General features: G+C 43.2%; 6 protein-coding genes and 3 long non-coding RNA genes across 33 annotated transcripts in view; 6 read left to right on the top strand and 3 right to left on the bottom strand.

Moving 5' to 3' along the window:
- Positions 1 to 8,526, top strand: part of LOC137563178 (uncharacterized) — a 56,367-nt gene extending 47,841 nt beyond the window's left edge. Inside the window, exon 4 of the long non-coding RNA XR_011030282.1 lies at positions 8,264 to 8,526. This is a non-coding gene — a long non-coding RNA (uncharacterized lncRNA). The remainder of the gene's footprint in view (positions 1 to 8,263) is intronic.
- Positions 8,527 to 24,540: 16,014 nt separating this feature from the next.
- MAP1A (microtubule associated protein 1A) lies at positions 24,541 to 252,720 on the top strand. Its single transcript, XM_068275288.1, has 7 exons — positions 24,541 to 24,876; positions 71,912 to 72,013; positions 217,689 to 217,771; positions 218,805 to 218,945; positions 225,136 to 233,677; positions 237,607 to 237,839; positions 247,882 to 252,720. The coding sequence occupies exons 1-7, from the start codon at positions 24,660 to 24,662 to the stop codon at positions 248,035 to 248,037; spliced, it is 9,474 nt and encodes a 3,157-aa protein (XP_068131389.1). The 5' UTR covers positions 24,541 to 24,659; the 3' UTR covers positions 248,038 to 252,720.
- Positions 59,402 to 568,118, bottom strand: PPIP5K1 (diphosphoinositol pentakisphosphate kinase 1). 20 transcript variants are annotated; one of them, XR_011030280.1, is made up of 34 exons: positions 557,024 to 557,076; positions 542,238 to 542,451; positions 508,047 to 508,539; positions 498,460 to 498,655; positions 490,325 to 490,415; positions 489,437 to 489,522; positions 486,198 to 486,352; positions 478,819 to 478,920; positions 478,568 to 478,729; positions 474,909 to 475,030; positions 472,838 to 472,939; positions 470,505 to 470,591; positions 466,667 to 466,742; positions 464,357 to 464,466; positions 458,090 to 458,175; positions 457,846 to 457,971; positions 451,360 to 451,481; positions 448,603 to 448,785; positions 444,361 to 444,502; positions 441,183 to 441,406; positions 440,185 to 440,312; positions 437,079 to 437,193; positions 433,346 to 433,453; positions 431,648 to 431,764; positions 428,173 to 428,337; positions 419,481 to 419,630; positions 407,196 to 407,286; positions 391,768 to 391,896; positions 385,303 to 385,365; positions 351,532 to 351,711; positions 330,917 to 331,054; positions 328,591 to 328,701; positions 210,424 to 210,563; positions 59,402 to 59,640 (listed from the first exon to the last, which is right to left on the bottom strand). XR_011030280.1 is itself a non-coding variant. In XM_068275301.1 (34 exons), exons 4-34 carry the CDS (start codon positions 508,200 to 508,202, stop codon positions 324,918 to 324,920), a joined length of 4,290 nt encoding a protein of 1,429 aa, XP_068131402.1. In that variant the 5' UTR covers positions 508,203 to 508,539; positions 510,848 to 510,892; positions 542,238 to 542,451; positions 557,024 to 557,076; the 3' UTR covers positions 316,989 to 324,917. The 20 variants fall into 20 exon arrangements, 18 of the variants coding, with proteins under 18 accessions (XP_068131402.1, XP_068131399.1, XP_068131397.1 ...); XM_068275301.1 differs by lacking the exons at positions 59,402 to 59,640; positions 210,424 to 210,563 and adding exons at positions 316,989 to 325,384; positions 510,848 to 510,892; XR_011030281.1 differs by lacking the exon at positions 328,591 to 328,701.
- A 13,916-nt stretch (positions 568,119 to 582,034) lies between these two features.
- LOC137563172 (creatine kinase U-type, mitochondrial) lies at positions 582,035 to 637,693 on the top strand. Its single transcript, XM_068275287.1, has 10 exons — positions 582,035 to 582,140; positions 610,887 to 611,090; positions 619,594 to 619,792; positions 624,870 to 624,965; positions 625,603 to 625,824; positions 628,169 to 628,254; positions 630,139 to 630,262; positions 632,578 to 632,712; positions 633,386 to 633,511; positions 636,155 to 637,693. The coding sequence occupies exons 2-10, from the start codon at positions 610,939 to 610,941 to the stop codon at positions 636,269 to 636,271; spliced, it is 1,257 nt and encodes a 418-aa protein (XP_068131388.1). The 5' UTR covers positions 582,035 to 582,140; positions 610,887 to 610,938; the 3' UTR covers positions 636,272 to 637,693.
- Positions 637,694 to 646,928: 9,235 nt separating this feature from the next.
- Positions 646,929 to 705,797, bottom strand: STRC (stereocilin). Its single transcript, XM_068273575.1, has 27 exons — positions 705,467 to 705,797; positions 704,702 to 704,726; positions 700,024 to 701,323; positions 694,356 to 694,418; positions 692,511 to 692,621; positions 685,356 to 685,522; positions 682,965 to 683,151; positions 681,088 to 681,197; positions 678,982 to 679,114; positions 675,856 to 676,038; positions 672,800 to 672,838; positions 671,291 to 671,458; positions 668,912 to 669,055; positions 666,720 to 666,778; positions 666,444 to 666,567; positions 666,287 to 666,360; positions 664,839 to 664,974; positions 662,931 to 663,130; positions 661,344 to 661,434; positions 658,788 to 658,962; positions 657,998 to 658,167; positions 655,841 to 655,996; positions 655,487 to 655,629; positions 654,983 to 655,131; positions 652,907 to 653,004; positions 647,515 to 647,662; positions 646,929 to 647,050 (listed from the first exon to the last, which is right to left on the bottom strand). Exons 1-27 carry the CDS (start codon positions 705,795 to 705,797, stop codon positions 646,974 to 646,976), a joined length of 4,761 nt encoding a protein of 1,586 aa, XP_068129676.1. The 3' UTR covers positions 646,929 to 646,973.
- Positions 705,798 to 765,402: 59,605 nt separating this feature from the next.
- On the top strand, positions 765,403 to 819,862 carry LOC137563169 (zinc transporter ZIP1-like). 5 transcript variants are annotated; one of them, XM_068275285.1, is made up of 4 exons: positions 770,564 to 770,578; positions 788,091 to 788,221; positions 816,177 to 816,307; positions 818,293 to 819,862. In XM_068275285.1, exons 3-4 carry the CDS (start codon positions 816,188 to 816,190, stop codon positions 818,974 to 818,976), a joined length of 804 nt encoding a protein of 267 aa, XP_068131386.1. In that variant the 5' UTR covers positions 770,564 to 770,578; positions 788,091 to 788,221; positions 816,177 to 816,187; the 3' UTR covers positions 818,977 to 819,862. The 5 variants fall into 5 exon arrangements, with proteins under 5 accessions (XP_068131387.1, XP_068131386.1, XP_068131384.1 ...); XM_068275284.1 differs by lacking the exon at positions 770,564 to 770,578 and adding an exon at positions 787,895 to 787,978; XM_068275286.1 differs by lacking the exons at positions 770,564 to 770,578; positions 788,091 to 788,221 and adding an exon at positions 765,403 to 765,452.
- Positions 788,295 to 944,069, bottom strand: LOC137563171 (uncharacterized). Of its 2 annotated transcripts, none has more exons than XR_011030278.1 (3): positions 943,789 to 944,069; positions 876,764 to 876,866; positions 788,295 to 788,590 (listed from the first exon to the last, which is right to left on the bottom strand). It is a non-coding gene; the product is annotated as an uncharacterized lncRNA (long non-coding RNA). The 2 variants fall into 2 exon arrangements; XR_011030279.1 differs by having other exon boundaries at positions 943,839 to 944,069.
- Positions 828,517 to 832,957, top strand: LOC137563170 (uncharacterized). Its single transcript, XR_011030277.1, has 2 exons — positions 828,517 to 828,798; positions 832,747 to 832,957. It is a non-coding gene; the product is annotated as an uncharacterized lncRNA (long non-coding RNA).
- Positions 944,070 to 944,217: 148 nt separating the features above from the next.
- Positions 944,218 to 985,272, top strand: PDIA3 (protein disulfide isomerase family A member 3). Its single transcript, XM_068275280.1, has 13 exons — positions 944,218 to 944,476; positions 953,565 to 953,643; positions 958,386 to 958,503; positions 959,027 to 959,134; positions 959,799 to 959,928; positions 960,023 to 960,142; positions 963,450 to 963,575; positions 964,177 to 964,359; positions 965,606 to 965,714; positions 981,578 to 981,706; positions 981,788 to 981,867; positions 982,639 to 982,696; positions 984,843 to 985,272. Exons 1-13 carry the CDS (start codon positions 944,328 to 944,330, stop codon positions 984,951 to 984,953), a joined length of 1,500 nt encoding a protein of 499 aa, XP_068131381.1. The 5' UTR covers positions 944,218 to 944,327; the 3' UTR covers positions 984,954 to 985,272.
- Positions 985,273 to 992,601: the final 7,329 nt, after the last annotated feature.

The following is a 992,601-nucleotide window of genomic DNA, read 5'->3' as shown; positions in this document are numbered from 1 at the left end:
TTTGTTCTGGGCAGATAGTGTTAGTTCATCCATTCTTTTGAGATGATTGACCTGCACAATTAATTCAGCTTTAGTGGGGAGAGTCTGTTGCTTCCATTTTCTGGTGAGAAGGAGACGTGCACTAATGAGTATGTATCTAAAGATGGATTTTTTGGCCCTAGAAATATAGCCCGGAATGTTAGAGAGCAATGCTATCTCGGGGGTGCAAGGCATAGGGGTTAGGTATAAAAGATTGTGCAGGTCAAAGACATCTGACCAAAATGGGCGAATGTGTTTGCATTTCCACCAAATGTGGAAATAGTCACCAATTTCATTTCCACATCTCCAGCAGAGGTTTGAGGGAGAAGGTTGGAATTTAGCCAGTCTAGCTGGATCCTTGTACCACCTGCAAATGATTTTGAAGTTTCTTTCCTGGGCGTCTATGGATGGGGATAGTTTATGAGCTAAGGTGAATATTTTGTCCCACTCTTCAGTATCAAGCTCTCTACCCAGGTCCCTGTGCCAGGTGTCTTGCAATTTCTGTAGACAGTCAGCACCATTGGAAGCATTAAGGATAGCGTATACCTGAGCCAACATACAGTATGTGAGGGTTTGTCTTGCATGCAACACAATTGTTCAAACGGGGAGAGGGCTCTATGGATCTTAGCTTTTGGCATGAGAGAGGTGTAAATTTTTCTTACTTGAGAGATTGTGAGCCAGTCTGGATTGGGAGTGTGTATGTCAGCTTTCCACAGTTCAGGTGGGAGTAAGGAGGATGCAGCAATAATATGTCTAATTTGTGGCCATTTGGCTCTATCATGGCCCAGGAATGAGTTTCTGCCTATACCTGTTCCAAATTCACTATTATCTAGTATAGGCGTGAGAGGACTGGGGATGGTAGATAGTTGATACCGGGAACAGTACGTATCCCATTTAGATAGAATTACTGCAGACCAGTAGGGCAGTGTTTGATATGGGGGGCGTTTGGGTTTCGGGGACCAGAGTAAGGCTCTCTGGTCAAGATCTTGTGAGCCTTTCTCTAGAGAGACCCACTGTTTCTGTTGTCTGCCATGGAACCAGTCCAGGATCAAGATTAGTTGAGCAGCATCGTGGTATCTCTGCATATCAGGTAGGCCCAAACCTCCCTCCTCTTTCGGTCTATGGAGTAGTTTGAATCTAACCCTTGGTCTTTTGCTGTTCCAGATAAAGTTTCTGATTCTGCGCTCTAACAAGTTAATATAGGTGTGAGGCAGTGGAATGGGACTAGCCTGTAGTACATATAAAAGTCGTGGGAGTATATCCATTTTTATGACGTTCACTCTCCCCAACCAGGACAGATGTAGTTTATCCCAAGATTGTAGATCTTTATGGATTCTGTCTAAGAGGGGTGGGAAATTTAGATTGTAGAGGTGTGATAGATCAGCTGGGATCATAATTCCTAGGTATTTGATGGCTACTTCATGCCACTTGAATGGGAGGGCTTTTTTTGAGGTTAGGGATCGCGGCAGGTGGAAGGGAGACATTTAGCACCTCCGTCTTAGATAAGTTAATTTTAAAATTGCTGAGGTTGCCAAATGCTTCAGCTTCTTTGAGGAAGTTGGGAAAGGAGATGTGTGGCGAAGATATGTATAATAGCAAGTCATCAGCATATAGTGATAGTTTGGCCTCTCGCCCATCAACCTGTACTCCCCTTATGTCTGGGTTAGCTCTTAGTGCATTGGCAAAGTGTTCCATGCATAAGATATATAAAAGGGGCGATAGGGGACACCCCTGCCTCGTGCCATTGTTTATGTGGAAGGCGTCCGACAGGATTCCATTTACTCGAACCCGAGCAGAAGGAGATCTGTATAGACCCATGATCTTCTGTAAGAGGCTGGGGCCAATGCCAATCTGTAGCAGTGATTCACTCATGAATTCCCAATGGATCCTGTCGAATGCCTTCTCTGCGTCGACCGATAGCACACACATAGGTATCTTATGAGATTGGGCCCTGTGGATCAAAGATATAGTTTTTAGGGTGTTGTCCCTCGCTTCTCTAAGAGGTGTGAAGCCCACTTGGTCTGTATGGATAATATGGGGCAGGGAGTCTCTAAGTCTGTCTGCTATGATTTTGGAGTATAATTTGACGTCTAGGTTGATGAGCGAGATAGGGCGATAGCTGCCACATGAATTCGGGTCCTTGCCCGGTTTCGGGATAACTACTATGTGGGCTTGGAGGGTTTGTGTCGGAAAAGGGGAATATTGTGAGATTGAGTTAAAGGCAGAGGTCAATAAAGGTGCCAGCTCCTTGGAGAATGTTTTATAGAAGGCTCCCGTAAAGCCATCTGGCCCTGGGCTCTTGTTGATTTTCATGCAGCTGATGCCTGATAGGACCTCAGCCTCAGAAAAATCCTTTTCGAGCTCCTCAACCACTTCAGCGGATAGGGTAGGTCGTTTGGTATCATTTATGTAAGATTTGATCTTATCTATTAAAGCAGGGCGTTCTAGGTCCTTTACCTGGGAGATTGTAGAGCGCCTGGTAGAAAATACGGAATTCCTCTGCTATGTCGGTGGGCTTATGTTTTACCTTGCCTGAGTGGGCAGATATAGAGGGGATGAAGGTCGAGTTAGTCTTGGGATGTAGGTAGCGTGCAAGAGCAGTACCACAGTTGTTTGCTTGTGTGTATCGTGTGCTTTGGAGTCTTTCTAGATGTTTAAGGGAGTATTCGTCCAGCAGGGCTAGGATTTGGTGCCGGGTTTTGGCAAGCTCTACTGTGGTAGTTGGGGTTTTATTGTCCTCTGCCTTATGTTTTGCCTCTAATAAAGCTAAATTGTGCAGTAACTTAGACAGTTTTGCACTTTTAATTTTCTTGAGTCTAGTACCGTGGGATATTAATAGACCTCTAATGGTACACTTGAAGGCCTCCCACTTCACTGCCTCGGGTGTGTCGTCATTCACATGGTGTGCGACGAAGTCAGCAATGGTATATAGTTATTTTTTTAACGGACTATGGCAGGGGGAAAAATAGTTGAATTTACTTGGGGCTTTGTCAGAAAAATTCACTTCATCACATAGAAGCACCAAGAAAGACTTTTGTTAGGTCAGGATCAAGGCGTTTTTATTTTACACGCGTGGTCTTCTCTTATGCTTTACATGCAGACAAGTGTTAACTTGTTGCTAGCACAAAGAGAAGAGAAAGTCTCCTCCCACTCCCATCCCTTATGATATCATCTTTTTTCACTGGTCATAGACGTTGCCATCAGTACATCACATGTCGTTGTCTCCCAATCATCATTGATTCCTGCTACTTTCAGTTTTGGGTGGGTCTGCTGTATAACTTTCTATTTCCCAGCCAAATTATTATCTGAGTTCCATTCAATTCAGTTCACTTTATTGTCATTGTGTAACACAATGAAATTATTTTTCATGACAACCCCACGGTGCATATAGGGAACATAATGATAGTAACAAGGAAGAACTCGGTTCTTCTAGGTTTCAGAATTGTTGCAGATAGTAGTAAAAATGTTTCTGTACCGTGTTAGCCAAACAATATATGTAGGTAGAAAAAAACAAAGTCTTGTAAAAGTAATACCTTTTAATGGCTAACTGATAAAGTTAAATAATGCAAGCTTTCTGGGATCTAGTCCCATTCTTCAGGCATATTTCTAGATGTTAAATAAATAACATCTAGAAATATGCCTGAAGAAGGGGACTAGATCCCAGAAAGCTTGCATTATTTAACTTTATCAGTTAGCCATTAAAAGGTATTACTTTTACAAGACTTTGTTTTTTTCTACCTACAGAATCGTTGCAGGAAATACTGGTATAGACCGGTTCTGTGTCTCCTTTAGAAGACCCTGCAATAACAAAAAATCTCACCACAATGATTTGCTCTCATTTTCATAGTATACTGAAAAGCTCTTAGTATATAGGAATACAAAGTATAAAGGATATAAACACAATTCAATTATAAAGGCTATATTAATTATTTCCACAGCTTCTAATGGTCCCGCGCAGACATCCTGTGCCCGCGCAGCCACTCACCAATGATCCGGTCCCCACCTCCGGTTTACTTCTGGAATTTCCGAATGCGAAAACCACAGCGCTTACGTTACCGGGTCCTCGCTCCCGCTGATGTCACCAGAAGTGTATTGCGCAGGCACAGACCATACTGAGCCTGCACAGTACACTCCCGGAGATGTCAGCAAGAGCAAGAGCACGGCGGCACATGCACAGTGGTTTTCTGACTTTAAAGTTGGAATTTCCAGAAGTGAACCGGAGTCGGGGCTGGAGCAACGGTGAGTGACTGCACGGGCACAGGATGTCTGCGGGGGACCATTAGAACCGGGTAAGTTCAACCATTTTTCCCCCTACCCCCTACATTAGTCCTTTAAGGGGGGACCGTGGCAGTGATTGTTCCTTATAGGACTAGAAATGGCCCTGGGAGCACATCTAAAAAAGGAACCTCCTAACTTTGTAAAAGAAAAAAAAAAAGGTTGGACATCTCTCATAGTTATAGCGCCGTTAACTTTTCTGCTACATGCTAGTTTGATTGCTAAACTTTGCAAGGTCTAGAAAAATATCCTTTCGCTAAGGTTTAGTGAAGATAAGTGAGCTCCTGTTTGGTCCTCTGCATTCACACTTGCGTTTTGGCAAATAAACGGACCGGATCCTGATCGGATCCTGATCAGATCCTGACCTGATCCTGATCAGAACCGTACGGTTCCGATCCGGATCCAGTCCGTTTGTATCAGGCATGCATCAGGCTGCCATCCGGATCCGTGGGCAAAAAATAGCAAAATTAAAAAAAAAAAATGTTGGGGTCAGCAGAAGGTGCACCTCGTGCACGTGTAGAATTAGGTTCCTCCGCTGTAGGCCTCACCTCCACCTCCGACATTCTGCCAAACAGCTCCAGCACGTTTGTCACTGGTGCTCCACTCCAGACATGCTTGGCCCATGTGTCCCCATCCGAAATGGCCGCTTGCATACGCATAGGAAGTGGGGTAGAACTTCAGGTTTTTGTAGGCAGTGTGTTCTGTGCCTTCCGTTCCCCATTGGTTTCTGTGTTCCTGATGGTGCTGTCAGGCTCAGGTCAGGTTCCGGTCAGGATGCGTGGGCCGTAGACCTGGACCCAAAAAATAGCGCATGTTGGAAAAGAGTCCGGAGTCCGGATCCGATCTGCCTCCGTACTGTACGGAACGGACACGTGTGAACGTCCGCATAGACTTTACATTGCTATGCGGAACGTACGTTCCGTTTGTACAGTATGCGGTCCGGATCAGATCCGGAAAATCCGGATAGCGAACGCTAATGTGAACCGGGCCTAAATTCTCAGCCCTGTCAGTTTATTTTACTGTTAAGAGGATAACAAAAAAAAAAGCAGAGGTTGTACTCTCTGTTGATCTTTATTGAGGCCTAATATATAATAATAATATAATTCATGACAGGAGAATAGCACTGTTGTGTTCATTTTTATGGTAATAGGCCCTTATGTGACTAAGCTGTTACATGGATCTGATTGTCATGTGTATTGTAATAATCAGTGCAATTATCTGCAAAATGTACAGGTACCAATCATCAATAAAAAGGTTGATTTAAAAAAGATAAGTCAGTTTCGTGGAAAATAATAGCATATATTCATCAGTCAGGAAATCTGGGGACTTGGGTCTTGTAATGTTAATGACTTGACTACAGCTGTAATGTTAAAGCCCTGTCTACCACAGCAGTAATTTGACACTCTGTTCTTTTTTTTTTATTTTTTTTTTATGAAACATTAGGAGGAGGACCAAAAAACCTCAAGGCGTCCTTTTTAACAATTCATAAACTGTACCTCCAAATAAACAATATTTTAATTGTTTTTTTATTTTTAGTGCTAAATAAAATGAGTACAACAAATGTAAGCACTGTATGATGGAACATCCATTCCATTTTGTGCCTCTAGAGGGTGCACCAGTGCAGACATTTTATTTCTTTTAGTAAAAGTAATGAGACTGGATGCATGTACAGTATATAATTTATATATAAAAATTACATATCATCAGGGGAGTTGCTAGCCCCAAAGATCAGTGGCACGTGCCCCTGATCTATTCTGGTGTGCCCCGGATGTTCCCCAAGCAGAGTAGAGGCACCACACAGTACCCAGCATGCACCACAGAGTCACCACAGCACCCAGCATTGCGCTACAGCACCCAGCATGGCATTACAGCACCCAGTGTGCCCCAAAGAGGCACCATAGCTCCCAGCATAATGCTATAGCACCCAGCATGGCCCCACAGCACACAGCAATGGGGGGTATGCTGGGAGCTATGGTGCCTCTATGTGGGCATATTGGGTGCTGTGATGCCATGCTAGGTGTTGTGATGCCTTTATGATGGCATGCAGGGAGCTGTGGTGGTTCTATGGGGGCATGCTGGGAGTTGTGGTGCCTCAAAGGGGGGTCTGTGGGAGCATGAGAAGGGGTACACTAGAAAGTCAGGGAATGCTATGGGGGATTGGCAACAGGCCAGCTCGCTAATCAGAAATCCAGACCAGTTAGCACAGAAGCCAGGTAACTCTGCCTAGTTAGTGACACTGCCTATTTATGTGATAAGCTGCATTTTTTGTTGTATTAATGGAGAGGGGGGCTTCATCCAACATTTTGCTCAGACTGCTGTTAAAGAGGAACTCCAGTGAAAATAATGTAATAAAAAAAGTGCTTCATTTTTACAATCATTTTTATAAATGATTTAGTCAGTGTTTGACAATTGTAAAATCTTTCCTTTCCCTGATTTACATTCTGAAATGTATCACATGGTGACATTTTTACTGCATGCAGGTGATGTCAGTGGAAGGAGATGCTGCTTGCTTTTTTGGCAGTTGGAAACAGCTGTTATTTCCCATAATGCACCAAGGCTCCCACAGTGTAATGTCAGAACCATGGTCCTGACATCACACTGTGGGAGGGGTTTCACCACAATATCAGCCACTACAGAGCCCCCTGATGATCCGTTTGTGAAAAGGAAAATATTTTTCATGGGAAAGGTACAGCTACTGATTGGGATGAAGTTCAATTCTTGGTTACGGTCTCTCTTTAAAGGGACTCCAAGGAATGCCCAAATGTAAAAGAATACACTTAAATGGGGCTTCTTCTAGCTCAGGGTAGGTGGCGAGGTCCCGCGGCGTCTTCCTGGCTCGTCTCCTTCAGCCTCCGTCGCCCCCCCCCCTCCCCCCCCCCCACGTTTTCCGCATCACCCGGCGACACCCGGGCCTGGTGTCGGCTGGCTCTTCCTGATCAATGACGCAATGTATCATCATGCCGGCCACTTCGCGTCATCACGGTGGCCGGCGTGACAGGTCTGCGCATGCGCAGAAAACCAGAGCATGTGCAGACCTGTCACGCTGGCCGCCGTGATAACGTAAAGTGGCTGGTGTGATGACGCATTGCGTCATTGATCAGGAAGAGCCGGCCGACACCAGGCCCGGGTGATTCTGAAAATGGGGGGCCGGCGGAGGCTGAAGATGAAGAGCCAGGAGGACGCCGATGGACCTCACCGCCTACCCTGAGCTGGAAGAAGCCCCGGGTAAGTGAATTCTTTTACATTTGGGCACTCTTCGGAGTCCCTTTAAGTTCATGTAAATTTGGCTTCACCCATGACCACACCCACATCCCAGTGCATGTCCACACCCATTTGATGGCTGGAATGCTGAAAAGTGCCCCGGATCTCTTAGGATCCTAGCAACACCCCTGCAAATCATGCTCTAAGTATTCAACACAGCATAAAACTAATAGCTGAAAATGACTATGTTTTCCAAGTGACACAAATGACTGGTTTTCAAGTTACTGGAAGGTTAATATTCATACTTTTCTCTTTGCTTAGCATCTAATTCAGGCATTAGCAAACTCGGCCCTCCAACTGTTAACGGAACTACAAGTCCCACAATGCATTTGCCTTTATGAGTCATGGCTGTGGCTGTCAGACTCCTGCAATGCATTGTGGGACTTTGTAGTTCCTTAACAGCTTGAGGGCCAAGTTTGCCCATGCCTGGTCTAATTGATATGATTGCAGTCGATGTCCAAAAGTATCTGATTGTGTTAACGTGCACTAAGCTATGTAAACAATGCTGAAAGGTTTCTGAGGTATCCAGGGGGGAAGCAAAATGTCAAGTCAACCTGTAGCTGGTAATGTTATCAATTTGATTTGGTGAAGTGTAAACATGCCTTTAATTGACATCAGACCAGTGTTGTACTGTTTTGTGGTTTTTTTTTACTGTTTAATTTTTTAGAGCAAGAATAGAATTTTGAGTTTCATCCCATTTTGCCTATAGGCTATCTGAAGACTCTGAAGACAGTTTTATATACAAGCCCAACTCAACTCTCCTTATGGCAACTGTCGCCGGTGAGTCGGGCGCCAAGAGAGATGAATGACGGCTCTCCCTGCTGCCGCAAAACTCCCCGGCAGCATTAAAGACGTTTCCCCCTTCGAGTTATCTCAACTTTGTGGGAGATGTAAGTCGAGGTCCGGCAACCACCGGAACCCCGAATTACCCTTTTGCACCCCGTGCAGCATTACACTGCTTAGCCAACAGCACCATGGACCATGACTCCTGGAAGAGTTCCTGGTTAACACCTGCTTTCACTGCTTAGCCAACAGCACCATAGACCATGGCTCCTGGAAGAGTTCCTGGTTAACACCTGCTTTCACTGCTTAGCCAACAGCACCATAGACCATGGTTCCTGCAAGAGTTTATTGATGTTTGAATTAATGTTAGTGCATTGTCATAACAATATATTTCATCCTCTGTATAGGGCATAAGTGCCTGAAATTTCTGTCAGTAAAACAGGAGAAGTAATCATGGAACTAAAAGTGCTCACCATCCCTTTATCCGTAAATGTTACTTGCTTGTTGCCGAAGCTTAGTACATCATACATGCATACCTCCCAACTTTTTGAGATGAGAAAGAGGGACACTTAAGCCACGCCCTTGACACACCCCTGATCACGCCCCTGCCACACCCCTAGTCACGCATGCCATAAAGATTTCATAAGAAAAATATGTTGCTTTATAATTCAAACCACACTGGTCCTTTCTATCCTGGGTCATATTTCTTCATATTAACATTTTAAAACTAGTAATATATCAATTTAAAGGATAGGAATAAAGTTTAGAGTTAATCAAACACTTTTTTTTAGTAGAGAAATATATACATTTACATTGAAAGAGGGACAAAGTCCTGAAAGAGGGACAAATGAGGAGGAAAGAGGGACAAATGAGGAGGAACGAGGGACAGGGCTCCCAAAGAGGGACTGTCCCTCCGAAAGAGGGACAGTTGGGAGCTATGTACATGGCAGCTCGAATTTATTGCAGGACGTGTCCCATGCATTACGCCCCAGATCATTTCCCTGCTTTAAACACTAAGGGCACATCTCCACTTGGGATAATTTGCAACGCAAATCTGGAAGCGGAATCACAACCTATTGAAATCAATAGCCTGCTTCTGATTTGCATAAAAAGAAATCAGACCTGCAGAATTTTTTTGGAAGACATCCAAATTCTCATGGCCATGCATGCCACTGCTAGGGGGATTGGATGCGTGCTCGCATCAGCACAATTACCAGAATCCTCCTCAGAGACGGATGCTGGCAAAAGTGAAAACCTAGCCATAGGCCTTTTACACATGCGAGGCTGAAGGCACTATATTCATCACCTTTCAGCTTTTCCTATGCACGGCTGGGTGCTTGCTAGTGGTTGGCATGGGCGGTGGAGAGGCAGCCCGCCTATGAGTCACATTCGAGCACAGCCATGGTCAGACGCCACATGACAAACAATGACACGCATGGGGTTACAAACACTGCCATTTCGCTGAATTGAAATTGCAGCCGAAAGGCGCTTATGACCACTAGCTGGAGGACTGATCTGCCTGACAAGCGCATGGTTCACACATATGAGTGTATACTTTGTAAATTATATTGATGCTCAGAAATGATTAGAGTCCTTACTATGAGAGGGATGTTATCAAAGCCTCTCTAACATTATATTATACTTACTTCAGAGGCGGCCTTAGAGTATGCGAGGCCTGGGGCGAGTGTCACATGCGGGGCCTAGAGCCATAAGTGTAGGCCATATACCGTATCGCCACGTTCATGGGCTTGTCCGCCTTTAATGCAGTATTCCTTATTATTATTGTTTGAAAACAATTATGTCAGGTAAAGGCCACTAAGCCAACCAATATAAAAACAAACATTTGCATGGTGGATTTAAGTGTGGGGGTGGGGGAGCTCATGCTTCAATTAATTTGGAAATTCTAAGGTTCATGTTTCACAAAATTCACATTGTTGTAGTAACTTTTGTCTTGCAAAATTCAGCAATCATGAGGCCCCCAACATGACCAACTCCGCAATCATGAGGCCCCCAACAAGACAATTTCAGCAATCATGAGGCCCCCAACAAGACAAATTCAGCGATCTTGAGGCCCCCAACAAATCATGAGGCCCCCAACAAGACAAATTTAGTAACCATGAGGCCCCCAACAAGACAAATTCAGCAGTCATGAGGCACATAAATAGACAGCATTTTACATAAATAGGCAGAATGCCCCCTTAATATGGTAGACAGTCACCTCTCACCTGGCAGCAGTTCCCAAAATACACTCAATCTGACAGCAGTGGTTCCCCAAAAATAGGTAGCCCCTGGGCTATAGGTGGCCAGTGGTATAGATGTCCCCAGAATAGGTGGCCAGCGGTATAGATGTCCCCAGAACAGGTAGCCAGGGGTAGAGATGTCCCAAGAACAGGCAGCCAGGGGTATATGTGCCCAGTATATGTAGCCAGGGGTATATGTCCCTAGTATATGTAGCCAGAGGTATATGTAGTCAGGGGTATACGTGCCCAGTATATGTAGCCAGGGGTATATGTGCCCAGTATATGTAGCCAGGTGTATATGTCCCAGTATATATAGTCAGGGGTATATGTCCCATTATATGTAGCCAGGGGTATATGTAGCCAGGGGTATATGTGCCCAGTATATGTAGCCAGGGGTATATGTGCCCAGTATATGTAGCCAGGGGTATATGTGACCAGTATATGTAGTCGGGGGTATATGTCCCAGAATAGGTAGACAGGTGTACCCCCAGCAGGAGGGGAGCAGCACAGAAAAGAGGGAGAGCTGTGAGCAGCGGTGGAGAAGGGGGGCCATCTCCCCCTTCCCTCACCTTAGTGCTCTCACTCTCCCCTCCGGAACTAATGTGCGGTGGCTGGCAGAGGGGCGGAACTTACCTCCGTCTCGATGCAGGGAGATGGATGGATGGATTTGCCGCTACTCTGGTCTGGTCCAGACCAGAGCAGCGGCACCAGAACTTCCGGCGCTGGAGTGAGACGGAAGGTAAGTCCCGCCCACTGCCAGCCACCTGCACATTAGTTCTGGAGGAGAGAGCGAGGGAGGGAGAGCACTAAGGTGGGGGAAAGGGGGGGGGGAGATGGCCCCCTTCTCCACCGCTGCTCACAGCTCTCCTTCCACTGCGCTGCTGGCCGCACGCGGCCGGGGGAGGGGGGGGGGGGGCAGCGGGCGGTCAGGTGGCGTTGGGCCTCTTCAAGTGCGGGGCCTGGGGCGATTGTCCCCCCCCCAAAGGCCAGCTCTAACTTACTTGACACTGATAAGTGACATTTGTTGGAGAATTAACATTATTACTTAAACTGCAGTATAGTAAAGCAACCACAAGATGACACTGTAAAATGCTGCAATGAGCTCTATGGTGTTGTTTTTTCCTCTATTTACTCTCTGTTCTAAGCGAGCTGCATTTCCTGATGGTGGTGCATGATATATCTCTGCATGTTTTTCTTCAGTAAAGTGTTCTAACTTGTTATACTGGGTGCCTATCTGTGTGTACAGACCACTCTGCTCCATCAATATTCACACTGGGAAATGGTGTACATGTATTCGTGACACTTCAGCTGCATCAGTTCCATTGCATCCTGCAGAATTATTACACATCTATCTACATTGTCACATGATAACAGTCTATAGTGTAGTTTTACTCTTCCCATGTATTTATGCTAGAAAGCAGCCTGTCAAATGTACTGTTCTGCACTGCAGCAGAATTCTTCCCAGGGAGGTAAGAAATATCCAAGCACAGAGGCCATTACTAAACTGATATCATGTAGCATCTATGCAGCAAGTTACAATCCATATTAAAGATTAGGAAGCATTCCGCCAAATAACACTACACAAGTCATTCCAGTCAGCTAAATATATTGTCTGTATAACTGAAATCGTAGAGCCATCTGAGCATGAAACTCGAGTCGCCAATCCATCCTGGCTGTCATCATATTGCAAATCAATACATGCTGTAAGATGTACGAACTACATGGTAAAAGGAGCTTGTATGAATGCAGATGCAACATAAATGTTATAGCTTTTTGGAATGTCAAGTTTAAGACTCCCCCATAAAGAATTTTTATGAGGATGTACTTCACCTCCTTTTGTTTACTTCAGAATTGCCTGCTAACCCGATAATCCCCTTTCACATGGAAGACCTTTATTGCTCTTTACTTTGGGAACTTTATCCTTGTAGATTTACATCAAAGCCTGACAGCAGCACCCCTGAAAGCTATTATGAAATCCTGCTTAGTAAGTCATCAGCACTGCAACATAATGTTCCTAGTATCAGCTGTTATTATTTTACTTTTTGGCACTATAAAGGGCTTTAATGCATTAATGATAATGAAGTGATCCACAGTTTTTTGAGTCTCCCGCTCCTCTTAATTTCCACATGATTCATCAATCCCACACAATTTTTATCCAGTGTGGACATTTTCAAAAGAACTGATATGGTATGAATACTTACTGCAAACCTGAACTAAAAAATAAATTAAAGAGATAATTAATTGTATGAGTAGTAGCAATAGTATATAGAACTGTCCTGGTGTGTCATATTTTTATTTACATTGTGAGGGGTTACTTTTTCACTGGGAATTATGTGGAGCAGCCATATCTGTGTGATGTAAAACCTGGTACATTCAGCTCCTAACAAAAAGTAAAAAAAAAAGAAAGAAAGCTTAGCACTTTATTGCTATCAGCATTGTTTTCACAGCCAGAAAAATATGTTTTCATTCTGTTTACTTTTTAAGACAGGCCAGGCTGAATTAGATTTGCTGTTTGACTGTCTCACTTGCATAGATCACAGCACAAATAGAAGAGTTGGTATTTCCCTATGATTAAAATGGATAGCCGCTTATTTATTTTTTTAAGTGGGTAGTATGTGTAATACGGTGTGTTTTGTATGTGCACTTTTTCCTATGATTGGTAGAACTTGGGAAGCACAATAAATGTATATCCACTCTGTTTGGTGTTAGCCGTAATTGTTCCAACATTGTTGACTTGTTCCTCCATGATCTGCCAGGGTAGATTATCTCATCCAGCAATTGTTGTATTGTGCAGAAACTAATTCCTACATGATATTGCCATGCACACAACCACCACCCTCCATAGATCAGCATAAGTTGCTAAGTGGGAAGCAGTAAACAGTGTGTCAGTACAGCAGTCATTCCAAAAATGCCCCCAAACCAATTATTACGGGTTGCTTTGGGTGACGAAAGTCTTACATACTAGGCTTTAAGGCTAGTGGAGTAAAGCTGCGTAGAGAGCCTCATAATTGCCCCTAAAGATCATTGTATGATTGTTAGGGTGACACTACAGGAATAAAGGGCTATAGCCAGTGCTGGGCGTAATGGAAAAAACTACGCTTACGGATCATTACGCGTAATATTACGCATTACGGAATTACGCTTACGGCGTAGACATTCATTTACGGTACATGTCTGTAATTACGCATAGCCCTTACGCAATTACGCGTAAGAATACCGTAATTCAGGTTGTTACGTTATTGGCTTACGCGTAAATTCCTACTAGCAATTAATGCGGTCATGCTGCCAAGCGGAAAAGTTGACGCATGGATCAATGTTAGGTAGCCGCCGACTTTAAGGGTTAATAGCAAAGCCCCCTTAATTGCTAAGAGCCTCAAATTTAGAGAATATATTAAGGAGATCAGAAGGAATAAGAGGAAAAAAATTTTTTTCAAAAAGACCTTATAGTTTTTGAGAAAATCGATGTTAAAGTTTCAAAGGAAAAATATATACATTTAAAAACCCGCCGATTTTAACGGTTAATAGCAAAGTCTGCTTAAAATTTAGGAACACCAAATTCACAGGGTATATTAAGGGGATCAGTGGGAATAAGAGGAAAACATTTTTTCAAAAAGACCTTATAGTTTTTGAGAAAATCGATTTTTAAGTTTCAAGGGCAAAAATGTCTTTTAAATGCGGAAAATGTCAGTTTTTTTTGCACAGGTAACAATAGTGTTTTATTTTCATAGATTCCCCCAAGTGGGAAGAGTTTTACTTACTTCGTTCTGAGTGTGGGAAATATTTAAAAAAAACGACGTGGGGTCCCCCCTCCCAGACCTCTTTAACCCCTTGTCCCCCATGCAGACTGGGATAGCCAGAATGCGGAGCATCGGCCGCGTGGGGCTCCGCACCCTGACTATACCAGCCCGCATGGTCCATGGATTGGGGGGTCTCGGAAGGGGAGGGGCAGCCAAGCTTTCCCCTCCCCCTCCGAGCCCTTGTCCAATCCAAGGACAAGGGGCTCTTCTCCACCTCCGATGGGCGGTGGAGGTGGAGGCCGCGATTTCCTGGGGGGGGTTCATGGTGGCATCTGGGAGTCCCCTTTAAAAAGGGGTCCCCCAGATGCCCACCCCCCCTCCCAGGAGAAATGAGTATAGAGGTACTTGTACCCCTTATCCATTTCCTTTAAGAGTTAAAAGTAAATAAACACACAAACGCATAGAAAAAGTATTTTAATTGAACAAAAAACATAACCACGAAAAAAGTCCTTTAATATTCTTAATTAACCATTAATACTTACCTGTCCCTTTAAAAGCCAGTTCCCACGCAATATCCTCGGAAATATACTAATCAGTTACAATGTAACAAAGTTGTTACAATGTAACAACTTTGTTACTTTGTAACTCCACCGCACCCGACGTCACTCGCCGCTCACCCGCCGGCCGCCGCATACACGCTAAGTCCCCGCCGGCTCCCGCCGTCCACTCCGCCCACACCTGTCACCCATATACATGCTGGCACCCATGGGTGCCAGCATGTATATAGGTGACATGTGGGAGAGGCGGGGAGGGCAGCGAGAGCTGGCGGGACTTAGCGTCCTTCACCCGACAGAGCTCTGAGCTATATAGCTCAGAGCTCTCTAAAGCATCTTTGTATTTGGGCTCCAAGGAGCCCCATTGGTCCTTAGCAGACCAATGGGGTACCTTTAAATCAGAAGGAACCCCATTGGTCTGCTAAGGACCAATGGGGCTCCTTGGAGCCCAAATACAAAGATGCTTTAGAGAGCTCTGAGCTATATAGCTCAGAGCTCTGTCGGGTGAAGGTCGCTAAGTCCCGCCGGCTCTCGCTGCCCTCCCCGCCTCTCCCACATGTCACCTATATACATGCTGGCACCCATGGGTGCCAGCATGTATATGGGTGACAGGTGTGGGCGGAGTGGACGGCGGGAGCCGGCGGGGACTTAGCGTGTATGCGGCGGCCGGCGGGTGAGCGGCGAGTGACGTCGGGTGCGGTGGAGTTACAAAGTAACAAAGTTGTTACATTGTAACAACTTTGTTACATTGTAACTGATTAGTATATTTCCGAGGATATTGCGTGGGAACTGGCTTTTAAAGGGACAGGTAAGTATTAATGGTTAATTAAGAATATTAAAGGACTTTTTTCGTGGTTATGTTTTTTGTTCAATTAAAATACTTTTTCTATGTGTTTGTGTGTTTATTTACTTTTAACTCTTAAAGGAAATGGGTAAGGGGTACAAGTACCTCTATACTCATTTCTCCTGGGAGGGGGGGTGGGCATCTGGGGGACCCCTTTTTAAAGGGGACTCCCAGATGCCACCATGAACCCCCCCCCCCCCCAGGAAATCGCGGCCTCCACCTCCACCGCCCATCGGAGGTGGAGAAGAGCCCCTTGTCCTTGGATTGGACAAGGGCTCGGAGGGGGAGGGGAAAGCTTGGCTGCCCCTTCCGAGACCCCCCAATCCATGGACCATGCGGGCTGGTATAGTCAGGGTGCGGAGCCCCACGCGGCCGGTGCTCCGCATTCTGGCTATCCCAGTCTGCATGGGGGACAAGGGGTTAAAGAGGTCTGGGAGGGGGGACCCCACGTCGTTTTTTTTAAATATTTCCCACACTCAGAACGAAGTAAGTAAAACTCTTCCCACTTGGGGGAATCTATGAAAATAAAACACTATTGTTACCTGTGCAAAAAAAACTGACATTTTCCGCATTTAAAAGACATTTTTGCCCTTTAAACTTACAAATCGATTTTCTCAAAAACTATAAGGTCTTTTTGAAAAAAAAAATGTTCCTCTTATTCCCACTGATCTCCTTAATATACCCTGTGAATTTGGTGTTCCTAAATTTTAAGCAGGCTTTGCTATTAACCGTTAAAGTCGGCGGGTTTTTAAATGTATATATTTTTCCTTTGAAACTTTAACATCGGTTTTCTCAAAAACTATAAGGTCTTTTTGAAAAAAAAAATGTTCCCTCTTATTCCTTCTGATCTCCTTAATATATTCTCCAAATTTGAGGCTCTTAGCACTTAAGGGGGCTTTGCAATTAACCCTTAAAGTCGGCGGCTTTTTTATATTATACGGGAGCGTAATATTACGCGATTATGGCAGACTGTGTAATTTCAATGGGAGTTTACTGTCTTACGCGTAATAACATAACCTACGGTCTACGCGTAATTAATTACGCGTAATACCGTAACCTTACACGTAACGCTTACGGTGCATTTGTAGTGAATTACGATGCGTAATTACGCTAATGCGCAATTTCGGCCCAGCACTGGCTATAGCCTTACAGACACATTACTTGGCTATAACAGATCAACATGCACTGTTCTATGGGGGGAGGGGAACAACAGAAACACAACATATGAGCAAACGAGCTTCTGGCAGGCAGGGTAGGTTGAAGAAGAAAATGCTTGTTCTGCACTTGTTAGCTGGATCGCTAAACAACTTTGTGGGACAATGTATCTTAACCACTTAAAGTGGATCCGAGGTGAACTTTTACTCATTGCATAATTGTGTTTCTTTCCTATTGTTTATAGGGCATTCCTCAAGCCAAATACTTTTTTGTTTTTGTTTTGATACTCTAATTCCCTATAAACTAAATAAACTACGCCCACAGGTTTTCAGAGAGCCTTGGCAGTAGCATGGGCTCATGGGAGCTCAGTCTGGGCTGGAGGAGGAGGTATTACTAGCCATTGATTTCAGAGGCAGAGGGGAGGAGGGAGGAGGAGGGGGGATTAGGTTTGTTTGCTCAAGATGCAGATAAGCCTGCATCTGTGTAATGTTTACAAACAACATGGCTGCTGTCATTGTATCACAGGAAGAAATTATAATTTTCTATTAAAGCTGTTTGCAGCTAGATATGCTGTGTAAACGATCTAAACTTTAAATAGGATATATAGACAAGTTACTTGTTATAGTTAGTTTTTCATCTCGGATCCACTTTAAGTACCAGCGGTCTCTGCCCCCTTATGGACCAGAGACCGCCGATACAATAATGACGGAATACCGACGAATTGCCGCATATACCCTCCGCAATCGCCGTCCACGCTGCACGCTGGGATCCTAAGGACACCCACTCTGCCGTCTCTATGAGGGCAGAGTCATGTGAGCCTGTCAGGAGCCGATTTTATTGGCTCTTGACCGTGTCTGTCAATGTTAGCCTATGGGAGTTGCTTACATTGATAGACACGGCCAAGAGCCAATGAAATCGGCTCCTGACAGGCAGAGCTAGTGAGCTGCGACGGAAGACATCGGGGAGGTCGGCGGGATCGACGAAAACGACGAATGCGCGCTGAAGCAGGGGATTGAAATCTATGCCCTGGCAGCCAGGTAGCCATCAAAACAGGGCGTAGATTTCAATTAGCTTGATCCTTAAGGAGAACCTGTACTGAGTAAAAATATTTAAAATAAACACATGAGGTAACTTCAAATGAACATTACATAGTTACCTTGACATCAGTTCCTCTCAGAAGCGCACCATTTTCTTCTGACAATAATCCCATCCAGTTCTGACAATATTTTGTCAGATCTGAAATATATCAGTTGCTGTCAGTAAAATATCAGTTGCTGTCAGTTATAGCTGAGAGGAAAACGGATGTACCAGGTAATGTCCATGTTTCCCTATGGCTCAAGTGGGCGATATTACAGTTTAACTGTGTGCTGACCAGAAAGCTGTTATGGGGTAATGGCTATTTTCAAAATGGAGGACGGAAAATTCCCTTGATCACAGTGAACAAACAGGACGCGGGACAGGAGAAAGACACTGAGGAGTAGACTACATGGAAGGTAAGTATGACTTGTGTATGCTTATTTTGACTTTTATTTTCAGTACAGGTTTTCTTTAAGTAGTTAAAGAAGCTTGTTTGATGCCTTTTTTCTAATGTAATAAAGAAGTTTATTTTGGACATAGAAATGGGTGTGTTATTGACCTCCATTCCAAACCTATTCCAATTATTGGATCTATTTGCCAAATTCTCAGGTCTTAAAGTCAACTCATCTAAATCTGCCGCCCTTCCAATTAATCTTTATCCCCAAACGATCAGTTGGTTAGACTCTAATTATGGCTTCAAATGGCGTAATTTCAAATTCAAATACTTAGGAATCTTCCTCACGCCTTCCTATAAAAATCTCTATGGGGTTAACTTTACTCATACAACAGATCATATTTCCTCTCTACTCAAATCCTGGTTGCAATATAAGATTTCATGGCTTGGTAGATGTTTAGCATGCAAAATGATCATTCTCCCCAAATTATTATACCTATTTCGTATGATCCCTATAACCTTATCTAAGAAATCCATATCTGTTCTGCAATCACGGATTAATAAATTTATTTGGGATGGCAAACCAGCTAGAATCCGTGCTCGGGTTCTTTATAAATCCCCTTTACAAGGCGGTATTGGATTACCAAGCCTATGGCACTACTATCTGGCCGCTAAACTTAGCCAAATATTAGATTGGAACATAAATTCTAACCCCCCTGCTTGGTTTCAGTTTGAATCTACCTCAATTTTCCCCTTCCACTTATCCTCTTTGGCAACAATAGTTTCAAAGAAAGATTTGAAATCCCTTTCTGGCAGGAACAGGATTGTATCGGCACTATCTAAGCTATGGATCTCAATAGCCTCCCCATACAAGCTTATGACCTTTCCCTCCACCAGGACTCCTATCTTCGGCAACCCCCATTTTGTTCCGGCTTTTAAAAGTCCGCAGTTGTTTTCCTGGTGGAGGGACAAAGGCCTCACCACGGCCAACAAATTTTGGATCAGAGATGTCCCAATCACATTTAATATGCTTCGCTTTAGACATGACGCCCCCCTGGGGGAGGCGTTCAGGTTTTGTCAAATCAAACATTTTTTCTCGTCCATCTTCCCTACACTCCCACTAAATGACCCCACAATGTTTGAATCCTTGTATTTTGATTTCTCCCGACGTAAAGGCCTTATTTCTACATTATATGCCATGCTGCTTAGACAAGATGATGAGAGTAAACTACCGTACATGAGAGCCTGGGAGCAGGACTTGGGGACCCAGTTTGATCACACTGAATGGTCTCTTATTTGGACAGCTGTTTCTGGAGTGGCTAAATCAAATATGGTCAAAGATACAGCGATTAAGCTAATGTGTCGGTGGTACTACACACCAACTAAAATTCACAAAATCTATCCCTCGGCCTCCCCACTCTGTTTTCGAGGTTGTACTGAAGAAGGAACCCTTCTACATATTTTTTGGGACTGTCCTACAGCCCAACGCTTCTGGACGTCATGGAAATCTATGGTTCAAGACGTCTTCGGCTTCCCGATCTCCCTGACTGCCCCCCAGGCTCTCTTGTACGTTCCCAACGATGACGTCCCTCGAACCTTTCGATCACTCTACAAATACATGCTGCTGGCCGCACAATCGTCGATAACCTTCAAATGGAAATCCACTGACTTAGATCTTACTCTTGTTACCCATCGTCTAGACCTAATGATGCTGATGGACAAAGTATTTTACTATAGTATAGAGAATGTGACACAGTTTAATACCATCTGGGACCCTTGGAGAACGCATAGACATCTATAGCTCTCCCTGGACGTTGACTTGTGTGTATATTACTCGATCCCTTTTTTTTTTTTTTTTTCTATTTTTGAGTATAATGGGCTCTTGCTGTCTGATAATGGACATATCCATTGTTTTTTCTTTTTGTTTCTGTTCTTTATGGTTCTTTATGGTTTTTATATGTTTTGTTTTTATAGTATAGGTTGACGGGAGCCACATGGTGTATTACTAAATACGGACAATGACTGATCCCTAGGATCTCAGTAGGAGGTACTGGATACCCCATTTCCTAGTTGAGCGGTCCAGCTAACTGCTCTATGCTCCCTTATACAGACTTGTTTGATATATAGTTGATGATTCTGAACCAGTTTGCTGTACTTCACTGCACTGTTGATTTATTGAAATGCTTAATAAAGCTTTTAATAATAAAAAAAAAAGAAAAAAAAAGAAAGAAATGGGTGTGTTGCTGTATACGCGCTGCGCAATATGTGGGCGCTTTATAAATACAATAAATAAATATACCTTCTTCTGTATGCATTGAACTATTGGAGCATCAGCTTTCTCCCAAATACCACACTACCATTACTTCATATCAGTGGGGTAAGTGGCCATCTTTGTCCAAGTTTACTGACTTTGTGGGAAACTTGTAAGGACACTATAAGGTTTGGCAGCAAGCTCTGAAGTAGTCTTCATATCCAATATAGCATTATACCAACCTAACATGACTACTTCATACTATTGTCTATGGGTACACCTAGCTACCTGATATTACTATCTAGGGGCCACCTGACTATCTAATACTACAATCTGCAATGCTCACAGGGCTAAATAACAGGGAGTGGGGCACATCTAGCTATCTAATACAATCTAGGGGAACACCTGGCTTCCTAATACTACTATCTAGGGGCACTCATGGCTACCTAGTACTACATTGGTGGATACACACCTGGCTACCCAATAGTGCTATTTGGTAGGCACACATGACACAAATGGAAAAGTAAAGCTGATATCTGGGAGTATGTGGCTACTCAGTTTGTGTATCATGGATGCACATGGCTACTTAATCATTGTATTTAGGGACACATGGCTAGATACGTGAAGGCCATGACTTTGATACTTATTCTGGTATCTGAAGACATGTGGCTATTTAATTTCTGTAGTTGGGCTGCGGGATGTTTATTTTTTTGTTATTTATCTGGGGGCACATGGCTATGTATGGCTACTGTATGTTCATGTAGCTAGTGCAAATGACTACTTGATATTTGGCAATAAATGGGGACTTAATTCTTCTGTCTGAAGACACATGGTTACTTTACTCTTTTGTCTGGAGGAACATGGCTACTTCATTCTTGTATCTGGAGGCCCATTGCTACTTAATTTTTGTATCTGTTGAGCACCTGTCTACTTAAAGTGGACCCAAATTAAAAATACAAGATTTCAGAAATAAAATCTATTATCTAAATTATAATAATAAATAGCAGCCTTTTTTCAGCTGCATGATGACAAATCTAAAATATTTTACATTTATTGGAGGAACCCCTCCCTTCCTTTCAAATTGCCGGGACAGAATCCGGCAAACTGGTGGAGTAGGTGGTGTCTGGCAAAGGAGGAATTGCTAATGGCTGCCACCTGTATAACCCTAGTTATGGAAAGAGAAGGGTATAAAGCATGCACTGAAATGCTCATAGGCTTGAAGAAGTGTTTATTTATCTTTGTATGTGTCAGAATGGTGCAACTAAATATTTTGAATTAAAAAAATGTTTGGTTTTGGTCCGCTATAATTGTTTTATCCTATTGCTGCTAGTTCTTGTATCTAAAGGAATATAGCTACTTAATATATGTATCTGGAGACACGTGACTACTTCATTTTTGCATTGCGGGGGACTGAGCACAATGGCTGCTTAATTTACATATTTAGGGACACAATGGCTTCAATTCATCAAAGGGTGTTCGATAACAAAACCCCAGTCCTTAAAATACCGCATTCGGTATTTAACACTTCACTGTGCTAATTCATCAATATTTTCCCATGTGTGGTAGAGGTTCGTTAAGTTACCGAACTACTAGGCTTCAATTCATCAAAGGCTGTTCGATAACTGCAGAGTGGTGCAGAGCAGCTTGGAATGTCCCTGTGTTGTTACAAGCTGATAACAATAGAAGGCATCCAGACATCCCTTTGTGATGTAAAGGTGTTATAGTTACTGTTATTTATACTGCCTCTGCTGCTCTGAATCTGTGGATCAGTCTTTCTTAACATTTTATTTATTTGCCACAACGTAGATGAACTTCCTGGAGACATTACAAATGCCATGCTTGGTGATTTCACCACCAGCATCTTTGCATTATCAAACAGGGCCTGAAAGGGTTACACCACCGAAGGGAATCTGGGGATATATTTTGACCCGTTCTCTCTGCTCACTGCTTGGGGGGTCTGAAAGCTTGTGTGGAGAAGCCTGTGTGACCTATCAGCGGCACTTGCAGGAGAACAGGGGCTGTTTCTATTGGCTGCCTGCTCCTGCTAATCATGAAAACATTCACACAGAAGGCTTTCGAAGCCTGTAACGACAGGGGAGAGCTTGAGATAAACACCGAATGTGTTAGCGAATGTGGGAACCTTGATGAATTAACATTTGTTGAGCACATGTCGGTAATTTATCTCATTGCTGTGTCATTTCAGCTTCTCATTCGGTAACAGCTTTGATGAATTAACATTTTCTAAAGTGCTTCGTTAACTCAGCTGTTTTCAGCATTACCGAATGCGGTAATGCTTGATGAATTGAAGCCAATGTCGGCTTAATTTTGGCATCTGTGGGCACATGGCTAATTAATTCTAGTATCTGGTTATCCCAGCTGCTTGATTTTAACACCCTTTAACCAACAAATTAGAAAGTGGGAAGGAGCCCAAATTCAGTGCTGTGCCTGAAGGCCTGTTTGGTCTTAACCTCCTTGGCGGTATGGACGAGCTCAGCTCGTCCATAACCACCGGAGGGCACCGCTCAGGCCCTGCTGGGACGATTTTCGTAATTTAAAAAACAAAAACACGCAGCTAGCACTTTGCTAGCTGCGTGTTGGTGACGATTGCCGATGCGCTGCTACCCGCCGTGTTACAGGGCCCCCCCAGAGACCCCGTGCGCAGCCTGGCCAATCAGTGCCAGGCAGCGCTGAGGGTTGGATCGGGACTCCCTGTGACTTCATGTCATTCCATTCGTCGCCATGGCGATGGGGGAAGCCCTAAAGGAAATCGCGTTCAGAACGAGATTTCCTTATGGGCATACATGCCGGAGGCGATCGGAGGGGTGGGAGGGACGCCGCAGGGAGGGGGCTAGCGCTAGCCTAGCTACATGATTGTTTAAAAAAATACTGCGCAGCAGCCAGCCTGGCGCATTTAATAGAATGCCAGGGTGTGAACTGACTGACAAATTGCATCTACATTGGAGTGGCGATGATTTCTGCAATCTGTCCTGTCTGACATTTTTCATTAGCAACCCCTTCTCAGGTCTTCCATGTCAGTAGCACATTTTGATCTCTTTTGACTGCTGCAAAGTCACTCTTGTCTCAGTTGGCAATATGATGCACACCAGAGTTGAATTAGCAAACACTGCTGAACCCGGATTTCTGTGTGCAACCCACAAAGTACCTTTCAATGCATATAGTTACTTTACTGCATGCTAGGACAGGAATAAAGGTACATTGCCTTCACAGTTAGGGCTGTGAAATACTGTGACTGAAGTACTGTGCTGATAATCACAGGGTGGCAGTGTTTTTTAGTAGCAATGTCACTACAGTAGTCCTGTGTACAATGTGAGCCATAAATAAATGTGTTTGTTCTCCTTGGTGTGACAGCCAGGGACCATTAGCCATGAGGCCTACTGATTAATATCTGTTTCTCTTGCATTCTACATTGCTGCACACTGAGAAGCTAGTTTCAATAGTTTCTATTAATTTTACCCTAAATTGAAAGCAATGTCTAGCCATATTACTTAATCTGCTGTGCACGGTAGAAAATGACACTATGCTTAGTAGTGTTCAAAGGATAAAAACATTTTAGATACTAAGTTTGTATCAAGTGCAAGTGTACCACTCACTGCCTGGTGTTTGCAGCTTTTGTACAGAAAATATATAAACAGGTAAGATTTATTATACCATTATCTGTAGTATTTTATAACTTTCTCAATCATTTGGGTAAAAATTATATGCACAGCTTAGATATGGAATCATTTACCACAGTACAGCATAAGCATTTTGTTTTCTTCTAAAAACTCTTGTGGTGTGTGAAGTTCACAACTGTAACCACACATGCTAGCATTTGTGTTTCACACATCCTAATATTGGGATCTTCCTCCCCTGACGGATTGATAAATATTGTACTCATCATCCAGTTAAAATGAACCTTTCCCTTTAGGAACCGCCCTCTTTCCATAACTCAACACGAGAGCCTGTAACGTCATCCGGGTGAGCCTAGCTGGACCAATCAGGGTCGTTCAGAGCTGCTTTTAAGAGCCGCATCGCGCAGCCCTTTCTTTTCAGCCTCCTGAAGCGTTTCCATGGAGACCGAGGCGGGCTCTGTGAAGGCCCTTGGCGTTGCCATGGAGACCAGCACAGGCTCGGCGGTGGAGGTTCAGCACCACGGAGAGCGGCGCTCGGGTACCGCTGCTGCCTCCGCTGCCAGGTGGGATTCTCGGAGACACTACCTGCTCATCGTCATTGGGGATATCGCCACCGAGAGCCAGCTAGAGGCTGTGAGGGATCACCTGGAACACGGTGAGCAGCTGGGTGTCCTGTGCCCACTCTGCACCTGAGTACAGGAATGTGAGACAGAATCAGTGCCGCCTTCTGCAGCCGGTGTTCTATGGGATGTGCGGTGGTCGCAGACGGTGTACGCATTGCTGCTGCAGCATCCCGCACAGGCAACTTCAGGAGCTCATTAAAGTTTTGTCTGTGAATACGCAGTGTGCTGTTGTGCTGAGAGGTTCATTACAAAGTAGATATACCCTGCCATGTGCTCAGAAAACTCAACTTGCCATCTAAACTGGAATATGTTTTTTATTTTTACTTAGTTTGCTTGTGCCTAAATCGTAAGTAGTTTGAGCTGCAATAAAACCACAGGGGGATAATTATTAACAGTAACACTGATTATACCACTGCAATGTTGTTAATCCTTCTGCCTTCTAAACTTATATATTCCCTCCTTTGTATGTATGCAGCTATCTGCAGTAGATGAGTATTCCTTACACACTCTGCATGTTGACATAATCCTAGAAGCAAACCTTGCTATGTTATTATTCAGTGTGTCATGCAGAAGTGAAATGACTATCATCATAACTGATAAACTACAGTCATTTGCACAGATACTGTCCTGGCAGTGAACCTAGCAATCAGTTAAGGCATTTTGCAGTACTGGCTAGAACTTCCCTGCATTGCAGGTCCATTTTGCAGAGGGAAAAGTTATCAGGTGTAAAGTACATAAGAAATCAATCACAGCCTTTCATTGCATACTCTACCTTTCTTGTCTTACTTAATAGTCATTAGTAGTTGTGGTGCTAGGTGAACTGTTGTGCCCCACCCATCCCAGCTAAACCCTGCAGGGCTTATGTGATGGCATATAAGGAGCTCATGCGTTCATGGTGGGAAGTGACGCATTGCTGTTATGCTACTACTGAAATCACTGAGTCACAGGCCTACACTACAGAGGAGACTGGCCAGTTATGATACAGCTTTACCTTACAGCAGCATATGCTGGTACACTGCTCAGTGTGCAGACAGTGTCCTGCTCAGTCATCTATCTCTATAACCTCCCCCGTCATTACTTGTGATGATTCCAGCATAACCGAGAGACAGGAGCACATAAAACTTTCCTCCAGTAATAATGCCCTTTTCCCTGCATCTGGCTTTTATGACAACACAGACCATTATCAATCTGCTAGTGATAGTATTTGCAGAAGCTTACTTTCATGAGGTAATTAGTGATTCATTAATGGAGATCATAAAGGATAATGTGAATATTAAAGTGTGTCGTGCACATTTGTCGCTAAAAATTCTGTACCTTATTTTTCACATAGTAGAATTATGCTAAGCAATCTTGTGCTTAGAATAAGGAGAACTACATGGAGGATCTATAGCAGAACATTCACTATATGTTAAAATCATGCATTTTTAAACTGGACACATCAAACTCCTGATTTCTCCTTAAAGGGAACCTGATGCGAGAGGGATATAGAGGTTGTCATATTTATTTCCTTCTAAACAATGCATATTGCCTGGCTGGCCTGCTGATCCCCTGCTTTTAATACTTTTAGCCATCAACCTTGAACAAGCATGCAGATCAGGTGCTTTGACTAAAGTCTGACTGGAAGAACCCCATACTTGTTTCAGATGTCTGATTCAGACACTATAGCAGCCAAAGAGATCAGGATGCCAGGCAACTGGTATTGCTTAAAAGGAATATATGGAAGCCTCGCTTTAGGCTCCCTTTAAAAATGATATGATTTCTTTTTCTTATAATAATCGAGAGCAGGTTTCTCTTTCTAGTCTCTTTTCACACTGTGTACATGGCATTGGGATTAGAGTGCAATGCAGCAGAGCCGAAAAGTCGCATCACGTGGTGGTGTTCTTGTGCGACCATACAGTGAGGCATACAGTACAATGAAAGTATGACTAACTGCCACTGTAAACACACACATTGCCTTGTAAATGCACTGCATGCCGTGAGTTATGATGTTGTCCATTGCGATGCAACTGACACCATGTGAAAGGAGCCTTGTACATCACAGTTATACAGACCACCTAGGGAAAAGTAGCTGTGCCATGGAAATAAGTAGAAAATCAATAATATACACATGTTCATTGGAAACCACTTTGGAGATGGGATACAGACCAGATTGTCTCTCAGGTCAGTTATGGACTGCTTACAATATTGACTCAAAGAAGAAGAGTTTATTCCGTTGCAAAGATTAGGCCCCCAAATGGCTTCCCCACTTTGCATTATGTTTGACCCACTATAGACCTGGTGGTTTAGATAAGAAGATATACTGAAGGTAAAACCCTAAATCACCGGAGACGTAATATGGTGGAGGAAGGGAAAAAGCACTAGACACTTCGAAACTGTAAAGGGTAGGGTGCTGGAAGCCAGCGAACTATATAAGGGAGGGAGGTAACCACTTAACACTTAATGGGCGAGAGATGACCAATAGACACCAGAGACCTGTGTAAGGTAAAGAAAAGAGGTCCACTAGACACCAGGAAACTGTATATGGGAGGAAGGAAGCATTAGACCCCATGAAACTTATGAGAGAGGGAGAAGGGCGATTAGGCACCAGTGAACTGTATAGGGAAGGAAGGAGGACCACTAAACTCCAGGTAACATGAAAGGGTGGGTAGCCACTAGACATAAAGGTTGGCCCGTGACTTGGTCACAACTTTGGCCCACTTTGAATTTTGAGGTTGACACCCCTGAGCTAGAGTGAGTTGTAGCATATCAGATCTTTCCCAGTTTTAGCCTTACGGCCACCAGTCCATTTTTCTATGAACAACTAATCCAAAAACTTTGTAGTGGCCATGTTAGCCTAGAACAGTCTGATTCCCAGAGTTCCTCACTTATGTTCTGGCCATCCTGAATTCTAGCTGCCCTACCTGTTTTTCACTGGTGAAATGGCCATGGTACTTTTATGACACATTGGCCTCATTTCTGGTAGGGTTATCAAACAAATTGCCTCATATGAGGTAATTTACCTCATGAGGTAATGACATTTAGCAATTCTTAGCAAGGAGAAACATGAAATAGGGACTATTACAGTATTAAAATGTTTAACCTCACCCACTTTTAATGACCAATCCAAATATAAAATAAATTGCCTCTTATTCCCTTATGCGGGGGTTCACTGAGACGTAAAATGATTTGAAGGGGTTCCTCCAGGGTAAAAAGTTTGAGAACGGTTGGTCTAGAATCTTTGTATAAAGTGGTACGATGGGTACCAAATCTTTGTATATAGTCATTACTGTTTGCTTTGTGCATTGCTAATTAAGGGTACTTTCACTCTGCATCGGTTGCAGTGCAAAGGACAGAATTATTACTTTGCAGTGTGATGCAATTATGTTGCAATGGTGACTTCACCACTGTGCATTAGTGGCATATTGGAGTGTAGATAGACTGGTGTAGGTTTTATAGGGTCGGGTTCTGTAGAGCAAACGTCAATGCTGGTGAAATAATCTAGTGTTTCAGTCCATTTTGGAGGCTAAACATCTCTATTTTTACAACCGAATACAGTGTTGTAACCTATTTGTTTATATTTGCTACTAGAGATCCAGATTGCTGTGAAAGTGTTTTGAGTGCAGAACTATTAGAGATAGATTAAGACGTACTGTATTTTCTGCTGTATAAGACTCTCCAGAATATAAAACGCATCTAGGTTTAGAGGGCAAAAACTAGGTGAAAAAATATAAACTAAACCTGGTGCGTCCATATTTCAGGAGTGTCTTGTACATGTCCTCCCCCAAATGGTGTCCTCCTGTCCCTCATGTGTCCTCCTGTATCCCCCAGGGGGGCGGAGACACAAGGGGGGGGGGAGGAGAGGCACGCAGGGGGAGCCAGGCACAGCGGGGACACATGCAGGGAATCCCCGATGGAGGCAGGTCGGCGGTTTGTATCGGCAGACATTCGTAAGTCAGGGATTTTGCTGTGTAAGACGCAGGGACTTTTTCTCCTCATTTTTTGGGGAGAAAAAGTGCATCTTATAAGGCGGAAAATACGGTAATAGGGCCCTAGGGATGTTAATATATTTGGGGCCCCCTTGTGGTCTTTTTGGTGAGCTGAAGAGGAGAGAGGTCAGAGAAAGTGGCTGGCGGACCCCTTGACACCCAGTAGGCCCCAAGCACCTGCCTAGGTTGCCTGGTGGATGATCCTGCTCTGGATGTGGGAAAGAACCTGGAAATCACAAAATAGATGAGCCAACATGCTTCCAAGTGATGAATGGCTTGAGAACCTGTGTCATATCCTGTGCTCAGAAAGTCTAATCCATTCACACTTTAATCATTTTCAATGATCTTGCTCTGGTAATTATTGTTTGTAAACTGACCTCTCCCTTCAGCACCTGTTTTTCCTTTATAAAACCATGTTCCAGCAGGAAGAGCATGGCTGCTTTTGCTTGTATGTTACTAGCGAGATGACATGGGGTGCTGTATATTACTGGTGGGCTTTTATGGAGGGCAGTCTCTTATTGAGCTCTGTCATGGAGTTGGGTACATTACAGGAGGGATGTAATGGGGTACTATCTGTTACTGGGATCTGTCATGGGGTGCTGTATATTACTGGTGGGCTTTTATGGAGGACAGTCTCTTATTGGGATCTGTCATGGGGTTGGGTACATTACAGGAGGGATGTAATGGGGTACTATCTGTTACTGGGATCTGTCATGGGGTGCTGTATATTACTGGTGGGCTTTTATGGAGGACAGTCTCTTATTGGGATCTGTCATGGGGTTGGGTACATTACAGGAAGGATGTAATGGGGTACTATCTGTTACTGGGATCTGTCATGGGGTGCTGTTATTTATTAGGCAGCTGCCATGAGGTGCTGTTACTGGTGGACTGTTATGCAGTGTTCTCTATTACTGGGTTTATGCAACAGCTGAGCTTGATTGATCACCTTTGATACTGAGGGCCAGTGCACACCAAAAAGCGCTAGCGTAATCGCAAACGCTCAGCACTTTTTGAAGTGATTATTCTAGGCATGTGTCTAGCAATTTTCTAATCATGGCTAGCGATTTTTGGAGCGTTTTGGTGTAGCGTTTTTTAGTATTTTTGTTTCAGTAGAGCTGAAACTGAACAGCTTCTGTAACAAAAACGCTTGGAAAATCGCTCTAAACTAGCGCTTTTCAGAGCCATTTTTCACTTTCCTATACATAACATTGAGGCTAAATCGCCTCAGGAATCAGCTGAAATGATGCAGAACCCAAGTTTGCGTTTGGGAGAAAATCACATCGCTCTGGTGTGATCCATCCTATTCAGATACATTAGCCAAGCGCTTTTCAAAGCGCAAGCGTTTTTAAAAGCGCTCAGCAGCGTTCTTGGCGTGCACCAGCCCTAACTTGGTGATGCATGTGATTTAACATCTTTTAAATGCCCAGGGATGTAACTTCTGCTACACAACTTCATAAAATACTTGCTTGCTATTCGGGCACGAGCACATAGTAGTAACTTTTAGAGATGTTGGCGAACCGTTCGTCAGCAAATCTCTATGGGCCGCTACTACTTCCGGGTCCCTATGACCCGTAGTAGTACGGCTGCGTCTTTGAGCGCACATGCGCAGAGAATGCCCGGCAACAAGCGTGCGATCAAGGACGCGCACTGCCGGCCCAGCGCAGCCGTACTACTCCGGGTCATAGCAACCCGGATGTAATACAGGATGAGGGGTTCGACGACATCTCTAGTAACTTTTATTCAGCAGGACGTGCATAGCAGATAGGAGATCATTTTTCATCTTCTGTTTATAACTTTTCAGCACTCTGTCAAAATGATTTTGAGTATTTTCTTGTGTGCTGGTGGCTTAAAAGGCATTTTATTGATACTGTGTAAAAGTATAAACTAGGAGAAAAAGTGAATTGAATAAGGGCCTCAGGCTCTTGGAATATTTTTAGTAAGAAGTGGGATGAAGATGATTCCTGTTATCTAATTTTTATTCTGTAATCTTATTTTTATCCTACTAACTATGGCCTTTACCTGGATTCATAGGGGCTCAGAATTCTAATAGTGAATCCAAGGCCCCGTTTCAACTGTAGCCGGCGTGTGTCTCAGAGACGAATGCCAGCTTTTTCTGTGTTGCAAGAGCACATCTGAATCCCTCTAGCGTTGCCATTGGGATTCGCATGCATGACACAATTTTTTTTTGCTGCATACCGCCTGTTTTTTTCCCCGTATGCGAATCGGATGACAGCCTTTTAATTTCAATGGGCTGCGTTTTCCCATCCAGATTCGCATGCAGGGAGAGGCTGTGAATCGTCTGTGGCGGAAATGAGCCCTAACAATGATTTTTCTTGAATGAACCATCACTGCAAATATTTTGCCACTGCAGGAATTACCATATTCCCTCATAATCCCTCTGAGCATGCCTGATCCATGCAAAATGGCTGACAACTTAAAGCGTTTGACTGCCTGTTTCTGCTGATATGTACACTGCATGCTGCCGTTACTACTAAATGTATGTAAAGGTGCCCATAAATGGTACAGTGTTTTCATCAGATGTGATCTTTTAACGAACTTTTTGCGATAGTAAGTAATCGGAAGGTAATTATCAATTGTTCCTACAAAGGGTCAATTAGGGCATTTTCTCTTCAGGTACGATCGTAAAATCCAACTTAAATTCTCTGTTACAATCAATCATAAAAACATTTTACGTCGATTTTCACTATACTGCGCTTTTTCCTGTTCAAATGGATCATAAATGATTTCATCTGATGAAAAAATTGTACCTTTCATGGGCACCTTAAGATAACTGGAATACATTTACTGCAAGCTTTAACCTCCCTGGCGGTGCATTGGGTCTAAAAACGGTAAATTTTTTTCAAGAATTTTAGACCTCCAATTCTTAAATGATAACTCACCAAAATATATCAGAATAAAAGCCTGGTAGACATCCTGCATACAAATAATAGACTGGAACACAAAATTGTTGAAATAATTAAATTCATCAATAAACTGAAAAAATAGCGAAACTGTACAAATAAGGCAGCAGATTATTATGCAGTATGTACATACAGTATATACCTAAAACACCTCCCGCATGTGGTATATTTTGAAACGGAATGACACAGAGGGCGACATCACAATCGGGGCAGTAGAAGCGTGATTCCTTTCAGACTTTATTCCCTTTTGTTATCAGCCCTAGGCTCCCTGCACACTGCATGCGATTCCGATTCCGCTTTTTAATCTTTTTTTCACATCCGATTCCGATTTTTAATCTTTACTGCATGCTGCATTTTTTGATCCGTTTTTTTGTTGAATGTATTCAGGGAAAATCAGAATTGAAAATCGGAATCGGAAATGGAATCGGAATCGCAAAACGGATTTGCATTTTGCAGGGAGCCTGCGGCAGGTAGAGAGTAGTTGAAATCCAGGCAGAGGTCGGTGCAGGCGGTCAGCAGAGAGTATTCAAAATCCAGGCAGAGGTTGGTGCAGGCAGCAGGCAGAGAGTAGTCAAAATCCAGGCAGAGGTCGGTGCAGGCGGCAGGCAGAAAGTAGTCAAAACCCAGGCAGAGGTCGGTGCAGGCGGCAGGCAAAGAGTAGTCCAAACCCAGGCAGAGGTCGATGCAGGCAGCTGGCAGAGAACAGTCAAAACCCAGGCAGAGGTTGGTACAGGCGTCAGTCAGAGAGTAGTCAAAATCCAGGCAGAGGTCGGTGCAGGCGGCAGGGAGAGAGTAGTCAAAATCCAGGCAAAAATCGGTAATAGTAAGGCAGAAGCACTTAGCTCAGAAGCAGCTGGGAACCAAATGGCTATATTGTTAACATCCTGTGTTTTCAAATGAGCTTATCTGCCATGGCTGTCAGGTGACAAAGCATAGAGATCAAATTGCAACAAATTACATTACAACCAATGAGGAGGAATTAGAAAAGGCTAAACTCTCTATATACATGCAGACAGAACTTCTCTGTTTACCTTCTGTCTTGTGCAGCAGATTGGGTCCAGATGGGATCAGACAGGCTAAACTAACTCTTCATTTCAGCACCACACAGATCAGGGTCCAGATGGGGCATCAGACAGGCTAAACTCTCTATATACATACATGGCGCAGTTCTCTGTTTTACTTCTGCCCTGTGTGAAAGTTCAGGTCCACTTTAATTTATTTTCTTCCCCCTCGATAACATCACGTCGCAAAATGCCGCTTCGCCGTCCTGATTGGACGCCGGGATCCCCGGAAAAAAGAATGAAGGTAAAGGGGATCCCGACGGCCGGGGGAGAAGCCTTGGTCCCGTGGCCAGTGCTGATCACGGGCGGGACCCAGGAGATCAAAAGGAGCAGTGGTCTTAGCCAGCCCGAGCTGAGCTCCCAAAACGGTGCGCGAACCTAGCTCAGGAATACTGTCAGGGCGGTTAAAGGACAGCTGAACGGAGAGGGATATGGGGGCTGCCATATTTATTTCCTTTTAGGCAATACTAGTTGCCTAGCTGTCCTGCTGATCCTCTGCCTCTAATAGACCCTGAACATACATGCAGCAGATCGGGTGTTTCTGACATTGTTGTCAGATATGACAAGATAAGCTGCATTCTTGTTTTTGGTGTGATTCAGACACTACTGCAGCCAAATCAGCAGGGTTGCCGGGCAACTGGTATTGCTTAAAAGGAAATAAATATGGCAGCCTCCATATACTTCTCACTACAGTTGTCCTTTAAACCGGGTACACACCACTTCTACATAGGGCAGTTGGAACTTGACAAGTTCCATAACTTCCCAGATGTGTGCAGTAAATCAGGCCCAAAGGGCTTGATTCACAAAGCGGTGCTAACCTACTTAGCACGTCTAAAGTCTTTAGACGTGCTAACCAGGGTGCTAAGTAGGTTAGCACCGGATTTCTCAATCAGATCACGCGCTAACTTTGCGCGCGCAAAGTTTTACGCGCGCAAAGTTTTATGCGCGCTAAGTCCCATAGGCTTTAATAGGCACTTCGCGCGGTGCGCACTGCGCTCTGTGCAGTGTGCGCGTAAAGTTTTACGCGCGTAAAGTTTTACGCGCATAAAGTTTTATGCGCGAAAAGCTGGTTTAGACGTGCTAAGGGGGTTTTCACAGGCGTGCTAACAGTTAGCACCGCTTTGTGAATCAAGCCCTAAGAGTCTTATGCATTTGCAATCTACATAATTTTTATGTTGTGTGTACTGTTCCTTTTGATTAGCATAGTTATGTATTCTATACTGCTGCTGCAGCTTTCACCTGTAATTATGTATGAAGAAGAACTTTGATAGCTAGCAGCATAGCTAGAATTTTCTTAGTTAACCATTAAAAGCTATCATTTCATCAGTTGTTTTCTTTTTCTGATGAAGGAGATTTTGAGAATATGCTAGGGCATATGAGGTACTTAAACCAAGGGGTATCATTTATTTTGCATTTTGTGGAATTCATGGAAGGAGCTGGCCTGCTGCCTCAGCAGAGGTAATTTCACTGACTTGTAATAGTCAACATTTTCTGTGGAGATTTGCTGACACTCAGGAGAGCCCACTGCAGTCATTTCTGATTATGCTGCTGGAGAAGAAAGCAGCCAGCAATTGTTCCTGGCAAAAATGGCTCAATCTTTTATTAAGAAAAGTTGTAAGAATTTCCTGAGTGAAACTAAGGAAACTTTTTTTTAATCTGCCCTACCTCATAACAACAAATACATTTGTACTTTTGCTGCATTAGGGAGGACGGATAAAAACCACTTGCTGCACGATAACGTTAAGGCCCATTTCACAGTAGAAACCATCGTGATAGATGTGGTGCGAACCGTAACGTTAAAAATAGCCTTTGGAGATTACCAATCTCACTTCTGGCTGCAAGCCAAACAATAAGTGAGGTTCTCTAGCCCTCATTTCCTGTTGCCGAAAAACGAATTGCACGGAAGTGTATTGACGAATATATCTGTGGCGTGATTGACTTACATGACTTCTGCGGGTGTTCACCTTAACGCGCCATTGTCGTTGCATCAAATCGGATACTTCCAGCACATCGCACAGCAGTAGGTATGAAATGACTCATAAGGTTTTATTGCTTTAGTGTTTCCTTGTGGTAAAAAAGGGTAACGCAACACAATGAAAATGTCCCGGTGTTATGTTTCAGCTAGGTCTTTTATAACTTAGCCGTGGCTGAGCAGCGAACGCCCGACATACGAGCGACCCCCCCCCCCCCAATACGAACGGCCTGATTCCATCACGATGACGTCATTTCCGCATTGGGACAGTTTGAAGAAGTGGCTTCAAACTTCCACCGAGTGCCGACGCGTGTCCCCACAGTGTTGCACTCACCTCCAAACTGAGTTCCTTCTAGCGTACAGCATTGCTTCGTTTCCAGTTTGCCATGTGACATGTGGAGCAGGAGGCAGAGTGGCTAGACGGACAGCGATGGGCTCATGCTGGAAAGTGAGTCCAGCTCTGCTCAGAAAGGGGCAAATTGAGGCATATGGGGGTATTAGCAAAGGTAGAGGTAAGTGCACAGGACTAAAAGCTAACTGGAGTGCTCTAAGCCCATATATAGTCCATCATAACAAATATGTAGAAAAGAGCGGTTGGGCACCTACAGAGTAAAATGACAGTTTAGTGGAGAATGTTAAAAATCAGTAATCAAAACAACAGTACAGACCACATGGAGAGAGAGGGTATAAGCAAGCTAGAGGTCAACAGTTGTTTCGCACCCTCAAGTGGCGTGTTTCATCGGGACCATCGGGGGGAGGCACATGGGGGAGCAAACAGACGCACATGGGGGGGCAAACAAAGGCACATGGGGGGCAAGCAGGCACTAAGGGGGGGACAAACTGAAGCACATGGGGAGAAGTGCACTTGTTATCCTTAGGCTGGCAGCCTTTGTTATATATCACAGAGACTTTCCTTATTGTCACAATATTCTGGATTCCTGAATGAACAGACTGAGCTATTATTACGCTTAGTACATGCTCACTGATCTGTTGCATTTATTCATGTAGTTATTTAATACAGCATTTTCTGTTAGGAGTGTTAAATCCATTTATGGAAATAAGTGATCAAAGACCGCTTTTAGATTGCTTTGATGCAAATGTGAATGTTTGATTTTCAATTATACATCAAATGCCCAGCTTTAAAATGAAGCAGAATAGGAGAAACCTTCTGAGAATATTAAGACATTTAAAGCTAAGAAAATAGAACAAGATTAAATGATTTATTCAGAATAGACAAATTACCATTTTTACTTTATTACTTCAATGTGAGCTCATTCTGCGTGAATAACCGGGGCTTATGTAAGCAATCTGCTTTAGTTGAGCTGCAGTTATATTAAACAAAGTGAAATATTACATGAAGTAATTCTAAATTATGTAATGTATTGGTGGTGATAATGGATTAAAGAGGAACTGTAGTGAAAATAGAGTAATGAAAAATAGTGCTTAATTTTTTACAATAATTATTTATAAATGATTCGGTCAATGTTTGCCCATTGTAAAATCTTTCCTCTCTCTGGTTTACATTCTGAAATTTATCATATGGCGACATCTTTACTGCTGGCAGGTGATGTCTGTGGAAGGAGATGCTGCATTTTTGGCAATTGGAAACAGCTGTTATTTCCCACAATGCAACAACGCTTCCACAGTGTGATGTCAGCATCCTGGTGCTGACATCACACTGTGGGAGGGGTTTCACCACAATATCAGCCAGACAGAGCCCCCTTATGATCTGTTTGACAAAAGGAAAAGATTTCTTATGAGAAAGGGGGTATCAGCTACTGATTTGGATGAAGTTTAATCCTTGGTTACGGTTTCTCCTTAACGGGAACCTGTAGTGAGTAAAATGATTTAAAATAAACACATGATATAGCTGCAAATTAATATTATATACTAACCCCACCGCCAGTTCCTCCCAGAAGCTCACCCTTTTCTTCTTACAGTGATGCCTTCCAGTTCTGACAATATTTTGTCAGAACTGAAATATACCAGTTGCTGTCAGTTATAGATCAGCAGCTGTCAGTTACAACTGAATGTGCAAGGTAATGTCCATGTTTCCCTACGGCTCAAGCGGGTGATATTACAGTTTAACAGTTTGCTGACTAGGAAGCTGTTATGGTGTAATGACCATTTAAAATGGAGGATGGAGAATTCCATTGCTCAAAGTGGACAAATTGGACGCAACAGAGGATAAAGAAATTGAGTAGTAGACTACATAGGAGGTAAGTATGACCTGTGTATGGTTATTTTGACTTTTTATTTTCAGTTCAGGTTCTCTTTAAATGCCTAAGAAAAGAGAAGTTGTATATCCTGCGCTAGCTTCAGCTAAGTATGGCCCTTTAAATGTGTGTTATGCCCACGGTGCTGCTCCCTCCACTGGGTGGTGCCAGAAATCTAGCGTATGGGGAACAAGAAAACAAGGGTGCGCTCCTATGGTGCATTGACTTTTTATTTGATAATTTCACGCTAAAAACAATTTGCACTTACAGTGTATGTGCAAGTTTTGCACATGTAGGAGGCCGCCAGCGAGTATCACCCACGTCTTGAGCCTGGCCAGGGCTTCAAGGATCCGTCTGCGATGGAAAGCAAGGGGACTGGGGACCAACCGCCGGCTCCTACACCTCTCGGCAAGCCGTGTGATCGTCACAACGCGTTTCGGCGCTTAGCCACGCCTTCTTCACGCCTTCTTAGACCGGAAGAAGGCGTGGCTAAGCGCCGAAACGCGTTGTGACGATCAGACGGCTTGCCGAGAGGTGTAGGAGCCGGCGGTTGGTCCCCAGTCCCCTTGCTTTCCATCGCAGACGGATCCTTGAAGCCCTGGCCAGGCTCAAGACGTGGGTGATACTCGCTGGCGGCCTCCTACATGTGCAAAACTTGCACATACACTCTAAGTGCAAATTGTTTTTAGCGTGGAATTATCAAATAAAAAGTGAATGCACCATAGGAGCGCACCCTTGTTTTCTTGTTCTCTTTAAATGCCTGCAGCATCCAGTACTTGCTGAAAAAAAGCATAATTTCCCAGATTTGCTCTTGCCATGGCAATTACATTAACCAAGGTAGTCATAATGTCTCTATGCAGTTTGCCTAGTGGTTAGCAGCAGTTGCTACAAACAAAATCTATATCAAGCGAGCTTTACCATAGCAACATGCACATTATCCCAGTAACATGCATGGCACCAATAGTGGAGGGTGCTCCCCCGGCGATTTTTTCATTTGCTTTTTTTTGGAACATGCATGCATTTTTGTTGTTCCATACTAAAGCATTGTTTATGAATCTCATGCGATTCGCATACAGAATATGGGAAGAAGGAACCTGCTGTTTGATTTTAAAACGCACATAAAGTCGCATTGAGATTGTGCGGAGATGTCTCCCAGTGCATCACTGCTGAATATGCAAATCATCCTTTGTTATCCCTGGAAAGGCCCTTTTACACTTAATCAGTTGCTCTCAGTTAAAATGGAAAGTAAACTGATTTTCAAAATAATGCCCATGTTTTCCTATGGCACCTTTCACACTTAATGCGTTTTAACTGAAATCTTCTTCCCAATGCACTGCTATGGAAAATTGCGTACCAACGCGCACTAACGCATACTAACGCACACCAACTGATTAACCCCTTGGCGGTACGCAGTTTCTGAGGCTGCGTCCGCCAGGAGGTTTTTTGTCCAAAATTTTTTTTGAACGCTTTGCGTATGTCCAAAGTTGCTCCGGTCCCCCCATGCCCGCCGATCGCCGCCGACTATACATACCTCGCCACGATCCCACGAAAAGCGCAGTTTCCCGATCAGCTTCCGACGTTGCTATGGTGACGATCGGAGAGGACGTCATGACGTCATCAATGTCAAGACGTCATCCGCAATCCCGATCGCCGTCATCGCGAAGCCTGGAGCCGATTGGGCAGCTTCGCTGGTGTGGGAACGTTGTATACCGGAAGCTATTGCGGGCGATCGCGGGGGACTGGAGCAACTTTGAGCATACGCTTAGCTAGCGAATTGAAATTTTTTTTTTTTAATCGTCCTGGGGCCATGTGATCCTCCGCGGAGGCTACCCCGTGTGTAGTACGGGGTTGCCGCAAAGGAGGTTAAGTGTAAACGGGGCCTTAGCTAAACACACCTCCAGATCCACTGGAAAGCAATGCTGTGTTAGTTGTTAAATATACAGAGCCGCAAAAATCCATCATGCATGCTTTGTAGCCCCTTACAAATTCCAAGGCATTATGGTTCACCATAAGCTTGCTGGGTACTCTGTAACTCCAGGAATCAAATAAGTGTGCTCCCAGACTTAAAGTTTGTGAATCCTGGCATTTAAAGTGTAACAATGTCAGCAGTTTTTATTTCTCAAGTGAAAATCAATGAGTGAAAATACATTGGTTGTTGGTGGCTTTGCCAACTTTTTCTAACCTTGAAGCGCAGTCATCCAATGACCTATTGTGCAACCTTTGGAGCCCTTGGCATTAACATTTTTAGCATGAAAGACGTTTAAAATTCTCCATTGAAATGTGATATGCTGGTGTTGATGGCTCTGCCCACTCTTCCAAAATGAATGAGTGAAAAGGGATTGGTTGTTGGCTCCGCCCACTTTTCGAACTTTGAAGCACAGTAATCCATTGGCTTCATGTACAACCTTTGGGATCCCTGGCATCAAGATTGGAAGAATAGAAGCAGTTTAAAATGAAATACATTGAAATGTGATATGCTGTTAGTGCCTCCACCCACTTTTCCAAAATGAATGAGTAAAAATGTATTGTTTGTTGGCGGCCTCACCCACTTTTTTCTAACGTTGAAGCACAGTCTCCCAATGACCTACTATGCAACCTTGAGGGTGGGAACACGCTAGGCAGTGCAGGATGCGTTGGTGTGTTTTTAGTGCGTTTTCAGTGCGTTTTTCTTTTGCATTCTTCCCGCACATGCGTTTTTCTTGCGTTCTTAGTGCATTTTTTGTTTTGCGTTTGCTGTTCGCATGTATAAATCACATATGCATTTTGTATGCATTTTTTATGCGTTTTATGCAAATCACTAGAAAGTCAACAAAAAGCAGAAATACATCATCAAACTAGGTTGTTTTAAAGAAACATAAAAAACGCACCAAAATGCAATACCTCTGCCTCACCATTGACTTTCATTTTGTGCGTTTTAGATGCATTTTGGAAAAATATGCAGCAAGACCAGCGTTTTTAAAAACGTGAATTGCAGAAGGCAAACACATGCGTTTTTTCATGCAGCCCACCGACTTGCATTATACGCGTTAACGCTAGTGTTTTATGCAACGCTAGCATTTCTGCCTAGTGTGTTCCTATTCTGAGGCTGGTTTCAGACTGGACACACCGCATCGCACCGTCAAAAACAGGCCTTCAGGGAACACCATGCTATTGCGCAGTGTTCCCTGTCTGGCCACCTCATTGCTTCACACCATGCAAGTATGAAAGTCTCCATAGACTTAGTGCCCGGCGGTGGGTGCGGTAAAAATACCGCACCGTCTCATTGTGAAAGGGCGCTAAGTGTCCTTGGCGTCACGACTGTAGGGATGGTATGAAAACAGTTTAAAATTTGCCATAAAATTCCCACTCCCATGCATGCCTGCAGGATTTCTCAAGAGCTGCCCCTACCCTCTGGAACTCCCTTCCACCGTCCATCAGACTTGCTCCCTCCTTCAACACATTCAAACAAGCCCTTAAAACCCACGTCTGTAAGATGGCCTACCCACCCCCTACCACACATTAACTCTCTACTGAATATTTATTCCACAGCCCTACCTACCCCCCCCCCCCCCCCCCCCCATAGATTGTAAGCCTTTAGCAGGGTCCTCCCTTCCCTAGTGTATGCTACATGATTGTGTGCTCTTTTCCTAGGACAACCTTGTATTAATGGGCCTACCTAAACAGCCCAAAATCGCATGATCATGTATCTTGTACCCTGTTTGCCCTATATAGCTTTGTCGTTGTTACATCTATCATCCTTTGTATCATTGTATGTATTAATTTTTCCAGCGCTGCATAATATGTTGGCACTTTATAAATCCAATAAATAATAATAATAATTGTGTCCTACACTGTGCACGCATTACCTACACAGAATACCAGTGACCTACACTCGTCTAACATCCCTGGTATCTATGAAAGCGCTGTACTTCCTAGTTCTACCTGCACACCAGGAAGTATTTTGCTGGCTCACTCCACTTCTGATTCAGTGCTAATTAGTGCTTTCAGGCTAGTGCCCCATCCACATATATACGCCATCGGGTGACCACCTAAGTTTGCAGGGTCCATTCTTGATAAAGCGGAGTGATGCCCATGGAATCGGTGGAGTTGTCCACCCTGGCATCCTAACGGCTACTTACCTCTCCTGGCTTCAGCACCTGGCTACCTCTTGTTCTTTCTGGGTGATGTACAGTATATCCTTTCAATTACCTCATGCCATGCACCACCATAACCAATTATTATTGGATTGCTTAGGCACAATTATTTAGCATCATTACGCAATATATGCTTTTTTTGTATGTTTGATACACATGCCATTTATATTGCACTTTTTTATCATTTGCACTTTACACTTTAATATATTGGATAGTTTTGCACTTGGTTCAGAAAAGGGTTCTGACACACAGTGTGCTCTGATCTGGTTACACTGATGTGTCACTATTAGGCTCCCTGCACACTACATGCGATTCCGATTTGTAATCGTTTTTTACATGTGATTCCGATTTTTTATCGTTTCTGCATGCTGCATTTTTTCTGCGTTTTTCTGTTGATAGCAATCAGGGAAAATCGGAATCGCAAATCAGATTTGCAGTGTGCAGGGAGCCTTATTGGGTAACAGGCTTATACTAATAATTATATGTATACCAATTATGGTTTGATTGCCGATGAGAGATCATGTTTTAAGTGTTTTTAATATACATTCAATGAGTCTTTTTTTCTATATGATGTTGAAATAAATTTGGGATACATTATTGAATAATTTGAGTAGTGCTTGACATATGGGTGACCTTTCCTCCCCTTTGAGCATACGTTTTATACATGCACAGCGCATTCCTATGGAAGAGTGTGGTGTTCCTTGCTGGTTATACCTTTTATTAAGAGGGCTATTTTGTCTCTTTGGGACCTTTACAATATTCTAGTGGTTGTGGGTCTCCATGAGCTAATTGGGCACTTTCTACTACATAGAAGTCTCTATGATCACAAGGGCCTCAATTCACTAAGCTTATCTCCTGTCTTTAATAACGTTTCTGGAGTGATCACCATGGTGATGAGGCATGTAGTATTCAGGAAACATTTTACCTCAGGCAAACCTAAAGTTAACTCTTCTGTCTTTAAGTTAGCTCTTCAATCCTTAAAATAACTCAAGAATTCTAAAGTTAAAGACAGCTGTTAATTAAATAACTACAGAGGAGGTAACTTAACTACAGAGGAGGTAACTTAACTACAGAGGAGGTAACTTAAGGAATGGAGAGATAAGATAACTCTCTCACTGTGTGGTGGCAAGTTTTCTCTTGCCTTATTATCTCCAGCATGATCTTAGTGAATTGAGGCCAAGGTCTTGCTAGAGAGCAAATTCAAAGCACTTCTTCTTTTTACAGCCTATCCTAAACTGAGCAGGGAGGACTTCCTGTGTGGTACTTTTTCAAACAATACTATGAAATACCCTTTTATGTAGTTACTAGTTCATAGATGTGAGTACAGAGATGTGCTCACATCGGCGGACTGTATCTCCCCGCATGCATTGCGGCAATCATGGCCACGTAATTTCGCCTTGGGCTTAAAAATTGAGCACCTGCTGTCTCTCCTAAGAAAGATGCTGGATGCCATATAGATGAGGGGTCAGAGGAGCAGCCCCCCCACCAATGGCCGACTATATTATGAACCTACCTTATAAGGAGGTTTATTTTATATATTTTCACAGAGGTGCTCAGGTGCCTTTAAAGTGAACCTTAAAGAGATGCTGAAGTGGAAAAAAAAATATGATATAGTGATTTGTATGTGTAGTACAGCTAATAAACATTAGGAGCAGAGACATAAGTCTAATATTGTTTCCAGTACAGCATACATGTCAAACTCCGGCCCGAGGGCCAAATCTGGCCCTCAGAGCCATTACATTTGGCCCTCAAATGGCTTCCCAACTTTGCATTATATTTGGCCCACTCTAGATCACCAGGGAAGCTATATTGTAAGGGAAGCCCTAGAACACCAGGGAAGCTATATGGGGAGATAGGGAGAAAGCATTAAGTACTATGGAACTGTATATTGAGAGTGGGGGCCTGTAGTCACCAGGGAACTGTTTAGGGGTTGAGGGGGGGGGGGGCGATAAGACATCTGGGAACTTTATAATGAAGTAAGGTGGCCAAGAGACATTACAGTTGGCCTGTGATTTGGTCCCAGTGTACAATTTCGGCCCACTTTCTATTTGAGTTTGACACCCCTGCAGTACAGGAAGATTTAAGAAACTCCAATTGTTATCTATGCAAAAGAGCCATTGAGCTCCAAGACTTTCAAAGTTCTGAAGCTTATTATCTCAACTGTCAGTGATTGACATTGTATTTTCTTTTTCTCAGTTCAAAAGTTCACTTGCCTGCTCTGTAAAATCATTTAGAATGCTCAGTAATGTGTAAACTGCAAATATTAGAGAATGATGCAATGTAATAAAAAAACACTATATACCTGAAAATAAAAATATGAGAATATTTTTTTTGCTACTAATGTTCTAGTAATTATCCGTACTACACAAACAATTCATTATATCATATTTTTTTTTGTTTTGCTTCAGTGTCTCTTTAACTGAAGTAATGAAAAAGAGAATAGAGATGGCCCGAACCATCGCCGGCGAACGGTTCCAGGCGAACTTTGGGTGGTTCGCGTTCGCCGGCGAAGGCGAACTTTTGCGGAACTTCGATTCGCCCCATACTGGTCCATTAGGGTCAACTTTGACCCTCTACATCACAGTCAGCAGGCACATTGTAGCCAATCAGGCTACACTCAGTCCTGGAGCCACTCCCCCCCCCCCCCTTATATTAGGCAGGCTCCGCCGGCCATTACGCTCACTCGTGGGCCAACAGTAATTAGTGAAGGGACAGCTGCATCAGACTCTCTCATAGGGAAAGATTAGTTAGGCTCTTGGCTTGTTAGCTTGCTCCTGGCTGATTGTTATTGCTAAAATAGCACCCCTCACCCTCAGCAGCTCTTTTGAGAGCTAATGTTCACCTGGTGTTTTTTTTTTGTGTTGCTCACTGACACTGACATTATACAGCCCTCTTTGTTGCAGCTGGACCTTGGTAATTGTTATTACTGTGCCAGCCAGGCCCTGCCTAACTATCTATACTGGGACACCTACCTATGCCTACCTAACTAATGGGGCACCTACTTACCTATACGGGGACACAATTACCTACCTACCTATACTAGGGGACCTACCTATGCCTACCTACCTATACTGGGACTCCTACCTATGCCTAGCTAACTACTGAGGCACCTACCTATGCCTATCTACCTATACTGGGACAACTACCTATGCCTACCTACCTATACTTAGACACCTACCTATGCCTACCTAACTATACTGGGACAACTACCTATGCCTACCTACCTATACTTAGACACCTACCTATGCCTACCTACCTATACTGGGACTCCTACCTATGCCTAGCTAACTACTGGGGCACCTACCTATGCCTACCTACCTATACTGGGACTCCTACCTATGCCTAGCTAACTACTGGGGCACCTACCTATGCCTACCTACCTATACTGGGACTCCTACCTATACCTATCTACCTATACTGGGACCCCTACCTATGCCTACCTACGTATACTGGGACTCCTACCTATGCCTACCTACATACAAGAAGATAATAAGGTCGTTGCTTCATTGTGGACATTGCAAAGATTAAACATCTGATTCCCCCAGAGGATCTTCCAACCCTAGTCCACGCCTTCATCACATCACGGCTGGGCTACTGCAATGCCCTTTATGCTGGCCTCCCTAAAAAGGACCTGCGTCGCCTGCAATTAGTGCAGAATGCTGCTGCCAGATTGCTAACAAACCAGCCTCGCCACTGTCACATTACACCGATCCTTCGCTCACTGCACTGGCTACCAGTAGAATGGAGAATACTCTTCAAGATTGGACTGCTGACATTCAAATCCCTGCACAATCTGGGCCCTGGATACATGAAGGACCTGCTGAAGCTGCACCACACCTCTCACAACCTCAGATCAGCAAGTTCTATAAACTTGGTCACTCCCAGAGTGCACCTCAAAAAATCTGGATACAGAGCCTTCTGTCATGCTGCCCCTACTCTTTGGAACTCCCTGCCACACCCAGTAAAGACAGCACCATCCCTGGAGCTATTCAAATCCAGACTGAAAAGCCACCTGTTTAGCCTGGCATTTCCAGACTTATAAAATTCTTCCTCTGTACCACGATGGTCGGAGCCATGCTTATGCGCTTTGAGTCCTATGGGAGAAAAGCGCTTTACAAATGATCAGCTGGACAGTCACTGTTGTTCTATCATTGAGCTACCACAGCCCGGCGACCATATGGGCTGGAAAACCGCCACGGCCTGCACTCTGGCCATGTTGCGCACCAGTCCAGCACGACTGTCACTACGCAAACAGCTGTTTGCGGTGCTTTACACAGTGAGTTTGGTGTATCAGTGTGAAGCAGTACTCTAATTACACTCCCTGATTGATGTATACACATGCAAGATGTTTGAAAGCACTTCAGGCCTGCAATTTAGCATTCAATGTGATTTCTGCCTTTAAAACGCTGCTTTGCGTCAAATCCAGATTATTTTCCCCGGGACTTTTGGTGTCTATCCCTCTCCGCCACCTGGGGGTCCAGGTGTTAGACCTCTTGAAACATGTTTTCCATCACATTTCTGGTCAGCATAAGTGTTTCTAGTTTTCGAAGTTCGCCTCCCCATTGAAGTCTATTGCGGTTCGCAAACGTTCGCGTGAACCGAATCCTCCGCGGAAGTTTGCGAACGTGTGTTCGCGAACCGAAAATCGGAGGTTCGTGACATCTCTAAAAGAGAATCACTTACCTTTGGCTTCTGCCAGCCCCCTGCAACCGTCCTCTGCCTGCGCCGGTCCTTAACTATCCTCCGTTTCCCTGTCACGGATTAGTTTAGTTATTGGCCAACTGCCAGCCAGCAGGCCACTGCTCCTTGTACGCGTTCAGAGGGTTATTTCGTCCCTTTGAGCCCTTTACAATATTTTAGTGCTTGTGGTTCACCATGATAAGGTAATGGGATAGTGATATAATGGAATATTACAGCAAGCCTGCTGCTTCCTGTATTGAAAATTTGACCTTAAAGGGAACCTTAAATGTGGGGAAAAAAATTCACTTACCTGGGGCTTTCCCAAGCCTCCTGCAGCCGTCCTGTGCCCGCGCCGGTCCTTCGGTGCCCTCCGGTCTCCCTCTGGGGCTAAGTTTCGTTTTCGGCCGACTGCCAGTCGTCCTCCGGCAAAGCGTCCTCTTCTTCCGCATTCCCTGTCGTAAAGAGCCGTAAAGCGCGTCCGCTTGACACGTCTTGCGCCATGCGGACGCGCTTTACGACGGGGAATGCGGAAGAAGAGGGCGCTTTGCCGGAGGACGACTGGCAGTCGGCCGAAAACGAAACTTAGCCCCAGAGGGAGACCGGAGGGCACCGGAGGACCGGCGCGGGCACAGGACAGCTGCAGGAGGCTTTGGAAAGCTCCAGGTAAGTGAATTTTTTTTTCCTCCACAGTTAAGGTTCCCTTTAGATAAAATAAAATAAAAATTTAATGGGGTGATTACGAATACCAGGAGGAACAAGGAGAGGAATGGACAATGCACAGGGGTATGTTGATCCAGCATGAACATACCTCTATGCTTACTTTAGGTAGCTTTGCTATTGGTCAGCTGTGCTTTAAGTATTGTGTGAGTGTTGGGTGTTCTTCTTAGATTTTATCCTGATTTATGACTTATGTTGTGTAATTTTATATAATGCCTCATTGTCTGAAATGCATACGTCTACTGGTTCTTACATGCCCAGATTTACTGCACAGGAGCCTATAGGCACAGATGTCCTGGCACCCTAGACTTCACCCTCCTTGAACCCCCTTGCTCGTCGGTAGGTAGCTACAGGTGCCCCTTAGCATTAGGTAGACAGAGGTACCCTCAGTTTTAAGTAGCTAGTGATGCCCCCAACTAAAGGAAGATTTCGTCAGTGGACTGCTCTACTTGGTACTCTGCATAGGGAAGGAGGGAGGCACTAGGGGAGGAGAGTAAGCCGCCTTTCCATCATCAGGCGTCTGTAGGCACATGCCTACAGTGCCTTATGGTAACCCCAGCCCTGGGTTCTTAACTGCATCCATGGAGACATTAGGATGATGCATGAAGGGCACATTCTACTTTATTCCTTTCTCCCTGAATTAGAAGAAGTTGCATTTAATGAAACCGTGCTAGAACAGTATACTGTAGCTTTAATTTGTGTCCGTTTTCTAGGCTGCTAAAATATAATATTCGATTAGTAACTAAGCATTTTTTGTACCATATCATTATTCTTTGCTCATTGTTATTATTAGATAAAAATGGACAGGGACAGGCAATAAGATGCTGTAGAAAACTACATACCTTGGGCTGTTGCAAACATTTGGTTTGTGGCTTTTGTGCTTATTCTCTGTATTTTATTGTCATCAGCTTTTTCTCTGATGAGAAGACAGTGACTCAGCTGGGACATGCAATGCCCTTAGCAAAAAGTCATCCCTTGATAATTAGACTTCACACAGAGAATTCTAATCAACAGAGTACATCGGCCTTGCAGTGCTGTTATCCAAAGCTCTCTTACCACTGGGATTTTAGAATAAAAACCAATGTATGAAATTACAAAAGGCTGAGTCTCAAGGACATACATCTCAGTGTCCTTCAGTATAGCTTATTCAATAATATCTCTATTTCAAAACGAAGTCCTTGGTTATATTCACTAAAGAGACTGCTACATAGAGAAAAATCTATTGAAATATATACAATATGTTATACTTGAACAGTTTGTTTTCTCATTGTTCCTTACTTAAAAGACCACTATTGCAAAAAATTGTAAAATGCACGTATATGCATAGGTATAAAATATACAGTACATTTGTTCCAGAGTAAAATGCACTACATATTTTTTTCCTACTTTGCTGTCATGTACAAAATATTGTAAAAATCTGACAGACCTGATAGGTTCTGGACTAGTCCATCTCCTCATGGGAGTATTGTCAGGGTTTTCTTTAGTTTGAAAAGTACTTTTTGAATGGCAGTTGCTCAGTCCAACTGCCAAAACAGCATGCAAGGGAGTAGGGAGGCTGCCGTCATTGCATAGATCTTTTCCAGGGCTGCTTCTGTAATGTATCAAGGAAACAGAGAATCCCCCATGAGGAAATGGACTAGTCCAAAAACCTGTCAGATATGTCAGACTTTTACTGCTTATTATAAGGAACAGCGACATTGGACAAAAGTAATTTATAGCGCATTTTACTCTACAAGACATGTACTTTTTATACACATGTATTTTACAGTGTACAATTTATTGCCCCTTTCTGATGTCTAACCGTATCTCCCCTTAAAGAGACACTGAAGTCTCAAAAAAAATCTTTTTATTTAACAAATGTGTTTAACATATTAGCCCTTACTAAACCGCTGCATTCCCGACGCTGTAACCGATCTAAATCTCTCCTAACTCGCCCTCCCTCTCCCCTGCAAAATCCACGACTTTCTTGGTCATGGATCTTGCTTCCCTAAGCACTTCTGTGTGAGGCAGAGCTATGAGCTGTAGCCCTGTGTGAGGCAGAGCTATGAGCTGTAGCCCTGCCTCACACGGATCTCCGCCTCTCCCCTGCCTCTCTCAGTGAAGGAATACTGAGAGGGGCGGGGGAGAGTCGGCGATCCGGGCTGACAGACACGCTGAGAAGCAGAGCTGCGGCTCATAGCTCTGCCTCTCACAGAAGAGCTGCCCGGATTGCCCCCCGGGGAGTTTGGGGGGATTTAGATAGTGTACAGCACCGGGATATGTTAGGGCTAACATATTAAACATATTTGTTAAATAAAAATACTTTTTTTTTTGAGACTTCAGAGTCTCTTTAATATCAGCTAGGCAGATATGTGAAATATGTTGCTTAGGAGGGTTTGTGTTGGGTAATAGGGTATGCAGAGTGTAACTTTAGTTCCAATGGTTACAAGCTTTAAGTTAGACATTAGGAAGGGGCTAACATTAATGGGGGATAGGGTTAGACCTCAAGAAGGGACTAACATTAAGGGGAGATTGGGTTAGACATCAGGAAGGGGATAACATTAAGAGGAGATAGGGTTAGACATCAAGAAGGGACTAACATTAGGGGGGGGGGGGGGGGTGGGGAGGTAGGGTAAGGCATCAGAAAGGGGCTAACATTAAGGGGAGATAGGGTTAGACACCAAATAGGGACTAACATTGGGGGGGGGGGATGAAGCATCAGAAAGGGGCTAACATTAAGGGGAGATAGGGTTAGACACCAAATAGGGACTAACATTAAAGTGGTCTGAAACTCTGACATAACATTCAATAAAAACATGTTTTCCTACTTTTTATTACCCAGTTATCATATTTGCTTTTGTGCATAAGTAATATTGTCTGTTTACAAATTACAATTTTCCAAAGCGTAGTTTATCTTGCCCTGAAACCTGCCATTCATTTTATTATTTTTCTATTATAACTGCTTTTTATTATACAGTACATTAAAATCTTCTAATGAGCTATTCTGAACACTGTGTGTGCCTGAAGCAGAGACAGTTTCTCAGAGAGTGTTTGTTTACAGTACAATGTTGATACATTTGTGTTTAACAAGTAAAAAAGATACTGTTATCTCCAGTTTGGATGCAGATTTAACCATTTCAGTGATGTTCTGATAGAATTTTTTTCTGGAATAGTAGCTTTAAAGCTGTACGGAATCTTTTAGAGCTAAGTAGAGATGCTGACTCTCAGACCACTTTAAGGAGAGATAGGGTTGGGTTATATATCAGAAAGGGGCTAACATTAAGGGGAGATAGGGTTATACATCAGAAAGGGGCTAACATTAAGGGAAGAAAGGGTTATACATCAGAAAAGGGCTAACATTAAAGGGAAAGTTCACGGTCGCTCTGTAAAAAATAAAAATACAAATCCACTTTCCCAGCCCGTGGCAGGCAGGACGTGCCCTCGGCATACCCCAAACGTGCACCTCACGCCGTCGCGCTGACGTCATCGGACGTCATCCGGGCTGTACTGCGCAGGCGCAGTAGTTCTACACCTGTGCAGTGCAGCCCAGAGGATGTCCGATGACGTAAGCGCGACGACGTGAGGCGCACGTTGGAGCGCAGAAGAGCCCGACATGGAAGCCGGCCTGGCCAGGTCGGGTGCTCCACCGGAGAAGACCGGGAGCCTGCAGAGGGGTGCCAAGGGCACGTCTTGCCTGCCACGGGCTGGAGGAAGCCCCAGGTAAGTGGAATTGTATTTTTCTTTTTTACAGAACGACCGTGAACCTTCCCTTTAAGGGGAGATAGGGCTATACATCAGAAAGGGGCTTACATTAAGGGGAAATAGGGTTAGACGTCAAGAAGGAACTAACGTTAAGGGTAGATAGGGTTCGACATCAGAAAGGGGCTAGCATTAAGGGGGGATAGGGTTAGACATCAGTAAGGGACTAACATTAAAGGACATCCGAGGTGAAAATTAACTGATGGGATAAACAATAGTATCTATTCTCTTTCTCTTAAAAATTACTTTTTTTAACCATTTCGCATCCTACATACAGTATATTCACGTCATTGTAAGTGGCTCTTGAAAGCCACATGACGTGAATATAAGTCAGTTCCCTTTAATGAGCACAGTACGCGTGCTAGCATGCGTCTGAGCTCATTAACCCCCCTCCCTCTAACTACACTAATTAAGGATGCCCTCCCGGGGGTCTAATCCTCCAACCTCCTGCCCGGTCCCCTGTAATTCAGCATCCCCCCCCTTCTTCTCCCATGCTGCGATTGGGCAGCATGGAGGATTAGCATGTAAACAGCTCGCCTCACCTCGTTCCAGCGCGATCAGCCTCCCCTCCATGCATTACCGCTGCCTGTGTCATTATGCTGAATGGATCAGGTCCCAGCTTGATGACGTCATCAAGCCAGGACCCGGTCCATTCGGCATATTGACACAGGCAGCGGTAATGCACGGAGGGGACACTGATCGCGCTGGAACGAGGTGAGGTGAGCTGTTTACATGCTAATCCTCCATGCTGCTTGCTTGATCGCAGCATGGAGGGGAAGGGGGCATAATGGCTGGGGGCTATCTAAGGGGGAGAGGAGGCAGGATCATTACGCACCTGGCTATCTATGGGGAAGGGGGCACACTCGGCTATCTATGCGGGCAAAGGGGCTCACCTGGCTATATATGGGGGGGGGGGCAATGACAAAGGGACACATCTGATTATCTATGGGGAGGAGGGGGGAGAATACAGCAGCACACCTGAGGATCTATGGGGGTCAAGGGGGCACATATATATCTTTTATACTCGGGGAGGGGCTGATAAGGGGCACATCTGGCTATACTGGGGGGATAAAGGGGGACACCTGGCTATCCATAGGGGGGGGGGGGGGTGGAATAGAGGGTACATCTGATTACCTATTGGAGGAGAAGAACAAAGGGGCAAACCTGGCTATCAATGGGGGTAGGGGTACAAAGGGGCGAATCTGGCTAATAAAGGGTCACATCTGGGATTTTTATGGTGGAGGGGCTAATAAGGGGCACATCTGGCAATCTATAATGGGGGGGAAGATAAAGGGGCACACCTGGCTATCTATGGGGGGTGGGGGGGAATAAAGGTGCACACCTGGCTATCTATAGGGGGTGGAGGGTAATAAAGGGGCACATCTTGCTAACTACAGGGGTGGGAGCTAATAAATGGACTTAGCAGTTTAGATATGTATGCCGTGAGGGTATATTACTGTTATTTTGGTGTATACAGCTTGTAATTGCTAGTAAAGTGCAAAGCAAAAAAATGGAAAAAATACACCTTTATTTACAAATATTATATTGTCCCAATACATTGTACTAGGAATTTAAATGTTGAAATAAACAGGACATATGGACTAATAAAATATGTGGGCTTGATCTACAGTTATACTGTTTATTTTTAAGCGGTAATGCCTGAACACTGAGAAATAATGACTTTTTTCATTTTTTTCTCCTTATTCCCTTTAAAATGCATTCAAAGTAAAATAATACTTAGCAAAAAGTACCACCTAGAGAAAGCGCTACTTGACCTACATGAATTAAAAAAAAAAATTTAAAAAAAGTGTGCTGCGCTGCCCCCTTGCCGACATAATTGGAACGGCAAGGGGGTTAAACTATCCTGCACGTAAACCTTTCAATCTGCCTTTTCCACAGATAAAAGCCTTTTAGCTTCTATTTACTTTTCAGGAAACTAGAGTGAATTTGACAAGCTCCTTTGTATAGATAACAACTCAAGTTTGTTTAAACCCATTAGCATCTTCAGTAGAGGTCTCTCGTGTGACATAAGTGCACTGCTTTTGACCTCAGTCAACAGAACTAACTCGTTGTGCTGTAAATTCTTGGAATGCTTTGATCTCACTCTCTAGCAGAATATATACAAACTGAAAACAGAAGTCCTCTGTTATTGTCTCACATTCCCCTGTAGTGACACGTGGCCATAAATACTCATTACCGTAGTACTCATTTAGTACTCATTAGAACCAAGAAAATGTCTGTCTGGAGCACTTGCAAGCCTCTAAATAAATTGGCTGCTAAAGGATTAAATCTTGCTGTACTGGAAACAGAAAGGGACTTAAGACAATTTCTTGGTAGAGCCAGCACTACATTTATCTATGTTTATTTCATCATGTCACTTCAGGTGATTAAAGTGGTATGAAACCCAGCATTTCTTCTTTGCTCTAAAATATTATTTACAGCATATAATATACTACCACCATTTTTTTAAGCAGAACAGCAATCAAACAGTTAAACACAGGACTTACTTTTTTAATAGAAATCTCCCTGCAGTGAGATTTGAATCCAAATGGGTGATAACATTATCTTGTGTTTACTTAATTGTCGCAAGAGAGGAATGTAAAGATTCCCTGGCAGTGCTGAAACTCCTTCTAAGCGTGCAGATCAGCAGACAGCTCAAAAAAATTCACTGGGTACATTTCAATATATAAATACTGTAGCTATGAACAAAATGCAATGGCAGCTTTCAGAGCAAATAAACTGTACTTTGGGAACTTGTATTTCTAAATGAATAATATTACTTGTGCACAAAAGCAAATATGGTAACCGTTTGAGTTATAAAAACTAGGAAAACACATTTCTATTGAATATTATGTCAAAATGTAACCACTTAAGTACCAACGGTCTCTGCCCCCTTAAGGACCAGAGATCGCTGGTACAAAAACGACAGAATACCGACAAATCGCCGCATATACCCGCCGCAACCGCCTTCCACGCCGCACGCCAGGATCCTCAGGACACCCACTCTGCCGTCCTCCTGACCGTCCTCCTGACCGTGTCTGTCAATGTAAGCCTATGGGAGTTGCTTACATTAATAGACACAGCCAGGATCCAATGAAATCGGTTCCTGACCGGCTTACAGTGCTCTGCCGTCATAGAGACAGGCAGAGTGAATAAGCTGTGGCGGGACACGGCGGGGAGACAGTGGCGAGATTGGCGGGAGTGCCGAAAACGGCGGATGTGCGCTGTGGCGGTGAATTGAAATCTACGCCCTGGCAGCCAGGTATCCATCAAAACAGGGCATAGATTTCAATTACCTTGGTCCTAAAGTAGTTAAAACTGCTTTAAGTAAGAATTCAGTACATACAAATCTTCAAGTTTTATTAATGGTACATTGTGCCAAACATGTTAAAACCATTCAAATCCAGTTAAAAAGAGTGGCACCCATACAGGCAACATTTCATCTTATTAATATATATCTCACAAATATTAGGGTCCAAGTACTCTGAATGAAAAGTATAAGAACAATCTCCTATAAATGTGTCAATGTATACAGTTCATAAACATTATCTACAATAAACATATAAATATACAATTATATACTGTAGTAGAAATTATATATAAATATACAAATTCATGTGCAATGTAACAATAAAAAATAATATGTACTGTATATAATCAGTGGTCATTTAACATAGCTGTACCAAGTGTTTCAGTATGAACATGCAATTTGTCCCATAGCAAAATGTTATGCTGCGTTCAATGTAAAGCGAAAAGTGCAAAACTAAATCAGTGAAGCCTGGAAGTGCTTACCAAAAAGCTCAGGACCCGGGCCACAGTGGTTATCCATACACATGATCACTGATTATATACATATTTATTCAAGTTTATTATTGTACTACGCATTAATTTGTACATTTATATATTGCGGCCAATATGCAAAGAAATGTGTGGGTAACTTACATTTTATGACTTTGCCATCCAGAATGTAAAATGGCAGGATCCGCCCGGTCAAGTCCAGGAGAAGCCTGTCCTTTAATAATAAAGTCTGGAACATCTGCAGGGTGAAGAGGAGCTGCAGCAATGGCACCCTGGTGGCTTGAGCTCAGGGAAGTCCTGGCTTGGGGACAAGCCATCCAATCAGGAAAAGGCTGGAGTGCCACCAGCAGCTGGGGAGGCCCAAAAACCAGAGATCCCCTCCTCCATACACCAACTGCCCGGATCCCCCCGTGCCTAGTGCTGTATCTAAGATGCAGTATCTTCCACTTCTCCTTACCCTGACACTGTTTGCCCTGCTGCCTGCACTGCAACTTTACCATAACCCGTTCCCCAACCAGGTTGCAGCCCTCTTGCTCACCAGTATTGTACAGCTCGCTTGCTGCTGCTGAACTTGTGCTTACCGTCACTTCAGGAAAAGCTTCTTAGTGACTTGTCCAGTAGGGTCCTCCCATTTTGTTTTCTAACTAGCCAAAGTCCTAAAATGTAAGTTAAACACAAGTTTCTTTGCATGTTGGCTGCATCAGCTGGCCACTTTACACATTAGCTGGCCATATCCCAAAGTGGCTAGACTGACTTTGAGTTCTGGCCATACATATATACTGAATTCTTGCTAAAACTAATTTGTGGTGTGGCTAGATGAGCACACTTTTTGGTAGTGTATAACTTGTAGCTTTGGTGTTGCCTGCACAGGAATAATAGAGGTGCTGTGTGGATCCAACTGTTCCTGAGGTTAGAGTAAGGGATCATGGAGGGGGCTTTTGCAAAAATATCTGTTATGGTTAAAGTGAACCTCCGGACTAAAAATTTACTCAGCAGAACTGAAAAGGCTTGGTGTTTCTTTAACAGTTTCACAGCGTTAGAACTTTGTTTTTCTTACCAAAGCATCATGTTTAGCTGCATTTTTAGCTAAGCTCCACCCATCAAAGAAAACTGCCCGGGCTTTTTTTTCCCTGATGCTGTGCAAAGCATAATGGGATTTCCTATGTTGTTGTTCACATTGCCTAGCAACTGGGAGGGGGGCACTTTTTTGCAGCCTAACTGCGCTAAGGGGCCCAAAGTCCAATGAGCACCTTTAGGCTTTACAGGGGTGCTTACAAATTAGCACCCCCCAAAATGCGAGGACAGTAAACACACCCCACAAATGACCCCATTTTGGAAAGTAGACACTTCAAGGTATTCAGAGAGGGGCATGGTGAGTCCGTGGCAGATTTCATTTTTTTTTGTCGCAAGTTAGAAGAAATGGAAACTTTTTTTTTTTGTCACAAAGTGTCATTTTCCGCTTACTTGTGACAAAAATTAATATCTTCTATGAACTCACTATGCCTCTCAGTGAATACTTTGGGATGTCTTCTTTCCAAAATGGGGTCATTTGGGGGGTATTTATACTATCCTGGAATTCTAGCCCCTCATGAAACATGTCAGGTGGTCAGAAAAGTCATAGATGCTTGAAAATGGGAAAATTCACTTTTTGCACCATAGTTTGTAAACGCTATAACTTTTACCCAAACCAATAAATATACACTGAATGTTTTTTTTTTAATCAAAAACATGTTTGTCCACATTTTTCGCGCTGCATGTATACAGAAATTTTACTTTATTTGAAAAATGTCAGCACAGAAAGTTAAAAAAATCATTTTTTTGCCAAAATTCATGTCTTTTTTGATGAATATAATAAAAAGTAAAAATCGCAGGAGCAATCAAATAGCACCAAAAGAAAGCTTTATTAGTGACAAGAAAAGGAGCCAAAATTCATTTAGGTGGTAGGTTGTATGAGCGAGCAATAAACTGTGAAAGCTGCAGTGGTCTGAATGGAAAAAAAGTGGCCGGTCCAGCCCAAAGAGAATCTGTATTGTTAAAATCGCACAAAAGTAAACATACCAGTGCGTTAGGGGACATCTCCTATTACCCTCTGTCACAAGTTCGCTGCTCCCCGCCGCATTAAAAGTGGTTAAAAACAGTTTAAAAAAGTTTGTTTATAAACAAACAAAATGGCCACCAAAACAGGAAGTAGGTTGATGTACAGTATGTCCACACATAGAAAATACATCGATACACAAGCAGGCTGTATACAGCCTTCCTTTTTAATCTCAAGAGATCACTTGTGTGTTTCTTTCCCCCTGCAGCTATCTTCCACTGAAGTGTCAGGCTGTTTCTTCCTGCAGAGTGCAGACAGCTCTTCCTGTATGTAATTCCTCAGTATGTGAAAGCCCAGCCAGCTCAGAGGAGGATTTATCCAGCTTGTAAAAGATAATAGAGCAGAGAGAAGCTGCACTAATCTAAATAACACACAGGCAGTGTGCAGAGAGTGGCCTGGAGGGGGGAGATGCATCACAGAACCACAACCCTGAAGAACTTGGCAGCCTTCCAGACACAGGCTGACAAGTCTGACAAGAGAAAGATAAGTTGATTTATTACAGAGATGGTGATAGTAGAACGTGCTGCAGTAAGCCAGAGGACATTAGAATAGAATTTGGAACTTGTAGGATAGAAGAAAACCGGATGAAATTTTTGTTACGGAGTCTCTTTAAGGGGTAGAAAGCCCTAGGTCCTCAAGTGGTTAAGTAGGATTTAAGAATGTTCTTATTATCAAGCAGAACAGATCCCCCTGCTGGTTAGAACTGTTTAACTGCTAGTAATGCTTTGATAATTCTGTCCCAAAGTGCTGTGTTTACCTGCTTTTCTGCTACCTTTTTTTGTGGTAGTAGGTATAAGGCTGTAAATAATCTTTTAGAACAAAGAGAAAATGCTGAGTTTCAGACCACTAAGTAAAATTGTACAGTAATTTAGAAAGCTAATATGTTGGTGTATGTTTATAGTCTCTGGATGAAATAGTGTTTCTTGCATTGCCAAGTGTTTCATAACAATGTTTCAGCCATCTCTCATGCATGCCTAAAGCCGCATCTACACAAGTAGATGCGGCCGCGATGCTCCTTATCAATCGAGCCGCTGATGTGGCTCGATTGATAAGATCCGACAGGACGGATCTTAGCACCGCCGATTCCCTGCTCGCTCCCCGCGAGGAGACAATGGCAGGGAATCGAGCGGCAGATAAGCGGCGCGGCGCGGGGACGAGCGGGAATCGAGCTGGTATTGATTCTCGCGCACGCGCGCCGAGCGGGGACGCGGCGGGCACGCGGAAGTGGCGATCCGGCGGCTAATTGAGCCGCCGGATGGCCACAATCTCTCCCCGTGTAGACGGGGCTTTAAGGGACTGGTTTAAGATCTACAATATATACAGCTGGTGTTTGCTGATAATATACAGTAGAGCTGTGCTCTTGTTATTTGAAATAAACCTAGCTGCAGCTCAGGTCTCTTTGTGTTTGTGTGTGTACGTGTGCTTGTGTGTGTGTTTGTGTTTACTAGCTAAAAGAAAACCCAGTGTATCTCCCAGCTAACCCAGCCGTGTCCCCCCAGCCTTCCCAGCTATAGGATCAGGTATTAATCAAAGTGAAACTCTATAACTGAGGTGGTTAAAGGGCAACTGAAACGAGAGGAATATGGAGACTACCATATTTATTTCCTTTTAAACAATACCAGTTGCTTTTCAGCCATGCTGATCTATTGCAGTAGTGTCTGTATAACCCCAGAAACATACATGCAGCTAATCTTGTCAGATCTGACAATACTGTCAGAAACACCTGAACTGCCTGTGCTTGTCCAGGCTCTATGGCTAAAAGTATTAGAGGCAGAGGATCAGTAGGAAAGCCAGGCAACTGGTATAACTAGCTCATTATAAATGTCAGGAACCGGCCCCACGGCAAGCCTGCAGAAACGGTTCTCGACTGGGGGCTTTGGCCAGATCAAGAGGGGAAGCAGCCTTATTCAAGCTAACACAAGGCTGTCACCCCTCAGTAACACTTCTCACTCTCTGCCACCACTAGCTGCTGCTAGACACTTCAACAATTCTCACTCTGCTGTCGAGTGGCCTGCACTCAGCCCAGCATTTTCGTATGTGGGTCAGCTGTGCGCTTAGGCCAAAATACGGGAACACCGCACACACAATACAATCACACGGTAGCAAGGCACAATCCCAGCAATACAATCAGGCGCTGAACTTGAAACGCAAATTACACTGCAGTCTCTCCCTAGGCTATGAGCTGTTAGTACATCAGAAGTCAGGCTTATTAAATAAATATTTAATATTCCGAAAAATGGAACAGTACAAAAAGATTTAAGAAAACAAAGTACAAATTACAAAGACACACAACAAGACAGTTTGCTCATAAACAAAATAAAAACGGGAATACAATGTTTCCAGCATGCAGATCAGAGAGTTGTTTGCGAGGAGCACGCAGTTTCTGGTTGGACCAGGGCAGTTGTAGTGTCTTTACTATCTCCAGGGAATTACAAGTGCTGAGTCCCCTCAGCTGATTTTTTATTAGATGACCGGTAGCCTAGGGCTAATCAATATCCAGAAATAATGTAATTTCCCCAGATGATGACACCATGGTCTTTAAAGACCTCTGTAATCCTTGTTTGCTGTGACATGCAAATTTCAACGGTTTCCTGTCCCACAGAATCTAGACCAATATTCAGAACAACAGGTAGCTGTTCACATGTATAGGCTTCAAAGCAATGCAGCACCTTTGTAGGAGATGCAGGACAAAAGAGTGGGTAATTATCTAATTCAGAGTTCCCCAACCCTGTCCTCAAGGCCCACCAACAGTGCATATTTTGCAGAAAACCACAAACATGCACAGGTGAGGTAATTAGTGTCTCAGCAGAGCTATTTAACTACCTCTGTGGATTTCCACAAACCGTGCACTGTTGGTGGGCCTTGAGGACAGGGTTGGGGAACACTGATCTAATTAACTGTTCCTTGCTGGAGGCCGCAGTGTCGAAAGGAAACTAAATGCAGATGTACTTTACACTGCCATACAGACAATCAAATTAGCAGCTTCCTTCAGTCTGGTGCCCAATTATACCCCAAAGCCAGCTTCCAGACTGGCCTCTTAACATACATACACGTCTGAAATAGTACACAGCAGACAGAAAATGAAAAAAAAAATGCTTCTGTATTATATACGATATCGCAAATGGCTGCTATACTATGACAGTCAGTAGTTGGGGCAGGACCCTAAAGCAAAAGGCAGAGCAATCAGATAAGCCCCCTTCTGACACATTTTATCCCCTCTGTCCAAGATTTGCAAAATGGAGTGAGTCAATAAAGACACAGTTTGTTGTAGTATTTTATTTGTGAAAATCTTCTCCAGAACTCCAGGATTCATCAGCAGCTTTGATTGCAACCTGGCTCCTTTGTTATTGATTGCAGTCTTTTGCTTGTGATGCTGTAATTGCAGTCTCTTTCCTTTCTTGTTGATAGATTGCTTCTCTACACGTTCCTTGCAGCTTTCTAACTTCCCTGCAGAGTCTTTGGAGGTGCTCTGTCCTCTTCATTCTTTTTCAGTCAACCAACTTAAAGATAAACCATAACCAAGAATTAAACTTCATTCCAATCAGTACCCCCTTTCCCACGAGAAATCTTTACCTTTTCACAAATGGATCATCAGAGGGCTCTGTATGGCTAAAACTGGGGTGAAACCCCTCCCACAGTGTGATGTTAACACGTCACAGCACTGAGGTACCGACATCACACTGTGGGAGCCTTGTTGCATTGTGGGAAATAACAGCTGTTTCCAACTGCCAAAAAGCAAGCAGCAGCTACTTCCTCTGACATCACCAGCAAATGTCACCATGATATATTTCAGAATGTAAATCAGGGAAAGGTAAGATTTTACAATGGGCAAACACTGATTAAATCATTTATACATAATTATTGTAAGAATTAAGCTCTTTTTTCATTACGTTATTTTCACTGGAGTTCCTCTTTAATGCTGTTGGGGATTGCGTTGGACGGATATAGCTGCTCATATAGGGTGCAACAGCAACAAATTCAGAAGGCCTTATTTACATTTCTTTCCAGCTAGTAACAGAATCTGTAAATAGGCCTCTGAATTTCCTGCTGCAACATATATGACCAGCAAAGTCTGCCTGTTGCTACCCCTGGATAAGTCTATCAATAGATGAGGAGCTGGCAGCAACAAGCTAGGTAAGCGGTCATGTTGAAAGAGGATAGAAACTTTCAAGAGACTCTTCAAGCAAGACAAAAGACTGCAGGCAATGCACAGAGAATCATTCTATCAACAAGAATGGAACCAAGCTGCACTCTCACCTGCTGATGAACAAGGGGCTGCGGAGAAGAACACCAAAGACTTGTAGGAACACTACTACAGCAAGCTGTGCCTCTTTCGACTTTACATTTACACACTTTGACAAATATGTAAAAGGTCCCAGGAGAATCCTATACATATGTAATTGGTCTGATTTTGAGGCGATTGGATAATATCCTAAACCTTGGATAAGGATTTGGACTGAGAGACTTGCCTGAAGAGTTTCTGTGCCCATCAGCAGTGTGGGTGGAGGAGAGAAAGGCTTTGTTACCCCTCTATCTCAGGCCACGCACCATGCTGACAGATGTGGTAGCTGGTGTATAAGCTAGTGGGAACTCCATGCTCTGATGGTGTGTGGGGGGGGGGGGGCTAAGTCTAATGTTGGTTTCGTGAAGACCATGTTCATTTTTTTTTCAGACCTTCGAAAGTTGAACATATTCAGCACCATGAAAAGCTTTTTAAACTACAGTCACTGAGCAAATAATCTCAAGCAAATGCAGCTCAGGGCTTGTTCACACTAGGGGTGTTTTTGAGATTTTTTAAGCGCTGGTGATTTTCAAAATTGCCCTGAAAGCGCTTGTGCAATGATTCTCTATGACAAAGTTCACATCTGAGCGGTTTGTTTCCGATTCGCGCAGATAAGTGGCGCGTGGGCCATTTTTGAGGCGATTCCGCCTCAATGGAAAGTATAGGAAAAACGCAAAACGCTCACAAAATCACTTTGTGCAGCGATTGCATGAGCGTTTTCAAGAATAAATACATTGGGCTTGATTCACAAAAGAGTGCTAACTGTTAGCACGGCCGTTTTCGCGCGAATTTTCGCATTGCGCACGCTCGCAAATTTTTGTGCAAAACGATAACGTTTTTGCGCGCAAATGCGAATTTTCACAAGAAAAGGAAATTCGCATTTGCGCACAAAAACGTTATCGTTAAAAAGAGTTAGCACTCTTTTGTGAATCAAGCCCATTGTATTTATTGTTTTCCAGGTCAAAGAGTTCACTTCCTGACTTGCGTCAGGGAGTGAATTAAAAAAACGCTTGTGAAAAGCGCTTAGAAAAAAAGCATTTTTAACAAAACCGCATCGCCCACCCAAGCGCCGGGAGAGGAAAAAAAATTGCCTCTAAAAAAGCCCAACGCGGACAGACACGCGAGCGGAACACAATGGGAATGAGGCCTTAGAACTGGTGCACACCAAGAGCGCTTCTGAGCATTTTAAAAACGCTAGCGCTTTGAAAAACCCTTGGCTAATGTATTTGAATAAGATGGATCACACCAGAGGGTGGTGAATTTTTTTTTCCCAAAATGCAAACGCGGATCCTGCAGCATTTTTGAGCTTTTCTGAGGCGATTTAGCCTTAGCTATTAAATATAGCAAATTGGAAAATCACTGTGAAAAGCACTAGATTAGAGCAGTTGTACTGTACCTAAAATAAAAAAATCCTACACAAAAACGCTCCAAAAATCGCTAGGTATAAATAGAAAATCACACTTGAGCGGGAATCGCACGATTCCCACTCAGTGCAAAACACTAGTGGTTTTTAAAAACGCTAGCCCGTGTAAGCCTATGGTAGTGTTTTGCCGTGTTTGCGGTTAGCGTTAACCACAAACGTGTAACACGTAGTGCTTTGCCGGCAAATCGCGATTAGCGATCGCGATTAGCTTGCATAGCACCGCTAATCGCAATCGCTCCCAAAACGCTGCAGTGTCCAGTGATTTTTCCGCGTTAATCGCGTAAAAATCACTCCTGCAAGTTTTGCGCTTTTAGGTGTGAATGGGGCCTTACTCGTAACATCCCAGCTCATAGATGAGGTCAACCTCATGCTCATGCGGAACTGAATTGCTAGTAAGCTGCCATACCCACCAGTGATAAATGCTGAGTGTACTGCAGCGTGCCGAAATGTCTCTGAATCGATCTCTAAAGCTAGTCATACATTTTTTAGATTTCCACCCAATATTCAATCGATAATATATAAACAAAACCTTTTAGAAGGGAATCGATTCATGTGGAATCAATTCCTACCACACACAGCAAATCAATTTTTAATGGATTCCAGAGGGGAATCTATTGAAAATCGATTGGACTGGAGTGTTCCACTGTTAAATGCAAATGCAACGCTATGGCCTATCAATTGTCCGCTGCTCCTATCCCACCGCAAATTGACCTTGATTTTGGAGCCTATCTGATCGATACTTTTGATCAATTTTTGGCCAGAATCAATCATATCGATCATCTAATGGAATCGATTCCCATCCAATTTCATCAGAATGATTGAATCTGCATGGGATTGAATGGGCAAATTACAGTATATGTATAGATGGGCACCTTCAATGTGATGTGGATAAGGACATGGCCCTGATTCAATTTACCTTTCTCTGAGTTTTCTCACAGGACATGTTTCAAACCCTTATCAATAAAATGGCCCTGAGGCACATGGGTTATCATTGATCTTTTTCTCACCTTCTTTGTATAAAGCCTTTTGCAGAGTATAGTAAGTAAGAAAGTAGCTGAAAAGCTATTTTTATAGGAAAGTTTTAAAAAAACCTCTCAGTAGAAAAGTTTACTGAATCAGTAGTTTCTAATGGAACAACTGGGAACCGTTTAAAGCTGTGTACCCACCTCGCAATTTTACTGACGCTTTTCCCGACGACCAACAAGAGCGCACATTTTTGTGATCTTGCGACGTGGCTACAGGCACATGATCACGCAAGCGTCACTTAGCATTGCTCACCGATTAACAAGCACCACAGGAAATCGGATGTTTAAGATCTCCGATGACTCTGCGCAAAGTACCAAGATCGCTTGACTTCCCGTTTGCGCCTGTCGTGCGTTGAGATATGGCATAGCTATAAAATATTTAACTATATTGCAGCAAACTGTAAGGCCCAGTTCACAGTGGTTAGTTATGTTGCAGAATAATTCTGCATACCAACTCACTGCCCGTACCATTCTATGGGGCTGTTCACAGTATTACTCATCACATTATTCTAACTCGCTGCATGCAGGCTTTGTATTAAAGTCCATGTCCAGTCTGCAGTTCACCGTCATTAAAACATTATTATTAATTATAATGTGTGCATTATTTAACTGACCACTGTGAACCTAACCTGAAAAAAGCATGTCTACAACACTTACAAAAACAAGCTAAAAAATCCCAAAGGATTATTATTATTATTTATTGTATTTATAAAGTGCCAACATGTTATGCAGGGCTGGACAATAAATACATACAACGATACAAAGGATGACAGGCCCAGTAATACAAGTACGCGGCTGCCGGCTGTCATAGGAAAGGAGCACATGATCATGTAGACTACACTGGGGAAGGGAAGACCCTGCCAGAGGTTTACAGTATAATGGGGAGGGGGGCAGGTGGACACACTAGGTAGGGCTGTGGAATAAATATTCAGTAGAGAGTTGCTGTGTGGTAAGGGGTGTGTAGGCCATCTTAAAGAGGTAGGTTTTGAGGGCTTGCTTGAATGTGTTGAAGGAGGGAGCAAATCTGATGGCGGTGGAAGGGAGTTCCACAGGGTGGGGGCGGCTCTTGAGAAATTCTGCAGGCCCGCATGGGAGTGGGAAATGCATGGTGCAGTTAGGCAAAGATCGTTGGAGGACTGGAGGGGACGACTTGGTGTATACCTGTGAACAAGCTCTGAGATGTAGGTAGGGCAGGTTTTGTGCACAGATTTATACAGCAGGCATAGAATCTTGAAACTCATCCTGAACTGGATAGGAAGCCAGTGCAGGGATTTACAGAGGGGAGATGCGGTGAGAAGAATGGCTGAGTCTTGCAGCCGTGTGCATAACTGATTGAAGTTATGAATGAGGTAGAAATTAGGATGCAGTAGAAATTAGAAAACCCTAAAATGTGTGGACCAGTTTGCTAAAGCAAATTCCTTTAGGACTGCTGACATGTCCACGCGATCAAAACCACACAAACACAAAAAAAGGGAAACAAAAAAAAGAGAGGGAGAGATACATACACATACACTCGTCAGCCTATTAGATGGCATATATACTGTACCTCTGGGTGTCTGTAATGCATAATTCAAGTCTACCAAGATAAAATAATTAATTGTGAGAAGTGTGATGGTGTTGTGCTATAGTACTGACTGATATTCTGTAACCATTCTTGTGACTGCTCAAGTGCATTTCCATTTTTGTGTACTTTGCTGACAACCATGAGCATAATTCCTATCAGTAGGGGAGGTGAGAAAGCTGGCTCCCTTATTACCTTCTGGTGCTGGCATCTTCTCACCTCTAGGTGTCTCGGGTGCTTGCTTACTATGGAAAAATTGCTGCAATTCTATGTTTTTTATTGTCATTAGGTCGCTACAAGTAGGGAGCTCATCAGTGCACTTCTGAGCTAAGAAATGATGGTTAATCCACTTCATAATGCTGCTTTGCTTACAAATAGAAGCTGGTAGGTAGGGTGAGTTTTCTCATCCTATATAATAGTGAGCCTGTGTCGCTGCGTCCAGCAGTTATGCAGCGTCCCTGTGTCCCTGTTATTTTGTTACTGCGCATGTGCGCAGTAACGGACAGCTGGAGGGACCAGGGAGCGAGGTGGGTGGGCGGGCAGTTGCGTGTGGGCTTGGGTCTACTAGTATCTTTATAATTGTCTATTGATTGAAATTATATTATACGAGATACTGACCTGGCCCACTCATGTAGGAGCCTCTGTGGTCTTCTGCTCTTGTTGCGACAAGAATACTGAGACACCTTGGTCATGATCATGGCAGGCTGATGTATTGGGAACAAGGTGCATAGTTATAACTACCAATATTCTATGTATTCCTTTAAACGGGCAACCTTAATTTCAACAGAACTCAAGTCTTAATTTTAAAAACAAGGAACACCAAGAGCCCCAATAGTGTAATATGTACTGGTAAATGGTTACTAGATAGAGTAAATATTAATACTCACAAACCAGGGTTACCATTAGGCAACCACTGTAAAGGCAGGTGGGGAGATTTTCCTGACCCCACTCAGCAATAAGAAGTCGCTCTCTGTAGGTGAGAAAAAAGGGGTTCAACCCTCCACCCAGGGTGGACTCAATATTATGCAGGAGAACAGAGGCGCCAAAAGGATAAAAAGCACCTCTGTCAGATGTGCCGGGCTCTTCTACTGACCACATATGCTATTGCTCCGTTGTTATTGCCTGATGAAGCGGAATCAAACCTGCGAAACGCGTTGCATATTTGGAGTTCATAAATAAAATATATTGACTGTCTTCACTACAGTCGTTGTGTGTCTACTTGGAGGAGGTAAGTCCACCACTACCTCCTCTATTTACCAAGAATTTGGTTTTTAAGCTCATTTAGCTTCCTTTTATCTTTTTGGCACCTCTGTTCTCCTGCACAAGTCTTAATTTTGGTTGAACTGATGCTTTAAAGCAGGGGTGCCCAATAGGTCGATCGCGATCTACCGGTAGTTCCGCGCTCCCGTGCGTGCTCCGTGCCGTTCCCCGTTAGCCCTGAGATCAATGAACGGGAACATGGTTCATCGATCTAAGTCCCCTGCAGAAAAAACTACGGTCTCTTATCAGAAAAAGTTTTCGTCCCCTTCTCGCTTCCTGGAAGCGAGAAGAAGCAAAAAAAAAATGTAATAAACACACATTATTACATATAAAGTTAACTGTTTATTTCCCACACCAAAAATTATTCAAATAAAATTTTTAATGGAAAAAAAAAATTACAATAAAAAAAACACAACAACCAAAAAAACATAAATAGTTACCTAAGGGTCTGAACTTTTTTAACCTCCCTGGCGGTAAGCACGAGCTCAGCTCGGGCTATGCCGCGCAGGAGGATTTGATTTGCATCATTTGGATTTGGATCGGGTCCGCGTCTGACGTCGATGACGTCATCGCGATCATCGCCATGGCGACGGGGGAAGCCCATACAGGAAATCCCATTCAGAACGGCATTTCCTGTTGGGATTATACGCCGGAGGGCATCGGAGGGGCTGGGTGGACACCGCAGTGAGGGGGGAAGCATGTAGCTAGCGCTAGGCTAGCTACATGCTAAAAAAAAAAAAAAAAAAAAGGGCAAAAAAACCCCTCCCGTGGCCGTGTGCGCCGCATGTAAATCATACCGGCAGGGAGGTTAATATGCATGTAAAGAGGGTATACTACGAACAGTTTTTTAATTACAAGTTTGTAAATAGTGATGGATGCAAAACTGAAAAAATGCACCTTTATTTCCAAATAAAATATTGGCGCCATACATTGTGATAGGGACAACAGGAAGTGCTCTGCAAAAGTGCTTACAAAAACGCCCACAAAAACGAGAAAACACACAGAAAATTGACAGAAAATGCTTTAAAAAATGCGGAAAAAAAGCCCTCCGCGGACTATCACGCAAGCCGAACGCAATGTGAACAAGGCACCCAAGGCTGAGACACCAAAGTGCGCCCCTCCATCCCTCCCACCCCAGCCGTCGCACACTGATTGCTATTAGACTAAGAGGCGTCCCAGGGCCCCCAGCACCTTCATCTCTAGTTATCTGACTTGCAGCCATATGCAATTCACTTTTCACCTGAGTTTTCTCCTAGGTGATATTTTCATAACTTAAAATAAAATCCTCTTTAAACCACCAGTAAGCACACAAATACTCAAAAAAAAAATTACTGTAATTTTTCACCTACCTTTTGGTACTTTTTCTATTGCAAAGTGTTAAAGAGTTGTTTTAAATTGAAGATGCAAAATTATCTCGTAAGAGAAAACTCAGGAGAAAAAGTGAATTGCATATGGGCCTTGCAGTCACTGCCATGTATCCCCTTTTCTTATTTCTCTCTGCATCAAACACAATGGGGGAATGATAACTGAGGGAGTTGTGCGCCCCCTCCTACACTGCGCCCTGAGGCTAGAGCCTCTCTCGTCTCTGCCTCGGCCCGGCCCTGTCTATGGGTGTAATCCCTTCACACTTGAAGGATGTGATTTTTTAAAAATTCTCCAGAGCATTACATAGGAAGAGCTTTTCAAATCTCATGCACTTAGAAAAGTTCTGCTAGTGGGTTCCAGGCCTTACACAGATTTATTAATGCATTGTGCAATGTGCGTAAAGCCCAGTAAGTATTATATGTACTACCTGCACTGGTAAACCCCCATGTAAGTATATGTATTTTGTTAAAATCCATTTTTCGTCTAGAAAAGTTAGAATTCACTTTAAGGATTCTTATTTTTCTACTTGATCTGAAGTAAAAAGGTCAGTGCAATCTATTTTTAACCATCTAGAATTAGTGTAGGAAAAAATGAATATGGATAGTGTTTCTGAAAACTGATATTAGTGGAGTTTATTACAAGTCCTGCCATAAAATATTCCATTAGGGTAGATATTGCAGCTTACAATACAGTAAACAATGTAATACAAATGGCATGGAAAGATTGCCATAACTGCTAGTTTTATATCATTCTACAATTCACTGTATTCATGGAAAAATCATTTAAAGCACAATTTTTGTCCTGCATAGTAAAATTAAGAAGAAAAACTGTGTCTGCAACTGACAGCAAAGCACTGTGCAGACATCTAGAAGGTGGACATTTAAAAGCGCTGCAAGCTTATTTGGGCACTTAGATAATCGATTAAAAAAATGGTTTTAAGGGCACCAATATTCTACTACTTAATTCAAATAGTGAAATATCAGTAATATTTACAGATATGTCACTATGACCTAACCTCTCCCTACTCTCACACAGAGAGTGGTGCCTAACCTTAGTCCCCCTGTTGGGTGCCTTACCCTAGCCCCCAGTGGTGGGTAACTAACCTTTATAGCCCCCCAGTGTGTGCCCAACAAAAGCCCACCCTAGTGGCCAACTAACCTAAACTCTGTGGTCATCTAACCTCACCCCCTCCTGCTCCCTAACCCCCTTGCCTAGCCTTAACATATGAAAGAAATTGGGACGGCCGCTAGATAGAGGGCGTGGGGCCACTATTTAAGAGGCGCCAAAATTTGTCTGCGCTCCAGTTATCTGTTCCATCTAGAAGAGAAAAGATGTTGCATGAGTTTTTGTACACACAGCATGATGACCCTTTAGTGGGCCAGCAACAGGCAAAGGAGCTGGAACAACACATTGGAGGTGGTGACGAGACTCTCCGTGGCATAGATCGGAGGATTGTTTTTTCCCGGCGCGGGCACAGGACATCTGCGGGGGGGCGAAAGAAGCCCCAGGTAAATTGAACTCATTTCTTTTTACAGGTTACAGTACTCCTTTAAATTGTAAAACAACAAGATCCAGAGTCGCTTGGTACTATGTCGAGTGTTTATTGCCAATAAACAGTATGACAGCTGACATCCAGTGAAAACATATATTCATACAATTGCTGTGAGCATTATACTTATCATTGATGGCAGTGGCAGGGTGTCTGGGTGAACCGTGGGTGCCATCGCGTGCATGGCCTGACGACCGTTTAACTTTAAGCAAGCTTCCTCTGAGGCTCTAGTGTCCACTAGTGTACGTCCACGCTAGTGCCTCAGAGAAAGCTTGCTTAAAGCGAAAGGGTCGTCAGGCCATGCACGCGATGGCGCCCACGTTTCACCAAGACAGCCCGCCACTGCCATCAACAATAAGTATCATGCTCACATCAATTGTATGAATATATATTTTCACTGGATGTCAGCTGTCATACAGTTTATTGGCAAGAAACACTCTACATAGTACCAAGCGACTCTGGATCTTGTTGTTTTGCTTAGCACCTTTGACTGCATGCTTAGAGCACATTGGAGTGTTGTACCAAGCTGGTGCATTCACAATTCTCACTTTTACATACTACTTATTGATCCTGTGTGCCTGCCCATACCTTTTGTTGTGGACTTTCTCCTTCAAATTGTAACTTCAGTTATGTAAAGAAAAAGAATAACCCCCACTAGATCAGCTATATACATTGCAATATTTAATCCATATCTGTTCCGATACAGACTAACCAGCAAGCTCATGGTGAACCAGAACTCATTGGAGTGTGTAAGGGGCTACAATGGTCCTAAAAGCCCCCTTACTAAAATGTTATGGAAAGCAAAATGTTGCTTTCTTAAAACAAAGAATTTGCGATAATTCAGGTTGGAGTGAGCTCTGAGATGTCTCCCAGTGCATCACTGCTGAATATATGCAAATTAACCATTGTTGCACTTAGAAGCTAAACACACCTCCAGATCCACGGTTTAGCCAACCATCTGTTGCATGCAAAATCTTTTGTAGACAGCAAGAAAGGTGAACAACACCATGGGCATTGACACATTGCCAGCTAAAGTATGTAGCCTCAAACAGGCCCTGAAGGCTTTTTGCAAACCTTGCTTTTCAGTTTCTAGGGGATAATCCTGGTAGGTTGGCAGTCAGTTTTTGCTAGCTTACCATATGCAAACTTAAAGAGAAACCGTAACCAAGAATTGAACTTCATCCCAATCAGTAGCTGATACCCTCTTTCCCATAAAAAATCTTTTCCTTTTCACAAACAGATCATCAGGGGGCTCTGTATGGCTGATATTGTGGTGAAACCCCTCCCACAGTGTGATGTCAGGACCATGGTTCTGACATCACACTGGGGGATGCCTTGTTGCATTGTGGGAAATAGCAGCTGTTTACAGCTGTTTCCAACTGCTAAAAAGCAAGCAGCATCTCCTTCCACTGATATCACCTGCCAGCAGTAAAAATGTCACCATGTGATAAATGTCAGAATGTAAATCAGGGAGTGGAAATATTTTACAATGGACAAACGTTGACTAAAACATTTATATTTAATTCTTGTAAAAATGAAGCACTTTTTTATTACATTATTTTCACTGGAGTTCCTCTATAAGTATGGCCTCTGTAACTTCAATAGCCGGCATCTTGGAAAAAGTGCTGTGGTTTGAGATGAAAAGAGTGGACAAAATGGACAAAAATGTCTTCTTGCATAAAATTGCAAAGTGCAAATACTTGAAGGGACCCTGAGCAGATGTCATGGATAATCATATGAGCATACCCATGTCTATTTGGTAAAGAGGAGACACACCGGCTCCTTATCTAAGCGCTCTGAGACACTCACCGGCCCCTTATCTAAGCACTCCTGCTCTCAGAGTGGCTGCTATCCATTACATTGAATCAGAGACTCTGACATAAAGTCGCGCTGTGACCCAAAATAGGACGCCTTCTATTCGCAGGCTTGCTGGATTCTTCCTCCCCTCCACGCCTGAACCGCAATATGATACGTGGCAGAGGGATTGGTAAGAAACCAGGAAGCTTGTGCATGCGCAGAGAGCCGCAGGCATCCTATTCCGGGCCACAGCGCGACTTTATGTCAGAGACCCTGATCCAATGTAATGGACAGCCCGGGGGCAGGAGTGCTTAAATAAGGGGCTGGTTAGTGCCTCCTCTTTACCAAATAGACGTGGGTATGCTTACCCACGGTGCCTGCTCAGGGTCCCTTTGAAGCTCCCAATTACTTTACTTTACTTCTGAGGTGCATTATTGCATTTTGCACTTACTATTCTTTTAGGGTAGGAACACACGAGGTGGAATTCCACCTCATGTGTTCCTACCCTAAAAGAATTGCATATGCGTTTTTCATAGGACGATTCGGCCTAGTGTGTTCCTACCCTTATTGAATACATGGGCACATATGCAATGTATTTTTTGGACTATAAGACTCACTTTCTCCCAAAAGTGGGGAAAAAAGTAACTGTTTCTTATAGTCCAAATGCAGGGAGTTCCTAACTTTTGAATGCATGCCAATACGAACCTCCAACCCGCCACAATTTCGGGGACTTTCTGTACTGTTCCCATGCAGAGGGGGACATGGGGGGACAAACAGAGGACACATGGGGACACAAAGGGGCATAGAGGACACAAATGGGCATAGAGGAGGACACAAGTAGGACAGAGGCGGACACATGGGGGACACAGGCGGACATAAGGGTAACAGAGGACGACACAGGGAGACATAAGAGGTACAAGGGGGAATGAGGTACAAAGGGGGCATAATCCACAAGATGACCCTTCACCATGGATGCACCAGGTTTAGTATATATTTTTTTCCTTGATTTTGTCCTCTATACTTAGGTGCGTCTTATAGTCCAAAAAATAGGGTAACATTTTCTCCTATGTTTTCTCCTAGCCAGGTGATAGTTTTAACTTGTCACTAAAATGCTTTTTAAACCATTAACAAGCAAGAAAATACTCCAAATAGTTTTGATAATATTTGTTCACCTACCTTTTGGTACTTTTTCAATTGCAAAATGATGGGAAGTTATTTTAAGTGGAAGATAAAAAAAAAAAATTTCTTGGAGGAAACTTAGGAGAAAAAGTTAATTGCATGTGGACCATTGCGTTTCCATGGTGCTGTCCACAGTGTTTATGGTCACTTCTGTACATCAGTGAGAGAGTGTGACAGCTGAGCACCTTCATTGAGGTTATTAGTAATCTCCTCCAGTCTACCTCCACTGTATGCCTTATTCCCTGTTGTTAGTAATAAAGCCATAAGTGAGAAATATATGCTGTTTTATGCTAATGACAGTATAATAACCTATTGATATGTCCTGTACAGGAATTCGCTCATGGAATATCAGTCTTGCTTCCTGTGACCTGGATGCACAGCTCAAGCTCTTTGTGACCCGACATCTTGCTCATTTTTCTCCAGACGTCAAAGGTTGGAAACATTTATATTACCAAATATGAATAAAACATATAGATCCAACTGTAATCTGTTATGTATTGGAGATCCAATTGTAATCTGTTATGTATTGGGGCAATTAGGTAATACACTGCAGTGCTACTAATATGCATGAAATGAATGATTGCTTACATATGTCATGTGAAAATCTTATTCAGAGATTATCTATTTCCTCTATGGAATAAAAGAAGATGCATAAGAGTCTTATGGTCGCTGGATCTTCACTAATATTTGTAAAGCAGGCCATATGCACATCGATTTTCCTGGTCGTCTTACAGCAGATTTGAACTTGAATCTGACAGGAACCTATTGCACATCTCCCATAATTTGTCATTTCAATCCGTGTGTACCAAAGATCTGTCGAAATGATCAATCAGACCATATGGAAAATCTTGATCGATTGCGGGCAGGGAAGGAGCAGCAGTAGATCAACACCCAATCGAGTGGTTTGATTGAGTTTCAACAGATTAACATCTATTTGCTTTGTGTAGTAGGAATAGATCCCTCTCTGACTAGATTTAAATCAGAGAGGAATCACTTGTTTTGCCAGAGTGGATGAGAAAGAAATTGATCATCTTTTGGGTTGAATGTTATCCTCTAACCTTTAGCAAAAGATGGTAGCAGAAAATGAATTTTAACCGGCTCAGGACTGCATATGACAGATTCTACGTTGCAGTTGCAGCTTCCCAACTCTGATACATTCTACGCCGTCAATTTCCCACGGCCCTGAGCCGATCGGTTGTAGCCACTTATGCGGCTGTCATGTGACAGCTGAGCGTTTTTTCTATTGGTAAGGAGCCAGTTTTATTGGCTCCTTATCAGATGATCACTGTAAGCCAATCACAGTGAGCTCAAACAAATGAAAAAAGGCTCTGATCCTTAAGGGGCCTGCCAGTCCTAGATGAGTTAAGGAAGAGCAAAAAACATTTTATTCATTAGTAAACAGAACTAGGGGCAAAAAAAAAAAATAGTATGTAATGACTCAACAACATCAAAGAACTGCATACATTTGTATATTTTCTTTGCTTCCCTTATACAGGATCTTCTCAAAAAATTAGCATATTGTGATAAAAGTTCATTATTTTCTGTAATGTACTGATAAACATTAGACTTTCGTATATTTTAGATTCAAATACACACAACTGAAGTAGTTCAAGCCTTTTTTTGTTTTAATATTGATGATTTTGGCATACAGCTCATGAAAACCCATAATTCCCATCTCAAAAAATTAGCATATTTCATCCAACCAATAAAAGAAAAGTGTTTTTAAAACAAAAAAAGTCAACCTTCAAATAATTATGTTCAGTTATGCACTCAATACTTGGTCGGGAATCCTTTTGCAGAAATGACTGCTTCAATGTGGCGTGGCATGGAGGCAATCAGCCTGTGGCACTGCTCAGGTGTTATGGAGGCCCAGGATGCTTCGATAGCGGCCTTAAGCTCATCCAGAGTGTTGGGTCTTGCGTCTCTCAACTTTCTCTTCACAATATCCCACAGATTCTCTATGAGGTTCAGATCAGGAGAGTTGGCAGGCCAATTGAGCACAGTAATACCAAGTAATACCACAGTAATACCAGATGGAAGCATGAAGTGCTCCAAAATCTCCTGATAGCTAGCTGCATTGACCCTGCCCTTGATAAAACACAGTGGACCAACACCAGCAGCTGACATGGCACCCCAGACCATCACTGACTGTGGGTACTTGACACTGGACTTCAGGCATTTTGGCATTTCCCTCTCCCCAGTCTTCCTCCAGACTCTGGCACCTTGATTTCCGAATGACATGTAAAAGTTGCCTTCATCCGAAAAAAGTACTTTGGACTGCTGAGCAACAGTCCAGTGCTGCTTCTCTGTAGCCCAGGTCAGGCGCTTCTGCCGCTGTTTCTGGTTCAAAAGTGGGTTCATGCTTCCATCTGCTGAAAAGCTTTATGGAGATGAAGATTTCATTTTTCAGCACCACCTGGCACCTGCTCACAGTGCCAAAACCACTGGTAAATGGTTTACTGACCATGGTATTACTGTGCTCAATTGGCTTGCCAACTCTCCTGATCTGAACCCCATAGATAATCTGTGGGATATTGTGAAGAGAAAGTTGAGAGACGCAAGACCCAACACTGTGGATGAGCTTAAGGCCGCTATCGAAGCATTCTAGGCCTCCATAACACCTGAGCAGTGCCACAGGCTGATTGCCTCCATGCCACGCCGCATTGAAGCAGTCATTTCTGCAAAAGGATTTCCGACCAAGTATTGAGTGCATAACTGAACATAATTATTTGAAGGTTGACTTTTTTTTGTTTTAAAAACACTTTTCTTTTATTGGTCGGATGAAATATGCTAATTTTGTGAGATAGGAAATTTGGATTTTCATGAGCTGTATGCCAAAATCATCAATATTAAAACAATAAAAGGCTTGAACTGCTTCACTTGTGTGTATTTGAATCTAAAATATATGAAAGTCTAATGTTTGTCAGTACATTACAGAAAAGAATGAACTTTATCACAATATACTAATTTTTTGAGAAGATCCTGTATATTATCATTAGACACAATGGGCTTACTAACCAGCAAACGTGGGCTGGCTTTACTGCTATTAGCTGTCAGATAGTTGCAATCCTACCCTGAGTCATATCACAGTGTAGCAAGAAGTGCTGAAAGTTTAGTGAATTAGAGTTGCAGCCAGTGGCATAACTACAGTTTATGGGTCCTCCCTGAAAAACTTTGATGGGGCCCTCCTAATGTTCACACCCCTTCCCTTGCCTCCCCTGGTGCCCTTCACAGCCTCGAGGTCCATCGTACAAAGGTCATCAAACAAGTATGGCCATCCGGATCTTCACTCCCATAACAAGGGTAGCCACAAAAACACCTGATCTGAGGTATAGTCCCCTGTATTAGAGGAAGGCAAAGTTAGTAGTTGTGGCCCCAACACAGCTTTGGGCCCCCTGCACTGCTGCTCCCCTTTAGTTATGCCCCTGGTTGCAGTCTTGTATGCAAACAGCATTTATAGTTTTCATTTTGGGTGTTTCAATTACCATCCTATGGGCTTGATTCACTAAACCGTGATAACTGATATTACGGTTGCGCTATTGTTTTGCGCATAACATTTTGTGTGCGCTAACACAAATTTTCACGCCCAGAACGCACATTTTCGTGTGAAAAGTCGCATTTTGCACCCGAAAATTTGCATTAGCGCGTGCAAAACATTACGCGCGTTATAATGCGCGCAAAACGCTACCGTGACCATCAGTTATCACGGTTTAGTGAATCAAGCCCTATGAGTGCTAATTTACCATCCAATAAGTCGCCCCACTGCTCTCTGGATGACCTAAATGAGAAAACTTTTGCTAACTTATAGCAGATCATTTTGTTAAAAAAAACAAAAACATTTTTGGCTTCCTGGATCGCAAGTGTTATTCATTTGTTCTTTCTTACTCTCCTTCAGCCCTAAAAAGCAGGTTTAAAACTTCCAAAAACACAAATGGAAGGCAGCACCGGAATGCCAATAGTCAGAGCGTTCCCAGGTCCAAACCCCAGTGCCTCCTGGGGAGCCGCAGATCCACACAACGAATAGGGCCAGCACCGATCAAAATGTATTTAAAGCTCTAACATTAGCCAAGCGGTTTTCTACCCCCAAGCGTTTTAAAAAACGCTCAGAACAGCTCTTGGTGTGCAGAGCCGGGACAAGGTCCTCCAGCACCCAAGGCTGAGACACCAAAGTGCGCCCCTCAATCGTCACACACTGATTGCTATTAGACTAAGAGGCGCCACAGGGCCCACAACCTCCCCAACACCTAAATATCTAGTTATATGGCTTGCAGTCACTGCCATGTATCCCCTTTTCTTATTTCTTTCTGCTTCAAACACATTTAGGAATGTCAGCTGAATGAATTATGCGCCCCCTCCTACACTGCGCCCTGAGGCTGGAGCCTCTCCAGCCTATGCCTCGGTGTGCACCAGCCCTAAGTATACATCGTGACTCTATTGTGCCATGAAATAGCTCTCATTTTGCCTTTCAAGCATTATATAGCCAACTAGTTGACCTAAGCCCGTTTAAAAAACGCGCTCTAGGTCTTTTCACGCCGCTGCCAGTTAGTGCGCATGCGTGCACACCTGTCCACTGCGCACACCCATCCGCTGTGCACACACGCATGCACCCGTCCACTGTGCATACGCGCGCGCACCTGTCCGCCACGCGCATGCACCCATACGCCCAGCTCCCTGACCCCGTCCTCCTGTCCCAATGGCTGACAGTGCTGCGCACATGCGCAGTAACAAAAGGACACGGACACAGGTCCAGGGATGACGCAGGGACTCCTGCGGTTTTATTATATAGGATAACAAGGCTAAAAGGTGGGAACATATGTGGATAGCCAATATCTGTGCTTGGAGATTTATAATAATAAATAAAAGCCAGGCCCTCTCTCACAGTTACACATTAACGTGGACCTCTGGTGTAAATTTAAACCCACACTATCAGCACAGGAAGCAGAAGTTATAACAGAGTAGCAGGAAATATATGTCTAAAAATTGACCACTTGTGCCATAAAATCCAGGTTTTGTTGGTTAGTTACTCCCCCTTTCTGATAAACTGCCATGGCAGTATTCTGCCTTACAAAGACTGCTAAGAGATTGTGTCATCCGTCGGTGGTAGGAGTCTCTTACTATGGCCTGAGAGGTACTCTGCTTCTACCTGTGCCACTGAGCCAGATCTCAGTGATGAAAGGTGAAGAGAAAAGTAATGCATTGTTAGCCACCGTAGGAGGCCAATTGGAACTGCCTCAGAGCTTTCCATTTCCCCTTCCCAAAGAATGGGAACGGTTATAGCAATTGTCATTCTGGTTCTTTTTTTTTTACTTTGGGATTTACAGCAGAGGTCCACTTAAAATGAAGATAAAATGCTCGATTTTAAGCTCTATAACATTCATAAACTCAAACTCATGTGTAACCATGTGTGGGTTAGGAATCAGGCAGGTAGATTGTGCGGGGGTGGGTTAGGGCTAGGCATCAGGCATGTAGTTTGTGCGGTGGGTGGGTTAGGGCTAGGCATCAGGCAGGTAGTTTGTGCGGGGAATGGGTTAGGGCTAGGCATCAGGCAGATAGTTTGGGTGGGGGATGGGTAAGAGTTAGGCATCAGGCAGGTAGTTTGTGCGGGGGGTGGGTTAGGGTTAGGCATCAGGCAGGTAGTTTGTGCGGGGGATGGGTTAGGGTTAGGCATCAGGCAGGTAGTTTGTGCGGGGGATGGGTAAGGGTTAGGCATCAGGCAGGTAGATTGTGCTGGGGGTGGGTTAGGGCTAGGCATCAGGCAGGTAGTTTGTGCGGGGGGTGGGTTAGGCATGAGGCAGGTAGTTTGTGCGGGGGGTGGGTTAGGGTTAGGCATCAGGCAGGTAGTTTGTGCAGGGGATGGGTAAGGGTTAGGCATCAGGCAGGTAGATTGTGCGGGGGATGGGTTAGGCATCAGGCAGGTAGTTTGTGCGGGGAATGGGTTAGGGCTAGGCATCAGGCAGGTAGTTTGTGCAGGGGATGGGTTAGGGTTAGGCATCAGGCAGGTAGTTTGTGCGGGGGATGGGTTAGGGTTAGGCATCAGGCAGGTAGTTTGTGCGGGGGATGGGTAAGGGTTAGGCATCAGGCAGGTAGATTGTGCTGGGGGTGGGTTAGGGCTAGGCATCAGGCAGGTAGTTTTTGCAGGGGGGGTTAGGGTTTGGCATCAGGCAGGTAGATTGTGCGGGGGTGGATTAGGGTTAGGCATCAGGCAGGTAGTTTGTGCAGGGGGTGGGTTAGGGTTAGGCATCAGGCAGGTAGATTGTGCGGGGAATGGGTTAGGGCTAGGCATCAGGCAGATAGTTTGGGTGGGGGATGGGTAAGAGTTAGGCATCAGGCAGGTAGTTTGTGCGGGGGGTGGGTTAGGGTTAGGCATCAGGCAGGTAGTTTGTGCGGGGGGTGGGTTAGGGTTAGGCATCAGGCAGGTAGTTTGTGCAGGGGGTGGGTTAGGGTTAGGCATCAGGCAGGTAGATTGTGCGGGGAATGGGTTAGGGCTAGGCATCAGGCAGATAGTTTGGGTGGGGGATGGGTAAGAGTTAGGCATCAGGCAGGTAGTTTGTGCGGGGGGTGGGTTAGGGTTAGGCATCAGGCAGGTAGTTTGTGCGGGGGGTGGGTTAGGGTTAGGCATCAGGCAGGTAGTTTGTGTGGGGGATGGGTAAGGGTTAGGCATCAGGCAGGTACATTGTGCTGGGGGTGGGTTAGGCATCAGGCAGGTAGTTTGTGCGGGGGGTGGGTTAGGGTTAGGCATCAGGCAGGTAGATTGTGCTGGGGGTGGGTTAGGGCTAGGCATCAGGCAGGTAGTTTGTGCGGGGGGTGGGTTAGGAATCAGGCAGGTAGTTTGTGCGGGGGTGGATTAGGGTTAGGCATCAGGCAGGTAGTTTGTGCAGGGGAAGGGTAAGGGTTAGGCATCAGGCAGGTAGATTGTGCGGGGGATGGGTTAGGGTTAGGCATCAGGCAGGTAGTTTGTGCGGGGAATGGGTTAGGGCTAGGCATCAGGCAGGTAGTTTGTGCAGGGGAATGGGTTAGGGCTAGGCATCAGGCAGGTAGTTTGTGCGGGAGATGGGTTAGGGTTAGGCATCAGGCAGGTAGTTTGTGCGGGGGATGGGTAAGGGTTAGGCATCAGGCAGGTAGATTGTGCTGGGGGTGGGTTAGGGTTAGGCATCAGGCAGGTAGTTTTTGCAGGGGGGGTTAGGGTTTGGCATCAGGCAGGTAGATTGTGCGGGGGTGGATTAGGGTTAGGCATCAGGCAGGTAGTTTGTGCAGGGGGTGGGTTAGGCATCAGGCAGGTAGATTGTGCAGGGGGTGGGTTAGGGCTAGGCATCAGGCAGATAGTTTGTGCGGGGGATGGGTTAGGGTTAGGCATCAGGCAGGTAGTTTGTGCGGGGGATGGGTAAGGGTTAGGCATCAGGCAGGTAGATTGTGCTGGGGGTGGGTTAGGGCTAGGCATCAGGCAGGTAATTTTTGAAGGGGGGGTTAGGGTTTGGCATCAGGCAGGTAGATTGTGCGGGGGTGGATTAGGGTTAGGCATCAGGCAGGTAGTTTGTGCAGGGGGTGGGTTAGGGTTAGGCATTAGGCAGGTAGATTGTGCAGGGGGTGGGTTAGGGCTAGGCATCAGGCAGGTAGTTTGTGCGGGGGGTGGGTTAGGGCTAGGCATTATTATTATTTAGTATTTATATAGCGCCGACATCTTCCGCAGCGCTGTACAGAGTATATATAGTCTTGTCACTAACTGTCCCTCTAGGGAGCTCACAATCTAGTCCCTACCATAGTCATATGTATATATTGTGTAGTGTATGTATTGTAGTGTAGGGCCAATTTCGCGGGACATCAATTAACTTATCCGTATGTTTTTGGGGTATGGGAGGAAACCGGAGTGCCTGGAGGAAACCCACGCAGACAAGGGGAGAACATCCAAACTCCTTGCTGATGTTGATTTGGCTGGGATTCGAACCGGGGACCCAGCGATGCAAGGCGAGAGCGCTAACCACCAAGCCACCGTGCTGCGGGGGGGAGGTAAGGGTTAGGCATCAGGCAGGTAGTTTGTAGGGGGGGTGGTTAGGGTTAGGCATCAGACAGGTAGTTTGTGTGTGGAGGGGTGAGGTTAGGGTTAGGCATCAGGTAAAAGGTTTGTGTGTGTGGGGGGGTGTTAGGGTTAGGCATAAGGCAGGTAGTTTGTGTGCGTGCGGGGGGTTGTGTGTGGAGGGGGGTAGGCATCGGGGGAAGGGTTCTATGTGAGAGTAGGCTTAGGTTTAGCCATAGTAAAGTATCAGTATTTAATACCAATATTTTACACTTTAAGAGTAATATATTGGTATTAAATACTAACATTTTACTATCTGCATTGCTGAGCACACAAATTTTCGTGCACCTTTTTTGTATTTACGCTGCCTTAGGATGTAAACAATGGCTATCAGCATCTCTGTGCTGGCCTCAGGAAACATGGAAAGACTCCCTAACACTCCAGGGTTGCCTCTTGAGCGCATCCCAGTGGCTGCAGGTCTTGAGCGCTTTGAGTCCGTCAGGAGAAAAGCACTATATAAATGTTCAGATTATTGTTATTATTATAAACTCTGGCAATCAAGGTTTTTTACTTAACATTACTTAACAGAATGCCAGTCAGTGTCATGCTTCTATGAGTTGGTTAAATAAAAATGGATCTAAGCTGAGGCAACCATCTTTATGTACAGCTTCAGAGAGGATGCTGATAGTTTGTTTTATCAAAAAAGGTGCTATGCTGCCACCTAGTGGAAAACAATGAGTTATTTTACTATAAACTAGGCAATGTTGAGCTACAGAGGTTAAAATTAGGCCCTTGACTCTCAGTTGGGGGGGGGGGGGGGGGGGGGGGGATGGGGGGAGGTAACGCTGAATAACTTTGCACATTACACTGACTTCACACATTTCCCGCTATCTATATAAAGAAGTTACTTAATTTCTCATGCCATTTTGTATGTCTGAGGATGACATCATAATATCCAGAAACATCTGCTTTTTTTTTTTTAAGGGTTTTTTTTTTTTTTTTTGCTTTTGTAGTGTATTTCAGGGATGGCACAATGACAGAAGTGGATTGATATCTACATATAATATCGATACACTTGGAGAAATGTGTGGCCATAGTTGGAAGAGTTGTGAAAATGAGGAAAAAGTTATTATTTTAAAGCCATTGTTCACTATTTCAGATGTTTTTATTGTTAGTAACTCTGATTATTATTGTTAGAAACAGGGCTGTGGAGTCGGTCCAAAAATCCACCGACTCCGACTCCTCAGTTTAGGATTCCACCGACTCTGACTCCTCTAAATTGCATATTACAATTTTATTGATTAACAGTATGTAACGTGAAATTCGTCTCTTAACTGCCAACGCTTAGGAATTTTACAAGACAACTGAAGTGAGAAGGATATGTAGACTATTATATTTATTCCCTTTAGACTAAAACTAGTCCTTGGTAAGAGTACTTGTAAAAGGTACAAACCGGAACAAAGAACTTCTATCAGGCCCTAGGCAATGTAACTGTGGGTACATGTAAGAATGATGTGCAGGTACTCTGCAGGGGAATGAGGCGATTCTTCCTCTATCACACATTCTTCATGCACAATCTGAACAAGGTTTATGGGTGACAGACAACACCTCTCTGTTCAATGTGCACAACATTCTCAGTGGATTCCCTGCAGCTCTGTGGGGAGTGCATATGTAGAGTATAGTACTACTGTGTACCAAAGTAAACCTGAGACAGATGAAATTAAAGTTTTATACATACCTGGGGCTTCCTCCAGCCCCCTTCAGGCTAATCAGTCCCTCGCTGTCCTCCTTCGCCACCTGGATCTCCTGCTATGAGTCCAGGTACTTGAGCCAGTCTGGTGTAGTGCGCATGCACACACTCCGCCGCCGGGGGCGTACTACACCTGCGCAGCACTATTGCGCAGGTGCAGAATGCTCCTGGCTGTGGAAGCGGCACGTAGCCAGACTGCTCTGACTGGCTGAATTACTGGGACTCATAGCAGAAGTTCCAGGTGGTGAAGGAGGACAGCGAGGAACTAATTAGCCTGAAGGGGGTTGGAAGAAGCCCCAGGTATGTATAACACTCTTCTTTTCATCCGTCTAAGGTACTCTTTAATTTGTAGTCACCAAACCAAATGTTAACAACATATCAAATTATTTGATTTCATGAGCATACATTTGCATAAACCAGCATCAATGCAGAATTATTTCCATTTCATTGACCATCTCTATTAGTGACACGGCTACACATCAGGCTTTATTCTTACAGCATAGACGTTATTTAGTATATATAAGAGATTCCTGTGTACACATCATATATACAGTCACAATCAGATATGTATATCTGACTTTAAAAATACGGGGACTGCTTTATTGAAGCAGCACAAGTAACTCATTTCGATTGGTTTATTTCATTTTTGTGGACTGAGCACAGCTATTACAAACAAACAAACACAGAACATTTATATCGCGCTTTTCTCCTGGCGGACTCAAAGCGCCAGAGCTGCAGCCACTAGGACGCGCTCTATAGGCAGTAGCAGTGTTAGGGAGTCTTGCCCAAGGTCTCCTACTGAATAGGTGCTGGCTTACTGAACAGGCAGAGCCGAGATTCGAACTCAGGTCTCCTGTGTCAGAGGCAGAGCCCTTATCCATTACACTATCCAGCCACCACGGCTGTATATATACTGTATATATACATTATTTTTAATGACTATTATCTGAGAAATAGAACATTTTATTATATTTTCTATTTTAATTACAGTTACAAATTCATTAGGAGTCAGAGTCGGTGCATTTTTTCCCGACTCCGACTCTGACTCCAGGCACCCAAAATTGCTCCGACTCCGACTCCACGACTCCGACTCCACACAATTATATATTTGTAGCAGTCATTTTGGAGAAATTGCCTTTAGAAAAGTCAGTCACATGACCAAGAGATTTTTGCACACAGTATGGTGCTGCCAGAAGGACTGGAGTTGCTTTCACACCCCAGAGCAGATCACCTGACCCCACCCATGTCCTCCCTGTAGTCTTGTGGAGCACATGGAGGGCAGGATTAGTTTTATGTTCACAAGGAAAACTGGCTAATGCCTACCCGCCAAATGCTTGGCATGGTGATGATAGGATGGGGGAGGGGTTCAGGAGTGTTTCTAGCATTTTTGTCACTCCAGGCAAGAAGTCTTGTGTCGTCCCCCCCCCTTCCCCAAAGAAAATAAACATGCACACACTAAAGAATATATAAACCGTGTGGTGTATAAGGTGGATGCTTAATACAAGAAGTCCCCAAGATACAAACAACCCACCCATTTTGTTGCACACCCTCTTCCTGCATTCCCTCAGCTTAGTGTGTAAATGCAGAGTACAGCGCAGCAGAAGCTGTGCGCTCACCAGTGCTGTGCTTCAGCCTGGGACAGGAGGAGCCTAGGCACAATGGGACAAAGGGATGCATGGGGAACAGAAGGAGGCACAAGGGGACAGAAGGAGGCACAGAAGGTGGCACAGGTGGACAGAGGTGGCACGGGGGACAGAAGGAGGCACATGGAGAGAGAAAGAGGCACAGGGGGACTGAAGGAGGCACAAAGGGGGGCAGAAGGAGGCACAAAAAGGGACAGAAAGAGGCACAAAGGGTGACAAAAGGAGGCAGAGGATGGGAAGAAGCACAGAGGGACACAGGAGCGACTGCCAGTAACTTACACTATCCAGGGACCTGTGATGCTGCTGCTCCTCAGGAGGTATGACCTGCTTAAAGGGGAACTGAAGTAAGAGGTGTACGGAGGCTGCCATATTTATTTCCTTTTAATCAATACCAGTTGCCTGGCAGCCCTGCTAATCCTCTGCCTCTAATACTATTAGCCATAGCCCCTGAACAAGCATGCAGCAGATCAGGTGTTTCAGACTTTAAAGTCAGATCTGACAAGACTAGCTGCATGCTTGTTTCTGGTGTTATTCAGATATTACTGCAGAGAAATTAGACCAGCAGGGCTGCCAGGCAACTGGTATTGATTAAAAGGAAATAAATATGGCAGCCTCCGTATACCTCTTACTTCAGTTCCCCTTTAAAGAGAATCTGTACTGTCCGATTTGTACAATAAAAAAAACATACCAATCGAGTGAGTGTGATCTCTTGGATCCCTCTTTGCCGTTCCTGCCACTCCACGCCGCAATCCTGGCTTTTAATCGCAAGTTTTAGGCAGTGTTTACAAACAAAAAACATGGCCGCTAACCAGGAAGTGATGTTTGTGTGTACGTATGTATGTATACATATATATATATATATACATACATTTTGGTTGGAAAAACGGTGACACTTCCCAATGGTAGACCTTGGTATCTGTCACATTATGTAAATTGTGGTACGATGCTGGTGGTGTATCTTCTGACATGCCCCTGTGGGGCCTTTTATGTCGGCAAGACTAAACGCGATTTAAGATCTCGAATGTCAGGACCACATCACCAGCATCACAAGTAAAAACACCCGCACTGTTCCTACGCCGAATGCTCGGCACTTTAAGTCGGTACATGGTGGTAACCCGTCGGGCGATCGCCTGGATCGCATCCATCGGACGTTCCGGGGTAGTAATAGTGACCGCCTGCTGCTTCAGAGAGAATCCAGGTGGATCTTTGACCTACGGGCCACGGATCCACCTGGGTTGAATGAGAACAATAGCTATTCTTCTGTTTTGCCCATTTAGTGGTAGTTTTGATCGGGCGCTATGTCTCTTGTATGGGCTCCTGGTGTCCTCTGCGCCCTGTGCGCCTCCCTCTTCCCCTGCAAGTTGCTGGTGGGTGCTAGTACAGCATCCCTATACAATTTCCCAGTACTCCACACTCTAGGGTGGTGATTGTTATATAACATAAAAGAAATATTGATTTTTCTTTTCCAAATCTAGATTACGACTGTTATGTTTATACAGCCTTCTGTCTGTAATTAACTGGGGCTTCTTAATTTACCACCATATCTATATATGTCTTTATTGTATGGTCCTTTGATGGCTTCCATGACATTTATTTCCTTTGTTTAATAGTTACCTACCTCACCTTTGGGACTGGAGTTCGCTCTTCTGCTCCCTGCATTAGGCTGGCTGGGCCTTTCAGTCCCATGCCTCCCTCCTGACATCTTGCCCCCTCCTTTGTGTAGGTGTGGTCTGTGGGAGTGTATGTGCGGCCCTGTGCTCCACTGAGTGGGATTGTGATTGTCTGGACACGTCTGTCGGCGCCTGCTGCGCCCGCCCCACCCCCCCACCCCCCCGGCTCTCAAGTGGATGATGTCTTGTGCCGCTCTCCCTCCCCCGGACGGGGTTTGGGCCGTGGTGGGCGGCGCTGCATATGCCGATTGGCGGGCACTGGTATTTAGGTTTGTGCATGGATGAATGAGGCTATTCTACCACTCCCCCTTCCAAAAAGCCGGAAGTCCGGCGAAACATGTCAGGACAGCGTGGCTTGGCGTCCTGAGGCTGTTCACACTCGCCGATCACCGCAGTCACACACTGCCTGGCCGCAACACTTCTCCTGGCTGGACTTCTGCTTCTTCCATTCCCCTCTAGCCAAGACCTTGGTCTCTTTAAGGCACTCCAGTAACTACCCTATCATTTGGGTTGCATGGACTCTGTTGGTGATTATGGAGGCAAGTCACATGGAGCAACGGACACATTGACTGGAGCTGATGAGACACCACAAATTTGGTACTGTATGCACTGCTTCACTGGCAATCTGGAATATGCTTTATGTTCATCCACTGCATTATTATATACTTTGCTGCATACAGTGTCTGTCGCTCTTGCCTGTCCACTGATGGACTCTGCTTTGTGCCTTGCTTTTACTACTCTTCATAAAGAGATCTGCAAGACTTATGAAGTCTGAATCTTTGCTCTACTGTAAGCCTGCTGCTTACGGCTGTCTGCTATTGCTGGACATTGTGCTGCAATTAAAGGAGAATCAGAGTACTTGCCTAGCTTGCTCTCCTATCCTTTGCTTGCTCTTTATGGTTGCTGTGCTTTGCTGGACATTGCCCTGTATCAATTGACTGTTCCTTGCTGAGTTTGAATCAATCGACTATATAGTCAAACGCAATGGACTTTTTAGATAACTTCATGAACTGTGCATTCACTGTTGTGCACGCCATTCAACCAGAATGAGGAACTGGCTTTTGCATGGGAATCATATCTTTGAGCAATTGTCCTAATTATATGAGATGCATCTCCTCAGTAAAACCAGATGGCCAGGTGTGAATGTTGATGTGCATATGTGGTATGAATTGGTGATGTGTTGATGGTCATTGGGCTGTTTATTATGCAATATGTGTGCATGTTGTTTATTGATATTTGATAATTCATATTTTTTTTATATATTTTAGTAATTATCCTTGTCTTGTGTTGTTTGGAGTATATGCCCTGCTTTAGTACCTCCTAATTTGTGTATATATGTTTATATATATATATATATATATATATATATATATATATATATATATATATATATATATATATATATATATATATATATATACAGCACAGACCAAAAGTATGGACACACCTTCTCATTCAAAGAGTTTTCTTTAGTTTCATGACTATGAACATTGTAGATTCACACTGAAGGCATCCAAACTATGAATTAACACATGTGGAAGTATAGTACATAACCAAAAAGTGTGAAACTGTTATGATCATGTCTGCAGCATGTATTGTTGGCTGCAGTTTGACTGAAGACAAGCAGTTTTTGATGTCATTACATGCATTTGCTTGCATAGTTTGGTTTGCACTCAAACTAGTTGCTGACTCTATCTGCAGTCGCTCTGAAGTTAATGACAGTTTAATATGCTTTTGTGTAAACAAACATTGTCTGCTGCAATGGAGGGGCAATCCCTTTCCTGCAGGCTGCATATCATTGTCTGCCTTTTCCTGCTGTCAGCCTGTGATTAATTACCATTCACTTGTGTGGGAATCTGCAGGTCTGCTCCCATTGGATGACCTCAGTATAAAGAACTGCTTCCTGCAATGCTTGATGGGCTACCATAGTCTCAGATTCTGTCTGTTACTCTGCTCGTGCCCCACCTCGTTCCTAGTCCGTGTGGACTGCGCTGACTCCTGCGAAGGGGTCAACGAGTCCTCCTAGTTCTGCTTTTGTTCTAGAAGTTGTTACTCTGCTTGTCTTGTGTCATATATTGGTTCATCGCCAATATATACGCATACTTGCACATTTTGTTATTTTCCTTGTATTCGTGTTACGTTGATACATCAGTGTCGCTGATATATACGTACATGAACTGTTTATTTCCTGTGTTCAGTTAGTCAGCCTTCCAGCACGTTTTGGTAGTTTGCGCGTATCGTGATCACCCGTGCTGAGTTAGTATCCTGCTCCTGGTTCTGTTTGTGGATTGCGTTCATCTCTGCGAAGGGATAGCGAATCCTTCTGAGTCCTGTTCCCTGTATTGCTCCAGTCCTAGTCAGTGTTCCTGCTTATGTCATATATCGGTTCATTGCCGATATATACATATGTTAGTCAGACGTTACAAATAGTTTCATTGATAGCTGTAATTGTAATACGCTAGGAAAACATACTTATAGTATATTTGTCTGTGTTACGTTCATCTATCTTGATCCTCCTATTTCCTGACTATCCTGTCCTGTCTTTGTGAGGCACGCCATCGCTGCAACGCATTGGCTGCCTCATTCCAGTCTGTCTTGTTGTGGACGCTTGCTGTCACTAAGTAGTGGCTAGTTAAGCAAGCGTTCATTCTGTCTACCTGTCCTGATCTCCTCAGTCCTGGTTTATGCGCTCAGCGCTACTTTGCGCTGAGACGTTATCACGAAAGTATTATTTGTGGCTGTTCGGATCTGCACCGGCTCTGTGCACCACAATCTCCTATTGGAGTCAGTCCTCTCCTCCACTAAACTGGGGATATCCTGATTCCTTGTGCTAGTGTGTGTACCTCCTTCACGTCAGCTTATGTGTTGCATGCTGACTGTGGAGAATACACCTCCAAGCCTAACAGAAACAACTGAAAATATGTCATATTCTAGTTTCTTCAAAGTAGCCACCTTTTGCTTTGATTACTGCTTTGCACACTCTTGGCATTCTCTTGATGAGCTTCAAGAGGTAGTCACCTGAAATGGATTTCACTTCACAGGTGTGCCCTGTCAGGTTAAATAAGTTGGATTTCTTGCCTTATAAGTGGGGTTAAGACCAGCATTTGCGTTGTAGAGAAGTCAGGTGGATGCACAGCTGATACTCCTACTGAATGGTGTGAGAAAACGCGGAAAAGCTGCTGCGGGTGCTCAGAGCAAGGCGGCTGATTCCGCGTCCAACACGGCAGGTTGCACGCGTGGGCCTGCATCTGGTGACATGACTGAATGCGGAGAAATCCCCACAGGTCCTTAGAACAAGGCGGCGGATTCCGCATCTAACGCGGCGGTTGGCACGCATAGGCCTATACCTGTCAGCATGGCTGAACGCGGAGAAACCGACGCATGCTCGGTACATTGCAAAACATGTCTGGTGTGGCTGGGACTAATAGTCCACACATGTTCAGAAGGACGCGCGCGCGTTGAGAGGCAGAACTTTTATGACAGCCAGAAGGGTGTCAGCTGACCAAACCGGTCAGCTGACAATTCAACCAGTTCCTATTGGACCAGCACTTAAGGGAGGCGCTGGAGAGCGCTAAAGTATATATACTGGGTGCTGGTCATTCTCTGGTTGTCTGCCGTTGCGATCACTACGTGGTAGCACTCAGACTAGTTTGTCAGTATCTGTGTTATTATTACTCTGTTATACTTCAGACTAGTTCCAGGGTGTTGATGATCAAGGACCTCACACCCAAGATTAGGAAACTGTATTACCATTCTGTTATACTTCAGACTAGTTCCAGGGTGTTGACGATCAAGGACCTCACACCCAAGATTAGGGAACTGTATTACCATTCTGTTATACTTCAGACTAGTTCCAGGGTGTTGATGATCACGGAGCTCACACCTAAGATTAGACATTGTTATTATCTGTTATGACTTTCTGCTTTCCTGACCACTCTCTTGATCTCTGATTTGGTACTTCGCTATATCTGTTACTCTGTTGCCGAACCCTGCTTGTCTTAGGATTCCGTATCTGTCTCCTGTCTCTGTACCTGATCTGTCTGTCTATTGCCGACCTGGCCTGTCCGACCTTGAGAACTATCTCTCCTGCTTAGAGATAGTTCACAGACCTGTCAGTGACACTTCACCATTGGTGTCACTCACACTCTGGTCCTTCCCACTCTCAGCCTGGCTCCGCCCCTTGGGGAGCCTCAGGCCATTGGAATGAACCTGTTCTTTGGGTAGTATCTCTTACTGCCTCGCACCCTCTATATGGGTGCTCTCCTCAAAGTATTACTGTTGCACCAAACACTCATATCACTCAGGTGTCCAGAGGTTAGAGATATATCTGATTATCGGTGATACTGCAGATCATCAATAATCGGGTATATACAGTATCTGTATTTTCGGTGATACTGCAGATCCCCGATAATCAGATCCTTTCTGTGTTACACCGATCATTACAAATAGACTGTTAGAATTTGTATTATGGCAAGAAAAAAGCAGCTAAGTAAAGGTCAGTCAGTTCGAAAAATTAGGAAAACTTTGAAAGTGTCCCCAATTGCAGTCTCAAAAACCATCAAACGCTACAAAGAAACTGGCTCACATGCGGACCGCCCCAGGAATGGAAGACCAAGAGTCACCTCTGCTGTGGAGGATAAGTTCATTCGAGTCACCAGCCTCAGAAATCTCAGGTTAACAGCAGCTCAGATTAGAGGCCAGGTCAATGACAGCAGACACATCTCTAGAACAACTGTTAAGAGGAGACTGTGTGAATCAGGCCTTCATGGTAGAATATCTGCTAGGAAACCACTGCTAAGGACAGGCAACAAGCAGTAAAGACTTGTTTGGGCTAAAGAACACAAGGAATGGACATTAGACCAGTGGAAATCTGTGCTTTGGTCTGATGAGTCCAAATTTGAGATTTTTGGTTCCAACCACTGTGTCTTTGTGCGACGCAGAAATTGTGAACGGATGGTCTCTACATGCCTGGTTTTCACCGTGAAGCATGGAGGAGAAGGTGTGATGGTGTGGGGGTGCTTTGCTGGTGACACTGTTAAGGATTTATTCAAAATTGAAGGCATACGGAACCAGCATGGCTACCACAGCATCTTGCAGCGGCATGCTATTCCATCCGGTTTGCGTTTAGTTGGACCATCATTTATTTTTCAACAGGACAATGACCCCAAACACACCTCCAGAGTGTGTAAGGGCTATTTGACCAGGAAGGAGAGTGATGGAGTGCTGCGCCAGATGACCTGGCCTCCACAGTCACCAGACCTAAACCCAATCGAGATGGTTTGGGGTGAGCTGGACCGCAGAGTGAAGGCAAAAGGGCCAACAAGTGCTAAGCATCTCTGGGAACTCCTTCAAGACTGTTGGAAGACCATTTCAGGTGATTACCTCTTGAAGCTCATCAAGAGAATGCCAAGAGTGTGCAAAGAAGTAGTCAAAGCAAAAGGTGGCTACTTTGAAGGACCTAGAATATTACAAATTTTCAGTTGTTCTACACTTTTTGGTTATGTACTATACTTCCACATGTGTTAAGTCATAGTTTGGATGCCTTCAGTGTGAATCTACAATGTTCATAGTCATGAAAATAAAGAAAACTCTTTGAATAAGAAGGTGTGTCCAAACTTTTGGTCTGTACTGTGTATATATATATATATATATATACATACAGGATCTTCTAAAAAAATTTGCATATTGTGATAAAAGTTCATTATTTTCTGTAATGTACTGATAAACATTAGACTTTCATATATTTTAGATTCAAATACACACAATTGAAGTAGTTCAAGCCTTTTATTGTTTTAATACTGATGATTTTGGCATACAGCTCATGAAAACCCCAAATTCCTATCTCAAAAAATTAGCATAGCAAGTGTTTTTAAAACAAAAAAAAGTCAACCTTCAAATAATTATGTTCAGTTATGCACTCAATACTTGGTCGGGAATCCTTTTGCAGAAATGACTGCTTCAATGCGGCGTGGCATGGAGGCAATCAGCCTGTGGCACTGCTCAGGTGTTATGGAGGCACAGGATGCTTCGATAGCAGCCTTAAGCTCATCCAGAGTGTTGGGTCTTGCGTCTCTCAACTTTCTCTTCACAATATCCCACAGATTCTCTATGGGGTTCAGGTCAGGAGAGTTGGCAGGCCAATTGAGCACAGTAATACCATGGTCAGTAAACCATTTACCAGTGGTTTTTGCACTGTGAGCAGGTGCCAGGTTGTGCTGAAAAATGAAATCTTCATCTCCATAAAGCTTTTCAGCAGATGGAAGCATGAAGTGCTCCAAAATCTCCTGAAAGCTAGCTGTATTTACCCTGCCCTTGCTAAAACACAGTGGACCAACACCAGCAGCTGACATGGCACCCCAGACCATCACTGACTGTGGGTATTTGACACTGGACTTCAGGCATTTTGGCATTTCCCTCTCCCCAGTCTTCCTCCAGACTCTGGCACCTTGATTTCCGAATGACATGTAAAAGTTGCTTTCATCCGAAAAAAGTACTTTAGACCACTGAGCAACAGTCCAGTGCTGCTTCTCTGTAGCCCAGGTCAGGCGCTTCTGCCGCTGTTTCTGGTTCAAAAGTGGGTTCATGCTTCCATCTGCTGTAAAGCTTTATGGAGATGAAGATTTCATTTTTCAACACGACCTGGCACCTGCTCACAGTGCCAAAACCTCTGGTAAATGGTTTACTGACCATGATATTACTGTGCTCAATTGGCCTGCCAACTCTCCTGACTTGAACCCCATAGAGAATCTGTGGGATATTGTGAAGAGAAAGTTGAGAGACGCAAGACCCAACACTATTGATGAGCTTAAGGCCGCTATTGAAGCATCCTGGGCCTCCATAACACCTGAGCAGTGCCACAGGCTGATTGCCTCCATGCCACACCGCATTGAAGCAGTCATTTCTGCAAAAGGATTCTCGACCAAGTATTGAGTGCATAACTGAACATAATTATTTGAAGGTTGTCTTTTTTTGTTTTAAGAACACTTTTCTTTTATTGGTCGGATGAAATATGCTAATTTTTTGAGATCGGAAATTTGGGTTTTCATGAGCTGTATGCCAAAATCATCAATATTAAAACAATAAAAGGCTTGAACTACTTCAGTTGTGTGTATTTGAATCTAAAATACATGAAAGTCTAATGTTTATCAGTATATTACAGAAAATAATGAACTTTATCACAATATGCTAATTTTTTTAGAAGATCCTGTATATATATATATATATATATATATATATATATATATATATATATATATATATATATATATATATATATATATATATATAGGAAGTATATATACTTCCTATATATATATATATATATATATATATATATATATACAGGAAGTGGGCACCAGCTCTTTACCTACTCTGATAGTCCCTTTGCTCACTCCTAGAGAGCAACTTTTCTGATTGTACTGATGAAATTTTGGGCCCGGAGACTGTCACAATGGCAACAGACAAGACAGATAAGGTCACTATGCGGGATCTCAGGAAACGACTGGAACACTATGGCCAAAGCAAAGCAGTTCACTGTAGTCTTGCTTTGGAAAAAGCTGAGGTCAGGGCTGCTGACAGGAATCATGATTGCAGCTGGCAGATCACAGGCAAAGAACATCCAAGGTCAAACTGAATGGAGTCTGTGCAGAATGGAAAGCAATGCTGTGGCCATGTATTGCATGGGATGACTTATTAACACACAGATACTTGTGTTTTCTAGTGGGAATGGGCCCTACAAGGTACCCTGAACCTTATCATGCTCAAGATCACTGACCAGAAGATGTATGTAGAATGAGTATGCTTGCTGCAGTTGGGTGACTGGAAGTGCTGAAATCAAAAGATCAAAGAGACAACCAAGCAGCTGGAATTTTCAAAGAGGAAATAAACATGGCAGCCTTCATAGTCTTTTCAGCTCTGTTTTCCAGGTTTCACCTGAAACAAGAGAAATATGGAGTCTTTTATCTACATGTCATTTACAAAACATAATTTGCCTGCTGGGTTAAACTAATCAGAAGATACACTAGGCTAGGTATAAAGTCACTAGGGAGGCAGAGGCAGATGGTTCCCTCTATTACCCACAGTGTCATCAGGATCAGTCACTGCTGCCAGCTGCTATGGCACTAGCCTTCCAGTGACTGCTGAACTGTCTCTTTTGTTCCGGCCTTTGCTGTCATAACTTTATGCCTGATGATGTGTGATCACATACAAGACATTGGATTTAGAATTGAATGTTGAGAGAGGCAGACACACTTAAAGCATACTTGAACTGATATGTGACATGGTGAGTAGATATAGGTACATAAAGTCCTAAACCTACTTGGAACTTGCCTAGCTTCACTTTTTAGTTATTTTAATCTCAAGGAATAAAAAGCCCAGTGCTTTATGTATGCAAATGAAGCAGTTGAACGGCATTTGAATAAAGTAGCAGCTCTCCTGAAAAGTGAATAGAAGTCACCTTTATCTAGCAGGTAAAAGATAGAAAATATTCGGCCCCCTGAGTCAATACTTTGTAGAACCACCTTTTGCTGCAATTACAGCTGCCAGTCTTTTAGGGTATGTCTCTACCAGCTTTGCACATCTAGAGACTGAAATCCTTGCCCATTCTTCTTTGCAAAACAGCTCCAGCTCAGTCAGATTAGATGGACAGCGTTTGTGAACAGCAGTTTTCAGATCTTGCCACAGATTCTCGATTGGATTTAGATCTGGACTTTGACTGAGCCATTCTAACACATAGATATGTTTTGTTTTAAATCATTCCATTGTTGCCCTGGCTTTATGTTTAGGGTCATTATTGTCCTGCAGGAAGGTGAACCTCCGCGCCAGTCTCAAGTGTTTTTGCAGTCTGCAAGAGGTTTTCTTCCAAGGTTGCCCTGTATTTGGCTCCATCCATCTTCCCATCAACTCTGACCAGCTTCCCTGTCCCAGCTGAAGAGATGCACCCCCCGAGCATGATGCTGCCACCACCATATTTGACAGTGGGGATGGTGTGTTCAGAGTGATGTGCAGTGTTAGTTTTCTGCCACACATAGCGTTTTGCATTTTGGCCAAAAAGTTCAATTTTGGTCTCATTTGACCAGAGCACCTTCTTCCACATGGTTGCTGTGTCCCCCACATGGCTTGCGGCAAACTGCAAACGGGACTTCTTATGCTTTCTGTTAACAATGCCTTTCTTCTTGCCGCTGTTCCATAAAGGCCAACTTTGTACAGTGCATGACTAATAGTTGTCCTATGGACAGAGTCTCCCACCTGAGCTGTAGATCTCTGCAGCTCGTCCAGAGTCACCATGGGCCGCTTGACTGCATTTCTGATCAGCGCTCTCCTTGTTCGGCCTGTGAGTTTAGGTGGATGGCCTTGTCTTGGTAGGTTTACAGTTGTGCCATACTCGTTCCATTTCTGAATGATCGCTTGAACAGTGCTCTGTGGGATGTTCAAGGCTTTGGAAATCTTTTTGTAGCCTAAGCCTGCTTTAAATTTCTCAATAACTTGACCCCTGACCTGTCTTGTGTGTTGTTTGGACTTCATGGTGTTGTTGCTCCCAATATTCTCTTAGACAACCTCTGAGGCCCTCACAGAGCAGCTGTATTTGTACTGACATTAGATTACACACAGGTGCATTCTATTTAGTCATTAGCACTCATCAGACAATGTCTATAGGCAACTGACTGCACTCAGATCAAAGGGGGACGAATAATTATGCACACACCACTTTGCAGTTATTTATGTAACGATTGGTGTAACACAGAGAGGGTCTGATTACCGGTGATCTGCAGTATCACCGAGAATACAGATATATACCCGATTATTGATGATCTGCAGTATCACCGATAATCAGATATATCTCTAACCTCTGGACACCTAGGTAATAAGAGTGTTTGGTGCAACAGAAATACTTTGAGGACTGCACCTGAGGAGCAGGTGCACAGCAGTAAGGAGTACTGCACAGTAACACGTTCCTTCCGCAAGCCTGAGACTCTCCCGAGGGAAGGGTCAGGCTTGGAGTAGGAAGGACAGAGTGTAAGTGACACCAAGGAAGGCTGTCACCCACAGGTCTGTGAGCTATCTCTTGACTGAGGAGATAGCTCTCGAGGTCGGGCAAGCCGGGTCGGCAACAGACAGACAGATCAGGGACAGAGACAAGAGACAGATGCGGAATCCTAAGACAAGCAGGGTTCGGCAACAGAGTATCAGATATAGCGAAGTACCTAATCAGAGATCAGAAGAGTAGTCAGGAAAGCAGAAGGTCATAACAAATAATCAACAATGCCTAGTCTTGGGTGTGAGCTCCTTGATCATCAACACCCTGGAACTGGTCTGAGTATAACTAGATGGTAAAGCTAATTCCTAGTCTGAGGTGTGCGGTCCCTGGTCATCAACACCTAGGAACTGGTCTAAATAATAACACAGATAATATACAGTTTTCCCTAGACTGAGGTGTGAGGTCCTTGATCATCAACACCTAGGAACTGGTCTAGATAATAACACAGATAATATCACAGATACTGACAAGGTCTGAGTGCTACCACGTAGTGATCGCAACGCCAGACACCAGAGAAATGACCAGCACCCAGTATATATACCCACGCGCTCTCCAGCGCCTCCCCTAAGTGCTGGACCAATGAAAACTGATAGAATTGTCAGCTGATCGGCTAGATCAGCTGACACCCTTCTGACTGCCATAAAGGCTCTGCCTCTCAGCGCACGCGTGCGTCCTTCTGAACCTGTGTGGACTATCAGTCCCAGCCACACCAGACATGTGTTGTAATGCATCTGTAGGTTTGAACGCGGGGCCAGCCGCACCGCTGTCAGAGCATGCGATGGTTTCCCCGCGTTCAGCCATACTGCTAGTGGTAAGCCCATGCGTGCAAACCGCCGCGTTGGACGCGGAATCCGCCGCCTTGTTCACTGGGCATGCGGCGGTTTCTCCGCGCTCCATCAGGCTAATGGATGCAGGCCCATGCGCCAGCTGCCATGTTGAACGCGGAATCAGCCGCCTTACTCTGAGTACTCGTGGCGGCTTTTCCGCGTTTTCTCACAATTTATTTGTAAAAAATGTTTGGAATCCTGTATGATTTTCGTTCCACTTCTCATGTGTACCCCACTTTGTGTTGATCTTTCATGTGGAATTCCGATAAAATTGATTCATGTTTGTGGCAGTAATATGACAAAATGTGGAAAACTTCAAGGGGGCCGAATACTTTTGCAGCCCATGGTATGGTTCAGTGTTTCACAACATTATTTTGGTATGTACCAAGTATTTACCCACCAACCCTCTGGTATAAGGTAAAATTATCTCCCCCCTTAACAACCCCTTTACATGTATACATATTTAAGTGGTACACTGTGACTGTGTATACATTATTTCCAAACACCCTCTATTGCTTTTATTCATCTCAACTGCATAATCAGATTTTTTATACATAATTTATCATTTTGTAAAATACAAAATTTGCTAAAGGAAATTAATTTTAGCAAGCCCAAGTAATCTTCTTTAATAAACTTACAGTATGTATAAAACTGAAAAATTAAATGTATACAATTCAATACTTCTCTTATCCTGTAAAACTTAGGGACTACATAAATCAAATCTGAGGCAGAATATAATAACGATAATAATAATAATAAAAAAAAGATACTTGCCTAGGAAGAGAAAAGCTAATGGATCCTCCAGAGGTGTCCTGTGCGAACACGGTAAATCCAGCGCTGGAGACTTGGGCGCAGCAGCGCAGGAGACTTGGGCGCAGCCGGCGCCACCATAGGCCGTAATAGGAACTACGGCTATCGCAGGCACAGGGAGTAACTTCAGCGCCGTCAGAAGACGTATCTGAAGTTGCTTTTAAAACAATAATCGGCTTCCAGCAATTGCTGGAAGCCGAATTATTTCATTCCCCCACTATCCATGTCGGCCTGGAGGGGGAATAGTAATTAACACGGCCCGGACTTGTGCGGCAGCAGGATTAGCCATATACTGGCTGTGTCCTGCGCCCAAGTCTCCGGCGCCGTCTCTCTCGTACGCGTCCTGTGTCCTTCTGGAGACCAATGCCGCTGCCCTCTTTGTGGCTGCGCCCCTATATGTGCATGAGTGCGGCCGTACTGTGGCTGGGCCTGCGCAGTAGCACAAGCCGCTCATGTATAAGGATCCAGAGGCTCCCCTCTTCTTGGGGAAGTATGTGTTTTTTTCTCCTCGGGTACACAAAATAAATATTTATAACAATCTGCAGTGTTAAATTGATGTACAAGTTAAAGAGAATCTGTAAAAAGAAAAAACTCCCCTGGGGGGTACTTACCTCGGGAGGGGGAAGCCTCTGGATCCTATCGAGGCTTTCCTGTCCTCCTCAGTATCACAGTGGCAGTCATAGAGCTCCCTGAACGTCGGGGATGTAAATATTTACCTTCCCGGCTGCAGCACAGGAGCAGTAGAGGCTCCGAAATAAGTGGAAATAACCAATCCCAGTCGGTCTGCTCTACAGCGCAGGCGACTTGCGTCTGCGCAGTAGAGCGGACCCGACTGGGATCAGCTATTTTCGTCTATTTCCAAGAGGAGAGCCGCAACACCGCCACCCGCTGGAGCCAGGGAAGGTAATTATTGCACAGCCTGACAAATTGTCGGCTGTACCTTCCGAGGGGCTGACAGAGACCAACGTGGGACGGGGAAGCCTCAATAGGATCCAGAGGCTTCCCCCCCCCCAAGGTGAGTATCTCCCAGGGACATTTTTTTATACAGAGTCTCTTTAAAGAGCACCTGTAATGACTCATAGCAGAAGATAACATATCATCCAGGATACCCGTTTTTACCTTATCTTGGCTTCTGCATCAGAAACGCTTCTTATCCTAGTGATTTTTAGCTTAGACAATGATGTCATGCAGACCTCTGCCCCGGAGCACAAAGCAAGTTGTTTCAGTGCATGGCGCTCAGCAGCAGCAATGTAATGCTACGCAGGGCACATAAGGGTAATTCTGGGCTCCAGCAGTTGCCGGACCCCGAATTACATTTCCCTCTGAGCTGCGAAAACTCTGAGGGCGAATAGTATTTAACACCGCCAGGGAGTTTTGTTGCATCAGGGAGAGCCATCATTCAGCCCTCCCAGCGCCCAACTCACGTACGCCCAGGGCAGTCTGGAAGATCACCTGACATTCCTGCTCACTACACAGTAAGAAAAGAAAAAACACCCCACAGTTGTCAGTTCTTTACCTTGCCAGCAGGGAAATGCTGTTATCTTGGATACATTTAAAGATGCCAATTAACGGTACAATTTTTTCACAAAATGCAATCTTTTGATGTGATTTTTATGATTGAATTGTAGAGCAAATTTACAATTTATGAAGGCAATTGATAGGAAATGATTCTTTGGTCGATTGCTTTGTAGGATAAAATAGATCTGAAAGTTGGAAAATATGATCACATTTGAAGAAATAATCGTTCAGTAAATGTGAACATTCGATAATTGCCTTCAGATTACTTAAGATCATTCAAAAGATCGCATTTAGTGAAAAATTGTACCGTTAATGGGCACCTTAAGAATGTAAATGAAGGTGGGATAAGGTTTTTCAATGGGTTAAAATTGACTAGCAATTGTATTGCTAGTGTGGAACTTGCACATGTGACGTAGGCCTTAGAGAATATGTAATCTCAAGTGAATAATCCTAGATGATCCCATTTATTTAGATCAGGTCATGACAACCAGTGTAAATACATAACATTTTCAGGTGTGATATCCTTCTCACACCTCAAGAGCTCACCCCTAAGACATGCTGTGATGATCTGGTCTAAATAGACCTCCAGATTAATTCCTTGCACTCGCATACTCTTTCATTACGGGACTATTTGCACAGTTTGTGAATCTCTGTTTGATGCGGTACATGGTTTTGAGATGTTTTATTTTTGGGTGGCCATCTGCTGAATCTCTGTTTTATTAAACATGTTGCAAAAAAAGAAAAGTACAAAAGGAAATATACAAAACTTACTGAATGTCAAACTCAATTCTCTTTGTCCAATCCTGGAACGCTAAGAAAATGTTATACCAGGGTCGTATCCTTAATGTCATACTAGAATGTCATCCAAGGGCAGCCCATTTTACCCCAAGGGGGCATGCTAGTCACCAAAACTGCTGTTGGTAGAGCTGTTTTTTTTCTGTTGTGTTGCTTTATTATTATTATTTTATTATTATTTCGTATTTATATAGCGCTGAATCTTAGGCAGCACTGTACAGATTAAATAGTCTTGTCACTACCCTAGTTATATGTCCATTGTAGTCTAGGGTCAATTTAGGGGAGGACAATTAACTTATCTGTATGTGTTTTAGGTGTGGGAGAAAACAGCAGGACCTGGAGGAAACCCACGCAGACACGGGGAGAATATACAAACTGTGCATTAAGTGCCTGGCTGGGATTTGAACTGGGGAAACAGTGCTGCAAGGCGAGAGTGTAAATAAAAAGAGCTATCCTGGTGTAAAGTGCTGGAGACGCCATCTTTTTCTCATGGGAATCATGTCATCCAGGAAGGGGTGAGGAGGCAGAAGGAGGGTAGAGGAGTATTGGGGGGGGGGGGGGAGGAGGGGTTTTTTATAGTCTTCTCAGATCTGGTTTCCAGGTTTCACCATTGAGAGGAATATGGAGTGTGTGATCTACATAACTGATATCAGTGGATAAGAAAAATAAAGTAAAAAGCAAATAAGGATATTAAAAAGACAAACCATGAAAATAATGCAAAAATATCTGCACTGGCATTACCAGGAAAACAACCATTTATAAATACAAACAAAACTATATAAAAGCCCACAACATGTACAGATTCTATATCACTTTCAGCTTCTTAGCTAAAACCAGCACTGGCCCCCTGTTATGACTTCGAGTGTACTGTTGACCTTCCCACTGAGGTGAGGGATTCCAAAGGTGCAGAGTCTAAGTGACCGCAGGTCTTCACCAGAGCGTCCCGCAAGGGTCGATGGACTTTGCTGCCTAGTGCCCACCAGATTGCACACCAAGGTCACTCTAACAGAGAGTTGGAGAACATGGAACACTGCAGTGTGGAGATCCGCAACCAGAGAGCGAGGTACCGAAGGATTAGACAGGAAACATAGTGAAACAGGCAATAGGTCAGGGCAGGCTGAGCACAATCTTAACGTAGAGACAGGCCAGAGGTCAGGGCAGGCGGAGAGCAATCGTAATCCAATAAACAAGCCAAGGTCAAACACAGGAGAGAGTTAGAGATAGCATAATCCAATAGCGAGCCGGGGTCAAACACAGGAGCCAATCAGAGTAATGGTGGGCTGGAACACAAGGCTACAGGTTAACCAAGATGAAACGAAGTATCAGCAATGGCTGCCTGGAGAACACTGGCTTATAAACAGTCTGTAGGGCCTCTGGCGCCAATCTTCATATTTTGCACATGCCCACTCACGTACTTCGGCAAACCAACTACCTTCTGCTCAGACACAAACAGCCCTACGCGTGAACGCGGAAAACCGTTACGGAAGCCCGCCGCCAGGGCCGGTTTAAGCAACAATGGGGCCCCAGAGCAAAATAAACCTGGGGGCCCCTCCCAACAGATACCCCGAAACAAAAATCGCCATTAAGGGACCTTTTTTGCAGCTGGTATAGTCAGGGTGTGAAGCCCCAATTGGTCGGAGCTCCACATTCTGGCTACCCCAGCCTGCATGGGGGACAAGGGGTTAAAAAGTTTCAGGAGGGGGGACCCCACATAATTAAAAAAAAAAATTCCACACTCTAAACATAAAAAAAATTGGGAAAATAGGAAAAAATGCCAGGGATCTTCATGCAGCCATATTGCGGCTGTATAGCGATCCCTGGCCAAAACGCTGCGGCTGCGTATGGACCCCCTGGAAACCCCGTCAGGAAATGTATTGCTCTTTCTTTTGATACATGTAAAATTACACTACCGTTAGGTTTGCTACTAAAAGTTACATTTACCTCATTTAAAAGTATACTTTTTTCCTTCGAAACTTTAAAATCGATTTTCTCAAAAACTATAAGGTCTTTTTGAAAAATATTTTTTTCCTCTTATTCCTAATGATCTCCTTAACATATCCTGCAAATTTAGGGTTTCTAGCTTTTAAGGTGGATTTGCTATTAACCATTAAAGTCAGCAGGTTTTTAAATGTGTATTTTTTTCCTTTGAAACTTTAAAATCGACTTTCTCAAAAACTATAAGGTCGATTTGAATTTTTTTTCCTCTTGTAGCCACTGGGGGCCCCTACATGCTCTGGTGCCCTGGGGCAATTGCCCCCTTTGCCTCTATGGTAGCGCCGGCCCTGCCCGCCGCCAAAGTCCGTGTGCATGTGTATGGAAGCGCACCATGAGGCGTCACGCACCGGAACAATAATAAAAGAGCATGAAGTTGCCGGCGTGTGCCCTTACGACCCGTAAGATACACTGAGCGACGGGAAGTATGACACCACCTATGTCTGCTGGCAGGCTTGTGGGCCTTCTCTGACTGCTGGCAAGAGGGGTAGGGAGGCACCTGTGAAGTCTATGACTGCTTGCAGGACTGAAGAAGGGGCCCAGCCATGACCACTGGCAGGGATGGGGACCATCTATGACTGTTGGGAGCGGTGGTAAATCATTATGGTGGTATAGTGGTAGAATGGGCACATAGACTGCTATTGCAAATGGTTATCAGAATGAGGGAAGCAGGGTCAGAAAGCAGGTGCCTCAGGATCAGATGGGGCAAGCAGGCAACCCTATCTGGGGGGAGATTTGAAGACAATACTCACTGAATGCTCTCCTGGGCAGCAGTAATTCGGAACTGGAGCTAGGCTTTAATCTGTATGCTAGCAACATTAGTGGAAGGCTGGTTAAAGTAGCTCCAGAAACATTTAGAACATTAAAAGGCTCATCTCAGCTTTAGTGAATTTCAAAACATTGTGGTCAATGGCTTTTCAAGTGTAAATGCGAAATGTTTTTTTAAGAAAGCATTTTTGCATTTCATAGTGGTTGTCTCTCTGATTTGTATTTTATAACAAGATGCACTTTATAACCTTAAGAGTCCATTCAAGTCTCATTATGGCATTATAGGAATGCTTTCATTTTAAAAATTACCTTTAAGTAACTTGTAGATTGATGGGCAGTCCCAAAAGCCATTTACTATTCACTGCAGTAGGATGAAGATGGGAATGTTCATTAGACTCTGCACAGAGCATGCAACAGCCTCTAGACTGCTGCAGAACAGGTGGTACTGTAACAAGGGTATGCTTTTGTTGCCATAGAAACAAAATTCTCCTGCTCCTATCCATAGAGCTGGACAAACTGCAGATATATTGCAGATAAACCAATGCAAAACAGCGTGTGAGAAATTTAAATGCAAAGTATTATAAATTATGCAGAACCAGTTTACCGTGGTATATGCTAAGCAGAAATGGTATGGATGGATTATAAGCTGCTCCTCTAGGATTTATATTGTAAAAAAAAAACTCATCCATTTTACTAAGTAGTACCTCAAGGAATACCCAGTAGGATTCCCCCTTTTCTATTCAGAGGTACCTGAACTTTGCTATAATGAGGTAATGCCAGGACCTTAGCTGCCAACATTATAAAATAGCTTTCAGCTGCTGTACAGTGTATGCATGCATCATGATTCCGTTCTCCACTGGGGCTAAACATGTTCTGGCTCCACACTCCAGTGGGCTCACTTGCTATTTACGACCACACCAAGAGGTCACACATGCGGATGGAATAATAATGTTATACTCCCTCTGCATCCATTTGTTGACATATGGGCATAATTTTCCTAGGAAAAAGGAGTCCACATTGTATGATCCTATTTACCACTTCCGAATGACTTTTCCATGCGTAGTTCATCTTATAACATCTTTGGATGGTACAATAATATATGCAGTATCTCAACTGGCGTCCTCTGACAAAGTGACTCCTAATGCCAAATGCATGCCAGACAGGATCTCTTTGTTGACTAATGTGCACTGTAGTGTTGCTTATGAATATGATATACATACTGTAGATGATTGCGGCTGTTGATTCATTTATGCTTATACTCCCTGTTGCAGGGGAAGTGTACATTTACATATCTATTTTACCCAGTCTATCTTAACAATAAACTTTATTGTTTTAACATTTTATATCAATTGGTTATATGTTCTATTATTGATTCCAAGTCCACCCCTATTTTTTTTGCCCACCACCATTTTTTAACTGAAATAAAAACATATTAGGTATATTTATTAAAGTGGCAGTTAGCTAAAATAATTGCCACTTTTATAGGGTACCACTACTTTGTGGGATTGACACAAGAGGGATACGGAGGCTGCCATATCATATTTTACCTTTTAAGCAATACCAGTTCCCTGGCTACCCTACTGATCCTCTGCCTCTAATACTCCTAGCCATAGACCCTGAACAAGCATGCAGCAGATCACGTTTCTGACATTATTGTCAGATCTGCCAAGATTAGCTGCATGCTTGTTTCTGGTGTTATTCAAACACTACTACAGCCAAATAGGTTAGCAGGGTAGCCAGTAGGGCTGATCGGAACAGCTGAATTCCGATTTCGTCGAAATTTCGTGTACCGCATGCGAAAACCGAGTTTCGTGTTCCGAATTTTCGTGTTCCGAGTGCATTTCTATTGAATTAAATAGTGTTAACTTCTGCGGTTAATTGTAAAGCCCCCTTACATGCTATCATCACCAAATTTGGCATGTATGTTAAGCAGATGAGTGGGAACATGGTAAAAAAATGTTTTTGTGAAAAGAGCTTATAGTTTTTGAGCAAATCGATTTCAAAGTTTCATAAGAAAAATGTTTTTTAAACTGTGTAAAATGACACTGCTGCAGAACAGGTTACTGCATTCCGAGTTCTGTATACATATTGTATACATTTCATGAAAACAGACAGCGTGGGGTCCCCCCTCCCAAGCCTCCTTAACCCCTTGTCCCCCATGCAGGCTGGGATAGCCAGAATGCAGAGTCCCGACCACGTGGGGCTTCGCACCCTGAGCTATAACAGCCCGCATGGTCCATGGTATGGGGGGACTCGGGAGGAGAGGGGCGGCAAACCTCCCCCTCTCCCCCAGAGCCCTTGTCCAATCCATGGACAAGGGGCTCTTCCCCACCTCCGGTGCCCCAGGAGGAGGTGGGGGCCGCCGACGTCCTGGGGGGTTCATGGTGCCATCCGGGGTTCCCCTTTAACAAGCGGACCCCGGAAGCCGCCCCCTCCCCAGGAGAAATGAGTATAGGGGTAAACGGTACCCCTTACCCATTTTAGCAGAGTTAAAAAAAGAAATAAAAACACGACAACGAAAAAAGTCCTTTATTGTTCTAAATTAACCAGGGATACTTACCTTGCAATAATCTCACGCCAGTAACCTCAGGAGTGGTCCCACGCCAGTATCCTCTTATGACATCCCACCTCCCTCCCACACTGACGAACTCCCACCACTGAATGGTCACAGTCAGCCTCTGCATCTGTATAGCAGAGGCTGAGAACACGAAAATTTTGTCTTTAAAACAAGTAATTTCGGCAAACAGTGATGCAATCAAAATGGCCACTGGGAAATCCCCGATCGCTGGAGGCCACACTAGAGTGGCGAAACCAGTGATTTTTCACATAGATGGTGGGTCCAGGTGACCAGAGCAGGAGGTGCCCTAATCCCCAGGACCACCCATTCATGTGAAATAACGCGTATTCTGACACTCTGAGGTGGCCTCTGGGGAACGGGGATTCCCCAGCAGCCATTTTGTTTATGACACTGTTTGCCGAAAATTCTTGTTTTAGCAAACAATTTTCATGTTTCTAGCTTATGCAATACAGATTGCAGAGGCTGTCTAAAGCCATTCATCCCCAGGAGTTCTGCAGGATCGGCAGGTGCGCGGAATCTCCTAAGAGGATAGAGGGGGGCACCGCACAGCGCAGGAAGGTGGGAAAGTGGGCACAGAGTGGCGGGGAGGGGGGGGAAGCCTCCCCTCCCTCACCTAGGGTCCCCCTTCCGTGCTCCCCCTCCAAAAATGCAGCCAGCAGCGGCAGCGAGCGGGAATCACTTACCGAGAGAAGAGCTCTGTGTGCCGCTGCTGGTCTGGTCTCCTGCATTGCATTGTCCAATTATGCTCTCACAGGAAGTACTGCGCAAGCGTGATTGGACAGTGTCAGTGCAGAATACCAGACCAGCGGCACACAGAGCTATCGCTCTCGGTAAGCCGTTCCGCTTGCTGGCTGGAATTCTGGAGGTGGGGGGGAGTGCGCAAGGGGGGGCCCTAGGTGAGGGAGGGGAGGCTTCCCCCCCTCCCCGCCGCTATGTGCCCACTTTCCCACCTTCCTGCGCTGTGCCCCCCTCTATGCTCTTAGGAGGTCCCGCGCACCTGCCGATCCTGCAGAACTCCTGGGTATGAATGGCTGTAGACAGCCTCTGCAATCTGTATTGCATAAACTAGAAACACGAAAATTGTTTGCTAAAACAAGAATTTTCGGCAAACAGTGTCATAAAGAAAATGGCTGCTGGGGAATCCCCGTTCCCCGGAGGCCACCTCAGAGTGTCAGAATACGCGTTATTTCACATGAATGGGTGGGTCCAGGGGATTAGGGCACCTCCTGCTCTGGTCACCTGGACCCACCATCTATGTGAAAAATCACTGGTTTCGCCACTCTAGTGTGGCCTCCAGCGATCGGGGATTTCCCAGTGGCCATTTTGATTGCATCACTGTTTCCCGAAATTTCTTGTTTTAAAGGCAAAGTTTTCGTGTTCTCAGCCTCTGCTATACAGATGCAGAGGCTGACTGTGACCATTCAGTGGTGGGAGTTAGTCAGTGTGGGAGTGTGGGAGGGAGGTGGGATGTCATAAGAGGATACTGGCGTGGGACCACTCCTGAGGTTACTGGCGTGAGATTATCCCAAGGTAAGTATCCCTGGTTAATTTAGAACAATAAAGGACTTTTTTCGTTGTCATGTTTTTATTTCTTTTTTTAACTCTGCTGAAATGGGTAAGGGGTACCGTGTACCCCTATACTCATTTCTCCTGGGGAGGGGGCGGCTTCCGGGGTCCGCTTGTTAAAGGGGAACCCCGGATGGCACCATGAACCCCCCAGGACGTCGGCGGCCCCCACCTCCTCCTGGGGCACCGGAGGTGGGGAAGAGCCCCTTGTCCATGGATTGGACAAGGGCTCTGGGGGAGAGGGGGAGGTTTGCCGCCCCTCTCCTCCAGAGCCCCCCCATGGACCATGCGGGCTGGTATAGCTCAGGGTGCGAAGCCCCATGTGGCCGGGACTCCGCATTCTGGCTATCCCAGCCTGCATGGGGGACAAGGGGTTAAGGAGGCTTGGGAGGGGGGACCCCACGCTGTCTGTTTTCATGAAATGTATACAATATGTATACAGAACTCGGAATGCAGTAACCTGCTCTGCAGCAGTGTCATTTTACACAGTTTAAAAATAATTTTTCCTATGAAACTTTAAAATAGTTTATTTCAAAAACTATAAGCTCTTTTCACAAATTTTTTTTTGACCATGTTCCTACTCATCTGCTTAATATACATGCCAAATTTGGTGATGATAGCATGTAAGGGGGCTTCACAATTCACCACGGAATTTAGCACAATTGACTTCAATGTAAACACGAATTCGGTACTCGGAATTGCAGAATTTTCGAGTTTAGAGTGCTTACTCGGAACTGCCAAATTCCGATGGCAAACTCGAAATTCGGAATCCGAGAGCTCAGCAACTGGTATTGTTTAAAATGAAATAAATATGGCAGCCTCTCACTTCAGTTGTCCTTTAACCCTCCTGGCGGTCTATTAAAAACCGCCAGGGGGCAGCGCAGCAGTTTTTTTGTAGGGCTCGCTACATGATAGCCGCTGTGCAGCGGCATAGCCCCACAAGCTTCGATCGCCTCCGGCGATCTGCGATCAGGAAATCCCTGGAGGGCTTCCCCCATTGCCATGGCGATGGGCGGGATGACGTCACTGACGTTGTGACGTCATTGGGAGTCCCGATCCACCACTCTGATAGACCAGGCTGCGCAAGGGGTCTGAGGGGGGGGGGGGGGCGGCACGGCGGGTAGCGGCGAATCGGAGCGGTGGCGATCGGTATGCACACGCAGCTAGCAAAGTGCTAGCTGTGCGTAGCTAAAAAAAAAATTATGCAAATCTGCCCAGCAGGGCCTGAGAAATCCTCCTGCGCGGCTTACCCCGAACTACGGAAGGTTAAAAAACAATCTTGCAACTAGTCCTGTTAAGATGATTTTAATGCAAACCATCTACCCAGTGAATACATGTTTACAAATTCACACAGCTCAGTGTTTTCATCTCCTGACTGCCTTTCTACAGCAGTGGTGTCAGCTGCAACAAATGATGTTGTCATGGCTCTGCTGACAGTATACTTTGTGGAGGTGCTAATGTGCCCTGGGGAACACTGCAGTAAAATCATTCAGCCATTACTGTTTCCACACCAGGAATATTTCAGTAATTAGGAAAGATCAGAGGTAAAGCAGATGAGAACAGCAATTCAAAAGAGCATTACAAGATCCAGTGCTGTAATAGAGCAATTTCAGAGGGGCTAGGTCCAGCTGATCAGCAGATTTGACATTTTTTCTGGATTATATTGGTTCTGTAATAAAGAAAGTAATTTTGGCACTGCCACATTTGGACACCTGACACTCAAGGCACACATTTCTGTGTATACTGTATATCATGAGTCTCCATCCCTCTAGGTACGTACCAAACTTAAAAAGGTTTTAAAAAAAAGTCTAGGGAGGATAGTTAGTGTTGGGTGAGGTTCCCGGGTTCTCTTAGAGGCAGTCATCAGGGGGGTCTGTGTGGCTGGTATTGTGGTAAAACTCCTCCACAGTGTGATATCATGACCATGGTCCTGTCTATGAACCTTGTTGCATTATGGGAAATATTAGCTGTTTCATGCATTACATTTGCAATGTACCGGTATTGACTTATTTATTGTTTCCCCTTTTACTTAAGTTGCTCTTTAAGGGATGAGAAGGTGTTAGGGATGGAAGGGACTAAGGTTAGGGGCCTGGTCTGGGTTAGGGCTGTTGGTGGCATGGAATAAATGGCAATTAAGATGAGGCACAGGGAAGTTAAGTTTAATCACAGACCAAATAAGAAATTAGTGTTAGACTACTTTGGGGTGGGAGGGTAGGAGACATTTTGGGGTTCTCACAGTTATTGGCAGAATTATACACTGTGTATATCCTAACTGATAAGTCATATGTACACGTTTGCGACTGTGCTGTTAACCTTACAGAATATATAATAAGCGTGACGGATGAGCGCTTGCTTTCGCTGTGCTTGCACGGTTTGTAATTTGTACCTGCATAGGCCTGAGTCCTGCACCAGTGCTAGGAGGAGCTTCCCAGCTATTCTATTTGACTGGAGGATCCCACTGAATATGAAGAGGGATGGGAATTGGGGGGGGGGGGGGGGGCTAAAGACAGCGAACAGTGACAGAACACTTCTGAAAAGGTAATGCAAGTTGCTATAATTCATTCTCATTCCTCCCCCATGCCGCCAACCCCCCCCCCCCCCCCCCTTCTCCATTTAGAGGTACTTTAAAGAAAGCCCAATGCAGGTGAAAAAGTTGGCTTTTACGTGTGCATGTTTCAGCACCCTGTAGTCTTAATGGTCCCTCTGTGTCCTCCTGTTCCCTCCGTTGTTCGCCCTGATAAAGTCTGTGTCACGCACTTTGACGTATTTATTTAACATGGCACATTTATTTAACACATCCTAGAATGCTCCTCAGAAATGTCCCTGTAATGAGAGGGATATGGAGGCTGCCATACACATTTCCTTTTAAACAATGCATATTACCTGGTTGCTCTGCTGATTCTGTGCCTCTTTCAGCCACTGGCCCAGAAGGTTTCCAGAGCTTCCCTCTACTTAGGTTTGTATGAAAACTCTCTTCTTCTTTTTTTAGTTTTTCCTTTAACTAATAAATGGACATGATGTTGTCGATAGTATCGTGTTGTACTTCTGGTACCAAACACAAACTACCCACATGATTTTTTTATAAGCTGATGCTCTCCTGCAAAGGCACGATATACTGTAACTTCTACCATCCCACACAGCAATAACCTTGTCTATGTGGAAAGCAACAATTTCATTGTGTGCAGCCTTTCCGTGTTTGACTCCCACTCATCAATTTGCTCTACTTTAATACCAAACATATATCTTTCTTATTACCTTAGCAAAAGCAGCGATAGCAAATTCCACCCACTGGACATACAGACATTCATCTCAGCACAATCACTGCACTTTCATGCATCAAACAATTTTATGTGCGATACCATCTTTTCTGACCATGTCCCAACATCGAGCTGTACCTGCATGGGAAGCAGTAATCATTTTGATAAAGCCAAATGAAGAGAGTCTGCATTACAATCTCATATCATTTCTGAGCTGAATAATTGTTTTGCTTTATATATTTCTCAGAGACAATGCAAAGAAATCCCAACTCAAATGACTGACTATGCCCTCACCAGTGGAAAGTCCAGCCAGGGGAGTGACCCGCTTCTAATGCTTATGGTTCTTGGAACCCAACAGCAGAGGTTTTATCACAGATGTCAATACACAAATATTTGCAACCTCCATGTTCCAACTAATGCTGGGAATGCACCATGAGTTTTTTTTAGCGGATTGATGGATAGATAATTTCCAACAGGTCTAATCTGATTTTGATTGTTTTCCTGATCGATTTTCTCATAGAAGTGAATGGAAATTGATCGGAAAATCGATCGGGTAAATGATACATCCGTAATACTTTTGATCAGCTGTGCACTGCGGTTCTAACGCAGTTGGCGCTTAAACTTATCATGCCTAAACTTATCACACCTAAACTTATCATGCCTAAACTTATCACACCTAAACTTATCACACCTAAACTTATCATGCCTAAACTGAGTTTAGGCATGATAAAGGGCTTTTCACCAGGGTGCTAACTGTTAGCACCGCTTTGTGAATCAGGCCCTGTATCAGAAAAAGGAGAGAGAAGAGAGCGCTTCTATGGTGCAATACCTTTAATTTAGTTGGCAAATTGAAAAATAAATTCACATACAAGATCGCATCAATTTGCAACCGTATCTCACATGCCAATGTTCCACTCCTCGGACGTCGACCATGGCCAATGGAGAACATCAACAAGGCTACATGGTAGGTCTGGAGTCCAAGCATGATCCATGTGGCGGGTGATAATGACAATGCATTTCAACGCACCAGTGTGTCTTTGTTAAGGCAGGAACTGACATGGGCATGTGAGATACACTTGTATTTGCATTTAACTAAATTAAAGGTATTGCACCATAAAAGCGCTCTCTCTATGCAAGACTAAGGCTATGTAAACATTGGTGCATTGCAGTGTGGCATAATGGCCGCATTGTAGCATGGTACATTGCCCTGCAGTGTACCACCTATAGCGACGTTCATGGTGCAGTGTGGTTTAATAGCGTATGGCATCCTAACACACTGCTGTTTACCGCATAATGCATTAGTTAACCGTACAGTTTGTTTTTGCTCTTCCTCTATTTATAGCTCAACATTCAGAATCCTTTTTTCTTTCTTTTTTTTGCATTATATAAAAGTCTGGAAATGGAATCCATATGTTTAGAATGTGACAAAGGGAATAATTACCAAAAGCTAATATTTAAAGAAACTACTATTAGTGTAAATACTGTAAGACGTGTATCACATCCACTGCTTAATCCGGTCCAATCCAATGTCAGACATCGTCTGACATTGGATTTTTTCCATTACAGCTCCGATGTTGAACATAGTTCAACAAGAAGCATAATGGTTGTCACTATAAATCCCAACATGCCATCATCCAAGACTTTTATCACCGCCGGCCTATGCTGCACCACATAATATAAATATGGATATGTGGGCTCATTCGATGCCTGCACTGGATTTAATATGGCAGAGCATCAGGCTACTCGTATCAGAGTCAGACAAAGCCTGACCCATTGATCCTCTTCGGTACCACAATGCGCCACATAATAACATAATTCTCTGGTGCAAATGCAATGTGGGGCAGAGCCACAGTGCATAAATAAGCACTGGCCCTGCCCCCTTACCAGCTCCCACTCAGGAGAACAGCCAGATCACCCACATCCTCCTTGTTGGTGATCTGAAAATAGGATTGGAAAGGGATAAACTCATTTTATATTCAGCACTTTCTAGTGGATATGGATTCTCCGCATTCCTTTGCTGCCAATGAGTCAAGGCTGTATTGCACTGATGTTATAGTAAAAAGATAGGTACAACTGTTACGTAAATCTGGGTATACAGTATACTGTTAATATAGTAACAGATAAAATAGGGATATTCCCTACAGGACATTCCTTTCTCTGTTTTGTTATTCAAGGACTTATGAAAGCACCAGGTCTTTAAATAATAATAGGATTTTCTCTGCAACAGCTTCCCTAAGCCATATTTGTTTGCCTGAATATGAGGAATGCTCTATCCCTGATTCTTTCCCCTGGTGTATATTTATTAGTCTTTGTACCCTCCAGTACACTGTCTGTGTAAGAAAGAACCACATAAAATACTGTGTTTTCTTTAAAATGTGCATGCACAGTTTTTCTACTACCATGCATTTTTAAAACTGTAAAATGATATTGAGTGTTATCCCCAGACACCTATAGTCATGCTATTTACAATAGTCTTGGTCAGTTTAAACTACTGAGAAGCTACAAATATGTAGAACATGAATTCTCAGCTTTTGAGTGGACTGCTTGCAATGGAAGACCAGCCAGAGGGCCTCTGACTCCTTCTCAACCATTTTACAATAAACTAGGCTCTGCACTAATGCAGAAAAGAGCTGTCATGTGAGGTGTCACTAGGACTCGAGAGAATCCTGTTAGCGAAAAGGGGCAATGCTCCTAAGTAATCAACTATTTTAATATACAGCCTTACTGCCAGTTTATATGAAATTGGCCACAATTCACTAAGCACATCTCCTGTCTTTAATATTGATTATGTGATGTTTTTATTGTTATCACCATGGTGATTATGATGATGGTGATAAAATATTTACTATTCACTAAGCAATTTACTTCATGAAAACCTTAAAATAAGGATTCTGTCCTTAACCACTTCAGTCTTCAGTCATTTTTCACCTTATGCATCTGAGCAATTTTCACCTCCCATTCATTTGCCAATAACTTTATCACTAATTATCACAATGAATAGCTCTATATCTTATTTTTTCACCACCAATTAGGCTTTCTTTAGGTGGTACATTTTGCAAAGAATTATTATTTTTTAACAGGAATATTAAGAAAAAAAATGGGAAAAAAATCATTATTTCTCAGTTTTCGGCTATTATAGCTTTCAAATAATACATGCTACCATAATTAAAACCCACACATTTTATTTGCCCATTTGTCCTGGTTATTACACCATTTACATTATGTCCCTATCACAATGTATGCTGCCAATACTCATCACTATTTACAAGCTATAATTTAAAAAATATTAGTAATATACCCTCTTGGCATGCATATTAAAAAAAAGTTCAGACCCTTAGGTAATGATTTATGGTTTTTTTTTTGGTTTTTGATTTTAAATTGTAATTTTTTTAAACATTTTATTTGGGTATTTTTTGGGGTGTGGGAGGTAAACAGTTAATTTTAAATGTAATGTATTGTGTGTTGTGTGAAAAAAATGTATGTACATGAAGTTTTACTATTTGGCCACAAGATGGCCACAGTCATTTTTTTTATTCCATCCTGTAAGCTGTGTAATATACCACTCCGAGCATACCTGTTAACTGCACCTGTGTGACAGCTGCACATTGTATTGTAATACCAGTCACTGCATACCTTTCACTGCATCTTTGACTGCACATTGTATTATACCTGGCAGTCACTGCATACCTTTCACTTGAATGGATGGCAGACTTGCCCTCCATAACAGATTTTCGTTAAAGGTAGTAAAGTCGATCAGTGTCATATACAGCAGGGCCTCGAAAGTCCTCCTGTATTGTTATTTTTTGTCACTACCTCTGGGCTTGCATGCCATGCCTGCTGCCTTCCTTGGATGTGTGGTGGTAGCCGTTTCTCAGGCTCCAACTCCGGACCGGAATCGAACCCTGACTCCCCGGCCGTATGCTTTCTTTAACAATGGTAGAGAAAGAACCATTGACAGTATGAGCAGCGATGGACTACTCGGTGCACAGGCTTGACCTGTGGCCAGAGCTGTCACAATTTGCCATCCAACTTCTGTCTTGCCCTGCCTTCAGCGCAGCTGAAGGCATTGTCACTGAGAAGAGAAGTCGTCTAAGTCACAAGTGTTCAGTACCTGACCTTTATCAAAATGAATGAGGCATGGGTCCCGGAGGGCTACTGCCCGCCCCAAGACTAAGTCAGTCCCCACACACAGCATCTCTGCCTGCACGCCATGTGACTGCCTGCCCCGGCCAAGACTTAAGTCGCTCCCCACACAGCACCTCTGCCCGCAGGCCGCTAGACTGCCTTCTTCGCCACCACCACCAACAGGGTCCAGGACTCCTCTATAATAATTTTTCTGGTGCATGTACATGCCTGCCTAATTTTTCTGGCTGCACTGCAGCTGCAACAACAAAACAGAAGGCATGTACATGTGCCAATTCCCCTTCGTGATCATTACCTTGCCACAGTGAAGGGGCTTGGGTATCACAATGAAGCAATGACCGCCGGCTATATGAGTGCCTCAGGGGGGGCACATCGAAGATAAGGTTGTTGCTTCATTGTGGACAGACCAAATTTGATCAGCTGGACAGTCACTATTGTTCTATCATTGAGCTACCACAGCCCGGCGACCATATGGGCTTGAAAACCGCCACGGCCTGCATTCTTGCCATGGTGCGCACCAGACCAGCACGGCCGTCACTACACGAACAGCTGTTTGCGGTGCGTTACACAGTGAGTTTGGTGTGTCATTGTGAAGCAGTACTCTAATTACACTCCCTGATTGATGTATACACATGCAAGATGTTTTAAAGCACTTTCGGCCTGCAATTTAGCATGCAATGTGATTTCTGCCCTTAAAACGCTGCTTTGCGTCAAATCCAGATTTTTCCGCGGGACTTTTGGCGTCTATCCCACTCCGCCATGCCCCCCTCCAGGTGTTAGACCCCTTGAAACATATTTTCCATCACTTTTCTGGCCAGCATAAGTGTTTCTAGTTTTCAAAGTTCGCCTCCACATTGAAGTCTTTTGCGGTTCGCGAAAGTTCGTGCAAACCGAACTTTTGCGGAAGTTCACGAACCAAAAATCGGAGGTTCGGGCCATCTCTGGATAGGACTGGAGTGATAAGACAGCACTCTCACTGTGAAAGCTTATCGCTACATGTTAATAAGGCAAACTTTTTTAGCGAATAAACACTGAAAATATTGGTTGATGTGTGGTGATAATTTTTCACTTGCCATATTATCACTAATATGATCTTAGTGAATTGTGGCCATTGATCCACATACTTCAGGATTGCTTCATAGTACATACATTCTAACGCACATTATAATGCATGTATTTTACGGGACTGTGTTATGTGAAAAGGCTGTTAATTGTACTTCCTTTCCCACCCAACAACACTTCTATATTCACTTTTGTAGGTTGTTACATATGTCATCTTACATTTCCTACCACCATAGGAATGGATGTAGGCTTATAAATAAAGAGGACAATAGACAGAGTTTTGCAATTCAAGTGAACAGCCACCTCCACAGAGAAGAGCGTATTTGCAATGCTGTGCTCTGTTCTTTTGACTATTAGCATGTATTTCCATTATCACACTTAGTTTGCAGATTCTCATTTGCATTCCCTTCATAATATTCTGGTAAAATGAAAGCCTTCTCCTTAGCATATAAATAATGTCTGAGCGCCTATTACCCAAAGATCACATTTATTGTTGGATTGTACTTTGCTTATTTGATTTTGTTTTTGTGTGTTGTTTATTACATATTGAAGGAAAGCACAGCAGCAACATCTGTTTTATTTCATACAGTTTATCATTTTTATATGGTGATAGCGGAGATATATATATATATATATATATATATATATATATATATATATATATATATATATATTATCACTAAGCTCAGTTTATCTGTGTTTGGTTCGGGAATCCAGTTATACACGTGTGAAGTTGCTTTTATTTTTAGTTCTTCTTCGGATCACTGGTTTTACATAAATTTCACACAGTGAGAAACTAGCATCTAGAAATTCACCAAAGCTGGATGTATCTGACATTATTCTGTAGCTTTGATGGCATCATTATTTCCATTTATACAAGACAGTAGAACTTTGCTGTTGGCAAGGGTATATCTAAATCAGAGGCAGTCTAGGAGTAAAATCTCAGAGCATATTCTTATTATTTGCCATGGGAATATCCAGCACAGAGCCAGTAACACTGACATCACCCTCTAGTCTAGTGGATGCTGTAGAATGCACTGCATGAGGAGGAGAAGCACTACATCGGCTAATAACAAAACCCTGGATGGCTGTGGTGCAGGAATTGAGGTGAGATCTTTCAGTAGAAATTAAGGTATCAATAAAAAAAAATAACTTGACATTTTACTTTTCACGTTTTATCTAAAATCAATAGCTATAGGTGCACTTTTAGAGGTGTAAGTCTAACCATGTGTTCTAACAACATAAAAGGTGTCCTGTGCAACTACATATATCTCACACATCATCATCCAGAATGTCAATGTAATTAAATGTAATTGAAGACAATAGGCATGATTTACCATATCATTGGCCAGCAGACCGCAGACATGGCCAGTAGCCACGAGTGAAGCTTTATGATAGACTGTTGTCAAGACAACCACTGTGCAGGCAGATAGTGTGTATATATACGTCCCCACTCAGGTTACACACCAGAAAAAAAGATTGTTGTGTAGATCAGGGGTCCCCAACCCCAGTCCGCATGCCCATCTGACTGCACTGTGCTTGGAATGCTGAGAGTAGCCTCACTGAACTTTGCAGGATGTTGAAGAGGAGCAGAGCTGTCAGCCATTCCTTTTGCTGCCACCTACTGTCTGTAATTTGTACAGCATCATTATTTATGTACTGACACTGCCTGTAGAACGATCCCCCCCCCCCCCCCCCCCCCACACACACACACACGGTCCTTGGAAAAATTGCCTTATGCTGAAACAGTCCCTGAGTCAAAGAAGGTTGGGGATTGCTAGCGTAGAACAGATAAATTGAACCCCTGTGAGGTTACACGTAGGGAGGGTCCAATGCTAGTTGTGAGATAGGTCCAGGAAAGGTTTTTGTGTTTTTTTTTGTTTTGTTTGTTTTTTGCAGAATAACAAACATTGCTGTAAATACGATTACTGGGTAGCTGTATTCACATATTCATTAATCTTTTAAAGTGACGTTAAAGCAAAAAAAAAAAACCTTATCATATAATGAATTGTATGTGTAGCATAGATAATTAATTGAACATTAGTACCAAAGAAAAGACCCAAAAGTCTCATTTTTATTTTTAGTTATACAGTTGTTTTTCTATAACATTGCATCATTCTCTAATATTTGCAGTTTACAAATTACATGTATTTCAAGTGATGAAACAGAGTAGAGCTAATCACCCTTTGAACTTCTTGGCAGAAAAACCTTAATAAAACAAGAAACAGTGAGAGGCAGGTTGAGAAATGTGCTTCAGAAAATAGCATTGCTCTATGATTAAACTAGTCAGAGAGCTCAGAGAAACTCTTTTAGTCCCCATTCACACTTAAAAGCGCAAAACGTTTTGCGGGAGTGATTTTTCCGTGATTTAACGTGGAAAAATCACTGGACACTGTAGCGATTTTTCTGTGATCGCGTCTAGCGCTTACATAGCACTGAAACGCGATCGCCGGGGAAATCGCATTAAAGTGGTGCAGGCTACACATTTGCGTTTGGCGATTTACGCACTTGGGTGATTAACGCAAATCGCCCAAGTGAGAACGGGCCCATAGAGTATCATTGGACTAGCACTTTAAAAAGCGCTAGCGTTTGAGCGTTTTGCCGAAATCGCCGGCAAAACGCTCTACTGTGAATGGGCCCTTACATAGATAACAACGGACGTTTCTTAACTCTTCTTGTACTGGAAACAATATGAGACTCATATCTGTGCTACTAATGTTTTATTTCTTAGCTGTACCACACATACAAATCATTATCTAATAAGTTTATTTTCACTTCAGATTCCCTTTAAAAATGAATAATAAAAATCACAATGGTCTGACATGAAAGTTGAATAGTTCTGGCATGGCGAATTGTTAATAAATCCAGTTGTGTCGTGTTGGATAACCTTCTCTGCTGTTTCTCAGTGTTTTGTAGCCCTGAATAGCCTCAGCAAATGAGGCCCAGTGCCTAAATGATGTATTTTTTGTATTAGTCACACCTACCCAAAATGAAATGCTTGAATTACAATACTTGTAACTGTTGTGACAGAAGAGAAAGTAAAATATTTAGTGTTATGGCAGGTTATCTTCATGAAGTGACAGGCAATAATACCTCCCTGACTTCCTTACACAGCAATCTAAATCCTCATTATCAAAGCACAATAGAGAAAGTCTGAAGTTAAATTATGCGCTGTATTAGATATCCCATTCGTGGAAGAAGCGCCTTTTATTTTCCTCTAATAATTTCTGTCTCAGGGATTTTGCTGTCCTAATTTAAATTGCCAAAGCTTCAATTTGCTTGCAGTCTTGGCTTTATGCTAATATTAGTTGACCTCCTTTGTTTTCAGGTTGTAACTTCTTATTTGAATTTATTTCTAGAGATTTTTTCAGTATGGAAACAGCAAAGTATAGCTTATATTGTAGAAACTGGCTGGAGCAAAGAGATATAGCGAGTAATAACTGGCAATCACAGAGAAGGAGACTTACGGGTAGATGTTTATTATTGTTGACATGTAAGCAGTGGTAGGCAAAGCCAGTCGTGGGCCCCTGTGCAGAACAAATGTAGAGGGCCCCATGCGAGTGTGCGTAGCCATAACAGACCATGGGTGGTTCCAAAAAAATTGAATACAAATATGTGAACCTAGGTTGCATTCTGTAGGCACTGTTAAAGACTACCTGCAGCCAAAAAAAGGTTTGAATGGCAATACAGATATGCAGTCTAGGCACTTTATACAGTTAAATAAACATATAAAGTTTACATCTCGTATATCATAGTGGATAGAATAGACTCACATGTGTGTCTGCTGCAGCACCGCCATCTTGCTTCTCACGCTGAAGCCAGGGACAGTACACCTCTCAGCTTTGTGCCTCCCCTCCAGCATTTGTCCTCCCCTCCAGTCTTCTGCCCTCCCCTTCATGTAAATGTGCCTGGGAAATCCCGTGCAGATAGGAAGGACTGATGACGTCATCCTCCTGCAGCCGTCTCTAAATCCTCTGTCTCTCCCCGATGTGCAGCCAGTAGCCTCTCTCCCTGTTTCAGCCTGTCTCTCTCCGCTATGCAGCAGCTTCAGCTTGGGTTCCTGGTCTCTGCCGCTCCTCCGTGTCTCTCGCTCGTGAGGTGATGCAGGTGTTTACCATGCGTCATCTCGCGAGACTTTGCAAATGAAGCCGGACTCAATAGCTGGGATTGCCAGTGACATCAGCAATCCCAAAATGCTGTGCGCGCTGGCCAGGAGAAATCGCCAGGGGCGAAATTGAGACGGGGGCGTGGCTTCAGGGCTAATGAATAGAATTCATTACCTTGCAGAAAGAATTAGTATTTATTTTTATCATAGATCTATATATTTTTATCACTGATGTTATTTTATGACAAGTCGTTTTTAAGCTTTTGATTCTCTTTAATGTAGTACATATTTTCTACCCGTTCATTATGTCTCTTACATGACTGGACTACAGGCAACTATCACTATTCCTCATGCAGCAGTGTCAGGGCTCAAACCCACTAGCAGCCTTTTCTAAGCGCTAGTGTTTTGAAAAAGCTCTTGCTAATGCAATGCTATGGGGGATTTTTATAAAATCACATCGCTCAAGTGGGATCACACCCAGAGCATTACATTAGCGAGAGCTTTTCAAATCACAAAGCGCTCAGTATAGCGCTCCTAGTGGGTTTCAGGCCTCACACATATTACCCAAAAAAGAGAGAGAACTAAAAATGTAAAAACTTACATTATTATTATTATTATTATTATTCTGTATCTATATAGGCCTGATATCTTCCATAGTGCTTTTTACAGAGTGCAGTCATGTCACTGACTGTCCTCACAGAAACATATAATCTAATCCCTAATCATAGAAAGTTTAGTCTCATGCACATATTTGCATAGAGATCCACTGATGTCCCTGAGTGTCAACTGCACTGCACATAATGCAATAAGTGTGCTGTATTGAGTGTGCTTGCTCTTTGTTAAGAGGTTAAAGACACACTTGTGAGTACATTATATCATCCAAATGGATCACCACAAATCCTGGGGCCCCATAGCAATATTTTCATAGGACCTCCAAACCTAAGCACATTTGAGCCTCCCCAATGAGTATGAGTGGATATGGGAACCTACAGCACCACAAAACATTCAGTGTATACAGCACATGGATACAGAGATGTATAGTTCCCCCCACCACCATCACCACACAGAAATGCAGAGAAGTCAAACAGCATATCTCCCAAATACAGCGTTTGATGCTGTCTGTTGGCCTGGGCAGCCCAGGAAGAAGGTGAGCGTGCCACCTTAGATTATATATAGCACTTGGTGGCGGGGGGTGATTCTGAGAATTTGTCCCCCACAGAGGAACATATCCCAGGGTGGTGGCCCCCTATATAACATCCGTTACAGACTATGCTATGATTTGTGTTCTTTGCTTCTTTCCCGGTTCATCACTTCTTGTGACTTTTGTATGCCTGACGGTGGAGTGGATCCATCTTCAAGGGTGCTCTTAGAGACTGACCAGATTTGAAGGAACTGTATTGTGGTAGCACCCTCTGAATTCGAACAATTACCATGGGAAAAATGTGCATGTAAAGATGACCTTGAGGTGCAGCAGGCCCGTTTTTGATAGGGGCGATCATTTAAAGGGGCAGCGCATCAGATACACATTTATATATGTAACTATACATGGCTGGTGGGACTATGTCAACTTGGTACTTATGTCTGAAGTAAGAAGATGGAGGAGCCCATGTTTCTACATGCAGGATCTGGTAACACTCTGAACAAGTCCAGAAGGCCAGAGATTGCAGTACTGAAATCAAGCTGGAATAAAACAGCTCTTAAATCAATCCAGCAGAGGAGAAAAAAGAAGCCTGGGGTCCCAGAAGAAGATTCCAGAAGTTTCCCATGGGACATAGAGCATAGCAATGCATCCATAAAATATGTTGTATAGCTAATATGAGTGCTTTATCTCCTTATACTTTTAAAGCCTTGTTTTTTTATTAACTGACCTGATCTAACAATCCTCTTCTGACAAACCCCCTCCCATAACAACGTGACTCGAGGTAAAGATACCCTTGTGTGTTGTCTCCCTTCTTCCTACTTCCTGCTCCATTCACTCCTCCTAACAGGTATTTTGCTGTGAATCATTTTCCACATAGAAAACTTTTTCAATGAAAATAGCAAACGGTATTGAGTCATGAGTCACGTGCGCACCTAAAACTATCTTCCTGAACCACCATTCCTGATAAATGTGATTTTTGCCATGAAGCAATAATAATGATTTTTGTTTCAATTACCAACCTCTCACTAAACCTTTGGTAAGCAGGTGGTCATGGTGCCAGATTAGCCGGGGATGGGATTCCTTTGTAACCTCACTGCTATAGGACATTATTAGAGCTGTATATAATAGAGCTTTTTATCAGGGTTAGCTACAGCACAGGGCATGGATAATCATGCTGCCTAATGTCCTCTTCCATTTTTCAGAACTGTGCTCTTTCTTTAACCCTTTAGCAGCCAATTTATCTAGAGGCTTGCAAGTGCTCCATGCCAATTTATTTTAGCACATTTTTTTTTATTATTTCCTATTTGTTACATTTCCTTGCTTCTAATTAGTATTGCTGTAATATGTATTTATGGCCACTTGTCCCAAGGGTGCAGTGTGAGACAATAACAGAGGACTTATGCTTTCAGTTTCTGTAGTTTCTGCTAGCAGAGAGAGATCAAAGCATTGCAAAAAAAAAAAAGCACAAGGAGTTCTGCTGACTGAGGTCAAATGCAGTGCACTTATCTCAAACAAGATAGCTCTGTTGAAGCTGCTAAGGAGTTAATCTGATCTTCCCAGTGTTTGCTGTCAGCTGAAGCCATTCTACCCTACTAACTGATATCACATCATTGCAGTCAGTCTCTCGGTAGTAGGCAGGCCTTGGTTTACACTGGGCTGGAGGGAAAGGAATGAGTGCCAACTTTTTTTTTTTTGTCCCAAAAAAAAATTGTCTCTTCAAATGCATACAAAAACAGAAACTAAACATTAGGCTTTAATCATCAGTATTGCTTCAGTTAGTCTGCCACCATTTCAAAATAACCATGTTATTTTGTGGTACCTCTGGAGCAAAGAAAATTAAAAGTGAAGGAAGAGATGCTGTTGCTATGAGCACCGCCTGTGCTTGGCTTCTGATTGCTGTGATCAGTACTCAGAGTGGAAACCTGGCTGATGTGCACGACACCCACTTTGATTTTCCCTGGATATAACAGCATCAGTCAGCAAAACAGATATATCTCCAGCATGTCAGAGCTAGATGAAACTGAGATATGAATGTACAATTATTTTTCAAATGCATGCAGCTTATCTTCCGGAAAAACGTCTGTCATGAATGCTAAAACAGTGCCGTCCTTGGTATCACCTTGTAGGATCTCACTGGAACACATGACAAAGATAAATGACAACAGATTTAGATGCATGAAGTTCTGTTCAGACTGCCTGGCCTACCGCAAATCATAAATGCACTGCCATCAGTCTGCGCTATTGTCTTCACTAGTCTTTACAATTGGCTGTTTTGTAATGCAGCTTGGCTGAATTATTCCTTACCTGTTAGAAAACAAACAAGCCAACCAAGAATATCTATTAATAAATTCATCCTCAGACATTGCTGGGATGCTGACAACAAGCAGAGACGTTTCATTTAATTATATTTCAGTTGTACCAATCAAGAGGGAAAGTTGCCTGCATGGAAGGAGTAACTGACAACACAAAACTGTTTCCGGGAAATTGGATTTGGCAGGCACAGTAAAGGTCAAAGAGTTTTAGTATCAAATCAATGTTTCTATCTCTAAAGAAAACCTGAAAGAATGATGGGCATTCTGAATATAAAACTTTTTTTTTCAAGGTTTATCTAAAGAGGGTTTTAACAACCTCAAAAAACACAGTGCCCCAAAATGTATGTAAACCCCTATTGTTATCCAAAATAGGTCCCTTCATGTCCCCCAATTTTTTATTTTTTTACCTGTTCTGGTTGCCTTTGCCTAGCTGCAGGAACTGTGTAGTGCCAGCAGGATTGTGGATTGTGGAATTTTTTTATTTCCAGCTACAGTAAGAAGCTTATCTGAGCACGCAAATAATAGAAAGCTTCCTTTATTGGATAAGATAAGGACACTATGACAAGAAGATAACTGAATCCCCCCTCCCTTCGAAAAGTTTACACAGTGATATAAGTCTGTTGTCTAGGTGATGTTTGCGGTGGGAGGGATAGTAGCTGTGTCTGTTGGGAGGGAAAATTAACACTGAGCTGAGTTGAAAAAAAAAGGCAGAAATGATGTCAAACAGACAAAAATGGAAACCATGAGACTTATTCTTTTCTATTTTTCATATCACATCTCTTCTAAATCTGCCGGTGAACATTAAAACAGGATAGGTAAGCTAAATAATACATTTCTTATTGGATGATTTATTTATTTTTTGTCACTTAATATGGAGTTTCATCCCACTTTAAGTTCATTTAGAGGATCACTTATCCTATATAATAATCTAACTGTCCCTGCATCATCATTTGTCCCTGTGTCCGTGTGAAAACTGAACTGCACATGTGTGCACAGTTCAGCTGGCTCGCTCTGCGCTGTCCCTGTGGTTGCTAGGGCAACAGAGAAGCACAGCGCAGAGCTGGGAGGATGACGCAGGGAAGGAGGAGGGAGTCGACAGGGTCAGGGGGGCGGGTGTGTGCGCACACGGGGGGCGGGGTGCACTGTGGCGGTGGTGACAGACCTAGAGCCGTTTTTAAACGGGCTTAGGTCACTAGTATGTGTTATAATAAGAGTTACAGGTAAAAACTGTTGAAAGTGAAAAATGATGGTGGTGTGCTGTGATCTCTGGTGAGTACAGTAAATACAGCAGTCAAATGCTCCAGAGTGACACGGGGAGCCTAAAAAACATGTTGCAGTTGTTTTGTGAAAATGGGGGAGAAAAGTGTACAGTGGTGAGGAAGGGCTATTTTATGCAAATCAGTTCATTTCGGTGCCTGGCGTTCTATGCTGGGTGGGGTGCGTAAGAGTAATTTGGGGATCCGACGATTGCCAGACCCCGAATTACACCTCCCTCTGATTTGATGCAACTCGGAGGGGGAATAGTATTTAATAATAGACACACATGAGGATGCACACCAATCTAAGAGCTGATTTCTACATGGTATAGTACGTACTGGGTGCTGTGTCACAATTTAGACCATAGAAAATATGTACAAAACACACACAGTCAATTGCAAAAATCAATAGGTTTGTATTGAAACAAATGGGTCACAAAACATGTCAGTGATGTCACATAAACCATATATACACAATGCATATATGAACTACATGGTCAAGCACTCATATAGGGTACAGTAAATAGCGTACAAATCAATGTATAGGACACAATAAGATGTGGGAGCAAGATTGCTTTGAGTTGTTGTAGTGTTGGCCAGTAGCGAGTAACAATGTCCATAGACAAGTATATAGCAAAACAGTCCAGGGGGGTAACAACAGAGAGAGCAAGGCACTAACATCGCTAATTTACCCAGACGCGGCGTTTCGGATCAATGTCCTTTCTCAATGGGGTAGCAAGATGAAGTAGGCAACTGGAGCAAGTCGAGAGCTGCAGAGTCTGACTCTGCCACTCTCAACTTGCTTCAGTTGCCTACGCTATTTACTGTACCCTATATGAGTGCTTGACCATGTAGTTCATCTATGCATTGTGTATATATGGTTTATGTGACATCACTGATATGTTTTGTGACCCATTTGTTTCAATACAAACCTATTGATTTTTGCAATTGACTTCATGGTGTGCGTGTTTTGTACATATTTTTTATGGAATAGTATTTAACGCCATCGGGGAGTTTAGCGGCAGCAGGGAGAGCCGTCATTCTGCTTTCCCTGTGCCAAATTGCCCAGAGCCAGAATAAATTGTACTCATTTTATGTAGCTCACATAGCAACACGGGAAAGACACAAATTCTTCAATCTACAGCTTTCCATGTATGCGCTGTGCACTACACAGGTGGCGATGCACAGCACTTTGTTGCTCTTTGATTTTTCCTAGCAATCCCATTCACGTGACTGAACTTTATAGTCAACATTTTGTTAAGCACCTTTCCTTGCACACAACATTTTCAGCACCTCAACTCCCCAGAGAATTGTCAGATCTTTACTACCTACATTAAAACTTGTCAGCTTCTACTACCTTTGTTAAGTGACATGAACTTGCATGTATGCATACACCTATTTTTTACATTTTACACTTTTTTTAAACTCTATTTTTTAATCGCAACCAAAACTGATAAATAATGGTAAATAAGGGATGGGACCCACTACAATGTATGAATCGCTAATCCAGTCACAGAGCCCATTTGGTAGTGATTTTGTAGCATTTTTCAGAGCCATGTCAGGCATTTTTTAATTTAATGCATTCTAAAATTAAGAATTTTCTTTTTTTGTGCAAAAAAAAAAAAAAAGTCAATACTATATCCATGTAATCTAAATACCATTGTCAGTGTATTATTTAATTGACTTTTGATGGCTGTTAGCAAAATTGTCATAGTCTTCACTAGCTTTTAGTTACTTTTTATTTATATGTTTTTTATTAAGTCTGCATTTACCCTATGCTGCAATTCCTGTTTGCTGTATAGATTTAGAAATATTAAAATAAGTAAAACATATAAGAATAGCAAGAAAATAAAAAAATAATCAATGATAAACAAGATAGCTGATAGCTGGTAATCCATGTCTGCTTTTTGTTGCTAGGTGGACTTCTGGGCAGAAAAGCTTAAAGTGGATCCGAGATGAAAAATTAACTATAACAAGTAATTTGTCTATATATCTTATCTAAAGTTTAGATAGTTTACACAGCAAATTTAGCTGCAAACAGCTTTAATAGAAAATGATTATTTCTTCCTGTGATACAATGACAGCAGCCATGTTGTTTGTAAACATTACACAGAGGCATGCTTAACTGTATCTTGAGCACTCAGCCTGTGAAAAAAAAACCTAATCCCCCTCCTCCCTCCTCCCCTCTGCCTCTGAAATCAATGGCTAGTAACAACTCCTCCTCCTCCTGCCCAGACTGAGCTCCCATGAGCCCTTGCTACTGCCAAGGCTCTCTGAAAACCTGTGGGTGTGGTTTATTTAGTTTATAGGGAATTAGAGTATTAAAACAAAAAAGTATTTGGCTTGAGGAATGCCCTATAAACTATAGGAAAGGAACACAATTATGCAATGAGTAAAAGTTCACTTCGGATCCACTTTAAGATCGACCTCAAATTTCAGGCAAAACTCTAAAGGCTTGTTTATAGTGCATTGGTTTCTACCTGTGTTCAGGGTTGAGCAAAACATTGTAATAAATATAACCAGGGACAGAAGAATACCAAAATACAGAATACCTAGAAGGATCCTTGTTATTTATTAGTATGTCCCTCTAAATTCATTGATTGGAACCACAGTGCTACATGTCAGACAAATCATGGTTGCAGCCATAACCTTAATTTTCCTATACAATGAAGAGAAGCATCTCGGAGAAAGACAATTATAGTAATCCACTTAAAAACATTTCAAAATGTTCTAGTTCTTCCTGTACTGGGTTGGGACATTATGTACAGCCTATTATCTTGTATTTATGTATTTTCAGATTATTAATAAAAGGTAAAAAGCAAAGGCTTCATCATTTCTAGTTGATTAAAGTAACTTGCAATTTCAGGCCTGAAATGATAAATCCAGCCAAATTCCCAGAGGCATTAGGCGAGAAAGAGAAGACAATCTGGTAATCCCATTTTGGTATCAGATTAATTGCCGTCATACGTTATTATAGGCCTAATGCAATAATTCCTTCACCACCCCTAGAGGAAACATATGTTGCTGACACTGTTTCTGGACAATACCCAGGAATATTTTTGTGATTTTTTTTGTGTGTGTTTTTAATAAAATATATATTTTTTAGTTAAAACTGAATAAAAAGAAGGCCTGTTTCAGCACTAAGATTTCCATTTAAGCACTAATCAAAAAGAAATGCAGTTTAGTTGTGCTCTTGGGACTCCAGTGTGGAGCACTAGAAGATGAATTTTATTGTGTTCTGTCTAATTAATCAGTTAATTTGCATGAACCTTTAGTATTCATACTTACAACTCAAACTGGGATGATTTGTTTCCTTCTATTATAATTGTTTAACGTAATGTTGTAATGAAGCTAGCTGCAACTGCTTATTAAAATATTTCAAGCAGAGATAATGCTGTTTTCATTTTCTGAGTTCTGAATTTGGGTTGATAAAAAAATGTCCCTGCAAACAGGCCATTCCTTAGACATTCCTGGGGGCTGTTGACAGTTTTTGTATATTAATTCCCATATAAAAATTAGTTGGGCAAGGTCTCTGGAAATATTCATCTTAAGATATTATTTTAGGAGATCATATATTCTCATAGGCAGAATTGTATTCTTGATTTCAAGATAAAGACAAAATGGGGAACATGTTGGAAATGAATGATACCGGATAGAGGAATAAAACCAGTGAAGGGATAAATACATTTTAGTGTCTTCAGGGACTATAACTTTTCAAGCAATGTTATAGCTTTAGGCAGCTGTGAGCAACTTTCTACAACATTAATTTAGGCAATTAGGAATATAACTTTAAACACTGTTTATTTTTCCCTTGAATTTGCTTTTTTATATTTGAAGTGATCTTATGACAGTTAAATTATATTTGCCAGTGATGTTTTTCTGAAAAGATGCCCGATCCCTGGCTGTCACGCTTACCTGTAATTTCAGTAGTTAGTAACTAACTAACTGATTAGTTAGGTCATGACTTGTATGCATATTTTTGGTCACTGACTCAAAAAGTTGTGACATTACAGAAGGAATAATGGCCAGGGAAATACCACATTTTTTCTTTTTTTTTTTGGGGGGGGAAGCAATTTTTTTTAATCATGCTGGATTCAGTTAGGGCGCTTTTCCACTATCAGCATTCCGAACTGCAATCCAATTCTGATTGCTTGCAGTTAAGGCATAGCTAGAGATTATGGGGCCCCATATCAACATTTTGATGGGGCCCTCAGACCTAGGCACTCAAGAGCAATGCCACCTGCCCCTATCCTATAAGATATAAGTTGACTGGTCAATGTACATTCCTGTGCAATGTACACTGCAAACAGTCTATGGGCCCTGAGATAAAGTCAGAGCTTGAAGAAAAACAGGAGAATAAATAGTGAACATATTACCGCTTGGGCCCCCTTTGCTCCAGGGCCCCATAGCAGTTGCAATGGTTGCTATGGCTATTGCTACGCCCTTGCTTGCAGACCACAAATGCATAGTGCATTTTTTTCTCAATTGCAATTGCTATCCTGCTGCATTTTTTGTGCGATTGAGCTCCTGTACTTTGAATTGGAGCACAGAAAAATTGCATAGCAGTTTCACCACTATGTGACTTTTCCATGATTTGGCAATTCAAAATATTTTCTCATTTGTTTTTTTTTTTTCTCTTTTGCCCCAAATTGCAAATGCATCACAGTCGTACAGTACACTTGATGGATTGTGGCAGAATCACTGTAGTGTAAAATGCAAAGAAACCCTCTCACAGTATGTAAGCAATTTGCAATCGCTTTTCTTAGTGGAAAAGGGCCCTTAAAGTGCTTAAAAGCAGCCCCTGATGAACAATTACCTGAAGAGTGTAACAATTGTGGAACTTTCTCCGTGATCAGCGCACAACGCGTGCGCTGACACGGCGGAAATTCTCCACAAGCGTATATTTGCAGGCACCCAGCAAAAGGTGCTACGCACCTGTAGAGGGAAATTCCTGTCGGCAGATGGCGCTGGGGAGTGCAGAGGAACCAATCCTCTGTACCTCCACAAGTGCCAGACAGGAATTGTACGAAGCGCAGAACGCAATCGCAAGAGAGGCGATTGCGAATGAGATTGAGCAAAGGGATAGGTTGTATGTGTGTGCGCCAATCCAGTCGCCACCCTGCGACCGCGCACACACAACAGCAGATACGAAATAGAAACGCGATCGCGAGAGGTGCGATCGTCAGACGTGACACAAGGCAGATCAGAATAGAATACGAGGGTAGCAAAGGCACAGCAAATACAATAAGGAGATACGGAAAATAACAAACGCTAGCTAACCGCGAACACCGCACTCATTCGCAACAGTGCACGCGGTTATGCGCGATCTCCACGTGATAAGCACAATAGAGACAAGCACGCCTAACTAACCATTAACAGACAAACATGAAACAGAGGACGCGAGCGCTTGCTTAACGGTTACCTCACCGAGCCTGCAGCAAGCGTAGCGGACAAGACAGACACACGAAAACAGGGACAAACGAGAGATAGGATCCACAGCACTAGCGAAAAGTGGCCAGTGTGATCCAGGTACAGAGTAGCAGAACAGAAGGATCCCCAGCGCTAGCGAAAAGTAGCTAGCGCGATCCCAGAAGACAGAACAGAAGGATCCCCAGCGCTAGCGAAAAGTAGCTAGCGCGATCCCAAGAGACAGAACAGAAGAGATAGCTGGTAGCAACCGCTGCACCAGCTATACTCCAAGAACAGAGATCAGAACCATTTCCTGTCGACCACCTTTGGGGCAGGACAATGGCAACAGGCAAGACAAGACAGAACAGGCAATACAGATAATACAACCTGACTGGGCTAGAAGGGGAGCCTAAAGCAACCCCCAGGAATTAACTATACTAGATAGCAATGGCTGACACTCCAGCAGTGTCCATCAGGAACAGACCATGGAAAGGAAAGGAAATGACCAGCAAAGCCTTCTGGGAAACATAAAGCTCTTATAGTGCCAGTCATCAAAGAAGGCAGGTAGGGGATTTGCATAACGAATGTATGCAAATTCCCCAGCAAGAGAACAGACCAGAAACTTGCAATGGAAAGACAGGTCTCTGTTCCAGAGACCTGCAGCCCACAGACTAGAGGAATGGACAAACAGCTGTCTGCCTGTGCAGCCAGCTGAGCGGATCATCACAAAGAGATAATGGCCCCAATTCACTTTTTCTCCTAAGTTTTCTCCTGGAAAATATTATCAATAAAATAACTTCTAAGCCACCAGCAAACAAGAAATTACTCAGAATAATTTTGATCGTACTTTTCACTAACTTTTTGTTACTTTTGCACTTGCAGAGTGCTGAAATATTATTTTAAACAGAAGATGAAAATTATCTCCTTGGAGAAAATTTAGGAGAAAATGTGAATTGGATCGGGCTCAATATGTGATATCTCATTTCACAGGGTTAAGTCTTTCTTGCTTTCTTTCAAAACATTTGTAATATGTAACAGTATGTAGTGATACCCATAAAGATACATTAAATACCTTCCCAAGCATATTTTTTTAATTAGCAAATGATAAGCCTTTTATAAGAAAAAAAAGAAAGAAAGCAAAATGTGATTGACCCCAGAGATACTTAATAAACAATGTTTGTTTGCTTTTATTTGAGAGAGTTACATACTTTGATAAAAGCACAGATCGGCTGCAATTACTTGCAACCAATGCAATGTTGTCACTTACATACAAAAAATTTATTCTATCCAGTGGTTCCCTTGTGCTTTGGCACTGGGAGAGTATAGGTTAGTTTACCAGTTACCACTGTTTTATGAATATCTTCAACAAAGATGAGATTTTACATTACTTTTGTCATGTGTGGGCAAACAGATTATTGAGTAAGAACTAAAAATAGGAACTGTATATAAAAACTACAGTATATCAGAACTATATGTTTGACTAAAGAACAGAATTTTTCATGCTGCTGTTTCTGATCACAAAATATCTGGTGAACATTGGCAGAGTGAATTAAACCTGGTTCAGTCAACATTATTTGCCACCAGCTTGTATTGTCTTTATTTTTGGCATCTGACAACTTCCCCTTGGCCATACTTCCTTCAGCATCTAATTCTTGAACAACTCAGTCATGGAAATCTAACAAACTAAATAAAGAAAATGTGCATACTCAGAACTGGCAATTTTAAGAATTATTTATTTCAAAATTATGGTTGCATTGGGAGTATCACCATTTACAATTAGTTACTATATCTACATTATTAGTTGCCTATCTATAATAATGTCTTTCAAGCTGGCTGGTGTGTCTGTGTCCTTCCAGTTTGCACATGCTTGCTCAAAAAGGCTGCGGTGCCATGTCCCTCTCCCCCATACTCGCCTCTCCTGCCCTGCTCTGATTGGCTGCGATGCTGATTGGGTGGCATGCATGGTGTGTGTGACATCTGGCGACATGGCACACGCAATGTTCTGTAAGATGACGCATGCACGCCTGCCTCATGCAAAGTTGCGCATGCCACCAGCCAGGGACGGATCTAGACCAAGTTGTGCTTGGGGCAAGGTCATTCATTTTGCCGCTTATTTAAGAATTCAACAAACTGCGCTTAGGGCAAGAGACCCGCCTGCCCCCCCTAGATCCGTCCCTGCCACCAGTGAATATTATTCAATGTAGAATTACTGTGCTACATAGAAAATGTACATAGAGAACCTGCATTCTTTTCAGAGCTAAAAACATCCTTATATATCAGCCTCTATTTCCATTTCATAATGCTTTTTTTTCGTAGAAAAAAAAGAGCATTTCATGAAGGCAGTATAAACACTTGGTATGATCACCAGGAGGAACACATACAATGTAGTAAACAGGAATGTATGTTGTGCACAGTATTTTTATATGCCAATTTCTTTTAAGCCAACTCTGTCTGAGCTGAGGGAGGGTGGTTTGATTTTTGAAGCCCTTCGTTGAGCATTTTGATCAATAATTCACAAAGATAAATTATTCAGGGGGGTTATTGATTTAAGGTTTGATTGTTCTTGCTATTCCCATTGCTTTTTCTCCATAAGTCCATACATGAGACAGCAGAATGGGCACCTTCTCAGGGTTCAAAGGCTGTAGTTAAGCAATGCAGTCAAAAAATACGATAAGCATTCAAGATTGCTGCAGGGATTTTATAATTCACATTGGCTCAGTGTGACCAAATTAGCCATCATAAATTGCGGAAATAATTACAAGGTCTTCTAAAAGAAATAATTATGAAACGTGTACTGCAAGCACAATAGGACTGAAAAAAATGTTGCCGTGATAAAGCATAGAAATCATGCATGATGAGTAACATGATTAAATTAAAAATAAAGTGGATAGCTAGATAGACAAACAGACAGTTAGTTTACTTTTTGCCCTGATGTATAGTGCCGTATGAGAGATCAGCACCAGAATGGCAAAGGGTTATGACTGCTCTGCATTGTCCCCTACTGCTGCAAACCACTATGCAGTGCAGTGCAACATGGGCCCACTCAGTGTACCTGAATGGGGCACTTTTCATCAGCTTATCATAATGCTGTTGACCAGAGACATTTTTACTGTTACTAAACCCCATTGCACCAAGATGAATAACCATTAAATACAATGGGAAGTCTGACTAGTATGGCAATAAGCAACACCACTCTGTATCAGAATGCCATTGGAGTGGTGAACATTAGTTCTTATATACCACTGGGGATGCTAAGAGCTATTGCCTAGTGCTGAACTAATCAGAACAAGCCTAGTGCAGGGGTTTTTCATTTTACCTTTATTAGTACTTTAATCAGAGCCCCCATTGAGCCACAATAAAATTAATTGACACTTCTCTATGGGCTGACTCAGCACAGTGTGCACTATTAATGCATTTACAGTGACTCTGTGTCAGTATATTAAAGGACAGTTTTCGGTATATGAAATTCATTGCATTGTGGGAAATAAACAAGCAAATAGAACAAGGGTTAGATGGGTAACAAACAAGCAAACATTATGGGAAATAACAGCTGTTTCCAACTGCCAAGCAAGCAGTATCTCCTTCTGTGCATTAAAGAGAACCTGAACTGAAAATAACAGGTCAAAATAAACATACACAGGTCATACTTACCTCCCATGTAGTCTACTCCATTAATCTCTTTCTCCTCTCCTGCATCCCATTTGTCCACTGTGATCAATGCAATTCTCCATCCTCCATTTTGAAAATGGCAGTTACCCCATAACAGCTTCCTGGTCAGCACACTGTTAAACTGTAATATCACCCACTTGAGCCATAGGGAAACATGGACACTACCTTGCACATTCAGTTGTAACTGACAGCTGCTGATATATAACTGACAGCAACTGGTATATTTCAGTTCTGACAAAATATTGTCAGAACTGGAAGGAATCACTTTAAGAAGAAAATGGTAGGCCTCTGAGAGGAACTGACAGCAAGGTTAGTATGTAATCTTTATTTGCAGCTACGTCATGTGTTTATTTTAAATAATTTTACTCACTTCAGGTTCCTTTTAAAATAAATATTCCGCTGAGATCACCTGGCAGGACTAAAGATGTTGCCACCTGTGATAAATTTCAGAATGTAAATCAGGGAGAGAAAAGATTGAAGGACAACTGAAGTGAGGAGTATATGGAGGCTGCCATATTTATTTCCTTTTAAACAATACCAGTTGCCTGGCATCCTGCTGCTCTATTTGGCTGCAGTACTGTCTGAATCAAACCTGAAACAAGCATGCAGCTAATCTTGTCAGATCAGTAATGTCAGAAACACCTGATCTGCTGCATGCTTGTTCAGGGTCTATGGCTGAATGTATTAAAGGTAGAGGATCAGCAGGAGAGCCGGGCATTGTGCATTGATTAAAAGAAAATAAATATGGCAGCCTCCATATCCCTCACACAAAAAATCGATTCATGTCATCATTTTCACTACAGTACCTATTTAAGGGACATTTTCATAGACAATGCTGATATCTTTATGCCTACCTGGTTTATGACCTACTATTGGTATCTATATTTTCATGTACAAGATTATTTATTTACTTTACTTAATGGCACTGTTAATATTTGGTAGTGAAGTGTGGTGGTGTCAAGTGATATGTAACGTGGGGCCTAATGTGCAAATGGCAATATTACCAGTACTAAAGCTAGCAGAGCACTGCATGTTTTGCAAGTAGCATGACCTGCTATACATAGTTAAGGCAAGCATTGCTATGGTATTGTGCATTAAAGTGGTCTTAAACCAACATTTCTTCTTTTCCCTAAAAAATTCCGTACAGCTTTAAACATACTACCAGAAAAAAAAATTGTAGCAGAACAGCATTCAAACATTTAAACACAGCACTTTGCTCTGCAGTTGAAAGCCCATTCAGCTTGTGATCCGCATGCAAAGAGGTGATAACATATTTTGTTCACATCCTTATGTTGTTACATTCTTAGCTGAGCTGAAAATGAGCTCCCTCTGCTTTAAGCATGCACACAGTTCAGAGCTCACTAGAAAATTTTAATATATAATATGTAGCAGCTATGAATAAAATGCAATGGCAGCTTTCAGAGCAGATAAACTGTACTTTGGAATTAGTCATTTGTAAATGGACAATATTACTTTTGCACAAAAGCATATATGGTAACTTTGGATAATAAAAAGTAGGAAAACACGTTTTTAATGAATGGTATGTCAGTTTGATTCCACTTTAAGCAAGTGGCGTATTGTGCATTACCATAGCAATGACAATATTAATTAATATTAAATTGTGCATTAGGCCCATGATGAGATAAGCTTGTGTAAGCACTGTCCCAAACTTACTTGGAACTATATGCGTAGCATAATGCCGGTGCTAGAATGAGGGCATTACACAGCGCACACTCCGCAAGTTATAGCGTGCATGTTACTTTTAATAGCATATAAAATTGCTATGGTAACGTGCTTCTTATCACGCACCATCCAGAAACGCACTGTAGAGGGTGCGTTGGGATAACTTGGAACATATGAACAGAGCAATCATACGCAACGCACAGCACCATGCTTGGGGCTTGATTCACTAAACCGTGATAACTGATAAACTGATAGCGTTTTGCGCGCGTTATAATGCGCATAACGTTATGCACGCGCTAACAAATTTTTGTGCGAAAATTCACATTTTGTCATTCAAAGAAAGGAAAATATGTGTGGCACATCTCACAACTGCACAGGCTGTCCTTGATGGCTGTTGCAGGCTAATAAAGATGGACCCACTGCTTGCACTCTATACCTCTATGTCACTGGACGTGTGCTCCGCGTAAACAGACATGAAGAAAGTACTACGATTTTCAAAAAAAGAGCAAAGAAGCGTGCACCTTCCGTCCTATGATTTATTTCCACATTGTGACATATTAGGATGTATTGACACTGAGGTACACAATAAGTATTTCACAGAAACAAAGCCTGCTAGTGACAGAGTGCAAGGGTATCTTACATGTCCTGGAACAAGTGGGTCACATCATTGGAGGTGGGTGGTGGGCATTAGGGTGGCTTGGCGACGGCCGTTTCGCGTCTCCTGACGCTTGGTCACGCTGCGTACCACTAACAATGGAGGATGTGCGCTTCCGGGATTAAGACGGGGCACCAGGCTCCGCCCCTTCCGGTCGCGTCACATCCTCCGTGCTGAAACTGGTTGCGTAAGTCACGGGGACGCTGTACAGAGGCCTGAATGCGGAAATCTAACTCCGCATTACCATTGGATCTGCCACCAAGTGGGGAAACACCCCCATCACCATGGTTACTAGACAAAACATAAACGCAACTTACACACAGTGCTCACATGTTACTGGGCACTTGTGTTTACGGACGGAAACATTTATTTGATCCGTCTATACAATAAACTATGCGTATAGATGGTCTAGATTGCTGATCCATATGTCCTCTTAAAAATATGCGTCTCCGTGACTACTGCTCCTGTGAATAAAGTGCTACATAAAAAAGAAGAAAAGAAAAACACACTTTAAAAACACATAACTAGGGGCTCATAATTATAGACTAAAAGGTATTGCTGTTATAACAGATCGTGTGGGCATCTAGCTCGGGGGCCTAAGGTCGATACAGAAAACATTGCTCAATACTGCCACTGATACTATACATTGGTAATTGCACATATTGCAGGATTTCTAATACTGAAAATTTGTACAAGAGTTATTATTCACATATATGCATCCTATCCGTTTCTCATGGGAAACGTACATTATTCCTCATCCTAATAAATACGCATATTAAAAACAATATTCCACTACACATACCATAACTATTACCAAAGAATTATATAAACATACCATTTTATGGATCCAACATACACGAAAGTTCTATTTTCTCATTGAGGCCTAAAGGGCCCATTGCATCAGTCCTTAGAATTAATCTTGTCTCCCTCCTCAACAACAAACGTTCCCTGTCACCTCCTCTTGAGGGGACCTCTTGTTTCTCCAGGGCTAAGTATCTCAAATTAAATCTATCCTGCGGGTGTTCTTTTCTCATATGCTCAATAAGTCGAGCACACCCCTTCCCCGATTTAATAGAACTCATATGCTCCCCAAATCGTACTTTCATTGGTCTAGTAGTTTGTCCTATATAAAATCGATCACAAGGACATATCAACGCATAAACAACAAAATCTGTTTGACAAGTAAAAAATCCTCTTATTTGTATTAGCTCAGTACCTATCCTAATACTCCTCTGCGGTAACATCTTTATGCACCATTTACAATGTCCGCATCGAAAATTCCCCGTAGGCAACGAAGCACTCAACCAGTCCTTATTCTTGGGAGAAACAAACTCACTGCTAGTTAACAGGTTCCCCAAAGTGGGGGCGCGCCTAAAAGCCACCCTGGGAACACCCTGCAGGATGGGCGCCAATTCGGGATCTCTCCCAATCATGGACCAATTAGAATGTATGGCCTTCCTGATTCGATCTGCCATAGAGGAATAGTCAAACGTGAAGGTTGTACTTACAGCATTACTGTCGGCTTTCTTTCTCGGTGCCAACAATGGCTCTCTGGCCTGATTCCAGGCTCGTAGCCTTGATTTCTTAAGTAGGTCCATATTGTAGCCCCTCCTCGCAAATCTAGCAGTGAGCTCGTCTGCTTGTGTACTAAAGTCACTATCCTTGCTGTTATTACGTCTTAATCTTAAATATTGCCCATAAGGGATAGCTTCAACCACATGCCTAGGGTGAAAACTTTCTGCATGGAGGACAGAATTGGTGGCTATGTCCTTTCTATAGCCTTTCGTAATAAGTTGGTCATCCTCTACCATCAATTTGACATCCAAAAAGGTAACCTCCTGAGCACTAATCTCTGAGGTGAATTGCATGTTCACCTCGTTGACATTTAAATATCGCATAAACTCTTGAAAGTCACCCTCAGTCCCCGACCACATTTTCACATTTTGCACACAAAAATTTGGTTAGCACATGCAAAACGTTACGCGCTTTATAATGCATGCAAAACACTAGCGCGACCGTGATATCAGTTATCACGGTTTAGTGAATCAACCCCATAGTGTGAATGCACCCTATAACCAGTGTCGGACTGGGGGGTGGAAAAACTGAGAAAATCCACCTGCTGGTCAAGCAGCGGAAACCCTGTTATCACTCCCATTAGAAACCTGCAGAAAGTCTATACTGTGAGCAGCAACACCTGATTACTGCTGCTTGGCCAGCAAGTGGATTTCCTCAGTTTTTCTAACTCCCAGTCTGTCACTGCCCACAACCCTTTTTTCACAGGTAGTTATCTAGGCAGTGCAGTTAATTTTTACATACAAAATAAGACTATGGGTTTCCAGGAAAGCCCTGTTTAGGATTAGGACTTATGGAGACCATATATCTAGCAATTTTGCGACCCAACCGACCATCCGATCCGATAATTTTACTGAATCGGATGAAAATCAGTACTGCAACAAGCATACCCGATGATTTTACCAATTTCAGACCAAAATCAGTAGAATGTATTGATTGAGCAAGCTGCACAATCTCAGATTTATGTGGTTGATGAGGTACACGGTGGTAAAGGCGTGCAATATCGCGATGAACCCATGGCTGTCCCCCAATCCTCGAGGGTAAAATGCCTCTCCCACCTGTCTGGCTGCCGCAACTTCCAGTCTCCTCTGCTGTTTCCCTCGTGTGGCACCAGTTGCGTGTGACATCACACACACTCACCTTGTGGCATATGCGCCACCACGTGGGGAAAACAGCAAAGGAGACCAGGAATCACAGCAGCTGGACAGGTGGCATTTATATTTGGGGGGGTGGCCAGGCAGGCGGAATCAGTGACATCACAAGGCCGATTACTGATTTCATGCTGAAAACTATCAGGAATTGGTTTGTGTTGTATGGGCAGCTAACATATCTCTCTCCTATCAGAATCGAGCAGAGAGAGCTCTGTCTTGATCAATCTGCCCATACATCAGTAGGTATATGGGCACCTTTAAAGGTAACCTGAGCTAAGAGTGATATGGCTGTCATATTTATTTCCTTGTAAACAATGCCAGTTGCCTTGCAGTCCTGTGGATCTTCTGGCATATGTTGTGTCTGAGTCAAAACCCTGGAACAAGCATATGGCTAAAACCTGAGTCAGCTGAGTCAGAGTACCTGATCTGCACATGCTTGTTCAGGATCTATGGCTAAAAGTATAAGAGACACTGGAGGACGATCAGGCAACTAGTATTGTTTAAAAGGAAATAAATATGGCAGCCTCCATATCATTCTCACTTCGGGTTCCCTTTGAGATAAAATTATTTACTTTAACAAGTTTCAATCATAAGATTAAAAGTAGACAGACAGCAAATTGTACCCTACTGAATTCATCAAGGCCTCCTTTTTCTAAACCCTGCAGTGCCATCACAGTACTTGGAAAGGATAGGCTATTTAACTAAAGGGTTATGTGCTTCCAATATTATAGTGGAATTAAGATGGATTCTATTTTTCCATTAATCACATACGTGGAGAGTTTCCAGGTTTTGGGAACTTGAAGTGGAAACTACGTCTTCATATGATGTCAGACTTTGGGAATTGGCCATCCCAAAACTAGGTCAGCATCTAAAGTAAACAGCAGGTCCCTGACAATCACTCTCCTTGGTGGTAATAATGACTTCTAAAGAATCGGGCTGCAAGAAAGTAAAGACTTCCTGAAAAACAAGGGATTTAGAAGATACTGTCTGTACCTTTATCTAATATATCAATAAGGATCAGAAAATGTCATAAATATGTCAGTACTTTTGTAGTAATAAGTTATGTATTCAGTGAATGAGCATTTGAGGTTATGAAATGCCATTTAACTAACTACCTATATCCTGGGAAGGGAAATAAATAAAGTGGTGGAAACTTATGTTGGCAAAGGAAGATCTGTCAGAACTCATCTAGTCTGAACTATAAGAAGAGCAGGAGACATATTTGTCTAACCATTCATATACTATTGTAATTATTTCATAAAGCAAAGGTTATCATATTACTATATTTAAAGTGAAACTCTACTTAAAAATGGCTACAAATATATATTGGTGCTCTGCATCACTTTCTGCGATTAAATGTTATTAAAAAGTACATTTCAATGTAACTTTGCAACCAACCAGTGGCATAGCTAAGGAGCTCTGGGCCCCAGTGTGAGTTTTACATTGGGCCCACCCAAGCACTCTCTACATAATAATTGAGCAGTCTATACATAACAAAACCTGCCAAGGAAAGCCATAGTGTCAGAGAGGTGTAAGCAGAGGAAAGGGAAAGTTTGTTTGATTGCCACTATTCACAGTAAATACAAATAGGGATGGTCAACAACGAGATGCAATTAATGTCAAGTTGATAAAGGATTATGTAAATTTTGTATGTGAATTTTTGCAGCATAAAATGGACCAATCAAATTTTACCTCAGCAGGATTTGATTGGTTAATTTTACAGCTGCATACATTTGCATACAGTATTTGCATAATTCTGCATCAGGTCAAAATTATTTGCATCTCATTGACCATCCCTACAAATAAAGGTGATTATTACCAGCATAGCATCAATAAAGAGATAGCACAGCAGTAGAAGTAGGGTCCACCGTGGGCCCCTAAGGCCCATGATCCCGAGTGGCTGGAAACAACCAGGACTTTCCCATCTCACAACTTCTGTGCGAAAGTAGGTTGAATAGCTGTTTTCATGTACTTATTACATGTTTTCTTGATGAAATAAGTAAATAAAGGACCACACCAGCCCAAAACATTGAAAAACTTGACATACATGTGCACACATACAGATAAGAAGTGCATTTAACTAGAAAAAAGTACTTTCTTCCCATGCTACTGTCGCTTAGGGCCCATTTCCACTAGAGCGAATCTGCATGCGTTTTCTGCATGCAGATTCGCATAACCAATACAAGTGGATGGGGCTGTTTCCACTTGTGCGGGATTCTGTGCGGTCTGCTGTGCAGAAAAAATCTGCACTCACATGCCGCACACGCGAATCGGCGCTAATGTAATTTAATAAGAAAACCGCAAGCGTATTAGTCTTGCGGTTTTCCCGGCATTTCCGAGTTCGATTCCGCTGAAAAACCCATGTCAATGCTTGCCGGCATTGACATGGTTAAAATAACATAGCGCAAACCGCGAGCGTTTCCGTGTGAAAATCCGCATGGAAACGCAAATGAATCCACACCCGCATGCAGATTCGTTGACAAGTTTTCCGAGACGGAATCACAATGCACAAGTGGAAACGGGCCCTCACAGTACCTTGTATTAATCTGACAGTTTTGAATTAGTCCAACTGCTCATCTGCTCATTCAAAAGCAGAATCAGTGCTACGACTAGGCAGGCCGGTTGGTATCTTTATATTGGCCCTTTCCAGGTGGTACCTTTGTAAAGAATAATGGAAACTTTCAGAAACCTCCCCCAAGCCTTGCTATGCCCTACTTTAGCCCCTAAAGAGCTTGCTGCACAGACTCACCAAGCTCTTAAGGTGGTCCCTAGCCTCACATCACCTGTCCAGATTTCTTCCAGAGCTCTGTGAGATCGCCCACTGGACTACTGCGCCAGACCCGCACTTCTAGTTGGCTACAGATCCAAATCGAGGCCCAGGCTTCTTCTGGTATACAAGGCCTCAATATCCAAAAATGGCTGCAAAGCTGCCAGATGTGCCCCTAGAATCTCTACTCCCACCTCTTCTAAGTGCTTTTTTTCTCACTGAACACAGCCTTGTGCTGGTCACCTATGTCCTGACAGGCTATTCCCTTCAGTAAGATAGACACACAGGAGGAGCGGGGCTTGCACAAGCTGGAAGGGGCCTGGAGAGAGTTAGGGCCTACTGCACTCAAGCTGATAGCAAGCTTGCAACTATCAGAACTGACATATCCTACCTCAAAGATGCCCAGGAAGGTTGTGAAAACCAGGACCGGAGGAGCAACCTAAGAGTGAGAGGTATCTCTGAGTCAGTCCTAGACCTGCAGACTTATCTAACTACATTATTTTTCTGCCTTCTCCTGGAATCTGAATGGACAGAGTACACAGGGCTTTGCACCCAAAACCGACGGAAGGCGAACCCTTTAGAAATGTTGCTGATGCATTATTTTAGTACTAAAATGCTGTTTTGGCAGTGGCCAGAGACTCCCTGGACATATCTTTTAAAGTTGACCTTACTCTTTACCAGGATCTTTCTGTAAATTACCAGGCCCGGATTTACTTCACAGGAGCCTGCAGGCACAGATGTCCTGGCACCCTAGACTTCGCCCTCCATGAACCTACACTGGCTGGCCCAGCTGTCACTTTTCCCTTACTTCCTTTGCCCATCTTAGGTAGATACAGGTGCAACTTAATATTAAGTAACTAGAAGTACCCTTTATATTAAATAGCTAGAGATCTTGTCAGTGAAATGCCACGACCTGAGTGAATAACATCTCATTTACACTTTGCTTGGGACTCTAGATAGATAAAGCAGGAGGGAGGCACTATAGGAGGGGAGTGAGCGGTCTTTCCATCATCAGACGCCTGTAGGAAGGTGCCTACAGTGCCTTGTGGTAAGTCCAGCACTGGTGATTACCTTAACTACCTGCGGACCGAGCGAGTACGAATCTACGTCGGGCAGTGGCGCTGCGGTCCTGACCGGACGTAAACTCTATGTCCCATTGACCGCGCACCCCAGCCCGTCCGCTTCGCTCGGCCCGCTCTGCCCCAGCCGCAATGTGATGCCCTGCCGCCTCTATGACAGCAGAGCACTGTGAGCCGAGCAGGAACCGTTTTCATTGGCTCTTGGCCCTGTCATTCATGTAAGCCGTTCCCATTGGCTTACATGGAGTGACAGGGTCAGGAGCCAATGAAAGCGGCTCCTGACCAGCGCACAGCGCTCTGCCGTCATGGAGACGGCAGAGAGAGCAGCCTGCGGCGGGGACAGAGCGGCGTGTACGGCGGTTGCGACGGTAACTTGCGGCGATTCATCGGGAAGCGGCGGTTTGCTGGACCAGCACCCTCTGGTCCTTAAGGGGACAGAGGGTGCTGGTCCAGAAAGGGTTAAAGAAGAGACACGACATGAAACTATTTACATCTGTGCTGTTGCTGAACAAAATACAATATTGCTGGGGGTTCCCATTTGAGTTGCTGTTCATGCACAACGGGAGGCAAATTATAGTCTACTAGTGACCTTAGCCCGTTTAAAAACGGGCTAAGTCTGTAAGTAATCCGCCATGCATGCGCACGCCGCCAGCCCGTGTGTGCGCACACTACCTGTGCACGCCCACCGTGCGCCTTGCGCGCACACTCGCCGCCCACATGCAAACACGACTGCCAATTCTGGCCCTGTCCTCCTCCGGCTCTCAGCAGTGTCTCAGCGTCTTGTCCCTGCTCATGCGCAGTGCTAAAAAGCACACACGGACAGACGCAGGGACACTTGCCTATTATTAGGTAGGATGATCCCCATATGGTGCCGAACACACTTTACAAGTTAAGCCTAAGTGACCCTGGGAACCAAGGTAACTCACCTAGACCAGTATCAGACCATCTCTCTCCTCCACGTCCCGTGTGGATCATGGTTGCTTGCACCAAGAAGGGAAACACTTTGCAGATCTACCTTCATGGTTTGCTCTGAGCTATCCTACAAGGAAGCTGTGAGAGAGATGTAGCTTATTCTGTTCTTATTTGGGATATTAATAATTTACATCTCTTGTTTGATTGTATTTGAAGAAATGCATATTTTGTTTTTGTTATTTTAGGTTATATTCATGTTTAATGTTTTATATGTTGCTCCTAATGGTCGGCCTAATGTTATATATACAATGTTAAGTAGTTTCTGCCCCCTTGGGACAGCGAAGGGTTTGCACCTGAGAGTATCCACTCAGGCTCTCAGACTCTGCCTCTCTTTGAAAACAGATTTGAGGTCTTCTTTCTATTTATGTTTCATGCTCATTTTAGTGACTACCCCACACTTCAATATCTGACTGCCATGGCCCCCTCGCAGAGTAAACAGACAGGTCAACCTGACCCAACTTTAATGCTTTTGCAGTACAGGGAAAACATGACACGCCAGAAGCTCACACTTATAACCCACAATGTGAAGGGCCTTAAATCCACGAACAAAAGGCACCTGGCTAGCCTGGCCTATAAGAGCATAGGGGGAGATGTTGTGATGCTGCAAGAAACACATTAAAAAATGCCTATCAGGACAAACAGTACCCTAATACATACTATGCCTCTGCTCCAAATAAGGTGTGGGGTGGCCATTATATTTAAAGAAAATGTCTGCATATATGCTTTTGGAGAATTTGAAACAATTCCCATCAACACTAGCCAAGATAGCTCTTTGCAGAGAGAGCAAACTGGTGAGCGCTGGGGATTTTAATTCCTCAATGGACTCTGACTCCATAGGAAATAAAGCTTGTTGAACTCCAAGTAGACCTCTTCTTTTGTTTCTAGAAGCCATCAATGCCTGGAGGGCCCTACTACATCCTGGAGAGAGGGGGCATTTGTTTCATTCCCAACCCCATGACAGTTACTCCAGGATTGATTTATTCTTCAAGGATGCCACTATGTGAGATAATACTAAGGGTGTAAATATGTCTGAAATATCATTCAAATCATGCAATGGTGCAAGCCTCTATCTCGATCCTAACGACTCCTGCACAATTTAGGGGGCAAACTAATGATTCTCTGTTTGCAGAGGTTGTTAAAGTGTACCCGAGGTAGTTTTTAATGTAAAAAATGGGAAACAGTGGCAGCTTCCCATCTGAAGGACATGCCTCTGTGTGCACTCCACGTTGCTCTCAGCCCTTCCGTGCCTCTGTGTGTTTCCAGCTGGCGTCTACTATCCTAGAGGTCTCTATCACCCCTGACCCGTGAGTTGCATTGTTCCACAAGAGGGCCCAACCTCTTGCCAAGGAATGGAGATCCTCTCTTCACACAAGCGTACTTAAAGGTAAACTTCACAAAATATATTTGTTAAAAAAAATTACCCTTTCCCTGTCTAACCGAGAGGAGCATTTTCATTAAATTTGGTCTCCTTGGTCAGTCAAACTCCTCTCTCAATAGGAATACTATATATTGTTTGAGCTGGAGGTGATAGCACCCTTTTTTTCCTTTTGTACTTTCATTGTATACCGGTTTTATAATTTCGAACGTTAAATTTTATGGCAGACCCATAATGTTATGTAATTTGATTACCCTGTTCAACGAAACATTGTTGAAAAAAAAAATTATCTCTTGGGAGAAAACGTAGGATAAAAATTAATTGAATAAGGGACAGTAGGTTTTTGTAATTGGCTATCGCAGGAATTGAATAGAGGCGCCAACAGGATAAAATATGCTAAAAACTTTAAAATTGCTGAGGAGGAAGTGGTGGACTTACCTCCTCAAGGCAGACATGAAACTGTCGATCTTCAGAAAAATAGTTGCAACGCGTTTCGCAGGTGTGGCCCTGCTTCATCAGGCAATAGGAGATGGAGCATACAGCAACAAGAATCTATGTCTCAGCCTAGTGCCTCCCAGAGGTGCTAGACTGAGACATAGACACTTGTTGCTGTATGCTCCATCCCCTATTGGCTGATGAAGCAGGGCCACACCTGGGAAATCCATTGCAACTGTTTTTTGGGGGTATATTAATAAATCTAAACCTTTGAAAATGTACATTTTCATGTCTGCCTTGAGAAGGTTAGTCCACTGCCTCCTCAGCAATTTTAAAGTTTTTAGCATATTTTATCCTGTTGGCGCCTCTGTTCAATTCCTGCGATACCCGTGTCTACCCCTGGTGGAGGGGTGATATACCCCTTTCTTTCGGATCTACAGAGAGAAACTTCTTAATCCTGAGTCCCCAAGTCAGGTCTTAATCTCCCAACCAGCATTTACAGTGGTTGCCTATCGGGTAACCCTGGTTTGTGAATATCAATTTACTTTCACTATCCATCAAATCCAATACATACTACACTATATTGGGCTCTCTGTGTTTTTTTTTTTCTGTAATTGGCTATGGATGTGTCAGATTCTTAAGGCCCTAACCATAGAGAAAAAAAATATATATAATAACTTTGTAAATGACATATATAACTATTTGTGATTATTTCTATATATATAGATAGATAGATAGATAGATAGATAGATAGATAGATAGATAGATAGATAGATATGTATATATATATATATATATATATATATGTATACATATATATATATATATACATTACATACAGGTCCTTCTAAAAAAAATAGCATATTGGGATACAGTTCATTATTGTCTGTAATGTACTGATAAACATTAGACGTTCATATAGTTTAGATTCATTACACACAACTGAAGTAGTTCAAGCCTTTTATTGTTTTAAAGGATACCTCAACTGAAATGGGACATAATGAGATAGACATGTGTATGTACAGTGCCTAGCACACAGATAACTATGCTGTGTTCCTTTTTTTCTTTCTCTGCCTGAAAGAATTAAATATCAGGTATGTAAGTGACTGACTCAGTCCTGACTCAGACAGGAAGTGACTACAGTGTGACCCTCACTGATAAGAAATTCCAACTATAAAAAACACTTTCAGAAGATGCAATAGAGAAAGTCCACTCTACCTCTGATACCTTGTGCAAGGTGCTGGATACCGGACAGCAGAACAGGAACACAGTGAAGATGTCCGCACACTCGCTGGTATAGTCCAAGGGTTTTTATTTTAATCCAACTCGCAAATACAGAAAATTGGCTGACATGTTTCGGATAAGATCCTTACTCATAGCCTAAACACACTGACATCTTGGTGGAGCATATATACTGTCAAGACCGCCCCTAGGGGCGTATACTCCTACAGCCATAGGAGAAAGGCCTTAACTCAAGTTTAAAGGTACAGACATAAAGTCTGGAAAGATATGTCCACCATGATACTATACATAGAATGACAAGATGACAAAGAATACACAATAACACGAATAAAAAGGTACAAAAGTACAAAATTATCAAAACAGTTAAAACGATATCAGTATATAAAATTAATATCCCATCTGGCATTCAGGCCGTTAGGTTCCCTAGTGCCCATCTGTAGAATCCAAAAAGCCTCTCTTATTCGTAATTTTTTGTATGCATCACCTCGTCTAAACGAAACAGTAACCTTCTCAATCCCTTGAAAAATTGACGACCTTCTTTTGATTTGGCAGGGGACAGATGATGCCTTACAACAGTTTTTGGCATATCTGAACAGCAATAATTTTAATCTATCTTTTACATGTACATCTAATGACACACAGATAGATTTCCTTGATATTACCCTTTGTGGATCAGGTGATTCTGGAGTGATCGACACAAGGACCTACAGAAAACCCTGTGCTGGGAACTCTCTGTTGCAGGCCACTAGCTGCCATCCGAAACATACCCTTAGGGGTGTCCCGGTAGGGGAATATATTAGAGCAAGGAGAAATTGCTCTACAGAGGAGTTTACATTACAGGAGTTCTCTACCCTTAGATCACGTTTCAAAGCAAGGGGTTACTCTGACCCAGATCTTGATAGGGCCCAGAAAATTGCTGCATCTAGAGATAGAGATGAACTTCTGAGGGATAAGTCTAACAGTATACCGATGCAGGAATCTAATGCGAGTTCCGTTAACTTTATAACTACATATAGCCAACAATATAATAAGGTTACAGGGGTTATTAAGAAATATATCCCTGTGTTATATGCAGATGATAAGTTACAACAAGTACTCCAACCAGGCTGTAGGTTCGTCTATAAAAAGGCCCCATCTTTGGGATCCACCCTCTCTCCCAGTCTCTTCCAGTCCTCTACTGCCCCAGTGCGGCCCACATGGCTGTCTACTGTGGGGTCATACAGATGTGGTTTCTCCACCTGTAATTTTTGTGTTTGCCATTGTTCTTCACGTACTGTCTCATCCGTTGCTAATCAGAGGAATTTTCCTTTACGACAGTTCATCAATTGTAATACGAAATCTGTCATCTATGTGGTCACATGTACAATCTGCAACCTACAATATGTCGGTTGCACCACACGCTGTTTAAGGCAAAGAATCTCTGAGCACTTTAATGGGGCCTCCTGGAAGACGGATAATATTAGCAATGTGGCGAGACATTTCAGGGAGAAACATGATGGTAACATGAGGGGCTTCATTTTTCAAGGGATTGAGAAGGTTACTGTTTCGTTTAGACGAGGTGATGCATACAAAAAATTACGAATAAGAGAGGCTTTTTGGATTCTACAGATGGGCACTAGGGAACCTAACGGCCTGATTGCCAGATGGGATATTAATTTTATATACTGATATCGTTTTAACTGTTTTGATAATTTTGTACTTTTGTACCTTTTTATTCGTGTTATTGTGTATTCTTTGTCATCTTGTCATTCTATGTATAGTATCATGGTGGACATATCTTTCCAGACTTTATGTCTGTACCTTTAAACTTGAGTTAAGGCCTTTCTCCTATGGCTGTAGGAGGATACGCCCCTAGGGGCGGTCTTGACAGTATATATGCTCCACCAAGATGTCAGTGTGTTTAGGCTATGAGTAAGGATCTTATCCGAAACATGTCAGCCAATTTTCTGTATTTGCGAGTTGGATTAAAATAAAAACCGTTGGACTATACCAGCGAGTGTGCGGACATCTTCACTGTGTTCCTATAAAACACTTTCCTAGCAGAAAATGGCTTCTGAGAGCAAGTAAGAGGTAAAAGAGGGGAATTTCTTATCAGTGAGGGTCACACTGTAGTCACTTCCTGTCTGAGTCAGGACTGAGTCAGCCACTTACACACCTGATATTTAACGCTTTCAGGCAGAGAAAGAAAAAAAGGAACACAGCATAGTTATCTGTGTGCTAGGCACTGTACATACACATGTCTATCTCATTATGTCACATTTCAGTTGGGGTATCCTTTAATATTGATGATTTTGGCATACAGCTCATGAAAACCCAAAATTCCTATCTCAAAAAATTAGCATATCATGAAAAGGTTCTCTAAATGAGCTATTAACCTAATCATCTGAATCAACGAATTAACTCTAAACATCTTCAAAAGATTCCTGAGGCTTTTAAAAACTCCCAGCCTGGTTCATTACTCAAAACTGCAATCATGGGTAAGACTGCCGACCTGACTGCTGTCCAGAAGGCCATCATTGACACGCTCAAGCAAGAGGGTAAGACAAAGAAAGACATTTCTGAACGAATAGGCTATTCCCAGAGTGCTGTATCAAGGCACCTCAGTGGGAAGTCTGTGGGAAGGAAAAAGTGTGGCAGAAAATGCTGCACAACGAGAAGAGGTGACCGGACCCTGAGGAAGATTGTGGAGAAGGACCGATTCCAGACCTTGGGGGACCTGCGGAAGCAGTGGACTGAGTCTGGAGTAGAAACATCCAGGAAATGGGCTACAGGTGCCGCATTCCCCAGGTCAAGCCACTTTTGAACCAGAAACAGTGGCAGAAGCACCTGACCTGGGCTACGGAGAAGCAGCACTGGACTGTTATTCAGTGGTCCAAAGTACTTTTTTTCGGATGAAAGCAACTTTTGCATGTCATTCGGAAATCAAGGTGCCAGAGTCTGGAAGAAGACTGGGGAGAGGGAAATGCCAAAATGCCTGAAGTCCAGTGTCAAGTACCCACAGTCAGTGATGGTCTGGGGTGCCATGTCAGTTGCTGGTGTTGGACCACTGTGTTTTATCAAGGGCAGGGTCAATGCAGCTAGCTATCAGGAGATTTTGGAGCACTTCATGCTTCCATCTGCTGAAAAGCTTTATAGAGATGAAGATTTCATTTTTCAGCATGACCTGGCACCTGCTCACAGTGCCAAAACCACTGGTAAATGGTTTACTGACCATGGTATTACTGTGCTCAATTGGCCTGCCAACTCTCCTGACTTGAACCCCATAGAGAATCCGTGGGATATTGTGAAGAGAAAGTTGAGAGACGCAAGACCCAACACTCTGGATGAGCTTAAGGCCGCTATCGAAGCATCCTGGGCCTCCATAACACCTGAGCAGTGCCACAGGCTAATTGCCTCCATGCCACGCCGCATTGAAGCAGTCATTTCTGCAAAAGGATTCCCGACCAAGTATTGAGTGCATAACTGAACATAATTATTTGAAGGTTGACTTTTTTTTGTTTTAAAAACACTTTTCTTTTATTGGTCGGATGAAATATGCTAAATTTTTTAGATAGGAAATTTGGGTTTTCATGAGCTGTATGCCAAAATCATGAATATTAAAATAATAAAAGGCTGTGTAATGAATCTAAAATATATGAAAGTCTAATGTTTCTCAGTACATTACAGAAAATAATGAACTGTATCACAATATGCTAATTTTTTGAGAAGGACCTGTGTATATATACATATATATATATATATATATAATTATTATACATATATATATATAATTATAATATATATATATTATATATATATATATATATAATTATAATATATATATACACATATATATATATATATATATAATATATATATCATATATATATATATATATATATATATATATATATATTGTATATATATATATCATATATGTATCACAAATAATTATACATGTAATTTACAAAGTTCTGCCTGCTCCTATATACTGTATTTATATGGCTAATGTTCATCGTGCTACGAAGAATAATAAATAAAAGTTTTTACAGCGAAGTATATAATAGTATTTTGCAGTTAATAACCTTATTTATTGTTGATTTACAGTTTTTACTATCTTTCCAAATACTATGCCCATTGGCCATATATAGTAAATATACTATGATCAATACCTCCCTTCCTAAATGATTATTGGTATTATATAAATAGTATATATTAAATGAAACAACTTGTTTGTACCATAATGGTGTTTGAACTGCATAGCGACTAACTGAAGCCTTCTGTAGAAACATGAACTGTACCTCACTAACATGGGTAATTGCACTCCTAAGCACACATGTGCACGTGTTTAAAATTTGCAGTAGCCTTTATCATACATGTTCCCAAGTAGTAAGCATCTTCTAAGGGCCCTTTTCCGCTATGGCATTTGCGATTGCTGAATCGCAAAATCGCAAACCGCTAGTGATTTTCCAAATCGCTACGGTTTGCTTTTAACATAGGAATCGCGGTAGGTCATTTCCACTACCGCAATTCATTTTTTACCTATTTGCAATCGCGTGGTGGAACGATTATTGCCGCGATTTTGCTATGCAGTGCATAGCATAGCAAAACCGTGATCGCAAACGTCGGGAAATTGCCGCAAAATGTTGTACTTTTGCTGAATCGCAATCACTAGCATTCAGCGGGAACGCTAGCGATTGCAGGTGGAAAAGGGGCCTTAGTGTCATTCATGGAGAGTGGTAAAATCAGGCTCCATCTTCTGCACCGTATCATTTCTGTGCACTCTCTTCATGCACTTTGGTGAGTTAAATCACTGATTGACTTCTTGATTCTCTCAGATACTGAAGAGGCAAGATTTATCACATGGTAGGGGAAGTCTCTCAGTGTTATGAAGGATTCACACTCTTACAGCAAGATTCTGCCACTGAATTCCTTATTGTACATTATGTCGAATGATGAGGGCAGTATCACCTGGCTTTGTAACATTCTCTGCTTTTTAGGTGTAATTAGACATTGTAGTTGGAAAATCTCAACGTTCAGTCCAACCTGGTCTGTATCCATGACAGTAAAGTGCTTTTGCTTAAGGGATGGAGCCCACAGGGATTCTGGGTATTCCCAAAAGGCTATTTATTAGCCAAGTGTAGAAGTGCAAAAAAAGCATGGTGACCGTCATTTGTTTCAATCTTCTAATTTAAATCGGCCTCATCGATCCTAATTGCTTTTTGGAAGATTTCTGTAAGTCAGTAAAGAAGCCATCTTGTGCAAAGTGTAATCTACAGTGTCAGGATGAGGATCACGCCTCCAGGTGTGTGAAATTCAGCTCCTGTCACTATGTATAGCTGTATATTATGCTTCAAGACAAACTGAGATTTTGTATCATTATGTGATTCTGGGATGCTGAGCATGATGGGAGATGTCAATTGGCAAAAAGGTGGTGTACCACCAAATACCACAGCCTGCTCATTTTAAAGTGACATTGAAACTCTAATACCTAAGTTCTCAACATGTGGTATACATACCCCAGTGGGTACTTCTGATGAGTTCAGGGGGTACTTGATAAAATTAATTACATATAACCAATTTAGTGTTTCAGAAAATGTTTGATTATATATAAACTAATCTGAAAATGCAGTTTAGTTTAATAAATTAAATAGGGAATGTTTTGAAATCCGTTAAACACAGTACAGGAGTGCCTGACGAAAGGTCACAGGTACCATACTGACCTGGGGCTTCCTTAAGCCCCCTTGAGGCCATGGGAGTGCGGTGGGGGCGTGTGAACTTCAGGGCCATGCAGCGTGAATAAACATGACTTGGCCAGGTTACCAGGCTGTCCAGTAGGGGACAGGGGCCACCCGGCGAGATGGTGAGTAGCCTCAAGTGGGCTTAAGAAAGCCTCAGGTAAGTATGGAACCTGAGACTTCTTTCATCTCAGGTTCAATTTAAGATATGATAGATAGATAGATAGATAGATAGATAGATAGATAGATAGATAGATAGAGTTGCTCTGGAATTGAATGGTTGATATTTACCCTATAAGGTAGCGCATTATGACTCCACTACAAGTAGTTAATAAAAACATTGCTAATTTTGAAGAATTTTGTTTCTGTAAAAGCTGAAATTGCACTAATCTCAACAGGTACATCCTGTGTATATGTTAAAGAACTAAGAATAAGTGACTGCATCTCCTTATGCAACATATGGTGGATTAGCAGTGGGAAAACAATAGCTATTAATATGCTGGACTATACTTATCCTAACTTACTAAATATGCCTCTGTAGCTCTATTAAAATGTTACAATAGTGCTGAAGTCCTCTGCAGCTTGGGTGAGTTAACCCATCTCTTGCTGAGGGTCTGCCTTTGCACTGGGCGAAGCAGGCCAGTGTGTGTGATGAGTGTGTGGCAGGCTAGGGGTTAAGTCTGCCTGGTGCATTGTGGAGTGGGTGTCAGAGAGAGGCTGGGCTGCTCCTCCCTGGTTAGCTCTCACAGAGCAGCTGCCTTGTGCTGGCTCTTCTGTATGATTGTATCACTGCACCGCGCTCCTCTTTCACTATTATTTTACTATCTTTTCTTACTCATCATCTAAAGCCAGTGCATTACCTTCTGCTTATGTGGCATCCCCAGCAGTGAATGACACTCCTCTGGACTCCTGACACAGCATGGTATGTGTACCATTGACTCTTTGCACTCTAACATTGCAGTTATGGACTATCCATCTCTGTCTTATTTATGTTTTATTTTAGCATATTTGAATTGTGGCAGGGAAAAGCGCTGTAATCCGAGCATGGACGTCTTTCATGCTGTCACACTGAAGAATTAGTGTGCTAATGTATTGGTAAAGCTGAGATTAGCTGCCGTCTGCATATAAGAAGCCTTGTGCTAAAAACAGATTAATTGAAGCTCTCTCTTGCTCATGCGATTGTTATGTCTGGGTGTTTTCATCCAGCTGGAATCTGAGATGGAAATTCTGTAGAAGCCAGCCTTAGAAGGCAGAGCTATGTACATTAACAATAATTTCCCGTTACACCAGCCCCACAGTCCCTTCTGTGCTTCCCCAGTCACTGCTGCTCACACAGCACAGCCAGGCACAGCGATGTGATCTCTTTTACAGCATCCTTCAACTGATGCTTCGCTTCTTCTGAATCTTGTCGTTAAAGAAGGGCCAACTGTGGAGTTCCTTATCTGGCTCTCTACATCCCATGCTGGATGACATCCTACAGAGCAGAAGGGCATTGGTTTGGCATGAAGTAGGTTCTCTTTTTTGAATTGGTGTATTTGCTCCTCACCACTCCCGTCTCAGTGGGGGTTGGGATCGAGGCACTTGTAGCTTCTACTCGACAAATGCAATGTGTGCGTACTTTGTTACATTGTATCTGTGTATGGATGGATTGATTTGTGCTTTAATGGATTTCAAAGACTTGAGGATGCCTTTATCCTTCTTTCTTATACTATCTCAGATACCCAGGATATATTGTCCATTGAGGTACAGTGTTATCGCACCTCGTTTCTGTGCCAAACTTCTTATAAATGTATGGTAACTGAGATATAATAGGTTGTCACGTTTTAATCTGAGAGATTATGTAGTGTTTCTTGGATAAATCAGGTAGGCCTGGTCTAGAATATTCTGTGTCATGCTCGTGCTCAGAGGCCTGACATACCTCCTCGTAAAGCAAAAGAAAGAACTCGGAGAAACAGCATTTCAATAGGAGGTTTTATCTCCATGGCGACTGTTTCCTCTGGGTACCTGAAGCCTTCCAAGACTGGTCCTACGTTTATCTCTAGCTTCTTAACCCTTACATTGCCACCCTGTGGAAAGTGGTTATTGGCCTCTGGAATTACAGCTTATCTTTTGATTGCTAGGTCTGACTTGAAACCTTTCCAAGAAAATTAGTTACATATTGAAATTCTCCTTACATGTATTTCTATGTATTTGGCTATTTTTATCTGTTTCTATGTATTTCTCTACATTGTGCTCTCAATCTTGTGTCTGCCTCTCTCGCCCTGTATCTATATGTATCCATCACATAGTCTGTACCACTTTATCAGCTAATCATTTCAAAGGGTTATAGTGCAGGTATAGACATTCATTTTTCAGGATGGCTTCTGTGGATGAGCTGTGAGGCCTACATTTTCCACAGACACAATTAGTTTGGCTTTTGCCGGTCACATGTTCCATCAGAGTAATGACATTCTGCCTTTTCAGAATTGTCAATTTACAGGGGCAAACAACATCACAGATGATCATTAACACCAGGGATGCAATTTAGCAGGGGCTGTGATTCTAATTCTTAGCCATAGGTGAATTCCTGGCTTTGCTTTCTTCGTGGTTATACATAGCAGTACCTAAGCCTAACTGTATTGTAATGAATTATTAAAATACTTTATATGTGGCAGAATAAAAAAGAAAGGATGGATAGATAGATAGATAGATAGATAGATAGATAGATAGATAGATAGATAGATACCTTATTCCTGTAAAATCAAGTGTCATTTTACAGGTTGCCTATACATGTAGTCCCCGACTTACGAACGCCCGACTTACGAACGACCCGCCGATACGAACGGCATGGATTTTCTGTTTCCATTGGATCAAGCCAAATTTTTTTTTAAAATTGGAATTGTAGTTTTTGAGAAAATCAATTTTTAAAAAGACAAAGATAAAATGGCTTTTAAACTTGTATAAACAGGTACAAAGGGCAAAGATGACACAGAGGGGGACACTGGAGGCACAGGTGGGCACAGAGGAGGTACAGGGGACAGAGATGGCACAATGTTCTTACTTAAGAACAGATTCAGGTTAAGAACGAACCTACAGTCCCTATCTCGTTCGTTTACCGAGGACTACTTGTATATGCTAATGTGTTAAAATTCTGCTAATAAGCAAAGTATTTCTATACATGCATTTTTTGCATGTTATTGCTCATTGTTGTAAAACTAAACGCTATCCTCTGTGTTTTCTGGTCCTGTCACATTCACAATGTCTCATGGGTTATGAAGGAAGTAGCTAGTGTCATATTACAAACACAGACAATTTTGGTACAGGCTACAGGATTCTCTGTTTTGCTGAATGTAAGGAGGAGAGGAAGAGAGGCACAGACTGGAATCCAGTGTGCTGTGAGGGAGGAGGGTGCATCAGCAAAAGCCTTCTAGATGAGAAGGTGGGGGAGGAATGAAGAGAGCACGACAGTGTCAGTTACTGTAACAAAGTGACCAGAGACCAGGCTCAGAGAAAGAATTGACATTGGTTGTCTGATGGGCGAGTTGTACAGACCCATTCATCACAGAGAGGTATTGTTGGTTTGGGGAGGGGCTGGTCGTGACACACATACACACACACTCACACTGCGGCAAAGGCTGCAGCTGATTCCTACTAGCTGTCTGCTGCAGAGCAAGCCATTTTACCTTTAATAAGATATCTGTTTTCACTGTATCGGCACAGCAAGTGCTTTTCTGGATAGCAAATGTCTCTGCTGCTAGCTTTGCAGTTAAGTCGGGATGTTTTACGGGATTATTTTACAAGCGCTTGTCCTCTCTATTGGATGCACTCAAGCTTAATTTACAGTGGGGCCCAAAAGGATAAATGGTATTGCTCAATATGTGGACGCCACAGAACTGCACTGAGAAAACACCTATGTAGTGCCAAGCAACTCTCCATTTCAGTCAAATAAAATGCTTGTGTATTGTTTCAAATGACCAGGTCCATACACTGAAACCATTAAATGATGTCCAACCAATGAGCATTAGGGAAATGGTAACATCACTGGCTTAGAAGGTATTTGGTACCTTCAGAGATTGTGTTACCGTGAGAACAGTGTTCAGTGGAAGTGCTCAAGAGACCTCTTAGCAGCTACTGAAGAGGACTGTACCATCTCTATATTTTGTTTGTTGCTTATATGCCCTGGAGATGCAATTACAGCACTATACTTAGTGTATTCTGATTATGCATCTCATAACACAAGCTAATGTACAGCTCCATAGCATTGCAAGCCATTTAAAAAAGCCTAACTTCAGTTTATTTTCTCCCAAGACTATGAAAACCATTATAAAATTTACAATAAAAAGGTGACTACTACTAACAATATGCTACTATTACTAATACTAGCAACATGTACGTCCATGTGCACATAATAAGTTATTGAGAGTTCATCAACATTTTATTAATGATTTACATAGCAACCGCATCTACAATGGCACTGTCGTTCTAGGCCAAAGGCATCTCCACCAACCACCGGGCCACTTTTTAAATAAAACAATATATTGCACAATGGTAATGATAATGGGACTAGGAGAAAATGTGTGTTTGTGGATAGAAAACGGATTTAAGGATTAAGGGATAGAAGGCAAAGAGTGGTAGAGGTGCTCTTGCTCGGATCATATTGCCATTAAGGCACTGTATTGACCTGAGGAAGCGGGCCAGCACCCATGAAACACATTGTCCTGTGTGTGAATCAATAAATGATTTCCAATAATATTGGTTTGTTCTTCAAGAGAGGTAAGGCGCATTACCTCTACTATACAATTGTAGTCTTTCCTGGCAACAAATATTATTCTCCAGTGTTTTCTTGAAAGGACTTGAGAGTTACTCCTTGTGGACATTTTTCATAATTGGGAAGCACTTTCTTTCTATGAAACTGTTTACATTTTATTGATTGTGGAGTGCATTGAGGTGCAGCAGGCCCAGTGCAAGATATATAGGGTTTAGGTAGATTGCAGCTCTAAGGCTATGTAGGGGGAGCTCTCACTTTGAAATGTACGCATCTGGAGTATGGGATACAGTTTTGGGCACCACACTATAGAAAGGACATTAACATACTAGAACAGGTACAAAGACGGGCAACTAAATTAATCATGGAAGGTCTCACTTACCAAGAAAGGTTGGACGAACTAAGTTTATTTAGCTTGGATAAAAAATGGCTAAGGGGTAAACAGATTAACATATATAAATACAGAAGGTTGGCAGATGAGCTTTTTGTGCCTAGGCTTGTACAAAGAACAAGGGACACGATCTGCAAATGGAGGAAAACTAGTTTTGCCATCTATTTAGGAAGTTTATTTATTTATTTATTTTTTGCAGTAAGAGTTGGTAAAATGTGGATTCTTTTTCCCAAGAAAGTAGTTATGATAAATTCTATATCTGCATTTAAAAGCATTCCCAGTAAAGTTGATCCAGTAATTTTATCTGAATTCCCCTTGGAGTTGGGAAGAAATGTTTTCACCTTAAAGGACCACTGTCACGAAAATCTTAAAATGTAAAATATGTGTAAACCTATACAGATAAGAAGTGCATTTATCCCAGAGTAAAATGAGACATACATTACTTTTCTCCTATGTTGTGGTCACTTTCAGTAGGTAGTAGAAATCTTACAGAATCAACAGATTTTGGACTAGACCATCCCCTCATGGGGCATTCTCAGGGATTCCTTTATTTTCAAAAGCACTTAGTGAATAGCAGTTGCTCTGTCCAACTGCTAAAAAAGTATACGGTGAGCAGGAAGGCTGGGCAGCATCTTCGTATACATCTTTTCCAGGGAGTGTCTTTATAAAGAATGAAGGCCATGCTGAGAATCCCCTATGAAGAGATGGACTAGCCCAAAATGTCAGATTTCTATTACTTACTTCTATCACTTACTGTGAGTGACAGCAACATAGGAGAGAAGTAATCTATGGCTCATTTTACTCTGGAAGAAATATACTTCTTATTTATGTGTTTACATCTATTTTAAATTTTAAGAGTTTTGCGACAGTGGTCCCTTAAAGGTTAATTGGCCCAATCATTGTGGGGTTTTTTTGGCTTTCCCCTGTATCAACTGAGTTATGTGAGGGTGCAAGAGATAAAGGTACCTAATGCTAGCTTATTTAGGCCCGGGTCACACTGGGAATAAAAAACGATCCGGTCTGGTATTGTAACTGAATGGAACGTAACAGATGTGACGGATACAATGTTAACCTATGGATCCATGCACATTGGTCCATTCGAACGGATCCTTTCCGCATGCTCTTCAGAATAAAAAACGATCCGGTCTGGTATTGTAACTGAATGGAACGTAACAGATGTGACGGATACAATGTTAACCTATGGATCCATGCACATTGGTCCATTCGAACGGATCCTTTCCGCATGCTCTTCAGAATGGACTGGAAGTTTGGTGCTGCAGCAGTTTTTCCAGACAGCGAGCCCAGCGGAAGGGAAACGGACGCTAAATCACTGCATGGAAGGCAATGAGAAACGGATCCTTTTATACACACTGGCTAAACAATGGACTGTTCTAGCCAGAAAAATCTACTTTGGTGATGGGGATCTGGGGGGATATGGGCAAACTGAACTGAACGGAACAGAAATGGATCCGTTTGAACGGAAATCTGATCCGTTTTCATGGATACATTTAGCAGATCAGTGTGAACAGGCCCTTATTCTATCTCCATTTTATTTATTTTTCCTGGTTGGACTTGATGGGCGAAAGTATTTTTTTCAACCGAACTAACAATTATTATTATTATTATTATTATTTAGTATTTATATAGTGCCGACATATTACGCAGCGCTGTACAGTGTATATATATATATTGTCTTGTCACTAACTGTCCCTCAAAGGAGCTCACAATCTAATCCCTACCATTGCCATATGTCTATATTATGTAGTGTAAGTACTGTGGTCTAGGGCCAATTTTTTAGGGGGCAGCCATCAACTTATCCGTATGTTTTTGGAATGTGGGAGGAAACCGGAGTGCCCGGAGGAAACCCACGCAGACACGGAGAGAACATGCAAACTCTTTGCAGATAGTGCCCTGGCTGGGATTCGAACCAGGGTCCCAGCGCTGCAAGGCGAGAGCGCTAACCACTACGCCACCGTGCTGCCCATACACAATGTAACAATTGCAGATTTCATTAGTGATCTCTTAACATCATGTGCTGTAGAGGTTATCCATACTGTGTGTGTGGAAGCTTTCCTTCCCTCAGAAGGCAGAACATATTCAGATTCACCAGATACACCAAGCAGGGGCTCTTTCATTGATTTTCTAATCTGTGCTAACATGCAGTGAAACAACGACAGCTGGGATGTAACTGGCTAACATAGACAATACAATTCTGTTCAACTGCATCTTTAGTGCAAACCTGTATTAGATAAAAAATAAGACAATGTGTGTAAGTAGGTAAAGCTCATATATGCAGCTACTTGCCATTTTCTTTATCACTGGCTACGTTGGGAGCTGGCACAATATGAACAACAAGCATGCCTTTTTGCATTGATAGGCGAGCCCCATATACTACTCTACTAATGTAACACTTGGTGCCTGATTCCTGCAAAGGCCACACAGGGCACAGCTGCCTTGTTGTTTGGAAAGGTCCTAGGTTATTGTTTCAAATTACAGCTTTAGGAAGGATGGCTGTACAGACATGCTGTTCAGCTATAGCCAAGCTGCATGTTCTGTTCTATAGAGGCAAGATGGTAGATCATAACAGATCACTAATTTATATTGTGGCACAACTGTACACATGCTAGATTTCCCCATAGGACAGTCAAGAATGATTGTTCCTAATAATGAAAATAAATAAATGATATAGATAGATTAGATCGATAGAATAGAGGGATGGATGCAAATGAAACAGGAAGGCTTCACAGTGGTGCACTGAACAAATGAAGGGACAGTTGAAAACAGACAGGGGTTTTTAGAATTTTAGAAGGGTAGATCTGCACTAGTGATGGTCATGTCTAGGAGAACTCATGGATTAGCATGTGATTTGTTTGATCAGCTGACAGATTTCCTAAGCTCTGATTTGCTGTGTTCACATCCTGCTTTTGCACGTGACAATGACTAGCAAATCAGAGACTGATATATCTATCACCTGACCAAACTGAGCATGTGCTTCTCCATGAGATCTCCTAGACAGGACTATAATTAATCTGCTCATAGAAAAGGTGGACAGCTTAACATGGACAATGGCTGTTGGTGTACATGGAAGTATGTGTGTTTGTGAAGGAGGGACACAACACAATAAATTGGTCCGAGGAGGCTAAAAATATAAATCTGGTAGTGTGCCTGAGTGACTTGTTTCCATTGCAGTAACAGGGTATTTGTATATAGTATTCCAAAGAAGGGTCCTCATTCAGGTTTATTGTTCTATTACACACACAACTGACCGCGTTATCCGACGATCGTTTCGGGGCTGCTATGTCAAGGCACAGGACAGACTCTATACAACAGAATCTGTCCATAATCTCTGTAGTCCATTTGCAAACTCTAAGTGCAGACCCTTCTTTGGAATACTGTATTGGGTGGCTACTAAATCCAGCATGGATAACATTCCTGCATAAAGTGGGCAATCTTCTTGGATTTGGTATTTGTATATGACATTGCAAGGACTTCAGACATAGTAATTATTTATGCCAGCACTTAATAGTTCTAACTTTAACACCTGCATGTCATCCTTATTCTGGTCCACTGCAAGAACACTTCAAGTTCATTGAACATATTTCTCAATAAATGTACGAAGTGTCACTAAGCACTCACGTATTTGAAGAAATACATTACAGGGCTTCATTGCAGATGTGAACACGTTTAACAAAAAGTAAATAAGGCTTCAACATTTAGCAAAAGATGCAATGGTAGTAAGTACATCTTTCTTTCGATGCGTAAAGCTTACTTGAAGTGGGAGAGATATGGAGGCTGCCATGTTTAATTCCTTTTAACCTTTTTCCTGCCAGCCGATTTTCCTAAATGCGAACATCTGCTGCCAAGCAGTTTTTAGACAGTTTGCACTCATTAGATTTACTTAAGATTTTTGACAAGAAAACTTTCATGAAATAGGACATATTATACATTTTTTCCCATAATGAATTAGCTTGAACCCTGAACCAAAATGGTGTACTTTTTCTGGAGATATAACAACATTTTTGAGTGAAATATGTTAAGAAAATTTTATTTTTCTGGTTTTTTTTTGTTTGTTTTCTTTTTAAAGAATTACATTTACTGACAATAATGTTACTGTTTGTTAAAGCACTGATTCTGCTGAATATAACAATACCAGATATGTATTGGTATCCTACTTTTCCTGTACTGGAATAGGTGCACCAGTACAGGTAGCCAGATATAGGGGCAGCCAGCATCGGTAGCCTAGAATAGGTGCAGCCAGATATAGGTGCAGCCAGTATAGGTAGCCAGGATAGATGCCCCCAGTACAGGTAGCCAAGTATAGGTTCAGCCAGTATAGGTAGCCAGGTATAGATGCCACCAATACAGGTAGCCAGGTATAGGTGCAGCCACTATAGGTAGCCAGGTATAGGAGCCGCCAGTGCAGGTAGCCAGATATAGGTGCCGCCAGTACAGGTAGCCAGATATAGGTGCCGCCAGTACAGGTAGCCTGGAATAGGTGCCCCGAGTACAGGTAGCCAGGTATACATGCAGCCAGCATAGGTAGCCAGGTATAGATGCCGCCAATTCAGGCAGCCAGGTATAGGTGCCACCAGTACAGGTAGCCAGATATAGATGCAGCCAGTATAGGTAGCCTGGAATAGATGCCCCCAGTACAGGTAGCCAGGTATAGGTGCAGCCAGTATAGGTAGCCAGGTATAGATGCCACCAATATAGGTAGCCAGGTATAGGTGCAGCCAGTACAGGTAGCCAGGTATAGATGCCACCAATACAGGTAGCCAGGTATAGGTGCAGCCAGTATAGGTAGCCAGGTATCGGTGCCACCAGTACAGGCAGCCAGATATAGGTGCCGCCAGTACAGGTAGCCAGATATAGGTGCAGCCAGTATAGGTAGCCTGGAATAGGTGTGTCCAGATATAGGGGCAGCCAGTATAGGTTGCCAGGAATAGGTGACCCAATATGGGTAGCAGGTATAGGTGCCCCAATATAGGTAGTAAGTATAGGTGCCCACAGTATAGGTGACAGGTATAATTTCCCCAGTATATGTAGTAGGTATAGGAGCCCACAGTATAGGTAGCAGGTAAAGGGGTCACAGCGGGGAGGGGGGCCGACATTCTCCTCCCTCCACATGGGCCCCCCTTCTGTGGCCCGCTGCAGAGCTGGAACACAGCGTTGTGGTGTGTAATTAACTCACCTGTTCGCTCGCTCTGTGGGATGTGTCCCCGGCAGCAGCAGGCTCCTCTCTGGCCGCCCGATCTCTGTATGACACATATGTAATCATGTGTCATGCAGGAAAGAGGAAGAAGAGAGGAGACGGCTTGGAGCGAGCGATCAGGTGAGTAATCTTCGGGGACAAATTGCCCAAAAACTTACTAGGTGCGTTGTTGGCAGTTGGAGCCTTTCCTGCCAAAACGTACCTAGTACGTGCTTGGCAGGGAAAGGGTTAAACAATACTAGTTGCCTGGCATGCTGCTGAATTTTTGGGCTGCAGTAGTGTCCGAATCACAACCCTGCAATAAGCATGTGACCAATCCAATCAGATTTCAATCAGAGCACCTGATCTGCATGTTTGTTCAGAGTCTATGGCTAAAAGTATTAGAGGCAGCGGATCAGCAGGACAGCCAGGCAATTTGCATTGTTTAAAAGGAAATTAATATGGCAGCCTCCATAGCCCTCTCACTTTAGTTGTCATTTAAGGCCACTCATGTAAGGTTCACTCAACCAGTTTCATAAACTTTATTATTGTGTGATGAAGTAGCTTTGTATTTGGTTTGCTGTAAACTGCATAGGGTTTACACGAAACAAGTAATATCATTTAAATAACATCTTAACTAATGTAAACCTTGCTAAAAAAAGATGATGATGGTAGAGATGTAGGTTCTACATGTTTCTTACTAATTAAAATATCTAATCCTTCAGGACATTAACTGTAGATGACAGGCCAAGTGCCTGTTGCCTCTCCTCCAAACTGGCGATGTGCTGATTATGTTGTCATATTATCATCAGGGCTGTGGGGCAGAATTAAAAAAGCAAAAGTTCACCAATGTTGTGTCCATACTACTAGAGGCACACTGCAATCAGAGTCTCCCACCTTCCCTGCCCAAATAATGCTTTCATTACAGGTCCAAACCCAAATGAAAGCCTAATACATACCTTAAATTATAATTGGCCTATTGCTGACCAATTTTACCACCCCCATGTAGTATAAGGGTCAACAGATATTGAATACTTTGAACAGATTGTACAAGTAAACTCTCATACTACATAGATGTGGTAAAATTGATCAGTGATTGGCGGTGTATGCCAGGCTTTAGCTTGATACACACTTTCAATTACGATTGGCCAATCACTAACCAATTTTACCACCTCTATGTAGTATGAGGGTACCTACACAATCTGTTCATTGTAATCAGTATCTATTGGCCTTCATACTACATGGACTACATGACTGGCCAACTTAATTACTTAAATGTAGTATTAGGGCCAACAGATTTTGAATACAACAGATTGTGCAGGTAAGCTCGCATTCTACATGGAGGTGGTAAAACTGGCCAATGATTGTGTGTATACATCCATAAGCCTGGCACACACTTTCAATTATTACACAGAGAATTGAATGTGTGCAATAAACACCAAGTGAACACCTGACATAACTGGCTAAGCAAATTTGGCCTAATTGGCTATTCATGAGGCAATGCTCATGCAGATATGCATTCGCTTTCGCATGCCAACTTATACAGGGTCAAAAACCAATGCCGCAAAGTGGTTGCCCTGCAGCAATTAGTTCATGCTGCAATAGCACTATCCAGGAGCGCCACGGGGAGGCTTCCCAATGCCCCCATACAACCGGGGGGACCGCGGGGTCCCAGGCGCTCTCACTGCCTGGGAACCACAGCGGCACCCCGGAGGGGGAGAGTGGGTGGCGATGGTGACCCCCCCGAAGCGTGGCCAGCGCTGGGGAGAGCCGTCCGCACCCACCTCCCAATATTTAAAAACAGGCACTTACCTTAATGTCCATTGCATTCTGCTACTGAGCATAGCTTGGGTGCAACACATTTGAAAAGGAAAGGAATGAAGCATGGGTCGCACCGAGCTCTAGAGCTCAGGGCTGGCTCACACACAGCACTCCAAGGGGGGGGAGAAGGACAGGCGCAGACAGCCCACTCACACTTTCAATTATAATTGGCCAATCACTGGTCAATTATACTACGTCCATGTTGTATCAGGGCCAGTAGATTTTGAATACTATGATCAAATTGTGTAGGCAAGCTCTCACACTACATTGAAGGTCTGTGCCAGGCTTTAGTGTGCACAAGCTGTTGACTAAACTTAATTTTAGAATATGTTCAGTTAGACAGTTTATTTCCTGAGGAAATGGGAAGTAAGGGTCAAACCAAGGTCAAACTAAACTCAAATTGAAGAAAAACTAATCAAGCCACAATGGCCTGAAGTCAAACTGATATGTAGTGACCATGTGTAAAACTGTTCTACCAGATAAAACGTTTGGTCTGTCACTAAAGGCATAAATAGATAGACGATCAGATAAAAATAACAGTGTTATCCTATCTGTCATGATAATTCGTAAAATACAGAGTTAATAATGGTCAGCTGCAAAGCACAGAAATCCCATTTCCCATTTAAGAAATAATGCAATATTTGCCATAAATGTACCATCACCGTTGCTCCCCAGTGTTGATGGCCTCTCATCTATCGATCCACTTGGAGTGATTGTCCTTCCTCGAAGTCTGTTGTTCTTGTGGCAACTTCCTTTGTATTTCTTGCATAGGGCACTGCTTGCTTGTTCCCTGATCTATATTCTCCATAGAGCAGAAAATACTCCCCAATTCAGCAGCTGAGTTGTGTTTCTGTACAGCCTTCCTTCATAAACTACCGCTAGTACAACTGGAGAGCAACCATATAAAGTGTGTATATAGCTTAACCTATTTTGGTTCCGGTAGAAACTACGTCCAGGAACCATGCGCGCCACCTCGCGCCCCCGCGGCCGATCGTGCGCGTGCACGTGCACTCCCGGCCGCGGATTCGGTAGCCAAGGAATCAATGTATCGGGCTACGGAGCCCGATCATTGATTCCTCTCCCCCGCTGAAAAAGCGACAGCTTCTCTCGGAAGCTGCGCCTTTTCTGGCCGTTCCCTTCCCGATGTGTCACTCTAAGCGCGTGCTACGCTTAGAGTGACGTCATGTAAACAAACTCATGGCCGCCATCTTGTGGCCAAAAAGTAATACTACACCTGAAAAAAAAAAAACAGAATTAACACACATTTACATTATAAATCTATTGTTTACCTCCCACCCTCCCAAAAGTACCCTAATAAAATTTTTAGTATAAAAAAAAAAAACCATTACAATAAAAAAAAAAAAAAAACATGTAAATATTTACCTAAGGGTCTAAACTTTTTAAATATCAATGTAAAGATGAAATATTTCTATATTTTTTTTTATTTTAAACTTGTAAATAGTGATAGATGCAAAATGGAAAAAATGCACCTTTATTTCCAAATAAAATATTGTCGCCATACATTGTGATAGGGACATAATTTTAACGGTGTAATAACCGGGACATATGGGCATATACAATGCGTGAGTTTTAATTATGGAGGCATGTATTATTTTAAAACTATAATGGCTGAAAACTGAGAAATAATGAATTTTTCCATTTTTTTCTTATTCTTCCTGTTAAAATGCATTTACAGTAAAGTGGCTCTTAGCAAAATGTACCCCCCAAAGAAAGCCTAATTGGTGGCGGAAAAAACAAGATATAGATCAGTGCATTGTGATAAGTAGTGATAAAGTTATAGGCTAATGAATGGGAAGTGAACATTTCTCACGTGAAAACGACGGAACCTGAATGGGTTAAGGTGCAACGCGCTTTGCCACTGCGCCAAATACATCCTGTGTAATAATGGGGTGTATTCACTAAACAAAATAACTAAGATAACGTGCATAAAGTCTTACCACACGACGAGTAGAGGAAAATGCATTACAAGCAATGCATTATGCTCTACTCATTTACTACACAGTTTTGCAGTAAGATGTTACACACGTTATTCTACTTACCACAATCAATCATCTGATTTGATTGTAATATTGATTGGGCCCACTAATGGAAGAAAAGCTGCTATCCAATTCGATCAGATTAATAGAATCGTTTTTTGGATTGATTCCATCAATCTGATTTAGCATATGGACCAGCTCTTTGTGCGGTTTTTTTTTTAGCACACAAATTCGCACTGCACTGATTTGCTATGGGCCTGTGATGCGAAAATCACATCCAGAAAAAAAAAATGACAACCATGTTGCTATTTAGTCATGAAAATCATGTGTAATGTGATTTTCACGTTTTCACATGTGTGATCAATAAAAAATCACACCAAATTTATCTGGGCAAATTTATATTTAAATATTGAATATATGCATATACAATATTGCATGTGAATTTCACATTGGAAAATTTCCATGTGATTTTAATGTTTCTAGTGGAAACGTCACTTTACTGTTTTTCTTTTTTTAGTGAGTGTAATTTTTGATCATGCAAAGCAATAAACACAATACATGTAATTTATGTAAATGACGTGCTTTCTCTACATGAAAGTGTAGGTGCGGCCTAATAAATACACATATCAAATTCTGTGTAAATAAACATCGGCCTGTCTCAGGCGTCCCGCCAAATGTAGAGTGGATGAAGGAAGACACGCTATGAGCACTTGTAAATGTGACAAACTGCTGTGCCTTAATCCGATGTTACCATGCCTCAGCCGGGCCAGCAGCTGCAACTCCCTCAGACAGCTGATTAAAGCACAGCAATTTCTTACATTTGCAAATCTTCAGAGCATGGCTTTCTTTATTTAATATATATGTATATGTGGTTTTCTTGTTTAGAGAGGAACTTTAGCGAAAAGGGGGAAAAAATGCATCTATACACTGCAAAGTGAGAAGTAAAAAAAAATAGAAGAGAGATCGAGAAACTAATAATATTCCCCATGTAATTTGCTCATATTGTTTGATCCACAATCAGCCTGCACGTCATCATATTTACTAGTGGTAGACAAGAAAAAAACTAGACAGCGCCAATTGCCATTATCCATAACCACACCCCTCTAACAACGCAATAGGCTAAAAGATTTTTTTTATAGATATACATATGCACAAAGAAAGATAGTGGTTGCTTGGCAGTTGTAAACATGTTATTTACCACAATGCAACAAGGCTCACATTCAGGAAACTGTCAGGACCATGGTCTTGACATCACACTGTGGGAGGGGTTACACCACAAAATTAGCCATCCAGACACCCCCTGATGATGTATTCAAAAAAAGGTACAGATTTTATATAGAAAAGGGTATCAGCTACTGATTGAGATACAGTTCAATCCTTGGTTTCAGTTCTTAGGGCCCTTTTCCACCAGCGCGTTTGCGCTGGCTGAATCGCAAAACCGCAAACCGCTAGCGATTTTACAATCGCTACGGTTTGCTTTTTAACATAGGAATCGCGGTAGGTCATTTCCACTACCGCGATTCGCTTTTGTCGGGGACGCAAACGCGCGGCGGAGCGATAATTGCCGCGATTTTGCTATGCAGTGCATAGCATAGCAAAATCGCGGCCGCAAACGTCGGGGGAATCGCCGGTTTTGCGATTCAGCAATCGCTAGCGTTCAGCATGAACGCTAGCGATTGCAGGTGGAAAAGGGCCCTTAAACAAATTCTGTGCAGACATTTTGTTTTCATGTACTTGGGTTTATTTAGCAGACAGAACAGTTCTGATCTATTTGTTTGATAACAATAAATAACTGTGAACTGTGGCAGAAGGCCACATTATGTGTAGTAAAGTGTTCTCTGGGCTAGCCTGCTCACATTGTATGTGATGGTAGGTGTGAGCTGCCATGAATTGATGCTGATGGAGAATCATGAGGTCATTCTGTGAAACTGAGCTTGCTATGCCTTTGGTGTTGTGTTTTCCATTTCTATGCAAAGTTAAATGGAGGACTGAGAAGGATTTAGACCTCACTAGTATTTGCATGTCTGTGCATTCATTGAAGCAGAGCTTATTTCCAAGTGAATGCGGTCTCTCTGTCACATAATGCATGACATCATTCTTGACACACAATTGGCTCCATTTAGGAACCACATCTCATTGCCCCTTCTGGATTGCCCTCTTCCTGGGGAATGATGCTTAGTGTGGACATTATTAGTGAAATGACTAAGGGTATCTTTCGCCATGAATAACAAGTGTCATATTTCTCATATACATGTATAGCAAACTAGGTTGGTACTAAAGCATAATTCATTCTTTAGCAATTACTTTCCTTTGATGTCAGTAATATTATTCTCACAAAGAGGTACAGACTACCCAACCAGCTCATGGAGAACCAGAACTCCTAGGAGTGTGTAAGGGGCTACAATGGACCAAAAAGCCCTCTTACTAAAATGCTATAAAAAAACAAAAGTTTGCTTTCTTAAAACAGAAAGTATTTACAATAATTTAGGTTGGCGTGAGCTCCGAGATGTCTCCCAGTGCATCACTGCTGAAATATTCAAATTATCCATTGTTGTCCCTGTGAGCTAGCCACACCTCCAGATCCGCTGGAATGCAATGATGTGTCAGCTTGTTAATATTACAGAGCCACACTAATCTCTCACAAAGAAGTGAGTGTGCAAGTGTGTCAGTAAGTAAATATGGTGGAAGCAGGGCCGGCCCTAGACTTTTTGCCGCCTGAGGCAAATTTTAAAAAAATTGTCACCGCCGCCCCTCCCCCCTACCCTCGGGGGGTGGGCGCTCTGGGGGGCCGCCGAGCTGGAGGGGTAGCTGGCAGGATGGGGGTACTGGGCCAGCGGCGGGGAGGGGGGTCGGACCCCCCCTCCCTCGCCTGGGTCCCCCGTCCTCCGCTCCCCTCCAGCCTAAATAGAAGCAGCCGTATGTGTAAGAGGCACGGGCGGGGAGGACACTCACCTCTTCCCAGCGTGCGCTCCACTGACGTCACTTCCTGCAGCGTCCTGCAGGAAGTGATGTCAGTGGAACGCACGCTGGAGCGAGGAGGAGGTGAGTGTCTCCCCGCCCGTGCCTCTTACACATACGGCTGCTTCTATTTAGGCTGGAGGGGAGCGGAGGACGGGGGACCCAGGCGAGGGAGGGGGGGGGGGTCCGACCCCCCTCCCCGCCGCTGGCCCAATACCCCCGTCCTGCCAGCTACCCCTCCAGCTCGGCGGGCCGGCTCCCCGCACCCACGGACGGGCGGGTGCCGCCCCTGGAAATTTGCCGCCTGAGGCAAAAGTTTCACCCCGCCTCATGAGCGGGCCGGCCCTGAGTGGAAGTACACACTCACTTTTGTAGCGATATTATCACAACTAGCACCCATATATGTAAAAAGATTCGACATGAGCCCATTTCGTAGACATTATTATTATTTAGTATTTATATAGCGCCGACATCTTACGCAGCGCTGTACAGAGTATATTGTCTTATCACCTAACTGTCCCTCAGAGGAGCTCACAATCTAATCCCTACCATAGTTATATGTCTATGTTATGTACCATGTAGTGTATGTATCGTGGTTTAGGAGGCATCATTTAGGAGGGAAGCCAATTAACTTATCTGTATGTTTTTTGGATGTGGGAGGAAATTGGATTACCCAGAGGAAACCCACGCAGACACGGGGAGAACATACAAACTCCTTGCAGATGTTGACCTGGCTGGGATTCGAACCAAGGACCCAGCGCTGCAAGGCGAGAGCGCTAACCACTACACCACTGTGTTGGCCTATATTATTAGTATTATTATTAGTCAAGAGGATCATTTTGCCTGGACTAGATTCTGGCATGGTTCAAAAGGATTCTCGGATTATTAATATCATCTGCAGAACACCAATGTGTCAGACAAATAATGTGCTTATGTTGTGGACTGGTAAGGGGGTCTTTTTGTAGTGAAGAGCATTGCAATGGCGCTGCAAAACTGGCTTGCATTTATTAAAATCAACTGCTACTATGTTACAAGAGTTGCAACTATTACCTGAGTTATAATAAAGGAAGCGGACTTGTAAATTAGTGGTTGTACCATACCTTCTCTGTACATTGAAAAAGTGAATATTATTCTGGGTAATTACATTAAGATTTGCATTGACGCAAAAGACAAGCTAATAGTTGTTACATTTATGGGTACTTATCCGTTAGCCGGGCGCATCCGGCAGGTGGCGCTAATTACTATTCCCCCTCCAGGCCGACATGGATAGTAGGGAAAGATGTAACTCTGGTGGAGTTTTGTCGCCACCTGCCGGATGCGCCCGGCTAACGGATAAGTACCCATTTATGTTTAGAAGCTATATTACTCTGGCTAAAATGCATACATTTGATAATGTAATACCTGATAAGTGCCACGGGGGCAGCCAGGATTTAGCACATTTTTCCATGTAGTTTGGGAATGCCCAGAGATACAATATTTTTGGTCTTAAATACAATTAGAAATTTAACACATAGATAATGTGGATTTGGCGGCGAATCCAAAAGCGCTTCTGCTGGGGTATTTAGATCATTTAACCCTGACAGATGCATGGAAAGCTACTCTGCAATATTTATGGCAAGAAGACAAATAGTGGTGAGGTGGAAGCAGGAAAGAGCTCCATCCAACAAGGACTGGATCTCATATGTACATAAAGACTTAATTTCTGTAAATGAGTATTCTTGCCTGGGAAAAGTACAAAGAAGTTCCATAGATTATGGAATAGGTGGATCACACATTATGACCTGCAAATTGATTGAGGTAGAATGGTAGACGCAGCTAGACCAAGGCAAGGGAACTGCGCCTTCTGGCTGGACCTGTTAAGAGACAGGGGAAGAACTGGGGGGGGGGGGAGGGGGCTTACACTGGGACTGAGCACAAGTGCAACTGTATATAGCCGATGCTGTAGATACCAAGGGCTGTTGCCAACTTTTTTTGAAAAAAAAACTTGAAAAGCAATGAACTTTACCTTTAAAAATAATAGTGGTAGTACAGTTATAGCTAGCACTTTCCTGAATCAAGTGTTTCCTTTTCAAATAAATCCAACCAGGATTAAAGTTCTTGCTGTACAAAGTGTGCACGTTACAGACGTCACACGATCTCTAAATCACTTGTCTGTCAGCAGCCTCCCTTGTAGTCTAATATGACTCATGTGGGCATTGCAAACATAACTCCTAATTTGGCTAGGTTATTTTTTTTGCAGGAGCATCTCATGGACCTAAAGATATCCTAGTTAATTAACCATTTCAGCCCGCGGGGATTTTTCACCTTATGCATCGGAGCAATTTTCACCTCCCATTCATTCGCTAATAACTTTATCGCTACTTAACCCAATTTATTGATTTGTATCTTGTTTTTTCCGCCACTAATTAGGCTTTCTTTGGGTGGTACACTTTGCTAAGAATTATTCTTTTATAAATGCATTTTAACAGGATTAATACGAAGAAAAAAAGGGAAAAATTCATTATTTCTCAGTTTTCGTCCATTATAGGTTTAAAATAATCCACGCTATCATAATTAAAACCTATGTATTTTATTTGCCTGTTTGTCTCGGTTATGACACCATTTAAATTTTGTCCCTATCACAATGTATGGCGCCAATATTTTATTTGGAAATAAAGGTGCATTTTTTCCGTTTTGCGTCCATCACTATTTACAAGCTTATAATTTAAAAAATGTCCGTAGTATACCCCCTTCACATGCATATTTAAAGTTCAGACCTTTAGGTAACTATTTATGTTTTTTTGTTTTGTTTTTTCATAAAAATTTTTATTTGGGTAATATTTTGGTGTGGGAAATAAACAGTTAATTTTTAATGTTATTATATGTGTACAATTTAATGTAAATTGTATGTAGATGTAGTTTTACTATTTGAGTTTATTTTTTTCTTCTTGTGCTTCTCGAGCACCAGAAGCACAAGGGGACGGGGAAACCTTTTTTGCAGAAAGACTGAAGCCTCTAGTAAGAGAGCTTCGGTTTTTCTGCTGGGGACACGGATCGGTGATTGGGAACCATGTTCCCATTCACTGATCCCAGGGCTACCAGGGGACAGCACGGGGGCATGCCCGCGATCGCGCGCAGGAGCGCGGCACTGCAGCAGAGCAGACGCCTGGACGTGAGGATCACGTCCTGGCGGCTGAAATGGTTAAGCCCAATATTTTAGAGACCGGACTCTGTTTTCATACCTTTACATGCAGTCAGATGGTGAGCAAGAACCAATAGGTATGGCGTTACATGATGAGGTAAACTTAAGTACCTATAGTACTAGTCCTACTAATAAATTGTCTGTAGTCCCATTCTGTTTTCCTGTACAGCAAGGGTTAAAAAAAACTAGAATTGAAATGAGCTTGTCAAACAGCTTGTGGAATTCAGCCTGCTGACCTGAAAAGTAAATGGAAGCCAAATCAGTTTTAACTTGTGAAAAAAAGACTGCCAATAAGGTTTTAGTGCTGAATATCAAGTTTTACATTACATTACCATGTCATGGCTGCATCTTTCAAATGCAGCCCTTAAACTGAAAATAAAAATATTAATCTCTATTCTAATGTTCTTATTACCAATAGTGAAACACATACAATCAGTTGTGTCGTAAGTTTATTTGCAGGTCATGTTTGCATTAAACACCGGCTAGGTGGAAGGTTCAAATGAATCTTAGATTGTCTCTATGATGTAGCGTTCCTAGCAAGAAAGTGTACTTTCTTTTTGTTTGCTATTCCAGCAAGCATATCTATAGAAACAATGTTGATATTTTGCTACTTTTTTAGTCTTGTAAAACCAGCAGAATGAAATCCTGAACATAATTTGTACCAAATAAATAGATTCTCTCAAATGCCACTTTCAGTATCTGACAGTTCCTCATTCAGACAGTGCTGCTGATGGAGATTTCCACTTGTTCTCTTCCATGTTTCAAGCCATTACTTCTCTGCAGTAACTGACAGGCCAGCAGCTGTGTAATGACAAATAGATCGTGTCTGTTGGAAGACACCAAGTGAAGAGGAGAATCCATGTTACTTTCAGCTGTCCTTGTTACAGAGGAGATTTTGTCAGATACTGAAAAGTAAATTTTGTAAGCATTTTGACACTAAGCATATCAGAGTATGCCTTAATTTAATGAACCCCATGGTGGGCTAGATTACCTCCTCATGAGTGTCCAGATGCTGCTTATCATCCTCAGGTTCCCTCGTGTTCCCCGCCCCCGGTCCTTTAAGTATTCAACTGGACCCTGCCATCGAATACTTTCCTGGAAGTCCTACCAAGTACCCTGTGGAATTCAGAACTACGCAGGCATGCATTCTAAACTACGCATCCACAGCAATGGTAGGCTCTCACCAACAAGTGCTCTCTTTCACTGTACATGTGTAGTTTTAAACTTGCGCATGCGCAGTTCAGTTTGCTCTGTGGCAATCAGAGGAACTTTTGGAAGTTGTGGAGATAAGAGGACTGGGCATGGGACCCCGAGGACAAGGAGCTGCATCTGGAGACTCCAGAAGAGGTAATCTAGCCCTCCATAGGCTTCATTCACTTATTTTTTTCCCGGATTCAGTATTGTTTTTTTCTCTTATGACACAAATGACTATAGGGGTAGCAGAATGTCAATAATGTACCTATAGTGGTGCCTTAAGGTAATTACATCGCAGACTTGGGAATCCTATTGCTTAAACCTGTGTCAGTAGTTATATGTGACATTCATATTGGAGTGCAGGGATCCCACCCTCTGAGACAAAGCAGGGACTCTGATATGACCTAGTAAGATGTCTGGCTGGGACACTGTACTGGTACACTTATGCCAAGCAGATTGAGAACTTTCAATATCAATCTCAGTCTTAGCTGTTAAGTGAATTTACTAAAAGGCACATAACACTGATTATTAGAGATCATAGATTTAGAAGTCTGCCCTACATTTTATAAACTTCCAATCCTCCTTGAGGTTGTTTAGCGGTGAACATTTTACATCTTGTAACTCTGTAACAGTAACCTACTTTGCATTAAAATCCAGTTACTCACAAGATTTTCTTGAATAATGGTGGCACGAAAACAGCTTGCTGTGAGCTGAATGTTAATTTAATGGTCTTTGTTTTCATGAATGTCGAAATAAGATCTCAATGAAAACTAAGTTGGAAAACAAACCTATGTAAAACATTGACTGCTCCACTTAATGTGACTTTGTTGCAGTTGTCAGCATAAATCCCCTCAGGGTATGTTTAATGTGTTTTTCAGTATTACTGGATATCTAAAAATGGCTTTGCTTGGCTCTGATTTAGCCACTGTTTAAATGAAACATGATCAAATAAAATAGATGAATATGCTGTTGCAAACAGCTGCAGTGGACTAGATCACGAATGTACATGAATCAGAAGGCATTCCCTAGTGACCAGAGGAGCAGTAGCTTAGCTACTGTACAAAAAGAGGGATTGGTTAAGAATGAAGCATAGAGCTTATTCAGTGGAGAGGTTCTTTTTCTAAAGGCAATGTGCCCAGGGATTGATTCCTGTAGAGGCAGTGTAGGCAGCGCCTAGGGGGATTGCTGCATATAGGATGGTGGAAACTTCATTGGAAGAGGAAAAGGGCGCAGCACAGAGGGTGTCTACTGAACATGAAGAGCTTCATATGGAAGGGGTGAATGTTGCTGCTCGTGGTAGATGAGTGGTTTCTGCATATTGGTGACTGCTCATAGAAGAGGGAGGTTGCTGTATTTTATAAGGGAAGAAGGGCGGCTGCATATGGTGGTGGGAGGGTGGCACAAGAGTGCTGGGAAGAAGTAGAACAGTGAAACAATGCTCACTTCAAATACAGTATATGGTTAGGTGTGTGGTGATCTTCCTATAATGCAAGTATTTCCAATAACAATGGGAATTGTTTAATGCAAGCAAGATACCGTACATTTTATCCTTTGCCTTCCTGATTTTCTCTCATGCACTATACCCAGGGATCTCAACCGTGTCTCAAACCTCAGCAGTGGTGCACTATCTGTGGTTTTCTACACAGGAGCACAGAAAAACAAAGCCATTTGGTTTGATTAGTGGATAGCACTGCTGTACTTAATGTGCACTGTTGTTGTGGCCTGAGGACAAGTTTGAGAACTCTGCAGGAACTTCTATGGGCCTCTGGCCTGGCATGGTCTCTCCATCACTGGGGGAGGTGTAGCCACTCTTATTATTTTGCCTACAAGACTTCATATAAATGTGCTACTAAATAGGGAGGGGGGGGGGGATTGGCAGCAAGTTGTATTTATTTGAAACCATGGCAACAGTAGATTGTTTGGCTTACAGAATATACCCAAACTATTACCTTCCTGCTTGTGGAACTGAATTCTTGGCATTCTTTGGCACTATGATTCTTTGGTTTAATGAAGTCAGCTTGGCAATGTAGCATATCTAAAATATATATTTTGCATTTTTAATTTCCTGTTTTGGAGGCACTGCAATTGTTTCCACTTGGATATACATAGAAAACAATGTAATCTAGTATATTTGTTAAAATCCTTGTAATGTGCAGAAATGGGCTGAAAGGGTTTTCTTTACATTTTCGTTAGTGAAGTGAAGTTACACATATGTAGTCCTTACTTTCTCAGTGTCGTACATTTACTTAGACAATGGCCTCAATTCACTAAGCTTTATCAAACACTTTATCAAACGTTTGATAATTTACCTCATGGGTAAAATCTAATTTTTAATTCACTAAGGTGGTATATATTTATTGAATGTTTTATTGAAAGAAACGTTCAATAAATCTATAACACCTTAGTGAATTCAAAATTAGATTTTACTCATTAGGTAAATTATCAAATGTTTGATAAAGTGGTTGATAAAGCTTAGTGAATTGAGGCCAATATGTCTAATGAGTTAATGAGGTATTTATAGTTCTTGGTGTCAACTCATTATAGCAAGGTCTGAGTTTAAGAAAGTTATAAATTACAAACACATTGCTGAAGTATTTTTTTAGTTAAAGGACAACTGTTAGTCATCATATGCCCCCCACAAAAAAAAATATATATATAGTAGATAAATACAAGTAGATAAATACAAAATGATGAGTCGAGAGACGAAACGCGTAGGGCGTGGCTTAACGGGCAGGAAGCAACAATGCATGAAGGAGACGTCCTGGACTTTTAATGATACATGCTGTTATTTTACCAATGTTTGTGAGTAGCGCTACTGATTTTTATTACTCCAAAAGGGTTTTATGCTATATGTAGCTTTTAGTTGCAGTGGCCTGTATTATTTGACTGGAAGCTGGGAAGGTATAACCACAAGTCGGCAGAGATTGCTGGGAGTCACAAGGTTGTGCAAACACGCTGTTGAGCTGTCTGTGGTTTGGGCAGCCTATAACTCAGGTGAGCACGATCCCGGGAGGTGGGGGTGACACAGAGTGGCATTGGTGGCCCCCTAAACAAAGCACGGTGACACATCCTGGCTAGTGGGTCATCCTTCTCATATACCAGCAATGCAGCCTGCACAATGAATGTTTCTTTGTTTCTTTGGGAGATTTGCCTGTGAATTGAATTGGAATAAGAAGATCTGATCGGTTTGGAATTATATGCTGTACTAGCTGTCTGTGGGTCTGGGCAGCCAAAGTGCAAGGTGAGAGCAGTCACCACGGGTGGTGATGTGCACGGTGATTGGTGACATCCAGTAGAATTGTGCACGGGCCATAGTCGGTGGAGGATTGCTCGATTGATCTGGCAGCCTATGCGATGAAGATCTCCTGTTATTTTACTGTTACCTTTCTTGTATGAGGTTATCGGTTCTGGAGACTGAAGAGGACCTGTGAACTCTGGAACATGGGGTTCTTATATTGTTAGTGGACTGTGAGGCAGCGCATAGTATGCTACAGAATTATAAGTAGATAAATGCTTGCTTTACTTACATATCAGATGTAATGCACTGTCCACGTTTTGGTTTCTTTTAATTCTCAATTTATATTATTTTTCTGGCAAGGACCATCTTGTGCCCTCCAGGATAAAGAATACCCCCCTCTGCATCCCCCTCCTCCCCGCACTGATTCAAAGCACAGCGGGGGAGGGGTGATAAAGGCAGCCGGCACAGATTCACCTAATAATCTATTCAAGTGCTGGTGTTCCCATCTGTTCGCTGCACTACCACCGGAGGCAGCGCAGAGAGTATAGAAGGGAACTGCAGCGCCTGGAACCATTATTCAGGGAGTCCGTGTGCAGCTCCTTTATCCATCCCCAATATTCCGCATGGGGAAGAGGGAGAATTCTGTGGGCGGCGGGTGGCAGATGCAGCAGAGAGGGAGCCCACATGCCTCTGGAGGAGGACAGTGACAGGAGGCAGCCTCTGGCCCCCCTCCTTGCGCACTAACGCGGCTGAAACATAGAGTGTGAAGGGGAGAGCAGGCGGCCAATCACAGCGCAGAGAGGTGAGTGACAGAGGCTTCAACCAATCAGGCTGATACAGCATAGCATGTCACTTCTCTTTTGCATCTGTGTTAGTCTGCGTACCATCTTAGAGCCTGGGGGCATGGGGAGAGAAGGAGCACAGTAAGATTGATGTTAAAGTTTGCATTTGCCTGGTTAGCATCCTCTTGACTATTGTAACAGCCTGCACTAGAACATTCATTTTGTATTTAACGCCTAACAGTTACTCTTTAACCATTTCCGCCGCCCGGACGTGAAGCTCACGTCCGGGCGGCAGCTCTGCAGCGCTCCCGCGCTTGGGCGCGCTCCCGCCCGCGATCGCGGGCGCGCCCCCGCATCCCCGCTGTGCCGCCCGGTAGCCCTGGGATCAGTGAAAGGGAACATGGTTCCCGATCACCGATCCCTTTCCCCTGCAGAAAAACCGAAGCGCTCACCTGTGAGGCTTCAGTTCTTCTGCCCGGAGAGAGTTCCGCATCGCCCTTGTACTTCCGCTTAGCAGGAAGTTCAAGGATGGGGAAAAAAATGAAGGTGGCCATCTTGTGGCCAAATAGTAAAACTACAGCTACACATATTTTACATCACAATTTACACAGATAACAACATTAAAAATTAACTGTTTATGCCCCACACCAAAATATTCCCCCAAATAAAAATTTTAATGGAAAAAAAACAAAAACATTACAATAAAAAAAAAAAGACATAAATAGTTACCAAAGGGTCTGAACTTTTTAAATATGCATTTGAAGGGGGTATACTACAAACATTTTTTAAATTATAAGCTTGTAAATGGCGATGAACGCAAAACGGAAACAATGCACCTTTATTTCCAAATAAAATATTGTCGCCATACATTGTGATAGGGACAAAATTTAAATGGTATAATAACCGAGACATACGAGCAAATAAAATACATAGGTTTTAATTATGGTAGCGTGGATTATTTTAAAGCTATAAAGGCCGAAAACTGAGAAATAATGAATTTTTTCCATTTTTTTCTTATTAATCCTGTTAAAATGCATTTACGGTAAAGTGGCTCTTAGCAAAATTTACCACCCACAGAAAGCCTAATTAGTGGCGGAAAAAACAAGATATAGATCAATAAATTGTGATAAGTAGTGATAAAGTTATTAGCGAATGAATGGGAGGTGAAAATTGCTCCGATGCATAAGGTGAAAAATCCCCGCGGGCTGAAATGGTTAATTAACTTCATAGAGGGATATTTGGAAAGCTCTTATGCACTATTAGGATGTACTAATAATGGATGTACATGTGTCAATGGGAATTTGAGATACTGTCCAGCGGTGGCTGGATAGTGTAATGGGTAAGGGCTCTGCTTCTGACACAGGAGACCGGGATTTCGAATCTCGGCTCTGCCTGTTCAGTAAGCCAGCATCTATTCAGTAGGAGACCTTGGGCAAGACTCCCTAACACTGCTACTGCCTATAGAGCGCGTCCGGCTGCAGCTCTGGCGCTTTGAGTCTGCCAGGAGAAAAGCGCAATATAAATGTTCTGTGTTTGTTTGTTTGTTTGTTACTGTTAGCCATATGAGGAGATTCTTAATAAAATACTTTCTCAATGGGGTACATTCTGAAATATTGTTGATATGAGTGGAATACTGTAATCCTCATAAAACAAGGTTCTCCTAAGTTGGAGAACCTTAGCAAACCCACAAACATACAATTATAGTTACAGCATTACTGTTTGAAAATGAGAAATAAGATTGAAGTAAAGAAGATCTTTGGGACTTAAAGCAGATCCGAGATGAAAAACTAACTATAACAAGTAACTTGTCTATATATCGTATATAAAGTTTAGATTAGTTTACACAGAAAATCTAACTGTAAACACCTTCAATAGAATATGATTATTTCTTCCTGTGATACAATGACAGCAGCCATATTGTTGGTAAACATTACACACAGGCAAGCTTATCTGCATCTTCAGCACTCAGTCTGTGAAAAAAAAACGAATCCCCCCTCCTCCTCCCCTCTGCTTCTGAAATCTCTGGCTAGTAATACCTCACCCTCCTCCTACCCAGACTGAGCTCCCATGAGCCCTTGCTACTGTCTGAAAATGCCAAGGCTCTCTGAAAAGCTGTAGACAAGGCTTTTAGTTTATAGGGAATTAGAGTATTAAAACAAAAACAAAAAAGTATTTGGCTTGAGGAATTCCCTATAAACCATAGGAAAGGAGCACAATTATGCAATAAGTAAAAGTTCATCTCGGATCCACTTTAAGAAGGTAACATGGTTTAGCTGAACACAAGATAGGTCCTTGCTTAAAGGACAACTGAAGTGAGAGGGACCTGGGGGCTGCCATATTTATTTCCTTTTAAGCAATACCAGATGGCTGGCTGCCCTGCTGATCCTTTGCCTCTAATACTTGTATCCATAGACCCTGAACAAGCATGCAGCAGATGAGGGGTTTCTGACATTATTGTCAGATCTGATGAGATTAGCTGCATGCTTGTTTCTGGTGTTTGATTTAGACACCACCCCAGCCAAATAGAACAGCAGTGCTGCCTGGCAACTGGTATTGTTTAAAAGGAATTATAGATGGCAGCCTCTATATTCTTCTCACTTCAGTTGTCCTTTAAAGGGAACCTGAAGCGAGTAAACTTATTTAAAATAAACACATGACGTAGCTGCAAATAAATATTACCTACTAACCTCACCATTAGTTCCTCTAAGAAGCTCACCATTTTCTTCTTACAGTGATCCCTTCCAGTTCTGACAATATTTTGTCAGAACTATAATATACCAGTTGCTGTCAGTTATATATCAGCAGCTGTCAGTTACAACTGATGTGCAAGGTAATGTCCATGTTTCCCTATGGCTCAAGTGGGCGATGCTACAGTTTAGGTGTGCTGACCAGGAAGCTGGAAATGGAGGATGGAAAATTCCATTGATCACAGTTCAGGTTCTCTTTAACCCTCCTGGCGGTCTATTAGAAACCGTCAGGGGGCAGCGCAGCACTATTTAAAAAAAGAAAATTTAAATCATGTACAGCGGCATCCCCCCGCCCGCTTCGATCGCCTCCGGCCATCTTTGATCAGGAAATCCCGTTCAAAGAACGGGATTTCCTGAAGGGCTTCACGCGACGGGGCGGGATGACGTCACCGACGTCGGTGCGGCGATTAGCGGCTATCTTGCGCGGAGCTGCGGCGATCGGATTGCACACGCAGCTAGCAAAAAAAAAAAAATGATGCAAATCGGCCCAGCAGGGCCTGAGAAATCCTCCTGCGTGGCATAGCCCGAGCTCAGCTCGGGCTTACCGCCAGGAAGGTTAAATGAGGCACTTGGAAGCTATATTTGTACCTGTAGATGTAGGCAAGCAAATTTGATTGTGGTTATACACAGTAGCTTGTTATCTTCTGCCCCTGTGCCAGGATCTCATTCAACAAGTCCAGCTGTTTAAGAAAGGCATGTGATGACTTTAGCCTAAACAGGAAACAGAAGTGACACATGATCATGACCAACAAATCAACACCAACTTGGCATTCTTTGTGATGTACTCAAGGGTTGTCTGGATAGCCCTACTATGCAGTTTGTGTAGTTTAGAACTAGCGATATGGCAGCTCCCAGCTCTTTTGAATCTATAAAAAATACTTAACACCATAATACACTGGGCATTTCCATCATCTCATTCAAACTGCTGGAACTAAATAGATTACTATTGAAACAAGTTCAAAAATATATGAAAACTGTGCAATTTAAATGTACATATTTCCTAATTGGATGTGCTATGACCTGGATAAATAGAATCCTCTAAAGACATATGCACAACATTATCTTATGATATGTCTTTTACATCTGTGTTTTTTTTCACTTCCTCATCAGTGTTCCTCACTTCCTTCCCATCAAAAATCCTGACATATAACCTTAAAGTGAACCTGTGTCCAACTGTTTATGGAATGAGACTCAGGCCTGGGTAAGGTGTCTACCCTATCACCCCTTACTGAACTAAGTGTCCCTAACCTAGTACCCACTATTTCTTTTAATGATATGATATGGTCAGAAATGGTGACAGTCAGAACAAGTTAGTGAGACAGGAATGTAGGATCTATTTGTCTTCTTCTTACTTAAATTGTAACCTACAGGTTCATTTTAAGGCCAATATAATGTGATTAAGTAGAGCCCCCCCCCCCCCCCCCCAACCTCAGTCTCCCAAAAAGAATAGGCTAGCCACCCCTCAAATCCCCCCAAATAATTAGTCAGAGTTCCCCCCATCCAAAAATAATTAGGCTCAATCATTCTCTCCAGTCCCCATTCCCAGGCATAGTCACACAGAGATCCCCCCTCCAAAAAATAATAATAATAATTGTAGCACCTACAATAAACATTGTAGCAATAGAGACAGATATCACCTGCAGCTTGACTGCTCATGATAGTCTTCAGATGAGTGAGTGACTGCTCCCTTCTGTCCTCTATGTGTACTGGCCCTGACTAGCTGGACTCCTCTCCTCTTGACCTCCTACTCCCTCTGGGTCTCTCGGTGGTCGATCCGGACTCTGCTGCCATTCACCCCTGGTACAGGAAAAGCATGTAGGTGCAGGGTTGGAGGGTAAGAGCCCCCAATGCTGTCTCACTGCTCTCACTGGTTGTGTGGCAAATCCCTCGGCATCCAGCGGTCCACCTCCATGTTCTTGCTTAGCGTGCAGTGCTCAACTTCACCATTATTGCTCAGCATCCAGTGCTCCACTTTGGCATGTGCAACCATGATCTACCCAGTAGTCCTCTGGAATCGACCGGTAGATTGTGATTGATGCACTGGGCACCCATGTATTAGGCTGTCTCTTCTATAAATAGAAATGACTGAGGCATAGGGTTTTTTTATGATTTTTCTTTGTTCCTACAGCTCTATTTTGTATACTTATAAAAATGTACTACTTATCTGAAAATGTGTGGGTGCTTTTTTGGCAATCTTTCATAGAACAGCAATGGCTTCTCTGGACATGCAGTCAAGAACAGGGAAATTTGTTTTCTTTTCAGTGTCCAGTTTTCAGTCTATTTTAAGATATGACACTCTAAACTCTGGTAACTCAATTAAATTTATTTAATGAAAAAAGTTGTAGTTTTTCTGATATAGATTTTTTTTATTTACCATTTTAAAGGCATTCTTTTAGTTGAAATGTGTTTTGTGCATGCCCCAAGCAGAGTCATTGTTATTAGAATCTTATTGTGTTAGAATTGTTGATATTTCAGAACGAGGCAAGCTGTGATTTGCAGTCTTTAACCAATGTGGTCTCCAGAGTTAGGAAACCCAGAGAGGGCTCCAGCCGATCAGAACATACTACACATATTTTCTCTGTTGTTGCTCCGTTTGGCATCCTTGCACTCTGTGGATGACATTGTGAATAAATGTTTTTTATGACAAGTGGTTTTTCATGTCTGCAAATAGTTTACATTGCAATCCATCGAGTCAAAAATGTGCTAATGCAATCCTTTTGGGGGATCATCTATTTTGATCGTAGCTCAGAATGGCTTGTTTTAGAAACAATAGTTACAAGTTCTCCCAGACCTGTAGAATCCAAACCACACATGTTTAAAAATATTTTATCAGGGGCTATTTGCACTGAAATCTGCATGAGAAACTGATCAGTAGTTCCAGCAATATTGCCTGCTGAAGTACCGGTAATATGCAGATATTAAAGTTTCTTGTAAATGTCAACCTGTTGGTTCTTAAAGGACCACTGTTGCGAAAAAAGTAGGCAGTTAAAATCTGACAGAACCAACAGGTTTTGGGCCAGTCCATCTCTTCATGGGGGATTCTCAAGGTTTTCTTTGTTTTCAACAGCATTTCCTGAACAGCAGTTGCAAAGTCTGAGGCCTTGTTTCCATCTATGCGCTTCTGTCCGCTTTTCAGCAACATGTATCAATCTGTAACATTGATGTGCTGATAAAAAGCGGACAGAAGTGCACTAAGAAAAGCGGACAGAAGCGCATAGATGGAAACAAGGCCTACTGACAAAATAGTGTGCAAGTGATTAGGGAGGCTGGCTGGTATCTTACTATTTTGGCAGTTACACTGCTGTTCAGGAAATACTGTTGAAAACAAAGAAAACCCTGAGAATTTCCCATGAGGAGATGACTGGCCCAAAACCTGTCAGTTCTGTTAAATTTTAACTGCCTACTTTTTTCGCGATTGTGGTCCTTTAAGCCTGGTATGCACTTTCAGTTATGATCAGCCAGTCACTGACCAATTTTACCACCTCCACGTAGTATTGAGGGTTTATTTACACAATCTGCTCCTAGTATTCAATATCTTTGATATGTGGACCCTCATACTACATGGAGGTGGTAAAATTGGTCAGTTATATATATATATATCAAGAGTGTATGCAAGATCAAGCCCAATTTAAAAATGGGGCTCTCATTAATTCCAGAACCAGATAAACTCTTGTGTGATACACAGCTCAAACTGATATGGGTTAAAACATAAACAATTAATAAAAAAAAACAGAAAAAAATCCTCTAAAATCCTGGTATCAGCTCGAATTAAAAGTCCATGTGCATATGTCCTAAATCCTCAGCTGCTAGGTTAATTGTCCATGAAGTGATTTTGTGGAACCATATTGCTGGAGAGGTGGGGGACGACCCGGGAACAGTCCCAAGGCGCATATAGACCATTGGTTGGTCTAGGACAGCGGTGAGTGGATCACAAAGGGTGTTGGTGGAGGTCTGCTACACTGTCCAGCTAGGAAATCCAGCATTTTGAGCATTGTATTGTATTGTATTAAAAATCTGTTGACTACATGGAGGCAGTAAAATTGGCCAATCATTGGCTGATCAAAAGTGGATGTTTGTACTAGTACTGGAGACAGATAGTAGATTCTTACCCTATTCACAGACTCTTTGCTGCTCCTGTGTGTTGGTGGCATTCTGGAGGTAGTAATAGTATGACACTCCCACCTTGGCATATCAGTGTATAAAAATCTAGGACTAATTAGCAACCTTGTAATCAACTTAACGTGGAGTAGATCACCAGTTGCTTGGCAGCTGAACAATTAAACAACCACAGTTTAGCTGAACTATGTCTTTGGAAGTAGTACCGGTAAGTGTTTCAACATGTAATTTTCACAGAAGATAACATCTGGTAGTCTACTTTTTAGAATGTGATCACTTTCTGCTTCCCAGGTTTGCCTGGAACCCCAGAGTTGGCATGCATTTAATATGCGCTTAGTTATATTGGGCCTTCAGCTGATTTGCTTTTGTTTTCATGCTGATTTTGCTTTCTAGGATTTTGGTACATTTCTTACTACTTGGTGTATGGTTCATAGGTAATCTGCAACAACTTCCAAAGAAAATTCAGTTTTTGAATTATATAATGTGAACAGCATAATTAGTACAGCAGTAAATTAACAATACGCATGCATAAATAAGCACATTTCCCTTGCTGATGCTGGCACAAAACTAATAATAAGCCATACCGACAACCTGGAGAGGTAGAGAAATGTGTAGCGTTATATGAGGAGGAAACAAGGCAGTTATGTAGTCAGGGATACTGAAGCTGTAACCAGCAGAGTGAATGCTTAGATGAGAGGGCATAGCATTTTAGACCATACAGTGAACATGGTGCTCTAGGAAGCTGAAGACTCGGAGTCTCTGAGGTCTTGAGAACAGGCAGTGTGCCAAGGGAACCAGGTTGTGAAACAGCCTGCAGCCACTGTCATTGAGAGCTCTCATAGCATCTGCTGTACACATCTGGATGTGTACACATATTACACAGCTGGGAGCAGGGCCAAATCTGACCAACCCAGGCAAGTGTTGCACATATGGCCACTGTTCTTTATAAACATACAGTTTTATGTGCCACTCAAAGTATTAAGCCATGGGGTGACATGTTAATACATTACTGTTATTATTATTGATTTATTACTACTATTGATTTATATAGCGCCAGCATCTTCCGTGGCGCTGTGCAACAGCATACAGGGAATAACAATCCAGATAAACAATACACCAGTTAATACAAGACAGTGATTGATTACAGCTGATGCAGTGAACAAATCAACTACAAACTTTCACATGGAAAGGGGGTATGCACACGCATTACACAACATTACACTGGGGTGGGAGGTATGCACACGCATTACACAACATTACACAGGGGTGGGAGGTATGCACACACATTACACAGCATTACACTGGGGTGGGAGGTATGCACACGCATTACACAGGGGTGGGAGGTATGCACACGCATTACACAACATTACACTGGGGTGGGAGGTATGCACACACATTACACAGCATTACACTGGGGTGGGAGGTATGCACACGCATTACACAGGGGTGGGAGGTATGCACACGCATTACACAACATTACACAGGGGTGGGAGGTATGCACACACATTACACAACATTACACGGGGTGGGAGGTATGCACACACATTACACAACATTACCCAGGGGTGGGAGGTATGCACACACATTACACAGGGGTGGGAGGTATGCACACACATTACACAACATTACACGGGGTGGGAGGTATGCACACACATTACACAACATTACCTAGGGGTGGGAGGTATGCACACACATTACACAGGGGTGGGAGGTATGCACACGCATTACACAACATTACACTGGGGTGGGAGGTATGCACACACATTACACACCATTACACAGGGGTGGGAGGTATGCAGACACATTACACAACATTACACAGGGGTGAGAGGTATGCACACGCATTACACAACATTACACAGGAGTGAGAGGTATGCACACACATTACACAACATTACACAGAGGTGGGAGGTATGCACACGCATTACACAACAATACACAGGGGTGGGAGGTATGCACACGCATTACACAACATTACACAGGGGTGGGAGGTATGCACACACATTACACAACATTACACAGGGGTGGGAGGTATGCACACGCATTACACAACATTACACTGGGGTGGGAGGTATGCAAATGCATTACACAACAATACACAGGGGTGGGAGGTATGCACACGCATTACACAACATTACACAGGGGTGGGAGATATGCACACACATTACACAACATTACACAGGGGTGGGAGGTATGCACACGCATTACACAACATTACACAGAGGTGGGAGGTATGCACACGCATTACACAACATTACACAGGGGTAGGAGGTATGCACACACATTACACAACATTACACAGGGGTAGGAGGTATGCACACACATTACACAGCATTACACAGGGGTGGGAGGTATGCACACACATTACACAACATTACACAGGGGTGGGAGGTATGCACACACATTACACAACATTACACAGGGGTGGAAGGTATGCACACACATTACACAACATTACACAGGGGTGGGAGATATGCACACACATTACACAACATTACACAGGGGTGGGAGATATGCACACACATTACACATTACACAGGGGTGGGAGGTATGCACATGCATTACACAACAATACACAGGGGTGGGAGGTATGCACACGCATTACACAACATTACACAGGGGTGGGAGGTATGCACACACATTACACAACATTACACAGGGGTGGGAGATATGCACACACATTACACAGGGGTGGGAGGTATGCACACGCATTACACAACATTACACAGAGGTGGGAGGTATGCACACGCATTACACAACATTACACAGGGGTAGGAGGTATGCACACACATTACACAACATTACACAGGGGTAGGAGGTATGCACACACATTACACAGCATTACACAGGGGTGGGAGGTATGCACACACATTACACAACATTACACAGGGGTGGAAGGTATGCACACACATTACACAACATTACACAGGGGTGGAAGGTATGCACACACATTACACAACATTACCCAGGGGTGGGAGGTATGCACACACATTACACAACATTACGCAGTGGTGGGAGGTATGCACACACATTACACAGCATTGTGAGACAAAAGGGGAAGAGAGCTCTGGCCAATATGCCTTACAGCCTAAAGGTTTAGGGGATAGGACAGTAGGTAAATGGAAGCTGTGTATGAAATGGTAGAAATGGGGGTCAGTGGCCGAAGTGTCCTAGGTAGGAGAGTATGCTTGCCTGAAGAGGTGAGTTTTCAGATTGCACCTAAAAAGGCTAAGCGTGGACGAGTGGCGGATGTGTTGAGGGAGGGAGTTCCAGAGGAGGGGAGAGGCTCGAGATAAGTCTTGTAAGCGGGAGTGAGAAGAGGTGACCAGAGAAGAAGACAGGAAAATATTGTTCTTAGAGCAGAGACTGCATGTAGGAAGGTATCTGGGAAAATTTAGATTTTTATTTAGATAAGAAGGAACTATGTTGTGGAGAGCTTTGTAGGCGAGCATCAGGATTTTAAATTGCATCCTTTGTGTAACTGGCAGCCAGTGAAGGGACTGACAAAGTGGAATAGGGCTGGAGAAGTGGGATAAAGTGCCAACATATTCCATGGTGCTGTACAGTGTAAGAAACAAACATGGGGCACATAATAATACACACCATGGTATACACAAAATATACATATAGATACATATTACAGAATTGGTAGACATTAATTACAGTGACAAATGCAACATGATAAACAAAACGTATAGCAAGTTCCAAGATACAAAAGGGTGAGAAACCTCTGTCCTTGTGAGCTTACAATCTAAAGGACTAGAGAGGAAACAAGAGGAGGGGTAATATACAATATATAAATATATATATAACCAGAGGCAGTATGTTTTTAGGTTATATTATTAAGGAGTACAATTTGGCCAGAGGCATAAGGTGGAACAGCCTAAGTCGTAGGTAATGCTTGTTGGAAAAAGTGAGTTTTCAGGGAGAACTTTTGATTTTTACAGGTTGGAGACAGGGGCGTAACGGTTTATCATGCTCCCCCCATATTAAACTTTCAGAGGACCCCTCTTCCTACATTCAGACCCCCCTTCCCTCGGTGCCCGGCATGGAGGAGTCCATCCTAACTGATAGATGTAAGGTACCACAGTGGCTAGCACTCTTTATTTTTCAGCAATTGGATTCCAAGTTCAAATCCCAGCCTACACATTATCTGCATGGAGTTTGTTATTGTCAATTTTGCTTAGGTTTCCCCCAAGCACTCCAGGTAACTTCCTGAAGCAAGTAATTTAGTAGGACCAGCACATCCAGTTAGTGAAGCTATGTTAATTTAGACATACACCAAGAAGCTAATGTTTCGAGACCACTAATGATCTCATTATCAAGGCAAAGTGGTCAAAAGCCCAGTCTAAAAAAAACATTAAAAAAGAAACCATAATGATAACCCAAATGAATGCTGTGTTAAGAGTAAATGGTAGGCACCCTTATACCACTTCAAGAACATACTGGTGGGTTAAATTATTATTTTTATTATTGATAGCACTAACATTATTCATAGTGCTGTACAGAAATACAGTATATGATATAGACACATACACAGACAAGAGGAAGAAGGCTAATGCATGGTTGTATGGTACACTTTATATACAGTATGCAGATGGCATAGCAAGTGTGATGCTTCTTTAATCCCAAGAAAAGGAGAGAGAGCCAAGCCCATACACGCTTACAATCAGAAAGGATAATGAGTGGATACAAGAAGTAAAGGAAATGTGCTAACTGTATAAGGTGGTGCTATATACCTTACTATGTACTTTAGAAGGAAAGAGTGCTGCGTCAGAAACTAGCTATACAGACCTAGGTGAGATTATATGCTGGCCTGAAGTGATGCATATGTAGGGAGCTTTTGAAGATTTAAAAAATGTGTACATGTCCACTTGTTGAGCAGCTTTTCCCTCTCGACATCGCTGCTCCAGTATTCAGGAAAGCATCTCTTACTGTCTGGAATGTGATTTGCTCTGTCAGACTCTGACTGGTTGTTAGTGTGGAGTAAACAGATGGTTGTGAGCAGCCGATATGACAGTTGCATGGATACCTAATTATTGCAGTTGAAAAAAAAAAAGACATGTCCTTAGAGTTCAACCTTTGAGTCACACTATAGGTCCGTACACATGCCGGACTGCAGGCAACGACGGGTCTGTCGTCACCTCCCGCTGTGTGGGCGTTCCAGCGACAGTCCGGTGTGTGTACAGTCTGTCTGCAGGCTGATACGGCTGTTTCTGAGCGATCCGCTGGGCGACTGTACACACGCCGGACTGTCGCTGGAACGCCCACCCAACGGGAGGTGACGACGAACCCGTCGTTGCCTGCAGTCCGGCGTGTGTACGGACCTTTAACCTCAATACAGAGATCCAAAACACTCTGGCTGGATAAAGGAATCACCTTTCCACACCTTACAGTCATGTGGATACATTTCAAGGTAAACAAACAACCACATCCCTTTTAAATGCAAATATAGAAGTTGCCTTAACTATTTCCTGCGGTAAGATATTCCACAATGTATCCACTCTTACTTTAAAGAACTCTTTTCTAAATAGGTGGTCAAACCTCCTTTCCTTCATGCACAGTTCTTTGTACAGACCAAGGGATAAAAGCTCATTGGTCAGCTTTTATATTGCCCTTGGATATATTTATATAAGTTAATCAAGTCACCTTTAAGTCATCTCTTTTCCAAGTTTTCTCTATCCTTTCTTGGCAAGTGAGACCTTCCACTCCTGCAATTCATTTCATAGTACCGGTTCTAAACCTTAAATGTCCTTCCTATAGTGTGGTGCCCAAAAATGTATTCCATACTCCACTTGTGGCCTCACAAGTGATGTATACAGAGGGAGTAATATAAGAGCATCTTGTGATTGTATTTCCTGGTTGTACATTCCAAAATTTTATTTCTGCTGCTACTTGGCATTGCTTACAGTTGCTCAGCTCATCATTAACCAATATTCCCAAGTTCTTCTCCAAGTCCAATGCAAGCTAATCAGTTTATATGGTGCTTTGCTACTGGCTTATCCAAGATCCATTAAGTTACATTTATCAACATTACATTTCACCTGTCATATGCTTGCCCATGTGACCATGCAGTAAAGATCCTTCTGTAATATATTACTAGCCAGTGTAGTGTTGATAATTCTACATAACTGTGTATCATCTGCAAAGAAAGCACTATGACTTTGTATCCCATCCACTAGGTCATTTATAGATAAGTTGAAGAGTACTGAACCCAGTAGTGACACTTGGGGGACTCCACTGCTAACAGTTTCCCATTTTGAATATGGACCACTACCCTTTGCCTTCTGTGTCTGAGCCAGTTTTCTATCCATACACAGTAGCCCCTAATCCCTACTTCCTCAGCTTCTTCACCAGGTTAGTGTGGGGAACAGTGTCAAAGGCCTTTGCCAATTTTAAGTATACTATGACTGTTGCTTTCCCAAGATCTAGATGCTTTCAGTTTGGACACCACTGATTTTATTACTATTTTTTTTAAAGATAATTTTTATTGAGTTTTTCACATAACAATAAGTCAAAACAATAAAAGAAAAGCAACCCCCTTGAAATCCATAGATAACAGGTTAATAATAGGATTCAATATGTTTACATATACTTTCCCTAAGAAATAGCATCAAAGTCACAGATACTAATCGAGCAGACACTGTACAATAGTAAAGAAAATGCATACCAGCTCATATCTTGAACACATGGACATAAGTATACTAGGAAAATTCAAAGATGAACCTCTTGAACCATGTCTGTAATGTCTAAATGGGGGACAACCACATCTGATGAGTCTATCCATATTGAACATACTTACAGTAATCAAATTTATTAAATTGAGATCTGGCTTGATATGTGAGTTTGAAAAGCGGCAAATTGGCGTTAACAATCCAGTCCTCCAATGTAAGGGGGTACTTTGCTTCCACTTGGAGGTGAGTGCTTTCCTAGCATAGAATAATATAATCCAAATATAATATAATGAGCATTTTGATTTTATTATAATTTAGTATGTTTGTAGTGCCTTCTGTTACGAAAGTAAGTTCCCTGTTGACCTTCCCACTTAGGTGAGGGTCTCCAAGAGTACAGAGTCTAAGTGACCACAGGTCTTTGCCAGAGCACCCCACAAGGGAAGATGGCGTTTGCTGCCTAGTGCCCACCAGATAACACTCAAGGAAAACCCTAACAGTAAGTTGGAGAACCGTTAGCACAATGCTGTGGAGGATTAAAATCCAGAATGGATAAGATAGAAGGATGAGATTAGTATTGGATTACATAGATAAACTGAGATTGAGGCAGGTAGGAAGATTCATAAACAAGGTCCAAGCAGGAGGTCAAGGTAGGTGGCAAACAATCATGAATCAGGCAATCCGGGATCAGGGCAGGCAGCAGACAGAGAGTATTCAGGAACAAGCCAGGGCAGGGCCGGATTTACCATAAGGCACTGTAGGCACGTGCCTACGGGTGCCTGATGATGGAAAAGCAGCTCACTACCCTCCCTGAATGCCTCTACCCCTTTGCAGAGTCTGGATGAGAGTGTAAATGAGAGGTTACTCACCCAGCTCTTGGCAATCCACTGATGAAATCTCCCTTAAGCCAGGGCAAAACTAGCTAATTAATATTGAAGGAACTTCTCTCTACCTAATACTTAGAGGTACCTGTAGCTACCTTTGATGGGTGAGGGAAGTAAGAGAGAGGTGACAGCTGGGCCAGGCAGAACACTTGCGGTGCAGTTTGGTGGGGGATTGTACGTTCATAGAGGGCTAAGTCTAAGATGCCAGAACATCTGTGCCTATAGGATCCTGTGAGGGAAATCCGGGCCTGAGCCAGGGTCAATACCAGGAGTCAGGATCAAAAGCCAGGTCAGGAACAAAGTCAGTCAGGAATGGCTGGAAACAGACCACAACAGGGCCTAGTGCAACCATTATAGCTGACAGTGGAATCAGTACTGCCCATTTTGTCAGTGGCCTCCTTTTATAGGCAGTGCTGGATGAATATGGAACGCTAATTTGCGTGCCGCACACTAACGTGCACCGTGCATGAACGTGCGCATGCGCATATTCCAGACACAGCTCAGTCATATACACAAAGTCTACCAGAATGGTGCATGTGCGCGCATCTTCACAATGTGCGGGTCGCGCAGCCATGCCATCGCACGGATGCCCCAGCCAAGATAGTGGACAGGTGAGTCTGACACCAACATCTTCTACAGCACTTTACAGAGTATATATAGTCTTGTCACTAACTGTGCCTCAGAGGAGCTCACAATCTAAACCCTACTGTACTTATGTCTGTTGTAACCTAGGAACAATTTTAGGGGGAAGCTAATTAACTTATCTGTATGTTTTTGGGATGTGGGGGGAAATTGGGGTGCTAGGAGGTGAGCCACACATGCACAGGGAGAACATACAAACTCCATGCAGCTAGTGCCCTGGCTGGGATTCAAATGGGGGCACAGCATTGCAAGGCAAGAGTGCTATGCACTACGCCACCCTGCTGTCCATGCACCGTCTGATGTTAAACTTACTGGTCTGTAGTTTCCTGGCTTAAACTTTTCTTGAAATAGTGGAAAACATTGGCTGTATGCCTATCATATAGAACTGACAACTCGAAAGGGAATCACAGAAAATAAGTGGCTCATCAAAGACTGAGTTCAACTAATACCTGGGGGTGGATTCTGTCTGGGTCGGGTGCCTTCTCTATCTTGATTTTATTTGAACGTGCCTGCGCACCTTCTTGAATGTGGCACATTGGGAACAAACTACGTCTGTATTATGAGACCGTTGTTAGTCTGTTGTAAGAGGGCTACTGTAAGGTTCATGTTACATGGGTGACTCAGTTGATGTGACTGTTGGCTGTGACTAGACTTGAATGTATTTCAGTGAAGTTGTCACTAACCCCAGCACAGATGACTAGTCTCAGAAGCTGGTTGCTTATCTGACATGGTCCTAAAGGGAGATTTGACTTGTAATGACAAGTAAGTTGGCCTGTATGGATGAGTAGACTTAGAAAAGGGTTGTGGATTAGGGCTCTTTCACACTAGAGCTCTTTTACGGCATTTTAACGCAAAGTCTATACTTTGCGTTAACCAAGGTAAAAGGAAAGTCCATAGACTTTCATTTTACCTTTCACACCCGACGCTGTGTTTCGATGCGTTGCGATACGACGCATCCCGGCGCATTTTATCGGCGGGAATTGGCGTTTCCCCTTCGGGTTAATTAACTACTACCGCCACTACTCAGCGTCGCACCGCAGATTCCCGACGACATGCTGCAACGCGTGCAGGAGCCGGTCTCCTGCATGTTTTTAGTGTGTAACCGGCCTTAGTGGCGAGATTGGGGCAAGATAAAAAATGTAGGACTCTCTAACCTCCATATACAAATAATGGTGTAGTTAGCTCCGGCAGACAGACATCATATAAGAGTTGCACGATGACACCTATCTGTATTCTGGCAACATAAAGGAACCCTTCATCTTTATGAGTGTACAAATATTTTCTGCCTCTGGTCAATTGCCCAAGTAAATAGCATGATTTAATTTACAAATACTTCCAGTTCTATTGCTTTTCATATTTTTAATATTGGTGAAAAAATAGCTTTGCAGCACTATGGAAAGAAGTACATGATGGTCCAAAAGGAATGCCTGCTAAGACTTTGTACAGGGCATCCAAAGCCCCAAGGCCAACTCTTTTATGGTGGCATAACAATGAACTATCTGTATGGAGTGAAGCATCCCCCTTTTTCTGCTATCTTCTGTGTACCGTAGATGGCAGTCCTTATAGATTCTCATGTTCTTTAGGGCCTCTGTGCACATGTACAGGCTACATAAGCAGTATGGTTATGCCTTACATTTTCAATTTACTTTTTTTTTTTTTTGCTTAAAGAGACTCTGTAACATTAAAAAGATCCCCTGGGGGGTACTCACCTCGGGTGGGGGAAGCCTCCGGATCCTAATGAGGCTTCCCACGCCGTCCTCTGTCCCACGGGGGTCTCTCCGCAGCCCTCCGAACAGCCGGCGACTGTGCCGACTGTCATTTCAATATTTACCTTTGCTGGCTCCAGCGGGGGCGCTGTGGCGGCTTTCCATTCCGAACTACACGGAAATACCCGATCTCATTCGGGTCCGCTCTACTGCGCAGGCGCAGGAAACTTGCGCCTGCGCAGTAGAGCGGACCCGACGGCGATCGGGTATTTCCGTGTAGTTCGGAGCCGACAGCCGTCAGAGCGCCTGCGCAGGAGCCAGGAAGGTAAATAATGACGTCACCGCTGCCCGGACTCCACGGAGGGCTGCAGCGAGACCCCTGACGGATGGAGGACGGCGTGGGAAGCCTAATTAGGATCCGGAGGCTTCCCCCACCCGAGGTGAGTACCCCCCAGGGGATCTTTTTATGTTACAGTTCCTCTTTAAGAAAGGTAGAATTTCACAAGATAAAGTCCATATATCAGTATTGTCTGTAGCGAAGGAGGGGGTTACATATAATGAGTGAGAATATTACTATCTTTCTAGGACCTCAACCACCTTGAAAGCCCTGTAATGCATTCTTCACCTTTTTCCAAGTGTTAGTGCATTTACCTGCTTCTTGGCCTTCAAAAAACTCCTGGCATACAGCAAGCGCTAAAGGTACCCATACACTATTCAACTGCGGCACTGATTGACCCAGTATTGACATTACAGTCTGTTTCATGGGCTTATCACGGAAAATAACTCTTATCCCAATCATGTAATTCTTCTCTTGGGTCGACCGCAGGACAACTGCAGAGCCATGGTCAACCACAGTTTTTCCCATTCTTCTCGCATCTAAAGTCTAATTTGGCAAAGATATTAGATAGTGTATGGCCAGCTTAAGTGGTAAGAGCACAAACCTCTATACAATTACTGCAAGAGAAGGCAACGTTAGTAATATTTTCATTTAATCTGCCATTTAAATCCCTTCACTTATAAAAAAAAACAGGAGACCAGGGTTCGGCTCTTCCTGTTCAGCACGCCCGCACCTATTCAGTGAGGAGACCTTGGGCAAGACTCCCTAACACTGCTACTGCCTGTAGAGCGTGTCCTTGTGGCTGCAGCTCTGACTCTCTGAGTCTGCTGCCAGGAGAAAAGCACAATATAAATATTCTGTGTCTTGACTTGGTGTGCTTTTAGTTACCGTATTGAAAGATGTCATTTGGCACTTATCAGCTATTGGCATAATACAGGGATTGTACGGTCCATGTGAGGAGGAAGTAAACACAGCATGTAAACAGGATCAGCGTACAGTTTTATACAATCTTCGCTGGATACTGGCTCAGCGCCTTTTTATTTGTTGTGTTACTTCACATTTATGCAAATATTTAAGTATAATAAGATAAGACAAGAGGAACTTATGTGCATTTATGTACAAATGTGGTGTAAGAATTCTTCCAAAAATCCAATAGTATGCCGAATGGCTAATAAAGTGGCCCTAAAATAATCCTGTACAATATAAACAAAGAATACGCTGATAAAGTAGTTAGCAGAAGATGACAATAGTATAAAATGTGTGACTGCATTTTTTCAGTTCTAGAGACTGAAGCAGAATTTATACTGGAAAATGGAAATGAGTAAAGTATGTTGAGCTTTCCAATTGGTCAGAGGAGCCATCTATTGGTCAGAGGAGCCATCTATCACATTTCCAGTAGATAAACTAGAAAGAGCAAAGGAGCGGAGCTTTCTCCTGGCAGTGGGGAGCTTCTGCCAGATACTTAGTAGTAATACTAATTTTTATTTATTTCTCATGTCATGGTAAAAGGAATAATTTTGTACCTCACACAGCACATCAATTTTCAAAAGATTCCAACAGGGGATCTATTTTAAATCAATCAAACTGCAGTGTTGCACTGTTCAATGAAGTGTAACGCTATGGGCTGTTGATCTGCCATGGTTCCTACCCCATCCCCGATCACCCTAGATCTCCAATCCAGACCATTTAATACTTTTGACAGATTTTTGGTCAGAATCAGCTGAATTTTGGCTGAGACCACTTAACCAGCCTGGCGGTATGGACGAGCTCAGCTCGTCCATCACCGCCGGAGGCTGCCGCTCAGGCCCTGCTGGGCCGATTTTCATCAAATAAAGTGCAGCACACGCAGCCGGCACTTTGCCAGCCGCGTGTGCTGCCTGATCGCCGCCGCTCTGCGGCGATCCGCCGCGAGCAGCGGCGAAAGAGGGTCCCCCCAGCCGCCTGAGCCCAGCGTAGCCGGAACAAAAAGTTCCGGCCAGCGCTAAGGGCTGGATCGGAGGCGGCTGACGTCAGGACGTCGGCTGACGTCGATGACGTCACTCCGCTCGTCGCTATGGCGACGATCTAAGCAAAACAAGGAAGGCCGCTCATTGCGGCCTTCCTTGTTTATTCTGGGCGCCGGAGGCGATCGGAAGAACGCCTCCGGAGCGCCCTCTAGTGGGCTTTCATGCAGCCAACTTTAAGTTGGCTGCATGAAATAGTTTTTTTTTATTAAAAAAAAACCCTCCCGCAGCCTCCCTGGCGATCTTATCAGAATGCCAGGGTGGTTAATCACACCTCAGAATTATGTGATTAACGGAATAGTCCTGCAATTAACTTTACTAGCACTGAAGAGTCTTGGATGGGGGACTTGGTTTTTAACACTACAGCATGGTGAAAACAGTTATGTATACAGCAGGTTTAGTTTAATTGCTCTGATCACCTAAGACAAGATTTAGGAGTCTGAAGTGCTGATTTTTCTTTCTTTAGAACACTGTAGTTTTTTTTGTTATCATCGATGGCTTGGGTGAAGTAAAGCTAATTTATTATTTGATGTAAGAATGTGTTCAAGGAGATCAACATTTTTTGGAAATAGGGTCATTCATGTACTGCAGTGAAGATTTTACGCACATCGCTGGCCTTCACTGCTTAGGTCCTACAAGCTGGAAGCTTTTCCTAACCAGAAAAAAATTGGCTCACAAATCATGCATGTGCAGTGACCCTTCAAATTACTTGCAATATGAAACAAACACAGTAATCATAAATGCTTTTTTGCAAACACGTTAATGTCATTCCCCTTGGGATCTTAACATGTACAATAAGGTCTGCTGCTCTAGAAGATACAAAATTGCCTTGGAAACTAGCTAAAGATTCTCAGGAGCAGTGACCAGTTGCCTGAGGCAATAGCTTTATGTCTATGTGAGGTAGAGCCTAGCATTCTTCTGCAGGGTCTCTGCTGCTTATGTTGCTTATAAATTGACACAGATAGGGCTTAGTGATATGCCTTACGTGCTGGAAGAAGGACCATTCAGGTCTGTTTGGTGCCCTTGTCAAGACAGCTACTCTTACCAAATTCACCACCCTCCATCTTAACAAATATTAGAGTGGAGAGTTTCATAAAAACAAAATCCCTGTACAGTGCATAATTGTACACCATTTCTTATTTTTTAAGAAAAATAATGGCCAATAATACAAAAATTTCAGACTACCCAGCAAGGTTATGGTGAATCAGAACTCATCGGAGTGTGTAAGGGGCTACATTGGACCAAAAAGCCCTCTTACTAAAATACATGGAAAACTAAAGTTTTCGTTTTCTTTCTTAAAACAGAAAGGATTTGCAATAATTCAGGTTAGAGTGAGCACCAAAATAGCTCCCAGTGCATCACTGCTGAAATATGCAAATTATCCATTATCGTCCCTGCAAGCTAGCCACACCTCCAGATCCGCTGGAATGCAATGATGTGTTAGCTTGTTATTTGTACAGAGCCATAATAATACAACATGCATACAGAATGTTTTGGATTGGCAACTTTTGTTTTTCATAGCATTTTAGTAAGAGGGCTTTTTGGTCCATTGTAGCCCCCTTACACACTCTAATGAGTTCTGGTTCACCATAAACTGGCTGGGTTATCTCTAACTCTGGGTGTTTCAAGTCCTACTCCATAGAGCCACATTAATCCATGCCATGCACTGATGAGGATCAACCAATCCAAAACAGTCTGTGTGCATGTTGGATTAGTATGGCTCTGTAAAATATTAAAAAGCTGACACATCATAGCATTCCAGTCGATCTGAAGGTATGTTTAGCTTACAGGGACAAGAATGGATAATTTGCATATTTCAGCAGTGATGCACTGGGAGACATCTCGGAGCTCACTGTAACCTGAATTATTGCAAATACTTTCTGTTTTAAGAAAGCAAACTTTTGTTTTACAATACAAAAGTTCATTTCTCTTTTGCTTTTACTCTTATAAACAACTGTCTGATACATGTTTACAGAACATTACACAGTTCCGCTTCTGCATATAATTTTAGGAATCCAGAGGTATTGAGACAGAAAAAATTCAATTTGACGCAATTAAGAGTTTGCTTAAGAAGAACTCTTCTTCTGTCTTCTTAATTAAACGTCTTCTTCTGCTTAATTAAACTCTTAATTGCTTCTATTTGAAATTTTCTGACTTTCTCAATACCTCTGGATGCCTAAAATGATATTCAGAAGCGGAACTGTGTAATGTTCTGTAAATATGCATCAGACAGTTGTTTATAAGGGTAAAAAGAAAGTTTTGTCTCATTTTGTATTATCCATTTTTTTTCTAAAAAGCAAATAAGAAATGACATCATCCACACCAATGTTGCACAAAACAGGTTGACGCTGTTTTGCTAATTGGGGTTGCCGATTTCTATATTAATACATTATTTGACTGACTAGCTGTTCTCATAACCTGTGAACATTTCTATTACATCCCTTTCTTTGTTTCACAAAGCAGCAGTGTAAAGAATTATTTGGTTATGCCTATTGGTGCCAGAGGCAATTGCCTAGCTTACCTTTGTCTGAAAACAATCTTGGTAGGAATACAGAGGACATATACATACTTATTTAAACTGTAGGTATTAGAACTAATGAACTAGATGGAGTCAGAATCCACATATGTTGTAATGGCTCAGCACTATGACAAAGAGGTTATTTAATTAGGTTCATCCATATCTTTGAAAAGAGAATAAATATTTTAAATTATTTTAAGAAAATGTGATTCAGGATAATACCATTTATTGGCTAACTTAAAAGGGCAAGCATAAGCTTTTGGCTACCCCGCCTTCTTCAGATTTGAATCCTGTATACTGACAAGATGTTAGAGCACAAAGCTATATACATTCAACATCAAAAGGGGATACATAGATTTTTTTTGCATAACATAAATACAGGTGATTAACCTATTTTGGTTCCTGGACGTAGAAACTACGTCCAGGAACCATGCGCGCTACCGGAACAACGCGCACTCCCGGCCGCGGATTTGGTAGCCACGGAATCAATGTATCGGGCTATGGTGCCCGATCACTGATTCCTCTCCCCCTCTGAAAAAGCGACAGCTTCTCTCGGAAGCTTTGCTTTTTCTGGCCGTTCCCTCCCCGATGCGTCACTCTAAGCGTGTGTTACGCTTAGAGTGACGTCATGTAGACAAACTCATGGCCGCCATCTTGTGGCCAAAAAGTAAAACTACAACAAAAAGTAAAAAAAATTAAACTCAACACACATTTACATTAACAAACTTTGTTTAACATCCCACCCTCCCAAAAATACCCAAATAAAATGTTGAATATAAAAAAAAAATATCAATGTAAAGATGAAATATTTCTATATTTTTTTTTATTTTAAACTTGTAAATAGTGATAGATGCAAAATGGAAAAAATGCACCTTTATTTCCAAATAAAATATTGTCGCCATACATTGTGATAGGGACATAATTTTAACAGTGTAATAACCGGGACATATGGGCAAATACAATACGTGAGTTTAAATTATGGAGGCATGTATTATTTTAAAACTATAATGGCTGAAAACTGAGAAATAATGATTTTTTTCAGTTTTTTCTTATTCTCCCTGTTAAATGCATTTACAGTAAAGTGGCTCTTAGCAAAATGTACCCCCCCAAAGAAAGCCTAATTGGTAGTGTGAAAAAACAAGATATAGATCAGTTCATTGTGATAAGTAGTGATAAAGTTATAGGCTAATCAATGGGAGGTGAATATTGCTCAAGTGAAAACGACGGAACGCGAATGGGTTAAGATGCCTTCATTGAAACAGAAAATCCGAATAGGATCTTGAGAGGATATTAGCTAATTTATGACAAATCGATAAGACCCTTTGTGCACTCAATCCTCACATAACTGAGACTCAGAGTGGCACAGAGGCATTGTAAATTCTGAGTTCAAAAGTTAATTTCAAGCAGAATGGATGCAATATTTGTCTAGGCTGAAAAATAATTATGGCATTAAATACAATTAACCTCATACCAATATAAGAAATTGCTCTCCTTGTTCAATCCTCTATCTACAGATTTGAAGCAATGTATAATTTTTGTTTCTGCTATTTGCCTCTCTTTCTGAGATATATAGCCACCCTTCAGGGCAGTAACCCGAAGATCATGTAAGCTGTCTGTCTGTGGAAACGAAAGAGAGTAGGGAGTGGACGATTAGATTTGGTATAGTTAATTTTGTATCTGTGTGTCTTCATATGTTTTTACACAGAGTTTGTCCAGTTTCTCCTATGTAAGTTCCTTTGGGGCATTTTGCACACATTATCAGATATACCTGATTAGTAGAATCACAGGAAAAGTGTATTGTACTTTGTATTCCTGTTGTGTACCTGGTATTTATATTCTGTCAGTGGAATAGATGTGTCTGCAGGTCTCACACCTTTTTCTTCTCAGACACACTCCTGAAGGTCACCATCCTGTTGTCATGTTATTTTTCTAAGCCATATAACTTAGAATGGTGGTTCACTAGGATTGAGCGCCCATTTTCTGGTTCAATCAAAGCAATCTGATCGAGACTGGTGGTTTCAGTGGCGACTCCGAGCTGCGTAGTACCTGCTTTGGGTACCGCCATAGACCGTAATGGTATTATGGTCTGTAGTGGCGCAGGGGGGATTTATCCTGAAATGTCTGTACTTCGGGTGCTCACAATAGCCAGACCTTGAATAACGCTACTAGAGGACAGGCTAGGTTATCAGTAGAGGTGTATATTTCTTATATTCCTCTAATTTGCCTAGTGTGAGGAGAGTCATATATCAGCTTCTCCCCACGCCCATAACGCTGCCAATCTTATTGATTACTTTTAGCTCCTGCTTTATTTTTGCACTTGCTTTGCACTAGACTGCTCCAGTTCTCCTTGTACTGGTTTTGATAATTCTGCCACACTGAATCATAGGGCCTTACAATACATGGCCATCAGAATCAAAATACATTTTATTTGGCCAAATAAGTTTGAACTTACAGGAATTTGACTAGGCAGTTAGTAAGTCAACTTATCGATATAAAGTTGGATTGCTGGCTCAAAGTGGGGAACCTAGAGGAAACCCATCCAAACACAGAAAGTGTATGCAAACATTATGCAGACTTTCTTTTTCGGAGACAAATAAATCTTGATTCCGGTTGGCAAGAACCCAACTTCTTATCCACTGTATTGGTGTTTTGCATACAGTAATCTTAATTTTAAAAGTTTATACAATGAGAGGGAATAGCATTCTTAACCACTTGAGGACCTAGGGCTTTCTACCCCTTAACCACTTGCCGACCGCACACTCATAACGTGCGTCGGCAAAGTGGCAGCTGCAGGACCAGCGACGCAGTACTGCGTCGCCAGCTGCAGCCTAATTAATCAGGAAGCAGCCGCTCGTACGAGCGGCTGCTTCCTGTCAAATCACGGCGGGGGGCTCCGTGAATAGCCTGCGGGCCGCCGATGGCGGCTCGCAGGCTAGATGTAAACACAAGCGGAAATAATCCGCTTTGTTTACATTTGTACGGCGCTGCTGCGCAGCAGCGCCGTAAGGCAGATCGGCGATCCCCGGCCAATCAGCGGCCGGGGATCGCCGCCATGTGACAGGAGACAGCCTGTCACTGGCTGCACAGGACGGATAGCGTCCTGTGCAGCCCGGCTTACCAAAGGGGGCCAGGTAGGAGAGGGAGGGGGAGCATTTCGCCGCGGAGGGGGGCTTTGAGGTGCCCCCCCCCCGCCAGCCACTCGCAGGCAGCAGAGATCAGACCCCCCCAGCACATCATCCCCATAGGGGGGAAAAAAGGGGGGCAATCTGATCTCCCTGCCTGCACCCTGATCTGTGCTGGGGGCTGCAGAGCCCACCCAGCACAGATCAATCAAACTAGCGCTGGTCCTTAAGGGGGGGTAAAGGGTGGGTCCTCAAGTGGTTAAGGACCGGCCACTTTTTTTCCATTCAGACCACTGCAGCTTTCACGGTTTATTGCTCGCTCATACAACCTACCACCTAAATGAATTTTGGCTCCTTTTCTTGTCACTAATAAAGCTTTCTTTTGGTGCTATTTAATTGCTCCTGCGATTTTTACTTTTTATTATATTCAGCAAAAAAGACATGAATTTTGGCAAAAAAATGATTTTTTTAACTTTCTGTGCTGACAGTTTTCAAATAAAGTAAAATTTCTGTATACATGCAGCGCGAAAAATGTGGACAAACATGTTTTTGATAAAAAAAAACCCCATTCAGCGTATATTTATTGGTTTGGGTAAAAGTTATAGCGTTTACAAACTATGGTGCAAAAAGTGAATTTTCCCATTTTCAAGCATCTCTGACTTTTCTGACCCCCTGTCATGTTTCATGAGGGGCTAGAATTCCAGTATAGTATAAATACCCCCCAAATGACCCCATTTTGGAAAGAAGACATCCCAAAGTATTCACTGAGAGGCATAGTGAGTTCATAGAAGATATTAATTTTTGTCACAAGTAAGCGGAAAATGACACTTTGTGACACGAAAAAAAAAAAAAAAAAAGTTTCCATTTCTTCTAACTTGCACCAAAAAAAAATGAAATCTGCCACGGACTCACCATGCCCCTCTCTGAATACCTTGAAGGGTCTACTTTCCAAAATGGGGTCATTTGTGGGGTGTGTTTACTGTCCTGACATTTTGGGGGGTGCTAAATTGTAAGCACCCCTGTAAAGCCTAAAGGTGCTCATTGGACTTTGGACCCCTTAGCGCAGTTAGGCTGCAAAAAAGTGCCACACATGTGGTATTGCCGTACTCAGGAGAAGTAGTATAATGTGTTTTGGGGTGTATTTTTACACATACCCATGCTGGGTGGGAGAAATATCTCTGTAAATGACAATTTGTTAATTTTTTTTACACACAATTGTCCATTTACAGAGTTATTTCTCCCACCCAGCATGGGTATGTGTAAAAATACACCCCAAAACACATTGTACTACTTCTCCTGAGTACGGCGATACCACATGTGTGGCACTTTTTTGCACCCTAACTGCGCTAAAGGGCCCAAAGTCCAATGAGTACCTTTAGGATTTCACAGGTCATTTTGCGGAATTTGATTTCCAGACTACTCCTCACGGTTTAGGGCCCCTAAAATGCCAGGGCAGTATAGGAACCCCACAAATGACCCCATTTTAGAAAGAAGACACCCCAATGTATTCCGTTAGTAGCATAGCGAGTTCATAGAAGATTTTATTTTTTGTCAAAAGTTAGCGGAAAATTGATTTTTATTGTTTTTTTCACAAAGTGTCATTTTCCACTAACTTTTGACAAAAAATAAAATCTTCTATGAACTCACCATACTCCTAACGGAATACCTTGGGGTGTCTTCTTTCTAAAATGGGGTCATTTGTGGGGTTCCTATACTGCCCTGGCATTTTAGGGGCCCTAAACCGTGAGGAGTAGTCTGGAAATCAAATTCCGCAAAATGACCTGTGAAAGCCTAAAGGTGCTCATTGGACTTTGGGCCCTTTAGCGCAGTTAGGGTGCAAAAAAGTGCCACACATGTGGTATCACCGTACTCGGGAGAAGTAGTACAATGTGTTTTGGGGTGAATTTTTACACATACCCATGCTGGGTGGGAGAAATATCTCTGTAAATGGACAATTGTGTGTAAAAAAATCAAAAGATTGTCATTTGCAGAGGTATTTCTCCCACCCAGCATGGGTATGTGTAAAAATACACCCCAAAACACATTGTACTACTTCTCCCGAGTACGGCAATACCACATGTGTGGCACTTTTTTGCACCCTAACTGCGCTAAAGGGCCCAAAGTCCAATGAGCACCTTTAGGCTTTCACAGGTCATTTTGCGGAATTTGATTTCCAGACTACTCCTCACGGTTTAGGGCCCCTAAAATGCCAGGGCAGTATAGGAACCCCACAAATGACCCCATTTTAGAAAGAAGACACCCCAAGGTATTCCGTTAGGAGTATGGTGAGTTCATAGAAGATTTTATTTTTTGTCACAAGTTAGCGGAAAATGACACTTTGTGAAAAAAACAATACAAATCAATTTTCCGCTAACTTTTGACAAAAAATAAAATCTTCTATGAACTCACCATACTCCTAACGGAATACCTTGGGGTGTCTTCTTTCTAAAATGGGGTCATTTGTGGGGTTCCTATACTGCCCTGGCATTTTAGGGGCCCTAAACCGTGAGGAGGAGTCTGGAAATCAAATTCCGCAAAATGACCTGTGAAATCCTAAAGGTACTCATTGGACTTTGGGCCCTTTAGCGCAGTTAGGGTGCAAAAAAGTGCCACACATGTGGTATCGCCGTACTCGGGAGAAGTAGTACAATGTGTTTTGGGGTGTATTTTTACACATACCCATGCTGGGTGGGAGAAATAACTCTGTAAATGGACAATTGTGTGTAAAAAAATCAAAAGATTGTCATTTACAGAGGTATTTCTCCCACCCAGTATGGGTATATGTAAAAATACACCCCAAAACACATTGTACTACTTCTCCCGAGTACGGCGATACCACATGTGTGGCACCTTTTTGCACCCTAACTGCGCTAAGGGGTCCAGAGTCCAATGAGTACCTTTAGGCTTTACAGGGGTGCTCAAAATTTAGCACCCCGCCCACTTGCCAGGACAGTTAACAAACCCCACAAATGACTCCATTTTGGAAAGAATACACAACAAGGTATTCCATGAGGGGAATGGTGAGGTCATTGAAAATTTTATTTTTTGTCACAAGTTAACGGAAAATGACACTTTGTTAAAAAAAAAATAAAAAAAAAAATTCTGCTAACTTGTGACAAAAACTAAAATCTTTTATGAACTCACCGTGCACCTCACATAATACTTTAGGGTGTCCTCTTTCCAAAATGGGGTCATTTGTGGAGTCTGTCCTGGCATTTTAGGGTCTCTGCAATCATTACATGTATGGCCAGTATTAGGAGTTTCTGCTATACTCCTTATATTGGGTATACAAGTAATGCACTCTGGGCTGAAAGGAAAAATGAACGGCAAACATACCTTGCTCCACATCAATGGCAGATCTTCCTCCACATCAATGGCAGTGATAACCTCAGGAGAGAGACACCCCGTGCCACCCTGCACTCAGGGTGAGCCACCAACTTATGTGACTGGGCCTCAGAACTTTAGTATACAGCATTATGCCTGTAGGATACAGCAATATGCCTGCCAATAGAGATGACTCTGTGTGGCATTAAAGCATCATCATAGGCCCAAATCACATATAAACCGGGGGTGTCCACACTCAAGGGAAATTCAAACATGCCGTCTTATATCGCCAACCCAGGACAGATCAGCAATATCAAGCTTGGAAACCGATCCTTCTTCCCATTTTTATGCTTACCCGTTTGGTCTTCAAGCTTACCTCTCCTCTCCCTGCGACAATGTGCGAAAGACCACTGAGTGTGTGCCTACTCCTGTGTCTGGAGTTCCCTAGGTTCTAATAGTGTACCTGCTCGTGGTACCTCTCAAAACACGGCCCTACGCATAGACCAGGCTGGTCAGGACAGCGGGGACAATAATAAACGGTGTCACTCCTTGTTCCAGCCCTGCTGCAGACACGGCAACGTTTTCTTCGGATGCGTTGACCTGGGGCACACGGAAGCTGATAGGCGTAATGCCTTCCATGCAGTCGGCTAGTTGCATCTGGGGGGGGGGGCCTGGCACCTCCTGGATACAGGATGTCCATAATGATCTCTTCCTGAAATTGGAGGAAAGATCCAGTTCTCCCAGCCTTACTGTAGAGAACAAAGCTGTTGTAAACTGCCAATTGAATCAGATAAAAAGACACTTTCTTATACCAGCGTCTTGTTTTCCGGGTAACTAAATAGGGCGCTAACCTCTGGTCATTGAAGTCCACCCCTCCCATGTTGACATTATATTCGTGGACGACAAGGGGCTTTTCAATGACCGCAGTTGCCCGTTGAATTTGGACTGTCGTGTCTGTGTGAATGGTGGACAGAAAGTAAACGTCCCTCTTGTCCCTCCATTTCACCGCGAGCAGGTCTTCAGTACGCAAGGCGACCCTCTGCCCCCGTAAAAGTCTGGTGGTAACGAGCCGTTGGGGGAAGCCCTGGCGACTAGGCCGCGCAGTGCCACAGCATCGGATTCCTTCTAACTTTAAGTGCTGAAAGAGGGCCACACTTGTGTAATAATTGTCCACAAAAAGATGGTACCCCTTCTGGAACAAGGGTGACACCAAGTCCCACACAACCTTTCCACTGCTCCCCAGGTAGTCAGGGCATCCGACCGGCTCCAATTTTGAGTCTTTTCCCTCATAGACCCTAAAACGACATGTATAGCCTGTGGCCCTTTCACAGAGCTTATACAGTTTCACCCCATACCGGGCGCGCTTGCTTGGGATGTACTGTTTGATGCCAAGGCGCCCGGTAAAGCGTAAGAGGGACTCGTCTACGCAGATGTTCTGTTCAGGGATATAAGCATCTGCAAATGTTGATGACAGGTGGTCTATGAGGGGCCGAATTTTGTGGAGCCGGTCATAAGCAGGGTGGCCCTTTTCATGACAGGTTTTGTCGTCGTTGAAGTGCAGGAAGCGCAGGATGGACTCAAATCGTGTCCTGGACATGGCAGCAGGGTACAAGGGAACATGATTTACTGGGTTCGTAGACCAATACGACCGCAGTACATTCTGTTTCATTAGTCCCAAGTGAAGGATAAGGGCCAAAAAGATTTTAATGTCGGAAACTTGGACTGGTTTCCACCCGAAAGGCTGGGCATACATGCTCTCCGGGTGCTCGGTGATGAATTGTGTGGCTTTACGGTTGGTCTCAACCACAATTAAGTCCAAGAGAACCTGGGTGATGAACAGCTGCAAAAAGTCTAGGGCCGTTCCTAGATGAGCTGTCGCCACCTGGACTCCAGACTGGGCGGTGAAAGGGGGCACTACGGGTGCGGCGGAATCAGGGGATTGCCAATCTGGTTGTGCCAGCACCTCTGGGAGTCTATGGGTACTACGGGCCCGTTTTCTTCTTGGTGGCTGCGACGGGGGTACTACTGCACTTGCCACCGTACCAGTTTCAACTTCCATGCTGACGCTCACCACTTCGTCAGGGTCTACGGAAGCACTGGCACTAAGTCCAGGAGATGCTGCGCTGCTGGTGCCTGCCTCACCAAGAAAACTATCAACAGCGCTAGCACCACCCTGCTGCCCTTGAGGCGGATCCTGCGCCACCTGCGGTCTAACGACTTGGGGTCTGGTACGCCTGGCTCTAGCCGGGACCATAGCCTCGTCATCAGTATCGGTCAGGGAACCACTGCTTTCTACAGGTTCAAAATCGGACCCGGAAGATTCGACGGATGATTCTTCCCAAAAGAACTCATCCGACTGGTCCATGTACCTGTATACCTCGTCATCGGAAAGCCCCCTTCTTGCCATTTTGGATTGCTAAATTTATGGGGTTTTCCTCCGAGACTACCCAGAAAAAAAGAGCACCTACCTAGCAAAAAGGGAGTATTTGAGAGGTATTGGGGTTGGTGGGAAGTGGGGTCTCAGAGGCAATCAAACAATCACGGGACAATCAAATCCAATTACAGCACAATCGACTTCAATCACAGCACAAGCAGATCTGATGCACTCGGAAGGTGATGGGGGGAGGGTGGGATTGGGTGTGGCGGGAAGTGGGGTCTCAGGCAATCAAACAATCACGGGGCAATCGAAGCCGATCACGGGACAATCAAATACAATTACAGCACAATCGACTCCAATCACAGCACAAGCAAATCTGATGCACTCGGAAGGTGGTGGTTGGAGGTGGTGGGGGGTGGGGGGGTGGGGTTGGGTGTGGTGGGGGGGAGGGTGGGGTTGGGTGTGGCGGGAAGTGGGGTCTCAGGCAATCAAACAATCACGGGGCAATCGAAGCCGATCACGGGACAATCAAATACAATTACAGCACAATCGACTCCAATCACAGCCCAATCAAATCTGATGCACTCGGAAGGTGATGGGGGAGGGTGGGATTGGGTGTGGCGGGAAGTGGGGTCTCAGGCAATCAAACAATCACGGGGCAATCGAAGTCGATCACGGGACAATCAAATACAATTACAGCACAATCGACTCCAATCACAGCACAAGCAAATCTGATGCACTCGGAAGGTGGTGGTTGGAGGTGGTGGGGGGGGGGGGGGGGTGGGGTTGGGTGTGGTGGGGGGGAGGGTGGGGTTGGGTGTGGCGGGAAGTGGGGTCTCAGGCAATCAAACAATCACGGGGCAATCGAAGCCGATCACGGGACAATCAAATACAATTACACCACAATTGAATACAAGCGCAGCACAATCGAATACAAGCGCAGCACAGTCAAATACAATGCACTTGGACGGTGATTAGGGGGGGGGTCTGAGGGCGATTTGAGGGGATGGGGGGTTGATCAGGAGCCTGCACGGGGCAGACTGAGTCCTGATCTGATGAGAGGCAGACACAGGGGGTTACTGATCAAAGATCAGTTAGTGATTGCTGGGGAGGACAGATGTAAACAAACAGCAGGGGATGTAATCAGAAGGGGGGTACGAGGGCAATCGAGGGCCTGGGCAGGTGATCGGTTACCCCCGCGGGGCAGTTAGGGTCTGCTCTGATGGGTGGGGGTGCTGAGGGCTGATGGACAGGTGATAGACAGGTGATCAGAGGGGGATCAGAGGGGGATCAGAGGGTAATGTAGCTGTATACAAATGTATACAGTATACAGGGGGGTAGTCTGGGATGGGGTGTGGGGGTGATCTAAAGGTAGGGAGGGGGGATCAGGGGTGACTAGGAGGCAGTTAGGGACCTAAACTAAGGGGCAGCGTCGCTAGTTAGTGGCAGGTGGGGGGGGTGGGGGTTTTGCAGGGGTGCAAGGGTGCTGGGCAGGGGTCTGCTGGGGTGATCAGGGGGGGTATGAGGCCTGGGGTGGGTGATCAGGGAGGCTGTGGGCAAAATCAAGCTGCGTGCAGTGTCACTTACAAAGTGCTTCCTCCTCGCTGGTGGTCTCTGGAACAATGAGACCACGAGGCGAGGAGGAAGCACGTATAAGGCACTTTGTTTACCTAACAAAGTGCCTTATACTCCCTGATTGGTGGATCCTGCGGATTCCTCCGCTCGCCGGCTCTGCTAAGTGGCCGGCGAGCGGAGACAAAATGCCCGTGCTTCGATCCCGGGCGGAGGATCGCGTCACGGATGACGCGATCGCTCCGCCCATGCCCTTAAATGGACTGCCGCCTCTGTGGGTGAGGCCGTCCTGCAGGGCTCCACTTCCCCGCCGCCCCTGTGTAGTGGGCGGTCGGGAAGTGGTTAAAGAGGAACTGTCGCGAAAATCTTAAAGGATACCCAGAGTGACATGTGACATGATGAGATAGACATGTGTATGTACAGTGCCTAGCACACAAATAACTACGCTCTGTTCCTTTTTTTTTTTCTCTGCCTGAAAGAGTTAAGTATCAGGTATGTAAGTGGCTGACTCAGTCCTGACTCAGACAGGAAGTGACTACAGTGTGACCCCTTACTGATAAGAAATTCCAACTTTAAAACACTTTCCTAGCAGAAAATGGCTTCTCAGAGCAAGAAAGAGGTAAAATGGGGAATTTCTTATCAGTGAGGGTCACACTGTAGTCACTTCCTGTCTGAGTCAGGACTGAGTCAGCCACTTACATACCTGATATTTAACTCTTTCAGGCAGAGAAAGAAAAAAGGAACACATCACAGTTATCTGTGTGCTAGGCACTGTACATACACATGTCTATCTCATCATGTCACATGTCACTTCAGGTATCCTTTAAAATTTAAAACACATACAAATAAGAAGTACATTTCTCCCAGAGTAAAATGAGCCATAAATTACTTTTCTCCTATGTTCCTGTCACTTACAATAAGAAGTAGAAATCTGTCATTACCGACAGATTTTGGACTAGCCCATCTTCTCATAGGGGGTTTCTCAGGGTTTTCTTTATTTTTAAAAGCACTTAGTGAATGGAAGTTGCTCCGTCCAACTGCCAAAATAGTGTACAGCGAGCAGGGAGGCTGGTCAGCATCTTTGTATAAATATTTTTCAGGCCGTGCTGAGCATCACCCAATGGAGAGATAGACTAGCCCAAAACCTGTCAGTAATGTCCGATTTCTACTCCCTATTGTAAGTGACAGCAACATAGGAGAAAAGTAATTTATGGCTCATTTTACTCTGGGAGAAATGTACTTATTTTTTGTATATGTTTTAAATTTTAAGATTTTCACGACAGTTCTTCTTTAAAGCCTTGCCATGCTTATATTTCTCATTCTTTAATAGTGTTGCCTGATAAACGTGACTGTCCATGGTCTGCACTCCACAAAGCCTATGGCCTAAAGCCTATGACCTAGAGGGAATGCTATACATGGAACACAGAGAAGGGGCACTACCTCACATGGAAGAGGGTTCTGCACATCAAATCACATGTGTGTACTAGAAGAGGAAGGGTCTTAAAAGGCTCAGAGATCATTAAAAAAACACAGGAATGAAGCCTAATATACTGTAGTATATTTCTTAATAAAATGAATAAATACAGTATATAGAAAGAAACTCACAGACCAAGGTTGCCTATGCAAGCAAGTACTACAAGCACGTTATGAGGTAAGACCGTCTCCACTCAGCCTCTAAGGTCTTCATCAATTAAAGTGTGCCTGAGGCGAAGAACTGAGCAGTATTTATACTTACCTGGGGCTTCCTCCTGCCCCATGTACTCTGTTGCCTTCCTCACTGTCCTCTCTGCATGCCCACATTGCCAGAAAAGTTCTGTGTCTGCACAGAATGCTCCCGGGCAGGGGAGCGTGATGGGGGTGCGCACATTGCTGGGCTGTGCATGCGCACTGCAGCACGACTGACAAGATCACAGAGAGAGATTGTGGAAGAATGGAGCCGCCTGGGAGGCAACAGAGTACATGGGGCTTGATAGAGCCCCAGGTAAGTATAAATACTGCTCAGCTCTTAGTCTCCGGTTTACTTTAAGTGATTGTTCTCCAATAAAAATACATTTATGAACATAAAAAAGAGATTATAAATAAATAACACTGAAATCACATTGCCAATGCTTATACTGGAACAGAATGTAACTGCACTGAAACCGCAGGTACCCTTGCTGCACATAGGAGGTGGTGACATGATGTGTGCACTGCTAAGATCGCTGTGCACGGTCTTCGCATGGGAATTTTAGCATAATTTAGTGAATCAACCCCAATGTAACCCCTTTTTGTTTATTAGAGAAACACATTTACTTATACAGATCTGTGTATTAGGCTAAAAGAGGAACATACGAGGAAGAGAGACAAAGGTATTTACTTACAAGTGAGGGAGAATTGTAAACTGTAATCAGTGTAACCCAGCTCCAAAAGCCACTTCATGTTCTCCATCATGCAGCCACACCTTCAGGGAATACAAATGCCTGCTCTGGCCGATAGCATCTTGAATCTCTTTTGGAATGACCTACACATAAAGTAAACAAGATTGAGTTCCACTTTATCAGCTGAACGTCACCCTTATTATCAGCGAATGTCTGCTGACTGAAGTGCTTTTCTTGTTGTCACTGCACTGTGTGTTGTAGTAGTTTCCTCTCAGAAGACGCACACCTTTGTTACAAGAGGACTCCAATTGTAGAAACCATTTCTGTCTGTCAGCGCTGTGTCAGCATCTCTTAATGATAAACACGTCTGTTTTAGGATGTCTTTTAGTGAAGCAGATGTCAAACATAGTGCATTAGTCAGTTTTAGTGTCTTTCAGGTGAGCAGAAAGAAGACATTTGAATTGTAGTTTGAGTTGATCATTGTGTAAAAAACACACAAATAAAAGCTTGAAATGGAAAATACCTTTTAGGCCTGGAACCCACTAGAAAGTGCAATCGCTAGCGATTTGTGATAGCCTTTTGCAAGCGATTTTTGGAGTGATTTCCCTGCTCATATGCAATTTATTAGAATGAAAATGCTTTCAAAATGCTGCGTGCCCTGCTATTTGCTTAATCGCAATCGCTTTAGTTGAATCTGTCCCATCCATTTACATTGGCAGAGCGTTTAGGGAACTCACTAGTGATTTAAAGCATTCTCTAAATGCTAAAAAAAAAACCACTCTAGTGGGTTCCAGGCCTCAATAACATTTTATCGCAAAACGATTTGTATGGTTGACCTATTATAGCAATTTTACAAGATACAAATGTCTATAAAACAACTTGATTTTTTCTGTTTAGAAAAGCCCGTCTGTTTATTATTACTGTGTATTTATATATCACTGACATCTTCCACAGCACTTTACATAGCATATATTATCATGTCACTAGCTGTCCCTCAGACGCACTCACACGCTGAACTGCCATTGCCTAAAAAAAACGATGGGTCAGGAGAGAACTATTTAAGAAAAGTGTTTCAATGATGTAAAGGAATGCGATTGTCGTCCATATAGTACGATCCCTCCTGGTGGGTTGTTTTGGACAATAATGTGACAGCAGGAACGCAATGGATCGGGACAGCGGCGCCGCACGTTATCCGCATGTTGTGTCAGGTACAGTAAGGGCCCTTTCACACTGGCAGATGAATTGTGTGCTCAGCAAGCAGTTGCCAGGCAGTAGTGAGCAGTTTAAAGGCAGCAGCAAGCATTTACTAAGCAGTACCAAGCAGTTGTGAGAGTTCGACAGGCTTTTCAATGGCTTCATCAACTTTCCATGTGAAAGGGCCCTTAAGCATACAGTGAATGAAAAGTGTGCTTCACTTAACTGACAACTCGCACTGCATGCAGGTTGCCATACCCAGCCTGTTATAACACAATGCACCCGCCATACTGTGGGCATTGCACAGATGGTACATTGCAGTGCAGTAAGTTGCGTTACAAAACGGCTATTATGCCAAACAGCATTGCACCACTGTCAATGTAGCCTGAGTCATTCGTACCGAATGAAGATAAACAATCGCAGTATTCAATTTACTCAAGTGTGGTGAATTACGCACTTCCATGGGGATCACTCAGTTTATAGGGACATTGATTGAGCATGTGCATGGGCCTTACTGCCTACCATTATCAGCCATTGTCTTATGTTCCTATTGTATACTAAGGACAATTGGGGGCTTTTGTAATTGTATATTTTGGGGAAATGGGAGGAAACTGCAGTAGTGGAGAAAATACACACCAACACGGGAGAAGATATTGGCCTGAACTCTTCTATACAGCAAGCCTATCTTTTGGTTGTTTATTGTGATGAATGACTTCTCTTACTTTTTGGAAAATTCACTATTTGAGCTTATCTTTACATTAATTTTCAGTTCATTAACCTGTATTTATGGATCTACTTGCATTGTTCACCCATTGCTGGTGGTTTAAAGGTGATTTATTCATTTCACATGTGTGGCATGAAAGGATTTACCTAGTTATTTTAGTTATTGCAATTCATCTTTCAAAAGTGCATTTCCTTGTTAACTATTTGCCTGTAAAACATTGCTAAAAACAATTGTACTTGATTTGGTCTTGATAAATCTGCCCACTGTTCTGTTCCAGAAGAAAAGTAGTGCATAATAATCTGCCAAATGGTCAGGAATAAGAAATGTGCTCATTGCTAGGAATACTGGAATCCGGCCCCAACATCGTTTTATGTGGCCCTCAAGAACTTCAAATGTGTATCATTGTAATCAGTAAATGAAAGGAGGAAATGAATCCTGCTGTATACTTGTGTTTGCACCAGCAATCTTTGACATTTCCATGGAAACAACAGGTCATTGCTGATGTATGTAGGCACACATTTTTTGGCTTGTGCACAAGTGGCTTGTAAAGATCTTTCCCTAAATACTTGCTTCCTTCTCCCTATTTCCCATTGGGATTTGTCATATAGATCTATTGTTTGTGCACATTTGTGGCACGCATTTAAAAGCATGGCATCTCTGCCCTTCCTGCCCATACCGCCAAAATCCTGCACGCTGGTGCCCCCTGCTGGTCATATAGCCATTGTCTATATGCAACTGAAGCCCTCTCCAACGACTTGCTGACTTGCTCAGCTTCTGTTTGATTAATCACTGCAAGCTAGGTGTAACATATGTGTGCACTTCTCATTGGCTTATAAGCAGCCTGCAGGCTTTATAAAGCAGCAGAGAACTGTTTGGGAGTGAGTTTCTCCTCTTGTGTGTTTGGTAAGATGTATGTAGGCACACATATTTTTTGGCTTGTGCACAAGTGGCTTGTACAGATCTTTCCCTAAATACTTGCTTCCTTCTCCCTATTTCTTATTGGGATTTGTCATATAGATCTATTGTTTGTGCACATTTGTGGCACGCATTTAAAAGCATGGCATCTCTGCCCTTCCTGCCCATACCGCCAAAATCCTGCATGCTGGTGCCCCCTGCTGGTCATATAGCCATTGTCTATATGCAACTGAAGCCCTCTCCAACGACTTGCTGACTTGCTCAGCTTCTGTTTGATTAATCACTGCAAGCTAGGTGTAACATATGTGTGCACTTCTCATTGGCTTATAAGCAGCCTGCAGGCTTTATAAAGCAGCAGAGAACTGTTTGGGAGTGAGTTTCTCCTCTTGTGTGTTTGGTAAGATGTATGTAGGCACACATATTTTTTGGCTTGTGCACAAGTGGCTTGTACAGATCTTTCCCTAAATACTTGCTTCCTTCTCCCTATTTCTTATTGGGATTTGTCATATAGATCTATTGTTTGTGCACATTTGTGGCACGCATTTAAAAGCATGGCATCTCTGCCCTTCCTGCCCATACCGCCAAAATCCTGCATGCTGGTGCCCCCTGCTGGTCATATAGCCATTGTCTATATGCAACTGAAGCCCTCTCCAACGACTTGCTGACTTGCTCAGCTTCTGTTTGATTAATCACTGCAAGCTAGGTGTAACATATGTGTGCACTTCTCATTGGCTTATAAGCAGCCTGCAGGCTTTATAAAGCAGCAGAGAACTGTTTGGGAGTGAGTTTCTCCTCTTGTGTGTTTGGTAAGATGTATGTAGGCACACATATTTTTTGGCTTGTGCACAAGTGGCTTGTACAGATCTTTCCCTAAATACTTGCTTCCTTCTCCCTATTTCTTATTGGGATTTGGCATATAGATCTATTGTTTGTGCACATTTGTGGCACGCATTTAAAAGCATGGCATCTCTGCCCTTTCTGTCCATACCGCCAAAAGCTGTGAGCAAGCATTCTTTTTAAGCAAGACAGCTGTTCGCTGTTTGAAGCTGTCACCCCCCCCCCATCTAGCCCTATCCACTGGCTTGGGTATCCCACTACAGGCATGTAACTTATGGTTTGCTGTGAGCAGAATTGCGAAATACAGTGTACAGTATATAATGCAGATTGCTGCCTCCATTTCCTCCTTTCCTTTACTGCAGATAACAGCATGCTGTGTGTTTTAGATTTTGAACCCTTTTGTGATTGAGTTTGACACCCCTGAACTAGACCAGCCGAATCTCATCCCAACCTTCATTGCATAATTCTGAATCAACCCAAAATTATTTGCATCTCATCAAACATCTCTATTCATTGCCCATAGCAACCCATAGCTGAGCTACAAGATGAACAAGATGAGAAAAGTTGCATTGTTTTAATGAGGGAATAGGATAAGCCTTAGCAGTGGCTTCCCTACCATGGGGCGGCCAGGAGCGCTCCGCTCCGGGTGTCAGCTCCAGGGGGGGGGGGTGTCATCAAGGCCTCCCCAGAAGCCTTGATGACACAGGAGGGGAAGCAGCGCTGAAGGAGGGGTGGCAGCGTCGGCGGGGAGGGGTGAAATACCCCCCACATCTCCCTCACCTGGGTCCCCTCCTTCGGCGCTTCCCCTCCAAGGGCAGAACGGGCACTGACAGGGCGGCTGATAGCCGCCCTCAGTTTACCCGAGCAGGGCTACGGGAAGATGGCCGCCGAAGCCCGCACTGGAGACAAAAATAGACGGCAAGATGGCCGCCGACGCCATCTTGCCGTCTATTTTTGTCTCCAGTGCGGGCTTCGGTGGCCATCTTCCCGTAGCCCTGCACTGATGACGCAGCAGGAGACGGCGCGGGACATTCAAGAGGAGCTGCGGAGGCTGCCTGGGATTCGGAAGAGAGGTTTCATCTGCAGGTAAGTGAATGGGTTTTTTTTCTTTTACAGGTGCACCGGCCCGGCCACCCACCGCTGCTGCCCACCACCTACCCACCACTGCTGCCCACCTACCCACCAGGCTACCCACCGCTGCTGCCCACCTACCCACCGCTGCTGCCCACCTACCCACCACTGCTGCCCACCTACCCACCAGGCTACCCACTGCTGCTGCCCACCTACCCACCAGGCTACCCACCGCTGCTGCCCACCTACCCACTGCTGCTGCCCACCTACCCACCACTGCTGCCCACCTACCCACCAGGCTACCCACTGCTGCTGCCCACCTACCCACCAGGCTACCCACCGCTGCTGCCCACCTACCCACCACTGCTACCCACCTACGCACCACTGCTGCCCACCTACCCACCACTGCTGCCCACCTACCCACCAGGCTACCCACCGCTGCTGCCCACCTACCCACCGCTGCTGCCCACCTACCCACCAGGCTGCCCACCTACCCACCAGGCTACCCACTGCTGCTGCCCACCTACCCACCAGGCTACCCACCGCTGCTGCCCACCTACCCACCACTGCTGCCCACCTACCCACCACTGCTGCCCACCTACCCAGCAGGCTACCCAGCAGGCTACCCACCACTGCTGCCCACCTACCCACCACTGCTGCCCACCTACCCACCACTGCTGCCCACCTACCCACCAGGCTACCCAGCAGGCTGCCCATCTACCCACCACTGCTGCCTACCTACCCAGCAGGCTACCCAGCAGGCAACCCACCACTGCTGCCCACCTACCCACCACTGCTGCCCACCTACCCACCACTGCTGCCCACCTATCCACCACTGCTGCCCACCTACCCACCACTGCTGCCCACCTACCCACCAGGCTACCCACCACTGCTGCCCACCTACCCACCACTGCTGCCCACCTACCCACCAGGCTACCCAGCAGGCTGCCCACCTACCCACCAGGCTACCCACCACTGCTGCCCACCTACCCACCGCTGCTGCCCACCTACCCACCGCTGCTGCCCACCTACCCACCGCTGCAGCCCACCTACCCACCACTGCTGCCCTCCTACCCACCAGGCTACCCAGCAGGCTGCCCACCACTGCTGCCCACCTACCCACCACTGCTACCCACCTACGCACCACTGCTGCCCACCTACCCACCACTGCTGCCCACCTACCCACCAGGCTACCCAGCAGGCTGCCCACCTACCCACCACTGCTACCCAGCAGGCTGCCCACCTACCCACCACTGCTGCCCCCCTACCCACCAGGCTACCCACCATGCTACCCACCTACCCACCACTGCTGCCCACCTACCCACCAGGCTACTCAGCAGGCTGCCCACCTACCCACCACTGCTGCCCCCCTACCCACCACTGCTACCCAGCAGGCTGCCCACCTACCCACTAGGCAATCAGGCTGCTCACCCTTAACCACCTACCCACCAGGCTATCAGCTTGCCAACACTCAAATCTGCTACCGATATTGTGTATTTTGTGGTCAGATCTGCTACCGACATTGTGTATTTTGTGGTCAGATTAACTGCCGACATTGTGTATTTTGTGGTCAGTTTAACTACCGTCATTGTGTATTTTGTGGTCAGTTTAACTACCGTCGTGTATTTTGTGGTCAGTTTAACTACCGTCATTGTGTATTTTGTGGTCAGTTTAACTACCGATATTGTGTATTTTGTGGTGAAATCTGGTGCTGACATTGTGTATGTTCTGGTCAAATCTACCGCAAGATTGAATGATTTTTTTCTGGTCAAATCTGCCGACATGATTGAATGTATTTTCTTGTGAAATCTGCTCACATAACGTGTAATGTCTGGTGAAATGTTCTCGCATTACGTGTATTTTATGTTGAAAGCTTCTGACATTTTGTGTATTTTCTGGAGAAAAGCTGCGCAATGATGTGAATTTTCTGGAGAAAGGTTGACTAAAACTTGGGTGCACTTTTAAATTAGCCCCGCCCCATCCGGTCATAGCCACGCCCATTTAGTCTAGCTCATGGTTACCAATAATGAGGTTAAAAGAATGCATTCTCATTGATCTTATGCAAAAGTACAGTAAAATAAAGCTTTTTTTTTTCTTTTTCTTTTTTATATAATTCTTTCTTTTGCTTATGACTTTGTATCCCAGGAAATCATTAATAGAAGTAATTTGAGGTTCAGTTTACTGCAGAGTCTTCTGAGCGTAGCCTTTGTATAAATGTAAATTCTTGAAGTGTTTACAGCTGGGAAGATAATATCTTTGCATTAAATTTAATGAAAGCAAGGGCTGCATGGGAGGAAAAATACAAACTGATTTGGAAGTGAAATGAATAAGGCTGTTTTGTGTTTTTTTCCCCCCTTTTATTTGAATGTTTCTTTCCACACATTAACATTGCACAAAAGGGTTTCATTTCCATCAGTGTAGTATTCAGGAATTGCTACCATCAAAGCCAAAAAGCGACAGAGCTTAATTGTTCGTTGTCTGCCATAAGCAAAAAATAATGTTGTGATATCAATATTTTTTTCTGTAGGCCAAAGAACTTTACAGCATAAGAGTGATGTCCTAGAGACCGTGATCTTGGTGAACCCCAATGCTGAGAGCATTGTCAATGAGGTACATTATTATCATCATCATTATTATTATTGCATATACCCCCAACATTTTCCATGGTGTTGCAAAACAGAATGTGCATAGCAGATACGTTGTTCGTACGGTAAAGTGAATAAAATATCAAATATATACCGCTGAAATATTCAGGCACTTTTCTTGTTTTTATTGCTTTACAGGTGAACTTTCACAAGCTTTGCAAGGATTGTAAATCTACTTAAACACACTTGGACACTTAAAGTGAAAATAAACTGACAAGATAAACAATTTCAGAAATTTTAGTACAGGCAGCCTGAACTAAAATTTCTGAAATATTTTTTTCATAAAACAAAGCACACGGTGTCTATGATCTGCTCAACACATTGATTTTGTATGTCTGTACCACGAAATATGTTCATTGCTGTTTACAAAAAAATCCTTTTACCTTTTTGAAGAAAAAATACTTTTTGAATATAATAAAGTGTGAAACTAAAACTTTGAATACAGACAACTGGTTCATGGTTTCACATTTTCCAAACTGATCCTCCTATACAGAAACCTGGTACTGCTCTGAGCATAGTGGTGTGCTCAAGTGTAGATCGCTACATTAATAAGAGCTCCCCTTTTTTTCTTTGTCTGGGGCTTTGGAAAAAAAGGGAATTGCATATGGGCAATGGAGTTTTAAAAGAGGAAAAGAAAATATTTTTCTTTGGGTTTACACCTGCTTAGATTTTTTTTAAGTTGCATATATATATTGCTATACAGTAGGACTCAGGATACTATTTTTAGAGTGCCCCATCTCAGTTATCATATCTAGCATGGTGGCTGTGAAGGTATTACTGTTGTCATTCACAGCTGGACTAAATCCTCCAATTGGCAGAGAGGCCGAATCAGTTAGTGTATCATGACCAGCAAAGTGTTTTCAATAGGGCTAAGGGGCAATTCATAAAAGTAAATAATGGCTGTAAAAAAACTTTTAGTGGGACAAGGTTTATCAAATCATGTCCTAAATTTTAACTTTGCATATTGTTAAGTGCAGTTTCTTTTTTTTCCCTTTTAGGTCCGGTGTTTGATCACAGATCCTTCGGCCTACAAACTCCTCATTCTAAGTGGTCAGTGTTTAGACCAAGACGGAGATTTGATTCTACAAAGTGGGACTTTCCCACTTCGAAGACTTGGAGAGGTGTTCAGTGACCCAGAGGTTAGTTTATGGAAACCTAAATAAGTACCGTATTTTCTGGCTTATAAGACGACCCCCCCCCCCCCCCCAACTTTTCCAGTTAAAATATAGAGTTTGGGATATACTTGCCGTATAAGACTACCCCTCTTCCAACTCACAGCAAATAAAAATTAAAAAAACATGGTGCTATGTATGAATAGTGGTGCTGTAATTTATGTGGTACCCAGTATATAGGCGATTGACTGGTTGGATTGGTCAACTCTCCCTCTCCCTAAGCGGATTGGGCAGCACTCCCTGTTTATCAGAGTGGTATGGAAGAATAGATTGCGCTGTGCCCATAAAACACGCCTCTTTCACCCTTCTGGCCCACCCTTGTATCCTATTTACCTCCTTCTCTGCCTCTCAGATCTGCTGAGAGGCGGTAACAGGATAGGGCAGGCCAGACGGGTGGAAGAGGCATGTTTTATGGGCACAGAGTAATCTCTTCCATACCCTCGGTGTCCTAGACCTTGCAGCATATGCGGCGACGCCCAAAACTCCAGCACCCGTAATTAAATGTCAGCATGTCATGCATGTGCGTCGTGTATCAGCATGTTGCGTACGTGCATCGCGTATCACCCTGCATCAATGACACGCGATGTATAAGACGTTAAAGATGGCCCGAACCATTCGCCGGGCGAATCTCTATGTGCCCTGTACTACTTCCGGGTCGCAATGTCCCGGAGTAGTACACCTGCGCTGGCCCGGCGATGCGCGTCCTAGATTGCACTCCTGTAGCCGGGCACTCTCTGCGCATGAGCGTGATGTCACTCATGACGTCACACACATGCGCAGAAAATGCCCGGCAACAGGAGCGTGATCTAGGACGCGCACCGCCGGGCCAGCGCAGGCGTACTACTCCGGGTCATAGCGACCCGGAAGTAGTACAGGGCAGATAGAAACAGAGATGTTCGCCGGCGAACGGTTCGGGAAACGTTCGCGACTTCTCTATAAGACGTCCCCTAACTTTTCAGAAGATTATCAAAAGTTAAAAAGTAGACTTGAATGCCAGAATATACACATTAATATACATATTAATTTCTGCAAAGTAAGCCCAACCCTGGGCACACTAAAATACTAAACTCTAGCTATTCCATCAACTTGTTCTTTATTGAACTATTGTTAATTAAAATGTATGTTCTGAAAAAAACTGTCTTTGAAAGAGGGGACAGGGAGGATGTTGTATCACAAACCTGTGACATGGGACATCATAAGTTACATGTAGATATTGAATAATTGTCTTCAGAAGCCTCCGGCAGCAAAGCTGCTTGGAGGACCAGAAATCTGCTGCTTTTTACTTTGCCAGCCAATTGTCATTGCATTCCCTCTCTGCAGCAGAATGCACCCCTATTATCCCCTACCTTCTCTATAGAAATAAACACATCTGTTGGCTGACAATTGTCTGATGTTTGTACCCTCCTTACTCTTGTGGAGATAGTAAGGGAAGGAGGTTTATGGCTATTGTAGCTTTCAGCAAGTAGCACATTTAACTCTATCAGTTAGCCATTAAAAGGTATTATTTTTTTTACAAAACATTGTTTTTTCTACCTATATAGCAAGTAGCACAATGATACTGGACTGAGAGATGAAAGCAGAATAGCCATATGACCATCACTTTTATTTTTATAGTCAATTTAAAGTAGAGCGACATAGTTAGATTTTAATTTAATTATAGGTAAAAACAGGAAGTGATGGTGCTTAAATTGGGCTCATTATTCTTGTTCCCAGACTTCAGCTTTGAAATATGTATAACATTATTATTGGGATGAGTCATGTCTTTCCTGCTTGCTTAGTGCCGTAATGACTAGCATCTCTGCCTTCCATTATCACTGGGGGACAATCTGCATAGATTTTTTTAATGTAATGTTCGATTCATTTTTGTCTTGGAGTACAGTATAAAAAAAATTATATGGTAGTTTATCTGGCCTTTACTTGAACTGCTCATGAGTGTGTATTTTTGAACTGGGAAAGACATAATTTATTGCTATTCCTATTGTTAAAGGAACTGTGAATGACTCTGAAGCCTTTGTTTGTGCTGCATGTCTGTGTTACCTAAATGGTCAGTGTAATTTGCCTTCTTAATACAGAAGGTATTTGTGATAATTCAGCTTTAAAGAGAAACTCCAACCAAGAATTGAACTTTATCCCAATCAGTAACTGATACTCCCTTTTACATGAGAAATATATTGCTTTTCACAAACAGACCATCAGGGGGTGCTGTATGACTGATTTTGTGCTGAAACCCCTCCCACAAGAAGCTCTGGGACCGCGGTACTTTTGGCAGTTTGTTACAATGTAACAAGGTTCACAGACAGGAATTAGCTGTTTACAGCTGTCTCTAACAGCCAAAACAGCTAGCAGCAGCTACATAACCTGCCCACAGTAAAAATATCACCATGTAATACATGTCAGAATGTAAATCGGGGAGAGGGAAGATTTTACATTGAGCAAACACTGACTAAATCATTTATACATAATTATTGTAAAAATGAAGCACTTTTTTATTACATTATTTTCACTGGAGTTCCTCTTTAAGTGAGCAACAGTTGTTACCCACAATGCATCACTACTGAATATGCAAATTATGTCTTTATGCCCCTCAAGCCAGGCTTACACTCACAACCGCGGGTGTATAGCGAGCCTATATATTTTACAGAGCCACATCAACCCAACATGCAGACAGCCTGTTTTGGACGTTTGGTCCTCATCATTGCATTGCAGGCATTGATAGTGGTTTTGTGTCACCCCGAGCTGCTTGGGTATTCTGTTGTTACCTAAATGGGTGATACTAGAAAATGCATGCCGGTTTGTCATAGCCAGTTTGAGGATTTTATACCATCATGCCTTATAAAATATGTTTAAAGCTTAGAGGCACAGATATAATTTTTCCTTTTAAACTTGTTGACTCATTAAAATTATATAAAAAAGGGCTTTTTGTAAATGAGCATTTAGTGCTGGCAATGCATATCAGCAAACTTATTCTCAGCCTGTAATACCAATGTTTAAGATTTTCAGCACACAGATATATGCATACAACGCTTTATTGGGCCAAGTCCTGCATAATAACAGACAATTGATTTGGGCCTCGCAGGGTCCTCCTTTATCAAGTCAGGCAGATATGGCAAGGGTGGGATTGGACAAGGCATGTCAGAAGATGTGATCTCAGTGCAGCCTTTGTCAAACATTCCAGTGCTAAAGTGGCTGAGTGTGCAGCTCTTGTATGTCCTAAGCAGGTCTCAGAACACATCTGGTGACTGTACAGCTTGGCTAAATAATTAGCCAGTCAGCCACCAAAGACCACAGAGGTGAATGGAGATGGAGGCTGTCTTTTTCCATAACACCTTACATCCAAATGAAGTGCATTGGATGCATACATGACACTTGCAGGTGCTGAAATCCTAAAAATTAAACAATGGAATCCTTGACACTCATGTTTTCTTATGCCCTGGGTACACTGGATAGAATTTACCCCTCAACCCTAGGATGCTTAACCACTCTGCGACTGCCTAACGCCGATCGGTGGCCGCAGAGTAGCTCCCCCAGGACCACCTAACGCTTATTGGCAGATGCAGAGTAGCTACCCCAGGACCGCCTAACGCCATTTGGCGTAAAGTCCTGGGGGGCGGATATTAGCAGGGAACGCTCGCGTGCATGCGTGATTGTTTAGTCATTTAGTCATATTTAAATGACAGAATTCACACAAAGAGTTAAACTTTTCCAACACAGAGGTTAATTAACCTTTCTACCTATGAACTAAACTTAGCTAAGTACTATTCCTGGCTGTATAAGTACCCTCTGCCAGGTTAAGTAGCAATAAACCTCAGATTGGCATTGACAGAAAATCATAAAAAACGGGGTCTAGGAAGGAAACTATCTCCAACATTCACACCTCACTCCAGAGATGGAGAGAAACTGGTCTTATCTGATGGTTCCCTCCAAACAACTGTCCTACTAAGGACATATGAACTGACCGTAACCCTAAAATTCATATGTTTTACATATCTTACACTTTTGTAGACAATAGTCGTAGGATGGGTCGGCACCGCCAGTAGTAAGTTTTATAGCTCTTTTATTGTCTCATGCAAGGCAGCCATTGCTGCCTTGCGTGAGACAATAAAAAAGCTATAAAACTTACTACTGGCGGTGCGGATCCATCCTTTGACTATTGTATGGTGTTCCCTCTGAGGTGCTGGGGTAGGGGTCTGGGCACGCTGCCACACTCATTGGTTGCACCTTCACTCCTTGTGTGTTCAACACTTTTGTACACAGTAGGAACATTCTAAATGAAAAATCATTTTAGAAGTTAAGGTTATTCAACAAGGGGACTGGAGTTTCCCCCTGGAAATGAGGGCATCAGCTCTTATGTCAGCCCCTCCCTGCAGAACGAGGTGTTTAAGAGTTTGTTTTACCTCTGGGTCCTTTGTCTATCATCTTTTGTCGAAATACCATCCTGAAAGGCTGGCAGGATGCCGGCCATCAGATCATCATTTTGGATTATTCACTACTAAGACTTTATCGCTTACTGGACTCCAAACACAGTATTTTGATATATAGATTTTCAGACATTCTGCCTCATTTCTCATTTCTTACCAATCTGTTTGCCAGCTCCAATGTATATTTGTTGTGCATAGTTTTACAATAAAACTAACAATTAAATTGTTTCAGTTTTGCCCTTGTTACCCGAGTATTCTGACTTATGCTAAAACTCTATGTCCTTAAAGGGGAACTTCAGCCTAAACAAACATACTGTCATTAAGTTACATTAGTTATGTTAATTAGAATAGACAGGTAATATAATCTTTTACCCACCCTGTTTTAAAAGAACAGGCAAATGTTTGTGATTCATGGGGGCTACCATCTTTGTCATGGGGGCAGCCATCTTTTTGGTTGAAAGGAGGTGACAGGGAGCATGAGACACAGTTCCAACTGTCCAGTGTCCTGATAACCCCTCCCAGCTGCACACACTAGGCAAATGTCAAATTCAAAATGTAAAAAAAAAAAAATTGCACCAAAACAGCAGAATGAGAACAACAACATCAGAAATCCCATCATGCTTTGCACAGCATAAGGGGAAAACTGCCCTGGCAGTTTTCTTCTGTGCAGCTAAAAATGAGGCTTGTATAAGAGAAACAAAGTTCTGATGCTGTGAAACTGTTAAAGAAACACCAGGGCTTTTCAGCCCTACTGAGTCGGTTTTTAGTCTGGAGGTTCACTTTAAGAAGAGCAACACTACCACATTACCTTATTTTTACAAATTGTTGGTTTGGCTAGTTAGGTTGCAATTAACCATTTCTTTCTTTTAGGGCCCGTTTCCACTATCACGAATTCGCATGCGGTGCCCGCATGCGAATTCGCATAGCCAGTGCAAGTGGATGGGACTGTTTCCACTTGTGCGTTTCCCCGCACGTTTTTCTGTGCAGAAAAAATCTGCAGGGTAGGGCCCTCAGAATTCGCCTGCGTGTGGAATGCAGGCGAATCGCACGCAATGTATTTAATAGGGAAATCGCATGCGTTTTCCCCATGCGTTTTTTGCCGCGATTTCGCATGCGATTTCGCATAGTTACCCATGTTAATTCACAAAGGCAGTGACATGGTTAAAATCGCATCACCCTTACCTATGCGAAATCGCATGCGAAATCGCGGCAAAAAACGCATGCGGAATCGCACCCGCATGCGATTTGCCTGCGGTGATTCGCCGGCGATTCCGCAACGCTATAGTGGAAACGGGCCCTTAGGAATAACTAGTTAGAGGTCTTACCACCTCATCAATATGAGGAGTGGTGGCAGCACAATCCGATTTCCTGCACAAAATCACTATTTTTTACAGATTGTACATACTATCAAAATTGTATCTTGTATGGGCACACCAGCCAATCTTAAATGTTTACTGTGCTCACAGGGAATTCATCTCCAGAAGTCTCTAGTGGATGAGACCTGTATGGCTACTGTGGCATAGTACGATGAGATCGGCAGGTGTTTATCACAATAGTATATGTTGCAATATGTTATTCTGGAATACAGCTTTAACATACAGACTGTTGTATAACATTTTAGCTACAATGGTTTGTATAAGAGTACAATGCAATCTTTATGTGTCATGCTTCACTGTGCAGATTACTTTGTTATCAGGGTTGAGCAATTCATTGTTTCTCTTCTGCTTCTTTCATTACAGGTCTGCCAGCTCTTCAGTAACACTGATCCAGAAGTCAAGGCTTCTCTAACTGTCTCTTGCTTGGAAGAAGGCGATTGGTGCAATTTTGGACATTGCAATTTCCAGGATATCATCTGTTTAAAACTCAATCCTGAACCAGTCTTGCCTGAAATGGATGGGGTTTCAGAATTTGCGGATTATGTCTCAGAGACTGTTGATGTTCCTTCTCCTTTCGATCTCCTGGAGCCACCAAATTCTGGTGGCTTTCTAAAACTGTCAAAGCCATGTTGTTATATATTTCCTGGTGGCAGAGGAGACTCTGCCCTTTTTGCTGTTAATGGATTTAATATTCTAGTAGATGGCGGATCAGAAAGGAAATCCTGCTTTTGGAAGCTAGTGCGACATTTAGATAGGATTGACTCCATATTGCTGACACATATTGGAGCAGATAATCTTCCTGGAATAAATGGACTTCTCCAGAGAAAGATAGCTGAACAAGATGAAGAACAATCTCAGGGCTCAACAGCTTATAGTGACTGGATGAAGAACCTGATATCTCCAGAACTTGGAGTTGTGTTCTTTAATGTTCCAGATAAACTCAAAATGCCGGAATCTGGTATGAAAGTTAAAAGAAGCATTGAAGAAGCTTGCCTAACATTACAATACTTAAATAAATTAGGAATTAAAGCAGAGCCTCTATACAGGGTAGTAAGCAACACAATAGAGCCCATAACATTGTTCCATAAAATGGGAGTTGGTAGGTTGGATATGTATATTTTGAATCCAGTGAAAGACAGCAAAGAGATGCAGTTTTTAATGCAAAAGTGGGCTGGAAATAGCAAAGCAAAAACTGGCATCATTCTAGCCAATGGAAAAGAAGGAGAAATTTCAGTACCATACCTCACATCCATCACAGCCCTTGTAGTCTGGCTCCCTGCAAGTCCAACTGAAAAGATTGTACGTGTTTTATTTCCTGGGAATGCACCACAAAATAAAATTCTAGAAGGGCTAGAAAAGCTGAAACATTTAGACTTCCTGAGATACCCAGTAGCAACCCAAAAGGAAATTTCAAGCGGTGGTCCAACCTCTATTGGTAAGCACACAAAAATCAAGCAAAGGGCTGACAGCAAGGAAAGCCTGAAATCCTCCACAAGACAAAGCACAGGTAAACTAAGCAAAAAGGAAGACATCTCAGAAGAGGTGATCAAAGAGGTCAAATCAGAAATCACAAAGGAGGCAAAAACTGAAAAAAAGGTTAAGGAATCCACTGATAAACATACTGAAAAGCCTCCAAAAACGGAAAAAGTAAAATTGGAGACTAATGATTCAGTGAAAGAAAAGAGGAAGCTTCTGAAGGAGAAAACAGGAAAGAAATTTATCAAGGACAAGATTTCCAAACTTGAAGAAAAAAAAGACAAAGAGAAGAAAGAAATAAAGAAAGAGAAATTTGATATAAAGAAAGAAAATATGAAAAAGGAAGAGAAAAAAGATGTCAAAAAAGAAGAGAAAAAAAGGGAAGTTAAGTCTGAAGTGAAGAAAGTGCTAAAACCTGACTTACGACCATTTACACCCGAAGTTAGGAAAACACTGCACAAAGCAAAAGTACCAGGCAAAATTAGGACAGAGAAGGTAAAAACGAAGGTAGAGAAAGATGTTGTCTCGGAGCAAAAATTAAGCCATGTACAAGTTAATGCAGACAAGATGTTACCAGTAACTGATTTGGAAGAACAAAGGTCAGCAATGTCATCTCCTGAAGATCTAACTAAAGACTTTGAGCAGTTGAGGTGTGAAAACAAACCTGAACAGTTTGATGAAAAACAAGAGAATATTACCTTAGAAAAAGGTAGTATTGAAAGCAGACCATCTGATCAAGTCAAAGATGAACTCCAGTTAGATGAAGTACCATCTGACAAGAAAAGTCCTCTTGAGTCTCCAGATGAGGGCATTACAACTACTGATGGGGAAGTAGATTCACAACATGAAGATAAGCTATTATGCCAAGCAGAAGAGGCTACAGAGCCAGTAGATGAAGGTGCAGCAATGGATGAACATGTGGAGATAGCAGAATTTGAGGATGAGGTAGCAGCAGAAGAAGAGAATGATGTTACCCCAGAAGATGAAAATAAATTGTCGGGTAAATGCAGGTTAGAATCTATGCCAACTCTGGACATACAAGATTTGGAAACCGATGAAGATAAAGAGAATGAATTGGATGAAAAAGGCATATTAGATAGAAAACAAAAGGAAGAAATAATTGAGCATTATGAAGATGGCTTTATTAGCAGAAAAGTGGTAGTTGAAAAAGAAACTGAAAAGAGTACAGATGTGGTAGAAAAGGCTGATGTAGAAGAAATGGAGGAATATGCAGAAGAGACTGAGCATGCACTGAAGTTTAAAGACAATGCCTACGCCGGAAAAATAAAGGAAACAGAGGAAAATATGTCATGTGAGTTTACAGCGTCATTGCAAAAGGAGACTGACACAGCAACAAATCTTTATGAAAAAGATTCTTCAAAGGAACCTTCATATCTGGCTGGTGTCCCTGTGTCATCTGGGACTGCTGCAGAGCACATATCATACATCCAAGATGAAACTATACCTGGCTATTCAGAGACTGAGCAAACCATATCTGATGAAGAGATTCACGATGAGCAGGAAGAAAGAATTCCTCACCTTCAGTATGATGTTGGAAGTTATGATATTTCTGTGCCAGATCATCCTGGATCATTTGATGCCATACATGGTATCAAAGCCATTTCATCTTCTGATGTGACTGTAAAAGGTTATGGAGTACAAGACACTGAAATAGTGGGGTACCCTACAAATATTGTTGCAGCACCTCTTGCAGAAGAGGAACATGTTTCTTCAGCAACATCAATAACGGAATGTGACAAACTTTCTTCTTTTGCCACATCTGTTGCAGAAGACCAGTCAATTGCTTCTATTACTGCACCCAAAACAGAAGAGACAGGCAAAAGCTCTTTACTTCTTGACACTGCCAACAGCATACCCTCTTCCCACACTGAAGCAACTCAGGGCATAGAATATCTACCATCTGCTGGTACTATATCACCAACCTCTTCCCTTGAGGAAGATAAGTGTTTTAAATCCCCACCCCCAGAAGATTTTCAGTCAATTATTGCTTCTGCAAAAGGTCGTCTGAGTGGTAGCGGTCCTGTAGAAGAACAGGATGATGAAGGTGATCAAAGCACAGATATTGATGCACTTGGCAAAAGACATTACAGCCCTGTCCTGTTTTCCGAGCACAAGCAGGATGATATAGAATACACATATAGCATGGAGATGAACATCCCCCACTCTATTCCTTGTGGTGAATCAGAGAAGATTGATACAAGCTTTGGAGAGACAGAGGAAAGATGTTTAAGTCCTGATGATAGTACTGTTAAAATGGCATCTCCAACTCAGTCTGGGCCTACAAGTACAGGACATACACCTTTTCACCAGTCACCAGTTGAAGACACAACACAAGCTGAACTATTTGAAGCTGCAGACATACTTATACATTCAACAGACAGAAAGTGTGAATCTGAAGAAAGTATAGAGCAACAGTATATATCTAAAGAAGTGCCTTCTAGATCTGCAGAGAGGGAAACTGAAGCAGAAATAATTTCAGCAACAGGACCAACACACAAAACAGACCAAGACTATGATGATTTTGGAGAAGATTCATTACCTGCAACCAAAGAATTAAGCCAGACTGTGGGAGAGTTGACAACTGATAAAAATGTTGAAGTGGATTCATTTGGTAATGTTACTGAAAAGTCAGAGTCAGCGGGTTCTGGACCATATATGCAAATTGAAGAAACATCTACTTGTAAAGAAGATTTTGCATTTTCACATCTCCAAGAAACAGCAACAGACCAGTCAGTGATGTCTAAACAAATGCCAGAATGTACTGACTATGTATATGTGGCAGAGCAAAAATTTGGAAAAGATGAAATGTCACCTGAAAGCTATAGCCATGATGACATTTTACTAGAAGATGCAAAGTCACTTTCTTTCACAGAACAAGGAAAAGAAGATGATACTTCCTTGCAGATGTCACTGATAGAACAAAGCCCAATTGTAAATGAAACATATCAAGATAGCCCTACAAAGGAAATATATTCAGACGATAGTTCTTGCCAATTTAAAGATCAGACTGAAAAGAAAGACTCAAAATATGCACCTGATGAAATGCCAGAGGGATACGTGGAATCTTTATTGTCTAGAAAGGACAGCAGTGGCGAAGATCAAAAACATATTGATACCTTTGATACAAATTTTACGGGTTGCATTCAGTTCTTCAGCTCAACAGAACCTGGGGGTGATAAAGAAATGCATTCTGAAGAATCATCTATGGAGAAAGCACATTTATATCCTACTAAAGAACAGAAACTACACATAGAAAAATCTCCAGTAGTTTCCTCTTCAAGTCCTGATGATTCAGACTCACTTACCTTTTCAGATCACACTTCACTTAAAGACAGAGAATCAACAAAAATAACCTCTTTTAAAGAATCGCATGAGGACAATCCAGATACTGACTTCTTGGCTGACTATATGAAAACTGAAGATATGCTACAAAGTACACAGGAAAAAAAGGTATCCTCAGAGACATTAGAAAAAGACATATATGCAGAACAAGAAATTAGAAATGAAAGTTTCACTGAAGCTGAAAACACCTATGAGGAACAAATGGCTTTAGAGAAAAGAGTTTGGTTTACAGAGATGAAGAAAGATGAATCCTGCTATGACAAAAAGGATATTAAGTCACGTTATACTGAAGAAGGAGAGAGTACCTTCCTTGATGATACTATTGACTGTGAAGAACAATCGGCTTTGAATTTAAATCAATCTGAGCAATCAGCTCCAGATAAAATAGAGAAACAAACCTTAGAAACGGAATATGCACACTTTCTGGAGGAGAAACATTTAGACACTGAGAAGCAATATTCTGATGGCAGGGAATCATTTGAAGAAATAAAAACTACATATGACTCACAAAATATTGATTTTATTGACAGACAGTCTTATATAACTACATCACCACCTACTGATAGTATGCTAGACTCCAAAGTTGGAGATAAACCTTCATTCCATGAAGAGAGCAGCAGAGAAAATGTAGAGGACACCTCTACACTAGTAGCAAAGGCACTTGAAGAGCATGATTCTGAAGAGGAAGAAGAATATCCATATTCCCAGCCAATCCATGATTTACATGTTCCACCATATGAGACCGGTGTTATTGAAAAGAAGTGTGAATTTCAACTTGGAGGGGAAACTGTGAGGTTATCAGACAAATATGAATATTCAGCAGCGAGGGAATCAAGTTCTGATTCTTCCCAAAAACAACCATCTGGACCTGATTGTGCCTATGAAGAACAGATAGAACAGGGACATGAACATTATGATCATTCTAGAGAGCACACAGAGCAAGAATACGTGGAAACAATACACACAGAAAAGACACCATTTTGTAAAGATACCACTGACTACAGTTTTGGAAATAAAGACGATGACCTAAAAGGAGATGTGTTTTCAAAATGGGACAAAAAACATTCTCCTACTTCACTAGAATGTCATGTAGATGCTGACTTGAAGTCGCCATATAACCCATTTGAGCTCAGTGTACAAGAAACAAAAAAAGAGCGGGAACCAACACCGTACCCAGATGACAAATCTTTTCAGTATGCAGATATATATGAGAAGATATCTGTTCCTGGAGTTGATCACATCCTTGAAGAGACAGAACCAACTAGTGCAAGTTATCTAGAAAAGGAAAATATAGATCTACCATCTGTAGATACATTTACAACTATACAGTGCCATCAGACATCTGCAAAGGAAGAAGAATCACATTTGTATACTTCAACGGAAAAGGAACTCTCTTCACCAGTATCCCCAAAAGAGAAAGGAGTAAGTTCTTCATTTGAGTACACAGTAACACATGACCATTACTCCGAAATTTCAGGCAGCAATACAATTTCAAATATAACCGCAAAAGAAGGTCAAAATGTAGACATCGACAAATCATTTGAAACATCATCAGCAGAAAAACTGAAAGATCAATGTGAAACAGCACATAGCTCAGATCATTCTCCAGTAGCGGATACTTTGAAACATGATTATGAAGTAAAATCTCCATCTTCCCTTTATGCATCGCAATATGACGACGAGAACACCTCTTTAGTTAGTCAGGACATTACCTCTTCAGAATCAAGACCTTCTCAAGCTAAAGATTCTTATTATGAGAAAACAGACACATGGGAAGAACATGCAAGTGATTCCGAGTTAGAGAAAGGAGCCAAAGAGAAGTCAGAAAAGGAGACAAAGTGTCCTGTTTTTCATTCAGAAATAGAAAGACACTATGAAACCTATACCTATGATGATGTGAAGGAGGAGGAAGACGTGTCTAGTTCTAGTCCTTCTTTGGCAAAAAAGGATGCTGAAAAAGATCACTTTAGTGTACAAGCTGAAACAAAAATTGGGGAATCAAGTAGCTCTCATATTGTTGAATGCTCCTCATCGGCAGGTTCAGAATACAGATTTCATGAAGATAAACAAGCAGAACAGATAGATGAAATGGATTACACATATTCTCCTTTTAAATTCCAGTGTGACACTAAAAAGGATCTACATGAATCTCAATTCCAAACAGGTTATCATCATTATCAGAAAGAAGACCCATTTTTAGAAGACTGTGTTATGGGTAGTCACAAGCAGGAAACTTTTGGTATAACAGAGACTGAAGTTCCAGCTCTGGAGTCCAAGTACTCAACTGGAATAGTTTCAGGTACAGAAAAGGAAAGTGAGTCGTTTGCATCATACAAGTCTCAGTATGAATCTTTGTCTTGTACAGATACTAAGGAATTATCTGTAGACAATGTAAGTGTATTACTGAAAGGTCAGGATGAATACCTTGAGGTTTCTGAAAGACCTTATGAAAAAGACTCCTTATTTACTAAATCCTCGCCACTAGGCTCTTCAGAAAATAGCCCTGTATATTCTAAAATTTCAAGTCATCAGTTTTCAGAGACAGATTACCATAAAGATGACTCACACAGCGAATCAGAAAGCTCTTCTGAAGCTAGCACACCAGTTAAAAGAGATGCTGCTGAAGGGTTTTATACACAGATGGCTAGTAGTTATGCAACAGACACTGAACCAGCTGTCAGGAATTTGTGGGATGTATCTCCTCTGGTTCCTGCTGATGCCACCACACCTGGTTTACCAGAGGAAAAAGATGCCACAGACCATCATGAATCTGCAATGGATATGGATGATTGTACATTGCCATGTAGAATTGAATGCAAAGGAACCCCTTGCACATCAAAGTCAGATACTGCTAAGGTTACCTTTGTAGATCATTTAACAACTACACAGATTAAAAATGTGAGTGGTTATTCCACAGTTTCAAGTGGTTATTCCACAGTTTCAAGTAAACCAACATCATTTTCACCCCATCAAGAAGAACCATTAGCAGCAAATGGCCCTACCGAGGTCAATACTGTGCCAGAATTATTGCAGCATTCACAGTTTGCTGAAAAGGAGTTCTATTCCTTAGATACAAGGAATGAAAAAGGATCTCCAGATTCAGATAGAGAATCTTCTCCATACTCTGAAGAAGATACAGAAAAACCAAACCGCCCCTCTTCACTTGCCTCTCCTGAACACACATTCCAGCCCTATTGTCCAGATGCACAAAGAGGTAGAGGATCTGAAGATCATGGAGATGCCTCCCATGAGAATGAACCATACTTAGGGACATCGACTGAGTATGAGCACAAAATATCTTCCTCTGAGTACTTGCACAAGAAAGGAGAACTTTCTCCATCTTTTATAAACCCTAGTCCCCTTGACCTGTCTGATGACAGTGATGTTTCACAAGAAGAAGGCCATCCTTCAGTTAAGGGTAGATCTCATCATGGATCAGCACACCATGCTCAAGGGACTACTGTTGAGGAAACACCTCCAACATCAGCTAGTGACTCTGGATCCTCCCAGTCAGATTCTGATGTTCCTCCTGAAACTGAAGAATGTCCATCTATAACAGCAGATGCCGTAATGGACTCTGATGAAGATGCTGACTTTCTTCCTGTAGATAAAGCAATGGGGAATTCTCATCACAGCAGTTCAAGGCAAGGTCATGATCCACATCCAACTCCAATGATGGATCCGTATCCTCATCCCCCTCATCCTGATGTTTGCATGGTAGACCCAGAAATGTTAGTCAATGAGTTAAACATGGGCAAAGTAGACAAAGTGCTTAAGAAAGATCTTAAAGAGAAGACAAAGGGTGTCAGAAAGTCTTTAAATAAACCCAAATCCACATCTCCCGCAAGAAAACTAGACATTAAGAGCAAACACTCTCCAATGCTGTCAAAGCCGACATCCCGAGAAACAACAGACAAGTCTTCAAAAAATGTAACCACCAGGAAGGAGACAACAGAGAAATCTCCAAAATCAAAAAGTTCAATACATTCCTCAAGGGGAGAGGACAAAGAAGACATTTCGAGAAGCAGTAATCCTAGCAAGCTCATGAATGGCATCAAATCTACAGGTAATGCAATTTTCCTGAATATTTCATATGCTGTTTTAACACTATATTGTATATCCTTTTTATAGCTCACTTTCTAATGGTTTTCATACTAGTTGCTAATACTTTTATTATTATTATTATTTGTAAAATTGAAGTTGTAGTCATGTAAAACAATTTAACATACTAACTACACAAATTATTGGCAAAAGTAATGATGTAAATAATTTATTAGACACCGGTAAAGAAATATAGCAAACATCAATAATAGCAAGAAATGTCACTTTACCATTGTTTACTGTTTTATCACATTTATAGACTCAGCAAAATATGTTATATTTGGTCACTTAATTTTTTATTTTAGGCAATTACATATATCCAGTGCTAGGGTTAATTCCTACAAATGTATTATCTGACAAAGTAATGACTTTATCCTAAAAGTGCTAAAAAGCTGTCAAAAATCTGCACATCAATTACAATACAGTTTTTATGTATTGTAATTTAATTATATCTGTATTGTATACCCCTGTTATCCTTCCCTGATGAGATTCAGTCCCCTCCCATTCATAGAACAGATGGGAAGCTTTTGAGCCATTTCGTGCCCTGAAATCTCTGCAGTGGTCAATTGTCAATTTTACCCTTTGCAAACAGCGGGCAAAGAGATCCACAGATGGAGGTTGGGGGAAGTTTTCATGAACCATGTTCATGTTATTATTGTTATTACACATTTAAACAGTGCTGGCACATCTTATAAGGTGCTTTCAAGAGGACATGAACAACGTACATTACTAACTGTCTCTCAGTTCAGTCCAATTTATGTTACTCCCAATTATTCTGATATTTTTAATAATCAAAGAAACCTCTAGTTTAAACAGCAAACTCCATATGCAGATTTCTGCTTTTCTGGTAAGTCATGGCTCAGCCCAGCTCTTCCATCTCCTGAGTTTCCCTATTTCCCTACAGGTCCTCTTATGTGATGGACATTGAGAATCAGAAACACAAATCAGAGTACTTTCCATATCTTTTTGCCTAACTCATTTCTAAATTTATAGACACCCAGGCAGCTTAAAGGAATACTGTAGGGGAGGGGGGGGGGGGGGGGGGTCAGGGGAAAATGAGTTGAACGTACTTGAGGCTTGTAATGGTCTCCCACAGACGTCCTGTGCTCCTGCACTCACCGATGCTCCGGACCTGCCTCCGGTTCACTTCTGGAATTTCAGACTTTAAAGTCTGAAAAACACTGCGCCTGCGTTGCCGTGTCCTCGCTCCCGCTGATGTCACTAGGAGCGTACTGCACACAGACCATACTAGGCATGCGCAGTACGCTCCTGGTGCCATCAGCGGGAGCGAGGACAAGGAAACGCAGGCGCTGTGTTTTTCACACTATAAAGTCTGAAATTCCAGAAGTGAACCAGAGGCGGGGCCGGAGCATCGGTGAGTGGCTGTGCGGGCATAGAATGTCTGCGGGGGACCATTAGAAGCCCCGGGTAAGTTCAACTCATTTTCCCCCAACCCCCGCTGCAGTATTCCTTTAAACTTCTAATAAGCATTTTGACATTTATATTCATTCTGTTTGCATGTTTGAAGCAAGTTTGACACAGGTTTGCTTTAAATTACATGAATTAAAAGCCAAGTGTATCATGAAGTTTAATAGAGCAGTTTACGATAGCCTCGGTTCTGTGCTAGATTAACAGTGTAAAGGAACCTGTAGTGAGAAGGATAAGGAGTCTACCATCTTCATTCTTTAATGAACAATACCAGTTACCTGGCTGAACTTTAGTTGTTTTTGAGCCACACATCTGCAACAAGCATGCAACCAATGCTCATTCTGGGACTTATATTATTATAGGCAGAGCATCAGTACAGAAGTGAGACAAATGCCTCGGTTTATTACAGTATACATGGAAAGAAGATGGCAGCCTCTGTTTTCCTCTCACTTCAGGTTCTCTTTAAGAGAAGTTTTTATTATGGGCTGTTTCTAGTTAATTTCCCCTACAGAAAAAACATCCTAATAAATGCAGCTGCTAGCAAGGTTGGTACACGGCCTTAAACATTGTTACCAATTGTTTTACAAACCACATATCAGTATTGCTTCCCCTTGATTGAACAGTATTCTGGCCATAGGTAGCCTCCGGATTCTATGATGAAAATCACCACTATGGTTACTAGTGGAAATTATTGCGGTGGTTAGTGGACTTGGTTACATTTTTTTGAAGTTTATGGCTGGATTCACATTGTGCACATTGCATAATACACGTGTTATAATGTGTGTGTACTGCAATGGACACTACGCACATTATACCATACACGTTAAGTCTAAGACTGCATGCAGCAATTTAAATAATGTGATCCATTACAATGCAGGGATGAGAACAGGCCCATTAGAATTGTAGAATTGTGAGTTGCCATGCAGAATTATTCTGCAATGAAACTGATGCAGTGTGTGTTTCCATTTGTGCCGGCATCTCTGAGACGCACACTGGCACTTGTGTTGATGTGACTACGCATCTGAATCCCTTCCATCCCATCCTTTGGTCATGTGACATAACAACCACATGTGCCGCTAATGACTTGTGCATAAAGGTGAGAGTTTGTGGACAGGCTGTATTCCAGATTACTGTTTTTCAGAAATAAAACAATGACCAGCAAACCTCAACAACAGACTCTGTCTAACAGATAAGCTTCCACAGCCGTGCTGCTGCTTAATACAAGAACGTATCTTCATTCAAGAGAGCAACATTGCAGGCACAGGTTAAAACAAAGCAAGTTTATTAAGCAGACAGATGCAGAGGAGGCCCCTGGTGGGAAGCACTCCCCCCTACCTTACAGTCATTTTCCACGGTGAGCCAGCATCATCAGAGGCCAGTGGAGACGTTCATTGCCTCGCTCGTTATATGCCAGTATTGTGTTCTACATCACCTGCAGGGGTGTAACTAGAGGGGAGCAGCCCATGTGACCGCAGGGGGCCAACTACTAACTTTCCCTTTCTCTGATACTCCAGATCAGGTGTTTTTGTGTGTACACATGTTATGGGTGTGAACATCCTCTGATGGCCACACTTGTTTTATGATCCTTATAGGATGGGCCCCCAGGGTGTGAGGGTCACCAAGAAGAGGCAAAGGAAGGGCTGTGAACATTAATGGGCCCCATCACAGTTTTGATGGGGCCCCCATGTGTTGTAGTTACGCCCCTGGTGATCTGGATTCCAGATTACGGTTTCCATGATTTCCAATAAGTACAAGATGAGCTAACTGTCACAGTTATTGAAATTGTTAGCTTGCTGCAAATTTAAATGTAAACAAATGACGTTACTAGATTATATTAAGATACATGTGGCAAAAATATTATATGCCGGTGTTATAATGAAAGTGGAATTTCCTATTATCTATAGATATAGCGGCTATGGATAAAGCTGGACTGCTATGCCGCAAAATCAGCACTATTGTACAAACCTGTAGTCTACCATTGGCTATAGATTGCACTGGATGATTATATTAAAATGTATGTGTGTGTGTGTGTGTGCATGTCTGTGTGCGTGTGTGTCTGTTCACATGTGGGTGTGTGTCTGTGTGCGTGTGTGTGTCTGTGCGCGTGTGTGTGTCTGTGTGTCTGTGTGCGTGTGTGTCTGTGTGCGTGTGTGTGCATGTGTGTCTGTGCACGTGTGTGCGTCTGTGCGCGTGTGTGCGCGTGTGTGTGCGTGTCTGTGTGCATGTGTGTGTCTCTGTGTGTCTGTGTGCGTGTGTGTGCGTGTGTCTGTGCACGTGTGTGCGTCTGTGCGCGTGTGTGTGTGTCTGTGTGCATGTGTGTGTCTCTGTGTGAGTCTGTATGTGACTGTGTGCGTGTGTGTGACTGTGTGCATGTATGCATGTGTTTGCAGGAGAATTCTGTGTCTGTATGCATGTGTTTGCAGGAGAATTCTAGTCCTTAGTGACCATTTCTCTATTCCTTCTTAGGTACAAGCAGCTCTAAATCAAGCTCTGCCACTCCTTCTGGACCACCTATATACGTGGATCTAGCTTACATTCCGAATCATTGTAATAGCAAAAACACTGATATGGAGTTTTTTAAGCGAGTTCGAGCTGCATATTATGTTGTCAGTGGAAATGATGCGGCCAATGGAGAACCAAACCGAGCTGTTCTGGATGCACTTTTAGAAGGAAAAGCCCAATGGGCAGAGAACTTGCAGGTAAGATGAAATGTTATCATATCCTAATCTGTTAAAAGTTAAGTTTCACAAACTGTGAATTACAGAACTATGCTGTGAAATAGTAACAATACATTAAAGCTTACTTAACATATCATTAATGAATCCTGACTAGTTAGTCCATAGTTCTTAAGTACTGAGGTGAGGGATTACCCATCAGTCTTTACATTAGTGCAGACACAATCTTCTAGACAAGTAGCAGTGGATACTACTGCAGCTACACTGGTTCATATAAAATTGAATAGGGAAATAGTGCGTGTGCATGTTAACAGGCCAGATGACAGGTCATCCACACATTTATTGTATGTACATTGGCCGGGCAGAGTGATGGTCAGCAGTGCCACTTTAGATAGCACTGTGCCTGTGTGTGCATGTGGGTATGCACAGTGTGTCAGGAATGGAACTTAGATAAAAATGTCCTTTACATTAAAATTATAAAAAAAAAAAAAAAAAAATCCCCAAACCTGTGTGCTTCCCAAACTCCTTGTCTTATCTGCTGGCTAGTGTAATCTTGGGGTTCTGGAGCCCTGAGCCACTACAAGTCACATGGGGCATACCATTGATAGTCATATCTGCAAATGTGTGGAGGGGGTGTACAGTGGAAACTAGGAGCCCCTTTAAAAAGGTGGCTTATTAAAATCTTGCGTCCCATTCACACTGGTAATTGCCAGGGGATTTGAAGCCCACAGTGTTTGGGGCTGAAAAATATCCACCCATATGGTCCATAACTAGAGATGGCCCGAACGGTTCGCCGGCGAACGGTTCCCGGCAAACTTCCGAGGTTCGCGATCGCGGAGAACCGCAAACTTTTCCGCTGATTCTTATTGCTAAAAAAGATGAAGGAGCTAAGCAAGTTACACCACCACCTCATATGTCTGAGTTAGGCGACACTATGGACGTAACGTGTGAGGAGGAGAATGATGAAGTACCTGCTGTTGGTGCAGTTTTGGAGGTGTCTGAGGCAAGCAAAGCTGGGTAGGATGATTATGACGATGATACGGGTGCCACATATGTTCCCAATAGAGGAGATGAACAGGGGGACATTTCAGAGGGGGAGTCAGAGAGGATAAGGAGGAAACGAGTTCCTGAAAGAAGCAGGGGGAGCTCGTCGTCATGTTTTGCCACCTATGGACAGCCAGCCAACATGCCCTTCAACGTCAGCTGCTGATGCCACCATAGTGCCATCACCCCAGGGGGGCTCAGTGGTTTGGAAATGTATTAATGTGTCTGCCGTAGTTTAGAACAATGCTATCTGTTCTCTCTGCCTCCAAAAATTGAGCCATGGAAAGGCCAACACCCACGTAGGGACAAGTGCCTTACGAAGGCACATGGAGAAAAGGCGCAAACTGCAATGGGAAGAGCACCAGAGGAAAATCAGCACACAAAATAAAGCCACCCTCCTTCTCCTCTTTCTCTTTCAGGTGCAGCATCTTCAGCCGCTTTCTCCCTTGCACCTTCACAGCCACCCTCCTCCACTCCGCCTCTGACCTTGAGCGGTTCCTGCTCCTCTGCCCACAGCAGCCAGGTGTCTGTGAAGGAAACCTTTGAGCGGAAGAAGCCAATTTCTGCCAGTCACCCCCTTGCCTGGCGTCTGACAGCTGGCTTGACGGAACTGTAAGCTCGCTAGCTGTTACCATACCAGCTGGTGGACTCTGAGGCCTTCCGTAAATTTGTGGCCATTGGGACTCCGCAGTGGAAGATACCAGGACGTAATTATTTCTCTAAAAAGGCGATACCCAAACGGTACGTCTTAACTTCACCGTGCGTGAAGTTAAGAGGCAAGTGGTGTCATCTCTGGCACACAGCATTGGGTCAAGTGTCCACCTGACCACGGATGCCTGGTCTGCTAAGCACTGTCAGGGCAGGTACATTACTTACACAGCCCATTGGGTCAACCTGGTGACCGATGGCAAGCAGGGAGTACATGGCTGTGCAGCGCACCAACTTGTGACACCTCCATAGCTTGCAGACAGGCCTCCTGCCACCTTCTCTCCTCCTGCTACATCCTCTTCGCTGTCGTCATCCTCCTCCTCCTTGGCTGAGTGGCAGTTCAACTCTACTGGTGCTGCAATCTCCTCTCCAGCTACATAGCCCCAGCTCCCCAGGGTCTATGCTGCATGCCAGGTACGACGGAGTCGCGCCATCTTAGACATGTCTTGCCTCAAAGCGGAGAGTCACACTGGGGCAGCTCTCCTGGCTGCTCTTAACAAACAGGTGGATCAGTGGCTGACCCCGCACCAGCTGGAGATCGGCAACGTGGTGTGTGACAATGGCAGCAATCTCATTTCCGCTTTGAATTTGTTAAAGCTGACACATGTACCCTGCATGGCACATGTGCTGAATCTAGTCATTCAAAGATTTGTGTCAAAGTACCCAGGCTTAGAGGACATCCTGAAACAGGCCAGGAAGTTGTGTGGGCATTTCAGGCGGTCTTACACAGCCAAGGCACGCTTTGCCAATATTCAGCGGAGAAACAAGTTGCCGGTGAGACGCCTGATTTGCGATAGCCCGACTCGCTGGAATTCGACCCTCCTTATGTTCTCTTGCCTGCTACAACAGGAGAAACCCATCACCCAGTACCTCTACAACTACAGTAGAAGGACACAGTCTGGGGAGATGGGGATGTTCTGGCCCAACAACTGGACACTCATGCAAAATGCATGCAGGCTCATGCGGCCGTTTGAGGAGGTGACCAACCTGGTGAGTCGCAGTAAAGGCACCATCAGCGACTTGATCCCGTAAGCTTACTTCCTGGAGCGTGCCATGCGTAGAGTGGTGGATCAAGCTGTGGAGGAGCGTGAACAGGAACAGTTACGGGAGGAAAAGTTGTGGAATCAATTCTCATCAGAACCAGATGTTTCCTCAACACGAGGGCAGCACAGAGGGGGGAGGAGGAAGAGTTGTGTGGGGAAGAGGAGTCGGAAGAGGAAGGTGTTTCTTTGGAGGAGGAGGAGGCGGCGGCAGAAGAACAACCGCAGCAGGCGTCGCAGGGGGCTTGTGCTGCTCAACGTTCCCATGGTATTGTTCGTGGCTGGGGGGAGGAGGAGGACTTACCTGACGTCACTGAGGAAGAGCAAGAGGAGATGGATAGTACGTCTGGATCCAACTTTGTGCAGATGGCGTCTTTCATGCTGTCCAGCCTGTTGAGGGACCCCTGTATAAAAAAACTCAAGGGGAATGACAATTACTCGGTGTCCACGCTACTAGACCCTCGGTATAGGCACAAAATGGCGGACATGTTACCAACTCACCTGAAGGCAGAAAGGATGCAGCACTTGCAGAACAAGCTGGCAACTATGCTTTACAATGCGTTTAAGGGTGATGTCACAGCACAACGCAATAAAGGTACCACTGCCAGTAATCCTTCTCCCTTGTCTACGCAGGTAAGGACAGGATGCTCCAGCGATCTCATGGTGATGTCGGACATGCGGACATTCTTTAGTCAGACGCCTCACCTTAGCCCTTCCGGATCCACCCTCCACCAACGCCTGGACCGGCAGGTAGCCGACTACCTGGCCTTAAGTGTCGATGTAGGTACACTGTAGAATGAGATTGCACTCGGCACTCAAAAGCGTGTCTTCAGAGGGAAAGGGGGAATCAGTCTGCACCTGTGTAGGTTACGTGATTCGCACTCCAATGAAGCACCTGTATGGCGGCTTTAATGGGCAAGCCAGGTGACGTGCAACCAGAAACACGTGAGCAGAAAACACTCAGCAAAAATTTCTGTACATTAAGACAGACCGCGCACTGTCACTTAAAGTGCTTTATTGCCTCTTATTGCCATGCGAGTTGATTGTCATCATGCAATTAATACAACACATTTGCCATACAATAACGGATTGGTCAAACCTTAGTGCATGCTGGTGCTAGGGATAGTGGTGACCGGGGAAGAGATGGACGGCACAACACCCGTTTTACACCTGACTGGCGCTTGCTCACGCACATGATCATTGACCGACGGCTATATCTGTCTCAGGGGGGTGGGGGACACACACCCAAGATAATAAGGTCATTGCTTCATTGTGGACAGACCACATTTGATCAGCTGGACAGTCACTGTTGTTCTATCATTGAGCTACCACAGCCCGGCGACCATATGGGCTTGAAAACCGCCACGGCCTGCACTCTTGCCATGGTGCGCACCAGTCCAGCACAGCTGGCACAACACAAACAGCTGTTTGTGGTGCGTTACACAGTGACTTAGATGTGTCAGTGTGAAGCAGTACTCTAATTACACTCCCTGATTGATGTATACACATGCAAGATGTTTTAAAGCACTTTATGCCTGCAATTTAGCATTCAATGTGATTTCTGCCCTTAAAACGCTGCTTTGCGTCAAATCCAGATTTTTCCCCGGGACTTTTGGCGTCTATCCCACTCCGCCATGCCCCCCTCCAGGTGTTAGACCCCTTGAAACATCTTTTCCATCACTGGCCAGCATAAGTGTTTCTAGTTTTCAAAGTTCGCCTCCCCATTGAAGTCTATTGCGGTTCGCGAAAGTTTGCACGAACCGAACTTTTTAGGAAGTTCGCGAACCCAAAATCGGAGGTTCGGGCCATCTCTATCCATAACATTAGGGGCATGTGACAAAAGGAAAGTGACAAAGCCTTCCTCCTTTGCCAAGCACATGTGTCCAGTGTTACAGACGAGCTCAACCCCACCTTGTTGCCCAGGAGATGGAATTTCTGGCAGGGACTTCTGGTTATGATTTGGGACCTCCACAGTATGCTGTACACTTAGCCATATGCTATAAAGGATCGTCAATCCTTTAAAGTGGATCCGAGATAAACTTTTACTCATTGCATAATTGTGTTTATTTCATATAATTTATGGGGCATTCCTGAAGCCCAATACTTTTTTTGCTTTTGTTTTAATACACTAATTCCCTATAAACTAAACAAGCCTCACCTACAGCTTCTCCAGTGCCTTGGCACTTTCAGACTGCTGTAGCAAGGGCTATGGGAGCTCAGTCTGGGCAGGAGGAGGAGGTGTTACTAGCCAGAGATTGCAGAGGGGAGGAGGAGTGAAGTTTTCACAGGCTGAGGGCTGGAGATGCAGATAAACTTGCCTGTGTGTAATCATTACAAACAGCACATGTCTGCTCTCGTATCACAGGAAGAAATAATCATATACTGTTGAAGCTATTTGCAGCTAGATCTGCTGTGTAAACTAAACTTTAGATAAGATATATAGACAAGTTACTTGTTATAGTTAGTTTTTCATCTCGCATCTGCTTTAATAGATACCCTGACATTTTTGTGCAGAATTTGCTTGTATAAATAAGAATTTATAGCTCCATTAATTTTGGCAAGTTGTCCTTGTTCAGAGGCAGTAGTAAAGGCGCAACACAGTATACCCTGCCATTAGCATCTTATTAACCATTATTACACCATAATATTGAAGATTTTTGTTTTACAATACATAAGAAATTAGGAAAAGATATGTTTTTATTAACTTTCCTACTTTCCTGATGTTTTCTGCTATACCTCATGTGGTAATGCTTTGTTATTTGAGTCCATAATCAGTTAAAAAAAAATCACCACAGACCAAAATCATCTGTAATCATACATTTACGTTAACCACTTGAGGACCACAGTGCTAAACCCCCCTAAAGACCAGGCTGTTTTTTCTGTAATTGGCCACTACAGCTTTAAGGCCAAGCTGCAGGGCCGCACAACACAGCAGTGATCCCCCCCTTTTCCCCCCTCCAAGCACTCTGTTGGTGGGGTCTGATCACCCCCCCCCCCCCCCAGTATTTATTTATTTTTTTATCAATATTTATTTTTTACTACTTCTTTGTTATTATTTTTTTTAAACCCTCCCACCCCCCAGCCGGCCAATCCTGGTGATCGGCTGTCATAGGCTCCTGCCTATGAGAGCCGATCACTCTCTTGTCCCCCAGGGGGACAGCCGTTTCACACGGCTGTCCCCAGTACAGCGCTGCTGCCGATCGCAGCGCTGTACATGTAAATAGACGGCGATTACAACATCTAACAGTCTTCCATGCTGCGATCGCCGCTCGGAGACTGAAAAGGGGGTGGAGCTCCGCCCCCCGAGCAGGAGATGCGCGCGCATCTTGCGCGCGATCTCCTGCAAACTGCAGCCCTAGGACGCCAATCGGCATTAGGCGGTCCTGGGGCTGCCGCCGCGGCCACGCCCATGGGCGTGGAGTGGTCTCAAGGTAGTTAATTGGCTTCCAAAAATTGGCTTTAGACTAAAGGTGGCCATACACTATTCAAATTTTTGTTTATTTTTTGATAAAAAAAAAAGTAAAGAAGAAAATCGGCACAAGATGAGGATCTGGCAGGTCAGGAGATGCAGGTGCAAGATGCAGTTGTGCCTCCAGCGAGACGTAATGATCAAACAACAAAAGGAGGATAAAGCCGGGCACCAATTGCTAATAAGTCACCTATTTAATTACTCCCAACACCTTCAGTGATACATGCAAAATCTAGCCTTACAGCTGTTTCACGGGAGAACCCGCTTCTTCAGAGGCAGCAGATACCATTATTTTTTGACCAAAGGAAATCTGACTTTTCCGCTTGATCAAGTATTTTAAAAATAAGAAACAATATACTATACACTTGTTTTTTTTCCAAAATGTTTTTAAAAGCAATTGAATAAAACATTCAGTTTTTATATTCTTCTATTCAATATTACCAACAGATCTGATTTGATTTTTATATAAAAAAGTAATATGAAAAATCGATCATTTTTTCTCAATAAAAAAATCTGTTATACAATCAATTGTTTATATAAAAAAATGGAAAATCAATCAATTTGATTGTATTGTGTATGGCCACCTTGAGACAGGGATTAGATTGTGAGCCCTTCTAAAGAAACAGCTAGTGACAAGGTTACATATTGTGTAAAGTGCTGTGTAGATATACTAAATAGTAATAATAATAATCATTTTCTCAATAAATTATTTACCAAAAGTAATGCTTTAGATCATATGTTTAACTAGGTCTTCTTTACATAGTTTTATGACTTGTGAACAACAGATCTTGTTTTTAGTCATTTACCGCATACCAACTATAAAGCATGGTGGTAGACATGTAATGCTTTCGGTCTGTTTAGTAGCAATGGAATTTCACCATAGTAAATGCCACTATGAATTCTTGTTATACCAGGTGTATTGTACCTGGTAGCTTATTGTACCAGGTATTATGACCATCTCCTAGATCAGGGGTTCTCAAACTGAGGCCCGCAGGCTGAATGTGGCCCCCTGAGGCTTTTACCGGCCCTCCACACACGAAATGTATTATAGATGCGGTCAGCTACATCTTGAAATATTGGTGGTCCGCATATAGAATGAAGCCAGAAAGCAGTAATTCACTGGTTTCCAATCAAATTCCACATCAGGTGACTTCTATGTACACTCCGGCCCCCCAGCAGTCTGAAGTATGTTGACTCGACCCAAAACGTTTGGGGACCCTTGTCCTAGATGATTCAAACTGAATTGAAAATGAACTTTGCAACATGAAAATTACCCTAAACATTTCAATATATTTCACAATATAGTTCACAAATTAATGACTTCAAAAACAGGAATGGAGTTCTGGAAGGGTCAAGTCAAACCTTGGATCTAAATCCAATTATGAAGTTGGGGTTCCCTCTGTGGCTTCTGGGACTGCTCCCCCAGTAGTTCTACAACTTGACAGAGTAAAATACAGACAATGCAGTGTACCATAAAATCATATATTGTGATTGGAAACTTCAGCAACACAAGTACAAATCCTTTTTTTTTATGGATGTCGCCCATTGGGGATTAGGATACGATCCCCTTAAAGTGAACCTCCAAACTAAAAATGTACTCAGCAGCACTGAGAAGGCTTGGTGTTTCTTTAACAGTTTCACAGCATCAGAACCTTGTTTTTTCATACCCAAGCTGGAACTGTGTCTTATGCTCCCTGTCACCTCCTTTCAACCAAAAAGATGGCTGCCCCCATGAAATCACATGTGCCTGTTCTTTTAAAACAGTGTGGGTAAGAGATTATATTGCCTATCTGTTTTAATTAACATAACTAATGTAACTTAATGACAGTATGTTTGTTTATGCTGAAGTTCCTCTTTAACCCTTTCGGGAACCGGCCGCCTAACCCCCCTTAAGGACCAGGTATTTTTGCTGAAAGGGGGGGGGAGCGAGTTTAGGGGGTTAGGGCAGCCGGATCCCTGCAGGGTCTTGCTGGGCTGTGTCCCCGTGTGGTCAGGTGTCACCCCCCCCCCCCCCCCGTTCAGCAGCTGCTTTCACTCACCTTCTAGGCTCCAGCAACGAGCCGCAGCGAACCTCTCTGCTCCTACTGCCACTTAGTTCTGGGTTGCGGCTTGATGACGTCATTAAGCCGGGACCTGGCGCTGACGTCAGAAGGAGCAGAGATGCCGGCCAGAGCGGTGGGGAGCGCCGATCATCACGGGAACGGCAGGGAAGTGAGTGGATCCTCTTCTTTCCTCCCTACTGCCACAGCTGTCAAAGTGATCACTACGAGCCGCCGGCGATCGTAGTGATCACCAGCCATACGCGATGGCTGCTGATCACTGAGGGGAGATGTTAGCTGTCATATGACAGCTTAATCTCCCCTCTCCTGTGCGCACGATCGCGTCGGGACGGTTCGTTAGCGCGGACGTTGAATTAACGTCCAGTCAGGGCGGCAGCACCACCTGCTGGACGTAGATTCAACCTTCGTCAGTCTCCAAAAGGTCAAGCGACATTACTGGGCTGGCATGTACAGACGTGTGTCAGCTGTGCAACTAATAACATGCTCTGTTTCTATGCAAGGGTGCAGAAGTATGTATGATGGAGTGGTTGTGCATGACTTCGCATGGCGGGCTGTACACATGCCTATTGGCTAAGGTGGTCTTTATCGGCCACCCCAGCTGACTTAAGTCAGGCATGTGTAACGTGCTTTACAGATGAAGCAGGAGGGGCAGTCACAGGAATGATGCCTCAAAGCAGTTATCACACCCCAACTACAAGTTATGTGACTAAAAAAGTAAAGCTTTCACTCGAGGATTCAGAAATATTAGAGCTGGCATACAGAGTGTGGAAGTTGGTGTGGGGCAAAAGTGTTACAATAGGCTCCTCGTACATCATTAAGAGACCAACATGAGCAATGCATTATAACTGCAATATTGATTACAAAGAAGTTTGTTTAAAGAAAACCTGAGGCCAATATTTATTAAAAATACAGATGCTTGCCTAAAGAGAGGGAAGCCTCTGGATCCTAATGAGGCTTTCCTTGTTTGTCCTATGGTCTCCCGTCGCCAAGTGAGGACCCTCCAGCTGATCAGGTTGTGCTCCTCTTCTAGTAAAAGTGTGGCTGTCCAACAGCCACGTGAGCATGATCCCACCTCCACCTGCACAGTCACATGGAACTTCTTGTACATGGCTTTCTGTGCATGTGCGGCAGTACTCATGCAGGTGCAGTACAGCTATACTCATGCTTGAGAAGAAGTGTGGCCCTGATCAGATTGACAAAAAGTCCTTGTCAATAATCTTTGGAGGGTCCGAGCTCAGCGACAGGGGACAGCAAGGGAAACCTCTATAGGATCCAGAGGCATCCCTGTTCTTAGGTAAATATGTGATTTTGTACACAGTCTTCCGCTCAAGCTTTAAGTACACTTATGTTTTACAGTTCGGGACTTTATTCCCACTTCACCTTTGTTGCATGCAGATAACAATCACACAGTTTTGCAGAGACTATGAATTATACTAATAGCCTAAATAACTAAACAAATGTGATCTGTACATTTATACTCTGTTATTGCCAAACAACTGACTTACTATTGATAAAGGACCAACATACAATATAAAATAGAGGAAGCAAATTACATGCTTACATACATGACCGTTGCAAGTTATGATGCTGTAGGAGAGAAATTAGACCTTTGTACAGTTGAATTTACAATCAAACATTGGATGCTCTAGGTAGATATTGTGTTACACACTGGCAATTATGGTACACTTAGCAAGTCTATAGGTTATTCATTCAGCTAATGTTTATTCATTTCTCTCACTCTCTAGGTGACGCTAATCCCAACCCATGACACAGAGGTGACACGTGAATGGTACCAACAAACCCACGAGAAACAGCAGGAGCTCAATATAATGGTGTTAGCTAGCAGCAGTACTGTAGTAATGCAAGATGAATCGTTTCCAGCATGCAAAATAGAGTTTTAAGCATCACGGACGTGACCAGTGTATCTATGCGTATATCGTGTTTAGCTGTGTATCGAGCTGCAGTCCAGTTCTCTTACAGATCTGGTTTGCGGCCGTAAAGTCCACCTTGCCGAACACTGTCAACTTTACACCCAGCCTTGTACCGGTTGCTTAGAAAAGATGTTTGTAACAAAACGTATGGATGTTGAACGTCTACGTACATTTTAAGACAAATGTTTTTCTTTTTTTTGTCTTTATGAAAAATTACAGCAAATAGCTTTTGTTTGGAATCTGTTACATTACTTGTTCTATTCCTGTTACACTTTCATACACTGCCTATTTTTGGCAAGAAGAGAAAAGTTTTTCCCCAAATTGTTAGGTATCGGTTTAAACAAAATGTTATACAAATACCAATGAATGTGCTCATTTCAAGGCTGCATATCCATAGAATGAATCACAAGAGTTGGGCAACAAATGGTAAAAAAAATCGGCAGTAAATGATGGCTCAGATCGGTCATTAGGTACCATGCTCTAAATGTTGCTGTTATTTCAGACCATGTGACCATGTACTAATGAGTGCTGTATATAGAAATTTGTATTTTAACCTTCTAACCTAAGATTGGACATGCAAATCATAAACCAGTGACAAGGTCTGACATGTTCTCCAAGACATAAGAAGTCATTATTCTACATATGTATAACTTCAGGGACAGACCTATTCTGTATCTAGAAAGAAACTAAAGTATTTCAGGGCAGAATCAGAAAGAGTTTTCCAGGGACATAATATTTATGCTGAGCTTTGATGCAAAATTTTAATCTCTAATAATGACCTGAATAAAAGGGATTTATTGAACTGAAGGGCTTTTGGGGAATATAGCTATTAAATCAAAGTGATTCTTATAGCCATTGCTGATGGTTATCTCAAGATCCGTTAAGTTATCTGCATCAGTATGGCACCATTCAAAGGCTTAATACTGCCATTTGATAACTTCAGCCTGTGCCAATAATGAATTGTAGACCCCAAGACCCTATATTTTTTCAGATCTGAAATATTGACTTGTCTACAAATCTATTCAAAGTTTGAGGCCTACTGTAAGTCCTTTAGCAATGTTACTTTTACGCTTGGCCATCAAATGGCCAGTGAAAAATGACAATTGTCTTTTAGGATAACCGTGGCCATCAGATTGTGCCATTCTCAGGCCTTTTATGTCAGGTCTTGCACTAAGTGCCCAGTCAGAGCAATGAAGCTATGTCCCGGGAATAGTCACTAGGCATGTAGATAATCTATATCAATAAATCGGCTGAATAAATACCTAAATTACGAGTTCTTGTAGTGTCCTAAACACCGACTTCAGAATGCCGCGACTGTTTTTAATAAATGTTCTGACATTTAGAAGAAATGCTAAATGCTACTTAGTTCTTCTGAACAATATAAAGAAAACTAATGTTATAATACTTACGATATACTGTTGGATAAACTTTATGGAGACATGATTTATGCAGATAGCCTATGCCTAGAAAAAGTGACTTATAACAAGATATGAAGGACAGTTTATATTTTTTGTTCTGCAAATCGCAATGATTTATGTTGGCTTCCAGGAAGTAATGGAACTAAATGTTTACCTGTAGTGTTAGTAAATGGTATCTTTGCTATCATAGAAAACAAATAAGGCTTCAGTATTCTACCAGATCCTATCTACTTGCTTATAATACTGCTATCGGCTTGTGTAGATTACCCAACCGTTATTTACTGTACTTAGTAGATTACTCATTGAGGCTTATTTAGTAAGAGGAAAAGTAACGTGAGTAAGGGCAGTACCCATAGCACCCAATCAGAATTATTTTTCCAAGGATGCAACTTTAGTAAGAATAAGTTTGAGTGGCTGCTATGGATTAAAGCACTGCCCCCTCAGGTTCGATCTTAACAGCATCACTGAATAAGCACCAGATCGTTGTTGAGGTACCTTGTTTTATGTTTGAATGGCCCATGGCACATGTCCCAGAAATTACCTCGTCGGTAGCCCAGCAACAAAACATAAAACAAGGTAAAATTAACTGAATTGATGATTACTTTAATAGTTTATATCAGGCTGACCGTACAAAGTGTATTGGTAATAGATTCATAGTTCCTACGATAAGAATATCAGATCTTTTTATTTAACCAACCGTGGAAGCTGCTACATAAGACACATACATTTTTATAGTTTTTGTTTACATGTTAGTTTTTGTTGGCTGCTGTAGGGAGCAACTTGCCTTACAAAACAGAACACATTTCTTAATTGCTGAACAAAACCATTTATATATCAGTGATGCATTTTGCTGTCTAATTTATATATATTTATTTTTTATGTTTAAAGCTAAGCTATGTGTTATTAATTTATGAATTTAACAGAAAGCAGTGTTTGTATTTTATTTTATTTTTTTGTAGATAGAATTGTTTGGTTGCATTTTAACTTACTAAAATATATTAATTTAATGGTTCTAGATGATTTTATATGCTGTTCATTGTTCTTTAATGACAAAACACAGAGCCGTACAGGGACATATCCCATACCATCGGGACCTGTTTGTATGTAACTTATCTGTGTGAAGTTATTATATTGTTGCTTTTTAATAGAATGACATACATTTTATTCATTTTTGCACTAGTTGTCCATACTCTAGAAATGATTTTTACCCCTTGCAATTTTGCACATACAAAATAAAGTCCTTTGACAGAATCTGTCTCCTCTTTCACCTTGGCTAGCTTTTAGTCCAAGGACAATTTATGAATAAAATAAATAAATACAGGTTGTTCCATAACATGAAACATTTACGTTTCCTTGAATGAAGTTATATTGAAGAGTTTTTGTGTGTGAGATTATCTGTCCCACGCTTCTTAGATTAAAAAACAAATATGTCTGTGAAATATCTGTGGTGGATTGGCTGGTTGTGGTTTTCTAGTGTAATAACATGGTTTGGCTTGTTTTACTGGTTCTGAAATATGGATAGGAATTGTGTTATGGGATTGGGGTTGGTCATCAGCTGCCAGGTTGTAGATGGCGAGATAGCTTAGTCCTGGCTGTCCCTTGTGATTAATATGCTGTGTATGTCGATGGACCTGTAGGGTAGGGCCTAACGAACCAAGAGAGTATCATGTAGTTTTAAGCATTTTAAGACCCAAATTGAAGACCAGCAGATTGGATTATTTGATTCATATATTGAATGTAGGATGAATTTGTTAAAAAAAATGTTTTCTGGAATGTATTTGTGAATGTCCCATTATTTTGCTGTGCGCTTTGTCCATTTTGCCCAAAGTCCCCATCCTTTTTCAGTGCCGAGTTTTAGAAAGAAATGCACATTCTATTGGCACTGCTTTGTATTATTGTACTGGAATGGTATGCTTGATTTATGCTAAAGCGAAACCTTATAGGATGCATGCGCTGTGTTTTCTACACCAGGCCAAGGTTATCTTGAATCTGTGTATACGTTTCTTTTTCTTCAATGTAGATGTTTGACCTACAAGCCCCACCTACTTGCTGCAATGCTTGAGGCTCTAAGCCAGTCACATTGGTGCCTGGATGCCTAGCGCACTCATTTGATGACGACCCTAAAGGAACAAGCTAGCACACGGCCATTTCCTTCGATCACATCCATGCGAGCGTCTAGGCAGAATAGCTAATGCACTAAAGCTCATGAGCTATGAATGTTTCTATTTCTATTAAACTTGAAAGGTAAAATGTAAAAACGAGATGAAGAAACAGGACAACACGATCACTGATCACTTCAAACCTGCCTTGCACATGACAATACTGAATGAAAATGCTTAAACACAGCAATGATGTTCTCAAGAATGTAAACACAGACACCCCCCCCCCCCTTCCCGCCCTTTATTTATGTGCATTGAAAAGTCTGATTTTTTTAATTCCCCCTTTAAATAATGTGCCGATATTGACGTCAGTGAACCTACAACAGACTACCAAATAGAGCTTATCATTGTTGCCTTTTGATGCATATTAGTAGTTTTGTAGAATTAATGCAGAAGGGTCAAGCCTAAAGTGTTCAGCTATTGATACGGATTCTCACAATAGCTATAGGGGTTAGGGTGGAGTACCCTGCACAAAAGGAACATATTCAAGGTCAGACAAGGTTGCCCCCTATGCTTGTTTCCTCTGCCGTGCAGTATAAACTAGAGAACACAATGTCTAGCAGAGGGCAGAGGCTGTACATTTTATGGGCTGCACTCACTAACATGTATCACAAACAAATGCAGAACCTCTGTAAATCCATAACTATCACAACAACATAACACATAGATGATGTATACATATAGAAACATTTAAAATCAGCTGTTGCTTGTTTCTGCATGTGGACTACAATGAATTATACTCCTGTATGTAATAGGCAAACCAAGAAAAAAAAGTAACTATTTTACAAAATATATGAAAAGTGAACATGTCTTCATTGTATTGAGAACTGCAACCTGTATTCCCAATAGCTTCTTTCTACGTTGGATGTTGTATAAATAAGGCCTACAACTTCTCCATCCTTTACCTGTTATGTTCCTCAGCGTTAATAATAATCTGGTTTCCCCAGGAAAAGATTTTCTTTTCTTCTGTTCCTAAAATTTCCCCCTTTTTTCTGTGTGCAATATTCTGTCATTTTGAATTTCTGTAAATGGAAACCGCCTGAATCTCTAACAATAAATGACATGAATAGATCTCAGTGCTGTGTGGCTTGCCTTTATTTGACATTGCTGTAAGACTTCAAGGAAACCTGTGCAGAGAAAAAGATGTTCAAGGACAACTGAAGTGAGAGGTACATGGAGTCTGCCATATTTATTTCCTTTTAAGTGATACCAGTTGCCCGACAGCCCTGCTGATCTATTTGGCTGCAGTAGTGTCTGAATCACACCACAAACAAGCATGCAGCTAATCTTGTCAGATCTGACAAGCTCAGAAACACCTTGTCTGCTGCATGCTCGTTCAGGGTCTATTGCTAAAAGTTTTAAAGGCAGGGGATCAGCAAGACAGACAGGCAACTGGTATTGTTTACAAGGGAAAAAAATATGGCAGCCTCCACTTGTCACTTCATTTGTCCTTTAAGATAAATCCTTAGTAAGTAGTAGTGAGCCTCCGGATAGTGCACAGGCTTCCTACACCCTTTTGGTGCTCTCCATGGCTACTTGGGAGCCTCTTCCTCTTTGTAGCTGCGCTCCTGTCCATGTATAAACACAAACATGAGTATGGTCTATGCCTGTGCAATGGCACGAAGCCACTTGTGCATGGAGGAACACATGCAAGAGCAGCTTCATGCTACTGCATGGGCCGTACTAATGCATGTGTCATACGGCCGCACTTATGCATGTATGGGTGTGCTGCCACAATACCATATTCAACAAGCTCATGTGGAATATGCTTAGAGGGACCCTGTGCTCGTCAGTGGGCTATAGGCTGATCAGGGAAGCCTCTGGAGGCACGCATCTATCTTTTTGGGTCACTTTATGTATGCTTTAAACTAATTTCTAAGTATATATTTTTTAAAAAAGCACCAATTAAAGGAACCTGAAGTGAGAGGTATATGGCGGCTACCATAATACCAGTTGTCTGGCAGTCCTGCAGATCTCCTTGGCTGCAGTAGTGTTTGAATCACACACCTGAAGCAAGCATGCAGTTAATCTTGTGAAATTTGTCATAGACATCTGATCTGTATGCTTGTTCTGGGTCTATGGCTAAAAGTATTAGAGGCACATGATCAGCAGGACTGCCAGGCAACTGGTATTGTTTAAAATTACAGAAATATGTCAGCCTCCACATCCCTCTTCATGTCCATGGCAGCCTCCATATTCAGTGGCGTCACTAAGGAGCTGTGGGCCCTGATGCAAGATTTACAATGGGCCCCCCCAAGAACCCTGTACATACCCTATACAGATGCACTATAGAAAGCGTTCTGACCAATTGCATGACGGCCTGGTACAACAGCTGCACGAAGGCTATTAGAGAAGCACTGCAGCGAGTTGTTAAAACAGCAGAAGCCATTATTGGCACTGAACTGCCATCACTGGAACTTTTGTATAATACTCGCAGCGTGAGAAGGGCCAAAAACATTATCAAGGACAACACTCACCCTGGAAATGCCTTGTTTGAGCTCCTTCCATCAGGTAAACATTTTAGATCAATCCGCACACACACAAACAGACTGAAAGACAGCTTTTTCCCATCTGCCATAAACTTGATGAACTCTGAATCCTCTATGAAATAATTAACACTGTGTAAAATTGTTTAAACATCTGTAATACCTGGCATACTTGTATAATATGCACTGTGGGGTTGTCATGAAAAGTAATTTCGTTGTGTTACACAATGACAATAAAGTGAATTGATTGATTGATTGAATTGATACGGCGCACCAAAACCTGCCAATGGCAACTATAGTGTCAGAGGGGAAGGGGATGGGGAAAGGTTTGTTAACCTATTTTGGTTCCTGGACGTAGAAACTACGTCCAGGAACCATGCGCGCTTCCGCGCGCTCCCGCGTCCGATCCCGCGCGTGCACGCGCACTCCCGGCCCGCAGTTCGTTAGCCAGGCAATCAGCGAATCGGGCTACGGTGTCCAATCACTGATTCCTCTCCCCCGCTGAAAAAGCGACAGCTTCTCTCGGAAGCTGCGCCTTTTCTGGCTGTTCCCTCCCCGATGCGTCACTCTACGCGTGTGTTACGCTTAGAGTGACGTCATGTAAACAAACTCATGGCCGCCATCTTGTGGCCAAAAAGTAAAACTACAACAAAAAGTAAAAAAAAATTAAATCAACACACAATTACATTAAAAAAATATGGTTTACATCCCACCCTCCCAAAAATACCCAAATAAAATGTTTAATATAAAAAAAACAAAAAAACATTACAATAAAAAAAAAACACGTAAATATTTACCTAAGGGTCTAAACTTTTTAAATATCAATGTAAAGATGAAATATTTCTATATTTTTTTTATTCTAAACTTGTAAGTAGTGATAGATGCAAAACAGAAAAAATGCACCTTTATTTCCAAATAAAATATTGTCGCCATACATTGTGATAGGGACATAATTTTAACGGTGTAATAACCGGGACATATGGGCAAATACAAAACGTGAGTTTTAATTATGGAGGCATGTATTATTTTAAAACTATAATGGCTGAAAACTGAGAAATAATTAATTTTTTCAGTTTTTTCTTATTCTTCCTGTTAAAATGCATTTACAGTAAAGTGGCTCTTAGCAAAATGTACCCCCCAAAGAAAGCCTAATTGGTGGCGGAAAAAACAAGATATAGATCAGTTCATTGTGATAAGTAGTGATAAAGTTATAGGCTAATGAATGGGAGGTGAACATTGCTCAAGTGAAAACGACGGAACGCGAATGGGTTAATAATTACCACTATTCAAAGTTTCTATAGCAGTGATTATTATGAGCACAGGACCAATAGAGAGCTAATACTGCAGTTGAGGGAGGGCCCCCTCCCCGGTCCTCTGGCCCAAGGGCCCCATTGCAGTCGCAACCTCTGCACCCCCTATTGCTATGCCCCTGTCCATACTCCCTTTATGAGTAAAGGGGGCCTCCAGTGTACATTGCACATTCTATGGTTCTTCTTATAATTACCTAATAAAGTTAGAGAAAACACCATGGCATTTTTATGCTGGGGGAGGGGATATGCACCGGACACTGGTTTGGGGAGATATTCGGGGGGAAAGATGCAGAAGGTAATTATAACTTCCTATTAGAAGAGGACCTGTGGCAAGTGCAATGCAGGTCTGTTTAAGGTAAAAATGGGTATCCTGAAAAATTTATTAAGCTTTACTATAAGTCATTATGGTTTCTCTTTAAGTTCCTAGATGGAGTGTGTGTTCTGACTCCAAAACAGCTCAATCATTTTCTACAGGTGAATTAACAGTTTTATTTTTCTTATCCTATCAAACGAGATATGGTAAAGCAGGGAACCATTTTTCTCAACGTTACATTAAATGTAGACAATCTTGTGTAGTCGTACGCTGCACAACATTAATGCCTATACCTGAAAGGGGCACTGCTGGTTTACAGTGCAGTTATATATATATATATATATATATATATATATATATATATATATATATATATATATATATATAATTGATTTATGTATCTATATATAGGATATAAAATATAAAGTCAGAGAGACTAGGAGTTTGTTTCCTGGCAACTGCTCTCCACACATATACAGTATATGTATGTAATTACTAGCTATGAGCTGATTACTTTACCTAGCCCGGGGTTCACAGCTATCAGTTTTCAGCCTAACTGAGAGGGATATGGAGGCTAACATATTTATTTCCTTATAAACAATGCAAATTGCCCTGCTATCCTGTGGATCCCGTACCTACAATGCTTTTAACCAAAGATCCTAAACAAGCATGCAGATCAGGTGTTTCTGGCTGAATTCCGACTGGATTAGCTGCATGCTTGTTTCAGGTGGGTGATTCAGACACCAGTGCAGCCAAAGAGATCAGCAGAACTGCCAGGCAACCGGTATTGTATTAATACAGCAGCCTCTGTATCCCTCCCAGTTCAGAGGTACTTTAAGGGCTAGTTCACAGCGGTCAATTGTGTTGTGTAGATTTGGGTAGGGGGCTAAGAATATTCATACAGTATATGCCTGACCACCAATTACAGCCAATAGCTTATTATAATGCCAACATGACAAGAATTTGATTGACTGAGCATCAATAACAATTCACGATCAAAGCAGTCACAGTGCTTGCTGATATATGGCAATTAAAGAAGTTATCAGGCAAAAAAAAAAAAAAGTTTCACTTACCTGGGCTTCTCCCAGCCCCATGCAGCCATCCTGTGCCGTCGTAGTCACTCACTGCTGCTCTGGTCCCCCTCCGTCAGCTTGCTTAGTTTTTGCCGACCTCGGGGGTCGGCGGGCCGCATTGCGTACATTTTTACGCATTCCTGCTGGTGCAGGAACATTAACACATACATTTTTACGCGTTAGTGGTTTAATGCAAAAAAATGTACGCGTTGAGGCACTAACGCGTAAAAATGTATGTTCCTACACCAGCAGGAATGCGTAAAAATGTACGCAGTGCGGCCCACCGACCCCGAGGATGGCAAAAACTAAACAAGCTGACGGAGGGGGACCAGAGCAGCAATGAGTGACTACGAGGGCACAGGATGGCTGCATGGGGCTGGTAGAAGCACCAGGTAAGTGAAACTTTTTTTTTTTTTGCCTGATAACTCCTTTAACATTTGCCCAACAACCAATGGGGGATTTGTTCACATCTTCTAAACTGCACCTTTCATTACTTCTAACAGACTTAATAGGAAAATAGAAACTGCCAAAAATGTGTATTTCTTACTTCATTCTGTCTGAAATATTGCTCTGTAAATGTACATTTATAATGAATTGCTTTTAATAATTCTAAACTTGTACTCTGAAGGTCTCTTCCTCAAAAGAGCTTCATAAAAACCTAAATCCCTTATGGTTGCAGAGTTTGGGCTAAACTAGGTTAGTAAACAGTTGATTCATACATCACATATTTCTATCTGGGGCGTACAGCTCATAAATTGGACTGTGGCATATCATTTCTGAATGTGTTAAACAAAACAAAAGTTTAAGAGATTTGCCTTCTTAAAAAAGAAGGAATTTGCGATTATTTAGCTTAGAGTGTGCATCTGAGGTGTCCCACAATGCATCACTGGTGAATATACAAATCATCTCTTTGTTGTCCCTGATAGCTAAACACACCTCCAGAACCACTGGAATGCAATGATGTGTCAGCTTGTTAATATTACAGAGCCAAACTAATCCAACTAATAATGAACCTTCCTGGCGAGCTCGGGCTATGCCGCGCAGGAGGATTTCTCAGGCCCTGGTGGGGCGATTCGCCCCATTTAAAGTGCTGTATGCGCAGCTAGCACTTTGCTAGCCGCACATACAGCTTGATCGCCGCTGCTGCGCGGCGATCGCCCGCACGCAACGGCTAAAGAGGGCCACCACCAGAGCCCTGCGCTGCCCGGACCAATGACTTCTGAGAAGCGCTAAGGGCTGGATCGGAGGCGTCTGACGTCAGGACGTCGGCTGACGTCCATGACGTCATTTCGATCATCGCCATGGCGACAGGAAAAGCCAAACGAGAACGCGTTATATACGCTTTCCCGTTTGCTATTGATGCCGGCGACAATCGCACTAGAGGGACACATGCACCCTCTAGTGTTGTTTCATGTAGCTACCACTTTGGTAGCTTTACATGAAACAAAAAAACAAAAAAAATGTATTTCTGCCTATTTGGCAGAATTAATTAACCGCCAAAAGGGTTAACAAGCTGACACATCCAGTGGCGTAGCTAAGGTGCTGTGGGCCCTGGTGCAGGTTTTACATTAGGGCCCCCCCAAGAACTTTATACATAGCAATTGATACAGCGCACCAAAACTTGCCAAGGACAACCACAGTATCAGAGGTGCAAAAAGGGGATTGGGAACAGTGTGTTAAGGATTACAACTATTCAAAGCATCTATAGAAGTGATCATTACCCTCACAGGATCAATAGAGAGCTAATACTGTGATAGAGGGTGGACCCTTCGGGGCCCCTCTGGCCCAAGGGCCCCGGTGCGGTCGCTACCTCTGCACCCCCTATTGCGACGCCCCTGGACACATCATTACATTCCAGTGGTTCTGGAGGCCTGTTTAGCTTCTGTTTTGCAGAGCACTTTAGTTTGGAGGGTTTTTGGTCTCTTTCAGCCCCTTACACACTCCTATGTGTTCTGGTTCACCATGAGCTTGCTGGGCAATCTGTAACTCTGAATGTGTTAAAGTAACAAAGAATTCTCCATTCAGGGCATGACCTGCAAGATGCTGGCATTCCAGGACTGCAGTCTGGCTCCCTCTTCAGCATTGCAATTCTCTCCATATCCAGATTCTTTACATGTTCTGTGCTGAGTGGGAAGTTTACACAACAAATGAGACTATTACATCACTGGCACAAGACAGAAACGTGTGGTATTTTATCACAATACAAGTTCTTTCTGCTGCGTAGGAAAAGCTGTCTTCCTTTGTAATACAAAACATATCACCTACATACTAAAATAGACCTACTGCATCTCAATCAATTTTAATATCATCAAAAGGTTTATTTTAGTAATTCAATTTAAAAACTTATATATAATATAGATTTATTCTACACACAGATTGATATACTGTATGTCAAGCATTTATTTCCTTTCATTTGGTTGCTTATGGCCTACAGGCAATGAAGACCCAAAATCAGTATTTCAAACAACCAAAACAGACAAATGATAAGCGCTCAAGGATGCACCTGAATTGTAAGCAATCAGCGGCAATGCAGAGCCCCCTAGGGCTGAATACATGCCTCTAATGCAAAACAGATGCAAAATTATGTGCTAACTCTAATCTAAAAATTTGAGAGTGAATTTAAAACAGTGAAGGCAGCTAGCCACTAGTATACTTACATTTAATTTCAAACAACGACTACTTCAATATTGTAGACTGCCTATGGAATGAATGCTTCAAAGTGACCCCACACATGGATGTATCTGGGACATGGGCTACAACTGATATTCCTTGTGACAAGCCGCTCCTGAACCAGAGACAATGTTATAAGCATCTTATTTGGACAGCAAGGTCCCAGATTCTGGAGGAAGAGTGGAGAAGCACTGAATCCAACTTGCATAAGGTCCAGTGTGAAGTTTCCAGTCAGTGATGATTTGGGCAGCCATATCATCTGCTGGTGTTGGTCCACTTTATTTTATCAAGTCTAAGGGCCCGTTCACACTTAGAACCGCAGAACGCCGGCGATTACCGCCGGCATTTTGTGGGAGTGATTTTCCCGCGATTAGCGCGGAAAAATCACTGGACACTGCGGCGGTTTTGGAGCGATCGCGATTAGCGTGCTAATCGCGGAACGCTCGTCGCCGGCAAACCGCTGCATGCAGCGCGGTTGCGGTTATCGCTAACCAGTGAGAACATTGCCACTCGCTACATTGTGTAGCGGTTCTTGCAGAACCGCTAGCGGTTTGCCGTGAGCGGGAATCGAGCGATTCCCGCTCAGGTGTGAACGGGCCCAAAAGAAAAGAAAAATCCCTGCGCAGTCTTCGGTTGGTGGAGTGTTTAAAAATAGATGGGTGCTGCTCCACAAGCTGGGTGGTGCCAGCAGATCTAATAGAAAGCACAAGAAAACAGGAGCGCACCGCTGGTGCAATACATTTTTTACTTGGTATGAACACGCATTAAAATTCCACTTACAGTGTGAAGAAATTAAAAGCGCCTGTCAAGCCTGCCGGCAAACCTCTCCTCTCGCCCGCGCTTGGCCAGAGCGACGGGTTGCGATGGTGTTTGGCGTGGGAGCGGAGGCGGTGGGCGGAGCCAGGTCGCGGAAGTGCCGTCTGACGTCACGACATTTCGGCGTTAACCATGTCTTCATCACTGGCCAAGCGCGGGTGAGAGGAGAGGTTTGCCGGCAGGCTTGACAGGCGCTTTTAATTTCTTCACACTGTAAGTGGAATTTTAATGCGTGTTTATACAAGTAAAAAATTTATTGCACCAGCGGTGCGCTCCTGTTTTATTTTATCAAGTCCAAAGTCAGCACAGCCATCTACCAGTAAATTTTAGAGCACTTCATGCTTCCCTCTGCTGACAAGTTTTACGAAGATGCTGACTTCATTTTCCAGCAGGACTTTGCAACTGCCCACACTGGCCAAAGCACCAATACTTGGTTTAATGACCATAGTATCACTGTGGTTTATTGGCCAGCAAACTCACCTGACCTAAACACCATAGAGAATCTACGGGGTTTTGAGAAGAGGAATGAGACATCAGACCCAAAAATGCAGATGAGCTGAAGGCTGCCGTCAAAGCACCCCGGCTTCCATAACATCTCAGCAGGGCCACAGGCTGATCGCCTCTATGCCATACCGCATTAAAGCAATAAATCATGCAAAAGGAGTTCTGACAAAATATAGAATACGTTCATGGACATACTTTTCAGTAAGCCAACATTTTTTTTTTATTGAATTACTGAAATAAAGTTTTCAATGATATTTTAATTTTTTGAGATGCACTAGTATATTACTGTCTATATGCAGTCATATTTGTGCCCCCAAGCATGTACTTTGGTTGCTTCGAATAACAACTCTGGGCATAAATGATGTTCAATTTTAGGAGGATGGCAACTAATGTAACCATCATAGGGCTGAATGGATCCTGCACTCCCGTATTTGTCATTTACACAGGTATTCTATGCACCACTGCAAATTATACTGCAACCATAGCAGATCATACAATTCCTTTAAGGCTCTTCTGTAGAAAAAAACTCGACAGCTGTGGGCTGCATGGTTATTTAGCTGGGCAGAATTAGCAACTAGCAAGTAAGTTTGGATACAATAATTACTGTATGTGCTTAGATTAAAAAATGCAGCTTTGAAAACCTTGCAGCCATTTAAGAACAGTGATGCTTGTTAGTGATCGTCCCTGGTTTTGGAGCAGCCTAAATATGGTCTTGTGAGTCTTGCGTCATTCACATCTGCTAGCTTTAGATTGGCCAGCTGGAAGTGAGAGAGCAGCGGTCTGACACCTGGCAAGACTGGCTAAGTTTGGCTATCAGAACCACAATAGTACCATTAATAAATGACAGTACTGGTTCCAAACCTGCATATGTGCTATGTAATAACACTTCCTGTGTATAGCAGTAGGGCCAACTGTTACGGTCTCGCCGTGGCAGTTCAGTTTTGACCCCTCCCTCACTGTCACGGGGCTGGGAGCCATCCTCACGGCGAGGAGAGACTAGAGCGGGGAGAAAAGATCGAGGTGGTAGCCGGCAATATAAAATGCAGAATGCCGGTAATCACAATGTATATTCATTCCTACCTCCCTCCCTCCGAATGTGCCCCCGTGTCCCTTGTTTGCAGAGTATAAAGTGCGCTAGTGTTGTCCGGATCATGAACGATTCGAATCTTTGATCCGAATCTCTTTTGTGAGTTGAATCATCCGAATCATCAAAATGAGTGATTCGGATCATAAAAGGGGTGGGGCCAGGAGCGACACGCCCCCCTCTCAGCGGGCAGATGGGTCCTGGAAGCAGAGCACCGCTGCGCACTTTATACTCTGCAAACAGGGGACACGGGGGCACATTCGGAGGGAGGGTGGGAGAGAGGTAGAAATGAATATACATTGTGATTACCGGCATTCTGCATCTTATGTTGCCGGCTCGCGCCTCTATCATTTTTTTTCTATAAACATTCGTTATGGAATGCGGGACTAGGGGTGTATTGGGGGCGTGGTTAGGGGCGTGGCCTTAATGTCCTGGTTTCCCTTTCCTAAATGTTGGGAGGTATAGTGTACTGTACCAATTGTAGGAAGTGACAGGTGTACTTTTTAAAAGGAAGTTGGTTGCCCTTCAGTGTCTGCAGTCTATCTGTGCACAATTAAAGGTTGCAGGAAGTGCATCCATGCATCCAACTTCCTGTTGATTGTCCACAAATCAACAGGAAGTACAGACTTTGTACAGAACTCGATTAGGTTGGACACTTCACAACTGCTCTCCAGCCCACCCCACCTGGTTATCATTTTTTGTGTTGCTGCTCAGTTGCTGGTATGAATTAGTTTATTAAATAACTACTACAAGTGTTTAGATTTTCTCTATAACCTCTAATTAATGGTATTGTGGTTAACTGCAGTGTGGCATGAAAGATTGACTTGTGCATATGAATTTCTCATGGTCCTTATACATCGAGTTGTTGTGGGGGGTTGAGTTATTTGCCTGTAAAATTTATTATCTGAAAGGTTCCTTTTTCCCATTTCAAAGTGATGAATTGACAGAAAATCCCCACAACAGAGACACTGTTAGAAATAAAGATCTAAAACCAACCATTCCTCAGTCAACATGTCAGATCTGATAGTGGGAATTTGGCCCAGTAAAATGCGCTCCTGCTGCTCTGTTAATAGCTGGGATTTCACCCATTTTATGTCTTACATTTCTGTCATTCCCTCACACAATCTCTCACCCCACCACAACATTGTGAATTATACCTGATAAAACATTTTTATTAACTTCTAACCCTCAGAATAGCTAACGAAATAACCTCATGTAATGACTAGCTTGTTTATACTTCTTATTATAGTCACCATGTTATATGCAGCCATTTCTGTGTAAGATTAGCACAAAAAGAAAAAAAAAGTGCAAAAGCTAAGATTTTAGACGGCCCACCTGACAACTGGATTACAGAGATCCCTGTTAGCCTTTGATCATGGAGGAGGATAATAATCTGTGTAATTAGGTTGGATAGGCTTAGGATGGGAGTAATGTGTACTATCAACCTTAGTACCTCTAACTGTCACATAAAAAAAGGGAAACTTCTACTATAAAAACCACAGCATGCAAAGTCACGGGGATGAAGATTTGTGTCTCCAAACAATTTGTACTCCAAACAATATTTATTTCTATATGAAAAACACATTCAATTTCCACATCAAATATCCAGAACTCAGAACGAGGCAGATAATCAATTCAAGCTTATATTCACAGTGTTAGGGTTGGTTCAGACGGACGTTTGCAGAGCGTTTACAGCCAGCGTTCAGGGCTTGGTGTTAAACGCTCCCATTCAAGTGAATGGGAGCGTTTGTACCAAGCTTTCAAGCGCGTTTACACAAACGCGGCGTTTGGGTCCCGATTTTCTCTGGCGTTCAAGGAGCCCCTGGAAGCTACATGTAGCTTCCAGGGGAGGTTAACCGCGACGGCTAATGTCCCCCTAGGGGAAGAAAAAACGCGACCGCATCCAAACGCACACGAACGCTGCTGAACGCGACGCCAGCAAACGCAACGCCTCCAAACGTCCGTCTGAACCAGCCCTTAAATAGCTCCAATCTATTCCAGTCCCTATGGGAATAAGAGTATATAAAGTTCCCAGCCAGTTCCTGAATCGTTCATTATGTTTAATCCACAGGACTGTAGAATGGTCAACAACATTAAAAGATACCTTTGCACACTTTAAGATTTTCATTCAAGAAGTTCAGGAATGATCATTTCAAATAAGGAAAATCAAAAGTGTACATGTACTTTAAAGCGATTGTGTGTCTCTTTCACACTAATCATGGTTTTGTAGATTGAACCTTTGAAACCATCAACCATGGCCTTTCCCTCTGCAAGCCTTGACCTCTTATCTTTTGGCTCTGAGCCTGGAACCAAATCTGCCATACAGCGCACTTATGGTTTCCCTTAGGGAAGCCCTAACAGCCTCTAAGCTTCCAGCCTGTAGTAAGTAGCCCAATAGCTGCAATGATATTCCACTGTAGGTGCATAAAGTACAATAGAGACTAGAGTAGGCAGAAGAGAGAGTCATGTAGGTACTTTAACCCTTTCAGGACCGCACAGTTCTGGCCCCTTACGCACCAGAGCCTTTTCCCCCCATGCATGCATTGTGATCAACGTGATTGGCTTACAATGAACACAAGGTCTTGACTGGCGTATATGCCTTGTGCTGCCATTAGACATTCGAACAGTGCGGTGAGAGCAGCAAGGGCGCACGGCTACAAGTGTCTGAAGTCTACACCCTGGCAAGGTAAAAGACTTTGCTTGAAAGAATGATATTCTTACTTTCATTTGCCATATGTGTTAGTTAAATATTCAAATTTCTCATAGTCTCACATACACATTATTCTTTACTTAGGTGTTTTAAGTACTTAATATGCTAACCCCAAAATATCATGGCCTATTTAGCACCAAATTATGTTTGCTTAATTCAAAGGATGTTGGAAACCCTGATGGAGTAACAGTATTACATTTCTTGGCTGTGGAGAATAACAGCATTTACAGTTATCATTTTACTCAAACTTGTCTTGTTTTTTTGTTTAGAGCTCACTGTACCATCAACAAATAGTTGATCTATTAATTTTAGAAACTACATACACCTAACTGGAACAGGAAACCGCCTAGGGTGACGTTTCAGGATAGTTTCCCAGTTTCAGAAGATGTGGGCTGGGTGTCAAAAATCTCTGGTTATAGGATTGTCTGTGAGATCTGAGGAGCTAACTGAATGGTGCTCTACTATTGTACTGTACCAGCATGGGCTCAGTTTCTGAGCACTTTGGTCAAACCATAGAATATCAAAGCCCTCTTATTGTCTAATAGATCTCATGCTCAAGATCTTAAACAGCTCAGCTGTACAGATTCCCACTCAGTGGCAATAAGTACACTCTAATACCCCCCACCGGATCCCTATCTTTGAAAACCCAGAATAATAACCAGGTTTTTTTTTTTTTGCAATATCTACTGTAGCTTTGAATGGTGTCCCAGAAATTGCCTGGACTCTTGAGAAAAATGTAAAATTAGCAATAGACAGGTAAGGTTATGGTTCACTCATATAAAAAAACACAAACTCACATCTATGCCTGCTGCAAAAGATAATGACCAAGCCTCACTATTTGAATGTCTGTGTTATTCAAAGATCAACATGACAGGATTCATTTCTTGGCTTTATGGGTATATGGATCAAGTGAATCAACCTTTGAAAACATATATATATATATATATATATATATATATATACAGTATACATACATACATATATATATATATATACATACATACATATATATATGTATATATACATATATATATACATATATATATATATATATATATATATATATATATATATATATCAGACTCGGAAATTAACTGTGGAGCGGTTTTTGATGATACATATGTTAGAGAGATGAACTACTGATAAGATTACACCTTACTCCGGTGAGGCTAAATAGGATTCAGTATCAGTGGCGTAGCTAAAGAACCATGGGCTCCGATGCAAGTTTTACAATTGGGGCCCCCGAAGCGCTCTATACATAACGATTGATACGGCTCACCAAAACCCGCCAAGGGCAACTAGTGTCAGAGGTGCAAGCAGAGGATGGGGAACAGTTGATTACCGATTACTACTACTATGCATCTATGAAAGTGATTATTACCAGCACAGGACCAATAAAGAGGTAATACTGCAGTTGCCCAAGGGCCCCGCTGCAGTCGCAACTTCTGCACCCACTATTTCTACGCCACTGTCCAGTATACTCTGACTTCTCCCCTAATTGTTTTAGAGGTTGTAAGCAGAGAAGTGAAGAGCTTCATATCTTTATGAAATGTTGAAAAATAAAAGCCATAAAGTCATATCTGGGACATATTAAGGCACATACCTTGCGGAGTGCCAAGCATGAATTTGGATTTTGTCAGACAGTCTGGACTTTTCCAGCTTTCAAAAAAACGGCTATTGGCTTTTAACCACTTGCCGACCGCACACTCATACCGTGCCGCGGCAAAGTGGTAGCTGGAGGACCAGCGACGCAGATCTGCGTCGCCAGGTGCCTCCCTAATTAATCAGGAAAGGCCGCTCGCGTGAGCGGCCGTTTCCTGTTAGATCACGGAGCGGGTCTCCGTGAATAGCCTGCGAGCTGCTGATTGCAGCTCGCAGACTAAATGTAAACGCAGGAGACATTTGTCTCCTTTGTGTACATTGCATGGCGCTGCTGCGCTGCAGTGCCGTAAGGCAGATCGGCGATCCCCGGCCAATCAGCGGCCGGGGATCGCTGCCATGTGACAGGGGACATCCTGTCACAGGCTGCACAGGACGGATAGCGTCCTGTGCAGCCCCGATCACCGGGAGGGAGAGGTAGGAGAGGGAGGGGGGGAATTTCACTGCGGAGGGGGGCTTTGAGGTGCCCCCCCCGCAAACCTCATGCAGGCAGGAGCGATCAGACCCCCCCTGCACATCATCCCCATAGGGGGAAAAAAATGGGCTGGGATAACCATTCAATCGTAGAAGCAGTTGCAGTCTGAAAGTCTTTAGATTCCACTCCACTAAATGGCTGGTTCACATTGCAAGAGCTTTTCTAAATACTTGTGATTTTAAAAGCTTTTGCTAATGCAATGCTATGAGTTTGTTCTCACTTCAGCGATGCGGTTTTATAAAAAAAATCACCCATAGCATTGCATTAGCAAGAATTTTTCAAATCACTAGCACTAAAAAAGCTCTTGCAGTGTGAACCAGTCCTTAACTAATTGAACCTTTATGTAGGCACCTCTAGGTATCTGAATGTCAAATGTACTGGGTGAGGATGCTGAAAGGGAATACAGGTTTACTTTAAGACTCGCGCTGTGTCTACATATGTTAATATCCAAGGCCCATCCAAATCCTTAGCATATTCTTACTTAATGTGATAGCTGGTGATGGACTTTATCAGCTAATCCACTTTAGAGGACACTTGACTGAGGAGGCCAATATGGAACACCAGATTCCAACCTGTGTACAGCATTCCCCGACCCCCTTCGCCCATCCATTAGCCTGGTGGATCCCTTGGGCCAAAAGCATTGTTCTCTTGGACCAAATGGACTGCATTACGTGGCTGCTAACACACTAAGGAGTCAGAGATTGTGTGACAGAAGAATGCTTCAAAAAAATATAAAATGACTTGCACACCAACACTGAGATCAAAATGCATGAAGTTTTGTATTAATAGAAAAATTGAACAGAGTTGGCTTGAGCCACAAATATACAAAATGTTACAGTTTAAGTATACACAAATAATGGGAGCAAATCATGTGCCCCATGGGATAATGAACCTTGTCTGATGGCTATTAGCCAATGAGTGCTAAACAACAATTATCCATATGTACAATCAGAGAAGTAGACAACAAACAGTCAATAGCCAGAGTAGACAAAAGAATAAATAGTATACAAGGTTATCCCAAAAGGACAGCAGCCATCCAAGGAGCCCAGGCATATACCCTCTGACGAAGGGAAACCCCCGAAACGGCGCTGTCAGGGTATTAACCCTTTTGGGATAACCTTGTATACTATTTATTCTTTTGTCTACTCTGGCTATTGACTGTTTGTTGTCTACTTCTCTGATTGTACATATGGATAATTGTTGTTTAGCACTCATTGGCTAATAGCCATCAGACAAGGTTCATTATCCCATGGGGCACATGATTTGCTCCCAATATTTGTGTATACTTAAACTGTAACATTTTGTATATTTGTGGCTCAAGCCAACGCTGTTCAATTTTTCTATTAATACAAAACTTCATGCATTTTGATCTCAGTGTTGGTGTGCAAGTCATTTTATATTTTCTTGTATGTGTAGGGCCATTGAGGTGGTCCGGTTTACTGACTTTTTGCACCCATTTGCTACCTATACTTTGTACCTGCATGGCAGGTGTTTGAACCAGGTGTGCAAACCTTTCTCATTGAAACAGAAGAATGCTTCCTCATCGAGTTATTATCTACTGAAATCTTTTTATCTTTGAAATACTGTAAATGTAACTGTTATTACTGCAGTATCAGACAGTTTATTTGTTTTTCTAAAAACTGTTATAAAAGTGTTTATTTTCCTTCAGAGAATACAGAGCAGTCGCTCCAGTTCTTTGGTCACAAGCAGTGACATCACAGCGTATAGCAAGGAGACAAATTCCATTTCATGGCATGTTGATGAGCCTTTGTGTTCTCTCGTTTCCCAATAAATAATGGCTCTTTTCAGAAGCAGCACTGTTCACTTGGCCTCTTGTTTGGGCTCTATCACAAATAGCCAACTGTGTGGTGCGGAATCCACACAGCAAAACAAATCAACATCCTAACAAATAATGGACGTTCACAGCCAGCTACATGGTCAAAATTCAAATCAGCTGTTCTATTCTTTTGGTGTAAAGACTTAACAGAATTCTGTAACAGAATTCTGGAAATATGTCTTGTACTATTATCATCCTAACGCATGCCCTCTATAGATTTAATGTTGAAATGTGTTCACTTGCTTGCTTAAATCCTAATATGATCTTGTGCCATATGGTGTGCATTTAGTGTAGAGCGACAGTCAAAAGCTTGATGGAGGATATTACCGATAATTAGAATATTCTCCCTATCTCCATACCCTACAATAACCTTCCCCCTCTATACTCCCTACACTAATCTTCCAATCTGGTTATACGCGTATTGGTAATTCGGGGCTCTGGCGGCTGCCAGGCCCTGAATTACATCTCCCTCCGAATTGCAATAAGTCGGTGGGGGAATAGTATTTAACGCCACCCCCTGAGTTTAGCGGCAGCAAGGAGAGCCGTCATTTGGCTCTACCGGAGGCTATCATTCATAAAGCATTTATGCATGCGAAATGCTGAAAACAGCTGACTTTACCGAGCACATAGCAAAATCTCTATTCATAAAGGCTGTTTCCGCCCGAAAAGTTTACATTCCCGAGCAGAGCGATAAATTACCGCCTTGTGCGGAGATTATGTTAACAAATGTTCCTAAATTTAAATTTATAAAGATTAGAGCAAGCGATATGAGGACGGGAAATAAGCATGCGGATTACATTTAAGTTAATGGACAGACTTCTGCAGCAGTGAGAGCAGCGCACGGAGGGACTCGGGCAGCTTCTCCTGTTACGCCAGCCTACCGCCAGCCTAGTTCGGGAAATCACCGCACTGCTGGCGCAACTGTAAACATTTTTATGAATGAGCACACAGAAGTCTAAACTACCGAATGCAGTGTTTTCCCGAATGGATTTTGTTTACCGAACACCCCTTTATGAATGATACTGCAATGATCTGCTCTGCTGTCTGTACAGGCAGACAGCTTTTTGACCATTTTTTAGGTCTGAGTGCTGCAGGTCCCTGGAAAAGAGACCTGTCTTCACTCTGCAAGTTGCAGAGTTGCTGTTCTGGTGAGGAATTTGCATCCACTTGTCATGCAAATTGCTTAGCTGCTTCCTTTGATGGCTTGCAGTATAAATACCATTTCCTCCCAGAATTCCTTGCTGGTCATAAAGGTTTGATCCTGCTAGACTTACCTTGAGTCTCAGCCCTCTGCAAATTATTTGCTAATATTATCTTAGAGTAGTTATCCTTGAGAGTGCACTAGCATTCCTTCTAGCATAGTCAGGTCATTGTTATCTGTATTGCCTTGTACTGTCTTGTCTGTTGCGATTGTTCTGTCGCCAGCGGCGGTAGACAGGAAATCGCTCTGTCTGTTTGGATCGCATTCGCCCTAGCGTTAGAGGCGGTGGATATCTCTGTATTCTGTCTCAGGAGTGTAAGCCAGAGCAGCGGTTGCTACTGGTTGCTCCATCTGTCTTGTCTGTTGCGATTGTTCTGTTGCCAGCGGCGGTAGACAGGAAATCGCTCTGTCTATTCTGGATCGCATCCGCCCTAGCGGTAGAGGCGGTGGTTCCTTCTGTACTCCGTCTTAGGAGTATAGCCAGAGCTGCGGTTGCTACTGGTTACTCCTGTCTGTTTTGTCTGGAACGAACGCTTGCTGTCGTATCGGTGAGGTAACTGTTTAGCAAGCGTTCGCGTTCTCTTTTTGTTTTCGTGTTTCATTGGTTAGTCAGGGTTGGTACGCTTTGTCACTATTGCGCTTATCGTGTGGTGACCGTGCCGTGCACGCGCTGTCGCTATTGCGCTTATCGTGTGGTGACCGCGTGTAGTTAGTCCTGTCTGCTACTTTGTGTTGCTTTGCAGTTTGTTATCGGTTCTGTCTTTGTTCTCCTTTGCTCTGTCTTACTCGGTCTTGTGTCGCTATTAGCAATCGCCATTCTTGCGATTGCGTTCCCACTTGGTCTTCGCTGTTGTGTGTTCACCGTCGCCGGGTGGCGACTGGATTGGTGGACATAAAAAACATTCTGTCTCTGTGCTCACACTCTCTCTCTAAGGGCTATCTTGCCCTGTATTGCTTCACCTCGTACAATTCCCACCTGGCATCTGTGGCAGTGCAGAGTATTTATTCCTCTGCACTCCACAGCTCCATCTGCCGGTGGAAATTTCTCTCTACAGGTGCATTGCACCTAAGCTGGGTTCTGTTATTTCAACGCTTGTGGAGGATTTCTGCAGTGTTAGCGCACATCTTGTGCGCTGACCACGGAGACAACTCCCCAATCGTTACAGATACCCTAAGTGCCTTACACTTAATACGCTGGTATGCGTTAATACGCGTTTTTTCCATAGCAGTACATTGTGAAAGAGCTTTCAGTTAAAACCTGTATAGTGTGAACTGTGCCATAGGAAAACATGGACATTCAGTTATAACTGAGAGCAACTGATTAAATGTAAAAGGGCCCTAAACTTACCCCTTTCCACTCCTAATACTAACCTCTACCCTTCCATTCCTCCCTCCACACAGAGCACTAACCTCCCCCTTGCCCCTCCTAATACTAACCTCCCCCTCTCTCCTCCAAACACCATCCTCTTCACTCCTACCAGTAATGTCTCCCTTCCTAACACTATCCTTTTTATGCCTAACACTAACTACTGCAATCTCAGTTGGGCTACAGTGTAACAAAACTCATTGTAAATGTGTTCACTCATTCCGCCTTTAGAGGCGTTTGGTTACCATACAAGTTCTGCTGTCCACGCCACTCGGTGCTCTCTGTTATGTCATTGCCTAAGCACCTGTCACCCCTATAGCCACAAATAAGCATTACTGTCTATGAAGAATTTGATATATAACATGTGCCTGTGCACCAAAACTCCCTACTTTCTCTCATGTGACCACTTTGGTTTCTTCATCCCAAGTTTTGAACAGTAGTAAAGCAGTCTTGCAGACTAGTAATGCAGGTCCCATTAACATCTGCATTGCAAGAAGCTGCCTTTATTTTGGGCCCTATAGCACTATCACTTACCATGGAGTTCAGAGTACCGGAAGCAGACAGCAAGGCCATATTCCAGGATTCTATTGCTTGGAACAATCTTAAGTCTTAAGGTCTGTCCCAGATACAGCACACGGGCTGACCCCATCTGCCCCAGGACACAGTGAAAAAAAAGAGAATATACTATTTTAAGGTCTTGAGAAAGCGCCAATTAAGGCGTGAAATGTCAACCAACTGATCTTCCGCTGCTTTCTATTAAACTGGCGCCACAATTTGGATCTGTGAGTTGTATGCATTACTAGCATATAAATGGGTTGTTTTTCAGGGAAGTAATTAACGTGACATTTTATGAATGAATTCAATGCACGCACAAGGGGAATCTTTCTTCTTCACAAAAATATGATTTACGTAGCTGTATAATTACTCTTATGGCTGCACCATTGTGAAGAGTTGAAAATAAAAGGCAAGAGATGTGCACTATGCTAGTGATAAATCACTCAGATAATAGTCACGTGAGTTGCATTATGATTATGAATACAAAAGGGAAAGAGGATTATTGCTGTCTGTAAGTAGGTGCTGCTATAAGTAGACCTGTTTAACCACTTAACCAGTTCACCCCCAAGGGTTTTTATCCTAACGGACCAGAGCAATTTTCAGTTGTCAGCGCTCCTCCCTTTTATTCCCTAATAACTTTATTACTACTTATCACAAGAAAATGATCTATACCTCGTTTTTTTCGCCACCAATTAGGCTTTCTGTGGATAGTACATTTTGCTAAGAATTTTTTTATTCTAAATGCATTTTAATGAGAAAAACAGAAAAAAAAAGAAAAAAAATCATTATTTCTCAGTGTTCAGCCTTTATAGTTTTAAAATTAAACATTCTCCTGTGGATAAAACAAACACGTTTTATTTGCCCAGTGGTCCCGATAATTAAACCGTTTAGATTATGTCCCTACCACAATGTATGGCGACAGTATATTATTTTGAAATATAAGTGGTTATTTTTCTGTTTGTTCTGGCCATAATTACAAGCCCCTATGTAATAAATTAAAATTAATTTTCCCCCATAAAATATAGAATAAAAAAAGCTGAGTCCCTAAGGCAACTATTTTTTTTTTTTTTTAAGCTGATTTTTTTTTTTTACAAGTGTTTTATTTGGGGGGGAGGGTTGGAAGTGTAATTTTATTAATGATGTGTATATACTTGAAAATGTATGTATTTTGTAAGTGTAATATACTTTTTGGCCACAAGATGGCGCTGGTGAACACTCATAGGACGTGTTCACTTTTTTTTTTTTTTTTTTTACACACTTTATTAAACTGTTACATTTCCTGTTTATGTGAATGGACGTAGCCGCTGTTCGCGGTCACGTCCATTCACTCCAGGCACTGCGATTGGGTAGAGGACTGTTCAGTCCTCTTCCCCAATCGCCCAGCACGGGATCCCGACGGTAATGGCGGCGGTAGCGGCGGACACACGGCGGTAGCAGCGGCGGGAATGCGCGACGTATTAAAACGTCATGTTGCTGTTAATAGCGGTAAGCATGACGTTTTAATACGTTAGGATGGCGGTAAATGGTTAAAGGGATACTGTAGGGGGGCTCGGGGGAAAATGAGCTGAACTTACCCGGGGCTTCTAATGGTCCCCCGCAGACATCCTGTGTTGTCGCAGCCACTCACCGATGCTCCGGCCCCGCCTCCAGTTCACTTCTGGAATTTCTGACTTTAAAGTCAGAAAACCACTGTGCCTGCATTGCCCTGTCCTCACTCCCGCTGATTTCACCAGGAGTGTACTTCGCAGACACAGACCATACTGGGCCTGCGCTGTGCGCTCTTGATGACATCAGCGGGATCGAGGACACGGCAACGCAGGTGCAGTGGTTTTCAGACTTTAAAGTCTGAAATTCCAAAAGTGAACCGGAGGCGGGGCCGGAGCATCGGTGAGTGGCTGCGCCAACACGGGATGTCTGCGGGGGACCGTTAGAAGCCCCGGGTAAGTTCAACTCATTTTCCCCCGACCCCCCTACAGTATCCCTTTAAGGCAAAATGGACGTTTCAAAAGTCGCTAATTAATGCAAATAGGATGTTTAATAAACATACATTTTCCCAAAATGCTTGCGCATGCATGTGGACTAGTTTTAACTGCTCAATGGGGTGTGAAGTGGTTAACATGCACAATAAATAGAAATTAGTATATCCTGCCATTACATGCAAGCATGGATGGGGTTAAAGTTCAGGCTCAAGACTGGAGGGAAAATAATTATGTACAAACCATAGAATCACACGTTGATCTCTGACATTATTTATTTACAACAGAGAGTAACATTCAATATATTACTTTGTTACTCTGTGATCCTCTTAGACCTGATTAGACATTCTATCACACAAAACATCTAATTAGTCATAGATGCAAGTGGATTTAAACATTTGCAATCGATATTAAGGGCTAAAATTGATCTAAAAATGCATCTGTGATGTTGGTCTTTAGCTGGTCATAAAGTAAACACAAAATCAAATGGTAACTGAATAGTGCATGGCCAGCTTTACCCTATTCCTGTACCCAAACCCATCTAAAATCCCTTCATCCCTAGTCTTAACCTAGTTCCTACCACTACACTTTGTTTCATGACTAACTAGTTATATGAGGTTTACAGCCTGGCCTTTTTTCCTGAAGTCTCATCAACCTTATTCTTTCCTGATACATTCCACTAACCAATAAACCCAGCTTAACTCCTTATCTGCCTCCTAATAGATCTCAAAACCCATCCTCCAACCCAACATCCCCTTTATGTTCCTTCCTCTAGAAACGTATTTCTTCATGATCAGCAACAGAAGAGACAATAATTGAAGTGCTGGGCAGCAAGGCGGAATAGTGGTTAGCGCTCTTGCCTTGCAACGCTGGGTTCCCTGGTCGAATTCCAGCCAGGTCAACATCTGCAAGGAGTTTGTATGTTCTCCCTGTGTCTGCGTGGGTTTCCTCCGGGAATTCCGGTTTCCTCCCACATCACAAAAACATACAGATACGTTAATTGGCTTCCCCCTAAATTGACCCTAGACTATGATACATGCACTACACGATACATACATAGACATATGACTATGGTAGGGACTAGATTGTAAGGCCCTCTGAGGGACAGTTAGATACAAGACAGTATACTCTGTACAGCGCTGCGTAATATGTCGGCGCTATATACACACTTAAAAAATTAATAAATAAATAAGTGCTAGGTGCCTAAATAAAAGCAACTTCAAATTAATGAGTGCACATGGAGAAAAAAAACAAAGAGATGTGTGCTTTGTCCAGGTTCACCTGACTATATACTGGCTGCCTAATTGCATATTGACTAATTAAAATGGCATAGCATTTGCAAATAGCATCTGCTTGCCAGAATATGAGGGTCTAAAATTAACTCACCGCTAGAGATGATCAATGAGATTCAATTACTTCCGAAATAATGCAAATATATGCAGCCTGGGTTTAAATTGATCGGTCAATTCTCAAACTACATACATTTGCATCAACCCGGAAGCATTTGCATATCTGTGATCATCCGTACTCACCGCATTCCCTGCAGGAGTTGGCCCATGTGAAATCCTTTGCATCTCAACAGGGGCATATATATGTATATATATATATATATATATATATATATATATATATATATATATATATATATATATATATATATATATATACACACACAGGTGTAGGCCTCCTATGTCCCCAGGAAATGGTGGGGACACCCCACGAACACTCACTACCCAGCACAGCGGCAGCTGCCCACCAGGGGGGGAGAAGAGAGACATAGACAGCCCACGCCCAGGCCTGGCCGGAGCCCAGGAGGGACCAACCGCGCCGTCATCCAAAGGAAAGACTACTTACCATTCACATATTGCCCTTGGTTGCAAGATAATGGATGTCCTGGGAGTGACCACAACGAAATGTGAGGCAGGGAGGGTGCAGACAGGCCCTCCTAAGTGCTGTCACCACTGGGGTACCATCTGCACCATTTTGCATGAGCCAACTCCTGCAGGGAAGGCGCTGAGTTAGTTTTAGACCCTGCATATTCTGGAAAGCACATTTATCAGCATATGCTATGCTATTTCAATTAGTCAATAGACAATTAGGCAGCCAGTATATAGTCAAGTGAACCTGTTCAGAGCACACATCTCCTGGCTTTCCTCCTATCTCTCAGATAGGACCTTCAGAGTTGCTTACTCCGGAACCACCTCCTTTCCACGTCTCCTCACTGTTGGAGTTCCCCAAGGCTCTGTCCTCAGACCTCTCCTTTTCTCTATCTACACACATGGTTTTGGTCAGCTAATCAGCTCCTTTGGCTTCCAATTTCACCTATACGCTGACGATACCCAGATCTACATTTCAGCACCCGACTTGGGTATCTTAACAGCTCGTGTCCATGACTGTCTCAATGCAATCGCCTCTTTCATGCCCTCCCGTTTTCTAAAACTCAATATGGACAAGACCGAAATGGTAGTCTTCTCACCTCACAACTCAATGCCCCTGCCAGACATAACTATTTCTGTTGATGACACTTCCATAACACCTGTCCCCTAGGCTCGCTGTCTAGGTGTAATTTTGGACTCAAGTCTCTCATTCAAACCACACATTGACAAACTATCCTCCTCTTGACACCTCCACCTAAAAAACATCTCCCACATCCGTCCTTTTTCTCACACAAGACACTACCAAACTTCTGGTGCATGCCCCAATTATCTCACGTCTAGACTATTGCAACTCTCTGCTCTGCGGCCTCCCTGCCAACCGTTTAGCCCCGTTACAGTCCATCAAGAACTCTGCTGCATGACTCATCCACCTCTCCTCCAGCTTCTCCAGTCCTATCCCCTCGGTCAGTCCCTTCACTGGCTGTCAGTTACACAATGGATACAATTTAAAATCCTTACTCTCGCCTACAAAGCTCTCCTCAACCTAGCTCCTTCCTATCTAAACCAACTTATTTCCAGATACCATCCTTCATGCAATCTCCGCTCTACTAACAATATCCTTCTTTCTTCTTCCCTGATCTCCTCATCTCACTCCCGCTTACAAGACTTCTCTCGATCCTCTCCCCTCCTCTGGAACACTCTACCTCAACACATACGCTGCTCACCCACACTTACTCTTTTTAGGCGTAATCTGAAAACTCTCCTCTTCAGGGAAATCATACTCTCCTACCTATGACACCACCCACTGACCACCATTTCTACCACTCCAAACACAGCTTCCCTTTACCTTAATCCTTTAGACTGTATGTCCTTTTGGCCAAGCCTCCCTTTCCCTTTTGTCTCACAATGCTGTGTGATTGTCATACATACCTCCCACCCCTGTGTAAAAATGTTGTTAATTTGTTCACTGCATTAGCTGTTATTCACTTGTCTTGTATTAACTGTTGTATTGTATATTTTGTATTGTTATACCATGTATGCTGTTGTACAGCGCCCCGGAAGATGCTGCTGCTATATAAATCAATAATAATAATCTCTTTGTTTTTCCCCTCCATGTGCAGTTGATATTCTCTTTTTCTCTGGGGGCAGGGGTGTGGAGGGAGCATATGTGTAATGGTGACAGCACTTGGGGGGCCTGTTTGCGCCTTCCCTCCCACCTGCCTCACACTTTGTTGGGGACGCTCCCAGGACATGTATTATCTTGCAACTGAGGACAATATGCGAATGGTAATTAGTCTTTCCTTTGGAGACAGCACAGATGGTCCCCACTAGGCTTCGGCCAGGCCTGGGGATGGGCTGTATGCATCTCTGTGCTCCCCCCTGGGGGGGCAGCTGCGGGACTCCTGAGCAGTGGGTGCTAGTGGGGTGTCGCCGCTGATCTCCATTTCATTGGAGGCCTACATGAGGCGCTCCTGTTGAGATGCAATGGATTTTGTGTGGGCCAACTCCTGCAGGGAATGCGGTGAGTTCGTTTTAGACCCTGCATATTCTGGCAAGCAGATGCTATCAGCACATGCTATGCTATTTTAATTTATCAATAGCCGATTAGGTAGCCAGCATATAGTCAGATAAACCTGGTCAGAGCACGCATCTCTTGTTTTTCCTCTCCATGTGCAGTTCAAATTAATTAGTGCAGACTTCACTTGTTTTGGCATTAGGTCCTTCTTCATTGCTCTTATGGCAGCAGTTGAAATGCATCCACTTCCAATCACTGCTAATCTTGATAGCCTCAAAGTCTTTCTCTGGAAATATTATATGTGGCCAGTGTCTGTTGCAAATGCAGTTAACAAACCAGCCCAACTGTTCCGCACATTGGAAAAACTCTGCAACCCGGCATGTCAAAAACTTAATATCGAGTCTTCAAAGGACCGCTGTGACCAATTTGCCCATTTCTTCACAGACAAAGTCTCCGCTATAAGGTCCACCATCCAACTTACAGCATCTGAGCCTAATATAGCGCCGAAGACCATTAGCAGAGACAACGTAACACCTTTGTCAAACTTCAAAGAAATTGATGAAGAAGTCACATCAAGCATCCTCCTTCACCTCTGCCTAACTACCTGTGACCTGGATCCTGGCCCAACACAGTTCATGTTGAACTGCCCCGACCTGTTCGTACCGGTATTCCTCAAAATTGTTAACTGTTCCTTACAATCAGGGATATTTCCCTGCTTTACTGAAGGAAGCAATCATCAGGCCTCTCCTCAAACCCCCCCCCCTGGACCCAGATGCAATGACCAGCTACAGACCTGTCTCGGAGCTAGTCTACTTTAGGGGACCCACCGCAAATCCCCATAGACACTTTCAGCTGGTCTGCAGAAACGGAACAAATGTCCGCTTTCACCTTGTTTAAACCCCCACAAGCCTTATACCCACGGATAGGTAAGCATATCCTGTAACGAACTGTGAGGTTTTCGGTCAAAAAAAAGTTGAAATGGGCTGTGTAGGAGCCGCCGAACGGCCTTAATCTCGGTTCCGTCGGCCATCTTCCTTCTGCTGTGCAGGTCCTTTCTTTCTCCTCATTGGAGGGTTCGTTAGCTGCCGACAGAAGCTGGCACGCCCCCACCCAACAATCCCTCCAATGAGGAGGAAGAAACGACCTGCAGAGCAGAACAAAGATGGCTGACGGACCCGAAATTGCGGCCGTTCGGCGGCTCCTGTACAGTATGTTCCAACTTTTTTTTTTACCAAAACCGCAAAATTCGTTAGAGGACATGCTTAGCTACCCAGGGATATAAGGCTTGTGGAGGTTTAAACAAGCAAACGGAAGACATTTGTTCCGTTTTGCAGCCCAGGTGAAAGTGTCTATGGGGATTTGCGGTGGGTCCCCTAAAGTAGACTAGCTCCCCTGTCTCTAACCTCCCCTTTCTGGGCAAGCTAATTGAAAAAGCTGTTTACCTCCAGCTAGAAGCAAAAATCCTACAAAACAACAGTTATGACCCATTCCAGTCTGGATTCAGGAATCACACATCACAGCACTGAAACTGCCCTCATCCAAATATGCTACCACCTGCTCATGGCAAGAGACAGAGGAGAGTGCTCGATCCTCATACTGCTAGACCTTTCTGCAGCCTTTGATACAGTTGACCATGACATCTTGATAAACAGGCTACAGGAATACTGCGGCATTGATGGCATAGTTCTTCAGTGGTTCCAATCCTTCTTGAGTGGCAGAACCCACAAAGTGTCTATGGGGCCCTTCCTGTCCACCCCTGTATCACTTAAGTATGGGGTGCCCCAGGGCTCAATCCTCTCTCCCCTGCTTTTCACGATTTACATGTTACCGCTTGGAAAGCTAATCCAAAAACATGGCCTGACATACCACTGCTACGCAGACGACACCCAACTATATCTTTCCTTCAAGCCTGGTGTGACAGACCTAACTCTAACTATAAACGCCTGCTTACGTGAACTACAGCAATGGATGAATGACAACTGGCTGAAACTAAATGCAGACAAAACTGAAGTTCTTCTGATTGGAGGGCAGAGCATGATAACAAAACAACTTAATTTGCAGTCTTCACCACTGGGAATAGGAGGCACAGATCTACGCAGCTCTGATCATGTGTGTAGCCTGGGAGTTCTAATTGATGGAGAGTTAAACTTCAGAACTCAAATCTCTGCTGTGGTGAAATCATCCTATTTTCACCTGAAGAACATAGCAAAAATCAAGCACCTCATCCCCCCAGAAGATCTACCAACCTTAGTTCATGCCTTCATTACACCCCGACTGGACTACTGCAATGCTCTCTACACTGGCCTTCCAAAAAAGGACTTGCACCGCCTACAGCTGATACATAATACTGCTGCCAGACTGCTAACCAACGCCGTCACTGCCACATAACGCCAGTCCTGCACTCCTTTTACTGGCTACCTATAGAATGGAGGGTCCTATTCAAGATCGGCCTACTGACATTTAAATCCCTGAATAATCTTGGCCAGGCATGGGCAAACTTGGCCCTCCAGCTGTTAAGGAACTACAAGTCCCACAATGCCTTTATGAGTCATGACTGTGGCTGTAAGACTCCTGCAATGCATTGTGGGACTTGTAGTTCCTTAACAGCTGGAGGGCCAAGTTTGCCCATGCCTGATCTAGGCCCTGGATACATGAAAGATATGTTGCAGCTACGTAGCATTCCCCGTATTCTCAGATCCACAGGTTCTAATAATCTAGTCATACCCAGAGTCCACTTGGAATCTTTTGGTCCCAGAGCCTTCTGTCATGCTGCCCCTATGTTTTGGAACTCCTTACCTCAACAGATCAGGACAGCTCCATCACTGGACGTGTTTAAATCCAGACTGAAAACCCACCTGTTCAGTTTGGCATTTGCAGAAATATAACTTTTGTTGTGTGAATACTTCATCCTACTACCAATTACTGAATCTGAGAGAGCCTAAGCGCTTTGAGTCCTATGGGAGAAAAGCGCTATAGAAATGTTATTGTATTGTATTATATTATGTGTTATGAAATAAGGTGTTGAAGTGCTGCACCAATAATCTAATAGTGTGAGCTGAAATACAGGATGAGTTGCAGACTGAACACCTCACTGGAGGATGGCTTACATGAGCTGTCAGGATGCTGGGAGGAGCTTTTCCAATGCTGCTCAATACTTACTCAATTACTCAAGAGGGAATCACTCTAGTCCAGGATAGATACCGGTTAGTTCCTGTTGGTATTGCCCCTTGCTCCTTGTACTGTTGTAAAATGTAAACCAGAACAATGATCTCTCTATACAATACTGACATATTATGTCAGTATTGCATAATACCAAGTAATATAAATAAGCATAGATGTTTCAAAGGTCTTCTTCATCCTAACGCCTAATGAGCGGTCTATTCTCAGAATAAATCAATAGAAAGTGAAATATAACAGGAGAAACATCAAACAAGTTGGTACAGATATGAGGCGCAATAAGTGTAATTGGTGACACAATAACTATTAGATCATCTTAAGCATCAGAGCCTTGCAAGCAGGCGGTCAGTGGAAGTTCAGCTCTAGCTGCAGGTATTGGCTGCCCTTGTGTGGATGAAAACTAACAAATCCATTTTTAGCAGAAGACATACTGAGATAGATTACTTAAAGCACTGCTATAAATACTGTCTTTGTTTGGCATATGCTGTTTCTGGGCCAAATCAGCACACATTTCAGGCATGGATAGATAGAATTCTCTCAGCATCTCTTTCCTGCTTTACAAAGATGGATGTTTTACATAGTGTGCAGTTGTTTGTATGCATGTGTGGTAACATAGCGGTTAGTGGTATATTGTATAGTTCTGCCAGCATTCACTCACACTTTACCCTACTGCCAAAAAAGGCACAAAGTAGCCCCTCATCTCCATATGCTGCTGCACTCTAGTGGCAAAGACCCTCACCTATCAGTCTGTGCAGACTCATTGAGGGTCTTGCATTATGTTGCAACCAGTAAATGTCATCCTCTCTATACTGTCTGTAGTAATATTCACATATAATGACCCAGTAGCAGGCTGTCAGTCTGGAATCCAATTGACATGATATTTCCAGTTTTGCTTATAGAAAAGAGGGAGGCCTACAAGTGCAAATATATTTATAGAAACGAAAGTGTGGACACCGTTACCACCCACAAAACCTCTGCAACAGAGCACAACCAGGCCAGCAAAGCACAGGGAAATGTACTCTTCTGCAAATATATTTAAACTAGGAACTGTAGTGAAAATAACATAATAAATAGAATATCTTATTTTGTACGATACTCATTTATAAATTCTTTAATCAGTGTTTGCCTATTGCCCTGATTTACTTTCTGAAGTTCATCACTGGTGGTGACATCTTTAGTTCTACCAGGTGATCTGTGCGGAATGTTCATTTACTGAGAGTTGCCAATGAGCGGACTATGCACAGAGGGAATATTGCTTGCTTGGCAGTTGAAAAAAGCCATTTTCCAGAATCAATGAGGTTCACAGACAGCAAACTGTCAGGATCATGGTCCTGACATCACACTTTGGGAGGGGTTCCACCACAATATCAGCCACACAACCCCCCCCCCGATGATCTATTCGAGAAAGGGGGTATCAGCTACTGATTGGGATGAAGTTCAATCCTATAAGCAAATGACAAATCCCTGGCACATCCTTCGTTATTGTAAGGCTTGGTGGTATAAGTCTAGGAGTCAGCGTGTATGTCCCAGGCTATAGATCTCGCTCTGCACCTACACTGTCCCTACCTGGCACACCACTAACTGGCCCTAATTAGGACTTAGGCGAGCAAGGCATACAAGCTGACGTGGAAGGCAGATATACCACCAGGAGCCACTACTGAGGCTAGTAACACTGTTCAGCAGTATCACATACACAGTTCAGGCAGAGCAATCCAAGTATATAATCTTCATGCAGAACTATTAAACAGCAATAGCAATTTGATCAGAGTTATGAAATAGTTCCAGCAGACTTGCATGCAGGATAGCAACAGGTGATAATTGATGCAAGTATAACACAGTTCCTTTGAGTCTGCATGCAAGATTTTGTGAACAGGTAACAGATGTCCCAGATGATATATGACATGTTATGCGAGACTATATGCACACTGTTAGCTGACTGATAAGGAGCAAGCAAGGGATGTCCAGTAACTTAGCAGAGTTTGGTCCAGGCAGCAAGCAAGGGATGTCCAGTAACTAGCAGAGGTCGGTCCAGGCAGCAAGCAAAGGGTTATCCAGGAATCAAGCAGAGGTTAAACACAACAGAGTAGTTAAATACAATCCGAGGTCAAAGTCCAGGATATCAAATAACGATCAGAGTGTGCACCCAGCAACTAGCCAAAGCTATGCTTATCATGGGCGATGACTGGGAGCACTCTGTAGGTTTAAATACAGACCAACATCCAATCAGTGGCCGGCTACATTCCATACAACCAATTCCACTGCAAGGCCCTGCCTAGGTGTCAGCTGAATGATCAGCTGACACTGCTCTGTCAGCTGACCGCTCAGTCAGCTGATCATAGTTTACCTTTGCGGAGGGCGTACTGGGAACGTGCCCTCTGCCTATCAGGAAGTGCGGTCTGTGAGCCACTGGCAGCGTCATCAGTGGGGAACAAGCGCCGAGACCCAGAAGTGGCGGAATCAGCCCGGGGCTCGGCAGAAACAGGTATATTCCTTATAGTTATAAATCTCCTAGGAATGTTCAAGCAAAATTAAGATTTTCAAGCATTGGTGGACATCCAGATCTCAATTTAAAAAACCTAACCAAAAACCCCCATAAAAATACCAAGCTTTGTATGCATAAGCATTAAAATAATTTAGATGCTGGATATAATGTGTTCAGGTGAATTCATTAAATAACGGGTTTATTTACTTTCCTCAATTTGCATGTATGACTTATAGGAGGAACAACTGAGGTGGAAAAAGGGGAAGGAGGATATGGTTTCAAATGAGACAGTCCTTCCAAAAAAAAAAAAAAAAAGGACAGCAGGGAGTTTTGCCACATTCCGCTGCCACACGTGGGATATGCTGCACTAAGGCATCCCTGATGAACATGCCAATCTCAGGCAAGGCTGTTCATGAACATTTCTCATAGCCCCAAATAAAACTGTCACTGCACCAAGACAGGTGCACAGCGTGTACACTTTCAGCAGATTTTTATCTTACACCACTTAACAAATGGGACACTAACCTGGTACCCAGTGGCGGAGTTTGAGAACACACTATTCCAAATTTAAAAGTTGCTAGCTACTGTATTTTTTGACACACCAAAGAAGGAATCCCTCATTTTGATCCTGTTGGCGGAAATGAAGCTAGAGAAAAATAAACAAACCCAGATATTAAAGCAGAAATGAGAAAACTATAAGTCAGAGAACTGGAGGACAGTGTCTCCTGCACATAACAGATGTATTGCACTGTCCACGTTATGATTCCTGTAAATTTTATAAAAGAAAAGCAGATAATCCTATTCTAGACAGTTTCCATCTTGGTTACCTTTGAATTAAGTTAATCCTGACAACGCTATTTTTTTTTATCTCCCCCCCTGCCCACTCCTGATCACCCCCCCACCCCTCAGATTCTCCCCAGACCCCCCCCCCCCCCGTGTACTGTATGTATCTATCCCCCCTGATCACCTGTCAATCACCTGTCAATCACCCATCAATCACCCCCTGGCACTGCCACCCATCAATCAGCCCCTAACCTGCCCCTTGCGGGCAATCTGATCACCCACCCACACCAATAGATCGCCCGCAGATCCGACATCAGATCACCACCAAAGCGCAGTGTTTACATCTATTCTCTCCTCTAAACACCCACTAATTACCCATCAATCACCCCCTATCACCACCTGTCACTGTTACCCATCAGATCAGGCCCTAAATTGCCCCTTGCGGGCACCCAATCACCCGCCTACACGCTCAGATTGCCCTCAGACCCCCCCTTATCAATTCGCCAGTGCAATATTTACATCTGTTCTTCCCTGTAATAACCCACTGATCACCTGTCAATCACCTGTCAATCACCCATCAATCACCCCCTGTCACTGCCACCCATCAATCACCCCCTGGCACTGCCACCCATTAATCACCCCCTGTCACTGCCACTCATCAATCAGCCCCTAACCTGCCCCTTGCGGGCAATCTGATCACCCACCCACACCAATAGTTCGCCCGCAGATCAGACGTCAGATCACCTCCCAAGGGCAGTGTTTATATCTGTTCTCTACCCTAAACACCCACTAATTACCCATGAATCACCCCCTGTCACTGCTACCTATCAGATTAGACCCCTATCTGCCCCTAGGGCACTCAATCACCCGCCCACACCCTCAGAATGCCCTCAGGCCCCAGCCCTGATCACCTCTCCAGTGCATTGCTTGCATCTATTCCCCCCTCTAATCACACCTTGAGACACCCATCAATCACCTCCTGTCACCCCCTAGCACACCTACCCATCAGATCAGGCCCTAATTTGCCCCGTGTGGGCTCCTGATCACTCGGCCAAACCCTCGGATCCCCCTCAGACCCCCTTCCGATCACCTCCCCAGTGCATTGATTGCATCTATTTTCCCCTCTAACCACCCCCTGAGACACCCATCAATCACCTCCTGTCACCCCCGTAGCACTCCTATCCATCAGATCAGGCCCAATACAACCTGTCATCTAAAAGGCCACCCTGCATATGACCGGTTCCACAAAATTCGCCCCCTCATAGACCACCTGTCATCAAAATTTGCAGATGCTTATACCCCTGAACAGTCATTTTGAGACATTTGGTTTCCAGACTACTCACGGTTTTGGGCCCGTAAAATGCCAGGGCGGTATAGGAACCCCAGAAACGGACCCCATTTTAGAAAAAAGACACCCCAATGTATTCTGTTAGGTGTATGACGAGTTCATAGAAGATTTTATTTTTTGTCAAAAGTTAGCGGAAATTGATTTTTGTTTTTTTTCCACAAAGTGTCATTTTTCACTAACTTGTGACAAAAAATAAAATCTTCTATGAACTCGCCATACACCTAACGGAATACCTTGGGGTGTCTTCTTTCTAAAATGGGGTCACTTGTCGGGTTCCTATACTGCCCTGGCATTTTAGTGGCCCTAAACCGTGAGGAGTAGTCTAGAAAACAAATGCCTCAAAATGACCTGTGATTAGGACGTTGGGCCCCTTAGCGCATCTAGGCTGCAAAAAAGTGTCACACATGTGGTATCGCCGTACTCAGGAGAAGTAGTATAATGTGTTTTGGGGTGTATTTTTACACATACCCATGCTGGGTGGGAGAAATCTCTCTGTAAATGGACAATTGTGTGTAAAAAAAATCAAACAATTGTCATTTACAGAGGTATTTCTCCCACCCAGCATGGGTATGTGTAAAAATACACCCCAAAACACATTATACTACATCTTCCGAGTACGGCGATACCACATGATTGGAACTTTTTTGCAGCCTAACTGCGCTAAGGGGCCCAAAGTCCAATGAGTACCTTTAGGATTTCACAGGTCATTTTTGTTTCAAGACTACTCCTCACGGTTTAGGGCCCCTAAAATGCCAGGGCAGTATAGGAACCCCACAAATGACCCCATTCTAGAAAGAAGACACCCAAACGTATTCCGTTAGGAGTATGGTGAGTTCATAGAAGATTTTATTTTTTGTCACAAGTTAGCGGAAAATGACACTTTGTGGAAAAAAAACAATTAAAATCAATTTCCGCTAACTTGTGACAAAAAAATAAAAACTTCTATGAACTTACCATACTCCTAACGGAATACCTTGGGGTGTCTTCTTTCTAAAATGGGGTCATTAGTGGGGTTCCTATACTGCCCTGGCATTTTAGGGGCCCTAAACCGTGAGGAGTAGTCTTGAAACAAAAATGACCTGTGAAATCCTAAAGGTACTCATTGGACTTTGGGCCCTTTAGCGCAGTTAGGGTGCAAAAAAGTGCCACACATGTGGTATCGCCGTACTCGGGAGAAGTAGTACAATGTGTTTTGGGGTGTATTTTTACACATACCCATGCTGGGTGGGAGAAATACCGCTGTAAATGGACAATTGTGTGTAAAAAATCAAAAGATTGTCATTTACAGAGGTGTTTCTCCCACCCAGCATCCCTGTAAAGCCTAAAGGTGCTCATTGGACTTTGGGCCCTTTAGCGCAGTTAGGGTGCAAAAAAGTGCCACACATGTGGTATCGCCGTACTCAGGAGAAGTATTATAATGTGTTTTGGGGTGTATTTTTACACATACCCATGCTGAGTGGGAGAAAGATCTCTGTAAATGGACAATTGTGTGTAAAAAAAATTAACAAATTGTCATTTACAGAGATATTTCTCCCACCCAGCATGGGTATGTGTAAAAATACACCCCAAAACACATTATACTACTTCTCCTGAGTACGGCAATACCACATGTGTGGCACTTTTTTGCAGCCTAGGTGCGCTAAGGGGTCCAAAGTCCAATGAGCACCTTTAGGCTTTACAGGGGTGCTTACAATTTAGCACCCCCCAAAATGTCAGGACAGTAAACACACCCCACAAATGACCCCATTTTGGAAAGTAGACCCTTCAAGGTATTCAGAGAGGGGCATGGTGAGTCCGTGGCAGATTTCATTTTTTTTTGTCGCAAGTTAGAAGAAATGGAAACTTTTTTTTTTTTTTTTCACAAAGTGTCATTTTCCGCTTACTTGTGACAAAAAATAATATCTTCTATGAACTCACTATGCCTCTCAGTGAATACTTTGGGATGTCTTCTTTCCAAAATGGGGTCATTTGGGGGGTATTTATACTATCCTGGAATTCTAGCCCCTCATGAAACATGACAGGGGGTCAGAAAAGTCATAGATGCTTGAAAATGGGAAAATTCACTTTTTGCACCATAGTTTGTAAACGCTATAACTTTTACCCAAACCAATAAATATACACTGAATGGGTTTTTTTTTATCAAAAACATGTTTGTCCACATTTTTCGCGCTGCATGTATACAGAAATTTTACTTTATTTGAAAAATGTCAGCACAGAAAGTTAAAAAAATCATTTTTTTGCCAAAATTCATGTCTTTTTTGATGAATATAATAAAAAGTAAAAATCGCAGGAGCAATCAAATAGCACCAAAAGAAAGCTTTATTAGTGACAAGAAAAGGAGCCAAAATTCATTTAGGTGGTAGGTTGTATGAGCGAGCAATAAACCGTGAAAGCTGCAGTGGTCTGAATGGAAAAAAAGTGGCCGGTCCTTAAGGGGTAGAAAGCCCTAGGTCCTCAAGTGGTTAAAGGGCCAGTGCTCCTAAGGTATGTGATAACTCCAAACCATAACAGCAGAAACATTTTTGAAAGTTTTAATTGCAGGATTAGCATCTTTATCACTTAATACACTCAGACCAATTGCTTGAAATTTGATTTTTATGGTGACAATGCCGCTTTAAAAGGTAGACTCCTTAGGGCAGGGCCTAAACTATCCTATGTTTGACTACACTTTCACTATAGATATGACAGGGATATTTTCTGATAGTGAATGTTTGTTTTTGTTAGGCCAATTCTAAACTATTTGTACTTTAAAATAGTCAGTAGTTTGAATGAGTACCCAGATTGAAGCAACATTGCACAATTTGCCACCTGAGAAGAGTAGAGTGTCAGATCAGTGTGTGTTGGAGGAATTTTAAGCAGGCAGTTTTTAACATCCAAAGCTCTTTGCACCATTTAGGTCTAAGTGGAGGTGTACTCAAATGTAAATTCTCTTGCACTAGGTTATTGAAACCTTTTATGCAGGTCTTCATATTAATTGAACAAAGTCTTATGTCCTCCTCATTAATATTGTTCACCCAACCCTGCCTCAGGCCTCGTCACCCTTGCAATAGATGTCAGGGGTTACTGGTATCCAGAACTCCTTAGGATTTTCACTACCTCCACTGCTTCAACATGTTGTAACCAAGTTCTCAGCCTGGTCTAACTCCTTATTAATGTTGCTGGGCTGGTAAACCTTTTTAAAATTCTTCTTCTTCCTAGAGTATTGTACATTTCATACAATGCTTGGATCTACTTCCCTTTTAACCTTTTTGCAAAAGTTATCTCCCCGTAACACAATTTATTTGTGGTGTGGGTAGGCACAACCTGCCTGTTCAAATTCTCCAACACCCCAAGTATCTTGGAGGACTTGCAGTTCCTAACTGCCATATATATTATTCGTCAAAAGTTATCCCACATCTTCTATGACTTAATTCTTAGTAAGGATATAGTATTGAGTAGAGTTGGGCGAACTGTTAGCGCAACTGCAGCCGAACTGTTCGGCTGCCCAACCTGTCATGTGGCTGTGGCTCTTACTACTTCCGGGTCGCAATGACCCGGAGTAGTACGTCTGCGCTGGCCCGGCGGAGCGCGTCCTAGATCGCGCTCCCGTTGCCGGGCACTCCCTGCCCATGTGTGTGACGTCACTCATGACGTCACACACATGCGCAGAGAGTGCCCGGCAACGGGAGCGCGATCTAGGACGCGCTCCGCCGGGCCAGCGCAGACGTACTACTCCGGGTCATTGCGACCCGGAAGTAGTAAGAGCCACAGCCACATGACAGGTTGGGCAGCCGAACAGTTCGGCTGCAGTTGCGCTAACAGTTCGCCCAACTCTAGTATTGAGTACTGTCTATGATCCCTCCCCCCACCTTACTCAAGCAGATAGGTCACCCTATCATAATTTTCACTGGAGCTAAACACTCATAGCATCTTATTGCCTTTTCAGTTATGCTATGCTAGACCTTGTAGTTGTGGGGTATGGCACATACATATATTCATCAAGATTTTCACACTAAATTCACCCCTCTCTATGAAAATTAGGCCTTCCAGAACAACAAAAACTTTCTACTGCTCGTCTACGGATCAATAGAGGAGTCAAATATTTTTATTAGGTTATTGAATCAGGACCCAATTGGCACCCAAATATAACCTTCCTGCCTCTATATAAGGTTCCACTATGCGCACCTCAGTCATGCTCTTATTGCCAAATTTCCATCCATCATGTGCAGGGGTTGCAGCATCCGGAGTATATTTTTCTCTGTGTTTTCAGCCCTCTATGATGTGGTTACATCCTTGTATAAATGTAGAGCATAAATACTACACTAATGGCCAATTTAGATAATGTAGTATGGAGACCATGCTTTATATTTAGACCGGATGCAATGCGTACATTATGTCCAAGTTTAATTTTCCTTAACATTACATGAGTACTTAAAAAAGAAAACAACCTTCAGTTTCAAACACTTCAAAACAATTACTGCAAAAGTGAATGTGTGTAAGCAGAGCACGTTACCATGGTAATAATGCTTACACCATTAGGTGATTCATCCTTAACCTTAAACACTCCAGAATCAAGAATGGAAAGAGGAGACAGAGAGAGCACTGACATCTGTGTGTGTTCCAAACCTTTAAAGGGAACCTGAAGCGAGAAGTATATGTAGGCTGCCATATTTATTGCCTTTTAAACAACACCAGTTTCCTGGCAGTCCTGCTGATCTATTTAGCTGCAGTAGTATCTGCATCACACCAGAAACAAGCCTGCAATTAATCTTGTCAGATTTGACAAAAATGTCAGAAACATCTGATCTGCTGCATGCTTGTTCAGGGTCTATGGCTAAAAGTATTAGAGGCAGAGGATCAACTGCATAGCCAGGCAACTGGTATTGCTTAACCACTTGAGGACCAGTGTTAAACCCCCCTAAAGACCAGGCCTTTTTTTGTATAATAGGCCACTGCAGCTTTAAGGCCAAGCTGCAGGGCCGCACAACACGGCACACAAGTGATCCCCACCCCCCCTTTTCTCCCCACCAAAAGAGCTTTCTATTGGTGGGGTCTGATCGCTCCCCCTGTGTTTATTTTTTTGTGAATATTTTTCTTTCTTTTTAATAAATATTACTTTTTTAAAATCTTTTTTGTTTCCCTCCCTCCCTGGCCAATCATGGCGATTGGCTGTCATAGGCTTCTGCCTATGAGAGCTGATCGCTCTCTAGTGCTTGTTGTATGGAATGGCTGCAGTGAACAGCAGAGAGCTGACCCAGCGCTGGAGCAGATAACGCTCCGCTGTGCTACTTCAGGTGGTTGATTGCTGTTGCTTGTTGAGGGATGAACTTATGCATCCCACTCTTGTCTTGGGGAGGGGAGAAATATATTGGCCACATTGCTATGGGAGGGGTTAGCAAATGGAGGCTACATTTGTTATGGGGAGGGGAGTGGTGGTTGCAAGTGTTATGGGAGGGTTCAGTGGATGGAGGCCACACTTGTTATGGGGAGGGGAGTGGTGGTTGCATTTGTTATTGGAGGGGGGGGAGGAGAATGGAATTGTGATTGCCACACATTTTGTGGAGGTTGGTCACACTTATTTATAGGATGGTAACCTAGGGAAGGGGGGCCCCATAACCTTTTCACAAAGAGCCTCGGGGTTTGCAGTTACATCCTGCCTCTAGCATAGGGGTCACCAACCCAAGCCTGTCTTTACTACCAGGACCACAAGCCCTAGTACTTGTCTCTGTTCCCATACTTAACATACTTAATTTTCCTTATGTCTCCACTTGGAACATCAAGAAGAGAAGGAATGTTGGCATCATCTGCTGTAATAAAGCACTTTTCATTAGGGCATAAAGGACATAAGCAGTATAAGCAGTGTTTCTGAGCTTAAGCAAACACAGGGCTGTGTCACAATGGTCAGGCCTATTTCATCCTCTGGCAGGTCTACAGAGTGGACCAGGGGGCAGTAGTTCATGGTGGACAGGAACCAACTAAGAACATTCACGGTTCTTGTACTAAGTGTAAACTATGCCTAAATGTACAGGATGAATTGGGGAACACACCGAAGCTTTGCAACAAGGGAACACACCATCCAGAGGGCTACCCAGTTACACAATGGCCTAAAATGTAATCACAACACTTGCATCATGACTAGGACATGGATACATGGAAAAAATAAGAAAAATGTGTACAGAGTTGACAAGGGAACATTTTATATAGATTCAAGGGCAACATTAGAAAGGTGAAGGCTCTTCAGTACACAGCTTTGTGTGCCACCTTAGTGTTAAACACATAGATGCAAAATCACCAAGGATGATGTAGATGATGTATGAGACTTCCACCAGCAAAACAGTAAGTTAGCAGCACATACTTTACACTCTGTCAACATTTTTTGTAAATAACTCTTCTTCAACAAACTTAAATCTGGTTTTGGAGTTTTCTGCCTATGTGTCTAGCATACTTGTATCTGCATGGACACACAACATATCACAAAGTACATTAGTACACTTATAAAGCTGTAAAGTATGAGAGTTTGGTTGCAGCTGGCAGCTACAATGACTACATGATGTCGGGGTTCGGACTTTGCTAAGAATATGTGCTGTATACAGTTTTAAAAGCGTATCTGAACTGACATGTGGCATGTTGATATAAACATAGGTACCTGTAATACTAGTCCTACTAAGAATTTGTCTGAAGTCTCTTTCAGTTTTTCTGTACAGCAAGTGTTACAAAACTTAAAAAATTAAAACTTACACTGAAAATATAAATATGACACTCTGTCCTATGTTACGAATGTTCTATTCATCTTTAGTACTATGCACACAACTATTACCTAAAGTCCCTATTCAAAGTATATTCACTCAGTTTACACTTCTCCTACATAGATTTGGGAAGATTGTACAATCAAGATAGCATCATTTATGGCCACCTTTAGACACCCTTACAGCTTCATTGGTTCGATTTCAGTGGACGATTATATTTTTGATCAGATCGTTTGGATAATAGTGTATAAACTATAGAGAAGCCGGTTGGCACAATCAATCCTGAATTATTCCATTATCAATTGTTTCCTTAAAAGAACAGGCCAATTGATGAGGTAGATAATTTCACATTGGTTTTAACATTGGGAATAGTTTGGATTCTTTAACGGTATGGATCAATGAAATATGATTTTCTATTTTGATCCGAATGATCTGATGAAAAATATGATGGTTGGCTCATAATTACACTGTGAATGGGCACCTTTAGCAGAGCTTGTCATCTATTCACCAACATGTACGGCATTTATTGTGTACCAGACCTGCATAAAACTTCTGCCTAGCAACAAATATCTTGTTATCTACTGCTGTAAACCCTCTGAAGAAGCAGCATGTACTGCAAAACTCACATGAGACATTTCCAGCTTTTTGGACCTTATTGGTGCTAGATCATCATACTTGATTTATATAGAGTATTTGCAGTCTAACCACTGAATGTAATAGCCCTGTGACGGACTACATTCAGCTGGTTCTGCCTCAGAGCTGCTTCTGTGACTGTCTGACACAACACCAAAGTGATTAATGATTATTGACCGCTCCTTCTGCTGTATATGTAATGACTTGATATTTTGACTTACTGGTCAAATAAAGTATTTGTCCTTAGTGCAATTTTATAGGTGACTTTATCCTCATAAGCTGCTTTGTAATGGATAGCAGAGATGCCGCCGCAACAGTGAGCGGCATGGTGGCTGTCTCCACGTCTCAGCCGGCGGTCTCCGCCGTGCTACTACATGATGGAGTTTTGCCTGGGACTGTAGTAAATAGTGGAGAGGCCGCCGCAGCAGTGAGCGGCATGGCGGCTGTCTCCGCGTCTCAGCCGGCGACCTCCGCCATGCTATTACATGGTGAAGTTTTGCCTGATCCCTCAGTTGCACATAGACTGAGGGCTGCGTGCGCCAGGCGACAGGGCCTTTATGCGAATAGAAGGGGAGTCAGCTGATCGGCTGGTCAGCTGACTCCAGCAGTGCTCCTGATTGGCTGAGTGACTGGGGCGGCGCTATGGGGCACTCTCAGTATATATAGGACATGCCTGTCAGTAGCTCCTCGTCTGCTGTTGCATATGCTACGTGTTAGCACTCAGACCTTAGTCAGTTCCCAAAGTGTGCCTAGAACCAGCAGGAGCTGGGGATCCACACTTAGTCAGTTTATGTTGATAGCTAAAGTACAAATTGAATTGTATTATCTGTTATGACCTTCTGCTAGCCTTGACTACTCTTCTGCTTACTGAATCTGTGCTTCTGCCTATCTGATCCTGTTGCCGACTCAGCCTGAACACTACTCTGATTTAGCCTTCTGTCTTTGTACCTTATCTGTCCGTGTGTTGCCGAATCTGCCTGTCTGACTCTCCTGCCCTCACCAGAGAGCCTAGTCCCTGGTGAGGGATTTTCTGTACAGCTAACCACCTGTTCCTCAGGTGATCAGTAGCTGCAGTACAGTCTGAATCACCTGCTCCTCAGGTGACCAGTAGCTGCAGTACAGTCTGAATCACCTGCTCCTCAGGTGACCAGTAGCTACAGTACACTCTTAGTCACCTGCTCCTCAGGTGATTAGGAGCTGCAGTATAGTGTTAATCACCTGCTCCTCAGGTGATCACCGGCTGCAGTGCAGTCTGAATCACCCGCTCCTCGGGTGATCAGTATTCATTGTATTACTGTTGCACCAAACCCCTATCTTTACATCTCGTTGTCCTGTGTCTCGCTATACTTGCATTATTGGTGATTCTGCAGATCACTACATAATCAGGTATAGCATCTGTATTATTGGTGATACTGCAGATCAGCAATAATCAGAAAATCTGTTCTTGCTGACACCGATCGTTACATGCTTACAGTTTCATTGGATAATGTTGTTCAAGTTGTTTTTATAACATATAATAATAATCTGACCATGATCTCATCCAGGGGTTGGCATAACTATATATCTATCCTGCTGTCAGTAGCTGGTTGTTTCTCTGCTTGAATGGATACAGTAGAGGGTGGAGAACCTGTTTTTTTTTTTTTTAATAAATAGGTTTATGATTCAACAGTCATTTATATGTACCTCTCTTTCTGCATGCCTGTGGTTCCCCTCTTCAGACAGAGTCAATGGAGATATGGACCTGCAGACATTAGACCTGCCCTGCCCTTACTGCCTTGGTTTCTCCGCACTGCAAAGTATGGAATGGGCATCATTGACTAGAATGTCTGTGGGGTCAATTTATTAAATGATTTATTGCGAGAACAGAGTTATACACCATTATGCAGCCCTTTAAATGGACAAGATGGTATTTACTTGGACACATAGGGGGAAACTTGGGTATATTTGATGTGGGGGATTAGACTGAATACGGTCTCTTGTACTCTTCTGGAGCAAATAATTCTGGGGGTTATTTAAACTATTTACAATTATATTTCTTGATGCGGATTTGGGGTTTTGGCCTTGTTTACTTCTCTCATATGAGGGTTTTGAGCGTATGCGGTAACATTTCGTACGTAGATTGGTGGTTTCCTGCTATGGCACCCCCATGTTGAGGTTCAGCCATATGCAGTGCAGTTATTAAAATTAAAAATGGACTGGACTTTGCTCTTATATAATAATGCTCAACCTGCTTGCACCTCATTGAAACATTTTTGTTTCTTTTCATATTGTCTTTCATTTGTATGTTGTATGAGCTAAAAGCTATCTTTATTGTACGATTTGAATTTCAGTCCAATAAAAACTTGTTAAAAAAAAAAAATTAGGCTTATACGTGAGTATGTACAGTATCCAGTACACATTGGTTGCTTCTTCAATAGCTACCATTGATTTTATATACTTATTACTTTGGCATTACTAAGATCACCCTAATGAGGAGGGTGGACTAATATTCATATACATTGCTTGTACTGCTTGTCATCACTCTTGGCAACCCAAATAATGTATAATTTTGCCCTATCCATTACCCTTATACCAAGAATAGTACACTAGATTTGTTTTGCATGTTATCACTCCTTTTATCTTACATTACATTTTCTATAAATCTATCATTACAGGTATAAGTATCAATGCAGATCTGCAAAATATGAGGAAAGACAGAACATCTCATCTTCACAATTCCAGTTAAGCAATTTACTGGAAACCTGAAGTAGAAAGGACATGGAAGGAGTCATTGCCTGCTGTCTTTGGAAAATACTGCTTTCTGTGCTTTTGTCCTATTACCTTACATCTAATACTTTTCTGAATGACTGGCCCAGAATACAGATCAGAAGCTCTGACGCCACTGGCTGCATGCTTATTACAGACCTGCAACTCAAACAACTGAAGCCGAAAGGTCAGAATGATAGCAAGGCAACTGACGTCTTTTTCAAGGTAATAAAGATGGCAGTCCTCTCAGATAAAATCTCCTTTAACAAAAAAGCATTGCAGCCAGAGGGTCATCATTACATCCAAACAAGCAGCATATTTTCAGAGGTGGCTAGCAGCGACAGCCTTTGTGCCTTTTTCTCAAGACTGGTTTACTTTAAGCAAAGAAAAGAGGTTAATAAACTGCTTTGGGAATACATGACAAAACCATTCGAACACCCACTTCTCACCTATGATGGATGATTTATGTAAAAGCACAGGAAAAAATTCTATGTTATTACACAGCCATAAAAATAGGTCTGGAGATATTTCAACAAGTCACGTTGCCAGAGGGAGGAGGTAGGTAACCCTTCAGCTGTGGAAAGCAACTGGTAAGTATACTGTGAGTACATTAGGTGCGTCTACAGCAAACTCATGTGTTGCTAGGGAAAAAAAGATGGCTGAGGGCGTTACATGACCAATCCTCTGTATCCAGGTGCTCAATCATGGAGGCAGTGGGATGTGTATTACAGCTCTGACATATGAGCCTGACTGCTATAAGCAGAAGTGTGATGTGGAATTAAATTAGATGGGGGAGGTGCTGCAGGGCTAAGGAACTATGCCAAGAATACTAATTCTTTGGTGGCGTAGAATGAGAATATTACAGCATTCAGCAACCTGGATACCGGGAAGAATCTGATATTCTCTAACGTTACACAATGTAGAATGAATGCCACACAGAGGCACAAGAGGAACACTGTTACATGCTACAATTATTCCTTTATGTGCCAGGCAGAACAGACCTCTGATATTAAAAGGACTATATTAGCCGAGATATTGAGCTGAATAATATGAGAGAATGATACCCTGGTATAACTTGTAAGAATACCACAGATCATGGACAAGTAAGTGTGTCAAGCATGGTGAATAGCAACATTACTGAACAATGGCAAATGGCAGCCCTTGTGCTATATAAGAGCTGTGACTCCTGAAGCGATCTCTTCTTTATTTCACAAATGCATCAAATAATCTATTTATAGCAATGAGCTTCTGGGCTAAAGCACTTTGGTCATTTTAATCTCTTGCTACCAAGCGATTTAATATCTTGTAGGGAAACCGCATTTGCAGAACAAGGATTTTCATGTGTTGCAAATGATGTCATCATCCTCGAGACGTTCAAGCAGATCTTGTTGTTTAAAGAGGAACTGTAATGATGGATTGAACTTCATCCCAATCAGTAACTACATTTTCTTGAATAGATCATCAGGGGGCCTGCATGGCTGATATTGTGGTGAAACCCCCTCCCACAGTGTGATGTCAGGACAGTTACCTGTCTGTAAGCCTGGTTGCATTGTGGCAAATAAGAGCTGTTTCCAGCTGCCAAGTAGCCAGTATCTCCCCTCTGTGGATATGTAAATAATAAATAATAAATAATGTAAGATGTAAATAAGAAATAATTGATAATTGCCATGTAGTTTTTTCATGTTGTCTGATCTACAATGAGCCTGCATGTGATCATCTTTACTACTGGCAGACAAGAAAAAAATCCAGACAGCACTAACTGCCATTATCTATAAAGCCTCATCTACACGCGCAGATGAGGGTCCGATCTGGCGGCTCGATTAGCCGTTGGATCGCCTATTCTGCATCCTCGCGCGTACCCGCCGCGTGCCTGCTCGCCCGCGCGTGCGCCGGATTCGATTCCCCGCTCGTCCCCGCCGGCGCCGCTCATCTTCCGCTCGATTCCCTGCCATTGTCCCCTCGTGGGGAACGAGCAGAGAATCGGCGGTGGCAAGATCCGACCTGTCAGCGGCTCGATTGATAAGGAACATCGGAGCCTCATCTACGCGTGTAGATGAGGCTTAACACATCCATTAACATTGCAATAGGCTAAAAGGTTAATGGATGTGTTATAGATAATGACAGTTGGTGCTGTCTGGATTTTTTCTTGTTTGCCAGTAGTAAAGATGATTACATGCAGGCTCATTGTAGTTTAGACAACATGAAAAAATTACACAGCAATTATCAATCATTTATTGATCTAGCTTTTACTTTTTAACTTCTCACTTTGCAATGTATTCATTTAGGTTTCCCCCTTTTCACTAAAGTTCCCCTTAAAGCTTAGGTCTTATTTAAGGAGGATTCAGAGTAAATTCTGTTGGGAAGGAGGAAGGAGGAAAATGTGTATTCACCTTTCCTGTACTGTGGTAGCTGACACAGAACTCATATCGGGCCCCAGATACAAGAAGGACTTGCTGTAACTGCACTACACCTCTCACAACCTCAGATCATCAGGATCCATAAACTTGGTCACTTCCACAGTATACCTTAACCTCCCTGGCGTTCTATGAAAGATCACCAGGGGGCAGCGCAGCGCTATTTTTTTAATTTTTTTTTCAATCATGTAGCTAGCCTAGCGCTAGCTACATGATGCCCCCCTCCCTTCCGCATCCCTCCCACCCCTCCGATCGCCGCCGGCGCTGTAAGCCATAAGGAAATCCCGTTCTGAAACGGGATTTCATTTAGGGCTTCCCCCGTCGCCATGGCGACGCACGTCGTGACGTGATCGACGTCGTGACCTCACAGGGAGACCCGATCCACCCCTCAGCGCTGCCTGGCACTGATTGGCCAGGCAGCGCACGGGGTCTCGCCTGGGGGGGCCCTGCATCGCGGCGGGCGGCGGCGATCAGGTGAGACACGCAGCAAGCAAAGTGCTTGCTGCGTGTTTTAAAAAAAAAATTATTCAAATCGGCCCAGTGGGGCCTGAGCGGCGACCTCCGGCGGTAATGGACGTATTAAGTCGTCCATACCGCTAAGGAGGTTAAACATTTTGTAGCAAGGGCTTTCTGTCATGCTGCCCCTAACCTTTGGAACTCCCTAACACACCCAGTAAAGACAGCCCCACCCTGGAGTTAATCAAATCCAGAAGGAAAAGCCATCTGTTTAGCCTGGCATTTGTGGACTTGTAGAATGCTTCCTCTGTACCCCAATTTACCATTCAACCAATTTCTGGTTTGACCCATGCTTATGTGCTTTAAGTCCTATGGGAGAAAAGTGCTTTACAAATGTTGTTTGTTGTTGTAGCACTCTGTGACCCAATAAAGATCAATAGCAATATTTTCTGCTCCTGTCATGGTACCCACCAAGCTCCATTTTCTAGTGCTGTTGTGCAGTCCTGTGTGGCAGCGTAGGTCTCCCTGCGTGGGCTGCCAGAGCTCATGCACCTTTGCAGGTAGCCTAGACTAAGCCCATGTGCACCAATCCACAGCGACTGTCACGGAACAGCCGTGAGAAACCACAATCGGTTTATTGCACCGATTGCCAGTGACGTGCTATATCTGGATTGATTGTGTAGGAGCATCTGCAGTCTTTTCTCAGTAGAGAGATAGCATCAGCTTAACTGCAGGATGGCTCTTTTGATATGCTAATGAGCAGGAACAAACCCTTGTGTTCAGGAGGTTAGAGTTTACTTTTCATTACCTCAGATAGATGTCAATGGGCTCACCAAATGGTGACTCTATTCAAATCACTGCTTTCCCCCCAGACTGGCCGGAGCCATATAGACAGAATAAGAAAGCATGGAGTTTAGGATTTTGAGCATGTTTAAGCAATACCGTTCAGGTGAGAAATGTGAAAGTTATATCATTCTGCTGGTCCGGATCTTGTGAGTATTTTAATATTAAATTGGGGCCACTGGCATAACCAGAACTCGGGGATTCCACTGTTTTTTAACCGGGCATGCAAACATGCCCAAGTTTGGTATCATATGAACTGGCCTAGTCTGAGAAATATGAATATGTGATGGTCATGTGTGTGCGGAAAGCGGAAGCCGAGATATGACAAAAGTCATATTTGATGGGCATAGAGAACCCAGCCAGGGAGCTCACCGCCCCTGTCCAACCCCTGGGCTGTACTTGAGGCTCCACCCAAAGATGTGCATTGTTCAAAAGTGGTTGCGAGGGACTCCTCCCTCAGTCCTCCAAATTCCACCTTCACGAGAGCACGCTGCCAGCCAGGGGACCATGTGGTTGGCGGCCATCTTGTCTGAACTGAAACAAAGGACATTTTCCATTTTGCTTGGATTTTAAATAGAGCTGAAACAAAGAATTTTGCGGAACTTGAAACCAAGGACTTTATGATTTTTCCCACAAAAAGACACCTCTCCATGAACTCTAAGTATCCGTTTTTTCTCCCCTTTATTTTCATACTGTGTTATCTCAATGTCTCAATAATTGTTCTCTCCTCTTCAGGAGTTCAGGTTAATAATAATTTTCTGTATATATTAATTATTTATATTGCCGTGAATAAAGACTTTACCAAAGTCATTCACTGTTCCGCTACCCTATTATTCAGCATACACAGGAACTGAACTCAAGACTTCTGAAGAGACGCTACTATTGTTGATATCTAGACAGAATAGAGTGTGTTTAACAGTTTTTATTCGCAGGACCAGTCAGTCAGTCGGGTCCATTGGCCCATACCAGTGGTGGTGGCAGATACCCTGAAATAGTGTGTAAAGTTGTAATTACCGTACCTCACAGGCTCCCTTCTGGTCGGGCTGCTGCCCAAATTTCTGTCTGTTTCTGCGCAAAGATCGAGACCAAAGCTTGCATGGTCTGTGTGCTGAAACCGATTGGAAGGCAATTTGCGGTCTGACCACTAGGGCTCCTGTGACAGCGACCATCACACTATCTCATAGGGTGACTAACATCACACAGCACTATTGATTTGCTACCATTCCTTTACTTCAATCAGTGTTGCATCTACTACTGTTTGATCTTCCACCAACCTCAGCTTGTCCTTTACAATACCTTTTCAATGCAAAGGAGGAGCTTTAAGACAACCGTCTGCAGATTCAGCACTACATAATCTACAGCAAGACAAGAGGCCAGTAGACGATTATTATTTCTGAATTCAGTCACTGGAGCCTAAATGCACTTTGAAATGTTGCAACACCAAAACAAGTTATATACAAAAACATTATGCCCTATAAGTCATTTTCCTGCAAACTCTTTTTAAAGCGGTATTCTCACCATAAAAATCAAATTTCAACAGCAACTAGTCTGAGTGCATTAAGTGATAAATATGCTAATCCTGCATTCAAAACTTGCAAAACTTTTTCTGCTGTTATGGTTTGTAGTTATCACATACTTTAGGAGTACTGGCCCTTGTGCCAAAGAGTTGTATGCTGGGAGTTCTTGTTATTTATAATATATTCCTCCTCTTCCATGTATTTCCCTGCCTAGCTGCTTATCAGAAACACCCTCTGATTACTTGTGTTTATAAGCAAGGCTGAGGTGACTCAGTGATTGGATGTGTAAATAAACAAAAGACAGTGCAGTTGTTAGTATACACCTCAGTGGGAGTGTCTGAAGACTCTGGGAGGAGGGCAGCTAATGAATACACAATGAGCAAGAGAAGGGAAGGGGGAAAACAAGAGTCAGGGAGGATATGATGTCAGCATTAGCTTGGCAAGATGGCCACTGCCTAGAATAGGATTTTCTGCGTTTCCTTTATAAAATTCACAGGAATCATTACTTGGATAGCACAATACATCTGTTATGTAAGTAGTAGTAGTATTTATATACTTATATATGTGTTTCTTTTTCTAGGTTAGCATGGGTGTCGCTTGTTCTTTAAAGTGAACCTCCAGACTAAAAATCTACTCAGCAGAACTGAAAAGGCTTGGTGTTTCTTTAACAGTTTCACAGCATCAGAACTTTGTTTTCTTAACTGCACAGAAGAAAACTGCCAGGGCATTTTCCCCCTGATGCTGTGCAAAGCATGATGGGATTTCTGATGTAGTTGTCCTCCTTCTGCTGTTTTGGTGCATTTTTTAAATTTAATTTTGAATTTGAGATTTGAAGCCTAGCGCGTGCAGCTGGGAGGAGTGATCAGGTCACAGGACAGTTGGAACTGTGTCTCATGCTCCCGGTCACCTCCTTTCAACCAAAAAGATGGCTGCCCCCATGAAGAAGATGGCTGCTCCCATTAAATCACAAACATTTGCCTGACAGGGTCGGTAAGAGATTATATTACCAATCTATTTTAATTAACATAACTAATGTAACTTAATGACAGTATGTTTGTTTAGGCTGAAGTTCCCCTTTAAAACAGTCTTCTACTGGAAAAGTCACAAAGCAGGAACACACAAGCATAATTGGGATGCACGTGGTTCCAATGCACCAAATTAATTATTTAAGGGTGTAAATATAGGATCCAGTGAAGCACTCGCTCCTGCCAGAGGAAAATATATACAACCAAACAGCATGTGTCAGAGAACCAAGAAAAACAATAGCAACAACAAAAATCAATTAAATGCTTGAAGCAAGATATTAAAGCCTTGCTATAATGTAGACAAATCTGGAAGATTGTTCACTTTTAAGGAATGTGCTGTGTATGCAATAAGCAAGTACTGTTACTTGCTGACTCATTACAGACTTTAATGTAAGATCTCCCTCTAGTGCTAATCATGCCAGCACTATCATTTCTGAAAGCCTGCAATTCAAGTTTGCTCTTGCTTTTCTGAATCCCCAAATGAGTGTACAATATTCAGGACCAAGAAGCAGTGTGGCAGTACAAGCAGCCTGGTAAATTCCCTTAAAGGGAGGATGGATTCTTCTGTGCCTTTGGTAAAGGAGGAGGGAAAAAAAGCATTTCCATAGCAACCAGTCAGTGACTTAGCAACATGAACACAGGTTCTCAGAAGAAATTGAGATTTGGACAAACAGAGCACAGAGAAATCCTTTAAGACCAAACAATCCTTAAATAAATCATTTACTACGGATGGTTGAATGTCAAGACACTTAATAATTCCTTTGTCAGAATATCTTTCCCATGTGCAGTGTTCTCCTCTCAGGCTTCAGCTGTCTCTAGGCCAAAAGCTCTCCAACTATTGTGCGAATGTAAAGCTGGTAATACAAACGAATCACTCACAATATAGGTGCTGAGGATTTGCAGTGCTAGTATAGGCTATATCACTCTCATTCTTCCTTCCTTATTTTATGAAATTGTCCTTGGCCTCAAAACAAAAGAACATTTTCAGCATATTTTTTTTTTTACAAGGCAAGGCTGGCACCATGAAACCTCAGGCGCCTGCCCTGCCATCAAACTGCCGCTGCTTGGATCCTGGGGGTGTAGTCTACACCAGTGTTTCTCAACTTTTTCGACCCAAGTACCCCCTATCGCAATTCAGTTCCGGCCAAGCACCCCCACACAGTATATATATATATATATACACACACACACACCTCATATATATAGATCTTTCACATGTTGTACTGCAGCCTTCAAAAGCCAGGCAAGTGGTGGGTGGGACTAATATGGCTAGCAGGGATGTAAATGCAAGCTTATTGGCTGTTGCAGTCAAGGCATGCTTCAGCCAATAGGGAGCATTTACAGCAAGGCAGGCTAAGATGCAGAGTGCCTCTGTCACTTTGCATATTACCGATGGCTAAGTGCAGGGGAGGCGGGCTAACACTACGGGACGCCATTGATCAGCTGATCGGGCTGCCGCAGTAAACCAGGGTTGACAAACTAATTTCTAATTTGTGAAGGACAAAGGACCCAAAAAAGCAAGAAGTTGTGGGTGGAGCTAAGCTCTGGGCATTATTTTTTTTTATTTATATAGCACTGACATCTTCCGCAGCACTTAAAGTACATAGTCAGGTCACTCACTGTCCTCAGAGCTCACACTCTAATCCCTACCATAGTTACAATCTAATGTCCTACAATATTATTATTATTACAGTATGTATTTAAATAGCACTGACATCTTCTGCAGCATTTTACAGAGTATATAGTGAGTCACGTCACTGAGAGTGCTCAAAGGAGCTCACAATCTAATTTCTACCATAGTCATAGTGCAATGTCTGCCATAAAGGGGGAAACTAAGCCACCTGACTGATCAGAGCAGCTCACAACAGTCAGTCAATTATTAAGTGAAATTATGCATGTTCCCTTTGAAAGCAGAGCAGGACTCTGTGAAGGGGATTTTATCTTTATAAAGGTGGGCTCAGATTGAAGCTGTTCAGTCATGCTGGCTGTGGTGATATATTGGGGTGCTGATAATGTTAAGGATAATAACAGAACATATTTTTGTCTTTTTTCTGTCTACTGGGTAAAACCTCAGATGTGTATTGTGCTTGGTAGTAATTGGTCACCTGGCCAGAGTAATCTGAAGGATAATGTAAGTCTGCATGTAAATGTACATTACCTCTGCCCTCATTGTCCAGCCGGGGAAACTGTGTGTACTGCTAATTAGCGGCCAATTGAGGAAGAATAGGCTGGTCGGCATGGCTTTTGAACTGGAATCAGCCATTGTCCCATCATACAAAGCAAGCCTGCCAGAGTGTTGGGGATGGGAAGCAGACACCTGAAGGTTGGAAATTTACATGGAAGGGGTTGGAAATTTCTACAGACTTTAAAAACGGAAGTGGAATTGCTTTGAAATCTGTAAGTGTAAACAGGATTACAGGCAAACTGCTACCTGTAACCAAAATTCAATCTTTTCATGGATGTGCTAAAATACACTTTAACCAAGGAAATAATGTGGAGGAAGCTTTTTGATGTCTGCAGAGTTCAATGGGTGAGATTGTGTCCTGCCAAACTTCAAGAAGCTAAAACAGGAACCCCCTTTGAAGTGCATATCACAAGAAGGATTATGACAAGCGTTCGGTGATGTCACAAACGGGGAAACTGCATTAGTTCCTGGGGGCTGGACATTAAATGCCCCAGGGGACACTTCGGACTATTTAAGGTGGCCCAGGACAGCCACCGGTATCTTCTCTCGGAGGTAGCGAATAGCTAGGGAGGATCGCGACTCCTGGTCGAAACGGCGTCCTCCCGTCAAACAACGTTCTAACCTAAGCTGGTAACGTTCTTTTTTCCCCCGTTTATTTTTACGCAAATATCCGTGTGTGTTATCTTTGTAACCACTTATTTTTGTAACTTTTATCTTGTAACATTTTTACTTTGTTTTTTGTAATCTTTTTGTATATATTAAGTTCTGCATTGTTCTATGTTTTTCTAGAATATTAAATTATTATTTAATAAGTTTGACTTCTGCCGTACTAAACTAACACTCATAGCCTAGAAGAGACTGAAGTGTAACCGTGTATAAGTTCATGCCTAATTGTACGCTTGAGCAACACTACCGTATGAAATTGTAATTGCATTGTGTGTGGGGGCGTTTGTCATACGTTGGCCTAAGCGCACAGCTGACCCAACGTACGAACAACGCCAGTGCGAGTAGCGACAGCAGAGTGGCTAACAGTATCGTTCGGAACGACTGTTAGTGGGTCTTTGCTTCACGACAGTGTAAGATTGCAACTGTGTGTGTGTGTGGGTGCGTGGCGTTCCCGTATTTGGCCTAAGCGCAAAGCTGACCCAAATACGAAAACGCGGAGTGCGCGCTGAGGACTCGACAGCAGAGTGGAAGTTTCTAGCGAACCGCTAGTGGTGGCAGTGAGAGGTGTTCTGAGGGGTCCCAGCCTTGTTTTAGCTTGACTAAGGCTGCTTCCCCTCTCAGTCTGGTCAAACCCGCAGTCGGGAACCATATACGCAGGCGTGCCGCGGGCCGGTTCCTGACATAATTGGCTGGCAGTGGTGGCATCGTTTAGTACATTAGTACGCAGTTTAGCTCGCTATTCTGAGTACTAAAGGCTGGAAGCTTGCTAGAAGCAACTAGCCTACAGAAGTCTACTCAGTGCAGAATCTATATACGTTTTTTTTTTGGTTCAAAGATACACACTTGGTGTTTGCTTTCCCTCCCCCCTTTTTTCTTTTTATTTTGTGCAACACGATGGCTCAGAAAGCATCCAGCTATGCAAGGCAAAACAAAGAGATACTACTCAACCTGTGTGAGCACAAAGGCATCGAGACGGTGAGCGGCCAGACTAAGGAGCAGCTAGTTTGTGCGCTCGAGGAGCATGATGAGGCAGAACGAGCCCGTGCTTCAACGTCAGCGGATGCAGCTCACGACACGCCAGAGGAGGAATCGCTCCCGCCACAGGATGCGAGTGGAGACGATGTCCTGGATGATCCACCGAACACGGAGATGACATCTCTGGAAGCCGACCTACAGCTACTAGGTTCGGCTGAGCCCGAACTGCGCCTAAAGCTGATTCTGGAACATCGGCAAGCAGAGAGGGAAATACGACAAGCCTAGAGGGAACAAGTTGCACAGCGACACCAGCTGGAGCTGGCTAAACTTCAGCAGCAGAACCGGTCTGCTGGACCCGCAGAACGCGAAGGTGAGCGAGTCCACAGAATCCCCCTGGATAAGTTCCCCGCTATGGACAAGGATTCTGACATAGACACTTTCCTACAGGGGTTTGAAAGGACTTGTCGGCAGTATGGGGTGCCCCGTGAGCAGTGGGCAAGATACCTCACCCCAGGGCTGAGAGGCAAGGCCCTGGAGGCGTTTGTGAGTCTCCCCCAGGAGGAAGAAACAGACTTTGAGGCAATTAAGAAAGCCATCATTGCACGATACCACCTCACGCCAGAGGTGTATCGAAAACGTTTCAGGACAGTGCAGCGAGGTCCTAATGACAGCTACCTGGATCATGCTTGCAACCTGCGCACTGCCTTCCAGCAGTGGCTAAAAGGACTGTCAGTTAAAACCTTGGATGCCCTGCAGGAGCTGATGATAAAAGACCAGTTCCTACACACCTGTCCTGTTGAGGTCCGGCTGTTTGTGCTGGATCGAGAACCAAAGACAGTGGATGAGGCTGCGGAAATGGCCGATTCCTACACCGCCCATAGATCACCTGAGTCCCGGAAGACTACTACGCCCAGCTGGAGGGGAGAACAGAGGGCTAAACCTGTGTCACCCAGCACCCAGCGGAGGCAACCACCGCTGTCTCCTGGATTCAGGCAACCAACCACTGACACTCGGAAATGCTTTGTATGTGACAGGGTGGGTCATATCAGCACGACTTGCCCAGAGAGGAAGAGGGAGGCCCCAAAATCCAGTGAGGCCTCAAACCCCAGTGAAGTCCCAACGGCTTTGTGTGCTACCAGGAATGCCACTGGCTATGCAGAGAATCTGCAGCTTGTCACGGTTGGGGGTACAATTGCCACTGGGCTGAGAGACACTGGAGCAGAAGTGACTCTCATACATCCCCTGCTTGTGAACCCGGAGCAGTACATACCTGGGAAAATGATTGCTGTCAGAGGAATTGGGGGTGTCACCCCAGCCATACCCACCGCCTTGGTCCACCTGGATTGGGGGGCCGGCAGCGGAATGAAAGAAGTTGGGGTAACTGACAAAATCCCCACCAACGTTTTGCTGGGTACTGACCTGGGACGGTTAGTGGCCCGGTATGAGCCTACTCCAAACCCCGTGGAACCTGCATCCCCAGCAGAAGTTCAGGACTCTTACCAGGTACTGTTTGATAATGCTGTGCAAGTGGGGAGTGCTGGTGAGGACCCAGGGACTATGGACTGTATGCTAGGAGCCAGCCCTAGTGAGTCTCCAGTGCCTAGGCCTGGAGTGGAACCTGTTGATACCAAGAATGCAGAAACTGATGAGGTCATTTATGACGCACGGACTATCGAGGCGATCGAGGCAGGAACTGTTGATGATACCTGTGAAGTGCTGAGTAGCAATGGGTGTAATGCTGCAGATAATGTTGATGTTTTATGTGATGTCCCAAATGACAATATATGTAGGGCTGATAATGCTGATGTCATATGTGTTGTGCTACAAAATGTGGGGTGTCATGTGGACACTCCATCAGCTGCAGGAGTAACCAGCGGGGCTCGCTGGGCTGCAGCAGGTGGACTGTCCACTGAAGGGGCAGATGGCACCAGGCCAGATCCTTCCCCTTCAGATGGTTTCAAGACCAAAGGTGATGTGGTTTATGATATGGGTCAGGTGGGCGCTCCCTCGGCTGCCGTGGTAACCCGCAGCGCTAGCGAGTCTACAGCAGAGGGACTGTCCACTAAAGTGACAAATGTTGCTGGGTCAGCAACATCCACTTCGGAACCTGGCTCTGAGGGCCCAGGAGCCTCTCCGTCTGCAGCCTTCCTGGAATGTGTGACAGGCAGCACTGAGCTCTCTGGGGCTGTTCGATTTGACAGCAGCCTGGAAGAGCTCAGGGGGCTAGCCAGCAGGTCACCAGCTGGGAGGGGCGGGCTGAGAGGGTCCTGGGAAGTTATTCCCTCTGAGCTGTCCGAAGTGGAGGAGGCAGATCGGCAGATAATCGTTCCCCAAAGGGACCGAGAGATAGCTCCCGCCACTATAGAGGAAGTGCGTGTAGCGACGGTTGGGACCCTTCCCCAGCTGCAGCCCTGTCTCTATGGTCGCGAATTCACGGTCGTCACTGACCCACATTCCCCTGGTTGGTTACGTCAGGTTGCCAAGGGCAACGACACATTGCAGCAACCTGACCTAGCTTTCCAGTCGTGTAGCTTGGAGCTAACTGACAGGTGGGGAACCCTCCTGAGGATGCTAAAGGGTTACCCCACCCGGCCAGGCCGTCAATGTAGGCTTTGCCAGGATGATTCGTTAGAATCACCTGCCAGCGCTATCCGGAAGGGGAGCAATCATGGGAATGCTGATGGGTTGTCCCGTCAAGCAGAACCAACAATGTAGGCGCAGGCAGGATAATCTTGGAAGATCATCTGCCTTGCCCCATTCTAAAGAGGGGAGGTGTGGTGATATATTGGGGTGCTGATAATGTTAAGGATAATAACAGAACATATTTTTGTCTTTTTTCTGTCTACTGGGTAAAACCTCAGATGTGTATTGTGCTTGGTAGTAATTGGTCACCTGGCCAGAGTAATCTGAAGGATAATGTAAGTCTGCATGTAAATGTACATTACCTCTGCCCTCATTGTCCAGCCGGGGAAACTGTGTGTACTGCTAATTAGCGGCCAATTGAGGAAGAATAGGCTGGTCGGCATGGCTTTTGAACTGGAATCAGCCATTGTCCCATCATACAAAGCAAGCCTGCCAGAGTGTTGGGGAAGGGAAGCAGACACCTGAAGGTTGGAAATTTACATGGAAGGGGTTGGAAATTTCTACAGACTTTAAAAACGGAAGTGGAATTGCTTTGAAATCTGTAAGTGTAAACAGGATTACAGGCAAACTGCTACCTGTAACCAAAATTCAATCTTTTCATGGATGTGCTAAAATACACTTTAACCAAGGAAATAATGTGGAGGAAGCTTTTTGATGTCTGCAGAGTTCAATGGGTGAGATTGTGTCCTGCCAAACTTCAAGAAGCTAAAACAGGAACCCCCTTTGAAGTGCATATCACAAGAAGGATTATGACAAGCGTTCGGTGATGTCACAAACGGGGAAACTGCATTAGTTCCTGGGGGCTGGACATTAAATGCCCCAGGGGACACTTCGGACTATTTAAAGTGAACCTCCGGACTAAAAATCGACTCAGCAGCACTGAAAAGGCTTTGTGTTTCTTTAACAGTTTCACAGCATCAGAACTTTTTTCCTCTTATACAAGCCTCATTTTTAGCTGCACAGAAGAAAACTGCCCGGGCTTTTTTCCCCTGCTGCTGTGCAAAGCATGATGGGATTTCTGATTTTGTTCTCGTTCTGCTGTTTTGGTGCAATTCTTTTTTTTTTTTACATTTTGAATTTGACATTTGAAGCCTAGCGTGTGCAGCTGGGAGGGGTAATCAGGACACAGGACAGTTGGAACTGTGTCTCCTGCTCCTTGTCACCTCCTTTCAACCAAAAAGATGGCTGCTCCCATGACAAAGATGGCAGCCCCCATGAATCACAAACATTTGCCTGTGCTTTTGAAACAGGGTGGGTAAGAGATTATATTACCTATCTATTCTAATTAACATAACTAATGTAACTTGATGACAGTATGTTTGTTTAGGGTGAAGTTCCCCTTTAAGGTGGCCCAGGACAGCCACCGGTATCTTCTCTCGGAGGTAGCGAATAGCTAGGGAGGATCGCGGCTCCTGGTCGAAACGGCGTCCTCCCGTCAAACAACGTTCTAACCTAAGCTGGTAACGTTCTTTTTTCCCCCGTTTATTTTTACGCAAATATCCGTGTGTGTTATCTTTGTAACCTCTTATTTTTGTAACTTTTATCTTGTAACATTTTTACTTTGTTTTTTGTAATCTTTTTGTATATATTAAGTTCTGCATTGTTCTATGTTTTTCTAGAATATTAAATTATTATTTAATAAGTTTGACTTCTGCCGTACTAAACTAACACTCATAGCCTAGAAGAGACTGAAGTGTAACCGTGTATAAGTTCATGCCTAATTGTACGCTTGAGCAACACTACCGTATGAAATTGTAATTGCATTGTGTGTGGGGGCGTTTGCCATACGTTGGCCTAAGCGCACAGCTGACCCAACGTACGAACAACGCCAGTGCGAGTAGCGACAGCAGAGTGGCTAACAGTATCGTTCGGAACGACTGTTAGTGGGTCTTTGCTTCACGACAGTGTAAGATTGCAACTGTGTGTGTGTGTGGGTGCGTGGCGTTCCCGTATTTGGCCTAAGCGCAAAGCTGACCCAAATACGAAAACGCGGAGTGCGCGCTGAGGACTCGACAGCAGAGTGGAAGTGTCTAGCGAACCGCTAGTGGTGGCAGTGAGAGGTGTTCTGAGGGGTCCCAGCCTTGTTTTAGCTTGACTAAGGCTGCTTCCCCTCTCAGTCTGGTCAAACCCGCAGTCGGGAACCGTATACGCAGGCGTGCCGCGGGCTGGTTCCTGACACTGGCTCTCCCTCCTTCATTCCTTGTCTTGGCAGATAATGTGAATAACCCCCATGCACTGCATGTAGAAAGGCTTTCCTGCTCCCATCCGAGTTTCTCAGGAATGTTTCTCAGGAATGCTAATGCCATCCCAGCACACAGAGGATGTATCCAGCTGAAGTGTCGCACTTAGCACTCCTGCCAGCCACGAGGGAGCTGATATCAGTGACACTGCAGAGGCTGCAAGATAAACGGACTGACAAGATGAACGGAACTGCAGCTGTGAGCAGCAGAGGTAGAAGGCTGATTGCATAGCAGTGATACAAGCAAGGCAGTACAGGGATACAGAGAGCTACCTACTCTCCATGCTGGCCGGGTGTGTGACAGGCAGCGAGACTCACTGTAATGCTGGCTAACAGTGCACGGCCGTTGCCTTTGCTGCTTCAACTCTCTCCTCCTCGTGGTGTGTGCGTGACGTAGCTGGCTGGCCCGACTGCCTCTCTTTTCATTGGCGGGAGAGAGGTGGTGGGCGATCTTTGATTGGAGCTCTGGGAGGAGGGAGGCGGGACAGAGAGGCAGGACCCGGGGGATGTTTGAGTGTGAGTCGAGTCTGGAGGAGGAGGGAGGAAGGGAAAGGGTACATGTTGTGTGGAGCATACATGCAGAGCGCGGCTGGCAGGCTGACACTAGGGGACACTGAGCCTGCACAGCTGATCGCGCTGCATACCCCCGGCTGTGGTCTCGCGTACCCCCTGGGGTACGCGAACCATGTGTTGAGAAACACTGGTCTACACTATACATAATCAATGTTGCTGTCAGTACACTAATAACAAAGAGTTTAGGCAGCTTGATCTATTAAACCAAACATTTTCCAAAAGTCAAATGGTGGATACTGCATTTGCACATTAAAAAACACTAAAAGGGATGGTAATACTCAGGACATGGGATATAGGTTGTTTCTAGGTGGTACAGAACCCCCACATTACTACATAAATTTTTTCCCTCGATACCTGATGCTTGTTGGAGATGTGGATCCAGTGACGGCAGCATCCTACACATCTTTTGGCACTGCTCACTGATTGAACCATACTGGAAAAAATTGCATCAGGTTATAAAAAACATTTTCTTGCTCAAAGGTGCTCTTCTCGCCCAGTACTCTTTTACTGCATAATATTCTAGAATCAGTAAAATCTTATAAAAAGTCACTCAAAATCCATTTGACCAATGCAGCTAGCTAGAGCATTGATCCTCCTGCACTAGAAATCAACACTACCATCTACTATCAAAGCTTGGTTGAGGAAAGTTGATGCCATAGCGCTATGGACAAGCCGATACTTCTCAATCAAGATTGAATGGAACTGTTTATTATGAACTGGTCAGTGTGGGTAGAAGTCCAATACTCTGATCAATACAAAAGTATTATGAGCACGTGAGATCCACATTTCTTAATTTTTCCTCACTTCTCCTCTTTTCTTAATTTCTTTCTCTTATTCCAGTACAACGGTGGTAGCATCCCGTTATGGTCCAAGATATAATGCATAGATAATGTCTAAAAATTTACAGTAAGAATATTATTTTGTTGCAACAATTAAGGAAATGTACTTTTCAGAATTTGAATTGTTGTTGGACGTTCTTTACTGCTTATCTGTCTGTGCTCATTTTTCTCGAATACCTGGCTTGTTATATCAGGTTTCTATTGTATTGATATGTTCTGCTATGTTCCTGTCTAATTTTTTGTATTATTTTTAATAAACTTGAATAGTGAAAAAAAAACAAAAACACTGAAATGGTAACATAATTTTTTGCAGACCGGCACTAGGATATGTGTGTTTACCAGTATATTCCTGGTAAGCGTTTTACACTGTAAACATCTGAGGGGGCCAGAATGTACATCTTGGTAGTTGCAGCATTTATCGCTCTACTGATATCTTTACCATTGACCAAGGCAGTTTGGAACCTTTGATGGCTGAACTGAGGAATGCAATCAGTAGATGGAACATAGAAGGCACAATAATATTGATTAGTAAAGTCTGATTAGTAAATGTTTCAGAGCTCTGCAAACACCACCAACAAATGTAATCCTCCCACAGAGCTGTGTAGAGTGTGTGCATATCTTCCACCATTATGTAAAATGTTATTTATTTGTACACTGCATAAGCTGTAATCCACCTTTGCCTTGTGCTGTTAGCTGTCTTGTTTATGTTGTATAGTATTTTTATACCTTGTATTCTGTTGTGCCATAGAAGATATGTTGGCACTATATCATTAATATTAATCACAATAATCAGGGAGGAGGTAATCAAATGAGCGAGTTAGAAAACATTGCCAGTCACTTATTTTTCCATAATTGTCAGTATGTAGCTTTCCTTTCAATTGACATAGCTCTCTCAGTTGAGTAAAACATCCCCACCCTCAGAACTACTGATTGTACTTATATTAAAAATGTTTATGAGCTCCCTTGTAAAATAGTCCTTAAAGCTCAGAAGTGTTATTTTGAAATTATCCTGCACAGGAAATGTAATGCCCTAACAATCCAAGTAGTCAATCAAGCCCATTGTCAAGTCAAAGTATGCTTGCTAAAACACTAAAAACCCTTATTGCCGGTCTGCTAAGTGAAACAGAGGTGGAGATAGGCTCAGACAGATAAACAAATTGGTACCTTATGATGTTCAGATCAAGAGAAGCATCTTACACATTCCTGTTTTAGTCATATGACTTCCAGAGATCATCCCAATTGTGGCCAGGATGTCCACTCTATAGCAGAGAGGGCAGACCATGCACAGATGTGGACACTGACCATGAAAATATGAGATCATGCCCATAAGAAATGTTTCATCTTGTCTACTGCAGGCTTGTACATCTTACCTTGATTGCTGTACAAAAGTAAACTAACTGCAGCTACGTGTCCCTCCTCAGACTCATTATGCACATGTACACCATTCTCCTGTTTTGGGAAGCTGGAGGGCACTCAACAGACAGGGTTTGCACGGGAGAGGGTTGGAAGTTTACAAAAACGAACACCATTCGCAATCACTATACATTGTAAATTACACCTTCCGCTAATAAAGACCAAAAAGGCATGAAACTGCTGTCTGGTGTTGACCAAAAAGGCATGAAACAGCTGTCTGGTTTAGGCCAAAAAGGCAAGAAACCGCTGTCTGGTGTAGATGTGCTATTCTACAGGTTTTAATACAAAGCTTTGTAAACTGCGGGACATACAGTGGTGTGAAAAACTATTTGCCCCCTTCCTGATTTCTTATTCTTTTGCATGTTTGTCACACTTAAATGTTTCTGCTCATCAAAAACCATTAACTATTAGTCAAAGATAACATAATTCAACACAAAATGCAGTTTTAAATGATGGTTTTTATTATTTAGTGAGAAAAAAAAACTCCAAATCTACATGGCACTGTGTGCAAAAGTGATTGCCCCCCTTTTTAAAAAATAACTTAACTGTGGTTTATCACACCTGAGTTCAATTTCTGTAGTCATCCCCAGGCCTGATTACAGCCACACCTGTTTCAATCAAGAAATCACTTAAATAGGAGGTATCTGACACAGAGAAGTAGACCAAAAGCACATCAAAAGCTAGACATCATGCCAAGATCCAAAGAAATTCAGGAACAAATGAGAACAAAAGTACTGTAATTGAGATCTATCAGTCTGGTAAAGGTTATAAAGCCATTTCTAAAGCTTTGGGACTCCAGCGGACCACAGTGAGAGCCATTATCCACAAATGGCAAAAACATGGAACAGTGAAGAACCTTCCCAGGAGTGGCCGGCCGACCAAAATTACCCCAAGAACGCGGAGAAAACTCATCCGAGAGGCCACAAAAGACCCCATGACAACATCTAAAGAACTGCAGGCCTCACTTGCCTCAATTAAGCTCAGTGTTCATGACTCCACCATAAGAAAGAGACTGGGCAAAAACGGCCTGCATGGCAGATATCCAAGGCGCAAACCACTTTTAAGCAAAAAGAACATTAAGACTCGTCTCAATTTTGCTAAAAAACATCTCAATGATTGCCAAGACTTTTGGGAAAATACCTTGTGGACCGACGAGACAAAAGTTGAACTTTTTGGAAGGTGCGTGTCCCATTACATCTGGCGTAGAAGTACCACAGCATTTCAGCAAAAGAACATCATACCAACAGTAAAATATGGTGGTGGTAGTGTGATGGTCTGGGGTTGTTTTGCTGCTTCAGGACCTGGAAGGCTTGCTGTGAGAGATGGAACCATGAATTCTACTGTCTACCAAAAAATCCTGAAGGAGAATGTCCAGCCATCTGTTCATCAACTCAAGCTGAAGCGATCTTGGGTGCTGCAGCAGGACAATGACCCAAAACACACCAGCAAATCCACCTCTGAATGGCTGAAGAAATACAAAATGAAGACTTTGGAGTGGCCTAGTCAAAGTCCTGACCTGAATCCCATTGAGATGTTGTGGCATGACCTTAAAAAGGTGGTTCATGCTAGAAAACCCTCAAATAAAGCTGAATTACAACAATTCTGCAAAGATGAGTGGGCCAAAATTCCTCCAGAGCGCTGTAAAAGACTTGTTGCAAGTTATCGCAAATGCTTGATTGCAGTTATTGCTGCTAAGGGTGGCCCAACCAGTTATTAGGTTCAGGGGGCAATTTCTTTTTCACACAAGGCCATGTAGGTTTTTAGTTTTTTTTCTCACTAAATAATAAAAACCATCATTTAAAACTGCATTTTGTGTTCAAATATGTTATCTTTGACTAATAGTTAACGGTTTTTAATGAGCAGAAACATTTAAGTGTGACAAACATGCAAAAGAATAAGACATCAGGAAGGGGGCAAATAGTTTTTCACACCACTGTATACCATCTACAGTCTTCAAGGGATGCATTATTGGGTTTGCATGACTTTTACATGGAAGTGAGAACTTTCAGATTCTGTAGATGAAAAGAAAATAACTCTAATACTGGGCACAGATATATTTGCATAAACCTAAAGTCATTAAAATATACATGTACAACTCCAGATTTTTTTTTTAACACAACTTTATTGCTTTTACACAGTAATGCTGCCAACAAATATGCAGTTTTGTATGCAACTATGCTTACAAAATAGAGAATGTTTTCTTTTAGCAAGAAATACTGTACCATTTGTGATGAGATTTTCAGATGCAGGACAGGACAAAACAGTGCACAAACAATGGATCACAATCTTTTAAAGACGACGGAAATCCTTAACAGTTCACACATATGCATTTAAAATCCTATGCCTTCTTAATACAGCTGAGCATCAACATATATGGCTGTAACATGGTTCTCCACATTAGAAACAGCATAAAACACTCAGCAATGTTATTAAAAAAATGAAAAAAAAATCCAAAAAACAGAGTGCAATGAATCCTGAGTAATCTCAGGTTGGCAGATTTTCTGATATTTGCAGTTTATTTGTGCCCACTCCAATGCAACAGGAATCAATGCTGAGAACTGCAAAGACACCTGCTAAAAACTCTGTTTGCTTGGCTGTCATGCTTTGGGCCTGTATGAGTCACTGATAAGGACCACAGCATATTGAAAATGGACCTGCATTCCTATCCAGGATCAGCTGCTTAATACATGTAGGGCACAAGAAAAGCATGGCATCCAGGAAACTAGTACTCCGCAAAAGATCAGCATTAGCTACATACTTTCACATTAATGTTTCCCTTTAATACTAGAAGTACTCCTACAATTTGTATCTCTAGATGAAGGAATCGGAACACAAGCGCAGATGTTTTTCCCCAATAGTGTTAACACAGGACTGAAGGGTCTGCACCCTTTTGCCATTTTCTGGCAGGAGATATTTAAGGGCCATATGCAAAAATTGTTTGTTTCCAACATGGAAAGTCCTTACATGCATAGACGGGTGGAGTGCTGACACCCTTTCAGGTTTGTGGATCTAGTTTCAGCACAGTCACCTGTAAGTTTCAGTATTTGACTGTTGGCGGAAATAAGACCCAGGTAAGAAAATGGTGATTGTCAGCATAAAACAATATTTAACGCTATCAAAGTTATTGAGAAGTTTTCCCCTCTTTCACAGCCAACCATTTGTATCTAATTTCAAAGATCAGTACAGAAAACTCTTTCTAATAGATAAATAAGCTTGCTATATAATCATTGCAGCCAGTTTAAGCATGACATCTTCTAATATTTGTTTACATTCCATACTTTGATAAATAAAAATTAATAAAATCAGTTTAAAGTGAACCTAAAGCCACAGAAAAAAAATGAGATGAACTCACCTGGGGCTTCCCTCAGCCCCCTGCAGCCGATCGGTGCCCTCGCAGCTCCGCTCCGATGCTTCTGCACCCGCCGGCGAACACTTCCGGTTTCGCCGTCACCGGCCGACAAGCATGGGAACGCGAGTGATTGTTCGCGTTCCCAGCCTGTATATCGCCCCCTATGCTGCTATTGCGGCCTCCTGGCCACAATAGCAGCATAGGGGGCGATATATAGGCTGGGAACGCAAACAATCACTCGCGTTCCCATGCCTGTCGGCCTGTGACGGCGAAACCGGAAGTGTTCGCCGGTGGGTCCAGGCGCATCGGAGCGGAGCTGCGAGGGCACCAATCGGCTGCAGGGGGCTGAGGGAAGCCCCAGGTGAGTTCATCTCATTTTTTTTCTGTGCCTTTAGGTTCACTTTAAGGATATCTTTTAAAAATAGACTGTGCAGAGCTGCCCTAACTTATGGCAAAGTGTGGTTATTTCACTGTGTCATCTTTCCAAGCACAGCATAATGAAAGTGCTTACATCACCTATTGTTAGCGGATTTTGCTATTCACTTGCTAAATTTGACAGTGAGGAAAAGGCACATTACATACATTGATTACATTACTGCTGATGGAACGTACCCTCTAGAACTGCAGTTGTGACCTTATTTTACTGACTTCTTTACCTTCATTTTCTGAATCTGGATTGTTGGGACTGCCATTGCCGACATGTTAGCTTCAGCCCTATGTGTACCTGATACACTGCAAATTACTTCTCTCTTTAGGGGTACTCTTGTTATATTTGGCAAATTAGAAGACATTTTCATAGCTCTAGTCTCTACCCATGAATGGGATAATACTATCCACTATGAAGACTACTCAAATATGCGCCCTTTTCATACAGACGACTCTGCCAACAAACTGCACTGTCAAAGCTACAAGTTAAATACAGCAAAGCTACTTTCAGTATGGAAACAAAGCCTTGTCTGCTAATATGCTACCATTTCCACCTGATACCTCAAATATCTTTGTACACTATTGCCCATTTAGATCCTAATGCTTATGCTGAAGTAACAAACCCATGTTCCAAGGGCTTTGGTCTAACGGCCAGATGGAGTAAAATAATCATTTGGAGTAAAACAATTATTTGTTAATTTTGTTGATTTAGCATCATTGCTTTAAGAAGGTCACTACTGCCCTCATCAATGATATGGCATTCTTCAGAGAACCCACTTGACACCACATACACCAAACATTGTAAACCAGCTATGTGACCAGCACTAGTTCTTAGGATTATAATGATGGCCTGCTTTAAACTAAAGCTTCTGCATTGGTTTACATGTCCCAAACTGTAGTAAAAACATTGGGATACATATTTCATAAAATAAAATAGTAACACTCTATAACAACTCTCCACTCTCAGAAAAACAAGAGAAAAGTTGTCTCAACAAAATTCAAGCCAATTCAGTGATATTTGGGATTTTTAAGAATAAGTTAGTGGAGTTCTGTGAACCCTGATCCACAATGATGGATGGATCTCAGCGATGTCCCATGATGACGGTCATTCATCGATCCATCTTTCCGCGGGAGGGTATATGAGACGGCACACGATGGGCGCAAACAAAGTTCAAGTGAACGTGGTGCTTTGTGGGCAGTCATCGGCGATCTTAAAGATCTGAACCACTGTCACGGTCATTGCTACCGCAAAATGATTGGCCGTCGCTCAAAAAAATTGCCGGGTGTAAGAAAAATCACGTAGTGGGTACAGGCCTTAAGACGTGTGGTTTCACTTTTGGTAGAATGCTGCAACTGGTTGCAGCACTTTGTTTTGCTAAATAAGCCCACTTATTTTTGTTTATAACTATTTAAATAAAAGGAAATATTTCAGCAAATAATTCTTAATTTAGACAATACCATACACATTTGAATAATTTTGTTTAGGCCAATAAAGATATAGTATTTATTAAATTATAAAACACACTGAAAGACTTTGCACAACAGGTATTTAAGATCAAATAATGATTTTGCGGAAAAAAATGCCAAATGAAAATGAATATCTTCCTTGTAGAAGCAATATATATTCACATATCTATAGAAGGCTGAATTGCTCAAAACCATGCAATGTTGATATGCTTCTTAACACATAAATTCAAGCATAGCATCATTTTACAGTAACCCTAAGTACTTTATCACTGTTACAGCACATACAATTTTTCTGTGCCATATAAAATGTATTGGTTCAAGCTAAGCTGTCTCTTGACAAGTTCAGCTGTTCGCTGTTAACATACTTGAATTCAGATGAAAGGCTTTAATTTGCCATTTTGTGTTTGGGTTCCAAAACTTGCAAGCACTAGAAAAAAACAGTTAAAACGATCTCTGAAGATACTATGGTCTTTATTCAATACATTTTTTTCTCCTAAGAGATAATTTTTCATCTACTTTTTAAAATAAACTTTTCAGAGCACTCTGCAATTGAAAAAGTAGCAACAAATTAAGTGCTTTCAAAATAATCCTGAGATTTTTCTTGCTTACTTGAGGCTCAAAAGGCTGATAGTGTGAAAATAATCACCTGGCATTAAATGTAGAAAGAATAGGGACCCATGGCCTTTTTTCATTTTACTTTTTCTCCAAGGTGATACTTTCACACCTTATTAATAAAATGCCACCAGTGGGCAAGAAACTACTGAGAATTTTACAGTGCTTTTTTCCTACTTTTTTTTTTAATTTGCAGAGTGCTAAAATGTTATTTCAAACAGAAGATGAAACATTATCTCCTTGGTGAAAATGGGTCTGAATTGCATATAGGCCAGAGTAAATTGAATAAGGGTCCATTTCTGTCAATCCTATAAACCTCTCAAAAATCATTTCCACTGATGTAATAGACAGTAACTAGATAGTTAACAGGTGCAGGACTGTTGTTGTGCAGACAAATACCTGGGCCCATATGCAATTCACTTTTTCTCCCGAGTTATATCCTAGGAGATCATTTTCATATTCTATTTAAAATAACTTTTAAGCATTTTACAATTAAAAAAGTATCGTACCTAAAAGTAGGTGAAGAAATACTATCAAAATTATTTTGAGTATTTTCTTGCTTGCAGGTGGTTTACAGGCATTTTATTGATAAGGTATGAAAATATCACCCAGGAGAAAAGGTGAATTGCATATGGGCCCTGGTCCTAAATAAAAAGCTAATTATTCTGCGTGACTGGTTAATGTTTAATCATAGTGGTATATTTCCCCATTGTTTCTGTTATTTATGAGCCCTGCCAATAACTGGATCTGTAGAATGAAAATGTATGGTAGAAAGCTGCATATAAAAACACATAAATTGTGTGTATACACTATTAAAACAACATTTATTAACAATATTACAATATAAGCTGAGACATTTCTCCACGCTATCCCACAAAAGCTACAATGAAGTACAAAAAACGAGCATCCTGCAGGTGATTAAATCTCAATCACAATTAAGAATGTGACTATAAGACACTTGCTGATACCAAATACAAAGAGAGATTAAAAGCTGACATAACTGTCCTGTGTTCAGCACAGTGGTATAGGTCCAAACAATTTAGATAAATACTTAAATTAGACACCTTCTACACAGATATATATCTTTTTATATAATATAGATTTATTTTGTTACATGTTTAATAGATTATTTCAAAAAATAGCTTCCTTTTATACATCCTTTGTAATAATACTTTTAAACCACATCACTCAATCTCGGGCTTCTGGTTTGGTGGAACATTCAAAATTGTCAAGTGTTTTTTTCACATTAATTTTAATTTTCTATATGTTATAAAGAATCAGTTATCCATACAACATACTTAATATTTGCACTGGAAAGCGCAATCACTACTTGATTTAATGGTGCAGATCATGGCAGGAAAATTATTGTTGTGCGCATATAGTCAGTTTTAACATATTCAGAAGCCCTTTTTTAAGGTCACATTCCCACCAAAGCACTGAAATTAGCTTGGTGAATTAGGGTCACTGCATTACACTAAACAAATGTACCCTCAAGGTATATGTAGACATGGCTTAAGGTCTGAGTGTGCCATAATATAAAAAAAAAAAAGTATACTGCAATTTTAATGCTGATTTCGTAAACACTGATAAAAACATTCCAGAATGATGTCTTTAAGTGCCCAAGGCATTGCCACAGAGCCACAAATTAGCTCAGTCTGTTATTTCAAAGCACACACTGGTGTGAATGAGACCCCATCATCAAATACGACACATTATGCCCTGTAGTAGGTAGCTGTCATCTGGTGCCACTCTGTAGGTTTGCGACAGTTAATCAGAACGCCAATAATAAAAGGTACCGGTAGATTACAGTGAGATGAATATAGTGAACAAAAAGTTATTCACCTCACCTTCCACCACCATAAGTTACTCCTCTCAGTGCAATTGAATAAATCCTAGTGAATTCCCAAAGCCTTTTGTAAATCTGGCAGTTATTAGCATATTTGGTTCACTGTCAAAACTGACACTTATTTGAAACGTATATTTTTGTTTTTGAATCCCTACGAAATAGTCTAAAAAATTAAAAACTGAATAAATAAACAAATAAGAACAACAGAGCTAATGCTAACTAGTTCAGTGCTACTCTACATTTTTTAGCAGCTGTTTCATCTGGCATGTTGGTGCAGGCATCACAGCTTTTCTTTGGCTTCTGGGCCAGTCCAAGCTCATATCCACTAAATTAGACAAACAACACACTTTGCGCTGATATTTAGATGGTATTTCCCCTGTATCACTTGTTCGCCCCTCTGTATTGATGAAAATAAACACTTATAACAAAGGCTGGCGCTTACGGGGAGTGTGCAAGGGTGTGGATCTCACTTTGAGCACCAGCCTCTGGTGTAAGTGTTCATATCCACTAAAGCTAGATGTGTGGCATTTATGTGTGAGTCACCAAAAGTAAACCTCTAGGGAATTAGCACTGGCTGAAACACAAGATCCAAGGTCCTAGTTGCAACATGTCACATGGAGGTTTGGGATGGGTGGAGGCCACAGATACACTACATGAAACAGTAAGTAGCACAAGGAGGTCAGGCATGAGGAGAAATGCCTAACTAGTCAGCAATAGATATGGTCAATGAGATGCTAATAATTTCTGAGTAGCAAGCAACGTGTATGCAATTTGGAATTGGCTCAATCAAATGTACGGCCAACAGACATTGATTGGCCAAACTTCTAATGCATGAAATGTGCACGTGAGACAGAATTATCATCCAATTCCTGACCACTAGGTCTTCTGTGAGATATTACAGATGCTTGCCACAGACTGCCAACCAGCTTCTTCCCCTCCAAAATGTATCTTGCTATAAAAATTGGTTGGCATTCAGAAATGTAGGTAGTTGTAAGAACAATCCAACCATAATCAAGAAAGTCTCTCAGCCAGCTGCAACATACCATAAATCTTCACTCTTAGCTAAGTTCCTGTTGAACATTTATGGGGGGGGGGGGGGGGGGGAGGAGGTAATTTGACAGGCAGAAAATATGATCAGTATTTCATGATCAGAAAAGATTTTCAAATATGTCTGACTGATTCTTGACCCAACAGTCATGAAATGCCAATCTGCTGATTCCAAAGCCATTCAATTTCTCCCAGTTTAGATCGAATGTAGCAGTACCACAACAAACATTAAAAACTAACTGCAAAAATTCTTTCAGTCACATGGAAACTTAAGTTTCTAAACTAAGATTGTACTCCACACTTCATAAGAAATACAATGATATGTCAGAAGGCTGACCAGGCTGCTAAGACCTGTAAATACTTGGAGGGTGACTTTAAATGGCAGCTGTCAGGAATAAGCACTTAAAGTAATATGAAAGTCCACTTTCAAACTAGCATAAAAAAGAAAAATGTACCTCTTACGGATGGCCATTTATGGATTTGTTGGTCTCGTCTCTCACCTGTAAGATGGTATTGGACTCTGGAGAGGATATTGGATTCTCTAGAGGGTACCTTACCTCCTGCCTGGGCTGCTTAAAAAGACACTCCTAAAACTGTCAAATAACAAACCTGCTGTAAGGAGCCAGAGTACAGGTCTATTTAAACTGACAATATATGCTGAATGGAAAGCAGAGGCAAGAATCTGTCAGTAGCACGGAGTCTGACCATTAAGTTAGGTAGTCTTGTCACAGACTTTCAGTCTGTTAACAGTGCAAAAGATCATATAAACAATTTAATCAAATCACAGCACAGGTGGATACCCACAGGAAAAGTAAGACTTCACTTCAAGCGCAGTTTCAGAATGACGTTTCAGATTATTACAAATTCCTGCACGCGGCAGGTTTTCCTAAGACAATGAAAGAACACGACATGCAAACGTCACCTCTACCCCATTGTAATCCCTGACTTGAGTTCCTCCTTAGTTCAGTTCTCATTCATGCCTATTGTAGATCCTTCTAAATCTTAACTATAAATTACCAGCAGAAATCATAAAACAAAACATTTCCTATAAACTTCTAATTTCTTTTGGCACCTATAATTCAATTTCGTTCTGTGAGTGAACCATATACCATCCACACTGCAGCATGCATTTTCAAGTATCCTACAGGACTAAAGTGAACCCTGTGATGTCTAATTATATTATAAAAAAAATAAAGCTGATCTTTTCTGCTTAATATAGATTTGTCAAAAAAGAAGAGAGAGACACCACCTAGGCAGTATATTTCACTGACTGTTAGGCAGGATAAATGGAATCCACCCATGGTTACGGTTATATGTCTATCCACACACAAAATCAGTTTTCTAGCACAATCCGTACCAAAGGAGTGCAAATAAAGAGAATCTTTTCATTCTAGGAGAGAGCATAATGCTTTCTTGCTGGTGTGGCTCTCCTAGCAACCAGAAGGTAAATCTGGACTATGACGTGAGAGGTCAGCAGGGAAAGTAAGCATAATGGCTGTAATCTATCTTACTTTAATTAGTTCCAACAGTGGAGCTGTGAGGGGATGCAGTCATAAAATGTCAGCTGCAAGGACACAAAATTACCAAAACATTAGCTGAGGAGACACAAGATGACAAAATGAAGTCGAGTGCATCTTAACTGAGGACACTGGTTCCTTTCAAACAGAATTGCAGTCTCTTTAGTTCAGATGTTTGTGAACATTGCTAAGAACAGGATTAGACCTCACAATTTATCTTTCTGTAGCTCTTGCCTTTTAAGCTGTGTGTTTACATCATACACATTTTAAAACAGACGTGTGTTTTCAGCACAGGAGGCAGGCACGGGATTCAATTACCCAATGTCACCTGCAGTGGTGAGCCTTCCAGAATAGTGGTGACAAACCTCTACATGACAGTGGCATCCACAAGTCTGGCAACACTGGAAATAACACACTACAGTACTTAACCTTGTAGGTACTTAATAGTGCATAGTACCATTACCGCATTATAAATGACTGTATCTGACATTCAATAATGTGAAAACCGTACAACTAGATCCATTAATATAATTAAGCATATTACTCCTAACTTTCAGTTCTTCAAAGGTAGTTGATTCAAGACCGACCTTTGTATGTATAGAAAACCGTTGGTGCAATAAAAACATCAGTAAAATACGAAGAAAAGTCTGTACTTGATATTTGCAATAGTCTCCAAAGCTTTCCAAAGAACCTTGACTTAGATGTGCAACTCATCTTGGCTTCAACTCTCCATATTTGATTGTTGGGACAGGAGTAAAAATAAATTCAACTTTTACCTGGTTTAGTCTGGTATAAATAATCTTCTTCACATCTTGGCAAACTGTTGCTGGTACTAACCTTTTGATGCAAAATTCAAAATTGTTCACTGGATGAAACTCTATTAAAAAAAGCATTCCCTTCAGAAACATTAGACTGGCAAAGTTCCACAATATATTTAACAATGTGTTATTCTATGAATGTCCTAAGTTAAAATTCAGAACAGCAGGAAGGAGTCATGATTGCCAAAGGTGTACTGTGCAGAGGTTGCAAAATGTACTGACCAATAGTTTCCAATTCCCTATACTAAATCAAACTCAAGCACTTTATTCATATTGAGTCATTTCGATCTTGGCAATCAGCATCTCAGGATTTAGAAAGTAGGGTAGAGCCAGTGATGTGAGATATTTCTATGCAGGTAAAGATACAAGTTTGATAAGAATTTTCAGTAGGCTTTTCCGTACAGTGTATGTTGTTTTTTTAACTTTGGTTGTTGAAACTCAACCTTCAGTTTAAACATATCAGTGTCAATCAACACCTTTAAAAACTCGAGCGTTAAACCAGTTGTGATGCTGGCAGGTAAATTTCAAAAAGTACTAAAAGGATCAATTCAGAAAATGCTTGGCCTTAACTTTTCATTTGTGGCTTACAATGAAGTTTCCTGACCATGCAGAGATAGCTGTTTTAGCAATTGTTCATCCAGTGCTGGCTGTTGGAGTATCTGGTTGCCATGGCCCATGCTTGTTGTCTCTCCATTTCCACATTGTGGACTTGTCAACTGAGGGCTGCCTAGTGAATGTATGCCAGAGTTTCCACCTTCTTCCAAATATAATTGTGATGCGTCTACATGATCACACAGAGATTGCTGGTCTAGAATATTAGTATCCAGACTTGGTTCTTCTATTGGAGGCGAGTCTTGGGATGCCTCCTGGCTGCTGGATGCATCCTCACCTTGTACCTGCCGTGGCTGAAGATTTTCATCTAGATTTAACTTTCTTCTCTGCTCTTCAGTTAGTGATGTCTTCTCATTAAAATTGAAACGAGATGACAGATCTAAATTTGTTGGAGACGAGGGACCAGCACTTGATACAGTACTGGAAGGGCCACTACTGTCTGTAAATAGCAAGGCAAGAGCTCTGTTAGTATTCATTAAGAAACATTTGAGAAAAGCTATAGGTTACAAAGGTTTTCACTTGTACAGATCTAGACATTAATATACACTGACCAGAATAGGGCAATAGGTATGTAAAACCGCTTGCAGCTGTATTTACCCATCTTCCCTAAAATCCTGGGAGTTCTGAAACTTTCTCATGCAAAATTTATATTCTGGAATGGATTGGGGAAATAATTGTCATGATTAACAGAGAGGAGCTGTGGGCGGAATTAAGCATTTTCAGCTACTGAAACTGAAGTTTGTACAATTAGGTACTGCTGGTTTGCTTTTTAATCCATTCATGGCAACTTGATATTTGTTTTTTGAAGTCAGTCTACCTCATGCAGTGATCTCCTTGTAGCATTTAACCTCTGAAATCTGGCTTTGTACTTTTCCTGCATATGCTGAACCTCTACAAACCAAAGCACTGTTTAGTGCTGACACCAAACACCCCATTCCTACCCTTTAACACAGTCGCTCTTTTTACATGTGGTTAGACATGCAAACACAATGTAATGTGGTGCTTTATATACCGTGCATAATATACATCTATTAAGGCGGCACAATAACCACTGATGCTGGTAGTAATCTAGCCAACATTTTACTATGGTGTCTGATTTGCGCTTTTGTTCAGCAGTACCGCCAATGCTTTGCACCCCCTCCAGGATCTGCTAATAATTAGGATATTAGCAATGTAGTCTCCCCCTCCATCTGTACATTTCATGCACCATACTTATACCCTAAAAATAAAGACGAAGAAGACCAAGAAAAAAAGGTTGACAGATGGCAAGGTGTTCTCTCCCATGCATACTGTTCCATTATCTCCTAGTAAAGCTGTGCTAGTTTAGCCCATTTAGGTCAATTTTAGTCCACAGAAGAAACTTTAAATGTTCAAATGGGCCTCCGGCTTATCTGAATGCGGTTTGGCATACCTCAGACTATTTTTGTGAAGTTGCAGTAAAGGTTGCTTAAAAAAACCAATCACACATCATGTTTGTGCAAACAACAAAGCATCGTGCAACATCACACCACCATTTCTATATCAACTAAACATTCCTGTAGGTCCATATGACTGCCTCTGCCTTTCTGGCCTCTCTGAAAGACTCTTAGGTCTTCCAGATATTGCCTTGACTTCTAGTTACGCTTTAATTCACTTCCCCAGATGATGGTAGAAAAAGAAGTAATTGTGAGCTAAAACAATCCCTTTATAGCGTTACTCTACTCTATAAGTAGCAAAGTGAACACCGCTCAACTCCACCACTTCCACTGCAGTGCTCGGCCTGGTTAGCAGAACCAGAGGATACAGTACAAGAGAGGAGGTCCGCACTTGTCAGTTGGAAATAATCTTTTATTATGGACATATCCAAAGAACAACCATGGCAAGCATCATACAGCTGACATGTTTCGGACTATATGCCCTTAATCATAGCTAACATGAGAATGGCAGCTTGAACACATAAATAGGGATGTCAGTAAAAGACCAATTTTGGCCATCTCCCCTTATGATGTATGCCCTTTTTTTCCATTTGATGCTCCTTTCTCCTTTGGGAGATTTTTGGTTCTCTGTTCTTCGTTTTTATCTTGTAAATATATATTTTTCTATATATACAATTTTAATGTTCATTCCAGCATTATGCACTGGATTGTATGTGTTGGTGGGAAAAAGAGTGTTTTGGGCACCTTTTTCCAGAATGTGACCACACCCACATCGGGGTGGGTCTGGGGGCGGGCGCTTTTTACTGACATCCCTATTTATGTGTTCAAGCTGCCATTCTCATGTTAGCTATGATTAAGGACATATAGGCCGAAACATGTCAGCTGTATGATGCTTGCCATGGTTGTTCTTTGGATATGTCCATAATAAAAGATTACTTCCAACTGACAAGTGCGGACCTCCTCTCTTGTACTCTACTCCCTAGGTTCTCAACATGCGGTACGCGTACCCCAGGGGGTACTTCTGATGGGTCCAGGGGGTACTCGGGCTTGATATACTTAACCAAGAATAACAAATTTAGAGATTTAGAAAATTATAATTCTTATTTAAACAACATCAAATTAGTCTTTTAGCTAATTAAAAGCAATAATAAATGCTTGCACATTGTTTAGAACCAATTATCATGTACTACGATTAAATATATATTTGTCAAGGGGTACTTGTGATCATGTTTACTATGCTAGGGGGTACTCGATGAGTACAGGGTTTTAAAAGGGGTACACACTTATAAAAATGTTGAGAAACACTGCTCTACTCTATAAGCTTTCATTTGTTTAATCTTCAGATCCTCACTCAGTTGCTTGGTGGGTCCCATGGCTGTTGAGTGATAGTCAAAATTCTGGAGTGCTACAGTATTTATTAAGCTCTCTCAACGCTCGTAATAGTTACTAAAGACCTAATGAGGTAATTAGGGCCAGCAACTATGCAAAATAAAGTCAAAGTACTTGATGAATGGTATCCAAACTTTTTTGTTTTACTTTGTCCTGTGTTTTAAACAAAAAAAAAAAGAATCTGTGTTTGCACCTGCAAATATGTTGTTCTCTAAACACCGTTTTCTCAGGTACTTAGAAAATTAAATATAACATTTGCCCAGGGACATTCAAAAGTTTGCATGCAACTGTATAATTTCATCTGATACATAAACGTATTAACACTCTACAATCCAATTCACTCATTTGTTATGTAAATAAAATATTGAACAGGAAACCTTGCTGAAATCAATCTGTCTCTCTGCAAGTGCAGTTCTCATTTGTTGCCAAGTCATGGAGAGGGGTGGCAGATAACTTGTAAGAATAGGTTCTAAAGTCTTGGGTGGGCCATTGCTATAACCTTCTTTTCATGAAAGATTACACAGCATCGTTAGTTCAGATTGCTTGAGTGTACATTTTTTTGCTGAACATGCAGGGTAAAACCTATACCATATATGTTTACAGATAATCCTAGTGCAATATTAAGTTGGATGATGAAGCATACGATAGGAGAGAATCTAATGTCAAGTGTAGCATGCATGGGTGACTTGGCTAAAGAGAGGCTAAAGAGTTAACACTTCATGTATGAACAAACAGTTAAGCACAAAACTGATTAAGGATTATGAGAAAGACTGAAACAAACACAGGAAACGTTCATGCTTAGGTTGTCCACTCAGATATAAGGAAGAGACGAAGCACTTACACCAGGGAGGCCGCTCTGAGCGCTGGCGCAGTGGCAGTGATGAAGAAGAGAGGATTCTATGAGGCAGATAAGCATCGCCATGTGTGTGCCGGTTCAGAGAGTCACATCCAGCTGATACAACAAGTGTGGAATAATACTTAGAATTTGCCATTAAATCATTGCATATATTGACTTGCAGAATGCCAGAGCAGTATAAAGGAAAACTTCAGTTTAAATGAAAATGGATTTAACAATTATAATTGTTGAACTTTATGTACGTATGTTTTTTTTTTCCTTTTCTCAATTCAAATAATGATGTAACTACTACACCAATTGTTTTATAATCCATTATTATGACTTCATTTCAATCTGTTTCACCAGCCGTGATTTAAATAAGGGCTGAACCTTCTAGTTTGGAAGTTTAACAGCTAGTACAAATACACCCAAGCTTGTGAAGAAAGGTTTATCTTCAAGAAGGTTTAGTATATATTTAATTTCATAATTAATTTGTGTATTTCCAGATAAATAAAAGGTCTGATTTAAATAACCTAATGTGGCAGTAATAATAAATATATTTAAGCTAGTTGCATCAGTGGGTGAATTTCTTCTGATATTGTCTTGCCACTACTCTAAAAAACACAGACAAGACACAGAACATTTATATTGTGCTTTTCTCCTGGCAGACTCAAGGCGCCAGAGCTGCAGTCACTAGGACAAGCTCTATGGGCAGTAGCAGCGTTAGGGAGTCTTGCCCAAGGTGTCCTACTGAAATAGGTGCTAGCTTACTGAACAGGCAGAGCCAAGATTCGAACCCAGGTCTCCTGTGTCAGAGGCAGAGCCCTTAACCAGTACACTGTCCAGTCGCTAAAAGAGTCCCTTTGCAGAGATGAATAAAAACCACTTTCCTTACTAAATAGGAATATTCCTTGATTGGCATATATTGAGATTGTAGGTTCCAAGGGGGTCTCATCTCAAGCCTTTACTAACATTTCATAAATGTTAAAACCAACAGCAATTTTCTGTTAAAGATAAATGGTTGCAGGGGATACTCCATCTGCAGAAGGATGATATCCTTAATTCTCATAATTCAATGTCCCCAGAAGTACACAAAATTTCAAAACTTCATGTAATACATCAAGAATATATTTCATGGGACAGGCTTTTTAAAAGGTTTTTTTTTTACCCTGCCCATCTGTGAAAGGTGAATCAATATGCAGTTTTAGGAACATGCTATTACATATTATATTATGATTATGTATGGCATTGCCCAGACATAACATTTTTTAGAGTTCTATAGAAGCCCTCCTTCCAGATCTGCTCTAGCTTGCAGTAGATCTTTCACGGTATGTTTATTTGAGTTAACAGATGAATAAAAATGTAAAAAAAAAAAAAACAAGACGCCTTATAGGTGATCTAATTAGCATGTATAAATACATCAGAGGGCAATACAAAAGCTTGGAAGATGGGTGTTTGTCTCTAGACTTGTACAAAGGACAAGCTGAAATAATCTGCGTATGAAGGAAAAATGAAGGAAAAAAATTGTTGTCCTCTATTTAGAAAGGGGTTCTTTATTGTAAGAGTGGGTAAAATGTGGATTATCTTACCAAAGGCAAATTCTATATTTGGATTTAAAGGAGGCTTGGATGCTTTCCTTACATTAAAAAACATTTGCAGCAATAATTAGTAGGTAATTCCCAGCTTTGTTCATCCAGGAATGTTATCTGATTGCCATCTGGAGGTGGGTAGGAACTTTTGCCCCTTTTAAGACTAATAGGCCCAAGGTTTTTTGACCTTTTCTGCATCAACTGGGATATGTGAGAATGCAAGACAGTGTTTTACAAATTTTTCTGTTTGAAATTGATGGACGGATGTCTTATTACAACCAAACTAAGTAACTAGGTGATCCATAGTTACAGTGCTGGATGTATTTGTACTAGTTGTTGATCCTCTTACCTGCGGATAGAACACTCTTGTAAGATTGCAGCTGCTTCTTGTTTAATAATGTTTTTGGCGCCAATATTGCTGTCCAGTTTTTGATTATAAAAAGATGTCATGACTAAAATCTACAATGAACTTTACTAAAAATTATTTTTTTATCGAGCTTTTTTTTTTTTAATAAAAAAAAACAACTGAAGTTTTACTTCAAGATCAAGAGTAATAAAGATGACAAATCTTTTTGAGGATATTCACATTCAGGCCACAAATATACAAATTATAAATAATCTAACATACTAGAAAAGCATAATACTTAGTGCAAAAAGTAATTTCAAAATTCCTCCCACAGACACTTGTAACATAACGGCCATAATGGCACTAATAAAATGAAGCTGCACATTATTCAATGTACCTGAAGATCCCCGTGAATGCGTTTCAGCAAACTCTTTACAAACAGAAGTCAAGAACTCATTGACTTGTCGGAGAGACAAGGAATTGTGAAGAGTCTCCAGTGGATAGATAGTGGGAACCATAGAGCAACCCTCAAACCCTGTCAAAAATAAGACAACACTAAAAATATTAATACGCCATAATGGAAAGATGTCATACATTTATACAGCACATCTAATAAAATATATATTTATCCTCATCCGGATGGCGGTGATTGAAATCTATGCCCTGTTGTGTACTGTAATTCCTGCCAGAACGTAGATTTCACTCACCTCCGCCACGCGGTCCGCTCGCTCTTGCCATTCTCGCTGCTGTCCGCATCGCTGCACCCACTCACTCTGCTGTCATGCTGACAGCAGAGCTTCTGTATATCAGGCAAAACCCATGATTGCTATTAGCCAGTCACAGCAATTACACTGCTTAAAAGGGCACAGACGGATCTTGTCTTAAAGCAGCCAGAGCAGTCTGGTTCACAAGTGGTTAAGGACATTTTTATTAAATATAAACAAATATATGAATATAAAAAGAGATGCATTTTCCATATCAGTCCCATGCACACATTCATATTCTTACTACTCTAGAAAAAAAAATCAGGGTTAAAATATGACTGTTAAAAACTCCTATTTTTGTGTCACCCCACTTTCACAGAATATCTACAGAATAATATTCTGGAAGCTAAACATTCACTGCACTGCCACAGGCAAAATAGGCCATATTCAAACGTTTACCCTACCTAAAAACACAACAATCATGAGAGATATCTCTGTGTGGCCATCATGAACCTCCTCAAGATGCCTGTAACCTCCTGGATTCAAATTTTATCCTACTTCATGAGCCCCTCACCTGAAGCAAGTAGGCAAATATGACATGACAAAAGATCTAATCTGTATACTTATGTCAGGTAATTACTTAGAGCACATAAACCAGATGATTGACATAACATCCCCAAAGTCCTTAAAGAAAGAATGGAATAAAGAGAAAAAATTGTACATTTATGGGATTAATTGCAATACATCTTAGATTAAAATTCCTTGTATATTACAATTTACAATGCAAGTCACTTGTTTTATTTCGCTATCGTAATTTTTAAACCTTTGTAGCTGAACAAAATTTTTTTAGTACAATTTCAGATGTTGGAGGTAGCCCATGTATGTAAAAATTTGCATTTTTAGCAGGAGGTCTACAATGGCCGCTTACAAAGAACTCTCATGATAGATTTATTTTAAACAACATATATGGAAAATATTATAAAAATGAAATTGTCTTGCGTGCGGATACAATTTCTTCTATTTCGACACCAGTATGGGACCACAAACCATACAAAAATGACATCATAATGATAAATTGTCATCATATGCTCACATATTCTAAGTAATAAGGACACCAGTCTATCTCCCCTCTGAACACTGCATAAGTATTAGAGTGGGGGGGAGAGTCTCAGACCTAAATTAGTGACGACTCATTCTGTAGCCACTGATGCAGTTGTGTCCGCTTTAAAGTTACATATCAATGTTAGAGATGCTGAAAAGTGGACAGAAGCGGATACAACTGCATCAGTGGGCTCAGGCCCTAATAACAATCACTTTAACAATGTGCACTGGCATCCCTGAATACACTATAAAGCAAATACAATTAGGTCTATTTAACTGCACTGCAAGGACATGCACATGTAAACTACAGGGTTACTTAATGGGGTCCCAGGAACCAACTTATCTCCCTTATTGATAAGGTTGCAAAATTACAGTCACTGTAGCATGGCAAATGGATACTGTTAAAGTGCTCTTCAATGATTACCACAGGGTTAACCCTCCAAACAATCTTTTAAATTCATATACTTTTCATAAATGAAGATATGTGCATTACAAAAAATTAGGGAGGAGTGTTTTTTTTTTAATAAAACAAATAGCCTCTCAATAGGAGTAAGGAATACAAAGGAAAGAAGTGCAAAGAACAGAGGAAACTGTAAAGACACAAATGGGGAGCTCTATAGTGAAGTATCCTCTTTAAAACATAAGCTTCCACAATACAATCCCACTTATAGTGTAGGAGTGAAAGGATTGCATGTAGTTTAAAAAGCTGGTCTGGCAGGGTCCCCTCTCTCCTCATGTCTAGTCGTGGCTTGCAGCTACGAACATCCTGAACACTTCCGAGTGGGAGGCTGGGTCCCACGGGATGCTGGCTCTATGTGCTGTGGCTCCATGTGCTGAATTGACTATGCATTTTGACACATCAGTGGACCAGCACACATCAACACATAGAAAACTAAGTGCTGACATGTGCTGGTGCTGACTTGCTGGGACCCGCCTCCCACCCATAAGCATTTGGGGCATTTATAGCCACAGACCATGGCTATACTCAAGGAGAGAAAAGAGACCCTGACAAACTGGCTTTTAAACTGCATGTGATCCTTTCACTTTTATTGTGGAAGCTTATGTACTTCCCCATATAGCACTCAATTTGTTTCTTTACAGTTTGTCTCCACCAAATCCTTGAAAAGGAGCAGTGTTGGAAAAGTCCCTCTAGATTAAAATTCAAGATTTTTTCTAGATCCCGTTGGGACTCCTAGACTTTAGCGTTATACCAGTGCGCAGTGATTATTTGTACTTTATGTTGCACCAAGATATAACAAACTTGCTTAGTATTACAGAGTAACAGCAATACTGTTATTACAGAGTAAAAGCAATGGGGTATACGCACAAAGCACACGTAAGGTTTACCAGGTGCTACTCAAAGTACCTAAAGCATGTTGTGCAGAGAACTCAGATTAAATACACAATGCTTATTGCTTGTATGACATGTATTAGGCAATTAGCCTAATGTGTATGCAATTGTGTATGCACTATTTGCATAATTTGCGTAATTTTTGGTATATCTTCCATGTGCTCTCTGTGTCCATAAGTTTTAACCATATTTAGTGGCTGTTATGATCGCTTCTGCAGCGTTTACTGCTGACTGCAGTGGTATTGCAAACCAAGCAGTTCTAATGTCATTACATGCATTTGCTTGCATAGTTTGGTTTGCACTTAAACTAGTTGCTGATTCCATCTGCAGTCGCTCTGAAGTTAATGACAGTTTAATATGCTTTTGTGTAAACAAACATTGTCTGCTGCAATGGAGGGGCAATCCCTTTCCTGCAGGCTGCATATCATTGTCTGCCTGTTCCTGCTATCAGCCTGTGATTAATTACCATTCACTTGTGTGGGAATCTGCAGGTCTGCTCCCATTGGATGACCTCAGTATAAAGAACTGCTTCCTGCAATGCCTCATGGGCTACCATAGTCTCAGATTCTATCTGTTACTCTGCTCGTGCCCCACCTCGTTCCTGGTCCGTGTGGACTGCGCTGACTCCTGCGAAGGGGTCAGCGAGTCCTCCTAGTTCTGCTCTTGTTCTAGAAGTTGTTACTTGCTTGTCTTGTGTCATATATTGGTTCATCGCCAATATATACGCATACTTGCACGTTTATTATTTTCCTTGTATTCGTGTTACGTTGATACATCAGTGTCGCTGATATATACGTACACGAACTGTTTATATCCTGTGTTCCGTTAGTCAGCGTTCCAGCACGCTGAGCTAGTTATCCTGTTCCTGGTCCTGTTTGTGGATTGCGTTCATCTCTGCGAAGAGATAGCGAATCCTTCTGAGTCCTGTTCCCTGTATTACTCCAGTCTTAGTCAGAGTTCCTGCTTATGTCATATATCGGTTCATTGCCGATATATACATATGTTAGTCAGACGTTACAAATAGTTTCATTGATAGCTGTAATTGTAATACGCTAGGAAATCATACTTATTGTATATTTATCTGTGTTACGTTCATCTATCTTGATCCTGCTATTTCCTGACTATCCTGTCCTGTCTTGGTGAGGCACGCCATTGCTGCTAACGCATTGGCTGCCTCATTCCAGTCTGTTTTATTGTGGACGCTTGCTGTCTGTAAGTAGTGGCTAGTTAAGCAAGCGTTCATTCTGCTTACCTGTCCTGATCTCCTCAGTCCTGGTTTATGCGCTCAGCGCTACTTTGCGCTGAGACGTTATTACGAAAGTGTTGTTTGTGGCTGTTCGGATCTGCACCGGCTCTGTGCACCACAATCTCCTATTGGAGTCAGTCCTCTCCTCCACTAAACTGGGGATATCCTGATTCCTTGTGCTAGTGTATGTACCTCCTTCACGTCAGCTTATGTGTTGCATGCTGACTGTGGAGAATACACCTCCAAGCTTAACATTATGGTAGCCCCATTACCAATCCCCATTGTGGGGGGTGTTCCCTGCAAAAATGACACTGTTTGTTATGGTTCCTGTTCCTTTAAGAAATTTGAGAAACTCAATTCTGAAACAGAAAATGAGTTTTTTTCTGAATGTACCAGGTTCCTGGCCAATCCCGAGCTCCAGGCTACTCCTGTTTCAACGTGGGCCCCCCAGCTAGTTTATGTTTTATTTAAGGGAAGATTGTTTCAGTGGGCCTACGATGTCTTGGATCATACCAATTTAAAAGAGAGACCACTGGAATTTCTAGCGTTTGTGATCCATAACTGGCTGCGCAAAACCGATTTGCCTAGCCCTTTTGATAAGCTCCTGGCAGCTTGTCAATCAGCTGCTCCTTCCACTGCCTACAAAAATAATCAGCAAGCAGATAATTGTTCTGATAACTTTTCTTCTGCTAAGGCAGCAGGGTCTAAAGCCAAACGTAAACGCTCCAAAAGAAAAGCGTTACAATCAGCGGAGTCGTTGCCCTTGGCGACTGCGCATCAGATCTGTAATGAGACTCCGCCAGTAGCAGATAATGAAATTCAGTCACCATTCAGGGGAGTCAAATGGACCTATGAAACTACTAATGAACTTTCATTGCTAGCCAGGGAAAATAAAAGTTCTTGTTTAAATGAATTATCTGAATATGATTATGAAGATATATTACAGAGTATTGAACAGATCAATTTATTCGTGCAGCAAGGGAAATTTGCATACACTACAGTTCAACACTTGCTACAGGTATTGGAGATCCTTAGGAATAAGAAATCGGCCAATCACCTGCTAAATAACCCAATGTATGTTTCTGCCACTAACACATTTGCAAACTCTGATCAGCCGGAATGCTCAGCTGTTAAATATGCATGGGATCCTCCATTTGAGAAAGGAGAGATGGAAGCCCTGGTCTATGAATGGAAGAAAGATGCAAGTTCATTTTGTCAGTTTTACAGTGCAAAAAGTGAATTAGTATTGAATGCATGCATTAAGTCTGCCTATAACCTAATAAAAACTGGTGTGTGTGGGTATGACTTTGTGGCTCCATTGATCGATGTGTGGAAGATGATTTTGGACGATTTTTATGCGATTCAATCAGTTGATACCAGGGAAGACACACTGTCAATTGGAGACTGTCCCACTTCTCCAGTTACTGAGTCCCTGCCATGTCTTGTGAATGTTCCTGTAACTCCACCCTGTACCATGGATAACTCAGTGTTACTTCCCAGTAAAACAGAAGCCACTGATACCTTCTTAACTTTGCCCTGCACAAATTTCTCAGCAGAGAATCCAGAGGTCCTGCTGACTTCTGAGTCCAGCCTAGCCAGTACTCATGAGTCTTTGTTCAGTGAAACAGACATTAGAAAATCTTTGCATGCCTCTGCAAACACTTCTGTAGAATTTACCTGTGTTAATAAAGTTCAACTCCTGTCTGATCCAGCAGATGCCAATAGATGCACTACATTAGTTTCTGAGTCCCAGCAATCCTGTCTAGAAACCTCAGAACCCCAGCATCTGAATTTTCCAATTTTACAATTGAATAGTGCTTCAGATGCACAAACTTTGTGTCTTGATCTTCCTGTCTCTACACCTCGCTCTAGTTTCGTGAATAGCTCAGAGCATCTGCTATGTGAACCTGAAATCGTAGAATTATTACCTTGTTCAGAAAATGTTCCAGTAAATTTGCCCTGTACCATGAATTGTGCAGTAGATCTCTCCAATGAAACTCAGGTCACAGAATCATTATGCTGTCCAGCAGGTGCTTCCATGGTTTTGCCCTGCAATATGGACTGTTCAGTGATCCTGTCCAGTGAAGCTGTGGTCGCAGAGTCTTATGCTTCACCCAGTACTTTGGATACTTCAAACCCTCTAGCAGAGGAGTCTGAGGCACTGCTTACCTCAGTTGGTGTTGCAGTAATATTCACTTGTCTAGCAGCTGTTTTGGAATTACAGTCTGCTCTAATAAAACTTGATGAATTTCTGCCCAGCAAAGCAGAAGCCATTGAAATATTGTCCTCGTCAGCAAGTGTGTTAGATACCTTGCCCTGTACACAGTCTGATTTAACCAATATTGTTGAGTCCCTCTCCAGTGTTGTAACAGCCGAGGAACTCCAGCCCTGTCCTCTGAATGTTTCTGAAGTCTTGCCCTGTAACATGGATAATTCTGACTCGCTGGAAAAAATAGTAGAAATCTCAGAATTTCAGTCCGGGTTAATGAGTGTTTCTGAAACCCAGCCCTGTATCCTGGAAAATTCTGGTTTTCTGCCCGGTGTGGCAGTAGTTCCAGAGTCCCCTTCCTGTCCAGTGAGTTTCTCAGTTTTGCCTAGTTCAGTGGGGATTGCTGCAATATTGACTTGTTTTGCAGCCCTTCATGAGCTCCAATCCAGTGTATTTGATGAGTCTCTGTCTAGTCCAGAAGAAGCTATGGGAACCCTGTCTAGTTCAGTGCATACATCAGAAGATTTGCCCTGTCTTGTAAATGCCCCTGAACATGATTTGTTAATAACCCTGCTGGAATCAGCGACATCTAAGTCTGATCCTGCAGTTTTTAGTGAGAATCCAGTAACTGTGAAGTCTAGTCATGATGAATTTTTTTTGCCCAGTTCTGGTTTCGGTCCTGTCTTGACTGACTTTGAGGTTCGCAGTTCCTTGACATGCCCAGAGGTTTCTCTTGTGCCGGTGTGCCCAGATGTGCTTCGTATGCCAGAGTGCCCAGATGTGTCTGTGTTAGCGTGCTCACGTGCTTCCCTAGTGGAGACATGTTCTGATGTTGCCGGTTGGCCTGCATGCCCGGAGATGGTTCTGGTCCCTAAAAGCCCTGATCTTGATGTTTGTCCTTGTGACCCTGACTCTGGAGTTGCCCTGGGTTCCATAGGGGTTCTTGATAGTTCTCCATGTGAGCCTAAGGGGCGTTCTGACCTGTGGGGATCTCTTTGGAGCTTCCAAGTGTTCTGGGAGATCTCTGAGGAAACTTGTCCTGGTACCTTGGACTGGTTCAACAGTGGGTTTTGTGTTGGTAAGGACAGTTCTGGTGGGCATTGCAAAGGCTTTGGCGTATTTGGACAGTCCTTGGAAGGCGGTGGGTATCGCTCAGAGAGTTTCTTGGGGTTGTTTTCTGGAAGTCGTGGTTCTGATGGGTGTCACACTGAGGCTTGTAGTGCTGACGGGCATGGTTCGGTAGGTTCTGGTTCCAATTGGTCTAGTTTTGGTGAGACTGATTCGGGAATTTGGTTTTGTCGGGCTGATCCGACCTTCATGAATTTTCAGTCAGATCAGTTTGCTGGATTTCCCACTTCTGATTTTTTGGTTTGGGTGGTTCAGGAGAAATATGTCAGTTTTTATAGGCGTCCAGAGGCCGCGTTTAAGGGAGGGGGTACTGTTATGATCGCTTCTGCAGCGTTTACTGCTGACTGCAGTGGTATTGCAAACCAAGCAGTTCTAATGTCATTACATGCATTTGCTTGCATAGTTTGGTTTGCACTTAAACTAGTTGCTGATTCCATCTGCAGTCGCTCTGAAGTTAATGACAGTTTAATATGCTTTTGTGTAAACAAACATTGTCTGCTGCAATGGAGGGGCAATCCCTTTCCTGCAGGCTGCATATCATTGTCTGCCTGTTCCTGCTATCAGCCTGTGATTAATTACCATTCACTTGTGTGGGAATCTGCAGGTCTGCTCCCATTGGATGACCTCAGTATAAAGAACTGCTTCCTGCAATGCCTCATGGGCTACCATAGTCTCAGATTCTATCTGTTACTCTGCTCGTGCCCCACCTCGTTCCTGGTCCGTGTGGACTGCGCTGACTCCTGCGAAGGGGTCAGCGAGTCCTCCTAGTTCTGCTCTTGTTCTAGAAGTTGTTACTTGCTTGTCTTGTGTCATATATTGGTTCATCGCCAATATATACGCATACTTGCACGTTTATTATTTTCCTTGTATTCGTGTTACGTTGATACATCAGTGTCGCTGATATATACGTACACGAACTGTTTATATCCTGTGTTCCGTTAGTCAGCGTTCCAGCACGCTGAGCTAGTTATCCTGTTCCTGGTCCTGTTTGTGGATTGCGTTCATCTCTGCGAAGAGATAGCGAATCCTTCTGAGTCCTGTTCCCTGTATTACTCCAGTCTTAGTCAGAGTTCCTGCTTATGTCATATATCGGTTCATTGCCGATATATACATATGTTAGTCAGACGTTACAAATAGTTTCATTGATAGCTGTAATTGTAATACGCTAGGAAATCATACTTATTGTATATTTATCTGTGTTACGTTCATCTATCTTGATCCTGCTATTTCCTGACTATCCTGTCCTGTCTTGGTGAGGCACGCCATTGCTGCTAACGCATTGGCTGCCTCATTCCAGTCTGTTTTATTGTGGACGCTTGCTGTCACTAAGTAGTGGCTAGTTAAGCAAGCGTTCATTCTGCTTACCTGTCCTGATCTCCTCAGTCCTGGTTTATGCGCTCAGCGCTACTTTGCGCTGAGACGTTATTAGGAAAGTGTTGTTTGTGGCTGTTCGGATCTGCACCGGCTCTGTGCACCACAATCTCCTATTGGAGTCAGTCCTCTCCTCCACTAAACTGGGGATATCCTGATTCCTTGTGCTAGTGTGTGTACCTCCTTCACGTCAGCTTATGTGTTGCATGCTGACTGTGGAGAATACACCTCCAAGCTTAACAGTGGCTATCCCAATGTCTCTGTGTTGGGTAAAGTGGTGCAGAGTTTAATTTGGGGAGATCTGCATTGCTGACACACCACAACTGTGACATGCAGGCAGCACCATCCAGATAATTACTTACAGGACTAAACAAACAACACCCAGGCTGTAAAACATAAGCTTTCTGTTATCACCACCAGGTGCTTGGGTGTGGGCCACTACACATAAGGCCAAAATCACTATTGAATGACTTTGTATGTGGTTTAACATATAGTATTATCTAACTGCACTCCTTCCTTTAAGATTATTTTAACACATTAGTTTGTCATTCAGTTATATTAAGTATTGCTTTTATAAGTGGTTGTTAAAAGTTAAGTTGTAACTATTGCGCTATTCCAGCATGCCCATTGAGGTTGTTTTTCTTTTGTGTATATCCCTAAGGCCCATACACACGTCTGATTTTTTGGAATGACGGGTCGTTTGAACGTCCCGTCGTTCAGTCGTCCGCCCGCTAAATCGGGCGTGTGTACAGACTGTCGTTCGCGTGATAAGACTGAGTTTGAGCGATCCACCGGGCGTGTGTATGGGCCTTTAGTCACTTCCAACTTTACTTTTACAGTATTATCACTGAAAATAAATACAGTATGAATAATTAAAAGGTATGCAAACTTTTGAACAGGGACCATCTCAATATTTACTTAATTGTCATGTTTTCTTAAATGATTGTGTTATATTGAAATGTCTCATAGTTTAATTTGAAACGCTCTAAAAATAAAAGAGAAGTGTTTTGCTTGAGTACTCATATTTTCCTTAACCATTTGGGTGCCATGCACATGTTATTTTCACAGATAACAGTGCTGCAGTGCCATTGATGAATATATGATCACAACCACACTACTTTCTGTCCACATGACTTTGGGCTGAATAGGAATACATAGCACAGGTCCTCTGCTATCTATCCTGTCTTCTAATAATGCCATCTAGTGGGGGAAAACTATATTATCTACTACTTAGCTTTTTTTAATGCTACAATCCTATTACTGTAGCTTGAGCCTAAAAACTATTAGAGCAACACACTTCACTGTATGATATCATGTACAATCTTTAGTTTTTGCGGCACATTGCAATCACATTTTTTGTTTGTTTTCAATGTGCGATCTTTCATTTTTTTTTGCGATTTTCTAAATGCACCAAATTACAAAAGAATTAGAAATCCTTTTTTTGCAGCATTTCCAGTGTAGAGAAAAAAAATGAGAATCAGGAATAGCCCATTGACTTCCATTATAAGCGCAGCAGTATATGATTTCACACTATACGTCAAAATGTGCACAAGGAAATATTGCACATAAATCAAATCAATTTTTTTTAAATTAAACGGCCTCCAGCAAGCCTCTAGTTAAATTGCTGACTAAAAGTTTAAATAATGGTACAATGGTACATTTTTTAATATCTGCCAATATATGAAAACTTATGAGCACAACTTTGTATCTTCTTAGAAACTAAAATAGTTACATAATGAATATTAAGACCAAATTACTGCAGCTAAGGGAGAGGACTAATATACAGTAGGTTTAAGAAGGCAGATGGACAAATGAATTACATTTTAATGATATAGAGTCTAATATTAACACTAGGCATACCTAGGTTTTTTTCTAACTGTGAAAGCAGTACATTTTTGTTCTCAATTTAAAGTACGGCCTGCCAAGTATCTCCCCTATTTCTGCAAGAGTATTCAATTGCACAGAGCAGGATGCAAACTAATACTACACTATTCACTGTTCTGCCAGTAAGGCTGCTCATAAATCAAGGTGAGAAATCTGAAATAATGCTTGTAAAAAACCCTTGCAATACATGGATTTGAAAGGAGGGATTATTTTCTATTAAAGTGGAACTGTATATCTATCACACTTATGTTGTCTACTAATGTTCTGACATCTGTACAGCACCACAGAAAGTTATGGTGCCCTATTGATTATTTGAAATAAACCTGACAGCCTTCCTTTATTTTAAAATCTATCACTGTGGGTGTAAACACACAACTGCAATCCCAATCCTGCTAACCCCTGGCCTTTTAGCAACCGTTGTTGTGGTGAGATCTGACCTAGTTGAAGGTTGCAAATTCTGCCATTGAATAGCAGTAGCATTTCACAAATCCAAGATTAATTATACTCCCCAGTGAAGCAAATCAGCAAAGTGTTTATTGTGCACTACAGACACATATTACAGGAAATGTCTTATATGTGTAGTAATGTGCTACTCTGCATTACCCATAGCTTGGGACAATATAAAACAGACAAACTTAAATGCCACTAAAGTAATCCCATTATAAGAAAACATATTTAAAATAAAAAAATGATCTCAGAATGTATTATTCACGTGAAGAAAATTACAGCACCGTGTCTTGACAAATGCGAATTCACTTTGCTCTTAAACTCAAACATCAGATTAAGGGTGGTTTTCCACCACAAATTTCAAATGCACTGTAATGCTGTCTGATTTTTTTTTTCCTGCAAATCTGCATTAAGTGATTTACCGTATCAAGATGTAGAAGCTTTCCAGAGGCGCCAATAGAATAAAAGTCACTTAAACGAGCTTAAAACCGATGGGGCAGTGGTGGGCCTATCCCATCCATGCAGACAAAGCAAACAAAGGAAGGACTGTGGCATCAACAGTCAAACAACAATTTATTTATACTCCACAGTAAAAATAGGCAACAGAGGTGCTCAGTGTGGTTTTGATGCTGTTAAGCTGTATGCTCCTTTTTGATTGGCCTGATGAAGCGGGATTGAGCCCGTGAAACACGTTGCCTATTTTTACTGTGGAGTATAAATAAATTGTTGTTTGACTGTTGATGCCACAGTCCTTCCTTTGTTTGCTTTGTCTGCATGGATGGGATAGGCCCACCACTGCCCCATCGGTTTTAAGCTCGTTGAAGTGACTTTTATTCTATTGGCGCCTCTGGAAAGCTTCTACATATTGCTAAGTCCACCCTTGGTGGAGGGTTGTACCCATCTTCTTCCCATCTACAGAGAGCGACTTTTAATCCTGAGTGGGGTCAGGTTAATCTCCCCACCTGCCTTCACAGTGGTTTCCTAATGGTAACCCTGGTTTGTGAGTATTAAATTGTTATATTACTCATTATTAATTATCATCTATACAATATCACACTATTGGGCTCTTGGTGTCCCCCCTCCCTTTTACCGTATCAAGGGATTTTTTCAGTGATCAGTCATTTTCACATTGCAACTGTATTTGCGTTTGTGTAAGGAACAAAATGTAAACAGGGAAATTCCAAGCACACTTGCACCATGTTTGCTTTGCATTTGTAACATGAGCACACTCAAAAAAAGCAGCAGGCTGTTTGAGCACTAATGAAAACAAGCTAATGCGATTCAAATTATGTTGCCAGTGTGGTCGTGTTCTGTCGATTAAAATGATACACAAAACATTGCAAAGGCCATACAGTAGAAAACAGCCTAAAGGCAAAATTGTTGCACCCTTTGGCAATGAGAAATTAACACTTGATAAAAACTGTATAATCAATGGCTACATCCAGGTGAGACTGCATGTAAAAATAGCTCTAGAGATACAGGCTGCTTAAAGAGACACTGAAGCGAAAAAAAAATGATGATATTAGGATTTGTATGTGTAGTACAGCTAAAAAAAAAAAACATTAAGATCAGATACATCAGTCTAATTGTTTCCAGTGCAGGAAGAGTTGAGAAACTCCAGTTGTTATCTCTATGCAAAAAAGCTATTAAGCTCTCCGACCAACTTGGTCGTGGAGAGGGCTGTTATCTGACTTTTATTATCTCAACTGTAATTGAACTGTTTACTTTTCCTCTAGCAGAGGAGAGTTTATTACTTCACAGACTGCTCTGAAAGACTCATTTTGAATGCTGAGTGTTGTGTAATCTGGACATATTATAGAGTGATGCAATGTTAGAAAAAAACACTATATACCTGAAAATAAAAATATGAGAATATTTTCTTTGCTGCTAATCTTCTAGTAATTATTCATAGTACACAACCAATTCATTATATCATATATATTTTTTCGCTTCAGTGTCTCTTTAAACAAAAAGCAACATTAAAAACTAACTCCATATTGTTAGTTGGTATAGTTATCCAACCTTCCTGTGATCCAAAGTAATGGTCACATTCAGCTAATGTGAAAGTTGCCAAGCAATGGGTTCTGCTCTATGCAGGGGGTGAAGAGAAACAGGAGTGATGTACCGCGCTGAGCAGGGTAAGTGGGAAGAACAATGCTCTCGACTGTCACTTGGCCAAAGTGATCCACCAGGATGGCTCGCTAACCAATGTGTTGAGAGGGGTCAGGCCTGCAGTATACATGCTGGATTCTTGGAAGAGGCGATCACTATTGGAGTTTCATCTAGTGGGTGCATGGAGTGTTACAATAGAGTGGCTAACCTATTGGAATGAGGACATTTTTATTGTAGTTCCACTTTCTCAACCAGGTAGGTTTAGAAGGAGGATGGGACAGAGCAAAGCATGTCTTGTACAGTAAAAGCTTAAATTGGCATAGTTCTTTAGCCCGGCATGGAGCAGAGTTTGATTTTACTGAAATCTGATCTGGTAAGGAATAATACAAATCCTATTACCGGAAAATAGAATAAGCACAACTTAGCCACCAAATATTTTTGGAAGCAGGACTGTGTTTTAACATCTGCTGCATCTGTGCAAACACAGAATAGAATAATACAAAGGAATTTGACAAAAAAAAGTAATTGTCCTGTCCACTGGACTAAGCAATGTTTCTGCACAAATACGACCTAAAGCATTTATCTACTCTCACAGAAGTCCTAAAACTATATAACAATATCTCAGACAAATTGTTTCACATTATGTTTTTTTACATATTTACTGATCACAGTGATTCAAAGTTCCCTATTTGGGAGTAGCAAAAGTATGTGCACATTTGCTTTTAGTATCAGTTGGGCTACAAAAACAGCAACTAAATGCTTTCAGAAATTGTTAATCAGCCCTCCACATTAGCTAGGAGAAATTTTCGAAAAAGTTGGTCTTGGCTCATGGTGCTCATTGACGAAACCAGACACCCATAGCAGCAAAGCGGCAGCAAAGAGAGCCGTCATTCAGCTCTTCTGGTGCCCAACTCACCGGCGGCTCAGCAATACGTACGCAAAATGTTAGCCCATATTTTTCACTCATCTAACTTAGGCCCTCCATTGGAGGTTGAACTGCACACTTGTCCGGCAGTTCAAACTCTTGGCCAAAAGCGTCTTCTGGCTGCAGTTAAATGCAGCTGAACGGCAGAATATATAACACCATGTGTCTCATTGTTTGACATGAGGTGGAGTAACAATGTCTGAGGATGGCAACCGCTGTGCTCAGACAATGGGGACCATCTTCAAATGTCTGTGCTGAGTGCTACTAAGCACCCGGCCGATGCAGGGGGGCAGCCGGCTTGGCGAATTTGTCACCTTCAGCTTCCCCGTTGAAAATAAAATAATTATTTTATTTTAGGACATAACGCAGACATATTAAAAATTCAAAAGGGTTAAAAAAAATCAAGTACCATTGTGTATATCAACCACACAAATCAACGTGTCCCATACATGTGAATCACCACCTACACTCAATTCAATTCACAGTCTCAACAGTTCTCAAATCAATGAAATCAAACCAATGACATTCCATTTATATATTTACTATCATAACAAGTTACTTACGAAAACACCAAATTATAACTGTAATTTACAATCATCCACATCAGCACATCTTACAAGGCAAGTTTTCATTTATAAAGGAGAAAAAAAAATTCAGCATGCACATGTGCAACTGTGCAACATACAAGTTGAGGTTACAGATAGGATCGTTCCAGCACCATGCTATCCGTACATGCAGCTAGGTACACTGATGCCAGTAAAAACAATATTATGATCCTATTCTTCTGTTCAACGTGAAAACGGAAGAACTTGCTAACCAAAAATCAAATTAGCCTAACTGAATTTCTAGAAAATCTCAATAATACGCATGTAGTTTATTTTGAGTGCCGAGAAATTTGTCCTCCTTCAAATAGGCTCTGATGCTGAATTGCCACTTTCCCCCCCACTGCAATAACTATGACATGGAGGTTGATGCCTTTATTTAAAGAAAAGTACTAAGTGGACAAGCTGTATTTTAGTTCAGCGAGACTGACAGAATTCTGTGACTGAGACTGACAGAATTCCATGAAAGGCATCAATCTTACCTGTGTGGGTTTTTGTTGTATCACATTTCTACATTCATGGTAACTAGCAGTGTATTAGGCGGTTGTTGGTGAATATTCTGCTTATTTAAGTCTGCTGTATCCCGAAGGAAGCTAGCAGCGTTTCTAAAGGTATTTTATTTAAAGTCCAGATATTATCATGAGAGTTTGTACCTGTTGGGAAGGGTAAAGGTTGCCAATTTCTGGACTCACTGGCTGTGCCCAAATTCAATGCATTGCTTTGCCGGTATCCACTGTCTGCTAAGCTGGTCCAGGGTAGGATCATAAACCAGTTTCATCAAGGTGTTGTCTGTGACTTGCCTTTTTCTTGCACAGATTTAATAGTGTCCATAACAACCACAATATACTGCCTGCTGGCTTAATAGTGATCACAGGATTGTTGTATAACATATATATTTCTGCTAGTTTTAATAGTGAAACATTGTGCAGCATTTTCTTTTGTTAGATGGATGATGATATACTGTAACTTGCAGGGTGAATCTATTACTGTGGTTGTTTAGAGAATTATCCTGGTGCTGGAGTGAAACTGCTGATTTGTTTCTGGTACAGGAGTGTGTAGCTAGGAAAAGCTTTTCAGTCTGGGTCTCCTGAAAAATTCCTCGATATCGGAGAAGAGTTGTATGATGCATTTTAGCAGTTGCTTTTCTTAAATCTTACACTTTTATGGCCACTTCTATCTCCCCCCTTATTCCTTTATCCTAACTTCACTTCTGGTAGGTTATTTATGACTAATTAGGCTAATATCCCTTAGTTAAGTGGTAGAACCTTCACCTTCTTTTTCTGTAATATGGTTAGTGAACATAATAAATGACAGAACTCAACCCTTGTGATGCTACAAGCTACAATCATTACACACACTCTTGTAGTGGTAGAGCCTTCTTGTTCTATTTCACTGTTTATCTGTTGCAATTTAGCCCCCCCCCCCCCCCCCCCCATTTAAACAGAGAGGGAGAACATTTTCCTACAGCCAATTCCAAAGCAATATTGTTAGTTCCTATAATACATTTCCAAGCAGCTAGGAAAACACCAACTCGGCTGCAACCATGACACATTCTCTTGCGTTTTTTATGTTAACATTTAAAACATTATTGCTGACAAATCAATTGTACCTACTAAATGTTCATGCTCACAGTCAGAGAAAGATTTTAATTAATTTAACAGATTATGTATGGGTTAAACTGAAACTTTACGCAAGCAGGCAAAATGCACGAAGGTTAACCTGCACAATTTAGTTAAAGAAAATTCTCCAGTTTTAACAAATGAAACCTGTAGAGAGGGAATATGGATCCTAGCATCTTTACTACTCGGTTAAAAAAAATGCAGCTTACCTGGCTATAAGGCTGATCCTTTACCTTTCATACTTTCTCAATCTGAAACAGGCTGAAGACATGTAAACAAAATAAAGGCCAAAAAATGCTAAGGCTATAATATGTAACAGGCTGGGAGAAGAGCAAAAATGTTAGTTTAATCTGCTGAAAGTGTATTTGAAGTGTTTCACATAATTTAGCCTTAAAAAATAAAAAAAAATCATCATAAGTAGATAAAAAAAAAGTTATTTGTAATTTATCACCCTGCTGTGACAATCTTGTTTTAAATTAATGGTCCAGTGTCAATTTACAACATGACTGATGCATCAATTGTAATTCTTTCTGCATGGGCATATTAAACTTAAAGTGGACCCAAATTAAAAATACAAGATTTCAGAAATAAAATCTATTTTCTAAATTATAATAATAAATAGCAGCCTTTTTTCAGCTGCATGATGACAAATATAAAATATTTTACATTTATTTTACATTTATTGGAGGAACCCCTCCCTTCCTTTCAAATTGCTGGGACAAAATCCGGCAAACTGGTGGAGTAGGTGGTGTCCGGCAATGGAGGAATTGCTAATGGCTGCCCCCAGTATAACCCTAGTTATGAAAAGAGAAGGGTGAAAAGCATGCACTGAAATGCTAGGTTTGAAGGAGTGTTTATTTATCTTTGTATGTGTCAGAGTGGTGCAACTAAATATTTTTAATTAAAAAAAATGTTTGGTTTGGGTCCGCTTTAAGAGCAATGCATGAGGAGTTCTAGTTTCTTTCATTTCTCTCATAATTGCACCCAGACAATTATGGGCGTTACTTACAAAATATAAAGTTTTGTAATTTGCTGTTCCAAATTCAGTAAAAAGTAGGCTTCAACATTCATTAAGCACAGCAACGAATGTTATCTTAATACATACAATCCAAATCAAATTCAAAATGTTACATTATAACAATATCCATAACTACTAATTTGAAATGTAAAAGTCTTCTTCTGACTCGTGAGTGGTTCTCCAAGGAGAACTCCTTTGAAAGGGGAATTGAGAAGCACATAATCGATTTAAGCATTGAACGCGCACATTTGTTTGGCTGGTCAGTGTTATGTGATCGATCAGTCGATCTCCTGATAAGCTAATGATGTGCTACTCCATGGATCCTCAGAGAATATCTTATCATCTCTACTTCTGGCTTTGAATGTTGTAGTAAAATTCTTAATAATTCAAGCAATTAAAAAGTGAAATTTAAAACATTGGCCACGTTTTGCCACTTAATTCAAAAAAGGTACTCAAATGTCAAGCCCTTTGGCATGCATTATATTTCTGATCAGCAAAAAAAATCTAAATCAAACATTGGAATAAAAAACAAAAATAAAATGACCAGAAGCATTATTACTACAATACAGATCCCCAGGACCATGGTGGGAGCGTGAGAGTGAAATTAAATGTTGCATTTACAAGTACATTCTTTTTGGAAATTTTGTGGTTTATGCAACTCACTGTATTTTCCGTTGATACAATGAGAAAGTAGAAAATGTGACATGATGAGGCAGAAAAGTAATAAGCAATGGCGCCCTTTCTAACACTAAACTCCAAGGTTTAAAGTCCTAGCAAGATCCTGAATAGCAAAATATTAGGAGGCACCCAGAACAATCAAAAGTGTCTTAGTATTGAAACGTATTTCTTAAAATCGCAGGATAAAATAAGATATAAATAAATCAATAAATAAACTGGTCCTACCTTAACTATTTCTGCCGCCCGGACATGGAGCTCACGTCCGGGCGGCTGCTCTGATGCGGTGGCGCGCTTTGGCGCGCTCCCGCCCACGATCGCGGGCTCGCCCCCGCCTCCTCGTGGTCTCCCCCGGTAGCCCTGGGATCAGTGAAAGGGAACATGGTTCCCGATCACCGATCCCTTACCCCCACAGAAAAACCAAAGCGCTCACCTGTGAGGCTTCAGTTCTTCTGCCCGGACAGATTTCCGCATCCCCCTTGTACTTCCGCTTAGCGAGAAGTACAAGGAGGGAAACCAAAAATGAAGGTGGCCAAATAGTAGAACTACATCTACACATTATTTTCATTACAATTTACACATATAAAAACATTAAAAATTAATTGTTTATGTCCCACACCAAAATATTCCCCAAATAAAATTTTTAATGGGAAAAAAAAATTACAATTAAAAAAAAAAAGACATAAATAGTTACCTAAGGGTCTGAACTTTTTAAATATGCTTTTGAAAGGGGTATACTACAAACATTTTTTAAAATATAAGCTTGTAAATAGTGATGGGCGCAAAACGGAAACAATGCACCTTTATTTCCAAATAAAATATTGGCGCCATACATTGTGATAGGGACAAAATTTAAATGGTATAATAACCGAGACATACGGGCAAATAAAATACATAGGTTTTAATTATGGTAGCATGGATTATTTTAAAGCTATAATGGCCGAAAACTGAGAAATAATGAATTTTTTTCCATTTTTTTCTTATTAATCCTGTTAAAATGCATTTACGGTAAAGTGGCTTTTAGCAAAATGTACCACCCACAGAAAGCCTAATTAGTGGCGGAAAAAACATGATATAGATCAATAAATTGTGATAAGTAGTGATAAAGTTATTAGCGAATGAATGGGAGGTGAAAATTGCTCCGATGCATAAGGTGAAAAATTCCCGCGGGCTGAAATGGTTAATGAGTAGACCTTGGTAAAAATAAGTGACATTTATTGAGCACTAAAAAGACAACGCGATTCATGGCTTAAGCTGCTTCCTCAGGTCGTATACAGTGCCTTAGAATGCACTTTCTCCACTGGAGAAAGTGCGTTCCAAGGCACTGTATACGACCTGAGGAAGCGGCTTAAGCCGTGAAACGCATTATCTATTTAGTGCTCAATAAATGTCACTTATTTTTACCAAGGCCTACCCATTAAGGTAGGACCTGTTTATTTATTTATTTATATCTTATTTTATCCTGCGATTTTAAGAAAGAGTTTTCAATACTAAGACACTTTTGATTGCTCTGGGTGCCTCCTAATATTTTGCTATTCAAGTTTTACCCTGTTTTCGGGGTGTAAACCACACAGGGTGGTTCTTTTTAAGGAGCTGCGACCTTCACCTAACAGCAACAAGGCCGAGTGGAGACGGTACTTCTCCATACGCTATCTCTGAGTGGTTGCCTCTTGTCTGCAACCTTGCTTTGCGAGTATATTTCTACAGCTCATAAATACCACGCTCCGAATATTAAACATAATACACTAGAGTGGGCATCCGGTCTTCTCTTGTTTCTTTTGTTTTTCTACTAGCAAGTTCCTGCCTGCCTGAAAACTACATATGTCCGTTTATATGTTCCCTGTAACCAATACAATTTGTTTCCCGCACCCCAGAAATGTACTAGCTTTTGATAAAGTGTGCAAATGAGCGCTTCCATGACTGCCATAAGGACACAAGCTGCAAACATCATTAATGTAGGGACTCTCTCATAAGTGTATAAATAACCCTTAGCTACTCTCTAATTTGCTATCACTACTGTTGTTGTCCTTACAATAGCAACGGTATTCATTAAACAATAGGGAAACAACAAGATTGTACTTTGGCATGTAATGACCATAGTGTGAACCGTACTGGGCACGTACGGGAGGAAAAGAAGACAGAGCATTGGCTTAATGCTACCCAGAGATAACAAGGAAGGAGAATCAACCTAACTGAATGCCCATAAACTTGCAATCTCCTTTAGATATTTAAATTCTTTGTTTTTCTTAAATCATAATTTCCAGCTGATTTATCTTTAAATGACTTATAAATTAACTTAGCTTCAACTGAACTGTGGACTGCTGTATAAATAAAACATTTTTAATATTATTTCATTGCAAACACAGCAAACAGGCAAAGCTTTTGAGGTGCAAACTTAGAATCTGAGCAGCCAAATATGACTTAATGCAGCACAAAAATGCACAAAAAGCAAACCACTGAGGGGTGATGGAGGCAAGTTAATATCCAAACAAACATTTAAAGGCTCATTTGTAGTGGGTTTGTCTGAAAATATTTCTCAGCGCACTTTGCATTCCATAAAGCAGACAGTAGAACTGTTTCTGCCACCATAGCAGAGGGCACAGCGCCAAGCGTGCAGTACCGTAGAGGCACTCCAAATCCTCCTGGCCCGAAATCAGCCAGTTCTTGAAGAGCCGGAGGTGGTAGTAGCATTGGTGTAGGTGGTGGGCCATGGCCCCATCCAGAAAGATGTTCCGAGACTGAGGGTATTCAGAGGAAAAGTGGCGCAGCAGCTGGGCGACCTCGTGGTCTTCCAGGCATTCTAGAGAAAAGCAGGCCCACAACAAGCGACAAGGAAAAAGAAAAGCGTGAGGATGGGAAGATGAAAAGAAAGGGAGAAAAAGCAAAATAAACATGTGATGAGGTATCTGGAAATGTGTCAAACAGCAGATGAAGGATCTTCATGAATCATGCTAGAAAGAAGATGTTAAAAGCTAATGCTACAGAGGCTTTGGAAGAACTTTAGTCTGCCACTACTTGGTAATGGGGTTTATCAATCCTGGATTTAATTAAAGCTCATACGCAATACAAATCAACTAAAAACTCAGTCTATCAAATAGACATCACACTGACTTATGTTTTTTACTTTTGCACACTAATTAGTAAACAAGATCTGATGAATTGTAATAGATCATGTCTATTAAATTTCTACTACATAAACATAAAACTGTTGCAGTCTAGGTTCACATGTAGACCAATACTATGTGATGCATACAGTACTACACAGCTCCTCCACTGATCATGCTTGTGACATCTACAGGCCCATTCATATGAATAAGTAGGGCTACATGTCCAGTGCTTAAAATGCTGACAGAAATTCTCTTTCTTTTTTGTACACAGCAAACCCCCCTGATACTCCTTCAATTGTGGTGTGGCTTAATGGCCGCATTCTAACCTGGCTTACTGCCCAGCAATGCACCACCCTTTTTACGTTCAAGGACCTGATTTACAAATAATACAGGAGAAGACCTGCAAATGCTGTGGAAAAATGCTCTAACTGCCTTTCTCACCTCCACTGCCTTTCCACTAGGTCTGTCTTTTCTTCCTTGGGCAGAGAAAACTTTACATACTAGCCTGACTTGAGGTGGGTTTTTGGCCAGGGTAATCCCCAGGCCCATATTATTCTAAATAGCTATCAACACTATGAAACAATAGAGATGTCGCGAACCTCCGAGGAATGTTCGGTTCGCGTAAAAGTTCGCGAACCGCAATAGACTTCAATGGGGATGCGAACTTCAAAATTTACAAAAATTTCTACTGTCTAGAAAAATGATAGAAAACATGTTTCAAGGGTTCTAATACCTGGAGCTCCCTCCACCCTCCTCCCTTCTACCTATTCCCTCCTCCCTTGGAGGGTCTCATCTGCCAGGGAATTCCAGTATTTCAAAAACCAGCTTACATACCATGGCTGGGGATTGAACCCAGGTCTCAGTATATGGTAGGTAACTAACATATCCATTATACCACCAACACTTCTAGCTGAAGCTAGCCTAGCATGTACCATTTATGCTCAATTCAAAAGAAAAATTAGACAAGACAAATAACATTTATATCACACTTTTCTCCTGGCGGACTCAAAGCGCGAGAGCTGCAGCCACTAGGGCACACTCTATAGGCAGTAGCAGTGTTACGAAGACTTGCCTAAGGTCTCCTACTGAATAGGTGCTGGCTTACTGAACAGACAGAGCTGAGATTTGAACTCTGGTCTCCTGTGTCAGAGGCAGAGCCCTTAACCATTACACCATCCAGCCACTGCTTACGGATATGTAGCCAGGCATGGCCTTGCCTTTTGTGTTCAACAGTTGTCCAAAGAAAACCCCAGATAGCCAGGTAGTTTCATCTCTCTCTCTCGCTCTCTCTCTCACCAACACTACATGCTGAAGCCAGCCTAGCATGTACCATTTATGCTCAATCCATTTATGCTCAAAAATGCAATTCCGAGGAAAGTGGTGACCATCCCTACTAGAGAGAGAGAGAGAGAGATATGAATCTACCTGGCTATCTGGGGTTCTCTTTGGACAACTGTTGAATACAAAAGGCAAGGCCATGCCTGCCTACAAATTCTTAAGCAGTGGCTGGATGGTGTAATGGTTAAGAGCTCTGCCTCTGACACAGGAGACCAGAGTTCAAATATCAGCTCTGTCTGTTCAGTAAGCCAGCACCTATTCAGTAGGAGACCTTAGGCAAGTCTTTTTAACACTGCTATCTTGTCTAATTTTTCTCTTGACAACTGTTGAACCCAAAAGGCAAGGCCATGTCTGGCTACATATCCTTAACCAGTGGCTGGATGGTGTAATGATTAAGGGCTCTGCCTCTGACACAGGAGACCAGAGTTCAAATCTCAGCTCTGTCTGTTCAGTAAGCCAGCACCTATTCAGTAGGAGACCTTAGGCAAGTCTTCCTAACACTGCTACTGCCTATAGAGCGTGCCCTAGTGGCTGCAGCTCTGGCGCTTTGAGTCCGCCAGGAGAAAAGCGTGATATAAATGTTATTTGTCTTGTCTAATTTTTCTCTTGGTTCGAGCATAAATGGTACATGCTAGGCTAGTTTCAGCTAGTAGTGTTGGTGGTATAATGGATATGTTAGTTACCTACCATACACTGAGACCTGGGTTCAAATCCCAGCCACGGTATGTAAGCTGGTTTTTGAAATACTGGAATTCCCTGGCAGATGAGACCCTCCTCCCTCCGGGAGGAGGGAGGAGGAGCCCACAAGAGGTTAATTAAAATCTTCCTAGCAGAGTGTGTAGCAGCTGTCCCTTAACTAATTAGTATAGGCAGACGAGTGAGTCAAATGGCTCAAGGACCTTGCCTTGTATAAGGGGGGTGGGGCTCCACCAGTAAGTGCAGTCTGTTTGGCAACAATGTGCCTGCAGACTGTGATGTAGAGGGTCAAGGTTTTGCTCAATAGAGCATTATGGGGCAAATCGAACTTCCGGGAAAGTTCGCCTTTGGTAGGAGAACGCAAACCACCAAAGTTTGCCTGGAACCGTTCGGGACATCTCTATGAAACAATAATGGAAGCAGCTTTCTTGGGCCAGAGCTGACCAGAACAATTTTATTTTGTTAATATCATTGAAAATGTTACTCTACAGTAGAATCTTGTTATAGTAAACACGGACATAGTAAACCTCTAGATATAGTAAACTCAGTTATCAGGTCCCAGCAAATGCATCTGTATAAATATACAATTGATGACCAATTATGTTATAATAAACTTCTAATATAGTAAACTACTTTTCTTAGTGCTTTGGAGTTTACTATAAAGGGAGTCTACTGTATTTTGTTCTATGCTACTTGTGCTGTCCATGTGAGGACATATTTTCTTTTTTCTTACAATCTGATTGTATGTCAACGTAGCATTATTTATCAAAATCTTTCTCAATAAATCTTTTGGACCAGAAAAAGTTTTACTGCACTGTAAAAATATTTGACCTTCTTTGGGCCATATTACACTATGGTGAGAAAGTTGCTAAAAGGTGAGTAACTGGCTGTGCAATTGTAGTGAAAGATTCCTTTTTTTATATACACAGTATAGGTTGGATTAAAAACATTCTCATTGTAGGTGTATGCACTTGACTACACATCTTTCAGCAACCCTTGCATAGCCTGATATGATAAAAGCTGAATATTTTTGTCGCTGAAGAGACTATTTTATTAGACTTGCAAGAACATTTAAATTCTCAAATGAACCCAAGCTTAACAGAAGAGACATTCGCTCCTGATCATAGCAACAGTTGCGCTAGTCGAGTACCGTGGATCATGCTAATAGCGTAACAGTACACAGTGCCAATAGTAATGGGAACATTGCCATGCGATGTCTGTGCACGGCAATATTACCGTGCTTTTGTGAACCCCCATGGCCCCTATTTGATTAACTTTTTTCTTGATATTTCTCACAGGACATGTTTTTACACGTTATCAATAAAATACCTTTTATGGCCCCAGCAAGCAAAGATATACTCAAAATAGTTTATTACATATTTTTTATCTACTTTTTATTGTTTTTTTCAATTGTTATGTGATGAAAAGTTATTTTGTGGATAGGATGAAAAATGATCTCCTAGGAGAAAAGTTGATTGAATAAGGGTGTTTGAGCTATCTTTTATTGCCACATGCTTGATTTTTTTATGCGACTTCAGAGTCCTTAGCATTTCAAACATTGGTAGTTCATTGCATCATTTTAAGGTCTTCCTTTTTCAGCATCAAAAACTCTTTGGTACGCATGTCAGTCTGTCAGTTTAGAATAACATTAACCGCTTGCCGACCGCGTCACGCCAATGGGCATGGCCACAGTGGCAGCCTTAGGACCAACTAATGCCGTTTGGCGTAAAGTCCTGGGGCAGCAGTTTGCAGGAGATCGCTGCTTGGTGGGCGGAGCTGAGCTCCGCCTTCAGTCGCCGCTCGGAAGACGGTTACACGGCGAAACCGCCGTGTATTTACATGTACAGCGCTGCGATCAGCAGAAGCAGAAGCCTATGACAGCCGATCGCCATGATTGGCCGGCTGGAGGGAGGGAGGGATACAATTTAAAGCAACAGGTTTTTTTATTAAAAAAACAAACAAAAATATTTGTAAAAAAAAAAATAAACATGGAGGGAGCGATCAGACCCTACCAACAGAGAGCTCTGTTGGTGGTGAGAAAAGGGGGGGGGGGGAATAACTTGTGTGCTGTGTTGTGCTGCCCTGCAGCTTGGCCTTAAAGCTGCAGTGGCCTATTTAACTAAAAATGGTCACTAGGGGGGTTTAGCACTGCGGTCCTCAAGAGGTTAAAGGACAACTATCCATTTTTTTTTAAAATACATACATTTAAAATGTAGGTTTCTCCCAGAGTAACATGCACTATAAATTACTTTTTTTGCTATGTCACTGTCACTAGTAGCTAGTGAAAATCAGATTTGAAAGGTTTTGGACTTGTCCATCTCCTCACGGGGGATTTTCAGTAATTCTTTATTTACAAAATCGTGAATAGCAGCAGCTTAGTTCAGCTGCCAAAATGGTGTGCAAATGAGCAGGGAGGCTGGCAAGCACCTTTCTATAGATCTTTTCCAAGGAAAGCTTTTGTAAAGCATAATGGTGGCCATACATGGTACAATTTTTTCATCCAATCGTACCATTTCTATGTAGTATAAGGGTAAATTAAGTGAATATACTGAAAGGATAATTTAGGCAGTTCCCTTATATTACATAGAAATGGTAAGATTGGATGAAAAAATTGTACCATGTATGGCCACCATAAAGGTAATACTGAGAATCTCCCATGAGGGGATGGGCTAGTCCAATATCTGTCAGATATGCCAGCTTTTCACTACCTACTGCAAGTGTAGGCAACATAGGAAAAAAGTAATTTATAGTACGTTGGGAGAAATGAACATTTTATTTTTATGCATTTACAATTTTTCATATTAATGGTCCTTTAAACTAGCACATCGCACACACAAGCATCATCATTATGCGTACTGTAAGAAAAAGAACAGTTAAGTTATTGGAGCATGAAGTAAACTCAGCCTAAACGTATCTGACTGTTCTATCACGTCGTCAGAGACTTCATTTTTTCCCCCCAAAATGTTCTTCATATTTCTCAAACATCTATATTTCTCTGCTAACTCAACACAAACAAGAAATAAGATCAGGAGTACCAACTTCAGGAAACAACTAATTATTTTTCTTTAGCTAGCAGGATTAAAGGACAACTAAATGAGAAAGTTAATTTGCACATATGAAACATGGAGTTAGATTGTAGCGTTCTGATTAGTTATTAGAGTTAAGATCTTGCTCAAGCGTCTCAAGTCTCAGAGTATGAAAACAAACGGTATGCCACTGTACTCTGCTAATCACTGAGACATTCTGTCTAATTACCGAGCACAAAGAGGCCCCTTTCCTACTGCCTTAATTATTTGTGCTCATACAGTTATCCACGCACATCAAGAAAAATTAATTTATTAGCACAATATTTCATGTAAGAAGTTTTGCCTTAGACATACACAATCTGATAAACACGTTAATTGTAAAAATGTTTTCTTTTGGAACTTCTTTTGGAACTAAGTATCAAACTAATGGCTCCCCACTGAACTTGGAGACACAGAAGGATCAGAAAACACTGCCCATTTTCACAAACATTTTAGTACATAAGAACTACAGGCAAATGCCACTATATTGTAGCGATAATCAATGAGATGCTAACAATAACATTTGCATGGAAATGCAATTAAATGGACCTTTCAGAGTTGTCCAACTCCAGTCCTCGGGGGTCACGTCCATGCCAGTGTTTAGGATGGACTAAGAAATGGAGAAATGTGTTCTACTTAATGAATCACATCTTTCCGGATTCAGTCCTATCAATTAATAAGAATTGAGCCAAAAAATGTGTGGGGACCTCCGCCCTTGAGGACTGGAATTGGACAGCCCTGGTATAATTCCAAGCAGCATACAGTATGCAATTAATCTGCATGTAAGCTGAAATTAATTAGAATCTCATTGACCACATCTACAACTGAGCCAATAATATGACCTATCTTATAAAAAATTGATACAATTGCCAGAACCACTGCCCTTACATTTTTCTCTCTAAAAACATATTTTTATTATAGGCAACAAAAGCAGCAGCTCTATATAATGTTCCCATGTGGTTCTCACATAGAGTGATTTCCCATGAGAGATTTACCATAGCTGTTACTACTAGTCACACATTCTACTAGCTCAGCAAATACTACTTATATTATCCAACACAGCTGCTAAGAAGTATGATATGCTACAAGAACTATGTAATGCTGCTCCATATCAGCTAAGTTGTTGCATTGGGTAAAATCAGTAGCAACTGAGTTGCATGTTATGATTTGTGACTAGTAGTAGCAAACTCATTTAACAAGGCCCTAGAACAGCTAACCACTACCTCCACTGAGATTCAATTGGCATACAACTATCATCAAGGAGGGACTGGTACCTCAAAATAACTGTGGTAGGGAAGATGGAACAATGGTGTACTGGATGGCATACTTTAAAGCACTGCAGAAGATGTCAGTATTACATACCATAAATGCATAACATTTAGTGCTTGTGATGTCAAAGGCCTACCACACCAACATTGGGTGACAATCTATAGTAAGAAGTTAATAATTTTGCTTCTTAGAGGATAATGATCAGAACAGGGAAGTAAGTTTTTATGTGCAGAATAAGTGTGCAAGAAAGAATACTACAAGGCTAGGATCACAGTGGTAAGTTCCATGACGCATGCGTTATAATGAGTGTGAACTGCAATGGAGACTGGACATAGCCTTTAATACAAAAACTCCATGCAAAGAGAAACAAGGTTATTATAATCCAAGAATGTTTCACATAAAAATATGTTGGCACTTTTGAATCAGGATGATGCCATTTATTGGCGAACTTAAAAGAAAACAGTAAACTTTCAGCTTACAAGCATTCTTCAGACTCTATTCCTGTATGCTGACTAGATGTCTTATATAAATTGAACATCAGAAGGAGGTACATAGTTGCTTGGCAAATAGAAATCAACAGGACACCCAAAGGGTTCTTGCAGGAATGTTTGCTATTTGATGGGTGATCTGAATTACATTTATTTATATTTGAAAAACAATCTATGTACCTCCTTCTGATGTTCAATGTATATAAGCTGTGTTGTAAAATCTTGTCAGCATAGAGGAATAGTGTCTGAAGAAGGCTTATTAGCCCAAAGCTTACTTTTCTTCTTTTAAGTTAGCCAATAAATGATATCATCCTGATTCAAACCTTCCAGCTTTTACTGATGGCTAACACGGTTCATTAGTCTACTGCTATTACACATATGATGGGTGGCAAATTTTTGCTCTGCTAAGTTTTGTTATTTTTACATTTAGTCTTGTACTTGTGAGGCATAGCGGAGACAACGCCGCCATGCAGGGCAGCATGGCGGCGGTCTCCGCTTCTCAGCCAGCGGACTCCGTCGTTCAGGCGGAGCGGCCGGCGCGGGCTGGCAGGGACACCGCCGCCGCGACTGGCGACACGGCGGCGGGTCTCACATGGCGGCAAGCGGACTTCAGTCCGCGGGCGGACGCGGACCCGGGGCCTAGCCTCTCCATCTCTCAGAGGCAGAGGGTCACACGCGCGCGCGCAAGGAGGCAGGACTTTTACCTCCTACGTAGGAGGCTCAGCTGACTCTCCAGTCAGCTGACATCAGGAGGTATTCTGATTGGCTAGGGCTCTGGGGCGGCGCTGGGCAGCTCTCTGGCTACATATGGGGCTTGTGTGTCAGTAGCAGGTTGTCTGCTGTCGTGAATACACTGTTGTGTTAGCGCTCAGACCTTATCTCAGTGCCCTGGTGTTGATACTAAGGATTTCACACCTTAGTTAGGATTGTATTTTGATATTGTATCTGTGTTTTGACTTCGGCTATCCTTGACTACTCTCTCTCTCTACGTTATTGTACCTTTGCCTGATTCTTGTTGCCGACCTCTGCCTGATTACCGATTACTCTTCTGCCTTCCGTTCCTGTACCGCTGCCGTCATCATGTTGCTGAACCCTTGGAGGGTTATCTCTGAGGCTTGCCTCTCCGAGACGCCTGCCCCAAGCAGACGATTACTGCTAGGGGTCGAGATTCCTCACTCTGCCTGGTTAGAGGATCTCACTCACGGGGTTCCCATTCAGAGGTAACCACACCTCTGAGGAATTGCCGTTTGGTGGATATTTCCACACTTCCGTGATATATTACTGTCTTTATTGTGTTCTTTTGCTGGTGTCCAAAGGTTAGCAATATATCGGATTATCGGTGATACTGCAGATCATCAATAATCGGGTATATATCTGCATTCTTGGTGATACTGCAGATCGCCAATAATCAGATTCTCTCTGCGTGCTGACACCAATCGTTACAGTACTTTTAACTTTTTTCAAAAAGTTACATGAAGGCTCTCAGAAAGCATGTGTAATTCTGCTTTCCTACCTGGCACAAACTTAGGCTTTACAAGTGCCGAAATACACTTACAAATCTTTTCTTAACAAATGGGCCCAACTGAGAATTATTTGCCAAATGCTAAAATGCTATATAACATTTCTAAATGTAGACAAGCACATCTACAGCTGAAAAAACACATATTACAGCCCTAGAGATTTCATAATGCCTTCTGTTATTAATCACTATTTATGAAACTGTCAGGATCTTCCCTTGAGTCTTCCTTTCTCCTTCTCTATAGCTCAGCTTTATTGACCTGTCTGCTTTGTCAGAAAACAATACCGTGCCTCCATAAAGGCTGCATCCAGCAGAAACGTTCAAAAGTTGCCCAGTATACTTTACAATTTTTTCCCCTTTATATTTATTATTTGAAAATATGTACAGTTTACTGGAGCATCTAAATCCTGTCATTCTGATTTATGTGTTTGTTGTCATATCTACATTTGATGGGTTATTGGTCACATAATTAATCTATATATGGACCAACCCTCAACACTCCCTTCTACCAGATATCAGTTTGAATATGATCATACATTTTACCACAATTAAACCCAAATTACAGCGGATACATAAGCAATGCAGAGAACATGCAACCAAGAATAAGTGATTAGAGACGGCCCGAACGGTTCGCTGGCGAACGGTTCCAGGCGAACTTTGGGTGGTTCGCGTTCGCATGCGATCGCGAACTTTCCCGGAAGTTCGGTTCGCCCTCATAGTGTTCCATTAAGGTCAACTTTGACCCTCTACATCACAGTCAGCAGACACATTGTAGCCAATCAGGCTACACTCACTCCTGGAGCCATTCCTCCCTTATATAAGGCAGGCTCTGCCGGCCATTACACTCACTCGTGTGCCTGCTATAGTGAGAGAAGGGCAAGCTGCTGCAGACTGTTTCTCCTAGGGAAAGATTAGTTAGGCTCTTGGCTTGTTAGCTTGCTCCTGACTGATTCTTACTGCTATAATAGCACCCCACAACTGCTCTTTTGAGAGCTAATCTTGTTCTTGTGATCTATTTTTTTTTCTGTGTGACCCACTGACACTTGTGTTGCATAGACAGCTTTTGTAATTCATACTGTGTGTGTGCCACTGCCCAGCCCATTCAGTGACTACCTGTGTGTGTGATAGGCAGCTGCACATTGTAATACTCATTACTGCACTTGTATTGCATAGACAGCTTTTGTAATTCATACTGTGTGTGTGTCACTGCCCGGCCCAGCACATTCAGTGACTACCTGTGTGTGTGATAGGCAGCTGCACATTGTAATACCCATTACTGCATATACTAAGCTATTGTGTTGAGTGAACCCACCTCATCACTGCATATACCTAGCTGTTGTGCTGAGTGAACCCACCTCATCACTGCATTTACTTACCTAGCTGTTGTGTTCAGTGAACCCACCTCATCACTGCATATACCTAGCTGTTTTGTTGAGTGAACCCACCTCATCATGGCATATACCTAGCTTTTGTGTTAAGTGAACCCACCTCATCACAGCATATACCTAGCTGTTGTGGCAAGTGGTGTCATCATTGTCCGCCATAACAGATTCTCGTTAAAGGATTTAAAGTTAATTCATTTCAAATACAGCAAGCTCTCGAAAGTCCTCCTGTATTGTAATTTTTGGTCACTAGCTCGGGACGTGCATGCCATGCCTGCTGCCTTCCTTGGATGTGTGGTGGTAGCCGTTCCTGCTCCTTTGCCCACAGTGTGCCTGCTGCCTTCCTTGCATGTGTGGTGGTAGTAGCAGTTTCTTAGGCTCCCATTTCAGACCGGAATCGAACCAGGATTCCCCGGCCATTACCCCTGGTCAGTCACCAAGGTACTGAGAAAGTACCATCAAAAGTTTCACACAGTTGAATGAATGGCAGACTTGTCCTCCATAACACATTCTTGGCAAATGCGTTCAAAATGGTTTGTCTTCCGCTGGGTCAAGGGTCCATCTGATCACAGATGCCTGGTCTGCAAAGCACAGTCAGGGCAGGTACATTACTTATACAGCATGGGTCTCAGGCTCCCACTTCGGACTGGAATCGAACCCTGATTCCCCGACCATTACCCACTGGTCACAATGGCAGACTAGCTCTCCAGAACAGATTCTCGTGAAAGGCAAGTGGTGTCATCATTGTCCGCCATAACAGATTCTCGTTTAAGGATTTAAAGTTAATTCATTTCAAATACAGCAGGGCCTCTAAAGTCCTCGTCCGAGTCCTGTATTGTTATTTTTGGTCACTACCTCGGGACGTGCATGCCAAACCTGCTGCCTTCCTTGGATGTGTGTGGTGGTAGCCGTTTCTTAGGCTCCAACTCCGGACCGGAATAGAACCAGGATTCCCCGGCCATTACCTGTGGTCACTCACAATAGCAGACTTGCCCTCCATAAAAGATTCTCGCCTCCTTGAGGAGGAGACCAACCTGGTGAATCGCAGTGAAGGCACCATCAGACTTGACCTCCATAACAGATTATCGTTAAAGGATTTAAAGTTAATTCATTTCACATACACAGCAAGGCCTCGAAAGTCCTCCTCCTGTATTGTTATGGGACGTGCATGCCATGCCTGCTGCCTTCCTTGGATGTGCGTGGTGGTAGCAGTTTCTTAGGCTCCAGCTCCGGACTAGAACCAGGATTCCCCGGCCATTACCTGTGGTCACTCACAATGGCAGACTTGCCCTCCATAAAAGATTGTCGCCTCCTTGAGGAGGAGAACAACCTGGTGAATCGCAGTGAAGGCACCATCAGACTTGCCCTCCATAACAGATTCTCGTTAAAGGATTTAAAGTTAATTAATTTCACATACCCAGCAGGGCCTCGAAAGTCCTCCTCCTGTATTGTTAATTTTGGTCACTACCTCGGGATGTGCATGCCATGCCTGCTGCCTTCCTTGGATTTGTGTGGTGGTAGCCGTTTCTTAGGCTCCAACTCCGGACTGGAATAGAACCAGGATTCCCCGACCATTACCCATGGTCACAATGGCAGACTTGCCCTCCATAATAGATTATGGTTGCAGATACTGAACCGCAAGCAGAAAATGTAATGTAAAAAAATATAGATGTAAGCTTTAACAATGGTAGAGAAAGAACCATGGAAAGTTGATAAGGCAGTCAGACATTACCTAACCTGACATCACTGAGTGAGGAAGAGCAATCTCGCCATGGTGCGCAGTAGTCCAGCACGGCCGTCAATACACAAACAGCTGTTTGCGGTGCGTTACACAGTGGGTTTGGTATGTCAGTGTGAAGCAGTACACTAATTACACTACCTGATTGATGTATACATATGCAAGATGTTTTAAAGCACTTTAGGCCTGCTATTTAGCATTCAATGTGATTTCTGCCCATAAAACACTGCTTTGCATCACATCCAGATTTTTCCCCGGGACTTTTGGCATGTATCTCACTACTCCATGTCCCCCTCCAGGTGTTAGACCCCTTGAAATATCTTTTCCATCACTTCTGTGGCCAGCATAATTTTTTCTAATTTTCTAAGTTCGCCTCACCATTGAAGATTATTGTGGTTCGCAGAAGTTCGCGCGAACCGAACTTTTGCGGAAGTTCACGAACCGAAAATCGGAGGTTCGGGCCATCTCTATAAGTGATACTATTAACCTGGTGATGATAGTGTATAAGGCCCCAGTCAAAGTAGTGTCATAGCTGCAACACATCAGGCTGCCAGCTACTCCTTCATCCCCTTTGACCACCACACTGTGGATCTGTTGGCTGAATTTTGCAAGCTGTCTCCTAGGACTAAGTATCTCTGCCTTATTTTCTGCTGCTAGTACACTTTGTACAGACACTCTATTTCCTTATATGGTGCTCCCTCTGCCCCTTCTCCAGTCAGCTAGTTTATATATGAATTGTTACATTGCAAAATAATTTTGGCGATAGTATTCTTCTGGATCATGTTCCCGACTGCACATTGTAATTTTTTTTTATAAGTTACCCTCTTGACAGGATAGTCATTAATGCACTGCACTTTTTTTCTCCTATTTTCACTGCGAAAACTGGGTCTCATCCTGATGGGGTCCCTTGATGGGAACCACTCAGGTGTATCTTTATTTCTAGCTCCACAGTGAATTCACCTGGATATTTGTCCAATTATCTAATAATCATATCTTTAACGGTCTCGGGATGAACTGATTGAATTTTTAAGTGTTCTTATTACATTCATAAATTATATTTTGTTTTCAAGATATGTTATTTGTTCAATGATACAGTTTTCTTTTGGGAAAAAAATTACTGCACGGCTATTGGTGCAGATCGCTCTTGGTTCAATGTCACTGTATTAACTACAAGCCTTTATTTTAAATAATTTTAAAAGTAATATTTTAATTGTCTTTAGATAAACATGTGATGATTGGTTTAGCATTTTTTTAAATCTTGCTTCTATATATAACCAATAAAAATCTATACACTTGTGCTCATAAGTTTATATAACTTGGAAGATTTTGTACAATGTGTACTATTCTTTAAGAAAATCGTGAATAATCAGGCAAAATGCATCCTCTTATTTTAAATGAGATTCAAATTAAGCTATAAGACTTTTCAAAATATCACAATCCTTAAAGAGAACATAACACTTAAGAAAATACAGAGATGGCCTCTGTTTAAACATTTGCATACCCTTAGTTCTTAATACTGTGTATTCTCCATTTTAGCATCGATGATGGCTTGTAGTCTTTTGTGAAAGTTGAGGATGAGGGGCTTTATTTCCTCAGATGGTAAAGCCCATTCTTCTTGACAAAAAGATCTCAGTTCCTGTGGATTACTGGGCTGTCTTGCATGAACTGCACATCTAAGATCTCGACAAAGTGGCTCAACAATGTTAATGTCAGGTCAGGAAACCATGATGGCAACTCCAAAACCTTTATTTTTTCTGCTACACGCAATGATGGTTCTATTTGGCCTTGTGTTTAGGATCATTGTCATATTGAAAAGTCCATGTGCACCCAATGTGTAGCTTCTGAGCTGATGAGTGAAAATCTGATAACATGCTGCATTCTGCTATACACAACAAAGTGTCCATCTAGGCTGTATAAATTAGTTCAAAAGATCGCCAAACCATGATAAGTTGCAAATTCAATATCAAAGTTTATTAAGGACTTGTCCCTCAAACATAAAATCAATTAAAACAGCATAGCGCACAGACTGACATGTGGGTACCACAAATGATAGCTAAAACAGGTTCACACTGTAAGCGTGGGCAAATTGCCATAACACATGCCATAATTCACAAATATACTGAGCCTTCCATGATAATAAATAAATAACTCCCCGCACATGTGAATGGAGATGGAAATAGATCTCACCCAGACCTGCAAAGCTGGTGGTCCACTGTCCGTCTGCGCCCCCTCACGCGTTCCGTGACTACCGTCACTTCTCCAGAAGGTGAGTTTGAAAGTGTTCCGTCCCAAGTTAAATACAAACTTCCTCGCCCTCCCTCTGTCACCTGTGCTCCTCTGAGGTCTCTGATAGGTCAGTTATTTTCCGCATAACAGCGGCCAGGTCGTGCGCGGCCGCGCACGCTAGCGTGACCACGCTCCCCGTTGCTATGACGGGGTTCCGTGATCACGTGTTCCTATTGTCCTATCGTCATTGAGGTTTGCAGGGCCGGGAGGGACCAAGTTGACATATTAGGCGATGTAAAATACTAACATAAATATAAATATAAGACATAAAATGAGAAGGCGGGATGCGTCCAACTATACATAATTCATAATGGGGCATTTCAACAAATACTGTAAATAGTTACAAATATATACAAATGACTAACGAACACACATATATATGTATAAGTATAAGTAGCACATCACCACCTACTGGTGGAAATCTGTACTACAATTGATCAAGCAAATGTACAATCATTTTCAATCCCTATATTAATAAAGGGCAATAGTGCTATCCTGTGATCAAGAATTAAATGCATTATATGAATTTATTAATAATTGTGAATAAAATATATTATATAAAGATAAGTGCTTTGTTGTCTGTGTCTTGTATCAATTTATTGCCAATCCCGATTACCTATATAAATAAACAAACAAACTTGTGTCAAAAAATATATATTTTATATATTTTTATAGAAAAGATTTTTTGATTATATTAAATTGGCGTCAACTGTGTGCGACACATCAAAGTGAAGCATTCACATACATATTGCCATAGTGTAAAAACCACACAAAAGAAGAAGTGACCCTCAATTGTATATCAATCACATATACCTCGCTGTACTCACATCAGCGGGTTACTACCGAGCATCACTGTACTCACATCAGTGCACTCCTTAATTATACCATCAGGAAAACCCCATAGTCTAGTGCAAAGGAGGTGATTCACCTCCTTTGCACTAGACTATGGGGTTTTCCTGATGGTATAATTAAGGAGATTTAGGTGATTCACCTCCTAGTGATATACCTCCTTTGCACTAGACTATGGGGTTTTCCTGATGGTATAATTAAGGAGTGCACTGATGTGAGTACAGTGATGCTCGGTAGTAACCCGCTGATGTGAGTACAGCGAGGTATATGTGATTGATATACAATTGAGGGTCACTTCTTCACTTCTTCTTTTGTGTGGTTTTTACACTATGGCAATATGTATGTGAATGCTTCACTTTGATGTGTCGCACACAGTTGACACCAATTTAATATAATCAAAAACTCTTTTCTATAAAAATATATAAAATATATATTTTTTGACACAAGTTTGTTTGTTTATTTATATAGGTAATCGGGATTGGCAATAAATTGATACAAGACACAGACAACAAAGCACTTATCTTTATATAATATATTTTATTCACAATTATTAATAAATTCATATAATGTATTTAATTATTGATCACAGGATAGCACTATTGCACTTTATTAATATAGGGATTGAAAATGATTGTACATTTGCTTGATCAATTGTAGTACAGATTTCCACCAGTAGGTGGTGATGTGCTACTTATACTTATACATATATATGTGTGTTCGTTAGTCATTTGCATATATTTGTAACTATTTACAGTATTTGTTGAAATGCCCCATTATGAATTATGTATAGTTGGACGCATCCCGCCTTCTCATTTTATGTCTTATATTTATATTTATGTTAGTATTTTACATCGCCTAATATGTCAACTTGGTCCCTCCCGGCCCTGCAAACCTCAATGACGACAGGACGATAGGAACACGTGATCACGGAACCCCGTCATAGCAACAGGGAGCGTGGTCACGCTAGCGTGCGCGGCCGCGCACGACCTGGCCGCTGTTATGCGGAAAATAACTGACCTATCAGAGACCTCAGAGAAGCACAGGTGACAGAGGGAGGGCGAGGAAGTTTGTATTTAACTTGGGATGGAACACTTTCAAACTCACCTTCTGGAGAAGTGACGGTAGTCACGGAACGCGTGAGGGGGCGCAGACGGACAGTGGACCACCAGCTTTGCAGGTCTGGGTGAGATCTATTTCCATCTCCATTCACATGTGCGGGGAGTTATTTATTTATTATCATGGAAGGCTCAGTATATTTGTGAATTATGGCATGTGTTATGGCAATTTGCCCACGCTTACAGTGTGAACCTGTTTTAGCTATCATTTGTGGTACCCACATGTCAGTCTGTGCGCTATGCTGTTTTAATTGATTTTATGTTTGAGGGACAAGTCCTTAATAAACTTTGATATTGAATTTGCAACTTATCATGGTTTGGCGATCTTTTGAACTAATTTATACAGCCTAGATGGACACTTTGTTGTGTATAGCAGTTTTCTACAGGTCCATGGCTGTAGCCCTAATTGTTTTAGGTAGCATTATCTCTTGTGTTTGCAATTAACATGCTGCATTCATCAAGGTTTCACAGTAGGTATGATGTTCTTTTCATCATAGACCTTGGTGACTCTACTCCAATCACAGTATTAATTGTTACTGTATTGTTTAATTTTGGACTCCTTACTCCAAATTACTTTTCACCAAAAGTTTTCGTGCTTGTCTAGATGTTGATATGCATAGCTTAAGTGGGTTATCATGTGACAATGGCACAGTAATGGCTTTCTTCTAGCAAAATAATTATGCAGCCCATTTTTCTATAAGCACCTCCTTATTATGCATCTTGAAACACCCACAACACTTTTTTGTAGAGAAGCGTGGATGTCAGATGAAGTTATTTGTGGCTTTTTCTTTGATTCTAAATAATTCTCCTGGCAGTTCTGGCTGAAACTGTTGGTCTCCCTGACTGTGGCTTGGTGTCAACGGAGACTCTCAATTTTCACTTCTTTATGAAAGTTTTAATACTGTTGATTGGCATTTGTTAACTTTTTGGATATCTTATTATCGTATATCCTTTTCCTGCTTTATCAAACAACCTTCTCTCTCAGCTCCTTCAAGAGTTTTTTTTTCTACTTTTCACACGGCTGAAATGTACAGGTCATTGTCAAGAGCCCGGAATTTCACTGACATTTTATACACTGATTTGTAATTAAAAGCCAACAAGTCACAGGTGTGTGTCAATTTGTATTGATATTATCAGGCAAAAGACTCCAAAGGTATGTAAACCTTTGATCAAAGCCATCACGGGTAATCCACTATTATGATTGTAAAAAACACAATTATCACATTTAGTGATAAAAAAAATAGTTTTGCCCAACCACTGAATATGAATGAAAGAATATTTGTGGATGATTAGCCATACTTTACAAAAAAACAAAACAAAAGAACAATACTTCACTAATTCTGCCAAAGTACATAAACCTATGAGCACAATTGTATACAAAGGTCAGTCCTCTGTGGTAAGACAAAGAATCTGCTTCATAACACTACCTTACTATGCTGTATATCTTCTTCTACCCAAACAAGCTCAATTTATTTTGCCATTTTTCCTGGACAAGGTCTATCTAATGGTGCCCATACATGGTACTATTTTTGCATCCAATCTTACCATTTCTATGTATTATAAGGGTAAATTAACTGAATATACTGAAAGAATAAGTTAGGCAGTTTCCTTATATTACATAGATATGGTAAAATTGGATGAAAAAAATTGTACCATCTATGGGCACCAGTAAAGACATTGCTTTGCCTGCACTTTTGAACAAAGAAAATGTAAAACTTATCATGCCCTATTAAAGTTTTCCCATAATGTTACCATATGCATAGCACTTTTCTCCTGTTGGACTCCAAGCACTTGAGAGTTCTAACCACTAAGGGGGCACACAACAGGCCACCCTGGAGCATTATGGAGTGGTGCTCAAGGAATCCTTGCTGAATAGGTAACTGACAGCAGTTACCCTGTTCTCCTACGTCAAATGTGGTGTCTTTAACTAATACAATATCCAGCATCCAGTCACTGGTTTCCTATAATGACATCCAACAAAGACAGGCTGTGGTGGCTGCGTGCACTAAAAACATGTCCTGCACACAGCAGTGTTAAAACTAAGCACTAAAATATCTTCTTGAAGAGCGGAAGAGTAATCAGATGTTCATGAAAGGGAAGAGGTACTTAATATAAAGGCATACAACTTTAAGATCCAACTCAAAACTCAATAAGGAAAATTCTAACAACAATCAAGTTAATAAGCAAATATAAACAGTGTATACATCCAAAGTAATGCAGAAAACACACTTTTCTTCAATCAATTCAGCTTGCAAGTGCACTATAGCTAGCTTCTTTTTGTCTGTATATTAAGTGTGTGTGTGTGTGTGTGTGTGTGTGTGTGTGTGTGTGTGTGTGTGTGTGTGTGTGTGTGTGTGTGTGTGTGTGTGTGTGTCAGCTAGTTACCCTGTGACTCCCAAAGTATGAAGGACACAGTATATTCCTTAGCATCACAATAGAAGTCATGTGGCTGAAGCTGGTTGCAAAGAGCAGTAGCAGAGGAGGTGGCAGAGGCAGAGGAATCAACAAGGGCAGTGACAAAGGAATTTACAAGGATAGTGACAGAGGTAGGGACAAGGGTGAGCATGAAAATAGTTTGCTCATTTGTTTTTATTTCACATTTACTGTAAATTATATACAGATTGAAAGTAGACCAATTAAAATAACTTCCTATGTATTATTTTGGCTCAACTGCAAACTGCATACATGAAATGTCAATGCAAGTCAAAATAATTTGCATCTCATTGACAATCTCTGTTCTTCAGTTGTCCTGTGTATTGTCTGCTTATCAATATTCAGTTCTATGCAAAAGAGAAGGGCAGCAGCTTGGGTTACAAACTCTTACAAGCTATAAAAAATAAATACATTTGGAAATGATAATGGCATACTACACATCATTTCATAATGTAATGTTATCAAAATCATAGTTCCATATCTGTCTGCAGCCACCTATGTTTTTCTAATATAGTAAGGATGTTCAAAGTTAATTTCCTTACAACTATAAAAACTGGACAAGAGTGTAAAGAACTTTTCAAAATTCTCATCCCTCTGAATGTCCAATCAGCTGCACAATGCGCGTGTGTTACCATACCACCGACCACGCTACTGGAGTACCGCGGGTCACACTATCAGCGTATCTCACGGTACGTACGTGCAGAAGTAATAGTAATATTGCCAAGCACTGTGCGTGCATTGGTAATATTACCGATGTTTAATAAATCAACCCCATGATGAGATAAACATATTCACATACAAAACTAGCCATACTAAGAAATTATGCGAAGTCCCTTTCTGTTTTCCAGTATAGGAAGAGTTAAAAAAAACTCGAGTTGTTATCTATGCAAAAGAGCTTCTCTGAGCTACTTGACCAACTTGGTCGAACTTAGTCCGGTTTTTCTGAAAAACTTAAACAGCCAAGAAACAGTGAGAGACAGCTTGAGATAAGGTTTTACTGCAGGAAAGTTCAAAGGGTCATTAGTTACTTTATTTAGTTACATTATTACAGTTTGAATAGCAAAATGTGGATTTTAAACTGCAACTGTGACAGTCCGATGCAATGTTATAAATTAAGCTATATAACTGTAAATAAAAAGATCACTAATTTCTTTGCTACTAATATTCTATTTGTTATCCATACTGCACATACAATTCATTATCTCATAAGTTTATTTTCACTTCAGATTCACTTAAAAACAACTCAATGTTTTCATACCTCTTTTATTAGGATTCACTCTCCTGGAGAAAGGAAACTGCATTTTACATGATACTATATCAAACCTTTGGGGATCATCAGCATATTGCTTCCACCTACACTTAAAGTATACCTGAGGTGACACGATAAGATAGACATGGGTATGTACAGTGCCTAGCACACAAATAACTATGCTGTGTCCATTTTTTTCTTTCTCTGCCTGAAAGAGTTAAATGTTAGGTATGTAAGTGGCTGACTCGGTCCTGACTCAGACAGTAAGTGACTAGAAGTGTGACCCTCACTGATAAGAAATTCCAACTATAAAACACTTTCATAGCAGAAAATGGCTTCTGAGAGCAGGAAAGAGATAAAAAGGGTCAATAGTTCATAGATTTTAGCTCTGGCATACTTCAATGAATGTGTAATTGAGCAAAAACAATAAAACAGTTAAAACTTAAAACGTAGATTTAAACATAAAATAAAACTAGGGAATGTCTTAAAAAGTCATTTTTAGGAGAAGGAAGATAGACACAATCGTTAATTTCATTAGTTTATTTTCGCCTTGGGTGTCCTTTAAGTCCCATTACTAATGCATAAAGAGCAGTTCTGATTCCACCCTACGCTGCCGGGAAATACCCTTCTGACCAGATTTGAAAGTCTTTGGATATTAAGTTACAATACTCACTGATTTGTCAGTTTATTTGAATGAAATAGAAGAGATGCAGGATATATATTATGGATGCAGTCTTCACAATACAGCATGTTAGCAGGATATGACAGGAATTCTAATCATATCTTAATTTAAGGAACTGCTAATGAAGTAAATTGAAAACGGTGTTCATGTAGTGCTACACAATGGAGTCAATTCACAAAACTTCTCATAAATGATTTATTTTTCTCTTAATTAATAAAAATAACCTTTCATCACATTTAATAGCAAAATAATGATTCAAAGTACCGGTAAGTTGTTCCTGATTAACTTATTTTCAATATTACTCTTCTTACCTTAATTATATATTTTTTTGCTCTTTGGTAGCCTAAAAAATGTAACATACAAGAGGTGAAAACAGGTGAAAAAGCTTTGTGAATCATATCCAATGTGCCAGCTCATGTGACCTGTAGGCACTTAGAGGTATATGTATGCATGTTCACAAGTACTGTCGTTATCAAAGTACCCCTAGCAAAGGTAAATTCAGGACAAGCACTCCACACCAGTTATATATTGTGTACTAGGCCACCTTCTTTTGGCTTTTTAATTTACTTGTCAGCTTAAAGAGTCTAAGAGCAAGTTTTTGCTCTAATTAACCTTCTTCAGATTCCCATAATATCGGACCACCCATGATGGGCAGATTGATGACACAGATACAAAGTAAGCATGGACATGACTACTTGATGAAGGAACTGGGTTGACCTGATGACTTTTCTCTTTTCTTGCCCCAGATTTAGGGTTTCCCACAAGCACTCTGCCTGCTGTGTGAACATGCATGAAGGCAGCCATCAACATGAAAAATATCCAGGCAGGCTCTGTCACTCTAACTGTACAAGAGGTTCGCTATAAAACACTCCTTAGTACTTTTCTTTATGAAATAAATTCAATTTTATGGAAATGTTAGCACTAAGTGGAATTCTTTAAACACAACAACGGTCTTCAAATAGCTGAAGAAGTAAACTAAAATGTTAAATGCCCACTTGCAGACATGCCAACTACCTGTTTGCATTATTCAAATCATCCGAGGATTATAGGAACATCTCCAGAACATAGTAAGTGGTCTATCACGAATATATAACCCTTGCTGTAACTCCAAAATCAATAATTAGCTAGTTTTGGTAGTAAAGCCAAGATTATGTACTAAGCAATTAAAGTACTCTTATACTTAAAAGGAACTCAAAATGAGAAGTTATCTAGGCTGCCATGTTGCTATCTTGCTTTAAAAAGATGTCCAGGTTGGTCAGACCTTAAGATTCTGTTTGGTTTAAGTTACATGCAACAAGTACGCAGCTAGCAAATTTAGAACATTGAGAATATCTACTCGGCACAATCATTCTGCATTTATGACAACTATATACAATAGGTGGGCAATCAGGGCCAGGCAAGGATATTTAAGGCATCAGCAGTGACATTTTGTATTCCTCTCACTTTATGCCTTTAATTGTCCCCTCTTATCCTGAGCCATACTATATACTTAAATAAATAAATAAATGACTTAAAATCATGAGGATATACAGCCAAATGAAATGATTGCACAAATCTCCATGCAATGATGGTCATGTAATCAAATGCTTAAGATGATAATTAGGCAGTGTTGCTAACTGTTCTGCACTGCTTAACCTTTTCGGGACCGGCCACCTACCCCCCCTTAAGGACCAGGCATTTTGCGCGGGAAGGGGGTGCGCGCGTTTGGGGGGGTCAGGCGGCCGGATCCCGTGTGTGGCTGGCTAGAGTGGTGTCCCCCATGGTGGCCTGTGCCTCCCCCTTCTGCCCGCAGCCTTCACTTACCTTCCAGGCTCCAGCGATGAGCCGCACGGGACCCTCTTCTCAGGCCGGCATCTCCGTTCTGTCTGACGAGCAGTTCCGGGTCGCGGCTTGATGACGTCATCAAGCCGGGACCCGGCGCTGACGTCAGATGAAGCGGAGATGCCGGCCAGAGCGGAGGGGGGCGCCGATCGTCGCTGGAACGGCAGGGAGGTGAGTGGATCCTCTTCTTTCCCCCCCTGCCGCCGCAGCTGTCAAACAGATCACTACGATCCGACGGCGATCGTAGTGATCGTGTGATCAGCAGCCATACGCGATGGCTGCTGATCACTCGGGGGAGATGTCGGCTGTCATATGACAGCTTAATCTCCCCCTCCGGGTGCGCACGATCGCGTCGGGAGCGGAAATTGCGGGCCGGCGTAGATCCTACGCCGCATCAGGCTAGAACAGCCACAAGTGCGGCGTAGGATCTCATTCACATGGTCCCGAAAAGGTTAAAGAGACTCTGAAGTGAGTCTCAATTCCAGTTTTTAAATAGTATTTATGTAAAGCAGTAAAAGCCATGCTAAACCCCCGCTATCCCATGGCAAAACGAGGGGTTTGTACCCCCCAAATCCCCTCTTCTAGGTCAGGGGAGCGCTTCCTCATAGAGGCAGAGCTTATGGCTGTAGCTCTGCCTTTTGGCGCGTCAATCCCCGCTGATCGCTGCCTCTCCCTGCCCCTCTCAAACTTCCTTCACAGAGAGAGGCAGGGAGAGGAAGAGATCCGCGCGGTGATTAACGCATATGGAGGCAGAGCTGCAGCTCATAGCTCTGCCTCCATGAGCAGCACAATCCACGACCAAGAAAGTCGTGGGTTTAGCAGAGGGCATTTGGGGGTATAAACCCCTCATTTTGTTGTAGGGAAGTGGCGGTTTAGCATGTCCTATACTGCTTTACATAAATACGATTTAAAAACGGGAATTGAGACTCACTTCAGAGTCTCTTTAAATGATAAGATACGGAGGCCCACATGCAATTAACTTTTTCTCCTGAGTTTTATCCTAGGGGATAATTTTTCAGCACTACTTTTCAGCATTATGCAATTGAAAAAGTACCAAAAAGTAGATGAAAAGTATTTTCAAAATTATTTTGAGATAATTTTGAGGTTCTCAGGCTCCTGGTGGTCTTGATGGTTCAAGTTCTCAATAGCTGAGCTTTTTGTTTATATGCTGGTTAATATTTCATAACATTCTTGATCTGAGGTCCTGGACCTTATTGTAGTTCACTACGATGTTTGTTCTGATGTGAAATGTTGTGATATGCTTTCTTCTGTATCAACCCTACTTTCTATGAATAAAGAATCTTTAGAAAAAATTGTTTTGAGTGATTTGTTCTCTATATACGGTACATTCTTACTTAATTGATGGACATGCACTGATTGCTTACTTCCCCTTCAACACATTACATACGTACAGCGCATTTTTCATACGTAGACATTCTGCTGCTATGCTAATGAACTTGTTTATTTTAGGCATTTCCATGCTTGCTGGTGTTTTCAAAGGCATTTTATTGACAAGGTGGGAAAACATCACCTAAGGCAAAAATGTAATTCCATATGGACCTCCGGGCCTGATATAATTTGCTTTTTCTCCTAAGTTTTCCCCTAGGAGATAATTTTCACCTTCTGTTTAAAGTAACTTTTCAACATTCTGCAATTGAAAAAGTACTAAAAAGTAGGTAAAAAAATGTCAAAATTATTTTTTGCCTGCTTGTGGCTTAAAGGCCATTTTATTAATAAGATGTGAAATGTCACCTAGGAGACAACTTAGAAGAAAAAGTGAATTGGATTGTAAACTTCTAGTTTCAGACTTGTATCCAAATGATGGAATTTGGCCACATGACCCATTGCCATGGAAAAGCAGAGCATTGGTTGATTTAAGATAGGCACTTCTGCACCTCATTTTCCATCCCTATATATAGTACTGCAGAAGGCTAGAAAATATTTTTGACATGCTTATAGGTCCACTTTAACAGAAAGATCTTAAGCAGCAAAGCATTAGTAATTACAAAAGCTACAACGTTAACACAAAGACCACATATGATGAAACACTGATACAATAGTTACGTAACACACAGAACACCAACACAAACATAATTACTGCCTGGGCACTGGGTAGAGGAGTAAAACTATGGATATTCTGTCTTAGTGTGGTGCACAAATGTTAAGGGACTTCCAGTTTTTTTATGGATTTTGGCCATTTGGAAGTGAAACTAGGGCCCTCATTTTTTTAATTAGAGTTACATGGGGTATGGAAATGTTAGAAATCATCCGATGATTACAGCAATTGTTTTTCACATTCTCAGTCAGTCAGAAGAAACTCTCCCAGGGAGGACACAAACAGCAATGGAAATGTAATGCTAAGAGTGGCTTAGTGGCACTCCTCTATAAGCAGAGTTCCCCAACCCTGTCCTCAAGGCCCACCAGCAGTGCATGTTTTGCAGAAAACCATTAGCATGCACAGGTGAGGTAATTAGTGCCTCAGCAGAGCTGATTAACTACCACTGTGGATTTCCACAAAACATGCACTGTTGGTGGGCCTTGAGGACAGGGTTGGGGAATACTGCTCTATAGGAATGAACTAAATAATCCTGAATACAAAACAACTAAATACAACAAAAGTCCAATTTAACTGGTTCGCCACACACTTGGGGGGTATCCACCCTAACACAGTTTATAGAGACAGTATGCAGGCACTCAACAGCATCAGTGGATCATCAAAAAATATACAGTGGGCTGCAAAAGTATTCGGCCCACTTGAAGTTTTCCACATTTTGTCACATTACTGCCACAAACATGCATCAATTTTATTGGAATTCCACGTGAAAGACCAATACAAAGTGGTGTACACGTGAGAAGTGGATCGAAAATCATACATCATTCCAAACATTTTTTACAAATAAATAACTGCAAAGTGGGGTGTGCGTAATTATTCGGCCCCCTGAGTCAATACTTTGTAGAACGACCTTTTGCTGCAATTACAGCTGCCAGTCTTTTTAGGGTATGTCTCTACCAACATCTAGAGACTGAAATCATTGCCCATTCTTCTTTGCAAAACAGCTCCAGCTCAGTCAGATTAGATGGACAGCATTTGTGAACAGCAGTTTTCAGATCTTGCCACAGATTCTCGATTGGATTTAGATCTGGACTTTGACTGGGCCATTCTAACACATAGATATGTTTTGTTTTAAACTATTCCATTGTTGTCCTGGCTTTATGTTTAGGGTCATTGTCCTGCTGGAAGGTGAACCTCCGCCCCAGTCTCAAGTCTTTTGCAGTCTCCAAGAGGTTTTCTTCCAAGTTTGCCCTGTATTTGGCTCCATCCATTTTCCCATCAACTCTGACCAGCTTCCCTGTCCCTGCCGAAGAGATGCACCCCCCGAGCATGATGCTGCCACCACCATATTTGACAGTGGGGATGGTGTGTTCAGAGTGATGTGCAGTGTTAGTTTTCCGCCACACATAGCGTTTTGCATTTTGGCCAAAAAGTTCAATTTTGGTCTCATCTGACCAGAGCACCTTCTTCCACATGGTTGCCGTGTCCCCCACATGGATTGTGGCAAACTGCAAACTGGACTTCTTATGCTTTCTGTTAACAATGCCTTTCTTCTTGCCACTCTTCCATTAAGGCCAACTTTGTACAGTGCATGACTAATAGTTGTCCTATGGACAGAGTCTCCCACCTCAGCTGTAGATCTCTGCAGCTCGTCCAGAGTCACCATGGGCCTCTTGACTGCATTTCTGATCAGCGCTCTCCTTGTTCGGCCTGTAAGTTTAGGTGGATGGCCTTGTCTTGGTAGGTGTACAGTTGTGCCATACTCCTTCCATTTCTGAATGATCGCTTAAACAGTGCTCCGTGGGATGTTCAAGGCTTTGGAAATCTTTTTGTAGCCTAAGCCTGTTTTAAACTTCTCAATAACTTGATCCCTGACCTGTCTTGTGTTTTCTTTGGACTTCACGGTGTTGTTGCTCCCAATATTCTCTTAGACAACCTCTGAGGCCCTCACAGAGCAGCTGTATTTGTACTGACATTAGATTACACACAGGTGCACTCTATTTAGTCATTAGCACTCATCAGGCAATGTCTATAGGCAACTGACTGCACTCAGATCAAAGGGGGCCGAATAATTATGCACACACCACTTTGCAGTTATTTATCCAGACCAGCTCAAACAGAGGCCGAAGCTTCTGATGAGTCATCCGTGACGAAACTAGTAAGGCGGGGCCTCTGGCGTGGAGTAGACTGGGAGACGCAACTGTGTGAGCTGGTCCGGACTGCCGAGGATTTTACTTTACAATGCGCTTTGTTTTCATGGGAAATGTGAGTGTACTGGCAAACTTTTAATTATTTAATAAACGGTATTACGCTATGTTAGCGTCTGTTTCAAGTTCATAGGCTTACAGTATCTGCAGGTGGTCCTGGAAGATCTCTACAATCTAAAAGCGCAGATGCTGGTCTGACACGGTGATCAGCAACATTATCTGGTGAGCGGTTATAATTACCATTCGTGTGCTGGTGTAGGGTGCTTTACACGCCTGGGGAGTGTGAACTTAAACTCACCTGAACGGAATTACGCTATGCATATTTGTTTTTTGAGTTCTAGATCCAGATATGTTTGAAGATACTTGCTCACAGGATACTGCTGATATGTGCATATGCTGATTTTTCATACAATCAGCCACCCCTTATGGTGAGAGTACTCTCTTTGGACATTGCTGCTGATATGAACTTATATATTTTTTGATGATCCAATGATGCTGTTGAGCGCCTGCATACTGTCTCTATAAGCATTGGAAATGTATATATCTGAAATCTATATTATTTTTTCCATAATGTCATGCAATACTATAGAACAGTTCTATTACCTATTTTTCATTAATGGACACCTGAAGCAAAAGGGATATGGAGGCTGCCATATTTGTTTCATTTTAAACAAAACCAGTTGTCTAATAGTCCTGATCTTTCATACATTGGCAGTGTCTACATTAATCTTCCTAGCGGTAACCCAGAACATAGTTCGGGGTAAGCCGCGCAGGAGGATTTCTCAGGTCCTGCTGGGCCGATTTGCATATTTTGTTTTCGCTACACACAGCTAGCACTTTGCTAGCTGCGTAGGCACTCCGATCGCCACCACTCCATGCCGATTCGCCGCGCCGCCCCCCCCCCATCAGTACCAGGCAGAGCTGAGGGGTGGATCGGGACTCCCTTTGACGTCACAACGTCGATGACGTCATCCCGCCCGTTACCATGGCGACGGGGAAGCCCTAATGGAAATACCGTTCAGAACGGATTTCCGGTCGGGCTTTATTGCCGGAGACGATCGAAGAGGTTGGGGGGCATGCCGCTGCACAGCGGCTGTCATGTAGCGAGCCCTAGGCTCACTACAGGATTTAAAAAATTAAAAATAAAAAAAAACTGTTTCGCTGCCCCCTGCCAGTTTTTAATAGACCGCCAGGAGGGTTAAACATCTGAAACAAGCATGCAGCAAATCCAGTCAAACTTAAAGAGGAACTATAGTGAAAATTACATGATGAATAAAAAAGGTTTACTTTTTTAAATATGCTTTTATAGATTAAGTCAGTGTTTACCCATTGCATTGTAAAATCTTTCCCCTCCCTGATTTACTTTGTGAAATTTTTCACAAGTGGCTCTATCTTTAGTTCTGACGGGTAATTTCTGCAGAAGGCTCGATTACGTATAGTTCTGCTTGCTTACTACTTCCTTGGCAGTTGGAAACAGTCATTATTTCCCACAATGCAATGATGTTCACAGACAGCAAACTGTCAGGACCATGGTCATTACATCACACTGTGGGAGGGGTCTCACCACAATATCAGCCCCTTATGATCTGTTTGAGAAAAGTAAAAGATTTCTAGTGGGAGGGTGGTACCAGCTACTGATTGGGATGAAGTTCAATCATGGGTTAAGCCCCCATATCCCTCCCACGTCACGTGTCCTTTAAATGCACCTAAACTAAAATGGATAGCCTACAATACATAGATATACTAAAATGGATAAACTACAATAGTGTACAAATTAATCATCAAATGCAGCACATATGGTTTTGTAGTTCCTACAAAAGACTATAATGTAAAGCAAACCTAAGCAAAATGAAAAAGGAGCCCTGAACCCATCACACAATTGACACCTTAGGTGCTGACTGCATCAGGTACCCTCCCCACTCCTGATAAACTGTTCCAAGACCTTAGACTGCCATGTTCAACCAGGCCCTCTATGGCTGTCTGCAGATTAAACATAGCTGGGCCCAAGTATGGCTACATGGGGACAGTTGTGTTATATGCAAATATTAAAACTTGTAGACCATAAGAATTGAAGGCTATTAGAATGGCTTATGGGGAGCATGGAGTATGACATGGTCAACACCTTACAGTGTTGTTGCTCTGATTGGGGAGAAGGGGGTCTTACATTTTAGTTGTTTCTCTTTAAGTGAATACCAGTAGCATAACAAAACTGCTAAATTCAAGGTTTAAAGTATATGCATTTACCACTGAAAACATTTCAGTAAAATCTTTGGGTTTTGCTAACCTTCTCCAGAACTGAAAAACAAACATGGCTGCTTATTAAATGTGAGGTTATTTAAACTCATTTCAAGTAATACTTTATTTATTATCCTAGCAAAGTCTTATTTGGCAGAATTATGCTAGGGAGTATTAAATGGTCTGTTTTTAAGTAGCGCTGTTCATTTCTTTGCCATGTACTAATTTAATTTATTTTTGGTCAGCTGCTCCCGCTTTTGGTCTATATGCAGAGCTTCTGTTTGGGTTCAAGGTGTGTTTGCAGTTTCTGGGGGGACTCAGCGAACCTCTGATTGTAGGCCATTCGGAAGCGGCCTGGTGATGTGCTGATCCACCTTTTGCACAATTAAATGGTTTGTGTTTAATAACACCAACATACTCTTGTTTAATTTACTGGGTATTTTTGTTGTATAGACTGAATTTAAAATAAAAACAGAAGTTTACTTTTAACTACACTTACTGTACCTAGTCTTATTCTCTAGGCTACCTTCAAAGAGATAATAACAGTGTTTAGAATTTTGACTGCTTTCTTTCCATCATCCAAGCTTTTAAACTATTAAAGGACTTGACTGTAGGATAGCTTCTGCTCTATCAGTCACAAGTGGGAGCTCTTTTGCAGAAGCAGACACAGATTATTGGTGGCTGGAGTTCAAAAGCTGTTTACATTGCTAACCTTTACATATTCCAGTATGTATGTAAAAAGCATTAGAAATGGGAGAAAATTGATAATTATAATATGCGCTTTCTAACGAGAACTGCAATAAAATAATCTTGTGGCATGTGGATACATCATGTATAATATTAAGTTTTGTTACGTCCTCATACAAGCGTGACTTTTGGAATGATTTTACACGTAATTTACACTTGTAATATGTAATTTAGGGGACGTTCCAGACCTTTAGGCAGGGCTGTGGAGTCGGAGTTGGAGTCGAGGAGTCTGAGCGATTTTGGGTAGCTAGAGTCGGAGTTAGAGTCGGTGGTTTTATAAACAGAGGAGTCGGAGTTGGAGTCGGATGATTTTTGTACCGACTCCACAGCCCTGTATTTAGGCCTATCAAATATCTTTGTGGATATGGAAAGTTGTTATTATTCACATGCCGGCATAGCAGCAAAAACACATGTATAAGTCATGTAATCCCCTTCTCTTTCTCACTACATGGATGATCTGAGATAAATTACTAATAAATCCAATGTGTGTTTTAGGGAGATTTTAACTATATTAACTATAATGATATAGTTCTAAGGATATACACATCCAAAAAGAAATGCAAGGAACATATACAAGCATTTCATTTTTTAGATATCCCCATGGGAAATAAAACCTTCATTATCAAGGTAAAATCTGTTCCATATATATAGGCATTAAAATGTAGTATTAATGTATGATCAAGTGACAGTCAGTCTAGAAGGCTACAGTATGTACCTCTTGTAGAAAGAAGTAGATATAAGAATCCAGAACAAGAATGACAGATGAATAATATTGAGATCTTAAACAAAAAAAGTCTAAAATGAAAAATGGAGAATGAGAGACATAAACTGTGTTTGTAATGAATACCTGAAATGAGAAAGCAAGAAAAAAAAAAAAAAAACAGGCAATCCATGTAATAAAATTCTAAAATGTAAAAAAAAATACCACTACAAGACAATACAACTTGTATTAAATGTGGTTTTTGACAAGATAAAATATTTCTGTTTTGTAATAATAACAGTGAAAATATTTTCCATATTCCGAAAAATGTTAACATATGAAAGATCCTGCAAATAGTATAGTTAAGAATGTGAAAGTATTTGAATTAGTGTCCAAGTATACAAATTGTGACGACAACAGCATACATGCAAAAATATGTAGGAGGTTTTTCAGTTTGAAAAAAATAATGCTTTTTACTTGACTTAGAGATTATTTGATTAATCATTAACCCCCTTTTCCATACAATAAAGGCAGATGTATTAGCACCAAAATAACACGTTTTATATACAGGTGTGCAGTGTTCCCAATGAATATATGTTTGTACAGTGTGCATATGGTGTTTGAATCCACACATGCATGCTTGTATATTATGTGTGTTCATATGTGCACCGTATACAAATGTATGTATGCCCATATGACGTGATATAGCTGCAACATACATTTCATCATTTTGCTTGAATCTGTCAAAGGGTTGTTCCCTCAACATACCCATTTGATTTCTTTTCAATTAATTTCAGGCAATTAATCCATTGAAAGGCTGATCAGGCATTTTGGAAAATATCTGTCGAGCACTTGCAGGGAACAGCAGTGTTGGACTGAGGACTGTTATACACTGTACAGCATTGACTGATACAATGCTAGACATCTGGGTGATTTTTGATTGGATTGATATGTAAGCAATATTGAATTCACAGTGTGGTACAGAATTGATAACTTCTTAATAAATCTCCATTTGGAGAGTGAGCAATGGGTTGCTGAGTCAGGCTGTTATCAGCCATGTACAGTTTGAAACAGTGAGCGCTCACAAACTTGCGGTTCCCTCTGTTGGCACTATATACTGGATATAGTGGGGTCACCCATGAAACACAATGCTTTGGTGCCAATTATAAAAAGACAACATTGTTGCTGTTCATTGTGAGCACAGCAGGTAATCGTCATGCTTGCATTCCTCATTAGATTTTTATCTTTTTGAGCATATCCCATAATTCCTAAAGTTACACCTAAGCCTGGGTTATTGTGTCAGTTTTAACTAACACATACAAACAAACACAGAACATTTATATCGCGCTTTTCTCCTGGCGGACTCAAAGCGCCAGAGCTGCAGCCACTAGGACGCACTCTATAGGCAGTAGCAGTGTTAGGGAGTCTTGCCCAAGGTCTCCTACTGAATAGGTGCTGGCTTAATGAACAGGCAGACCCGAGATTTGAACCCAGGTCTCCTGTGTCAGAGGCAGAGCCTTTAACCATTACACTATCCAGCCACCATGGTGTGTGTGTGTGTGTGTGTGTGTGTGTGTGTGTGTGTGTGTGTGTGTGTGTTTGTGTATCTGTATACACACATCAGCTGGAATTATTAGGAGGCCGAAGGTCCTATGGAAATTCTTCCAACTGTCCCATCAGAGGTTGCCTTATATGTGACCCTGTTTTGTGAGTATCCTGAACATTATATTGATTTAGACTTACTCAGTGATTTACCACTGGTATCCCGTGTGTGTTAGTTATCAATTATACTTTTGAGAGCATTTGAATGTCAGCATGCTATTTATGAATGTGTTCACTAATCCATAGAAAGTTATTATACATGGAAAGTGTAATGGGAAAGACTGCAGAGTTGAGAATTAACAAATGAAAATTAGTATTCAAAATATATATATTATAATGTATAAAGCTGTGGCATCAATTATTAATTTGTGCTTATTAATCTAAATAGAACCATAGCACATCTATTGTTTGTACGTGTAGGTCCACATACAGTACAAAAGGAAGATTTTCTTTGCTTCTTTGTTGCAACTATTTGTAAATTTTGGACTCTCTTCACCATTCACGTCTTTGCTAGCTTTGTTTCCAAAGCTTTAAAATTAACAGCAAAAACAGCCAACATACACTACTGAGAATCCAGGTGAATTGAATATGACAAAATGTGTAAAGTCTTTACAAAATTAGCTCCTAAAAGTATTTTAAAATTACATTTCTGAAGGTCTTCTTTTGTGAAACTGAAGGAAGTTTGTGAAATAATTTCAAGGCTTATGTGAGAATTTACTTCTTTATTTCTGTAAGGAAGATAAAAGGCATGCTATGATGAAACAAACGGATGGGATTTATCAAAGGAGACAGCGTAACAGATAATGTCACCCATCAGTTTATTTTAACGGGTAGTTTAGCTCTACTAACCAGGGGCTACCACAGAGAAGCTGTGTAGAGGAGCAGAGATAAATGAATGAGGTTACGTAGGGTGCATCATTCAAGGACTGCAGCATCCATAGCTTTAAAATTTTAATTCAGAAGACAGGACACTTTCATACAAGAAGCTTATACTCTTCGAAATCTAATGTTCTAGATGTCTCACAAAACATGTGGTCATATATCAGATCCTTGTGGACCATATTTAACGTCATTCCATAGTTCAAATCAATTAATACAGTCTGCCATATTACTACCCTTTTAGTTGTATACAAAAGGTACATGAACATAGGCTTGTATGTTCAAGGCTGTAATTGTACAGTTTCCTAAGATATAGGTTTATAAATCTACATCTTTGCTCGTGCATGATGTCTAGGAACATAGGCCAGCACGTTTATGCCTTCCAAGGTCTCCTCAAAAAGTCTATTTGATGTCACAGCAGACAACACACTGCCATTCAAAAGGCCTATATTGCTATCTGCACTGCTGCAGGCTGGTTTGGAGAAATGCAGGATTTTTCACTGCATTAGAGATACACATTATATAGAGAGAACGTCATTTATGAAGAAGTACATAATTTATGAAGAAGAAAAGAAAAATATAAGTGAGCTACTGAACAAAGTATTATGTGAATGTTCTATGTCTAAAAACGTTGATAAACTATGCTTGCAAGATCATCCCAGAACAGCTTTCCAGGAATTTACCACCTAGACGATCATGCAAGAACAAGATCTTGCTACGTCACAAAGTGGGAAAATGGGTGAAGAGAAAGCATGATATGACACAAAACGAGAAGAACAAGTTATATGAAGAAAACTGATTTAAAAAAGAGGAAAAGAGGGTTCCAGGCCACAATATCAATATGAAAAAAAGAAATTGGAATGGTAAAAGAAAAATTGAAAATGGAGTTAATAACGTGAGGCAACACTTCAAATCAAGGAAGCGAACGTACCATTAGTCGGATGCTTTGCAAACGACACAGAAAATCGTTTTACAGCTGGCATAGACAACAGTTCTGAGGAAATAAAAGAAAACAAGTATTGGCATTAACATCCTGGTTATGGCCACTGGGACGAGCACATAAACACACCAAAAAGGAACCTGGGACAACACAGCAAGCACAGCTTGTGTTAATGCCTGAAACACCATCCATTCTCTTTGTCATTATAATCACAAGCTACATGCAAAAGAGAAGCACTTTCCAAAAAGGTTACATGGCTCATGCATAGGTTATTTGCCAAAATGAGTTAGTGCTTTAAAAGGACTATCTGCAGACATTATTTTAAGTGAAGTGAAAGTTTGAAAAGAATAAAAAAAAATAAGTTCCACATAATAATAATGTAAATACTGCCACTAATTTTCCAACCTACATAAGATCATGGCGAACTGAATATTGTTGGTTGCTATTATACATGCAAAAATACATTCTCTGTACAGTCTTTAATACAGGAAGATAACTTAACCTAAAACAAAGAGGTCTGTTTCATAGTTTACAGCTTGTCTAGTTCTTGAGCTCATTGAATGTGGTTAACCCAACTATTTACAGAATTCTCAGACACAATTAAAATGTAGCCTACTAAAGCGACGTCCTCAACGATGAGCGCTACCCGATCCATCTTCCTGTGGGCGGCATCAAAAAACGCTACGCAAGATTACCGATGGGCCTGAACGGGAAATCAAGGAATCGCGGTACTTTGCATGGAGTCTCCAGGGATCTTGAAAATCACATCCGCTGTGTCGGTCGTAAGATTGCGGAAATGACTGTTCGACGCTCAAAAACAAATCGCTGGTCATCGGAAAAATCGTTGGGAAATCGTGCAGTGGGCAGCATTATGATTTGCAGGTCAACTCCACTACACACTCAAATTTTAGTTACGATTAAGGGGATCAATTACTAAAAATCTGCTTTAATATTTTGGACAAAGAGCTGACAATTCCAGCTTACATTTTAATGCCATCAATTCCCATGGATCCCCAATACGTTGTCAATTCCAAATGACTAGGAATACACATAATTTAGTATCCGTACTAATATGGAAAACGGACAATTTTAGTGGGGGTATCTCACTATTGGAGTGTTTAAGATATACAAGAAACCAACATCTATTTCATCTTGCAGCAGGCACACAAAACTGAAAAATCTATTTTTGGATAGAAACAGCTTAGACAAAAAAGTACAATCTGACAAACTCTTATTTTGTAATTTTGTCAACCTTTGGATCAGTTAGCAGCATTGCTTATAGAACAGCACAGCAATCTCACCAAGGACTTCATCAGAGGGAGCAATTTTTTTATCCAGGTTTACAGATATGCCTTGCAATTAATTGCAAATAATTGTTGTCTTTTTACACAAATAATAGTACTACACTACAATGTAAATTTTGTTTTTCTTCTTGTATAAAAAAACATGTTATTAATGCTGCATGAGGACACAAAACTGTAAAGTCTTTGTCCACAATTTTTCAAGAGCTTCATGATATCCTAGAAATCTACAGAATACATCCAAGACACATTTGTATCTCATAAATAAGCAACAGGCAAACAGATAGTACCTTATCACTGAAAAAAGGTTGGAACAAAAATAGGTCAAGATCGTTGCAGACCCTGCACACATTGGAAAAAAAATTGTGCAAAAATCAAGCAAATACACTATTCTTTATTTCTTTATTTGGAAGAAGTGTCTGTGCACTCAACAGTAACATTCCTTTAATTCTGTTTTATGATCTTGTCTTTTTAATGGATCTTAACCACTTCAGCCTTCAGTCGTTATATCGTTTTTTCGGCCACCAACTAGGCTTTCTTTGGGTGGTACATTTTGCTAAGAATTATTTTATTCTAAATGCATTTTCAGTCTGCCCTGCCAGTACTGTCAGTTTGCCCTGCCAGCCCTTTTGCCAGTCAGATTTGTCAGTTTGCCCTGCCAGTCCTGTTCGTATTTAATCCTGTCAGTCCACCTGCCAGGCCTGTCAATAGGCAGTCCTGTCAGCCCCCCCGCCAGTTTTGTCTGCAGCCTGCCTTTTAAGTGCTGTCCGCAGTCCATTTTGTCAGTCAGCTACATCATTCCACTCTGTCATGCTGATCCATACCATTCTGCTCCCTGCCTGTCTGTACTTTGTCATCCTTCTCCCTGCTTGTCTAGTCCACAGTCTCGCATCTGGCCCTCTCTCTGTCCATTCCACAGTCTAATCACCCTTTTTCATGCCTGTCCACAGTTTCTCACCCTGGTCCTTGCCAGCTCAGTCAGTAATGAACCTTTCTGAACCTGTTCTGCCCTCTCCACATTGCAAGAATCGCCCTCCTGTTCTTTTCATCAACAAACCCTGGGGACCACGATCTGGTGGTCACTATCAGAAAAGTCCATCAGCCCTTGTGTGACACTCTATTGAAGACCAGTGATCAATCAAGACTCCACTCCCCCAATTTGGACAGGTCTGGTTCGTTTTGGTGCACATTAGTGAACACAATACCAGTACAATGAGAACTACTGGACGCTAAAATCCATACATTAAAAAATCATAACTTGGAAGGTGCATACAGAATTCATAAAATCTCTAGTGAGATCAGACTGGCATAATAGCAATAAACCAAACACATATGGTTTTTTTAGACCAAACCCCACTGCACAGACACGTCTATTAACCTTCCTGGCGGTAAGCCCGAGCTGAGCTCGGGCTATGCCGCGCAGGAGGATTTCTCAGGCCCTGCTTGGCCGATCTGCATAATTTTTTTTTTGGTACACGTAGCTAGCACTTTGCTAGCTGTAGGTACTGCCTGATCGCTGCCGCTCCGCGCCGGGGGATGCTGCACAGCGGCTGTCATGCACTAGGCTAGCTACATGATTTTAAAAAAAAAAATAGTGCTGCGCTGCCCCCTGGTGGTTTTAATTGACCACCAGGACGGTTAATAAAACAAACAAGTTAACAAAAGAAAGTGGAAATGTTTACCGCCAAAGAAAAAAACAACTTTTCTAAAGCTACATAACTTTAAGTTAGTTACCTTTTAATACAACTCTGTATTTCCCTGTCAGTTACAAACAGAAGAACCAGAAATGTATCATCTTCCAGCAATATAATGGCCCGTTTCCACTATCGTGAATTCACATGCATTTCCCGCATGCAAATTTGCATAGGCAACACAAGTGGATGGGGCTGTTTCCACTTGTCAGGATTTCTTTGCGGTTTTGTGTGCAGGAAAAATCTGCACGGCAGAGCCATCAGAATTCGCTCACCGCACACCGCTAGGCAAATCGCATACAATGTATTTCATAGGAAATTCGCATGCGGTTTTGGTATGCGAATTTTCATGTGAATTTGCATACAATTTCGCATAAAGCCAATGTAAAAGCACACAGGCACTGACATGGTTAAATTCGCATACAAACAAACATATGCAAAATCGTATGCAAATTTGCATACAAATTTGCATCTGCATGCAAATTCGCGAACGCTGTTTCTGCAAAAATTTCGCACCGCACAAGTGGATATGGGCCCTAAGGCAGGAAACTGCCTTAAAAGAAAATTCTTGGGGCAGGGTTTCAAGTTCTTATTAGCATGAGGAATATCCTAGTCAAGATTTTCTTTTCTCCATATAAATCTGCAGTGCTCAGATTTTTACATCTCACCAATTTATGTAACCTTTGGCAGGTAGCAGAGAACAAAGTAGCAGAGAAAGCATGTTTATTTAACCAGTAAATAATGTGTCTGGTTTCAAGCTCATTTTGGGCAAAGGTAGTTTTATTTCTGGGCTTGAAAGGCCTTGCGTATAAAGTCTCTGACTTTGAACAGTCTATTTTTGTCCTTGTAGTTGAACAGCTTCTTTCTTTCCTGTTAAAAGGGCAGGTGAGGTCATGCAAAGAGTACACAGATTGAACAGCAGAATGCGTTCTACAGAAAGCTGCATACACCAGAGAATACTGAGATATGAATGAAGAATATTCACATCAGGAACCCTTGGCATGGCAGAAGGATTGTGAGTGTGGACTGAACAATACTTAATAATGTGTAATCACATTCAGTTGAAGCATAGTGGATTAGTTATACATAAAATAATATTTTTGCATGTAGTACGTCTTGTGCACAATTGTACAGTAGTTTGGGAAACACTAGGGTTGACATACAGATTTAAATGTAGCCATAGATCCAGATCCAAAATAAAATTTTAAATGATGGACGTTTGCACCAAAAAAGGTACGTGTTAGGTTTCTCTAATAGTTCTGGGAGCTAGGAAAAGTTGGTAAGGATTAAAGAAAAACCATAACCAAGAATTGAACTTCATCCCTATTAGTAGCCGATACCCCCTTTCCCATTATAAATATTATTCCTTTTCTCAAACGGATCATCAGGGGACTTTGTATGGCTGATTTTGTGGTGAAACCCCTCCCACAGTGTGATGTCAGAGCACTGAGGCACTATATCAAGGTTTAACTGTTGCCAAACTCCAAGTCAACAAGGTCAAATTGCAACTTCCCTTTTTTCTATTTAATATAATTCAAACACCAAGTTTCTTCAAATTCAGAAATGGAAATGGGGATGTAGAAGTTATTTGTTTTATGAAAATTGAATGACTCATTATGCTTTTCCAAATACTATTCAAATTATGATTTGTTGTAATTCTGGAAATAGCCAATTGCTAAAACCAATTCTTACAAGACATAGTGGCCTTGAGATTGTTTTCGCCATTAATGTGAGGTGCAGCTACACTTAAAGCTAGTTGCCCCCATTGCGCGGTGCAATCTGTTGGTGGCAGAAGTCGCCTACCAGAACACATCACACCATTGCATGCAGATTAGTCCCTGCGGCTGATTGCTCCGACAAGGAAATCTGCATGCCTCCAGCCCCTGGAACGTGTGTGCAAGTGATGTCAGACCCCTTAGTCACATGCACAGTTCCAGACAGGGTAGTGACTGAGTCACATGATTCCATTATATGCATGCACGCTACACCAGTAATGCAATACTCTATAAAGATTGTTGTGGTACCATTGACTCCGGTGCTCATACTGCTTGGCGATGCGCTGCAGGCTCTGTGTCCCCGAACCACTTCCATCACACCTTGGGTACTGTGGCCTGTCTTATTGAGATTTATGGCCTAGAAAGCATGCCCAGGAGACTCAGGGATCACTCCTAGGAGCAGAGCGATGTTCAAAGCGAGGCAGGATAGCGGTTACAGATGGCGCAGTGAAGGGCAAAGTCGGGAGTTCAGAGAGGAGCGTCTGCTCACATCGCCATTTTGGACACACCCCCTATTGCAATCAATGGCCAAAGCAATGGAGGAGCAGTGGGGTAGAGCGGTGCAACACCGTAGTATGCAAGAGGCCTAAAAGGTCTTCAGGAATTCATTTAGCAATCTATCTTGCCACTGAGTGTATCTTGTGGCTGCTGAGTAGTATTCTTAACCAACTCACCATAACGTTCACCAACCTTAATAGAACATCACTGTTGTTTAAGCTAGCTATACAATTTTGACCTGCTATGCTAAGGTGATTGTAATTCGATGAGATAGTGATAGATTCATTCCCTGCAAAGCAGAAATCTATCAGGCATCAACTGAACTGTGGGTGTTGCCCTGCTCCTGCACCATGTTCTTTGCAGGGAGGTTTTTCAACATTGTTTAAATAGACTTTTGATTGATAAACTGCTATGAATTGATCAAAAAGGGAATCATTTAAATATGTTGGGGCAACAGATGGCTGAGAGCACATTCAATTAAATTGGAATTGGCTAAGAATCTAATAGAACAATAGCTACTTTTATGGCCAGCCTGACATTCCTTTAAAAATGAAAAAATAAATCACAAAGTAAAGGCTTGTTCACACCTAGGGCGTTTTGTGTATAGGAAAACCGCAAAACACTCACAAATTGCTTTATCGTGCGATTGTGTTTGTGCGTCTATGAATAAATACATTGTATTTATTCTTTTCCGGGCAAAAGAGTTCACTTCGAGACTTGAGTCAGGAAGTGAAAAAACAAATCGCTTTGAAAAAGCACTTAACAGAAAATCGTTACGCGCAGTGGAGCTCCGGGGGGGTTGGGGAGTGAAAGCGCAAAAAAACCCGAAGATTGCTGACGTCAGCGATTTCGATTTTAGATGTGAACTAAGCCTTAGTATGTCCTCATATTATTTTAAATTCAAAAAAAGAAAGTCATGTTTTCAGTTAAGTATGATTAACTGTCCAATAATTCCATGAAATACGCTACCAACTTTCATTATTTCATAAAACATGACAGCTAACCCAGAGCAAATTGTTATCCAGTAATATGACACAAATAGGATATTTCTGAGAGCATAGATAGATGGTCATCAGGTATGGTAAACTTTTCATGCATGACGCGTTCCCTTTCCAAAGCTCGGTATCAATATTTATGTTTTTGCATAAAGGGGCTGGGATACAAAGTGCACCTGGCGTTAAACACACATACCGTCTTTGTAAGTCAGGCTGGTAGCGGCGCTGATTTTTTTGCGGTGGATGCGTGCGTAGTCCTGTAGATTTGGAGCGCTGGAGGAGCCTCCCAGCACTGTGGTGCTGAACAGACCAGTGCACTGTGATCCTGGAAAGGTGGGGATTGGGGATTAGTATTCACACAAATCTACAACATGCCATTAAAGACCAATCGTCTTGGTTAATGGTGGCCATCTTTTTCATTAGCGGTAGTACAATTCTTTTCATTCTGTAAATGCTGAAACATAACTTTTACTTAAGGATTTAGTACAAATATATTGGAAGGGCAAAATAGGAGTGATGCAGAGATACAAAGAAAGTTAAACTGAAGAACCATAACAAGAAGGTTATCATAACACATATTTAACAATAGTAAGAAGGAAGCAAGCAAAAATTCCAATGTTAAAATGAGGCTGCAATTTAAAATAAAGTTATGATCACACAGGGAATTATTGTGATGATACTAGAACTGTCTGCTTTACTTATTGTTGACTATTATAAGGTCACATTTACATTTCTAGAAGTTCTACAAAAGTTTATGTACAGCCATATTAAAATATACATCTTGGCATTATGAACAGTTAAGGGTTTAATGTGACCAAAACAGGTAGAGGTTTGTGAAATATCAGATTCTGCATATAGACAACCAAAGGATATAGAAGCGGAATCATTAGAACTGTCCAAGCAGATAGTGAGCTTAGTAGATGAAATGCCATAAATACACAGTGCAATGGGCTTGTAGCATGACCAGGGTACTCCAGTAGTATCGTTGCTGCTAAGGTAATTACTGTATTAGCGGCCGTGCTACTGGAGTACTGCAGTCGCGTTATCAGCGCATAGCACTGCAGCTAAGCGTGCATGCTACGCTGACAGGACCGCGTGGTATGTGCGCACGGTAACATTAACCTCGGCTGTGTGCAGGGAGTATTTAATGCTTGTTCATGCATCAAACTCTTATATGGACTTCTTCTAGCCACTCACGTTAAAGGACCACTATCGCACAAAATTTGAAAACTTAAAATATACAAAAACACATAAATAAAAAATGTATATCTCCCAGAGTGAAATGTGTTATAAATTACTTCTCTAGTATGTTGCTGTCACTTACAGTAGGTAGTAGAAATCTGACAGGTTTTGAACTAGCCCATCTCCTCGTGGGGATTCTCGGAGTATTCTTTACTTACAAAAGCACTTACTGAACAGCAGTTTCTAAGTCCAACTGTCATTCAGTGCTTTGTAAATAATACATTAAATACTGAGAATCCCCATGCAAATATGGTCCAGTCAATCTATCAGATTTCTACTTAATACTGTAAGTGATAGCAACATAGGAGAAAAGTCATTTATAGCCCATTTTACTCTGGAAGAAACATACTTCTAACTTGTATGTGGTTACATGCATTTTAAATTTTACAATTTTTCACTATAATGGTCCTTAAAGAAAACCTGAACTGAAAATTAGAAGTCAAAATAAGCATACACAAGTCATACTTACCTTCCATGTAGTCTACTCCTCAGTGTCTTTCTCCTGTCCCGCGTCCTGTGTGTTCACTGTGATCAAGGGTATTTTCCGTCCTCCATTTTGAAAATGGCCATCCCCATAACAACTTTCTGGTCAGCACACAGTTAAACTGTAACATCGCCCACTTGAGCCATAGGGAAACATGGACATTACCTGGTACATCAGTTTTCCTCTCAGCTATAACTGACAGCAACTGATATTTTATTGACAGCAACTGATATATTTCAGATCTGACAAAATATTGTCAGAACTGGAAGAGATTATTGTCAAAGGAAAACGGTGAGCTTCTGAGAAGAACTGATGGCAAGGTAACTATGTAATGTTCATTTGAGGTTACCTCATGTGTTTATTTTAAATATTTTTACTCGGTACAGGTTCTCTTTAAAGTCCTGTCACATCAATGTAGAACAAGAAGCTAAATAATCTAATGAAATCATATTTATTCTGTTGATCCTCATACTAAACATCTATGGTCAAGGGGTAGAAATACTGCACATAGTGTAACCAAAGTGGAGCTCTATGGGAACTTCTGCTACATATGAATTAGGAGAGCACAGTCTCCTGCAAAAGAACACTAATATAGTGTAATAACGTTTATAATACAGCCATTACCAGCTTCACTGTGACTGGGGTCCTCTGAAAATATCTGGTTACTGGAAACCCATTTTGCATAGCTGCATTTGGCATGTGTTGAGAACTCTTGAGGCCCCCCCAAGTGAAAGTGGGGAGTTCACAGTACTCACCTCACTAGTTACGAAGCACAAGTTGCATGTGTTGCAATATCAGTCACGGTGAAGGAAGCTAATGGGGTGTGTGTTACAATCTTTATTACACTCGATTAGTGTTCTTTTGTAGAAGATTTTACTTATTTCCATCTTATTGATGCGCAGCAGCCATATTCTACAATACGTTTGTTCTTAAAGGCAGCCCTGTCCAACTGGCGGCCCGCGGGCCGCATCCGGCCCGCCAGACCTCCTGTTGCTCCTCTATTCGAGATGCAGGCATGGCGTGCGCTTTGGGCGCCATGCCTGCTCTCTCGTGTGGCCTCTCCTGTGTCCCCGCTGCCTCACAGCTCAGACCTCACAGATAGCGGCGACAGGAGGCAGACAGAGCGCGCTGCGCGCGCATAACACCCGCACGGAGTACGTCACATGCGGAAGGGAAATCAATCACTTCCGCATGTGACGTTCTGCCGCGCGGGTGTTATGCGCGCGCTCTGCTTGTTTCAGTCGCCGCGATCTGTGAGGTCTGAGCTGTAAGGCAGCGGGGCACAGGAGCGAGGTAATGGACGCTGACTAGGGGGGCAACCGTCACTTACTGGGGGCACCTGTCACTATCTAACTGGGGGTGGGGGGCACCTGTCACTCTAACTGGGGGGAACCTGTCACTATAACTGAGGGGGGGCACCTGTCACTCTAACTGGGGGGAACCTGTCACTCTAACTGGGGGGGCACCTGTCACTCTAACTCTAACTGGGGGGGCACCTGTCACTATAACTGGGGGGGGGGGCACCTGTCACTATAACTGGGGGGAACACTGTCACTATCTAACTGGGGGGGGGGGACACCTGTCACTATGTGACTGGGGGGGGGGCACCTGTCACTATCTAACTGGGGGGGCACCTGTCACTATCTAACTGTGGGGGGGCACCTGTCACTAACTGGGGGGGCACCTGTCACTATCTAACTGGGGGGGCACCTGTCACTAACTGGGGGGGCACCTGTCACTATCTAACTGGGGGGGCACCTGTCACTATCTAACTGGGGGGTCACCTGTCACTAACTGGGGGGACACCTGTCACTATCTAGCTGGGGGGACACCTGTCACTATCTAACTGGGGGGACACCTGTTACTACCTCATCCGGCCACACCACAGCATCACCGCCAGCCCGGCCACAGCAGCACCGCAAGGCCTTTCAGCCCACACATCATCACCAATCTGGCCGAAAACACTATTGCCAGGCACAGCAGCCAGTAAAGGAGAATACAGAAGCCAGGTAAGAGGTGTCTACCATATTAAAGGGGCATTTTGCCTATTTATGTGAAATGCTCTCTATTTATGTGCCTCATGACTGCTGAATTTGTCTTGTTGGGGGCCTCATTTGTTGGGGGCATCACGATTGCTGAATTTGCCTTGTTGGGGGCCTCAAGATTGCTGATTTTGTCTTGTTGGGAGCCTCATGATTTGTTGGGGGCCTCATGATTGCTGAATTTGTCTTGTTGGGGGCCTCATGATTGCTGAATGTGCCTTGTTGGGGGCCTCATGATTGCTGAATTTGTCTTGTTGGGGGCCTCATGATTGCTGAATTTGTCTTGTTGGGGGTCACATGATTGCGAACTGCGAGACTATGGAAAAGCTGAATCATCATCATGAGACAATAGCATTAAACCTTTTTTAGCTTTTTAAAACGGAAAATAAAACTGGGAGGTTCTAAAAAAAAAATACATTTTTCAGGAGTAGGATGGATGAAATTGTTTATCTTCAGAGTTTATTTTCAACTTGGATTTTCCATAATGTTCATGTATGAGTTAAAACGTTTGTATGTAGTTTAAATTGCTGTTGCCACTTTGCGATAGATAAGTGACTTTTGGGTTGTAGTTTGGACACTCGGCCTCCAAAAGGTTTACCACCACTGTCCTAATCTATTGCTAAGTTCATGTAAATTTGCCTCCACCCGTGGCCACACCCCCATTCTGGTCCATGGCCACACCCACTCAACGAAACCCTCGTGTTTAACAACTTCGCCATTATTTTAAATTGAATTTTGTGAAAAGTGCTGCCAATCTAACTGTCCTGTAATCGCATTTTTTTTTCCGGGGGGGGGGGGGGGGGTGTCTGCGGCTCTATCAAGACCCTTCGGCCCTCCATGGGGTCTGGAAAAAAAAATGGCCCTCCATGCCCATGAAGTTGGACAGCACTGTTAAAGGGAACCTACAGTGGGAAAAAAACAGCAGTTTAACTTACCTTGGGCTTCTACAAGCCCCCTGCAGTCCTGTACCTTTGTCTTTATTCTGCAATGCTCCTGTCACCTGCAGCGCCCTCCTACCAGCTGTATGAGCGGCCCCTGGGCTGCGCGCCTCCCGATTGTGCTCCCGTGGATGGAAGCATTCTGTGCAAGCACAGCAAGTAAAAATTTCTACTGTGCATGTGCAGAACACTCCAAACCATGGGGCCGTGATTGAGGACGCCAGCGCGGTGCATGTGCAGTGACCGGCAGAGGGGCGCTGTTGGTGACTTGAGCATCACAGAATCACAGCAAGGCTACAGAAGGACTTCAGAGGCCAGAAGAAGCTCCAGGTAAGTTAAACTGCTGCTTTTATTTTTCACTTCTGGTACACTTCAGTTGAATATGTATGTAAGTTGGAACAGGTGCATTTACTTCATAATGTGATGCATTTTGTGCCTTCTCTGTTCCCCTATTTCTGTCTCCTCTGTGCTTCCGATGCGCCCATTTGTGCTTCATATGACCCTTTTGTGTCTCCTATAAACTACCAGTGTTCCCTTTTAAATTCTTCCTATGCCTTTTTATGCCTTTTCTATATGCACCATCCAGCCAGTACCCTTTTGTATGAGTGTTCTATAACTTAGATGTTTGTAACTCTGGGGATACCCTGTAATTTTTTTTTTATTAAATAACCCTTTGATGACTGAAGCATTAGTATTCATTCCTTTAAATTAAAATATATAAATAATTATATTTAGAAGTGTGGGTGACATTTTAAATACTTTAAAATTGTCTCACCTCACATGTATAGCTGCAGAGCTATAAATACATTGAAATTCTTAGCCTCAATTTCAAGCTAATGCAAATGCATGCCCAAATGTGCAGAAATTTGCTTAAAAAGCAGCCACAATCTATGCCCTGTCTGTCTGTCACCCCTGCCAGGGCATAGATTTCAATTACCGTGCCGCATGCTCCCGCCAATCATGCATCTCTCCTGTTGCTGCAGATCACTTGCTCTGCAGTCGGTATGACAGCCGAGCACCGTTAGCCGGTCAGGAGCAGATTTTTTTTGGGCTTCTGACCCTGTGATTGGCTCATAGTGATCACAGGATCAGGAGAGTCGGCTCATAGAGCTCTGTTGTCATACCGACAGTAGAGCGAGTAGCCCAGGAGGGTGACGCAAACGGTGAGAGAGAAGGGTCTGTGCTGTGTGATGTCAGTGAGCCCTGTTTTTTTTTTTTTTTACTAATAAGTCTCTGGTCCTTAAAGAGACTGAGAGGAACGAAAGTACAGCTCTGATACTTACTCGGGGCTTCCTCCTGCCTCCTAAACACGTCGTCATTCCGCGGTCTGCCGTTCAGCCACGGTAAGCTCCGTTACCAGGCTCAGTCGATGCTAGTCGGGGTCTACTGTGCATGTGCAGACCTCCCACGCATGCGCAGTAGATCCGGACTGACATCAATGAGCCTGTTACCGGGGATCACCGCAGTTGAACGGCAGACCGCGGGAGGACGACGTGGGACTTAGGAGTGTTTATGGGGCGGGAGGAAGCCTCGGGTAAGTATCAGAGCTGTACTTTCATTCGTCTCTGAGTCTCTGTAAGGGTCTGTGGTACGTAAGTGGTTAAACAGATGATATAAAGCAAATCAACATGACTGATGAAGGAGCATCTGCACTACTGTGGAACTGAGCCTATGTGTGCTTGTCTATGAAAAAGGCAGATAAATGATTTTATTAGTACATCAGCCTAATAAGATAACATTTGGAAAAATGATAAATGTTCATGTAAAATTACACAAAAGTAATATATTAACAGAATGCAGTGATCACATGGAGGTACAGAGTAAAGGACTGTACTTGGTGTTTCTTGGACTTATTATCAGGCTCCATGTGACCAATAAGTATAAGTAGAGAATCTGCTATATATTCAAATCTTTGTCAACCTAGAAACCAAAAGTGTCAGTTAGCAAATCTAGCCGAAGGCTGGCAATCAGTGAGGCCTGGTTCACACTATAAGCATTGCCATGCGCATTTCAGCAACACGCATTGGGTGCGATCAGAAAAAACATCAGACTTGCATAGACTGCACTATCTGATGTTCAGACTACATTGCACTGCTGCACGCTTTTTTTTCCAGGAAAGCGCAGCCCTGACCTATTCACTGTAGTGAGTGGGACATGCAACGATGCAGATGGCGTTCTGACCGAATGCTTGGCCATCTGCATTTGCCAATGTGAATGAGGCCTCAGCTAGCAGCACTGTTAACTAATCAGCTGTCTGCTCTTAGATCAGCGATTAGCAACTTTTGTTTAACAGCCACTGCTTCCATTTCCTGAGTGGTGCAGATCTGCAGATCAAGCAAATTCTCAGTTCCTGACAATAACAAATACCTTTCCCAATCGGAACAACTTTTTCTATGACAAACGCATAGGATGTAGATATATGGGAATGGGGCTTTTTATTTGTAGAGCTAAAGACATGCCCTATGGCTATAGCTATAGGCCCGATTTAAAAAAAAGCAAAGCATGGATTAGCTCTAGAAATCTGCTATCACAAGTCTGTATGAATTCAGTTGATTGACTGACATGCTTAAATATCTACACACAATTTACATTTATGTTAAGAAGGAGAAACATGCATATAGGACTGGTTAATGAATGACCACAAGACACATGCACATGAAAATGGTTAATGGATAACCTTGCATGCAAATCATTAGCTTTTATTTTAATTTTGAGAATAGGAACCAGATGAAGTAAACTAACTTTAAAAGAAAAAAAGGTCACCTTTGGATTTGGCAGGTTACGGTGAACCACCATCTTTAGGTAAGGTGGGTTTAAAAAAACAAAAACAAAAAAAACCTTCCAAATTAGTATACTACAGGAGCATACAACTTTGTTAATTGCGCACCAAGAACTACTGGTGAATAGAACAGGCTCTGCCTGACAGATTGCCTCCAAGCGGAAATATAAATACATTATGTAAGAGCTCAGATATGAGGTGTTCCAATTCTGCTTTTGAACCACTTCACCTCGAAGGGTTTTTCCCCTTAAAAAAACAGAGCAAATTTCACTTGTCAGCAGTCCTTTTATTCATTCGCATATAACTTTATTACTACTTATCACAACTAAACAATCTATATCTTGCTTTTTTGCCACCAATTAGGCTTTCTTTGGGGGTACTTTTTGCTAAGAATTATTTTACTTTAAGTGCTTTTAACAGGAATAATAAGAAAAAAATATATTATTTCTCAGTTTTGGGTCATTAAAACCCACACATTTTATTTGCCCACTTGTCCTGGTTATTACAACGTTTAACATTTTTCCCTAGTACAATGTACGGCGCCGATATTTTATTTGAAAATAAAGTTGCATTTATTCAGTTTTGCGTCCATCCCTAATTACAAGCCCATAATTTATAAAGTAACAGTAATATACCCTCTTTACATACATATTAAAAAGTTCAGTCCCTAAGGTAACTATGTATGCATTTTTTAAAATAAGGAAACAAAATGTCCTTTATTGAAAAAAAATAATGTAGATGTAATTTTACTTTTTGGCCACAAGATGCCCTCGCCGCACACTTTCTTATGTATAGTATTACTATGCATAGAGGAAGTGATGCGTGGGCGTCTTTGTGAATGGCGGAGCCGTCTCAGACAGCTGTGGTCATTCACACGGGGAATTAGATCAATGAATGGGAACAGTGTTCCCATTCATTGATCTAGCGGCTAACGATCGGCGTTGGTAACAAGGGGGGGTGCTCGGGGGAGCGCGCGTCGGGGAGGGATGCAGTAGCTACGCGCGTTCCCCTGACCCCCTGCCCCCATAACAAGGATAGCCACAAAAACACCTAATTTGAAGGATGAACCCCTTTATCAGAGGGAGAGAAGAAATCGGGGCCCCATTACATTTTCGGTCCCCTGTGGATGCAGGGGCTAGTTATGCCCCTGGGTGTGTATGTGGGGAGGAATCAGCGCTCTAGTTACGCCCCTGGGTGTGTATGTGGGGAGGAATCAGCCCTCTAGTTACACCCCTCGGTGTTTATGTGTGGAAGAATCAGACCTCTTGTTACGCCCCTGGGTGTGTATGCGGGGAGGAATCAGCGCTCTAGTTACTCCCCTGGGTATGTATGTGGGGAGGAATCAGCCCTCTAGTTATGCCCCGGGGTGTTTATGCGGGGAGGAATCAGCCCTCTTGTTACGCCCCTGGGTGTGTATGCGGGGAGGAATCAGCCCTCTAGTTATGCCCCGGGGTGTGTATGCGGGGAGGAATCAGCCCTCTTGTTACGCCCCTGGGTATGTATGCGGGGAGGAATCAGCCCTCTTGTTACGCCCATGGGTGTGTATGCGGGGAGGAATCAGCCCTCTAGTTATGCCCCGGGGTGTGTATGCGGGGAGGAATCAGCCCTCTTGTTACGCCCCTGGGTGTGTATGCGGGGAGGAATCAGCCCTTTAGTTATGCCCCTGGGTATGTATGCGGGGAGGAATGAGCCCTCTAGTTTTGTCCCTGGGTGTGTATGCGGGGAGGAATCAGCATTCTTGTTACACCCCTGGGTATGTATGCGGGGAGGAATCAGCCCTCTAGTTTTGTCCCTGGGTGTATATGCGGGGAGGAATCAGCCCTCTAGTTATGCCCCGGGGTGTGTATGCGGGGAGGAATCAGCCCTCTTGTTACGCCCCTGGGTATGTATGCGGGGAGGAATCAGCCCTCTTGTTACGCCCCTGGGTGTGTATGCGGGGAGGAATCAGCCCTCTAGTTATGCCCCGGGGTGTGTATGCGGGGAGGAATCAGCCCTCTTGTTACGCCCCTGGGTGTGTATGCGGGGAGGAATCAGCCCTTTAGTTATGCCCCTGGGTATGTATGCGGGGAGGAATGAGCCCTCTAGTTTTGTCCCTGGGTGTATATGCGGGGAGGAATCAGCATTCTTGTTACACCCCTGGGTATGTATGCGGGGAGGAATCAGCCCTCTAGTTTTGTCCCTGGGTGTATATGCGGGGAGGAATCAGCATTCTTGTTACACCCCTGGGTATGTATGCGGGGAGGAATCAGCCCTTTAGTTATGCCCCTGGGTATGTATGCGGGGAGGAATGAGCCCTCTAGTTATGCCCCGGGGTGTTTATGCGGGGAGGAATCAGCATTCTTGTTACACCCCTGGGTATGTATGCGGGGAGGAATCAGCCCTCTAGTTTTGTCCCTGGGTGTATATGCGGGGAGGAATCAGCATTCTTGTTACACCCCTGGGTATGTATGCGGGGAGGAATCAGCCCTCTAGTTACGCCCCTGGGTATGTATGCAGGGAGGAATCAGCCCTCTAGTTACGCCCCTGGGTATGTATGCGGGGAGGAATCAGCCCTCTAGTTAAGCCCCTGGTACGGGTGGCAGAATCAGTAGATCATTACAAATGCATTAGAAGACGATCAGGGATTAAGTGTGCATATTTATACATTTAATGATTCTTAAAATAATAATAAAAAAATCCCTAATTCTTTCAGCACTGATACCTCTGTAAATACAAATGACCATTTATACACCAGCAGTTCTGGTTGCACAGATGCTCAGAAGAAACTTAGATATTACTTACACTCCTGTTTAGAGAGGGAACTACTATACCTAACATGTTCCTCTTTGTAACTATAAGATCAACACATTTAATGGGTTTTCAGTCCTCAGGTTTACTCTTGGGCAAAGAGTTTCTGTACAACAGACAAGACATTACTTCAGAGTTCAAATCCTCTGACACATATATGTACTCTATACTTGTCTGAGGTTGAGACCTACTGTAGGTTGACTTCCCTAACACAAAGCATAAGCCATACTGCACTTGTTATATAAATTTCTTTTTATGTTAAATATGATGTTGAGATTTAAGTTAATGATATGCATACTCGTATGAAGAAAAATACATTAGTTGTTTCTATTTTAATGTAAACAAATGAAATAAATTGGTAAAACAGCAGTGACCACAGTGACAAAAAAAAAAAAAACACAAAAAAAATTATCCTACATTTTGCAAAGGAAGCAAAATGGTAGATCAAATTGAAGATGGAGTATAGAGAAAAGGAACGCAAAACGAATAGAGGAGGAGAACAAAGAACACAGCTTTTCAAAAGCAAATTTCTTGGAAAGAAATTGGCCATTTGGATAGGAATGGAGGAAATCTACAGATTATACAATAAAGACAAAAAAAAAAACAAGTACAGAAAGAAATGATTTTCAGAGTCCAAATACATCACTTTGCACCATGTGACATAGAGCACCATCATAATCTATCAGACTGCCAGGCTACAAACCACCAAGCACGGGGTGTAATAGTATGATGTACTGTAAATACATGCAAGTACAGCAGGATATTGACAAAGGAAAAAAAATAATGTAATGAAGGCATTTGCAAAAGAAAGCGCTTTACAGCTACCACAACAAAGAAAACAGAACTATTAAGAACTACAAGTACAAGATGTTAAAATGAAGAGCGTACATGAATGGCACGAACTATACATGAGAATGTACAAGTGTGAGGTTTGTATGAATCTATGATGCAGCTTCTTCCCTTTTTTCTCCTTCAAGAGAGTTGCCATCTTTTTTTGCACTATGCACAGCAGGTTGAGAAATCATCCGAAACTCTCTCATTCTCTACTAAGTTATAAAGTTAACTCACCCTGTTGTCTGAAGCAATTGCCAGCCACAGAGATGACATGTTTATCAATTGTTTGAATGTGGAATTAGTGGAAAGTGATTGTGTCTGCTAAACTGCTTCTCACTTCCGCACATGACTTTAGCAAATGCTAAAACAGTAGGATTAGCCATACTATGCCAGGGAAAAAAACCCATATATGAGTAGATAAATACTAGATCTACTTACATAACACATGTTTTGTACTGTTCACGTTTTGATTTCAGTGAATTTTATATAGTAAATGACGAGAATTCTGTTCCCGGTGGGAGCCATGTATTTTGCCCACAGTTTAGGCTAAATCCTGATGTCATTTCTGCCCTTTACTTTTTTCTTTTCTCCTCCAATCGCTGAGTCACCTCAGCCTTGCTTGTAAACACAAGTGAGCAGAGGATCATGTTTCAGCTAGGCAGGGAAATAAATGGAAGAGGAGGAATATATTGTAGATAATAAGAACCCCCAGCATGCAACTGTTTGGCACTGACTACTAAAGGGCCAGTGCTCCGTAAGTATGTGAACTCCAAATCATAACAGCAGAAAAAGTTTTGAAAATTTTGAATGCAGGATTAGCATCTTTATCACCTAATACACTCTGACCAGTTGCTGTTGAAATTTGATTTTTATGGTGACAATCCTGCTTTAAACTATATTTGTGTAAACAGTTTTCTGTCTTGTTTGGGAGTTTTATTGTCTTCTTGTGTAAAGAAAGGTGCACCGTATGAGTTACATAGAGTGAAAAATGAAATGCCTAAGAAAGATATTAAGTGCTGAACATGTCTGAAATGATACAATATGCATGCTGCATTTGTTTTATGGAGCAATGGTGCAAAAGTATTATATATATTTAAAGCAGTTTACAGTCTCTTCCCTTCGTTATTCCTGTATCCTTCACCTACTGGTAAGCAAGGATCCTCCACCGCATATTAATAGACAGGACAGAAATCCCTGAACGCCCACAGTAGTAAGATAAGCAAGAAGATCAGATGAGCTAAAGAAGTTGACAGCTCAAAATAAATAGATTACTGTAGTCAAATATAATTTCACCTTCCCAACATTTCCCAGATTCATTTCTCAGTTGTCTGTGGGGCTGACAGCATGCTGTTATGATCCAGTCACTGTTTAAAATAGCTTACCTTAAATCTAGCTTCAGGAGCTTAATAAACCAGATCAATTATCAGGAAACACAACATCTTAAACATGATAAATTAGGCCCGTTTATATTCTTTTTGGGTGATAGCAAAGCTAAAGTCAAAAATAAATCAACAATCTTTCTACTTCAGAGAATGTCCAGCCTAATTTTCCCTAGTCATCCATCTGATGATTTGGAGCTTAGTCAGAAGTTTTTGGGTGTTTTGGTTTTTAGTTTCCCATCTGTAAGACACCCCCAAGGTCAGTTCTGCATAGCTATGTAATACCAGTGAGTGATGTAAGTCATCACTAAGAGTTGGCCAAATTCAGGTCAGCTCCCTCCTAATTCTATGCATTTGAACTGACCTTAAAGCACACCTGACGTGAAAGGGGTATGTTTATTTCCATTCAAACAATGCAAATTGCCTGGCTGATCCTCTGCATCTAGTGGGTTTTTTCCCATAGACCCTGCTCAAGCATGCATTGCAGGTGCTCCTAGACCCAAGTCTGACCAGAATAAACAGATGCTTGTTTTAGGTGTGGGATTCAGACACTACTGCAGCCAAAGAGACCAACTTGACAATGACATGTGAAACTGTGCTGCAGTTTTTGCCTATTAATGGAGCTGAATTCTTTCTGGATTTAGGACAATAGTTTAAGTTTAAAATAATTAAAAATATTCATATGGTGGCATTTAGCTTTAAGATTGAGGTGATCGTAAAAAGTGTTATCTAATCACTCAGTAATGTATTTAATCAAAAACTGTCGGTCTTGACAAATATCAATTGAAATTTGAATAACCATTCAACAGTGAACACTAATTGCATTAACTGACAGCTAATCAGCATTGGTAAAAAACCCTAACCACCCACTGAAGTGTGTATGCACCACAGAATGATCATTTAAAAAATTATTCCCTGTGCCAATGATGTATAACTTGACAAAATGAACTATGAGATTGCTATGTGTATTAAACCTTAGGGTTTAAAGAGACCCAGAGATGAAGGGTGTATTTTCGTTACATACCCGGGGCTTCCTCCAGCCCCATAAGCATGGATGAGTCGTTTACCGTCCTCCCATGTGCCTCCATTAAGCCACAATCTTCACCGGTATTCGGCTAAGTGACGTCAGCAGGGGGCCTTCTGCGCATGCACGGACGTTCTGTGCAAGTGCAGAAGACCCCGGCTGATGTCACTCAGTCAGACTGAGCCCGACTAAGCTGAGTACCGGGGGTTGATTGCAGCTGAATGGAAGATTCCAGAAGAACTGCGAGGGACGCAGCCATGCTTATGGGGCTGGTGGAAGCCCCGGTAAGTAAAAAAAGGCCCCTTTCTTCATCTCTGGGTCTCTTTAAGGTTTTAATAAAACATTCATTGTGCCTGGAGATCAAATTAAAGGCAAAAGCTTCATTCATTTTACAGTATACATGGCAGTTATGAACACAATCCTTTTTAGATATTTTGATTACGGTTTTACTTTTCTCTGAATTAAACAAGAGAACACATCTGATATAGCATTAAAAATATAATATACTGAAAAAATAAGCAATTGAAATTGTTACTTACCTGTTCAGTAAATTGCTGTGTGAAGAATTCCAATACAAGCATTGGCACTTTTCAAACCTTACCAAAAATCTCCCTAGCCCTTTCCAATTGTATGTATTTATGCGTTTCTCCTTCTAAACACACATCACAGATACAGTCTGACTTCAGTCAAATCTTTCTTTGAGCAAATTTATCCCCATGGTTAAAAAATACACACTGCTGAACAGTGTATTATTTGTCTGGTTGCCAAAGATCTCTTGAAGAAAAGTAACACCAGTGATCAACTGGAGTATGGCCATTCATTACAACTTTAGCATATACCAGTGCAGAAAAATGGGGCTCAAAATTTCAAGCAATAATGTCCTTACTCAGGTGCCAGGAAACCCTGAACTTTATATTCCTATTCTGCTCTTTTAGAGTTAAATGTTAATAAACAGAAATCATTTTGTTACTCACTCGAGCATTTGTGTTATTTATCTGTCATTGGACTAAGTAGGGTTGATGTATCCCCCATTATATCCTGTTGCTGAAGATCATATACATAATGCAGACACATAGACTTGAAGATATTGGAACATTACAAAATCGTATACCCAAACCAAATAATGTTTCAAGGTAGGGTGATCATATACAGTAAATAGACCTTGTATCCATGCCTGGTAAAACTTGTAATGCAGAGGACTAATCTTCAGACCAGCATAATTCATGTGAAGTTTCCAAAAAGGATATCCCGCTACACCAATTGGCAAGGTAAAAAATCCAAGGCTTTATTTAGAACATCAAATGACACACAGAAAAAGGCTCAAGCGTATTGGAGCTTTGCATGGCTCCTTAATCATAGCTATGATTAAGGAGCCACGCAGAGCTCTGATATGCGTGAGCCTTTTTCTGTGTGTCATTTAATGTTCCAAATAAAGCCTTGGTTTTTTTACCTTGCCAATTGGTGTAGCAGGATACTCTTTTTGGAAACTTTGCTTGGAGACATTTGGATCCCCGGCTCCCCCCCTTTGGCGCTGCATTGGTGGTAGCAGCCGCTCTACCTTCCATTGCTATAATTCCTGTAAGCTGCATTCACATTTCACTTTGGCAGGAAGTTTTATGCATGCATTGAAAGGGAAGACTACATGGACCAGGTATCTTGATGTTGGAATCAACAATTATTAATATATCTTCCCCTGGCAACCATTGTGTTAGAAGTCTACTACCAAACAAAAACATGAATGTACATTTACAGGTTGCCTCAATAAAGAGTAAAATGGTACACTGCTTCTAAGATGCTAAAGAGTGATGTAAGCATAACTGCTAACATTAAGTAGAATTTTAAGCTTTCAAAAACATTACTAGGTTACAGACTATGATGTACAACTTCCACTACAATAACTGCATTGATAATCATAAATGTATGCAATGAAAGAACTGTATTGGTTAAAAAATGTGTCTATAACTGAATGGAAACAAAGCACAATGACTTAACAAGTGAAAGAGCACCTTTTCACCTTTCACCAAAATTCAGGAGTAAAAGGTTCTACTAATTTAGATATTATCCTGCCTCTTATTACAGTTAAAACCAAATAGCATTGAACAAGCATCAACATACCTAGGCCACTTTGCTTCATGTCTGATGGGTGCCTGGCATAAGATGTGAAGAGTCGGTAGCCTCCTGATTTTGAGGACGTCTCCGAGAGCACCTAGTGAAAAGAAAAATTCTGTTGGTTGATGGATATCATGAAACACTGACCTTAAGGGTCATCTCTGGGAATAACATTCTTCAGAAGCAAAGCAGACAATTTGGAATCACTGCAGATGGGAGTTCAACAGCCTGCATTTAAAGATGAAAGTAAAGATAAAAAGCTTTGGTGTCAAACAGCAGGAATGCGCAGGTACAGAAATAGCGTGCTGCACAAGTCATTTTCCATGGTGCTAGGCTAAGCAAGAGCTGCCCTATTTGTAATGGATCCAAAGTTCTCTGACTTGTCCTCAACCCACCTTCCATCCAGATCCCTGGAGTTGGGATGCTCAGTTGAAGACACAACAGCCTTTATCCCATATGCATATTATACAGTATTTACAAACTAAAGTGAAGAAGTCCTTGTGCAGAGATGAATGGTGCGGTCTTTGTCTACATTTTTTAAATAACATCAGGCAAAGTGGTCACTTATGGATCTATAATCTGTTAGATTGGTGTATCTATCATAGGATAGTAAAAAAGTCTTTACTAAAAATTCAATAATTCTTGCATTTTTTGTGAAGGTTAAGGTTACTAACACCGGGGGATCACTGCTTGTTAACCCATTAGTCCCATGCGCATTAACGGGTTAATGCGACATGTTGTTATAGTAAAAGGTTACCATAGCAATGTGTTACCACGGCAATGTGTGCATTACCGCAGAAGAGGGTGTGGTGCTAATGGGTTAATGTGTGGTGCTCCTCCGGTGATAGTAAAGGTAAAATTGTTGTGTGCGGTCGGTGCATGGCAACCTTACCACTAGTGGGTGCATCAGGTCCATTTTCTTTAAACCTTTACCAAACCATCCTCAAATGGAAATCAGGACTTCCATGGAAACAGCAGAATTTTTTGCAGGAGCCTAAACACCAATGATACTTAGCTATGCAATGCCAGACATCACCTTGTAACCCCCCCCCTCCCCCCCCCCACACACACACACACTTCCCCTCCAAAAACCCATGCACACACAAAGCAATAGATTGTAGAAGCTACATTACATAGCCTTCAAATAATAAAGTTCCACAAATACTAAAAGTACGATTTGAAAGGTGAGACGTGCAGGCTAGAGCAAGAAAGTACAGCTCTTGTCTACACACTGAGAACTCTTGGTTGTGAGGTTCTTATGTGCACTCGCAAGAAAAAAATGATATCCGCGCCATAAACATACAGGTCAGTACATGCTTGTAAAAGGGATGCTAGTGGTAACCCACTTTCTGGCATAGGAGCCCTGGAAGAGGTGGACTAACAATGTACAAAGATATACCCATGTTTCAGTGAAAACAACCTTATAACATGTACTGCTGGGAAAAATTAAGGACTAACTGATGTATGCCACTGTAACTAGATTTTACTGTTAGAGTTGTGTGTGAACATTACATTTACTATTTCAAATAATACCGAATATGAAACCTAAAATTGCATCTTTATTTAGTCATGCCAAGAAAGACTGCAAAAATCCAAATGCCATGCACACACACACAAAAACAATCTAATTAATTATGCAACTTGAGGACAAGCCCTAAAAGGGACATGATAAAACAATCTTTATTAGTATGTCTAAAATATTGTGGGGCAGCAACAAACATATCAACAAAGACATGTGACTGTATAGGTACTGTGTCAAAAGATAATCTGACTCCGTAAAGGTTCAAGGGAGGGGTGTACATGTAGATGGATAGATCACTGCTCTAATAACCCTCTCCTTTAATAGGTTGATCTATATATAGCTAATAGAGGTCTCCCATAGACCCTACCTAGGCCGACAGTTTGTGGTGAGATTCCTATAACACCCCCTTATACACAAACAAAATCAACATGTTTCGCTCTTATGGGCTTTGTCAGGAGTGATAGTTACATATAGTGCAGAGGGTATGAAAAAAATAACAATACCACAACCAAGGAGTAGCACAAGAAAGCAGTACCAAACCATAATCGTTTAGTGCTATTTCTTGATCTACTCCTTGGTTGTGATAGTGTACTTGCTATTGGCTCTTAGCACATTCCATATTATGTTATACGTTAAGAAAAAGTGGATATGGTGCCGGTTTGTGTTTGTTGAAGCACACTTGAAAAAATAACAAAACCATCCACCAGAATTATAACAATATGACTGTCAGCATTTAAGCCCCTGTCAGAGTTGTGTGCTGCTTGAAATAAAAGGCTTAAATAGCTCCTGAGAGAGGAAGACATACTAATAAAGGTTATGTTTTAGTGTGTTAAGGGGCCTGCCCTCTTGGAAAAAGTTAGATTACTTATCGCCTGAGTACTATATTCAGTTTTTGCTTATTAATTATTCTTCAGAAAATAAAAAAGTAATTGTAACGATATGTGTCAGCAAGTAACAGAGTTCTGATTATTAGGTGATCTGCAGTATCACATATAATACAGATATATACCTGATTATATGGTGATCTGCAGAATCACCAATAATACAAGTATACCAGACAGCTAATGTGATAGCTACTAGCAAAGTATAGTGCTTGGTGCAACAGTAGTACTGATAGGTTTAGCTATACCTCACCAGAGGAGCTGGTGGGTACTAACAGTACAGAGCCTGTCACCAGAGACAAGGGCCCTCTGGTGAGAGTAGAGTGGTCAGACTAATCGAGTTGGCAAAAGACAGACAGATACAGTACAAAATCAGAAGGCAAAGGCAAGAAGGTTTAACAGGCAGAGTCGGCAGCAAGATCAGATGGGCAGAAGTCCAGAATCACTGAGCGGAAGAGTAGTCAGAACGAGCCAGAGTCATACACAGATAATATACAGTATATCAATTAGAATTATAGATATCAAACAATTCTTATCTCTGTGTGAAATCCCCGGTTTCCTTCCGGATCAAAGCACACCGGATCGTCTGAGCGCTAACACAAAGTATTCGCAACAGCAGACAAGTTGCGAGTGATTTGGCAACGCTTAAGAAGCAGGGGAGATCCCTCCGGCACGCCCACTCCCATCAACCAATGAGGAGCGGCGAGCATCTGCTTTGACGTCAGCCGACAGGCCGGTCAGCTGACGCGCCTCCTCCCCGCATAAAGGTCCTGTCTGTGTGCACGCGCGTACGCGACAATGCGACCCTCTGTGCTGCTGACAAACCCGTCCTCGGCGTGCTAGACGCCCGATGCACGGATAGATCGCTAGGCAGGGAGATGGAGGCAGCTGCGGTGGTATCGCTGTTTAACACAGCTCTCTTCCATGTTTGTTACAGTAATAAGCAATTAGGCAAAGATAGAGAGCTCATCAAAAATTAGCATTTTCATTTGTGAACTATTGTAAATAATGTGCAGGTGACAAGTCCCCACTCCCATAAACTATCTGTGGCAAACAACCAACTCCCATAAAATATCCGTTTAAAAACCCACTACCACAAAATATATCTGGCAAACATACTACTACCATAAAATATCTCTTTGAAACACCCCACTACCATAAAACATATCTCTGGCCAACACCCTGCTCCCATAAAATATATCTGGCAAGCACCCTGCTCCCATAAAATATCTCAGGCAAATACTCCACTTCCATAAAATATCTGTGGCAAACACCCACTACCATCAAATATATCTCTGGCAAACACCCTACTCCCATTAAAAAAAATCCTTAACAAACACGCCAGCTCCCACAAATTACCTATGGAAAACATTCCACTCCATTAAATATATTTATTTAATACAATTAATTAATATCCACTCCATTAAATATCTCTGAAAAACATTCCACTACTATTAAATATCTCTTGCAAACAACCCACTCCCATAAAATAGTTCATGCAAACAACCTACTACCACAAGATATCTATGGCAAAAACACTGCTTCCCTAAAATACCTGTGCAAACAAACCACCCCTAGAAAACATCTCTGGTAAACACCCCACTTACACAAAATACTTGTGGAAAACACCCACTTCTATAAAAAAAATGCCCCACTTCCACAAAATACCTGTGGCAAAAAGTCCACTCCTTTTAAATTATCTCTGGTAAACACCTCACTTTCACAAAATATTTAGCAGATACACCACTCCCATAAAATATCAGTGGCAAACACTTTCACAAAAAACTTCTCGAAAACACACCACAATAAAGCCATAAAAACCAAGAGGAAAGCGTGGGCAGCAGATATGGAAACTCCCCAGAACAGTGACATGCAGAATTCACAATTATTGTAAGAGAAATTTGTTTATGCACGTCCACATGCCAATTTCTTTAAAAAGTATGTGGAAAATGTTAATCATTGTGCTGTGTAGGGGCTTAGTGCATTTCTAATGTAAATAGAATAAATACCAGATTCAACCATGTTCAATAATTCAGATTTAATGTTGATTTTGACCCCATTAACATATCTGAGCACTCCTAGCAGCATATTAGAAACACCTCTCAACCACAGCAACTTATACATTGTGCACACTGTACACCAGATCTACTGTAATAATTGTGCATCCTGTGGGAAAGCTTTATTTGCATACTTGTGATTTTTAGATCAGGTAAGGTAATAGCTATGTGCCATCCTTCCTGTTCCTGTGAATATATGCTCCTGCTTCCTGTGGACAAATGTGGACAGAAAAGGATATGTAAAAAACATTTCTTAAACCAGACATAGATATTACAGATATGTGTAAGTGTTTACATGGAAATAAGCAGTTTCAACAGGATGCAGCTGTGGATGCAGTTAACTTCTGCCTTGAGGTCTCTTCAATGACAATTCCTAGCCAGTAGCTGTACACTTCTTTGCTAGACTCTGGGGGTCAAAATAATAGCCTAAAACAAGTAATCTTCATCACTTTCTTGGAGATAAAACAACAAATATCTTAAATGTGCTGATTTTTAGTTTAAAACAATTCAAAAGGTAGGTGATGCACAAAGAGAAAATTGATATAAAATATCTCAAATGCATTGTGGTTTAGGTTGTATTTACTGTAGGTCAATGGAGTGTAAGCAGAGATACAAATACAAATATAGCAGATCTTACTTGCCAAACTCAAAAGTAAAAATCTTTACTGGCTAGTGTTCAGTTGCTATGGAGGAGGAAGGGGAGACCAATATGCAGTGGCCTGCACACAATGGAGTGGGAGGAGAAAGGAGAACGCTTTTGGTCTACACTTGACTGAGATGATCCAGCACTCTGAATTTCTTGGCGATGCATCCGCACTGCTGTACACACACTAAATTCTCATCAGAGATGGCCCCAACTGGCCACCCCAGACCGAGAACCTTTTAGCAAATTTACAAGGTTTTATTGTTATTTTCCAGCACTGGCTGTGATAAATGTCCTCATTGTTAAAACTTTTAACCACAAAGGTGTGATACCATTGCAGGGTCTGTGGTCACACTGTCCATAAATGGTAAATAACCACGGAAGGGGAGGAGGATTGTTTAAATATGAGATGGCTGGATGGTGTAATGGTTAAGGGCTCTGCCTATGACACAGGAGACCAGGGTTCGAATCTCGGCTCTGCCTGTTCAGTAAGCCAGCACCTATTCAGCAGGAGACCTTAGGCAAGTCTCCCTAACACTGCTACTGCCTATAGAGCGCGTCCTAGTGGCTGCAGCTCTGGCGCTTTGAGTCCGCCAGGAGAAAAGCGCGATATAAATGTTATTTGTCTTGTCTTGTCTAGATATGTGCATGCCTTGGAGTGTGCCGCTACCTTCTGCATGTCACATTTCACTTGGTCAATAAACTAGTGGTAGATCATTGGATCTCTTCTCTTTTCCCAAACAAAACCCACAAACTATCACTGAATGTCTCTGCAAAAAGTTGGAAAACCTTTGCATACAACAATGTGTAATTCTGACAAATCCTAGTGTACTCCAGCAAGCAAGATCGGACCAAATAAGGACATTTTATATCTATGCTCTTAAATCACTGCCTATGAAAATATATCTAAGCTGAGTGAGTGTATCTGGTGAGAACCAAATCTATGACTGCACTAAATTGGACTTTTGTGTACATACTTACTGATAATTGAACGAATGTCCATACAGTGGCAAAAGAAAGTCGCCTACATACAGTTGTTTGCCTGCAAGACAATCGCTGAACAATGCTGCAAGAATCTTTGTAGCATAAACAGTGGCTGGCAATGAAATAATCCTGCCAAGACCAGAGGCTTTATATAAACTGATGTTTCACTTCGAGAAAGAAACAGAGCAGAATAAAGCTGTTGAAGCATGAGAGTTTCTGGACTAGCCTTATAATTATTAAACAATAAGCTGATCATAGCATACTGTTATCACAGGTGGTGTGTTAGTCTTATTATAAAAAGCGCTGGCTGTGTACACAATAGATTTATTCACAGCTAAATGTAAAAAAGGTAGGTGTGTGTGTGTGTGTGTGTGTGTGTGTGTGTGTGTGTGTGTGTGTGGGGGGGGGGGGGGGGGGGGGGGGGGGGGTCTAGTCTAATTTTGCCTTATAGAAACTAAACCAAAACTATCACATACAGGAGCTGTCTGTAAAGATATATTTTAAATGTAGTTAATCATTTAAAGTAGGATTGTACTCCCAAAACTAACATTTCAGTACCACTCTTAGTTACATCAACCCATTCAGGTTCCGTCGTTTTCACGTGAGAAATGTTCACCTCCCATTCATTAGCCTATAACTTTATCACTACTTATCACAATGCACTGATCTATATCTTGTTTTTTCTGCCACCAATTAGGCTTTCTTTGGGGGATACATTTTGCTAAGAGCCACTTTACTGTAAATGCATTTTAACAGGAAGAATAAGAAAAAAATGGAAAAATTCATTATTTCTCAGTTTTCAGCCATTATAGTTTTAAAATAATACATGCCTCCATAATTAAAACTCGCGTATTGTATTTGTCCATATGTAATATCTCACTACCGAATCAAATCGCGCAGGTAAATAACAAAATCACACTTTGCCAAAAACGGCTTAACCTATTAGCGCTATAATGGTTCTTTAAAACCAATTCCCCACAGAGCGATCTTGAGCTTTTTGATCGCTGTGGGGCTTTACTCCACAATTTTATTAAAACAGTGTTACAGAGCAGCGTTCTCACATGTAACTGCAAGTGCAATTTTTACTCCGTATGGCCAGAAGCAGATGTCTCCTGCAGGGGTCTTTGCTGATCCCCCCACGGTCACACTCGTGTTAATGACCTGGGGTGTAGCTATCCCACAGTATTGCTGCTTAATTTGTCTTGGACCATATGATGTGTGACTTGCAACAAGCAGTTCAACTTAGATATCACAAAAATGGCCTGCTCAATAGTAGATACGCAGGTCATTAGATATGTTTAAAATTGGGGTCCCCATAGGGGATATAAATGCCTTCATAGAAGGTGGCTGGGTGGGTATTTTCACCAGGTGTGTAAGCAGTGCAGAATAGATGTACAATGGTGTCACTCAACAATTGTTTCGCCTCCTAAGATGAGGCGTCGTCAGGAGTTTGTGATAACACGACAAATATTTACAATATAATACAATATGTACAGCCCACCACCCCCATCATCAAAGGTTCCCCCAGCAACACACTCAAGTCAGAGTTGAATGTGAATGAAGGCAGGGCGTTTATATACTGATGTATCCCACACACCCTTCCCATTGAGCTCCTCCCCTGTGTATGTATTCATCCTCACCCCCTTAGTCGATCCCAGGGTATGCATGTCCGCGCCCTGTATGTAACATAATTCCCCTCCACCTCCTCCGTTTCTCTAGCATCTCGGTCCGGCGTGTGACGCTGTTTCCTATGACGTCACATCCGGCCTCTGACTGTAGCGTTATGATTGGCCGGGCCGCCGCTCTATTGTTTGGGCATTGCCATGGCAACCCACCAAATCAACGCGGGGCTTCATGTTATGCGCTGACTGGCCGGGCACCGCTGTGTTATCGGGCGTTGTCATGGTGACCAATACGCCATATGCATGGTGCGAGGACATCCTGCTACAGCCTCATATCCAGATGCTGATCTGCAGGATTGTCTGCTTACTATAGTGCCAATTTCCCTAATGTCAGCTCTATCAACACTTATCACTCAGATGGGCGCTGTCGCTGCATCCTGCTACATCCATCTGTACACACGCTATTCTGCAGGGTAAACTGCTTAATTATTGACATAGTGACTGTCGCCCTAGTGTGGTATATAACCCCAGTCATCAAATAGAGGGCCACTCACGCTACACCCGGTGCCCATCCTTCTGATTCCACCGATTCCTCTCTGCTTGTATGCCCCCCATCTATATGATTTAAAGGACACCCTCCTGAGGAGTGTAAAATCCATGCATTCCAGAGCACCCCTACAGTTATGCCCCTGGATGCTTTGTCAGAGCGCAATCTGCAGTGACCAGATCCCCCACTATAATTTCCTCCCGAACTAGGGTAAGCGGGGGCTGCCATTATGCAGGTAGGAGGGGGGCAAAAGGGACGGGGGGGGGGGGGGGGGGTTGGAAGGATAGGGGGGGGGATTGAGTGGTGGAGGGGGTTGGGGGGGGGGGGTATGCTAGGGATACTCGCCACATCCGGGGCACACCAGTTGGTGATTAGGAATAGTTTACCCTGCAGAATAGCGTGTGTACAGATGGATGTAGCAGGATGCAGCGACAGCGCCCATCTGAGTGATAAGTGTTGATAGAGCTGACATTAGGGAAATTGGCACTATAGTAAGCAGACAATCCTGCAGATCAGCATCTGGATATGAGGCTGTAGCAGGATGTCCCCGCACCATGCATATGGCGTATTGGTCACCATGACAACGCCCGATAACACAGCGGTGCCCGGCCAGTCAGCGCATAACATGAAGCCCCGCGTTGATTGGTGGGTTGCCATGGCAATGCCCAAACAATAGAGCGGCGGCCCGGCCAATCATAACGCTACAGTCAGAGGCCGGATGTGACGTCATAGGAAACAGCGTCACACGCCGGACCGAGATGCTAGAGAAACGGAGGAGGTGGAGGGGAATTATGTTACATACAGGGCGCGGACATGCATACCCTGGGATCGACTAAGGGGGTGAGGATGAATACATACACAGGGGAGGAGCTCAATGGGAAGGGTGTGTGGGATACATCAGTATATAAACGCCCTGCCTTCATTCACATTCAACTCTGACTTGAGTGTGTTGCTGGGGGAACCTTTGATGATGGGGGTGGTGGGCTGTACATATTGTATTATATTGTAAATATTTGTCGTGTTATCACAAACTCCTGACGACGCCTCATCTTAGGAGGCGAAACAATTGTTGAGTGACACCATTGTACATCTATTCTGCACTGCTTACACACCCTGGTGAAAATACCCACCCAGCCACCTTCTATGAAGGCATTTATATCCCCTATGGGGACCCCAATTTAAACATATCTAATGACCTGCGTATCTACTATTGAGCAGGCCATTTTTGTGATATCTAAGTTGAACTGCTTGTTGCAAGTCACACATCCATATGGTCCAAGACAAATTAAGCAGCAATACTGTGGGATAGCTACACCCCAGGTCATTAACACGAGTGTGACCGTGGGGGGGGATCAGCAAAGACCCCTGCAGGAGACATCTGCTTCTGGCCATACGGAGTAAAAATTGCACTTGCAGTTACATGTGAGAACGCTGCTCTGTAACACTGTTTTAATAAATTGTGGAGTAAAGCCCCACAGCGATCAAAAAGCTCAAGATCGCTCTGTGGGGAATTGGTTTTAAAGAACCATTATAGCGCTAATAGGTTATTTGTCCATATGTCCCGGTTATTACACCGTTAAAATTATGTCCCTATCACAATGTATGGCGACAATATTTTATTTGGAAATAAAGGTGAATTTTTTCCATTTTGCATCTATCACTATTTACAAGTTTAAAATAAAAAAAATATAGAAATATTTCATCTTTACATTGATATTTAAAAAAGTTTAGACCCTTAGGTAAATATTTACATGTTTGGTTTTTTTTTTTTATACTAAACATTTTATTTGGGTACTTTTGGGAGGGTGGGAGGTAAACAATAGATTTATAATGTAAATGTGTGTTAATTCTTTTTGTTTTTTTCAGGTGTAGTATTACTTTTTGGCCACAAGATGGCGGCCATGAGTTTGTTTACATGACGTCACTCTAAGCGTAGCACGCGCTTAGAGTGACGCATCGGGAAGGAGACGGCCAGAAAAAGCTCAGCATCCGAGAGAAGCTGTCGCTTTTTCAGCGGGGGAGAGGAATCAATGATCGGGCTCCATAGCCCGATACATTGATTCCTTGGCTACCGAATCCGCGGCCGGGAGTGCGCGTGCACGCGCACGATTGGCCGCGGGGGCGCGCGGTAGCGCGCATGGTTCCTGGACGTAGAAACTACGTCCAGGAACCAAAATAGGTTAAGCATATTTGAAAGAAATCCCACACATTCTTTGTGTGTAAAACGTATACTTTAATTGCAGAGAGAAGTACAAAATAGCTAATATCTGGCTAATGGCAAATGTAATTATTGCTGGCTGAAGCTCTCTGAGGCATGTGCCTTCACTCTGCCCACCTCCTTTTCTGCTTAAGTGACTCAGCTGTTGCCAGAGCGATGTGTCTGTTCAGCAGAGGGAGGGATTAGCAGGAGGGAATAGGTAGCAGAATCAAAACAGAGAAAATGTGTCTTCTGCTTGTGCCGATGGGACAGAGATAAGCGATCTTGGAGTGCTCTCTGCAGTGAAAGTATATGTTTTTATACACAGACAATGTGTGGGATTACTGTCAAATATTAATATATGAAACTAAGAGTTCTGGGAGTAGAACACACCTGTAAGTTAACCTATCATAAAAAATAAAGACATGAAGTCTTTCAATCCAAGTGGTTCATGGTTCAGCAGCACCTGAACTCAATTCTACCGTCTTTTACCGACAATATAGGGACACATATTTGCTCCAGTTACAAGACAAACTATCTATTCTAGGAATAAAGTAAGGATACAAAGAGAAACCTTATAAAAGTCATATTCCTCAAGGGAACATCTTAGCTGACATTGAATGCTTTAAGACAAAGAAAGATCAATATGGAACATGCATGGCTTTATAAGGAAATCTAAAATCATGGACTAACGCAGAACAAAAGAACTTTCCCTGGGTAGCAGAATCGTGGAATCTGTATTGGTTTTCTAACAAGAAGCTTACAGCACAGAATCATAAATCTACTTCAATTGAGCACTTAGCCGCAAATCAATAACAACTATAGAAACTGGATATGAACAGTGCACTTGCCAGTACTCTTAGTAATAACCTTATAAGGAAAATAAAATAAAAAGTATATAAAAAGATAAGAGAAAAATGATTATATGACACTCTTCACAGCAAAGAATGAGCAGCAGCATCAAGTAGCCAATCACAAACCCACTTTCATTTGTCTGTACATTCTAAGCTGTTTAAAAGTATATTTATATTTATTTTCATTTGCATACTGTATATCAGTTTTGCTTTAAAATAACTTGGGAATTAAAGTTAAGGTGTATATACAGGCTCATATTAAGTCACGTACTTTTTTGATTGCTTAAATAATTTTAACACATTCTGCTCATTTGCATCTTACACACGATAATAAAGTGTAGTGTCAGATCACATGTAAACCCCACATTCTATAAGGTTTAGTTAAATGTTCACATTGCTGGAGATTGTGGTTTTAATTAGCAAGAAATAAAATGCTAATATATAGTACAGAGCATGTGTGTGCAAGAACAACTTAGATAAAACTCAAGTTGGCAGCTTCCATTACTAGCTGCTATGACCTGTGGGCAGGGGAGGTGGGAAATAGGATTTTCACACAGATGATAAAAACAAGGAACACCAAGAGCCCCAATAGTGTAATATGTACTGGTAAATGGTTACTATAGAGTAAATATTAATACTCACAAACCAGGGTTACCATTAGGCAACCACTGTAAAGGAAGCTGGGGAGATTTTCCTGACCCCACTCAGGAATAAGAAGTTGCTCTCTGTAGATGAGAAAAAAGGGGGTTCAACCCTCCACCCAGGGTGGACTCAATATTATGCAGGAGAACAGAGGCGCCAAAAGGATAATACATTATTACATGTTCTTTTCACACCAAACAAGTGCTGAAGATACTCAATAAAACACGCAAAGCAAAGAATCCAGCATCTAAGAAGAAAGGAAAAAAATAGGAGCAAAAGTAGCAGGAGTTGGGTGGCTGGTGGACAACTAACTGTAAAAACAAAAAACAAAAAAAAGGACACCTGTCGCCATGATGCCAGGTTAGAGATGGACATGGCCCTGGACTGCAGAGTGATGGAACATGGGGAGGGATGGGGCTCTCCTGATCTTCTCCTCCGACGCCCTTTTTGAGACATGAACTCCAAATTCCCTGTGTTACTGGCATTCATCACCTGAAATCAAATCCGTTAACAGGAGGGTTTCAGCCTACTTACAGCTTACTGAGTCACACAGCACGCATGTAAGATCATGACAAAACCATGAACTAGGACAGTGTTTCCCATAATAGATCAATGGTACAGATCTTTCGTTTAGGTAAAAAACTAGCAGATCTCATTTTATAGGAGAATAAAAAGTATTACATGGAGCTAGCAGATGATAACATTGCTTTATCATTTAAATCCTTATTCCCTCTTTAAGGTATAGAAGCTGCCACACCACAAATGTGGATCACATTCTTATCACTGTTGCCATATGTGTCTTGTAAAGTGCCTCTTCTGCATTATGAATGGTAAGGTTTAGGAAACACTGAACTAGTGTAAACTGACTAATGGCAGTAATGATAACAGAAGATCACCAAAACTACTTCTACCAGCATATACAGTATTTACTGTGACTGGTAAAAGTATGGTGAGTGATCTCCTTCAAATCTAGAAAACAAATGCCAAAATAAGGGCAACAGTCTGAAATTTCTATTTTCTAAATATATACAACTGCACATTTCACTAGTAGATGCATGTTATAAGAACTGATTTGTAAAAGTCTGTTGGCTGTATTACGGACCAAAAAAAAGATGAGCAAAATTGATCCAAAAGAGCAACAAATATGCAAATTCCAAATTCAATTTTGATAGAAACCAAAGTATATATGGGTAGAAAGCAACAACAGCAGGTGGATTAATCAGGTTTAGTTAGTTGGTTATCATTTAACCAGCAGTTGCTCAGATAAGTGACTGACAATTCCAAGGTTCTGATTAGTCCCTGTGACATCTGGTTTAAAGAGGCACTTAAGTGAAAAAAAAAAAAAACGAGTTCTACTCACCTGGGGCTTTCCTCAGCCCCCTGCAGCTGATCGGTGCCCTCGACGTGTCTCTCCGATCCTCCTGGTCCCGCCGGCGACCACTTCCGGTTTCGCCGTCAGGACCCGATAGGCTGGGAACGCGAGTGATTCTTCGCGTTCCCAGCGACAATAGCTCCCTCTATGTTGCTATAGCAGCTCTCTATGCTGCTATAGCAACATAGAGGGAGCTATGGCTGGATAGAGTACTGGTTGAGGGCTCTGCCTTTGACATGGGAGACCAGGGTTCGAATCCTGGGTAGGTCAAGTACCTATTCAGTAAGGAGTTAAAGGCAAGACTCCCTAACACTGCAGGGTGGCCTCTTGAGCGCTTTGAGTCCGACAGGAGAAAAGCGCTATACAAATGTTCGGATTATTATTATTATTATTATTGTTGCTGGCAATGCGAAGAATCACTCGCGTTCCCAGCCTGTCGGGTCCTGACGGCGAAACGGGAAGTGGTCGCCGGTGGGACAAGGAGGATCGGACAGACACGTCGAGGGCACCGGTCAGCTGCAGGGGGCTGAGGAAAGCCCCAGGTGAGTAGAACTCGGGGTTTTTTTTCACTTAAGGTTCACTTTAAGTAAATATTTTTAGCTTACCGATTATGATGACCACACCAGGACACCTCTATTAAGGGATATATGCAAAAATCTGACAGACCCATACTGCATTAGTCTTCTGTTAACAAAATACATTTCTTTGATCCATCAGATAGCAGATTGCTAGGAATAAAACTTGCTATGGCTCCGAGAAGACTATTAAGGTTATCCGGATAGTCACTAAAGCACTAAAGGGATAAGGAGCTTTTATGTCAGAAAGCACATGCTAATTGGTTGGTTATTTTCAAATATTATAGTATGGACAGTATTTTTCTAGCTTTTTTCTATGTAGAAAAATTCAGTGAATTTCCTTAACACTGATAGCCGATTCTTGAAATATCTGTGAGGATCACGCAGAATAAAAAAACATGTCTTCTGCTTTAAAGGTTATAACTTCTGAAAAATCTTATTTTATCATATCTACCTGGTTTGTACTGCTGCACAAAGCCATGGACAGGGATTCCACTGCAAGAGCATAACACATTGGGAACAGGAGACAACTCTGACCAACGCCTCAATATAAACTGAAAGGCTCATCTCCACTTGCTTTAGCCATAGCCAACGATTATATATACCGGTACATTGAAAATAAATAAGAAGAGAAAATTTCTACTTAACTCTTATCTTCCAACATTTCCAGGGATTGATCTCCAGTGTACTTAATTGGCATTATAAATACATTTTTAACATAATTACAAAACTCTGCTGCAGTACCTTTTTGGGCCCACCACTACAGAGTTGTGGCACATACTTAAACCAGGAACTACAAGGGGAAACTGCCCCCCTCCAACAATATTTATCACCATAGAGGTTTTGTTTCTCATGCCTTTCAGGCTGGCATGGTGCGTATATACCCAGGCTGTCCTATTTTGTTCAGCAGGATCATTTATGTGTTTATATATGCATATTGTGCCTTTGGACATAGAAAGATTAGGTTTATCATCCGAGTTCTTGCTATTTGATTTATTATGTTCACTGTGTGTGACATTATCACAATGAAGTGGCGTCATTTGCAAATGTATAACATTAAAAGAGGCAGCAGGGTGGCGTAGTGGATAGCACTCCTGCCTTGCAGCACTAGAGTACCACTTTCAAATCCATTTTGTATGTTCTCCATGTGTTTGTGTGGGCTCACTCTGGGCTCCTGGTTTCCCCCTACATTTCAAAAACCTAAAAATAAAGCTGGCCATACACTTGTGGAGTGCCACCCAATGTGGGAACACAATTGATTCCTCAATGTTTGGAATCAATTCCTTCAACGCATAACACATACATTTTAATAGATTCCAGCAGGAAATATATTGAAAACTCAATTGAATTAATGCGGTGGCCTCGCAATCTAATGTTCCACTGTTCCTTCCTTCACTCCTAATCGATCTAGATTTTTTTTTCCTATATGACTGACACTTTTAATTGATATTTTTTTTTAAAATGCTAAAAAAAAATTTGAGCGGACTATTTCCAGAAAATCTAAGAAGAGTGATTACTTGGTGCATGTAGTATACAGAGGAGTGCAAAGGTTAGCATACTGACCTAAGCACACCTAAGTTAGGCACATTGTCCCACACAGTTTATCTATACCTAAAGGACAAGTGACCTAAATTTCATAAAAGTGTGATACAAATGTTGGACAAAGGATAAAATTGTTCAAAAGTGGAGTGAAACCGTCCAGTTGTGTCGGACTGGAACCACCAACCCTAAATTGTAGAGAGGTCCTTGGATACTATTTATCATGAGCATACAACTTTACCCAAATGTTCAAACAACAACAAAACACATGTTCAGCTAGGTAATATGAAGAACTGACACCTCTATAGTAAGCTTCAGTTAGGTTAGACTCTCTGCCACTGAAATAAGGGCTGGGGCCCACTACTGGCATTTTAGCAGCGCTTTCCAATCACCAAAGACTGAAAAAGCGCTGCAACAGTGGATCTCTAATGGGGTGGCTGCACAGCAGTGTTTCGATCACGGATCGATCCCAAAAACACTGCCTGCAGAATTTTTGCTGCAATCCAGGAAAAAAAAAATCGGGATCGCTCCAGAAATCACACAAAAATCACTGTACTCACCCCCTTTTGCATCCAGTTTTTATATACAATGTATTATTTATTGGCCAATGTGTTGGGTCCTCTATACCTTTCGCTAATAAATTGTAAAAAAAAAATAATCTCTGTACTTCACAACTTCTAAATCACAAATGATCTCCCAATCGCAAACGGGCCACTAGTTGGCCCCAGCCCTTGGCAAGGACCTAGTACGATAAATACTTCCCTCACCTAATTTTTACTGAAGAGATCACTTATACTTACAATGAAATAGCTGTAGATTAAAAACCAAGTGCTGAGTTGAAACTACCCTATTTCTTCTTTGAGTAAACTTCAACTTCAATGAATGGGATACTTTAATGGCAAAAAAAGTAAACAGATCTGGCTACCGAAATTAAATTTAAATAAATTAAATGTATGCAAATCTGAACTATCCAAACTAGACTAGATTTTGTCAAACAAGACATGTACATAGACTAAAACACTACAAAACTTTACATGGATTGTCCATCAGCTCCCACAATAACATCACTTGCCCTACCTTCAGTGTTGCGGTCACAAAAATATTAAGAATGCATTTATTCAGTAACATACGTTTGGTGTAAAGTCACTAAAGGGTTTAATTCAAAGGAAACCTGGGATGAATAATATGAAAGCATTTATACTTACCTGAAGATTCCTCCAGCCCCCTGAAGACCATAGACTCCCTCACCATCTCCCTGGGCTGCTCCGATCCTCCTCTGGCCGGCCCAGTACATTGGTTCAGTGGCACACAGGGAGCGTGTGCCCATGGACTGAAGGAGGTTGGAGGAAACCCCAGGTAAGTATAAATGCTTTCCTATTATTTATTTGTCTATTTGAACATATGTACACTTTGAACATATAAAACATATATCTAAACTCCATAAGTAAAGCTCCTGAAGTGTCAGATACAATCAATTACCTTATCTGAACAATGAGGGGACAGCAGAACACGTTGTAAACATCCAGATTTGCACAAACCCAGAGATCACATAGGGCATATATATATATATATATATATATATATATATATATATATATATATATATATATATATATATATATATATATATATACACATACCTAATATATATATATATATATATATATATATATATATATATCCCCCAGAGACCCAGTGTTGTAATATTACAACATCACATTTAAGGCTACAAAAATAAACCCTCCCACATTTTTTTTCTTTTTAAAACTTTATATACATTACTAATAGAACCTATTGTTCAGTTCTGCAACACCATTGGATGGTTGAATGTGTAAATAGGTCTGTTTATCTGGCCATGAAGTCATACAACCCTGTTGCCTGCTTTGGAGTACATCATCTTGTTGTTTTGGACGGGATACATCAGGACTAAAGTAAGTAAAAAGCTTGAAATATTTTTTTATGTGATCATTAATATGTGTAGATCATGCAGATTTTATGACATCATTGAATATACTGATTTTAAGAGATTTAGAGCTGGTTATTTCTATGTTGTAATTTTACAACAGTGGGTCAAAGTGATAGCAAGGTTTTGTCTGCACTTTAGACTTGAGAAGGTGATAAATCTCTAGGAGGTGAGGATTAAAGTGTTTGCATGTCTAATTGAACAATAGGTCTACTTGATAGAAGTTGTGGAATGGAAAGTGTGAAGTTTTAGCAACATGTGCATCTTTGCATTAGAATAATTAGTTAATTTGCTTTGTAGTTACTTAGCTTTTCTTTCAACTTTCAGAATGTCTGAAACCAAGAAAAACCAAATCATGTATAGTGTGCAGGATGTAATTGAGGCCATCCAGAATGGGGACAGTGACTTGGAAATGTCCTTTGACACAGATTCAAGTGACGATGAGGAATATGGAGTTATCGGTGAAGTGGACAAGGAAAATAAATTACCCGATGACCACCTAACTTCTGATGTTCAAATCATCCCAACAGAGGCAGAACATCCTGATGCCAAGACTGGGCCCCGTGACAGATATCGATGGCTGAAAAAGAATTTCATCTCTCTTCAGCTTTGGATATCCCAAAGAAACAGATGCTAAACAGGAGAAGGTTTCAGGCCCAGTTGGCATCTTCTCTTATCCTGATCGGAACGGCTGGGTCAGTGTCAAAGCGAGGGCGACCATCTGCAAGCCCAGTTTCATCAAGAGGGGGCACCTTGACTTCCCAAAAGAGGCAGTTTACAGATGATGGAGGTTCTTCAGCTGCCATGACAGCCAAAAAGTCAAATGCACACCCTCCAAAGGAAGTTTGCAAGGACATGATTGGACATTTTCCCATCAAAGCCGATAGAGGACGGTGCCGACACTGTGCAAAAGGCTATACCAACACACTTTGCAGGAAGTGCAATGTTCGCCTCTGCTTTTCAGAGCAAAATAACTGTTTTTGGAACTACCATAACTGAATAAATGAACAAATAAAACATGCACATATAGGGCTCGATTCACAAAACCGTGCTATGAAGATAGCTGCCTCCAATGTTAAGTATAGGAAACACGCAAACCGCTTTGAAAAACGCCAGTTCAGAGCGGTTTTGCAGGTGTTTTTGTTACAGAAGCTGTTCAGTAACAGCTTTACTGTAACAATATATGAAATCTACTACACCAAAAACGCTACCCAAAAACGCAAAACACTAGGTGAAACGCTTCCTAAAAATAAGAAAAAGCGTTTCAAAAACCGCTAGCGTTTTGCGGATCTGCTATCGGTTTTTGGTGTGCACCAGGCCTTAATATCAAACCTGGCTGTTCCTGCCTGACAGGAAAGTCATTGGAACTTCCACAAATGCCTATCTCCTGTAGCCCTTAGACCTGCCAATACATATGGTAATTGATGACATTTTTCATTGTTTGATGCATCCACTGTAAACAGGCACCCAATTTGTACATCACAGGGTTCTGCTTGCAGACTTCCTAACCTTTTTTTGTGCCCTGTTGTATCAACTGTTATCCCCTGTTACCACCTGTTCTTTAACAGCTAATTTAATTAGAGTTTTTGTATACCTGTGGTTAGGTGCTGGCAATTAGCTAATTTGTTTAATTTATGTATGTCTCTACCTACTGTATAGAGCCTTTAGAGTAAATTCATGGGCCAAAAGGCCATTACCCCATAACAGCTTCCTAGTCAGCACACTATTAAACTGTAATATTGCCCACTTGAGCCATAGTGGGTTTTTTTTATATGATACTCGTTTTTTGTATTAAATTGATAATAAAAATTAATTTTTTTCTTTATTATACTGTTGTTATTGTGCATATACATGAACTTATGTGGGTCTTTATAAACTGTAAAGTAAAAAATAACTTAATTGTTCCTTACATGTGTTCAGAGTGTGAGTGATACTATTGAACTTCTGCTACTCTACAAGCCCAGCGTTGCAATTTTACAACATCCTCCCAAAAAGTTACTAAAATGTCAAAATAAAAAAAAACACTGATTTAGGCATCACAAGCCTCCTATAACAACATGTGAAAGGTTGAAACATTTTTTTGAAGTTTTTTTCTATATTTGGGTCTCTGGGGGATATATATATATATATATATATATATATATATATATATATATATATATATATATATATAGCAACGAACTTAAAAGGGTTTCCTAATATAGTTACTAAACACATCTGTTTTCAAAAAAGGTTGTGGTAAGTGCAATATTTATATATATATATATATATATATATATATATATATATATATATATATATATATATATATATTTATATTTATATATATATATATATATATATATATATATATATATATATATATATATATATATTTATATTTATTTATTTATGTACTTTTTACCAAAGCATATTTTAATAAATGTCTCAGCCTAATAAAGCTGCAAAAATAAATATTTTTTTTAAATAAAATACATCTATAACAGAAAGTGTCATCAATAGGGATGCTCATTCGGATTCCGCGGAAATGCAATTTCCGAAATTCCGATCGGAAATTGCATTTCCGCATCGGAATGCGGAAATCGGTAATGCAAGTGCGGTAGGCGGATTTTTACTGTAATGTAAAATGCAGAAAATCTGCATCTGCCTATTTTTTGCATTTTACATTACAGTAAAAATCCACCGACTTTAGCGGTTAATAAAAAAGCCCTAGAAATCCACAACAAATTTTCAGGGTTTATTAAACAGAATCTTATGAACAAGATGGCAAAAAAAGTTTTCAAAAAGACCTTATAGTTTTTGAGAAAATCGATGTTAAAGTTGGCCGGAATTTCCGCGATTTCCGGCGGAAATTCCGCATTGGAATGCGGAAATTGGTAGCGGAAAGCGGAATCGGTAATTGGCAATGGCGGAATGCAGATTTACCGCGGAATCGGAAATTGGGATTTCCGACCATCCCTAGTCATCAATGCTTTTCATACAAATTATATGTTTATGATTGTGGTTAAAACACCTGTAATGTTTTCTTGCTGTGTGCGTTTCTCAGCAATTAGAGAATCACTGTCCTGCATATACAATTTTAAAGGGGCACTATGGTGAAACTGAGGCTACTGGGATAACCCTGGTTGCAAATAAGAAGAGCAACACAAAGTAGGAATTTATAGCCCATTTATACATGCTGTCCCATCAGTAACAGGCAAGTGACCTGGCTTCCTCTGCTGTCAGTTGGGCTGTGCAGCTCATCTCTCTCCTCTCCGTGCTGTTGCCATAAAGCCAGTTCTTGTAATGCAGGCTCATCAGCAAGTGCTGTGGAATGTGTTAGGTAAATTAACATTAGGAAGACAAAAAAGGACACTGGAGGCACAGGGGGGCACAGTGTTCTGACTTGCATACAAATTCAATTTAAGAACAAACCTAGAGTCCCTATTTCGCTTGTTAACCAGGGACTACCTTCTTTTGAGAACAGATATAAGAAAAAAAAAAGGATCATTTATAAAATAAAAAATAGATATTTCTGAATAAAATACATTTCAAAAAAATATGAAAAAAAATTGAGACGACTTCTAAAACTCATAAAAATGTTACCTCCATGGACCCAGTTTTTCTAGAACGGGTAAGAGGAGACTTCCTGTGGAGACTGATTGGCTCTGATGGAAGTGGTGACATCAGCAGGGATCTGTCAACCTCATCTGCAGCTTTCACCCTGCACAAGTCTTCCAGGCTACCTTGATCTGTCTTTTTTTCTTCATTCTATATGAAACAGAGACAAACGAATAAACAAAGTATAGACTACAATACTAGTAATGGTAAGTAAACTAGTAATTAAAGGATGGCATGCTGCCAGAGAACCATGTGTTTGATTCAATAAACTTTACATTGTGCTGATCTTGCACATAAAGTTTACTGGGCATAAATTGCATACCATGTGTTAAGCAAATAGTGCAAGTGCGCAGTGCATACACTGCATATGTTCCCCCATTACATACTTGTTAGCCCCATATCTGACTTTGAGCACAAACTAACTTGCAGCCATAAGCGGAAAGCTGTGGCAAACCCCTGACGTTTCACGCTTCAAAGTGCATGTCTGTATATAGTGGAATTTGACAGCTAAGCACAAGCTTTGAATTTTAGGATTAGGTATTAATCAGGAACTGTTCTGAGAATAACATAATTAATAAAATTGCTTTTTCTTTAAAGTATTACTTTATGAATTATTTAGTCAGTGTTTGCCCAGTGCAAAACCTTTCCTCACCCGTTCCACTCCCTGGTTTACATTGTGAAATTTATCATGGGTGGTGACATCTGTAGTGCTATCAGGTGCAGCTCTGCGGAATGTCTGTATACTCGGTGTTCCAAAGTCAGAACAAAAAATACCTGACAGAAGAATTCCACATAGTTAAACAGTTTAAGCTGTCATATCATTGGGAGGGCAAGGCTACATATCAATATACAGAAATATATACATTTAGGAAGTGTTTCTGATGCTGAAACCAGTATAACGTAAAAGTGGATATCCTGAATAATTTACTATATTCTACTATATGTAATTACGGAGCCTCTAAGTCACAGCTCACACTCTTGACTGCAAATTGTGAACTATGCACATAAATTACATAGGCATAAATATTTTAGGATTAAACTGTGTTTTAACAACTTTGCTACCACCAGTACAAATACCTCTAAAGCAGGGGTGTCAAACTCAAATAGACGGAGGGCTGAAAGTTAAAACTTAAACCAGGTCGAGAGCCGACAGCCATATTTATCCCCCCCCACACACACACACACCCACACACCACTTGGAATGATCACACAACACCCCACAATTTGCACCGCATGTCATAGCTGCAGGGCAAAAAAAAGAAAAAAAAAAACTCTGTTTAAGTTAACCAGGCATAGTTGCTCCGAGTAAAGGTTAGCCAGGTATATGCCACCAGTATAGGTAGCCAGGCATAGGAGCCCTAGAATAGGTAGCTAAGCATAGCAGGTGCCCCAGTATAGTTAGCCAGGCATAGGTGCCCCACTATAGGTAGCTAGGCATAAGTAGGTGCCTCAGTATAGGTTGCCAGGCTTAGCAGGTGCCCCACTATAGGTAGCCAGGCAATAGGTAGGTGCCTCAATATAGGTAGCCAGGCAAATGGTAGGTACCTCACTGTAGGTAGCCAGGCAAAAAATAGTTGCCCATGTATAGGTAGGGATACTTGCCTAAGGTCTCCTACTGAATAGGTGCTGGCTTACTGAACAGGCAGAGCCAAGATTCGAACCCAGGTCTCCTGTGTCAGAGGCAGAACCCTTAACCATTACACTATCCAGCCACCACCTACCAGGTAGGTGTCCCAGTAATAGCCTGCTGGTTGTTGCACTCACCGGTGTGGCGGGTGTTGGCAGTACTGCATTCTGCACACCAGCGTGAGCCCCGCACTGGAGAATGACACAGGAGAGCTGTATGTCCCTGACTGATGGCGCGCGTATACAGGAACTTTCTGTATACGCGTGCCAGCAGCTAGGGACTCACAGTGCGGGGTTCATGCTGGTGTGTAGAATGCAGAATTGCCGCCACCTGCTGCACCGTAGAGTGCAACAGCCAGCAGCGAAGAGAGGACAACGGCCCGCTGCGAAGAGAAGGGAGGTAGATACCCGGTCGTCATCGAGAGGTGATGGGAGGTAGAGCAAGTCGGGAGGCGGCGCAGGTGAGTGATAGAGCATAGCAATGTACCATCACTCATCCGAGGATGATGGACGGGGCGGACCCTCTAGCGTGGCTGCGGGCCAGCTTTCAAAGTGCCGCGGGCCACAGCTAATGTTAATAAAAAAAACTAGCGGCGGGCCAAGTTTTTGTGGCGCTGCGGGCCAGAGTTTGACACATGTGCTCTAAAGCTACGTACTGATCACCTAATGGGTCCAGCGACGTCCCCTTGACGACGGTCGTTCAGCAACGCCTCTTCCTGCTCATGACATCACGTGTCGTTACACGATGAGTGTGAACGGGAAGTCAAGGGACCGCGGTACTTTGAGCGGAGTTGTCAGGGATCTTAATGATCCACCGTAATGGTTATTATCGGCATGCATCGCTAAACGTCATTCGCTCACCTGTACCGTGAAAAAAATAATTTTAGTCGTTGGAAAAATCCTTGCGAAAATGGGGTGGTGGGTACGGGGTTTAAGTACCAGAAAATGTTTCTGCATTTGGAGATGTGAACCTTTCATATCAGAGCTCTAATATAGTCTAGCCACCATAGACAAGTTTGGCATTTTTAAGGACAGATAAGGTTGTCTACTGGTACCAAAATGTTTGATCATGTAAAGGTATAAAACAAAGAACAATTATATTAAAAAAAAATCACTCTTTAGAGAATTTAACATACAGTATATATGTATCATTACCATTATTATATGCCCTATAAAAAAGAAGGTTACGGTAGTAGTAAAAGGGTTAAGGTGTACAGGAGACATGAAAGACAAAAATAAACTTTAGCTGTGTTTTTTCACCCAGCGCCTGACTGCATCTTCACTCCTGATAGGATCGGTTTGGATGCCAATAAACACTTGAAAACTACGATCAGGTAAAGTGCCGTCACATCCATTGCAGTAATAGTTATTCCCTGGAAGTCTGGAGAGGTACCAAAGTCTCATGAGACTTCCTCTGTCAGTGTTAATTTATCTTTTGCAATTCCCTCTGTCTCTGGCTGCATTTTGACTGTATGTGGCTAAAGTATGCAGCTGTCAGTCAGAGTGCTGCCAGATGGAGGGAAGGGCGTAAGATAAATTAACACTGACTAAGAAGTCTTGTGAGACTTTGGCCCTCTCCGGACTTCAGAAAGAATAAAGGGGTCCCAGAATGTATGATGAACTAGGCAGCTGGAGGATCGACCAGGTCAATATTAATACTGGCCAGATGCGTTATTTGCAGGAAAAAAACTGCTGCTACATATTTTTAAGTGCATCACTTTGTTTTTATTATTATTTGTTTGGAAGATTTAAACCCACTTTAAGTGGTTTGTCAATTTTCTAGAATTCATCAGGGATTTTCAGTGATGTCCTTGTTTACAGAAGACCGACTTACTTCAGCTGAAGCAGGTCGAAACCCAAATCCCATGGGAGCCTTCTCATCTTCCTCACAGCCTTTGACTCCGGGACTAAAATGGAGCTCTACATGAAATCTCTCTTCTGAAGATGGGTCCTGGAATGCAGAATAGTGAAGAATAGTGAACATTTAACTTACAATACCGACCGAGTTATTATACAGATCAAAACTATAATTTCTGTTCAGATTGTTATATGTAAAAGTATTTTTCAGGATAAAACAGCAAGAATGTCCTGTGAGAGATCATTTTGCCTGTCAAATATCTACTTTTCATGCTGCTGAAGTTATCATATAACTGTTTATTTAAAATAAAAAATAAAACCCTAACTTGATGCCAAGGTTCACATGGATTTAGCCAATTATTGCTTAAAAAGCTAAACTGCAACTTACAGACAGGAAAGGTGGTAGATACTGATGCAACAAATGACTTAGGAAAATTGGCCTGTAATTGCATCTTTCAGTGTCTGCAGCTAAGAATAAGCTAAACCAATAATATCTTCTTTATCAGTGCCACCTAACTCCCGGGAGATAGACAAAGATAGGTGGAAGGCCTACCAGACAAAGTCAGATGTCTGAAAGGTTATGAGGATTTTCAGCTTTTACTCTGAAAGTGTCCAAAACATACAAAAAGTCTTTCAAAAAAGATAAAAGTCTCTCGAGTCTGGAAGGAAGCAACTCTAATGCAAGTATTATGCTGAAACATTTAGATCACCCCAAGTATGTGTACATTTATCTATGTTTGCGGAAGAGCAATGGGAGAATCCTAAACCAGTATTAAAAAAAATGAATACAAAAGTGAAAGCATTAGTTCTGCACTGCATGAACATTGTGTCTTCATGTGACATGCTAAGGAAAACCTTAGTTAATACTCATTTGTGACATGAAAGACGTATACTAAAGCAGGAGAGTTCCCTTCAAACTCCACAAAATATAGTATAATGACACTCATACCCTGTGGTTTCATTGACAGCTTCACTAATGTTACTACTTTCAACTTAGGATTCTTTGTACATTAACCACTTCACCACTAAGGGTTTTTTCCCCTTATGGACCAGAGCAATTTTCACATTTCAGCGCTCCTTTCATTCATTCGTCTAAAACTTTATCACTACTTATCACAACAAAATGATCTAGATTTTTTTTTTGCCACCAATTAGGCTTTCTTTGGGCGGTACGTTTTGCTAAGAATTATTTTATTCTAGATGCATTTTAACAGGAATAATTAGAAAAAAATCATTATTTTTCAGTTTTTGGTCTTTATAGTTTTAAAATAAAGAAAGTGGTTATTTGCTCAGCAAAGAACTGCACTGAAAAAGAACTCCTAGAAGTTCCATTGGATTGGGAACCAATAAATGTGTAATCTATCATATTTAAAAAATTGTTTGAACTTTTAAAGGTATAGGTTTACAATGAAAATTTGGGAAACGTCAACCTCCAACCAATTTTTACAAGATCAAAACAGTCAATCTTGAGTGATCACTTAAAGCATATTGCAACTAAAGGGAAAAAAGCTAGTGATATTTGATGCTACAATTACATACATAGATTGGGAATGAATGAATTCCGGGTCTGATCATATGTGCAAAGGTTTCATCTCCCAGCAAGTAAAAACCATGCTTTTAAATGTATTCTTGCTTAGGGTGGGTCCAGATTTACTGTATTCTTTCATGAACCTACTTTATTGTTGTCCTCATACAGCATGATCACTATTTGCGTCATGTAGTTCAGCTCTGACACAGCACTTAAATAGTCCATTGCCCTTTTCCACTGCTGGTCTTTAGATTCCTATAAATAAAAACAAAAAATACACAGCATCTGAGCTCCGGTAAAATACATTATTGATCACTTTAATTAGCTATGGTTGAGAACTGTCCTTTCTTAAAACAGAATACCATCAAAAATATTCTTTAATTTTGAACATAGCAAGAAATGCCTAAAATCTTTGGGCTCATTTACAATAGACAACACAAGTGTTGTTCCATCTATGCATCGCACATGCCATTCAGTGACCCAGAATTGCACACACACGTGTACTACACATGCAGCAGTAATGAGTTAAGCACTTGTCACATGGTTTCAGCAACTGCACGTTTGTTTTTATATAATTATAGGCAGAATCTACATGTGTGGGTGTTGTGGCTTTATATTTACATATATTCGTAGGTATTTTTTCCAATGATAAATTGTTATGCTTAAAGGGAAGGTCCTAGCTATTAAAAAAAATGAAATCTACTTCCTCCAGCCCCTCGCAGCTGATCTGTCCCACTCCGCAGCTCCACCTTCAGTCATCTCCCGGTACTTAGGACGACTTCGCAACTTCACGTGGCTGGAGTGTACTGCGCAGGCAGTACACTGCAGACAACATGGATTTGATCGACAGCGGTGCTCGCGCAGGCACAGTGGAGGACGGCCTGGCGAGGTCCAAGAGCTAGCGGCAAAGAGTGAAGCTGCGGCATAGGACAGTTCAGCTGCTAGGGGCTGGAGGAAGCCCAGGGTAAGTAGATTTCATTTTTTTATTCCAGCTCGGATGTGTCCTTTAACTGAAGTTTACCCTGGGTTTGGATAATCATGCTTATTACACACGTTCCTTCATTTTAGTTATTATGGTGTCTTTTTTCTGCTTGCCCTTACACTGGATTTTTAATCAGCTGTATTATATTTGAGAGTGCAAACTTTTTGAAATGATAGACTTCATTTCTTTTACCTAAATGCTCTCCTCCCCTCCCAGTTAGATTCGCAATAGAAGTATAACACAATGAAAATGGCCCTAAATTCCTTCGGTCCTCTTCATGCAGACAGCGGCTGTCAGTACAGGCCCTGTTACTGCTGTCTGCTCAGATGTTTATACAGGGGACAGACACCCATGCTGAACCCTTGCAGCTGCACACACAGCTTGACAACTGCCCTTGTGAAAGAAGCCTTCATTTTAATGTGGGTAGTTGTGGGTCAACCATTGCCATTTCTTCGTAATGGCCAATGAGATGCAAATAATTTTGCCTTGAATGTGGAATTCATGTAAAGCATACAGTGGAGGAAATAATTATTTGACCCCGCACTGATTTTGTAAGTTTGTCCAATGACAAAGAAATGAAAAGTCTCAGAACAGTATCATTTCAATGGTAGGTTTATTTTAACAGTGGCAGATAGCACATCAAAAGGAAAATCAAAAAAAATAACCTTAAATAAAAGATAGCAACTGATTTGCATTTCATTGAGTGAAATAAGTTTTTGAACCCCTACCAACCATTAAGAGTTCTGGCTCCCACAGAGTGGTTAGACACTTCTACTCAATTAGTCACCCTCATTAAGGAGACCTGTCTTAACTAGTCACCTGTATAAAAGACACCTGTCCACAGAATCAATCAATCAAGCAGACTCCAAACTCTCCAACATGGGAAAGACCAAAGAGCTGTCCAAAGATGTCAGAGACAAAATTGTAGACCTGCACAAGGCTGGAATGGGCTACAAAACCATTAGCAAGAAGCTGGGAGAGAAGGTGACAACTGTTGGTGCGATTGTTCGAAAATGGAAGGAGCACAAAATGACCATCAATCGACCTCGCTCTGGGGCTCCACGCAAGATCTCACCTCGTGGGGTGTCAATGGTTCTGAGAAAGGTGAAAAAGCATCCTAGAACTACACGGGAGGAGTTAGTGAATGACCTCAAATTAGCAGGGACCACAGTCACCAAGAAAACCATTGGAAACTCATTACACCGCAATGGATTAAAATCCTGCAGGGCTCGCAAGGTCCCCCTGCTCAAGAAGGCACATGTGCAGGCCCGTCTGAAGTTTGCCAATGAACACCTGAATGATTCTGTGAGTGACTGGGAGAAGGTGCTGTGGTCTGATGAGACCAAAATAGAGCTCTTTGGCATTAACTCAACTCGCTGTGTTTGGAGGAAGAAAAATGCTGCCTATGACCCCCAAAACACCGTCCCCACCGTCAAGCATGGGGGTGTAAACATTTTGCTTTGGGGGTGTTTTTCTGCTAAGGGCACAGGACAACTTAATCGCATTAACGGGAAAATGGACGGAGCCATGTATCGTGAAATCCTGAACGACAACCTCCTTCCCTCTGCCAGGAAACTGAAAATGGGTCGTGGATGGGTGTTCCAGCACGACAATGACCCAAAACATACAGCAAAGGCAACAAAGGAGTGGCTCAAGAAGAAGCACATTAAGGTCATGGAGTGGCCTAGTCAGTCTCCGGACCTTAATCCAATAGAAAACCTATGGAGGGAGCTCAAGCTCAGGGTTGCAGAGAGACAGCCTCGAAACCTTAGGGATTTAGAGATGATCTGCAAAGAGGAGTGGACCAACATTCCTCCTAAAATGTGTGCAAACTTGGTCATCAATTACAAGAAACGTTTGACCTCTGTGCTTGCAAACAAGGGTTTTTCCACTAAGTATTAAGTCTTTTATTGTTAGAGGGTTCAAAAACTTATTTCACTCAATGAAATGCAAATCAGTTGCTATCTTTTATTTGAGGTTATTTTTTCGATTTTCCTTTTGATGTGCTATCTGCCACTGTTAAAATAAACCTACCATTGAAATGATACTGTTCTGAGACTTTTCATTTCTTTGTCATTGGACAAACTTACAAAATCAGTGAGGGGTCAAATAATTATTTCCTCCACTGTATGCAGCTTGGAAATGAGTTAATCAGATTCAGTTCCTTCTGAACTTGATTGGCCCAGCTCCAAGCTGCACATAATTTGCATAATATTTGCAAGCAAGCTGGAATTATTTGCATTTCACAGACCAATTCTACTCCTTGGCCCAAATGCAATTAACTTTTTCTCCTGACTTTTCACCTAGTTGATATTTTCACAATTCATCAATAAAATGCGTTTTTAAACCAGCAGCAAGCAAGAAAATGCTCAAAATATTTTTAATAGTACTTTTTAATTCACTTTTTGGTACTTTTTCAATTGCAAATATTCAAGTGCTGAAAAGTTATTTTAAAGAGAAGATGAAAAATGATCTCTTTGGAGAAATGTCTATATTTAGACATGTCTATGTCTATATCTAGCTCAGCGATGGCCATGTGACCAGGATTAAGTAAATGGAGAGGAAGATATTTTGTAGAGTTTTGCCATGTTAAGACTGTCCTATCATTTCTTTTCTACTGGGTGGGAAGGTCGAAATCTAGTCCCAAAACCCCCTGTAAACGAGGACTTTGAATAAACACACTTGGACTGTGCCTGGCTTGTTGCTTCTTGATTGTATTACCAAAAAATATAATTTTTTTTTTGAAAGTTTAGCTTTAATGATAGGGTCTTTAGAAACACTCCCCCAGCTTAAACATTCCTTTTAATACACGATGCAGGAAAATGAAACAAGCTGTGACAGCACTAGACAAACACTGAAATAACCTTCATTTACACTGTCTTACTTAATCTCACTTACATCCAAAAGCCCTCCATAGCGAAATATACTTAGCAAAGAGTGTACATGACTTTCACTGGTGAAATACAGGCGTGTACGGACGTGACGTCCCGGAGACAACACTCCTCTTGAGTAGCTGAAACCAGAGTCAAATAAGCATTGTGTTTAAAAGGAATACTAACAGACATTTGATTTTACAAATGTATATTAAATCTCTTTTAAAAGAAAAATAAGCATCAAAATCCATGATGGATATAGTCACTAGACCTGATACTAATGTAGTCTACCAGCATAACTAGTGCATAAATTGGAAATTGTATATTGCTTTTTATCTGTTGTGTCATGTGACCACTGAATGCAATATGCTGGGATGTTCCTTAACCACATGCTTGATCAGAGCAAAAATAACTTTCCCTTCTGCTCCAGCTCCACCACAAGTTAAACAGTGTTTAAAGTGTACCAGAGCTCCTGCAAGTAAAAAGTTTTATTCATACCTGGGGCTTTCTCCAGCCACATAAGCTTGGATCTCTCCCACGCCACCATCCTCTGCTGTCTTCAGCTCCAATACCGGGTCCCGTCACTTCAGCCAATCGGGGCCAGTCTACGCAGGAGAAGTGCGCCCTCTACGTATCTCTCCAACGGCTTCTGGAGAGATATGCAAAGAGCGCACTTCTCTTATGTCAAACTGGCTGCGACTGGCTGAAATGACCTGGTACCGGAGCGGAATACAGCAGCGGACGGCGACGTGGGAGCGATCCAAGCTTATGGGGCTAGAGGAAGCCCCAGGTATGTATAAAACTTTTGATTTGCAGGAGCTCTGGTTTCCTTTAATTGATGAAATGAACTAAACCCTGAACACAAATTTTACACCCAAGATAATGGTTAAAAGGAGATTGCTCAACTTCAAAAACAAGTAGTTAATGGTTATTTGTTCATGGTTATTCTTGTTAATAGGATAGGCGAGGTGTCCACCCCATCTTATTTCTTTTCTACCGCCACTGTGCCATTAACTACTTCTCAAAGATTAAGGGCTTCACTAGGGCATTATGGGGATGCCCACCTGTGGTTGTCTTAGAGAGTCTGGAAAAATAAACTGAAAATGTTCTTTTTGACTTGAAAAGCCTTGACGGAAATTTTCCTAGCACAACTAACCTATGTCTTTCAATATAAAACTATTGTTTAATTTATGCATCATTTGATTTGCACAAGACTCTCTTGAAATACAGCTATGATGTAAATTTAGAGCCCATGTACTGCCTTTAGAATTAGGCTACAAAGTAAGTTGTTTTATGCGTGCATAATCACAGAAATAAATTGGAAGCATTTTGTAATAAAGCACTGAATATATATATATATATATATATATATATATATATATATATATATATATATATATATATATATTTTTTTTTTTTGTTTGTTTGTTTTTTTGTTTTCTCTCTTCTCTTGTGTATGTACCTTAAAATTGATGTCCCATAAGCACATTAATAGTATCGCCCCATGGAGTAGTCCATCTTCCTAAGGGGAGGCTGTCCTGTAATGTGAAATGTGGTCTATTTGTTGCTCCCACTCCATGCACTGTGAACTGTGTTGCATTAGCAACACAAAAAATAAACACTCTCACTCCTGCTCTGCATATGCAAGCATACCCGCAGTGCTTCATGTTTGCCATTGCATCGGCAAACCAGTGCAACCACAGCCCAACTCAATTGATCATTATGTTTTAGATTATAACAGGTGTTTTTTTCCTGGCCTGAAGTACCATCATAGAAGTTCTGTGTATATAGCCACTTTGCTAAAGAATGTAACCTAGTTTAAAGAGAACCAGAGACAAAGCACCCTTATGTATTTCACTACATTGATCAGTGGAAACATGACAGTAAACACCTACCCTGCTTTTAGTTTCATCCTTGTCTGGTCAGTCTGCCTGTTACCAGCTGTGATAAGAATCCCCGACTGAGCATTCAGTCTAGGTTTGACCAGGAATCATTATAGCTGAGTCAGTCTTCTGTGAAGTCTTTTCAAGCCCAAGCCTGCCCCCTCCTGGCTGAGCTTTCCTGCTTTGCATACTCAGAGCTCTGATGACATGGGAGCAGCTGCTCATGCTCAGAAAGAAGCTCTGAAACAATAGACACGTGTGGCTGCTGTAGTATTTCATCTGTGATCTGTGTGCACTGTGCAGTCATCGTCATCACCATTATCTGTGCAGTTTCATTCCTACAAGACACTTCCTACAGGCAGCCACACAGCTTACCAGAATAATAAAGTTGAAAGCACACATATAAAAGGCTGCAGCAACAGCCTTGCTTGTTTATAGTCTCATAGAGCCTAGACAGCACATCCAGAACAGCTCATAGCCCAGAAGCAGAAGGGGTATGAGTCAGCGGCCATATTGGATTTTTCCTGGAGCAACAATGAATAAAACACTCAAAAAGGCACACCAGAGCGGCAAAATTATCAGGTAGAGCATTTATTCTTTACAAGCTATCGATTGATATGCATATTTTGTGTGAAACTTTCATCTCTGGTTCCCTTTAAGCTACATTTTCGTGGCTTTAAAATCATAATCGCTAAATATTTCTTGTTTTAAAAAGATCAAGAGCTACTGAATAAGCATTGCGTCATTCTGATCTGGACACTTTTGTTTTTTTAAAACTTGGCTGGTAGAGAATTTGCAGGATATGAGAGGTATACAAACTGAGAACACCACCCGATAATCTCAAGTACTGGGATACACAATTATCTGCAAGCGCAGTGAGTTGTATTTTACACAGCAATAAGGACGGTTACACACTCAAAACGTGCAGGAGAACGGCTCCTGCAGGCGTTGCGGCGTGTCGTCGGGAATCTGCAGTGCGACGCTGAGTAGCGGCGGTAGTAGTTAATTTACCCGAAGGGGAAGCGCCGATTCCCGATGATAAAATGCGCCGGGATGCGTCCTACCGCAACGCATCAAAACGCAGCGTCGGGTGTAAAAGGTAAAATGAAAGTCTATGGACTTTCCTTTTACCTTGGTTAACGCAAAGTATAGACTTTGCGTTAAAACGCCAAAAGAGGGCTCTGGTGTGAAAGAGCCCTAAGATATGAAATATCTTAATATAGAATATATTGAAATTAAGGGTCTTACAGCGGATGCAGCTTATTTACAGACTCATCCTCATGGGTGCGCTGCAGATCTAGCTGGATCTTGTTAATGAGAGGAAGGCAGTATCCCACTGCGATCTCCAGCTTTTCTTCTTTATTAATGCCATATTCCTAGAAAAAAAAAGCTATGTAACTAAATGTAATGTACAATAATAAGAGGATACCAATATCCAAAATAGTGTAAATGTGCCAAAACCAAATTATAAATAATAGAAACATCTCACATTCAACCTGCCTATTTAAAACAACAAACAAGGAGAAATAGGCATCATCCAAAACAGTGGCGGTACCTGAAAAAAATGTGGACCTAAAGAATTAAAAATCCAATGGTAGAGTTAAAAAAATATTAATAAAGAAATGTTTACAAGTAGACATTTGCCCAGAGTATAATGGCAATGAAATTGACTTATTTCGAAAAAAAACAGAGGTGCCTGGCTCTTCTACTGACCACATATGCTATCGCTCCATTGTTATTACTTGATGAAGCGGGATCAAACCTGCGAAACGTGTTGCATTGTCCCCTGGAGTATGTAAATTAACTTAGTATTTAACAAACACATTGGCAATGTTTGTGTTTGCTTGGAGGAGGTAAGTCCACCACTGTCTCCTCATGTTTTAAACTTTTACCCTTTTGGCACCTTTGTATCCATACTATGCTTTATCAAGTCCACCCCTGGTGGAGGGGTGTTACCTCCTTTTGTCCTCATCTACGGAGAGCGTCTTCTTAATCCTAAGTGGGGTCAGGTCTAATCTCCCCACCTGCCTATACAGTGGTTGCTTTTGAGGTAACCCTGCTTTGTGAATATAGCTTATTACTCTATCATACTTCATTTCAACCACCAGTACATACTACACTATATTTGGCTCTTGGTGTCACAACCAGATATACACAATTAACTTGCAATCTGAACTTAGAACAGCAATATGAAGTGCTGAAACTGATTAAACACACTGCATATCATAGCTGGCTGTGAGCATTACCTGTGGAATAACAATGTCTGCTAATGACTTAGAAAGTTTAAAGAGCTCATCGGGTCCATCCAGGTTTAAGGTGTTGTTGTGATGTACATCGTATTTGACACAGTCATAAATATCTGGAATCTTGCTAATGTCATATCGTCCACTCTTCAAACGGAAGTCCCGCTCCAGTTTGCTCCATCGCTGTAGCATTAGTTCTAAAGTCTCACTGTGATATAACTGCACATCTAGTGAAAATAGAATTCCAATCATTAGTGCAAACCAAATAATCCGTAATACAGCAGAAAGTGTGCATGGTGGGCACAAGCTTAAAGAGGAACTGTAAAGGAGATTTTTTTTTCAAAACAAAGGAAAAGAAGAAGAGATAAGCAAATAAGAGAAAACAAATTCTCTTACCTTGTCAGTGTGGTATAGAAAAAGTCCTTCATGCAGCATGGAAGGAATCATGTTTACTAATGGCACGCAGAGCTTGAGTTTTTATTATTCCCTTAGTTGAAGCCATGGTCCTTTTATCCTTATATAGATACCCAAGTTTATCCAGATTGTTTATGGACCTGTTTCACACTGAAAATTGCTGCAAAATGAATGCTATTTTGCAGGAATTCTGTTTGCAATTCTTGTCCTGGGAGCGACTGCAAACCCAATCGTGGAAATTTTTTGCCACAATTGTCAATATGAAACAGACTGCTTCTCACACTGTTATTTTGTTTCACGCTATTTCTCTGCTCTACACTGTGCTGCTATGTCAATCTGAAATTAACTTATTCAAAGTTAAATAATGTATTAATGGATGCACAGGTCCTGTTATTGATAATACGTAGGAACTCGCACACCAACACACCAATCCCATCCTGCCTCTTCTTTCCTAGTGTACAAAATTTTTCACTGCAGGAGAGAACGGTTGTATGTTGATGTGTGTGTGTTCATACGTATTATCAATAGCAGGGCCTGTGCATTGTATTAGCACTTTGCACTTTGTATTAGCGTTTGTCATTGCTGACTATTAACAAAGGTTTCAATTTTGAATTAGCGTATTCCAGATGTTTCTGTTAAAGGGGTTCTTTCGCGAAAAAAGTAGGCAGTTAAAAAATGTGACAGGTTTTGGGCCAGTCCATCTTTTTAAGGGGGATTCTCAGGGCTTTCTTTGTTTTCAACAGCATTTTCTGAACAGCAGTTTAACTGTCAAAATAGCAAGCTACCAGCCGGCCTCCCTAATCACTTGCACACTATTATGTCAGTTAGATTTTGCAACTGTTGTTCAGGAAATGCTGTTGAAAACCAAGAAAGCCCTGAGAATCCCCCTTAAAAAGATGGACTGGCCCAAAACCTGTCATCTGTCACATTTTTTAACTGCCTACTTTTTTCACGATAGTGGTCCTTTAAGCTCTTAAAGAGGAACTCCAGTGAAAATAATGTAGTAAAAAGTGCTTCATTTTTACCATAATTATGTATAAATGATTTAGTCAGTGTTTGCTCATTGTAAAATCTTTCCTCTCCCCGATTTACATTCTGACATTTATTACATGGTGACATTTTTACTGTGGGCAGGTTATGTAGCTGCTTCTAGCTGTTCTGGCATTTACAGACACCTGTAAACAGCTATTTCCTGTCTGTGAACATTGTTACATTGTGGCAGTTTGCCCAGAGTACCGCGGTCCCAGAGCTTCTTGTGGGAGGGGTTTCAGCACAAAATCAGTCAGGGCTTGTTTCCACTATTGCGGTGCGGAATCACCTGGATTCCACCGCTGATGAATTCGCATGCGGATGCGATTCCCCATGCGTTTTTTGCCGCGAATTCGCATGCGAATTCGCATAGGTGAGGGTATATGCGATTTTAACCACATCACTGCCTGTGTGAATTTACATCAGTACCGATGCGAATTCGCATGCAAATTCGCGGCAAAAACGCATGGGGAAAACGCATGCGATTTCCCTATTAAATACATTGCATGCGATTCGCATGCATTCCACTCTCAGGCGAATTCGTTGGCTCTTTTGTGCGTTTTTTCACCGCTCATCACCAACGCAACAGTGGAAACAGGCCCATTCACTTGCATACCACGTGCGAATCTGCATGCGTTGGATGCATGCGGATTCGCGATAGTGAAAACGAGCCCTCATACAGCGCCCCTGATGGTCTGTTTGTGAAAAGCATTATATTTCTCATGTAAAAGGGGGTATCAGCTACTGATTGGGATAAAGTTCAATTCTAGGTTGGAGTTTCTCTTTAACATCACACATGCTTTTTCTGGGTTCTACTTCCATTTCCAAAGCAAAATCACACAAAGCAGGGATATGGCAGTTATTTTATTTGTATGCATAGCTAGAAAAGTATTTGTTTTGGTAATCATCCTGATATGTTGCCTTATGTAAAGGGTAATTTTCAACTGAAAAGCTTTTATACAGTCATTGGGAGCCAATGACCGCTATTGCTCTGCCCACCCACAGTATTGCATCATAATGACTGACCAAAAAAATGCCTGCAGTTAAAAGGAACCCGGGTGAGAGACATATAGAGGCTGTCATACTCATTTCTGTTTAACAATATCAGTTGACTGGCAGTCTTGCTGATTTTTCTGGTCAATAGTGTCTGAATCACACACCTGTGAAGCATGCAGCTAATCTTGATACCTTCTATGGCTAAAAAAAATTGAGGAATGACAACTGTAGCAAGTGGGATGTGGATACTGCCATACTTATTTCCTTTTAAACAATACCAGTTGCCTGGCAGCCCTGCTAAACTATTTGGTTGCAGTAGTATCTGAATTCCACCAGAAACAATCATGCAGGTAATCTTGACAGATATGTCATTTATGTCAGAAACGTCAAATCTGCATATGCTTGTTCAGGGTCTAAACGTATTAGAGGCAGAGGATCAGCATGATAGCCAGATAACTGGTATTACATAAAAGGAAATAAATATGGCACATATCCCTCTCGCTTCAGTTGTCCTTTAATTCTTCTGGCTCCTTCCAACAATCTTTTCATAGTTTTTCCCAGACAGTTGCTTAACTAAAACAGGTCAGTGCAGAGTGGTGGAATTTAAAGGGATTTTTATCTGGCAATATAGGCATCTCCCCAAGAGTCCTGTAGTCAACTGAATACAAATATTATGTGACAGTAAGATAAATATAAATCATTTTTCCTTGTTTGGGGACTATAGTATGGCGTGACATTTTACCTGCAAATTTTGGATCTTCTAGACGCTGCTGGAGCTGTGAAGTGAGACTTTCAATAAGAGAGAAGACTTTGTCGCAGATCATCACCGGATTCTTTATTGATTCCATGGAATTAACCAGAGACGTGCTACCAGTGGGGGCCAGCTAAAACCATGAAAAATCAACGAAGGGAAGAGACCATTAGCATTACACAAACTTACATATAATGCTTTATCCTAGGCCTATAGAAACAACAGTATTTATGTAGAAAGTGCAAAGTTAACAGCTTTCCCAGCCCTTTTTAAATGGAATGAAAAGCAAAGATTTCTAAAGCACTTTTCTCCTGTAGACTGGGGGTAGGTAGAGAGAGCTGAAGCCTCTAAGAGCGTACCTAGTAAGCAAGCATGGCAGGCATTTGGGGTGTTACCGCCCAAGAACATCTTATTGGTTAGGCACTGGCTACAGTCAGGCTTTGAACCCTGGATTCCTATGTTAGGGGTGGTGCAATAATTACAATGGTTTATAGCTGGGTAGTGAACTGGTTAAGGGTTTAATGAGCTAAAGCATCACTGAATGTTTTTAGAGAAATATTAAGTACCCAGATATTAGGTGTAGGAGTAGTTGCACGATTCCAAATTCTCATTTTAAACAAAATTATTTTTCAATTCTTGGAGGAACATGGGGAGGTAAGGGTATTGCTAACTGATATTTAAAATAATTATTGCTGTACCTGCCTTTTCCAAAAGAGGCTGCCCTCATATTTCTCTCGCTTCAGGTTTCCTTTCAAGTGAAGGAAAAGAAGGGTGTTGTGTGGGATGTGTTCATCTCTGAAAGCCAAACTTTCATACTCCTATTAATACTCTAGTTTATAATTTATGCGCAGTGAAGGGATTTGTCCCCACAGTCCTCATACCCATCAATGGTAGGGACAGAGTTCTTGAAATGGAGGATCGATACGAGACCTCCTCCATTTCAAGGGCAACGGCTCTCTGCTGTAGGGGTGGAGCTCTTAAAACAGAAGTTGGCTACATCAACCATCCACTGTGGGGCCATGTCCTCTCTCATGAAGGGTGTGGCACTCTTAAATGGGGGAGTGCCACACTTTTGCTGGATTTATACGCTTAGCATAATGTAAAGTTTCTTGTGTGAAATAGCTAAAGAGGAACGCTCAGATGGCTGCTGCGCAAATGTTGAGCAATTCAGTGTCGAAGCACTTTAGATTACAAGCCTTTGGAAGAGCCCTCTCTCCTTGTGTATCCTACCTGATCGTGCACATGGAATACTGTACACTTGTATTATTAGGGCTACTACTCCAGTGCATGATCTGGCATTGCGTGTCTTACTGCTTATTACCTGAACTTTGTTGTCTGTCATTTATATTATCAATGTCTTTAACCTACTTAGCGGTATGCCTAACACTGTGTCGGACATACCGCTCTGTGGCCCCAGGAGTCCCCCATGCAGAAAAAAATTGATCCTATTATTATTATTATTGATTTATAAAGCGCCAACATATTCCGTGGCGCTGTACAAAGTAAGAAACAAACATGGGGTACATAATACAGACAATTGTGTACACTAATATACAAGATACATAATTAGTGACAAAATACAAAAAATGATACAGCATACAGAGTACAAAATACAGAAGTGGTAATGACAGTGATAAAAGTAACATGATGCATAAAATGTATAATGATTTCCAAGACACAAAACGGGGAGAGAGCCCTGCCCTTGCGAGCTTACAATCTAAAGGGAATGGGGGGAAACAAGAGGATGGGTAGTATACAATGAAATATATAAAGGCAGTGTGTTTTAGGATACCTAGTAGGAGTGCAATTTGGTCTTAGGACAAAGGGAAGTGGCTTAAAGTGACCCTAAAGCCTACAAAAAAAAAATGAGATGAACTCACCTGGGGCTTCCCTCAGCCCCCTGCAGCCGATCGGTGCCCTCGCAGCTCCGCTCCGATGCCTCTGCACCCGCCGGCGACGACTTCCGGTTTCGCCGTCACCGGCCGACAGGCATGGGAACGCGAGTGATTGTTCGCGTTCCCAGCCTGTATATCGCCCCCTATGCTGCTATTGCGACCTCCTGGCCTAATTGCTGAAAACCCTAGGCTAGCTAGTAAGAGTGTCCGGCACACCTGGATCCCCCCATTTATACATTACATCCCCCCCCCCAGATCCAGCGACCGCGCAGCCTCCCTGCACAGCTTCGGTCTCTCTATGGGGAGAATCGGGTTTGCGCATGACGTCATGTGCGATCATCCCCATAGTGAAGACCGGAGCTGTGCGGTGAGGCTGCGCCGATCGCTGGATCATGTATAAACGGGGGAGCGGCGGCGATCAGAGGGTGTACTAGCTAGCCTAGTGCTAGCTAGAGGTTTATTAGGCATTAGTTCTCTGGGAGGGACTTGCGGGTACAAACTGGTAAAACCTCCTGGGCGGCGTAACGTTCAGGAGGTTAAAAGATACCAGAGCTCAAATCGTTTTGAGAAACGGGGGGGTTGGTGGGTAGCAGGCATATACTGTTACCTGTGCTGATGCCTGTTGCTCCCCCATTCTCCTCTCAGCCCCCCGTAACTCACCTAAAAGCCCCCTTGGATCCTCTTCCGGGTAGCTTGGTTAGGACTTAATGTGCAGGCACAGGCCGGGCTGCGTGCGTCCTACAGCGCACACCTGTAGCTGGGAGCGCACTGTGTTATGCACATGACGTCATATGCATGACACAGTGCACTCCCGGCCACCGTAACTCACCTAAAAGTCCCCCAGCATACTCTTTTAAGTGAGTTACGGGGGGGATAAGAGGAAAACGGGGGGAGTGGTAGACATCAGCACAGGTAACAGTATATGCCTGCTCACCCCCATTTCCCAAAAAGATTTGAGCTCTGGTACACTTTATCCTTATTTATTGTCCAGCTCTGCATAATATGTTGGCGCTATATACAAAATCAGCACCTGCTCATAGCCACGCTGTGTATACCAGACGGTTTCCATTTATTTTACATCATCCGGTCTCTGCACATTCTTTTATACTTACTGGCCACCCTGCCTTTTTGCAAGAATACCGCGCCCTCTGATTAGAGAGCGTCGTTTTTTCTGCGGGGGATTTAGATCGGTGAATGGGAATTATATTCCCATTCACTGATCGGGGGGCTTAACGGCAGGCAGCGGGAGCGCGCGCGATCGCAGCTGCACAGTCTATCTGGAGATTGACTAGAAAAAAATAGATATCTGATGCATAGGAGGAGATTTTATCCATACTCTATGTTACACTTTCTGATGATGTTTTGTAACTGCCTCACGTCACGACTTTTGAACTCTAATTGTTTGCCTCTAAATAAGCAACTCATATATAGAGCATGAAGCATGCATCAGGCCAATCACTGCTCATCGATGTGACATTTGGATTTTTAGCGATTCTGTCATATCTGTTTATTACTCAATGACTGTAATTAAAAGTTAATAATCACTGTTTTATTGATTGTGGACCTGAAACCCTATTTTTCTTGTTTTCTTATCTATATTGCTATATTAGTCTAATAAATAATAATATACATCGAATAAATTATAATAAAGTAATTCTGTTTTTTTTTTTTTTTTTTTTTTTTATTTATGTAGAACTGACATCTTCCACAGCACAAAAATGTCCCTCAGAGGAGCTCACAACTTAATCCCTACCATAATTATACTGTATGTCCATCATAGTCTAAGCCCAATTTTGGGGAAGCCAATTAATTTACCGGTATGTTTTTAGGGTGTGAGAGGAAACCACACCCCAAAAAACCCCAAGCAGATGGTGACCCAGCCCAGATACAAACTAGTGATGCAGCATTGCAAGGTGAAAGTGCTATCCACTACATAGCTGTTTTACCCTCACGTGAGCAAAAGCTTACATTCCTACAATGAATCAAACCAGAATGCAGGCTTCAGTGAGGTGCTGTAACCAGGGCTGATTTATGTGCTGGTTCTTGCAGCCTGAAGTTTGAGCACCAGGTCCTTCCAACACTTCTTTCCATTACAAAACATCTAAACCTCACCCTGTTTGGGGGACCAAACTCCAACAAGGACCCTTCAAAATTAAATAACTTTAACATGGGATTGGTTCCAGCAATGCTGGTGATGTCACAAAATGTAGGGCAATTAACAAAGCAGCTAGCGTAAACGGGAACAGATGAGGATATTTAATGTGCCACTTTTTGGCAGATCAGGACAATTAAGGCATGTTGCAATGTAATAATGCCATCCAAATGAAACACATTGTACCTTTTCTTGGTCTTCCTCAGTAAACTCAGCATCGCTCTGCATTATTTCTCGTAGACGAGCCTTCACTTTCTGTTGACAGCTGCTCAAGGAATCACTGTCGCTGTCCAAGAGCCCATTCATGTTTGCACTCTTTACCATCTGAACCAGGATTGGGGTAAGCTCACCTTCCAATGCTAACAGCCCCTACAAATATTACCAGTGTTAAACACGAAGACCATTACGATGTTAACATTTCAAACCAAATCCCAAATATGTACAAATTAAATGTAAAACCGGCCTGTAAGATTGAGTTTATTTGTGATATATATCAGGGCTGTGGAGTCGGAGTCGGAGTCGTGGAGTCGGGCAATTTTGGGTGCCTGGAGTCGGAGTCGGGAAAACATGCACCGACTCCGACTCCTAATGAATTTGTAACTGTAATTAAAATAAAAAATATGATAAAATGTTCTATTTCTCAGATAATAGTCATTAAAAATAATGTATATATACAGCATATATACAGTAATAGCTGTGCTTAGTCCACAAAAATGAAATAAACCAATCAAAATTAGTTACTTGTGCTGCTTCAATAAAGCAGTCCCCGTATTTTTAAGGTCAGATATACATATCTGATTGTGACTGTATATATGATGTGTACACAGGAATCTCTTATATATACTAAATAACTTCTATGCTGTAAGAATAAAGCCTGATGTGTAGCTGTGTCACTAATAGAGAAGGTCAATGAGATGGAAATAATTCTGCACTGATGCTGATTTATGCAAATGTATGCACTCCCTTTGCTGATGAAATCAAATAATTTGATATGTTGTTAAAATTTGGTTTGATGACTACAAATTAAAGGGTACCTGAGACGGATGAAAAGTAAAGTTTTATACATACCTGGGGCTTCCTTCAGCCCCCTTCAGGCTAATCAGTCCCTCGCTGTCCTCCACCACCCGGATCTTCTGCTATGAGTCCTGGTAATTCAGCCAGTCAGCGCTGCCGCTCCCACAGCCAGGAACATTCTGCACCTGCGCAATAGTGCTGCACAGGTGTAGTATGCTCCTGGCGGCGGAGTGTGTGCATGCGCACTACGCCCGACTGGCTCAAGTACCTGGACTCATAGCAGAAGATCCAGGTGGTGGAGGAGAACAACGAGGGACTGATTATCCTGAAGGTGGCTTGAGGAAGCCCCAGGTATGTATAAAACTTTAATTTCATCTGTCTCAGGTTTACTTTGTTACACAGTAGTACTATACTCTACATATGTACTCCCCACAGAGCTGCAGGTAATCCACTGAGAATGCTGTGCACATTGAACACAGAGGTGTTGTCTGTCACCCATAAACCTTGTTCAGATTGTGCATGAAGAATGTGTAAGAGGAAGAATCTCCTCATTCCCCTGCAGAGTACCTGCACATCATTCTTACATGTACCCACAGTTACATTGCCTAGGGCCTGATAGATGTTCTTTGTTCCGGTTTGTACCTTTTACAAGTACTCTTACCAAGGACTAGTTTTAGTCTAGAGGGAATAAATATAGTAGTCTACATATCCTTCTCACTTCAGTTGTCTTCTAAAATTCCTAAGCGTTGGCAGTTAAGAGACGAATTTCATGTTACATACTGTCAATCAACAAAATTGTAATATGCAAATTAGAGGAGTCGGAGTCGAGGAGTCGGTGGAATCCTAAACGGAGGAGTCGGAGTCGGTGGATTTTCGGACCGACTCCACAGCCCTGATATATATGAGTCACAGTCTTACTGTGCCCACCACTGACTATACTTACCGTAAGCACGTTTCTCTCCTCTTCTGAAAAAGGTCAGACGTTACAGAGATTACAATTACTAACATTTCAGTTGATGCAAAAAAATGTTTTTATTTTTATAAATGTTGCTGATGGTTCTTTATTGCATTATTCAGACCTAGTTAATGTCTATATGAGAAAAGTTTTGCTTTAGTTTGATTTAAAAAAAAAATAAAGCAAACAAGGCCAACTAATCTACAACTGAAATATGTATTAAATGTACCAGTTTCCTGCTAGTCATCAAAATGTAGAAAAAGCCTGCTTGGGGCAAATCATAAAACTCCTGCGAAGAGATCAGTTATGTGTTTACAGTACATACTCAATTATGCACTGATATTTTACGTTTTGGATCTCTCAAGCTTTTGAATCCCAACTTTTGACTAAATATGTTCAACACATTAAAGTAGGATAAAACACTGACATAACATTCAATAAAATGTGTTTTTCTAATTGTTATTACCCATACAGTTATCATATTTGATTTTGTAATTTTGTGTCTACAAATTACAAAAGCTGCCATTGCATTTTAGTGCACAGCTGCAGTATTATCTAGTGACCACTTCACAGCTCTCGGCTTCTCAGCTTCGGCAGTTTGTTACTGTTTACTATATGTATCTGACAATCGAAATATAAACAAAAGATAATGTCATCACCTCTTCGGATAATGTAGCCAGAAGCTGCCCACTTAAGCAACGAGATATCCACTGAAGAACAAAGTACTGTGTTTAACTGTTTGAATGTTGTTCTGTTACAGTTTTTTTGTGTGGGGGGGGGGGGGGGGGGTGGAGCGGGGAGGGGGGGGGGGGCGTACTTTTTTTATGCTGCAAATAATCTTTTAGAGCAAAGAGGAAATGTTGAGTTTCATACCACTTTAAGACTGACGTTTATCAACTATAGCTTCTGCTAGCTAACTGAGGGTGCACACACATTTGAAGTATAGATTATTTTTCCAACGTAAAAACAAGCACCTTTGCAAAAGCTGCTGCAGTCATTTGTACCCGACCCTCATCTGAGGCATAAATCTTGAGGTCATGGCGGTAGGTGCTGTGCAGTCGCAGAAGTCCACAGCCCGGAAAGCCTGCATAGTCTCCTGCAATTTTTGGAAAGGTTTTACTCAGGATTCATGCTTTTAGAAAATATCACAGTTGCTGCTCAGAGAACAATAACTGTAGAGATACGTTAAGCAACAGAGATTATATTAAATCATAGCAGAGAGATTTAGACTGCACCAAATAATGAATAACAAAATGCAACAAAAACAACTTCACACTTAAAGCAGAGAAACAAACTAAGTACAAGCATTAGAAATCAAATTTTGCACAAAATGGTTAAGCTGTAAGAAACAGTGATGCTTTCAGTGATCCAAGAGCTTCGTGGAGTAGAGCTACTGCTTGTTCACAAGGCACGGGCCTCAGCAATGGAAGTCATTCAGGCTGCATTTCCACTTGTGCGGTGCGAATCGCCGCGGGAAAAATTTGCATGCGGATGCGAATTTCGCATGCAGATCTTTGCGAATTTTCATGCAAATTCGCATGGATGACGATGTATGCGAATTTAACCATGGCAGTGCTGGTGTGCTTTTCCATTGTTTCTATACGAATTTGCATGAAAATTCGCATACCCAAACCTCATGCGAATTTCCTATTAAATATATTGTATGCAATTCGCATAGCGGTATGCGAATTCTGATGGCTCTGCCATGCGAATTTTTTCTGCACAGAAAAACGCAAAGGAATCCTGACAAGTGGAAACAGTCCCATTTACTTGTATTGCTATGCGAATTTGCATGAGAAAAATGCATGCGAATTTGCGATAGTGGAAATGGGCCCTCAAGGTAGAGCAAGTCTTAGTAAAAAAAAATCCTAATGCTCCAAGCAGAATATTCCTGAAAACATCTTATACTTTATGTTATATCCCTTAGTGTGGATTATCACAACGTAATAGATCAAAGTGCATCTGAACTCCGGATGTTTTTTTTCCCCTTTACATAAAAATATGCTCTGGTCTGGTAAACTTCAAGCCTTTACTTTGCCTATGTGAAGTCCCAGTCCACTGACACAACTTTGTGTTAGTCTTCAGATAGTAGGAATATCTGAGGAATGTCATTTTACAGGGACAAAGTAAAGGCATGTTTCTAGTCACACTTCAGAGAACATACAAAAAACAAATCAAGAATACAGTTACACTTTAAAGGATCTTAAAGGAGGACAATAAACATACATAAGGCTGCACAAAAAATAAAATGTAAACACAAAGGGTTACTTACCAGTTGTTTGTCTCTAGCGTAGAGAGTTTATTTTCATTGTAATATTCCAAAACAACTAATTATTCATTTAAAGTTAAAGGAATACTCAACAAATAAAAGCACTGAAATAGTTTCTAGCTGTAGAATACCAACTGTGATATTTTCTGGTAGCATTTTCAGAAGATACATTAAAGCACTCCTCATTCAATCATGGTAATCCAATATCCACATTGATTTATGGGAATATGAATGTCTTTGAAATAGTGGTACAACTTAAATACAAGGCTTCATTAACTACTGTACTACTCTTGAGTATCAATAAAGCAAAACAAAAGAAATTGGCCTTGTTAGTGAACCCAAAGCCACAACACAAGATGAAATAATACTCAACTGACAACAAAACAAAGTCTCCAAAAAGAAAAAACTAAATCTCACTTAAAACACGTCAGTCAGAGTTACCCAATGTTTGCAGAGCATGTAATCTTATTTACATAAAATCTATCACATATGAAATGTAGTAGTCAACTTTTTACAGAATAAACACATTCACTCAGAATAAAAAAATGTCAATTCAGTACAACAAAGATGAGGATCCCTGTCAAGTATAACCACAACTGCCAAATCAAGGAAACACCAGCTGAAACAGAGCTCAGAAAATACAAACTGTATGTACTGAATATAAACCAAATACTTACTGTTACATCTTCACTTGACTCTAAGCCGAGCAGCCACTACTCATAAACCCCCATTCCCTGGTCCCTACAAACATTTCAAGTATTCCTCCCTATAGGCCCCTTATACCATAACACAGCCAAAGTGCTCCCGTCCTGTTCCTGCTTTTACAATTACATTTGTCTACCATAATTTGTCAGTTGTGGTCAAGTAAGATTTTCCTGGACTTTATAAGTTTAAATAGCTAGCGGCTATACTACATTGCTCTGTACCACACTTATACACTCATGAATTGGAGTAAATTCTTTAGTTGATACCACTTTGGGCTGCGGCCATGTTAATTTTCTATGAGCCACTAAACTGCACATGATTGTATATTTATTGCTCCCTAGACATTAATAAACCCTTTTCCTTCTATTTTAAAGTAATAAGATCACTTGGTGCAATATAAAAATAATTAGACTTTGGGACGTTCAAAATAAGTAAAAAAAAATAAGCTATTATAGTTGTTCAATAAACACATAGATTGCTTCATTTTGAATTGTTAAATAAACAACACATTCACCAGAAAGCAAGACAATAGATTATTCACTGGAGAAAGGGTATATTTATATATATGTATACTGTATCTAAATACAATATCTGAGTCTGTAGCTATCCCATGTTAATAAAATGAAGTCTTCATTATGTTAATGAGAAAGAGTTGGTTTGGCACTGACATCACCAGAAATACATGCAAATCAAATAAAGATTAGATGTAATTCAGATTGGAAAAATGAAATGTTAAAAACGTATGTAGGTTCATGTGTTTATTTAGAGCCAATACTACATCCTTGAATACCCTCCTTACACAGAGGAACTCTAGCACTGCAACAATCCTTCCATTGACCAGACCACATTGTTTGTATTGTCTATACTAAGCTTATCATTATAGCAGCTGAGATAGTCTAGCTCAAAATAAAAAATGCCGCCACTTAGCATGTGCATCTATTTTAATGCTGAATAATAGAACAATAAATAATAAAAGTCTATTGTTTTAGCTAAAATCTGTAAACATTAAGTAGCCATCTCATGTATTCCAACCAGGTAACTTTTAGGTTAGGCCTGCTCAGTTTGTATCAAATACCGTATTTTTCGGACCATAAGACCCTCATGACCATAAGACGCACCTTAGGTTAAAAAACAAAAAAAAAACAGGTAAAAAAAAAGTATTAAACCCGGTGCATCTATAGTGTGGGGGTGTCTTGTGGATCTTCTCGCTCAAATCATTATGTCCCCCTTGTACCTAGTGTCTGCCTTTTGTCTATTTATGTCCTTTGTTGTGTCCCCATTTTACATCGTGTCCCTGTATTCCCATTCTACCTCCTGTCCTCCTCTGTGTTCCCCCAGCTCCATGCACAGTGCAGAGTATAATGCACAGGGAAGCAGCAGGGCGTCTCACCAGCTTCGATGCCTCCACTCAATGAACGAAGTCTTCTTTCCCACAAGGCCTCCGCTAGTGCCAGCTTCTCCTAATTGCGTCATTAGGTGGAGATAAAGGCAGGACATGGCCAGCATACAGCAGGAGGGGACGTCCTCCGGTTTTAGTACTTATCGCTTTTTATACAACGTTTGAGTATTCTGACCTTTTTATTCAAATATATTGATGATTTTACAGTATACAAGTTATCTCCGTCTATAGATCAAGTTGGCTACAGTATGATATGCTGGGTGTTGTGGGGAAACGTACATGGAGTCTGTTGTGGGACAGTGAATGCTGAGTTGGCCATACCCACTGCAAAGTGGTTACAGCTGTCTGTTAGGGTGAAAAGGTGAGCAAGGAATGTTGTCAGTGTCAGTGTTATGTCTCTCAGAGCATGTGTTTAAAGAGAACCTGAGGTGGGTTTGAAGAATATTATGTGCATACAGAGGCTGGATCTGCCTATATAGCCCAGCCTCTGTTGCTATCCCAAACCCCCCTAAGGTCCCCCTGCACTCTGCAATCCCTCATAAATCACAGCCACGCTGCTGACAAACAGCTTGTCAGAACTGGCTGTGTTTATCTCTATAGTGTCAGTCTGCTGCTCTCCCCGCCCCCTGCAGAACTCCAGTCCCCGCCTGCATCCCTTCCCTCCCTGCTGATTGGAGGGAAGGGACGGGGCAGGGACCGGAGCTATGCAGGAGGCGGGGGAGCAGCTGAGACTGACACTACAGATGTAAACACAGCCTCACAGCTTGGCTGTGATTTATGAGGGATTGCAGAGTGCAGGGGGACCTTAGTGGGGTTTGGGATAGCAACAGAGGCTGGGATGTATAGGCAGATCCAGCCTCTGTATGCATATAACATTCTTTAAACACACCTCGGGTTCTCTTTAACCATCTTCAATGTCTGCACTATGATATCTCATATGTCTTAAGGTGCTGCTTGTACAAGGAGGCTGACCCTTCATGGTAAATTGCCAGTGGATAACCCTTACACACAGTTTGCTGCCTTGAGTCAGGGCAGCATACAAATCAGGTGAATATGTCACCTATTAGATCATAGGACATGGTGATGGAGGGTGACCCTGCCTAAATCTTTCACAGGGATTCTATCCTAGGGTGATGGCCCCTGGATTTATTTGATATACAGACTATGCTGTGATCTGCTTTTTCTCATATTCCTTTATTTGAGGATCTGACCTGACAACTTGTTGTTTCCAATTCAAAGAGAAGAGGACCCAGAGGACTGAGTACAGTTACCTTGTCTGAATCTTATCACTCCCTAGGATGCGCCCTCTTGGAAAACTCCTGTAGTCATTACACACGACAAGGCACTAGAGGAAGCCGTGAGGGAGAGAAGACATCGGTCATTGCATGGAAGCACCTGGAGCCGAGTGCTGTAATAACAGTGCAGGAGATTTGGGCGCAGCCGGCGCCACCATAGACAGCGCACTGTGAGTAACCTCAGCGCCATCAAAAGACGGAGCTGAAGTTGCTCTTAAAACACTGTAATTCGGTCTCCAGCAATAGCTGGAAGCCGAATTATATCATTCCCTATTATCCACGTGGACCTGGAGGGGGGAATAGTATTTATGCCGCCGGTAACTTGTTCAGCAGCAGGATAAGCCATATACTGGCTATGTCCTGCACCCAAGTCTCCCGCCGGCCAATTCATATGTACGCCCTGGAGCAGGTAAAATGTGTGCTGTTGCTTCCCTGCGCATTACTCTGCACTCTGGGGGAGCACAGGACAGGGAGTCCTTGACAGGTAATTGCAACACGTCAGCGGCTGCTTGTATCGGTGGGCATTTGTAAATGGTGGACTACCTGTTCTCAAACAATAAAACACACTGACATTTTCTCCCCACTTCTGGGGTAAAAAAGGTGTCTCTCATGGTCTGAAAAATGCGGTACTTCTTATATGGGAAGGGAAAAAAACCCTCAATGATTTAGAAGTAAAACCAAAGCCAAATTCCTGTTTAAAAAAATAAAAATATACCCCTCTCCATTGTCAACAACTTAAATTCTTACCACATATGCCTGACTGTGCCTTGTACACACAACTAAGCCAATAGTCTCTTAGATAAGCAAAAGAACTTTTTTTTTTTTAAGAGGACTTAGTTGAAGGTAAGAAACCAAAGAAAGTAGATTAGCACGGCACACAGTTGGACATATATGTAAATATACATAAACTATTTTAGTGCAGCTTATAGGAGAAAAACAAGCTTCTGGTTGTTACCATGTAAACAACCATTCTATGTTAGTCATCTACTTAAAATATTCTAAAAATATCACCCAGGGGACCTTGTTTAGTCTGAAGGGAAGAGATTTCCCAATGCAGTTATGGGGACAGTGCAAATCACACTTCAGTCATGGCTCTTACCACAGTCTACAGGAGAACTACAGCCCAAAGCCGGGATGTTACCATCCACTAGATAGGTTGACACAACAGAAAGCACAGTAGGTTAACCGAGGCATAAGCATTACAAACAGAACCATAGCTAAGATGTAGATGACAGGACTACACAGACAAAACCATACAAAACACAAGGAAATTCCTGAGTAAAGAGGTAGAATACACAATTCCTTACAACATTCTCAATAGCAAACAGAGTAATAGTCAGGTTATGTACACAATTACAATAAAATAGCACATTACACACCAAACGTCTCTGTTTTCTGCAGCAGCAGGCAACTGTACTATGTGAGTGAGTGAGCAAGTACACGAGTGTTTAAAATGGCAATAAGCTTTGTGCCAAGTACATTAAAATAGATGCTACATTCAGTGTTCTATAGTGTGCCTATTAACGCTGCTTTCTGAACAGACACTGAGCCTTCCAGAACACTTTTACGTTGAACCTCCATTGGCTTAAAAGCTTTCATGAGTCATTTTGATAGCTACCCAACAACTCCTGAGAATAATTCATCCCTGAATAAACAGTGTTTTCATAGCACCTATGTATACATGCCTTACACAATCACAAGTACCTTGGAAAATACACTATAAAGAGCAAAGATCTAGAAATCTGGAGTAACATAAAATAGGTAAGAGGTAAAAGTATGGAACCAAACTTACCTTGTCCACCAGGATACATACAACGGAAAGCTCTTCCCAGTTCTTCTGCTTGTGCTCGACCGGCTGGAGTCAATTCACCACCCCATTTTAATACCAGCAAGAGAGAAGGGGAATCCTTCCGTGCATCTGTAAAGGTGATTTATTTTGAAAATACACACATGAATTCCCAAAGTTACCATGCAAACAAAAGACCAAGCTGTATAATATGACATTTGTAGGCATATGAAACCGTTCCATGCCTTACCTTCATCCTCACTGGATGGTTTTGGATGCCCATGGGGAAGATAGGTTAGCTGCACTTTCCTATTAATACCAGAAAAATGTCCATACCTGAAGAGAAAAAAAGAATCTATGACTAATGCATAATAATATTGTCAAAAACCTTTTAGCCAAGTTAATTAAATAATGAAAATCCTTTATAATAAAACCCCTGTGTCCCTGCGTCACGCTGTCCCTGTGTAGCTGGGTCCGTGTTTTTTGCTACTGCACATGTGCGCAGCAAGGACCCAGCCTCACAGAGACAGGAGGACAGGGCCAGGGAGCCGGGCGGGTGTGTGAGCGGATGGCCAAGTGCGCTCTCATGTGTGCGACGGGTGCTTGTGTGCACATGCGCAGTAACATGCGGCGGACGGCGGCGAGAAACACAGATCTAGAACCCGTGTTTAAACGGGCTTGGGTCGGCTAGTTTACATAATAAATATTATATTGCCAGGTTGATTTGATTTGTACTAACGTTGCCAGGTTGATTTGTACTAATGTATAAGACTTTTATTACAGAAATAAGAACTCTAAAATGGTAGGCTCGCAAGGGCATGGACCTCCTCTAGTGTTTTGCTATACTTTATCAAATTAATGTGTACTAATTGGTGAGGTTTCAAACCACACATCAGCTATGTATGTATTTTTGTACTGTGTTTCTGGGTGTTCTGATTGTACTGTACGTTGTTTTACTTATGTATCTATGCACCCCATCAGTGTCTGTTTTTTACACTGTACAGCGCTAAAGCGCTTTATAAATAAATAAGCGAATAAAAAAAAAAAATATATTAGTAATAACAATCCTACTATGCATTTTCTAAATGTTCAAGATTTAAATACAAACCTAGTAAACACTCTTGCCACCGGGGGGAGGTATTGGATTTCATAATAGGCTAAACCATAACAAAACCTACCCAACGTACATTTCCAATCTTACCCAGAGGTACACACCTAGCCGCTCATTCTGCTCCTCCAATGAAGTTCGCCTGACTGCCTCCTGCATCACCCAATACCATACATGCCTCTAGGACTTTTGAAGAGCTGCTCCAACACTATGAATCTCCCCCCATTAGGGTTTCCCCCTCCTTCTACATCTTCAAGAAGGCCCTCAAAACTCACCTTTTTACTCTGCCCCCCCCCTCCCCCCCACTAGTGCTCTAAACCCACAGCTGAACTCTGGTCCTTTACCTTTCGTGTCCCCACCTCTCTCTCTAGATTGTAAGCCTTCGGACAGGGTCCTCCTCCTTATGTCTCCTACCTGATCACGCACCTCCATTACCGGCGTACACCCATCCTGAGTGAACGCGACTTGCCTAATATCCATGCTCCTATCCAGTGACTGACTAAGCAGTACCTTGTACTCATACTGTGCTGCGTGATCTGGTTTGCATGTATTCCTGCATTGTCCTATTGCTGTATGTCACCCCTAAATATTGTCTGTAACCTTAACTAATGTCCAGCGCTGAGTAATATGTTGGCGCTTTATAAAAACAATAAATAAATAAATAAAATATACTGAAGGATTAGCACAATAAACACACATAGACTGGATGCAATAAGCCACTCCATATCCATAACTTCAACAAGAATTTGAGGCATTTATTTAAAAGTTAGAAGAAAACTATTTTCTAAGAAGGCTACAAGTAATCTCCGGGTCTCCTACTTATTTCAGCGACGTGCGGCGGCCTGACGGGGGGCTCTGGGGATCTCCTAGATGCAGGCAACAATCTACATTAACTGGTTTAGACCTGCTCTTTACAGGTCTAAGCTAAAGCTCATGTCTGACAGGAAGCATTGCTTCCCGGCAGCATGAAAACGGTTGTAGGATAGGGTGTAAAGAATTCGCTGGGCGATTACCGTATTTTTCGGACTATAAGACGCTCCGGACTATAAGACGCACCCAGGTTTATGGGGTAAAAACCAGGGAAAAAAAACAAAAACTAATCCTAGGTGAGTCCATGGTCCAGGAGTGTCTTATGGACCTTTCCTCCCCCCCAAAGATGTCTCTGTCTAAATTACACTTACAAGCTACACCCCTGCTGCCCCCATAGCTACACTGCACTACACAACAGCCCCCATCCTCCCCATCTACATTAATCAATCACTACAATTACATTTCAGGTTCTCACCAGCCCCATGGTGGCAGTAGCTGGGTCCGGTCTGGGTGTCCAGGATGCAAATCATTCAATTGTGGTGAGCAGAGGGGAGGCAGCAGTGTGATCCATAGAGCAGCTGTAATTACCTGCAGTACTTTACCTTTGATCTTAATCTTTAATTATGCCCCGCAGCAGCCTGATCCCTGAAGTAGCCGCTGTTATTACCCGCAGTGCTTTACCATAATCTTAATCTTTAATTGTGCCCCGCTGCGCTTTACCATTGATCTTTAATTGTGCCCCGCTGCGCTTTACCTTTGATCATTAATTGTGCCTCGCTGCGCTACCTTTGATCTTTAATTGTGCCCCGCAGCGCTTTACCTTTGATCTTTCATTGTGCCCCGCAGCAGCGCGATCCGTCGTCCCCGCAGCAGTGAGATCCACAGCGCTTCCAAGCGGCATTGGAGCAGCCGCTGTAATGATTTGCAGGGACTGTCACGTTGTACGGCTGCCTCTATCTTCATGCCCAGCATCAGCGCAATCCCAGCTGACAGGCACATCTTCGGCCGCTTTAGTGGCAGAGTCCTCAGAGGCTTCCGTACTGCCCTGTGTACTGGCGCCCTCTCATGACCACGTGCGCCGCAGGTCATGAGAGGGCACCCCAGTACGGAAGCCTCTGAGGACTCTGCCACTAAAGCGGCTGAAGATGTGCCTGTCAGCTGGGATTGCGCTGATGCTGGGCATGAAGAAAGAGGCAGCCGTACAACGTGACAGTCCCTGCAAATCATTACAGCGGCTGCTCCAATGCCGCTTGGAAGCGCTGTGGATCTCACTGCTGCGGGGACGACGGATCGCGCTGCTGCGGGGCACAATGAAAGATCAAAGGTAAAGCGCTGCGGGGCACAATTAAAGATCAAAGGTAGCGCAGCGAGGCACAATTAATGATCAAAGGTAAAGCGCAGCGGGGCACAATTAAAGATCAATGGTAAAGCGCAGCGGGGCACAATTAAAGATCAATGGTAAAGCGCAGCGGGGCACAATTAAAGATTAAGATTATGGTAAACACTGCGGGTAATAACAGCGGCTACTTCAAGGATCGGGCTGCCGCGGGGCATAATTAAAGTTTAAGATCAAAGGTGAAGTACTGCAGGTAATTACAACGGAGTGGAAACACTATGGATAGCGCTGCTGCCTCCCCTCTACTCACTTCAATAGAATGGAAACAAGTGCCAGGATAGGTAGGTTTGTGCTACATTCGGACTATAAGACGCAGTAACTTTTTCTCCCCACTTTTGGGGGAGAAAAAGTGCGTCTTATAGTCCGAAAAATACGGTATATTGCTCAAGTTCTTTACCACCCGTGGGTGTTAATGCCAATTGGATTGCCAACTGACCCATTGCCTAATTTAAGAACTCTAGAATATATTATGGCCCAGACTGTGGATTCTAAAATGTAACTGTGACACTCCGATGCTATGTTATAAATAAAGTTATATAACAGAAAATACAAATATGAGACTTTTTTCTTTGCTAATAATGTTCTATTTATTATCTGTACTACGCATACAATTCATAATCTCATAAGTTTATTTTCACTTCAGATTTCTTTAACCTCTTGAGAACCACAAGTTTAAACCCCCTTAGTGACCAGGCCATGTTTTACAATTCAGCACACTGCACAGTGTACTGCACGGCCATACAATTTAGCACAAAAACTAATCTTGCCTCCTTTTCTTGCCACCAATAGAGCTTTCTGTTGGTGGCCTCTGATTGCTGCTGCGATCAGTATTTTATCAGTATTTTTTACAATAAAAATGCATGTATTTTATCCCCCCCCCCCCCCCCCCCGAAAGCCAATTCCCGCAATCGCCTCTCATAGGCATCAGCCTATGAGAGACAATCGTCTCTGAGCTTCTCCTGGGGACAGCTCCGTGACAGAGCTGTCCCCTGTACAGACCTGCTTTAGATCGCAGTGCTGTACACAGCAGGTCCTTCCTCAGTTTAGAGCCTGCCAGCTCTGATTCGCGGCCGTTTCCTACATCCCCCGACAGGGAATGCGTGCCCGCACGAGCGCTCGTTCCCTGCTAATCTCGCTCATCGCAAGATGATACAATTCTGCGTTAGGAGGTCCTGGGGGAGCCACTCTGCGGCCGCAATCCTGCGTCAGGCGTGTCAAAGAGTTAAAGGACTAGCATAAACAATTTTAAAATTTGAAATACAAATTGTTATAAAAGTACATTCCTGACAGATTAAAATGTTTTATAAAATACTGTTCTCCCATGTTCCTGTTGCTTACAGTAGGTAGAATAAAAACGACAGATCTGACAGGTTTTGGACTAGTCCATCTCCTCATGGAGGATGTTCAGCATTTCCTTTGTTCTTTACAAAAGCACTCCCTAGATGGGATCTATCATAAGATGATGGCCATCTGGCCTGCCTATTCATTTGCACACTATTTCAGCAGTTGGACTGAGCATCTGCTGTTCTTAATAAGTGCTTTTGAAAATAAAGATAATCCTGAGACTCCCCCATGATGGGGGAGTCTCAGGATTATCTTTATATCTAAAATGGCAGATCTGTCAGATTTCCACTGCCTACTGTAAGCGACTGAAACATAGGAGAAAAGTAATTTATAGTGCATTTTATTCTAGAAGAAATGTACTTCCTATAAACGTATTTAAAGCGTTACACATTTTTGAAGTAGTGATCCTTTAAAACAAGATGATCACACTGTGGTGATGTGTTTTATCCTCTCTCAGGAGAGTGACTGGAATAGCTTAATAAAAGGGACGAAGCTGCAGACAGCTGTGGGGGAAAAAGACAGACAGCACTGTGGCAGTAATGAGTGGGAGTCTGTTAAAACGCAAAGAAATGATGGCAGGAAGACCTTGTGTGCCAGAGACTGAAAAGTTAGATGTGATTAAACAACAATTTAATGTGAGCTATTAGATGAGAAATGTCAGACTAAAATACCAGGTGTCAATCTTCAGTATGAATGGTAGTCGGGGCACTGAAAAGTCCTCTAGCTTCCTATGAGATGCTGCCACATGGGCATTGCTTTCCACAATATCAAAAAACAAAACTATACCATAAAATAAGGCAAAAATGATTAAGAGAAATGTAGAATTAGTTATGAATGGCTGACAATACTCTTATTTGGTATTAATTGCTCTGAAAAGTAGCACTTTCTGTACAAAGGGTAAAAATATTGCAAAATGTGAATACTATTCTTGTACTATTGTCTGTATTAATATATGTGACTAGTCTACGTCCTCTGCTTTAGAGAATTGAAGAAGTTTGGTTGGGTTGTTGTTGTTTTGCCTTACTGAAGTGTGTTCCACGATACACTATACAGTGTTGAACAAGAAGGAAAGCTGGAACTCGGAATGGGCTGATAAGTTAGGGAGATGCACATGAGTTAAGGGTGTGTGGTGGAAACTCTCACTAGGAGGAAATATTCCAGGAAACCGCTGATGGTCTTCAGAAATCCCTGGGGTTTCACTGAACCCTGGTTGAGAAAGCCCAGATTCTATTATCAGCCTCTAAAGGGAAATAAATTACTCAATGTACTCTCTAAGCACTTAAAAAATGCCACTGCTATATAAGTCTATAACAATAACAATATAAATTGGAATACACAAAGCATAATGGTCAACCAAATATTATTTTAAAATGACTAATTTTTAAATAAAATAAAAAAAACCTCCCTTTAATTATATCCTTTTTTGTCCTTGCTGCTTAAAAACCCTTTACTCTTGGCACATTTATCCTTATTTGTCCTTCCCGCACAAAGAAACCATTGGCATATATTTTTGTACATTGACAATGCTGTCACTTTAATTATGGGATTCACAAAGCGGTTTGTGAGTGTCAATTCTATCTCTGAATAAAGTGTTTTGTACTTTGCTCAAAACATCCAGTACCTACTTGTTCCTTTTATATCTTATTATAACCGTCAACTAATTATTATGAGCCCAACATTTTGCCATTTACTGAAATGAACATGTTTTGAACTGCAAGTAACAAAAATGTTGGTATAAAACTTAAAAAAAATGAATTAAATTGAACTTTTGGCAGTTAATGTAAAATCAACATTCCTTACACTACTAGTGCATTTTCTCAATTGAGATAATTTATAAAATGTTAATATATTCTACTTACATTTCCAGGACAGTTTTCAGTTGTTCAAGTTTGGATTTCCTTTCTTCAATTTCACAGTCACTGTGTGTTCCAAGTTCAGACAGCAGCAACCGTGCAATGTCAAGTACTTCCTGTTCAACATGGTTGAAGAAATCAGTTTTAAAAAGCATTTGTTTGATACATTTTTCATTTTTTCCCAGGTACATAGTAAATCTACGTACACACTTTAAATTTTCCTTGGCCAAAACAATCACTTCAGACCATTTTAGCTGACAAACTAAAGTGCACGCAGGTGTCCCCCAATACTGCTGAACTACCAAGTGGTATTACACCCTATCAAATTGCTGCCCCACCGCTACTTCTATTTCCTGCACGAACTTCACAGGAGGTTTGCACAGCGTGGTGTAGTTAATTGATCTCACTTACCCTTTCCACAGAGCAGTACATAGGAACAATATTTATGTCTCTATCTACCATTTTCCAAGGGACAAGCCACCAAAAATAGATAATTTAATAATTTAAAAACTTAACCTTAAACTTTTCTTCTCTATTGTGAGGGCTTATTGTTAAAGAGCTTACTGTTGAAGTCAACCAATAAAAGAAGAGGCCAGTAGAAGACATAAGACACTGTTCATCAAGCATGAAACTAAATTATTATTCTTGGCACAACCAACTCTCTAAAGCCCAACTAAAACCAAAACTGAACAATGCAAAGTTATCAAAGAAATTATGTTAAGTGTAAATTGGTTACTTTTGTAAATTAACATCTCAGACTGAAAAAGCACTTGTGTAGTTCTGCATGCTGCACAACTGAAGTGAGAAGTATATGGAGGTTGCCATATGTATTTCCTTTTACACAATACCACTTACCTGGCAGCCCTGCTGATCTATTTGGCTGCAGTGGTGTCTGAATAACACCAGAAACTAGCATGTGGTTAATCTTGCTAGATCTGACAATTATGTCAGAAATACCTGATCTGCTGCATGCTTGTTCAGGATCTATGGCTAAAAGTATTAGAAGCTGAGAATCAGCAGGATAGCCAGGCAACTGGTATTGTTTAAAAGGTAATAAATATGGCAGCCTCCATATTCCTCTTGCTTCAGTTGTCCTTTAAGTACTCAAGACATGTCCTGCCTGGCTAGCTTCTTCTTAGCAGATTGAAGTCTACAGGTCTACAGTTTACAGTTGCTCACTACCTACTTTCTGTAAACTAAATTTACACTGTTTATATGTATTCATCCTAAATGGTCTTAGACAATGTGTTTAGTTGGCCCTTAAATAAAGACATTTCTAATCTATCTGCTTACAAAACCCTTGAATCAGTAACAAATAGTGATATGTGGATGCAGTTTTTATGAAGGATGTATTTTTATGGATCTATTTGACATGCTGCACTTTGAAGTATAATTTTACTTATACAAAAATGCTTTTTGTTTGTTTTCCCTAACAACGTTTAAAAAATACACTGGTCCAACTGCCTAGGTAGGATGTTTGGATACAAAGATCTGACCACTGTTGCTCAGTGTTACTCTAATCGATGCTGGCAGTTGTAAACAGTGATGTTATCGTCTGTCTACTAAAATAAGCTAGGCTCGAGAGCTACTGTAAGTGTGTCACTTTTGCTTTTCTAGACAGGCCAGCCAACATGACAGTCACAGACTGCTATCAGAAGCCTCACTTTCTCTCTACCTCCTGGCTTCTCTGGGTAGAGAGGAGACAACATCACTATTGATTATAGCTGCCAGGATAGTAATAATGAGCTAACATTTTGCATAGCAGCAATTTTGCAGTGGAAATCATGCAAAATCATGATGTGATATTTCCAACAATTGCAAAATTAATTTTGCATATCACTGCAATTATTGCATTTATGCAAAAATGTGTTTTTCATATGTAAAAATGTGTTTTCTTATGCCTCAAACTTCAATGCATTTTCCACAAATTATGTGTAAGCACACTAAATTATGTGAAATCAAGATAACCCATGAAATCGTAACTATGATCAGAATCGTAATTGCAAAATTAAAATTTTACAAAACCAAAATTACTTGTTCCGATCAACACTACAGCATGGTTTAAATGAGGACTAGGCAAGAGGAGCCAGATCTCTGTATCGGTACATTGTAGGAATGGAGGTAAGTTTGCTTGTATTCATTTTGGCATATAGAAAACTACACTTACGATAATGAGTACGTAGTTAGGTTTTCAGTGCTCTCCACTTTCAGATGAGTGAGGGAAGTGGCAACGCCTTTCTCTAAACTCTCCTACTAAAGCCAACTTTCAAATAATGAAAATAAAAATCTACAACACGTGTTATTTACAAAATATACCTGTAATTGTTCTGGCTTCTTAAGTTTCAGTTTTCCTGTTTTATATCCATCATAATGTTCAAATAATTCAAAGAACCTGGAGGCAAAGACGACAAAGAGTATACATCGATTTGCTTCCACACTCTTTAAAAAGCAAGACAAATGACATATCATGCATTTGTAATGAAAGCCATTCAACTCTAAAAAATACTTTTGTTGTAAGAGAAGTGGACCGCCTTCTGCAAATGGCAGATGCAGCAAGAAAATCTGCATTGGAGCCTTTTTAATACTTAATTCACTTACCTGGGACAGGTATAAAGTTCAGGGAAATCAGATCATCTGAACGGTTACGGCAATTAAGCCACGAGGAAATTTGGCGCTGGTATGCCACTAACATAATTTCTCCACTATAAGGAGAATCCTGGCGCATACTGTTAAATTTGGGTGCAACGCAGTGCATCGGATATGGGCGCAAGCCCATACCTGGTGTGCGGCGCTCAAATTTAACAGTATGAGCCAGGATTCTCTTTTTGGCAGAGAAATTACATTAGCGTCAATGGGCGGGGGCTTTATCAGGTGCCTAAATTTCCCCTCAATACTGATATTTTAAAGGGCGCAGGGCCCATTAAAATATCGGCATTGAGGGGAAATTTGGGCACCCACAGCACCCGATAAGCATAAAACTGGGGAGTGGGTTTTAAGGGTCAGATGTGTGTGGGGGATCTTAGGGGTTAGGTGCGTGAGGGGGGTCTTAAGGGTTAGGCATGGGGCGGGTTACGGTTAGTTTTAGGTATTATGAGGGAGGGTTCTGTGTGAGATTAGGTTAGGTTAGGACGTAGTAAAATATCAATAAAGTTACCGATATTCTATTGCCGTTATTTTGCACCAATTTCTACATGCGGCACTTTCATAGGTATGCCACCTGAACTGTACACTCCTTCCAAAAAGGAGATTTAAAACATATTGCATCCAGATCAACAGCAGATCAGCATTACAGTGAGAGAAAAAAAAAAATCGCACTTTAACCTTTAATTTTTACACACTTAAACCCATGGCAGTTTTTCTAAGGCACTGAAAAGGGTCTTCAGACAAAACATTGCATTGTCTAAATAAAATAACTATATATTTATTTATTTACCTATCTGTCTAGGATATTATATATTCCCAATGGATCACAGATAGAGGATTGTTTTTAATTATTCTTAACAATATGATCAATGTTGAATATAAAATGGATATAATAAAGAAGATTGTATATACCGGTACTTCTTGAAAACAGAGTGGTGCTATTTATGTGTGTAATTGCACCTTTTTTCTTAAACTCTTGGCAGCGTATTATTGTAGTAGCAAATTGCAGTGCTTATTGTAACTTATTTATAAAGGGCATGTCAGCCTGACCAACCCTTTATGATCGCTAAACAGTGCTGACCTGTTTGAAAGTGAAGAACATCATAGGCTACAATAAAGGGGTGTGGTGTTTGAGGAAAACACCTGCTCTCTATTTTTGCCATGATCAGCAGTTTGAAAAGTAGCGTTACACGGCCATAATGCAAATCTATGAGCCTCGTACCACTACATCTTCTGCCAACCACAGCTGCTGCTCAGATACTTCACTCAAGCAATGGAGCTTCTGATCCAATCTATATGGTAGTTACAATAAGTGATCAAAGCAGTGATTGGCACAGTATAAAGGCAGAATGCCCCCTTATATATAGTATGAACTGGAAAGGGTGATCTGATTTTCAAAAATGGAGAAGAGCGAGCTGGTGATCAGTTATCTTATTGTCAGTTCTTTATAAACAGGCCCCCAGATTATTATACATGGAAGAAATCAACCACCATACATAAAATAATTAAACCTTGCACCCTAGAGATATAGGACACTATGATAAGGGTGTACTGATTTATTTTTATTTGGCAATGCTAAATATAGTTAGTCATGTCACCTTAGCTGTATCACAATTATAATGCCTTCTTCTTTAGAAGGATAGAACCAAACTGATTTCTAAATACTATGGTTTCCTGTTGTCATTTTCGCACAAAGATAAGTGTGCAGTATACTGGTCTAGGTGGCAGCTAGAGTATGCCACCTTTTCTGACGCCGATTGGGAAGAATTCAATGAAACCTATCAGACGATGGTTATAGATTCCGTTTTTGTTACGCCAAGGACCTCCTTGTCATTACAGCCCATATGCCTACCAGTTGAAATCTAGGAGCATCTGAGTGAGAGGTGTGTGTTACACTTACATTAATTTTCATAATGGGGTGAAACCTTGGTCTGCAATCCATGCAAAACCAACTAAGTATGAGTGGTGGTGGGTTAAAAATCCCCCACCAGCTCTACTATCAGTTATCTATTAAGTGGCAACCCAAATAAAATGAGTAATACACTCATGACACTTATACTGAATGACTACATGTGATGATTTGCTCAGCTGCCTGTGCAGGCAGGCAGCCCTTTGACCATTGTGTAGGTTTGCATGCTGCAGGACTCTGGAAAGAAGCGTCTGTCAGTTTTGCAGCTTGTGCTTGCAGAGGAATTTGCATACATTGTCATGCAAATTGCCTGGCCACATTCATTGGAGGCGTGTACTATAAGTACTATGTCTTTCCCACAATGCTTCGCTGGTCATTTCCTTTCCATGGTCTGTTCCTGATGGACACTGCTGGAGTGTCAGCCATTGCTATCTAGTATAGTTAATTCCTGGGGGTTGCTTTAGGCTCCCCTTCTAGCCCAGTTAGGCTGTATTATCTGTATTGCCTGTTCTGTCTTGTCTTGCCTGTTTGCCATTGTCCTGTCCCTATGGTGGTCGACAGGAAATGGTTCTGATCTCTGTTCTTGGAGTATAGCTGGTGCAGCGGTTGCTACCAGCTATCTCTTCTGTTCTGTCTCCTGGGATCGCGCTAGCTACTTTTTGCTAGCGCTGGGGATCCTTCCGTTCTGTCTTCTGGGATCGCGCTAGCTACTTTTTGCTAGCGCTGGGGATCCTTCTGTTCTGTCTCCTGGGATCGCGCTAGCTACTTTTTGCTAGCGCTGGGGATCCTTCTGTTCTGTCTCCTGGGATCGCGCTAGCTACTTTTTGCTAGTGCTGTGGATCCTATCTCTCGTTTGTCCCTGTTTTCGTGTGTCTGTCTTGTCCGCTACGCTTGCTGCAGGCTCGGTGAGGTAACCGTTAAGCAAGCGCTCGTGTCCTCTGTTTCATGTTTGTCTGTTAATGGTTAGTTAGGCGTGCTTGTCTCTATTGTGCTTATCACGTGGAGATCGCGCATAACCGCGTGCACTGTTGCGAATGAGTGCGGTGTTCGCAGTTAGCTAGCGTTTATTATTTTCCGTATCTCCTTATTGTATTTGCTGTGCCTTTGCTACCCTCGTATTCTATTCTGATCTGCCTTGTGTCACGTCTGGCGATCGCACCTCTCGCGATCGCGTTCCTATTTCGTATCTGCTGTTGTGTGTGCGCGGTCGCGGGGTGGCGACTGGATTGGCGCACACACATACAACCTATCCCTTTGCTCATTCTCACTCGCAATCGCCTCTCTTGCGATTGCGTTCTGCGTTTCGTACAATTCCTGTCTGGCATTTGTGGAGGTGCAGAGGATTGGTTCCTCTGCACTCCCCAGCGCCATCTGCTGACAGGAGTTTTCCCTCTACGGGTGCGTAGCACCTTTTGCTGGGTTCCTGCAAATTATACGCTTGTGGAGGATTTCCGCCGTGTCAGCGCAAGCGTTGTGCGCTGATCACGGGGAAAGTTCCACAATCGTTACACTACACCAGAAGACACTCACTTTATTCTATAACCCCATTTTGCTAAGGTCCATACATCTTTATATCAGGTTGTTTTTTAGATATTTAATTACCTGGGATGTCGAACCTCCATTTTCATCTTCTGCTTTGGGGTGCGGTCTCCATGCCTGATTACTGCAATTACACATCGCAACTCCATCCTACAATAATGCAGAATAGTATATTCACGTGCATGGAACAAAACACACTTATCTCAAGATATACATACTTTGTTTTAAGATGTCCACTGATTGCATGTTAGTAGTGGTACCATACATTGGAGGTCATCATTCTATTTGATAAAAACAGACTACAGAATAGTGTGTCTGGTTTCCTGTTGAGTAAGCGTAGGAAGTAACGTGCAAACCCATACAGCTAACAATATATATATATATATATATATATATATATATATATATATATATATATGTTCAGAAGCAGAAAACTTGTACAATAATGCAATATCCAACTTAATTAGAAAGCTTTGCATTCAAGATAAAACATACAAAATTCAACTGTTCATGCTAATACCCAGGGATTCACACCATTCCATGTTAGTGCAAATCCCTGGCCGTGGACTTCTGCCCTTGGTCGGAGGTGTGAACCTTTGCCTGCGTATAAAAGCCCCCTCCTGACAGAACTCAATGTTGTAAAGCAATTACAGAGTCAGCAGGCACACAGGTGGGCTTGTACAGGCGTCTGGCTGAAGTGCAGCTATAAGGGAGCTGGGCAGTATACCCCACACAATAGACATGCTCAAGACACAATCCAGTATGAACAGCAAAACAAAAGCAAGAAACCATCTGGCACAGTTGATAGTTTATTGCTCAATATTACGTATAATGCATAGGCAAAAACGCAAATAGTCCATTGTAGTTAAAAGTTCAGCACTTAATTGAATGCACTCACCGGCCTCGGAAGATGCTAGATTGCAAAACAGTTGACAGGCTGTGCACCAGTGACATCCACTGACCCATCCCAATACCCCAGTCGGCCCAGCAGGCACAATAAGTACTACTCTGCAAATGCTGACCAATGTGAATCAAGCACTGTACTTTTCACTACAATGGACTGTTTGCATCCTTTGGCTATGCATCATACGTGCTACTAAGCAATAAACTATCGACTGCGCCAGAGAGTTTCTTGCTTTTGTTCAGAACTGTTGTTGACAGTTTTGTCAGCTCATGTGGTTGTGTTTGACCATGTGTGGTGCTATTGGCCAGTCTTGTTCCTGAATTGTACCCTTTGTATAACCCAGTCAGACTTTTCCTGATCTGTTCCTGTGGTTTGACTTTGGCATTCACCTTATTTGTTTGCCACCAACCATGACTTCAGCCTGTCGATACACTTTATCAAGCTATTCACCTACCCCATCCTCATTGCGTGAGCTGACTATGCCGGTTATCTGAGAAGGTATGATCTCACCATGTTTGATTCAGGCACAGGGAGAAGTTGAGAGAAGGCTCTCAGTGGGCAACGTAATCTAGGGGAATATTAAAAATATATTCCCCTACTGATTACCTAATATCTCACTCTCTGGACATAATTAATGGTCTGGCTATTGTCGGCACTGTGCAGGTGCTGAAATTACCAGCTTGGCTGTTATCTAAATGTGCACACCTTGGCTTGTGATATGGATTACACTTTACTCAACTGGACCTCTGCTATTCCTGGAAGACCTGTACACTGATATCACATGTAATAGCTGTTTCGGGTGAGCTAATTGAGGAGTCATAACCTGGTGGTCACACAGCAAAGAATCAATTGCCTAATAGAGGTTGTGGTCCTTTGACCCTTGTTGAACATGTCGGTGGGTGGCCATGTAGATTCTGTGCCTTGTAGAAGTCCTCATCAACATTGGTGGCAGAAGTAACAGTACCATCTACAGCTACAAGTCAGTGTAACAATATAATTACAACCTCATTGAAGCATGCTGAAAAGGCTCCCATGGAAACAAATCTATTAACCTTTTAAAGGTTTTTCTTTTTTTAAGTTTGTTCTTGGAACATATAACAGTGTGGCTAACTGTTGGATCACAGGGTAAATATTGACTGTAGTTCGACCTTTCTGGCCACAAGAAATGGGGTTGGGGTTTGCCTGCAGTTTGAAGCCAGTTAATTAGTTTGTTTTCACTCAAAGTTTAGATCGACTTCAGGCCAACCTCAGTTTGAGTGCAGTTTCATATTCACAAGTATGGTAAATACAGACAGACTCAACATACACTGAAAGTGAACTGATTTCAGAAGGCTGTGCACAATAGCCCTAACACTACTAAGATATGAGGAGATAAAGGAAAGAGTAGCACAATAAGTGAATTGGCAGCTTCTAACATGGCATTCTCTGGTTTACAACAAATTAGTGAAAATAACTCCAAAAAATGGCAGCTGATACATATCCCGCCACTTACATTGTGCCAGATGTGGTTGGTACAATAGGTATATCTTCTGCTTCTGTTGGGATGGACCAGGGGATCTGAAATTGTGGAGCAAGCTCCCTCATTATTATATTCCTAAAGAAAGCAAACATAATACACAAATTAGCATCTACTGAAACAAAAGGAGATCTTCCTTGATTTTACATAAAAGCAATTAAACATACAATATTGAATGTTAATGAGGCATTTTACAGAAATAAAACAATCACAAGAATCCTCAGAATGTGTATAAAGGCAAATAACTATACTCAGAATAGAAATAAATATAGATGAACTGTTTCACCTGCCAGTCTTGTGACTGTTACTTGCCTACACTTATGATAATGAATCAGCATCACATTAGTCATGCAACGTGAAAGGCACATAGGAAGGTGTGAAGTTGAATTACAACTCAGGACCTTTTTCCCTATTTAAAAGTCTAAGTCCAGGCAAATAAGAAAAAAAATACTGTATAGGTCTATACCTCGAGGAAGATTCCTACTTTACATTATTCAGCAGTAATAAAGCAGCACACATCAATCTGGCCACGTGACCATAAGTCTCCAGTCCGGAAAACATCAGCTTTGTTTAGACTATGAAGTTACCAAATATTTGTAATTTCTTTAACCCTATCCGTACAATGTAGTTGAAATGTACAACCTGCGCGTGGCTTTACGGCTCTGACAGAACGTAGATTTCACAAGCGCTACAGAGCTCTCCTGTCAATCCTGCCATCGATTCCGCCATCCGCGTCACTCTGGTGCCACTGTGTCCCGCTCGCTCAGCTGTCATAGTGACAGCTGAGCTCCGTGCACAAGTCAGAAGCTGATTTCAATGGCTCCTAACCTTGTGATCACTGTGAGCCAATCACAGTGATCACAGCTCGATTTCAGAAAAAAAGGCTCTGGTATTTAAGCAGCCAGAGCCACATGGTCCAGAAGTGGTTAACAGGTTAATGTTCTTAAAGGTAGCCTGGTGACTCAGGCGGATAATGATATGCCTTGTCTGCTGCATGCCTGTAGTTTACATAGGAAATATATAATTCGTATATTTACCATTTATTTTGTATATTAATATATAATTAAAGAAGGCAGAGCTAAAGGTATCATAAATAAAGGCGTCAGCCTCTGAGCTGAAGGTTTCATACGCAGATTCCACAGACCGGTGTAAAGCCTGCCTTTTCATTTTCATGCTCATTTCTGGAGAGGAAAGCATTTCTTAGCCTACCAATGCACGTTATGGGAGAAGACTCTGTCCAGCTGCCAATCATCTATCATTCTGCTGCACTTCATGCATAGGGGTATGTCTTCCACTGTATCTCAGGATGTCTTGTAGCACCTTGGTAGGAGAAGGCATGACTCTGTCTAACCTTTACCTTCCCTCAGTGAACCCTCGGGGGGCGATGAGGCATGGGCTGGATGTCCAAGCTCCCAAAGAGCTAACCAGAGAGCCTGACAGCCTGAAGATCTGGAGAGTCCAGACCAAAGTAAAGTGATCCCAGGCACTACACCTAAAAATGAAGGGTCCATTCACACTATACACACTGTATTGCGATTAGAGCACAATGCAGTAATGGTTATAAGTCACATACAGTGAAGCATACAGTATGTTAAAAGTATGGTTCATTGCCACTGTTAATGTGCACCTTGTCTGGTAAAGGCCCAGCATGCTGTGTGTTACTCCGACAGAAACCACCGCACCCCATGTGATCCTACCATAGACATACAGTATAGTTGAATCACCTTGAGATGCAATTATATTGTCTGTTGCGACAATACACAATGGACCCAGTGTGAAAGGACCCTAGTATTTATAATAATATTTATAATAGGATCCTTCTACCTATTTATGTGATGGTTGGAGGTGGGAGGGGAAGAAGACAGAATATAAAAACACAGGCATTCCACATTAAAAATAGTGGCCTGTACTGTGTGGGACGTGTGCCTTAAGCCTTGTTGACCAGGATTATAGATAATTAGAAGGGCAATTGTATTCAGGTATATCTCTTTCAATACTGCATTTAGCCATTTACCTGGATAGTTAACAATACCGCACTTGAACATACCCGAGTATTTTCGCACAGTCATCATAGTATTTCATGGAGTTCTTCACAAAACTAAAACCGTTGACATCACATACAAAAGAATGTCCATTTGCTCTTAACAAGTCAAAGCCACAAACTGTTTGCTGAAAAAGAAATATAAGCAATTAATCATATATAATATTACCACTTCTGCCTGCAAGAAATATCACTTTTCGGAACTTCACTGGAAACTATAGCAACAGTGTACAGTGTGGTGTAAAAAATACGCAGAACTCTAATAAGCTGCATACAAGCTATAAAAAAAAAAAAAAAAAAAAAAAAAAAAAAAAAAAGGTATAATGTGCTACATTCAAGAATAACTGACTTTATTTAAATACAATTATATCCAAAGTACATACAGTATGTTGCTGGATACAGACTACCATACCAAAACACAAACCCATACAAAAAATATATGATATATGATATGAAAAAGATACTAAGGGCCCATTCACACTAGAAGCGCTTTTCTGAGCGTTTTGCGATTGATTAGTATTTTTCAAAATCGTTCCCATTCACTTTCATTAAAATTGCAGTAAAAATCGTCGCAATTTTTCAGTGATTATAACCACTTCGTCCACAGGTCAGTAGATATACGTCCTCTGGGACTTCATCTAAGCCACAGGTCAGTAGATATACGTCTTGTAGCAGAAGCTGTGCTGTGCAGGATTGGGCTTGCTCCTGTGCATATTTCTGGCACTATTTGATGCAGGACTAATTGGTTAATGGGAATATAAGTTTCCTGAGCTAATGAGATTGATTTTTACTATTAAAAATACTTGTATTTTCTCATTTCATAGTGAAAAACACACTTTGTAGCACTATTTCAGATTCAAATATCTTCACCATAAATTGTGACAGGAACATAATAGAAGTTTTGTGATAAGCAGTAAGAATAGCCAAACAAAATGTGTGGTTTTTTATCGACAGTAGCACTTTTTATTTTTAAACTGGAATTGGTAAAACTGAGAAATACATGTTTTTTCTATTTTTTCTTTGTTTTCCCATTAAAATTCATAGAAAACAAAATTGTTTGAGGGAAAAAATGGCATACAATGGCATACTAGTTTGTCTTGAAAAAAACAATATATATTTCATTTCTGTGTCATAAGTAGGGATAAAGTTATTTCTGATTAAATAGGGACATAGCTAAACTGTCAAAACTGCTCTGGTCAATAAGTTGAAAACAAGGTCTGGATGCGAAGTGGTTAATGAACGTGCATGGGAGCGATTTAAAAAAAATGCTAATCAATCGCAAAACGCTTAGAAAAGCGCTTCTAGTGTGAATGGGTACTCATATCAGATTAAGATTTTGGTGTATGGCATTAGTTCAGAGGTCTGCACAAAGCAGAAAGCAACATTTCACCTATCCTCTTCCATCACTACATTCAATACTGTTAAAACAGCCACTTATAATGGCGCATACACTACACAGGGGGTATGACATAAATGGGTGCTGGGAATGTGTACATGCAGTCGATCTCAGCAATGCATTGCAGTTGTTTCAGTAAACACAAGGACAGCTACAGAGTCCTCACCAGAGAAAAACACAGAAATGTGTGTACAACATAGCTTGAATAAATACTGGAAATTTATAGAGATGGCATAATATTTGTTTTTATCTGGAAGACCTGCAGCTACAATTTTAAGCTGCACAATTTTGAAAGTAAATTTGTCTGCACATAGCTGGAAGGCAGAAAGCATTTATTTGCAAGTCTGATCGCTTTCCTAATTCTCCTTTATGAATAGAGTGCAGGCCTATATAACAAATAACACCGATTTTATCAAGAGGTGCAATAAAGATAAAATGTTACCTGTGAGGCCTTTGTAGTTTATTAAAATAGGAGTTAAAGCAGAAGTAACAAAGAACTGTAGGGGCCATTTATTATGACACCTTTGTGCCCCAGCACCAGTTTTAGTTAGCCAAAAGTGTGCCCCAGTATTAGATAGCCACCACCGAGTATAGGTGGCCAGAGGGGCAGGGCCCCTGGTATTAGGTAGTATTCCCCAGTATAGGTAGCCTTCCAGTATAGGTAACCAGAAGTAGCTCCACAGTAAAGGTTTTCCCGCCAGTTTAGGTAACCAGATCTGACCAAAATAAATAGTTTGGGGTTTGCCAAGGAGTTATGGTCCTGCAGTGCAAATGCTCAATATTAACTTCATGAACCAGTGGGTTGGAGCAGCCAGTACTCAGTAAAAAGAAACAGAACAATTATTAATTGGCCTCAGGCTCCATGTCATCTTGGTTCAATCAACAATTACTTTATTGCACAAACATGATTCAAATCACAAAAAGGCTCCTTAATTGGAACCAATACACAGGTATCAGTTAAAAACTTATTTCTGCGCAGAAAGTCTCTACATTAAAACCACCAGAGCCTGCCCACATTACCCCTCAATAGAAGCTAGGCTTGCGTGCATGGAGTCTGTCCTCAGACCGTTGTGCTCCATGCACCCAAGCCCAGAGCACCTAACTGTCATACAACAGCACACCACCAAACACACAGCAGCTGCCTCCCCCTATTGGGGATAAGTCCGTTCAGGATGTAAAGCACAAAGCTGCAGCACGAATAGATTAGCCAGTTTAAGCACAAAAAGGCAGGTTAGTTGACTTAGCAAGCCACATAGAGACAATGCTGCCCAGACATCATTCCTCCAGCATTAATCATGGATTATTATACTTGCGTTGGTCCACAGGGTATGGCTTCTCCCAGCTGGATGCCATAGCGCTCTTTTCACCAGATGATCTGTGGCTGTTACTGTAACGATCGTATTCTTTGTATGGGAGCTCAATCTCTTCTTGATGTTTCCCAGTATTTCGCCTCAGTGCCACCACACACGTGCCCCCTGTTTATGGGTTGCTGCACTCGGCTGCCATAGCCCTCTCATGCCCTTTAGTTAGCGCTTGCTATTACCGGTTGACTGTGTCAGTGTATGGTGGCGGGGGACGCTAGTACAGCGTGGTGCGGGGTCAGGCTCCTCCCACCGACAGTTTCGCGTCACATGACGCTTCATCAGGGCGTGTTTAGGTAACCAGATCTGACCCCTGGTATAGGTAGCCAGAGGGGGGCCCCATTATAGGTATATAGAAGTCCCCCTCCAATATAGGCAGCCATATGGGACCCACAATATAGGTAGCAAAGGGGCCCCCCAATAAAGGTAGACAGGAGTAACCCACTGTATAAGTAGCAGAGAACTCACCTCTCCAGGCTCCACAAGCAATTTATCTTCTCCGGACATCCCTGTCTCTATGACTACCGTTCCCTCTATGTTCATGTAACCCAACAGCTCATATGATAAGAAGGAGTGCCATTATTAGAGACAGGCATGTCTTAGATCGCAGTGGAGCCCAGGGAGGTGAACTTTGTACTATGCTTTGCACGCCTACTCTGTACCTCAGGTGGCCTCTGGGTTAGAACATACGAAGAAGTTTTTAATTCTGGTAGTGGCGTCACAGATATGATTTTCCTCACTTCCTGTCTCAGTTACAGGGTTATTGACAATGAAAACGCTTCCCAGCAGTCGGCAATAAAAACCTGATGGGGTTTCCAATACGTCCACACTATATGCAAAACTACAACAAACGGTTTGGTTGCACTTACACTTTCACCAGCTTACACGTTTTCATAAAGGTTACAAACCTTAAAAGCCAAGCAGACCTTCCGTGCCACCAGCTTCTCCATGGCGGTTAACATGACAGGATAGCGGATCTCTTTACCTTCACTGTCACGCTCCACTTTCCCATCCAGAGCTGGAGACTTGCGGGCCTCAGCATGGGCATAATCTGGACCCACAGTGTACACCTAAACATTATAAATAAATTGTAAACATCAGACTTGACCATTGCAACTGAAGAAAGGTACTACAAGTAAGGCAGATTACTTAGCTCTACCTTAACATCAGTACCATCGGTTGGCATGAATTCTTCATAAATGTAAGACCCAGTCTTGCGAACACTGCTCTCGGGAGAATAAACACTGCTACGACTGCCAATCTACATTGACAAAAACAAAAAGAACACATCAAACGATGCAGATCAATTCTTGGAATAAAATAAGATGACAGCATTTGTTATTGCCTAATTACAGGCCTTTACAAAGCTTTTAAAATTGATTTCAATCATCATTACCATTCATTCATAGTGCTGACATCTTCTGTAGTGCTTCACAGTCATATCAAGTCTAATGCAGGACTTTTCAACCCTGTCCTCAAGTACCACCAACATTGCACGTTCTGCAGAAAACCAGAAACATTCACAGGTGAGGTAATTAGTGTCTCAGCAGAGCTGATTAACTGCCTCTGTGGATTTCCACAAAACATGCACTGTTGGTGGTACTTGAGGACAGGGTTGAAAAGCCCTGTTCTAATGTATCCACAATATTTTTAAATGCTAATGTTTGGGGTAGCTAATTAGTTTATCAATATACTTGTGGAATGTGGGTGGAACTGGAGTGTCTGGAAAAACCTCGCACAAACACAGGAAGAAGACTCAAACTCTATACAGATAATGTCCTGGTCAAGATCTCCAGTGCTGCAAGGCAAGAGTGCTATCCACTTCACAAGTGTACTGGTTAGATTAATCCAATTACTGTATTGTTTGGGCTATAAGACACTCCTGACCATAAGACACACCTAGGTTTAAAGGTCCAAGGGGAAATATATATATAGTAAACCTGGCGCATCCATGGTGAAGGGGCATCTTATGGATTATGCCCCTTTTGTACCTCATGCCCCCTTATACCTCCTGTGTCTCTTTGTGTCTTCCTCATGTCCTCCTGTGTCCCCCATGTGTCTGCCTCTGTTCTCCTTGGGTCCTCCTCTATGCCCCTTTGTGTCCCCCTCTGTCCTCAGTTTGTCCTTGTGCCCTACTCTGCATGGGCACAGTACAGGAAGTCCCCAACATTGTGGCAGGTTGGATGTTCGTATTGGCAGGTGTTCACAAGTCAGGAGCTCCCTGCATTTGGACTAGAAGATGCAGTGACGTTTTTCCACAACTTTTGGGGGAGAAAGCGTGAGTCTTAATAGTCCAAAAAATACAGTACTTTACAATATCCTCATGGCCCACCAGCAGATCATATTTAGCGGAAATCCACAGTAGCGGGTAATTAATCAGCACTGCGGAGACATCAATTAACCCACCTGTGGATATGGGTTTCCTACTAAACATGCACAGTTTGTGAGCCCTGAAGACAGGTATGGGGAACACTGAATTACAAGATTTCTCCTTTTTCTAGAATCAAATCCTGCAGGGAGACAGCCAGAGTCAGCTTACAGGCGCCTGGAGCAATGCCGCACTCATCTCTAAGAGACTGTCATTGACCTGAAGAAGCAAGTTGTTGCCCGCAAAACACATTGTCCAGCGTTACTTCTAATAAATTATAATTTTTCCCCAAATTGTGTGCAACTATTTGAGGTGTTTCTTAACTTAAAATGGTTAAATGGTTTTCAATCTCTCAATATTTGGGGGGGGGGGTTACCTTACTCTCTCCCGAAAATTCCTAAGCCATACTTTTCAGGGTTCTCAGAACAAACACCAGCTAGTGTTACAAGGTACTAGATCAGAGCGTGGCTCAAGATTTCTAGATAAAATCGGAGTTGTATGCAGAATTCAGAGACAAAATAAAACAAAATGTGTGGACCATGAATAATATGCGTAGCCAAGCATTTGTATCAGCCAATATATTATTAATTATAAAATGGCCCAGTAGCAGTCATTTTCATCCCTCTGCCTGTGTTTAAGACAGAGTTCTCAAAAACCATCAAACACTACAAAGAAACTGGCTCACATGCAGACCGCCCCAGGAAAGGAAGACCAAGAGTCACCTCTGTGGAAGAGGATAAGTTCATCCAAGTCACCAGCCTCAGAAATTGCAGGTTATCATCAGCTCAGATTAGAGACCAGGTCAATGCCACAGAGTTCTAGCAGCAGACACATCTCTAGAACAACTGTTAAGAGGAGACTGTGTGAATCAGGCCTTCATGATAGAATATCTGCTTGGAAACCACTGCTAAGGACAGGCAACAAGCAGAAGAGACTTGTTTGACCTAAAGAACACAAGGAATGGACATTAGACCAGTGGAAATCTGTGTTTTGGTCTGATGAGTCCAAATTTGAGATTTTTGGTTCCAAAGACTGTGTCTTTGTGTGACGCAGAAAGGTGAACGGATGGTCTCTACATGCCTGGTTCCCACTGTGAAGCATGGAGGAGAAGGTGTGATGGTGTGGGGGTGCTTTGCTGGTGACACTGTTGGGGATTTATTCAAAATTGAAGGCATACTGAACCAGCATGGCTACCACAACATCTTGTAGCGGCATGCTATTCCATCCGGTTTGCGTTTAGTTGGACCATCATTTATTTTTCAACAGGACAATGACCCCAAACAAACCTCCAGGCTGTGTAAGGGCTATTTGACCAGGAAGGAGAGTGATGGGGTGCTGTGCCAGATGACCTGGCCTTCACAGTCACCAGACCTAAACCCAATCATGATAGTTTGGGGTGAGCTGGACCGCAGAGTGAAGGCAAAAGGGCCAACAAGTGCTAAGCATCTCTGGGAACTCCTTCAAGACTGTTGGAAGACCATTTCAGGTGACTACCTCTTGAAGCTCATCAAGAGAATGCCAAGAGTGTGCAAATCAGTAATCAAAGCAAAAGGTGGCTACTTTGAAGAACCTAGAATATGACATATTTTCAGTTGTTTCACAGTTTTTGGTTATGTACTATACTTCCACATGTGTTAATTCATAGTTTGGATGCCTTCAGTGTGAATCTACAATGTTCATAGTCATGACAATAAAGTAAACCCTTTGAATGAGAAGGTGTGTCAAAACTTTTGGTCTGTACTGTATAATATATATATATATATATATATATATATATATATATATATATATATATATATATATATATATATATATATTATTATTATTATTGATTTATAAAGCGCCAACATATTCCGTGGCGCTGTACAAAGTAAGAAACAAACATGGGGTACATAATAATACAGACAATGGTGTACACCAATATACAAGATACATAATTAGTGACAAAATACAAAGAATGATACAAAATACAAATTATAGAATTGGTAAGGACAGTGATAAAATTAACATGATGAATAAAATGTATAATGGTTACCAAGACACTAAAGGGGGAGAGAGCCCTGCCCTTGCGAGCTTACAAACTAAAGGGAATGGGGGGAAACAAGAGGAGGGGTAGTATGCAGCAAATATATAGAGGCTTTGTGTTTTAGGATACCTAGTAGGAGTGCAATTTGGTCTTAGTACAAAGGGAAGTGGCCTAAGGTAGAGCATATGCTTGTCGGAACAAGTGTGTTTTTAGAGAGCGTTTAAAGGTAACAAAGGTTGGCGAGTGACGGATGTGTTGTGGGAGGGCATTCCAGAGGAGGGGTGAAGCGCGTGCGAAGTCTTGTAAACGTGAATGTGAGGAGTTGATTCTAGAGGAGGACAACAGAAGATCATGTGCCGATCTGAGATTGCGATTGGGTTTGTATCTGGAGATTAATGAGGATATGTACCGGGGGGAGAGATCGTGGAGAGCTTTGTAGGTTAGGGTTAGGAGTTTGAACTGAATCCTCTGGTTAATTGGCAGCCAGTGAAGAGCTTGACAAAGAGGGTCGGCAGAGGAAGATCGAGAAGAGAGATGAATGAGACGAGCAGCTGAGTTCAGTACTGACTGGAGCGGGGCCAGTTTGTTAGACGGTAGTCCACAAAGTAGTACGTTGCAGTAGTCCAGACGAGAGATTATGAGAGCATGTATTAACATTTTAGTTGTGTCTTGAGTGAGAAAGGGACAGATGCGAGATATGTTTTTGAGTTGGAGATGGCAGGAGCTGGTTATGGAGTGAACATGAGGAATAAAAGAGAGAGATGAGTCGAATATCACCCCCAAGCACCGAGCTTTGGGAACTGAAGTTATGGGAGTGTTATTAACATTTATTGTTACTTCAGGCAGGGAGGTGGACAGAGACGGTGGAAAAATTATTAGTTCCGTTTTACTCATATTAAGTTTTAGGAAGCGAGAGGACATGAAGGAGGATATAGCAGACAAGCAGTCAGGAACACGTTTAAGGAGGGAGTTAAGGTCTGGGGCAGAGAGGTACAGTTGTGTATCGTCTGCATAGAGGTGGTATTGAAACCCGAATGAGTTGATTAAATCACCAAGACCGTGCATGTAGATGGAAAAGAGGAGGGGACCAAGGACAGAGCCTTGGGGAACCCCGACAGACAAAGCATGAGGAGAAGAGATCTGATCTGAGTAGGAGACTGTGAAGGACCTTCCAGAGAGGTAGGAAGATAACCATGTGAGAGCAAGGCCCTTTATTCCGACATTTGAAAGTATTTGTAGGAGTAAGGTGTGGTCGACAGTATCAAATGCTGATGACAGGTCAAGGATGAGTATGGAAAATTGACCTTTGGATTTGGCTGTAAGAAGGTCATTGGCCACTTTGGTAAGGGCTGTTTCTGTGGAGTGGTTAGAGCGACAGCCAGACTGGAACTGATCAAGTAGGGAGTTAGCAGATAAATAATGGCTTAATTCTGCATGTATATGGCGTTCAAGTAGTTTGGATGCAAATGGGAGAAGTGACACTGGGCGGTAGTTGGCAAGTGTGGTAGGATATAGAGAAGGTTTTTTAAGTAGTGGTGTCACAACAGCTTTTTTGAGTGGGGACGGAAAGATGCCAGTAGAGAGGGAGAGGTTAAATAGAGTTGTTAGTGCAGGCAAGAGAGATGAGGATAGCTGCGGAATGAAATGGGAGGGAATAGGATCCAAAGAACAGGTGGTTAGATTAGCTTTGGCAATTTTAGAGGAAAGAGAGTGTTCAGAGAGTGGCGAGAAGGCAGTTAGAGAACAGTCAATGAGAGGTGTCGAGGTGGGATTTGAGGCCTGCATGGAGAATTCACTTCTGATTTTGTCAATTTTATCAGTGAAGTATGTTGCAAATTCTTCAGCTGATAAGCAAGATGAAGGAGGAGGAGGAGGGGGATGGAGAACGGAGTTGAAGGTGCTGAACAAGCGTTTTGGATTGTGTAAATGGGCGGATGTTAGGGAAGAAAAATAGGACTTTTTTGCCACAGAGAGTGCGTTTCTGAAGTTGTTCAAGGCAATTTTATATAAGATGAAGTCCTCACTTGTGTTACTTTTCTTATATATATATATATATATATATGTACACACACACAATATGAGTTTGAATCAAGCCTAACTGAAGTGTTTGTGCCGCGGACAGTGATAGTGCATCCGCTCTCATCAAGCACAGCATGAATCCGTTGTAAGGTGGGCAGAGCGTAAGAAGATTGCACTCAAGTTTATAGGAGTGTGGCCAGCATAATAACCTTGCTGATCTTTCTGTTTTACCCACCACACTTTTTCACTACTAATATGAACTCTGTCTTAAACACAGGCAGAGGGATAAAAATGACTGCTACTGGGCCATTTTATAATTAATGATATATTGGCTGATACAAATGCTTGGCTAAGCATATTATTCACATGTTCCACACATTTTGTTTCATTTTGTCCCTGAATTCTGCATACAACTCCGATTTTATCTGGAAATCTTGCAGCTGCAATAAGCTGCACTTTTTGTTTTCCAATTGCCCAGATGTATTGATAACAGAATGCAATACGATGCTCAAGTTGGAAGATTGGGCAGGTTAAAGGACTTACGAGGCCAAAATCGTTAAAAAAGTCAAGTACCTGGAAGATATTTAAATGCACGGAGGACGCCGTCCTCGCCCTCCGTGCAGTTCCGCCGGGTCCCCTTCCTGAAAGCGCCCCCCGTGCCAATCGCGACCCCACAGGCCGGGTCGGGCTCTCATTCCGCTCCCAATATGGCCATCGGAGCTGGCCGCGGCTGCGCAGTCCGCATTGCCGCGAGTGTGGCTGCGCAGCTCTACGGCCAACTCTCTGAACTACGCACTGTAGCGTGGATCGGAGGGGTTGGCCCTAGAGCTGCGCAGCCGCACTCGCGGCAATGCAGACTGCGCGGCCGCGGCCAGCTCCGGCGGCCATATTGGGAGCGGCATGAGAGCCCGACTCGGCCTGTGGGGTCGAGATCGGCATGGGGGGCGCTTTCAGGAAGGGGACCCGGCAGAACTGCACAGAGGGCGCGGACGGCGTCCTCCATGCATTTAAACATCTTCCAGGTACTTGACTTTTTTAACGATTTTGGCCTCGTAATTCCTTTAAGCAATTTACAATCCAATATCCCACCTTCAGTGATTTCATATCAGCAGCTAACTCTGCATGGAGAAGGAAAGTCTTTAAAGGACAACCAAAGTGAAAAGTATATAGAGCCTGCCATAGTTATTTCCTATTAAATAAAGCCAGTTGCCTGACAGTCCTGTTGACCTATCTGGCTGCAGTAGTGTCTGAGTAACACCAGATACAAGCATTCAGCTAATCTTGTCAGATCTGACAATAGTTTCAGAAACACCTGATCTGCTGCATGCTTGTTCAGGGTCTATGGCAGAAGACTTGCAGGGCTGCCAGGCAACTGGTATTGCTTAAAATAAAAATGGCACCCTCCATCTTCTTCTCACTTCAGTTGTCCTTTAAAGGGTACCTGGGACGGGGATAATGGCAGTATTTATACTTACTTGGGGCTTCCTCCAGTTCCATTCAATTGTAATAGCTACCGGTATTCTGGCCATTCACAGCCAATTGTTGGCTTCTGCCGAGCTTTCAGTGACTGTGCAGTACTACTGCCCAGGCATGGAAAGCTGCCGGGCATGAGAGTGAGAGCAGAGGTGCGAGTGCAGCTGGGCAGAATATCGGGAGCTATTACAATTGAACAGAGCTGCCAGAGAGGACAACAAGGTAGCCCACAGACCTTATGAGGCCGGAAGATGCCTCAGGTAAGTATAAATACTGCCATTACCCCCATCTCAGGTTCTCTTTAAGCTTACACTGTGATTTGAAATTGTTAAAGTTTGCATAAAAGGCTTCATGCACAGTGTGTTTCCCTTGCAATGCTTGTTTTGGGAATATTACAGAAAGTACAGCTAACATTAGTGAAGTCCCAAGTAAAAAAGTGATTCTAATATTTGGTCTGACTCCAAACAATTATACACTTTTCCCTCAATACCTCTTCAGGTGACTGACACAAGGACAATATTGGATGCCATTTGTTCCTTTACCTAGTCACCAAAGATGGAAGAGCAGACATGTGAGACAGAAGTAGCTATTACCACAGAAAATGGTTATTACAGTTTATATCATTTATATGTGTCTCTGTGTAACCACTTACCTTCCTGAATAGCCTCTGGCTGCCACCTCCTGCAGAGGTGGGGTAATAAATATATACATTGTGGTCTTCAGCACTCACAGGTTTTTCTACAAATGGCTTAGGAAAGACTTCCCCATTCACTTCTACTTGGTCCTCACCTTCTATTAGATTACACTCTATGAAAAGAAGAAAGCATTCCACTTTCTAAATGCACAAAATGCTCATCTATATCCGAATTTAGGAAAAAAGATCATCATGTATATTCTCATAATTTAAAGAATGACATGGTCAATAGAATAAACTGGAAATGTATTGCTGTGCACATGTACTACCTGTTCCAAGTAGTACATGCGGTGACTATAGATTGTAAGCCTCTTCAAGCACTGCTTCACCATTCTCTGTGTAATTTCCAAAACAAAACAACAACTTTGACAAATAGCGGGCATATTCCAATGCATTCCTCATATTACTGCACTGCATCAGCCTTTGAATGTCAAGCACAAACTACAAAAATGATTATCTCCCATTTTTGGCTAAGCCAGGCTGTTGCTGTTTCTAAAGGTGCGTCCACACCTTTGACTGAGGTCACCAGTCAGGAATCGGGACCCGATAAAATTGGGTGAAATCACTGGGCCGGCCTGTACAGATGTGTGTCAGTTGTGTAGTTGACAAAAGTGATCTGTTGCAATGCGGAGGGCAAAGGGACGATGGAGCGGCACGTAGGTGGCAGGCAGGGGAGGATCAGCATGCATGAACGAGTTGGCTGTTGCTCTGCCAAGTTGATTGGTGATGGGGGGGGGGGGCGAAATCGTTTGCAGTATGGAGGTCAGGGGCCGCTGTACAAACGTTGATAACCCCCACCTCATCCGACTTCAGTCATGCGTATACAAGGCTTAAAGGAATCTTCAATCAAATGATGCTTCCCACCCCTCTCGCTCAGACACACTAGAGGACGGCCTGGAGGTTGCCCTCTGCACCGGTGGTGAAGCATTTTGCGACATAGCGGCTGCCAGAGGCTGGAGGAAGCCCTGGGTAAGTAGAGCGGGGGTAGCATAATTTGATTGATGCTTCCTTTAGCCACTTAAGCCCTCGGTCGTTTTCACTTTATGCATCCGAACAATGTTCACCTCCAATTCAATAGCCTATAACTTTATCACTATTTATCACAATGAACTGATCTATATCTTGTTTTTCCCGCCACCAATTAGGCTTTCTTTGGGTGGTACATTTTGCTAAGAGCTACCTTACTGTAAATGCATTTTAACAGTAAGAATAAGAAAAAAACTGAAAAAATTCATTATTTCTCAGTTTTCGGCCATTATAGTTTTAAAATAATACATGCCTCCATAATTAAAACCCACGTACTGTATTTGCCCATTTGTCCCGGTTATTTATTGTTTAAATTATGTCCCTATCACAATGTATGGTGACAATATTATATTTGGAAATAAAAGAGCATTTTTTCTGTTTTGCATCCATCACTATTTACAAGCTTATAAAAAAAAAATATTTCATCTTTACATAGATATTTTAAAAGTTTAGACCCTTAGATAAATATTAATGGGTTTTTTTGTTTTGTTTTTAATTGTAATTTTTTTTTTATTATTAAACATTTTATGTGGGTATTTTTGGGAGGGTAGGATGTAAATAGCATTTGTTTGGGGTAAATATATGTGTATTTTTTTTTTATTTTTTTTTTACATTTAGATGTAGTTTTACTTTTTGGCCACTAGATGGCAACCTTGAGTTTGTTTCCATGACGTCACTACGCTTAGAGGGACATAGGAGGCAGAAAAAGCGAAGCTTCCGAGAGAAGCTGTCGCTTTTTCTGCGGGGGAGAGGAATCAGTGATCGGGCACCATGGCTGGATTCATTGATTCTTGGGCTAACGATTCGCAGCCGGGATCGCGCGTGCAGGCGCGTGTTCGGCCGCGAGAGCGCACATGTCCTTGACGTAGAACTACGTCAAGGAGGGCAAAGTGGTTAAGGCCGCCCTTGTTAACCACTTTAGCCTTCAGAACGTAGCTCCTACGTCCAAATATGCATGCTGGATGTAGGAGCTACATCAATGAAAAAACTGAGTGGCCGAGGTCCGCAGGGCCACAACTGCTGGGGTGCGCGGGTCGCCCGTTAGCCTGGAGATCAATGAATGGGAAAGCAGTTCCCATTCATTGATCTAAGTCCCTTAGAACGATCTCTGGCTTCTATGGAGAAGCCGCAATTGTTCTGTTACACATCCCCACTTCACTTCCTGTAAGTACACTTACAGGAAGCCAAAAAAAATGTTTTGACTGTGGCCATCTTGTGGCCAAATAGTGAAACTACATCTACAGAAATTTTTTTTAAATGAATAGACATTTTTACCTTTAAAATTAACTGTTTACCTCCCACATACCCAAAAATACTCAAATAATTTTTAAATAGAAAAAAATTACAATAAAAAAAACAAATAGTTAACTAAGGGTCTGAACTTTTTTAATATGCATGTCAAGCAGTTATATTACTAATATGTTTTTAATTATAAGCTTGTAAATAGTGATGGACGCAAAACTGAAAAAATGCACCTTTATTTCCAAATAAAATATTGGCGCCATACAATGTGATAGGGACATAATTTATGGTGTAATAACCGGGACAAATGCGCAAATAAAATACATGGGTTTTAATTATGGTAGCATGTATTATTGTAAAGCTATAATGGCCGAAAACAGACAAATAATGAATTTTTTTCAATTTTTCTCTTAATATTCCCGTTAAAATGCATTTAGAATAAAATATTTCTTAGCAAAATGTGCCACCCAAAGAAAGCCTGATTGGTGGCGGAAAAAAACAAGATACAGATTATTTCATTGTGATAATTAGTGATACATTTATTGGTGAATGAATGGGAGGTGAAAATTGCTCGAATGCATAAGGTGAAAAAACACTAAAGGCTGCCCTTATTAGGCCATAATCGAACATGAAAGCAGGGTTAGGGAAAATGTAATTGTAGGGCTTGCATCAAGTATCTAGGTATCAGGGATCTGTTTGGGGCCTATAATATGTACTCTTATTAATTTTATCATTCCTACTTTGTGAACTGTTAGGTTCAGTCATATACCTTTTGGCATACATGAAACACACTGAAACTATATAATTAACCACAAGTGAAACCATGTTGCCCCCAAAAAAACAACAAAACAGACCTTAGTTCTTTCTAAACTGGTTATTTGCTATGATTTTAGAAGCTCTACCCCGCACATTTGGAAGGCTAAACTCACCATCTGGTTTATCAGGGTCTCTGTTCAGGACGGCATAGCGTGGAAGATCTATTCCTTCTTGCTGCAAAATTCGGTACACCTCCCTCCTACAGAAAGTACAGAGAAACATTACAAAAGTCTGGCATGTAGATGCATAGAGACTAACATATTGCGGTCACATTACCATAATGCCACTTGCCTACTAATAAGCATGCAGTTATCTGAATCAGAATACTTGGTATGCATATTAGCTCCAACTCAGGATTTCAAAGTATAATGAAACAGAGTATCACTACATTAAGCAGGTTAAATATAAGGCATACATAATGGACCTTTTATATTCATCTCAGCTCGAGTTTCCTTTGAGTAAGAGCTAGTGTTTCCGTTTTCAATAAGCAGGTATTTTCCATGTAAAGGTGCATACACTATTCAATTAGTGGTAGATCAGGTTAATGCTTCATATCTTCATATCATTTACATGCTCTACCACTTTTCACCACTAGATATTAGGCAAGAACAGCAGAAATGTTCTGATTATGCTTCTGCAGTCACTAGCTGGTGTACAAAGCTATGGCAAACCATGATCTCACTCAGCTTCTGCTACTGCACTCCTGTTGGGACCAATCCGTCAAAGAATCAGCCTTTCCAATCTACAATCAGGATTTCAATTCTTATATTGAATGAAAATTCCTGCTCCAATAGATAGTCATTAGTTGTGAGGTTTGTATTAAATCTAATGTTCGATCATGCATAGTGTATATGTATTTGTACGTAGATACAAATTATGGTGATGTAAATATTACCTCCCCAACCCCCTTCATTTAATTGTCACTAGCCCAATTCTCTCCTTATATTTACCGTAAATACAGATTAGAGTAAAGACCGAAATACTGTGAAGGCTCTAAATACCTGTCTTGAATGTAATACTGCATATTCAAATCATTGATGAGAAATGGGTTCCTCAATTTTGAGTAAGCAACAGCTTTGTCAAGTGGAAATCCTAAAGAAAATCAAAATGAAACGTGTCAGCTACAATTCAATTGTAAGGTATACTGCAATAAACAGATACAAAATAATATAGCATTCAATGCAGCAAAACTAAAATGCTGTACCCTATAAGAAATTATGTTAATTAATTACTGTAACTCTATTCGCTAACTGCTGTAGTCTGTTCTCTGACCCAGATTCCTCATGTATACCTTCTGAAGGTCAGATGAACACCCTCAGGCTTCATCCCCCAAGTGTGTTCCAACCAGTGAGTATGATTTCAATAAAGAATGTTTATAGAATTGCCCTGTAGGTAACTACTAAGAACCATGTCACACAAGAGACCAAGCACCAGATACAAGTCCCAGCTATTGATATGTACACACAGCAGATTTGGGTTGCACAAGACGATACGTCAGCACAGCCCTGGATAAAAATCTAACATAAATACACTTGTTCCTCAAAATGGCAGCTACCCTTTAGCAATCCAGTACATGGGAGTACTCTCATACAACCACTTTTTCATACATTCAACTCCCACAAGTTGGCACCTCTAGTTCACCTACTCTACATAGCTTAAGATCCTAAGCAGTTACTACTAATCTTACTACATGCAGTTGCTGTCAAATGCACTCACTTTTTGCTACATATAAAGGCCTTGATTCACAAAGCCGTGCTAATGCATACCACGGCCTTGCTATGCTTGCAGCGCGCAATGTTACTAGCGCAAAGTTTTACGCGCGCACAGGTTTACACATGCTAACAAAGCTCTTCACGTGTTAACGTGGTACAATGCGTGCATTGTGATGTGTTAAAGCGGTATAAAACCCTGACATTATATTTAATAAAAACAGGTTTTCCTACTTTTTATATGCCATACGGTTATCATATTTGCTTTTGTGCATAAGTATTATTATTCATTTAGAAATTACAAGTTCCCAAAGTACAATTTTTTTTGCTCAGAGAGCTGCCTTTGCATTTTATTCACAACTGGTTTATTCATCTTGTAATGTACGCAGAAATGCTTTCTGAATGTCTGTCTGTGTTCATGAGAGTCTGCACAGTTAGAGAATGTGTCACATTCCTCACTTGATACAAATAAGTAAAAACAAACAACAAAGATAATGTTATCTCCAGTTCGGATGTGTCCAGCTTTCCCTGCAGGGAGCTTGTAAGTCATGTGTTTAGCTAGTTGAATGCTGATCTAGTAAAAAAAAAAAAAAAAAAAAAAAAAAAAACTTACCCAAAAATAACCTTTTGCTGAAGTCATGTAATGGGTTCAAATCTCAGCTCTTCCCATTTCAGTAAGCCAGCACCTATTCAGTAGGGAGTTCTTAGGCGCCTCCCCACATGCTACTGCCTACTGAGTGTGCTCTAGTGGTTGCAGCTCAAGCACTTTGAGTCCGACAGAAGAAAAGCACTATACAAATATTGGAATTCTTATAATTGTGATTTTAGTGTAGCGTAGTGATTTTGTGATGCAAAAGGAGCTTAAAACAGTGCCACTGCTTTTTCCATAAATTTCCTGTATTTACTTTACTAAAAGAGAAAGTAACAGATTGATAAAAACCATTGGAAAGCTATATATACAGTGATGTGAAAAACTATTTGCCCCCTTCCTGATTTCTTATTCTTTTGCATGTTTGTCACACTTAAATGTTTCTGCTCATCAAAAACAGTTAACTATTAGTCAAAGATAACATAATTGAACACAAAATGCAGTTTTAAATGATGGTTTTTATTATGTAGTGAGAAAAAAAACTCAAAACCTACATGGCCCTGTGTGAACAAGAAATTGCCCCCTGAACCTAATAACTGGTTGGGCCACCCTTAGCAGCAATAACTGCAATCAAGCGTTTGCGATAACTTGCAATGAGTCTTTTACAGCGCTCTCAAGGAATTTTGGCCCACTCATCTTTGCAGAATTGTTGTAATTCAGCTTTATTTGAGGGTCTTCTAGCAGGAACCGCCTTTTTAAGGTCATGCCACAACATCTCAATAGGATTCAGGTCAGGCCACTCCAAAAAGTCTTCATTTTGTTTTTCTTCAGCCATTCAGAGATGGATTTGCTGGTGTGTTTTGGGTCATTGTCCTGATGCAGCACCCAAGATCGCTTCAGCTTGAGTTGACGAACAAATGGCCGGACATTCTCCTTCAGGATTTTTTGGTAGACAGTAGAATTCATGGTTCCATCTATCACAGCAAGCCTTCCAGGTCCTGAAGCAGCAAAACAACCCCAGACCATCACACTACCACCACCATACTCTACTGTTGGTATGATGTTCTCCTTGCTGAAATGCTGTGTTACTTCTACGCCAGATGTAACGGGACACACACCTTCCAAAAAGTTCAACTTTTGTCTCGTCGGTCCACAGGGTATTTTCCCAAAAGTCTTGGCAATCATTGAGATGTTTTTTAGCAAAATTGTTCTTTGTGCTTAAAAGTGGTTTGCGCCTTGGATATCTGCCATGCAGGCCGTTTTTGCCCAGTCTCTTTCTTATGGTGGAGTCGTAAACACTGAACTTAATTGAGGCAAGCGAGGCTTGCAGTTCTTTAGATGCTGTCCTGGGGTCTTTTGTGGCCTCTCGGATGAGTTTTCTCTGCGCTCTTGGGGTAATTTTGGTTGGCTGGCCACTCCTGGGAAGGTTCATCACTGTTCCATGTTTTTGCCATTTGTGGATAATGGCTCTCACTGTGGTTCGCTGGAGTCCCAAAGCTTTAGAAATGGCTTTATAACCTTTACGAGACTGATATATCTCAATTACTTTTGTTCTCATTTGTTCCTGAATTTCTTTGGATCTTGGCATGATGTCTAGCTTTTGGTCTACTTCTCTGTGTCAGATAGCTCCTATTTAAGTGATTTCTTGATTGAAACGAGTGTGGCAGTAATCAGGCCTGGGGGTGACTACAGAAATTGAACTCAGGTGTTATAAGCCACAGTTAAGTTATTTTTTAACAAGGGGGGGGGGGCAATCACTTTTTCACACAGGGCCATGTAGATTTGGAGTTTTATTTCTCACTAAATAATGAAAACCATCATTTAAAACTGCATTTTGTGTTCAATTATGTTATCTTTGACTAATAGTTAACGATTTTTGATGAGCAGAAACATTTAAGTGTGACAACTATGCAAAAGAATAAGAAATCAGGAAGGGGGCAAATAGTTTTTCACATCACTGTATACCTGAAAACGAAACTACATTTACAGAATATATAAAATATTCAGGCAACAAGTTAACCTTTGCTGAAGCTTTGAACAACTCTCTGCTCTATTTAAATATAATACATCTCAAAACAGTACTTGCCTATGGACATTCAGTGCCATGGGCTCAGATAAATAGCTAACTGACTTCCTGAAGAGGTCTGTAAGCAAACAAATCCAAATAATAAGCATCTCATCAAGTAGAACAACCATACAATGCCGGTGTCTGTTAAATTCCTACACAAGCACATCTTAGGGCCTGTTTCCTTTGCGTGGATGCGATCGCATCACAACTAGACTTGGATGACTTCCGATTTACTTCCGGATGGGCCGTCTGTTCCTGCCTATGGAATTCGTATGCGTGCAGTGGATATCTGCAGCATACACCCGTTTCTTTTCCCGGGTTGCATCACAAAATTGGCATGCAATGGAAACCACTCCATTGACATGCATTGGCTTAAGTTTCTGTGCGACTTGATGTGATGCGAATTTGCACCTAGTGGCAAAAGGCCCTAAATCCGCTTTATGAGTTACTGATTAGGTGATCACCTGAATTCAATCTTATTAACGAGGAAAAGTATTATAAAGAAACACTCCTCTTGCAGTGTGACTAGTTGCATGGCAAAATACTGCTAGATGTATGGCTAAGGTAATTGGGAATTTAAAAATAATTGACCATTCACAAACCAGGTGCAAAGAAAGGTCTTCAGTGAGGAAATAAAGGTGAAATCCTGGCTTTACTGGCATGAGGATACAGGGAGCTTTTGGTTGCTTCTATCCTTAAAATTTCAAAGACGGAGTACATGAGAACAAGGTCAAGCAACAGGCCCTGGAGACAACAAAGCTGCAAACTGGCAGAAGGTCAAAACCTCAGCACTGAGTACCACAGACTGACATCCAGTGACCTTCAAACACAGAGATAAACAGACTGGAGTGAAGTGCACTGCAAGTACAGAAAAAACACCCTTTATTACTGAGAAGCAAAGAAGAGTCAGCCAGGTGATGGGACTCCTATCCCTAGTTATGTTTAGGAGACACACTGCCTACTCATGGGAAATGCCGCCCATTTATGTATTTGGTTTTTTTTTTTTTCTGGGGGGCACACTGGGTTTTGAGGGAAATGCTGCCTGTGTTTTCATTTTTTTTTTTTTTGTGGGGGGAAACAGAGCAGGTTTCAGCAACATGCATCGGTTTGCAATATGCAGGGACATCAGACAATGCTTAGACAGCACTGTCTGGTGGGCACACGTGGGTAATCAAGTAATAAGGATGCTAACCAGGTAATCCAAAAGTTAAAATCACTGTTACTTTTCTTGTTGATATATGATCATTCCCCAGTTTACCTGACTTATTTGGTACACAAAAAATTTGGTACGCAAAAGGGAAGTTGCAGGGCATGGTGGGTTGTCCTTTTGTGCTACTCTACTTTCCTCTCGGACTTAACTAATGCAGCTTGATTGGCTGTAGCCTCTTTCCCTTCGGTTTTCCCCTCCCACGCCTCTGTTCCTCTCTGATTGGCCAATATTTCTCATGCTGAGACAATGCACTTTCTATAGTGGAGGCATAGACAATCAGACAGAGGAGAGTAAGGGCAGAAATGACATCAGGATTGGTTTAAAAATAGCCACACTTAAAATGGGAAATGCTAAGAAGGATTTTCTCTTTTTTTTACTGTAGAAAAATCACTAAAATCAAACCCTGGACAGTGCAATACATAAGTTATGTGAGTGGAGCTAGTATTTACCGTATTTTTCGGAATATAAGACGCACTTTTTCTTCCCCAAAACTGGGGGGGGGGGGAGTGGGTGCGTCTTATATTCCAAAGGTACGGTATTTTCGCCCCATAACATACTTACCGGATCCTGCCGCCGCGATCCTCGCCTCCTTCGTCTGTCCGCCGTCATCCAATGTCGCAGCAGCCGTCATCATAGGGTCCAGCAATCCCATCCAGTATCCCCGCTCTTTAAGTGTCCAAGTCGCCGGCTCCTCTTCACTGCAGTCATGCTTGTAAGCAGGCTCGCGGTGATTACACGCTGCCGGGGCCGCCTTCCTCCATAGTTACGGTGTCCTCTTCTTAGATACAGTGCCCTCTTCTGTGTGACGAGCGGCGCATGTGCCCCGGGGTCACGCATGACGTCAGGCGCACGTGCGCCGCTCGTCACGCAGAAGGGGGCACTGTAACTAAGAAGAGGACGCCGTAACTATAGAGGAAGTCAGCCCCGGCAGCGCGTAATCACAGCGTGATCACCACGAGGCTGCATACAAGCATGACTGCAGCGAAGAGGAGCCGGCAACCTGGACACTTAAAGAGCGGGGATACTAGATGGGATTGCTGGACCCTCTGATGACACCTAATGGGACCCTCAGATGACGGCTGCTGCGACTCTCGGGTGATGGCAGGCAGATGAAGGAGGGGAGGATCGCGGCGACAGGATCAGGTGAGATGCAGCAGGGGTGTAATGTAGTGTAGTTTGGGTTGGCTGGAGGGGTTACTTAGTGAATTGTAGTGTGGGTTGGCTGGAGGGGTTACTTAGTGAAGTGTAGTGTAGTTTGGGTTGGCTGGAGGGGTTACTTAGTGAAGTGTAGTGTAGTTTGGGTTGGCTAGAGGGGTTAGTTAGTGAAGTGTAGTGTAGTTTGGGTTGGCTGGAGGGGTTACTTAGTGAAGTGTAGTGTAGTTTGGGTTGGCTGGAGGGGTTAGTTAGTGAAGTGTAGTGTAGTTTGGGTTGGCTGCAGGTGTTAGTGAGGGAAGTGTAGTATACTGTAGTGTAGTGTAGTGTAGTTGTAGTAGGGGTTAGTGAAGTAATGTGTAGTTGGTGGGGGCAACAGGGGTGAGGGAAGTGTAGTGTAGCAGGTGTTAGTATAGATGGGCAGTGTAGCTTAGATAAAGACAGTTTTGGGGGGTTAGAGGTCCATAAGAAGCCCCTGCACCATAGACGCACCTAGGTTTAGTTTATTTTTTTTTCCTGATTTTTGCCCTCTAAATCTAGGTGCGTCTTATATGCCGGAGAGTCTTATATTCCGAAAAATACGGTATCTACTTATATATGTGGTTGTTTTTTTATGAGATAGTATGGCTGACAGCTCCTCTTTAAGCAGCTGTACCATCTACCAATAGTGTGCTGCATGCATTTACATAATGCAGAGCTCTCCCATTCAGTATAGCAACAGAGAGTAACTAGGTGTAACAATGCACCACCACCGCCACCTGGGTTGCAGAGTAGTGAGATAATGTGGCCAAATCCATATTATATTGAATGAAGCCGACACTTTTTTTTTCTTGTAGGGTATGCTGTTAGAGACACTGAAGTGAAAAAAAAATTATGATATAATTAATTAGTTGTGTAGTACGGATAATTACTAGAACATTAGTAGCAAAGAAAATATTCTCATATTTTTATTTTCAGTTATATAATGTTTTTTTATAACATTGCATCATTCTCTAATATTTGCAGTTTACACATTACACTCCATGCTAAGTGATTTTACAGAGCAGCCCAATGAACCTGACCACTGGAGAGAAAAAGAAAATACTTTGAAAGTCGTGGAGCTCAATGGCTCTTTTGCATAGATAAAAACTGGAGTTTCTTAACTCTTCCTGTACTGGAAACAATATTAGGCTCATGTCTCTGATCCTACTGTTTTATTTCTTAGCTGTACTACACATACAAATCATATCATATTTCTTTCCCTTCAGAGTCTCTTTAAATGTGATGTGTGGTGCATACACTGCTAAAATGTGGTTAATAGATATAGCGGTAAAGGTTTTTTTCCATTTTATTACATGTCATATGGCGGTTTGTATGGTTACTAGGGCTTACTATCTTACTGCTACACTCATGTACATTTGCCCATGACCACACCCACTGTTTGCTACATGACGACATCTATTTGTCAGGTGCAGCCATGAGTTCCCCAGATCTTCCTGGATCCTAGCAATACCCCTGCCACTAAATCTATCTATACTCTACACAATTTGTAAAAGATTAAAGGAAAATATAACCCAGCATTTCTTCTTTGCTCAAAAAAATATTTACAGCATATTATATACAACCAGCATTTTTGTTTTTTTTTACTAGACCAGCATTCAAAGGGTTACACACAGAGCTTGAAAGTTCAGTGCATTGAAATCTGGATGCATCAAGTTGTAGATAATGTTATCTTGTGTTTACTTAAATGTATCAAGTGAGGAATGTGACACATTCTCTGACTGTGCAGAAGCAGCTGGAGACAGAGAGACACTGAAAGCATGTCTGCCTGCAATACAGCAATGTATAAAACCAGTCATTAATAAAATACAAAGTCAGCTCACAAAGCAAAAAACTGTACTTTTGGGAACCTATAATTTCTAAATGAATAATAATGCTTATGCATAAAAGCAAATATGATAACCTATGGCATATAAAAAAGTAAGAAGACATGGTTTTATTGAATATTATGTCAGGGTTTTAAACCGCGTTAAGTAAACAATCAATATTGATTGTTTACATTGGACAAGATTTCAGCAGAAATCTTGTGTAATATTGGTTGCACAACTACAGCTGCTAGCTTTGTACTGCAGGATGCCAACGTAATTAGGTACATCAATGAAAATGAATTAAGCACAATATGATTTTTTTCTGAAATTGTATCCAATACCCAAGAACCATTTTATAAATTTCAAGAAATGACCAGCAGGTACAAAGGCCCTTATTACATCTCTCTCATTACATTGTAACTGCTGAGCTGCCAGGAGTGGCTTAATTATTACAAAGTCTGTATTATCTTTAACACGTGTTAAATAACTCAATAGAAGCTGCCAGGAGCCAATACCACATGGATCTAGTTCTTAGAAGGAGGAAGGGCAAGGGTTTCTTACCTTTAGAATGGAAGGAGATCAGGCAGTCACAAATGGGCCAGTTTTCCACAGGTTCATTTAAGATGATGTCTTCTGACATAATCACCACAGTTATGTAGTCAAACTTGCACAGACGTTCCAAAATTTGTGTCATGGGTTTAGACTTTGACTTCTTGGTCATGGCACAAATTCCCACCACAATCTGACGTTCAGGAGGCTGGATTACGAAGCAGCATGTTAAATTATGAAACACTACTGTACAAATATAAGCATTCTAAAAAGTCAGAGTTACATATTTGGGTTGAAAAAGGACATCTGTCCTTCGAGTTTAACCAGAAAATATGGTACAACACTAGCCTGCACCCTCGCACATCTCATTTGTTCCAGAGGAAGGCGAAAAACACTTACAAGCCTTGGACCAATTACCCTAAAAGGAAAACAAATCCTTCCTGACTCCAGGTGGCAATCAGATAAAATCTCTGGATCAACACCACTGGGAATTACCTAGTAAATATAGCCATGGATGTCCTTCAATACAAGGAAAGCATCTAAGCCCCCTTAGATATAGAATTTGCCATAACTACTCCATGTGGTAATACAATCCACATTTTAATCACTCTTACTGTAAAGAACCCTTTCCTAAATGAATACCAAAAACTTTTCTCCTCCATGCGTAGATTATGTTCCCTAGTACTTTGAACAACCCTAGGGTCAAAAAGCCAAGCTTTTATATTGCCCTCTGATGTATTTATACATGTTAATTAGATCTCCTCTAAGGCAACTTTTCTCCAGACTAAAGCTACATACACACGTCCAACAAGCGTACACACGACCACCCGCACGACCTAATGAATCGCACAACCTGATGTACCGCACGACCTGTATGTCCACACTTACGGTCGGATAAACGGCCAACTAATTTACATACTGCGCATGTAAGCGGAACGACGGACTACACATTGAAAACTAATACAAGTCGTTTACAAGTCGTTCAAATGTCTTGTACACAAACATCAACTGCACAATATCAGACTAAGAGTCGTGTGAATAGATCTGACAGCTGGATCGTTCGAAACGCCTGTTATCAGTTGCTTGTCTAGTCGTTTGCACGCGTACACAGCATGATTGTCGTCCAACAGTCTGAAACAGACTAAAGTCAGACGACAATCAGGCAGTTTGGTTGAGCGTGTGTACAGGCCTTAAATTCTGTAATGAAAAAAAGTGCCCCTGGGGGGTACTCACCTCAGTAGGGGGAAGCCTCTGGACCCTATCGAGGCTTCCCTCGTCCTCCTGTGTCCCACGGCAGTCTCGCTGCAGCCCACGGAACGCACAGCTGAAAATTTGACAGGCTGTGCAATATTTACCTTCTCTGGCTCCAGCGGGGGCGCTGTAGCGGCTCTTCCCACGGAGATAGGCGAAAATAGCCGATCTCCGTCAGGTCCGCCATACTGCACAGGCGCAGGAGACTTGCGCCTGCGCAGTACAGCGGCCCGACAGCGATCGGCTATTTCCGCCTATCTCCGAGTGGAGAGCCAATACTGCGCCTGCGCTGGAGCCTGGAAGGTAAATATTTACATCCCCGCTATTCAGGGAGCTTTATCGCCGCCACCGTGGGACACAGGAGGGGAGGAAGCCTCGATAGGATCCGGAGGCTTCCCCCACCCGAGGTGAGTACCCCCCAGGGGAGGTTTTTTGTTACAGATTTTTTTTTTAAAGAACCCAGTTTATCTAACCTTTCCTGGCAGGTGAGACCTTCCATCCCTCTAATCAATTTTGTTTCTCCTCTCTGCACCTGCTCTAATAAATTGTCTGCAAAGTCTCTCCTGTAATGCGGTATCCAGAACTGAATTCCATATTCCAGATGCGGCCTTACTACAGAGTTAAAAAGGTGCATCAGTAATATTGAGGAGGGTTTCTTTATATGTCATTTATTGGGTGGAACAAAATGCTGACTCCCGCAATTTAAAACTCTTCCCTAGCCAATAATGGTTCCCCAGAGATTAGTATAGAAATGTATTAAGGGGCTGCACTATTGTGAACTTCATAGGTTAGTGTTATAAGCTTGAATTGGGAACAGAATACCGGCACAAAGGTTGTCAAAAAAAGATAATGGCCAGCAAGGGGCCTGGGGTTCATTACTTGTGGCAACCTTGCAGTGAATAGGAGAGCAGATACAAAGTGGACTGCAAATGAGAAAATGGATAAACAGATCTGAGTGCGACTGGGTTGGGGGAACAGAGCTCTGACAGGAGAATGCTAACTCAATCTAAAATTAATTTAACTATCGCCTGTATGGCTACATGCAGAAGTCTATGTGACAGCTACCTACAGCAGTATATCCACTTTATCTTGATGCAATGGTCTGCTTCCCAGTACAGTAGCTGCTGAGTGTAACATCTTTGAAAGAGACAAAAAGCTGCCAAGAATCTTTCAAAATCCCTAGGAAATCCTCTAACAATGTCCCAAGAATCTAACACATGTACAGCTCTCTTGTAGAAAATCCCTGGACTTGTATTCTGCTAACAATTTAACCAAAGCAATTTGTTTTCCTCGGAAATGCTAGACTAGAGGTCAGAGTCCAATGTCTGCTTAATCCAGCTGTTGGTTATCTAACATGCAAGGAAACTCATTTCACACAGAAATTTCAAGGAACGTGACTTCTTGGAGTCACTTTGTTGGATTCTCTTTAGTGACCTACTGTGTCTCTAGTGGGCTACAAAACAAAGCATGGCCAACTTTTCCTAAGATGCAGCTCCAACAATTTTATTGGAAAACAGACTATGAGACCATGAGAAATTTTTTTATGGCAGTAACAGTTTATAAATGCTTTCCTTAAATAAGTGTCCAACGATAAAAATAAAAAAAGATATTTACAGTGTTTTTTTTTCCTGATCTACTCATTGTCTTTATTCAAACACAAAAAAATTGTATTTAATTTGAACCAAAAAGAAATGCTGTGACATAGTCCTAAAACAGACAGCCAAAGCACAATAAACCAGCAATTCGGGCCTCTTTCCCACTGAAAAGCTGATGCTTTTAAGGGGTGGTTCAGACGGGCATATAACCCAACAGCCAGCAGTAACCTGCGTCTTGGTCAAATGCTTTTCTGCTAGAGAGCAGAAAAAAAATTGACAACCTTTGGATCTGAAACAAAAAAATGGAAATTACTCAGTAGCAATGTGAAATAAGGATTCCGAACCTTACAGAGTTTAGTTGGAGCTATTGTTGCTAAATATAGTTCAGTCCATTATTACATTTAGTGGGTATTGGATAATGATGCACCTTAATTGTACCCAAAGCTAATGATGTAAAACAAGGCCGCAAAATCATTTTACATGTTGTCGTCCGATTATTGCTCCAGGCCTGCATTCAAGCCCCTTTCACATTATGGCGTATGCGACGGAAGCAGTTAACCTGACTGGCGGTAACCCCCAGTGAGGCTCGGGGTGGAAAACTGCAGCTCAGTGATGTGCTGAGCCGGAGCCTGATTCGTGGTAGCCGCCGGGAGGTCTGTGCAGAGTATAGCATACAGCGAGCATTTCAACTCTCCTCCCCCAGCAGCTATTTTCCTTCCTGTCCTCTGCGGCTCTGCATCCCTCTGGTGAGATCGCCGTCTGTCGTCATGATGACAGCTGACGATCTCACTACAAAGTTACAGCGCCACCCGGAGGACAGATCTCTCTAGCAGCATGATTTTTTTCCCCGGTTTTAGGGCCTGAAAGCATGCAAAAAAAATTGCATTGCTTTCAGACCCTAAAATCCAGAAATAATCATACTGCCAGAGAGGTTAAATCGCCACTTACCCACCACAAAGTCATCTGTTCATTACTGCATGATCTGTGCATACCGCATGGATTATGCATTAATGCAAGGTAATGGCGACACAGTAAACGTGAACGATTGTGCCCGATGCAACACTGTGTGAATGCCCAAACCGACAGGAATGACTTACTCCCTGCTGCATATGATCCTGTTGGCATTGTCATATGAAAGGGGCTTTCTGTGCTGTGTGATTCTCCTGTGACGGCCTCTCCCACCGCGGAAGAATCGCACTGAACAAGTATGAAACTGGCCTTAATGTTATTTCTCCTTGATCTGGAAGAAAATAGGTGTAATCTAGAAAAAAAATAGGTGTATGAAATAAAACTTCCCCCGGGTCCTAAATTCTGTCTGCCTCCCTCACGCTCACTAGGCCAATTCCACTGGCCAGATGACATTGTCACTAATCATTGATGTTGGTGGCAGGATTAATGGGCATCGGTCTCCTGTATTTGGAACCTGTTCTTGTTGCCTATTGGAACCAGTTATATTTATTTCATTTGAAAGTATGCACTGTGAAAATGATAGTTGAAAGGAGGGACAAACATTTTGGGAAAGTATTTACCTTACACACTGGAGAAGTCAAATGCAGGTGACAGATTTTCTGTGCTTACATATATAAATCAAAACATTTGAATATGAATTAGAGAGCCTACACAGCACAAAAAAAAACCAAAAAACAGACAGCAGTGAAGCTCCTATAATAAATGTACATACATTAACCATGTTTGATAATGGTTTGCTTGAATTATTCTATACCAGTGATGGCGAACCTTTCAGAGGCCGAATGCCCAAACTGCGACCCAAGATCGACTTATTTATCAGTGAGTGCCAATGGGGGGGGGGGCATGGCCATGACATTGTATGGGCAGAGCTAACGTAATGATGTAACAGCGAGGCATAAGAAAGCAGTGTTTCCGCCATGATGTGGTGAAACGAGGATTCGCATCATGGGTGTGCAGAAACTGTGTTATGCTATTTATTAGTATACCGTAACCCCAAAGCAGCAAATATAGCCAACTATGACCATTAAATAATAAATGCAGCAACAGTTACCCCAGACACCAGAAAATAAACGAAATGTGGGCAACATGTCAGCAGAAAATAACGCAATGTGGGCAACAGGTCAGCAGAAAATAACGCAATGTGGACAACATGTCAGCAGAAAATAACGCAATGTGGACAACATGTCAGCAGTAAATAACGCAATGTGGCTCAGCATTTCAGCAGTAAATAACGCAACGTGGAAAGCATTTCAGCAGTAAAAAACGCAACGTGGATCAGCATTTCAGCAGTAAACAATGCAACGTGGACAACATTTCAGCAGTAAATAACGCAATGTGGGCAACATTTCAGCAGTAAATTACGCAATGTGGGCAACATGTCAGCAGTAAATAACGCAATGTGGACAACATTTCAGCGGTAAATAACGCAATGTGGACAACATTTCAGCAGTAAATAACGCAATGTGGACAACATTTCAGCAGTAAATAACGAAACATGGACAACATTTCAGCAGTAAATAATGCAATGCGGACAACATTTCAGCAGTAAATAACGCAATGTGGACAACAGGGAGCAGGCTGGTGTTGTACTTTGTTCTCTGGTTGAACTCGATGGGCGTATGTCTTTTTTCAACCAAAATAACTATGTAACTATGTAACATTTCAGCTGCAAAAAAAATAATTTACTTACCTGACAGAAGTCTCCTCTCCCGGCGGCGGCGCACAGCTCTACGATTACCTTCCTGCAGCCAGCCAAAAGTCCCACGCTGACAGGACGTGCTGATGTCTGACCAGGCGCCCCGTGAGCAGAGCGGGGAGGGGGTGGGGGCACAGCTTCGGCTCTTCCCTCAGCAGGCATCGGCTCCTCTCGTTCGCGGAAGAGAATCGTCTCTTAGAGCTGGCTCTTCGCGAACCCATCACTGCATGCGGAGTTCTCGGCGGCGGGGGTTGTGGGATTAGTGGTGGTGGTAGTGGACACCGCACGCATGCCCACAGAGACGGCTCCGTGTGCCGCCTCGGGCATGCGTGCCATAGGTTCACCAACACTGTTCTATACTATAGCATAAGGAGAAGTTAACAGCCCAAAAATTGGCGCCCGCTATTTATTTGGGGCTATTAGTTAATGGGGATGGGGCAGGTTATTCGTTGCAGGGAGGGGGGTTTTAGTTGGCCGAGGGAGGGTTATTAGTTGCTCGGAGTATATTAGTTGCCCAGGGGGAGGGTTCTGTGTGAGAGCAGGGGGAGGTGGTCATAGTGAAATATCAGCAAACATTGCTGATATTTTACTATTTCAATCAGGTTGTAGAATATCTGCACCTTTACCAGTTTTCTACCACCACAATAAAATGCTCATTTACCAGGTTTTTTTCTGTTTAATGCCTAAATTAGCAGGCTGCGTTTTCAAATGTATGATTAGCATACCCTCACTGATAATGAATTACAGGCATAAAACGCTTTCCTGGAAGTGAACTGCTTCTGAGTGCAGGGGATAACCATAAAAAGTTTTATGGCTGTAGTACTTTATCAGTAAGGGTCATGCTATAGTATGACCAGGTCCCAACTGGAGAGAAACTTGCATATAAATGCTTTAACTCTTTCAGACAGAATAAGAAGAAGAGGAACACAGTCTAGTTATTTGTAAGTTTGGCACTGTACATACTGTACACATCTTTATCTCATCATGTCACCTCGGGTACACTTTAAGTTACTGTAATTGTTTTCTCCCAAAACTGGCCTACCGGTATGATAGGGACTTAAAGCGACAGAGCTGAGATGTAAAAAAAGATTTATACATACCTAGGGCTACCTCCAGCCCCATCTGCTCGGATCGCTCCCCCGCTGCCGTCCTCTGCTGTCTGCAGCTTCGGGAACTGGGTCCAGTCACTGCCGTTAGCCGGCTCCAGTCTACGCACGAGAAGTGCGCCCTCTACGTATCTCTCCAGCGGCTGCACGAGAAGTGCGCCCTCTACATATCTCCCCAGGTATGTATAAATCTTTTTTTTATATCTCAGCTCTGGTACACTTTAAGACTATGAAAGGGATTATATTCTGAACTACTCTCAGAATCAGTTATTAGTAACATGACTGTGTATTCTTTATAGCGCTGTGGAAGATGTTAAATAAATACAAAGTTACACTAAGAGGAAGCAGGAAGAAGGCTAAAGGCGGCCATACACTGGTCGACTTGCCATCAGATCGACCAACAGATACATCTGATCAGAGAGGGATCGTATGGCTGTCTTTACTGAAAACAGATTGTGAATCGATTTCACTATGAAACCGATTCACAATCTGTGGAGCTGCCGCTGCCCACCCCCCGCATACATTACCTTGATGGCCGGCGCATGTCCCCGCTGTCACTTCTCCACTGGTTTCCGGGTTCCGGACCGGCTGGCTTCACTTCTTCCTGTCCGGGGAAGTTTAAACAGTAGAGGACGCTCTACTGTTTAAACTTCCTGTCAGGACAGGAAGTAAGTGAAGCCAGCCGGTCCGGAACCCGGAAGCTAGCGGAGAAGGAACAGCAGTGACACGCGCCGGCGGAACAGGTAATGCATTGCCGCTGTATTGCATCTGGACATTCGAACGCCGCTATCGACGCACTCCCAACCCGCCTGCGATCGAGGGAAATCTTCCGCACGGACGGATCGACGGGAACGATTGATTTCGGACGGAACAGTGATCGAATCTGCTGTATATCGGCAGGAAAATCTTTAGGTGTATGGGCCCCTTAATACATCTTTGCAGTACTGAAAAGCTATCGGTTTAATCCACACTAAATAAAGATTTAAGTTTTTGTATTTTCCTGCATACAAGATTCCACAGTGGCTCCTACTGTGAGTATGGCATCTAGTCTTCGGAGAAGTGTGATAATGCGATACAATATTCTTTCTGGGTGAGATGCTTCCTTCAGCAGTACCACATATCAATATACTAATACAAGTTTTGAATCAAAGCACCTATAGAATGAATGGCATGCATATAGTGTAAAGGGTATGGTCTGCCATGGCACAGGTTGCCTTCTTACATTTCATTAAACCTCAGCAGAGACCTTTGCAGTGTGCAGTTCTCAGCTGAACACTATGAATATTATTTGACGGAAGCATAATGCCAATTTCTCCAAGACCTCTGATGTATTCTTATACAATTCAGTGAAATTCATGGTCAAGTTATATAGGGGTCATGCACCTCTAGTGAGTAGGCTCACGTACATGGCAGCGCTCTGTGCTTGTGCGGTTTACAAAGACTTGAACTATTGCAGCGTGCTCACGAGAGGCGCCCAGCTAGCACAATATTATGACCCAGCCACGGGTTGTGATCTTAGGGAGGGGATAATGGCAGACTGGAGAACACCAGAACTTACACGTGGGACCTGATAGACATCTAGGAGCTAGAAGAAGCCCCAGGTGAATAAAATGTTTCTCTTTTAGCGTTGCCTCATGTATCATTCAAGCTCCACTCATCGTGCGCAAAGCTTTATTCACATAATTTTGCTTAACACAGTTTATTGTATACACCCCATGGTGTTTTACTTCCCAAACATGGACAGCCTATAAGAAGATTATCAATTGGGGAATGCTTTCCTAATGACTACACTCATTTTCAAGTGCCACCTAAAAAGGCAAACACAACCCAATAAGAAAAAGTTATTGAACACTTATGTTTTAACAACCATAGCAGACAAAGTTGACCTTCTTCAAAATAATACTATACCCAATACAATAAAAGTGCATGAAAACATACCGAAATCTTTACAGACATTTTGGCATTTCAAATGAGTTTAGATAGTAGTCTGTTGCTCTACATATCCCACTGACGTAGGTGAACGAAGTCAACAAACAGCAGAAGGTATACAGTGAAACATTCCCACTTGCCAGCCATAAATCTTATCGTCTATGCTCTTCCCCATGCACTGGTGTGATTCTGCCATGATAGTGGCTGTTCCACATGTTCTCCTCTGTACTCATGTCCCCTTGACCAAGCTTGAGGCCTATCACACCCCAACATTTTAAGACAGTGCAGTAACGATCTGTTTGAAGAATGGACACGTTTTGCTCAGGTCAGATGATATAACTTCAGATCTATGCACTGCTGATAATCAACGTCTACTGCAAAACTACTTAAAAGCATTAATAATTTGTCACCTGAAACCATCTTCAGTGATCATTTTGGTAGAAATTGTACCATTGGTGACTGTACAGACATGCTTGATCAGCACACTGTCATGCAGCCATGTACTGTTCTACAGATGAAAGGGCTATGAGTGGGAGGTGCCCCATCACAAGCATCAGCAGGGAAACTTTATATCAAGCCGACTTATTTGGCCGACTGGTGAAGAGACGTCTTTAAAGGATACCCGAAATGATATGTGACATGATGAGATAGACATGTGTATGTACAGTGCCTAGCACACAAATAACTATGCTGTGTTCCTTTTTTTTCTCTGCCTGAAAGTGTTAAATATCAGGTATGTAAGTGGCTGACTCCAGTGACTACAGTGTGACCCTCACTGATAAGAAATTTCCCTTTTCATCTCTTTCTTGCTCTCAGAAGCCATTTTCTGCTAGGAAAGTGTTTTATAGTTGGAATTTCTTATCAGTGAGGGTCATACTGTAGTCACTTTCTGACTGAGTCAGCCACTTACATACCTGATATTTAACTCTTTCAGACAGAGAAAGAAAAAAATAAGCTGTTGAAAAGTATCCATTTTAGGTATAGGGACAATATAACATCAGTACTGCCTATAGTGGGAAAAATGGGAAGCTTCTTATAAAGAGCATTTCTTACCGCATCTTCCTCATCCTCATCTTCCTCTTCTTCATAAAAATCAACCTCGTCAGGATTCATGTTTGATTCCAGGAAGTCTGTCTCATCATCTCGGGCACCGACGAAAAATCTGGGTGTCGAGCTGTTGCCCTCGCAGGGTGGGGTCAGGGATGACATCACAAACTATTGGGCCTAACATCACGCTTTGGAACCATCACGTAAAAAAATACCAGAGATCTTGAGGTAAGAAGAAGCCTCTGCAAAGGCCTCCAGCTTGGATACAAAAGAGTCAGCAGCAGCTAGAAAAGCAGGTAAAGTACAAGAGGCTAAAAATCCTCAATCCACACAAACAAGCGAGAATGCTCAATAAGCCCATACATCTTATTCATTAACAGTCCCTCAGTTTACAATGATCTCATTCTTGTCCTAAAGCAGGGTGCACAAACATCACTGCGAATGGCTCTGAATGTTAAGCTGGGACTCTGCCACTTATCAGTCTTCTTAAGGCAGGGACCTGAAAGAAAAGAAAGGATTATTGTATCAGTAGGCTGCTGTTAAACACTTGCCAAACAAAATGTAAAAATACGAGCTGTACTCCAAATGGAAAATGTTCAACTGTTTCAAACTTTGAGAATCAACATAAATGAGTTCCTATCTGCTCTCTATTTGCTGTGTAAAGGAAAGGAATATCATGAGACTGCAGTGAAAGCTGAAGCACCAAGACAGCATTGTTTTCTGTCCTTAAAGTAGGGCTTACCTAATCCAGGCTTCTCAGCCAACAGTTTGTTCAGCTGATCATCAGTAAACAGCCATTGTGCTGAGGAGTCACACAGAGCTCAATGAAAACACAGAGGTGAGTTATTAAGTTCTGCTTTCTCAGTAACCTCTGACTTGCACCGCTAGTTACTCCACCCCTCCCAAGACAGCTGTCTCAGCACTTCACAGGCGGCAAGATCAACTTCCACGCAGTTACATTATCAATTCAGTGTCTCACATTACCTACTGTAAATAGTACAGGCAGTCACACTTAGGGCCCATTCACACTTGCAAAACGCTAGAGCTTTTGCCAGCATTTTGCTCAGGCAATTTTTGGCGTTTAATGCGGAAAAAAAAATCGCCATTTACACTTGGCGATCTTTTCGCGTTCGCGTTTAGCGCTTCAATAGCACTAAATGTGATCGCTGGAAAATGGCCTGAAAATGGTGCAGGCTACAAGTTTGCGTTTGGCGATTTGTCGGCGATTAACGCAAATTGCCCAAGTGAGAATGGGCCCATAGGGTATTATTGCACTAGCGCTTTAAAAAGCGCTAGCGCTTGAGCGTTTTGCTGAAATCACTGGCAAAACACTCAAGTGTGAATGGGGCCTTAGGCAGTGTTCCCCAACCCTGTCCTCAAGGCCCACAAACAGTACATGTTTTGCAGAAAACCACAAACATGCACAGGTGGTGAAATCAGTGTCTCAGCAGAGCTGATTAACTACCTCTGTGGATTTCCACAAAACATGCACTGTTGGTGGGCCTTGAGGACAGGGTTGGGGAACACTGCCTTAGGGTACAATTCACCTATCCCACATTCTTCAACGAGATATAGCTATATATAGCAGTTGGCTGATGGTGTAATGGTTAAGGGCTCTGCCTCTGACACAGGAGACCAGGGTTCGAATCTCGGCTCTGCCTGTTCAGTAAGCCAGCACTAATTCAGTAGGAGACCTTTGGCAAGTCTCCCTTACACTGCTACTGCCAATAGAGCGCGCCCTAGTGGCTGCTGCTCTGCTCTGGCGCTTTGAGTCCGCAAGGAGAAAAGCGCAATATAAATGTTATTTGTCTTGTCTTGTCTATATGTATATGCACACAGTTTATCCATTGCCATTCAACTAGGTTTCTCTGGATCTGATCAGTTGCAATGCAAGGGACTCCCTGCCTAAGCAACATATCTATGGATGGTTACTCTGCAGACTTCTGAAACATGGAATGCCTAAAAGGATAAATATATTTATATCAACATTGCTTTAAACCGATCACAAATTACACCCAGAAATAATGCAGCTATAAAGCGTTTTTTCGCAAACAACTTTTCGGAAACCATGCGCGTCCGTCTGCGTTACAAACCGTGTGTTTTGCCACAGTACCCAGTAATTAAAGGTAGACCCCACTTTGTGTTTTCGCCCTATTGCTTTAGATTGTAAGCTTGCAAGGGCAGGACTCTCTCACCCTTTTGTGTCTTGGAATTTGCTATACATTGTGTTAATCATTTTACATTTGTCACTGTAATTACAATGTTTACCAATTCTGTTTGATCTATGTCTATATTTTGTGTAGTACCAATTTCTGTATTATTATGTACTCCATGCTTGTTTCTTACGCTGTACAGCGCCACAGAATATGTTGGTGCTTTATAAATCAACAATAACAATAAAATGCTTGTGCTGTGCAAAATTATACTGCAGGTTGTACTTTTTTCCCTGCATGTGAAATCCCATTTACATGTGAACGAGCCCATTGACCTACATTGGTTGTAAGTTCTAATGTGCATTCAAGTTCAGGAAAATACATCCGAAATAGCCAACAGTAATAAGTGCCTAGAAAAGATGCAAGAATACCCTCAACACCTATTGTTTACATTGCTCTCCTTTCCTCAAGTTCTGCTGTAATTAGTTGAATGAGGTTGGACAGTGTCTCACAAGGGAGACAAAATCGGTAATGATTTTTAGCTACAACTAGTGACCTTAGCCCGTTTAAAAACGGGCTAGGTCTGTCACCGCTCATCCGCTGTGCGCTCACGCCCGCATGCCCGCCCCTCCTGGCCCCCTGCCCCGTCATTACCTTAGCTCGCCTCAGTGTCTCTGCGTCCCTCTCTGCACATGCACACTGCAAAAAAAAAACACACAAAAAAACAAAAAACACAGGGATATTAGACGCAGAGACACTTGCGTTTCATTAGGTAGGGTGCTGACTGGTGGCAATATGGAGATTGTTTTGCAGGTTTACATTACAAGAATGCATGCTAGATGACCTTCAACAAACTAAATAGACGAAATATACATAAGAAGTGTTCATCTTCTAAACCATCCATAAATCTGTACAGCCAGTTGCAATAAGCACATCGCCTGCATGCCTGTGCATTGTGACAGAAATGTTACAGCTTTGCATTTTAGCTATGCACCTGTCTGTGTCACCTAAATGTTCACTGGACAATAAAGGAACAATGAAAAGCTGGCCATACACTTGACAATTTATTTCTGCCTAATTAGACATTCATTTACACAAAAGTGTCAAATTGGCAAAAAATTGTAGAGGTTTTTCCAATAAACACCCAGATTGACATCACGATCGAAATACAGAAACGCAATGATAGTACTTAGTGATGTTGATAATTATGTAGATTGTAATGTCAATCATGGTGCAAATTGAAAAAAGAAACATCTGTGCAGTAAATGGCCAGCTTTACGCTGGGAGCAAACTGGTCTGTGCAGAACAAAATGCATTTTAAAGCATGCGTGTTTCTACATTTTCCTCCGTGTTTCCAGTTCTTAAATCTGCGGCCTTGTATGCGATTTCAGTTGCTTTTTGTGTTTGCATTTTTCAAATGATTGCCTTTAAAACTCTTTTTTTTTACAAAAATGAAAGGCAAACACATGCGTTTTTATGGCACCACAGGAATGCATTGTATACAAATTGTGTTTTCATACGTTTGCATTTTTGATCATTTGTCTTTTAATAAGAGAAAAAAAAATATAATATTTTTTGTTTGGTTTTTTTTGCAAAAACAAATTCAAATACCTCTTCAGGACTCTTCGTGCAAAAAGAGAATTGTCCGCACCCACTCAATGATGAGCATGCAAAGCTGAACAAAAAATTAGCAATATATAGAGGACTGAAGCCTGTAACAAGCACCACTCATGAGATAGAGAAAAGTATAACAATCTTTATTCAATATCAAGAAGTTTTGAATCAGGATGATCATCATAGTTATATATAATTCACCAGTCAAATTTACATTAAAAATGCCCATAAAGTGCACTGCTACAATCAATATGTACCAACCAGTAGAATACTGGACTATTAATTATATGAGTCAATGGGAGTTCAACAAGCGAATTCTGTCTTGACTAAAACATGGGTTCTGTATATTATTATTGATTTATAAAGCACCAACATATTCTGTGGTGCTGTATATAAAGTGCATGTGCAATACCACATGCACTTTATATACAGAACCCGTGTTCTAGGCAAGTCGAGCCTAGGCTCATGTATGTGCATCATGGATGTGCCCAACTTCAGAAGCACTCAGAGGCGCGAGTGCTTCTGAAGACTTCAAAGAAGTTCTGAAGGAGTGAAATTTAAACAGGGGACAACAGTGGAACAAGGGGAAAGGAGAGAGAACTGGGAAGGCTCTATGGGATCCAGAGCCTTTTCTTCTATGTAGGCGAGTATCTAACTTTTTGTTTTATTGCGAGTTTAAAGGGAACTTGAAGTGAGTGAAATTATTTAAAATAAACACATGACGTAGCTTCAAATGAATATTACATACTAACCTCACCGTCAGTTCCTCTCAGAAGCTCACCATTTTCTTCTTACAGTGATCCCTCCCAGTTCCGACAATATTTTGTCCGAACTGCAATATACCAGTTGCTGTCAGTTATATATCAGCAGCTGTCAGTTACAAATCAATGTGCAAGGTAATGTCCATGTTTCCCTATGGCTCAAGTGGATGATATTACAGTTTAACAGTGTGCTGACCAGGAAGCTGTTATGGGGTAATGGCCATTTTCAAAATGGAGGACGACGAATTCCACTGATCACGGTGGACAAATGGGACGCAGGAGAGGAGAACGAGATTGAGGAATAGACTACACAGGAAGTGTTACATAAAGAATAAAGGCCATGTGAAGCAGCTAAAGTAGTACAGTAACAGCGTTGCCATATACAGAAAGTAAACAAAGATCACTTCCAGTATACGGGCTCTGTTACTGTACGACTTTAGCTGCCATCCCCACTGATCTGAGGTTTGAATTATGCATGGCATTAGCCACAGTGGGATCAGACCTTCTGAAGGAAGGTGCCGAGGGAGCAGAGGAGGTAAATCGGCGGCAGTAGCAGCGGGAGGGAAGGGGGTATACTAGGGGGATTTGGGTATATACTAGGGGGATCTGTGTACATACTAGGGGGATCTGGCTATATACTAAAGAGGGATCTGGCTACCCCCACAAAACATAAAACCTACCCAAAACAAGCTCTAGCACATATTTTGAAGGAAAAATGAATATAAGACAGTGTCTTATTTTCAGGGAAACATGGGACCTACTGTAAATGACAGGAACATAGGAGTCATTTATGGCTCATTTTACTCTGGAAGAAATGTATTTGCATGTGTTAACATGTATTTTAAAGGTTACACTTTTTCGAGATAGTGGACCTTTAAGTTGCCACCTTGCACTATTCAGCATTAGAACAGATCTCAGCAAAGACATGATCAAATATCATGCTCACTGCAACCTTTCTGCTACCCAATGCAGTACCACAGTAATGCAGCCTCATTCTCATACTGCTCCTTCAGCTCAATTTCCTATGGAGATGTCAGTGACATTTTATTGTAGAGACAGCTGTGTAAACTCCTCCTCCTCCTATACCATCATCATCCATAAAAGGTAGTAAGAAAGGAGCTGGTAGGGGGCAGCACTTTCTCACTGTAGGGGGCAGTCTCTCACTGCGTACAGTATCATCTCACCTATCCCTTTGTTGTAAATGCCAATATTTGTAGACAAAGCTTGCAACACTACAACCAAGCTGATTATTATCTGTTTCTGCTCAGTGTGTAAAAAACAAACAACATATAAATGAATAAAACACATTCAATTAAGGCTTCCTATATGCTGATCATGTCTTTACAAAATGGTTAAATAAAAGAGATGTCGGAAGGGTTAAATGCTTTCCAACAAACAAAGTTAAATTGGTATTCGAGGAGGTAATTTACAATGGCTTTCAAATGAGAGGTTAAATGGATACTCCGTTTAGGCACCAGATTTCCCCTGGGTTCCAACATACGCTTGGACTTCAGACTGTTTTTTTGTTTTTGTTTTTTTTTTTTATTACTAAGATTTGTCCCATGTCCTTTAGGGCCCAGAATAGTTCCGTATCCATGTGTTTTTTTTTTAATTTGTTCTTTTTTCCCTTTCTCCATCTCTTTGTATGTATTTCCATCTATTGTAATGTTCAACCCTCTCCTGTCCAGTCCACATTTTTCACTGTCTTCTAGCAATGTTCCCTGATTGATGGGTACTTTATTTTTGGTGGTGGGGAGGCATTTGTGATCTCATCTGTATATAAGCTAGAAATGTTAGGTTTAGGCTATGATTAAGAGCGAATAGGCTCAGAACATGTCAACCTTTTGTACCAATACATTTTTATGCTGTGGAGCTTGTGATGTGTTGCAGTTTTCTCCTGCTAAACATTAAATAAAAGAGAAGTGACAATTTATTTTTATTACAGTCAGGGTTTATTAAAGAGCACCTCCGGTTTCCTTTTTGGTCCAAAGTACAGGACCTTATCCAATCGACAACAGATCTTACGGTCCCTCTTGACCCCCTCTTTATGATCCTGGGCAGACCTTTGAAAAAAACTAATAAATATACCAATCGCCTCATCACCCACATCTTAACTGCAGCTAGACTAGCCATAGCCTCCAATTGGAAAAAATTAGCTCCCCCAGATATTTCGGAGGTTATACACAAAACAGATTGGACTAAAAATATGGAACAACTCACAGCTTCCCTCAGAGACACTGAGTTAAACTATCACAAAATATGGGACGCTTGGCCCTACGCCTCGCCTACATATCACCCCCCCTGAATAGGATACATCTTACCCTTTCTTCACCCTCCGACTCCCTCAACACAACTGTACCCCTTACGTTTAATTCCATCATCTCTTTCCCTGGTTTCAAACCACTCCAGGCCCTTGGTACTGCCTTCGTACCATCCAACCCCCTTAACACTCAACAAGGTCCTGAGTAGTACTGATGTGGTCCCATAACTACACTCTCCTTCATAGGAGTTGCCTTTAATTCCTCTTTCTTTCTCTCGTCTAACCTACTTTCCCATCTTCCCCTTGTTTTCCCCATGTATATGTCCGCCACTCCTTTCTCTCCACATTCCTCTCCGGTCTATGAGGGGCCCCCCCTCTCCCTCTCTCCCAACAGGTATCCCCTGAACACATCACTGGAGATGTGTGGTCATTCGCCTTTCAAGGTTCCTAGTTCTTTGATTTAGACTGTTCCGATACTACCCTGCTAACAATGGATTCATCCTGAACTCTAAGCTACAAGGGGACTGCCCACATAGCTACCGGATACTGTCCTGACTAGAACTACATTCTATCTCTGATACTTTATATGCTACGGTTTATTACCTATCTGTTTAACTGTTTAACTGTTTTACTTGACATCATTGTTTTAAGACTTGTGAGAAATCATAACTCTTTTCTGTCAAAATAAAAACAAGTATAACAAAAAAAAAAAAAAAAAGAGCACCTCCGGTAAAAAAAGACAGCTGTCTGTCATGGCAGGCTCTGTCTTAATGACGACGGATGGAGGGGGTCTCAGGCTTCAATACTTACCTGATCCAACTTCATCGGGTCACAGGTGACGCTCATCCCCGCTCCTCAGTAATGCAGTGGCGGCCATGGTTCTGAAGACTGCTGAAGCTCTTCAGAAACCTCTGTCTGCATTGCCGCGGGCAACCCACAGCTCAGTAGATACCAATTAGGAGCAGCTGCCAAGCTGGGGACAGGCCGTGGCAATACAGATGGGTGACGGCAGAGCCTTGGTGGAAAACTGGGGAAAAAAAATGCCATGGTCACAATATCGAGGGGTCACCTGCATGGATGACATCTAAACAGGTAAGTATTTAACCATGACACCCCCAATCAACCATCTTTAACTAAGAGCCTGTCTTCTTTACCGGAGGTACTCTTAAACACACACACACACACACACACACACACACACAGGAAAGTTTGTGGGACGTATTTAATGCTTTCTACCAATCTGACCAGGAAAGAACTACAGCCGCAGTTATGGCCACAAACATTTAATTTCTTTCAGCAGATGGGGTGGTGGGTGGAGTCAGGGTATAGGGTTTAAGAGGGAAACCAGTTGAAAAAAATTGGGAATCTGTCCACATGCTTAAAGAGAATCTGTATTGTTAAAATCGCACAAAAGTAAACATACCAGTGCGTTAGGGGACATCTATTACCCTCTGTCACAATTTCGCTGCTCCCCGCCGCATTAAAAGTGGTTAAAAACAGTTTTAAAAAGTTTGTTTATAAACAAACAAAATGGCCACCAAAACAGGAAGTAGGTTGATGTACAGTATGTCCACACATAGAAAATACATCCATACACAAGCAGGCTGTATACAGCCTTCCTTTTTAATCTCAAGAGATCATTTGTGTGTTTCTTTCCCCCTGCAGCTATCTTCCACTGAAGTGTCAGGCTGTTTCTTCCTGCAGAGTGCAGACAGCTGTGCCTGTATGTAATTCCTCAGTATGTGAAAGCCCAGCCAGCTCAGAGGAGGATTTATCCAGCTTGTAAAAGATAATAGAGCAGAGAGAAGCTGCACTAATCTAAATAACACACAGGGCCGGATTTCCGCACAGGCCACCTAGGCCGGTTCCTAGGGTGGAAACCTGCCGACAGAAAAGCTGGGGAGGCTGTCGCACTGTACACCAGGCAGCAGATCAGCTGTCTGCTGACGCGCTCTCCCCAGTCTCTGCTACGATCTGCACGCCATGCACGGAGGAAAGCGCCCCTCCCCTCCTTTCCTCTCCACTCTGACATTGAGGGAGGAGGGGCTGAGCAGAGAGACCAAGCCGCGAGATTCATAGTCAGGAAGACGGGCGGCTACTCAGCACAGCACAGGTATCTATGCATAGTGGCAGAGCTCTGAGAGGGAAGGGAAGGAGGAGAAGTGTCTACAGAACAGACTAGAAGCACGCTGTGCCTGAATGGTCCTGTGGAATGAGTGACCAGCTGGGATCCCTCTCTCTCCCCCTCCCCCTCCTTCTTCCTTCCCGGGAGCCAGTGACTCCCGAAGCTACTAAAAACAGGGCTGCCTGGTGTTCCCATCCGTCCTCCTGTAGCCTGGCTTCCATCTCTTCTCTATGCACCCGTGTCATTCCGGTCATCATATTCATCAGGTAGAATTGTTTCCCTTCTCCTCCCCCTACAGTCATTTGTCTTTGCATGTCCTAGCACAGCTATTCACACTTGTTCCTTTTCTTATTGCACTTTTAAGGCTCATACACACGGGGTACGGCTGTCGCCGCAACCACGTGGCACGTGCGTGTTGCGGCGACAGGTCGCCCGTGTGTATGACGCGCGCGCCCTGAACCGTCGCTACTCCGAGCTGTCGCCAGGCGATTGACTTGTTCAATCGCCGGCAACAGCTGTCGCCGCAACTGTCGCTAGTCCGCGTGTATATGCGGACTAGCGACAGGAGTCACAATGGAAGTGAATGGAGCATCCGGCCGGGGGATGCTCCATTCACAGACAGCTTCCGCCGCGTCTCTGCCTTTCTGGCGAGACATGTGTACAGCGGTCGCCGCCAGGGAGCTGTCGCTCCTTGGTGTTTTGTAGCCATGCAACGGGGGACAATTGTCCCCCGTGTGTATGTAGCTTTAGTCTTCTGAGATCAGTGGTTCACTCTGATTTTTAAAGGATATTGGAGGTTGATTCATGACATGTTAATGCGCTAAGCCGCATGGGTTAAACCGGTGAGCGCACGCTATCAGCGTAGCGAGCGCTCTTGGCTAAGCGTGCTTCTTTGAAGTACAGTGCGATGGTATGTAGCATAACCGTCATACTTTACTAGTGCGGCCGCTACAGCAGCAGCTGCACTAGTAAAGTATGACGGTTGTGCTACATACCATCGCACGGTACTTCAAAGAAGCACGCTTAGCCAAGAGCGCTCGCTACGCTGATAGCGTGCGCTCACCGGTTTAACCCATGCGGCTTAGCGCATTAACATGTCATGAATCAACCTAATTATATCTATGTTTGAGCACCAGCACTTTCTCCCTACAGCTACTTTATATGGATAAAAGCACTTTTTAAAGTTGACTACAAATTTATTACACTTGTTTTTATCTAATTGAACCTGCCTGATTAGTTTGCACTGCTCTTAGTACTTATGGATGGTTGTTAAGGTGCGTACACACCTGTGACTGTCACCTGTCCGGGATCAAGACCCAATCCCCTTGGGTAACAATGCTGGAGTGGACTGTACAGATGTCTCAGCTGTGTAACTGACAAGACATTCTGTTGTCATGCTGGGGGGGAAAGGGAAAACAGAGCGGCACGTGAGTGCCGTCACGCAGCAGGCGGGGGAGTGGCATGCATCTAATCCTACCATAGTCATAGTCTAATGTCCTGCCATATTATATTATTATTATGTATTTATATAGTAGTGACATTTTCTGCAGCACGTTACAGGGTACATAGTTATGTCACTAACTGTCCTCAGAGCTCACACTCTAATCCTACCATAGTCATAGTCTAATGTCCTACCATATTATTAGTATGTATTTATATAGTGCTGACATCTCCTGCAGCACTTTAAAGGACCACTATCGTGAAAAAAGTAGGCAGTTAATATCTGACTGAACCGACAGGTTTTGGGCCAGTCCATCTCCTCATGGGGATTCTCAGAGTTTTATATGCTTTCAAAAGCATTTCCTGAACAGCAGTTGCAAAGTCTAACTGACAAAATAGGGTGCAAGTGATTAGGGAGGCTGGCTGGTATCTTACTATTTTGGCAGATAAACTGCTGTTCAGGAAATACTGTTGAAAACAAAGAAAACCCTGAGAATCCTCCATGAGGAGATGGACTGGCCCAACTACTTTTTTCGCGATAGTGGTCCTTTTATCACCTTAGTATTGTGATCAGCAAAGGTCCCCATACACACACATTTCATTTCTAATTTGATTCCCTGCAGATTCGTTCACTCTGATCAAATCAAATGGAAATCAATTACTTTATATTTCATTGATTTTGACTAAAAATTGATCTAAAGTATCGATCAAAGAGGACGCCTAGGTCAATTGGTGGTGGAGCAGGAGTGGCAGATGATTGATAGGCCATAGCATTGCATTATATCAAACAGTGCAGCGTTGGGGTTCGATCAGTTTTCAATAGATTCCCTGCTGAAATCTATTATAAAGTAATGTGCTGTGCTCAATTTCTTCTGAACTAATTCCTTTCAGAAAGGCGCCGATCGCTTTGGAACATTGGGTAGAAATCTATAATTGTATGGCCAGCTTCACTGTAACCTGATACTTAATTTTAATCCTTTTCCCATAATGCTATTCTCAAATTCCTAGCCTAAACCTAAATTGCCAAAAGCCCTAGTTTTTAATCTTTCCTAAGCATTTTTTTTTGTAAGTACCTAAACCTAATAACTTGATCTATTAGTATTTCTAACCTCCCCCCTTTTCTATGACCGATAACCCTATCCTAACCACGTTGTTGTCATGGGGCGGCTGGAGGTAATGGGCCTTGGGCGGTAAAAAGTACAAATCCGGCCCTGATTACACACAGGCAGTGTGCAGAGAGGGGCCTGGAGGGGGGAGATGCATCACAGAACCACAACACTGAAGAACTTGGCAGCCTTCCAGACACAGGCCGACAAGTCTGACAGGAGAGAGATAACTTGATTTATTACAGAGATGGTGATAGTAGAACGTGCTGCAGTAAGCCAAAACACATTAGAATAGATTTTGGAACTTGTAGGATGGAAGAAAACCAGATGAAATTTTTGTTACGGAGTCTCTTTAAATGCTCTCTCCATGACAGCACCAACAAGCAGGCACCTTAGTTTTCATAACATGAAGATTTGCTATGAAATTTGCATATCCCAAAAGTTATCCAGAAATTTGCTGTAGGAAGTGTGTTTGCATAACATGTTCTATTACAATGCATGTGACGCAAACAAGCCCATATAACTATACGAGCATTACGTTCACATGCAGCAACACAGCACACAGAGACACAGAGCGCAGCAACGCATCCTTAGGGCCTGGTAATGATCCTGCTAACCTGTGCTGAATTTACTAAAAATAGTCTGCTATTACATGGTTAACAACACTCACCTGGTTAGCAGTAGTGTAGCAACAGGGCATGCAGAGGTAGCGACCACACCAGGGGGGCCCAGTAGTGGCCTTCCTTTACCCTCTTTCTTTTATCTCTACTGGTACTAAGCTGGTATTGATCACTTGATTAGTTGTAACCATTACTGTTCTCCTCCCCAGCCTACACTTCACTGGCACCGCGGCTATCCTTGGAAGGTTTTGGTGGGCCATATCAATTGCTATGTATAGAGCACTTGAGGGGCCCCAATGTAAAATTTGCACTGGAACCCAGAGCTCCTATGCTATGATAATGCTGATTAGCAGAAAAATGACACCAGCTCAATATTACCTAGTAAATCTAGCCTCTGAACTTGTAGCTGATCATACGGAGGGTTATCGACTAACAGAGTGGATAACTTTGTAGTTCAGTAAAATGAGGCATACTGAGCTACATTTACTAGAGCAGTGTTTCTCAACATTTTATTGGTATGTACCCCTTTTTAAATCCTGTACTTAACAAGTAACCCCTAGCATAATAAACATTATCACAAGTACCCCTTGACAAATGGATATTTAACCGTAGTACATGATAATTGGTTCTAAACAATTTCCAAGCATTTACTATTGCTTTTAATTAGCTTAAACACTAATTTGGTGTTGTTTAAATAAGATTTATAATTTTCTAAAACTCTAAATGTATTATTCTTGATTAAGTATATCAAGCCCGAGTACCCCCTGGAACCATCAGAAGTACCCCCTGGGGTACGTGTACCACACGTTGAGAACCTATGTACTGGAGTACCAGGTTCAAATCTTGGCCATGACCCTACCTGCATAGAATTTGTATGCACTCCCAGTGGTTGAGTGGGTTTTCTCCAGGGACTCCAGCTTCCTTATAAATGCATACTGACAAGTAAAATGGTTCCTCCCAAAATTGTCCTCACATTAACATAGTGACTATGATAGTAGACTAAGCAGAAAGCGGCATGACTATGCACTCTATAAAGCACTAGTGGAAGATGTCAGTGCCATAAAAACACATAATAATGGCAATAAAGTAACCAGGGTATGTGCATTTATGAGTGAGTTTGTACTGAGGAAAAGGTTTAAAGGAATACTGTAGGGGGGGTCGGGAGCAAATGAGTTGAACTTATCCGGGGCTTCTAATGGTCCCCCACAGACATCCTGTGCCCGTGCAGCCACTCACCGATGCTCCAGCCCCGCCTCCTGGAATTTCAGACTTTAAAGAGGAACTGTAACGGCAAAACGTCCCCTGGGGGGTACTCACCTCGGGTGGGGGAAGCCTCAGGATCCTAATGAGGCTTCCCACGCCGTCCTCCGTCCCCCGGGGGCCTCGCTGCAGCCCTCCGTACAGCCGTGACGTAATATTTACCTTCCTGGCTCCTGCGCAGGCGCTCTGACGGCTGTTGGCTCCGAAGTAGGCGGAAATACCCGATCGCCGTCGGGTCCGCTGTACTGCGCAGGCGCAAGTTTCCGGCGCCTGCGCAGTAGAGCGGACCCGACGGAGATCGGGTATTTCCGTCTATTTCCGAGCCGAAAGCAGCCACAGTGCCCCCGCTGGAGCCAGCAAAGGTAAATATTGAAATTACAGTCGGGCCTGTCGCCGGCTGTTCAGAGGGCTGCAGCGAGACCCCCGTGGGACGGAGGACGGCGTGGGAAGCCTTATTAGGATCCGGAGGCTTCCCCCACCCGAGGTGAGTACCCCCCAGGGGATCTTTTTGAAGTTACAGAGTCTCTTTAACCCCCTTGGCGGTACGCAGTTTCTGAGTCTGCGTCCGCCGGGAGGTTTTTTGACCTCAAATTTTTTTTAAACCGCTTTAGCTAGCATTTCGCTAGCTAAACGTATGTATTAGGTTGCTCCGGTCCCCCCCATGCCCGCCGATCGCCGCCGGCTATACGTACCTCGCCACGATCCCACGAAGAGCGCAGTTTCCCGATCAGTTTCTGGCGTTGCTATGGCGACGATCGGAGATGACGTCAATCCCGATCCCCGCAATCGCGATGCCTGGAGCCGATTGGGCGGCTGCGCCGGCGTGGAAACGCTGGGGGGTACGTATCCTGAAAGTAATTGCGGGCGATCGCGGGGGACCGAAGCAACTTTGTGCATACGCTTAGCTAGCGAACCGCTAGCTAAAGCGTATTGCACCAGTTTTTTTTTGTTCTTTTAAGTCCTGGGGCTATGTGATCCTCCGCGGCGGCTACCCCGTGTGTAGCACGGGGTTACTGCTAAGGAGTTTGAAGTCTGAAAACCACTGCGCCTGCATTGCCGTGTCCTTGCTACCACTGAAGTGACCAGGAGTGTATAGCACAAGCCCAGTATGATCTGTGTCTGCGCAGTACGCTCCTGGTGACATCAGCAAGAGTGAGGACACGGCAACGCAGGCACAGTGGTTTTCAGACTTTAAAGTCTGAAATTCCAGAAGTGAACAGGAGGCGGGGCCGGAGCATAGGTGAGTGGCTGCACGGGCACAGGATGTCTGCCGGGGGCCAATAGAAGCCCCGGGTAAGTTCAACTCATTTTCCCCCGACTTCCCTACAGTATTATTTTAAGTTCCTGAGAAAACAAGAGCAGAAGGTTGGCAGGGTTAAACAAGAAAGGCATCAAAGTGAGGCAATGTCAAGAACTTTGGCTCTGTCAGCATGAAGCTTCAGCTAGAAGAGATGAAGATGCTAATTTTTCCAACTTGATTGTTGGAATCTGTCTGGCTGCAGCCACATTTGACTGCCTGAATTCCAAGCTGCACACAAACTTTGCATCAGGTCAGAAAAATGTGCAATCAGTGTATCATCCCTTTCTGCCAGCTGTCATTCATCCGCTCCTGCAGCCCAGCTGAGCAAGCATCTACGCTTGGAGCAGCGCCCATCACACCAGGTTTAAAGGATAAATATTGCTAGGTGTCATCATAGCAGTGGTCCATCAGGACATGCTTTTGGAGACTGCCAAGTGGCACTATGTATATTGTAAATATCAAAGAGGATCATTAAACAGCACTGTGTGTTAGGGCTGTCAGTTAGAAAGAAATCTACAGCCTGTGTTTAGAAAAGTAAATAGTGAATTTTTCTGCCTAGGTAAAGTCTAGAAGAAAACATCTTCATTTGAATGTCACCCTATGACAGTGTTCTCATCACAGCAGGCTGTTAAATCTGACAGTTCCGTTCAGTGCTGACTCACTCTCTGCCTCAGTATCCTTCAGTGACTTACAATTTATCTTACACTAGAAAGAAAGAGAATGAAGCAGGAGGAACAGGTCCATACCTGTTGTAGTGAGATGGGGGAAACTCGTAGGACTCCTTTACATGGATGTGAGGCCCAATGCACACCAAAAACCTCTAGCAGATCTGCAAAACGCTAGAGGTTTTTGAAGCAGATTTCAGAGCGATTCTAGGCATGTTTTCTAAACATGTCTAGCGGTTTTTGGAGCGTTTTTGTGTATCAGATTACAAATATTGTTACAGTAAATGTGGCCACTAACGGTCCAATTTCTAGCGAAAAATCGTTCGAGCGATCAGAAATTCTGTTCGGAAGTGAAATATTGTAATACATCGTTCACTACACCATCAACGAACCAATCTTTGCTTCCAATCTATCACAACCAACAAGAAAAATCCAAATTTTGGTTCGACGAAAATTCATTTGGACAACATTATTTTCACTCGTTCATAATCGATTGTGTGCACCAAAAGAGATTATTTCCAACCAATCCGATCAGAATTTCTGATCGCTCGAACGATTATTCGCTAGAAATTGGACCGTTAGTGGCCACCTTAAAGCTGTTACTGAACAGCTTCTGTAACAAAAACGCCTGGAAAAAAGCTCAGATCTAGCGTTTTTCAGAACGGTTTTCCACTTTCCTATACTTTAGCACTGAGGCAGAAACGCCTCAGAAATCTAAAAAATGCTGCAGCCCCTGAGTTTGCCTTTGTGGAAAAGACGAATCGCTCTGGTGTGCACCAGCCCATTCACTTTCATTAGCCAAGCGGTTTTCCCCCTGCAAGTGTTTTAAAAAACGCTTCAGAACCGCTCTGGTGTGCACCAGCCCGTATTTTTTTTTTTTTAAAGCCTGGTACACACCTTCACTTTGGATAAGCTGATCACTGACCGATTTTACCACCTCCATGTAGTATGTTTACCTACACAATCTGTTCATAGTATTTAACCTCCTTGCCGGTTATCCCGAGCTCAGCTCGGGGTAACCTGCGCAGGAGGATATCTCAGGCCCCGCTGGGCCGATTTGCATAATTTTTTTTTGTTACAAGCAGCTAGCACTTTGCTAGCTGCTTGTAACTTCCGATCGCCGCCGATCCGCCGCAATCCGCCGCGCCGAGTCGCTCCCCCCCGCCCCAGAGCCCTGCGCTGCCTGGCCAATCAGTGCCAGGCAGCGTTGAGGGGCGGATCGGGATTCCCTATGACGTCCCGACGTCCATGACGTCATCCCGCCCCGTCGCCATGGCGACCGGGGAAGCCCTGCAGGAAATCCCGTTCTCAACGGGATTTCCTGCATACTCTGATCGCCGAAGGCGATCGGAGTGGGTGGGGGGATGCCGCCGCGTAGCGGCTATCATGTAGCGAGCCCTTGGCTCGCTACATGATTTAAAAAAAAAAAAAAAAAAAAATGTGCGGCGCTGCCTCCTTGCCGGATTTTTTAGACCGGCAAGGAGGTTAAAAAACTGTTGGCCCTTATGCTGCATGGATGTTTTTATAGAAATATGCATTTAAAAAGCAAGCTGCCAGCAATAATCAGGTGGCTAAACCATGTGCGCTGAGCACATGGTGCCGCATGCTCTCATGCAACATGTCCACAGTGAACGCCATAGTCTACAGTACTAAAGAAAATAAAAACACAAATGCAGCTCACTTGTAAGTACGCAGTTCAGAGCTTTTGTGCAGGACATTAAAAATTCAATGCACTTGAAAATGTAAATGAAAAGCGTAGCAGAACATTTAGGTGTTAAGTAAATGTATCATAACAATAACTAATGGAGAATCCACACCAGCAGTTGAGGTGTGATAAGAGCTTTGAAGCTAGGAAACTGTATGAGGACGGCCTAAAGCATAAGCAGGACACTAGCATGGATTCAGCTAATGGACTTCCCAACAGCTGTAAGAGCCAGGGAATACTCAGGCCTCCAGCATATACCCATGCATCTAAAACCACAACTGCTGACACATTTAAAGTGGGATTTACAGGACAATTGTAACAAGAGGGATATGGAGGCTGCCAGATTTATTTATTTTTAAAGGGAACCAGAGACGTTGGGTGAAAGCTGTTATACATACCTGGGGCTTCCTCTAGCCCTATACGCACGGATCGCTCCCACGCCGCCATCCTCCGCTGCCTGGATCCGCCGCTACCGGGTCCCGTCATTACCGCCAGTCGGCCGGCGGACGCGGCCAATTGTCCGCATCACAGGGGGCTCCCTCCATATAAGTACACGTGAGGTTGCCTACTGCGCAGCCTCATGCGTACGGGTATGGAAGGAGCCCCTGTGATGCGGACAATTGGCCGCGTCCGCCGGAAGTGATGGGACCTGGTACCGGCGATAAAGGAAGCGGAAGATGGCGGCGTGGGAGTGATCCAGGCTTATGGGGCTGGAAGAAGCCCCAGGTATGAATAAAAGCTTTTGGTATTTTTAATGAAGGTTCCTCTCTGGTTCCCTTTAAGCAATACCAGTTGCCTGGTTGTGCTGCTGATCTGTGGCTCTAATACTTTTACCTGTAGACCCTGAACAAGCATGTAGCAGATAAGGTGTTTCTGACATTATTGTCAAATCTGACAAGATTAGCTGCATGCTTGTTTCTGGTGTTATTCGGGACAAGTAGATCAGGAGGGAAGCCAGGCAACTGGTATGGTTTAAAAGGAAATAAATATGGTAGTCTCCATATTCTTCTCACTACCGTTATCCTTTAACTCCCCTTATAAAACTTTCAGTACCTATTATTAGGTACTTTAAATGTATTTTAACTAGTTTACAAGCTTACGAACATTTAACCATCTCACGAATACCAGCATAAAAGCCGGACAGTGAACTGTCCTCCTCTCCGCTGCCTCCCAGTCCTGTGGCGCCTGTCCAAAAAAAAAAAAAAAAGACAATATTGTTGAATTTGGAGAAGCAGGAAAGGGCAGATCTTCTCCCCTGCTCCCTCTTTCCAGACCCCCCCCCCCCCCCTTTTTTCAATGAGGAGCAGAGGAGGGCTGGAAGAAAGGAATGGACGAAGAGAAGGAGGAAGCAGAGGAGAATATGAGCCCCTCCCTGCTTCTTTCATTCACAGGGACCGGGAGGCATCAGGGGACAATGCGGTCCGGGCCAGTGCAGCAGGTATGTATGCCGCTAAGGCAGACACCTAACCTTCAAAATACCCGACACCGCACTGCTAATGGGCCAATGTGAAAGTACCATTACAATCTCATTACAGTGCAATAGCAATGCGATTATATTGTCCAAAGGAATGCCCCAGTGTGAACGTAGCCTAAACAAATTAGCTAAATGTTAAGAAAAATTAATATATATATATATATATATATACGGTATACACAGTGGGATGCGAAAGTTTGGACAACCTTGTTAATCATCATGTTTTTCCTGTATAAATTGTTGGTTGTCGCGATAAAAAATGTCACTTAAATATATCATACTAGTAAAAAGGCCCGCCTGTTAAAAAACGGGCGCTAGGTCACAGCTGCTACCCCCCAATGCACGCACATACACGTCCCGCTTGCTCGTTCCCCACCACTGTCTGAAGTATATGCACAGAGGGAGCTGCTTTCTTGGCAGTTGGAAAAAGCTGTTATTTCCCACAATGCAATGAGAACCTCTGTGAACCACACTCAGCAAACTGTCAGATCCGGCCCTGTGTCCTAACTGCCCTGGCTGTGTACATGCTCAGTACAAAAAAAGCCAGGGACACACAAGCATTCAGTTGATGACGCAGGGACACTTGCATTTTATTGTATAAGATAGGAGACACACACAGTGATACAGTATTTGAGAAGTGAAATTAAGTTTATTGGATTTACATAAAGTACACAATAATTGTTTTAATAAAATTAGGCAGGTCCATAAATTTAGGCACTGTTGTAATTGTATCGATTCCAAAACCTTTAGAACTAATTATTGGAACTCAAATTGGCTTGGTACTGTGTCTGACCTACAAATCTGTCCACAAAACCTGTCCAACCTACATTTCCGATCTTACTCAGAGGTACACACCTAGCCGCTCACTCTGCTCTTCCAATCAACTTCGCCTGACCGCCCCCCGCATCACCCAGTCCCAGGACTTCTCAACACTATGAATCTCCCTACCTCCACCCATTAGGGCAGCCCCCTCCTTCAACATCAACCTCTTCAAGTAAGCCCTCAAAACTCACCTTTTCACTCTGGCCTACTAACCCTCACAAGTGCTCTAAACCCACAGCTGAACTCTGGTCCCCTACCTTTCGTGTCCTTACGTCTCCCTCTAGATTGTAAGCCTTTGGACAGGGTCCTCCACCTTTTGTGTCCTACCCGATCATGCACCTCCATTACTGTGAACCCATGCTATGCATTTGAGTGAACCTAACTTGCCTAATCTCCATGCTCCATCCAGTGACTGACTAAGCATTACCTTGTACTCATACTGTGATGCTTGATCTGTTTTTTCTTGTAATCCTGAATTGCCATATTGCTGTAGGTCACCCCTAAATATTGTCTGTAACCTAAACTAATGTCCAGCGCTGCGTAATATGTTGGCGCTTTATAAATAAATAAATAAAATAAATAAGCTCAGCGACCCCTGACCTACATACACAAGTAAATACAATTATGAGAAAGAGCATTTAAGTTGCAAGTTTCCCTCCTCTTGTAATGATCTCTGAAGAGTAGCAACATGGGGGTCTCAAAACAACTCTAAAATGACCTGAAGACAAAGATTGTTCCCCATCATGGTTTAGGGGAAGGATACAGAAAGCATCTCAGAGATTTCAGCTGACTGTTTCCACAGTTAGAAACACATTGAGGAAATGGAAGACCACAGGCTTAGTTCAAGTTAAGGCTTGAAGTGGCAGACCAAGAAAAATCTCAGATAAACAGAAGCAACGAAAGGTGAGAACAGTCAGGCCCTTTACACACTTGAGCGTTTTGCCGGCGATTTCGGCAAAATGCTCAAGCCCTATCGCTTTTTAAAGCGCTAGTGCAATAATACCCTATGGGCCTGTTCTCACTTGGGCGATTTGCGTTAATCGTCGGTGATTAACGCAAATCACCAAACGCAAATTTGTATCCTGCACCATTTTCAGATGTATTCCAGGCGATCGCGTTTAGTGCTATAGAAGCGCTAAACGCGATCGCAAAAAAAAAAAGCCAAGTGTGATTGCCGATTTTTTGCGCTAATCGCCAAAAAAAAAAAATCGCCTGAGCAAAACGCTACAAAAAGTGCTAGCGTTTTGCAAGTGTGAATGGGCCCTCAGAGTCAACCCACAGACCAGAACCAAAGACCTACAACATCATCTTGCTGCAGATGGAGTCACTGTGCATCGTTGAACCATTCGGCGCACTTTACACAAGGAGATGCTGTATGCGAGAGTGATGTAGAGGAAGCCTTTTCTCCGCCCACAGCACAAACAGAGACGCTTAAGGTATGCTAAAGCACATTTGGACAAGTCAGCTTAATTTTGGAATAAGGTGCTGTGTACTGATGAAACTAACTAAAGAGTTATATGAAAATAACTAAAGAGTTATTTGGGCATAACAAGGGGTGTTATGCATGGAGGAAAAAGAACAGAGCATTCCAAGAAAAACACCTGCTACCTACAGTAAAATATGGTGGTGGTTCTATCATGCTGTGGGGCCAGTGCAAGGACTGGGAATCTTGTCTAAGTTGAGGGACGCATGGATTCCACTCAGTATCAGCAGATTCTGGAGACCAATGTACAGGAATCAGTGACAAAGCTGAAGCTGCCCCAGGGCTGGATCTTTCAACAAGACAATGACCCTAAACACTGCTCAAAATCCACTAAGGTATTCATGCAGATGAACAAGTACAATGTTCTTCAATGATCATCTCTGTCCCCAGACCAGAATATAACTGAAAATCTGTGGTGTGAGTTAAAAAGAGCTGTTCATGCTCAGAAGCAATCAAACCTGAATGAACTAGAGAGGTTTTGTAAAGAGGAATGGTCCAAAATACCTTCAACCAGAATCCAGACTCTCATTAGAACCTACAGTAAGGGCCCTTTTCCACTAGCGCGTTTGCGCTAGCTGAATCGCAAAACCGCAAACTGCTAGCGATTTTACAATCGCTACGGTTTGCTTTTTAACATAGGAATCGCGGTAGGTCATTTCCACTACCGCGATCCGTTTTTTACTTGATCGCGATCGCGCCGCGGAGCGACTTTTGCCGCGATTTTGCTATGCAGTGCATAGCATAGCAAAATCGCGGCCGCAAACGTCGGGAAAACGGCGGAATTGCGATTCAGCAATCGCTAGCGTTCAGCGCGAACGCTAGCGACTGCTAGTGGAAAAGGGCCCTAAGCGTTTAGAGGCTGTAATTTTTGCAAAAGGAGGACCTACTAAAAATTGATTTCATTTCTTTTTTGTGGTGCCAAATTTATGCACCTGCCTAATTTTGTTTAACCACTTCAGGATCACAGGTTTTTCCCCTTAAAAAACAAAACAACTTTCACATTTCAGCGCTCCTCCCATTCATTCAGCAACTTTATTGTTACTTATCACACTGAAATGATCTATATATTGTTTTTTTCGCCACAAATTATGCTTTCTTTGGGTGGTAGTTTTTGCTCTGAATTATTTTATTTTATATGCATTGTAAAGGGAATAATAAGGAAAAAAGAAAAAAAATGATTATTTCTCAGTTTTCAGCCATTATAGTTTTAAAATAAAATGTGCTTTGGTACATAAAACCCACACATCTTATTTGCCCATTTGTCCGGTTTATTACAACGTTTAAATTGTGTCCCTAGTACAATGTATGGTGATAATATTTTAACTAGAAATAAAGGAGCATTTTTCCATTTAGGGATTTTTAATACTTTTTCACTTATTACACGAACTTTTTTTGAAAAAATATACTCATGACATCCGTATTACAAAAGTCCCTAAGGTAACTATTTATGTAAAAAAAATTAAATGATGTAATTTTTTATTTTTTATTTTTTTTTAACAAGTGTTTTATTTCTGTATCTGTGGGGCAGGGATGGAAGGGGTTAAAAGTAATAAAATAAAAAAAAATAATAATAAACTTGCTATGGAAAACAGTATAGTGGCATAAATAGGTGTATTTTACTTTTTGGCCACAAGATGTTTCTATTAATAGAACACAGCCAAACACGGAAGTGTCGGGTCTCAGAGCTTATGCGACGTTAACAAGCTCTGCGAAGACACGGGAACGGTGATCGGGAATGAGAATCAAAAGATTCTCACATCCTGATCACAGATGGAGGGGGCTGCGACGGTGGATCGGCGGAAACCAGCGCGGGGATCGTGAATGCGACGGTAAGGCAGCAGTACGCATATCTACGCCCCTGATCCGCACGTGAAGTTTAAAGGGGCGTGGATATGCGTACCAAGGATCCTAAAGTGGTTAAACAATTATTACACACTTTCAGTAAATAAATAAACTTCATTTTATGTAAACAGGAAGTTCTATGAAGCACTTAGTGATCGGAGACCTCCGGCCAGAAGGAGGTATGTGCTCAGCTTCCCTGCCGCCGCAGCTGCCATGAGCACCACCAATGATTGCTTGCAGGAGGGGAGCGCTGAGAGGAGTGCCCGAGGTGAGGGAGGGGGGGAATTTCCCCCCTCCCCACCGATCTTCGGCCACAGCTCTCCTCTTATGCTGCGACCGCTCCTGTCCCCAAAACGTCCTTGAGCGGGCCCTGGAGGGGGGGCCGGAATTTTTTTTTTTTGCAGGGGGGCCCGGGGCTTTCTAGGTACGCCTCTGGTAGTGCAGCAGCCCAATATGAATGTAATGGCCTGCCTCTATTTTATACAGTAGTAGACACGTAGACACACACACACGCACACTCAGGTGGCGACGTTGGACAATCATTACACACTGCTGATCATAAAAAAAATTAAAAATTAAAAATAAATAAAAGCTTCTAAACGGACTATTGGCAATGCAGAGAGCAAGATGAAACTCAGAACTGGGCTTGTCAAGCATAGGAGTTGCAATGCTTTATGCTGCCAACTTAATTGCTATGCTACTGCCACAGCTTGCAGCTTAGTTTGCTATGAATGAAGAGTGCTCAGCTCCTAGAAGCCAATGTGATTTGTAGCCTAGCCACTGCATATATTAAAAAAAAAAAAAAAAAAAGTTTACATATCACATTAAGCAGCTAAAACCATAAAGCTAACAGCTGAAAAAGGCTTTCTGTGATGTCTGTAGATTGTGTATAACACATCATAGGGACATTAAGGGGCATTTGTGGTCATGTTTTGTAAAGACCTAAAGGGCACATAATGTTCTCCCACAAACTGCAAACGCTGGTTTGAAGCTGATCTAAGATAGCTTAATCTGGTTATATCCAAACACTGAACAGACTGCTGACAATGTGTCTTTGATGCCATACCATGCCTTTCTACATTGGCGATAGCAGGAAGTTCTTTCACCTTGTTATGTTACGTAGAAGACTAAACTGAAGGATTTTTAACCATTTAACTACTGTATATGCCTTGTGTTTTGGCACTAGCTATCACCATGCAGCTGTCCTTTACCTTACACAGTTACCGTTACACATCTATTCCAATCCTAAGATCTATTTTTGCTCCTCGAGCTCAAAGTCATGTTGTCAAACCATACACTAGGTGACTGGCTTCTGGGAGAAGGAGTTCCACGCTTGCTTCCAACAAAGTTATTACAATAAATAGAAAGTGGAACCAATAGTTTCAAACAATCTAGCACTGTTAATTAATAACACACATTTAAATAAAATAATGTTAACAGAAAGCTTTAAAGTGTACTAGTACTAGTGGAAGCTGTTGTTGGCTTTCAGACAAAATGACACTCAACAAACCCAAGTTAGGCACACGAGCAAGAGAAAAAGGCCAGAGATAACTTATTGCTATGAATCACTTATTCCTACATATTTTCTGCTGAAATTGTTTTTCTGTAGCTAGAATGCCAGCTAGAAATCCTTCTACTAAAGCTGGCCACATACAATACAATCTTTTTACCTTTTCTTTCAATCTGAGAATTACAATACATTTTTCTTACTTACTGTAATCTTTTAAAAAGAGTCAGTCTTTAAAGGGACCGAGCAGTGCCTGTGTGTATGCCTTTAAGCATACCCCCAACTAATTAATTACATCCTCACACCTACCAGCATGATGTTTGTAATTATATCCCCCTGAGTTCCTTGTATTTCATTGCATTGTGCTGAATGGAGCTGCCGACTTTGGGGAAAAGTCGTCCTGTGTAATAAAATGCTGGACTCCAAAAAGTGCAGAAACTATGGAAAGATGCATATCATTTTGAAGCTCTCTTTCTCCTCTTTCCAATTATATACAAACCGCCGCCCTACACCTTTTAGTTTTCACTATTTTCGCAATCAATCGCAATTTCGGTCGCGAAAATAACGAAAACTAAAAGGCATAGGGCGCTGGTTTATATATCATTGGAAAGAGGATAAAGAGAGCTTAAAAATGATATGCATCTTTCCATAGTTTCTGCACTGCTCGGAGTCCCTTTAAGGCCCTGAAATGCAGACATCAAACCAACAAACCTTGATATCGGCAATACCTATGACTGTCAGTGATGATCACCGGATGAAATCCTTATAGGTTTTATTTGGATTTCCGGTAATTAAAGCACCTGTGTGGGTGGGCGAGGAGGAGCTCACGCTGCATTCCAAGCGCGTCATGTGAATACAATGACGGATTAAAGAAGATGCCTGCTGGGTAAGTTTAACCCCCCTCGCCCACCTGCACAGGTGCTTTAATTACCTGGATGAAATCCGAATAAAACCTATTCGTATTTCATCCGGTGATCATCACTGCTAACTGTACATGGTTTATTGCAAGCTTTCAAAACGTTAAGTTTCTTCTTCAGGCATTATACAGAACTGGATCAGAACCAATCATCCTGGAGGCTGTCATTGAGAGCTGGAATATAACTGTGATGTCTTGACGATTGGCCAGTACCTATTTCTTCATCTGGATCTGGATGTTCCACAAGAGCTTGGCTTTGTTATTTTCCAGAACTTCCTGTGGACTCTTCCCATACACCATGCTGTACACGATGCCAGCTATAGGTTTGTGCCATTAAAGATACTAATCGTAAGTTTCTCTGCCTTCCCCTTTTTTCCCTTAAAATTCTTATGCTGTGGCTTTTGAAGCAGATATGAAATTTTGAATTTCATACCACTATAAGCATATGCCGTTTCTGCTTGAATCTTCCAGCCTGCCACAATGTGTTAAATTGCCTCTGTGGCTTCTGCATAGGCCGCACCTTGAATCTTGTCTAGTGCAGTTGATCCCTGCTTCTATGGATCTGGTGCTTAGTAGGGGTGGTAAATTAAATGCAAATTATTCTAAGTTAATACAAATTGTTATGCTAATTGTATGTTCTTTTATGCAGCATGAAATCAGAGCAATCAAATGCTGCTGATGCAGTACTTGATTAATCCATTTTCAAGTTGCATAAATTAACAAAATTAGCATAACAGTAATTTGCATCAACAAAAAAATTAGTTGTATCTCTGACCATCTGTAGTGCTTAGTGCCCATTTTGTGCTGCCATGATTAGGACTTAAGTTCAGTCTTGGATTCTAGCCGTTTACAGTCACCTCGGCTATTTGACGATACATGCTATGAAGAATCTTGTCTTGCCATGGCATTTCCTGTGTGGTCTTCATTCCACGTCTGAGGCTGCCTAAAGTTGGCCACACACGATACAATAAAATGATCCGATTTTACAGTAATTCGATAAAAACGATCGTATCTCTCGAAAGAATCGAAAGCTTTTTTTTTTTCATTCGACTGAAAAATTCGATCGGATTTCCCGTTTTTTTTCGATTTAAATCCGGAATGCCAGATATTTCTCTTCAATTTCTACTGAAGATTGTATGGTGTGTGTTGGATTGTTAATTTATTAATATACACACCCCAGGAATTTTCTCTGAGTTTCCAATCATTTTTACCACAATTGAGGAAAAAATTGAACATAGGTGTGTGGTACATTGGTCATATTTTTGAAATGTTACAATCAGTCAGAAAAATTGATTGCAATTCTAAAATTGAACAGATATTTAAAAAAATTGCATGGCGTGTGGCCACCTTTAGGCATTCTTTCTGCAGGTAATCATTTGGTGCCATCTTACTAATGTACTCCTAGATGCTCTGGGTTCCGACCAGTACTATTGCTCCTAAACTTACCAGCCCTCGCCTCCCCTTATTCCAGCTGCTGTACCTACCTACCTAACCTATACTGCAGCACCTACTTACCTAACCTATACTGCAGCACCTACTTATCTAACCTATACTGCAGTCACTTACCTACCTAACCTACACTGCAGCACCTACCTACCTACCTAACCTATACTGCAGCACCTACTTACCTAACCCAGTGGTGCCCAACCTTTTTTGGCCCGAGGGCCGAACTTTAAATCAAGAAAAATCTCGAGGGCCGGAACACATGCATACAAATTTTCGATGTAAAACTTTAAACATTTTTCTAGTAACAGTTAACATGGTGTTGGAAATGGAAAGAAAACGACAATATAAGAATTGTTGTACTCACCATTTGATGCACATTTTCTTAATGAGAAGTTTGCGGCTGTTTTTCAGAAACCAATTTCTGGATATTTGGCTCCAAATTTGTAACATTTATTCTTAATACAGAATGAAGATGATCATCTGTGATGCGAGAACGTGAGCCAGTTTCTGTGTGGGGCTGCCCGCTCTGTGTGGGGCTGAGGGGGCTGTCTGCTCTGTGTGGGGCTGAGGGGGCTGTCAGCTCTGTGTGGGGCTGAGGGGGCTGCCCTGTCTGTGTGGGGCTGAGGAGGCTGCCCTGTCTGTGTGGGGCTGAGGAGGCTGCCCTGTCTGTGTGGAGCTGAGTGGGCCGCCCTGTCTGTGTGGGGCTGAGGGGGCTGCCCTGTCTGTGTGGGGCTGAGTGGGCTGCCCTGTCTGTGTGGGGCTGAGGAGGCTGCCCTGTCTGTGTGGGGCTGAGGGGGCTGCCCTGTCTATGTGGGGCTGAGTGGGCTGCCCTGTCTGTGTGGGGCTGAGGGGGCTGCCCTGTCTGTGTGGGGCTGAGGAGGCCGCCCTGTCTGTGTGGGGCTGAGGAGGCTGCCCTGTCTGTGTGGGGCTAAGTGGGCTGCCCTGTCTGTGTGGGGCCGAGGAGGCTGCTCTGTCTGTGTGGGGCTGAGGAGGCTGCCCTGTCTGTGTGGGGCTGAGTGGGCTGCCCGCTCTGTGTGGGGCTGAGGAGGCTGCCTGAGGAGGAGAGGATCGGGTGGTATTGCATAGTAAAGTATCGGCGTAGTCCCGCGCATACTTGAGAATGTGCTGGTATTCAGCCCCGGGTAGCGCTGGGATAGTTAGAAAGCCTCGCTCATTGGTTAGTGCAGGAACCCTCCTCCAATAGGAATCAGCCTAATTCCTATTGGAGGAAGGTTCCTGCACTAACCAATGAGCGAGGCTTTCTAACTATCCCAGCGCTACCCGGGGCTGAATACCAGCGTGTATGCGCGGGACTACGCCGATACTTTACTACGCAATACCACCCGATCCTCTACCCCTCCGCGGGCAGCCTCCTCAGTCTCCCCCAGCCTCCCCCTCCGCAGGACACCGCCGCGCGGGCCACAGAAACTGGCCTCGCGGGCCACAAATGGCCTGCGGGCCGTAGGTTGGGCACAGCTGACCTAACCTATACTGCAGCACTTACTTACCTAACCTATACTGCAGTCACTTACCTACCTAAGCTATACTGCAGGCACCTACCTATCTAACCTATACGATAGGCAACTACCTATCTAACCTATACTGCAGTCATCTACCTACCTAACCTATACTGCAGCACCTACCTATCTAACCTATACTGCAGCACTTACCTATCTAACCTATACTGCGGGCACCTAGCTATCTAACCGATACTGGTGGCACCTACGTAGCCAACCTATACTGTGGGCACCTATATTTGGCTCCACGGTGGTGGGGGTGATTTTTACACCCTCGCCCTGGGTGAAATTTATCATAGAATCTGCCCTGGCTTTCTACTAGGTGGGCTGGCCTGATGCCAGGTTGTCTAGCAGTTCCCTGATAGCATCCCCTGACCTTCTAGTGGACCCCTTTCCATGCTCCCATGGACCGCTCGTTGAGGCACCACAACTCCCAGCATGCCCCCATAGAAGAACCACAGCTCCCTGCATGCCCCCATAAAGGCATAACAGCACCCAGCCAAACACCACAGCACCCAGTATGCCCACATTGAGGCTCCACAGCACCCAGCATACCCCCAATTGAAGCACCACAGCTCCCAGCATGCCCGCTATTGAGGCACCACAGCTCCCAGCATGCCTGCCATTGAGGCACCACAGCTGACTTTGCCTGGGGGACATTCCGGGGCACCCCAGAATAGATCCGGGGCACGTACCACTGATCTTTGGGGCTAGCAATGCCCCTGCAGCCATTTAATATAATCCATACTATCAGTCAGTGTTAGCAGTTACTGTATCAACTGCTGCAGGTCCCATTTGACTAAGATGTTAGTGAATTGGGTACAGTGTTTTTCAAGCATTATAAGGCTGCCACTTCCAAAGCTTAGCAAGTGCTGCACATAGCGACTGTGGCTAAGAGGAGGGGAACTCAGTACCTGTCCTTATGAAGACTTTGCAAAAGCTTAGCCAGTCTAGGCCATGACTGAACAATTCACTACCAGTTTATACAGCAAAAATCAGTACATCAAGACTCTCAATTATCTAATTAGTTCCAGGTTAGTTCCCGTATTAAATATTTATAGTAAACAAAAAGAAGGCGATGTTATCATAACATTATAAATATAGGTTTATAATTGGACCAAACAATGTTATTTTGTCACACCTAATGTACTGTGGCAAAGAAGACTGGGCTTGATGTTTCAGCAATAAAAGTATGTAACTAATTCTTTATTAAAGTAGATCGGTAATATCTAGTGCTTTTACACTATAGTAAAGGACACAAGGGCAGCAAGCCTAACAATGTGTCAATAAACAATACAAATGAGTGTGTGTCAGTTTTCACCACTGAAAATTGAAGTCACATGATCTGGTTGGAGGTCACTTCTTTTCACCAACTTTTTGTACAGTTGTGCAACACAAGGATCCTGGTCACGTGACTACAGTTTTAAATATGGAGCACAGACACTTGAACAAGTGGATTTACAGTGTGCTTGGTTTTATTGTGCAATGTACCGGTAATAAAATACAATAGGAGAAGGAAGTTTAATATTATATACTGGTAGTTAAAATGTAACTCCAGTCTCCAGACAAACTTTATTTAATTTTTGGGATAAAAGGAGGAAAGAAGGTCAAAGGAAATTTCTTCTCACTTTCTGAAACAGAACATGAAGGGATCTCTCCTAACTGCAAAACACATTCAGGTTTTTAAAAGCCATCATCCATACTAAAGAGGTCTCCATACTGAGTCAGTTAAAATAGACGCAAGGCATGTCGTGGCAGTTTAGGCGCCGTTATAATCTGCTATGCAATTAGCAGTTAAAGGGGCACCCAGCGCATAGGTGAACTTCTGCAATCAACACTTACGAATGCAGAGTGGTAATATAGCCGAGCATAGGCGCCAGGTTATCCCAGGACAGTCAAAGGATCGGTAATAGGCTTTTGACTATAATATACGCTAGTGGCGGGGGTAAATTAGGCATCAGGTTGTAAGAGGAGCAACGGAAGATTGGTAATAGGGGCTCAGCTATAAAATACCTGAGTGCTGTGGGGTAAGTTAGGAGTTGGGTTATCGAAGGAATGTCAGAGGATCGGTAATAGGCACTCATCTATAATATAGCTGAGTGCTGTGGGGTAAGTTAGGAGTTGGGTTATTGAAGGAACATCAGAGGATCGGTAATAGGCACTCATCTATAATATAGCTGAGTGCTGTGGGGTAAGTTAGGAGTTGGGTTATTGAAGGAACATCAGAGGATCGGTAATAGGCACTCATCTATAATATAGCTGAGTGTTGTGGGGTAAATTAGGAGTTGGGTTATTGAAAAAGCATTGGAGGAAGGGTATTAGGCGCTCAGCTATAAAATATTTAGGTGCTGGGTTATTGGCGGAGCACTGATTATGTAGATAAGATAATTTAGTGTTAGGCATTGATGGGGGGGAGGTTAGAGGTGTAGATAGGGAAGAGTTAGTGTGAGAGTAGAGGTACAGTGAGGACAGTGGAATATCGGTATAATTACATATATTTCACTATCTGCATTACTATGTAAAAGCACTTGAAAAAGGCCCATAGGTGTTCATTCTATGCTATGATACGTTGAGTAAAGCAAGCTACAACTGCAAAAATCCAGGTGGATAGCCAGTCATCTTTGTTTTACTGTTGTTTACTGTACTACCACATGCCCATTTTACCAGGTGCCTTTATTAGATTTACACCTCCATACTTCCTGCAGAAGTGACAGAATTCCAATCAGGAGCACAGACAGCAACATAACATAGGGACTAACCATTCCTCATTATCAGAGAAATTGTAAATTATTCAAAAACAAAATACTATATATACACACATTTCATCCCCTGCTGTTCTCCATTTACACCGCCTCCATCGGAAAACTCATCTCCTCTCTGGGTTTCAACTATCACCTATATGCAGATGACACCCAGATTTACCTCCATACCACTGACCTCTCCACCACCACCATGGAGAAGGTATCCTCTGGCCTCTTGGCTATTTCATCCTGGATGTCTGCCAGGTTCCTAAAATTAAACCTGGATAAGATCGAACTCCTAATCTTCCTGCCACGTGCTGCCTCACCCCCCACTGACCTCTACATCACTGTCAATGGCACAATCATTCATCCAACCACACAAGCCCGCTGCCTGGGTGTCACCCTGGACTCGGCCCTCTCCTTCACCTCCCACATCCAAACCGTAGCTAGGGCCTTCTATTTCCACTTACACAACATCTCCAAGATCCGGCCTTTCCTGACCCCAGACACTGCCAAACTCCTTGTCCATGCCCTCATCATCTCCCGCCTGGACTACTGCAACTCCCTCCTGTCAGGCCTTCCTCAAAACCGCATAGCCCCCCTACAATCTATCATGAATGCAGCAGCCAGGCTCATCTACTCCTCCTACCGCTCTGTCTCCACAACTCCCCTACGCAAATCCCTCTATTGGCTTCCAATTCACTTCAGAATTAGCTTCAAGATCCTATGTTTGGCCTACAAATCCATACACAAGTCCTGCCCAACCTACATCTCTGACCTGGTCAGCAGATATACACCTGGCCGCCCACTTCGCTCCTCCAACAACCTCCTCTTAACCACCCCACGCATCTCGCACCCCCATGCACGACTGCAGGACTTCACTAGAGCTGCCCCCATCCTGTGGAACTCTCTCCCACTGCCCATCAGGCTTGCTCTGACCTTCAAAAAAGCACTCAAAACTCACTTCTTCAAGGAGGCCTACATCAACTCAACACTGCCCTAATCCTTTCTACCAATAGCTTCTTGCTGCACCCCCTCCTTTTGTGTCACCAACCCCTCCCTCTAGATTGTAAGCCTTTGGCAGGGCCCTCTCCCCTTGTGTATCATACTTGACTGTGTGCACTTTACCCAGAATTTGGAACATGTAATTTTTACCACTACCACTCCAGTGTATGATCTGGCATTGTACTACTGTCTGCATTGTGTTGCGTATCTTTTTTTTGTCTGTAACCTTATTTATTGTACAGCGCTGCGTAATATGTTGGCGCTATATAAATCTATTAAATAATATTAATAATAATCACTATAAGAACCTCTGTGTAATTTTATATCATGAAAATTATCAATTACAATATGCAGCTGATGTTAAACTAAAATTTTACTTAGTTGAAAGTCTAGCATTTGTCCTCTCGGAGTACAAGCTTAAAAAAAACAGGGTTGATCTTAATGCACGTGCAATTAGCTGCACATAGCAGGAACTCTAATCAAGTGATTAGCAATATGCTCTGATGCTGCTGCCATCTGACAGTTTGTTAAAAAAAATAATTGTGGAATAAGCACTTTGGATGAGAAAAAAAAGGGGTAGCAAACAAGATAGAAGGATGTATGTTATTGGTCCTTGCAATGTATAGGGTTAAACTAAATCCTTTTGTTTTTCTTTATAAGCAAAACTGGAATTTCACTTAAAGCGGACCCAAACCAAACTTTTTTTAATTCAGAATATTTAGTTGCACCACTCTGACAAATACAAAGATAAATAAATACTCCATAAAGCCTAGGAGCATTTCAGTGCATGCTTTTCACCCTCCTCTTTGCATAACTAGGGTTATACTGGGGGCAGCCATTAGCAATTCCTCCTTTGCTGGACACCACCTACTCCACCAGTTTGCCGGATTATTTGCCGGCAATATGAAAGGAAGGGAGGGGTTTCTCCAATAAATGTAAAATATTTTATATTTGTCATCATGCAGCTGAAAAAAGGCTGCTATTTATTATTATAATTCAGAAAATAGATTTTATTTCTGAAATCTTGTATTTTTAGTTTGGGTCCACTTTAAGCGTGAAATAGCACTTTCTCAAGACAATTGCACACAAGGTGGTTTGACAAGAAGCTAGAGTTTTAGCAAACCTTTCAATTCTGAGACTCTGATATAAAAAAAATTCCCCTGGGGGGTACTCACCTCGGAAGGGGGAAGCCTCAGGGTCCCAATGAGGCTTCCCCCTCCCCTGTAGCTGCAGGCAATCCAATTCAGGCAATCTCCGAGTGGAGAACCGATACTGCGCCTGCGCTGGAACTGGGAAGGCAAATATTTACATCCCCGCCGTTCCGGGAGCTTTTTCGCCGCTGCCATGGGACACAGGAGGACGGGGGAAGCCTCGATAGGATCCGGAGGCTTCCCCCACCTGAGGTGAGTACCCCCAGGGGAGCTTTTCTTCGTTACAGGTTTTCTTTAACCTTGTGTTATGTGCATCTAAAAACTCCTCCTAATGTACCCCTAACCCGCCCCCCCTAAACTTTTAATAGTGTTTTATTATTGGACCATCCCTCCCCATCCAGTGCCCCCAGTTGCCCCTGTTCTGCTCAGTCATAATCTTCAACTGAGCCGAACATTGAAAATGAGCATCAAGGAAGTGGCAGTTCTTCCTCCCCTGTGCGTATCCATAACTCCGACACCTCCACTCGCAGCTGAGCTCGTCCATGTACGCCAAGGTGGATTGCTCAGCCCCTGGAGGGTCTTTTCACTTATTTTTTTTGTTCTTGCTGTAGCTAGCAATACGCTAGCTACAGCAGTACGCAAAGTGCTAGCTACATGTTCTGCAAAAAAAAAAGTATTTAACAAAAACGGTAATGCGTACTTATGTACGCATTACCCAGAACGCCAGGGAGGATAATGTTTACGGTTAAACTGCTGTATTTTGTATTCTTATTGTATTATATGTCCTGTTCCACACTAGCCCTGTACATGCCAAACCCAATTCCAGGCACGTCCCAGTTGTGCTTAGTGAAATAAAGATTCTGATATGCAGCCTAAAGAGAAAGCAATCAGGACACGCTAAATGAAAGGGTTTGATGGAAAATGCCCTCACACTCCACACCTCAGAGTGCATATCCATAACAATAACCAGTCAGGATTCATAAAACAATAATCTCTGGAGTCTATAAATACCATCAACTCTTTAAGTCTACCTGCTAATAACTACTTCAGTTCTTTACATTCTGGGACAACAATATACTGCATCCATGAAGCAGATCATTAAATACAATATTTAGATCTTTTCGCACTGATTACAAAAAAGAAAAAAAACATATACAGTACTGAGGAAAACATTTCCAGAGGGTTACTGCAAGCTGCCACCTCATTTAGTGCACATCAACAAGCAGTCACACAAGGTGCTAGTGAACCTAACGGCAAATCTAGAAATTGCAAAAGAGGGTTTACCTCAAGCCCAGAATACAAAGGAGGCTGTGCCGTCCTCTCCTCTGAATATTCAGTTCACAAGGGTGCATCAGCTGTTAAACACAATGAGCATTCCTCTCACTGGAGTTCTGGTTAGCTGCTGTGAACAATAATACTCTGCTCACTCCTCCAGTCAGTTCCTGGTCAGAGTCACGTGGTGAATGACGCTCTGTGTGCTGTAAACTGCCCTGTTAACCTGTTAAAGGAAGAAACAGCTCGATTTGTACTGAGAATTCAAAGGACTCGGCAGTCGGCACACTACAGTAGTTATATACATACACTTATGTATACTGTGGTGTTTTTCTTACCTTCTCCATCCATAGAACTATTTGTCATTTAGCAGAATACGATTTACAGAGCTAGATTATGATTATTTATTCAAATCTCATACACAGTTGAAAAAAATAGAAACATATACTGTATGATAAATCCAACATCAGATCAGCGCTCCTAGTGATTGCCTCTTGATCCGCTACACCTCCACCAGTTTCACCCTGTGAGATCCACACTCACCAACAGTAGAGGGCGTGGATTACATAGGCCTCTGACGCTTTTGGGGCATTAATAGGCTCCCCTCGCCCTCGATCCTCCTCTGTCTCTTAAAGCTTATTAATGTCCTAAAAGCGTCAGAGGCCTATGTAATCCAGGCCCTCTACTGTTGGTGAGTGTGGATCTCACAGGGTGAAACTGGTGGAGGTGTAGCGGATCAAGAGGCAATCACTAGGAGTGCTGATCTGATGTTGGATTTAGTATATCTTGAAGAAACAACTCATTCTTTTTTCAGAGGCGCACCAGTTATTAATAACATTGTTTAAGACGCTGGGACTGTATTGTGCATATTGGATCATATTGATCGGAGGACTAGATCATATTGATACACAATTGTTTTGTTAATAGTATCTATTATGCTAAGGTTTTTTCCCTTATAGGTGATTTCTGTGGTCCCTTTGAAAGGGCCCCCTGCATATAGTATTTGCATAGAGTTTCTCTGAGCTGACCATTATCGTGTGCAGAGCTTGGCGCTGTAATTGTGTGGTGTAGATATACTGTATGATATACTATCAGCATGTTACAAACCTTAACTGGGTTCTTTATTAGGCTTCTTTTATATGGGTAATTGAACTACATGCTTACATAATATCACAAGAAAAGCCATCCATATAGCCAATAATGAATACTCATAACAAAAATTTCCAAAAAGTACAAAGTGTTTATTAGGGACGTGTCCCCTGTAAAAAAAATATCATTAAAAGTCCAGTGTCATAACGACATAATGTAATAATGGCCATGATAAATCAATAAGTATACAAATGATACCAAAGATTGCATATCATAATTGAAAATACAGATGAGGCAAGCCAACCAAAACAAATCATTCCTATATCTAAATCCAATACAGCAAAACAATCGCTAATATAACTCTATATACGCAGTACCATATAAGGGCAACTACTAATGGGTATCACTGAGGTGGAAGAAACTATGCTAGTGAGGAGTCAATAGCCATTGTAATGTCAGGAAAGTGTGGAAAGGCTTAGCCACCGGATCTACCGTTTGAACAGACACCAGACCAACACCCCTGCTAGATCTCACATGTGCCGCAGACCCATCTGCTTCCTCGGAGAACTGCATGCTTACAGCGCAATTCAGACTCCTATATGCCGGTGAATGAACACCATTGGTTGCAATTTCATGCAGCCAAAAGGCAGTGTTTGTACCCACATGTGTATTAGAAGTAGCCACACAACGCAGCCACACATAAGTAGAAAACCGCCTCATGGCAAGTGTGTGACTACCGCCACGCCAAGGCTAGGTTCACACTGGGCATTGCACTCCCTGGAAAACAAAAAAGGATGGCAACGGAGGGCAAGTCGCATTGTGCATTAGGCGCTCGATACGAAGCACACAGTGAAGCATAGTCAATGAAATGTATTGATTCACTGCAACTGTAAACCCACATGTTGTCTGATACCGCACTACATGCCTCGTCTTATACCGATGGATTCCACTGCACTGCACTGATAATGCACCGGTGTGAATGTATCATTATAATATAACTCCGACTCCTCAGTTTATGAAACCACCGACTCCAACTCCAGGTACCCAAACACCGACTCCTTAGTCCAATACTTACCAGGGCAGTAGATTTAGTACAAAAATCATCCGACTCCTCAGTTTATGAAAACCACTGACTCCAGGTATCCAAAATTATGCAGGAGAACAGAGGCGCCAAAAGGATAAAAGGAAGCTAAATGAGCTTACAAAAACCAAATTCTTGGTAAATAGAGGAGGTAGTGGTGGCCTTATCTCCTCCAAGTAGACACACGACGACTGTAGTAAAGACAGTCAATATATTTTATTTATGAACTCCAAATATGCAACGCATTTCACAGGTTTGATCCCGCTTCATCAAGCAATAACAACGGAGCAATAGCATATGTGGTCAGTAGAAGAGCCAGGCACCTCAGTAGAAGAGCCAGGCACAGAGGTGCCTGGCTCTTCTACTGACCACAGAGGTACCTGGCTCTTCTACTGACCACAGAGGTACCTGGCTCTTCTACTGACCACAGAGGTGCCTGGCTCTTCTACTGACTACTGAGCCAGGCACAGAGGTGCCTGGCTCTTCTACTGACCACATATGCTATTGCTCCGTTGTTATTGCCTGATGAAGTGGGATCAAACCTGCGAAACGCGTTGCATATTTGGAGTTCATAAATAAAATATATTGACTGTCTTTACTACAGTCGTCGTGTGTCTACTTGGAGGAGGTAAGTCCACCATTACCTCCTCTATTTACCAAGAATTTGTTTTTTAAGCTCATTTAGCTTCCTTTTATCCTTTTGGTGCCTCTGTTCTCCTGCATAATATTGAATCCACCCTGGGTGGAGGGCTGAACCCCCTTTTTCTCATCTACAGAGAGCGACTTTTTATTCCTGAGTGGGGTCAGGAAAATCTCCCCACCTGCTTTTACAGTGGTTGCCTAATGGTAACCCTGGTTTGTGAGTATGAATATTCACTCTATCTAGTAACCATTTACCAGTATATAGTACACTATTGGGGCTCTTGGTGTTCCTTGTTTTTATGTAGGTATCCAAAATTGCTCTGACTCCTCAACTCCGACTCCAATTCCAAATCCACAGCCCTGTCTGACACAACACAATGTCCCAGTATGAATCTAAAGGTGGCCACTAACGATCCAATCTTTTCCAGCCAATTTTACCAAACCTATGTAGTATAAGGGTAAATTGAGTGAGTATATTGAATGGATGATTTATGCAGTTCCCTTATATTACATAGAAATGGTAAGATTGGATGAAAGAGATTGGATCATTAATGGTCACCTTAAGGGTGCATTCCCACATCTAATTTTGATTGGCCAACGTGAAAACAAGGCTTTGCAATTACCTGTGGTAATCCGCGGTTATAATTTCAAACCTTTTCCTCCAAAGCGCTCACATTGTCATATGTGGCTTACAAAACCTTCACTAACACCCTTCAGTGATACACTCACCAAATTAGATAGACCATTATTACGGTGGTCTCTGCTCGCAATCCGCGGTTATGAGCCTTCATTTGAATTTTGGCAACCATTCAAAATGTAAAGTGTACCAAAGCTGATAAAAGCTAAACGTTTTATACATATCTGGGGCTTCCTCCAGCCCCATAAGCTCGGATCGCTACCATGCCGTCGTCCTTTACGTATCTCTCCAGCGGAACAGTTTTAAATATCTGCGGGGCCATTGAATAATTACATGGATTCCAGTCGTCGCATGTCACTGCGGATGCTCGCTGATATCGCGATATTGCCCTCGTGTCAAATTGCATGCTTCTGGTGCAGCACATAGCACTGCATCCGCTCTGAAATACCCCAAAGGTTTTCATTGCTTTAGTGTTACCCTGCAGTAAAAAAAGGGTAACACGACACAATGAAAACATGGCAGTCTGAAAGGGAACTGAGGTGTAACAGATTTTAAATACAATGAACAGATTGTGTAGGTAAGCTCTCATCATTTACAGAATGAGAACATTAGCCAATCAAAATTGGATGCATGTACTTAGAAGGTCATGCAGGTGACAGATGTCACCCAACGGCCCATGACCCAACTTCTGCAAGGTACACAGGTGCAGCTGTCAGGAGGGGGGACGTACTGTCTGTCATCTGCCCATCAAAAAGAAGCCCAAGCTGCATGCTTGTTTCAGGTGTGTGATCCAGATACCAGTGCAGCTAAAGAGATCAGCAGGAATGCCGGACAACTTTGCATTGTAGTACAAGTATTGATAAAAAAAAACAAAATATGGCAACCTCCATATCCATCTCAAATCAGGTGTACTTTAATAAACTGGTCATCAATTTTCAAATCTGACTAGCCCGTGTCACTTTTGGTCATGAACATGGTTATTCCATGCAAGTTTTGGATTCACCAATGCAAATTTCCAGTTCCTGCCAAATGTAAATTTGCACATTCAGTACATTTTTAGCTTTCCACTAATTAGTACCTTAAAGGAAAACTGAAGCAAGAGGGATATGGAGGCTTCCATATTTATTTCCTTATAAGAAATAGCAGTTGCCTGGCTGTCCTGCCTCTAATACTTTTAGCCATGACGCGTCTTGCGTCATGCGGACGCGCTTTACGACGGGGAATGTGTAAGAAGAGGACGCTTTGCCGGAGGACGACTGGCAGCCGGCCAAAAACGAAACTTAGCCGCGGAGGGAGACCGGAGGGCACCGAAGGATCGGCGCGGGCACAGGACAGTTGCAGGAGGCCTGGGAAAGCCCCAGGTAAGTGAATTTTTTGGGGGGGGCCCACAGTTAAGGTTCCCTTTAAGCACCAACTTTTCTAATTTCCCATATTTTTGACAGTCTCAAAACTTTTGGCCAGGACTGTACTGTAGTCAGATAGATCAGCAGGGCTGCCAGAAAACTGGTATTGTTTAAAAATAAATACATATGGCAGCCTCCATATACTTCTCACTACAGTTGTCTTACACTCAGAGATGCTTAATCAGTTTATCTCCAATTGAAAATTCATCGTGGAATATTGATGAATATTGACAGTTTTACCATGTAGCACAACTTGATATGAATCACATTGATTGTCATGTGCCACTACCCTTGTACTTCATAATGCAGTACAAAGCTATGAAGCTATGTGGATGTCAATCACGTGTTCCTCCCATGCCCTCCCTAGGCCTCAAACTTAATTGTCACTGTTAACACGTGCATTTTGCAGTAACTGTCGTTAGATCACACCACACCAGACACACTGTGAGACGCCCCACGTTATAGTGCGTTACTCCGCGCCGCCACACCCCACTGTGAACCTGTGTGGCCTAAAAGCCTGTACCCATCTCGCAATTTTAATAATTTTTCAACGACTGGCGTTTTTTTTTTTTTGAGTGACGAGCAATCGTTTCCGTGATCTTGCGACATGGGCATAGGCATGAGATTACGGGAACGACATAACAACATGCGGCCAGAACAACAGTCAAGGCGGATCTGATCTTTTTGTTCCTCGGTGACTCTGGGCAAAGTACCACGATTGATTGACTTCCCGTTCACGCACATTGTGTATCGTCCCGTGTACCAGCCCACAGGAAGAGGGATCGGGGAGTGCTCATCGTCGGGGGATATTCCTGGGATCCATCTTCCTGGGTCGTGAGGTCAGTATGCAGCTTTAGTGCTATATCATTACGCTCCTGATGATGGGATTATGGTTAGCATCATTATTGCTTGAAAAACATACATTCATTTACTTTTCTTGCAACTTAATTTTGAAGCTAAAAGACTCTTTGCGTATGTAGTGGCCCACTGCCAGAAAAACAAGACAAAACATCAAAAATAAATAGGAAAGGAAGCAAAAAAGAAATCATACCAGACAGATAATATACAGTATCTCAAACTTGACTGATAAAAGACCTGCTTTTTTTTGCTAATTATTCAAATTTTACAGAAAAATTAAATCGACAGAGGCCGTAGTATTAGAAAGATATGTGTTCAGTTGAAAGCTTTTATCAAATTAAAATATCTAAACTATTAAAAACATTGTAAAGTGTGAAAGTACCCATACATTCATGGGTTTTCCAGTTCGATTTCCTGTAGATTTGATTCAACTGCTGGTAATCGATTCTCCCAAAATGTTTGCAATATCGATCCAACAGGACAGAAAACAAGGTTGATCGAGGGTGGGTAGTCGGCTGATAGGCCATAGTGTTTGCAGGGCTGCAGTTCTATCGATTTACAATAGGCTAGGTACACAGAGGGGGTTACGTTCCCTGTAACAGCAGGAGCGCAATGGGAAAGGGGCACCACGTTATCCATGCATCGTATACCGTGAAGCAACTGTTAACACGTGCATTTTGCAGTAACATACTACATGCAGTGCATTACAATACTGTACGCCATTATACTGCAATGCACCCCAGCCACACTGTGAATGTCGCATAGGTGGTGATGCATTGCAGTGCAGCAAGCTATGTTACAAAGCCGCAATTATGCTGCAACGGACCAATGTGAACCTAGTTATAGATTGCATGCTGGAATCTACTCCCTATGGCAGTGTTCTCCCCAGAATTTTTTTCCAGCTGCGTGGCCGGGTGGGGCATGATGAGAGAATGCAGGGCTGGTGCTTCTGTGTGCAACTCTGCTTTCAGCATAAGAGGAGGTGAGCCAATGACAGCCAGATGCTCTCCAAAACTAGCCGGAGAGCCTGGGGAGAACACTGCTATAAGTATAGACTTATAACACCTCAGGCAGTGAGGGCTGAAACCTCCAGTCACTGCTCATGACAGCCGCCTGCTCTGCAGTGCTGGGGCCCAGTGAGGGCTACAGCTGAAACCTCCAGTCACTGCTCATGACAGCCACCTGCTCTGCAGTGCTGGGGCCCAGTGAGGGCTACAGCTGAAACCTCCAGTCACTGCTTATGACATCCGCCTGCTCTGCAGTGCTGGGGCCCAGTGAGAGCTACAGCTGAAATCTCCAGTCACTGTTCATGACGACCGCCAGCTCTGCAGTGCTGGGGCCCAGTGAGGGCTACAGCTGAAACCTCCAGTCACTGCTCATGACAGCCGCCTGCTCTGCAGTGCTGGGGCCCAGTGAGGGCTACAGCTGAAACCTCCAGTCACTGCTTATGACAGCCGCCTGCTCTGCAGTGCTGAGGCCCAGTGAGGGCTACAACTGAAATCTCCAGTCACTGTTCATGACGACCGCCAGCTCTGCAGTGCTGGGGCCCAGTGAGGGCTACAGCTGAAACCTCCAATCATTGCTCATGACAGCAGCCAGCTCTGCAGTGCTGTGACCCAGTGAGGGCTACAGCTGAAACCTCCAGTCACTGCTCATGACAGCTGCCTGCTCTGCAGTGCTGTGACCCAGTGTGGGCTATAGCCGAATCCTCCAGTCACTGCTTATGACAACTGCTTGCTCCGCAGTGCTGCGGCCCAGTGAGGGCTATAGCCGAAACCTCCAGTCACTGCTTATGACAGCCGCCAGCTATGCAGTGCTGGGGCCCAGTGATGGCTACAGCTGAAACCTCCAGTCACTGCTCATGACAGCTGCCTGCTCTGCAGTGCTGGGGCCCAGTGAGGGCTACAGCTGAAACCTCCAGTCACTGCTCATGACAGCTGCCTGCTCTGCAGTGCTGCAACCCAGTGTGGGCTACAGCTGAAACCTGTGGTGTGGTTACTGTCTGGTAATAAACAGTCTCATGTCAGGTCTAATAGTGCCCATACATGGTACAATTTTTTTCATCCAATCTTACCTTTTCTATGTAGTTAAAGGGTGAATCAAGTTAATATACTAAAAGGATAATTTAGGCAGTTCCCTTATATTACATAGAAATGGTAAAATTAGTTGAAAAAAATTGTACCATGTATGGGCACCATTAGAGTGGCTGCCACCTGCTCAGATGTGCATCCATGAAAGCACCACCAGAGCTGAAGGCCCAGCAAATAATCTGGGTGGCTGATAAGAAGTTAAATGTACTGCTGTTAGCCGCTTGTGTGAAAAAGGCCTAAGCTATCAGTCAACATAAGCCAGGGGTTCCAAACCCGTGTGTCTCGACACGTTTATATTGCAGCTCTGCCTCCCCCTGTGTTATTGGCAGTTGTATTAATAATAGGACTACATAAAAATTTCTGCCAGAGTATAAACTGATAAACATGTCCACGAACTCCCGCGTCCATTTTTTTGTAGTACTTTTGTAACCCAAAGTCTGGATTGAAGATGGTGAGGAAGAGGAGCGGAGGGAGAGGCTGACCACAGACTGGATGGTGAGTGAAGGAAGTCCATGCCCTTTATATAGAAAGGATGTGGCTTCCTGCTGGGTAATTTAGCAATGTGCATAGAGAAGCTTCTCCACAAATGTAGGCAGCAGAGGCCATTGTACCAACAGCAGCAGCAACCACTGTGCCAGCAGCAGTTACCATTATGCCTACAGCAGCAGTAGTTAAAAAGTCATCATCCACCCCCAAGCACCTCTCATTGGGAGTCCCCCAAGGCTCGGTCCTTGGCCCCCTACTGTTCTTCCTAAACACATCCTCAATTGGCAAGGTTATCTGCTCCATGGGTTTTAACTATCATCTGTATGCAGATGACACCCAAATCTACCTCCACACCCCTGACATATCCACCACTACCATGGACAAGGTCTCCTCCTGCCTATCTCCCATCTCCTCCTGGATGTCCGCTAGGTTCCTGAAATTAAATCTAGACAAAACGGAATTTATGATCTTCCCACCCCGGTCATCCCTGGAACTCCCAGATGTGCATGTCACTGTTAACCACATTACCATTCGCCCTACCTCTCAAGCCCGCTGTCTGGGTGTCACCCTGGACTCTGCACTCTCCTTCACTCCCCACATCCAAAACCTCACAAAGTCCTGCAATTTCCACCTTCGTAACATCTGTAAGATTCGCCCTTTCCTGACCCCTGCCACCACCAAACTCCTCATACATGCCCTCATAATTTCCCGCCTCGACTACTGCAATGCCCTTCTGTCTGGTCTCCCTAAGACCTAAATAGCGTTACTGCAGTCCATCATGAATGCGGCAGCCAGAATTATCCACTCCTCCCATCGCTCCACCAGGGCGGCTCCCCTCCGTGAATCCCTCCACTGGCTTCCTATCCAGTCCAGAATCAGATTCAAGATATTGTGTCTGACCTACAAATCCGTCCACAAAACCTGTCCAACCTACATTTCCGATCTTACTCAGAGATACACACCAAGCCGCTCACTCCGCTCCTCCAATGAACTTCACCTGACCGTCCCCCGCATCACCCAGTCCCATGCACGCCTCCAGGACTTTTCAAGAACCGCTCCAACACTATGAAACTCCCTACCTCCACCCATTAGGGCAGCCCCCTCCTTCAACACCTTCAAGAAGGCCCTTAAAACTCACCTTTTCACTCTGGCCTACCACCCCTCACAATTGCTCTAAACCCACAGCTGAACTCTAGTCCCCCTACGTCTCGTGTCCCTACCTCTCCCTCTAGATTGTAAGCCTTTGGGCAGGGTCCTCCTCCTTTTGTGTCCTATCTGATCATGCACCTCCACTACTGTGAACCTATGCTATACATTTGAGGGAACCTAACTTGCCTAATGCTCCCCTCCAGTGACTGACTAAGCATTACCTTGTACTCATACTGTGCTGTGTGATCTGGTTTTCTTGTATTCCTGTATTGTCATATTGCTGTTTGTCACCCCTAAATATTGTCTGTAACCTAAACTAATGTCCAGTGCTGAGTAATATGTTGGCGCTTTATAAATACAATAAATAATAATAATAATAATAATAATAATAATAATAATAGTTACCAGGGCTGTGAAGTTGGAGAATCAGAGTAATTTTGGGTAACTAGAGCCGGAGGTTTCAATAAACTGAAAGGTCAGAGTCTAAGGATTGTGCCAGTAGCAGCAGTTACCATTGTGCCAGAAGCAGCAGTTATCATTATGCCAGCAGCAGTTACCTTTGTGCAAATAGCAGCAGTTACCTTTGTGCAAACAGCAGCAGGTATCACTGCGCCAGCAGCAGTTACCATTGTGTCAGAAGCAGCAATTTACATTATGCCAGCAGCAACAGTTACCATTCACTGTCAATGTACAAGCAGCAGCAATCACTGTGCCAGCAGCAGTTACCATTGTACCAGCAGCAGCAATCACTGTGCCAGCAGCAGTTACCATTGTACCAGCAGCAGCAATCACTGTGCCAGCAGCAGTTACCATTGTACCAGCAGTAGCAACGACTGTGCCAGCAACAGTAACATCAACTGATTAGCAGCCATCACTGCGCCAGCATCAGTGAGGGCTCTTTTCCACAAGCAGTTGATAGGCAGTGAAAAGACTGGTGAACTCTCACAACTGCTTGCTGCTGCCTGGTAACCAGGGCTGTGGAGTTGGTACAAAACTCAGACTCCATGTACCAAAAATTGCTCCGACTTCTTGACTCCGACTCCTTAATCTAAAGCCTCATCTACACAGTACAATTTTACATCAGACTGAATCTATTAGATAATTTCCAATTAGTCCAATCGGATTGTGTTAGATTTTGCAATAGATTGTGGGTACATATCAAAGCAAAATCTATTGCTAAATTGATCTACAATAATAATACAATACAATAACATTTCTATAGCGCTTTTCTCCCATAGGACTCATAGCGCTTAGGCTCTCTCAGATTCAGTAATTAGTAGGATGAAGTATTCACACAACAAAAGTTATATTTCTGCAAATGCCAGACTGAACAGGTGGGTTTTCAGTCTGGATTTAAACACGTCCAGGGATGGGGCTGTCCTGATCTGTTGAGGTAAGGAGTTCCAAAACGTAGGGGCAGCATGACAGAAGGCTCTGGGACCAAAAGTTTCCAAGTGGACTCTGGGTATGACTAGATTATTAGAACCTGTGGATCTGAGAATGCGGGGATTGCTACGCAGCTGTAACATATCTTTCATGTATCCAGGGCCTAGATTATTCAGGGATTTAAATGTCAGTAGGCCGATCTTGAATAGGACCCTCCATTCTATAGGTAGCCAGTGAAGGGAAACAATTTAGACGTCAACACACGATGCAATTTCTTATTAGATCTATCTAATAGATCCATCTATCTGATGGAAAAATATACCGTGTAGATGAGGCTTAATACTTACCAGGGCTGTGGAGTTGGTATAACATCATCCGATTCCTCAGTTTATGAAACCTCCAACTCTGATTACAGGGACCCAAAAATTGCTCCAACTCCAACTATTTGACTCCGACTCCACAGCCCTGCTGGTAACTGCTCACTGCTGCCTGGTAACTGCTCCCTGCTGCTTGGTAACTGCTCCCTGCCGCTTGGTAACTGCTCACTGAGCATGCGGTTAAGTCGGTAAGGGACCTTAATCAGCCCACCATTGAGAAGTATTTTAAAGAAAACCTGTATAAAAAAAAAGGGTCCCTGGGGAGTACACACCTCAAGAGGGGGGAGGCCTGTGGATCCTAACGAGGCTTCCCCATCTTACTTCATCCCTCCGTTGCAGTGCCGGGACCCCCCCCCCCTCCCCGAATAGCGGTGAGGTAAATATTTACCAACTACGATCCTGCGCAGGTACACTAGCAGCTCTTCATGCAGGTCTAAGGTGGAAATAAATAGCTGTACCCGATCCATCCGCTCTACTGCACAGGCGCGAGTTCTTTGCGCCTGCGCAGTAGAACAAATCCGATCGGGTACAGCTATTTCTGCCTTAACACGAATAAAGAGCCACTAGTGCGCCTGCGCAGGATCACGGTAGTTAAATATTGCCCGCGCCTGCGCCCTCTTGTCAAGCCTTGTGGAGGGTCTTTCGTGGGAGCCAGCGCTGGATTCCCAGAAGCTACAGGGGAGGGGGGAGCCTCATTGTGACCCTGAAGCTTCACCTTCCCGAGGTAAGTATCCCCTAGAGGTTTTTTTTTTAATTACAGAGTGTCTTTAAAGTAAACATCCAAGGAGATAAAAAAAACTGATCCATTTACCTGGGGCTTCCTCCAGCTGGTGGCAGCCGTCCTGTACCCTCGCCGCAGATCCGGAGGCTCCCGGTCTTCTCCGCTGCAGAATCCGACCTCGCCAGGTCAGGTTCCGGGTCAGGCGCCTACGCAGTACCTTCATGATGACGTCGGCCGGACCACGTGACCTGCGCCGTGAAGCGCAGTAGAGGCCGACCCGGCGAGGGCACAGGATGGCTGCCACGGGGTGGAGGAAGCCCCAGGTAAGTGGATCTTTTTTTTTTTTAAATCTCCTTGGGCACTCCCTTTGAGGGAACCTAAACTGAGAAGGATGTGGATTTTTCCTTTTAAAATAATACCAGTTGCCTGACTCTCCTGCTGCTCCTGTGTCTCTAATACTTTTAGCCTCAGCCCCTCAACAAGCATGCAGATCAGGTGCTCTGACTGAAGTCAGACTGGATTAGCTGCATGCTTGTTTCAGGTGTGTGATTCAGCCACTACTGCAGCTAAAGAGATCAGCAAGAAGCCAGGCAACTGGCATTGTTTAAAAGGAAACAACCATATGCCTCTCAGTTTAGGTTCCCTTTAAGGCCTCTTTTTCATGTTGAACTGAGTGCTCAGCAAGCAGTTACCAGGGAGCAGTGAGCAGTTACCAAGCAGCAGCAAGCAGTTGTGAGTGTTTGAGAGGCATTTCACTGCCTAGCAACTGCCTGTGGAAAAGAGGCTTTAGGCTTAAGGTGGGTACACACGTCAGATAAAAGTCTTTGGAAAATGAAAGATCACAGACCAATTTTACCCCCTTTCATGTAGTATGAGAGCCATACCGACAGTCTATTCTATGGAGCTGCACTCCATACATGATACAAATCTTTGCAAGATGCTGCACACAAAGATGCTGTACACATTCAAAAGATCATTATCTGCAAAAGATCTGTTCCTGGAAAAGATCCATTCCTGCAAAATGCATTTATAGTCTATGACATCTGCAGATCCCCATACACACCTTGTTTAATGGACATTCATCTGCAGATCAGACAATTATCTGCCGATCTGAAGATCCAACCTGGTGGATCTGGTCTACAGATAATTGTCCGTTAAACAAGGTGTGTATGGGATCTGCAGATGTCATAGACTATGAATGCGGTTTGCAGGAACGGATCTTTTGCAGGAACAGATCTTTTGCAGATACTGATCTGTTGCATGTGTACAGCACCTTGTGTGCAGCATCTTGCAAAGGTTTTTATCTGATGGGGAGTTCAGCTCCATAGAATAGACTGTGTAGAGGTCAGATTCCCAATCAACCCTCGCTGGTAATCTTTAGAGGGTCTGGCGCTTGGCGACGGGGGACCAGAGGATAGGATCCAGAGGCTTCCTTCTTCTTGGGTAAGCATGTTATTTTGTACAAAGGCTTCCTTCTCAGGTACACATTACAGAAGAAGCGCTTTTCAAAAGAAGCACTTTTTGAATGAATCGCAAAGTATTGGGTTCAAAGCACTGTACTAAAACAAGTAGGCGGGGAGCACACTCGTCCCTCCGTTTTAGTGGGCATTTCCAGCCCTCTGTGATCATGTTTATCGCACAAGATTTTCTGGGTTCATTAGCAATTTTCTAGATTGCAGCAAAGTACATTGGAATCGGGAATACGCACGTCATGCGGGGAAAAGAAACAGAAAGCTGATCTCTGAAAAAAGTGAACAATGATTGCACACAAACAAAGTGCAATTCCTGAGCAGGGCCACATTCATATCAATGGCCTATGAAGCACTGAGAATATAGTGTTAGGGCTGGAACCCACTGAAATCCGCAAACGCAAAACGCAACTGCTAGCGTTTTGTCTGAGCGGTTTGCAAGCAGATTCATGCGCGTTTTCGGCCGCGTTTTGCAACAGTGTATTTTTTTGCTCAGCGGTTGTGTAGCGTTTTGCGTTTCGCCTTTTTATCCTGATTGATCCTGTGAATTATTTTTAATTTTGTTACAGTGTGCTGAACCGCAAAACGCTAGCAAAACCGCTCAGTTTAGGTTTTGCTGAGCGTTTCTGCTAGCGTTTCAATACTTTACATTAAAGCGCTAACGCTCCCAAAATGCTGCAGGTCCTGCGTTTGCGTTTCTGGGAAACGCAAACGCTCCTGTGGAAGTTGCCCAATCCATTAACATCAGCTGAGCGTTTTGGCAAAACGCTAGCGTATCGCAGCGCTGCCAAAATGCTCAAAAAACCGCTCTTGTGGGTTCCAGCCCTAAAAGTAGCCTAAGGTCAAATTCAATAAGTGGGTAATGTTCATATTTAAAATGTATACAAGCGTGATGAAGCCCTTTTGATTTTAATGAGAGAGGAAATAAGTTCAGTGTAGCGTATTCAGTACCAAGCTGGTGTGGAATGGAAGGATGTATTATGACAGCACACAACTGTCTACATTTTTGTCACATTTATATTAGACCTGAGAGCGCTGCTTTATGTTTCATTTGTGTACATTGCTCCTGGGGCACTGACACTGAGCTTCAAAGACATGTCAAGCTTGTTTACAATGCAATGACAGTGGAACCCTATAACGTATGACTAGAGCAACACTAGTTCCCGAGGCCACACATGCCATTCACATTCATATAGGACAAGAAACCAATACAGTACAGCTGCTGCAAGCCGTACATGGCAGGCAAGGCAAGTAGAGCACAGCTTATTCCTCTGGCAATGCAATTCATGCCACAGACTTAAAAACAGCAGCACCCCCTAACAACAGCCTATTGTCACCAGTCCTGTGCCGTAGTTACCATTAGTAGCATTAAAATAACATCTTACACCGGCCATATAATCTATCACTGACCTGCCTCCTCTGCTTGGACCAGCCTAACCGAGCTACAGAAAAGGCAAGAGACAACAGCCAATGAGGTCTGGAACCCTCACAACCTTGCCCAATAAGAGGCAGGATGAGGCATAACAAGGAAGCCAGGAGGTTAGGCTGCGCTGTACGTATAGCACGCATCAGGGAAACTGGGAAGATTTCGGAGATTATCAACAAGCGACCTGTAGCTGAGTCTCAAGTGCGCATGCTCACATTGTACAGCGCTAGCAAGGAGGAACGAGATTTTTTGTTGTGTAGCGCCAATCTGTGTCAAGTTGATGTTGATGTTGATGTTTTCTTTCCAAATAGATTTGTGAAGAAGACTCACGGTGCAAACTTTACTGATTACAAGCACAGGCACAAATAACTTCAAAATCAGCTCTCAATCCTGCTATAAAACAAGGAACGCTGGTCAGTGTTTTTATGCAGCCTGGCAGAATTTGCATCCCAGAGGAGATATTAGGGCTCTGTTCCACTAAGAAATGTAATTGTGCTTCGATGGGATTGTGTTTCTTGCGATCCGCTTCGTCTAGATTAGGCTTAATTTCTACTACCACCATTGAGTTTCCTTACAAAGTAGGAGCTCAATCACACCGATAACGCAGCAGGACAACGATTGCGCTCGTGAGAAAACCATATCGCAAATGGATCGCACAAATAGAAACATTTGCAGCGGTTTCCATTCTAGTGTTTTGCGATCTGCTAGTGATCGTAATCAGATTGCAGTATGGCAATAGAAAGGGGCCCTGAGGCCTTGTTCACATTGCGTTCCGTTCGCCTATCCGTCCGCGTTGGGCGGGTTTTGTGGCGTTTTTTTCCCGATTACCTGTGCACTGTTTTTTTTTTGTGAACTGCTTTTCTAAGCGGTTTTGCTGAGCAATTGCGTTTTTTCACTTCCTGACGTCAGTCAATGTATTTATTGTTACGAATGCAATCGCTGCACAAATCGATTTTGTGAGCGTTAGTGTTTTTCCTGCCATTAAGGCCCGGTTCACACTAGCGTTCCAGGTCCGGTTTCCCCGGACCGGAGCGCACCGTATACTGTACAAACGGACCCGGATGTGAATGGATACATTGTTAATCAATGTATCCATTCACACCCGTCCGTCTGTCAGGATCCGGGTCCGGGCTGCGTTCAGGATTTTTCCAACATGCAGCATTTTTCCGGAACACCGCTCCGGCCGCCGCACCTGACCCTGAACCTGACCATTTTCCCCGCACCATAGGAAGTGATGAGAAACGGAAATTTCTCATCACACTGGCAATAGGAACAGGTGCTTACGGCACCCGTCCTTTGCCACATGGGGGGTCCAGGCATGGACAGATAGGGGCCCCCACTCTCCCCATGCCTGTCTCTGCTGCTGTGCCTGTTTAAAGTACAGTATCGGCAATCCGGAAGTGTTACTTTCCGGATGCCGAACTGATACTTTTTTGTTTGCAACCTGACCGGATCCTGAGGGATGCGTACGGCCCCCCGGACCCGGACGTACGGCCCGGTTTCACACAAAACGCTAGTGTGAACCGGGCCTAAGGCAAAATCGCCTCAAAAATGGGTCAGGCACCGTTTTCTGACCTGAACACAGACGGAACTCTCCAATCTGAACTACACCATAGAGAAGCATGGTGTAACCGCTTTCAGGGCGTTTTTGAAAAAACGCCCACGCTTAAAATTGCCCAAAAATGCCTCTAGTGTGAACGAGCCCTGAGTGTTAGGGGAGAGGGGGAGGTTAGTGTTAGCTGGAGGAGAGGTCAATGTTAGGCAGAGGAGAGGTTAGTTCTAAGGTACCCATTAATGATCCAATTTCCTGAACGATCAACTGTCCGATTGTTACAATTGAAAACGATTTTTCAGGCCTGCAATTAAGGAGAAAAAAAGCAATCTGATCAGCCTAAAGGTGGCCAATCAACCATCTGATTAGATTATTATTATCGAATTGGATGAAAATATCGATATCGCCAAGTGCGTGCCCAATGGATGATGTGATCAATTTTGAGCCGATTCAGCCGAAATTGATCACATTAATTGGACAGACATGCTGCAATATTTCGGGACGAATGACAAACGCAACAAAATCCCTGACACTGCCCCCCCCTGTGCCCAGTGCACTATACATTACCTGTCTGCTCCTGGCTCCAGGATCCGTCCTTCATCCATACACGCGCCCCACATGGTTGCCGGCGTACACATGGGCGCGTATGTGAGGTCACGTACGTGCCCCTGTTATTCCAGCTACCACGTGGCAGCAGTGAACAAGCGGTGGACATGGACAGGTAACGTATAGTGCACCGGGGGGGGGGGGGAAAGGATGGGCACATTGACCATTGAGGTGACGGCGAGGCGGCAGATGCGGTGTCACAAGGCCGATTCTGGAATGATCTCAGCATAAAATTGATCGGGAATCGTTCTGTGGTGTATGGGCAGGCAACAGATCTCTATTCAATCGGAGAGAGATCTGTCTTTTGGTTGATCTGCCCATACATCATCTGATATAGGGACACCTTAAGGCCTCATCTACACGTTTAGATGAGGCTCCGATCCGGCGGCTCGATTAGCCGCCGGATCGTCCCGCTTGCCCACGCGTGCACCGGATTCGATACCCGCTCGTCCCGTGCTGCGCCGCTTATCTTCCGCTCGATTCCCTGCCATTATCCCCTCACGGGGAACGAGCAGGGAATCGGCGGTATCAAGATCCGACCTGTCGGATCTTATCAATCGATTGATAAGCCACATCGCCGCCTCATCTACCCATGTAGATGAGGCTTAAAAGAATTGTTCCAAAATTTGGATTGATAGAACGTCCATCATCAATCTGCATCATTTACAGCACCCAACTGGTTGTGCAGTTGATCGTTTGGGAGATTGGACCATATGAGGAATCGGATTGGATACCGTTAATACTGCCAATAGACAACAAACGATTAGTCTATCGATTGTTCAGCTGATCCAAATTTCAAAACGATTCTTTAGTCTGATAAGATAGATTGTCATTTTCCCCTCCATTAGTGGGCTCGAAGGATCGTTGTCAATCGGATCTTACAGTCAATTATTTGGAGATTGTATCGTTAATGCACACCTATAGGCAGAGGGAAACGGGATGTTAATGTTAGGCAGAGGACAGGTAGAGGGAAGTTTTAAGCACAACATAGTGTAGGTTAGTGTTAGGCATTGGAGATGGATAGGGTAGTTTTAGGCAGCAGAAAGGGTAGGTTAGTATTAGGCAGAGGGATTGGAAGGTTCATGTGAGGGGAAGGAAAGGTAGAAAACGCAAATTCTTTTTTTTTTTTTTTTTTTTAAAGGAAGCTTTATTAAGCATTAAACAGAGCAAGGTAAGAACAACATGTAATGAGTTAAGTACAAATAATCAAGAACATGTCTAAAACAGAAGGCAAGAACATACATCTAAAATTAAATAATCAGAGGTGAGGATAGTTCCATATATCGAGGTGGGTTATAAGGTATCTCAACCTGGAAAATGGGGGTTCCAAACCACCCTACTGAGATTCCAGGGAGAACCACAAACATCAAGACCAACAAAGTCCGTAGGGTTCCACCAACCTGTGCAAAAGAAAAGGTTAAAACAAAACCAAAAAAATAGTATATGGGTCTCGAAATGTAGTTAGAAACAAAAATCAATAAGAAAAGAGAGAAAATGTCCAGGAAATATAGATCTCATGAGATAAAGAATATTAACTGGGCTCACTACAATTGTTTATAGGACTTCCAATTATTCCAAATAAAATCAAATCTAGCCAGATTCTCAACACTATTGTAATATACTCTGTCCATGAGCATAAGCATATCTAGTCTATGTAGTACCAATGAGAAGTCAAGACTAGAGGATTTCCATTGGAAGGCAATACACCACTGAGCAGCAAGAAGCATATATCTGTATAGAGTACGAAGGATGGCAGGGACATCTTCATTGGGAGAATACAAGGGAGCCTGGGAGGCAGTTAAGGAACACCTTGCGGGCCACATGTTTCCATTTGTTCCAGAACCTATTAGCCTCGGGGCATTCCCAGAAAACATGCGTAAGAGTACACACAGCTCCACAACTATGAAAACATTCAGCAGACACAGCAGGGTAGAATTTATGTAATTTAGCAGGGGTAGAATACCACCGAAAGAGGAGCTTCACACCCATGTCCTTAACGATATTAGATTTGACTACCCTTGAAATTGATGCCCAGGAAACCGACCAATCTGATTGTGAAATCTGGATACTCAATTCCTGTTCCCAGGCTCTCATGTATAACATCTTCTCATCAGGATTACGTCCAAGCAGCAGAGCGTAAAGCAATGAGATAAGACCCTTTGCTCTGGGGGAGACATAGTATAGAGTCTCAAACATCCTAAGTTTGTTATTTGGGGGGGGGGGGGGGGAGGGAAAATGGGAATTGAAAAAATTCTTATTTGACAGTAACTAAGTGCTTCACTGAGAGGGGCATCTCAACCATAACTAAATATGGAAAAAGAAATACATTTACCACCCATCCAGAATTTATTAGCGGTGGTTAGCCCTTGTTCTTTCCACCATGAGGACTGTTGTGGGCTGTAAAAGGCAGGGGGAAATCGGGGGTTCCCCAGAAAGGATAATATAGAGGAGGGAAGAGATATTAGACGAAACTGCGGGGCTATGGACAACCAGACTTTAGCTAATGATGACACTATTCTGTTTTTACGAGAGAGGGAAAATATATCTCGCCTAGTCACCACTGTAAACAAGGAAGAGGTGAACAGATAAAGATTCTAAATGGTACTATAAAGGGGGAGCAACATCCAGACCCCAGTCCATTATTTGACTAATTTATCTGCCAAATAATAGTGCCATAAGCTAGGGAGACCTATTCCACCTTGCAAAGGATGTTTAGATATCACCCGTGCTCTGATTCTAGCTAGTTTATTATCCCATACAAATTTATTGATCTGGGACTGTAGCTTCAACAAGGATTGTTTTGTGAGAGTAATAGGATGCATGCAAAACAAATATAGTATTTTTGGAAGTCAATTTTGCAAGCAAGGCATCTACCCAGTCATGAGACCTTGTAGGAGGACCAAACTTTCAAAAGTTGAGTTATTGTTTTGTAAGCCGATGGAAAGTTAGCCTCATATTGATCACGGTAGCCAGGAGTGAGAAACACACAAAGGTATTTAAAATTAGAGTTGTACCAAGTAAAATCAAAATTTGCTTCAAGTAACTTCAGGGTATGGGGAAGGAGATTAAGAAGAAGAACAGTGGATTTTGAGGAGTTGACTTTGAGCCCTGAGAAAATAACAAAGTAGTCTAATAGTTTGAACAGATTTGGGAGAGTGGTGACCAGTCTGGTGAGAAACAGAAGAGCGTCATCAGCATATAGGGCGATCTTAGTATTATTTGGGCCATAGTCCGCAATATCAGGGTGTTGTCCAATAGCAACTGCCAAAGGTTCTAGGGCCAGTGCAGTAAGGGTGAAAGGGGACATCTCTGTCGAGTACCATGTTTAAGGGTAATTCGGGAAGAGGTAGCACCCGGAATACGTATCATAGTGGAGGGGTTGTCATACAGAGTGAGTACTGCTGATAAAATAGGACCAGATAAACCAAAGCCATCCAGTGCAGTAGTTAAGTATTGCCATCCAACAGAATCAAAGGCTTTACTGATGTCAAGTCCCAACATGAGAAATCTAGTATTGGTCAATTCTGAATCCTGCAAAATGTTAACAGCTAAACAAACATTATCTGAGCCTTGTCTATCTGGAATAAACCCAGTCTGGGAGGGAGCTATGAGGTCGCCAACCATAGAGCCCAAATGCACAGCCAAAATTTTTGCAAACAGCTTAACATTATTATTGAGGATTGAGATAGGGTGAAACCCAGCTAGGTAAGAATGATCAGCACCAGGTTTAGGGAGTAGGGTCATGTTAGCTATGAGCATTTCAGATAGGAATTGTTCACTTTTAAGAACCTTATTAAATAAAGTAGTAAGAGGGAAAGATAGGACTTCTGCAAAATGTTTATAATATGAGTGAGTAAATCCATCTGGGTAGTGGATGACTTTAAAGATTTGATAGCAGTTAGTACTTCTGTGATTGTGATAGGGGCATTCAGATGTTCAAGCTGATCTCAGGGTAACATGGGCAGATTGAGAGTGGAAAGCCAGGACTTAAAGAGACACTGAAGCGAAAAAAAAAATGATGATATTATGATTTGTATGTGTAGTACAGCTAAGAAATAAAACATTAAGATCAGATACATCAGTGTAATTGTTTCCAGTGCAGGAAGAGTTGAGAAACTTCAGTTGTTATCTCTATGCAAAAAAGCTATTAAGCTCTCCGACTAACTTAGTGGTGGAGAGGGCTGTTATCTGACTTTTATTATCTCAACTGTAATTGAACTGTTTACTTTTCCTCTGCTAGAGGAGAGTTCATTACTTCACAGACTGCTCTGAAAGACTCATTTTGAATGCTGAGTGTTGTGTAATCTGCACATATTATAGAATTATGCAATGTTAGAAAAAACACTATATAACTGAAAATAAAAATATGAGAATATTTTCTTTGCTGCTAATCTTCTAGTAATTATTCATAGTACACAACCAATTCATTATATCATATTTTTTTTTTTTTCGCTTCAGTGTCTCCTTAAGTGCGTTGAAGTCTGTGGAGACCTCTGTACCTAACAACAGGTTATGGTAGTATTGTTCAAAAATCTGTAGTACCTTGGAGGGAAGAGTTTCCACAATACCTCTAAAACTGTGCAATTTGAGAACACAAATTCTGACAAGGATGCAATTCTTTTCACCACAGTCTAACATACCTGAATATTCAACATGCAATATGAATGCAAAACCTCACTAGATAAATCGAATAACCATTTCAATAAACAGCTGAACATGCAGTATGCAAATAATTTGCAATGGTATGAGAAACAGGATATCACAAAATATAAAACCTCACTAGATAAATCTTAGGGCTGGTGTACACCAAGAGCGGTTCTGAGCGTTTTTTAAAACGTTTTCGGGGGGAAACCGCTTGACTAATGTATGTCAGTGGGCTGGTGCACACCAGAGCGGTTCCCCCAAACGCAAACTCAGGTCCTGCAGCATTTTTGCGGTTTTCTGAGGCGTTTCTGCCTCAATGTAAAGTATAGGAAAGTGGAAAACTGTTCTGAAAAACGCTAGATCAGAATTGTTTTCCACGCTTTTTTGTTACAGAAGCTGTTCAGTTACAGCTTTACTGTAACAAAATAACAAATCTACTACACAGAAACACTCCAAAAACGCTAGGCATGTTTAGAAAATCTCTCTAAACATGCCTGGAATCGCTCTGAAAACAGCTTCAAAAAATGCAAAAAACACGCAATATGCACATAATTTGCAATGATATGCAACTTGCAATGGTATAAGAAACAGAAAAAATACAAAACCTTACTTGATAAATCTAATACACATTTCAATAAACAGCTGAACATGCAATATGCATATAATTTGCAACGGTATAAGAAACGGTATAACAAAATAAATTACCTTACTAGTTAAATCTAATACACTCACTCAATGAGTATTATAATATAATACAATACTAAGCAATAGTAATCAAGCCTTCCAACCTATGAAATGTCTAAAAGCCGAGGTTTTAGGCTAGGCTTCCATTGCTGCGAATCCAGGCTGATTCCTCACCCACGAATTTGGATGGATTTTAGCAGCCTATAGAAGTCTATGTAAGCAATCCGAATTCGTGGCCAAGGAAAAATCTGAGGCCCTGCAGCATAATTCTGTGCGGAACTGTCTGAATCCCATAGCGGTTCTGGGATTCGGCTGGGAGAGGCAGCAGCTGTGGCGGCATTGCATCTCACAAGACGCATGCCGGCGCACAAGTGGAATTGTAGCCTTACTCATGCCTTCAAATCTAAAATACTCTAGTCAGTGACAGGGGTGGAGCTATGACAGTGGAGCTACAGTTGGCAAAAGGACTGAGCAATGGGTGACCCAATGTGCAGTTAAAGGGACCCCGAGCAGTGCCTGAAATTAAAAGATTACACTTACCTGGGGCTTCTTCCAGCTCACCTTAGGCGGCGGGGTCCCCCGGCGTCCTCTTGGCTCCTCTCCTTGTGCCTCCCCAGGCCCCCATTACCAGCGACACCCAGGCCGGGTGTCGGGCCGGCTCTTCCTGTTAATGACGCATGGCAGGAAGAGCCGCTGGCCCGACACCCGGCCTGGGTGTCGCTGGTAACGGGGGCCGGGGGAGGCACAAGGAGAGGAGCCAAGAGGACGCCGGGGGACCATACCGTCTACAGTGAGCTGGAAGAAGCCCCAGGTAAGTGTAATCTTTTATTTTCAGGCACTGCTCGGGGTCCCTTTAAAGAGGAACTGTTGCGAAAATCTTAATATTTAAAACACATACTAATAAGAAGTACATTTCTCCCAGAGTAAAATGAGCCATAAATTACTTTTCTTCTATGTTGCTGTCACTTAAAGTAGGTATTAGAAATCTGACATTACTGACAGGTTTTGGGCTAGTCCATCTCTTCAAGGGGGATTCTTAGCATGGCCTTTATTCTTTGTAAAGACATTCTCTAAGGCTGCTTACACACTAAGACGTTACAGGCGCACGTTAGTGCGCCTGTAACGCTCCCCCAACGCACACCAATGTAACACAAGTGGGCTGTTCACACAGCACACATTGCGTTACATGTAACGCTGCACGTTCTGCCGAAAGTGCAGCATGCTACGGCGTTAGAGCGACCTAAGCCGCGTTAGACTGTTTGCACATGCGCAGTGGGGGGTGAGAGGAGGCGGGGAGATGCCGCTACAGTAGCCGCGCACATGGCAACTTAATATTCACTGCACTGGCGGCCGCTGATTGGCCGGCGGGACCACGTGATGCGGAGTGTCTCGCTCCGCATCACGTGGTCCCGCCGGCCAATCAGCGCCACTCTGGGAGACCTTATACGGATAGAGCCGCCTAACGCGGCTCACTTTACCGTCCTCTCCCGCACCACCATGCGTTGCATTAGGTGCACGTTATGCGACCTTAACGTAGCACCTAACGCAACGTCTTGGTGTGCAAGTAGCCTAAAAATGATAAATACAAAGATGCTGGCCAGTGTCCCTGCTCACTGCACACTATTTTGGCAGTTGGACGGACCAATTGCCACTCACTTGCTTTTAAAAATAAAAAAAAAACTCTGAGAACCCCCTATAAGAAGATGGGCTAGTCCAAAATCTGTCAGATTTCTACTACCTACTGTAAGTGACAGCAACATAGGAGAAAAGTAATTTATGGCTCATTTTACTGTGGGAGAAATGTACATTTTATTTGTATGTGTTTTAAATTTTAGGATTTTCATGACAGTTCCTCTTTAAGGGAGAACTAACATCTCCAGGATCCAGGTCTTCATCCTTCTAGGCGCTCCTTCTCATGTGATTTATTTATGTATTTGAAGTATTTATATAGTGCTGACATATTACGCAGCGCTGTACAGAGTATATTGTCTTTTTACTAACTGTCCCTCAGAGGGGCTCACAATCTAGTCCCTACCATAGTCCTATGTCTAGGTATGTATTGTGAAGTGCATTTATCATAGTCTAGGGCCAATTTTAGGGGGAAGCCAATTAACGTATCTGTATGTTTTGATGTGGGAGGAAACCAGAGTGCCAGGAGGAAACCCACACAGACACGAGGAGAACATACAAACTCCTTGCAGATGTTTACCTGGCTTGGATTCGAAACGGGAACCAACACTGAGAGGCGAGAGCACTAACCACTAAGCCACCGTGCTGCCCAAAACATGATCACAAATAGCGCTCACAGCATACAGAAGGAGTGCCTAGTGGGATGAAGACCAATCCTGAAGGGGAGTTAATTACCCCTCTGCTGTGCTCTGTGCATGATAAAACATGTTTTCAAAATGGGTTGTATTGTATGCACTACTAAGCATTCTCTGCAGGGCATCACTTGCTAGTAATTTGTGTTCATGAGATTATTCATTTCAGCCACTAGATGGTGCTCATCTATCTTTTTGTGAAGAACTGTTTCTAATCATGGGTACAGTTAGCCCAGCAAAAACCAAAAAGCATCCTTACTGAAATGCTGTGCAAAATAGAAGTGTGATTATTTAGGTTGGTGTGAGCTTTGAGATGACCAATAGTGCATTCTTACTCCAGCCTGAATAATAACAAATACCTTCTGTTTAAAGAAGGCAAACTTCTGTTTTGCATAATCATGGTTAGAAATGGCCAAAACGAAAAAAAAAAATTTTTCCTTGTAAAAATACTCTGAATGTACTTAATTTAGATGTTTTAAATTGTCAACCATTGCACAGTTTTATCCTTGAAGGGCCAATTAACACTGCATGTTTTACCACATGTGAAAATGCTGTAGATTTAACAGCCTATGTATAGGGTGGTTTACATCTTCCAACTTCCAGCATACTGCCTTTTCCCTACATGTATTTTAGCTTGTAAAGTATTGTATCACCGTGGTGGACATGCACATTTTAATGCATAATAATGTGTTGGAAACTTACATGCGAAAACACTAGGCAAATTTGGTAGAATAACTGAAACATGCCTAAGTGCTTTTTTATAATTATTTATTAATACAATTATAAAATTTGAATCTAAAGTAGAGCTTTAAAATCCACCTAAAGCCAACATTGAACAAAGCAAACAACGTAAAGAACAATGGTGGACAAAATACCAATTTCTCTAATCAAACACAATTGTAGATTTAGATGTAGATTTAACTGGTAGCAGTCAGTGAATCAGGAGTGACCATGTGACACCCCAGGAGGAATAACTATTGAGGCTAGGCTACATGTCCCAGCATTACAGCAGAAAACATGTGACTGGCTGTTACCTTGTAACGTTTCCTCTTAGCTAATAATAAAGCTTGTTTTGAAAGTGAAATCAATAACATACATGAATACAGTTTTATCCCTCTATAAAAGCAATACTGCGTTTATGAACAAAATAAATAAAAAATGTGACTTAGGGTGGTGGCAAATGACAGAGGCAGAGAAAAGGGTGGAGCTTGGAAAGTTTTCATCTTTGTTTCTTTAGCTGCATCACCTACCTTATCCACATTCAGTTTTATGTACAATAGCAGGGTAGGTCAGTCACTATACTGGCACATCCTCGCACATCCTGCTATAGAATTGTAGTTTACAGGAAAAGGAATTTCAAGATCCAACTCTCTGAACAGGAAGACTACAACACTGCAGGGATCTTGCATTTGTATGGATTCTGGATGACTAGAATTGTCAGAAACTGACTTTACACACTGATTTCCACTTTAATACCCAGCTCTGACAGTACTAAGTATTTTGTATTGAAGTCTATGGTGCACACTATCCGAGGCAATCGAAAAGCCCCAGACATTATATTCGGGTTGAATGACAAAATGTGTGTCAGTTTTATTTTCTGTTTAAAACTAAAACTGAAAAACTAGGTTTAATATTGTATTGTCTCATATGACTGATACAGTCAGTGTCCTAGAAGCTAAAATGTATGTACTATTGACCTTTTTTATCTGTACACTGCACACAGAAGCTGCTCTCTGCCAGGTAAAATTTGATGGCTGTAATTCTTTACCAGTGAGAGTTATGCTATAGTCTGACTAGGTTTCCGACTGGAGAGGAACTGTCAATTCCATACCTGAATTTTAAACTTACCTTACCTCAGCTACCTATACAGGGTAGACACCTTGGTTACCTATACTGGGGGTGACTACCTATAATGGGGGAACACCTTGGTTACCTATACTGAGGGTGGCTACCTATACTCGGGTGGTAACCTATACTGAGGGGATGCACCTTTGGCTGCTTGAGGCCTCACCCACACCAGGGGCCTCCCATGCAGCCAGGGCTACCCTGTCTGTGTAGGCATCACTGGTTCCCTATCACTCACATACGACCTCAGATTAGTGGCAATGTGAACAAAGGGGAGAGTGGTGCAGTGATCAGATGTAGAAGTGACATCATTGCTTACTTTCTGCATTTGAAGTGTGCCATGTGGTTACTATGCTCTACTCTACTCTCTTTGGGTCAATGCTGATCTGCAGGTCTGTGATTGGCTACCTATACTGAGGGGACACCTGGGCTATTTATACATGGGGTGGCTACTTATACTGAATGGACACCATGGCTATCTATACAGGGGGTGGCTACCTATACAGAAGGGAACTATGGCTACTTATACTGAGGGTAGCTACCTATACTGGGTGACACCTTGGCTACCTATACTGGGGTGGCTACCCAGATTATCCTTTTTTTCTTCTAAAAAATGTGGTGCACACCTCGCATTCTCCTGTGCCAGAGGGATCATGTTTCCTTGAGGACCACATTTGCTACAAGATGCAATGCGTCTCCAGAAACACTAGCAAGTGAAATAGTGGTTCAGAGAACTGGGACAAGAGCAGGGGATACAGCTGGAATGGATAAGGCAGGTGGAAGCACTTGCTCCACATACACAAAGTAGTGGAGCTTTCTCCAGAAAAGTTATGTGCAAGCAAGAGAAGTATTAATTGTTTTGGAGCAGCAATACAGTTGATTGGTGGAAAAAAATCGTGGAAGTACAGCACAGGCAAGACCAACGGAAGGCCACATGATTATTTATTTTTGTTTTATATTTGAGCTCAATCCAGACTGGTGACACCAATAGTGCACGTGTACGTACCTTAAGTGTACTAAATATGACAGAATACAGTTTACTTTGTAAACTGTGCCTTTGTATTATGTTATATGTATTGTGCAAACCCTTATCCTAGGCCTTTATAGAAGATTAACTGGGTGATTTGTAAGTGCAGGTCATCACGTAGCTAGCAGTAGTAAACCTATGACCTTTGATACTTCTTAAAGCCAGTAAATCAACATTAGTGATTGTTACTGAGACAACAGATGGTGGAGTTATAATTCTAATGGACTTAATTTTAAGGCTAAATATGATGTGCATGTAAGTGTTACTACCTATATGATACTATGCTATATTCTCCAATATTATGGTAGCTTCCAATGCAGCCAGTAATTTGGTAAGACATTTTTTAATGTTACTCTGTGAGACTATTAGTTTTAAAATGTACATAGTTTCATTGGGAGAGGGAATCCCTCTCAGTGAAATTTGCCTTCTTAAAGAGACTCTGAAGCGAATAAAATTTGCTATTTTTACCTTGTATTTCGCTTCAGAAGTCTCAGCAGAGCAAAACCGCCGCATCCCCGCCGCAAAACGAGGGCTTTAGACTTCCCAAATCCCCCAAGGGCAATCCAGGCAGTGCTTCTTGAAAGAGGCAGAGCTTTTTGCTGTAGCTCTGCCTCTACTGATGTCAATCGCCGCTGATCACCGCCTCTCCCCGCCCCTCTCACTCTTCCTTCACAGAGAGGGGTGGAGAGAGGCGGAGATCCGCACGGCGATTGACGTCAGGAGAGGCAGAGCTACAGCTCAAAGCTCTGCCTCTCAGGGCAGCACAATCCACAACCAAGATGGTTGTGGATGTTTGCCCCGGGATTTGGGGGTCTAAACCCCTCCTTTTGCAGCGGGGATGCAGCGGTTTACCTCTGCTGAGACTTCTGGAGTGAAATACAAGGTAAAAATAGAAAATTTTATTCGCTTCAGAGTCTCTTTAAAACAGAAGGAAATTTGCAATAATTCAGCTATAAGTGAACATTTGTGGTTACCCACAATGCACCAACACTGAATATGCAAATTATCTCTTTTTGCCCCTGCACATGTAGACAGCCTGTATCAGGCTTTTGGCCCTCATCAGTGCATGGCAGGGATTGATATGGCTGTATGGGGTAGAGCTTGGACCAGTACAACAGAGCCTCCGTAGAAGCTCCCAGATAGCGCAAAACGGCCGTAAGGCTAATCCTGTGCCCAGCACCCACCGCCAGCTCACAGCCTCCACCGCATGGTATGTGTACATTTTTTATACTGCAGGTCATGTGATGAATAACCACCTATGGATTAAAATACAGTTTACAGCAGTGCCGACTTTGCACTCTCTGTTTCAATCATCCGGTCTTTGTTTATCTCCAGTTAGAGCACGCTGACTGTGTCACAGGTGTGGCCTGCTCCGGCCCTGTTGGTCTTCCGCATTGTATGTAGATCCAGCTGTAGTGCCGACCTCCTCTCCCCCTTCCTGTGTCCTTCCTAGTAATATTTAAAGCTATAGGCTTGCTATACACCAGCGGTTCTGGATGTTTGTCTGGCTTACAGGGGCGAAAAGAGATAATTTGCATATTCAATAGTGGTGCATTGTGGATAACCACAAATGTTCACTTATAGCTGAATTATTGCAAATTTCCTCCTGTTTTAAGAAGGCAAATTTCACCAAGCATAGCTTATTAGTAGGAGGGCTTTTCGGTCTCTTTTATCCCCCTACACATTCCTAGTGGTTTGGGTCACCCAGAGCTGCTTGGTTACTCTGCAATCCCTCTCAGTCTCTCCATTCCAGTGCTGGCAACTCCAAAGTTCCATGGAGCTTGGCCCCAATGCACAAGCGCAGACAGCTCATGCCTGCTCAGTATAACGCATGACTTGGGTCCTGTGTAAAACTCAGAGCCCTTTCAGCTCCATGCTAGTGAAAAGCAGCTTAATTTTTCAGTGTGGGCAAGCTCCATCAAAAAGCTCTTGTTAATGGACATGTGGTGGTCTCAGCGCTGCACTGGCTAGAAGGAGGGTGACAGGGGAAGCCTATGAAGGATCCAGAGGCTTCCTTCTCCCGAGGTAAGTACCCAAATTTGGCTGTTTTGTTCCCTTTAGGTGTCCTTTAACTGCATAAAGAAATTAAATCAATAAAGTAAAAGCCCCTGCATGAATAGGAAGTTATAGTGCTGTCGTTATTATAATCATTATTTATTGTATTTATTAAGCACCAACATATTGCCCAGTGCTGAACAATGGATAAATGGGAAGACAGACGAGATACAAGATCTTGCAACTGAGTTTTTAAAGTAAACCTGTTGGGAAAAAGTGCCCTTGGAGGTACTTACTTTGGGGGGGGGGGACTCTGGATACTATTGAGGCTTCCACTGTGCTCCTCAGCCAGCTGGATCCAGCACTGGCTACCAGGGTTGCTCATCCCAACCTTTTTTTTCACTATCCGACATCGTGATCAGAATTCGTGTTTGCCTCTCAATCACGAATTCAGATCCGAATGTACTCGTGATCGTGGTCCACATCCGGGTCGTGATCACGATTTATTAATCAGCCAAAACCCGCCGACTTTAACGGTTAATAACAAAGCCCCCCTTAAATGCCAGAATCACCAAAGTTGCAGGTTATGTTAAGAAGAAAAGTGGGAGTAAGGGGAAAACATTTTTTTCAAAATGACCTTATAGTTTTCGAGAAAATCGATTTTAAAATTTCAAAGGAAAAAAGTATACATTTAAATGCGGCAAATGACAGTTCTTAGGGAAACAATTCCCGCCGACTTTAGCAGTTAATAGCAAAGGCCCCTTACATCCTAACCACACCAAATTTGCAGGATATGTTAAAAAGATAGTGGGAAACAATATTTAAAAAAAAAATAAAAAATGTTATTTTTTTTGTTCAGAGTGTGGGAAATTTGAAAAAAAAAAAAGGACATGGGGTCCCCCTTCCCTCTGTAACCCCTTGTCCCCTATGCAGGCTGGGATAGCCAGAATGCGGAGCCATGGCTGAGTGGGGCTACGCACCCTGAGCTATACCAGCCCGCATGGTCCATGGTAAGGGGGGGGCTCCAGGGGAGAGGGGCGGCCAAGCCTTCCCCTCTCCCCTGGAGCCCTTGTCCAATCCATGGACAAGGGGCTCTTCCCTACCTCCAGGGCCCTAGAAGGAGGTGGGGCGATGACTACCTGGGGAGGGGGGGTCATAGTTGCCTGTGTTTTTTGGCTCGGGATATTGCTGAAGTTACTTTTTTGGAAATATCTCTTATTTCCTGTATACACTAAGCCAAGAGAGCCCTACATACATAAATGAAGTATCCATGTTCTCCAGATAACAGAATTGTTATCGGGGAGGCATGGGGCGCAGCACAGGGGCAGATGGTGCTGTGGCGCCCATGGCATGAGCCATGCCTGTACCCCTCTAGATACGCCTCTGCAAATTGGTCGTCAACTGACTGATTCAAAAGATCTCTTTTTTTCAACATCAATTTACGGTCTCCAACCCTGTATTCCTTGCAAATCTGCAACTGTAAGCGTGTGAGGAAATTGAGAATACACGTAACCCACAGGGATGAGGCCTAAATTGGCTGCATTTACTTCCTTGCCCAAGTCAGTGGAATTTTTCATGTCAGTAGAACTTTTCTGCCCGTTATAACTTCTCAAAACAACAAAAAAATTGCAAAATACAGAGTCATCCTGTTAATTTATCCTAAGTTTCAATTGCTTGATAGTGTGAATTCATATTTTTTCAGCACTTAAAGGTATACAGTGTATGAAACCATACATCAAAGTGAAACTGAAGGATGTGCTGCATATACCTGTAATAAATCTCAGAGCCTGTTTTTCCTAACCCTGCCTTGACTTTGTTTCTGACCTAGACACAAAGGTAGTAACCGTTTTGTAAGCATCCCATGTTGGAACGACCAGTTTACATTATGGTATTGGATCTGCTGTGTTAAGAAAGCATAGGTTTAAGCTACACTCTACACTACAACCACTGAACTGGGAAGTCTAAAACCTTAGTTCAAGAACTCATTAATAGTGATGGGGTTTGAATTATGCCGTACACAGTTCAGCACCAAAGCTAGTGGAGAGAGTCATGGGGTTACGGTCTACATTGCACTTTACCTAACTCTGACACTTTCTCTGTCTGAAGGAAAGACCCTCTCTACTTCCTTAGAACTACCTGAACTGCGGTGAACTGCATAATCCGGGTTTCCAAATTAAGAAACCTGGATTCAAACACCAACACTATCCATTAATGAAGACTATAAGTAAATTAAAAACATTAAAAAAATTCAAACTATAATGTGGAGTTGTGAGAACATAACCTCTATACTTATAGCACTTAGAAGTGGTTGTGTGGGTATCCTGTGCTGTCAAACTTTATTAAATAGTAACCCCAATACTCTTCTGCAGATAGGTACATTTTGGCCACAGAGTCACCAGCATACTCATATATTAATAGCACTACTGCCATTATATCTTGGTAACGTAAGTTGTTTTTCAACATCAGTACATGAGTGAAGCACAAGGTTTTAAAACATGTTTGTGGTAGAAATAAACAAACATGTGACAGAGGTTGTACATTAATTTGGTAGGAATTGTGGTGGCCACACTAGCCAGAGACCCAGATTCTGAGATAGGTACATTTTGGCCACAGAGTCACCAGCATACTCATATATTAATAGCACTACTGCCATTATATCTTGGTAACGTAAGTTGTTTTTCAACATCAGTACATGAGTGAAGCACAAGGTTTTAAAACATGTTTGTGGTAGAAATAAACAAACATGTGACAGAGGTTGTACATTAATTTGGTAGGAATTGTGGTGGCCACACTAGCCAGAGACCCAGATTCTGAGACCTGGTGATAAACAATGCACATTTAATTGTATATGACCTAGCTGGTAGGAGCTGCCTGGAAAAAGCACCTTCTTAGTAGTATGACAGTGGTTAAATGTGTACAATGTCTTCTGTAATGTGCCACTAAAAATATCTCCTTGCTTAATGAATCTGTAATGATAATTCAAATAATAGTACTCCAGGACCGTGGAACATGCTGGAAGAGGAGTGTTCATGAGACGAGGGAACAAGGTCTGTTTTACTTATCTGCGGCTTCTTCCAGCCTGTAACCTTACAGGTCCCTCGGTTTACTCCTGGTCTGCTCGACAGCGTTGCTGTGCACCTCCCAAAGTTTGCCAACTTAAACAGGCCCGGCTTACAGTGTGGCCCGGACTACCTCCTACTTGAGCGCAGTAGCTAGCAGTGGGAGTTCTCACGGAGGGCGGGGCACAGCAGCATGGCCCAGGAGGAAACCGAAGGAAGAAGTAAGCTAAGTAAAATAGAACTTGTATAAGCAATACCATAAATGAAAAGTAAAAACTGAAAAGGGAACTGAAAAACCTCTTCTGGTTATCCAGTAATTGCTTGAATATATACTGTAACATGCATGTACAGACAACATGCAAAAAATAAATCATATTGGGTTACATTTGTGAACATCTAATCTGTTATTTATCTGTATAGAACTTATTATTGTACTGAAAAGTGCTGATTCCTCAAGTTGAATATGTCACTATTGTCCTTTATCAAAACCGCTGTGACAGATAAGCTGAACATGGACTGTGAACTACTTGAGACACAGAATCCATGACACAACATCGTCATTTGAGATAGGAAGGAAGTGTAAAGACGCTCTAACAATCTGCACTGTCAATGTTTCTCAATTGTGTAATGACTGTAACAAGTATAAGTGTTAGGCTTTTTATACATGGGTCTATGGGAACCTGATACAGATCAACTAATACTGAACTGTAAATCATTTGGGTGGTAGCGAACAATACATCACCTTGATCCACTCAATCTTGAACAGTGTTAATTAACAGGATCTTCTTCTGCATGATCCTGTGTGTTCTGAAAGAAAAACATTGTAGGCGAAGAGAGCTCGGAAAGCCGACTCCTCCATGGGTGCCACACACTGACAGCCTGCAGTACTGCTACAGGACATCAGGTGTCGACACGCCGTGGTGACGTGATTTGACATCGGATGCAGGCAGCCCAGGAGGAATCAAGGAAGGTGATTATGCTGGTAATCTTCTTTCTTCTTCCATTTGGCTGCACCGTGTGTCACCAGCTCCCTAGCAGTAATGTCCTTATGCCTGTGCCCCCCCTTCTTCTACTTGCCGGTCTGTACTCTGGGGCGGTCGCCCTGCCTGCATTGCCAAAGAAACGGCCCTGGCTTTATGCCTGCTACACACCATATCATTTCCCATCAAATTTCAGGTCAAATCCATCATTTCCGACTGGTTCCATCTGATTTTTGATCAATTTTATGAACAATTTTGTATAGAAGAGATTGGAAAAGCGATCAAAAATCAGATTGGACCTGTCAGAAATGTTCGATTTGACCCGTCGATCTGACGGGAAGTTGCATAGTGTGTACCAGGCATTACCACACATGCATCTCATTGTCCTTGCTACTAATGTTCTATTCATTATCCTTAATACACATACAATTCATTATCTTATAAGTTTTTTTTTTTGCTTCAGGCTTGCTCCCGTGCTATGATGAAGCTAATATGCAGTGGGATGCGAAAATTTGGGCAACCTTGTTAATCGTCATGATTTTGCTGTATAAATCATTGGTTGTTACGATAAAAAAATGTCAGTTAAATATATCATATAGGAGACACACACAGTGATATTTCAGAAGTGTAATGAAGTTTATTGGATGTACAGAAAGTGCGCAATAATTGTTTAAATAAAATTAGGCAGGTGCATAAATTTGGGCACCAAAAAAAGAAATGAAATCAATATTTAGTAGATCCTCTGTTTGCAGAAATAACAGCCTCTAAACACTTCCTGTAGGTTCCAATGAGAGTCTGGATTCTGGTTGAAGGTATTTTGGACCATTCCTCTTTACAAAACATCTCTAGTTCATTCCGGTTTGATGGTTTCTGAGCATGGACAGCTCTCACACCACAGATTTTTAATTATATTCAGGTCTGGGGACACCATTCCCAACAGTTGTACTTGTTCCTCTGCATGAATGCCATAGTGGATTTTGAGCAGTGTTTAGGTTCGTTGTCTTGTTGAAAGATTCAGCCCCGACGCAGCTTCAGCTTTGTCACTGATTGGATGGATAGTGTAATGGTTAAGGGCTCTGCCTCCGACACAGGAGACCTGGGTTTGAATTTCGGCTCTGCCTGTCCTGTAAGCCAGCACTTATTCAGTAGGAGACCTTGGGCAATTCTCTCTAACACTGCTACTGCCTATAGAGCGCGTCCTAGTGGCTGTAGCTCTGGCGCTTTGAGTCAGCCAGGAGAAAAGTGCGATATAAATGTTCTGTGTTTGTTTGATTCCAGGACATTGGTCTCCAGAATCTGCTGATACTGAGTGGAATCCATGTGTCCCTCAACTTTGACAACATTCCCAGTCCCTGGACTGGCCACACAACCCCACAGCATGATGGAACCACCACCATATTTTATTGTAGTAGCAGGTGTTTTTCTTGGAATGCTGTGTTGTTTTTCCTCCATACATATTGCCCTTGTTTTGCCCAAATAACTCAATTTTAGTCTCATCAGTCCACAGTACCTTATTCCAAAAATGAAGCTGGCTTGTCCAAACGTGCTTTAGCATAGCTCAAGCGTCTCTGTTTGTGCTGTGGGCGGAGAAAAGGCTTCCTCTGCATCACTCTCGCATATAGCATCTCCTTGTGTAAAGTGCGCCGAATGGTTGGACGATGCACAGTGACTCCATCTGCAGCAAGATGATGTTGTAGGTCTTTGGTGCTGGTCTGTGGGTTGACTCTGACTGTTCTCACCATTCGTCGCTTCTGTTTATCCAAGATTTTTCTTGGTCTGCCACTTCGAGCCTTAACTTGAACTGAGCCTGTGGTCTTCTATTTCCTCAATATGTTCCTAACTGTGGAAACAGAGAGATGAAATCTCTGAGACAGCTTTCTGTATCCTTTCCCTAAACCATGATAGTGAACAATCTTTGTCTTCAGGTCACTTGAGAGTTGTTTTGAGACCCCCAAGTTGCTACTCTTCAGAGAAAATTAATAGAGGAGGGAAACTTACAATTGACCCCCTTATATACTCTTTCTCATAATTGGATTTGCCTGTGTATGTAGGTCAGGGGTCACTATGCTTACCAAGTCAATTTGAGTTCCAATAATTAGTTCTAAAGGTTTTGGAATCAATAAAATGACAACAGTGCCCGAATGTATGCACCTGCCTAATTTTATTTAAACAATTATTGTGCACTTTCTGTAAATCCAATAAACTTTATTTCACTTCTCAAATATCACTGTGTTATATGATATATTTAACTGACATTTTTTATCATAACAACCAACGATTTATAAAGGAAAATCAGGACGATTAACAAGTTTGCCTGAACTTTCGCATCCCACTGTAAGTAGTAAAAGCTTTATCGTTCATAAAACAGCCCATTTTAAAACACTAGCTGGCTGAGCTAGACTAACAAGAGATGCTTCATAACCTTTATTTGATACTTAGGCAGGAAATATATACCTTTATTCACACTCATTTTTAAAGGGAAGGTTCAGGGAGGGTGGGTAAAAAATCAAAATCAATTTCCACTTACCTGGGGCTTCCTCCAGCCCGTGGCAGGCAGGAGGTGCCCTCGCCGCCGCTCCGCAGGCTCCCGGTGGTCTCCGGTGGCGCGCCCGACCTGGCCAGGCCGGCTGCTAGGTCGGGCTCTTCTGCGCTCCAAGGCCCGGAACTTCTGCGTCCCACGCCGGCGCTCTGACGTCATCGGACGTCCTCCGGGCTCTACTGCGCATGCGCAGTAGTACTGCACAGTTCTGCGCCTGCGCAGTAGAGCCCGGAGGACGTCCGATGACGTCAGAGCGCCGGCGTGGGACGCAGAAGTTCCGGGCCTTGGAGCGCAGAAGAGCCCGACCTGGCAGCTGGCCTGGCCAGGTCGGGCACGCCACCGGAGACCACCGGGAGCCTGCGGAGCGGCGGCGAGGGCACCTCCTGCCTGCCACGGGCTGGAGGAAGCCCCAGGTAAGTGGAAATTGATTTTGATTTTTTACCCACCCTCCCTGAACCTTTCCTTTAAATATTGGAATCATCCCTTCCTGGTCTTCTCCATGCCCCTTGCATGTTAATACAAGTGTCTAGTCTATAGCACTACAGTTATACCCACTACAGTTAGGAGAGCTACCTTTAAGACCAAATCCTGCGTGGTAGATGGGGAGTTCCTCACACGCTCAAATGAAAGTTGTTGTGTTGCAACTAAGTCTGGTGAGTTAACTACATACATATGCCCTCCACCTTACCATAATCTCCTATGCTTAGAAGTTCCTGCTTTGCCTGTGCTCTTTCCTGTTCTGAGACTCCACTAAAACACCTTAGACTTTAGTCGTTAGAAACAAATGTTTGGAATTGTTTTGGGTGGCAGATTCCTGTACAAACACACTGCTCGGCTCTCTGCTGATCAGCCTGTTCTGTTCTACTTCTTCTCTCTGTATAAGTTGGTGGTGCAATTTAGTATACCCATATACTTACATCACAATGCTTTCCAGGGTTGAAGAAATGGAAATACTAGTCTTTTATGAAAGCCAACCCCACCATTGCCACATAACACCAATTCTTTGCTCACTACACTGGCTACCCATAACATGGAGAATCCTTTTCAAAATTGGCACGCTAACATTCAAATCCCTACACAACCTAAGCCCTGGATACCTGAAGGATTTGTAGCAACTGTCACACCTCCCACACCTACAAAATAATCTAATAACTTGACCACCCTCAGAGTTCAACTAAAAGTCTTTGGAGTCAGAGCCTTCTGTCATGCTGCCCCTATCCTGTGGAATGCCTTGCCAAACTTAATCAAGACAGCTCCAACCCTGGACGCGTTTAAATCAAAACTGGAAAGCCACCACTTTAGTCTGGCATTTACGATCACATAACTTTTCCCCCTGTACAAATCACTGTGTACTAATCTGAGACAAGCTTATGTGCTTTGGATCTTGCGGGAGAAAAGCACTTTACAAATGTTTTGTTGTTGTTTGTCTTCATTTTATTGTTTTTCTTATAGTGTAGCAAAACATTTTCTGCTTCTATAATAAAGATTACCAGGACACATGTCTGGTACTTTATGTTTTTGTCTTTGGTCATGATATGACTGTTGCATGCATTGATTTGATGCTTATAGTTTCTTATGCCTTCGATAGACCATCTCTGTTCTGTTTTCTGCCACTACCTGCTTGCCTAAGAGGATTGTGGTGTCAAAGCATCTCAACTCATGACTTGTTATGGTATGCAAGAAGAAGGAACAGCAGCCTCTCATAGAGCTAATGCTTCCTTCACAAAGAGCTAGAGTGTTCCAAAGTCATAGAAAAGAAAGCAACAATGTCCACAAACTATTCATAGCTCAAAGCAAACTTATTACAGGCTTCAGAGTACCAGACCCAAAATAAATCCCCCTCTAGTGAGATTTTTACTGCCCTAAACTAGTAACAAATACATGTATATATATATATATCAGTCATCTGGTCTGCTATGGCTATAGTTACATTCTTGCTTACATATTTAGATCATAAACCTAGAATAGCCTGTACTGTATACTGACACCAAAAAATGATAGACCTGTTTAGCAGAGAAAGAATACCGGGGACAGCCACCATTCCCCACAATAACATTTGCAGCCAGCATACCCTTCTCTATGCCGCCACCACCACTACAGCCATAAGGCCTGGTTCACATTGCCCTAAAAAACGGATGGTTTAGCGGACCGTAACAAGGGACAGACATGATGTCATATGGCTAGCGGTTGCGAATATATCCAATGTTAACCAATGGATCCGTCCACATTGGTCCATTCGAGTGAATCCGTTTGGGTCCGTTCCTCCACACGGACTGGCAGTTTGGATCTGCGGTGATTTTTCTGGATCGACGGATGCATTGCATTTATGGAGCGTTAATGGAATAGCGGTAAACAAGGAAGGAAAACTGATGCCTTTAAAAACGGATCCGTTTTTACACTAATCAATTTTCCATCCATGCCATTGTAAACCGAGGCCACCCAAAACAGCTACTGCCACCATGGCAACCACCCCATGCAGAGTAGCACAGTGGAGTACCGGTAAGTATATAACCTGCTTCAACCTCAGGCCTACTCAGTTTCCCTTTTTAGTGCAGCCCCCTATTGTCATTTACCTCTATACTGTGCTCAAGGCTTGCCATCCGTTGCATGACATCCTGTGACATAAGAGAACACCAATATGGAGATGAGTAAAAGTAAACGACTTCCCTGAGGTAGCGGTCTGGGTGTATACTTGAGCAGGCAATTTACTTTCCCCACCGCTGTATTACTCTGCATTGGTGAGGGGTTCAGACAGCAGCTAACGGGAGAGAACCAGAGGGGGGTCAGTGAGGAGTAAGGAGATGGACTTCTCCTGTTCCCCCTCCCCCTTCCCAGCACCTGCAGGGGCTGCTTCACCCTTGAAAATGAGCAGAGCTGCTGCAGTAAGAGCAGACTGTTTTTGCTACATTAAAAATATGTTGAGCTAAATTAAACTTGCTGCTTTCTTGTCATAATTCGCGGCAACTGTGGTAAAGATTTAGAAGACATAGGTTGCTGAAAATAATCTTTTTTATGTGTGACGTTGTCCATTGTGAGGGTCGTTTTTTTTTTATAAATGACCAGGTGAGCACCAGTCTGCCTTAGCCTTATAGTTCCCATCTGCACTAACTTCTAATGACCTTGCAGTCATCTCAAGCTAATATGGCTGATCATTTGTACCTTGGATGGGGAATATACCAGCTGATCAAGTCATCCAGTGGGATACCTGCCACAACCAAGATGGTAATCAGACTCATCTGCTTGACTCCAGCTGCTGATTAGTGTACCAAAGCATTATGGGGTAGCCCACCGGGCCTGCTGTGTTTTCAATAAATGTCACTGTTATTATTCTGTTTGGATAGGACTGGGTGAATTTGACTTTATCTACATGTCTACTTTTTAAACAAATTGAACATTAAACATGTATAAGACTAAAATCTATTAAACTCTAGTTCCCAATAAGGAAATAGTGACTAATAATTAATATGTACTAGGAAACTGCCGATCAAGGAAAAGAAAGTCTTGTTCTTCCAGACAGGTTGGCGGAGATCGTCTTAGAAGATAGAGTGAATATTTGCCTAAAGCAAATAAAGAATGGAAAGAGCTGAGGTGAGTAGGCTGTAAGTATTCTGATAAATAAATGCACTAATATTAGGAGGTCCAAAGGTTGGCGCTCAGAGTCCGCAGTATTTGTGATAAGCTCCTACTCAGACGACTGTTCAATGGGAGGGATTACAATTCTCCTTCAGTTTACAGAGTAAAGGGCTCAGCACAAGATTTATAAGAGACTTTTCATTCATTCCAGTGCTGCAACAGCCTGCACAGCTAACCCAGGAGAGTCACCTTCCAGATCCACATTGCAGCCACCAGGTACAATGTACTGTCACACAGGCAACAGTACATATTCTCTTCCTTAGCTTGCAGGGCAATACTAATAAGCGTTCTCTATAGGCTAAAATACAGATACTGTGAAATCTGTGGTATGGCCATAGGCTGTTTCAGGGGATTAAAACTCTGTGGACATATGCAAATTGAACTGCAGAATTGCTGCTAGGCTTCAGCTTCATATGTCCTGACCTCAATTAGCTTGACCATCCGAAACCACAAAGATGGACAAATATATATATATATATATAATGGATAATCTGGGTCGGTTCTGCTTACTGTATTATTTGGTGACAATATGAGCTTTTAAATATGACCCTACCGGGTGGCTATTTTGGGTTTAGTTCCCCTTTTCTATATTAGCTATTTGTGTTTTCCACGGTGTTATCAGGCTGTTCTCTCATTTCTTGCCCTATATGATGCTCCTTATTTATGCTCTCAATTTTTCTCTTAAGCCTGGTACACACTTTCAAATATGATTAGCCAATCACTGACTAATTTTAACCACTATATGTAGTATAAGGGTGATCAGATACTATCTGACCATAGTATTCAATATCTGTTGCCCCTTATACTACATGGAGTTGGTAAAATTAGTCAGCAATTAGCCAATCATAGTTCAAAGTGTGTCACAGGCCTTATTCTCTTCACTGTTTCTCCTCTCTTCTTCCCCTGTACAGGTTTCCGGGGTTGGTGGGGATGTGCCCTAATGGGTCCTTGTTCTTGGGGCATCTGTTCTTAATTTTTTTTTAAATTGTTGTTTTTGGTTTTGGTTTCTTATTGACTCTATCTTTTTTTGAGGATTGTCCCTATATGGTACAAGTATCATTATATGGACCTGACAGTTCTTGGTTTACTACCGTATTTGGAATTTGTATACAGACAGCACAGCTATTGCCATTTGGTTACAGTTGACTGTAAAGCACGCTTGACTGTATTTTGGTGGTTTATTAATATAAATATATTTTTACAAAAAAAAGTTTTAGATATAACATGGTGATTTGGCCTGTAGAACTATTATGTCTTCCACCCCCACCTGAATTCTGTGGTGGAAAGGTTGAGGACAATCCTTTTACCAAAAGAGGCAGTACAAAGGAATCTTACTATACATATATATGGTCACCTCGAAAGACTTGTTTTCCAATGGAATGGCTTAAGCAGGGTAGTATGCAACAGCAATATAGGTAGTGACAGCCTCATGTAATGCTTGTTTCGGATACGAGGAGGTACGGTGACTGGTGAACAGATACAGTATTTATCTCATGAAAGAAGCAGTCACTCATATACATAAGAGCCTCACCTAATCTGTATGAAAATGGGATGTGGGCACGTACTGAAAAAAGTAACTTAAAGGGGCCATTATTGTTAAATGCAAATATTAGTGCTGCTGTCCAGTTTCCTTTTATGCCAGTTTACACTGAAAGCGATTGCTGGCATTTAAAACAATGTAAGCTCCATTGTTCCCAGTCTGGTGCTGGCTGTTTTTTTTTGTAATAATGGCTGCAGCAGGTCTTGGAGGAAAAGAAGGGCCCTTTTCCACCGGCCATGTTCCTGTCGCACATGATTTAGTGATAGAAAGAGCACCGCAATTAACATAATTTCACTGTTTTTTTACTGTTGTGATTTGATTTTTGAAGGTCGTATTACCATTTATACAGTGGTGTGAAAAACTAATTGCCCCCTTCCTGATTTCTTATTCTTTTGCATGTTTGTCACACTTAAATGTTTCTGCTCATCAAAAACCGTTAACTATTAGTCAAAGATAACATAATTGAACACATAATGCAGTTTTAAATGATGGTTTGTATTATTTAGTGAGAAAAATAACTCAAAACCTACATGGCCCTGTGTGAAAAAGAAATTGCCCCCTGAACCTAATAACTGGTTGGGCCACCCTTAGCAGCAATAACTGCAATCAAGCGTTTGTGATAACTTGCAACGAGTCTTTTACAGCGCTCTGGAGGAAATTTGGCCCACTCATCTTTGCAGAATTGTTGTAATTCAGCTTTATTTGAGGGTTTTCTAGCATGAACCGCCTTTTTAAGGTCATGCCACAACATCTCAATAGGATTCAGGTCAGGACTTTGACTAGGCCACTCCAAAGTCTTCATTTTGTTTTTCTTCAGCCATTCAGAGGTGGATTTGCTGGTGTGTTTTGGGTCATTGTCCTGCTGCAGCACCCAAGATCGCTTCAGCTTGAGTTGACGAACAGATGGCCGGACATTCTCCTTCAGGATTTTTGGGTAGACAGTAGAATTCATGGTTCCATCTATCACAGCAAGCCTTCCAGGTCCTGAAGCAGCAAAACAACCCCAGACCATCACACTACCACCACCATATTTTACTGTTAGTATGATGTTCTTTTGCTGAAATGCTGTGTTACTTCTACGCCAGATGTAACGGGACACGCACCTTCCAAAAAGTTCAACTTTTGTCTCGTCGGTCCACAAGGTATTTTCCCAAAAGTCTTGGCAATCATTGAGATGTTTTTTTTAGCAAAATTGAGATGAGCCTTAATGTTCTTTTTGCTTAAAAGTGGTTTGCGCCTTGGATATCTGCCATGCAGACCGTTTTTGCCCAGTCTCTTTCTTATGGTGGAGTCGTGGACAATGACCTTAATTGAGGCAAGTGAGGCCTGCAGTTCTTTAGATGTTGTCCTGGGGTCTTTTGTGGCCTCTCGGATGAGGTTTCTCTGCGCTCTTGGGGTAATTTTGGTCGGCCAGCCACTCCTGGGAAGGTTCATCACTGTTCCATGTTTTTGCCATTTGTGGATAATGGCTCTCACTGTGGTTCGCTGGAGTCCCAAAGCTTTAGAAATGGCTTTATAACCTTTACCAGACTGATAGATCTCAATTACAGTACTTTGTTCTCATTTGTTCCTGAATTTCTTTGGATCTTGGCATGATGTCTAGCTTTTGAGGTGCTTTTGGTCTACTTCTCTGTGTCAGATAGCTCCTATTTAAGTGATTTCTTGATTAAAACAGGTGTGGCAGTAATCAGGCCTGGGGGTGACTACAGAAATTGAACTCAGGTTTGATAAACCACAGTTAAGTTATTTTTTAACAAGGGGGGCAATCACTTTTTCACACAGGGCCATGTAGATTTGGAGGTTTTTTTCTCACTAAATAATAAAAACCATCATTTAAAACTGCATTTTGTCTTCAATTATGTTATCTTTGACTAATAGTTAACGGTTTTTGATGAGCAGAAACATTTAAGTGTGACAAACATGCAAAAGAATAAGAAATCAGGAAGGGGGCAAATAGTTTTTCACATCACTGTACATAAGGTATCTTATCCAAATGACTCTTTGGCAATATTATAGTTACTACTAGTAGACCTAAGCCCCTTACAATAACGGGCTCTAGGCCTCCCTCACAATCCCCCTCCTGCCCCTGTCACTGCCACCATCCGCTGCATGTCACAACGCCTGTGCACACGCACCGCACGAGCACACGCCGCCCCCTGGCCCTGTCCTCCTCCTGTCCCAGCGGCAGCCCGCATGCCGCGCAAGCAAGGTAGTAAAAAAGCTTGGATACAGAAGAGGATGCAGGGACACAGGGGGTTTATTATTGATATAGTGCCACCATCATCTGGGGTACTATACAATATATGCATACCAGAAGTAAAGTGCAGATAATTCACAGATAAACAGCATGCACACTAGAATTAAGTCATTAAAAGTATAATTCTTGATCAGCTTGGAAAAATGTAAATGTAGTAGGTGTCTCTAATGCAGTTGACAACATTCTTAATTATCCAGCATGTTGGATCAACAACGGCCAACCGCCATTGCTCTTGTGGAAACTTCTATTGAGCTTCTTACAGCAAGACGCCTCCCACTTGTCCCACTTGTGCTTGAGTATGTAGCTTTCAGGAGAAATGCAGTGAATGGACAACAATGGATGTTAACTCTTTATACTTAAAGTGAACTTGAGCTTGCCCAAAAATAAGAAGAAAAAAGTTAAATACTCATCTAGGTAGAGGGAAGTCTCTGGATAGTCCTGAGGCTTCCCATCTCCTTCTCGACCTACTGTTGCCTCTGGGGCCAGATTTACCATAAGGCACAGTAGGCACGTGGAAATGTGTCTCACTCCCCTCTCCTAGTGCCTCCCTCCATCCCTATGCAGAGTCCAGTGTGGAGTGTAAATGAGAGTTCTCAGTATTCCACTTACCAGATCTACCTTTAGTTGGGGCACCTCTAGCTACCTAATACTTGGGGGCACCTCTAGCTAATTAATACTGAGGATAGCTCTGGCTACATAATACTAGGGGGCTCATGTACCTACCTATGATGGGTAAGGTAACAAAGCACACTTGTGGTGCAGTTTAATGGGGGTTTGAAGGTTCATGGTGGGCAAAGTCTAGGGTGCCAGGACATCTGTTCCTATAGGCTCCTGTGATGTAAATCCTGGCCTGTTTGCCTTGCATGGACCCTCTGAAAGTATCCGACAAGAGCTTGTTGGGTATGTTCTCATGGCTGCTCTCCCCATCATATATGAGTGTAGCCATACCATGCCTGCCCAAGTATGGTTGCACTTGCGCAGAAAGACAAAGCCGCTCGTCCACAAGTGGTTCTGTTCTACTGTTCTGTGTCCCTGATTGGATGTTTCAAAGTACCAGAGAGAAAATTACAGCTATTAACTAAACATCTGCTTAAATAAAGAATCCCTTTCCCCTTATATATTATACTTCATGAAAGAAAACAAGCTGTGAAATGTATAGGAAAGAAGGGGTGTGTCATTTAGCTGACGGATCAGACGTTGAGAACTTGGAGTGAGAGCAATGTGGAAAATGTCATTGCAACTTCCTTTAGAAATATCCTCTGCCTGTGATACCCTGTATACAGATCAGGGCCCCTATGCGATTAACTTTTTCTCATGAGTTTTATCCTAAATAAATAATATTTTCAAACTTATCAACAAAATGCCTTTTAAACCACCAATAAGCAAGAACATGTTCAAAATAATAATGTTAGTACCTTTTCACCTCCCTTTTGGTACTTTTTCCAATTGTAAAATGATTAAAAGTTATTTTAAAGAGACAATGAAAATTATCTCCTAGGAGAAAACTCAGGAAAAAAAGTTAATTGCATATGGGCCACCTATCTGTTGGAAAATAAGTAAGGTAAGATCATTCATAAGAAAAGCTTTGTGAATCAACCTAATTTTGTGACAGAGAGTGCATTTACAATAATATTTAAAGATATGGGCACCAAAAAATTAAAAGCAATTGTTCTGAGAACTAATAAAAAAATTTCAAGTAGGCTTAAAACATGTATCTGTTGAAGGTGATGCATGTGAAGAGCAGTCAGGGCTTCATGGTCCGTTCGCTGAGAGGTAAAACCTATATTAAATTATGTTAGGTCAGAGGGATTATACATGCTCACTCATAGATGGCTTAATAGGCAATACTTAGAACTTTCTATTCCATACAGAATACCGTATAACCCAGCTTTACTTGACATGTTCAGCTGCCTTGCTTGTAGATAAGTGTTAGCTCAAGTTGTTTTTTTAGGAGGGGATAAGCAAATAAAACTTGACACAGTTTTATATGTAGCTCACCACCTGACAGAAGTGTTCTAGAGAAAGGTGTGCCGAGTTAATTATTAATATAACAAACCAGCCACAAACGTCTCCTGATAACAGGTCGGAACTTGGAAGTCACAACTGCTACCAGCAATTCACTGACTTTCTGTACAGTAGGCATAATAGTAATGCCACATCTAGAAGTCACTGCATGATGTAACCAAGCAGTCTTTCTAAGGAATTGTCATACTTCAGGACCAAGCACCTTATCTGACTAAAGAGAACTATATTTATTTTATTTGTAAGTAGATATTTTTACACATAGAAAATACATTACATAAATAGTATGTACATATAAAATTATAAATTCACGAAAGCGATGGCAATGTACTTAAACCAGTTTACACCTTGTTATGGGAAGAGCATACTGGATAGGGCAGTTATCCAAGTGTAACATAAATGTAAAACCTGCCTCTTTCCAAGCAACTCAACAATATACCTGTCTCTAATTATAATTAAAATAGAAGTATTAGTTATATGTGCCTACAGACTATGGGTAGCTGTGGGGCCTACATATATAGCTGTTGGTAAATGTGGAAGCAGGCCACATCCATTTAAGTTACAGGTGCCAGGTGCAAGGACTAAACACACTGGGACCACAATAAGTATGATGCACCATTAGCAAAAATATTACACCATTCATGTATAGCCTGTGTTTCTTCTGTCTTGAATATTGCTCTAGGAATCCAGAAGTATTGCTGAAATCATTAATAGAAAATCTAAAACAATTATAAGCAGCTTACTTAACACAGTAATACCACTTGCCACACCAGTGTTTTGTCACTCAGTTTATCCTTGTTGTGCTAATTAAGGTTTCCAATTTTATGTAAAAATTACGTTGTCAGCACTTCCTTCACATAAATAACAACCTGGCCAGCAGGTGGTGCCCAAGACCACTGCCTCGCTTGCCTATGCCACAAATTAACTACTTAACGACCGCCTAACGCCGATAGGTGTTAGTGGTTTTACATGGAAACGGCCTTTCCATGTCAGTTCACGGAGGGTGTCTCCGTGAACAGTCTGCGAGCCACCAATCTCGGCTCGCAGGCTAAATGTAAACACGCGGGGAAGAAATCCCCGCTGTTTACATCATACGGCGCTGCTGCGCAGCAGCGCCGTAAAGGAGATCGGCGATCCCCGGCCTCTGATTGGCCGGGGATCGCCAGCATCTGATAGGCTGAAGCCTATCAGAGGCGGCGCAGAACGGATATCCGTCCTGCGCCACCGAGGGGAAGAATGGGAGGTAGAAGAAGAGAGGGAGGGCGGAAATCGCTGCGGAGGTGGGCTTTGATGAGCCCCCCCCCCACTAACCACAAGTAGCCAGCGGCGATCAGACCCCCCCAGCAGGACATCCCCCTAGTGGGGAAAAAAGGGGGGAAGTCTGGTCGCCCTGGCTGCAACAGGATCTGTGCTGTGGGCTGGAGAGCCCACGCAGCACAGATCCTTCAGAATTGGCCCGGTCCTTAAGAAGCTTACCTGCACCATGTATACACACACAAGCACATAAAATAGATAACATGTACTATAGACTGTTGTCAGATCTGTTTTTTCCTAAATTACCATCCTTGATTTCATTTTATGCATTTTTGGTATTGATGGACCTTAGCACCAATTATGTACCCGACATCAGAAAGCTGAGATATATTCTATTTTTTATGTTTGTACAAAACAAAATAAAAAACTTTGATTGTTATTAAAAAAAGGGTGGAACTCTCATGCTCAACCAGGAGAGAGGATGTGTGGTGTGTCAATCTTCTGTGACTCATACTGTTTTAAGGAGCTCACTAATATTTAATTTCACCCTCCAATCAACCTGATTGATCAGATTGGATACTGTTGATGGTATCAAATGACAACAAACGATCAGATCATCAATTCAGTATTTTTATCAGTTTTACCTTTAATGACCAGATTGGTTAAAATTTGTATTCCATGCATGGGTCCGATCAATGATTTCCAATTGTTTCCTTCTGATCGCAATTATTAGATCGGAATGTTGATCATTCGGTTAAGTTGGATTATTGCCGAGAGGCTTTGACTGCAGCTGGCCACATTTAAAATGACAATGTAAAGGGTCTGTTATTAAATATATTTTGATGTTGAACTTAAAAAAAAAATGTAATAAAAATCCATACATTCTCTTTGCTTTAATCTCAGAAAAAGACAATAGAGAAAATAATTTGTACCTGCACTGTGAATAACAGCCATAGTCTATGCCAAAATACACTTGATATGACCGCTCATCCCAGTAAACGTAGCTACTATAAAAAGCTACAAAGTACATAAGATGTCATATGCAGTACAAAGGGACAGTTGCAATTATAATAAGCATTATGGCATTTTTGAGAAAATGCAGAAATGCACTGAGTCTGGGCTGTGAGCTGCACTTCTTCTCCCCCCCAAAAAAGGAAGAAAAAGTCCCTGCATCTAATATTCCAAAGACAGGGAGTCACCAACTTATGATGGCCTGCTGATACAAACCACTGACCTGCCACGATGGGGATTCCCTGCCTTGTCCCCGTGTGATGCTCCAGTCCATGCAGGTCTCCTCTGCTCCCCTGCGTAACAACAATAAGTGGCAGCGTGGCTCACCTCCTCCAGCCATTCTAGCGGCGATCAGCAGACCTCTCATCATCAGTGCAGCTCCCCCTAGTGAAGGCTTCTGCTGATGACGCACTGGGGACAGGAAGGAAAACGGGAACACACCGGGGGACCGGAGGACAAAACAGGAGTATAGAAGGGGACACACAGGCTGACCGGAGGAGGACAAAAGAGGGCAAAGAGATACGGGGGACAGAAGGAGACACATGGTGGACAGAAGGGGACACAGGAGGACAACAGATGAGAACATCTACAAGACACTCCTGGACATCCTGGACTCACCAGGTTTAGTATATTTTTTCCACATTTTTTGCCCTCTAAACCTTTGTTTCTCTTATATTCCGGAGCGTCTTAAATTCTGAAAAATACGGTAATCATAATAATGACAAAAATGACAAATGTATAGTGATCAACAAACTGTACAGCATCTTACAAAACACAAAAGGGAGAGAACCCTGCAAGCTGACAATCTAAAGTAAACTCTCTCCACTTTTGCTATTTTAAATTTCACAATGAAATGAACAGTCAATGAGCAACACTGACAGTACTTATTTCTGTATCTTTAATAAAAATCAAACAAATAAACAAACAAGAATCTCAACTACATATTTGTAAGGATCTGGATTGTCTTTTAGATGCATCTTTCACTCAGCATGGCTTTGTAAAATGCCATATATATTTGTTGTCCATATGTCAAAGTGATAGAAAAAGCCTAATTTGGTAGTAATTGTGACATATTTTTAAAGTGATATAAATTACTGAGGGAAGAACTGCAAGAGTATCTAATAAATCTGTTTTATGTCATGTTTAAAAAGAAATATAGTTTATCTTTCCAAAAAAACATTCTCACTAATGGGCTAATGGGGCATTCTACTATCTGTGGCTCACCCTCTCTAACCAGAACAACAAAGTACTATCCAGAGTTAGTTGCAGAGAAGTAGAAGGGTTCTTCTAGTTACTCCACATTTTTGCACCATGTACCCTCCTATAGCTGTTTACTGTGGTACATTTGGTACCTTCATCAACCAACTGTGCTATACAAAGCCGGAGCAGCACATTCTGCTAGACGGTTCTAATCTTCTACCTGTTATACATTGACTCCTTGAAGGCTGTAACAAATGATAGGATCTTTATTTGAATGGAATGTATTTAGGGACCTGGGGTCCCCTACCTGCCTTAAATTACACACAATAATGGGCATGGTTTTTAGTGCTCCCCATACAGCTTTCAAGGTACCAATGGAACTCAAATGGAAAAGCCTTTTGATATACCTTAGGGTCAGAGTTGACACACCTAGCCCACCCCTATGTAGCCTGAAAACCATGGTGGACACACATTTACCCTAACATTTTCCAGTCAGTATTTTCTTCCTGTCTGTTTTCTAATACATTTTTTATACCCTTTCCTTATTCTTACTACATTTGAGGCTATTTCATGAGTCTTGTCAGCTTTCAGTCATGTGTTCACCATTTCAATAGAGCATCTTTATATTACTTTACAACAAATATGATATCTCCATTTGTCACTGAAAATGCTTTTCCAGCAGCTGAAGTCAAATATGACAAAAGCAACTCATACAAAGAAGATACATCTTTCTTAGCAAAGAAAAGAAATCCAAAAATATGCAGTAAATGTAGTTCAACTTTTAACAATAAAAGTACTTGTTGGATGAAATAGTGTGGTTAACACGCTGCCCGGTCAGTTGGGCACAGGGCAAGCTGAATGACGGCTCACCCGGCTGCCACTGAAATACCGTGCAGCGTTAAATACTATACTCCCTCCGAGTTGTATCAACTCAGAGGGAGAAGTAATTCGGGCCTGTCAATTGCTGGCACCTGAATTAACTTTAAGATCCTGCTGCGCGGCCATAGACATATTAACATTACGTCTATGGTGGCGCCCAGGTCAGGCGCAGTGTGGGGAAGAGTGTGCGCTGAAGTGACCTGCTGAGCTTTTTGTCCCTAGGCTTTCTCAAAGGACTAGAGGACATGATCTGCGCATGGAGGAAAAAGGTTTTAGCCATTTATTTAGGAAAGGGTTCTTTACAGTAAGAGTGATTAAGATGTGGAATGCATTGCCACAGGAAGTCGTTATGGCAAACTCTATACCTGCATTTAAAGGGGGCTTAGATGCTTTCCTTGCTTTGAAAGACATCCATGGCTACAATTACTAGGTTATGCCTAATGATGTTGATCCAGGGATTTTATCTGATTGCCATCTGGAGTCAGGAAGGAATTTTTCCCTTTTGGGGCTAATTGGACCATGCCTTGTGGGGTTTTTTTTTCGCCTTCCTCTGGATCAACAGGGGTATGTGGGGGACGGGCTGGAGTTGTACTTTGCACTGGTTGAACTCGATGGACGTATGTCTTTTTTCAACCAAAATAACTATGTAACTATGCTTCAGTAATACTGAGCTTATAGCAAGCTATCACATGTCTCACAGAATGGTCCTAAATCTCTGAGTTCCAGTTAAAGTTTACGTCTACAGTAATTCCCATTCCTTCTGAACATTCGTCTTGACCTCTTTCCCACCACTTCAGCCTCATCATTGGCTAGTGAAGCTGCCCACCACAGTGATAGCTCAACAGGAAGACTAAGAAGGATCTAGGTTAAGCGTTATTATTGACCTACTTGAATTGTCTTTATTATATTGCCCTGCCTGGTATCTCAGATTCTCTGGCTTCACAGCCCTCTGTGCCATATAGAAAAACGTCTGCTGACAAACTATGCCAGCATATCACGTACACAGAGGTCACATGCTGTCACCTAACACCTAGTGACAGGTTCATTTTAACAAGCCAATAAATTTTAAATACATTCACTTGATTTGTCAGGCAGCACAACATTTATTATATAAATGCAGATTATGCATGTGATTCAGTTCTTATCATGCATTACCTCTAGACAATATAAAGGTTGTTAGTTAATGATTGTCAGCCAGCAGAACACAAAGGTACATTCATTCTTAGGCTGGTTATATACAGTAGGTTGTCAGTCTCAGAGTTCTGGATGGTAAGACATCTGTCTACTCTCCGGTCTGCCAGGATTCTCTGTGCTGCCCCTCCAGTCTGACCAGCAGAAGCAACAGGTGTCCATTTAGCCACTTCCTTCACTTTTCTCAGTGAAACATTGCACAAGGATTAATAAAGATTGATATATAAATATAAACTTGTACGAAGTTTGTCCTATGTGGCCTCTCCAGAAATCCAGCCCTGACTATGCCTATCTTCAAATATGAAGGGAAAATTGGAAAAAAAGACTTGAGCAGCGTGATTATTGAAAGGAAGTGGTCACTTTACAGACCCACTGGACCTTCAGTGATGACCTAGAAAACCTAGAAATAATACTCTGTGATTTCTTTACCAGTACTGGCTTTGAATCTGGTCAGCCGCAATTAAAGACACACAGAAACAGATTGTGGCTGATAAGCAGATTGCCTGTATTGCCTTTGAATCATTATATTTATACAGTAATTTGTACATCCTGCGCAAACTCAATAGACATAGAAATTCCAGTCCTCGATTTACATGATACAAGATTTACATAATACATGAGAGGACTTTCCCAGCATAACCCATGACATCTCTGCAGGTGTCAGAGTGGCACAATAAAAGTTTCCTGTACGTTGAAGAGATGGACAAAGATAGAACAGAATTGAAGAAGTGAGAAAGCAGTGTAGCATGACAGATAGAAGCTTCAAACTCTGGCTAAACTAGAAGCTCACTATATTATACATGGATTCTTAAGATGGCTGCAGGGGAGACAAAATGGCTGCTGACAGTGTATATACTTATGCTTAAATTTCCTTACAATTCCCTCCTTTTTAGACATTTTCCAAAGGAAAAATGGCTACACAGACTATGCTAGTGCTGTCCCCCAAGGATTAGTATCCTGGGGGATGCCAATCTAATTTTATGAAAAAAGATAATCATATCAATGTCACTTATTTAGCCTTATACAGAACTACCATATCAGTGGGCAAAATTCTGGTCACAGTCCTCCAATGAAATAATGGACATAACATGAAAAGTTGTCTGCACTTCTCTTTTTTGATGTAATCTAACAAAAATCTTATGCATACTGCATGTGAGGGTACACTCATGTGTATAACTTAGCCTGCAGCAGGAATATTTCTCTCAGATCAACACAAGAAAGAAACTGTCTTATATCAGCACTTATTCCAAGAGAAACTTCCATCTGCTCCTGTCTAGAAAAAGGCTTTTCTAAATGCTAGGCCTTAGGTAGGCCAAGGTCAAAAAACCCTTATGATAGCAACTAACGCATGCATAAGGTGGCTATATTTGTGAGAGGGTGGTCTTGACTTGACAATTTAGTTTACAACCCGTTTGTGAGGCATGGCAGGCCACTCATCTTCCATCAGCCACTGTACTCCAAACTATCTTTGTATCCTTTACTCTAGGTCACACACTACTGTTAACCCAGGTGGACACCAACCCAACTACAATCATACTCAGGCCTTAATGCCCAGAGTACAGAGGCTGAGATCAGAAATACAGGAGTACTGCCAGAACTCACCAAGCAGGTCAAAACGTAGCTACAGGCCTCAGCCCAGGACACATTTGTGAAAGGGAATACAGATCACAGCAGAAATCTAGGGAATAAAGCTACATGAGATCCTCAACATCTCTGGCCTTCCAATTATCCCATACTAAATATACCAATCCGGTTGCTCAAGGCAACTGTGTTGCTGTGACATTGTAGTCCATTGCACCAATCATACTGACCAAAATCCTGTTATGCTTGTTCAGACAAACAGATATAACTCTGATTTAACAAGGAAAGGGAATGTTAGCTAATTGACGTTTTACCACAGTAATGGTAAATATCTATACAGACACCCTACAAATCAAAGCAGAAAAAGATGTAACTAATAGCAACCGCTGCCATAGATACTCTTTCCAGTTCAGGACTAACAGGACAACTGTAATGATGGCTACCTTCAGATTTGACTATACTAGAAGGACTCTGCTAATCAAACATATGGGCACTCATCAATTATATTCACAATCAGGATAGGACAAAATATAATACTCTAGAAAAACTTAGCAAGACAACTATGGCCAACTTGAATCTACTAAAGACCAAGGTACCAAAAATAGGAGACTTGTACCCTGAAAATTGCCCACTGAGATCAGGCCTGCTGAATTATATGTGTAACAACACGTATGCATATGTATGTAGATATATATATATATTTCTGACTGATAAATATACAATTTTATAGTTATCTGGGTTGAAGAAGGATGTGTGTACATAAAGTTTAACCAAAAAAAACCCCATACCGGCCCATTTCACTGCTGATCCAGAGGAAGGCGAAAAACCCTTATAAGGCATAGTGTATTTAGCCCCGGAAAGGGAAAATTCCTTCCTGACTCCAAAATGGCAATCAGAAAAAATCCCTGGATTATTCAGCATTTGGCCTTATTTAGTAATTGAGATAAAAATATCAGCTCATTACATATCAACCCATTATCTAACTTACAAAAACCTAATCCTAATTCTTTCCTAAAGGATGATATAGCAGAGATGAAGGCTGTTACTTATTCAGAAAGCAGTAACCCATAATGTGACTTACAACTAGCTCTCTTTCTATCATATCCTCAATATAGTGACCCACCCCTCATAGCAGCTGATTCAATCATTGATCTAAGATCGGCATTGAAAATATCCAATCCTTGATCAGACAAGTGAACCCTATCCGGGCGGAATAAATTAGGCCGGGAACCCTCAAGCTTATTATGCCAATAAGAAAAACCCCTTATAGCTGGCAGGGATCTAGATAATGCCCTATTAATGAATGTCTTAATGGCCCTTAATCTATCTTGGGGAAAAATCCACACCCGTCTGGGAATGATTTCAAAAAAAACCAACACACATTGGGGAATGATCTCATGAATGCGCATAAAATCATATTTCATGCGGTGTAACAAATCAATAGTGTTAGCTTTACCCACGTCGTTCCCACCCAAGTGACAAATAAGAATGTCTGGCATAGGAAATTTCCGCATTAAAGAAGTAACCCTACCAAAAAACATATTCCAAATCATCCCTCTAATACTGAACCAATAGATCATGAAGTTATTTTTAGATAACCCAAGGTTTTCCCCATAGTCACTATTCGTAGCTTTCCTACGAGCCCAATACACATAAGAATGTCCCACAATCCATACAATCTTCCTGGGTCTGAGATCCAGATCTTGTTCCATTCTTCAACAGATGACACACGCAACTATGGAACTGATGAAAAAGTCTCTTTTTGGAATTCAGGCCTTAGTCGAACTATTTCACCCAAAACAGTGGATCCAGTAGGAAATCCTTCTGTAAAGATAGACTCAGGATAGCTTCTGGTCTGGTCAGAGACTCCCTTCGGAATGGATTCCTCTGGATGGATTACTTCCGGATGGACTCTGGTCAGGCAGTCTTATCCTCCTCAGGATAGATGTCTGGCAAGTTGTTTCTGAAAGAATAAAGAGAAATGTGCGAGCATCCTGTTTTTCCCAAAAATCCAATAAGTCATTTATTTTTCCTAGTATTTGTAATACTACTATGATTCATACTCTCCACCATGAACTTCAAAACATACTTATCGGATCTTTCTATGATCCTAACGGATCTCTCGCAATACCCCGTTCGCATGACGTCGTGTCGCTGTACCCGTGCGAGTATGTGACTCCATACATGGCAGAGAGGATAAATTCCCAATGAATTTTTACACCATAATGAATTCCCATTTTTCCATTACAAGTCACACTCTCATTCCATCATACTTTCCACAATCATACCAAACCCTAAATAGTGATGTATTTAAAGAACTTAGGTGGCCCTAGTGCGATATCTACCTACCCCTTCTTACTACACCACTACATGAAATGACATGACACAGATCACTAGGCCTGGGCAGGGCGGGCTCTTTCCCCTCTTTGACCATACATTAAAGTTATTTTAATGTCTGGTCAGAATTAGTGAAAGGCTAATATGAGCAGGGTCACAGTACAGCAGAACAGTGGCCAGCACTGTCTCCCTGTAATAGGGTTGGGTCCCCTTTTAGATTTAAAGCTACAGACATACAAAGAACATCTGTAGTGTCCTTTTCCCCATAGTTTGCTTAAGGTACTATACCTATGGTTGTCCCCGAGACACACTTCTATAGGTACACATACAAAGAACAGCACTACAGAGACTAGGCTAAGGCCTCCTTACTAAACAGACACTGACCTACAGATCAAGCAGAACTGAAATTAAAATTCTGCCAGAGGTAAAGCTTCTAATCATTACACTATAAAATTAAACAGTGTATTTTTTCCTCGAGTCTTCAGAACAGTGAAAAATTCAGTCAAAAATCCAAAAATCCATCCAAATAATTGTCATATCAACATCAAATGATTCTGCAGTTTGTCAAAAAGGTTCAAGCATTAAACTAAGCTATTTTCCTAAGGCTAAGAAAAATGTACTTATTTTCCTATGCTGAGTGTAAGGATTTAATTTAATTTAATTGACTTGTAAGAGTTTTGGGCTTAAAAAAAAACATATTTTCTTATTAATTACAGGAAATGATCACAATAATGACCTGGACCCATATATGAAGCTTTAAATGGCGTTTCTGCTAAAGCATTATGCAGTGACAGCATACTACTCACAGAAACTCGAATACAGGAAATTCAGTGTTTATATGCAAATCATGCAGACGGATCTCAAAATTGCGTTCATAGTTGTACAAATCTAAGATCAGATACAATATCTCCTTAACAGTGATAACAGTGATATCTCAATACAATTTTAACTCATTTATTTCTAACTATCAAGAAATACATCCGTATATATATAGAAATACCTGATATTTCTCCACATCTACGGACATATATGTTTCTTAATTAATCTAATGTTTTAATGTTAGACCCCATTAGATTAAAAAGTAATAAACTTTTTACTTCCTCACCACACAGATGTTGGCGGGCGCAGATTAGATCACTTAAAAATGACGTGTCCTCATCTTTAACCCTTTCAAACTTACAGGGGAATTCTAACACTATTTAATACGACAATTTAAGTATTTCTGATTATTTCAAGATTACCTCTAAAAATCATTACCTATAGGAGTGTGTATCTGCCTAATTAACTATTTGCTAACAACTAATTTAAAGATGAGAAAGAAGAAAATCTATTTTATTGAGGCAGATATACCCATGGTTTCAACACACACTTTCACGGGTGAACTAAGGAGCTGAGGGCCCTGGTGTAAGTTTTACATTAGGCCCCCCCCCCCCCAAGAACTCTATACAGGGCAATTGATACAGCGCGCCAAAACTTACCAAAGACATTTAGAGTGTCAGGGGTGCAAGGAGGGGATTGGGACACACTGGGAACAGTGTGTTAAGGACTGCTATTGTTCAAACCATCTATAGAAGTAATTATTACCACTACAGGACCAATAGAGGGCTAATACTGTGATAGAAGGTGGACCCTTCGGAGCCCTTGTGGACCAAAGGCATGGGTACGGTCAGTACCTCTGTACCCCTCCCCCCTATTGCTACGTCCCTGCAGTTATCACCTCTCTATCATATATCTCACAAACATGTACTAACTACAATTTCCCAATTTACACACATATGTGTCAGGTTGTACATAATACATATGAATACATTATGATACATGTCCTTTTATAACTAGATCCTAATTTACAGGAAACAATTACATTACTGTATTTCGGAAATGTTCTGTTACAAAAAAGCTTATAGTAAATGACCCATGGGTAATTCAGATAATTTCTGACGGTCAGTATAAACAGATATTTATTGAATGTGGCATCTGAAACCAGTTTTGTACGTACATAGAATTTATACTGTAGATTTTGATAAGTGACCGTTCTCATCCGAATTTCATGAGCGTCCTTAATATTAAATCTTAATGACCCATCTTTCAGAAATACAGTAAGAATCTTATACCATCGCTTGCGCAACCATACGTATATACAACACATGTTGTTAGTCAACTGTTCGGTAATAATAATGAGGGGCAAATTCTAACCAATTCTTCGGTCCTTGGTACAGTAGGGGCAGGAATTAACTTAACAATGTCCTGGCCCTCCTCACCCAATTCAAATTTATAATATACTTTCTTGGCCATCTATTCAGGTTACTGTATTAGTAGAGAAATATATTATTGAAGTCTAGGGATTCTTATATATATTATTCAAGTCTAGGGATTCTCTTTAAACCCAATCTATTATTTAGTGAAGAACACAATACAGTGGAGCCAAATCACTCTATATAATGATTTGGACTTGAAGTTCCACACAAATGAAAAACAAAAATCAACAAATTATCTTATACTTCTATGCAACAGATAAGATAAGCAGACAACCAGACAAACATATATTAGAAATCACAAAGTATTTGAACCCACATAATCAATATGTACTATGGTGCCTATCAAAACCCTCTAACTCCCTATATTCCTTACCAAAAGGAAAATAAGTTTCTTTCCTAAAGAAACCTATTTGCGCCTCTTTCCCAAAGAAGCATATTTGATGAGTTGATCAAACCCAAAATATACAGATTTTTCCCAAAAAAATCTGACACCCAATTCATTCAGACTTTTACCTAAAAAGTCCGAAAATTTAGACTTACCAAAAGTCAAATTTAGACTTATCAAAAGTCAAACCTATTACCTGTCATCCCTCTCCCCCTTTTTTTTCTAAATTAAGGTCTATATATTATACTATCAAAATTTTAGACCCCAAGTCTGAATACTATTCAAACCCCGAGTTGCCTGTTTCGACACCCACAACAATTCATATAAGTAATAAACAGTCTTCAATCAAGATAAAGACATAATTAGTACTTACATGAATTGAGGCGTTCGAAGAATCCCAGGACGAGAGCCCCAGCTGAAAGGAAGTGGTCACTTTACAGACCCACTGGACCTTCAGTGATGACCTAGAAAACCTAGAAATAATACTCTGTGATTTCTTTACCAGTACTGGCTTTGAATCTGGTCAGCCGCAATTAAAGACACACAGAAACAGATTGTGGCTGATAAGCAGATTGCCTGTATTGCCTTTGAATCATTATATTTATACAGTAATTTGTACATCCTGCGCAAACTCAATAGACATAGAAATTCCAGTCCTCGATTTACATGATACAAGATTTACATAATACATGAGAGGACTTTCCCAGCATAACCCATGACATCTCTACAGGTGTCAGAGTGGCACAATAAAAGTTTCCTGTACGTTGAAGAGATGGACAAAGATAGAACAGAATTGAAGAAGTGAGAAAGCAGTGTAGCATGACAGATAGAAGCTTCAAACTCTGGCTAAACTAGAAGCTCACTATATTATACATGGATTCTTAAGATGGCTGCAGGGGAAACAAAATGGCTGCTGACAGTGTATATACTTATGCTTAAATTTCCTTACAATTATTATTATCTAGTATTTCTATAATGCTGACATCTTCCACAGCACTGTACAGAGTATATTGTCTTGCCACTAACTGTCCTTCAGAGAGGCTCACAATCTAGTCCCTACCAAACTCATACGTCTATGTATGTATCATGTAGTATATATATCCTAGTCTAGGGATAATTTTAGGGGGAAGCCAATTAACTTATCTGTTTTTGGGATGTGGGAGGAAACCGGAGAGGAAGCCCACGCACACACATGGAGAACATACAAACTCTGCAGAAAGTGCCCTGGCTGGGATTCGAACCCGCAGCCAGACAAGAGCGCTAACCATTACGCCATCGTGCTGCCCATTTAAAGAATACAAATGTTTATTTTATTCATGAATATTTCAAAGCGTGCGTTTTTGGAGGTGTGATGAAGGTGTAGAGGAGGCATGTCTTTAGCCCAAATATGTATGCACCAAAAAGTGTCCCTTTTTCTTGTCTTAGAAAAGTGGAAGTTATAATTACTTTTTTTTAAATTAATTTATATTAGTAATATATGCTCTGGTTGGCTACCTTCACTACAGCTGAATAATATGTGGGGCTCTCATTACCTGTATGAATGGATACTAACCCAGTTATTTTACAGTTTTGTTTGGAGCTGTCAGTTATGTCACATTTTTGAAAATATTGGGCTTTATGCACCAACTAAAAGTAAGATTAGCGTGCACAGGTAGCGCACTGCAATTTTACCAAAAATAATGCTCATTAACCCATTAGCAAGTTAGCAGGTTAACAGACATGATGCTATGGTAACATGTGGTGTAATGCGCAACACAGCAACATGCGTGGCACTAATGGGTTAGCGGGCGGTGCACCCCAGGTGTTAGAAATGGTAAAATTGCCTTTTACCCTAATTGGTGCATCAGGCCCATTGACTCAAGTGAAGAAAGGTGACCCAGTACACAAAAAAGGCAGCAGGAAGGATGTTTTTTCAGTGCATTACACTAAAGAACATCTCTTTGAATAACAAATATTAAAATACGTTTGGCTCTATTGGAAAGGAAGAAATCCTGGAGTTTGCTGCAAAGTAACTAATGCAAGAATAGCAGATATGTAGAACCTTTTTATGCTACACATTTGGAGATAAATAACGCACAGCATGGTTGGTACTTGCAATTTGTAAAAGATTTGTTGAGATCAGTAATATTTCCATTAAAATTATTTTATTCTCCAGTGCTTGAGGTTGTTGAACTACACTCAAGATAAGCTGGAAACTATTCCTGAACATCCTGGCACTGACAGTTACTATAACATTCATTTATTAAGGCTGAACCCTGGCTTGTAACAGAACCTTTTATACTCACAGACACAGACATAAGAAAATAACTGCTTGATCTAGGCATTTGCAGCTAGAGTGTGTCTTACATCAGTGGTTCATTAAAAGACATCTTCATGTGAGTGTTACCTGGGAACTGGAGGGCTATATAAGCTCCATACACACATGCGTCTGTGGTTTTCAGAAAACGGGTGATCTTCGATGGTTAGGGATGAGCAAACGATGTTGCAGCACATTTAAATTCAGCGATTGCACAGCGACGCTCTCACAATCGGAATGCTATTGGAAGCACGAATATTAGGGCCTCGAAGTGGGGAATTCGCAGCACGTGAGTATTTTGAATGGATTGATCCAGGGGCGTTGCTAGCCCCAAAGATCAGTGGCACAAGCCCCGGATCTATTCTGAGGTGCCCCGGATGTCCCCCAGGCAGAGTAGAGGCACCACAGCACCCAGCATGGCACCACACATTACCCAGAATTGCAGTACACAGCACCCAGCATGGCACAACACAGCACCCAGAGTGTCCCATAGAGGCACCATAGCACCCAGCATGGCACCACAGCACACAGGAATGGGGGTATGCTGGGTGCTATGGTGCCTCTATGTAGGCATATTGGGTGTTGTGATGTCATGCTAAGTGCTGTGATGCCTTTATGGAGGCATGCAGGAAGCAGTGGTTCTTCTATGGGGGGATGCTGACTGTTGTGGTGCCTCAATGGGAGGCCCGTTCGAGCATGGGAGGGGGTCCACTAGAAGGTCAGGGAATGCAATGGGGGGACTGACAGCAGGCCAGCTCGAACAGCAGAAAGCCAGACCAGCCAGCACAGAAGCCAGGTAACGCTGCCTAGTTGTGTGTAAGTGCATATTTGTGTGATATGCTGCATTTTTTTACTGGAGAGGGGGGCTTCATCCAACATTTTGCCGAGCAAGGCCTGCTTAGACCACTGTTAAGTTCATGTAATTTTTGGCTCCACCCATGACCACACCCACATACTGGTGTATGGCGACACCCATTTTTCATCTGGTGTGCCCAAAAGTGTAGGATCCTAGCAATGCCCCTGGATTGATCGTTTGGCATCTTGCGGTATGAACGATTATCAGCGAGATATCAGTCTACATGGACTATAATTGCTGTCTTTTACCATTTTCGTTAACCAATTATTGGCTGACCTGTTGTTTGTTGTTTGTTCTGATTACCGCAGTCGCATGTATGTACGGAGCTTTAGACAGGTCTGGAAATCCTGTCTAGTAGCTGTTTGCTTGTTTTCTAAAAAGGTGCTGTCTTTGTATGGCTCAACCTCTCAACTGACTGTTCATTGCTTATACCAGCTGATACAACAATGCAGGGCATGTCTGCACACTGATCAGCCTCTACTGTCTGCTGGAAGTTTGATGTATCATGTAAAATAGCTGACATCAGTGACTTCCTAATCCCAAAGCTGAAACATCCAAGATTACAGTAAATGCATACGACCTCAGAATCTTTACTTCCTACTGTGAGAATCTTCTGACCTCGCAATAGGTTGCTAAGACACTTAAAGTTTGATTTACTGAGACATGGCCTGAGATTTTAAAGCATCTGCTAGGGGGATTTCATAAAAGAACCAGCAAACATGGACAGCATTAAATTCAACAAATGCATGGTGATGTCTGGGAATTCTTTAGTAAATAAGGTTCCTGGAGACATACTGATGGGAAGGAAAGAATCTGCACAGAATGTGGAAATGCTCTAGTTAGGGGCAAATCTTGTCATCTTTAGCTGCAGGTAACCAATGTGATCATGTCATCCATTTGTATTTGATTGGCTGGTCATAATAATGTGATTATGCTTTCTGTGTAGGTTAAAGAGAACCCGAGGTGTGTTTAAAGAATGTTATCTGCATACAGAGGCTGGATCTGCCTATACAGCCCAGCCTCTGTTGCTATCCCAAACCCCACTAAGGTCCCCCAGCACTCTGCAATCCCTCATAAACCACAGCCGTGCTGTGGGGCTGTGTTTACATCTGTAGTGTCAGTCTCAGCTGCTCCCCCGCCTCCTGTATAGCTCCGGTCCCTGCCCCCGTTCCTTCCCTCCAATCAGCAGGGAGGGAAGGGATGCAGGCGGGGACTGGAGTTCTGCAGGAGGCGGGGAGAGCAGCAGACTGACACTATAGAGATAAACACAGCCAGCTCTGACAAGCTGTTTGTCAGCAGCGTGGCTGTGATTTATGAGGGATTGCAGAGTGCAGGGGGACCTTAGGGGGGTTTGGGATAGCAACAGAGGCTGGGCTGTATAGGCAGATCCAGCCTCTGTATGCAAATAATATTCTTCAAACCCACCTCGGATTCTCTTTAAAGCAAAAAGCAGAAGTAAAACATGAATAATCACAGAATTGAATTACAAGTTGCGCCATAAATCCTACACAAATGCTGTAAAGATTCATCAATAATTAAAATGTATGAATGTTACTCTTGCCAATGTTTTCCTGCTGAGGATGTTTTTGAGCCTGTCCCAGTCAGCCATAAGAAAGGATACAATTGGTGCATTACATTTTGCCAGAAATGTGAGTTTTTTTTTCTCTACAGGCTACAAAAGCTTGTAGATACTCAGACTGAAAAACTGTAGTGAAAATAACATAGTGAATAAAATTGCGTATTTTTTTACAATATTAATTTATAAATTATTTAGTCAGTGTTTGCCCACTTACAGTGCAATCTTTCCTCTCTCTGATTTACATTCTGAAATGTATCACACTGTGTGTGCATATGCTATGTACATTTACAGATGTGTCTATGGGCCCTTAGTATTTTTTTCAGATCTAATATTTGAACTGTCTGCTGTCCTCGGGGCTTTTCTGTCTCCTGGCGCATAGACAAGTGCTGTGGAACAGTGCCAAGCGGTGCTGTCCAGAGCTGCGGTTCTAAAATAAAAGTTCACAAAAAACACTCAGATCTTAACACAATCTGACCTCCATGCTGGGAACATCTACTCTGGCAGATGAGCTCATGCTTTTAACTTCCCCATAATAATACAAACCTAAATTATCTTTGCAACCCTAATAACATCCAATATTGTGTTTAATCTTTTACAAATATATGTGTTAAGTGAATTATAGCTTTGATGTAATCTGGGATTTTTTCATCATCTGAAACAGAGGTGAATTGTTGCTGCCCTGTTTGTCAAGTCCATTGCTGATGTAACATGCCACCAGATTAACTATGCTTCAATATTAATTACTTTCTTCCACCGTACATCAGCTGAGTGTTTAAACATATTATCTCCATAAAAAAATTAAATTTACGATTTTTTTTGTTGGTTAAAGCAAACCTGAACTGAAAATTAAAAAGTCAAAATAAACATGCACACGTCATACTTACCTCCTGTGTAGTCTACTCATTAATCTCTTTCTCCTTTCCTGCATCCTGTTTGTCCACTGTGATTAATGGAAATCTCCATCCTCCATTTTGAAAATGGCAGTTACCCCATAACAGCTTCCTGGTCAACACACTGTTAAACTGTAATATTGCCCGCTTGAGCCATAGAAAAACATGGACATTACCTTGCTCATCAGTTGTCCTTTCAGTTATAACTGACAGCAACTCATATATTTAAGTAGTGACAACATTTTGTCAGAAATGGAAGGCATTATTGTAAGCTGGGAGCTTCTGAGAGAAACTGACAGTGAGGTAAATATGTATTATGCATTTGCAGGTACAGCATGTCTTTATTTTAAATAATGTTATTCAGTTCAGGTTCTCTTTAAAAAAATAATGATACACAGAAAGCTTTGTATGTGCTCATAGTTATAATGGAACAAAATCCAATAACAGCTGTGGGAACAAAATTATGAGTACCAGTAACATCTTTCCATTTGTCATTGGAGCAGTGGCGTAACAGTAGGGGATGCAGAGGTGCAACTGCACCAGGACCCCAGATCTGAGTAGCCCATGCTGGGCCCTCCTCCTGTGGTTGCATTAGACCTTTATTGTTGCTATAATTTTAATGACTTTATGTGCTTTGAATAGCGGTAACCATTAACAAACCATTCTATTTTTCTCTACACACTTCTCTCACATGGTGCCTGCGCTTGGAAAGCTGGTTATGGTGATCTGTATCATGCAATTATAGATACGCTGCTGCTGGGTTGGTACCCATTGTAAAATATGCACTGGGGCCCATGGATTTGTAGCTGCAGAACTTTATTGGAGCAAACAGTGATGAGGACAGCTGCAGCTGTGACTTTTATTACTAAGTGGTGTATTCAGTAAACTATAGTAACAGAATATTGTGCGTTAAAGAGAAACTCCGACCAAGAATTGAACTTTATCCCAATCAGTAGCTGATACCCCCTTTTACATGAGAAATCTATTCCTTTTCACAAACAGACCATCAGGGGGTGCTGTATGACTGATATTGTGCTGAAACCTCTCCCACAAGAAACTCTGAGGACCATGGTACTCCTGGCAGTTACCTGTCTGTGAACCTTGTTGCATTGTGGGAAATAGCTGTTTACAGCTGTTTCCAACTGCCAAAAAGCATGCAGCAGCTACATCACCTGCCAACAGTAAAAATGTCACCATGTAATAAATGTCAGAATGTAAATCAGGGATTTAAAAGATTTTACAATGGGCAAACACTGACTAAATCATTCATACATAATTATTGTAAAAATGAAGCACTTTTTTTATTATTATTATTTTCACTGGAGTTCCTCTTTAAGTCTTATCGCATGACGAGCAGAGCAGAATGCAATGCACAAGACTTTACACGCTATTCTGCTTAGTGCAGTGTAGGGAATCTACCTCACAGTTTATGAACAAAAAAATCCTCAAAAAATAATCCCTCTCCTAATTACATTCTCTTTATATGGTTTCACCCTTACAATCGCTATATCTTCATATCATTGTTAGTAATAATGTCTCCATAACACCACTTTGTTGTTCAGTAATAATGTATCCTTAGTACCACTTCCTTGTTCTGTTATAATGTCTCCATAGTACCACTTCCTTATTCAGTAATAATGTATCTATAGCACTACTTCCTTGCTCAGTAATAATGTATCCATAGTACCACTTCCTTGTTCAGTAATAATGTATCCATAGTACCACTTCTATGTTCAGTAATAATGTATCCATAGCACCACTTCCATGTTTGGTAATAATGTATCTATAGCACTACTTCCTTGCTCAGTAATAAAGTATCTATAGCACTACTTCCTTGCTCAGTAATAATGTATCTATAGCACCACTTCCTTATTCAGTAATAATGTATCCATAGCACCACTTCCATGTTCGGTAATAATGTATCTATAGCACCACTTCCTTGCTCAGTAATAATGTATCCATAGCACCACTTCCTTGTTCAGTAATAATGTATCTATAGCACCACTTCCTTATTCAGTAATAATGTATCCATAGCACCACTTCCTTGTTCAGTAATAATGTATCCATAGAACCACTTCCTTGTTCAGTAATAATGTATCCATAGCACCACTTCCTTGTTCAGTAATAATGTATCAATAGCACCACTTCCATGTTCGGTAATAATGTATCTATAGCACTACTTCCTTGCTCAGTAATAATGTATCTATAGCACTACTTCCTTGCTCAGTAATAATGTATCTATAGCACCACTTCCTTATTCAGTAATAATGTATCCATAGCACCACTTCCATGTTCGGTAATAATGTATCTATAGCACCACTTTCTTGCTCAGTAATAATGTATCCATAGCACCACTTCCTTGTTCAGTAATAATGTATCTATAGCACCACTTCCTTATTCAGTAATAATGTATCCATAGCACCACTTCCTTGTTCAGTAATAATGTATCCATAGAACCACTTCCTTGTTCAGTAATAATGTATCCATAGCACCACTTCCTTGTTCAGTAATAATGTATCAATAGCACCACTTCCTTGTTCAGTAATAATGTATCCATAGCATCATTTCCTTGTCCAGTCCTAATTTATGTGATGTCCCATTGAGCAATATTAATATTGGCAATCTTATTAGTCCTTATTGTTTATGCATACAAATCCTCCAAATCTCTGACTCTTTGTCTTGCTCCTGTTTCACTTTCAGTGGTTAATAAATTGCAAGTACAGTGTTTGGCCCTCATACCCTGTGTTTGTGGGATTAGATGTATTTTACTGTTTTCCTGCTTAAATGCAATCCTTACTTCCAAACTGCATTACACACAATGCTGTCATTAACTAGACTGAAATAAGTCTGTCCACAAACATAAAGGTGATTGGATGTGCTGCCACAATGTTTCATCCTACAGGGCATTCAGCCTTATGAGCATATGCGCCCATCTTGGCAAAGCATTTATGTTTGTATATATTGGGCAGGGAAAGGGGCTAATGTCAACCTCTGTAACTGGTGGTCAGTTGTGCATGTTACCTGAACTGTGAATGGCACTCTAAGCTGGATAAAGGCAATATGTATATTTTATCAATATCTTACTTCAAATTACCTTTACCCATTTACTCATAAGTATGAACAGACTTGTTTTGTTCTTCTATGCAGGCTTGTGGAGATGACTTTTCAATAAAGACACACACACACCCACATTCTCATAAAATGTCTATCAGATTTGTTGTTATTGTTCTCTTGCTCATGAAAACAGGTAGAAGCTGGTTTGACTAAATGTGTGAAAGGACCACTGTAGTGAAGAACTGTAAAATATAAAATACCAGTTTATGCATGCATATAAAATGTGCATTTGTCCCAGAGTAAAATGCACTATAAATTGTATTTTTCCTATGTTGCTGTCACTTACAGTAGGCAGTAAAAATCTGTCAGCTCTGACCTCCTCATTGGGGATTCTAAGTATTACTGTTTTTTTCTTTACAAAAGCACCCCCTGAAAAGGATCTATATAATTATGCTTTCAAGCCTTTCTCCTCATGTGCACACTATTCTGGCAGCTGGACTGTGCCAATTCCAAAGCCAGGGGGTGCTTTTGAAACAAATATAATTCCTAAGAATTGCCCATGAAGAGATGGACTTGACCAAAACCTGTCAGATCTGTAAAACCTTACTACATGCTGTAAGTGACAGCGACATAGGGAAAAAATTATATGGCATTTTACTCTGTGACAAATATACATCTTATGCACATATACGTGTATTGTTTTTCACAATATACAGTAGAATACTAGGTCCATGTATGTTCAAGGACAGACAGCTGTCGCCCTCCTCATTCTTGGTGAGACATCTTTCTTCTATGGCTGGTATACTGCAATGGAAGCGATGAAAGGTACTGAATTACACGACAGACACTTTTCTATGACGGGGACAGTTGATATGCAGACAGGATAACACTTTACAACACACATTAGATTAACAGACAGCCCATATGGCAGACAAGACTGCATCAGATTTGAACAAATGCATTATCAGAGACCACTGAAAGGCGATCTATATAAAACATAACTCATTTGGATCATTTAGACCTCCTTGTTTTGTAAAACAAACCAGCCTTTATTGTGTTAGTTATTTACATTTACACTATATTTATGCTGTACAAACATCATGAAAATCCGCCATATCAATTTTTTGGGTAGGCTCTGAGAGTGGCATAAATTCTGTTTCCAATGGAGATTATTCATATTTACTGTATACTGCAAAGCTGACAAAAGCATTCATGTGCAAACAAGCATCAAAATACACTTGTTATGAACTTTTTATGAGACTAAAGCTGAGTACACACTTGAAAGATTAATGAAAGATCACAGACCTATTTTATCCCCTTCCATGTAGTATGAGAGCATTTCTACACAGTCTATTGTATTGAGCTGAACTCCTCATCAGATAAACATCTTTGCAAGATGATGTGCACAAAGATGCTGTACATATGCAACAGATTCTGTTCCTGCAAAATACATTCATAGTCTATGATATCTGCAGATCTCATACACACCTTCTTTAACAAACATTCATCTCATCTGTAGATCTGACAATTATCTTCAGATCTGAAAATCTATTGTTGTGGATCTGATCTGCAGATGAATGTCTGTTAAAGAAGGTGTGTATGAGATCTGTAGATATCATAGACTATGAATGCATTTTGCAGAAACTGATCTTTGCAGATACTGATCTTTTGCATGTGTACAGCATCTTTGTGTACAGCATCATGCAAAGCTTTTTATCTGATGAGGAGTTCAGCTCAACAGAATAGACTGTGTAGGTATGGCTCTCATACTACATGGGAGGTGGTAAAATTGGTCGGTGATCTTTCAGTAATCTTTCAAGCGTGTATGTAGCATTAGGTATATAAATCTCATGACAAAAAGAAGAATGTAAATGGAACCATAAGGTCAGTAGCTTATGCAGAAAGAAAATCTTAAAATCTTTTTTTTTTGTCATAAACTGCCCATTAAGATTTAAGGATGTAAGTATTGAGCATGTTGTTTATAAAGTTCATGCTTATGATACAGCATATCAGGTACTCAGGTATCCTCACAACTATGCGATTTGTGCCTTGAATGGAATGTAACTGAATTCTTGCAGTATAAATGCAGCATCTAATTCATGCCAATGTCTGATAAAACTCTTATGTCCCATCACAGTGTGGAATGCATGTGCTGCATTGTATCCTGTGATGATGAAGCACAGAGGGGCTAGCTTGAATTGTCATTGGGCTGTAGCATCTTGTGCATGTGTGCTTTCACTGGATCTTGTTGTAATCGCCTGTTTAGTAGAGTGGTTTCTATTCATATCACGTCCTCCCCCACAGCCTCTGCTTGCTTCTCTCTCATACACAGCCTCTCACACTCTCTCCCTCCCTCGTCCTTGGTCTCTCCGCAGGTCTACCGGATCTCTTGTTCCACCACTCTCCTAGTGTTTCAGGATCACCACCATGGCCAGCACCTTCTCCAGAATCCTGTCCTCCAGGAAATCAGCTGGACTCCTGGCAGTGGTTGGAGCCGGGTCTGTAGCAGCTGGATTCATCATGGGCAAGGAAACACTTAGTGCCAGTGCAGACAAAAAGAGAAGGCTCTACCCACCAAGGTAACTGTCAGATCTACTACTGGATATGTTTCAGCATAGGTTCATAAACCATTATGGCAATACATTTTTAATACATATTGTTATCACAAAATGAAAAAAGTGTGAATCATATATAACTGTGATATAGTTTATTATTTTAAGATTTGTTTTAATTCAATAAATAAGGTAATAGTGGTCTGCCATATAGTCCACTGGGCATATATTTATTACATTAATGTCCTTGCTATTGATAGTGTGACGGCAGCATTATTGGACAGTAGGGAGCCTAGAAGTGGGGGATGGTGGTGTGCAGGATTTACTTTGGGGGAAGGGGAATTCTAATACCTCCTGAATTAATTAAATGCAGAACAGAAATAGAGGCTACTGAGGAGGTGAAAACAGATGACAGTCTGTAGTGATGCACCTGTCTGCCTATAATTTACCCTTCAGATACTTACCAATCAAACCCAGCGATGTACTAAGGCCCTTTGATGATGGTTAGGATAAAGAGAAAAATCTCAGTTTTATTGATGAAGCAGGTTCTGGCAATCACAGCAGCTGCATTACCATCTCAGCTCTTCTGATTGTCATTTATTTCACCTCAGCATCTCGTTGCATTCCTTTAGATGCAGATGACATGAAAAATTACAGTGTGGTTGATAATAGCCGCAGGCTCCAGGAAGATGAGTTTACTTCATTATGTGTAGCAGCGTACGTTCTCTGGTACCTCTGCAGGCTGGAGCTATCAATCGCCGGAGCAGAAGATACAGGGCTGGATTGCTTTCTAAGCAGAAAGGGCTGCCAGCTGAGGAATGGTGCAACAGACAGAGCTTCTGCTTAGGGGTAGTGAAACAGAATTGAGAAGTGCTCATTTGAGCCTTACATTCACAACACATAAACAGCCACTAACATCACTTGCTTCTTGTAAATAATTTCTTATAAACTCATATGAAACTCAAATGTACATACATTTTTATTTTTTGCCTGAATATCTGCAGTATCAGGAAGCGGTCACACTTGTGAAAATCTGCAGCGCTTTGCCGCAATGCTAGATCGCATATGAAAATGCAACTGATGTTTTCCTATAGGGCTCTGAGTTTTCAGGAGCCATGTGCGATTCTATGTAGCATTACCAAAAAGATACAGCTTGCACTACTTTTCCGCACAATGCATGCGATTCCTCATTAAAAACCCCTGCGTTAAAATGCAGGCAAAACACACATATTGTGTGGCAAAAATCTTGCGGGGAATCGTCTGCGGTTCCTCCACACACGAGTGTGATCCTTCCCGCAGACATTTTCTTTCTATGATGTTTCTAAAAATATAAATTTTAAACAAAATGTTTAATTTTATTTTAAGATTGTTATTATTTTACTTAAAGGATATCCGAGGCAAATACGATTGTAAGAACAGGGAGCAGTCCTCATGCCCACACTCCCTCCGTTCACCTCTGTCCACCTCAGTTCTCTCCTAAAAGCCAGGTTGGCAGCAGTACGCAAGTGCTAGGCCCAGCGGTGCGCATCATCAATCGAGCTTCCATGGCCAGGATCACTCTGTGCATGTACACTACAAGTTGACTCATAGTGCTCATGCACAGAGCGTGATCAGTGGCGCAGGCCCCTAGGCCTAGCGCTTGCGCACTGCTGCCGACCCAGCCGACCCAGAAGCAGTTTCTGCTGGCGTTTAGGAGAAAACAGAGAGGGACAGAGGTGAACGGGAGAGAGGTGGGCATGCGGACTGCCCCTGTATATGCCTGCTCTCCCTGTTCTTACAATCTTATGCACCTTGAATATCCTTTAAATGAAACACAAGTGACGTTATTGCTTGGCTTTACTATATTCCTGGCTGATGTGATTTAGGAATATCGTTTCAAATGATTGATATTATATCCATGCAAGTTGCTTGCTGTTATATGCGAGGAGAGTGTCACAGGCACAATGATTGTCTTGATTGGATGACTGCTGGCTCCACATTTCAATAGCCATTGTAGGTTTTTTATTTTTATTGCAGAGGCAGTTCAGCCAAGCAGTGTCATGGTGTAACCACAGCAGCCCAGTCTCTGCCACAAGACAGCACTGCTAAGCTGAGATAATAGTAACTGGTAAACAGCATAAGGGATTGGAAGGTATTAGTGCTTAAAAGTGGTTAAACCTAAACATAATGAGACGACAGATTGATGTCTAGAGAGCAGATTATCTAGAAATTGGACTCTAATAGAATAAATTACACTGAGGAAAATGAAGCCAAAAATCGAATGTTTCCTGTGTACATGTAGCATTGGCTTCCGGGTACTTTTTTTTTTTTTTATATTTTTTAATAGTTTAGTGTTTTATGTGGTTGTTTGTATTATTATACAAGAAACATTAAAGTATATGATGAGGCATATTTATAAAGCCACTATTATTGATAATTGATATGGATTTACCATTGAAACCAAAGTAGTTCATAAACATATTATTATTTACAATAGGAGTTATACTTATTTATAAAAAAAAAATGAAAAATGATTTCCAGGAGCAGTTTTGATAAAAGCATTTCATTTGAATGTTAATTGAATGTTAATTCATTCAGCTTTATAAATCTGCCAGTTAAATCAGGGGGATGAGTAAGGCCCAGTGCACACCGGGAGGATCCGCCGGCCGAATCCGCCTGAAAATCTGCGTGGTTAATGTATCTCTATGGGCTGGTGCACACCGGCGGTTTGAGGTTTTTACCAAGCTGCAAACGTGCCTCTTGCTGCACGTTTGCGGTTTGCTTAAAACCTAAAACCGCCGGTGTGCACCAGCCCATAGAGATACATTAGCCACGCAGATGCTGATGCGGATGCGGCCGATGAAATCCCGGCGGATCGCATCAAGATCCGGTCGGTGTGCACTGGGACTAAACTCACTCATCCGCACCCAAAACCGCTAACGTTTTGTGCATCTGCTAGCGGTTTTGGTGTACACTAGGCCTGAATGGAAGAAGAAGTGAGCTGGAACAGCAGAAGGACACAAGGACTGAGCATGTCTTACAGATGTGCTACTAAAGAGAATTGATAACAATAAAATCATTTAGGATTCAGTGTCCATCCAATCAACTTCCTCTTATCATATGCTACTTCCAATGTAATGTACATTATACTGTATGATCTAATGATATTAATTTCCTCCATACAGATCTGTTTCAAAAACATGTTTATGTAGTGTGTAAGCGCACTATATCTGTAAGCCTGAATAATGAGAAGATGCGCTCACAACAGGGGAGTCAGGAGGTCTGTGTGAGAGACAGCAATGTCTACGTGCTTTGCTGGTGCTATTATTGAATGACATTCAGAATCTATATTATACTGTACCAGCAAGCACCCCCCTCAGAACTTGCAGCTCTGATCAAGTGTCTGATAAGTGCCTTCAGGTGCTTCACTTTGCTTCATGGTAGGGCCCGTTTGGCCCCAGAATCCCTCAAGCCCCATACACTTATCACCCCTGTGATGCCCTATTGGCGGCCCTGGGAAGGCACTGGCTATGGACAGACTAATATAGCTACTAAGCCATTAGACACGTTAACTAGTTCGCTCCCCCTCCCCAGGGAAGTATTTCTACACCCCACAGGACTTAATCTAAAGTCCCAGGGGCGTATATAAGTCTATCGCCGTGCATTCTCTTTGTCGCCCGTTTGTACACTGATCAGTGAATGGGAACACAGTTCTCTTTCACCGATCAAAGTGCCTGTGATTGATGCTGGTGGCCATTGAGAAAATGAAAGTGAAAACACACACGCTAAACTTCCTGTGTACATTCACAGTTCACAGTAATAAAGTTGGGGGGGATCTAGTGGCTAAATAGTAACATTACACCTACATATATAATATTAAATACAAATACATAAAATTCCAAATTATTAACCCCTTACCTCCCATTGCAAATTTACCAAAATAAAACACTGTATTAAAAAATACATAAAACGGAGCAGTTAAAAAAAATACATAAAAAGTTACCTTGGGGACTCAACTTTTTTAATATGTATGTCATGAGGGTATACTACTGTTATTCTTGCAAATAAGGGCTTGTAATTAGTGCCGGATGAAAAACTGAAAATATACACTTTCATTTCCAAATAAAATATTGTTTCCATTCATTGCACTAAGGACATATTTTAAATGTTGTAATAACCAGGAGAAATGGCCAGATAAAATGTGTGGGTTTTATTCCCTTAACATGTTTTATTTTAAAACTATAATGGCTGAAAACTGAGAAATATTTTTTTTTCCATTTTATTTATTTTTAGATAAAATATATAAAAACTAGCAGACCCAAGCCCGTTTAAAAACGGGCTCTGTTTCTCATCGCCGCCCGCCACAGGTTACTGCATGTGTGCGTGCACCAGCCACACGCACGTGCGCACTCGCCGCGCACACGCCCACCGCACACCCGGCCGCCCGCTCACACACCTGCCCAGCTCCATGGCTTCGTCCTGTCTCTGTGAGGCTGGGTTTGTGCTGCGCACATGCGCAGTAGCAAAAAGCTTGGACTAAGCTACGCAGGTACAGCGTGACGCAGGGACACGGGTTTTATTATAGAGGATAATTGTTATTATTCCTGTTAAAATGTAGTTAGAACAAAATAATTCTTAGCAAAATATACCACCCAAAGAAAGCCTAATTTTGTTGTGATAAGTAGTGATAAAGTTATTGGCGAATGAAAGCGTGGAGCGCTAAAATGTGGAAATTGCTCTTATTCATAAGGGGAAAACCCCTTAGTGATGAACTAGTTAAAGGACAACCGAAATGAGAGAGATATGGAGGCTGCCATATTGTTTTGTTTAAACAATACCAGTTTCCTGGCATGCTGCTAATCTTTCGTGCATCAGTAGTGTCTAAATCATACACCTGAAACAAGCATACAACAAATGCATTCAAACATCTGATCTGCATGCTTGTTCAGGGTAATGACTAAAAGTATTAGAGGCAGATGATGCGCAGGACAGCCAGTCAATGTGCATTGTTTAAAAGGAAACAAATATGGAAGTCTCCATATCCCTCTCAGGTCAATTGTCCTTTAAGATGCCTGGTCACAAAGGGGACTTTTAAGTGTAGCTCTGCGATACCACAACACAGCATACAATCTAACAGACAGTAGTCCTGCAGTGATTATATTTATGGATATATGATACTTTGGTCTCTGTTTAGACAACTTTTAGACCTGGCTATTGCGTTTGCAGTATGATGCTTTGCCCCCATCGCATCACATCACAAAGCACAAAACGTCATTCATATGACCCTGCGGCAGAATACGACCTCCCCCCCCCCCCCACGCACGCCCCCCCTTCCCCCTCGCCATGTGATGTACTCCCTGCTGGACAGGAAGTTCATAACTGGGATTTCTGGGTTACCTGTTGTATTCCCAGCATTCCGTGCATGCACGCCACACTGCCACTGCCAGCATATTTAAAATTTGTATAAAATTTGTTGCCCATTGATTTTCATTACGTCCGCTGTGGCTGCGGAAGTCTGACACAAGCTGTTGATTTTGTGGCGGTTCAGCAGCCAATTGAGCACTTCTAGCACAACGGGGTAAGTGTGCTGGGCCCTATTGCCTTGCAATGGCATGTGTAAAAGGAGCCTTAGGGTCACGCTTATTAGGTTGCAGGTTTGGCTTGTAGGTGGAATATTCATTATGAAAAATTAGTTCCTAATTTTCTCAGCTATATCTGTAATCCTGAGTTTTAGGGACTCAATAGCTATTGGTGTGTTTCTTATGGTGCAGTGTCCTTATGTATGTTGTAGTATCATAAATCTTAGCACTGGAGAGGTTATTTACTTGGCACCTCCTCCCCAGCTGGCAATGCTCCCAGACCCTTTCTTCTGTTATGCAAGGTAGAGTTATCTAAAGGATCAATATTTAGTGCTAAGTTATCCGATACGACAAGAAGTCACTCAATGTCCTTGTTTTCAAATCCTGATATTGATTTATGCAATGCAGCATTATCACAGGGCTGCCAGAGCAGTGTGCACTGCTCAGCCTCTGAAATCTGTGTTATTTTACAGGGCGGTTTCTTTATAGTAAACGCTGTAATTGCATACAGTCACAACTTGCTGTCCCTTGAAAGGAGGTCAGAGGACACATGGCACTGCCTAATAAATTAGTTTCTGTTTAAAGCTGAGCTCCCTATAGACAGCTAAATGCACATTTGACTGCACAGCATTCTGTATGTGAATTGTCTTTTCTACGACAAAACAAAAAAATTCTGTCCAGCAAATACCAGGATTCAGTCGCAACCACACAGCACGGCCAGCATAAGCAGCTCTGCATTCTCCTTTTTATCCCCTCTGGACTGAAATCCAAACTAAACCCAAAACAAGGCTTATAATAGCAGACAGGATGACAACAGGATTACTAGTTAAAAGGAACATGATACATACATGGGGCTTCCTCCAGCCCCCTCCAGGCTTATTGCTCCCTCGTCGTCCTCCTGTGCTGCCTGGATCCTCCGCAATCGGCCCCCAAAGTCCTCCAGTGGGGTCCAGTTCTGTGCCTACTGCGCAGACGCAGAGCGCTCCCAACTACAGGAGCGTGCGCATGGCTGGACTTCACCTGCACCAACTGGCCCCAACTGGAGGACTTTCAGGCCCAAATTGAGGAGGATGCAGGCTGCACAGGAGGACGACGAGGGAGCCATCAGCGTGGAGGAAGCCCCAGGTATGTATAAGTTTTTGCACTTTAAACAGAACAATGCTGTGTAAAACCATTTGAGCTTTCCAACACCTTCCCCAGTGTCTTTATAAAAGGGTTAAATAAAAAAAGGAAAAATAAGTGGTTTCTTATTACAGGAAAAACATTCTAGGAAGAGTTTAGGCTCTGTTCTCATTGAACTGGATTGCCAACTGGCAACCATAGTGGACAGTGCAGTGTCTGCTCCAATGGTACATTGTTGTCCAATTGAAGTCTGGAACAGATGCGTTTCCACCACAGGCTTCTGTGGGGAAAGCATCCCCTGTCTGGAAAAGTCCCCCAGGTCAGATTTTGTGCTGAGGTTTCCCCAACAGTTCCAATATATTCATTGCAGACTGACAAGTGTTACCAGATCCTATTAAAAGCAAAAAGATCTGTTCAGTTTTTGTAAAGGTATGAAATGGAAATAATGTTACCAATAAAATATTCAATTAGCAATATAATGTTGTTTTTACTATCTGTAAGGACAGAGGAGCTGATTGATGAAGACTAGTGCAAGAAAAACTGGAGGCACAGTGGAGTAGGCGACCAGAGCAACCAATCACGTTTCAGTTTCTGAAATCAGTCAGGTTGCTGATCGGTTGTACTGGGCGGCTGCTCCAATTTTGGTCCAGTGTTCTCTGCATTTGATTGAAGCATTTTATTGATACACTATAAGCACACTCTGGAGCATTATTAGCGTCTGTTACTAATATATTTTTTTTATTTATATAGAACCAAAATCTTCTGTAGCACTGTACGTAGTATAAAACAAATATTTGGGAAACATATATACATGAGAAGTTCAAGACACTGTACAGTCATGACATTCAATAGTACACGTACAAATACAAATACATACAACAATGTGTAGTTGAGATATCTCTAAGGTTGCTACGTATTCATATGGTAAATTACAGCAGTATGAGAAACACTAGGAGGAGGTCCCTGCCTTTTTGAACTTACAATCTAGAGCAGGGGTCTCAAACTCGCAGCCATTTGCAGCCCTCGATACAATATTTTGTGGCCCGCGCCGGCAAAAGCTTCCTTATAGTTCACTTCAGTGCTCCCAAGTAATCCGCCGCATCCCCGCCGCTAAACGAGGGCTGCAGAGCCCCCAAATCGCCCGGGGGGCAATCCGCCGGCATTTCCTGGAAGGGGCAGAGCTTTCAGCTTCAGCTCTGCCCTTCCTGACGTAAATCGTGGAGCTGCCTCTGCCCGCCCCTCTCACTCTTCCTTCACAGAGAGGGGCGGGGAGAGGCGGCGATGCGCCGCAATTGACGTCAGGAGAGGCAGAGCTGAAAGATTGCCCCCCTAGGCGATTTGGGGGCTCTGCAGCCCTCGTTTTGCGGCGGGGGCACAGCGGATTACTTGTAATGGAAGCACTGAAGCAAACTATAAGTTAAAATAGGCAAAATAGTTTGCTTCAGTGTGAATTTGATTTTGAAATAAAAATCAATGCAAGGGCCGGGGGGGGGGGGGGGGGGGGGAGCTGCTGATTGACTTTTTTTGTGAAATCCATTATGCGACCCAGCCTCATCCTGACTTTGCCTCCTGCGGCCCCCAGGTAAATTGAGTTTGAGACCGCTGATCTAGAGAGTAGTGGAGTGGAATCAATAGGGAAGGAAACACAGGGGATGGGGCAGTAAATTTCCAATGCTACCTATAGCAAATTATAGGCTTGTCCAAATAGGTGTGTTTTCAGAGATCAATTAGCATTTGTCTCTGGCCAAACATCAGTCTGTAAAACTGGGAAATTATTTAGATGTTTAAATGATAATTCTGTATACTGTATGTCACAATGTCCATCTTGCTGTTTGTCTAAACACCTGCAGTGCAGAGTATCCTGATCTCCGAAAACACAACAACTGTATGGCAAGCAACCTAACGCCTGCCATCTATGCCAAACTCTGCGAGAAGTCCACCCCTAATGGATTTACCATTGATGATTGCATCCAGACTGGAGTGGATAACCCTGGACACCCCTTCATTAAGACGGTGGGCATGGTGGCTGGAGATGAAGAATGCTATGAGGTGAGTTTTGGGGGTCTTGAAAAGGTGCATATTTGAGTACATATAATTGGGCAGCAGTATGGAGAATATATCAAACTACTATATGTCCAAAAATACCTTAAAGAGGAACTGTCAGCCATACTATACCAGATAAAAAAAACCACATATATAAGTAGATAAATACTAGCTCTACTTACATAACATGTGTATTGCACGGTCCAAGTATTGATTTCAGTGAACTTTATAAAATTAAAAAAGGTAAATGGAGCTAATTCTGTTCGCTGGCAGGGGCCATCTTTACTCCCTCCAGCTGAAGCCAATGGTGAGGTAATTTCCTCCCTTACTCCCCCCTCCTCCCCACACCAATAGCCAGCGTTGATTGTAAATGCAGGGAATCCCTAAGGAAATGGTAGCAGGGATGGGGGTCCCCATGGATGCGATGCGATACGGTGGTGGCAGCCACTGCCCACATGAATCAGTTACTCTTTAAGAGGTGTAATGCAGTGGTGTAGTGTAATTCAAGGTGAGGTGACCAGGATTTGGCATATATGATCAATATTTTAACTGGGTGCAATAGACATCAGCAGGGAGTGTATCCTTCATTATTAAAGTTAGGGATCCTAATTTCCCTAATCTTTCCTCAGCCTTCTAACATATCCTAACCCATATGTAACGCCCTAACTTAGCAACATTTTTTGTAACTCCTTTCTAACTGCCAGCTCTCAACAGCATTAACCACAACCTAACACTTACTGGAACCTTTCAGTGCCAAGTGCCTAACCCTGACTTCACCTTAGCCTAACTATAATAGTAATTTTTTTAAGCTCCATCTCGTGAGCTATCATCTATATACTGTATCTAAAAGGCAGTTGTATTATGCACGGCGTGGATGCAGTGCTGCATGCACATATTAACACTGACTTTGTAATGACAGGGTGTGTGTGTGTGTGTGTGTGTGTGTGTGTGTGTGGTGTGTGGTGTGTGTGTGTGTGTTTGTGTGTGTGGTGTGTGTGTGTGTGGTGTGTGTGTGGTGTGTGTGTGTATGTGTGTGTGTGTGGTGTGTGTGTGTATGTGTGTGTGTGTGTGTGTGTGTGTGTGTGTGTGTGGTGTGTGTGTGTGTGGTGTGTGTGTGTGGGTGTGTGTATGTGTGTGTGTGTGTGTGTGTGTGTGTGTGTGGTGTGTGTGTGTGTGTGTGTGTGTGTGTGTGTGTGGGTGTGTGTATGTGTGTGGTGTGTGTGTGTGGTGTGTGTGTGTGTGTATGTATGTGTGTGTGGTGTGTGGGTGTGTGTGGGTGTGTGTGGTGTGTGTGTGTGTGGTGTGTATTGTGTGTGGGTGTGTGTGTGTGTGTGTGTGTATGTGTGTGTGGTGTGTGTGTGTGGTGTGTGTGTGTGTGTGTGTGGTGTGTATTGTGTGTGTGTGTGTGTGTGTGTGATATGTGTGTGTGTGATGTGTGTGTGTGTGTGTGATGTGTGTGTGTGTGTGTGTGTCTGTGTGTGTGTGTGTGTGTGTGTGTGTGTGTGTGTGTGCGTGTGTGTGTGTTATGTGTGTTATGTGTGTGCGTGTGTGTGCGTGTGTGTGTGTTATGTGTGTGTGTGTGTGTGTGTGTGTGTGTGTGTGTGTGTGTGTGTGTGTGTGTGTGTGTGTGTGTGTGTGATATGTGTGTGTGTGTGTGTGTGTGGTGTGTATTGTGTGTGTGTGTGTGTGTGTGTGTGTGTGTGTGTGTGTGTGTGTGTGTGTGTGTGTGTGTGTGTGTGTGTGTGTGTGTGTGTGTGTGTGTGTGTGTGTGTGCATGGGGCATGTGGCGGAATCTTTAAAGATTCGGGGTATAACTGATTAGCCCTAACCTACACAATTTCATTTCACTGGCTCCATACTTGTGCCACTTGTGGTGGCTTAAAGACAATACTAAAATCCAAGTATCAGTTTTGGTGCCATCTGACTGGCAATTTAAAAATGAAGCATTGATAGTAGTCTCCATATTCCTCTTGGTTCAGGAATTAGGTTTTCTCTAAAAAATATCTGAATACTTGTAAATGACTAAAAAACAAATAAGACAGCATGTTTACTTACCTCTCTGTGTTTGGTACACCTAAAAATAATCTCGCCATGAACCCTGAGGCTTTGTTCACATTATAAATCGCCAGAACTGAGTGATTTATACTGGGTTTTTTAAGAGCTTTTCCCTGTGATGTGCACATACAAAAGCGCTTTTAGAAGCGCTTTAGCTCAGCAATGATTTTTTTAACTTTCTCATGTTAGGAAGTGAACTCTTTAACCCGCAAATTAATAAATATAATATATTTAGCGCTCTGGAAATTGCTACTACTGAGGGAGAGCACGTGCTTGGGTACAAAGGCAGACAGTGGAAATTGTGCCTTAGCTCAGTGGCTTAGCTAAGGATCCTTGGGCCCCAGGCAAGTTTTACATTGGGACACCCCAAGCACTCCATACATAATAATTGATATGGAGCACCAACACCTGCCAAGGACAGACACAACATTAGAGGTGCAAGCAGGTATAGGAAACCTGTGTAATGAGCAAACTGTCTCATGTATTTTGTGTGAACTAGGTATAGGTAACAGTTTGTTAAGGATTACCACTAGTCAAAGCATTTATAGAAGCAATCATTTACAGATCAGGACCAATAAAGAGCTAATACTGCCGTTGTGGGAGGGCCCCCTCAGGCCCAATGGCGGTTGCAACCTCTGCATCTCTTATTGCTACGCCACTGCCTCAGCTATAGACTCTGAATAAGCATGCAGATCAAATGCTTGTCAGAAGTTTGATTGGATTTGTTTTATGCTTGTTTCAGGTGTGTGATTCACACAATACTGTGTGAAAGATCAGCAGGACGCCAGGTAACTGCTTAGGTATTGCTTAACCACTTCAGTCTATCTGGACGACTATAGTCGTCCAGATAGATACTGCTCAAGTATAAGCGTCCAGTGTTATAGTGGCAGGTGTGCGCATATGTGACTGCTGCATTTCCGTAGCAATGATTGGGGAAGGAAACCAAGGTTTCCCTGAACCAATCACAGTGCCTGGAGTGAATGGACATGACCCGATCAGGGGCCATGTCTATTCATAATACTGTAAGGAAAGGAAAGTAAAAAAAAAAAATTAAACACTTCTTGTTAAACCAGGGTAGTGCTTCTTGCACCATCTAGTGGTGAAAAGTTAAATTATGCACCACACATTTTTAATAAAAAAATAATACAATTAACCCCTTTCAAAGTCCCCTCCACCCTGTCCCAGTTACCAAACAACCACACGTTGAAAAATGAAAAGTAAAAAAAAATCCATAAATGTTTGTCTCTCCCCGATCTGAACTGAGCGGCGCCGAGATGCCATGTACGCATGAGGGTATATTACTGTTATTTCAGTACATAAGGGTTTGCAATTGACCAGGCACAAAATATCCTTAAAACAGAAAAAATACACCTTTACTCCCAAATATTACACAGAAGAAGGCAAAAAAGATTGCCACTCGGTGCTAAGACGGGCAGACAGTGGGGGTAGCAGGCGTAGATGACCGTGCCTCCAGACCAACCAGAAAACGTTATTGGCACACAGAGAGAAAAGAATACGGGCACCAGTCAATGTGAAGCAAATCTTGAACACACCTTTAATTCATCTCCATAAATATTCCTGACAAACAGTAAAGTGGAGGCCTGACAGCCGTTCCTGCACAACGACTTTGCACTAGCAAACTCTTATTCAATGATTTTTCAGCAATATTCTGACATAATGTTACAGACTTTTGTCATCTAGTTTTTTTGTGTGTGGAAGATGAACATTTCAATTCTGACAGAGTAATCTTTGGAAAATTGTACAACTAAATAGGTAGCGCAATGGTCAGAGGGTTTGCATAAAACTTGAATTAATTCAGAAATCACCCCCCCCTCCTCCCCTGCAAAACTTTGGATGCCTCCCCCCCCCCACAAAAAAAAACAAATTGGAAAGGCAAGCCAGGCAAGATATTTAAAAAATATATATATAAATATATATATATATATGTAGCAAGGTATAGGTGCCCCCAGTATAGGTAGCCTGGTATCAGGGGCGTAACAAGAAATCACTGAGCCCCCTGTAAAACTTTGGATGGGGTAGGACATTAGATGACTATGGCAGCCCACAGAGTGTAGTACGTAGTATGTAAACTGCTGGGAGTACCATAATCTAACTTTAAAGTACATTTTAGTTTAGGATTTTCATAAGGTTACCTACCAGTAAGGAAAGGTTTGAGGTTACGCCCTAGGCAAGGGTGATTAAAGTTTGGCTTCAGGAATAAATTTAGCAGTTAGAAATGGTACAGGATGTTGTGCTTGGTTGCAGCTGAAAAACACATGTGTAAGAGCTAATTAATGAAAATGAAAACTGCTGATAAAAACTGACAGCAGTGAAGCACTGGGAGCATTTTCTCTATCAGTTACATTAGCTTCTGTAATAAATGTGCATGTATTATTATTATTTATTGCAATCAAACATATAGACACACGTAGTGCGCAGAAAACGCATACAGAAAAACGCACACAGAAAACTGACAGGCGAATGTGCTCCCAGCCCCGGCTTCTTATTACACTCACTCTGTCCTCCTCCATGGAGCAGAACTGGCTCTGCAGACTCCTCTTCACTACAGTAGACAGCACTTGGGGAGGGGGTGGATGGGCTGGGGTCCAGGCATTGTACACAAGACCCCTACTACACACTGAATAGGGACTGTCTACAAATATTTGTCTACAAAACATTGTTTGATTCCTTATCAGTGCTTGAGCAGATGCAGTCATAAGAAAAAACTGTGCAGAGAGAAGAAAGCTTTTTCTCTTAGTCTCTTAGAACAGGGAAAATACACTTTTTTTCCTGGACTGCCAGAAAATGTACAGTGCCTTTCTAGACAGCTCTGATTGGGCCCCTCCCCAGGCTTCTCTCTCCACTGAAACCCTACCCCCTCATCCCTATGCCACTAAATGAATTACTCCGTTGTGCCCATATAAAAAATAGATGTGGTAAAATTCCCCAAAGTAGGAACAATCAGATTGTCATATGTGATGTCAATAGAAGAAACCAGACATTTCAGATGCTGTTCTTAATTTTCTAGGTATTTGCAGATATTTTTGATCCTGTCATCAAGGAGAGACACAATGGATACGACCCAAGAACCATGAAACACCCTACAGACTTAGATGCAAGCAAGGTAAATATTGAGGTCTATGTAGGCTACAAATATAAAATCCTACATTTGTAACACTGCCCTTAGCTTGTATCAAATTTGCTAATTTTCCTTTAGGGCCCGTTTCCACTGTCTGGATGCGATCACATCACACCGCATCTAGCTGTGGGTGATTTTCAGTTGTCTTCCGGAAGTCCGGATGCGACTGTCTGTGAGTGCTAAGGGGAGTCGGATGCGTGCTGTGGATATTTGCAGCATTTGCACTCAAAGTCACAATAAAATAGATAGTACTGTTCCACCCCTGGATTCTATTCAATAGCCAATCAGGTAGTGATTGGAATCCCGAAACTGTGTTTAAATATTTGTCCACAACCTTGAAGAGTATTTGAACGGAGATTAAAAAGACAAGTTGTTCATGAAAAACCCCATGTTTTGTGCAATTGGCTATTGTATATTTGCAGCATGCCATCCATAATTTCCCCGAGTTGGATCGCCTCGCGCATGAAAATTCGCATGCAATGGAAACTATGCCATTGACATGCATTGGCTTCAGTTTTGATGCAATGTGATGCAAATTCGCGGCCAGTGGAAACAGGACCTTAAACACGATTGTAACTAAATTTGTTAAGTTATTAACACTTTGTATCTTTCCTGCATGTAGATTAAAGCTGGACATTTTGATGAGCGCTATGTGTTGTCATCTCGTGTACGTACTGGAAGAAGCATCAGAGGCCTGAGCCTGCCTCCAGCATGCACTCGCGCTGAGAGGAGAGAAGTGGAGAAGGTGACAGCAGATGCGCTCAATGGTCTCACTGGAGACCTTACAGGACGATACTACAAACTGAGCGAGATGACAGACAAAGAGCAACAACAATTAATAGATGTAAGTCCAAGTGTCATTCAGGTTCCCATTTAACTGGAGTTGCAATAGATTGGACCGTTCAATATTTAAATGTTTTAGGATAGGAACACTCTAGGCAGAATCACATATGCGTTTTCCACTATGTGCTATGGAAAACGCATATGCGATTCTGCCTAGTGTGTTCCTACCCTTAGTCCTGATAAATGTAACTGTGGGGTTGATAAACAAAATTTAAATCATGAATAATCTCTCCTTACTTATTTTTCACCTTACCTATCAAATAACATTTTCAGTTCTTTCAGAGAAAAAAAAATCTCAAAATATGTCATTTTTTTCTGATTAACCTCTTAATCCTATCCGGACAACTATTGTCATCCAGATAGGAGTCATGCTATGCTATTTGGATGCATATATGCATCCAGTGTTGATGCGGCAGGTGCACGGGCTGGTTCACGGCAGGATTTAAATGGCGGCGATTGGTGAAGGAGAATGTGTCCCCCCGAGCCCATCAAAATACCTGTAATGAATAGACATGACCCCATTCAGTGGCCATGTTCATTCATAATAATGAAAGTAAAAAGAATGTAAAAAAAACAAATCTAAAGGTGGCCACTAACGGTCCAATTTATAGCAAAAAATTGTTAGAGCGATTAGAAATTCTGATCGGATTGGTTGTAAATAATATCCATTGGTGGACACAATCGATTATGAATGAGTGAAAAAAATGTCGCCCAAAAGAATTTTCGTCGAGCCAAAATTTGGATTTTCTTTTTGGTTGTGATAGGTAGGAAGTAAAGCTTGGTTCGTTGATGGTGTAGTGAACGATTTATTACAATATTTCACTTCCGATCAGAATTTCTGATCGCTCGAACGATTTTTTGCTAGAAATTGGACGTTAGTGGCTACCTTAACACTTCCTGGTAACCCAGGATAGTGTTTGCTGCAAATCACCATCTTGTGGGGCAAAAGCAAAAATACATACTGTAGTTACATAGTTATTTTGGTTGAAAAAAGACATACGTCCATTGAGTTCAACCAGTACAGTCAGGATATATTTTAATAAAAAATGAATAAAGTTCGTTCCGCCTATCCAGTGCTGAGACTCGCAAAGCCAGCTCTGGGCCGCCCATGAGGCGGGGTGAGGCGGGTTCCTCAGGCGATGGCTGTCTGGCCATGGGTGAGGGGCCACCTTGCTGCAGTGATTAGCAGGCAGGAAGGGGGCGGTGGGTAGGGGAGTCGGACCCCCCCTCCCTCACCTGAGTCCCCTGGTCTGTGCTCCCCTCTAGCTATTAGAGCAGTGTACAATCAGGCAGCGGGCAGGGAAGCGATGACTCACCTCCTTCCACGTTCCAGTGTGCGTTCCACCGCTTGTCACTTCCTGCAATACCACCCACTGTACTGTACAGTGGACAGCATTGCAGGAAGTGACTAGCGGTGGAAAACAGCGCTGGAACATCAGGAAGGTGAGTCATCGTTTCCCTACCCAATGCCTGATAATAGCTGGAGGGGGAGCGCAGACCGGGGAACCCAGGCGAGGGGGGGGGGGGGTCCGGCCCCCCTCCCCACTACTGTGCCCGCTGCCCCTCTTCCTGGCTGCTACCCCCTCCAGGCTAAATATACTGGGACAATTATACTACCTATGGGGGTAGCATCTTGACAAGTTTGCTTCAGGTGCCAAAAAGTCTAGAACCGGCACTGCGCGAAGCTCACAGGCGCACTGCACCTGCACAGTAGTATGGACCTCATGGTCTCTCAGCGCTGGAACGGCCTAGTGAATGAGGAGGGGGAAAGCCACTGGATTATCCAGAGGCTTTCCTCTATTGAAGCAAAAACCCCTTTGGGGCCCTTTTTTCCTTACAGTTGTTCTTTAAAAGGTTTTATATACAGTAGGTAAGGTGAAAAACAGATAAGAGATAATTTGTGAAAAATATTTTGTGATTCAAACCCCAATATGTGTTTCATTCATCCAAACAGGAAACGTGCATTTGCTCTTCTTGTAGGCTCATTCAATAACAGCCTCAAACATGGAGAGTTCTGTGCTGAGTGTTTAGACTCGGGTTTATGAATGATTACTAGTTTTAATTTAAATATTACAAATTTAGTATTATTTAAACCTAGTTGGATGTTCTAGTTAACTGCAGAGCAGGGCCACAGACAATTGAATCATGTTGTAGGATAATGTACAGTGGGTTCAGTGTGGTACCATGAGTGGCACATAGTCAGATTTCAGAATACTTATTTGGGTTAAATAATTTTCAATTACAGATTTTTCTTATTTTTATGTCTTATTTTGGTGTAATCTCTGTGTGCATGTATGCTTTGTGCAAAGAAACTCCTTAAATATTCTGAAATATTTATTTGGCAGGATCACTTCCTATTTGACAAACCCGTGTCACCATTACTGACAGCAGCAGGAATGGCGCGAGATTGGCCTGATGCACGTGGAATTTGGTAAGATCTGGTAGAATGCATGGCCTGATATCTTAATTATGGGTGTATGTATACTTACCTGGGACTTCCTGCATCTCCATGAGGTGTGTTGGCTCCTTCACCGTCTTCTCTGGCTGCTCCGGTAATCTGGCCGGCTGGGCTCTCCTGCGCATGTGGGGCTCGAGCATGCATGTGCTCCTGCAGCCAGGAGCATTCTGCTCCTATGGGAGCGTGATGAGGCTCAAGCAAGGCTGGGTGGCGCCTGCACAGAAGTGCACGACTGGCCGCAACTAGCTGGATTACCGGCAGCGATAACAACACAACAGAGCGACCAGAGAGTACAGCAAGGGAACCCATGCACCTCTTGGGGCTGGAGGAAGCTCCAGGTAAGTAAGTATAGATACACCCATAATTAAGATCTCAGGTACACTTAAACAATTTAAAGCCAATGTATTGTGTTTCTGACTTTTGAGAAGATAATCAATCACATATCTATGCACATATCATAATCAGTGTTTATATCGAAAAAATATATCTGCTATAGTTTCTATGTAGAAAACAAAAATCATTGCTAAAAGAATGTAAGCTACTGAAAAATACTTAAAGTGCAACCAAAGTGAGAGTTATATGGAGGCTGCCATATTTATCTCCTTTTAAGCAATACTAGTTGCCTGGCTGATCCTCTGCCTCTACTTTCAGCTATAGACCCTGAACAAGCATGTAGCAGATCAGCAGAACAAGCATGTCCCCCTGCACCTCTTTATTTCTCCTTATGCTACATTTGCCCCCCTGTTCCTCCTTCAGACCCACTACCTCCTGTCCTCGTGCCTCCTTCTGTCTCCCTTTGTGCCTCATTCTGTCTCCATGTGCCTCTTCAGTCCTCATGTGCCACCTCTGTCCCCTGTGCCTTCCTCTGTCCCCCTGTGTCTCCTTCTGTGCCTTCTTCTGTCTCCTTTCTCCCTATGCTGTCCCCCTTTGCCTCCTTCTGTCTTCCTATGCTGTCCCCCTTTGTACTTCCTTCTGTTCCCCTTTGTGCCTCCTACTGTCTCCCTGTGCCTCCTTCTGCCCCCCCCCCCTTTGTGCTTGTTCCTGTCCCCCATTGGGCTTCCTTCTGCCCCACTTTGTGCCTCCTTCAGTCCCCTTGAGCCACCTTCTGTCCTCTTTTGTGCCTCCTTCTGGCCCTCATGCCTTCATCTGTCCCCCTGTACCTCCCGCTGCCCCTCTGTGTACCTCCTTCTGTCCTCCTGTACCTCCTTCTGTCCTCCTGTGCCTCCTTCTGTCCTCCTTTGTATCTCCTTCTGTCCCCCTTTCGGCCTCCTTCTGTCCCCCATTGTGCCTCCTTCTGGCCTCCTATCCTCCTTTGTGACTTCTTCTGACCCTCATGCCTCCTTCTGTCCCCCTGTGCCTGCCTATGTCCCCCTGTGTGCCTTCTTCAGTCCGCCGTGCCTTCTTCTGTCCCCCTTTGTGCCTCATGAAATTGGAGCCCTGCCTATGTGTATTTTCTGATGAAACGCTGCCCGCATTCAGTATTTTCTGGTGAAACACTGCTGCATTTACATATATTTTTCTTGCAAAACGCTGCCGCAATAAGTTTTTTTTTTTTGGTGAAACGCTACCGCATTTCGACTATTTTCTGGTGAAATGCTGCCACATTACGATTATTTTCTGGTGAAACGCTGCTGCAATACAATTATTTTCAGCTGAAACGCTGCCGCATTACTATTATTTTCATGGGGGCGGGGGCACCACAGGTTTTCTCGCCTGGAGTGACAAAATGGCTAGAGGCACCCCTGCCTGCCAGGCAACAGGTATTGTTTAAAAGGAACAAATATGGGAGCCTCCATATCACTCACACCTTGGGTTAACTTTAACATTCCAGTGATTCTCTGCTTTGCTTGTTTTCAGGCACAATAACGAAAAGACTTTCCTCATCTGGGTAAATGAAGAAGACCACACCAGGGTCATTTCTATGGAGAAAGGAGGAAACATGAAGAGGGTGTTTGAAAGGTTTTGCAGGGGCCTTAAGGAGGTAAGGAGCAGGTATAGGCTTGAGAGGCTTGAAAGGAACTGGAGAGAGTCCCTCAGTAGGATAAGTGAAGTCAGATCACTCAAGGCTCTTTTTCACAATGAAAATCACATTCCCAAATGCACTACAATGGAGTCATGATTTTTCCAAATTTTAAAATGCTTTATTCTGCACAATTGTATATATTTATTATTCCTGGCATTATTGTGTTTGTGTTCAATAGCAAAAGAAAAAAATTTGGACATTGCAAGAAAATCGCATAGCACCGTGTTCGGTATGCAATTTGTGCTCCCGCTGTCTTTAACCAACACGCAAATGCAGAAAACATCACATTCAAGGAAAAGGGGCAGCATAATTTCAGTTGTATTGCCGGTGTTCTTGCGATCGAATGGCATCAAAACGTGTTTTGTGGAGAATGGACCTCACTATCAAAAATTTCATAGAGGCTTATGTTTTACTTAAAAAACAGATACCAACTAGTTAAAGTAATATTATAAAGAAATGAATAATATTGTATTTACAAGTGAGGAATATACAGTATGCAGTTTCTTCACTAGCTGCAATACGTGGCTATAGTATCCTTTCTTCTTTTTTTATTTCTCACACAGTGGGAATCTGTGGGGCAGATTCATAAATATCAATGCAGGGAAATTGGTGCAAAAGAGCAGCAGTTGGTCAGAGCAGCCAATCAAATTTCAGCAAATGAGAGAAGGCTTCTGATTGGTAACTCTGGGCAACTGCATCACTGATGCACCAGTTTTTCACTGAGCTGGTTTTGATAAATCAGGAAATTCAAGTTTATTTCATGGTATTAACAATTATTTTGCAACCAAAACACCCAAAGCAAATATAGGTGTCCCAGTCAACACACGTTTGCAGTTTATAATAGTGGAACTGACTTTTCTTTCAGTGTTTTGGTTTTGCACTTGTGATCTGCAAGGACAAAAATTTTAGCTGTAGGTGAAATTTATATATAGTACATAAGAAGTATAATTAAGCAAATTTATTATACAAGCTATTCTACTGAACATTCAAGAGTAGCAATAGCCCTACCATGTGTGTCAGTCAAATGGGACTGCCCTATCTTGCTGTTCACGATGCCTGAGGCCCCATAGAAGTGGTCAGTCAATGACAATACTTATTGCCTGCATTGCCTTCTTCTGAGAAAAGGAGTATACAACTTGTCTTTATTGTCTGTCGTCTTGATGGTGGTGATGCCGGAGGTTTTCTCTGCTCTGTAACAGATTTGCCTTTTATATCCTAGAGAGGAGGGAGTGGACTGATCAAGTTAGTTGCTGAGCTGTTGATTTATTAGTTTATTGTTCCTAGCAGCAACAATAGGAAAATGCAACCAAAACACCCCCTATTCTTTTTACTGTGGCAAAATGCAGCACAAATGATCACTCCACAGTGGAAGGCTAAAGATTTAGAACACATTCAATAACGTCCCTGGTCTGCCCATCACTGTGATTGAAATGCACGGCATTGCTGCCTGAAGAAAGCTTTGAAGTAGGGATGTGATGTGAGAAAGAAGGCTTCAGCTAGTGAACAGGAGTACAGATCATTTGACCTCTATTTTAAACTTGAAATGTGGTAGTTTAACCTCTTGAGGACCACCGGTTTAAACTCACCTAGTGACCAGCACTTCGCCACTTTAACGATTTATTGCTCGGCCATACAACTTACTACCCAAATTAATTTTACCTCCTTTTCTTGCCACTAATAGAGCATTTTTTGGTGCTCTCTGATTGCTGCTGCAACTTTTTTTTCTATTTATTTAAAAAGAAATATTTTTTAATTAAAAAAAAACAATTTTTTATATTTCCCTCCCTCCCCCCTAAATTGGCCCTGACTGCGATCCATACTCTACAGTACCCTGTCATAGGCATCAGCCTATGAGAGGGGTTAGATTGTGAGCCACTCCTGGGGAACGTTAAATGACAGGGCTGTCCCCTGTAAATCGCTGTGCTAGATCGCAGTGCTGTACAAATGTAAATAGATTTTTTTTTCTTGAATTCAGCCTGCCAGCTCCGATCGCGGCTGGCAGGCTGATCACAGATCCCCGCTCTGTTGTTGTGCAGGGAACACGAGCATGTGTTCCCTGCTAATCCCGCCCACTGCAATTTGACGCCAATCGGCGTTAGGCGGTCCCACAGCAACCACGCTTCCACTGCCCATTGGTGTGAGGCGGTCAGGAGCTGGTTAAGGCCTTCTTTTATAAGAGGACATGTCTGTAGCTATAACTGCGCTATGTAATAGTGCTTTTACTTTTGATACTGGAGTACTTCTTTGAGAAACTGCCATGCTGTCATTTGTAGGTGGAGAGACTCATCCAGGAGAAAGGATGGGAGTTCATGTGGAATGAGAGGCTGGGTTACATCCTGACCTGCCCATCTAACTTAGGCACTGGTCTGAGAGCTGGAGTTCACATTACACTACCTCATCTGAGCAAGGTAAGCAGTATGAACATTTCCAGTGCATTTGTAAATATTTCCTGAAGCCAGGCCATCCTGGTTAGGGCCCCCCAACCAGTGTGTGGCCCCTCCTATACACAATAGCTGCAGTGTCAATGCTTATCTGGTTGCTCTGGGACAATCATATCACACAATAAACCCTCTTTGCTATTACTGAGGACCCAACCAGGCATGAAAATTTTCCTAAAAAACTCTATTACCACATAAGTGATAAAGACAAAGCTCTTTAAATGGAAGGGGCTATGTCACCCATTTATTTCTGCTTCCTATGGAGCTAAACATATTAGAATCCTTAGGAAAATTGAGAGAGACATCTTTCCCAGGTTACCAGAAATGTATAGACACAACCCCCCAGCCCCCCACCCCACCCCACCCCTCCCCCCCCCCATTTGATGTTTTCAGAAAGGAGCTCCTTTACCCCCTGGTGTTGGAGATGCAACAGGCCAAGTCAGGGTTATTCTGATTAATTCCACCAGTGAAGATGTATTTTGCTGTATTTAGTCTGGCCGGAAGTTTTTGTAGATGCAATTTTCTGCAGTTTTTGGATACTTTCCAGGGTATCTTCGACTCTACTACTGAGTTTAGATATATATGATAAATTATCTGTGTTCATATTTGTTTTATTCTAAGCTATGTTTGTGTATGTGTTTAGGATGCACGTTTCCCCAAGATCCTGGAAAACCTACGCCTACAGAAGAGAGGAACAGGAGGCGTGGACACTGCTGCTGTCGGTGGCACATTCGACATCTCAAACTTGGACCGCTTGGGAAAATCTGAGGTAGATTATTGAAAGCCATATAGTGTCCTTAAAGGAAAAAAGTGATTCATGATTGGGAACTTTCAGGGCTGGCTCTGAGAATTCTGTGTACGAGAGGTGAGGAACAAACTTGTCACTCCGAACAAGTAGCACTGCTGATGCTTTCATCATCAAAGTGCCCTCCATTAGTTCCCTCTTCATTACAGTGGTCTCCCATAGAATTGTTTATACACCATGCTTCCTCCATTAGTGTTTCTGTACTATAAGAACTCTCATTAGTGCCTTCCTCATTGTAGGAATACCTATGCATTCTCATGTCCTTAGATAGTTTATGGTTTCCCAGTTTTTTTACCATCACCATTTCATGATATCATCCAAACGCAATACATGTCAGCTAAACTTAAAGTGGGGGCAAATTAAACTAGTATGATTTCCATCTCCTCCCCATAGTTTTACGGCTTTTTATCACTTCAATATTCACTCACTTAAAGAGACACTGAAGCGAAAAAAAAATATATGATATAGTGAATTGGTTGTGTACTATGAATAATTACTAGAAGATTAACAGCAAAGAAAATATTCTCATACTTTTATTTTCAGGTATATAGTGTTTTTTCTAACATTGCATGATTCTATAATATGTGCAGATTACACAACACTCAGCATTCAAAATGAGTCTTTCAGAGCAGTCTGTGAAGTAATGACCTCTCCTCTAGCAGAGAAAAAGTAAACAGTTCACTTTCAGTTGAGATAATAAAAGTCAGATAACAGTCCTCTCCATGACTAACTTAGTTGGAGAGCTTAATGGCTGGTTTGCATAGAGATAACAACTGGAGTTTCTTAACTCTTCCTGTACTGGAAACAATTAGACTGATGTATCTGATCTTAATGTTTTATTTCTTAGCTGTACTACACATACAAATCATAATATCATAATTTTTTTTTCGCTTCAGTGTCTCTTTAATTAAGCATCAACAAATACTGAAGGATTGATCAGGCATAAAGAAAACAGCCTTATCAAGAGGCAGTGGCATAGCTGAGAAGTTGTGGGCCCCGGTGCAAGTTTTAAACGGGGCCCCCAAGTGCTATATACATAAGAACTTATACGGCATACCCAAAACCAATCAAGGACAACCACAGTGTCAGAAATGCAAAAAGGGGCTGGGGAACAGTTTTTTAATGATTACTTTTATTCAAGGCAACTTTAGATGTGAATATTATCAGCACAGGACCAATAAAGAGCAAACACTGTGGTTGAGGGAGGTCCACTATGGCCCAAGGGCCCCGATGCAGTTGCTACCTCTGCACCCCCTATTGCTACGCCACTGTCAAGAGGCGATTTTAGAGAAGCCTTCCCCATGATCCATGATCCCCAGCGCAAGTCAGGAGGGAGGACATTCCTACAGCACCTTGTGTATCAACATTTTGGGAAATAATTAACACATTTCCATTTTGCAATGCAGAGGCTTACTAGAACTCCTCCTTGATTTAGTGGACTCAGTGCAGCTCAGCAGCTTTAGTCGCTGGAAATGCTGCCTTACTATGCATACATGTAAAAAAGGTGCCTAGAAAAAAGGGTGCAGAGGATTGCCGCTAGTAAAACATTGGTAAAATGACCAATTGTGATAGTAAAGTATTAATATATAATAATCTTTACTGATGTTTTACTATGACCTAACCTCAACCTACTCTTACACAAAACTCTTCCTCTGTCCATGACTAACATTAAAGGATACCTTATCTCTCCTACATTTTAAAAATGGGGGGAGCAGGCATGTGCAGCAGGCAGTCCTCATGGCCGCTGCTCCCCCATTCCTCTCTGTCCCCTCTGTTACCTTGTAAATGACACTTGAAGCTATTTCCAGTTCGGCCAGGGTCAGTGAGCAGTACGCAGGTTCTGCCCAGCAAACCACATCCTTTATTGCGAACCCGTGGCAGGGAGCGTTCTGCACAATTTGAACTACGTAGTTGTGATGTCATGACCACACAGTACACATGCGCAGAGCTCTCCCGGCCACAGGCACGCGATCAAGGATACACGTTGCCGGGCAGCGCCTGCGCACTCACCGACTCACCGTAACACTCGAGGTAACAGAGGGGGGACGGAGAAGAATGGGAGAGCAGCAGGCAGTATGGCAGAAATAAAAAAACATACTGATCATAACAGCATACTGTCAGCTCTTGCATGCATTAATATCAAATAAAAACTGGTATTATGTACATACATACTTTCTGTCACCATACTGTAAGCTCCAGTGTAAAGGATAGCATTACTGGAGAAATATGGAGGCTACCAGACTAAATCTCCTTTAACAATGCTAGTTACCTGTTGTACTGATCTTTTGGCCTTATCAGGATTTGAGAATTAGTCATGCAGGCAGTGGAGAGTCACGTGATCTGCATATTCATTAATGGAAGGCCAGTTAGAAGTGATAAAACTTGAAGGAGAGGGTCAGGAAGACAGGCAGAGGAGTGCAGCAGTCTTTCATTGTCTTTCCATATTATGTCCTTGGGGAGCTGAAGGGCTTTAATCATACTGTATTTATAGTGTCACCTTCAGGTCACAATAAGCTTTGGATAGAAAGCTGATTTGTGAGCCAAAAGTATCTCTCCAGTCCTCTTAGCAGTTTCTGCCCTCACTTAATCGTCTTGTAATCCTTGCAGGTGGAGCTGGTGCAGCTGGTCATTGATGGCGTGAACTATCTTGTTGACTGTGAGAAGAGGCTGGAGAGAGGGCAAGACATCCGCATTCCTGCTCCAGTGGCTCAGTTCCGGCACTAATCCAAAGCTACAACTATCAGCAACAGCAAATAATGTGGCCTCAAGAATGTATATGCATCATGACAATGCGTTATCAATGATACTTACAGCATCATTAAGATCTTTTGATTCCACCCAACTTAATATGGTGGTATGGAACAACAAATACCCTATAGGTCTGATTTATTAAGGTTGTAAGCTCACTTGCACAGCCATCAGTCTCCAGCATTGCAGCAAGCATGCCTTACCCTTATCTGCTAAATCAAAATGCATATGTGTGTAACAGACAGCAGTATGCACATTAGTACTATCTATGCACCCTAACCCTACATACCATCATCTTATGGGTGGAGCTTTAATAATTACTCAGATGTCTATCTGATCATATCTGTATAAATGCTGACATTTGTACAGTACTATCAGGACCAGTGAGCTTATCCAGTTAGTGTAAAACAATAATAACCAGAAGATATAAATCCTACAGCTTGGCCAGTGTGCATGTATGTGCTCAGACCTCCTCTTGTAACCACATCTACAGACACTCCTAAAGCCAGGCATGAGATTTTCGCCCAAACTGATTGCTATAGTCAGATTCAGAGACATGCTAATGTCTGTACTGAAGTTACCGCATCCACATCTACTGGGAAGAATAGTGAATGACCGCACTGGATTTTTCTGGTTAATCACTACTAACTTCCTGTGCATAAGGAGGGGTCTTACTGCTTTCCCACCTCTCCCTGCCTTAGGAAAGAACATGCATGCTCAGCTAAGCCAATCATGCATGTTTGTACACCAATCGATTAAATGGATATATGACGTCATATAGCGTTTTGTATGACTCACTACTAGTGATGGTCAATGAAATGCAAATAACTGAGTGGAAGCAAATTGTACGTTAACATTAACTTGCAGATTTAAGCAGTTTAGAATTTGAATCAAATGCAGTAAATAATGATTTTGATTGGTCTAAATCCAAACCGCATACATTTGCACAAAGAGTATTAATTATCAGCATGTCATAGACCATGTCTACCTATTACCATCTAATGGCCTTGCTAAGCTTGATGCTTGCTACACATGCTGCTTGCAAACATGTTTTCCCATGTGAAAGCCATAATAATGTGCACTGCATGTACAAAATTCCACTGAAAACAATGAAGCCAAAAACTGCCATTTCAATATAAAAGTGTCTGAAATGTCTTTGAGTTGATCATGTTCACTTACTTCTGCATTAATAGCTAAGGTAAGTCTCGGTATGCATGAGCACTCATGAGAACAAGGCTTATCTTTTCTGGCTTAACACTAATTGCTAAATCACAGCAGTGTGAGCTCCACTTTAGTAAACCAGGCCCTGTGTATTATATAGCAGTATCATCATGTTGTGAATGTCTATGTATATAAGTGGCATATTGTCATCATGCTAATAAAATTTACTGATGCCTATACTGTTTGTCTTTTATTCAGTAACCATCATAGATACATATTCAAGAAAAGAATATGGAGGGCACTGCTGCTTTCTTCATATTATAAAATGCTGCTTGCCTGGTTGTTGTGTTGATCCTTACCATCAAAAAATACTTTATTGATTACTGACTGATTAATTCTTTTAATGAGGAATTCTGAATTTACTAGACTTCATCCACATGTATGCTTGTTGCAGTGATGTGGCCTTACATATCAGCATAGCAGTCAGGTAAATAGCTTTTGTTAAAGAGAGTCTGAAGACATTTAAATTACCTCTTTTTATTGCCCAGTTATCTTAAAGGACACATCCGAGCTCGATTAAAATAAAAAATCCACTTACCTGGGGCTTCCTCCATCGCCTGCCAGTCATCCTGTGCCCTCGCCGCAGCTCACCGCTGGTGGCCCGTGATCCCCTCCGGCGCAGGATGTCCACTGCGCCTGTGCGAGCGTCTCTCAGAGTCACACTGACATCATCCGGACTGTACTGCGGAGGCGCAGTAGTTCTGTGCCTGCGCTGTACAGTCCGGATTACGTCAGCGCGACCAGTGAGCCGCATGCTGGAGCACAGAAGAAGCCGCAGGGGGTTGGAGGAAGCCACAGGTAAGTGGATTTTTTATTTTTACATTGCTCGGACCTTGCCTTAAAGCATTAAGATCAAAGCTGATTTGACGCATCCCCACGGCAGAACGAGGTATTTATCCCCTCACTTTCCAGGTCGCAGATTTTGCTACCCGGGGGAGGCAGAGTGGGTGCAGTAGCTCTGCCTCCAGTCCAGTTAATCTCCGCCTATCTCCGCATCTCCCTGCCCCTCTCAATGAAAGAAGACAGAGAGGGGCGGGGAGAGGTGGAGATTGACCGGAGCAGAGGCGATCGCAGAATTTTGCCCCGTCTATTTGGGGGGGATAAATAACTGCTTCGTTCTTAATGCTTAAGATAGATAGGTAATAAAAAGAGGTAATTTATATGGCTTCAGACTCTCTTTAAGGCATTCAAGATGGCAGCCCTCAAATATTTGTCTTACTATAGGTTTTCTTAAAAACCCAAAGTCAACATAAACATTGTAAATAAAGTATGCCAAGTTGTTAATGCTTATTAAATTAGCAGCAAAAAGGATTTGGGTTTGCAGGCTTAGAAAACACTTAGATAGTATAAAACGTTACTTTTATTCTAGTAAAAATAACACATAAAATATATAAATACATAACATGAGTATTACAAAATGCTTCTTGTTTCATGGTCTATAACAGCAGGTTCTTCAGGCAAAGAATTGCAGTAAGAAGAAGTCCGTGACAATACGGATTACAAATAGTCAATTAATATATATCATGCCAGCAAAGCTATGCTTAGGGTGCATTCCAGACTGACCCCTTCCAAATATTTCAAAGAAAAAAATCAGATATATTGTCTGCTGCGCTCTCCAGATCTAGAATCAAAACTCAGATCCTAAAAAACATCAATTCTGCACAAAGCACAATACTATCACAACCACTAAGAGGCTCCTTGTGCTGGTGCAAAACGAGTGTCTCCTGACTTCCAAATGTGCAAAAGGCTCACCAGATGCTCAGGGCCGGATTTAGGCTTAGGCCGCCTAGGCCATGGCCTAGGGCACCACAGGAGGAAGGGCACCAAAGCAGCAGGCTAAACTGGTGCAGCATTTGCAAGCTTGCAAATGCTGCAATGCATGGAGATCAGGCGAGCGCCTGACCGTGGTATTCTACTGCTAGCTGCCTGTGCAGCAGCCACCTTGCTCTCTGTGCAGGTTTGCATTGTGGCCGGCGGCTATAGAATTGAGAAGAATTGGAGATAGAAAGGAAGAGGAAGCTTCTGCACTGGAGATGAGCGGAGGAATGAGTGACACTGATGGCTGCTGCGGTGTGAAGGCGAGATGGCTACTTATACTGAAAAATGGGGGTGGGGGGGGGGATTAAGGGAGTCATCTGGCTACCTATACTGGAGGGAAAGGGGGAGGAGTCATCTGGCTACCTATACTGTAGGGAAAGAGGGGAGGAGTCATCTGGCTACCTATACTGGGGGGGGGGTCATCAGGCTACCTATACTAGAGGGAAGGAGGAGGAGTCAAGTTTGCATATGAATATGAATCATTGCAAGCAGGCAGAGAACCGGCAATGATTAATATGAATCATTGCAAGCAGGCAGAGAATCAGCAGTTCAATGGACGGGGAGAGCGGCTCCAGCTTGGCATCGCTGTGCTGGCAGCTGCCTCCCCAAATGCCTGCCCTGCAGGGAGAGTGGGGGGACCTTTCTCTAGTATCGTCGCTGGAGGAATAGTGGTTAGGCGGCATGAGCTTTCTCTGGGATATGGCAGTTGGGGGACACGTAAAAAAAGGCTATAACATCTGATATTTACAACACCTGACCAGGCTACCCCTATAAAGTCAACTACGACTAAGGGCAGATGGTAGGCCCGATACGCGTTAGTTGATCCTGTGATTTTATTGCCTTGTCTGTGGATTTTTCTAATAAACATTTCAGCCCTTTTTTTACCTCATCCTGTTCTGGTTTGCGGATCCTTTTTTGTACTTCTCTACTACTATGGCCTGGCTTGCCTGATCCTGCACCGACTGGTATGATGGTTAGGGGTAGAGCGTCATGAACCTTCTTACTCCCTATAAAGGCATTACACTTCCAGAAGTCCATCAGCGCAAGTGTGGGCACTGACGTATATAGCATACAGTGACATGAGAATGTTTAAAGAAACATACTAGAAATTAAAATAAATGACATAGGGAATCTTCTGTATGCTTGGTGTAACTACTGTGGTGGGGGTGTTGAAAATTAAATCTTTCGTGATAGTGGTCCTTGAACATATATCCCAAGGGCTCAATGTCGTTGTGATTAAAATCCTTTAATCCTCAGTAAAAACATAAACACATCACCACCTAACAAGTTTAGCAAAGCTTCCGACTATCCGTGCTCATTGCGCACTGAAACAATTTAGATGATAAACAGGCACATAACAGGCAAGCAGCTGTGTCTCCCAGGGCCCTGTAGCTAGGCAATGGCTCTCTCGCACTTCCTGATCTCACCCTCTGACATTCAAACAAATGACCTCATGTAAGATAATTTACCTCATGAGGTAATGACATTTAGCAATTCTGGTAGGTTTTAGTCATGTTTTACCTCATACAGTAAATTATGAGGTCATTTGTGAGGTCATTTGTATTAATTTTACCGAGAATAGCTTTTCTCATGGAAATTAGGGGGCATGTTAGCACATAATTACCGATCAGTTTAAAGAGACTCTGTAACAAAATTGTCGGCCTTATTTTTTCTATCCTATAAGTTCCTATACCTGTTCTAATGTGGTTTGTCTTACTGCAGCCTTTCCTAGTTGCACAGTGGCTGTATTATCTCTGTTATATAATCTTATCTTTTTTCCTCTGATGGCTTTGTCGGGCTCAGGCACTCAGGCAGGTATGCACTGCTCTGCTTGTGATAGGATAGAAGCTATACACACCCTCTCGACGCCCCCTGCAGGCTCTGTGTGAGTCACAGACTGAGCTCCTCTCAGCCTATCACAAGCTGGTTAGCAGCCATGTCTTTTGTTTGTAAACACTGCCTAAAACTGGCAATTACAAGCCAGGATTGCAGCAGGGAGAGGCAGAAACAGCACATAGGGGCCCAGGAGAACATAATGAATAGAATGGTATGCTAATTATTGTAAGAACTTTAGAGTACAGATTCTCTTTAAGACCTGTTTATACACATTTGCTTGGGAAACTTTTTAAGCACTTGATATTAATTATGGAACCTAAAGATATATGCATGTCTACACAGAACAGTGTATTACCCTTGGACTTTTTTTCCTTTCTAAAGTGTCATATATTTAGCAGGCTTTGTTTTAACAGACTTGGCTATTAAAGGGAAAGGTAATGAGAAAGGCAAACTAATTAAAATAAGATCTGACTTTTTTGTTTTTTAATTACAATAATAAACAAATACATTCATTGCATTATCTTGATGATAATAAAACACTGCACATACATGCTGTGGAATGTAGGTGAGATGAGATATACATATATGTTTAATACCTTTATATTGCTTCTATGATTAGATGCCAATTAACAGATCTCTTTGAAGGTGTAGGCAGGATAAGCACTTTGCTCTTTCTATTCATTCCACAACATAGAAATGGTTCCAGGGAAAACTTGCTTAATGCAGAGATACACTAGCTAAGGGCCTAATTCACGTTCAACAATTGGTAGTGTTAAGGGCTGGTGATTGTTTAGCAAATGCAAATAAGTATTTGAATGATGAAATTAAGAAAACAGTGTTGAGCAAAAAGCAAGATGAGCATTTCCTTCATTTTTCAAAGTTGCCTTGTCCATGTCAACAAGCAGGGGCTCATGTTTGGGAGAGATAGATATAATCTGTGAACGCCCCTTTGAGGAACCCGGAAGTCTGGTGAAACATGTCGGCTTGCTGGCATGATACACATGGGATGTGACAGCCTTCCTCATTCCCATCTCATACCAGCCTTGCTGTGCTGCTCATCCGCAAATCCACCAGTATGCCCACTGCATCGGTTTTCTCCATCCTGGTGACTTCTATCCCATAATGGTGATAAGGATTTCTGAACCATGGGCAGATACTGATTTTTTGAGGACCCTCTGATCTGGTTTGCGCATTTAATATTAACACTCTGCAAACTTGCTTACGCTGACCTGCCTTATCTGAATGGCGCTGATAGGCTCAGCCTAGAAAGCTGGGCCCTTTGGAACTGTGCTTATCTGCTGATTGGCTTATAGTGATACCGCTTTGGCTGTCGCTTGCTTGTCAGTTTTGTTCTTTGAACTGCTCTATACCGGCTGGATTGTAAATCATGCAGCATGTGTATTCTTCAGTTCTGAGTTCACTGACAACTATCACGCCATATGTGATCACCATTTTGCACGTTTCATGAACTGTTCCTGGTCATTCTCTGGTCAATCCTATGAACTGTATCTGTAGTCTGCTACACTGGAGCAACCTTATTGGATAAATAAGTTCTTCATGCTACATCTGAGCTGCATTCTTTGCTATTTACTTGAATTAACTATGCTGTGTGGATGTGTGTGTGCTGAGGGTGCTGGGGAGGTGGGAGGATCGATGTGAGGTGGGGGGGGGGGGTGATCTACTTTGGTTTTAGATGGAATAATGGATTTTTACTGGACTTGATATATGAATAAAGTGATTTTGTATATTTTCACCGATCGTGTTCGTGATATGATGGCGGGACACGCGCCTCCATATGCAATTTACTTTTACTCTTCAGTTTTCTCCTAGCTGATATTTTCAAACTTGTCAATAAAATGCCTTTTAAACCTCCAGCAAGCAAAAAAAAACAAAAAAAGCCTCATAATATTCTGATAGTACTTTTTCACCAACTTTTAGGTACTTTTGTAAATTATTTTCTAGGAGATATCTCAGGCGGAAAAGTTAATTGCATATGGGTCCATTTGTGATTCTATATTCTGTGGACGTAGATTTATGTCACAGCTACAAACAATACACATCAAGTCATATGGAATAAACATTTAAAGTCATATTTGATCGGACAGAGAAAGCACAACGAACCACAAAAAAGAAAGAAAAGTCTATATCTACTGTATATCCCTATAGAAAACCACCAAGTAATGTATATTGCAATATACATTGCTTGGTGGATCAAATATGACTTTAAATGTTTATTCCATATGACTTTATATATATTGTTTGTAGCTGTGACATAAATCTATGTCCACAGAATATAGAATCACAAATGGACCCATGTATCAGAAAGTTTTTATTTAGGATCTATCCTCAAAAGATAAAAATAATTAACTACTATAAGAAAAACAAAATTGGAAGAATCCTGTCTATTCCCAAATTATACATAAATGATTAACCACTTCTGGACCTTGGTAATTGAAAGCTCGTACACACGCTGTACTGTCGCTGGAATGCCCGCCCAGCGGCAGGGTCTGACGGACCCGTCGTTCCAGGAAATCAAGCGTGTGTACGAGCCTTAAGCCTTGTTTGGGACCTGTTATCCCTGCCTTGGTGTAGATTTAAATTACTGCGCCGCATGCTATCGACAATCGCTCTGCGCTCCTGTTACTACAGCCCACTTGCTCTGCTGTCGGTATGACAGCAGAACTCCATGATCGGGTCAGTAGCTAATGAAATCGGCTCCTGGCCCACTCACGGAGCTCTGCTGTGATATTGATAGCAGAGCAAGTGGGCTGCAGCAACAGGAGAGCGGTCCAATCAGCGAGAGTGAAGGGTCTGTGCCGTGTGACATCAGTAAGCCCTGTTTTTAACCAAAAAGTCTCTGGTCCTTAAGGGGCCAAAGACTACTGGATAAGAAAGGGGTTAAGTAAGGTTTAAATCATAAATAATGTACATAACAAAATCCAGGTTATAGAAGTACAAGATTGATGAGTGTAAATATATATCCAGAAATATACTCAATTTAAAGGAAAGAACAGCAATGGTGTGTTGAGTGCTCACGTAATCAATATTAAAATTAATTAACATAATGAAAATCAGCTAAGCACAATCACTGATTCTAAACGCATGATCCTACTTTTAAAATATAAAAATTGTAGGAGTAAGGAAAAAAGAACAAATTGCCAATTGGAAAAGTGCAGTCCTAACCATCACTTGATAAGAGAAACTAATGTGATCACAGGCCTGAAATAAAATAGGGAGTGCTAGAGGTGGAAAAAAAAAAGAGAGAATGAAATATGAACTGCCACAGGTTGGAAACAAAAAAAGTGAACCTCAACTTGTATTAGGCAAAATAAAACAGTGCAATCAGCCACCTAAAGAGATCATTGCTAAGTATAACAGCAGTGGCAACTGGAGAAATCAGCGTGTCAATTGGGACAAGAATAATAGGAGTACATATTGCTGCTTACCTACCAGGAATGGCTGAAAGACATGGAGTCCCCGGTAAGGTGGCCATTAATGATACAATTTCCTGAACGATCGTATATGAACGATTCTTCATATGAACGATTCTTCATATGTAAATGATTGTTTGGGACTACTAATGGACAAAACCCTCCTATCCAATACGATCAGATTAATTAAATCGATCCGAAATTGATTCTCTTTTTCCAAGGGTAACTTCTCTGGAAGGACTGCATCAAATATAAAATTTGTGATGCTTTAGTCAATTCAGTTTTACTAACAAAGATAAATCGAACAGGGGGAACTAGGACTTTGAACCGTTATGGTCCTTTGACTAGTCTCTTCATTATCTATTATTAGTTATTATTAGTTTAAGGTACGAAAGACCACAAACCTTTATTGTGTATAGATATGTTGCTCATATGTTAATGCATGTCTACATGATTGGAGACAGGCAGCAGCTTGTCCGGCTTGTGACTGAGGCCTTTCTTCTTCAATTCCTTTTTCTCCTAAGTTTTCTACTAGGTGATATTTTCACACCTTATCAATAAAATACAGCTACTTTTTGGTACTTTTTATTATTGTTATTTTAAACAGAGGATGAAAAATGATCTCCTGGGAGAAACAGTGAATCGAACAAGGGCCCGAGAGTCATTGTGCTATGGTATCCATAGCTTTCCGCTTTGTATTCCCCGCACACAGGCTACATAAGTAATAAGTATTATACTGAAGTACTATACTATGGGAACTGTGTCAGTAGAATATATGGAGACAGGTTATTTCTGCTTCGCTGAATATGCGTTTTCCGTTCAATGTCTCACATGGTGGTTTTGAAATTTCCCATACATTGTTATTTCTCACATGTATTTTAAAATAAGTAGTAGGATGTCCGTGAAAATGACAATTATCTCTAGTGACAGGACTCTATAAAATCAGTTAATGCATCACTGTGGGAAGGAGAGTCCCTCTGACCTGCAGGGTCACGCAGTCTATGCCAGAGCAGTAGTAATTGAGTCACAGATGTTTCTGACAGAAAGGCTGTCCCGTGTTTCTCATCCCTCACAGTGGGGTCTCTATAGGTTCTTTTATATTAAGGCAACACCAGTCTGTGGAATTGGTATGACCAGTGCTGCTCATTACAGAATCTGCTAGCTCTGACAGGAAAAAGCAGGCCAGAGTGTCTCTGAAGACAGAGGAGAGAACAACCATATAAACAACACATGCAGTACTTGAGTCACATGTCTAGATATGTGTTGCACAGCATCTTCAAGCATTAAAAGCCTCTTCTCAGGACTACAATTACAGAAAGCCTCATTCATCAAATGTATTCAAGATCCATAAAGAACATAGAACATGGATCATCCGATTTCAAAACAAAAGCTGCTCCTTACAAGCAAATGCTGTTATAGTTAAATCCATTATCAAATGTGATAAATACGTTCAGAATAAATGAAGTGACTCTGATTAACAAACGTAATTTCATGTTTGTCAGTTTAGGGCCCTTTCACACTACATCCATTGTGTTGCAAAATAATTCTGCATGCCAACTCAGTGCCCATACAATTCAATACAGTTCACACTTCTGTGCTGTACCAGATCACATTAACTCACTTCATGAAGGTTTTGAATTAAAGTCTATGTCCAGCAGGGCAGAATATACCACAAGGCACTGTAAGCAGATGCCTATAGGCACCTGATTGTCTAAAGGTGGCTCACTCCTCTCTCCTAGTGCCTCCTTACCTCCTTCCCTAAGCAGAATCCTGAGCACAACTCTTAACATTCCACTGACAAGATCTCCCTTCAGTTGGGGGCAAAACTAGCTACTTAATACTGTGGGTACCTCTGGCTACCTAACGCTAAAGGACACTGGTAGCTACCTATGACTAGCAAGGGAACTAAGGGAGAAGTGGCAGCTGGGCCAGCCAGCACACTTGTGGTGTGGTTCAGCAGGTGTTTGTAGGTTCATGGAGGGCGAAGTCTAGGGTGCCAGGACATCTGTGCCTATAGGCTCCTGTGATGGAAATCTGGGCCTGATGCCCAGTCTTCATTGCAGTTCACACTCAACATAACACATGCATTTTGCAATGCGCACAGTGTGAATCCAGCCTTAGGGGAGTCAGAAATGGAAGTTGTGTGTTCAATATGTTGACTTGCAGTGTAGTTCTGGCATTTTTAATAACATTTTCTTCTAATAAGCAAATGAATGGTAAGTATTGAAAGTACATGAAGAGAATAATAAGCTCAGTCACATGCAGTGTTCTGTATTTAACTTTAGAGTAAATTTTATTAAAAATCCAAATAGGATTTATAAGCAGTGTTTTACAAAAATATTTAATAACATGCCACCAATTAGGCAGGGTGCTCAGAAGATTAGGATGAGTAATGTCATGGCATGTACAGCAGGCATCCAGGTAACGAGGACTCCCATATTGTTCTCTCCTGGAAAACAGATGACAAAACGTGTGTTAAAGGGCAGTTAAACTGTAGTGAGAAGTATATGGAGGCTGCCATATTTATTTCCTTTCAAATAATACCAATTGCCTGGCAGCCCTGCAGATCTATTTGGCTGCCGTGGTGACTGAATCACCCCAGAAACAAGCATGCAGCTGATCTTGTCAGATCTGACAATTATGTGAGAAACACCTGATATGCTGCATGCTTGTTCAGGGTCTATGGCTAAAGGTATTAGAGGCAGGGGATCAGCAGGATAGTCAGGCTACTGGTATTGCTTAAAAGGAAAAAATATGGCAGCCTCCACATCCTTGTCTTTTAAATATATTTTCTGCAGAGTCTGGATCATACATTTTCACTAGATGACCCAGAATCCATGTCGGATGTAACTCATATACTTTTACGTAAAAGTAAATAAAAGATATTAAGGTATATAAAGGTAAATACTTTACCTCGAGGGTCTTGGTAAACATCACCTTCATACTGAGCACTGGAAATAGCCTGACGCTGCTGGCTGCTAAGATATTCATACTGCTCAGAAGTGACGGCCATAGCCTGATCACTGGTGAAGGAGGCGAGCTGAGCTGGACTGAACACAACCTGCCAAAAGAAGCATCCAGTCAAAAAAGTCAGTGAATGTTCTATACAGTGAAATCTCATTACTCGTTAACTCCATGGGGAACATGTTGCCTTGGTAACTTAAAGGACGACTATTGCAAAAAAAAAAATGTTTTTAATTTAAAATACGTGTGTATTAGCTCCACATTTGTCCCACAGTAAAATGCACTAAGAAACGACTTTTTTCTTATATCCCTGTCACTCACAGTAGGCAGTGGAAATGTGAAAGGTCTGACAGATTTTGGACTAACCCATCTCCTCACAGGAGCTTCTCAGGGATCCCATTATTTTCTGGATGGCAGTGATACACTACAATAGTGTGCACAGGAGGAAACTGGTTTTTCAGCACCATTGTAAAAGTCTGACTCACTAAATCAAAGTATAGGAGTCGACTTATACATGAGTCATGGGCAACACTGAGCACACTGAGTAATGTGTGTACTATTAATGACATTCCCATTTGCAGCAATTCACACTTTCTTGATAAAGGGAATGCCAAGAAAGCACAGGTCTGAAAGTCTTGGACACAACAATTAACAAGTAAAGGGACAGCGGGGAAATACTGGGCTGCAGGAAGGGGAGTGAATAATTGCTGCACTTGGGGGCCTGGAGGAGTTATTGGCTGCACTTAAGGGACAGGAGAGGTTAATGGCTGCAATACTGTATGCAGTGCAGTCATTAACCCCTCCTGGGCCCCAAGTGCAGGTGTTAATTCTTCCTAATCCCCACGTGAAGCCATTAACTTTGCTGGGTAGACTTATACTTGAGTCAATAAAAAATTCCAGCTTAAGAGGGTCAAATATTGGAGTCAACTCATACAAAAGGTCAACTTGTATTCGAGTTATATACGATGTCGACTTGTATTCGAGTGTATACGGTAACACACAAGTATTTTACTTTTTACACATTTTCGCAATAGTGGTCCATTAAGGACCAGAGCCCTTTTTTATTTTTTGTTTTATGGTCACTCAATGAGAAATCGGTACTGTACACCAAATGGTCACCAAAAGGATTGAGTCCTGATGTACGCATGTACGCACCTTAAGGCTTAACTAGTGCCTACACTTTACCCAGTGGTACAATTTTAGAATAAATACAAACACTGAATTACCGTTCAGTGGCAAAATGATTTTGCTTTGTCGCAAATATTTACTGTACTTTACACTTTGGTGAAGATCTTGCTTTTGACACAAAATGTATTTGACCCATTTCAACCTCTTGTCTCTAAAGTTGTACATATGCAACTGTGGAGATTTTCATTGTGTAACAGGACAGTAGGTACTGAGATAGCCTTCCCAGAGCTCCATAGCTTCTCAAATATCTGCAGATGTATGCAATACCTCTGTGTTTAATTAAGGAAAAGGATTTGTGCTTTGCATCTCTGCACTTTTTGCAGTAACTAGTAAAAGTATCTGCTTGACGCGTCTTAGTACCAATAGAGAGCTCCTATCCCAGCACAAAGCACATCACCAGACTCCGCCTGCCACCTCCCCTGACTGAGAGTGATTAACTGTGTGTGGGCAGTACTGAAACTACTGTTCAGCCGTTCCTCCCTGTTTAGTGTGCAATGAAACATGTAACCTCAAATTCTCACATTATGTCAGTGTGTTTATAAAGAAAACATGTTTACACCTCATCTTTCTGCCTGCAATAAACAACATTTTTCTTTTTTTATAAACACACATGGATGTTGAATGGTAAATACTTTTTTACACACTGAGCAAGAAGGAACTAGACAGGGATTATTAATGATGAAACTCTTCAGAGCTGCAGTGCTGGCCACAGAGTTATTATCTGTTAGACACATGCAGATGCTGGGTGGGTTCAGTGGGTTACAGTGAAACACTGCCTGGTGCCCTTTCCGAGTTTTACCCTTCCTCATGTGTGCAATGATGGTTTAAGCATTAAACTTTAAGGGATGAGTTTTTACAGCTCACAGACTGCTATTCAGTCTAAGCTACCTCTGACATTCACACAGGAGGCCAATTTTGTAAACCCTGCTTGCCAGGCAATAGCACATTAACAATGCAAAAATGGTTTATGTGCAATGCAGACAATGATATATTCCACATTATATGCATTCAAAAATACAAGACTTTAAGTAAACCTATTTGTGACAAGCTCACACACTTGATATGTAATGCATACGTTATTAGATCCAAGCCAGTTAACACTATTTTAACCAGTGCATTGGCTCATGTAAACATGTAAAATAGTGAAATGTTATGTGTGATTATTTTAGAAAACCATATGCAACTATCCCATTTTACAGCCTGTTCATGGTATGCTGATTTTCCTTGCAGCCCAGCAACTGCACTGGGTTTATTGAAATGTTCAAAAGGAGCCTTTGCTGAGAAAATCAGCGAATCTCCAAGTGTCTTAAACTGCCAGTAATACATAAACCCATCAGCAGGGGCTTCAGTAAATGCTACTTAGCAGATGTACCATGTCCTTTTAAACAGAGCAGCACAGTGTTTTCGCCAATTAAGTTTAGTGTGCATATTCTCCATTAAATGCTGAGATTAGGTTACTAAAGCATCTGCTGGATATGTTATGTTGCAATTGTTTCATGCAAGGTGTGCACTTAATTCTACTTGTAGGACATACCTAATAAAACATAACCCCTATGATCGCACAGCATTTTTGTGCTTACTGATACATTTATAAAGAATGAGTAGATTACAATCACATGCTTTTGAGACAACTAAAGTCTCTTCATCAGGTATAATGTACACACAGTTTAAAGTGAACCCGAGGTTAACGCTGATCTTGTCAGTTCTGTCAGTATTGTCATAAACACCTGATCTGCTGCATGCTTGTTCAGGGTCTGTGGCTAAAAGTATTAGAGGCTGAGGATCAGCAGGACAGCCAAGTAACTGGTATTGCTTAAATGGAAATAAATATGGTAGCCTCCATATCATTCTCACCTCGGGTTCACTTAAAAGTGTATGTTCATACTGACAAGCACGAATGTGCATAGTACAGAGCACAGGATGGGCAGGGGATGATATCACTGCTTTCTTTGTTGGAAAGCCTTAAAGTAATCCTGAAGTAAAGGGAAAAATAAAAAGGTATGCATACCAGCTTAATCTCTAAAATCCTCAGACTCTTGCTGCCTGCTTATTGTGTATTGTGTGTAAATGTATTGGCACCGTAAATGCATTATTGGACCATTAGATCAGATTGACCTAGATTTTCCTAGATTTTCCATCCTGTCAGATAGATCAAATTGATCGAAATCGATCAAAATCTGCCACAAATCGATCGATCGACTGATTCAAAAGAATCAATTTCCAATAGATCATTTCAATCCAATCTATCGATTGATGGCTGAAATCGACCAGTGTATGGGCCCCTTTACCATCTTTCCCTATCTATTTTAGTTCATAAATTTTTTCCCCTTATCTGTTTATTCCATGAATTATCTCTTATCAGGATTATCTCATGAATTAGTTTTCCTTATCTGTTTTTTCACCTTATCTCCTTATCTATAAAATCTTTTAATCATCAACCCAAAAATTATTGAAAATAAAGTGAAAAAGTTTTATGGTTAAGCTGATCTATTGTATTTTATTTTTTTTAGTTTTACTTGAAAAGCACTGAAAGTTGAACTGAAACATATATAAGGAGAGTTGGCCTACTACATTAAATATTTTGTGAATCAACCATATTTTCTGCACCTGACCTTGAAGTAACTAACATGGTGAACATAACATGTTTTCAAGGTTAATCCTGTCTCATAATTTTATTTTTGCTGCCGTTTGTTGCCTCTATAGGAGGTGCAATCTTGATGACAATATCATTATGCTGAAAATCACAGCAATTTTCAGACTGAAGCTCAGTTACCTAAGTCATTACTGTTACCTAAACTGTAAAGGTGGTCATACATCAGGTGATGATGGGTAGATACGACAAGAGACAAATCTCTCTCTGATCAATTTGAGAGAGATCTGCCAGCTGCCAATACCTGATGCTGGCAGATCTCTCTCAAATCGATCAGAGAGAGATTTGTCTCTTGGTCAAATCTGTCCATCATCACCTGATGTATGTCCACCCTAACAGTTTAGGTAACAGTGATGATATATGCTGGAATCTCTTGGGAATTGGCCGAGTCCATCGTGTCTGCTGCCTCACCGCTGTTCCCCTAGAGTATAAAAGTAGATGTGTGAAACACATTACCTGTCCTGTGCTATCAGCAGTGCTGGTTAAAGGAAACCAGAGCTAACAATTAAAAGAAGTTTTATACATACCTGGGGCTTCCTCCAGCCCCATCTGAACGGATGACTCCCACGCCGCCGTCCTCAGCCTTCTCCTCCTCGACCCCGGGTCCTGTAACTTTAGCCAGTCATGGCCAGTCTGCGCAAGAGAAGTGCGCCCTCTATGTATCTCTCCAGTGTCTGCTGGAGAGTTAAGTAAAGAGTGCACTTCTCTTGCATCAGACTGGCGGCGACCTTGGGCAAGACACCCTAACACTGCTACTGCCTATAGAGCGCATCCTAATGGCTGCAGCTCTAGCGCTTTGAGTCCACCAGGAGTAAAGCGCAATATAATTGTTCTGTGTCTTGTCTGTGTCATGGTGCCCATCTGTCTTCCAAATCCACCGCTCTTCCATTAGCCCTATACATGCCACCGGCAAAGCACATGTGTGATGTCACACACACGCCACGTGCGGAAGATGGATAGGCATCGCGACACAGGACAGGTAATGTATAAATGCACACATACATGTAAATTTATACACTGCGGGAAAAGCGACGGGGTTTTCCCTCCAATCAGCGGGAGGGAAGGAACACAGGCGGGGAGCACCAATATAGAGGAGGCGGGGGAGTGGCAGTGACAGACACTCACAGGTAAACAGCCTACTGGCGACATGCTGTGTGTCGCTAGCATGGCGGTTTTTGTTACAGGGGACAGCAGAGCGCAGAGGGGTCCTGGGGGCACACAATAGGCAACAGAGGCTGGTGATAGTGTGTACTACCAGCCTCTGTGCCCTGCTAACTTTATTAAATCCCACCTCGGGTTCTCTTTAAGGGTTGATAACAATAGAATCTTCTTATTTTGGTTTGAATGAGATACATATATCTTTTTTACAGGTGCAAGGTATTCTTTAACCATAAATAAATGGCTCCTTAGCATAACATACATGGGAATGGGATTAGCTTCTGGTTCATAAAAAACAAAGATGATATATTTGTTTTAAACGGACAAAGATAAACATTTACTTACTGAAAATTTGGGAGCTGGAATGAGGGATATTGCAGGAGGCGTTAATCCTTGAATCTGATCTCTTATCAGAGATGACAGCACGATGTCCGGAAGACCAGCTAATGTCACCAAAAGACGTAGATGAAAAGAACAGAGTCATGCTTTGTTATATACAAATCTTATTTTCCTGTGTTGAGTGAAATCTGCCACGTGTCATTCTTTTAACATTTAATGGGATGCTGGTTACTGACAAATATGTCCAGAATCACCCAAGAGCTGTGCCCATCACTGGAGTCATACAGAGTAAACAGATGCATGTAGATAGAATGCAGCTGTTGTCACACGAATCAGTGCAATTACTGGCATAGACCTCAATGGCTGTGATAATAGCCACATTCTTTGTGCCGCTGAAGATCTATTCATCCTGGTCCTTAGCAACAGCCTGGGCATACTGTTTCAGGCAGAATTTGTGGATTATAGCTGTATTACTTCACTTTTGCCATCAATAGAAAGGTTGGGTATTATGTGATACTCCTTTCATTTGCACAAACAGTACTTTTTTGAAGGATTAGCTTTCAGGCGTAAAAAGTGCATTTATCATATCCATAGACATACAAAGAAAGCTTACAAAGTTAAGTTGTTCTCCCCTTCAAAAAATTACTGATAGCAAACATAACAAAAAAGAAGTATCACATACAGTATATAAACTAAATTTACAGTAGGGTTAATACTAGGGTGACTATGAATATTTTTATGTATCCAGGTTGCGTACTTGTAAAAAAGGTGCTTGGATATTGCTGCTAGTAGAATACAGAACCCTCCCTCTACTGATGTCTACCCCTAAGACTCCCCCTGGTGGTGCTTAACATTAACCCCCTCCCTCTGTGCCTAACCTTAACTCCCCTGTGATGCCTAACCTTACCCATAAGGACTCTCCCCCTCTCCTAACACTAAAGACCCCGGCCTCCTAACCCTAACCCCCAATATTTTCACCTCACAAGGCGGCTATGTTAAAAGCCACGATTAGTGGCTATTAGTGGTAAATAGTGGCTATAAATGACTAAAGAGCAGTTATAAACCTTGGGTGCGTCCTGCCGCAAAAAATGACCTGCTTTGATCCAGGTTACGGTATATGTAGCGAATATTAGTTGGTTTTAACTTTTAAGACTCTGCTCAGTAACAGCGATGTTCTCACAAAGATATGGAAATACGTTTAAAGTTCTTTTCAGGAGAGACTGATTTCATACTGTTGTGTACTTATTACCTCACTGCTTCAGTTAGGCAGGGTGGTATCTGGAGTAAGTGACTGTATTCCCTTTACAGATGTACATGATGCAGATTTTTCTTCTCATCATTTAAACATAGAAGCTACACAATAGGTGATGAAACATGTTGTAAAATACTTAAAGGGCCACTGTCAGGCAAAAGTGTAACATTTAAAATAACACATGCAAATAAGAAGTACATTTTTTTCCAGAGTAAAATGAGCCATAAATTACTTTTCTCCTATGTTGCTGTCACTTACAGTAAGTAGAAGTCTGACAGAACCGACAGGTTTTGAGCCAGTCCATCTCTCGATAGGGAATTTTCAGCATGGCCTTTATTCTTTATAAAGACACTCCTTGAAAAGGTTTTTTTTTATAAATATGCTAGCCACCCTCCCTACTTGCTGCAAAGTTTTTTGGCAGTTGGATGGAGCCACTGGCATTTACTAAGTGCTTTTGAAAAAAAATAAACCACTGAGAATTCTCCATGAGGAGATTAGCTGGTCTAAAACCTGTCGGTTCTGTCAGATTTCTACTACCTACTGTAAGTCACAGCAACATAGGAAAAAAGTAATTTATGGTATTCATTTTACCCTTGGAAAAATGTACTTCTTATTTGTATATGTTTATATGTACTTTAAATTTTATGATTTTCGCGATAGTAGTCCTTTAATAAAAATAAAAAAAATACTCAATACTCAATAAATGGCTAACAGAGGAAATAAATATTTTTTACTATGTGAGTTTGAAGTATTTACAAATACAATTCGAACTCAACTGCTAATTAGAAACATCTACTAAACATCATAAGGCCTTTAAGAGCATAATTCACCTGCAAGTGTCCCAATTTCAGTGAAGATCTCTGGGCCCCATCGGCTTACCACCCCAAATGCTGAGCTGGATGTCAACAGATCTGCCAGGATTTCCATCTGAGCCTCAGAGCACTTCAGGTTCAGAGCTCCCAGAAATACGGCTGCCTGGCTACAGTGGGCAAACACAGGTGTCTGGCTGAGAAAACACTGCTGATAACATTTAAGGGCTTAATTTTAGTGCTTATTACGTCTGTTTGTTTTGCAGCTGAACAAAGCAGATTTTACATCAGACTTTCAAGGTCAATGTTTCAAGTTCAGACTTAATATGAGACTCCGTTTTATGCTATTAATGTTCTATTTACCATAAGTTAAACACATACAATTAATTAGCTTATAGGTTCTTTTAAGTTGAGGTTTACTTTGAGTTTCTGGTTTCTAACTACCACACCAAACTGAGACCTCCATTATTTATTGATGATAATCATAAAAGGCATAAAGTAAGAAGCACATCCTAACAAACTAACCTGAACTCCTGAATGTTCAGTTGTTTTAGCTCCTCTACTACCAGGCCACAGAGAAAGTGTCCAAGAGCTGTTAGTTCCATTAGATCCAGATCTGCTGCCACTTTCTTGTGCTTTCTGAGAATGTTCAATACTAATGTCTTCATCTATAGGTAAAGCTCATGTTATTTAACAACAGGCACAAAGCACACATCAGAAAAGCAAATTATTATGGTTCCAGCCACTGCTTTAAGAGTAAACAGTTTTGAATTTAGAATCATCCAAAGAAAAAATCTGCAGCATAAATACATTCAAATAAAAAAATAAATGAATAAGTAATCATTTCCTATTCATAAGAGTAATATTTAAAGGTCTGACCTGTTTATATGTCCAGCTGTTCATTCTGCCAAGGAATGACACAACTGACCAATCAGATGTATCCATCTCCTGCAAGTCTTTGTCAGTCATGTGAGTGATAAGGTGTCCCATCTGTAGAATCTGAACCAGACTCATACTCTTCACAGGGCCAAATATCTGTGGCAGAAGTAGTATAAACAGTCATTGTAAATTCAGAAATAATACAATGTTATTTTAACCTGGTAATATTCAGCTTTCCGATAAAATATACTATATATAGTTTAATCAGGGTACGCACTCATTAACATTTGTGAGCGGAATGTGAAATGCAGCATACATTCTCACATCGCATATGAATGTTCTTCAGGGAGAGACCGCAGCTGCCAAATGTTCAACTTCCTGGCAGTGTACCTTGTGCACACACTGCACTGCATGCTGGGAGATGTAGTCTGTGGATCCAACTACATCTCCTGGCAGCATACGCGAGACACTGCCAGGAAGTTGTAAATTCGGCTGCAGTTTCCCTGAAGAACATGGCGGATCTCATACAGACCGGGGGCCAGAGGAGCAGCACCCCCTTAAGAAAGTAGTGAGGCTCACACCAACACACTTCACAGAATGTATTTATCTGAATAATCTGTCAAAGGATGAGAGACAGGCTCTAAAAGAATTACAAGATAACCCAAATATTGTTGAGTGGCTGGATAGTGTACTGGTTAAGGGCACTGTCTTTGACATGGGAGACCAGGATTTGAATCCTGGCCAGGCAAGACTCCTTAACACTGCAGGGTGGCCTTTTGAGCACGTCCCAGTGGCTGCAGCTCTGGAGCACTTTAAAGCCCGGCAGTAGAAAAGCACTATAAACATTTTTAGAGATTATCTCTTTATTATCTTGGTCTGGTATTTTTTTAGCCATGCTTTAGCCAAGGACCAGGTTGGGTTTTCACAAACATTTAGAGCTTTTCTAACGTTCTGACATCCTTATTCTTTGTTTCTGTGCTTGTAGGTATCTTCTCAGCCATGCTGGTGTAGAGTGTTAATGGCAATCAGCCTGTGTTCCAGTGGATAGTGGTAGTCATGGGGAAGTAAACTGACCTGCATGGGTAGAATTTGAATAAATTTCTATGTCTAAGCATTTTCACTCTTTCTGATGTAGCACCAGGTTGTCTTCAAATTCAGCAACACACTGAGATAGATCTGTGTACATCCTAAGGATCCAACACATATACACACTCAAAGCAACTTGGTGTATGCAACCCACTGTGCTGAAGTATACTAATATTTATACACTGGACTGAAAGAAAGAAATCCATGTAAGCAGGGGCGTAACTAGGCCCCACCGGGCCCCCCCTGCAGATTTTCAGAGCGGGCCCCATTTCCCCCTCCCCCCTGGGGCCCGCTCGGAGTTTTGTGGGTGCTGGAGGGGTGGCAGCATGAGGGGAAAGCCTTGCCCACAGTCGGCGGGGAGAGGGGTAGTTCCCCCCTCTCCCTCACCTCAGGGCTCTCCCCTCTGCGCTCCCCTCCAGCTCGTAAGTGTGTGGGGCTGTGGTGGGCAGCGGGCAGCGGCGGGCAGATACATACCTGCTTCCGTGCGTTCCATCGGAGACTTCTCCCTCTAGCGGCTGACGTCACTTCCGGAAGTGACGTCAGCCGCTAGAGGGAGAAGTCTCCGATGGAACGCACGGAAGCAGGTATGTATCTGCCCGCCGCTGCCCGCTGCCCACCACAGCCCCACACACTTACGAGCTGGAGGGGAGCGCAGAGGGGAGAGCCCCGAGGTGAGGGAGAGGGGGGAACTACCCCTCTCCCCGCCGACTGTGGGCAAGGCTTTCCCCTCATGCTGCCACCCCTCCAGCACCCACAAAACGGCCCCAAGCGGGCCCCCCCCCACGGGCGCAGGGGCTGCAGGGCCTATTCCTACGCCCCTGCATGTAAGCACCTAGACCAACACAGTGGGCTGACTCCATAGCTCATGAAGTGGAGAGGTGCCTAATTTGGAGAGAGAAGAAAACTGGTTCAAAAGACAGTTGAACTGAAGAGTCAAGGGTGATGAAACATCTTCAGAAAAGGGCGCTCATCTGAAGCCACTTTAACTTTCCTTTGTATATACCATGATCTGGATAAATCACAACCTTCACAGAATGATTACACAATTTTGAAAAGTGCAGCATGCTTTACCTGTTTGACTTTTGCCAGAGCAGCCTTTGCCTGATCAGCTGAAAGCTCGCTATCCTCCGTGATTAAGTTCAGGCAGCCTTCAAACTCCAGCAGTGACATGCCACCAATCTGAGCTGCTGTCCATGCTGAGGGAAATGTCACTCTCATGTCTGGACAGCTAGGAATTGGTTCTGCACAGAAACAAGTAGCATCACAAACAGGTTTACATAAGGACAGCAAAACAAGAGAGCATTTCACCTGCCACAGGATTGGAAGCACACTGCCACGCTTTGATTGAATCACTTGGAAAAACTCAACAGTATATTGTCAGCAGCCAGCCAGTGGAGTGGCAGCAGAGATTTGCCCTGATACAGGAAGAGAGCAGCCCGTAACACGCACCCCCTCTAGCGTTAGCACCGGTAATATTACCATCTGCATACCGGCACTTTGTGCATCAGGTCCCATATTAAGTACCGACCATACCTGGATCATTAGGCCATAGAGCTCACCTAGAGATCCCCCCCTCCCCCCTCATGCCATGCAAACTGGCAAAAAACTCACACTGTGGTTGCCATTGGAAAGCCAGTTTGGGGACTCAATATCTTGGGATTATTATAAATAAGATGCTGGGAGAGCCAGTGTAAAATTTGCACAAGGTTATGTCTGGGTGTAACATCAGCATTAAACTAGGCTCAGTTAAGCCTCTGTGGAGAAAAATCAGTTCTGCTGTTGTGCAAATGCCTAAATCCTTCAACTTAAATGGAGCAGTCAGCATGAAAAGACACATTATGGAAAGAGCAGATAATCCTACCTCGGCTTGTCCGGAAACCATTCTTAGTCAAAGCTGATGTCAAGAGCTTTCTGTTCCTCTTTGCCTTGTCGGTGATCTGAGAGCTTTGTCTAGTACAAATAAATCCAATCTCACTTTTTTCCCATTCTCTCTGACTTTCCAGCAGCCACTCCAGAGTCGCCCTTCCCAGCACATCCTGTAAAAAGCCAAAATAACCATTTACTAAACATTAACATCCCAGCTTGTTGTACAAGAGGTAAAAATACTGTAGGTCTTCACTCAATAATGCCCTCCATTTGGCAGTTCAATGATTCAGAATAGTAAGAGAATGCATTTAACTCATTCATGGTACTGTCATCGAGGATAAACGGTGGAGTTACAGGCTGGGGCTTTCCACACACTCCATACATAAGTGAATGCTGCTGACAGCTGGCCAACCAGGAACTTACATAACCCAGCAGCTAAACACTTGATGGTGGCCTGTCGGTGATAGACCAACTAAAGAAGAGCCCAAAGCCTCACCAGGACTTACACCAGAGCTCATCACATACAGACTAATTGCCCCTTATAGCCTGATTGTCTGAATAGCCAGGAGGCAGCCTTCTCTGATACATAAAACTAACCTGGAAAAGGCTGTATGTTATAACAATATACTGTGCATAATGATTTGCTGTCATTTATGTTTTTTTAATTTGATGCAATTTTAGTCCATGCATAAAGTGTGTTCTTGTGGTTGTTAAGTTGAAAATAACATTTAGCTTTTACCCACGTTAATCTCAAACAACATTCCCTTTATATACGTGGAGATGGACAGCAGTCCTGTAGTTAACTAGTGGTCAATGGCGTAGCAATAGGGGGTGCAGAGGTTGCGACTGCACCAAGTCCTTGGGCCAGAGGGGCCCCAAACAGCCCTTCCTCAATTGCAGTATTAGCTCTCTATTGGTCCTATGCTGGTAATAATCACTTCTATAGATCCTTTGATTAGTAGTAATCATTAACAAACTGGGGACCACAGCTGGTTAGCTACGCCACTGCTAGTGCTAGTATATAGAGGTCGAACTGTAATTTCTGTTACTATTTATATGGTCCCAAATGACTATGTCAGTCAAGCAAACTCATGTCATTAGTAACACAAACAAAACATTGAAATAATAATTGCCACATTTTTAAGCTATAGGCCATTCTGAACGATAGAGTAAAATAACTGGATTAGCATTCCATTGAACTGATGGGTATAAGAACTATGAAAACTGTGCAGGAATACTTGTCACCAAAGCCCAAGTCATAGCAGAAAGAATCAAATTTTACAAAAGAAACCAAAAGAATTAGACTTTTTCTGCTTTTGCAGCAGATTTACAGAAACTGGCCGAGCATGATGATTAAGAGGAACTTAAAGGACAAGCGTAGTGAGAAGAATATGGAAGCTCCCTTATTTGTTTCCTGTTAAACAATACCAGTTGCCTGGCAGCCCTGCTAGTCTATTTGGTTACAGTAGTGTCTGGATAACACCAGAAACAACCATGCAGCTAATCTTGTCATATCTGACAATGTTGTCAGAAACACCTTATATGCTGCATGCTTGTTCAGGGGCTATGGTTGAAAGTATTAGAAGCAGCGGATCAGCTGGGCTGCCAGGGAACTGGTATTGCTTAAAAGGAAATAAACATGGCAGCCTCCATATTCCTCTGGTTACAATTGTCCTTTAAAAGGCAGCTTTGTTTGTGGGTTATACAGTGAGAGCATACAGAAAGTTGCTGATATAAGGTGACATTGCCCTATTAGTGAGGACTGCTGCAAGATCTGCTGGCCAAAGGACATCCTGGAATCTCTGGTAAAGCTGAAATGGTGCAGATTGTGCCAACAGATATCCATAAATTCAGTTTGGACCGGTTGACAAGTCATAATCCTGCTAGAGATGTAAACAAGACTGCTATCATGTTTAAAAGGGAACTTCAGCCTACACAAATATACTGTCATTAAATTACATTAGTTATGTTAATTAAAATAGATAGGTAATATAATCTCTTACCCACCCTGTTTTTAAAGAACAGGCTAATGTTTGTGATTTCATGGGGGCAGCCATCTTTTTGGATGAAAGGAGGTAACAGGGAGCATGAGACACAGTTCCAACCGTCCTGTGTCCTAATCACCCCTCCCAGCTGTGCTCTAAGTTACAAATCTCAAATTCAAAATTACAAAAAAAATATGCACAAAAAAAAAGCAGAACGAGAACAACAACATCAGAAATCCCATCATGCTTTGCACAGCATCAGGGGAAAAATGCCTGAGCAGTTTTCTTCTGTGCAGCTAAAAATGAGGCAAGAAAAACAAAGTTCTGATGCTGTGAAACTGTTAAAGAAACACCAAGCCTTTTCAGTGCTGCTGGGTAGATTTTTAGTCTGTAGGGTCACTTTAAATGTGCTTATTTTGTTAAAGTTTTTAGTCAAGATTCAACAGGGAACTGAATGTGTCCTGTTTACAATATCTCCACTATGGTGACCTGATGATCTCTGGACAGGTGTTAGTAATTTAGGTCTAAATACTATTTGTCATCACTGGACAGAATCACACTCTCACCTTAGGTATACAGTTAATGTTTTCTGGCGTCAGCAGAAAAATCAGTCTTCCAATTTGTTGTACATGTTTGTGCGTCCATTTACCTGGATGTCTGAAGTAGTAAGTGAGATTTTAGTAATGTATATGCACAACTTACACACAACACATATAATTAAAGTAAATAAATAATAATAATAATTAAAAATAAAAAAAATAAAAAAATAAAAATATATATATATATATATATATATACAGAATATAGGTAAATAACAGGGGTTCAACGTTTTCTTCACTAGCATGGCCAAATGCAAAATGCAATCCTTACTTCTTTTTGAACTAGAAGAGAATTATATCTGAAATCAAAACTTAAACATTTTTGGATCTTGAATGTGGGTGTGTACAGGCATCTAATTTTGAGTGATGAGAGCTTTCCTACACAATCTGTTGTATTCGCAATTTGCTGGCCTTCATACTACATGGAAGTGGTAACATTTGCCAATCAAAGACCAATCGAAAGTAGATGCGTGTACAGTATGCACTCTTACCTTTTCTCAATAGACTAAAACACATATTTTAGTTTGAGAGGGAGGCAGGTGCCCCAAAAAATATAAAAACACTTAAAACAGTTTAAAAGGTAAAAGGAACTTACCTCAGGATGACACATACGGTAGTTTAGGGTAAAAAGGAGGGTTTTTTTGGGTTTTTTTTTTACAAATAAACACCTTAACTATGTGCCATCATGACAATAGGTTTTGGGACCTATCCATTTTAAGACATGTACATCTGCAAGCGTGATCAGATACATCATACCCAAAGCTTACTGCATATACGGTGGTTGCCGTTAAGCAACTTAGGTTTGTAGGTACCACTTTCATTGGTCTTATTTATGCCATTTGCATAACATACCACACCATAAGGGGCTTCTGGCCTCCTCTGTGTCTTTTTCCTCTTTCTGGAAGATCCCTGGTTTTTAAGACCTCCGGGATAATTTAATATGACCTGCTGAAGAATCATCGATTTCTTTCAGCTTTGTACAGTATAGTGCAGCACATTTGGGGGTCCTAAGCCAGAGATAATTTCTCTATATATGCTTACTTTTTGCCCAATTTATATTAGTACTTATATTTGTATACCCACCAATATTAGTATTTTTTTGTTTTTTTGGTGTTTTTAAAAAGTTTAAATAGATAAGGTATAAAATGGAAGGAGAGGTAACTCATATGATAAGCTTGGTAATTCGACTCCATTACATTTGCTTTCATCTACTTGTTTAGAACCCAAACTAAAAGATTCCAGTGCCTAAATTTTCCTTTTATATGTGGTCGGAAAGTTTATGCATCCAAATAGTCACTTATAGCCGCTAATTGTGGCTGTTAACATGGGAGCCTATGGCTGCACTCAAAGTACCGAGGCGCCTCCAGCGCCCAAATTACCTGATTCAGCCATGGAATTTCACATATGGATTTTTATATGTATGACATGTCACATGCACAGCTTGATGCGTGTATAAGAATAGTAGATTTTGCTTTGTAGTTGACTGTCTATTCTATTGTAACCTTCAGCATTGCACAGACATTGTGTTAGGTAGGAGGTTTTTATTTCATATACCCCAGCATGTCATCTTCCACTAGGATCTGCCCCAGATGTCCACTGAACTCCTCAGACATACAATACATCTTCAGCTCATCCAGGTGGAGGATCAGATGTTTCCTGTTAATGAGATGAATGTTTTCTTCTCCAATGAACCCAACCAATGGTCCCAACATCTCCAACTCTTCTGCTGTTACCTCTCTGTTATTTGGGATTTGCTGAAATAATAAAGCAAAGTAAATTCATGGTATAACCTACAGAAAACTCTTCAATTCAGTAGTATGGTAAATTGACCTTCTATCCATTAAATAAAAGCATCTGAGCGGTGTACTTAGACTATATGATTTGAATGAAGTCTAAGTAACCTTAGGCAAGGCCTTAGTCGCCTCCAAATTGGAATTTTAAGGAAAAGTAATAGCCGCTAGTGTTGTCCGGATCATGAACGATTCGGATCTTTGATCCGAATCTATTTTGTGAGTCGAATCATCTGAATCATCAAAATGAGTGATTTGGATCACAAAAGGGGCGGGGCCAGGAGCGACACGCCCCCCTCTCAGCGGGCAGCGGGGTCCTGGAAGCAGAGCAGAGATGGATCACTCTGTTGAAGGGGAGGCAGCCGTGCAGGGACAGGTAGTTGGGAGAGGGGACATGGGTGCCACTGCCAGATATGTGTAGAGCACACATACTGGCTATAATATGCTGCTCATTATAGGCTGCCTGTTCCGTAGTTGTGCACAGTGAACACATTGGAAGCGTTTGGCTCAGCTCAGCACAGCTCAGTAACTTTGCAGGCACTGTGATTGCAGGGCAATATGATCCTCCTGCACTCGCTCTAAACAGCTGCACTTTTCTTCTGGGAATGCTTTCTTTCACTGTGCGACGTTTGCTTTCAGACTATACAGATGAACATATAGGTGAAATATATGTAAAGCTATGATTGCAGCATGTGGGTATTGTGTGCAAACAAACATTTCTGCTCTCTGCTCGTCCCTCCTCCCTTCTCTGTCCACTCCCTGCCCTCTGTACATCTTCTCCCCTTCTCTGCGTGTCCACCTCCCTCCCCTTCTCCTGTCCTGCTAGTCATTTCATCCCCGAATGCTTCCATTGTAAAATGATCCGAGATTCGGATCAAAGATTCGGATCTTTTCAATGATCCGATTCGAATCATCCGGATCATTGAAAAGATCCGAACTTCCCATCTCTAATAGCCGCATATGTAATGTATTTCAGTGGTACCTCAATTAATTTGTGATCATTTTCAAAAATTCATTTGCAATTTTTCCACATTTTAAATTCAGATGGCAGCTCTTTTTATTTCATGTACCAGTAATTTAGCTTCATTGGTGTTTATGAATACCCCACCTCTTGTGCTCCCCTTACCCCTCTCCCTCCATATTCCTTTAGATTGTAAGCTCACAAGGGCAGGGCTCTCTCACCCTTTTGTTCTTGGAATTTGTTACTTTAGTCACTGTTAATACCAATTCGTATTTTGTATATTGGTGTATACCATTGTCTGTATTGTTACGTACCCCATGATTGTTTCTTTGTACAGCACCACAGAGCATGTTAGTGCTTTATAAAACAACAACAATAATAATAATAATAATAATAATATAGTATAACACATTTTTTCACCAATAATTTGTAAACTGAAAGATCTTTTCTTGATAGTTGCCCAGAGACTTGTTGGTAAATGCAGTAACTATGAAGGAAGCGTTAGGTTACAACATCTAACTTGCAATAGCAAATTCTGCTTTTTTTCCCCAAAAATATCCTCCTACAACATGCTTAGCGGTAACAGGATCAGAGCAAGCTTTGACGTTAGAGTAGAACATTCATGTGCACTTGTGGTATTGTAAGTGCCAAACACATTGCACTGGTTTACATAAAAATGATAAAACAGCAATGTTCATCATTGTTTCTTACCAAGGCATGCAGTGCTCTTTGTGCTAGCACAGATTTCTTATATGGGGGGAGTTCCATGAAACTTTTTGGGTATTTATGGGCATACTCCAGGAACAACTTCAGTGAGTTATTAGAAAGTCTGTCAATCAGCTTCACTCTAGATAGAAAACAATCAAAAAATAAGATTACTAATATTACTGTGATTATGTTGTCCAGATATGTATACTATCCTGTAAAAGAAATCCCACATGCTTATAATAGTAAAATGATTCTGTATTAAGTTTCTCAGCTTCCCTGTTGGTCACTGAAGCCGTCCAATGCATTAAATAAGCAATAGGAAGGTAAGAAAAGTCAAATAGGAGCAGCCTCTTCCTGACACCTGTTTTGGGCATAGCTTTGGAACAAAAATAATTTCATCAAGCGCCTTTTAATGGAAAATAGCCTCATACTTTATTACCATATGTTTGATTTATCTTGCCCACATCCTGGCATTTAGTGGTACTTTTCAACTTGGGCAAATTTTTGGACAATATATGCATCACTGTTCATACTACAAGCATGGGGCTGGCTGGCTGGCTGGCTTTTACAGAAGTCCTACTGCAAGCATTTTGGTCCTGCTGTATAGTAAGGATGATACCATTTTTGATTGCTAACATAGTAAAATAATCTACTGCTACTGTATAGTAATCTGACCTTTGCTTGAGTCAGTGAAAGACTGCCAGTGCCAGTGAAACAAAAAGGGATGTACACACTGAAAATTGGCAAAAACATCACAATCGCTAAGTGCTAGCCATTGCAAATTTTCAACGATTTATCAGTGATTATTAGCAATAGCTCCTGAAATGCTACATGCAGTGCTTTTGTGATCTCAACACAGTGTGAGTGCTCCCATAGGAAGACACTGCACTAGCGATTTTCCGATCACCAGCGATTGTCAATCGCAACAAAATTGCCCTTCAGTGAGAAACAGCCGTTAACAAGCATCAGTCAGCACCTGGTAAGTGTATGTATTGTAAATTGTGTGAAGCACAAATAAAGGTGTACAAGTTGTTCCAGCAGTGTTCAGCTAGTTGTGGGGAGAAGCCGAGAGACGTCTCTCCCTGCCGTGCGGCAAAGTAGGGGGATATAATAAATATATTCCCCTACTGATAACCTAGTTTGTCCCTCTATTGACATAATTCGGGTTTCGGCTATTGCCAACCCACAAATGACATTGATTCCCCTCGGCGACACTGTCGCCATAGTTTACATTACGGTCTATGTTAGTGCCCTAGGCAGGCACTACATGGCTCAGAGCTGGCGCAGAGAACATCAGTCTCGCATATAAAGTGTAGGTGAAATACAAAGACTCCTTTACACATGTTACAATTAGTGGTCTCTGACTGGATTATTGAATACTTAGTGTGGTTGTTCTATACATATGTGTACAAAAATCACAAAAGTGCACTTGCGGGAGATCAGTGACAAACTCAGGCCCCATCCAGCCTGCGTCTTCCCAGGATAGCTCCGGGTGCGTCTCAATTTCCTCCAAGATGCACTTCCTCTATGAAACATGAGCACAGGTAACTTAAAGCAGGAACCAATGTCAATACAACTAAACTGTCAAAATCAGGTAATATTTCTTACAAGACTTTTGCGCAAACCACTAGGGATTCCTTGGAGATATTTCACCACATCCCTGATATCTGAAAGAGAGTTAAGCTGCTGCAGGTTGTCACACTCAATCCCATTAGCCAAGGTACCGAGAGTCCTATTTGCAAAGGAATTTGGGAAAAAATAATTTAGTCCATTGCTGACAGGCACAAAACAATATCCAACTGTACTAAAATTGTAGCTTCAGCAAACAGAATGCATGGTGCACCACCTGCTGGTTGTTTTGCTCCATTACACATGATGACTTACAGGATAGTATTCTTGGTTAGATTTGCACCAGCCTGAATCTTCCTCCAAAGAAACTGTGTCTGTGGGAGAAAAGACAAATGCACTCACACTGCATATACAACATGAAAAACAACTACATAGGAGAAAGTTATAAACTATGCATATGTAGGGGAAAAAAGATTTTAAAAGGGTACCCAAATCGAAAGGTAAATAGAAGTTGCCATATTTATTTCCTTTTAAACAATACCAGTTGCCTGAAAGTCCCGCTGAATATTCGGTATCAGTGTCTGAATCACCTGAAATGTTTGTTCATGGTCTTACACTAAATATATTAGAGGCAGAGGATCAACAGGACTGCCAAGCAACTGGTATTGTTTAAAAGTAAATACATTTGTCAGCCTCCCTAGCGCTCTCACTTAAGAATTGATCCTGAACAACTCAAGTAATACCAAACATTGTTTAAGTTTCCTTACTTTTGTGTGCATACAAAATACAGGTATCATGTGACAAAAAATGGGTATGTTTAGATCTGTGCTTGAAGCACAATTCCAAGCTGGTGTAAAAGGAGAGAAGAGTTGTATTTATGTCAGGATACTTCAGTCTTTACAGTTGTGTTTAGAAGTTACCTAATGATAGAATTTTCTTCAAGTCTAAAACACCTGCATGCAATGTGGTATGTACCTTATTTACTCGCATATAAGCCAACCCGTGTAAAAGCCGAAGGCACCCACTTTTCCCTCAGAAACCAGGAAAAAGTGGTTGATTTGTGTATAAGCCCCATCCCTAGTATAGCCCCCTCCACAGTAGACAGATGTGCCCCCAGTACAAATCAGCCCCCCTCCCCATAGCCAGATGTGCCCCGCGGATGATACAGCTGTGTCTCAAGACGCCACTAGATGGTGTCATAGATATGAGACACAGCGATTGCCACACAGGAAGAATCCCCGACCATTGCACCGCAGACACGTTGCTTGCTCCACAAGCCAGGGGACACGGTAGTCTTGAACAGCACACTCTGCACACCATGTTGCAGGGGATGGGGGCACAGACACAGCGGGGAGCCAGCTGGCAAGAGCAGGATCACTAGTGCATGATCCTTACACTCCCCTGCCAGTACCAAAACCTGCTCCACCATCCGTTCTTCTCCACTGGCTTGCATATAAGCCAATGGGGTAACTTTTCACCACATTTTTTTGTGATGAAAAATTAGGCTTATACAAGAGTGTATAAGGTAAAATATATAGCCATGTAAAAGTAAATCTTCGTTTTGCTATTCTGACATGTCAGGTTTGGAGCCTATTGCACATTCTTTGGGGGAGTCTGTGCTCATCCACTCTGCAGCATGTGTACATTTTGTGCTGTACTTTGTCATTGTATGATGTAGTGTAAAAATTCTAAGTTTATGATAATTGCATTTCCCTGTATTATGTAATGTTTAATAAACCTGATGTCTTAACAAAAAAAGTAAATATTTGTATATAGGCCAGTTAGTCTAAGTGCAGTCTCCATTCCAGAAGAATAAGAGCATGTTTCCACTGGTGCGGGTGGTCCTGCATACAATTGTGTGTTGCTATCAGCAACCTTAGCCTTCTTCAATCTCTGGGTAACAACAAAAGTCTCTCTATGTGTGCTTATTGCATGCTGTGTAAACAACACTCATGAGCTTAGTCCTCCCGTCAGTTATGGTTCACTCAAAGGTTAGTTGCAAATAGCGCTTGTGGTTAGTTGAACTAAAAGCATGTTAAAGATGTTGCATAAGCATTGTTTGCCGCTGAGGGCTCTCACAACTCCTTGCACACAGTTCATGCCCTGGCGATCAGTATCCACAGTCCTGCTCCCGCAGCAATGTGCCAACCGCTCAGCATCATCCCGCATTACATGAGCACCAACCCACTCCGCTTCCATGTGCAACAGATGCTTCTTCTTTGTTCATGCCACATCATGGACATTAGCTACCATCTTCCAAGTGCCCAAGAAGGCTGCACATGGAGGAGAGGGGCTGTTAAATATAAGAGGTAGCCCTAACATATGGAGGATGCACATAGAAGAGGAGACTACACCTGGCCACATATGTGGAGACTCCTGGACTTGGAAGAAGAAAGGCTTCAGCACATTGCTCCGGGAAGGGAATGGGTGAGCCCTAGAAAATTGGACAATGTCAGATAAATAAATAAATACAGTCGTGCCTCAAAAACATGTGAACTATACTAAACCTGCTGTGGCATCCAGTCGAGTTCACCATAGAGGCTCATATTCCTGAAGAGTATTTGTGTGTCCAAATGCAACAATTTCAAAGGAGCAAATGGTAGAAGACACGAGAATTGTTCAGGCCAGAGCTCCACATCATTGATGTATTTCTAAATGAATTTAAAATAATATAATTCAGATTTGAGGGACAGCGACATAAATTTTCAAGAGCAGCATAGCAAAAGCACAAATAAATTACAAAATGTATGCAAAACTGAAAAAGAAGTGAGACTATGATGTGAATGACTGTGCCAGCAGGGAACAGAATGGTTAAGTGCTAGAGATTAGATGTTAAACTACTAGCCACTAACGATCCAATTTCTAGCGAAAAATTGTTCGAACGATCAGATAATTCTGATTGGAAGAAAAATAGTTCGCTACACCATCAACGAACCAATCTTTGCTTCCTATCTATCACAACAAACTAGAGAATGTAAATATTGGTTTGACAAAATTCCATTTGAACGACTTTTATAATCGTTCGTAATTGATTGTGCCCATAAACTTAGATTATTTACAACCAATCCGATCACAATTTCTGATCGCTCAAACAATTTTTTGCTAGAAATTGGACTGTTAGTGGCCACCTTAACGCTCTCTCCCTGACACAAACACACACTATGGATACATCTCAGTACAATAATCATGTGTCTAGTGGATGCACAAGACTGAGAGCGCAGTTTGTTTTTTTAGCTGTATCTGGGTAATAAAAATGTTAAATGATGGTAATTAAAAATAAAACATTAGTAAGCGCTCACACTTCAATGGATCACAACAGTAGTTCAATATAATGCAAAACACAAAACAACTGTCTGACTTTAATTAGCATTAAGCTCCCAGGGGATAGCAGTTTTTGAAAAAAATGTAATGGTAAAAAACTTTGCACACAATCCAGCTGTCAGTATTACCGCTAGCAAACAAGACGTGACACCAGTGAATGGGAGGATAAACTCTGCCGGATAGAGCTTTGTCTACCTCTCTTTACTCCAGCTCTGCTCATAAGCTGAATTATGCCCCGCTAAGGCCATTGCAGGCTGTAAGTTAAAACAGATAAAAAACAAGCTTGAACTTGCCGTGTCCAGCATGCAGCTAGTTCCTGTACATGTCGGAACCTGGCCAGGCTCCACCAAAGCATGTTGACTGGTCTGGTTTGGGCCAGAGGATCTGGTGGGTTGTTAACTCTGAAAGGGATAGTGCATGAGGTGTATGTTCTTGTGGTGACCAGGGTTGCCACCTCATCCCTTTAACCTCTTAACCACCACCTCAAGCCAAAAGGCATGAGCACGGCGGCAGCCCCAGGACCGCCTAGTGCCAATTGGCGTCAAGTCCTAGGGCGGGGATTTGCAGGAGATCGCGCACACTGAGATCTGCTCCGCCATCAGTCTCCCAGCAGCGATCGCAGCTAGGAGACTGTTAGACGGTGAAACCGTCGTCTATTTACTCGGTATATCTCTGCAATCTAAGGCAGCGCTGTACAGGGGACAGCCGTGTCACTCGGCTGTCCCCTCCAAAGGCAGGAAAGCGATCCGCTGTGATAGGCTGAAGCTTATTACAGCCGATCGTGCTGATATGCTGATGGGGGGAGGGAAAGGGATTTAAAAAAAAGTACGGTAAATTTATTTAAAAATGAATAATACAAATATTTGTAAAAAATAAAAATAAAAACATTGGGGGAGCGATCAGACCCCACCAACAGAAAGCTCTGTTGGTGGGGAGAAAAAAGGGGGGGGGGGGGAGAGAAATCACTTGTGTGCTGAGGTGTGCGGCCCTTCAGCGAGCCCCTAAATTTAAATTTAAATTTTTCAATTTAGTGAAAAATGGCCTGGTCTTTAGGGGGGTTTAACACTGCACCCCTTAAGTGGTTAACACCAATACAGACACATCTAAGTTATAAAGGTTTTGGGGCTACTCACACATAATTAGTGCCTAAATGCATCTAACTAGCCACAAGGCATGTATAATTCATTTGTGACGATATTTAAAGGGCTGAGGTGGCAATCCTGGTAGTGACAGACTGTTCACAGTTACGCTGAATATTAGTATTGTGATTATTCTCAAACTACCTTCTACAGCTTGAGCGCTGCTCTGCATGTTTTTAATGATGGAAATGACGGACATTTTGGCAATCTTGGTACAGAATCATTTCCTAAAAAGTCTTATTACAGATGGATTCACTTATTGCATAAATTAAAAACTGCAATCAGTCAGCCTGGAGGTTTCATTCTGTTTTTTTGTGTGGGTTTGAATCTGCTGCAAAGGGCAGCACAGGAACCCCTGTGAGTTACAAGATTCAGTATGAACAGCTAATTGCTAGATAGCCAGGGGAAGGGTTATAATCCACATACCCGCAGTGACTGCATAATAGCTGCCTTCTGAGTATCACTGAGCAGGGGCAGAGAAGAGCCCAGACACTGACAAGCCTTAGTAAGGAGATGGGCAGGCAGAGAACGCAGGTGTTCTGGGCTGAGGACAGGAATTAACGCATGGAGTCCACAAATCACTTGTTCTGTAACCTGTAAAATAGTTATACATACATCACTTGTGCCATCATAATATTTTTTATACTTCACATGGATAGCTATTCATTTATAAAACACAGCTATGCAAGATATTAAGTGCATAAAACAACCCAGCTGCATGTAAGTGCTTTGCAAAATGATGAAAGATTACTATTATAATTATTATTGATTTATAGAGAGCGCCAGCATCTTCCGTGGCACTGTACAAAATAATACAGGAGATAACAATACATAATGTAAACAATACAATCGTTAACAATGCAAGACAATTGTGGATTACAGCTGATGCAGTGAATAAATCAACTGCAGATTTTTACATAGCAGATGGAAGATATGCATGCACATTACATGGAAATGATCGCACGACACCCAACAATTTGCACAGCAAGCTATAGCTGCGGTGAGCCCCCCCCCCCCCCCCCGCTTAGTATAGGTAGGAAGCCAGTTATAGGGGCCCCCAGTGTTGGTAGCTAGGTACAGTTGCCCCAGTATAGGTTACTTAGGTACAGTTGCCCCCAGTATAGGTTGACCAGGCACTCTCTTCACTTTCTGTTTCTGCCTGGTGCTGCCCCCAGACTTCTGCCGCCTGAGGAAGTCGCCCCACTTGGCATCATGGGCGGACCGAGCCTGAGCTCTGGCTAATCAACCTTACATTCTAATGGGTTTAGGGATAGGAGAATAGGTGAAGGGAAGCTGTGTATGAGATGGTAAAGTGGTGGTCAGTGGCCAAAGTGTCCTAAGTGAGATAGTATGCTTGCCTGAAAAGGTGTTTTTTTAAGTTGCTACTAAAAAAAGTTAAGTGCTGCATTGGTGAGTGGTGGATGTGTTGAGGGGGTGAGTTCAAGTGGAGGAGAGAGGACTAAGGCTATTAAATTAACTTATTAAAGAGGCAGATGGCTTCAAAACTGGTTTTATGGAGATATTGGGACATGTGCAATGTTTCTGTAAAAGTCAGATTTAATGCCATTCAGAAAATTGACTTACCTGTCAGTGAGATTTAACAAAAGCCAATTTTTTATTTAGAGTTTTAATTCAACAGAATATTTAAAATAACATTGAAAATGGCATGGACAAAAATGATGGAACTCTTATTCTACTACTTGGTACAATCACTGCAAACAAGTGACTCCTGGAGCTCTCAGTGAGCCTTTTGCAGCTTTCAGATAACTAATACTTTATTTATGTTGCTCTTGCTATGCATATGTTTATCTTGCAGATAAACATATGCATATCTTGCATTTCTTTTCAATTATCACTTTTCAGGAGGCTCAAAACACTGAGCTGTACGGGTACCAATACAGTTGTTCATGGCTGCAAATCAAAATATATACTTACATCAGATTTTGAGGCAATACGGTTGAACAGTAAAAAAGCCTAGGAAAGAAAAATAGCCTATATTAGACATGATAGAACTCAGCCTTACCAACAAGAAACATCCACTATATTACTTTTGTTTGACCTTCTCTGTTTGTCAACCTAATGTGTGTTTCCTGGAACTATACGGGCCAATTCTCAATTAGAAGCACAAAACCCTAGCGCTAAGCATTGGCGTTTTGTGTGGGTGATTTTACCGCGATTAGCGTGGTAAAATATTTGTACACTCTAGCAATTTTTGAGTGATCGTGATTAGCGCTTTTTCTTTTCAATATTTTTATTGAGTTTTTTAAAGGAAAAATATACATCATGAAAATTAATGCAAGATACATGAAAGGACGGGTACAGTAATGGCATAGTAAACATATTCCGTAGACTAAGAACATAATGCGCATTTATCCTTAAACAGCAACATGCAAATAGGTAACAAATGTACGCTAACTGAAGTTAAACATTTACTAACAGTTATCACAACAGATTGACATACGGACGATAAGGATATACTTTTAAAATGGAGGAGGGGGTAGGGAATTGTAATGGAAAATGTCTCTGTAGAGAAGGTCATCCATCCACACATTAAACCAAATATGGTTGGATGGAGACAACTCATATCTAATCTTTTGTCAATGTCAAATGTGACCCAACCTCCAGTGAGGTCAGGTGCGATTTTAAAGGATACCACAGCCCACAGGCTGTGGTAAAATACATGCTGCACTGTGTAGGGAAAAAAAAGGACATACTCACTGCTTCCCTCGCTCCCTGCCGTCGGCCCCAGCTCAGTTCCCACAGCTGCTGGAACCGGCCGACTCTTCTGACCCCTGACCCGGACATACTGCGCTGCGCATGCACAGTATGTCCTATAATCTTCACTTCTGCTGTCGCAACATGACGGCAGAAGAACCAACACTCCCCCGCCTCCTCCCTTCCCAGCATGTGTGCTCCAGTATAAAGCTAGCATGACATGCGGCAATTTGGAGAGAGAGCGGAGGGGGAGTAAGACGGGGGAAGTGGGCATTTATTAATATTATTGAAAGTGCCCGCTTCCCCTGTCCATCCCAACTTACTCCCCCTCCGCTCTCTCTCCAAATCGCCGCTCCCAGTGCACCTCCAGCTAGCATGTCACGCTAGCTTTATAGTGGAGCGCACACGCTGGGAACGGAGGAGGCGGTGGAGTATTCGTTCTTCTGCCGTCATGTTGCGACGGCAGAAGGGAAGATTATAGGACATACTGCGCATGCGCAACGCAGTATGTCCGGGTCAGGGGTCAGAAAAGTCGGCCGGTACCGGCAGCTGTGGGAACCAAGCGGGGGTCGACAGCAGGGAGCGAGGGAAACGGTGATTATGTCCTTTTTTACCCCTACACAGTGCAGCATTTATTTTACCACAGCCTGTGGGCTGTGGTATCCTTTAAGATCTAAAACAAAGCGATTTATTTTATTTTGATGGGTCTGAAGAGGGAAGGAGGGTTAGGGATTGGTTTGTTTACTTTAATGTATAGGGCGTTTATAGAGGGTTTTATAGAGGGTTTCTGTGTCCATACTCCAGTAGTGAATTGAATTAAGGATCTATATATGTATAGGGACGAGGAGCATGTTGAACGGCAGAAGGTGTGGCGATTAGCGTTTTTTAAGCATTGTATCGTGATCGCTTTAGAATCACGGAAAAATGCTGCAAGCACCGTATTTTGCAATTGCCAGTAATCGCGAATTCCCCGCCATCGGCGGCAATGGCGCCAGTCGGCGATTAGTTTAGTTATTAGTAAAAAAAGCAGTCCTCATTGTCACATACCCCATAGTGGCCGAACTGCTCAATGCCTCCCAATCTATTTCAATGCACAGACAACCCAATATCGTGAATTCAATTGATGCGCTGAAACCACTGGATTGGGCAAACAGGGGACCTGCTCTGACTATTCTAAGCCTGCGAATGAAATTGTTAAAACGTTTTAGTCTGACTAAAAACAATACAATACTTCAGGTAGCGAATCTTCAGAAAGGATAGGATTCTTTCTGCGGTGCTTAAAGCAGGTATGTGGCCGAAAGAAATGACCTTAGGTGTGTTATTGGAAATGCAATATAAATAATTAATATATATATAAAATTATTAGAAGTAACAATTATAGAGACGGTAGCCACAGACAAACTAAAAAGGCCATAACCAAAGAAAATGAATACTTAAAGTTTTGGAAGAGGTGTGTCCTTTGTGTGGAAATCCAAGAAATGCAAAGTTACTTTTGTTTCAAAATTCAGGGAAGCTAGGGATGGGTTCTCTTGCCAGCTTCAATCCATATGTGCAGTTAAATGGCAAATGCTTTGCTGAAATTGCTGTATTTCTTTTATACAGACCTCTGAGGGTGGAACTCAGGCTACAGCCCCTGCCCTTGAGATGAATCGGCCCCTTACATTTGGGGGAAACTTAAATTCCAAATATATGACATTTCCATATCTCAGACCATGTTCATTGCACACAAATAATAATAGCAAATTCACAATTTCCAAAGAATATGGATCACATTAATACCAGACATGAATAGCGTGTGACATTCCTTTCCTGGGAAGTTTAATAATGGGGCTGCAGCTTACATCCGCTCCTTGAAAAGGGTACCAAAACATCCGGGAGGACGTTAGCAATCAAATTACATAATTTTCATATAGTTTAAAAGTGTAAAAAAAACAAATAGAGAATTTGATTTTTTTAAAGCAAAATATTGACTGAGAATAGTTTAGGAATAACCATTCTTTTATTGATCTAGTGCAGGCCGTGGAGCATTGTGTGCGATTACTGGCCAAATAGCTTTATATTGCATCAAGCAGTAGACGTCAGCTTTTGGATATTTAATTTTTACATTATTTCCATCCAAAGCTAGCACAATAGTATTGTTTTAAATTGCATCGATTACAGTAGGATTACCCTCGGATGCAGATATCTGGAGTTAGACAAAATGTTCCTGTACCACTTATGATGAACAGCAGTTTTCTTACACCATTATCTTTTCATTCTCCGGATAAATCACTCACCTGGGCAGGCGAAAGGTCAGAGGGCTGTATCTGCATCAGCAAATTAGTCAGATGCTTTTCTTGAAGATTCTGGAAACATTTGACTCCCATTTCAGAAAGCAAACTTCTCCAGGAGATGAGTTCATGAACATCCAATGACTGAACATTGACTTTTTTCAACATGTCCACTAATGAATAAGCCAACTAAAATGAAAGCTTGGTATTACTAATAACACTAAAACTCTACAATATAACAATACAGTGCAAACTCTGTAAATATTAACCTCAGTATACAAGCATCATTATATTAAACATTACAAATAATACATTAGAACATGTACAGTGGTGTGAAAAACTATTTGCTCCTTTCCTGATTTCTTATTCTTTTGCATGTTTGTCACACTTAAATGTTTCTGCTCATCAAAAAAACGTTAACTATTAGTCAAAGATAACATAATTGAACACAAAATGCAGTTTTAAATGATGTTTTTTATTATTTAGTGAGAAAAAAAACTCAAAACCTACATGGCCCTGTGTGAAAAAGAAATTGCCCCCTGAACCTAATAACTGGTTGGGCCACCCTTAGCAGCAATAACTGCAATCAAGTGTTTGCGATAACTTGCAACGAGTCTTTTACAGCGCTCTGGAGGAATTTTGTCCCACTCATCTTTGCAGAATTGTTGTAATTCAGCTTTATTTGAGGGTTTTCTAGTATGAACCGCCTTTTTAAGGTCATGCCACAACATCTCAATAGGATTCAGGTCAGGACTTTGACTAGGCCACTCCAAAGTCTTCATTTTGTTTTTCTTCAGCCATTCAGAGGTGGATTTGCTGGTGTGTTTTGGGTCATTGTCCTGCTGCAGCACCCAAGATCGCTTCAGCTTGAGTTGATGAACAGATGGCTGGACATTCTCCTTCAGGATTTTTTGGTAGACAGTAGAATTCATGGTTCCATTTATCACAGCAAGCCTTCCAGGTCCTGAAGCAGCAAAACAACCCCAGACCATCACACTACCACCACCCTATTTTACTGTTGGTATGATGTTCTTTTGCTGAAATGCTGTGTTACTTCTACGCCAGATGTAACGGGACATGCACCTTCCAAAAAGTTCAACTTTTGTCTCGTCGGTCCACAAGGTATTTTCCTAAAAGTCTTGGCAATCATTGAGATGTTTTTTTTTAGCAAAATTGAGACGAGCCTTAATGTTCTTTTTGCTTAAAAGTGGTTTGCACCTTGGATATCTGCCATGCAGCTCGTTTTTGCCCAGTCTCTTTTTTATGGTGGAGTCGTGAACACTGGCCTTAATTGAGGCAAGTGAGGCCTGTAGTTCTTTAGATGTTGTCCTGGGGTCTTTTGTGGCCTCTCGGATAAGTTTTCTCTGCGCTCTTGGGGTAATTTTGGTCGGCCGGCCACTCCAGGTTCATCACTGTTCCATGTTTTTGCCATTTGTGGATAATGGCTCTCACTGTGGTTCGCTGGAGTCCCAAAGCTTTAGAAATTGCTTTATAACATTTACCAGACTGATAGATCTCAATTACAGTACTTTGTTCTCATTTGTTCCTGAATTTCTTTGGATCTTGGCATGATGTCTAGCTTTTGAGGTGCTTTTGGTCTACTTCTCTGTGTCAGATAGCTCCTATTTAAGTGATTTCTTGATTGAAACAGGTGTGGCAGTAATCAGGCCTGGGGGTGACTACAGAAATTGAACTCAGGTGTGATAAACCACAGTTAAGTTATTTTTTAACAAGGGGGGCAATCACTTTTTCAAACAGGGCCATGTAGATTTGGAGTTTTTTTTCTCACTAAATAATAAAAACCATCATTCAAAACTGCATTTTGTGTTCAATTATGTTATCTTTGACTAATAGTTAACGGTTTTTGATGAGCAGAAACATTTAAGTGTGACAAACATGCAAAAGAATAAGAAATCAGGAAGGGGGCAAATAGTTTTTCCACACCACTGTATATGTGTAGTGCAGAGGGAGCATGTAAAGTTTTGCAGGCATTACGCAAACAGCGCAACTTGTGGTATACACACTATGCTTTCACTAAGGGGACTATGTGCACTATTGAATTTGTAAGTTTTAGCGGTATGTGCGCTCCTCTTCACCAAAAGAAAGCTTAAACACTTCAAAGTTGCCACACTATTGGAATGGGTCGCCACACTGTGGGTTGGTATCACCACCCTGTAATTATATTTATCAAATAGTAGTGTTGCGCTCAACATTCAACAGTGCCTCTATATGTTATAATTCGTCAGTTCTTAATGTCTATAAGCATTCACAGTAATCAGAGTCACTGCACTAGCTGCAACAAAGCGATAGTCCAGTCTTAAGGTGGCCATACACTGGTCGATGTGCCATTAGATCGACCAGCTGACAGATCCCTATCTGATCGAATCTGATCAGATAGGGATCGTATGGCTGCCTTTACTGCAAACAGATTGTGAATCGATTTCAGCCTGAAACCGATCACAATCTGTTCAGCTGCTCCTGCCGCCTGTCCCCCCCCCCCGTATACATTACCTGAGGCTGGCTCCCGGGCATCTTCTCCGCACTGCACCGCACCGCTGTTCTTGCTCCATCCCGGCGCTTCCTGTGTTACTCCGTGACCAGGAAGTTCAAATAGAGCGCCCTCTATTTCAACTTCCTGGTCACCGGAGTGACACAGGAAGTATAAGCGTACACTGGGACATGCGGAAATGCGGTGCAGCGAGGAGAAGAGGACCCCGGAGCCAGCTTCAGGTAATGTATACATGCTCGGATCGGGCCCGAATCGTACGCCGCAAGCGACGCGCTCCTACCGCCGGGCGATCGAGGGTAATTTCCCGCACGGCGCGATCGACGGTCCGATCCGATTTCGGGAGGGAATCGGATCGGCGGGTGCGTTTAGCGCAAGCGATTGGCAGCAGATCCGATCCCAGGATCGGATCTGCTGTCGAAACGGCCGTGAATCGAGCCAGTGTATGGCCTGCTTTAAACTCCAGATGCTGCTCTTCCTACAGCTTTTAGTATAAGCAATAAAATACGCTCACCAGAACTTGAGGCTGATTGGTTACAAATATGTGCACTATTGGCTGACAGGGCAGCCAGTTTCACATGGTATAGAAGCAACGTATATAAACAGATAGCAGAACAAACACTCACACGTCCATGATGGGAAAGCGTCTTCTGTGAAATGCACTCTAGCAGCTTCTTCTCTAGCTTTCCGAGTGGGTAATGAAGGGGTTGAACTTTTTGGAGGTCTTCATATGTCAGGTAGCAAATGAGACCACCAAGCCTTTGTACATGTGGATAGGAGCACAAATAAGTTAAAGTGTACCTGAGGTGATATATGACATGATGAGATAAACATGTGTATGTACAATACAAGACATATTAATAACCAGGCTGTTTTGCTTGATTTATTTTGCTGCCTGAAAGAGTTAATTTCTAGGTATGGAACTAGTGACAGCTTCTGTCTTGTCGGTACCTTGTCGGGAAATATATAAGAATCACTGATAAGAAAATTCAAGCCATAAAAGTTTTCCTGGCAGAATACAACGTCTGAGGGCAGGGAGAGATAAAATACAGTTATCTAACTCTGGGACACTTAATAGGCAGCCACTGATTAGAGACAGTAAAACATTCAACCTACTTCGGAAATGTTTAAATATAAAATAAAACCATGAAATATCTAACAAAAAAAAATCATTTTTAGGAGTAGGAGCATAAATATAATAGTTTATCACCTTGGTTTCACTTTAAAGAATATAGCAATTGTTATACCAAGTTATGACTTGAAAGCATGTTCCCAAATGCAATGCTCTGCAAACTACAGCATATTACCACTGGATGTACTAAAGGTCTCACTGTCCACTTAGATGTATGTATTTGCCAGCTAAGAATTCTGGGATCAAGTGATCCCAAAGTTTTCAAGTAGATCGTGAGGCCAAGGTGCCTAATGTAGGCACATTTGGCAGTGGACCAGTGTCAGCATGAGTACATGTCATATGCAGCAAGCTGTAATGCATTGTGTGTTCTGACACACTTCTGTCAAGGCTAGTGAAATGTTTCAACAATTTGTGTTTCAGGAACTCTTCTATGGCATAGAACCAGATAGGCTTGTCTTTTCTCCCCATACAAATCAGTGAGCCTTGGGTGCTAAAGACCCTGTCCTCAGTTAAGTTTCCTGAGACTACAATTAGCAAGTACTAACCATTTCATACCAGGGACACCTCACAAGATCTTTTGTTTTGGAGATTGTCTAGCTCAGTAATTGCAGCCATTACATTGCTCTGTTTAATAATTTAAAGAGAACCCGAGGTGGATCTTCGGGGAGCAGATGGGACAGAAAGGCATGTTCTCTGCCTCCTCACCAGCCTCGGTGTCCCCCAACTGCTGTTCTCTGCCCCCCCCCACCGCTGCGCTATAGCCCCCCGAGATTAGTGACAATATTTGTTGCTAACTCAGAGCTAAACACAGGGGAGAGGAATTCCCTGTGCAAAACACCCACCAGGGGCATTTCTACAGAGTTTCCTGAGCTGCCACTGGGCAGCTCTCTCTCCCGGCCACGCCCCCTGATGCTTCCCCACCTCCCTGCACGCTATGAGAGACACACAGTCTCTCAGTGCAGCATTGTGACCTATAGGTCACAAAAGTGAAAGTGGGCAATTGTGGCCCCTGGGAGCAGTGGGGAGTGGCGTTTTTGCGGCTACCAGATCCGCTCAGCTTGATCAGGTAGCCTACTTTTTTTTTCATTTTTTTTTGAGCCCACCTCAGGCTCTCTAAAAATACTGTGTGATTTGTAATGGCAAATATGACAGAATGATGCAATGTAATAAAAAGAAGGTACAGTATATAACTGAAAATATAAAATATGAGACTCTTTTCTTTGTTACTAATATTCTATTTGTTCCATTCACTATTCGTACAACACAGATAATTCATTATATCATAAAAAATGTTTTCGCTTTAGTGTTACTTTAAAAGAATTGCTCCTGGGTTAAAGGCAAAGAGTGGCAATACAAAGTACTGAGTGTATTTACAAGAAGTTTCTTGACTGTTGGAAACTATTCTTAGAAATAATTTTAAAGGATTTCTGCTTTACAGCACTTTTAAAAGGTGTCTAACATTTTTGCACAACAATGTACACAACTATGCAATGTATTGGAAATGCAGAAAATAACTATAGCATGTTTTTCAATAGGATACAGCCTGGAACAGCAAATGTGGAAAGCAGTAGGGAAGTCATTGTTCAGTACAATTGTCTACCTCTGAATCTGGTCTGCATCTTGGCTCTGGTTCATCAGGCTCTGTGCCACGTAACGTCCTCGTATCATCCCCAGGTTCACATCTTTCCAGCCATCTGCCAGCAATTTAATCTGATAGACACAAAACAAGCGATTAGTATGACTGTCAGTACCTCTCATGTCTTTTATTCCACACTTGTACACTTCCCTAACACAATAATCCTATGTATAATGTATTAACACAGCCACCATCATGATCACTTCGACATTATAGTGATCATCAAATTAAATTCATGATGACAAATAATGGGTCAGTTTGCCCGCTTTTATAGTCATTCAACACTGTCTACTCATGCATGTTCAACACTGTCTCCACTCACTTAACAGATACAAATCTATGCAGCAAAGCAGCGAAAAGACCGATGTCAGGGTGCAAATTTCAATAGACCAGATTATTTTTGTCTGCAGTCACATTCCTAAAAATTGGATTCTGACAGCTTGCTATGGAGTACTGCACTTTGCTATTTTCCTTATTTTCCTTACTAAATGAATTATGAAATAAGCTCAGATTTGAACAGCATCTGCTTTGTTGTCCTGGTAACTCTCTAACTCCAGTAACATGCAATAATCAGTAGATAAAAGGCAGCTGGCACTACAGTGTACTGGCAGGCAGGGCGGTTCGAGGGCTGCATGGCTTCCGCTCAGGGCTGGATTTCTGCAAAGGCCACAAAGACAGCCCAAGAGAGTTGTACATAAAAGAGTGGGTCTGCAGTACAGAGATTGTAGACATGGAAGAGGGAGTGGCACATGGAATGGGAGGGGAACTGCTGCACTTGGAAGGGGAGCTCCAATATACTTGGGCTAGGGACGAGAAAAGTATAAATCTGGCCTTGCTTTCGCTCTGAGTGTGCAGTGTGCTCAGGCCAATAGCAAAAGTGTGCAGAACCAGTAAAGGAAGAGATAAACAGCCAGTACTGCTTACAACAATTTATTCTGTGCACACCAAATCAATGTATGTATTACACATTGGTAAATGTCAGTGGATCATGCACATACCAGAGCGGGTGGACGATGGGTGGGTGGTGGTCGGTGAGCGTCAGGCTCCCTGCCTGAAATCAGAGAGCCTGAGGCCTGGAACCCACTAGAGGTTTTTTGGCGCGTTTAGGGAGCACTTTAAATCACTAGTGAGTTCCCTAAATGCTTTGCCAACGTAAATAAATGTAACAAATTCCACAGTAGCGATTGCGATTAGCAAAATTGCATTCGCAGGACATGCAGCATTTTGGGGGTGTTTGCGCTTCAATGTAAAGTATATAAGTGCTGACAAATCGCTCACAAATCACTACACATAGTAATTTGTGTGAGATTTCAAATGACTGCAAACTAAAAAACAAAAATAATAATAATTTGAAAGGACCAATCAGAATTAAAATCGCTAATCGCAAATCGCAAATCGCTATCACAATCACTGGTAAAAACGTACACTTTTCAAAATCGCTACCAAAATCGCCGGAAAACGCTCATTAAATCGCTTACAAAACACTAAGAAAAACGTTAGCAATTGCGATAGCGTCGCTTACAAAACACTAATAAAAACGCTAGCAATTTGCGATAGCGCTTTGCGATTTGTAGTGGGTTCCAGGCCTGACGGTTGTTTCACACTGGGCATTTCATCAGAGGCTTTGACCAACATAAAAGCCTCCAATGAAGGCCCCAGCATTAAAAACGTCCATCAGTCTTGGGCAATGTTTACCCATTACTATTGAGGGAATGTGTTCCTAGATCCTCACTTGAAGTTGCTGTATTGTCTTTCTAACCTAATAAAAAGCACAGGAACTTTGTACTTACATAAACCACAAATTTGTTTCTGCATGTGGAAAAAAGACACACAGTACTGACCTGATCTGAACTCAGCTGGATGAAATGACAGAAGGGCAGGTAGGGGAGCAGCGACTGGATGGATGTCAGGAAGTGAGGAGGCCATGACAGGATGTCACCATATGTGTTAGCTTGCAGGAGGCGTTTTGCCAATGCACGCTTCTGAGCAATCTTCATATCTGGACTGTGGATTCTAATTGCTTCTAATCTAAAACAAATTATTTCTTTTCAGCAAAAGATGCATGTATAAAGGGATCACATACATAAACAGTAATGCACTTATAGTTTTGTTTGTAGCAGGATAACATTGTACTCAACAATGAAATATATATCAGAATCAGAAATATACATTTTATACGAAAGCTGTTGAAATTTTCATAAGCATTGCATGAACAGGTAACCCTACCTCAATGCACCAAATCTAATTGCTCTTTCAAGTTTATTTCCACCGTTAATCGAAAATAAACTGGTAAATGTATGTATCTCCTCAAATGCTGCCACAAATGTGGTAAGCCAGTTACTCAGATTATCTTGTTTCTACTTAAAGAGAAACTCCGACCAAGAACTTAACTTTATCCCAATCAGTAGCTGATACCCCCTTTTACATGACAAATCTATTGCATTTCACAAACAGACCATCAGGGGGCGCTGTATGACTGATATTGTGGTGAAACCCCTCCCACAAGAAGCTCTGGGACCGCGGTACTCTGGGCAAACTGCCACAATGTAACAATGTTCACAGACAGGAAATAGCTGCTTACAGCTGTCTGTAATGGCCAGAACAGCTAGAAGCAGCTACATAACCTGCCCACAGTAACAATGTCACCATGTAATACATGTCAGAATGTGAATCTGGGAGAGGAAAGATTTTACAATGAGCAAACACTGACTAAATCATTTATACATAATTATTGTAAAAAATGAAGCACTTTTTTTATTACATTATTTTCACTGGAGTTCCTCTTTAAAGAGCACCCGAGCCTAAGCTCAGGTACAAAATTAGATACTTACCTAAAGAGAAGGAAGCCTTAGGAACCTATTGAGGCTTCCCTCCCTGCTCTGATGTCTCCCGTTGCTGAGCACGCCCCCCCCCCCCCCCCCAGAAGATTAGCGACAATGCATTGTCGCTAATCATATCAGGGCCACAGAGCTCTTCTTCCACCAGCAAGGCCAAACAATAGCCGACTCAGCCAACCCACGTATGCTCAGTAAGCCGGAGCTCCGTGGTATTGCAAATGCATGGGTAGCCACGCTCAGCAACGGGGGCTTGAAATCAGCGAGAGAAGACTCAATAGGATCCTGAGGTTTCCCTCTGTTAATGTAACTGTCTAGCGGTCCAGCGTGCTCAGTCTCCTTAGCTCACGCTGATCTCAGCTGGGTGTTTGGATTCAGAGCAGGTAGACCGCAGGCAAAAACAGCAGCACTGATGTCCCCACCGGTGATGATCGACCCTGCCATGAAATATCAGATGAGGCTTTCTGTGGAGAAATGCATGACTGTCCAGTGTGATGCCCTGTGCATTCACCCAGGTGATGGTGTGAGTAAAATCTTGTGGTAAATGTCATCCTTACTGGAATTAATCAAGGTGCCCAACCACATTTATAACACTCATATTGAGGTAACTCACCTCATAATGGGTATGTTAAATCAAATCCTCATGCTTAAAGAGTCCATGCAGCAGGAGTTTGTGGTATAAGCTGAAGATGGAATAAGTGTGGGACTTTTTTTTTTCTGTGCGAGGAAATACATTTTCTGCACCACTAATTAAGTAATCTCAACAAGTTAGATCCGGCCGCGGTGTGAAAGGTATTGAGACGTGTGTGTTTTGTTAGAGGCGGTCCACCCCAGTGACCCTTTTACATGTTTTTAATGTTTTTGTGAAGACATACAGAAATCTTATTTTTTTTACAATTTAGGAATAAAGGCTATCTGCAACATTTTCAAAGTACAGGTTGTGGCCATCACCATTTTTTTTCTCTTTTTGTAACAATTGGTCTCTCCTCAGATGCTGCCACAAATGTGGTAAGTCAGTTACTCAAGTTATCTTGCTTCTACTGAACATGATTTGTGTGGCCTACAGAGTGCCTAGGAACCTGTCTAGTTACTTCTAACTTTGGATATGGGCGGTGGCTCCATAATTATTCACATTTGCATAAATATCTCGTTCCAGGTGGGATACTGCACTGGCATGCAGCTCGGCGCTGTGTACAGATTTCACAACGGGAAATACCTGGGTAAGTTCCTGGGCATTCTGAACTGTCAGTAGAAGCATGAAAACCAGATAACTACCTTAACACATTGATGGCAGCATTTGTAATGATCATTTTTACCAGTATACTGTCGACTGGAAAAACACTTTAAAGCCCATCTTTGAGATAAAGTATTTCAGCTAGTACAAAAGTGGCAACTTACACACTCTGATTGGCTAAGAGGGAGAGTGGAAAACTGACAATGTCAGAAATGGACATAAATGGAATGAACTGAGATAGATCCACAAATATTTGAGCTGTAACACGAGGAAACTTTTGGATGACCATTGAGGTCAAAGTCTCTAATCCTTTCTCATCTGGCCGAGACACCTGCACAAAGAAGAATGAATAAAGGTCAGTGCATTATGTAACATAATTATCCATTTCAGCCGCCCAAACGTGATCATCATGTTCAGGCGGCTGCTCTGTTGTGGTGCCACGATTCGGCGCGCTCCCGCGCGATCGCGGGCGTGCCCCAGTGCTGTTCCCCGGTAGCCCTGGGGTCAGTTCACCGATCTAAGTCCCCAGCAGAAAAACCGACGGTCTCTTATCAAAGGCCTCAGTCTTTCTGCAAAAAAAATGTTTCCCAGCCAGGAATAAATACTCAAGGTGGCCATCTTGTGGCCAAATAGTAAAACTACGTCTACATACATTTTTCAAGGCAATTTACACACAGTATAACATTAACCACTTGAGGACCATGGGTTTTACCCCCCTTAAGGACCAGGCACTTTTTTTCCATTCAGACCACTGCAGCTTTCACGGTTTATTGCTCGCTCATACAACCTACCACCTAAATGAATTTTGGCTCCTTTTCTTGTCACTAATAAAGCTTTCTTTTGGTGCTATTTGATTGCTGCTGCGATTTTTACTTTTTATTATATTCATCAAAAAAGACATGAATTTTGGCAAAAAAATGCTTTTTTTTAACTTTCTGTGCTGACATTTTTCAAATAAAGTAAAATTTAATAACTTGCGACAAAAAAAAAATGTAATCTGCCACGGACTCACCATGCCCCTCTCTGAATACCTTGAAGTGTCTACTTTCCAAAATGGGGTCATTTGTGGGGTGTGTTTACTGTCCTCGCATTTTGGGGGGTGCTAATTTGTAAGCACCCCTGTAAAGCCTAAAGGTGCTCATTGATCTTTGGGCCCCTTAGCGCAGTTAGGCTGCAAAAAAGTGCCACACATGTGGTATTGCCGTACTCAGGAGAAGTAGTATAATGTGTTTTGGGGTGTATTTTTACACATACCAATGCTGGGTGGGAGAAATATCTCTGTAAATGACAATTTTTTAATTTTTTTTTTACACACAATTGTCCATTTGCAGAGGTCTTTCTCCCACTCAGCATGGGTATGTGTAAAAATACACCCCAAAACACATTATACTACTTCTCCTGAGTACGGCGATACCACATGTGTGGCACTTTTTTGCACCCTAACTGCGCTAAGGGGCCCAAAGTCCAATGAGTACCTTTAGGATTTCACAGGTCATTTTGAGAAATTTCGTTTCAAGACTACTCCTCACGGTTTAGGGCCCCTAAAATGCCAGGACAGTATAGGAACCCCACAAATGACCCCATTTTAGAAAGAAGACACCCCAAGGTATTCCGTTAGTAGTACGGTGAATTCATAGAAGATTTTATTTTTTGTCACAAGTTAGTGAAAAATGACACTTTGTGAAAAAAACCAATAAAAATCAATTTCCGCTAACTTGTGACAAAAAATAAAATCTTCTATGAACTCACCGTACTAATAACAGAATACCTTGGGGTGTCTTCTTTCTAAAATGGAGTCATTTGTGGGGTTCCTATACTGTCCTGGCATTTTAGGGGCCCTAAACTGTGAGGAGTAGTCTTGAAACAAAATTTCTCAAAATGACCTGTGAAATCCTAAAGGTACTCATTGGACTTTGGGCATTTGATATATTGTGGTGAAGAATTTACCATTCCCTACATATAATGACTTTCTAAACCTGCGCTGACCTTTGATGTATGCCTGACTTCTGAACTTTTGGACATTGTTCTTCTCAGCGGCGGTTCCATTGTCCCTTGGCGCCGATATATTTGCTACTAATCTGATGGATAGCAGTGACAGGGGGTGATTGATGGGTAATTAGTGGGTGTTTGGAGGAGAGAACAGATGTAAACAATGCACTTGGGAGGTGATCTGATGTCGGATCTGCGGGCGATCTATTGGTGTGGGTGGGTGATCAGATTGCCCGCAAGGGCAGGTTAGGGGCTGATTGATGGGTGGCAGTGACAGGGGGTGATTGATGGGTGGCAGTTCCAGGGGGTGATTGATAGGTGGCAGTGACAGGGGGTGATTGATGGGTGATTGACAGGTGATCAGTGGGTTATTACAGGGAAGAACAGATGTAACTAATGCACTGGCGAATTGATAAGGGGGGGTCTGAGGGCAATCTGAGCGTGTAGGCGGGTGATTGGGTGCCCGCAAGGGGCAGATTAGGGTCTGATCTGATGGGTAACAGTGACAGGTGGTGATAGGGGGTGATTGATGGGTAATTAGTGGGTGTTTAGGGTAGAGAACAGATGTAAACACTGCACTTGGGAGGTGATCTGACGTCAGATCTGCGGGCGATCTATTGGTGTGGGTGGGTGATCAGATTGCCCACAAGGGGCAGGTTAGGGGCTGATTGATGGGTGGTAGTGCTAGGGGGTGATTGATGGGTGGCAGTGCCAGGGGGTGATTGATGGGTGGCAGTGACAGGGGGTGATTGATGGGTGATTGACAGGTGATTGACAGGTGATCAGTGGGTTATTACAGGGAAGAACAGATGTAACTAATGCACTGGCGAATTGATAAGGGGGGGTCTGAGGGCAATCTGAGCGTGTAGGCGGGTGATTGGGTGCCCGCAAGGGGCAGATTAGGGTCTGATCTGATGGGTAACAGTGACAGGTGGTGATAGGGGGTGATTGATGGGTAATTAGTGGGTGTTTAGGGTAGAGAACAGATGTAAACACTGCACTTGGGAGGTGATCTGACGTCGGATCTGCGGGTGATCTATTGGTGTGGGTGGGTGATCAGATTGCCCGCAAGGGGCAGGTTAGGGGCTAATTGATGGGTGGCAGTGCCAGGGGGTGATTGATGGGTGGCAGTGACAGGGTGTGATTGATGGGTGATTGACAGGTGATCAGTGGGTTATTACAGGGAAGAACAGATGTAACTAATGCACTGGTGAATTGATAAGGGGGGGTCTGAGGGCAATCTGAGCATGTAGGCGGGTGATTGGGTGCCCGCAAGGGGCAGATTAGGGTCTGATCTGATGGGTAACAGTGACAGGTGGTGATAGGGGGTGATTGATGGGTAATTAGTGGGTGTTTAGGGTAGAGAACAGATGTAAACACTGCACTTGGGAGGTGATCTGACGACTGATCTGCGGGCGATCTATTGGTGTGGGTGGGTGATCAGATTGCCCGCAAGGGGCAGGTTAGGGGCTGATTGATGGGTGGCAGTGACAGGGGGTGATTGATGGGTGATTGATGGGTGATTGACAGGTGATTGACAGGTGATCAGGGGGATAGAGGTATACAGTACACTGGGGGGGGGGGGGTGATCAGGAGTCCCCAGGGGGCAGTTTAAAAAAAATAGCATTGACAGGGAGTGATTGATGGGTGATTAGGGGGGTGATTGGGTGTAAACAGGGATCTGGGGGGTGGGAGGGGGGGGGGTCTGAGGGATGCTGTGGGCGATCAGGGGGCAGGGGGGGGGGAGATCAGTGTGCTTGGGTGCAGACTAGGGTGGCTGCAGCCTGCCCTGGTGGTCCCTCAGACACTGGGACCACCAGGGCAGGAGGCAGCCTGTATAATACACATTGTAAACATTACAAAGTGTATTATACACTTTGTATGCGGCAATCGTCGGGTTAACATCCCGCCGGCGCTTCCGTATGGCCGGCGGGATGTTGCGACGGGTGAACGGAGTCAGGCGCCGGCGGAGGATCGCGTCACGGATGACGTGATCGCTCCGCCCATGCCCCTACAAGGACCGCCGCCTCTGTGGGTGAGCTGGTCCTTGCAGGGTCCACTTCCTGGCCGCCCCTGTGCGTTAGGCGGTCGGGAAGTGGTTAAAAAATAAACTGTTTATTTCCCAACACCAAAAAATTACCCAAATAAATTTTTAATGGAAAAAAAAATTACAATGAAAAACAAAAAAACAAATAGTTACCTAAGGGTCTGAACTTTTTAAATATGCATGTGAAGGGGGTATACCACGAACATTTTTTAAATTATAAGCTTGTAAATAGTGATGGATGCAAAACTGAAAAAATGCACCTTTATTTCCAAATAAAATATTGGTGCCATACATTGTGATAGGGACAAAATTTAAATGGTGTAATAACCAAGACAAACGAGCAAATAAAACACAAATATATTTTAATTATGGTAGCATGTATTATTTTAAAGCTATAATGGCCGAAAACTAAGAAATAATGATTTTTTTCAATTTTTTTGTTAATATTCCTGTAAAAATGCATTTATAAAAAAATAATTCTTAGCAAAATGTACCTCACAAAGAAAGCCTAATTCGTGGCAGAAAAAACAAGATATAGATCAATAAATTGTGATAAGTAGTGATAAAGTTATTAGCGAATGAATGGGAGGTCAAAATTGCACTGATGCATAAGGTGAAATGGTTAATTTCTATACAACAAATGTCACACAATATGATTTATTGGTTTGTCTTTGATTTATACTGGGCTATAATCAGGAGTAGACAATGGGCCTTATTCAATATTTCAAGTTTTCTCCTAGGAAATAATGTTCCACCTTCTGGGCCATATGCAATTCACTTTTTCACCTGAGTTTTCTCCTAGGAGATCATTTTTCATTTTCGATTAAAATAACTCTCCAACACTTTTTAACTAAAAAAGTACCAAAAAGTAAGTGGAAAAGTACTATTAAAATTAATTTGTGTATTTTCTTGCTTGCTGGTGGCTTAAAAGGCATTTCATTGACAAGTTTAAAAATATCACCTTGGAGAAAACTCAGGAGAAAAAGTTAATTGCATATGGGCCTCTGTTTCAATTAATTTCAGCCATCAGTATGGAGGTGAATGACACATAGGGCCATATGCAATTCACTTTTTCTCCTGACTTTTCTCCCAGGAGATAATTTTTCTTCTTTAATTTAGAATAACTTTTTAGCACTTTTCAATGGAAAAAGTACTATCAAAATTATTTTGAGTATTTTTTTTGCTTTCTAGTGATTTAAAAGACATTTTCTCGACAAATTTGAAAATTTCACCTAGGAGAAAACTTAGGTGAAAAAGTTAATTGCATATGAGCCATAAATGGTACAGTTATGGAGGTGTAAAAAGAGATTAAAATACAACATTGGGCCATATACAATTCACTTTTTCACCTGAGTTTTCTCCAAGGTCATATTTTTAAATTTGTCAATAAAATTCATTTTAAACCATCAGCAAGCAAGAAAATACTCAATATAATTTTGATAGTACCTTTTCAATTACTTTTTGGTACTTTTTTTAGTTGAGAAGTGCTGGAAAGTTGTTTTAAATAGAAGATGAGAAATTATCTCCTAGGAGAAAACTCAGGTGAAAAAGTGAATTGCATATGGGCCAATGGGCCTGATCAAATTCAATTTTCAAAGTTTTCTCCTTGGAGATAATTTTAATCTTCTGTTTAAAATAACTTTTTAGCACTCAGCAACTAAAAAGGTACCAAAAAATATTTTATGGTTATACCTGGATAATCTCCAAATGTTATTGTATGGCTTTGGCAGATTGAGGGTATAAAGGGAAGGAATTTATCCCCTGTGCTCAACACCCTGTCTAATCTTATAACTCAGAGCCAACTTTCACTTTGAGGTTCTCAGGGTCCTGATGGTTCAAGTTCTCAATAGTTGAACTTATTGTTTATATGTCGGTTACGGTAATTTTCCTAACACGCTTAGGCCCATATGCAATTCATTTTTTCACCTGAGTTTTCTCCTGGGTGATATTTTTAAATTTGCCAATAACATGCATTTTAAGCCATGAGAAAGCAAGAAAATGCTAAAAATTATTTTGATAGTACTTTTTCATTTTCTTGTTCATACCTTTTTAGTTGAAAAGTGCTGGAAAGTTATTTTAATTTGAAGATGAAAAATTATATCCCAGGAGAAAACTCAGGTGAAAAAGTGAATTGCATATGGCCCCTGATCTTAGGTCCTGGACCTTATTATAGTTCACTACAATGTTTGTTCTGATGTGAAAGTTTGTGACATGCTTTCTTCTGTATCATCCCTACTTTATATAAATAAAGACTCTTTAAAAAAAATAAAAATAAGTTGGCAAAAAAAGTACTGCTAAAATTACAGCATTCTGAGTATTCTCTTGCTTGCAGGTGGGGTGGCTTAAAATGCTTTTTATTGATAACATGTGAAATATTACCTGAAAGAAAACTTAGGAGATAAAAAATGAAGTGGGCTCAAAAAGTTCAACATGTTTGAATTCCTTGATGTCCTTGAATTGGAAAATTGTAAAGGGGACCCCTATATGAGGTAACCTTCCTTTATTTATTGAAAGGCAAATCAATTTGTCCTATGGTGGCAATGAGAAAAGTTTCCTAGGTCAACCTCTACCTCCAGTGTAATTTAACATACAGCATAAGTCATCCAGTGACACTCCGACTACCAGTTCTCACTGCACAGGCTGTATGTCATCAAACTTGTAAATATACTCCATTTTACATTGTCATTCTTAAAGGGGCACTATGGCAAACAATTGTAAAATTTAAAATATGTGCAAACCTAAACAAATAAGAAGTACATTTTTTTCAGAGTAAAATGAGCCATAAATTACTTTTCTCCTATGCTGCTGTCACTTACACTTGGCAGTAGAAATCTGACAGAAGCGACAGGTTTTGAACTAGTCCATCTCTTCATAGGGGATACTCAGCATGGCTTTTATTCTTTATAAAGATATTCCCTAAAAAGGATTTAAACAATGATGCTGGCCAGCTTCCCTGCTCGCTACACAGTTTTTTGGCAGTTGGACAGAGCAACTGCCACTCACTAAGTGCTTTTGAAAATAAATCCCTGAGAATCCCCTATGAAGAAATGGACTAGTCCAAAACCTGTCACTTCTGTCAGATTTCTACTACCTACTGTAAGTAGGAGAAAAGTAATTTATGGCTCATTTTAATCTGGAAAAGATGTACTTCTTATTTGTATATGTTTGTACATATTTAAAATTTTACAGTTTTTCGCTGTAGTGCCCCTTTAATCATTAGCAGGTAGTGTACATATTACACAATAACTCATATCCTCTTTAACTCTTCTCCGGTGCTGCCAACCTGAATTCTGGGCCATGAGCGATGCATCAGTGAGAGGAATCTTTCCACTGCATCATTTTCTGCTGACATTAGGACCTTCTGGAACCCTTCTTTAGGCATCTGCAAGTATTCCTGTTATAAATGAGATGTACAATGTTGAACCCAGTCCAACAAAAAAATGGAGTGGTCTTGCAAAGACTATGCAGTGTGAGCACAGAAAATACAAAACATAATAGCATGATTTCAAGCTGATAGCGCTTTTTTACTTCTTTTATTTTGGGTATTCTTCCCACGGTGGCTTTCAGACTGTAGAAGGAAGGTGTGATTTCAATGAGCAGATCAGTCGGAGCTGCCCTACTGCTCTTCATGCATTACTGCTGCATTTCACACATGACATTAAGGGGGTGCACGGGGGTTCAGCTACTTTCTAGGAGCAGAGACTGAGACGCCTGCTGGATGCAAAAGGGGGAAAAATTATAAAATAAAATGATTTTGGCTCTTACTACTGGATAGTGCATTGGCACCACCACTTCCCTGGCTCTGAGGAGATCCCAACCTCAGGTTGACGGCTGAGCAGCAGTGGGTGCAGGGCACGTGAAGCATAGAAGCGTTGACCACGCACAATGGCCGTGAGGCCTCAGGGCGCACCCACCGCCACTCAACCGCCAACGTGCACCGGTATTTTAAGAATACACCTGCACTGTGATTTATCATTTGTCTATGCACGTAACGACTGCAAAATAAAAAGCAATGCCGACCTCTCTTCCTATTCTTGCAACTTGATGGACGTATGTCTTTTTTCAACCCAAATAACTATGTAACTATGTAACTTACAAACCTATTACAGCCAGAGCACACTGGGGCTATAATTCAGGTTTAAAGTGGATGCACACCACCCGCATGCCACCCAGAGTTCACACACAGCTCTTAATCCGCATTGTTTGGAGTCACTGTTGTTGTATATAAAAACTGTACTCTGTGTTTGTTCATTCATATCCTCTACTATTAGTGTGGAAAGCACTGTGGCATGAAAATGATAAGCCTCATAACAACGTTAAACAGTCTATTAACTCTTTCAGTAACCTTTCATAGAAAAAACGTTTCTCTCTCAAGGTTATCATAATGTGAAAATTCTCATAAAAAAACACAGCTTATCCACCAAAGTCTTTTATTCTCTTTGTTTTAAATGTTTGTAATTGTCTCCCATAGGGCTCGATTCACTAACTGTTTGCACAGCGGAGCTTTGCGCGTGATCGTCCGCTTGCTTCACACGGCTGATCGCGTGCAAAGCTCCGCTTATCACACAGAGTAATGTTTTACTGCGCAAAGCGCCATGCGTGGAAATCGTGTGATGACTGCTGTGCAAACAGTTATCACCCTTTAGTGAATCAAGCTCATTGTAATTAATAAAGGACTTTATATTTATATACTCATATCCTCCTGGTGCGATTTTTGGTTGTTCTTTCTAAAAACAGTAACTTAACCACTTAAGTCTATCTGGACAACTATAGTCATCCCGACTATAGTTGATAACAGGGGAAAATGGCTCTTGGCTATAAGAGTAAAATGGCCTGTAGTGGTTAAAAGGGTGTCCAGAATATTTTGTTATACAGAATGAGACATTTTAAAATGAATTCTCTCATATGCATAAATATATACATGTTTGAAAATAGGCATTAATGGATGCAGAATTAACACAAAACATTGCTCATATGTGCTTGCCTCTGCATCATGAGATAAATGTACTGCTTAAAACTTGAGTAAAAACAACCCCCAACGCTTTAACTGACATCATTCTGTGAAATAGCATGTCTAGAACATTATCTAAGCAGATTTCTATGAGATACAAAACACATGGAACTATACCTGTAGAAGAGCTTCCAAGCCAGTAGCATTTTCCTCCTTCTGAATGAGCTCCCAGAGTACGGGCTGTCAGATAGACATAGGTAGATGGGTACTTAGACATATGTTACATCTATACAGAGTTTTGCCGCATTTTCACGGGTTAGATTCATGACCTAAGAAATGCAAGCAAATATACCCCAAATAAATACACCCAGTTCACTATAATTAAATAAATATAGTGGGAGCATTATTCTGTAATAATTACTAATTATTAAACCTAATCTTCCCAAATTCTCTTATGCTTGGTACACACCATACAATTTACCGTCAGATAGATGAGTCAAATCGATTATTTCCGATTATTTTCCTGATCAATTTTCTGATAACTCCTACACAAAACCGATCAGAAAAGCAATCAGAAATCAGATCGGACCAGTCAGAAATAATGACTTTTTTTTTTTTACTTGTCCATCTGATGGGAAATTGCATGGTGTGTACAGGCATTAGTATTGTGTTTAATAAGGGAGGCAGGTATTGAATTATTGATTATTACATTCAGTTGTAGTTAATGTTAAAACTGTAGGGGTCTTTTTTTTAACTATATCTGATCTTCGTAATATATTACATTTACTGATCATGCCATTGCCGCTATGTGATTTGATTTTTCCTCGAACACTCACTGTCCCTGCAACTTTTTTTCAGTAACTGGGTTAAAGGGATTGTCCAGCAAAAAAAAAATGAGTTTCACTTACCTAGGGCTTCTACCAGCCCCATGCAGCCATCCTGTGCCCTCGTAGTCACTCACTGCTGCTCCAGTCCCCCTCCGCCAGATAGTTTTGTTTTTGCCGACCTAGGGGGTCGGCGGCCATATTGCATATGTTTTTACGCATTGCCGCTGGTACAGGAACATTAACACATACTGTAACGATTGTGGAATTCTCTCCGTGATCAGCGCACAAGACGTGCGCTGACACTGTAGAAATCCTCCACAAGCGTGTAATTTGAGGGAACCCAGCAAAAGGTGCAATGCACCTGTAGAGGGAAATTCCTGTCGGCAGAGGGAGCTGTGGAGTGCAGAGGAACAGCTCCTCTGCCCTGCCACACACGCCAGACAGGAATTGCACGAAGGGAAGAAACGCAGGGCAAGATAGCCTTGAAAGAGAGAGATCAAAGTGACAGAGTTTATGTGTGTCCACCAAACTAGTCGCCACTAGTCGCCACTGCGACGATGAACACACAACCATGAAGACAAAGGGCCTGATTCACAAAGCGGTGCAAAGTGTTTGCACGCCTGTGAAAAGCCCTTTATCACGCCTAAACTCAGTTTAGGCGTGATAAAATGAAACTCGCGCGAAATCCCGCACGCAAAGTTTTGCGTCGCACGGTGCAGTGCGCGCGATGCGCCCATTAAACCCTATGGGAGCTGCGCGCGAAATTGCGCGATTGCACGCGCAAAACTTTGCGCGCGGGACTTTGCGCGCGATAAAGAGCACAAAACGGTGCTAACTCAGTGGTGCAAAGCTTATCACGCCTAAAGTCTTTTAGGCATGATAACTGAGTTATCACCACTTTGTGAATCAGGCCCAAAGTGAGAAGGCAATCGCCAGAGATGGCGATTGCTAACAGCGACACCAGACCGAATAAGCACAGATGAGGAATGTATGTATGTCCACCAATCTAGCCGCCAACCTGCGACGGTGGACACACAACAGAAGAAACCAAGTGAGAACGCAATCGCAAAAGAAGCGATTGCGGAAGAGAATGAGCACAGGGACAGATTGTATGTGTGTGCACCAAACTAGTCGTCAACCCGCGACGGTGCATACACAACAGCAGATATGAAGTAGGAACGCAATCGCGAGAGAGGCGATTGCCAGAGGTGACCCAAGGCTACAGCAAGGCAGAGCACGAGAGTAGCAAAGGCACAGCAAATAATACAATGAGAAGATAAGGAAAATAACAAACGCTAACTAAACGCGAACACCGCACTCATTCGCAACAGTGCACGCGTTTAAGCGCGGTCTCCGCGTGTTAAGCACAACAGAGACAAGCACGCCTAACTAACCACCGACAGACAAACATGAAACAGAAGACGCGAGCGCTTGCTTAACAGTTACCTCACCGAGCCTCCAGCAAGCGTTCGTAGCAGACAAGACAGATGCACGAAAACAGGAATAAGTGAGAGATAGGATCCACAGCACTAGCGCATGAGGCTAGTGCGATCCAGGAAGACAGAACAGAAGGATCCACAGCACTAGCACAAGGCGAGTGCGATCCAAGCTAGACAGGCAGATGAGATAGCTGGTAGCAACTCCTGCTCCAGCTATACTCCAAGAACAAGGATCAGAACGATCTCCTGTCGACCACCGCAGGGACAGGACAATCGCAACAGACAAACAAAACAGATATGCAATCCTAACTGCACTAGGGAACCTGCCTAGTGCAGTCCCAGGAATTACTCTAAGCTAATCTTCAAACAATGAGCAAGGCTGACACTTCAGGAGTGTTACACAGGACTAACCCTTATGACCACACCAGGTCTGTGATATCACATAGTTTTTATAGAGCAAGCCTACAAAGGATGTGGCTAGGCAATCTGCATGACAAACGTATGCAAATTCCTCAGCAGCAAGCTGCAAAACTGACAAAAGGTCTCTCTTCCAGAGACCTGCAGAATGCAGACCTGAACAGTGGTCAAAAGGCTGCCTGCCTGCGCAGGCAGCCGAGCGGATCCTCACACATACGTTTTTACGCGTTACTGGTTCAACGTGTAAAAACATATGTGTTAATGTTCCTGCACCAGCGGGAATGCGTAAAAATGTATGCAATGCGGCCCACGGACCCTCGAGGTCAGCAAAAACAAAACTAGCTGGCGGACTGGGACCGGAGCAGTAGTGAGTGACGACGGGCGCACAGGATGGCTGCATGGGGCTGGTAGAAGCCCCAGGTAAGTGAAACTCTTTTTTTTTTTTTTTGCTGGACAATCCCTTTAAGTCAGTGGGAATGCAAATAAATTGCATACTAAATGTGGTCCCCAACAAATGAATAGGAAAATGCAAATGCAATCACACTATCAAAAATAAAAATTCACATGGAACTACAAGTAAAAATGCAGGTTAAAATTGCAATTGCATTGCAGTGCGTTTGCAATTGGTCACTAGTTACATGCTTCACGCGAGACTGGAAATCAAATCTAGAGACATGGCAAAACTGTGCTGATATGTGTAGTCAACTAAAATGTATCCAGACAAATGACATTTTTTGTCTCCTCTCATTTACAGCAAATCAAAACTTACTTTAGTTTCTTAGTAAAAAATGCATTGTAGTGATATGTCATAGAATGCAGTAAATTATTTAAGATTTCCACATTTGCAGTAGTTTTTCTAGTTTTAGCATTAGAAACACTTCCTGCAACTATATATTGCCTGCATCCTCTGCCTCTGTAAATTTCCCACCATGCATCTTTGTAGGAAATATCTTGTTGGCATCGCTGCACTAGTACTACTGTCCAGAAGCGGTCAATAAGATGGAAATAATTTTGACATGTATTCAATAATCTGAACCACTTAACGACCAGCTAACGCCGATAGGCGGCGGCTGGTCGTTTGTGGTTTTACATGGAAACGGCCGTTCCATGTCAGTTCACGGAGGGTGTCTCCATGAACTGCCTGCAAGCCTCCGATTGCGGCTCGCAGGCTAATTGTAAACACGCGGGGAAGAAATCGTAGGTGTTTACATCAATACGGCACTGCACGGAGCGGCAGCGATCAGACCCCCCCAGCAGGTCATCCCCCTAGTGGGGAAAAAAGGGGGGAAGTCTGATAGCCCTGCTATTTACACGATCTGTGCTGCGGGCTGGAGAGCCCACGCAGCACAGATCTACAAAACATAGCCCGGTCCTTAAGTGGTTACAAAATGCATGAAATCTGCATGTGAGATGCACAAGTAAACAATGTCCAGCAATAAAAAAAAGTGTTGGGGTTTCTTACATCTCCCTGCTCTACAAAAAACTGTTGTATTTGTCTCTGTCACTCTTGGAAAGAGTTCCCCACTTCCTGACTGGACAGGAAGTAAGGGAATACCTCAAATATGAGGATAAAAACCCAACAGAGGTTCAAGCCCTTACCACACTTGAAAACTTCAAACTACTCTTCAAACTACACTATATTTCCTAAAGTTGGGCATCATGAATTTTCATGAAGGGCTTAGTTTGTTCCGATCTCCCTGTCATCCATAAATGTAAGATAGTCTTAAATAATGTTTTCATTCAGCTTGAGCTCTGTACCTTTTTTCATCTTTCTTACATTTACTAATTCCCTTCATATAATTAGTACAATACTTTGCTTGCCCCCAAGGTGCTAGAAATGGTCACTGTTTGGGTTTGAGCATAGCAACCATTTGAAGTCTATCTTGTGTTTACAGAATGAGAAAAGGAAAGGAAACAACACAAAGCACCAGATAGCTAAGACATCACCACAGATCTCTAAACATCTCCAGTGGGGATATCATAAGAGATCAACCACACCCAGGGGTGTAACTACAGTGGAGCAACCCCTGAGACCGCAGGAGGGCACAGATCTGGGAGGCTTTTTAAAAAAATGGCCTGCAATTAAGTAGTTAAGACTTGCCGTCTTCACCTGGGTAGATGATCAGATCACTGTCAAGGTCCCTAAAAGGCTTGAGCATTAGTGGTTGTGTGGGTCTACAGCAAGAGACTTTTTTTTTATAAATCCGGGACATATGAGTTTATTTATTCATCTTCTTTAAATCTTCTCACTGCGGGCACCGGCATAAGACTGCAATAACGCAACTGCCATTTTACTAACCTTGCCACACTCACAACTATTTTTCATCCATAGCATACAGCAACAGACAGATTCTGAAATATCCGTTCCAGGTTTTCTGTGGCATTTATAATATCCCCACAGATCTCTGAAGTTCTTAGAAAATCAGAGCCAGGAGGGTTGATTTACTGAGATTGTAAACCTGGACTGGATATTTTAAAATAATATCTGCTATTAAGCAGAAAACATTTGGATCATATCAGAATATGTTGAATATTGCTAAGAGGTTTAAGTTTGTGTTAATGCATTTGCATAAATATGTCTATACTGCAAGAATATATCTTTAATAATTCCAGGATAACTTAAATGTATTAATTGTTCATTATTAAGTTCTTACTGCAACATTATGCAATTGACTGCAGTTACAAAGCTTTTGATTTCAGCATTAACTTCCTCATTATATTCTGATATGACGCAGGTGTAGATCAAAATTTCAAGACGTAATTTGCAAAAAAAAAAAATTAACTCCAGTCCAATTTTGGTGAATCATTTATGGTCTTCAGTGCGCTCCACTGTTCTTAAACCGTAGTAAATCAACCATAGGTAAAAATGATTGTTTCTCATTTGCTCCAGTTGTGTTGTAGGGAACATTTAAGCCTGATACACACATCCAATTTTTATAGGCCAATTTTAACATTTCCATGTAGAATGAGAGCTTACCTGCACAATCTGTTCATAATATTCGAAATCTTTTTGCCCTCATGCTGCATAGACGTGGTAAAATTGTCCATTCATTGGGCAGTGAAAATTGGATGTGTTTGGATGTGTTTTTTGCACATTTAAGGCTACGATCTCTGCAAACAGCAAATTTTATACAAATATCTGAATGCAAAACGGGAACTTACACTGAAACAGCTCAGGAGATCCTCCTTGTTAGAATCACTTCTCTCCTTTTCTAAATACGACTTTACAGCTTGCAGAATGCTCAGTGATGAATTGGTCTTATAAGAACTCCAGAATGAACTATTATCCAGAAGGCTAGAGAGGAGGATGGCTTCTCCCAGTCTATCCTTTGTTTCTTGACTTATCTGCTCTGAGTCTGAGAAAGTGAAGAGAAAATCCAGAAGCTTCAATAGATACTGGACATTGAGCGCCCAGCTGTAGGACTCGCTATCACATTGGGAGAGCTGAGACACCAGGCCTAGGATGTACGATACAGGGTTTCTACAGAGCTGGGACGGATCAAAGCTTAGGGAGAGGGGCAGAACATCTGCCAGCCTTTGGAGAAAACACTTCTCATTCATTGATACATTTTTCCAGCAGTAATTAACAATCCATGGATGATTGGGTTTCAATGAAAAATATAGAGATGCGTTTCGGCAAACAAGGTCCTTAAAATCCCTCATATTGAACCCTTTGCAGTCTTCAATCAATGTGGCATTTCGAAAAGCATTGCTGTCCCATTCTTTGTAATTGCAAGAGGGGTAGCTTGCATTCCGAAGAACTATCTTTGTCATCTGTCTTTGGCATAGTTTGAACACCCAAGTTCTAGTCTCCTCTGGCATACCAGATAAGGACTCATTGGTGCAAAGTTTTTCCACTGAGAGTGTTTTATTTTCAAACAGACATGTCTTTATGTTTTTGGGGTTCATGGACATTCCTTGCCAAATATCTGAGCACCTGATATTGTTCCGCAGTTCTCTGACTGCCTCAGAGCTGTTGTGGACATTAGCACACAGGTCCTTCATTAGTGATGGGTCTTGGCTGCTCCTGTGAAAGGATGCATTTTTGCACACAGTAGTATTAAATTCAAGTGGGAAATATTCTCTGCACACCCACACCCAAAACGAGTCCTCTTCCATGGAAGCAAGGTACCATGCCGCATCAGAACAGGCAGCCCGGAGGTCGTAACTTGTATCTACTGAGTAGCCAGTGTCATTGTAAAGATTGCAGTATAAAAACACTGTGAAATTGGAGACACCAGGTAAACCTGGGATAGTGTCATTGCATACGGCTTCCAGAACTTCAGTGTATGGTTGATGTTCTTCCCACAAGTCAGTCTGTGACCTCTTAGACATACGAGTTTTGATGTCTTCAGTTTTCCCAGCAGCTTTAGCACATGTTAAGACTGGGGGAGCTGATGGGAAACTTTTCGGTGTAAAACCAAGTGACTGGACATTCCATGATATGTTGTGTTTCATTCCCCTGTGCAAAAGAAAATAGTGATAGCAACTGTGACAGCCAAATGTGATAACAATGTACAAAACTGTTTTATAATTGTAAAGCAATATAAATGGATCTTTCCATTTCCACTATGAAATCAGCAGTTGCATCACATATCATTGAGAATGTCCATGGTAGTTTCTTCTATAATTACCTAGTAGTTACATAATTATCTACATTGAAAAAAGACATGTGCCCATCAAGTTTAATCCCTCAAACTACCTCTCTGACCTTATCAAGGTATCATCTTCCCACAATCAGCAGTGATAATTGTGGATGCCCTTCAAAGTTAAAATAGCATCCAAATTACTTCCCTAGCGATAGTACTGTGTGTGTAGTCAACCATTGGCCCCTATCCAATTAAGTTTTCTCCCAAGATATAGTTTTTAATCTATCTAAAAAATAGCTTTTCAGCATTGAACAATTGAAAAAAGTATTAAAACGTAGGTAATAAATTATCAAACTTATTTTGAGATATTTCTTGTGTGTTGGGAGTTTTAAAGGTATGTTATTGGTAAGGTTTGAAAATAACTCATTGGAGAAAACGTAAGTGAAAAGTAAATAAGGTAACACAAACACAGACACAGAACATTTATATCGCGCTTTTCTCCTGGCGGACTCAAAGCGCCAGAGCTGCAGCCATTAGGACGCGCTCTATAGGTAGTAGCAGTGTTAGGGAGTCTTGCCCAAGGTCTCCTACTGAATAGGTGCTGGGTTACTGAACAGGCAGAGCCGAGATTCAAACCCAGGTCTCCTGTGTCAGGGGCAGAGCCCTTAACCATTACACTATCCAGCCACCACTTACACTATCCAGCCACCACAAGGTATGGGCCATTGTCTACTAAATGCTTGTTTCCTCTGAAACCCCCTAATAAACTTAACTCTTCAAAGGGAACCCAAGGTGAGAGGGATATGGAGGATGACATGTTTATTTCCATTTAAATAATGCAAATTGCCTAGCTGTCCTGCTCGTCCTCTGCCTCAAATAGTGTTAGCCATAGACCCTGAACAAGCATGAAGATCATGTTTATGACACATCTGATAAGATTAGCTGCAGGATTGTTTCAGGTGTGAGATTTAGACCATACTGACCAAAACAGATCAGCAGGACTGCCAGGCAACTGGAATTGTTTAAAAGGAAATACATATGGCAGCTTCTAAAGGTCTCAGTCACACCTCAGGTTCCTTTTAATACAGATATAGGCAAGCCTTTGTAGACATGTAATGGCTAATAACTTAGTGTTAGGGAAAAAAATTTGATCCCCCGAGAAAACTAAATAAAAAAATGAGTATTTAGTGAAAACATTCATGTCTGCATGTCAATGTGATTTTTAGTTCCAGAAATGTAAATGCGTAAATCAATATGTAAATAGCTCCTTTACCTGCAATCTTAGCCTTGGCCTTCGTCCTCCTAATCCTTTTTGTTGGTCATTTAATGTGATCAATGGCTTAAAGAGACTCCGTAACAAAAATTGCAACCTGTTTTTTATCATCCTACAAGTTCCAAAAGCTATTCTAATGTGTTCTGGCTAACTGCAGCACTTAATACTATCACTGTCTCTGTAATAAATCAATGTATCTTTCCCCTGTCAGACTTGTCGGCCTGTGTCTGGAAGGCTGCCAAGTTCTTCAGTGTTGTGGTTCTGCTATGAACTCACGCTTCCAGGCCCCTCTCTGCACACTGCCTGTGTGTTATTTAGATTAGAGCAGCTTCTCTCTTATATTATCTTTTACTAGCTGGATAAATCCTCCTCTGAGCTGGCTGGGCTTTCACATACTGAGGAATTACAAACAAGGGCAAAGCTGTTTGCAGGAAGAAAAAAGCGGCCTGAAACTTCAGTGCATGGGGGAAAGAAACACACAAATGATCTCTTGAGATTCAAAAGGAAGGGTGTATACAGCCTGCTTGTGTATGGATGTATTTTCTATGTGTGGACATACTGTACATCAACCTACTTCCTGTTTTGGTGGCCATTTTGTTTGTTTACAAACAAACTTTTAAAACGGTTTTTAACCACTTTTAATGCGGCGGGGAGCGGCGAAATTGTGACAGAGGGTAATAGGAGATGTCCCCTAACGCACTGGTATGTTTACTTTTGAGCGATTTTAACAATACAGATTCTCTTTAAAGGACCACTATTGCGAAAAATTTTAGCATTTAAAATACATGTAAACGCATACAAATACGAAGTGTATTTCTTTTAGTGTAAAATGAGCTATAAATGACTTTTCTCTTATATTTCTGTCACCTGAAGTACTTAGTAGAAATCTAATGGAACTGACAGGTTTTCGACTAGTCCATCTCTTTGTTGGGGATTCTCAGCATTACCTTAATTGTTTACAAAAGCAATCCCTGGCAATAATCTATACAAAGATTCTGGTGACTCCCCTACCTGTTTGCGCACTGTTCTGGAAGTTGGACTGAGCAAGTGCCGTTCACTAAGTGATTTTGAGGAAGAGATGGGCTATTCCAAAACCTGTCAGTTCTGTCAAATTTCTATTACCTACTTTAAGTGCCAGCAACATAAGAGATAAGAAATGTATAGAACATTTTACTCTGGAAGAAATGTGCTTTTTATTTATGTGTTTTCATGTATTTTAAATGATAAATTGTTTTGCGATAGTGGTCCTTTAATTGATGAATAGGGAAGCTGAAGAAGCTCAACCCCCTTTGCCTTCACTTTCACTTGACTGCATTCCCTGATTGGTTTAATTAGTATCTATGAAACTATACATTAATCTTACATACAGCTTTTGGTACAGGTAGCATCTGATTTGATTATATATATTGTTCATCAAATGCCCAGTTTCCATTGCCAGATTTGCTTAAAGGAGTCATCAAGCAACTCCTGACAGCTGCTATGTCCCTCGCCGCAGCTCCGCTGACCCCTGATCCCCAACGGTGCACAGGCCGTCCTCCAGGCGTCCTCTACTGCGCCTGTATGAGCGCCGCTGTCAATCACCTCCGCGTGGTGTGGAACGTACTGTGCAGGCACAGTAGTTCTGCACCTGCGCAATACATTCCGGACCACATGGAGGTGATTAATAGTGGTGCAGACGCAGCAGAGGACAACCTAGAGGTCATCCTGCGCACTGTCGGGGAACGGGGCCAGCGGAGCTGCGGCAAGGGCCAGTGGAAGCCCCGCTTGGTAAATAGAACTATGGGTAGCATATGGTAAAACTGCCACTGCTTTTCCTGTAATGCTTGTTGTTGTTAATAAGTATGTAAAGTTCACAGTCCTAATGTAGTGTATGTACTAGTACAGGAGTACAGCAACATATAATATACAGTAAATAATATACTAAGAAAGTTTAAACACACACACACAAAAACTCAGGGCAAGGTTTAATAATACTCACCATAAAAGAAGTTGCTGCAGGTTACCTGTAAAATGGAAGCAAATATATCTTTTACTAATTGAGTACACTAGTGTGCATAAATGTAACTAGAAATTAGTGAAATGATCTTCACAAATGTCAGAGATCAGCTCAAATTCCTTTATCATCAATTAAGGATGGGATTGTTGCTAAAAATTATTTACAAGAAAAAAATATATGCAGTAAAATCTCATTTACATTTCTTACAGACAAAACAAGTTGGTTATAAAGTGGCATTGCCTGCTGTTTTCTGATAATCACTGCAGCCAGTGACTGTGGCCACATGTGACATTGTGGAATGTGCAATACTGCCAGTAGTATTTTTACCAGGTGCCACCGTTTTAACCTGTTTTGCCACTGTCTATCATGAGTGAGTTTAAATAGACATTTAGAAGGTACCTTCTATACTTCTTTCAGTAGTAACACTGTGATAACGGTAAATATTTTCTGTGCAGAATCCATCTATTCTAATCTCTTTGGATCTCTTAGTAAAGCATTATGTTTCCCTAGTAACTGTTCTATTTAATTAAAATGGCATGAATAGAATAGTTGGTTAGAGAAAGTGTTTGGTACACCTTAATAATTTTGATATTCATAAATTTGAAGTACATACATTTTAGGAAATTCTGAATAACAAATTATATTCTTATTAAATGCCAAATCCAATGAACCTCTATGGAGATCATTAGCACTGCTGTCTGGCCAGTTTCAATTTTTATACATGAGTTACATACAATAAAAACCTACCTACTGTGCACTTTCCATTCTGATCAGAATGAGGTACTCCTATCACTGTTGACACCCTATTCATCAATGTCCCTGTCATGCGGGAAACTTTTCTGTTCAAGTTGTCATAAACAGACCTCTCCATTCTTTTCATAAGATTGTAGTGAAGATCTTCAAGTACTTTCCACACAAGATCTTCTGGGAACCCATCTGAGTCAGTAATTTCAGTGCCACTGTCCTTCTCCCTCGAACGGTACAGTATTTCCAAGACATTTTGTACTTCCTCCTGTGCGGATGCAGCATTAAATCTAGTGGAGTTAATATGTTTGTCTTTTAAAGTCTCTGGGAGCATACTAAAAGGCCTATATTTCCCATGTGGTGCCACAGAAATTCCTGATTGTACATTGACTATAGGCCTCCACTTATTTTTTTCCAAGGGTAATAGCAATTTCAGAATCTGAACAGGATGAAAGCCACAATTAGTATTACCCGTTAAGGAACATAAGACTCCCTGAAGAGTTGATCCAGTGTGTGTTAAGGTTCCACTGAGAAAAGCCTGAAACAGTGAGTCCATCAAACCACTCAGCATCTCCCAGTTCTGTCCTAACAGCTGAAGAGCAGTTTGACTGTTGCTGATGGACTTGAAAATACTCTGTAAGAAGTGGAGGAGGGTGGCCCAATTTTGACTTCCTCTGAGAGAGACAAGAAAGTTTTGCAGCTTTAGGAGTGGAAGAGTGGGAGCACTCTCTGCTGGAACTTGCAGAAACTGCTGAAGCAAGGTGTCCCAGCTATCATCTTCCTGCTCTCTGGAGTCTTGGTTCTGCAGATATGTTGAGATGTTATAGAGGAATTCAGAAAGACGATTTTTCTTTGCTTTGTTTTTCTGAATACCAAGGAATGATGATGGAGTCCTTTCTGGTGTGCTCCAGTATGAATCAAAGTTAACTGCCAATTTATCCAGTAATATTTGTATGTCATCTGTATGAAATTGTGACTTTATACTAGATATTACCGAAAGGGGGTGTTCAAGTTTAGACTTCCACTGTGAAAGTATCTCTTCAAAGTTTCTTTGCTTTTTTTCTTGGTGTTTACCTAAATCAGTCAAAATAATAAATATCGGCATTTATGCAGGAGCAGTTTAAATTAGACAACATATTAAAATTGCATCAGTAAGGAAGATGTGGTGGGTTTTGGGATCACTTGAATGTGAAACACATTAAAACAATAAACTATGATTACTAAATAATAATAATAATTATCATGTAAATCAGTGCGTTTCCTTTAAGTATTAAGTCCATTTAATTTCTTGCTTGCTGAAACGTACTTGCGTTCAGTGATAAAATGAATTTCAAATTATCATTAAAAAATAATACTTTTCTTCTGTTTGTGCCCCCCTCTTGACACACACACTTCAATGCAAAGGCTAAGAGCTTGTATAGAGAGCTTTGACCCCTTATGAGTATAAAAAACGTGCATGCTCACATTCCCCAGCATACCCTTTAGAACAGAAGCAGGTAAATCTGAAATTATATATAGTTATCTTGTAGCTGGACTTTATTTCATGAGTTAAGTTTATTTTTGTTGCTTGAAGATGGTCTGAAAAAGGGCCATCCTCTGAGCTCTTGCCACCAACACAGTATTTATAGGCTTAGCTGAATAAAGGCCGCTACATACCTTGGCTGAGTATATTAAAAAAAAATGAAGAGCTGGTAGCAGCCTGTAAAATAAGTTAGAAGAGGAACTGTAACCCAGGACTGAACTTCTTCCAAATCAGTAGCTTGTATGCCTTTTCCCATTAGAAATCTTTACCTTTTCTCGAATAGATCATTAGAGGGGTCTGTATGGCTAACATTGTGGTGTTTCCTGTCTGTGAGCCTTGTTGCATTGTGGGAAATAACAGTTGTTTCCAACTGCTGAGCAACCAGTATCTCCCTCTGTGCATATGTATAATCTCTAAAAAACAACCTCTTAGCCGATTGCATTGTTAGGAGGCGTGGCTATAGATAATAACAGTTGGTGCTGTCTGTTTTTTTTTCATGTCTGCCAGAAGTAAAGATGATTATGTGCAGGCTGATTGCGAATAAAAGAATATGAACAAATTACATGGCGAATATCATTCATTTCTTGATCTCCCTTCTACTACTTAATTTCTCACTTTGCAATGTATTGATTTATTTTACGCTTTTCATTATATTTCATCTTTAAAGAGCAAGGGGCTCCTTCACACCCCTTTCAAGATAGATAGAAGACTGTATTCAACACAGGGAGAACACAGGGAGAACAGTAGGAGTAAAAGATTTTTATTTAGCACAGGCAACGCGTTTCGCGGGTCTGAGCCCGCTTCATCAGGCCAATAAAATGTGCCTACAATAGTAAAAGAGCTCCTCAATATAACAATATAACCCGCGAAACGCGTTGCCTGTGCTAAATAAAAATCTTTTGTGATATACAAGGATTTCGTCATTGAGGTAAGCCACCTCATACTTTCATTTTTAAGCTGTTTTTAGACGCTTTTATTCAACTAGGGCGCCTCTTTTACTCCTACTGTGCTTAGTTTACCCCCACACGCAGTGTCTGAGGAGTGGCGACAGACCACGTGTGGTTTTTACCACAGTGGATGACTGTCCCTATTTTTTCCAAGGAGAGCGACCACATCCAGGTCCCGGCTGGGACTACCCCGAGTGGAGTCGGGTTTATGGTCTCCACCTGCTTCATATGGTCGGTTGCCCTCTGCAACCCCCCTTTGTGAGTAGTAATTTTTCAATTACATTATCCATTTTTTAATCGACATATTGCACTATTGGGCTCCCGTTTTTGTCTCCTATAATTTTTTCTCCACAGGGTGCCGAGACACCCCCACTGCATTACATAACACAGGGAGAAGTTGGGACACTTTGCTTCAACAATACAGATCTATACTACAATCAAGCATGCTAAAAAGACTGTGTTCAAGAGAAGAAACCCAGGGTCTACACTATTAACCACTTGCCGACCGCACGCTTATACCGTGTGTCGGCAAAGTGGCAGCTGCAGGACCAGCGACGCAGTACTGCGTCGCCAGCTGCAGGCTGATTAATCAGGAAGCAGCCGCTCGTGCGAGCGGCTGCTTCCTGTCAATTCACGGCGGGGGGCTCCGTGAATAGCCTGCGGGCCGCCGATGGCGGCTCGCAGGCTAAATGTAAACACAAGCAGAAATAATCCGCTTTGTTTAAATTGTACGGCGCTGCTGTGCAGCAGCGCCGTAAGGCAGATCGGTGATCCCCGGCCAATCAGCGGCCGGGGATCGCCGCCATGTGACAGGGGACGTCCTGTCACTGGCTGCACAGGACAGATAGCGTCCTGTGCAGCCCCGATCACCGGGGATGAGCAGGTAGGAGAGGGTGGGGGGAATTTCGCCGCGGAGGGGGGCTTTGAGGTGCCCCCCCCCCCCCCCCCGCAACAAGCCTGCCCACCAGAGCGATCAGACCCCCCCTGCACACCATCCCCATAGGGGGGAAAAAAGGGGGCGATCTGATCGCTCTGCATGAAACCTGATCTGTGCTGGGGGCTGCAGAGCCCACCCAGCACAGATCACAAAAAATAACGCTGGTCCTTAAGGGGGGGTAAAGGGTGGGTCCTCAAGTGGTTAAATACTACACTGACATGTGTACACGCAGTTCAGATGAGTTTGAACTGATATGTGTGTACACTCAACTTCAGTATGTTTGAACTGTCAACGACTGCAGGCAGAGTGTGAGACAAAACTGTTGATTCTTCCAGGTGGCACAAATCAACAGTCTGCATGGGGTTTATTGCAAACCTATATTGAAACAAAAAAATAAAAATTAAAAATGGATACTTACCTTAGTAGAGGGACTATCCAGAGGCTTTCCATGTCCTCCATGACCCCTCCAATAAAGAAAACCCTGGGACCCTTTGAACACATCCGACAGGAGCTTTTCTTCATATGTTCATGTAGTCACGCTCCCCTCCCTGGCCACACCTGTGCAGGAAAAGCTGTTCTCGCACACGTGCAATATGGCTGTGCTTGTACACGGAGGGGGGCATGGCAGCAAGCAAGAAGAGATTTCGCCCAACAGCAGTGGGGTCATGGAGGATATGGAAAGCCTCTGGAGACAAATTAACCCTTCTAGCTGATGCCTACAAGGCTAATAACCAAAACTGTGAAGATCTGATTAAGCAAGGGGGAGGATGAAAAAAGGCAGGACTGGAGGTATTGAGCAGGCCCCTAAATGCGTACGAGTGGAATCGGCGCAGGAGACTTGGGAGCAGAATACAGCCTGTATGGCTTATCCTGCTCCTACACAAATTCCCATTGATTTTAAATATTATTCTCCCTCCAGGCCCCCATGGATGGTGGGGAATGAAATAATTCAGCAGGGTAAATGTAGAAAACGGAACAGGCACTACAGCAATTTAGCAGCAGCTGGCAGACAGCATTGTTAGCAAGCACTCATGGTGGAAGTTCAGAGGCAGCAGATAGGGTAATTGTATGCCAGAGAAAGCGTGCTCAAGCCAGGGAGTATACAACATCAATCATGCAGATAGGAGAAAGCAGGCTGGCACTTGCAAAGTTCAAAGCATAAAAACAGCTTTATTTCATCTGGCTGTTAGGTTTTAAATCGTATGAAGCATATATCACATATATGAGATTGCCTACCCTTCTGTTGATGGCTGCGGGTCAGTGTGGGGGCAGTGGGGTCGCTTAACGACTGTTTCGCTCCTTGAGCGTCTTCAGAGGCTACTGCGCAATGAAATAATTCGGCTTCCAGTATTTGCTGGAGGCCGAATTATAGTGTTTTACAACTAACTTCAGCTCCGTCTTCTGACAGCGCTAACGTTACTCTCTGCTGCGCCCAAGTCTCCTGCGCTGGAATGGCAGTGTTCACCCTAAATAACCTGTAACCCCCTTTGTTTTTGACTTTTCAGTGATGGCAGGAAGAATCCATAGCATGGTTTTCAAAAACTGGTCAGTTTTGAAAGCGTGCCCTAATTTGGGGCCAATGTTGGGAGAAAGACCCCTAATTACTTTCTGTAGAGCCCCCATAATTGGGGACTGGCAGATGAAAAGTGAGTATAGGGAGAAGAGAATACTTAACTAGTTGACTTGTAACCGACCAAGAGAAAACTTTTTGCTGTCATAATTGCAACTTCTGTGCCCAATTTGTGCCGGGCAAGAGGGTACGGCTCAGAGGCCTGACTTGGCGATTAAAGACTGCATGTCAAAATTTGCATTTTATGCAATACGTTGCCCATGTGGGAGATTCTATATCGGCAAAACCAAAAGACAGCCATTTGCAGGAACATATATATATATATATATATATATATATATATATATATATATATATATATATATAGGTCTATTCAATCTGGAAAGGATGCTGGCAGACTGATTGCCAATGTTAAAAAGTCCACAGTGATAACCCCGATGTCTTGCGCTTTATGGGTAAAGGTTGTCAGGACAGCACATAGAGGTGGCAATAGGGATCTTCCAAGTGGATGCGTGCAGACGTTTGGGTCTTAATGAACACATCGAACTTGTGGTTTTTTTCTTGATAAGCAATGATCCCTGTGGGTAACCAGAGGCTTGAAGGGGTTGTTGTTTCATGGGTGTTGGTGGATCGTGTGTAGAATTTTTCTGTAGATTTTTTTTCCACGGTATGCCTAGCATATAGGGTCTTTTGTGGTGCCTGCTTTGTGTTGGTCGACCGCGGGACAGATACATTTAAACTATGGCGAAACATTTTAAAATTGAAAATATGTGTAAACATATACATATAAAAAGTACATTTTTCCAGAGTAAAATGAGCCATAAATTACTTTTCTCCTATGTTGCTGTCACTTACAGTAGGTTGTAGAAATCTGAGAGAAGCGACAGGTTTTGGACTAGTCCATCTCTTCATAGGGGATTCTCAGGGATTTATTTATTTTCAAAAGCACTTAGTGAATGGCAGTTGCTCTGTCCAACTGCCAAAAAACTGTGTAGCGAGCACGGAGGCTGGCCAGCATCATTGTTTAAACCCTTTTTAGGAGATATCTTTATAAAGAATAAAAGCCTTGCTTAGAATCCCCTATGAACAAATAGACTAGTCCAAAACCTGTCGCTTCTGTCAGATTTCTACTACCTTCTGTAAGTGACAGCAACATAGGAGAAAAGTAATTTATGGTTTATTTTAATCTGGAAAAAAACATACTTCTTATTTGTTTATGTTTGCACATATTTTAAATTTCTAAAATTGTAATAAGGAAGAAAAATGAAAATACAGCAAATGTTTCGCTAACAGGTACAAGCACTGGTAATTTGAACATTAGACCAACATTTTATTTACATATGGTAGCATTGTCCATAGGCTATGTCAAGATGTGACAGAATTGGTAAACAAAGTTATACAAATATTATACAAATATTGTGACCCTAAAGCATTACTATGGGAGATAAGCTGCTAAGGTTGGAATTATCCTTTACCCTGGATAGTCCAGCACATGGCTGAGGCCAATTAATTACATTTGACCAGGCAATGGATACAGAGAATGCACTCTATAAAGGCAGTTAGTAAACATTGCCACATTTTTGCTGTCAAAGTGCCTACAAGCCATTGATTATGATAAAATATTAACCTTCTTCAAATCTTGGAATCCATGGCTAACCTATCTTAACAACCCCAGTCTAAGACATTTGACTATATTCTCTTAGTCTGATATAGCCCATATATCGACATTGGCTTAAACCAAACCTGAAATGAAAATAAACATATGAGGTGATTTATTTTATGTGTTTTACTAAAGGTAAATATAAATAGAACTGCATCTCATATTTTATGTTCAGTTTAAGGAGGTAATTTTAAGACTGGATTCTAAACAGCAACCTTGACAAATTTGCCTTGAGGATGGTTCACACTGCAAGAGTCTTTTCTAAGCGATGTGATTTTACAATCTCTTGCTTATGCAATGCTATGTGTGTGTGTTGCGATTTTATAAAAATCACCGGTAGAATTGCATTAGCAAGAACTTTTCAAAATCACTACAGCTTACACCCTCTTTTAGTGTGAATCAGCCCGTACAGAGCTGAAAAACAAACAGAAGTAATGATCCTTTGAACCTTATCAGAAGCATATTCTCTTACTTGTATTTACTTTTAAGGAAATGGACTGCATTCAGCAAGCAGTTGGACAAGCAACACTTGCTGTACTGGAAAACAGAAAGGAACTTTAGACAATTTGTTAGTAGGACTAGTACAATTTGTACCTATGTTTATCTAATCATGTCATATGTCACTTCAGGTGTGCTTATATTACTCAACTCACTATTAGGATTGTGTCTTGAATTGTTAATATACAGACAGGTTACTGGTTAGGTAAAAGTTATAGTATATTTCTGCCCATGATGTGATTGTTTATTTCTTACTTTCTCTTTTTAGTTCTTTCCTAAGATCAGGACTAAATGTTTATCTCAGAACATTATTTTGCATCTTAACTCAGAGCTACAATTGTTGCTATAATTAGATGTCGCCATGGAGAAATATAAGGATGCTGGTAACCTGCTTTTAAACCAATAAAACTTGTTTGAAACTAAATAACTTAACAACAATGCCCTAAAGGCCCACCAACAGTTCATGTTTTGTGGAAATCCACAGAAGCAAGTAATCAATGAGCCCTGCTGAGCCACTAATTAACCCACCTGTGAAAATGAGTGGTTTCCTTATGCACTGTTGGTTGGGCATTGCTTGAGGACATACATAATACTCCAGGTGGCTAGACACCATGGGATTTTCTGGCTATTGAGTACTTCATATAACAGAGTCCAGGTGTAGCATTCTTCAGCAATGGCAAGAAAAAATATATTTTGACTTAAACTATTAATTTAGTTTGGCAATGCACATTTCATGCATGTATTGAGTCAATATATTTCACTGGTTGGTTTTAATTAGAAATAAAACGAAACATTCTATCACAACATGATCTATTTTGATTTACCTTGGCTTACAATTGGAACCAACATCAGCATCATCCATAAAAGCAGTTTTTGTCTTCCCATATCCGTATTGTGTGGGCTAATGGTCCTCTCATACAAGAAACATGACAACTCTTCCTGTGTAACCTAAGGAGTCACATCTGTGGTTATTTCTTGCTTAGCACGAGCACAGCAGCCTCCTCCCTGTCATCCGTACATCGGGAAATAGGATCTGTAACATGACATGAAGGATCTGTCACTTGAGCATCACAGCAGCTTTCCTCACCTGAGCAGTTTCTGGAGTTACAACCATTATTTACACTCATTCCTCACGTTACACTTTCCATTGACTAGACACATGAAAGGGAAGCCATGAAAAGCATCAACTTCTCACAGTTAACATGTCATAGTTTGAGTAATATGGATTGTTATAATTAAAATCCAATAGATTTTTCTGCTCAGAAGATACAATCACTAGAATGACATGTTCCCCAGGGAGGTAAACATTACATTTCACAGTTGTCAATGTTTGAATTATTTGTCTGGCTACATTTTACTCAAAATTTGTGTCATTCTCACATGTCATCATTTTGGGTTGTTAAAGAGACACTGAAGCAAAAAAAAAATAAATTATGATATAATTAATTGGTTCTGTAGTACGGACGATTACGAGAACATTAGTAGCAAAGAAAACATTCTTATATTTTTATTTTCAGTTGTATTGTGTTTTTTATAACATTGCATCATTCTCTAATATTTGCAGTTTACAAACTACTCAGCATTCTAAATGATTTTACAGAGCAGGTCAAGTGAACTTTTGAATGCTTCTCTGTAGAGAAAGTGAAAATACAGTCACAGACAGTTGAGATAATAAGCTTCAGAAGACAGAGCTCTCTGTGACTTTGAAAGTCGTGGAGCTCAATGGTTCTTTTATGTAGATAACAAATGGAGTTTCTTAACTCTTCCTGTACTGGAAACAACATTAGACTTGTGTCTCTGCTCCTAATGTTTTATTTCTTAGCTGCACTACACATAAATTCATATATCATAATTTTTTTTTTGCTTCAGTGTCTCTTTAAGCTAGCCCCAGACATAAGAGTACAGGCATGATCTGATCACATTAGGGTTCCAGTGTAAACTGAAGTGAAAATAAACTGATGAGATAACACATTTTTAAATAGGACTTTCCTAAATCCCATAGCCTTATTTTGAATGTAATGGTTACAAACAGGGCTGCTCAAATCCAAATCCGGGAGATACCCATACCCGGATAGTTGCTATCCGGATATCTCCCAGTAAACCTGTGCTGGGTGGGTGGGGGGTCAAGCTTACCTGTCTGATGTCTTCTTCGTCCGTCCCTGGTGCCTCCCACGATGCAGTCCACGCGCATCCGGTGACTACAAACACTTCCTCCTTCAACCCGGAAGGAGGAAGTGTTTGTAGTCACGTGACCGCAGCGTGAAACGCATCGTGGGAGGCACCAGGGACGGACGAAGAAGACGTCAGACAGGTAAGCTTGACCCCCCGCCCACCCCGCACAGGTTTACTGGGAGATATCTGGATAGCAACTATCCGGGTATTAGTGTTGGGCGAACAGTGTTCGCCACTGTTCGGGTTCTGCAGAACATCACCCTGTTCGGGTGATGTTCGAGTTCGGCCGAACACCTGACGGTGCTCGGCCAAACCGTTCGGCCATATGGCCGAACTAAGAGCGCATGGCCGAACGTTCCCCGAACGTTCGGCTAGCGCTGTGATTGGCCGAACGGGTCACGTGGTTCGGACCCGAACGCGCTCTGATTGGCCGAACTGTCACGTGGTTCGGGTAAATAAATACCCGAACCACGTCATATCTCCGCCATTTGTCTGTGGGTTTAGCTTTGGGTAGGCAGGCAGGGTAGTTCGCGCTCCAGCCACGCTAGCCAGGGTCCCCCCCAGTCATTGTGTGTCGCTGCTGGGAACAGTAGTACACCGCTCGTTCAGCCACACTATATAGCATTCTGTGTACTGTTCTGTGTCTGCTGGGAACAGTAGTACACCGCTCGTTCAGCCACACTATATAGCATTCTGTGTACTGTTCTGTGTCTGCTGGGAACAGTAGTACACCGCTCGTTCAGCCACACTATATAGCATTCTGTGTACTGTTCTGTGTCTGCTGGGAACAGTAGTACACCGCTCGTTCAGCCACACTATATAGCATTCTGTGTACTGTTCTGTGTCTGCTGGGAACAGTAGTACACCGCTCGTTCAGCCACACTATATAGCATTCTGTGTACTGTTCTGTGTCTGCTGGGAACAGTAGTACACCGCTCGTTCAGCCACACTATATAGCATTCTGTGTACTGTTCTGTGTCTGCTGGGAACAGTAGTACACCGCTCGTTCAGCCACACTATATAGCATTCTGTGTACTGTTCTGTGTCTGCTGGGAACAGTAGTACACCGCTCGTTCAGCCACACTATATAGCATTCTGTGTACTGTTCTGTGTCTGCTGGGAACAGTAGTACACCGCTCGTTCAGCCACACTATATAGCATTCTGTGTACTGTTCTGTGTCTGCTGGGAACAGTAGTACACCGCTCGTTCAGCCACACTATATAGCATTCTGTGTACTGTTCTGTGTCTGCTGGGAATAGTGGTACACCGCTCGTTCAGCCACACTATATAGCATTCTGTGTACTGTTCTGTGTCTGCTGGGAACAGTAGTACACCGCTCGTTCAGCCACACTATATAGCATTCTGTGTACTGTTCTGTGTCTGCTGGGAATAGTGGTACACCGCTCGTTCAGCCACACTATATAGCATTCTGTGTACTGTTCTGTGTCTGCTGGGAACAGTAGTACACCGCTCGTTCAGCCACACTATATAGCATTCTGTGTACTGTTCTGTGTCTGCTGGGAATAGTGGTACACCGCTCGTTCAGCCACACTATATAGCATTCTGTGTACTGTTCTGTGTCTGCTGGGAACAGTAGTACACCGCTCGTTCAGCCACACTATATAGCATTCTGTGTACTGTTCTGTGTCTGCTGGGAACAGTAGTACACCGCTCGTTCAGCCACACTATATAGCATTCTGTGTACTGTTCTGTGTCTGCTGGGAACAGTAGTACACCGCTCGTTCAGCCACACTATATAGCATTCTGTGTACTGTTCTGTGTCTGCTGGGAACAGTAGTACACCGCTCGTTCAGCCACACTATATAGCATTCTGTGTACTGTTCTGTGTCTGCTGGGAACAGTAGTACACCGCTCGTTCAGCCACACTATATAGCATTCTGTGTACTGTTCTGTGTCTGCTGGGAACAGTAGTACACCGCTCGTTCAGCCACACTATATAGCATTCTGTGTACTGTTCTGTGTCTGCTGGGAATAGTGGTACACCGCTCGTTCAGCCACACTATATAGCATTCTGTGTACTGTTCTGTGTCTGCTGGGAACAGTAGTACACCGCTCGTTCAGCCACACTATATAGCATTCTGTGTACTGTTCTGTGTCTGCTGGGAACAGTAGTACACCGCTCGTTCAGCCACACTATATAGCATTCTGTGTACTGTTCTGTGTCTGCTGGGAATAGTGGTACACCGCTCGTTCAGCCACACTATATAGCATTCTGTGTACTGTTCTGTGTCTGCTGGGAATAGTGGTACACCGCTCACCCGTCACTGTATAGCATTGTGCTCTGTGTCGCTGCTGGGAATAGTGGTACTGTATAGCATTTCTGTACTGCCACTGTACTGCTGCCAGTCAGCGTGTACTGTAAGGATAAGTGAAATGAGGAAGAAATCCGGTGAAAGAGGGAGGGGCAAGGGAAGAGGTGTTTCCCCTGACGGTTCACGTACAGGCCACAGGGGAGCACCCAAGAAAACCCACTCAATACCGCCCATGTTGTCCAGGACAACAACCCTCACAAATCCAAAAGAACAGGACCAGATAATTACTTGGATGACCTCTCAAGCGTCCAGCAGTGGGTTAAGCAGCACCAGCACATCACGCACGAGGTCCGAGTCCTCAGCCAGTTACAAGGAGCCAGTGGGCACAAAGCTGACACAACCGGCAGCGACACCACGCACACAACTGCCAGATAACCAGTCCGATGAATTACCTCAGGACACAATGGGGTATTCGCAGGAGCTATTCCCAGCCCAACAAACTTCCACCTTTCAAAGGTCAATGGAGGAACAGCCAGAAATGTTGTGCCTGGATTCACAACCGTTAACTGTGGGAAATGCACCGCGCACTGAAATACAAGGCGAGTCCGAAGAGGACTCGGAAACCCAAATCCCAGAGCAATTTGGGCAGGAGGGGTTGCAATTGCAGGAGGTCGGCCGACAAGATCTGGAAGACGACGTTGGAGTGTGCTGCGCAGAGGTTGTTGTGGGGAGCTCTACTCCACGGCGGTGGCCCACAATGACATATGACGAGTTTGAGGAGATGGAAGAGGAGGGTATGGACAATGTGGACAGAGACCCAGATTTTGTTTGTGAACGAGAACATCGCCGTCGTAGCAGCAGCACAGATGAGTCTGTTGAAGAACACACTGCTGCACGAGTTCGCCTTGTGCCACAAGGTAGGCGGCGCGCAATTTCAGGCACCACAAGCGTGGAAGTTCAAGTGAGAGGCAAAAGAGGAGCAAACAGAAATCGCCAGCAAGGAGGCAGGTGCTCCAAAGTCTGGGCTTTCTTTGAAGACTGCACTGAGGATGTTACCATGGCGATTTGCAAGGTGTGCAAGACCCGCCTGAGCAGGGGGAAAAATATTAACAACCTCTCCACCACCAGCATGAGCCGTCACATGCTATCCAAACATCCCACTCTTTGGGCAAACGCGTCAGGACAGGGTACCAGAAACAACACTGCCTCCCTTGGGTTCACCAGACCCGCCTCAGCAGCAGCAGTAGCCCAGCCATTGCGTGGTTCACAACATTCACAAACATCAGACGACGCTGACACTGTCACTTTCCGGAGTAGTGCTCTTGAGGTCTCCCAGTGTTCATCAAACACAACAACCAACAGCCCTTCCGTGTGCAGCGCTACGGTTCAGTTGTCTGTGTCGGAGATGTTTGAGCGCAAGAGGAAATTGCCAGCAAATGACCCCCGGGCCGTGGCAGTAACAGCCAGCATAGCCAAGCTTCTGGCCTGCGAAATGCTGCCATATCGATTGGTGGAGACAAACAGCTTCAAGGGCATGATGTCAGTGGCCATCCCACGTTACGTGGTTCCCAGCCGCTACCACTTTGCACGCTCTGCAGTGCCTGAGTTGCATGAGCACGTGGTCAGCAAAATAACCCGAAGCTTGAAGAATGCCGTTGCCTGCAAGGTTCACCTCACCACTGACACCTGGACGAGTGCGTTCGGCCAGGGTCGATACATCTCCCTTACCGCGCACTGGGTGAACCTTGTGGAGCCTGGCAGCGATTCCTCACCTGCTACGGCACGGGTGTTGCCCACGCCACAAACAGCTGCACCGCCGTCCCTCCCACTGGATAACAACAGCAGCACCTACCTCTCTGACTCCTTCTCCTCCAACGCATCTCAAAGCTGTACCTCATCCGGAAACGCTAACCCAGCAGCAGTAGGATCGTGGAAGCAGTGCAGCACAGCTGTTGGCATGCGTCAGCAAGCGTTGCTGAAGCTAATCTGCCTTGGGGATAAGCAGCACACAGGGGAGGAAATTTGGAGGGGAATAAAGGAACAGACGGATTTGTGGCTGGCACCGCTGGACCTGAAACCGGGCATGGTTGTGTGTGATAATGGGAGTAATCTCATTCGCGCTTTAAGGTTGGCTAAGCTGACACACATCCCTTGCCTGGCGCACGTGATGAACCTAGTAGTTCAGCGGTTCCTGAGGACATACCCAGGCGTGCCCGATCTGCTGTTGAAGGTGCGTCGAGTGTCCAAACATTGTAGAAATTCCAGTACTGCTTCGGGGGCACTCGCCAAGATGCAGGAGCGCTTCAATCTCCCCCACCATCGCTTGCTGTGTGATGTCCCTACGCGCTGGAATTCTACGCTGCACATGCTAGCCCGCTTTTGCGAGCAGAAGAGTGCAGTGGTCCAGTACATGACGGCGCAGTACCGAGGCGCATCCGGCCAGCTGCCAAGCTTCTGTGGATCCGATTGGGCCAACATGTTGGACCTCTGCCAAGTCCTCCAAAATTTTGAGCAATCCACGTTGCTTGTGAGCAGTGACAACTCTTCAGTCAGCATTACCATACCACTGCTGTGTTTACTGAAGAGGTCGATGTTAAAAATCAAGGAAACAGCTGTCATGATGCAACTGGGGGAATCTGAAGGAGAAAACGATCAGCGTGATGGTACCAACATCAGGCCATCCGCCTCAGGGAACGCTGGCCCCAGCAGCTATGACGAAGAAGAGGAGGAGGAACAGCTGGAGTTGGAGCAGGAATTTCATGCCACCACTGACGAGGGCCAGAGCGGTGCACGTTGGACTTCCACAATTCAACGCGAATGGTCAGCAGAAGCAGACCAGGAGGAAGGTGACGACTATGATGCATCACAACAACTATCACAACGCTCACAAGAGGATGATGAGGATTCTGGTAGGACTCTGGCACACATGGCTCAATTCATGCTAGACTGCATTGAACGTGACCCACGCATTGTGCGCATTCTGGACAACACCAATTACTGGGTTTATACCCTTCTGGATCCACGGTACAAACACAATGTTCCAAAACTGCTTGAAGAAAGAGTCAGACAGGTCAAAATGGAAGAATACCAGCAGGCCCTTGTGGAGACTTTAGAGAGGAGATTGACATCCTCCCCCTCCTCTAGCCAGTTGTACGCAGACAGACTGACTTCCGCAAACCCAGGACGACCAGGAGGGCAGCAAACAACGCAAGCCGCAGCTAGTACCCAAAAGGGAATGGTATCGGCAGTGTCCTTGGAGTGGGAAAATTTTCTGACACCCATGCAGCCGCAGCCCACTGAACAGCAAGCGTGCAGATCCACCTCCAACACCGATCGCCTGGAGAAGATGGTCAAGGACTACATGTCAGATGGCGTAGCTGTGTCGAACCATCCATCTGCACCCTTCAACTATTGGGTATCGAAGCTAGACACCTGGCACGAACTGGCAATGTACGCAATAGAGGTGCTGGCTTGCCCGGCAGCCAGCGTTATGTCGGAACGCTGTTTCAGTGCTGCCGGAGGCATCGTCACAGATCGGCGTATCCGCCTCTCTACAGAAAATGCAGACCGTCTGACTCAAATTAAAATGAATCAATCCTGGATTGGAAATGACTACGCAACACTCCAGGACCCCAACCAAGTAACATGACCAATGAACATCTGGGATGGTGTTGCGTTTCCGGGCCCTGTTTATTGAACCTCTCATCTGTATTACATTTATGACTGCATGGCGGCAAAAAGCATTGCTGCTATATCCGCACGCTTTTTGTCCACATGCAAGGCCTGGGTTGTTGTGTCTCACAAAGCGTGGCCTTCTCCTCCTGCGCCTGCTCCTGTTCCATCACGTCTGCTGCTGCTGGGTTAGCGTTGCCGCGTGGTCCCTGTTTATTGAACCACTTATCTTTATTACATTTATGACTGCATGGCGGTACAAAGCATGCTATCCGCACGCTTCTTGCCCTCATGCAAGGCCTGGGTTGTTGTGTCTCACAAAGCGTGGCCTTCTCCTCCTGCGCCTGCTCCTGTTCCATCACGTCTGCTGCTGCTGGGTTAGCGTTGCCGCGTGGTCCCTGTTTATTGAACCACTTATCTTTATTACATTTATGACTGCATGGCGGTACAAAGCATGCTATCCGCACGCTTCTTGCCCTCATGCAAGGCCTGGGTTGTTGTGTCTCACAAAGCGTGGCCTTCTCCTCCTGCGCCTCCTCCTGTTCCATCACGTCTGCTGCTGCTGGGTTAGCGTTGCCGCGTGGTCCCTGTTTATTGAACCACTTATCTTTATTACATTTATGACTGCATGGCGGTACAAAGCCTGCTATCCGCACGCTTCTTGCCCTCATGCAAGGCCGGGGTTGTTGTGTCTCACAAAGCGTGGCCTTCTTCTCCTCCTGCGCCACCCTCCTCCTGTTCCATCACGTGTGCTGCTGCTGGGTTAGCGTTGCCGCGTGGTCCCTGTTTATTGAACCACTTATCTTTATTACATTTATGACTGCATGGCGGTACAAAGCATGCTATCCGCACGCTTCTTGCCCTCATGCAAGGCCTGGGTTGTTGTGTCTCACAAAGCGTGGCCTTCTCCTCCTGCGCCTCCTCCTGTTCCATCACGTCTGCTGCTGCTGGGTTAGCGTTGCCGCGTGGTCCCTGTTTATTGAACCACTTATCTTTATTACATTTATGACTGCATGGCGGTACAAAGCCTGCTATCCGCACGCTTCTTGCCCTCATGCAAGGCCGGGGTTGTTGTGTCTCACAAAGCGTGGCCTTCTTCTCCTCCTGCGCCACCCTCCTCCTGTTCCATCACGTGTGCTGCTGCTGGGTTAGCGTTACCGGTCCCTTTTCCTGGAACCTCTTATATGTATTACATTTATGACTGCATGCCGACAAAAAACATGTTACCTGTGCAAAGAAAACAGACATTTCCCGCATTTAAAAGACAGTTTTCCCTTTGAAACTTTAAAATCGATTTTCTCAAAAACTATAAGCTCTTTTTGCTAATTTTTTTTTCCTCTTGTACCCACTCCCAAGGTGCACATACCCTGTAAATTTGGGGTATGTGGCATGTAAGGAGGCTTTACAAACCACAAAAGTTCGGGTCCCCATTGACTTCCATTATGTTCGGAGTTCGGGTCGAACACCCGAACATCGCGGCCATGTTCGGCCTGTTCGGCCCGAACCCGAACATCTAGATGTTCGCCCAACACTACCGGGTATCTCCCGGATTCGGATTTGAGCAGCCCTATTTATAAATTTAGGTTTAAAGCTTTTACTCTCTAAGGTGAAGGTTCAGTAAGCTCCCATACAGAAAAATCTTTGATTCAACTTTTTTTTTCCATTTCCTGCACTCAGAAATTGCATGGATGTTTTATTACCTCTAATTAGTTATCAGTGAAAGTTGCTCAAATCAAACTGCAGAGACACTGTGATTTGCAGCCCTGGATTTTTAACCCTTATGATGACAAAAAGGTAAAAGTAACACTGATTAATTCTAGGTAGGGTTGATTCTCACCTCTTCCTTCTGCGTTCCAGCGCTGCGTACCACCGCTCGTCACTTCCTGCAATGCCGCCCACTGTACTTGCGCATCTACAGTGGGCGGCATTGCAGGAAGTGACAAGCGGTGGTACGCAGCGCTGGAACGTTGAAGGAAGAGGTGAGTAATTACTTCCCCACCCGCTGCCTGACACATACAGAGCACTAATAACTGGAGGGGGAGAGCGGACAGGGGGACCCAGTTGAGGTAGCAGGGATCCGACCCACCGCTGTGCCCGCTGCCCCTCTTCCTGGCTGCTACCCCCTCCAGGCTCTCTATACTGGGGTCAATTATACTACCTATGGGGGTAGCGGCACCCTCACATGTTTGCCTCAGGCGGCAAGAAGTCTAGAACCGGCCCTAAAGGTCACAAGCGTGCAACAGGAGTGAAAGAGAATGTCAATGGTAAACTTGAAAAGAATTATTCCTACAGAAAAAAAAAGTACAGTTATCCACATACTGCTTTTACATCTTAACAGTTCTTCACACCTTTAGTCATATAGCTCCAACTATTAACAACTAAAAAGGTAGACTGGGCATGTGCACATTTGCCCCCTCTGGCTACTTCATTTCTAAACACTGGTATGCTCAGTGACCTTACCTGCCACAGGAGAGGGCTGCTAGTAATAGCTGAGAGCTGCTGTGTATGTGTGTTGGTGGGACTGCTTGCTAAGCATGGTCAACTGGGTCTGCTGTGGGGTGGGAAACACCATTGCCTAATTAGTGTGGAGAAGTTGCAGAAAAGAAGACGTTAGGACAGCTGTTTGCAGTTGTGGATCCTAAAGGAATCAAAGGGAACAAGAGAACTAGGAAACCCCCCTGAATTTAATAACAATAACAAAATGAGCAATGATGCTGGATGTATAAGAATTTGAAAAAATATTTATTAATGAGCCAACTGCAGATTAAAAACAATTAAAAACAAGGTAGCCAGACCTGGGCCAGAACCCCTAATAATACAATAATGTGGGCGAGACCCTGCATACAAATATAAAATGGAATGTAACCTGACCTGGACTCTCTGCAAAAAAGTTATGGAAAAAGTATGAAAGATACATATATATATAAACACATACATATGTCTCGATACAGTGCCACTAAAGCAATTTTATCAAAATCGGGTATAATAGTGTGGCACTATATCACAGAGATAATCCAAGGAAGGCCACACACCCATGGTAAACGGCATATAATCTCAATCTCTAGCTGCCACTACATATAATATAATAAAGTGCTGGTGCATATACAACTGCTAAATGACAATCAAAAAAACATAATGCAACGAGATATAAAGTGAATATAGAGCAAAAATGAGATATGAGTGAAGGAGATAAAGATATAAAGTGGAGGAGGGAATATTCCCATAAGGTGCAGAAGTAAAACAAGAGAGTAGCAGCAGGAGAGCGAGAAATGAGCAGGGCTCACCTAATAAGAAAGATGAGAGGCCTCAGGAATGGCTGTGTGGGCGCTGCCTGCGCCGTCTGACTAGTTCCGCCGAAGCTGCGAGGGGACAGTGATTTGGGAAGCTGGCGCGGTTTAAATGGAGCCCGGAGGACGCGGCCGCGTCACTGGTTTGACCCCAAGTGCCGTCTTACGTCAGCGCGAAGGGTCAGCCATGCGTAAGATGGAACGCATTCCATCTTACGCATGGCTGACCCTTCGCGCTGCCGTAAGACGGCACGTGGGGTCAAGCCAGTGACGCGGCCGCGTCCTCCGGGCTCCATTTAAACCGCGCCAGCTTCCCAAATCACTGTCCCCTCGCAGCTTCAGCGGAACTAGTCGGACGGCGCAGGCAGCGCCCACACAGCCATTCCTGAGGCCTCTCATCTTTCTTATTAGGTGAGCCCTGCTCATTTCTCGCTCTCCTGCTGCTACTCTCTTGTTTTACTTCTGCACCTTATGGGAATATTCCCTCCTCCACTTTATATCTTTATCTCCTTCACTCATATCTCATTTTTGCTCTATATTCACTTTATATCTCGTTGCATTATGTTTTTTTGATGGTCATTTAGCAGTTGTATATGCACCAGCACTTTATTATATTATATGTAGTGGCAGCTAGAGATTGAGATTATATGCCGTTTACCATGGGTGTGTGGCCTTCCTTGGATTATCTCTGTGATATAATGCCACACTATTATACCCGATTTTGATAAAATTGCTTTAGTGGCACTGTATCGAGACATATGTATGTGTTTATATATATATGTATCTTTCATACTTTTTCCATAACTTTTTTGCAGAGAGTCCAGGTCAGGTTACATTCCATTTTATATTTGTATGCAGGGTCTCGCCCATATTATTGTATTATTAGGGGTTCTGGCCCAGGTCTGGCTACCTTGTTTTTAATTGTTTTTAATCTGCAGTTGGCTCATTAATAAAGATTTTTTCAAATTCTTATACATCCAGCATCATTGCTCATTTTGTTATTGTTATTAAATTCAGGGGGGGTTTCCTAGTTCTCTTGTTCCCTTTGATTGCATATTGTTTTGGGTCGGCGACCCTTTACCCCCCTGCATAGCCTATTATGGCAATTAGAGTAACATTAGTTGCCTAGTGATGCTTGCTCGTCTTTTTTGTCTCTGTGAAGTGGATCCTAAAGAAGACATGGAGCTGTGCAGGATCTCTGGAGCTGTGCAGGATCTCTGGATCCCACTGAAGACATGGAACTGTGCAGGATCCCCCATAGTAGTAACAGCTGATTTATCCCTCACCCACTGGTAGTGAAGCTTCACACGCAGCCCCACCAAGACACACTGCAGAATTCTCAAAAATCACAGGAACCCCCCACCCCATCCCTGGCCATACGAGTTTATTGAGTTAAGCAATCCAGTGGATAGTTTAATCAAATGTATTAGCATCATAATCATTTATTGCACCAAGCAGGGGTGAGCCTGGGGTGCCTGGCACCTGGGTGCAAGATTTTCTCTGGCGCCTATGGGAGTGGTTAAATTAACCGCGCCCAACCACATGTTGGTTAAATTAACCGCGCCCAACCATGTCCTGCCTAATCACACCCATGTCCCCTGTTTAGGTAGTGAGTGACAGGGACCCCCGTTTAGATAGTGAGTGACAGGGACCCCCTTTAGGTAGTGAGCTACAGGGACTCCGTTTAGGTAGTGAGTGACAGGGAGCCCCGTTTAGGTAGTAAGTGACAGGGACCCCCTTTAGGTAGTGAGTGACAGGGACCCCCTTTAGGTAGTGAGTGACAGGGACCCCGTTTAGGTAGTGAGTGACAGGGAGCCCTTTAGGTAGTGAGTGACAGGGACCCCGTTTAGGTAGTGAGTGACAGGGACCCCTTTAGGTAGTGAGTGACAGGGACCCCCTTTAGGTAGTGAGTGACAGGGACCACGTTTAGGTAGTGAGTGACAGGGACCCCCTTTAGGTAGTGAGTGACAGGGACCCCCTTTAGGCAGTGAGTGACAGGGACCCCCCCCTCTAGCCGCCGCCGCTCCCCCCTCACCTCGCAGTGTCAGACCTCAGGATCAGCGGCGACCCAACCAGTAAGAGCGAGCGCCGGACGCACCCGCTCTATATGCGGAAGTGATGTCACTTCCGCATATCAGTGCGGTGTGCTAGGTCCTAGCGCCCGCACTATTGGTCGCCGCCTGATCGAGGTCTGACGCAGCTAGAGGGAGGGAGGGAGCGGCGGCTAGAGGGAGGGAGGGAGCGGCGGCCAGAGGGGGTGAGCGGTGGCTGGGCGGCGCCTGTCAATGCAATGCACCCGCAGCTCCCACCCAGGCGCGGCCCTGGCACCAAGTACAAACTGGGGGTTGTACACGGAATTGGTTTTGGCTCACACAGGATCTAGAAGCATGGGGGGGGGGATAATGTCCAAAAGCAAAGAGCCTAGGCTGCCATAATACGGCACCACCAGTTGCAAACAGATTCTGAATTTTTGAATTCTATCTACCAAAATTGATACCAAAAGAACCTTGATCGGTCAGAACAAACAATTCAGATCAGAAAATGTAATTCATTGTACGTGTATCTAATGAATTTTTGAGACCTCTTAAAGCGCAACAATAAATAAAAAAACGGGGGAAGTAGGCATGTGTAGTGGCCTCTCATGCCCACCGGTCCCCCCGTTCTCCTCCATCCCCTTTACCACGTACCTTTACCTTTACCACGTACTGGTCGCACCGTGCAGATGCAGTAGGGTTTTTCTCATACTGCGTCTGCGTAGGACGCTCCCGGTGGCAGGAGCACGAACGAGGACATGTGCAGCCAGGGCCGTGCATGCGCAGTGGACGGCAACTGAAGACAGCGAAATAGAGGGGACCGGAAGATCATTTGGTAACGACGCAGGCACAGGGCCACTGCAGGGGACTAGCAGAAACCCCAGGTAAGTGAAACTCTTTTTTTTTTCTCCTTTTTTTGTATCTTCAGGTTCCCTTTAAGCCTGCTTGTGAATGGCCAGCTTTACTGCGCATCAAGTATTTGGCTGTCACTTGTATATCTGTCAATTAACTTCCTGCTACTTACAGCCTGCAAGTTGTGTACTTGTCACTTGTTTACTAGCCATTTCCTGCCTGTCATTTATTTACCTCCCACTAACTGCCTGTCATTCGTGTGCCTGTCACTTGTCTACCTTCCTTTTCATGCCTCTCACTTATTTACCTATCACTTACTGCCTGCCAGTTGTGTGCCTGCCACTTGTCTACCTTCCATTTAATGCCTCTCCCTTATTTACATACCACTTACTGCCTGCCAGTTGTGTGCCTGCCACTTAGCTGAATACCACTTTTCTACCTACCACTTACTGCCTGCCACTTGTCTACCTTCCATTAAATGCCTCTCACTTTTTTACCTACCACTTACAGCCTGCCAGTTGTGTGCCTGTCACTTGTCTACCTTCCATCTCCTGTCTCTCACTTATTTACCTACCACTTACAGCCTGCCAGTTGTGTGCCTGTTACTTGTCTACCTTCCATCTCCTTCCTCTCACTTATTTACATACCACTTACAGCCTGCCAGTTGTGTGCCTGTAACTTGGCTGAATACCACTTTTCTACCTAACACTCACTGTCTGCCATTTATGGTATATACCTGTCACTTGTCTCTCTACCATTTACTGCCTGCCACTTATGTGCTTGTCACTGTCATTTATTGTCTAATTGCCAATGTCTGTATGTCAACAAAATTTGCATATTGCTGTCAGTGGGAAATGAATTATAAAATGCGAAAGTAAGACTGGCAAATGTTTGAGATTTGCAGATTTAAAAATAAACATACATCAGGAATATTAGTAGTAAAAATTTTTATAAAATATATTTAGCTTTATCTAATATTTATGGCTTTGTTCAATAACATGGAAGGCCATACTAACAATGTGATTTAGGGGTGTTGCAATAGCCATAGCAACCATAGCAGCTACTATGGGGCCCTAGAGGAGAGTGGTACTTAATGTATTCACCATTAACTTTCTTGCATTCCCCCACCCTCAGTGCTCATGAAATGAACTATGTGCAGTGTTGATTGCATGAGAATGTAAATTTCCCAATTAACTCATATCTATATGGTAGGGGCAGGTGGCATTGCTCAAGAATGCCTACATCTGAGGGCCCCATGAAAGTTTTGCAATGGGGCCCCATGATCTCTCGCTACTACACTGATTAATGACAATATTCATAAACTCACTGTTTCCTGCCAGGCACACCTACTGTAAGTACCAGATGAAAACAATTATCCAGGATTTCTTGTCAAGCAGACATGACGCATATTACTAGCATTACTCTGTAGAGAGGGACAGCAGTATTACCTTAGAATGAAGATATTTGTTTACAAAAATGGATATGCAAGTTGGGGCTGTTTCACGTTCGACAGGTAAACGGCCTGATTCATAAAATGGACAACAACATGGACATGTTGTTGTATCTTATGTTAAACACAGGATCCGTTTAAACATATGTCCGTTCTGTCCAATATCCGTTGCATTGATTGAACGTAAACTCACTGCATACATCATAGATATGGACACCGGACAAAAGTTATTAAGGCATGTCAGTTCAGGAAGCATGCAAAAGACCGGCACTACAAGAATATACATTCTCTATAACTGCAGGAGGGAGAGTGCAGATTGCTTGTTGAGAGGTCATGTGTAATGGTGAACTTTAAAAAAGCATGGTGGTAATTTCATAAAACAGATAAAATGAACAATATAAGGTACAAAAAAAAGAAGACACAGAACAATAAAATCCCAACATATCGAGATGAAAAAATATATATACTTAGAGATGCATCCTCTTTATATCCTACAAAATATACAGCAAACAGTATATTATTCTGTACAAAGATATTCTCTAAAACTGTTTAACCCAATGTGATAATGTACTAACTAATGAATTAAGGAATACAGCCTATTTTACTCACCTCTTCTTCCATGTGTCACTGCTTAACCTATATCTATATTCTGTCCAGGAATAGCTCGAAGCTGTAACTTGGACTTTTATGGCTTGTAGGAGAAAGCAGCAGAAAATTGACCAGCTCCTCTAGGCAGCCTTTTGTTCAGTGGATATAATTGATCTGATCAGGTTGCTAATATTCAGTCATTTGTGAGGACAATAACTCCATCCACAGAGCCTATCTGTCAGAGCACAGTACACTTTGCTGGGGGGAGGAGCTGCCTACAGACCTTCTCTGTCAATCCTGCATCTCACTCACCTCTCCTCCAGGTTACATGCCTGCTCATTACATGCTGTCACTGTCACAGGTTAAAGCAGATAAGACAGCTCAACTTTTCTTCCACAGCACGTCTGCCTTTGTGGTTTTCTGTCAGTTTTGTTTTGGACTGTTGTGGACAGTTGTTTTGCAATTATTTTACCAGACACCACTGTAGGAGTCTTGCTTGTTTGTGTGGCATAAAACACATATTATTGCTAAAGTGAGTAAATATAAGTAGGACAGGGGTGTCCAAACATTTTGGAACAAGGGCCATATCACCGTTCTTGAGATAGCTGGGGGGCCGAACTAACAAAATTAAACACCTTTTTTTTCTGATTGGCCCGAGGTACAATATGTTTATTATATTTTGTAAATAAAATATTTCCACATAAAATAAACCATATACCATGTGTGCTGTCAGCATGTCCCCTTCTATTGAGCGGTTGCTGCTGCTGACATAGTGGCGGCTGCTTATGAGTGGCTGCTGCTGACATTGTGGTAGCTGCTAAATAGTGGCTAGTGCTAGCATAGTGGCTACTGCTTGCATAAGTGGCTACCCATCACTCAAGCCAAGATCCATGTCTCTGTTCGTCTTTTCCCTCCGCTGTTCCTCCTCCTCGATCAGGACCATAGTAATCACTATAGGACAACAAAAATGGCCGCCATTTTTTCCTGTGTATACCGAGTATACACTCTGGCTGCCATTTCTTTGTAGTCCTATAGTAATTCCTATTGTATTACAGGAAAGTGGAGGGGGATGGAGAATGGTGACACAGGTAACAGGTTGGCCCTAAAAATTGATGCATGTGGCACCGCAGCAATGGCCTGGGGGTTGCATGCAATTAAGATCTCACAAGAGCTTTGAGGGCCACTGAAAAAAGGCTCAGTGGGCCACGTTTGGCCCTCGGGTCGGACTGTGGTCACCCTGGCCTAGGAGAAAAAAGACAAATTGCACATCTACAATTTTGTTTGAAATTGTTAAAAAAAGGTCTTCTTTGGAGATCATGCTCGCTACTCATAAAAACTCTAAAATTATTTTTTTTACATTCAGACAAATATAAAATGAGAATTTAGTTGATGTTTTATACTCCAAATGACATTAGGCAAGGCAGCATACAGTCATCATGAGAAAAGGAAAGTACATCTTTTAATAAAAATTATCTGGTTCTCAGCTGGTTGTAAGTTACGTAAATACAACCTCATATGAATAACAACACATGACATATTACACCACACTATTGTTTATTTAACCCCTTGAGAACCACAGGTTTATACCCCGTAGTGACCAGGAGATTTTTTTTACAATTCAGCACTTCGCAACTTTAGCAGTTTATTGCTCTGCCACACAACCTAGCACCCAAATGAATTTTACCTCCTTTTCTTCCTACTAATAGAGCATTATTTTGGTGGTCTCTGATTGCTGCTGCGATTATATATTTTTTTTATTAATTAAAAAAGAGCAATTTTGTATATAAAAATCCCTATTTCTTTTATCCCCCTTCCCCCTTAAAGTGAACCTCCAGGCTAAAAATCTACTCAGCAGCACTGAAAAGGCTTTGTTTCTTTAACAGTTTCACAGCATCAGAATTTTGCTTTTCTTATAGAAGTCTCATTTTTAGCTGCATTTTTAGTTAAGCTCCGCCCCATCAAAGAGAACTTTTTTCCCTGATGCTGTGCAAAGCATGATGGGATTTCCTATAATGTTATTCACGTTGCCTAGCAACTGGGAGGGGTGATCAGCACACAGGACAGTTGGAACTGTGTCTCATGCTCCCTGTCACCTCCTTTCAACCAAAAAGATTGCTGCCTTCATGAAATCAAACATTTGCCTGTTCTTTTAGAACAGGGTAGGTAAGAAATTATATTACCTATCTATTTTAATTAACATAACTAATGTAACTTAATGAGAGTATGTTTGTTTAGGTTGAAGTTCCTCTTTAACCACTTCAGGATTCTGCGTACGCTTAACTACGCCCCTGAATCCTGAAGTGGTTTCCATGGAAACGGCCGCTCGTATGAGCGGCCGTTCCATGTCAGTTCACGGAGGGTGTCTCCGTGAACACCCTGCGAGCCGCCGATTGCGGCTCGCAGGGTAAATGTAAACACGCGGGGAAGATCTTCCCCGGTGTTTACATATATACGGCGCTGCTGCGCAGCAGCGCCGTAGAGGAGATCGGCGATCCCCGGCCACTGATTGGCCGGGGATCGCCGGCATCTGATAGGCTAAACCCTATCCTATCCGGCGCAGGACGGCTTTCCGTCCTGCGCCACACACAGGGGATGGGAGAGGGAGGGAAGGAGGCAGAGGGAGGACTAGTGCTGCGGAGGGGGGCTTTGAGGAGCCCCCCCCCCGCTAGGCACAGCAGCGCGGCGGCGATCAGACCCCCCCAGCAGGACATCCCCCTAGTGGGAAAAAAAGGGGGGAGGTCTGATCGCCCTGCCTGATTTCTGATCTGTGCTGCGGGCTGAAGAGCCCCCGCAGCACAGTTCAGCCAAACCACCCGGAATCCGGAAGTGGTTAAATTGGCCCTAGACTGTGATCCATTCACTACACTACACACTGATAGGCATCAGCCTAGGATAGGGATTAGATTGTCAGCCGTTAGGATTGACAGTTAAGTGACAAGGCTGTCCCCTGTACAGCGCAATGCTAGATCACAGTGCTATACACATATTTATTAAGTTTTTTTATTTACACTACAGCCTGCCAGCTCCGGTCACAGCTTGCAGGCTGATCACGGGTCCCGCTCTATTTACCTGCAGGGAACATGTACCATTGTCTGTGTTTGTCAGAATCTCTCCTGTAGCACGTTCTGTTGTTTGCAGTGGAGTTGCAACTGGGCAGTTCTGACTTGTCTGCTTGCATTCGGTTGCACATTCGCAGTAAGTCTTATTGTCATTTGCAATCACTCTGCAGTTCAGAGCAGTTCAGGATGCTGTCAGGATTCCTCCTATGGTTTGCTGCAGTTGAACTGTAGCCAGATAGCCCTGGATTTCCTACATGCATGTTGTTGCATGCATTTGTTATGATAGTCTTTCAGCTAGCAAATGGTAATCAAGCCAGCTGAGGATTGAATGATTACCATTCAGCTGTGTGGAAATTTGCATACCTGTATCCATTGGCTGATGCCGGCATAAAAGTCTGTCTCCCATTTCAGACTCTGCCCGACATAGCGGTCAGTACGCTGTTCTGCTGGGCACTTTGTCACTCTGTAATAGATCTGTTATTGTAGTTCAATGTGACCTTATTACTTGTGCTTTATCTAGTTTCTTGATAAATATATATGCAGACTTTCTAATATATATATATTCATTGGTTGAGCTGTTTGATGAACACAGATTTCCACACTGTAATGAAAAACCAATGCAACATTCACAGTATGGCATGCAGTGCATTACCACAAAACGTGCTCATTATTAGTGACAGTAAAGCATACTTTTCATTGAGTGTATGACAGAACCTTAGCTTAACTCACATAAAGCCAAAGGAAACACATGCAAGTGCAAACTTCAGAGCTGTAAGCAGACCAGTTTTATACTGGGGGGTTTACATTAACCACTTCAGCACGTGGGTTGTTTTCACGTTATGGACGAGGGGAATTTTAACATTTCAGCGCTCTTCCCTTTCATTCCCCAATAACTTTTTCACTACTTATCACAACAAAATGATCTATACCTTGATTTTTTTTGCCACCAATTAGGCTTTCTTTGGGTGGTACATTATGCTAAGTATTATTTTAGTCTAAATGCATTTTAATGGGAAAAATAAGAAAAAAATTGAAAAAATCATTATTTCTCAGATTTCGGCCATTATAGTTTTAAAATAAAACGTAAAACTGTGGATAAAAGCCACACATTTTATTTGTCCATTTGTTCCGATCATTGCAACATTTAAATGATATCGTCAGTACAATGTATGCTGACAATATTTTATTTGGAAATAAAGGTGCATTTTTTCAGTTTTACATCCATCACTAATCACAAGCCCATAATTTAATAATAATATACACTCTTGACATACATATTAAAAAAATGTTATTCCCTAATGTTTGTAGGTGTAATTTTACTATTTGGTCACAAGATTTCCTATCGCATTTTTCCCTGTTAGCGTACAATAAGTACGCTAAATAGGAAGTAATGCGTGGCTGTGTTACTTCAGAAGTGACACAGGCATCTCATTGATGCCAGTGATCAAGGGGGCCTAGAGAGAGATGAATGAACGGAGTGGTGGGAAAGAGTGAGCAGGAGGGAGCCTGACGGCACCATTTGAGAATGATCACTGTTTTTGAACAAAAATAGTGATCATTCTCGGCGGACGTGCACGGATTGGCTCAGGTGACTTCTGTCCCCTGCCACCAATCCCCCTTGTTGCCAGGACCATTGCGATCATGGGTTTCCCCACAAACTGCATGGAACTAAGTCTCGCGGCCCTATAGGCTATAGCCGCAGCAGCCGTGGACGCAAGGCTCACATCCGTGGGGCTAAAGTACTTAAAGGTGGCCATACACTATTCAATTATCACTGAAAAAAAATTTGTTTTCGATCAATTGAAAATTGTTTAAAGAGACCTTGAGGTAAAAGACATATGGAGGCTGAGATTTTTGTTTCCTTTTAAACAATGCAGATTGCCTGGCTGTCCTGCTGGTCCTCTGCCTCTAATACTTTTAGCCATAGACTCTGAACAAGCATGCAGATCAGATGTTTCTGGCAAAAATCTGACAAGATTAGCTGCATGCTTGTTTCAGGTGTGTGATACACACACTACTGACCAGAGAGATCAGCAGGATTGCCCGTCAACTGGTATTGTTTAAAATGAAATACCTTAAATATGACAACCTCGTGTCTGTTTTAAAGGCTGACCAAAAAACAATACTGCAGGTCTATCTTTCATGTATTTTAGTCCTTAAAATCGATTGTAAGGTTGTTCATAAATAATATTGATTAAAAAAATAGAGTGATAATCGAATATGGTATAGCCAGCTTAATACCAAAGCATCCAACACAGGCAATATGCATCTGTGTATTTTGCACATCTGCAATGGGACATATCTGGATTGGCAAAATAAACTTACTAGATGCTGTCCATTGGTCTGGCGGCTCTAATGCCCACATAATGCAGATAACAACAGCTTCTAATATGAAAAATATCCTGCCTGGGTATGGGATGGGAAGAGGATGCCATGCTCTGGAGAGGTCATAGGTTTCTACTTAATTGATAAGCTGCTGTCAAATAAAAGTTGGTTCAGCTCACAATCCTGAAGCCTCTATTACAGATAATTGCACTTTCATTTGCAAACAACAACAGAGTAATTAAGGGCAAATACATTATTAATAAGAAACTAAACAAGTAATTGACCTGGTCCTCAGACATAATTTTGGTACACAGCAAAAAAGGTAAACTAACCTTTAGCCATTGTTTTATACAGTATTGCTATCGGTATAAAATATTTACGTATAATACACATATTTACACATATGTCCCTCCTTCTGTTTTGTAAAAGATTACAACATAATAAATGTACATTGTTAAAGCTCATTTTGATGTATGTAGTATCATCACCCTTTAATTGTGGTTTTATACTGCCTTACTCTAATAGTAAGAATCACCTGAAATCTTACATGTATGCTCTTGGACAAATATAAACAAATGTTTCTTTTTATTTAAAATAAATAAATAAAGGTAAACATAAAAAGTAAAAACTGTCCAAGCCATGTTGACAATCGATTTGGCCAAGTGCCTTCTCTCCACTCAGCCCAACCTCGGCCATCACTGCTGCATGGCTCAGTTGGCCCTTCTCCCTCACTGGGAAAGCCAGTGTGAACCAAGCTTGAGATGCAGCCAAATGGGCATTCTCTAAGGTCTGGTTAAAGCGGATCCGAGTTGAAAAACTAACTATAACAAGTAACTTGTCTATATATCTTATTTAAAGTTTAGATAGTTTACACAGCAAATCTGGCTACATAAAGCTTCAGCAGTTTATGATGATTTATTCCTGTGATACAATGAGAGCGGCCATGTTCTGTTTGTCATCATTACACAGGTAATCTGCAACTGCATCTCCGCCACTCAGCCTGTGAAAAATTCAGTCCCCCTTCCCCTCTAAAATCTCTGGCTAGTAACCTCCTCCTCCTCCTGCCCAGACTGAGCTCCCATAAGCCCTTGCTACATGGGTCTGAGTGCCTTGGCATTTTGGAAAAGCTGTGGGCGAAGGCTTTTTTAGTTTATAGGGAATTAGAGTATTAAAACAAAAAAAAAAAGTATTTCGCTTGAGGAATGCCCTATAAACTATATGTAAGGAACACAATTATGCGATGAATAATCTCGGATCCACTTTAACAATATGTACATAGAAGAAGGGCCTGTACACACTGCTGCGCTTGCGCTGCGTTTTTAAAAACACATGCATTTTTAAAATCGCAAGGTCTTTTGAAAAAGAATGAAAATCGTGATGACTTGTACACTGGTGCGATGCGTTTTTAGAAAAACGCAATCGCAGTGCCTGTTGCGCATTTTTAAGCGCAGTGCTTGAAAAGCGCATTAAAAATGCATGCGCTTGCGTTTTTGCCTGCTTTTTTCAGAAGTCAGTATCCCAGAAGACTCTGAAATTTCCTGATTCCTGTTGGAATGTAAACTAGAAAAAAAACAAAGGATTCTTTAGCCAATCAGCAATTACAAGAAAAACGCAAACGCATCAAAAACGCATACGATGCATTTTTAAAACTACATGCAGTTGCGATTTTAAAAACGCATGCGCTTGCGATTTTACTTGCGTTTTTCAGCGTGTACAGGCCCGAACACGTTATCTCACGGTGTGGTTATTTGTTTCTAAGAAGAATGCATGTTTTCCCTTTTCCCTACCAATTCACCTTGTTTTCCCCCTGAAGGTGTGCAGTGTGGTCCAGTGTAGCCTGAGACGCTGGTGCAGGTCGTGGGGAGTTCAAGACCTGGCGTTTTTTTGCCTTGCCGCTGTCTGGGTCCGTTGTCTGTGCAGGTACAGGATGCGTGGAGTCCACCGCTGCTACCCAGGAGGTCGGGGCTCCACTGAGGTCGGAAGACATAGCGCTGATCAGGAAGCCTTTGGCCTCGCTGGATGCTGGCTCCATCCATCCATCGGCTGCTGCTGCTCCACCGCAGCAGGGACACCTCTGGTTAAGCTCCTCCATGATGCCAGCCACAAAGCCAGATGCTTCTGTAACATCCAGATTATCCTGACCAGCCCTGCTGAATGATGCCCAGGAGTCAGGACCCACCACAGAAATAAACACTACTGCACCTTGTGAACTGGAACACCTTCTCCAGCACTGCCAGATGCCAGCAATCGGGATCCTCAGCAGCGTCAGCCATCACCGCAGGTTTCTTTCATGAAGATCTGGGTCATCACTGCTGAACCTTTGCCTCCCTCTGTACCACAGAACTGGTGGTTACAATGACAAATGTAACATGATGAATAAAATGTATAACAGAGTGCAAGCTATGAAATGAACAACAAAATCCAAGACACAAAAGGGTGAGAGAGCCCTGCCCTTGCAAGCTTACAATCTAAAGGAATGGATGGGAGGACAAGAGGTAGGGAGGTATGCGGTATACATACAGGCACGGTATCTGTTTAGGTTATCTAGTAAGGAGTAAAACTCGAGAGGTTAAAGGGGAATGGCCTAAGTTAGATTATATACTTGTCAGATAAAGTATGTTTTGAGGGAACATTTAAAGATTTCAACGTTTGGAGAATGAGAGATATGCTGTGAAAGGACATTCCAGAGGAGTGAGGCACGTGAGAAGTCTTGTATATGTAAATGCGTGGAGGTAATTCTAGAGGAGGGCAAAATAAGCTCCTGTGCAGATCTGAAATTGCAGTTGGGTTGGTATCTGGAAACTAGTGAGGAGATGTATGGGGGAAAGAGATTGTGGAGAGCTTTGTAGGTTAAGGTTAACCACTTGAGGACCTAGGGCTTTCTACCCCTTAAGGACCGGCCACTTTTTTTCCATTCAGACCACTGCAGCTTTCACGGTTTATTGCTCGCTCATACAACCTACCACCTAAATGAATTTTGGCTCCTTTTCTTGTCACTAATAAAGCTTTCTTTTGGTGCCATTTGATTGCTCCTGCGATTTTTACTTTTTATTATATTCAGCAAAAAAGACATGAATTTTGGCAAAAAAATGATTTTTTTAAGTTTCTGTGCTGACAGTTTTCAAATAAAGTAAAATTTCTGTATACATGCAGCGCGAAAAACGTGGACAAACATGTTTTTGATTAAAAAAAACCCATTCAGCGTATATTTATTGGTTTGGGTAAAAGTTATAGCGTTTACAAACTATGGTGCAAAAAGTGAATTTTCCCATTTTCAAGCATCTCTGACTTTTCTGACCCCCTGTCATGTTTCATGAGGGGCTAGAATTCCAGGATAGTATAAATACCCCCCAAATGACCCCATTTTGGAAAGAAGACATCCCAAAGTATTGACTGAGAGGCATAGTGAGTTCATAGAAGATATTATTTTTTGTCACAACTAAGCGGAAAATGACACTTTGTGACCAAAAAAAAAAAAGTTTCCATTTCTTCTAACTTGCGACAAAAAAAAATGAAATCTGCCACGGACTCACCATGCCCCTCTCTGAATACCTTGAAGGGTCTACTTTCCAAAATGGGGTCATTTGTGGGGTGTGTTTACTGTCCTGACATTTTGGGGGGTGCTAAATTGTAAGCACCCCTGTAAAGCCTAAAGGTACTCATTGGACTTTGGGCCCCTTAGCGCAGTTAGGCTGCAAAAAAGTGCCACACATGTGGTATTGCCGTACTCAGGAGAAGTAGTATAATGTGTTTTGGGGTGTATTTTTACACATACCCATGCTGGGTAGGAGAAATATCTCTGTAAATGACAATTTTTAATTTTTTTTACACACAATTGTCCATTTACAGAGTTATTTCTCCCACCCAGCATGGGTATGTGTAAAAATACACCCCAAAACACATTATACTACTTCTCCCGAGTACGGCGGTACCACATGTGTGGCACTTTTTTACACCCCAAGTACGCTAAGGGGCCCAAAGTCCAATGAGTACCTTTAGGATTTCACAGGTCATTTTGCGGAATTTGATTTCCAGACTACTCCTCACGGTTTAGGGCCCCTAAAATGCCAGGGCAGTATGGGAACCCCACAAATGACCCCATTTTAGAAAGAAGACACCCCAAGGTATTCCGTTAGGAGTATGGTGAGTTCATAGAAGATTTTATTTTTTGTCAAAAGTTAGCGGAAAATTGATTTTTATTGTTTTTTTCACAAAGTGTCATTTTCCACTAACTTGTGACAAAAAATAAAATCTTCTATGAACTCACCATACTCCTAACAGAATACCTTGGGGTGTCTTCTTTCTAAAATGGGGTCATTTGTGGGGTTCCTATACTGCCCTGGCATTTTAGGGGCCCTAAACCGTGAGGAGTAGTCTGGAAATCAAATTCCGCAAAATGACCTGTGAAATCCTAAAGGTACTCATTGGACTTTGGGCCCTTTAGCGCAGTTAGGGTGCAAAAAAGTGCCACACATGTGGTATCGCCGTACTCGGGAGAAGTAGTACAATGTGTTTTGGGGTGTATTTTTACACATACCCATGCTGGGTGGGAGAAATAACTCTGTAAATGGACAATTGTGTGTAAAAAAATCAAAAGATTGTCATTTACAGAGGTATTTCTCCCACCCAGCATGGGTATGTGTAAAAATACACCCTAAAACACATTGTACTACTTCTCCCGAGTACGGCAATACCACATGTGTGGCACTTTTTTGCACCCTAACTGCGCTAAAGGGCCCAAAGTCCAATGAGTACCTTTAGGATTTCACAGGTCATTTTGCGGAATTTGATTTCCAGACTACTCCTCACGGTTTAGGGCCCCTAAAATGCCAGGGCAGTATAGGAACCCCACAAATGACCCCATTTTAGAAAGAAGACACCCCAAGGTATTCCGTTAGGAGTATGGTGAGTTCATAGAAGATTTTATTTTTTGTCACAAGTTAGTGGAAAATGACACTTTGTGAAAAAAACAATAAAAATCAATTTTCCTCTAACTTTTGACAAAAAATAAAATCTTCTATGAACTTACCATACTCCTAACAAAATACCTTGGGGTGTCTTCTTTATAAAATGGGGTCATTTGTGGGGTTCCTATACTGCCCTGGCATTTTAGGGGCCCTAAACCGTGAGGCGTAGTCTGGAAATCAAATTCCGCAAAATGACCTGTGAAATCCTAAAGGTACTCATTGGACTTTGGGCCCTTTAGCGCAGTTAGGGTGCAAAAAAGTGCCACACATGTGGTATTGCCGTACTCGGGAGAAGTAGTACAATGTGTTTTGGGGTGTATTTTTACACATACCCATGCTGGGTGGGAGAAATACCTCTGTAAATGACAATCTTTTGATTTTTTTACACACAATTGTCCATTTACAGAGTTATTTCTCCCACCCAGCATGGGTATGTGTAAAAATACACCCCAAAACACATTGTACTACTTCTCCCGAGTACGGCGATACCACATGTGTGGCACTTTTTTGCACCCTAACTGCGCTAAAGGGCCCAAAGTCCAATGAGTACCTTTAGGATTTCACAGGTCATTTTGCGGAATTTGATTTCCAGACTACTCCTCACGGTTTAGGGCCCCTAAAATGCCAGGGCAGTATAGGAACCCCACAAATGACCCCATTTTAGAAAGAAGACACCCCAAGGTATGCCATTAGGAGTATGGTGAGTTCATAGAAGATTTTATTTTTTGTCAAAAGTTAGCGGAAAATTGATTTTTATTGTTTTTTTCACAAAGTGTCATTTTCCGCTAACTTTTGACAAAAAATAAAATCTTCTATGAACTCACCATACTCCTAATGGCATACCTTGGGGTGTCTTCTTTCTAAAATGGGGTCATTTGTGGGGTTCCTATACTGCCCTGGCATTTTAGGGGCCCTAAACCGTGAGGAGTAGTCTGGAAATCAAATTCCGCAAAATGACCTGTGAAATCCTAAAGGTACTCATTGGACTTTGGGCCCTTTAGCGCAGTTAGGGTGCAAAAAAGTGCCACACATGTGGTATCGCCGTACTCGGGAGAAGTAGTACAATGTGTTTTGGGGTGTATTTTTACACATACCCATGCTGGGTGGGAGAAATAACTCTGTAAATGGACAATTGTGTGTAAAAAAATCAAAAGATTGTCATTTACAGAGGTATTTCTCCCACCCAGCATGGGTATGTGTAAAAATACACCCCAAAACACATAATACTACTTCTCCCGAGTACGGCGATACCACATGTGTGGCACTTTTTTGCACCCTAACTGCGCTAAGGGGCCCAGAGTCCAATGAGTACCTTTAGGCTTTACAGGGGTGCTCACAATTTAGCACCCCGCCCACTTGCCAGGACAGTTAACAAACCCCACAAATGACCCCATTTTGGAAAGAATACACAACAAGGTATTCCATGAGGGTAATGGTGAGGTCATTGAAAATTTTATTTTTTGTCACAAGTAAACGGAAAATGACACTTTGTTAAAAAAAAAATTAAAAAAAAATTCTGCTAACTTGTGACAAAAACTAAAATCTTTTATGAACTCACCGTGCACCTCACATAATACTTTAGGGTGTCCTCTTTCCAAAATGGGGTCATTTTTGGAGTCTGTCCTGGCATTTTAGGGTCTCTGCAATCATTACATGTATGGCCAGTATTAGGAGTTTCTGCTATACTCCTTATATTGGGTATACAAGTAATGCACTCTGGGCTGAAAGGAAAAATGAACGGCAAACATACCTTGCTCCACATCAATGGCAGATCTTCCTCCACATCAATGGCAGTGATAACCTCAGGAGAGAGACACCCCGTGCCACCCTGCACTTAGGGTGAGCCACCAACTTATGTGACTGGGCCTCAGAACTTTAGTATACAGCATTATGCCTGTAGGATACAGCAATATGCCTGCCAATAGAGATGACTCTGTGTGGCATTAAAGCATCATCATAGGCCCAAATCACATATAAACCGGGGGTGTCCACACTCAAGGGAAATTCAAACATGCCGTCTTATATCGCCAACCCAGGACAGATCAGCAATATCAAGCATGGAAACCGATCCTTCTTCCCACTTTTATGCTTACCCGTTTGGTCTTCAAGCTTACCTCTCCTCTCCCTGCGACAATGTGCGAAAGACCACTGAGTGTGTGCCTACTCCTGTGTCTGGAGTTCCCTAGGTTCTAATAGTGTACCTGCTCGTGGTACCTCTCAAAACACGGCCCTACGCATAGACCAGGCTGGTCAGGACAGCGGGGACAATAAAAACTGGTGTCATTCCTTCTTCCAGTCCTGCTGCAGACACGACAACGTTTTCTTCGGATGCGTTGACCTGGGGCACACGGAATCTGATAGGCGTAATGCCTACCATGCAGTCGGCTAGTTGCATCTGGGGGGGGGGGGCCTGGCACCTCCTGGATACAGGATGTCCAGAATGATCTGTTCCTGAAATTGGAGGAAAGATCCAGTTCTCCCAGCCTTACTGTAGAGAACAAAGCTGTTGTAAACTGCCAATTGAATCAGATAAAAAGACACTTTCTTATACCAGCGTCTTGTTTTCCGGGTCATTAAATAGGGCGCTAACCTCTGGTCATTGAAGTCCACCCCTCCCATGTTGACATTATATTCGTGGACGACAAGGGGCTTTTCAATGACCTTAGTTGCCCGTTGAATTTGGACTGTCGTGTCTGTGTGAATGGTGGACAGAAAGTAAACGTCCCTCTTGTCCCTCCATTTCACCGCGAGCAGGTCTTCAGTACGCAAGGCGGCCCTCTGCCCCCTGTTGAAGTCTGGTGGTAACGAGCCGTTGGGGGAAGCCCTGGCGACTAGGCCGCGCAGTGCCACAGCATCGGATTCCTTCTAACTTTAAGTGCTGAAAGAGGGCCACACTTGTGTAATAATTGTCCACAAAAAGATGGTACCCCTTCCGGAACAAGGGTGACACCAAGTCCCACACAACCTTTCCACTGCTCCCCAGGTAGTCAGGGCATCCGACCGGCTCCAATTTTGAGTCTTTTCCCTCATAGACCCTAAAACGACATGTATAGCCTGTGGCCCTTTCACAGAGCTTATACAGTTTCACCCCATACCGGGCGCGCTTGCTTGGGATGTACTGTTTGATGCCAAGGCGCCCGGTAAAGCGTAAGAGGGACTCGTCTACGCAGATGTTCTGTTCAGGGATATAAGCATCTGCAAATGTTGAGGACAGGTGGTCTATGAGGGGCCGAATTTTGTGGAGCCGGTCATAAGCAGGGTGGCCCTTTTCATGACAGGTTTTGTCGTCGTTGAAGTGCAGGAAGCGCAGGATGGACTCAAATCGTGTCCTGGACATGGCAGCAGGGTACAAGGGAACATGATGTACTGGGTTCATAGACCAATACGACCGCAATACATTCTGTTTCATTAGTCCCAAGTGAAGGATAAGGGCCAAAAAGATTTTAATGTCGGAAACTTGGACTGGTTTCCACCCGAAAGGCTGGGCATACATGCTCTCCGGGTGCTCGGTGATGAATTGTGTGGCTTTACGGTTGGTCTCAACCACAATTGAGTCCAAGAGAACCTGGGTGATGAACAGCTGCAAAAATTCTAGGGCCGTTCCTAGATGAGCTGTCGCCACCTGGACTCCAGACTGGGCGGTGAAAGGGGGCACTACGGGTGCGGCGGAATCAGGGGATTGCCAATCTGGTTGTGCCAGCACCTCTGGGAGTCTATGGGTACTACGGGCCCGTCTTCTTCTTGGTGGCTGCGACGGGGGTACTACTGCACTTGCCACCGTACCAGTTTCAACTTCCATGCTGACGCTCACCACTTCGCCAGGGTCTACGGAAGCACTGGCACTAAGTCCAGGAGATGCTGCGCTGCTGGTGCCTGCCTCACCAAGAAAACTATCAACAGCGCTAGCACCACCCTGCTGCCCTTGAGGCGGATCCTGCGCCACCTGCGGTCTAACGACTTGGGGTCTGGTACGCCTGGCTCTAGCCGGGACCATAGCCTCGTCATCACTATCGGTCAGGGAACCACTGCTTTCTACAGGTTCAAATTCGGACCCGGAAGATTCGACGGAAGATTCTTCCCAAAAGAACTCATCCGACTGGTCCATGTACCTGTATACCTCGTCATCGGAAAGCCCCCTTCTTGCCATTTTGGATTGCTAAATTTATGGGGTTTTCCTCCGAGACTACCCAGAAAAAAAGAGCACCTACCTAGCAAAAAGGGAGTATTTGAGAGGTATTGGGGTTGGTGGGAAGTGGGGTCTCAGAGGCAATCAAGCAATCACAGGACAATCAAATACAATTACAGCACAATCGACTCCAATCACAGCACAATCAAATCTGATGCACTCGGAAGGTGATGGGGGGAGGGTGGGATTGGGTGTGGCGGGAAGTGGGGTCTCAGGCAATCAAACAATCACGGTGCAATCGAAGCCGATCACGGGACAATCAAATACAATTACAGCACAATCGACTCCAATCACAGCACAATCAAATCTGATGCACTCGGAAGGTGATGGGGGGAGGGTGGGATTGGGTGTGGCGGGAAGTGGGGTCTCAGGCAATCAAACAATCACAGGGCAAGCGAAGCCGATCACGGGACAATCAAATACAATTACAGCACAATCGAATCCAATCACAGCCCAATCAAATCTGATGCACTCGGAAGGTGATGGGGGGAGGGTGGGATTGAGTGTGGCGGGAAGTGGGGTCTCAGGCAATCAAACAATCACGGGGCAATCAAAGCAGATCACGGGACAATCAAATACAATTACAGCACAATCGACTCCAATCACAGCACAATCAAATCTGATGCACTCGGAAGGTGATGGGGGGAGGGTGGGATTGGGTGTGGCGGGAAGTGGGGTCTCAGGCAATCAAACAATCACGGGGCAATCGAAGCAGATCACGGGACAATCAAATACAATTACAGCTCAATCGACTCCAATCACAGCACAAGCAAATCTGATGCACTCGGAAGGTGGTGGTTGGAGGTGGGGGGGGGGGGGGGGGGGGTTGGGTGTGGTGGGGGGGGAGGGGGGGTTGGGTGTGGTGGGAAGTGGGGTCTCAGGCAATCAAACAATCACGGGACAATCGAAGCAGATCACGGGACAATCAAATACAATCGCAGCACAATCAAATACAAGCGCAGCACAATCGAATACAAGCGCAGCACAGTCAAATACAATGCACTTGGACGGTGATTAGGGGGGGGGGCCTGAGGGCGATTTGAGGGGGTGGGGGGTTGATCAGGAGCCTGCACGGGGCAGACTGAGTCCTGATCTGATGAGAGGCAGACACAGGGGGTTACTGATCAAAGATCAGTTAGTGATTGCTGGGGAGGACAGATGTAAACAAAGAGCAGGGGATGTAATCAGAAGGGGGGTATGAGGGCAATCGAGGGCCTGGGCAGGTGATCGGTTACCCCCGCGGGGCAGTTAGGGTCTGCTCTGATGGGTGGGGGTGCTGAGGGGTGATGGACAGGTGATAGACAGGTGATCAGAGGGGGATCAGAGGGTAAGGTAGCTGTATACAGATGTATACAGTATACAGGGGGGTAGTCTGGAATGGGGTCTGGGGGTGATCTAAAGGTAGGGGGGGGGATCAGGGGTGACTAGGAGGCAGTTAGGGACCTAAACTAAGGGGCAGCGTCGCTAGTTAGTGGCAGGTGGGGGGGGGGTGGGGGTTTTGTAGGGGTGCAAGGGTGCTAGGCAGGGGTCTGCTGGGGTGATCAGGGGGGGTATGAGGCCTGGGGTGGGTGATCAGGGAGGCTGAGGTCAAAAAAAGCTGTTTGCTGGATACACTTACGAGTGGTTCCTCCTCGCTGGTGGTCTCTGCAACAATGAGACCACGAGGCGAGGAGGAAGCACGTATAAGGCACTTTGTTTACCTAACAAAGTGCCTTATACTTTCCGATTGGCTGAATTTTCGGATTCCTCCGCTCGCCGGCTCTGCTAAGTGGCCGGCGAGCAGAGGCAAAATGCCAGGCTTCCGACTCCCGGCGGAGGATCGCGTCACTGATGACGCGATCGCTCCGCCCATGCCCCTACAAGGACCGCCGCCATTTGTCTATACGGCGGTCCTTGCGGGGTGCGCTTCCCGGCCGCCATTTGTATATACGGCGGTCGGGAAGTGGTTAATCAAATATTACCCCTAAGCACCGTGCTTTGGGAACTGAAGTTATAATATGTATGTATCGTAGTCTAGGGCCAATTTAGCAGGAAGCCAATTAACTTATCTGTATGTTTTTGGGATGGAGGGAAACCAGAGTGCCCGGAGGAAACCCACGCAGACACGGGGAGAACATACAAACTCAGTGCAGATAGTGCCCTGGCTGGGATTCGAACCGGGGATCCAGCACTGCAAGGTGAGAGTGCTAACCACTACGCCACCGTGCTGACAGCTGGAATAAACATACATTTACAAGAAGTGAACTCCATCCCAATCAGTAGCTGATACCCCCTTTCCCATGAGAAAGTTTTTCCTTTTCACAAACAGATCATCAGGGCTGGCTGATATTGTGGTGAAACCCCTCCCACAGTGTGATGTCAGGACCATGGTTCTGAAATCACACTGTGGGAGCCTTGTTGCATTATGGGAAATAACAGCTGTTTCCAACTGCCCAAAAAAAAAGCAAGCAGCATCTCCTTCCACTGACATCACCTGCCAGCAGTAAACATGTGATAAATGTCAGAATGTAAATCAGGGAGAGGAAATATTTTCAAATGGGCAAACACTGACTAAATCATTTATACATAATTATTGTAACAATGAAGCACTTTTTTATTACATTATTTTGACTGGAGTTCCTCTTTAAAGGACTTACGAGCTGAAATAAAAAAAAAAAAAAGTTTATTACCTTAGTGCACTATTAGAGCTCTGTGTAGACGATCTGTGCCTCCCTTGTACTTTCCAGACCCTCTGTTATCTTAATCCTCTAATCATTACAGGCCTCGACCCAGCCCACTCACATTTGCAGATGCTAAGTGTTTGCCATTGCCATTTGTTAAACATTTTTAAAAGTGATTTCCCGGCCCTTAAGGGCCGGGACCCATTAGCAGCAATTTCCAATTGAAGGAATGCAGGGAAAAATCGCTTTCCTTCAAATAGCAATGGAAATCACTCTCAAAAATGTTTAACAAATGGCAATGGCAAACACTTAGCATCTGCAAATGTGAGTGGGCCCCAGCCCTAACTTGCATTGGCTATCTCAGGTCTTATTTTGTTTTCCTTATATGAAATCCTCACAATTGCTTGTAGTATTCAACTTCTGTGTGGGCTCCAGAGACACTACAGTGAATAGCATAGCAGATGAATGCATCTGGACAATAACTGCATGGTCTTGGAAAATTTGTTGCAAAAATGTATTTTAGTAAGGGATCAGATGACTTGCATGCAAGCAGCAAAATGACACTACAGCTTTGTACAGAAGGTTTCTTTTGTGTGATGTCTCCCAAGTCTTGCTTCCTTTCAGATTGTGATGTCTATCAGTAACAAGGGATCTCAGCGCAGTACCATTCCTCATGTTTGGAAGAAACTGTATCCCTACAGTCTGTTATCTTTGGAACTTTCACTGCCTGGAGAAGCTGTAGCCAACATTCATATTACACGCTTGAAAAGAGGCAGCTTTGATGAGTGGCTGATGGATGGCTTTGTGCAAAGGATTGTAATTGGCCCCCTACTTCTGATATCAATGAACATAAGCAGACAGATTGGTACAGATAAAACTAAGCAATTGTGTATTCTAATTGGCAGATATTCAAGGCTCTCAGCTACCTGCGGTAATTATATCAGGCCACAGACAATGCTTCAGAGCTTTGGATTCTTAATCTCCAACAAGGAGAACTATTGTATATGTAACACGCTTCTACTGCAGAGTTGTTTGAGGGTCTCAGTACAACTTGTTTTTCTGATATTATCTTTTAAGTTTTCTACACAGAAAGTTCAGTCATGTCGGTTGGCTTTATCGGTGAAATAAAATACGGTTTAGTACTTATTTCATTTGTACTTACAGAAATACATGGTCCTATACTTAATGCAAGAAACAGTGAAGCGGAATATAATTCTACTAACTAGCATGACTACACTGCGCTAAAAGCCAACAGTTCCGATTTTTTACTAAAGCGTTTTACATCTAAGCAATGATGAACTTGAAAAGAGTAAAATACGTGTTTAATGCTACATTCAGGATGTCTCCTTAGAACTGAGCGTTGATTCACACTGCCCTGCATTTCACCGCAGAGGTCCACAGTGGCCAAACAAACATGCAGAAAGTGCTCATATTTTTCTATAGATTCTTTAACACATCGTCCTGCAGTCCACAGCATAGACTAGAAGTAGACCACCCACATTCATTATGTCCCTCATGTGTTTCAATGTTCCTCATGACTTGGCCAGCACTGTGTCCTCTCACTCACTATTTGACTGTGAAGGTTACATAGTTACATATAGTTACATAGTTATTTTGGTTGAAAAAAGACATACGTCCATCGAGTTTAACCAGTACAAAGTACAACTCCAGCCCGTCCCCCACATACCCCTGTTGATCCAGAGGAAGGCGAAAAAACACCCACAAGGCATGGTCCAATTAGCCCCAAAAGGGAAAAATTCCTTCCTGACTCCAGATGTCAATCAGATAAAATCCCTGGATCAACATCATTAGGCATAACCTAGTAATTGTAGCCATGGATGTCTTTCAACGCAAGGAAAGCATCTAAGCCCCCTTTAAATGCAGGTATAAAGTTTGCCATAACGACTTCCTGTGGCAATGCATTCCACATCTTAGGTACCCATACACTTATAGATTAGCAGCAGATTCGACCATCAGATAGATTCCTGTCAGATGCCTGTCGAGTCGAATCTGACAGGAATGTATCTGATGTATGCCACATACTAGGAACAGATTTCTAATAGATTTTTAGAATTGAAAATCGATCGAAATGAGGTGTTGCACCATTCGATCCAATGCAACCCGATGGGCCATTGATCTGCTGCCAGCAGCTGATCGACCTAGATTTTCTGTCCAGACCGACTGAGCAAATCGTTCAAAATTGGCCAGAAATCGATCAGCCGATCGATAATGCTTTCTGCTGCATCGATTTCTAGCCGATTCGAGCAGAACAGTCGAATTGGCCGTCGATCGATGGCTAAATTCGACCAGTGCATAGGCCCCTTTATAGTATTCTTGATGTCTTGCTGCCTTTACTTGCTAGTAACTGGACAATGGTCCTTATTCTTGCATTTTTCCCCCAGAACTAACCACTCCCCACCAGTGCTGCTCACCCATGTGAAACGCTACCAATTTTAGTGATTTCTCAAACCACACATGAACTATGTATGTATTTATACTTGTATTTCTGCATGCCATGATCGTGCAGTGTCTCGAACTTCTCATGTATATATGTTCACTAATATGTTTTGGACTCTGTTCAGCACTACAGAATATGTTGGCGCTATTTAAATAATAATAATTGAATCTCATATTCCATCATCCACTCCCGCTACCTCACCCAACTACCTCTCATCTATCCACTCCTCCCAAATATCACCTCTCCTGACCCCCTGTACACACACAACCCACTACCCTTTTAACTTCCTATGTCACACCTCCTGGCCCTCACTTATGCTCCCTCCTAACTTTGCCACTTTCACGCATGGGGAAGGGGGAAGCTGCCCACAAAAGACTTGATTCACTAATCGGCGCTAAGGGCCTGTTTCCACTACACTCAGATTGGATGCAGAATGGATGCAGAAAAACTGACTCCAATGAATGCCTATGGGCCTATTTCCACCAAACGCAATTTTTCTGATGCAGATTTTCCCATCGGCATTCATTGGAGTCAGTTTTTCTGCATCCATTCTGCATCCAATCTGCGTGTGGTGGAAATAGGCCCTTAGTGTTAGCGCCGGAGTGAAAAGCCACTTAATGCCCGAAATGTAGCTTTGCGCGCATTAACAGCAGCGCAAAGCTACATCGCGCACAGGATCACCCACATCGCGCGCAGTGCGGCTGGCCGGTAATAGTGAGAGGGGCGACGATAACGTCACACCCGCTGCCCTGTGAACGTCGCACCCGGTGTACCAAAAACGGTGCATCGGGTGCCCTCCGGTGCGCCGTTTCGGGGACACCCGATGCGCCATTTTCGGCACATCGGGTGCGACATTCACAGGGCAGCGGGTGTGACGTTATCGTCACACCACGCACTATTACTGGCCAGCCACACTGCGCGCGATGTGGGTGGACCTGTGCGCGCTAACCACCTACCGCTGTGGTTTGCGCACACAAACTGTTAAGGCCTCCTAACTGGCTTAGCGCCGGTTAGTGAATCGAGGCTCATGTATTTTATCTCCTGAGAATGAAACATAGCTCCCATTGCCCTGTGTATAACCTTAGATTCCCAAACACACACACCACTTGTGCCTAATATTACTCTTCTGTGCTTAAAGCAAACCTGTAATGCCCCTCCCCCCGCCCCAAAAAGAGTTTCACTTACTTGGGGCTTCTGCCAGCCCCCTGCAGCCCCCCTGTACCCATGCTGTCTCTGAATGGTCCTCCGATTCCCCATCATGGCTCTGTTTCGTTACCGCCGACTTGCAAGTCGATGGCCACTGCACCTGCGAGGCCCTTGCCACACACGTCCTTGTTCGCGCTCCCGTCGTTTGGACAGTACTGCGTAGGCCCACTATGAGGTTTTCTCGATCTGTGCCTACGCAGGACGCTCCGAGCGGGGGGCGCACAGTCGAGGACGCGCGGCCAGTGCCGCACAGGCGCAGTGGCTGTCAGCTTGCGGTAACAAAACTGAGCCAAGGCGGGGGACCTGAGGATTGTTCAGAGACAGCATGGGCACAGGCATACTGCAGGGGGCTGGCAGAAGCCACAGGTAAGTGAAACTCTTCTTTTTTTTGGGGGGGGGGGGGACATTACAGGTTTCCTTTAACGTTAACCTGCCTTCTTTCCTCTACCTAGTGCTAACAGTTCACCTCTCAAGTTTCTTATCCGTAAACTCCCTCCTCTCCTGTGTCTAATCCGCAAATTCCTTGTGTATCCTGTGCCTGACAATTTAACCTCCTCTATTTCACTCAGGGAATGGCAATTATGGTTAAATCCATATCATTATTATTTTTATTATTATTTTTTAGTATTTATATAGCGCCAACATCTTATGCAGCACTGTACAGAGTATATATTGTCTTGTCACTTAACTGTCCCTCTGAGGGGCTCACAATCTAATCCCTACCTTGTGTAGTGTATGTATGATAGGTTAGGGCCAATTTAGGGGGTAGCCAGTTAACCTATCTGTATGTTTTTGGGATGTGGGAGGAAACCGGAATTCCCGAAAGGAAACCCACGCAGACACGCGGAGAGCATACAAACTCCTTGCAGATGATGACCTGGCTGGGATTCGAATCAGGGACCCAGCGTTGCAAGGCGAGAGCTCTAACCACTACACCACCGTGCTGCCCTCATACTAATTAATGTTAATTTCCACAATAAACTTCACATAGATGGACTTGGGCTGTTTCGTATAACTAAAAATATAGAAACTCAATAAGCATGGAAACATTTCTGTACTAATCTTATCAGCATTTAACCTTTATTCTTAATTTCTTATTACAAGTCCCTTAAATTATGCTGCATGGTAAAAGTGACAGGTGAGCAGCAACTTAAAACGGTTTATGTAACCAAAGATAATACCCCATTTTAATGTTAAATTGGATCATTTCAGCTTTTCACCTGACACCACTGCCCTGCCAAAGCCTTGTCTCAGCCTGTAAGTGGAGACATGGCACTCCAGGCCTCCTGCCATAGCCAGTCGCGTCCAGGCTCTGCGTTCCTAGAATACAAAATAGGAATTGCTGCATTATTGATGGAACGGGATGCAGGCCCTGCTCACTGGCCAAGCTCCATTTGCTTTTCTGAATAAAGGAGCTGCATGTGAGACCTACCAGTCTTATTTTCATTTGTTTATTTTCAAGTTGTCCTGACTAGTCTGAAGATCGGTCACTATGGAAACTAACCACAGACTTCTTTTCAGAACTGCTGCTCTGTACGTTTGTTGCAGCATATGGTTTGTGGTTTTGAAACATACATAGAACATATTTACATAGGTGTGAATTTCTTGCTGAAAATGATATAGTTGCAGAACATGTAGAACAGTACTTCTTCCAATTGTGAGGCAGTGTGTGACAACAGAGACTGTCATAGTTAGGGCCGGTTCACATGGACGATTGGTAGCGTTTACCGCCAAGCGTCCGGGACTCGTCGGTTAAACGTTCCCCATCGTTTTAGGCGACCTGTAAGGCTTGGTGGTGTATTCTCCACAGTCAGCATGCAACGCATGAGCTGACGTGGAGGAGGTACACACACTAGCACAAGGAAACAGGCTATCCCTAGTATAGTGGAGGGGAGGACTGACTCCAAAAGGAGATTGTGGCGCACAGGGCCGGTGCAGATCCGACAGCCACAAACAATGCTTTCGCTATAACGTCTCAGCGCAAAGTAGCGCTGAGCGCATAAACCAGAACTGAGGAGATCAGGACAGGTAGACAGAATGAACGCTTGCTAGCTAGCCGCTACTTAGTGACAGCAAGCGTCCACAACAAGACAGACTGGAATGAGGCAGCCAAAGCGTAGCGGCGATGGCGTGCCTCACAAAGACAGGACAGGATAGTCAGGAATTACCGGTAGCAGGATCAAGATAGATGAACGTAACACAGATAAATATACAAATAGTATGATTTCCTAGCGTATTACAATTACAGCTATCAATGAAACTATTTGTAACGTCTGACTAACATATGTATATATCGGCAATGAACCGATATATGACATAAGCAGGAACACTGACTTAGGACTGGAACGATACAGGGAACAGGACTCAGAAGGATTCGCTATCTCTTCGCAGAGATGAACGCAATCCACAAACGGTAACAGGACAGGATTCAGAAGGATTCGTTATCTCTTCGCAGAGATGAACGCAATCCACAAACAGGACCAGGAACAGGATAACTAGCTCAGTACGGGTGATCAACGTGCTAGAACTGACTAGCTGAACACAGGATATAAACAGTTCGTGTACATATATCAGCGTCACTGATGTATCAACGTAACACGAATACAAGGAAAATAATAAACGTGCTGGTATGCATATATATGGGCAATGAACCAATATATGATGCAAAACCAGCAAAGTATCTTTAGAACAAGAAACACGATCGGGGGCTGAAGCGACAGCAAGACAGGCTTAAACTGAAGCTATGAAAACCCGAGGAGTCCTGCAGGAAGCAGATCTTTATACTGAGGTCATCCAATGGGAGCAGACATGCAGATTCTCACACAGGTGAATGATAATCAGTCACAAGCTGACAGCAGGGAAAGGCAGACAAAGCTATGCAGCTTGCATGGAAAGAGATCAGAACTACCTGAGCTGCAGCACTACTACTTCCAGCAATACCTGCTGCAGCAGCGATCATGACAGTACCCCCACCCTTAAAAGCGGATTCCAGACGCTTTTCAAAACTGAAATTCCCAACAAAACAGTCTGACTGATAATTCATGATGACCGGGACAGCCCGGCAAGACCGAATTCCAGAATCAGTCCCCACAAGACTGGACCCATCAGAACCAGAACCTACAGAACCATGCCCATCAGTACTACAAGCCCCAGTTTGACACCCATCAGAACCATGATTTCCAGAAGAAAGCCCTCCGAAATTCCCTGAGCGATACCCACCGCCTTCCAGGAACCGTTCAAAAACGCCAAAGCCTTTGCAATGCCCACCGGAACTGTCTTTACCAACACAAAACCCACTGTTGAACCAGTCCAAGGCACCAGGACAAGTTTTCTCAGAGACCTCCCAGAACACCTTGAAGCTCCAAAGAGATCCCCATAGGTCAGAATGCCCCTTAGGCTCACATGGAGAACTATCAAGAACCCCTATGGAACCTAGGGCAATTCCCGAGTCAGGGCCACAAGGACAAACATCCAGATCAGGGCTTTCAGGGACCAGAACCATCTCTGGGCATGCAGGCAGACTGGCAACATCAAAACATGTTCCCACTAAGGAAGCATCAGAGCACGCTAACACCTTAGACACACTTGGGCATTCTGGCACACAAAGAACATCTGGGCACACTGGCACAAGAGAAACCTCTGGGCATGTCAAGGAACTGTGAGCCTCAGGGTCAGCCAAGACAGGACCAAAACCAGGACTGGCAAAAAAAAATCATCATGACTAGACTTCGCAACTACTGGACTTTTACACGAGAATGCAGGATCAGACTTAGATGTCGCTGATTCCAGCAAAGTCAGTAACAAATCAGATTCAGGGGCACTAACAAGACAGGACAAATCTTCTGATGTATGCACTGAACCAGATAGGGACTCCACAACTACCTCTGGACTGGACAGAGACTCATCTAATACACTGGATTGGAGCTCATGAGGCACTGCAGAACAAGTCAGTATTGCAGCAGCCCCCACTGGACTAGGCAAAACTGAGGAATTCCCTGGACAGGAAGGGGACTCTGGAACCTCTGCCACAGCGGCCAGAGAACCAGAATCTTTCAGGATACAGGGCTGGGTTTCAGGAACACTCATCAGACCGGACTGAAATTCTGAGATTTCTATTATTTTGACCAGAGAATCAGAATTATCCATGTTACAGGGCAAGACTTCTGAAACATTCAGAGGACAGGGCTGGAGTTCCTCGGCTGTTACAACACTGGAGAGGGACTCAACAACATTGGTTAAATCAGACTGTGTACAGGGCAAGGTATCTAACACACTTGCTGACGAGGACAATATTTCAATGGCTTCTGCTTTGCTGGGCAGAAATTCATCAAGTTTTATTAGAGCAGACTGTAATTCCAAAACAGCTGCTAGACATGTGAATATTACTGCAACACCAACTGAGGTAAGCAGTGCCTCAGACTCCTCTGCTAGAGGGTTTGAAGTATCCAAAGTACTGGGTGAAGCATAAGACTCTGCGACCACAGCTTCACTGGACAGGATCACTGAACAGTCCATATTGCAGGGCAAAACCATGGAAGCACCTGCAGGGCAAAACCATGGAAGCACCTGCTGGACAGCATAATGATTCTGTGACCTGAGTTTCATTGGAGAGATCTACGGCACAATTCATGGTACAGGGCAAATTTACTGGAACATTTTCTGAACAAGGTAATAATTCTGCGATTTCAGGTTCACATAGCAGATGCTCTGAGCTATTCACGATACAGGGCAAATTTACTGGAACATTTTCTGAACAAGGTAATAATTCTGCGATTTCAGGTTCACATAGCAGATGCTCTGAGCTATTCACGAAACTAGAGCGAGGTGTAGAAACAGGAAGATCAAGACACAATGTTTGCGCATCTGAATCACCATTCATTTGTAAAATTGGAATATTCAGATGCTGGGGTTCTGAGGTTTCTAGACAGGATTGCTGGGACTCGGAAACTGATGTAGTGCATCTATTGGCATCTGCTGGATCAGACAGGAGTTGAACTTTATTAACACAGGTAATTTCTGCAGAAGTGTTTGCAGAGGCAGGCCAGATTTTTCTGGTGTCTGTTTCACTGAACAAAGACTCATGAGTACTGGCTAGACTGGACTCGGAAGTCAGCAGGACCTCTGGATTCTCTGCTGAGAAATTTGTGCAGGGCAAGGTTAAGAAAGTATCAGTGGCTTCTGTTTTACTGGGAAGTAACACTGAGTTATCCATGGTACAGGGTGGAATTGCAGGAACTTCAATTTCACACAAAAAGAGCTCCGAATCACCTGCTGAATCAGCGAAAGGTGCTGAAGCAGGCGGGTCAGAACGCCATATTTGCGAATTCGGAGTCACATAAAAATCATCCAAAATCAGTTCCCACACATCAATCAAAGGAGCCACACAGTCATACCTACACACACCAGTCTCTATTAGGTTATAGGCTGACTTAATGCATGCATTCAATACCATTTCACTTTTTGAACTGTAAAATTGACAAAATGAACTTGAATCATTCTTCCATTCACAGACCAGGGCTTCCATCTCTCCCCTCTCGAATGGAGGATCCCATGCATACTTAACAGCGAAACATTTAGGCTGATCACAGTTGGCAGATATGATTGTGGCAGGCACATGTATAGGGTTAATTAGCAGGTGATTGGCAGATTCCTTATTCTTAAGAATCTCCAATACCTGTAGCAAGTGTTGAACTGTAGTGTATGCAAACTTCCCTTGGTTCACAAATAAGTTGATTTGTTCAATATTCTGTAATATCTCCTCATAATCATACTCAGATAATTCTTTTAAACAAAAATCTTTATTTTCCCTAGCCAGGGAGGAAAGTTCATTAGTAGTCTCATAAGTCCATTTAACTCCCCTGAAAGACAATTGCATTTCATTATCTGTTAATGGCAGAATCTCATTATAGGTCTCAGTCGCTAAGGATAACGACTCTGCAGATCGGACACGTTTCTTAGAACGTTTGCGTTTTGCCTTAGACCCTGCTGCCTTTGGTGATTTATTCAAAGCTGCAGGAAAATTATCAGGAACACTCTCTGTTTGCTGATCATTTTTGCAAACAATTGAAGGGGAAGCTGATTGGCCTGCTGCCAGGAGTTCATTTAGAGGAAAAGGCAATGGATCTATGCGCAACCAGTTATGGATCACAAACGCTAGAAATTCCAGCGGTCTCTCTTTCAAATCGGAATGATTGAGAACATCAAATGCCCACTGAAACAATTGCCCTTTAAACAAAATATAAACTAGCTGGAGTGCCCAGGTTGAAACAGGAGTCGCTTGGAGATCGGGATTGGCCAGGAACCTGGCACATTCAGAGAAAAACTCATTTTCTGTTTCAGAGTTAAGTTCTTCAAATTTCTTAAAGGAACAGGAACCATAATTAACAGTGTAATACTTTCTGGGAATCCCCCCCACAATGGGAATTGGTAATGGGGTTTTCATAATGTAAGGCTTGGTGGTGTATTCTCCACAGTCAGCATGCAACGCATGAGCTGACGTGGAGGAGGTACACACACTAGCACAAGGAAACAGGCTATCCCTAGTATAGTGGAGGGGAGGACTGACTCCAAAAGGAGATTGTGGCGCACAGGGCCGGTGCAGATCCGACAGCCACAAACAATGCTTTCGCTATAACGTCTCAGCGCAAAGTAGCGCTGAGCGCATAAACCAGAACTGAGGAGATCAGGACAGGTAGACAGAATGAACGCTTGCTAGCTAGCCGCTACTTAGTGACAGCAAGCGTCCACAACAAGACAGACTGGAATGAGGCAGCCAAAGCGTAGCGGCGATGGCGTGCCTCACAAAGACAGGACAGGATAGTCAGGAATTAGCAGGATCAAGATAGATGAACGTAACACAGATAAATATACAAATAGTATGATTTCCTAGCGTATTACAATTACAGCTATCAATGAAACTATTTGTAACGTCTGACTAACATATGTATATATCGGCAATGAACCGATATATGACATAAGCAGGAACACTGACTTAGGACTGGAACGATACAGGGAACAGGACTCAGAAGGATTCGCTATCTCTTCGCAGAGATGAACGCAATCCACAAACGGTAACAGGACAGGATTCAGAAGGATTCGTTATCTCCTCGCAGAGATGAACGCAATCCACAAACAGGACCAGGAACAGGATAACTAGCTCAGTACGGGTGATCAACGTGCTAGAACTGACTAGCTGAACACAGGATATAAACAGTTCGTGTACGTATATATCAGCGTCACTGATGTATCAACGTAACACGAATACAAGGAACATAATAAACGTGCTGGTATGCATATATATGGGCAATGAACCAATATATGATGCAAAACCAGCAAAGTATCTTTAGAACAAGAAACACGATCGGGGGCTGAAGCGACAGCAAGACAGGCTTAAACTGAAGCTATGAAAACCCGAGGAGTCCTGCAAGAAGCAGATCTTTATACTGAGGTCATCCAATGGGAGCAGACATGCAGATTCCCACACAGGTGAATGATAATCAGTCACAAGCTGACAGCAGGGAAAGGCAGACAAAGCTATGCAGCTTGCATGGAAAGAGATCAGAACTACCTGAGCTGCAGCACTACTACTTCCAGCAATACCTGCTGCAGCAGCGATCATGACACGACCCTGGACGCCTCATGCTGCTTTTAGGGTCGATTCACCGCCGCGTCTTCATGTCCCCCCGATCACAACGGATGCCAACAGAAGCCGCCCAGTCTGAACCGGTCCTTAAAGAGAATCTGTACTCTAATATTCTTACAATAAAAATCATACCATTCTATTCCTTATTTTCTCCTGTGCCCCTCTGAGCTGTTTCTGCCACTCCCTGCTGCAATCCTGGTTTGTAATGAACAGTTTTAGGCAGTGTTTATAAACAAAAGACTGGCTTCTCATGACAGTATCATAGGCTGAGAACTAGCTTACTGTGTGACTCATGCAGAGCTTGGAAGGGGTGTGTAAAGCTTCTGCCAATGACAAGCAGTGCTGCACATTCCACACTTTCTAGCCTCAGCCCGACAGACACGACAGAGGAAAGGAGATACGATTTATTACAGAGACAGTGCAAGTAGGAAAGGCTGCAGTAAGACAGGCCACATTAGAACAGGTATAGGAACTTATAGCATAGAAGAAATAAGGCTTAAATTTTTGTTACAGAGTCTCTTCAAAGAACATGTACAGAAGTTGCTCTTTTCTCTATTTAAAAACAACACAAACAAGGTGCTTAGCATACTTATGTAAAAAGATAAGTTAACTATTATTAGATAGATAAATATACTAAATCAGATCCTTAAAGGGCAACTATCAGAGGTAACTAAAATTCTAAATGCCACATATATTTCCAGTAATTACTAGCAAATAGCAATACAAAGGCTTTTTTTATATCTTTCATTCATTTTTTGTGTGAAGAAAATATGACATTTACAGAGAACAGTTTTCACTGTGTGCATTATTAAGGTGGACTGTGTCCAGCACATCCAGGATACAGAAACATTACTGGCTATAATGTTGTGATGTCAGATGGAAGCCTGAAAGAAACCCTCTCTACCGCCTGGCTGCAATGAATAAGACTCCTGGCTAAGTTTAAACCCTCTCTCACCCACTTGCAGGGCTGCGGCACCCTCCCTCACCCACCCGCCCGCACAGGAAAGGCCCGGTTCGCGTCCTCACCTCCCCCAAGACCCCCAACCCCAGTGGATTTTGCCCTCTAAATGATCTGTTTCTTCACTAGTTCTCTCATTGCCCCCGAAGCAGGGCTTCATCTTCTGTTTCCAGTCCGCTGGGCCAGCGGTCCAGAAAAATTGGTGCTGCAGCAAAGTTGTGTTCTGTTCAGCAGAACGTACACAACGGATCCGTACGAACGGACGCATGTGAACCGTTCCATAGGTTAACATTGGATCTGTTCGTATCTGTTCCGTTTCTGTTTGTACAGTATCCATTCCGTTCCGCTTATGGTCCGCTTTTTAACGCTAATGTGAGTATTGCCTAAGTGATGTATTTTCCCACAGAGGGACAATTTTAGCAATTACTCATGTGCAGTACATTTTTTTTAACATTAAGTGAGTGCACTGCATGCTGCATTTTAAAAGGAACCCAAGGTGACAGCCTTATGGAGGCTGCCATATTTATTTCCTTTTAAACAATACCAGTTCCCTGGAAGTCCTGCTGATCTTTTTGGTCAGTAATGTCTGAATCACACACTTGAAACAAGCATGCAGCTAATCTTGTCAGAATTGTGTCAGAAACATCTGATCTGTGTAGAGTCTATTATTATCATTATTTTTTATTTATATAGCGCCAACATCTTCGGTAGCGCTGTATATAGTAAAAAACAAATATTGGGGAACAAATATACATGAGAAATTCAAGACACTGTACAGTCATTATATTCAATAGTAGAAATACAAATACATACATAGTTAATGTGTAGTTTGAGATATCTCTAAAGTTGGTACATGTTCAGATGGTAAATAACAGCAGTATGAGAAACACTAGGAGGAGGTCGCTGCCCTTGCCAGCTTACAATCTAGAGGGTAGTGGGGAGGAAACAATAGGGACGGAGACGCAGGGGTTAAATAAGTGAGGCAGTTAACCTTTAGTGCTACCTACAGCAAATTATAGGCTTGTCTGAATAGGTGTTTTTTCAGAGAGCATTTGAAGGTTTCCAGGCGCAGGGCAAGACGAACAGGATGTAGAATAGAGTTCCAAAGGAGAGGGACAGCCCATGAGAAGTTCTGGATGCGAGAGCGAGAGGAAGTGACCAGGCTAGAGGACAAAAGGGTCTCCTGTGAGGAACAGAGATGGGGAGGTATCTGGAGATTAAAGAGGAAATGTATGGAGGTAAAAGCTTGTGTGGAGCTTTCTATGCAAGCTTCAGTTTAAACTGGATTATTAGGGTAATTGGTAACAAATTGAGAGACTGTCAGAGAGGGGCTGTCTCAGAGGACCTGGAAGAGAGGTGGATTAGCTGGGAAGCAGAGTTTAGTAGGGATTGGAGAGGTGCCAGTCTGCTTTTCGGTAAACCACAGAGTAAGGTGTTACGGTAGTCAAGACGGGAGAGGATTAGAGCATGTACAGGCATTTTGGTTGCTTGTGAGAGGAAGGGACGGATTCTGGAAATGTTTTTGAGATTAAAGTAGCAGGAGTTAGTTAATGTGTTGATATGTGGTATAAATAAGAGCTCAGAGTCCACAATAACCCCAGACAGCAAGCTTTAAGAGTTGAGGTTATATTGGGTCCCAGGCCATGAGTGTAAATGGAAAAGAGGAGGGGTCCTAGGATGGAGCCTTGTGGTACTCCCAAAGACAGTGGGTGCGAAAAGGAGTTGGTATTGGCGTAGGATATCATGAAGGAACGCCCAGAACAGGTAAGAGTTGATCCAGGAATGTGCTATGCCCTTGATTCCAAGTGTCAAGAACGTCTGGAGAAGCAGGGTATGATCAACAGTGTCAAACACGGAGGACAGATCTAGGAGTATTAGTACAAAAAGCGGCATGGGCAAGCATGGTCGTGGGCAAGCAGCATGGCGGCTATCTCCGCGTTCCAGCCAGCGGCTTCTGCCGCGCAGCAACATGTTACTGGTCCGCCTGGTCCTTCTAGTGCACACAGTTTGAGAGCTACGCGCGCGCGCGCCAGGCAACAGGACCTTTATGCTGGCAGAAGGGGAGTCAGCTGATCATGCCGATCAGCTGACTCCAGCTATGCTCCGGATTGGCTGAGTGACTGGGGCGGCGCTGTGGAGCGCTCTGGGTATATATAGGACTTGCCTGTCAGTTGCAAGTTGTCTGCTGTTGCGAATGCTTACGTGTGATCACTCAGACCCCAGTCAGATCTTACAGTGTGTTATAACCAGCCGGAGCTGGGAATTCACACTTAGTCAGATTCCGTTGATAGCTATTAAAGTATTACTGTTTATGTGTTAGACTGGTTCCCAGGTGTTGAAACCAAGGACATCACACCTAAGACTAGGAGATTGCTACGTTGTTACTGTTTATGTGTTAGACTAGTTCCCAGGTGTTGAAACCAAGGACTTCACACCTAAGACTAGGAGATTGCTACGTTGCTACTGTTTATGTGTTAGACTAGTTCCCAGGTGTTGAAACCAAGGACTTCACACCTAGATTAGGATTGTTATGTTTATTATTACCTGTTTTGATCTCTGGCTTTCCTGACCTCTCTCCTGCTTGCTGATTCGGTACCTCCGCCTATCTCATAACCTGTTGCCGACATTGCCTGTACCCGGATACCGAATCAGTCTTCCGTCTCTGTACTTTATCTGTCCGTGTGTTGCCGACTTTGCTTGTCTGACCTTTCTGGCTGTCACCCAACCCTTGGGTGATCAGCCTCACTGTACTATCCGTTACACTTGCTCTTCAGGTGTTCTTCAGCTGCAAGCACAGGCTTATGGTCACCTGCTCCTCAGGAGATCATCTTGCAGCTCAGCCAGTGGTTCCTACCTCTTAGGAATCCACTGGCTGCAGTACAGTCTGATTCCCTGCTCCTCGGGGAATCCTTCGCTGCAGTACAGTCTGATTCCCTGCTCCTCAGGGAGTCTCTGGCTGCAGTCCGATCATATCTCTAATTACACCAGTTATCACTCTTGCAGTCCAGTCAGTGGTCCCTGCTCCTCAGGTGTCCACTGGCTGCAGTACCATCTGATTTCCTGCTCCTCAGGGAATCCTCGGCTGCAGTTCTATCATAATCACTAATTCCACCAGTTCTCTCTCCTGCAGCTCAGCCAGTGGTTCCTGCTCCTCAGGTGTCCACTGGCTGCAGTACTATCCGAATTCCCTGTTCCTCAGGGAATTCTTGGCTGCAGTAGCGTCTGTATCTCCCGCTTCTCGGGAGATAACTTCTCTGGAAACTGTTGCACCAAACACAATCTCACATTGAGTGTCCTGTGTCTAGCTATACTAGTATTATTGGTGATTCTGCAGATCACCACATGATCAGGTATAGCATCTGTATTATTGGTGATACTGCAGATCACCAATGATCAGAAAAAATCTGTGTTGCTGACACCAATCGTTACAATTACTACATTAAACGCGTTGTTTTAATAAAATTTTATATTCCTATCACATCCAAGTCTATCTACCTTCACTTCCGTGAAGTTTCCTGTTCAGCAATATATATTGCACAAGGCCAGAAGCTCCGTATTGAGCTGTCTGGCGTTACCCGGCAACTGACCTACTACTTCCTGGAGCGAGTGACGTCACTTCCGCCCCGCGTTAGAGCTCAGTCCCCGGCTCGGCTAAGAGGGACAAGGCTGATCTGGGCTGTGTACGCTGTGCAAGCCCCACCACAAACAGGTGAGACCTGTCCTATTAGAGCACAGTCCAGCAGTGCAACGGACTCAGAGCGCCCCTCTCTTTTCTTCTTTTACTACAGTGGTTTTATCGGGAGCAGCCAAGCCCAGACTGTGGGGGCCAGATCGCATCCAAGGGGCATCCACTAGCTCCATACTGCCTTTTTTACATTAAATTGTGGCACACCTATACAGACTCTATACAGTGGTTTGCAAAAGTATTTGGCCCCCTTGAAGTTTTCCACATGTTGTCATATTACTGCCACAAACATTAATCAATTTTATTTGAATTCCACGTGAAAGACCAATACAAAGTGGTATACACGTGAGAAGTGGAGCGAAAATCATACATGTTTCCAAACATTTTTTACTAATAAACAACTGCAAAGTGGGGTGTGCGTAATTATGCAGCCCTCTTTGGTCTGAGTGCAGTCAGTTGCCCATAGACATTGCCTGATGAGTGCTAATGACTAAATAGAGTGCACCTGTGTGTAATCTAATGTCAGTACAAATACAGCTTCTCTGTGACGCCTCAGAGGTTGTCTAAGAGAATATTGGGAGTAACAACACCATGAAATCCAAAGAACACGCCAGACAGGTCAGGGATAAAGTTATTGAGAATTTAAAGCAGGCCTAGGCTACAAAGAGATGTCCAAAGCCTTGAACATCCCTCGGAGCACTGTTCAAGCGATCATTCAGAAATGGAAGGAGCATAGCACAACTGTAAACCTACCAAGACAAGGCCATGCACCTAAACTCACAGGCCGAACAAGGAGAGCGCTGATCAGAAATGCAGTCAAGAGGCCCATGGTGACTCTGGATGAGCTGCAGAGATCTACAGCTCAGGTGGGGGAATCTGTGCATAGGACAACTATTAGTCATGCACTGCACAAAGTTGGCCTTTATAAAAGCGTGGCAAGAAGAAAGCCATTGTTAACAGAAAAGCATAACAAGTCCCGTTTACAGTTTGCCACAAGCCATGTGGGAATACAGCAAACATGTGGAAGAAGGTGCTCTGGTCAGATGAGACCAAAATGGAACTTTTTGGCCAAAATGCAAAACGCTATGTGTGGCGGAAAACTAATACTGAACATCACTCTGAACACACCATCCCCACTGTCAAATATGGTGGTGGCAGCATCATGCTCTGGGGGTGCTTCTCTTCAGCAGGGACAGGGAAGCTGGTCAGAGGTGATGGGAAGATGGATGGAGCCAAATGCAGGGCAATCTTGGAAGAAAACCTCTTGGAGTCTGCAAAAGACTGGGGCGGAGGCTCACCTTCCAGCAGGACAACGACCCTAAACATAAAGCCAGGGTAACAATGGAATGGTTTAAAACTAAACATATCCATGTGTTAGAATGGCCCAGGCAAAGTCCAGATCTAAATCCAGTTGAGAATCTGTGTCAAGATCTGAAATCGGCTGTTCACAAACGCTGTCAATCTAATCTGACTGAGCTGGAGCTGTTTTGCAAAGAAGAATGGGCAAGGATTTCAGTCTCTAAGCTGGTAGAGACATACCCTAAAAGACTGGCAGCTGTAATTGCAGCAAAAGGTGGTTCTACAAAGTATTGACTTATTGATTTGTAAAAAATGTTTGGAATCATGTACGGTTTTCGTTACACTTCTCCTGTGTACACCACTTTGTATTGGTCTTTCACATGGAATTCCAATAGAATTGATTTCATGTTTGTGGCAGTAATATGACGAAATGTGGAAAACTTCAAGGGGGCCGAATACTCTTGCAAACCACTGTATGTTCACCAGAACTGATGAAGCATTACAGAAAACTTGCTTTGTAATAAGCTACATACCCATAACGATTGTGATTATTTTGGGTAACAGAGTATCCCCTGCCATTGCACAGAAATGCTACTTGGTTCCTGGCTGGACAGTACTTTCTGTTTTATGGAGAAGGGAATAAGAGAATAAGTGGTACCCCCTTTTGGAACTACATTGGTTTCCGACAAAGATTTTCCCTCATAAAATATAGTCCCTACTTAATAAAGTTTGATATTGCGTATTTTAACATTAAAGATTTGTTTACTTACGAGGTACTAAAAAATATTATACAGTGAGAACATTATGAGCAGAGATAACTTGCAAGAAAAGCTTTGTGTGTCAAGGTCAACAAGCACTGGATGCCATGGGCGTCCGCACATATGGCAAATTCGGGCGTGCGCCACCCCCTGGCCATCAGCCCCCCCCCCCCCCCCCCCCCCCCCTTGGGACCAGGGTTGCTCCGTTTTTTAATTTGACTGTTTTCTTTCAGAGAGACCTCGGCACACTCTGTGTGCATTCATAGCACACATCCTGACAGCAAGCTGGGGAGTGAGTTCCGGGTCTCTCTCTCCCTCCAGTCAGTAGCTCTCCTTAATTGGCTGGCACCTCTCTTCAGCCAATGAAACGAGAGAGCCAGCCGAGCCTGTCCTGCCTCTGTCCCGGCCAGCGTGAGCAGAGAGAACTTTATTCCAGTGCGAGTGCATGTGGCAAAGAAATAGAGATGGGAAGTTCGGATCTTTTCAATGATCCGGATGATTCGAATCGGATCATTGAAGAGATCCGGATCTTTGATCCGAATCTCAGATCATTTTACTACCGGAAGCATTCGGGGGTGAAATGAACAGCAGGACAGGTCTGTGGACAGGAGAAGGGGAGGGGGGTGGACACACAGAGAAGGGGAGAAGATGGACAGAGGGCAGGGAGTGGACAGAGAAGGGAGGAGGGACGAGCAGAGAGCAGAAATGTTTGCACACAATCCCCACATGCTGAAGTCATATGCTTTACATATATTTCACCTATATGCTCATCTGTACACTTTGAAAGAAAAGGTCGCACAGTGAAAGAAAGCATTCCCAGAAGATAAGTGCAGCTGTTTAGTGCCCAGTGCAGGAGGATTATATTGCCTTTCAATCACAGTGTCTGCAAAGTTACTGAGCTGTGCTGAGCTGAGCCAAAAGCTTCCAATGTGTTCACTGTGCAGCACAACTACGGAACAGCCAGCCTATAATGGGCAGCACGTTACAGCCAGTATGTGTGCTCTACACATATCTGGCAGTGGCACCCATGTCCCCTCTCTCTCATCTACCTGTCTCCCTGCAAGGCTGCCTCCCATCCAACAGAGCGATCCCTGCTTCCAGGACCCCGCTGCCCGCTGAGAGGGGGCGTGTCGCTCCTGGCCCCGCCCCTTTTGCGATCCGAATCGTTCATTTTGATGATTCGGATGATCGACTCATAAAAAAGATTCGGATCAAAGATCCGAATCGTTCATGATCCGGACAACACTACAAAGAAATCCTCCTCCTGCCTCTGCACTTCTGCCAGCCACAAGGTAGTTAGTGAAACTCCAGCTGCAGCCTGCAGGTACAGTTGGAGGTTTATGGCTCTGGTTGTTGCGACTTGTAGGAGAGATGGGTGTCCCTTCCTTCACTTGTTGCTTTGCTTTTTCTTGCTGGCTGGCAAAGACCCGTTCCTCCTCAAACAGCAGCCTTCTTGGAGCTGGACAGTGTCTGCACACACATAGGGGGTCAGCTTATCAAGTATTCCTCCAGTTTCTGGCTGCTCTCACATGGGGGATGGGGCACTTAACCCACTCAGCAGCTCAGCAGTATCACTTACAAGGCTCTGAATAGTGTGCATTCTACTGTCTGAAATCTTCATTCAATTCTGTGGTGCAGTCAGCAAAGCTCATTTAAAAAGAACGTATATGTATGTATACAGTATATATATATATATATATATATATATATATATATATATATATATATATATATATATATATATATATATATTCTCACAATGTCACCCTCCCTTCCAGCTGCACCCAGTGAGAAAATCCTGCTGTGACCTTTGTTTTAGATGAACAAAAATGTCCATGTATTCTATAACACTCTGTATCTGTCTATCTGCCTACTCTCTCTCTCTCTTTCTCTCTCCCTCCCCCCTCACTCTCTGTCCAGCCTCTCTAACCCTCTGTCTCTCTCCTTCCAACTCTCACCCTGTCTTTTTCTGCACTGCCCATCCACTGTCCATGTGGTGCGTCCATTCACCGTCCATCTCTTTCTCACCTCTGTTTATCTCTTCTCCTCTGTCTCTCTGTGTCCATCTCTCTCTCTCTCCCTCTGCTGTCTCTCTCTGTCCATATCCCTCACCTCTGTTTCTCTCTGCTCCTCTGTTTCTCTCTTTTACTCTCTGTCCATCTCTGATCCTCTGTCTCTCTGTCCATCTCTCTTACCTTCTGTCTCTCTGTGCTCTCTCACCATCTATCTCTCTTTATCTCTCACCTTGCCCCCCCCCCCCCCGCCCCCCCCCCCCCCCCCCCCCCCCCGCCTGCCTCTATTTCCATCTCTCTCACGCCACCTCTTTCTCTGCCTTTCACCCTCTCTCCCACCCTCTGTCTCTTGTCTTCCACCTCTGGACCCATTGTTGCTTTATTGGTCATTTGGAGGCCTCTTGGCTGCTTTATTGGTCACTTGGAGGCCTCGTGGTTGCTGCATTGGCCGCTTGGAGGCTTCATGGTTGCTGTATTGGTCACTTGGAGGCCTCCTGGTTGCTGCATTGGCCACTTGGAGGCCTCCTGGTTGCTGCATTGGCCACTTGGAGGCCTCCTGGTTGCTGCATTGGCCACTTGGAGGCCTCCTGGTTGCTGCATTGGCCACTTGGAGGCCTCTTGGTTGCTGCATTGGGCCACTTGGAGGCCTCTTGGTTGCTGCATTGGCCACTTGGAGGCCTCCTGGTTGCTGCATTGGCCACTTGGAGGCCTCCTGGTTGCTGCATTGGCCACTTGGAGGCCTCCTGGTTGCTGCATTGGCCACTTGGAGGCCTCCTGGTTGCTGCATTGGCCACTTGGAGGCCTCCTGGTTGCTACATTGGCCACTTGGAGGCCTCCTGGTTGCTGCATTGGCCACTTGGAGGCCTCTTGGTTGCTGCATTGGCCATTTGGAGGCCTCCTGGTTGCTGCATTGGCCACTTGGAGGCCTTGTGATTGCTGTATTGATCACTTGGAGGCCTCATGGTTGCTGTATAGGTCACTTGGAGGCCTCGTGGTTGCTGCATTGGCCGCTTGGAGGCTTCATGGTTGCTGTATTGGTCACTTGGAGGCCTCCTGGTTGCTGCATTGGCCACTTGGAGGCCTCCTGGTTGCTGCATTGGCCATTTGGAGGCCTCCTGGTTGCTGCATTGGCCACTTGGAGGCCTCCTGGTTGCTGCATTGGCCACTTGGAGGCCTCTTGGTTGCTGCATTGGCCACTTGGAGGCCTCTTGGTTGCTGCATTGGGCCACTTGGAGGCCTCTTGGTTGCTGCATTGGGCCACTTGGAGGCCTCTTGGTTGCTGCATTGGCCACTTGGAGACCTCCTGGTTGCTGCATTGGCCACTTGGAGGCCTCTTGGTTGCTGCATTGGCCACTTGGAGGCCTCCTGGTTGCTGCATTGGCCACTTGGAGGCCTCCTGGTTGCTGCATTGGCCACTTGGAGGCCTCCTGGTTGCTGCATTGGCCACTTGGAGGCCTCCTGGTTGCTGCATTGGCCACTTGGAGGCCTCTTGGCTGCTGTATTGGCCACTTGGAGGCCTCTTGGTTGCTGCATTGGCCACTTGGAGGCCTTCTGGTTGCTGCATTGGTCACTTGGAGGCCACGTGGTTACTGTATTGGTCACTTGGAGGCCTGATGGTTGCCCCATTTGTCATTTGCTTGCAATCTCTTAAATCCTAGGCATAGCTAGTCTAATGACTGAGATTAGTATTTTTTTATTACCACCATATTATTGTTGTTTTTATATAGCAGTGATCTCTTCTGCAGCACTTTACAGAGTACATACCGTAGTCATGTCTCTGAGCAGCTCACAATCTAATCCTACCACAGCTATAGTCTAATGCCCTACCTTAATATGATTATTATTATTATTAGTTTATATAGCACTGACATCTTCTGCAGCACTTTACAGAGTACGTAGTAAAGTCACAGGCTGTCATCAGAGAAGCTCACAATCGAATCCTACCGTAGCCCTAGTCTAATGTCCCACTATTACTAAGTTCATGTAAATTTGGCTCCACCCATGACCACACCCACATTCTGGTCCATGGCCACGCCCATTTTTCGCTGCGGCGCAACATCCACTTACATCTTTTCTTGCCCCCCCCTGGAAATGTATCTGCGGACGCCCATGCTGGATGCATATACCATTCCTTACAGCAGCATAAAGAACACCTTTAACCACTTGAGGACCCACCCTTTACCCCCCCTTAAAGAAAACCTGTACTGAAAATTAAAAGTCAAAATAAACATACACAAGTCATACTTACCTCCTGTATAGTCTACTGTTCAATCTAATTTTCCTCTCCTGCGTCCTGTTTGCCCACTGTGATCAATGGAATTCTCCGTCCTCCATTTTGAAAATAGCCATTACCCCATAACAGCTTCCTGGTCAGCACACAGTTAAACTGTAACATCGCCCACTTAAGCCATAGGGAAACATTGACACATCATTTCTCCTCTCAGCTATAACTGACAGCAACTGATATATAACTGGCAGCAACTGGTATATTTCAATTCTGACAAAATGTTGTCAGAACTGGAAGGGATCATTGTCAGAAGAAAATGGTGAGCTTCTGAGAGGAACTGATGGCAAAGTAACTATGTAATATTTATTTGAAGTTACCTCATGTGTTTATTTTAAATAATTTTACTCAGTACAGGATCTCTTTAAGGACCAGCGCTGATTTATGTGATCTGTGCTGGGTGGGCTCTGCAGCCCCCAGCACAGATCAGCTGGCATGCAGAGCGATCAGATCGCCCCCCTTTTTTCCCCCCTATGGGGATGATGTGCAGGGGGGGTCTGATCGCTCCTGCTGGTGGCATGTTGCGGGGGGGAGGGGGGGGCACCTTAAAGCCCCCCTCCGCGGCGACATTCACCCCCCTCCCTCTCCTACCTGTCCCCCCGGTGATCGGGGCTGCACAGGACGCTATCCGTCCTGTGCAGCCTGTGACAGGATGTCGGCTGTTACATGGCGGCGATCCCCGGCCGCTGATTGGCCCGAGGATCGCCGATCTGCCTTACGGCGCTGCTGCGCAGCAGCGCCGTACAATGTAAACAAAGGAGACAAATGTCTCCTGCGTTTACATTTAGTCTGCGAGCCGCGATCAGCGGCTCGCAGGCTATTCACGGAGACCTGCTCCGTGATCTAACAGGAAACGGCCGCTCGCGCGAGCGGCCTTTCCTGATTAATTAGGGAGGCACCTGGCGACGCAGAGCTGCGTCGCTGGTCCTCCAGCTACCACTTTGCCGCCGCACGGTATGAGTGTGCGGTCGGCAAGTGGTTAAAACTCAAAACTGACACAAAGAAAAACAGATAGTAAAAGAAATGTCTGCCCTCAGTTTTTGTTTGTGGCTAACATAATTTCAGCAATAGCAAAATATTGAAACCATTTCCACCTCACAGAATGGAAATCTTGTGAACTGGGGCCCTCTTGTGGTAAGATGTGAAAACTGCATCATTTCATACTAAAAACTGTATATTTACTATAAAAAAAAATTATTACAAACTGTGATGATATTCAGGTAAGATATGTAAAAAGGGCACCGGCAGCTAGTGGAAAAAAAAGAGCACCGCCATTCACTCCCATAATAAATATCGTTTAATGGGCGCCGAACAGGAAAAAAGGGCGCCGGAGATTATTAACTTTTTGTAACTGCGCCCGGAGATTATTAATGTTTTATAACTGCGCCCGTGACAAATTACGTTTACAAATATATTAAACATATCTATCGTATGTAACTAAAACGTTATTTAAAAGTTTATGACTTACTGTTTGTAAAACCTTATTATTCACATAATAAAGCGATCAGTAAGTAAATCGTAATATTTTTTTACAGTCACTATTTGTAAAACATTATTATCCACACAATAAAGCGATCACTAAGGTGGGGTCTTAGGGTTAGGCACCACCAGGGGGGATTTAGGGTTAGGCACCACCAGGGGGGTCTAGGGGTTAGGGATAGGTACAGGGAGTGTTCTGTGTGAGAGTAGGGTTAGGTTTAGTTGTATTAAAATGTTAGTAATATTTATTAATGTTTTACTACAGTTATTTTTCATTGTTATAAACAATATTTTCTGATTTTATTACATGAAGAAAAGATAAATGAAGGTTATACACAATATCATACAATTATAATGCATATATTATCGTTTTTTAACAAACGTTATTATAAGTTTCACTTTCAAAATAGGGAAGAATATTGTTTTTACAATTTGCGAACTCATACACATTATTTCATGTTTTTTAATTTGTAAAACATTATTGTAAACAAAAAACAACACATGATTTTTTATAAACGTTATTGCCACTTATCGTTTACACCCCATGCCCTTTTTTCCCCGACGCCCTTTTTGCGTGTACACATTATTGTTATGCCACCTAGGTATATGCATAGCAAGAGAAGTATGGTCTGCTACTCATGGATGCCAACATCAAACCAACAAACATTGATTCAGGTAATACCTTTATTGACTAATTGCACATACGTTATTGCAAGCTTTCTAAGGTTTTGAAGGATCCTAGTAGTACTAAACATTATTAACTTTTGTAACTTCTTAATTCCAGACTTTAGTGTGCTCCCAGGAATTAATATTTATTTTTTTTAATTCATTTTCTGACTTGTGTCTTTCCACAACATTATCCCTGGCATTTTTTTTAATAGTGCATTGCAACCCATAAGGGCCTGAGCCCACTGACGTAGTTGTGTCCACTTTTCAGTTACACATCAATGTTAGAGATTCTAAAAAGTGGACAAAAGCGGATACAACTGCATCAGTGGGCTCAGACAGAATTGTTTGCTTTCAGTTGTACTGCCAAACATTCCGCTCCAAGAATAGTTGTTTTTATGCTGAACTACTCGAAACAATTATAACTGATTATAGGTTGAAGCCAATTAGTTTTGATGCAGTGGAGAAGAGAATACATTACACCTGATTGAGTTTACAAGTATTTTTGGCAGATATAATACTTTATCAAACACTCAGGTACTGCGTGCAGTAAAATCTATGCCGTGCTTGTGGCTGTTTAAGCCTATCGAGGTCTAGATTTAACTACACCAGCTCCCGTGCCCCCAATGCAATCGCATGCCCCCGCCACTACTAAATGTTTCATGCACCTGTGATCACTGTAACCAATCACAGTAATCACAGAGAGAAAATGAAAGAAAAAGGCTGTGATCCTTAAAGTGATCCTGAAGGGAAAAAAGTTCACCCTTGGGAGTACTTACCTCAAGAGAGGGAAGCCTCTGGATGCTTAAAGAGACTCTGTAACATCAAAAACATCCCCTGGGGGGTACTTGCTGGCTCCAGCGGGGGAGCTGTGGCTGCTTTCGGCTCCGAACTACACAGAAATACCTGATCTCAGTCGGGTCCACTCTACTGCGCAGGTGCCGGAAACTTGCGCCTGCGCAGTAGAGCAGACCCGACGGCGATCGGGTATTTCCGCCTACTTCGGAGCCGACAGCCGTCAGAGCGCCTGCGCAGGAGCCGGGAAGGTAAATAATGACGTCATCTTGTACGGAGGGCCGCAGCGAGACCCCTGAGGGACGGAGGACGGCGTGGGAAGCCTCATTAGGATCCTGAGGCTTCCCCCACCCGAGGTGAGTACCCCCCAGGGGACGTTTTGACGTTACAGATTCTCTTTAAGAAGCTTTTCCTCCATCCTCTTTAGCAGATGTGATCCAGCAATGGCACCCCCTAAAGTCTGCTTGTCGGCGCCTGTTGCCGCTGCACGCAGGTGCACTAGCAGCTTTCCACTTGGGCTCCAGCGGAAATAGAGAAGCTCGATCTAGTGTACTCTGCTGCGCAGGCGTGAGCCCTGGATTGCTGGCCGAGAGCATTGTTCTTACTCACCTAGCCTGCCATGTGACATCACTTGAGCACCACTCTGTTGGCCCTCCTCCCCCGTAAAACAACAGAGCACATCGCTAGCATAGAGAATGTGTCTGTACAGTGACGGCTCCACACTGTCCCCCAAGCGATCGAGTAACAATCCCTCACTGGTGACATACCTTGGATGTGTGCACAAGGCTTTAAAGAGAAGCATCTCAGGTTCCATTCTTACATGGGGCTTCCTTAAGCCCCCTTGAGGCCGCTCGTCCCTTGCCTTCTCTCCGGGTGGCTCCTGTCACAATTCAGCCCAAATGCCTGGCCAAGTCGCGCTTCAGCATGCGTGTGTTTCCCGACCAGGCTCGCTCCTCCAACGCACTCTCATCCCTGGGAGCGTTCTGTGCCTGTGCAGTAGTACTGCACAAGCGCAGAAAGCTCCCAGCCACGGGAGCAAGGTGGGGGAGCACGACGAAGAGAGACTCGGCCAGGCTTTCGGGCCTGCATTGCAAGTGACAGAAACCACCTGAGGAGAAGGCAAGGGAACGAGTAGCCTCAAGGGGGCTTAAGGAAGCCCTGTGTAAGTATGGTACCTGAGACGCTTCTTGTCTCTGGTACACTTAAATCACTGAAGTGTGTACAGAACCATTTCACTTCTCCATCCCTCCTGGTTGGGAGCAGGGCCGGAGCTACCATAGGAAAAAATAGGCAGTTGCCCCAGGGCCTCAGAGCCTGTAGGGGCCCCCAAGTTGTCCCTCCCCCATCTGAACTGTTGCTCCCCAGGGACACTGCAGAGTCTGTTAAGTTAGGGGATGATTGGGGGAGGGTCAGCAGTCAGCTCAGGGGCCCAGGAGGGAAATTTGGCTGCAACAAAGGGCCTCTGATGACGCTTTTTGGTCAGGGTGGTGTCTATTGGGGGGCCCCCAAGCTAATCTTGCCCTAGGGCCCCATTGTTACTTGAACCGGCCCTGGTTGGGAGAGATCAATGAGCCACAGGAACACTTACTGAATGAATACCCCTTTTAACCACAAAGGTGACCTTAGTTTGTTTCTATTACTATTTTGCCTTTACTTTGTAATTATTAAAAAGTCAAAAAGGAAGCAGATTTTCTTTTTAGGAGATAACAAGTTCTAAGGCTGGGTGAACAGCAGAGGCAAATTTCTGCAACAGGTAAAAGGACATCTCTATGAGTTTTATTCAGACATATTTGTTTTGAACCTATCCATTGCAAAACGTAAAGTTCTGTCCTGCACAACGTTTCTGGACACTGCACAGAAAATGGACATGTCTGCTATGATCTCCCTTGGTGTCCAATGGATACAAGAATGGAAGTGGACGGTCACAACGGATCATACATGGGATGTGTGGGTCCAGACTAGACTGAATATCTGTTTGTCTTTGGGTAGTAGGCATTAGTCTTATGCTTAGAGAGGTATTCCTGTAACCATGAACCAATGAGAATCCCCCCTGTTGTTGAAGATTCCCATTGGATTTTTGCAATCCAGTGGCGATACCCATGCTTCTGCCTGGCACCCATCTTTTTACTGGGACCAAGCGGAGAAGTCAGCAGCAGCAGAACCATGCGACACGTATTTGAATGTCGGCGATTGAACATGGCTATCATAGCAGATGCAGTGACCAGCCTAGTTAGAACGGACACTTTACATTCTCATAGGCTTTAATTGCAGAAAAATGAAGCAGGTTTTGACTCTACGCTGCAGCAAACTGATCCATTAGAAGCGGATCCTATTGTTGCATTTTGCAGAGATGAGGAATAGGTACCGAAGAGGTCTGTTTACTGCGCAAGTGGAAACAGAGACTTAAATTGAGGATCATGAGACATATAAATATACATATTGAAGTCAAATGAATAAAGGTAACTAATGATGTTATCTTGATTGTACAATTTTACCACTCTTGTCTACTATGAGGGACTACCTAAAGTATCCATTTAAAGTACAGTATATTCATTCACCGGCATAGATTTGGTAAGATTGTTCAATCAAGATTGTATTGTTATTGGTCACCTTGAAGTTTATTTTCTCTCTCTATCTGTAAAGCAGCAGTTTACTTTCTGATAGATATTGAATATTGCAGCAGCTGAAGTGGTCAGGCCCGGATTTCTGGGAAGGTCACAGAGGCCATGGCCTAGGGCGATAAAATTAGCAGGGCGCAGGACTTGGAGAGATAAGAGGTCACATGTCAAAGTAAATCACCTCTCCTGCTTTGCTCTGGTCTGCCTGAATTCCAGAGATCCCTGCATCTCTCTTATTTGTGCAAAGTGTGTGTTATGGCAGTCAGCATCTGCTGTCACCTGTATGATGAGAGGGGACAAACAATCTGCTGTGAGAAGAAAAATATATGGTCTCAAGTAGCAGAACTCTTGAGTTCCGATTAGTTTTTTTCATGCAGCACGCATTCACAGGCAGAAATTAGCAGCTCTCCCCCTCCCTGACTGATGTTAGTTTATTACTAGTAGGTCAGTGCTGTTAAAGACCTCAGATCTGTTGAATTTATTTTTTTTCCTCCTAGAGAATGACAACAACATTCTTTCTGCTACAGTTTAACTCTTTCCTGGCTTGTTTTTGTCAGCAAAGTACTGTGTTGACCATCAGTGAAAGCAGGATGTTTTGAAACAGAATGACAACTGGTTTACATTTATTTATATTTACAAAACAAACAATGCATCTCCTGCTGACTGTATATATAGCTGTGTGCCTAACATCTTGTATACAGTAACACAGTCTGAAGACGGCTCATTAACCAAAGGCTCACTGTTTTTCTTTGGATTAGCCAATAAAAAGTGTTATTTTGTTACAAAACTTCCTGCTGACTGATTTTAAGATCTGTCTTAAGTGCTAAATTGTCACTGTGTAAAGTACACCTGAGCTTATGCTGGGTACATAGTTACATAGTTATTTTGGTTGAAAAAAGACATACGTCCATCGAGTTCAACCAGTATAAAGTACAATACCAGCCTGCTCCCTCACATATCCCTGTTGATGCAATTTTCTGACAGCTTTAATGTCAGATCGACTATTTCCAACATGTCCGATCTGCTTTCCAATCAATTTTCTGAATGATTTTTCATAGAAGTGAACAGCAAATTGATCGAAAAATTGAAATTAGATCAGACATGATGGAAATAATCGACCTGACAGTAAATCTGTCAGAAAATTGCATCATGTGTACCTAGCATTACACTACATCTATGCCAGTGTTAGTAGTGTCGGATCCTTCTACTTACCTGCTCTCTGTTTTGGATGGGCTTCTCTGCATTGTGCTACACTGTCCCCTATTTGTGGCTCTGACGGCAGCAAGTAGCACAGAGGACAAAGAAGCAGCGCTGTCCACTGGGGCTCCTTGTGATTTTGCTTTCCTGTATGCAGGTGCACAGGAGCCGAGGGAGTGTTATGGGTATGTGTACTTGACAAGTGCTGCTTAGTGTTCATACATGAGCATCATTTCAGAAGTATGCAAGCCCAGAACACTATTGGCTGCTGTACATGCAGACATGAGCGCAAAATTACATGAAGTGGACAGAGCATGCACTGCTTCTTTGTTGAACAGGGCAAAGCAGCAAAACAGAGGGGGGCCCGTTCAAACTAGTCAGAGTTGGACAGAATGGGGGGGGGGGGGGGGCGGTTGGTGACAGCCGGCCTAGGGCGCTGGAAAGTACAAATTCGGCCCTGGAAGTGGTAGGATAAACTCAAAAACAACCAAATATTATATGGCAGTCTTCATATTTTTCATGCTTTGAAAAAATACTTGTAGCTCACACTGCACATCACTATATCTGGCAATGCAAGTTAATCATTGTATCTTTTGAAGCTCCATTGTTACTTGCACAACACTATTTAGTGACTTTTTGTTTGCTTGTTGTGCAATTTCCTCATATCTCCCACAATTGTCAACATGGCATAAAACTTGGCTAGACATGCATTTATGTTTCTCTTCTGATCTGCACTTTTAAAGCTCTCGAAGTTCTTAAAGAGAACCCGAGGTGTGTTTAAAGAATGTTATCTGGATACAGAGGCTGGATCTGCCTATACAGCCCAGCCTCTGTTGCTATCCCAAACCCCCCTAAGGTCCCCCTGCACTCTGCAATCCCCCATAAATCACAGCCATGCTGTGAGGCTGTGTTTACATCTGTAGTGTCAGTCTCAGCTGCTCCCCCGCCTCCTGCATAGCTCCGGTCCCTGCCCCCATCCCTTCCCTCCAATCAGCAGGGAGGGAAGGGATGCAGGCGGGGATCGGAGTTCTGCAAGAGGCGGGTAGAGCAGCAGACTGACACTATAGAGAAAAACACAGCCAGCTCTGACAAGCTGTTTGTCAGCAGCGTGGCTGTGATTTATGAGGGATTGCAGAGTGCAGAGGGACCTTAGGGGGGTTTGGGATAGCAACAGAGGCTGGGCTGTATAGGCAGATCCAGCCTCTGTATGCAGATAACATTCATCAAACCCACCTCGGGTTCTCTTTAAAGGAGTACTGTAGGGGGGTAGGGGGAAAAGAGTTGAACTTACCTGGGGCTTCTAATGGTCCCCGCAGAAGTCCTGTGTCCACGCAGCCAGCCACCGATGCTCCTGTCCCCGCCTCCGGTTCATTTCTGGAATTTCCAACTTCAAAGTGGAAAACCACTGCGCCTGCATGGCCGCGCCCTCGCTCCCACTGACGTCACCAGGAGTGTATTGCACAGGCCCAGTACAGCCTGCGCAGTACACTCCTGGTGACATCAGCGGGAGCAAGGACACAGTCGCGCCAGTGCAGGGGTTTTCCAACTTTAAAGTCGGAAATTCCAGAAGTGAACCGGAGGCGGGGACAGGAGCATCGGTGAAAGGTTGCGCAGGCACAGGACATCTGCGGGGGACCATTAGAAGCCCCAGGTAAGTTCAACCACCCTACAGTAGTCATTTAAAGTCACAATTTGAATCCTGAATGGTGGCATTTGTAAAACATTGTTTTAGTTATTTTGAATTATGTATTCTAAATAATGAAGGTGCCATTTATGTATATCACTTGAAGTAAACATTTCTGCTTTATTACTTGCTGTTACCAAGCATACAGGTATGATCTTGCCAGGATTATGCATGACATACTAGCCCACTGTGTTAATCTGTATTAAAAATTTCCCTCTTATTATCCAACCACAAATTATTTAAAGTAACACTATAAATAACTAAGTGTTCTAAAATTAAATTGTACAAATAATGTCTGAATAGCTGTGTAAGCATTTTCTTACTTTTCATGTTAAATATCAGAGGCAAAAGCTGTAATTCGTTGTGTGTAAGTTGTAGCTGCATTGGAGCAAATCATTAGCAAAGGGGAGTCTGACCTTGGTAAGAAATGTGACACAGCCAGTGCTGGTCACTGTATATTTTAGAAGACTATAGAGTATTTTTCTTTGAAAGCAAAAAAAACCCCTTTAGTATGAAAACCCTGCCTTGGTATCAATTTTTTGACACACAATTACAAGTGTTTTTGCTACACATAACAGATACATTTCCTCTGCTCTCAGTGCATTATTCTCCTCAGACAGCTTATTCACAGAGACAAGCAGCTGCAGTTAAAGCTAGTGAGACCATCTCAGAGTCAACGTCCATCAGTGAATTATAAAAGGAATTTGCTAACATTAAAAGAAGTAATAAACAGGGAGATATACAGAAGTACTTAGGAACATGTAGACAAACAATTCCTTCCCATCCCAGTATAAAAAAAAGTTAATCAATAGTGTTTCTTTAAGCAGCACAGCGACTGTTTCAGAACTATACAGGACTTTTACCAAATACTGAAAAATACACATAAAGAAATCTGTGAACTGTGAGATGTAAAAATTACCCCCTTCTAGTACTGTAAGCAGATTAGGTGAACTCTGCTCCACCTCTGAAGCAGGGTCACTGCTAGAGCCAGGTAACTCCATCCCAAAGAGAATGGAATTCAAAGAAGATGGGTTCAGCACAATGACTGATGTAGAACATAAGCCTTAGTAGTTCAAGTAGGAACTGGTACACCAAGTTGCCGACATATTTTGGACACACTTTGGTCCTTAATTATAGCATGCTTTGGCCCATATGCAATTAACTTTTTCTCCTGAGTTATTTCCTAGGTGTCATTTTTACGCTTTGTCAATCAAATGCCCTTTAAAACCCGGGCAAGTGAGAAAATACTTAAAGGGAACCTAAACTGAGAGGGATATGGATGTTTCCTTTTAAACAATACCAGTTGCCTGACTCTCCTGTCTTTAGTTGCAGTAGTGGCTGAATCAAACACCTGAAACAAGCATGCAGCTAATCCAGTCTGACTTCAGTCAGAGCCCCTGATCTGCATGCGTATTCAGGGGCTGTGGCTAAAAGTATTAGAGACACAGGATCAGCAGGAGAGTCAGGCAACTGGTATTATTTTAAAAGGCAAAATCCATATCCTTCTCAGTTTAGGTTCCCTTTAAAATAATTTTGATAGCACTTGTTGAACTACTTTTTGGACTTTCTCAGTTACAAAGTGCCGAAAAGCTATTTTAAAGTGAAGGTGAAAAATTATCTCCTAGGAGTAAAGTCAGGAGAAAAAGTTCATTGCATATGGGCCTATTAACCCCCTTGGCGGTATGAAAAATACCGCCAGGGGGAAGCGCAGCAGTTTTTTTAATTTTTTTTTTTTATCATGTAGCGAGCTGAGGGCTCGCTACATGATAGCCGCTGCTCAGCGGCACCCCCCCGCCCGCTTTGATCGCCTTCGGCGATCACCGATCAGGAAATCCCGTTCAAAGAACGGGATTTCCTGGAGGGCTTCCCCCGTGGCCATGGCGACGGGGCGGGATGACGTCACCGACGTCAGCGACGTCGGGACATCATTGGGAGACCCGATCCACCCCTCGGCGCTGCCTGGCACTGATTGGCCAGGCAGCGCTCGGGGTCTGGGGGGGAGGGGGCGCGCGCCGCACCGGATAGCGGCGATCGGGCGCGCGGCGGCGGCGATCGGGGTGCTGGCGCAGCTAGCAAGGTGCTAGCTGCGTCCAGCAAAAAAAAAAATTAAGTAAATCGGCCCAGCAGGGCCTGAGCGGCACCCTCCGGCGGCTTACCCCGTGTCACACACGGGGTTACCGCCAAGGAGGTTAAGGCCATATGCAATTCACTTTTTCCCCTGAGTTTTCCCCTAGGAGATAATTTTCACATTCTCTTTAAAATAACTTTAAGGCATTTTACAATTGAAAAAGTATCCAAACATATGTGAAAATCTACAATTAAAATTATTTTGAGTGATTTCTTGCTTGCTGGTGGTTTAAAAAGCATTTTATGACAAGGTATGAAAATATCGCCTAGGAGAAAACTCAAGAGAAAAAGGGAATTGCATATGGGTCAATGGGCTTGGTTCACTAAGACAAATAGCATGCCTTATCAGAGATAACACGCCTTACCAGAGTAGCATAGCGAGAGCTACGAACCCGCAGGGGCTCAGGGCAGGACGAGTGGAGCTCTCGTCATTGCTAATTATGAGGCATACGTTCGTAGCGCTCGCTATGCTACTCTGATAAGGCGTGTTATCTCTGATAAAGCATGCTATTTGTCTTAGTGAATCAAGCCCATTGTGTGTCCGAAACATGTTGGCAACTTGGTGTAGAGGTTTTTACCTGAATTAATAAAGGCTTATATTCTACATCGGTCACAGTGCAGAACCCTTCTAGGAAAGTCAGAGCAAAAGTATCTCACAAAAGTGAATGCATCTCCCTCTAAAGATTTTTTCATATATCATCAACCCCAGTATAGGACTCTCTTAAGCTGGATTTTTTATGACTTAAATATAAGTCTATCCAGAAAACTTAATGGCCGTACTTGGGGACCAGGAGGAGGTAATGGCTGTACTTGGGGACCAGGTAGAGTTAATGGCTGCACTGCATATAGTATTTCAGGTATTAACCACTCCTAGTGCCCAAGTGCAGCTAATAACTGCACCAAGCCCCCACATGCAGCTATTAACCCTGACCAGGTAATCAGTGAGACCAGGATTTGTGTTACCTCCATCAGTATTAGTGCTATCAGTGTGGACAGTATTAGTGTTCCCCCATCCGTGTGGCTAGTATTAGTGTCCCCCATCAGTGTGGCTGGTATAAGTGCCCCCCCAATCACGGTGGCCAGTATTTGAATCCCCCCCCCCTTTCAGTGTGCCAACATCTGTGTTCCTCCCCCTTCATTGCCAGCGTCTGTGTAAACCCCCCTCCCTGCAGGGTTGAAGCTTTCAGCATGCTCTGATTCCCCTCCCACCAACCACCTAATGGGGGACCGCCTCTCACTGCCCCCCCCCCCGTGTAAACCCCCCTTCCTGCTGCGTTTAAGCTGACAGTGTGCTCCGACCCCCCCCCCCCACCACCACCTAAAAGAGGGGTTGCCTCTGACTGTCCCTCCCCCTGTATAAACCCCCCTTCCTGCTGCGTTTAGGCTGGCAGTGTGCTCTGACCTCCCCTTCCTCCCACCACCATCCAAAAGGGGGGCCGCCTCTCACTGTCCCCTCATGTGAACCCCTCTCCCCGCAGCGTTTAAGCTGGGAGTGTGCTTTGACCCACCTCCACCAAAAGAGGGGCCACCTCTGACTGTGCCCCCCTATTTATACCCCTCTCCCCACAGCGTTTAAGCTGGCAGTGTGCTTTGACCCACCACCACCACCTAAAGAGGGGCCACCTCTCACTGTGCCCCCCTATTTATACCCCTCTCCCCACAGCGTTTAAGCTGGCAGTGTGCTTTGACCCACCACCACCACCTAAAGAGGGGCCACCTCTCACTGTGCCCCCCTATTTAAACCCCTCTCCCCGCAGAGTTTAAGCTGGGAGTGTGCTTTGACCCTCCCTTCCAGCCACCCACCACCAACTAAGGGTGGGCACCTCTCACTGTGTCCCTCCCCATTATACAATGCAGAGTGCTGCAGCATAAGCCGTCACCCAGGAATCCAGCCTCGGATATCGCATTCTCTCATCTCCCTCCCGCCAGTCTGCCTGCATTAGCATACCTCTGGCTCCTGATGTCATGTGGGAACCAAAGATACGCTAATCCACGCAGATTGGCATGAGTGAGAGAGATGAGAGGATGCTGCAGCCGGTGCTGGATTAGTAGATGTCAACTTCTGCTGCTGAGTTCTGCATTGTATTACACAGTGTGGGGACACAGTGAAAGGCAGTTGGAAGGAAGGTGGTGGTAATGGGGTTGGTCGGGGGGGGGATGGGTAAAAGCACACTGCCAGCTTAAAGAGTAAATCCAGCAAAAATAGTGTAATAAAAAAAAATGCTTAATTTTTACAATAATTATGTATAAACGATTTAGTCAGTGTGTTCCAACTGTAAAACCTTTCCTCTCCCTGATTTACATTCTGACATTTATCACATGGTGACATTTTTATTGCTGGCAGGTGATGCCAGTGGAAGTAGCTGCTGCTTACTTTTTTGGCAGTTGGAAACAGCTGTAAACAGCTATTTCCCACAATGCAACGAGGTTCACAGACAGAAAACTGCCAGGACCATGGTCCTCACAGTTTCCTGTGGGAGGGGTTTCACCACAATATCAGTGTAAGGCTTGGTGGTGTATTCTCCACAGTCAGCATGCAACGCATGAGCTGACGTGGAGGAGGTACACACACTAGCACAAGGAAACAGGCTATCCCTAGTATAGTGGAGGGGAGGACTGACTCCAATAGGAGATTGTGGCGCACAGAGCCGGTGCAGATCCGACAGCCACAAACAATGCTTTCGCTATAACGTCTCAGCGCAAAGTAGCGCTGAGCGCACAAACCAGAACTGAGGAGATCAGGACAGGTAGACAGAATGAACGCTTGCTTAACTAGCCACTACTTAGTGACAGCAAGCGTCCACAATAACACAGACTGGAATGAGGCAGCCAATGCGATGCGGCGATGGCGTGCCTCACAAAGACAGGACAGGATAGTCAGGAAATAGCAGGATTAAGATAGATGAACGTAACACAGATAAATATACAATAAGTATGTTTTCCTAGCGTATTACAATTACAGCTATCAATGAAACTATTTGTAACGTCTGACTAACATATGTATATATCGGCAATGAACCGATATATGACATAAGCAGGAACGCTGACTAGGACTGGAGTAATACAGGGGACAGGACTCAGAAGGATTCGCTATCTCTTCGCAGAGATGAACGCAATCCACAAACGGTAACAGGACAGGATTCAGAAGTATTCGTTATCTCTTCGCAGAGATGAACGCAATCCACAAACAGTAACAGAACAGGATTCAGAAGGATTCGTTATCTCTTCGCAGAGATGAACGCAATCCACAAACGGTAACAGGACAGGATTCAGAAGGATTCGTTATCTCCTCGCAGAGATAAACGCAATCCACGAACAGTAACAGGAGCAGGATACTAGCTCAGCACGGGTGCTCACGGTACGCGCAAACTACCAAAACGTGCTGGAAAGCTGACTAACTGCACACAGGATATAAACAGTTCGTGTACGTATACATCAGCGACACTGATGTATCAACGTAACACGAATACAAGGAAAATAATAAACGTGCTGGTATGCATATATATGGGCAATGAACCAATATATGATGCAAAACCAGCAAAGTATCTTTTAGAACAAGAAACACGATCGGGGGCTGAAGCGACAGCAAGACAAGCTTAAACTGAAGCTATGAAAACCCAAGGAAACCCTGCAGGAAGCAGATCTTTATACTGAGGTCATCCAATGGGAGCAGACATGCAGATTCCCACACAGGTGAATGATAATCAGTCACAAGCTGACAGCAGGGAAAGGCAGACAAAGCTATGCAGCTTGCATGGAAATAGATCAGAACTGCCTGAGCTGCAGCACTACTGCTTCCAGCAATACCTGCTGCAGCAGCGATCATTACAGTACCCCCGCCCTTAAAAGCGGATTCCAGACGCTTTTCAAAACTGAAATTCCCAACAAAACAGTCTGACTGATAATTCATGATGACCGGGACAGCCCGGCAAGACCGAATTCCAGAATCAGTCCCCACAAGACTGGACCCATCAGAACCAGAACCTATAGAACCATGCCCATCAGTACTACAAGCCCCAGTGTGACACCCATCAGAACCATGATTTCCAGAAGAAAGCCCTCCGAAACTCCCTGAGCGATACCCACCGCCTTCCAGGAACCGTTCAAAAACGCCAAAGCCTTTGCAATGCCCACCGGGACTGTCTTTACCAACACAAAACCCACTGTTGAACCAGTCCAAGGCACCAGGACAAGTTTTCTCAGAGACCTCCCAGAACACCTTGAAGCTCCAAAGAGATCCCCATAGGTCAGAACGCCCCTGAGGCTCACATGGAGAACTATCAAGAACCCCTATGGAACCTAGGGCAATTCCCGAGTCAGGGCCACAAGGACAAACATCAAGATCAGGGCTTTCAGGGACCAGAACCATCTATGGGCATGCAAGCAGACTGGCAACATCAGAACATGTTCCCACTAAGGAAGCATCAGAGCACGCTAACACCTTAGACACACTTGGGCATTCTGGCACACAAAGAACATCTGGGCACACTGGCACAAGAGAAACCTCCGGGCATGTCAAGGAACTGTGAGTCTCAGGGTCAGCCAAGACAGGACCAAAACCAGGACTGGCCAAAAAAAAATCATCATGACTAGACTTCGCAACTACTGGACTTTTACACGAGAATGCAGGATCAGACTTAGATGTCGCTGATTCCAGCAAAGTCAGTAACAAATCAGATTCAGGGGCACTAACAAGACAGGACAAATCTTCTGATGTATGCACTGAACCAGATAGGGACTCCACAACTACCTCTGGACTGGACAGAGACTCATCTAATACACTGGATTGGAGCTCATGAGGCGCTGCAGAACAAGTCAGTATTGCAGCAGCCCCCACTGGACTAGGCAAAACTGAGGAATTCCCTGGACAGGAAGGGGACTCTGGAACCTCTGCCACAGCGGCCAGAGCACAAGAATCTTTCAGGATACAGGGCTGGGTTTCAGGAACACTCATCAGACCGGACTGAAATTCTGAGATTTCTATTATTTTGACCAGAGAATCAGAATTATCCATGTTACAGGGCAAGACTTCTGAAACATTCAGAGGACAGGGCTGGAGTTCCTCGGCTGTTACAACACTGGAGAGGGACTCAACAACATTGGTTAAATCAGACTGTGTACAGGGCAAGGTATCTAACACACTTGCTGACGAGGACAATATTTCAATGGCTTCTGCTTTGCTGGGCAGAAATTCATCAAGTTTTATTAGAGCAGACTGTAATTCCAAAACAGCTGCTAGACAAGTGAATATTACTGCAACACCAACTGAGGTAAGCAGTGCCTCAGACTCCTCTGCTAGAGGGTTTGAAGTATCCAAAGTACTGGGTGAAGCATAAGACTCTGCGACCACAGCTTCACTGGACAGGATCACTGAACAGTCCATATTGCAGGGCAAAACCATGGAAGCACCTGCTGGACAGCATAATGATTCTGTGACCTGAGTTTCATTGGAGAGATCTACTGCACAATTCATGGTACCGGGCAAATTTATTGGAAAATTTTCTGAACAAGGTAATAATTTTGCGATTTCAGGTTCACATAGCAGATGCTCTGAGCTATTCACGAAACTAGAGCGAGGTGTAGAAACAGGAAGATCAAGACACAATGTTTGCGCATCTGAATCACCATTCATTTGTAAAATTGGGAAATTCAGATGCTGGGGTTCTGAGGTTTCTAGGCAGGATTGCTGGGACTCGGAAACTGATGTAGTGCATCTATTGGCATCTGCTGGATCAGACAGGAGTTGAACTTTATTAACACAGGTAATTTCTGCAGAAGTGTTTGCAGAGGCAGGCCAGATTTTTCTGGTGTCTGTTTCACTGAACAAAGACTCATGAGTACTGGCTAGACTGGACTCGGAAGTCAGCAGGACCTCTGGATTCTCTGCTGAGAAATTTGTGCAGGGCAAGGTTAAGAAAGTATCAGTGGCTTCTGTTTTACTAGGAAGTAACACTGAGTTATCCATGGTACAGGGTGGAATTGCAGGAACTTCAATTTCACACAAAAAGAGCTCCGAATCACCTGCTGAATCAGCGAAAGGTGCTGAAGCAGGCGGGTCAGAACGCCATATTTGCGAATTCGGAGTCACATAAAAATCATCCAAAATCAGTTCCCACACATCAATCAAAGGAGCCACACAGTCATACCTACACACACCAGCCTCTATTAGGTTATAGGCTGACTTAATGCATGCGTTCAATACCATTTTACTTTTTGCACTGTAAAATTGACAAAATGAACTTGAATCATTCTTCCATTCACAGACCAGGGCTTCCATCTCTCCCCTCTCGAATGGAGGATCCCATGCATACTTAACAGCGAAACATTTAGGCTGATCACAGTCTGCAGATATGATTGTGGCAGGCACATGTATAGGGTTAATTAGCAGGTGATTGGCAGATTCCTTATTCTTAAGAATCTCCAATACCTGTAGCAAGTGTTGAACTGTAGTGTATGCAAACTTCCCTTGGTTCACAAATAAGTTGATTTGTTCAATACTCTGTAATATCTCCTCATAATCATACTCAGATAATTCTTTTAAACAAAAATCTTTATTTTCCCTAGCCAGGGAGGAAAGTTCATTAGTAGTTTCATAAGTCCATTTAACTCCCCTGAAAGACAATTGCATTTCATTATCTGTTAATGGCAGAATCTCATTATAGGTCTCAGTCGCTAAGGATAACGACTCTGCAGATCGGACACGTTTCTAAGAACGTTTGCGTTTTGCCTTAGACCCTGATGTTTTTGGTGATTTATTCAAGGCTGCAGGAAAATTATCAGTAACACTTTCTGCTTGCTGAACATTTTTGCAAGCAATTGAAGGAAAAGCTGATTGGCCTGCTGCCAGGAGTTCATTAAGAGGAAAAGGCAATGGATCTATGCGCAACCAGTTATGGATCACAAACGCTAGAAATTCCAGCGGTCTCTCTTTCAAATCGGAATGATTGAGAACATCAAATGCCCACTGGAATAATTCCCCTTTAAACAAAATATAACTTAGTTGGAGTGCCCAGGTTGAAACAGGAGTCGCTTGGAGATCGGGATTGGCCAGGAACCTGGCACATTCAGAGAAAAACTCATTTTCTGTTTCAGAGTTAAGTTCTTCAAATTTCTTAAAGGAACAGGAACCATAATTAACAGTGTCATACTTTCTGGGAATCCCCCCCACAATGGGGATTGGTAATGGGGTTTTCATAATGTAAGGCTTGGTGGTGTATTCTCCACAGTCAGCATGCAACGCATGAGCTGACGTGGAGGAGGTACACACACTAGCACAAGGAAACAGGCTATCCCTAGTATAGTGGAGGGGAGGACTGACTCCAATAGGAGATTGTGGCGCACAGAGCCGGTGCAGATCCGACAGCCACAAACAATGCTTTCGCTATAACGTCTCAGCGCAAAGTAGCGCTGAGCGCACAAACCAGAACTGAGGAGATCAGGACAGGTAGACAGAATGAACGCTTGCTTAACTAGCCACTACTTAGTGACAGCAAGCGTCCACAATAACACAGACTGGAATGAGGCAGCCAATGCGATGCGGCGATGGCGTGCCTCACAAAGACAGGACAGGATAGTCAGGAAATAGCAGGATTAAGATAGATGAACGTAACACAGATAAATATACAATAAGCATGTTTTCCTAGCGTATTACAATTACAGCTATCAATGAAACTATTTGTAACGTCTGACTAACATATGTATATATCGGCAATGAACCGATATATGACATAAGCAGGAACGCTGACTAGGACTGGAGTAATACAGGGGACAGGACTCAGAAGGATTCGCTATCTCTTCGCAGAGATGAACGCAATCCACAAACGGTAACAGGACAGGATTCAGAAGGATTCGTTATCTCTTCGCAGAGATGAACGCAATCCACAAACAGTAACAGAACAGGATTCAGAAGGATTCGTTATCTCTTCGCAGAGATGAACGCAATCCACAAACGGTAACAGGACAGGTTTCAGAAGGATTCGTTATCTCCTCGCAGAGATAAACGCAATCCACGAACAGTAACAGAACAGGATTCAGAAGGATTCGTTATCTCTTCGCAGAGATGAACGCAATCCACAAACGGTAACAGGACAGGATTCAGAAGGATTTGTTATCTCCTCGCAGAGATGAACGCAATCCACAAACGGTAACAGGACAGGATTCAGAAGGATTCGTTATCTCCTCGCAGAGATGAACGCAATCCACAAACGGTAACAGAACAGGATTCAGAAGGATTCGTTATCTCTTCGCAGAGATGAACGCAATCCACAAACAGAACCAGGAGCAGGGTAACTACCTCAGCACGGGTGGTCACGGTACGCGCAACCTACCAAAACGTGCTGGAAAGCTGACTAACTGCACACAGGATATAAACAGTTTGTGTACGTATACATCAGCGACACTGATGTATCAACGTAACACGAATACAAGGAAAATAATAAACGTGCTGGTATGCATATATATTGGCAATGAACCAATATATGATGCAAAGACCAGCAAAGTATCTTTAGAACAAGAAACACGATCGAGGGCTGAAGCGACAGCAAAACAGGCTTAAACTGAAGCTATGAAAACCCAAGGAAACCCTGCAGGAAGCAGATCTTTATACTGAGGTCATCCAATGGGAGCAGACATGCAGATTCCCACACAGGTGAATGATAATCAGTCACAAGCTGACAGCAGGGAAAGACAGACAAAGCTATGCAGCTTGCATGGAAAGATATCAGAACTGCCTGAGCTGCAGCACTACTATTTCCAGCAACACCTGCTGCAGCAGCGATCATTACACTTAGGCAAGAATTTCCTTTTTGACCCAAGCTCTGGCTCGGGTACACTTTAAACATAGAAATAAAGAAGAAATCAAATATTTAGGCCTCTACGGGATTTGTGTCCTGCACATGGTTCCATTGGAAGAGACCCACGCTAGGAAAAGTGAGGAGTCACACTTACCTTACCTGGGGCGCAATAAATTAGACCATATTAGTTTAAATGGTAAGAGATGGTGTTTGCATTAATGATTGTATTACATTATTAAGGTAACTCTAAAAAGTTATAAATCTAGCATGTTTCTGCATCTGTTATCTTTTCTGGTAATTTTTTTCAGACATTACCACAAATTGAAGAACAGGCTTGGCGGTCATTTGGCCTGATATACGAAGCAGTGGTAAAACAACTGTGCGCTGGCAGCGTACAGCAATTTTAATGGTACTAACGGTGACACACCTACCACTGCCGGTGAGGCAAATGTATTGACAGACAATAAGCACAGGGCTTGAGACACACCCCATTGTAATGGATTGATAAGTAATTTAAGATTCATAGTATAGTTTTAATTGAAATATGAATATGTTACTGTGGTAAGGTTTTACTGCAGGAACTCAGTTTTCAAATGGGTACCTGAATTTTTGTAGCAGTGTTTGAGATGTAAAATCTACAGTAATAGAAATATATCTTCTTTTCATAGAATCACTATGACTTTCAAAAACAGGTTACTGCTGGACTTCTCCTAGTGACTGCCATGTGACAGTGAGGGCTCGCCGCTGAACCGTGTCCTCTGCTTCACCTCTCCTCATGCTTCAGGACAAATGCTCCCTGTTGTCTGCTCTGAAATGTAAAATGAATACATTAACATACAACTGTAAAGGGAGTAGAGAATCAATCTAATCTAATGGCTCATACACACGGGGTACGGCTGTCGCCGCAACCACGTGGCACGCGCGTGTTGCGGCGACAGGTCACACGTGTGTATGGCGCACGCACCCCGAATCGTCGCTACTCTGAGCTGTAGCCAGGCGATTGACTTGTTCAATCGGCGGCAACAGCTGTCGCCGCAACTGTTGCTAGTCCGCCGTGTGTATGCGGACTAGCGACAGCAACTCCATACACAATGTATGGAGCTTCCGGCGGGGGGAGGAACCTTCGGCGACAGCTTCCGCCGCGTCTCTGCCTTTGGGCAAAGACGTGTAGACAGCTGTCGCACGGGCGGAGCTGTCGCCCTATGCGCTAGCGACTAGCCACAAAGGTCCCCCGTTTGTATATAGCTTTAAGCATATACAGGTAGCCACCGGTTAACAAACGAGATAGGAACTGTAGGTTTGTTCTTAACCTGAATCCGTTCCCAAAATGGAATGGATATAGTCCCTAGTTAACGAACAAGAATGGAACTGTATGTTCATTTTAGTGTCCCCTCTTCCTCCCCATATAAATTCCCTGGTGCCCAGTGATTCCCCCCTCCCCAATATAGCTTCCCTGGTGCCTAAGTTCCTTCCCTTCTCCTCAATATAGCTTCCCTGGTGCCTAGTTTTCCCCCTCTCCCACCAATACAGCTTCTCTGGCAGCTAGTTTTCCCCTCCCTCCCCAATATAGCTTTCTTGGTGCCCAGTGCTTCCTCCCTCCTCCAAATATAGCTTCCCTGATGCCTCGTAGTTTGCCCCTCACCCTTGGTGTTGTTAATTGCCACCCCATCCCTCCTCAATATAGCTTCCCTGGTGGTGTTAGTGCCCCCCTGTGCTTTCAGCTAAGGCCATAAAGAGGAAGGAGCATCTTCAACCCCCCACCGTGTCCCAGAGAGTGCCCCCTGTCCTGTGATCCCTCAGCCTAGTCTATAATACAGAGGATAGGTGCACAGAAGCAATGTCCAGCACTGAGCGTCCTCCTCTCGCCTTCACCGCTCGCTCTGGTGTTGGTATCTCTAGGATGTTGCGTGAGTGAGATTCTGGGCACTTTGTGGCATAACCGGATCTAATAATGATGTACATTACAGTGTTGTTTAGTGTTATATGAAGCAGAATCCTACAGCAACACAATGCAAATGCATTGACCGGCCTATGGGGCTATCACATTGATATCACATTGATAGCAGTGCTTTGCAACTGGTTCTGTTGTTATAACTCAGTGGATGCACTGCATTTACAGAATAACATGCGTTTACATTAGCATTGAGGCATAGTTTCCTGGTACTGGATGTCTCACTGTATGGTCACACTGCACCGTTAACATGCGAGGTAACTTAACGATGTGTTGTGTGATAGAAAAATAATTGCATCACAATGTTCTCTTCACAGTGTAACAGGAGCATAAAAGTTTACTCAGCAGTGGACAGTAATTTTGCAGGAAGCACAAACCTCCATACAAATGTAATTTTGACTAACTTAGACTAGAGATCTGTGGTATGGTGTGAGAAATGAGTCAATATTACCCCAACAGAATAACGACTGGAATTATTGGTAACGATAATGGGCTACTCTGGCTGCATGCAGTAAAATCTGTTGATACAGTGGCTTGCAAAAGTATTCGGCCCCCTTGAAGTTTTCCACATTTTGTCACATTACTGCCACAAACATGCATTAATTTTATTGGAATTCCTTGTGAAAGACCAATACAAAGTGGTGTACATGTGAGAAGTGGAACGAAAAACATACATTATTCCAAACCAAACATTTTTTACAAATAAATAACTGCAAAGTGGGGTGCGCATAATTATTCAGCCCCCTGAGTCAATACTTTGTAGAATACTTTGTAGAACCACCTTTTGCTGCAATTACAGCTGCCAGTCTTTTAGGGTATGTCTCTACCAGCTTTGCACATCTAGAGACTGAAATCCTTGGCCATTCTTTTTCGCAAAACAGCTCCAGCTCAGTCAGATTAGATGAACAGCGTTTGTGAACAGCAGTTTTCAGATCTTGCCACAGATTCTAGATTGGATTTAGATCTGGACTTTGACTGGGCCATTCTAACACATGGATATTGTAAAGGAAGGATCCTCAGACCAGACTTGGCTTGATGAAAAAATGTCTGTTCTTTATTAGAAAATTCCACATGACAAAAGTGAAGTGCAATGAAATCACAGGATCAACTTCATCCTGTGATTTGATTGCACTTCACTTTTGTCATGTGGAAATTTCTAATAAAGAACAGACATTTTTTCATCAAGCCAAGTCTGGTCTGCGGATCCTTCCTTTTCAATTTGTGCTTTTCTGATCAGCGCTCTCCTTGTTCGTCCTGTGAGTTTAAATGGACGGCCTTGTCTTGGTAGGTTTACAGTTGTGCCATACTCCTTCCATTTCTGAATGACCGCTTGAACAGTACTCCGTGGGATGCTCAAGGCTTTGGAAATCCTTTTGTAGCCTAAGCCTGTTTTAAATTTCTCAATAACTTTATCCCTGACCTATCTGGTGTGTTCTTTGGACTTCAAGGTGTTGTTGCTCCCAATATTCTCTTAGACAACCTCTGAGGTCGTCACAGAGCAGCTGTATTTGTACTGACATTAGATTACACACAGGTGCACTCTATTTAGTTATTAGCACTCATCAGGCAATGTCTATCGGCAACTGACTGCACTCAGATCAAAGGGGGATGAATAATTACGCACACCCCACTTTGCAGTTATTGATTTGTAAAAAATGTTTGGAATCATGTATGATTTTCATTCCACTTCTCACGTGTACACCACTTTGTATTGGTCTTTCCCGTGGAATTCCAATAAAAATTGATTCAGGTTTGTGGCAGTAATGTGACAAAATGTGGAAAACTTCAAGGGGGCCAAATACTTTTGCAAGCCACTGTATGTACATGCAGCAGATTACAACAGATCTCAAATGAGTGTCTTCTGGTAATGTATGTTCCAACAAATAACAATTTTCCATCAGACAGATGGATCTATTAACCACATAATGACCGCCTTCAGCCGATGGGCGGCGGCAAAGTGCGGACCTGAACGACCGCAATACACCCATCTGCGGCGGGTCGTTCCTGACCAGCTGGCCGGGGATCGCGCGCTAGATGTGCGTGCATCTGCCGGCAATAGGCTCTGCCCACCCGCGACGTCAACCCGCCGGTCGTTCGTAATGTATACAAAGCGTATTATACAGGCTGCCTCCTGCCCTGGTGGCCCAGTGATCGAGGGACCACCAGGGCAGGCTGCAGCCACCCTAGTATGCACGCAAGCACACTGATCCTGCCCCCCCTGCCCTCTGATCGCCCACAGCACCCCTAAGACCCCCCCTGCCCACCCCCCAGACCCCTGTTTGCGCCTAATCACCCCCCTAATCACCCATCAATCACTCCCTGTCACTATCTGCCAACGCTATTTTATAGATTAGGTCCTAAACTGCCCCCTGGGGACTCCTGATCACCCCCGCCACACACCCTCAGATCCTCCCCAGAACCCCCCCCCCCCCCCCCCGTGTACTGTATACATTTATTCTCCCCTGTAATCACACGCTGATCACCTGTCAATCACCCATCAATCACCCCCCCACGTCACTGCCACCCATCAGATCAGACCCTAACCTGCCTCTTGCGGGCATCTGATCACCCACCCACACCATCAGATCGTCTGCAGACCCACCCTCAGATCACCTCCAAAGTGCATTGTTTACATCTGCTCTCCCCTCTAATCACGCACGGATCACCCATCAATCACCCCCTGTCACTGCTGTCCATCAGATCAGACCCTAATCTGCCCCTAGGGCACCCAATCACCCGCCCTCACCCTCAAATAGCCCCCCAGACCCCCTCTGATCAACTCGCCAGTGCATTGCTTGCATATATTCTCCCCTGTAATCACCTACTGATCACCTATCAATCACCCCGTCACTGCTACCCATCAGATCAGACCCTAATCTGCCCCTTGCTGGCACCCAATCACCCGCTCACACCCTCAGATAGCCCCCCAGATCCCCTCTGATCAACTCGCCAGTGCATTGCTTGCATATATTCTCCCCTGTTATCACCTATTGATCCCCTATCAATCACCCCGTCAGCCCCTGTCACCACCTGTCACTGCTACCCATCAGATCAGGCCCTAAACTGCCCCCTGCGGGCACCCAAACACTTGCCCACATCCTCAGATTGCCCGCAGACCACCCCTTATCACCTCCCCAGTGCAATATTTTTATCTGTTCTCCCCTCTAATCACTTACTGATCACCCATTAATCACCCCCTGTCACTGCTACCCATCAGATCAGACCCTAATCTGCCCCTAGGGCACCCAATCACCCGTCCACACCCTCAGAACTCCCACAGACCCCCTCTGATCAACTCGCCAGTGCATTGCTTGCATATATTCTCCCCTGTAATTACCTACTGATCATCTATCAATCACCCCGTCACTGCTACCCATCAGATCAGACCCTAATCTGCCCCCTGTGGGCACCCAAACACCCGCTCACACCCTCAGACCCCGCCTGAACACCTCTCCAGTGCATTATTTACATCTGTTCTCCCCTCTAATCGCCCACTGATCACCCATCAATCACCTCCTGTCACCACCTAGCACATCTACCCATCAGATCATGCCCTAATTTGCCCCGTGTGGGCTCCTGATCACTCGGCCAAACCCTCAGATCCCCCTCAGACCCCCTTCCGATCACCTCCCCAGTGCATTGATTGCATCTATTCTCCCCTCTAATCACCCCCTGAGACACCCATCAATCACCTCCTGTCATCCCCCTAGCACACCTACCCATCAGATCAGGCCCTACTCTGCCCTCTGCGGGCTTCTGATCACCTGGCCAAACCCTCACCCGCTCCACCGCAGTGACAGAAATTTTTTTTTTCTGATCACTGCTGGTCTCTACGACCTAATTGTGGCCGAGACCAACCATTATGCCACACAATACGCAACCGCCAATCCAAGAAGCTACCATGCCCAGCCTTTTCGGTGGAAACCACTCCAAGTTTCCGAATGTAACATTTTTTGGGGCCTTCTCCTTAACATGGGTCTAGTCAAAAAGAATGTATTGCGGTCTTATTGGTCTACGCACCCAATACATCACATGCCCATGTTCTCTGCTGCCATGTCCAGGTCACGATTTGAAAACATCCTGCGCTTCCTGCACTTCAGTGCCAATACAACCTGTCATCTAAGAGGCCACCCTGCTTATGACCGGTTCCACAAAATTCGGCCCCTCATAGACCACCTGTCATCAAATTTGCAGATGCTTATACCCCTGAACAGTCATTTTGAGGCATTTGGTTTCCAGACTACTCCTCATGGTTTTGGGCCCCTAAAATGCCAGGGCAGTATAGGAACCCCACCAAGTGACCCCATTTTAGAAAGAAGACACCCCAAGGTATTCTGTTAGGTGTATGATGAGTTCATAGAAGATTTTATTTTTTGTCACAAGTTAGTGGAAAATGAGACTTTGTGAAAAAAAAACAATAAAAATAAATTTCTGCTAACTTGTGACAAAAAATAAAATCTTCTATGAACTCACCATACTACTAACGGAATACCTTGGGGTGTCTACTTTCTAAAATGGGGTCACTTGTGGGGTTCCTATACCGCCCTGGCATTTTAGGGGCCCTAAACCGTGAGGAGTAGTCTAGAAACCAAATGCCTCAAAATGACCTGTGAATAGGACGTTGGGCCCCTTAGCGCACCTAGGCTGCAAGAAAGTGTCACACATGTGGTATCGCCGTACTTAGGAGAAGTAGTATAATGTGTTTTGTGGTGTATTTTTACATATACCCAAGCTGGGTGGGAGAAATATCTCTGTAAATGACAATTTTTTGATTTTTTTACACACAATTGTCCATTTACAGAGATATTTCTCCCACTCAGCATGAGTATATGTAAAAATACACCCCAAAACACATTATACTACTACTCCTGAGTACGGCGATACCACATGTGTGAACCCTTTTTGCAGCCTCGGTGCGTTAAGGGGCCCAACGTCCTATGAGCACCTTTAGGCTTTACAGGGGTGCTTACAATTTAGCACCCCCCCAAAATGCCAGGACAGTAAACATACCCACAAATGACCCCATTTTGGAAAGTAGACACCCCAAAGTATTCAGAGAGGAGCACGGTGAGTCCGTGGAAGATTTCATTTTTTTTTTTTGTCACAAGTTAGCAGAAATGGAAACTTTTTTTTTGTTGTTGTTTCAAAGTGTCATTTTCCGCTAACTTGTGACAAAAAATAAAATCTTCTATGAACTCACCATGCCTCTTAGTGAATACTTTGGGATGTCTTCTTTCCAAAATGGGGTCATTTGGGGGGTATTTATACTATCCTGGAATTTTAGCACCTCATGAAACCTGACAAGTGCTCAGAAAAGTCAGATGCTTCAAAATGGGAAAATTCACTTTTGGCACCATAGTTTGTAAACGCTATAACTTTTACCCAAACCAATAAATATACACTTATTGGATTTTTTTTTATCAAAGACATGTAGCACAATAAATTTGGACAAAAATGTATATAGAAATTTTACTTTATTTGAAAAATGTCAGCACAGAAAGTTAAAAAAAAATCATTTTTTTGACAAAATTCATGTCTTTTTTGATGAATATAATAAAAATTAAAAATCACAGCAGCAATCAAATAGCACCAAAAGAAAGCTGTATTAGGGACAAGAAAAGGAGGGAACATTCATTTAGGTGGTAGGTTGTATAACTGAGTAATAAACTGTTAAAGCTGCAGTGGTCTGAATGGAAAAAAAGTGTCTGGTCCTTAAAGAGAGTCTGAAGCCAGATTAAAATGGCTTTTTAGCTTATATTCAGCAGGGACATGTTTGCCCCTGCTAAAACACCGATATCCCCCGCGGCATAACAAGGGGTCTTTACTCTCTTTAAGGGGCGAAAAGACTGCGGTCCTCAAGTGGTTAAGGTGGCCACTAACGGTCCAATTTCCATCGAAAAATCGTTAGAGCCATCTGAAATTCTGATCGGATTGGTTGTAAATAATCTCCGTTTATGGGCACGATTACGAATGATTAGTAAAATAGTCGTCCAATTGAATTTTCGTCAAACCAAAATTTGGATTTATTTTGTTGGTTGTGATAGATAGGAAGCAAAGATTTGTTCGTTGATGGTGTAGTGAACGATTTTTTTGCCGATCAGAATTATCTGATAGCCCAAACGATTTTTCGCTAGAAAATGGATTGTTAGCGGCTACCATTAGATAGATCTAATAAGAAATTGCATCATGTGTAGACATCCAAATTGTTTCAGATCAATTTTGCGCAGTGGCGTAGCAATAGGGGTTGCAGAGGTTGCGACCGCATGGGGGCCCTTGGGCCAGAGGGGCCCCATGGGGCCCTTCCTCAACCACAGTATTAGCTCTTTATTGGTCCTGTGGTGGTAATAATCACTTCTATAGATGCTTTGAATAGTAGTAATCATTAACAAACTGTTCCCCATCCCCTTCTGCATTTCTGTCACTGTGGTTGTTTTTGGCAGAGTTTGGTGCTCCCTATCAATCGTTATGTATAGAGTGTTTGGGGGGCCCAATGTAAAACACGCACCGAGGACCATAGCTACGCCACTGCACATTTCCCCCCATCAGCACAGCACCCACTTTTTTCCCCATCAGCAGAGTACCCACTTACTCTCCCACCTGTTCCCCCACCTGCACAGCACCCACTTTTTCCCCCATCAGCACAGCACCCACTTACACCCCCACCACTTACTCCCCCATCTGCACAGTACCCACTTCCTACCCCACCTGCTCAGCACTCACTTACACCCCCACCTGCTCAGCACCTACTTACACAGCAACCACTTTCACCTCCATCTGCACAGCAGCCTCTCACCCCTGTCCCTGTACTGCACCTACTTACTCCCTCATGTGCAAAGCAGCCTCCCTTCCATCTTCGCCTCTCACCCCTCTCTGCATGGCGGCTGCTCCCTACTATATGTGTATCACCAGGCTGCCCATGCGCAGTATGCCCTGGACCAGAGGACTTTCCGGGGTAAATTTCATAAGGTCCAAGAGGCAGAGGAGGACAGCGAGAGAGCAATAAGCCTGGAGGGGGCTGGAGGAAGCCCCAGGTATATATACATTTCCCCCCTCCTATGCCTCAGGTTTACTTTAAGTGTAAAAAAAAAATGAGTTTAACTTACCTGGGGCTTCTTGCAGCCCCCTGGCATCATCCTGATCCCACGCCATCCTTCGGAGTCCCTCTGTCCAGGAATGGTGACCTCCATAAAGCTGGACGGCCATGCGCTTCCTCACCGCGCTCCCAAAGCTACATGGAAATGCGCATGCACAGAGCGCTTCCAGTAGCGGAAGCGTGATAACGGTGTGTGCTGGTCAGGGCCACATATGCCCAGTACCCGCCGACTGGCCGCAACCAGCCTGCTTTGCAGGGGTCGCCGCTGCTGGCCGGATGGACACAAAAGGATGGTGGAAGAACATTGTGACTCCAGGGGGCTGCAAGAAGCAAAACTTTTTTTTACACTTCAATATCCCTAGTCAGGTCAGATCAGTATACAGTATTCACTCTCTTAAAGAGACACTGAAGCGAAAAAAAAAATATGATATAGTGAATTGGTTGTGTACTATGAATAATTACTAGAAGATTAGCAGCAAAGAAAATATTCTCATACTTTTATTTTCAGGTATATAGTGTTTTTTCTAACATTGCATCATTCTATATTATGTGCAGATTACACAACACTCAGCATTCAAAATGAGTCTTTCAGAGCAGTCTGTGAAGTAATGACCTCTCCTCTAGCAGAGAAAAAGTAAACAGTTCACTTACAGTTGAGATAATAAAAGTCAGATAACAGCCCTCTCCACGACTAGACTAAAGGTGTATACACAAATCAGACTATAGTCTTTGGAAACTGAAAGATCACAGACCAATCTTACCACCCTTCATGTAGTATGAGAGCCATACTCTACACAGTCTTTTCTATGGAGCTGAACTCCACATCAGAAAAAAATCTTTGCAAGTTGCTGCACACACAGATGCTGTACAGACACAAAAGATCAGTATCTGCAAAAGATCTGTTCCTGCCAAAAATCCATTCCTGCAAATTGCAATGATAGTCTATGAGATCTGCAGATCATCATACACACATGATTTAACTGACATTCATCTGCAGATCAAGCAATCATCCGCAGATCTGAAAATCCATCCTGGTGGATCTGATCTGCAGATGAATGTCAGTTAAATCATGTGTGTGGCCTGGAACCCACTGAAATCAGCAAACGCAAAACGCAACCGCTAGCGTTTTGTCTGAGCGGTTTGCAAGCGGATTCATGCGCGTTTTTGGTCGTGTTTTGCAACATTGTATTTTTTTGCCCAGCGGGTGCGTAGCGTTTTGCGTTTTTATCCTGATTGGTCCTGTGAATTATTTTTCATTTTGTTACAGTGTGCTGAACCGCAAAACGCTAGCAAAACCGCTCAGTTTAGGTTTTGCTGAGCGTTTCTGCTAGCGTTTCAGTACTTTACATTGAAGCGCTAACGCTCCCAAAATGCTGCAGGCCCTGCGTTTGCGTTTCTGGGAAACGCAAACGCTCCTGTGGAAGTTGCCCCATCCATTAACATTAGCCCAGCGTTTTGGCAAACTGCTAGCGTATCGCAGTGCTGCCAAAACGCTGCCAAAAGCACTCCTGTGGGTTCCAGCCCTGTATGATGATCTGCAGATCTCATAGACTATCATTGCAATTTGCAGGAATGGATTTTTGGCAGGAACAGATCTTTTGCAGATACTGATCTTTTGTGTCTGTACAGCATCTGTGTGTGCAGCATCTTGCAAAGATTTCTGTCTGATGGGGAGTTCAGCTCCATAGAATAGACTGTGTATGGCTCTCATACTACATGAAGGGTGGTAAGATTGGTCTGTGATCTTTCAGTTTCCAAAGACTATAGTCTGATGTGTGTATGAGCCTTTAGTCGGAGAGTTAATGGACTTAGACCACATACACACATCAGACCATAGTCTTTTGAAAATGAAAGATCACAGACCAATTTTACCCCCTTCCATGTAGTATGAGAGCCATACCTACACAGTCTATTCTATGGAGCTGAACTCCCCATCAGACAGAAATCTTTGCAAGATGCTGCACACACAGATGCTGTACAGACACAAAAGATCATTATCTGCAAAAGATCTGTTCCTGCCAAAGATCCGTTCCTGCAAATTGCATTCATAGTCTATGAGATCTGCAGATCATCATACACACCTTGTTTAACTGACATTCATCTGCAGATCACACAATCATCTGCAGATCTGAAAATCCATCCTGGTGGATCTGATCTGCAGATGAATGTCTTTTAAACAAGGTGTGTATGATGATCTGCAGATATCATAGACTATGAATGCATTTTGCAGGAACAGATCTTTTGCAGGAACAGATCTTTTGCAGATACTGATCTTTTGAATGTCTACAGCATCTTTGTGTGCAGCATCTTGCAAAGATTTCTATCTGATGGGGAGTTCAGCTCCATAGAATAGACTGTGTGGGTATGGCTCTCATACTACATGGAAGGGGGTAAAATTGGTCTAAGATCTTTCATTTTCAAAAGACTATGGTCTGTTGTGTGTATGTGGCCTTAGTCGGAGAGTTAATGGCTTGTTTGCATAGAGATAACAACTGGAGTTTCTTAACTCTTCCTGTACTGGAAACAATTAGACTGATGTATCTGATCTTAATGTTTTATTTCTTAGCTGTACTACACATACAAATCATAATATAATATTTTTTTTTCACTTCAGTGTCTCTTTAAGGGGCCTATACACTCAGCCGATTTTAGGCCGATCAAAATCGATTGACCAATCGATCAATTTGTGGCCGATTTCGATCGATCTGACATGTTGGAAAATTTAGGCTTATCTCTTGAGATGGCTTATCATTTTGCATTGGACCTAATGGAAATCTGAAGGCAACAAAATGCCATCAGATCGATTTTCAATAGATTTCATACTGAAATCTATTGGAGATCTGTTCCTTAACACATCAGATAGATCCGAAAATCTACTGATGATCTATCTGCTACTGATCTAACAAGTGTATGGCCACCTTTAGGGCCGGTTCAGACGGATGTCTGCCCGGAGTCGCGTTTGATGACGTGCGGCGGCTGCTGCGCGGTCAGGCTGTCAGTAGCCTTCGCGCCGCGTCCGGATGCAGTCGGCGTTTTTATTCCCCTGGGCCTAGGGCACACTAGCCGTCGCGGTTGGCCACCCCTGAAAGCTACATGTAGCTTCCAGGGCGGCCACGAACGCAAGCGAAAATCGGGACCCGAACGCCGCGTTCATGTAAATGCGTGTAAAAGCTCAGTGTAAACGCTCCCATTCACTTGAATGGGAGTGTTTAACGTGACGTTCCGAACTCTTGCGGTAAACGCTCCACAAGCGTCCATCTGAACCGGCCCTAACATAATAGCAGTAAAACCAGAACGTTTTAAATCCTATCTTGCATGTCAACTTATTTTTATCAGCACTTCAGTATTCCCTTTCCTAATCAAATAAAGTTTAGTTCCACCTCTAAACAATTGTCGCTGAAATCCCTTCTTGGCACAATTCAAGCCTGTACAGTACTCTCAAATTAATGAGCTGAGCACCACACCCAGAACTACACACGAGCTTTTTCTCCAACTTCGAGGGCGAGGCCCCTCCCCTAAATCCCGGGCAGCGTTCTGTCTCCGCCCCCTCCGGATAATAGCACTGGGGAGGGAGTGGCGGTGGTTGCCGGTCACATGGGCATTACAATAAGAGCCGCGGGAGATACTGGCGCTGTGTCTGGGATGTGTGCAGTATGTGTTGGCGCAGCAGAGGCCACTGTAACGCTGCGCTGTAGCTAAAGGCGCGTGCGGCGAGTCCCCTTCTCCTCCACCCGGTGTGTTCCCTACATCTGCCAGCATGGAGTATCTGCTGCAAGTCAAGCTGGGCTGCCTGTTTGGCCTGCTGCTTCTCACCCTCTTTTTCGGTCTTGTGCCTTCCAGAATCAAATGTTTCCGAGCATCATCTGGGACCGGTGAGTGCTGATGCTTTCCTTTATTTGGCTATGGGGCTTTGCTTGAGATTCTCTTTACAGATGTGTGTTTATGTGAACTCTGGTCGGCTTCCTTTGTCACGTGTTCTTGTTAGGCGGCACAGTCATATGACTGGTATGAGTTCTGTTATTCCACATCCTCATAAGGATGCTCACGTGTGTGTATGTGAATCATCTATTCCTGATCAATGGTCAGAAGTTGACACACAGTCATGAAATCCCTATTTAACTTTTAGATCTTACCTTTCACGTGCATTCATATGAGTTAACATGAGACATTTACATGAATCAATTTTTTTTTCTCCAATTTTGAATCATTTGTTTTATAAAGCTTTATTTATTTTTGGACAATATGGCAAACACGGTGTGATTGTTTTGCAATGGGATGTTCACCAGCGCTGCAGAATTGCTTGGAATAGCTCCATGCATGCAGTGTTTTACTGGACAAGTTTTGTGTTTACAGTTGCAGTGAAGCATAGTTTAATTTTTCATAAATGGTATGCAATGCACTTTGTAAAGCACAATGTGACTCTCTTTTTGCCCTATTGTAAGGCCCAGTGCACACCAAAACCGCTAGCAGATTGTCAAAACGCTAGCAGTTTTGGGAGCAGAGAGCAGATATTTGGCTGGGTGCACTGCACACCAAGCGGATTTTGTATGCGATCCACCAGCCGCATCAGCCAGTGAAACCGCTTGACTATTGTATTTCAATGTGTGGTGCACACCGGCGGTTTGAGTTTTTTTTAGCAAACGCGCAGCAGGAGGCGCGTTTGCGGCTTGGCAAAAACCTCAAACCGCCGGTGTGTACCATCCCATTGCAATACATTAGCCAAGCATTTTTCCAGGCGGATGCGGCCGGCGGATCGCTCCAAAAACCGCTCGGTGTGCACTGGGCCTGATTCTGTTTTTACCAGGTGTGCAATGCCCCAATGTAAAACTAGCCTAATGCTGGAAATACACGGTACGTGTTCACGGCTCGATTCTGCCGCCCGGGCGATTCTTTTATCTTCTGCTCTTTTTTTCCATTGTCCCCCCATGCGGAATTGATCGGACATGTCAAATTATCAACTGAGCCATCTTAACCCTCCTGGCGGCTGATTTTTTTTCTTCCTGCCAAATAGGCAGAAATCCTATGTATTTATTTTTGTTTCAAGTAAAGCTACCAGAGTGGTAGCTACATGAAACACCACTAGAGGGCACATGTGTCCCTCTAGTGCGATCGTTGCCGCCATCGATAGCAAACAGGGGAAGCGTATATAACACGTTCCCCTGTTTGGCTTCTCCTGTCGCCATAGCGACGATCGGGATGATGTCATGGACGTCAGACGCCTCAGATCCAGCCCATAGTGCTGCCTGTAACTCATTGGTCCGGGCAGCGCAGGGCTCTGGCAGGGGGGGCCCTCTTCTGCTGCTGCGTGCGGGCGATCGCCACATAGCGGCGGTGATCAAGCTGTGCGTGCGGCTAGCAAAGTGCTAGCTGCGCGCACAGCACTTTAAATGGGGTGAATCGCCCCACCAGGGGCTGAGATATCCTCCTGCACGGCATAGCCAGAAAGGTTAATGGCTCAGAAATGTACTGTGTATTCCCAGCATAAGGGTTGCAGTGTTCTCCCCAGGAATTTTTTCCAGCCGGGTGGCATGAAAAAGTAGCCGGGTGGGGTGTGACAGGGGAATGCCGGACCAGTGCAACTCTGCTTACAGCATAGGTGGAGGAGGAGACAAGCCGATGTACCTGCTAGGTACACACAATGCAATTTTCTGACAGATTTACTGTCAGATCGATTATTTGCAACATGTTAAATCTGATTTTCAATCGATTTTCCGTTCACTTCTATGAGAAACAGAGCAGAAATTTGATCAGAAATCAGATTGGACGTGTTGGAAATTGTCGATCTGATGGTAAATCTGTCAGAAAATTGCATCATGTGTACCAGGCATTAGGGAGAAATTGTTTCAGATGATGGTGCTCAGGTTCCCCCAGCAACATGATTGACTGTAAAGATTAGATTGTAAGATCTTCTGAGTACAGTTAGTAACATTACGGTAGGGTTTAGATTGCAAACTCCTCTGTGGATAGTTAGTGACATCACAGCAGGGATTAGATTGTAAGGTCCTCTATGGATAGTTAGTGACATCACAGCAGGGATTAGATTGTAAGCTTCTCTGTTTGTAGTTAGTGACAATGGCTGGGATCAGATTGTAAACTCCTCTGTGGATAGTTATGCCTGGTACACACCATGCGATGTTCTGGCAGATTTACTGCCAGATCAATTATTTCCAACATGCCCAATTTTCCCTAGGATTGAATGAAAAATCGATTGGAAATCAGATAGAACATGCTGGAAATAATCGATCTGGCAGTAAATCTGCCAGAAAATCTCATTGTGTGTACCACCCATTAGGGACACAACGGCAGCGATTAGATTGTAAAATAGTTTGTGGATAGTTAGTGTCATCACAGCAGGGATTAGATGGTAAGATCCTCTGTGGATAGTTAGTGACAGAACAGCAGGGACTAGATGGTAAGATCCTTCCTGGAGAGTAAGTGGCATAAAGGCATGAATTAGATTGTAAGCTCTTCTGTGGATAGTCAGTTACCTGATGGCAGGGGTAATTCAATTATCATAAATGATCATAGATATTGATCCAAAATAGGCAGCAAAAAGCTGGATTAATAAAAAAACCACACAGGTGACAGCCACCACGTATGTTATCTCAGATGATCACCTGCACACTGCTATCAGGCTATGTAACAAAGCCTTGTGACAGGACAAGCAGAGTCCCCTCGGTATGCAGCTGGCCAGTGTCATGTCTGGGAGACTCCGAGATCTGCAATCCACACACACCGGGTTATCTTGAGGAGTAAGGGGGAGGGAGGGGGAAGGGGTGTGAATCCACACTGCCAGCGCAGCCACTCAGTAAGTGAAAAGAAATTCCTAACATTCCAGCCAGGCAGACTTCACATTAAGCTAACCTGTATTTGTAGCTGCTTCTCTCTGCCTGGCTGTTCCGTGCGCGGTGCCCCGGCTCCCTCCTTGATCTATCATTTGCCGCCAGCTGCCTCCACGTGTGTCACAGCACTGCATAAGCCACTCCCCAAGCCATGCTAAGAGCGCAGCGATTGGCTGAGCTGTTACACAGGCCTGTTTTCAACGTAAGGAAGCCTGGCAGCTCTAAAAGTTTCACCGGAGCCTAGAGAAAGAATGCCAGACAGAATCCGTGATAAGCGAGCCCCTCCAGCCTGCCCGCGGCCACACCCACTGCTGCCTATCTGCATAGTTATGCAGGCTACAGACGGAGGTAGAGATGAGGGCAGAAGGCGTGCGTGCAGACTGCAGCTGTCGGCATGATGTACTGTAGCGCGGTCGGACGCTTCTGCTTTGGCTGTTTTTTTTCCTAGCTAGGTGGGCCAATGACAACAGGCGGGCGGGGTTTAAACAGCCGGGCGGCCCGCCCCCCTTATTGGCCCTGGGGAGAACACTGGGTTGTCTTAAAGAGGAACTGTAACGACAAAACGTCCCCTGGGGGGTACTCACCTCGGGTGGGGGAAGCCTCCGGATCCTAATGAGGCTTCCCACGCCGTCCTCCATCCCTCAGGGGTCTCACTGCAGCCCTCCGTGCAGCGATGACGTCAATATTTACCTTCCCGCCTCCTGCGCAGGCGCTCTGATGGCTGTCGGCTCCGAACTACACGGAAATACCCGATCGCTGTCGGGTCTGCTCTACTGCGCAGGTGCAAGTTTCCGGCGCCTGCACAGTAGAGCGGACCCGACGGAGATCGGGTATTTCCGTCTAGTTCCGTGCCGAAAGCAGCCACAGCGCCCCCGCTGGAGCCAGCAAAGGTAAATATTGAATCTACAGTCGGGTCTGTCGCCGGCTGTTCGGAGGGCTGCAGCGAGACCCCCGTGGCACAGAGGATGGCGTGGGAAGCCTCATTAGGATCCGGAGGCTTCCTCCACCCGAGGTGAGTACCCCCCAGGGGAGGTTTTTGATGTTACAGAGTCTCTTTAAAGAAAATATGTAATGAAGAAAACTCCCCTGGGGGTTATTCACCTCAGGTGGGGAAAGCCTCCAGATCCTATTGAGGCTTCCCCCGTCGTCCTCGGCCCCACGGCAGCGGAGAAAATCCTCCCGGAGCGGCGGCGATGTAAATATTTACTTTTTGGGTCCAACGCAGGCGCAGTATCCGCTCTCCCCACGGAGATGGGCACAAATAGCCGATCTCCGTCGGGCCGCTCTACTGCGCAGGCGCCAGTCGCCTGTGCAGTAGAGCGGACCTGACGGAGATCGGCTATTTTCGCCTATCTCCGTCAGAAGTGCCGCAACAGCGCCCCTGCTGGAGCACGAAAAGGTAAATATTGCACAGGCTTTTGGATTTGTCGCCTGTGCGTTCTGGGGGCTGCAGCGAGACCGCCGTGGGACACAGGAGGATGGGGGAAGCCTCGATAGGGTCCAGAGGCTTCTCCTTACTGAGGTGAGTACTCCCCAGGGGAACTTTTTTTTCAGTACAGGTTTTCTTTTTTTTTTTAATGGTAACCTACCCCAAAAAAAAATCATATACTGTAAACTCTGTATTAGTGTACAGGGAAGAAAGTTATATGACTTATTATTGAAGTCTGTTATTGTAAAAAATTTCAAAAACTGTTCAATGAAAACCTATTGAAACATTGGCCTCGATTCATAAAAGTGCTGTCGGTAAGGTAAAGTCGAGCGGGGAAACACCGCTGTCGGTATTTCCGCCTTCAGGGTGGTAATTCATAAAAATGTTGCTAGTTGTGACAGGCGTGCGGAGATATTCCGCTGTAGGCAGGCGTAAGGCTGTCGGGAGACATGCGGAAACAGGAGAAGCAGGCGGAATCCCTCCGTGCGGTGTTCTCTCTGCAGCTGCTTGGGAGGTCTGTCCCATTCACTGCACTGTATTCCGCACGCTTCTCGCCACATCAGAGGTAGCGGTAATACCCGTCCGCATACTGCTACCTCTAATCTTTGTGAATTGACTACTTGTTACTTTTGCTATGATAATCACCGCGCAAGGCTGTCATTTATCACTCTGCTCGCGAATGTCGGCTTTTCATGCGGAAAAAGCCTTTATGAATACAGATTTTGCTGTGTGCTCGGTAAAGTGAGCCGTTTTCAGCATTTCCGAATGCGGGAATGCTTTATGAATCGAGGCCATAGTGTACAGGGAATTGAGATATGCAAACTTTGCAAGGACAGGCCCTATAGCACTTTAAAAAAAATAAAACCAATAATTTTATTAAATAGTTTACAATAAAGAGTACCTATATGTATAAGATACTGGTGTATCACCTCTAATGCTGGGAAAACACAGATTTATTTTGTGTGTATCCCCTATATACAATACAATCTAGGTGCTCGTATTCAGTGTCATTACCACCCTTTGCAAACATTAGTGCACATGACTGGTGGGGGCCCTGAGCACTGACACTGCTCGGGACCCACAAACCAGCATTTAACACAATAGGGGGGTGCAGGTGAGTCCCAGAGCTGCCACTTCCTCAACTTACCAAACACATGGATTGCTCACTCCCAGACAGCACTCTGCCACTTATATAGTCTGCAGACTGCCAATCAGCCAATAAGAAGTGCAAATACAATACACCTAGTCTGCAGTACTTACTGAGTTCCTGGTGGTGGCAGCTCCAGGACTCAGCTGCACTCCCCTATTGTGTTACATGCTGGTTTTGGTGTCCCCGAGCAGTGGCAGTGCTCGGGGGGCCCCCACCTGTCATGTGCACTAGTGTTAGCATATTTTAAAGGGAAGGTTCAACGAGGGTGGCTAAAAAATAAAAATCAATTTCCACTTACCTGGGGCTTCCTCCAGCCCGTGGCAGGCAGGAGGTGCCCTCGCCGCCGCTCCGCAGGCTTCCGGTGGCCGACCTGGCCAGGCCGGCCTGTTCTGCGCTCCAAGGCCCGGCACTTCTGCGTCCCACGCCGGCGCGCTGACGTCTTTGGACGTCCGCCGGGCTGTACTGCGCAGGCGCAGAACTACTGCGCCTGCGCAGTACAGCCCGGAGGACGTCCGATGGCGTGGGACGCAGAAGTGCCGGGCCTTGGAGCGCAGAAGAGGCCGGCCAGGTCGGGTCGGCCACCGGAGACCACCGGGAGCCTGCGGAGCGGCGGCGAGGGCACCTCCTGCTTGCCATGGGCTGGAGGAAGCCCCAGGTAAGTGGAAATTGATTTTTATTTTTTAGCCACTGTCACAGGAGCCCTCAGTGGCTGACCGCACTTAGCCTTCTAAACGGTGCCAGCGCACAGATCGTGCGAACTCTGGTCGCAGTCAATGCGCAGGAACCGTTAAGAATTAGCTGCAGACAACTCAGAAGGGAGCCTGTGAGACACGGGTGATTACAACGTCACCTACTGGTTCAGAGTAAACTGCCACCACCGCGGTTACTATGGGACCGTGGGGCCCACTAACTGACTGACTAATCCTGCGAATAAAACGGTTAAACACACGATATTCTGTCTAGCCAACAACAAACAAACAGTAGCGTATCTTCAGAGACCCGGGATCATTTCTGTGTGTGCTGATAAGCAGGGTAGCGGAAAGTGAATGACTTGGAGAAAGTCGTTTATTCACGCAATATAAATAATTAATATATACAGACAATTATGAAAATCAACAATTATGAAAACAGTAATAGCCAGTATGAAAAATAAAAGAAGGGAGAAAATTACTTAGTTCCTGGAAAGATGTCCTTATTGTGGGAAGAATCATAAAGCCCTTGGTTTCAAAGTCCAGAGTTCAGAGTTCAGACCAGGTGGATGCCAGCATATCCTCAAGCTGGCATCTGATGAATGCAAGATGGTTCAGTGTGGAGGACAAAAGCCCGCCTGCTGGCTCTGTGCTTTTGATGAAGCTGGTTTGGGGGTGTGGCAATGCCGGCCCCCTCTGAACTACCAGCAAATGACAGTTCATTCCCTCTCAGAGATTTTAGAGCTAAACTTATGAATTGCTGTAACTCCTGAACCATACACGTTACATTTAGGGGGGTAACAGCTTCATACTTGGAGGAAAATACAGATTAATATGATACCTGACATGGCTAGTGCATCAGATCAGGGTCCTGAGTAGATTCATACCTGGGTGGTAGGGGCCCCGGGCCCCTCTCGACTGGTATCAAGAGATCCAGCATGACCCTACGGATCCAATGATACCGCTCTCATAACCACCCTATTTATTGTATTCTGTAAATGGGCAAAAGATTATATTGTACATTCATTTCTTCCTGCTAAGGCTGGAGTCAGCCTGACTGGAGTCCAGCTGTGTCTGCTTCTTGTCTATGAAGGCCCTGTTGGCTCCTTCAATTAACATCTGAATGTGAAATCTGCTTAGACAACTCTGAGTTTACACCTCTGGCTTGATCAGCAGTCACAGGGCCAGTCTTCCTGCCAGCTGCTTGTCACCTTATACCTGATGGATGGGCCATCAGCACAGCTTGAAGCCAGGGACTCTCTGGGCCCAGGCTCATTAGCATATCAAAAGAGCCAACCAGCATTTGGAATGGTGCTCTCTTTGCTAAGAAAAGAACTGCAGACCTCCTACACAATAAATCCAGATTGTACCGATTTGAAGCGCAATCGACGCAGGAATCGAGTGCGATCGTTCTTTTCTTCACGGGCGATTCCAGGACGCGCCTGCGTCCCCGCAATCGTCCGTGACAGCCCCCCCCCTTGTCCGTGGCTTAGCCACTCATCCGCAAGATGTGTGGCGGCGCCGCTAACCTGGCTGACGGGCCTCGAGTTGCCGGTACGGCGGGAAAACCTATTGGAGCCTGTGGCTCGGTTCCCCTGGACCGGTCGCGGTCTGCTACCCTCAGGGTTGACCCAACATGGACCGTTCTGGACAGGGCGTTTGCGCCACTGCAGTCGGACGTGGTGTCTGCCGGGACTGCGGACAACGGGCAGTGGGTTGGTTAGGTCAACAGCCAGCCCACGCAGGGTTCCCCTGCTGAGTGGCTGTGGACCTAAGGGAACCCCGCGGGAATCCCTGGACCTGCCCAGCTCCTGACAGACGGCACATGCCCTGCAGTAGTTTGCTACATCCCTGTTCATCCGGGGCCAATAAAACTGGTTCCGAATACTGGCGAGTGTCTTGCGGACACCCGAGTGCCCTGTCAGAGGATTACCATGTGCGGATTTCAGCACATGTCCCCTGAACGCACTCGGGACCACAAGCCATTTGGTATTCGCGTGGGATCTACCTGTAGGGGGCTGTACAGACTCACTGTACAGTCTCCCACCTTCCCAGTACACCTTGAAAGCGGCCCCGTCTGCGAGGGGCTCAGCGGCTTGCTTCCTGAGCACCTCCAGGCTTGGGTCACTTTGTAGTGCGGCCGAGAATACGGCGCTGTCAGTTTCAGCCAACTGGCTCATGTCACACGAGGCCAGCGGCTGAAAGGTCTCATCCCTGCGGTCAGAGGAGGGGGAGGAGGCCGGAACCCCCTCCACCTGTTCTGAGCTCGGGTTCTGAGCAGTGCCGCTGCGCGGTATTGCTAGCACAGGTACACTGTCAGAATGGCACAGACGGACATTACTCAGATCATCATTGCATGCAGTAATGACATTGACAGGTATAGACATTTTTTCATTACAGACAGGTTGTACAGGAGACTCAGGTACAGTTACAGCATCATCACAACAGACAGTCTGTACCTCAAACTCAGGTGCCTTTGAAGCAGGCACTATTGAACCTGGTACCCTTGAACTGGGCACATTCAACCCACCTCCCCCTGGTGCTCCCCCAAGTGTATAAAGTACCTGGTGGTGGGTGGAGAGTCCGTCTCCTTCCGTGAGCGACAAGGCGGTCGTGGCAGGTTCATAGTAGGACACAAGTTTGCCCAAATCAGTCCCTAGCAACACAGGGACTGGGAGATCCTTCATAACCCCAACAACCCTTTCGTGGACCCCTCCCACTCCCCAATCCAGCTTCACTCTGGCGTGGGCTATGTGGAAAAGGGTGCCCTCTACTCCAGTAAGGGCAAGGGATCGGCTGGAGCTGATGCTCTCCTTTGGCACAAGATGTGAGTGAACTAACGTGATGTCAGCTCCGGTGTCTCGAAATCCGGTGACAACTTTGCCGTTCACTCTAACAAGTTGCTGCTGGTCGGTTCGGTCGCGGATTTCCTGTCCGCGTGCAAACAGGACAAAATCCGATGATCCAGGCTGTGGTTCGCTGGCGGGTTGCCTCTGCTGTGGGTGAGGTGCAGGTGATGCAGATGATCCAGGTGCTGGTGGTGTCTGTCTCCGCTCCGGACAGTCGAATTTCATGTGTCCGGGCTGGCGGCAGTAGTGACAGGTGACCTCTCCAGGCGCTGCGGGCCTGGGTGCAGCAGCTGCGCTGGGTGGCCTCTGTGGCGGACGGCTCACAGGGGCAGGAGGGTCTGCCGAGGTATTGGGCTGACCTCCTCTCCAGCTGGATGGGACAGTTCTGCGTGTATCAGCCACCCGGGTAGTTGCAAAAGTCTCAGCAAGGTCTGCAGCGACAGTTGCTGAAGCCGGCTTGCGTTCTAGCACAAATTGTCGTACATCAGCAGGGCAAATGTTCAGAAATTGTTCCAGGACTATCAAGTCCTCCAGGACGCCATAAGACCCTTTGGTGAGGCCTAGTGTCCACTGGCGGAGTGTGGTGAGCAAGCTGCTGACCACATCTCGGTACGAATCAGAAGACTTTTTCTGCCAGGCCCTGAACTTTTTCCGATAGGCTTCTGGCGTCAGCTGGTACTTAGTAATGATAGCGTCTTTTATAGCAGCATAATCATTATCCTTCTCCGCAGGCAATTCTGCGAAGGCATCAAGCGCTTTGTAGCGCAGCAAAGGTGTCAGATGTCTGGCCCACTGGTCTGGGGACAGACGATACTGACGGCATGCTTTTTCAAAAGACCGCAAAAACAAGTCAATGTCAGTGTCTTTTTCAATATTAGCAAATTTAAATTTTGCACTTACGGGTGCTGCAGCTCCTTCAGCAGGGAGGCTGGGCGGTGAACTCCGGCTGGCCTGTTGCACTTTTGCCATGTTTAGCTCATGCTGTCGTTGGCGCTCCCGTTCTCGTTCTGCAGCAGCAGCAGCAGCGGCTTGCCGCTCCTGTTCCTCTCGTTTTTCCATGTACTGCAGGTACTTGTCCAGGTCAGTGTCCATCAGCTTTTGTAATGCCTGCTGCATTAGCGGGTCAGCTCCCATGGACAGTCCAGTACTGGCCGGTTCCGGGCGAGTAATGTCAGAAACTCTGGGATTGGGGTCCATACTGACAGTCTCTGGCGTAACTGTTGCAACAGGGCCCGCAGGATGCTCAACCTCTGTACGCCTAAGATCTTCAGCCTCTGGTTCCCCTAGACTGTCAGATGGGCTGGTATCCACCTCAGCGGACACTCCCGGCTCCCGCAGTTGCTGGGCATCCCATCTGGACAAGTCTGCCATCAGGTCCCGTTTTGTCTTGCGGAGGATGCCAATGCCCCTCTCTTCGCAAAGATTTTCCAGGTCTGCTAGGCACATGTTCTGGTAGTTCCCGGACATTTCCATGCCAAATAAAATAAAACTTTTGGGGAGGGGTACTGGCTACACAGTCTCTGTATATATAAAAAATATATTGCCTTCCAGCTACACCAACGAATTAGTTCGTTTCTCGATAGCGCTAGCGCTATCGCAGATACTTTCAGCACAACACAGGTCCCACCGCTGCCTAACACTGTCACAGGAGCCCTCAGTGGCTGACCGCACTTAGCCTTCTAAACGGTGCCAGCGCACAGATCGTGCGAACTCTGGTCGCAGTCAATGCGCAGGAACCGTTAAGAATTAGCTGCAGACAACTCAGAAGGGAGCCTGTGAGACACGGGTGATTACAACGTCACCTACTGGTTCAGAGTAAACTGCCACCACCGCGGTTACTATGGGACCGTGGGGCCCACTAACTGACTGACTAATCCTGCGAATAAAACGGTTAAACACACGATATTCTGTCTAGCCAACAACAAACAAACAGTAGCGTATCTTCAGAGACCCGGGATCATTTCTGTGTGTGCTGATAAGCAGGGTAGCGGAAAGTGAATGACTTGGAGAAAGTCGTTTATTCACGCAATATAAATAATTAATATATACAGACAATTATGAAAATCAACAATTATGAAAACAGTAATAGCCAGTATGAAAAATAAAAGAAGGGAGAAAATTACTTAGTTCCTGGAAAGATGTCCTTATTGTGGGAAGAATCATAAAGCCCTTGGTTTCAAAGTCCAGAGTTCAGAGTTCAGACCAGGTGGATGCCAGCATATCCTCAAGCTGGCATCTGATGAATGCAAGATGGTTCAGTGTGGAGGACAAAAGCCCGCCTGCTGGCTCTGTGCTTTTGATGAAGCTGGTTTGGGGGTGTGGCAATGCCGGCCCCCTCTGAACTACCAGCAAATGACAGTTCATTCCCTCTCAGAGATTTTAGAGCTAAACTTATGAATTGCTGTAACTCCTGAACCATACACGTTACATTTAGGGGGGTAACAGCTTCATACTTGGAGGAAAATACAGATTAATATGATACCTGACATGGCTAGTGCATCAGATCAGGGTCCTGAGTAGATTCATACCTGGGTGGTAGGGGCCCCGGGCCCCTCTCGACTGGTATCAAGAGATCCAGCATGACCCTACGGATCCAATGATACCGCTCTCATAACCACCCTATTTATTGTATTCTGTAAATGGGCAAAAGATTATATTGTACATTCATTTCTTCCTGCTAAGGCTGGAGTCAGCCTGACTGGAGTCCAGCTGTGTCTGCTTCTTGTCTATGAAGGCCCTGTTGGCTCCTTCAATTAACATCTGAATGTGAAATCTGCTTAGACAACTCTGAGTTTACACCTCTGGCTTGATCAGCAGTCACAGGGCCAGTCTTCCTGCCAGCTGCTTGTCACCTTATACCTGATGGATGGGCCATCAGCACAGCTTGAAGCCAGGGACTCTCTGGGCCCAGGCTCATTAGCATATCAAAAGAGCCAACCAGCATTTGGAATGGTGCTCTCTTTGCTAAGAAAAGGACTGCAGACCTCCTACACAATAAATCCAGATTGTACCGATTTGAAGCGCAATCGACGCAGGAATCGAGTGCGATCGTTCTTTTCTTCACGGGCGATTCCAGGACGCGCCTGCGTCCCCGCAATCGTCCGTGACAGCCACCCTCCCTGAACCTTCCCTTTAAACTTCATTTGCAGCTCCTTTTGTAGTTTAGTTAGGGGGGAGGGCAGATGAGTGGATCAGTTCATTTCGGCGTGTGGCTTTGAGAGGCGAGCGCCGAAGCTTGGCGCCTTCATAGCAGCAATGCTATCATGCACACCCTGCGTAGCGGTAATTTCGGGGCTCTGGGGGCTGACAGACCCCGATTTAAATCTCCCTCCGAGTTGCGACAACTCGTAGGGGGAATAGTATTTAAATGCAGCCTGTGAGTTTAGCGGCAGCGGGGAAAGCCGTCATTCGGTTCTCCCCGCGCCGAACTGAGCAGCACTGTCATAATATGTACTCCAGATGAGTTTCCTGCACGCTGGTGCCCCCTGCTGGTCATATAGCCCTTGTCTATGTGCGACTGAACCCTCTCCGATTGTCTGAATTGCTCAGCCTCTGCTCAATTAAGTACTGCAGACTAGGTGTAATGTATTTGCACTTCTTATTGGCTGACTGTCAGTCTGCAGATTATAGAAGTGGCAGAGTGCTGTCTGGGCGTGAGCAATCCTTTTGTGTTTGGTCATGATCACCCTACTCAACTAGTTTCACCCCGAAGGGCTTCATCAGGTGTGCAACAAAACAGTGCAGTGCATACATATACAATGGCAAAATCGCACATAATATCTCCCCTCCCCCACCCAAGAAAACCAGCCCAAATCAGAGCTCTCTCAATCTGTGCTTTCTCCTGGTCTTCTGTGCCCCCTCTTTGCCTCTTCTGGTTCAGACACATACTTTTGCACTTTCCCGCTACATCTGTCTCCTACAACTTTATTGGGACTTCTGTGGCCATAGGACTATAAAATATGGCCACTGGAGTGAACACTATGAAAAATATGTCTGCAAATGTGAAGTTCAGCAGCTATTTCTCTATAGTAACTGCAATAGGACCATGTACAGGACAGCAACTGGGGGAGGTAGCAACAGCCAGCGGGACATAAGTACTTAACACGGTATGATAATTCCCCTCTTAAAACAGAAGGTATTTGCGATAATTAAGCTTTAATTATGTAAATGTGGTTACCCACAATGCATCACTACTGAATATGCAGATTAAACGGTATGGGCAGCTTCCGGGCAGCTGGAAAAGGCTTGCTAGACCGCGTTTTGCCCACGGGCTGGACTTTGCACACCACTGCTTCAAAGTGACGGAGTGTAAAAATATTGTATACCATATACTGTATGGTTCTATGTGATCTTCTTGTGATTTCCGGTTGTGTAATCATTGGAAAAATACAAGCTGGAGATATATGGAAGCTGCCATATTTTCCTTTTAAGCAATACCAGTTTCCTGGCTATCCTGCTTATCCTCTGCCTCTAAGATGTTTAGCCATAGACCCTGAACAAACACGCAGCAAATCGGGTGTTTCTGACATTGTCAGATCTGACAAGATTAGCTGCATGCTGGTTTCATGTTTGTGATTTATACTTTACTGCAGCCTAATAGATCAGCAAGGCTGCCAGGCAACTGGCATTGTTTAAATGGAAATAAATATGGCAACCTCCATATTCTTCTCAATTCAGTTGCCCTTTAAAGTGTACCAGAGGTCATGAAAGATAAGTTGTTTTTTTGGGGGGTTTTTTTTTGTTTTGTTTTTTGTTTTATACATAGCTGGGGCTTCCTCCAGCCCCATGCGCATGGATCGCCTTCACGCCGCTGCCTGCAGCTCCGGTACCATGTCCCGCCACTTCAGCCAGTCTGTGCAAGAGATGTGCGCCCTCTAGGTATGTCCAGCAGCTGCTGGAGAGAGACATAAAGAGCGCACTTATGTCAGACTGGCCACAACTGGCTGAAGTGATGGGACCAGAGTTGCGGGGTGGGAGCGATCTGAGCTTATAGGGCTGGAGTAAGCCTCAGGTATGTATAAAACTTTTACTTTTCATCATTTCTGGTTTTCCTTTTAAGTGTACAAGAGACGAGCTGTTAAAACATATATTTTTGCTTACCTGGGGCATCCTCCAGCCCCATAAGCATGGATGCCCTACTAACCTCACTCAGTCAGACTGAGCCTGACGGAGATGAGTAGCGGAGGTGGATTGTGGCTGAACGGAGGATTGCGTGAGGACTGCGAGGGGGCGCATCAATGCTTATGGGTAGGCCTGAACGATTTATCGTTTTTGCATCGAAATCGCGATCACGGAAACGGCGATTCCGTGATCGTCAGAGCATCGATTTTTTCCGATATCCCGCGCCCTCCCGCTGTGCATTCCAACTTGCCGCTCTATGGTCAAGTAGCAGCGGCTCATTGGCTCTTGTTCCCAGCGGTGGCTCACTATCACTCCGTTCTTTCTCCCGCTGTGCGCCGCTTCCTCCTCCTCCTACATCATTGGCTCTCTTCTTGCCCTCCTACTCTGCCTAGCGTGTCATGAGGTGGGCGGGCGCCACGAGAGACTCCACCTAGCGTGTCATGAGGTGGGCGGGCGCCGCACGACAGACTCCACCTAGCGTGTCATGAGGTGAGCGGTCGTGACTTCACCTGCAGGCTCTCGCTCATTTCCCTCTGCCTCCAACAGTGCTCCCAGCGCGTAATCAGCTGGGCGAGCGGCAGACTCGGCCCGCAGGGTCTCACTTGATTTCCCTCCAGTGCACCTGTCGTCAGCACTCACGCTCACTCCAGCTGGGCCTGTAACTCAAAAAAAAAAAAGTATGGCCAGTAATCAAATCTTTAGGCTTGGAAATGGTATTATCACAGCTCCGCCTCCTTTGCACAGCAGAATTCTGATTGAGGCAAACAGCATGGTGATCTCACTGATCTGTGCTAAGCTGTTGTGTGCTGGCCTGGCCTGCTGGACACTGTGCATTTGATAAAGGAGCTGAATGAGCAGACTCTGATTAATCCTAAAATGGTTTGTTTCAGGCGTGATAACTGGCCGAAGTACATGGTGTGCATTGTGAATTTAGTACGAAAGCTTTATTTTAAGAAAATCGTGAATCGAATCGAAATCGCAATTTCTGACAGAAATCGTGCGATTCAATCTTTTCCTAAAATCGTTCAGGCCTACTTATGGGGTTGGAGGAAGCCCCGGGTAAGTGTAAAAAGTGTAAAAAAAAAAAAAAAAGTTTAAACAACTTGTCTCTGGGGCACTTTAACTCTTTGTAAGAAGTGAATGAACCTCCAACAGCCCTGATAAAGGTTACAACTTCCCCACGCTACTGAAAGCTCTTTGATTTTTATAGTTAAAAGGGATATTGAGAAATGTGCGTGTAATTATTTAATCTAGTATTGTTTCTCTTCAGACGCCCATCAGATGTGGATCAGTTTTATAAGCTGCATAGCTGGGGGAGTGTTCCTGGCTGCCTGCCTGCTGGATATTGTTCCTGACTCTCTGAGTGATATGAAGGAGGCCCTGCAGGAACAGCAAATAACAGTAAGTTTAAAATTCATATGTGTATTGATCTGCACAGAGCAAAAACCTAAGCTGCATGTGTATTCATGATTGTTCTCAACAGAGGTGGCTGGGTAGGGCTTTCTCTGCTAAGAATCTAGCATATATACAGTGAACCCCAATTCCCCCTACCCCAACCATAGCAACAGAATGTGTCGCTTGCCTGCAGGCTAGCATGCATTTGGGGACTAGGCCTGAACTATTGCACGAAGTATTGATTCCCATTCCCTACTCGGCGTCAATTCGTTGTACATTTGTACCCAGTTTTAACAAATGGAAAATACCTTTTTCCTGAATACTGTTAGACTATGATTCTTCTAGTTGCCTCTGGCTGTCCCCTCGACTACCCAGTGTTCTCCTAAGGATCTTTTAGCCGGGTGCTCCACCAGGCTAATTTTGGTGAGCAGCTGGCTCTCATTGGCTCATCTCCCTATCTTTCTCTTATGCTGTAAGGAGAGTTGCACAGAGAAGCACCTCCCCTGCATTCCTCCATCGTGCCCCACCTGGCCACTTTTTCATGCCACCCGGCTGAATTTTTTTTTTTTTCTGGGGAGAACACTGCTACTCATAAAGAATTGAGCAAAGAACGTGTATGCATTAGAGAACCCGAGGTGGATTTGCTAAATCTTAATAGGACACAGAGGCATATTCTCTGCACAATGACATGCCTTTGTGTCCTTCTGGTGCTGCTGCCAGTCCCCTGGGCTCTGCTGTCCCCCCCCCCTTCAAAATAGCGCAATCTAGCGACTATCTGCTTGTAGCTAGCCTTCTGTACCTGGCATGTCAATCACCCTGCGCCTCCTTCATTGCACGGCTCCCATCTCTACCCCCTCGCTCCCTGCCTCTGTAAGCTTCCTCCAATTGGAAGCTAAGTCCCGAACCCGGAAGTATTTCTGGGTCGCGGCCTAGCTTCCGATTGGAGGAAGCTTAAAGAGGCAGGGAGCGAGGAGGGGGAGGCGCAGGGTGATTGACACATCTCAGGCACAGCAGGCTAGCGACAAGCAGATAGTCACTAGCCTGGCGCTATTTTTCAGGGGGGACAGCAGAGCCCAGGGGGACTGGTGGCGGCACCAGAAGGACATTCTGTGCAGGTGGCCAGCGGAGCACCTAGGAGGAAACAGCTGATGGGGGCTGGAAGAAGCCCTGGGTGAGTAAAATTAGATTATTCTCGTTAACCTCAGGAGTGCTTTAAGTATTTAGTTTTATTTTAAAAAACAGCCACGATAATAATGCCTTTTGTTGGCCATGTAGAAGGTTTGATATTTTCTAATGTTTAGCATGGTCTGTTCAGCAGTTGCCATGCTTCTTCATAGGTGAGTGGGTAAGGTGAGCATACATTTAGCGATGTATGGGCAGATCGACCAAGACAGCTCTCTCTGATCGAATCTGTTCAGAGAGCTCTATTGTCTGCCATACACCGCAGGCTGATTCACAATCTATTTCAGCGTGAAATCTCTTCAATCTGCCTCCGTGATGCTACCTGCCTGCTGTCTCCCCATCCCCTCCCCCCATTAAAATGTAACCTGCTCCAGCTGCTCCTGGTCTTGTCCACGGCATTCCCCATGCATGCCACTGTCATGTGGCTTCTGTGTATAGCTCGCGTGTGTGTGTGACGTCACACATGCATCTGGCGGAGAAGACTGAGCAGTTGGAGCAGGTGAGACTTGAATGCATGGACACATTTACGTGGGGGGACAGCGGCCAGGGGGTCTGTCACATTCGTTGGTCATTGCAATATCGCACAACGTTATTGCTACTCACCCAATCGACCACATCGGCCCAAAATTTCCCAGCACGGGCCACCAACTGGGAGTAGAGCTGGGGCGAGGGCACAGGACCGGCTGCCAGAGGCTGGAGGAAGCCCCAGGAAAGTGTTTTTTTTTATTTTTTTTAATTTCCAGTCTCTTTTGAGAAATAGTTTTGGCTGTTCCTATTTCTTGAATACTTATTATTCCATTTCTGTTTAGACAGATTATCCGCTCCCAGAATTTGTCTTGGGGATTGGAGTTCTGCTGGTCCTGATTGTAGAACGCATTGTCCTAGAATGTAGTCACAGTATGACTGAAGAGACTGCACCACTGCTAGGCAGCGCTACAAAATCCTCCTCTTCCTCAGAAGTTGGCTTCCGACGCCATTCCAACGTGGACCAAGATCACAATGTCGAAAATGGGAGACGCCACTTCCATGTAGATTTTAACGCTCACTCTGCATTTCGCTCCTTCATCCTCATTATGTCACTTTCTCTTCATTCTATATTTGAAGGCATTGCCATTGGACTGCAGAATGCTCAGACAGAGGTTGTACAGATAGCAGTTGCCATACTTGTCCATAAAAGTATCATTGCTGTCAGCCTTTCCCTGCTTTTAATGCAGAGCAATGTGAGGACACGATGGTTTGTGCTGTCCATTGTCACGTTTGCACTCATGTCACCCATTGGCATTGGTATAGGAATTGGAGTGATGGAAAATAAAGGCAATGGGAGCAATCTGATCCAGGCTGTTCTAGAAGGTTTGGCTGCTGGAACTTTTATCTATATAACCTTTCTAGAGATCTTGCCTCATGAACTCAACTCCAACAAATGGCGGCTACCTAAAGTGATCTTCATAGTTTTGGGATTCTCTGGCATGGCAGCTCTCCGGTTTTTAGGTTGAAATAAAAGACTTTACAGTAACTTGCAATTTAGGCTATGTTCACAGTGGGGCGTCTCAGTGCGAAGTAAGGGCCACATTGTAATGCAAGAACTCCAGTGAAAATAATGTAATGAAAAAGTGCTTAATTTTTACAATTATTTATAAATGATTTAGTTATTGTTTGCCCATTGTAAAATATTTCCTCTGTATGATTTACATTCTGACATTTATCACATGGTGACCTCTTTACTTCTGGCAGGTGATGTCTGTGGAAAGAGTTGATGCATTTTTAGCAGTTTGAAACTGCGATTTCCCACAATGAAACAAGGCTCCCATAGTGTGATGTCAATACCTGGGTGCTGACCTCACACTGTGGGAGGGGGTTTCACCACAATATCAGCCGTACAGAGCTCCCTGATGATCGGTTTGAGAAAAAGAATAGATTTTTTCATAGGAAAGGGGGTGCTACTGGTAAGGATGAAGTCCAATCCCAGGCTACGGTTTCTTTTTAACAGTGACTGTATGTGGTACATTATGCAAACTTGCGGTACGACTTTCCTATTCCGTTGTGTTCTTATTTTTTACAGGGAGCACAATATCTACTGTGAACCTAGCCTTAGAGCTACTTCTCGGTTTACAAATTTAAACCAAAAAGGTTCTATTTTTAATTTTTTTTTTCTTTATTGCACCTTGTTTGTCATTACTTGAATCACGCTGTAAGAGGACCTGAGAGGAGAAGATGGATCTCCTTCATAAGACTGAAAACCAAAATGTATTTTCTTAGGTTGTTAGTATTAACAAATTAGGATTATTTTAAGTATCTTATTTTTAAATCTAGCCACAGTGTAGTTTTGTCTGTGTGGCCATGAAAGGAAAATTAAACCTCAGTGTTTTTTATGCTTGACAAGTTTAGTGTTTTCATTGTACTTTATTTTGGATTACTCATGTTTATCCACTGATAAAAAAAAACTGTGTGACACTCCCTATGCCAGTTGTAGTGACAGGTATAAACAGATACTCTCGCCAATTCCACCACGATCTCCTGCTGTTCGCTAAACGGACGGGTGCTCAATGGACAAATTTAGAAGGAAGAGTCCATAAGTATGACCATCAGAAGAAAGCGAAGACACCGGGCACCTTCCGTCCTTTTTATTGTACCAAATATTGCGTCATACACCGAAATGTGAGATTCAAGTCTTAGAGCTGGGATGGTGGCTGTGAGATGGTGGTGGGTGTGTTGCGCACCAATGTGGGTCTTGCAATGGCCGTTTTGCATCACAACGGACGGTCACGCTGCGTTCCACCAACTAAGGTGGAAAGTGGACATCTGATATTTCGTGGGGTAGCCCCGCCTCTTCCGGATGCAGGCTCTGCTATTGGGGGAAGGACAAGAACGGGGAGCGGTACCATGCGTCTGTTGCATACAGCGGTGAAGGGTGGCTCGCATATATGTATTCTACCATTCCTAGTGTATTGCTGTTATGTGACGTAAGACTTTGCATATTCACTAATCTGGGCTTTTCGGTTTCAAGAATTCATTTTTTGAGGGTACACTATAGTGCACTCAAAGTGGTAAGCTATATACCTGCTAACATGATCTGATTTAAATGTCTGTACTGAAAAGGGAATCTTAACTGAGATGGATATGGTTTCTTTTAAACAATACCAGTTGCCTTGACAGTCCTGCTGATCTTTGGCTGCAGTAGTGGTTGAATCGCACACCTGAAACAAGCATGCAGCTAATCCAGTCTGACTTCTGTCATAGCACCTGCTCTGCATGCTTGTTGAGGGGCTGTGGCTAAACACATTAGAAACACGGGATCAGCAGGATAGTCAGGCAACTGGTATTTTAAAAGAAAAAAAAATCCATATCTTTCTCAGTTTAGGTTCCCTTAAATGTGTCCCAAAAATCCCTGTAGTAGGAGATGGTTGGAGAGATTTACATCATTTCAAGTTGATGCATAGTAGACCAATCAAATGCCACAGTAGTAGCATTTTGATTGGTCTAGCTTCAATCTGCATACATTTGCATAAAATGTGTCCACACGGAGCTTTCAATCTCAATGACCATCCATACTCGTGTTATACAGTGAGTTATTGCTAGACTGGTGCATGGTCAGTAGTAGGGTTGCAACGGTATGAAATTCCACGGTATGATAACCGTCAAAAAAAATACCACGGTATACGGTATTATACAATTATTTGGACCTGGGACCCCCCCCCTTTACATTAAATAATGTGCCGGTCCACCCCAGTGTGGGGTTCCCCACTCCCTCTGGAACTGTAAAATGGCTCACCCTGCTCCTGCAAAAGTCCTGGTGGCGTAAGACATAGGTGTAGCCAGTAGTAGGTGGCCGTAGCATAGGTAGCCAGGAATAAGTGTAGCCAGTAGTAGGTGGCCATAGCATAGGTAGCCAGGGATAGGGTGTAGTCAGTAGTAGGTGGCCGTAGCATAGGTAGCCAGGGATAGGTGTAGGCAGGATAGGTGGCGGTAGCATAGGTAGCCAGGGATAGGTGTAGCCAGTAGTAGGTGGCCCAAGCATAGGTAGCCAGGGATAGGGTGTAGGCAGTAGTAGGACTCGAGGCCGCAGCATAGGTAGCCAGGAATACATGTAGCTAGTAGTAGGTGGCCGCAGCATAGGTAGCCAAGGATAGGGTGCAGGCAGTAGTAGGTGGCCGTAGCATAGGTAGCCAGAAATAGTGTGTAGGCAGTAGTAGGAGGCCGTAGCATAGGTAGCCAGGAATATGTGTAGCTGGTAGTAGGTGGCCGTAGCATAGGTAGCCAGGGATAGGTGTAGGTGGCTGTAGCATAGGTAGCCAGGGATAGGTGTAGGTGGCCGTAGCATAGGTAGCCAGGGATAGGTGTAGGCAGTCATAGGTGGCCGTAGCATAGGTAGCCAGGGATAGGTGTAGGCTAGGCAGTCATAGGTGGCACAAGTGGAAAGAAAGAGTGCCGGCGATGTAATACTGCCTAAAATTTGCCCAGCTTACCAGTCCTGTTTGTAGAGCTTGGACCAGGCATTGAGTGGCAGCAGGATAATGAAGAATGGCATAGGGATATCAGAGAACATTCAGCGCGCAATACTGAAGAGGCAGATTTTAATTCAAAGGCTGTCTTTTGATTGGCCGTGATGGGTGGGACAGGAGCCCCGTTACTGAGCCAATCACTGCTCTCGCTCTTCTGCTGCGGGTGCGCTCCAGCCGATGGGGAAGCAGTCTCTGCGTTCCAGGTGCGTCATCATAGGACGCGCATCCCATCCGGCACCTGCGCAGTGCATCAGCAAGCCTCCCGCAACCAGGAAATAGCTTCGGGAGCTTGCTTTTCATGGAGGTAGACAGGGAAATGTGAACAGCGGTGATGCGGAAGTGGCGGCGATGCGGAAGCGGCGAAAGGCAGCGGGAAAAACCGGTATTTTGCAAATGTGCATGGTATGATTACCATGCACATTGAAACCGTGATATACCGTAATACCGGTATATCGCGGCAACCCTAGTCAGTAGATGGGTCATTCGGGTTCTCAGCTGTTGGATGATGTGCAGGGTCCATTTTTGTGTTTAAAAAAAAAAAAAAAAATTGGATCAGGCTAGCAGCTGTGCAAGTACAAAGCTATTCTTACATGGAGTATTAAGGCTAGGTTCATTGTGGTCAGTTGCATAATGCTGTTATAATTTAAGTAGGCCTCAGTTATTTGGACTGAGTTAGTCAAAAAGGCTTGTGGAGCAGACCTGCCCTTTAAGGGGATTTTCTCTTAGAGAGAAAATCTTCAGTTCTGTCAGAACTAAAACATACCAAGAAGCTGTTCTATGGACAAGGCCACAGGTCTCCCTGACCTGTGCATGTACACCATGTGTCTCGAAACAAGAAGTAAAAATCGAGATCGAGCCACATTTCCAGGTGACAAAGAGGGTGGGGAGAGCGGGGGAGGGAAAGCCAACACAGGGAACCCCATCCACACTACACGGGTCATAACAGGGGACGATATTACACCGTCCATATGCAGCTGCTTATCCTCATGCTAGTTGGGTAAGTGAAAAGGTATTCTTAATTGAAAGATTGTAGAGAGTACAGTCTTCCCAACCTCAGGTACATATTGTGCCTCAGGACATAAGGGGGGAAGAGGTCCAATCAGGACAGTTGGGGACATATTTTGTCAGGAAGATGCTTAAAGATCCTGTCCAACTGAAATTGGACAAGGGGAGGTATATCGATTTTTCTGGAGAAGGATCATTTGCATAGAAGTTTCAAGATGTTTGGGTGAACAAATGGAAACGGTGCGATATTCCTTTAGGCACTGCCACTTCCTTAGTTCCCACCTCAACACATGTCTTACACCATGACCTGAGAGGTCAAACTTTTTTGGTGCTAGACGGGGAGGTGAAATGAGTAGAGTTTTCCTCATGCGGGCAATTTTCCCAGAGGTATCTGTGTTTGCCGGGGCAAGTCAAATTTAGTGAAGAAGCCTGTGGGTTCAATAACACAGAATGCGAGGCTACCATTCAAAAGATCCACCCTGAAGCCAAACCGATAGTTCCGGTGGCTGAAGGAAAGGTTTGTTTTTTTAGCATCATGTCTAAGGACACATTCAAGGTACATTTTCATAATTGTTCTGATAAGGGGGATCTGTCAAGGGGAACATATTGGGTGAGCGGAGATCCCATATCGATCCAGTCATCCAGGTTTGATGACGTTATTTCTCAAATTGTTAAGAGAACTCTAAAGTTCAAAGTTTCACGGGAAGTTCCCCTCCTGAAGGAGAACACGACAGGTGTCAAAGGGGAACAGGGTTTGATACAAGACGACCACACTTTGTTACAACGGTTAAACAAACAGTACACTAAGTTAGAGGTAAGATTTCACTATGATCCAGGTGATCTTAACGAGGTAGAACACAAAAATAAGCAGGTGAGTTCCAGACTGACCTGGTGGAAAAGGTTTCCGGTGATGTTCCAGGGACACTTGGACTGGGCCTCTGCAGTTCAAAAGTTCTTCCTACACCCACTGGTCGTCTGGATGGGGATGACAACTTTAGGCCTCATTATCCAGGTGAGGTTGCGTGTTAAAATTACGTAAAACAAATTAACCTGGTCAAGAGATTGGTGCCTCATAAACAATCTCATGAACCAATATTTTTAAATTAAGGGATATACAGGGTTACGGGTATAGGTTTAGTAGTACCGGTGATGGAGCTGATTGTATAAGGCCCGGTTCACATTAGCGGTGGCCGTCCGGAATCGCCGTGCCGGAGCCGGACCGCTTGCAGAACGGACGGAACGGACGCACGGCAATAGCAATGAAAGCCTATGCGTCCGTTCTGCCGGAGCCGGACCGGATCCGGACTCCGGCGTCCGTTCCAACATGCGCTATTTTTTGGTCCGGCTCCTCCGGCAGCCGTATCCGGGGCGGAGCCGGACTGCACCATCCGGCCAATGGAAACCAATGAGAACCGGAGAGCGCACAACACACTGGCTACAAAAACCGGACGTTCTACCCCACTTCCTATGCATTTTGGATGGGGACCACATGGGCCCAGCGTTCAGGTGGGGCAGCAGCGATTTCATGCTGGAGCTCTAGGCAGCAACATGTCTGATTAGTCTGATAACGAGGAGGCGAACAACAGAGAATTCCCAGGTATACGAGTAAAAAATGCCTGGATCCATGGTCCCAACTGCAGTCTCTGTATCCACGGATGGTCTCCACACGTCCACCTGTCTCCAACAATGACCCCAGACCCTTCTGCTGACCTCCCAGACCCCAGGTAATAACAGGTTGTTATCTCCTTAAGAAACCGGATCCGGACCGCAACCGTGTTCACACCGCACGGAAACCGGATGCAAACGGACCGGATCCGGACCGGATCCGGATAGGAACCGTACGGATCAGGTCCGGTCCGGATACGGTGCGGTCCGGACATCCGGTGCGGTTTTGACAAAACCGCAAGTGTGAACGGGGCCTTAAGGTGCTCTTTTAGAAGGCACCTGACACTGCTCCGTTGTGTAACAACCAAACGAGTTTCACTTTCCTGTGGTCATGCGAGTTTGTGAGTGATACGCAAGTGACGCAAATGCTGAGCATGTGGTATAGAGGGACTTAGAAGTAGGGCCTCCCCAGAGAGCCTGGTTACAGGAAGACCAAGAGGTCTTGCTCTCTCTCTTTCAGGGATAACTGCCTAGAGCAGAGAAGTTGTGTGAGCACGAACATCGAAAAGTGAAACCTAAAGAAAAGAAACCAGGTACTGGTGGGTTCAGAAGCTGGGATCTGTGGGTCAAGCCTTTTTAGGGGGGATTGTTATAATTTAAGTAGGCCTCAGTTATTTGGACTGAGTTAGTCAAAAAGGCTTGGGGAGCAGACCTGCCCTTTAAGGGGATTTTCTCTTAGAGAGAAAATCTTCAGTTCTGTCAGAACTAGAACATACCAAGAAGCTGTTCTATGGACAAGGCCACAGGTCTCCCTGCCCTGTGCATGTACACCACTAGAACAATAAACATCAGCCATATTTACTAAATACCGAAATTCTTGTATGTATGTCAAAAGCCGCTTTGAATATTAATCGAGTAGGTGTGTATGATGACACCAAGAGTGGGTCCACCAATATTCTGATCTAGGGGAGGGCGAAGATGATGTCATATTTAACTCTTTTCTAGTCGGTATTAAAGCCCGAGTGAGCGATGGGAGCTCACTCTGCTTCTTACTTTCACACTAGCTCTCAATGCTGACTGGAACCTCTAAGTATTTTTCATTCTATATGTAATCTGATATAATGTATGCTGTACATAGGTAGTCTAGTGTAACGTAGGTTAGAAAGAAGGTACCTGATTGACTTCAGCAGGAAGTTTAATCAAGAAGCTTGTAACGCAACATGACGATTGGCGTGGCTAGGATATGATGAACTGTAGCTATCTATATTTCTGTTTCCTGAATAAATAACGTGAATGTTGAAGAAGCCTGAGAAAGTCTATCTCCTGCTTGCTGTGTTGAGAGTCAAGTTATCTCACAGTCCGTGAGACGCAACTATAAGAAGTTGCTGGTGCCGGAAAAAGGTGATTAGAACAGTTTATAACAAATGCATGCTTTAGGAGTGTAAACTGCAATGGAGACTGGACATAGACTTTTTAATACAATGCAGTACAGTGGGAACAGCCCTATAGAATTGTATGGGCAATGAGTTGATATGCAGAATTATTCTGAATCACAACCGAGCACTGTGAACTAGCCCTCAAGCAAAAAATTGGAAGCACTGATGAATGAAACATCTCCTAACTATGACCTATGGTCAGATTCCAAACCTTTTACTCTACATCATGATGAAAAAGTCTTGCTATAAACTAGTAGATCAAAGAAAACAATAGGTATCTGACATTCATTATTTTTTTTTATCTAAATTGTTACACTGACCTTAAGATCAGATTCTAGCAGGGATCTGATCTAATATCCACTGCACCACAACCATTAGCTTTGCACTGCTTAAAGAGAATCTGTATTGTTAAAATCGCACAAAAGTTAACATACCAGTGCGTTAGGGGACATCTCCTATTACTCTCTGACACAATTTCGCCGCTCCCCGCCGCATTAAAAGTGGTTAAAAACAGTTTTAAAAAGTTTGTTTGTAAACAAACAAAATGGCCACCAAAACAGGAAGTAGGTTGATGTACACATAGAAAATACATCCATACACAAGCGGGCTGTATACAGCATTCCTTTTTAATCTCAAGAGATCATTTGTGTGCTTCTTTCCCCCTGCAGCTATCTTCCACTGAAGTGTCAGGCTGTTTCTTCCTGCAGAGTGCAGACAGCTCTGCCTGTATGTAATTCCTCAGTATGTGAAAGCCCAGCCAGCTCAGAGGAGGATTTATCCAGCTTGTAAAAGATAATAGAGCAGAGAGAAGCTGCACTAATCTAAATAACACACAGGCAGTGTGCAGAGAGGGGCCAGGAGGGGGGGGATGCATCACAGAACCACAACACTGAAGAACTTGGCAGCCTTCCAGACACAGGCTGACAAGTCTTACAAGTCTGACAAGAGAGAGATAAGTTGATTTATTACAGAGATGGTGATAGTAGAACATGCTGCAGTAAGCCAGAGCACATTAGAATTAGAATAGATTTTGGAACTTGTAGGATGGAAGAAAACCGGATGAAATTTTTGTTACGGAGTCTCTTTAAAGTGAACCCGAGGTGATAATAAACTGATAAGATCAATTATATTTATCCCCCTACCCCCCCCCCCCCCCCCCCAAAAAAAAAAACAACAACTTTTTTTACCACATGGTTTTCTTTTAAGCAGTAGAATCTTGTTATAGTAAACTGATATTACCTGTATTGTGCTGTCGGTCACCCTGTTATCATTGTCTATAATCCTATGTATTGTACAGTGCTGCATATTACAGTATGTAGGTGCTATATAAATCCCATTAATAATATAGTAAACGCAATCCTCAGGTCCCAGCAATGTGTCTGTATAAATTATACACTGTATGACCAATTCTAATATAGTAAACGTCTGATATTGTAAACTACCTTCCCGGTCCCTTGCTGATTACTATAAAGGGATTCTACTGTATTTAAACATATACAAAGTAGGTTTAATGTTTTAATAATAATAATAATAATCCGAACATTTGTATAGCGCTTTTCTCCTGTCGGACTCAAAGCGCTCAAGAGCTGCAGCCACTGGGACGCGCTCAAGAGGCCACCCTGCAGTGTTAGGGAGTCTTGCCTTGAACTCCTTACTGAATAGATACTTGACCTAGCCAGGATTCAAACCCTGGTCTCCCATGTCAAAGGCAGAGCCCTTAACCAGTACACTATCCAGCCAGCTGTTTTACTGTCTCTAATCACTGGCAGCCTTTTAAGTGTCCCAGAATTAGAAAAGGGTCAATAGTTCATGTTTTTTTGTTTTGTTTTTTTTTATCTCTTCCTGCCCTCAAATTGTATTCTGCCAGGAAAACCGTTATGGCTGCAATGCTTATCAGCGATGTTTACTATATTCCTGACAAAGTACTGACAAGATGGAAGCTGTCCCTTCCATGCCTAGAAATTAACTTTCTTGCAGCAAAATAAAACTAGTAAAACAGCCTGGTTATTATGTTTTGTACTCTACAACCTATTGTATGGTTATCTTTGGACAGTTAATGCAGAACTGAAATCTGCTAGCCCCCTGCAGCCTGCCTGTGCCATCCCTGATCGATCCCCGATCCCCAACACCCCCCCTTCCCCCCCCCCCCCCGTTGCAGACCAGAAGAACATTCACAGATGGCGTGGGCACAGGAAGCTGCAGGGGCTGGCAAAGGCCCCAGGTACATAATATTTTTTTTTTTCATATTTCAGTTCCGCTTTAAGATTATGTAAAGCAGAGGTGGTTTTTAAATTATTTTTATTTTCATAGTGATTCATCTCTCAGAAATCCAGAGACACATGTAGATTATCACTACTATTGCTGGAAACTATTCTACCCTATAGATGGCACTCTTGCTCCAACAATGTGACCTGAACCACCATTTGAAGCAGCTTTCGCGTTATAAAGCAACAAGGTTTGATGTACAATTTTAATACTATATGTTTGAATCTTTTCTGTATAGATTCTTCTTCTGTCCTGTGTCATATCAATAAAAACTAGTGTCAATGTCAGCCATGCCCACTGAAACCATTACACTGCCTCCACCATGTTTTAGGCCTCTTTTACATGGGCAGTGAATGCCTCTAAACTCTCACAACTGCTTTCTGCTCACTGCTGCCTGGTAACTGCTGAGCAACACAGTTCAACTGCCTGGGGAAAAGAGGCCTTACAGGTGGTGTGGCATGCTTGCCTAATGAGCTGTTCCATGATAGAGATAGATATATAATGTGTATGTATGTATGTATATAAATTTTTCTTCCCCATACTATCATTCTGGTAGAGGTTTATCTTGGTTTCATCTTTCCAAAAGATGTTTTACCAGTACTTTGCTGTCTTTTTTAGGCCTCTTTTGCACGGGCAGTTGATAAGCAGTGAAGTGTCTCTCAGGGCTGGAACCCACTAGGGTTTTTTTTTTTTGAGCGTTTAGAGAGAGTGATAAATCGCTAGCGATTTCCCTAAACGCTCTGCCAATGTAAATGGATGGTGCAAATTCCACAGAAGCGATTGCGATTTGCAAAATCGCAAACACAGGACATGCAGCATTTTTTTAGCGTTTGCGCTTAAATGTAAAGTATATAATCACTGGCATAATCGCTCATCAAAACCTGCACAGAGCGATTTTGCTAGCGTTTTGAAGTTACTGCACATTGTAACAAAATTAAAAAAAAAAAATTTTTTTGAACCCCTGACATGTATGGATTGTTTAAAAAGAATGCTTTAGTTGCCTCACATTTTTATGAAATCATTTTGTTCACACCACTGAATTAACGCAGAAAGTGTGCGCTACAACTGTTCATCTGCTTTCTGTAGAGAAATGGTGATGCAACTATCTTCCTAACTTAATTACTTCATTAAACACTGATAGTCCAAGACAGAAGGAATCAATTGAGAAGATCAACATCAACTTTTGGTTTCCTTCTTGTAAGGAGGCTCGCCTTATAAGGCTATAACCAAATAGATGACTGAGAGACAGTGGATTCACCTTATATTAGACACTCAATTTTCTGTGCATGGTGATCATGACTGGCTGGTATGATGCTTACACAGCACCATGTCAAAGCAACAGTACCTAAGTAAATGGCAAATGCCTGCCAAAATTACATGTGATCCTTTTTGCATCATCCCCAGCCAACACTTTTGTGAATGTCAGTTGGTCAGTGTATGGTGGATAGTTGAACTGGCATTGGGAGTGTTCTGCTACATTTTATAAAGCTGTCCATATGTGTGCTGTTGACTTACCAATAGCTCTTGTTAGTCAGCCTGCCATTGACAATATTGGTACCTTTAAATGGCTGAATAGTGCAATGGTTAAGGGCTCTGCCTCTGACGCAGGAGACCTGGGTTTGATTCTCGACTCTGCCTGTTTAGTAAGCCAGCACCTATTCAGTAGAAGACCTTAGGCAAGTCTCCCTAACACTGCTACTGCCTATAGAGCGCGTCCTAGTGTCTGCAGCTCTGGCACTTTGAGTCCGCCAGGAGAAAAGCGCGATATAAATGTTCTGTGTATGTTTGTTTGTGTTAAATATTGCAGACTACTGCCTGCTGAAACAGTGCTAAGTGACAAATTCACATAATTTTGCTAATTGTGTGTAAAATACATTTTTTTTCCCAGCAAGCCTCCAGGACATGGCAAGACATGGTTATTCCCCTTAAGCAAGAAACTTCAGCACCTGTCCTATTGTAATGATTTCCTGTAGGCAACCCTCCAGTTCTGATGTTTCCTGCTCAAGCATGGGACAGCCCCACTTCTGGAAATGACAGGATTCCTGTTTGTGTTGCAGATTGGAAACAGTTATGGAGGCAGCTAGCCCATGTGTGGTGCTGTTTATAGGCAGTACTGCATAGGTAGTTAATTAGGTTGAAAAAAGACATACGTTCATCGAGACAAAAAAGACAGTTCATGCCTCACACCTCTTTCCCACCTTCTTGGATTCCTACAGTGGACAGGTAAGGATGACGGTTCTCTGAAAGATTTGTAGTGTGCTTCCATGTTGGGGGAGTGGGCAGAAAGGATGCCAGTTCTACCAGTCTCATGTGCTCTGGGCCTGTTTGTGATGGATTTCTATGCTGTGCACAATCAAGCCTACTACCCTCAGGAAAGGGTGTTTTCAAACCAGCCATTGCCAGGTCCTGTTGTAAGGACTGATCAAAGCTGCAATTTCCTCTTGCAAGAGCTACGCTAGCAGAGGCCAAGGTGAAACATGGGGCATTACTCCTTTTTTTTTTTTTCAGGGTTCAGTAACTAAGTAGAAGAGAGAGAATTTTCATAATTGACGAATTTCCTGAATGCACCTGATACAACATATCCATGCAGAGGCATTTCCCAGTGCTGCTGGACAGACTTGCAATTTTTACACATGTCATAACTTCGGGACAAAGGCAAGTTCCTATTGTCTGTTTTGCCTGACTCTAATTCCACTTTTATGACACTGAACCAGAAAATGATGGGATTTCCTTCCTGCTCTGATATAACCTGTAGGGAAAGCTTGTGCCCAGCCCCCCTTAACCTCTTCGATCTTACAAATTGCCTGAATATGACCTCTAAAGTAATAGGGATTGATATTTGGATGGTTCCTCAAATTAATTTTCATCATCTCCATTGCTTTCTCTGAGTTAAGCTGGGAGGAAGAGGAGATGTTTCCTTTTTTCAGGTACCTTTACTATAGGCACATCAGGATACATCAGCACACAAGTCTCTTATTCAAAATGCAACGCACATTTTACTGTGCACTATTCCACATGGTAAAATCGACAATTGTTTCGGGGGCCTCGCAGGGTCCCCCTTTCTCAAGGCAATGTGGTATAATAAGAGACTGGTGTGCTGATGTATCCTGATATGCTATGTTTCTGGTAATGTTGCCTGGTCACTACATCAAGCACCCAGAACTGGATGGAGTGCCTGCTTTACTTTCTTTACTATAGGCACAAAATGAAGAGACATGGAAGGTCTAGCTTTCACTTAATTTAACCACTTCATGCTATAAGTTGAAGGAAACAAATGCACCTGAGGTGCACAAAAAGGATGTTTCTAAATGTCCATATTGCAGGAAATGGTTAAAGTGGTCATAATTATGGCCCTAAACTGGTTTAACATAGTTACACTTGATGCTACCGTTATAACTTTAGCAATACTGACATAACAGTTTCAGAAATCCTGTCAATAATTTAGAAGCAAATAGTGACCTGAGCTTAACTTCAGATTGCTTGGTTTAGTTTACAACCAAAAGAGAAAGTCTTAAAGTGAACCTCCGGACTAAAAATCGACTCAGCAGCACTGAAAAGGCTTGGTGTTTCTTTAACAGTTTTGTCCCTAGGCCTTCTCAAAGGACTAGAGGACATGATCTGCACATGGAGGAAAAAACGTTTTAGCCATTTATTTAGGAAAGGGTTCTTTACAGTAAGAGTGATTAAGATGTGGAATGCATTGCCACAGGAAGTCGTTATGGCAAACTCTATACCTGCATTTAAAGGGGGCTTAGATGCTTTCCCTGCATTGAAAGACGTCGATGGCTACAATTACTAGGTAATGCCTAATGATGTTGATCCAGGGATGTTATCTGATTGCCATCTGGAGTCGGGAAGGAATTTTTCCCTTTAGGGGCTAATTGGACCATGCCTTGTAAGGGTTTTTTCGCCTTCCTCTGGATCAACAGGGATATGTGAGGGAGTAGGCTGGTGTTGTACTTTATACTGGTTGAACTCGATGGACGGATGTCTTTTTTCAACCAAAATAACTATGTAACTATGTAACATAACTAATGTAACTTGATGACAGTATGTTTGTTTAGGCTGAAGTTCCCTTTTAAGTGTCAACATGCTGCATCTCCAACTAGCCATATGTACAATCATGCCGAGATCCACGCTGAGGCGTAAGCCTCCGGATCTCGGCAAGGCTCTGATGTCAGTGGAGCGCAGAGCACTTACATCCCATTGGCTAGGCGGCGGATGCGTCCTCAGTACGCGCTCTGCCGCCGTAAACAGTGACAGCGTGGGTGTATGGCGTCTTAGCTATTGGTTACTTTGGATTCCCTTTATGTTGATTGGTTAGCCCTGATATAAAAGTAAGATGAGCGCCCTCAGTTATCGCCTGTGACAGCCTATGCTGGGCTTGTTGCTGAGACTGCTCTCACACCAAGTTGCCTGTCTTGCTGATGACTTGTGTCTCTCTCTTGACTAGTTTCTTTCAGATTGCCTTATCGTTGCCGACCTCTGCCTGTCCCTGACTACGCTTCTCTATTGGATTACCTGTTGCCGACTCAGCTAGTACCTGGATTTCCCTGATTGCCGCCTGGATCGACCCCTGCTTGTTAAAGGGAACCAGAGACGAAGCACCCTCATGTATTTCACCATATATATCAGTGGGAACATTAGAGAAAATACCTACCCTGCTCTCTGCTTCATTATTTACTGTTCGGATTGCTTCTTTCAGCTCAGATAAAATCCCTGTCTGAGCATTCAGTCTGGCTTTGCTATAATGGCTCAGCTATAATGATTCCTGAGCAGAACCACAAGGGGGCAGGGTTGGGCTTGAAAAGAGAGCACAGAAGACAGACTCAGCTATAAAGATTCCTGAACAAAGCCAGACTGAATGCTCAGTCGGGGATTATATCGGGTGATCAGAAGCAATCTGAACAGTAAATAATGAAACCGAGAGCAGGGCAGGTGTTTTCTCTGATGTTCCCACTGATATATATGGTAAAATGCATGAGGGTGCTTCGTCTCTGGTTCCCTTTAAAGGACTTGCATGAACTCTGCCTGGACTGACTCTGGCCTGTTATTGACCACACATCTGTTTAGTGATTGAATTCCTCAGCCACAGCCTGCTATCTTTGCCATCATCTAGACTGCCTCAGCTAATAGGCCTCAGGTAACTATTAAGTATACTGTGTTTGCATTGCTCATTGCTGTGTTTGGTGTTTGCTGTCTGTCAGATTGTATGTTACATCTGCCTGCAGGGTATTGTAGTTTGTTTTAGGCAGGAGTGTATGCAGGCGTTAGGGCTGGGCTATAGGTCAGTCATATGGGCATACATCCTGAATTATAGCAGGTAACCAGACAAGCCTGACACATACACTTATAGATTGCCAAGATTGCCACTCAATTCTTTACCAATCAAAATCTGATCTGTGAGGGATCTGTGAGGGATTGATTCCTACCACACACATATGGATGTTTAATAGATTTCAGCAGGAAATCTATTGAAAAATATTGAACCACAGCTTTGCACTGTTCAATCTGATATATCAGAACATTTGTATAGTGCTTTTCTCCTGTCGGACTTAAAGCGCTCAAGAGGCAATCTACCCCTGCCCTGCCTCCGAATGACAGAAATTTTACAACTTGCCTGATCAATTTTAGGTTAAAATAAATCAAAATTCGATCAGACAGGTTTGGGCAATAGATTTCTGACAGATTCGATCAGAGTGAAAGTGAAAATCGATAGGTGAACTTTACCACATGCAAAACAAATAAAAGCCATAGTTGAAATAAAAAAATATAATAAGATTTCTCAATCTTATCAACTGCAATAAGTGTTCAAATACCAATTTGTGGTAGCTGAAAGTAACTGATAAGTTTCCAAGCGAAACAGTCTATTAACATTTCGCTGGTCTTTTGATGTGAGGAGTTTTGGTGTACTTAGGGCTGGTTCAGACGCTTGCAGAGCGTTTACAGCCAGCGTTCGGTGCTTGGCGTTAAAACGCTCCCATTCAAGTGAATGGGAGCGTTTGTACCAAGCTTTCATGCGCGTTTGCACGAACGCGGCGTTCGGGTCCCGATTTTCCCTGGCGTTCAAGGAGCGCCTGGAAGCTACATGTAGCTTCCAGGGGCGGTTAACCGCGACGGGTAATGTCCCCCTAGGGGAAGAAAAAACGCGACCGCATCCAAACGCAACGCGAACGCTGCTGAAAGCCCGAACGCATTGCTGCCGCGACGCCAACGAACGCGACGCCTCCAAACGCGACGCCTCCAAACGTCCGTCTGAACCAGCCCTTAGGATAAAACCATTTTAGAGATGGCCTCAATTCACTGAGTTTATCTCCTGTCTTTAATAACATTTGTGAGCTCTTTCTAGAGTTATCACCATGGTGATGAGGCATGTAGTATTTACTACACCACAGGTGTCGAACTCCAGGCCTGGAGGGCCAGATCCATGCCAGTGTTTAGGATGGACTGTGAGAAAGAGAGGAATGTGTTCTACCTGATGGACCACCACTTTCTTGATTCAGACCCATCAATTCATTTGAGCTATGTGAAAAATGTGTGAAGACCTCAGCCCTCGAAGGACCGGTTGGACATCCCTGCACTAAACCATTTACCTCAGGCAAACCTAAAGTTAACTCTTCTGTTTTTAAGTTAAGGAGAAATCTCTAAAGAACGTTTCAATTCTTAAAATAACTACAGAATTCTAAAGTTAAAGACAGGCTGTTAATTAACTGCATGTGAAAATAATTACGGAAGGGGTAACTTAAAGAAAACCCAAGGCGGCATCACAAAAAAAAACTTCCTGCTCCACGCCACCTCCCGGATGCCTCCGCGCTGCTCCACACTGCTCTCCATGGCCCTGTTCATCCTCCGCAGCCTCCAATCACCGGTAGAATCCAAGATAACCACGACCCAGAAGTACTTCCTGGGTCACGGCTTAGCCAGTCATTGGAGGAGAAGGAGCAGGATGATTGATGGCTGAATGTAAACAGGAGGATAGCGACAATCAGATTGTTGCTAGCTTGTCACTCTTTTTTTTTGGGGGGGGGGGGTAGCAGGGGCCAGGGGGGACTGGCAGCGGCACCAGAAGGACACAAAGGCTTGTCCCTTAGCAGAGAACATGCCTCTGTGTCCTATAGTTTTTATGTGATCCGCCTTGGGTACTAAAGTGTCTGAAGCCTTCCAAATACCTGTTTTTATACTGCAGGCTTCTTCATCATTATGACCCAAGCTGATTCGCCGTGTCCATGAGGTCTTAATCCCCATGAAATCCCCAAGGCAAGATTTGGAGCTCCTTCCAGGTAGAGGCAGAGCTTTGGGAGTAGTTCTGCCTCTACTCGAGTCAATCTCCCCTAATTGCCGCCTCTCCCGCCCCTGTCTTATTTCACTGAGAGGGGCGGGGAGAGGCGGCGATCAGTGCAGATTGACTGTACTGGAGGCAGAGCTACAGTGCAAAGCCACCTGCAAAGTCGTGGAATTTTGCCCCAGGATTCCACGGGGATAAAGTCCTCATTCTGCTGCATCCCTGCAGCGAATCAGCTTGGGTTATAATGATGAAGAAGCCTGCAGCATAAAAACGGGTATTTTGGAAGGCTTCAGACTCTCTTTCAGGACTGAAAAAAGTGATACGATAACTCGCTGTGAAAACTTATCTCTACACCTTAATAAGGCAAACTTCTTTAGTGAATTAACACTGAAAATACCTATCGATGCGTGGTGGTAATTTTTTTTTCTCTTGCCTTATCACCAGCATGATCTTAGTGAATAGAGGCCATAGTTATTCTCAGTTTGCCTCATCCTACCTTCACCGCAATGCGCTGTTGTGCGACGTAATGGCCGTAATGCAATGCAACATCTATGGGACATTCACAATGTGGCCGATGTGGTTTAACGGTACACAGCATCCCACTGCACTGCATATAGTGCATTACCGCAAGACACATGCATTAACAGAGCAGCATACTTTACCTCGATTGTATGCGCAGTTTCATGCGGATAACATGCGGCGCAACGTTTCCATTGTGTTGCGTTCCTGCTTTTTCAGGTAACACAATGAAATGCCCACTTTGAACCTAGCCTTAGTCAAAGGGATGACCAGCAGGAGTGGGGGCCATTTCAAGTCAGTGTGAATTCATATTGCGAAAATTCACGGTAGTACTGAAAGGAACACAATTCCAATGGAATAGTTTACATTGAATGTGTTTTTTGTAGTCTGTTGCGACCCGAAAGAAAATCGGACAGCTTGCTGCAGATGTTTGCACCAAGCATCCATTTCCCATGTAATGATTGTCAATATGAACTCATGTGAACCACAGCCTAAACTAAAGCCTCCAAGTTCACTATTATGTATTAGAAACTAATATATTTCTAATGGTAGGCATTTTCCTGCTTCCTCTTCCTGTTCTCAGTGAGAGCAGAGCAACTTTGTGACCTTTTCTTTGAGAGTAGTAACATCACCTGAACAGGTCTGCAAAGCTGCTACATGGTCCAGTTTTCATGTGCTGTGTTCAGAAACTGTAGGGTGGATCTATTTTTAGCTGGGGATTAGGCTTGAGGTGTGAGTATTTTTTCTTTTACCTATCTTACTATGTCCTGAAAGCCTGATAAGGAAACAATTGATTATGTACCTAGAAATACTATTTCTAGCTGAGATGCAGGACAAAGATATTCTCTGTATAGGTAGACGTGTTATTTCATACAGTCATTCTTGACTGCTATAGAACTGGAGGGTTGTTAACAGGAATTGTGCTGATGTCTGATTGAAAGGAGGTGCAATACCTCATTGTGACTTGAAGTTTTGCTGGAAATAGGATTACCTGGAATGTAATCAATTTTATTAAATGTACAACTGGATATCTTTTTTGTGACTGTTGTACCTCTAAAACAGGGTGCGCATGCGCGGTGCCAACAGGATAAGACGTATGCTGCGTGAGCTCCGTGCCTGAGTAGCATATCGGGCCCAATTACAGCAAATCCAGGAGGCAGATCAGCCCCAGCATAATGCCTCTACCTCCGGGAGATTTTCGGGAGAGGGAAGAAAGCAAACAAGGACTGGGAACCCTTGTCACAGCCAACTTTGCCGGTGTTGCTCTCAACAAAGCGTGCTAATAAGGCAGACAAAATGGCTGCGGCTTCCACACTCACCACATTGCCTGCACAGAGCCCGCAACACTCCAGTGAACCCGACTACTCGATTCCAGTGGGCTATCCGCCACACACTGAACTCCTTGCTAGCATAAGGGAGATGCTGAAATCCGAGCTAGCTGCAGCAGTTTTGGGGATCACTACGCAGATACAGGAGATAGGCGAGAGAGTTAACGACCTGGAGAAGAGAGTGTACTCCTGCGCCGATGCATTGAAAGTAGTGATGGCCCGAACCGTTCGCCTGGCGAACCTTTCTGGGCCTCTTACTACTTCCGGGTCGCAATGACCCGGAGTAGTACGCCTGCGCTGCCCGGCGGAGCGCGTCCTAGATCGCGCTCCCGTTGCCGGGCACTTTCTGCGCATGTGCGTGACATCATGAGTGACGTCACGCTCATGCACAGAGAGTGCCCGGCAACAGGAGCGCGATCTAGGACGCGCTCCGCCGGGCAGCGCAGGCGTACTACTCCGGGTCATTGCGACCCGGAAGTAGTAAGAGGCCCAGAGTAGCAGAGCGGTTCGCCGGCGAACGGTTCGGGAACCGTTCGCTACATCTCTATTTGAAAGCAGACAACACCAGACTTGATGAGCAGGATGTCAGAATCTCTCAGTTCGAGAGCAGGAAAGAAGACTCTGAAAACAGCTCGCCGCTCCAACATTAGAATCCGAGGACTGCCTGAAAACCTCACAGTCATTAAGGAAGTGGCCCTCAACCTATTCGCGGCCCTCTTACCGCAAGTGGATCCAACAAATTTCAGGATGGACCGCATCCATAGGGCACTAGGCCACCCTTGAAACCCGGATCTGCCGAGAGACGTGATACTCAAATTTCACTACTACGATGTAAAAGAACAAATAGTGATGGTGGTTCGCAACCTAACCGACCTGCAAGGTGTTCTGCATCAGTACGCCTATATGCAGATCTACTACCTTTAACGCTGCAGAAACTAAGGCTACTAAGACCGATCCGCTACAAATGGACCTTTCCGTGCGGTCTACAATTTTAGCTTAATGGCTCAACGCAGACAGTCAAGACCCTTCGAGTCCGCAGGCATTCAAGTTGAACAAGCCACAGCGCCATTACTGACTCGTCAAGAGCCACTACCGCCACGTCAACAACGTCCAGAAAGAGAATGGCAGATCCTTGGGGCAGAGTTCGTCCACATCCCAAAGCCCTCAACAATCTCCGGCCAGATGAGTATATCATAAGCTCTAAAGTTCCTACCTCTCACTCCCCCTGGCCTTAACTCTTGGTTTTTCTGTTTCTTGTTAGTTCCCACGAACTGGTTTGCTTTTTGCACCCTTATACCCCCTAACTGTCTGGGCCTTGTCACCAGGACATAGTTTGAATAAGTGATACCTGCTCATATACAGTCTTTTAACTTACTACAAAGACTCACGAACATAATCCGGAGCAAGGTCTCGCTTATGCCAACAATTCCTTACAAATCGAGTATATCATCTACGTTAAAAGACTCACCTTCCCCCATACTTGAGCCCTTACATCTTACTCTCTTGTTTCCACACCATTATGACAAGGCCCCACAGTCACATCTTGGAACGATGCCCCATAAACTATCATTGCAACCTGCAGATCCTGATTGCACACCAATCATTTTTTGGCGATCTATCGCTTATGGGGCGAAATATCCTTCCTTGTTGCCGGGAGTTCACTTCCTTTAGAGTTTAATAATGTTTATTATATGTTCATGGCAACTGTATTTACATTATGTTAATGTTTATTATATTACTCGCTACGGGTGTTTCGATTCGCTTTTCATTATGACTTATCACTGCTATACCGTATATTACCATTCAAAATTTGTGTGCCCATGCTGCTCAGGGTCCGCTTGCTGCCCCATTTAGGAGGTTGTGTTAAGGGGTAGCTATAATATGGCTGCCACTTCCAAACCTCATATGACTTGGGCCACTGGGCTGACCCTCTGTTATGGACCTACGTTTTGGTCCATACTTATATTAACCTTCCTGGTGGTAAGCCCTGTCAGGAATATACTGGGGTGCTTATGATGTAAGGATAATATTTTCATTTGCCTGTCTGACTGCTATGTACTGTACTTCAGATGCGTATGTATGGGTCATCATCTGGCTTTGGGGGAAGCTGTACTTGTCTGTGTGACAGTGTGGAATACAATTACCCTCAGTTCCTCGGAGAGCAGGGAGCTAATTAGAAGCCCTATTGTCCCATTATACCAATCAGGACATAGTCAGGGAACTTCAAAGACCTACATTTGCATCTAAAGAGGACTTCAGTGAATAATGCTTGGGGTAATAAGACAATGGCAGAAGTGAAGTGTGTTGAAGTCCTTGACACTTGAATCATTTACACTTCTGTTGAGGAAGTGAAGAACTGTAGGCTAAGTCAGGAAGAGTAGCTGCACCAAAAGTTGGCATGTGTGTTAAACACTATTTCATTGTGAGGAAATTGAATTATTGCCTGGAGGTGCAAGCTATAACCTGTAAATTACATCTATTGGAAGTCTTTTCATGTATGTGGGCTATTGTACATTTTTCGCAGGTGGATGTTAGATCTCTGGAGATCCAATTATGACTGAGGATGTAATTAAATCTAGCTTCCCCCCGTCCACACAGGCTTACAGCCTCGAGGCGAATATTTCATTATAAAAACCAGGGGACATCTACCTCAAATCAGTTCTCTTCTGACGGTAGTGGCCCAAGCTAGTGAACTCCTGGTCTAACCAGAATTGTGTCCGTCCACCAAAGTCCAAGGTTCTTCTATCTGGATTCCTGTATTTTTGGTAAGCAAATTGCTTGGTGTGTTATCTTTGTAACTTTTATCTTGTAACTATTTTTACCCAGTTGTTTGTAATCTTTTTGTATATATTAAGTTCTGCACTGTTCTATGTTTTTCCGGAATATTAAATTATTATTTAATAAGCTTGACTTCTGCTGTACTAAACTAACACTCATAGCCTAGAAGAGACTGAAGTGTAACCGTGTATAAGTTCATGCCTAGTTGTATGTTTGAGCAACACTACCGTATGAAATTGTAATTGCATTGTGTGTGGGGGCGTTTGTCATACGTTGGCCTAAGCGCGCAGCTGACCCAACGTACGAACAACGCCAGTGCGAGTAGCGACAGCAGAGTGGCTAACAGTATCGTTCGGAACGACTGTTAGTGGGTCTTTGCTTCACGACAGTGTAAGATTGCAACTGTGTGTGTGTGTGGGTGCGTGGCGTTCCCGTATTTGGCCTAAGCGCAAAGCTGACCCAAATCCGAAAACGCGGAGTGCGCGCTGAGGACTCGACAGCAGAGTGGAAGTGTCTAGCGAACCGCTAGTGGTGGCAGTGAGAGGTGTTCTGAGGGGTTCCAGCCTTGTTTTAGCTTGACTAAGGCTGCTTCCCCTCTCAGTCTGGTCAAACCCGCAGTCGGGAACCGTATACGCAGGCGTGCCGCGGGCCGGTTCCTGACATAAGCCCGAGCTGAGCTCGGGCTATGCCGCGCAGGAAGATATCTCAGCCCCTGGTGGGGCGATTTGGCCCATTTAAAGTGCTGTACACGCAGCTAGAACTTTGCTAGCCGCGCCTACAGCTTGATCGCCGCCGCTCTGCGGCGATCGCCCGCACGCAGCGGCGGAAGAGGGCAGCCCCCCCGCCAGAGCCCTGCGCTGCACGGACCAATGAGTTCCAGGCAGCGCTATGTTGGATTGGAGGCGTCTGACGTCAGGACGTCGGCTAATGTCCATGACGTCAATCCGATCGTCGCCATGGCGACAGGAGAAGCCAAACAGGGGAACGCGTTATATACGCGTTCCCCTGTTTGCTATTGAGGCTGGCGACGATCGCACTAGATGGACACATGCGCCCTCTAGTGGTGTTTCATGTAGCTACCACTCAGGTAGCGTTACATGAAACACAAAAATTTTTTAAATTTTTAAAAAAAAAAAAAGGATTTCTGCCTATTTGGCAGAAAAATTAAACCGCCAGGAGGGTTAAGGTTCTTTGTTCTTAAACTATATCACGGTACACCAACCAATATTGTCTCAGGGGTTTTTTTTGTAAACAGGCATAGAATTCTAACCTTACTAATCCAAGATGACTAAGGATACTGGTAAACTAGTTCTCAAAATGTTATCCTTAAGGGCTCTTACACAGTGGGATGTTGCGTTGCAGGGGATGTTAAGGTCGCATAACGTTCCCCTAACGCAACGCATGGTGGTGCTAAAGGTAGACGCTACATAGAACCGCGTTATGCGGCTCTTGGTGCACCGTTTTCGTTCGATAGAACCGGCAATGATTCATATGAATCATTGCTAGCAGGCAGAGAACCGAGAATTATTCATATGAACCATTGCTAGCAGGCAGAGAACCGAGAATGATTCATATGACTCATTGCTAGCAGGAAGAGAACCGGCAGTGCAGTGAATATTAATTAGCCATGTGGCTAGGCAAAATAGCAGACTCTCCCCTCCTCCTCTCCTGCACACAAAAAACAATAAAACAACATTACTGAGCATGTGCAAACAGTCTAACGCGGCTAAAACCGTGTATAACGCACAGCATGCTGCACTTTCATAGAACGTGCAGCGTTACAATGTAACGCAACGTGGGCACTGTGAACAGCCCATTGATTTTTCATTACTGTGAGTTGGGCTGCGGTACAGGCTGCTCTAACGTGCGCCTGTAACATCCCACTGTGAAAGCAGCCTAAATATCCGAGGATTCAGTTCCCCCAAAAAATGTAGAAAAGTCTTCCATGACCTGAGCAGGCACCGGCCCGACATAATTTGTCTCCAAGAGACACACTTTTCCCATCTTTCTAACCTACCTACTTTGACAAACGGTACACCACGACATACATAACTACTGCACCCAAAAAACACGGGGGTACTCATTTTAAATCTAAATTCGCTGCCACTACAGATCACTAAAGTTATCTCTGATAAATATGGCAGATACATAATACTACATAGTAAACTATACTCCATGGAACATTCAACTTATTAACTCATACTCTCCGCCTGAGAAAGCCTATAAAACGCTCCCGCTCATACAGAAACATATTTCGATCCATCCCAACACACTTTTCATATGGTGTGGGGACTTTAATTTAACCCTTGATGAAAAATTAGATAAATCTAAACAGTCCCCAGATAAACTCACTAGAACTCAAAGGAGACAACTACAAGAAACATTAGAGAACAACTTTCTAGTGGACACCTGGAGAGAATTACATGGAAGTAAAAAAGGATATACACATTATTCAGCAGCACACACCTCATGTGCAAAAATTGATCATATATTAATATCTACATCTACAGTCCCTCACTTGAATTATATTAGGCATATTCCAACCCCTTATTCGGACCATGATATTTTGCTGACTAGCCTTGACCTAAACACAACTGCAACACAATTTAAAACACGGAGACTCAATGAAACTACTCTCCTTAACTCTGAAACTCAAATGATACCCCTGATATATCTAAAACAACACTGTGGTTGGCTCATAAGGCTGTCATTCGTGGTAAACTAATCCAGATTGCTGCTAGAGCACGTAGGAAGCACACTGAGGATCTCAACAACCTCCATTTTAAACTTCAGAGACTTAGATCGCTTCATCAATCTGATCACTCACTATTTCTATTGAAACAGATCAAAGATACAGAGCAGCAAGTAAATATTTTGTACACATTAGTTTGGAGAAGAAATCATTTGACAGGTGCTAACAGTGATTAAAAACGAAAAAATGATAAATACTGCCAATCTATGAAAAGATGTATTTTTATTATAATCGTGTCTAATAGAACCACTAAAAACCCATGAGATGGCCACCTCCTCACATAGATCTCACACTCACATCACTAGCATACACTGGCCAGGCATTGTTTGAGCTCAGCACGTATGACAGAAGAGAGTCCAAAAAGCAGCAGATGGTAAAGCAAAGATCAGGACAGTGCAGAGTCCAAAGTTTCAGCAACAGTGGTAGAGGCAATGTATATCGGCAAGATGCTGGATGGTCAGCCCAAGCAGTAAGCCAGCACAAATGGAAGCAGCAGCCAAGCACACTTATATCATGTATGGCAGTCTTGTTAGACTAATAAGCATCACAGTGGGATGATCATATCAGTACCTCACCCTTCCATGGTACATCATTGTTGAAGGATATGGGGGGTTCATCCTAGGTGGTGGGTAACCGGCTGTGTGGCACGCTGGTCTCCGCTGTTCTCCACTGTGCCAAGATGTATGGGCTAGCAATGTCCAAACGTGGCTGGACGAATCAGCTCAGTCAGTGCGACCATGTGGACAAGGACTGCAGACGGATCCCGATGGGCTCATGTGCCGGTCGAGCAGTGCTGCTGTTCACCCGATCGTGGGAGGTGGGTGATGGATGCAGAGGGAGTCCGCGGGAGGAGATGGCGTCTCATGCAGGCAGCGCCTTTACATGTTTCGCCGTACTCACGGCGTCATCAGAAGGCGTGCCTGCGTATACAACCTGCGGGTACATATCCGCATATGGGGCCAATGGGAGCTAAGCGGAAGCGCGCGTGTGGACCAGAAGTGACGCTTGCGGGCCAACGGAGCGAGCAGATGGAACGCAAGCTCTTGCCTCCGCGTCACGACGTCCACACAACCGCGCCTCCAAACTCCGGTTCCCCTCTTGTGTCAAAACGCACAACATGTCATTCATACATCTCAGGTACACTCAACAGACTGGCTAAGCCCATCATATGCATATATACATATAGACCTAAATATGTCGTTATAATGTGGAGATGAAAGGACAATAGAAAATTGTAGCTCCAAGGCGTCAGTAACAACAAGACGCCGGGAAGCAGTGCAAAGCACTGATCTCATAGAGCTATGCACAAAATAACTATCAACATAGTCCCGTACAGATTCAGACATCATGTCAAAGGTGGGGCGACCGCCAACTACCGTACGACAGAGAGGGAAGGGGGGGAGGGAAAGGGAGAGGGGGAGAGAAGGAACAGGAAGGAAGGGGGGGAGGAAGGGAGGGGCGGAAACGGGGAATGAGGGAAACAATGGGGACGGAAGGCATGGTAAGGTGGTGAAATGACACCACTTATGTATCAGAGAGGTAAAAACGAGGCGTAACTGAAGGCCTCGTTTAGGCCTGGAGGCTGACATGCCTGAAGTTCAAAAATCCACCTAGTTTCTCTCTGAAGGAGGAGGCGATCAAAGTTGCCCCCTCGTATGGTACCGTGGATCCTATCTAATCCTACGAAACGTAATTTCTTGCCAGTACATGTGGGGCACTGCCTCACATGTCGGGCAATAGGGGTGCAGGATTCTTTGTTTCCAATGTTTTGCATGTGCTCAGAAATGCGTCTCCACAGATTTCTCTTCGTTTTGCCTATATAAAACGCGCCGCAAGGGCACAGCAGTAGATAGACCACTAGTTCCGTTTTGCAGTTCACATAGTGTTTTAAGGCATGGGATTTGCCATTAGGTAATATAACTGTCCTCCCCACTTTTATGAATTGACAATAGGGGCAGCCGCCGCAGGTATAAGTACCCAAAACGATGCAGTGACGTCTAGGATTGACCCCCCCAAAATGGCTCTGTACCAAAGTATCACGCAGAGATGTGGCCCTCCTAAATGCAGAAAAATTAAACCGCCAGGAGGGTTAAGGTTCTTTGTTCTTAAACTATATCACGGTACACCAACCAATATTGTCTCAGGAGGGTTTTTTGTAAACAGGCATAGAATTCTAACCTTGCTAATCCAAGATGACTAAGGATACTGGTAAACTAGTTCTCAAAATGTTATCCTTAAGGGCTCTTACACAGTGGGATGTTGCGTTGCACGGGATGTTAAGGTCGCATAACGTTCCCCTAACGCAACGCATGGTGGTGCTAAAGGTAGACGCTACATAGAACCGCGTTATGCAGCTCTTGGTGCACCGTTTTCGTTCGATAGAACCGGCAATGATTCATATGAATCATTGCTAGCAGGCAGAGAACCGAGAATGATTCATATGAACCATTGCTAGCAGGCAGAGAACCGAGAATGATTCATATGACTCATTACTAGCAGGAAGAGAACCGGCAGTGCAGTGAATATTAATTAGCCATGTGGCTAGGCAAAATAGCAGACTCTCCCCTCCTCCTCTCCTGCACACAAAAAACAATAAAACAACATTACTGAGCATGTGCAAACAGTCTAACGCGGCTAAAACCGTGTATAACGCACAGCATGCTGCACTTTCATAGAACGTGCAGCGTTACAATGTAACGCAACGTGGGCACTGTGAACAATCCATTGATTTTTCATTACTGTGAGTTGGGCTGCGGTACAGGCTGCTCTAACGTGCGCCTGTAACGTCCCACTGTGAAAGCAGCCTAAATATCCGAGGATTCAGTTCCCCCAAAAAACGTAGAAAAGTCTTCCATGACCTGAGCAGGCACCGGCCCGACATAATTTGTCTCCAAGAGACACACTTTTCCCATCTTTCTAACCTACCTACTTTGACAAACGGTACACCACGACATACATAACTACTGCACCCAAAAAACACGGGGGTACTCATTTTAAATCGAAATTCGCTGCCACTACAGATCACTAAAGTTATCTCTGATAAATATGGCAGATACATAATACTACATGGCAAACTATACTCCATGGAACATTCAACTTATTAACTCATACTCTCCGCCTGAGAAAGCCTATAAAACGCTCCAGCTCATACAGAAACATATTTCGATCCATCCCAACACACTTTTCATATGGTGTGGGGACTTTAATTTAACCCTTGATGAAAAATTAGATAAATCTAAACAGTCCCCAGATAAACTCACTAGAACTCAAAGGAGACAACTACAAGAAACATTAGAGAACAACTTTCTAGTGGACGCCTGGAGAGAATTACATGGAAGTAAAAAAGGATATACACATTATTCAGCAGCACACACCTCATGTGCAAAAATTGATCATATATTAATATCTACATCCACAGTCCCTCACTTGAATTATATTAGGCATATTCCAACCCCTTATTCGGACCATGATATTTTGCTGACTAGCCTTGACCTAAACACAACTGCAACACAATTTAAAACACGGAGACTCAATGAAACTACTCTCCTTAACTCTGAAACTCAAAAAGAAGTTGCAAAACTATTTCGACAAAAATGATACCCCTGATATATCTAAAACAACACTGTGGTTGGCTCATAAGGCTGTCATTCGTGGTAAACTAATCCAGATTGCTGCTAGAGCACGTAGGAAGCACACTGAGGATCTCAACAACCTCCATTTTAAACTTCAGAGACTTAGATCGCTTCATCAATCTGATCACTCACTATTTCCATTGAAACAGATCAAAGATACAGAGCAGCAAGTAAATATTTTGCTCTCTGATTCAGTGGAGAAAGCCCTTACATAGACCAAGGCACGCTATTATAGATATGCAAACAAACCAGATACTTGGCTTGCTAATAAACTTAAAGGCTTACATAGAAACAATTCTATCTATAAACTTCAAAACGCACAAGGCAAAGTCACTAGCAACCCCAATCAGATCCTTCGTGTGTTTTATGACTACTACAGGAAATTGTACACTGACACCACCACCCCCAACAACCAGAGATTAGTAACTTACTCCGAACAGTTAAATTCCCTAAGCTAACCCAAGAGGCCCAAAAAGCCTTAAATTTGCCTATTACGCCTGAAGAGCTCTCTAAAGCTATTAATAAATTAAAATCCAAAAAAGCACCAGGCCCAGATGGCTTCATAGCCTTTTACTATAAAACAATTTTTAATGGAATATTGAAATCCCGTGGAGTGGAGTTCATTACTGAACTTTATAAACATAAACTGACTAATACAGAGTTTCCTCGAAGCCTACATCACCTTACTCCCAAAACCTGACAGAGACCCACTCCAACCCAAAAACCACCGTCCAATTTCATTACTCAATACCGATTACAAACTATTTACTGCTATCTTTGCTAACAGACTAAACAAACTCCTTCTAGACATAATAGACAGTGACCAGGTGGGCTTTATCCCATCTCGACAAGCCACTGACAACATCAGAAGAAACATAGACCTAATCACCCATGCTAACAGGACGAAATCACCTCTAATGACACTCACACTCGATATAGAAAAAGCTTTCGACATGATTTCCTGGCCCTATATGATCTCAGTCCTTTCATATTTAGGTATATCAGGTCCCTTTATGTCCAGGTTACGCCAGATTTATTCCTAAGGCCTCGTTAAAATTATCAGGTTCCCCCAATATTCCCATCTCTATCAATAGAGGCACACGCCAAGGATGTCCCCTTTCCCCTGCAATATGTGCGATAATAATAGAACCTCTTGCTTCACTCATTCGTTTAACTACTTTACGACCGCTCCACGCCAACGGGCGTGGCCGTGGTGAAAGCCCCAGGATAGCCTAACGCCAAGTGGCGTCAGGTCCTGGAGCCGGCTACTGAAGGAGATCGCGTGCAGGATGTGCGCGCATCTCCTTCTCGGGGGGCGGAGCTTCGCCCCGTCTTCAGTCTCCAAGCGGCTATTGCCGCTCGGGAGACTGTTAGACGGCGCAATCGCCATCTATTTACATGGTGCAGCGCTGCGATCAGCAGCATCGATGCACTGGGGACAGCCGTGTGACACAGCTGTCCCGCTGGGGGACTAGAGAACGATTTGCTCTCATAGGCAGAAGCCTATAACAGCCGATCGCGTGATTGGCCGACTGGGGGGAGGGAGGGGATTGGAGGAAAGAATATAATTAAAGACAAAGTAAAAAATATTAAAAAAAAAAAGCGAACTTAAATATTGATTAAAAAAACAAACAAACAACTGGGGGCGATTAGACCCCACCAACAGAGAGCTCTGTTGGCGGGGGGGGGGGGGGGATCACTTGTGTACTGTGTTGTGCAGCCCTGCATCTTGGCCTTAAAGCTGCAGTGGCTATTTTAGTAATAATCAGCCTCGTCTTTATTGGGGTTTACCACTGTGGTCATCAAGTGGTTAAATAAGGACATACAGGGTTACAAAACATCAAACAAAGAATATAAATTAAGCATGTTTGCTGACGACATCATACTCTCCCTTACTAGCCCAACTACATCCATACCAAATCTACTACTAACTCCTAAACACTTTGAAAGCTTATCAGGGCTAAAGATTAATTATGACAGATCTGAAGCAATGTGTTGCAACTTTCCAAAACAATTAGCCCAACATATATCAAGCACCCATAACTTCCAACATAGGCTACATTTCACTAAATACTTAGGAATCAAATTGACTAATGACTATGAGCAACTATACAAATGGAATTATGAACCGCTACTTAAGGACCTGCGAGCCCTGCTTAGGTCGTGGAATCACTATAAAATCTCATGGGCAGGCAGAATCACTAGTATCAAGATGACACTCTTACCCAAAATCCTATATTTCTTTAGAGTCCTTCCGATTCCTGTTAAACCCAATGACCTTCGAGAATTACAAAGAGATATAAGTCACTTCATTTGGGAGGGCAGGCGCCCCCGTGTTTCCCAAAATGTAATGTACTGGCATAAAAGTAACGGCAGCCTATCGGTGCCGAACTTATCCAAGTACAATAAGGCAGCCCAATTAGCTATTATTCCCACTATATACGGGGGTGTCTGTGCTCCGAAATGGGTCGAATTGGAGAACCTAACTCTATACCCTCTAACTTGGAAGGGTATTGTGAGAAAACGCAGAAAAGCCGCCGCGTGTGCTCAGAACAAGGCGGCTGATTCCGCATCCAACGCGGCGGTTTGCACGCGTAGGCCTACATCTGCCAGTATGGCTGAACGCGGAGAAACCGCCGCATGCCCTGATAGCGGTGCGGCTGGTTCCGCGTCCAGCGCGGCGGGTGGTATGCAAGACGTCTGGTGTGGCTGGGACTGATAGTCCACACAGGTTCAGAAGGACGCGCGCGCGCGCTGAGAGGCAGAACTTTTATGACAGCCAGAAGGGAGTCAGCTGACCAAGCCGGTCAGCTGACGATTCAACCAGTTCCCATTGGTCCACCACTTAGGGGAGGCGCTGGAGAGCGCTGGGCTATATATACTGGGTGCTGGTCATTCTCTGGTTGTCTGCCGTTGCGATCACTACGTGGAAGCACTCAGACCTTATTGTCAGAATCTGTGTTATCATTCTGTTATACTTCAGACTAGTTCCAGGGTGTTGATGATCAAGGACCTCACACCCAAGATTAGGGACTTGTGTTATCATTCTGTTATACTTCAGACTAGTTCCAGGGTGTTGATGATCAAGGACCTCACACCCAAGATTAGGGACTTGTGTTACCATTCTGTTTTACTTCAGACTAGTTCCAGGGTGTTGATGATCACGGAGCTCACACCCAAGACTAGGCATTGTTTATTATCTGTTATGACTTTCTGCTTTTCTGACCACTCTTCTGTTCACTGATTCGGTACTTCACTATATCTGATACTCTGTTGCCAAACCCTGCTTGCCGTAGGATTACCGAATCAGCCTCCTGTCTTTGTACTTTGTATGTCCGTGTGCTGCCGACCTGGCTTGTCCGACCTTGAGAGCTATCTCCTCAGTTAAGAGATAGTTCACAGATCAGTCAGTGACATCCTCCTATTGGTGTCACTCACGCTCTGGTCTTTTCCTCTCCCAGTCTGTATCCTCCCTGCGGGAGATTCTCAGGCTGCTGATAGGTACTCATACTCTAGCAGTATTCCTTACTGTCTTTGTACCTGTCCTCCTGTCTTTGTTCTCAAAGTATACTTTTGCACCAAACACTCATATCTCTCAGGTGTCCAGAGGTTAGTAATATATCTGATTATCGGTGATACTGCAGATCATCAATAATCAGGTATATATCTGTATTTTTGGTGATACTGCAGATCACCAATAATCAGATCCTCTCTGTGTTACACCGATCGTTACAGGTATATTATGGTCCAAATACTCTAATTGCAATTCGCTAAAGAACATATTATTAACTATTGCGCAAAGGTGGATCAGCGCATCACCAGGCCGCCTCCGAATGGCCACCAATCAGAAGTGCGCTGAGGCCCCCCCAAGAAACTACAAACGCACCTTGAAACCAAACAGAAGCTCTGCATAAACATCAATGAGCAATGCTATTACATGGGAGCAGTTGACCAAAGTTACTTACATTTGTACATGGCGAGGAAAGGAACAGCGCTACTTAAAAACGGACTGCATCCTTATGACTACCTGCTTGAGAGTGCAAGCCCCACTAGTGGGATAAAATACACACCCAGCATTCAATTAAAATGCACCTGTCTACCACTGGAGGGTGTTGGTTTCCCTAATAGCTTGCATGCAACTTATTAAGTACTTGTCCCTCCCACTGCGAAGATATTATTAACTATCCACCATACCTATGGTTTGTGGAACAAAATCCGTTTTAAAGCCACACTACAATCCAAACTCTCTTTTATTTACACGCTACCACATCTCTTGAATAGGGGAAGGATCCCTACTTGGGCACAGCTCCTTGTTACCCATAAACCTCCTAGATCAGAATGGTTTCAGGCTAAGCAACTACACCACTTTATCACAAACCTAGCCGCTCCAGGCTCTTGCCTATCCCCATCCTCCTTCGAGAGCACCTGCTCCCAAGATCCCATGTGAAAAGGTGTGCTGTCTATGCTTTACTCAAACCTCTAACTTCAAACACAAATACCAAACTGCTTGGAAACAGAATCTTCATATCACACTAGATAATGAGGAATGGACTCAGTGCTTGGAAACTCTATCCAAGGGAAGCATACAAACGTCAAACATGGAAATTTCTATACGCCTACTGCAGCCATTGTAGGAACTGGTAGATGTTGTTGGAAACTGGGCAGACCTCTTATTCCAAATAAACTAGAAAGAGAGCAGTTCTAAGGTGACTATGGTTTATTGGAACACTTAACCTTCCTGGCGGTAACCCCGAACGTAGTTCAGGGTAAGCCACGCAGGAGGTTTTCTCAGGCCCTCCTGGTCCGATTTGCTTAATTTTTTTTTTTGGTCAGGACACCAATCGCCGGCGCCCCACGCTCAATCGCCGCTATCCGTCGCGACGCGCCCCCCCCCCCCAGACCCCGTGCGCTGCCTGGCCAATCAGTGCCAGGCAGCGCTGAGGGGTGGATCGGGACTCCCAATGACGTCATCCCGCCCCATCGCCATGGCGACGGGGGAAGCCCTCCAGGAAATCCCGTTCTTTGAACGGGATTTCCTGATCGGAGATCGCCGAAGGCCTTGGGCTCGCTACATGATTTAAAAAAAAAAAAAACTGCTGCGCTGCCTTCTGGCGGAAATCATTAGACTGCCAGGAGGGTTAAAAAAACACTAAAAATGCACTTACAGAGAGAGAGGTAAATTGGGGTGCACTGTTGAAGGGATGGAACGACCATGGCAGCTGCCTGAGGATGGACTTGCCAATTCTGATTCCACCCCACCCTCTGGCTAGCTTCAGTTTTAGGTTAGGCCTAAAATACTTCTAGCACCACTCACCAACATCAACAGTTTCCTGACTGGCTAATGGCTCCCAGGCAGCAGTAAACACTTGGCACATCTGTAGGGAGGTGGTTGAGAATATGGTGAATTTTACATTAAAACAATAAGACTTTGTTAAAGTGTACCTGAAGGTGAACCTTTGGTAAAAAGTCAAATATCTAAGAAGAGGGAAGTGTAATGGATTGCGGAGACACCGCCGTGCGGACTGACAGCGGGGCGGCTGAATCCGCGTTCAGACCGGCGGTTTCTCCGCAGCAGCATGCGTCTGGTTTGTCTGAGCCTAGTAGTGCACACAGATGGAGAGCTATGCACGTGCGCGCTGACAGGCAGGCCCTTTATGCCAATAGGAGGGGGATCAGCTGATCAGGACGATCAGCTGATCCCAGCGCAGCAGGCGATTGGTTGAATGGGACTGGGTGGCGCTGAGAAGCACTCTGCTATATATACTTCTCGGCTGTCAGTGGCTGGTTGTCTGCCGTTGCGAATGCTTATGTGTTAGCACTCAGACCATAGTCAGATCCGTCAGTGTGTTAGAACCAGGTGGACCTGGGAATTCACACTTAGCCAGATTACTGTATTATTACTGTGTTATTACTGTGTTATACTTTAGACCAGTCCCAGGGTGTCGAGACCACGGACCTCACACCCAAGACTAGGGAAACTGTGTTATTACTGTGTTATACTTTAGACCAGTCCCAGGGTGTCGAGACCACGGACCTCACACCCAAGACTAGGGATAATGTGTTGTGCTTAGATCAGTCCCTGAGTGTTGAGACCACGGACCTCACACTTTAGACTAGGCCTCTGCTTGATATCTGTTATGACCTATTGCTCCCTTGACTCTGCTTCTGCTCTCTGATTCAGTACCTTTGCACACCTGATTACCTGTTGCCAACCCTGCCTGTCCCTGGTTACCGAATCAGCCTTCTGTCTCTGTACTTTATCTGCTTGTGTGTTGCCGACCCGGCCTGACCGACCCTTCTACCTGTGACACCCCCCAGTGGGGTGTCCAGTAGCTGCAGGGACTCCCTATCTCTCAGAGGGACCTCTCTGCAATCCAGTCAGGGACTCAATCTCACAGGAGTCCTTTGACTGCAGTAGAGTCTGATTCCCAACAGTTCAGGGAAACATTGACTCTCTGTGTGCTCCAAGCCTATCAGGAGATACTCATTATACCGTCTGGAGTCACCTGCTCCTCAGGTGGTCCAGACTCACTTACTGTTGCACCAAACACTTACATTTATCAGGTGTCCAGAGGTTTGTTATACTTGTATTATTGGTGATTCTGCAGATCATCAGTAATCAGGTATAAATCTGTATTCTTGGTGATACTGCAGATCACCAATAATCAGATTCTCTCTGTGTGCTGACACCGATCGTTACAGAACGGCAGACCCGAAAAACAAAATGGACGCACTCAGCAGCCGTCTTGATACGCTCACCACCTAGGTGGAAAATTTCATCAGAGTGCTGGACGGTCAGCAGACCCAGATCTCTGCTTTATCTGGGTCCTTACAGGTCCTTCAGACAGCTGTAAATTTAGTGCGATCTCCTCCAGTTACAGACTTACGCATGTCTGTACCCAAAAGGTTTTCTGGTCATAGATCTGACTTTCAGAATTTTAAGAATCGTATAATGTCGTATTTTGAACTGAGACCTAACCTGTCAGGAACAGAGGCACAGAGAGTTACATTTATTAAGACCCTGCTGTCAGGAGATGCTCAAACTTGGGCATACAGCCTACAGACAGGGCATGAGGCACTGACATCAGTAGAGGCATTTTTTACGTCCATGGCCATAATTTATGACGATCCGGACATTGCTTCTATTGCTGAGCGAAAGTTAAAAACCTTGCGTCAAGGCAAGGATCCAGTAGAAGTCTATGCGGCTGAATTCAGAAAGTGGTCTGTGTCAGCTAGGTGGGGGGTTTTTGCACTGTTGGATTGTTTTTTTATCAGGGTTGTCAGACACAGTTTCAGAGTTGATGTTGGGACACCCTGAACCAAAAACTATTGATGAGGCAATCTCGTTAGCAGTACGGGTTGACCGCCGTTTACGGTATCAGAAGCAAACCCGTGGTAGGAACGTGGTCAGATATGTCTCTTATGCCTCTTCTCCACCCGTCTCACCTCCGCCAGAACCAATGCAAATTGGTCAGTCCAAGTTGACACGGATGGAGAGGAATCGCAGGAAAACAGAACAGTTCTGTTTATACTGTGCAGAGGAGGGCCATAGAGTACAGAATTGCCCCCAAGAAGTCGGGAAACGCTGCCGCCTAGGTGTAGTCGCAGGTAATACCCTAGGCGCGCAGTCTTTATCGCTAGACAACAATCGTTTGCTCGGGATATATCAACTACTGCCCTAAATGTAGCCTACGTCAGGCAGACATGTTTCACTGTATATGGGACTGCCCTGTTATCCAATCCTTTTGGGAAAAGACACTAAGATATGTAAACAAGATAGGTCACTCGAACATACCAAAAGATCATATGCTCCTCCTGTTTAATGCCACTCAAAAGGACGCTGTAACCAAAATATCTGATCTGCAACATGTAATGATTATTGCGGCCAGAAAGTCTATATACAACAGATGGATATACCCCACCCCGCCCTCGATATGGGATCTAAAAGAAGAGCTAAGACACCTGATGTCGCTGGAAAAGCTGGAAGCTACTATGCACAAGGACAAAGGCACAAAAAAATTCTTTAAAAAATGGAAAGCTTACTTGCTGGACACTTTTTCTCCGGAAGAACTAAACCGTATGGTGACCCCTTTCAAATATACCAAATGGTATCTTAAGGCGCATATAGCAGGTACCCTGGGCCCCCTGGACTTTGGACTATGAATCTGGCCTGGGCAGCTGTTGGCTCTATTGGCATTAGAAGCAGCCAAAGCTGATTATCAATAAATAGAATGACCAGAGAGTGATAGGGGTGGGGGGTGGGGTGATAGGGGAGGGGGGAGGTGGAAAGGGAAAACTGGTACCACTTTAGTTCAGCTAAATGCATATGCATTGATGTTTCAACATGCTGTTACTGCACCACATGTGGATTATATTTGCTGTTAAAAACCAATAAAAACACTTTGGAAAAAAAAAACAATCGTTTGCTCCTACCATGTTCTGTTACATGGAAGGGTCAGTCTGTTACCACTGAAGCTTACGTTGACTCTGGTTCAGCGGCTAACTTTATAGATTACGACTTTGCAAAAAAATTGGGAAATTCTATACTCCCATTGGACCAACCGATTTTGGTCACTGCTGTAGATGACTCTCCTCTGCAAAGTAGACATCCTCTGTCCTGTACTCCGAATTTGAAGTTCAGTGTTGGGGTACTGCATGAGGAGAATCTGCAATTTCTGGTCTTGCGTATGGCAACCTCCACCATCATTCTTGGCATGCCCTGGTTACAACTTCACTCCCCTCAGATAGACTGGATTTCAGGTCAGCTAACGAGCTGGTCGTCCCATTGTTATCATCATTGCTTAGCGAAAGTAACCATGGGTAATACCAGCATTCAGGTTGAAGGTGTGCCAAAACAATACGCAAAGTTTGCTGACGTCTTCTGTCCCAAGTCGGCAGATAAACTTCCCCCCCCACTGTACCTTCGATTGTCCCTTTGATTTGAGATCTGGTTGTATGCCTCCCAGGGGTCACCTCTATAATCTGTCTGGGCCTGAGAAACTAGCTATGCAGGAATACATCAGAGAAAACTTGGCTAAAGGGTTCATCCGTCCCTCCCAGTCACCAGCAGGGGCAGGGTTCTTTTTTGTAAAGAAAAAAGATGGAGGCCTTCGCTTTTGCACAGATTATAGAGGCCTAAATAAAATCACGGTGAAAAATCGCTACCCTTTACCTTTAATTGACGATTTGTTCTGTTCACGCAGGTGACCAACGCCAAGATTTTCTCAAAGCTAGATCTGAGAGGTGCATACAATCTGGTGCGCATTAGAGATGGTGACGAATGGAAGACAGCCTTTAACACGCCCGACGGGCATTACAAGTACCTGGTGATGCCCTTTGGGTTGTGTAACGCTCCGGCTATCTTCCAGGAGTTAATTAATGAGGTATTCAGGGAGGTGTTGGGGAAGTTCGTCTTAGTCTATCTGGACGACATACTGATCTTTTCGTCCAATCTTTCTGAACACCGCAGGCATGTTAAGTTTGTGCTAGAAAAATTAAGACAGAATCAGCTTTATGCCAAATTGGAGAAATGCCTCTTCGAAGTAACCTCGGTTGCCTTCTTGGGGTACATTATCTCCACCTCTGGCCTCTCAATGGACCCAGGGAAAGTTACATAGTTACATAGTTACATAGTTACTTTGGTTGAAAAAAGACATACGTCCATCGAGTTCAACCAGTACAAAGTACAACTCCAGCCTGCTCCCTCACATATCCCTGTTGATCATAAAATCCCTGGATTAACATCATTGGCATTACCTAGTAATTGTAGCCATGGATGTCATTCAACGCAAGGAAAGCATCTAAGCCCCCTTTAAATGCAGGTATAGAGTTTGCCATAACGACTTCCTGTGGCAATGCATTCCACATCTTAATCACTCTTACTGTAAAGAACCCTTTCCTAAATAAATGGCTAAAACGTTTTTCCTCCATGCGCAGATCATGTCCTCTAGTCCTTTGAGAAGGCCTAGGGACAAAAAGCTCATCCGCCAAGCTATTATATTGCCCTCTGATGTATTTATACATGTTAATTAGATCTCCTCTAAGGCGTCTTTTCTCTAGACTAAATAAACCCAGTTTATCTAACCTTTCTTGGTAAGTGAGACCTTCCATCCCACGTATCAATTTTGTTGCTCGTCTCTGCACCTGCTCTAAAACTGCAATATCTTTTTTGTAATGTGGTGCCCAGAACTGAATTCCATATTCCAGATGTGGCCTTACTAGAGAGTTAAACAGGGGCAATATTATGCTAGCATCTCGAGTTTTTATTTCCCTTTTAATGCATCCCAAAATTTTGTTAGCTTTAGCTGCAGCGGCTTGGCATTGAGTACGATTATTTAACTTGTTGTCGATGAGTACTCCTAAGTCCTTCTCCAAGTTTGATGTCCCCAACTGTATCCCATTTATTTTGTATGGTGTTAGACCATTGGTACGACCAAAATGCATGACTTTACATTTGTCAACATTGAATTTCATCTGCCATGTATGTGCCCATATAGCCATCCTATCCAGATCCTGTTGCAATATAACACTATCTTCCTTAGAGTTGATGATTCTGCACAATTTTGTATCATCTGCAAAAATAGCAACATTGCTCACTACTGTATCCACTAGGTCATTAATAAATAAATTGAAGAGCACTGGACCCAGTACAGACCCCTGTGGGACCCCACTGCTAACAGTCTCCCATTTTGAGTACAATCCATTGACCACAACTCTTTGTTTTCTGTCCATTAGCCAGTTCCCTATCCATGCACACAGACTCTTCCCCAGTCCTTGCATCCTCATCTTTTGCACCAGACTTTTGTGGGGAACAGTGTCGAATGCCTTAGCAAAGTCTAAGTATATCACATCTACAGCATTCCCAATATCCATATTAGCATTCACTACCTCATAAAAGCTGAGCATGTTAGTCAAACAGGACCTGTCTTTAGTAAACCCATGTTGATGCTGAGAAATAAGATTATTTTCTACTATGAAGTCATGTATAGTATCTCTTAGTAACCCCTCAAATAGTTTGCATACAACTGATGTTAAGCTTACAGGTCTATAATTTCCTGGATCTGATTTTTTGCCCTTCTTAAATAATGGGAAAACGTGGGCTGTACGCCAATCCACTGGGACTCTGCCAGTTGCAAGAGAGTCACAAAAGATAAGATAAAGGGGTTTATCTATAACTGAACTTAATTCCCTTAGGACCCGAGGATGCATGCCATCCGGGCCAGGTGCCTTGTCTATTTTTAATTTATTTAGTCTTGCCTTTACTTCTTCCTGCGTTAAGTATTTAATATTACAGTTAGAAGATTGAGACTCTTCCGCCTCTGTAATTTGCAACAGTGCTGTTTCCTTTGTAAAGACAGAAGCAAAGAAAGCATTTAATAACTCTGCCTTACCTTGGTCATCCACCATTGAGTTCCCACCCTCATCCTTTAGGAGTCCTATACAGTCAACCTTTCTTTTTTTAGAGTTGATGTACTTGTAAAACTTTTTTGGGTTAGATTTGATATCCCTAGCGATTTGATTTTCAGCTTCGATCTTTGCCAGCCTAATTTCTTTTTTACAATTTTTATTGCACTCCTTATAATTGCTTAGTGCAGCCTCGGTCCCCTCCTGTTTTAGGACCTTATAGGCATTCTTTTTCCTCTTCATTTTATCTTTAACCTTTCTATTCATCCATAGAGGCCTTTTTTTATTCCTAGACATTTTGTTTCCATATGGGATATACATACTACAATATTGATTGAGAATACGTTTAAAAGCTTGCCATTTCCCTTCAGTGTCCTCCCCTTGTAGTATATTATCCCAGTTCACCAAACTTAGTGCCTGCCTGATTTGATTGAACTTTGCTTTTCTAAAATTCATAGTTTTAGTGGTCCCGCTGCCCCGTGGCCTATCAGTCACCAGATCAAACGTTATCATGTTGTGATCACTATTTCCCAAATGTTCTTGAACCTGCACATTTGATACATTATCTGGTCTATTCGAAATGATCAGATCCAGTAACGCATTCCCCCTAGTTGGTTCCGTTACCATTTGAGTCAAGTAATTGTCCTGTAGTGCTGCCAGAAATCTGCTGCTTTCCGCTGTCCTGCAGTGGCCTCAGCCTGTTGGACTGAAGGCACTCCAGAGATTTCTGGGCTTTGCCAACTACTACAGAAGGTTCATAAAGGGGTACTCTACCATCATCTCGCCCCTCACCAGTCTCACAAAAAAAGGGGCTGATACTTATCACTGGTCACCAGAAGCTCATGTGGCTTTTTCCACACTAAAGAAACTGTTCTGTTCCGCACCCATATTGAGACATGTCGATGTCACCTTTCCTTTTATTGTGGAGGTTGATGCTTCAGAGGTGGGGGATGGAGCTGTATTGTCTCAGAGGTCAGGCTTGCAGGGCAAACTCCACCCATGTGCCTACTTTTCTCGTAGATTTTCACCCGCAGAAAAAAACTACGACATAGGCAACCGGGAGCTTTTGGCCATCAAGTTAGCTTTTGAGGAATGGCGACACTTGCTAGAAGGGGCAGAACACACTATCACAGTTTATACAGATCATAAGAATCTGGAGTACATAGAAGGTGCTAAGAGACCTAGCCCTCGCCAGGCCCGGTGGTCCCTGTTCTTCGCAAGATTCAGATTTGTAATTACATATACCCCTGGTAGTAAAAACATCAAAGCCGATGCCTTATCCAGGTGTTTTGAACCTGAAACAGTACAGCCCTTAGCCCCTGAGACCATTCTACCTCAGAAGGTAGTCCTGGCAGCCACTGAGACCTGAGGGGATTGGACAGTCACTCTGAGTCCTTACCAACAGGATGCTCCAGAGGGGAAGCCTGATGGGGTCATGTTTGTACCACTGCCTTTCCGTTTACAACTCTTGCAGATGTTTCATTCCCATAAGAATGCTGGTCATCCCAGGGCCACCAGAACTCAGGATTTACTGGCCAGATGTGCATGGTGGCCTACATTAGCAGCAAATTGTAAAGAGTTTGTAAGAGAGTGTGCAGTGTGTGCAAGAAGTAAACCCTCTTGTCAAGCCCCTGTTTGCACCTTACAGCCCTTGCCAGTTCCAAGTTAACCATGGACCCATGTCTCCATGGATTTTGTGGGTGAGCTCCCTCGGTCTAAGGGCAAGACGGTCATTTGGGTGGTAGTGGACAGATTTAGTAAGATGGCTCATTTTGTCCCTTTGAAAGGACTCCCCTCGGCCCAGGAATTGGCTGATCTCTTCATCCAGCACATTTTCCGGCTGCATGGCATTCCGGAGAATGTAGTGTCAGATCGGGGAGTCCAATTCATTTCAAAGTTTTGGAGAGCCTTTTGCCATCAGTTGGACATTGATCTGGCATTTTCATCAGGCTACCACCCACAGACCAATGGCCAGACCGAGAGAGTTAACCAATCCTTGGAGCAGTTCCTCAGGTGTTACGTTGCGGATGCGCAATCCGATTGGGTAAAGTTTTTGCCGTTTGCGGAATTTGCGCACAACAACCTGAAAAGCTCCTCTTCTGGGTTTTCCCCATTCCAGGTAGTGTCAGGAAGGTCACCTAAGTTTGCTCCTTTGCCGGTTGCATCCACACCATTCCCAGCCCTGGAGGATTGGCAGAGGGCTCTAAAGGAGATTTGGGGAATGGTTAAGAGGAATCTGGGGAAAGCTTTTCAAACCCAGAAGAGACAGGCAGATAAAAGACGGTCTGTGGAGTGGAAGTTTTGATACGGGGGTCCCTCAACATGCTGGACAACATGAAAGAGGCCATCTGCACAAAGTCGGATCCAGACGTACTCTCCATCTCCTTTTGCTCTTCCACAGTGACGTCACGCAACTCATCTTCCTCCCCCCAGCCACGGACAATACCATGGGAACGTGGAGGAGCAGAAGCCCCCTGTGACGGCTGCTGCGGTTGTTCTTCTGCTGCTGCCGCCTCTTCCTCCTCCACAGAAACACCTTCCTCATAATCATCCGAGTCTGACTCCTCTCCTTCCCCACATGACTCCTCTTCTTCCTCCTCCTCCCCCCTCTGTGGTGCCGCAGGTGTTGAGGAAACCTGTAGTTCGGCTGAAAATTGGTCCCACGCCTGCTCCTGCCGTAGCTGTTCCTGATCCCGCTCCTCCACAGCTTCATCCACCACTCTACGCACGGCACGCTCCAGGAAGTAAGCGTAGGGGATCAAGTCGCTAATGGTGCCTTCAGCGCGACTCACCAGGTTGGTCACCTCCTCAAACGGCCGCATGGTCCTGCATGCATTTCGCATCCGTGTCCAGCTGTTGGGCCACAACATCCCCATCTTCCTAGATTGTGTCCTTCTACTGTAGTTGTACAGGTACTGGGTGACGGCTTTCTCCTGGTTCTAGCAGGCGAGAGAACATGAGCAGGGTGGAATTCCAGCGAGTTGGGCTATCGCATATCAAGCGTCTCACCGGCAAGTTGTTTTTCCGCTGAATGTCCGCAAGCCGTGCCATGGCCGTATAAGACCGCCTGAAATGCCCACAAAACTTCCTGGTCTGCTTCAGGACGTCCTCTAAGCCTGGGTACTTTGAGACAAATCTTTGCACGACCAGATTCAGCACATGTGCCATGCAGGGTACATGTGACAGCTTTCCCAAATTCAAAGTGGAAAGGAGATTGCTGCCGTTATCACACACCACGTTGCCGATCTCCAGCTGGTGCGGGGTCAGCCATTGCTCCACCTGTTTGTTAAGAGCAGCCAGGAGAGCTGCTCCAGTGTGACTCTCCACTTTGAGGCAAGACATGTCTAAAATTGCATGACACCATCGTACCTGGCATGCAGCGTAGGCTCTGGGGAGATGGGGCTGTGTAGCTGGAGAGGAAAAGGAGATGGCAGCACCGCTAGAGTTCAACTGACACTCAGCTGAGGAGGAGGAGGTTGACAGCGAAGAGGATGTAGCTGGAGGAGAAGGAGAGGAGGTGGCAGGAGGCCTGCCTGCAAGCCGTGGAGGTGTGACAAGTCGGTCCGCTGCGCAGCCACGTACTCCCTGCTTGCTGCCATCGGTCACCAGGTTGACCCAATGGGCTGTGTACGTAATGTAGCGGCCCTTCCCGTGCTTGGCAGACCAGGCATCCATGGTCAGGTGGACCCTTGACCCAACGCTCTTTGCAATAGATGACACCACTTGCCTCTGAACTGCACGGTACACTTTGGGTATGGCCTTTCGTGAAAAATAAGTGCGGCCTGGTATCTTCCACTGCAGTGTCCCAATGGCCACAAATTTACGGAAAGCCTCTGACTCCACCAGCTTGTATGGTAATAGCTGGCGAGCTAATAGTTCCGCCACACCAGCTGTCAGACGCCGGGCAAGAGGGTGACTGGCCGAAATTGGCTTCTTCCGCTCAAAGACTTCCTTCACGGACACCTGGCTACTGCTGTGGGCAGATGAGCAGGAACCGCTCAAGGGTAGAGGCGGTGTGAAGGAGGGTGGCTGTGAAGGTTCAAGGGAGAAAGCGGATGAAGACGATGCACCTGAAGGAGGAAGAGGAGAAGGAGGGTGGTTTGTCTTTTGAGGGGTGCTGCTTTTCCTCAGGTGTTCTTCCCATAGCTGTTTGTGCCTTTTCTCCAGGTGCCTTCGTAAGGCACTTGTCCCTACGTGAGTGTTGGCCTTTCCACGGCTCAATTTTTAGAGGCAGAGAGAACAGATGGCTTTGCTCCTATCTGAGGCACACACCGTAAAATATTTCCAAACCGCAGAGCCCCCCTGGGGTGATGGCACTATGGTGGCATCAACAGCTGACCTTGAAGGGCATGTTGGCTGGCTGGCCAAAGCTGGCGATACATGGCGCCGGACACTGCCCCCAGCTGTTTCTGAGGACGAGCTCCCTCTGCTTCTATCATGGAGTCGTCTCCTCCTACTCCTCTCTGGCTCCCCCTCTGAACTGTCTCCCTGGTCATCTCCTCTATTGGGAACATACGTGACATCCATATAATCGTCATCATAATCCTCCTGCCCAGCTTCGCTTTCCTCAGACACCTCCTCAACTGCACCAACTTCAGGTGGATCATCATGCCCCTCCTCACACATTACGTTCATACTATCGCCACCTAACTCAGACGTATGAGGTGGTGTACCTGCGCCTTCTTTTTGTTGTTGCAGTAGTGGCTGTGAATCAGTGATTTCACCACCACCACCACCAAATAACTCCTGCGAAGTGTCAAATGCAGCGGATGTGGCACTTGTTGTAGCGCTGGTGGCTGTGGGAGATGAGGTGTTCTGTGTTAAATACTCAAGCACGTCATCACAATTTTGGGAAGTGATGGCACGTGCCTTCTTCTGAGCACTGTACTTTGGGCAAGGTCCGCACGAAATCACAGCAACACCACCTCGCACAGACCTGCTAGTGCCAGGTGGCCTTCTTCTGGGTCTGCCTCTACCTCTTCCTCTACCTGGTTTGTCCATTTTGTCCATCTCGGGGGGAAGCTAGGTATATGCAGTGAGGTGAGTTCACTCAACCCAAAGGTAGTTATATATGCAGTGAGGTGAGTTCACTCAACCCAAAGGTAGTTATATATGCAGTGAGGTGAGTTCACTGAACACAGAAGGTAGCTATGTGCAGTGAGGTGAGTTCACTCAACCCAAAGGTAGTTATATATGCAGTGAGGTGAGTTCACTGAACACAAAAGATAGTTATATGCAGTCAGCTGAGTTCACTCAACCCAAAGGTAGTTATGTGCAGTGAGGTGAGTTCACTCTACAGAAAAGGTAGATATGCAGTGAGGTGAGTTCACTCAACTTAAAAGGTAGTTATATGCAGTGACGCAAGTTCACTCAACACAAAAGGTAGTTATGTGCAGCGAGGTGGGTTCACTCAACACAAACGTAGGTGTATGCAGTGATGAGGTGGGTTAACTAAACACAACAGGTACTAGTAGTAGGTAAATGCAGTACTGGGTAGATAGTACAATGTGCAGCTCCCTGTCACACACACAGGTGTCACTGAATGTGCTGCTGAATGCTGGTGGGCTGCTGGCAGTGGTACACACACACATTATGAATTAGCAATGCTGTCTAAGCAACACAAGTGTATCACACACACAGGTAGTAGTCACTGAATGTGCTGCTGCTGCTGGCAGTGCCAGTGGGACACACAGTATGAATTAACAATGCTGTCTAAAAAACACAAGTGTCTCACACACACAGGTAGTCACTGAATGTGCTGCTGCTGCTGGCAGTGCCAGTGGGACACACAGTATGAATTAGCAATGCTGTCTATAAAACACAAGTGTCTCACACACACAGGTAGTAGTCACTGAATGTGCTGCTGCTGCTGGCAGTGCCAGTGGGACACACAGTATGAATTAGCAATGCTGTCTAAACAACACAAGTGTATCACACACACAGGTAGTAGTCACTGAATGTGCTGCTGCTGCTGGCAGTGGGACACACAGTATGAATTAGCAATGCTGTGTAAACAACACAAATGTCAGTTTCAAACACAGAAAAAAACAATTGATCACAGCAGGATGAAAATAGCTTTTCTGGGGCGCTATTATAGCAATAAGATTCAGCTAAGCAAGCTAAGAAGGCAAGAGCCTGACTAATCTGTCCCTATGAGAACAAGTCTGCAGCAGCTGTCCCTATTCTGTCTCTAGCAGGCACACGAGTGAGGCTAATGGCCACCGGAGCCTGCCTTATATAAGGGGGGGGGGGCTCCAGGGCTTAGTATGCCGGATTGGCTACAATGCGCCTGCTGACTGTGATGCAGAGGGTCAAAGTTGACCCTCATAGAGCATTATGGGGCGAATCAAACTTCCGGGAAAGTTCGCCTGCGGAGGCGAACCACCCGAAGTTCGCCTGAAACCGTTCGCCGGCGAACCGTTCGGCCCACCTCTACAGAGCAGTCACTGCGGGACTTCCTACACAGAAGTGAGCAATGACGTCAGTTACAAAGCCCGGGTGATTGCTCTGCTCTTTGCAAAGTGGTGCCTGCTTCCCCATACATCTCCTGTTGAATTCTGTCCTCCTCACCGTCTGCTCCTAACTAATGTGACATGCGGGGGTCCTCTGCCTGGCTGTCATGCTCTAGCAGCGGTGCCCTCTGACCTTCCTCCCCCCTTTCTGCACAATCTCCGGAGGAGGGGATGGACACTGGCTGCAGAGACTTGCTGGAAGATAAGGCACAGGCAGAAGCTGGGCACACAGGATCATGTTACAGAGGAGGACTGCTATCTCCTATCATGATAGTCTTCCCTCCAGTGCTGTAAGGTCTGTGCCCTCCAGTCATAAATGATCCAAATACATTGCCATAGCTCCCCTCTTTGGGAGCCCTGTCCTTCTGTCCCTCTTTCTTCCTCATTTGTCCCTCTTTCAGGACTTCGTCCCTCTTTCTGTGTGAATATATATATATATATATATATATATATATATATATATATATATACTAGCTGATTGCCCGGCGTTGCCCGGGTATGTATTTGGCTGGTGTCGGCTCCGCCAACTTTTTCTAACCCTAACACACAATTACTCACTGACCAAGTTTGTGAGCTTTGCGGTCTTTGGTATCAATAATCTGCATTGAAATGAAACAAATCTGATTGGGTGTGTGTGGCTCCCCCCTTTCTGAATTTGAACCCCAGTCACCCAATAACCAACTGTACCAGGTTTGAGGCCTGTGCCATTAACAGTTCAAGAATTGTAGCAATTAAATATTCCCCTTGAAAAGCAACAGGTGAAGTTTGATTCACTTTTGTAGGCTCCACCCACTTTTCTGAATATTAATCCCAGTCACCCAGTGACCAACTGTGCAAAGTTTAAAAACCCTGCCATTAACAGAATGGCTGCAGTGTACATTTTCCCAGTGAAATTTGTATTTGTCTCCACCCACTGATGACCCAGCATTGCCCGGGTATGTATTTGACTGGTGTTGGCTCCGCCCACTTTCTAACCCTAACACACAAACACTCAATGACCAAGTTTGTGAGCTTTGGAGTCCTTGGCATCAATAATTTGTATATTCCCATAGAAATTAAACAAATCAGATAGGCTGTTTGTGGCTCCACCCCTCTCCAGCATTTGAACCCCAGTCACCCAATGACCAACTGTAGCAGGTTTGAGGCATCTGCTATTAACAGTGTAAAAATGGCAGAAATTTAAATATTCCACTTTAAAATCAACAGGTGAATTTTGATTGGCTATTATAGGCTCCACCCACTTACCTGAATATCTCAGTCACTCAGTGACCATCTGGGCAAAGATTGGGAACCCTAAAATAAACAGTGTAAGAAGGGCTGCAGTTTACACTTTCCCAGTGATATTTGTTTTTGGCTCCGCCCACTTTTTGTAACCTGGACACAAAGTCACTACTCAATGCCCAAGTTTGTGAGTTTTGGGGTCCTTGGCATCAATAATTTGTATTTTCCCATGAAATTAAACAAATCTGATTCACTGTTTGTGGCTCTGTCCCCTTTTCTGAATTTGAACCTCAGTGACCCAATGACCAACTGTACCAGGTTTGAGGCTTGTGCCATTAACAGTGCAAGAATGGCAGCAATTTTAATATTCTCCTTGAAAAGCGACATGTGATTTTTGATTGGCATTTTTAGGCTCCACCCACTTTTCTGATTATTAATCCCAGTCGCCCAGTAACCAGCTATGCTAAGTTTGAGAACCCTGCCATTAACAGTGAAGAAGGGCTGCAGTTTACAATTTCCCAGAAAAATCTGTTTTTAACTCCACCCACTTTTTGTAACCTTGACACACAGGCACTACTCAATGGCCAAGTTTGTGAGCTTTTAGGTTCCTGGCATCAAAATTGTGCTAATGGAAGCAGTTTATCCAGCAAAGAAATCTGGCTGTTTTTGGCTCCGCCCCTTTACTGAATTTGAACCCCAAACACTTAACGACCGACTGTAGCAGGTTTGAGGCCTCTGCTATTAACAGTGTGAGAATGGCTGCAGTTTCAATATTCCCCTTGAAAATCAATAGGTGAATTTTGATTGGCTCTTGTAGGCTCCACCTACTTTTCCGAATATTAATCCTAGTCACCCAGTGACCAACTGTGTGAAGTTTGAGAACCCTGCCATTAATAGTGTAAGAAAAGCTGCAGTTTACATTTCCCCATGTAAAAAGTTAGTTGTTTCTGGCTCTGCCCACTATTTCTAATTTTGACATACAGTCACTCACTGACCAAGTTTATGAGCTTTGGGGTCTTTGGCATCAATAAGTTGCATTTTACCATTGAAATTAAACAAATCTGATTGGCTGTTTTTCGCCCGCTCCCTTCAGAATTTAAATTTCAGTCTCCCAGTGACTGACTGTAGCAGATGTTAGGCCTCTGCCATTAAGAGTGCATGAATGGCAGCAAAGTAAATATTCCCCTTGAAAATCAAAAGGTGAATTTTGATTGGCTGCTGTAGGCTCCACCCACTTTTCTGAATATTAGTCACAGTCACCCAGTGGCCAACTGTGTCATGTTTGAGAACCCTGCCAATAACAGAATGGCTGAAATCAATCTAGCAAATCTGATTGGCTGTTTGTGGCTCCACCCCTTTAGTGAATTTGGACCCCAGTCACCCAATGACTGACTGTATCAGGTTTGAGGCCTCTGCCACTAACAGTGTAAGAATGGTAGCAATGTGAATATTCCCCTTGAAAATTAATAGGTACATTTTGATTGGCTGTTGTAGGCTCCACCCACATTTCTGAATATTCATCCCAGTCACCCAGTGGCCAATTGTGTAAAGTTTGGGAACCCTGCAATGTAAAAAATGAAGTTGTTGGCACCGGCCACTTTTTCTAACCTTGACATACAGTCACTCAATTATCAAGTTTATCAGCTTTGGGATCCTTGGTATCAATACTTTGTATATTCCCATTGAAAAATAAACAAATCTGGCTGTTTGTTGCTCCGCCCCCTTCCTGAATTTGGACCCTAGTCACCCAGTGACCAACTGTACCAGGTTTGAGGCATCTGCTTTTCACAGTATAAGAGAATGGTAGCAGATGAAATATTCCCTTTGAAAATCAAAAGGGGAATTTTTATTGGCTGTTTTAGGCTCCACCCACCTTCCAAAATCTTAATCTGTGACCCAATGACCAACTGTGCAAAGTTTGAGAACCCTGCCATTAACGGTGTAAGAATGGCTGCCGTTTATATTTTCCCAGTAAAAGTTGTTTTGGCTCCGCCCACTTTTCGTAACCTTGACACACAGTCACTCAATGACCAAGTTTGTGAGCTGTCAGGTTCCAGGCATCAAAAATGTGTGAATGGAAGCAGTTTATCCACCAAGGAAATCTGATTGGCTGTATGTGGCCCCGCCCCTTTAGTGAACTTTGACCCCAGTCACCCAATGACCGACTGTAGCAAGTTTGAAGCCTCTGCCATTAAAAGTGTAAGAATAGAAGCAGTTTAAATATTCCCCTTGAAAATCAATAGGTGAATTTTGATTGGCTGTTGTAGGCTCCACCCACTTTCTTGAATCTTAATCTCATTTACCCAGTGACCAACAGTGGCAAGTTTGAGAACCCTGCGATTAACAGTCTAAGAATGGCTGCAGTTTACATTTTCCCATTTAAAATGAACGGCTGAAATTTGATTGGCTGTTTTATGCTCCGCCCACTTTTCCTGGATTTGTTACCTCGGTCACCAAGTGACCACCTGTGCAAAGTGTGGGGACTGTGGCTTGATTACTGTGAGAATGGCAGCCTTTTACATTTTTTCCATTGACTTGAATGGGTGGAATCTGATTTGCTGTTTGTAGCTCCGCCCAGGTGTGCAGGGGGGCCGCGAGACCCCCAGAACATATCATCCCAGGTAGTAAGGGATCTGTGTACCAAGTTTCGTTCAAATCGGTCAAGCCGTTTTCGCGTGATCGCGGCACATACACACACACATACATACATACATACATACATCCGATTTTATATATATATATATATATATATATATATATATATATATATATATATATATATATATATATATATACAGTGGTGTGAAAAACGATTTGCCCCCTTCCTGATTTCTTATTCCTTTGCATGTTTATCACACTTAAATGTTTATGCTCATCAAAAACCATTAACTATTAGTCAAAGATAACATAATTGAACACAAAATGCAGTTTTAAATGATGGTTTTTATTATTTAGTGAGGAAAAAAAACTCCAAATCTACATGGCCCTGTGTGAAAAAGTGATTGCCCCCCTTGTTAAAAAATAACTTAACTGTGGTTTATCACACCTGAGTCCAATTTCTGTAGTCACCCCCAGGCCTGATTACTGCCACACCTGTTTCAATCAAGAAATCACTTAAATAGGAGCTATCTGACACAGAGAAGTAGACCAAAAGCACCTCAAAAGCTAGACATCATGCCAAGATCCAAAGAAATTCAGGAACAAATGAGAACAAAAGTACTGTAATTGAGATCTATCAGTCTGGTAAAGGTTATAAAGCCATTTCTAAAGCTTTGTGACTCCAGCGAACCACAGTGAGAGCCATTATCCACAAATGGCAAAAACATGGAACAGTGATGAACCTTCCCAGGAGTGGCCGGCCGACCAAAATTACCCCAAGAGCGCAGAGAAAACTCATCCGAGAGGCCACAAAAGACCCCAGGACAACATCTAAAGAACTGCAGGCCTCACTTGCCTCAATTAAGGTCAGTGTTCATGACTCCACCATAAGAAAGAGACTGGGCAAAAATAGCCTGCATGGCAGATATCCAAGGCGCAAACCACTTTTAAGCAAAAAGAACATTAAGGCTCGTCTCAATTTTGCTAAAAAAAAAATCTCAATGATTGGCAAGACTTTTGGTAAAATACCTTGTGGACCGACGAGACAAAAGTTGAACTTTTTGGAAGGTGCGTGTCCCGTTACATCTGGCGTAGAAGTAACACAGCATTTCAGCAAAAGAACATCATACCAACAGTAAAATATGGTGGTGGTAGTGTGATGGTCTGGGGTTGTTTTGCTGCTTCAGGACCTGGAAGGCTTGCTGTGATAGATGGAACCATGAATTTTACTGTCTACCAAAAAATTCTGAAGGAGAATGTCCGGCCATCTGTTCGTCAACTCAAGCTGAAGTGATCTTGGGTGCTGCAGCAGGACAATGACCCAAAAACACCAGCAAATCCACCTCTGAATGGCTGAAGAAAAACAAAATGAAGACTTTGGAGTGGCCTAGTCAAAGTCCTGACCTGAATCCTATTGAGATGTTGTGGCATGACCTTAAAAAGGCGGTTCATGCTAGAAAACCCTCAAATAAAGCTGAATTACAACAATTCTGCAAAGATGAGTGGGCCAAAATTCCTCCAGAGCGCTGTAAAAGACTCGTTGCAAGTTATCGCAAACGCTTGATTGCAGTTATTGCTGCTAAGGGTGGCCCAACCAGTTATTAGGTTCAGGGGGCAATTTCTTTTTCACACAGGGCCATGTAGGTTTTGAGGTTTTTTTCTCACTAAATAATAAAAACCATCATTTAAAACTGCATTTTGTGTTCAATTATGTTATCTTTGACTAATAGTTAATGGTTTTTGATGAGCAGAAACATTTACGTGTGACAAACATGCAAAAGAATAAGAAATCAGGAAGGGGGCAAATAGTTTTTCACACCACTGTATATATATATATATATATATATTTCTCTACTAAAAATGTGATTGACTCTAAACTTTATTCCCATCCTTTAAATTGATATAGTACTAATTTTAAAATGTTAATATGATGGAAAATGAACCAGGATAGAAAGGACCAGTGTGGTTTGAATTATAAAACAAAATATTTTTCTTATGAAATCTTTATGGTATGTGCGATTAGGGGCGTGACGGGGGAGTGATTAGGGTGTGGCAGGGTGTGTCTTAAGTGTCCCTCTTTCTCATCTCAAAAAGTTGGGAGGTATGCTACTGTAATGGATTGCGGAGACACCTCCGCGCGGACTGACAGCGGGGCGGCTGAATCCGCGTTCAGACCGGCGGTTTCTCCGCAGCGGCATGCGTCTGGTTTGTCTGAGCCTAGTAGTGCACACAGATGGAGAGCTACGCACGCGTGCTGACAGGCAGGCCCTTTATGCCAATAGGAGAGGGATCAGCTGATCAGGACGATCAGCTGATCCCAGCGCAGCAGGCGATTGGTTGAATGGGACTGGGTGGCGCTGAGAAGCGCTCTGCTATATATACTTATCGGCTGTCAGTGGCTGGTTGTCTGCCGTTGCGAATGCTTATGTGTTAGCACTCAGACCATAGTCAGATCCGTCAGTGTGTTAGAACCAGGTGGACCTGGGAATTCACACTTAGCCAGATTACTGTATTATTACTGTGTTATTACTGTGTTATACTTTAGACCAGTCCCAGGGTGTCGAGACCACGGACCTCACACCCAAGACTAGGGAAACTGTGTTATTACTGTGTTATACTTTAGACCAGTCCCAGGGTGTCGAGACCACGGACCTCACACCCAAGACTAGGGTTACTGTGTTGTGCTTAGATCAGTCCCTGAGTGTTGAGACCACGGACCTCACACTTTAGGCTAGGCCTCTGCTTGATATCTGTTATGACCTATTGCTCCCTTGACTCTGCTTCTGCTCTCTGATTCAGTACCTTTGCACACCTGATTACCTGTTGCCAACCCTGCCTGTCCCTGGTTACCGAATCAGCCTTCTGTCTCTGTACTTTATCTGCTCGTGTGTTGCCGACCCGGCCTGACCGACCCTTCTACCTGTGACACCCCCCAGTGGGGTGTCCAGTAGCTGCAGGGACTCCCTGTCTCTCAGAGGGACCTCTCTGCAATCCAGTCAGGGACTCAATCTCACAGGAGTCCTTTGACTGCAGTAGAGTCTGATTCCCAACAGTTCAGGGAAACATTGACTCTCTGTGTGCTCCAAGCCTATCAGGAGATACTCATTATACGGTCTGGAGTCACCTGCTCCTCAGGTGGTCTAGACTCACTTACTGTTGCACCAAACACTTACATTTATCAGGTGTCCAGAGGTTAGTTATACTTGTATTATTGGTGATTCTGCAGATCATCAATAATCGGGCATAAATCTGTATTCTTGGTGATACTGCAGATTACCAATAATCATATTCTCTCTGTGTGCTGACACCGATCGTTACAGGAAGCCTCTGGATCATATAGATACTCCCCATGCTGTCTTCCAGTCCACTGTTGCCAAATGCAGACCCCTCCAAAGGAATCTAACAAGCTGTTGTTGGATTCCAAGCTTGATTGTGCAGCCATACTGTGCATGGCTGTACTGTACACAGGTGTACTGTGCCTGTGCAGGCGCGGCCGTGCTCGCTCGGTTGCAACACAGTCGTGCTTGTCCACGAGAGAAGAATAGCATGAAGAGAAGCATAGTTGTTATGTGCATTTGTTATGTGTTATGTGTTATTATTTTTTAATCTGGTGGGGGTAGTGCTATCAGTTGCTTCTGCTCTTGATCCCATTCAGCTCCTCCCATGGACCCAACATAGATTGCTACTGAAATCACAATCTTTGTGATTTCAGGAGCAATTTATGGCATATAAAGTGGCACATTCCAACTCTTTTCACATTCAACCACTTGGAACTCTAAGCAAGAGCAGAAGGGTAGCCCTCCTCCCAGAGTCTTCAGACACATCCACTGAGGTCTATTCTAGGAAGTGCACTGCCTTATGTCATTAGAAGGAGGAGAAAATAAAGGGAAGAGGAGGAATATATTATAAATAAAAAAAAAACAGCATGCAACTGTTTTGCTAGCCGATGGCAACCGCTATTAACCACTTGCCGACCAGGGCTTTTCTGAATGATCTGTGCTGCGTAGGCTCTCCAGCCCGCAGCACAGATCAGGTTTTAGCCAGGGCGATCAGACTTACCCCCTTTTTTCCCCACTAGGGGGATGTCCTGCTGGTGGGGTCTGATCGCCGCCGGCTCTCTGCGATTTGCGGGGGGGGGGGGCTCTTCAAAGCCCCCCTCCACAGCGCTTTCGGCGCTCCGTCCCTCTCCCTCCCTCTCCCTTCCCCTCTGAGCTGCGCAGGACGGATATCCGTCCTGCGCATTGTAGGATAGGCTTCAGCCTATCAAATGACGGCGATCCCCGGCCAATCAGAGGCCGGGGATCGCCGATCTGCCTTACGGCGCTGCTGCGCAGCAGCGCCGTATGATGTAAACGGCGGGGATTTCTTCCCCGCGTGTTTACATTTTGCCGGCGAGCCGCGATTGGCGGCTCTCCGGCTGTTCACGGAGACAGCCTCCGTGAACAGACATGGAAACCATGGAAATTGGCAGACGACCAGTTTACGCCAATCGGCGTTAGCTGGTCGTCAAGAGGTTAAAGGGCCAGTGCTCCTAAGTTATGTGATATATCCAAACTGTAACAGTAGAAAAAGTTTTGAATGTAGGATTAGCATCTTTATCACTTAATACACTCAGACCAGTTGCTGTTGAAATTTGTTTTTTATGGTGACAATCCCGCTTTAAAGGCCTGTACACTCACTAGACAAGTGTCACCTGGCAGGGATCGGGAGCCAATCCCTCAGGCAAAAGCGCTGGGCTGAAGTTGTACAGAAGTGTAGTTAGCCTGCAGGCTAACAATTGGTTCTATTGCATTGTAGGGGCAGAGGGCCCACAGAGTGGTGCAGATGTGATGTCAAAGGGCAGGTGGAGAGAACAAAGCTATCGGCCATCAGTTGGCAAACTGACCCACCTGACCGCTCGCCAGGCGGGGTGGGAGGCTGCTGTACACACGCTGGATTATCTAGCATGTGTATAGGCTTTTACAATATGTCAGTAACTGTAACTGGGTAATGTTGGCACTACAAGCTGCTGACAACAGTTATACTCGTAGAGACCACGCGGGTATGAACTCTTGTATAGGTAAGGTTTTTTTCAGTTAAAAACACAAATTTGAATTTAATTTTACAAGTACCTAAACTGTATAGGATTACTTTGCCATTATTTATTCATGCAGTAAAAAAATGTTCTTTACTTTTGTTGGAAGACAGAGAAGAATAAAGCTGCAACTCATCACTGTGTAAATAAGACCATTTACTGTGCTTCCTGGTGCAGAAACATGCACCTCCCTGATTTGTTTGAAAATATTTCTGCAAATGCAATGAACTTATCTCACCATTACTATCCACATACCCAGCAGCATTCCAGCTTACACTTTCAGATATCCAGATCATCTTTAAAAAAGTAGATGCATTTAATTCTGCAATCTAGAATCACAACTTTGCATGGCTCTCATCTACGGTAAACATGCCACCTTATTATAACCAGGATGTTACACAGCTCTTGTATTGTTTCAGCAAGCACTATTATTAATCTTTATATTTGCTGAATTCATTGTTGGCATGGGCATACTATACACCCCATTCTATTCTAAATTCAGCACACACTGACCGAGATAAATACCAGGGAAGAACAAAATATATATTTACTATATAGTCCACAAGGACAAACTGTATAGGTATAGAGATGTGTAGTCAACATACATTTAAAATACTGTAGTCATACGTGATGGGGTACTCATAGTCGTGAGTTGTTACCCCTATGCAGACCTGCACAAATGTGCTGGATAAAGCAACAATACCAGGGGGGTCTTTGCTGATCCCCCTCTACCCTCTCAAGTAATGTAGTAGCGAGGTGTAGCTATCCCCTGGTATCAAACAAGGTCTGCACATCTTTAACATAGATTGGGGGAGACCAAAGACATAAACAGGCAGCAAGCAAGATAGGCTGATATACCGTCCCTAATGTCGAGCGTACAAACCCCCCAGACCTATGTACTAAACTGAGAGACACACATGGTAGTGCTAAACTATATATAGTGCTGCATATCAGCCTATCTTGCTTGCTGCATGTTTATGTCTTTGGTCAATAGTTATTTTCCACAGGCTTTCAGAAACTAAGCTTGAACTTTTGAGAAAACCATTGTGCAGCCTGACAATTACCATAATATCCAAACTGTGGGAGGACTAATTAGGCCTCAATTCACTAAGCTTTATCGAACACTTTATCGAATGTTTGATAATTTACCTTATGAGTAAAATCTAATTTTTGTTCTAGATTTATTGAATGTTTTATCGATAAAACGTTCAATAAATCTATAACACCTTAGTGAATTCAAAATTAGATTTTACTCATGAGGTAAATTATCAAACGTTTGATAAAGTGTTTGATAATGCGTAGTGAATTGAGGCCTAGTCTGCTGAGACCAGAGCTTCAGTAGCTGACACTAAAGCCCAATCTACACGATACGATTCTTTGTGTGATTCGATTACGATTCTATTTACGATCCGATTAAATGTCCGATCATTATTTGATTCGATCCAATTCGATTTGCCATTGCAAAACAATGGCAAATCAAATTGAATCGTATCCTAATTGGACATGTCAGATTAAATCGGATCGTAAATAAAATCGTAATTGAATCAGAATCGTATCGTGTAGATGGGGCTTGAAGGCTCTCACTTTGTTTTGGCCCACTGTATTGTATAGCTTTTGATTGCTTGAGAAAGGATTTCATAGGATCCAAAATGGACTGATTCTGTTGTGACTTTGTCGAATATGTGATGTTCAGGGCTGAGGAATATGGCTAAAGAAAGGGCACTTTGAAGATGAAAAATTACACTTTGCACCTGTGTGAATAGATTTCTGAGGATCTTTGGCAAAGTTGCTGTGAAGATTTATAAATATAAACTGAAGAGCAGATAATGTTTTACTTAAACTGAGTGACTGTAACGATTGTGGAACTTTCTCCGTGATCAGCGCACAACGCGTGCGCTGACACGGCGGAAATCCTCCACAAGCGTATATTTGCAGGCACCCAGCAAAAGGTGCTACGCACCTGTAGAGGGAAATTCCTGTCGGCAGATGGCGTTGTGGAGTGCAGAGGAACCAATCCTCTGTACCTCCACAAGTGCCGGACAGGAATTGTACGAAGCGCAGAACGCAATCGCAAGAGAGGCGATTGCGAATGAGAGCGAGCAAAGGGACAGGTTGTATGTGTGTGCGCCAATCCAGTCGCCACCCCGCGACCGCGCACACACAACAGCAGATATGAAATAGGAACGCGATCGCGAGAGGTGCGATCGCCAGACGTGACACAAGGCAGATCAGAATAGAATACGAGGGTAGCAAAGGCACAGCAAATAATACAATGAGAAGATGCGGAAAATAACAAACGCTAGCTAACCGCGAACACCGCACTCATTCGCAACAGTGCACGCGGTTATGCGCGGTCTCCACGTGATAAGCACAATAGAGACAAGCACGCCTAACTAACCATCGACAGACAAACATGAAACAGAGGACGCGAGCGCTTGCTTAACGGTTACCTCACCGAGCCTCCAGCAAGCGTAGCAGACAAGACAGACACACGAAAACAGGGACAAGCGAGAAATAGGATCCACAGCACTAGCGAAAAGTGGCTAGCGCGATCCAGGTACAGAGTAGCAGAACAGAAGGATCCCCAGCGCTAGCGCAAAGTGGCTAGCGCGATCCCAGAAGACAGAACAGAAGGATCCCCTGCGCTAGCGAAAAGTAGCTAGCGCGATCCCAGGAGACAGAACAGAAGAGATAGCTGGTAGCAACCGCTGCACCAGCTATACTCCAAGAACAGAGATCAGAACCATTTCCTGTCGACCATCGTTGGGACAGGACAATGGCAACAGGCAAGACAAGACAGAACAGGCAATACAGATAATACAACCTGACTGGGCTAGAAGGGGAGCCTAAAGCAACCCCCAGGAATAACTATACTAGATAGCAATGGCTGACACTCCAGCAGTGTCCATCAGGAACAGACCATGGAAGGGAAATGACCAGCAAAGCCTTCTGGGAAACATAAAGCTCTTATAGTGCCAGTCATCAAAGAAGGCAGGTAGGGGATTTGCATAACGAATGTATGCAAATTCCCCAGCAAGAGAACAGACCAGAAACTTGCAATGGAAAGACAGGTCTCTGTTCCAGAGACCTGCAGCCCACAGACTAGAGGAATGGACAAACAGCTGTCTGCCTGTGCAGCCAGCTGAGCGGATCATCACAGTGACCTTATGATGAATGCAAATTTGGAGGCAATAGTTGGAAACTTGAACCCTTAAAAATACGCTGCTACATTTAAAAAATGTCTTATGTAAAAATTGTTTTATCAGTTTTAGTAACAGACCTGCAGGGCGTGAAACCGTCGTTACACTGCCCCACTGCCTCGCCGTGGTGACGGCTATGTGTTTTTCGTGTACCGTATATGGCCATACCTGCTATGCACGCTGTACGAAGATCGAGATCTATTAAAGCGGATGTAGACTTTTAACAGCAGTGCCAGAATCCTTCATTGCTTGTTTTAGTAACAATGGCATTCTAAGGAAAAAAATACAGACAATGAGGTTTTTTTTTGCCTTGCGCAGTTTACCTGGTTATACCATTGCTCTATCATAATAAGATCACTGTATCCTGTTCTTTCATCTCTGCGATCATTGTATTTGTGCAGTGAGCATTGCTGTCAATGGGCTGTAACAATCATGGAATAAGAGTTCTGTCTCCTCATACTTAAAGGTCACAGGTCCCAGAGGCACACAGACAATTTAATATACCGGTAGTGTAACTGATACAAAAAACCCCAAAACCTTTATTCCTTCTGCCTTACCATAAGGATGGATACTAATAATTTGGTAATAGTTGGATGCAAAGCATAGCTGAGTGGCATGTATTGTCGTGTGCACTGAACAAAACCTGTGCCATATAGCTCTCAACAAGTACATTTACTGGATATAAATGAATAAAATTACTTATTTTTTACAATGTTACTTTAGAAATTATTTAGTCAGTGGTTGCCCAATTGATCCTCACCCCGATTTACATTCTTAAATTTATCACAGGTGGCAATATCTTCACTGCGCACATGATGCATCACTGCAGAATGTTTGATTTGTGTTCCAAAGTGAGAAGAAACTACATCTGGTATCCCAGAGTACACTGGCAGAAGATGTCTTCATGACATCATAGCCTAGGCTAACCGTCACTTGCATGGTAGATTACATACCAATATACAGCAATTTATAGATATAGGAAGTGTTTCTGATGCTGAAATTTGGATAATAATCCTAAACTTGGGTACTCTGATTACTGTATTACATTCTTCTGTATGTCATTGCGCTGCCTCTTCAAGTTTGGCACATTAGAAAATGCAATAAATACTAAGGTTTTTGTTTACACTGACCGTATGCAGTGCTGTCAGTTGATATTCACAGTATAATCACGTATACTTTTGCGTTGTGATATAATGCACTAAGGCACATTTTTGCAAAGGATGTATGCGATTTTTTTGTTGAGTTGTATAGCAGCTACTCACATCTGCTTTATACTACAACTCGCTGTACACAGCATGTTGGAAAACGCATGTGTGAAATCACACTCAGAGGTATTCAGAAACAGAAAAAGTTTGAGAAAATTGTAAAATTTGGCTTTAAAACTGAAATCTTTTTACCTAAGTTACAATCTTGCTAGACTCGAGTATCCATATAAATACAATATTGTTCTTAAAGATTTCAATATTAATGTGTACCGGAACTCAGAACTTCATCTCTGCTCTAAAAGATATGCAACAGCATAAAAACCTTTAAAGCAAAACATTTCTTTGTTACAGCTGATACAAATCCTGCAATAAAATTGGTGTGTGTTTACTTCCTACTTTCATGGACGCAGGCATAGGGTTAACATCCTATGTTTACAAATTAGTTGCTTTGCTGAGGCAGCCAGCTGACACAGCTGAGAGATCAAATTACACTGGTGATTAGTCACAACTTAGGGGGAAGTAGACAGGCTAAACTTTTGAAATACAGGGTGCATTTCTCTATGTTTTCCTTCTGTCCTGTGCAAGAGTTCAGGTCCACTTTAACTAGTACTTTGTTTACGGGTCATGGGAGGAAACCAAAGTACTCAATGACAAGCTTGGTAGAATTACAGTTTAAACACACTGTGAGCAGTGATTTCTTGTATCCACACACACAGAAGGTGATTGTGTTCCAGAGCTTGTATTATATGGGAATGTGGAGAAGACGCTTTCTAAATGACTGCCCTTGTGCCTCGGCCTACAAACAGAAGCAGCTAAATGAAGACGACCAGTGTCCATATGCTTTAGATTTTCTGATAGTAATTGTGTTTGTCAGCAACAGTTACCAGTCTCTGCTGTTTGATGTTTGTGTGCCATAGCCCTTAGCTGCACAGAAACATTATACTGTAGTCTGCCAGTCAAATAAATGTGTGTGTGTCTATGGCTAACTTTCGTAGTAATGAGATCTGATCTCTGAAACCTGGATTTCAGAAATGACAATAATTTCAGAGAGAGAGAAGGAGGTTTACGTTCTCTGCTCTGTTAGGTAGAACGACAGAATTTTAATCAATTAAACAGCATTGTGTTTTGCTGATATTCAGTCCGCTGCACTTCACAACTCAACTTTATTTTCTAAAAATTATTAACTCCAAAAGTACGAGAAACAAACCTGAACTTACAATGATTAACTATGGCAATGCATCTTGTAATCTGTTGCTTAATTTTGGAGATTCTCCATATTTTATTGCAAAATATAATCATATCCTAGCATATATGGTATAATAGCAGAAGTATTTATTGGCCTATCCCATAGAAGAAACATCATATGCATATTGGCTACATGGGACCCCTCCTCTGGTTAAATACTATATGAATTTGGCCAGGCCCATTGAGAGAGTTTATCTACCTGTTTTTGGCCAAAAGGAGCATTCTGAGATGTCACCTGATTTACTGGCAGTCTGAGTGCAGTATCTGCTGCTATACCTGCCACCCCACCCCTTCTTACCCTTTGTGTGTTGAGTGAGTTGTGGAAAGTGAAGGGAGCTGCGTGTTCAAGGGAGAGACATCAGTGATGGAAAGTTACTGGACAAGGAAGAGTGCTCATCTATATGACCCACCCGGGAAGGCAGGTCACTATCTAAACACTTCCTCATGTGTTGGTTAAAAGATTCTACATACCAACAAGTCTATAACATCACTAGACCTACGGTATGTAATATTAGGTGTTCCACGAAAGACAGTGCACAGATTCTCATACATGACATTTTTCCAATGGTAGGTTGGGATATGTCCCAATCAGTACTGATTATTTTATCGCTCGTGGAGGCCATTGGAAGAAAATGGGATTGGTCAATGGTAATGGGAAAATGGTCCATGCCAATAATTTTTCTTGTTTTGTCCTTGTTAGACTTAGTGTACCAGAGCTGTAAAATAACAAAGATTTTATGCATACCTGGGGCGTCCTCCAGCCCCATCCGCCTGGATCGCTCCCACATCACCGTCCTCCGCTGGCCGCAGCTTCGGAAACCAGGTCTCCACACTTTTGTCAGTCAGTCAGAGCCAGTCTGGCGTAAGAGAAGTCCACCCTCTAAGTATCTCTCCAGCAGCTGCTGGAGAGATACGCAATGAGTGCACTTTTCCTGCGTAGCTGGCCGTGACTGACGTCCGTGACGGGACCCAGTTCCCGAAGCTGCAGGCAGCGGAGGACGGCGGCGTTGGAGGATTGGAGCGGATGGAGCTGGAGGAAGCCCCAGGTATGTATAAAATCTTTTTATTTTACAGCTCTGAGTCCCTTTAAGCACATGTTAGACAGTTCTGGCAGGAATCTGAAATGTGTACAGCAGCCCCTGGCAGCAATTATCCTAGCAGATCGACTCAGCGGAGCACTGGTTTAGGCTATTGTCCTTCCCACTAACCTCGTCCAGTCTGTGATGCTCTGCATCCCTTTATCGGCCCTCTTCCCCACATAGGAATAGAACACGTCACTAGCCTGGAGGCTAACAGTGGGTCCGTACAGCCTCAGCCCCACACTGTTGACCGCCCTATCGAGTCTCCTTCCCTGCCAGACAACAGTCCTTCTATGTGTGTACATGGCTTAAGTTAATCACAAATAAAGAGAAAAGTGCGGTACACACTTTCAATTATACTTGGCCCATTACTGACTAATTTTACTACCTTCATGTAGTATGAAGGTCAAAAGATACTGAATACTATGAGCAGATTGTGTAGGTAATAAGTCTTCATACCACATGGAGGTGGTAAAATTGGTCAGTGATTAGCCAGTCATATTTGAAAATGTGTACCAGGCTTAACTATGGTCCCAAAACTAAGTACGGTGAAGTTATTGCATTCTTTTTGAAATTTGGTATTATCGGAATCGTTCCTTTTTACTCTCAGGAAATGTCCTGTGGGTATCCCATTTTTCAGCGATCAAGTAACAAACAATTGGTAACTGAAAAGCTTGGTGTGCAAATGTCCTTCTGTGTTTTCCAGATTATGAGATCTAAAAAAAATACAGTGTTGTATCATTAGTATCCTGCATGAAAAATACCCAAATACTTATTCAAAATGTCAAGAAATACGGGAAATGCATCTTTTGGACACTCCCATACTACTAGGATGTCATCAATAAATGTTGTGCTTAAAAGCATGCAAGGTTTAGTACAGAGCAAATCCAAAAAGACCACTCAGCTATCCCACCAGTCTGAGAATAGATAGGAGTTTGATAACGAACACGCAGCACCCACTGTATTACTCCTGCGTTGGTCCTACTGTCTTCAAGTATAAACGTATACATTGGAATACAATAAAGGATAAATGTGAATGGAAAGTAAATTGCTTACTTCTCATTTTTAAAGAGAGATGCATCTTTTAGGTCAAGATGGTATCCAATACATAATACATAGATTAAATATCTTTGCTTATCAGGAGCACACTGTGATTAGCAATGATGACTCATGGTGGGCATACACGGTTCGTTTTTTCTGCTTGATATTCCGCTCGATCGATTTTGCCGCTTGATTCTCCGCTCGATTCTCTTATCTTCTGCTCATTTTTTTCTTATCTTTTTCCATTCATATCAGGAATCGAGCAGCAAAACGATCGAACGGGAGATGGGACATGTCGGAAATGATCTATCTAACATCTAATCACCTCAAAAAGGAACTGTGTATTCCCAGCATTAGATCTTGTTCCAACTATCCTTTGTATTCTTGTGTAGGAGGCTCCAGGATCTGGTCCACAGAAAGTCTAATCCTTTTGGTTTAATTATTTACTGACACAATTGAACGGTCAGGGTAAATGACTGGGTCACACTGACTGGGTCCTGAGGTGTGGTTGGCTTTATTTCATTACATTGATGTGGCCAGCCAAAGTGACACCGAGGGGAAAATTAACTGTATACAAGCATAATATACTGTTTAATTTTATAACCATACTAATTAAGCTAAATGGCCCTATGTGCCAGCTAATAGTAGCTCTCCAATCGACATTAACACTAACTACTAACATTAACACTAAAGCTATTTAAATAATGTGTGTTTTTTGGGGTGGGGGCAGTGTTAAACGAATTTACTCCTGGAGGCTCTATGAGGGCATCCATCTTGCAGCTGTCAATGCTGCAATGCTGCAGTTTAAAGAGAACCTGAACTGTAGTCTACTCCTCAATCTCTTTCTCCTCTCATGGGTGCCATTTGTCCACTGTGATCAATGGAATTCTCCGCCCTCCATTTTAAAAATTGCCATTACCCCATAACAGCTTCCTGGTCAGCACACTGTTAAACTGTAATATCACCCACTTGAGCCATAGGGAAATATGGACATTACCTTGCACATTCAGTTGTAACTGACAGCTGCTGATATATAACTGACAGCAACTGGTATACTTCAATTCTGACAAAATATAGTCAGAACTGGAAGGGGTCACTGTAAGAAGAAAATGGTGAGCTTCTGAGAGGAACTGGCAGTGAGGTTAGTATATAATATTCATTTGCAGCTATGTCATGCGTTTATTTTAAATAATTTTACTCGCTTCAGGTTCCCTTTAAGGTGCAATGCTCACCTTTTTTCAAAGTTTAGGGTGACAGCAGGCTGCCAGCTTAAAGAACAACTATCAAAGAAACTAGTTTTCTGTAAACCCCACATACCTATAGAGCTTTTAGCCAGCAACTCTAGAAAGCTTTTCAGAGGTCTATAAGCAAAGCCTCTGTGAACAAAAAAAATGCCATTTACAGCTATATTTCTACTTTATATAATTCTGAACACATTTTACGCACAGTATTAGAGCCAGTGAAGATTGTTTCTGTATGTTGGATGTGCTGGACACAGTGCTCCATAGTAATGGAAAAAAAAGATGAAAAAAAAAAAGCCTTTTTATTGCCATTTACTAGTAATTACTGTAAATATATGTGGCATTTAGAATGTTAGTTAAAGGGGCACTATGGTGAAAAATTGGAAAATGTAAAATATGTGCAAACATAGACAAATAAGAAGTACGTTTTTTCCAGAGTAAAATGAGCCATAAATTGCTTTTCTCCTATGTTGCTGTCACTTACAGTAGATAGCACAAATCTAACAGAAGCGACAGGTTTTGGACTAGTCCATCTCTTCATAGGGGATTCTCAGCAAGGCTTTTATTCTTTATAAAGATATTCCCTAAAAAGGATTTAAACAATGATGCTGGCCATCTTTCCCTGCTCCCTACACAGTTTTTGGGCAGCTGGACAGAGCAACTGCCATTCACTAAGTGCTTTTGAAAATAAATAAATCCCTGAGAATCCCCCATGAAGAGATGGACTAGTCCAAAACCTGTTGCTTCTGTCAGATTTCTACTACCTACTGTAAGTGACAGCAACATAGGAGAAAATTAATTTATGGCTCATTTTACTCTGGAAAAAATGTACCTTTTTGTTTATGTTTGCACATATTTTACATTTTACAATTTTTCCTGCCATAGTGCCCCTTTAACCACTTCCCGACCGCCTAACGCACAGAGGCAGCCGGGAAGTGGAGCCCTTAAGGACCGGCTCACCCACAGAGGCGGCGGTCCATTTAAGGGCATGGGCGGAGCGATCGCGTCATCCGTGACGCGATCCTCCGCCGGCGCCTGTCACCGCTCGCCCGCCGCAACATCCCGCCGGCTATACGGAAGCGCCGGCGGGATGTTAACCCCGCGATCGCCGCATACAAAGTGTATAATACACTTTGTAATGTTTACAAAGTGTATTATACAGGCTGCCTCCTGCCCTGGTGGTCCCAATGTCCGAGGGACCACCAGGGCAGGCTGCAGCCACCCTAGTCTGCACCCAAGCACACTGATTTCCCCCCCCCCCGCCCCAGATCGTCCACAGCACCCCTCAGACCCCCCCCCTGCCCACCCCCCAGACCCCTGTTTGCACCCAATCACCCCCCTAATCACCCATCAATCACTCCCTGTCACTATTTGTCAACGCTATTTTTTTTATCTCCCCCCCTGCCCACTGCCCCCTCCTGATCACCCCCCCACCCCTCAGATTCTCTCTAGACCCCCCCCCCCTGTGTACTGTATGCTTCTATCCTCCCTGATCACCTGTCAATCACCCGTCAATCACCCCCTGTCACTGCCACCCATCAATCTGCCCCTAACCTGCCCCTTGCAGGCAATCTGATCACCCACCCACACCAATAGATCGCCCACAGATCCGACATCAGATCACCACCCAAACGCAGTGTTTACATCTATTATCTCCTCTAAACACCCACTAATTACCCATCAATCACCCATCAATCACCCCCTATCACCACCTGTCACTGTTACCCATCAGATCAGACCCTAATCTGCCCCTTGCGGGCACCCAATCACCCGCCTACACGCTTAGATTGCCCTCAGACCCCCCCTTATCAATTTGCCAGGGCATTATTTACATCTGTCCTTACCTGTAATAACCCACTGATCACCTGTCAATCACCTGTCAATCACCCATCAATCACCCCCTGTCACTGCCACCCATCAATCACCCCCTGTCACTGCCACCCATCAATCAGCCCCTAACCTGCCCCTTGCGGGCAATCTGATCACCCACCCACACCAATAGATCGCCCGCAGATCCGACATCAGATCACCACCCAAACGCAGTGTTTACATCTATTCTCTCCTCTAAACACCCACTAATTACCCACTAATTACCCATCAATCACCCCCTATCACCACCTGTCACTGTTACCCATCAGATCAGACCCTAATCTGCCCCTTGCGGGCACCCAATCACCCGCCTACACGCTCAGATTGCCCTCAGACCCCCCCTTATCAATTCGCCAGTGCATTAGTTACATCTGTTCTTCCCTGTAATAACCCACTGATCACCTGTCAATCACCTATCAATCACCCCCTGTCACTGCCACCCATCAATCACCCCCTGGCACTGCCACCCATCAATCACCCCCTGTCACTGCCACTCATCAATCAGCCCCTAACCTGCCCCTTGCGGGCAATCTGATCACCCACCCACACCAATAGTTCGCCCGCAGATCCGACGTCAGATCACCTCCCAAGGGCAGTGTTTATATCTGTTCTCTACCCTAAACACCCACTAATTACCCATCAATCACCCCCTGTCACTGCTACCTATCAGATTAGACCCCTATCTGCCCCTAGGGCACTCAATCACCCGCCCACACCCTCAGAATGCCCTCAGGCCCCAGCCCTGATCACCTCGCCAGTGCAGTGCTTGCATCTATTCCCCCCTCTAATCACACCTTGAGACACCCATCAATCACCTCCTGTCACCCCCTAGCACACCTACCCATCAGATCAGGCCCTAATTTGCCCCGTGTGGGCTCCTGATCACTCGGCCAAACCCTCAGATCCCCCTCAGACCCCCTTCCGATCACCTCCCCAGTGCATTTATTGCATCTATTTTCCCCTCTAACCACCCCCTGAGACACCCATCAATCACCTCCTGACACCCCCCTAGCACTCCTATCCACCAGATCAGGCCCAATACAACCTGTCATCTAAAAGGCCACCCTGCATATGACCGGTTCCACAAAATTCGCCCCCTCATAGACCACCTGTCATCAAAATTTGCAGATGCTTATACCCCTGAACAGTCATTTTGAGACATTTGGTTTCCAGACTACTCACGGTTTTGGGCCCGTAAAATGCCAGGGCGGTATAGGAACCCCAGAAACGGACCCCATTTTAGAAAAAAGACACCCCGATGTATTCTGTTAGGTGTATGACGAGTTCATAGAAGATTTTATTTTTTGTCAAAAGTTAGCGGAAATTGATTTTTGTTTTTTTTTCACAAAGTGTCATTTTTCACTAACTTGTGACAAAAAATAAAATCTTCTATGAACTCGCCATACACCTAACGGAATACCTTGGGGTGTCTTCTTTCTAAAATGGGGTCACTTGTGGGGTTCCTATACTGCCCTGGCATTTTAGGGGCCCTAAACCGTGAGGAGTAGTCTAGAAAACAAATGCCTCAAAATGACCTGTGATTAGGACGTTGGGCCCCTTAGCGCACCTAGGCTGCAAAAAAAAGTGTCACACATGTGGTATCGCCGTACTCAGGAGAAGTAGTATAATGTGTTTTGGGGTGTATTTTTACACATACCCATGCTGGGTGGGAGAAATCTCTCTGTAAATGGACAATTGTGTGTAAAAAAAATCAAACAATTGTCATTTACAGAGGTATTTCTCCCACCCAGCATGGGTATGTGTAAAAATACACCCCAAAACACATTATACTACATCTCCCGAGTACGGCGATACCACATGATTGGCACTTTTTTTGCAGCCTAACTGCGCTAAGGGGCCCAAAGTCCAATGAGTACTTTTAGGATTTCACAGGTCATTTTTGTTTCAAGACTACTCCTCACGGTTTAGGGCCCCTAAAATGCCAGGGCAGTATAGGAACCCCACAAATGACCCCATTCTAGAAAGAAGACACCCAAACGTATTCCGTTAGGAGTATGGTGAGTTCATAGAAGATTTTATTTTTTGTCACAAGTTAGCGGAAAATGACACTTTGTGAAAGAAAACAATTAAAATCAATTTCCGCTAACTTGTGACAAAAAATAAAAACTTCTATGAACTCACCATACTCCTAACGGAATACCTTGGGGTGTCTTCTTTCTAAAATGGGGTCATTAGTGGGGTTCCTATACTGCCCTGGCATTTTAGGGGCCCTAAACCGTGAGGAGTAGTCTTGAAACAAAAATGACCTGTGAAATCCTAAAGGTAGTCATTGGACTTTGGGCCCCTTAGCGCAGTTAGGTTGCAAAAAAGTGCCAATCATGTGGTATCGCCGTACTCGGGAGATGTAGTATAATGTGTTTTGGGGTGTATTTTTACACATACCCATGCTGGGTGGGAGAAATACCTCTGTAAATGACAATCTTTTGATTTTTTTACACACAATTGTCCATTTACAGAGTTATTTCTCCCACCCAGCATGGGTATGTGTAAAAATACACCCCAAAACACATTGTACTACTTCTCCCGAGTACGGCGATACCACATGTGTGGCACTTTTTTGCACCCTAACTGCGCTAAGGGGCCCAAAGTCCAATGAGTACCTTTAGGATTTCACAGGTCATTTTGAGAAATTTTGTTTCAAGACTACTCCTCACGGTTTAGGGCCCCTAAAATGCCAGGACAGTATAGGAACCCCACAAATGACTCCATTTTAGAAAGAAGACACCCCAAGGTATTCTGTTAGTAGTACGGTGAGTTCATAGAAGATTTTATTTTTTGTCACAAGTTAGCAGAAATTGATTTTTATTGGTTTTTTTCACAAAGTGTCATTTTCCGCTAACTTGTGACAAAAAATTAAATCTTCTATGAACTCACCGTACTACTAACGGAATAACTTGGGGTGTCTTCTTTCTAAAATGGGGTCATTTGTGGAGTTCCTATACTGTCCTGGCATTTTAGGGGCCCTAAACCGTGAGGAGTAGTCTTGAAACGGAATTTCTCAAAATGACCTGTGAAATCTTAAAGGTACTCATTGGACTTTGGGCCCTTTAGCGCAGTTAGGGTGCAAAAAAGTGCCACACATGTGGTATCGCCGTACTCGGGAGAAGTAGTACAATGTGTTTTGGGGTGTATTTTTACACATACCCATGCTGAGTGGGAGAAAGATCTCTGTAAATGGACAATTGTGTGTAAATAAAATTAACAAATTGTCATTTACAGAGATATTTCTCCCACCCAGCATGGGTATGTTTAAAAATACACCCCAAAACACATTATACTACTTCTCCTGAGAACGGCAATACCACGTGTGGCACTTTTTTGCAGCCTAACTGCGCTAAGGGGTCCAAAGTCCAATGAGCACCTTTAGGCTTTACAGGGGTGCTTACAATTTAGCACCCCCCAAAATGTCAGGACAGTAAACACACCCCACAAATGACCCCGTTTTGGAAAGTAGACCCTTCAAGGTATTCAAAGAGGGGCATGGTGAGTCCGTGGCAGATTTCATTTTTTTTTGTCGCAAGTTAGAAGAAATGGAAACTTTTTTTTTTTTTTGTCACAAAGTGTCATTTTCCGCTTACTTGTGACAAAAAATAATATCTTCTATGAACTCACTATGCCTCTCAGTGAATACTTTGGGATGTCTTCTTTCCAAAATGGGGTCATTTGGGGGGTATTTATACTATCCTGGAATTCTAGCCCCTCATGAAACATGACAGGGGTCAGAAAAGTCATAGATGCTTGAAAATGGGAAAATTCACTTTTTGCACCATAGTTTATAAATGCTATAACTTTTACCCAAACCAATAAATATACACTGAATGGTTTTTTTTAATCCAAAACATGTTTGTCCACATTTTTCGCGCTGCATGTATACAGAAATTTTACTTTATTTGAAAAATGTCAGCACAGAAAGTTAAAAAAATCATTTTTTTGCCAAAATTTATGTCTTTTTTGATGAATATAATAAAAAGTAAAAATCACAGGAGCAATCAAATAGCACCAAAAGAAAGCTTTATTAGTGACAAGAAAAGGAGCCAAAATTCATTTAGGTGGTAGGTTGTATGAGCGAGCAATAAACCGTGAAAGCTGCAGTGGTCTGAATGGAAAAAAAGTGGCCGGTCCTTAAGGGGTAGAAAGCCCTAGGTCCTCAAGTGGTTAACTTTGATAGTTGTCCTTTAAACTACACTTGTAGGTTCAATTTTCCTTGACTGAAACAAACATTCCTGACTGTTTTAGTTGGAATTAGTGTGTACTGGTATCCTGTGACATTTGTGACCTCCTCTTCAGAGATGTGCAAGGAAAGATCTAGCTCAGCGGATCCTTTTTGCTCTACATGCACTTAAAGAGAACCAGAGATGAAGCACCCTCATGTATTTTATTACATTTATCAGTGGGAACATGACAGTAAACACCTACCCTGCTTTTAGTTTTATTCTTCTCAGTCTAATCTATCTGTTATCAACTGTGATAAGAATCCACCGACTATTCAGTCGAGGTTTGACCTGGAATCATTATAGCTGAGTCACTCTTCTGTGGAGTCTTTTCAAGCCCAAGCCTTCCCCCTCCTGGCTCAAATTTCATGCTTTACATACTGAGAGCTGTGATGACATGGGAGGGGCTGCTGCTGCAGGAAAAATCTCTGTCTAACAGACAAGTGTGGCTGTGTGATCTGTGTGCTCTGTCTGTGCAGCCTGTCATTATTATCTACTGTATGCAGTTTCATTACTATGAGAGACACTTCCTATAGGCAGCCACAAAGCATACCAGAATATGAAGTTGAAAGCACACAGATGGAATGCTGCAGTAGCAGCCCTGCTTGTCTATAGTCTCATATAGCCTAGACAGCACATCCAGAACAACTCATAACCTGGAAACAGAAGGAATATGAGCCGGCGGCCATATTGGATATTTCCTGGAGCAATAATGGATAAAAAGCACTCAAAAAGGCACACCAGAGTGGCGAAATTATCGGGTAGAGCATTTATTCTTTACAAGCTATCAACTGATATGTTTATTTTGTGTGAATCGTTCATCTCTGGTTCCCTTTAACCACTTAGCAACCCTTGCCACGCTTATCTACGCCCCTTTAAAATTCACCTGGGGCACAGGGGCGTAGATAGGCATCTCCTGTTTGTTTTCCCGCTGTGAGCGTTCGCGTGCGCGATCGCGTGCACGCGGATGCGCGGTCGCGTGCACGCGGATGTGCGGTCGCGATCGGCACCTGCTGGTCAGCCAATCAAACTGCTTACAAGTTTGAATAAGCACTGCCAAAGCTAATGGCAGTGCTCATTCATTCAGAATGTGTGTAAACATTGAATCAGTCACTATGCTGTTACAGTTACTGAGATCACTCGTGAGAGGATCTCAGATAACTAATACAGCATTAGTGAGTGATCAGCATCAGTTCGTTTTTTTTTTTAATAAATTATACCCCCATTAAGCCCATTAACCTTTGCCTCCCTGAAATGTTAAAATTGCTGTGGTTTTTAGGGGAAAAACCCTGTGGTAGAGAAGTGGTTAAAGAGGAACGGTAGTGAAAATTACATAATTGATTAAATTGCTGATTGTTTACAATATTAATTTATAGATTATTTAGTCAGTGTTTGCCCATTGTAAAATCTTCCCTCTCCCTGATTTACATTCTGAAATTCATCACAGGTGGCACTGGCAATAACTTTAGTCATGTCAGGTAATCTGTGCGGAATTTTTGAGAGTTCTATTCACAGAAGGCAATACTTCTTGCTTGGCAGTTGGAAAAAGACGTTATCTCCCACAATGAAACAAGGTTCACAGACTGCAAACTGTCAGGACCATGGTCATGACATCACACTGTGGGAGGGGTTTCACCATAATATCAGCCATACAGATGTCCCAGATGATCTATTTAAGAAAAGGTAAACATTTCTTGTGGTAAAGGGGGTATCGGCTACTGACTGGGATGATGTTCAATCCTGGGTTAAAGTTACTCTTTTTTAAAAGAAGCATTCTGCAGCATCTTGCCTCCCTTCCCCTATTGGAACTACATGTTCTGTCTCCATCAATGCAAGGCATGAATTGATATGGCTCTATGGATAGGACTAGGGTAGTAGGAATTTTAAAAAGTACCCAATTATGCCATGTCAAACCAAAAATACCAACCTTCTATAAAATCTTAGTGGTTTTCTTTTGCCATGACTTAAAGAGACACCGAACCGGAAAAAAATATATCATATAATGATTTGTTTGTATAGTACAGCTGAGAAATAAAACATTAGGAGCAGAGACATAAGTCTAATATTGTTTCCAGTACAGGAAGAGTTAAGAAACTCCAGTTGTTATCTATGCAAAAGAGCCATTGAGCTCCACGAGTTTCACAGTCACAGAGAGCTCTGTCTTCTGAAGCTTATTATCTCAAGTGTCTGTAAATGTACTTTCTTTTACTCTGCAGAGAAGGGTTCAAAAGTTCACTGGCCTGCTCTGTAAAATCATTTAGAATGCTGAGTAGTGTGTAAACTGCAAATATTAGAGAATGATGCAATGTTATAAAAAAAGATATAAATAATATGAGAATATTTTCTTTGCTACTAATATTCTAGTAATTATCTGTACTACACAACCAATTCATTATATCATAATTTTTTTTACCACTTCAGTGTCTCTTTAACTGAGTGCTTCTGCTACCCATAGAGCCATATCAATCCATGCCTTGCACTGATGGAGTTCAACATAGCTTAAAACAGCTATCTGTTTAGCTCTTCCCAATGAATAGGCTATAGGCAGGTAGTCCTGAATGTATCCTTTGCTTTTCAGGGACATAAAGGAATGATTTACATAAGGAATGATTTACATATTGACTCAATGAGCTGCATTGATGCATAATAGCAGTAACTTACCGCTGGAATGCAATACTTGCAAAAAGCTTCCATTTTAAGAAGGCAAATTTATATTTGAAGGGGCATTATGGCGAAAAACTGTAACATTTAAAATATGTGCAAACATAAACAAAGAAGTACGTTTTTTCAGAGTAAAATGAGCCATAAATTACTTTTCTCCTATGTTGCTGTCACTTACAGTAGGTAGTAGTAATCTGACAGAAGCGACAGGTTTTGGACTAGTCAATCACTTCATGGGGGATTCTCAGAGATTTATTTATTTTCAAAAGCACTTAGTGAATGGCAGTTGCTCTGTCCAACTGCCAAAACACTGTAGCGAGCAGGAAGGCTGGCCAGCATCTTTGTATAAATGCTTTTTAGGGAATATCTTTATAAAGAATCATGTTGAGAATCCCCTATGAAGAGATGGACTAGTCCAGAGTCAGGACAAGGTCCTTCAGCACCCAAGGCTGAGACAGCAAAGTGCGCCCCTCTATCCCTCCCACCCCAGCCGTCACACACTGATTGCTATTAGACTAAGAGGCGCCCCAGGGTCCCCAACACTTTAATCTCTAGTTATCTGGCTTGCAGTCACTGCTATGTATGCCCTTTTCTTATTTCTTTCTGCTTCAAACACAATTGGGAATGACAGCTGAATGAATTGTGCATCCCCTCCTACACTGCGCCCTGAGGCTGGAGCCTCTTCAGCCTCTGCCTCGGCCCGGCCCTGGACTAGTCCAAAACCTGTCATTGCTGTCAGATTTCTACTACCTACTGTAAGTGACAGCAACATAGGAGAAAAATAATTTAGGGCTCATTTTACTCTGGAAAAAACGTACTTCTTATTTGTCTATGTTTGCACATATTTTAAATTTTAAAATGTTTTGCCATAGTGCCCCTTTAAAACCTTTCCACTGGTGGTCCAGTGTTTTAGAAAGGGGTGATAATTTATGTGCATGTATTTGAATTTTAGTGCAAAAATCCTGTTGCGAGCATTGGCTGTCACTATACATTATTTACAAATCTGAATATACGTGTGTCAAAAAACTCATGAAGAAATAAAGTAAAATGTTTTTGTTCATGGTAAGGTGTGGCCCCATTCAGTTTGTTTTAATGCGACTACACCTTATAGCACAAGTGTCAAACTCCAGGCCTAGAGGGCCAGATCCATGCCAGTGTTTAGGATGGACTGAGAAAGAATGGAATGTGTTCTACCTGATGGGCCACACCTTTTCCTGATTTAGACACATCAATTAATTTGAGCTGTGTCCAAAATGTGTGAGGACCTCGGCACTTGTAGGACCGGTTTGACATCCCTGCCTTATAGCAACCTGTGTGAGGCAGCAAGTTGCCATTTAACCCTCTACCACTACCACATGCTGCATAGTGTGAATAAACCCATTTGTCTATGGCCAACATAAACCAATTAGAATTTAGGAGGGAGGCATTTTGTAAAGGTTGCAAACTGGGGTACACTACTCAGCAGTGACCAGGTTCCTACATTTACAAACTGAATTGCAGGCATAATCTGTAAGAAGGCCTTTATGGTGAATAGATTTGCAAGCTTGGGCTGACTGGAGCTGAAGGAAATGTGTGTTCTTTCATGGGGAAAAATAGTGATTGGAAAAACTTTTAAAATACACAATTCATTACCATTCCTGAGAATGTACAGGTGGGGGTGGCTGCAACTCCATACGTATGGATTTGGCGTAGTAAGTCTAGATGCCGATATCCTGTCTTTGCATTTTTGTGAAATGTTTTTATTGGTGCTGCAGCACATCACACTCATTGATTGAAATAGTTTACAAAGATAGTAAAGTCTTGTAAACATGTATGAGGACTGTCAGATGTTGGGATCAGAACCAGGGTCGGACTGGGCCACAGTAGTACAGTTTTTTCCCTCGGTGGGCCCCGCCTCCTGGTCTCTGGTGGCCCCCCCTCCTTGTCTGACAGAGCTCCAATTGCTGCCTGCAGCACAAAAATTCTCTTCTCAGTGCTGTAATCACTCATGCTGAGAGCAGTGGCGTAGCTAAGGAGCTGTAGGCCTTGATGCAAATTTTACAATGGGGCCCCCCAAGCACTCTATACATAACAATTGATACGACACACCAAAACCTGCCAATGGCAACTACAGTGTCTGAGGTGCAAGAAGGGGATGGGAAATAGCTTGTTAATGATTACCACTGTTCAAAGTATCTATAGAAGTGATTATTATGAGCACAGGACCAATAGAGAGGTAATACTGTAGTTGAGGGAGGGCCCTTCGGGGCCCCTTTGGCCCAAGGGCCCAGATGCGGTTGCAACCTCTGCGGTCGCAACCTCTGCAAAGTAGGGCATTACTTTATATTGAAGGAAGGGACTCTATGCAAAGTTTTGCTGGGCAGCAGTGTCTCTGAATTACAATGCTGCTTAGATCATTTACATTTGTCCCTGTCCATAATACTTCATGACCACGCCCACCTTCCGGTGCATGGTCATGCCCCTTTTTTCACTGCAATCATGGGAGGTGTGGGCCCCAGGTTGAACTTTCTTTGGTGGGCCCCCAGTGTCCCAGTCCGACCCTGATCAGAACTCAATGCCTCATGTGACAGTTCAGGGTCGAGTTCTGTACCATGGGCGTAGCAATCACTCCTGCCTTCGCAGGTGGGCCCAGAAGATTTGGAGGCCCCTCCACCTCCCTCTCCCCAACCACAAGTGCAGCCAATTAGCAAAGAAACCTCCCCATTCACTCACGGAAATGTGTGCAGGAGTGTGTGTAGCAGGAGTGTGTGTAATTATTTCCTGCTTACTGAAGCTGCTTCACAGAACAATTTCTGCTGCCATTCGCCGGCCCCCAGTCATATGGGGTTCGGGGACAAAGGGGGCCCCATGCTATCATTTTTGCAGGGGGGTCCTATTAAGTCTAATTCAGCCCCTGTTCTGTACAGACCAGTCTGTTATTTATTTATTTATTGCATTTATAAAGCGCCATCATATTACACAGCACTGGACATTAGTTTAGGTTACAGACAATATGTAGGGGTGACATACAGCAATATGACAATACAGGAATACAAGAAAAGCCAGATCACACACCATAGTATGAGTACAAGGCAATGCTTAGTCAGTCACTTGATGGGAGCATGGAGATTAGGCAAGCTGAGTTCACTCAAATGCATAGTATGGGTGCACAGTAATGGAGGTGCATGATCAGGTAGGACACAAAATGAGGAAGACCCTGCCCAAAGGCTTACAATCTAGAGGGAGAGGTAGGGACACGAAAGGTAGGGGACCAGAGTTCAGCTGCGGATTTAGAGCACTTGTGAGGGGGGGTAGGCCAGAGTGAAAAGGTGAGTTTTGAGGGCCTTCTTGAAGATGTTGCAGGAAGGGGCTGCCCTAATGGGTGGAGGTAGGGAGTTCCATAGTGTTGGAGCAGCTCTTGAGAAGTCCTGGAGGCATGCATGGGACTGGGTGATGCGGGGGGCGGTCAGGCGAAGTTCATTGGAGGAGCGAAGTGTGCAGCTAGGTGTGTACCTCTGAGTAAGATCGGAAATGTAGGTTGGACAGGTTTTGTGGACAGATTTGTAGGTCAGACATAGTATCTTGAATCTGATTCTGTATAAGATAGGTCACGGATCAGGAACCCAGCAAGGAATATATTCCATGCGTTGCCGGTGCTACACCTCGCTCAGGTCACCCTCCTGGGCATGTAAGTGCAAAAATAGTGAAGAGGCGGCACACAAAAGGCTTGCTATTTAAAGCATGTATTGATAGTGGAGCAACACTACATGTTACGAACCATCACGGTTCTTCATCAGGTGTATAATGAGACCAACCCCAACTCATACATTTATACTAGCATGACGACCACACCCCTTAATTAGGGGGCGTGGGAATCACTAACTAGACATAAGCCACTCCTTACTACCAACCAGCAAGCAGTTAAGATGTTTTAATATATAATTCATTATCAAATGTAAAACCTCAAAAAGACAATACAAAAATCTGTATTAAAATGTTTTTAAGGAGAAATTCCCATATGGGCTATCTTCCACAGATACATATACCCACTAACCGTACTCCTAGGGCACTCCACTGGGGCTACCCGTATCTTGAATCTGATTCTGGACTGGATAGGAAGCCAGTGGAGGGATTCACGGAGGGGAGCTGCCGTGGTGGAGCGATGGGAGGAGTGGATAATTCTGGCTGCCGCATTCATGATGGACTGCAGCGGGGCTATTCGGGTCATAGGGAGACCAGACAGAAGGGCATTGCAGTAGTTGAGGCGGGAAATTATGAGGGCATGGATGAGGAGTTTGGTGGTGGCAGAGGTCAGGAAAGGGTGGATCTTGCAGATGTTACGAAGGTGGAAGTTGCAGGACTTTGTAAGGTTTTGGTGGTGAGGAGTGAAGGAGAGTGTGGAGTCCAGGGTGACTCCCAGATAGCGGGCTTGAGAGTTAGGGCGAGTGGTAGTGTGGTTGACAATGACATGCACATCTGGGAGGTTCAGGGATGGCCGGGGTAGGAAGATCATAAATTCTGTTTTGTCTAGATTTAGTTTCAGGAACCTAGCGGACATCCAGGAGGAGCTGACTGATAGGCAGGAGGAGACCTTGCCCATGGTAGTGATGGATAAGTCAGGGGTGTGGAGGTAGATCTGGGTGTCATCTGCATACAGATGATAATTAAAACCCATGGAGGAGATAACCTTGCCAATGGAGGATGTGTATAGGGGGAACAGTAGGGGGCCAAGGACCGAGCCTTGGGGGACTCCCACCAAGAGCTGGTTGGGAGTGGATGACGACTCATTGAAGGAGGTTGTGAAGGAGCGTTTGGAGAGGTAGGATGAAAGCCAGGTCAGGGCGAGGTCGTGAATGCCCATGGACTGGAGGGACTAGAGGAGAAGGGGATGATCTACTGTGTCAAAAGCTGCTGAAAGGTCAAGGAGGAGGAGAATGGAGTATTTACCTTCAGCTTTAGCTAGGGCGAGGTCATTGACCACTTCAGTGAGAGCAGTTTCGGTTGAGTGGGCAGGCCAAAATCCAGATTGCAGTGGGTCTAGCATTGAGGTACTGGGTCAGACGTTTGTAAACCAGACGCTCAAGGAGTTTTGAGGCAAAGGGAAGGAGGGAGATAGGTCGGTAGTTGGAGGGTAGTGAGGGGTCGAGGGAGGGTTTCTTGAACAGGGGTAGTACAGTGGCCTGCTTGAAGTCTGAGGAGAAGGTGCCTATGGCTAGGGAGAGGTTAAACAGGGTAGTGAGGACTGGGGCCAAATCTGTGAAGTGAGGCTGGAGTAAATCAGAAGGGATGAGGTCAAGGAGGGAGGTTTGGGAAGTCTGCAGTAGGTGGTTGACTTCCTCAATGGTAGTAGGTGTGAAGGAGGAGAGGGGAGGATAGGGTGTTGGAGGAGCTGGATGGGAGGGGGTGGAAGGTGAAGATTGGATATTTCCTGACAGATGGAGACAATTTTGTTGGTGAAGTAGGTGGCTAAATCTGTGGCAGAGAGGGAGGAAACGGAGGGTGGGTTTAAGCAGGGAGTTGAAAGTGGCTAAAAGACGCAGGGGGTTGGAAGCTTGTGCTCCGATGAGCTTGGTAAAGTATTTCTGCTTCGCATCAGTAAGGGCAGTGTGGAACTGCAGCAGGTTAGTCTTGTACTGTAGGAAATCCGGGTTAAGTTGAGTTTTCCTCCATTTTCGTTCAGTGGCGCGTGTTACCCTCTGTAGATTGCGAGTGTGGGTAGTGCGCCAGGGCTGGGGGTTAGGGGGGCGGTTGCGGGGGAATATTGGGGGAGCAGCTTTCTCTAGGGCTGATGAGAGAGTTTGGCGATACTGAGCTGCAGCAAGATTAGGACAGGTTAGGTTGGGGAGAGTGGTGGAGAGGGCATGGAGAGGGTCAGCAAGGACACTAGGGTTGAGCTTGCGTAGGTCTCGCTGCCAACGACCAGGTGGGTGGGCGGGTAGTTTTGAGGTGCCTTCTGTGAGGAGGTTGAAGGTGAGAAGGTGATGGTCTGAGGGTGGGAAGGGTGCGATGTCAAGGTCTGTAATGGTGGTGGATTAAGTGAGTATAAGGTCGAGAGTGTGACCTGCAGTGGGGGTGTTGGTGTGTTGTACTAGGCCAAGTGAGTTGGCTATGGTGAGTAGCTGGGTCACGACAGAGTCGTTCGGTTCATCGATGGGAATATTGAAATCCCCGAGGATGATGGTGGGGAGGTCAGAGGAGAGGATGTGAGGGAGCCAGGAGGCAAAGTTGTCGAGAAATTGTGGTTTGGAGCTCGACGGAGGGCGGTATAAGACCGCAACAATGGCTGGGAGGGGATTGTAGAGGCGGATAGTGTGGACCTCGAATGATGTGAATTGTAGGGAGGGATGTGGAGTGAGGACACGGAAGGTGCAGGATGGGGAGAGGAGCAGACCCACCCCTCCCCCGGTCCTGTTGTCTGGTCTGGGGGTGTGACTGAGGTGAAGCCCACCGTAGGTGAGGGCAGCCTCTGCGGATTTGGAGAGGAAGAGGTCATGGACCGTTGTAAGTTTATTGCGGACAGATCTGGCATTCCAGAGACCGCAGGGTAGGGGAAGTATGTTTTTGTGGCTGGGATGGATGGAAATAAGGTTGGGGCGAGGATGGATGTTCAGGTTATTTGGGGACAGACGGCTGCGAAGTGTGTGAAGCAGGTGAGCAGGGGATGCTTGTCTGGAAGCAGGCTGTGGCCCGGGATTAGGTGATATATCACAAGCTGCAAGTAAGAGCAGGAGGGCGAGAGTAAGCAAATGTGAATGGAATTCAAATGTCTGTGAGGTTTTTGAGCTGCTGGGGATTGTAAGCCTCTGGCAGGGCCCTCCTCCCTAGTGTTTCCAGCTTGATTATGCAATCTTACTGTCAATTACCCTGTGAAGAAACGCGGAAAAGCCGCTGCATGGACGCAGGATGAGGCGGCTGTTTCCGCGGCTGGCATAGCAGAACGCGGAGAGGTTTGTACGCATAGGCATGCTTCTCTCAGTGGGGCGGGATGCGGAGAAAACGCCGCACGCTCAGACAGCGTGGCGGCGGATTCCGCATCCCATACAGCAACAACATTACAACACATGACTGGTGTGGCTGGGACTGATAGTCCACACTGGTTTAGGAGGACGTGTGCGCGCGCAGAGAGGCAGGGCCTTTATGGCAGTCAGAGGAGGGTCAGCTGACCAGGCCGGTCAGCTGACAATTGCAGCAACTTTCATTGGTACAGCACTTAAGGGAGGTGCTGGAGAGCACTGGTGTATATATACTGGGTGCTGGTCATTCTCTGGTTGTCTGTCGTTGCGATCACAACGTGGTAGCACTCAAGCCTTGTCTGTATCTGTGTTCTAGCATAGTTTCCAAAGGTGTTGACGACCACTGACCTCACACCTTAGCGTTAGGAAATTGAACTGTATTATTTGTTATGACCTTCTGCCTGCCTGACTATCCTCCTGTACTCTGATTCTGTACCTTGCTATCTCTGATATCCTGTTGCCAAACTCTGCTCTTTCCTGGACTCTGTATTTGCCTCCTGATTCTGTACCTTGCTTTTCTGATACTCCATTGCCAAACCCTGCCTGTTTATTGGATTCCGTATCTGTCTCCTGAATCTGTACCTTATCTGTCTGTGTGTTAACAACCTGGCTTGCCCGACCTCGAGAACTGGCCTTACTGTTAGAGGCAGTTCCCAGACCTGTTAGTGACACCATCTCTCTGGTGTCACTCACGCTCTGTCCTTCCTACTTTCAGCCTAGCTCCTCCCCCGGGAGAGTCTAGGCCATCGGAAGGAACATATTTCTGTGCAGTACTCAAAGTATACTGTTGCATCTAACACTCACTTGTTATCTCAGGTGTCCAGAGGTTAGTAGATATATCTGATTATCGGTGATACTGCAGATCACCAATAATCGGGTATATTCTGTATTCTCGGTGATGCTGCAGTTCACCGGTAATCAGACCCTCTCTGTGTTACACCGATCGTTACACACCCCTTTTGTGGACTAGAACAGTCCCTATTTTGACCTAAGACACTGTACTGTTATCAAATAATTTGCATGATCTTGTTTTGTTGTGAGTTTCCTGTATATCCTACCTTGTATGTTAACCCATGTATCTATTGTGCAGCACTACGTAATATGTTGGCGCTTTATAAATACAATAAATAATAATAATAATAATAATAATAATGGGGATTAGGGACAACATACTGTGCACAACAGAGCGGCCTCTGGTGGCTGAAGTGAGTAGGAGGACAATTCGCCTTAAGTGGTTGCTCGCTAAAGATTCACCATGTTGGATCTTTTGGCGACAGCAGAGATTTCCGCACACACATTAGAATCTTGCCCAAGGCAATCTTTAATGGCCTGCCCAGAAGATAACTACAGTATACCTATCATAAAGTGTACCAGAAATAGATATAACTAAAGATTTGATACTTGCCCGGGGCTTCCTCCAGCTGCATAAGCACGTCTGAGTCCCTCGCAGTCCTCCTGCGGTCTGCTGTTCCGCCGCAATCAGCCCCGGGAACTGGTTCAGTCGCGTCAGTCAGTCTTCTGCGCATGTTCGGACCTCTGGCGCATGCGAAGAAGACCCTGACTGACGCCACCGAGCCAGTCACTGGGGCTGATTGCGGCTGTATGGCAGACTGCGGGAGGACTGCGAGGGACTCAGACTCAGATGTGCTTATGGAGTTGGAGGAAGACCTGGGTAAGTATCAAATCTTTAGTTATATCTGTCTCTGGTACACTTTAAGTCACTAAAACCAAGTGAAGATTGGTCTTCGCAACCACCCAAGTTACTCTCTTGATCCCTAGAAATTAGTGTTTAACACAGCTGGTAGCTTTAGAGATTTTGGCCCATAAACAATTAACTTTTTCTTCTAAGTTTTCTCCAAGGTGATATTTTCAAACTTTTTTTGGCTTTTAAACCACCAACAAGTAAGAAGATACTCAAAATAATTTTGATCGTCCTTTTTTACCTTTTTTTTTTTCAATTGCAAAGTGCTGAAAATTTATTCTAAAAAGAAGTTGAAAAATTATCTTACTAGTTGACCTAAGCCCGGTTAAAAACGGGCTCTAGGTCTCATCACACCGCCACCGCCGCCAGTCAGTATGCATGTGCGCGCACCCGTCCGCCCAGCTCCCTGGCCCCATCCTTCTGTCCCAACGGCTGTCCGTGCTGCACATGCGCAGGGGTCAGTTCTGTGATCTGAATTCCATTAAGGAGTGGCTATCATTTTATGACACTTTACCCGATTTCAGTAAGATTTATTTTAAGCAAAAATATTTAACAAATTCAATGAGGGAATTAATGCATGTCTGGTGGTCTTGTCCATCAATTCAGAAATTATGGCAGGAAATGCAACAATTCCTGTAAAGGAACTCTAGATAACATTTTAGGTGCATCTTATCATCATCATCATCATTTAGATACATCTTATTGCCTTGTTTGGAATCAACAATGCAATACCAAATGCTTTGCACACTAATGCTGGGCATACACAGTTAGATAGTTCTTATCAATCGAGCCGCTGATGGCTCGATTGATAATATCCAACCTGTCCGATCACAGCGGCGGATCGATTCTGCGCTTGATCCCCGCGGGCGGACAATGGAAGAAACGAGCGGCTAATAAGGAAGTGCCCGCGGGGACGAGTGGGAATCGATCCACGCGGCCGTGCGGGGACGCGCCGGCATCGAGCCAGCGACTCGATTCCGGCGCATAAATGCACAGTGTATGCCCAGCATAAGACTGATTTCGGTGCCATCACAACTAATAGCTGAACAGTGGAAGAACCCTGCTGACCCCCGATTTCTGAATGGCCTTCTAAAATGAAGTCATGTGTTGAATGTGAATCAGGGATTGATATCTGGGCCAAGGGGGTTTTATTGATTACTTCTGGTGTGAAAAGCTGGAGATGGGGAAGGGGAATAAGGTTCTTCTCTGCTTTCTTTTCTGCTTTTTTTTCTTCTTTTTTTGTTGATACAGTTTTGTTAGAAATAAAGGACATAGGCAAACTATGATACAAACTATTTCCCAATGCCAACAGCAAACTAATGAAGCTACGTTTCTCTGTTAGAACAGGCTCATAGCAGCTGCTGATGCTTGCAAAAAAAAAAACCCAAACAAACATAGGGAATTCAATCAAACCACTCATAGCCCTGCAGTGATTGATGCAGTAACCTATGCAGTCACCAGTGTTTACTGAATGTAATCAATAAAAAGATGCATACATAGAGTATAAGTTCATACATACCTACCAACTATCTGTCCAACTATCTGCCAAACTTGTCTGTAAAGGTGCGTACACACGCACTACGGCCGCCAACGACGGGTCCGTCAGACCCTCCCGCTGGGCGGACTTTCAGGCGACAGTAGCGCGTGTGTATGCACTGTCGGCGGACTGATAAGGCTGTTTCTGAGCGATCCGCACCTTTAAGCTCCACTCTCACGTTAGACCTGCATTAGCCAGTACAGTGGAAATTAAGGCTCGTACACACGTCTGATTTTTCGTTAGGACGTCAAATCGGGCGTGTGTACGATCGGTCGTTCAGCTGATAAGGCTGGTTTTGACGGATCCGCCAAGTGACCAACTGTGCCAAGTTTGAGAACCCTGCCATTAACAGTGTAAGAACGACTGCAGTTTACATTTTACCATTTAAAATGAACGGCTGAAATTTGATTGGTTGTTTTAAGGTCCGCTCACTTTTCCTGAATTTTTAACCTCGGCCTCCAGGTGACCAACTGTGCCAAGTTTGAGGACTCTGGCTTTGCTACTGTGAGAATGTCAGCCTTTTCCATTTTTTCCATTGATGTTATTGGGTGAAATCTGATTGGCTGTTTGTGGTTCCGCCCAGATGTGCAGGGGTGTGTGAAAGCCCCAGAACATATCTTCTCAGGTAGTAAGGAATCCATGTACAGTAGAACTCCAAGGAAACAGGAAAAGTAGTTTACTATATGAGAAGTTAACTATTTCAGAATAGGTCATACATTGTATATTTATACAGACACATTTGCTGTGACCTGTAGACTGTGTTTACTATAGGCAGAGGTTTACTATATTAGAGTTTACTATAATGAGATTCTGCTGTACCAAGCTTCGTTGAATTTGGTCAAGGCGTTGATCGCGGCACATACACACATACATACAAAAGTCTGATTTTCTATATATATATAGATGGTGACCATGACAATGGTTGGCATTATGTTGTGTTTATAAAATAAATGAATAACATATAAATGAACAAATATTATCGCAAACGTTATGTATGTGATTTAATTATTAGTTGTATGTTATTATTATTATTATTTAGTATTTATATATCGCCGACATATTACGCAGCGCTGTACAGTGTATATATATATATATCTTGTCACTAACTGTCCCTCAAAGGAGCTCACAATCTAATCCCTACCATATGTCTATATTATGTAGTGTAAGTACTGTAGTCTAGGGCCAATTTTTTAGGGGGAGCCAATTAACTTATCCGTATGTTTTTGGAATGTGGGAGGAAACCGGAGTGCCCGGAGGAAAACCCACGCAGACACGGAGAGAACATACAAACTCTTTGCAGATAGTGCCCTGGCTGGGATTCGAACCAGGGACCCAGCGCTGCAAGGCGAGAGAGCTAACCACTACGCCACCGTGCTGCCCAGTTTTTTTTTCAGATATCACTATGCCAGCTGGATAGTATCCACAGAAATGTGAAACTAAACTTTTTCTAGTATGCAGTGATATGTATTTGCAAAGCACATAGTGACAGAATCAGAACATGCAGGTCAATATTTACAGATCTACAGCCTCAGAGTCACTGTAGACTGAAAATACAAGGCACATAGCTTGCTTTTATATTTCTTCATATTTTACAACTACATAAACAAAAACAAAAAAATAACAATTTATCACTTTACTCTTGAGAATGCATACCATATAACTGAAGTAAGCAAAAAAGAACTCATACTTAAATTGACCCTACTGAGGGTCAGGGATGCTCGGATGTGCCTCATCCACGAATTCGGAAATCCGCGTGGTTGAAAAAAAAAATCCGCATTCGGCCCCGCCGCATGCGGATTTTCGTTCGTGTCCACGCAACCACGCAGATTTTCTGCCGTGAATGGCGTAATCATGCGTGGATTCCCGCCCGGAGGCGGATTTTCTTTTAACGTTAATAACAAAGCCCCCATACATGCTACAATCCCCCAAATTGCATGGATTATCGAGGTGATAAGGGGCAACATAACTTCAACATAAAAAATTCCTAAAATTTTTTTTTTCTAGAGAAAATGGATTTTAAAGTGAAATCAACAGTTTAAATGGGGCTATTAATTGGTAATAAGTGGTTTTAAAAAGGGATATATGCGTTAAGCAGTCAAAGAGGTGAAGGCGAGTTCCAATGGCACTTGGCGGCGAAGGTACCGCTGGAGGAGGATGAGTGGCTGACGCCAAAAAGGCCCCAGAGAGGTTTTTGTAATTTTTTTTTGTTTTTTTTGCAGCAATTAGCAATGACATCGCAGCAGAGTTGTCAGTGGACACGGGCAGTGTGAACGCAGAGTGCAGTGGTGGTAGCGACTGAGTCAGGAGAAGGACAATGCGGGCGGTCAGTTCAGCAGCACAGAAGGACCACGGCAACATACTGGTAGTAGTAGTAGCAGCACAGCGTCATAGTGCTGGCCAAAAAATTAAATGCACCCGGTGACCCGGGCAGTGTGAACGCAGACAGAGTACATTGGTGGAAGCGAGTGAGTCAGGAGGAGGAGGACAATGCCGGCGGTCAATTCAGCAGCACAGAAGGACCATGGCAACATACTGGTGGTAGTAGTAGCAGCACAGCGTCATAGTGCTGGCCAAAAAAATTAAATGCACCCAGTGACCCGGGCAGTGTGAACGCAGAGTATAGTAGCGACTGAGTCAGGAGGACAAAGCGGGCGGTCAGTTCAGCAGCTCAGAAGGAGGACCATGGCAACTTACTGGTAGTAGTACCATAACACCAAAAAATTAACCAAGGTAGGCACTAGGCAGGTAGTAACTGTCTTTATAAAGGCAGGCATAGTTAACAACAGCACATGCAGCAGCCACTTCATGTCCCCCTGTGTCCGACAATAGGGGCCAGGAACTCACCTTCCACCCAAGCCTGGTTGATTTTCAGGAAGGTGAGTTTGTCCACAGAGGCGTGGGAGAGCCGAGAGCGCTTCTCTGTGACCACGCCACCGGCCGCAGACACTGGAAGGAGGGCAGGATAGGAGTTCCAGGGCGTACTGGGAAAGCTCGCTCCAGATGTCCAGTCTCTTGACCCAGTACTCCAAGGGGTCCACAGGGCTGTCGGTGTCATTGAGCCCGCTGGATGACCCCATATAGTCAGACACCATGGTGGTCAGTCGTTGCTTGTGCTGGTTGGTGGTGGATGCTGTGGCGGGCACCTCTGTTCTGGGCTGCTGCACTGCATACAGGCTCTTGCTTAGGCTCTTCAGGTCTCCGGGGCGCCAGTTGCTGCTGCTGCTGCTGGTGGTTGTTGTTGTGCTGCTAGTGGCAATGGCAGGCACCTTTTGCTGGCTTGGCAGAGCAGTTACAGTGGGGGTGGAAGGCTGGGGGAATGCTTCCAGTAGTCTGCGCACAAGGGCCTCCTTCAACTCCCTTGTGCGTTGCTCGGTGGTGGATGGCGTCATTAAGTCTCCCAGCTTCCCTTTCAGACAGGGATCAAGCATCAAGGTAATCCAGATGTCCTCCCTTGAACGCATCTGGATCACCCGGGGGTCCCTGCGAAGGCAGCGCAACATGTGCACAGCCATGGGAAACAAGTGGGCCCTGCCAGCAAGATCTTCCTCATCCTCGCCATTGTCCCATAACGCATGCCTGTCCTCTTCCTGTGCCATGTCGTTGTCCTCCTCAAACCGCCATCCACGTACAACGCCTGCTGCACTCTGCTCCTCCTCCTCATTCAGGTTAGGGACCTCCAACTCTTCCACTACCTGCTGTGAGCCCTCCTCTGAGCTGGACTGTGCTGCCATTTGCTCCTGTTCTTCCAACTGCCTCAGGGCTTCATCCCCACGCTCAATTAAATTGTCCATTGCCTGCTCCAGTAGACAAACCAAGGGCACCCATTGGCACACAGAGGCCCGCTCCTCACTGACCATCTTGGTTGCCTCCAGGAAGGGACTCAGCACCAGGCATACTTGCTGCATCAGTGTCCACTGAGTGGCAGTAATCATGGGGACTTGCTGGTTGCTGGGGACACTTGGGTCTAGCATGTAGGCCCTAAGAGCCAGCCTGTGCTGACACAGCCGCTCCAACATGGCCAGAGTCGAATTCCAGCGAACTGGCATGTCGATGATCATCCGGTGTTGTGGCCTTCCATACTGCTGCTGTAAGGTGGACAAGAGTGCAGAGGCAGTGGCTGACAGGCGGAAAAAGCGTACCACCGCCCGGGCATCCTGCAGCAGCTCGCTCATCCCCTGGTAGGTGCGCAAGAAGCGCTGCACCACAAGATTGAGCACGTGGGCCAAGCAGGGGATGTGCTGGAGGTTTCCCTGCTGCACTGCTGCCACCAGGTTGGCCCCGTTATCGGCTGCCACATACCCCACTTCCAGGCCTCTGGGGGTCAGCCACCTCCGCTCCTGCTTCCTGAGGGCGGCCAGGACGTTGGTGGCCGTAAGCCTCTCCTTCCCCAGGGTCACCAATTTTAAAAGGGCTTGGCAGTGCCGAGGCGGGCTTGCTTTCCGGGTGCAGAGGGAGTTTCGTGACAGGACCCTTCTGCATCCCCCCTGATCCCGCGTGGTGGCACCACTAGCTGGGCTGATGCGCTCTTGTCCTCCCTCCCTTCCATCAGTGTCACCCAGTGGGCCGTAAAGGACAGGTAGCGACCTGTCCCAAATCTGCTACTCCACGAGTCCATGGTCACGTGGACCCGCTTGTCCACAGAGTAGTCCAGGGAACGGGCCACGTTTTCCACCGCAAACTTGTGGAGTGCTGGGATCGCGCTCCTGCTGAAATAGTGGTGACTGGGGACTTGCCACTCGGGGATGCCAAATTGGAGCAGCGTCCGCATGGCGCTCCCCTCCTGCACCAGGGAGTAGGGAAGCAGCTGTGATGCCATGGCCCGGGCCAGCAAGCCATTTAGTTTGCGGATCTGCCTGTGGCTTGGAGGCAGAGGCTTGGTCAGACCCTGAAAGGTGTCGCTCAGCAGGGTCTGACGACGCTGGGATGCAGGGGAGACAGAGGAAAGAGACGAACACTGGCTGCCAGCCTCAATGTCTGTGTCCTGAGTAGCCGAGGTGGAAGAGCGCTTGCGTGCTACTACTGCTGCTGCTGTGGGGGATTCACGACCCTGAGGGAGGGATGATGCTGCTGCGCTGGTGGGCCTTCTGCTCTCAGGAACCCCTGCCAGCAGTGCCTGCTTCCTCTTAAAGTCCGCATACTCGCGGCAGTGGCGGCTTCTCAGGTGGCCCTGGAGGGATGAGGTACCCATCTTGCTCAGACTTTTCCCACGGCTCAATCTTTTGCTGCATAACCTGCACACCGCATACCTTTTGTCATCAGTACATTCCTCAAAGCAATCCCACACTGGTGACTTTAATTTACTGCGACCCCCACTAGCAGAGGGTGCAGCGGAACAATGTGTGGTAGTAGTTGCCGGGGGTTGCATGGTGGTGGTGCCGGCTGAAGCAGTGTCCTGTCTACTTCCTCCACGCCCACTGCTGCCGATGCCCCTGCCCCTGCCTGACATATGGCGATATCCTTGCCTAGGCCGAGGTGACTCGTCATCCTGCTCTGCCTCTGACCATTCTTCCACGGACTCAGCAGGCTGCACATAGTTAGGGTCCACAAAGCCGTCATCATCAGCAGCATCTTCATAATCCAGCTCTTCCTCTGACTCCACCGCCTCCTCTTCTGTCCCTACATCCCCAGACACAGACCCCTCTTCTTCATCACCAGAACTCAACAACGCTTGTGATTGTGGCCCGATCTCAATCTCTGCCACATCAGTCCCCTGTAAGTCCTGAGCTTCTTGCATCAGCAGGTTCCCAGAAGCCGGACTGAGGGACAGAACGCTGTCATCCTGGGAGGAGAAAAGGGAGACCGAGAGCCCAATATAGTGTAGTATGTTGTATAAATAGAGAAAAATGTTAAAAGTAAGTATTATACTTACAAACCTGGGTTGCTCTAAGGCAACCACTGTATACGCAGGTGGGGAGATTAAGCCTGACCCCACTCAGGACTAAGATGTCGCTCTCTGTAGATAGGAAAAGAGGGTATATCACCCTTCCACCAAGGGTGGACAACTTAATATGCAATCCTTGCATGTCATCCTGGGAGGGCTGCTGACCAGTGGGTGCTGGGGTGGATGTCACAACAAGCATGGGACGTTGGCTGCTGCTGCTGCTTGGAGTGGTGCTCACAGTAGAGGTCTGGGAGGAAGTCATGATGTCCATGAGTACGTCAGGTTCCATTTGCTCAACCACCACACGGGGACCAGAAACTTTAAAATATTTGGACAATGGCGTCCGCTGACTCGGCCCAGGCTTTGCTGCCCCCCTTTCTGCTGCATCACGACCACGTACAGCTGGGCGTCCTCTCCCTGGACGTGGAGCAGTCCCAGAAGTGGCTGAGGCAATTGAACTCCCTTTCCTCTCACCCCGCGAAACCCTGCCAGACATGTTGCTAGTAATGAATCACTGGATGCAGTGGGCACAGTACAAGGTCACTGAAGGATGCACCAGGCACAGTACAACGGCACTGAAGGATGCAGTGGGCACAGTACAAGGTCACTGAAGGATGCAGTGGGCACAGCAGTGGGCACTGGATATACAACTAGGTCACTGAAGGATGCAGTGGGCACAGTACAAGGTCACTGAAGGATGCAGTGGGCACAGTACAAGGTCACTGAAGGATGCAGTGGGCACAGCAGTGGGCACTGGATATACAACTAGGTCACTGAAGGATGCAGTAGGCACAGTACAAGGTCACTGAAGGATGCAGTGGGCACAGCAGTGGGCACTGGATATACAACTAGGTCACTGAAGGATGCAGTGGGCACACAAGGATGTCACTGTGTAATGAGATGCTCATATGCCAGCGAGCGAGCAGTGGGCACTGGGCACGGCACAAGGTCACTGACAGAATGAATGAACAGCGCTGGCAGAGAGTGGCGGCGCCGGCGGTGTGACTGGCTGCCTGCAAATAGTACAAGTGTATAACTGTAACTGGAATATACAAGTGAACACTGCAGTTAACTTGCACTAACCTGCCTGCCTGCACTACACACAGATAATCCCCACTCCCACTACACTGACTACACTGCAGCACTGAACCTGCCTGCACTACACACAGTTAAATAATCACTAGACTCCCACACTCCCACTACACTACACTGACTACAACTAACTACAGCAATCACTCACTGACTAGCTAACTGTGTACAGTATAAGAGCAGTGTTAGCAAAAAAAACGCTTTGTTTTTAACACAATAAATGCACTTGCTCAAACAACAATGGCCTGGAGATAATCCTCTCAGCACCACAGTCTAGCAAGGACAGAGCTTTTCCATCATGGCCGCCGCTTTATATTCAGGAGGGGAGGGCATAGCTCCCCTCCTGTGATTGGTTGCTAGGGCCTGGCTGGGGCACTCTGATTGGCCTGCAATGTGTCACTTCCGCATAGTTTGAAGCATTTCCGCTAACCACGACTTCAGCGCCGTGTTTCACAAGCGTGAATGCGGATTTCTGTTTGCATTCACGCGAAGCCGAAGTAGATTTTCGTGGTTGAAAATCTATTCACGGATTTTCGTGTCCGAGGCGGAATGCGTCAAAATGGTCGTGAATCCACGCGTAAGCGTGATCACGACCTGGCGGTGAGCACCACTGCTGAGGGTCTCTACATAGCTAGCCATGTCACTTTATTAGTGATGGGCGAACATGGCAATTAAAGTTTCACCACAATTTTTGTGAAAATGTCACATTTTCGAACAATGAGAATATTTGTGAAAATATATAGGCATGAGAAAATTAATTTTCACTAAATGCATTGATGTCTATGGGCATAAGAAAACACATTTTTGCACACATTAGTATGTATGCGAAAAGTTATGGGCAAAATATATTTTCCAAACACTATGAACACGAGAAAACATATTTTCAAGAAAGTTCTTATTTTCACAGAAATGTCAATATTGAAAATATTCTATTACATTTTTAAATTCCATACAAATTTAGAGTTAAACAAAAGTGCAAATTCCGAGGCAAAAAAGAAAATCTTAGCTCATCCTTGAACCTTATGTCTGCATTATTTGCAGATTTTTGAACACAACAGGGAGGGCTTCTGTGATTACCAGTCCAAATGGCATGGGCAGCTCCTCCTCCCAAAATGTGCATATACTGCGTTCATTACTGGGCATCAACCAGACTAGCTACTTTATAATCCATGAAGGTCCAATAACCATGTTCATAACTTGACTTGGCTGAGGGAGCAGTATCACAAAAGTAATGCAAAATGTTTTGAGCTCCTGAACTGTTATGTTTAACTAGATGCTGCTAAGCCTTTATGTGTGCCCTTAGTAGGATAGGTACTCAACTACTGACCCTACAGCTGTATATCTATCCAAGTAGAACTTGAAAGGTAAAAAGGAATAAGGAGCTGAAAATTAAGCAATGAGATTTACAATTGTATCTATCCTCTTTCTCCTAAAAATGACTTTTTTTTTTTTTTTTTTAGATACGCCACAGTTTTATTTTATATTTAAAACTACTTTTTAAGTTTTTACTGCTTCATTGTCTCTCCTTAAAGGATACCAGAGGCGAAAAATATAGGAGAAATGGGGGGAGCTGGCATGTATGGTGAGATGGTAATCGTAGTAGCAGTAGGGTAATCGTGACATCACGTGCATGCGCAGAGTGCTCCGGGCCACGGTAACATACTGTGGTACGCGTACAGTAGGGCCAGTGCAGGCGAAGTGATGCCCGACTACAGCTATCCGAAAGAGGGTGCCGGAGGGTAATTAGCAGCATCGGAGGGGCAGAAAGGAGAACTCCAGTTTCTCCCATTTTTTTCACCTCTGGTATCCTTTAATGACACATTCATTGAAGTATGCAGATATAAAATCTATGAATGATTGACCTTTTTTATTTCTTTCCTGCTACCTGAAGCCATTTTCTACAGGAAAGTGTTTTATGGCTGTAATTCCTTGTCAGTGAGGTTTACTCTAAAGTCCGACCAGGTCCCCACTGGACAGAAACTGTCACTTGCATTCCTGATTCTTAACTCTTTCAAGCAGGGAAATAAAATAAGGAACACAAAATAGTTATTTGTCTGCTTGGCACGTACATGTCACATGGTTAGTCCTTTAAGGTGCTCATACTCAATTTGGGGCCTTCATATCCGGCCAATTTTATCATACTGATCAAATCTGGCCAAGGTTGATGCTGCAATGTGGCCACCCAATAGATTGTTTCAATCGATTTCCAACTGAAATTGATCTGAATGGTCGATCTGGCATGCTAAAAAGATCTTGCTTGAAAAGGCTCGGCCAGGTCCGTGGCAGTAGTGGTGTTTGATTACCTGACAACCAACAGACTTCCAGCCGGTCTTCCACCTGTAAAATGTGTACCCCCTGGTGTCATGGTGATTGTTGCAGAATCACCTGTCCATTGGCCCACTACCTCCTGTATTCCATGCCTTTCTCTATTGCTGCCTGGCGCTTGTACCATGTGACCTGCCGCATGCTGAGGACATCAGTACATGCAGTGGGGTAACGAGGCACAGGCACATTGTTTCCAGCATCCTGATTGTATGTAATTCTGATTATTCAATCTTTCAATAAATATTTGGAAACAGAAAATCAAACAGGATTAATTGAATTATATCATATTATCATACCTATTCGGGTATTGCCAATATATTTGAAATTATGTTTCAACATTAAATTCCAACTCCAGGAATATTCTTTACTGCAGTTTTGGATTGTCTAGTAAGAATTTAGTACCTTATTTGGGGTTTTACTGCTATCCAATGTTTCCATCTGTGAGAAATTCCAACAATTTCTGTACAGATAGGAAGTAAGGAAACCTCTCTGCTGACCATAAAAAATAAAAACATATTTGTTAATGAAGAAGAGTTATAATTCCAGATTTTTTTTTAATTTTCTATGCTGGTTTCCCGTCCCCAGCACTACTAAGTTATTATATTAAACACACACACCTGTAGCTGGGTTTGAAATAATGTCAGGAGGATAACAAGGGCATGCTGCTGTGCTGTAACAAGAACAAATCAATGCATGCATTTAGTTAACATAAAAACAGTAATTATCGTGTATATTAAGTTACAAGGTGACATCTGTTGAGTCTCTAGAATCATATTGCCTTCCTGAGATTCCACCTGTCTCCAGTCTCAGGTGTCTGCCAATTGCTCCTAAATCTATAGCCTTGAAACTTAGATACCATAATCTCTGTAAATTCTAATTACACATCCACTTCAGCTCTGGTAACAACTGGTGCTTTACAGAGTGATCCAAGAGAACCTGAAGCTGTAATGACTCAACCCAATACAGCCTTTGTGGCAGGAACTGGGGATAAATCTTTCAATAGCGCACAGCTATGTAAAAAAGGGGTTTTCACTCCATATAGGGAGAATTCACCTAATGTCCTATTTTGCCTCTGAGACCAAAAAATGCTGTCAGGATTTAGATTTGACCCACTAGTCTGCAATGTTCTGGTTTATTTAGTGTGGCTTGAATGACAAATATTCAGGTTCTAAGGGACACCCATATTCGAACACTACTGTCTAAACCTGCACCTCTACAATTCGGAGTGCCACAAGGATCAATCCTATCCCCTCTGCTGTTTGCAATCTACATGTTGCCAATCGGTACACTTATCCAACGACATGGCCTGACGTACCACTGCTACGCCGATGACACACAGCTATACCTGTCCTTCAAACCTGGTGGAACAGACCCTACCCCAAAAATAAACTCTTGCTTAGCTGAGCTTCAGGCATGGATGAATGATAACTGGTTGAAACTGAATGCTGACAAAACTGAGGTCCTGTTTGTCCAAAGCCAGTGCTCGCCATCAAAACAGCTCTATCCTAAAGCAACACCAATCAGGATTGGGAATTCAGACATAAACAGCTCCAACCTTGTGCGCAGCCTTGGCGTACTAATCGATGGGGAATTGAGTTTCAGAAACCAAATTTCATCTGTAGTTAAATCTTCCTTCTTTCATCTGAAGCACATTGCAAAGATTAAACATCTGATTCCCCCAGAGGATCTTCAAACCCTAGTCCACGCCTTCATCACATCACGGCTGGACTACTGCAATGCCCTTTATGCTGGCCTCCCCAAAAAGGACCTGCGTCGCCTGCAATTAGTGCAGAATGCTGCTGCCAGATTGCTAACAAACCAGCCTCGCCACTGTCACATTACACCGATCCTTCGCTCACTGCACTGGCTACCAGTAGAATGGAGAATACTCTTCAAGATTGGACTGCTGACATTCAAATCCCTGCACAATCTGGGCCCTGGATACATGAAGGACTTGCTGAAGCTGCACCACACCTCTCACAACCTCAGATCAGCAAGTTCTATAAACTTGGTCACTCCCAGAGTGCACCTCAAAAAGTCTGGAGACAGAGCCTTCTGTCATGCTGCCCCTACTCTTTGGAACGCCCTACCACACAGCACCATCCCTGGAGCTATTCAAATCCAGACTGAAAAGCCACCTGTTTAGCCTGGCATTTCCAGATTTATAAAATTCTTCCTCTGTACCACGATGGTCGGAGCCATGCTTATGCGCTTTGAGTCCCACGGGAGAAAAGCGCTTTACAAATGTTATTTGTTGTTGTTGTTGTTGTTGTAGTATATTTGGGAGTGAGCGCTCTCCACATATGCTTTAGAGCCTTTTGCTTGTAATGATAAATATAGGTTTACTAGCTGAAGACCCAGCATTACTTGGGTATATATTTGGTGTTTGTTGACACACCTTGACACACAGTCAGTCAAGGACCAAGTTTGTGAGCTTTGGGCTCCTTGGCATTAATAATGTGAGAATTTAAGCAGTTAAAATTATCCAATTGAAATCTATGTAAGGAAATGCGGAAAAGCCGCCATCTCTCGAGGTGAGGCGGCTGTTTCCGCGTCCAGCATGGCGTCACAACGCGGAAAAAACGCCGCGTGCCGCATAGGCAGTGCGGCGGAATCCGCATCAGAGGCGGCCCCCGCACTAGATACATTGCATGACAGTACTGGTGTGGCTGGGACTGATAGTCCACCAAGATTCAGACTTACACGCGCGCGAGCAGAGAGGCAGAGTTTAAATAGCAGTTAGAAGGGTGTCGGCTGACCAGCTGGGTCAGCTGACAAATTCCACTGCTCTCATTGGACCAGCAATTAGGGAGGTCCTGGAAAGGTCCTAGAGTATATATACTGCTGGTTGTTCACTTGCTCTTTGTCTGGCGTGCGATCACATACGTGGGAGCACCCAGATCCGTAGTCAGATCCTGAAGTGTGCCGGGACCAGCTGGAGCTGTAATCCTACACTTAGCTAGATATTTGATAGCTAAAGTACTAGTTTGATTGTGATTATATGTTATGACTTTTGCCTGCCTCGACTATCCTCCTGAACTCTGACCTTGTACCTCGATATTTCTGATACTCTGTTGCCGAACCTCGGCTCGTTCCTAGACTCTGTTTCTGCCTCCTGATTTTGTACCCCGATATATCTGATACCCCGTTGCCGAACCCTGCCTGTACTTTGACTCCGCCTTTGCCTACTGTATTTGTACTTTATCTGTCCGTGTGTGTACGACCTGGCTTGTCTGACCTCGAGAACCGACCTCACGATTGGAGGCGGTTCCCAGTCCTGTTAGTGACACTTCTTCCTGAGTGTCACTCTCGGACTTTCCTTCCTACTGTCAGTCTGACTCCTCCCGTCTTGGAGAGCTCAGGTCTGCGGAAGGAATCCGTGCAGTTCTCCTTGCTGCACTGAGGCCTAGGCCTCCTAGTGTTACTGTTACACCAAAACACTACACTCTACTCAGGCGAACAGAGGTTAGTTTGTATATCGGATTATCGGTGAGACTGCAGATCACTTATAATCTGGTATATATCTGTATTTCCGGCGATACTGCAGATCACCGGTAATCAGATACTCTCTGCGCCCACCGATCGTTACAGAACGCCAGACCAAAAAATGCAAATGGACGCACACACTGACCGTCTGGGCGCACTTGCCACTTCGGTGGAAAACATCAACCAAGTGCTGGGTAGCCACAAGACTATGATTGATGTCCTATCAGGCTCTGTGCGAACCCTCCAGACGTCAGTTGATTCAGTGCGATCCCCTCCTAGTGCTGACATACGTATGCCCGTACCAGATAAATTTTCCGGCCACAAGTCTGACTTCCGGAATTTTCAGAGTAGAGTGTTATCGTACTTCGAGTTGAGACCCCGATCCTCGGGGACTGAGACCCAACGGGTCACCTTTATTAAAACTTTACTGACTGGTGACTCCCAGTCATGGGCATACAACCTGCCTCCTACCGATACTGCTCTGACCTCGGTAGAGGAATTCTTTAAGGCCATGGCCGTAATTTACGACGACCCTGATCTTGCGGCAACCTCTGAGCGGAAGCTCAAACTTTTGCGGCAAGACAGGGGTTCAGTCGAGGATTACGCGGCTGAATTTCGCAGATGGTCAGTCACGGCCAGATTTGATAATTTTGCCCTCATGGATTACTTCTTGTCTGGGTTGTCGGAGGAGGTCTCCGATTTAATGCTAACCTTGCCCGAGCCCAGGACAGTCGATGAGGCCATCACATCGGCCATTCGAGTCGACCGTCGATTACGCCATCAGAGGCAGATTCGGGGCAGTCACCGTGCCAGGGTAACATCATATGTGGCACCCTCCGCTGCACCCTTAGTAACGCCACCTCCGTCTGTCTCATCTCCTCCGGCCTTGCCTCCACCCGAACCAATGCAGATTGGTTGTTCGAAATTGACCCAGGTGGAGCGAAGGCGGAGAATGATGGATCAACTGCCCGAACAAGTCGGGGAACGAATTTGCCTAGGAGTAGTGGGGGGTGACACCCTAGGCACGCCACTTGCACCCCTTAAAGAAAAGAAATTGCTTCTCCCTTGTACAGTTACATGGGAGAAGAAATCTGTGGCCACTGAGGCTTTTATTGACTCAGGCTCAGCGGCCAATTTTATGAACTTTAAGTTTGCTCAGGAGTTGGGTATTCCGCTCACTCCTGTGACACCCCCCATTCAGGTCACGGCAGTAGACGATTCCCCTCTACAACGGAATCATGCTCTGTCACAGACCCCGGAGGTGAAGGTCACCATAGGGGCACTGCATGGGGAACAATTATCGTTTTTTGTATTGCACATGTCTACCTCAACTATTATCCTAGGCATGCCGTGGTTGCAACTTCATTCACCTCAAATAGACTGGGCCACGGGTCAGTTAACCACTTGGTCACCTCGTTGTTTTCAGCGGTGTTTGGGGAAGTTGACCTTGGGGCAAACCAGATTTCAGGTGGAAGGGGTACCAGATCAGTATTCTGAATTTTCCGATGTGTTCTGTCCCAAGGCAGCTGATAAATTGCCCCCACATCGTCCTTTCGATTGTCCCATTGATCTCCGTTCAGGTTGTGTTCCCCCCCGGGGTCACTTGTACAATCTGTCAGGGCCCGAAAAATTGGCCATGCAGGAGTACATCCGTGAAAATTTGGCCAAGGGTTTCATTCGCCCGTCCCGGTCACCTGCTGGAGCAGGGTTCTTTTTTGTCAAAAAGAAAGACGGAGGCTTGCGACCCTGCATCGATTATCGCGGTCTCAACAAGATTACTATAAAGAATCGCTATCCGTTGCCACTGATAGATAATTTGTTCACTCAGGTTACTGACGCTAAGATTTTTTCTAAGCTAGATTTGCGGGGCGCGTACAATCTGATACGTATAAGAAGGGGCGATGAGTGGAAGACGGCCTTTAATACACCAGACGGGCATTATGAGTACCTGGTGATGCCCTTCGGGTTATGTAATGCTCCGGCCGTTTTTCAGGAACTCATTAACGAGGTATTCCGGGAGGTGTTGGGGAAATTTGTACTAGTTTATCTTGATGATATTCTTATCTTCTCCAACAACCTCACTGAACATAGAAACCATGTGAGGTTTGTGTTAAATCAGTTAAGGCAGAACTCGTTATACGCAAAGCTTGAGAAGTGCATCTTCGAAGTAACATCTGTTGCGTTCTTGGGGTACATAATTTCCACCACAGGCCTGTCTATGGATCCTGCCAAGGTCTCCGCTGTTCTGGAGTGGCCACAGCCGGTTGGGTTGAAATCCCTTCAGCGCTTTCTTGGCTTCGCCAACTACTATAGACGGTTTATAAAGGGGTACTCCACTGTCATTGCTCCCCTTACCTGCCTCACTAAGAAGGGGGCGGATACCACTCACTGGTCTCCTGAGGCTTTACATGCTTTTGCCACCCTGAAGGGCCTATTCTGTTCAGCACCCATCCTCAGACATGTGGATGCCTCTTTCCCATTCATTGTGGAGGTAGATGCCTCGGAGGTTGGGGTGGGGGCTGTGCTGTCACAGCGGTCAGGCTTGCAGGGTAGAATGCACCCGTGTGCGTATTTCTCTCGCAGGTTCTCCCCTGCAGAGAGGAATTACGATATTGGAAACAGGGAGCTCTTGGCCATCAAATTGGCTTTCGAGGAATGGCGACACTGGTTAGAGGGAGCTGAACATACCATCACGGTTTACACCGATCACAAAAACCTAGAGTACATCGAGGGGGCTAAGAGGTTGAGCCCTCGCCAGGCTCGATGGTCGTTGTTCTTCTCCAGGTTTACTTTCATTATTACGTACACCCCAGGGAGCAAGAATGTTAAGGCGGATGCTCTATCCAGATGTTTTGAGTCAGAGACAGCACAGCCCTCCATTCCAGAGACCATTATTCCCCAGAAATTAATACTGGCAGCCACTGAAACTTGGGAGGATTGGAGGGAGACATTGGCTCCCTTTCAGCAAGACATTCCGGAAGGGAAGCCCGCAGGGGTCCTGTTTGTTCCTCTGCCTTTTCGCCTGCAGGTTCTTGAGATGTTTCATGCACATAAGAACGCAGGGCATCCTGGGGCATCCAGGACACAGGATTTGATAGCCAGATGCGCCTGGTGGCCTTCCTTGGCAGCGGATTGTAAGGAATACGTAAAAGAGTGTTTGATATGTGCCAAGAGTAAACCCTCCCGGCTGGCACCTGTCGGTACGTTGCAGCCTTTGCCCACCCCGAATGAGCCGTGGACCCACCTGTCCATGGATTTTGTGGGCGAGCTTCCCAGGTCTGAAGGTATGGCGGTCATTTGGGTGATAGTCGACCGTTTTAGTAAGATGGCCCACTTTGTGCCTTTGAAAGGACTCCCCTCGGCTCAGGAATTGGCCGAGTTGTTTATCACTCATGTCTTCCGTTTACATGGCATTCCCGAAGACATAGTTTCAGACAGGGGAGTCCAATTCGTCTCACGGTTTTGGAAAGCTTTTTGCCACCTCATGGGCATAAAGCTATCTTTTTCATCGGGCTATCACCCACAGACCAACGGCCAGACTGAGAGAATAAATCAGTCTTTAGAGCAATTTTTAAGGTGTTATGTGGCAGAGGCGCAGGACGATTGGGTCAGATTTCTGCCCTTCGCAGAATTTGCCCAGAATAATTTTAAAAACTCGTCCTCCGGATTCTCTCCCTTTCAGGTGGTGACGGGGAGATCACCCAAATTTTCCCCATTACCTATAGCCTCCACTCCTTTCCCAGCCCTGGAGGCCTGGCAAAAGTCATTGAAGGACCTTTGGGGGACGGTTAGAAGTAACCTGGAGAAGGCCTTTTTGAGTCAGAAGGGTCAAGCTGACAAGAGACGGTCGCTGGAGTGGAAGTTCCGACCAGGAGACTTGGTCTGGGTGTCCACACGTCACTTGACCCTAAGACAACCTTCGAATAAGCTTGGTCCCAGGTTTGTGGGTCCATTCCCGGTTGTCAGGAAAGTCAATGATGTTACTTACACCGTTGATCTTCCCTCTAACATGCGGGGGGTGAGGTCTTTCCACGTGTCCCTTCTTAAGCCAGCAGTCCAGGTGGGTCCCACTCCTCCTCCTCCTGTCTTGGTAGATGCCCAACACGAATATGAGGTGGAGAAGATTCTAGATTCACGCTCTGTACAAAACTCGGTACAATACCTCGTGCACTGGAAAGGGTATGGCATTGAGGAGAGGCAATGGGTACCGGGGACGCGCATGCATGCAGACGAATTAAAAAGGGAGTTTCATGCCTTACACCCCGAGAAACCTGGTGGGAGTTGTCCGAAGTCCACTCCTCGGGGGGGGGGGGGGGTACTGTAAGGAAACGCGGAAAAGCCGCCATCTCTCGAGGTGAGGCGGCTGTTTCCGCGTCCAGCATGGCGTCACAACGCGGAAAAAACGCCGCGTGCCGCATAGGCAGTGCGGCGGAATCCGCATCAGAGGCGGCCCCCGCACTAGATACATTGCATGACAGTACTGGTGTGGCTGGGACTGATAGTCCACCAAGATTCAGACTTACACGCGCGCGAGCAGAGAGGCAGAGTTTAAATAGCAGTTAGAAGGGTGTCGGCTGACCAGCTGGGTCAGCTGACAAATTCCACTGCTCTCATTGGACCAGCAATTAGGGAGGTCCTGGAAAGGTCCTAGAGTATATATACTGCTGGTTGTTCACTTGCTCTTTGTCTGGCGTGCGATCACATACGTGGGAGCACCCAGATCCGTAGTCAGATCCTGAAGTGTGCCGGGACCAGCTGGAGCTGTAATCCTACACTTAGCTAGATATTTGATAGCTAAAGTACTAGTTTGATTGTGATTATATGTTATGACTTTTGCCTGCCTCGACTATCCTCCTGAACTCTGACCTTGTACCTCGATATTTCTGATACTCTGTTGCCGAACCTCGGCTCGTTCCTAGACTCTGTTTCTGCCTCCTGATTTTGTACCCCGATATATCTGGTACCCCGTTGCCGAACCCTGCCTGTACTTTGACTCCGCCTTTGCCTACTGTATTTGTACTTTATCTGTCCGTGTGTGTACGACCTGGCTTGTCTGACCTCGAGAACCGACCTCACGATTGGAGGCGGTTCCCAGTCCTGTTAGTGACACTTCTTCCTGAGTGTCACTCTCGGACTTTCCTTCCTACTGTCAGTCTGACTCCTCCCGTCTTGGAGAGCTCAGGTCTGCGGAAGGAATCCGTGCAGTTCTCCTTGCTGCACTGAGGCCTAGGCCTCCTAGTGTTACTGTTACACCAAAACACTACACTCTACTCAGGCGAACAGAGGTTAGTTTGTATATCGGATTATCGGTGAGACTGCAGATCACTTATAATCTGGTATATATCTGTATTTCCGGCGATACTGCAGATCACCGGTAATCAGATACTCTCTGCGCCCACCGATCGTTACAATCTATCAACCAAAACTGATTGGCTGATTGTGGCACTGCCACCTTTTCTGAATTTGAACCCGTCACCAAATGACCAACTGTAGCAGGTTCGAGGCATCTTAACAGTGTAAGAATGGCAACAATTTACATTTTCCCCTTGAAAATCAATGGGTGAATTTTGATTGGCTGTTGAAGGCTCAACTCACTTTCCTGAACATTAGAACCACACAGAACATATCTTTCCAGGTAGTAAGGGATCTCTATACCATTTTTCTTAGGAATCGTTCAAGGCGTTTTCGATTAGTGTTGGCACATACATAAACACACACATGTCTGAATTTATGCTCCCCAGTACTGCAAACTCATCACTGATTGCTAGTAAAATGGAGAATTGTTTGTAAGATCTGCCTGCGGACATGCAAGGCTCTAAACTACATGGGACCTAAGTACATTATGGATTTATTGGAACTATATGGCCCTCCATCTCTCTCTTTTCTTTCTCTCTTCTCTCTCTCTCTCCTCACCTGGGGCTTCTACCAGCCGACCGCAGCTGTCCCGTGCCGACGAAGTCTCACTCAGATCCTCCTGTCCCCGCCAGCAGCTACTTGCGGTCTCGGCGACAGACCTGGGAATGCTAGTGATTCTTCGCGTTCCTGGCTATAATAGCAGTATAGAAGGCACTATTGCGGCCAGGTACGCAAAGAATCACTCGCGTTTCCAGGCCTGTCGCCAAAACCGGCAGTAGCTGCCGGGGGGTGGGGGGAGACAGGAGGATTCGAGCGAGATTGCATGGGCACAGGGCGGCTGCAGGGGGCTGGTAGAAGCCCCAGGTGAGTGAAACTCTTTTTTTTTTCTTCTTTTTTTTTTTGCCTTAAGTGACCCTTTAATGAATGTTTGTAGTTTCTTTAACCACTTGAGGACCTAGGGCTTTCTACCCCTTAAGGACCGGCCACTTTTTTTCCATTCAGACCACTGCAGCTTTCACGGTTTATTGCTCGCTCATACAACCTACCACCTAAATGAATTTTGGCTCCTTTTCTTGTCACTAATAAAGCTTTCTTTTGGTGCTATTTAATTGCTCCTGCGATTTTTACTTTTTATTATATTCAGCAAAAAAGACATGAATTTTGGCAAAAAAATGATTTTTTTAACTTTCTGTGCTGACAGTTTTCAAATAAAGTAAAATTTCTGTATACATGCAGCGCGAAAAATGTGGACAAACATGTTTTTGATAAAAAAAAACCCATTCAGCGTATATTTATTGGTTTGGGTAAAAGTTATGGCGTTTACAAACTATGGTGCAAAAAGTGAATTTTCCCATTTTCAAGCATCTATGACTTTTCTGACCCCCTGTCATGTTTCATGAGGGGCTAGAATTCCAGGATAGTATAAATACCCCCCAAATGACCCCATTTTGGAAAGAAGACATCCTAAAGTATTCACTGAGAGGCATAGTGAGTTCATAGAAGATATTATTTTTTGTCACAAGTAAGCGGAAAATGACACTTTGTGAGAAAAAAAAAGAAAAAAGTTTCCATTTCTTCTAACTTGCACCAAAAAAAAATGAAATCTGCCACAGACTCACCATACCCCTCTCTGAATACCTTGAAGGGTCTACTTTCCAAAATGGGGTCATTTGTGGGGTGTGTTTACTGTCCTGACATTTTGGGGGGTGCTAAATTGTAAGCACCCCTGTAAAGCCTAAAGGTGCTCATTGGACTTTGGACCCCTTAGCGCAGTTAGGCTGCAAAAAAGTGCCACACATGTGGTATTGCCGTACTCAGGAGAAGTAGTATAATGTGTTTTGGGGTGTATTTTTACACATACCCATGCTGGGTGGGAGAAATATCTCTGTAAATGACAATTTGTTAATTTTTTTTACACACAATTGTCCATTTACAGAGATATTTCTCCCACTCAGCATGGGTATGTGTAAAAATACACCACAAAACACATTATACTACTTCTCCTGAGTACGGCGATACCACATGTGTGGCACTTTTTTGCACCCTAACTGCGCTAAAGGGCCCAAAGTCCAATGAGTACCTTTAGGATTTCACAGGTCATTTTGAGAAATTTCGTTTCAAGACTACTCCTCACGGTTTAGGGCCCCTAAAATGCCAGGGCAGTATAGGAACCCCACAAATGACCCCATTTTAGAAAGAAGACACCCCAAGGTATTCCGTTAGGAGTATGGTGAGTTCATAGAAGATTTTTTTTTTTGTCAAAAGTTAGCGGAAAATTGATTTTTATTGTTTTTTTCACAAAGTGTCATTTTCCACTAACTTGTGACAAAAAATAAAATCTTCTATGAACTCACCATACTCCTAACGGAATACCTTGGGGTGTCTTCTTTCTAAAATGGGGTCATTTGTGGGGTTCCTATACTGTCCTGGCATTTTAGGGGCCCTAAACCGTGAGGAGTAGTCTGGAAACGAAATTCCGCAAAATGACCTGTGAAATCCTAAAGGTGCTCATTGGACTTTGGGCCCTTTAGCGCAGTTAGGGTGCAAAAAAGTGCCACACATGTGGTATCGCCATACTCGGGAGAAGTAGTACAATGTGTTTTGGGGTGTATTTTTACACATACCCATGCTGGGTGGGAGAAATAACTCTGTAAATATACAATTGTGTGTAAAAAAATCAAAAGATTGTCATTTACAGAGGTATTTCTCCCACCCAGCATGGGTATGTGTAAAAATACACCCCAAAACACATTGTACTACTTCTCCCGAGTACGGCAATACCGCATGTGTGGCACTTTTTTGCACCCTAACTGCGCTAAAGGGCCCAAAGTCCAATGAGTACCTTTAGGATTTCACAGGTCATTTTGCGGAATTTGATTTCCAGACTACTCCTCACGGTTTAGGGCCCCTAAAATGCCAGGGCAGTATAGGAACCCCACAAATGACCCCATTTTAGAAAGAAGACACCCCAAGGTATTCCGTTAGGAGTATGGTGAGTTCATAGAAGATTTTATTTTTGTCACAAGTTAGTGGAAAATTACACTTTGTGAAAAAAACAATAAAAATCAATTTTCCGCTAACTTGTGACAAAAAATAAAATCTTCTATGAACTCACCATACTCCTAACGGAATACCTTGGGGTGTCTTCTTTCTAAAATGGGGTCATTTGTGGGGTTCCTATACTGCCCTGGCATTTTAGGGGCCCTAAACCATGAGGAGTAGTCTGGAAATCAAATTCCGCAAAATGACCTGTGAAATCCTAAAGGTACTCATTGGACTTTGGGCCCTTTAGCGCAGTTAGGGTGCAAAAAAGTGCCACACATGTGCTATTGCCGTACTCGGGAGAAGTAGTACAATGTGTTTTGGGGTGTATTTTTACACATACCCATGCTGGGTGGGAGAAATACCTCTGTAAATGGACAATTGTGTGTAAAAAAATCAAAAGATTGTCATTTACAGAGGTATTTCTCCCACCCAGCATGGGTATGTGTAAAAATACACCCCAAAACACATTGTACTACTTCTCCCGAGTACGGCGATACCACATGTGTGGCACTTTTTTGCACCCTAACTGCGCTAAGGGGCCCAGAGTCCAATGAGTACCTTTAGGCTTTACAGGGGTGCTCACAATTTAGCACCCCGCCCACTTGCCAGGACAGTTAACAAACCCCACAAATGACCCCATTTTGGAAAGAATACACAACAAGGTATTCCATGAGGGTAATGGTGAGGTCATTGAAAATCTTATTTTTTGTCACAAGTAAACGGAAAATGACACTTTGTTAGAAAAAAAAATAAAAAAAAAATTCTGCTAACTTGTGACAAAAACTAAAATCTTTTATGAACTCACCGTGCACCTCACATAATACTTTAGGGTGTCCTCTTTCCAAAATGGGGTCATTTGTGAAGTCTGTCCTGGCATTTTAGGGTCTCTGCAATCATTACATGTATGGCCAGTATTAGGAGTTTCTGCTATATTCCTTATATTGGGTATACGGGTAATGCACTCTGGGCTGAAAGGAAAAATGAACGGCAAACATACCTTGCTCCACATCAATGGCAGATCTTCCTCCACATCAATGGCAGTGATAACCTCAGGAGAGAGACACCCCGTGCCACCCTGCACTCAGGGTGAGCCACCAACTTATGTGACTGGGCCTCAGAACTTTAGTATACAGCATTATGCCTGTAGGATACAGCAATATGCCTGCCAATAGAGATGACTCTGTGTGGCATTAAAGCATCATCATAGGCCCAAATCACATATAAACCGGGGGTGTCCACACTCAAGGGAAATTCAAACATGCCGTCTTATATCGCCAACCCAGGACAGATCAGCAATATCAAGCATGGAAACCGATCCTTCTTGCCACTTTTATGCTTACCCGTTTGGTTTTCAAGCTTATCTCTCCTCTCCCTGCGACAATGTGCGAAAGACCACTGAGTGTGTGCCTACTCCTGTGTCTGGAGTTCCCTAGGTTCTAATAGTGTACCTGCTCGTGGTACCTCTCAAAACACGGCCCTACACATAGGCCAGGCTGGTCAGGACAGCGGGGACAATAATAAACGGTGTCAGTCCTTGTTCCAGCCCTGCTGCAGACACGGCAACGTTTTCTTCGGATGCGTTGACCTGGGGCACACGGAAGCTGATAGGCGTAATGCCTTCCATGCAGTCGGCTAGTTGCATCTGGGGGGGGGGGGGGGGGGGGGCCTGGCACCTCCTGGATACAGGATGTCCAGAACGATCTGTTCCTGAAATTGAAGGAAAGATCCAGTTCTCCCAGCCTTACTGTAGAGAACAAAGCTGTTGTAAACTGCCAATTGAATCAGATAAAAAGACACTTTCTTATACCAGCGTCTTGTTTTCCGGGAAATTAAATAGGGCGCTAACCTCTGGTCATTGAAGTCCACCCCTCCCATGTTGACATTATATTCGTGGACGACAAGGGGCTTTTCAATGACCTTAGTTGCCCGTTGAATTTGGACTGTCGTGTCTGTGTGAATGGTGGACAGAAAGTAAACGTCCCTCTTGTCCCTCCATTTCACCGCGAGCAGGTCTTCAGTACGCAAGGCGGCCCTCTGCCCCCGTTGAAGTCTGGTGGTAACGAGCCGTTGGGGGAAGCCCTGGCGACTAGGCCGCGCAGTGCCACAGCATCGGATTCCTTCTAACTTTAAGTGCTGAAAGAGGGCCACACTTGTGTAATAATTGTCCACAAAAAGATGGTACCCCTTCTGGAACAAGGGTGACACCAAGTCCCACACAACCTTTCAACTGCTCCCCAGGTAGTCAGGGCATCCGACCGGCTCCAATTTTGAGTCTTTTCCCTCATAGACCCTAAAACGACATGTATAGCCTGTGGCCCTTTCACAGAGCTTATACAGTTTCACCCCATACCGGGCGCGCTTGCTTGGGATGTACTGTTTGATGCCAAGGCGCCCGGTAAAGCGTAAGAGGGACTCGTCTACGCAGATGTTCTGTTCAGGGATATAAGCATCTGCAAATGTTGATGACAGGTGGTCTATGAGGGGCCGAATTTTGTGGAGCCGGTCATAAGCAGGGTGGCCCTTTTCATGACAGGTTTTGTCGTCGTTGAAGTGCAGGAAGCGCAGGATGGACTCAAATCGTGTCCTGGACATGGCAGCAGGGTACAAGGGAACATGATTTACTGGGTTCGTAGACCAATACGACCGCAGTACATTCTGTTTCATTAGTCCCAAGTGAAGGATAAGGGCCAAAAAGATTTTAATGTCGGAAACTTGGACTGGTTTCCACCCGAAAGGCTGGGCATACATGCTCTCCGGGTGCTCGGTGATGAATTGTGTGGCTTTACGGTTGGTCTCAACCACAATTAAGTCCAGGAGAACCTGGGTGATGAACAGCTGCAAAAAGTCTAGGGCCGTTCCTAGATGAGCTGTCGCCACCTGGACTCCAGACTGGGCGGTGAAAGGGGGCACTACGGGTGCGGCGGAATCAGGGGATTGCCAATCTGGTTGTGCCAGCACCTCTGGGAGTCTATGGGTACTATGGGCCCGTCTTCTTATTGGTGGCTGCGATGGGGGTACTACTGCACTTGCCACCGTACCAGTTTCAACTTCCATGCTGACGCTCACCACTTCGCCAGGGTCTACGGAAGCACTGGCACTAAGTCCAGGAGATGCTGCGCTGCTGGTGCCTGCCTCACCAAGAAAACTATCATCAGCGCTAGCACCACCCTGCTGCCCTTGAGGCGGATCCTGCGCCACCTGCGGTCTAACGACTTGGGGTCTGGTACGCCTGGCTCTAGCCGGGACCATAGCCTCGTCATCACTTTCGGTCAAGGAACCACTGCTTTCTACAGGTTCAAATTCGGACCCGGAAGATTCGACGGATGATTCTTCCCAAAAGAACTCATCCGACTGGTCCATGTACCTGTATACCTCGTCATCGGAAAGCCCCCTTCTTGCCATTGTGGATTACTAAATTTATGGGGGTTTCCTCCGAGACTACCCAGAAAAAAAGAGCACCTACCTAGCAAAAAGGGAGTATTTGAGAGGTATTGGGGTTGGTGGGAAGTGGGGTCTCAGAGGCAATCAAACAATCACGGGACAATCAAATACAATTACAGCACAATCGAATCCAATCACAGCACAATCAAATCTGATGCACTCGGAAGGTGATGGGGGGAGGGTGGGATTGGGTGTGGCGGGAAGTGGGGTCTCAGGCAATCAAACAATCACGGGGCAATCGAAGTCGATCACGGGACAATCAAATACAATTACAGCACAATCGACTCCAATCACAGCACAAGCAAATCTGATGCACTCGGAAGGTGGTGGGGGGGGGAGGGTGGGGTTGGGTGTGGTGGGGGGGAGGGTGGGGTTGGGTGTGGTGGGAAGTGGGGTCTCAGGCAATCAAACAATCACGGGGCAATCGAAGCCGATCACGGGACAATCAAATACAATTACAGCACAATCGAATACAAGCGCAGCACAATCGAATACAAGCGCAGCACAGTCAAATACAATGCACTTGGACGGTGATTAGGGGGGGGGGTCTGAGGGCGATTTGAGGGGGTGGGGGGTTGATCAGGAGCCTGCACGGGGCAGACTGAGTCCTGATCTGATGAGAGGCAGACACAGGGGGTTACTGATCGCAGATCAGTTAGTGATCGCTGGGGAGGACAGATGTAAACAAAGAGCAGGGGATGTAATCAGGCGGGGGGTATGAGGGCAATCGAGGGCCTGGGCAGGTGATCGGTTACCCCCGCGGGGCAGTTAGGGTCTGCTCTGATGGGTGGGGGTGCTAAGGGGTGATGGACAGGTGATAGACAGGTGATCAGAGGGGGATCAGAGGGGGATCAGGGGATAAGGTAGCTGTATACAGATGTATACAGTATACAGGGGGGTAGTCTGGGATGGGGTCTGGGGGTGATCTAAAGGTAGGGGGGGGGGATCAGGGGTGATTAGGTGGCAGTTAGGGACCTAAACTAAAGGGCAGCGTCGCTAGTTAGTGGCAGGTGGGGGGGGGTGGGGGTTTTGCAGGGGTGCAAGGGTGCTGGGCAGGGGTCTGCTGGGGTGATCAGGGGGGGTATGAGGCCTGGGGTGGTAGATCAGGGACTCTGTGGGCAAAAAAAAACACGTGTGCTGATACTTACAATGTGCTTCCTCCTCGCTAGTGGTCTCTGCAACAATGAGACCACGAGGCGAGGAGGAAGCACGTATAAGGCACTTTGTTTACCTAACAAAGTGCCTTATACCTCCTGATTGGCCTATTGTGCGGATTCCTCCGCTCGCCGGCTCTGCTAAGTGGCCGGCGAGCGGAGACAAAATGCCCATGTAACGATCCCGGGCGGAGGATCGCGTCACGGATGACGCGATCGCTCCGCCCATGCCCTTAGAAGGACCGCCGCCTCTGTGGGTGAGCCGGTCCTTCAGGGCTTCACTTCCCGGCCGCCTCTGTGCGTTAGGCGGTCGGGAAGTGGTTAAAGGACTTCCGAGGCCAAATGTAGAAAAAAAATGAAAAAAGTTATATACCTGCATCAGTTTGGAAGGCACGGAGGACGCCGTCCGCGCCCTCCGTGCCATTTCGCCGGGTCCCCGCCGCTCAGTAGCCCCCCGAATGGCTCCCGACCTCACGGCCCGGGTTGGGCTCTCCTGCCTGTACAAAGATGGCCGCCGGAGCTGGCCGCGGCTGCACAGTCCGCATAGCCGTGAGTGCGGCTGCGCAGCTCTAGGGCCAACCCCCGATCAGCCATCTTTGTACAGGCAGGAGAGCCCGACCCGGGCCGTGAGGTCGGGAGACGTTTGGGAGGCTACTGAGCGGTGGGGACCCGGCGGAACGGCACGGAGGGCACGGACGACGTCCTCCGTGCCTTCCAAACTGATGCAGGTATATTACTTTTTTCATTTTTTTTTCTACATTTGGACTCGGAAGTCCTTTAACAAATAAAATCTTAGTCATGTTGGCATTGACAGTCTTGGAAGGCCAATAGGGTAGCGTGTCAGCTTCCTATCCAGTAGCTCTTTGGCATTGTCCCAAAGGCAGATACCATCTTCATATAAATTCCGAAGCTTTTGCATTGATGACATTTCTTGTATCTTGCAGTCAATCAAACAACATGCGCCCACCTTTTCTCCTGAGTTTTCTTCTAGGAGATAAGTTTTCAGCTTCTGATTAAAATAACTTTTCAGCACTTTGCAATTTAAAAAGTACCAAAAAGTTGGTGAAAAAGTACTATAAAAAGTATTATGAATATTTTAAAGCGACTCTGTAACAAAAAAAATGTTCCCCTGAGGAGTACTCACCTCCTCTGGATCCTAATAAGGCTTTCCTGTCCTCCTGTGTCCCACAGCGGTCTCGCTGCAGCCCACGGAACGCACAGCCGACAATTTGTAAGGCTGTGCAATATTTACCTTTTCTGGCTCCGCTCGGAAATAGACGATCTCTGTCAGGTCCGCTCTACTACACAGGCGCAGGAGACCTGCGCCTGCGCAGAAGAGTGGGCCGACAGTGATCGGCTATTTCCGCCTATCTCCAAGCGGAGAGCCGATACTGCGCCTGCGCTGGAGCCGGGAAGGTAAATATTTACATCCCCACTGTTCGGAGGGGCACAGTGAGACCACCGTGGGACACAGGGGAGTACTCACCTGGGGGAAACCTCTGGATCCTATCGAGGCGATAGTATCCAGAGGTTTCCCCCAGGTGAGTACTCCCCAGGGGAACTTTTTCTTGTTACAGAGTTTCTTTAAACGATTTAAAAGGCATTTTACGAGTTTAAGAATATCACCTAGAAGAAAACGCAGGAAAAAATGGAATTGCATATGGGCCCCGGAATTATATTACTATATGAAAAATAGAAGGCTTGGAGTCAGAGTTGGAGTCATGGGCATGACAAACTGAGAAGTGAAAGCCATGATTTGTACTATTTGTATCTTCACTGACTGCTGTTTTAATTTATTAATGTATGGAATATTTATATTTTGAACACTAGTACACCTATAACCCATATATTTTGGAGTTTTGGTCCCTGTTTGGTAAGCATTGTACATTTTAGAGGAAGGATTTCATAGATGATGGTTTAGTAGATAAGTTGGTGGAACTGTACTTTGACCTTTGCTGCAAGAAAAATGCTGTCACTGCAGCAACCCTCACTGGCATTGATTGCCTGCTGACCACGGTTGAATCTGATGAAGAGCCTACGGTGGAGGAACAGAATAGAGCCTCTTCACCAGGCAGTAATGGCATTCGCCTAGATCTGATCAAACAGTGTAAAGCTATCCTTCTATACCCATCTTATGAAATCCTATGTCAGTGTTGGCAACAGGGAGCAGTAACTCTGGATATGAAGAATGCAAAAAATATAACTCTTAACAAAAACAAGACTATAGCTATCTCTGTAACAATTAAAAAGACAACTTGACAAATGTGTTTGGAGGAACTACAAGCTCTCAATGAAGATCAAGGTGATATCATATATTGTTTGCATCATCAGTGCAGTACTATACAGTAGTGAGACTTGGATAACATGGTCCTTCTAGTGGCACTGAAGAGGAAAAAATGTATGATATAATGAATTGGTTGCAGGCCCGGTCCCCCCATGATGCCAAGTGAGGCGACTTCCTCAGGCGGCAGAAGTCTGGGGACAGCAACAGGCAAAAACAGGAAGTGAAGAAAGTGCCTGGTCAACCTATACTGGAGCAACTGTACTTGGCTAACCTATACTAGGGGTAACTGTACCTAGCATATGGTGAATAGGCATATAGGAAGAGAATTTCTGACTATCATAATCCCCACTTCAGGGATGACTGTAAGTAATGTGTGGCGGTGCTGGGGATCGCCGTGAAGAAACAGCTCAAGGAGGGAGACAAAATACTTTGTACTGCAAAATAAAACAAAGGAGTCCATAGGAAAGAATGTTTCATATACATTAGTTGTGAGTCCTGTCCACATACTGTTGTGCCCTATATGTGGTTGATAATAACCACTCCTACATTGAATGTAATGACCATTCATAGCTGGCATTACTGGAGGAGGCTTACCTCAAGCATAACCAGCAATAACTTTTCTTTTTATTCTTTACAATATATTTTATTCATATTTATAATATTTTATTCTTTACAATAATAGGGCAGCACGGTGACGTAGTGGTTAGCACTCTCGCCTTGCAGCACTGGGTCCCTGGTTTAAATCCCAGCCAGGCCAACATCTGCAAGAAGTTTGTATGCTCTTCCCGTGTCTGTGTGGATTTCCTCCAGGCACGTGGGTTTCCTCCCACATCCCAAAAACATATAGATAAGTTAATTGGCTTCTCCCTAAATTGGCTATGATACATGCACTACATGATACATACATAGACATAAGACTATGGTAGGGATTAGATTGTGAGCCCCTCTGAGGTACAGTTAAGTGACAAGACAATATGTCCAGAGCTACGGAAGATGTTGGCGCTATATAAATACTAAATAACAATATCAATTTATTTTTTGCATGCTACATTCAGGCAGGTCTGTGGCTGCCACACAGCACAAGACCAGATATTTTATTTATTGTTGTTTTATGGATTCATTCATTGTTTTGTACTGGGAAGGTGGAAGGGGAGCCCTTTAACCTGCAGGAATGGTCAGGGTGTCCCTTTGAACTGCCCTGAGGTGAAATAATACATCAATTATCTCCCTAACAAATCAGTAAAAGCAGAACTCCAATATCTGTCATGACATTATGCATTGCCACTAAAAAAGGATTCTAATATTACCTTGTCTGAACGGTCTAATCACAAGTGCAGCAGTTAAGAATACCTTTAAAACAAGCCTGGATATGAACCATGTTTTATTATACAATTCAGGATCTAAGTATTTAATTTGGCACATATTGCAATAATTTGGTTTATAGCCAGGCAGGCCTTCTGTTCTGTAAATAGCTTGGGCCTGATACATTAAGCTCAGTAAGGCTGCAATAACCAGCACAAAAATACGTGGTGGTTATCGCTACATCCTGTAGATCAATTTTCCAAAATTCAGGGCAAGACTCTACTACAGCCTGCTGGGAATGGCATCACAGGCAATGTTCACTAAACTATTAATCTTTACCCATAAACACACTGATATCTGCCACTATGTCTTTCAGCAGAACAGGGCCCACACACCAAATCAGCAGAGTAGCTGTGATTCTAACCTATTGATAAATTAAAGTCTGTATGCAGTTGACTCTCCTGAGTTTTCTCCTAGACCTAGGTGATATTTTCAAATGCCCTTTAAACCACCAGCAAGTAAGAAAATACTCAAAATAATTTTGATAGTACCATTTCACCAACTGTTTGGTACTTTTTCAGTTGAAAAGTGCTGAAAAGTTATGTTAAATAGAAGATGAAAAATTATCTCCTAGGAGAAAACTCAGGATAAAAAGTTACCAGTAACTGCATATGGGCCTAAGGCCCTTATTCAATTCACTTTTTCTCCTAGGTGATATTTTCACACCTTATCAATAAATGCCTTTTAAGCCACCAGCAAGCAAGAAAATATTCAGAATAATTTTTACAGTATTTTTTTTACCTATTTTTGGTACTTTTTCAATTGCAAAGTGCTGAAAAGTTATTTTAAACAGAAGATAAAAATGATCTCCTAGGAGAAAGCTTAGGAAAACAAATAAATCGAATAAGGGCCTAAATCTCTTTAGTATCAACTGCCATGTGCCTGACAGAATAACACAGACTTGCAATAGAATTGGCTTAAAGAGAAACTCCAACCTAGAATTTAACTTTATCCCAATCAGTAGCTGATACCCCCCTTTTACATGAGAAATATGATGCTTTTCACAAACAGACCATCAGGGGGCGCTGTATGACTGATTTTGTGCTGAAACCCCTCCCACAAGAAGCTCTGAGTACCGCGGTACTCTGGGCAAACTGCCACAATGTAACAATGTTCACAGACAGGAATTAGCTGTTTACAGCTGTCTCTAACAGCCAAAACAGCTAGGAGCAGCTACATAACCTGCCCACAGTAACAATGTCACCATGTAATACATGTCAGAATGTAAATCGGGGAGAGGAAAGATTTTACAATGAGCAAACTCTGACTAAATCATTTATACATAATTATGGTAAAAAATGAAGCACTTTTTTTACTACATTATTTTCACTGGAGTTCCTCTTTAATAAAAATGAAACAAAAAAAAAACTGAGCAAATGAACATGACTGCACAAAGACCAAAATAAAAGAATTATGGGTAAATAATACTTGGATTTTCCATATACTTGGGGTCTGGTCAACAGTCCATGTTACAGAGGTGGACAATTGCAGATATATAATTTAGAACAGGCTTTCTCAGCCAGGATTTCTTGAGGAACCTGCAGGGGTTCTCTGACATTTTTCTTTCGTGTGAGAGGACTGAAAAGAGTTTTTGGCACAGCTGATGGGGTCAGAAAGTTTTTAATGTACCTCCCTGGCTCCCTTGCCTGCTCCAATTTTCAGCCTCTGTACCTGTTCACCACTGACTCAGGGTAATGATGACCACCATGACCATCACGGTTATGAACTAATAAGCGGTCTACAACTGAAGATGACTGTAACTATAATAAATATGCCCATTCTCTGAAAATGAAGTGGCTGCAAATCAATAAGGGGGAATAACAATATGAGCTATAATAAGGAGTACTGAAGGCGAGGTCAGCACAACCCAGAACTACCCATGAGTAAGCAATAAGTGTGAAAAACATGTTGGAAAGTTTCTAATTGTATATACATTTGATTTATTAAATCTCTTAATCAGCAAGTCGGACTGTTTTTCTTGCTTAGTGGCACAGATTCATCAAAACTTGTGTAAAGTAAAGTAAAGCAAAACTAGTACAGATGTAGAGAGCGACCAATCGGATTCCTTGTTCTGAGCATTTGCTCCTGTTTCTCACCTCTAGACTGTGTTTTTGTGTTTAACTTATAAATCTACCCCAGTATTTAGGGAACCCTCTTTCATCCAAGTACATAATAGTTAGCAGCGACTAACAATACTGTAATCAGTATGTAACTGCCAGGTATTCTTCAGTTTATTTTAATAGTTGAGGGCTATAGCCAGCAACAGTGGGCATAGGAAGCCACACCCATCACCATGAAAGTGTACCTGAGATGGCAGGTACAGCAGTATTTATACTTACCTTGGGGCTTCCTCCAGCCCTATGTGGTCAGTGGGCTCCCTCACCATCCTCCCAGGCCGCTTTGTCCTCCTGTGGTCACCTCTGCTATTTTGGCCAGTTGCAGGCAGCTATTTTGGCCAGTTGCTATTTTAGCCAGTTGCAAGCAGTCATGCTCTCCTGCGCATGCACAGCCCACCTGCTCCTGGAATATGCTCTTATTAAGCCACCTTATATGAAAACATTTCATCATTTAGAAACAACATTAAAGGATACCCGAGGTGACATGTGACATAGACATGGGTATGTTCAGTGCCAAGCACACAAATAACTATGATTTGTTCCTTCTTTTTCTTTCTCTGCCTGAAAGAGTTAAATATCAGGTATGTAAGTGGCTGACTCAGTCCTGACTCAGACAGGAAGTGACTACAGTGTGACCCTCACTGACAAGAAATTCCAACTATAAAATACTTTTCAGGCAGAAAATGGCTTCTGAGAGCAAGAAAATGATAAAAAGAGTCAATAGTTCATAAATGTTAGCTCGGGCATACTTCAATGAATGTGTCATTGAGCAAAAACAATTAAAAAGTCAAAACTTAACAAGTAGATTTAAACATAAAATGAAACCGTGGGATATCTTAAAGAGACATACTGCATTGCAAAGGGAGAAACAGAGGTGTGTGCATCTAACCAGTTTCACCTGACTTATATACTGGCTGCCTCAAGTCTATTGACTCATTCAAATTTGAAATTTAACTGACTCTCGTCTAATTAAAATGGCAGAGCGTTGCAAACTGCAATCGCCTACCAGTAGTGCAGGATCTAAGGCTAACTCCCTGACATTCCTGCAGGAGTTGGCCCACGCAAATACTTGCATCTCAACAGGGGCGCCTCGTGTAGGCCTCCTTGTACCCCCAGGAAATGAAGGGCAGCGCAAACGCCCCCACAAAGCATCCACTGCCCGGGAGCGCCGCAACTGCCCCCCACAGGGGGGGGCGAGAACGCATGAACGGCATACTCCCCAGACGCGGCCTACGCCCGGAGAGAACCATCCACGCTGCCCCCCAAAGGATAGATGCCCTAACCTTACGAATATTGCTTACCTGTGGTGCATATGCGCATCCTGGGAGCAAACACACCAAAAAGGGGCGAGGGGGGGGGGGGACGCAGACACACCCCCGGTGCAACACTACTGCCGGGGGACCTATCCGCCCCCCCCACCAACACCCCCAAGAAAAAAGAAACATACTGCATTGCAAAGGGAGAAACAGGGGTGTGTGCATCTAACCAGTTTCACCTGACTTATATACTGGCTGCCTCAAGTCTATTGACTCATTCAAATTTGAAATTTAACTGACTCTCGTCTAATTAAAATGGCAGAGCGTTGCAAACTGCAATCGCCTACCAGTAGTGCAGGATCTAAGGCTAACTCCCTGACATTCCTGCAGGAGTTGGCCCACGCAAATACTTGCATCTCAACAGGGGCGCCTCGTGTAGGCCTCCTTGTACCCCCAGGAAATGAAGGGCAGCGCAAACGCCCCCACAAAGCATCCACTGCCCGGGAGCGCCGCAACTGCCCCCCACAGGGGGGGGCGAGAACGCATGAACGGCATACTCCCCAGACGCGGCCTACGCCCGGAGAGAACCATCCACGCTGCCCCCCAAAGGATAGATGCCCTAACCTTACGAATATTGCTTACCTGTGGTGAATATGCGCATCCTGGGAGCAAACACACCAAAAAGGGGCGAGGGGGGGGACGCAGACACACCCCCGGTGCAACACTACTGCCGGGGGACCTATCCGCCCCCCCCACCAACACCCCCAAGAAAAAAGAAACATACTGCATTGCAAAGGGAGAAACAGGGGTGTGTGCATCTAACCAGTTTCACCTGACTTATATACTGGCTGCCTCAAGTCTATTGACTCATTCAAATTTGAAATTTAACTGACTCTCGTCTAATTAAAATGGCAGAGCGTTGCAAACTGCAATCGCCTACCAGTAGTGCAGGATCTAAGGCTAACTCCCTGACATTCCTGCAGGAGTTGGCCCACGCAAATACTTGCATCTCAACAGGGGCGCCTCGTGTAGGCCTCCTTGTACCCCCAGGAAATGAAGGGCAGCGCAAACGCCCCCACAAAGCATCCACTGCCCGGGAGCGCCGCAACTGCCCCCCACAGGGGGGGGCGAGAACGCATGAACGGCATACTCCCCAGACGCGGCCTACGCCCGGAGAGAACCATCCACGCTGCCCCCCAAAGGATAGATGCCCTAACCTTACGAATATTGCTTACCTGTGGTGCATATGCGCATCCTGGGAGCAAACACACCAAAAAGGGGCGAGGGGGGACGCAGACACACCCCCGTGCAAAACTACTGCCGGGGGACCTATCCGCCCCCCCCACCAACACCCCCAAGAAAAAAGAAACATACTGCATTGCAAAGGGAGAAACAGGGGTGTGTGCATCTAACCAGTTTCACCTGACTTATATACTGGCTGCCTCAAGTCTATTGACTCATTCAAATTTGAAATTTAACTGACTCTCGTCTAATTAAAATGGCAGAGCGTTGCAAACTGCAATCGCCTACCAGTAGTGCAGGATCTAAGGCTAACTCCCTGACATTCCTGCAGGAGTTGGCCCACGCAAATACTTGCATCTCAACAGGGGCGCCTCGTGTAGGCCTCCTTGTACCCCCAGGAAATGAAGGGCAGCGCAAACGCCCCCACAAAGCATCCACTGCCCGGGAGCGCCGCAACTGCCCCCCACAGGGGGGGGGGCGAGAACGCATGAACGGCATACTCCCCAGACGCGGCCTACGCCCGGAGAGAACCATCCACGCTGCCCCCCAAAGGATAGATGCCCTAACCTTACGAATATTGCTTACCTGTGGTGCATATGCGCATCCTGGGAGCAAACACACCAAAAAGGGGCGAGGGGGGGGGGGGGGACGCAGACACCCCCCCGGTGCAATACTACTGCCGGGGGACCTATCCGCCCCCCCCCCACCAACACCCCCAAGAAAAAAGAAACATACTGCATTGCAAAGGGAGAAACAGAGGTGTGTGCATCTAACCAGTTTCACCTGACTTATATACTGGCTGCCTCAAGTCTATTGACTCATTCAAATTTGAAATTTAACTGACTCTCGTCTAATTAAAATGGCAGAGCGTTGCAAACTGCAATCGCCTACCAGTAGTGCAGGATCTAAGGCTAACTCCCTGACATTCCTGCAGGAGTTGGCCCACGCAAATACTTGCATCTCAACAGGGGCGCCTCGTGTAGGCCTCCTTGTACCCCCAGGAAATGAAGGGCAGCGCAAACGCCCCCACAAAGCATCCACTGCCCGGGAGCGCCGCAACTGCCCCCCACAGGGGGGGGGCGAGAACACATGAACGGCATACTCCCCAGACGCGGCCTACGCCCGGAGAGAACCATCCACGCTGCCCCCCAAAGGATAGATGCCCTAACCTTACGAATATTGCTTACCTGTGGTGCATATGCGCATCCTGGGAGCAAACACACCAAAAAGGGGCGAGGGGGGGGGGGGGCGCAGACACCGCCGGTGCAACACTACTGCCGGGGGACCTATCCGCCCCCCCCCCACCAACACCCCCAAGAAAAAAGAAACATACTGCATTGCAAAGGGAGAAAAAGGGGTGTGTGCAGCTAACCAGTTTCACCTGACTTATATACTGGCTGCCTCAAGTCTATTGACTCATTCAAATTTGAAATTTAACTGACTCTCGTCTAATTAAAATGGCAGAGCGTTGCAAACTGCAATCGCCTACCAGTAGTGCAGGATCTAAGGCTAACTCCCTGACATTCCTGCAGGAGTTGGCCCACGCAAATACTTGCATCTCAACAGGGGCGCCTCGTGTAGGCCTCCTTGTACCCCCAGGAAATGAAGGGCAGCGCAAACGCCCCCACAAAGCATCCACTGCCCGGGAGCGCCGCAACTGCCCCCCACAGGGGGGGGGGGGCGAGAACGCATGAACGGCATACTCCCCAGACGCGGCCTACGCCCGGAGAGAACCATCCACGCTGCCCCCCAAAGGATAGATGCCCTAACCTTACGAATATTGCTTACCTGTGGTGCATATGCGCATCCTGGGAGCAAACACACCAAAAAGGGGCGAGGGGGGGGGGGGGACGCAGACACACCCCCGGTGCAACACTACTGCCGGGGGACCTATCCGCCCCCCCCCCCACCGACACCCCCAAGAAAAAAGAAACATACTGCATTGCAAAGGGAGAAACAGGGGTGTGTGCATCTAACCAGTTTCACCTGACTTATATACTGGCTGCCTCAAGTCTATTGACTCATTCAAATTTGAAATTTAACTGACTCTCGTCTAATTAAAATGGCAAAGCAATATTCGTAAGGTTAGGGCATCTATCCTTTGGGGGGCAGCGTGGATGGTTCTCTCCGGGCGTAGGCCGCGTCTGGGGAGTATGCCGTTCCATGCGTTCTCGCCTCCCCCCCCCCCGTGGGGGGCAGTTGCGGCGCTCCCGGGCAGTGGATGCTTTGTGGGGGGCGTTTGCGCTGCCCTTCATTTCCTGGGGGTACAAGGAGGCCTACACGAGGCGCCCCTGTTGAGATGCAAGTATTTGCGTGGGCCAACTCCTGCAGGAATGTCAGGGAGTTAGCCTTAGATCCTGCACTACTGGTAGGCGATTGCAGTTTGCAACGCTCTGCCATTTTAATTAGACGAGAGTCAGTTAAATTTCAAATTTGAATGAGTCAATAGACTTGAGGCAGCCAGTATATAAGTCAGGTGAAACTGGTTAGATGCACACACCTCTGTTTCTCCCTTTGCAATGCAGTATGTTTCTTTTTTCTTGGGGGTGTTGGTGGGGGAGGGGGCGCGGATAGGTCCCCCGGCAGTAGTGTTGCACCGGGGGGGTGTCTGTGTCCCCCCCCCCTCGCCCCTTTTTTGTGTTTGCTCCCAGGATGCGCATATGCACCACAGGTAAGCAATATTCGTAAGGTTAGGGCATCTATCCTTTGGGGGGCAGCGTGGATGGTTCTCTCCGGGCGTAGGCCGCGTCTGGGGAGTATGCAGTTCATGCGTTCTCGCCTCCCCCCCCCCCGTGGGGGGCAGTTGCGGCGCTCCCGGGCAGTGGATGCTTTGTGGGGGCGTTTGCGCTGCCCTTCATTTCCTGGGGGTACAAGGTGGCCTACACGAGGCGCCCCTGTTGAGATGCAAGTATTTGCGTGGGCCAACTCCTGCAGGAATGTCAGGGAGTTAGCCTTAGATCCTGCACTACTGGTAGGCGATTGCAGTTTGCAACGCTCTGCCATTTTAATTAGACGAGAGTCAGTTAAATTTCAAATTTGAATGAGTCAATAGACTTGAGGCAGCCAGTATATAAGTCAGGTGAAACTGGTTAGATGCACACACCTCTGTTTCTCCCTTTGCAATGCAATATCTTAAAGAGAACCCGAGGTGGGTTTGAAGAAAATTATCTGCATACAGAGGCTGGATCTGCCAATACAGCCCAGCCTGTGTTGCTATCCCAAACCCCCCTAAGGTCCCCCTGCACTCTGCAATCCCTCATAAATCACAGCCACGCTGCTGACAAACAGCTTGTCAGAGCTGGCTATGTTTATCTCTATAGTGTCAGTCTGCTGCTCTCCCCGCCTCCTGCAGAACTCCGGTCCCCGCCTGCATCCCTTACCTCCCTGCTGATTGGAGGGAAGGGACGGGGGCAGGGACCGGAGCTATGCAGGAGGCGGGGGAGCAGCTGAGACTGACACTACAGATGTAAACACAGCCTCACAGCACGGCTGTGATTTATGAGGGATTGCAGAGTGCAGGGGGACCTTAGTGGGGTTTGGGATAGCAACAGAGGCTGGGCTGTATAGGCAGATCCAGCCTCTGTATGCAGATAACATTCTTTAAACACACCTCGGGTTCTCTTTAAAAAGTCATTTTTAGGAGAAGGAAGATAGATACAATCTTTTATTTCATTCGTTTATTTTCACCTCGGGTGTCCTTTATGATTTAGGTTTATATAAAATTGAAATGGTTATCTATTCTGATAAAAGTCATGTGCCCATCAAATTCAACCTCTTGATCCTCACTGCACCTCAATCCAGAGGCCAGACCCCCTCCCCAGATCCAGGTAATCATCCCACACTAAGCAGTCATAACTGTAAATGTCTCTCAAGTCCCATTAAAATGGAAGTATAGAGTTTTCCATGTCTACTTCCTGATGTAAGATATTTTACATCTTCATCACTCTTACTCTGAAGAACCCCTTTCTAAACTGCAGTAAAATCTCCTTTCTTCCATGTGTAGATTATGTCCTCTTGTCCTTTGTACAGACCTAGGAATAAAAGCTAATTTTGCAAGCTTTTATATTGCCATTGGTTGTATTTTAATATATGAGATCACTAATACCGTATATACCGGCGTATAAGACGACTTTTTAACCCTTAAAAATCTTCTGCAAAGTGGGGGGTCGTCTTATACGCCGAGTATTAGTCTGGAGGCAGCGACAGTAGTTGGAGTGCCGGGTACCGGGTGTCAGGCTGTGGTGAAACTACCTAATCGTGCAGTCTTCCTGTGAATAGAAAAGTAGATTGCGCTCTGTGTTTAAAGAAAAGACTTACTGTAATAGTTTCTTGCGAGCAGCCGCTCGCGAGGGCGGGTATCAGTGCGGCTTCCGGGGTCACCTGACTGGTGACGTGTGCGCTCCACAATACAGCCCGGAAATCTCATCAGTAGAGCGCACACGTCACCAGTCAGGTGACCCCGGAAGCCGCACTGATACCCCCCCTCGCAAGAAACTATTACAGCAAGTCTTTTCTTTAAACACAGAGCGCAATCTACTTTTCTATTCACAGGAAGACTGCATGATTAGGTAATTTCACCACAGCCTGACACCCGGCTGACACTGGGGTAGTCTTATACGGCGAGTATACCCCAACCTCTATATTTTAACTGGAAAGTTGGGGGGTCGTCTTATACGCCCAGTCGCCTTATAGGCCGGTATATACGGTACATTGTCTCTTTTCTAAGCTGAATAAGTTTATCAATAGGTTTGCTCGTAATTGAAATTATGAGTAGCACTTCCTGCCGGCGGGAGGTGGGGTTAACTTTCCTATGGTGCCACCTATAGCCGATACGCTCCACTCGCAGTTGCATTCCACGTCGCTCCCATGCTTCCTCCTTCAACCTGAAAGAAGGAAGCATGGGAGTGACGTGGACCGTGATGTGGAATGTAAGTGAAGTGTATCAGCTATAGGCGGCGGCACGGGTAAGTTGGGGAGTCACGGGCAGGAAGTGCTACTCGTAATTTAAATTACAAGCAACTTTATTTATCAAACCTTTCTTGGTAAGTGAGGCCTTCCATAGCTTTGATTCAATTAGTTACCTGTCTTTGTACCTGTTCTAGTATGTCAAAGTCCTATAGTGTGGTGCCCAAAACTGTACCCCATACTCCAGATGTGGCCTCACAAGTGATTAATACAGAGTGAACAGTAAGCTAGCATCCAGAGGTTTTATTTACTGTGTTATGCAATACAGAAATGTAATTGCTTCAGCCACTACTGCTTCTCATTGATTACATTTTGTTTATTATCAATCTGTATTCCTAAAATCCTTCTCCAGGTCTGATGTTCCCAGCTTTATGCTTTTTGTAAAATATTATAGTACCATATATTTAATTATATTTTGTATGATGTTATAATACATTATACTATATTATGAAACTGTATATTACAAAGCCAGCACAGGCTATTAAAAACATCTTTGTCTTTCATGTGAAGAAAAGAAGCAAAAATAGCAACGTTTTGATTGTTATTCAGGAATACATGGTAATATGCAGTTGGTTTAGGTGTCTAGGAATGCTATAAATAAACACATTAAATAATGATGCAGTAAAATAATGACCTACTTCGAGAAATTAGATAAATCTTCTGTGCCTGCAAGGCCCTGGAGCCAACAAGCCACAAAATAACTAAAGAAAACATTACACTACATAATGACTGAAGAAAAAGACTTCCTGTGAAAATCATTTAGGTACATTTAAAGGGCCAATCATCAAAACGTATGACATTTAATTCAGCTGCTTATACTTTCCTGCATTTTTATTTATCACGGTAGCCAAGAGGTTTGCAATCTTGCCTTGTAATGCTACAGTCCAAGGTTCAAATTCTGGCTAGGACAATAAGTGTATGGAATGTATATGCTCTTCCTGTATTTGTTTGGGTTTTCTGCAGGTGTCCCAGTTTCCTCCTAAAAAACTGGACATTTAATTGGTTTTCTCCCAAAAAAACCTGACTGGGCGGGTGTGGCCAAAAGTAGGCAGGGTTACATGCAACAAATAGGAGCAGAGGTACATTTGACAAACAAACCCTCAGCCCCCCCCCCCCCCCAATCCACAGGAAAGGGGGGGCAGCTTTCTGATGCCCTCCATAAACCATTGCAGCTTTCAACTGCCAGCCATACGCACCTTACCTTCCCAGTGTCTCCAGAGTGGGTTATAACATCATAGTTCACGTCATAGTGTGTCGTGAGTTTTGTAGGTCATCCTGTAACATGCTCCCTTTATTTTAAGTACTGACAGAGATTAGGGCACAGCACAGACTGCTGACAAGCTGAAGGGGCGGGCCCATACACCAATAAATGGTGGATTGTAAAAACTGACAGGTTAGTGACTGACAGACAACAATGATGAGCAGATAAGGTGCAGACAGTAAGGGAATCATACATACACATATCTCTGCCCAATAATCCCAAACAGTTGATGTCTACCTGATCGAAAATTGATTCAGAGTGGAATCATCAGTTCCACCCATACACTGCAGAACGATTTTCAATGGATTTCAGCAGGAATCTATTGAAAGACAATTAAAAGCAGCGTTGCACTGTTTGATGCAGTGCAATGCTATAGGTCACCGCTCAACCAAAATCTTCTATTCAGGCCAATCAATAATTCTGATAGATTTTAGGCCAAAATCTGACAAGAATCGAATAGGAAAATCAATGTGTGTATAGCCTGCTTAAGTTTATTTTTGTTGCCAGCAGTTTCATGGTTAATGGCTGTGTATTGCGTTATTTTGTTGGGAAAGCAAATTAACACGGTTACTCAACAACAACAACAACAAATAACATTTGTAAAGCGCTTTTCTCCCATGGGACTCAAAGCGCAAACTGTAAAATGACTACTTTGCATTGAATCAGTGTCACGCCTTCAGTGTTGTCCCATAAAAAGATATAACAAAATATTTACAAAAATTTGAGATACTGTAGAGCGTTTCTGATGGTGAAATCAGGATCATTAACGTAGACGTTGATAATCTGAATAATTTACTACATTCTACTAGATGTCATTGCAGACCCGAACTATTGCACAGCACGCAATGAAAAGTCTTGATTCCCCACATATTGTTGCCGAAGAACTCACAGAGTTCTGTGTTCCTTCAAGCAGATAAACTTGTCTAATTAGTTTTTAGCAGCAGCTGTGAGTAGACTGCAGGAGAGCTCTGCCAAGGCAGCACTCCATACAGTAAACACTGAGGCTTAACCCTTTCAGTGCTCCCTGCAGAAGTGAAACCAAGTAAAACTTCAAGTTGTTTTAGGATTTCTATAGATTATAATGAAAATTGTTTTTTTCTCCCATAAGGGTTATCATGTTGTAACTAATCTTTCAGAGCATAGTGGCAGTTCTAAGTTTACTTCCAGGACCAGGAACTCTCTATGGGAACCAGAGCCTTCCATCTCTTTAGGTAGGTATCTAACCTGAAGTGAGTTTCCTTCCTTTCGGTTTATTTTAAGTTTGTGTACCAATTCAAAGTACAAAGAATCTTTTCTCCTGAGTATTCCCCTAGGATATATTTTTTCATCTTATATTTAAAATACCTTTCCAACACTTTGCAATTAAAAAAGTACTAAAAAGTAGGTGAAAAGGTATTATCAATATTAAAATTATTTTCAGTATTTTCTTGCTTGTTGGTGTCTTAAAAGTCATTTTATTAGAATATCACCTAGTAGAAAACTCAGGAGAAAAAGTTAAATGCACATGAGCCCATGTGCCAACAGCGACACAAGTGTGATTATCACATAACACAGCAGTCTCCCAGCAGATTGATATCTGAACTATGCAGCAAATGTGCAGTTCAGCAGCCCATATGAATTAGCTCTAAGTAGTCACCACCTTTCCTACCACATATTACATGTTATGGTGGCCATACATGGTACAATAAAATCGTCGATTATTCAGTTTATTCAATCTAAATGATCAAATCGAATGAAAGGTGAAAATATTTTTTTTTCCGATCAAGAAATTTTAACGATTATCCCGTTTTAAAATCAGATCGGACATGCTGGAAAAATCTTTATATTCGATCTAACGGAATAATCGAACTAAATTATCTAATCGAAAAAAATGAAAATTTGTACCATATATGGCCACCTTAAGGGTGATTCAAAGGAAAGAGAATAAAATAGTTTTACTTTTAAAGGCTTCTGGAATCTGGGTACTCTTAAAAATAGAATGCTACTTCAATTGTGTATACAGTAGAATAACTTCGTTATAGCTTGGGCTTTACTATAAACTATATATAGTAAATTCCTTTACTATAAAGGGATTCTTCAGTATATAGAGGAAGAGTAAAATGTGGGGCAAATGAATCCTGACTTACATATTTGTGAACTACAGTCCAGATAAATAATTTGACATAAATAAACTAACACGTCATTCAACTTCACGCTGGGAAGAAGAGCACACGCCACGCCAGGCCATGCAGAGAGCACAAGCCACACGATGTAGAGGTACTGAGGTAACACACCTCCAGTGACTCAGGATATACCGATATTCCAGCATTTATGGCCTATGCACTGATTCAGAACAATCCCCTTCTGCAACCCGGCAACGGCAGCGCGTGACTTCCTAGAAGCGCGCCCATTGGACGAAAGCTTTTAGCGCCCCTCCTCAGGCCTACGCCTTCCAGTTTACGAGCCTGAGATTCACACCCAAATCCTTTCTGATTCTGACTATGCACCGCCCCTCGCTGACGTCATCTGATAGAATCCAATCAGCGGCTGCCACACTCCGGCTCCAGGTCCGGCCGTGGGTACTTCCGGCAGGTTTTTTTTTCTCTTTTCTCTTCCCGGCTTCCCTTCTAGTCCTTGTTAGACAGTGCTGCAGAGAGCTCGGCTCCTCTCTCCCTCCGGTAACACCATGACGCGATCCCTCCTCGGCGCTCTGCTAGTGCTGGGCGCAGCCCTGAGTGTTGCCCGGGCCTCCGATGTGGTCGATCTGACTGACGACAACTTTCAGGACACCGTGTCGCAGCACTCCATGATGCTGGTGGAGTTCTTCGCTCCCTGGTGCGTGCAGGTGATGGGGGCTGTGCAGGTGGTGGGGGGCTGTGCGGGGATGGGGCATGGCAGGGCTGCATTGCAGAAGGTGTCTCCTGTGTCTGGTGACAGAACTCCCAGCAGCCACTACTTTCCGCATACTAGCTGCGCTTCCCTAGTAGGTGCATGCAGCAGATCTCTGGAGGTACGAAGAGAGAATGCAGCAAACGCCAACCAGAGTTACCTCTAGAGCAGTCAGTCAGGATCGTTACAATTACAAGATGAAAACCCATTGCTGCACATCATCTTCATTCCTATTTTTGCTCTTGTCTTGTTAAATCAGTGTTTGGGGTGGTGGGAGGAGGGGTAGCATAGGATGTACAAGGCAGGCTTTTGCTGCTGCAGTAGTTCTCCTTATGAGATGTCAAATAACATTTTATTTATTTATTTATTGCTGCATAGTAACTGGATTTAGTTTGGACAGGACTGATTAAAATCTTGAAAGCTATTTTCCTGACAGTTGGGTAATTAGCCAATGATTGATTTTCTGAATCTTATTAGTCTTGTGCAACTTCTGGTTCCGCCCCTACTAGTTCCAGGTTCTATTGAACAATTTACTCAAATCTTAAGATCATCACCATTGATTCTTTGTTACTCTAGTTTTTATAGTGAATACTACTTTTATCAGAGCTATTTTTGTGGTGTTGAGGGTTGTGACACTTGGTTGGCTAGTTCACCTCTTATAATCCCACCTTGGAGCCAATTTACATATGTTGTATTTGTAAATTGGGAAGAACTGTAATATTGTGCATTTTTAGATTTATTTATGGTATCGCATCTAAAGCTGTGTACAAAGGCTCATTGCCTGTTACCCCTGATGTGGTATGGGAGATCGCTTATAAATTTTATGGGGCACCAGTACTAAAACTAGAATTCTTCACCAATGTGATCACGAATGAGTCTCACGTGATGAATGTACACATTACAACGGTATACTCATTACATTAGAGTTTTTTTACAGGCTGCATGGACATGTGCGGTCCTACACTGTGTTTATACAGTATCGTACAGTACATTTATCTGGGCATATTGATGCTCCATATATGATGAATGTAACCTGGGCTATTATCAGGCGTTGACTTACTTTGGTGCACCTACATTACTATTGCAGAGAAGTGATGCAGTTGACTTGTGGAATAGAAGGTTTTGCTGCATTATTAAGGGTTTTTTTGTTTTTTGTTTCTTGGGCAGCATATAGCAGTAAAAAAGTTAGTTTGATTAATTTATTTACTTTGTTTAATGCAAACTGTATACTGCTATAATATAAAAACTACTAGGCCACATGCCTCAGATTTCAGATACAGTTCAGTGGTTCCTATGTTTTTTCCCAGCTCAGTCTGAAACCACAATTTATTCAACTTTGTAAGTGTGGGCTGTTTTGGGAAAATGGAATGAAAAGATGTTCTTTTTTTATATTTGCCTATTAGAAAGTTTCTGTTTTTATTTTGGGAGCTTGTTTCACTTTCTCAAGTTGTTTTTGCCAGATTTGTAGTTGCAGTAGGGACTTGTAGTTTTTACAAGCCCGGTTCTCTTTATTCAAATGCAAGTGATGCAGTAGAGTTAACTACAGTTCCCAGCTTCCTTAGCTGTAGTGTAGTACGTGTTCTAGTTATAGGTGTGTCCTTGTTGTGGTGTCTGATTCTCATTGGTTGTTAGGAACTTGGTGGCTTCATTCTATTGGCTTGGCATGTGACTCACCCATTCATGCATGTTCTGTCGCTTCCTTATCCTGTACTGTTGTACTTAAACGTGGTTTGAATGGAACCAGTGACTGATGCTTGCTTCTCCTTTTACTTCTGTGTAGTTACTCTGTGAAATCCTTGGTAAATGATCCCTAATCCAGAAATTTCTTTACTTTAATATATATATTTTGCTCTTTGGCAGAATCCATATTTTATCTGTTAGTTTGCTTGGAGAGGTCTGGAAGTTGAATCCATATACTGTACTCAGGATATGATAAAGGCAATATTCCCTTTTTAGAAACTACTGTTACTGCAAATTAAAGTATCGTGTAAACATAGTAAGCATTTGCTTGAAAAATCTAGGGATGTTTTTCTTCCACAGGCAATAAAGTGGTTATCCCAGCAAAAAAATAAAAATTTTTTTAGGGCAACTGTACCTCTTGAAACTTCTTTGAATGCAGAGCTGTAATGTCGATTTACTCATTTCCTGCAGATCAGAAATTATGTATCAGACATAGGTATTATGTATCAGGCTAGATTCACAGTGGGAAGTTGCGTTTTGATGCGTCAAAGTCGCACCGCAAACTTGCAACGCGTTGTAAGTACCGTCGCATACAGCAGATACAGTAGAAAATACAGGCAATGAAAAGTATGCTTCCAAGTCATAACTGAGCATGTGCAAACAGTCCAACGCAGCTAATAACGTGTATAACGCACTGCATGCAGCACTTTCACTTAACGTGCAGCGTTAGACACCAATGCAACGTGTGCACTGTGAACGGGGTATTGATTTTTCATTGCAGTGAGTTATTCTGAGTTAAATGCTGTTTTAACGTGCGACTTTAACGTCCCACTGTATACTTGGCCTCTGAAAAAAAGTAAACCATTTATTATGCACTGTCACGCTGGATGTGATGAGATAATGTACAGATAATACACAACAATAGTACAAGGTAATTGTCTAGCTCAGTCAGAACTTGTGCACAAGTTTGTCGAAGTATGGAGTCGTTAAACAAGATCGTAGTCAATTCGAGCAGGGTTATACACATGTAACCGATGTCAGTCGTATTGCAAGGATCAGGCAGTAACAGAGTCAGGGACAGGCCGAGTCGGTAACGTAAATCAGATGGCTAAGGTACAGAAGGATCAGGCTAGAGCGGGGTCAAAAGGCAGACAGAAGTCGGTACACAGATAAATATACAATAGATGTAAAGTTCAATAATATCAGGAGGATATTACGAATGAATTACAATATAATACAAATACGAAAACAACAAACGACTGACTAACTGGAGTACATATATATTGTGCGTCTACACAAAATATAAATGTATCTCAATAGCTAGCTAGGCCAGGGAACCAGCGTACTGATTACTATCAAGGCCAGTGAACAAATTAATGCTCTGGCCTTAAAGGACTTACGAGCCCAAACTGTCTAAAAAAGCAAAGTACCTGTAAGCTGTTTAAATGCACGGAGGACGCCGTCCGTGCCCTCCGTGCAGTTCCGCCGGGTCCCCTTCCTGAGATCTCCCCCCGCGCCGACCCCGACCCCCCCCCCCCCCCCAGGCCGGGTCGGGCTCTCGTGCCGCTCTCAATATGGCCGCTTCCATTGGCCGCGGCTGCGCAGTCCGCCTGGCCGCGAGTGCGGCTGCGCAGCTCTACGGCCAACCCCCCGAACCACGCACTGTAGCGTGGATCAGAGGGGTTGGCCGTAGAGCTGCGCAGCCGCGGCCAATGGAAGCGGCCATATTGAGAGCGGCACGAGAGCCCGACCCGGCCTGGGGGGTCGGGGTCGGCGCGGGGGGCGATCTCAGGAAGGGGACCCGGCGGAACTGCACGGAGGGCGCGGACGGCGTCCTCCGTGCATTTAAACAGCTTACAGGTACTTTGCTTTTTTAGACAGTTTGGGCTCGTAAGTCCTTTAAATACAGATTGCAATTCCCCTGAAACCACTCCCACAGTGATGTCACTAGATCTTCCTCCTCAGCCTATAAGGCTTATCGGTGGCCGCGTGTGTTTGATCGCACTGTGCGCGCCGGAACTCCATGCCGGAGGGGAGCTGGGGAAGCCACCAGAAGATGTTTGCAGCGAAGTCCCGCCGCTCGCCCGGAGACGCCGCGGGACCTGCCGCTGGAAGGTAAGAATGTTACATGCACTTGGTCCAAGTGTCCAGGTGCATAATAAATTGTTTACTTTTTTCTTTCTCACAAGTCTACTTACAAGGTAAGACCAGTTAGGCCCTTTTCACATTTGCGCTTTTTACCAAAACGGACCAGATGTCCGGATCCAATCCGTCCGGATGCATCTGGCCGCAATCCGGATTTTCATCCGTTACGGATCCGGTTGCTATCTGGATCCGTGTCTTTTTTTTTTTTTTTTGAGATAACAGACTATATAAATTCCTGAGGTCTGCAGAAGCCCTGGAATCATTGTTGGAGACAGCCTGACGTGTGGAGACCACCCCCCCCCCCCCCGTGTCCCTGCCATGTGTACCCCCCCCCATGGCCCTGCCACGAATGGCACGCGCCACCCGTGGCAGGGCCACAGCTGGCAAGGGCCACATGACACACTTGACAGGGCCACGGTGTTGGCAAGGTGACACACATAAATAGCAAAAGTTGAATACATCACAATAAACAAAATACAAATGAAGAGGCACAAGCCCCCCCAAACACTTGCAGTCAACATACCCTGTGCCATTTTCTCTTTGCGGGGCAGGTCGTCAAACCCCTTGACGTAGGACTTGGCTATCTGCTCCCACAGTCTTTTGCACAGCCTGACATTGCTGTGGTCTTGGTGCCCCTTGTCCCACAGGGCAGGTAGCTGCTGCACCTGTAGAATCCGGTCCTCAGGTGTGAAAGTCCTGACCTCTTCTTGTGACATGTTCCCAAATAGCTCTAGCAAGAACTCACTGCTGCTCCACTCCTCAAATGCTGGGCCCATGTGTAACCGTCTAAAATGACCGCTATCACCATAGAAAACGCTACGGAAGTGGGGTACATAGGCCGGATTTTATAGCCAGTGGGTTGTTGTTTCAGTTTCTCATTGGTTTCTGCTGTGCGGATGGTGTAGTCCGGGTGCAGTGGCTGGATGAAGCGTACGGCAAAAATAGAGCCGGTTGTAAAAATCCGGACCGTAGCACAGAGTCCGGATCCGGTCAGTGAGGAACGGACGAGTGTGTACGGATCCATTGTTACATTGGATTGCCGAACGTCCGTTCCGTTTCTACAGTATACGGTTGTAACAAATCCGTTAATCACAGGTGTCAAACTCCAGGCCGGTGGGCCAGATCCATGCCAGTGTTTAGGATGGACTGAGAAAGAGAGAGATGTGTTCTACCTGATGGACCACACCTTTCCTTATTCAGCCCTCGAAGGACTGGTTTGACATCCCTGAGTTAGATCAACCATTTAATGGACAGGTGTGATTTCCTCCCTCCCCCCCCCCCCCCCCCCCCATGTTACTATGTATATTACGATTTTGAATGCAGCGATTTTCGAGGCTCCTAAGGCTAGGCTAAGTTCACAGTGGGAGCTGTATTGCCTTCCTTGTACAAACGGGTGCAACGAAGGGTGAAAGTCACATCCTACGTTATGTGACCATTGGATCACATACAGTCATCTAAGTATGCTTCATTGCCACTTAACCACTTCAGCCTTCAGTCGTTTTCACTTTATGCATCCGAGCAATGTTCACCTCCCATTCATTAGCCTATAACTTTATCACTACTTATCAGAATGAACTGCTCTATATCTTGTTTTTCTGCCACCAATTAGGCTTTCTTTGGGTGGTACATTTTGCTAAGAGCCACTTTACTGTAAATGCATTTTAACAGGAAGAATAAGAGAAAAACGGAAAAACATTATTTCTCAGTTTTCAGACATTCTAGTTTTAAAATAATAAATGCCTCCATAATTAAAACTCACGTATTGTATTTGCCCATATGTCCCAGTTATTACATCGGTAAAATTATGTCCCTATAACAATGTATGGCGACAATATTTTATTTGGAAATGTGCTTTTTTTTCCGTTTTGCATCGATCACTATTTACAAGTTTAAAATAAAAGTATAGAAATATTTCTTCTTTACATTGATATTTAAAAAGTTTAGACACTTAGGTAAATATTTAATTTTTTTTTTGTTGTTGTTTTTTTTGTTGTAGTTTTACTTTTTGGCCACAAGATGGCGGCCATGAGTTTGTTTACATGACGTCACTCTAAGCGTAACATACGCTTAGGGGGAACGCAACGGCCAGAAAAAGCGGAGCTTCTGAGAGAAGCTGTCGCTTTTTCTGCGGGGGAGAGGAATCGGTGATCGTGCGCCATAGCCCGATTCACTGATTCGTGGGCTAACAATCCGCGGCCTGGAGCGCGCGGACGCGCACATGGCCTCCTGGGCGTAGCTAGTACGTCCAGGAGGCCAAAGTAGTTAAAGGAATACTATCGATTTCACATATTTTTTTTTTTTTCAATTGACACAGGAATTGTTTGGGAAGTGCTGCTAAGTAATGGTGTATACATATTAGTAGCAACTTCTGTTTTACTGTTAGCAAAATTCTTTCAAAGTTTACTGACTCCAAAACTGACCGCTGACTGACCCATGAGGAGAGGGGAAATTCCCCTCACACTTGATCAGTTAACTCTGTGTAGCTCTGTGTGTGTGATAAAGAGAGCTCCCAACAGCTGCAGCTCCTGTGTTTCTGACTGAAGTGTCTGGAGAGAGCAGAGGAAATGTAACTTATTTACATTCCTAGTAGTTTGGGTCACCCTGAGCTGCTTGGTTACTTAATTGTCACAGCTTTTCATACTGTTTTTGCTTTCAGAGTTTGATATGTTTGATATTTGCTTTCTGTAGTCTGATATGCAACTCTGGCTGTGCATTGAAGCAGACACCCCTTCTGCAATTGATTTGTCCCAATATAGCTAAATCCTACCCTCAATAAATTACAGTTTTTGCCTCTGATATTTAACATGAAAAGTAGGAAAATGTTTACACAGCTACTTAGACATTATTTGCACACTGTCAATTTAGAACTCTTGGATATCGATAGTATTCCTTTAACGTGCGTTATGCGTTGTCTCAACACACGGTGTTGGAGCACATTGCATTGAATACCGTTGACTGTTACTTAAAGTAGACTCTGAAGTCTCAAAAAAACATCTTTTTATTTAACAAATGTTTCATATGTTAGCCCTAACTAAACCTCCACATTCCCGCCGCTGTACACTATCTAAATTCCCCCCCCCAACTTGCCGGGGGGCAGCTCTTCAGTGAGAGGCAGAGCTTACGAGCCGGAGCTCTGCCTCTCAGCGCGTCTGCTAGCCCGGATCACTGCCTCTCCCCCGCCCCTCTTCCTTCACTGAGAGGGGCGGGGGAGAGGCGGAGAAACGTGCTGACAGACTGGTGTAGAGGCAGAGCTGCAGCTCATAGCCCTGCCTCACACGAAAGTGCACAGGGCAGCAAAATCCACGACCAAGAAAGCCGTGTATTTTGCAGGGGAGAGGGAGGGCGAGTTAGGGGGGGGGGGGTTCGATAGATTACAGCCGCGGGAATGCAGCTGTTTAGTTAGGGTAAACATATTAAAAACATTAGTTATATAAAAAGGTGTTTTTTTTTTTTTGTTTGTTTTTTTTTTTGTTTTTTTGAGACTTCAGTGTCTCTTTAAACTTTCTATTACAGTGCGACTTACTGCATTGAAATGCCTCAGTTACATCTCAGCGGCTCACTGTGGACATAGCCTAAGAACATGTTTACGTTTCCCTTTGTGTTTTCTGTAACGGCAGGAATGCAATGGATTGGGAAAGCGTCGCCACAAGTTACCCACACATTGCGTTGGATGCAATAAAGCGTGCACTCAATGAAAACTATGCTTTGCTTGTACGGTTAATGTGTGCATTTAGCGGTAAAGCAGCAGTGGGACAAGCTGTGTTACAGAGCACCTGTTGCGTTCCTGCCCCTGGGGGGGTGTACTTACCGCAGGAGGGGGGGAGTCTCTGGATCCTAATGAGGCTACCCCTGTCCTCTTCACTTACCCTCTGGGATCCAGATGCTTACCTCAGTAGTTGGAAGTAGGGCTGCTCAAATCTGAATCGGGGAGATACCCGGATAGTTTCAACCTGGAAGGAGGAAGTGTTTGTAGTCATGTGACCGCCGCGTGGGAGGCGCCAGGGACGGATGAAGAAGATGTCAGACAGGAAAGCTTGACCGCCCACCCCGCACAGGTTTACTGGGAGATATCCGGATAGCAACTATCCAGGTATCGCCCGGATTTGGATTTGAGCAGCCCTAGTTGGAAGCCTCTTTATGGTCCAGAGGTTTCTGTTGTAGAATAGGAGGAGCTAGGAAGGCCTCTCAGTGCAGTGTGTGAGGGGAATTGCTGTTGCTGAGGTAACCAACACACCTGCTGTATCGATAGCAGCAGGCTCTGAGGAGGAATTCAGCAGGTGAGAGGAGCACATCACAAATCGTGTATAGCCTGCACTCTGCAATCATGTCTAGCCAGCAGTTCTACATCTGTAGAACTACTATCAAGCACTTCTTAATCTGTGCCAGTTTAGGGATAGATTTGCACTTAACTGTAGTGCAGCTCTAGAAATTCATGCTAAATTGCCGCTATTACCTAGTATTTAAGAAGGTTCTTATCATGCAGAACTGTTCTCCCTGCTGGTTAGAACAGATTAAGAAAAATCTGTCGGTAATGCGTTGATAGATCTCCCCCTTTGTTTTCCTTGATGCTACTGACAGTTTCAATTTTTGTTAGATCTAATTTTGTTTTAGAGCTAAGCAGCTTATAAATTTGTGTTCACATTGCACACATTGTCTTACGTGTGTTCTATTTGCATGCAGTTATTTTATCATCCAAACTTATGCCACAAGGCTTGCATTTTTGCTCTTGAAACCGTGCTTTGGGGTAACGGTCCGTTACGATGATATGGATGAGATGTGTACATGCTTGTACAAGTTCTACTGCCTGTACAGTAACAGGCCTGATGCGTTAAGCTGCTGTAAATTTGCTTTGCTCAGGCAGAGCTGATACTCGCACCAGGGAAGCAGTACGTGTTGCCCTTTTAGTGCAATGCGTATTACTGTTCACGTTGCTGGCAGTGTAACAGGTGCATTAGTACTAGTAAAGCTGCTGCGCACAGTAAATGTACCAGTTTTCTGTATTGCGTTATTACGTAGCATTTTTTTTTCCTTAGTCTTTTCTTGTTGTACTATTTAGCCAAAACTTGCCATATTGCATAATCTTCTTGTGACATGTGGATAGCTTTGACTTTTTTTTTTTTTTTTTTTTTGGTCTTTTTCTTGCACTGAAGAATGTATGGTTGAATTCAGTGTAATGCTAAGACTGTTTCTGTTTTCTCTTGCGGTGTAGGTGTGGACACTGTAAAAAGCTTGCTCCAGAGTATGAAGAGGCTGCTACAAAGCTGAAGGGAACTGTTTCACTGGCAAAGGTGTGGTCTCCTTTTTTACATAAAGGTCATTTTACAGAGTGTCTTGACATTTGAACTCCTCCTCTAAACTAACTCCAGATTCCTTACACTTTTTTTTTTTTCTTCCCCTTTAAAGGTGGCCATACACTTATAGACCCAGTGCACACCAAAACCGCTAGCAGATCGTCAAAACGCTAGCGGTTTTGGGAGCAGAGAGCCGATATTTGCCAGGTGCACACCGAGCGGATTTTGTATGTGATCCGCCATCAGCATCCGCGTGGCTAATGTATCTCTGTGGGCTGGTGCACACCGGCGGTTTGAGGTTTTAAGCAAACCGCAAACGAGCAGCAAGAGGCACATTGCGGCTTGCTAAAAACCTCAAACCGCCGGTGGGCACCAGCCCATAGAGATACATTAGCCACGCGGCTTTTCAAGCGGATGTGGCCGGCGGATACGCCCAGTGTGCACTAGGCCATAGATTTGCAGCAGATTCGACCATCGGCTAGATTTCTGTCAGATGCCCATCAAGTTGAATCTGACAGGAATCTGTTGTGTGCCACACACTAGGAATAGATTTCAGAATGCAATCTATTCGAAATCTGTCTAAAGGCAGTTTTGGACCATTAGATCCAATGCAACTCTATGGGCTATGGGTCCAGCATCAGATCAAATCCATTGAAATTGGCCACAAATCGATCGATAGGTTTGAAAGAATCGATTTCTGACCGATGGCTGAAATCAGCCAGTGTATGGGCCTCTAAAGAGGCTATTTTTATCTGTTTTAAGATTTCAGTGCATTAGATATTGTATTGTATTCCTACGGTGGCATCTAAAATTAATATGAACCACCTGACCACTCATAAAAATGATTACTGGGTATTTCAAGGGATAGTCAATTTTTTCTTATTAGCACAGAAAGCCATACTGTTTGTTTTGCCTATGCTGTGCTATTTGGAATGTAACGTAGTGATTAGGCATGAAAGGTAAATCGAATTTAAACCAAAATCGCGATCGCCAAGATCACAATTTTGGAATTATCAAAGCTGCAATTATCGCGTTCACTTCATTTCCACATGGGGGAAGTTTGAAGAAGCAGCTTCAAACTTCCCCAAAGTCCCGACGCGTGCGGCCCGCAGCGTTGGACATACCTTCTGCACAAGTTGAAACGCTGTCCTTCCTCTATCGCCATATGCTGGCTCTTGTGCTTGGCAAAACTCCGGGTTCCTGTATGTCACATGATATACAGGAAGTATTCCGTGCATTAGACTGCAGGAGGCGACGTGGATAGACTGGCATCGCTGGACTCGTGCTTGAACCTATGTCCAGAACTGATGCAGCTTGGAGGACAGAGGAGGTACAGAGACACAGAGTGGGCACAAAGACAGAGCGGGCACAGACACAAAGGGAGCAAGACAAAGACCCAGAGGAGGCAAAGGGGGGCACAAGGAGAGACAGAGGGGGAATAAGCAGGCAATGAGCAGGAACAGAGCTTGATTTGAAGGAAATCGTGAATCGAAATAGCAATTTCAGACAAATTGCTAAAAAATTTTTTTTCCTAAAATCGTTCAGGCCTAGTAGTGATATATCTTGATCTGGCGCATGCTCATGTTAATGTGTATTTGCAATGCACAAGGTTTTGTACATTGCATGCTAACCGTGTTTTTGAAATATTTTCTGTTAGCTGGTATTGAACACCCAGCAGCTGTAAAAGCTTATATGATTTTGTGATGCACAAAAGGAGAAATAAAAATGAGGCTAGTAAAGCACACTTCCACTACAAAATGAGTGATTTGATGCCATATCAGTGCAATTTTGCAGTGATTTTCATTGGATGCTGGAAACGCAGAGAAAATGCAGTCTGTAGGACTTTTTCAATCAGGCAAAATCGCATCGCTACCAAATCCCAGCAAAATCATATAGTTGTGGAAACTGGACCTTAATTCCATGAGGCCACACCTGGAATAGTTAGAGAGCCCAATCAGCTGGAGGGAAGGGACACAGGCGGGGTGCGAGCTGTATGCCAAAATCATCAATAAGAAAAACCATAAAAGGCTTGAACTACTTCAGTTGTAGTGTAATGAATCTAAAATATATGAAAGTCTAATGTTTATCAGTACATTACAGAAAATAATGAACTTTATCACAATATGCTAATTTTTTTAGAAGATCCTGTGGGGGAGCGGCGGTAAATGGCAGCACATAGGTAAACAGCATGCTAGTGACAACCTGCATGCATGTTTTATTACGGGGCACAGCAGAGTGCTTGGGTGGGCCTGGGGGAGCACTGTACAGTAACCTAGGCTGGTGATGGTATGCACAACCAGCCTCTGTGCCCTACTAACATTCTTAAATCCCACCTTGGGTTCTCTTTAAAGTGTACCTGAGACAAATCAAGAAGATCTATGTGGCTTCCTCCAGCCCCCTTCAGGGTGTTGGCTCCCTTGCTGTCTCTCTGGGTCGCTCAGCTCCACTGCTGGCTATGCCGGCATATTAGTTCATTAGCAACTGCATTCCCTGTCGCACTCTGCGCCTGTAAAGTACTGCTGTGCAGGCGGCTCCCGGCCATGGTGCAATTGAACTAAGCTACCAGGACAGCCAGCGGTGGATCATAGCAGCCTGGGGAGACAGCGTGGGAGCCCACGGCCTGAAGGAGGGCTGGAACCCACCAGATTGCTTTTTTTTTTTTTTGAGCGATTAGGGAGTGCTTTAAAATGCTGTCGATTTTTTCCCTAAATGCTCTGCCATTGTAAGCCTTCACACACTACCGAATAAGTGAAGTACCAGGGAAACAAAATCACACACTTCCGTCCAGAAGGACATTACCCTATAGGTACAAATGGTAAAAATTATAATTTTACTGTATCACGAAAAGTTTTAAAATGAGAGGTATTCGGTTTCAGAATCCCTCACTGTGTAGCCTTCAGATATGTATCTGTTGTCAGAGTGTGGGGGTCTTTGCTGATCCCCCTTATCCCATAGCAAAAAGTCTCATGGGAAGGTGTAGCTATCCCACACTGCTATGACCACTGACCACACAGTGTGTCTGTGTCGCTCGGGGACAGTGGAGATAACCTGATCTAGGATATAGCTGATCTGGCTCAACCACCAACTGTCAAGTCCCCTCACACACTGACCCAATGACGGGTGGGTATATACAAACATAGAGTGCTAAGTGCTGTACATAGACTTTAACATGTGCATGTTTCACCAAAAGGCTTCATCAGAAAGCGTGCTGTACATATATTACATAGCCTACACCAATTATTTACATATATTACAAAATACCCCCCATCATCATATAAGCCCCAGTCAGAGCTGAAGTGCCCTGTCAGGCAAAGCCGTATATATAGATAGGGAGGGAAATAGGGGAGGCGTAATGAGGTGTGTCACATTTTACCTATTATTAGCATTATACAGGTTACAGGGCAGGTGCCTTGTTCATATATCTTACCTCATTGAGGTCTCAATGTGTCCGTATTAAGGGATGGGAACCATCATTAGGATAGCATGATAACTCCCCCTCAAGTCCGTGGGCTTGGCCATCTCTCTGTGACCCACGTTAGGGGGAGGGGGGGGGGGGGGGGCGCAGGATGCTGTTCGCCGGTAGGTTGCAGCCAAAACTTCAAACCCTGGGCGAATCTAACGGTCAGCTAATGGTGCAGCCAGCGCTGTAGCGGTGACGTCACTTCCGCCCACACGCGCGTATGCTTCCTGTCCTGCGGTGATCTGGGACGCATCTTGCGTTCCAGGTCTCCCTCTAGAGGCATTAGGTTCCTCCTCTGTCCCGGCTGCATCACTGTTAAAGACACGCCCCCTCCATTCAAGGAGAGGTGAATCTCTGTTTATGGTTGCGTAGCAACCTCTCAAATGTATAAACATCCGCGCATATCAATGGTGCAGATGCTCTTAGGCTCGCATAGTCCTGCATCTGGACCCTTTACCTAGCCCACTGTTGTGCACTTATATACGTAGGTATCCCTCATATGCATCTATAAGTGTAGGTGCAACGTGGATAATGCGCAGATGTTAGTTTGTATCTGTATTCGCTAGTATACAGATACCAGCGAATACACAATGTGATCACAACCCCTATGCAGTATAAACAAACACGCACGTATTTTGTATATGACATGCAAGGATCCGACCACAATAGTGTGTGGTCAGTGGTCATAGCAGTGTGGGATAGCTACACCTTCCCATGAGACTTTTTGCTATGGGATAAGGGGGATCAGCAAAGACCCCCACACTCTGACAACAGATACATATCTGAAGGCTACACAGTGAGGGATTCTGAAACCGAATACCTCTCATTTTAAAACTTTTCGTGATACAGTAAAATTATAATTTTTACCATTTGTACCTATAGGGTAATGTCCATTGTAAGCCTTCCACAGGAGTGATTGCAATTAGAAAAATGGCAATAGCAGGACATGCAGCATTTTGGGAGCGTTTTCACTCCATATTTCAAGGAGATTCATGAGATTTTAGGGAGCTCCTAAATTAAGGCATGGAAGGTCTCACAGATTTTGCAAATTCATGAGCTATACGGAAACAGCCTCCAACTTTTTTTTTTTTTTCTTGAATATGCTATTTTTCTTAGAATTGTGCTGTTTTCTTAGTAGTGGTCTATTTTTACTTTGAGTATGTTATTACAACCTTGTTTTGTTTAAAGGGGATTATGCTAGAAGATCACATTTTGCCATTAAATACATCATTTTTAAATGTCCTGTGAAAATAAAATATAGTTTCAATGTCTTGTTTAGGTTGACTGTACAGCAAACTCCGAGACTTGCAACAAATATGGTGTCAGTGGATACCCCACACTTAAGGTTTTCAGGGATGGAGAAGAGTCTGGTGCTTATGATGGGCCTAGGAATGCAGGTATGAAACATCTTTTTTTTTGAAGACCTGTAGGATTGAATCTGCTTCATGTTGGAACGATTTCTCTTGTACTGAACTCCACATAAAAAATATGGCATGTTGCATAGGTCTGTTAATAGTGTGTGGGTGTGGGTGTGTGTGGTGTGTGTAAGTGAGAAGTGTTGTTGGGAAATTTGGGCACACCATACACTGCCATAGGCCATAATGTGAATTACTGCTATAACAGCACACAGACATTATTTGGGCACTCTCAAAGTCCTTGGTGGTCTGGAGGGGGAATTAAAATTAACCATTTTGCAGGAGCAGGGTGAGCCTTTTTTGGCTTTGCCCTGCCCCCAAATTTCCCAGTGTCATTTTGCATGTATGTGTTTTTTTTATGTGGTTGTCAGCTGGCATCACTTGACTTGCAGCCAACCAAGCACGTTGGAGACTCATGGGAATGATGAAAATAATGCAGCATGAAAAAATGCATATTTGGGAAACATTTTAGAAATTCCATATTCAACATAGGTTTTCTTCCTAGATGGCATCGTCAGTACCATGAAGAAGCAGGCTGGGCCTGCATCAGTGACTCTCCGTTCTGTGGAAGAATTTGAGAAATTCATAGCTGACTCTGAAGCGTCTGTGCTAGGTGAGTTAATAGTAGAAGGAAAAAGTCCAATAGCTCAAGTACTATATATTCGCACCAGGGAGTCAGCCAGTCAGCATCAGGATCCAGCAGGGTGCATAATTTAACCATGCAAAATAGAAGGGAAGACTGGTTCTCGACCTGGATTTGTGCAAATTATAGCAAAAGCTTTTTATTAGACCATAGCAGCAAGAAACGCAACGTTTCGGCACAAGGCCTTTATCAAGTGTTAATAAATAGAACTAGTGCTCACATATAAAGACTCACAGAATAAAACCACACCACTATAGGGTGGACACAAACTTAATGGAGACAGAGCGACCAATTTAAAGTGACAGTACTTAAATAGCTGCTAGGTGAGTTCATACCCAACACTGTTTAGGGCCCGTTTTCACTAGTGCGGAAATCGGGCCAAATCTGCAGAGTTTCCCGCAGAGGGGATGATGCGGCAGCCGTCTGAATCGTTTGCCATAGCGATTCGGACAACATTGCAGCATTTTTCGGCATGAGTGCCAGCGAATCCCATAGCCGGGGAAGTGCCGTCACGCGTCTCGTAGGATGCGCAGCGGCTAGTGGAAATGGGCCCTTAATGTCTTGCTAGAACATTCTTGCTTTTTACTTTGCGGAGTGTGTGAAATAATATTGTGAAATGTCCATCCTGGCATAGGCTTCTTCCGTGACCTATATAGCGAGCCTCATACGGAGTTCCTGAAAGCTGCCAACACACTGAGGGAGAAATACCGGTTTGCTCACACTGATGTAAATCAACTAGTGGATCAGTATGACAATAATGGAGAGTAAGTGTCTTGCATACAAAGTGTGTAGAAAGTTCTAAGGTGGGGAAAAATGCGGTTTCTATAAAGCTTTCCACTTCTGCCTATCTTTCCCTAGGGGAGTTGTACTGTTCCGCCCACCCCGTCTTGCAAACAAGTTTGAAGAGAGCACTGTTACCTTCCCTGCAGATGAGAAAATCACATCACACAAAATCAAGAAATTTATTCAGGATAACCTGTAAGTAACTTTAACCTATTAACATTACTGTATTGGTATCTGATGTACCGAGTTACTGGCTCCCAGTGCGGAACTGGTCTTTCTGTGACTTGGTGGTTGTTTTAATGCTCCTGTCCAGTTAACTTGTTTACCTCGTCACCCATCAGCGTAATAAAAGAATAAATGTTTTCATTCTCTTAACCAGACCTCTTGACAGTACCTGGGTGCTTGCCACTACTAGCTGTAGTGTGAGAAGACACAAATAAAACAGGACAGTATACACAAACTCTCCTGCTGTACTTCTGTATGTATTCTCTGCTTGAGACTCCAATGAGCATGCATTCAAGGACATTCGAGGTGAAAATAAACTGAGAAAAACATTTGCATCTGTCCTCCTTCTCCTAAAAATGACTTAAGCTATCGCACAGTTTATTTTATATTTAAATCTAGTTTTTACTGCTTCATATCTCTGTTGAATGACACACTCATTGAAGTATGCCAGAGCTCAAATCAATTATTGACCCTTTTCATCTCTTTCCTGTTCTCAGAAGCCATTTACTAACTTGAAAGAGTTTTATGACTAATTACTTATCAGTGAGGGTTACAATATAGTCCCAACCCAGACAGAAACTGTCACTTGCATGCCTGATTAACTTTCAGGCAAAGAAAAAAAGGAACGCAGCCTAGTTATTTGAGTGCCAGGCACTGGCACTCATGTCACATGTCAACTCGGTTGTCCTTTAAAGTGAACCTGAGGAGAAAAACAATTATATTTATCCTTCTACTCCTAAGTATCTATCTCATGGTTTTCTTTGCATTGAACATTCACAAAGCAGGTTGAATGCTTTACTGTCTCTAGTCAGTGGTGGCCTATTAAGTGTCCCGAAGTTAGAAAAATGTCAATAGTTCATGTAATTTCTCCCTGCCCTTCAAAAATTATTAGCTGATCAGTGATGTTTACTATATTCCTGTCAAGACAGAAGCTGTTCTGTTGCTGCCTAGAGATGAACTCTCAGGCAGCAAAATGAAACGAGTAAAACTGCTCCCCCTTTTTTTTTTTTTTTTTTTTTTTTTTTTTTTTAACCCTGTGTGCGCATTGTGCTGGTCTCCCGTCTAACCTTTTGCTGATATGCTATGCACTACCTGCAGTGCCAAGTACCTCATATCAATTTTAGTTTAAAGGGAACTAAGCACATTCTTTCACTGGAATTTCTCCTGGCATAGAAGCTGCCATGTTCCCCTTTCTCAGTCCTTATTTATACAAATCAGATTGTGCTATCTTGACACATTGACATACACAATGTCTTTGACGAAACCAACTAATTACCCACCCCCTCTGTTGATAAAAAGGTATTGTTTACTTCTTGGTAATAACCTCAATAAAACAATTGGCTTCCTGAAATCTCTGCGGCCAGGGATGGACAGGCAGGCCTGCTAAAGTAGGCTAATAAAACTACTTTAAATGTAAAATGCAAGTTTATTTTAATAATGAAACCTATTGTTGGCATGCATTTTTCATGTGTTATAGAGATGGCCTGAGTGCTAAAAAAAAGGTGCTCTGTTCATGTTTAACCACTTAAAGAGAATCTGTACTCTAATATTCTTACAATAAAAAGCATACCATTCTATTCATTATTTTCTCCTGTGCCCCTCTGTGCTGTTTCTGCCACTCTCTGCTGCAATCCTGGCTTGTAATTAACAGTTTTAGGCAGTGTTTACAAACAAACTAACCAGCTTCTAATAGGCTCAGCTAAGCATAGTGTGTGAGTCATTCATAGTATGCAGGGGGCCTGCAGAGGGTGTGTATCGCTTCTACCAATCACAAGCAGCCCTGCACATTCCACACAATCAAGCTTTAGCCCGACAAACAGGACAGAGGAAAGATACATTGATTTATTACAGAGACAGTGCAGTTGGGAAAGACTGCAGTAAACCAGAGCAGATTAGAACAGGCATAGGAACTTATAGGATCGAAGAACTAAGGCTGAAAAATTTGTTACAGAGTCTCTTTAAGGAGCCGCTGCAGGGCCGTATAACTCTGCACACAAATGATTTCTGCCCACCAACAGAGCTCTCTGTTGGTGGGTGAGGATCGCTCCCAGGATTTTTTGATTTGTTTTTTTCCCCTAGCCAGCCTATGACCACAATCGGTTGTCATAGGTTCAGCCAATAAGAGCTGGTTGCTCTTGTCACAAGGCTGTCCCGCGTACAGTGCTGCCATAGATCGCAGTGCTGTACTATGTAAATAAGTCTCCTAGTGGTGATCGCCGCTGGGAGGCTGATGACGGAGCGGAGATGCACACACAATCTCCTGCAAAACACACTCACAGGACATTACCCCAATTGGCGTTAGGCGGTCCTGGGGCTACGGCCACGCCCATCGGTGTGATGCGGTCGGCTAGTGGTTAAAAAGGAGTGTTTTAGCAGCTGGCATATATTTGACGAAGACCCCTGGCCTCCCCATAAGTTGTAGATATGGGGTGTGTATAGTGTTGCCAATTTTTTTTTTTTTTATTTATTTTTTTTTTTTTTGTAGACCGTTGTCTCTTAGGGCCCTTTTCCACTAGCAGTCGCTAGCGTTCAGCATGAACGCTAGCGATTGCTGAATCGCAATTACCGGCGATTCCCCGACGTTTGCGGCCGCGATTTTGCTATGCACTGCATAGCAAAATCGCGGCAAATATCGCTCCGCTTCGCGTTCCCGTAAAAAAACTAATCGCTGTAGTGGAAATGACCTACCGCGATTCCTATGTTAAAAAGCAAACCGTATCGATTGTAAAATCGCTAGCGGTTTGCGTCTTTGCGATTCAGCCAGCGCAAACGCGCTGGTGGAAAAGGGCCCTATAAGTGAATGTCCAAGGTATTTAAAAAAAAAAATCCACTTACCTGGAGCTTTCTCCAACCGGTGGCAGCAGTCATGTGCCCACGCCGCAGCTCCGGAGGCTCCCGGTCTTCTCCCCTGGGTTGGAGTCTTCTGCGCTCCACCGTGCGGGTCACGTGGTCCGGCTGACGTCGTCAGGATAATACTGTGCCTGTGGATTTTTTTTTTTTTTTTTTTTTTTTTTTAATTACCTTGGATGTTTTCTTTAAGCCAGTGAAAGCCTTTCATCCTAAACAGGTCATTTGGCAGAGAATGACGGCCAGAATCCACATATGGCAGAGAGGTGCACATCTTTTGTACTGTAGAATATATGAAGATTCATCTCCTCGGAATGATATTACACTATGCATCATCAGTACACCATGATTTTGTAAATGACACGCTGTGTAATGTAATATGTTAGCTCTTTATAAATACAATAAATGACTTTTATGGTTTTTGTTGTAGATTTGGAATCTGCCCTCATATGACGGAAGACAACAGAGAACTGATCCAGGGAAAAGACCTTCTAGTGGCCTATTTTGATTTGGACTATGATAAGAACCCCAAGGGCTCAAACTACTGGAGGAACAGGTAAGCTGCTTCCACTTGGTCTCATTGTGCAGAATACGTGCAGTTCATAACTTAATATGGCATTGGTACCATTTGAGTTAACTAAAATATTTACATGAAGGCATGTCTTGTATTTTATTGCAGACAGGAAACTAATTTGAAGGTGGGATTTTAGCTCCTAACTGTTCTGCTCATCTTATAGTTTCAATGTTTGGTGCACACATAAAAGGGATGGCAGCTCACATCTATGATCCGATGCTAAATCTGCAGTCTTTCCATCTCGTTAGCAGCTAAAATACACCCGCAAAAAAATAAAGCGAACACTTAAACACAATGTAACTCGAGTCATTCACACTTCTGTGAAATCAAACTGTCCACTGATTGATAATCAATTTCACATGCAGTTGCTCAAATGGAATAGAAAATAGATGGAAATTTATAGGCAATTTGCAAGACATCCCCAATAATGGAGTTGTTCTGCGGGTGGTGACCACAGACCACTTCTCAGTTCCTATGCTTTTGCATTTATTTTTAATCAGTGGTGAGGGGGTGGCCATGTGTACTGTCATGGAGCTTGGTAAATTTCTCCATGTGATATTGACCAGATTTCTTTTTCCTCCAGAGTAATGATGATTGCCAAGAAGTTCCTGGATGCTGGACACAAGCTCAACTTTGCCGTTGCTAACCGTAAATCCTTTGCACATGAGGTGACGGAGTTTGGCTTGGACTCAAGTGCTGGTGACATCCCTGTTGTTGGAATCAAGACTGCCAAGGGGGAGAAATTCGTCATGCAGGAGGAGTTCTCGTAAGTGAAGTCTCTCCGCTTCTCATTCATCATGTACACAGAAATCTGCTTGAGCTTTTTGGGAATTACAGCACACAGGCTTGGATGCACCTGATGCAATGTATAAATACAACCCTGTGTTCTCCCCTCCCCCCCCCCCCCCCCCCCTTCGCAGAATTGCCTGAAACATGTTCTAACGTGCATGTTTGCCTAAGAGACTGCTGGGAATATCCCAGCCATTCCCTTGGGAGATCAGCCACACATGCTGCTCTTGTAATGAAGCTATAGAATCCATAACATCTCGAAATCAATCAAACTGCATCTTAAAGTTGGAATCAGTGTCTCCTAACTTTCCATAATGTAGGTTTCTACACAACTTTAACTGCTAAATATTCCACAAATAGCAGCCTTGGTGTTGAATTTTTAGTGCATAACAGATTTTTTTTTATTTTTTTTTGGAGTTCTGATTATGATGAAGGGCAAACGCTACTGATATCTGCAAAACGTGTATTGTCATTGGCGTTGCAAACTGTGCTGCTGCAGATGTGGGTTAACCCATAGCACAGCATGGGCAGTGAGTTGGTCATCCACTGTGCTTTGTGTGAAGGGGGATCATGTTGTCCTTTAGGGCCGGTTCACACGGACGGCAGGCGGCGTTGGGGCGGCCAGGAAGTCGCGGCGTCCTGTGACGTCCCGTTCGGTGGCGGCGGTACAGAGATCGTCGCGATCGGCGTTTCTCGTCCCCGCAGGGGGACATGAAGCCACGCCGGCTAGCCGTCCCTGGACGTTGCATGCGGCTTCTAGGGACGGCCGAAACTATGCGTTAAATCGGGATCAGAACGCCGCGTTTATGCAATCGACGGTAACCGCGTAATGCTAAACGCTCCTATTCACTTGAATGGGAGAGTTTAGCCGATGGGTCCCGAACGCTTGACGGTAGACGCCGCCAAGCGTCCGTGTGAACCGGCCCTAAAGCTGCTGAAGAATTGGGGGGTGTGGGGTTTTTTTTTTTTTTTTTTTTTTTTTTTTATTTGCTTGTTTTGTTTCCTCCTGGATGCAGTAGGTAGAAGCCCCAGGTAAGTTTAACTCCTTTAAGGTTACAGTACACCTTCAGGTGTGCTGTTTCTGTACAACTGTTTAATCACAACCCTTTTTGCAAATCGGAGCAAGATTTGCTGAACTAACAGTTGTTCCTCTCACTTTTTGTTGAGTAGAGCTGGCTTTGTTTTGCTTTGTCTCTGAATACTGTTTCCATCTTCCTCATTAGTCGTGACGGCAAAGCATTGGAACGCTTCCTGCAAGATTACTTTGATGGTAAACTGAAAAGATACATGAAGTCTGAGCCAATTCCTCAAACCAATGATGGTCCAGTGAAGGTAAGGGCAATGCAAGAAGTCTGAGCAAAGTTTGGAGTGTACCTGTTCACATATAACTGTGTAAATCCATTCCAGTTACAAATGGACCTATGTTCAAATTCTGTGAAGCCAAGCAAATTTATAAAACTATTACACATTGCCTTTTCATTGACTTTAATGTGTATGGAGGAAAGCCTGGGCTTGAGGTTTGCATGTCACTTAACCTCTTTTAATTATTTTTTTTTAATCATGTAGCTAGCCTAGCGCTAGCTATATGATAGCCGCTGTGCAGCGGCATCCCCCCACCCCCTCCGATCGCCTCCGGCAGTCAAAGCAAACCGGAAATCCCGTTCAGAACGGGATTTCCTATTTGGCTTCCCCCATCGCCATGGCGATGATCGGGATGACGTCATCGACGTCGTGACGTCAGAGGGAGTTCCGATCCATCCCTCAGCGCTGCCTGGCACTGATTGGCCAGGCTGCGCACGGGGTCTTGGGGGGGGGGGGGCCACGGCGGGTAGCGGCGAATCAGCGCGGAGCGGCAGCGATCGGTATATACACGAGCTAGCAAAGTGCTAGCTGCGTGCAACAAAAAAAAATTATGCAAATCTGCCCATCAGGGCCTGAGAAATCCTCTGTGGCGGCTTACCCCGAGCTCAGCTCGGGATTATCCCCCAGAGGGTTAATTATTACACAGACCACTGTCAGGCTAGGATACAGGTGGTGAATTCTAGTCATTGAGGGTCATATCTATGCCAGTGTTTAGGATGGACTGAGAAATGTAGACATGCTCTACTTGATGGACCTCACCTTTCCTGATTCAGTCCCATCAATTAGTTTGAACTGTGCCAAAAATGTGTGAGAACCTCGGCCCATGTGGGACTGGCGTTCGACACCTGTGGGCTAGGAGCACACTAGGCGCCACAGAAAACTGTTTTTCATGCATTTTCCAGATAGTGCGTGTTTTGTTTTGCTTGTATTTTCCCCATGTATAAAGACGCAGAGACGTTTCCATTGAGCTACATTATTGTTAAATGCATTTTTGACAATTGTGCAGCAAGTTGTGCGGTTTGAAAAATGCACATTGTAAAACATGCGATTTTTTTTTTTAATTTTTTTTTTTTTTTTTCCCCCCACCCACGCTGCTTTATAGTAGCCTGCTTTTGAAAATAGCATTTGCATGTCTTGTGAGGCGGTTGCCAATTTCTGGGGATTTTCCAGACCTGGTGTGGGAGAGTGAAGTTTAAAAATTCCCAGGTGCTTTCTATGGTGGATTAAGTCTCAAGCCCTTTAGAAGCTGCCCTTTATTACAAAGCTAACTATATGGATATGGCATGAAAAGGTTTGACCATCTTGTTCTAGAAGAGTAAATGACAAGGAGTAACTTACAGTCTGTATTCCTTAGTAGTTTTACCATTTCAAAAATTTTCTTTCTATAAAAATGGAAATAAGTGTGTTGAATTGATCTCAGTTTTCCCAATCTTAATGCAAAATGAAATGCATTATGGCTCATTTCACATTATGCATTGTGAAATACAATGGCCTCAATTCACTAAGATCATGCTGGAGATGAGGCAAGAGAAAACTTACCTCCACACAGTGAGAGAGTTATCTTATCTCTTCACTCAAAGAGAACCCGAGGCGAGGTTCTAACAATGAAATCCCCATACAGAGGCTGGGTCTGCCTAAAGAGCCCAGCCTCTGTTGCTATTTAGATTCCCCCTAAGGACCCCCCCCCGACCACCCCCGCACTCAGCAAGACCCCATTATTCACAGCCGCGCTGTGCGGCTGTGTTTACTTTTGTAACGTCAGTCTCCACTCTCCCCCACCTCCTGCAGTGCTCCGGTCCCCGCCCGCGTCCCTTCCCTCCAATTAGCGTGGAGGGAAGGGGCGGGGACCGGAGCGATGCAGGAGGCAGGGGAGAGCGGAGACTGGCATTACAAAGGTAAACTCAGCCGCTGCTGACACGCTCAGTGTCGGCAGCGCGGCTGTGAATAATGGGGTCTCGCTGAGCGCAGGGGGGGCTTAGGGGGAATCTAAATGGCAACAGAGGCTGGGCTCTTTAGGCAGACCCAGCCTCTGTATGGGGATTTCATTGTTAGAACCTCACCTCGGGTTCTCTTTAACCACTTCAGGACCACAGTCTTTTCGCCCCTTAAGGACCAGAGCCTTTTTCTCCATTCAGACCACTGCAGCTTTCACGGTTTATTGCTCGCTCATACAACCTACCACCTAAATGAATTTTACCTCCTTTTCTTTTTACTAATAAAGCTTTCTTTTGCTGCTATTTGATTGCTCCTGCGATTTTTACTTTTTATTATATTCATCAAAAAAGACATGAATTTTGGCAAAAAGATTTTTTTTCACTTTCTGTGCTGACATTTTTCAAATAAAGTAAAATTTCTGTATACATACAGCGCGAAAAATGTGGACAAACATGTTTTGGATAAAAAAAAACCCATTCAGTGTATATTTATTGGTTTGGGTAAAAGTTATAGCGTTTACAAACTATGGTGCAAAAAGTGAATTTTCCCATTTTCAAGCATCTATGACTTTTCTGACCCCCTGTCATGTTTCATGAGGGGCTAGAATTCCAGGATAGTATAAATACCCCCCAAATGACCCCATTTTGGAAAGAAGACATCCCAAAGTATTCACTGAGAGGCATAGTGAGTTCATAGAAGATATTTTTTGTCACAAGTAAGCGGAAAATGACATTTTGTGACAAAAAAATAAAAAAAAGTTTCCATTTCTTCTAACTTGCGACAAAAAAAAATGAAATCTGCCACGGACTCACCATGCCCCTCTCTGAATACCTTGAAGGGTCTACTTTTCAAAATGGGGTCATTTGTGGGGTGTGTTAACTGTCCTGACATTTTGGGGGTGCTAAATTGTAAGCACCCCTGTAAAGCCTAAAGGTGCTCATTGGACTTTGGACCCCTTAGCGCAGTTAGGCTGCAAAAAAGTGCCACACATGTGGTATTGCCGTACTCAGGAGAAGTAGTATAATGTGTTTTGGGGTGTATTTTTACACATACCCATGCTGGGTGGGAGAAATATCTCTGTAAATGACAATTTTTTAATTTTTTTTTACACACAATTGTCCATTTACAGAGTTATTTCTCCCACCCAGCATGGGTATGTGTAAAAATACACCACAAAACACATTATACTACTTCTCCCGAGTACGGCGATACCACATGTGTGGCACTTTTTTGCACCCTAACTGCGCTAAAGGGCCCAAAGTCCAATGAGTACCTTTAGGATTTCACAGGTCATTTTGCGACATTTGGTTTCAAGACTACTCCTCACGGTTTAGGGCCCCTAAAATGCCAGGGCAGTATAGGAACCCCACAAATGACCCCATTTTAGAAAGAAGACACCCCAAGGTATTCCGTTAGGAGTATGGTGAGTTCATAGAAGATTTTATTTTTTGTCACAAGTTAGCGGAACATGACACTTTGTGGAAAAAAACAATTAAAATCAATTTCCGCTAACTTGTGACAAAAAAATAAAATCTTCTATGAATTCCCCATACTCCTAACTGAATACCTTGGGGTGTCTTCTTTCTAAAATGGGGTCATTTGTGGGGTTCCTATACTGCCCTGGCATTTTAGGGGCCCTAAACCGTGAGGAGTAGTCTGGAAATCAAATTCCGCAAAATGACCTGTGAAATCCTAAAGGTACTCATTGGACTTTGGGCCCTTTAGCGCAGTTAGGGTGCAAAAAAGTGCCACACATGTGGTATTGCCGTACTCGGGAGAAGTAGTATAATGTGTTTTGGGGTGTATTTTTACACATACCCATGCTGGGTGGGAGAAATAACTGTAAATGGACAATCGCGTGTAAAAAAATCAAAAGATTGTCATTTACAGAGGTATTTCTCCCACCCAGCATGGGTATGTGTAAAAATACACCCCAAAACACATTATACTACTTCTCCCGAGTACGGCAATACCACATGTGTGGCACTTTTTTGCACCCTAACTGCGGTAAAGGGCCCAAAGTCCAATGAGTACCTTTAGGATTTCACAGGTCATTTTGCGGAATTTGATTTTCAGACTACTCCTCACGGTTTAGGGCCCCTAAAATGCCAGGGCAGTATAGGAACCCCACAAATGACCCCATTTTAGAAAGAAGACACCCCAAGGTATTCCGTTAGGAGTATGGTGAGTTCATAGAAGATTTTATTTTTTGTCACAAGTTAGCGGAACATGACACTTTGTGGGAAAAAACAATTAAAATCAATTTCCGCTAACTTGTGACAAAAAAATAAAATCTTCTATGAACTTCCCATACTCCTAACTGAATACCTTGGGGTGTCTTCTTTCTAAAATGGGGTCATTTGTGGGGTTCCTATACTGCCCTGGCATTTTAGGGGCCCTAAACCGTGAGGAGTAGTCTGGAAATCAAATTCCGCAAAATGACCTGTGAAATCCTAAAGGTACTCATTGGACTTTGGGCCCTTTAGCGCAGTTAGGGTGCAAAAAAGTGCCACACATGTGGTATCGCCGTACTCGGGAGAAGTAGTACAATGTGTTTTGGGGTGTATTTTTACACATACCCATGCTGGGTGGGAGAAATAACTCTGTAAATGGACAATTGTGTGTAAAAAAAATCAAAAGATTGTCATTTACAGAGGTATTTCTCCCACCCAGCATAGGTATGTGTAAAAATACACCCCAAAACACATTATACTACTTCTCCCGAGTACGGCGATACCACATGTGTGGCACTTTTTTGCACCCTAACTGCGCTAAGGGGCCCAGAGTCCAATGAGTACCTTTAGGCTTTACAGGGGTGCTCAAAATTTAGCACCCCGCCCACTTGCCAGGACAGTTAAAAAACCCCACAAATGACCCCATTTTGGAAAGAATACACGCTAAGGTATTCCATGAGGGCCATGGTGAGTTCATAGAAAATTTTATTTTTTGTCACAAGTTAGCGGAAAATGACATTTTGTGAAAAAAAAAACAAAAACACAAAACCACAATTTCTGCTAACTTGTGACAAAAAATAAAACATTCTATGAACTCACCATGCACCTCACGGAATACTTTGGGGTGTCCTCTTTCCAAAATGGCATCATTCGTGGGGTCTGTCCTGGCATTTTAGGGTCTCTGCAATCATTACATGTATGGCCAGTATTAGGAGTTTCTGCTATACTCCTTATATTGGGCATAAGGGTAATGCACTGTGGGCTGAAAGGAAAAATGAACGTCAAACAATCAATCAATGTGGATGCCAAAAAATTTTGAAAAAAAAAAAAGAGGAAGGCGTCTGCCAGGACATAGGAGCTGCCGCCCCAAAAATCCAAACCCACCAGCTCGTATGCCCTGGCAAACCTGATTTATCCATTCACACCGATCGATGTGGATGAACAAATCATTGCCAGAGTTCTTTTTTGATACAAAGTGTTTGCCAAAGCATATGAATCCCCAACACCACGCCTCGGCCCATATGCCTCGGCAAACGTATCTTTTTGACTGCGGAGGAGAAATCTCGTCCTGCAGCGCTGCATGCACCGACTTGTGTGTAAGCTGACAGACGCGCAACGTTCTGTCAGGATGCACCATCAGTACTGCAGCTGGTTAGTCGTTCGCTCGGTCCACCTGGAAGGTTATTGGATGGAAAAAGAGAAAAAAAACCCCAAAAAACAAGCAAGCAGCAAAGCAATTACTTCATTAACATTAATAACCTTTGAACTTTTTTAATAAAAAACTTAACATTGCAAACCAAACATTAACTTCTTTGCTTACCTGTTTTTTTTTTTTTTTTTTTAACTTACCTCCCGAGGACAAACCTCTCCTCCCCCATGGAACAATGTGCGAAGTGCAAATCGCACAGAGTTGTGGCGAAATACATTACGCAATTTGTCCCAAGTGAAAGGAGAGGTTTCTGGCAGCCCTGTGTATTAGGGTCTCTGGAAACCCGATGTTTGGTTTCACACTGCATATTGACATATCCGGTGGGTCGAGCCCGCCGCACCGTATCGTCCAAAACAGACCTTCAGGCAATACCACAAGAGTAGCATTCGGCCTAGTAATGAACTGCGTCGCCATAGACTAACATGACTTCCGCGCCGATCGATATTGCCACAGAAGCCACGCAGTAACGTAGGCATGCACTAGCGTTAAGTCAAGCACTTCCGGCGTAGGGGGGGACCGCAAAGTGTGACTTTTGCTAGGCATTTTGCCCTAACGCATCGCAGCAGTGTGAAATAGCACTGAGAGACCCTTGTGTGCCTACCGCTGTGTGTGGAGTTCCCTATTCTCTAATAGTGTACCTGCTCGTGGTACCTCTCAAAACACTCCCCTAGGCATAGGCCAGGCTGGTCAGGACAGGTGGGACAATAAACAGTGGTGTCACGCCTTATTCCAGCCCTGCTGCAGACACGACAGCGTTTTCTTCGGATTCGTTGACCTGGGGTAGTCGGAATTGGATAGGCGTAATGCCTTCCATGTAGCCGGCTAGTTGCATCTTGGGGTTGGGCCACGGCACCTCCTGGATACAGGAGTTCCATCACGATCTGTTTATTAAATTGAATAAACGAGCCAGTTCTCCCAGCCTTACTGTAGAGAACAAAGCTGTTGTAAATTGCCAATTGAATGAGGTAAAAAGACACTTTTTTATACCAGCGTCTTGTTTTTCGGGCAACTAAATAGGGCGCTAACCTCTGGTCATTGAAGTCCACCCCTCCCATGTTAGTATTATACTCGTGGACGACAAGGGGTTTTTCAATGACCTTAGTTCGCCGTTGAATTTCAACTGTCGTGTCTGCGTGAATGGTGGACAGGAAGTAAACCTCCCTCTTGTCCTTCCATTTCACCGCGAGCAGGTCGTCAGCACACAAGGCGGCCCTCTGCCCCCGTTGAAGTTTGGTGGTAATGAGCCGTTGGGGGAAGCCCCGGCGACTAGGCCGCACGGTGCCACAGCATCGGATTTTTTCTATTTTTAAGTGCTGAAAGAGGGCCACACTTGTGTAATAATTGTCCACAAAAAGATGGTACCCCTTCTGGAACAAGGGTGACACCAAGTCCCACACAACCTTTCCACTGCTCCCCAGGTAGTCAGGGCATCCGACCGGCTCCAATTTTGAGTCTTTTCCCTCATAGACCCTAAAATAAGATGTATAGCCTGTGGCCCTTTCACAGAGCTTATACAGTTTCACCCCATACCGGGCGCGCTTGTTTGGGATGTACTGTTTGATGCGAAGGCGCCCGGTAAAGCGTATGAGGGACTCGTCTACGCAGATGTCCTGGTCAGGGGTATAAGCATCTGCAAATCTGGATGACAGGTGGTCTATGAGGGGTCGAATTTTGTGGAGCCGGTCAAAAGCAGGGTGGTCACTTCGATGACAGGTTTCGTTGTCATTGAAGTGCAGGAAGCTCAGGATGTTCTCAAATCGTGTCCTGGACATGGCAGCAGAGTACAGGGGAACATGATGTGCTGGGTCCGTAGACCAATAAGACCGCAACACATTCTGCTTTACTAGTCCCGTGTGAAGGAGAAGGCCCAAAAAAATTTTCATTTCGGAAACTTGGACTGGTTTCCACCGAAAAGGCTGGGCAAGGTACTTTTCTGGATTGGCGGTTATATATTGTGTGGCCTTACGGTTGGTCTCTGCCACAATTAAGTCCAAGAGATCCTGGGTGAAGAACAGATAGAAAAAGTCTAGGGCCGATCCTAGATTATCTGTCTCCACCTGGACTCCAGACTGGGCGGTGAAAGGGGGAAGTACGGGTGCGGCGGAATCAGGGGATTGCCAATTTGGGTTTGCCAGCACCTCTGGTAAATTAGGGGTAGTACGGGCCCGTCTTCTTGGTGGCTGCGACTGGGATCTTACTGCACGTGCCACCGAACCAGTTTCAACTTCCATGCTGGTGCTCGCCACTTCACCAGGGTCTACGGAAGTACTGGTGCTAGGTCCAGGAGATGTTGTGCTGCTGGTGCCTGCCCCACTATGAAATCTCAGACCAGCACGAACACCACTCTGCTGCCCTTGAGGCTGATCCTGCGCCACCTGCGGTCCAACAACATGGGGTGTGGTACGCCTGGCTTTAGCCGGGACCTCAACCTCGTCATCACTATCGGTCAGTGAGCCACTGCTCAATTCAGGTTCAAACTCTGACCCGGAAGATTCGTCGAATGAGGCGTCCCAATCGTCCTCATCCGACTGGGCCATGTACCTGAGAACCTCATCATCGGAATACCCCTTTCTTGCCATGGTGGGCTGCTAAATTTAGGGGGTATTCCTCTGAGACTACGCAGAAAAAAGAGCACCTACCTAGCAAAAGGGAGTATTTGAGAGGTAGAAAGCTGTGCTCACTGAGTTTTGATAAAAAAAATAAATCAAAACTGAGGTTTACAGTGCCACAGCTATTGTACAGTGTTTTTTGCAGTGATCAGAAAAAAAATTCTGTCACTGCGGTGGGGCGGGCTGAACGCAAGTGCAGGCGAACGATCAGGCCTGATCGGGCAAACACTGCGTTTTTTTTTTGTGGATCCTAGTGACCCTAATAGATCTGACTGCGATCAGTAATGATCACTTACAGATACTATATAGTACCAATGTTGATTAGCGACAGTGATGACGCTAATTAGTGACTGTGGTGCAGTGGGCTGAGCACTAACTGACACTTACAAAGGGGCCTAGCTAACTGGCCTAACTGCTAACACTAGTGATACTAAAAAAGTGACAGTTTTCACTGTTTTTAGATCACTTGGATAGTGACAGGGGGGTGGTGGCGAGTGGGGAATCGGAGGCAATCAGAAACAATCACAGGGCAATCGCAGGCAATCACAGGGCAATCGCAGGCCAATCACAGGGCACTCAATTCCCGGGACAATCAAAGTCAATCACAGGGCAATCAAACCAATCACGACACAATCAAAGCCGATCACAGGCCAATCAAAGCAAATCACAGGCCAATCACAGGCCAATCAAACCAATCACGACACAATCAAAGCCGATCACAGGCCAATCAAAGCCGATCACGGGACAATCAAAGCCGATCACGGGACAATCAAAGCCGATCACGGGACAATCAAAGCCGATCACGGGACAATCAAAGCCGATCACGGGACAATCAAAGCCGATCACGGGACAATCAAAGCCGATCACGGGACAATCAAAGCCGATCACAGGCCAATCAAAGGGCAATCACGGGACAATCAAAAAAATCACGGGACAATCAAATACAATTACAGCACAATGAAATTGAATGTCAGCACAATGAAATTGAATGTCAGCACAATCAAATACAATTGCAGCACAATCAAATACAATGCACTGGGAAGGTGATTGGGGGGGGGGGGGGGGGGCTGAGGGCGATCTAAGGGTGTGGGGGGGTTGATTAGGTGCCCGCACGGGGCAGACTGGGTCCTGATCTGGTGGGTGGCAGACACAGGGGGTGACGATAGGAGATCAGTGAGGGATTACAGGGGAGAATAGATGTAAACAATGCACTGGGGAGGTTATCAGGAGGGGGGGGTCTGAGGGCAATCTGAGGGTCTGGGTGGGTGATCAGGTGCCCCCAAGGGACAGTTTAGGGTCTGCGCTGATGGGTGGTGGTGACAAGGGGTGATAGACAGGTGATAGATGGGTGATAGACAGGTGATCAGTGGGTAAGACAGCTATATAGCTGTATACAGCATACAGGGGGGTGGTCTGGGAGGGGGGTCTGGGGGGGATCTGAGGGTAGGGGGGTGATCAGGGGACCCTAGGAGGCAGTTAGGGACCTAACCTAGGGGATAGCGTCCCTAGATAGTGACAGGGAGTGATTGATGGGTTTTTAGGTGGGTGGTGGGGTGCAGATGCTGGTGTGCTGGGGTGGTCAGGGGGGGTTCTGAGGGCTGGGGTGGGCGATCGGGGGGTCTGTGTGGGGCAAAGTGTGTTTTGCTTTCACCTAGCTAATGGCTGCCGTCCTCTCTGATGGTCGCACGACGAGTGACCATCAGCGGAGGAGGCAGCCAGTATAATACACTTTGTTACAATAACAGTGTATTATACTCCTCTGATTGGCCGGATCGCCGCATTTGAAACCCGCCGGCGCTGCTAATTGGCCGGCGGGTTTTCCGTGCAGAGTGGGCGGAGCCTATTGCCGGCGGCGATCGCGTCATTGATGACGCGATCGCCGCACAGCCACCGCTGATGCCGCCCCCGCCGATGGGCGTATTGCGGTCGTTTGGGCCCGGACTTTGCCGCCGCCCATCGGCTGGGGGCGGTCGTTAAGTGGTTAAGTTACCTCCTGTAGTTGTTACCACCTCTAGTTATTTTCACATGCAGTTAATCAACAACCTGTCTTTAACTCTGGAGTTATTTTAAGGATTGAATAGTTAACTTAAAGACAGAAGAGTTAACTTTAGGTTTGCCTGAGGTAAAATGTTTCCTGAATACTACATCTCGTCACCATGGTGATAACTATAGAAACGTTATTAAAGACAGGAGATGAGCTTAGTTAACCACTTGAGGACCTAGGGCTTTCTACCCCTTAAGGACCGGCCACTTTTTTCCATTCAGACCACTGCAGCTTTCACGGTTTATTGCTCGCTCATACAACCTACCACCTAAATGAATTTTGGCTCCTTTTCTTGTCACTAATAAAGCTTTCTTTTGGTGCTATTTGATTGCTCCTGCGATTTTTACTTTTTATTATATTCATCAAAAAAGACATGAATTTTGGCAAAAAAATGATTTTTTTAACTTTCTGTGCTGACATTTTTCAAATAAAGTAAAATTTCTGTATACATGCAGCGCGAAAAATGTGGACAAACATGTTTTTTGATTAAAAAAAAACCCATTCAGTGTATATTTATTGGTTTGGGTAAAAGTTATAGCGTTTACAAACTATGGTGCAAAAAGTGAATTTTCTCATTTTCAAGCATCTATGACTTTTCTGACCCCCTGTCATGTTTCATGAGGGGCTAGAATTCCAGGACAGTATAAATACCCCCCAAATGACCCCATTTTGGAAAGAAGACATCCCAAAGTATTCACTGAGAGGCATAGTGAGTTCATAGAAGATATTTATTTTTTGTCACAAGTAAGCGGAAAATGACACTTTGTGAGAAAAAAAAAAAAAAGTTTCCATTTCTTTTAACTTGCGACAAAAAAAAAAAAATGAAATCTGCCACGGACTCACCATGCCCCTCTCTGAATACCTTGAAGGGTCTACTTTCCAAAATGGGGTCATTTGTGGGGTGTGTTTACTGTCCTGACATTTTGGGGGTGCTAAATTGTAAGCACCCCTGTAAAGCCTAAAGGTGCTCATTGGACTTTGGACCCCTTAGCGCAGTTAGGCTGCAAAAAAGTGCCACACATGTGGTATTGCCGTACTCAGGAGAAGTAGTATAATGTGTTTTGGGGTGTATTTTTACACATACCCATGCTGGGTGGGAGCAATATCTCTGTAAATGACGATTTGTTTTTTTGTTTTTTTTACACACAATTGTCCATTTACAGAGATCTTTCTCCCACTCAGCATGGGTATGTGTAAAAATACACCCCAAAACACATTCTACTGCTTCTCCTGAGTACGGCGTTACCACATGTGTGGCACTTTTTTGCACCCTAACTGCGCTAAAGGGCCCAAAGTCCAATGAGTACCTTTAGGATTTCACAGGTCATTTTGAGTAATTTCGTTTCAAGACTACTCCTCACGGTTTAGGGCCCCTAAAATGCCAGGGCAGTATAGGAACCCCACAAATGACCCCATTTTAGAAAGAAGACACCCCAAGGTATTCCGTTAGGAGTATGGTGAGTTCATAGATTTTATTTTTTGTCAAAAGTTAGCGGAAAATGACACTTTGTGAAAAAACACAATTAAAATCCATTTCCGCTAACTTGTGACAAAAAATAAAATCTTCTATGAACTCGCCATACTCCTAACGGAATACCTTGGGGTGTCTTCTTTCTAAAATGGGGTCATTTGTGGGGTTCCTATACTGCCCTGGCATTTTAGGGGCCCTAAACCGCGAGGAGTAGTCTAGAAAACAAATGCCTCAAAATGACCTGTGAATAGGACGTTGGGCCCCTTAGCGCACCTAGGCTGCAAAAAAGTGTCACACATGTGGTACCGCCGTACTCAGGAAAAGTAGTATAATGTGTTTTGGGGTGTATTTTTACACATACCCATGCTGGGTGGGAGAAATTTCTATGTAAATGGACAATTGTGTGTAAAAAAACATCAAACAATTGTCATTTACAGAGATATTTCTCCCACTTAGCATGGGTATGTGTAAAAATACACCCCAAAACACATTATACTACTTCTCCTGAGTACGGCCGGTACCACATGTGTGGCACTTTTTTACACCCTAAGTACGCTAAGGGGCCCAAAGTCCAATGAGTACCTTTAGGATTTCACAGGTCATTTTGCGACATCTGGTTTCAAGACTACTCCTCACGGTTTAGGGCCCCTAAAATGCCAGGGCAGTATAGGAACCCCACTAATGACCCTATTCTAGAAAGAAGACACCCAAAGGTATTCCGTTAGGAGTATGGTGAGTTCATAGAAGTTTTTATTTTTTTGTCACAAGTTAGCGGAAATTGATATTAATTGTTTTTTTTTTCACAAAGTGTCATTTTCCGCTAACTTGGTAGTTACTTTAACTAGTAGTCTGGAAACCAAATGTCTCAAAATGACTGTTCAGGGGTATAAGCATCTGCAAATTTTGATGACAGGTGGTCTATGAGGGGGCGAATTTTGTGGAACCGGTCATAAGCAGGGTGGCCTTTTAGATGACAGGTTGTATTGGGCCTGATCTGATGGATAGGAGTGCTAGGGGGGTGACAGGAGGTGATTGATGGGTGTCTCAGGGGGTGGTTAGAGGGGGAAAATAGATGCAATCAATGCACTGGGGAGGTGATCGGAAGGGGGTCTGAGGGGGATCTTAGGGTTTGGCCGAGTGATCAGGAGCCCACACGGGGCAAATTAGGGCCTGATCTGATGGGTAGGTGTGTTAGGGGGTGACAGGAGGTGATGGGTGTCTCAAGGTGTGATTAGAGGGGGGAATAGATGCAAGCAATGCACTGGCGAGGTGATCAGGGCTGGGGTCTGAGAGCATTCTGAGGGTGTGGGCGGGTGATTGAGTGCCCTAGGGGCAGATAGGGGGTCTAATCTGATAGGTAGCAGTGACAGTGGGTGATTGATGGGTAATTAGTGGGTGTTTAGGGTAGAGAACAGATGTAAACACTGCACTTGGGAGGTGATCGGACGTCGGATCTGCGGGCGATCTATTGGTGTGGGTGGGTGATCAGATTGCCCGCAAGGGGCAGGTTAGGGGCTGATTGATGGGTGGCAGTGACGGGGTGATTGATGGGTGATTGACAGGTGATTGACAGGTGATCAGGGGGGATAGATGCATACAATACATGGGGGGGGGGGGGTCTGGGGAGAATCTGAGGGGTGGGGGGGGTGATCAGGAGGGAGCAGGGGGGGGGGATAAAAAAAAAATAGCGTTGACAGATAGTGACAGGGAGTGATTGATGGGTGATTGGGTGCAAACAGGGGTCTGGGGGGTGGGCAGGGGGGGGGGGGTCTGAGGGGTACTGTGGGCGATCTGGGGCAGGGGGGGGGGGGAGAAATCAGTGTGCTTGGGTGCAGACTAGGGTGGCTGCAGCCTGCCCTGGTGGTCCCTCGGACACTGGGACCACCAGGGCAGGAGGCAGCCTGTATAATACACTTTGTAAACATTACAAAGTGTATTATACACTTTGTATGCGGCGATCGTCGGGTTAACATCCCGCCGGCGCTTCCGTATGGCCGGCGGGATGTTGCGGCGGGTGAGCGGCGGCAGGCGGAGGCGGAGGATCGCGTCACTGATGACGCGATCGCTCCGCCCATGCCCCTACAAGGACCGCTGCCAATTGTCAATACGGCGGTCCTTGCGGGGTCCACTTCCCGGCCGCCAATTGTATATACGGCGGTCGGGAAGTGGTTAATTGAGGCCATTGTCAGCTAACAAAAATGCATAGTGTTATACATTGGACTTGAACTCTTGCACAGGACAGAAGAAAAACATAAAAATGCATCCTGTATGTATTTTAAAGGGAACCTAAACTTAGGATATGGATTTTTCCTTTTAAAATAATGCCTGACTTTACTGCTGATCCTGGTTCTCTAATACTTTCAGCCACAGCCCTTGAACAAGCCTGCAGATAAGGTGCTCTGACTGAAGTCAGACTGGATTAGCTGCATGCTTGTTTCAGGTCTCTGTGATACAGCCACTTCTGCAACCAAAGAGATCAGCAGGACTGCCAGGTAACTGGTATTGTTTAAAAGGAAACATCCATATCCCTCTCAGTTTAGGTTCCCTTTAAAGAGTTTAGTGTGTCTAATCCCCCCCTCATCTGTGTCAGTGTAATTTGATCTCTTCAGCTATGTCAGCTTAGGAATCTCCTCTGCCACAGCAGAACTGCTATTTGTAAACACAGGATGTTAACCCTGTGTCTGCTTCTATGAAACCAGGAAGTAGATGCACTGCATATATATTTTTTTTTTTTTTTTTTTGCAGTATTTTTATTAACTAACAGTTTTGTCTTTAAAGGTTATTATGCTGTTATGTTTTTAAAGCAAAGAGCAAGTTCTGAGTCCAGGTCCGCTTTAATGTCCTTATGAACACTAAATGATCTATAAGCCAGTCTTCTTTAGGAGGTTGAAATAAGTACTTTCCCTTGGACCTTTTACCTCTGATACAATCTTCACACCAAGCTTGATGTTTGTAACAGATAAACATATGGACCTGTTGGATGGTCTTCCTCTTCCCCCACCCCCGGCTTTACTCCTTGCTTTCCTTGTAATCATAACTTTGCTACATGCTTCTACAACATGGCAATTGAAGCTCACCAGTTCCGCAGACTGCTGCAGTGTTGTCTTGCATGCCTCCCTTGGAAGCCCACTACTAAAATAGTAACCCAGCTTGTGCTTGGACTGGAAGATCTTTCTTCTCATTGCACTATGGGCGCCCTTTATTCATTCTTAGTTTTTCTGCCATTCTGTGGCATGGGCAGACATTGCTTCTGGTCTTCTCTACTGACTTGGTCCTACCTCTGATCTCACTCCTGCTCTCCTTCCAGAATTTTCTGGCCGCTATTGTTACTTTGCCTGATACACTTTCAAGTAGGTGGGATTGTTCTGCAGAGAATGTTTTCTCAGAAATTACCAAAAAGATTGAAACCTTTTAAGTGTAATCTCTAATTAAAGCGGACCCAAACCAAACATTTTCTTTATTAAAAATATTTAGTTGCACCACTCTGACATGTACAAAGATAAATAAACACTCTTTCAAACCTATGATCATTTCAGTGCATGCTTTTCACCCCTCTCTTTTCATAGCTAGGATTATACTGGGGGCAGCCATTAGCAATTCCTCCATTGCCAGACACCATCTACTCCACCAGTTTGCCGGAAAAATTCCGGCAATTTGAAAGGAAGGGAGGGGTTCCTCCAATAAATGTAAAATATTTTATATTTGTCATCATGCAGCTGAAAAAAGGCTGCTATTTATTATTATAATTTAGAAAATAGATTTTATTTCTGAAATCTTGTATTTTTAATTTGGGTCCACTTTAATGAGGAGTTTCCCGAGCTGATGCAGTTCTGTACACGCTCTAGTAAACTCTGTACAGGTTGCAGTATATTTCATCACCCATGTCTGAGGTCTCCAATAGCACAACAGCCACATTAGCAATGGAAACAAAACTCATACTAAAGAGGATCACACAGACAGAAAAGTATCAAACGGTATCAATAATTCTTATACTTCAGTAAGAGCATATCTCCAGTGAATGGCAACATCCAGAGGAAGTCATGAAAAGGACTCATGAGGTATTTAAAGTGGAATTTGTTTCAGTACCAATAAATTGGATCTATCTTTACAGGTGGTTGTGGCTGAAAACTTTGACGAGCTTGTAAATGATGACAGCAAAGATGTTCTCATTGAATTCTATGCTCCCTGGTGTGGACACTGCAAGAACCTGGAGCCTAAATACAAAGAGCTTGGAGAGAAGGTATGCAGCATTCTGTTCAGCTGTGTCTGGCTTTGTCTGTACAAGGGGGACTAGCTTAAAATGTTGTTCGTTTTTATACAGCTGTCTGGAGATCCAAACATTGTTATTGCCAAAATGGATGCCACAGCCAATGATGTGCCTCCCAATTATGAAGTCAGAGGGTAAGGTTTTTTTTTATTTCTTCTTGACAACTGAGGGGTTTTTCCTCTTAGGACCAGAGCAATTTTGACCTGTCGGCGCCTCCTCCCTTTCATTCGCCAATAACTTAATTGCTACTCATCACAACGAAATGATCTATATCTTGGTGGTTTTTTTTTTCACTACCAATAAGGCTTTCTTTGGGTGGTAAATTTTGCTAGGACTTATTTTGTTACAGATGCATTTTAATGGGAATAAGAAAAAAAAATTAGAAATTCATTATTTATCAGTTTTTGACCACTGTAGTTTCAAAATAAAATGTTCTACTGTGGATAAAGTCTTGCTTACCTTTGGCTTCCACCACCCTGGAGATGTCCTGTGCCCTTGCTATCCTGTAACGATGCTTTAGTCCCCTGCCGCTAATGTTAGTTTTCCGGGCCAGTGCTCCAGTCTCCGTCATGTGCAGGCATACTGTGCATGCGAGGGATGGAGACGGGTGCACGATCGAGGGATGCACGTGGCCAGAGCTGCACAGACGCACTTGCCACTGAAAATGAAACTTGGCGGGGGACCGGAGCATGGTTACAGGATGACGAGGACACAGGACATCTCCAGGGTGGTGAAAGCCCCAGGTAAGTAAAACTTTAAATCCTCCACCCCCCCCCCCCCCCCTTAAATGTCCATTGTATGTAAAAACTGTGGCTTTAAATTACAAGCCCTGAATGCCTGTTTGGCTGTGAAGCGTTTACTGACATGTAACCTCCTTTTCTTTTCTTTTTTTTTTTTTTCTTAAGGTTCCCAACAATCTACTTTTCACCAGCTGGAAGCAAGCAGACTCCAAAGAGATATGAGGTAAGCTGAGTGAGTTCCCTCATGTGCAGGTGACATTGCTGACCCTGAGGCCTCCTCTCCTGAGTGTGCGAGTTCCCTCCTGTAAGGTTACATTTCTGACCCTGAGGGCTCCTCTCCTGAGTGTGTGAGTTCCCTCCTGTACAGGTGACATTGCTGACCCTGAGGGCTCCTCCTGAGTGTGCGAGTTCCCTCCTGTACGGGTTACATTGCTGACCCTGAGGGCACATCTCCTCAGGGCTGTTTATAGATAACAACTTGTGTTGCTAGAGTTTTATAAAGCCGCCAGTCTGGTGTACAACAGTCAACAATAGACCACTTCTAAAATTGTAATAACTACTTCTTCTTTTTCACCTTTTGAGGATCGACAGTTTAAATCTACTTCCAGCAGCTTGCCCTCGTGCCGTTCCCCTGACGATCGTCGCTTTCCTTCGCTCTGGCCTGCATCCCTGCTGTATTGACGCTAAGTGCCGGGTCCCGGCTTGATAACGTTATCAAGCCGCGACCTGGAACTTGGCGTCAGTGCAGCGGGGAAGCCAGCGAGAGCGGAGGGGTCCACAGCTGCTCATAGCTGGAGCCTGGGAATTGAGTAAAGGCTGGAGGCAGGGGACACACAGCCCAGCAAACCCCAGCAGGGATCTGGCTGCCTGAACCCCCCCCCCCCCCCCCCCCCCCGATTAAGGGGTAGGCAGCCGGTCCTGAAGGGGTTAAGCTACACTACTTATTTTTTTTTATTATTATTACTATTACTTCTGTTCTGTCTTACTGGGATTGTGGTTAAAGCTATTACATTTGTTTTTCTAGGTGACATGCAAGCACATTTGCATGACTGTGCATGTGTCCTTAGAAATGGATCTGCCCATTGTTTGACAGCGCTCCAGCAATAATGTATTGCTTGCAGCGATTGGGACAGGTAACCGTTCCTGTCTGAGTTCTGTATAGATCTGGCGCTAGCCTTCAGGCTAGAGACTTATTCTGTTGCTGTGTAGGCAGGTGCTCGGCCTATCCAGCAATCTCTATCTCTCTGCAACACCTTGGGGCCGCCATACACTCAGCTGCCTCAGGCCAGAACTATCTAATGTGTGGCCTCATCACATATATTTTAAGGCTAATTACCTGGCTGCCATGCTGACTTTTTTGGCTTCAGTATTTGAACTTGGCTGCATGCTGAGAACTTATACAAGCAGATCACTGCCACTGCTAGAAGAGATGTGCATACTGTAGATGATACAGTAATCTGTAGATCCGTTTCCAACATGCTTGTAATGTACCTGCCTGGGTACAAGAGTTTTCTGAAAACCAGGGACGCTGGACAATCCAACTTAAGTGCACCAGGTAGCTTTTGCATAATTTAATGCCTAAAGACATGGATATTGAACCCAGGTTCTATTGTAGCTTTACACAAAGCCATAATGAGTAGTTATGAGAAACTGTGCAAAATATGTCCTGGAGCTAGGCGTCTGGCTGCCGGTGAAATATTACCATGACTCTTGTAGCTGCTTCTGAATCCTAGTGAAGCTAACCACAAGCCAAGCTGATAGCATTGTGAGACCTTGGCAACATAAACTTTCAGTGCATGACAACTATAGTTGGTCCTCATCTCTGATCCAAAGCTACTGAACTTTAACTCCTGCTCCCCACCCACTAGGTGTAAAACTCTAGGCACAGTTCTAAAATGCCATCCGTCTGAATAATTAACATACTATCAAAATTATTTTGAATGTTTTCCTGCTTGCTGGGGATTTTAAGAAATTTGAGAAGATGTGAAAACCTCACCTAGGAGAAAAAGTGAATTGCAAATAAGCCATAGTCTTGTCTCTCACAAATGTTGTTGTTTTTTTTTTGTTTTGTTGTGAAATAAGGCTTGTGCAGCTAAAACATCACCAGAAATTCTCACATGACCAGAAATCTCGTTTTTTAGGTATTCATATTTTGTGGGTGGGATGATGCTCAGATTGCATCACTTTGATGTGCAAGGAGGTAGGCACAGATTGACACTCTGTGGGGAGATTGAAGCCTCTAGCATTGACTATGGTGTGCAGGAAGATGGGTGAAAACATCTGCACCTCCTTAGTTCCTTTACAGGTCTATGGATTTATTTATGCCTGTAGTAGTGTTTTTTAGGCATTAATTGACTTTTCTATTTCAGGGTGGCAGAGAGGTCCATGACTTCCTTGGTTACTTGAGGAAGGAGGCAACCAATCCTCCAATTGTTAAAGAAGATGAAAAACCCAAGAAGAAAAAGAAGGAAGAGTTGTAAATGAGATTATTTTGTCCAATCGGCAGTTTCTCCCGGGTGGGGTTGACATCCTGACGTTACTGGGATCAATTGGGAAAACAGTGTGGACACTGATGCAGCGCTCACTTTCCTGATACGGGGATATGACAGTTGATTAGAGATTTTTAGATGCACTGTTGAAAACATCCAAGGACCTTGAGGGGGGCACCACTTTTCCATCTAGGTTGGGAGGGATCGGGTTTGGGGGGTTCTCTAACTTGATGGTATTGGTTTTTGTTAATTTTTTATTTTATTTTTTGTACATTTGAAACAAATTTGAAAATAAACACCCCCAAACCTTCGACTGTTTCTGGATTCTGCTGTTATGATGTCGGGAAATATAGAACATGGGTAACGTTGTTGCTTTTGAGCTTCTTAGAAGATGGTTTAAAAAAAAAAAAAAAAAAACACTTTTTTTTTTTTTTTTTTAATCTTGTTTTTTTTTTTTTTTTTTTTTTTTTTTTTGTCTTTTGTGTACGTTAATTACTGTCTGCACTTTAGATTTGTCTACTTCCTACGTAAGTGTTAGGATCCCATGCACAGGTAGCAAGATACATTTTAAGGCGGATAGACATAGTATAACGTGTGTGTGTGTTTTTTTGTTTTTTTTGGGGGGGGGGGGGGGGGGGAGGGGGGTGTTTCTCCACATGCAGAATCGCACCAAATGTGACAATCATGTTAATTGACTTGTTCACATCTAAGGCCTAGTGCACACCAGAGCGGTTCTGCTGCGGTTTGCGATCCGCTTGCGGGTGCGGATCCGCTAGGGTAATGTATTTCAATGGGCTGGTGCACACCAGAGCGGAAGGCGTTTTGCTGAAACGCATACTCCCGGGCTGCTGCAAATTTTGGATTGCGGATGCCTTTCTGCCTCAATGTTAAGTATAGGAAAAACGCAAACCGCTCTGAAAAACGGCACTTCAGAGCGGTTTGCCAGGTGTTTTTGTTACAGTAGCTGTTCAGTAACAGCTTTACTGTAACAATATCTGAAATCTATAACACCAAAAACGCTTCACAAAACCGCAAAATGCTAGCTGAAACACTACAGAAAAAGCATTTCAAGTCTGTGGAAAATGAACTGTTTTCAAGTAAGTGTGCACCCTGCCTTATTGAGATGTGAGAAATCTCAGTGATTGGACACTCCCAAGTACTGGAGGATCTTCTAACCTTCCCTGCTCTATACAGCTCTGAGGAACCAAGCTTTCACCATATTGCACCCACAGCATTACAAATAGAAAATACAACCATGCTAGCTAATGCTCCTCCATTGTTTAAAATCTTTTGAGAAGTGGGTTGCTACATCATATGCAGGCTACCATCATCTTGCAAATGCATGCAAAATGTTAGTTAATGGGTAATACCTGATATTTTTTTTAATTTGGGTCTACAGCTTTAACAAAAGATTTGGCTGGAATTTTTTTTTCACTAAGATCAGGACAATTCAAGGTCAGCACCACAGTTACATATAGAATGTACAAAATTATTCAGGATACACTATTTTACATTAATTATTTGGGTTTTATCATCAAACACTCCCTATATCTAAATATTGCTGTATATTGCAATTTAACCCTGCTCTCCCAGTGACCAGCCTAGGCTAGTGATGGCTAACCTTGGCACTCCAGCTGCGACAAAACTACAAATCCCATCATGCCTCTGCTTCCCCAAGTTATGCTTAGAGCTGTCTGTGTTACAATGCCTCATGGGACTTGTAGTTCCACCACAGCTGTAGTGCCAGGGTTAGCCATCTCTGGCCTAGGCTATGATATATCAAGCACTTCTCCCTGTGCACTTTGGGAGACAAGATGTTTCTGTTCACTTCAGAACACATCCTGGAGTCAGTGTGGTATTGGAGGCTGCCAATGGTTTTATGCTTGTGACATGGCTCTCCTGTTGATCTTTGTTTTATTATATTGAGTTAGGACATGGCATTTCTAAAGCTCAGCTGATGGGTATACCATGGCAGTAACATACCTGACAGGGTTGTTCCCCCCCCCCCCCCCCTCCCCAAGCCATGCATATTAATACAAGACACAGAACATTTATATTGCACTTTTCTCCTGCCGACTGGAAGCGCCAGAGCTGCAGCCACCGCTACAGCTGCATGTGTAACTGGGATAATTAGGGAGCCTTGCCCAAAGATTCCTTACTGTTTTATGTATTGACTTAAACCAGGTCATTTATGATTAAAAAAAAATATATTGTATTAAAATGCAGAACTGGCAGACACGTACATCTCATGGTTTTGCGACAGCCAGGGTGCTGTCCCAGGAGCAATGCCTCCCAGCCACAGGGAGAAATGGATTGGCATTCTTGCCCCGCCCCCTCACTGGGTCCATATACCATGTCCTTATAAGCCCTCTTAACAGCTATCACAATGCTGCCCCATAGGATATGATGGGAAGGAAGGGTTATATGGTACACCTGAACAGAGGGGCATATATTGGCTGCCATATTTACTTTTTTTTAAAACCATACCAATTGACTGGCAGTTCTGATTTATTTGGCTGCAGTAGTGTCTGAATCGCACACCTGAAACAAGCATAGAACTAATCCAGTCAGAAGCATCTGATCTGAATGCTTCAGGGCCTATGGCTAAAAGTATTAGATGCAGAGGATCAGCAAGACAGCCAGGCAATATCCATTGTTTAAAAGTACTATAAATAGGTCATCCTTCATATCCCTCCACGTTAAAGGGCAACTGAAATGAGAAGAATATGGAGGCTGCCATATTTATTTCCTTGTAAACCATACCAGTTGCCTGGCAGCCCTGCTGATCTATTTGGCTGCAGTAGTGTCTGAATCACACCAGTAACAAGCGTGCAGCTAGTCTTGCCATATCTGACAATGTCACACCTGATATGGCTAAAAGTATAAAGAGGCAGAGGATCAGCAGGGCAGTCGGGCAATCCTGATCTTCCCACCACCCTATGCCATGTAGGCAGGAGAAAGGGAGTAATCCCAAAACATGGCCTAGGTGATCCTCTCATTTTGTGCGCTATATTTTGAAGGATGTAGCACTTTTTATTTGGCTAAACTGCAGATTTTCACTGCATATTACAGCACTTAAGAATATTTTTTTTCCTTCCCCATAAAAGACAACAGGTATGTGGAAATTGCCATATTTATTTCATTTTAACCAATGCCAGTTGCCTGGCTATCCTGCTGATCCTCTGCCTCTAAAACTTTTAGCCATAGACCCTGAACAAGCACGCAGAAGATCAAGTGTTTCTGACAAAATTAGCTGCATGGTTGTTTCTGGTGTTATTCAGACACTACTGCAGCCAAAGAGATCAGTAGGGCTGCCAGTGCCAGGCAACTGCTATTGTTTAAAAGAAAATACGTATGGCAGCCTCCATATTCTTCTCACTACAGTTGTCCTTTAACTACCTGATGACCGCTCCACGCCAATGGGCGTGGCAGCCCCAGGACCGCCTAACGCCAATTGGTGTCAGGTCCTGGAGCCGGCTACGGAAGGAGATCGCGCGCATCTCCTTCTCGAGGACTGAGCTCCGCCCCCTCTACAGTCTCCGAGCGGCTATTGCTGCTCGGGTGACTGTTAGACGGCGTGATCGCTGTCTATTTACATAGTGCAGTGTTGCACTGGGGACGAGAGCGATCAGCTCTCATAGGCAGAAGCCTATGACAGCCGATCAAGTGATTGGCTGGCTGGGGGAGGGAATTTCTAAAAAGAAAACAAAACATGTAAAACCATTCACGAAAATATTTATTAAAAATAAACACAAGGGGGGACTTTCAGACCCCACCAACAGAGAGCTCTGTTGGTGGGGAGAAAAGGGGGGGGGGGAATCACTTGTGTGCTGTGTTGTGCGGCCCTGCAGCTTGGCCTTAAAGCTGCAGTGGCCAATTATGAAGAATAGAGCCTGGTCTTTAGAGGGGTTTACCACTGTGGTCCTCAAGTGGTTAAGAGGAGAGATTAGGAGGGTGATGGGTGGAAACATGACATGAAGCCTGCCTCTTCCTGTCTGAAAGTTTGTCTTTGGCCAAGCGTCATATTTTTCAAAGAATGTTTACGGAACCCGGAGACGAGGAGGAACCGACAATGCACAGGTATGTGGGACAACATGAACATAACCCTGTTATTCTCTTGTATTGCTTTGCATTGGGTCAGGTCTTTAACAAAGGATTAACAGGTCTGGTTCTAGCTACAATGGGGCCCCGTAGCAAAAGTATATTGCCTCCAACCCCCCCCCCCCCCCAAGCAGCATCCCCCGCAGCCAACTCCCAGCCATAAAAAAATCATTAAGTGTCCATCATATGACTCTCAAAGCATCGTTAGGGACCCCATTATTCCCCTCCTGTGTACACAGTGCTAGGACTTACCTAATCCAGGCAGGACAAAGGAGACAGTACCATTCTCTATACTCCACTCCCCCCCCCCCCCCCCCCCCTCACGCTTCTATTCCTTGTTCCATGCAGGCATGTATGGGGTCACCACAGCTGGAGGGGATATGGGACCCAACCCTACAGGCCCTGGGGCAATTGCCCCCTTTGCCTCTATGGAAGCGCCGGCCCTGGTCAAGGAGATGCAAATACAATGCATATTTTTATGCAGCTTATAAATAGACTTCTCGCGGGATTTGTTTTCAAGCTGTATACATTTTCATAAAAATAGGGCTTGTGCATGTGATGTCACAAAAGCTCAGAAAACTGGTCTCGTTTGTGGTTATCATTCAGGGTGATACAGCTGTGTGATTCCATACAGACAGTGGTGTAGGGGTTGCAGAGGTCTCGATCACATTGGGGCCCTCCCCTCAAACACAGTATTAGCTCTTTATTGGCCCTATGTTTGTAATAATCACTTCTATAAATACTGTGAATGTTAATAATCATTAACAAACTGTTCCCCTTCTTGCATTTCTGCCACTGTGGCTGTCCTTGGCAGGTTTTGGTGTCGCATCAATTGTTATGTATAGAGTGCTTGGGAAGCCCCATGTAAAACTCGCACCGGGGCCCAGAGCTAATTCATTACGCCACTGCATACAGACCAACACACAAGTGCCTCACTACCCAAGTATTTACAGTAATTTCTCAATTTAGGATGGGCTCAATCATTTATACCATCACAGGAAGGATCATAATGGATAAAAATGACTAGAAATCGTTTAGGGCCCTTTCACACTGTTTATGCCATGTTGTGTCAGACAAGTATTTCCTTTAAATTATTTAGGATGGGTTAAATGATTTACCGTATACCATCACAGCAAGGATCATAATGACTAGAAATAAATTAGGGCCCTTCCACGCTGTTTATGCTGGGTTGCGACAATATCATGGCAACATGTTGCAATGATATTCCTATAGGAATGCTGTGTATTAGCCAGGCAATGCGTGCATTTACAGTGGCACTGAGCCACACTTCCATTGTATGCCTCACTGTATGTTTGCACTATTGTGTCTTGTGACTTTTCGGCTACATTGCACTGCAATGTTATGGCAAAGCAACTTGCTCAGTGTGAAAGGGCCCTTTGAGCAGGACACGTGTGCCATCTGCTGACTAAAAATGAAACTTCATAAGTCTGAGGGCTGGTGCACACCAGGAGCGGTTCTGAGCGGTTTTTAACACACTTGTGGGGGAAAACCGCTTGGCTAATGAAAGTGAATGAGATGGTGCACACCAGAGCGGCTCGTTTTTTTCCCCAAACGCAAACTCTGGTCCTTTTTGCGGTTCTCTGAGTATAGGAAAGTGGAAAACCGCTCTGAAAAACACTAGATCGGAGCGGTTTTCCAAGCATTTTTGTTACAGTAGCTGTTCAGTAAAATCTGCTACACAAAAACGCTCCAAAAACGCTAGGCATGTTTAGAAAATCTCTATACATGCCTAGAATCGCTCTGAAAACCTCTTCAAAAACCGCTAGCGTTTGCGGATCTGCTAGCAGTTTTTGGTGTGCACGGCCCTAAAAGGCCGAAGGCAATGTCTCTCATTGCTTTGTCCTATGGACATTAGTGGATATATCCAAATGGCTAAAAAGATTGCCATCTGTCACTTTACAGAACAATAATGATTTTATATATGTGTGTTGTATTATTTTGTTGTCCCATGCTTCTTACTCTAATTTCACCACTAGCCACATGTTTATTTCACATGATTTTGTATTTTAAGGTCATGGAATGATTTGCAGTACTGAGCCACTTAGTTGCTCAATAAAGTGTCCAGTAGCATGTGGATTGTTGGCAGGCTGCCATATTTATTTCATATTCAACTATGTCCCACTGATACTTCTGGCTTTAGCATACATGAAACATGTATAGACTGGTACACACTTTCAATTATAATTGGCCAATGACCAATTTTACCACCTTCATGTAGTATGAGAGCTTACCTACACAATCTGTTCATAGGATTTAATATCTGCTGACCCTCATACTACATGGTGGTGGTAAAATTGGCCAATCAAAATTTAAGGTCTGTACCAGGCTTAAGTGTGGTCAGACTTTAGTCAGAACACCAAATCTCCATACTTCTGAGTCTGAAGCATAACATTGGAACTTCCAATTTGGAAGCAGAGGATCAGCAGGACAGGCAGGCAACTAGCAAGGAAAAACATAATAGTCGCTTTAGCCCTCTCACTACAGGATCACTTAAGTGAAAGTTATTTTCTTAAAGGTCAGGTCTGAGGAGATTAAAGAGACACTGAAGCGAAAAAAAAATTTATGATATTATGATTTGTATTTGTAGTACAGCTAAGAAATAAAACATTACGATCAGATACATCAGTATAATTGTTTCCAGTACAGGAAGACTTAAGAAACTCCAGTTGTTATCTCTATGCAAAAAAGCCATTAAGCTCTATGACTTTGAAAGTCGTGGAGAGGGCTGTTTTCTGACTTTTATTATCTCAACTGTTCCTGAACTATTTACTTTTTCTCTGCCAGAGGAGAGGTCATTAGTTCACAGACTGCTCTGAAAGAATCATTTTGAATGCTGAGCGTTGTGTAATCTGCACATATTATAGAATGATGCAATGTTAGAAAAAACACTATATACCTGAAAATAAAAATATGAGAATATTTTCTTTGCTGCTAATCTTCTAGTAATTATTCATAGTACACAACCAATTCACTATATCATATTTTTTTTTCGCTTCAGTGTCTCTTTAAAAAATAAAAAAAAAAAATACCCGGGGCCTCATCCAGCCCCTGGCAGTCTATTTGTCCCTCTCCGCAGCTACGGTGTCCCAAGATCCCCTCCATTGCAGGTCGGCATCTTCTGTGCGAGCGAGGACTATTGTGCCTGTGCAGAATGCTCTGAGTCCTGGCCACTGGAGTGCGACCGTGAGCAGCGTGGCCCCGCGTAGGCGTAGAAGAAGATGCTGACCTTGCGAGGTTGGCATCTGCAATGGAGGGGATCCTGGGTCACCAGAGCTGCGGCGAGGGACAGATAGGCTGCCAGGGGCTGGATGAAGCCCCGGGTAAGTAAAAAAATTTTTCTTGGATGTGTCCTTCAAATCAGAGCTCCCCAACCCTGTCACACAGGTGGGGTAATTAGTGTCTCAGAGCTGATTAACTACTTCTGTGGATTTCCACAAAACACGCACTGTTTGTGAACAACAGAAAGAGATGGATTGGCACGAGGTGTAGCACGTGGGCAATATGGCTGTCAGAGGTG

The sequence above is a fragment of the Hyperolius riggenbachi genome, chromosome 3, assembly GCF_040937935.1.
Source record: "Hyperolius riggenbachi isolate aHypRig1 chromosome 3, aHypRig1.pri, whole genome shotgun sequence".
In the NCBI taxonomy this organism is placed as follows: Eukaryota; Metazoa; Chordata; class Amphibia; order Anura; family Hyperoliidae; genus Hyperolius; species Hyperolius riggenbachi.
Note: the sequence above shows the minus strand (reverse complement) of the source record. Positions and strands in the feature narration are given on the sequence as shown.

Bases quoted from the DNA above. Each gene is read 5' to 3' on its own strand.
- PDIA3 (XM_068275280.1), top strand. From the start codon at position 944,328: ATGACGCGATCCCTCCTCGGCGCTCTGCTAGTGCTGGGCGCAGCCCTG. The intron at 958,504-959,026 runs GTATGAAACATC...TTTTCTTCCTAG, and splicing joins TGATGGGCCTAGGAATGCAG to ATGGCATCGTCAGTACCATG. The intron at 981,707-981,787 runs GTATGCAGCATT...GTTTTTATACAG, and splicing joins ACAAAGAGCTTGGAGAGAAG to CTGTCTGGAGATCCAAACAT.
- LOC137563169 (XM_068275281.1), top strand. From the start codon at position 800,584: ATGGAGTATCTGCTGCAAGTCAAGCTGGGCTGCCTGTTTGGCCTGCTG. The intron at 800,699-816,176 runs GTGAGTGCTGAT...GTTTCTCTTCAG, and splicing joins CCGAGCATCATCTGGGACCG to ACGCCCATCAGATGTGGATC. The intron at 816,308-818,292 runs GTAAGTTTAAAA...ATTTCTGTTTAG, and splicing joins TGCAGGAACAGCAAATAACA to ACAGATTATCCGCTCCCAGA.
- STRC (XM_068273575.1), bottom strand. From the start codon at position 705,797: ATGCTCCCAGAGACTTTAAAAGACAAACATATTAACTCCACTAGATTT. The intron at 701,324-704,701 runs GTGAGTATTATT...TCTTTTGCACAG, and splicing joins CTGCAGCAACTTCTTTTATG to GGGAATGAAACACAACATAT. The intron at 666,361-666,443 runs GTAAGAAATATT...CATGTTTCATAG, and splicing joins GTGGTTTGCGCAAAAGTCTT to AGGAAGTGCATCTTGGAGGA.
- MAP1A (XM_068275288.1), top strand. From the start codon at position 24,660: ATGGAGACCGAGGCGGGCTCTGTGAAGGCCCTTGGCGTTGCCATGGAG. The intron at 72,014-217,688 runs GTTGGAAACATT...TTTTTTCTGTAG, and splicing joins TTTTTCTCCAGACGTCAAAG to GCCAAAGAACTTTACAGCAT. The intron at 218,946-225,135 runs GTTAGTTTATGG...CTTTCATTACAG, and splicing joins AGGTGTTCAGTGACCCAGAG to GTCTGCCAGCTCTTCAGTAA.
- LOC137563172 (XM_068275287.1), top strand. From the start codon at position 610,939: ATGGCCAGCACCTTCTCCAGAATCCTGTCCTCCAGGAAATCAGCTGGA. The intron at 624,966-625,602 runs GTAAATATTGAG...TCCTGCATGTAG, and splicing joins CAGACTTAGATGCAAGCAAG to ATTAAAGCTGGACATTTTGA. The intron at 632,713-633,385 runs GTAAGCAGTATG...GTATGTGTTTAG, and splicing joins CACTACCTCATCTGAGCAAG to GATGCACGTTTCCCCAAGAT.
- PPIP5K1 (XM_068275298.1), bottom strand. From the start codon at position 508,202: ATGTCATCCCTGACCCCACCCTGCGAGGGCAACAGCTCGACACCCAGA. The intron at 489,523-490,324 runs GTATTTAGAGCC...TACTTTCTGTAG, and splicing joins CAGTATTACATTCAAGACAG to GAGGGAGGTGTACCGAATTT. The intron at 428,338-431,647 runs GTAAGTCGGTCT...TGTTTCATATAG, and splicing joins TTCGACCTGCTTCAGCTGAA to AATGAAGAAAAAAAGACAGA.